This window comes from Geotrypetes seraphini, chromosome 7 (genome assembly GCF_902459505.1).
Source record: "Geotrypetes seraphini chromosome 7, aGeoSer1.1, whole genome shotgun sequence".
NCBI classification, from domain to species: Eukaryota; Metazoa; Chordata; class Amphibia; order Gymnophiona; family Dermophiidae; genus Geotrypetes; species Geotrypetes seraphini.
Genome location: NC_047090.1, coordinates 195598019 through 196730665, shown reverse-complemented (window position 1 = coordinate 196730665; position 1132647 = coordinate 195598019). Strand labels below are relative to the sequence as shown.

Below are 1132647 nucleotides of genomic sequence, written 5' to 3'. Positions count from 1 at the left end.
AACAGAAAACTATTACTGTTGGGGGATTCCATCATCAGAGGCATTAACCTTGGAACACAAGGTGAGGAGACCAAAATAGTGAAATGTCTTCCAGGATCCTCAGCTACCAGGAGTTCCAGGCAAATACTGACGGATTTTAACACTGATGTTGTAATAATAATAATAATAACAACAGTTTATATACCGCAGGACCATGAAGTTCTATGCGGTTTACAATGATTAGAAATGTTACAGATTGAGTGAATGACCTGGCCAACAATGCCACACTTGCAGCACAGAAAACTTTTCGGGAGCTTGGTAAGGACTTGAAACCTTTTGTAAAGACTTTAGCTTTTTCTGAAATACTGCCTGCACATGGAAAGGGAGAGCAAAGAGTGAAAAACACAGAGGACTTAATAGATGGCTCAAAGCCTGGTGTCATCAAGAAGGCTTCAGGTACATAGGAGGATCGGGAAATACATGGAAGGACAAGAAGCTATATTGCACTGATGGGCTACATATTACTACAGCAGGAAAAAGAAACCTTGCAGAGAAATTTAGACAATATGTTTTTAGGCATTTAAACTAGAAGGTGGGGGTGGTGTATGTATGAAGGACAATTATAGAGACCACCCCCGGCAAAAGAAAAGATGTGATAGTAGTAAAAATTGCAACATAACCAATATCAGCAACTCATTTCTTAGTATTGCAACGGAAAGTGAAACGAAACAAAAATCTATACGAAAAAGGAGATTATCGCTGAAAAATAGCTGGAAAGTGATGACCAGAAATGCTCACAGTCTAAGCAACAAAGTTTATGATCTGCAAGCCCTGATGTTAGAGGCAGATCTAGATAGTGTCACTATCACAGAGACATGGTTCAGTGAATCACATGGATGGGATGCAAATATACCGGGATATAATCTTTTTAGGAAGGACAGAGATGGTCAAAAAGGTGGAAGAGTAGCTCTCTATGTAAAGATCAAAATCCAAGCGACCGAAATGCAAGGGACCTGGGGAGAGGAAGAAGGGATATGGATCGCTCTGAAAAGAGAAGATGGAACTTCTATCTATGTGGGTATAGTCTACAGATCTCCGACTCAATCGCAGCAAATTGATAAGGATCTGACTGTGGATATCCAAAAGTTTGGAAGGAAAGAGGAGGTGCTGCTGTTGGGAGATTTCAATCTGCCGGATGCAGACTGGAATGTTCCGTCTGTGGAATCTGACAGAAGTAGGGAAATTGTGGATGCCTTTCAAGAGGCTCTGCTCAGACAAATAGTGACGGAACCCACGAGGGAAAAAGCGAAATTGGATCTGGCCCTCACAAATGGAGAGAGTATCTCTAATGTTTGAGTGGGTGCTCACCTGGGAAGTAGCGATCATCAAACGGTTTAGTTTGATATATCAGCTAAAGTGGAGAGCGGCCGCACGATACTTAAAGTCCTAGATTTCAAACGTACGGACTTTAATGCAATGGGAGAGTACCTGAAGAAAGAGCTGTGGGAAGAACAAAAGAGAAGTGGGAAGACAGTGGTCTAAGCTGAAAGGAGCGATAAAAATGGCTACGGACCTTTATGTGAAGAAAATCACTAAAAACAAGAGAAAAAGGAAGCTGATATGGTTCTCCAAACTGCGAGAAAATAAAGGCGAAAGAGTTGTCTTTCGTGCAATATTAAAAAACCAAGAAGAGGAGTGCAGAAAGGACTACAGGGTGAAACTGAAAGAAGCCAAAAGAGAGATACGTCTGGCGAAAGCACAGGCGGAAGAACAAATGGCTAAAAATGTAAAAAAGGGAGACAAAAATTTTTTCAGATATATTAGTGAAAAGAGGAAGATGAAAAATGGAATTGCTAAACTAAAAGATGCTGGGAACCGATGTGTAAAGAGTAATGAGGAAAAAGCAAATGTGCTAAACAAATACTTCTATCCTGTGTTCACAGAAGAAAATCCTGGATAAGGACCGAGATTGTCTGGCAAAGTTACACAAGAAAATGGAGTAGATTCTGCGCCGTTCACGGAGAAGAGTGTTTATGAGCAACTTGAAAAACTGAAGGTGGACAAAGCGATGGGACCAGACGGGATCCATCCCAGAATACTAAGGGAGCTCAGAGAGGTTCTGGCGAGTCCTATTAAAGACTCGTTCATCAAATCTCTGGAGACGGGAGTGATTCTTGGGATTGGAGGAGAGCGGATGTGGTCCCTATTCATAAAAGTGGTCACAGGGATGAAGCAGGAAACTATAGGCCGGTGAGCCTCACTTCAGTTGTTGGTAAAATAATGGAAGTGTTGCTGAAAGAAAGGATAGTGTACTTCCTTGAATCTAATGGGTTACAGGATCCGAGGCAACATGGCTTTACAAAAGGTAAATCGTGCCAAACGAACCTGATTGAATTTTTTGATTGGGTGACCAGAGAGCTGGATCGAGGACATATGCTAGATGTAATTTAGATTTCAGCAAAGCCTTTGATACAGTTCCTCATAGGAGGCTGTTGAACAAACTTGAAGGGCTGGAGCTAGGACCCAAAATGGTGAATTGGGTTAGAAACTGGCTGTTGGACAGACGCCAGAGGATGGTGGTTAATGAAAGTCGCTTGGAGGAAGGAAAGGTGAGTAGTGGAGTCCCTCGGGGTTCGGTGCTGGGGCCGATCCTGTTCAATATGTTTGTGAGTGACATTGCTGAAGGGTTAGAAGGAAAAGTGTGCCTTTTTGCAGATGATACCAAGATTTGTAACAGAGTAGACACCAAAGAGGGAGTGGAAAATATGAAAAAGGATCTGCAAAAGTTAGAGGAATGGTCTAATGCCAGGCAACTAAAATTCAATGCAAAGAAATGCAGAGTAATGCATTTGGGGATTAATAATCGGAAGGAACCGTATATGCAGGGAGGAAAGAAGCTGATATGCACGGACAGGAAGAGGGACCTTGGGGTGATAGTATCCGAAGATCTAAAGGCGAAAAAACAGTGTGACAAGACAGTGGCTGCTGCCAGAAGGATGCTGGGCTGTATAAAGAGAGGCGTAGCCAGTAGAAGGAAGAAGGTGTTGATGCCCCTGTACAGGTCATTGGTAAGGCCCCACTTGGAGTATTTTGTTCAGTTTTGGAGACCGTATCTGGCGAAGGATGTAAGAAGACTTGAAGCGATCCAGAGGAGGGCGACGAAAATGATAGGAGGCTTGCCCAGAAGACGTATGAGGAGAGACTGGAAGCCCTAAATGTGTATACCCTAGAGGAAAGGAGAGACAGGGGACATATGATTCAGATGTTCAAATACTTGAAGGGTATTAACATAGAACAAAATCTTTTCCAGAGAAAGGAAAATGGTAAAACCAGAGGACATAAGAACATAAGAACATAAGAAATGCCATCTCCGGATCAGACCTTCGGTCCATCAAGTCCGGCGATCCGCACACGCGGAGGCCCTGCCAGGTGTACACCTGTCGTAATTTATAGTCCACCATATCCTTACATGCCTCTCTTAAGGAGATATGCATCTAGTTTGCTCTTGAAGCCTAGGACGGTCGATTCCGCAATAATCTCATCTAGGAGGGCATTCCAGGTGTCAACCACTCTCTGAGTGAAGCAGAACTTCCTGACATTAGTCCTGAACCTGTCCCCCCTTAGCTTCATTACATGTCCTCTAGTCCGTGTCAAATTGGACAATGTAAATAATCTTCTCTGCTCTATTTTGTCGATTCCTTTCAGTATTTTGAAGGTCTCGATCATATCCCCACGCAGTCTCCTTTTCTCAAGGGAGAATAATCCTAGTGTTATAAGTCTGTCCTCGTATTCCAGTTTTTCCATACCCTTCACCAGTTTTGTTGCTCGTCTCTGCACCCTCTCCAGCAGTTTTATATCCTTCTTTAAGTAGGGAGACCAATGTTGGACGCAGTATTCCAAGTGTGGTCTGACCATTGCCCTATAAAGCGGCATTATAACTTTCTCCGATCTACTCGAGATTCCTTTCTTTATCATGCCCAACATTCTATTTGCCTTCTTTGCCGCTGCCGCGCATTGTGCTGACGGCTTCAGGGTCCTATCTATCAGTACGCCCAGGTCCTTTTCTTGTTCACTCTTCCCCAGAGTTGCACCTGACATTGTATACTCATATTCCTTATTCTTATTGCCTAAATGCATTACCTTGCATTTCTCCACATTGAACTTCATCTGCCATTTCTCCGCCCATGTTTCTAACCGACACAAGTCGCTCTGGAGTTTCTCTCTATCCTCTTGCGATCTGATCGCCCGGCATAGTTTTGTATCGTCTGCAAACTTGATGATCTCACTGGATGTTCCTTCCTCCAGATCATTGATATAAATATTAAAAAGGATCGGCCCAAGTACCGAGCCCTGGGGTACACCACTAGTCACTTTCTCCCAGTCGGAGAACTTCCCATTTATGCCCACTCTCTGCTTTCGGTTTTCCAGCCATTTGCCTATCCATCTTTGTATATCCCCCTCTATGCCATGGCTTTGTAGTTTCCTGAGAAGTCTTTCGTGTGGAACTTTGTCGAACGCTTTCTGGAAGTCCAAGTATATTATGTCCACCGGCTTCCCACTATCAATTTGCTCGTTCACGGTCTCAAAAAATTGGAGTAAATTCGTCAAACATGATTTCCCTTTCCTGAATCCGTGTTGACTGGGTTTCATCAAGACATAATTTGAAGTTGATGGGTGGTAGATTCAAAGGCAATGTTAGGAAATTCTACTTTACGGAGAGGGTGGTGGATGCCTGGAATGCACTCCCGAGAGAGGTGGTGGAGAGTAAAACTGTGACTAAGTTCAAAGAAGCGTGGGATGAACACAGAGGATCTAGAATCATAAAATAATATTAAAAATTGAACTAAGGCTAATATTGGGCAGACTTGCACGGTCTGTTTCTGTATATGGCTGTTTGGTGGAGGATGAGCTGGGGAGAGCTTCAATGGCTGGGAGGGCTAGATGGGCTGGAATAGGTTTTAACGGAGATTTCGGCAGTAGGAACCCAAGCACAGTACCGAGTAGAGCTTTGGATTCTTGCCCAGAAATAGCTAAGAAGAAAAAATTAAAAAAATTTAAATTGAATCAGGTTGGGCAGATTGGATGAACCTTTATCTGCCGTCATCTACTATGTTATGTAATGTAATGTAATGTAATGTAATTTATTTCTTATATACCGCTACATCCGTTAGGTTCTAAGCGGTTTACAGAAAATATACATTAAGATTAGAAATAAGAAAGGTACTTGGAAAATTCCCTTACTGTCCCTATGTTACTATGTTACTCAATCCAGTCCTGCCCCTGGAAGGAGGCTGTCCACCAATCACTATGCACCTATGCAAATCTTATCCAATTATATTCTTCAAACCTAAAAGGGCTCCAAAATTCAAAACAAAAAATATCAATAAAACACAGCCCACTCAATATGGGCATTCAAACCATGGGGCATTACAGATTTCATCTAAAAAAATCCAGAGCTGCTCTTTTTGCCAAATCTTCTTCCGCCAATCTCCACGCCGCAAAACATGCGGCACTCGCTCCAATGCCACACATTTTAAAGATTTAAACTCATGACAAGCTTGCAAACAATGGGCCACCAGTGGCTCCTCCAATCACTTCGTATTTAAACTAAACTAAACCTTAAGTTTGTATACCGCATCATCTCCATAAAGATAGAGCTCGGCACGGTTTACAGGTAATTCAATAAATGAGGGAAGGACATAATAAGAAATTAGAGGTTATGAAGAGGATAGCTAGCTTTGCATTTTAAATAGATAGCTTTACGTTTTGGAGAAAAGCCAGGTTTTCAGATGCTTTTGGAATAATTGGAATGAGCCTAGCTTCCGCAGCGGGGCAGGGAGGTTATTCCAAAGCTCAGTGAATTTGAAGAAAAGGGATTTCCCTAATTTACCTGCATACATGACGCCTTTTAACGAGGGGAAAGATAGTTTGAGTATTTGGGCAGATCTGGTAGTGTCAGGTCTTGAAGAATTTCAGGATAGTGGGATTAGGGGAGGAAGAATGCCATGTAGGATCTTGAAAATTAGGCAGGTACATTTAAAGTGAATCCTAGAAATCACTGGAAGCCAGTGAAGTTTTGACAGAAGCGGGGAAACATGATTTAAACATGACCGATGCTCTAACAGATGCTTCCTCAATGTTCGGGACACTTTTCCCACATAAAGGACATGGACACCCACTCTCCCCTCTACATCCTTCCCTCACCCCCCCCCCCCCCGGCAACTTTGATCAATTTGTTATTGAACCGCTCATAACCCCGCTCAACTGCTGTAAACCACTTGTAACCTTGTTTAATTGATGTGAACCGCCTAGAACTCTTCCGGGTATGGCGGGATACAAAAAGCAATGTTACTTACCGTAACAGTTGTTATCCAGGGACAGCAGGCAGCTATTCTCACTAGTGGGTGATGTCATCAGACAGAGCCCCGGTACGGACGTCTCACAAGCACGTGTTGCTTGTAGAAACTTAAAGTTTCTAGATGCCCGCACCGCGCATGCGCCGGTGCCTTCCTACCCGGAGATCCGGGCGTGTCTCCTCAGTTCAGGTAGCTAGCCTGAGAAGCCAACCCAGGGGAGGTGGGTGGGACGTGAGAATAGCTGCCTGCTGTCCCTGGATAACAACTGTTACGGTAAGTAACATTGCTTTATCCCAGGACAAGCAGGCAGGTATTCTCACTAGTGGGTGACCTCCAAGCTAACCTCAGTGGGATGGAGGGGGAGTTGGCGACTTAAGAGAATAAATTTTTCAATACTGTTTGGCCAAACTGTCCATCCCGTCTGGAGAGGGTATCCAGACAATAATGTGAGGTGAATGTGTGAACCGAGGACCAGGTGGCAGCCTTGCAAATTTCCTCGATTGGTGTTGATCTGAGGAATGCTACTGAGGCTGCCATTGCTCTGACCTTATGGGCTGTGACCTTACAAGGAAGTGATAATCCAGCCTGGGCATAGCAGAAAGAGATACAAGCCGCCATCCAATTAGAGATGGTGCGCTTTGATACGGGTCTTCCCAACTTGTTAGGATCGAAGGAGACAAAAAGTTGAGGAGTGGTTCTGTGTGGCTTGGTGCGATCCAGGTAGAAAGCCAAGGCACGTTTACAGTCTAGAGTGTGAAGGGCCGATTCTCCGTGGTGAGAATGAGGCTTAGGGAAGAATACTGGAAGTACAATGGATTGGTTGAGATGAAATTCGGAGACCACCTTAGGCAGGAATTTCGGGTGAGTGCGGAGGACCACCTTGTCATGGTGGAATACTGTGAATGGTGGGTCCGCCATCAATGCCTGGAGTTCGCTGACTCTGCGAGCGGACGTAAGGGCTACAAGGAAAAGCACTTTCCAGGTGAGATACTTCAGAGGGGCCCTGTTGAGTGGTTCAAACGGGGGCTTCATGAGGTGGGAAAGGACTACATTGAGGTCCCAAACTACTGGGGGTGGTTTGAGAGGAGGGTTAACATGGAAGAGTCCTTTCATAAATGTGGCGACCACCGGATGGGCCGAGAGGGGTTTCCCTTGTAGAGGCTGGTGGAACGCCGCAATAGCGCTCAGGTGGACTCGTATGGATGTGGACTTGAGCCCAGATTGAGATAGGTGTAGGAGATAGTCCAGCACGGAGGATAAGGAAGCTCGCTGAGGTTCCTTTGACTTAGAAACACACCATGAGGAGAATCTGGTCCATTTCTGGGAGTAGCATTGTCGAGTGGCGGGCTTCCTGGAAGCTTCCAAGACCTCCCTCACTTCTTGTGAGAATTGGTGAGGGGTTACTTTGAGAGGAACCAAGCTGTCAGGTGGAGAGACTGCAGGTTGGGATGAAGTAGTGATCCTTGATGTTGAGTAAGTAGTGAAGGAAACACTGGAAGTGGTACTGGTTCCCTGCTGCTGAGTTGAAGTAGGAGGGAGAACCAAGGTTGTCTGGGCCACCGAGGAGCTATTAGAATCATGGTGGCCCGTTCGAGTTTCAGCTTGACCAGAGTCTTCTGGATCAGCGGGAATGGTGGGAACGCATATAGAAATCGTTTCCCCCAGTTCAGTAGAAAAGCATCTGCCTCGAGGCGATGAGGAGTGTAGATCCTGGAGCAAAACTGAGGCAGTTTGGCGTTGTGGGGAGCCGCAAAGAGGTCTATCTGAGGCGTCCCCCATTGCGTGAAGATTTGGTGAAGGGGGCTGGAATGGAGAGTCCATTCGTGCGGTTGTAGTAGACGGCTTAGTTTGTCTGCTAAGACGTTGTTCTCCCCCTGGATGTATACTGCTCTGAGTAGGGCGTTGTGGCGCACCGCCCAGTCCCAGACTCGTAGAGCTTCCTGGCAAAGGAGGGCCGAGGCCGTGCCTCCTTGCTTGTTGATATAATACATGGCGGCCTGATTGTCTGTGCGAATGAGGATTACCATGTCGTGGAGTAGGTGTTGGAAAGCTTGGAGCGCATTGAAGATGGCTCTGAGTTCCAATAGATTGATTTGGTGTAGTCTTTCCGCACTGGTCCAGAATCCTTGGGTGCGGAGACCCTCCAGGTGGGCCCCCCATGCGTAATTCGACGAATCGGTTGTGAGAACTTTCTGATGGGGGGGAGAGTGCATCAGCAAACCTCTGGATAGATTCGAAGAGGTCATCCACCAAAGTAGAGACTGCCGAAGAGCAGGTGTGACTACGATGCGTTTGGATAGTGGATCGGACGTCTGATTCCACTGTGATGCCAGGGTCCACTGGGGGATCCTGAGGTGGAGTCTGGCAAAGGGTGTCACGTGTACTGTGGAGGCCATATGGCCCAGGAGCACCATCAGTTGTCTCGCCGGTAGGGTTTGGCGAGTAGCCACCGACTGGCAGAGATGAAGAAGAGACTCCATGCGTTGCCGAGGCAGGAATGCTCGGAGTCGGGTGGTGTCCAGGACCGCTCCGATGAAGGGGAGGGACTGGGTGGGTTGTAGATGAGACTTGGAGAAGTTGATCTCGAAGCCCAAATTCTGGAGGAAGTAGGTTGTAGCCAAGGCCGCCGAAGTGACCTCTGGGGCTGACGGGGCCTTGATGAGCCAGTCGTCGAGGTATGGGAACACCTGTAGACCCCTGTCCCGGAGTGCTGCGGCCACTACCACCAGGCACTTTGTGAAGACTCTGGGGGACGAAGATAGGCCGAATGGTAGCACTCGATACTGTAGGTGCAGATTTCCCACCCGAAATCTGAGGAACTTTCGGGAGGCCGGGTGAATGGGGATGTGAGTGTAGGCCTCCTTGAGATCCAGGGAGCATAACCAGTCGTTCTGCTCGAGGAGGGGGTATAGAGAAGCCAAAGTCAACATGCGAAACTTCTCTTTGACCAGGAACTTGTTGAGGGCCCGAAGGTCTAAAATGGGTCGCAGGTCGCCCGTTTTCTTCGGGACGAGGAAGTACCGGGAGTAAAACCCTCGGTTCAATTGGTCTGACGGGACCGGCTCGACAGCCCGAAGCTGAAGTAAGGTTTGGACTTCCTGAAGAAGAAGGGCGGTCTGCGTCGAGCTTGAAGGATACTCTCTTGGAGGATGGTCCGGGGGGACCCGGTGGAATTGAAGAGAGTATCCTTCTCTTATGATGGAGAGGACCCATAGGTCCGTGGTTATGGCCTCCCATCGATGGTAAAAAAGATGGAGGCGGCCCCCTATGGGAGAGGCCGAGGTTATGCTCCCGGGAGGGGCGTCAAAAGGGCTGGGGAGCCTTAGGTACAGCCGGTGGCTGAAGTTTTTGCTGAGACTTCTGGGGAGGTTGTCTCTTCGCAGGCTGTCTCGCAGCAGGCGTTTGTCTGGGCATGTAACACCGCTGGTAAATCAGGGGTGGCCTGGAAGGTCGAGACTGTTGAGGTTTGGGTTTGGGCCGCAGGATGGATTGAAAGGATTTTTCATGATCCGACAGCTTCTTGGTAACAGTTTCGATAGACTCATCGAACAGGTCAGCTCCAGCACATGGTACGTTGGCGAGTCTGTCCTGTAGGTTGGGATCCATATCGATAGTACGGAGCCATGCCAGGCGACGCATAGCTACCGCGCTTGCGGCGGCGCGTGCCGAGAGTTCGAATGCATCGAAGGAGGATTGCATCAGCTGGAGGCGTAATTGGGAGAGGGAGGCTACCACTTCCTCGAACTCGAATCGAGCTTGGTTGTCTATGAACGGAGTGAACTTGCGGAGCACCGGCAAGAAGAACTCCAGATAGGAAGAGAAAAAGAAGTTGTAGTTTAGCACCCGTGACGCCATCATGGAGTTTTGGTAGAATTTTCTACCAAATTTGTCCATCGTTCTCCCCTCTCGGCCCGGCGGTACAGAGGCGTAGACCTGGGAGGGATGAGAGCGTTTAAGGGAGGACTCGACCAGTAGGGATTGGTGGGAGAGTTGAGGGCCCTCGAACCCTTTATGGTGCACGATTCGGTATCGAGCATCGAGTTTGCTGGGGATCGCCGGTATGGAATACGGCGTTTCGAAGCACTGCATGAAGGTCTGGTCCAGTAATTTATGCAAGGGGAGCCGAAGCGACTCCGTTGGAGGGTTAGGTAAATGCATGGTGTCCAGGTACTCTTTGGAGTATCTGGAGCCCGTGTCAAGGGTCACATCCAGATCATCCGCCATTTGTCGGAGGAATGATGAGAAGGACAATTGTTCCGCCAGCGTCGGTCTGTGGGACGGGCTGGAGGAGGATGAGGCCTCCAGGTCCGTGGACATCGGGGAGTGACAAGGAGAATCGGGCACCGGTGTCTCCTCGTACTCCGGGCCCCTCGGAGGGGACACCTCTGATGAGGAGTATCTCCTACGTTGCAGTTTTTTCTGCGGTGACACCTCCGAATGGCGTGAGGAGTGCCAGGATGAGTGTCTCGATCGGTGCCCGTCTCGGTGGCGGGACGGGGATCGGGATCGTCTGTGCATCGCATGGTCTCCCGAGGCCCCCAAGTGGATAGGGCTGGAAGCGGTGGATCGTAACTGGGTTTGCGATGCGGGTTCTTGCGATGCTACCCAAGTCTGGTAAGGAGTACGGAAGAACTCTTCCTGACTATGCCCAGGGCTTCGAGTATCGATCGGAGGTCTGGTCCCATGTTGGCGCGGAGGCGTAATGGGTTCTAATGGCGGCATATCGGTAAGCGAGGCTTGCCGCGTGGGCATCGCCGCCCTCCCCCGTTCGTCCTCGTCGGTTGTCGAGGTCGAACGGTGTGGGGGAGGGGGAGGGGGCGGACCGCCCCTTTGGATCGGTACCGGGAGGTCACCCTGTATGGCAGCGATGAGCCCGGGTCCGATGGTCTGCATGAGCTCAACGAATTGAGCTTCCAGCACGGACCGTAGCGAAGCCGATAAGGAGGGATCCGCACCGAAAGGGGGTCCTCCTGCACGGACATCGCGCTCCTTCGAGGCCGAGTGCTTCTGCTTAGTAGCTTTCGGCACTTTGATGACCATTGGTGGCACTGTGGAAGGAAGAGGTACCTGAACCGAGGAGACTGGGGCAGGCACCGACGTCGAGCTCGTGGATGGTGTCGGGGCGAGCGATGCCGGTTTCACCACACTCGATGCAGGAGGGGTCGATGCCGGTTTCGCCCGAACCGGGGAGGTATCGGATGAAGTGGAGGCTGAGGGATCCTTAGCTGCGTCCATCTTGAACATCGATTCCCACAATAGGCAACGCCGCTTGAATGAGCGTGCCGTAAGGGTAGAGCAAGGCCTGCACGATTTCGGAATGTGGTCAGGGCCCAAACACTGCAAACAGCGCCAGTGAGGGTCCGTGAGTGAAATCGCGCGTTGGCACTTGCTGCACTTTTTAAACCCGGTGATTGGCCGGGACATAGGCCGGAAAATCTCCGCCGCGAGGTCGAAGCCAGTGGGCCTGAGCCACGTGGCCGGCCCGTTCGACCCGCCGGAGGAAATAATCTTCTTTTTTTTTTTTTTTTTACCGAAAAAGAAAAGAACTGTTAACTGTAATTAAAAGAAAGCGAAAACGCGGACAAGGAAGGCAAATTTAACTGAATTCAGCTAGCGCATGATGAAGTTGAACTTCTCAGCTCCGCGGAAAAGAAAGAACTGAGGAGACACGCCCGGATCTCCGGGTAGGAAGGCACCGGCGCATGCGCGGTGCGGGCATCTAGAAACTTTAAGTTTCTACAAGCAACACGTGCTTGTGAGACGTCCGTACCGGGGCTCTGTCTGATGACATCACCCACTAGTGAGAATACCTGCCTGCTTGTCCTGGGATAAATAAAGTTATTATTATTATTATTATTATTATCAAATAAATCACACCTGCAGACATGAAGGACGTACTCTACTTCAAGTCATAAATCTTAGTCTTAGGATGAATAAAGGTATTAATTTCCTCCATATTCTCACAAACAGAGCACTGTCCACATGCTCGGTGCCCACCTTCACTCCCTTCAACCACATTGTCCATTGATGGCAAAACATTTAGACACAATACATCACTTAAATTTTGATTTCGTTCAAAAGAAAAAATTATTTTAATGTCTTTAAGACAAGGATGGATCCTCGGCATGGTCAAATGAGGTCGCATAGCCCACTGAAGCTGAGAAGAACATCCAGAGAAATGGGGCACAAACAGAATAATCTTTTGAGGCTCCTCCCTTTGTATATTAAAGCAAATTTTCTCAGGGATTATATAGGGTTCGCTTGTATGCTTTTTTAATCACAGATTTTGGGTAGCCACGCTGAACAAACCTCTCATAGAACCCCCTAGATTTCTCTTTGAATTCTTTTTTTTTTATTTATTAATTTTCAAATTTAAATATCAAGTATTACATTTGTACAGAAAGCAATAATAGTACACATAATTTGATTAAACAAACCAACATTCAATAAAGAAAATAACATTTAACTAGTTATGCTCAAGTCCTCGTTTGGAACCAAGATTTTCAGAAACAGCGAACATAAGAAAGAAAATACAAAACTGTGTTAAAGGACACTAAAAGCTAAAGCGCTGGAAACAAGGTTCCATATTTAAATCAAATTCTATAGGTCATTGGTAAGGCCCCACTTACTCAAGATTTTTTTCACTCCAGATGAGATAGTGCCAAAAAAGTTGTCAATTGACTTGGTTTGAAAAAAAAAAAAAATTTAACAGTACGGAGACACACAATACGCTTACAAAGGTGTCTCAAATAGAAAGTAGCTCCCATGGATATAACCCCAGGTTTCAAAAGAAGAAATTCACCAACAAAAAAGGTCCTTAGATCAAGAGCCAATGAATGTCTCAGAATTATTAGAGACGTCTGATAAAGAGGCAGCATGGCCTGCCATATTGATTGTAACTGTAGCTCTTCCAAAAGATAAAGCATGGTGGTTAAAACTTTTCTTTAAAAATAGACAAAAAGTTTTTCTTGGTCATAAAATACAGATGTTTCCTGATCTTTCACGAGAGATGCAAAAGTACCACCTTGAATTCTGATGTAGTGCAACAAATCCTGAGGAATTGAGAAAATGGGATGTTGCCTTTAAACCAGTGGTCTCAAACTCAAACCCTTTGCGGGGCCACATTTTGGATTTGTAGGTACTTGGAGGGCCGCAGAAAAAATAGTTAATGTCTTATTAAAGAAATTACAACTTTGCATAAGGTAAAACTCTTTATAGTTTATTAATCTTTCCTTTAACAGTTATGTTTAAATGATTTTTATTATTCCAGCAGTAAGAAGCAAATACAAACAGTAGTACCATTCAGGAAATAACATTTTCAACAATATAATCAGTTCCCCTCCCATCCCCCCCCCTCACCTCCCCTCCCCAAGAATCCATGGCTAGTCCAACAGCTGAGAGTGGGAATAAAATCTTAAAGATTCAAAAGTCTACTGTGAGCACGCGGTGTGAGGTCCTGCCAGAAGTGCTCCCCCACCTGACAAAATTTGCGACCCGGGCCAAGAGTCAAGTCTCCCACCATGCATCTCTCCAGTGTTGCGTGCACTATCATTGGGGATCTCCATTGTGCATATGACGGGGGATCACGGGAGAGCCTGTTGGTGAGGATGGCTTTTTTTCCCATCAAAAGGGCTCTGGAGATAAATGCTGACATTCCCCTGGGTTTGGGCGAGGCTATATTATAAAATCCAAATAACGCCCTCGGTTGCGGAAGCCATCGCCGTCCCCAAAGCGATGTGGTATATAGGCCCAGATGTCTCCAAAACTGTTGGATTGCGGGGCAGGCCCAAAACATGTGACTCAAAGATGCGTGAGCCTGATTGCATTTCGGGCAAGAATGTGACGCAGTAATCCCCATCCAGGCTGCACGTTCCGGTGGAATGTAAAGTCTAAGAACAATTTTCAATTGCATTTCCCAGTGAGTAATATTGGGTGACACTTTCTGAATGTTCTTCAGGACCCGTTGTAACTGTTGAGCAGTCATCTGGCAATGCAAGTCCTCAGCCCACGCTGTCGCTAATATATCCAGATTCGTACTTGGTTGGCAATCCCGGATCCCCACAATATGAAATCGTAGAGGAATCCTCTGTTGGGCTGAAAGGCTGAAGAGTTCCGAAAGCGCCTCCCTGCAGACTTCAGTAAGGGCAGCCACTGGGAGGGACTGAATATAGTGACGGATCTGGTAATAGGCGAAGAGATCATTAACCTGTAGGTCAAAAGTTCGTTGCAGCTCGGCAAATGTGACCAGGCTCCCCTCCTCCGAAAACAGGTGAAAAAGATATTGTAGACCTTGTGCTTGCCACCTAAGAAAGGTGGCATTTTGCATGCCCGGCTGGAAAGCTCCATTGCCCTGTATAGGCAAATATAAAGACACCCTAGAAGACAATTTGGCTGTTTTACAGACCCATCTCCATGTCCTTCTGGCCGGCGTAAAAATGGGGTAGTGAGACACCAAAGGACACATTCCTTTAACAGTTAAAGGAAAGATTTATTGTCAAATATATTTTTATTGAGCAATCAAGAAAACAACATGGCAACACAACAAAGTACAAAACCAGCTCAATAGAGTATGAAATGTCCCCAAAAGAACCCCCCCCCAACCCCCAACAACCCCCCTCCCACCCCCATTCCCACCCCTGGGTCCTCCTTCCAAATATAAAGTAGCAAAGAATTAGAAAAGAAAGTAAAACACCAAGCTAAACAAAAGGATAAGTACAAACAAGAAGCATCAATTAAGTATCCGACTACGAGCCAGAGGGGTCAAAGTAGTCCAAAAAGGTTCCCAAGTGATCTGGAAAAGGCGACCCTGGTGAGAAGACAAATCAGTCACATCCCTCCGCTCCCACATCAGAAGAGAAATCATGCGGCATCTCCAAAGGGAATAGTCCGGAGCTTCGGCCTTAAGCCACTTCAGCAGGATGCATTTCAGAGCAATCTGGATAGACCACTTAAGGAAAGCTGCAACTCCTTTTGAACATGGAAAGTAGTGAGGAACAGTCCCAAACAAGAGCAAAGGTGAGCTGCGAATGGTGACATGCCAGAGATTCTCCACAAAAGCAAATATAGTAGTCCAAAAAAGCTGTACCTTAGGACAAGTCCAAAACATGTGTCCCAAGCTTGCTTCCGGAGCCTGGCAACGAAGGCAGGCTGCGTTGAGATGGAAGTGGGATAAATAAGCCCTTTTAGGAGAGATATATAAACGAAAAATCAATTTAAAATGTTGTTCCCAAAAGGTAGTATATTTATGAAAAGCAGGCAGGTGGCGGACAGCCTGAAGGAGTATGTCAGAGGGCAAATCAACAGCAAGATCACAAGACCAAGCATCTCGCAGCCGAGAATGGTCAAACAAAGGGCATTCATCTTTCAAGTGGCGATGATGGAACTTGAGGGGGACCGGTAGTTGGGAACCAAAGGTAAAAGCCGTGGACAACGACTCTTGACAGGAGGCCTGCAAGGAGCTAGAGGGTAAGGAAGAAATGTAATGATGGATTTGCATGTAAACAAAATAGTCAGTAGGGGGGAGAGCAAATTCTGCTTGCAATTAAGCAAAGGATTTAGGAGTGCCATCATCATTAACCACGTGAAATATATATTGAATGCCCTTAGTTTCCCACCGAGCAAAACTCGGCCCATCAATCCCAGGCAAGAAAGAACCATTAAAACGAAGAGGCAGAAAGGGAGAGACAGAGGGAGAAAGAGTGTGAAATTTACAGACCCAACTCCAAACCTTCCACAAGGGCCGATGTAATAGTTTCACAGAAAGGGACTCAGGTTCAAGAGAAGGGATAGAATGAAGATAGGCACTAAAATGAGTAGATTGAAAACAGGAAAGTTCCAAAGAAGTGTTAGTGAACGCTGAGGTACCCCTAAAGAGATCATTAATATGACGCATGCCACAACCAACTGTCAAATATCGGAGATTCAATAAGCCCAAGCCACCTCTGTACCAGGGAGTCGCCGCCCGCCTACAAGACAAACGAGGTCTCTTCCCAGCCCAAAGAAATTTCTGGACCAGTCACTCCAATCTGCGCTCGTCACGAGACATCAAATAAAGGGGAAGGACCTGAAAAACATAAAGCCAACAGGGAACAAGAAGCATGTTATACAGGTGCACTCGACCCAGAAGCGAGAAAGGAAGAGTTTCCCAAAGGTGCAGCTTATTCTGTAGAGCCTGAAACAACGGCGCCACATTTAGCTGGTACAAACTAGATAAGTCCAGCAGAATGGTAACCCCCAGATACCGCAAAGCGGAATCAGCCCAACGAAGAGGAAAAGCACCCCTCCACGAAGTTCGTAAATCTGGTGGAAAAGGTAAAGCCAAGGATTTATCTAAGTTGAGAGACAGCCCTGAATAAAAACCAAATTCAGAAATAAGGTCCAGGGCTGCAGGGAGAGAATCTTCAGGCCGGGTAAGAATCAAAAACATGTCATCCGCATACGCCAAAGTCTTAAGCTCGAAGTCGCCAACCGAGATACCTCTGACCTCCGTGAACCCCCGCAGAGTACATAATAAGGGTTCCAAAGAAAGAAGGAACAGAAGGGGGGAAAGAGGGCAACCCTGTCGGGTACCACGAAGAATAGGAAAAGAGTCTGAGCGGGTCCCGTTGACAAGCAGGGAAGCCTGCGGATTGGAAAGGAAAGATTTATAAACTATAAAGAGTTTTACCTTATGCAAAATTGTCATTAATTATTTTTTCTGCGGCCCTCCAAGTACCCTATTTTTTCTGCAGCCCTCACATTTAAAGTTTAATATCTTTCCTTTCTCAAAACTGACACATTTCATTCACTATATTGAAAATAAAATCATTTTCCCTACCTTTGTTGTCTGGTGACTTTTTCTGTGCATTTAACTATGTTTGGGGTCTTCTTGTCCTTTGACTGGTTTTCTCTCCATCTTCACTTTCTGCCTTGCATTCATCTTTGGCATTAACTTAATATTCAATTTTTCTGCTTTCTTTTCAAAATCTACGTTTCCATGTCTTACAAGTTTCAAGTTTTATTAATGCTTGATAAATCACCTATTTAATTTCCTAAGCGATGTACAATACAAATTAAAATATAACAACTAATACAATAATAAATAAAAGACAAACTAAAAAAGACAATACACGAATAGGGAAGGAAAAAAAGGGAGAAGTTACAATTTCTTTTCAGGAGTTGAAGAACATATAAAGGAAAATAACATAAGGGGAATAGAGCTTTAAAATAGCAAGTTAAAAAGAAATTTTGGTTGAGAAAATCATAGATTAAAAGCATCTTTGAAGAGATAAGTTTTTAAGGATTTTTTAAAGGAGACAAGGTCTTTTTCGTTTCTAATAAATTGAGGAATGGAGTTCCATAGAAAAGGTGCTGTGACCGAAAACATATCCTGTCTTCTGGTTCCGATTATTTTCAAAGATGGAACTGTTAATAAATTATTGGAGGATGATCGAAGAGTCCTAGCTGCGTTGTATGGAATATGCATCCGAGTAACGAACTGCGGTTCCTTATAAGTTAGGGCTTTGAAAACTAGAAGTAGTATTTTGAATGTGATTCGATGGCTTATTGGAAGCCAATGTGAATCAATCATTAGAGGTGTAACATGATCAAATTTTTTTGCCTTATGTATTAGTTTAATTGCAGTATTCTGAATAATTTGAAACCTATTTTTTCTTTTTGTAAAATATTAAAGAAAAGTGAGTTGCAGTAGTCGGTTTTGGAGATGATCAGAGAGTGAATAAGTATATTAATAGACTTAGGTTCAAGAAATTTAGCTATAGAGCGTATCATGCGTAATTTAAAAAAACATGATTTAATTGTGTGCCCTATATTTTCATGAAATGAGAGTTTATCATCAATGATGATGCCCAAAATTTTTAACGAAGAGATAATTTCAAGTGGGGAATTGTCCAAAATAAAATTGGAACTTAGAGAGATATCCTTTTTCCAGGTGAATAGCATTGTTTTGGGTTTTTTTTATATTTAATGCTAGTCGTTTTTTATCAAGCCATTTTTTTATTTGTTCAAGTTTATTGTTTATTACCTGGATTTCGTTAATATTACTCGGGTCTAAAGGATGAAGTAATTGAATGTCGTCGGCATAGGCGAAAACTGTAAAACAGATGGATTGACATAAGCTTAAGAGTGGTGATAGAAAAATATTGAATAAGAGAGGTGATAAAATGGAACCTTGAGGAATACCGTAAGTTGATGTAAATGGTTCAGATTGTTCATTATTAAAATGAACAGTTGAGGAGCGATTAGAAAGAAAAGATGAAAACCATTTAAGAACTTGATTGGTGACGCCGAAAGATTCAAGTTGGTCTAACAGTAGGGAATGACCAATGGTGTCAAAGGCCGCAGACAAATCTAGTGAAAAGAAAGCAACTGGTCTAAGAAATAATGGATATTGTTTGTCAGGCTGATTAATGAAAGTTCGGTATTGTAAAATTTCCGGAAACCTGTTTGATTGGGATGAAGTGCGTTTGAAGCTTCAATAAAGTCTGAAAGTTGGTTGAAGACCAATCTTTTGGTTACTTTAGCAAGGAACGGGATATTGGCTATCGGGCGATAGTTAGAAACTTCTTCTAGGCTGGCTTTATAATCTTTTGGTATAGATATAATTATGGCAGATTTCCAGGATTGTGGAACATAAGCAGTAACTAAACTTTTTTGAACAAGTGAGTGAATAATTGGACCAAAGTAGGAGAAAAATTTTTTCAAGTAGAATGGAGGTATAATTTCTAAACACGTAGCTTTTAGATTGGTTTTTTAATGGTGAGTTTGATATCCGTTATAGTAGGTATCCTGAATTTAGAGCATTTAGAGATTGGAACAGATTCCAAGTTGCAATCATTTTCATTGGAGTTGGTTGAATTTTGCTGAAAAGATTTAATCTCTCTCTTCTTCTGTCCCTATTTCCATGGTCTGACATCTCTTTCTTTCCTTTCTCACCCTCCCTCCTTCCTTCCTTTCCCCTGGTCTGGCATCTGTCTCCTTCCCTCCCCCAACTTTTTATTTCTTTCACCCTGCCTCCTTCTTTCTTTCTCTCTCTATCCATGCCCCCATTCTTTCTATATGTCTATCTTTCTCTCTCTCTCCCTGCCCCCTCTTTCTTTCTTTACTTCTCCCTGCCCTCCCCCAAGCCACCACCATTGGGGAACAGGCCGCCACCAGGGAACAGGCTGCCGCCGCCACAATCGGGGAACGGGCCAGCACCGAGGTCTTAACTCTCCCTGCTTAGCTTCCCCAGCGCAGGGCCGACCAATTCACGCCACCCGACATCAATTCTAACATTGGAGAGGAACTTCCGGGCCAGCCAGGCAGCGATTTGGCTGGCCCAGAACTTCCTCCCTGACGTTAGAATTGATGTCGGGTGGCGAGAATTGGTCGGCTCCGAGCTGGGGAAGATATGCAGGGAGAGCTAAGACCTCGGGCGCTGGCCTGTTCCCCGATTGCAGTGGCTTGGGGGAGGGCAGTGGGAAGGGAAGCAGATTGGGGACCCCTGCTTTAGGCGAGGACAGATCGTGGGCCGCAAAATAGTCCCGAGGGGGCCGCATGTGGCCACGGGCCGCGTGTTTGAGACTGCTGCTTTAAACCATACGGATGCATACTTGAAAACGTCAACATGGTATTCCTATCCGTTGACTTGGAGAATACCATAGTATTAAAGTGTTTTCCATCTTTCACTATCCAAAGAGCCAAAAAAACATCCTTTAAAGAATGGAAAAAGGATCTGAATGAAGAAAAAAAACAAACAAACACAAGCAATGGCAAGTTAGATACAAAGCAGAGATAAAGACAGCTAAGAAAGAATATGAAGAGAAACTTGCAAGAGAGGCAAAAACTCATAACAATTTTTTTAGGTACATCAGAAACAGAAAATCTGTGAGGCAATCTGTGGGACTGTTAGATGATCAAGGAACAAAAGGGGTTCTCAGGGAAGATAAGGCCATAGAGGAGAGACTGAATGAATTCTTTGTTTCGGTCTTTATGGAAGAAGATGTAACAGATCTACCTGAACCGGAAATGGTTTTCAAGGAACCGAAAGAAATCTAGGTGAATCTGGAAGATATACTAAGCCAAATCGACAAATTAAAAAGTGATAAATCACCTGGACCGGATGGTATACATCCCAGGGTACTAAAAGAACTCAAACATTAAGTTGCTGACCTACTGTTAATGATCTGCAACCTGTCGCTAAAATCGTCTATAGTACCTGAAGATTGGAGAGTGGGCAATTTTACGCCGATTTTTAAAAAGGGCTCCAGGGGAGATCCAGGAAATTACAGACCAGTAAGCCTGACTTCAGAGCTGGGCAAAATGGTGGAAACAATTATAAAAAATAAAATTGTGGAACTCGTAGACAAACATGATTTAATGAGACAGAGTCAGCATGGGTTCAGCCGAGGGAGATCTTGCCTCACCAATTTGTTCAACTTCTTTGAAGGTGTCAATAATCATGTTGATAAAGGTGAGCCGGTTAAACTAAACTAACTAAACTAAACCTTAGGTTTGTATACTGCACCATCTCCATAGTCGTGGAGCTCGGCACGGTTTACAGGAATTGTGGTAAGAAAGGAACTCCAAGGAAAGGGCTAGATGAAGATCGGAGGAAAGAAGAATGTTTAGAGGTCTAGGATGTCAGAGGAGGAGGGAGTGTTAGATTTTTGAGAAATGCCAGGTTTTCAGATGTTTACGGAAGGGTTGGAGAGAACTCAAGTTCTGAAGAGGGGAGGTAAGGTTGTTCCAGAGCTCGGTGAATCTGAAGGGGAGGGAAGTCCCCAGTTTTCCTGAGTGGGAAATGCCTTTTAATGAGGGGAAGGATAATTTCGATTTTTGGGTAGGTCTGGTGGTATTAAGATTTGAGGAGTTCCAAGAAAGTGGAATTAATGGAGGAAGGCTGCCGTGGAGGATCTTGAAAGTTAGGCAGATGCATTTGAAGTGGACTCTGGAAATTATCGGAAGCCAGCGAAGCTTGAATAGGAGTGGTGAGACGCGATCAAATTTACTTTTTGCAAAGATAAGCTTGGCCGCGGCATTCTGAATCCGTTGGAGTCTGTGAAGGTTTTTCTTCGTTAGGCTTATGAAGATAGAATTGGAATAATCCAGTCTGGAGAGGATGATGGATTGGACGAGAACGGCAAAATGTTTTTAATGGAAACAGGATCTTACTTTCCTCAGCATGTGTAGGCTGAAATAGCATTTTTTTACCAGGGAGTTGAGGTGGTCATTGAAGGACAATGTAGAATCAATGATGACGCCCAGGACCTTGCTGGAGAATTCGAGCTGCAGAGTGGAGCCAGAGGACAGTGGGATTGAGGTGGGTAGCTGAACTAATTTTGGGCCAAGCCAAAGTAATTTTGTCTTGGATTCATTCAATTTCATTTGGACGGTGTGGGCCCAAGATTGGAGGTTCGAGATACAAGAGGATTTGTTCTCTGAGAGATTAGTGAGGTTAGAGTCGGTCTCGAGGAGGACAAGGATGTCATCAGAATAGGTGTAAATTGTTTCAAGGGGGGATAGATGGAGGAGTTTTAGAGAGGACATATAAATGTTGAAAAGGATAGGAGATAAAGGTGAACCTTGCGGGACTCCACAGATTGGTTTCCAGGGGGAGGATGAGGTGCCATTCATGTTGACAATGTAGGATCAAGAACGAAGGAATTTTGAGAACCATTCAAGGACTGTAGAGGTGATGCCAATCTCGGAGAGTTGGTAAATTAGAATATCATGGTGAACAACGTTGATGTAGTGTATCTAGATTTTCAGAAAACTTTTGATAAAGTTCCTCATGAAAGGCTCCTGAGCAAATTAGAGTGTCTTGGGATAGGTGGCAAAGTTCAGTTTTGGATTAGGAATTGGTTATTGGATCGAAAACAGAGGGTAATTTTTCTAAATGGTAATTTTTCTAAATGGAGGAGCGTAAACAGTGGCATACCGCAGGGGTCTGTACTGCGACTAGTGCTATGTACCTTATTTATAAATGATCTGGAAAATGGGACGACGAGAGAAGTGATTACATTTCCAGATGACACTAAACTGTTCAAAGTTGTTAAAATTCATGTAGATTGTGACAAATTGCAGGCAAACCTTAGGAAATTGGAAGACTGGGCGTCCAAGTGACAGATGACATTTAATGTGGACAAATGCAAAGTGATGCACATTGAGAAAAATAACCTGAATCACAGTTACTGGATGCTTGGGTCCGCCTTGAGGGTTAGCTCCCAAGAAAAGGATCTGGGTGTCATTGTAGACAATACAATGAAACCTTCTGCCCAATGTGCGGTGGCGGCCAAAAAAACAAACAAGATGCTAGGAATTAGATAAAAAAGGGATAGTTAACAATACTAGTAATGTTATAAAATCCCTATATTGCTCCATGGTGTGACCTCATCTGAAGTAATGCGTTCAATTCTGGTCTTCTTATCTCAAGAAAGGTATAGTGGTGCTAGAAAAGGTTCAAAGAAGAGCGACCAAGATGATAAACGTGATATAACTCCTCTCGTATGAGGAAAAATAAAAAGGCTAGGGCTCTTCAGCTTGGAAAAGAGACAGCTGAGGGGACATATGACTGAAGTCTACAAAATCCTGAGTGGAGTAGAACGGGTACAAGTGGATTGATTTTTCATTCCATCAAAAATTAGAAAGACTAGGGGACACTCAATGAAGTTACAGGGAAATACTTTTAAAACTAATAGAAGGAAATCTTTTTTCACTTAGAGAATATTTAAGCTCTGGAACGCGTTGCTAGAGGTTGTGGTAAGAGTGGACGGCATAGCTGGTTTTAAGAAAGGTTTGGACAATTTCCTGGAGGAAAAGTCCATAGTCTGTTATTGAGAAAGACATGGGGGAAGCCACTGCTTGCCCTGGATCCATAGCATGGAATATTGCTACTCCTTGGGTTTTGGCCAGGTACTAGTGACCTGGATTGGCCACCATGAGAACAGGCTACTGGGCTTGATGGGCCATTGGTCTGACCCAGTAAGGCTATTCTATGTTCAGCAGTTGCTAATGGAACCCACGCGGGAAGGGGTCATTCTGGACTTAGTGCTTACAAATGGGGAAAGTATTTCTGATGTTACAGTGGGTGATCATCTGGCATCCAGTGATCACTGCATGGTACATTTTAATATTAAGATGGGTATAAAGAGGGCTCATTCAAAAGCAAAGGTCCTAGACTTTAAAAAACACTAACTTTGTTTGGATGGGCGACTACATCAAGGAATTGTTGTCTGGATGGGAACACCTGGAAGGAGTGGAAAAGCAGTGAGCAAAACTGACAGGAGTAATTGTAAGAGCGACAAACCTTTTTGTGAGGCAAGTAAATAAAAGTAAGGGCAAAAGAAGGCCCCTTTGTTTCTCAAAAGTAGTAGCTGAGAAGGTAAGGAATAAGAGGTTAGCTTTCATAAACTACAAAAGATCACAGAAAGAGGAAGATAGGCAAAAATATCTGGAAAAGCTAAGAGAGGCTGGTCAGGAAAGCAAAGATGCGAATGGAAGAAAAAAAATAGTTGACACGATAAAACAGAGAGACAAGACTTTTTTTTAGATATTTTACTGATAGGAAGAAGTGCAAAAGTGGCACTGTGAGACTCAAAGGTGAAGGGGAGAAATATTTAGAAGCTGATAAAGAAAAGGCTGAATTGCTTAACAAATATTTCTGTTCTGTGTTTATGGCTGAAGCACCAGGAGTAGGACCACAGAAGACAAATGGGAATGGAGGAATAGTAGATGAATAGGGATGGAAGAATGGTAGACCCTGATCGATTTTCAGAGGGATGTGTTCGTGAGGAGGTAGCTAAAACAAAAGTAGACAAAGCGATGGGGCCGGATGGTGTACATCCGGGGGTGATGAAGGAACATAGAGAAGTTTTGGTGGCTCCGCTGACTGACCTTTTCAATGAGTCTTTAGAATCGTGAGTGGTACAGGAGAACTGGAGAAGGGTGGATGTGGTCCCTCTCCACAAAAGTGGAAGTAAGGAAGAAGTAGCGAATTACAGGCTGATAAGTCTTACTTCTGTGGTAAGCAAATTAATGGAAACACTTTTAAAACAGAGAATGATGAAGTTCTGTAATCCTGTGGATTACAGGACCGGAGGCAACATGGATTCAATAGAGGTAGATCTTGTCAGACAATTTCTTTGACTGAGTGACCAGAGAATTAGATAGAAGGAGTGCGCTAGATGTGGTGTATTTAGATTTTAGCAAAGTCTTTGACAGTGTTCCACACAGACATCTAATAAATAAACGGAGTACCCTAGGGATAGGTTCCAAAGTGACGGGCTGGGTCAAGAAATGGTTGAATGGAAGGCGACAGAGGATAGTGATCAATGGAGATCGCTCTTAGGAAAGGGATGTTACCAGTGGTGTGCCTCAAGATTCTGTTCTTGGGCCTGTTTTTAACATTTTTATAAATGATATTGCTGCAGGGCTGTTGGGTAAGGTTTGCCTCTCTGCGGATGATAACAAAATCTGCAATACAGTAGACACCCAGGATGGTGTGAAAAACATGAAGAAAGTCCTGGCGAAGCTTGAAGAATGGTCTGAAATTTGGCAGCTAAAATTTAATGCTAAATAATGGAAGGTCATGCATTTGGGCAGCAAAAATCTAAGGGAACGGTACAGTTTAGGGGGTGAAGAACTTATGTGCATGACAGAAGAGCAGGACTCGGGTATGATTGTATGTGATGATCTTAAGGTGGCTAACAGGTGGAAAGGTGACGGTGAAAGCTAGAAGAATGCTAAGGCACATAGGGAGAGGCATGGCCAGTAGGAAAAAGGAGGTATTGATGCCCCTGTATAAGTCTCTGGTGAGACCTCATTTAAAATATTCTGTACAATTCTGGAGGCCACACCTTCAAAAAGATATAAAAGGGATGGGGCGGTCCAGAAGAAGGTGGTGGTGCGTGGTCTTCATCATAAGGTGTATGGGGACAGACTTAAAGATCTCAATCTGTATACTTTGGAGGAAAGGCGTGAGAGGGGTGATATGATAGAGATGTTTAAATACCTACGTGGCGTAAATGCGCATGAATCGAGTCTCTTTCATTTGAAAGGAAACTCTGGAATGAGAGGGCATAGGATGAAGTTAAGAGGTGATAGGCTCAGGAGTAATCTAAGGCAATACTTTTTTACGGAAAGGGTGGTAGATGCATGGAACAGTCTCCCAGTAGATGTGGTGGAGACAGAGACTGTCTGATTTCAAGAAAGCCTGGGATAGTCACGTGGGATCTCTTAGAGATTGGAAGAGATAATGGGCAGACTGTGGATGGGCAGACTGGATGGGCCATTTGGCCTTTATCTGCCATCATGTTTCTATGTTACTTCTAGAGCTTCTGGCTTGAGAGAGGGAGGGGGTTCACAGCTGAGGACTGCTGCTGCTTTGGGGGACTTTTTATTTTACCAGCAATATTTTTGCCAGTTGGGTGAGAGTGTTGGTTGTTTGAATATCATTTAACTAAGATTCTACTGTAATGAGCTTTCTACAACACTCGTGGCTAATGAGAGTTTTATCTGCTGTTCAAGACTACCAGTCCTGTTGCACAAGAATTAAATTATGTGGACTACCATAGAAAAGAGTGGCAGATACAAAAAAGAAGAGTTCTTAAGAGTCCTCTACACCCACTATAAGGTAGATCCAGAAGCAAAAGAGGGTAAGCACTTCCTCCACCACTGTTCTGAGAGCAGAAGAAAGATACAAAGGCGGAAATAGGGGGGTGAAGGACAGACATGAAGTATCAGAATTCCTTCAACCTTCATGGGCAGAATGAGAGCAGTAAGAGCACACACTTCTAGTGATCAGAGGGCAGTAAAAGTGCCTCACTTTAGAGATCACAGGAAAACAAAGCAGGAAGAGGGAGTAAGAATGCCTCATTTAGAGATCACAGGGAAGGAGAGAGCAGGAGGAGAGCAAGAGCGCATCCCTCTAGAGATCACAGGGAAAGAGAGAGCAGGAGGAGAGCAAGAGCGCATCCCTCTAGAGATCACAGGGAAGGAGAGAGCAGGAGGAGAGCAAGAGCGCATCCCTCATTTAGAGATCACAGGGAAGGAGAGAGCAGGAGGAGAGCAAGAGCGCATCCCTCATTTAGAGATCACAGAGGAGAGAGCAGGAGGAGAGCAAGAGCACATCCCTCATTTAAGAGATCACAGGGAAGGAGAGAACAGGAGGAGAGTAAGGGTGCATCCCTCTAGAGATCACAAGGAAAGAGAGAGCAGGAGGAGAGAAAAAGTGCATCCCTCTAAAGGTCACAGGGAAGGAAAGAGCAGGAAGAGAGCAAAAGCGCATCCCTCTAGAGATCACAGGGAAGGAGAGAGCAGAAGGAGAGCAAGAGTGTATCCCTCTAGAGATCACAGGAGAGAGCAGGAAGAGAGCAAAAGCGCATCCCTCTAGAGATCACAGGGAAGGAGAGAGCAGAAGGAGACAAGAGCGCATTCCTCTAGAAATCACAGGGAAGGAGAGAGCAGGAGGAGAGCAAGAGCGCATCCCTCTAGAGATTACAGGGAAGGAGAGAGCAGAAGGAGAACAAGAGCACATCCCTCTAGAGATCACAGGGAAGGAGAGAGCAGGATGAGAGCAAGAGATCATCCTTCTAGAGATTACAGGGAAGAAGAGAGCAGGACTAGATGGACCTAGGGTCTGATCCGGTGAAGGCATTTCTTATGTTCTTATTCATAGACTGAAACTGAGGGGTAGCAGGTCCAGGACAAATGTCAGGAAGTTCTGTTTCGCACAGAGAGTGGTGAATGCTTGGAATGCTCTCCCGGAGGATGTTGTGATGGAGACTACCGTTCTGGGATTCAAGCACAAGTTGGATGCACACCTTCTTGCAAATCACATCGAGGGATATGGGAAATCAGGGTCTCCAACAGGGAGCACCTAGCTTGGCCTCCGCCTGTGCGGGTCGCCGGACTAGATGGACCTAGGGTCTGATCCGGTGAAGGTGTTTCTTATGTTCTTGTTCATAGCACATCCCTTTAGAGATCACAGGGAAGGAGAGAGCAGGAGAACAAGAGCGTATTCTTCTAGAGAGTAAGGGAAGAAAGCAGGAGGAAAGCAAGACTTTTCCTTCTAGACATGACAGGGAAGGAGACAGGAGAAGAGTAAGAGTGCATTCCTCAAGAGATGACATGGAAGTAGAGAGCAGGAGAAGAGTAAGAGCGCATTCCTCTAGAGAATAGAGGGAAGGAGAGAACAGGAGAGTAAGAACGCATCCCTTTAGAGAGCATAGGAGAGTAAGAGCACAACTCTCTAGAGAATATGAGGAGAGTAAGAATACATCTCTCTAAAGAGCAATGGGAAGGAGAAAGGAGGAGAGTAAGAACGAATCCCTCTAGAAAGCAGAAGGAAGGAGAGAGCAGGAGAGTAAGAGCACATTCTTCTAGATAGCGGAGGGAAGGAGAGAACAGGAGAGTAAGAGCGAATCCCTTTAGAGAGCATAGGAGAGTAAGAGCGCTACTCTCTAGCGAGTAGGAGAAGAGTAAGAGTACATCCCTCGAAAGAGCAATGGGAAGGAGAGAGAAGCAGAGTAAGAGCAAATCCCTCTAAAGAAGAGTAAGTTTCAAGTTTCTTCATAGCTTAATATACCGGCCATCACAGGTATCTGGTCGGTTTAGAATAATAGGAATAATAATAAAAAAGAAAATATTTAAAATTACTTAAAAAGAATAAAAATTAAAATAAGAGTAGGAGGAATGTGGCCAAGAGAAGAACGTAATTTGGACGGGTGGGAGAACAAGAGGAGAGAGAGTGAAGGGAGGATTTTAATTACATTGTATAAAATAAAAATAAAAGGAGAGAGGGGAGGGATAAAACAAGAAGGGAAGGGTGATGTTGCTTCTTAAAAGCGATTCTCCATTTATTGTTTTTTTTTCATTTTCCCTTATTTTGGGTTCTCAATTGGACAGGAGGAGAATAAGAGTACATCCCTCTAAAGAGCAATGGGAAGGAGAGAGGAGGAGATTAAGAAGAATCCCTCTAGAGCAGGGATCTCAAAGTCCCTCCTTGAGGGCCGCAATCCAGTTGGGTTTTCAGAATTTCCCCAATGAATATGCATTGAAAGCAGTGCATGCACATAGATCTCATGAATATTCATTGGGGAAATCCTGAAAACCCGACTGAATTGCGGCCCTCAAGGAGGGACTTTGAGACCCCTGCTCGAGAGCAGAGGGAAGGAGAGAGCAGAGGAGAGTAAGAGCGCATCCCTCTAGAGAGAAGAGGGAAGAAGAGAGCTATAGTTTCCACAAATTCAAAAATTTGGTTAAATACTATTTTCTCGGTCAGTTTAGCCAGAAATGGAATTTTTGCAATTGGTCGATAGTTTGCTACTTCCAGGTGACTCACTTTCTGGTCTTTAATGATGGGGTTAACAATAGAGGTTTTCCATTGTTGAGGAAGAGTGCCTGTTATGAGATTAGTAGTTATTAATTGTAGTACAATATAGAATATATGCCGATGACATTCTGTTTTTCTTCCCGATTAATGACGTGTCTGACATGCAACTCTGTCTACAAAGATATATGGAAATGATTGTGAAGTGGATGGATGAGCACGATTTGAAGTTAAACATTAATAAAACAGAGGTAACTGCATATATACTGAAACTGCACTACATCCTATCTGTATAGCATCCCGAATTGTATATCCACTGGAATAGCCCAATCCTCCTTGCCGTATCCCATTCCCTAAACTATACTACACCATTCTTCTTGTAACTCCTCTGGAAATGTTCTTCTTCTTGTAACTCTTCTGGAAAAGTCCAGAAGTCTCCTTGTAATCATCCTGGAAATGTCCAGATGTCTCTTTTGTAATCCGCCCAGAACTGCAAGGTTGAGGCGGAATAGAAATCAGTAAAGTAATGTAATGTAATGGTGGTAAAAAGCCAGAAAGACAACTTTGAGATTGAAAATGTGATTGTGTTGGGGGGAGAAACTGCCAGTAAAAAAGGAGATAACTGTTTTGGGAGTGTGCCTGGATAACTGTTTGATGATGGGATAGCAAATTCTGAAATTGATCAGGCAGGGCTACATGCAATTGCAATTACTCTATAGATTGAAACCATTGTTGCCAGCTTTTGATTTTCACTGTGTTGTCCAAACTTCTCTCTAGACAGCAGAGGAAAGGAGAGAGCAGGAGAGTAAGAGCACATCCTTCTAGAGAGCAGAGGGAATAATAATAACAACTTTATTTTTCTATACCGCCATAGTCAAACTGACTTCTAGGCGGTTCACATAGAAAGAAGGCTGGACAATCAGCGAATGCAAGAAGAAGGAAGTTACATCATGAATTGGAGAAGCATGGGGAAAGAATACATGAGAGAAGAAAGATGTTACATAATACAATGGGGTTATAAGGGGAAGAAAAAAAAAAAAGGGCAGGAGAGTAAGAGCACATTCTTCTACAGAGCAGAGGGAAGGAGAGAATGGGAGAGTAAGAGCGCATCTCTCTGAAAGATAACAGGGAAGGAGAGAGAGCAAGAGGAGAATAAGAGAACTTCTCTATAGAGAGTACAGGGAAAGAGTGCAGGAGAGTAAGAGCACACAGGAGGAGAGTATGAGTGCATCTCTCTAGAGAGCAGAGGGTTGGAGAGAAGTAGAGTATAGCGCATCCCATTACAGAGTAGAGGGAAGGATAGAGCAGAAGAGTAAGAGTGCATCCCTTCAGAGAGTAGAGGGAAGAAGAGAACAGAGGAGAGTACGAACACTTCTCTCTAGAGAGCAGAGGGAAGAAGATAGCAGAGGAGAGTAAGAGCGCTTCTCTCTAGAGAACAGAGAGAAGGAGAGAGCAGGAGAGTAAGAGCACATCCCTTTAGAGAGCAATAGGAAGGAGAGAGCACAGGAGAGTAAGAGCGCATCCATTTAGAAAGCAAAGGGAAGGTGAGATCAGGAGGAGTAAGTGTGCTTCACTCTAGAGAGCCGAGGGAAGGAGTGAGCACATTCCTTCTGAGAGTAGAGGGAAGAAGAGCAGGAGAATAAAAACACATCCCTCTAGAGAGCACAGGAGAAGAGTAAGAATGCATCTCTCTAGACAGCAATGGGAGTGAGAGAGCACAGCAGAGTAAGAGCGCATCCCTTTAGAGAGCAATGGAAAGGAGAGAGCACAGGGAAGGAGAGAGCAGAGGAGAGTAAGAGCACTTTTCCCTAGAGAGCAGTGGAAAGGAGAGAGCAGGAGGAGAGTAAGAGCACATACCTTTAGAGAGTAAAGGGAAGGACAGAACAGGAGAGTAAGAGCACATACCTTTAGAGAGTAAAGGGAAGGAAAGAGCAGGAGGAGAGTAAGTGTGCTTCACTCTAGAGAGCAAAGAGAAGCAGAGAGCATGAGCGTAAGAGTGCATCCCTCTAGACAGCTGAGGGAAGGAGTGAGCACATCCCTTCAGAAAGTAGAGGGAAGGAGAGCAGGAGCGTAAAAGCGCATTCCTCTAGAGCACAGTTCTTCAACCGCCAGTCCGCAGAAAATTTTTGCCGGTCCACGCAGGGCCAGCAAGATCAACAGCTGAAGTCTGCGCTGGGCCGGAGAGATCTTGGGGAGCCTCCGACAGTGGCTTTCTCCCCTCTCTGCAGCTCTCCTTTACTTCCCAGCGCAGCGATTCACAAAGGCAGCCTCGGGGCTTTTGCTGAGTCACAGCTGCCTCTGATGATGCAACTTCCTCTTTCCTCAGAGGCGGCGCGACCCAACAAAGGACCTGAGACTGCCTTCCTGAATCGCTGCGCTGGGAAGTAAGGAGAGCTGCTGGGAGGGGAGAAAGCTACTATTGGAGTCTGGGAAGCTGCTGGGCAAGGGGAAACAGGGACAGTTGCTACTGGAGAGGGAGAAGGAAAGATGCTGCTGGGAGGGGAGGAGGGAAAGGAATCTGGGAAGCTGCTGGGCAAGGGAAAAAAGGGACAGCTGCTACTGGACCTGGAGGGAAGGAGAAGGAGAGATGCTGCTGGGAGGGGAGGAGGGAAAGGAGTCTGGGAATCTGCTGGGCAAGGGAAAAAAAGGGAAGCTGCTACTGGACCTGGAGGGAAGCTTGTGGGCAAGGGAAAAAAAGGGACAGCTGCTACTGGAGAGGGAGAAGGAGAGATGCTGCTGGGAGGGGAGGAAGGGAAGAGAGTTACTGCTGGACAGGAGGAGGAGGGAAGGGAGAATGAAAAAAGGAAGGAAACAGCTGGCAGAGAGATTAGAGGAGGGGAAGGGGAGACACAGGCATGAGAAAGTAGAGAGATTGATGATAGGAAGGGGTCAGCAGAAAAATAAGCAGAGAGGGACAACAATGATAGATCTGGTGTAGGAGAGATTAAAATGAAGAGAGCAGTGAAGCTGGAATGAATCATGTAAAAAGGAGAGAGGGGGCACAAGCTGGATGGAAAGGGGCGAGGGGCATAGAAAGAAGACAGATACCATATGGAAGGGGGAGAGGACAGACAGTGGATGGAAAGGGCAGATGCTGGATTGAAGAGACAGAGAGGGCAGGCGCTGGAAGGAGTATCTACGTGGGTGTAGTCTACAGACCTCCGACTCAATCGCAGCAAATTGATAAGGATTTGATTGTGGATATCCAAAAGTTTGGAAGGAAAGAGGAGGTTCTGCTGTTGGGAGATTTCAACCTGCCGGATGCGGACTGGAATGTTCCATCTACGGAATCGGAAAGAAGTAGGGAGATTGTGGATGCCTTTCAAGAGGCTCTGCTCAGACAAATAGTGACGGAACCTACAAGGGAAAAAGCGATATTGGATCTGGTCCTCACAAATGGAGAGAGTATCTCTAATGTTCGAGTGGGTGCTCACCTGGGAAGTAGTGATCATCAAACGGTTTGGTTTGATATAACGGCTAAAGTGGAGAGCGGCCGCACGATACTTAAAGTCCTAGATTTCAAACGTACGGACTTTAATGCAATGGGAAAGTACCTGAAGAAAGAGCTGTTAGGATGGGAGGACATAAGAGAAGTGGAAAGACAGTGGTCTAAGCTGAAAGGAGCGATAAAAATGGCTACGGACCTTTATGTGAAGAAAATCAATAAAAACAAGAGAAAAAGGAAGCCGATATGGTTCTCCAACCTAGTGGCTGAGAAAATAAAGGTGAAAGAGTTGGCGTTCATGAAATATAAAAAAACCCAAGAAGAGGAGAGCAGAAAGGACTACAGGGTGAAACTTAAAGAAGCCAAGAGAGAGATACGTTTGGCGAAGGCACAGGCGGAAGAACAAATGGCTAAAAATGTAAAAAAGGGAGATAAAATTTTTTTCAGATATATTAGTGAAAGGAGGAAGATAAAAAATGGAATTGCTAGGCTAAAAGATGCTGGGAACAAATATGTGGAGAGTGATGAGGAGAAAGCAAATTTGCTAAACAAATACTTCTGTTCTGTGTTCACAGAAGAAAATCCTGGAGAAGGACCGAGACTGTCTGGCAAAGTTACACGAGAAAATGGAGTAGATTCTGCGCCGTTCACGGAGGAGGGTGTTTATGAGCAACTTGAAAAACTGAAGGTGGACAAAGCGATGGGACCAGACGGGATCTAACCCAGGATACTAAGGGAGCTCAGAGAGGTTCTGACGAATCCTATTAAAGACTTGTTCAACAAATCTCTGAAGACGGGAGTGATTCCTGGGGATTGGAGGAGAGCGGATTTGGTCCCTATTCATAAAAGTGGTCACATGGTTGAAGCAGGAAACTATAGGCCGGTGAGCCTCACTTCAGTTGCTGGAAAAATAATGGAAGTTTTGCTGAAAGAAAGGATAGTGTACTTCCTTGAATCTAATGGGTTACAGGATCCGAGGCAATATGGCTTTACAAAAGGTAAATCGTGCCAAACGAACCTGATTGAATTTTTTGATTGGGTGACCAGAGAGCTGGATCGAGGACATATGCTAGATGTAATTTACTTGGATTTCAGCAAAGCCTTTGATACAGTTCTTCATAGGAGGCTGTTGAACAAACTTGAGGGGCTGAAGTTAGGACCCAAAGTGGTGAACTGGGTCAGAAACTGGCTGTCGGACAGACGCCAGAGGGTGGTGATTAATGGAAGTCGCTCGAAGGAAGGAAAGGTGACTAGTGGAGTCCCTCAGGGTTCGGTGCTGGGGCCAATCCTGTTCAATATGTTTGTGAGTGACATTGCTGAAGGGTTAGAAGGAAAAGTGTGCCTTTTTGCAGATGATACCAAGATTTGTAACAGAGTAGACACCGAAGAGGGAGTGGAAAATATGTTTTTTTTTACATTTATAAATCTTTATTCATTTTCTTATGTTACAACAAGTGTTTCAAATAAACTCGTTAGAAACTTGAATATACACACTTGATTAACTCACATATTAACTTCAAATTTAACATTTCTTTAAAAAATTAATATTATATAAAGTTATAATATTATGCAAGAAATCTAAATTTATATAATTCTTATTGAATATAATAATCTCCCACCCCTCCCTCCTTCCTATCAATAATACATAAAATCAACTTTATTGTAAATACATTCAAATGTTGATATAGTATGTAATAATCAGAAATAAAATCCCACCGCATTCCCCTCTAATCAAATATCTTATCATGGGAAAAGTTAATCATTCATTACAGAAATCTGTTAACGGTCTCCAGACTTTTTGAAATTTACTCTATAGCCTTATATAATGGAAAATATGAAAAAGGATCTGCAAAAGTTAGAGGAATGGCCTAATGCCTGGCAACTAAAATTCAATGCAAAGAAATGCAGAGTAATGCATTTGGGGATTAATAATAGGAAGGAACTGTATATGCTGGGAGGAGAGAAGCTGATATGCACGGACGGGGAGAGGGACCTTGGGGTTATAGTGTCCGAAGATCTAAAGACGAAAAAACAGTGTGACAAGGCAGTGGCTGCTGCCAGAAGGATGCTGGGCTGTATAAAGAGAGGCGTAGTCAGTAGAAGGAAGAAGGTGTTGATGCCCCTGTACAGGTCATTGGTGAGGCCCCACTTGGAGTATTGTGTTCAGTTTTGGAGACCGTATCTGGCGAAAGACGTAAGAAGACTTGAGGCGGTCCAGAGGAGGGCGACGAAAATGATAGGAGGCTTGCGCCAGAAGACGTATGAGGAGAGACTGGAAGCCCTGAATATGTATACCCTAGAGGAAAGGAGAGACAGGGGAGATATGATTCAGACGTTCAAATACTTAAAGGGTATTAACGTAGAACAAAATCTTTTCCAGAGAAAGGAAAATGGTAAAACCAGAGGACATAATTTGAGGTTGAGGGGTGGTAGATTCAGGGGCAATGTTAGGAAATTCTACTTTACGGAGAGGGTGGTGGATGCCTGGAATGCGCTCCCGAGAGAGGTGGTGGAGAGTAAAACTGTGACTGAGTTCAAAGAAGCGTGGGATGAACACAGAAGATTTAGAATCAGAAAATAATATTAAAGATTGAACTAGGCCAGTTACTGGGCAGACTTGCACAGTCTGTGTCTGTGTATGGCCGTTTGGTGGAGGATGGGCAGGGGAGGGCTTCAATGGCTGGGAGGGTGTAGATGGGCTGGAGTAAGTCTTAACAGAGATTTCAGCAGTTGGACGCCAAGCACAGTACCGGGTAAAGCTTTGGATTCTTGCCCAGAATTAGCTAAGAAGAAAAAATTTAAATTGAATCAGGTTGGGCAGACTGGATGGACCATCCGGGTCTTTATCTGCCGTCATCTACTATGTTATTATGAGAGTGAAAAGAAGACTGAAAGCAGAAACCACAGACGACAAAAGGTAGAAAAAAATAATTTTATTTCTATTTTGTGATTAGAATATATCAGATTTGAAATATATATCCTGCTAGAGTTGGTGTTAGACATAACTGGGGACTGCAAAAACCAGGCATTGCTTCTTAGCTTCCAGCTGGCTTACGGCGCTCTCTGACCAGGGGGCAGTTGCCCTAGTTGCACTCCCCTAAAACTATTCCTGTCATGTGTGACTGCAGTATTCTGTTAGCATGATATTTCTGTGTAGCATTCTGTAATAATTTGGCTTGTTCAGTTTTCTTGCTAGTAGAGGGTATATATGTGAAGGGGAGGGGAGACAGTGGTTTTGTTGATCCTTGCTTTGAATTATTTGTATTTATAAAATGACAATTGTACAGAATATTGTTTCTTTTTATACTTTAATAAAATACATTCAATATAAAATCATAACTGAGGCTTGTATGGATGGGATCAGATGATATGTGGGGACCGAGCTCACAGAGATGGGGCGGAAATGGGGTTTTTAAATTTTAGTCCTAGTAATTTGCTGATTCACAAAATAATTCTTTTTTTTTCTGCCGGTCCACGGGTGTAAAAAGGTTGAAGAACATTGCTCTAGAGAGCACAGGAGTAGAGTAAGAATGCATCTCTCTAGACAGCAATTGGAACGAGAGAGCACAGGAGAATAAGAGCGAATCCCTTTAGAAAGCGGTAAGGAGAGAGTACAGGAGAATAAGAGCACACCCCTTTAGCGAGCAAAGGGAAGGTGAGAGCAGGAGGAGAGTAAGTGCGCTTCACTCTAGAAAGCAAAGGGAAGGAGAGAGCATGAGCGTAAAAGTGCATCCCAATAGAAAGCAGAGGGAAGGCGTAAGCACATCCTTTCAGAGATTAGAGAGCAGGAGAGTAAAAGAGCATCCCTCTAGAGAGAAATGGAAAGGTGAGAGTACAGGAGAGTAAGAGCGCATCCCTTTAGAGAGCAAAGGGAAGGTGAGAGCACAGGAGAGTAAATGCGATTCACTCTAGAAAGGAAAGGGAAGGAGAGAGCAAAGGAGAGTAAGAGCTCATCCCTTTAGAGAGCAATGGGAAGGAGAGAGCACAGGAGAGTAAGAACGCATCCCTTTAGAGAGCAATGGGAAGGAGAGAGCACAGGAGAGTAAGAGCGCATCCCTTTAGAGAACTAAGGGAAGGTAAGAGCACTGGAGAGTAAGAACGCATCCCTTTAGAGAGTAATGGGAAGGAGAGAGGAGGAGCGTAAAAGCGCATCCCTTTAGAGAGCAATGGGAAGGAGAGAGCACAGGAGAGTAAGAGCGCATCCCTTTAGAGAACAAAGGGAAGGTGAGAGCACTGGAGAGTAAGAACGCATCCCTTTAGAGAGTAATGGGAAGGAGAGAGGAGGAGCATAAGAGCGCATCCCTTTAGAAAGCAATGGGAAGGTAACAGCACTGGAGAGTAAGAACGCATCCCTTTAGAGAGCAATGGGAAGGTGAGAGCATTGGAGAGTAAGAACGCTTCCCTTTAAAGAGCAATGGGAAGTAGAGAGCACCGGAGAGTAAGAACGCATCCCTTTAAAGAGCAAAGGGAAGGAGAGAGCAAAGGAGAGTTAGAACGCATCCCTTTAGAGAGAAATGAGAACGAGAGAGCACAGGAGAGTAAGAGCACATCACTTTAGAGAACAATGGGAAGGAGAAAGCACAGGAGAGTAAGAGCGCATCCCTTTAGAGAGCAATGAGTTGGAGAGAGCACAGAAGAGTAAGAGCGCATCCCTTTAAAGAACAAAGGGAAGGTGAGAGCACAGGAGAGTTAGAGCACATCCCTTTAGAGAGCAATGGGAAGGAGAGAGGAGGAGCATAAGAGCGCATCCCGTTAGAGAGCAATGGGAAGGTGAGATCACTGGAGAGTAAGAACGCATCCCTTTAGAGAGCAATGGGAAAGTGAGAGCACTGGAGAGTAAGAACGCATCCCTTTAGAGAGCAATGTGAAGGAGAGAGGAGGAGCGTAAGAGCGCATCCCTTTAGAGAGCAATGGGAAGGTGAGATCACTGGAGAGTAAGAATGCATCTCTTTAGAGAGCAATGGGAAGGTGAGAGCACCGGAGAGTAAGAACGCATCCCTTTAAAGAGCAAAGGGAAGAAGAGAACAAAGGAGAGTAAGAGCACATCTCTTTAGAGAACAATGGGAAGGTGAGAGCACAGGAGAATAAGAGCGCATCCCTTTAGAGAGCAATGGGAAGAAGAGAGCACAGGAGAGTAAGAGCACATCCCTTTAGAGAACAAAGGGACGGTGAGAGCACAGGAGAGTAAGAGCCCATCCCTTTAGACAACAAAGGGAAGGTGAGAGCACTGGAGAGTAAGAGCGGATCCCTTTAGAGAGCAATGGGAAGGAGAGAGCACTGGAGGATAAGAACGCATCCCTATAGAGAGCAATGGGAAGGAGAGAGGAGGAGCGTAAGAGGTCATCCCTTTAGAGAGCAATGGGAAGGAGAGAGCAAAGGAGAGTAAGAGAACATCTCTTTAGAGAACAATGGGAAGGAGAGAGCACAGGAGAGTAAGAGCGCATCCCTTTAGAGAGCAATGAGTTGGAGAGAGCACAGAAGAGTAAGAGCGCAACCATTTAGAGAACAAAGGGAAGGTGAGAGCACTGGAGAGTAAGAGTGCATCCCTTTAGAGAGCAATGGGAAGGAGAGAGCACAGAAGAGCAAGAGCACATCCCTTTAGAGAACAAAGGAAAGTTGAGATCACTGGAGAGTAAGAACGCATCCCTTTATAGAGCAATGGGAAGGAGAGAGGAGGAGCGTAAGAGCGCATCCCTTTAGAGAGCAATGGGAAGGTGAGATCACTGGAAAGTAAGAACGCATCCCTTTAGAGAGCAATGGGAAGGTGAGATCACTGGAAAGTAAGAACGCATCCCTTTAGAGAGCAATGGGAAGGTGAGAGCACTGGAGAGTAAGAACGCATCCCTTTAGAGAGCAATGGGAAGGAAAGTAGAGGAGCATAAGAGCGCATCCCTTTAGAGAGCAATGGGAAGGTGAGAGCACTGGAGAGTAAGAACGCATCCCTTTAGAGAGCAATGGGAAGGTGAGAGCTCCGGAGAGTAAGAACGCATCCCTTTAGAGAGCAATGGGAAGGAGAGAGGAGGAGCGTAAGAGCGCATCCCTTTAGAGAGCAATGGGAAGGTGAGAGCACTAGAGAGTAAGAACGCATCCCTTTAGAAAGCAATGGGAAGGAGAGGAGGAGAGTAAGAACGCATCCCTTTAAAGAGCAATGGGAAGGAGAGAGCAGGAAGAGAGTAAGTGCGCTTCACTCTAGAAAGCAAAGGCAAAGAGAGAGCATGAGCGTAAAAGTGCATCCCACTAGACAGCAGAGGGAAGGAGTACGCACATCCCTTCAGATTAGAGAGCAGGTGAGTAAAAGCGCATCCCTTTAAAGAGAAACGGGAAGGTGAGAGCACTGGAGAGTAAGAACGCATCACTTTAGAGAGCAATGGGAAGGAGAGAGCAGGAAGAGAGTAAGTGCGCTTCACTCTAGAAAGCAAAGGCAAGGAGAGAGCATGAGCGTAAAAGTGCATCCCACTAGACAGCAGAGGGAAGGAGTACGCACATCCCTTCAGATTAGAGAGCAGGTGAGTAAAAGCGCATCCCTTTAGAGAGCAATGGGAAGGTGAGATCACTGGAGAGTAAGAACGCATCCCTTTAGAGAGCAATGGGAAGGAAAGTAGAGGAGCATAAGAGCGCATCCCTTTAGAAAGCAATGGGAAGGTGAGAGCACTAGAGAGTAAGAACACATCCCTTTAGAAAGCAATGGGAAGGAGAGGAGGAGAGTAAGAACGCATCCCTTTAGAGAGCAATGGGAAGGAGAGAGCAGGAAGAGAGTAAGTGCGCTTCACTCTAGAAAGCAAAGGCAAGGAGAGAGCATGAGCGTAAAAGTGCATCCCACTAGACAGCAGAGGGAAGGAGTACGCACATCCCTTCAGATTAGAGAGCAGGTGAGTAAAAGCGCATCCCTTTAAAGAGAAACGGGAAGGTGAGAGCACTGGAGAGTAAGAACGCATCCCTTTAGAGAGCAATGGGAAGGAGAGAGCAGGAAGAGAGTAAGTGCGCTTCACTCTAGAAAGCAAAGGCAAGGAGAGAGCATGAGCGTAAAAGTGCATCCCACTAGACAGCAGAGGGAAGGAGTACACACATCCCTTCAGATTAGAGAGCAGGTGAGTAAAAGCGCATCCCTTTAAAGAGAAACGGGAAGGTGAGAGCACTGGAGAGTAAGAACGCATCCCTTTAGAAAGCAATGGGAAGGAGAGAGCAGGAAGAGAGTAAGTGCGCTTCACTCTAGAAAGCAAAGGCAAGGAGAGAGCATGAGCGTAAAAGTGCATCCCACTAGACAGCAGAGGGAAGGAGTACGCACATCCCTTCAGATTAGAGAGCAGGTGAGTAAAAGCGCATCCCTTTAAAGAGAAACGGGAAGGTGAGAGCACTGGAGAGTAAGAACGCATCCCTTTAGAGAGCAATGGGAAGGAGAGAGCAGGAAGAGAGTAAGTGCGCTTCACTCTAGAAAGCAAAGGCAAGGAGAGAGCATGAGCGTAAAAGTGCATCCCACTAGACAGCAGAGGGAAGGAGTACGCACATCCCTTCAGATTAGAGAGCAGGTGAGTAAAAGCGCATCCCTTTAAAGAGAAACGGGAAGGTGAGAGCACTGGAGAGTAAGAACGCATCCCTTTAGAGAGCAATGGGAAGGAGAGAGCAGGAAGAGAGTAAGTGCGCTTCACTCTAGAAAGCAAAGGCAAGGAGAGAGCATGAGCGTAAAAGTGCATCCCACTAGACAGCAGAGGGAAGGAGTACGCACATCCCTTCAGATTAGAGAGCAGGTGAGTAAAAGCGCATCCCTTTAAAGAGAAACGGGAAGGTGAGAGCACTGGAGAGTAAGAACGCATCCCTTTAGAGAGCAATGGGAAGGAGAGAGCAGGAAGAGAGTAAGTGCGCTTCACTCTAGAAAGCAAAGGCAAGGAGAGAGCATGAGCGTAAAAGTGCATCCCACTAGACAGCAGAGGGAAGGAGTACGCACATCCCTTCAGATTAGAGAGCAGGTGAGTAAAAGCGCATCCCTTTAAAGAGAAACGGGAAGGTGAGAGCACTGGAGAGTAAGAACGCATCCCTTTAGAGAGCAATGGGAAGGAGAGAGCAGGAAGAGAGTAAGTGCGCTTCACTCTAGAAAGCAAAGGCAAGGAGAGAGCATGAGCGTAAAAGTGCATCCCACTAGACAGCAGAGGGAAGGAGTACGCACATCCCTTCAGATTAGAGAGCAGGTGAGTAAAAGCGCATCCCTTTAAAGAGAAACGGGAAGGTGAGAGCACTGGAGAGTAAGAACGCATCCCTTTAGAGAGCAATGGGAAGGAGAGAGCAGGAAGAGAGTAAGTGCGCTTCACTCTAGAAAGCAAAGGCAAGGAGAGAGCATGAGCGTAAAAGTGCATCCCACTAGACAGCAGAGGGAAGGAGTACGCACATCCCTTCAGATTAGAGAGCAGGTGAGTAAAAGCGCATCCCTTTAAAGAGAAACGGGAAGGTGAGAGCACTGGAGAGTAAGAACGCATCCCTTTAGAGAGCAATGGGAAGGAGAGAGCAGGAAGAGAGTAAGTGCGCTTCACTCTAGAAAGCAAAGGCAAGGAGAGAGCATGAGCGTAAAAGTGCATCCCACTAGACAGCAGAGGGAAGGAGTACGCACATCCCTTCAGATTAGAGAGCAGGTGAGTAAAAGCGCATCCCTTTAAAGAGAAACGGGAAGGTGAGAGCACTGGAGAGTAAGAACGCATCCCTTTAGAGAGCAATGGGAAGGAGAGAGCAGGAAGAGAGTAAGTGCGCTTCACTCTAGAAAGCAAAGGCAAGGAGAGAGCATGAGCGTAAAAGTGCATCCCACTAGACAGCAGAGGGAAGGAGTACGCACATCCCTTCAGATTAGAGAGCAGGTGAGTAAAAGCGCATCCCTTTAAAGAGAAACGGGAAGGTGAGAGCACTGGAGAGTAAGAACGCATCCCTTTAGAGAGCAATGGGAAGGAGAGAGCAGGAAGAGAGTAAGTGCGCTTCACTCTAGAAAGCAAAGGCAAGGAGAGAGCATGAGCGTAAAAGTGCATCCCACTAGACAGCAGAGGGAAGGAGTACGCACATCCCTTCAGATTAGAGAGCAGGTGAGTAAAAGCGCATCCCTTTAAAGAGAAACGGGAAGGTGAGAGCACTGGAGAGTAAGAACGCATCCCTTTAGAGAGCAATGGGAAGGAGAGAGCAGGAAGAGAGTAAGTGCGCTTCACTCTAGAAAGCAAAGGCAAGGAGAGAGCATGAGCGTAAAAGTGCATCCCACTAGACAGCAGAGGGAAGGAGTACGCACATCCCTTCAGATTAGAGAGCAGGTGAGTAAGAGCGCATCCCTTTAGAGAGCGCATCCGTCCAGAGATCACGTGGCAGAATGCAGTAAGAGCTCAGAGTTCTATTGGTCGCCAGGTGACAGTGCGCGAGAACCCCCCTCGTGTTTTCTCTGTCAGGGAGAATTGCTCAGGGAATCAGTGAGGGGGACGTCAGCTACCCTCTTTAGGTGTCACGGTTTGGAAGCTGAAAGAGCAACTCACCACCTCGAACTCAGCGCACGCCAGTCGGCCTCTTGATCCGGCCGAGCAGAGCGTGAACAGAAGAAGGGGACACATCTAACCTCCCGTGGTCTGGCGCCGGCCGGCCGACCGGCCGGCTCTGAACGTCGCTGCGCGTCACAACATTTCCTTTCACAGACGCTTGCGCCGCTGTTCGACTTTCCAAGCTCGTGAGTGCGTGTGACGTCAAACGTCGCAGCAAGAGAATGCGCTGTGCATTGTTGCTATAGAAACAAAGAGTCTGACTGTAAACAATAACGAAGGAGAGGGGGGAATAGATTAAACAGACAGAGGAGACTAGAGAGAGTGACAGGAAAAGAGAGAGAAGGGAGGGAGAGCAGATTAGTGAGGCAGAGGAGAATAGAGAGACTGGTAAGAAAAGAGAGAGAGGAGAAGTGAGGGGGAGCAGATTAGAGAAAGGAGACTAAAGAGACTGAAAAGAGCAGAGAGAGAGGCAAATTATAGAGACAGAGGGGGAAGGGAGGGAGAGGGGCAGATTGAAGACAGAAGAAGAGGGGAGAGACATAGAGGGGACAGAACAGGGGGAAAGAGTGAGAGAAGACAAAAAAAAAGGAGAGAGGCAAACAAGAGAAGAGAACTAGCAAGAGACTAGGGGAAAGTACTGCATCATCATGTCAAGGAAAGAAAAAAGGAAGACTGTCAAAGGGTAAGAGCCGTTTGGATTATCAACTTCCTTCTCTATCCTTCACTATGCATTCTCCACCTTCCAGACAATATCTTTGGGTAAACTGTGATCTTAAAGCATTTCCTAGAAGATCAAATAAAATCCATTTTATATGCAATTTGTGGTTTTATTTGCACAAAATAATTCAATATCTATGTGGAAAGAGTTTATTTCAGTCAGGAAGATAGTGTATGTATGGTCCCGTCTCACTTTCTGCTTTTTCATTACAAATTCAATTCTCTTGTAAGCAATAAGCTTCTGCTTCTGCTTCTGCACTGGACTTATGATAACAGACACACAAATTTTGAAACATGATTTGAGTTTATTCACTGATTTTCACTGCATTTCAAATAACCATAGCAAGGCTTAGAGTGGTAGATATTGCAGGGTATAAATATTTTTTAATAAATGCATTGTACAGTAATGGAAAACCAATGGGAGAGGAAGAAAGTAGAATAGGATGATGGATTTCTCATACACTCAAAGCAGTTTACATAGTTTTATTTTATGCAGATACATTCTCTGTCCCTGGGGGGCTCAGTCTACATTTGTGGGGTTGTGAGGTTCAAATCCCACACTGCTCCTTGTGACCCTGGACAAGTCACTTAATCCCCCATTGTCCCAGATACATCAGATAGAGGGTGAGCCTGCCGGGACAGATAGGGAAAAATGCTTGAATACCTGAATGTAAACCACTTAGACTATAAGTGGTATATAAATAAATATATAACTAACAAGTGTCTACCTGGGGCAATGGAGGGTGAGGTACCATATTTTTCGCTCCATAAGACGCACCCTAGATTTAGAGGAGGAAAACAATAAAAAAACATTCTGAACCAAATTGTCCCTGCCAGGCTCTGTACCCTACCCCATACTCCTTATCAGGCTCTCCACCTTCTCTCCCCTTCCTGCCAGGCTCTGTACCCTGTCCCCCCTCTGGTGGTCTAGTGGTAGGCAGGGATAGGGCACAGGGCAGGCTAGCCTAGTGGCAGGCAGGCTGGCGTAGTGACAGGAAGGGTGGCCTAATGGCAAGCAGGCAGGCCAGCCTCATACCCCTCACGTACCCTATATCATCCCCCCATACCCACCACATACCCCCCAGTACCTTAAATCACCCCACATACCCCCAGTACCTTTTTTAATCATACACCTGCCCCCGTACTTTTTAAAATCCCTCCCTCCCTAGATGGCTGTCCTGGTATTTTAAACATCCCCCCACCCCTCGGTACCTTTTAAAATCCCTTCTGCAAGAACTCATCGCAATCATTCAGAAAGCAACGCGGCCGAAGCAGGAAAGCAGAAAGCTTTGCTCCTGACCTCTGCGCCGCTAGCTGGGAAATAGGAGGAGACAGCTAGCGAGGGAGAGATTACGCTGGACCACCAGGTTATTTGCAACAAGTTGCCATGGACAGCAGGCGGATTGCCAGTGGGGGTGCTGGAGTTTTAAAAAGGTGCGGCGGTGGGCATGCAGGGGGGTGTTTAACAAAGGTGCAGCAGTTATGTGGCGGCGCAGCGGGCGGGGTGTTTTAAAAAGGTGCGGCGGCGGGAGGGGTGTTTTTAAACGGTACGGGGGGTACATTTTTTTGTACCTTCGCTACATAAGACGCAACGAGATTTCCATCCACTTTTGGGTGGGAAAAAAGTGCGTCTTATGAAGCGAAAAATACGGTAACTTGCTCAGAGTTACAAGGAGCTGCAGTAGAAATCAAACCCAGATCCCATGAACATGAAGCAATGCCTCCGCTGGGTCAGACCTGAGGTCCATCATGCCCAGCAGTCCACTCATGCGGCGGTCCAGGACTTGTGCAGTAATACTCTATCTGTACCCCTCTATCCCCTTTTCCAGCAGAAAATTGTCCAATCCTTCCTTAAACCCCAGTACCGTACTCTGCCCTATTATGTCCTCTGGAAGCGCATTCCAGGTGTCAACCATACGTTGGGTAAAGAACTATTTAAGCTACTTCTGCACTCCATAGAACAACATGCATTGAAAGCAGTGCATGCACATAGATCTCATGCATATTCATTGGAGAAATCCTGAAAACCCGACTGGATTCGGCCCTCAAGGAGGGACTTTGGAGATCGCTGCCATAGAAGATCAACATCCACTGAAAGAAAGCCTAAGAGGGTAGAATGGTGGAGAGAAAGACAGGTTTAGAAGCAATGGACAGAAAAAATTGATGGATGGATTTAGTCAAGGGAAATCTTGCCTCACCTGGGATCTAGCTATGTACTTGGGACCTGGGTTGGCTACTGTTGGAAACATGTGCTGAGCTTGATGGGCCTTCAGTCTGTCCTAGTATGGCAATTCTTATGTTCTTATATACTTATGATGTAAAGAGGCTGTTCACTGTCCAGATTCAAGTGAGAAACTCCAAAGATAATCATATGGCCAAGTCAACAAAAGTCTGGGAAAATGACTGAAAGGAATCCAGCCCCTACCCCAGAGTCAGGTCTGGCTCTCATGAGTCTTTCTTGTCCCTAGAACCTTCACCGGAGCTGCAATTTAAAAACTTTGGACAGCCGGTAGCTTTAGCGATGAGACCCTTCTGACATTGGCCTACCCTGGAAACCTTCACTCTGCAGCATTTCCTGTTCTCAAATAGGTGGGATACTACAGAATGAAGACTTCTGGGGCAAGCTGACAGCAGACGATCACGTCGCTAACGCTGCCAGCTGCCTGAAGTTTTTAAATTGCACCCACCACCGCCGTGGCCCGGGGGGGGGGGGGGGCTGGAGAGAGAGAGGCTCATAGTAGTAGATGCTGTGTTAGGGGGGGGGGTTTAGGAGGAGACTAGCAGGAGGCAAGGGCAGGGCACCTTGGGCAGGGGTAGGGCATGGGTGGGGCAAGTCAAGCATCCTCTTTTTTGACTTAGCAAATCTGGTAACCCTAGGGAAAGTTTCACAGAGAGAGAGTGGCCTAGTGTTTAGAGCAGCTGCTTCAGCACCCTGAGGTTCTGAGTAGAGAATGACATGGGGACAAATTTGTCCCCGTCCTCACAGGAGCTCAATTTTCCTATCCCGTCCCCACACATTTTGTTGCTGTCCTTGTCCCATTCCTGTAAGCCAGGGGTGCCCACACTTTTTTGGCTTGCGAGCTACTTTTAAAATGACCAAGTCAAAATTATCTACCAACAATAAAATTTTTTTAAAAAACACAAATCACACTACACAGAGAAAATGTTAATTATAATTTATATTCAGGGTTTTTTTTCAAAGAGGTCAAGGCAGATGACTTTAAAATATGCAATGTCACCTCAGTAACAACTATACAAAAATAGACAAATATACCCCCTCCCATTTTACTAAACCGTGCTAGAAGTTTTTAGCGCAGGGAGCTGTGCTGAATGCCGCGTGCTGCTATCGACGCTCATATGTTCCCTGCGCTAAAAAACACTATTGTGGTTTAGTAAAAGGGGGCCTTAGTGCAAAATATAGACAATAGATATAAATTCTCAAAACGGACACATTTTGATCACTAAATTGAAAATAAAATCATTTTTCCTACTTTGTTGTCTGGTGATTTCATGAGTCTCTGGTTGCACTTTCTTCTTCTGCCTGTGCATCCAATCTTTCTTCCTTTCTTCCTCCTGCATGCTTCCTCTCCTCCAGACCTCATTCCAACCAACATCTCTCTCTGTCCCTCCATGAATCCAATTTTTTCTTCCTCTCTCCCTGCCTGTCCCCTGCCACCCGACACACTCCATTCCCTCCCCTGACTTTTTCTTCCTCTCTCCCTGCCCCTTCACTTTCTTTCTCTCTCCCTACCCCTCCTTTCTTTCTTTCTTTCTTGTCTCTCTCCAGAGAAGGCAGAACTGTTAATTTAATTTAATTTAATTCTTATATACCACTAATAATCTTGAGGTTTCTAAGCGGTTTACAAAAATGAATGCATTAAAAGATACAATAGGACTTCCGGCGGAAACATGGAGCTGTAGACAGCGTGCTGCCACAGCTCCGCTTCACCTGACTGCGGAGCGGCAATTAATCTGCACTTTCCCCCTGGTTCGGGTTGTCTGCGGCACTGGGGAGGTTGCTGGAGAAGCGGAGCAACCAAGAAGAAATTTCCTCCGCGACTCTGCCTTACTCCTTCGGGACGGCCGGCGGCCACGTGGCGCCGCGGGTTGCGTGCGGCCGCGAGTCTGCTCTGCTGGGACGCGGCGCGGCTCTCCCCCTGCAGGTCTACCTTCGGGTGCGGTCATCTCCCCGTGCTGGGGAGTTTACTGGGGACGCGGCACGACTCTGCGGCCGTCCTACTAGCAGCCCTGCAGTTCCGATCTCGGGTCTCCCGGGGGCCACGTGGTACAGCAGAAGGCAGCTGGCTGAGACTCTGACCCCGGGGCGCGGCGTGGCTCTTCCCCTGTGGGCCGGATTCCGGGATCGGTCTTCTCCCTGTGCTGGGGAGCTTCCTGGTGGCACGGTAAGAGCGGGAAGCCTAGAGTGGGATCGCCATGGCAACTAAGGCGGTCCGGAAGGATCGGGAGCGGAGTAAGTTGCCAGACGCCAAGTTGGCGGATCCCGTGGCACCCCCGTCGCCGGAGGCTCCGCGCTCATCCTGGGTGTCCGCAGTTACGACAGAGGTTCAAGCTGCCCTCGAGAGCTCTTTGGGGGACAAACTGCAGCGCATCCTTGATAAACTGGACACGCTGGACCAGCGATTTGCCTCCCTCACATCGGAGGTCAAGGAGACTCAGCAGAGGGTGAGTGCTGCGGAGGATCACGTCCAGCAGCTTGCCCAGGAGCAGTCCGCCCACACTTCAGCGTTGGCTGCGTTGCGTGCCAAGGTGGATGACTTGGAGAACAGGTCCCGCCAGAATAACCTTCGGTTTGTTGGCCTGCCTGAATCGGTGCGGGACGTGGAGCTGGGGGCGCTGTTGGAACGCTGGTTGCCTGAGTCTTTGTCTCTATCATCTTCCTCGGGCCTCTTGCGGGTGGAGAGGGCGCATCGCTTGGGGCAGCGGAGAGAGAATGCTGACAGACCTCGAGTGGTCATTTGCCGTATCCTGAATTATCATCATAAGATGGAGGTCCTGCGTGCGCTGCGGCAGGGCAAGAAGCTCTTGTATGACAACAAGCCCATACTTTGCTTCCAGGACTACTCAGCGGAGGTATCTCAGGCACGACGCAAGTTTTCACCTTTATGCACCCGTCTCATCCAGCGTCACATTGCTTTTTCCCTGCAGTACCCGGCTCGCCTGAGGTTGACACATCTGGGTAGAGCTCATCATTTCGACACCTTGGAGGCCGTGCAGCGTTTTGTGACGGAGATGTTGCCTGAGGAACCACCGCAGGGAGCAGCTGTGGACTGAGGAGACCCATATCTGAGGCCAGATCTGTGGTTTGAGTTTGGACTGGGGGTTTCACTCCTCTCCCTTTGAGTTGGGTCTCTGTATTTTCTTGAAGGTCTGCCTGGGTGGTGTGTGTGAGGAAGGAGGGGGGTTGACCTGCCTGTTCTTTGTTAGTTAGGGTCTGTTCCTGGCCTATCTGGTTATTTAAGCATTGGGGATTTGGCTTGGAGAGTGTGTTTGCGGGTAGGAGGTGTGGCTGTGGTGTTCCTGGAGGGGAGGGGTGAATTGAGTGTCTTGGGGGGTTTTGGCTGATGGAGGCTGCTTTTACTATTCTCTGAGTTTTGGGGTTTGTGGATCGGGGGGTATTGGTCATTATTCCCGTGGGAGGTGTAACTGGTTTCCTGGAAGTGATGCCCTTATTGGGGTGTCTTAGGTGTAGATTGGGTGAGGGTTGGTTGTGGGAGGGGGATCGTGGGGTGGGGAGGGGGGGTTGGGGGGGAAGGGGGGGGTTTGAAGGGTTTCAGGGTTTCTGTGGTGGGGCTTTTGGGGAAATTTTTTTGGGGGGTATGGGGGTTCTGTGCTAGGGGATTGACTCGGTGGCAGGGGTATGGCTTGATTCTCGGGGCCAGAGATGGCGAGAAGCCGGGGGAGCAGTGGCTGGGACGCTTCTCTGGTACTATACTGGTTCTTTCTTCTAGTGTGATTTGGCTATTGAGTGGATTGCTCTTGAATATCCAAGTTTCCAAGTTTATTAGGTATTTTTGATTTATCGCCTATTCAAAATTCAAGGCGATGTACAAATAAAATAGTTGGTAACATATTTACAGTTATTAAATTGAACAAACTATTATCTAAAATACAAATAAGACATATAGCATTACATTTAAAGGTAATTTAAATAGGTTATGGTGAAACATAAGGAAAAATTATTTAATGGTTACATTCAATATTTAAAATATTTAATTAAATTCAGGGGAAAAACAATAGGGAGGGGGACAAAGACAATTTGACCTTTTAAATTATGGATGCGGAAAGAAAAAAGGAAGAATTAGTTATTAAAGGCGTCAATATATAGAAAACTTTAACTTCTTGGAATGTTGGGGGGATCCACTCCCCCATTAAGCGCTCCAAAATCTTGCAGCGTTTGAATCGTTCTAAAACCTCTATTGCCTTTTTACAGGAGACCCGTTTATCCTCAGCGGAACATGCCAAGCTCTGTACCTGGTGGGTGGGTTCCTATTTGGAGGCACCCGCCGTGGGGGGAAAGGGAGGTGTTATCATTTTGATCCGTAAGGGTCTTCGCCTACACACCCAGAAAGTGCTCCGTGACCCTAGTGGGCGTTACATAGTTGCCTTAGTGTTACTTGATAATAGGCCACTTTTGCTCTGCAATGTTTACGGTCCTAACAATCCTTCGGCCAGGTTTTTTAGGGGGCTTCACAATCAACTCTTGCGGTTTGGAGATGTTCCGATGCTGGTGGGCGGGGACTTTAATGAGGTACCGGATCCAAAATTGGATCGCTCTGCTTCGATGGGTAGAGAGTCCTCCAAACTTTATACGGGCGGTCAACTTTTGGAATCCACCCTGGGGTTGCTTGATGTGTGGCGGGTGCTACACCCGTTGGAGAGGGATTACTCCCACTTATCCAGGGCGCACAGGACGCTTTCCTGAATTGATTTTATCCTCATTTCTCGAGCACTGCTTCCCCGGGTAATGGGGGTTGATATGGGCCCCATTGAAATATCTGACCACGCTTGGGTGGGATTTCGGTGGACTTGGGGAGACTCTCCGAACAATAGAGGGTCCTGGCGGTTTCCTTGTTACCTGTATAGGGATACCCGTTTTCACGAGTTTTTGATACAGCGCTGGCGTGATTTTCAACTTAATAATCAGCTGCATCGTGATGATCCCATTCTCTATTGGACGGCTAAGGCGGTTTTACGGGGGGATGTCATTTCTTATGTGGCCAGGGAGTCGAAGATGAAGCATAGGCTGATTCTGGCTTTAGAGCGGAAGGCGACTGTGTTGAGACGCCAGTACGGCAGGGCGCCCTCGTTCCTGCTTCGGGCTCAGCTTTTAGAGGTCCAGCAGGAACTGAATGAATTGTTGCATCTCCGGGCTTTGCGGACGAGTACTTTAAGTTTCACTTATTTCGGTTTGCGAATAAGAGTAGTCGATTGTTGGCCTGCCTGGCGCATCCGAGGGGCGGACCTGAGAGTATATCGGCTCTTCGGGGCTCTTCTGGGGTGCTGCATCATCGGCCGGAGGAGATATGTGAATTATTGCGGGAGTTCTTTGCTGAGGTGTATACAGATTCAGGCCCCGAGCTTTTGGATGGGCAACTTTATCTTGACAGCCTCGATTTGCCTTGTTTATCTCAGCGGGATGCTGCCGCTTTGGATCTTCCCATTACCGCAGAGGAGGTGGAGGGGGCGATTGGGGTCAGTCCGTTGGGCAAGGCGCCGGGCCCAGATGGGCTTCGGAGTGAGTTCTATAAGTTGTTGGTGACGGACGTAGCGCCAGTGCTGGCTGAGGTTTATAATTTGAGTGTTGCTAAGGGTTTTCTTCCTCGCTACGTAAATCTAGCGTCTATTGTAGTTCTCCCGAAGCCTGGTAAGGACCCTCTTTTGCCTGCATCGTACCGTCCTATATCTTTGTTGAACTATGAGGCGAAGCTTTTGGCTAAACTTTTGGCTACCCGCCTGGCGCACGTTTTGCCATCGGTGATCTCAGGTGGGGTTTGTGCGGGATAGGCCGGTAGCTAAGAATATCCGGCGCATCTTGTTAGCATTGGAACGGGTGGGAAAGGACGGTAGCCCTGCCATGCTCATTAGTTTTGATGCCGAAAAGGCGTTCGATAAGGTGAGGTGGGACTACCTTTTTGCGGTGCTGCGGACGTACGGTTTGGGCCCTTTCTTTTTCGGTGCGATCCAGGCGCTGTATAGTGATCCAGAGGCGAGGATTTTGGTTAATAGGACTTGCTCTAGCTTTTTTCCTATTTGCCGAGGGACTCACCAGGGCTGCCCCTTGTCGCCGCTCCTGTTTGTGCTTTCTTTAGACCCTATACTTCGGGAGCTTCAGGCAAATGCGGATATTCAGGGATTGGCCTTGGGAGACTCCCATTTTAAACTGGCGGCGTTTGCGGATGACCTATTGGTCTTTTTAACGGACCCGCAGCATTCCTTGCCCGTACTGTTGGAGAGCCTTCGGGAATATGGAGATTTCTCTGGCTTCGCCTTGAATTTTGCGAAATCGGAGGCGCTGGCTTCCTCGGTTCATCTTCGGCGGTTTTGGGGGGACAGTTTCCCGTTGCGCTGGGCTGACTCCTCTTTTAGATATCTGGGGATCGGGCTGACTATGGATGTGTCCCAACTGTATCGTCTTAACATTGATAAACTCCTTGCGGACACTAAACTGTTGCTAGCCAAATGGCAGGCGCTGCCGCTGTCTCTGTTGGGACGAATTCATTTATTTCGTATGGTGGTCTTCCCGAGATGGCTTTATGTTCTTCAGACTCTTCCCCTATTTTTGTTGCAGAGGGATATTCGTTCCCTCACCTCCCTATTGATCCGGTTTTGTTGGGGTGGACGTAGACCTAAACTGAAATGGTCCTTGCTGGTGGGGCCTGCCTACGGGGGTGGTTTGGGGGTGCCTGACATCAGGGTTTATAACCAGGCCTGTTTGCTTCGTCATATTAGTGATTGGGTGTTGGGTACCTCTTTTTATATGGATCTTTCTCTGGAGCGGGATCATTTCTATCCTCTTCATCTATTGTATCTCCTCCATGCCCCGTTATCTAAACTGCCGCGACCCTGTAAGCGTAGTATTTTGTTTCGGTCCTTGTGGACAGTGTGGCATCAAATCCTTCGGTTGTGGAATCAGGACTCTCATACTAGTGTACTCCTCCCGTTGGTGGGGAATTTAGCTTTTCCTCCGGGGGTTGGACCTTCCGTGTTTGGTCGGTGGAGGGCTCGGGGGGTGGAACAGTTGCGGCATGTTCTGCGGGATGATGGGTCTCTCTTATCATAGAAACATAGAAACATAGAAATAGACGGCAGATAAGGGCCCACGGCCCATCTAGTCTGCCCACCTTAATGTCCCTCCCCTACCTTTGCCCTGTGAATAGATCCCATGTGCCGATCCCATTTGGCCTTAAAATCAGGCACACTGCTGGCCTCAATCACCTGTAGTGGAAGACTATTCCAGCGATCAACCACTCTTTCAGTGAAAAAGAATTTCCTGGTGTCACCTCGTAGTTTCCCGCCCCTGATTTTCAACGGATGCCCTCTTGTTGTCGTGGGACCCTTGAAAAAGAAGATATCTTCCTCCGCCTCGATGCGGCCCGTAAGATACTTGAACGTCTCGATCATGTCCCCCCTCTCTCTGCGCTCCTCGAGCAAGTATAGCTGTAATTTGTCAAGCCGTTTTTTGTATGGTAGATCCTTGAGTCCCGAGACCATCCGGGTGGCCATTCTTTGCACCAACTCCAGTCTCAGCACATCCTTGCGATAATGCGGCCTCCAGAATTGCACACAGTATTCCAGGTGGGGCCTCACCATGGATCTATACAATGGCATAATGACTTCCGCCTTATGACTGACGAAACCCCTTCGTATGCAGCCCATGATTTGTCTTGCCTTGGACGAAGCCTGCTCCACTTGATTGGCAGACTTCATGTCCTCACTGACGATTACTCCCAAGTCTCGTTCTGCTACCGTTTTTGCTAGGATCTCGCCATTAAGGGTATAAGACTTGCATGGATTCTGGCTGCCCAGGTGCATAACTTTGCATTTTTTGGCATTGAAGTTGAGTTGCCATGTCCTAGACCATCGCTCCAGTAGGAGTAGGTCGTGCATCATGTTGTCGGGCACTGAATCTTCGTCTGTTGTGCATTTGCCCCACTACATTTCTCAGTTTGGCGTCATCGGCGAATAATGTTATTTTACCTCGAAGCCCTTCTGCCAAGTCACTTATAAAGATGTTGAATAGGATTGGGCCCAAGACTGAGCCCTGTGGTACTCCACTAATCACCTCCGTCATTTCGGAGGGGGTGCCGTTCACCACCACCCTTTGGAGCCTACCTCCAAGCCAGCTCCCAACCCATTTCGTCAATGTGTTACCTAATCCTATAGAACTCATCTTGCTCAGTAACCTGCGGTGTGGTACGCTATCGAATGCTTTGCTAAAGTCCAGGTACACGATGTCCAGGGACTCCCCAATATCCAGCTTCCCCGTTACCCAGTCAAAGAAGCTGATCAGGTTGGATTGGCAGGATCTCCCCTTAGTAAATCCATGTTGTCGGGGATCCCGTAGATTCTCCTCATCCAGGATCTTATCTAATTGGTGTTTGATTAGAGTTTCCATTAGTTTGCTCACTAACGATGTTAGATTCACTGGTCTGTAGTTTGCTGTCTCCATCTTTGAGCCTTTCTTGTGGAGTGGAATGACGTCCTCCAGTCCAATGGGACGCTGCCTGTACTAAGGGAGAGGTTGAAGAGCGCGGACAGTGGCTCCGCCAAGACATCACTCAGCTCCCTAAGCACCCTGGGGTGCAGGTTGTCCAGCCCCATTGCTTTGTTAACCTTGAGCTTTGACAGCTCACCGTAGACACTGCTGGGCGTAAACTCAAAGTTACTAAACGGGTCAACTGAGCCAACCCTTGTCTGTAGCTGAGGGCCGAGCCCTGGCGCTTCTCGGGTGAAGACTGAGCAGAAGTATTCATTTAATAGTTGAGCTTTTTCCGAATCCTTTTCCACATAGTTTCCGTCTGGTTTCCTAAGACGTACAATCCCGCCTGAGTTTTTTCTTCTATCACTGATATACCTGAAGAAGGATTTATCTCCCTTCTGGATGTTCTTTGCTAGAGACTCCTCCATGAGGAATTTAGCCTCCCTGACTGCTGTTTTGACGGCTTTTGATTTGGCCAGGTAGTCTGCTCTAGAGTCCTGCTTCCCTGATTGTTTGTAAGAGATGAATGCTTTTTTCTTCTCCTTGATCAGGTCTGAGATCTCCGCAGTAAACCACTGTGGCTTATTGTTCCTTCGCCGTTTACTTACTGATTTTACATAGCGGTTTGTTGCTTCTTGTATGGTTGCTTTCAAAGTCGACCACATGTCTTCCACGTTATCGGTTTCTTCTTGGCTTTGTAGCGCCTGGTGAACGAAGTCTCCCATTTCTTTGAAATTTGTGTCCTTGAATTTGAGGACTTTGGTTAGTGTAGTAGATTTAGTGAAACCTTTCCTGATATTGAACCATACCATGTTGTGGTCACTGGAGGCCAATGTGTCGCCCACCGAGACCTCTGTGACACTTTCTCCATTGGTAAGTATCAGGTCCAGTATTGCCTGATCCCTTGTCGGTTCCAACACCAGTTGCCTGAGGCTTGCTCCTTTCATAGAGTTTAATAGCCTCCTGCTGCTGCCGGAAGCAGAGGTAAGTGTAACCCAATCCACATCAGGCATGTGCTGACTTGGCGGGGAGGGGGGTCCCTGAGATTGGACTTCCTTTTGCTTATTGTCAACTCAGTCACTACGTAGCTTCCCTCCGGGGGACTTCCTTGCGGGGGGATTTTGGGACCCGGCTCTATACTTTTTTTTACTGCAGATCCTGATTCCAGGGTCTCTATCTCTGTTTTGCATGGCCGGGTCCTGGATCTTCGCCCGCCGAGGGTTTTCCCTGGTATTTTGGAGGCCTGGCGGCGGGACTTGGGTAGGGATTTGGGGGGGGAAAACTTTTTGTTAACTGCCCTGAGACGCACTGCGGGCTTGGTCCATAGTGCTGACTTACGTGAATGTCATTTTCGCACTGTTCTGAGGGCCTATACTTCCCAGAATCAGGCGTACCATATGGGTTGTATTGATACTCAATTATGCATCCGCTGTTCGGTGGAGGTAAATTCTTACTTTCATGGTATTTGGAGTTGTGAGGGGATTCAGGTATTCTGGACGGAGCTGGCCTCCTTTTTACAGGACTTGTTGCAGACCCCTGTGCCAGTCTCAGTGCAGTCTATGCTGTTTGCCTATTTCTCTTTCTTGAATATGTACACTTCTTATGAAAAATTGTTTCTTAGTAAATGTTTTATTTTGGGGAAGAAATGTATCTTGTGTTGCTGGCTTTCTCCTGAACCACCTTCTTTTTGGTATTGGAGGAATCGCCTTCATGAACTGCTGGGTTGGGAGGCCCGTTTGGCCTGTTCTTCTCGATGCCGGAGCAGAGACTTTGTTCACACTTGGACTCTGTATTTGAACATTTTGACTCCTGAGAGTCGTAGCCGTGTTTTGAATAGACTTCACCTCTGACTCTGTGCTTCTAAGTGTCTTTGCTGATTCCTGCCTACGAGTTTCTGTATCTGTGGGGGGATGGGGAAGGGAGGGTGGGGGGTGGGGGATTCTTTGCTGTGGGGTGGGGGTGAGGTGGGTCCGGGGAGGGCATAAGAGTCCAGTCCTCCGCGGTTGTTGATGAAAATGCATACCATGGTTGTTCTTACTGTTGTATTTATTTTTGCTTAATAAAATAGATTTGAACATAAAAGATACAATAAATAAAAATAAATAAGATAGGTACTTGGAAATTCCCTAACTGTCCCAAAGGCTCACAATCTAAATAAAGTACCTGAAGAGACAATTTATGAAAAATAAAGATAAAATATAAAGATAGAGATAGAGATAGAAATGAATATTCCACCAAGTAATGAATAAATAAATTTAAAGATAGAATTAAAAATAAATAAGTAAAGTAAATAAAAAATAGAGATAAAAAATAAGTATCAAGAGAAATAAAAAATATATATTTAAAAGTATTCTCCCCTGCTGGATCGGGGGAGGGTTGTAACTGTGATCAGGTGCCCTGCTGGAGAGGGGCTCCCGATACTGCAACTGTTAGTTGGTCAATGGAGGAACAGCAGCTTGTTTAATTCCAGAAAGCATGAAGCTCTGTGTCTTTCACTCTCCCTGCCCCCTCCCCTCCAAGCCACCGTCTTTCTTTCTCTCTCCCTGCCCCCTCCCAAGCTGCCACCGCTGCCGAATTCTCCCTGCTTCCCTGACATGTAAAAGCAAGGCCTGTGCAGCCATTACACAAGCGTTCCCTCCCACTCCGAGGAAGTTCAGGCCAGCCAGACAGCGATTGGCTGGCCCGGAACTTCCTCTCCGTCAGAATTGACGTGGGGGGAGGGGGAGAAACGCTTCTGTAGTGGCTGCTTGGGCCTGGCTTTTGCGCATCGGGGAAGCAGGGAGAACACAAAGGCAACGATAGTCTATCGCAGAGCCTGGGATGGGCTCCGCGATCGACTCGTGTTGCCCTTGCGATCTACTGGTTGATCACGATCAACCTTTTGGGCACCCCTGCTGTAAGCTCTGCCTTAACCACACAAACCTCAAACACTTATGATTTTAAAGTGTTTGAGGCTTGTGCAGATGAGGACAGAGCATGCAGGAGTGGGGCAGGAACAGGAGAAGAACTCGTTGGTACGGGATGGGAAAATTAGTTCCCGCAGGGATGGGGAAAACTGTGTCATTCTCTAGTTCTGAGTTCATTTCTCACTGCAGCTTCTTTGACTGGGCAAGTCACTTAACACTTCATTGCCCCATGTACAAAATAAGTACCTGCCTAAAAATATGTAAGCTGCCTTGATTGTGTAAACTACACAGAAAAAGCAATATACAAGCCCATCCCCTAACTAATTAAAGGTGAGATTTAGGCATCCAAATGAAACTAAATGATTAAAAAACCAAATTGCTTTGGATCGGGCCTAGACTAGAGATTCTCCCTGTTAATATTGTATTGAAGTCAGGCATTTTATTACAACTTTATTACACCTCTAGAGTGTTGGTTACTATTCTGGATTCTTCCCTTACTTTTTTTTTTTTTTCAATTGAAAAGCTTTTATTGAAAAACACTTCAAACAGTACAGAACAATTGCACATGAAAGGCAAAAACAAAAATACATAGAGCTGAATACCACACTCCAAAATAGCACATAGAAGTAAAATCAACAGCATAGACATGTGCAAGTCCTTTAATCTAATAAAACAATCTAAAATACCCACCAAAGCACCACCAATATCCCCCCTCCCACCCCCCAGGGACAAATCACAATACCCACAGCTCTCAATATGGTTGAGAGATAATCAAGTCCAAACAGATACCAAAGATTGAAAAGGAATATGGTTATGTGATCCCCCCAAGCATCGCCCATCTATTCCAACCCCCAGACCCACTCAAAGCCTCTGACCACCCCTACCACAGATCCCCACAGAAGCCCGAAAATTGCGCCACACATGAGCATAACCATGTAGTTTACCATGCCGCAAGGCCGTTAAATGATAAAGATTCTGCCAAGTAAGCAAACGTTGCTCCACCAGGGCCCACGTGGGAGAGAGCGCCTGATTCCACAAAGAGGCAATGGCCAATCTAGCAGCAGTGAATGTCAACTTACAAAATAGTCACCCCCAGCCAGATCCAATTGATGCCAAAACAACAAGGCGTGTCGCCAATCGGCCGGTATCTGGACATCTAAGATCCGGGACACCCGATCAAAGACCTCAGTCCAGAAGCCACACACCTGCCCACACTGCCACCACATGTGAAAATAGGTACCCACTTCCCCACAGCCCCTCCAACATAGAACACTCGCACCTCCCCGCCAACGAGCCACAATTTGAGGGGTATAGTACCACCGAAAGAGAACCTTGTAACCATTCTCAATCAGCAAAGCAGAAATCCCCGCTGAGGAGATCTCCGACCATATGTCACCCCAAGTATCCCAGGGAATAACCGAGCCACAATCATCTTCCCAGGCCCTCATGTAGGGAAGGGAGGCCCCCCTACCGTTAATAATAATAATAATAATAACTTTATTCTTATATACCGCCACAATCTTTCGACTTCTAGGCGGTTCACAATGAAGAAAAACTGTACAGACAGCGAATTACAAAGTATTGAAATGAACATCGTATGATGATACAAGGAAAATTTCAGGGTCGGAATATTACATGGTTTTATAATGAGTAACTTTATACAATCGGCAATAATTTATTACATGGTTTTATAATGAGTAACTTTGTACAATCAGTAATAATTGAGAACATAAGTAGGAGAGGAGAAAGTAGATTGCGCGGTCAATGAGTTGCAAGGTGAAAGACTTAAAAGAGGATAGTGATGGCTTAAGAGTGTTGGTGAGGAACTATTTTAATTTCTTGGTACGTTAGCGGAGGACGGTCACCAATGAGCATGCTGGTAGGTAAGTTAAAGATGGAGTTTTGGCTGATGAGGGGGGACGGGATTGTTTGGATGAGAGGGGAGTCTGGTTAGGTTAAGAATTTCTTAAACAGGGTGGTTTTTAGTTCTTTTCTAAAGGCACTATATGATTCTCTGGCGTCATCGGTGAAGTAACCTAGCCAAGTGTACAGTCTGGCTGCTTGGAATTTGAATGTTCTGTCAAAGAAGGTTTGATATCTACAGCCTGTAATGTTTGGGTATGTGAAGAGGTTATGGTTTCTGGTAGGCCTGTTAGAGGAGTGGAATTCAAAGTGAGGTAGGAGGTAGCTGGGGGCCAATCCCCAGATTAGTTTATAACAGAGGCAGGAGAATTTGAACTGAATTCGTGCTTCAATTGGTAACCAGTGAAGGAGTTTGTAGAATGGACTAACGTGATCGCTTTTCTTTAGTCCGAATATTAAGCGGATGGCCGTATTTTGTACTAAGGCATCTATATATTGCAGAGAGAGCTCCCCTCCGAAGCACCGGGCCCAATAGCAGCTCAAAGGGCATCTTACCACCCCTCAAGTCACCCAGTAGACCTGAGGTCCTAATATAATGCAAAACCTGTAGGTAGGGGAACAGATCCCTTATCCCGAACCCAAACTTACCCCTGAGTTCTGTAAAGAGTCTAACACCTCCCTGGACCGGGTCCCACAACTGTCCCACACACCAAACCCCGTGACTCCCAGTCTGCAAACACTCCCCATCCCTTCCCGGTGGAAAGTCAGGGTTGTGTCTCAACGGAGTGTACCAGGAATGTCGCCTACTCCCCAATAAACAAGCTCGGGTCTGATTCCATACCCTCAAGGAAGTCACTACTGAGGATACCCCCCCTACCAATCGTGCCCTACCAGGTACCCACGGCCTATGTAACAAAGGCACCCCATCACTTAAATTTTGCTCAATTTCCACCCACAGTTTCGGCGTCTGCGTCTGCCATTCTAAGAGGGCGCGCAGCTGAGCAGCCTGATAATATTTCACCACATCTGGGACCCCCAGCCCTCCATCCCCTCTCCCCATACATAGGACCTTCCTACTCACCCTTGGCCGCCTACCAGCCCAAATAAAGTTAAAGATTTGCCTTTGAACCCCCTCTAGCGTTCTTCTACCCACCCAAAGAGGCAATACTTGGAATAAAAACAACAAACGAGGCAAAATCATCATCTTCACGATGGCCACCCGGCCCAACCAAGAGAAATACAGATCTTTCCAATTAAGCAAATCTTGGCGAATACGACGAAAGAGCGGGGGATAGTTAAGGTCATATAAATCCACTCCCGGCGGTCCAAAATAAACACCGAGATATCGCAAAGAGCGCTGAACCCACCTAAACGGGTATCGATCTCGGAAATGGGACACTCGGTCCTCAGGCAAGTTAATGTTGAGGAGCTCTGATTTACCAACATTGACCCGAAAACCCGACACCCCACCATAAATGTCCAACTCCCTCAATATAGCCGGCAGGGAGGTCTCAGGTTCTTCCACCGTGAATAGAATATCATCCGCAAACAAGGCCAGCTTAAAATCCCCTCCCGGCACCATAACCCCCTTAATATCCTGATTCATCCGCACTCGCTGCGCCAGGGGTTCTACCGTCAAAGCAAAAAGGAGCGGGGAAAGCGGGCACCCCTGACGTGTGCCCCTTGCCAGAGAGAAAGTCTCTGAATAACCACCATTCACCTTAATACAGCTCAAAGGGCCACTGTACAGGACCCGAATCCAGTCCCGCATGCGTGGGCCCAACCCCACCGATTCTAGCACCCGAAATAAAAAGGGCCAAGCTACCCTATCGAACGCCTTCTCAACATCAATAGACAAAAACACCGTTTCTCGCCCCCCCCCCCCCCTCGCCCTATCATACAAGTTATAGACCCTACGAGTATTATCACCAACCTGTCTGCCCACCACAAAGCCCGACTGATCTGGATGGATCAGCCGAGGAATCCAACTCAATCGATCCGCCAAAATTCGCGTGAAGATCTTAGTATCAACCCCCAGCAAGGATATCGGCCTGTAGGAAGCACATTGGAGGGGATCCTTCCCCTCCTTAGCTATCACCGTCACTCCCGCCAAGCGCATAAAGTAAGGGAGGGTACTATTCCCTTGTAAAGAGTTAAGAAAACGCAATAAAGGAGGTAGCAGCAGATCTTGAAAGCGTTTGTAGTACCGGACAGTGAAACCGTCCAACCCAGGCGATTTACCAAGCTTCATAGAACGCAACGCGCTACGAGCCTCAAGCAATGTAAGAGGGCGGTCCAACCGTACCCCATCGGCCTGTGTAATCTGAGGCAACTCTGCTGAATTTAAGTAAGCGTCCTGGTCCCGCGAGGGCCCTGGATCTTCCGGGGTATAAAGCTGGGAATAATATTCCACAAACCGGGCACGGATAGCATCCTCAGTCTGCAACACTTCCCCAGAAGCCGCTCGGAGTGACAAGATCTGGTTGTGCGTCTGTCGCACCCTAAGACGGTGCGCAACCAGTCGACTAGCTTTATTAGAGAACTCAAAATATCTCTGTTGGAGGAGCTGTAAGTTATGATGTAATCTGTCCATGTCTAAAGCCTGGAGATCCCTACGGGCCTGAAACAAGCGCTCCCGCAATGTCACATTCCAAGGAGAACGCTTATGCAAACTCTCCAACCTACCAATCTCGGTTAACAGACCCGCTGCCTCCTCCCGCCGCTTATGCTGTCGGGCCGATGCCAAAGCTATTAATCTGCCCCTAAGTGTAGCCTTTAACCCCTCCCAAACCGCTTCCAATGAAGCTCCACACTCCACATTTACATCAAGGTAGTCTTGTATCCACCCTTCGATCTGTGTTCCCACCTCTGGGTCATCTAAAAGACTATCATTAAAACGCCAAAATTTCCGTCCCAAGCCTCCACCCACCCCCTGGAATCGCAACCACACCGGGGCATGGTCCGACCACGTTAGTGACTCAATCCCCGCTGATTCCACCCTCCGAAGTAGTCCCCGCTCCACAAAAACATAATCAATTCTAGAATACGAGGAGTGTATTCCCGAAAAGTAAGTATAGTCCTTAACCGAAGGATGTAGCCACCTCCAGCAGTCCACCACATTCAGATTGGCCAATGCCTCCCGCAACAGTTTACGATCCCTTCTCCCATAATGATCCGCCCTCCCTGAGTTATCCAAATGAGGGGTCACCGTAAGATTGAAATCCCCACCAAAAACCAGGGCTCCCCCCTTAAACTTGAGGATCCGAGGGACCAACTCACGAAAGAAGGTCCCCTGACCCTCATTAGGGGCATATACATTTACCAGAGAGTACAAGACCCCCTCAATCAGAGCCTCCAACATAATGTATCTGCCCTGAGGATCCCGCACCACCCTTCGTACCTCACAACAGATCCCCTTACGAATAAGAATTCCCACCCCACCCCTCTTAGAAGTGCCCACCCGGGAAGCCCAGAAGGCCTGCGGAAACCTGTGATCTCCAGCCAAGGATTCATGAGACTGCAGTAAATGTGTTTCCTGGACAAAGCAAACATCAGCCTTCAAACGGAGCAATTCCCTATAGAAGGCCCTTCTCTTGTTGGGAGAATTGAGACCCCTAATATTATAAGAGATCAGTTTAAACGCCCCCATATTCCAAATAAAATAATGACAATGCAAACCCAACCCCAACCAGTATGTCCCCCCGTCCCCCCTCTCCCCTCCCCACCACCCCCCCTCCCCCACAGTGAGAGTCCTCAGATCTCCCACCAACATATAAAGAAGTGAACCATCTCCATGGCCCCTTACACACATCCCTCACACAAACAACAACAACCCACCAGTCCCTCAAGTTCCCCTGTCACCATTTACACTCCCCCCTCCCCCACTCCACACTACCCCCTATTTAACACCAATCTGAAACCTTCAACGTCCCCCTCCCCCCATCCCGAACCAGGTAGTGTATAACCCCCACACAACACTCTCCCAAGGAGAAAGATTCAACTGTCCATTCCTCCGGAGGGGAGTCCAAGGACCCCCCGCCGAGGCCTGAAACTGGCATTGGAAACAGGGAATAGACAAGTACATTCAGTCAGCTCTCAGGGAGGAGCACTGGAGGTCGAAGCAATGGCCCGATGAGGGGGTCCACCCCCTCTGCCACCTCTCCCGCTTCGGGATCCATTTTCCACTCGTTGCCAGCGGGAGGTAGAAGGACGCACACCCTGGCCAGGCACTACACCTCCCACCGGGGCAGGCTCCTCAGGGATCTCAATACCCGCTTGTTGTAGCAGCCCACGAGCCTCTCGAACAGTGGTAACTCTGGTGTGAACTCCGTTGATGGTAATAACAACACCAAAAGTGTAAGTCCAGCGATAGCGCAAATTGCTGCGCTGCAAAGCCTTGGTCACTTCCCTGAACGCCCGCCGTTTCTGAAGTGTGCCAGCAGCTAAATCCTGATAAAACTCCAGCCGGTGGCCCTCCCAGGTGACTGTGCCCATCTCCCGGGCTCTGCGGAAAATCCGCTCTTTAAGGACAAAGCTCTGAAGACACAACACTATATCCTTCGGTTGATCCAGTGTCCTGGGTCCCAGCGCACGATGAGCCCGCTCCAGCCCCGGCTCCAATGTGTTGTCTTGCAGGAGCCACCTGATCAGTTTGATTGTAGTAGCACGAACATCCTTAAACTCAGGCAGGTCTGGCAGGCCCCGCACCCTCAAATTGTTACGCCGGGTGCGGTTCTCCAGGTCCTTGACCTTATCCTGTAGAAGTTGGTAATCCGCAGACACCGTCTCCAGTGATCTCTGCATTCCGGTTACACTGTCCTCACAGCTATCCATGCGCATCTCCACCACCTCGACCCTCATGCCCACCTCCACCAGGTCGGTGCGCAACTCCTGCACCGCCTCCCGAACCTGCACCGCCACCGCAGAGATTTCAGATTTTACCTCTGCGATCCATCGCTGCATATCCGCTTTAGTAAGCGGGTCCATCGGCAAACTCTCTGACCCCGGATCCTCCACCATATCCGCCACAGCCACCAGGGCCCCGCTCGATTTCGCCGCCTCCCCGCTGCATATTTCAGGGCCCATGCTGCCACGTGTTGCCCGGCTCAGCGCTTGTTCCATCGTGCGCTGGCCCGGGTTTGTCGCCGGGCAACTTTTTTTGCGTTGCCATAGTGATCGCTGCGACTTCACACGCCTCACCAACCTCCGGGAACGAAAATTTGCGCCGTTTTCACACCAAAATGATAGTTATTTTGCCGGCCTGAACAGGAGCTCTCAATTCAAGCTCCCATCCGTGGCGATGACGTCACTTCCTCCACCCTTCCCTTACTTTTAATGACCAGATAAACTCTTTGGCAAAAAAATGTTTCTTCAGTCTGCGCATGTTGAGAAAAGTTAGGTCATTATTCTATCATGAACATTTTTCATTTTTGGTACATTCTACTGTGCTTGCTCATTTGGACTATTGTAACTCTGTTTATTTGGGTATTAAATAGGGTAGTCTAGATTGATTACAGTTGATACAGAATGCAGCGGCTAAACTTATCTTTGGTAAGAGAAAGTACGACCATGTATCCCCATTATTGAGGAAGCTTCATTGGCTTCCGGTCTACCATAAGATACAGTGCGTGTGTTGTTTTTAAATTCCTCTATGGAATATTCGATCCTTCAATTCCTCTATGTTGGAACGCTATTAGATCCTGTCATTCAAGAATTACAACAATTTATAAATTATCATTTCCATCCTCTAGAAGACTTAAATGTGCTGGGAAGCTTAGTAAGTTTATGGCATTTAAACTGGTGGAAATTTGGAATAAACTCCCAGATTCTTTAAGACTGTTAGGTCAGTTACATCAGTTTCGGAAAGATTTAAAAAACTTGGCAAGTTTCCAAGATTACCAGCTGATGAACTGTAACAAAGTATATTTTATTTTTCAGCTTTCTAAATATCTATTTAATCTTAACTAATAGTACTTTCTCTATATGGCCTATCACTTTCTATATGGCCTATCACTTTCTCTATATGGCCTATCACTTTCTCTATATGGCCTGTCATTCTATTTCTTTAATGAATTGTAAACCGAATCGAGCTCCTTCGGGAAATGATCTGGTATATAAACTGAAGGTTAGATTAGATATACCGCAGCTACCTTGCGGTTCAGTGCGGTTAACAGCTGAGAAATACTAACCATATGTAGTATGATCATAAGAACATAAGAACTGCCATCTCCGGATCAGACATTCAGTCCATCAAGTCCGGCGATCCGCATACACGGAGGCCCAGCCAGGTGTACACCTGGCATAATTTTAGTCACCCATATCCCTCTATGCCTCTCGTAAGGAGATGTGCATCTAGTTTGCTTTTAAATCCTAGAATGGTGGATTCCGCAATAACCTCCTCTGGGAGAGCATTCCAGGTGTCCACCACTCGTAGCGTGAAGCTGAACTACCTGATATTTGTCCTTGACTTGTCCCCCCTTACTTCAGTCCATGTCCTTTTGTCCGTGTCACATTGGACATTGTAAATAATTTTTTTTTCCTGCTCTATTTTGTCGATTCCTTTCAGTATTTTGTAAGTCTCGATCATATCCCCTCGCAGTCTCCTTTTCTCAAGGGAGAACAATCCCAGTCTCTTAAGTCATTCCTCGTATTCCAAGTTCTCCATACCTTTTATTAGCTTTGTTGCTCATCTCTGCACCCTCTCCAGCAGTTTTATATCCTTCTTTAGGTTGGGAGACCAATGTTGGATACAGTATTCCAAGTGTGGTCTGACCATTGCTCTATAAAGCGGCATTATAACTTTCTCTGATCTACCGTACTCGTGATTCCTTTCTTTATCATGCCTAACATTCTATTTGCTTTCTTTGCCGCTGCCGCACATTGTGCCAACGGTTTCAGGGTCCTATCTATCAGTACAGCCAGGTCCTTTTCTTGTTTGCTCTTACCCAGAGTTGCACCTGACATTCTATACTCGTGTTCCTTGTTCTTTCTATCTAAATGCATTACTTTGCACTTTTCCACATGAAACTTCATCTGCCATTTCTCTGCCCATTTCTCTGACACAAGTCACTCTGGAGTTCCTCGCTATCCTTCTGTGATCTGATTGCCTGGCATAGCTTTGTGTCATCTGCAAACTTGATGATCTCACTGGATGTTCCTTCTTCTAGGTCATTGATTAAAATATTAAATAAGATGGGCCCAAGTACTGAGCCCTGGGGCACACCACTAGTCACTTTCTCCCAGTCTGAGAACTTCCCATTTATGCCCACTCTCTGCTTTCTGTTCTCCAGCCATTTGCCTATCCATCTTAGTATATCTCCCTCTATTCCATGGCTTTGTAGTTTCCTGAGAAGTCTTTCATGTGGAACCTTGTTGAACGCTTTCTGGAAGTCCATGTATATTATATCCACCAGTTCTCCACTATCAATTTGTTTGTTCACGGTCTAAAAAAATTGAAGTAAATTCATCAAACATGATTTCCCTTTCCTGAAGCCATGTTGACTGGTCGTGTGTATCCAAGTGCCGAACTATGCTATCTTTAATCAGTGCTTCAACCATCTTTCTAGGGACAGATGTAAGACTCACAGGTCTGTAGTTGCCCGGTTCTCCTCTTGATCCTTTTTTGAAAATTGGCGTGACGTTCACTATCTTCCAATCGTCCGGTATCTGTCCAGTTCTAACTGACAGGTTGGCAAGTTTTTGCAAAAGCTCTCCGATTTCAACCTTTTCAATGATTTTCTAAAGACTAGGTAAGAGGTTGAGATTGATATATAAGTACCGAGATCCTACCAGTACCGAGGGCTGATGTGAAGAGGCAGACGGAACTACAAGCAATAAATGCTTGGCTGAGGAGATGGTGTGAAGAAGAGGGGTTTCAATTCATGAGGAACTGGACAACGTTCTGGGGCAAGAACAAGCTCTACAGGAGAGATGGATTACACCTGAGCACGGCGGGAACTAGACTACTAGCAAGCAACATCAAGAGAGGAATAGAGCAAGCTTTAAACTGAGAGGAAGGGGAAAGCCGACAGTCAACCAGATGTTGATGATTAGGAAAACAGTATCCCAAAAGGATACTGAGTGGGGAAAGTGCAGGGAAGACACCAACAACGTCAAACAAGCAATGGAATACCAGCAGAGCCAGACAAATCAGGAAAGGGATAGGAGGAATCTACTACATGGGGAAGTCAACAAGGGGCAGGAAGAAGAAAATGAATGTAATGAAGAAACACACCACGCCCCACAGGAGGAAGACAAGAGAGACAATAAACAAAAGTCTGCAGAACAAGAAGGGGACGGAAAGGAAAATGGATCGCAAGGGAAACCAACAAGAAAACAAATCCATCGAGACTTAAACTGTATGTACACTAATGCAAGAAGCCTGACGAACAAAATGGGGGAACTAGAAACCAGGGCCAAAGATGAGAACCTAGACATCATAGCAATCACGGAAACATGGTGGAACGAGGACAACAAATGGGACACAGCACTACCAGGGTACAAGCTCTACCGAAGAGACAGGACACATCAGAAAGGAGGAGAAATAGCACTTTATGTAACGGATACAATTCAATCGATCGGAGTGGACACACCAACAATTAATGACCAACTGGAATCAATATGGGTTAAAATACCAGGAAGAAAGGGAACCGAGATAAAGATGGGGCTGTACTACCGCCCGCCCGGACAAACAGAAGCAATAGATGAAGAACTGAGAGCTGAGTTGAGGCGAGAATGTAAAAAACGCAAACACCATAGTTATGGGAGATTTCAACTACCCAGGGATAGACTGGAGCCATGGAGTTTCCAATTGTTCAAAGGAATTGGAGTTCCTAGAGGCTGTAGGGGACTGTTACTTGGAACAGCTCATCAAAGAACCAACGAGAGGGGCAGCTATTCTGGATTTAATCCTTAATGGGCTGAGAGGACCTGCCCAAGAAGTGGAAGTAGCGGGACCTTTAGGGAACAGTGACCACAACACGATCCAATTCAAAGTGGAACTAAGTATGCCAAAGGGGAGGAGAACCACTGTAACAACGTTCAACTTCAAGAAAGGGAACTATGATGCCATGAGACACATGGTAAAGAGAAAACTCAAGAACAGCACCAGAAAGGCACTGACGGTGGACCAAGCCTGGACCCTTTTTAAGGACACTGAACGAGGCGCAAAGCCGATATATACCCAGATTTAGAAAAGGGGGCAGAAAGAATCAAGCAAAGGACCCAGCATGGTTAACAAGAGAAGTTAAGAAGGTGGTAGGAGATAAGAAAAAATCCTTCAGGACATGGAAAAAGGATAAAACTGAGGAAAATTGGAAAAAGCACAGGAAGCACCAAAAAGAATGCCACCGCGTAGTCAGAACAGCAAAGAGAGAATATGAAGAGAAACTTGCAAAGGAGGCACGGAACTTTAAACCTTTCTTTCGATATGTGAAAGGGAAACAGCCGGCGAGGGAGGAAGTGGGACCCCTGGATGAGGGGGATAGGAAAGGAGTGGTAAAGGAGGAAAAGGAAGTGGCGGACAGATTAAACACGTTCTTCTCGTCGGTCTTCACAAAAGAGGACACATCCAATGTTCCGGAACCAGAAAAATTCTTCAAGGGGGACCAAGAGGAAAAATTATCGTGCATGGAGGTAAGCCTGGAAGACGTACTCAAACAGATAGATAGGCTAAAAACTGACAAATCGCCAGGCCCGGACGGAATTCACCCAAGAATACTAAGAGAACTTAGAAATGAAATAGCAGAGTTACTGCAGCAGATTTGTAACCTATCCCTGAAAACAGGGGTAATACCGGAAGACTGGAGGATAGCAAATGTTACACCTATCTTCAAGAAAGGAACCAGAGGCGACCCGGGGAATTATAGACCGGTCAGCTTGACCTCAGTTCCGGGGAAGATGGCCGAATCATTGATCAAGAACAGTATCAGTGAGCACATAGAAAAAAATAAGCTGATGAGAACAAGCCAGCATGGTTTCTGTACTGGAAGATCCTGCCAAACAAACCTACTGCACTTCTTCGAGGGGATAAGCGGACATTGGACAAAGGTGACCCCATAGATATAGTATACCTAGACTTCCAGAAAGCCTTCGACAAGGTACCTCATGAGCGCCTTCTAAGGAAACTGTGGAACCACAGGGTGGAAGGGGACATACACAGATGGATCAAAAACTGGTTGGCAAACAGGAAACAGAGGGTAGGAGTAAAGGGACACTATTCTGACTGGAAAGGGGTCACAAGTGGCGTCCCACAAGGGTCAGTGCTGGGACCGCTGCTATTCAATATATTTATTAATGACTTGGAAACAGGGACAGAGTGTGAAGTTATAAAATTTGCGGATGACACAAAACTCTCCGGTAAGGTTAGATCTGTAGAGGAATGTAAAAAACTCCAAAGGGATCTGGACAAACTGAGTGAGTGGGCAGATAAATGGCAGATGAGTTTTAATGTGGAGAAATGTAAAGTTATGCACATAGGGAAAGGGAACCTGATGTACAACTACACGATGGGGGGGGATGACATTGGGAAAAGGCAACCTAGAAAAGGACTTGGGGGTTTTGGTGGATAAAACAATGAAACCGGCAGCACAATGCGCAGCGGCCTCAAAAAAGGCGAACAGAATGTTGGGCATTATCAAAAAAGGTATCACTACCAGAACCATATTTATTTATTTATTCATTCAATTTTTTAGCCTGTCCTCCCAAAGTAGCCCAGAACGGGTTACCAAGTACATCCATAATAATCCAGACAGAACAAAGGTGATATAATTGACATAAATTACAATATAGACATGACAATAATTTACAAAATAGACATGACAATAAAATATATGCACTAAGTAGCATCTAAGAACATAAGAAGTGCCTCTGCTAGGTCAGACCAGAAGTCCAACGTGCCCAGCAGCGACCCAACAGGTCCAGGACATGTGTAGTATTCCTCTATCTATACCCCTCTATCCCCTTTTCCTTCTGAAAATTATCCAATCCCTTCTTGAACCCTAATACCATACTCTGTCCTATCACGCCCTCTGGAAGTGCATTCCAGGTGTCCACCACCCGTTGAGTGAAGAAAAACTTCCTAGCATTGGTTTTGAATCTGTCCCCTTTCAACTTTTCTGAATGCCCTCTCGTTCTTGTAGTTTTCGAAAGTTTGAAGAATCTGTCCCTCTCTACTTTCTCTATGCCCTTCATGATCATGTAAATCTCTATCATATCCCCTCTAAGTCTCCTCTTCTCTAGGGAAAAGAGACCCAGTTTCTCCAATCTCTCAGCGTATGAAAGGTTTTCCATCCATTTTATCAGACGCGTCGCTCTCCTCTGAACCCTCTCGTGTATCGCCATATCCTTCTTAGGTACGGCGACCAATATTGGACGCAGTACTCCAGATTCGGACACAGTACTCCGGATGCAGATCTGGTGAGATTAGGTGGCGTAGGTGTGTTGACTGAGTGGCATTTCTGGGTGAATGACTTTAAGGCGCTGGGTTAGTAAAGAGGAAGGTTTTCACGGCCTTCCTGAATGTCCAGAGTCCATCTAGTGATCTGACAGATGGGGGGATGGTGCGCCAAAGTTTGGGTATGAAATGTGAGTAGGAGCGTTTGTGGGATGTTTCAGTTTTGAGGGAGCAGCCAGGAGGTATGGTCAGTCGTTTTTCTCCTTGGGACCTCAGTGGTCACTTTGGGAAGTAAATTTGTAGTTTAGTTTTCATGTAGTATGGAATTGTTTCATGGAAGGTTTAGAAAGCGAGGACCAGTGCCTTGAAGGTGCAGCAGGGGTAACATGGTTGCGGATGGCTAGTTTTTTCAGAAGGCGGATTGCAGCATTTTGAATCCTTTGGAGGTGGGAGAGAGTTTTGGTAGGCAGGCCCACTAGTAGAGTGTTACAATAGTACAAAAGCATAGAGTAGTTGGGCAAATTCGAGTTCTGAGAAGTATGCACGTATGGTTTTTAGCTGGTGGAGGTAGTAGGAGGATGATACTAGTTTGGATACGTGATCTGTCATTGATAAGTTGGAGTCAAGAGTTACTCCTAGGCTGTGGACTTTGTCTTTGGGTGTAAGGGTATTTGTGGCCCAGGAAAAGGACTGACGGGGGTATATGCATATATTCCACAGCGAAATTAGGAAGGGTATGAAAAAATGTCTCATAATTCTTTTGGCTGCTGGTTGTTAGTTTCATGAAAGTTGAAAGAACTGCTCCCTTCCCACTCATGATTTTCCTAAACCAGTAGTTCTCGACCAATGTGTCAAGCAAAATTTGACAGACACAAGTTCTTGTTTTTCTTTAACAAGCATGTGTGCCCTCAGAAGAAGAACAGCCAATAAGTAAGTACTTGAAATGCCTATCCACTAACCCAATTATTAGCGCCACTGCCAGCTCCAACTGGAAATGTTGTAGGACTGATGCTTCTCCTCCCTGTCCTGCATTTACCTGTGCCAGGGTCAGGAATGCTGCAATCAGTACTGCCAGCCTGATCCAATAATATGGTCAATTCTTCTAGCAACACCGGGGAAAATGAGTTGAAAAACACCTCTTTCCATTACACTTACTCCAGATCAGTCCAGAATGCATGGGTTACGTCCATCCACCAGTGGATGGAAACAGATGGAAAAATGCATAGCTGACCCGGAACCTTGAAGAAGTTGAGAAACACTGCTCTAGAACTTTTGCATGCTTTGGAATGAACTGAAGGAGGCAGTAGACTCCTGGGAGAAGGAGGAGGTTTCAAAAGTTGTGATTGATAATTTTCTGCCGTATGCTCGCAAGAATTGACAGAGTACCCTGGAAAAGATATTATCAAGTTACAACCTAATCTCTTATATCAGTTTTCAGTAGGAACTCTTTTCTTTATCTCTCCAGACCCCAAAAGTTCATTTCAGTACAATTTGTGATCTGCATTGGCCACCATTCGAAACAGGAGACTCAGCTAGATTAATGTGACCATATGTCCCGTTTTGAATGGAACCGTCCCTTTTACAGATCCCCTGTCCCATTGTCCCCACGCACATCTTCGGGATGCCAAAATATCCCGCTTTCAGAGACAGCATCCCAAAGCTGTGTGTGGGGACAATGGGACAGGTGATTGCGGAGAATGGGCTCTCTCCCTCCTTCACCGCCAGCTGCCGCAACAACCGCAGGAAAGGCATGTCCAGGCGCTGGCCCTGAAGCCTTCTCCTCGATGTCAATTCTGACGTCAGAGAGGAAGTTCCGGGCTAGCCAGGCAGCGATTGGCTGGTCCGGAAATTCCTCTCCGATGTCAGAATTGACGTTGGGGAGAAGGCTTCTGGGCCGGTGCCTGGACATGCCTTTCCTGCGGTTGTTGATGCGGCAGTGGCAAACAGGAAGCAGCAGCGGAACGGGTGAGGGGAGAAGAAGATTTGGTGGTAGGCCAGGCTTCGGAGGGAGGCAGACAGACAGGCAGGCTGGCTTCGGTGTGGCAGGGAGGGAGGGATAAAGGCTGGAAGGCAATGAGGGGGGACATAGGAAAGATGGAGAGAGGAAGGATGGGGAGAAAGAGGCAGAGAAAGGGGGGAGGGGTTGTAAGCTGAAAAAATACTAGAAAAGAAAGGCCTGGACCAAAGGAGAAAGACAGGAGGCAGATGCAGGATTATGGGAGGTTCAGACAGAGGGGGAGAGACCCTGAGGAAGAACAGAGAGATGCAAGATCATAGCAGAGGAGGGAGAGAGAGGGAGACCTGGAACAAAGGTACAAAGGAGAACTGACACTGGATCTGGGAAGGGTAACAGAGGGAAAAGAGAGAAAGACCTGGACCCAAAGGGGATGAGGCTGGATTGTGAAAGAAATGTTGGATACGAAAGAAAGAAAGAAATAAAGAAATATTGGATGCACAGTCAGAAGGAAGTGCAACCAGAGACTCATGAAATCACCAGACAAAAAGGTAGGAAAAATGATTTTATTTTCAATTTAGTGATCAAAATGTGTCAGTTTTGAGAATTTATATCTGCTGTCTATATTTTGCACTATATTTATCTATTTTTCTATAGTTACTGAGGTGACAGTGCATATTTTAAAGTCGTCTGCCTTGACATCTTTGAAAACCTCCCAAAACTCATAAATGATAATTAACATTTTCTCTGCGTACAGTGTACTTTGTGTTTTTAAAAAAAAATTATGGTTACCATTATTAATTAAGATATTGTGTGTACATGAAAAATGAATTGAAGAAATTGATGGTGGGGCTGGGGCAGGGCTAGGGTGGGATTGGGGGCAGGGCTAGGGCAGGATTGGTGGCAGGTCTGAAAATTAATAGATGTCCCGCTTTGATGAAAAAAATAAATGGTCACATTAAGCTAGACGGACCATTGGTATAACTTAGTATGTTTTTAAAAATAATCCTTAATTTCTACAAAACCTGGGGGAGAAGATTTACTAAAGATGCTACCACACTAAATAGGTTTCTTTGCAACAACAACATAAATGAAAAAGGAATGTGTAAATAACACATATTAGTGTCCTTTAATGAATAAAGCTAGTTGTAAATTTATGCCTAAGACAATGGAAAGTGATTTGCCCAAGCCCACAAGGAACATCAGTAGGATCTGAACCACGGATTTGCTGGTTTCTCTCTCACTTCTCTAACCACAAAGGGCTCCTTTTACTAAGCTGTGATAGTGGTTTTAGCGCACGCTAGATGCTAATGCCAGCATTGAGCTGGCGTTAGTTCTAGCTGCGTAGCGTGGTTTTAGCGCACGCTAATATTCTGCGCACGCTACAAACGCTATCACAGCTTAGTAAAAGAGGGGGTAAGTTACTCCTCCACTCTAATGTTGCAAAATATGTCGTAATACATTAAAAATGAGCTTAGAGTCTTCCTAATAGCCTGGGCTTTATTAGTTCTTTTGCTTTTCAACCTAAACAACTTTTCAAGTATTTTGCATCTCTTTGTGCTTTGATTTACTGTAGGCAGAAAAAAGGAGGTAAAATGGAATCCAAAATTAGCAAGGAGTCAGATGTGGAGAGAGCAAAAGCTAATGCTGCCCTCTGGGAAGCCCGACTGGATATGACAGAACTTTCACGTGTGGAGTATCGGGAAGCTTGTTTCAGGCTAGCCAGAAACAATGAGGACTTAACAAAACATCAGTTTCAGATGGAGAAAGACATTGTTGATGTCATAGGCTTCCTGAAGAAACAGGACATGGGAAAAGATGAATTGGTATGTAGAGAAGGACTTGGGGTTGATAAAGATATGAGTTCAAATTTAATTGTGATACTGAAAGATTTTAATTATGCTGTTGCATCGGGCACATTATGTGACAAATTCTATAAATGGCGTCCTGATTGTAGGCGGTGGTAGGTGTCCTACCACTGTCTAACCAGCCTATCGGGACAAATGTTTTGGTTGTTTGTTTTTTTTTAATACCCCGAGGCAGGTAACCTACATTGTAGGCGCTTTCGCAAGCCCAGGGAGATGCATAGAACCGCCTAAGCTCGCCCAAGGCTAGGCATGGACTTGCCTGGAAGTGGCCTTAGCGGAGCTTAGTTGGCCCTAGGTGTCTCCCTAGGGCCGCGATAGGCACCTGAAATGTAGGCTAGCAATTCGCTGGTTGTTATGCCTCCTGCAGCCTTACCCTGGTCCTAACTGGGCTATAAAATATGTTGTATGTAATTAAGTGTTGTTTTAGGACCTTCCTGTTATTAAAAAGCAATGAAGAAATTGGAAAGCTCTGAGGTTTCCATTAAAAGAGTTCTAGCTCTTAGGAAAAATTACAAAGCCTACAGCGCACGGAAAATGGGAGCACGCAGTTAAGAGTGCGCATGCGCGGCTTAGGCTTTTATTATATTAGATGTAATTTACCTTGTTTAAACAACATCTGATAACAATTGTTGGACGTACTTATTTAGTTTCTTTTACCTCAGTTGTTATTTTTTTTTAAGTTGCATTTTTAAGTTGCAATAAATAAATACAAATTTTTATCCCCCTTTATACAAAGCTGCGCTAGTGACTGCTGTTACGGTAATCACTCCAATGTCTATAGGGAATTAATGGACGTCAGAGTGTTTGCCTCGCGTCGTCGTAAAAGGGGGATAAATGTTTAATCTCTGTGTTGGTGTGAATTGAAGTGAAACCTATTGAAACATCCAGTGGCGTACCTAGGGTATGTGGCACCCGGGGCCCATCATTTTTTGACACCCCCCCCATGTAAAAAAATATTTTTTGTAATGACCATGAAACGGAATAAATGGTCAGAATAGAAACAGGCAGTGAAAATTTTTTTTTTATTGAACCTCATATATTACATTACATTACAAGCAGCGCTGTTACAAACATATTCTGAAGGTCAATGCTAAGGTTAACAAAGTTTCCTTCCTTGGACCAGAAGGAGATACTGACAAACCACTGGAAGAGATCCCAAAACAACTACCCAGGAACAACACCCAAAGACCCACTCAGTGTGTGAACCAGTTGAGTGGAGTGGACTAATTAGGGGGTGGAAATGGGCCCGAAGTTTGCTCAGCAGAATTTCCCAGACCACCTCTTCCTCTCAACACATTGACACGCTGCCACCACCACCACCATTAGGAACATCTCACCGGGTAGGCCAGCAATGCTTATAAACTTTATAAAACACATTATTATATTTTCTTATAAAGCACATATTTTTACTGAACTCTCTGACATCCTCAGCCTTGCCATTCACAAAAATAGAAGGAAGAAAAGTTCCCATTTCCTGCTGTCTCATGTCCCCGGCCTATACAATATTTTTCTTCTGCAGACCCTTCAAAAGTCTGACCAAATCCTCGTTTCACTTGCATTATAAAGTACTGAGGATGCCATCTCTCCCCAATCCCAGGTCCTAAAATCTAAGACAGTAACCATTATTCCAAACATAACATAACATAAATTATGTCTGAATTGTCATGACATCAGAAGTACATATGGAGTAGTTGCAGGTGATGCTTGGGACAGTTCTGATTGTGTTAATTCGGTTTTATGTGTTTTTTGAATAGAAGGGTTTTTATTTCTTTTTTGAAGGTTTTGTAGTCTGTGGTCAAGGTCAATAGGTTGTAGAGTTGGGGGTCAAGTGTTGCAGCTCGAATGACTAGGAGGTTGTCGAACAGGTTTTTTCTTTTGACGTTTTTGGTTGGAGGGTGTGTGAATGATACGTGAGTTCTCCTATGTCTGGTTGAGGTGGATTGAATTAGCTGAAGAAATTAGTTACCCCCCATTCCACACACATTAATTCTCTTCCATTTTTGTTCCCATTATAAAAAAACACTGATAAGTTCCCAGAAAAAAAATACATTAAAATAAGAAGTGAAAACAAAGGCCCTTATAGATGAGAACATCCTATATAATAAAAGGCTAACTCGCGCATGCGCATTCCTATTTGCGTGTTCCGTGCGCTGTAGGTCTGTGGCCTAAGGAGTGCGCATGCGCGCTAATACGTCACCAGCCTATCGCCTCCACAAGCCGGACCGCAGCCAGACGACGTTCTCTGTTTCTCCTGCCGCCGCCGCCGCCGCCGATCTCCGTTTCTCCTTTGCCGCCCACCCCCTTCTTTTCCCGCGGGCCCGAATGGCGATTCCAGCAGCGTGTTCATCAGTCTCCACACGCTGCTTCGGGCCCTTCTACTGCCCTGATTTGCTCTGCCGCGTCTCTGATGATGTCATCAGGGACGTGCCAGAGTAAATCAGGGCAGTAGAAGGGCCCGAAGCAGCGTGTGGAGACTGATGCAAGCGCTGCTGGAATCACCACCTTTGTAGTCCGGCCCGCGGGAAGGGAAAGGGGGGGGGTAGAGGAAACGCTAATGCTGCTGCACAGGGAACTGGTGGGGGGGAGGGAAATGGAGGGGAAGGGAATGCTGCTTTGGACGGACAGACAGACAGAGAGAGGAAGGGAAACACAAAGAAAATAAGAAATACACAGGGGCAGGTGCTCAGGGAATTGGTGTGGGGGGAGGGAAATGGAGGGGGATGGAATGCTGCTTTGGACAGACAGAAAGAGGAAGGGAAACACAAAGAAAATAAGAAAGACACAGGGGCAGGTGCACAGGGAACTGTTGTGGGGGGAGGGAAATGGAGGGGGATGGAATGCTGCTTTGGACAGACAGACAGAGGGAGGAAGGGAGACAGAAAGGAAAGAAGAAAGACACAGAGTCAGGGAGATACACAGAAAGACAGACAGGCAAAGGAGGCCAGGGACAGAGACAGACAGAAAGGACAGCGGGAGCCGCGTCAGGAGGGGTGCGGGATGCGGCAGTGGGAACTTTTCCAATGGGTGCAACTGGGCAGCTGTCGGGAACCTTTGATCAGGGGCAGAGCAAGGTAAGAGTATCATAGGGATAAGAAGGAGGAGGGAGGATAAAAAAGGAAGGGATGCCTACTGCTGGACAGGGGGAGAAGGAAAGAGATGCTGATGGACAGGGGAGGTGAAGAAAAAGGAACGGAGGACTAATGTTGGACAGAGGGAGAAGGAAAGAGGTGCTGCTGGACAGGGGGGAGGTAAAACAAAGGGAGAAGGGCTGCTGCTGCATAAGGAGAGCAGTGAAGGGGTGGTGGTGGACACAGTGGAGGTAAAAGGAAGGGAAAATGGACAGGGGGAGCAGGCAAGGGGTGGTGATGGACAGCCAAGGAAAAATAAAGGCAGAAAGAAAGAAAGCGGCTAAGGAGAGAGAGAGAAAAAAAGACAGACACACACACATATGTTCTAGCACCCGTTAATGTAACGGGCTTAAAGACTAGTAACATAAGAATAGCCTAACTGGGTCAGACCAATGGTCCATCATGCCCAGTAGCCCATTCTCATGGTAGCCAATCCAGGTCACTAATACCTAGTCAAAATCCAAAGAATAGCAACATTCCATGCTACCGATCCAGGGCAAGCAGACACTTCCCCCTTGTCTTAATAACAGACTATGGACTTTTCCTCCGGGAATTTGTTCAAATCTTTCTTAAAATCAGCTACACTATCTGCTTTTACCATAACTTCTGGCCACTTCATTTTTAAATTTAGATCTTTCCTTCCAAACAGAGACCTTGCTAGATGTCAAATACAGCACAAGGTAACTTCACATGGACTTAGCTGTGCAGGAATGTTTTTTTCTTTCGATCACTACATAGCCTAATGCCACACAAGCAGCGCTGTTACAAACATATTCTGAAGGACAATGCTAAGGTTAACAAAGTTTCCTTCCTTCAACCACAAGGAGATACTGACAAACTACTGGAAGAGATCCCAAAACAACTACCCAGGCACAACACCCAAAGACCCACTCAGTGTGTGAACCAGTTGAGTGGAGTGGACTAACTGGGGGGTGAAATGGGCCTGGAGTTTGCTCAGCAGAATTTCCCTGACCACCTCTTCCTCTCAACACATTGACACGCTGCCTCCACCACTAGGAACACCTCACCGGGTAGGCCAGCAATGCTTATAAATTTTATAAAACACATTATTATATTTTCTTATAAAGCACATATTTTAACTGAACTCTGACATCCTCAGCCTTTCCATTCACAAAAATAGAAGGAAGAAAAGTTCCCATTTCCTGCTGTCTCATGTCCCCGGCCTATACAATATTTTTCTTCTGCAGACCCTTCAAAAGTCTGACCAAATCCTCATTTCACTTGCATTATAAAGTACTGAGGATGCCATCTCTCCCCAATCCCAAGTCCTAAAGTCTACGACAGTATCACAAACTAGTGCTGCCAGATTCAGCCTATTGAATTGGTTTATCGATTCGATTTTAATGCCCAATTGGGTGTTTGTTTTTTTTCAAACATCCTGGTGGGTTTATTTTATAGCTTTTTCACCCCCCTTTGGCTTCTCCTAACCACACTGGTGCTGTGGTGTAAATAAAATAAAGAAACAAAAAGGACTTTTCCTCTCTCTGTTAAATCCTAGCTCACGTTTGCGGTCTAACACCAGCTCTGGCAGGATACACATTTCAAATCTGACATATTGTAATCAGAAAATAAAATTAGTTTTTCTACCTTTTGTTGTCTAGTTATTTTTCAAATCTTGTTGGTCCAAGGCTCTGGTTTTCTTCTGATAACTTGCTTGCCAGGGTCTCCTTCTTCCTTCTTTCTGCATGCTAAACATCCATCTGCCATCTCTGTCCTCCCCGTTTCCCTTCCCTCCCTCGGATGTCTGGCATCTTTCCTTTTTTTTGTCTCCCTCCACAGATCCACCTTTTCTTAACTACCCTTTCATCCAGCATCTCTACCTCCTTCCCCACCACCCCAGGGACCACCATCTCTCTCTTTTCCCAACTACCCTCCTAACCAGTATCTCTATTCCCCCCGTCCACAACATCCCTTGTGTCCAACTTTCGTCCCTTTCTGTTCCTACCCTCCCTAAAACCCATGGACCATCATCTCTCTCCCTCTCCTCTATTTTCATACCCATTATTTCTTCCCACCCAAAGTCCGGCATATGCACGTCTCTTTGAACCCATCCCCCTTCCCTCCGTGTACTTCTGCACCAGGGCCCCCTCCCCTGAAGGCCTGTCCCCCCCTTAAAGGTCTGCATCCCACCCCTGAAGGCCTCTCCCCCCTTTAAGGCCTGCACCCCCCGAATGCCTGTCCCCCTCACCTTGAAGACCTGCACCCCCTCTCGAAGGCCTGTCCCCCCCTTGAAGGCCTGTACCTCCTCTTGAAGGCCTGCACCCCCTCTCGAAGGCCTGCACCCCCCTCGAAGGCCTGCACCTCCCCTTGAAGGCCTGCAACCCCCCTCGAAGGTCTGTCCCCCCATTGAAGACCTGCACCCCCTCTTGAAGGCCTGCACCTCCTCTTGAAGGCCTGCACCCCCTCTCGAAGGACTGCACCCCCCTCGAAGGCCTGCACCTCCCCTTGAAGGCCTGCACCCCCCCTTGAAGGCCTGCACCCCCCTCGAAGGCCTGCACCCCCCTCTTGAAGGCCTTCCCCCCCTTGAAGGCCTGCACCCCCTCTCGAAGGCCTGTCCCCCCCCTCGAAGGCCTGTCCCCCCCTCGAAGGCCTGTCCCCCCCTTGAAGGCCTGCATCCCCGCATTGAAGGCCTGCACCCCCCTCGAAGGCCTGTCCCCCCCTTTGAAGGCCTGCACCTCCCCTTGAAGGCCTGCACCCCCTCTCGAAGGTCTGTCCCCCCCATTGAAGGCCTGCACTCCCCTCTTGAAGACCTGTTCCCCCCTTGAAGGCCTGCACCCCCCTTGAAGGCCTGCACCCCCTCTCGAAGGCCTGCACCTCCCCTTGAAGGCCTGCACCCCCCCTCGAAGGTTTGTCCCCCCATTGAAGGCCTGCCCCCCTTGAAGGCCTGCACCCCCTCTCGAAGGCCTGCACCCCCTCTCGAAGGCCTGTCCCCCCTCTTGAAGGCCTGCATCCCCGCATTGAAGGCCTGCACCCCCCTCGAAGGCCTGTCCCCCCCTTTGAAGGCCTGCACCTCCCCTTGAAGGCCTGCACCCCCCCTCGAAGGTCTGTCCCCCCCCATTGAAGGCCTGCACTCCCCTCTTGAAGACCTGTTCCCCCCTTGAAGGCCTGCACCCCCCTTGAAGGCCTGCACCCCCCTCTTGAAGGCCTGCACCCCCTCTCGAAGGCCTGCACCTCCCCTTGAAGGCCTGCACCCCCCCCTCGAAGGTCTGTCCCCCCATTGAAGGCCTGCCCCCCTTGAAGGCCTGCACCCCCTCTCGAAGGCCTGTCCCCCCCTCGAAGGCCGGTCCCCCCCTCGAAGGCCTGTCCCCCCCCCTTGAAGGCCTGCACCCCCTCTCGAAGGCCTGCACCCCCTCTCGAAGGCCTGCACCCCCCCTCGAAGGTCTGTCCCCCCATTGAAGGCCTGCCCCCCCTTGAAGGCCTGCACCCCCTCTCGAAGGCCTGTCCCCCCCTCGAAGGCCTGTCCCCCCTCTTGAAGGCCTGTCCCCCCTCTTGAAGGCCTGCACCCCCCTCGAAGGCCTGTCCCCCCCTTGAAGGCCTGCACCTCCCCTTGAAGGCCTGCACCCCCCCTCGAAGGTCTGTCCCCCCCATTGAAGGCCTGCATTCCCCTCTTGAAGGCCTGTCCCCCCCTTGAAGGCCTGCACCCCCCTTGAAGGCTTGCACCCCCCTCTTGAAGGCCTGCACCCCCTCTCGAAGGCCTGCACCCTCCTTGAAGGCCTGCACCCCCCTCGAAGGCCTGTCCTCCCCCTTGAAGGCCTGCACCCCCTCTTGAAGGCCTGCACCCCCTCTCGAAGGCCTGTCCCCCCCTTGAAGGCCTGCACCCCCCCTCGAAGGCCTGTCCCCCCCCTTGAAGGCCTGCACCCTCCCCCGAAGGCCTGCCTGCCCCCCCCTTGAAGGCCTGCCTGCCTGTCCCTTCCTTTAAAGCCTGTCCCCCTGGAGGCCTGTCTCCTTCCCCCCCCCAAGGCCGGCCTGCCTGCCCGCCCGCCCCACCCTGAAGGCATGTACCCCCCCCCCCCGTAGGACCACTCGCCCTCCCACCACCTCGAAGGACCGCTCATCCGCCCAGCTTGCCTGCACCATTTACCTGAAGCAGCCTGCAGCAAGATCGCGATTCCAGCGATCTTTGTGCTGCTTTGGCTCTGTTTCCTCTGCCGCGGTCCCGCCCCTCCTCTGACGTCAGAGGAGGGCGGGTCCGTGGCGAAGGAAACAGCCGAAGCAGTGCAAAGATCGCTGGGATCGCGATCTTGCTGCAGGCTGCTTCAGGTAAATGGTGCGGGGAGGAATCCAGATGCGAGACGTCGGGGCTGAACCAGACGCAGGGTGGGGGGGGGGGGAGAACCGGACCGGGAGCACCCCCTCAGGGCTTGGCACCCAGGGTGGACCGCCCCCCACGCCCCTTCCTTGGTACGCCACTGGAAACATCTGACCATGATTATAACATTTCATACATTTAATTGTAATAATTAAATTTTAATGTATTGGCATCACATCACCACTAGGGATTTTACACTTGTCCAACTAACTAACAACATCAGCAGTAGGCCTCTGTTGACTGAAAAGAAATATGCCAGGCTCATTTATACCTTAGCATAAATATATGAGAAATTGTTAGATGCCATGTGAAAATGACATGTCTCTCTTCCAAAACTGTTTTTTTAAACTTTTTTTCAATTCTTTTTAAAAATCTTGTTAAGATTGAGAAGCTACAGCAACAGATGACAATCCAGAAGAAAAATTCAGAAGGGGAAAAGGAAAGGCTGGTGAGTTTTAAGTACTGTACAGAACAAAGTACTTTAGGGGCCATTTTTCTAAAGCTTAGTGCATGTGAACAGACATTAACGAACACAAAATGCTGCATGTCCTCATTTATACCTGTTTCAAGTTTCAAGTTTAATAAAAATTTGATTTGATTGCAAAATCGTAATTCAATGCGATTTACAAATAATGATAAAATTGGGGTAAAAAGAAAAACACATTAATCAAACCAGATGGTTAAAACAACTTTAGACCAACCAAACACAGAAGGTAAAAAATAAAGAGTTAAATACAATTTATAAACAAATAAAAAGGGCAGGGTGATGAAACAATAGGATGGGGAAAAGGTTACCTGCTCAATTTTCACCTATCAGCATTGCTAGAACTCTGACACGCATCCTGAATATATAAAATTTGCATTTAGTACGTCTGTAAAAGGGCCTTTTAGTTTGCTATTGAATTAAATATATCGGCTTTCTAAGGCTTCCACTATTAGAGGGCAATTTTTTTAAGGCTTTCACTAAAACAAATTGTGTTTTTACCTAGATAAATGGCCTAGCTGAAAGCTGTCCTTAAAATGCTTAAAATGTTTTCCAGAAAATAAGACCTAGCATGATTTTCGGGGTAGGTCTTAATATAAGCCCTAGTTCGATTGACTCCCCACAGCCCCTCCCAAATGCCCCCAACATTGGGGTCATTTTGAGGACTCTTCTCTGCTCTACGTGCTAAAGGTTAAACAAGTTCCTGCTCCTGATGAAGTTACAAAACGGAGCTCTGTTGGGCAGCTGATTCTGAATTGTTATTTTTACAATTTATTTTGTGAACAGTGAAAAAGAAAATTGAATGAAAATAGGACCAAGAGGGGAGAATTTGAAAATAAGTGTTTGTTCACTTTTTCACATTAATTTTCAAATTATTTACTATTATGTATGGGGCAAACTCGTTTAGGCTTCATTTTGCATAATCAATATATGAGTTGTCTGCCCGCGGAGTTTACTGCAAGGTTTGATCTGGTGCAGTCTCCCCCAGTACTGAGGTCCTCCTCTTTTCTCTTAATTTTGTACATTTTTTTTTTTTAGAGAATTTTGTACAATATTCCCCCTCTTCTTAAATATAGTGTTTGGGTTTATTAGCCTTCTCACTTTCCTAGAGAGTGTGGCGCAGTGATTAAAGCTACAGCCTCAGCACCCTGAGGTTGTGGGTTCAAACCCATGCTGCTCCTTGTGACCCTGGGCGAGTCACTTAATCCCTCCATTGCCCCAGGTACATTAGATAGATTGTGAGCCCACCAGGACAGACAGGGAAAAATGCATGAGTAGCTGAATAAATTAATGTAAACCGTTCTGAGCTCCCCTGGGAGAATGGTATAGAAAATTGAATAAATAAAAAAATATATATACAGCATACTGTATATATACACACTTTTACCAAATATTTTGTGGAACTTTGATATAGCTTTGCCATCAAGTGACCCTCCTTCACTCACTATCACTATCACTATGACTGGCTTGAACATAAGAACATAAGAACATAAGAATTGCCATCTCCGGATCAGACCCATGGTCCATCGAGTCCGGCGATCCGCACACGCGGAGGCCCAGTCAGGTATACACCTGATTGTTCTAATCACCCATATCCCTCTATGCCTCTCATAAGGAGATGTGCATCTAATTTGCCTTTGAATCCTAGCACAGTGGATTCCTTAATAACCTCCTGTGGAAGAGCATTCCATGCGTCCACCACTCGCTGCGTAAAGCAGAACTTCCTGACATTTGTCCTGGACTTGTCACCCCTTAGCTTCAAACCATGTCCTCTTGTCCGTGTCACATTGGACAATGTAAATAATTTGTTTTTCTGCTCTATTTTATCGATGTCTTTCAGTATTTTGAACGTCTCTATCATGTCCCCTCGCAGCCTCCTCTTCTCAAGGGAGAACAATCCTAGTTTCTTGAGTCGTTCCTCATATTCCAATTTCTCCATACCTCTTATTAGTTTCGTTGCTCGTCTCTGCACCCTCTCCAGCAGTTTTATATCCTTCTTTAGGTTGGGAGACCAATGTTGTACACAGTATTCCAAGTGTGGTCTGACCATTGCTCTATAAAGCGGCATTATGACTTTCTCCGATCTACTTGTGATTCCTTTCTTTGAAACCAATAGACTCGCTTTAAACATTCAAAAATCAAATCTTATGTTCTTTCCCTGGAAAGACGGCGAAACACTTTCTTCTGTTATAACTATTAAAGGCATTTCGTTAAAAATGACTAATAATACAAAAATTCTTGGCGTTACCTTTGACAATAAATTGTCCTTTCATGATCATATAAGTCAAGTCGTAAGATCCACTTTTTATAGACTTCGTCAGATCCGATCGATATCTAAATTTTTATGTTCAAAATCGTTGAATATCTTAATTCATTCACTTGTAATGTCTAAATTAGACTACTGTAATGTTCTATTTACAGGTCTGTCACAGAAAGAAATTAAACGATTACAAATAATCCAGAACTCCGCAATTAAATTAATCTTTAAGGCTAAAAAATTCGATCATGTCACACCCCTGCTTAAGAAAGCACACTGGCTCCCAGTAGTACATAGAATAGTATTTAAACAATGTTTACTCATTTTTAAAGCTTTAGAACACAAAACTCCTGCCTTTATATTTAGACTTTTAATACCCTATACTTCTTCTAGATCTCTTAGATCTCAAGATCAGCAACTTTTAGCTATTCCCTCACTAAAAGTTATCAACACAAGGCGTAACACTATCTTTTCCATAACAGCTCCTCAATCTTGGAACAATCTTCCACTGTACATAAGACAGGAAAAAAACTTAACAAAATTTAAGTCAGAACTTAAAAGTTTTCTATATATTGACGCCTTTAATAACTGATCTTTCTTTTTTCTCTCCGCATCCATAATTCAAAAGGTCAATTGTCTTTGTCCCCATTCCTATTGTTTTTCCCCTGAATTTAATTAAATATTTTAAATTTGAATTAGTGATTGTTTTATCGAATGTAACCATTAAATATCTTTCCTTTTGTTTCACTATAACCTATTTAAACTACCTTTAAATGTAACGTTATTTGTGTTATGTGTATTTTAGATAATTGTTTGTTTAATTTAATAATTACAAGTGTGTCACCAACCATTTTATTTGTACATCGCCTTGAATTTTGAATTGGCGATAAATCAAAAATACTTAATAAACTTGGAATAAAAACTTGGAAACATGATGGTTCTTCTAGGTCACATGGGCATATACAGTTCATGTGACTCCTTTTGCCAGACTTCACCTATGGATAACCGCCAAGGTAAGATCTCAACACATAACAAGGCGGAGTACAACCACCAGGCACATATAGCTAGTTAATTAACTTTTAGACTGTCTATAACTTTCTATAACTAGCTATTAACTTTTAGACTATCTTTTAAACTTCCTATCAAACTTTCATACCAGGCAGACCCTTCTAACTAGCCAACAAGCAGACAGACCTCTCAAATTAACAACAGGCAGACCTCACCAGTCACTCTGTCCTTCTAACTTTCAAACCATTTAACAGGCAGAACTTTCTAACTAACTACCTCTATCCTTCAAACTTTCACACTAACAATTAACTGACTACCTCTATCCTTCAAACTTTCACACTATCTGACAGGCAGACTTTCAAACCATCTAACAGACAGACTTTTCTAGCTAACTAACGAACAGGCGGACATAACTAACAAATATCTAACTAACAAAAAAAAAAACCACTTGAAAATGGCAGGAAGAACTAGAAGCAACAAGACTACAATCAAGACAGGCAGTCCAGTCACCAAAGGGATCCAGGGAGTGGCCACGGTCCACATGCAGACGGAGGGAGAGCCAGGACGGAGGACAGAGGTCTCTGTACAGACCGAGGCCATCCCCAAGCAGATGACTACAGTCTCCACACAGAGAGAAGAGATGGATCAGCTAGATGGGCCTTGCAAGGGACGAGTATCTACTATCAAGTATCTACTATCAAGAACACCGAGGAGGACTGAACGGTAAAGAAGCGACAAACACAGAAGGTAAGGAAGAGACAGACGCCAAGGGAACAAACCCACACATACAATCAAGGTGAGGTAGAGCGGAGACAGCACACACAAAAGACACAGCAAGGCAAGCAACATAAGGAAGCAGCAGGCAAGGAACACAAGCACACACGAGGGAAGCAAGAAATGGAAGCCCAAGGAAGTCAGAAGGTGAGCTTTCCGGTCTTCTGTATCGGCTGCAATATGTATGACTACCTCCCTTCGGGGATCCAGGCATACATTTGCAATCGATGCATGGAGATGGATAGCTTGAAATGTCAGGTAAGACTATTGGAAGGAACAGTGATGGAACTCGAAGACAGAATCCGAGCACAGGAGAAGATTCTAGTGGAGTACAGCCCAAACGACGAGGTCAAGGAACTAGAAATGTTCATAGAGGAAGCTCATCAGCACCACGTAGAGATCCCAGGGCTGGAAAACTGTACTCAAGAAACCCATGTGAGGAGAGAAGACACCCATGCAAACACAGAAGAAACCGAAGACGAGGTAGGAGACAACCGCACACCAGGAGGAATAGTGAGAGCACAGGAAGACATCCCCCCACCCAAAGAACAGGAAACAATTTCAAGAGTATCAGTGGAGGAAGAAGACTGGCCCTACTCCAAGGACGTGGACCTACGCCCCCCAAGGAACTCCCGAATAAAGAAGATGGGGATCATCGTAGGCGACTCCATTATACGACATGTGGACAGCCACACCGCAGGAGGAAGAGAGGACAGAGTCGTCACCTGTCTGCCTGGAGCAAGAGTGAAGGATGTGACCAACAGGATCTCCAGGATCATAGATGGCGCAGGGGGAGAGGACACCGCTGTGCTTATCCACGTGGGAACAAATGATGTGAGCGGGCGGAAGTATGACAGGGAAGAGCTGAAGGGCCAGCTCCGCTCACTCGGAAGACAACTGAAGATCAGGGAGGTGAGGGTGGCCTTCTCTGAGATCCTCCCAGTACCAAGAGCGGATGGAAAGAGACAAGGGGAATTGCAAGTAATCAACGCCTGGATGAGACGATGGTGCGAAGAAGAAGGCTTCGACTTCGTGCGCAACTGGACGGCGTTCTGGGGAAAAAGCAAGTACTACAGAAGGGACAGACTACACCTCAACAAGGAAGGAGCACGAGTTTTGGCAGGCAACATGAAGAAGGCAATCGAGAAGGCTTTAAACTGAAAGATAGGGGAAAGCCGACAGTCGACCACCGGTCGATGGCACGGATAGCAGGATGCCCCGACGAAGAAGCCAAGGACTACTACTCCTACACAAGAGAAGACGACCCCACAGCCAATAAGGGAGAAAAAGCAGAAAGGGACAACTCAGACACAGGAGAGGACGACCACACAGCAAACAAGGGTGATAACACAGGAGCAGTAAAGGATACCGTATTTGAAACTATAGGGACGGCCAAGAGTAGAAGGTCCAAAAAGGTAACACAAAGGGAATTTAGATGTATGTATACGAATGCTAGAAGTCTAGGTAACAAAATGGGGGAACTAGAGACAATAGCGAGACATGACATATTGGATATCATTGGCATAACAGAAACATGGTGGAATGAAGAAAACAAATGGGACACAGTACTACAGGGATACAAACTGTATAGAAGAGATCGAGTAGGGCAGAAAGGTGGAGGTATTGCTCTATATGTTAAGGAGGGAATAGATTCTGTTGAAATGGTTACAACAGAAATGAAAGAGAAGCTTGAGTCACTCTGGATCAAAATTCCTGGTCAATATGGTGCAGATACGAAAATTGGCCTTTACTATCGTCCCCCAGGACAGGCGGAGGAAACTGACTCAGAAATGATGGAGGAAATCAAACAAGAATGCAAGACGGGCAATGTAATTATATTGGGAGACTTCAATTTCCCAGGGATAGACTGGAAACTAGCAACCTCCAACTGCGGCAAGGAGGCCAAGTTCCTGGAGGTGCTAGGGGATTGCTTCCTGGAACAAATGGTAAAAGAGCCGACAAGAGGCAACGCCACCTTGGACTTGGTCCTAAATGGCCTCACGGGACCGATAACAGAAGTGGAAGTCGTGGTTCCACTGGGAACGAGTGATCACAATGTAATCAACTTTAAACTTGACATCGGGAAAGGGAAACATGCCAAAACCTTAACCACCACCTTAAACTTTAAAAAGGGTAAATACGATCGCATGAGGGCCATGGTAGAAAAACGACTAGAGAAGATGGTGGACAAACTTGAAACGGTAGATCAGGCATGGTCCCTACTGAAAAATACTATCACAGAAGCACAAGATCTCTACATTCCGAGGATTTCCAAAGATCGGAGAACAAAGAGCAAAAGAGAACCGGCATGGCTTACCATACAGGTGAAGGAAGCCATAAAAGAAAAGAAGGACTCTTTCAAAAAATGGAAATGCATAAAGACAACCGAAGCCTGGAACAAACATAAAGATGATCAGAAGAAATGTCACAAGGCGGTGAGGGATGCCAAACAGGATTATGAGGAAAAAATAGCCCAGGAGGCCAAAAACTTCAAGCCCTTCTTTAGATACGTGAAAGGGAAAAAACCTGCAAAAGAGGCAGTGGGACCCCTGGACGACCAGGGAAGAAAAGGGTACATCAAGGAAGATAAACAAATCGCAGACAAACTAAATTCCTTCTTTGCGTCTGTCTTTACGAAGGAAGACACCTCAACAATACCTGAAGCAGAGAAAGTGTTTCCAGGAGAAATAGAGAACAGCCTCACCACAGTTGAAGTGGACTTAGACCAGATATACTATCAGATCGACAAACTTAAAAGTGACAAATCCCCTGGACCGGATGGAATTCACCCGAGAGTCTTAAAGGAATTGAAGGTTGAAATCGGAGAGTTATTGCACAAACTTGCAAACCTGACAATCAGAACTGGACAGATACCGGACGACTGGAGGATAGCGAACGTCACGCCAATTTTCAAAAAAGGATCGAGAGGGGAACCGGGCAACTATAGGCCTGTGAGTCTTACGTCGGTCCCCGGCAAGATGGTTGAAGCACTGATCAAGGATAGCATAGTCCGGCACTTGGACGCACACGACTTGATGAAACCCAGTCAACATGGATTCAGGAAAGGGAAATCATGTTTGACGAATTTACTCCAATTTTTTGAGACCGTAAACGAGCAAATTGATAGTGGGAAGCCTGTGGACATAATATACTTGGACTTCCAGAAAGCGTTCGACAAAGTTCCACACGAAAGACTTCTCAGGAAACTACAAAGCCATGGCATAGAGGGAGATATACAAAGATGGATAGGCAAATGGCTGGAAAACCGAAAGCAGAGAGTGGGCATAAATGGGAAGTTCTCCGACTGGGAGAAAGTGACTAGTGGTGTACCCCAGGGCTCGGTACTTGGGCCGATACTTTTTAATATTTATATCAATGACCTGGAGGAAGGAACATCCAGTGAGATCATCAAGTTTGCAGACGATACAAAACTATGCCGGGAAATCAGATCGCAGGAGGATAGAGAGAAACTCCAGAGCGACTTGTGTCGGTTAGAAACATGGGCGGAGGAGACGTCTCTCTCTTCCAACTGCTGCCTGCCCTGCTTCAGCCAACCCAGCCGACGCTGATCTTACTGCTGGGCCGGGCGTGCGAGCTTGCTCCGCCCCCCAGCCCCTGCCGGGAAACTTTAAAGTAGGCAGCTCGAGCAGAGAACACATTTAGCAGCCGTTGCTGCTTAGGGACAGCCCTCGCGACCCTAAACCATCCCGGAGACGTCTCTCTCTTCCAACTGCTGCCTGCCCTGCTTCAGCCAACCCAGCCGACGCTGATCTTACTGCTGGGCCGGGCGTGCGAGCTTGCTCCGCCCCCCAGCCCCTGCCGGGAAACTTTAAAGTAGGCAGCTCGAGCAGAGAACACATTTAGCAGCCGTTGCTGCTTAGGGACAGCCCTCGCGACCCTAAACCATCCCGGAGACGTCTCTCTCTTCCAACTGCTGCCTGCCCTGCTTCAGCCAACCCAGCCGACGCTGATCTTACTGCTGGGCCGGGCGTGCGAGCTTGCTCCGCCCCCCAGCCCCTGCCGGGAAACTTTAAAGTAGGCAGCTCGAGCAGAGAACACATTTAGCAGCCGTTGCTGCTTAGGGACAGCCCTCGCGACCCTAAACCATCCCGGAGACGTCTCTCTCTTCCAACTGCTGCCTGCCCTGCTTCAGCCAACCCAGCCGACGCTGATCTTACTGCTGGGCCGGGCGTGCGAGCTTGCTCCGCCCCCCAGCCCCTGCCGGGAAACTTTAAAGTAGGCAGCTCGAGCAGAGAACACATTTAGCAGCCGTTGCTGCTTAGGGACAGCCCTCGCGACCCTAAACCATCCCGGAGACGTCTCTCTCTTCCAACTGCTGCCTGCCCTGCTTCAGCCAACCCAGCCGACGCTGATCTTACTGCTGGGCCGGGCGTGCGAGCTTGCTCCGCCCCCCAGCCCCTGCCGGGAAACTTTAAAGTAGGCAGCTCAACGGCGCAGCCGTTCGGCGCGCCGGCTAAGGCGCACGGCAAAGGCGCGTGCGCCTTAGCTCGCGCCTTTGCGAAGCGACTGAGTGAAGCTCAAACAGTCCAACTTATAATTCAAACGCAATAACTGATTCTTTAAGACTTCACAACAAACGCGGAAATCCTCATATATACAGCAAACTAACCGCCTCAATCTAGATCAACATCATTAAGAAACGCGGCTTGATTACCGCGGGAACCACAAACATGAAATAACTACTCCTCTTCACCCACACTCGAAACTGATTATAAAGTGCTTATTTTTGGGGGAAAAAATAAAATAAAATAAAAAACACAAAACTTCGCTATTTTGCCAAAACATAACTTCATGAGTCACTATGTCGCCTTCAAAATCGACAAAAAACGAAACTGTTCCACCTGTGACGATCGGAGGGAAGAAACAGAAATCTGATCTGAACACGCCAGAGAAAATGGCGTCCAAGAACGATGAGGCTTCATTAGACTTGCTCTTGAAAGAAATAAGATCAAATCGGAGCATAATTCAAGAACAGGTTGATGAAATCAAACTCTTAAGGGGTGAGATTGAGGCAATTAATTCCCAATTTGTGGATGCCCGACACCGTTTGGACGTCCTAGAGGAAAAAAACATCTGTAATATCTTCACTACAAGAAACGGTAATTAAACATGACAAACTGATCACTACTCTACAAAGAGACTATGAAGATCTTTCTAATCGAAACAGAAGATCCAACTTAAGAATTATTGGGCTACCCGAATCATCGGAGGGCTCTGATATGGTTGCCTTTCTTTCTACTTTCCTGCCTGCTACCCTGGGTCTCGTCTTCTCACCTCCACTGGAAATAGAGCATGCTCACCGCGTGCCGTCTCATCTCTCTGCACATGCATCTTCTCCCAGGCCTATTGTGGCTAAACTCCTCAGATTTCAACACACATTACAGATCCTCACAACAGCTGCAAAATCTAAATCTCAACTCCTCCACCAAGGTAGGAAGTTCTTTATAGTTCCAGACCTGGCCAAATCCACGGCCTTGAAGAGAAAAGCATTTCTTTCCCATCGACAAGAACTTAAAGACATAGGAGCCAAATATGGTCTTATGTACCCAGCAAGGATGAAAGTGACCTACAACAACCACACATCTTCATATACTGACCCTAATGACTTAGTTGCATTTCTGGAATCTTTAAAAGTGCACTGACATGAATTGATGCAAACAAACTTACTGGTTTCTCAGTTATATTGCAAATATTAATAAGCACACCAATTTTCAATTTATTGATATAGTATGGGTGTGGGGTTCTTTGCTAGCTTTCCTATATGTGTTATATCTTTGTACTCACAGGAGCACCCATAAAAATTTTAAACTCTATGTATGAGAATGTGATCCTTTGCGATGACATTTTTTACTCTTTTTCTTCTACCTTCACGCTCTTTCTTTTACTTTCTGACAGGAGTGTCTTCCTCAAACATTCTCTTTACTATATACACACATTGAACATGTGTAAAATATACTGCAATATATCAAGATATTTAAAAGATTATGGCTGACTTGCATATTTTTTCTTTTAATGTAAATGGACTAAATCATCCCATTAAAAGGAAAAAGATAACCAACTATATTTTTAATAAGCACCCTGATGTGGTTTTTTTACAAGAGACTCACCTACCTCTCGCTGCTGCCTTAAAATTCCAATTAAAGGGATACTCCTCTCACTTTTATTCTCCTGCGACCCAACGTAAGAAAAATGGAGTTTCAATATTTTTTCATGATAAACTCTCTCCTGTAATACACTCTTCTACGACGGATAAAGATGGAAGATGGTGCTTGGTGCACGCTGCGTTGCACTCAGTAAACTTTGTGTTCCTAAACATATATGCTCCAGTCCTAGATCACCCAGAATTTTTTCAAGATCTTCAGATGGCGTTAGTAGAATACAGTTCTTACTCTTTAATACTTGGAGGCGATTTCAATCAAATTCAAGATATTTATATTGATAGATCATCTTCTTGCAAACCCTCCAAATCCAAGTCATTCACAGCCTTACACGCCCTAAAAGATGCCTTCTCCCTTGCAGATCCATGGCGTTTGTTTAATCCAAAAGGTAGAGAATACTCTCACTATTCACCACCTCATAATACCTACTCAAGAATAGACTTCTTTCTTATATCCTCCTCTCTCATTCAAGACCTTGCAAACAATGTTATTCACCCAATTTCTCTTACAGATCATGCGGCCACCTCCCTACACTTACTTATCTCTGCCCCTCGCAAAGAATCTTCTTCTTGGAGACTAAACAATGCTTTACTCTTAGACTCAGAAATAGCTGACAAAATTCAATCTTTCACTGCTGAATTCTTCGAATTTAACTCCAAAGATCCAGAAATTTGCCCATCCATTGTCTGGGAGGCTTATAAAGTCTCCCTTAGGGGTGAACTTATCAATCTTGCCTCTTGGAAAAAGAAACAATCCATGAAAAAAGAGAAAGAATTAGAATCTTCTATCAAAGAGTTAGAACTACAACATATGTCTACCCACTTACATGATCCATCCATTTTTCAACGTATACAAAATCTTAAATACGAATTTAACACTTTAGTCTCCAGTACGGCTAGACGAGATATTTTTATCTCAACCTCTGGACATTATATGGGAGACAACCTTATGGGACGCCCTTTGGCTAGATATCTTAAAACTAAATCCAAACGTCTTCATATCACAGCCATTCAAAACCCATTGGGGCATATGGTTAAAACCCGGTCTCTGATCTCTTCTCAGTTTGAAAACTTCTATACTACTTTATATAAATCTGAATTTTCTGCTTCAGAATCGGAGATAGACTCTTTTCTTGCTTCTCTGATTCATCCGACCTTATCGGACTCTGTGAAACTAAAACTGGACTCTCCCATTACTGTATCTGAAATAGAAGCCGCAATATCATCTATACCTACCGGCAAAGCCCCAGGTCCTGACGGGTTTACCAATGAATTTTTTAAACAGTTTCGCAATCTCCTGGCTCCTCATCTTCTTTCTTACTATGAATTTCTCCACTCTGATCCAGACAAACAATTCAACTTCACTGAGGCCACTATAGTAGTTATTCCCAAACCTGAGAGAGACCCTACCTTGGTTAAAAATTTTCGCCCCATTTCTCTTCTTAATTTAGATTACAAGATCATGGCAAAACTTCTTGCACTGAGACTCAACAAAGTGATCCCCTCTCTTATTCACAAAGATCAAACGGGGTTTATTAAACAAAGGTTTATAGGAGACAATATACGCCTTTTTCATCATATTAATGCCCATGCTAAAACACTCTCAGATCCAGTAATCGGCTTGGCCATAGATGCCGAAAAGGCCTTTGACCGAGTTGAATGGCCTTTTCTATTCCAAATTTTAAAGAGGTACAACTTTGGCCCGTTTTATACAAACTGGATTAAAACCTTATATCATCAACCCACAGCTCGCATTTTAATTAATAACTCCCTCTCCAATAAATTCTCCCTACATAGAGGTACTCGCCAGGGCTGCCCTCTGTCGCCGCTGCTATTTAACTTAGCGTTGGAACCTCTCCTCTCTGCTATCCGACAATGCCCAACAATAACAGGAATTGAAACTACTTATTGTCATATCAAATTAGCAGCATACGCTGATGATGTCCTTCTCTTTATCCGAGATCCTGTTGCTTCCCTTCCCTCACTCGTTAATATTGTCTCTCATTACTCCAAGCTCTCTGGATACTTAGTTAACTGGGAAAAATCAGAAATTTTCCCTCTTAATGATCTCATTTACCCCTCAGACCTCGCCCAATTTCCCTTCACGTGGTCACACGGAGCTGTAAAATACTTGGGAGTGCTAATACATAAAGATCCAACTCAAACTCAAGATCTAAACATATCTAAAATTAAAAGCTTAGTTCATAACACCCTGTCTCGTTGGTCTCCACTCTTTCTTTCATGGTGGGGCAGAATAGCTTCCATCAAAATGACCCTTACTCCTCAGATAAACTACACCCTCTCAATGCTTCCCTCCTTATGCAAGAAGAAATTTTTTCACTGGTTGAATAAGAAAATATCTGACTTTGTGTGGAATAACAAAAAACCTCGTATTGCTCTCGATAAACTGAAAGCCTCTAAAATTAATGGGGGTCTGAATGTACCTGATTTTCATTTTTATTATATTGCATCATTGGCCAAATATGGTGCCTACTGGATTACTAACACTAGTACCCAAGATTCACCAACCTGGTTTGACCTGGAACGATTTTTATGTGCACCACTACATGTTTCATGCTTGTTGACGGTGCCAGTACCCAAACTCTTGAGAAAATACTCCTTATTGAGCGCAACGCAGCATGCCCTTCATATACTAGACACAATCGCAAAGATTTCAATTAAAGACAGTCCACTCTTGTCCATTTGGAACAACCCCAAAATCCAAATCAATAGTAAATCTCTTTCATGGAAGAGGTGGCAGCGGGCTGGTTTGTGGTCTCTCCATCAGATAACCACTCTCACTTCGTTTGTTCCCTTTGATACAATTTGCTCTACTTACTCGTTGTCTCCTTCTGCTTACTCACAGTGGCTTTCTCTTACTGAGATGTTATCTTCTATGTCTATACGCTTTGATTATATGACATCCACTCACACTTTGTATCACTGGTCCACATTGGCTATATCAAAAGGTAAAGCGATATCTCTCTTTTATAGTATTCTAAGAGATCACTCTTTTACATTTTCCTCTCATTCCATGAAACATTGGGAACCTATGCTGACAACTTCACTTTCTGATGTTGACTGGGAACTCTTTTGGTCCTCGACAAACCGACCTCTTTTATCATCCAGAGTCTCACAATCAATGTTCTTCATTATGTGGAATGCGGTATGGACACCTTTTCGGATGTGGAAAGCTAACCTAAAACAAGACTCTATATGTTGGAACTGTATGAAAGAAGTTGGGACTCTTGATCACATGCTTTTCCATTGTGCTCAAGTTCGTTCCTTTTGGACGTGCATTTGGGACACCATAAAGTCTATTACCAATTGTTCAGAAGAAATTTCCTTTGACACTATAATTCTCCGATCTCAACACCCTTGTTTTACACAGTCTAACTGTCCTCCTAAACTCATTGATGCAATGTTTGTGACTGCCCTTATGCAAATCTTGAAAAATTGGAAGTCCTCTTCACTACTAAACAATACCTTCTGGTGGAATTCTTTGAGCATGTATCATAAATTTGAATCATATGCTTATGAAAAGAAAAATATAATTCGACTTTCCAAAAATTTGATACAATGTAAATCACCCTGGAAATTCCTAGACTCATATGTTAAATCTATTTCATAGACACTCCTCTCTTCTTCTTCTTCCTCTTCTTTTTCTTCCTTCAATTTCTCTTTCCTCTTATCTTTCCTTTTACTAATTTTTCATGAACAGTCCTAGTACTTTAGATCTTTTAAAACGATTCAATTCTACAATGCACAATGTAACTGAATATTAGTTATACTAAATGTTTTGTTTTATATTTTGATACCATGTACTTGAACTGTTTCCTATATTTTTTCAAAAAATCAATAAAAAATATTGAACTTAAAAAATAAAAAAAAAAGAAACATGGGCGGAGAAATGGCAGATGAAGTTCAATGTGGAGAAATGCAAGGTAATGCATTTAGGCAATAAAAATAAGGAATACTAGTATACAATGTCAGGTGCAACTCTGGGGAAGAGTGAACAAGAAAGGGACCTGGGTGTACTGATAGATAGGACCCTGAAGCCGTTGGCACAATGCGCGGCAGCGGCAAAGAAGGCAAATAGAATGTTGGGCATGATAAAGAAAGAATCTCGAGTAGATCGGAGAAAGTTATAATGCCGCTTTATAGGGCAATGGTCAGACCACACTTGGAATACTGCGTCCAACATTGGTCTCCCTACCTAAAGAAGGATATAAAACTGCTGGAGAGGGTGCAGAGACGAGCAACAAAACTGGTGAAGGGTATGGAGAGACTGGAATATGAGGATAGACTTATAACACTAGGATTGTTCTCCCTTGAGAAAAGGAGAATGCGTGGGGATATGATCGAGACCTTCAAAATACTGAAAGGAATCGACAAAATAGAGCAGAGAAGATTATTTACACTGTCCAATTTGACACGGACTAGAGGACATGTAATGAAGCTAAGGGGGGACAGGTTCAGGACTAATGTCAGGAAGTTCTGCTTCACTCAGAGAGTGGTTGACACCTGGAATGCCCTCCCAGAGGAGATTATTGCGGAATCGACCGTCCTAGGCTTCAAGAGCAAACTAGATGCATATCTCCTTAAGAGAGGCATATAAAGATATGGTGGACTATAAATTACGCCAGGTGTACACCTGGCGGGGCCTCCGCGTGTGCGGATCGCCGGACTTGATGGACCGAAGGTCTGATCCGGAGATGGCAGTTCTTATGTTCTTATGTTCTTATGGAGGCATCTTGCAGGAGCTGAGGAGCCTGAGAGAGGAGGTAAAGCGCTTAAGAAGCATCCAAGAAGACGAGGCCTTCATTGACAGAGTCATCCAGGAGCTGTCCCAGATCACCAAACAGGAACCAGATGACCATCCTCGAGACGCCCAAAACGACCAACCTGCAACCTTGAAACCAACAATTGGGATACAAGAAGAGGCTGGAGACGCTGACTCCTGGCAGCTTGTAACTTCCTCCACAGACAAACACAGAAGACCTTCCTCTTCTTCTGTCTCTTTCTCTCGCATACAGGGCAGTTTTACATCGACCCCACAACTCACCTTGAGGAACAGATTCCAGCTGTTACAGGAAGGACCTGACAATGAGGTACAGGAAGTTGTCCAACAGACGGTTCCAGTTCCGGAGACAACAGGACGGCTTCCCCCAAAGAAGCGCAGAGTGGTAGTCATTGGGGATTCCCTGCTGAGGGGCACCGAGGGACCAATTTGCAGACCAGATATGCAATCAAGAGAGGTTTGCTGTTTGCCAGGGGCCAGGATCCGGGATGTAACCGCCTGCCTAGACAGACTCGTCAAGCCCCAAGACCACTTCCCCATGCTTCTCATCCACGTCGGAACAAACGACACTGCCAGGAACACCCCGGAGAGTATACCTGAGGACTTTGGAGCACTGGATGAGAAGCTGAGGAGGATGGATGCGCAGGTGGTCTTCTCCTCAATCCTCCCAGTGAGGGGCAAGGGAAGAGCCAGGGAAGATGGTATCCAGAGGACAAATGACTGGCTGCACAGATGGTGCAAGGAGATGAACTTCGGGTTCCTGAACCATGGAGAGGCATTGCAAGGACTACAGGGACCAGACGGGCTACACCTGACCAGAAGGGGAAAGAATGTCTTTGGACACCAACTAGCCCGCCTACTTCATAGGGCTTTAAACTAGGTAAGTTGGGGGAGGGTACCCACTCAAGTACTAGCATAAGTAACCAACCTGGCGAGGTAAGCTGCCAATCCATTTCTGAGTCTGAGGTAAATACACATTGCATTTCCGAGTCTGGGGTAAGTACACATTGCAATTCTAAGTCTGGGGTAAGTACACAAATTGCAAACATAAGAATATAAGCATTGCCTCCGCTGGGTCAGACCTGAGTCCGCTCACGCGGCAGCCCAGCAGGTCCAGGACCTGCACAGTAATCTTCTATCTATACCCTTCTATCCCCTTTTCCAGCAGGAAATTGTCCAATCCTTTCTTGAACCCCAGTACCGTACTCTGCCCTATTACGTCCTCTGGAAGCGCATTCCAGGTGTCTACCACACATTGGGTAAAGAAGAACTTCCTAGCATTTGTTTTGAATCTGTCCCCTTTCAACTTCTCCGAATGCCCTCTTGTTCTTTTATTTTTCGAAAGTACTAAAGGAGTCAAATTAGCTCAAGCGGGAATATCTCCACAGAGACATAGCAAACATAAGGTATGGAGAACTATGTACATCAATGCCCATAGTTTGGGCAACAAGATTCTGGAATTAGAGACGGAATTGAGGAACGCTGACCTAGATGTGGTGGCGATATCAGAGACCTGATTCACGGACTCCCATGGGTGGGATATGGTTATACCGGGTTACAACTTACTTCGTCGAGACAGAGAGGGCAAAATGGGAGGAGGGTTAGCACTATACACTAAAGATGACATTAAAGTTACCAAAATTGCAGATGTCAGGTACACCGGGGAATCCCTCTGGGTGAATTTGGCCAGGGGGAAGGACAAATGCCTGTATCTTGGCATAGTATACAGACCCCCAAGACAACAGGATGACTTGGATATAGAATTAATCGAAGACATAGAGAATATCACTTTGCGTGGTGTCACCAACCCTCCGCAAAGTAGGGCTGCCGGGTGACAAACACAGGGATTCTGGCGTGTCCCCTCCAACCAGGGGTACCTTCAGGACTTTTTCAGGTGGCCCTGGGCAATTGCCTGGGCCTAAGAGATGCAAGGTAAGTAAACAGGTTTCACCATATCACCAGCCAAAACAAGTTCTTTAGGAAAGAATAAGTTGTTTATTCTGACCCACAGGTCAAAAGTATGCAACAGAAAACAAACATCATTTTTGCAGGTCATTCAACAAAAATAGTAGATTTTGCAAAAATAAAGCTTTACTGCAAATTCAAAATAAATAAAAACTCCTTAGGCAAACATAGCCACAGCAAACTCTGGTAACAGTTCAGCTTTTCTCTCAGCTCCTACATGCAGGCACAAATCACACAGCTGAGACGGTTAATCTAATTAGCCCCCTGCAACGGGAGTCACAGTAACTTTCCTACAGTTCCAACTGCACTTTAAACAGTTCAGCCTGCATCTGGTTCACAAACTTGTCTTTGAATGCATAACTTGATTCAGACTTCAGGCAAGTATTATTCTCCAACTTCCTATGCTTATACAGCTCAATATATATATCCCCTTCTTCAGGTTTTAACTTGGGCAGCAGAGAGGGAAAAAAAACGATATGCAAAAAGAAAACACAAAACACAAACAGTTTCCCTGTTGCTGCATTCTTTCATTCAGAATTCCATACCTTCTAACTGGCCTTCTACCCTAGGGCCAGCTATTTCTATCTCCATGCCTTCTACCTGGTCTGGCACTGGATAGTTTGAAGGGGTTAAGACTTCCTCCAAATCCTGCATGGGATAATCCAGCACGTTTTCCTCTGCTGCCCTGTTCCACAGCTCCTCTCCTGCCTTGGGCTGTGGGAGTGACTCGCCCTCGTCACTCGCTCCTCCTCCTGCTTGACTCAGCCTGCTTTTAAACAGATCAGAGCCAATCCCCTTCAGCCTGAAGCGGGGGATGGGTCTTGGCTCTACAGCAGCTTTTCTCTGCCTAGGTTTTTCTACTGCAGCTACCTTCCTCGTGGCTTCTCTAGCTGCTCTAAAGCCAGGAGGCTGCTGTTGCCAATCTGCCTGTCTCTGTTCCAGTTCACTATCTCCTTGGTTATGGGGGCAAGGGAGGTCAGCCTCAAGGTGAGTGCCAGAATCAATCTGGTCTGCTCTTCTGCATCCGATCCTATCAGGGACCGGACTAGTGCTGGTGCTGGGTTTGTCACAGTGGGGACACAGTATTGTTAGGAGACTTCAATATGCCTGATGTGGATTGGAACAAACTTTCCTCTGCGACCAGCAGCAGCAGAAGGCTATTAACCTCTATAAAGGGAGCAAGACTCAGGCAAATGGTATTAGAGCCCACTAGGGATCAGGCGATACTGGACCTGATACTTACCAACGGAGAAAGCATCACAGAGGTCTCGGTAGGCGACACGTTGGCCTCCATTGATCACAACATGGTATGGTTCAACCTCAGGAAAGGTTTCACTAAATCAAACACATTAACCAGGGTTCTCAACTTTAAGGACACAAACTTTGAAAGCATGGGAGATTTTGTCCATCAGGCACTGCAAAACCAAACAGAAACAGATAATGTAGAGGTAATGTGGTCAACTTTGCAAACAACCATACACGAAGCAACCAACTGCTATATAAAATCAGTAAGTAAACGGCGAAGAAACAATAAACCACAGTGGTTCTCTGCGGAGATCTCAGACCTCATAAAAAAAGAAGAAAAGAGCATTCATCTCCTACAAACAATCAGGGAAGCAGGAATCCAGGGAAGACTATCTGGCCAAGTCAAAACAGCAGTCAGAGAGGCCAAATTCCGAATGGAGGAGAATCTAGCGAAGAACATCAAGAAGGGCGATAAATCCTTCTTCAGGTATATTAGTGACAGAAACAGAAACACAGATGGGATAGTACGCCTTAGGAAACCCGACGGGAACTATGTAGAATCGGACTCTGATAAAGCCAAAATCTTGAATGAATACTTCTGCTCAGTCTTCACTTGCGAGGCGTCGGGATCCGGCCCTCAGCAGCAGACAAGGGAAAGCTCGGAAGATCCGTTTTGAAATTTCGAGTTTACGCCCAGCAGTGTCTACTATGAGCTATCAAAACTCAAGGTGAACAAAGCTACACCCCAGGGTGCTCAGGGAGTTAAGTGACGTCTTGCGGAACCGTTATCTGCGCTCTTCAATTTTTCCCTAAGTACAGGAAGAGTCCCACTCCACAAAAAAGGATGCAGGACGGAGGCTGCGAACTACAGCCCAGTGAGTCTCACATCGATAGTGAGCAAACTTATGGAAACTCTAATCAAACGCTAATTGGATACGATCCTGAACGAGGAGAATCTATGGGATCCTCATCAACATTGATTTACAAAGGGAAGGTCCTGCCAATCCAATCTGATCAGCTTCTTTGACTGGGTAACAAGGAAGCTGGATAGGGGAGTCCCTGGACATCATGTACTTGGACTTCAGCAAAGCATTTGATAGCGTCCCACACCGCTGGTTATTGAGCAAGATGAGTTTGATGGGATTAAGTGAAACATTAACTGCATGGGTTAAGGACTGGCTTAGAGGTAGACTTCAAAGGGTGGTGGTAAACGGCACCCCCTCCGAAACGACGGAGGTGATCAGCAGAGTGCCACAGGGCTTGGTCTTAGGCCCGATCCTATTCAACATCTTCGTAAGAGACTTGGCTAAGGGGCTTCGAGGTAAAATTACGTTATTTGCTGATGACGCCAAACTATGCAACATAGTAGGCAAGAGCACAACAAACAAAAGTACAGTGCCTGACAAAAGCTCAATACCCGACAGTATGACACATGACCTACTCCTATTGGAGCATTGGTCCAGGACTTGGCAACTAAGTTTCAATGCCAAAAAATGCAAGGTCATGCACCTTGGCAGCAAAAATCCATGCAGGACTTACACCCTAAATGGTGAGACCCTAGGAAAGACTGTGGCAGAACGAGACATGGGGGTGATCATTAGTGAAGACATGAAGACTGCCAATCAAGTGGAGAAAGCTTTATCCAAGGCTAGACAAATCATAGGTTGTATCCGTAGAAGTTTCGTCAGCTGTAAGCCCGAGGTCATAATGCCATTGTACAGATCCATGGTGAGACACCATCTGGAATACTGTGTACAATTCTGGAGGCCACATTACCACAAAGATGTGCTGAGAGTTGAGTCTGTACAGCGAATAGCCACCCGAATGGTCTCAGGACTCAAGGATCTCCCATATGAGGAACGGCTGGATAAGTTGCAGCTATACTCACTCGAGGAACGCAGAGAGAGGGGAGACATGATCAAGACATTCAAATATGTCACAGGCCATATCGAAGTGGAAGAAGATATCTTTTTTCTTAAAGGTCCCACGGCAACAAGAGGGCATCCGTTGAAACTCAGGGGTGGGAAATTTCATGGTGACACCAGAAAATATTTCTTCACCGAAAGGATGGTTGATCGCTGGAATAGTCTTCCACTACAGGTAATTGAGGCCAGCAGCGTGCCAGATTTTAAGAAAAAATGGGATTGGCACGTGGTATCTCTTCATGGAGGAAGTTAGGGGGTGGGTCATTAGTGTGGGCAGACTAGATGGGCCATGGCCCTTTTCTGCCATCAGTTTCTATGTTTCTATGATCCCTCAGTGGTCGCTGGCTTCTCAGTGGTCTCAGGCTCTCAACCCATTTTCCCAGCATATTATAGTAACATCTCCTCTACGACAATCTCTTCAGTAGTGGATGCTCTCTTCCAATCTTTTCAGAGGTTTGCTGTTTCAAACGCCTCCTCTTCAGAAGGTTCTCATGTCAGATTCGTCAACCTATGCTTGGGGGGCTCACCTGGATGGTCCCCGTACTCAAGGTCTTTGGTCTGCCACAGATCGTCGCCATCACATAAATCTATTGGAACTCAAGAGCGATTTTCAGTGCTCTCAAAGCTTTTCAGCAACTTCTTCAAAATCAGGTCATTCTCATCTGTACAGACAATCAAGTAGCTATGTACTACTACATTAACAAGCAGGGGGGAACAGGATCTCTTCTCTGCCAAGAAGTTCAAAAGATTTGGAATTGGGCAATTCTTCACAACATCTTCCTAAAGGTTGGCTACATTCAAGGGGAATAAAACTCATTAGTGGACAAGTTAAATAGCATTCTTCAACCTCACGAATGGATGCTGAACTCAGCAGCTCTGTATCCAGGGAAGGAAAGGGTACATCAAGGAAGACAAATAAATCGCAGACAGACTAAATTCATTCTTTGCGTCTGTCTTTACAAAGACAGACACTGCAACAATTCCAGAAGCAGTGAAAGTGTTCAAAGGAGTAACAGAGGACAGCCTTACCACAGTAGAAGTGGACTTGGACCAGATCTACCGACAGATCTACAAACTCGAAAGCGACAAATCTCCTGGACTGAGAGTCTTGAAAGAGCTAAAAGTGGAAATTGGAGAACTATTGCAAAAACTTGCCAACCTGTCAATCAAAACAGGGCAGATACCAGATGACTGGAAGATAGCGAACATCACGCTGATATTCAAAAAAGGATCAAGAGGAGTACCGGGCAACTATAGACCTGTGAGTCTCACGTCGGTCACTGGGAAGATGGTTGAAGCGCTGATCAAGGATAGCATAGTCCGGCACCTAGACACACATGACCTGATGAAAGCCAGCCAACATGGATTCAGGAAAGGGAAGTCATGTTTGACGAACCTACTTCAATTTTTTGAGACAGTGAACAGACAAATTGATAATGGAGAACCGGTGGATATTATATACTTGGATTTTCAGAAGGCATTTGACAAAGTTCTACATGTAAGACTCCTTAGGAAACTGCAGGGCCATGGAATAGAAGGAGATATATTAAGATGGATAGGCAAATGGCTGGAGAACAAAAGGCAGAGAGTGGGCATAAATGGGAAGTTCTCGGACTGGGAAAATGTGACTAGTGGTGTGCCCCAGGGCTCGGTACTTGGGCCCATCTTATTTAATATTTTCATAAATGACCTAGAGGATGGAACATCCAGTGAGATCATCAAGTTTGCAGATGACACAAAGCTATGCCAGGCCATCAAATTGCCAAAGGACATTGAGAAACTCCAGAGTGACTTGAGCCAATTGGAGAATTGGGCAGATAAATGGCAGATGAAGTTTAATGTGGAAAAATGCAAAGTGATGCACTTAGGCAGAAAAAATAAGGAACACAAGTATAGTATGTCAGGTGCAACTCTGGGAAAAACTGAACAGGAAAAGGACCTGGGAGTATTAATCGATAGGACACTGAAGCTGTTGGTGTAATGCGCTGCGACAGCGAAGAACGCAAATAGAATGCTAGGCATGATAAAGAAGGGAATCATGAGTAGATCGGAGAAAGTTATAATGCCGCTTTATAGAGCGATGGTCAGACTGCACTTGGAATACTGCGTCCAGCATTGGTCTCCATACCTAAAGAAGGATATAAAACTGCTAGAGAGGGTGCAGAGATGAGCAACAAAGCTGGTGAAAGGTATGGAGAACCTGGATTACGAGGAAAGACTTAAGAGACAGGGGTTGTTCTCCCTTGAGAAAAGGAGACTGTGAGGGGATATGATCGAGACTTTCAAAATACTGAAATGAATCGACAAAATAGAGCAGGAAAAAACATTATTTACAATGTCCAATGTGGCACGGACAAAGAGGACATGGGCTGAAGCTAAGGGGGGACAAGTTCAGGACAAATAGCAGGAAGTTCTGCTTCACACAACGAGTGAAGATGCAACGAGTGAAGATCTCCCAGAAGATGTAATTGCAGAATCCACCGTTCTAGGATTTAAGGGTAAGTTAGATGTACATCTCCTTATGAGTGGCATGAAGTGACAAGGGTAAGGGTAAGCAAGATGCACCTCTTTACGAGAAGCCTAGAGCGATATGGGGACTAAAACTATGCCAGGGTACACCTGGCGGAGCCACCATGTGTGCGGATCGTTGGACTTGATGGACCTAGGGTCTGTTTCGGAGATGGTGCTTCTTATGTTCTTATGTTCTAAGTTTTCAAATAAGTTTGGGGTCCATTGACCTCTTTTGTGGCTTTGTTATAGTTGTCTTTTATTTTTTTATTTTCCGTTGTTTTCGTACACACACATCCAGGGGTGGGAGGGGGGTATTTCTTTTGTCTGGTTTTATTCCCTGATGAATATGTTGGATGGGAGAGGGGTTTTTATTTTTTCTGTATTATTATTGATTGATAATAAGTGCTTATTATGATTATTAATATATGTATTATATTGTTTTGCACTTTTATTAGCTTTGAAAACTTAATAAAGATTTTTTTTTAAAAATAAATAAATAAAATTTTCTCTATGTGGAACCCTGCAGGTAGACCTCTTTGCGTCTCCCCTCAACAACAAGCTGCCCCAGTTCTGTTCCAGACTGTACTCTCCTCATCGCCTGGAGGCAGATGCTTTTCTCCTGGACTGGATGAACAAGTTCCTTTATGCGCTCCCTCCTTTTCCACTTATTCTCAAAACACTTGTCAAACTCAAACAGGTGTCTGCCACCATGATTCTGATAGCTCCTGGATGGCCCAGACAACCTTGGTTTTCCCTTCTACTTCAACTCAACTTCAGGAAGCTACTTCTATCAATTTTCCATCTCTTCTTACTCAGAGTCATGGTTCTCTTCTTCATCCCAACCTGAAGTCTTTGCACCTGATAGCTTGGTATCTCTCGGGTTAACTTTACCTGACCTTCAGTTTTCTCAATCTGTCAGAGACATATTGGATGCTTCCAGAAAACCAGCCACAAGACAATATTATACTCAAAAATGGACTCGGTTTTCTGCTTGGTGCGATCTTCATCATCAGCAACTAAAATCCACATCCTTCCTGTACAATCTCTCTGGAAGCTGAACAGATGGGATCTTGTATCTCTATTAGCTTCAGCTGCAGGGCGACTAAAAGATGATCCCTCCCCTTTGAGCTACCGGGAGTTTCCTGTCTTGCTCAGTTTTTCCTGAAGGTTCACTGCATGGTATCATATCAGTTAATTCTGCTCGTGATTTGTTTTCACTTCCTAGTCTTTTTTTTTTTTTTTTTTCGTAGGTTTGCCTACATGCTGCGGATCAACTCTGTCTGAGTGATCCTTCAGCGGGAGATCACAGACATTTTAAATTTTGTCTGCTTCCGGAGGGTGCTCTGTAAGCCTGAAACTGCAGTAAGCCCTCTGGACAGCCTGCAGATTGGATCGGGTCTCCAGGTTCGGGAGCCATCTCTCCCCTGGTTCGTCCGCAAAGGGGTAGAGCGCAGGCTGCTGCGGTTCTGAGGAGGTACGCCGGGATTGGAACCGTGCCTCGTGCCTTCCCTGAGGGGTCCTGGTGGTCATGATCTGAGGTGGCAGGGAAGGTGAGGCAGTCAGAAGACCTGAAAAATCCAGTTTATTCAGCTCCTGAGGTACTGATCTCCTTGCAGGTTGCCATAGACTTTCATTGCAGCACATGTCTCTGTGGTATCTGTGAGTCACAGAGTTTGCCGATTTTGGGGGGGTCTTCAAATTGGGGTTTTGGGGGGTTTCCCTGCATGCCCTGGTCTCCCCACCTGTAAAATCCTAATTTCGCTGTTTTTCGCGTTTTCCTGCATTTTTAATGGCTGTTTTTTGTCAAAATCAGTACTCGTGGTGACATAAGAACATAAGCAATGCCTCCACTGGGTCAGACCCAAGGTCCATCGTGCCCAGCAGTCCGCTCACGCGGCGGCCCAACAGGTCCAGGACCTGCGCAGTAGCCCCCTATCTATATCCCTCTATCCCTTTTTCCAGCAGGAAATTGTCCAATCCTTTCTTGAACTCCAGTACCGTACTCTGTCCTATTACGTCCTCTGGAAGTGCATTCCAGGTGTCCGCCATACGCTGGGTAAAGAAAAACTTCCTAGCATTTGTTTTGAATCTGTCCCCTTCCAATTTTTCCGAATGCCCTCTTGTTCTTATATGTTTTGAAAGTTTGAAAAATCTATCCCTCTCTACTTTCTCTATGCCCTTCATGATCCTGTAGGTCTCTATCATGTCTCCTCTGAGTCTCCGCTTTTCCAGGGAGAAGAGCCCCAGTCTCTCCAATCTTTCAGTGTATGAAAGGTTTTCCATGCCCTTAATCATTCGTGTCGCTCTCCTCTGGACCCTCTCAAGTATTGCCATATCCTTCTGAAGGTGCGGTGACTAATACTGAACACAGTACTCCAGGTGCAGGCGCACCATTGCCCGATACAACGGCAGGATGATTTCTTTTGTTCTGGTCGTAATACCCTTCTTAATAATACCCAACATTCTGTTTGCCTTCTTCGCGGCTGCTGCGCATTGTGCCGTTGACTTCATTGTTGTGTCCACCAGTACACCCAAATCTGTTTCAAGGTTACTTCCCTCTAATACGAATCCCCCCATTTGGTAGCTGAACATCTGGTTCTTTCTCCCTATATGCATGACCTTGCATTTCCCTACATTGAAGTTCATCTGCCATTTATTCGCCCACTCCTCCAGTTTCTTTAGGTCCATTTGTAGGTCCTCACACTCTTCCGTAGTTCTAACCCTTCTACAGAGTTTAGTGTCATCCGCAAATTTTACAACTTCACATTTCATTCCCGTTTCCAGGTCATTAATAAATACATTGAACAGCAGCGATGCGAGTACAGACCCCTGCGGAACTCCGCTCGTAACCTTCCTCTAGCCCGAGTAGTGACCCTTCACTCCAACCCTCTGTCTTCTGCCTGCCAACCAGTGTTTGACCCATCTGTGTACTTCCCCTTCCACCCCGTGGTTCCACAGCTTCCTAAGTAGCCGCTCATGGGGTACCTTGTCAAAGGCCTTTTGGAAGTCGAGGTAAATGATGTCTACGGGTTCCCCTTTGTCCAACTGGCTGTTTATCCCCTCAAAGAAGTGCAGTAAGGTTGTTTGGCATGATCTTCCCTTGCAGAAGCCATGTTGGCTCGCTTTCATCAGCCCATTTTTTTCGATGTGCTCACAGATGCTGTCCTTTATCAGTGCTTCTACCATCTTGCCTGGAACCGATGTCAAACTTACTGGCCTATAGTTTCCCGAGTCTCCTCTTGACCCCTTTTTAAAGATAGGTGTAACTTAGGGGGGTTGGGACGAGTGTCATACTTCTGTATAATCCTGTCTAGTGCAATTTCTGTGCTTTTTCTGAGTCAAACTACATCTCTTACATTACTGGTTTGCTGGCTGTTTAGTTTTCCTCGATATGGCTGGGAGTCGGGGGAAACCTGTCCGTGTTATTGGGCAAAGTACTTTTCTTTGACCTACTCATGACTCCATCCACATTTCGTATCTTATCTTGGAATGTTGGTGGGATCACCTCCCCTGTGAAGCGTAGTAAGATTCTGCAACGCCTTCAACATCATAAAGCTGATTTGGCATGTCTTCAGGAGACCAGACTTTCGGACTCTGAACATGCTAAGCTATTGAGAGGTTGGGTGGGCCAGGTTTTCTATACTTCCTCCTCTAATAAGAAAGCTGGAGTGGTGCTGCTGGTAAGAAAGGGGTTTCCGGGGAAAATTGAACAACTCTACAAGGACGTCATGGGGAGGACCTTGTTTTGCAGGGTAACTATGTCTGGGTCTACCTTTAACTTGCTAATGCTCTATGCTCCCAACCAATATGACCACTCCTTTTTTGCCAATTTGGCGAGGATAGGAGTGCGTGATCCTACTAATCCTTTGCTATTATTGGGGGATTTTAACCAGGTGCTAGACCCTACAATGGATAGAACAGGCCCGGGACCTTCCCAATCCGGTGGCCCTACCAAGGGAATCCCTTACTTGTGTGATACCTTAGATCTTATTGATTCCTGGCGTGTACTGCACCCTACAGAACAGGACTATACGCACCAGTCTCGAGCGCATCACACTTTTTCCCGTATAGATTACATTTTGACCTCGACGGCATATTTACCTAGGATCGGAGCTTCCGAGGTGGGTCCCCTTTCTGTGTCTGATCACTGTCCTATCTGGATTGACGTCTTCCATGGCACAGATTCCTTGCCTGGAGGATCTTGGAGGTTTCCCTCCTATTTATTTAATAACTTGAATTTTCAACAATATCTTGCTCAGAAATGGGATGATTATTTGTCCTTTAATTCTCAACATCAGGACAGGCCATTGTTGTTCTGGGAGGCGGCGAAGTCAGTTCTTAGGGGGGACATTATCTCTTATGTGAGTGCACATAGACACCGTATCTCCCGGGGAGTTTTACACTTAGAGCGGGAATACCAACGTTGTAAGCGTGCTCATATTGCACGCCCTTCCTCGCAGACGCAGGAAGCCATGACGTCCGCACAGGCTGCTTTGAACACTCTATTGCATGAACGTACCCAGCATTACTTTCACTATTATAGGTTTAAATTTTACAGATTTGGGAATAAGGCGGGACGTCTGTTGGCCAATTTGACTAAACCATATCGTTCTAACCGTCATATTTCCCGAATATTACTTAGTTCGGGGAAGGAATTAACTAACACCCCAGACATTGTGGAAGGCTTCTTACAGCATTATAGAGCCTTCTATACAGCTAGAGATGGTCAGGGAGGACCTGAGGTGGAGGATTATTTGCTGGATGCAGGGGTTCCTAGATTGTCCTCCCCTGATCGACTATTTTTGAATCATCCCATTCAGGGTAAAGAACTACAGGCAGCGGTAAAGCAGCTTAAGGGAGGCACGTCGCCTGGTCCCGATGGGTTTTCCCCAGAGTTTTATAAATTTATTTTTCCCGCCCTTTGTGGTCCCCTGGAGGCATACTATAATGCAGCTCTGGAGGGTGGATCCTTTCCCTTAGGGGCAAACCAGGCATATATTACCTTAATTCCTAAACCGGGTAAATTAGACACGGATGTGGAATCCTATCGTCCCATCTCATTAATTAATGTGGACATCAAAATATTAGATAAAATATTGGCTAATCGACTTTCAACTCTGCTGCCGAAATTGATAGTACCTGAACAAGTGGGTTTTGTACGAAACCGTCATTCAGTCCTTAATGTTCGTAGATTACTTACTGCCTTACAACGTATGAGGGATTCTGGTGCTCATGGGATACTGGTGGGCTTAGATGCAGCTAAGGCTTTTGACCAGGTCAACTGGAAGTACTTGTTCAGTGTGCTGACTTACATGGGTTTTACTGGGTGGTTCTATAATATGCTTCAATTGCTATATAAGGATCCCACCGCTTGTATTTTGGTCAATGGTACTAGATCTCCAGTATTTCAGATTGAGCGTGGAACACGTCAGGGCAGCCCGCTTTCCCCACTGCTTTTCTTATTATATCTGGACCCCTTATTGCGTACAATACTCTGTGATGATATTATACAGGGCATGCCAGAGGGGGAATCTCAACTACGGGTATTGGCTTATGCAGATGACCTCCTATTAACATTAGGATCCCCTGCAGCCTCTCTTTCTAGGGCGCTGGAACTGTTAGATGAATTTAGTATGTACTCAGGTATGCAGTTGAATAGATCGAAATCAATGGTATTGCCCCTATCCATGGAGGTGCAGAGGCGGTGGAGGGGAGACTTTCCATTGGTTTGGGCGACGGGTCATCTTACTTACCTGGGTATTGTTATTTCCTCTGATCCGTCTCAACTGTATTCTCTTAACATTGACCCTCTGGTACTTACAACGATTCAGAAATTGGAGAATTGGAGGGTCTATCCACTTTCTTTATTGGGTAAAATAGCATTGTATAACATGGTGCTTGTACCGCAGTGGCTTTATATATTTCAAATGATACCTGTATTGCTTTCTGCTCGCCATGACAAATTGCTGGGGAAGTGTTTACAGAGGTTTTTGTGGAATGGGAAGAGGGCTCGGTTATCTCTGTCTCATTTGGCACGCCCTCGGGACCGGGGAGGTTTTGGTCTCCGTAATCTTCGGTTGCTGTCTCGGGCGTGTCAGATGAGACATTTGAATGACTGGTTTAGGGGTACTGGACATTTCTCAGCCACCAATCACGAATTGTTACTCTGTGACCCTTATCACTTTAGCTATTTGCTCCATGCTCCTCATTTGCCAAGAAAGACTTCCTCAGCACGGGATCTCTTCTTACTGCCATTGCGACGCCTCTGGAAATTGCTATGTCATCAACTTCGGATTCAGCATCAGGTGACTCCTTATTTACCTTTGAGGGGGAACGGGGCATTCTTAGCGGGACTGGACCCAGTGTCTACTGGGGTGTGGAATTCGCGATCTAATCAATATATCTTTCAACTGGTCCACTCATCCGGTTCCTTAAAAACGTTTGCGGAACTACAGCGTGATAATGGATGGAAACCCACTGACTGGCTTTCTTACCTCCAATTATCTTCTTACATGACCACATTGCCGAGAGTATCCCTCACTGATCGCTGCATGGAGTCCCTCTCCGAAGCGTTGAGCTTATCGGCTCAGGCACACATCCCCTTGAGATTTCATCATCGCCACCTTCAGGAACAACTGGGGGAACCTGACTATGATTCAATTGCTTCACGATGGTCTCAGGATCTCCTTTGTGCGGTGACTGCACTTATGATTCGCAGGGGGACTTTTCGGACAGCCCGTGTGACTCATAATGTTATATTGTTTGAACTTAATTATAAATTTTTACACAGGCTCTACAGATCAACTGCATATCAGTTTCGAGCTAAAATGTGTGCGACTGACCAATGTCTCAAATGTTCTCATTCGCCATCTACCTTGGGGCATCAGTTCTGGACCTGCATTCGGATTACTGCATTTTGGCATCAGCTTAATGTACATATTCAAACAATGTGGAATTACAACTTTATCCTGGATCCGGTGATGCTGTTTGCATTGGATCATGTTCCCTTGTCTGCTCCAAAGGGATTTCGCAGTTTTCTGTCACGAGCGGTGTTACTGGGGAAGAAAGCAATTTTGTTGTGCTGGATTTCCACGGATGCCCCGACACTTTCCTGTTGGAGAACTTTGATGATTCACCAAGCATCCATGGAGAGGCTCTGTTTTCCTTCTTTGGATTCTGCACAGGGACGGTTATTTAGTCTGCGCTGGACACCTTTTTGGGACACTTTAACGCCAAGGGCACGTAGCCATTTATTGAATGTTTGAGTGTCTTTGCTGTGATAGCACTGGATTGGACTTTGTGTTATTCTGGTATAACTAGGGGATGGGGAGTGGGAAGGGATGGGGGGGAGGGAGGGGTAGACCTGATGTGGGGTGAAGTTGGGAAGTGTATTGGTACCTGCTTTATTGTGTTGTACATCTTGCATATTGGGTAGTTTTCCCTTATTGGAAAATTTAATAAAATATATTATGGAAAAAAAAAAAAAGATAGGTGTAACATTTGCTATCTTCCAGTCCTCCGGGATCTCTCCAGTTTTCAAGGATAGGTTGCAAACTCGTTGGAGTATTCCCGCTATCTCATTTCTTAGTTCTTTTAGTACCCTAGGGTGGATTCCGTCCGGGCCTGGTGATTTGTCGCTTTTCAATCTATCTATCTGTTGGAGGACATCCTCATGGCTCACCTCTATTGTTGACAGTTTTTCTTCTTGATCACCATGGAAGATCACGTCGGGTTTTGGTACACTGGATGTGTCCTCGCTTGTGAAGACTGACGAGAAAATTTGTTTAACTTGTCGGCTACCTCTTTTTCCTCCTTATCACTCCCTTTCTGTCTCCATCATCCAACGGTCCTACTTCTTCCCTCGCCAGTTGCTTCCCTTTAACATATCTGAAGAATGATTTGAAGTTTTTTGCCTCCCTGGTCAGCCTCTCTTTGTATTCTCTTTTCGCTTTCCTAACCACTTGATGACATTCTCTTTGGCGTTTCCTGTGTTCCTTCCAGTTTTCCCCAGTTTGGTCCTTTTTCTATTTCCGGAATGATTTTTTCTTGTCTCCTATCGCTTTCTTCACCTCATTGTTTATCCATGCGGGGTCTTTTGTTCGGTTTTTTTTGCACCCTTTTCTAAATCTGGGGATGTACATATGTTGTGCTTCTTGCATTGCGCCCTTGAATAGAGACCAGGCTTGCTCTATAGTTTCTGTTTTCCTTGAGCTGTTTCTGAGTTTTTTCCTTACCATTGCTCTCATAGCATCATAGTTCCCTTTCTTGAAGTTGAACATTGTCATTGTGGTTCTCTTCCCTTTTGCTGTACCTACTCCTAATTTGTACTGGATCATGTTGTGATCGCTGTTTCCTAGTGGTCCTACTACTGCCACTTCTTTTGCAGGTCCCCCTATTCCATTGAGGATTAGGTCAAGAGTGGCATTTCCTCTTGTTGGTTCCTTGACAAGCTGATCCATAAAGCAGTCCCTCACAGCCTCTAAGAATTCTGTTTCCCTCGCACAGTTCGAGTTTCCAATATTCCAGTTTATCCCGGGGTAGTTAAAATCTCCCATTACTGTCACGTTCCTGTTGATGCCTTGCTGCCTCAATTCTGCTGCCAGTTCTTTGTCGTTTGCTTCCGTTTGTCCAGGTGGACGATAGTATAGACCCAATCTTATGTCAAGGCCATTTTTTCCCGGTAATTTAACCTATAATGACTCCAATCCTTCCGCCTTTGGTTCTATATCCACTCCGGACGAGGGAATGGTGTCTTTTATGTATAGTGCTATTCCTCCACCCTTCTTGTGGGTCCTGTCTCTTCTATAGAGTTTGTACCCTGGCAGTACTACGTCCCATTGGTTATCTTCGTTCCACCATGTTTCCGTGATTCCAATGATGTCTAGGTCTTCTTTTTTGGCTATGACTTCTAATTCTCCCATTTTGGACTTTAGGCTCCTTGCATTTGCGTACAAGCAATTTAAGTTCCGGTCTTTTCTTTTCTCTGCTGGTTTTACATGTGTTTTTGCTCCTCTTGCCATCCCCTATTTGGGCTGCCAGTCCCTGATTTCTGTTCCTTTCTTCCTCATTTTTTGGTGCATCTTTTTCGTCTGCAACCTGATTTCCCGATCTCTCCTGTTCCTCTAATTTTATCTGTTTGCCCCTCTTGTTGGTCAACAGTTTCTGTTGTTCGTCTCTTGCTTGTTCCCAGCATTTTTCCTGCTCAGTATCTTCTTTGGATACTCTTGTCCGAACCGTCGACATCAGGTCGACTGTCGGCTTTCCCCTTTTTCTCAGTTTAAAACCTGTTCAATTCCTCTCTTGACGTTGTTTGCTAGCAGCCTCATTCCTGCCTTGCTCAGGTGTAGTCCGTCCCTCCTGAAGAGCTTGTTCTTCCCCAAAAAAGTTGTCCAGTTCCTCACAAAAAGGAATCCTTCTTCTTCGCACCATCTCCTCAACCATGCGTTTATTGCTTGTAGCTCGGTCTGCCTCTTCACGTCTGCCCTCTTCACGTCTGGCAGAATCTCCGAGAATGCTATCTTCTGTGTCCTCAGCTTCAGTTTCCTTCCTAGGATCTTGAACTGTTCAGTTAGCGTAGTCCTGCTGTAATTTCTCCTGTTGACATCATTTGTTCCCACGTGGATTATCACTGCTGTCTCTTCTGTTTCTGCGCCATCCAGGATCCTCTCGATTCTGTCAGTGATGTCCTTCGTTCTTGCTACCTGACTGTCCACTTCTCTCAGGATTGAGTCTCCCACGACGACTGCAGATTTCCCCTTCTTCAGCTTCCTCACTGGTCTCAAGTCTGTATCCTCGATGTGGTTCAGTACTTCTCTTCCGGGGTACCCGCCAGTCTTCACACTCTCTGCTTGCTCAAATCTTCCATGTGGTCCTTCATCCTTGGCATCTGTTGGTTCCTGTCTTCCATCTGTTGGCCCCTGTCCTCCATCTCGTGTAGACGTAGCTTCCTCGCTCCAGCGCTGCTGATGATCCTGCTCTTCTACCTGCCTGTAGGCCTCCTCGATGAACCTTTCGAGCTCCCTTACTTGCTCCTCGATGTGGCTTTCTCTTGCGGAGTCTTCAGTTGTCTTGAATGGTGCTTCCGAGATGTGGAGCCCCTCCAGCTCTTGAACCCTGCACTGCAGTCGACCAACTTCCTTCTTCAGGCTTTCCAGTTCCTGACACCGACTGCATATGTATGCCTGCCTTCCCGAGGGAAGGTAGTCATACATATGACACTCCGTGCAGTACACTGGGAAGCTCCTCCGGGTTCCTGCTGCTTCCATTTCTCTTTCTTCGCAGTCCACTAGATGCTCTCTCCCTTGTCTTATGTCTTTATGTGGGCGGGCGCTGTGCTCTCTCCTTTGCTTGGCTCTTTCCTGTCTACTTCTTCTGCTGCTTTTTGTCTTGGTGGGTCTGCTATCCTCTCTTGGGCCTCTTTCTTGTCCCCAGACCTGCTGCTTCTTTATCCTTTCCTGTCTTGTGTGTATCTTATTGTGTGTTTCTTCTTGTGTGTGTGCGCTCTCCTTACATGCGTGCTCGCTTCTTCCTTACCTGGTGTTCTGGAGTCTTTGGCTGTCTTTGCTCGACCCTTCTCAAGGCCCTTCGCAAAGGCGCTCTCGCTAAGGCGAGCGCCTTTGCCGCTCGCCTTCACCGTGTGCCGAACGGCCGCAGGCCGTTGGCCCTCCCCTCTTAAGGGGGAGTCCGGGCGCTGACTCAGATGGTGTCGCGGGTGGGCGCTGCTAACTCTCGCCACTGCCCGTTCCTCGCCGCTGCCCTCTTCCTCTCCCAGCTACCTCTCCTCTTCCTGGTCCAAGTCCGCTGCCGCTGCCCTCTCCTGCCACGCCGCTGCCCTCTCCTGCCACGCGGCTACCTCTTTGGTTCTTGGATTTTCTGTAAAGTTTTTAAAACTATATTTTTTGGACTTAGAAGCTTCATTTTTGCTCCAAACTTCACAGATGGCCACCTCAGGACAGGATGTCATGGATTCATGCCTTAAATGTGGCGGATGGCTTGCGGATTCACAGCCATATGTTACATGTGCCACAGCCCACGAGGGGCATGAACCGTGCGTGGATGCCGCTCTATCCCCCTCCGGGGAGGTTCTAATTACCTCTGATTCCACCGGGGATGCGATTCCAGCATCCAGGTAGGGGTGGAGTTCATCTTTGACTGAAGCTAACATATATTCTAGTGAAGTGTAGCTACCCTTTTCGAGTTGCTGAACATCGAAGAAGACATATAAGAGTAGGCCTGGAAGATAATAGTACTTAGCCATTGGTCCATTTTACCTGCCTGAAAACCGAGCAATTTATCAAGAAATCTCTTGTATCGACAAGGTTTGATGGTTGGAATAACAAATAAATATTGCCTTTGAGTAATTCTATTAGGTTTGTAACGTTCAAAGCATAGAGACAAGTAAGTAGGAGCCATACCAAACAACACTTTGAAACAGGCACAACAAAATTTAAATAATATTCTAGCCTCAAAGGCAACCAATGCAACTGTCTATAAGATGGAATAATGTGGTCATACTTTTTCAACCTGAAAATTAGACAGACCGCAGTGTTCTGTATGAGTCTCAATCTCTTTTGGAAATTTTTATGAGATCCCAGGTATATTATATTACAATAATCCAGTATGGATAAAACGGATGATTGTACCGGCAGCAATCTAAATGATGCACTATCAAAAAATTTTCTTATCGTCCAAAGTTTCCACAAGATTATGTAACATTTTTTTAATAGAAAATTTGTGTGATCTTCCAGAGTTAAATGGCGGTCCAGTATAACACCTAAAATTTTTATCAAAGCAGATATTTAAAAAGTTTGACCATTCAGATGTAATTCTTTTTCTTTTATATTATCTTAAGGACTGTCTGGAATCCTATTCCAGATGGGATGGCCATGTTTCAAACAAGCAAACAGCAGTCCTGGCCTTTCGGAGAGTAATTAAAACCGTATTGTTTGACAGATTAATCACCTAAACAGAAGCCACACTAAATTTATATTTTCCTTCTGTCTATTTCTTGTGTAATATGTTGTACCCTCACTTTTTTGCATTCTGTAATTCGCTGATTTTGTCCAGCCCTCTTCGATGTGAACCGCCTAGAAGTCATCTGACTGTGGTGGTATCTTAAATAATAAAATGGTAGCCGCGCATGCGCACTTGCCTCGCGTGTTCCCTGATCCCTTTTCTGTCGGGATGTGGCAAGACAAGTGCGCATGCGCGCATAGTACGTCAAGCTGGGACCGCAGCCAGCCAACAATCGCCTCAGGGCCGGGACTTAGGAGAAGGAGAGCAGACCCGGGATTCGTCCGGCCCCGGCCAGGCAAGACCCCCCTTCCCCGCCGCACCCAGGCCCCGGCGGTCCAGACACGGGCCCAGGACGGATTTGCTCAAACTCGCGCCACCTTCAAAATTACGGCCCCACACCGCCTCCCTGCTCGCCCAGACCTCCATCAACGAAAAATGGCACTACCATTTGAAGTTTATTTTTAAAGTTTAAAGTCGCTGCGGCTCCTCTCAAGAGCCGCATCTACGTCAGAGAAGGCTTCCGACGCAGGCAGCGATCGTAAGAGGAGCCGCCGCCGCAACTTTAAACTTTAAAAATAAACTTCAAATGGTAGTGCCATTTTTCCATTTCCGGCTATGCCCTTGCTTTCTCCCTAGCCCCCAGTGCCCTACAGGTCTGTACCTTTGTATTTATCCTTTCCAGTGCGCTTTTTAATACTCGAGGCAGCAAAACAGCCATGCAGGTGGTGCCTGAGCAACAAGGACATCTGTTTCTTAAGGATTAATTATGTGCTAAGAATAAATAGGGAGCCGATGCAGAAGCTATGTGGAGGGAGACAGCAGAAAGGGGAGAGGTAAGTGTTATATGCTGAGAGGGAGACCAAGGCAGGAACTGAGGAACATCCAAAGGCAATTGTCTGACTGGTATAAGGAAAAGAAAGAAGGGAAGAGATGGAAAAAGACCAAAAAAAATTAGCTATAGGGGCCTCTACAGACGGAGAAAAAAAGAGTAGGGATGTGAATTAATTAGATTCAGTTCATTTAGACAACTTAAAATGAAGTGGGGGAGAGAAATGCTGCTACATAGGGGGCAGGGAGAGAGACAGATAGAAAGAAAGACAGATAGACATAGTCTAGCACCGTTAATGTAACGGGCTTGCTTTGGGGAGGGGGGAGGGAGACAGAAGGGGGCCACGGAGAAAGGCAGATAAATACAGGTAGTCAGGGGGCCAGGGAGAAAGACAGAGAGACATACAGAAAGAAAGACAGGGGGCCAGGGAGAGAGACAGACATAAAGAAAGACAAACAGACAGGGGGCCAGAGAGACAGATAGAATAAACACAGATAGACAGCATGCAAGGAGAGAGACACAAAGAAAAAAAAAAGACAGACAGCCAGCGGCCAACCCAGACAAACACTAGCCAAGGAGAGAGAGAGAGAGAAAGAATGACAGACAGGGAGCCAGAGAGACAGACAGAAAGAAAGACAGACAGACATCTATTCTAGCACCCGTTAATTTAACGGGCTTAAAGACTAGTAGAAGAATAAAGTTGTTGTTGTTGTTGTTATTTCAGCCAAGCAGTACTACAAAATTTATTTTCTTAAAGGCCAACTCTCCCACCATTCCATTTCTGGTTAGTTTGGAGGTCACCCACATGTGAGAATATGCTATCTGCTTGTCCTGGGATAAAGCACAGTTACTTACCGTAACAGGTGTTATGCAGGGACAGGAGGCAGATATTCTCACAACCCACCCTCCTCCCCTGGTTGGCTTCTTGGCTATCTGAACTGAGGAGTTGCACGCCTATGTCGGGCATGAAGGCACTTACGCATGTGCACTTGTGCATGTGTGGTGCGGTGTCTGGCGGGAAGGCACTTGTGCATGTGTGGTGCGGTTAGTTGTCACTTTAGCAGCTGTCCGTACCGGGGCTCCGTAGATATCTGCCCACATGTGAGAATATTTGCCTGCTATCCCTGGATAACACCTGCTACGGTAAGTAACTGTGCTTTCTGGACTTAAAATGACTTCAGTCAGGATTCATTTAGAGCTGGGATAAGTAAGGCGCCAAGCGCCGTTTCTGCTCAGAAATCCTCACCAAAAAATCTTGAAATAATAACAAAGAGACCCCATTATAATCCAAAGAACAATTTTTCTGGTTCAGGTCCAGGAGCTTAGCTGTGACCACATAGTTGAGATAGCGGGCAATCACCGATCATTCCTTGTTGGATTTTGTGAGTCCCACACGATGCACTCTCCCCATGTTGAGTGACCGTTCATCCAATGACACTCTCAGGGCCTTCGGGAACCACTGGGTGACAAGATCATGTAGCTCTTTGTTTTTATGCTCTCTAGGACCCAGATAATCCAAATGTTATTCCTCCAGCTCAGGTTTTCATGCTCATCCACCTTGTCTGCACGTGCACTTCAAGCTGCTTCAACTTTCCTTCCGCCGAGTTCACATGATCCTCCTAAGCAGCAATGTGTTCCTCAGCTTACTGCAACCGAACCGCATGGCCGACCATACATTCCTTTATCTCATCCATAGTGGCATGCAACTTGGCCAGTTTGTCATCCAGCAGCTGGGAGAGGTTTTGCATAGAGACCTGAACCAAGTCTGTTTTAAACACATCTTGCAGTAGTTCTACTGCTGAGGCCACCATCTTAGAGGAGGGAGTCGAGCACTTTTCTTTGCCAGAGCGGGCCAACAATCAGCATACTATGCAAAATCCGCAACACACAGCACTTAAAATTAAATTCCACAAATCTCTGGAAGTTCCCAAACTGAGAGGTAAGCAAACAATAGTCAGTTGTACAGCATTACATGCGAAGGAAGAGAGTTTAAGGAGGTTGGGGAGTGGAGTTCAGCCACCAAGTGTCCGCTCAGGCTCTCACCATCAAATTTTAATAAACATAACATAAACACACTTTGGGATGCATGTTGGGGTTAGGATTTTCATGGAAAATCTGAACAAAGATTATCCACAAATCATGACAGCCAAGAGGGTGATTACTCAATGTTAGAAATCATAGGGAGGTCATACAATATTAGGGTTACCAGAAGTCCAGATTTCCCCAGACATGTCCAGGGGTCCAGACGGCTTTTCAAAACTGAGCACTTTGTCCAGGTTTTGAAAAGAAATCGCATCGGGAGGGGGCATCCACACATGCAACGCGGTGATGCCATGCACATGCACAGATGCGTGTCTCATCTGCGCATGCACGGATGCCTTCCTGCCTGACGAACAGGCAGCAGGAGGCGTGGGCTGGGGGTGGAGCTGAGGATGAAGCTGGGGCATAAAAGGGCAGGGATGGGTGGAACTGGGTGGGCCTGGGTTTGGGTCTCGGGGTCTGGATTTTACTGACATAAAATATGGTAATCCTAAACAATCTATTTAGGTGACATGGATAAGATCTTGTTTCAGTTAAAAGGGCAAGGGAATCTGTAATAGATGATTTGTAAAAGGGTGCATTGGAATGGAACTCTCTTTCCCTGATGGATGTTTGGCTATAGGGGGACTTACAAGTATGGTAATGCTTAGTGTGCAGTAACGAAGATTAGTGCATGCCAAAAGTTGCATGTCCTATTTTATACTTATGGGTTATGTGGTACTTGGTGCTTGCTAAGTTTTGGTAAAAGGGCCCCTTTGTAATCACACTGAACTATGACTTCTTTTCAGGTGCAAAATTATACCAAGCAGCTCAATGTTTTAGAGTCAAAATTTAATAAAAAATCTGATGAAATGCGTGTAATTCAAGGAGAAATGAAATTAATCAGGGACTTCCGTAAAAGAAAGGCTTATATGGAGAAGGAGCTGGAAGATGTAAGTAAATTTCTGGTTTTCTTTCATCACTAACTTCACCCCTTTCTCCCATTTCTGTAAGGACTTTAACTTCATGTGTTGTGTGCATAAGAACATAAGAATTGCCATACTGGGACAGACCAAAAGCCCATCAAGCCCAATATCCTGTTTCCAATAGTGGACAATCCAAGTCCCAAATACCTAAGCTAGATCCCAAGTTGTAAAACAGATTTATGCTGCTTATCCTAGGAAGAAGTAGTGAATTTCCCCAAGCCAATAATGGCCTAAGGACTTCTCATTTACCCTTTCCACTTAGTATTTTATAATACTTTATCATATCACCCCTGAGCCATCTCTTCTCCAAACTGAAGAGCCCTAGCTGCTTTAGTCTTTCCTCATAGGGAAGTTGTCCCATCTGTTTTATCATTTTTGTCGCCCTTCTCTGTACCTTTTCTAATTTCACTATATCTTTTTCGAGATATGGCGACCAGAACTGCATACAGTATTCAAAGTGTGGTCATACCAGAGCGATACAAGGGCATTATAATATTTTCATCCTTGTTTTCCATTCCTTTCCTGATAATTCCTAACATTTTATTTGTTTCTTAGCAGCTGCCACATATTGAGCATCTAGTTACACTCAGTTAAGTAATAACTTCACACAAGACCTAAACTTCTACCCCAGAACAATAAGAGCACAGCACATACTTTTTTTCAAATCTCATGTCTCGATAATTCTTCACTGGAGCAATTATCAGTGATTTAAGCAGGTAAACTTGCGAAGTAATTGTTAGTCCTCCTCCACTTTCTGACAATAAAAGTATAGCAAGGGAGGTTGGCATTCGGCATCGCCGTTCTGTGCACTCCCCCACCATTGTTCTCTGCCATATGAGCAGCCCCCGTCCCCCCTGAAATGTTCAAGGCTAAAATGTGCCAGCCTTAACTCCCTTCTGATGTCATGTCCTGGTCGTGACCGGGATGTGATGTCAGAAGGTCTGGTATGAGCAGCAAGTGGAAGATGCTGCTTGTGCCAGCAAACATTTAGAGGTATGGGGGAAGGTAGAGAGGAGGAGAGGCACTGGCACTCTCTACGAAGACAGCACCCCCCTGCCCTTACTACATCACTGGTTTTGCAGGCAGCATCTCATACATTCATTCAGTCCTTTCTCAGGCCTTGTATTTGTACCGTAGATAAAAGAAAGCATGAAGAAATCAAACAAAGAGTATAAGGATTCACTGGGCTGGATGGAGCGCAGATTTTTGGAAGAGAAGGTATATTTTACATAAGAACTCTTGCTGAAATATGCCAGAATTCATTATGTCTGATCTTTTTCTAGACACATTGTAATGTTGATTATTAATCCTATAAAAGAAATTGTGAAATATAGTTTAGTTTTCATACAGGGGCCCTAAAACAAAAGTGCATTGTGAGAGTGTAGGTTGTACAAGGCAGGGTTTCCTTAGGAATAGGGAGTGGCATAGTAACCGTTACTGCGATAATTCCCTTGGTAATGGGAAAACGTTGCTGTTCTTGATCGGTATTCCCTCAGGAACGGGACCCAGGGCAGAAATGAGAGGGAGAGAGATGGTGGAAAGTGGGAGAGAGGCAGAGATGTTGGACATAACAGAGAAAGGGAGAGAATGCTGCATAGGGAAGGGAGAAGAGAGAGATCTGACCAAGCGTGCAAGGGAGGGAGATAGAGAGGTTGAACAGGGGGGTGTATGAGAGGGAGGGAGAGATACACAACATGTGTTAACATTAAATGTAGTGAGTGTTATTTGTCAATTTTTGAAATTTGCATGTACTGTCTTTATATTTTGCATAATAAGAACATAAGAATTGCCGCTGCTGAGTCAGACCACTGGTCCATCATGCCCAGCAGTCTGCTCACACGGTGGCCCTCTGGTCAAAGACCAGCGCCCTAACTGAGACTAGCCCTACCTGCGCACGTTCTTGTTCAGCAGGAACTTGTATAACTTTGTCTTGAATCCTTAGAGGGTGTTTTCCCCTATGACAGATTCCGGAAGAGCGTTCCAGTTTTCTACCACTCTCTGGGTGAAGAAGAACTTCCTTATGTTTGTACGGAATCTATCCCCTTTCAATTTTAGAGAGTGCCCTCTCATTCTCCCTACCTTGGAGAGGGTGAACAACCTGTCCTTATCTACTAAGTCTATCCCCTTCAGGACCTTGAATGTTTCGAACATGTCCCATCTCAATTTTCTCTGTTCAAGGGAGAAGAGGCCCAGTTTCTCTAATCTTTCGCTGTACGGCAGCTCCTCCAACCCCTTAACCATCTTAGTCGCTCTTCTCTGGACCCTTTCGAGTAGTACTGTGCCCTTCTTCATGTACGGTGACCAGTGCTGTATGCAGTACTCCAGGTGAGGGCGCACCATGGCCCGGTAAAATGGCATGATAACCTTCTCCGATCTGTTCGTGATGCCCTTCTTTATCATTCCTAGCATTTTGTTCGCCCTTATTGCTGCCGCCGCACATTGCGTGGACGGCTTCATTGACTTGTCGATCAGAACTCCCAAGCCCATTTCCTGGGAGGTCTCTCCAAGTACCGCCCAGGACATCCTGTATTCGTGCAGGAGCTTTTGTTACTGACATGCATCATGAAATAATGCAGAACTGACTAGACGCAATGGGCCTCTCGGGAAGTGTTTGGACCTGGTTCCAAGGCTTCTTAACAAAATGATCATATCAAGTGGTCTATGACGGAAAATACTCTAATTCTTGGAAAAGTCCATCAGGAGTTCTTCAGGGTTCCCCCCTATCTCCCACCTTATTTAACATCTATACTTCATCCTTAGGCCACCTTCTACAAAAGTTAAACCTAATATACTATATATACGCCAATGACATCTCTATCCTAATCCCAGTGACCAAAGTAACCAATGACACCTCAGAACAAATCTCCCACATCATGACCGAAATAGAACAATGGTCTATTAATTTAAACTGAAACTAAACTCAGAAAAGACAAAAATCTTCATGGCAAGCCCAAAAGACAAAATCAACACAACAATACACTTAAATGGTCATGATCATCCAATATCCAAAACTATAAAAATACTAGGAGTAACCCTAGACACCCACCTGACCTTGATCGAACACACAAACTCGTTGACCAAAAAATGCTTCTCCACACTTTGGAAATTAAAAACCATCAAAAAATATTTCGACCCTCCATCTTTTAGACTACCGGTACAGTCACTGATCCTATACACCTTAGACTACTGCAATATCATCTATGTAGGTATACCCAAAAAAACCTTGAGAAAATTAAGAATAGTGCAAAACACGGCCGTCCGACTGATATTCGGACTAAAGAAAAGTGACCACATTAGTCCCTACTACAAACTGCTGCACTGGTTGCCAATTGAGGCACGGATTTTATTCAAGTTTTCCTGCTTTTGCTATAAACTGGTGTGGGGAATGGCCCCAATTTACCTATTACTTCACTTTGAACTTTACACCCCCATAAGGACAACCAGAAATCGCAACCTCTTTGCCTACCCGAAGATCATAGGTTGCAAATACAGAACCTTTCTGGATAGAACTTTTAAGTTTCAAGCTGGCAGACAGCAAACCTGGCTAGGTAACTTCACTGACAAAGCCAGGCAGACCTATGGCGCCTTTCGGAAAGAAATCAAGACCGCTCTATTCAATAGATTTATTTCCCAGCCAGACAACGCCCCCCATCCTAAAACTTTTCTCTTAATGCTGATACTACGCTTCTTCACAAATGTATTCTGTTCTTCTCTTGACTATTCAGTGTCTTCCTCACCATCTGTATTCTGCAATTCACTGACCATCCAGCCCCTTTGATGTAAAATGTTTAAGATTATACTGTAACCTATTTGTAACCTGTAAACACTGATTACTCAGTGACTTCCTACCTGCTCTCACCTTGTAATTCGCTGATTGTACAGCTCTCTTTCACTGTAAACTGCCTAGAAGTCGCAAGATTATGGCGGTATAGAAAAAATAAAGTTATTATTATTATTATTATTATTACACTTATCCACATTGAACCTCATCTGCCATGTCGATGCCCATTCCTTGAGCCTGATTATGTCATGTTGCAGATCTTCGCAATCCCCCTACATCTTCACTACTCTGAATAACTTCGTATCGTCCGCAAATTTAATCATCTCGCTCGTTGTACCTATGTCCAGATCGTTTATAAAGATGTTGAAGAGCACGGGTCCAAGCACCGAGCCCTGCAGCACCCCACTGGTGACGCTCTTCCAGTTCGAGTATTGTCCATTTACCCCCACTCTCTGTTTCCCATGCTCCAGCCAGTTTTTAATCCACGTGAGTATTTCACCCTCGATTCCATGGCTCGCAATTTTCCGAAGTAGTCGTTCATGCGGAACCTTGTCGAACACCTTCTGAAAGTCCAGATATACAATGTTGACCGGGTCGCCCTTGTCTATCTGCCTGTTTACTCCCTCGAAGAAGTGCAGCAAGTTTGTCAAACAAGATCTGCCTTTGCTGAAACTGTGCTGGCTGGTCCTCATCAGCCCATGTCTGTCAAGGTGATCAATGATGCGATCCTTTATCAGCGCCTCTACCATATTTCCCAGTACCGAGGTCAGACTCACCTGTCTATAGTTTCCCGGGTCTCCCCTCGAACCTATTTTGAAGATCGGAGTAACATTCGCCACCTTCCAGTCCTCCGGAATCTTTCCCGATACGATCGACAGATTGGCTATTAGTTGAAGTAGTTCAGCTATGGTCCCTTTCAGTTCCTTGATGACCCTCAGATGGATGCCATCTAATCCTGGGGATTTATCGCTCTTAAGCCTATCAATCTGCCTGCATACCTCTTCTAGACTGTCTGTTAACCCTGTCAGTTTCCCGTTTTCACTCCCAGAATATAGCCTAATGGGTTCCGATATGCTGGGTATACCCTCTTCGGTAAATTCAGACACAAAAAACGTGTTCGGTCTGTCTGCGATTACTTTGTCCTCCTTTAGCGCTCCCTTTATTCCTTGGTCATCCAACGGTCCCACTGCTTCCTTTGTGGGTCATTTCCCTTTAATATATTGAAAGAACGGCTTGAAGTTTTTCGCCTCCTTAGATATTTTTTCCTCGGAGTCTCTTTTGGCCCCTTTTACCGCCTTATGGCACCTGCGTTGATGTTGTTTGTGCTTATTCCAGTTTTCATCCGTTTTTATCTTTTCTATTTCTTAAATGAGTTTTTTTTTTACTCTGATCGTTTCCTTTACCTCTACAGTGAGCCATGCTGGTTCTTTATTCTTTTTCCTCTTTGATCCCTTGTTGATATGCGGTATATATAGATTTTGCGCCTCAGTGACCGTATCCTTAAAGAGAGACCAAGCTTGCTCTAGCATCTTTACAGTGTTTATCCTTTACTTAATCTTCTTTCCCACCATGCGTCTTATCTACTATAATAAAACGCTAAGCGCGCATGCGCACTCTTACTGCAGTGTTCCCTGATTCCTGATCTGTGGGTCTGTGGCAGGTAAGAGTACACATGTGCGCATTGTTCTATTCTAAGGACCGGCGGCAGGTAACACGCCGTGACTCCCCCCCAATGCCGACCCTACCCAGCACACCCAAAACCCCCATTGACCCTCCAAGCCGACCCTTGAGCAAGGGACATCGATGCCTCTTGAAAGCTCCAGGTTTGAAAAATAATAACACATGCAAAATGACACCAGCGCAAGGTTTTAAAAATTAATTAAGATTTATTGAGTTATTGTTTCTATTTTTCCATTATGAGATCAAAAGAATCAAGCATAATTGCTTAACAGTTGCGCTAATGGGAGATCGTTATAGTTGCCAAATGCTGGCCTTCTCATAACGAGCTTGTCTTAATACCTCCAGATTTTCTATTATGTACTGTTGGCTCATTATGACATCATCACTTTGACAACCAATAACAATCCACAAAAGAGGTGGTCTTAAAAGTTAGACAAAGTTTTAGAAAAGTACATTTGTTTGCTTATAGTCGTTTCTGAATATAAATCATAATTTTCACAAAAATATATTAAGAAAATTATTTGTTAAAATGATGCTGAGAATTTCTCAGCCTTAGAGGAAAAAAAGCTGACAGGCTATGGATTTGCACATAGAAAACCTAGCCTGGAGGAGGAGGGGCTGGTCCCCCTCTCCTCCTAAGCTGACAGGTTCAAATTACATAGCTTTAGCCCACAGGAGGAGGAGGAGGGGCTAGCCTCCCCCTCTGAGCTTCCTATGTTAGAGCAGGAGTCCATGACTTAATTACTTCCAGATGTTGCTTTAGGATTTCTTTAGGTTGCAAAGATATATAATGTTTTTCCAAAACCCATTCTTTTGTTTAATTTAGTCACACAAATCACTCCAGGGGCCCCCATTCATTCATAACTCGGCCATTCATACTTAATGCATTTTATATCTTAGTTTAGGACACGTTATCTTCCTAGCCAGTCTACAGCACATGTGGTATTAATTAACACCACGATGCTGAGAACAAAGACTGGGAACACAAAATGGGTTCCTCAAAATGAGCAGATATAGCAAAGACAGAGAACACAAAATGGATTCCTTTGGTTTCCTTCTGATCTGGCCCAACAGCAAAATACATAAAAAAAACACCATTCTTTCTCTTATATTAATCTATAGTGTGTTTTTCTGGCTTTAGTTACATGTTATTCAGATTTTTATTCACTCGTTTTTCGTACGCTTCTATTTGGGCGTGGCCCTAACTGACACATATGCTTGTATCTAACTAGAATTACCCAGAATCATACGAAAAACAGGCACTTTTGTAGAAAAACTCCACAAAAAATACTGCACTTATCATGTTCTGACATCCATTCCATTACCGTCCCATAAACATCACCCCCTGCTGGCCACGAGCCACTACTCCTCACCCTCCCACTGCGAGACGAACACAAACCTCCCGGCTCCAGCAGCGTCCGAGGCACAGTAAGCACGCTGCTTTGCATCCTTCTACTGGTCTGATTTCCTCTGCCGCGTCCCTGATGACATCATCAGAGATGCAGCAGAGGAAATTAGGGCAGTAGAATACTGCGAAGCAGCACTGGGGTCACTAAGGACATAGGAAGGAGGCACTGGGGGCATTAAGGACACAGTACGTTGTCACTGGGGCACTAAGGACACAGTACGCAGGCACTGGGGCACTAAGGACACAGTACTGAGGCACTGGGGGGCACTAAGGACATGGGAAGGAGGCACTGGGTACATTATGGACACAGGAAGGAGGTACTGGGAGCACTAAGGACGTAGGAAGGGGCACTAAGGACATAGGAAGGAGGCACTGAGGGCACTAAGGACATAGGGAGAGACACAGACAGAAAAAATGACAGACAGGCAGGCAGCGTGCAAGGAGAGAGAGACAAAGAAAAAAAACCCAGACAGACAGACATCTATACTCTAGCGCCCATTAATGTAACGGGCTTAAACACTAGTTCCTTCATAATTCCCTTTTTGGAAGTTTAGCGCCGTGGCCGTCGTTCTGGACCGATGTTTCGCCCCTATTTCCAGGTTGAAGCAGATCGTATTGTGATCGCTGTTTCCCAGGGTCCCTTCTACTTCTACATCTTGGACTGTGAGGACCGGCACATTTAGAATTAGGTCCAGAATTGTGTTTCCTCTTATATTTTCCTTGACAAGTTTTTCCAGGAAGCAATCGCCTACAGTTTCCAGGAACTTGGTCTCTCTAGCACAGCCAGAGGTGCCCAGGTTCCAGTCTATCCCCAGATAATTGAAGTCGCCCATGATAACTGCATTGCCTTCCTTGCAGTTGCATTTAATCTCTTCCATCATTTCTTCATCAATTTCTTCGGACTGTCCTGGGGGTTGGTAGTAAATGCCTATCCTCATTTCTGGTCCATTTGCTCCTGGAATTTTGATCCATAGAGACTCTAACTTATCCGTCTGTTGTGGCATGTTCTCTCCAATAGATTCAATTCCCTCTTTGACGTATATGGCAATCCCTCCTCTTTTTTTTAGTCACTCGTCTCTGCGATATACCGTATTTGCCGGCGTATAACACGACTTTTCAGTACCTTAAAATCCTCCCCAAAGTCGGGGGTCGTCTTATACGCCGGGTACTGTTTACATCACAGTTCTTCAACCGCCGGTCCGCGGTGCCGGTCCGCAGAAAATTCCTGCCGCTCCGCACAGGACCGGCGAGATGGACCCGTTAAATTTTCTGCCCCGATGGTGTTTGCAGAAATCTTCTGTTCCTCCCAGCCTCGGGCGATCAAGACAGGCGGTCATTCCCTCTGTGAGTCTCGCCTATGCGGAAACAGGAAGTTGAAACAAAATAGGCGGGACTCAGAGAGGGAAGGTCCCGACGTTTGCAGCCTGTCTTGATCGCTGCCCCTGCTGAGTCGCCGAAGAGGGCCGCGGGGAAAGTGCAGGCAGAGAGAAGATGGTCAGCGTGCGCGGGGAGGTCAGCGTGTCGATTGGGGCCATCAGCAGCGTTTGTGCTGAGTCTGCCCACGTGCAGGATGCGGCGGGTAGGGGCCTCCGACTCGTCTTGGGCGGCTGGGCCTGCGGTGCAAAGCTGTTTTTGCCGGCTTGGGGGAGGGGTCGCGAATCGGAAGAAGGGGTAGTCTTATACGGCGAGTATATAACAAACTCTATATTTTAACTGTAAAAGTTGGGGGGTCGTCTTATACGCCCAGTCGTCTTATACGCCGGCAAATACGGTAGTTTATATCCCGGTAGCACCATGTCCCAGACATTTTCATCAGTCCATCATGTTTCCGTGATGCCGATGATATCAACGTTTTCCTTTTGTGCCACAGCTTCTAATTCACCCATCTTATTTCTACGGCTCCTTGCGTTCGTGTATATACACTTGAGTTTGCAGCCTGTTCCCTTCTTGAGTGTCCTTCCCTCTTGTGTCCCTTTTGGTCTGTCTTGTCTGCAATCTGGTGAGTCTTCCCCTCCATCTTCCTGCATGGTATCCTCTGAGTATACCAGTTTCCAAACCATCGACTTTCTCTCTCGGTTGGCTGTCGGTTTTCCCCTTCTTCCTAGTTTAAAAACTTCTCAACTTCTCTCTTGATGTTGCTTGCAAGTAGCCTTGTTCCGTCTCTGCTGAGGTAGAGTTCGTCCTTCCTGAATAGCTTGCTCTTCCCACAGAACGTCGTCCAGTTGCGCACGAAGTGGAATTCTTCTTCCTCACACGAGCACACAGGGGGATATCACTTTTTCTCGTTCTCTGGTGTTGGATTATGGGTTCTTGGGGGTTAAATTTATTATTTTTCTACGTGTTTCTATTTTTAATTTGTGGTTAGTTATTCTATACTGTGTGAGGATCTGACTTTTCTGCAAATATGAAATAGACATGTTTTTTGTTAGCATTAACTGTGCAGATTGGATCTGTTGTAATCTGGCTTTTTTAGTTTTTCAATAGGTTTATAGATGTTCTAGTATGCATTGTAGTGTTTGGTGCTGTGTTTTCCTAAGTATTATTATTATTATTATTTTATTTCTTATATACCGCCAAAGCCATAGTAGTTCGAGGCGGTTTACAATAAAGAAGGGCTGGACAATCAGCGAATAGTTACAAACAGTGAATACAGATACAGATACGCGAATAGTTACTATCAGTGAGTACAGATACAACAAAGAATCAGCGAAGTAGGTCCTTGTTGCATGACTCGTGGATGTTCCTGCTATTATGGTATGGTAGAATTGCTCTGGGTGACATTTGTAGTGTTCTGTATTACTTCACAGTATGCCAGTTACTGGATTTTGAATTTGGATTTAGACGACACCTTTCTCAGTACTGTAATAGCTTAAGGCAAGTTTCATTCAGGTACAGAAGGTATTTTCATCATCCTGGAGGGCTTGCAATTTAAGTTTTTGCCTGATTCAATGGATAGTTGATTGACTTGTCCAAGATTACAAGGAGCAGCTAGCAGAGCTGAAGCCTGGTGGCCATTTGGCAATCTATCAAAAATACTAATGTTTATGGCAATTTTGAGCCAATCAGGGCCTTTGGCCCCTCCCACTGCATCCCAAGATGCTTTGGGAGGGAGAAGCCCCGTCATTTGCAGCACACGGTCCTGTAGGCAGGAGGGAGTCCACTTCCTTCCTGCCGTTTGCTATTCTGAAGGTACGGGGAGTTCCAGGGATGTGGGAGGGGGGAGGGGGGCCCAGAAATGTTGGGGGGATGTGTGGGGGGGCAGAGATGTCAGGGGATGTTGGGGAAGGTACAGGATGTCAAGGAATGATGGGGGGAGGAGTGTAAGGCTCTGTGGCTCAGCTGATCCTGGTAGGGGGAATCCCCATCAGCTAAGCCACCAGGAATCCCCGAAACTGGCTCAGCTGATGGGGATTCCTCTGCCATGATCAGCTAATGGGAAGCCTATGGGGTTTTTTCCCTGCTCTTTGGGTGGTGGGAGGGGGTCGTAACCACTGGGGGAGTAAGGGTGGGGTCATGCCTTAATCCTCCAGTGGTCGTCTTGTTAGTTTGGGCACCTTTGTGGAACTTAGACACAACTCAAACAGGTCTAACTGCTGGCGTCTTTGTTCCCTCTTGGAAAGCTTTGATTATGGTTGCAGTATGTCCAGGTTGAAACCCACTTGATTACCGCCCATAACACACCTTCCAACAAACCCAGAAAGTTGGTTTTGATTATTGGCCCTTGGACGTCCTGCTATTAGGATGTCCAAGTGCCGACTTAGGCTGATTTTTGGATGTTTTAAAGTTTTGATTATGAGCTCCTATATATTCAGCACCACTGCTTTGATGGATAGCTTCACCAAATACGCAGCTGGCATTTTAAGGACAAACTTGGCTTCTCTGTGGTTATTCTATTGATATTTGTGCAATTCTGTTTCCTTTTTGCAGCAACGACTAGAAAAAGAAGCTGCAAAGAAAATTGAAATGCTGGTTGAGAGGGCTCATAATGAGGCCATTGTGTAAGAAAGCCACGTGCTACTCTTTACATTCTTTTCCTTCACTTCCACTTTATAGTGTTTACATTTTGATTAGATTTACCATTTTGTTATGCTTATTACAATCTTCTACTCTGTCTTGTGGTATAATACTCACTCAGGGCTTATTTACTGAAGTGTACCCACAAATAGTGTTCTAAATCACTAACACAATACGTTTATCGGTTTTTAAGAATGGAGGGAAAGATGTCTAAACTTCAGGGAATTTAAACATGTTTGATCTTATCACTGTTCAGAATAACAACACCATTCAAATAACTATCCATTCAAAAACAGAACTTCAGAGCTCTGCAAAACTTATCTGAGCTCAGTTCATCAATACTGCAAATACCTTGACGCTGACGATGAATCGGAAATGCATCATTTTCAAAGCTCTCTTAAGTTCTTCCAAAAAGAGGTTACATTTCATGCAGGTCTTTTCTCCATTATTAAAAAACAATAAACATCTCTTTTATGATGAGATTGAGAACAAAATTGATGGGGAATAACACTGTTATTGGAATTCACTGGCAAGTGTTTTTGATGTTTACATGTTTCCAGGACACAAATCAGATGCATTATAAAAATTTTAATTAAGTCAGTTATATGTAAATCAGCTGATTGGATTTGCTTGTGATGCAGTGCAGTGCGGGAAAATTCTAACAGGGTATAATGAAGAGCCCAGAAATCCTATAACCCTCGCCCCAAGCCTGCCACCAGTGGGGTATTTTTAAGGACATTCCTCATGTGAATGCAGAAATAGGTTTTCATAAAAATCAAAACTGACTGGAAGCATTTGTGGAGAAGAAAATGGGAAGGAATTAGCATTTACACAAATGAAATGCACCCGTGTTTGCATGCCCCTTGAATGTTACATGCATAAGTGTACTCTTATTTGTGTAAGTGCCAGCAGTGTGCCTCACTATGCGTACACATGGGCAAAGCATGAGTAACTATAGGCATCCCTGCCCCACATAAATGTTAGGTGCACCAAAGCCAGGTTATACTAGTCTTCTTTAATGGCATTTGGGCACCCAAGGCTCCTACCATGTGTCCTTGGGACACCTAAATGGAGACGCCACATTGTAGAACTGTCCCCCCCCCCCATAGTTGTCACAGAGAATTTGTAAGGCCCATAATACGGATTCTGTTATGTCCCTTCCAGATTCCATACTCTAGGTGTTCAATCCATTCCCGTAGAAATCCAAGCACTCTTCCTACCTCTGAGAGAGAGTTAAAGCCCCCTGCAGTTTCAGTTTCTGCTAGCAATCCATGTAGAAGTCTTCTGATCTGCTCTGCATCTTTGTTTTATTTTGTTCGCTTAAAGTTAATTTTTTTCAGTGGCTTGAGTGCCGTGGGACCCCTTGCGGTAGTCCTCTGCCAGAGGAAAAGATGCAGTCCTGCAAAGCCAGACTGCTGCTTCACAGAGAAACTTCGGTGGACCTGTGGAGCCAGCCTGTTGTGTGCCATGTTCTCAGACTCTGGGTCCATTCCCCTGTTAGCTCGCTTGCCCTCTGACCTTGTCAGGGGTTTAAGCGCAGACTGTATGCGTCCTGTGTAAAAGTCCCTCTGGGTTTCAAGGTGCAAGCAGCATTTCCTACCCCCAGTCATGTAACATATTAATCTAGCAAATGACGGCAGATAAACACCCAAATGGGTGCCCCAAGTCTGCCCCAAGTTCTGTGGGGGTGGAGGGTATAATCAGTGTCCATCCAACTGGCAGTCCAAAGATCTTCAAGTCTGTTCATTTTGGAGCAGTTCTGAGGCAGAAAATTTTTTCCCTCCATTCAGCTACAGTGTATAGAGTTGTCAGGCAAGCACTTCAGAGACTGTGAGTAGTCCTCCATTATTTCCTATGGGAGCTTCAGAGGTAATCTGCAAAACTCATTTTTCAGTGTTTCTGAGGGTGGGGTTCAGGTCTCCCACCTTCTTCCCCGGAGCCAGCTGTTTCTCTTCAGCCCCTTAAAGGGCTTTGGGTCTAGTTCTTCAGAACAGTTAGGGGAAGGGAGCCCAGTCATCCCCCCTAACTTCACCGAGACTCCATTGGCACAAGTCAAAGATGTGCACCTTACAATTTCTCGGTTATTCAACCCTTGCAAATCTTGTCTAATCCTACCTAAGAACACATACCTAATCTCCTCTCACTCTTACTTCTACAAACAGTTCTCACCTGATGCTAGCTATGGAACCTCCTAGAAACAACCTCCTAACCTACCTGACCTTATATTTAATCTGCTTCAGACTTTGGTCCTTTTGAGCATCAGCCTTTGGAACTATCCGCTCCCACCACTCCTACAACAGGCAAGTAAGATTTGACAGTTGCCATCATCCATATCTTCCCCACGATTGCTCAGAGCCAGGCCCTTTTCTGATTCAAGTACTACACAGTCCACACCACCCACAACCTCTCCAAAACCAATCCCAAAAGACAATGCTTGTTTAAAACATAACACTCACAGAACCCACACTCACACCAGATTTTATGGTAGATAAGAACATAAGAAATGCCTCCACCGAATCAGACCATTGGTCCATCCAGTTCGGTGACCCGCACACGCGGAGGCCAATCCAGGTGTTCCCTGTTTATCCCAGGACAAGCAGGCATGATATTCTCACATGTGGGTGACGTCATCTACGGAGCCCCAGCGCGGACAGCTTTTCAAGCAAACTTGATTGAAGTTTCAAGTTTGCACACTGCACCACGCATGTGCTAGCCTTCCTGCCCACTAGAGGGCGCATCCCCACCTCGTGGTCCTCAGTTCAATTTCATCCGCGGAGCCAGAAGCCCTGTGGAAAATTGTGCTCTCAATTTGCCTTCTGTCGCCGCGGCTGTGTTCTCTTTTCGACGCGGTCGCTGCGTTTGCATTTGTTTCTTTTATTTCATTGTTCAGTTATCGTCAAAAAAAAAAAAAAAAGTTTTATTTTTTCCGTCACTCCGGGGGCTCCCGGTAGCCGCGGCCGTGGGACCTCGTCTGTTCCCGGCCGCTTTTTGGGCCCATGTCCCGGCCTGTGACGGGATTTAAAAAGTGCGGTCGGTGTGACCGACTCCTATCGATTACAGATCCTCACCGGTGCTGTTTGCGGTGCTTGGGGCCCCAGCACCCGACAGACTCTTGTGCCAGGTGTGCCACCTTTCAGAAGAGGGCTCTCAAACGCCGCAGGGCCCGCATGGCGGAACTTTTCGCCGTTGAGTCCCCGACCGGGAAGGCCTCGAGTTCGGCCTCGGCTTCGGCCCCGGCCTTGACCTCGACCTCGGCCTCGGGCCCCTCGGCTTCGCCTCGACCTTCGGTCCCATCGAAGCCTGTTGCCTCGTCCAAGCCGGCCTCGGGTAAGTCTCCACTTCCCTCCTCAGCTCCAGGATCAACCAAGAAGCCATCCTCGGGCTCCTCGACGGCGGGAGGGTCTGCCACCGCCCAGCCCAAGGTGTCCAAATCGATTGCCCCGAGGGAATACTCGAGACCGAGGTCGCCCTCTGAGGAGCATCGACAGGTGTTACCACCTGGGATGACGATCCCGGCTTTCCAGGACTTGCTCCGGGGTTTGATCGCCTCGGAGCTGTCCGGGGCCATTGAGCACCTGCAGCAGGCTTCGGCCTCGACTGCTTCGGTCTCGGCTGCCCCGCAGTCGGCGACCTCGGCCTCGGGTACTAGGGCTCCGGCTCCCGAGGTTCGTACTACCTCGACCTCGGCTTTGCCCTCGGACCCAGCTTCGGTGGGACAACCTGAGCGTAGCGTGCGGCCCCGAGACAAGATGCGCCGGGTGCGGAGGCTCTCGTCCACTTTGTCCTCGAGGTCCTCGCGAGGCTCCTCGCCTTCGGGCAGGCCTCGGGCGAGGCGCCGTCCGAGGAAGGCCAAGCGGTCTCGGGCCTCGCCTCGGAGGCGCGGTCGCTCGTCGCCGCTCGGGGGCGAGACCTTACAGGTCTCAGAGCTCCGCCTGGATAACCCCAGTCTTTTTCGCTCCCCTGCCGGAGAGAGTTCCCGTGCCTCCTCGCCGGGGCGGAAGGGACGGGCCTCGATACCTCGTACCCCGGGGGGTTCCCCCAAGGGGTCCTTCAGGCATGACCGGTCCCCGACCCCCTCGAGGTCCCGGGAGCGTGCCTCGTGGGGATCGGGGTCGGGTAGAGAGCCGAGGTATTCCCCCGAGGCCTCCCCCTTCGGCTCGGCGGGGAGATCTCGGTCTCCTTCTCCGCCTGCCAGACCTTCGTCATTCTCCAGGTTTGTGCAGGATATGGCGGGGGCTTTGGGCGTGGACTTGTTGGCAGGTTCCCATTATACCAAAGAGTTTTTGGAAGAGCAGGATCTTCCTGCTCCCCCACGGGAATCCCCTCGCCTTCCACTAAATAAGGTCCTCCACCAGACCCTCCTCAGAAATTTGGAAACCCCTCTTACGGTCACGGTGGTGCCGTCCAAGATGGAGTCGAAATACCGGACCCTCCCTCCTAAGGGGTTCGAGAAGGCGCAACTCTCCCACCAATCACTCTTGGTGGAGTCGGCGCTTAAGAGGACGCAACCTTCCAGGGTGTCTGCAGCGGTCCCGCCGGGGAGGGAAGGACGGACCCTCGACAAATTTGGTCGTCGCCTCTACGCTAACTCTCTTATGGCGACGAGGGTCTTGAATTACGCATTTTCATATTCTTCCTACTTGCGTACCATGGTGAAGGACCTCCCTAGTTTTCGGGAGTTCACACCTGATTCCCATAGGGAGAAGTTCGCCACCTTCATGTCAAATCTCTCTCAACTGCGCTTGTACCTATTCCATGCTGTGTACGACGCCTTTGAACTCGCCTCGAGAGTATCAGCCTGTGCGGTGGCTATGCACTGCCTGGCGTGGCTCCGTACCCTCGAGATGGACCCCAACCTGCAGGAGCGTTTGGCGAACTTGCCCTGCGTGGGTTCTGAGTTGTTTGATGACTCTTTGGAGGCGGCGACCAAGCGTCTATCGGAGCAGGAGCGCTCTCTTGCCTCCCTGGTCCGCCCTAAACCTAAGGCCCCGCCGCAAAAACCTTTCCGGCAGCCCCCGAGAAGATACCCGCAGAAATCTACGCCGGCCTTCTCGAGACCTCCGCCCCGACGCCCACCCCAACAGGGTAGGGGAGGTCAGTCCAAACCCCCAGCGCAGGGGGCGTCCAAGCCCGCGCCGTCTTTTTGACGGGATCTGCGGTTGGAGGAGGGCCCCCTCCGCGGTATCGCCGGACCCCCTCCCCATCGGGGGTCGACTCAGGTCCTTTTACGGGGCTTGGACCGAGATTACATCCGACGCATGGGTGCTCCGGACCGTCTCCGAGGGCTATTCACTCAACTTCTTAGCACAGCCTCCAGACATGCCACCCAGCGCTTGCCCGTCCAATCGGAGCCAGTTGGCCCTTCTCCTGGTCGAGGCCAGGGCCTTGTTGAGCCTACAGGCAGTGGAGCTTGTCCCTCCCGACCAGCGGGGTCGGGGGTTTTACTCCCGTTACTTTTTGGTCCCGAAAAAGACCGGGGATCTGCGCCCCATTTTGGACCTCCGGAAGCTCAACAAGTTCCTGGTCCGGGAGAAGTTCCGTATGTTATCGCTTCCGGTTTTGTACCCCCTGTTGGAGGAAGGGGATTGGATGTGCTCCCTGGACTTGAAGGAAGCATATACCCATGTTCCGGTGCATCCCGCTTTCCGCAAGTTCTTACGGTTCCAAGTGGGGGAGTTGCACCTTCAGTATCGGGTCCTTCCCTTTGGCCTGGCGTCGTCCCCTCGGGTATTCACAAAGTGTATGGTGGTAGTCGCGGCGGCCCTGCGCTCTCGGGGGCTACAGGTCTTTCCCTACCTGGACGATTGGCTGATCAAGGCCACGACCAGGGAGGGAGTTATTTTAGCGACCCAACAGACTATCATCTTACTTCAACGTCTAGGGTTCGAAGTGAACTTTCCCAAGTCTCAGTTGTGCCCGGCTCAGTCTCTCCAGTTTATTGGAGCCGTGCTGGACACGGTTCGCCTCCGCGCTTTCCTCCCCCCTCCTCGGCGGGAGGCCTTGCTTCGGTTAAGTCGCCAGGTTTTGGGGCGCTCCGTGGTGTCGGCGCAGCGTATGATGATCCTTCTGGGCCACATGGCATCGACGGTCCACGTCACTCCCTTCGCCCGCTTGCATCTGAGGCTTCCTCAGTGGACTCTTGCCTCTCAATGGCGGCAGGATCTCGACCCAGTCTCGTGTCTGATAACAGTGACTCCTTCTTTGAGACGTTCGCTCCGTTGGTGGACCAACTCTTCTAGTCTTTCAGGGGGTTTGCTGTTTCTCGTTCCCCCGTGTCGCAAGGTCCTGACCACGGACTCCTCGGAGTACGCGTGGGGGGCTCATCTTGACGGTTTGCGAACGCAGGGTCTATGGTCGGCCGAGGACCGTCTCTGTCACATCAATGTGTTGGAGCTTCGTGCCATCTTTCTGGCTGCGCGAGCTTTCATCCACCTACTGCACGATCAAGTGGTGCTCGTGCGGACGGACAACCAGGTGGCGATGTACTATGTCAACAAACAAGGGGGAACGGGCTCTTGGCCTCTGTGCCAGGAGGCCCTGCGCCTTTGGGAATGGGCGGTCTCCCAGAACATATTCCTGCGTGCGGTTTACATTCAGGGAGAGAGGAACTGTCTGGCAGACAAACTCAGTCGTCTTCTCCAGCCGCACGAGTGGTCGCTGAACTCCCGGGTTCTACGCGAGGTCTTCGACCGCTGGGAGACTCCTCAGGTGGATCTGTTTGCCTCCCCAGAGACTCACAAACTGCCCCTCTACTGTTCTCGGATGTACTCCCGGGACCGTCTCGAGGCCGATGCCTTCCTTCTCGATTGGGGGGGGGAGGTTCCTTTATGCGTTCCCTCCTTTTCCTCTGATCTTGAGAACGCTGGTACATCTCAAATCGACCAGAGCCACTATGATTCTCATTGCGCCTCGTTGGCCCAGACAGCACTGGTTCTCCCTGCTTCTTCAACTCAGTGTCAGGGAACCTCTGCTTCTGCCTGTCTTTCCCTCTCTGCTGTCTCAGAGTCGGGGTTCGCTGTTACATCCCAATCTTCAGTCTTTACATCTGACCGCTTGGTTCCTTTCCCCTTGACTTCGGTTCCTGTTTCTCAGTCGGTGAGGGAGATTTTGGAAGCCTCGCGCAAGGTCTCGACTCGGCTCTGTTATTCCCAGAAGTGGACCAGATTTTCATCCTGGTGTTCCTCGAACCCGAGGACCCGAGTTCAGTTCCCGTGTCTTCGGTGCTGGAATATTTGTTGCATCTGTCTAAGTCGGGACTGAAGACGACTTCCATTCGGGTGCATCTCAGTGCCATTGCAGCGTTCCATCGGCATCTTGAGGGTCGATCTCTCTCTCTTCATCCTCTGGTTACTCGTTTCATGAGGGGTCTCGTGAATGTCCATCCTCCTCTGAAACCTCCTCCTGTAGTTTGGGATCTTAATGTGGTCTTAGCTCAACTGATGAAGCCTCCTTTTGAGCCTATCGACAAATCTCATCTTAAGTTTCTCACTTGGAAAGTGGTCTTTTTGATTGCGCTCACATCCGCTCGTCGGATTAGTGAGCTGCAGGCTTTGGTTGCGGATCCTCCTTTTACTGTGTTTCATCATGACAAGGTGGTTCTTCGCACCCATCCTAAATTTTTGCCTAAAGTTGTGTCTGATTTCCACCTCAATCAGTCCATTGTTCTTCCGGTATTCTTCCCGAAGCCCCACTCTCATCCTGGTGAGGCGGCGCTTCACATGCTTGACTGTAAGAGGGGGTTGGCCTTTTATCTCCAACGTACCAAGTCTCATCGGAAGGTTCCTCAATTATTTTTGTCCTTTGATCCTAATCGGTTGGGACATCCTGTTTCCAAGCGCACCTTGTCCAACTGGTTGGCTGCTTGTATTTCTTTTTGCTACGCTCAGGCTGGTCTCCCGCTCTCGGGTCGAGTCACGGGGCATAAGGTCCGAGCGATGGCAGCTTCGGTTGCTTTCCTCCGATCCACTCCTATGGAGGACATATGTAAAGCTGCCACTTGGTCTTCGGTTCGTACGTTCACCTCCCACTACTGTCTGGACACTTTGTCCAGAAGCGACGGCCAGTTTGGCCAGTCGGTGTTACGTAACCTGTTTTCCTAAATTGCCATCCTCCCACCTGCCCTTTTTTGGTTGGCTTGGAGGTCACCCACATGTGAGAATATCATGCCTGCTTGTCCTGGGATAAAGCACAGTTACTTACCGTAACAGGTGTTATCCAGGGACAGCAGGCATATATTCTCACAACCCGCCCGCCTCCCCGGGGATGGCTTCTTTGCTGGATATGGAACTGAGGACCACGAGGTGGGGATGCGCCCTCTAGTGGGCAGGAAGGCTAGCACATGCGTGGTGCAGTGTGCAAACTTGAAACTTCAATCAAGTTTGCTTGAAAAGCTGTCCGCGCTGGGGCTCCGTAGATGACGTCACCCACATGTGAGAATATATGCCTGCTGTCCCTGGATAACACCTGTTACGGTAAGTAACTGTGCTTTACGTCCTAGGTGTTCCCTGATGAAGACCCTGTTTTCCCGTATCCCTCAATGTGATTTGCAAGCAGGTGTGCGTCCAACCTGCACTTGAATCCCATAATGGAGATTTCCGTCACCACCTCCTCCGGGAGAGCATTCCAAGCGTCCACCACTCGCTGTGTAAAACAGAACTTTCTGACATTAGTCCTGGGCTTGTAGCCCCTCAATTTTAGTTTATGGCCTCTCGTCCGAGTCACATTTGACAACGTTAGTAATGATGCTTCTTGTTCTATTATGTCAAAACCTTTTAGTATTTTGAAAGTCTCTATCATATCCCCTCGCAGCCTTCTCTTCTCGAGGGCGAACAATCCTAGTTTTACGAGGCGTTCATTGTAGCTCAAATTCTCAATACCTTTTACTAGCTTCGTGGCTCGCCTCTGCACCCTCTCCAGCAGAGTTATATCCTTCTTTAGGTAAGGAGACCAGTGCTGGACACAGTACTCCAGGTGTGGTTTGACCATTGCTCTGTAAAGAGGCACTGTAATGATGACTTCTGCCGATCTACTTGTAATACCCTTTTTTATCATGCCCAACATCCTGTTTGCTTTCTTTGCCGCCGCTGCGCATTGTGCCGATGGCTTCAGGGTCCTGTCTATCAGTACCCCCAGGTCCTTTCTTGTTCGCTTTTGCCCAATGTCACACCTAACATTATATAATCATGTTCCTTGTTTTTCGTACCCAGATGCATCACTTTGCATTTGTCTACATTAAACTTCATCTGCCACTTTTCTGCCCATTTTTCTAGCTGGTTCAGATCTCTCTGGAGTTCTTCAATGTCCTTATGTGATCCAACTGGTCGACATAGTTTCGTGTCATCTGCGAACAGGATGGTTGGATAGGCTGGAGTGGGCTTGGACAGCAACTTCAGCATTTGGAACCCAGTACAAGACCAGGTGGACTTTGCAGTCTATGGCCCAGAAATATCAAAGAAGAGACAAGTTAATCTAGTCATGTATTTTTTAATGGCTATAACTTATGGGCAGACTGGATGGACCATTCAGGTCTTTATCTGCCGTCATTTACTATGTTACTATGTTACTTATACCCTGTCTCCTGCGCCTACCTTAATATACGCTCCATCAGACACAAAGCCCAATTAGTGAAAGACTGGCTAATAGAAACCCAGATTGACATATTATTCTTGACTGAAACCTGGCTCATATCAGGTTACAAAATTATTCCTCTCTCCAGAAACTTTAGAAGAGGAGGTGGTATTGCCATTATCCTTAGGGATCATTTAAACTTCAAGATCATAGACTCCAAATCAATGGAAGATTTAGAAATCTTTTCCTGCGACCTCTCGAAGCATGATCTTACAAACAACCTAATTACCACTCTGTTTTACATCCTTACAAACAAATGGAATAAAGCCAGCGAGGACTTCTTCGAATTTCTCCTAATAAATGCATCCAAGGACAAATATAATCTGTTACTTGGTGGCATCAACCTCCACCTAGAGCAACAAGACACCCCAACAGTAAAAGATGTATTTTCTTTCTTAACATCCCTGGGATTCTCTATCCCTACCGTGACTACCACCCATCAGAAAGGTCACCATTTAGACTTAATCTCATTCAAAGACCCCTCCTCCTCACAAATCAACTTAACAAATGTAACCTGGACTGACACCATCTGGTCGGACCGGCTGATGGCTAACTTTCAATCCTATGGAACAACACCCCCCCCCCCAATATAACAATAAAATATAGAAAGAACAATCCAACTACAAGTTTCAGACATTCTCTAAATCCCACAGAATTCTGGTCCCACTTTGACGCACTATTCAATTTTAACACTGAAAAGGAGTTCATCTCTAATTGGACCAACTTTAGCAATCAAATCTTAGACAAAATTGCACCCCTAAAGAAAGGAAAAAAGAGACGACACATAATTGATGGCTGGTATGACGCAGAACTAACAACACTAAAACAAAAGGCACGACAACTAGAAAGAATATGTAACAAAACAAAGAACGAAAAGGATAAAGCAATATGGAGATCTAAGATAAATGAGTACAAAAGAATTACTAAGGAAAAACAGCTTACCTTCTACTCTAACAAAATAGGATCCTCCACAACTAATAGCAAAGAACTCTTCAGATTAATTAACACCCTAGTTGAGATACCTACATTGGCATACTAGGGAAGTCTCTACTTTTGAAAATTACTGAGCTGTGGAATAATTTTCCTATTCAACTGCGCGATCTGGGCTCTTTCCACATCTGAAAACTTGGCTATTTTCAAAGTTGTAAATTCTGCTCCTCTCCATACTATTTCAAATCTATATTGTATCTGTTCTCCTTTTTTAATTTCTTGCAAAACAGGCCGAGCTCTACTGTTATAGAGAAGATGCGGTAGATAAGCCTAAGGTTTAGTTTAGTTTAGTTAAGATAGGCCACCTCAAAAGATCCTCCTCCACCCAACTATCATCTTCAGAGAACTTTGCCTCTTTGTCAAACTTAGAACCTCGTTCCAAAATTCCTCATTCAACTACCCCCTACCGACCATATCCACACACACAGAAACAACCCCAGCAGACAGGTACTGGAATCACTTTGGAAACCCCAACTGGTTCCAATTTCTCAAGCTTTATAAAAAATGTCAGTTCTTACTGCCTCCTAGATAACTGCCCACCCATAATCATGAAATCAGCCCCCAGCTCCTTCAAGGCCATGCTTTTCGACTGGATTTCACTTGTAATGTCTAATGGCGAATTTCCAACCAACCTCAGCCACATCCTTATCACACCCATCGTAAAAAACCTTAAAGATCCCATATCAACAATCACCAACTACAGACCAGTAGCCAACATCCCCATCTTTACCAAATTGATGGAAGGGCTGATCAACACTGATCTGACGACCTACCTGGAAAAATTCTCAGTACTGCATGAATATCAATCAGGATTCCATACACTACAGCACCGAAACAGCCATAGCCTCCATTACAGATTACATTTCCCACATACTCAGCTCAGGGAACTCTGCACTAGTTCTCTAATGTGACCTGAGCAGTGCATTCGACCTGGTAGACCACGACATACTACTAAGCTGTCTAGATGCCATAGACATTTCTGGCCATGTGTTAAATTGGTTCAGTGAACAAGTCTACTCCCAACCATGGACCAACTCCTGTGGTGTCCTGCAAGGCTCCCCTATATCACCTACCCTGTTCAATCTATACATGTCTTCACTAGGCCATGAACTATCCAAACTAAATCTCCAAACATACATCTCCTTCTCTACACTATTGACCAAAACCAGACACTTTATTTCATCTGTCATTGATCACGTCGAACAATGGACAAAAAACTTCAAACTAAAACTAAACCCTGATAAAACCAAAATATTTATGGCTACCCCAACGAACAAATACAAAGTACCATCAATCAGCTTACAAGGGAGAAACTTTCCTATTAACCCCACTATAAAAATCCTAGGAGTGACCTTAGATCAACAACTGACATTCGACATTCACACCGACATCTTAGTAAAAAAGTGCTTCTACCTATTATGGAAACTATGTACAATAAAACCATATTTTGATTTCGCATAGTTCAGACTGTTCGTTCAATCACTAATCCTAAGCTTGCTGTACTACTGCAACATCATTTACCTGGGATCCTATAAATAACTACCAAAAGATTAAAAACAATCCAAAACACAGCCAGACGACTGATTTTTGACCTGAAAAAAATCTGACCACATCACTCCATATTTCAAAAAACTGCACTGGCTACCAGTCGAGGCCAGAATAATTTTCAAATTTGGTTGCCTATGCTTCAAAACACTATTTGGCACTGCACCCACCTTCCTTCTGAAACACTGTTCTCCAAAACAAAATCCGCCTCTCACGCAGAACACTATTATTCACCTTTCTGACTCCCAAAGGATGCCAATTCAAAAGATTCCTCGACAAGACACTTTTCTTCCAAGCAGGAATCTGGAACAATACCCTACGGGCTCATTTTACGAAGGTGCGCTAGGGCCTTAACGTGCGGAATAGCGTGCGCTAAATTGCCGCATGTGCTAGCCGCTACTGCCTCCTTTTAATTACCTCGCTCGTTGTTCCAATTTCCAGGTCGTTTTAAATATGATGAAGAGCACGGGTCCAAGAACCAAACCTTGCGGCACTCCACTCGTGACGCTTTTCCAGTCCAAGTATTCTCCATTTACCCAACTCTGTTTCCTATCCGCCAACCAGTTTTTAATCCACATGAGTTTTTCACCCTTGATTCCATGGCTTGCAATTTTTTGAAGCAGTCGTTCATGCTGGACCTTGTCGAACGCTTTCTAAAAATCCAGATATACAGTATCGACCGGGTCACCCTTGTCTATCTGCCTGTTTACTCCCTCAAAGAAATGCAGCAAGTTTGTCAAGCAAGATCTTCCTTTACTGAAGCCGTGCCAGCTAATCTTCATCAGATCATGTCCGTAAAAATGGTCAATGATGCGGTCCTTTATCAGCGCCTCTACCATCTTTCCCGGTACTGAGGTCAGACTCACTGGTCTGTAGTTTCCCAGATCTCCCCTCGAACCTTTCTTGAAGATCGGCGTAACATTTGCCACTTTCCAGTCTTCTGGAATCCTTCCTGATTTGATCAATAGATTGGTTATTAGTTGAAGCAATTCAACTATAACCCCTTTCAGTTCTTTGATTACCCTCGGATGGATGCCATCCGGTCCAGGGGATTTATCGTTTTTAAGCCTATCAATCTGCCTGCATGTGATGGGGTGTATGTCCCATCACATGAGAGAGTGCCGCCCCGAGGGAAGGCCACATCAGAGTACCCAGGGTTAAATAGGGAATAGCTGGGTTCAACTAGTTCCTCATGGGGTGGTTCTAGTCATAGTGGAAGACTAGGTGGGTGGTGTTAGGAACCAGCCATTCCTATTGCTCCGGAGTATTCTGTTGCCCAATAGTAAAGACTGAATGACCTTGCCATTGGACTTGAATAACTAATTTGCATCCTAATTTGCATAAGAATCAAGTGGAAGAGAAAAGTGATTTGCAAAGAAAAGAGACTCCTAGAACCTTAAACTGGACTCCTGATAGGGAGAGGAGCTCTGGCTTAGACCCCTCAATCCTTGGGGCGACCTTTGAGGGGTCAAGAGGGACCTCACCCTGAACTGACAGGGGAGTTCATTAATGGACTCCCAGCAGACAGAAGCATAGAGAGAGTTCCTGGAACCAGGAGCACTTGGGCGACCCTCGAGGGTTGGAATGCGGGCCTAGTGCCTAACCCTCGGTAAGTTCAAAACCCTCTCCATAAGAGCTCCAGTGAACAGACACTCAGCCTATTCCCCAATAGGCGGTGAACGGACACTTGGCCTACGCTGTGGTGAGCGGACACTCAGCCTAGCCCTTCGGGTAGGCGGTGCCAGGATTGTGACACTGCATACCTCTTCTAGACTCACCGTCAACTCAGTCAGTTTCCCGTCTTCGTTTCCTGCATATAGCCTAGAAACATAGAAACATAGAAAGATGATGGCAGATAAGGGCTACAGCCCATCAAGTCTGCCCACACTATTGACCCACCCTTTTAAGGCTACTGACCTCCACTTTAATGACCCGCTCATTTAAGTCCCTAGTGACCCTATTCGTTGGCATGACCCTCACAGGGATCCCACATAGGTATCCCATTTATTCTTGAAGTCTGGGATGCTGCGGGCCTCGATCACCTGTACAGGAAGCTTGTTCCAATGCTCTATCACTCTTTCCGTGAAGAAGTACTTCCTGGTGTCTCCACGAAACTTCCCCCTCCTGAGTTTGAGCGGATGTCCTCTTGTGTTCGAGGGTCCTTTATTTATTTATTTATTTTATTTATTTATTTAGATTTTTATCCCGTCCTCCCAATAGCTCAGAACGGTTTACAAATGAACATACACAGTGGGGAGTAACTAGACATATAAGTAGTACAACAGGTTTAGTGATTGGATTTATAGTTTTTGGAGAGAATTAAATACAGGGAGAGTAAGCAGAAAGAGAGAAGGGGGAAATACAGTAGTTTAGTTTAAGGAAAGTTAAAGCGTTTAGGTACAATTTGTTAGTGGATAGAGTAAGAGAGGGTCATACTGGAATTTCGGGAAGGTGATAGGAGAGTGGAGGGTGGGGCCTAAGGGGGGGAGAAGACAGAGGAGATCTCTAGTTGAAGAGGAGGGTCTTTACCGATTTACGGAATGTTAATAATGAGTTCTGTTGTCTAAGTTGGGGGGGGAGTTGGTTCCAGAGGTGTGGAATGAAGTGGCTGTAGGATCGTTTGTGGGCAGTTTCTGTGAGCAGGGATCTTCCGGGGGGGGGGGGGGTGCATAGGCGTATCTCTGACTTTGAGCGGAGGGTGCGAGTGGGGTTGTAGATGGGAAGCTTGGATTTTATGTAGGAGGGGGTGGTGGAGTAGATTCTCTTGTGAGCAATTGCCAGGGCTTTGAAAGTACAGCGTTGGCTAATTGGGAGCCAGTGTTCAGCATGGAGTGCCGGGGAGATGGAATCGTGGTAGTTGAGGTTGTGTAGGAGGCGGATGGCTGCATTTTGGACCCGTTGGAGGCGTTTGATATTATTTTTGGTTAGTCCATTAAATAGGGAGTTACAATAATCCATTCTGGAGAGGACATATGCGTATAGGAGTTGGGCGAGGTCTGGTGTGGAGATGTAGGGTTTGATCCTTTTCAGTTGGCGAAGGTAGTAGAAGGAGGTGGAGACTACTTGGGATATGTGGTTAGATAGGGATAGGTGTCCGTCTAGGGTTACTCCCAGGCTGCGAACATGATCTGCTGCCGTTAGTAGAGTGGAATCCCATGTTAGTGTAGGTCGTAGGTATTTGGTGTTTTTGTTTCTGATCCATAGGAGTTCGGTTTTGGAGGCGTTAAGTTGAAGCTTGTTATTTGACATCCAAGTTTTCATGTCAGTGAGGCAGAGTTTGAGGTTAGCAATTTGGGATGGCCGGTTTTCGCCTAAGGGGAGGAGCAGCTGGATGTCATCTGCATAAGAGTGGATTTTGATTTTATGTTTAAATTTGTTTTTATTATCAATAAACAAACATAAGGTACAAGTCAAACATAGTGCAATACATAAGAAATATAACCACCCTTCCCCCCCCCCCCCCCCCCCAGAGGGAACAGCCACTATCATACATGCCTGAGTGTATTCACTCCAATAATCGAGCTTTCGCTACAGGAGACAAAGTGGAACAAAAAGGTCTCCAACAACGGAGAAATAGAACCCCTTTTTTGGAATGTATGTCAAGAACATCTTGTCTTTCATAACCAGCCCAATAAAGCATCTGAGTCCGCCAATGTGAGACAGTAGGCGTTTGAGGTGACAACCAGCATTGTAAAATGGTCTTTATGCCCACCAAGATAGCCCTTTGGACAATTGCATTCACTCCTGGCCGAACTGGGTCCAGTGAGAATTTCAATGTAAAGAGAAAAGTCGACGTCTGTGTCCAGGAGCAGTTCCATAGGGTCTGTATTAGGAGCCCTATGCGCCGCCAGTAGGCTTGAATGCCCGGGCATAGCCAGAACATGTGTCCAAGCGTAGCTCTGTCCGCCGCACATCTTGGGCATCTAGCTGAAGCACTGATGTGAGCTTGATATGCTCTAGTGGGCGCCATGTAAGCGCGAACCAAAAATTTATAGTACCGTTCCCTTTCAGTTGCTGCCACCAGGATGCTCGATCTCAATTTAAAGCTCCTCTTTAACATGGATTCAGTGATTGTGGTTTGTAAGTCCAAGGACCAGGATTCAGCCAAGGTTCTATAGTCAAGATCTCCCGCCAACCCCTGCAGGTATCGATGGTAAACACTGAGCGGGGTGGGTTCCTGTGATGTTAGACAGAGGGCTTCAGATAATGTATCTTGGACAGTGTCTGATAAAGCCAGTCTCGGTAAGGAGTTCACATAGTACAACAGTTGCCCGTAACTCAGCCAATCATTAGCAGTTAAAATATGTGTATCTATCAATTTCTGAAACGAATACAGGGTACCATCCGCATTCAATACCTGAGACAGATAAAACACCCCTCCTTGGGCCCACCTAGAAGGGGCCCCAAGACCTATTCCAGGAGCAAAAGCAACATTGCCATGTAGTGGCAAATAAGGAGTCACATCCGGTCTAATGTGCAATTGTTTACATAGTTTCTTCCATGTTTTCCTCAACGGAACCAGTAATAACTCCCCATAATGCTGTGTACGCGCAGGCAATGTGGTAGTGTGTAGTAAATAGCTGCAGTGAAATGGGGTAAATGCAAGGCATTCAATCTCAGCCACTGAAAAATGGGAGGTCCCACAGAGCCAATCGTTTAGATGTCGGAGTTGGCATGCCATGTTCATTCTCCCCAGATGTAATAGTCCAAGACCTCCCTGGGACACAGGTAAGAAAAGTGTACGAAGGGGTATACGTGAACGCCTGCCGCCCCACAAATACCCATTTAATGATTTATGAAGGACACAGAGGTGACGCTGTTGTAACAACAAAGGTAATGTCTGTAGCAAATACAACCATTGGGGGATAATCAGCATGTTGTACAGGGCTATTCGTCCTAATAGTGACAAAGGGTAAGAGCGCCAGGCTCGTAGCCTTTGTCCCGTTTGTTGGAGCCGGGGGAGAACATTGAGCCTATATAGTTGAGTTAAGTCTTGCGGGATCCATATCCCCAGATAACGCAAGGATTTCGATGCCCATTCCAATTGAAAGGGCCCCTGCCAGGAAGTTCGGACTTCATCTTGTAAGGGCATGACTAAGGATTTCTGTTTGTTTAAAATTAGGCCAGAGAATATATGGAACTCGTCCAATAATTCAAGAGCTCTAGACAGGGATTGCTGGGGGCAAGCCAGGGTCAGCAAGATGTCATCAGCAAATGCTAACACTCGTAATTGGGATGTTCCCTCCTTTAATCCGACTAATATGTCATCTCTTTGAATCGTTCTAAGGAGAGGTTCAAGGTATAGTATGAATAGTAACGGCGACAAAGGGCAACCCTGGCGTGCCCCCCTGCCCACCTCAAAGGACGGTGTGAAGACTCCATTTACCAATATGGATGCAGTGGGGGATGTGTATAATGCTCGCAATGCGGCTAGGAAATGTCCGCCTATACCTACATATTCCAGAACTGAGAACAAGTAGGGCCAGAGGACCTGATCGAATGCTTTGGCCGCATCCAGGCTCACCAAAATGCCCCCAACGCTCGATTCCTGCGCCCTAGCCATTGCCAAAAGAGTGCGTCGTACGTTGAGGACAGAATGGCGACCCTGAACAAAGCCCACCTGTGCGGATGATATGATGTGAGATAGAAGCGGAGTCAGTCGATTTGCCAACAACCGGGATAGAATTTTTATGTCCACATTGAGCAGGGATATAGGTCTGTAGGAGTCAACCTCCTCCCTGGGTTTATTCGGTTTAGGGATCAATGTAATGGTGGCCGAATTAGCATAAGCCGGGAAAGCTCCAGTTTCCGACACCTCCTCGTAGTAAGACATCAATGACTCACAGAGCTGGGGCGACATCATTTTATAGAATTCCGCCGAGAACCCGTCTGGGCCCGGGGCTGTGCAGGAACGCAAGGTCTTAATGGCTTTCTGTATCTCATGGCCCTGCAGTGGTCTGTTCAGAGCTTCTCGCTGATGTTCAGTAAAACTAGGCAGGCCAGCATCAGTTAAATAGTCTAGAACATCGGGGCCTGAGTATGGTCTGGGAGTCGCATAAAATGTCGAGAAGTGCCGATAGAATGCGTCCGCAATGTCTTTTGGTGCGGTGTGATAAGTAGAGGGACCGTGTCTAACTTTTGGAATGTATCTGGAGTCTTGCCAATTCTTAGTTAATGAGGCAAGCATCCGGCCCGGTTTGTTTCCATACCTATGAAATTTATATTTGCGGTAAATAATAGAGCGTTTAGTACGGTCATGTATTAGTGTGTTGAGAGCTACTTGGGCTACATGAAGTTCATCCCTCAAAGCAGTGGTTGGCGTATTCAGAAAATCCGCCTTCAAGGCCGAGCATATTCTTTCCAAACTTATAATACTAGCCGCTATGCGTTTATTTCTTGCCGCAATATAAGCAATAATGTCCCCCCTGAGAACCGATTTAGCGGTTTCCCAAAACAGACACGGTTCTGTACGATGTTGTGCATTATTCATCAAGAAATCCTCCCAACGTGCTCGGAGGTAGGCCCCAAAGTCCGGGTCATCCTGAAGATAGGATGGGAATCTCCACCGGCGGGCTCCTAGAGGTGGCTGTCCCCAACCCAGGTCTATCCAAATGGGACAGTGATCTGACACCTCCATTGGGCCTATAGTAGCTTCAGAGACTCGGACAAACCAAGACTCTGAGACCAGTACATAGTCTATACGTGAAAATGATCCGTGTACACGAGATTGATGGGTGTAGTCTCGCTCTGTTGGGTGGAGCAGTCTCCAGGGATCTACCAAACCTAATGATTGACAGAGAAAGGGGATACCCTTGTTTAAATTTGGCACCGTCGATGAATGGGAACCGGAACGATCTAAAGAAGTGTCCAGCACCTGGTTAAGGTCCCCAGCTATTATCAAAGGTAGTGAGGTGTCCTGCAAGCCCAGGGATACTAATTTATCAAAAAATGTTTGAGAGTACGTGTTTGGCCCATATACAATCAGCAGTCGGAAGTCTGTGCCCTGCATTGATATCTTAACAAGTAAATATCTACCCTCATACTCCATACCTTCAACCAGGATAGAAACAACAGTAAGGGCGGACGATTTGGAATCACTATGGATTAAGCTACCTGGAGGAGCTGGAGCAGACATAAAATTGGGCCTGTACTATCGCCCACCTGGACAAACGGAAGCACTCGACCAGGACCTGGAGGCTGAGCTGAGGCAGATATGCAAAAGCGGAAGCGTGATGGTGATGGGAGACTTCAACTACCCTGGGATAGACTGGAGTATTGGACACTCAAACTGCACAAGGGAGACCAAATTCCTGGAAACCACGAGGGACTGTTTCATGGAACAGCTGGTCACGGAACCAACACGGGGGGATGCAACTCTCGACCTAATCCTCAATGGGCTAGGGGGACCTGCAAAGGAGGTGGCGGTGCTAGAACCCCTAGGAAACAGCGATCACAACATGATCCAGTGCAAGCTGGAAATTGGACCATCAAAGGTGAAAAGATCCACAGCGACAGCACTCAACTTCAAAAAAGGGAATTATGATGGCATGAGGAAACTGGTGGGAAAGAAACTCAATGGTAGCGAAAGGAAGATGGAGTCTGTAGAAAAAGCCTGGTCCCTACTCAAGGGCACGGTGCAAGAGGCACAGAACCTGTACATCCCCAGATTCAGGAAGGGGTGCAAAAAAAAACCGAACAAAAAACCCAGCGTGGATAACAACTGCAGTGAAAAAGGCGATAAGTGACAAGAAAACATCGTTCAAAAAATGGAAAAAAGGACCAAACAAAGGACAACCAAATGGAACACAAAGAACACCAAAGGAAGTGTCACCGTGTGGTTAAAAAAGCTAAAAGGGAATATGAGGAGAGACTGGCGGGGGAAGCAACAAACTTCAAATCGTTCTTCAGATATGTGAAGGGGAAGCAACCGGCAAGGGAAGAAGTGGGGCCATTGGATGATGGAGACAAAAAAGGAGTGGTAAAAGAGGAAAAAAGAGATAGCAGACAGGTTAAATAAGTTCTTCACGTCAGTCTTCACGAGGGAGGATACATCCAATATTCCGGAACCGGAGGACATCGTAAATGGGGATCGGGATGAAAAGCTGGTCCAACTAGAGGTAAGCCAAGAGGATGTCCTCAGGCAGATAGACAGACTAAAGAGCGACAAATCGCCAGGTCCGGACGGCATTCACCCAAGGGTACTAAAGGAACTAAGGAACGTAATAGCAGAGCCACTTCGCCAAATATGTAACCTATCCTTAAAGACTGGAGAGATCCCGGAGGATTGGAAAATTGCAAATGTCACGCCCATCTTCAAGAAGGGTTCAAGGGGGGACCCAGGGAACTACAGGCCGGTGAGCTTGACCTCGGTCCCGGGAAAAATGATGGAAGCACTGATTAAGGACAGTATCTGTGAACACATAGAAAACAATGGACAGCTAAAGACGAGCCAGCACGGCTTCTGCAAGGGTAGGTCATGCCTCACAAACTTATTGTACTTCTTTGAGGGAGTAAATAGACAGGTGGATAAAGGAGAATCCATTGACATCATTTACCTTGACTTTCAAAAAGCCTTTGACAAGGTACCGCACGAAAGATTGCTTAAAAAACTGTGGAGACACGGGGTGCAAGGGGAGGTCCACCGATGGATCAAAAACTGGCTGGCAGACAGGAAACAGAGGGTTGGAGTGAAGGGCCATTACTCAGACTGGCATGGGGTCACGAGCGGAGTTCCGCAGGGGTCGGTGCTGGGACCGCTCCTGTTCAATATATTTATTAATGACCTGGAGGCGGGAACAAATTGCGAAGTTATTAAATTTGCGGATGACACCAAACTCTACCGCAGGGTTGAAACCATGGAAGACTGCGAAGATCTGCAAAGGGACCTAACGACGCTAGAAGAATGGGCCAAAAAATGGCAAATGAACTTTAATGTAGGGAAATGCAAGGTCATGCATGTAGGGAAAAAGAACCCGATGTTCAGCTACAAAATGGGAGGATCACTGCTAGGGGTAAGTAACCTTGAAAGAGACCTGGGAGTGATGGTGGACACGTCTTTAAAGGCGTCGGCACAGTGCGCCACAGCCTCAAGAAAAGCAAACAAAATGTTGGGTATCATTAAGAAGGGTATCACGACCAGGACAAAGGAGGTCATCCTGCCACTGTATCGCGCAATGGTGCGACCGCATCTGGAGTACTGTGTCCAATATTGGTCGCCGTACCTCAAAAAGGACATGGCGGTACTTGAGGGAGTCCAGAGAAGAGCAACTAAACTGATAAGAGGTATGGAAAACCTCTCATATACTGACAGACTGAAAAAGCTGGGGCTGTTCTCCCTGGAAAAGCGGAGACTTAGAGGAGACATGATAGAAACCTTCAAGATCCTGAAGGGTATAGAAAAAGTAGACAGGGACAGATTTTTCAGATTACGGGGAACCACAAGTACAAGGGGGCACTCGGAAAAATTAAAAGGAGACAGGTTTAAAACAAATGCCAGAAAGTTCTTTTTCACCCAGAGGGTGGTGGACACATGGAACGCGCTCCCGGAGGCTGTGATAGGCCGGAGCACGTTACAAGGCTTCAAAGAAGGTTTGGATAGGTTCCTAGAGGATAAAGGAATTGAAGGGTACAGATAAGAGTAGCGGTAGGTTATAGGGATAGTCTGGGACCATTGCTCAGGAAATGGGCCTGATGGGCCGCCGCGGGAGCGGACCGCTGGGCGAGATGGACCTCTGGTCTGCCTCAGCGGAGGCAACTTCTTATGTTCTTATGTTCTTATGTTCTCAGGATCTTCAGAAAGTAACGTGACAGAGCAGTGTAGTCCCTTACGTATCAGCAGACATATCCCGGCTCTTTTCCCAGAAGTAGAAGCCGAATAAACCGAACCCACCCAGCCTCTTTGTAATTTTTGATGTTCTTCCCGGGTCAATTTGGTCTCCTGGAGGCACGCCAGATCGGCCCTATGGTGTTTTATCTGTCTCAAGAGCTTAGTACGCTTAATTGGTGATGAAATCCCCGACACATTCCATGACAGAATACGGAGAGAGTGTTCACCCAGGGTCAAAGCACCAACAGCTTGATTCATCCAACTGCAAGTATTCAACACCCAGGCGCCCAGCCTCACCTAGGTGAACAATAATGCCCCTGTAGCATCTAGTAAACAGGCAAAAATGAATAAACAACTTCCCCAATAACATTTCTGTAGGCTGTTCCCCACACATCTGCTCCCTCCCCCCCTTACCCCCAGAATACCCAAAAACCATATCCCCGAAGGAATATGTGGTAGGTCCAAAAATGGCGCCTCACAAGACCCCACCCCCACCCCCGCAAGCAGAGAAACAACAGTGCCCCTATCATATCAAACTTTTAACAGTTCTGTGATATTCAACATTACGATTGCTGGAACCACCATCTGGTGTAGTAAGCGTTGCCTCTTCATCCGTTCCTATGTCGGCTCTGATGTTAGTTGTACAGTCTTGTTTATATAGTCTGCGGCTGCCAAGGCCTCGGTGAACACGTGCCAGGAGCCCTCATGGTGAATCTTCAAGACCGCTGGGTAGATAAATTGAAAACGATACTTGTTTTCCTCCAGCTTAGAACACAGTGGGTAGAAGGCTTTTCTGCGTTCGGTGAGAGCTGCTGAATAATCCTGGCTTATCCGAATTGCAGAGCCTCTAAACTTCACGGCGTCGCGTTTAGTTCGGTACTGTCGCAGGATCTCCAGTTTGTGTCTGTAGTTGAGGATTTTCACGATCACCACCCTAGGCCTGGAATCCCTGGTCGGTCGTGGGCCAAGGCGATGCGCCCTTTCCAGGCACAGTGGGCCCAGGGATGTAGTGTCTGGAAATTCCAGCTCCAGCCAACCCTCCAGCTCAGCAGTTAATTGATTGTCGGGTATAGTTTCGGGCACACCCATAAAGCGCAGGTTCCCTCGGCGAGAACGGTTCTCTAGATCATCTATTTTAGCAGCTTGAAGCTGAACCGTTTCTTGCAGGGCCGAGAGATCCAATTCGTGTGAGTTTAGGGTGTCTTCTGCTGCCGATACCCGGTGCTCCAATTCGGTCGTTCGGGCCGTCGTGTCTGACATGAGCTGCTCGAGTCTGGTCATTTGAGTTGTTAGGGCTTCCATCTGGGGGCCCAGAACCTGCACCACCGCCGCCTTCAATTCCAGCAGTGCCCCAGCCGAAAACTCCGTGACCGCCGTTCCGGATGCGGCCGCCATCTTGCCCGCCCCGGGACTCGCACGCTCCTTATCTTTGCGCGCTGGTTTCATGCGCGCCGCCTCCTGGGAACGTGTTAGATACCGTTCCATGCGATCCGGCTCCCGTTGCTAGGCAAACCTCGTTCTCGGGCGGCCCGAATTTCGGCGGTAAGCGCGGGGGTAGAGACGGGGGCTCGGAGCTGAGCAGGAACACGTCCTCACTCGCTCATGGCGTCAGGTGACCTCGGATTTTGATTTTATATTTTTGCGCTATTTCGATGACGGGTTTGATGTAGAGGTTGAATAGGAGGGGGGATAGAAGGGCGCCTCGACCCGTCCCGTGATGTACTTAAATGTCTCAATCATGTCCCCCCTCTCCCTATGTTCTTCGAGAGTGTAGAGCTGCAATTTGTTCAGTCTTTCTTCGTACGAGAGACCTGTCAGCTTCCGGTATGTTGTGGATATCCTCTTCAGTAAATACAGATGCAAAAAATGTGTTCAGTTTGTCGGCGATTGCTTTGTCCTCCTTTAGCACTCCCTTTATTCCATGGTCATCCAATGGCCCCACCGCTTCCTTTGCGGGTTATTTCCCCTTAAAATACTGAAAGAACGCCTTGAAGTTTTTCGCCTCCTTGGCTATTTTTTCTTCGTAGTCTCTTTTAGCCCCTTTTACTACCTTATGGCACCTGCTTTGATGTTGCTTGTGCTTTTTACAGTCTTCATCCTTTTTTGACCTTTTCCATTTCTTAAACGAAGCCTTCTTGTCTGATTTCTTCCTTCACTGCTACAGTGAGCCACGCCAGTTCCTTGTTCTTTTTCCTCTTGGATCCCTTGTTGATACGTGGTATATATAGATTTTGCGCCTCGGTGACCATGTCCTTAAAAAGGCACCATGCTTGCTCCAGCGTTTTTACAGTGCTTATCCTTTTCTTAATCTTCTTCCCCACCATGAGTCTCATCCCTTCGTAATTTCCTTTTCGGAAGTTCAGTGCCATGGCCGTTGTTCTGGATCGATATTACGCCCCCGTGTCTAGGTTGAAGTGGATCAAATTGTGATCACTGCTTCCCAGCGTCCCTTCTACTTCTACACCTTACGCCGGTCCTCATAGTTCATTTAGAATTAAGTCCAGAATTGCATTTCCTCTTGTATTTTCCTTGACAAGTTGTTCCAGAAAGCAATCGCCTACAGCTTTCCAGGAACTTGGTCACGTGCTGGGTCCCTCTCCCCCCCTTGCCTCCCCCCCTTTCCTCCACCTCCCTAACATTTTTTTAGAGGTGCCTCAATGGTAAGCCTTACCCCCTGGCTGGTAAGGCATACTGTTTTGAGAGCCAAGTGGAGTCTGTTCTGTGAAAAAAAAAATCCTGAGGTAGTGCAGGTCTGAAGGGTTGCTTTCCCTTTAAATTTAATGTAATTTACTGTATTTTTCATCTAACTGGCACTTTTCTTTAGTTAGGTCACGTATGGAGCAATGAGCACTTCACAGAGAAGTGCTCAATTTGCTCCAGACGAGAGGCACTCGCGGCCAGCCTGTACAAGCGGTATACAGGTCAGTGTGGTGGAGGAGTCTCGTCGGCAGTGGGTGCCAGCGGTCAGGGTTCTCGCCGCAAGTGCCTCACGAGTCAGCAGGGAGCAGTGGGGAAGCCTGGTCTTCCCTCACCACCTACGGAGGAATTTCCTCAGCCGCCGATGGTGAGGGGAAAAAGGATTCCCTCACAGCTGTTGCTTTATCAGCTGTTGCCGGCTTACCTGCTTTAGCGGCTGGGACAGTTCAGCCTTCCCAGCTGCTACAGGCCCTGGAGGGTTTATTTTTAATGGGAACTTCACCATTTTTGAACAACAAACCCTCCATTTGCTCTGCCACCTCAGGTGACCTTCCCCCTGTCTTAGAAAAACACCTCAAGCAGGGGATACCTTGGGGCCGCCAGGGTTTTTTCCCCCTGATTTATTTTTTTGCTTTGTGCAGAGCTTATTTTCAGGCAACTGGGGGTTTTGCAGTTGGCCCAAGGGTCTCAGGGAAGGTTGTTCCCTATGTGCCCACTGCAGCTTTGCCCCCTCTACTACTTTCATGTCTCCTCCTCCTCCCCCCTCATCCAAGCACCTGCATGTGGCATGGGACGAAGACTTGTGGTCTGAGGAGTGTGCAGATCTAGATAAGGACCTTGGGGGTACCTTCAGGATCCTTTGAGGGGATGGCTGCTGGTAGCGGGACCCCGGCTTTTCCAGCTACGAGAGAGGAGGCGTTCATGGTGTGGCTTTTTCAGAGAGACGAGTTCCCAGATTTGATTCAACAGGCCTCCTCAGTATTACGTTTTGAGGAGACGCCACCTGAGACCCCGTGTGTGGGGAACCTTCTTCGGGGGATCCGCCGTGCGTCCCGCTCTTTTTCTATGCGTCAAGTTATCTGGGATATTCTCCTGGCGCAGTGGAATACGCCGAAGGTGCTGTTTCAGTTTTCATGCTCCATGGCTCATTTGTATCCCATCCCGGAGGGGGATAGGGCTACCTTGAAGTCACTAGTGGTAGATGTGGCGGTCTCTGCTATTGCAAAACAGCATACTGTGCTTGTAGAGAGCGGTTCTGCCTTACTTGATTCTGAGGAGCGTAAGTTGGAGAATCTCCTTAAACAGAATTTTGATGTTTCTGCTTTGGGGATCCAGGTGGCCATTTGTGTGGGGCTCATGGTTCGCACCATGTTTTGGTGGGACGAGCGTGTTTTTGACCACGAGTCTGATGATTGGTCCTTGGTGGATCAAGAGGTGGTGAAGATTGAGATGGCAGCCTCTTTCCTCTAGGACGCCCTCTATGACTTGGTGCGGACCTCCGCCAAGTCTATGACTTTTGGGGTGGCCACACGTCGTACCTTGTGGCTACGCACTTGGGCAGTGGATGCAGCATCTAAGACTAAACTCACAAAATTTCCCTTTTGGGGTCTTTTTTGTTTGGAGAGGATTTGGATAAGTTGGTCCAGACTGTGACGGATTCTAAGGTGCCCTGCCTGCCTGAGGACCATGCCTGCCCGATGGTTAGAGGTGGCACTGCTAGGGGGTGTCTGCAGGATTTCCGCAGGTTCCGCCCTGGGCATAGGGCTGCTACCTTCCCATCTTCTGGTTTTTCTCAGGGGCGTTTATTTCAGCACATGCTGTCCTTTTGGGGAGCCCGTTGGGCTGGAATCCCCCCACCAGTTCCCTCGCAGCCAGTCCTGCCGAATGACTCCTTGCTGACACCCCCTCTGGTTCCGGTGGATGCCCGGCTGCGCAGGTTTTCTTACAAGTGGGCAGAGATCACGTCCAGTCAGTGAGTCTTGGAGGTGATTCGGGACAGTTATGCTCTGGAGTTTGCCCGCTCCCTGCCAGATCTTTTTCTAGCTTCTCCTTGTCAGGCAGAGTGGAAGAAGCAGGCTTTTCGCCAGACCCTTCAAAGATTGCTGTATCTCAGAGCTGTGGCTCCAGTGCCTCCTCAGGAGTGTTGCACCAGCAGGTATTCGATTTACTTTGTGGTGCCCAAAAAAGAGGGGACTTTTCGGCCCATCCTAGATTTGAAGGGAGTCAACAGGGCTCTCAGAGTTCCATCTTTTCACATGGAGGCATTGTGATCGGTGATTCTAGTGGTTCAACTGGAGGAGTACTTAACCTCTCTCGACCTAACGGAGGTCTACTTGCATGTTCCATCTGGCCTTCCATCAGCGCTTCCTTCATTTTGTGATCTTGGGTCAGCACTATTAGTTCTGACTTTTTGGTCTGGCCATGGCTCCACAGATGTTCACCAAGGTTATGGTGGTCGTCGTGGCGGCCTTGCAGACAGAGGGCATTCTGGTTCATCCCTACCTAGACGACTGATTGATTTGTGCAAAGTCGTTCCAGGAGAGCACCCAAGTCAAGGCTCAGGTGGTAGAGTTCCTGCAGTCGCTGGGATGGATTGTCAACCTTGCCAAGAGCTGGTTGGCCCCCTCATAGTGCCTGGAGTATCTTGGGGTTGTGTTCGACACCTCTTTGGGGAAGGTCTTCCTTCTAGAGGCCCAGGTAAGCAAATTGCAATCTCAAATTCACCTGTTTATGGCATCATGGTGTCCTTGGGCGCAGGATTTCCTTCAAGTCTTGGGGTCAATGGCAGCTTCCCTCGACATGGTGAGGTGGGCTCGGACCCACATGTGTCCTCTTCAGTATGCTCTGCTTCGGAGGTGATCGCCCCAGAAGCACTATCTGGATCACCCTGTTCCTCTGCAGAGCTTGGCTCGCTGCAGTCTTCATTGATGGCTCCAGACCTCCCATCTTGTTCAAGGGATGAGTCTGGATCAGCCACAGTGGATGGTGCTTCTCACGGATGCCAGTCTTCTTGGTTGGGGAGCTCAGTGTCTAGGTCACTCAGCTCAGGGCACCATGTCATTCTCTAAAACAGAACATACAGTGTAAAAATGAATGGAGAAAGATCAGAAGAATGGTAGGCATCAAGCGAAGTATCCCAAGGTTCACCACTGTCCCCAGTACTTTTCAATATACTGATGTCAACACTAGGACACTTCTTAGACAAGGAAGACCTCACTTCTCCTATGCAGATATTACAATATGCATTTCTTTCTATAAGAAAGAAAACAAGATCAACAAATCAGAAGAGGAGGTCACTCGTCTAGTTCTGACTGGATTGATATCGTGAAACTGAAACTAAAGAATGAAACAAACAAATTTTTATTGATAAGCCCACTCAGAATCACCAATGACAAAACTCAAATAGCACTGCTTAATGCCCCACTGAAACTGGAATCAGAACTGAGAATCCTGGGGATTATATTCAATAAGAATCTATCCTTGGAGGCACAAATGTGAACATTAACCAAGAAAATATTCACAACACTGAGAAAACTGAGACGAATCCGATATTGCATCACCAAAGAAAACTTTCAGATTTTGTTTCAGACACTGGTATTATCCCAACTAGATTATTGCGATGTCCTTGATGTAGGATAAAAAGAAAATATATGGAAAAAAAACTACAAACCATTCAAAATATAGCAGCCAGACTTATTTTCTCAGCAACCAGATATGACAAAGTCATACCCCTGTACCTCGAACTACAGTGGCTCCCCTTCAAAGCAAAATATATTTCTAAACTATGTACAGTAATATTTTTAATCTTACAGGGTGAAAGACCAGACTTCATATTGAATTTAATCAAAAGACAAATACAACTTGATCAGCGACTATTTGAAAATAAGATTCCCAAATCCTAGAGGAATCAAATACAAAACTATTCACTCTACAACCTTCCCATATCTGGCAGCAAAATGGTGGACTCCTTTACCAGCACAATTAAGGAACACATCATTCTACCAAAACTGTACCGGGCCATGATGCGCCCTCACCTGGAGTACTGTGTCCAGCACTGGTCGCCGTACATGAAGAAGGATACGGTACTACTCGAAAGGGTCCAGAGAAGAGCAACTAAAATGGTTAAGGGGCTGGAGGAGTTGCCGTACTGTGAGAGATTAGAGAAACTGGGCCTCTTCTCCCTTGAAAAGAGGAGACTGAGAGGGGACATGATCGAAACATTCAAGATACTGAAGAGAATAGACTTAGTAGATAAAAACAGGTTGTTCACCCTCTCCAAGGTAGGGAGAACGAGAGAGCACTTGTTAAAGTTATAAGGGGATAGATTCCGTACAAACGTAAGGAAGTTCTTCTTCACCCAGAGAGTGGTAGAGAACTGGAACGCTCTTCCACAGTCTTTTATAGGGGAGAACACCCTCCAGGGATTCAAGACAAAGTTGGACAGGTTACTGCTGAACCGGAACGTACACAGGTAGGGCTGGTCTCAGTTGGAGTGCTGGTCTTTGACCTAGGGGCCGCCGCAAGAGCGGACTGCTGGGCACAATGAACCACTGGTCTAACCCAGCAACGGCAATTCTTATGTTCTTATACCTTACTCTTCACCACAAACAACAGGATATGAGCACTAGAAACCAAACATGACACAAATAACCTCTCCTATCTAGATAAATGACCAAGCTCCCTACAAACCAGGAAAAGAGAAACCCCATACCAAACATAGAAACACAAAACATGATGGTAGATAAAAGGCCAGGTGGTCCATCTAGTCTGCCTATCCACAGTAACCATTATCTCTTCCTCTCTCTAAAAGATCCCACATGTCTATCCCACGCTTTCATGAATTCACACAAAGTCTCTGTCTCCACCTTCTCTTCCGGAAGATTGTTCCATGCATCTACCACCCCTTCTGTAAACAAGTATTTTCTTAAATTACTCCTGAGCCTATCACCTCTTAACTTCATCCTATGCCCTCTCATTCCAGAGCTTTGTTTCTGGTTTGTGGAGGGTAATTTAAGAGTAGCATAAGCAGTCCCTGGGTTAAGAACGAGTTCCATTTTTTTAAACCGTTCTTAAGTTGAATTTGTATGTAACTCGGATCCTGTACAGCACACAGTCTATAAAACATTAAAGAACATGGACTGGGGAGATGGGGAGGAAAGGGTAAGAAGGTGCCAGACCTCTGGGAGGACAGCGATGCCAGATCATAGGACGGGGAAGGGAAGTAGAGAGAGATGCAGAACAGGAATGGCAGGGAAGAGGCCAGAGAGAGATATGCTAGCCTGCAAGGAGAGGAGAGAGATAGCAGACCATGGGAATGGGGAAAAGAAAGAAGGGAAATGGAGCACAGGAAGGAGGAGAGAGGAAAAGAGAGAGATGTCAGGGAAGAGAAGGAGAAGAGAGATGCCAGACCACAGTAAGGGGGAGAAGGGAAGGTGGGGTGAGATACCAGACCATGGGAAAAGGGGAATAATAACAATAATAACTTTATTATTTTATACCGCCATAACCAAAAGTTCTAGGGGGTTTACATTAAAAAAAGCTGGACAATCAACAAAATACAATAATAGAATAAAAAATACAAATATTTATAAAATAGAATTTCAATAATAAAACTCACTAAGTAATAAACTTATCGAACAAAGTGGTCTTAATTAATTTCCAAAAACTGCAATAGGATAACATAGCTTGCTGAATACATTTACCTAACCAAGATTGTTGCCTACCCGCTTGAAATGCTAGGGTCCTATCTAAGAAGGTCTTATATCTACAACCATTAATTTTTGGATAAGCAAATAAGTAGAAGTTTCTAGTTTCTCTTGATGGTCTATGCAACACAAAATGAGGAAAAAGGTAAGCTGGAGACAATCCCAATATCAGCTTAAAGCAGATACAGGAGATAGATGTCTGACCACTGGAAGGGGAAGGAGGAGGGGGAGATGAGGAGAGAGCACAGTAGGAGGAAAGGGAAGGTGGTGAAAGAGATATGCCAGAATACAGGAAGGAGAAAAGAGTGATAACAGATCAGGGGGGGATGGAAGGAAAGAGATGTCAGACCACAGTAGGGGAAAGGAAGGAAGGGATAGAGATGCCAAACTGTGGGAAGGAGAGAAAAAAAGTTGCCAGACTATAAGAACATAAGAATTGCCACTGCTGAGTCATGCCCAGCAGTCTGCTCACGCGGCGGCCCTCTGGTCCAAGACCAACACCCTAACTGAGACTAGCCCCACCAGCGCACGTTCCTGTTCAGCAGAAACTTGTCTAACTTTGTCTTGAATCCTTGGAGGGTGTTTTCCCCTATAACAGCCTCTGGAAGAGCGTTCCAGCTTTCTACCACTCTCTGGGTGAAGAAGAACTTCCTTACGTTTGTACGGAATCTATCCCCTTTCAACTTTAGAGAGTACCCTCTTGTTCTCCCTACCTTGGAGAGGGTGAACAACCTGTCCTTATCTACTAAGTCTATCCCCTTCAGTACCTAGAATGTTTCGATCATGTCCCCTCTCAATCTCCTCTGTTCGAGGGAGAAGAGGCCCAGGGGGAAGACAGATGTCAGAACACAGGAGGGGGAGAGAGAGAGGGAGGAGATGGTGCACAGGGATGGGAGGAGTATAAAAGGGAGAGATGGAAGAAATGCTGTTTAGGATTGATGGGAATAAGGGAAAAGGAGGGATGGAGAGGAGGGGAAAGGCAGAGAGAGGGAGGAGATGGTGCAAATGTATGGAGATGAGGGGAAGCATGGAAAATAGATTGAGAAGGAAGCAGGAAAATGGAAGAAAGTTGAATGTTAAAGGTTTACCAAAGATGGATGTAGGGCAGAAAGTGAAGGGGAGAAAATCAGCAAATGAATAAGAAGGTCTTGAAAACAGAGTTAAGAGCATGGACAAAAGGAAATTCAGCCAGAGACTAGGAAAAATGCACTGCAATTTGCTCTTAGGCACAAATCCAAACTTTCCAAATTCAAATCAATGCTCAAAACCTCTCTCTTTAAAGAAGCATATGAGACCTAGACCTTGAACTTATCCTATACAATGCAGCCTGCCCTTTTGTCTTTTTCTTCCCTATCACCTTTTTATTTTAGCAGTGTAACCCCTCCTTTTCCCCTCTTGTGTGTTTTGTAATTATTGATGAGATTGGTCTACCTATGTATTTATGTTTATTATGTCTTGTCACAAGCCCGATCCCAGTTCCGATCTTGTGCCAGTGAAGAGCCCCAGAAATCGCCCGGTGAAATTAGTCAGGACTGATCACTATGTGCCTGCAAGCCAGGAACTAGATCAGGAAGCGCAGGCTGTGTTTGAGCAGAGTTTAGCCCATAGACCCGTGAAAATAGGTCTTACCCCTTTAAATCCACCATCTTGGAAAGGACTGACCAAACAGGGTAGAAGGCAGCCTCAGCAGAAGAAAACCCTTCCCCAGTAGGGCTGGGCGTGGCACAGCAGCTCTTGAATACTTAGAGAGCTGGCTGTCTAGGAGGAAAGGGGAGTCCAAGGAAGCTCTCAGGTGGAAAGAGCCTCCAATTCCTCCAGAGCCCACAGATGTGGAAACACAGCTGAACACAGAGCCAGAAGAAACAGCCTTGGTAAACCAGGAACAAGAGGAAATGGACTGGAGTGCTTTACCAGAATTGGGGCATACTGAAGAAATGGATGTAAGCTGATTGAATTGTGTGCTTGTGTTTTGCATAGCTTTCTTTTTGAGTGAACTTTCCTTTATGAATTTTTGAATGTTTGACTTATGAGACAATAAGTGAATTCTTTGAGCATGCTAGCAGAGGGACGTATGCTAGTACATTGTTTTGTTTGTTTGGAAATTGTTTTTTTTAAGCCAAGATGGCTGCTGCAAGCTGTGGCTTAGCTGCAGCGAAGCAACACCAGCAGTATCCCTCATAGAGTTAGAAAACTCTGAAGGCTGGGGCATGATCTGCCCAACATCTTAGTGGAGGGATTGAGGGTTATTTTGCTCTTTGTCCTAACAAGGAGCCGATTTGGCAAATCCACCAATCTTCTGCTATTGAACTCGGAGGAGAATGGAAGAGCTATAATATTGCAATGTATTGTGTTGTTTTGTTTGTTTGCACTGAAGATTATGGGAGACTGGATTGAGTTTGTTCCATTGCGCCCACAATGAAGCAGGACTTTCCTGGGTCATAAGATATATGTTTTTGACTCTTTGACCAGACCAGACTGGTGAGTGCAGCATTATTTTGTTTCCATTATTATTGCCATTACTTTTGGACTTTTGCTTTTCATGCATTTTTGGTTTTGCCCTAACTGAAGGATAAATAAATTTGATTTCTTTCTTCTGATACTCACCTGTGTGAAGCCATTTTGTCCATTGTACATAGAGTAATTTATCCACAACAGGGACTTCCTCCCTCTTGGGGAAGCACGCCGGGGCAATATTGTGGTTGTGTGCCGGTCCCTGCTATGCCCTAAGGGACAGCCACGCTACAGTCTACAATTTTGTTGTTTTTAATTTTTAAAGATATGCAATGTTGTAAACCACTTCGGAATTGAAAAGCAGTATATCAAGCCTTAATAAACTTGAAACTTAAAAATAATTCACCAGACAACCAAGGTAGGAAAATGATTTTATTTTCAATTCAATGATTGAAATATGTTAGTTTTGAAAATTTACATGTGCTGTCTATATTTTGCACTGTTCAGGAAGAAATTTATTTGTTTCTATTTCTCAGGTGTTGTACTGCATGCAGTCTGGCATCTTAGGGCTTTGGGTATATTAGGATATTTAGTTTGTGGTCCTATATTTCCATAGGGTTATCTGTGTTCTGCATTGTGTGACCAAGGCCAGGTAGGAATGAATGTCAAGAAGCTCTACTGGCATCATGACCCCAAGTAGTAAAATACTTGGCTCTCCTTCAGCTTTTTTGGACCTGAAACAGTCCTCACTTAAAAATTAGTGAATACCACTGTACTCGCTGCACTAGGAGATGGAGAGAGAGGGACAGGGAGATATAGCCTGATAAGAGAGGAAAGAGGGAGGGAGGATTCTGGAAGTGGTAAGTCATATGGAAGAGGTCAAAGAGGAGAAAAAATGAACAGCAGACACTGGAAAGAGAATTAGTAGAAGACAGACAAAAAAGCAGAAAAAAAACCTGGGACCAAGACGATGGAAAAACAAAATGTTCAGACAACAAGGTAGAAAAACTGTTTTTACTTTGCTATTTGTTTTGGGTGTCCCTATTTTTTGTGCGTAATGTTTTGTTCATTTTTCTCTGATTAGGTTTTTGTAGTTTTTCTTTTTTTTTTTGTTTCCAGTTTGTTTTGTCTTCATCTTTGTTTTGTCTTCATCTTTGTTTGTATAACATTAGAATAACATTAGATCAGGAACTCTCATACCATAACCAATTAGCTCAGTAGTCAAAAATTGTTTCTACAAACTACAGCTCATCAGATCACTATCAAAAGTCCTAAAACCTGAAGTTCTTAACACTTTAATCCACTCATTAATCATTTCTAGACTAGACTATTGCAATACTTTATACCATGGCATAACCAATAAAGAAATTAGGAGACTACAGATAATACAAAATACAGCAATAAAAATTATAACAAATTCAAAAAAATATGACCATGTTACACCACTTTTACAACTGCTCATTGGCTACCAATCACACACAGAATAACTTTTAAAATTCAACAATCACATATGCCGTTATTTTTGGACCATTTTTTGATACCATACTCTTCATCCAGGATACTCAGATCAACACAACAACATCTATTAACTATTCCGTCTTTAAAAATAATAGGGACAGGAGATCTGCCATTTTTTCGGTCATAGTACCCCAGCTCTGGAACAATTTACCACTATTTTTACGTAATGAACCTTCTTTAGAAAAATTTAAGCATTCCCTTAAAAGCTTTTTGTTCAAGGACGCTTTCAATGTATAGAAAATATTACCTACAAGTACTAAATCCCGGTTTTTAATGAGTGTTATGTGTAGGTCTCCAAAATACTCTTTATTTTACTTTATATCTTGGATTTGAGATCCTATCATATATGTTTTATATGACCCTTCCATATGTGTTTTTTCCTTAAATGTTTCTCTTTCTTTTCTTAAAAATTGTAGTTCACCCCTTTGCCTTTTTGTACCAGTTTGTAATAGAATGCCAAAATTTGTCTATATTATCTTGTTTGTTATTTGTTATTTTAAAAACAATTGTTATACGCATTGAAATATGATATTGCGTAGATAACAAATCCCAATAAACTTGAAACTATCAATGAAACCCTCAGGACTTGTAGTCGACCTTTGACCCTGAACCAGTACCTGCAAGAGTTATAACATGCATGTAAACTTCATGTTCACCCTCCCCAACCTCCAGCACACAAAAAAACCTGCAAGGGTAAAATAGGTGAAGTTAGGCCATACATATGTAGAGTTCAGCGCTATGGCACAACATATTATTCCTGCAAGGGTGTGATCCATGGCAGGAAAACACTGAAGATGTCTGTCGTCTCTTGCTTGTAGTCAGGTTCAATAGTAGATTAAATGAAGTTATTACATACATATGAAATGGAAATCTCCATACCTCAGTACTTACCTTGAATATAATACCTCCAAGATTGAACTGCTTCACAACACTCAGGTTTCAGCAAATTCATATCCCTCAGTACATCTCTGCAAGACTAGAATTTATAAAGTTAGCACATAGATATGACAAACAAGACCCAATATGTCTGTACTTACCCTTTCAAATCATACCTCCAATAGTAGAATTATGGCTTGACAATCATCATGGATTAACAACGTCATTGAAGGAAGGGAGAGAGGCCCCCAAAAAAGGACCCACTACAATGGTAGACAATCACCCTCACTACACACCCAAGCCAAGAAGTTAAAACCAATAAGCCCCACCGTCAGACTAATGATCCTATCCTACTGTTCTGATTTAGCAAAATGAAGAAATGAAGCTATGCATATACCTGTAAATGTGAATATCCTCTTATGAACAATACCTGCAACAGACAATGCTACCCAATGCCTTTATAAAGCTATAAACCATAAGCACACTCAAATTAAAAATATTCAGATACTAGTCTTGCTGGCATTAGAGATTTTATCTCATGCAAAAATGTTTCTTTACATCTTTCTTACTTTTCAATTTTATAACTGCATTTAATTATACATACAATTAATATCAGACATCACATGATACATAATATTAATATCATAAATGACCCTTCTCGCGCTTTTACTATACGGGACAACTGAGCGCAAGAAGGGTGCAAGAATGACGAAACTTTGATCCGCGCATGTGCGCTAAGCGTTCCATGATAACCAACAAAACTTTAATTTGAACAAGTTCACTCAGAGTTTTATGGTTATACCCTCAGTTTTCTTGCGATTGTGTAGCGCGCATCTTATATAGCTTTCAAAAGTAGCGACATAAAAATATACAATCCGCGTGCGCTTGAACCGAAAATTATAAACATACCTGGAAATGAAGAAATCTGAAATGTGGAAGTACTGTTGCTGTCACCAGAGGCGAATAAAATCCGCGCAAGACAAATATCTGTTATAGAGTAAGTTCTAGCAAAACCAGAGCTTTACCTATAACGGACATGGTCAGGCAGCGAAAGGAAGGCGGGCTGTTCTGAGCACATATATAAAGAGGAAACGTAACCATAGTAATGAAAATGCATTCACGTGACATATTCAAAACACAAAGAGGCAAGGGAACTATCCATACTGATAACGTGGTGACGTGATCACGTGTTAACGTGCTGAACTTGTGCGTGCCCTTCCTTCACCTCGCACCATTTTGAGGCACGCTGAATTGTCGTTGCGCTGAGTTATCCCTGCGCTCAATTGTCTTGCACTGAGTTATCCCTGCGCTCAATTGTCTTACGCTGATTTGTCTTGGCGTTTTTGTCTGCGCGCTTTTGTCTTGCGTGCATTTGACCTGTCACCCTTAATTCCCCCCCCCCCCATTGCCCCAGGTACATTAGATAGATTGTGAGCCCACCGGGACAGAGATGGAAAAATGCTTGAGTACCTGAATAAATTCATGTAAACCATTCTAAGCTCCCCTGGGAGAACGGTATAGAAAAGTGAATAAATAAATAAATAAAATACTCAAGATGCCACTGTTTTCATGCATGCATGAAAGCCAAGCCAGGGTGGGGGAGAAGAGAGGCAGCAGCAGCTCTGAAATACTGAACATAAGAATTGCCATCTCCGGATCAGACCCTGGGTCCATCAAGTCCAGGGATCCGCACATGCGGAGGGCCCGCCAGATGTACCCTGGCATAGTTTTAGTCCCTATATCACTGTATGCTTCTCGGAGATGTGCATCTAATTTACCCTTACCCGTATCACTCTATACCACTCTTAAGGAGATGTGCATCTAGTTTACCCTTAAATCCTAGAACGGTGGATTCTGCAATTACTTCCTCTGGGAGAGCTTTCCAGGTGTCCACCGCTCGCTGTGTGAAACAGAACTTCCTGATATTCGTCCTGGGCCTGTACCCCTCAGCTTCAGTCTATGTCCTCTTGTCCGTGTCACATTGGACATTGTAAATAACTGCTTTCCCTGCTCCATTTTGTCGATTCCTTTCAGTATTTAGAAAGTCTTGATCAGATCCCCTCGCAGTCTCCTCTTCTCAAGGGAGAACAACCTCAGTCTCCTAAGTCATTCCTCGTAGTCCAGGTTCTCCATACCTTTCACTAGCTTCGTTGCTCGTCTCTTCACCCTCTCTAGCAGTTTTATATCCTTCTTTAGGTATGGAGAATGCTGGACGCAGTATTCCAAGTGCGGTCTGACCATTGCTCTATAAAGCGGCATTATAACTTTCTCCGATCTACTCGTGATTCCCTTCTTTATCATGCCTAGCATTCTATTCGCGTTCTTCGCTGCCGTAGCACATTGCACCAACAGCTTCAGTGTCCTATCGATTAATACTCCCAGGTCCTTTTCCTGTTCAGTTTTTCCCAGAGTTGCACCTGACATACTATACTTGTGTTTCTTATTTTTTCTGCCTAAGTGCGGTATTATAACTTTCTCTGATCTACTCGTAATTCCCTTCTTTATCATGCCTAGCATTCTATTTGCTTTCTTCACCGCTGCTGCACATTGCGCCGACGGTTTCAGGGTCCTATCTATCAGTACACCCAGGTCCTTTTCCTGTTCGGTCTTTCCCAGAGTTACACCTGACATACTATACTTGTTATCTTTATTTTTTCTGCCTAAATGCATCACTTTGCATTTTTCCACATTAAAATTCATCTGCCATTTATCTTCCCACTTTTCCAATTGATTCAAGTCGCTCTGGAGTTCCTCGCTGTCCTTCTGCGATCTGATTGCCCGGCATAGCTTTGTGTCGTCTGCAAACTTGATGATTTCACTGGATGTTCCTTCTTCCAAGTCATTTATGAAAATATTAAATAAGACGGGTCCAAGTACTGAGCCCTGGGGTACACCGCTAGTCACTTTTTCCCATTCTGAGAACTTCCCATTTATGCCCACTCTCTGTTTTCTGTTCTCTAGCCATTTGCCTATCCATCTTAGTATATCTCCCTTTATTCCATGGCCTTGTAATTTCCTGAGAAGTCTTGCATGTGGAACCTTGTTGAACCTTTCTGAAAGTCCAAGTATACAATATCCACCGGTTCTCCATTATCAATTTGTCTGTTCACTGTCTCAAAAAATTGAAGTAGGTTCATCAAACACGATTCCCTTTCCTGAACCCAGGTTGACTGGCTCTCATCAGGTCGTGTGTGTCTAGGTGCCGGACTATGCTATCTTTGATCAGCGCCTCAACCATCTTTCCAGTGACAGACGTGAGAATCACAGGTGTATAGTTGCCTGGCATTTCTCTCGATCCTTTTTTAAATATTGGCATCACGTTCGCTATCTTCCAGTCGTCCGGTGTCTGTTCTGTTTTGATTGACAGGTTGGCAAGTTTTCGCAATAGTTCTTCGATTTCAAACTTCTGCTATCAGCTGCAGAACTTGTAAAGTTTTAGTAACTGGACCTGAGAGGGAGGAGGTGGTCATCAGCTGGTGAGTCCTGGGGATCCCCATCAGCTACAGAAGGGAGATGTTCATTTTCAGGAGGCCTAAGCTGAAAGTGGGAGGCCCAGCCCTTTCTCATGGTTATGCCTAATGTGAACATACGTCTCATTTTGAATGGGACCGTCCTGTTTTTAGATCGACTGTCCCGTTGTCGCCACGCACAGCTTCAGGATGCCGAAATGTCCCGTTTTCAGAAAGAGCGTCCCGAAACTGTGCTTAGGGACTATGGGACAGGTGATCTAAAAGCAACACTTCTCCCTGCTTCGCAGACGCAGCAACAGATCAGGTGCGTGCAGCAGTGACTGCACAAGCCTTCTCCCGTGACATCATTTCTAACATCGGAGAGGAAGTTCTGGGTCAGCCAATTGCCGCTTGGCTGGCCCGGAACTTCTCCGTCAAAATTGACATCAGGAGGGGTGGGGGAAAAGACTTGTGTAGTCGCTGCTGCACGCATCTGGCCTGTGACTGCTTTAGCGGTGGCTTGGAGAAATCAGTGGCGGTGGCTTGGGGGGGAGGGAGAGAGAAAGAAAGAAAGATGCAAAGAAAGAAAGGGGGGGGCAGGGAGACAAAGAAAGAAAGGGAAGGCAGGGAGAAAGAAAGAAAGGATGCACAGTCAGAAGGAAATATAACCAGGGACTCATGAAATCATTAGACAACAAAGGTAGGAAAAATGATTTTATTTTCAATTTACCGTATTTTCGCGGATATAACACGCGCGTTATACGCGTTTTTACGTACCGCGCATACCCCTCGCGCGTTATATGCCTGAGCGCGGTATACAAAATTTTTTTTACATATTTCACACCCCGCCCGACGCCCGATTCATCATCCGGAAGGACGCTCGCACCCCCACCGCTCGCACCCCCACCCCGAAGGACTGCCGACTCCCCGACAATATCGGGCCAGGAGGGAGCCCAAACCCTCCTGGCCACGGCGACCCCCTACCCCCACCTCGCACTACATTACGGGCAGGAGGGATCCTAGGCCCTCCTGCCCTCGACGCAAACCCCCCTCCCCCCAACGACTGCCCCCCCCAAGAACCTCCGACCGCCCCCCCAGCCGACCCGCGATCCCCCTAGCGACCCCCACGACCCCCCCACCCCCCTTCCCCGTACCTTTGGTAGTTGGCCGGACAGACGGGAGCCAAACCCGCCTGTCCGGCAGGCAGCCAACGAAGGAATGAGGCCGGATTGGCCCATCCATCCTAAAGCTCCGCCTACTGGTGGGGCCTAAGGCGCATGGGCCAATCAGAATAGGCCCTGGAGCCTTAGGTCCCACCTGGGGGCGCGGCCTGAGGCATGTGCCTATTCTGATTGGCCCACGTGCCTTAGGCCCCACCAGTAGGCGGAGCTTTAGGATGGATGGGCCAATCCGGCCTCATTCCTTCGTTGGCTGCCTGCCGGACAGGCGGGTTTGGCTCCCGTCTGTCCGGCCAACTACCAAAGGTACGGGGAAGGGGGGTGGGGGGGTCGTGGGGGTCGCCAGGGGGATCGCGGGTCGGCTGGGGGGGCGGTCGTTGGGGGGGAGGGGGGTTTGCGTCGAGGGCAGGAGGGCCTGGGATCCCTCCTGCCTGTAATGTAGTGCGGGGTGGGGTTAGGGGGTCGCCGTGGCCAGGAGGATTTGGGCTCCCTCCTGGCCCGATATTGTTGGGGAGTCGGCGGTCCTTCGGGGTGGGGGTGCGAGTGGTCCTGCCGAGGGGGGAGAAGAATCGGATGTCGAGGGGGGGCATCAGGCTTTCAGGATGGGGACAGACCTTCAAGGGGGGACAGGACTTCAAGGGGGGACAGGCAGACCTTCAAGGGGGACAGGCAGACCTTCAAGGGGGGACAGGCAGACCTTCAAGGGGGGACAGGCAGACCTTCAAGGGGGGACAGGACGACCTTCAAGGGGGACAGGCAGACCTTCAAGGGGGACAGGCAGACCTTCAAGGGGGACAGGCAGACCTTCAAGGGGGGACAGGCAGACCTTCAAGGGGGGACAGGCAGACCTTCAAGGGGGACAGGCAGACCTTCAAGGGGGGACAGGACTTCAAGGGGGGACAGGACTTCAAGGGGGACAGGCAGACCGAAGGGAGTGAAAAAGCTATAAAATAAACCCACTAGCGTGTCAATGTGTTGAGAGGAAGAGGTGGTCTGGGAAATTCTGCTGAGAAAACTCCGGGTCCATTTCCACCCCCCAGTTACCCTAGTCCACTCCACTCAACTGGTTCACATACTGAGTTGATCTTTGGGTGTTGTTCCTGGGATCTCTTTCAGTGGTTTGTCAGTATCTCCTTGTGGTCCAAGGAAGGAAACTTTGTTAACCTTAGCATTGACCTTCAGAATATATTTGTAACAGCGCTGCTTGTGTGGCATTACCGTAGGCTATGTAGTGATGGAAAGAAAAAAACAGACCTTTGCACATTTTTGCACTAGGTACGGTATATGGTATAGGTACCGTATATAGGTATAGGTATTCCTGCACAGCTAAGTCCTTGTGAAGTTACGGTACCTTGTTCTTTCTGTATTTGACATCTAGCAAGGTCTCTGTTTGGAAGGAATGATTTAAGTTATGGTAAAAGCAGATAGCGTTGCTGGTTTTAAAAAGGTTTGGACAAATTCCTGGAGGAAAAGTCCATAGTCTGTTATTAAGACATGGGGGAAGCGTCTGCTTGCCCTGGATCGGTAGCATGGAATGTTGTTATTCTTTGGGTTTTGACCAGGTATTTAGTAACCTGGATTGGCTACCATGAGAATGGGCTACAGGGCATGATGGACCATTGGACTGACCCAGTTAGGCTATTCTTATGTTCTCATCTGTAGGGGCCTTTGTTTTCACTTCTTATTTTAATGTATTTTTTTCTGGAAACTTATCAGTGTTTTTTATAATGGGAACAAAAATGGAAGAGAATTACCGTAATGTGTGTGGAATGGGGGGGGTTGTTTAACTACCATAATTTCTTCAGCTAAATACCGGTAATTCAATCCACCTCAACCAGACATAGGAGAACTCACGCACCATTCACACACCCTCCAACCAAACACGTGAAAAGAAAAAAACTGTTCATTCTTATAAACAACCTTATAACTTTTAATCTAGAGTTAGTGAGTATGAATTCAGGAACAAGAACAGAAACATGTTAATTCTTATAAACTATAACATTAACCGGTAGATCAAACGAAGTATGGAGGACAAAATAATCTAAATACAGTTACCGTAATTACGGTAAAGTTGTAAATAAACAAAGTTTACAGGTTTATTCAGTCATCATCATCACAGTCATCTGAATCCTTGAATCCATCAAAATCCGAATTGTCATCATCGTCATTAAATAAACTGAGCACGGCCTGCAGACGATCCTCGTTTATTTCCGAAGTGATATCGTCATCATCATCATCATCATCGCTGATATCCGTGTTGTTGCCTCCTTCCGCTGCACTGGTAGTAGCCGTAGTTTCATTGGTTTCATAAACAATGCCCGCTTTTCTAAATCCGTTTCGAATGGTATCTGGTGTTATTTTGTCCCATGCTGAAGCCACCCACTTGCAGACTTCTGTGAAAGTTGCCCGCTTCTGCCGCCCCGCGGGTGTGTACTCGTGCGTGCCGCTCTGCATCCACTCCTCCCACTCCTTTCTAATAAAAGTCTTGAATGGATGATTCACTGCGATGTCAAGTGGTTGCAGCTTACACGTCAGGCCTCCAGGTATCACAGCGATGTGGGCACGAGTAGAATTAATGTAGGCCTGAACATTTTTTTCTTTGTGGGCAGCCATGGCATCAAAAATTAACAAGGATTTTTTTGCAAAGAATCCACCCGGTCTTGCCCTAAAGCATTTATCTACCCACAATCTCATTACGTCGCAGTCCATCCATCCCTTCTTGTTGCAGTGCACAACCACACTGGTGGGCAGATGTTCACGGGGCATAGTGACCCTTTTGAAAATGAGCATGGGCTTTAACTTAACCCCGCTAGCTGAGCAACCAAGAACGACTGTAAAACACGTTCTTTCATGCCCAGTTGTGGTGATGGCAACAGATTTAGTACCTGTGGGGGCTATGGTTCTTGTTGCTGGAATGTTGAATGCCATTGGAATTTCATCCATGTTGATGACGTCCTTTGCAGTGATGCCAAGTTCAGATATTTCTTTGGCGACAAAATCACGGAAATCAATCAATTTTTGCTGCCAGTCATCTGGAAGTCGCTGGCCAACAGTTGTTCTCATTCTAACTGATAGTCCGTTCCTTTTCATAAAGTTTGAGATCCATGTGAAGCCAGCTTTGAAGTCGGGTATTCCTCTTCCATTGGCAAGTAGTTTTGCCTTCATCTGAATCGCAACAGTAGAGATTGATTGATTTTGCTCCCTTCTCGCCAGAATCCACTGCTTCAAGTCATCCTCCAGCTGAGGCCATTTTGGTTTGGCCCCACGACGTGCCCGTTTGCGCGGATTGCATTTCTCCAGTTCCTTCTTATCTTTTCTCCATTCACGCACCGATGTTTCTCCAACATCGAACTCTCTCGCTGCGGCCCGGTTGCCTATTTCCTCAGCTTTCGCAACGACTTTAAGCTTAAAGTCCGCTGTATATGACTTTCGTCTCATTCCTGCCATTATGGCGGTACATTTACCGGTAAATTTAATTGATAAACTCTACTACAGGGTAGATAAATGCAGAATACCAATCTGAAGTGATCAAATTAAAATGTGGGCTCTACATGCAACATTAATCTTTTATAGGCTTACCCAAAGGCTGAGATGCTGTTGTATAGTCAAAATAGTATTCACTGGGCAAATTACAAGGCCAGATAGAGGGGGCCACAGCCACGTGGTGAAAAGCACACCACCAGAAAAACAGCCTTGGTGAAAACTAAGCGGCAAGCATGCTCAGACCATTGCGCATGCTTACAGAGCTGGGAGCAGGGCAGGGCGGGCGAAAGGAGAGTCGGGACAGCGCACGGAGAGGCGGGGCAGTGCACGGAAAGTCAGGGCGGGTGAACGGAGAGTCGGGACAGCGCACGGAGAGGCGGGGCAGTGCACGGAAAGTCAGGGCGGGTGAACGGAGAGTCGGGACAGCGCACGGAGAGGCGGGGCAGTGCACGGAAAGTCATGGCAGGTGAACGGAGAGTCGGGACAGCGCACGGAGAGTCGGGGCAGTGCACGGAAAGTCAGGGCAGGTGAACGGAGAGTCGGGACAGCGCACGGAGAGGCGGGGCAGTGCACGGAAAGTCAGGGCAGGTGAACGGAGAGTCGGGACAGCGCACGGAGAGGCGGGGCAGTGCACCGAAAGTCAGGGCGGGTGAACGGTGAGTCGGGGCAACCAGAGGAGAGTCGGGGAGGGTGAAAGGAGAGTCGGGGTGGCCAGAGGAGAGTTGGGGAGAGCGAAAGGAGAGTCGGGGTGGCCAGAGGAGAGTCGGGCAGCATGCGCGGTATACCCATGAGCGCTGTATACAAAAGTTTCCGTACATACAAGTGTGGTTTCTGCGCGCTATACCCGTGTGCGCGTTTTACACGGGTGCGCGTTATATCCGCGAAAATACGGTAGTGATCAAAATGTCAGTTTTGAGAATTTATATTTGCTGTCTATATTTTGTACTATATTTAACAGGGTCCGGGAGAGGATCCGGGGGTGGGGTGGGGGAGGATCCGGGGCAGGGTCCGGGGAAAGGGTTCTGCCCCATTTTGAGGAAAAAAATAAATGGTCAAGTTAGTTATGCCACTGATTGTTTAGTAGAAAATAGATACAATTCTATTTGGCACTGCAATGAGAGCTCGAAGTCAAATTTCATCAAATAACAACAAACTTTTATTCATAATGACTGGAATAGCAGTACAGCAAATTACACACAATTGGAAAAATTGTGACAGATTGAACTATAATTTTTGGTGGAACTCAGTTTGCCATATATATAAGATGGAACGTACATTTGCAATACAAAAAGGATACATGGATAAATTCAAAAAAATTTGGGGACCATTAACAAAATATTGCAATAATTGAATTTCATTTTCCCATAATAAGAAAATAGTTAAAAAAGGAAGGGAGGGAGGGGATAAGAACATAAGAACATAAGAACTGCCATCTCCGGATCAGACCTTTGGTCCATCAAGTCCGGCGATCCGCGCACGCGGAGGCCCTGCCAGGTGTACCCTGGCGTAATTTATAGTCCATCATATCTTTATATGCCTCTCTTAAGGAAATATGCATCTAGTTTGCTCTTGAAGCCTAGGACGGTCGATTCCGCAATAATCTCCTCTGGGAGGGCATTCCAGGCGTCAACCACTCTCTGAGTGAAGCAGAACTTCCTGACATTAGTCCTGAACCTGTCCCCCCTTAGCTTCATTTCATGTCCTCTAGTCCGTGTCAAATTGGACAATGTAAATAATCTTCTCTGCTCTATTTTGTCGATTCCTTTCAGTATTTTGAAGGTCTCGATCATATCCCCACGCAGTCTCCTTTTCTCTAGGGAGAACAATCCTAGTGTTATAAGTCTATCCTCGTATTCCAGTTTCTCCATACCCTTCACCAGTTTTGTTGCTCGTCTCTGCACCCTCTCCAGCAGTTTTATATCCTTCTTTAGGTAGGGAGACCAATGTTGGACGCAGTATTCCAAGTGTGGTCTGACCATTGCCCTATAAAGCGGCATTATAACTTTCTCCGATCTACTCGAGATTCCTTTCTTTATCATGCCCAACATTCTATTTGCCTTCTTCGCCGCTGCCGCGCATTGTGCCGACGGCTTCAGGGTCCTATCTATCAGTACACCCAGGTCCTTTTCTTGTTCACTCTTCCCCAGAGTTGCACCTGACATTGTATACTCGTATTCCGCATTCTTATTGCCTAAATGCATTACCTTGCATTTCTCCACATTGAACTTCATCTGCCATTTCTCCGCCCATGTTTCTAACCGACACAAGTCGCTCTGGAGTTCCTCTCTATCCTCCTGCGATCTGATTGCCCGGCATAGTTTTGTATCATCTGCAAACTTGATGATCTCACTGGTTGTTCCTTCCTCCAGGTCATTGATATAAATATTAAAAAGGATCGGCCCAAGTACCGAGCCCTGTGGTACACCACTAGTCACTTTCTCCCAGTCGGAGAACTTCCCATTTATGCCCACTCTCTGCTTTCGGTTTTCCAGCCATTTGCCTATCCACCTTTGTATATCCCCCTCTATGCCATGGCTTTGTAGTTTCCCGAGAAGTCTTTCATGTGGAACTTTGTCGAACGCTTTCTGGAAGTCCAAGTATATTATGTCCACCGGCTTCCCACTATCAATTTATTCTCTTTATTATAAATTATAAATATAAATATTATTAATAGATGATATTCTTACATGAAAACAATATAATAAAGGGAGGGGAAAAAGGTTTCAAAAATTTAAAAATAATTGAAAAAATCATTACAATATATATATTGTATAACTTTATTAGAAAAACAATTACAATTATATGACATATAAAATCATAAGAAAAATAAGATAAGAAATGTTATGTATAAAATACATTATAGAAATATCAAGTGTATTGTTAAGATAATTGTATGAAAATTTATGACACTTGTTGTTAAATGAAAAAAAAATCAATAAAAAAAACTTATGCACAAGAAAATGAAGTACTTGCTGAGTTTAACTTTTTGGGGTTTCCAGTTCAGTTTTGGTATTCATATTTATTTCTAATTTGTGATCCATTGTATTTGGTGATCCATTGTATTTGGTGAAGGTCTGTGTGTGTTTTGTTTAAGAAGTCGTCATTTAAAGTTGTTTTATATGTGGTAGTAATGGTGGGTGGGGAAATTGAGAGGGTCCCCTTTCTTAATTTCTGCCCTGGGCCCCAGCATGTCTAAAAGCGGCCCTGCTAAGGTTTGAAGTGCTTTTACAAAACTGTCTTTCTTGTTTTCACTTGCACACTTTTGCTATGTTCTTCATTTTTCTTGGATTCACTATCTTTATCACATCCATTCTTTATTTTACTCTCATTATCTCTACCAAGAGAATAGCTACCTTATTTGAGCTATCTTGCTCTTTCTACTGCTAGACCAAATTCAGCATTGCTTTATCTTCAAAATTTTAGGGTAAAAGAAAGATAATGCAAAGGATCTTTTAGAACATTAGCTGTGAAATGGATCACTGTACCACAAGTTCTAATCTTTCGTTATAACCTGTCATACCTCACTCTCCCTGATAAGGGCGCCAGTATCATCAGACGTGTATTTTTTTCTCCACAGACAGCTAGATGATGCAAGCAGGTCTGTGTTTAAAGAGAATGTTCGTCTCGGTGAAGCTCTCACTTATCACATAAATGAGGCAGAAGAGTTGAAAAAAGCTAAGGATAAACTGAAGGAGGAGAAACATTTGTTGCAGATGCAAAGGGTAAGACTTTTTTTTTTTGTTTTAGAATTTCAATATAATATTCAAACATGTAATTGAAAAAGAAATAAGAGAGACCCTTAACAGAGGAAATAAACATCATCCATTAGTCCATAATATTGCTGGAGTCGAGAAGGAAATAAAAATATAGATAAAGAAAAGAATAATGGACTGCCGGTTCTGTCATGCTGCAACATGGCTGCCTAGTCTCTGTATCTCTCCTCCTATGTTTTCTTGTGAATTTTAAACAATTGCAAGTCTAACAATGTCTACTAGGAAACAAAACAAGAATGATGCATTTTTGGCAGTGGGTGGCAGAAAGCAACCTAAACTGGACATGTCGATGCCAGTTCCTGTGAAGACAGTGTCTCTTCGTGAGTTACAAGACTAAATAGATGCTAGTATGCTCAAATTGGGTCAACTTAAATCACTAATGAAGAAGAATGCTGGGAATATGTCTAATCTCCAATGAAAATTTGTCTCTATCGGAGCACAAGTGCAAGTTTGTAAAGACAATATGGCACAATTAGAAGGCAAAGTACTTAAAGATCTCAATCTGTATACTTTGGAGGAAAGACGTGAGAGGGGAGATATGATAGAGACGTTTAAATACCTACATAATATAAATGTGCATGAGTCGAGTCTCTTTCATTTGAAAGGAAACTCTGCAATGAGAGGGCATAGGATGAAGTTAAGAGGTAATAGGCTCCGGAGTAATCTAAGGAAATACTTTTTTTACAGAAAGGGTGGTAGATGTGTGGAACAGTCTCCCAGAAGAGGTGGTGGAAACAGAGACTGTGTCTGTATTCAAGATGGCCTGGGATAGGCATGTGGGATCTCTCAGAGAGAGAAAGAGATAATGGTTTCTGTGGATGGGCAGACTAGATGGGCCATTTGGCCTTTATCTGCGTCATGTTTCTACTTACTGTGGAAAGTGGCCTGCAACAAGTGAAAAATGACTGCAAGGTGCTATCTCAAATTCAAAGTGGAGGATATAAACAGTCGCAATAACAAATTTGTGGCCTCCCGTAAGGTATGGTGTTAATTCAATTTATTGAAACTGTGACTCCTAAATTCATAGATTTATGATTGCAATGGCCTTTGAGGTGGAGCATGCATACTGGATTAACACTAGAACACATCAGACTGAGTGTTGTCCAAGGCTTTTCGTATTCAAAGTACTTTGCTACCCTCATGCCTTGGAAATACAAACACACACAATAAGGCAGATTTATAATGGCAAGGTACAAAACAACTTATTTTTCCTGATTTATCTCCAGCCATGGCCCAAAAGTGGAAGCAAGTTCTGGCCTGTAGACCACAACTGAAATCTGTCGAGGCCCAATATGGAAGGTTTTACCTGTCAAGACTACCAAATTCACACACATAATTTTGAGGAGCCTCCAGACTTGCCTAAATTTCTTACTTAATGTGGGGACCACAACACATTTCTAGGGTTTTAGCTTTACCTTGGTAACAGTGCATTTGTAATTATGCAGATTTGTTGTGGATTTCCTTATATGCTTCTTTTTTATGAGGGGAGAGATTGGGGGGAAAGCAGGTATGAATGGATTGTGGATGACTTGGAGTGACGATGAGGTGTATCGGGTGGGTGGGTGGTAAAGAGGGATTTTTAATGCTTTGGAGGTCACTATATTTTGAAGTGTATTCTGTGCTGTATGATTCTACTAGGTATATTTCTGTGCTGTCTTTACTCTGCACGCAGCTTTGTGCACATATGACTAAGAGAGGATTTAAGTTATACTCTTGGAATGTTAATAATAATAACAACTTTATTCTTGTATACCGCCACACCCTTGCATTTCTGTGCAGTTCACAGAAAAGAGAACTAAACATGTGAAAATACAAGTATTAAGGAAATGTAGACATGTACTAAACAGAGATATCAAGTGACAAATTTATCAAAAAGATAGGTCTTCACCAGTTTTCTAAAAGAGTAATAGGACGAAGCATGTGACATAGTTTCCCTTAGCCAGGCATTCATTTTGCCTGCTTGAAATGAACATGTGTTGTCCAAAAATCTCTTATAACGGCAGGATTTTACCCCCTCTTCTATTAAACTGCGCTAGCAGTTTTTAGTGTAGAGAGCTGCACTGAATGGCCCGTGCTGCTCCCAATGCTCATAGGAACTCTATGAGTGTTGGGAGCAGTGCGGGCCATTCAGTGCGGCTCACCACGCTAAAAACTGCTATTGCAGTTTCGTAGAAGAGAGAGTTAATGTCTGATAGGCAAATAAATATGAACTGCGAGTGGACTTGATGGTATGAGGCAACACAAAGTGAGAGGAAAGGTAAATTGAAGGCAAACCAAATAAGGATTTGAAGCCGATGCAAGAGAACTTGAACAAAACTCTTGCCTCTATCAGTAATCATCTGAGGGTAATCAAACAACTGAAAGGGGCTATAGCTGAACTGCTTCAACTAATAGCCAATCTGTCGATCAAATCAGGAAGGATTCTGGAAGATTGGAAAGTGGCGAATGTTACGCCGATCTTCAAGAAAGGTTTGAGAGGAGATCCGGGAAACTACAGACCGGTGAGTCTGACCTCGGTACCGGGAAAGATGGTAGAGGTGCTGATAAAGGACCATATCATTGATCACCTTGATGAACTTGCTGCACTTCTTTGAAGGAGTAAACAGGCAGATAGATAAGGGCGACCCGGTCGACATTGTATATCTGGATTTTCAGACGGCGTTCGACAAGGTCCCGCATGAATAACTACTTCGAAAAATTGTGAGCCATGGAATCGAGGATGAAATCCACTCAAGTGGATTAAAAACTGGCTGGCAGAAATGAAACAGAGAGTGGGGGTAAATGGATAATTCTCAGACTGGAAAAGCATTACATGCTCTTCAACATATTTATAAATGACCTGGAAATTGGTACGACGAGTGAGGTGATTAAATTTGTAGACGATACAAAGTTATTCAGAGTAGTGAAGATGCAGGAGAATTGCGAAGACCTGCAACGTGACATAAACATGCTCGAGAAATGGGCCACGACATGGCAAATGAGATTTAACGTGGATAAGTGTAAGGTGATGCATGTCGGTAACAAAAATCTTATACACGAATACAGGATGTCTGGTGCAGTACTTGGAGAGACTCCCCAGGAAAGAGACTTGGGAGTACTGGTCGACAAGTCAATGAAGCCGTCTGTGCAATGCGCAGCGGCAGCAAAAAGGGCGAACAGAATGCTAGGAATGATTAAGAAGGGGATCACGAACAGATTGGAGAAGGTTATCATGCTGCTGTACCAGGCCATGGTACCCCCTCATCTGGAATATTGTGTCTAGCACTGGTCGCTGTACATGAAGAAGGACACAGTACTGCTCAAAAGGGTCCAGAGAAGAGCGACTAAAATGGTTAAGGGGCTGGAGGCGTTGCTGTACAGTGAGAGATTAGAGAAACTGGGCCTCTTCTCCCTTGAAAAGAGGAGACTGATCATGTTACACCGCTTCTAAAGGAAAAACACTGGTTACCAGTAAACCACAGAATCATTTATAAAATAGCTTTACTCACACATAAAATACTTATAAATAAAGCTCCCACATTTTTAGAAAGATATCTAATACCATACTCTCCCATAAAATCCTTAAGATCTGAAGATAAAGCTCTGCTAGAGAACATCTCCACATGTATTACGAACCTTCAATCCTGGGCCCAATCTGTACAAATGAAACTGAATGAGTCCAAAACAAAACTACTTTGGCTCGGCCCAATCTCTGATCACTTACCCACCTCCATCCCCACTCTTCAGCTTGAGTTTTCAAGCAAAGTCCTAGGCATCATCTTAGACTCCTCTCTCTCCTTCAACGATCACCTCAACTCCCTGGTAAAAAAATGCTTCTTCAGCCTCCATATGTTAAGAAAAGTAAGATCTTGCTTTCATCATTCTCATTTCGCCATCCTCGTCCAATCCACCATCCTCTCTAGACTAGACTACTGCAACTCCATCTATATAAGCCTAACTAAGAAAAACCTCCATAGACTTCAGCTAATTCAGAACGCCGCTGCCAAGCTTATTTTCGCAAAAGGCAAGTTCGATCATGTTTCCCCACTCCTCTCCAAGCTTCACTGGCTCCCAGTATACTCCAGAGTCCTCTATAAATGTGCCTGCTTAGCCTTCAAGATTCTACATGGCGTCCTTCCTCCCGTTATCCCACTCTTCTGGAATTCCTCAAACCCGCTCTCTTCTAGACCTTCCCAAAAACTGAAACTATCTTTCCCATCTATAAAAGGTATATCCCACGCAGGAAAACTTGGAACATCCCTCCCCTTTAGAACCACGGAACTCTGGAACAACCTCTCATCCCCGCTCAGAAATTCTAGCTCCTTCCAATCCTTCCGTAAATGCTTGAAAACTTGGCTCTTCTCAAAAATCTAATCTCCTCCCGTTCTCTAGTACCCTGCCCCTCTCTATCTTCTCAGTCCCTCTCCTATATCCCTTCTTTGTAATTTCCTTTCCTTCTAACCTCTGTAAACCGTGCCGAGCTCTGCGCATGCGGAGATGGTGCGGTATACAAATCTAAGGTTTAGTTTAGTTAGTTTAGTCTTCCTTAAAAGTTATATATTCTAGGAGAGATATGATCTTTTCTGCCACAGCCCCTCAAATCTGGAATTCACTTCCATTTAATATAAACTAAACTAAACTAAACCTTGGGTTTGTATACCGCACCATCTCCATAGTCGTGGAGCTCGTCACGGTTTACAGGAATTGTAATGAGGAAGGAACTCCAAGGAAGGGCTAGATGAAGATCGGAGGAAAGGAGAATGTTAGAGGGCTAGGATGTAAGAAGAGGAGGGAGTGTTAGGTTTTTGAGAAAAGCCAGGTTTCAGATGTTTACGGAAGGGTTGGAGAGCACTCAGGTTCCGAAGAGGGGAGGTAAGGTTGTTCCAGAGCTCGGTGAATCTGAAGGGGAGGGAGGTCCCCAGTTTTCCTGGGTGGGAAACAGTGTTCCCGCTAAGCTGCGCTGGCGTGCGCTGGCGCACAAAATATTAGGTCGCAGCGCACAAGTTTCTCGTCACAGCGCAGGACCGGCAAGATTGACTCATTTGAACTTCTGCAAGATCAGCATCGGAAGCGTGCGCTGGGCCGGAGAGATCTTGGGGAGCCTCCGACAGTGGCTTTCTCCCCTCTCTGCAGCTCTCCTTTACTTTCCAGCGCAGCGATTCACGAAGGCAGCCTCGGGGCTTTTGCTGAGTCGCGGCTGCCTCTGATGATGCAACTTCCTCTTTCCTCAGAGGCGGCGCGACACAACAAAGGACCCGAGGCTGCCTTCGTGAATCGCTGCGCTGGGAAGTAAGAAGAGCTGCTGGGAGGGGAGAAAACCACTATCAGTCTGGGAAGCTGCTGGGCAGGGGAAAAAAGGGACAGCTGCTACTGGAAAGGGAGAAGGAGAGATGCTTCTGGGAGGGGAGGAGGGAAAGGAATCTGGGAAGCTGCTGGGCAAGGAAAAAAAGGGACAGCTGCTACTGGAGAGGGAGAAGGAGACGGAGAGATGCTTCTGGGAGGGGAGGAGGGAAAGGAATCTGGGAAGCTGCTGGGCAAGGAAAAAAAAGGGACAGCTGCTACTGGAGAGGGAGACGGAGAGATGCTGCTGGGAGGGGAGGAAGGCAAGAGAGTTACTGCTGGACAGGAGGCTGGGAGAAAGAAAGAAAGGGGGCAGGCAGGGAAACAGAAGGAAAGAAGAGAAACAGAAAAAAAGAAAGAAAGGTCAGGGAGAGAGGAAGAAAAAGTTGGGGGAGGGAATGAGGTGTGGAGGAGAGAAAGCATACAGGCTGATAGAAGGGAAGAAAGATTGGATGCACAGTCAGAAGAAGAAAGTGCAACCAGAAATCACCAGACAAGGTAGGAAAAATGATTTTATTTTAAATTTAGCAAAGTGGAGGCAGTATTACCACAGTTTTCAAAGGAATTTACCCAAATAACTTAATAGTTAACTGGGTAAATTCCCAGAGATGAAAACTTCCCTTCACTTACTATGCACAGTTCTGAATTTATATCTGCTGTCTATATTTTACAATATGGTCCCCTTTTACTAAACCGCAATAGTGGTTTTTAGCGCAGGGAGCCTATGAGCGTCAAGAGCAGTGCTGGGCATTCAGCGCAGCTCCCTGCGCTAAAAACTGCTATTGTGGTTTAATAAAAAGGATGGAGGGTATATTTGTCTATTTTTGTATGCTATAAAAACCAAATACAGAGAGAGACTGAGAGCTGTTGACGAAGAGCTACGTGTGTGTCTTTCTTCCATTCCAGCCAGAATATCAGCTTTGTGTTCAGCCAAACAGGCCCAGGTTTCGCACTGAATAAAGTATTTTATAATTTTTATAATTTTTATTTCATAATAAAGTAATTATAAAATACTTTCTTTGTGTTTATTTGATTCCTATTCAAGAGAATTACTTTATATATAGTCAATATAGGCAGAGAGTTAAATTTTTTTAACATTTTCTAATGGTGGTGTGCCTCGTGATTTTTTTCATGAAACAAGTGTGCCTTTGCCCAAAAAAGGTTGAAAAACACTGGTCTAGAAATTGAAAGCATCAAACGTATTGTCTTCTGGACTGTTTTTAATTTACAGTTTACACATATGGATGTAACAGACATAACTACATTTGTTGTAAAACATTTATTAAGATATCATTTCATCCCTACAATTTCTGTGTTCTTAAAAATATTATTTAACGTTATTTAATTTAGCGTGTAGGCCTAAAATTCCTTTGAATACCTCGTCCTCATGTATCAGCAACTTTGACAACATATTTATTTGGCTCATAACTTGCTGGCGCCCGATATTTTTAGCTCACAGTGAAAAAAGTTTGCTCACAACACCCGCCCGCTTAGAGGGAACACTGGTGGGAAATGCCTTTTAATGAGGGGAAGGATAATTTCGATTTTTGGGTAGGTCTGGTGGTATTAAGATTTGAGGAATTCCAAGAAAGTGGAATTAATGGAGGAAGGCTGCCGTGGAGGATCTTGAAAGTTAGGCAGATGCATTTGAAGTGGACTCTGGAAATTATCGGAAGCCAGTGAAGCTTGGAAAGGAGCGGTGAGACGTGATCGAATTTACTTTTTGCAAAGATAAGCTTGGCCGCGGCATTTTGAATCCGTTGGAGTCTATGAAGGTTTTTCTTCGTTAGGCTTATGAAGATAGAATTGCAATAGTCCAATCTGGAGAGGATGATGGATTGGACGAGGACGGCAAAATGTTTTTGATGGAAACAGGATCTTACTTTCCTCAGCATGTGTAGGCTGAAATAGCATTTTTTTACCAGGGAGTTGAGGTGGTCATTGAAGGACAATGTAGAATCAATGATGACCTTGCTGGAGAATTCCTAGGACCTTGCTGGAGAATTCGAGCTGCAGAGTGGAGCCAGAGGACAGTGGGATTGAGGTGGGTAGCTGAACTAATTTTGGGCCAAGCCAAAGTAGTTTTGTCTTGGATTCATTAAATTTCATTTGGACGGTGTGGGCCCAAGATTGGAGGTTCGAGATACAAGAGGATATGTTCTCTGAGAGATTAGAGAGGTTCGAGTCAGTCTCGAGAAGGACAAGGATGTCATCAGCATAGGTGTAAATTGTTTCAAGGGGGGATAGATGGAGGAGTTTTAGAGAGGTCATGTAAATGTTGAAAAGGATAGGGGATAGAGGTGAACTTTGCGGGACTCCACAGATTGGTATCCAGGGGGAGGATGAGGTGCCATTCATATTGACAATGTAGGATCGGGAACGGAGGAATTTTGAGAATCATTCAAGGACTGTAGAGGTGATGCCAATCTCGGAGAGTTGGTAAATTAGAATATCATGGTGAACAACTTCGAAAGCGGCAGAAAGATCGAACTGCAGGAGGACGGCGAACTTGTTGCGGGAGTGAAGTTGTTGAACCTTGTAGATTAGGGAGGTCAATAGGGATTCGGTGCTGAAATTGGGGCGAAAGCCATATTGGTAAGGTAGGAGAATGGAGAATTTCTCTAGATAGGATGAGAGTTGGGTCGATATGATGGACTCGAGCATCTTGGTTAGGAGAGGGATATTTGCTATTGGGCGATAGCTGGATGGTATGGAAGGGTCGAGGTCGGGTTTTTTCAATAGAGGGGTTAAGGCGATATGGCCCATTTCTAGGAAGAAAAGGCCTGAATGTAGGGCGGAGTTTAGGAGTTTGGTAATGGAAGAGATGGCCTGAATGGGTATTTCCTCGTAGAGGTAGGAGGGGAAAGGGTCTAGTGAACAATTGCAAGATTTCAGTTTGAGACAGAGTTTAAGGATGAGGGATTCGGATACACGCTCAAAGGCAGCCCAGAATCTGTCGGCTTGGATAGTGCTAGAGGCCATTAGAGTAGGGTTGGAATCAGTGAGCACCAGGGAGTTGTAGGAGACTGCAGGTGGGAAGGAGCATCGTAAGGTAGTGACCTTTTTATTGAAGAATTTTGCTAGAACTTTGGCTGAGGGAGAGGAGGGGAGGGAGGTGGAGTCTTTTTTGGAGGTTAGAGAGCGCCAGATTTTGAAAAGTGTACTACTCTGGTTGTTGGATCTGGAAGTAGAAGTTCTTCCTTGCTTTTTTTAGTGCTGAATTGTAGAGCTTAATGTTGGCTCTCCAGGACTGTCTATCTATAGGGGAGTTAGATTTTTTCCATTTGCACTCCAGGGCTCGACATTTCTGCTTTAGTTTTCTGTGATAAGGGAGGTACCAGGGGGCTTTGCGAGGGTAGGAGATGGATTTGGTGGAAAGGGGGGCGAGGGAGTGGTAGGTGGACTCGGAGAGGGCGGTCCAGTTATGCCAGTTGGATTCGGGGTCTGCAGGCTTGGGAGCAGAGGAGAATTGTTTGAGAAATTTTGTCCAGAACAGGTCGCTTGAAATTTTTTTGCGAAAGGTGATGGAATTAGAGGAGTGGGGAGGAGCCCTAAGATGCGACATGAAGATGGGGAGGCAGAAGGTCCCAAGGAAGTGGTCAGACCAGGGGACCTGTTCCCAGCGGGTGTCACCGGCTGAGGTTTTGTAGGCGGTAAGATCTAGGAAACTAATGAGGTCTAGAGTGTGTCCCTTTTCCTGGGTTGGGGATGGTGAAGGGGGGGAAAAACCAAGAGAGATGAGGAAGCTCTTCAGTTCGATCATATCCTTGTTGGTGTTGTCATCAAGGTGGAGGTTGATGTCCCCAATGATCAAAAGTCTTTGAAATTTGAGGAAGGCGTTTGATATGGTTTCAAGAACGAGATCAGAGGATTTGTTCCAAGGGGTAGGTGGGCAGTAAAGAAGTAGGATACCCAGTGGGTGAGGTTGGAGTTCGTCTTTGACCGAGGCTAGCATGTATTCTAGAGAGGTGTGGCTGCTCTTTTCGATGAGCTGGACATCGAAGAATGATTTGTAAATTAGTGCCAGACCGCCTCCTTTTCGGTTAGTTCTGGGAGAGAAGAGACCTTGGTAGCCGTGGGAGCAGAGTTCATTTTGTGTAAATATATCATCTTTTGTGATCCAAGATTCCGTGACGCATAGGAATCCCGGGTCAGAGTCTTCGAGTAGGTCCTTCAGAATTTGAATCTTATTGCAAGCAGATCTGGCGTTGCAATAAAGTGTTGGGACTGGGGTGAGCGAGTCAGAAGCAATGTTGGGGAGATTTGCGGAGGGAACAGGCTTTAGGGATGTGTGGTTGACTCTTCGAGAGTTTTTTTTGGAGGGATGGTTTCTGGTGCGCAGCAACGTGGGGATTCTGAGGCCAGGGCAGATGTTAAAGTCAATTGAGGGGTCGGGAAGGTTGGGGGAAGGAGGTTTCAAGCAGGGGGTGGTGTAGGGAGAAGAGCAGAGCAGGAGGAGAAGGAGCCATGAGGGCAGCTTCATGATGAGGGTATTTTATTTTATTTTTTTTTTTGGGGGGGAGAGCTAGGTAGTTTGTATCAAAAGAGGAAGAAGGTTGGCATGGAGCCCGATCCTTAGAGGAGGGTGAACTATGGTATCTGAACTGGATAAGCGACAGGATAGTGAACTGGGTAGTCTGCTAGGTTATGAACTGGATGATCAGCAGTAGGTGGGGTAAGAATCAAAACAGCTGGAAAATCAAACTTGGTAGCAGGATAATAACATGTAGGAATAATAAGTGGCATTTAGAAACAGTAAATGAAGTAAAAATCAGAACAACTGGAGATCATGGTAAATTGGGTAAGTAGGCAACTGGATGATATCAAAGCAGCTGGATAATGTCCTGTAAGAGGTTTAAGTGGGGTAAGAATGGGGATTTGGACCAGGCAAGGTATGTCAGAGTGGCCCTTTCTGAAAAGAGATGTGGGACGGAGGAAGGAGGGACATAATGGAGGAGGCTTCCTCTGCCTGAAAAATCGCTGGGGAGATTTTTGGCGGCCCGCAACGGTTTGAGGCAGTCTCCTCCGGTGTGGATGTTTTTTAAAGATCGGCTCTCCTGTGTCAGGAGGGGGGCGGAGCAGGGCTCCCACGCTCCTCTCGTTGGTGCAGAGGGGGCCTGAGGAAAAGGCAGGCTCCTCCGGTGTGGATGTTTTTAAGATCGGCTCTCCTGTGTCGGGAGGGGGGCGGAGCAGGGCTCCCACGCTCCTCTCCTCGGTGCCGAGGGGGCCTGAGGAAAAATATAAGAGAAGAAAAATCACTGAGCAAGTTTAAAAGTCTCCTAAAGAGCTGGCTATTCAAGGACGCTTTCCAATAGATTTGTTATAACCTATAATAACTTCAGGAAGACGATCTAATAGAATTAAGCGAGTACTTGTTCCCCAACCTTCTGTGTCTTGACCCTCCCATGGTTTTATTTTTACTTTTATTTTTTTAGAATTGTATTTATGTCAATTGCTGTCATCCGCCTCCCTCCTTACATGTATTACTGTATAAGTAGTGAATGTTATATTTGTCGGATTTTAATATTTTACTTAATTTTTGAACTTATGTAAATCGCATTGGATTTGGACTATGCGAAGTAATCAAAGAAATTAAATAAACTTGAAACTTGGGACATGATCGAAACATTCAAGATAAAGATGGGAATAGACCTAGTAGATAAAGACAGGTTTTTCACCCTCTCTAAGGTAAAGAGAACGAGAGGGCACTCTCTAAAGTTAAAAGGGGATAGATTCCGTACAAACGTAAGGAAGTTCTTCTTCACCCAGAAAACTGGAACGCTCCTCCAGGAATTCAAGACAAAGTTAGATAAGTTCCTGCTGAACAAGAATGTACGCAGGTAAGGCTAGTCTCAGTTAGGACACTGGTCTTTGACCTAAGGGCTGCCATGTCAGCGAACTACTGGGCATGATGGACCACTGGTCTAACCCAGCAGCGGCAATTCTTATGTTCTTAGTTGTCGATAATAAGGACTAACATGTTCATGTTCCTTCAGATCAAAAATCAATCGGACAGCTGAATTTTGAATGATCCTTAGTCTTTTGAAAATTCTCTTATAAGATTCCAAATAAATTATATTACAGTAGTCAAGGATACTCAATATCAAAGACTGTACCAACAATTTTAAAGATATTAAATCAAAATATTTTTTAATGGTGCAGAGCTTCCACAATACGAAGAAGCATTTTTTGACTAGTGAGTCGATATGCTCATCAAGAGTTAGATAGTGATCTTGCTCCCAGTATTTTAATGGCCTCAATCACACCATTAAGCACAAGAAAGTGTTGAAATTCCTAAAGCAGCAGAAGCAGGCAGACATTTGTCTCCTTGAAGAGACACACTGTCCTACATAGAATCTCTTAAACTGCAGGGTGGATGGTGCTAGGAAGGCATTGCGCTGTACCAGCAGTTCATTAAAAATGGGAGTTGTCCTCTTAATAAAGCAGCAAATCCAGAACTTATCTTACTGTGATTCTCCTGGTAGATGAGTCTTGGTTGTCTTAGAGAATGGTAGAACATTTCCTCCTCTTAATTTATATGCTCCTAGAAGTGGTACGTCTGCTTTTTTTTCAATCCACTGCCATACTACTTGCTCAGATATCACACACTTTATTTATTAGATTTTTTTTAGCTCGTCCTCCCAGAAAGGGTTACAAGTTTACATACATAATAAGAGTTAACCGTTTACAATTTTACACACATATAAGCAGTGGAGTACCTAGGATATGTGACACCCGGAGCCGATTATTTTTTAACACCCCACGTATAAAAAAAATTTTGTAGTAATTTTGTTTTATATCCCGCCCTCCCCAGAGAGCTCAGAATGAGTTGCAGTTTAACATTCACAGTGTTACAATATTTATTTAATTCTTTATTCATTTTTGCATATAACAAGTGCATCAAAAAATAAATCAAATGAACTTATAAATACACACTTGATTATCTTTCATATAATACATCAAATACAACGTTCCAATCCATACTTATGTTCCACAATATCTTGAATATTATGTAATACATCTAATATCTAAACAATTATTATTAGAATAGAAAACCCTCCCATCCCCTCCCCTCCCGTTACAGAAAATTCTGTCCCAAAATAGTAAAAATAGTGATATACTCATCCACCATATAAGATTAATAATACCCACCCACACCCCCTCCTATCCAATATCTTACTTTGGGAAAATGTTATTACTCATTACAAAAGTCTGTTAATGGTCCCCAAATCTTCTGAAATTTACCAAAATATCCTTTCTGTGTTGCTATTGTGCACTCCATTTTGTAAATATGACATACAGAATTCCACCAAAAATTGTAATTTAATCTGTCATAATTTTTCCAATTGTATGTAATCTGCTGAATGGCTATACCAGTTAATATAAATAAAAGTTTATTATTATTTGACGAAATTTGACTCTTTGCTCTCATTGTCATGCCAAATAAAATAGTATCATATGTCAAGGCAACCGGATTCTCTAACATCCTATTTATTTGAGGCCAAATTGATTTCCAAAATAATAATATGAATGGACAATAGAATAAAAGATGATCTAATGTCCCAGCCTCACGATGACAGTGCCAACATCTATTAGACTTAGAGCTATCTAATTTTTGTAAACGAACAGGGGTCCAAAAAGCTCTATGCAAAAGAAAAAACCAAGTTTGTCTCATAGATGCAGACACTGTACATCTCATCCTCCAAGACCAAATCTGTAGCCATTGAGACGCATTAATTTGATGGTTAATCTCAATGCTCCAAATGCCCCGAAGACCAGTTTTTGGTGTTTTATTCATAAAGCCAGATATTAATTTATACCACTGTGCGGCCTGGTGTCCCATGAAAGCTACCTGAAAGCATAAAAATTCTAAACTATATTGATTATTAAGAGTTTTCTATTCAGGGAACCCCGCCTGAATGGCCTGCTTCAATTGCAACCATCTAAAACTTTGTGACTTGTTAAGGCCAAATTTATGTTGCAATTGTGAAAGCTCAAGCAGCTTACCATTAGATATTACATCTTTCAATATACGTATTCCCAATGCTTCCAGATGATTTTAAAACCGCCAATTTTGATCTTGGGGTTTAACCAAATCGTTTGATTTGTTGATTTATTTATCGGAATAGGAGTTAGATTATTTACATATCGTAAAGTTTTCTATGTATCAACAAATATTCTATGATCTTTATATAATCTTGGCATTTTAATACTAAGAACATGACCAAGTTGCAAAGGAAACATAAGTTGCCATTCTAACCAAAACCAATCTTGGATATTATCAATGGACTCTGGGAGGACCCAATACATACCTTGACGCAAAATATAGGCCTGATGGTACCTATAAAAATTAGGAAAATTTACCCCCCCCTTCCCTAATTGGCTTTTGTAAAGACACTAAAGCAATTCTAGGAGATTTACCCAGCCAAATAAATTTTGTTAGAACACTATAACTTTTTATAAAAAGACCCCTGGAAAAAAAATGGTAACATTCCCATTTGGTAACAAACCACTGGTAAAATCATCATTTTAACAGTTTGTACTCTCCCCCACAAAGATAAATGTAAAGGATTCCATTGCTCACACATTTCTGTGACCCTCTGCAATAAACATTTTTCATTTAATTTCATTGTATCATCCACTGTATTTTTGATCCAAACTCCTAAATATTTTAGTCCATCTTCCTTCCATACGAAAGAAAACTCATCAAATAAACCTAATCTAATCTCTGGGATTTGTGAGTTATGCTTTGCCTAAAAAGGTTCAAGGTGACTTACAGTACAATTTACGTAGATACAGTTTAGTAGAGATACATTATAGAACCTTTGAGATTCTATTTCTTCAAGTGAGCACCGAGGGAGATACAGAATCCACTCACACAATTATATCACTATAAATAATAATTTAGTGATTTGGAAGTCCCCAGTATGAGATGCATAAGTCAGAAAAATGCAGAACGTTCAAAACTTATTTCACGCAAGAGCACAAGGCTCAGTGCACCACACCATCACAGGATCTTCCTAGGTGGGGGAGGATTAAAGCGATTTGGGGAGTCAAGCCTGATGACAGGAAGATTTTTTGGGGGGGAGAGGGAGGAGAAGAAGAAAGTGTTTCACATTGTCAAAGGTGACTCGGACAAGAGGTCATGGACTGAAGCTGTGGGGGGACAGGACCAGGACAAATGTCAGAAAGTTCTGCTTCACACAGCGAGTAGTGAACGCCTAGAACGCTCTCCTGGAAGAGGTTGTGGAGGAAACCACCATTCAAGGATTTAAGGGCAAGTTGGATGCACATCTTCTTGAAAGACACATTGAGGGATACAAGTAACTAAGGTATTCGCTAGGGTAGGCCTGGCTGGGCCTCTGCGTGTGCGGATCACCAGACTAGATGGACCCAAGGTCTGATCCAGTGCAGGCATTTCTTATGTTCTTATGTACAATGTACATTCAGTGGAAGAACTTCTGACTTATTCCAATTTATCTTATAACCTGAAAATTTTCCATATTTCACAATCAAATCAAGCAAGCATGGAATGGATGTTTCTGGATTTCTCAAATAAAGCAAGATATCATCCGCATACGCCGATACTTTATATTCTCTATCTGAACGCGGAATACCCTGTATCTCCTTCACCTGTTGAATAGCTAATAATAAGGGTTCCAACACAATATCAAAAAGCATAGGAGATAAGGGACAACCTTGTCTAACCCTCCTCTGCAAAATAAAAAGTTCTGAAAACGTATTATTTATATATAATCTAGCCACAAGGGAGCTATATAACGTTTTTATTATTTGTATAAATCCTGAACCTATACCAAACCATTCCATTGCCTGATACATGAAGGTCTATTCTACTCGATCAAAGGCCTTCTCTGCATCTAAGGATATAGGAAAGGCCAGATCATTCATTGCCTTTGTTAAATACAGCATATGAAACGCCAATCTAGTATTATTAGAAGAATGTCTCTGAGCAACGAATCCTGTTTGATGCATACCTATGATGAAAGGGAGAGCTTTAGCCAATCGTAAAGCTAATGTCTTAGCTAAAAGTTTCCCATCTACATTGATTAAAGAAATAGGCCTGTAATTTGAAACCAAAGTGGGATCTTTATTTGGCTTTGGTAAAACTATAGTTAAGGATTCCGCCATAGTGCCTGCAATACAACCCCTATGAAGTTGAGTCTGATATAAATTTAATAGATAAGGCAATAAGGTATATTGAAATGATGTATAAAACTCTATCGTAAAACCATCTCCACCTGGAGCGGATCCAACTCTAAGGGACTTCAACGCTGTTCCTAATTGTTTTAATGATATTGGCTCTTCTAAACTTCTTTTTATCCCAGGACAAGCAGGCATGATATTCTCACATGTGGGTGACGTCATCTACGGAGCCCCAGCGCAGACAGCTTTTCAAGCAAACTTGATTGAAGTTTCAAGTTTGCTACACTGCACCACGCATGTGCATGCCTTCTTGCCCACTAGAGGGCGCATCCCCACCTCGTGGTCCTCAGTTCAGTTTTTTCCGCGGAGCCAGAAGCCCTGTGGAAATTGTGCTCTTCGAGTTAGCCTTCTGACACCGCGGCTGTGTGGTTTTTCACAGTCGCTGTGCTTTAATTGTCTGTCTTTCTTTCTTTTCATTCAGTTTTTAAAAAAAAAATATATATATATATATTTTTTTGTTCGGCTCCGGGGGCTCCCGGTAGCCGCGGCCGCGGGACCTCGTTTGTTCCCGGCCGGTTTTTGTGTCCATGTCCCGTCCCTTGACGGGCTTTAAAAAGTGCACCCGGTGCGATCGGTTGCTCTCTATTACCGATCCTCACCGGTGGTGCTTAGTGTGTTTGGGGCCTGAGCATCCTACCGAGTCCTGTGACAGGTGCTCAACTTTCCAGTCTAGGGCTCTCCGCCGACGCCGTGCTCTGCGGACCCCGCGGCGGGGAAGGCCTCGACGTCGGCCTCGGCTTCAGCCCCGGCCTCGACCTCGGCCTCCGGTCCCCCGGCCTCGCCTCGACCCTCGACTTCATCCAAGCCTGCTGCCTCGACCAAGCCTGCTTCGGGTAAGTCCTCGCTTCCATCCTCAACTCCAGGGTCAGCGAAGAAGCCATCCTCGGGCTCCTCGACTGCGGGTGGGTCGTCCTCTGCCCCGCCCCGAGTTGCAAAGGCCAGTGCCCCGAGGGAATACTCGAGACCGAGGTCGCCCTCCAGGGAGCACTCCTCGACCCCGGACCTGCCGGCCATGATGGGGGTTCCGGTCTTTCAGGACTTGCTCCGTGTGCTGATTGCCTCGGAGCTGTCCGGGGCCCTCGCGCACCTGCAGCAGGCTTCGGCCTCGACTGCCCCGGCCTCGACTGCCCCGGTGTCGGCGGCCTCAATCTCGGTGCCTTCAGCTTCGGCCCCCGGGGCTCGGCCGTCCTCGACCCCGACCTTGCCCTCGACCTCGACCTCGGTTGACCAGCCTGTAAGGAGTGTCAGGCCTCGGGACAAGGTGCGTCGGGTTCGGAGAATCTCTTCCACATCCTCTTCGTCGAGGTCCTCCCGGGGCTCCTCGCCCTCGGGTCGGCCTCGAACGAGGCGTCGGCCGAGGAAACCTAAGCGTTCTCGCGCTTCCCCTGGGAGACGCGGTCGTTCCTCGCCGACCGGGGGTGAGACATTACGGGTCTCGGAGCTCCGCCTCGACAATCCGACGCTCTTCCGCACCCATGGGGGAAGGGGTTCGAGAGACTCCTCGCCGAGGCGGAGGGGAAGGACCTCTGTTCCTCATACCCCGGGGACTTCCCCCAAGGGCTCCCCAGGGCATAAGCGGTCCCCGACCCCTTCGAGGTCCCTCGGTACGGCCTCCTGGGGATCGGGGTCTGGCAGGGAGCCTAGGTATTCCCGCGAGGCCTCCCCCTCCTTCTTGGCGGCTCGGACCTCGCGTACTCCTTCCCCGCCGGCTAGGCCCTCTTCCTTCACAAAATTTGTCCAGGATATGGCGCGGGCCTTGGACCTGGACTTGGATGCTTGGGTGCTCCGGATTATCTCCGAGGGCTACTCGCTCAATTTTTTAGCCACGCCGCCGGAACATCCGCCGGTTGCTTACCCATCCAGCCAAGCCCAACTTCCCCTTCTTCTCGCCGAAGCAAGGGCCTTGTTGAGCCTTCGGGCAGTGGAGCCTGTACCCCCCCGACCAACGGGGGCTGGGGTTTTACTCCCATTACTTTTTGGTCCCGAAGAAGACCGGGGACTTACGCCCCATTTTGGACCTCCGGAAGCTCAACAAGTTCCTGATCCGGGAGAAGTTCCGTATGTTGTCGCTTCCGGTGTTGTACCCTCTTTTGGAGGAAGGAGATTGGATGTGCTCCCTAGACTTAAAAGAAGCATATACTCATGTTCCGGTGCATCCCGCCTTCCGCAAATTCTTACGGTTTCAGGTGGGGGAGTTGCACCTTCAATATCGGGTCCTCCCCTTCGGACTGGCTTCGTCCCCTCGAGTCTTCACGAAGTGTATGGTGGTGGTCGCTGCAGCCCTGAGATCTCGGGGGCTACAGGTCTTTCCCTACTTGGACGATTGGCTGATCAAGGCGTCGACCAGGGAGGGGGTTATCTCAGCGACCCGACAGACTATCATTTTCCTTCAACGTCTGGGGTTCGAGGTGAACTTTCCCAAGTCTCAATTGTGCCCAACTCAATCCCTTCAGTTTATTGGAGCCGTGCTGGACACGGTTCGCCTTCGTTCGTTCCTCCCCCCTCCTCGGTTGGAGGCCCTGCTTCGATTGAGTCGCCAGGTTTCGCTGTTCCCCTTAGTTTCGGCGCAGCGCATGATGGTTCTACTGGGCCACATGGCGTCGACGGTCTATGTGACTCCGTTCGTCCGCTTACATCTGAGGCTGCCTCAGTGGACCTTGGCCTCACAGTGGCGTCAGGATCGCGACCCAGTCTCTCGTCTGATAACGGTGACTCCTTCTTTGAGGCGCTCGCTCCGTTGGTGGACCAACTCTTCCAATCTTCCGGGGGTTTGCTCTTTCTCGTTCCTCCGCATCGCAAGGTCCTGACCACGGACTCCTCGGAATACGCATGGGGGGCTCATCTCGACAGTCTGCGGACTCAAGGTCTATGGTCGGCGGAGGACCGTCTTTGTCACATCAATGTGTTGGAACTCCGGGCCATTTTTCTAGCGGCTCGAGCGTTCGGCCACTTGCTACACGATCAGGTTGTCCTAGTGCAGACGGACAACCAGGTGGCAATGTATTATGTGAACAAGCAGGGGGGAACGAGCTCTTGGTCCCTGTGCCGGGAAGCCCTGCGCCTTTGGGAATGGGCGGTCTCCCAGAACGTCTTCCTACGTGCGGTTTACATTCAGGGGGAGAGAAACTGCTTGGCAGACAAACTCAGTCGTCTTCTCCAGCCGCACGAGTGTTCGCTGAACTCTCGGGTTCTGCGCGAGGTCTTCGACCGCTGGGGGACTCCTCAGGTGGACCTGTTTGCCTCCCCAGAGACTCGCAAACTGCCCCTCTATTGTTCTCGGATGTACTCCCTGGACCGTCTCGAGGCCGACGCCTTTCTTCTCGACTGGGGGGGAGGTTCCTTTACGCGTTCCCTCCTTTTCCTCTAATTTTGAGAACGTTGGTTCATCTCAAGTCAACCAGAGCCACTATGATTCTCATTGCGCCTCGTTGGCCCAGACAGCATTGGTTCTCCCTGCTCCTTCAACTCAGGGTCAGGGAACCGCTGCTTCTGCCTGTTTTTCCCTCTCTGCTGTCTCAGAGTCGGGGTTCGCTGTTACATCCCAATCTGCAGTCTTTGCATCTGATCGCTTGGTTCCTTTCCCCTTGACTTCGAGTCCTGTTTCTCAGTCGGTGAGGGAGATTTTGGAAGCCTCGCGCAAGGTCTCGACTAGGCTTTGTTATTCCCAGAAGTGGACCAGATTTTCATCCTGGTGTTCCTCTAACCATCTGGACCCGAGTTCAGTTCCAGTGTCTTCGGTGTTGGAATATTTGCTGCATCTGTCTAAGTCTGGACTGAAGACGACTTCCATTCGGGTGCATCTTAGTGCCATTGCGGCGTTCCATCGGCATCTTGAGGGTCGGTCTCTCTCCATCCTCTGGTTACTCGTTTCATGAGGGGTCTTGTGAATGTTCACCCTCCTCTGAAACCTCCTCCTGTAGTTTGGGATCTTAATGTGGTCTTAGCTCAACTCATGAGGCCCCCTTTTGAGCCTATTGACAAAGCTTCCCTTAAGTTTCTCACTTGGAAGGTGGTCTTTTTACTTGCGCTCACGTCCGCTCGTCGGATTAGTGAGCTGCAGGCTTTGGTTGCGGATCCACCTTTTACTGTGTTTCATCATGACAAGGTGGTTCTTCGCACCCATCCTAAATTTTTACCTAAGGTTGTGTCTGATTTCCACCTCAATCAGTCCATTGTTCTTCCGGTGTTCTTTCCGAAGCCCCACTCTCATACTGGTGAGGCGGCGCTTCACACACTTGACTGTAAGAGGGCGTTGGCCTTTTATCTCCAACGTACCAAGTCTCATCGGAAGGTTCCTCAATTATTTTTGTCCTTTGATCCTAATCGGTTGGGACATAAGCACATAAGCAATGCCTCTGCCGGGTCACACCTGAGGTCCATCGTGCCCAGCAGTCCGCTCACGCGGCGGCCCAACAGGTCCAGAACCTGCGTAATAATCCTCTATCTATACCCCTCTATCCCCTTTTCCAACAGGAAATTGTCCAATCCTTTCTTAAACCCCAGTACCGTACTCTGCCCTATTACATCCTCTGGAAGCGCATGTAATATTTTGTGCGCCAGCGCACGCCAGCGCAGCTTAGCGGGAACACTGGAAATGGTTTTATTTATTTCCCCAAATTTATTTTTGTTATACGCATTGAAAATATTTGATATTGCGTTTAAATCAAAATCTCAATAAACTTGAAACGAGTGCCCGTGAGATTGTGGGAGGGTTAAATACTCAAAACTTAGAAGTTTTTGCTACGCCAGCTTTCTGGTATCTTTACATACAGTGGCGTACCTAGCATATGTAACATCCGGGGCCCATCATTTTTTGGCACCCCCCCCATCTGTAAGAAAAACATGATTTTTAGTAACAAACCACACGTCACACATGAGTACCTAGGAAAAGGCAGCATCTTACATATTGCAGTGAGCAGTACATCAATACACCCATTGTAAAACTAAACAAGCCAGACCAGCACAGATCAATCCTACACCGTCAATCCTAACAGAAAACCATGTCTTTCGAACACACAGAACACAGAAAACACCTTCGCCTAGTAAGGAATATGTAATCACAAACTAACCCCTCCCTCTTTTACAAAACTGTAGTGTGGATTTTAGCTACGGAGGTAACAGCTCTGATGCTCATAAAATTCTGAGCATCAGAGCTGCTACCACCAAGGCTGGTGCTAAAAACGCTTCACAGTTTTGTAAAAGGGGGGATAAAATAAAAATACATAGACAAAGGTTAAATTGAACCAGCAAGAAGCTGGACTCTGCATACAATGCTTCACAGAAACAGTGACACATGTCTCCTAAAGCAATAAATAAATAGAAATTTTTTTCTACCTTTGTCTTCTGTGGTTTCTCCTTTCCTCATCTTCTTGTAACTCTCTTCCTTCCATTCACTGTCTGCCGTCTCTCTTCCCCTATATGGCATCTTCTCTCCTTCTATGCCCCTTCCAGAAACTGTATGCCTCCCCCTTCCATCTCTCCTTTCACCCCATTGGTCTGGCATCTCTCTCCTCGCCTTCCCTCTCCCACACCTCTCCTCATAGTCTGGTATCTCCCCTTCCCTGATTCTCTGGCATCTCTCTCCTTTCCTTTTCTTCCATCTTTCGTTCCCCCTCCATGCTCTCACATCTCCCCCTTCCTTTTCCCTTAGACTGGCATACCTTCCTCCTATGCTCCAAGCCCTGGCATCTCCTTTAATTCCCTCCCTCATCTTCCTTCTCCCTCCAGCTGGGTACCGCAACACTCTTCCCTGCAGCTCTGCACTTCCCCACAATTGCCATGCTTCGGTTCCTCTTCTTCCTTCCTTCCTCCCCCACCCCCCCCCGCGGGACCCTGCGGCACCATCAACTCTTACTCCCTCTAATGTCGGCCCTGCAGCTCCAGACTTCCTCGCACCTTCTCCCCTCCCCCTTTGGATCGCTATTATTTTAAATGTTATAGCCGCGGAGCTGTATCCATCAGTGGAGATGTCTAACCTCGGCCTGCCCCGGAACTCTTACTGCAGCAGCCGCCCGTCTAGGCAGGAACAGGAAGTCACTGATGCCAGGTGTCTACCACCCGCTGAGTAAAGAAAACTTCCTAGCATTTGTTTTGAATCTATCCCCTTCTAATTTTTCCGAATGCCCTCTTGTTCTTTTATGTTTTGAAAATTTGAAGAATCTGTCTCTCTCCACTTTCTCTATGCCCTTCATGATCTTGTAGGTCTCTATCATGTCTCCTCTGAGTCTCTGCTTTTCCAGGGAGAAGAGCTCCAGCTTCTCCAATCTTTCAGTGTATGAAAGGTTTTCCATGCCCTTAATCATTCGTGTCGCTCTCCTCTGGACCCTCTCAAGTATTGCCATATCCTTCTTAAGATGCGGTGACCAATACTGAACACAGTACTCCAGGTGCGGGCGCACCATTGCCCGATACAACGGCAGGATGACTTCTTTTGTTCTGGTCGTAATACCATTTTTAATAATACCCAACATTCTGTTCGCCTTCTTCGCGGCTGCTGCGCATTGCGCCGTTGACTTCATTGTTGTATCCACCAGTACACCCAAATCTCTTTCAAGGTTACTTCCCTCTAATACTAATCCCCCCATTTGGTAGCTGAACATCGGGTTCTTTCTCCCTATATGCATGACCTTGCATTTCCCTACATTGAATTTCATCTGCCATTTATTTGCCCACTCCTCCAGTTTGCTTAGGTCTCTATGTAGGTCCTCACACTCTTCCGTAGTTCTGACCCTTCTACAGAGTTTAGTGTCATCTGCAAATTTTATAACTTCACATTTCGTCCCCGTTTCCAGGTCATTAATAAATACATTGAACAGCAGCGGTCCAAGTACAGACCCCTGCGGAACTCCACTCGTGACTTTTCTCCAGCCCGAGTAGTGACCCTTCACTCCAACCCTCTGTCTCCTGCCTGCCAACCAGTGTTTGACCCATCTGTGTACGTCCCCTTCCACCCCGTGGTTCCACAGCTTCCTAAGTAACCGCTCATGGGGTACCTTGTCAAAGGCCTTTTGGAAGTCAAGGTAGATGATGTCTACAGGTTCCCCTTTGTCCAAATGGCTGTTTACCCCCTCGAAGAAGTGCAGTAAGTTTGTTTGGCACGATCTTCCCTTGCAGAAGCCATGTTGGCTCGCTTTCATCAGCCCATTTTTTTCGATGTGCTCACAGATGCTGTCCTTTATCAGTGCTTCTACCATCTTGCCTGGAACCGATGTCAAACTTACCGGCCTATTGTTTATTGTTTATTGTTTAATTAGTTTTTTGATTAAACGCTTTATCGATTCTGCAAAGCGTTGTACAAAGCATTAGATAAAATAACATTTCAACAAACATAAATTATGTCTCCTCTTGACCCCTTTTTAAAGATAGGTGTAACATTTGCTATCTTCCAGTCCTCCGGTATCTCTCCAGTTTTCAAGGATAGGTTGCAAACTCGTTGGAGTATTTCCGCTATCTCATTTCTTAGTTCTTTTAGTACCCTAGGGTGGATTCCGTCTGGGCCTGGTGATTTGTCGCTTTTCAATCTATCTATCTGTTGGAGGACATCCTCATGGCTCACCTCTATTGCCGACAGTTTTTCTTCTTGATCACCATGGAAGATCACGTCGGGTTCCGGTACATTGGATGTGTCCTCGTTTGTGAAGACTGACGAGAAGAATTTGTTTAACCTGTCAGCTACCTCTTTTTGCTCCTTTATCACTCCCTTTTTATCTCCATCATCCAACGGTCCTACTTCCTCCCTCGCCGGTTTCTTCCCCCTAACATATCTGAAGAATGATTTGAAGTTTTTTGCCTCCCTGGCCAGTCTCTCTTCGTATTCTCTTTTCGCTCTCCTAACCACTTGGTGACATTCTCTTTGGCCTTTCCTGTGTTCATCCCAGTTTTCCCCAGTCTGGTCCTTTTTCCATTTCCGGAATGATTTTTTTTTGTCTCCTATCGCTTTCTTCACCTCATTATTTATCCATGCGGGGTCTTTTGTTCGGTTTTTCTTGCACCCTTTTCTAAATATGGGGATGTAGATATGTTGTGCTTCTTGCACTGTGCCCTTGAATAGAGACCAGGCTTGCTCTACAGTTTCTGTTTTCCTTGAGCTGTTTCTAAGTTTTTTTCTTACCATTGCTCTCATAGCATCATAGTTCCCTTTCTTGAAGTTGAGCGTTGTCACTGTGGTTCTTTTCCCTTTTGTTGTACTTACTCCTAATTTGTACTGGATCATGTTGTGATCACTGTTTCCTAGTGGCCCTACTACTTCCACTTCTTTTGCAGGTCCCCCTAATCCGTTGAGGATTAGGTCAAGAGTGGCATCTCCTCTTGTTGGTTCCTTGACAAGCTGATCCATAAAGCAGTCCCTCACAGCCTCTAAGAATTCTGTTTCCCTCGCACAGTTTGAGTTTCCAATACTCCAGTTTATCCCGGGGTAGTTGAAATCTCCCATTACTGTCACATTCCTGTTGTTGCCTTCCCGCCTCAATTCTGCCGCCAGATCTTTGTCGTTTGCTTCCGTTTGTCCAGGTGGACGATAGTATAGACCCAGTCTTATGTCAAGGCCACCTTTTCCTACGGTTTCCAAGCGCACCTTGTCCAACTGGTTGGCTGCTTGTATTTCTTTTTGCTACGCTCAGGCTGGTCTCACGCTCCATGGTCGAGTCACGGGGCATAAGGTCCGGGCTATGGCAGCTTCTGTTGCTTTCCTCCGGTCTACTCCTGTGGAGGACATATGTAAAGCTGCCACTTGGTCTTCTGTTCATACGTTCACCTCCCACTATTGTCTGGACACTTTGTCCAGAAGCGACGGTCAGTTTGGCCAGTCGGTGTTACGTAACCTGTTCTCCTAAATTGCCATCATCCCACCTGCCCTTTTTTGGTTGGCTTGGAGGTCACCCACATGTGAGAATATCATGCCTGCTTGTCCTGGGATAAAGCACAGTTACTTACCGTAACAGGTGTTATCCAGGGACAGCAGGCATATATTCTCACAACCCGCCCACCTCCCCGGGGATGGCTTCTTTGCTGGTTATGGAACTGAGGACCACGAGGTGGGGATGCGCCCTCTAGTGGACAAGAAGGCATGCACATGCGTGGTGCAGTGTAGCAAATTTGAAACTTCAATCAAGTTTGCTTGAAAAGCTGTCCGCGCTGGGGCTCCGTAGATGACGTCACCCACATGTGAGAATATATGCCTGCTGTCCCTGGATAACACCTATTACGGTAAGTAACTGTGCTTTATATGTTCAGGAATTTTAGGTCCCTCTAATAATTTCAAAAACTCTAAACCATCTTTTTCTTTATCCAAATAAGTCTCAGAAGAATAAAGAAATTTATAAAATTTTAAAAATTGTTTTAAAATAGGTTCAATTTGCATATGTGTATCACCCATTTCATCTTTAATGGCAATTATTTTTGTCTTACTTTTTTTGCTTTAAGATAATTTGCCAATATTCTTCCTGCCTTATTTGAGCTTCCATAATACAAAGCTTGTTGAGAAAATAAATCTTTCCTAATCAATTTAGATGAAGTCTCATTGTACTTGCCTTTAACTTTTAAGAGTTCCTGTTGCATAGAATACTCCCATTTTTCTATTAATTTTGATTCCAAAATTTTAATTTCTTTCTCTAAATCAGAAAACTGCTTTTAACTTGTTTCTTGAGATAAGCCGAGTAGGAAATGATTTGACCTCTCATAGTCGCCTTGAAAGCATCCCATAAAATTTCCATAGAGATTTCATCTGTGGCATTAAATTGGAAGTACTCCTTCATTTTTATTAAAAAAATTTTACAAAAATTTGGATCAGCAAGCAGTGTATTATCAAATCTCCATACAGGTCTATTCATATCCTGCTCATCAACTTTAAGTTCAATCCACACCCCACCATGATCTGACAAAATGATTGGATCTATGGCAGCCTGTATTACTTGATGTACTAATTAATTTGAATCAAAAATGTAATCTATTCTAGAGAAAGAATTATGAACATGGGAACAAAAAGAAAATTCCCGACCATCAAAATGAAGTAGACGCCAAATATCTTTCAAATCACAAGATTGTACAAAATTATCTAATCCTAAGGATTTTATAATTCTTCTAGGATTTTTATCCATCAGAGGATCCATGACAGCATTGAAATCTCCAGCTACTACCAAATTAGAAGCAGCCAGTGGAAGAATCAGTTGTTGTAGAGTCTTAAAATATTCAGGTTGATTCGAATTAGGGGCATACACATTAAAAAGCGCCATGATAGTATTTCCCATGCTCATTTCCACATGTACCCATCTTCCAAGAGAATCTGATGCCTTTAATTTAAATGATCCATATACAGTTATAAGGATCTGGATGTAAATATGTTTGGGTATAAATCTACCCCACACTGTATCTTCAAGGACGCCATTGGGCCAACAATGTAATTTCTAGAAATATGGAGTTAGAGTGAGGGAGGAGAGGGGTTACCATGATCAATGTGGCAAATGCCAGTGGTGTTCATCTACTATTCGAGGTAACTCCTGGAAGGTTCCGGGGAGGGACAAGGTACTGTACTCTAGAAAGGTGACGGATTGTAACTCGCAGGATGTTATTTATGTGATAGTGTGCCCTTGTGATCTAGTGTACATTGGACGGACAAACAGGAAGATAAAGGTCAAACTAACTGAACACAAATCACACATTGCCAATAAAGTCAATAAAGCCCCCCTAGTGGCACACTGGCAGGTACACAATCATACAGTTGATGATATGAGATGGCGTGTCATTAATAGAGTAACTGGGAGGGATGGTGGGAAAGATCAGAGAAAGTTGAATGAGAGCGAGCAAAGATATATTTTCATGTTAGATACTGTTGAGCCTCGGGGGTTGAATAATGAGATCGAATGGGCCACATTGATTGGCAGTGGATTGAGCCAATAAGCCATAGGGGGAGGGATTGTTTGTCATAAGACTGCAGTCACATGATTTGAAAGATGTATTTAAACTCCGGGGTATGAAGCCGCCGCCGCCATCTTTCTCTCATACATTACTTGGAGTCGGATGACGGCAGCGACCTCGGTGAGTGTAGGATTTATGAATGGGTGAAATTTAGTTGATAGCTTAAGCGGAGGAGGCAGTTGTATAAGAATGTTTGTGTTACAGCTTCCTTTTCTTTGTTACCATAGGGAGACCCTTGATACAGCACTTCTTTGTGCGAAACATGTCGGGTCAGACTCCCAGGTTTGGCTGTGATTAAGCTAAGTACAATTGCACTTTATATTTATATTATTTATTATATTTATCATATTTAAAATAACTATAAAACAAAAGTATTTAAAAATAAGAGAAACAGGGAAAATGCTATTTGAGAAAAACACTTGATATACAACAAGTGGGGCAGCCAATGATGAGGCACCATGTAAATCTTCCCACAGTTTTTATGAGAAATCACACAGCGGTGGAGTGATGGGGCTGAGGCGTCCTTGAAGATACATTGTGGGGTAGATTTATACCCAAACATATTTACATCCAGATCCTTATAACTGTATATGGATTTCTGAAGACAGGGCTGGATATAACATAAACGGATATAGTTTGGCCATTTGATTTTTTTTGGACTTTAATTTAAATGAGGCAGAGTATTTTTTATTTGCCAAAATAGCAACCCCAGCCATTTTCCCTATAGCCGATGAGAAAAAACAATGTTTAACCCAAACACCCTCCAGCTTTTACAATATAACATTACATATGGTTACAATCTCTCCAACCCCATGCCCGTGCTGTGGTGTAAACAAAATAAAAAAAGACTTCCTCTCTTTTAGGTCCTAGCTCATGCTTGCTGTCTAACACCAGCTCTGGCAGGATAAACATTTCAAATCTGACATACTGTAATCACAAAATAGAAAATACAATTATTTTTTCTACCTTTTGATGTCTGGTCATTTTATTAGTCAAATCATGTTGGTCCCAAGCTCTGGTTTCCATTTGTCTTGCTAACTCACTCAACAGGGTCTCCTGCCCATTTGATGTTTTCTTCTTTCTCCGTGCTCACCATGCATCTTCCATCTCTGTACCTTCCTTCCACTGGCAGGAGTTTTATGGATTTGGTTCCTTGCCATTGAGTTTTGTGGATTTGGTTCTCCTGTTTTTTGTTCCTTCCCTTCCACTGCCATATCCAACATTTCTTTCCCATTGTCTACCATATCTCTTCTCTCTCTCTCTTGTTTCATTCCCTCTCTACACCTATCTTTGATGTATTGCTCTTTCCTTTTCAGCTCTTCACACCCTTTTTCTTTTCTGCCTCTCCATCCACTCAAATGTCACCCTTTTTTTTTTTTTTTTACTTTTCAGCTACTACCAACTTCCCATCTCCATTTCTCTTGCTCTAGCTCTCCCATTTCCCATCTCACTCCTTTCCCAGCCTTCCATTACATTTCTACCATTGTACTCGTGTCTCTCACACTGTTGTCTCATTCATTATTTTGTCATCCCCCTTTTGACCTCTTCCACCTGGAATTTCTACCCTTAGGTATTCCAAGGTATATTTCTGCTCCTGTAGAATTTTCAGTCCATTTGATTCAAGGCCTTCCTTAACATTTGCTAGAGCAAGAGAAATGGAGATGGGAAGTTGGTAGTAGCTGAAAAGTAAAAAAAAAAAAAAAAAGGGTGACATTTGAGTGGATGGAGAGGCAGAAAAGAAAAAGGGTGTGAAGAGCTGAAAAGGAAAGAGCAATACATCAAAGATAGGTGTAGAGAGGGAATGAAACAAGAGAGAGAGAGAAGAGATATGGTAGACAATGGGAAAGAAATGTTGGATATGGCAGTGGAAGGGAAGGAACAAAAAACAGGAGAACCAAATCCACAAAACTCAATGCCTTCACCAATTTGATCCACCCTATTACTGCGATATAGTTTGTAGCCCGGTAAAATTACTCTTTCCATAAACTACCTCATGTACACTTCGATCTATGGATCAAAAACTGTTAACGGTCCCATCACAAAAAATAATAGGAAGCCGACGGTTAGATATCTTCTCCGTGAATGCGCCTTGGCTCTGAAACGCTATGCCAACATACCTAAGAGAGGAGGAAAATTTAACATGTTTTAAAAGTAATCTGAAAAGCTTTCTGTTTAAAGCTATAATTCTTCCCAAAAAGATAATTCTGTTTTCTTCTTCATATTTTCCCTCTCCCTTCCATAGTGTGCTCTCCATATATGTTACCTCTCTATGTTCTAAAACAGATTGTAGTTTATTTATTTTAAAAATTTATGAATCACTTAAATCAAAGCGATGTACAAAACATTTATATCCACAATTTCAAGCACAAACAATATAAAAATGCAGTAAACAAATAAGGGCTCCTTTTACGAAGGTGCGCTAGCGTTTTTAGCACAAGCACCAGATTAGCACACGCTAGCTGAAAAACTACCGCCTGCTCAAGAGGTGGTGGTAGCGGCATTTTAGCGCGCACTATTCTGCGCGTTAAGGCCCTAACACACCTTCATAATGTAATGTAATGTAATGTAATTTATTTCTTATATACCGCTACATCCGTTAGGTTCTAAGCGGTTTACAGAAAATATACATTAAGATTAGAAATAAGAAAGGTACTTGGAAAATTCCCTTACTGTCCCGAAGGCTCACAATCTAACTAAAGTACCTGGAGGGTAAAAGGAGCCCTAAGTCAATCTTCCCACAAAATTTCCTTAATACAGAATTCTTTAAATCTAAAACAAATAACCACAGAGTTAGAGAAAGGTGTCCACAAATAATTGTGTGTTTAACATTTTCTTAAGACATATGGTCTCTGCATAATCTCATTGTACATGGAATTGAATTCCAGAAATTCTTACCGGCAATTAAGAAAATAGATATTCTAGATTTAATAAAACAAATCCCACTACCCTTATGTACCAGTTAGTATATGTGCTTATATTGTTCAAATTATTTTATTGTTAACAATTTAGAGCTCCAGATTCTCCCATGGAGTCCCTCAGCCAGGCAGTTTGTTAAATCCAACTACACTCTGTAATGTGATTAGTTATGAGTTATTTCTCAGAACCAACTTCCCTTGGAGGTGATGGTCTCTCTCTCCTTATTTTGTGGACTCTGAATTAGTCATATATGTGGAATTATTTTATAATTTATTGATTGTTTCTTATTTCAATTGTTAATTTCTTTAAATTGTTGTTCAACAATTAGTGAAAAATATAAATTTAAAATAAAAACCCAATTTATAAGTTGTATGACTTATTTATGTTCTTAAATTTTTCTATTCTTGTATTTCGTTTAGTAACACTTGATAAGCGATCAAATAAAATTTTAATAAAACTTGAATCTTCCACCAGGTTTCAGAGATGCCTCATTATAGCTATCTTTTCATTTATTGCAATATAGTCTAACTCTCCCATATTGTTTCTTAGGTTTCTAGCACTTGTATACAGACATTTGAAACAATGTTTGTTGTATCTAATTACAATTTGCTTATCAGTCGGTATGGATAATTTGCAATCTTTAAAATCAGTCTGCTCTGTATTTAAGACAACTTGGTCTACTGTGGCCTGTATTGCAATCTCGCTATCAGGATGCTCTCTGTCTTCCCTTTTATGATGATATCTTTTAAAGATACCTTGTTCTGAACCATGCTCTTTTGAGTTACTGTTGGCCTTTCCCCAGTTTCTAGTTTAAAAACTGCTCTATCTCCTTTTTATATGTTGATGCCTACAGCCTGGTTCCACCCTGGTTAAGGTGGAGCTCATATTTGCAGAATAGGCTCCCCCTTTCCTGTACTATCACCTCTTCTATGCATTGAGACTCCGGAGCTCTACCTATTTCTTGGGTCCTGGCCAAGGAATAGGAAGCACTTCTTAAAATGCTACCCTGGATGTTCTAGATTTTAAATTTCTTACCTAAGAGCCTAAATTTGGCTTCCAGAACCTCCCTACCATATTTCCCTATGTCAAAGGTACCCACATGTACCAAGACAGAAGGCTCCTTCCTAGCACTCTCTAAAGTCTTATCTAGGTAACACATGAGGTCTGCCACCTTTGCACCAGGTGGAAGTAGCCAAGTGATCCTCATGTTCACCAGCCACCCAGCTATCTGCATGCCTAATGATCAAATCTCTCATTATAACAGTCATCCTAACCCTTTTCTTCTGGGCAGAAGCCCCTGGAGACACATCCTCTGCAGTGGGACATTACATGTACATATTTCCCTAAATTCCTTTGATTAGTGGCTGTCACCATACTACGCGCAAAACAAGGCAGGCAGTCTCAAAAGACTGATGAAATGGAACATGCAAAGTTTTCCCCATTATAATACATTCCAGGAAGACAACTTTCCCCTTTGAAATAAAGAAAGCTGTGTAATTCTAGCCTGTATCTCATTCAAAACGTTTTCATGCTCTCTACATCCTATCTCCTCGGCTATTGTTTCTAGCTCAGCCTGAGCGTCATAAAAAGCACAATGCAAAACACTTGTGTATAAGCGCCGCTCCGTGATTGCAGGAAGTATGGGTGTAGAATGGAGGACTGGGAACTTGTTAAGCCTGTACAAAGGGTTTCTAGTTTTGTTCACATTGGATTTGTGCAAAACATACGGTGCATGATGAAAGGTGGTATGAGAAATGGTAAGGTGGCGAAAATGTGGGTAGCTGTGCTGCGCAGGGGACAAAAGAGGCAGTGCAGGGGGCAAAGATGCTGTCGGGGATGGCTTTATCACTGAAGTAATGGGCTGTGCTGAAATATTGGTTCAGCCATTCACTGTTGTCAAAATAAAAAAAAAATTACTAAAGGCAGGGGACCGTTCAGGGAGTACTGGAGAGTCGAGTGTAGGAGTACAAGTACTAAGAAAAAGGGGTAGACCAGGTGGGGGCTGGAATGACAGAGATAAGCTCTTAGGCTGTGTAAAAGAAGATTTGGTAGAATAGGCCAAACTTTTCATTTTATCTTTAGTACACTTGTCCCTTTAGCTGCAATCCCCAATTCGCCTCAAAGTATAGAATAAAAGAGTGTATGTCAGTCCCGTTATTGTATTTTAAAGATGTGAGTTTAGGCATGTTTTTAGTGTCAGGGTAATGTTCACTCAGCACTTTCCAAGCAGTATCATAGCCGCCTGCTGGAGGCTGCAGTGATGGGAATAAACATGCGGCTGGTCAGCCATGTGTAGAGAAACATGAGAATAAGGGGATAGGCTCAGATTACCCGGCACTGGGCAGTCCATAGTCTGATGTGCTAAAGGACCTATAGCAATAAGATTGTTAGGCTCGCGTGTATTGTTAGAGTCCAAAGCAAACAGCATGGTCTCGTTTGAGACAGTATCATATTTAGGAGGATTATAGCACCATTCCTGAACTGTCTTATTTGCTACATTACACCAGGTAAATGGAACACTTCAAAACAAGAACTTGAAGAATTCATCTTCCAGAACTCACTCTCCTCCACACATAACCTGATCCTCGGAGACTTAAATCTCCACTTAGAAGATCAATCATCCAAACAAACAACAGATATACTCTCATACCTCAACACTTTATCCTATCAAATTCTCAACCCAGAACCCACACACGAAAAAGGTCATCAACTTGATATAGCAGCTTACTCATCTCCAAATCAAAACACACAAAACATCTACATCTCAAACGGGTCCTGGCACCCTACTCTATGGTCAGACCATTTCAAATATTCATTCACCATCAATTGGGCTCAAAATAACAACAAACCCATCCCAAAGAAAACACTCATCAAATTCAGACCGAAAATCGAACCTCACACATTCTGGAACACAGTTGACCCTGAAATCGACCCCAACAACCCCAAAGAATTCATAAACAGCTGGCGGACCCTCAGTGAATCTACACTAAACGAACTTGCTCCAATAAAAAACAAAAACAAAATAGACAGACCATCTAATAAATGGTTCGACGACGAACTTCTACAACTAAAAAGAAAATGCAGACAATTAGAAAGGTCATGGAAAAAACAAAAACACAACCACATCAAAGATGAATGGAAAATCCTAATCAAACAATACAATACCAAACTGAAGGAAAAACGAAAAAACTACTACTCCAAACTCATCAGCACCGAAAAACCAGACACAAGAATACTTTTTGACATCTTAAGAAATCTCACCGATACCAGACCATTTCTCGCCACCCAAGGAAACCAAACTCCCACAGCCACCCAATTAGCGGATCACTTCAAACACAAAATCATCACAACCAGATCCACATTCAACAATTCAAGAACCAACATAGAAGAAATACGAATCAATCCCAAAACAGATGAAGCAATACCAGCAGACAGGATATGGACAAACTTCCCAAAGATACAATGGTCAGACTTGAACAGGCTTTACAAAAAATACAGCAAATCCTCATGTGACTTGAACAACTGTCCCTCATACTTACTAGCAACAGCTTCCACCAAATTTAAAGCTAGCCTCACACTATGGCTTCAAACAACACTAAGTGAAGGTCATTTCCCACCGGAATTAGGAGAAATCATAATTACACCTATCCTAAAAGATCCCAAAGGTCCTATAGATAATCCTGCAAACTATAGACCAATCGCTTCAATCCCTCTATACATTAAAATAACAGAAGGCCTTGTCGCACAACACCTCTCCAACTACCTTGAAGACCATCACATACTACATCCATCACAATCTGGATTCAGATCCAACCATAGCACAGAAACTCTACTGGTATCACTATTAGACATTGCACGACAACACCTCAGCAAAGGAAACAAGCTGCTTCTCATTCAACTCGATCTTTCTGCGGCATTCGACCTAGTTGACCATCACACACTACTCCAGATATTAGACGCAATAGGAATCTCAGGTAATGTTCACAAATGGTTCCAAAGCTTCCTCAAAACACGAACATACAAAGTCAAATCAAAAGAGCACATATCCGAACCATGGTCAAACCCATGTGGAGTACCACAAGGATCACCATTATCACCCATATTATTTAACCTCTTCATAGCATCCCTAGGCATAACCCTAGACGCCCTAAACACAGTATCATTCAGCTACGCAGATGATATAACTATCCTCCTACCCTTTAATATTCAAGACCCCTTATCCACAAACCACCTGAAAATGATAATGGAAACGGTAGAAAAATGGATGTCAAGTCATAAACTAAAACTGAACTCGGAAAAAACTAAATTCCTACTACTGGAAAGGGAAAAAAAAACCTTCTCTCACAGAACTAGAAGTAAATACAATCAAGTACCCAATGCAAAGCACACTCAAGATCCTGGGAATTCAACTAGACAGAAACTGCACAATGCAGTCTCAAATCCACAAAATCATCCAAAGAGCATTCTTCACAATACGTAACCTAAGAAAAATAAGAAAATTCTTCAACAAAGATCAATACAAGATATTAGTACAATCCCTAGTACTGAGTATTGTAGATTACTGTAACAGCCTATACCTATCATGCCCAAATTACATGATAAAACAATTACAGACAGTTCAGAACACAGCCCTCAGAATCATCTACTCACTAGGCAAATATGACCACATCACCAAAGCATACCTAGATTCACACTGGCTACCAATAAAAGCAAGATCCCAGTTCAAATTCTACTGTCTACTATACAAAGTAATACATGGAACAGCACCCAGCTACCTAAACAACAGACTACACCGTAACCTCTCACACAGATTAAGGAGAACTCAGAGCCTATTCACTCACCCCCCTCTCAAAGGAACACGACGAAAGAAACTATATGACAGCCTTTTAGCGACACAGGCAGCAAAGATCGATACTACCATCACCAATCTACTGACCAAATCAATAGACATTAAAGCATTCCGAAAAGAAATCAAAACTCATCTCTTCAAAAAACATTTCCCATCATCATAACCTCACAAAAGTATTAGAAAATGCTCTCATGACTACCCTAACACCACCACCAGCAACACCCGAATCCGGACAGTATTATCTCTATTCGTCTAAACAGCAGAATCCGGATAATATTATCTCTATTCGTCTAAACAACCTATCACTATCTAATATCTACTACCAATTTATCCTGGAAAAGTCCAGAACAACAATTGTAACTTAACGCATTCTTGATTATATGTACTGCAATGCTACTGGAAATGTCCAGTCCTCTAACTTGTAATCCGCTTAGAACCGCAAGGCACAAGCGGAATAGAAATCACTAATGTAATGTAATGTAATGTAAAGTTTTGAAGTAAAGGCTGCTTTGTTTTACCTCATTGGAATGACTACGAGACAGCATTGTATGTTCCAAAAACAGACAATATTTGTTTATTGTTAGTATAAAAACTTACAAAATTGCAGCAGCAAAGGCATAGCAGAAAAATATTTTGTCAGTTCAGAATATACAATTGAGAGAAGAACTTGCACTCATATGCTTAGCAGGGGGCTAGCAGTTCCCTGTAGCATAAGTAAGTGAATCTCTCTGACTCTACCTGTGATGCACGTGTTTTTTATACAGAGAAATTCTTCCTTTGTTCCAAAAAGCACATCCCCGCACTTTGGTCATGTATTTCCCTATTGGTACAAAAATGTATACCTAACTATTCCTCCCCTCAGTCCACGCCTCTCTCACTTCCCCCCCAGGAGGGGGGCCCGAGCAGAAACAGAGAATTCTTCATGAACTTTCTTCCTCAGCTCTGAGATCCTTATCACCTTGCAGATGCTAATTTGTGGTTTTACAATTCTGTGCATCTTCAGGATGGTGTCCTTGTAGATAGTCTTATGCAGAAAGTTGGCAAGGATGACCTCCAGCACCCCAGCTGTGCTTGGTTCCCATACAGGCAGCAAATGTTTTGGTACCAAGTTCTCTCATCTCTCTACACCCACATCGTCCTGCAGGGATCCTTGCTCATTATAAATGTTTTATGGCTTTCCAGGGTGCCTGGCATATGTGAAGTCATACAGCACTGATAACAGTTCAGCAGAACCTTGGAGAAATATCCTCCCAGCAGGGAATGGAGACAGGAACTTTGCAGCACAAAGGCCAGCTGGGTTAGCATTTCAAAGGATACATGTGTTCACAGACAGCAAGGTACAGGCTGGGCCTGGCTATGGGAAAATATAGGTCTGTAGTGCCAGCATAAACAAGTGAGGCCAGTATGTCCAGTTGATCCATCTGTATGTCCAGGTTACCAATCTCAGTTTCCACATTCTTAAGTGCTCTTGCTGGGACCTGCCCTCTTTACCATTAAGTATAAAGGCATGAAGAGCAACGAGGTCGCTCCAATAGAGGGCCCAATCAGAGGGATCGCTTTTATTCTTTTTAGAAGTATGCCTAACCCACATATCAAGGAAGTATTGTATGAGTTTAGTTAAACCAGGGTTATTAACAAGTTTTAGGATGTCTAAAGGTAACATTGTAAAATACACACTATTATAAAATACACACTATAGGACTATGCTCTTGCAACTGACAGAAATAGAAGCTTAAACATAAATAATCTGCTGTATGGACACAAGTTTGTGCCCACTACACAGTGCTACTTGAATTATGTCATTGACGAAACATCAGAATGGAAAACGCAAAACTCTTTACATATCTTTGTAGAGTGTACAAAATTATTTCAACCGACAATAATGCTGACATCCAATCCTTCTTTTAAAGGGGGAGGTACATGACGTGCTTTGCATGCTGACGTAACTCACAGGAGGATATACTTGTACAAAAAGATACAATGAAGTTAAAACTTTCCACAACCCTGACAATGCTGTTGTCGGACTTGTAAAGCGCACTACTTGAACTCATCAAAGGAATGCTATCCATCTCCTTATTGAGTCCATTCGGATGGAGTGGAATTTAAGGAATAAATCCATTTCTGCTCTTTTTTCCACAATGTGTGTGCTAAATCTCCTCCTCTTGTACTGGTGACTGTGTCCAAAACTGAATACCTTAAATCTGCAGGATCATGCGGCTGGTTTATCCAGTGTGCTACCAGGGGGTCTTTTTACACCCCGGAGCGAATTCTGCTTAAGTGTTTCCCAATTCTGGTTTTAATGCTATAATGCTGTTATAAAAGACCACAGAGACATTGTATAAGATAGACCACTTGTTGGGAGTTGCAATCTGTTGCCTGGCGAGTCATTCTATATACATGTGTGTCGTTAAGGTGCATCTGTCTTAAGGTTACACTATGTTGACACATTTTACAATGTCCGCAGGGATTGCATTCTCCTGTATTCAATGGTGGATGACTACTAAAAAATTGGGAAAGTACCAACCTTTGTTTCAAATTCTGATTTTTAGAAAATGCAAATCTAGGAAAATTTTGAAATTCTGGATGATACTGCATAATTTCCCAGTGCTGTTTGATAATGCGTTTGATTTGGAAAACAAGGGTGGAGTATGGAAGGACACATACTAAGGCGGATTCATCTTGCCTCAAATTGGAATGTAATAGTAAAGATCGATTGGCATATAAAGCTCTTTTGTATGTTTTCTGGATGACAGTTGAAGGGTATCCTTTCTCTTGAAACCTTTGTTTCATATCGTTGGCTTTACTGACATACTCTTCTGCTGTTGTGCACAATCTACGGAGGCGTAAAAACTGACCTCCGGGAAAAAATGGATGTATGGCAGAAAGTGAAGGAAAGAAAAACAGCAAATGGATAAAATGGCCTAGGATACACAGTTAAGAGCACAGACAAAAGGAAGTGCAGCCAGAGACTGGGAAAGATGGTTTGAAAACCAAAATCACCAGGTAACAAAGGTAGGGGAAATGATTTTATTTTTTTTGTTTAAATCTTTATTAATTCCAAAGTTAACAAAAATGCAGTACAGTATCTACACAAACAACATTATTCATATATGCATTTATAATCAATCAAAAACCCCACAGCAAGAACCCCCCCCACACCCAACCAATACCTTGCAAGAAAATAAAACTATGACATAAATATCCCTCCCCTCCCCTCCCTCCCCCTGAGTGTGTATGCAATATACTAACAGGATCAAAGGAAAAACCAATTACAACACATCCATAAAAGATATCAAAGGGCCCCATATTAACTTAAATCTCTGAGGGATCATGTGATGTAGTAGAATAGAGCAGACATGTGCTGCCTGACTCCTGGTCGCCGATCGCACTGATTATCCGCCTTCCACTCCAACTGAGCCCACTGGGAGGTACTTATTCCTCGTTTCTGGCGCATGGACAAATTTTTAACACCCCCAGCGCCGCAGATGGCCACGAGAACGGCGAAAAAAGACCGGGATCGCCAACCACTTGTTGAGGACAAAATGGCATCTTTTTCTGCCAACTGGCGCCTGAAGTGCTGTGAGACATCACCCAGGCGGTCACAGTGGCAATGCAGCCGGGTCTGGACCGCCTTTCAGAACAACTGTTCTGGCTGGAAAGCATGATTGCTGACACAAATTGCCACACCACAGATTTAGAAACCCAAGTTTCCAGGCTGGATGACACGCAGGGGACCCAAGACAAAACCCTACAGGACCTGCAGGACCTCACCGAGGCCCAAGCAGCTCAGCTTGAAGACCTGGAAAACCGTTCCCGCAGATCCAATCTTCGTTTTCTGGGTATTCCAGAAACAGTGTCAGGTTCGGTGTTACTATAAGCTATGGAAAAGTGGCTGGCAGATACCTTTCCCCTGTGAGAAGACTTGAGCCCCCATACGTCTGGAACGGGCGCATGGTTTGGGTAGGGAACAAACCCGTGAGGTGCGCCCGAGAATGGTTATTGTCAAACTTCTTAATTATAATCAAAAAGTGGAAATACTGCGAAAATATAAGCATCTCCGGGACACTTTGAAGTATGAAGATTCGTTTTGTCCACTTTGCTCTATCTTGGCAGAAAAAAAGATGCGATTTATGTTTGTCTATCCCACAGTTCTGCGCATACATCATCAAGACCAGTGGCATACTTTTGATTCTTCCCTGGAGGCAGCTAATTATTTGAATACCCATGTGCTCCATTCACAGGACTCCAATTAACTATGTTGAATACACAAGCCTTGATGTTCTGGTTTGCTGTCACTCACTCTTCCGAAGGGCCGCTTGGCGGCGCAGTGGTTCCCTCTTTTCGAGGGGACTCCCATCATTCTATTTTGATTGTAACATATGTTAATTTGCATTGATAATGTTGGTCTACTCAGTCAAGATTTTTGTTTCAGACTTGTGATATTCTAAATATTTTGTTTATGCTGCCTAGATTGATAACCATTTACTGTTTAAGATTATGGATTCGTAAGAAATGAGGTGGTGTTTGTAATAGGATATGGTGGGGCTCGGGGAGGCATCTCTTAGTGATCTCTCACACCTCTAGAGCCACCCTGGGGTGGGTTTATAGTTGTGATATGCCTGGAATGTGGGATGAGGGAATAGTGAGGAGGGTGTTGTGATTTGGGTGGGAATGGGTAAGGATATTTTGACCATATGGTGGCTTGTGCTTGTCTTCGGGCTATGTGGATTTCTTAGGTCCGGATAGCAATGTTTGGATCTCATTACATTTGCAGTCCTGGGTATGGCTGGGAACCCGGGACGGTTTTACATGGTTGAGATTAATTCTGTTTGTCCGGTCTTTCTTACTCTTATTGGGTTATGGCTAACACATTGAGAATTATATCCTGGAATGTATCTGGAATTACGTCCCCTATTAAAAGAACTAAAATTTTGAATCAGTTGAAATGTCACAAGGCTGATGTGGTTTGCCTGCAAGAGACCTGCTTAACTGACTTAGAACATTCTAAGTTGGGGAAATCCTGGGTGGACGCAGTTTATGCAGCTTCTTCACCACAGAAGCGTGCGGGTGTAGCGATATTACTACGTAAATCATTGCCCTATACAGCCCGAGTTGTAGAAAGTGACCCACAAGGAAGATACATGTTGCTTTCTTTGACGGTGGGCACATACCCATTCTATCTTTTCAATGTGCATGCCCCCAATACTTATGACCATTCATTTTTTGAATATATTACAGCTATGTTATTAGAGAGGGTTTATGTCCCGGTGTTTCTTGCAGGCGACTATAATCAAGTCCTAGACCCAAGTTGTTATCGATCCTCGTCGGGGCACTCTACAGGGGGAGTGCAGACTCGAGGTATCCCATATCTTTGTACAGCATTGGACTTTGTAGATCCTTGGTGCCTACTGCACATGACAGAAATGAAACAGAGGATAGGAGTGAAGGGCCAATACTCGGACTGGAGGAGGGTCACGAGTGGGGTCCCGCAGGGCTCGGTGCTCGGGCCGCTGCTATTTAATATATTCATAAATGATCTAGAAACAGGGACGAAGTGTGAAATAATAAAATTTGCAAACGACACCAAACTATTTAGTGGAGCTCGGACTAAAGATGACTGCGAAGAATTGCAAAGGGACTTGAATAAACTAGGGGAATGGGCGACGAGATGACAGATGAAGTTCAATGTTGAGAAATGTAAAGTATTGCATGTGGGAATCAGAAACCCAAAGTACAACTATACAGTGGGAGGGATGTTAATGAACGAGAGTACCCAAGAAAGGGACTTGGGGGTAATGGTGGACATGACAATGAAGCCGACGCACAGTGTGCAGCGGCCGCTAAGAAGGCAAACAGAATGCTAGGCATAATCAAGAAGAGTATTACAACCAGAACGAAAGAAATTATCCTGCCATTGTATTGGGCGATGATGTGTTCGCATCTGGAGTACTGCGTCCAATATTGGTCGCCGTACCTTAAGAAGGACATGGTGTTACTCGAGAGGGTTCAGAGGAGAGCGACGCATCTGATAAAGGGGATGGAAAACCTTTCATACGCTGAGAGATTGGAGAAACTGGGTCTCTTTTCCCTGGAGAAGAGGAGACTTAGAGAAGATATGATAGAGACTTACAAGATCATGAAGGGCATGGAGAGAGTAGAGAGAGACAGATTCTTCAAACTTTCGAATAATAAAAGAACAAGAGGGCATTCAGAAAAGTTGAAAGGGGACAGATTCAAAACGAATGCTAGGAAGTTCTTCTTTACCCAATGTGTGGTGGACACCTGGAATGCGCTTCCAGAGAGCGTAATAAGGCAGAGTACGGTACTGGGGTTCAAGAAAGGATTGGACAATTTCCTGCTGGAAAAGGGGATAGAGGGGTATAGATAGAGGATTACTGCACAGGTCCTGGACCTATTGGGCCGCCACATGAGCGGACTGCTGGGCACGATGGACCTCAGGTCTGACCCAGCAGAGGCATTGCTTAAGTTCTTATGTTATGTTCTTATATACTCATAGATCGTAGGCTCACTGAACTCTTTCTAGAATAGATTACATTCTCACCACGAGCCAGGCCTTTCTTAATATTGACTCTGCGGTCATCGGCTCGGCGGTAATATCAGACCATGCGCTTATTTGGATAGATGTGAATGTGGGCTTTTTTCTGCAGGGCCTGGCATGCTGGCATTTTCCTAGCTATTTGTTTTTGGATGATCATTTTAAAACATATCTGACAACTAAATGGGAAGAATTTTTAGAGTTCAATGGTCAGCATCACCAAGACTCTGCTTTGTTCTGGAGTACTGCTAAGGTAGTTCTTAGAGGGGATTGTATAGCATATATTATAGCTCGAAATAGACTTTTGTCTAAAGGAATAGTTTGCCTAGAGTGGGAGTTAGCGGCAGTTAACGACAGCACAATCAGCAACCGTCCCAAGCTCATAAGGAACATCTACTCTCTGTAGAGACTGTCCTCAATTCCCACATACATGAACAAACAGTCAAGATGTTGTTTTATCAGTAGTTTCGCTATTACCATTATGGGAATCGCTCAGGGAAACTGTTAGCACGTTAAACTAAACAGGCACGGAGGCAGCTCTTCGTGTCCGGTCTTAGAGATAGCGTGGGCCAGCTACACCATACCACAGACCAGATAGCGCAGATTTTCTGCAACTATTTTCAAGGCATCTATGGTCGGCGGGAATTGGGGGACAAACCGATGATTCGAGATTATTTGGAAGACTCTGGCATACCTAAACTGTTGGACAGGGATGTGGAGTCTTTAAATACACCTATTGCCACCAAAGAATTGTAGAGGGCCATACAGATACAGCGGAATTATTCTGCTCCAGGACCTGATGGCTTTACTGCCGAATTTTATAAGATACTCTCTTCTCAGATTGGGTTCCCCTTTACATGAGTATTATACTCAAGCTATAGATGGTGTGCACTTACCGGAGGGAGCCAATGAAGCCCTAATTACCTTGATTTTAAAACCAGGAAGGGAGGGTGAGGCCCCTGAGTCCTACCGACCTATTTCACTCTTAAATGTGGATATTAAAATACTGTCCAAAATACTAGCTGACAGACTTGCTTTCCTCCTTCCGAACCTCATTACTCTGGACCAAGTGGGCTTTGTGAGCGGTAGACAGGCAGTACATAATGTCCGTAAGGCAATATTAACCTTGGCACATATGCAATCCCAAAACATACCCATGCTGTTACTTAGTTTAGATGCTGCACAAGCGTTTGACCAAGTGAATTGGACATATTTATTTGAGCTGCTTGATTATATGGGATTGACGGGCAGGTATGCGCGAGCACTGCAGACATTGTATACTACTCCAATGGCACGTCTCCTGGTTAATGATGTAATCACAGATCCTATTTTCATAGAAAGAGGTACTAGGCAGGGCTGTCCACTGTTCCCTCTCCTCTTTTTGCTTTATTTGGAACCCTTTTTCCGAACAGTATCACAAGACAGAGATATAATGGGGTAGACTTTGCTGACCATTCCATAAAAGTATTAGCGTTTGCAGACAATTTGCTATTTACTTTGACCCGTCCTAATCATTCTATTCCCTATCTGATACAAGCCCTGGACAAATCCCAATTTTATTCGGGATTTTCCTTAAATTATCAGAAATCTACAGCCTTGGCTAGCCCGATTACATTGCAACAGTCTTGGGAGGGGGAGTTTACATGGGCTTCTACGTCAATTAAATACTTGGGGGTCTGGATCCCTAGAGATATCACAAATCTTTATAAATGCAATATCTCCCCCTTACTACTTGACACTTTACAACTGCTACAAATTTGGTCTACGTTTCCCCTTTCAGTGGTGGGGCGTGTTGCCTTATTTAATATGGTGCTTTTTCCTAAATGGTTATATCGCTTCCAGGTACTACCTTTGCTATTATCCCATACACACAATGTTAAATTCACCAAGGGGTTACAACATTTCCTTTGGGGGGGGCAGATGACTTTGCATGTCTCTTCCTCGGATGTGCCTGCCTAGGGAAAGGGGAGGGTATGGCTTGCTGAATATTCGCTGGTATGCCTTAGCATGCCAGATGAGACATATTAATGATTGGTTTAGAGGTACCTCACATTTTACAGCCACATCCTTGGAACTCTCATTGCTAGCGCCTTATCATATTAGTTATTTGTTGCATGACTCCGAACTGACAATCTGCCCGGTAGTGGCTCAATATCCTATTTTGCCCCTGCTCAGTGGACATGGTGGTGGATTTGTAAAAATGCCAAGTTAGCCTCTGGGGTCTCAATGTATCTGCCCATTCAGGGCAATTGCTCATTCTTGCCTAGACTACACAATGTGTCCTTTCAGAGATAGGCAGCAAAATGACATAGAAACATAGAAGATGACGGCAGAAAAGGGCCATAGCCCATCAAGTCTGCCCACTCTAACGAACCCACCCCCTTGAATTTACCCCCCCTAGAGATACCACATGTGTATCCCATTTCCTTTTAAAATCTGGCACGCTGGACTACAATATTTGTTTCAAATGTTCTTGGATGATGGTCGACTGGCCTCCTTTGCCACTTTAAGTCGCACATTTGACTTACCTGCTACAGATACTTTTGCCTATTATCAGATATGTCATTATATCCACTCTTTACCAGCTGGACATTTAACAGAGGACAACCGTGAAGCACTTTCTGAACTTTTCAGTCTATCCGCTCAACAAAGGATACTGCTTTGATTTCACCTACTGAGCCTCCGGGATTGTCAACTGGGGCTTAATTTGGATATTTTGGTGGCATCCTGGGCGGAAGACCTGTATTGCTCATTGACAGCCCAACAAATGCAACGAGTACTAAAAAACATCAGGAGGGTGTCCGCCAACGTCCTTTATTGGGAATTATAATTGAAGATAGTTCTGCATCTCTACATTTCACCTGAACGAGCATTCCGGATGGGAATGACATCAAGGCATAACTGTCCAAAGTGTGCTTAGGCCCATGCATCTTTGGGACACATGCTCTGGACCTGCCCCCACATTTTGCAGTTTTGGCATAGACTTGGACAATATACTACATCTATCTGGAACAGGCGATGGTTTCCTACGCCAAGAGCACTATTTGGATGTTATAACATAGTAATGCCCAAATCTAAAGGGATGACAGCCTTTGTGACACGGGTGTTGCTTCTGGGCAAGAAAGCTATATTGACTAACTGGTTGTCACAGGACCCGTCTTCTTATAATCGATGGAGATCCTTGATGATTGTACATGCCTCTTTGGAGAGGAGCTCAACAACTATAACCCTGAAAAATAATATCTGCCAATAAAATCAAGTCTAAGTTCCAAAGAAAAAATTGGACAGTACTGCAGTTCTCGTGGGGAAAATGTTTGAGAAATGAACTAAACTAAACTAAACCTTAGGTTTGTATACCGCATCATCTCCACATTCGTAGAGCTTTGCACGGTTTACAGGAGATGGGATAGAAAGGAACTAACAATGAAAGGTTAGAGGTCCAAGTATGAAGGGTTTTTAGAGGGCTTAGAGTGCCAGAGATGGAATAGATATCAGATTTTTGAGAATAGAAGCAGAAAAGCTGTCTTGGAATAATGGACATCAGTATGAGCCTTGGTAATGAAACACTAAAGATTGTTTGGCTCAGGCAGAAACTCATTAGTGACTAGCACCAGACATAAGTCTGAATAAGAACTGCCTCATACATCATATTGTCCTATTATACACATAAGTTCCAACAAAACATTTTCTCCAGTAGAACAAACAAAAAAGTAATTAAGAATAAAAAATAGTGAAAAAAAATTTTTTTAAACATAAAACCAATAAATTGTCTCCCAAGACATAAGAAAATAAAGTGTTGGAGTGCTGGGGAATAAAGTGCTGAAAAATTTGTATCTAAAAAAGCTTTGAGTAGAAGTTTAAAGTGCAGGTGCAAACACTAAAAACCTATCAAATTAAGGCGATTCCACAAATTATGTCTAGTTCCCATAAAGTCTATAAATGTGAAAAGTCATTTGAAAATTGATCGTGCCATAAAACATCCAAGTTGAAAAGTTAATATAATAAATATAGTTCATGAATGTAGTTCATAACAATAGCAATAATTCAAGCGATTGAAAATCATATCTTATGTAGCAATTCCTAAGATGATATATTCAATTTTGTCCGAAGGCTGCTTGCACATACACAATCCTTAGACCCAAAATACTTAGCTTCGGTTGAAAATGTGTGTAGTCTGTAGAAGTCTCCACTCGACAGAGCTCCGTTTCGACACCTTCCTCAGGAGCGGGGACTGATACGGTTAGATAATAAAGGCCACAGGCCGCTATTGAAGCCGTCGGGCGACAGGCCACTATTTCGAGCCGTCAGCACCATCCACCGAGGCGTGTGAAAATATAGCTATAGCTTTATTATTTCAAGACAGCTTTTCTGCTTCTTCATTTCTCAAACATTTTCCCCATGAGAACTACAGTACTGTCCAATTTTTTTTTTTTTTGGATCTTTGGAAAGGAGACAGGTTGGAGATCTGGACTGCAGTCCGGGTCACCGTTTCCGTCAGACTTGGGAACATTTCTGGATGGACCTTACGCACCATGCTCGAAGTAGATTGCTAAATTTGTGAAGATGACCACGGGCTACCTGCAATGTTACTAGACTCTATTCTTTTCTATGCGGGGGGGGGGGGGGAGGGGGAAGGGTGGAAAGGGGGATGGGGGGGAATGGTCTGTGTACATGTGAGAGAATTTGATATACCTTTCTGTATAATTTTTTCTTGCACTTTGTTGAAAATTTAATAAAAATTATTTAAACATAACTTAAATCTCTTAGTATGACCCATTATATCTGCGTTCATTTTTTCAAATTTATAAGTTAAGCATAAACTTGCCAACCAAAAATTAAAGTTAAGGCGATCTTTTAGTTTGTAGTCCTGTATTTGTATAGGGGTTATCTGTGTTCTGCATGTGTGACCAAGGCCAGGTGTTCTGGTAGGAATGAATGTTGAGAAACATACAGTGTGCTTTGCGTAGTTTAATTTTGTGGTTAACCATTATGTATTGTTAATAAGATTATATTGTGTGTATATATGAAAAAATGAATGGAAAAAATGGTATTATAATTAGTACTATTATGGGAGCAGCCTCTGGGGTGGAGATTAAGTGGGGTCTGGGGCAGAACTTACTGGGGCCCCCCAAACAAAAAAATTCCGCTGCCTATGCCCTTCCTGATTTTTAGACTGATTAGTCAATTGCTGTAAGTCTAACAAAGAAAAGGCAGCTTTCAAATTAAAATGGAGGAAAAGCCGACAGTCGCCCAGGAGCAAATGGTTTGGTGTAGGGTTTCCTCAAATGATATTATTGTAACAGGATATTTAGAGAATCCCAATACAGAGGTTTCAATGATGATGAAAGAAAGCTGGGAATGTTTCAGAGGAGAGCAGAGTGAAGGACACAAATGATCTCTGTCAACTTCTCGGCAGCCTGAGGACACAAGACAAAAACACAATTTGAAGTGTCTATACCAATGATAGAAGCCTAAAAAATAATATGGGACAGTTAGAATATATAGGACTAAATGAAGAGGTAGATATAATAGGCATTTCAGAAACCTGATAAAAGGAAGACAATCAATTGGGCATTGTATTACCTGGGTACAAATTATATTGCAAGGATAGAGTAGATAAAATTGGAAAGGTACTGCGCTATATGTTAAAGAGGGAATTAAATCAAATAAACATTCTGCATGACATAGATAGCATTGTGGAATCCATGTATAAAGGGAAGGAATATACAGGTAGGGCTATAGTGCTGTCCCTCCGGAAAGAATGAGCAGACAAAATGAAGAAATGTTTACAGGGATTAGGTAAGCTGGCAAATTGGGCAATATAATAAGGGTGATTTCAGTTCAAAAAACCCACAAAAGATATACTCTGGCACAGACACAGAGGCCAGTTTCCCTATGGCATACAAAAAAGCAGTACCAATTTCAGTATCAAAAAAACATAAGTGGAGAAAAAAGCTCAGTTCTGTTTCATGGGTCTGAAAAAACCTCCACGTTTTAGTTTATAAGAACATAAGAGCATTCTGGGTCACCAGTGGTCCCATCTTCAATGTGGCTAATCCAGGTCGAAAGTACCTGGCAAAAACCCAAATAGTAGCAACATTCCATGCTACCGATTAGGGGCAAGCAGTGGCTTCCCCCATATCTGTCTCAATAGCAGACTATGGACTTTTCCCCCAGGAAATTGTCCAAATATTTTTTTTTAAAAAAGCTATATTAACTGCTCTTACTAAATCCTCTGGTAATGCATTCCAGAGCTTAACTATTCTCTGAGTGTAAAATATTTCTTATTGGTTTGTAAAGAATCTCCCTGTCATTTTATCAAGTGTCCCCTAGTCTTTGTAATCTTTGATGGAGCAAAAATCGATCCACTTGTACCCGTTCTATGCCGCTCAGGATTTTGTAGCCTTCCATCAAATCTCCCCTCAGCCGTCTCTTTTCCAAGCTGGAGAGCCCTAATCTTTTTAGTCTTTCCTCATACAAGAGGAGTTCCATCCCCTTTATAATATAAGGTAGTCCACAAAAACCAAACGAATAAGCAAAGGGTTGCCCAAAGGAAACTGGACCCACTATATCTCTTAATGTGAAAATGCAAATACAGTGAACAAATTAGAACTTAACTGCGTTCCAGAATTTTTTCCAAAAAGCTTGCCACGATTTTTATCAATATCTCAAACTGGAACTGCATCCCAAAAGCTCTGAATGTTACATCAGGGAGTGCTAGAGTGGTAAAATTCCTAGACATAAGTGACTGCTTCTTGGAGCAACTTAGTTAGTCCTGGAACCGACAAGAGAGGGAGCTATTTTAGATTTGGTCCTTTGTGGAATACAGGGCAACTGGGAAACAATCAATGGGAGCTGGGGTAGACCCTTTGCAGTCAGAATGAGTTACAGTAATCCAGTCTTGATATTATCATGGCATTCACAATTGAGACAATGTAAGGAGAGAGGCAGTGTAGTTGTCACAAATGATAAAAGCAACTCTTGAAGCTTGATTGCATTTGGTGGATCAGAGGAAGGGCCTCTTCTATTAAACTGCGCTAGCAGTTTCTAGCGCGGGGAGCCGCACTGAATGGCCCGTGCTGCTCCCGATGCTCATAGAGTTCTTATGAGCGTCGAGAGCAGAGTGGGCCATTCAGCGCGGCTCTCTGCGCTAAAAACTACTAGTGCAGTTTAATAGAAGAGGGGGTAAGTGTTGAATCTATCAGTATTCCAAGGTTCTGGACTTGTGATTTGAAGGGGAGTTTGTATTTCCCCACAAGAGAATGCGAGTGGAGGAGTAGCCTGAGAACCTGGGGAAGTGGTTTTGATTCCCACTACAGCGCTTTGTCACTCGGGGCAAGTCACATAACTCTCCATTTGCCCCAGTACTTGTCTAGTATATGTAGAATATCTAAACCACAGAAAAGCAGTATATCAAGTCCCTTTCCCATTTCCCACTCGTGTTTGGGACTCTGTAATAGTGCAAGTCAAGACTGGGTACGAGCCTGTACAAACACAGCCAGATGCATTCATTTTTTGAAATTCTTTATTTAAACACTGTGCCCAAGCTTACAACATCATGGCATAACCAGAAAAGCAGTAATACAGTGTGCAAGAAATGCAACACCCAAGAAAGAACCCCCCCAACTCCTTCCCCCACCCAAACCCAGCCCTCCATCCCCCCCAAAGAACCAGCTAAATTGCCCCATCCCCAAAGAACAGCACAATCCCCCCCCTATCAAAAGAAGCACAAGGAAAGGGACATGAGCCAAAAGTAGAAAGGAATCCCCAATGAGATATTAATCCTTCGGTGAATCCAATACAGGATACTCAGAACTACCCTCCACCTCCAGGAACCTACCCCAGAGATCCTCAAACTGTCGCCTCTGGTGGGTGAGTAAAGCGGAGAGCCGAAATTTCTCACAAACCCAGCCCAATTTCACACGCATCATTTCTACTGTGGGTATCCGTGGGGCTCTTCCAATGAGAAGCCAGCACTAGCCTAGCAGCTGTAAAAGCCAGACGCGCCAACTTATCTTGCGTGTCCTCCACTTCCCCCGGGAGTACCCCCAACAAAGCAGTTTCCGCTCTATATGTCAAGTGACATTGCAGAAGTTGCCCCACATAGTTGAACACCTGAGTCCAATAGCCCAAAAGGTGAGGGCACTCCCACCACATATGAAAGAACGTACCCCGCAGACCACACCCTCTCCAGCATTCCCCCGCACAGGAGGTATACATCTTGTTAAGCACCACAGGAGTAACATACCAACGCACAAGTAGCTTAAGAGCATTTTCCACCAACTGCGGAGCCACCGCCACATGCAATGCAATTTGTTCCCATTCCTCCGTCGTATAGGTGAGCCCCAAATCCGTCTCCCATGCCCACATATAAGAAGTCTTCTGATCAGGGTCGGCATGCAATAACCGATATAACAGCGAGATGCAGCCCCGACGCACTGGATCCCCCAACATCAACTCAAACCTTGAGCGCCTAAAAGCGCCTAAAAGCGGTAAGGTCCCCCGCTTTAACGTAGTCCTTCACCTGTAAGAAGGGGAATAAATCACGCTGCTCCAGGTGAAAAGAAGCTTGGACCTCAGGAAACCCTTTGATGTGCTCCCCCTCCAACAACTGGCCAAAACACCTCAGCCCGCCTCGCTCCCACCTGCGAAAGACACCCCCCTCCCTACCCGGAAGGAAATCCTCCGCATACCGAATAGGCAGAAAATGTAGTCCCCTCACCTTACCCATCAATTTCCGAATAGCCCCCAACCACACCCGTAGCGTCCATCTTATAAAGGGATTAGAAAGGGTAGCGAGCTCCTTCTCCCGTAAGCCCACCCACGGTAAATAAGACAAAGCAGTTATGCCCCTGGGACCCCCCATAAGACCCTGTTCCGCCTGAACCCACAATTTGGCCGGAGTCGCATGCCAATCCACAACCGCCCGAAGCTGCGCAGACCGATAGTATATTTCCAAATTGGGTATCCCCAAGCCCCCCTCCTCCTTGAATTTGAATATGGCAAATCTCGCAACCCTGGGACGCCTACCCCCCCATATAAAGCGCAAAAGATTCCTATGCCAACGAATAAAATACACTCTGGGAACTTCAACAGGAAGAACTTGAAAGAGATAAAGAAATCTAGGAAGGACCATCATACGCACCACCTCCATTCTGCCCATCCAGGAAAGGTACAAGGGATCCCATCTAGCAAGGTCCTGCCGCAACCAGAGGAAGATAATTAAGTCGGAACAGGGTAGTCCACTCCACCCCGAGCTGAATCCCCAAATATCTAATAGGACCCGTCACCCAACGAAAGGGGACCCGACATTGCAGTTCCAGAGCCACCTCAGCTGGCACCGAAATGTTCAATATCTCTGTTTTAGACAGATTAGCCTTAAAGCCTGAGATCCGCCCATAATCCCGCATCAGATCTCGCAAAGCCAGAAGCAACCGCTCCGAACCCTCCACTATGGCCAAAATATCATCTGCAAAAAGGGACAATTTATGCTCAACCCCCTGCACCTGTACCCCCTTCACAAGCCGAGAAAGACGAATGCGTTGTGCCAAAGGCTCGATCACCAAAGCAAACAACAAGGGAGAGAGCGGGCACCCCTGTCTCGTTCCTCTATGAAGCTCAAAGGGCTTGGAATAGACCCCATTAACTTTGACACAAGCCATCGGGGTATGGTAAAGAGTAAGAATCCAGGAAATAAATCGCGACCCGAATCCCATCTGGTGCAGGACAGCCTCCATAAACGTCCAATCCACCCGATCGAACGCCTTTTCGGCATCCACCGCTACCGCCACCCAAGAGGACCCCGATCTTCGAGCCTCCCACACCAAATTTAGCACCCGCCTAATACCATCAGCCGCCTGACGCCCCCCAATGAACCCCACTTGATCCGGGTGAATCAGTTCCGGCATATAGGTCGCCATCCTATCTGCCAAAATACGGGCCAAGATTTTGGTATCAATACCTAACAAAGAGATAGGGCGATAACTCCCACACATAGTCGCATCTTTCCCCGGTTTAGGGAGTATCGTAATCCCTGCCAATCTCATATAAAAAGGCAAGCGCTCCCCCTCTTTCAGAGAATTAAATAATCTAGCTAATAAAGGTGCAACCAAGGTTGAAAGCTTCTTGTAAAACAGCCCCGTAAACCTGTCTAACCCAGGGGATTTTCCCGGCTTCAAATGTCGAATAACGCGCAATACCTCCTCCACGGTAATATCCCCCTCCAGCCCCAGTGCATCAGAGCTAGCAAAGTAGGTAACCCTAAATCGCGCAAATAAGTTTGGCTCTCAGCCACAGAGCCCTCAAGCTCCGGAGTATAGAGCTCCTGATAAAATTCCCTAAACCGCCGTTGTATCCCTACATCGTCGGTAATTACCGTGCCATCGCGATCCTTAATAGCCAAGATATTACCCCTAGATTGTTGCAATTTGACCCTGTGAGCCAAGAGTTTACTGGCCCTATTTCCAGATTCAAAAAATTTAAGCCTCAACTTCTCAAGATTAAATTTAATCGCCGCATCTTCCAACTTCCCAAGAGCCATTCGGGTTTCCTGAAGCCTAAGCCTCAGCTGCGGGTCCCCTTGTCCCCTCTTATGTTGATCCACCAAAGTGCGAAGCGTTTCCCGTAGCTGCAATTCTTCCTGCTGCCGGGTCTTTTTCTTATAGGCTGCTATAGAGATCAACTCACCCCTTAACACCACCTTTAGACTTTCCCAAATCGTCATGGGGGAAAACTGATCCACACTATTAAAATCTAGGAAATCATAAATCCCCTTCTCCAACTTTTGCACTATCTTCGGATCCCCCAACAGGGTATCATTTAACTTCCAATACGTATCCCCCCCGAGGTCCTCCCCAACTCAGATCCATCCATAACGGAGCATGGTCGGACCATCCGATGGTATCAATTTTGGTGTCTAGCAATTTTCCCCCCCACCCTTTATCAACACATATCAAATCAATGCGAGTGTATACCTCATGTACAGGAGAATAGAAAGTGTAGTCCCTACCCATCCAATGTTGCACCCGCCACCCATCCTCTACATTAAGGACTTCCAGAAACCTCTTCATACATTTCCTATCACTCTTAAGTCTATCGCCCCCCTTGCCCGTGGAATCCCATTCTGGGTTAAGGACCAAATTAAAATCCCCACCCACCACCAAATGCCCTACCTTAACCGATAAAATTTTGCACAGGAGAATGTCAAAGAATTGGCCCTGTTGAGAGTTAGGTGCATACAGATTAACCAATGTTACCTGAATTCCATCAACAGTCCCAGTCCAGATAAGCCACCTCCCCCCTCATCCTTCCATTCCCGATCTGGTACCACCTTCAACTTGTGAGAAAACAGAATCCCCACCCCAGCCTTTTTCCGCTCCAACCTATTAGAAGCCCAAGCCCTCACGGAATAATCCCGGAACTGTACAAGTTTTTCCCCTGCTTTCACAAAATGAGTTTCTTGAACAAAACAAATATCAAAACATAGGCGTTTAACTTCCTTCAATAACAATTGCCTCTTACGTGGCATGTTAAGCCCCTTAACATTCAAACTGCCCACTCGTAAGACATTAGCCCCCCATTCCAAACCATATAGAACACACTCAACACCAACTCCCCTCCCCCCTCCATCCCCTCTGCCACCCATTCACCCCCCCTCCCAAACCCTCCACCCCCCCAGCCCCCCCTGTCTTCCCCACCCCCCTCCCCTCCAGTCCCACACTCCCTCTCTCCCCACTCCCTCCAGGACTTCAAGTGACCCCACCACCCCCTAATGTCACCACCAATGTACCTCCCTCCCGCAGCCAATCTTCCCCCATTCAAAATCCCCCCACCATCCACTCCCCAGACCCATAACCATACACTCTCCCGCACTCACCCAAAGTCATCATTGAGTCAGCGCAAAGGTCCATAACCCTTCCGTGTATAGACACTAACACGCTCAGCCAGCCTTTCAAGTGTCTGGAGAAGCTGCCGCTCTCTGTTCGTTCGTCTCCCCCTCAGGGCATGAACTCTGCCTCCCTCTCCGCCATTGTGGCACCGCTTTCCACTGATAACGCTCCAACTTCTGCGTCGATAACTTGCTCAAGACAGAATCTCCAGGGGTTACCAAGCCCTCCTTCAGAAGCACTGCCTGCAGCTCCGCCACTGTCGTTACTCGCTTGTGTACCCCATTAAAAGTCACCAACAAGCTGAATGGAAAGAGCCAGCGGTAGCGCAAGTTGTTCTTCTTCAACACCTCCAACAGCGGCCGGAACTCTCTCCGCTTCTGCAAAGTGATAGACGATAGATCCTGAAATATCTCCACCTTCAGATTCTTCCAGGAAATAACACCCAAGTGTGTAAATGCCAGCTTGTGATGTCCTTCATGCATGTAACCAGTGCATTCAATTGGTGCTGACATTTGTAGAACTGCTCTTTTTATGGTGTACAATCAAAATCCATCATTTGTTTCTCTTTGTTTTAGGAAACAGATGATCGGTTGGTTCAAGAAAAGATCCTTCAGGTGACAAATCAAAAATCCCAGCTGCAGAACCAGAAGAGGAAAGTGGAGAGCTTAGAAAAAGCCCTTGCTCACATGAGCCGAGAGTTTGAGGCTGAAATTCATAAGACTCAGAAGGAGGCCCTGATACAGAACCAGGCCGGACATGTCGAAATAGACAAGCTGCAAAAGCTGCTTGAAATGAAAGATCGGGAAATGAACCGAGTGAAAAAACTGGCAAAAAACATATTAGAGGAACGGACAGAGGTGGAGTGTTTCTTTCTGCATGCACTGCAACAAGTGAAGCATGAAATCATTTCCAACAGAAAGTGGTATAGACAGGCAGCCCAAGCAGCGTACCAGAGAAAGATGATGGGAGCTGCTGCAGGGAAAGAAGAGTATCCCAAAATCCGAACCTTTAATGACAATGAAGACAGCACTAATAATGTTTACCAGGATCTAAAGGAGGCTGAAAAATGGTGAGTAATGCTGTCGCTCTAATTTGCAAACACATATAATGCTATGCTCCGATGTAGGGTTATCATATGCCTCCAGAAAAAGGAGGACGGATTGAGACATTGCTTTCAATGAAAGTAGAACCCAGATGTCTCAATCCATCCTCCTTTTTCTGGAGCCATATGGTAACCCTACAATCTGATGGAAACCTGAGAAGTATATATGTATATATTTTTGTTCTCTTGGAATAGGAGAGTCCTCAGTTATTAGTACCAGGCTTACCAACACCTTCAGCATAGTTGCTCATACTTACTGATGCAGTTATATTGACACTCTCTAAATATGAGTCATCTTAAGCCATATTAGTTATTAGTTGGAGTATTAGTTATAGATTGAAAATGGTCTAATTTGCAAAGGCACATCTTCATTAATGAAGCTCAGAGAGGGGCACAGCATATGCCAGACTTCATGATACCAGGTATAACTATGGTTACCATATTTTGAGCGGTAAAACCACAGATACACGGCCCTGCCCTGTTCCGCCCCAGCCCCACACCCACAAAGCCTCCTCTCAACTTCCCTGATGAACTCTGGCTGTATCTGGAGGGTCTAAAGCATGCGCGGATGTATGTGACAATTCACACATGCTCAGAGGCCCTCTAGATGTGGCCGTCGGGGCTCGTTGGGGATTTCCAGAAGATGAGCTTTCCAGTGTTCTGCATAGACTGTCATATGTATGACTACCTCCCCTCGGGGAGACAGTCATATGTATGCAGTCGGTGTCAGGAGCTGAAAAGCTTGAAGAAGCAAGTCAAGCAACTAGAGGACAACATACAGGAGCTAGAAGAACTTTACACCACGGAGGACCCAATCAAGACAGCTGAAGACTTCATGAATGAGAGACACATCAAGGAGGAAGTCAGGGAACTCGAGAAATTCATTGAGGAAGCATACAGGAGGAGGGTGGAAGAGAACGAACTTCAGATGAAAGATGAAGTTACACCAACACCAACATGGAAGGGAGAACAAGAAGCAGATGACCTCAAAGAAGACACCCACAGAGGAATACCACACGAGGGGGAGAAATTGGCTAGTCGATACCCAGAAGAAGAAAAAGTAAAACACACCAAGGACATTGACCTGAGACCGAAGCGAAAATTGAAGAAGGGAAAGTCAGTGATCCTAGTGGGAGACTTGATCCTGAGGCATATGGACAGCCACATAGCAGGAGGGAGAGAGGATCGACTGGTGACCTGCCTCCCAGCAGCGAGAACCAAGGACATTGTGGACAAAATTGGAGAGATCTTGGAAGGAGCAGAGACGGAAGAGACCACAGTAATGATCCACATCGGGACGAATGATGTCAGCAGGAGAGACTACAGAAGAAGCACACTGATAGAACAGTTCAGGATTCTGGGAAGGAAGCTAAAGATGAGGACCCAGAAGATAGCGTTCTCAGAGATCCTACCGGTACCGAGGTCAGATGTGAAAAGGCATGAGGAACTACAATCAAATGTGTGGATAAGGAAATGGTGTGAGGGAGAAGGATTCCACTTCGTGAGGAACTGGACAACGTTCTGAGGCAAGAGCAAACTGTACAGGAGAGATGGACTGCACCTGAGCGCAGCGGGAACTAGGCTTCTAGCAAACAACGTTAAGAGAGGAATAGAACAGGCTTTAAACTAAGAGGAAGGGGAAAGCCGACAGTCGACCAAGTGTCAACGATTCAGAAGAAGGTTTCCCAAGTAGATACTAAGGGGAAACAAGGCTGGGAAGAAACAAAAGACAAATTACAGGAGTCAACTAACCCAGAAGAGGAGGTTAGAAAGATTGTAGCAAATGAGAAGACACTAAAGACCGAAATACAGGGAAAAGAAATGAAGACAACAAAATACCAGGATCAAAATTGCATATATACTAAAGCAAGGAGCCGAAGAAACAAAATGGGGGAATTAGAAACCATGGCCAATGCAGAGGACATAGACATCATTGGAATCTCTGAAACATGGTGGAATGAGGAAAGCAAATGGGATACAGCACTGCCGGGGTACAAGCTGTATTGCCAGGATAGGTCAGGACAGAAAGGAGGTGGAATAGCACTATACATAAAAGAAAGCATACAATCGACAAGAATGGACACAGCAGTGACGACCAACAAGCTGGAATCGCTATGGGTTAAAATACTGGGAAGGAAAGGGCCTGAAATAAAGATGGGCTTATACTATCATCCACCCGGGCAAACCAGAGATATCGATGAAGAAATGGAAGCCGAGATGAGGCAAGAATGCAAAAGCGGTAACACGGTTATTATGGGAGACTTCAACTACCCCGGGAAAGACTGGAGTCTTGGAAGCTCAAGATGTGCTAGGCAGACAGAATTCCTGGAGGCTACACAAGATTGCTTCATGGAGCAGCTTGTTAGAGAACCGACAAGAGGAAATGCCACTCAGGATCTAATCCTAGATGGGTTAAGGGGACCTGCAAAGGAAGTAGAGGTAACGGGACCGTTGGGAAACAGCGATCATAATATGATCAAGTTCAAGGTTGAGGTAGGAATACCAAAAGGAAAGAGAACCATAGTGACAACTTTTAACTTCAGGAAAGGAAACTAAGAAGCAATGAGGGGAATGGTAAGGAAGAAATTTAGGAACACTTCCCAAAAAATGGCAAGTGGTAGAACATGCCTGGTCTTTTTTCAAGGACACGGTGAGCGAGGCGCAAAATTTGTATATGCTCAGATTCAGAAAGGGGTGCAAAAAGAGTCAAACAAAAGATCCGGCGTGGATAACTAATATAGTGAAGGAAGCAATAGGCAATAAGAAAAATTCATTCAGATAATGGAAAAAGGACAAAACTGAGGGGAACTGGAAAGAGCACAGGAAGTATCAAAAAGAATGTCACCGTGTGGCTCGAAAAACCAAAAGAGAGTATGAAGAGAGGCTAGCCAGGGAAGCACGAAATTTCAAACCATTCTTTAGATATATTAAAGGGAAGCAGCCTGCTAAGGAGGAGGTGGGACCGCTGGACGACGGAGACAGGAAGGGAGTGGTGAAGAAGGAGAAAGAGGTCACGGAAAGACTTAACATGTTCTTTTTGTCTGTATTTAAAAACAAAGACACAACCAACATATCGAAACCTGAGCAATTCTTCAATGGAAATCAAGCAGAAAAATTAACATCCATGGAAGTGAGCCTTGAAGATGTATGCAGGCAGATAGAAAAACTAAAAACTGACAAATCCCCGGGTCCACACGGAATCCATCCAAGGGTTCTGAAGGAATTAAAGGAGGAGATAACGGAACTACTGCAGCAAATTTGCAACCTATCCCTGAAAACAGGCGTGATCCCGGAGGATTGGAAGATAGCCAATGTTACACCCATTTTTAAAAAGGGATCAAGAGGTGACCCAGGAAATTACAGACCGGTGAGTCTGATCTCGGTTCTGGGGAAAATGGCGGAAGCACTGATAAAAGAAAACATCGATGAACATTTTGAAAGAAACAAACTTCTCTTATCTTTATTTAAAATATTTGATTAAACACTTATCCAACAGTACAAAGCGTTGAGCAAAATTTTAAAAATACAGAAAGACAGACTTATGTACATTATTAGACATGTATGTATTAAATTGTTAGACAAACTTGGGCTAAACAAACAAACACTAATTTTAGAAACAATAGGAACAAGGGCAGAACTACAAATTTATGGCAAAAGTATATTAGAAGGAAACACAATAGGAGGAGGGAATTAAACTCATGAATAGGATTAGAAAATTCTGATAACAAGCCAACATGGTTTCTGCAGGGGGAGATCATGCCTAACTAACTTATTGCACTTCTTCGAAGGAATTAACAAACGGATGGACAGAGGAGACCCACTAGACATCATATACCTAGATTTCCAAAAAGCCTTTGACAAGGTGCCTCATGAATGTCTACTCCAGAAACTGAAGAACCATGGGATGGATGGAGACTTACATAGATGGATCAGAAACTGGTGCGGGTAGGAAACAGAGGGTAGGAGTGAAGGGCCATTACTCGGACGAGTGGGGTCCCGCAGGGCTCGGTGCTCGGGCCGCTGCTATTTAATATATTCATAAATGATCTAGAAACAGGGACGAAGTGTGAGATAATAAAATTTGCAGACAACACCAAACTATTTAGTGGAGCTCAGACTAAGGAGGACTGCGAAGAATTGCAAAGGGACTTGAACAAACTAGGGGAATGGGCGACGAGATGGCAGATGAAGTTCAACGTTGAGAAATGTAAAGTATTGCATGTGGGAAGCAAAAACCCGAGGTACAACTATACGATGGGAGGGATGTTATTGAATGAGAGTACCCAAGAAAGGGACTTGGGGGTAATGGTGGACATGACAATGAAGCCGACGGCACAGTGCGCAGCGGCCGCTAAGAGAGCGAATAGAATGCTAGGTATAATCAAGAAGGGTATTACTACCAGAACGAAGGAAGTTATCCTGCCGTTGTATCGGGCGATGGTGCGTCCGCATCTGGAGTACTGCGTCCAATATTGGTCACCGTACCTTAAGAAGGATATAGCGTTACTTGAGAGGGTTCAGAGGAGAGCAACATGTCTGATAAAAGGGATGGAAAACCTTTCATATGCTGAGAGATTGGAGAAACTGGGTCTCTTTTCCCTGGAGAAGAGGAGACTTAGAGGGGATATGATAGAGATTTACAAGATCATGAAGGGCATAAATAGAGTACCTGAGAGGGACAGATTCTTCAAACTTTCAAAAAATAAAAGAACAAGAGGGCATTTGGAAAAGTTGAAAGGGGACAGATTCAAAACAAATGCTATGAAGTTCTTCTTTACCCAACGTGTGGTGGACACCTGGAATGTGCTTCCAGAGGACGTAATAGGGCAGAGTACGGTACTGGGGTTTAAGAAAGGATTGGACAATTTCCTGCTGGAAAAGGGGATAGAAGGGTATAGATAGAGAATTACTACACAGGTCTTGGACCTGTTGGGCCGCCACGTGAGTGGGTTGCTGAGCGCGATGAACCTCAGGTCTGACCCAGCAGAGGCATTGCTTATGTTCTTATGTTACAAAACCCAGACATCTATAGTTAGTCCATTGTATGTTTCAATGTGAATACTTTTTTAATGTACATCGCTTTTGAATTTATTAGAAAAGCTCTATATCCTTTTCTCAAGACTTAAAAATGACTACAGACAACTCTAGCAACTGTATTTCCAAAGCTGCTCTCACTTCTAGTTGTAGGATAGTCCCCCCGATTTTCTATGTGGTCAGTGATGGCTGCAGATCCTAGGTGCATATATGTTAGTATTCTATAGCAGTGTTTCTCAACAGGCAGTACGGGGTATGCGGTGCCAAGGCTGTATGTTTCCCAACTTCCTTCTGCCGTCGCATATACGTGGTGCTGGCACTGTATGTCTCCCTTCCTTCTGTCGTTGCATATCTTCTGCCTGCCTCATCTTCTCTCCCCAGCCTCCCTATCCCCCTCCTTGAACAGCAGCGGTAGCTCACTGTGTGACCTTTGTTAGGCCGGCCCACCCGCCTCCAACGAAAGAGGAAGTGGCATCATTTGAGGCGTTGCAAAGGCCCCCAAGGCTGCCTGATAGAATCATTGGCTCAGCAGTACCTCTCCTCTTTCTAGCGGCAGCTCACTGCATGCTTTTAACTTCCCCACACAGCTGCTGCTAGCGTTAGTTTAGCTGTGGTTCCATAAGGCAACATCGGGGCTTTTGCTAGGCCGGACCGTCTCCGATGAAAGAAGAAGTTGCATCATTGGAGGTGGGCCAGCCTAGCAAAGGCCCCGAGGCTGCCTGATGGAACCGCAGTTAAACACTAGTGGCAGCTGTGTGAGGAAGTTAAAAGCACGCAATGAGCTGTTGCTAGGGAGAGGAGAGGTACGGCTGGACAGGGAGGAGAGACACTACTGGACATGGGGAAGGGAGAAGTGGTACTGCTGGATAAGGGGAAGGGAAGGGAAAAGAGGTGCTACTGGACCTGGCAGAAGGAGTGGGAAAGGGAAAGGTGCTGCTGGACTTGAAGGGGAGGAAAAGGAAAGGAAAGGTCCTGCACGCTGGAGGGGAGGGTGAGAAGATGCATGAGGAGAGAGCATATTAGTTGTGAGTAGGGTTGTGGGGAGGGAAGGAAAATTGTTGCAGGATGAGTGAGAGTGATAAGAGAGGGAGAAATGGGGCATGGAGAGAGAACATGTGAGTGGGGTTGGGGAAAGATGGACTAGGGGATGGGAAGGAGGGATGTCACACTTGAGGGAAGGGGCAAGGAGAAAGGGCAAGCGTGCAGAAGACAAAGTGTTGGACTCATGGAGAGAGAAAGAGAGATGAACGGGGAGGGCAGAAAGGAGGGAAGGAGAAATGTCACACTCAGGGAAAGGGTAAAAAAAAAAAAAATTAATTGGATTCAGATAGAGGAAGTGACATCACCGCTCTGAATGGCAGCTTAAGCCGGTAAGCTCCATTCAGGCCCTGCATAATATTGAGCTTTTCACTGTGCAAGTGCACTGATTTTCTCCCCCCTTGCCAACTCGTGGTGTGTGAGAGGAGCGGGGACCGCATGGCGACACGACGGAAGCTCCCGGGAGACAAACCGGGTCAGCGCACGCTGGAACAGGTGTTGGGCCGCAGCGCACGCGGCTCTCCTCTGTTGGAGATGAGCAACAGCGAGGCTGCAAAATTGGGAGGCAACGTTGCTGCGGTGGCTGATATGCTGAGCGATCCAGCATCGGCAAGCTCCCTACCTAAGCCACTGACGAAAGCTGACATGCAGCAGTGGATCTTAGAGGTCAAATCGGAGATTTCAGCTGTGGCGGTGCAGGTCCGGGAGGCAGTGCAGGAGCTCCGCACTGACCTGGTGGAGGTGGGCACACGCGTGGAGGTGGTGGAGATGAGACTGGACAGTTGCGAAGAGAATGTGACTGGAGTCCAACGGTCTCTGGAGGGTGTCTCGGCGGATTACCAACTGCTCTTGGATAAGATGGAGGATCTGGAGAACCGCACCCGGCGTAATAACTTGCGGGTGCGGGGCCTGCCGGATCTGCCGGAGTATAAAGATGTTCGTGCCACCACTATTACTTTGATCCGCTGGTTACTTCAAAATGATACTCTTGAGCCGGGCCTCGAGAGGGCCAAGTTCAAGTTCATTTTTATTTGATAAATCGCCTATTTAAAACATTCTAAGCGATGAACAGTATAAAAAAACAGTGTAGGGAAATATACAAGTTTTGAGACAATTTTTAAAACAACATTTTAAAAGACAAAATTTGTTAGGACAATTAAAATAAAACAACATTTTAAGAATCAAATATTAGGACAAAACATTAAAAAGTCAAAATTTATGAAAGGTATTCTAAAATGTTGAGACTTAGTGACAGACATGATATAGAGGGAAAAAAGGGTAAAAAGTTACAATAGACTAACTAGGGGAAAAAAAAAACATAAAAAGGGTAAAAAACACAGGGAAGGGGAAGGAGAAGAGAAAGAAAAAAAAAATTATATATATATATATATAAATAAAAATAATAATAATAATAATAGAAATAAAATAAGAATGGTTTAGTCGATTAATCATTAAAAGCATCATTGAATAAAAAAGTTTTTAAGAGTTTTTTAAAAGAGATAAGGTCTTTTTCTTTTTTAATAAAAAGTGGCAAAGCATTCCAGGTTTGAGGGGCTATAACAGAAAACATTTCATTCCTCCTAGTTCCTACAATTTTTAAAGATGGAATTGATAGTAAATCTTGAGAAGACGAACGAAGAGAACGAAATGTATGATGTGGTATGATCATTCTGGAGATAAACTGCGGTTCATTAAATAATAGTGTTTTAAATACCAGGAAAGCTACTTTGAAAGTAATTCGTTGATTAATAGGTAGCCAATGTGATTTGATTAAAAAAGGTGTAACGTGATCATATTTTTGGGCTTTATAAATGAGTTTTACTGCTGTGTTTTGTATTATTTGAAGTCTCTTCTTTTCTTTTTGTGTTACGTTAAATAACAGAGAATTGCAGTAATCTAATCTAGACATAATCAAAGAATGAATAAGTATATTGATAGATTTTGGTTCTAGAAAAGCCGAAACGGAGCGTATCAGTCGAAGTTTATAAAAACTAGATTTAACAATTTGACTGATATGATTATGAAAAGTAAAGTTGGAGTCAATGATAACACCTAAAATTTTTAGCTCAGATACTGAATTAATTGGAGTGTTGTCAATTACAAATGAAGATCTTAGGGTAATATCTTTTCTCCAAGTGAAAAGCATAGTTTGGGTTTTCTGTATATTTAAAGACAGTTTATTAAGGCTAAGCCAGTTTTTTATTGTGTCCAATTTGAAATTAATTGTTTTGATTTCTTCTTCATTTTCGGGATCCAGTGGATGAAGAAGTTGAATGTCATCAGCATAGGAAAATGAAATAAAGCCCAGTGATTGACAAATAGTAAGCAAAGGAGAAAGGAAAATATTAAACAAAAGAGGAGAGAGAATAGAACCCTGAGGTATACCAAAAGATGAGGAATAAGAAGTAGAATAATCGTCTTTAACTTTAACCTAGACATAATCAAAGAATGAATAAGTATATTGATAGATTTTGGTTCTAGAAAAGCCGAAACGGAGCGTATCAGTCGAAGTTTATAAAAACTAGATTTAACAATTTGACTGATATGATTATGAAAAGAAAAGTTGGAGTCAATGATAACACCTAAAATTTTTAGCTCAGATACTGAATTAATTGGAGTGTTGTCAATTACAAATGAAGATCTTAGGGTAATATCTTTTCTCCAAGTGAAAAGCATAGTTTGGGTTTTCTGTATGTTTAAAGACAGTTTATTAAGGCTAAGCCAGTTTTTTATTGTGTCCAATTTGAAATTAATTGTTTTGATTTCTTCTTCATTTTCGGGATCCAGTGGATGAAGAAGTTGAATGTCATCAGCATAGGAGAATGAAATAAAGCCCAGTGATTGACAAATAGTAAGCAAAGGAGAAAGGAAAATATTAAACAAAAGAGGAGAGAGAATAGAACCCTGAGGTATACCAAAAGATGAGGAATAAGAAGTAGAATAATCGTCTTTAACTTTAACCTTAGAAGATCGATTAGAAAGAAAAGATGCAAACCAGGATAGAACATTTCCACTGATACCAAAAGATTCCAGACGATTGAGTAAAAGAACGTGATCGATAGTATCAAAAGCCGCAGATAAGTCTAAAGAAAAAAGGGAAACAGATTTGTGATGATCTAGATGGTAATGGATATTATTTATGAGGCCTAGCAATGAATATTCTGTGTTATGATGTTTGTGGAATCCCGTTTGATTGGGGTGCAGAACGTTAGTTGATTCAATGAAATCAGATAGCTGTTCAAAGACCAGTTTTTCGGTTAATTTTGCTAAAAAAGGTAAATTGGAGATCGGGCGATAATTTGATACGTCATCACGATTGAGATTATGTTTTTTCAGAATTGGTACAACTATAGCTTTTTTCCAGTTAGTAGGAACAGTAGCTGTAAGAAAGCTGTTTTTAATGAGTGAGTGAATAAAAGGGCCGAAACAAACAAAAAATTTTTTCAAGTATAATGGGTGGATTAATTCAAAGCGTGAGCTTTTTAGTTTAATTCCTTGAAATACTCCTTCTATGTCTTTTAAAGATGGGATTTTAAAGTTTGTACATTTGGAAATTGGTAAAGTATGATTAATGTTATTATCTAAAGTCTCATCTAATTTGTCTGTAGCAAAGGATTTACGTATATGAACAATTTTTTCGCAGAAGTAGTCGGCCAGATCTTGTGCTTTGGGAACAGGATTTGAGTTGTTTTTAAGATCTTTAGACTCTGGGGTAATAGATTTGATGATAGAAAATAATTCTGAGCTATTTTTTGCTTTATCAATTTTCCTAGAGTAAAAGTTTTGTTTAGCTTGATTAATTTTAACTTTATAAAAATGTGCCTGTTCCCTATATCGTTGAAGGTTTAAAGGGTTTTTTGAAAGACGCCATTTACTTTCTAAGGATCGAAGTTGTGTTTTTATAAGTGATAATTCTTCTGAATACCAGGGGTTTCGCAATTTACGTGGTTGAATAGTTTTTGAGATTATAGGAGCTTTATCGTTCAAAAAAGTTTCTAATGAAGAGTTCCAGCAGAGTAATTGATCATCAATAGATTCAAAATCAGGAATAATTTTTGAGGAACTGAAAAAAGGAGTAATATCATTGATTTCTAATTTTGAAAGGTCTCTAAATGTTATCTTTTTCGAGGGTTCAGAAAAAGTTTTTAGTTCTACTGGATATGAGTAATAGCAATCAAAAGAAATGAAGTAATGATCAGTCCATGGTACAGGAGAAATAATCGGCACTGAATAAGATATAAATTGGGATTTGGATGTAAAAATCATATCAAGTATATGTTTTGAGGAGTGAGTAGGTTCCCTGATGTGAGATTCTAAATCTAAAGTCTTAGTAAAATTTGCCATATCAGTAGTAAATGAATTGTTCGGGTTATCAAAATGTCAACCGTGTTGCCGCTTTTGCATTCTCGCTTCATCTTGGCTTCCATTTCTTCATCGATATCTCCGGTTTGCCTGGGTGGATGATAGTTTAGGCCCATCTTTATTTCAGGCCCTTTCCTTCCCGGTATTTTAACCCATAGCAATTCCAGCTTGTTGGTCGTCTCTGCTGTGTCCATTTTTGTCATTTGTATGCTTTCTTTTATGTATTCCACCTCCTTTCTGTCCTGACCTGTCCTGGCAATAGAGCTTGTACCCCGGCAGTGCTATATCCCATTTGTTTTCCTCATTCCTCCATGTTTTTGCGACTCCAATGATGTCTATTGTCCTCTGCATTGGCCATGGTTTCTAATTCCCCCATTTTGTTTCTTAGGTTCCTTGCATTAGTATATACGCAATTTAGATCCTGGTATTTTCTTATCTTCATTTCCTTTTCCTGTGCTTCGGTCCTTGGTTTCTTCTCTTTTGCTACAATCTTTCTAACCTCCTCTTCTGGGTTAGTCGACTCCTGTAATTTGTCCCTTGTTTCCCAGTATTTTTACCTAAGCTCATATTTACATGTACCCATCTACCCATAGGATTAGCTGACACCAAATTAAATGACTCATTACATTTTTTATTCACTAATATAGCCACCCCCGCTTTCTTTCCCACAGTAGGAGCATAGAAACAATGCTTAACCCAACCGCATTCTAACTTTATAGATTCTATGGTGGACAAATGGGTCTCTTGAATATAATAAATATCTGCATTTTGTTTTTTGAGAAAGTTAAGTGGTTTTTTCCTTTTTATAGGATGATTAAGCCCATTGACGTTTAATGTGAGTAATTTCAAATACATTCTTAAATTTTAGTTAAAAGTCTAACAAATAATAAAAAAACATATAAATCATATTAGATCTTATATTATACCCTATGCATATCCAGAGCCCTCCCATACTAAATCTCCCCCTTCCTTTCCCTCCCCCCCACCCATTTAAATAAAACAAATACTTGAAAGCACTCATTAAGACTAGCAATCGACAGCTCCCCCAGGCTCATTCTCTTAACTTCCATAAAACCATAACTTAGAAAACTGTGGAACAATAAAGTTAAAACTAAGCTCAAATAATTCATTGAATCAAATAAAGATTAATTAAAATTAAGCTGTTTCAATAAAATGATTAAAATAAATAAATCATTACATATGTAACAAAATCTAAGATTACTCTATAGAGTTATATATAAAATCTGTAGAATCATGAATAAAAAAACCCTAATTATATGTAAATTGAACAAACCTTCCATTTGAATTAAAATACCCCTGATTTCAATTTAACAATCTACTGTATCTAATTCATAAAGTCTTTAATTCTCCTTTATCCTGCCCCAACGTATCCATCTATTCAATTTAAATTTCTATACATCCTTTTCATTTCTTCTCACATCTTATCATACATTTCTTATCAATTAAAATTTAATTAACAAAACATAGCATAACAATATTAGTCAATGAATTTACAAATGAAAAGGATCTTATCGTATTGTATAGCTAACTCATTAGATTGAATAGTAAGAAAAGATAATTACCCAATTAAACTAAAAATAAATAGATAAACCATTAAATAACACCCTCAAATATAATTAATTAGTTATCCATTTCTATCTAATCATAATTAATAATTAATTCTATATAATTTTACCAATCTAATAATTAATCATGAATTAGTTGATATTATCATTTAAAGATATTTATAACTATCTGTACCCTTTAGTGTATAACTTAACATTTGATCATACTAAGGGACCATCATCATTCTCTAACATGAATTTCACAAGGATCTTAAAAATTAATTTTAAAACGTGCTATCAAAACATTAAAAAGAAATTCTTATAATATTATAACTTAGGCATTGAAAGTTAATTTTAAAACATGCTAACAAATCATAAGAAAAAAGTATTTTTAAAAGCATACACAGTGAATTTATGTTATTTCATCACTGGCATAGTTTGAAAAGTCTTCTAAAAATTAAAAAAATTAAGATTTCAACCCAACATCTAAGGAAACCAAATCAGCAGTGCTGCTTTTCATAAAAAATAATATAGGTAAAAACAGAGTTAATAAATCTGTGTATATTTGCTACCAGTTCCTGTAATGAAGAGTATTTTACTAGCAGTCTTGACGAATCTATTGAGTTGCATTACTGGCAGAGTTTCCAGAGTCTGTTAAAAATAAAGAATTTTTAATCCAATGTCTAAGAAGGATCAAACAAGTCGAAGGAAGAAAGGAAACATCCAAAGTTTTATATAGATCCTTCCCATATGAATCGCACTTAGCAGAGACTTCTTTCAAAACTTCTTTCTAATTACTTTAGTCAGCCGTGTCATACCTCATAGGAAGTGAATATAAAATATCAAACAAGTAGCTTCCAGTATCATTAAACTCCATCCGTTTTAAGAGCAGATCAAGCACAAAAATGAACAAAGAATATCCACTTGGCAGTCACAAAAAAGTTCAGTGGATCTTAGTGTATAAGTGACTTCCGTTTTCCTCCAATTATCATATGATGTTGTTGTCAATAGTAGTCGTCCTTTCAGGAAGTGAATATAGGCGTGCCAAACAAGGAGCTTCCAATGGCAATAAGCCTAACTTACACTTCTGATCCAATCATATACAAAACAGACAGTTAGTAGTAAACCATCAATTGCAAACGCAGAAAAGTTCATTTGGTCCCAATATTATATGTCTGTCATTAATTAGCCTCCTTTCCACAACTATCTTATGACTTTGTTGCAGCCATTCAGCAGTAAACATGGAAAGTTTAATTAATCACAGTATTATGTGACTGTCAATTATTCACCCCTTTCCACCGGTATCATATGACTTTGTTGCAGGAAGTAAAAATTAAGGCGAGAAATAGCCAATCCGATGACAATAAATGGAATACTATATTATGCTCAGCTGCTAAGCTGTTAAACTGCCAATTTTAACCCTTTCCTTCCCATGAAGCCTTGCTTAAAAGATCTTACATCATCAAATTGTAAAATTGTCATTAACCTAAAATAAAACCATTTCCTTCCTTCCTTCAGACCACGATAACTGGCGAACTATAAGTCTTTAATCATTCTATTAGTAAATCCATTTTATTACCACAAAAATAAGTCCATCCATCTCAAACTGTAATTCACATTAATTTGAATAGTTATAATAATAATCCTCACTCCACTGGCGCCACTTGCTGCAAAATATATTATTTTAACTTATTTGGATCGTTAAAATGTGATGTTTTATTTTGATAAGTAACTCTCATTACCGTAGGAAAAAAAAGACCATACTGAGCCCCTAGTTGTTTTAATTGGGGCCGTAGCCGTAGAAATTGTTTCCTAGTGTCAGCAGTTCTTTTTGCAAAATCTGAAACCATTAAAATCTTTGCATGTAGTTTAAGTTTTTATTTTGCTTTGCAAACTGGAGAATTTCTAATGCTTGCTGAAATCTCAATACGCCGAATATTAACGGTCTGAGACCAGTAAAACCGTTATTTCGCTTTACCGGAATTCTATGTGCTTTTTCCACCTCAAAAGGATATTTTGAAGATAGCGGTATTAACTTAGGGATAGGATTTTCAATGATAGCCACCACATCTTTCCCTTCAGAATTTTCCGGAAGCCCCAGTAGCCTTACATTTCTTCTACGTGCCCTGTTTTCCAAATTTTCCATTTGTGCTGACAAATCTTGTCAATTTATAAGTTTTCTGAGAATTCAGTGCAGCCATTTCTGCCCTCTCTACTCGTCTTTCCAGCTTATATAACCTGGCATTAGTACCTTCAATTTTGTTAGATAAGTTTGCCACTTCTATGACTATAGTTAATTTATTTGCATTGCTCTGTAATAGTTGCCGTATACATTTCAGTTCCTCTCTCATATCAAGTTTATCAGGAGAATCATCAGGCAAAAGAATCCTACCTGGAGTCAGCGGATCTTGTTTGCTTCGTTTTGATTTTCCACCTGAAAATGCTGTCTCAAGATTAAGTTGTTTAGATTTGGCCATAGTAATAAAGAAAGATCATTTTTATCCGAAAAGTTTTAACTTTTGAGTTAAAAAAAAAAAAAAAATCAATAAAATATTGTCTGGAGAGACGGAGCTAATCAATTACACATCCATTCACCAGCGCTCTCAAGCCATGCCCCCCATCCTTTTTATATCTTTATGAAGGTGCGGCCTCCAGAATTGTACAAAATATTCTATATGAGGCCTCATCAGATTCTTATACAGGGGCATCAATACCTCCTTTTTCCCACTGGCCATACCTCTTTCTATGCACCCTAGCATCCTTCTAGCTTTCGCCGTCACCTTTTCAACGTGTTTAGCCACCTTAAGATCATCACATACAATCACACCCAAGTCTCGTTGTTCTGTCGTGCACATAAGTTCTTCACCTCCTAAACTGTACCGTTCCCTTGGGTTTTTGAAGCCCAAATGCATGACATTGCATTCCTTAGCATTAAATTTCAGTTGCCAAATTTCAGACCATTCTCCAAGTTTTGCCAGGTCTTTCTTCATATTATTCACACCATCCTGGGTGTCTACTCTGTTGCAGATTTTGGTATCATCTGCAAAGAGGCAAATTTTACCCGACAACCCTGCAGCAATATCGTTTATTAAAATGTTAAAAAGAACAGGCCCAAGAACAGAACCTTGAGGCACACCACTGCTAACATCCCTTTCCCTCAGAGCAATCTCCATTGATCACTACCCTCTGTCGCCTTCCACTCAACTAGTTCTTGACCCAGCCATCACTTTGGGCACTGGTCTTTGACCTAGGGGCCGCCGTGGGATTGGACTGCTGGGTACGATAGACCACTGGTCTGACCCAGCAGCGGCAAGTCTTATGTTCTTATGTTATCCAGAGACCACTCAGTTTATTAGACGTCTGTGTGGAACACTGTCAAAGGCATTTCTAAAATCTAAATACACCACATCTAGCGCACTCCCCTCTATCTAATTCTCTGGTTACCCAGACAAAGAAATTGATCAGATTTGTCTGACAAGACCTACTTAGTGAATCCATGTTGCCTCCAGTCCTATAATCCACAGGATTCCAGAAACCTGACCATTCTCTGTTTTAAAAGCGTTTCCATTACTTTGTTTACCACAGAAGTCAGACTTACCGGCCTGTAATTCCTTACTTCTTCCTTACTTCCACTTTTGTGGAGAGGAACCAAATCTGCCCTTCTCCAGTCCTCCGGTACCATTCCCAACTCTAGAGACTCATTGAAAAGGTCAATCAGCGGAGCTACCAGAATATAAGAACATAAGCAGTGCCTCTGCTGGGTCAGACTGGAGGTCCATCGCACCCAGCAGTCCGCTCACGCGGTGGCCCATCAGGTCCAGGATCTGTATAATAATCCTCTATCTATACCCTTATATCCCCTTTTCCTTCAGGAAACGATCTAATCCCTTCTTGAAACCCAATAACGTACTCTGTCCTATCACACCCTCTGCAAGCGCATTCCAGGTGTCCACCACCTTCCCTAAGTTTCTTCAGCACCCCATCTCTTTGTCTACTTTTATTTTAGCTAGTCCTCACGAACACAACCCTCTGGAAATCGATTAGGGTCTACCACTCCTCTATCCCAGGGATCTTAAAGTCCCTCCTTGAGGGCCGCAATTCAGTTGGGTTTTCAGGATTTCCCCAATGAATATGCATTGAAAGCAGTGCATACACATAGATCTCATGCATATTCATTGGGGAGATCCTGAAAACCCAACTGGATTGCGGCCCTCAAGAAGGGACTTTGAGACCCCTGCTCTATCCCTATTCATATTTGTCTTCTGTGGTCCTGCTCCCGGCGCTTCAGCAATGAACGAAGAACAGAAATATTTGTTAAGCAATTCAGCCTTTTCTTTATCAGCTTCTACATATTTCTCCCCTTCACTTTTGAGTCTCACAATGCCACTTATTATATATGCAGTTCACAGATTGCTGTGAAAACTATCTTTACTGCTGAGCCACTATAACCTCTCTCTTAGAACCAGGCTTATTGAGGCCAGCATTCCCCCCTCCTCAAGGGTCACCTGTGGAGTCTGATATAAGAAAGTCCTCAGAGTTCAATTTAGACATTCTAGACTTCTGCCCTGTCTTTACTGCGCCTGATTACAGTTTTCAGTCTGTTTATGCTTCTCCAAGCTGTTTCTTGGATGTTTGTCAGCCCTTGGATGCTGGGAAGAATTTGTATACAGTATGGGGATAATAATAATAAAAAAAAAAAGTCTAAAAAGTGTCCTAAGTGGCTAATTGGACGATCAAAATGCCTGATCGTCCAAGTACCCATAATCAAAGCTGGTTTTTAGACGTATCTAAAAACAGCTTAGGCCTTTCCCCTGCCACTAAATGCACAGAGAGAAAAGAGGTGTGTCTAGAGGAGGGGAAAGGGCGGGCAGTGGGTGGGACGTGGGCCGACCTACACCTAGGCGTACAACACCTATAACCAAAACAGTTAATGGTTGCCTAGTCGGCACTTAGACCTTTTTCACTTAGACAAAATAAAACCAGGTCTAAGTGCCGAAAAAGGGGCCACTGAGCTGATGGCCGCTGGCGCCATCAGTTCAGTGGCCCGGCAACTTAATCATCGCAGCAGGACAGATGCCTCATCTCCCTTACTGCGATGCCATCACTCCTCTACCTGAACTGCCGTGACCCGTGGCAGTTCCGGTAGAGGAGTGATGGTATCGCGGTAGGGGAGATGAGGCATCTCTCCTGCCATGATGGATCACTCCCCCCCCACACACAACATCGGGGCAAGAGGGAGCCCAAGCCCTCTTGCCCCGCGGCAGCCGCGACCCCCCCGATACAATCGGGCCAGGAGGGAGCCCAAGCCCTCCTGGCCCAGGCAAACTCCCTACCCCCCCGACTCGATCGGGCCAGGAGGGAGTCCAAGCCCTCCTGGCCCAAGTGACCCCCCTACCCCCACCCCCCACTACATTACGGGCAGGAGGGATCCCAGGCCCTCCTGCCCTCGACAACCCCCCCTCCCCCAACGTTGCCCCCCCCGAACCCCCGATCGCCCCCCCCCCAGCCGACCCGTGACCCCCCCAGCTAACCCCACGACACCCCCCCCCCCACTCCCCTTTCCCGTACCTTTGTTAGGTTGGCCGGACAGACGGGTGCCAAACCCGTCCGTCCGGCAGGCAGCCCTCTGAAGAATGGGGCCGGATTGGCCCAGCCTAACCAAAGCCCTGCCTACTGGTGGGGCCTAAGGCGCCTGGGCCAATCAGAATAGGCCCGGGAGCCTTAGACCCTCCTGTGGGCGGGGCCTTAGGCACAGGGCCCGGGTTGGGCCCATGTGCCTTAGGCCCCGCTCACAGGAAGGGCCTAAGGCTCCCGGGCCTATTCTGATTGGCCCAGGCGCCTTAGGCCCCACCAGTAGGCGAGGCTTTGGTTAAGCTGGGCCAATCCGGCCCCATTCTTCGGAGGGCTGCCTGCCGGACGGACGGGTTTGGCACCCGTCTGTCTGGCCAACCTAACAAAGGTACGGGGAAGGGGTGTGGGGGTGGGGATGTCGTGGGGTCGGCCGGGGGGGCCGATCGGGGGTTCTGGGGGGTCGGACGTTGGGGGGAGGGGGGTTGTCGAGGGCAGGAGGGCCTGGGATCCCTCCTGCCCGTAATGTAGTGGGAGGTGGGGGTAGGGGGGTCGCCTGGGCCAGGAGGGCTTGGGCTCCCTCCTGGCCCGATCGTATCGGGGGGGGTCGTGGCTGCCGTGGGGCAAGAGGGCTTGGGCTCCCTCTTGCCCCGATCATGTCGGGGGGTGTTTGGTGGTTTGACATGGCAGGAGGGCTTGGGCACCCTCCTGCCTGGATCGTTGTGGGGGAGGGGATTCTGTAACCGGTGTTGTTTTTGACAGACACCGGTTACAGAATCCAGCTTTTAGGCGAAGGACTGGCTCCTCCTTCGCCTAAAAGCCCTTCTGTTGGACGTTTGTGGCTTAGGCATTTTTTTGTTTCATTATTGCTAAAAAGTGTATGTGGGGGTACTTTTAGACGTAGTGGAGATTGGGCATTTAGGCAGAGGAAGGCCATAATCAAAACATGGACGTTTGTTTTGGTTATGGACACTTTCCCTGCTTCTGGGTTGAACGTTTAGGGACTTAGGCCAAAAGGGGACTTAGACGCTTTTTTTGATTTTGCCCCTCCACATGTTTCCATTTATTGGGGAGTAATTTCTGAACTCCTTTGAAGCCTATGTTGGCGGTGAATGGTACTGTTTAGTTTCTATTTGAGCAGAACAATTTGTTTGAGCCTGTTGCTACAGGTGCCTCTACTTCATGTGTATTGGGTACTGACTGAAGGTGGAGCAATAGAGCCCAGTGAAGTGTAAGAGGCAGAGTGAAAAATCCAGAGTGGATTCCTTCTGCACAGCACACGGCTATAGGGAAATAACCCTACTGTCTAGAATGTCTCACCTATCTACTGGAAAAGAGCTTACCAGGGTAAGTACATAATCTCCTTTTATCTAATATAATAAAATGCTAGGCCGCGCATGCGCACTAAAAAAAACGTGTTCCCTGATCTGTCGGGTTTTTTTTAGTGCGCATGCGCGGGTTGTACGTCACCAAACTCGGCAACGCAAGCCATGTCCGCCGTCGGCCTCGAGCTCGTGGGGGCCGGCGGCTCGAGTCGCCCAGCCGGTGCTGAGTCCCCCCCACTCCCACTTCAGCTGGCACGGACGGTTTGAGAATGAGGGAGAGAACAACGCAGCCAGACGGACCGCGGGAAGGGAAAGGGGGGGAGGGTTTCGAGGGAGCCGGCTGGCCGCATAAATTATTTTAATTTGAAATCTGCCGCCGTCGCCGCGGCTCCTCTCTCATCTTCCGACATAATATAAGTGCAGCTCATGAGAGGAGCCGCGGCGGCGGCTTTGAAAACGGCTCCCTTAGTTCGCTGCATTTTTTTTTAAGTTTAAAACTGCCGCCGTGGCTCCTCTCACGATCCCGGCCTGTGTCAGAGAAGGCTTCCGACGCAGGCCGGATCGTGAGAGGAGCCGCGTAGGCATCTTTAAACTTAAAAAAAAATCCAGCAAAGAACTAAGGGAGCCGTTTTATCTCCATGCTGCTACGAAGGAACAGGTGAGGGGGAGGGAAATGCTGATGCTGATGCACAGGGAGCAGACAGGCATGGCAGGCAAGCAGGGGAAGAGGGAAAGGGGCTGCTTTGGGGGTAGGGGTGTGCTGGGGGCACATAGCAGTCATGGGCAGGGGATCACAGAACAGGCAGGCATGGCTCAACAAGGGGAGAGGGAAAGGGGGCTACTTTGGGGTGAGGGGTTTCCTGGGCCAGACAGCAATCATAGGGGGGAAACAGAAAGGGGCCACGGAGCAGGCAGGCAGGCATGGCACAAAAGGGGGCAGGGGCATTGGGAAACGGGGCTGCTTTGGGGGGAAGGGTGTTCTGGGGGCACACACCAATCATGCCGGGGAAGAGAAGGAGGCCACAGAGAGATAGGCAGGCATGGCGCAAGACAGAGACACAGACAGAAAGAATGACAGACAGACAGACAGCATCCAAGCACAGAGAGAGAAAGGAAAAAAAAAACAGTCGTCTACTCTAGCACATGTTGCACAGGGGGAGAACGAAAGAGATGCTGATGGACAGGGGGTTGAAGAAAAGGAACGGAGGACTAATGTTGGACAGGGGGAGAAGGAAAGAGGTGCTGCTGGACAGGGGGGAGGTAAAACAAAGGGAGAAGGGCTGCTGCTGCTTAAGGAGAGCAGTGAAGGGGTGGTGGTGGACACAGGGGAGGTAAAAGGAAGGGAAAATGGACAGGGGGAGCAGGCAAGGGGTGGTGATGGACAGCCAAGGAAAAAGAAAGGCAGAAAGAAAAAAGCGGCTAAGGAGAGAGAGAGAAAGAAATAAAGACAGACACACACACATATGTTCTAGCACCCGTTAATGAAACGGGCTTAAAGACTAGTTTTTAATAATTTGCCTGAGGGGGCATGGCTTGGAAGCGCATGCGAACAGTTGGGGAAACAATTAGCTCCGTGCTGACAGACTTTTTAAAGTTAAATAAGTTACGTGAAAAATTTTTTCAAAGTGAAATATTAATATAATATGGCTTCTGGAAAGCAGGGAAAGGCTGATTCAGCTTTTACAAATGCAGGAAGCATAAAGAGATCGAAACCGGAGCCAGCAACCCTTTCAAAGACTCCGCTGCCGAAGGAAAGTAAAGCCGACAGTGATATTTTGACGGAGCTTCGTGAAATTAAAGAAATTGTATTGGACAATTCAAGAAAAATACAAGAAGTTAAAGAAATTTCTATACTTAATAAAAAAAATGGAAATGGCAGAAATCAAAATGGATAATCTGGAGAAAAGAATTAAAGTTACTGAAGCAGAAGTACTTCAATTTAAACTGAATCATAAAAAGATTGAAATACTTACATGGGACTTGGAGGATTGCTGTAACAGGGAGAGAAGAAGTAACCTAAGGGTCTTAGAGTTACCGGAAGGGGTAGAGAAAAACAATTCGATTTCCATTTTGGAGAATCTCCTTCCTAAAATACTGCCACTAAAAACAAAGTTCCCCCAGAGATCGAAAGAGCACACAGGATACCCACAAAAAGATCAGATAAACAAGTGGGTCCACGTCCATTAATTTTCAAACTTTTAAGACACCAGCAAGTAATGGATATATTTCAACTGGCTAAAGAGAACAAAACTTTATCCCAGGACAAGCAGGCATGATATTCTCACATGTGGGTGACGTCATCTACGGAGCCCCAGCGCGGACAGCTTTTCAAGCAAACTTGATTGAAGTTTCAAGTTTGCTACACTGCACCACGCATGTGCATGCCTTCTTGCCCACTAGAGGGCGCATCCCCACCTCGTGGTCCTCAGTTCAGTTTTTTCCGCGGAGCCAGAAGCCCTGTGGAAATTGTGCTCTTTGAGTTAGCCTTCTGACACCGCGGCTGTGTGGTTTTTCACGGTCGCTGTGCTTTAATTGTCTTTCTTTCTTTTCATTCAGTTTTTAAAAAAATATATATATTTTTTTTTTTTTTTTGTTCGGCTCCGGGGACTCCCGGTAGCCGCGGCCGCGGGACCTCGTTCGTTCCCGGCCAGTTTTTGTGTCCATGTCCCATCCCTTGACGGGCTTTAAAAAGTGCACCCGGTGCGATCGGTTGCTCTCTATTACCGATCCTCACCGGTGGTGCTTAGTGTGTTTGGGGCCTGAGCATCCTACCGAGTCCTGTGACAGGTGCTTTCCAGTCTAGGGCTCTCCGCCGACGCCGTGCCCGGATGGCGGAGCTCTTTTCTGCAGACCCCGCAGCGGGGAAGGCCTCGACGTCGGCCTCGGCTTCGGCCCCGGCCTCGACCTCGGCCTCCGGTCCCCCGGCCTCGCCTCGATTTCATCCAAGCCTGCTGCCTCGACCAAGCCTGCTTCGGGTAAGTCCTCGCTTCCATCCTCAACTCCAGGGTCAGCGAAGAAGCCATCCTCGGGCTCCTCGACTGTGGGTGGGTCGTCCTCTGCCCTGCCCCGAGTTGCAAAGCCCAGTGCCCCGAGGGAATACTCGAGACCGAGGTTGCCCTCCAGGGAGCACTCCTCGACCCCGGACCTGCCGGCCATGATGGGGGTTCTGGTCTTTCAGGACTTGCTCCGTGCGCTGATTGCCTCGGAGCTGTCCGGGGCCCTCGCGCACCTGCAGCAGGCTTCGGCCTCGACTGCCCCGGCATCGACTGCCCCGGCATCGGCGGCCTCGGTCTCGGTGCCTTCAGCTTTGGCCCCCAGGGCTCGGCCGTCCTCGACCCCGACCTTGCCCTCGACCTCGACCTCGGTTGACCAGCCTGAGAGGAGTGTCAGGCCTCGGGACAAGGTGCGTCGGGTTCGGAGAATCTCTTCCACATCCTCTTCGTCGAGGTCCTCCCGGGGCTCCTCGCCCTCGGGTCGGCCTCGAACGAGGCGTCGGCCGAGGAAACCTAAGTGTTCTCGCGCTTCCCCTCGGAGACGCGGTCGTTCCTCGCCGACCGGGGGTGAGACATTACGGGTCTCGGAGCTCCGCCTCGACAATCCGAGGCTCTTCCGCACCCATGGGGGAAGGGGTTCGAGAGACTCCTCGCCGAGGCGGAGGGGAAGGACCTCTGTTCCTCATACCCCGGGGACTTCCCCCAAGGGCTCCCCGGGGCATAGGCGGTCCCCGACCCCTTCGAGGTCCCTCGGTACGGCCTCCTGGGGATCGGGGTCTGTCAGGGAGCCTAGGTATTCCCGCAAGGCCTCCCCCTCCTTCTTGGCGGCTCGGACCTCGCGTACTCCTTCCCCGCCGGCTAGGCCCTCTTCCTACACAAAATTTGTCCAGGATATGGCGCGGGCCTTGGACCTGGACTTGCTGGCTGGGTCGCAGTATACGAAGGAGTTTTTGGAGGAGCAAGATCTGCCCACTCCCCCCAGAGAAACTCCTCGACTGCCTCTCAATAAGGTCCTCCACCAGACCTTCCTGAGAAATTTAGACTCCCCTCTTACAGTCACAGCGGTGCCTTCTAAGATGGAGTCCAAGTACCAGACCATCCCATGGAAGGGCTTCGATAAGACACAACTGTCCCACCAGTCGTTGCTGGTGGAGTCGGCGCTTAAGAAGTCGCAACCTGCTAAGGTTTCGGCTGCGGTTCCGCCCGGACGGGAGGAGCGGACCCTGGACAAGTTTGGTCGTCGCCTCTATTCTAACTCATTGATGGCTACCAGGGTCCTTAATTATGCCTTCACTTTCTCCTCTTACCTTCGGAACATGGTCAAAGACTTGCCCCGTTATCAAGGAGTCATGCCGGATTCCCACAAGGAGGGTTTTGCCACGTTCATGTCCAATTTATCCCAGCTGCGTCTGTACTTGTTTCACGCTGTCTACGACGCATTTGAACTGGCCTCCAGGGAATCCGCCTTTGCTGTGGCGATGCGCCGGCTCGCCTGGTTACGTACCCTGGACATGGACCCGAATTTGCAGGAATGTCTGGCCAATCTGCCCTGCGTTGGCTCTGAGTTATTTGATGAGTACCTGGAGGCGGCGACCAAACGTCTGTCGGAACAGGAGCGCTCCCTTGCCTCCTTGGTCCGTCCTAAACCTCGGGCCCCGACGCAGAAGCCGTTTCGGCCTCCCCCAAGGCGATATCCCCAGAAATCCACGCCGGCCTTCTCTAGACCTCCGCCCCGGCGCCCACCGCAACAGGGTAGGGGGGGCCAACAAAAACCTCAGGCGCAGGCGACGGCCAAGCAGGCACCGTCTTTTTGACGGGATGTGCGGTTGGGGGCGGGCCCCCTCCGCACTCTCGCTGAACCCCCTTCCTATAGGGGGGCGACTCCGAGCCTTTTCTGCGGCCTGGACCGAGATCACATCAGATGCTTGGGTGCTCCGGATTATCTCCGAGGGCTACTCGCTCAATTTCTTAGCCACGCCGCCGGAACATCCGCCAGTTGCTTACCCATCCAGCCAAGCCCAACTTCCCCTTCTTCTCGCCGAAGCAAGGGCCTTGTTGAGCCTTCGGGCAGTGGAGCCTGTACCCCCATACCAACGGGGGCGGGGGTTTTACTCCCGTTACTTTTTGGTCCCGAAGAAGACCGGGGACTTACGCCCCATTTTGGACCTCCGGAAGCTCAACAAGTTCCTGATCCGGGAGAAGTTCCGTATGTTGTCGCTTCCGGTGTTGTACCCTCTTTTGGAGGAAGGGGATTGGATGTGCTCCCTAGACTTAAAAGAAGCATATACTCATGTTCTGGTGCATCCCGCCTTCCGCAAATTCTTACGGTTTCAGGTGGGGGAGTTGCACCTTCAATATCGGGTCCTCCCCTTCGGACTGGCTTCATCCCCTCGAGTCTTCACGAAGTGTATGGTGGTGGTCGCTGCAGCCCTGAGATCTCGGGGGCTACAGGTCTTTCCCTACCTGGACGATTGGCTGATCAAGGCGTCGACCAGGGAGGGTGTTATCTCAGCGACCCGACAGACTATCATTTTCCTTCAACGTCTGGGGTTCGAGGTGAACTTTCCTAAGTCTCAATTGTGCCCGACTCAATCCCTTCAGTTTATTGTAGCCGTGCTGGACACGGTTCGCCTTCGTTCGTTCCTCCCCCCTCCTCGGTTGGAGGCCCTGCTTCGATTGAGTTGCCAGGTTTCGCTGTTGCCCGTAGTTTCGGCGCAGCGCATGATGGTTCTCCTGGGCCACATGGCGTCGACGGTCCATGTGACTCCGTTCGCCCGCTTGCATCTGAGGCTGCCTCAGTGGACCTTGGCCTCACAGTGGCGTCAGGATCGCGACCCAGTCTCTCGTCTGATAACGGTGACTCCTTCTTTGAGGCGCTCGCTCCGTTGGTGGACCAACTCTTCCAATCTTTCCGGGGGTTTGCTCTTTCTCGTTCCTCCGCATCGCAAGGTCCTGACCACGGACTCCTCGGAATACGCGTGGGGGGCTCATCTCGACGGTCTGCGGACTCAAGGTCTATGGTCGGCGGAGGACCGTCTTTGTCACATCATTGTGTTGGAACTCCGGGCCATTTTTCTAGCGGCTCGAGCGTTCGGCCACTTGCTACACGATCAGGTTGTCCTAGTGCAGACGGACAACCAGGTGGCAATGTATTATGTGAACAAGCAGGGGGGAACGGGCTCTTGGTCCTGTGCCGGGAAGCCCTGCGCCTTTGGGAATGGGCGGTCTCCCAGAACGTCTTCCTACGTGCGGTTTACATTCAGGGGGAGAGAAACTGCTTGGCAGACAAACTCAGTCGTCTTCTCCAGCCGCACGAGTGGTCGCTGAACTCTCGGGTTCTGCGCGAGGTCTTCGACCGCTGGGGTCTCCTCAGGTGGACCTGTTTGCCTCCCCAGAGACTCGCAAACTGCCCCTCTATTGTTCTCGGATGTACTCCCTGGACCGTCTCGAGGCCGACGCCTTTCTTCTCGACTGGGGGGGAGGTTCCTTTATGCGTTCCCTCCTTTTCCTCTAATTTTGAGAACGTTGGTTCATCTCAAGTCGACCAGAGCCACTATGATTCTCATTGCGCCTCGTTGGCCCAGACAGCATTGGTTCTCCCTGCTCCTTCAATTCAGTGTCAGGGAACCGCTGCTTCTGCCTGTTTTTCCCTCTCTGCTGTCTCAGAGTCGGGGTTCGCTGTTACATCCCAATCTGCAGTCTTTGCATCTGACCGCTTGGTTCCTTTCCCCTTGACTTCGAGTCCTGTTTCTCAGTCGGTGAGGGAGATTTTGGAAGCCTCGCGCAATGTCTCGACTAGGCTTTGTTATTCCCAGAAGTGGACCAGATTTTCATCCTGGTGTTCCTCTAACCATCTGGACCCGAGTTCAGTTCCAGTGTCTTCGGTGATGGAATATTTGCTGCATCTGTCTAAGTCTGGACTGAAGACGACTTCCATTCGGGTGCATCTTAGTGCCATTGCGGCGTTCCATCGGCATCTTGAGGGTCGGTCTCTCTCCATCCTCTGGTTACTCGTTTCATGAGGGGTCTTGTGAATGTTCACCCTCCTCTGAAACCTCCTCCTGTAGTTTGGGATCTTAATGTGGTCTTAGCTCAACTCATGAGGCCCCCTTTTGAGCCTATCGACAAAGCTTCCCTTAAGTTTCTCACTTGGAAGGTGGTCTTTTTACTTGCGCTCACGTCCGCTCGTCAGATTAGTGAGCTGCAGGCTTTGGTTGCGGATCCACCTTTTACTGTGTTTCATCATGACAAGGTGGTTCTTCGCACCCATCCTAAATTTTTACCTAAGGTTGTGTCTGATTTCCACCTCAATCAGTCCATTGTTCTTCCGGTGTTCTTCCCGAAGCCCCACTCTCATCCTGGTGAGGCGGCGCTTCACACGCTTGACTGTAAGAGGGCGTTGGCCTTTTATCTCCAACGTACCAAGTCTCATCGGAAGGTTCCTCAATTATTTTTGTCCTTTGATCCTAATCGGTTGGGACATCCGGTTTCCAAGCGCACCTTGTCCAACTGGCTGGCTGCTTGTATTTCTTTTTGCTAAGCTCAGGCTGGTCTCACGCTCCATGGTCGAGTCACGGGGCATAAGGTCCGGGCTATGGCAGCTTCTGTTGCTTTCCTCCGGTCTACTCCTGTGGAGGACATATGTAAAGCTGCCACTTGGTCTTCTGTTCATACGTTCACCTCCCACTATTGTCTGGACACTTTGTCCAGAAGCGACGGTCAGTTTTGCCAGTCTGTGTTACGTAACCTGTTCTCCTAAATTGCCATCCTCCCACCTGCCCTTTTTTGATTGGCTTGGAGGTCACCCACATGTGAGAATATCATGCCTGCTTGTCCTGGGATAAAGCACAGTTACTTACTGTAACAGGTGTTATCCAGGGACAGCAGGCATATATTCTCACAACCCGCCCACCTCCCCGGGGATGGCTTCTTTGCTGGTTATGGAACTGAGGACCACGAGGTGGGGATGCGCCCTCTAGTGGGCAAGAAGGCATGCACATGCGTGGTGCAGTGTAGCAAACTTGAAACTTCAATCAAGTTTGCTTGAAAAGCTGTCCGCGCTGGGGCTCCATAGATGACGTCACCCATATGTGAGAATATATGCCTGCTGTCCCTGGATAACATCTGTTACGGTAAGTAACTGTGCTTTAAAGTACCAGGATACACGTATACATATAGTGCCTGATTTTGCAAGAGCAACTTCCAATAAAAGAAAGAGATTTTTGGAGTTAAGACCACAGTTGATAAGTATTGGGACCAAATACGAGTTAATATACCCGGCAATTATGAAGGTTACCTACTGAAATTAAACAATAAACTTTGAGGAACTAGACAAATTGCAGGAATTTTTACATCAAAGTGAGCAACTAATGTCTTCATGAATCAGTGCTGTTTAGGTGGTTAATTTACTTATGTCATTTGTTTGAAATTATTATACGTCAACGTGGTTCCGATAGTTTGCTTAAGAAAAAGAACATAAGATAAGTCTATTTATTTACAGTTGACTTCGTAATGACTGTTATGGGATGGAAAAGAGTGAAGTGGATACCTTTTTAAAAGTGAATGTTTTAACGGCTTATGACACGAGATTTGGAATGGCAGAGAGTCAGATTCTACATAGTATGATACTGATAAAGATTAACTGAAGATACTATTTTTCGATGGCAATAACTAATGATATCATCTATCAATATCTTCGAGAGGCAAATATGAACTATTAAAGACATAAGAGCATGAAATATTGTTACAGATGATTAAATTTAAGAAGAATCTAAATATTAACAAAGAAATGAATTCTTCAAGGTATTGAGTCCAGTTGAAGAGGATTTAGACGGAAACTCTTAGCAACAGTTATATACAATTATATGCAGATCTCTACTAAGATAAATTTGAGTATACATCATTTAATGTGAAGAAGGGAAAAAAGAATTCATACGCTAATATTGGACTCGTGAATTCAAGGCAGTCGATGGAACAATTAGATAAGAGTGCCGACAGTCATTGCGTTAGAAATGGAAAACGGTGAATGGGATTTTATGATTTGTAATTGTAGAATTAAAAGACAAATATGGTTGAGTAATAATTACAATGAAAAATTTATTAGAAATATACTGATGATGATAGAAAATCCGAAGATACTTTTAAGAACATAAGCATTTAAGCATTTAAGATTGTAATGATTTTATATAATATAAGATGCTATTACTATTGAAGACATGAATTAGAAAGGAAACTAATGTCATTTAAATGTGATATGTTTCGGCTGGAACAATAGTTAGGATTTATGAATATATAATACATTAATTTTGAAGTGGAGAGAGAGAAGGAAAAAAGAAATGAAACAAGGAATGAGAAACAAAAAGGAGACGAGGGGAAAAAGAAAAGGGAGGAAAATATATAGATATTAACTTAGTTCTGGTTACATCTCTTAAATTAATTACTAAATGGATAAGTTAAGTGAATTAAGAGATGATATATTCTATTTGAAATTCTCATATGATATAGTAGGGAAATAGTTGTTGATGAATGGATTAAGTAATATTGGATGTATATTATATAAGGATATTGAGGAAGGGCAATTAAATTTTAAGGATGATTTTAAGTTATAATTAATTTAATAATTGAGAGGTATAAAAAGATTATTATATTATTAGTCTTATAGCCCGTTACATTAATGGGTGCTAAAATATATGTGTGTGTGTCTGTCTTTATTTCTTTCTCTCTCTCCTTAGCCACTTTCTGTATTTCTATCTTTCTTTTTCCTTGGCTGTCCACTACCACCACCTCTTGCCTGCTCCCCCTGTCCATTCTCCCTTCCTTTTACCTCCCCTGTGTCCACCACCACCCCTTCACTGCTCCCCTTATCCAGCAGCAGCCCTTCTCCCTTTGTTTTACCTCCTCCTGTCAAGCAGTAGGCCTCCCTTCCTTTTTCTACCCCCCTCTATCAGCACCTCTTCCCCTGTCCAGCAGCACCTCTTTCCTGCTCCCCCTGTCCAGCAGTAGGCCTCCCTTCCTTTTTCTTCCCCCCCTGTCCATCAGCACCTCTTCCCCTGTCCATCAGCACCTCTTTCCTGCTCCCTCCTGTCCAGAAGTATGCCTTCCTTCCTTTTCCTGCCCCCTGTCCACCAGCACCTCTTTCCTGCTCCCACTGTCCAGCAGTATGCCTCCCTTCCTTTTTCTGCCCCCTCTGTCCATCAGCACCTCATCCCCTGTCCATCAGCATCTCTTGCCTGCTCCCCCTGTCCAGTATGCCTCCCTTCCTTTTTCTGCCCCCCCTGTCCATCAGCACCTCTTCCCCGGTCCAGCAGCACCCCATATCTCTATTCACGTCTGTCCTCCGCTGACAGCTGCCGCGCGCCTGAAGCCGACAGCCACCTCGGTAGCAATTCCACTATTCCTGCCACCACCCGTGCTTGAGAGGCCTGCTGATCAGCGTGTCTGGGGCTCAGGAGGAGGAGTCCTGGTGTCGCGCATGCGCACTCCCGCCGACCACAGCCCTACAGATCAGGGAACACGGTGGCAAGAGTGCGCATGCACGCTTAGCATTTTATTATTATAGATGGATTATTGAATATAATTATATAATAAATGAATAAGAATGTGTAAAGTGATATATTAGATGGATATGGAATAGATAAATATGGAGATTTTATGTAATTTGGGGTTTGTTTTTTTAATGATAACCTTTTAGAAGGGTTTTTGGAAAATTAAAATAATTTCATAATTAGATATAAGAATGTATATGAATTGCTTTAGTGTCTTTGCAAAGGCCAATTGTGGAGGGTGGGGGAAATTTTCCTAATTTTTATAGGTATCATCAAGCCTATATTTTGCATCAAGGTATGTATTGGATCCTCCCAGAGCTCATTGATAATATACCAGATTGGTTTGGGCTAGAATGGAGACTTATGTTTCCTATACGTCTTGGCCATGTTGTTAGTATCAAAATGCCAAGGTTATATAAAGGAATTTCATAGAAATACAACCTTCTTTCTTATTTCTACTAGCAACCTTTATAAGAAACTTCTTAGGCCCTCAGCGTCACCACTCAGAACTCAAACTTATCACTGTTCTGAGCTTTACGTGACAAATCGTCACTGAGTCTAATTTTTCATTTTAACTTTCGTCAAGAGTTTCACAGGCTGTGACACCCTGCTTGACATAGATATCTCTAAGTAGAGACAACTGCACATAAGCTAAGTAAATTATTTGTAAAGTATTTAAAGATAAAGAAAATACAAGTATAAACTATTTGAAGCTCTTGACGAAAGTTAAAATGAAAAATTAGACCCAGTGACGATTTGTCACGTAAAGCTCAGAACAGTGATAAGTTTGAGTTCTGAGTGGTAACGCTGAGGGCCTAAGAAGTTTCTTATAAAAGTTGCTAGTAGAAATAAGAAAGAAGATTCTATTTCTATGAAATTCATATACAGTGGTACCTCGGTTTACGAGTGCACCAGTTTGCGAGTGTTTTGCAAGACGAGCAAAACATTCGCAAACTTGGTGCCTCGTAAACCGAGCTTGCCTCGCTGTATGAGCACCCCCCCTGGCGATCCGGCCTCTCCCCCAGTGATCCGGCATCCCCCCCCGCTCGCATTGCCCCCCCTCCACCGCGATCCTACTTCCCCCCCCACCCCCCCGAGCAGTCAATGACACCCTTTACCCGACTTGGCAACAGTGCCGGTGCCCGAAGATCCCACCTCTTCTGGTGCGGCCTGGGCTGGGCGGTGCGTTGGAGATCCTCCTTCTTCTGGGCTGGGCTGGGCTGGACTGTCTTTGAGCATTTGCGCATACTCAAAGCCTTCTGGTCTCGCTCTCAATCTCAGAGAGAGCGAGACCAGAAGGCTTTGAGCATGCACAAATGCTCAAAGCCAGTCCACCCCAGCCCAGCCCAGAAGAAGGAGGATCTCCGACGCACCGCCCAGCCGCGCCAGAAGAGGGAGGATCTTCGGGCACCGGCACTGGTGCCAAGTCGGGTAAAGGGTGTCATTGACTGCTCGGGAGGGGGGAATTTGGATCGCGGTGGAGGGGGGATGCCGGTTCGCAGGGGGGGGAAGCTGGATTGCGGGGAGAGGTTTGGAACAGCGTCGGATTCCTCAAGGGGGGGAGAATGGAGCAGCGCCGGTAGCCTCGTGGAGGGGGGGGAGGAGGTGGAACCATTCAAAGCAGTTTCCCTTACTTCCTATGGGGAAACTTGCTTTGATATACGAGCAATTTGGTTTACAAGCATGCTTCTGGAACAAATTATGCTCGTAAACCAAGGTTCCACTGTATATGAGATAGCCACCTGAAATTCTTTATGCTAGAGAAATATCAAGGTTATATAAAGAGCATAAAATATTTATTGATACCTGGAAAACTTTAAGGTATATAAGTAATCTAACTCCTATTCCAATAAATAAATCAACAACTCAAACGATTTGGCTAAACCCCAAGATCAAAATTGGCTGGTTTAAAATCATCTGGAAGCATTGGATGATGGCAGGAATACGTACTTTGGAGGATGTAATAATTAATAGTAACCAGCTAGAGTTTTCACAATTGCAACATAAATTTGGTCTTAACAAATCGCAATATTTTAGATGGTTGCAATTGAAGCAGGCCATTCAGGTAGGGTTCCCTGAATGGAAAAATCTTAATAATTATCATAGCCTGGAATTCTTATGCTTTCAGATGGATTCTATGGGCCATCAGGCCGCACAGTGGTATAAATTAATATCTGGATTTGTAAATAAAAACCAAAAAGTGGTCTCAGGGACATTTGGAGCATTGAGATTAAGCATCAAATTAATGCATCTCAATGGCCACGACTTTGGTATTGGAGGTTAAGATGTACAGTATCAGCATCTATGAGACAAACATATTTTTTTCTTTTGCATAGAGCTTTTTGGACCCCTGTTCGTTTGGACCCCTGTTCGTTTACAAAAACTAGATAGTTCTAAGTCTAATAGATGTTGGCACTGTCATCTTGAAGCTGAGACATTAGATCATCTTTTATTTTATTGTCCATTCATATTATTATTTTGGAAATCAATTTGGCCTCAAATAAATAGGATGTTGGATAATCCGGTAGCCTTGACATATGATACTATTTTATTTGGAACGGCAATGAGAGCAAAGAGTCAAATTTTGTCAAATAACAATAAACTTTAATTTATTTTGACTGGAGTAGCAATTCAACAAATAACATACAATTGGAAAAATTATGACAGATTAAATTATAACTTTTGGTGGAATTCTGTATGCCATATATATAAAATGGAACGTACAATAGCAACACAAAAAGGATATTTTAGTAAATTTCAGAAAATTTGGAGACCATTAACAGACTTTTGTAATGAATGATAACATTTTCCCAAAGTAAGATATTTGATAGAAGGGAAAAGGGTGGGTATTATTTTTATTTATCTCATAATGCATATGAATATATCAGTAGTATCACTATATTTGTATGAAATTCTGTTAAGGGGGGAAGGGGATGGGAGGGTTTCTATTTAATAATAATTTTTTAGATATTAGGTGTATTACATAATATTCAAGATATTATAGAATATAAATATGTAATGAAATGTTATATTTAATGTGTTATATGAGAGTTAATCAAGTGTGTATTTATAAGTTCATATGATTTTATCTAATACACTTGTTATAATATGCAAAAATGAATAAAGAATTTAAAACAAACAAACAAATAAAAGAATGTATATTAGATACAATGGAAAGGATATAAGAGGGAGTAATATGATAATTTAGATGACTTATTTTTTAATGAAGAATATCATATTTTGTCTGTCAGGGGGCTTTTCAATGCCTGATCAAATGTGTGTTTCCAAGATTTCACTAAAGTTAAGGGAGGGTAGGGAGGGACATAGGGGTGGATTGGGATGGTTAAGGGGGATTAGATTTTATGTTCAAAAATGTAAAGCTGGGAAAATGATATATATGCAGAAAAATCAATATAAGTTAAATTACTTAAAAGGTTTATTTGTTTTGATTATAAAATTCATAATTAATAATGGAGGTTAAAATATTTTCACTGAATGTTAATGGCCTGAATCACCACATCAAAAAGAAGAAAATCTTGTCTTTTTTGAAACAACAGAATGCAGATATATATTATATCCAAGAGACACATCTATCAGCCCAAAAGTCAAAGAAGCTAGAAGGGGGATGGGTGAAGCATTGTTTTTTTGCCCCTGCTGTAAGGAAAAAAGCTTGGGTTGCAATCTTAGTAAGTAAGAAATGTGGGGCAAATTTTCAGTTGATAGATTCAGATCCCTTAGGAAGATGGATGCATGTAGATATGAGCATGGGAAATGATACCTTGGCATTGTTTAATATCTATGCTCCTAAATCGAATCAAATTGAATTTTAACTTTACAACAGTTGATACTGCCACTGGCTGTTTCTAATTTAGTAGTGGCTGGAGATTTCAACACTGTTATGGATCCATTGATAGATAAAAAGCCTAATAAAATTATAAAATCATTAGGATTAGAAAATTTTGTAAATTCTTGTGATTTGAAAGATATATGGCGAATACTTAATTTTAATGATCAAGAATTTTCCTTTTGTTCACATGTTCACAAATCCTTTTCAAGAATAGATTATATTTTCGTTTCAAATCAAATAGTACAAAAAGTAACCCTTGCCTCCATAGATCCAATCATTTTATCTGATCATGAGGGAATGTGGATTAAATTAAAAATGGTAGGAAAAGATGATAATAGTTATGTATGGAGATTTGATAATACATTGCTTACGGATTCAAATTTCCTTGAAGGGTTTCAATTGAAAATGAATGAATATTTTCAACTTAATACCTCTGAAGAAATTTCCATGGAAACGTTATGGGATGCCTTACTTGATAAATTGTAGTTCTGTCCTTCCTCCCTCTTGTTTCTGTTTGTCTTTTGAATTGTTTTTTATGTTTTGAATTATGACTGTTGTTTCTAAAGGATGTATAGTCACCCCATATATATTTTTAACATAATGTTCACCGCCTAGAAGGTTGATTGGGTGGTTTATAAAATTTCTGAATAAATTTGAAACGTGAAACTTGACAGATAATATCATATTCAGCATATATTAGGAAACAATATAAAAAACAATTTTCTGATATGGAACAAGAAATTAAATGTTTGGAATCTAAGTTGAAGGAAAAATGGGAACAAAATACATTGCAGACACTTTTAAAAATAAAATGTAAATATTATGAGATCTCTTCAAAATTGATAAGGAAAGATTTGTTTTCTCAGCAAGCTCTGTATTATGGAAAATCAAATAAGGCGGGAAGATTGTTGGCAAATTATCTTAAAGCAAAGAAAAGAAGAAATAAAATTATTGTAATTAAAGACGAGAAAGGAAATATGCATTCTCAAATTGGTCCTATTTTTAAATCAATTTTTGAATTTTTATAAAGACATATTCTTCCACACCTTATTCAGATAAAGAAAAAGATGGTTTAGAATTTTTAAAATTAATTAACGGTCTGAAAATTCCTGATCATATAAAAAAAAGTTTAGACGAGCCCATTTAATTAAAAGAATTGCAAGCAGCGTTGAAGTCTCTTAGAGTTGGATCCGTTCCAGGTGGTGATGGTTTTACAGTAGAGTTTTATAAATCATTTCAAATTACCCTGTTACCACATTTGTTAAATTTATATCAGGTTCAACTAACTAATGGTTGCATTACAGGTACTATGGCAGAATCTTTAACTATAGTCTTGCCAAAGCCAAATAAAGATCCTACTTTAGTGTCAAATTACAGGCCTATTTCTTTAATTAAAGTAGATGGAAAACTTTTGGCTAAATCATTGTCTTTACGTTTAGCTAAGGCTTTCCCTTTCATTATTGATATGCATCAAACAGGGTTTGTTGCTCATAGACATTCTTCTAATAACACCAGATTGGCTTTTCATATGTTAAACTTAACAAAAGCCATGAATGATCTGGCCTTTTCTGTATCTTTGGATGCAGAGAAAGCCTTTGATCGGGTGGAATGGACCTTCATGTATCAGGCATTATAATGGTTTGGGTTTGGTTCTGGATTTATACAAATGATCCAAACTTTGTATAGCGCCCCTGTCGCTAGATTGTATATTAATAATAATTTTTCAGAAAGATTTAATTTGCGGAAGGGAGTTAGACAAGGTTGTCCCTTATCTCCTTTGCTTTTTGATATTGTATTAGAACCCTTGTTATTAGCAATTCAACAGATAAAGGAGATACAGGGCATCCCTTACTCAGATCGGGATTATAAGGTCTCTGCATATGCAGATGATATACTATTACATTTGAGAAATCGAGAGACAACCATTCCATACTTGCTGGAATTGATAGAGAAATTTGGAAAATTTTCAGGATATAAGATGAATTGGAGTAAATCAGAAGTTCTTCCACTTAATATACATTGTACAAAAGGTCTATTTGATCCATTCCCCTTTTTATGGAAGGAAGTTGGAATAAAATATTTGGGTATTTTGATAAATAATACGCTGGAAGAGACAATGAAAGTGAATGAAAAATTTTTTTATTACAGAAGGTAACAGAAATGTGTGAGCAATGGAATCTTTTACATCTTTCATGGTGGGGGAGAGTTCAAACTATCAAAATGATGATATTGCCTGTGGATTGTATGATACCAGTTTTTTTCAAGGGCCCTTTTATAAAAAATTAAATTGTATTCTAAAAAAATTTATTTGGCTAGATAAAAAAACTAGAATTGCTTTAGTATCTTTACAAAAACCAATTACAGAGGGAGGGGTAAATTTCCCCAATTTTTATAGGTATCATTAAGCCATGGATATGTATTGGATCCTCCCAGAGCCCATAGAAAATATTCCAGATTGGCTGTGGTTGGCATGGCGACTCATGTTCCCTCTGCGTTTATGCTATGTTCTCAGTATCAAAATGCCTAGAAAATATAAAGAAAACAGAATATTAGTAGATACTTGGAAAACCCTACGATATGTTAGTAATGTATCACCTATTCCAATACATAAATCAACAAATCAAACTATATGGTTAAACTCCAAGATTCAAATTGGCGGTTTTAAGGTCATCTGGAAGCATTAGATGATAGCAGGTATACGAATATTAGATGATGTTATTTCTTTTTTTAAAAAAATATTTATATTAAAGGATCAATGCACAAGACAAAATACAGAACGCAACCAAGAGAGAAAACATCAAAATACAAGGGCTCATACAAAAGACAGCAGTACAATAGTCAAAAACCATCATCAAAGCAGCTCCTATGCAAAATCCAATTTTGAATAAAGAATCAAACCTCCCCCCCTCCCTCCCCCACCCCATGCAATCCATGACTCCGACCAGCATTAAAAGGAACTCCAGTAATCCAGATAAGCTACAGACTTCAAATTAGATGCCCCCCTTCTATCTCCCAGCTTGCCATCTGAGACATAGTAGCTTGCCACTGTTGGACTGTAGGTCATGCGTCCCCAACCCAATGACGAAGGATAAGTTTTTTAGTGAGTCCCAAAGCCACTAAAAGAAACCGCCTCCCAGGCTCAGATATACCAACCTCCACCAGGGGACTTGTGACACCCAACAGTAACGTCTTATAAGACCAGTCTAAGGACTTCCCAAGGATACTCTCCAGCTCCCGAAGCACGAATATTCACAAGGGCCCTACATTGGAACATTCCAAAAAATGATGTAACAAAGTATCCCGGCGAGCCGGGCAGTGAGGGCAACAGTCATCAGGCCAGAGCCCCAATCTTATTCCCTTTGCAACACGTAATATATGATTTGTGCAGAATATTTAGATGTACCTCGTGCAAACTCACATTCCTGATGCACATTCCTGAAAACACAAAGCCAATTCCCCAGCAGAGACCTGCTCTCCCAACTCTGAGGTCCAAGCCTCCACCATCTCATCCAAAATCCGCCTAGGCCTCCACGCCTTCCCCATTTTATACCACCCCGAGAGCATATTGAGCTCAGAGGGGATGGACATAAATGCTTGATCCAGGGGAGAAAAAGTGGGCAGTCTACCCTCTTGCAATCTGAGCGCCAAACAATAACTACGAAGCTGCAGATAGGCGAACGCAGATCCCTCAGTCCATCCCCATCTCTCCCGACATGCCGCAAAAGAGGGGACTACCCCCAACCCCAACTCAGCAACCTGCCCCACAAAATGACATCCAGACCTCCGAGCTGAGGGAAAAAATGCATGAAGTGAACCTGCAGGAAACCTAGGGTTACCTACAAATTCCGTAAAAGGCGAAGGACCCACCGCTGTTCCCAGAGAAGATCGCCACCAGCACCATGCCGTGTGCAAGGGTCAAAGCATAGAAGCGCAAGGCCCCGCCCCGTGCCACAAAAGATTAAAAACTGACACCGGGGCCGTCAAGAGATGCCAGAACCCCACCGGTGCAAACTTATCAGTGCCCGTGCAGAGTTCATGCACCACCGCATCAGAGCGGCAACATGGAAGAAACGCAAGTTGGGCAAGTTCGCTCTCACTCCCGTACTAACTTGTGATACCCAATTTTTGCCCGGTGGGAGCGCCATACAAAAGAAGAGACAACCCCCTTATAAGCATGTACATCCTTCTGCTTAATCCAGAGTGGCATCATCTGGAGAGGGTAAAGTAGCTTCGGCAAGAGGACCATTTTAATAAGGGCAATACGCCCCAGAAATGAGAGGGGGAATTCCATCCACCACTTACACAAAGCTCGGATACCATCCAATTTATCTAGCACGTTCTTCCGGTAAACCACCCCAGGATCTGCATGCAAGTAAACCCCCAAATACTTAAGCGTACCCTTAGACCATTGCAACGGAAAGGAAGGATCCTGCCACAAAGCGCACGGAGGGCGGACCGCCAGGGCCTCAGACTTATCAAAATTAATCCGCAGCCCGGAGAATGCTCCAAATTGTCGAATAAGTTCTGTTAACCTAGGAACCCCCTCTGTTGCATCCCCCCAAAAGAGGAGCATATCGTCTGCAAACAAGTTAATTTAAAATTCCTGGGACCCCAGTCGAATGTCACACACAGTGGGGCTCTGACAAAGTTTAGCCGCGAGAGGCTCCAATGCCAAAACAAATAACATAGGAGAAAGGGGGCAACCCTGTCAAGTCCCTCTCTCTAGCGCAAAAGAAGAAGTTACTCCCCATTGACCAAGATCTGGGCAGTAGGATGAGTATATAAGAAGCGAATCCCAGCCAGAAAACTCCCCATAATACCGAACTGGGGCAAAACCCAAAAAAGGTAATCCCACAGCACTTTGTCAAATGCTTTTTCAGCGTCCAAACTAACTATGAGAGCATTTTGCTAGCCAGGATTCCCCCCCACAAGTCCAGGATTCTGCAGCACCGAAAGCACACGCAGAACATTAGCAGATGAATAGTGGCCCGGCACAAAACCAGCCTGGTCCGGGTGAACCAGTCGGGGCAAGACCTTACCAAGATGAGCAGCCATGATAGCAGCAAACAGCTTAATATCTTCATTAAGCAAGGAAATGGGCCGGTAGGATCCCAACTGATCTTCTGCCCTACCCGGCTTCGGGAGAACCACAATGTGCGCATGATTAAGCCCAGGCGGAAGCATCTCCCCCCGACAAAGGGCCCCACACAAAGCTTGAAAAGGACCTACCACCCTAACCTCCAGCATCTTACAATATTCAGAGCCCAGCCCGTCAGGCCCAGGCGCTTTAGCCAATTTCAAGGCCCTGATAGCTTGTTGAATTTCCAGCTCCCGCACAGGAGCATTTAGCACCTCCCGCTGGTCCTGTCCCAAAGTCGGAAGCTGAAGGTCCCGAAAGAAAGCAGTCCTCTGTTCGGTGTCACAAGCCCCCCTGTCATACAGAGCCCTATAAAAGTCAACAAAGCTCTGTTGCATACCGGCCTGGGTGGTCACCTCACTCCCATCGGGTGCCCGAATCCTAGAAATAATGCACTTTGGAGCCCTTGCAGTAACCAGGGAGGCCAACAGTTTACCTGCTTTATTTCTCTACCGGTGGAGGCGGTACTTATACATCCAGATATCTCTAAGGGCTCTGTCCGCCAATAGCTCATTAATTTGCCTTCTTAAAGTGAAATATTGGGACCAAGCAGTAGTGCCACCAGGATTATGTAGATCCCCCCGCACTGCGCCCAAACGCTGCGACAAGTCCAACAGTGCCTTATCCTGAGCCTTGTGTTTTCGAGTAGTATACTCAAGGATTTTGCCTCGCAAGACTTCCCAAAACACCACCTCCGAAACATCGGAAGCAGGGTTTTCGGCTATAAAGTAATCCCACTGCTGCTCAAGGAAAGCCCTAAACTCAGCATCCTCGTAAAGCATGGGATTCATACGCCAACCAGTGGGCGACCTCTGGGACCCCTGCATATCAATGAGCTCCATCCAAACCAAGTGATGATCGGACAAAACACCATCCTCGATCACCACCCGGGATATTCCCGCCTATAGGGGAGGGGCCACCAGCAGGTAGTCTAAGCGACTGTGAACATCATGGACTAGGGAATGAAAAGTGAATCAGATTCAGTAGGATGGAGGGTGCGCCACAGATCAACCAATCCCAGCTGCCGCATAACAAAGTTCACTCCTTTTTGATCGCCCCCTTTCAGCCTAGGCTTGGGAGGCTTACAATCAATAAGGGGGTCAGCGGTAATATTAAAATCCCCTCCTATGACCAACTGGTATTCAGAGAAAGGTAATAGAGCAGCCACTAATACAGAGAAAAATCTATGAGAATATACATTAGGAGCATAAAGGGAACAGAAAACATATTTTTTTCCCCAAAAAGACCCCAGCCCAAATCACATAGTGGCCCTCAGGGTCCTATCACTCTAAGTAAAGTACATGAATGCTTTTTGTGGAAGAGGATAGCAACACCCTTTTTCCTATTATTGTATGAAGCATAAGCCACTTCCCCAATCCAGTCCCTCTTCAGCTTGGCGTGCTCAGATGCACTGAGATGAGTCTCCTGGAGCATTAAGACATCCACTCGTAATTTCTTACAATAAGAACATAAGAACATAAGCAGTGCCTCCGCCGGGTCAGACCATAGGTCCATCCCGCCCAGCAGTCCGCTCCCGCGGCGGCCCGAACAGGTCACGGCCTGTCTGAGTCACCAGAAGGGGCCCCCTTGCCACCTTGGTTTCCCATTGAGTCCTATCTTCCCATCGAAGTCCTAACCCTCCGGTCTTGCACATGCACGACCTGGTTGGATTTCTATACTTATTACCTAGTTAGCTTTCTATACCTGTGTTACATCGCAGCACCTCTCTCAGTATCCCACGATCCCCCTATCCCTCAGGAATCCGTCCAATCCCTGTTTGAATCCTTGTACCGTACTCTGCCTGATCACTTCCTCCGGTAGCGCATTCCAAGTGTCCACGACCCTTTGTATGAAAAAAAACTTCCTTGCATTTGTTCTGAACCTATCTCCCTTCAGTTTTTCCGAATGCCCCCTCGTGCCTGTTGACCCCTTCAGCCTGAAGAATCTGTCCCTATCCACCCTCTCTATGTCCCTCATGATCTTGAAGGTCTCTATCATATCTCCCCTGAGCCTCCTTTTTTCCAGAGAGAAGAGCCCCAGCCTATCCAACCTCTCGGCGTACGGGCAGTGTTCCAGCCCTCTTACCAGTTTCGTTGCTCTCCTTTGGACTCTCTCAAGTACTGCCATGTCCTTCTTGAGGTACGGCGACCAATATTGAACGCAGTATTCCAGATGTGGACACACCATCGCTCGATACAATGGCATGATGACTTCCCGCGTCCTGGTTGTTATGCCCCTCTTTATGATGCCCAGCATCCTGTTGGCTTTTTTCGAGGCTGCTGCGCACTATGCAGATGGCTTCAGTGATGCATCCACCAGCACACCCAAGTCTCTCTCAAGACTGCTGTCTCCCAACAATGCCCCTCCCAATTTGTAGTTGAACAACGGGTTCTTTTTCCCTATATGCATGACCTTGCATTTTTCCACGTTAAAGCGCATTTGCCATTTGTTTGCCCAGTCTTCCAGCTTGTCCAGCTTACTACGTTTCACTGGAGAATGCAAGCCTTCAATGTTAAAGCTGGCAATCTTAACAGAACTCATAAGAATAGCCAATGTGAAAGTAAACCAAAAATGCAACATCCCTGATAGGGCAGCAACGTCTGTCTCCCAGCCAAACCGACTCACCACCCACTCGTAGTAAAGAACAGTACCAATCAGAGTCCCCAGACGCACCCCACCCTCTTTCCTCACCCCACCAGAACCCCTCCCTGTCCCCATGCCCACCCTTCCACCCTCCCCTATTGCTTCCCCCAGTTACCCCTCTCACCCCAAACATTTTCCAGCCATCCAAAACCCATACACACATCCAAAACCCCAACGCAACCTCCAGCCACATAGCATACCCATACACGAACACTCACGCTACCCCTCCTACCACCAAACCCCCATATATAGAAACTGTAAGAACCCCTGTCAAGAACCAGTGACCAAAGGATCAGAGGACATAAGTAAACACACAGAACAAGCGAAAAAAAATTGAAAAAAGGTGGAAAACCACCAACAACAACAACAGCAGGCCCGCAAAACTCTGGGGTCTGCACGTAACAAGGTCCAAGGTCAGGTACCCTTAGGCCAGGGGAGCCCCCATCCCAAGCCTCTCACACAGTCAAGGTCTCAAGGTAGTCTGGCATCAAAGAAAGTGTAGAAAGTGATGGGACCTGGGGTGCTTCAAGGCAGGTCAAAACAAAGTCAAGGAGACAGTCTAAAGGCTCCCTCCAGCCCAATGCAGAGGAGAAAAATCTCCAACCTCCCGCAAGGCCAAGAGATCCCGACGGCATGAATCCAAGAATCCAAGTAGGAGCCCAACAGCAGCCCTACTGCACCAGCAGCTTCTCAATGAACCTCTTCAATTTTTCCACCGCACTCAGGGTAAGGGACCGATTTTCGTGAGTAAGCCTCACCTTGGCAGTATAGAGAAAGGCAAATCTGATCCCCCGTGTAACCAATTGTGAACAGTAAGGGGTAAGGGCTTTGCGCTGCTCTGCAACCTTGGTAGAAAAGTCCTGGAACAGCATGATCTTGGCCCCTTCGTAAGATAAATTTCTAGATTTTTTGAACAGGTCCAAAAGATGCGCTTTGACCGCATAGTTGTGGAATCTAGCCAACACTGGTCTCGGGCGGCTATTCCCATCCCCGTTGCAGCGCAGCCCAACACGATGGACCCGTTCTACCACCACAGGGCCAGCTTGCTCTGGTAGGCCCAGCTCTCTCGGCAGCCAGCTCTCCACCATGCGATGAAGCTCAGGATCTTTCACAGATTCCGGGAGCCCTATGAGACGAAGATTCTTCCTGCGGGCCCTGTTCTCATGGTCCTTGACTCGGTCCAACAGCTGACATACGCAAGTCTCCAAGGAGTCGAGTCGGCCATCCGCGACCGTCGCCCGATCCTCCTGGGCTGACACACGCTCCTCCACCCGCTGAATTTGAGCCACGTGGCCAGCCAGCGCATCCTTGAGCTCATCCATAGAAGCGTGCAATTTGGCAAGCTTGTCGTCCAGAAGCTGAGATAAATGCCGCATGGACACTTGCAGCACCTCGTCCGGGGAGCGATCTACCACCGCCTCCGTCTGGGTCCCCGCCATCTTGTTTGTCTGGGCCACACTTCTTTTTGGCGCCTTAAGTGTTCAGGTCGGCATTCCCCGCGCCTCCAAAGTGAGAAGAGCGCCGCACGATCCACCAGCCTATCACCAGTGCGCTGGCAGGTTTGGGGACCGAAGTGTTTGTAAAATTACCGGTGTCGGCCCAAGAAAAGGGAGCTTAGTGGTGGAGGAAGAGCGGAGCTCCGTGCTCGGACGTCCATTCAGGTACCAGCCATCACGTGACCAGTGAAGATGATGTTATTTGTAATGATAAATTGCTTGATTTTTCACAGTTGCAACATAAATTTGGATTTAAATGCTCTTGCCTGGCTTTTAAGATTATTCACGGCATCCTTCCTTCCCTAATCCCACTTTCCTTCAACTCCTCGTGCCCTGACTCCACCAGGACCGCCCATAAATTAAAACTATCCTTCCCCTCCCTACATGGTATTCTCCACGCAGGTAAATTGGGAAAATCACTTCTATTCAAAATCACAGGTCTCTGGAATGACCTTACCATCCCGCTGCGGAACCTGAGCTCCCTCCATTTATTCCGCAAGCAACTAAAAACCTGGCTCTTCTCTAACATGTAATTTCTTTTTTCCCTTACTTTTCCACTCAACTTATAAACTTATGTAAACCTTTTCCTACCCTTTCTCATTTTTAAGTTCTTGTAAACCGTGCCGAGCTCTACTTCCATGGAGAAGATGCGGTATATAAACTTAAGGTTTAGTTTAGTTTAGTTTAATAAATCACAAAGCTTTAGATGGTTGCAATTGAAGCAGGCTATTCAGGCGGCGTTCCCTGAATGGAAGACTTTAAATAATCAGTATAGTTTAGAATTCTTATGCTTTCAGGTGGACTTCCTGGGGCACCAGGCCGCGCAGTGGTACAAATTGATATCTGGATTCATGAATAAAAAACCAAAAACTGGTCTTCGGGACATTAGGAGTATTGAGATTAAGCTTTAAATTTCTGCATCTCAGTGGTCACAAATTTGAACTTGGAGGTTGAGATGTACAATGTCGGCATCTATGAGACAAACGTGTTTTTTTCTTTTACATAGAGTTTTTTGGACCCCTGTTCATTTACAAAAGTTAGCGCTAAGTCTAATAGATGTTGGCATTGTAATCTTGAACTAGGGACTTGAGAGGAGGGAGAAGATGCAGTAAGTCCTTGTATCATACAGGTGAAGTTGAATAAGCCCTTTAGATAGAACTAAAGGTGAAGAAAATGGAAGAACAGACATCAAAATGGAAGAATTCCCTTCCTCCACCCCTGCTATAATAGACCTTTGTATTAAGGGCCTAAAGATGATTCATGTGACATTCTGGCTACACTGGTCAGCTGTCATACAGTACTTGGGAAATAACCTGCTGAGATAAGAAAAACTTATGATAAGCAAAAACAAGCAATACTCACCCAGTATGCTTGACAACAGGCACCACATCTGTTATGATATCATAAAAAGATTAAGACACATCCTGATCAAGAATAGAATATAAAAGTACATTATTTAGCAAGAATATCTTGTGACAAGGGCAGGGCTCGAAATTGATGATTATGATATTTTTAAATGGCATATGCGGGAAAAGATAGATTTTTGGTAAACAGGACACACGTATAGCATGACACAAATATTATAAACCAATTAGTGCATTAACAAGTATAATGACGTGTAAGAAATAACCAATAAAGACTAATCATGTGATTTAGACTAACATGGTGCTGGCCACCTAAAAATGTATAAAAACAGGCCTTTTAGAGGAAGTAACTAGAACAGACACCAGTGGATCCTCAGGCCTGAAGATCACATTCTGTTACTCTATATGCTGAATGATTTATCCTTGTAAGCTGTTACTGATTTGTTAATAAATATACTTAATAATTGATAACAGTATATGGAGTGTGAGGTCTCTACTTGATCGTAGGCCTAGACAGCGGGCTTCTACGTCATTTTGTGACCCCGACGTGGCTTTGACATCCTGTCGGTAGATGTAAATGACACAAGGATATAGGTTTTGGTCTTGGAGTACAGGCATAAGGCCCAAGTACTCGAAATTGAGTATGATAAAAAAAATTAAAAGGACAAATGACCCACCCGCAAACTATACTAACCAAGAACAGCATAGCATGACACAGTGACTAAATATAAAAATCAACAATGCAGTATTATTATATAAAATAAGTGCTGAAAGAGTTATAACGGCGCACAGCTTCAATCGTGCCCCTTACCAGACACCAGTAGGATCTTCAAAGTCCCGGACCCGATCCTGAGAGAGGTTAGCGTGGGAGCCCTGCTCCGCCCCTCTCCTGCCCAGCAAGGGAGCCATTTAAATTTCTTAGCGCTAACGGCGCACAGCTTCAATCGGGCCCCTTACCAGACACCAGCAGGATCTTCAAAGTCCCGGACCCGATCCTGAGAGAGGTTAGCGTGGGAGCCCTGCTCCGCCCCTCTCCTGCCCAGCAAGGGAGCCATTTAAATTTCTTAGCGCTAACGGCGCACAGCTTCAATCGGGCCCCTTACCAGACACCAGCAGGATCTTCAAAGTCCCGGACCCGATCCTGAGAGAGGTTAGCGTGGGAGCCCTGCTCCGCCCCTCTCCTGCCCAGTAAGGGAGCCAGTTAAATTTCTTAGCACTAACGGCGCAAGCGACTGTAGGGACGACTGCCGGAAAATAGAAGCTGCCAACACCAGTTAACTTAGAGGTGAGTGAGAATAGCCACCTAACACTATCTGGAAATCATTCCAGAACACTACTATCAAAACTAAACAACCAATCACTTAGGTGGCTCAACCTACAAACAACATACTGACCAGCCTAAATACCGAGGCCCTCTAAAGTACCAGCTAATCCCATAACAACCACTATCTACCACTCACACAATGGATACAAGCACACCCAAACTCATCCTTGCTCTACTACTGCTATCCCTCTTCACAGACAAATGGAAAATAGCAGGATACCACACACAGCCAATCCCAATCATAACAGTACCACACAAATCCTTTCTACAAACCAGGAAACTCCAAACCCCTAGAACCTTGATCCTCTGTTCATCACCCAACCAAGTAAGCATACCCACAATCTGGGGAAAAAGACATACAACAAAAGCCAAGACAAACTCACAAAGACCTCAGACATCACAAAAAATACTATCAAATATAGCTCCCACCCCTATCCCTCTCATAAAAATCACATCAATAGCATGTTCATACTTAAATATACGATCGGTAAGTCCAAAAACAGAACTAATCAAAGACTGGCTGATCAAAGATGATCTAGGATGCCTCTTCCTTACTGAAACCTGGCTCACATCTGACACAGACCCTCACATTATTGAAATTTGTCCTAACGGATACAAAATTGAATTAGTATGCCGAGCTAATAGAAGAGGAGGAGGGCTAGCAATCATAGTAAAAAACAACTTCAACGTCAAAGTCCTAGCCAAGCATTCCACCCCTCATCTAGACCTTCTAGCCTGCCAACTTTCTGACACCACCCTTACAGGTAATCTAAACTGCCTTCTATGCTACATCACCCCAGGAAAATGGAACACCACTAAACAAGAACTAGAAGAGTTCATCCTCCAGAACTCTCTTTCCTCTACAAATAACCTGATCCTTGGTGATTTAAACCTCCACCTAGAAGACCACACCTCCAAACAAGTAGTAGATATTCTATCTTACCTCAATACCCTATCGTACCAGATTCTCAATCCTGAACCAACACACGAAAAAGGTCATCAACTCGATATTGCAGCATACTCATCCCCAAATCTCAACACACAAACTATCCAAATCACCAACGGTGCCTGGCAACCCACCCTATGGTCAGACCACTACAAATACAACTTTACCATCAACTGGGAGCATAACAAAAATAAACCCACTCCTCCCAAAACAAGCTTTATGATCAGACAGAAAATCGACCCCAACACATTCTGGAGCACAGTGGACCCAGCAATAGATTCCAGCAACCCTAGAGAATTCATAAACACCTGGCGATCTCTCAGCGAATTGACCTTGAACAAACTAGCACCACTAAAAGCAAAAAATAAAATATGTAGACAATCGGACAAATGGTTTGACACTGAACTCCTACAACAAAAAAGGAAATGCAGACAACTAGAAAGGGCATGGAAAAAACAGAAACAAGATAATACCAAAACAGAATGGAAAACCCAAATCAAGCTATACAAAATCAAACTGAAGGAAAACCGAAAAGACTATTACTCCAACCTCATATGCACCAACAAACCAGACACAAAAAAACTTTTCAACCTAGTAAGAAATCTTACCGACACCAAACAATGTCTAGCCACCCAGGGAAACCTAACACCTACAGCCTCTCAATTAGCAGATCACTTCAAAAATAAAATCATCGCAATCAGAACAACATTCAATAACTCACAAAACAACATAGACGAGATTCTAATAAAACCTACAACAGATGAAGCCATATCAGCAGACAGGTCCTGGACCAACTTCCCTACAACCCAGTGGTCTGAACTGGACAGGCTCTACAAAAAATATTGCAAATCCTCATGTGATCTGAACAACTGCCCACCATACCTACTAGCAACAACTTCCACCAATTTCAAAGCTAGTTACACGCTATGGCTGCAAACCACACTCAGGGAAGGCCAGTTCCCACTAGACCTTGGTGAAATCATAATTACGCCTATACTGAAAGACCCCAAAGGCCTAATAAATAACCCGTCAAATTACAGACCAATCGCTTCTATCCCAACATACGTCAAAATAATAGAAGGGCTAGTAGCACAACAACTTTCCATGTACCTAGAAGCCCACAATATCCTACATCCATCCCAATCCGGATTCAGAACCAACCACAGTACAGAAACTCTTCTGGTATCTTTACTAGACATAGCTCGAAGACACCTCAGCCAAGGAAACAGACTGCTAATCATCCAATTTGATCTCTCAGCTGCTTTCGATATAGTGGACCACTCCATACTTCTCCAGACACTAGACGCAATAGGAATCTCAGGTAAAGTTCACAACTGGTTCCAAGGCTTCCTTAAAACAAGAACATATAGAGTCAAGTCAAAAGACACTCTATCTGAACCATGGTCCAACCCATGCGGAGTGCCACAAGGCTCTCCCCTCTCTCCCACACTTTTCAACCTATTCATAGCTTCCCTAGGCACCACCCTGGACGCCCTAAACATTACTTCTTTCAGCTATGCGGACGACATAACCATCATCCTTCCATTCGACATCCATAACCCAATCTCCACAGGATGCCTGAAAACCACATTGGAAACAGTAGAAAAATGGATGACAAATCATAAGCTGAAGCTGAACCCAGACAAAACTAAACTCCTACTACTAGAGAAGGACAAAAAACCATCCCTAACAGAACTGGAAGTAAACTCAATCAAGTACCCAATACAGAGCTCCCTCAAAATCCTAGGTATACATTTAGACAGATGCTGCACAATGCAAACACAAATCCATAAAATCACCCAAAAAGCATTCCTCACAATGCGAAATCTAAGAAAAATCAGAAAATTCTTTAATAAAGACCAATTCAGGATCATTGTCCAATCCCTTGTGCTAAGTATCGTAGACTACTGCAACAGCCTCTACTTACCTTGCCCTACCAACACAATAAATAAACTACAGACCATCCAGAACACAGCCCTCAGACTCATATACTCACTCAACAAACATGACCACATTACCAATGCATACTTAGAATTAGAGAATGACACGGTGGCGGTTTACCCGCGGCCACCGCATTTTAGCCGCGGGTCACCCGCCGAAAACGGGGAAGAAAACTAGCAGTCGCTGCGGCGACGGGGACAAGGCCATTCACCGCCCGCGGGGCAGTGAATGGTCTTGTCCCCGCAGTGAGGCATGAAGGATCGCGCGGTCCCCGCAGCTCACACCCGCCTGCCCAATCGATTCTAGTGTTTAGCCAGCTCTCTCCCTTCTCCTCACCTTAGTTTGTAGATTTTCTTTTTCGGCAACCCGCACGCTATCAGAGAGCCGCGCACGCGTGGCTGCTCAGTGTTCAATCTTCTGCTCTGACGCAACCGGAAACAGGAAGTTGCAGCAGAGCAGAAGATTGAAACTGAGCAGCAGCGGGTGCGCGGCTCTCTGATAGCGTGCGGGTCGCCGAAAAAGAAAATCTACAAACTAAGGTGAGGAGAAGGGAGAGAGCTGGCTAAACACTAGGATCGATTGGGCAGGCAGGTAGTGGCTGCGGGGACCGTGCGATCGCTAGTGTTCCCGGCTCAAATTGGAAGGAGGGAGTGAAAGGGAAAAGGATTCTGGGCCAAGGGGATGAAAACGGAAGAAAAATCCACAGCAGGAAAGAAAGGGAAGGACAGGCAGGTGAGCCAGATGCTAGAAGCAAGGGGGGGGGGAAGAAAGAGGGAAAAAGCTAGATGGGGTTGAAAAGAAGAGACACACTGGTATGGAAGAGGAAGATAGGGGAAATCTGGACACAGGAAGGTAACAGAAAGAGGGGAAATTATGTGCATGGGGCATAGGGACAGAGACATAAAGGGGACATGCCATGGGGATGGTATATGGACACAGGGGGGGGGCAATGGCAGGTACATAGGGGAGATATTAGAAATGGGGAAAATAGGAGCACAGAAGCGAGATGGTTTGTGGGGATGGGACAGGGACCGAGCTCGCAGGCTCCAGTGGCTTGCACAAATTACATTGTAACGTGCCATGAAAATAAGAGGGAGAAAGGTAGATAGATAGGCCACGCGAGAGGAGCTGAAGGGTGGTAGAAAGGAACAGATGGTAAAGGAGGGAGGGAAGGGTGGTGGTGGAAAGGAATAGGACAGACATTGAAGGAGGGTGGAGAGGAACAGACCCTGAAGGGAAATGTGGAAGACAGAATGGGAAGAAGACAGATGCCAGACTATGGGGGAGCGGAGGGAAGAAGATGGGTGCTAGACCAATTGGGGGGGGGGGAGTGAAGGGAGAGGCACAGTAACAGCAAATGGAAGACGCAGAGAGAAGACACACAGTGGATGGAAGGAATTGAATGAGAAGATGTGGAAAGCAGAAACCAGACAACAAAGGTAGAAAAAAAATTCTATTTATTTTTTGCTTTAGTTGTGTTGATAAAAATTTATAAACAAAGCCCTGCCAGCTGAACATCTCTTTCTCTAGTTCAGCAGCAGGAACTTTGATTTATAAGAAAGGAATAAGCTAAATATTACAGTACTAAGGCTTATATGGATGCAGCGGGGACGGTGACGGGGCGGTGAATGGGATGGCAGTGGCGGTGACGGGGCGGTGAAAGGGATGGCGGTGACGGTGACGGGGCGGTGAAGGGAACGGCGGTGACGGGGCGGTGCAGAGGATGGTGGGCCGGTGACGGGGCAGTGACGGGGACAGATTTTTTCCCCGTGTCATTCTCTACTTAGAATCTCACTGGCTACCAATAAAAGCACAAACACAATTCAAACTCTACTGTCTCCTTTTCAAAGTAACCCACGGCACGGCACCCAGCTACCTAAACAACCGTTTTCACTACTACCTCTCACCCAGAAGAAGGAGAACACAGAACCTTTTCACCTGCCCACCTCTCAACGGTACTCGTCGTAAGAAACTTTACGACAATCTTCTGGGGACACAGGCAGCTAAAATTGACTCTGACATCTCAAAACTACTGACCAAAACAACAGACATAAAAGAGTTCCTTAAAGAAATAAAAACACTACTGTTCAAAAAATATCTCCCATCACTCTAACCACCATCCAATGAGTTCCCAATCAATGCCTTTGGAAACACCCACCTATAGTATCTCTTTGTCTGTGATCTAGAATTACTGTAACTCTTTTACACCCCACCTGACTTAACTTGTTTCAGTTGATATGTATTATCTTCTGTGATATGTATTATCTTCTGTGATATGTATTATCTTCTGTGATATCTATTATCTTCTGTGATATGTATTATCTTCCGTGAAATTGAAGTATCATAATTCTTTACGGTTCCTGTAACTTACTCTTATCCTGTAATGTAATTCTACTGGAAATGCCCAGATATCTTCTCTATTGTAATCCGCCTAGAACCGCAAGGCACAGGCGGAATAGAAATCCCTAATGTAATGTAATGTAATAAACACATTCATGCATAAAGAATTATAAAAGTCAAGGCAAGCTAAATACTCAGATAACCAGTGAGTTCATTATAAAGGTGTGTCCGGAGACTCAGTTGTGTCTTGCATGTCTGAATAGATCACTGAGGTGGATGGGTCCTCATGAAGAGGGAGATCAGCAAAGATATTTTTAAGGGGTCTCATAGTCTGGTATCTAGAATCCACAGCCTGTGGAGTAAGGTGACAATAGATATGTGCGGCTAACATTTGACGTGAAACATGAGCAGTTGTAGTTCGCACAAGATTGACACAGCAAGGGAGACAGCATGGAACTAACAAAAAGAGTAAACAAAGGATACCCAAGAAAATCAAAATAGGCCTAAGAGCGCCAATGTTGGGGAACCAGGATGTGAGCCAGTCTGGTTGGATTCCATTCCAGGTTTGGACTGGAACATGTGCAACATCTTTCATACCATCAGTAATATCCTTCACAACCTGGCCTACCTCATCAATATGCAGACAACAGTTGGACAAATTAAATTTACCACAGACACCACCTTCAGCAGCCAATAAGTAGTCTAAGGCTAATCTGTTCTGGTAAATAGCATTTCTGAGTTGATCATCATGGGCTGCCAAAAGGTTTAGGGCAAGAGAAGTGGCATTAGTAATGGTCTCAACCACTGCCTGGAGTCTGATAAGTCTATTCAGAATGTAAATAGGGGTACGGTATCCCCACATGCCATCAGCAGCCCAAGTAGCAGGTCCATAATAGCTGATAATGCGAGAAGGGGGCCAATCATTATCTTTCCATTCACCTATTTGCAATCCTTTAGTAACATCTACAGCACGTTTGTTTCTGTTATGAGATTGGTATACCTGAAAACCTAAACGGGCTCCATGTTCAAGTGGAAGTAAAAAGAAACTGGGTCGGATAACGCCTAGAGTACATGATCCTTCCCAAGTTTTGGGTAACCAGACATATGCTTTATTTTCGCATATCCAATAAAGGCCGTCGGGGACCGGCCAATTCACCTGCTCAGAAGGGTCTTTATAGAGATTAATTGAGAGTGGGTAAAAATAAGGAAGAGGTATCATTAAAGGGTCGGGTGTCAGTGGGCCAAGTGGCCCAACTAGAATTATTCCAGGTATAGGTACGCGTACAGGCAGACCACCCTGCTTGAAAAGCCCCTGAGGTTTGAGATCTTACAAGGCAGTAATCGGGAACAAATAGGGTTTTCAAAATCCAAGGGGAACCTACCGTTAATGGGGGAGATCTAGTGAAATTTACTACAAAGGAGGATGTTTTAGTAAGGTCTACTTCCAGTGCTTCCCACGGCCAATGTTCTCTCATTTGAGTGCCTCCACAAACGTAACAGTCTGTTACATTCAAAGTATTTGCTATAGTTTCAGCTAAAGTAAGGAAAAGGTTACTTGCAGATGTGCCATACTCAACTGTGTGTTCTATTTCCTCAATGTGGTGTACTTTATGGAAGGAAACAGTCTGGGTAAGCTCAATCCCTACCTCCATAAACCCATATGGGACAGTTCCTCCAGCATCGATAGCAATCTGATATCGTCGTGGAGTCAAGAAAGCTTTAGGATCTTGCATATGGAAATAGATCAAAGAACAGGCATTCTGTCGGACACATTGTTTAGAAGGGGGCTTTGGGCTCTGTGTTAATTTTACCAAGGGATCCCTTCCAAAAATGGGATTGTGAGTTTCTGCTATCACCTGGGACCATCTGCTACACCAATAATACCTATAATATGCATTTCTATCCCAGGCAAACCAGGCTTGTTCTGGGCAGATGTACTTTTTAATGTGGAAATACTTGGAGGGGTTTCTTTTATCACAATTATGGTCTGAAAATTTCTGGCGATTGATGGCAGTGCATACATCGAATGAAAAACTAATAGGAGCAGTTAAGGAGGTGAATTTGGCAGTCTTGCTTTTTCTTATGTCCCAGCAAACAAACCCTCCGGCTAGTCTGTTGTTATTACAAGAGCGTATATACCACCTATATGTTGGTTGGGCTTGAGGGTCAAAACAAATTTGTACTGTAGTGTTGTCTCCTCTATCAGTAGTGCACATATGGTATATAAAACCCTTGTGTACACATTCTGTAATAGAAGAATTACAACTGAACTGCTTGTAATAAATCAAGGTATTAGTAATGTGGGTACCTGTCCGTGTCTGGTGGATACATGGGGTGCAGGCTGGTAGAGGAGAAAGTATGGGCGGTGCTGATAAGGGCAAAGGTGTGAATACCTCTGAATCGGGAGTGACAGTAACTGGATATAGCAGGAAAAAGATAGTTAATATTTGTACCAAAATATTAAACCTTTGACCAAGAGACCAGAGGAAAAGAGACATATCCGGTTGAGGCTTGGGGAATAGATTCCAAGGAGGTCCCACTTTGGGCCCCATGGTCATGAAGTCGGGGAGTTGATGGGGGACTTGTTGAACGGGGAATACAGCGGCACACACAACAGACCCACCAGGGGAATTTATAATCAAAAAACCAAGCAATAGCTTGGAGTACAGAAAGGAAACCCCACAGGATCAATAAGATAACTACAGCTAAGAAAGAATATGCAAGGGATTTAACTAAGCTGAGACAAATCTCTTCGTTGTCACTCATAGAAAGGGAAAGGTATGACTATTATGGTTTAACAATATGTGCATGAAAACCAAAATCTATAGTTGTTCTACACCTATTAATACATAATACTAGTGTAACATATCCTAATAATAAAGAAACCGCAAATAAAAACAAAAGAGAAACAAATTCAGAAGACAAAAATCTAGTCCACCAGCTCATAGGCTGGATCACCTATTCAATTTGTGTTTCAGTAGAAGCCGGTTCTTTGGTAGGGGCTGGTTTAATATCTTTATGGTGCACCAACGTAGTTTGTCATTGTAGCTTGACTGAAAAAGGGTAGGATTCCTCAATGGTATACGGTCCGTGAAAGGCCAATTGCTTCCAATTATGCTTTTGGAAGTTGCGCTTATACACTTGTTGTCCTTTATGGTACTTGTAGACCCAAGGCGTTGGGGCCCTTGCTGAGGATCTTCTTTTGTCTTCCAGTAATTGCAAAGCTGTCTGTAAAGAAAATACATATTCAGATATAACTTGAGGCAAGGCCCTTTGACCTGGTTGCTGGAAAGGCGGGAAATATGGTAAACGTCCAGTACATAACTGGAACGGGCTGGTAACAAGATCTTTAAACTGTAGAGTCCGATTACGGACAGCATACAGGGCTGCGGGTAAAAATTTCAGCCAATTCTTTGATTCTAGAGGCATCAATTTTTTTAAGGCAACTTTGATGAGATCATTGGCCTTTTCTGCTAACCCGTTTGCCTGCGGTCTATAAACTGTGACAAATTTTTGCTTAATGACCAAGGAACTACACAATTCCTTCAGGAGATCATTCCGGAAGTGGCTGCCATTATCTGAAACAATGGCCTCAGGAGATCAAGATGGCGTCGGGAGCGGACGCCTGAGTGAGCTCTCTGCTCGTTCGTACCTGAATCCGCGTTGGTGTCTCTTCCCCGGTGGCGACATGGGGAAGAGGAAGGGAGTCTCCCGCGTTGTTCCTCCGGCGGCTGAACCCCTTCAACGGCTGATTCAGTCTACTATAACGAGCGCTTTTGCTCGCATGGGTGAGGCGACCCCAGTTACTTCGGGAGGGAACCCGGATTTTTCGGCGAACCTCAGCGCAGAGAGTCAGACTACTTTGAGTCCGGACCAGAGGCTGGTTCCTCCCCAGCCCGGAAGTGCACAAGTGCAGGGACTGCTTGGAACCCGACAGCCCCGAGAGGGAGAGAGTGATTCCAGCATTGGAGGGACATCCCTATCAAGCCTTTCATTGGAAGGAGGAGATGGGAACCATCAAGAATCCCCCTGCACTTTGGAAGAAGAGGTGAGAGGTGCCTCGGGAGGGAATACTATCAGTTTTGGGGAGATGAAGAAACCAGATAAGATAGACATGGAGGCGCTATGGCAGGCCATATCAGTCATGGACTCCAATCTCAAATTGACTTTATCTACAATTAAAACAGATTATGGAACTGTTTTCTCCAAGGTGGAATAACAAGGGGTGCTTCTTACTAATGTTAATGAAAGGTTGGAGAAACAGGAAAATAATTTGAATGAAGTAAAGAAGGTTCAAGTGGAATTGGTTAAGGAGAGATCTTATGTTTCCCGTAAGATGGAAAATTTTGAAAATCAACTGAGGAAAAATAATTTAAGATTTTTGAATTTTCCTAAGTGTCCTATTATTTCACCAGTTGAGATGGCTAGGAAATATTTCCGAGAGACTTTAGCCATCCCATCAGAAAATCTACCTCCAATTGTTAGAGCCTACTACTTGAATTTAAAGACAACACAAGGGGAATCCACACCTATAGAAACCCCAGCGGATAAAGTAGTGAATTTGAATTTGTCTTCATTTCTGGAAAATTCCCTTGAGGTTGTCACTCAAAGAACTACCATGTTGTTGACTTTAGCCTTGGAGAGTGACAGGGAATTTATTCTTCGTATGTATTTTCGACATATAAATGATAAGTTTTTGGGTTCTAATGTTCGAGTTTTTCCAGATTTAGCTCAGACGACCCAGAGATGTAGGAAGGAGTTCTTGTCCTTGAGGTCAAGGACCCTGGCTCTGGGGGCTACTTTTCTTGTCAAATTTCTTTTCAAGATAAGAATTTTCTTTTTTTTGAGCCCAAACAACTTTTGGAATTTATTGGATCAAAAGAGAAAATGGTAACCATGCCTAGTAATGTATGACCTGCCAGCTGGCTGTAATTTGGGAATCTAATGCCGTGACATTGATTAGTTGATTTGTTACTACTGTTTAGAAGTTTATTTCCTTTCTTGATCTTTAAATTGTGGTTTATAAGACATTATGTTTTTCTTTACAAGTTTTGTTGAATATTGTTACTGGATCTTTTGCATTGTATAATGTAATGCTTGCATTAAAATGGAAAATCTTATAAATTAAAAAAAAAAAAAAAAAGAAACAATGGCCTCAGGAACACCATGCCTACTTACAATTTCAGTACAAATTTTCTGAGCCGCTTCTTTTCCAGTTTCTGAGACACATGGGTATGCCTCTATCCACTGGGAAAAGGGACACACACATGCTAAAAGGTATCTCTTCCCTTGATTTTCAAAGATCATATCTGTATAATCAATATACCACTTTCTACATGGCCCTTCCGGAATAGGTATAACACCTAAGGGGGTAGGAGTACCTCTGGAATTTGTTTTAATGCAAGTCGGACATGTCCGGATAATTTCTTTCAAAGTGGCATCTAACCTTGGGCACTAAGGTGTGAAAAGGGAGCATGTGTTTTGACATGATAGTCTTGAGCATACAGCCACAGTGAAGTCATGGATATACATGCTCGCATATCAGGTGTTTTCCATATTCCTTTAATATGTTTACACCTAATTTCTGCCATTGTTGTAATTCTTCTAGGGTGGCTCCTTCAGTAAAGGAGGCTTCGAGATCAATGGGTCGAGCCCTTGTGTTTACATGCAATGAGGCTGTATATGGATATGCTGTTGCTTCTTTAGCCAAAAGGTCAACATGTTGATGTGCCTTCTGAGCAAAAGACATATCAGTGTTATCATGGGCTTTTATTTTAACAATTGCTGCAGGGGTGCGTCTGCTTTGTATGGCTGTCATAAGGCGCTGTAAGAGCGCAATGTGTTGCAATGGTTTACCTGTGCTATCGATGAAACCTCTAACCTGCCATTTGTCATGATTTTCTTCAATACATTTGATAGCATATACAGAGTCAGAATAGATAGTAAGATTTTGATCAGGGTAGGCCTCAAGAGCTTGCAGGAGAACTGCCAGTTCTGCTGCTTGTGCACTAAGGGAAATGGGCATTATACTCCATCCACTTTCCCAGATCTGATCTTTGATGTTGTACACAAACCAGGCAAAGGCAGTGCCCGTTTTAGTTTGAGAGCCATCAACAAAGATGTGAAAGCCATCTTTGTATGGTTTAACAACTGATTTAGAAGGTGTTTCTTGGGGACACCAATGCAAGGTGATTGCCGTGGGACCAAAGAAAACAAGAAATGGTTTTACCTTATCGGATAAAGTATCGACATTCGAAATAGGGTTAATATCAATGTTGCCTGTGAGAAGGACAGCTAAGTAAGTAGCAAGCCTTTGGGTGGTGAAGTTAACAGCGGGGATGGATAAAATTTTGGACAAAACATGTGTAGAATGCAATGTAATGTAAGCATAAGGTAAAAATTGATAAATTTTTAGAACTGCATTAACAGCCGCAACCACCCCCTGTTCACAGCTGTTGAAGCAAACTTCAACAGGTGTGAAAGAGCCAGATAGGTTCCAAATAGTATGGTCAGCTTGACAGGCGACCGCAGCCCACCCCTCTGGGTGGTTGATGACATACAAATCAACAGGGAGCGATTGAGAAGGCAACATAAACTGAGGGGCTAATTGCAAATCAGATTGTAAGGATTTAATAATGTCAATGTCAGTAGAGGTTAGGTGTACAGGGCTTTTCCCCTCTAGGTTCCCTTTTAGATGGAGCCGGAGAGGAAAGACACGTTTACTCAAACAAGGAATGTAATCTCTACAGTAATTGAGAAGACCTAACAAAGCACGTAAGTCATGGACATTGGGGAATTGAAAGTTGGTCAATTTCATTAAGCAAAGTGGAGCATAAAAACTTGCCATCGGCACGAATGGTATGGCCAAGAAAAGTGACTTCCTGTTGACAATATTGCAATTTTTCAGAGTTAATAGCATAACCTTTAGAAAGCAGGAAATAAAGGAGATCATTAGTAAGGCGTTGACAAAGGGATTCAGTATCAACGGACAAGAGGAGATCATCAACATACACAAAAAGGGAGGCTTGAGAATCAGAAGGCAGAGTATCACGAAAGTCCTGTAGGTCATGTGAAATGACCCAGGAAAAGATACCCGGGCTCTCATGGAGGCCCTGGGGAAGGTGCTTCCACATGTAGCGATCAGTTCCAACAGACTCCTCTTCTTTTGCCCTGTGTTCAGGGCCGTCAGACCACCGTTCCTGCTCTTCTGCAGGCAAAGGAAGGAGGAAGAAGGCTTCCATTTTGTCCCTCCTTCCTCAGCCCGACTCTGCAGCACAGCGTGACATCGGGCTTGACTCCGCCCACTGGCTCACTCCTCTTCTTTTGCCCTGTGTTCAGGGACATCAGACCACCGTTCCTGCTCTTCTGCAGGCAAAGGAAGGAGGAAGAAGGCTTCCATTTTGTCCCTCCTTCCTCAGCCCGACTCTGCAGCACAGCGTGACATCGGGCTTGACTCCGCCCACCGGCTCACTCCTCTTCTTTTGCCCTGTGTTCAGGGCCGTCAGACCACTGTTCCTGCTCTTCTGCAGGCAAAGGAAGGAGGAAGAAGGCTTCCATTTTGTCCCTCCTTCCTCAGCCCGACTCTGCAGCACAGCGTGACATCGGGCTTGACTCCGCCCACCGGCACACTCCTCTTCTTTTGCCCTGTGTTCAAGGCCGTCAGACCACCATTCCTGCTCTTCTGCAGGCAAAGGAAGGAGGAAGAAGGCTTCCATTTTGTCCCTCCTTCCTCAGCCCGACTCTGCAGCACAGCGTGATATCGGGCTTGACTCCGCCCACCGGCTCACTCCTCTTCTTTTGCCCTGTGTTCAGGGCCGTCAGACCACCGTTCCTGCTCTTCTGCAGGCAAAGGAAGGAGGAAGAAGGCTTCCATTTTGTCCCTCCTTCCTCAGCCCGACTCTGCAGCACAGCGTGACATCGGGCTTGACTCCGCCCACCGGCTCACTCCTCTTCTTTTGCCCTGTGTTCAGGGCCGTCAGACCACCGTTCCTGCTCTTCTGCAGGCAAAGGAAGGAGGAAGAAGGCTTCCATTTTGTCCCTCCTTCCTCAGCCCGACTCTGCAGCACAGCGTGACATCGGGCTTGACTCCGCCCACCGGCACACTCCTCTTCTTTTGCCCTGTGTTCAGGGCCGTCAGACCACCATTCCTGCTCTTCTGCAGGCAAAGGAAGGAGGAAGAAGGCTTCCATTTTGTCCCTCCTTCCTCAGCCCGACTCTGCAGCACAGCGTGATATCGGGCTTGACTCCGCCCACCGGCTCACTCCTCTTCTTTTGCCCTGTGTTCAGGGCCGTCAGACCACCGTTCCTGCTCTTCTGCAGGCAAAGGAAGGAAGAAGAAGGCTTCCATTTTGTCCCTCTTTCCTCAGCCCGACTCTGCAGCACAGCGTGACATCGGGCTTGACTCCGCCCACCGGCTCACTCCTCTTCTTTTGCCCTGTGTTCAGGGACGTCAGACCACCGTTCCTGCTCTTCTGCAGGCAAAGGAAGGAGGAAGAAGGCTTCCATTTTGTCCCTCCTTCCTCAGCCCGACTCTGCAGCACAGCGTGACATCGGGCTTGACTCCGCCCACCGGCTCACTCCTCTTCTTTTGCCCTGTGTTCAGGGCCGTCAGACCACCGTTCCTGCTCTTCTGCAGGCAAAGGAAGGAGGAAGAAGGCTTCCATTTTGTCCCTCCTTCCTCAGCCCGAATCTGCAGCACAGCGTGACATCAGGCTTGACTCCGCCCACCGGCTCACTCCTCTTCTTTTGCCCTGTGTTCAGGGCCATCAGACCACCGTTCCTGCTCTTCTGCAGGCAAAGGAAGGAGGAAGAAGGCTTCCATTTTGTCCCTCCTTCCTCAGCACAGCGTGACATCGGGCTTGACTCCACCCACCGGCTCACTCTTCTTCTTTTGCCCTGTGTTCAGGGCCGACAGACCACCGTTCCTGCTCTCACAGCTCTCCCCTGTTTAACCCTCCCAACCCGGATTCCGCCCGATTCCAATTTTATTCCTGTCTATATTCTTGTTTAGTGCCAAATTTTATTACTGTCTATGCTCTTGTTTCTATGCTCTTGTTTAGATGCCAAATTCTATTACTGTTTATGCTTTTGCTTAGTGCCAAACTGTATTATTGCCAAAGGTTTACCAGTATTCACTTTTGTTGCCCCTACTTCCCCCCCAGCACATCCTTGGGCTACACACAAACCTTGGCTGCGCAATCTTTCCTGTTAGTCATCTATTGCCCAAGCCTCTCCTGGCTTAGCTACAACAGTAGGACTTAGCCAGCACTTGATATGGAGACTCTCCTGAATTCCATCCGACCCAACACCCAATCCCCCTTCCTGCCATGCCCCCAACTCTTCAAGCCACCACCTTCCCCGCCCCCCTCCCACCACTTTTCAAACCACCCTCCCAACCACCCCCACTCCCACCACTTCCCCTACACTCCTTACAACACTATACTTCACCATCCCCATAATTACAGGCCAAGGCAGATACGGTGATCTCTCTTCACAACCTAAAAAATGCCGTACCAGAATCCCTGCCAACCTCATCCCCATTCTTCCCTCCCCACAAGCCCCCTCCAGCAATACACTCAAACTGGCATTCATCAATGCAAGATCAGTTAACAACAAATCCTTCCTCCTACACGACCTCATCTGTGACAAGACTTGGGACGCCCTCATGATCACTGAAAGCTGGCTCCAAGACAATGATGGGATAACACTAGGCGAACTATGTCCTCCAGGCTACCAGGCCCTAGCCTGTTCACGTACCTCTGGGAAAGGAGGTGGAGTGACTACCATTGTCAAGACCTCCGCCACACCAAAACTGATAAACTCCATCAATATTCCCTCCCTAGAAGCACTTGCGTTCACCATAGGCCACAAACACAAAATTGCCCTCATACTTCTCTACAGAACCCCTAGCTCCCCAGCAGATACCCTAGAGACCCTCCTCGAATTCATCACTGAACTATCCATCTCACACAAACACGTGACCATCCTGGGAGATTTCAATTTCCCAAACTACCCCAACACCTCAGGACAAATTGACAACTTCCTCTCCTCCCTCACCGACCTGGGATTTCATCAGGCTATAACCACCCCCACGCACTCAGCAGGCAACATCTTAGACCTGCTCTTCACCCTCAGTGGCCCAACTGCAGAACCCCAACAAACAATTTATACCACCACACCAGTCCCATGGTCAGACCACCACTTCATTGAATTCGAACTCCCACTCGAAACTACCCTAGCCCCGCGTAAAGACCCTACCCCTCCCACCCTACGTCAACTCCCTAACTCAGTCAGCCCTCCAGCCATGGCTGCGGGCATTCGCACCCTAAATGATACCTGCACCCAACATCCCCACTCCATTGACCAGGCAGCCTCCGCATGGCACTCCAACATCCAATCCCTCTATAATAGCCTCGCCCAGACAAAAACAACCCAAATAATCACCAACAAAGCACCTGCTCCCTGGTACACCAGTGACCTCTGATCCATAAAACGATCGCTAAGGAAAGCAGAAAGGATCTGGGTCAAACACCCGAGCTCAGAAACCAAAGCCCACTGGAATAACATATCTATCACCTACAAAGCTGCCATCCTAGAAGCAAAAAAGACCTACTACTCTCGCCTCCTACAACTAGCCCCTTCTAGATCCAAACAATTGTTCACCCTCACAAACCAACTCTTCACCAGCGCCCAAAGAAAAAGTCACAACAACCAAACAGAACTTGATAGCGAGACTCTCTCGGACTTCTTCCAGTCCAAAGTACAAACCATCCGAGATAATCTTGACACCAACACCAAACCCACTCCTATTCAGCCCCAACTGATTCCAAATACCCCACCCTCCGCCGCTCTCTCCCAATTTCATACGGCCACTCATGCCGAGGTTCTCGAAACCCTGAGAGAACTCAAACCCTCCAACACCATCCTCGATCCCTGCCCATCCAGCCTCCTGCTGTCCACAGAAGACACCATGGCAGAATCCATCCTCCCCATCATTAACACCTCTCTAATTACTGGGACTGTGCCCCTCAGCTGAAGTCAGCTATTATCAAGCCCACTCTCAAAAAACCCACCCTTGATCCTAACGAACCCGGCAACTATCGCCCAGTCTCCAACCTCCCATTTGTCTCCAAACTCCTTGAACGAATTGTGCTCCACCAACTTCACCCTTTCATTGAAGAACAAGCTGCTCTATCCCCTGCCCAGTCTGGCTTCCGAAAAGGCCACAGCACAGAGTCAGTACTCCTTGATATCATTGATGACAGCTGGGCAATACTCGACAAAGGCAGTGATGCCCTACTAGTCCTACTTGACCTCAGCGCTGACTTTGACACAGTCGACTACCACCTCCTCACATCCAGACTCTATGACCTCGGAATCAAGGACACAGCCCTCCAATGGATCACCTCCTTCCTCCATCAAAGGACCCAGACTGTCCTACTAGGAACACACAAATCTCGCCCCAAGCCTATCAAATATGGTGTTCCTCAAGGCGCCCTTCTATCCCCCCTCCTATTCAACCTCTACATCAGGCCTGTCATTGATATAGCGCAGAAATATAGCATTAAAATCCACTCTTATGCAGATGACATCCAGCTGCTCCTCCCACTAGGCGAGAACCGATCGTCCCAAATTACTAACCTCCGACATTGCCTCTCTGATATGAAAACTTGGATGTCAAACAACAAACTTCAACTAAACGCCTCTAAAACAGAACTCTTATGGATCAGGAAAAAAAGCACCAAATTCACACGTTCCACCCTAGCATGGGACTCCACTCTACTAACGGCAACAGATCATGTACGCAGCCTAGGAGTAACCTTAGATGGACACCTATCCCTATCTGCCCACATATCCCAAGTAATCTCCACCTCCTTCTACTATCTCCGCCAACTGAAAAGGATCAAACCCTACATCTCCACACCTGATTTCGCCCAACTCCTCTACGCATATGTCCTCTCCAGAATGGATTACTGTAACTCCCTATTTAATGGACTTACCAAAAATAATCTCAGACGCCTCCAACGTGTCCAAAATGCAGCTATCCGCCTCCTACACAACCTCAAGTACCATGATCCCGTCTCCCCAGCACTCCGCGCTGAACACTGGCTCCCAATTAGCCAGTGCTGTGCTTTCAAGGCCCTAGCAGTAGCCCACAAGAGAATTTATGCCACCACCCCCTCCTACATAAAATCCAAGCTTCCCATCTACACCCCCACTCGCACCCTCCGCTCAAAATTGGAAATACGCCTATGCATTCCCCCTGGAAGGTCCCTCCTCTCAGAAACTGCCCGCAAACGATCCTACAGCCACTTCATCCCACATCTCTGGAATCAACTACCCCCCCAACTCAGGCAACAGAACTCTTTATTGACATTCCGTAAAATGGTAAAGACCCTCCTCTTCAACTAAAGGTCTCCCTCAGTCTACACCCCCCCTTAAACCCCACCTCTCTCTTCTCTCGCCTGTTTAACTTCTCCCTAAATTTCAGTATAGTCCTCTCTTAGTCTGTACTCTGAAAAATTGTTTGTACTCTGATAAATACTGCACAGTCTTGTATGTCCAAGCATCTAAACCTATTGTACATCTTATTTGTCTAATTACTTCCATTGTGTATGTTTACTTGTAGACCGTTCTGAGCTACTGGGAGGATGGGATATAAATCTAAATAAATAAATAAAATAAAGGCAGTAAGAGGACGAGAATCAGGATGTAAAAGGATAGAGTAAAAGGCATTTTTCAAGTCAATGACAGAAAACCAAGAATGGAGGACAGAAGAAGTAAGCAGAGTAACGGGATTAGGGACAACTGGGAACTCCTGCTGCAAGAGATGACTAAGGCCACGCAAATCATGCACCAGACGCCAAGCTTTACCATCCGCTTTGCGGACAGGAAAAAGAGGCGTATTCCAGGGAGATTCAGTGGGCTCGATAATGTCATTGGTCAAAAGTTCCTGAATTAAAGATTTGATACCTTCTAAGGCTTCAGGTTTTAAAGGATACTGTGGAATAGTGGGACTGGTAGCAGGGTCTTTGAGAATTAGCCTGACACCAGCAACACTGGAAACACGGCCGTACTTGACAGAAGAATCAAAGGTGGGTGCAGAGTGGTGAAAACCTACAAAGGTAATGATGGCCTTAATCTTAGAAAGAACATCAAGTGTTCCCGCTAAGCTGCGCTGGCGTGCGCTGGCGCACAAAATATTAGGTTGCAGCGCACAAGTTTCTCGTCACAGCGCAGGACCGGCAAGATTGACTCATTTGAACTTCTGCAAGATCAGCATCGGAAGCGTGCGCTGGGCCGGAGAGATCTTGGGGAGCCTCCGACAGTGGCTTTCTCCCCTCTCTGCAGCTCTCCTTTACTTCCCAGCGCAGCGATTCACGAAGGCAGCCTCGGGGCTTTTGCTGAGTCGTGGCTGCCTCTGATGATGCAACTTCCTCTTTCCTCAGAGGCGGCGCGACACAACAAAGGACCCGAGGCTGCCTTCGTGAATCGCTGCGCTGGGAAGTAAGAAGAGCTGCTGGGAGGGGAGAAAACCACTATCAGTCTGGGAAGCTGCTGGGCAGGGGAAAAAAGGGACAGCTGCTACTGGAAAGGGAGAAGGAGAGATGCTTCTGGGAGGGGAGGAGGGAAAGGAATCTGGGAAGCTGCTGGGCCAGGAAAAAAAGGGACAGCTGCTACTGGAGAGGGAGAAGGAGAAGGAGAGATGCATCTGGGAGGGGAGGAGGGGAAGGAATCTGGGAAGCTGCTGGGCCAGGAAAAAAAAGGACAGCTGCTACTGGAGAGGGAGAAGAAGGAGAGATGCTTCTGGGAGGGGAGGAGGGAAAGGAATCTGGGAAGCTGCTGGGCTAGGAAAAAAAGGGACAGCTGCTACTGGAGAGGGAGAAGGAGACGGAGAGATGCTTCTGGGAGGGGAGGAGGGAAAGGAATCTGGGAAGCTGCTGGGCCAGGAAAAAAAAAGGACAGCTGCTACTGGAGAGGGAGAAGAAGGAGAGATGCTTCTGGGAGGGGAGGAGGGAAAGGAATCTGGGAAGCTGCTGGGCAAGGAAAAAAAGGGACAGCTGCTACTGGATAAGGAGAAGAAGGAGAGATGCTTCTGGGAGGGGAGGAGGGAAAGGAATCTGGGAAGCTGCTGGGCTAGGAAAAAAAGGGACAGCTGCTACTGGAGAGGGAGAAGGAGACGGAGAGATGCTTCTGGGAGGGGAGGAGGGAAAGGAATCTGGGAAGCTGCTGGGCAAGGAAAAAAAAGGGACAGCTGCTACTGGAGAGGGAGACGGAGAGATGCTGCTGGGAGGGGAGGAAGGGAAGAGAGTTACTGCTGGACAGGAGGCTGGGAGAAAGAAAGAAAGGGGGCAGGCAGGGAAACAGAAGGAAAGAAGAGAAACAGAAAAAAAGAAAGAAAGGTCAGGGAGAGAGGAAGAAAAAGTTGGGGGAGGGAATGAGGTGTGGAGGAGAGAAAGCATACAGGCTGATAGAAGGGAAGAAAGATTGGATGCACAGTCAGAAGAAGAAAGTGCAACCAGAAATCACCAGACAAGGTAGGAAAAATGATTTTATTTTAAATTTAGCAAAGTGGAGGCAGTATTACCACAGTTTTCAAAGGAATTTGCCCAAATAACTTAATAGTTAACTGGGTAAATTCCCAGAGATGAAAACTTCCCTTCACTTACTATGCACAGTTCTGAATTTATATCTGCTGTCTATATTTTACAATATGGTCCCCTTTTACTAAACCGCAATAGTGGTTTTTAGCGCAGGGAGCCTATGAGTGTCAAGAGCAGTGCTGGGCATTCAGCGCAGCTCCCTGCGCTAAAAACTGCTATTGTGGTTTAATAAAAAGGATGGAGGGTATATTTGTCTATTTTTGTATGCTATAAAAACCAAATACAGAGAGAGACTGAGAGCTGTTGACGAAGAGCTACGTGTGTGTCTTTCTTCCATTCCAGCCAGAATATCAGCTTTGTGTTCAGCCAAACAGGCCCAGGTTTCGCACTGAATAAAGTATTTTATAATTTTTATAATTTTTATTTCATAATAAAGTAATTATAAAATACTTTCTTTGTGTTTATTTGATTCCTATTCAAGAGAATTACTTTATATATAGTCAATATAGGCAGAGAGTTAAATTTTTTAACATTTTCTAATGGTGGTGTGCCTCGTGATTTTTTTCATGAAACAAGTGTGCCTTTGCCCAAAAAAGGTTGAAAAACACTGGTCTAGAAATTGAAAGCATCAAACGTATTGTCTTCTGGACTGTTTTTAATTTACAGTTTACACATATGGATGTAACAGACATAACTACATTTGTTGTAAAACATTTATTAAGATATCATTTCATCCCTACAATTTCTGTGTTCTTAAAAATATTATTTAACGTTATTTAATTTAGCGTGTAGGCCTAAAATTCCTTTGAATACCTCGTCCTCATGTATCAGCAACTTTGACAACATATTTATTTGGCTCATAACTTGCTGGCGCCCGATATTTTTAGCTCACAGTGAAAAAAGTTTGCTCACAACACCCGCCCGCTTAGAGGGAACACTGATCACGACCTAGGAGGTTTACAGGACAGGAGGTGACTTACAGAATATCTGAAAGCACCACCTGGCCATCTATGATCAACAGCACATCAGGATTGATGTGATGTTGTTGGGCTGCACCTTCAATTCCGATAGTAGGAATAGTCCGGGTGGAAATGGGATAATGAGGAGGAATAAAATTAATAGAAGTTAACGTAGCTCCAGTATCAACAATAAAGGGAATATTTGTTTGGTCGCCAATTTGCACCAATTTGATAGGTTCCTTATGAGCAGAAACAGAAATATGGGCATACTGTGGGATTTTGCCATTGCTGTGGGGGAGTGTAAGGATAGGGAAAAGGAAAAGGGGTAGAACCAGGGGGAGCGGGAGAGGGAGCGCCGCGACTACGGCCACAGTTTCCCCCTCTAGCGCCTCTATTAGAAGCATTAGACCAGCATTCAGCAGAGTAATGGCCGTATTTATTACAAGTCCAACATTGGACCCGGGATTTATCAGGGGGTTGATAGGTACTGCCCCGTGAGGTGGCGCGACCAGCACCGCGCAGACCCTGCGGACCAGGAGCGGGGACAAACTGTGTGTTGGGGGGTTGGTGCCAGGGAAAGGTGGGCTGAGTCCATTGGATTTGAGCAAGCTGTACGGCCTCCTGTTGGGCTAGGCGAACAGCCTGCTTCATCTGGGAGACTACATCGGGGGGTTGGCTAGAGGCTTGGGAAGGCTGGGAGTGGGACTGGGTCTGGGTTTGTATTTGGGTGGTCAAAGCTTTTTTCTGCAATTGGAGTAATTCCTTCTGTTCTCTAGATTCAGTATCCTTCAGAATCTGAGAATAATGAATAATATGTGTAATAATTTCAGACCATGGCTTGCCAGCCATGCCGACAACACTATCCAGTTTAGTTTGTATGCTCTTAGGCATAGTACTACATAAAGTTTGGAAGGCTAAACCTTTAATTTTGTCTTTTGAGCAGGGATCCCCAATTTGTAGTTCCCATTTTTCTTCAAAATCACGGATGAAGGAATATATGTCAGAGCCAACCTTATACTGTAAAGAGGTGAGCTGAGACATATCCTTTTCATCGGGGTAATGAGCACGAAGGCCTTCCAGACTGAGGAGCGATAATTATTAAAACGGTCCCCATCAAAGTTTTTAACATCTATGGTATAGTTGGCAATGCCTGCGTCGGCGAAAATATCAGTAGTTACCTTACCGACACATTCAACTAGGAGTGAGCGCACATCACCTAAAGCCAGTTCCCACTGGGAAGTAATTTGTTCAAATTTAGAAATCCAAGGGGAAGCTCCTGCTAAAAGGAGAGGCAGTTGAGCTTTAATGGAGAGCTTATCTGTAAAGCTCCAAGTATCATATTCAGTTTTGGTAGAACCAACATTAGTTTGTTTAGTAATAAGAGGGGCCTGCAAGGCAGGGGTTTGGGGTGCAGAGACAGTAGAACATAAAGGGTCATTAATAAGAGAAGTGGAAATAGCAGGAATAGGGGCAGGGGATTCAGCCGGTCGGCCATAAAATTTACGTTCATATTTTTCCCCACACCTTAAGACCATCTTTCATATATTGTAAGTCCCAACAGAATCGGGAAAGCCTTGATATATACATGGGTAACAAGAAGACTGGACTCAGGAGAGTCTTTGGACGTCGTGTACCTAGACTTCAGCAAAGCGTTCGACAGTGTCCCACACCGCAGGCTGCTGAACAAGATGAAATCGATGGGATTAGGAGAGACTCTAGCTGCATGGGTTAAAGATTGGCTTAATGGCAGACTTCAGAGGGTGGTAGTTAACGGTACCCTCTCTAAAATGTCGGAGGTGACTAGCGGAGTGCCACAGGGTTCGGTCCTGGGCCCACTCCTCTTCAACATATTCATTGGGGATCTGACTCAAGGGCTTCAAGGCAAAGTAACCTTATTCGTTGATGACGCCAAACTATGCAATATAGTAAACGGCTATAAACTACAGGATGCTATGGAACAAGACCTGCGTACTTTAGAAAATTGGTCCTTGACATGGCAGCTGGGCTTTAACGCCAAGAAATGTAAGGTCATGCATCTCGGTAACGGAAATCCTTGTAAAACTTACACCTTGAATGGAGAAACTTTAACCAGAACTACGGCAGAACGAGACTTGGGAGTAATCATCAGTGCTGACATGAAAGCAGCCACTCAAGTGGAGAAGGCTTCATCTAAAGCACGGCAGATGATAGGTTGTATCAAGAGAAGCTTCGTCAACAGGAAACCTGAAGTCATGATGCCATTGTATAGAGCCATGGTGAGACCTCATCTGGAGTACTGTGTGCAATTCTGGAGGCCACATTACCGTAAGGATGTGCTCAGAATTGAGTCGGTTCAGCGGATGGCCACCAGGATGGTCTCGGGGCTAAAGGGTCTCCCGTACGAGGAAAGACTGAGCAAATTGCAGCTCTACACTCTTGAAGAGCGTAGGGAGAGGGGAGACATGATTGAGACATTTAAGTACATCACAGGACGGGTCGAGGTGGAAGACGATATCTTTCTTCTCAGGGGACCCTCGACCACAAGAGGACATCCGCTCAAACTCAGGGGAGGGAAGTTTCGTGGAGACGTCAGGAAGTACTTCTTCACGGAGAGAGTGATCGAGCATTGGAACAAGCTTCCAGTGCAGGTGGTCGAGGCACGCAGCATCCCAGACTTCAAGAACAAATGGGATTCCCATGTGGGATCCCTACGAGGTCATGCCAAGGATAGGGTCACTAGGACTTGAATGAGCGGGTCAGTAGAGTGACAGTATAATTACAATGAGCAGGTCAGTAGAGTGACAGTATAATTACAATTATACTTAAGAGGTCAGAAGACCTAAGAGGGTGGGTAAATAGTGTGGGCAGACTTGATGGGCTATATGGCCCTTATCTGCCGTCATTTTTCTATGTTTCTATGTTACATAAATGGGCTGTGTTCATGTGTTTAGTTTCAAAGGAACCATCTCAAGGAAAAGGGGTGATTTGTGGAGCACAGGACTCAGTCCATCCGGCAAGATTGTTGAGCCAGGGATGGATGTACTGAGAAGAGTGTTCCTGTTGAGCAATTATCTGTTTCAGGGTAAGACAGGATTTGAAGTATGCTCGTGCCAGATCATAAAACATCAATTGCCGGAGAGGGACCGGAAAAGGTCGGGAAAGGCCATCCGAAAGATTAATGTGTGGGGGAAGATGGATATAGTTCCCATAAGTGGTACAATCTTGAGGGTCTGGACAAGAAGCAAGACCCAGACATACATGGCAATATGGGTGATCACAATTGTAGTCTTTATGGGTTTGGGCATAGCTAACATGAGAGGTCCTGCCGCCACAATCAGTGTCATGGGCACAGTCAACTGGGGCTGGACAAGAATCCAGCTTCCAATTAGGGTTAAAGGGAGCTGGAGTTGCGAGTTGTCGAGAATGGGAAGGAGAAGTGAGGGAAAAGGAGGTAGTTAAAACAGAGGTGTGGTGACTAGCAGGGGTAAAAGGTTGGGATTGAGGGGGAGTAAGAGAAGGGGCTGTAGCTCGAGCAGATGAACTATTAGGAGGGGTAAGAGATGGAGCTGGAAGGGTACGGGATGGTGGTGCAATCTGCGGGGTAAGGGCAGGAGGTGAAGGCGTAGGGGGTGTAGCCTGCGCAGGAACATGAAAGGGTACTACGCGCTTGTCGGAAATATTTTTGTGGGGAGGAAAGGAAATACATTGGCCAGCCATAGAACAGTCAGGGGGGTCAGGGCAGGAAGGTAAATGAAGACAAACACGGCATCCTTCAATTTGACAATCGTCATCATCGTGAAATTGGGAAAAACTATAATGGGTGTACATGCTACTGCATTTCTCAGCACGCACACAATCAAGGGGATTAGGACATTGAGTGGAAAGGTGGGAACTGTTAGTACGGGGTTCAGAAGTAATTATGGTTGGGGGAACAGAGTGATGAGGAGGAAGATCCGTGTACCATGGATCTTTAACAATGGAAAGTGAAGGGGGTTGAGTGGGTAAGCGGGCAAGTATCGGGGAGCGAGCAAGTCTCGGGGACCTTTGGGGGGCTACTTCGGATACCGAGGGGAGGGGTATTACCTGGGATGGAGTGGCGACAGTGATAGACATAACGTTTTTCTCGGGGCGCCTCTGGGAGGGTGGAATAGCTTGTTCTTTTGCAGCAGCCAGCACAGCTAGCCGATCATATGGCCAATCGACGGAAGGCCAAGGAAGAATAAGACCATCAGAAATGTTTTTATGCGGTGAATTGACAGTACATGCTCCGGAGGTGGTGCAATCCTGTGGATCGGGACAGGAGGGCAAAAAGCGGCAGACAAGGCATCCAACTTGTTCATTTTTGCATAATATGCCATCATGCTTTTGAGCAAAACTAACATGGTCTGCTAGGCCATGACATTCTCTATAAAAACAATCAGTGGGGTTAGAGCAACCGTCCTTCAAATTAGCGTCTAGTGTTACAGGATCTTTAGGGCCCTGCATAGTTATACCGGCAGATTCCTGAGCAAGAGCATGTCGTTCCCGAGCTACATTATCCTGGAGGATAAGATTTATACAAAAATTGGGACAAGGAGTATTAGGAGTACTGGGGACAGCAGGTCAGGAAGGATCCTTTGGGGGCAACGGGGTTTTGAATATGGAGGTGTCATCATCCCGCCAATGCACTTGTTGCGTGCTTCTGGGTATATGGCTTTGTTGTGCCGTTGAAGAAGGAACAAGTGGTGGGGCAGACGATACCAGGTTGGAAGGATTATCAGTTTTTATTAAGGGTAAGGATGGAGAGTGAGAAGATAGTAACCCACTAGAAGATGAAGTAACTTGAGGAAATAAGTCATTATCAGGAATAGGAGACAAATCTACAAAACCATTAATTTGATAAGAAGGTGTGGTACCTGAAGCAAGAGGACAAGATGGGTCCATCGGCCGGGATTTTTTAGTATCGGGGGAATATAAGGGGCGTGGTCATATCCACTAGCAGGCGGCTGTAAGGAAGGGTAGAGGCCAGAAGATTGTGTAACGGGCATAGAGAGGGTAGATGCACGAGTATATGGGGGTGGGTCCACAACCTCAGTGAAGACGCATTCAGAGGGAACTGGAACTGGGGCAGAAGGATTCGTGCTAGTACTTTCAGAGTTAGGAGTAGGGGGCGAGTCAATACTGGGAGGATCTACACATTGAGCACGCCACAATTTCCACATTTCTAAGTGTTCATCTTGTGATTTCCCTTTTTTATAGTTAAGGATAGTAGTACGGAGAGAGAGCAAATCATTTTAAAAGAGCGATCCTTCTGCGGGCCATGCCCAATTGTTAGAATTTTTGGGCGATTTTTGGAGGTGTGTTTTACCCATTTATCATGAAAATGTTGATGGAGTTTATGCAATTCCGGGTGGGTAACACTTTTTAAAAGGGCCAAGGGAATCATAGTGAAATTAATCCAAAATAACTATACAATGAAAGATATTAAAAGAGAATGTACTTATCAACAGTTGCACAAAAACAGCAAAAAACCTGATTTTTTTGGCTTGATATGTCAGATGAAGTGCTAGGCGTGGCCCAAAACCACAAGAAACAATTCAACCAGCAATCGAATCAATGTCTATGCCAAGAGAAAAGTATTCAGGAAAACTGAAATGAACATTACAATGACTTACTTACGGCCGTTTTTACATATCTTTATTTATCACTAACTGTAGACTCAACACCCCACCAGTAAACTCTAGCTACTGATTTATATAACCCCACTAGTAAAATCTAGCTACCAGTTTATATAACCCCACTAGTAAAGTCTAGCTACCGGTTCATCTGAACCCCACCAGTCAAAACTGGGTATTGGTACCCGGGCCCAGGCAAGCCAGCAGTAGTAGACGGAACCCAGGGCCCCACCAGTAAAAGCAGTCTACTGGCACCGGGAAACCGACTAGGCTAGACCGCCAGGGTCCGGGACCGCCCTATTTTGGCACTAGCTTCTGGCCCCAGAGACACCACCAAGCAAACTGGCTCTCGGTTCCCGGAGTCCCACAAGTTACCGCTGGCTACTGGAATAGAAAGTCTATCCTAGAAAGGAAAGAAGCAAGATTAATAAAGGAAAAAGAAAGCAATAATTAAGGCAAACCGTATCCTATTGCTGATTAAGACGAGCTGTATTGCTAACATAAATAGGGGAAAGAAACTGTTAAGAAGGGGAAGCAAAAATGGGGAGGGTTACACAGCAAAAATGTAATAAAAAGAGGAAGTTATTGGGAAGCAAAGACGGTTAGTAAGTACAAATATTAAACTAAAAGGCAGAAAACCCCCAAAAGAAAATGTATGGAGAGGCAGTCTGACAAGCAGATTTTAGGCCTACAATCCAGTGAGGTCGCTTCGTGAATCCTCTCTATCAAGCGTCGAGGATCACCAAATGATGTAGAAGCCTGCTGTCTGGGCCTACGATCAAGTAGAGACCTCACACTCCATATACAGTTATCAATCATTAAGTATATTTATTAACAAATTAGTAACAGCTTACAAGGATAAATCATTCAGCATATAGAGTAACAGAATGTGATCTTCAGGCCTGAGGATCTACTTGTGTCTGTTCTAGTTACTTCCTCTAAAAGGCCTGTTTTTATACATTTTTAGGTAGCCAGCACCACGTTAGTCTAAATCACATGATTAGTCTTTATTGGTTATTTCTTACACGTCATTATACTTGTTAATGCACTAATTGGTTTATAATATTTGTGTCATGCTATACGTGTGTCCTGTTTACCAAAAATCTATCTTTTCCCGCATATGCCATTTAAAAATATTATAATCATCAATTTCGAGCCCTGCCTTTGTCACAAGATATTCTTGCTAAATAATGTACTTTTATATTCTATTCTTGATCAGGATGTGTCTTAATCTTTTTATGATATCATAACAGATGTGGTGCCTGTTGTCAAGCATACTAGGTGAGTTTTGCTTGTTTTTGCTTATCATAAGTTTTGCTTATCTCAGCAGGTTATTTCCCAAGTACTGTATGACAGCTGACCAGTGTAGCCAGAATGTCATATGAATCATCTTTAGGCCCTTAATACAAAGGTCTTTTATAGCAGGGGTGGAGGAAGGGAATTCTTCCATTTTGATATCTGTTCTTCTATTTTCTTCACCTTTAGTTCTATCTAAAGGGCTTATTCAACTTCACCTGTATGATACAAGGACTTACTGTATCTTCTCCCTCCTCTCTTGATCATTTATTATATTATTGCCCATTAATCTTGGCCTTTGGAAATCAATATGGGATCAAATAAATTGTTTATTGGAAAACCCAGTTGCATTATCGTATGATACTGTTTTATTTGGCATGTCAATGAGGGCAAAAAGTCAAATATCCAAAAATAACAGGAGTCGCCATACAACAAATAACGAATAATTGGAAAAATTGGAAAAGACTTAATTACAGTTTTTGGTGGAATTCGTTGTGTCATATATATATATAATGGAAAAAACAATAAGGAAATTTAAAAAGATTTCAAGATGTGTGGAGGCCATTAACAAATTATTGCAATGAATAAATTTAATTTTTCCCTGTATGGTATATGCTTAAGTTAAGGGGTGGGGGGTTAATTCTTAAAGTTGTTTATAAATGTGAAGAAAGATTGGAAAGTATTTATTAAATGATATATATGATTATTATATACGAACTTCTGATAACCAGCCAACATGGTTTCTGCAGGGGGAGATCGTGTCTGACCAACTTATTGCACTTCTTCGAGGGAATTAACAAACAGATGGACAAAGGAGACCCCATAGACATCATATACCTAGATTTCCAGAAAGCCTTTGACAAGGTGCCTCATGAACGTCTACTCCGGAAACTGAAGAACCATGGGGTGGACGGAGCCGTGCATAGATGGATCAGAAACTGGTTAGCGGGTAGGAAACAGAGGGTAGGGGTGAAGGGACACTACTCAGACTGGAGGAAAGTCACGAGTGGTGTCCCGCAGGGCTCAGTGCTCGGGCCACTGCTATTTAATATATTCATAAATGATCTAGAATCAGGAACAAAGAGTGAGATAATAAAATTTGCGGACGACACCAAACTATTTAGTGGAGCTCGGACAAAGGAAGACTGTGAAAAATTGCAAAGGGACTTGGACAAATTGGGAGAATGGGCAGAGAGATGGCAGATGAAGTTCAATGTTGAGAAATGTAAAGTATTGCATGTGGGAATCAGAAACCCGAGGCACAGCTATACGATGGGAGGGATGTTATTGAATGAGAGTACCCAAGAAAGGGACTTGGGGGTAATGGTGGACATGACAATGAAGCCGACGGCACAGTACGCAGCGGCCGCCAAGAGAGCGAATAAAATGCTGGGGATAATCAAGAAGGGTATTACAACAAGAACGAAAGAAGTTATCCTGCCGCTGTACCGGGCAATGGTGCGTCCGCATCTTGAGTACTGCGTCCAGTATTGGTCACCATACCTTAAGAAGGATATGGTGTTACTCGAGAGAGTTCAGAGGAGAGCGACACGACTGATTAAGGGGATGGAAAACCTTTCATATGCTGAGAGATTGGAGAAACTGGGTCTCTTTTCCCTGGAGAAGAGAAGACTTAGAGGGGATATGATAGAGACTTACAAGATCATGAAGGGCATAGAGAGAGTAGAGAGGGACAGATTCTTCAAACTTTCAGAACATAAAAAAACAAGAGGGCATTCGGAAAAGTTGAAAGGGGACAGATTCAAAACAAATGCTAGGAAGTTCTTCTTTACCCAACGTGTGGTGGACACCTGGAATGCACTTCCAGAGGACGTTATAGGGCAGCGAACGGTACTGGGGTTTAAGAAAGGATTGGACAATTTCCTGCTGGAAAAGGGGATAGAGGGGTATAGATAAAAGATTACTGCACAGGTCCTGGACCTGATGGGCCGCCGCGTGAGCGGACTGCTGGGCGCGATGGACCTTAGGTCTGACCCAGCGGAGGCATTTCTTATGTTCTTATGTTCTTAAATAAAATGAAAAGGGTGGGAGGGAGGGAAAAAACTTTATAATATGATTATTGTAGATAATTAAGTGTTTTATGTAAGTTTAAATGATTGTATTTGTTGATACACTTATTGTAAGTTTGAAAAATGAATAAAGAATATATTTAAAAAATAATAATTTGCCTGAGAACTATGTATGCTTGTTATTGGTGCCACCTGTTGAAAAACTTGATGTGTTTTTAAGTGTTTGTTTTCAGATACCTGTTTTAATGGAAACCAAAGAGGATGTATAAGTGATGTGTATAAATTTAAATGATGTAATATTGTGCACGTGTTATAAGATGAAAAATGAATAAAGACTTTTGAAAAAAAAAAAATTTAAATAAATAAGCAAAATAAATATATTCTTTGGTATATGTTACTATAACAATTTTTCCACATATAGTTGAAATTTATTTTCTGCGTTAACTATGGTTTCTTTTGATTATTAGGACCAATATCCAGTCGGGGAAAGTGGACATTAGTGACTTGACCTGGGAACAGAAAGAGAGAGTCCTGAGGTTACTTTTTGCCAAAATAAATGGACTGAAAATCAGGTAAAGAATATTACTTTTATAATAACTTCTCTGTGTAGAGAGCAATAATAGAGAGCAGTAAGAAAGGATGGAGGATCATAGAAACAGAGAAAATGATGGCAGATGTAGGCCGTTGGATCACCATTATACTATTAGCACAGATATTCAGTGCCATTATCTACATACTGATCAGTGCTCCCTCTAAGCGGGCGGGTGTTGTGAGCAAACTTTTTTCACCGTGAGCCAAAAATATCGGGCGCCAGCAAGTTATGAGCCAACTCGCCCGATTCTCCTCTCGCCGCCCTGCCATCTGCCGTACGCCTATTCCGATCGTGCGCTGTGACGAGAAACGTGTGCGCTGCGATGTAATATTTTGTGCGCCAGCGCACGCCAGCGCAGCTTAGCGGGAACACTGGTTCAAATGGTTTTATTTATTTCCCCAAATTTATTTTTGTTATACGCATTGAAAATATTTGATATTGCGTTTAAATCAAAATCTCAATAAACTTGAAACGAGTGCCCGTGAGATTGTGGGAGGGTTAAATACTCAAAACTTAGAAGTTTTTGCTACGCCAGCTTTCTGGTATCTTTACATACAGTGGCGTACCTAGCATATGTAACATCCGGGGCCCATCATTTTTTGGCACCCCCCCCCCATCTGTAAGAAAAACATGATTTTTAGTAACAAACCACACGTCACACATGAGTACCTAGGAAAAGGCAGCATCTTACATATTGCAGTGAGCAGTTCATCAATACACCCATTGTAAAACTAAACAAGCCAGACCAGCACAGATCAATCCTACATTGTCAATCCTAACAGAAAACCATGTCTTTTTTTTTTTTTAGTTCAATAATTTTATTGAATATTATGAGAAATATACAGAAAGCAGTTCAAACACATAGAATCAGAGTAAAAACATTTGGTGTAGAAAAAATCCATATCTACAATCATTTGTATACAACCAAAATAGTGAAAGGATCCAGAGTATTGGAACTGCTAATGAAAACCATGTCTTTCAAACACACAGAACACAGAAAACACCTTCGCCTAGTATGGAATATGTCATCACAAACTAACCCCTCCCCCTTTTACAAAACTGTACTGTGGATTTTAGCCACGGTGGTAACAGCCCTGACGCTCATAGAATTCTGAGCATCAGAGCTGCTACCACCACGGCTGGCGCTAAAAAACGCTCCACAGTTTTGTAAAAGGGGGGATAAAATAGAAATACACAGTTTCAACGCTCTAGCTCAGAGATGCCCAAACTTTTTGGGCTTGCGAGCTACTTTAAAATGACCAAGTCAAAATGATCTACCAAAAATAAAATTAAAAAACACAAAGCACACTATATGCTGAGAAAATGTTAATTATCATTCCTATTCTGGGTTTTTTTCAAAGAAGTCAAGGCAGATGACTCTATGCATTGTCACCTCAGTAACAACCATACAAAAATAGACAAATATACCCCCCATCCTTTTTATTAAACCACAATAGCAGTTTTTAGCGCAGGGAACTGTGCTAAATGCCCAGCGCTGCTCTCGACGCTCATAGGCTCCCTGCGCTAAAAAACACTATTGCAATTTAGTAAAAGGGGGCCATAGTGCAAAATATAGACAGCATATATAAATTCAGACACATTTTGATCACTAAATTAAAAATAAAATCATTTTCCTACCTTTGTTTGGTAATTTCATCTGGTTGCACTTTATTCTTCTGACTGTGCATCCAATATTTCTTCCCTTCTTTCAGCCTCCTGTATGCTTCCTCTCCTCCAGACCTCATTCCCTCCCCCAACTTTTTCTTTCTTTCTCTGTCTGTCTTTCTCTGATTCTATGCCCCATTTTTTTGCTTTGTTTCTGGTTCCCTGTCCCCCCCCCTTCTTTCTTTCTTCCTTCCTTCCTCCGTGCCCCATTTTTTGCTTTTTTTTCTGGCTCCCTGTCCCCCCCACCCCACCTTCTTTCTTTCTTTCTTCCTTCCTACCTCCCCCATGCCACCACCGCCGCGGAATAGGCTGCTGCTGCCGCAATCGGGAACAGGCCGAAATCTCCCTGCTTCTCTTCTGCACAGGGCCTATCAACTCTCGCCGCCCGACGTCAATTCTAACGTCGGAAAGGACGTTCCGGGCAGCCAGGCAGCGATTGGCTAGCCAGACCGTCCTCTTGACGTCAGAATTGACGTCGGGCCGCCACGAGAGTTGGTCAGCCCAGCAGGGAAGAGAAGCAGGGAGATCAAAGACACGGTGTCGGCCTGATCCCCGATGGCAGCAGTGAGAAGGGAAGGGAAGCAGGTTGGGCACCACTGCTCTAGACGAGCCGCACTCTAGGGAGAACAGAGGACCGTGAACCCTCGCACCCCCACCCCGACGTCCGATTCCTCCCCCAGCCTCCCCTTACCTTTGCGACGCGTGTGTGCGCTGTGACGAGAAACTTGTGCGCTGCGATGTAATATTTTGTGCGCCAGCGCACGCCAGCGCAGCTTAGCGGGAACACTGCCGATGACTATCTGAACACAGCGGTATATGCTGTTGCTTATCCAGATAATAGTGATAGTTAAAGCCAGGGCTGTGGAGTCGGAGTCGAGGAGTCGGAGGAAATTTCGGGTACCTGGAGTCGGAGTCGGAGTCAGAAGTACAAAAAACTGAGAAGTCGGAGTCGGAACATTTATCTACCGACTCCATTTTTGAACTTGGCATACCAATCACGAGCGATTCTTTCAGCTATAGCACCCACTATATACACAGCACAAATGTTGCGAGTAGCTTCTGCGGCCTTAGAACTTTTATTAAAAGCAAAAAGAAGGTGGTGTCGAAAATGCTCATTTCTCTTAACTTGACATTCCATTTTAACGATCTGAAAATTAACCAGTGCTGTGGAGTCGGAGTCGAGGAGTCGGAGTCGGAGGAAATTTTGGGTTCCTGGAGTCGGAGTTGGAGTCTGAAGTACAAAAAACTGAGGAGTTGGAGTTGGAACATTTATCTACCGACTCCACAGCCCTGGTCAAAGCACTACACAGATAAAGATAGGAGAGCAATTTTTGTTCAAGGACAAACAGGAATACAAATTCTTCTCCAGATGGATTCAATGAAAAGACTCACCATGCATACATATCACTTTCTGCCTTCTGCTCTTCTGATGGACCACTTCATATTTTAGGCTTCCAAGGGTATTTTAGGCTTCTGACACTTTGTCCGGGTTTTGAAAAACTTCCCGACAAAATCAAGTCGGGAAGGAGCATCCGTGCATGTACGGACATAACACAGTGACGTCATGCACGTGTGGTCATTGTGTCGCATCCACTCATGCACGGCGAGGTTGGGAGCAGAACAGGGTGTGACAGAGGCGGAGCTGGATGGTCCTGAGGGTGTGGCCATTGATCTGGATTTTCCTGAAGGAAAATCTGGTAGCCCTACTTAGGCCTCCAGTGAGGGGCGTAAGCATCCCAGTCAGGTACTTTTCAAAATAAAATCAATTGATTTCACAGTGGCTGTATTTTTCAGTGATATGTCACAGAGGTTTTAAAAAGTGCACTCTTTGTGGCAAGGTCATATCCACAACTCATAGTTACAGTTGATGTTTGTAGTGTCTTGGGCCCCATCTTAAACCCTCTCAATGTAAATTGTATTCATAGATACCAACATGAGGTCTTCAGGGTAAAGAGAAACAGCATGAACAATTGTTTTCACCTCAGCCTAGTCCATCAACATTGCGGTTGAGAGGAGTTAACATAGTAACATGGTAAATGACAGCAGATAAAGACCTGCATGATCTATCCAGTCCACCCAACAGTCACATTCATTATCAAGGCAATGTTGAACCAACAATCCAGTATATTATTACTTTTTACTTGCTAAGTTCTACTATAAGATGTCTTCCCTCTTCCTCTCCCCCCCGCCCGAGATATAGAAACAGAGAAATATGATGGCAGATAAAGGCCAAATGGCCCATCCAAGTCCACAGCATCCACTATCTCATCCTCTCCCTAAGAGATCCCATGTGCCTGTCCCATATGCAAGACCTGTACTCATATGCATACTTGCTCCTGATCCTGGGCTAGATGGACCATTGGTCTGACCCAGTAAGTCTATTCTTATGTTCTTGAAATTTTCAGGGCTCAGACCATAAAAATGTTTGCCCTGCATTGCCCTACGTCTCAGCAAATCGATGTGCTGTCAAAACCTATTCCATCTGATCCCGATCTGTCTTGCCACATGTTGAGCTTGTCTTCAGCTTGTTTGAGATCGGGGCAGGCAGAAGAGGAGAGGGCTGAGGAGAGAAGCGGAAGGCAGGAAAGAGGAGACACGAGGAGGCAGAAGGGAAGGAGCAGGAGACGAGCCAGAGGATGAGGGGTTGCGGTAAGAGTTAGCTCCGCCCACCCCGACATCACCCACAGCAGATCCGGAGCTCCCCCTTAAAAGGGGAGGGGCTAACGGCGCTCAGCCGTTCAGCACGCGTCAAAGGCTATCATAGGGGAAAACAATCTCCAGGGATTCAAGACAAAGTTAGACAAGTTCCTACTGAACAAGGTCGTACGCTAGTAAGGCTAGTCTCAGTTAGGGCACTGGTCTTTGACCAAAAGGATCGCTTCGTGAGCGCACTGCTGGGCACGATGGATCACTGGTCTGACCCAGCAGCGGCATCTCTTATGTTCTTATGTAGAAGTCTGCCCGACATGGTCTTCACTTCACTACTGCTAGAGCTGGCATCAAAACTAACTCCAGCCCATCCTGATTTGTCTTGCCATATACTACTACTAATCATTTCTATAGTACTGCTGGATGTATGCACTGCTGTACAGTAAACATTCAAGAGACAGAACCTGCTCAGTGAAGCGTACAATCTAATCAGACAAACAGGACAAGTAGGGGGTTAGGGAGCTTCTCAGAGAGGGAATGATAAAACAGGCATGGGTAGTATACAAGCAAGTAGGAGTTAGGAGTTAAAAGCAGCCTTGAAGAAGTGGGCTTCTAGCTTAGATTTGAGTACTGCCAGAGATGGAGCTTGACATATTGACTCGGGCAGTATATTCCAGGTGTATGGTGCAGCAAGAGAGAAGAGACATAGTCTGGAGCTGACAGTAGAGGAGAAGGGTGCAGATAAGAGACTAATCTGATGAAAAGAGTTCTCTGGGAGAAGTATAGAGAGAGATAAGAGAAAAGAGATATTGAGCAGTTGCCGAGTAAATGCACTTTTAAATCAATAAGAGGAGTTTGAACTGTATGTCAAAATGGATAGGGAGCCAATGAAGTGACTTGAGGAAAGAGGTGATATGAGCATAATGACTCTGGTGGAATATAAGTTGTGCAGGAGAATTTTGAATGGATTGAAGGGGAGAGAGATGGTTAAGTGGAAGACCTGTGAGAAGCAAGTTGTAGTAGTCTAGGCAAGAAGTGATAAAGGTGTGGATAAGGGTTTTGGTAGTGTGCTCAGACAGAAAGGGTCAGATTTTGGTGATATTATAGAGAAAGAAACGATAGGCTTTAGCAGTCTGTTGGATTTGTTTATGTTTATTGATAGCTTCAATACCGCTATTAATGACTGGGAGTCAATTCAGAACGGTTTACATGAGCTTCAGTAAAGATATTACAACACAGAGTCATGTTGTTTCTGTGATAGTTTTCCAAACATGAGCTTCTGTAATGGTGTCATAGTACAGGACTAGACTGTTTCCGTGGTGGTTTTCTACACAGCCTCAGATGATACAATATACTATACAGTTTATACACCAGGAGTGCCCACACATTTTAAAAGTGCGAGCTACTTTTAAAATGACCAAGTCAAAATGATCTACCAAAAATAAAATTAAAAAAAACCCCCACAAAGCACACTGTACGCTGAGAAAATGTTAATTATCATTCCTATTCCGGGGTTTTTTCAAAGAGGTCAAGGCAGATGACTCTATGTACTGTCAACTCAGTAACAACCATACAAAAATAGACAAATATACCCCCCTCCCTTTTTACTAATCCACAATAGCAGTTTTTAGTGCAGGGAGCTGCGCTGAATGCCCAGTGCTGCTCTCGACACTCATAGGCTCCCTGCGCTAAAAACCGCTATTGTGGTTTAGTATAAGGGGGGGCCATAGTGCAAAATATAGACAGCAGATTTAAATTCAGACACATTTTGATCACTAAATTGAAAATAAAATCAATTTTCCTAACGTGTTGTCTGGTGATGTCATGAATCTCTGGTTGTACTTTCTTCTTCTGATTGTGCATCCAATCGTTCTTCCCTTCTTTCAGCCTGTATGCTTCCCCTCCTCCAGACCTCATTCTCTCCCCAACTTTTTCTTCCTCTCTCCCTGCCCTTTCTTTCTCCCTGCCTCCCTTTTTTTTTTCTCTCTCCATGCCCCCTTTCTTTTTTTCTGTTTCCCTTCTTTCCTTCTGTCTCCTTGCCTGCCCCCTTTCTTTCTTTCTCCCTGCCCTCCCCCAAGCCACTGACGCTGCCATTGGGGAACAGGCCCCAAAGCCGCCACCGTCCCAAGCTCTCCCTGCTTCCCTGCGTCGGGACGACCAGCATTCCTCTCCCCAACGTCAATTCTGCCGTCGGAGAGGAAGTTCTGGCACAGGGATGGGCTCCACAATCGACTCACTTTGCCTTGGCAATCTATCGGTCGATCGCGATCGACCTATTGGGCACTCCTGTTATACACACTATCTTTCCCTATATATACACTTGGACTAGATGCACAAAAAATTCTGATTGTCTAATGATAATAATAATAATAACAGCTTATATACCGCAATACCGTAATACCGTGAAGTTCTATGCGGTTTACAAAGATTAAGCAAAGGTACAAATTGATTGACTTTAAGAGGGGAGGAAGAAAGAGGGTTAATAGGACAGGAAATCCATTTTTGAGGATCATCACTAAACCAGTTTGACTGGTTTAGCGACTGATCGTATTATGCTGACTCATTCTCCAATTCTGGCATGCAAAAGAGGTCATTAATGTTAAAACTTGCATGCCAGTTCTAGTCGGTCTGCCTATTTTTATCATTTTTTTTCTATGGGCACAAATGTTGTGTGTGTAACACACACACACAGTATCTGGCCCATTAAAAAAAATGCATTGACAACACCCCCTGGAACCGCAAACTCACCCTTCTGCGCCAGCCAAAATCACCAGGAGAGATGCCCACCCCTCCTGCCACTGCGGACTCCCCACCCCCACCTCAGCCAAAATCAGCAGGAGAGATGCCCGCTTCCTCCTGCCTACCACGAAACCCTACCCCCCGCACTGACCTCACCCTCAAGGCCTCCCCAACCGACCCCACCCCTTCTTTAAAAAAAAAAAAAAAAAAAAAAGCAGGAGGGATGCCCACTTCTTTCTGCCACCGGATGTCCCCCGAACCTCCCCATACCTGCAAATTAGTCAACAGCAGGAGGGATGCCCAGTTTTTCCTGCTCCACAAGCTCACCACTGCATAATGGCAGGCCTTCACGGGGAGGGGCCCAAGGCCTCTGAGCCATTCCAGGCTTTAGGCTCCTCCCTCTGTATCCCCTGGGGGGTTTCCATGGTAGCAGGAGGGAATGGACATAGTTTATTCATTTATAGCCAACCTTTAACAAAGTGGGTCACAAGATTACACACACAATATAAATAACAAACATCCATATAAAATCAGACAATTATAAAAACCGCTCACATTTTAGTCACAACATCCAGCGTTATCCGGAAAATATAAATGTTCAACAGCCATATTTCATTTTACAAAATAAATATCATTTTAATAATCTTTTAAAATTATTCAGATCTCTCTACGGATTATTATTCCAGTTTGTTAGGACCTATACAGGAAAAAGCACCTACTTTAGTTGCTTGCAATCTCATTTGTTTTGTGGTTGGTAAGTATAGTTATCCCAGGACAAGCAGGCAGCCTATTCTCACATGTGTGTGATGTCATCCACGGAGCCTGGATACGGACAGCCTCGCAAGCAGACTTGCATGAAGAAACTCAGAAGTTTTGTGTCTGCCGCACCTTGCTTACGCGAGTGCCTACCCCCCAGCACAGGGCGCGTCTCCTCAGTTCTCAGTTTTCCGCAGAGCCGAGAAGTCCATCTTTGATGCTCTGTGCTGAACTTAGTTCACTTTGTGCCTTCTCTCACCACGGCTCGTGTTTTATTTCTTTATTATCGTGTCGCTGTGTTTCTTTTCTTTCGTTGTTAAAAAAAAGAAAAAAGTTAAGTAGAATTTTTTCTTTAAGTGATGGCGTGGCCTGTCGTGCGCCCTCAGCCTGCCAGCTTCGACTTTGCGGCGGCTATTTTTCCTTCTATGTCCCAGCTGGTCATGGGCTTTAAGAAGTGTAGCCAGTGCCAGCGTGCGATCTCTCTCACTGACCCACTCTGCTGGTGCCTTCAGTGTTTGGGGCCTGACCACTACCCAGAGTCGTGCGTTCGCTCGCTGTGTTACCCTTCAACCTTGAGCCCTTAAACGTTATCGAGTGCAAGTGGAGAAGATTTTCGGTATGGAAAGCCTGCCATGGGGTATCCTCCTGCTTCCATGACTTCGACTCTCATCAGACCTTCCTCGTTTGGCACATCCTCGACCTTGAGTAAATCTGCCAAGTCTTCTCCTGAGCTTCCCTCAGGTCAGATACCTCAGCAGACACTTCCAGTGGTAGTTCTTAAACTGCCCAAGAAGCATGCCTCCAGGCCGAAGCATCCTTCCTCTTCGCCCTCGGAACCTTTAGCCTCAGCAAGTGGTCCAGTTTCAGACTCCCATCCAGACCATTTTAGAAAGGGAATTTGTTCAGTTACTGACCAAATATAGTTCTGCTTTGACTCTGCTTCCTGCAGTCCAGCCTGGGCACTCAGCAGTCTCACAAGTGGACAAGTTCTTGCCTGTGCCTTGAGCTGAATCTACACACTCTATGCAAGGAGTCCAATCTTTGCGAGTGTCTCGTCTGGAATCTTCACACTCCATACAAGCAGCAGAGTCTTTGGGAGTGCTTCGAGATACCTCGATCCAAACCACTAAGTCTATGGGGTCTCAACTTCGATCTACAGCTTCCAGCCTTTTATCCTCACATCAGGCATTGCCCGTTTCGAAGCATAGGGTGAAGTCTCCTCGACCTCGAACACGACCTGCTTCCAGGCAGCACTCTCTCACCGGTCAAAGCACTCATCGAGGCGCAGGTCCTCTTCGAGAGAGAAGCCTTCCTCATCCAGGCGTTCCAGCTCTTCAAGGCCTCCAACTAAACTAAACTAAACTTTAAGTTTGTATACCACATCATCTCCATAAAGATAGAGCTCTACACGGTTTACAGGTAATTCAATAAATGAGGGAAAGACATAATAAGAAATTAGAGGTTATGAAGAGAATAGCTAGCTTTACATTTTAAATAAATATCTTTACATTTTGGAGAAAAGCCAGGTTTTCAGAATAATTGGAATGAGCCTAGGTTCCGCAGCGGGGCAGGGAGGTTATTCCAAAGCTCAGTGAATTTGAAGAAAAGGGATTTCCCTAATTTACCTGCATACATGACACCTTTTAACAAGGGGAAAGATAGTTTAAGTTTTTGGGCAGATCTGGTAGTGTCAGGAATCAAAGAATTCCAGGATAGTGGGATAAGGGGAGGAAGAATGCCATATAGGATCTTGAAAATTAGGCAGGTACATTTAAAGTGAATCCTAGAAATCACCAGAAGCCAGTGAAGTTTTGACAGAAGCGGGGAAACATGATTGAATTTGCGTTTTGCGAAGATCAACCTAGCCACAGTGTTCTGGATCTGCTTAAGTCTTTGAAGATTTTTCTTGGTTAGACTTAGATCCTCGATCGAGGACACCAATAGCAGAACCTGAGGGTGACGCTTCTCCCAGTGATTTGTCCAAGTCTGCTTACTCGCTGGGATATCAATACTCCAGAGAGGCCTTGCCTTCGTTTTCCACTCGAGGCGCCTCGAGGTCATGGAGTCCCTCTTGAGGCCATCCTCTTGCAGATCAATTGTCCTTTCCTCCTTCCTCCGTCAAATGGCTGAGGACCTGGATCTTAAATTGGACTCTGGTTCTAAGTATTCTAAGGAGTATTTAGAGGAAATGGGTTTGCCTTGGCCTCTTGCGGAGTCTCTCAAACTCCCTCTTAACAGACTTCTTTCTTAGATTTTCAAACGAAACCTGGAGACTTCTTATTCCATTCCTGCTGTTCCAGGCAAGTTGGAATTGAGGTATAGAACTGTACATTACAAGGGCTTTGAGAACTCTCAACTATCTCATAAGTCCCTTCTTGTTGAATCTTCCTTGAAGAGGAGTCATCCTTCCAGGGTCTGTGCTATCATACCTCCTGACAGAGAGGGCAGGACCATGGACAAGTCTGGCCATCGCCTTTATCAAAATTCGATGATGGCCTCCAGGGTTTTGAATTAATATTTCATCTTTACTACTTTTATTGAAATACTCCCTGGTTTTACTAAGGACCTTGCTCAGCACAGGCTTTTAGAGTTCCAGAAAGTCATTGCTACACTAGCACAACTCAGGCTGCACCTTCTTCAGTCATCTTATGATGCCTTTGAGCTTTCCTTGAGGGTCACTGCTTTCTCATTAGCGATGCACCACCTTGCTTGGCTTCGCACTATTGATATACACCTGAACATTCAGGATCGTCTGGCCAATATTCCTTGTGAGGGCAATGTCCTCTTTGATGAATCCATAGAGACCGCCACCAAGAAGTTGTCTGAGCACGAGAAATCTTTTGCTTCCATAGTCAGATCAAAGCCTAAGCCAGCTCCTTCCAAGCCTTCTCGACCTCTTCCATCCTATCAGAGGCATTATCCTCTGAGAGCAGCTCCTTACACTTGAGCACTTCCTAAGAAACAGCAACAGCAGCAGAAGCAACAAAAACCTCAGCCTTCTGCTGCAACCAAGGCTTCTCAGCCCTTTTGACTGTCTCAAACAGAGCATAACCTTCATCGTTCTGCCTCTGTCCTCTCCTCTTCCCATAGGAGGTCGTCTCCATCATTTTTACCATCGAGGGGAGACCATTACATCAGACCTCTGGGTGCTGTCCATCATCAGGGAAGGATACTATCTTCATTTCACTCAGATTCCGCTGAAGCTTGCTCCAAGAGAGTATCCTTCCGAGACCACCCTTCTTCAGGAAGCTCAAGCTCTGCTTCATCTCCATGCCATCGAGGAAGTTCCCTTGGAACAGAAGAGCAGGGGGTTTTACTCCCGTTACTTCCTAGTTCCAAAGAAGACAGGCGATCTGTGGACCGCGTGCAGGCAGGCAGGAGAGCAGCAACGAGCAGGAGAGGCCCGGAGGAGCAGGAGAGGGGAGCGCCGAAGAAGGCAGAAGGCGGGCAGGCAGGCTAGCAGCAGGGGTAAGCGGCGAGAGTTAGCTCCGCCCCCCCACCGCGTCAGAGGCAGAGGCAGCGTCAGCGCCCGGGCTCCCCCTTAAAGGAGTTGAGCCGGAGCGCGACCTGCATCTCGGACCACGTGCAGGCAGGCAGGAGAGCGGCAACGAGCAGGAGAGGCCCGGAGGAGCAGAAGAGGGGAGCGCCGAAGAAGGCAGAAGGCGGGCAGGCAGGCTAGCAGCAGGGGTAAGCGGCGAGAGTTAGCTCCGCCCCCCCACCGCATCAGAGGCAGAGGCAGCGTCAGCGCCCGGGCTCCCCCTTAAAGGAGTTGAGCCGGAGCAGGCAGGAGAGCGGCAACGAGCAGGAGAGGCCCGGAGGAGCAGGAGAGGGGAGCGCCGAAGAAGGCAGAAGGCGGGCAGGCAGGCTAGCAGCAGGGGTAAGCGGCGAGAGTTAGCTCCGCCCCCCCACCGCGTCAGAGGCAGCGTCAGCGCCTGGGCTCCCCCTTAAAAGGGGGCATGCCAACGGCGCGCGGCCGTTCGGCGCGCGGCGAAGGCGAGCGGCAAAAGGGCTCGCCTTAGCAAGAGCGCCTTTGAGAAGGGCCTTGAGAAGGGCCAAGGCACTACAGGGTCAGCACACACCAGAGGGGAGTCGGGGAGAGGACACCAGCAGCAGACAGAGAGTGAGGGAGAGAGGACGCAGCAGCAGCAGGCAGAGTGAGAGACACCAGCAGGCAGAGAGAGAGGACACCAGTAGCAGGAGGGAGCGGAGACCAGAGTAGGAGAGCTGAGAAAGACCAGAGAGCAGAGCAGATAGACTGAAATGGAGGCAGCCGGATCACAGCGGAGCTTTCCAGTGTACTGCATGGACTGCCATATGTACGACTACCTCCCCTCGGGAAGGCGGGAGTACATATGCAGTCGGTGTCGGGAACTGGAGAGCCTGAAAAAGGAGGTCGGGAGACTGCAGGCCAGGGTCCAGGAGCTGGAAGGGCTGTACGCCCTAGAAGAGCCAGGCCAGGCGTCTGAGGAACCAGACACAGCAAGCTCCATCGAGGATCAGGTGAGGGACCTTGAGAGATACATCGAAGAAGCCTACAGGAGGGTGGAGGAGAAAGACCAGCAGCATCACGGACAGGCGTCCCTAGATGATGAGAGCCACAACCCACCAGAGGATGGACCCAGTGGAGAAGCCGAACAAACAGAGGGGGCCGAGGCGAACCAGGACCCCGAGGGAGGAGCACCAAGATACACCAAGGATACGGTGAGGCAGAGGAGGCTACTGAGAAAGGGGAAGACTGCAATTGTTGTAGGAGACTCGATCCTGAGGGAGGTGGACAGTCATGTGGCCGGAGGGAGAGAGGACCGGCTAGTGACATGTCTCCCAGGGGCCAAGACAAAGGACATCGCCGACAGAATTGAGAGGATCCTGGACGGAGCCGAAACAGAGGAGACAGCAGTAATTATCCACGTCGGAACAAATGATGTGAGCCGGAGGAACTTCAGCATGCCTGCGCTAACGGACCAGTTCAGGGTCCTGGGAAGGAAGCTGAAACGGAGGACACAGAGGATAGCCTTCTCGGAGATCCTGCCGGTCCCGAGGGCAGATGCAAGGAGGCAGGCCGAGCTCCAGGATGTGAATGCGTGGCTGAGAAAATGGTGCGAAGATGAGGGCTTCCACTTTGTGAGGAACTGGTCGTCCTTCTGGGGAAAGAGCAAGCTCTACAGGCGGGACGGCCTGCACCTGAGCACGGTGGGAACAAGAATACTGGCAACCAACATGAAGAAGGAGATCGAGAGGGCTTTAAACTAAGGAGAGGGGGAAAGCCGACAGCAGACCTGATGACGCTTCGGACAACGGTATCCAGAAAGGATGCTGAACGGGAAGACTACTACAAGGAAGAGGACGGGGAACCGATGGAGCTCGAGATCAGACAGCGAGGGAAGCACCAGGTAACAGCAACTTGCTGTGAGGGACTTAAGTGGCAGGGGGATTCAGGGGGGCGGGGTGGAACCAAAATGCAAGCAGAAGGCAATAAGGAGGAGCCACAAGGCAAGAGGGATCAAACCAAGGCCCAGGGGACAAGAACATGGGAGGGGGCTGGCAGGGCAGGAAATTTCCGAGGAAAAGCGGGGAAGGGGGGTGGAGGGGACACGAGGAGGCAGAAATTTGCGAGGGTTAAGGATGAGGGTAAAGCAGAGGCACAGTTAACGGGTGAACAGCCCGAAACTCAAGGGAAGGAGGTCCAGGTAAAAGCAGAGGTGGGGGACAAACGCCGGGACCTACAGTGCTTATATACGAATGCAAGAAGCATCAGGGCCAAGATGGGTGAACTGGAAGTCATGGCCAAAGGGGAGGACCTGGATGTAATTGGAATTGCGGAAACTTGATGGACAGAGGACAATCAATAGGACATGGCGCTGCCAGGGTACAAGCTCTACAGGAGGGACAGGACCCACAAGAAGGGGGGAGGCATAGCACTATACATAAAGGACTCTATCTACTCGGTCAGGATGGATACGGCGACAAAGGCAGAGGGGCTGGAATCACTATGGGTCAAACTGCCGGGAACCAAAGGTGCAGACATAAAACTGGGGCTGTATTATCGTCCACCTGGTACGCCGGATGCAGTTGGACAAGACTTGGAAGAACTGAAGCAGGAATGCAGTACTGGAAATGTAACAGTGATGGGGGACTTCAACTACCCGGGGATAGACTGGAGTACGGGTCACTCCAACTGCACCAGGGAAACGGAATTCGTAGAAGCTGTGAAGGACTGCTTCATGGAACAACTAGTCAAGGAACCGATGCGAGGGGGAACTACTCTTGACCTCATCCTTAACGGATTAGGGGGGCCTGCAAGAGGGGTAGAAGTGGGAGGACCACTAGGCAACAGTGATCACAACGCAATCAGATTCACATTAGAAAGAGGGACACCCATAGTGAGGAGGACCGCATCGACTGCGCTCAACTTCAGGAAAGGGAACTATGTTGCCATGAGGGAAATGGTGGGGAGGAAGCTCAAGAACAGCTTTAGGATGAAGACTGTAGGAAGCGCCTGGACCCTATTCAGGGACACCCTGCAGGAAGCACAAAACCTGTACATCCCCAGTTTCAGGAAAGGCTGTAAGAACAAGCGGTCAAAAAGCCCGGTTTGGATGACAACTGAAGTAAAGAGGGCAATAAGTGACAAGAAAGTGACCTTCCGGAGATGGAAAAAGGACCCAATGGAGGAAAATCACCAGAAGCACAGGAATTGCCAAAAGGAATGTCACCGAGAGGTTAGAAAAGCAAAAAGGGAATACGAGGAGGGGCTGGCCAGGGAGGCGAAAAACTTCAAGTCATTCTTCAGTTACGTAAAGGGGAAGCAACCAGCGAGAGAGGAGGTGGGGCCGTTGGATGATGGGGATAGGAAAGGAGTGATTAAGGAGGATAAAGAGGTAGCTGAGAGGTTGAACACGTTCTTCTCGTCGGTCTTCACGTGCGAAGACACATCCAATATACCGGACTCAAAGGAGCTCATGAGGGGGGAACAGGCCGAAAAATTGGAGCATATAGAGGTAAGTCAGGAGGATGTCCTCAAACAGATAGACAGGCTAAAAAGCGGCAAATCACCGGGACCGGACGGGATCCACCCAAGGGTTCTAAAGGAACTAAGACAGGAAATAGCGGGCACAATCCAGCATGTTTGCAACCTATCCCTGAAAACAGGAGAGGTGCCAGAGGACTGGAAACTGGCGAATGTCACACCTATCTTTAAGAAGGGATCGAGGGGTGACCCCGGGAACTACAGGCCGGTGAGCCTGTCTTCAGTTATAGGGAAGATGGTGGAAGCGATGATCAAGGACAACATTTGCGAACACATCGAGAAAAATGACTTACTGCGAACAAGCCAGCACGGATTCTGTAAGGAAAGGTCATGCCTTACGAACCTACTGTACTTCTTTGAGGGAATAAGCAGTCAGGTGGACTAAGGGGAGCCCATGGACATCATTTACCTCGATTTTCAAAAGGCTTTTGATAAGGTGCCACATGAAAGGCTGCTTAGGAAGCTGTTGAACCACGGGGTGGGAGGGGATGTGCACAGATGGATCAAGCACTGGTTGTCGGGTAGACTGCAGAGGGTCAGAGTGAAGGGCCAATATTCAGACTGGCGGGGAGTCACGAGCGGTGTGCCGCAGGGATCGGTGCTAGGGCCGCTACTCTTCAACATATTTATCAATGACCTGGAAACAGAGGCAAAATGCGAGGTTATAAAATTTGCGGACGATACCAAACTCTGCGGAAGAGTTAGGACCAGGGAGGAGTGTGAGGACCTGCAAAGGGACCTGGACAAGCTGGAAGACTGGGCAAACAAATGGCAAATGCGCTTTAACGTTGAGAAATGCAAGGTCATGCATATAGGAAATAAGAACCCGTTGTTCAACTACAAAATGGGGGGGGCACTGCTGGGAGACAGCGGACTTTAGAGTAGAGAATGACACGGGGAAAAAATCTGTCCCCGTCACTGCCCCGTCACCGGCCCACCATCCTCTGCACCGCCCCGTCACCGCCGTTCCCTTCACCGTCACCGCCATCCCTTTCACCGCCCCGTCACCGCCACTGCCATCCCATTCACCGCCCCGTCACCGTCCCCGCTGCATCCATATAAGCCTTAGTACTGTAATATTTAGCTTATTCCTTTCTTATAAATCAAAGTTCCTGCTGCTGAACTAGAGAAAGAGATGTTCAGCTGGCAGGGCTTTGTTTATAAATTTTTATCAACACAACTAATTTACTATTTTATCCTAAAGCAAAAAATAAATAAATAAATATAATTTTTTTTTCTACCTTTGTTGTCTGGTTTCTGCTTTCCACATCTTCTCATTGAATTCCTTCCATCCACTGTGTGTCTTCTCTCTGCGTCTTCCATTTGCTGTTACTGTGCCTCTCCCTTCACCCCCCCCCAATTGGTCTAGCACCCATCTTCTTCCCTCCGCTCCCGCATAGTCTGGCATCTGTCTTCTTCCCACTCTGTCTTCCACATTTCCCTTCGGGGTCTGTTCCTCTCCACCCTCCTTCAATGTCTGTCCTATTCCTTTCCACCACCACCCTTCCCTCCTTCCTTTACCATCTGTTCCTTTCTACTACCCTTCAGCTCCTCTCACATGGCTTATCTATCTACCTTCCTCCCTCTTATTTTCATGGCACGTTACAATGTAATTTGTGCAAGCCACTGGAGCCTGCAAGCTCGGTCCCTGTCCCATCCCCACAAACCATCTTGCTTCTGTGCTCCTATTTTCCCCATTTCTAATATCTCCCCTATGTATCTGCCATTGCCCCCCCCCCCCTGTGTCCATATACCATCCCCATGGCATGTCCCCTTTATGTCTCTGTCCCTATGCCCCATGCACATAATTTCCCCTCTTTCTGTTACCTTCCTGTGTCCAGATTTCCCCTATCTTCCTCTTCCATACCAGTGTGTCTCTTCTTTTCAACCCCATCTAGCTTTTTTCCCTCTTTCTTCCCCCCCCCCCCCCCTGCTTCTAGCATCTGGCTCATCTGCCTGGCCTTCCCTTTCTTTCCTGCTGTGGGTTTTTCTTTCCGTTTTCATCCCCTTGGCCCAGAATCCTTTTCCCTTTCACTCCCTCCTTCCAATTTGAGCCGGGAACACTAGCGATCGCACGGTCACCGCAGCTCACACCCGCCTGCCCAATCGATTCTAGTGTTTAGCCAGCTCTCTCCCTTCTCCTCACCTTAGTTTGTAGATTTTCTTTTTCGGCGACCCGCACGCTATCAGAGAGCCGCACACGCGAGGCTGCTCAGTGTTCAATCTTCTGCTCTGCTGCAACTTCCTGTTTCCGGTTGCGTCAGAGCAGAAGATTGAACACTGAGCAGCCGCGCGTGCGCGGCTCTTTGGGAAAGCGTGCAGGTCGCCGAAAAAGAAAACCTACAAACTAAGGTGAGGAGAAGGGAGAGAGCTGGCTAAACACTAGAATCGATTGGGCAGGCGGGTGTGAGCTGCGGGGACCGCGCGATCCTTCATGCCTCACTGCGGGGGACAAGACCATTCACCGCCCCGCGGGCGGTGAATGGCCTTGTCCCCGTCGCCGCAGCGACTGCTAGTTTTCTTCCCCGTTTTCGGCGGGTGACCCGCGGCTAAAATGCGGTGGCCGTGGGTAAACCGCCACCGTGTCATTCTCTACTTGAGAGAGACTTGGGTGTGCTAGTGGATGCATCAATGAAGCCATCCGCACAGTGTGTAGCAGCGGCAAAAAAAGCCAACAGGATGCTGGGCATCATAAAGAAGGGTATCACAACCAGGACGCGGGAAGTCATCATGCCACTATATCGGGCGATGGTGCGCCCGCATCTGGAATACTGTGTTCAGTATTGGTCGCCGCACCTCAAGAAGGACATGGCGGTACTTGAGAGAGTCCAAAGAAGAGCAACGAAGCAGGTAGAGGGCTGGAAAACTGCCCATACGCTGAGAGGCTGGATAAGCTGGGTCTCTTCTCTCTGGAAAAGAGGAGGCTCAGGGGAGATATGATAGAGACCTTCAAAATCCTGAGAGGCATAGAGAGGGTGGATAGGGACAGGTTCTTCAGACTGAGAGGGACAACGGGTACGAGGGGGCACTCGGAAAAACTAAAGGGGGATAGGTTCAAGACAAATGCAAGGAAGTTTTTCTTCACCCAAAGGGTCGTGGACACATGGAATGCACTCCCGGAGGAAGTGATCAGGCAGAATACAGTACAGGGATTCAAACAGGGATTGGACAGATTCCTGAGGGACAAAGGGATCGTAGGGTACTGAAAGGGGTGCGGGGACAAAGGGTCAAGAATTTGATGGGAAGATAGGACTTCGATGAGAAACCAAGGGGTGATTCAGACAGGTCATGACCTGTTGGGCCGCCGCGGGAGCGGACTGCTGGGCATGATGGACCTGTGGTCTGACCCAGCAGAGGCACTACTTATGTTCTTATATTTGATCTCAGGGCTCTGAACAAATTTTTGATCAAAGAAAAATTTTATGATGTCCCTGGCATCCCTATATCCCCTTCTAGATCAGAACTATTGGTTTTGTTCTCTAGATCTCAAGGAGGCTTACACTCACATTCCCATTCATCCAGCCTCCCGTCAGTACCTCAGATTTTGGGTGGGGAATCTGCATTTCCAGTACAGAGTGCTACCCTTCGGCCTGGCATCAACTCCAAGAGTGTTCACCAAGTGCCTAGTGGTGGTTGCAGCAGCTCTGCGGAACCATGGTCTTCAGGTGTTCCCATACCTGGACGACTGGCCCATCAAAGATTCAACATCTCGGAGGAAGTGACGTCATCCTGGTGTATGGCTGCCTAAACCGAGAGCTTCAACGGGGCTGCAGTGAAAAGAGGAGTTTAACGCTTTTAGTGCATTGTATTTTTGGTTACTCGGGAGGTTTTGAGTTGCTCCAGTTATGGTGACTCGAAAAAAGCTGGAAAAATATAAATATTTTGGAGAAGGAGAGGACAAATCGGTGTCAGACCAGCCGGGAGAGAGCGTGGAGAAAACCAAGATGGCTGCGGGGCACTCGACTCATTCCGAGTCAGAGGACGAAGGCATCAAGGCGCACCAGCTGGAGTTCGGAGGAGAGACACAGAAGACTATGCAGATGTGGTTCCGCAAATTGAAGGAAGAGATGGTGGGGGTCCGACTTGATGTGAAAATGGCCCTGGCAGAGCTTCGCTCTGATGTTGGTGAACTTGGGGCCCAAGTTTCTGCGACCGAGGACCACGTGGAGGCTACCTCTGTGTCGAGGATTAAATAAAATATTAGCCGCATCTCCACTGAACTTTAGGAGTTACAGGCGCAGGTGGAGGATCATGAAAATCAGTCCCGCCGCTGTAACTTGAGATTTAAAGGCATACCCGAGGAAGCATATCGTGACTGCAAGTTGGTGGTATGGGAGTTTTGTCAACAACTCCTTAGCATGGCTGGAGCAGCGGTGCCGGATGATATCCTGCTGCAGCGGGCCCATCGTAGCCTGGGGCCCTCTCGAGGACAGGGGGCAAAGGATATTATTGCCTGTTTTGGGGATTTCGCTTTGAAGGAAAGAGTTCTGCAAGCAGCACGACGCCAGTCGCAATTTCAGTGGAAGGATTTGGAAGGGGGGGTTTATCAAGATTTAGCCTGGTCCACACTGTAGAAACGTAAAGCCTTTAAGGAAGTTACACAGGCATTACGTGCTGGGGGTTACAAATACCGCTGGCTTTTCCCCTTTGGAGTCTGCCTGTGGTCTATGATGCGGGATTTGGGCTGTGCAAATCTCCCAGACGCAGCAACCATTTTGGAACCTGCAAAGACATCTGGACTGAGTAGGACATAGACCACAGTATTGAGATCGGGCAAGAAAACTGCCAAATCTGCTACCTGAAGAATTTCCTGAGTCCCGTTAGTGGGTTTATTTGGACATCTGTGGACCTGGATATTGCTGAGTTGTGTTTGGTTTACACTCTTCTACTTTCTACTTTGGAATCTATATCAGACATGTGAGAGTTTGATGGTTACATGTTTTCTGCCTTGCTCAGGTTGGCGGGGTGGAGTGAGCAGTTGAGGATTTGGGGAGTTTGATTTGTTGTATTAGAGTTTGGATGGGGGTGGGAAGGGGTTACTCCGTATTCTCTTTCCCCTTTCAATGGTTCGGGGTACTCTCCTGATTTATAGATTGGGACGTTGAGGGGGGTTTTCTTTTGGGGGATGGGTGATGGGATGTTATTTGGGTATAATTTGGGGAAGCAGGGGGGTTTGATTTCACTTTCTACTGACTAGCTGATCTTGGCAAGGGGGGATCAGCAACTTGCAGGAGGGTGGGGCGGAGGGCTTTCAGCGGGGAGGGGATGGTAAACTTTTTTCTATAGGGTCATGGAATGTTAATAGGATGAATAGTCTCTTCATTTTGCCTCTTCCCTCCACTGGAGTTCCTTTCTACCCTAACTCTTGTTAACCGTGTCGAGTTTTACGAATGTAGAGATGATGCGGTATACAAACCTAAGATTTAGATTAGATTAGTAAATGGAGTATAGTGTATTGTGAATTGATGAGGTTACAGTGGGATGTTTGCTTCAGGAGACTCATCTGTGGCTGCGAGATGTGGGAGTGTTGCACTCGCCTACTTTTGAGCAAGTTTGGACTCATCAAAGTGGAAAGACCCCTAAGAAGTTGGGGGGGGGGGGCTAGCTACAGTGGCATACCTAGCATGTGTGACACCCAGGGCCCATCATTTTTTGACACCCCCCCATCTGTATGAAAAACATGATTTTCAGTAACCATCCACACGTTACACATGAATATCTAGGAAAAGGCAGCATCTTACATACTGCAGTGAGCAGTACATCAATAAACCCATTGTAAAACTAAACAAGCCAGACTAGTACAGATCAATCTTACACAGTCAATCCTAACAGAAAACCATGTCTTTTCGAACACACAGAACACAGAAAACACCTTCGCCTAGTATGTAATCACAAACTAACTCCTCCCCCTTTTACAAAACTGTAGTGTGGTTTTTAGCCACGGTGGTAACAGCTCAGATGCCAATGCTAAAAAACACTCTACAGTTTTGTAAATGGGGAGATAGAATAAAAATACATAGACAAAGGTTAAACTGAAGCACCAAGAAGCTGGACTCTGCATACAATCACAGAAACAGCAATGCATCTCACCTAAAGCAAAAAATAAATAAATATAATTTTTTTCTACCTTGTCTTCTCTGGTTTCTGCTTTCCTCATCTTTTTGTCACTCTCTTCCTTTCATCCACTGTCTACCTTCTCTCTGCCCCTTCTATATGACATCTTCTCTCTTTCTATTCCTGTTCTAGAAACTTTATGCATCCCCCTTCCATTTCTCCCTTCACCCCCATCTTCCTCCCTTCCCTCCTCCAATGGTCTGGCATCTCTCCTCTCCTCTTCTTCCCTTCCCTCTCCCACACCCACATGGTCTGGCATTTCACTCTCTCCTCTCCCTTTCCCCCACTCCATCAGCATCTGTCCCCTTTCTCTCCCTCCAACCCAATTCCATGCAGTATCCTTCCCCCTTATGTCTCTTTCCCTGCAATTCCATCAGCATCTGCCCCTTTCTCTCCCTCTACCATGCTTCCATACCACCCTGACACCTTTTCTCACCCTTCACCATGATCCCATACCACCCTGACTCCCTTTCTCACCCTTTACCATGATTCCATACTATCCTGACCCCCCTGTGTCACCCTTCACCATGTTTCCATACCACCCTGACCCCCCTTTCTTATCCTCCACACCCTTCCATACCACCCTGACCCCCATTCTCACCCTTCACCATGATTCCATACCACCCTGACCCCCCTTTGTTACCCTTCACCATAATTCCATACTACCCTGACTCCATTTCTCACCCTTCACCATGATTCCATAACACCCTGACCCCCCTTTGTCACTCTCCACACCCTTCCATACCACCCTGACCCCCTTTCTCACCCTTCACCATGTTTCCATACCACCCTGACCCCCTATGTCACCCTTCACCATGATTCTATACCACCCTGACCCCCCCTTTGTCACCCTTCAGCATAATTCCATACCACCTTGACTCCCTTTCTCACCCTTCACACCCTTCCATGCCACCCTGACCCCTTTCTCACCTTTCACCATGTTTCCATACCACCCTGACCCCCCTTTCTCATCCTCCACACCCTTCCATACCACTCTGACCCCTTTGTCACCCTTCACCATGCTTCCATACCACCCTGACCCCCTTTGTCACCCTTCACCATGATTCCATACCACCCTGACCCCCCTTATCCAGGGGGCCAATGTACAAAAATTAAATGTCCAAATCCAGCAAAGCAAGAACCAACTGAAAGTACTTAGCTTCTCCGTGGAAAGACAGCCAGCAGATGATAAATTTGTCCGACGGGACTCCGTTTCGGGGGTGGACACCCCCTTCTTCAGGAACAGCTGGGCTGCGCTGTAGCCCCCAAATCATCAGGCACAGCAATTTGACAAAGCGGAAAATGGCGCTTGACCGGAATGAACGCCTCCAATTTAAACTGCAGATTCAAGAAATGTCATTAAATTGACGTATCACTTTTTATATTGTTCCTAAAATTCACAAGAACATACACCCTCCTCCCGGCAGACCCATAGTGTCCTTAAGAGGCACAGTCCTGGAGCCTCTGTCCAAATTCATCGATTGGTTTTTGAAACCTCAAGTTATTAATGCTAGGTCTTATATTAAAGACACTACTCATTTTTTGTCTTGCATTGAACAGATTATGGATATTCAGGACACTCACACTTTGGTCACCATGGATCTGGAATCTTTATATTCTAACATACCTCAGACAGCAGCTCTAGAATTAATTTCCAGAATTTTCATGCAGGATGTTCATCATGAATGCATTAGAGCTGATTTGCTTATTCAACTGGCTCAGCTAGTTTTGAATCATAATTATTTTCAATTTGACCAACAATTTTTTCTCCAGACCCATGGTGTGGCTATGGGCACTGCAGCAGCCCCAAGTATTGCAAATCTATATGTGTCACGGTTCGAGGAACATCATCTGTATCCTTCCACTTGGTATCATTACATCAAAGTGTGGCTTAGATTTATTGACGACATGTTCTGTATTTGGACTGGACCCCCCGAGTTGCTATCTTATTTTTTAGAATGGCTCAACTCTTTAGATACCAATTTGAGATTCACTTTCTCATCTAATCAGTGTCAAATCTCTTTTTTGGATGTGTGGGTTCAGAAATCAGATCACATCTTGACTACTACCATCTACAGAAAACTTGTTGAGGTTAACAACTATCTGAGCTACACCAGTTGTCACCCTACCAAGCTTAAACAATCTCTGCCCATAAGTCAGTTTTTACGTGCCCGGAGACTGTGTACGGATCTCAAAGAGTTCCGGATTCAAACTCGGAAGTTATACACTCGGTTTAAAGAGCGGGATTATCCCCATTGAGTTCTTCATAATGCCTACAATAGAGCTCTGTATGCCAACAGGACTCTCTTGCTCTCCAATCCTGTACCTCAAGAGGATGTTAAAAACCATCTGTGTGTTATCATTTTCAGATCATGCTGCTGCTGTAGCCCAGAGCATTAGGAAGCATTGGCATATTATTCAGCTCCATTCTAGCTTTCAAGATCTTCCTCGCATTGCATATTCCCGTGCTAAGAACATAGCAGACTATGTAGTCCACTCCAGGTACATCTCGGACCGCAGTAACCCTTATCGTGACGGTCAACATCTAAAATGCAGTGACACTTGTGACATCTGTAAAACCACTATCGAGGGCACTATGTGGAAACATCCAACGACCCACAAAACATATACCTTCAAATCAGCTACGACTTGTAAATCCAAGTGGGTTATATATGTTATCATATGTTCTTGCCATATGGTATATGTGGGACGTACTCAAAGAACTATAAAAACACGTCTTATTGCGCATCGCTCACGGATCAATACTCAAGCGATGAGTTCTCCTCTTGTGCCTCACTGCATTAAACTAGGTCACACTTTTCAGGACTTGCAGTGGTTCGTGATTGAACAAATATATGAGGACTATCAGGGGGATAAGCTATCATTGTTACAACGCAGGGAACAATACTGGATTTTTGAACTCCAGGCTTTAGTTCCCACTGGACATAATGAATACATCGAATGGCAGCATACCTTTTAACCATTCCTTATTCTTTCCTCCCCAGGGGTTCTTTTCCCTGTCTGTGGTTTCTTTTCAGCTTTTTTATTTTGAGGTCACTTGGGGAGATGTGCGGTTCTCTCCCCTGCGGCTCGTGTAGTCATGTGATACGTCAATTTAATGACGTTTCTTGAATCTGCAGTTTAAATTGGAGGCATTCATTCCGGTCAAGCGCCATTTTCCGCTTTGTCAAATTGCTGTGCCTGATGATTTGGGGGCTACAGCGCAGCCCAGCTGTTCCTGAAGAAGGGGGTGTCCACCCCTGAAACAGAGTCCCGTCGGACAAATTTATCATCTGCTGGCTGTCTTTCCACGGAGAAGCTAAGTACTTTCAGTTGGTTCTTGCTTTGCTGGGTTTGGACGTTTGATTTTTGTACATTGGCCCCCTGGATAAGGGGTAGAGACAATTTTATTGAATTGTAGAGTGTGTTTTTGATTTATTTTCTGCACTCAGCACTATTTTTGTGCACTTTCATCACTAAATTTACACAGAGAGAGCCCGGGGATGTTTCACAGTTAACACCCTTTTGGGTGTAAGCCAGTGACAGCCATTACTTCTGGGAGTTCCCGGAGGGAGGCTGTGTGACTGAGGGCTCTCCCATTCACTGAAATTATTTCTTTTGGTTGTTTTATAGCAGGATTACCATTCTTGGATTTGCCTCTCCCCCTTATCCAGTTCTACTTCTTGGGGTTTGGGAACTTTTGTTTTTCTTGCTCTTTTCATCTCCCATTTTTTCGGGTTCTGTTACTATTCTGCCTAATGATAACAGGCAGCAGGGAGTGGGCTTGGAGGCGGGCTTGGAGGCAGTAGCGGAGGCGTGACATGGCGGAGATGGATGGGACTGGGCAATCTTGGGAGCAGGTCTAGGGGTCCAGATTTTCCAAATGGAAACCCTACCTAAATTGGGGCATGGTCTTCGTCATAAGGCATATGAGGACAGACTTAAAGAGCTCAATATGTATACTTTAGAGGAAAGGTGGGAGAGGGGAGATACGACAGAGATGTTTAAATACCTATCTGATGTAAATGTGCATGAGTCAAGTCTTTTTCATTGGAAAGGAAGCTCTGGAATGAGAGGGCATAGGATGAAGTTAAGAGGTGATAGAAAATACTTTTTTACAGAAAGGGTGGTAGATGTGTTGAACAGTCTCTCAGAAGAAGTGGTGGAGACAAGAGACTTTGTCTGAATTTAAGAAGGCGTGGACAGGTACCTGGGATCTCTTAGAGAGAGAAAGAGATAATGGTTACTGTGGATGGGCAGACTAGATGGGCCATTTGGCCTTTATCTGCCATCATGTTTCTATTCTATTGTTGAAGATACGTTGAAACCCTCAGCTCAATGTGCAGCAGCTACTAAGAAAGCAAATAGAATGTTAGGAATTATCAGGAAAGGAATGGAAAACAAAGATGAAAATGTTATAATGCCCTTGTATGTGTCTGCTTCTTGAATACGGTGTGCAGTTCTTGTCACTGTATCTTAAAAAGTTATAGCTGAATTAGAAAAATTATAGAGAAGGGCAACAAAAATGATAAAAGGGATGGGACAACTTCCCTATGAGGAAAGGCAAAAGTGATTAGGGTTCTTCATCTTGGAGAAGAGACAGCTCAGGGGTGATATAATAGTGGTCTATAAAATAGTGAGAGAAGTGGAAAGGATAGATGTAAATCACTTGTTTACTCTTTCCAAAAATACTAGGACTAGGGGGATGCGATGAAGCTACTAAGAAGTAGATTTAAAACAAATCAGAGACAATATTTCTTCACACATGTCATTAAACTCTGGAATTCATTGCTGGAGAATGTGGTGAAATCAATTAGCTTAGCATGGTTTTAAAAAGGTTTGGACAATTTCCTAAAAGAGAAGTCCATAGGCCATTATTGAGATGGCTTGGGGAAATCCACTGCTTATTCCTAAGATAAGCAGCATAGAATCTGTTTTACTACTTGGGATCTAGCTAGGTACTTGGGACCTGGGTTGGCCACTGTTGGAAACAGGATACTGGGTTTGATGGACCTTCGGTCTGTCACAGTGTGGCAGTTCTTATTTTCTTAAGTCTGTTGATGGAGGAAAAGCTTGCACTATTGCTGTCAAGCCTGTATCTGTCTTATGGTGCTAAAGCTAGAAAACGCAGGACTGATTCTGCCTCTGCTGGAGCCGTTCCTTGGTAGGAAACATGCAGTATTGTTGCCTTTAGTATACTGCATTGCCATGGGGCAGTTTATGGTGGAGGCTGATATGACTACTGGTTTATAAACAAAAAGAGTATTTCAGCTTCTAGCACCATGCCCCAGTATTTAAAGTGATCATAAAGCAAACTTGGGAATATCTTAAAGACCTGATAGAATAGGGTTGCCAGATTTCCTGTTTGAAAAAAAAAAAAAAAGAGGATGGCTGGCCCCACCTTGTTCTGTCTCAAGTCCCACCCCATTCCTCCCCCAGCCCAGCCCCAACATGAACCTCCCTGAGCTCGAAGGCCACATATGCGTGGACATCGACTCAATGACATCACATGCATATGCGTGTATAACATCATCATGGTGACATCCGCGCATGCACAAAGACTTCCATTCGTGGCCTCTGAACTCAGGACTTCCAAAAGCCAGACAAACTGACAGGTTTTGGAAATCCCTCAAGGCGCCCAGACAGTCCTCTAAAAAGAGGACATGTCTGAGTTTTCCCGGACATCTGGTAACCCTATGGTAGAAGATAATTTCTGCTAATGTGTACTCACTTGATTTCTTTTTCCTTTTGCATGTTTAAACTAATTAATAAAGGAAACCAAGTCAAAGTTTGTACCCTTCTCTTCCTGCAATTGATTCCAGGGATCTAGAGAAAGAGAAACTTAGGTAAGAGACTTTGTTCACAAATCTGACATGCACCAACTTAAATCCAGACACCTAAATAATGTAGGATGAAAAAGAATAGAATGAACATAAGATAACTAATACCTCTTTGAAATTGAACAGGTTAAATTACCCAATCAAATCTACTATCAAAATTCTTGGAGTCATCCTGGACCATTGCCTGACTTTTGAAGATCATACTAATGCTCAGGTTAAAAAATGCTTTTGCACCCTTTGGAAACTTCGTACCATCAAACACTATTTTGACTTCCTCTCTTTTCGACTGCTGGTTCAATCTCTAATCTTAAGCATCTTAGATTACTGCAATATCATATACTTGGGATCCTTTAAGAAAACTATCAAACGATTGAGAGTCATTCAGAATGCTGCTGTCCGTCTCATTTATGGTCTCAAAAAATCGGATCATGTAAGTCCGTATTACAGAAAACTACACTGGCTACCGATAGAGGCAAGGATCATCTTCAAGTTTGCCTGCCTCTGCTTCAAAACCTTAACAGGTTCATCCCCAATATACCTGTCGCACCATTTTGAATTTCCAGGCACCACCTGCACAAGTAGTACCTACATATTTGCCTTCCCATCCTTGAAGGGCTGTATCTACAAGAGATTCCTTGATAGATCTCTGTCATTCCAAGCAGGCAAATGGAATAAATGTCTAACCACCCTCATTTCAAATGCACCCTCCTACCAAACCTTCAGGAAATCAATTAAAACCTGACTACTCTTGACTTGCTAATGTAATTTGAAAGTCTTTTCTGTAACATCGCTGTCTGTGTACAGTCTCTTTCTCTGTAAACCGCTCTGAACTGCAGGACCTACTTTTACTGGAACAATGGTCCACAATTTGGCAACTGAATTTTAATGACAAAAAGTGTAAGATTATGCACCTTGGCAGTGGAAACCCATGCAAAGCTTACACCCTAAATGGTGAGACCTTAACAAGAACTGTGGCAGAACGGGACCTAGGAGTAATCATTAGTGAAGATATGAAGACTGCCAATCAGGTGGAGATAGCTTCATCCAAGGCTAAACAAATGCTGGGTTGCATCCGAAGAAGTTTTGTCAGCCGAAAGCTTGAAGTTGTGATGCCGTTGTACAGGTCCATGGTGAGACCTCAACTGGAATATTGTGTTCAATTTTGGAGGCCACATTATCAAAAGGATAAGCTGAGAATAGAGTCGGTTCAGTGAATGGCCACTAGGATGGTCTCAGGGCTCAACGATCTCTCTATGAAGAATGTCTAGGTAAGTTGCAGCTATACTCTCTCGAGGAACGCAGAGAGAGGGGAGACATAATAGAGACGTTCAAATATGTTACTGGCTGTATTGAGGTGGAAGAAGACATCTTTTTTCTTACAGGACCTACGGTAACAAGAGGGCATCCGTTAAAAATCAAGGGTGGGAGATTTCATGGTGATATTAGGAAGCATTTCTTCACTGAAAGAGTGGTTGATCATTGGAATGATCTTCCACTTCAGGTAGTAGAGGCCAGCAACGTGCTTGATTTTAAGAAAAGATGGGATAAACATGTGGGTTCACTTCGAGGAAGTGCTTAAGGGGGAGGGATCTTGAATGGGCAGACTTGTTGGGCTGACAGCCCTTTTCTGCCATCATATTCTTTGTTTCTATGTGGTATTGAGGTATACAAAAATAAAGTTATCATTATTATTATTATAAGAAAAGTCACGCTGAGCTCTACTGAATCAAATATGGTCATATTAACATACATCCTTGTGTCCCTGGGAAGTCACTTAACCCTCCATTGTCCCAGATACAAAATTTAGCTTGTGAGTACACTATGGACAGAGAAAGTACCTGCTTATAAATACAGAAAAGCAGTATATAAAAAACACAACCCTTATACCTACTGTATCTAAATACCAGAACTAAATCCAAATCCACATAAAATCAATCTGCTCAGTATTCAAAGCGATTTAACCAGGCAGAAGAGACTACTACTCAGTTAAATTGTTTTGGACCATCTAAGTGTTGGGATTCATTAGCATCTCATCAGAGAGTGTCGCTGAATATCATCATAGACTGCACTTGCTGGGGCAGTCCGTAAGTGGTGAAAGTTACATTGGTAGGAGAAAGGTCCCGGAGCAGGCCTGCGACATTGCCTCTTCGGTCAATGAAGCTTCTAAGATGCAGGTATGCCTTGGGTAGAAGGCGCAAAGGGGAGTCACAGAAGGTAGGGTTTTGCTATTGGACCTGCAATTGGGAGGGAGGGAGGCTGCTGGACCCATGAATGGGAAGGTGGCTGCTGCACCTGCAAAGGGGGAAAGGTGTTGCTTGGGCTGCGGACTGGCTGGAGCTGAAGGGAAGAGAGACAGGTGCTGGATCTGATCTGGGGATTGGCAGGAAGGGAAAGAGGTGCCAGATCCATACCTGGAAGCTGAAGGGAGGGGATAGAAGTGTTGGATCCATGGGAAGGGGGCTAGAGGGAGGGGAGAAAGTTGCAGGACCTACAGGGAGGAGGAGAGAGAAGGGAAGGTAAAGAGAAAAGCTGAACTAAGGGGATGAAGGAAGAGTGAGTGAAATATTGAACATAGTGGAGGGAAGGAGAGTGTGTGAGACACACATGTATGGGAATAAGAGAGGGGAGAAGCTGGACACAGGGAGATATACAAAAAGAGTGGAGATGGGCATGGATTGGAGCATAGGAACAGGGAGAAAAAGGGTAATGTTGCATGAGGGTGGTATGTGGACACAGAGGGGTAATGCCAGACATGGGAGGGTATATGGACACAGAGGGAAGATGGCTAGACATGGGGGAGAATAAGAACGCAGAAAGAAGATGCTGGACTTAGGGGGGCATGGAGGTATAGAGGAGTAAACAGTACACAGGGGGAGGGGATCATAGAATGGTGAGATGATGAAGGCAGGGAGATGGGCACAGGGGAAATACTAGAAAGGGACATATAGGAGACATAGGGCTCATTTTACTAAGCTGGGGTAGCGTTTTTAGCGCACGCAGCATTTTAGCGCGTGCTAAACCCGCGCTACAACTAACGTCAGCTCAATGCTGGTGTTAGCATCTAGCGTGCGCGGCAATTCTGCATGCACTAAGCGCGCACTAAAACCACTATCACAGCTTAGTAAAAGGAGCCCATGCTTAACATGGTGAACAATACATACAAAGAGATAGAAGATGGATGGTGAACATGGAGAAAGAAGAAATGTCAAATGGTCAGGAGACCCTGGCAAGTGAGTTAAGAGAAAACAAAAGAAAACAGAGCCCAGAGCCTGAAATCAACATGATTTGAAGAATAAAATGAGACAACAAAAGGTAGAAAAAATAATTTTATTTTCTATTTTGTGATTAGAATATATCAGAGGGAGGGGAGAAAAGATAGCAATGTAAACCATATTAGCAAATCACTTCGTAGCAAAGCAACAAGCCAGGAGAGGAGACAGAGGAGAGAAACAGCTGGAGTGAGAAGGCAGGAGAGAAACAGCATGGGAGAGAAGGCAGGAGAGAGCAAGGGGCAAGCAGCAAGAGTTAGCTCCGCCCATCCCATCATCCACTGGAGCTCCCCCGTAAAAGGGAGGGGCAAACAGTGCTCAGCCGTTCGGCACACGTTGAAGGCGAGCATTAAAGGTGCTCGCCTTAGCGAGAGCGTCTTTATGAAAGGCCTTGAGAAGGGACGAGTCACTGCAAAGGAGAACAAAGGGCAACCACAGTAGACACAGAGGACACACAAACAAGCAAGGAGAGCAGAGGGCAAACGCAGCAGACACAGAGGACACACAAACAAGCAAGGAGAGCAGAGGGCAAATACAGCAGATGCAGAGGCCAGCCACAGCAGACGCAGAGACCAGCCATAGCAGACTGGCAAGTGGGTAGCAATGGAAGCAGCAGACAGAAGCAGGAAGTTGAACTACCCAGTTTTCTGCACCATCTCCATATGTATGACTACCTCCCCTCTGGGAGGCGGTCTTATGTATGCATTCGATGTGGGGAACTAGAGAGCCTGAAGAAACAAGTCAGACTCCTGGAGGGCAGAATACTGGAACTGGAAGCACTTCGAGCAGTGGAGGAGGACAGGGATGCAGAGAACATCAAGACAGAGGAAACCATCGAACATAAGAACATAAGAAGCGCCATCTCCGGATCAGACCTTCGGTCCATCAAGTCCGGCGATCCGCACACGCGGAGGCCCTGCCAGGTATACACCTGGTTTATTTTATAGCCAACCATACTTTATATGCCTCTCTCAAGGAGATATGCATCTAGTTTGCTTTTGAAGCCTAGGACTGTCGATTCTGCAATAATCTCCCCTGGGAGAGTATTCCAGATGCCAACCACTCTCTGTGTGAAGCAGAACTTTCTGACATTAGTCCTGAACTTGTCCCCCCTTAGCTTCATTTCATGTCCTCTTGTCCGTGTCAAATTGGACAATGTAAATAATCTTCTCTGCTCTATTTTGTCGATTCCTTTCAGTATTTTGAAGGTCTCGATCATATCCCCACGCAGTCTCCTTTTCTCAAGGGAGAACAATCCCAGTGTTTTAAGTCGATCCTCATATACCAGTTTCTCCATACCCTTCACTAGTTTGGTTGCTCGTCTCTGCACCCTCTCCAGCAGTTTTATATCCTTCTTTAGGTAGGGAGACCAATGTTGGACGCAGTATTCCAAGTGGGGTCTGACCATTGCCCTATAAAGCAGCATTATAACTTTCTCCGATCTACTCGAGATTCCTTTCTTTATCATGCCCAACATTCTATTTGCCTTCTTTGCCGCTGCCGCGCATTGTGCTGACGGCTTCAGGGTCCTATCTATCAGTACACCCAGATCCCTTTCTTGTACACTTTTTCCCAGACTTGCACCTGACATTCTGTACTCGTATTCCTTATTCTTACTGCCTAAATGCATTACCTTGCATTTCTCCACGTTGAACTTCATCTGCCATTTCTCCGCCCATTTTTCTAACCGACACAAATCGCTCTGGAGTTCCTCACTATCCTCCTGCGATCTGATTGCCCGGCAGAGTTTTGTGTCATCTGCAAACTTGATGATCTCACTGGATGTTCCGTTTTCCAAGTCATTGATATAAATATTAAAAAGGATCGGTCCAAGTACTGAGCCCTGGGGTACACCACTAGTCACTATCTCCCAGTCGGAGAACTTCCCATTAATGCCCACTCTCTGCTTCCTGATATCCAGCCATTTGCCTATCCATCTTTGTATATCTCCCTCTATGCCATGGCTTTGTAGTTTCCTGAGAAGTCTTTCGTGTGGAACTTTGTCGAACGCTTTCTGGAAGTCCAAGTATATTATGTCCACCGGCTTTCCACTATCAATTTGCTCGTTCACGGTCTCAAAGAATTGGAGTAAATTCGTCAAACACGATTTCCCTTTCCTGAATCCATGTTGACTGGGTTTCATCAAGTCGTGTGTGTCCAAGTGCTGAACTATGCTATCCTTGATCAGTGATTCAATCATCTTGCCTGGGACAGACATAAGACTCACAGGTCTATAATTGCCCGGTTCTCCTCTCGATCCTTTTTTGAAAATTGGCGTGACGTTCGCTTTCTTCCAGTCGTCTGGTATCTGACCAGTTCTGATTGATAGGTTTGCAAGTTTTTGCAATAACTCTCCGAGTTCAACCTTCAATTCTTTCAAGACTCTTGGGTGAAATTCATCCGGTCCAGGGGATTTGTCACTTTTAAGTTTGTCGATCTGGTAGTATATCTGATCTAAGTTCACTTCAACTGTGGTGAGGCTGTCCTCTATTTCTCCTGGGAGTTAGAGAAGTTCATCAAGGAGGCATGCTGTGGAAAATCACTAGCAACAGTGGAACTGCCGAGATACACCTACAGAGAGTGAGGACCATCTGGAGGACAACCACAAGGAAGAAATGGGAGACACAGCAGCGAGATCTGGAAACAGTGGAGGGAACCCACAAGAAGATAAGTCCGGTGCAAGCCAACGCCAGGATGAGGGAAGATGGAACTGCACAGAGGATACGGACCTACAGCCGGAGAGATGGACATACACCAGGGACATGGACCTGCGGCTAGAGAAGCAAGAGTAGATGGAGAGGACAGAAATTGTTGTAGGGGACTCCATCATCAGACAAGTTGACAGCCACATAGCAGGAGGAAGACAGGATCGGCTGGTGACCTGTCTACCAGGAGCCAAGGTAGAAGACATAATGAGCTGCATCAACAGGATTATCGACAGCGTGGAAGAGGAAGATACGGCAGTGGTGATCCATGTGGGGACAAACATGAGCAACAGGAACTACAACAGGGAAGTACTGAAGGACCAGTTCCAGATGCTAGGAAGGAAGCTGAAGACCAGAACGTAGAGGGTAGCGTTCTCGGAGATCCTGCCGGTACCCAGGGCTGACGAGAAGAGGCAGACGGAGCTGCAAGCAATCAATGCATGGATGTGGCACTGGTGTGAGGAAGAAGGATTTCACTTCGTGTGCAACTGGATGATGTTCTGAGGGAAGAGCAAGCTATTCAGGAAGGATGGACTCCACCTCAGCGGAGACAGAACGAGGCTACTTGCAAGCAACATCAAGAGAGAAATTGAAAAGTTTTTAAACTAAGAAGGGGAAAGCCGACAGTCAAGAGAGAGTCAATGGTTTGGGAACCAGTATACCCAGAGGATACCGTGCAGAAAGATAGCGGGGAAGACTCACCGTATCATAAGCAAGACAGAAATCCTGACAGATCAATAGGGACACAAGAGGGAAGGAAATGCAAGAGAGTAACAGGCTGCAAACTTAGGTGTATGTACATGAACGCAAGGAGCCTAAAGAATAAGATGGGTGAATTAGAAGCTATGGCACAAAAAGATAACCTTGACATCATCGGCATCATGGAAACATGGTGGAACGAGGAAAATGTCTGGGACACTGTGCTACCGGGATATAAGCTATACCGCAGAGACAGAGTGGCCCAAAAAGGTTGGGGCATTACCCTATACGTCAAAGAGGGAATTGAGTCTACCGGAGAGAACACGAAGAATAAGTTAGTCTTTATGGATCAAAATTCCATGAACAAATGGAACGGAAATTTGATCGGCATCTACTACCGACCCCCAGGGCAGTCCAAAGAAATTGATGGAGAAATGATGGACGAGATTAAATGCATCTGCAAGGGAGGCATTTTTAAAATGTATGTATTATTGAAATGTATGTATAGTGGATCAAAATTCCGGGAACAAATGGAACGGAAATGAAGATCGGCATCTACTACCAACCCCCAGGGCAGTCCTAAGAAATTGATGGACGAGATTAAACGCAACTGCAAGGGAGGCATTTTTAAAATGTATGTATTATTGAAATGTATTTATTAGCCTCCATGAGGCTAAATTCCTCATGGAGGAGTCTCTAGCAAAGAACATCCAGAAGGGAGATAAATCCTTCTTCAGGTATATCAGTGATAGAAGAAAAAACTCAGGCGGGATTGTACGTCTTAGGAAACCAGACAGAGACTATGTGGAAAAGGATTCGGAAAAAGCCCAACTATTAAATGAATACTTCTGCTCAGTCTTCACCCGAGAAGCGCCAGGGCTCGGCCCTCAGCTACAGACAAGGGTTGGCTCAGTTGACGCGTTTAGTAACTTTGAGTTTACGCCCAGCAGTGTCTACGGTGAGCTGTCAAAGCTCAAGGTTAACAAAGCAATGGGGCCGGACAACCTGCACCCCAGGGTGCTTAGGGAGCTGAGTGATGTCTTGGCGGAGCCACTGTCCGCGCTCTTCAACCTCTCCCTTAGTACAGGCAGCGTCCCGTTGGACTGGAGGACGGCTAACGTCATTCCACTCCACAAGAAAGGCTCAAAGATGGAGACAGCAAACCACATAAACGAACCCAATACGACTTATAATGCATTCCGCAAATCGATCAAAACCACCCTATTCGCAAAATTCAATGACTAAAACAGTCCCCTCCCCCACTAAGACTCCCCTCCCCAACAAACGCCCTTCTCTCTCTCAAGAAGCCCCTCTTTTTCTGATCTCCTCTACCCTTAGAACTCCAACTTATGGTTGTCCTAAATCTCTCAGATACTCTTTGCCCATAGATCTCCAATTTAACACGGAAGTTTCCCATTTAGACTATCGTACTGCATTAAGACTCCTTGTACGGTATTATTTAGACTTTTATATGTTATTGTATTTAGACTCACTGTATTATATACTATTGTATTTAGACTGTATTATATGTTATTGTATTTAGATTCACAGTATTGTATTGTAAGTGGATCTATGATATCGTATTGTATTAAGATTTTTGCTATTCGCTGAATGTCCAGCCTTCTTATAATGTAAACCGCCTAGAAGTCGCCTGACTATGGCGGTATAGAAAAATAAAGTTATTATTATTATTACAGACCAGTGAGTCTAACATCGATAGTGAGCAAACTAATGGAAACTCTAATCAAACACCAATTAGATAAGATCCTGGATGAGGAGAATCTACGGGATCCCCGACAACATGGATTTACTAAGGGGAGATCCTGCCAATCCAACCTGATCAGCTTCTTTGACTGGGTAACGGGGAAGCTGGATATTGGGGAGTCCCTGGACATCGTGTACCTGGACTTTAGCAAAGCATTCGATAGCGTACCACACTGCAGGTTACTGAGCAAGATGAGTTCTAAAGGATTAGGTAACACATTGATGAAATGGGTTGGGAGCTGGCTTGGAGGTAGGCTCCAAAGGGTGGTGGTGAACGGCACCCCCTCCGAAATGACGGAGGTGATTAGTGGAGTACCACAGGGCTCAGTCTTGGGCCCAATCCTATTCAACATCTTTATAAGAGACTTGGCAGAAGGGCTTCGAGGTAAAATAACATTATTCGCCGATGACGCCAAACTGAGTAATGTAGTGGGCAAATGCACAACAGACGAAGATTCAGTGCCCGACAACATGATGCACGACCTACTCCTACTGGAGCGATGGTCTAGGACATGGCAACTCAACTTCAATGCCAAAAAATGCAAAGTTATGCACCTGGGCAGCCAGAATCCATGCAAGTCTTATACCCTTAATGGCGAGATCCTAGCAAAAACGGTAGCAGAACGAGACTTGGGGTAATCGTCAGTGAGGACATGAAGTCTGCCAATCAAGTGGAGCAGGCTTCGTCCAAGGCAAGACAAATCATGGGCTGCATACGAAGGGGTTTCGTCAGTCGTAAGGCGGAAGTCATTATGCCATTGTATAGATCCATGTTGAGGCCCCACCTGGAATACTGTGTGCAATTCTGGAGGCCGCATTATCGCAAGGATGTGCTGAGACTGGAGTCGGTGCAAAGAATGGCCACCCGGATGGTCTCGGGACTCAAGGATCTACCATACGAAAAACGGCTTGACAAATTACAGCTATACTCGCTCGAAGAGCGCAGAGAGAGGGGGGACATGATCGAGACGTTCAAGTATCTTATGGGCCGCATCGAGGCGGAGGAAGATATCTTCTTTTTCAAGGGTCCCACGACAACAAGAGGGCATCCGTTGAAAATCAGGGGCGGGAAACTACGAGGTGACACCAGGAAATTCTTTTTCACTGAAAGAGTGGTTGATCGCTGGAATAGTCTTCCACTACAGGTGATTGAGGCCAGCAGTGTGCCTGATTTTAAGGCCAAATGGGATCGGCACATGGGATCTATTCACAGGGCAAAGGTAGGGGAGGGACATTAAGGTGGGCAGACTAGATTGGCCGTGGGCCCTTATCTGCTGTCTATTTCTATGTTTCTATGTTTCTATTATTGAAATGTATGTATAGTGGATCAAAATTCCGGGAACAAATGGAACAGAAATGAAGATCGGCATCTACTACTGACCCCCAGGGCAGTCCGAAGAAATTGATGGAGAAATGACGGACAAGATTAAACACAACTGCAAGGGAGGCATTATTGAAATGTATGTGATCAGGCAGAGTACGGTACAGGGATTCAAACAGGGATTGGACGGATTCCTGAGGGATAGGGGGATTGTGGGATACTGAGAGAGGTGCTGGGATGTAACACAAGTATAGAAAGCAAACCAAGTAATAAGTATAGAAATCCAACCAGGTCGTGCATGTGCAAGACCGGAGGGTTAGGACTTCGATGGGAAGATAAGACTCAATGGGAAACCAAGGTGGCAAGGGGGCCCCTTCTGGTGACTCAGACAGGCCGGTACCTGTTCGGGCCGCCGCGGGAGCGGACTGCTGGGCAAGATGGACCTGTGGTCTGACCCAGCGGAGGCACTGCTTATGTTCTTATGTTCTTATGTATTATTGAAAAGTATGTATTATTGATATGTATGTATAATTTCCTTGCTGTATTTTACCAGGATATTTTTTACGGAATTGTATGTATTATTTCTTGTGTTGTGAGCCACTTAGAACCTCCCCGGTATGACGGCATACAAATAAATTATTATTATCATGAGTGACTTCAATTATCCGGGGATAGACTGGAACCAAGTTACTGGATGCTGTAGGCGATTGCTTCCTGGAACAACTTGTCAAGAAGAATACGAGAGGAAACGCAATTCTGGACTTAATTCTAAATGGACTATGGGGACCGGCACAAGGTGTAGAAGTAGAGGGGACGCTGGGAACCAGTTATCACAATATTATCCGCTTTGACCTGGACACAGGAGCGAAACATCAATCCAGAACGACGGGCATGGCGCTGAGCTCCCGAAAAGGGAATTACAAAGGGATGAGGCTCATGGTGGGGAAAAAGATTAAGAAGAGAATAAGCACTGTAAAGACGCTAGAACAAGCATGGTCCCTTTATAAGGACAGTCACCAGGTGCAAAATCTATATATACTGCATATCGGCAAGGGATCCAAAAGGAAAAAGAACAAGGAACCGGCATGGCTCACTGTAATGGTGATAAAAGTGATCAGACTTCGTTTAAGGAATGGAAAAGTCAAAAACAGACGAAAATTGGAAAAAGCACAAACAGCATCAAAGCAGGTGCCATAAGTTGGTAAGAGGGGCCAAAAGAGACTATGAGGAAAAAATAACCAAGGAGGCGAAAAACTTCACGGCGTTCTTTCGATATATTAAGGGGAAACGACCTGCAAAGGAAGCGGTGGGGCCGTTGGATGACCATGGAATAAACGGAGTGCTAAAGGAGGACAAAGCCATCGCCGAAGAGGATATACACAACATATCGGAAGCCGATGGGCTGTATGCGGGAGATGAAGACGGGAAACTGATAGAGTTGATAGTCAGTCTAGAAAAGGTATGCAAACAGATTGATAGGCTTAAAATGATAAATCCCTGCGACCAGATGGCATCCATCCGAGGGTAATCAAGGAATTGAAAGGGACTATAGCTGCAAAAACCCAAAGGAACGGTACAGTTTAGGGGGTGAAGAACTTAAATGCCCGACGGAAGAGCGGGACTTGTGTGTGATTTTATGTGATGATCTTTAGGTGGCCAAACAGGTTGAAAAGGTGACAGTGAAAGCTAGAAGGATGCTAGGGTACATAGTGAGAGGTATGGCCATTATGAAAAAAGAGGTATTGATGCCCCTGTATAAGACTCTAGTGAGACCCCATTTAGAATATTATGTACAATTCTATAGGCCGCAAGTTCAAAAAGATATAAATAGGATGGAGTTAGTCCAGAGGAAGGCTACTAAAATGGTATGTGGTCTTCATCATAAGGCGTATGGGGACAGACTTAAAGATCTTAATCTGTATACTTTGGAGGAAAGGCGGGCAAGGGGGAGATACGATAAAGACATTTAAATACCTATGTCTCATTTGAAAGAAAACTGCAATAAGAGGGCATAGAAAGAGGTGATAGGCTCCGGAGTAATCTAAGGAAATAATTTTTTACAGAAAGGGTAGTAGATGCATAGAACAAACAGTCTCCCAGAAGAGGTGGTGGAGACAGAGACTGTGTCTGAATTCAAAAAAGCCTGGGATAGTCACGTGGGACCTCTCAGAGAGAGGAAGAGATAATGGTTATTGCAGATGGGCAGACTAGATGGGCCATTTGGCCTTTATCTGCATTCATATTTCTATTATTCTTTTAATAGACATGTTAAGACAGATAGACCCAATTACCTATCTCACACCTTGTACAACTGTTCAGAAGCCGGTCCTTTTCCCATCCAGGTGCTCAGCCATAAGAACATAAGAACTGCCGCTGATGGGTCAGAACAGTGGTCTATCGTACCCAGCAGTCCGCTCACGCGGCGGCTCTTAAGTCAAAGGAACTTGTCTAACTTTGTCTTGAATCCCTGGAGGGTGTTTTCCCTTAAAACAGCCTCCAGAAAAGCGTTCCAGTTTTCTACCACTCTCTCAGTGAAGAACTTCCTTATGTTTGTACGGAATCAATCCCCTTTTAACTTTAGAGAGTGCCTTCTCGTTCTCTCTACCTTGGAGAGGGTGAACAACCTGTATTCCCTTCATTCAGGTTTTCAAGATATCCCTAATGAATATGCATGAGAGAGATTTGCATACCTGTCACTTCCATTATATGCAAATCTCTCTCATGCATATTCATTAGGGATATCTTGAAAACCTGACTGGCTGGGGGTCCCCCAGGATAGGTTTGGGAACCACTGCTTTATTACACAGTCATCCAATGGCCCCACCGCTTCCTTCGCGGGTCGTTTCCCCTTAATATATCAAAAAAAACGGCTTGAAGTTTTTTGCCTTCTTGGCTAATTGTTCCTCGTAGTCTCTTTTGGCCCCTCTTACTGCCTTATGGCACCTGCTTTGATGTTGTTTGTGCTTTTTCCAGTTTTCAATCTTTTCCATTCCTTAAACGAAGTTTTCTTGTGTCTGATCGCTTCGTTCACTGCTACAGTGAGCCACGCCGGTTCCTTGTTCTTTTTCCTTTTGGATCTCATGTTGATACTCGGTATATATAGATTTTGCGCCTTGGTGACTGTGTCCTTAAAAAGGGACCATGCTTGCTCTAGCGTTTTTACAGTGCTTATCCTCCTCTTAATCTTCTTCCCCACCATGAGTCTCATCCCTTTGTAATTCCCTTTTCGGAAGTTCAGTGCCGTGGCTGTCGTTCTGGATCGATGTTTTGCCCCTGTATCCAGGTTGAAGTGGATCATATTGTGATCACTGGTTCCCAGCGTCCCGTCTACTTCTACACCTTGTGATGGTCCTCGTAGTCCATTCATTCAGACCCATTAAAAAAAAAAAGACAATGATATCTAAAAAAACATCACTACTACAGACCCCCCCCTCCAATCTTAGACTATAAAATTATTTCCTGTGCATATTTAAACATACAGTCAATTAGGACTAAAGCTCAACTTGTTAAGGATTGGTTAGAAGAAATTTATTTAGATAGCTTCTTCTTGACGGAAACACGGTTAATCTCTGATGACGATGTTGTCCATACGGTCAATTAGGAATAAAGCTCAACTTGTTAAAGTAGCTCTATCATATGATACAACTCTATTTGGGATGTCAATGAGAATAAAAAGTCAAATTTCATCAAGCAATAACAAACAGGAGTCGCCATTCAACATATCACCAAGAATTGGAAAAATTATACTAGACTTCATTACACCTTCTGGTGGAATTTGTTGTGCCATATATACAAAGTGGAAAGAACAATTGCCATACAAAAAGGAAATTATAATAATTTTAAAAAGATTTGGGGACCATTGATAACTTTTTGTAATGATTAGACGCCTTTTTACACTGAAAGTACATTTATAATTAGGGGAAGGGGGTGGTATATAGTTATATTAAGGATTTAATCAATAAGTATGAATGTAATGTTTATATGTTATCATTTAATTACAATATCTGTGGGATGGGGGGTGGTGGAGGGAGTAAATTTATGTTTTTAAGATAATAGGAAAAATTCAAGTGATGTATAAATTAAATTGATGTAATATTGTTTACTTGATGTATGATGAAAAAATGAATAAAGAATTGGGGGGAAAAAAAGAAGAAATTGATTTAGATATTTTCTTCATGATGGAAACATGGTTAATCTCTGATGACAATGTTGTCATCCGAGATCTTCTTCCCACAGGTTATAAAATTATTCCTTTAGCTAGACCCTCAAAAAGAGGATGTGGAATCGCAATAATCTTACAGGAATGCTTTGAATTTCACCTTTTAGACTCAAAGTCTATAGAAAGCCTTGAGGTTCTTTCTTGTAAAATATCTAAACAGGATCTAACAGATAGTCTGACAATCATGCTGTTTTATATTCCCCCAAACAAATGGACCAAAGTAAAAGAGGACTTCTTTGAATATCTCCTAGCAAATCTTACTACTAATGTATATAATCACTTATTAGGTGATATAAACCTTCATTTAGAACAGACAGAAAACACTTCTGTAAAGGGATTTATTCTCATTTAAGACATCTTTAGAATTCCCTCTTCCAATCCCTACCTCTACTCATCAGAGAGGCCATCAACTAGATCTAATCTCCTTCTCCTCAAAAGATCCTATTATTCCTAACATCAAAATGTCCAAAGAGACCTGGACAAAAAACATCTGATCAGATCATCTAATGTCCACTTTCCAAATTCTTTAGAGAAGGAAACAATCGGGCCTACGTTTGAAAAAGAAAAAGAAACTTATAACTACCAGAGGACAATTAAATCCTGTTGAATTCTGGACCCATTATGATTTATCATTCAATTCTATCTGTGAACAAGAGTTCTACACAAACTGGGATCATTTTAGTTTAAACACATTAAACAAAATTACCCAACTGAAGATAAGAAAAAAGAGCTACCACATAGTTGAAGGTTGGTACGATACAGAATTAACTACACTGAAGCAAGCAGCACAACGCTTAGAGAGACTCTGCAACAAAACCAAGAAAGAATCCAATAGAGCTAATTGGAGATCAAAGAATACAAAAAAATTAATTAAAGATAAATGTCGAACTTTCTACTCTAATAAAATGGGACCATCCACAGTCAACAGCAAAGAGCTCTTTATATTAGTAAATACACTATTTGATATTGACCATCTGAAACGTTTATCTTTCATTAACATGTCTATATCAGAGAACTTAGCCTCTTATTTTAGAACCAAAATTCACAATTTAAGACTACCTTTTCAAGGACCTTCTTGCAACCAGACTCCTATAAATACCCTACTGCCAGACACAGTAATACCAGCTAATATGAATTGGAACCATTTCGATATCCCCAATTGGCAATTATTCCTCACACTCTACAAGTACTCACGTTCTGTGACGGGGTCGTGGATGCCTGAGGGTCAACCACAGCGTCCATCACAAGCTTATGATCCATGCCTCTTGGAGTGCCAGTGATAGTGAGGCTCTGGGCCCCAAGGAAAAAAGGTCCCAGTCAATATTATTTCTCAGAAAACATATTTTTATTCTTCCTTGAAAACAAAATAATTTTACTCTCATTCAAAGGCAGTTCCTCTTGGTGTCAGGTCAAAAGCGCGCCGGACAAAGGCGCGCCCAGACAATTGAGCACAGCGCAGAGGCGCGCGCCGCTCAAAATTACTGTTTTTAGGGCTCCGACGGGGGGGGGGCCTTGGGGGGAACCCCCCCCCCACTTTACTTAATAGACATCGCGCCGCGTTGTGGGGGGTTGTAACCCCCACATTTTACTGAAAATTTAACTTTTTCCCTGTTTTTAGGGAAAAAGTTAAGATTACAGTAAAATGTGGAGGGTTACAACCCCCCAAACCCCCCATAACGCCGGCGCGATGTCTATTAAGTAAAGTGGGGGGGTTCCCCAACAAAAACCCCCGTCGGAGCCCCTAAAAACTGTAATTTTCTTCGGCGCGCGCCTCCGTCTTGCGCTCAGTTGTCGGCGCGCGCCTTTGTCTTTCACGCCGTTGTCTATGAACCGTTCCTCTTAGGTAGCCCTTGGCTTTACCCTATACACAGTCCACATCAGGAACTTCCAAATAATCAAAATAAGCTTTTCCACAGTTAAACTGTTCTCTGAATTCCGTACAATGGTAGTTTGGTATAAACTCCTGGCTGGAATAAGGCTTTTTCCCCTCCCTGCTCTCCACTTCTCAGGGAAAAAGGGTTTTTTATTTTCCTCTATTTATTCCTATTCAAGCTACAGCCTAGTTTACTGAAAGGCTTCTCTCAGCATTTTTGCCCTGCTTGGACAATGGCACTGCTGACCAGTTTATTTATGGCCAGAGTGCTAGGGACCCTCCTCCCTGCATAACAGTTGGAATCATGCACTCCCGGCCCCCTAATAAGTGCCCTAGAGCTCGTGTAAAAGGCAGCGTTTAGCTCTCTAAGGGCAGGATTCACTAAACCTCCAAAGCGTGTGCGATCCATTTCCGTTTGCATGCCTGCTGACCAATTCAGTAAAGACCTGCATGCAAATGGGGACGATCGTTAGCACGCCCCCTACCCACGGGCCAGAGCGATCTCTGCTCATGCGCACACCCTGACAGTAGTGACAGGAGAAGCAGCCTCCTGTCACTACTGTCAGGGCTCAGCCCAGCCCAGATCTCTCTTGCCTGTTCACAGATTCTCCTACTCTCTGCCGCCGTTCCCTGCAGTGCAAGGCCTTGGTTTTAAAGTGGGCCTACACTGTGGAGAATGGTGGCAGAGAGCAGGAGAGTCCGGGAGCAGGCAAGAGAGATCTGCCCGACACCCCCCAGGCCCTGATCTCCCGGAGAAAAAAGCAGGAAGGATACCAACTCCCTCCTGCCATCAGTGGTTTAAAAAAAAAATGCTGCATGCAGCACGGCCCTCCCCCCTCCGACCGGCATAAGAACATAAGCAGTGCCTCCGCTGGGTCAGACCAGAGGTCCATCGTGCCCAGCAGTCCGCACACGCGGTGGCCCAACAGGTCCAGGACCTGTGCAGTAATCCTCTATCTATATCCCTCTATCCCCTTTTCCAGCAGGAAATTGTCCAATCCTTTCTTGAACCCCAGTACTGTACTCTGCCCTATTACGTCCTCTGGAAGCGCATTCCAGGTGTCCACCACACATTGGGTAAAGAAGAACTTCCTAGCATTCGTTTTGAATCTGTCCCCTTTCAACTTTTCCGAGTGCCCTCTTGTTCTTTTATAATTCGAAAGTTTGAAGAATCTGTCCCTCTCTACTCTCTCTATGCCTTTCATGATCTTGTAAGTCTCTATCATATCCCCTCTAAGTCTCCTCTTCTCCAGGGAAAAGAGTCCCAATTTTTCTAATCTCTCAGCGTATGACAGGTTTTCTATCCCTTTTATCAGACGTGTCGCTCTCCTCTGAACCCTCTCGAGTAACGCCATATCTTTCTTAAGGTACGGCGACCAATATTGGACGCAGTACTCCAGATGCGGACGCACCATCGCCCGATACAACGGCAGGATAACTTCTTTCGTTCTGGTTGTAATACCCTTCTTGATTATGCCTAGCATTCTATTTGCCTTCTTAGCGGCCGCTGCGCACTGTGCCGTCGGCTTCATTGTCATGTCCACCATTACCCCCAAGTCCCTTTCTTGGGTGCTCTCCTTCAATAATATCCCTTCCATCGTATAGCTGCACCTCGGGTTTCTGCTTCCCACATGTAGTACTTTACATTTCTCAACGTTGAACTTCATCTGCCATCTCGTCGCCCATTCCTCTAGTTTGTTCAAGTCTCTTTGCAATTCTTCGCAGTCCTCTTTAGTCCGAGCTTCTCTAAATAGTTTGGTGTCGTCCGCAAATTTTATTATCTCACACTTCGTCCCTGTTTCTAGATCATTTATGAATATATTAAATAGCAACGGCCCAAGCACCGAGCCCTGCGGGACACCACTCGTGACCCTCCTCCAGTCCGAGTAGTGGCCCTTCACTCCCACCCTCTGTTTCCTACCCGCCAACCAATTTCTGATCCATCTATGTACATCTCCTTCCACCCCATGGTTCTTCAGTTTCCGAAGTAGGCGTTCGTGGGGTACTTTGTCAAAGGCTTTTTGGAAGTCTAGATATATGATGTCTATGGGGTCACCTCTGTCCATCCGTTTGTTAATTCCTTCGAAGAAGTGCAATAAGTTTGTTAGGCATGATCTCCCCTTGCTAAAACAATGTTGGCTGGTTGTCAGAAGTTTGTTTCTTTCAAAATATTCGTCGATGTTGTCTTTTATAAGTGCTTCCACCATTTTCCCTGGAACCGAGGTCAGACTCACCGGTCTGTAGTTTCCTGGGTCACCCCTTGATCCCTTTTTAAAGATGGGCGTAACATTGGCTATCTTCCAGTCCTCTGGGATCACGCCTGTTTTCAGGGATAGATTGCAGATTTGCTGCAGTAGTTCCGCTATCTCCTCCTTTAGTTCCTTCAGAACCCTTGGATGGATTCCGTCCGGACCCGGGGATTTGTCAGTTTTTAGTTTTTCTAGCTGCCTGCGTACGTCTTCCAGGCTCACTTCCATGGATGTTAATTTTTCTGCTTGCTCTCCCTTGAAGATTTGCTCAGGTTCCGGTATGTTGGATGTGTCTTCATTGGTAAATACAGACGAAAAGAACATGTTAAGTCTTTCTACTACTTCTTTCTCTTCCTTCACCACTCCCTTCCTATCTCCATCGTCCAACGGTCCCACCTCCTCCCTGGCTGGCTGCTTCCCTCTAACATATCTAAAGAATGGTTTGAAATTTCGAGCTTCCCTAGCTAGCCTCTCTTCATACTCTCTTTTGGCTTTTCGAACCACACGGTGACATTCTTTTTGATACTTCCTGTGCTCTTTCCAGTTGTCCTCAGTTTTGTCCTTTTTCCATTTCCTGAATGAAAATGGAAAAAGGACAAAAGGCCCTTGCCCTCCCCCCCCCCCCACTGACTGGCACAGCCCACCCCTGGCACCAAAAAGTTGTGAGCAGGATGGGTGCTCAGTCCCTCTTGCTCCTAGGCCAACCACCCCTGGTCGGCCCAAGCGGTCGGGCTCGGCCCACCCACCCGGTACCTGTAAAATAGTTGGGAGCAGGAGTGGTGCCCGGTCCCTCCTGCTCCTTGGGCAAGGCTCCCCAACATCTTCGGGAGGAGGGGTTGCCCGGACCCTCCTCCTGCTCCTACGCAACGCCAAAATTTTCGGGAGCAGGAGGAAAGCCCTCCTGCTCCTACTCTTCAGCCGGCCTGCTGCCCAATAGCGGCCTTAGGCCCCGCCCCGGCAAATCATCTAATGCACAGGGAGAGGCCTAAGGCCCTGATTGGCTGAGGCATCTCAGGCTCCTCCCTTTGGAGGGACCGGGGCACCTCAGCCAATCAAGGACTTCCTTAGGGAGGAGTTTAAGGAAGTCCCTGATTGGCTGAGGTGCTTTGGCCCCTCCAAAGAGGACCTTTATATGGCCTCTCCGGGAAGAGAACTATCTAAACTGAACTTACAAACATACATTTACACTGATGACATCACAATCGTTGTTCCTTTTATCACACTCTCATTTGAATCAAAGGATTATATAACATCTATATTCAATCTCATTGAAAAATGGGCAAAAGATTTAAAACTTAAATTGAATTCAGAAAAAACAAATATATTCCTTGCAAATCCATCCAACAAAATCACAGAATCTGATAAACGGAATGAACTATACTATCAGTCCCACAATAAAAATTCTAGGCGTCACATTAGACCAATCTTTAACTTTTGAAACCTACACTGACATCTTGAATTAAAAAAATGTTACTATACTCTTTGGAAATTACGTACATTAAAATCTTATTTTGATTTCTCATCCTTCAGGCTGTTGGTGCAATCTTTGGTACTGAGCCCATTGGACTACTGTATCATTATTTATTTAGGATCATTCAAAAAAAACTATCAGAAAATTGAGAATCATTCAAAATACTGCAGTACATTTGATATTTGGGTTGAAAAAAATTGGATCACGTTACCCCATACTACAGAAAATTGCACTGGCTTCCAGTGGAGGACAGAATCATTTTCAAACTTGCATGTTTGTGCTACAAAACACTGGCAGGACTTGCTCCCATTTATCTTGTCAACCACTTTGTATTCTCTACAAACCTTCGACCCACACGGAGAATTTCTCCATTCTCTTTTTCTATGCTAAAAGAGTGTACTGTAAAAAGATTCCTGGACAAAACTTTAGCTTACCAGGCTAGTGTCTGGAATAAAACCTTAAGTAACCTATTTATGAACTCATTGTCCTACCAAACATTTAGGAAATCTGTAAAATCTTATTTGTATGACAAATTTGCTTGAGAAACCTCTTTTGTGAATTCTTCCCCTTACCAAATGTTTAAGGAAACCTGTGAAATCTCTCTTGTATGGCAATTTTGACTAAACCCAACCATGCTAGTTATTTAATTCCATTTGTATTTCATCTGCGTCTGGCAGATACTCTTTGTTGTAAACCACTCTGAACTGTTAAGGTATAGCAGGTTATAAATAGATTATGATTATTATTATATGAAGTAAATAAATGAAATCACTCACACTGCTTTAGTAGGATAGTGCAGTATCAATAAACTTAATTTCAAAGGGGAAATCCCTACATCTGCTGTGGTTTCATTGTGCATATACTTTAAGGGGCAGTTTCTAAATGGCTGTGCTTATCTGAGTAGAAATATTTCAAACGTCTCCTCTCCGTACCTTTATAACTTCTTTCTCTCTTTACAGTGATAAGGATGGTCATGCCAGCCAAACCTTCATCACCCAACAGGTTCCTGCTCTGCAGTCGCCAACTCATAAAGGGCTCCTACCCAATCTGCTGCTGTCAGCATCTCAGACTGTAGGGTAATGTGACTGGCAGTGCCCTCCAGGACCTTACCAGTACTTTCCACTGCAGTGTACTTTCTCTATACTAGTCTACTATACATTTGTTCAAGATTATGCTGTATGAAAATTAAATTTTATTTTTATTTGAAAATGTTGGCCATTATTGTAAATCTGTTGTCCATATGTTGTTTATTTATATTGTTATCCCGTCCTCCCCTGAGAGCTAGGAATGAGTTACAGGTTAAAATCCACAATGTTACCGTTCAGCGCAGTGCGTGGAATCTATCTGCTAGTACAAATGTTCCATAGGAGTTGAACTAAAATTGAAAATATTCAAGATAAGTTCAGGAAGTTCAAAGTGAACCCATACCTTAACCCTTTCAGGACCATAAGGATCGTAGGCCAATTTTTGTGGTTTTGACGACATTTTTATGGTAAAAAGGGCTTGCAGATGCCAAAAAATTGATTTTTTTTGTGAAATATCATTATTTTTTTTTTTAAAAATCAAACTTCTGGCTTATGGACAGTGTGGCAAGTGAATCTTCTCGTCAATCTGGCAACGACGCTAATGAATGAATGTCGGAACCAGTTTGTTTACATAAAGGCAGTATCATATGGAATCCGTACATATCAAATTTAGAACTGTAGACTATCCCAATCAAAATTTATAGGATTTTAAAGTTATGGGACAAATATGTCCCTTGGTCCTGAAAGGGTTAAAGAACAGGGTAACAAAACCAGAAAACCTCACTACTTACTAAAGAGTTAGGGAGAAAGGAAGAGATACAGGAGGCAGTAAAAATCTCAGGAATGTGACAAATATGTCTTGCCTATATGCCTTTCATATTGTTTCGAGTCTAAGGGGCCTGTTTGCTGGAATGTGTTAAGCAGTTATTATCCATTTATAGCACAGGTCTGCCATAATGGTTACTTCCGACTAAAACTTCCTGTGTTTAACCACAAGCTGCATTACAGGTGGAGGAGAAAGGGCTCAGACTGTCCCTTGGGGAGCTTCCAGCTTCTCAAAAGTTGCTGGTAATTGTACTAAACAATGCATGGTAAAAGACATGCCCCTGGCAATTAGCATGTTAGTTTGTGCTGTTAATACGCAGTAGGTACAAAATCTTACCACACGCTAGTAAACAGACTCCTGCTTTGTACATTAAACACTGGGAGTACACATAGTAGATTCCAAGAGTCAGCAAGACTAGGCTTACCTAGTAACTTTGACTTTTCAGTAGAACTGCGCTCTTAGACCCTGGTTATAAAAGCTCCTCCCTGGAGCAGCAGAGCAAAATAGTACATTATGTTAATCAGGTTTTCTATCTCTCCTTAATAAGCATTTTTAAAAAAGAATTCTAGCTTATTGAGTAGCGTCATGGGTTAGGAGTCTTGGTAAGTCAATTTAGGATGCTGGTTCTTATCAGGTTTTTAGAAGGGCTCTGAAGACTCACTTTATTTGATACATTTTATAAATGAGTTTACTGTATAATCTATTATGCTTGTATAACCTTCTTACTTTGTGAACCACTTTGAACTGAAAGGCCGCCCCCCAACCCCCCCGCCGATCATCACCCAAAGCTCCGCCCAGCCAGCACCAGTTTCAGCCGTCCTTCAGCTCTGCTAAGGGCCAACACCGAGCAGATCAGCCCCAGACCAGACTGCAGGCAGGGGAAGGAAAAAATCGCCATCTTGCTCCTTCCTTCCCCCGCCGATCATCACCCAAAGCTCCGCCTAGCCAGCACCAGCTGTCCTTCAGCCCTGCTAAGGGCCGACACTGAGCAGCAGATCAGGGGTGCCAAAAAAGTGTGGGCATCCCTGGTATAGAATGTCTCACCTACTGCACTGGAGAATAAATTGAGAAGGAAGACCAGGGAAGAAAAGGAAAGGGAGAGGAGAGACGCTAGACAATGAGGGGAAGGAAGTAGAGGAGAGAGATGCCAGAACATGAGGGGAGGAAACAGAGATACCAGATCTGGGGGGAGGAAAGGGGGAAGGACACAGAGATACCAGATCTGAGGGGAAGAAAGAAGAGAGAGATGGGACAGGGATATCAGACCATGGGAGGGGGGAGAGTAACCTCACTACCAACATCCACCCTCCTTACCAAGCAAACTTTACAATCCACCAGCAGATTCCTCCCTGTGGATAATCTCTGACCCACCTAGATCCACTGCAACCTAGGTATTTCCTTCTCTTAGTTGTGATGGGGTATATGTTCTGTCATGGATGCAAGATGATCTCTAGGGTCCCCAATGGAATTTTAAGAAAACCACATGGGTGTGAGGGTAGCTCAGTCATTCCAATTCCTGCATAGGGAGATACTAGTAATTATAGGAGACAAGGTGGGTGGTAGCAGAAGTGGCAACCTGCATATATAATTTGAATATACGAGGGTCATTTCATACATAATGCACACTATTTTTTAAAATTTACATGTTTTATTTTTATTTTTTCCAAGTATTTCTTTACAGTCCTTCAATATAGTCTCCCTGCTTTGCAATGACCGAGTCCCAACGTCCGGGAAACTTCATTATTCCATCCAAGACACCGTTTATTGTGAATTGCATTGGTTGCCTGTGGAAGCTCGGGTATTGTTTAAGTTGGGCTGTTTTTGTTACAAGGTTTTATATGGTGCAACCCCTACTTATCTGGCTAATAGTTTTTCCATAGCTATGCACAAATGCAGTAGAAAAACTCATGCTCTGTTCAATTTCCCTTCTGTAAAAGGTTGTAAAAGCAAGAAATTCCTAAATCACTCTTTAGCATCTCAGGCAGCTTCTCATGAAAAAGAATTTCGATCATTGTTGCTCACAGCTGTTTCTTACAGACATTTTAGAAAACAGCTAAAAACCTATCTTTTCTCCAAATACCTGACTAGCTGACTCATTCAAATATACGATTATGTTTATAATCTTTTGTAAATCGCTTAGAACTTTTTGGTCTATAAGTATAATGTTATGTTATGTTTTAGTTCAGTTGCCAAATGGCTCGAGTACCAGCAAAAGAAAGCTCTTCCAGAGATGCAAAACGATGTCCACGAATAGGTTGTTTCAACTTTAGAAAAAGGTCAAAGTCTGGTGGTCTCATGTCTGGACTGTAGGGAGCATGAGGTAACACCTCGCAGCCATATTCGTGTAGTTTTTCAATGACATTCCTTATGTGCAGGTGAGTGTTGTCGTGAAGAATGATTGGCTTAGCCAAAAGCAAAACTTCCAGCCTAAAATTCCGCACTCTCCTCATGCAATGGAAACAAACCATGCTCACAGATGGCCTTTTCCCACAAGACCTCTTCAAAATCATCGTCACCCCGATCTTAAAAGACCCAAAAGGAGCAACAGATCAACTATCCAACTACAGACCCATAGCCTCAATTCCACTGTATGTCAAGCTAATAGAAGGCCTCGTAGCTAAACTCCTCACCAACCACCTAGAAAACCACAATTTGCTCCACCCTACACAGTCTGGATTCAGAACCAACTTCAGCACTGAGACACTACTAGGATCACTTCTGGACACAGCTAGACAAATCAGCACAGGCAAAAAAATGCTGATTATTCAACTAGATCTCACCACAGCATTTGACCTGGTAGACCACGACATCCTGCTACAAATACTAGATACAATAGGAATCACAGGCAAAGTACACACATGGTTTCAAGGATTCCTACAATCCAGGACCTACAGAGTAAAGACAAGCAAAGAAAAATCAGAACCATGGTCCAACCCCTGCAGCATACCCCAAGGATCGCCATTATCCCCAACACTCTTCAATCTCTACATTGCATCCCTCGGCACCTGCCTAGACAAAATAGGTTTAATCTCCTATAGCTATGCAGATGACATCACCATTCTCCTTCCTTTTGATCAGCTAATGCCCACCATGACAGACACACTACACAGAACTCTAGAAACAGTGGCAACATGGATGAAAGACCACAAACTAAAACTGAGCCCAGACAAAACAAAATTCATACTTCTCAAAAAAAATAAAATAAAACTCCAACCATAACAAACCTAGTAATAAACTCAATCACATAATCCATTCAACCCACTTTAAAACTTCTGGGAATGAAGACAGACAGATGCTGCACTATGCAACCACAAATCAACAAAACAATTCAGAAATCATTCGCGGTCATGAGAAACCTAAGGCAAGTTTGAAAATTCTTTGACAAAAAACAATTCCAGCTCATGGCCCAGTCCCTAGTCCTAGGTCTCCTTGACTACTGCAACATCCTATATCTCCCCTGTCCTGCAACAATGATAAAATAACTACAAACAGTACAAAACACAGCCCTGAGACTAATCTATTCACTAAGAAAACACGACCACATCACCGAAGCATACCTTGACTCAACACTGGCTCCCAATTCAAGCAAGAATACTATTTAAATTCTACTCTCTATTATTTAAATCCATAAATGGTGACAGCCCTGCCTAATCCAAACTACCACAACCAGACACAGGAGAACCCAGACACCATTCACATACCCTCCAATCAGAGACATCAAACGGAAAAAACTGTACAATGGCCTACTAGCCACACAAGCAGCAAAACTAGACCACCAACTCTCCAATCTACTAATCACGACCTCAGACTACAAAACTTTCAGAAAAGAAATAAAAACCCTGCTATTCAAAAAATCCATGAAGACTAACACCATATGAAACATTTCAATCCTCTGAAGCAACCCGCTCTACTCTGTAACACCTCTGGACATGTCCAGAAATCCTCTTCTGTAATTCTGAAATCCTCTTCTGTAATCCACCTTGAACCACAAGGAAATGGCGGAATAAAAATCACTAATGTAATGTAATGTTTTGTGCATTTTTCTGCAAAAAATCATAATACATTGCTGTGACACTTCTTCCACATGGAACTTTGTCTGTGATGATGATACCTTCATGATCATAAGTAAATTTGTTTGACTTTTGATTGAGCTCGTCAAAATTTTTTTGGAGCTCTCCACTCATTGAAAAACTGAGCGAATACAGCTGGGATCAGACTCCACAGGTGACCCTTGCTCTACTCCTTTCATTTTTTTGACTATTAACTTTCTATATCCTTCTCTCATAATTCCCAGCCTCCTATTCCCTTTTATCTTTCATCTGCTCCCCATTATCCATCTTTACCCTCTGTACTCACTATCCTCCTTGCACTCATCTTCACAACCCTCCCATGGCCCCTTCCACATGGATCCATCGTTCTAGCATCTTCCTTCCTCCACCCTTGTAACTCCCTCTGTTTCACATCCCACACCACAAGGCTGATTTTCTCTCTCTTCCCCCTTCCTTCCATTCCCCTAAGGCTGTCTCTCATTCCCTCTATCCTTCTGTTCCCCCAAGCCCATCTCTCCCTCTTCCCTTCCTTTCCTCTGAATTCATCTCTCCTTCTTCTATCTTCCCTTGCTCAAGGTTTTGTACTCCCTTCCATTCCCAGGTCCATTCCTTCTTTCCCTCTGTCCTCCCAAGTCCATCCCTTCCACCCCTTCTGTCCTCCAAGTCCCCCTATACTAAATCTGGCATTTCTTCTTCCCTCCCTTTCACTACCCTCTCCAGAGTCCAACATCTCTCTCTCCCTCCATTCTATCACCCTTCTGATATCTTTCTTCCCTCGAGTCATCTCTCACTTGTATGCAACATTTTTCCTTCCCTTCCTCCTTTCTGCTCCCCCTCCCACTCCAACAATTCTCCCTACTTTCTATCCATGAATTCAACATTTCTTTCTGGCTCCTGAATGCTCTCTTTCCCTTCCTATGAATGCAACATCCTCCCCTCCTTTTAGCCCCCCAATCTGACATTTCTCCTTGTTTCGTCACGAGTCCAATATTTTGCCCTTTCTACCTCATACAAACTCTCTCCTAGATTTGTCATGGATGAATGGGTGTGTATGGGTGCTGAACTCTCTGTATTTATGTGGAAAAGGGAGGGGTGGGTTCAAATTTATGGTATATGAATATCCCATGACGAAAAACAAACAAGAAAATCCAATCTGCAGTGAGGGAGAAACAGCAGAATCAAAACCAAAGGAAACTGCAGACAAGCGTACAAGATGCAGGCTATGTTTATTATATCAACTAGTGTTTAAGCCTGTTATATTAACGGGTGCTAGAATATATGGCTGTCTGTCTTTCTTTATTTATGTCTCTCTCCCTGCTCCTGTCTCTCTCCCTCCTGCAATTTTTCTCTCTCTCTCCCTGGCACCCTGTCTGTCTTTCTGTCTCTCTCTGATCCCCTGTCTGTCTTTATTTCTGTCTCTCTCCCTAGCCTCCATTGTCTGTCTGTATTCTTTCTGTCTCTCCCCCCCCCACTTTCCTTTGCAGAAGCAGCAGTGATATTTCCCTTCCCCTCCAGATCCCTGTGAAGTAGTAGCAGCATTTTCTCCCACCCACCTCCCATTCCCTTCTCTTCCCCCTCCACCACTTTCCTTTGCAGAAGCACAGCGGTATTTCCCTTCCCCTCCAGGTCCCTGCTGAAGCAGTAGAAGCATTTTCCCCCACCCCCCATTCCCTTCTCTCCCCCCCAACCACTTTCCTTTGCAGAAGCAGCAGCGGTATTTTCCTTCCCCTCCAGGTCCCTGCTGAAGCAGTAGAAGCATTTTCCCCCACCCCCCATTCCCTTCTCTTACCGTGAGCTGCCTTGCTCCGTTCGGTCCCTCCCCCTTCCCTTCCCGCGGGCTGGCCTGCTGCGGCTGAAGGGTTTTTTTTCGGCGGCTCTTCTCACGATCCCCATGGTGGCTGATCCTCATGTTCAAAGCGGCCTGCTGAGGTTCGCGGCCGGCTGTAACGAACCTCGCAGGCCGCTCTCCAACTCGGTAGCATGTTCCCTCTGATGCGATCGCGGGAAGGGGGGGGGAGTCGGCGACGTGCAGGCCGCTGTGAACAGGAGCGGCAGCGGGACCATGAGCCCTCCTCCCGCCAGCGCCGCTCCTGTCGCCCGATGCACCTAACTGGCGCATACGCCTCAAGCCGCGGCCACGGACGGACACAGCACATATCAGGTCCCCACAGGAGATGAGCCGCTGCTGCTGATGGCCAAGGTAGGCTGAGAAGAAGGCTGGGGACTCACGCATGCGCACTCATGCGGCCACGGAACTACAGATCATGGAAGCACGCAAAAAGGAGTGCGCATGCGCGAGTTAGCCTTTTATTATATAGGATTGTAGCAAGTTCATACAGAGACCTCTGGTCAGCGATTACCTCCGATTTACACAGGCTTATGTTTATTTTTGTTTACGGTTTAATTTGATACCTTGTCAACTAGGGACCCCTGATGAAGGCATGTTAACCGAAACACAGACTGTGTTGGGTCCCTCAGTTTGTAAAAAGGTAGTAACATTAACCGCAATTAACAATTGATATAATAAACATAGCCTGCATCTTGTACGCTTGTCTGCAGTTCCACATGAATATCCCATGCCTAAGTCAACAATGTGATAAACAAATGTTCAAAGAATCTTTGTTCTCCTGTCTGGATGTTATTTGTTATGAAAATTTCCAGTAAAATTTTTTGGAACTCTCTCCTGGGTGTGATATTTTTCCCTCCTTCCCTTTCTATCCTCCAGTCCAACACTTCCTTCTCTGTCTCTTGCATGCTCTTTTTCTATTCTGGCTCCTCTCCTTGCCCCCTGATATATCTTTATTTGTGACCCATGACTGTGGCAGCCATTCAATATGCTGCCCTGCCACTGGCCCAAATGTCTTTACTCTGTGCCCCACCTCTGAGGAAACAAAGTTATGTTTCTATATTTGTCTATTTTTGGCTTTTGTTATTAGTTTTGATTATGATTAGATTAGGTAATCCACCTTGCTTAAAGGTAGAATATAAATATAAACTACAGTATATCAAAGGGGTCAGGCCGCTGTAGAAAGATGCCAGAGTTGGCAGCAGGTCAGCATATGTGAATGGCTGCAAACAAAGGTAGATTGGGGAATGGAAAGTGCAATGTTGGCCTGGGCAGGAGAGGGCTGAATAGGGAAAGGAATATAAGGTGAGATGTTGGCTTTGGTGGGAGGGGGCTGAAGCAAGAGCTGGACCCACAGGAGGAGGAAGATGCCACTCCTTAAAACATGCCACCTAGTCCTCTACCTCAGTTGACCTGTTGGCCACCCCTGTTGGCACTGTATATATCATGGTGCCTGTGCAGCATTAATTGACTAGCCTGCATGCTAAATGGAGGATAGTCTTTGTGCACACCTCTTGCGTTTACCTCACAAGCTCTGCACTTATCGCATATATGGTAAATGTAAAAATTTACACACTTTAAAATACAATACATTGAAGGTCCTTCTACTAAACTGATTTTATGAAGACAATAACACTTGAAAGCTCAGCACAGATGTATTCCGAGTCCAGTCAAATGTCTTGACTATAATTTATTTGTTGACCTTTATTGGTATGACAATTTGTACATTTGTTACAACAAAGGTTCCTACATCTGAATCTATAATAAGTTTAGAGCAGAGATACTGTGATTTACCAAAACTCAATCCTAGAGAAAGGAGAAATAAGATTTAGTAGCATCATCTTAAGGCATACCCAAAAATATTTTTTGTTTGAGTAAATCTTCATTGCCCAGATCATTAGATCATAGATTAGATCATTAGATCATATCATTAGATCATAGATTAGAACATTTATTCTCATATAGAGCAAAGGCGGCAAGATTTCCATTTGCAAGACACCCCCCCTCAGAGTAACAGTATTACCTATAGCACTCTTTCCCATCAGCACACAATTATCGGATGATGAAAGGGATTAGACTATTCCTAGCGCTGGGGTACAGGACTGAATTGACAATGTGGCCTGCGCAGCTTGTTACAAGCTGGATCCAGACAAGTATATTTCACATGGAGATCAAAAACTTGCTGCCCTGGAGCAATGGAGGGTGGTATGCTGAATAAGATACAAGAGCAGAATATGAAGGAGTGGAGGTGTTTCAATTCTCTAGTTCATTAAACTCCCTGCACAAATGATTCCTTGCTCTAATGGATAACGGAAGAGCCCATCAGACTACAAAATTACAGTCAAAGCCTAGAAACTCAAAGGCTCCTTTTGATAACATTCAGGGGCCTGCATGGTAATCATTTTCCCATAGAAACAACATAGAAAAACTCTTTAGTAGATCTAGTCTTTAGACTCTGATAAAAAACCACCAGGCCATGCTAGAAAGGGGATTATGAAGATCAGCTGGTATCAGTCTCATTCTATGTAATAAATCTAATGGCCCATAGTTGGCATCACAACGGCAGGGCTGGTCATTGTGGCATCTTCTTCATTCCACTGGGAAGTAATGGTTTTTAGCTGAGTGTAAAACTGCACACCCTAAGGGAAGAAAGCAGAAAAGACTGTCATCCTTTATCTTTTGGTATTATATTACCACACAACACCCACTAGCTCAAAAGAATTCGCTTTTAGTTCTCAAGGGATGCAAAGTCTAGGTTTTTAGGTTCTCTCTAATGAGTATCAAGATTAACTTTACAAATGGGGTTTTCAATAAATATTAAACTCCAGTATTATAAATCTAGTAGAAAAAAATGAAGCTCCTCAATTTCTTAAGGAACACTAATTATGTATTAAATATTATATAAACTCCACACACTTAATTACATGTATTTTCCAAATATACAATTGTTTAAACACAACCCTTGTGGAAACCCCCCTGTGTTCATAAAATGTCCACTCGTATTATGACTGATGACAGCCTTTACTTTCCATTTGTTTTCATTGTAGAATGAGAAACAATCTTTCCTCAAATCTTCACGATGCCAAATATGTTTTATAAATTTCTTTAAAATTTTCACTCATTACTTCTATTGATTTTCCTCTCACTGGTAAGAATCACGTCTCACTTGACACCAGACTGTGTTTCACTAGAAAGCATTTTCAGGCGCTAAGACTGAATCAGGAGCTCCACAGGGTTAACATTGTTACATTTAAAATATTTTATTGTATTTCAATTAATTTGAAAAGAAACAAAAAAATGGATGACCCAATATTCCACAGTGAAAACAATCCAAATGATAAAAACAGAAAACTGGATGATGATGTTCTAAAAAGATGATTTATTTATTCCTTCTTACAAAAACCACAAATAAATACAACTATAATAGTCCACATGTGTAATCCTTCTGGACCCTACACGCTCCGTGTTTTGGCGAACATGCCTTCCTCAGGGGTCCAGTTGGATGCTATGTTCTCAGAAAACAATTGTGGACTAAAAATAATGAATGACTCTTCAAAAGACTGAGTGCGAGCAGAGTGGTGCCAAAAAGGTCAATTGACTCTGTCTTTTGAAGAGTCGTTCATTGTTTTTAGTCCACAATTGTTTTCTGAGAACATAGCATCCAACTGGACCCCTGAGGAAGGTGTGGTCGCCGAAACACGGACTCTGTAGGGTCCGGAAGGACTGCTTCTCGCGGCATCATCGATTGCTTCGGGTGTGCACTCATGCTTGAAATTGAGGGTGGAAGTCTATCCTCTAGGCTCAGCGTTGTACTGAGCTTGGGTAAGACTGTCTCAGAGGGACCTGCCGTTCGGACAACGAATCTTTCAATGCAGGAAAGGGGAAGAGGAGAAGACTCCAAGGGGTAAGTCCTGGTTTTCCCCTTTCTCTTACCCATTTCGCCAATATGGTTCCGAGTAATTTTTTCGAGGAAACAAGAGTAAAGTTTGGAGCCCGTTTCAGTGTGACTCAGTCGGACGCCTTTTTAAATTTCTCTCAACATAAAATGTTCTTATTGTCATGGCTCAGTCCTTTGCTCGCTCGCTCGTATTGCCTGAAAAATTGCTATTTTATGGGCAAAATTCAAAATTTTAAAGATAACTACTAGGGGTCGGGAACCCTCTGGACCGCTAGGCCCCAGGCGGTGTGCGCGTTCCACTTGGAACTTTCCCAAATGAGGGTCCAGAGAAAGCGATTGAGGAATCCAGGTCTCCAAGAATGCTATAAGTTCAGCATCCACAATCCGCTCTGGGAGACCCACCAGGCGAAAATTGTTCCTCCAGGCCCCGTTTTCAAGATCATCCACTTTATGGGTAAGCAAAGCCAATTGCTTTTCCATCCGAGTACTGTTGGCTTACATCGGAAATGCATGATCTTCCAGGTCACTCACCCGATGTTGAGCACCATCAAGCTCAAGGTCCATACTATCCAACCGTTCATGCACTGTGTTAATTTTTTCAAAAAATTGCTGTAGCTTTTTATCAATCGCAGCTTCTAGAGCAGCTGTAACTTCTGATATTATTTCTGCTGTTCACATGGAACAGACCGACAGACTTGAAACGATAAAGAAAGCTGATGGGACTCGCGGACGGGAGCAGAGCCATTCAGCGTATGCTCTACTTCATGACATCAATGAAATTCCACTTGCCTAGAAATTAATAGGGGTAATTTGAAATTATTGAATATTTGTCTACTCTTTATTTAAATACACCTGGGCTACATCAGTCTTATCAAAGCTCTCTTTCTGGATCAGTTGTTTAGTGAGGGTAGGAGGCATCTCCCAGCATGAACGCACCTTCCCTTCCCCCATATACCTCTTTAACTCTTCATGGTGCGAGCAGTATCACCAAATGGCTGCCCAAGCCGGCCTCGGTTCTCCCTCTGATGTCACTTCTTGGTCCTGCAACTTCAGAGGGAGGGCTGAAGCCAGCATGAGAAGCAGGTTAGAGATGCTGCTCGCAACGATGAAGAGCCAAAGCGGTACAGGGGAGGAGGAGAGGCGCCAGAGCCCCCCCCCCCCCCAAGATTGCACCCAGGACACTACATAGCAACATAGTAAATGACGGCAGATAAGGACCTGAACGGTCCATCCAGTCTGCCCATAAGTTATACTCATTAAAAATACATGATTAGATTAACTTGTCTCTCTGATATTTCTGGGCCATAGACTGTAAAGTCTGGTATTGTCCTAGGTTCCAAATGATGAAGTCCAAGCTCACTCCAGCCTAACCAACCATCCCGTTGTTTGCAGGACATCTACCATAAAATCTGGTTAGTAACATCCTCCTGTTCCATATTAGTGGAGTTCACATTGATGCTCACCCAAGCCCATCCTACACCCAATCAACATATATGGAACACAGACCATGCCTTACATTCTTCACTTTCTAATTAGAGATCCTCTTATTTTTATCCCACACTTTTTCAAATTCCATCACTGTTTTCCTCTTCACCACTTCCCTCGGAAGGGCATTCCAGGCATCTACCACCCTCTCTGTGAAGAAGAATTTTCTAACATTGCTCCTTTTCTTCTCTGGAAAAGATTTGGTTCTATATTAATACCTTTCAAGTATTTAAATGTCTATCATATCTCCCTTGTCCCTCCCTCTCCTCCAGAGTAAACTTATTTAAGTCTTCCAGTCTCTTCTCATACTTCTTTTGGTTCAAACCTCTTACCATTTTTGTCGCCTTCCTCTGGACCGCTTCAAGTCTTTTTATATCCTTCGCCAGATACGACTTCCAAAACTGAACACAATATTCCAAGTGCAGCCTCACCAATAACCTATACAGGGGCATCAACACCTCCTTTCTTCTGCTGGTTACTCCTCTATACAACCTAGCATCCTTCTGGCTGCAGCCACCGCCTTATCACACTGTTTAGATGTCTTTAGATCCTCTGAAACAATCACCCCAAGGTTCCTCTCTCCATATATGCTTCCCAGCCTCTTTCCTCCCAGCACATACAGTTCCTTCGGATTTCTACCCCCCAAATGCATCACTGCACTTATTCGCATTGAATTTTAGTTGCCAGATGCTAGACCATTCTTCTAGCTTTTGCAGATCCTTTTTCATGTTTTCCACTCCCCTCGGGGTGTCCACTCTGTTACAAATCTTGGTATCATCTGCAAAAATGTTAACCTTACCTTCTAACCCTTCAGCAATGTCACTCACAAACATATTGAACAGAATCGGTCCCAGCACTGAGCCTTGAGGCACTCCACTACTACTACTACTATTAATTCTATAGCGCTACCAGATGTTTGCAGCATTGTACAGAGTCACAAAGAGTAAGAAAACAGTCACTGCTCTAAAGAGCTTACAATCTAAACAGGCAAGACAGACAAACAGGATGTCATGGATACAGTTAAGGGGAATGGTTAATCAGCTGGATGGATTGGAGGGCAGAGGAGTAGGGTTAAGGACTGAATGGTATATCAAAAAGGTGGGTTTTCAGTCTGCTTTTAAAGAAGGGAAGGGGCTTGACGGACATGACTCAACTGACCCTCCTCTGAGCGAATTCCATTTACCACTACCCTCTGGCATCCGTCAACCAGTTTCTGATCCACTTCACCACTTTGGGCCCTAACTTCAGCCCTTGGAGTTTGTTTAAGATCCTCATATGAGGAACCGTGTCAAAGGCTTTGCTCAAATCCAAGTAAATCACATTTAGTGCATGTCCTTGATCCAATTCTTTGGTCACCCAGTCAAAGAAGTCAATCAGATTCATTTGGCAGGATTTACCTTTAGTAAAACCCATGTTGCCTCAGATCTTGTAATCCATTAGATTCTAAGAATTTCACTATCCGTTCCTTCAGCAACATTTCCACTAACCCCCCCCCCCCCCCCAACTAACCCACTGATCAGGATATTCTAACTTTCAGTTTTCCAGCAAATTTGAAGATATTTAACTCCTAACAATCTGCTCCTGAACAACTGTCAGTTTTATCTCTTTTGTAAATGTTTATACCAGCACCTGAATTCCACCCTGCTTAAGCGCAGCTTTATCCTTCTGGACCAGACTCCACCATCCCCCAAATATTCCAAATAAATCTGAAGCTCTCCTTCCTGCATGCTCATTAAAGCATTGAGAGTCTGGAGCTCAGTATACCTCAGGTTTGAACAGGAAGCATATCAGAGAATGCTAGCCTGGATGTTCTGGATTTCAATTTCCCACTTAAAAACTTAAATTTGGCATCTGGAACCTTCCACCTCTCCTTTGAACAACTCTTTAAGTATGTAAAAATAGTCTACATGTATGTCTGTGATTTACCTGTTTGCCATAGAAGTTGGTGTCTCCCCTGAAGGAAGCACGTGATCCAGTAAAGGAGAACATGGGGAGGGGGACAGGAATTGGGACATTCACACCCACCTGTAATGAAACCAAAAAGAGCATCAGTCTACATCATTCCATAACACTGAACATAATCTCAGATGACAAAACCTCACATCAGAAGGAGAGAATGAAAAAAAATAGGTTATTGGGAACACAAAAATGTATCGGGCTCTTTTGGTTTATCTATATGTTGTTTTTAATTTATGCATGTTTTATTGTAAGCTGCTTAGTTTTATGAGGGGTATAAGTTTTCAAAAATAAAATGAAATAAAAAATATATCTTTTAAAAACATAGTAACATAGTAGATGACGGCAGATAAAAACCCGAATGGTCCATCCAGTCTGCCCAACCTGATTCAACCCAAAATTTTTTTTTTTAATTTAATTTAATTTTTTTAATTTTTCTTCTTAGCTACTTCTGGGCGAGAATCCAAAGCTCCACCCGGTACTGTGCTTGGGTTCCAACTGCCAAAATCTCTGTTAAGACTTACTCCAGCCCATCTACACCCTCCCAGCCATTGAAGCCCTCCCCTGCCCATCCTCCACCAAACGGCCATACACAGACACAGACCGTGCAAGTCTGCCCAGTAACTGACCTAGTTCAATATTTAATATTATTTTCTGATTCTAAATCTTCTGTGTTCATCCCACACTTCTTTGAACTCAGTCACAGTTTTACTCTCCACCACCTCTCTCGGGAGCGCATTCCAGGCATCCACTACCCTCTCCGTAAAGTAGAATTTCCTAACATTGCCCCTGAATCTACCACCCCTCAACCTCAAATTATGTCCTCTGGTTTTACCATTTTCCTTTCTCTGGAAAAGATTTTGTTCTACGTTAATACTCTTCAAGTATTTGAACGTCTGAATCATATCTCCCCTGTCTCTCCTTTCCTCTAGGGTATACATATTCAGGGCTTCCAGTCTCTCCTCATACGTCTTCTGGCGCAAGCCTCCTATCATTTTCGTCGCCCTCCTCTGGACCGCCTCAAGTCTTCTTACGTCTTTCACCAGATACGGTCTCCAAAACTGAACACAATACTCCAAGTGGGGCCTCAACAATGACCTGTACAGGGGCATCAACACCTTCTTCCTTCTACTGACCATGCCTCTCTTTATACAGCCCAGCATCCTTCTGGCAGCAGCCACTGTCTTGTCACACTGTTTTTTCGCCTTTAGATCTTCGGACACTATCACCCCAAGGTCCCTCTCCCCGTCCGTGCATATCAGCTTCTCTCCTCCCAGCTTATACGGTTCCTTCCTATTATTAATCCCCAAATGCATTACTCTGCATTAAATTTTAGTTGCCAGGCATTAGACCATTCCTCTAACTTTTGCAGATCCTTTTTCATATTTTCCACTCCCTCTTCGGTGTCTACTCTGTTACAAATCTTGGTATCATCTGCAAAAAGGCACACTTTTCCTTCTAACCCTTCAGCAATGTCACTCACATACATATTGAACAGGATTGGCCCCAGTACCGAACCCTGAGGGACTCCACTACTCACCTTTCCTTCCTTCGAGCGACTTCCATTAACCACCACCCTCTGGCGTCTGTCCGACAGCCAGTTTCTGACCCAGTTCACCATTTTGGGTCCTAACTTCAGCCCTTCAAGTTTGTTCAACAGCCTCCTATGAGGAACTGTATCAAAGGCTTTGCTGAAATCCAAGTAAATTACATCTAGCATATGTCCTCGATCCAGCTCTCTGGTCACCCAATCAAAAAATTCAATCAGGTTCGTTTGGCACGATTTACCTTTTGTAAAGCCATGATGCCTCGGATCCTGTAACCCATTAGATTCAAGGAAGTACACTATCCTTTCTTTCAGCAACACTTTCATTATTTTTCCAATAACTGAAGTGAGGCTCACCGGCCTGTAGTTTCCTGCTTCATCCCTGTGACCACTTTTATGAATAGGGACCACATCCGCTCTCCTCCAATCCCCAGGAATCACTCCCGTCTCCAGAGATTTGTTGAACAAGTCTTTAATAGAACTCGCCAGAACCTCTCTGAGCTCCCTTAGTATCCTGGGATGGATTCCGTCTGGTCCCATCGCTTTGTCCACCTTCAGTTTTTCAAGTTGCTCATAAACACCCTCCTCCGTGAACGGCGCAGAATCTACTCCATTATCTCGTGTAACTTTGCCAGACAATCTCGGTCCTTCTCCAGAGTTTTCTTCTGTGAACACAGAACAGAAGTATTTGTTTAGCACATTTGCTTTCTCCTCATCACTCTCCACATATTTGTTCCCAGCATCTTTTAGCCTAGCAATTCCATTTTTTATCTTCCTCCTTTCACTAATATATCTGAAAAAATTTTTATCTCCCTTTTTTACATTTTTAGCCATTTGTTCTTCCGCCTGTGCCTTCGCCAAACGTATCTCTCTCTTGGCTTCTTTCAGTTTCACCCTGTAGTCCTTTCTGCTCTCCTCTTCTTGGGTTTTTTTATATTTCATGAATGCCAACTCTTTCGCCTTTATTTTCTCAGCCACTAGGTTGGAGAACCATATCGGCTTCCTTTTTATCTTGTTTTTATTGATTTTCTTCACATAAAGGTCCGTAGCCATTTTTATCGCTCCTTTCAGCTTAGACCACTGTCTTTCCACTTCTCTTATGTCCTCCCATCCTAACAGCTCTTTCTTCAGGTACTTTCCCATTGCATTAAAGGGAAATCTAGGACTTTAAGTATCGTGCGGCCCCTCTCCACTTTAGCCGTTATATCAAACCAAACCGTTTGATGATCGCTACTTCCCAGGTGAGCACTCACTCGAACATTAGAGATACTCTCTCCATTTGTGAGGACCAGATCCAATATCGCTTTTTCCCTTGTGGGTTCCGTCACCATTTGTCTGAGCAGAGCCTCTTGAAAGGCATCCACTATCTCCCTACTTCTTTCCGATTCCGCAGACGGAACATTCCAGTCCGCATACGGCAGGTTGAAATCTCCCAACAGCAGAACCTCCTCTTTCCTTCCAAACTTTTGGATATCCACAATCAGATCCTTATCAATTTGCTGCGATTGAGTCGGAGGTCTATAGACTACACCCACGTTGATAGAAGTTCCATCTTCTCTTTTCAGAGCAATCCATATCGCTTCTTCCTCTCCCCAGGTCCCTTGCATTTCGGTCGCTTGGATATTGATCTTTACATAGAGAGCTACTCCTCCACCTTTATGACCATCTCTGTCCTTCCTAAAAAGATTATATCCCGGTATGTTCGCATCCCATCCATGTGATTCACTGAACCATGTCTCTGTGATAGCAACAATATCTAGATCTGCCTCTAACATCAGGGCTTGCAGATCATGAACTTTGTTGCTTAGACTGCGAGCATTTGTGGTCATCGCTTTCCAGCTATTTTTCAGCGATAATCTCCTTTTTCGTATGGATTTTTGTGTCGTTTCACTTTCCGTTGCAATACTAAGAAATGAGTTGCTGATATTGCTTATGTTGCAGCCTTTACTACTATCACATCTTTTCTTTTGCCGAGGGTGGTCTCTATAATTGTCCTTGACATAAGAAGCTTTTTTTTAACGATTTAGAAAAAATAACAAACACAATACTAAATTCCGTTGTTTCCTCTGAGGACCAGATACAAAAAAATACATTTCACACTATGTTCATTTTAACCTCCACCCCCATCCTCCCAAGACTAAGGACATTAAAGCCACAATACTCACCTTTCTTTCTCACTTCCCATCCCAACTGACACAATCTCCTGTTTAGAGCTATACATAGAAACATGATAGCAGATAAAGGCCAAATGGCCCATTCAGGCTGCCCATCTGCAGTAACCATTATCTCTTCCTCTCTTTAAGAGATCCCACGTGCCTATCCCAGGTTTTCTTGAAATCAGACTCAATCTCTGTCTTCACCACCTCTACCAGGAGACTGTTCCATGCCATCTACAACATTTTCTGTAAAACAGTATTTCCTTAGATTACTCCTGAGCCCTATCACCTCTTAACTTCATCCTATGCTCTCTCATTCCAGAGCTTCCTTTCAATTGAAAGAGACTTGACTCATGTGCATTTATGCCACATAGGTATTTATATGTCTCTCTAGAAAAATAACAATAGACAAATCTAACTTTCAATCAAAAAATGTTATTAGCCGAGTGGTGGAAATGCTCACTGAAAAACCATTTCATTAAAGTGGAGAAAAGCCTCAACTTGGATAATATGCAGACAGCAACCCAATGAGTTTTTCAGCCGTTCTTATTCTGTATCAAAGGCAAACAATTGCACTATTTAATCGTCCTCGACCTTATCAAGTGCCCACTGAGATTTTGCTATCTTTAACCACCATAGCTATGTCTAAAAATTACTTCATTTTTGATCAGAAGTTTTTTCAACAAAAATTGGGGGAAACAATGGGGGTATCATTCGCTCCCTCCGTCACGAATCTCTTTACGGCTAAGCTTGAGGACACTTGGGTATATGGATCTAAATTTATGACCCATATTAAGAGGTTCATTGATGATATTTTTGTGTTATGGACTTCCATCCAGGAACAACTAGATAACTTTTTTGTTATCTTAATGTTACACCATTACCAAATTTGAGATGAAAAGTGACCCCAGTGAAATTACATTTTTGGATTTTGAGATCACTCAAGTTAATGGTAATTTTTTAACATCTATATTCACAAAACCTTCTGAAAGGAATACACTGTTGCGGTATACAAGTATGCATCCAGGTACTCTAAAGAACAACCTTCCAGTATCGCAATTCTTTAGATAAAGAAGGATTTGCCATTCTACTGGGGAATTTATGAATAAAGCAAGTGTCCTGAAAAATAAATATAAAGAATGTGGTTACCCAAATCCAGTGATTTCTAAGGCTTATAAACGAGCGAGATTTAGTTTTCGGGAACAGCTCTTACAATATAAGCAGAACCCTGGAATAAATGATTCTGTAACATGTGTACTGCAGTTCTCTGGTATTTCCCAGCGACTGGGAAGGAAGATTAAAAGTCTATGGCCGATGGTACAAACTAAACAGAATTGTCAAATGTTAGATTGTAAAGTGGTGTTTTCACGAAATAAAAATCTAAAAGATCTGCTATGTCCTTCAGATGTATGGTCTAGTTGGAAGGGTAGAAAGGGTGTACAACTGTACAGCCTGTGCTTTGATATGTGAAGGAGACCAGTTATGTATTACAGGAAGAAAACCCCGTAAAATGATATGCTTGGTCACATGTGAAACAATAGGGGTAGTATATGCAATTATATGCCCATGTGATCTTTGTTATATACGACATACTGCAAGGAGCCTAAACCCTCGTTTATTTGAACATCGATCTAATATCATGCATAAAAGACAGGTAGATGTTCTCACCCGGCATTGTGCTGAAGAAGGGCATTCTTTTATAGAATTTCGATGTTTCATATTAGACCATATCCCAATGACAGCAAGGAGGGGGGATGTGAAGATTGGCCTATACCAAAGTGAACAAAGATCCATTTATTTTTTGAATACTATCTGGCCGAATGACCTGGTTTATGCTTTTGATAACAAATGCTATGCTTTGTGAATAGTTTCCGGTGGAAATGACGCCATTAGCAATGGAGCTATTAATCAGACTGAGTAGTGGAGCCGAATTGTGGATGGAATAGGAAGGAAATCCCTGAAGAAACCACTTGTTGGTGAAACAAGAGCCTTGTTGGACCTGGCACCAGTTTCCTACCTTTATTCTAAATGCTGAGCAAGCAGGAAGATCACTGTGTTGGATCGCGATCCTGGCGTTATTAACAGCTGTGAAGATAAGTGAAACCTTCCCTTAGGTTCTTTTTCCTGTTCCCTGTGCACAGTGGTAGGATATGTCCCCATTTTGAAAGATTGCATTTTGAAAAATAGTGCAGTTTGTTTGCCCATGATACAGAATAAAAATGGCTGAAAAACTCATTGGGTTGCCGTCTGCATATTAACCAAGTTGAGGCTTTTTCTCCACTTTAATGAAATGGTTTTTCAGTGAGCATTTCCATCACTCGGCTAATAACATTTTTTGATTGAAAGTTGATTTAAATGTCTCTATCATATCTCCCCTCTCCTCCAAAGTATACAGATTGAGATCTTTAAGTCTGTCACTAATTTCTCTAAAGATGGTGTACAGGATCAAAAAGCACAGTTACCGTAACAGGTGTAATCCAGGGACAGCAGGCAGATATTCTCTACACATGGGTGACATCATCCAAGGAGCCCCGTTGCAGACAGATTTTCAAGCAAACTTGATTGAAAATCTCAAAGTTTGCTAGTGCTGTACCACGCATGCGTGTGCCTTCCCGCTCCACTAGAGGGCGCATGCCCTCCTCGTGGTCTCAGTTCAGATAGCTAGCTAAGAAGCCAACCTGAGGAAGTGGGAGGGTTGCGAGAATATCTGCCTGCTGTCCCTGGAAAACACCGCAGGTTGCTGAGCAAGATGAGTTCTATAGAATTGGGCGACACATTGACGAAATGGGTTGGGAACTGGCTTAGAGGTAGGCTTCAGAGGGTAGTGATGAACGGCACCCCCTCCGAAATGACGGAGGTAATCAGTGGAGTGCCGCAGGGCTCGGTCCTGGGCCCGATCCTATTCAACATCTTTATAAGAGACTTGGCAGAAGGGCTGCGAGGTAAAATAACATTATTCGCCGATGACGCCAAACTAAGCAATGTAGTGGGCAAAAGCACAACAGACATAAATTCAATGTCCGACAACATGATGCACGACCTACTCCTACTGGAGTGCTGGTCTAGGTCCTGGCAACTCAGCTTCAATGCCAAAAAACGCAAAGTCATGCACCTGGGCAGCCAAAATCCATGCAAGACTTACACCCTTAATGGTGAGATCCTAACAAGAACTGAAGCAGAAAGAGACTTAGGGGTGATCGTCAGTGAGAACATGAAAATTGCCAAACAAGTGGAGCAAGCTTCATCCAAGGCAAGGCAAATCATAGGTTGCATACGCAGGAGTTTCGTCAGCCGTAAGCCTGAAGTCATTATGCCACTGTATAGATCCATGGTGCGGCCCCACCTGGAATACTGTGTGCAATTCTGGAGGCCACATTACCGTAAGGATAGAAAACATAGAAACATAGAAGATGACGGCAGAAAAGGGCTACAGCCCATCAAGTCTGCCCACTCTGCTTACCCACCCCCTGTCTATGCCCTAATGACCCAATTTCCTTATCTTGACCCTCGTAGGGATCCCACTTGGGTATCCCATTTATTCTTAAAGTCTGGCACGCTCTCTATCCCGATCACCTGCACTGGAAGCTTGTTCCAATGATCAACCACTCTCTCTGTGAAGAAATACTTTCTGATGTCGCCATGAAATTTTCCGCCCGAGTTTGAGCGGGTGCCCTCTTGTGGCCGAGGGTCCCTTGAGAAAGAAAATATCATCTTCCACTTTGACACGTCCCGTGAGGTACTTAAATGTTTCGATCATGTCTCCCCTCTCCCTACGTTCCTCGAGAGTGTAGAGCTACAATTTGTTCAGACTTGGGCAGACTGGATGGACCATTCGGGTCTTTATCTGCCGTCATCTACTATGTTACTATGTTACTCTCTTCGTACGAGAGACCCTTGAGCCCCGAGATCATCCTGGTGGCCGTCCGCTGAACTGATTCAATTCTGCGCACATCTTTACTGTAATGTGGCCTCCAGAATTGCACACAGTACTCCAGATGAGGTCTCATCATGGCCCTGTACAACGGCATTATGACTTCAGGCTTTCGGCTGACGAAACTTCTATTGATACAACCCAATATCTGCCTTGCCTTAGATGAAGCTTTCTCCACTTGATTGGCAGTTTTCATGTCTGCACTGATGATTACTCCTAAATCTCGTTCTGCTGAAGTCCTAGTTAAAGTTTCTCCGTTCAAGAAGTACGTCCTGCATGGATTTCCGCTTCCGAGGTGCATGACCTTACATTTCTTAGCATTGAAGCCAGGTTGAGGACCAACTTTCCAATGTAAGCAGGTCCTGCGCCATATAATTCTGTAAACTGCATTCACTTACTATATTACATAGTTTGGCGTCATCGGCGAATAGTGTTATTTTACCTTGAAGCCCTTGAGTCAGATCCCCTATGAATATGTTGAAAAGGAGTGGACCCAGGACCGAGCCCTGCGGCACCCCACTGGTCACCTCCGATGTTTTAGAGAGGGTACCAATAACCACCACCCTCTGAAGTCTGCCACTCAGCCAATCATTGACCCATGCAGTTAGTGTCTCTCCTAACCCCATCGATTCCATCTTGCTTAGCAGCCTGCGGTGTGGGACACTGTCAAAAGCTTTACTGAAGTCCAGGTACACGACGTCCAAAGACTCTCCCAAGTCCAACTTTCTTGTTACCCAGTCAAAGAAGCTGATGAGATTGGATTGGCAGGACCTACCCTTGGTGAATCCATGCTGACTGGGATCCCGAAGATTCCCTTCATAGAAACATAGAAATAGACGGCAGATAAGGGCCCACGGCCCATCTAGTCTGCCCACCTTAATGTCCCTCCCCTACCTTTGCTCTGTGAATAGATCCCATGTGCCTATCCCATTTGGCCTTAAAATCAGGCACGCTGCTGGCCTCAATCACCTGTAGTGGAAAACTATTCCAGCGATCAACCACTCTTTCCATGAGTTTGCACACTATTGATGTGAGACTCACCGGTCTATAATTCGCAGCCTCTGCCCTGCAATCCTTTTTATGCAGAGGAACGACATTAGCTAATTTCCAGTCCAGGGGAACTTTCCCCTTACTTAGGGAGAGATTGAATAGCTCAGCCAACGGTTTCGCCAGGACATCGCTCAATTCTCTGAGCACTCTTGGGTGCAAATTGTCTGGTCCCATGGCTTTGTTCACCTTGAGTCGTGCCAATTCACTGTAAACTTCACCTGGTGTGAACTCAAAATTCTGAAACGGGTCTTCTGTGCTTTGTGTTGCCTTCAACTGCGGACCGTGTCCCAGTGCCTCACAGGTGAAGACTGAGCAGAAGTATTCATTCAGTAGTTCGGCTTTATCGGAATCTGCTTCCACGTAACTTCCGTCCGGTCTTCTAAGGCGTACTATCCCGCCTGTGTTCCTTTTTCTGTCACTAATATACCTGAAGAAGGATTTGTCCCCCTTTTTAATGTTTTTTGCCAGAATTTCTTCCACTCGAAGTTTTGCCTCCCTAACTGCCATTTTGACCGCTGTAGACCTGGTCCTATATTCTACTTTTGCCTCTCTTTTCTCCGTGCGCTTGTAGGAGAGAAACGCTTTTTTCTTCTCCTTAATGAGGTGCGAGATCTCCGCGGTGAACCATTGGGGTTTATTGTTTCTTTGTCATTTATTTACTGATTTTATGAAGCGGCTAGTTGCTTCGTGTATGGTTGATTTCAGTGTTAACCACTTAGCTTCTACATCATCGGTCTCCGCTTGGTCCTGCAGCGTCTGATGGACGAAATCTTCCATGCGTGCGAAGTCTGTGCCCCGGAAATTGAGTACCTTTGTTTTCGTGTTTGATCTAGGGAAGCCTTTCCTAAGGTTGAACCATACTATGTTGTGGTCGCTGGAGGCTAGCGTATCTCCTACTGAGACCTCTGAGACACTTTCCCCGTTGGTGAGTACCAGGTAAATGATCGCCTGGGCCCTAGTGGGCTCCGTTACCATTTGTTTGAGACGTGCTCCCTTTATGGAGGTTAAGAGCCTCCTGCTACCGCTGGTTGTCGCTGAAAATGAGTTCCAGTCTGCATCAGGCATATTGAAGTCCCCTAGCAGTACAGCTTCTCCTCGTAGAGTGATATTCTCTATGTCTTCAATTAATTCTGCGTCCATGTCTTCCAGTTGTCTTGGGGGTCTGTATACCACACCTAGATACAGGCATTTTTCTCTGCCTCTTGCCAAATTTACCCAGAGGGACTCCCTGGTGTACTTGACATCTGTGAACCTGGTGGTTTTGATGTCCTCTTTAATGTATAGAGCTACCCCCCCCCCCCTCCTAACCTGCCCTCTCTGTCCTGACGAAGTAGATTGTAGCCCGGTATAGCCATATCCCACCCATGTGAGTCCGTGAACCAAGTTTCAGATATTGCCACCACATCTAGGTCCAACAAGAGAGGCAAAAATGTCAATAAGGACTCTATGAGTCAATCACTTCTAGCAAACCAAACCACACTAACAATAAATGTCAATTTAGAGATAGGGACGCTCTCAGTGTGAGGTTATTAGCGATGGGAGAACAAACTCCAGCGCTTCCACTTACAAAGGCGAAGATGAATCACCCCGCCTACACACCATCATCGGGCGTCCCTAGAGTCCTTATTGACATTTTTGCCTCTCTTGTTGTATCTTTTTAAGCACCTTTTGGCAAACGTTGAGGAGTTTATAGGATTTGATTACCACATCTAGGTCGGCATTCCTTATTTCAGCCTCCAATTCTAGAATTTTGTTACCTAAACTGTGTGCATTGACATACATGGCACTCCATATCTTGTGTTTGCTAAGTCCCTGTGAGGCGTATCCTACCCGAGTCAGTGTGACTCCTAAAGAACTGTTTGCAATGTGGGTACTTACCTTGGACATGGAAGCGGAGTTTCGACTCACCTCATCAGGATAATTCCTTTCTGCACTAATATGTAAATGGGTACCCTCCCCCGACTTACCTAGTTTAAAGCCCTGTGAAGCAGGCGGGCTAGTCGGTGTCCGAAGACGTTCTTACCCCTACTGGTCAGATGGAGTCCATCTGGTCCCTGAAGTCCTTGTAGCGCTTCCCCTTGGTTTAGGAATCCGAAGTTCATATCCCGGCACCATCCCTGTAGCCACTCGTTCGTCCTCTGGATACGTTAATCTCTGGCTCTTCCCTTACCTCTAATTGGGAGGATCGATGAGAAAACCACCTGCGCTGCTGTCCGCTTCAGCCTCTCACCCAGTGCTCCAAAGTCTCTGGTGATGGTCTCCGGTGTGTTCCTGGAATGTCGTTGGTTCCTATGTGGACAAGAAGCATAGGAAAGTGGTCTCGGGGCGTGAGTAGTCTATCCAGACTGGCGGTGACATCTCGTATCCTGGCTCCAGGCAGACAGCAGACCTCCCTAGATTGCATATCCGGTCTGCAAATTGGTCCCTCGGTGCCCCTCAGCATGGAATCCCCGATGACTATTACTCTGCGCTTCTTTGGGGGGAGCTGGTCAGTTGTCCCTGGAGATAGAGCTGTGTGTTGGGATGTGTTGAGACTGGAGTTGGTCCAGAGAATGGCCACCCGGATGGTCTCGGGACTCAAGGATCTCCCGTATGAGGAACGGCTGGATAAGTTGCAGCTGTACTCACTCAAGGAACGCAAAGAAAGGGGTGACATGATCGAGACATTCAAGTATCTCACGGGCCGCATCGAGGTGGAAGAAGATATCTTCTTTTTCAAGGGTCCTGCGGCAACAAGGGGGCATCCGTGGAAAATCAGGGGCGGGAAACTGCACGGGGACACCAGGAAATTCTTTTTCACTGAAAGGGTGGTTGATCGCTGGAATAATCTTCCACTTCAGGTTATTGAGGCCAGCAGCATGCCTGATTTTAAGGCCAAACAGGATAGACACGTGGGATCTATTCACAGAGAAAGGTAGGGGAGGGTCATTGCGGTGGGCAGACTAGATGGGCTGTGGCCCTTATCTGCCGTCTATTTCTATGTTTCTATTCTCTACATGTGGGTGACCTCCAAGCTAACAGAAAAGGGATGGTGGGAAAGTTGGCAATTTATGAAAACAGATTACGCAAAACCGACTGACCAAATTGGCCGTCACGTCTGGAAAAAGCATCCAGACAATAGTGAGAGATGAAGGTATGAACCGAAGACCAAGTGGCGGCCTTGCAGATCTCCTCAATAGGCGTGGACCTGAGGAAAGCGACCGACGCCGCCATCGCTCGGATTTTATGCCCCGTGACCCGACCGTGCAGCGAGAGACCTGCCTGAGCGAGAACCACATTAAGATCCCAAACCACCGGGGAGGCTTGAGAGGAGGATGGACATTCAAGAGGCCCCTCATGAAGCGAGAAATCAGCGGATGGACCGAGAGCGATTTTCCATTGAGTAGCTGATGAAAGGCAGCAATCGCACTGAGATGAACTCTAATAGAAGTCGTTTTAAACCCAGACCGAGACAAATGAAGCAAGTACTCCATCACTGAGGACAAGGAGGCAGACAAAGGCTCAATGTGGGACGAAGCGAGACCAAAGGGCAGGACTCGATATTGTAAATGAAGGTCCCTCACCTGAAAGTGAAGAAACCGTCGAGAAGCTCAGTGGATCGGAATTTGAGTATAAGCTTCCTTCAGGTCAAGGGAACACAACCAGTCCCCCTTGTCCATCAAGAGATACAAAGTGGGAAGCGAGAGCATGCGGAACTTTTCCCGAACCAGGAACTTGTTCAGCTTCCGAAGATCTAGGATAGAACGAAGGTCCCCCGTCTTTTTGGGGACCAGAAATTACTGGGAATAAACCCCGGAGCACTGCTGACAAGGGGGAACTTCCTCCACCGCTCGAAAGCGAAGGAGGGCCCGAGCCTCCCGAAGAAGCAGGGGAAGCTGCGCTCGGTTGGAAGAAGACCCTCCTGTAGTCCGGAAGTTTAGGGAGTAACCCTCTCTGATGATGGAGAGAACCCAAGAGTCTGTGGTGATCAGCTCCCAGCGATGGTAAAAGGCACGGAGACGGCCCCCGATCGGAAGAGGGGAAGGATCTTGGGCGGAGGAGACCAGCCCCCTCCCACCGAGCCAGTCAAAAAGACGGCGACGGTTTAGCCGGCACAGGGGTCTGAGGTTTAGGAGAAGTCCTCTGCTGCTGCTGACGCCGAAGCAGGGGGCGAGAAAATGCCGGCGTCGACTTCTGTGGATAGCGCCGGGGCGGCAACCGGTAAGACTTGGGTGGAGCGGGCTTCGCCTTAGCCCAAACCAGGGCAGCAAAGGAGCATTCATGCTCAGAGAGGCGTTTCGTGGCTGCCTCGATGGAATCATCGAACAGCTCGTTCCCCAAGCATAGAAGATTGGCCAACCAATCCTGGAGGTTGGTATCCATATCCACAATGCGGAGCCACGCCAGTCAACGCATGGCTACCGCAAAGGCAGAGACCCTGGAGGAGAGCTCAAACGCATCATAGTACAGCCGAAGCTGAGACACAGTATCCACAAGCCTTCAAAATTCCGCACGGCGCTGGACCAGCAAATCCTCTTGGAAAGATGGAAGGGACTTAACACACCATTTAAGATAGGAGGTAAAAGTAAAGTTATAATTCAGCACTCTGTTTGCCATCATGAAGTTCTGATACAGGCGTCTCCCAAACTTACCCATCGTCCGGCCCTCCCTGCCCGGCGGGACAGCTGCATACAACGTAGAAGGGTGAGACTTCTTGAGAGTGGACTCCACCACCAAATACTGGTGGGAAAGCTGAGCTTTCTCAAACCCTTTACAGGGCACCGTCCGGTACTGAGACTCCATTTTAGATGGAATGGCCAGAATGGCATAAGGAGTCTCCAGGTTGCGAAAGAATGTCTGCTGCAATACCGGGTTCAAGGAGAGCCTCAGCGACTCCTTGGGAGGGTGGGGAAGCTCCATCTCCTCCAAATACTTCTTGGTATACTTGGAGTCCGATTGAAGGTCCAAATGTAACACGCTCTCCATGTCCTGAACAAATCTAGTAAAGGAAGAGGGCCTGCTCTCAGACTGTTCCTTGAGGGGGGTGGTCAAACGAGACTGCAAGGCCACCAAAAAGGAAGGGGAAGCCTCCCTGGAATACTGCGCCAGCAGATCAGTATCCATGAGCATGGACGCCGAGGAAGCCCCGCTAAAAGAACGGGGCGGGGTCGACGAAAGCCAGCGTTTGGAGATCCCTGGCAGGGAGGACCTCGGGATACAGGCCACCGAGGCCCGATGAAGCCGCTCCGGGGAACATCGGCCCGAAGACAACCTACGGGAAAACGAGGGAGAACCCTCCGAAACGGGGGCCTCGCCGCTCCGGACTGGATAGGCAACCGCAGTAGACTCGGGTCAGACCAAGTCAGGTCCGAGGGTTTAATGGACCCTGTAGTGCGAGGCCCCGGAGACCTACCCGCCTCGAGGGGGAGTCACAGGGACACTTCGCAGGCTTCCGAGACAAGGGCGAGAGACGCCGGCACCGATGCCTCGACCGAGGCCGGTCCGAAGGCGAAGCCCGCCTCGAGGGAAGGGGCGAGGAGTCAGACGGGGATAGACGCCGAGACTGACGCAGCCTGCCTCGAGAAACCTCGACCTGATGCTCAGGCTGGTCCACAACGCGCGAGGATGGGGCAAGTTGAGCCAACGCCGAGGAGAGCTCTGAGAGATGATTGCCTTCAGCACATCCTCGAACATTGGCACCGAGACCATATTTGGACGTACAGGTGCAGCAGTGCGGTCCACCGAGGGCGACCTCGAGGAAGAGTATTATCTTATGGTGGAGGCACGCTTGAAGGTCTTAGACGATGATCTCATCAAGGCCGGCGGTACTACACTCACCGCCTGGATGGCCAGAGACTCAAAGGAAGGCTTCTTCGGTAGCTGAACTGAATCTGAAGACGGAAGAAGGGACTTACCCAGAGCCGAGGTCTTCAAAGTCGAGGTCCCCGAGGCCTTCGAGGCTGAGGTCGAGACTTGCCCGGGGCCGAGGTCTTCGAGGCCAAGGCCGAGACCGGAGCCGAAGCGGGGTCAGTCTCCATAGCAAAGAACTCCGCAATCCGGGCCCGATGCCGCCTGAGAGCCCGAGGTTGTAGGGTGGAACAACGAGAACAGGAGTCTGTCGGGTGATCAGCTCCCAGGCACAGGATACACCAGCTGTGTGGGTCTGTGATTGAAATAACCCGACCGCACTGCGTACACTTTTTAAACCCGGTGAGAAGCCGAGACATAAGGAAACACACGGCCGCGGCCACGATAAACTGGGAGCCCCCGGTTTACCAAAAACAAAAAAGAAAAAAACACACGAGTGGAGGAAAAGAAAACTACAAATGACCGCACAGCAACTCCCGTGAAAATAAAGAAGCTGCGGTGCAAGAAAATCACTTAGAACGCAGAGAAGAGAGACAGGGCTTTCTGGCTCCGCGGAAAACTAAGAACTGAAGACCATGAGGAAGGGATGCACCCTCTAGTGGAGCAGGAAGGCACACTCGTGCGTGGTACAGCACTAGCAAACTTTGAGATCTTCAATCAAGTTTGCTTGAAAAGCTGTCCGCGACAGGGCTCCGTGGATGACGTTACCCACATGTAGAGAATATGCTGCCTGCTTGTCCTGGGATAAAGGAGATATCCACAGGAAAAACGCAATCCCACCTTGAGAACAGGCTACTGGGCTTGATGGACCATGGGTCTGACCCAGTAAGGCTATTCTTATGTTTTTATGGTGTTAAAAAAGGTACAAGAACATAAGAATAGCCTTACTAGGTCAGACCATCTAGCCCAGTATCCCATCTAGCCCAGTATCCCATCCTCACGGAGGCTGAGCCAAGTCACAAGTACCTGGCAAAACCCCCAAAAATAGCAGCATTCCATGCTGCTGATCCTGGGTAAGCAGTGGATTCCCCCCTATCTGTCTCAATAACAGACTATGGACTTTTCCTCCATAAAATAGTCCAAATCTTTTTTTAAACCAGCTATATTAACTGCTCTTACAAAATCCTCTGGCAATGCATTCCAGAGCTTAACTATTTTCTGAGTGAAAAAATAACTCTTTGACTCAAGATATGACTTTAGTAAAATCTGATATTCAAAAGTATGATAAAGAGTTGATAACTGTTAAACATCATCAAGATTTGCTAGTAAGAGATAATTTAATGATGAGGAGAAAATTGAAGACCCTTGAGAACAATAGTCAAATTAATAATTTACGGTTGATCAATTTTCCTAGGATTTCCTCAATTTCACCTCAAGTTATGGTAAAGCGTTATTTCTTGGAAATTTTGAAGATCCCAGAAAATTCACTACCTCCCCTTACACGGGTTTATTATTTGCCGGTTAAATCTCAAGATCCACAAAATAAAGAGGATGATGGTGGCTCACAGGAAGGTCCTTTGGACGTTTCCGCTTTATTGGAACAATCTGAAAGAGAAGTGGCTATTCCAGCCACCCTCTTATTGACTGTAGCTTTAGCTCTAGACAAGGATTGGATCCTTAAACTTTTCTTCGAGAACAGATCCAAAGACTTCCTTGGGTGCCAAATTCAAATATTCCCTGATGTCTTAAGGGAGACTCAGAAAAGAAGAAGAGAACTGCTGATTTTAAAACCAGGGGTGACTCAGCTAGGGTGTACATTTTTTCTCAGATACCCTTGCAAGTGTGTTATTAGATATCATTCTGTGAAATATGTTTTTGTAGAACCGACACATTTTGTAAATTTACTCTCCTTAAAAAGTCATGAGAATGTAGGAACAACATCAACTACTGCATCCAATTAATAATTAACTCTATGTTTAGCAGCAGATTACTAGTACATCTTTCTTAGATTACGTTCCTAATTCAATTACTCTTTTTCTTTATCTTGGATCTACTCTAGTGAGGACTTGAGTGTGATTAAGTTGAAAAGATTAACTTTATTTTTTTTGGGGGGTCGTTAAAACTACACTAAAACAATACTATCCCACATTAACCATTTAGATCTATACCCTCTATTAACAATGCCAACTCATCAAGCGGGTCATACAATAGACATGGCCATAATACCTAGTTTATCTATCTCAAACTATTCTTTAAACTCTTGTTTGCCAGTTCCATGGTCAGATCATTTTCTAATTTCCATTACATATTCTATTCCTCACAATACGCTTCATATTGCTCATCAGACGCTAAGAATTAGGGATTTTAATAATCTCTCTCTTGATTTAATTAGCTCATCATTCAAACTTGACTTTTCTGATTCAAAAAAACACTAACTTGGAAGACCTATTAACTCAATGGGTCTCTTCCATAAATTCCTTATTAGATGAGCTTGCTCCATTGCAAACTAAAACTATCTCTGCACGAAGAATTCAAAATCCATGGTACACAGCTGAACTTGCTCTTATGAAAAGCAACTTAGATCGTTAGAACGCAAATGGAGGAAAAATAAAACATAGGTAAATACTCAACTATTTAAAGATCATTCTAAATCCTATAAATCAAAAATCAATCAAACAAAAGCAAAATTTTACTCAGGAAAAAATTTTAAAAGCCATAAATCCATCAGTTCTTTATGCCTTACTAAATTCAATAACTTCTTTAAATAAGCAGCAAACACAAACTTCTAATTCATTACCCACTGCTCAGGCTCTTGCGGACTATTTCATTGAAAAAGTTAGGAATATTATGAAATATTTTACAATTAAACAGCTACCTACAATTGACCATGATCAATCTATTACAAGTCTATCACATTCTAGATGTGCTCAATTTAATATACCTAATCTTAAAGAATTAGAATCTATAATTAAGTCTGTCAATATCAAGGGTACTAAGGCAGATTCAATTCCTCCCTTTATCCTCAAAAAGTACTTTGAGATCTTTGGTCCTTTCATTTTAATATTAGTAAACGAAAGTCTAACCCAAAGTACTATGCCAAAGATCTGGAAAAAATCCATTATTTGACCCATTATTAAAGATCATAAAACTAGTTCAGAAAAATTATCCAACTATAGACCAATAGCAAATATTCCTTTTTTAGCAAAGTTGACAGAAAAAGTTGTCTTTAATCAAATCTCTGAATTTGTGGAAAAAACTAATGTTCTACATCCGAACCAAACAGGGTTCAGACATCATCATAGTACCGAACATTCATTGATTGGTATGTCTACTTCAATACATTATATTCTAGATCATCACCAATCGGTCCTATTAATTTCCATTGATATTTCTGCAGCCTTTGACACTATTGATCACCAACTTTTATTAGACAGACTTTATTCAATTGGTATCACTGACCAAGTTTTTTCTTGGTTTGTATCTTATTTTTCAGATCGTACTTCTTCTGTTTTTTTTAATGATTCAAACTCCAAACGTTCACTAATTTCACATGGTATTCCTCAAGGGTCTATTCTTTCCCCGCTACTTTTCAATATCTTTCTTGCCCCTTTGATGACTTTGTGTCAATCCATAGGTTTTCATATATTCGCCTACGCTGATGACATTCAGCTTCTACATCCTTTGGACCCCAGCAATACTTTGGATATCATAGCGATTAATAATAAACTTGATCAAATTCATCAATGGTTAGATACTAATAGGTTAGTTCTTAATATTGAAAAAACAAAGACGATGCTTTTCCCATGGAAAGAAACTCCTAAACTTATTGCTCCTATTTCTTTAAAAAATATTCCCTTGCAATCAGTTAACACTATTAAAATTCTAGGAGTGATTTTTGATAATAAATTAACCTTTCATGATCATATTGGTAGTATGAGAGGCAGCGTGGGAGCCCTGCTCCTCTCCCTGACCGAAAGGGAACATTTAAAAGAGCACAGCAGCCAGCCGGGCCCCCTTTCAGGCCACCAGCGGGAGACAGCGTATCCAGATTGTTCCCGAAGAGAGGCAGCGTGGGAGCCCTGCTCCGTCCCTCTCCCTGACCGAAAGGGAACATTTAAAAGAGCACAGCAGCCAGCTGGGCCCCCTTTCAGGCCACCAGCGGGAGACAGCATATCCAGATTGTTCCCGAAGAGAGGCAGCGTGGGAGCCCTGCTCCGCCCCTCTCCCTGACCGAAAGGGAACATTTAAAAGAGCACAGCGCCAACGGCGCTCAGCGCGCCTTTGTGAAGCACCTGCAGTGACGACAGTTGGATTCTGAAGCTAACAAAATAACAGGCTCCAATCAGCAGGAGCACACCAGCACTTTACGAGAGCGATGGAGGACCCAGGATCCCAGAGGTACTTTCCGGTATACTGCACAGAGTGCAATATGTACGACTACCTCCCCTTGGGAAGGCGGGAGTACATATGCAGTCGGTGTCAGGAACTGGAAAGCCTGAGGATGGAGGTCGGCAGATTGAGGGTCAGGGTCCAGGGACTGGAGGGACTGCGCACCACAGAGAAGACGAGCTGGTCAACTCAGAACACAGACGGAGCAGGCCCCATTGTGGACCAGGTGAGGGACCTCGAGAGATTCATCGAGGAGGCCTATAGGAAGGTGGAGGAACGGGACCAGCAGCTGCGCAGACGGATGTCGGCAGACGAGACCCAGGATCCACAAGGCGACACCGGGGAAGGACCTAGCGGAGGAACCACGCAAGAGGAGGAGACCGCGACTCACCGGGACCCCGAGGGAGAGACACCGCACTACACCAAGGACACGGACCTGAGGCAGAGGAGGTTGCTGAGGAAAGGGAAGTCTGCTATTGTGGTGGGAGACTCGATCTTGAGAGAGGTAGACAGTCACGTAGCTGGAGGAAGGGAGGATCGGCTAGTGACTTGTCTCCCAGGGGCCAAGACACGAGACATCACTGATAGGATCGAGAGGATCCTGGACGGAGCAGAGACAGAGGAGACTGCGGTAATAATCCACGTCGGAACGAATGATGTGAGCCGGAGGAACTTCAGCATGGCCACACTGACTGACCAGTTCAGGGTCCTGGGACGAAAGCTGAAGCGGAGCACACGGAGGATAGCATTCTCGGAGATCCTGCCTGTACCGAGAGCAGATGCAAAGAGGCAGGCAGACCTCCAGGCTGTGAATGCATGGTTGAGGAGATGGTGCCAGGAGGAGGGCTTCCACTTTGTGAGGAACTGGACGTCCTTCTGGGGAAAGAGCAAGCTCTACCGGCGGGACGGCGTGCACCTGAGCACAGCGGGAACTAGACTACTGGCAGCCAATGTGAGGAAGGAGATCGAGAGGGCTTTAAACTGAGGAGAGGGGGAAAGCCGACAGCTGATCTGATGTTGACGCTTCGGACAACAGTATCCAGAACAGATGCTGAACGGGCTGACTGCAGGGAGGAAGCAGAGGGACCGGAGGATCTTATGATCAGACAGCGAGGGAAACATCAGGTAAAGAGAGCTTGCTGGGAGAAGACTAAGGGGCATGGAGACACAGGGGGACTGGGTGGCACGAGGGCGAAAGCTGAGGGCAATATAGAGGTACCACAAGGCGAGGGGGATCAAACAGAGGCTCATGGGATGATAGCCCAGGAGGGGGCCGGTAGGGCTAGAAAACCCAGAGGAAAAGCGGGGAAGTGGGGTGGCGGGAATGTGGGGAAGCTGAAAGCTAAGAGGGTAAAGGCTGAGGGCAAAGCAGAAGCACAGGGAACGGGAGAACTGCCCGAAATCGAAGGGCAGGCGGCCCAGGTAAATGCAGAGGTGGAGGAAAAACGACGGGACCTACGGGACCTGCTGTGCTTATACGCAAATGCAAGAAGCCTCATGGCCAAGATGGGTGAACTAGAAGTCGTGGCCAAGGGGGAGGACCTAGATATAATTGGAATTGCAGAAACCTGGTGGACAGAGGAAAATCAATGGGATGTGGCGCTGCCGGGGTACAAGCTCTACAGGAGGGACAGGACCCACAAGAAGGGGGAAGGCATAGCACTATATATAAAGGACTCTATCCACTCGGTCGGGATGGATATGGCAACGAAGGCAGAGGGGCTGGAATCGCTATGGGTCAAATTGCCGGGAAACAAGGGTGCAGGCATAAAACTGGGGCTGTACTATCGCCCACCTGGTACGCCAGAAGGAGTCGGACTCGACTTGGAAGCAGAACTGAGACAGGAATGCAGGACTGGAAGTGTAACAGTGATGGGGGACTACCCGGGAATAGACTGGAGTACGGGTCACTCCAACTGCACTAGGGAAACAGGATTTGTAGAAGCTGTGAGGGACTGCTTCATGGAGCAACTAGTCAAAGAACCGACGCGAGGGGGTGCTACTCTTGACCTCATCCTAAACAGATTAGGGGGGCCTGCAAGAAGGGTAGAAGTGGGAGGACCACTAGGCAACAGTGATCACAATGCGATCAGATTCACATTAGAAAGGGGGACACCCATAGTAAGGAGGACCGCAACAACTGCGCTCAACTTCAAGAAAGGGAACTATGTTGCTATGAGGGAAATGGTGGGGAGGAAGCTCAGAAACATCTTTAGGATGGAGACTGTGGGAAGCGCCTGGACCCTATTCAGGGACACCCTGCAGGAAGCACAAAGAATGTACGTCCCCAGTTTCAGGAAAGGCTGCAAGAACAAGCGATCAAAGGACCCAGTTTGGATGTCAACTGAAGTAAAGAGGGCAATAAATGACAAAAAAGTATCCTTCTGGAGATGGAAAAAGGACCCAACAGAGGAAAATCACCAGGCGCACAGGAAATGCCAAAAGGAATACCACTGAGAGGTTAGAAAAGCGAAAGGGGAATACGAAGAGGGGCTGGCCAGGGAGGCAAAAAACTTCAAGGCATTCTTCAGTTACGTAAAGGGGAAGCGACCAGCGAGAGAGGAGGTGGGGCCGTTGGACGATGGGGATAGGAAGGGAGTGATTAAGGAGGATAAAGAGGTAGCTGAGAGGTTGAACACGTTCTTCTCGTCGGTTTTCACGAGCGAAGACACATCTAATATACCGGACTCAGAGGAGCTCATGAGTGAGGAACAGGCCGAAAAATTGGAGCACATAGAGGTAAGTAAGGAGGATGTCCTCAAACAGATAGACAGGTTAAAATGCGGTAAATCACCAGGCCCGGACGGGATCAACCCAAGGGTTCTGAAAGAACTAAGACAAGAAATAGCGGGCACAATCCAGCATGTTTGCAACCTATCCTTGAAAACTGGTGAGTTACCAGAGGACTGGAAATTGGCGAATGTCACACCTATCTTCAAGAAGGGATCGAGGGGTGACCCCGGGAACTACAGGCCGGTGAGCCTGACTTCAATTATAGGGAAGATGGTGGAAGCTATGATCAAGGACGGCATTTGCGAGCACATCGAGAGGAATGGCCTACTGAGAACAAGCCAGCACGGATTCTGTAAGGGAAGGTCGTGCCTAACGAACCTTCTGTACTTCTTTGAGGGAATAAGCAGTCGGGTGGACAATGGGGAACCCATAGACATCATTTACCTCGATTTTCAAAAGGCTTTCGACAAGGTGCCACATGAAAGGCTGCTTAGGAAGTTGTGGAACCACGGGGTGGGAGGGGATGTGCACAGATGGATCAAGCACTGGTTGTCGGGTAGACTGCAGAGGGTCGGAGTGAAGGGCCAATATTCTGACTGGCGGGGAGTCACAAGCGGTGTGCCACAGGGATCGGTGCTTGGTTCCGTTACTCTTCAATATATTTATCAATGACCTGGAAAAGGAGGCAAAGTGCGAGGTTATAAAATTTGCAGACGATACCAAACTGTGCGGCAGAGTTAGGTCCAGGGAGGAGTGTGAGGACCTGCAAAGGAACCTGGACAAGCTGGAAGACTGGGCAAACAAATGGCAAATGCGCTTTAACGTGGAAAAATGCAAGGTCATGCATATAGGGAAAAAGAACCGGTTGTTCAACTACAAATTGGGGGGGGGGGGCATTGTTGGGAGACAGCAGACTTGAGAGAGACTTGGGTGTGCTGGTGGATGCATCACTGAAGCCATCTGCACAGTGCGCTGCAGCCTCGAAAAAAGCCAACAGGATGCTGGGCATCATAAAGAGGGGCATAACAACCAGGACGCGGGAAGTCATCATGCCATTGTATCGAGCGATGGTGCGCCCACATCTGGAATACTGCGTTCAGTATTGGTCGCCGCATCTCAAGAAGGACATGGCGGTACTTGAGAGAGTCCAAAGGAGAGCAACGAAACTGGTAAAAGGGCTGGAACACTGCCCATACGCCGAGAGGTTGGATAGGCTGGGGCTCTTCTCTCTGGAAAAAAGGAGGCTCAGGGGAGATATGATAGAGACCTTCAAGATCATGAGGGGCATAGAGAGGGTGGATAGGGACAGATTCTTCAGACTGAAGGGGACAACAAGTACGAGGGGGCATTCGGAGAAACTGAAGGGAGATAGGTTCAAAACAAATGCAAGGAAGTTTTTTTTCACCCAAAGGGTCTTGGACACTTGGAATGCGCTACCGGAGGAAGTGATCAGGCAGAGTACGATACAGGGATTCAAACAGGGATTGGACGGATTCCTGAGGGATAAAGGGATCGTGGGATACTGAGGGAGGAGCTGGGATGTAACACAAGTATAGAAAGCTAACCAGGTAATAAGTATAGAAACCCAACCAGGTCGTGCATGTGCAAGACTGGAGGGTTAGGACTTCGATGGTAAGATAGGACTTCAATGAGAAACCAAGGTGGCAAGGGAGCCCCTTCTGGTGATTCAGACAGGTCGTGACCTGTTTGGGCCGCCCCGGGAACGGACTGCTGGGCAGGATGGACCTATGGTCTGACCCGGCGGAGGCATTGTTTATGTTCTTATGTATTATCAAATCATCTTTTTATAGACTTCGTCAAATTCGTTCCCTTTCGCAATACCTCTGCCCTAAAACACTCAACATTCTTATCCACTCCTTGGTGATTTCTAAAATTGATTATTGTAACGCCTTTATTAAGGGAATTGCACAAAGTGAAATTAGACGATTACAAATTATACAAAATACTTCCATTAAGCTTATAACAAAAACAAAGAAATTCGATCATGTAACACCACTTCTCAAGAATGCACATTGGCTTCCGGTATCTCATAGAATAACTTATAAATTATGCTTGCTTACTTTCAAATTCTTACTCTATAAAACTCCTGCATTTATTTTCAAATTATTAATTCCTTACTCCTTGAATAGAACATTACGGTCAAACGAACAACATCTATTAACAATTCCTTCACTCAAGATCATCAATACTAGACGACAATTTATTTTTTCCGTTACGGCTCCTCAAGTCTGGAATTCTCTTCCTATCTATTTGAGAGAAGAACACAACCTCGATAAATTTAAGACTAATTTAAAAACTTTTCTTTTTAAAGATGCTTTTGATTGATAGTTTTCCCTCTTGGATTTAGTTATTGAGTTGATTATGATTATTGAATTTTACATCCCCTACCTTGTGTTTTTTCCCTGACTATTCTATTTTTAATATTTTGTAGTTCAATTCCCTTTTCTCCCCTTGTTCTTGTCCGTATAATTTGTTAATAGTCCTGTTTGTTTTTAAGTTTATGTTAAGTATTGCATTATTCCTTATTACTGTAATTTAATTGTTTATCATTTATGTTCATCGCTTTGAATTGTGATTAAGCGATTAATCAGAAACACTAATAATAAACTTGAATAATAATAAACTTATGTCTGGATCACACTTTCTATACAAGATGTTATGCTTGGAATATTATTTGAAATCTTATAAATAAAGAAAGAAAAAATATTTTCTCCTATTAAGTTTTTTTTTTACATTCATTTTTATTAAGTTTTTGGGTTTTTTAAAAACACAATCAATACAACAACAAACCAACAATTGCAAACAAGAGGAAATAGCAGTAACAGTCAGGTCGTTTACATTATTCCTTCATGAAGACCCACAGAAACCAACCCCACCCCGCACTCCAGTTCTCCTATTAAGTTTTAAAATTATTACACTGTAACTTCATCGAGTGTCCCCCAATCTTTGTAGATCTTGATTACCATTACATTACATTAGTGATTTCTATTCCGCCACTACCTTGCGGTTCAAGGCGGATTACATCCAAACTAAAACAAGAAATTACATTTCAACTTGAAGTAATACATTAAACGATGAGATAAAATTTTAAGGGAGAATTATGGGTTTTAGATAATGCTTGGTAACTAGAAAAATTAGAGAGTACTAAGGGTTTATAGAGTGTTGGATGTTGGGTTAGGATTGTTGTGCTGGATAGGTTTAACCTGGATAGGTTGATGCAGTAAACAAACAAACAAACAAAAAAATCGATCCACTTGTAACCGTTATAATCCACTCAGGATTTTGTAGACTTCATTCATATCTCCCCTGAGCCGTCTCTTTTCCAAGCTGAAGAACCCTAACCTTTTAGTCTTTCCTCATACCAGAGGAGTTCCATCCCCTTTATCATCTTGGTCACAATTCTTTGAATCTTTTCTAGTGCCACTATATTTTTTTGAGATACATAGAACATAGAAATTGACGGCAGAAAAGGGCCACAGCCCATCGAGTCTGCCCATACCAACGACCCACTCCCTGACTTCTACTCCCCTATAGATCCCACGTGAATATCCCATTTCCTCTTGAAATCCAACACGCTGCTGGCCTCAATCACCTGCTGAGGCAGCTCGTTCCAATGATCGACCACCCTTTCGGTGAAGAAATACTTCCTAGCATCACCTTGAAACTTCCCTCCCCTGATTTTCAGCGAGTGCCCTCTGGTTACCGAGGGCCCTGTAAGACTGAAGATATCATCTTTCACCTCTATATGCCCTGTGATATACTTAAAGGTCTCAATCATGTCCCCCCTCTCTCTTCGCTCCTCCAGTGAGTACATCCGCAATTTTTTTAACCTTTCCTCATACGTGAGATCCCTGAGCCCCAAGACCATCCTGGTAGCCATACGCTGAACCGACTCAACTCTCAACACATCTTTCCGGTAGTGTGGTCTCCAGAATTGAACACAATATTCGAGATGGGGTCTCACCATGGATCTGTACAGTGGCATTATGACTTCAGGTTTTCTGCTGACAAAACCCCTCCGGATGCAGCCCATCATTTGTCTTGCCCTGGACGAAGCCTTCTCCACCTGATTGGCAGCCTTCATATCATCGCTAATGATCACTCCTAAATCACGTTCCACCGTGGTCCTGGACAAGGTTTCACCATTTAGTGAGTAAGTTCTGTGTGGATTTTTTTTGCCTAGGTGCATTACTTTACATTTTTTAGCATTGAAGCCTAGCTGCCATGTTGATGACCACTGTTCCAATTTCTGTAGGTCTTGCATCATAAAGTCAGGAACACTGCCTTTGCCTACTATGTTGCATAGTTTGGCGTCGTCGGCAAACAGTGATACTTTTCCTCTAAGCCCTTGGGTCAAATCTCCTATGAATAAATTGAATAGAATCGGCCCTAAGACGGAGCCCTGAGGTACTCCACTCGTTACTGTTGATGTTTTGGAGGGGGTACCGTTTACCATTACCCTTTGAAGCCTACCATCTAACCAATCCTTTACCCATGCAGTGAATGTATCCCCTAATCCCATCGATTTTAGTTTGTTCAACAGCCTGCGGTGTGGGACGCTATCAAAAGCTTTGCTGAAGTCCAAATATATCACATCCAGGGACTCCCCGGCATCCAGACGACTGGTCACCCAGTCAAAGAAGTCAATCAGATTAGATTGGCAGGACCTTCCCCTGGTAAATCCATGTTGGTGTGGATCTCGTAAATTTTCTTCGTCTAGAATCTCGTCGAGTTTCTGCTTGATCAGTGTTTCCATGAGTTTGCACACTATGGATGTAAGACTCACCGGTCTGTAATTTTCTGCCTCTGTTCTGCAGCCCTTTTTGTGGAGTGGAATTACGTTAGCTGTTTTCCAGTCTAGGGGTACTTTTCCCGTGCGCATGGAAAGATTGAAGAGCACGGATAGTGGTTCAGCCAGAACTTCACTCAGTTCTCTGAGTACCCTGGGGTGTAGATTGTCAGGTCCCATGGCTTTGTCTACTTTGAGTCTTGAAAGTTCGTGGTAGACACTACTGGGTGTAAACTCGTAATCATGAAACAGATCATTTTGGCTGTCTCTTATTTGTAGTTGCGGACCAGCTCCTGGCGCTTCACAGGTGAATACTGAGCAGACGTATTCGTTTAGCAGTTCTGCCTTGGTATAATCAGATTCTGCGTAGTTTCCGTCTGACTGCCTAAGGCGTACTATCCCATCTTTGTTTCTCTTCCTGTCGCTAATGTACCTGAAAAAGGATTTGTCCCCTTTTTTAATATTCCGTGCCAGATCTTCCTCTGTTTGAAGTTTGGCTTCCCTGACTGCCTTTTTGACAGCCTTAGATCTGACCAGATAGATAAAGAGACAAGAACTGAATGCAATACTCAAGGTGAAGTCACACCACTAAGTGATATAGAGGCATTATGACATTCTTAAGAACATAAGAATAGCCTTACTGGGTCAGACCAATGGTTCATCAAGCCCAGTAGCCCATTCTCACGGTGGCCAATCCAGGTCACTAGTACCTGGCCAAAACCCAGGGTGCAGCAATATTCCATGCTACTGATACAGGACAAACAGAGGCTTCCCCCATGTCTTTCTCAATAACAGACTATGGACATTTCCTCCAGGAATTTGTCCAAACCATTCTTAAAACCAGCTACGCTATAAGCTCTTACCACATCCTCTGGGAACATGTTCCAGAGCTTAACTATTCTCCGAGTGAAAAAATTTTCCTCCAATTGGTTTTAAAAGCATTTCCCTGTAACTTCATCAAGTGTCCCCTAGTCTTTGTAGTTTCTGACGGAGTGAAAAATTGATCCACTTGTACCCGTTCTACTCCACTCAAGATTTTGTAGACTTCAATCATATCTCCCCTCAGCTGTCTCTTTTCCAAGCTGAAGAACCCTGTTTTAGTCTTTCCTCATACGAGAGGAGTTCTATCCCCTTTACCATCTTGGTTGCTCTTCTCTGAACCTTTTCCAGCACCACTATATCTTTCATGAGATAAAGAGACCAGAATTGAATGCAATACTCCAGATGAGGTCGCACCATCCCTTTTCTAATAATTCCTAGCATCTTGTTTGCCTTCTTGGCCACCAGTGCACATTGGGCGGAAGGTTTCAGCGTATTGACTACGATGACACACAGATCTTTTTCTTGAGCGCTAATCCTGAAGGTGGACCCTAGCTTGCCTTGGATTGGTAGCATGGAATGTGGCTACTCCTTGGGTTTTGGCCAGGTACTAGGGATAGGATTGGCCACCGTGAGAACGGGCTATTGGGCTTGATGGACCATTGGTCTGATCCAATAAAGCTATTCTTATGTTCTTATATTCTTATCACTAGTACCTGGCAATAACCCAAATAGTAGCAGCATTCCATGCTAACAATCCAGGGCAAACAGTGGCTTCCCCCATGTCCATCTCAATAACAGACTATGGAATTTCCTCCAGGAAATTGTCCATACCTTTCTTAAAACCAGCTACGCTATTTGCTCTTACCACAACCTCTGGCAACGTGTTCCAAAGCTTAACTATTCTCTGAGTGAAAAAATATTTCCTCCTATTGGTTTTATGTTGAAACAATTTAATTGATGACAGGTTACAAATATACATTAAACAATATACAACACAGCAGTGTCATCAATATTTTACAAAGGTCAGAACAAATAGCCAATACCAAATACAACCCCCCTCCCCCTTCCCCCATCCTTCACGACCACCTAAACTAAACCCAACTAAACCAAGCATGAAGGACCTCAGTACAATATTAACTTACAATACCAAAAGGAAAACCAAAAAGAAAACACAGAACCAAGAAGTAGAAAGGAGATTGTCAGCCCACTCTAGAGCTAGATCATAACAGCCGTAACATCCTCTTCCCCCCCCACAAAATCTAAAGCTCACTAGTCTCCCCATCACAACCAACTCCCTCCACCCAGGGCTGCTTTGCGATCACTCCTGCCTCCTATTGGTTTCAAAAGTATTTCCCTGTAACTTTATCAAATGTCCCCTAGTCCAGTGTTCTTCAACCTTTTTACACCCGTGGACTGGAAGAAATAAAAGAATTATTTTGTGGACCGGCAAACTACTAGGACTAAAATTTAAAAACCCCGTTTACGCCCCATCTGCGCGAGCTCGGTCCCCGCAAACCATCTGATCCCATCTGCACAAGCCGCAATTATGATTTTATATTGAACGTATTTTATTAAAGTATAAAAAGAAACAATATTCTGAACAATTGTGATTTTATAAATACAAATATACAGAGCACAGACCAACAAAACCCCTGTCTCCCCTCCCCTTCACATATATCCCCTCTACTATCAAGAAAACTGAACAAACCAAGTTCATAGAAATATCATGCTAACAGAATACTGCAGTCCCCAGTTATGTCTCTAGCAGGATATATATTTCAAATCTGATATATTCTAATCACAAAATAGAAATAAAATTATTTGTTTCTACCTTTTGTTGTCTCTGGTTTCTGCTTTCATCTTCTTTTCACTCTCTTCTTTCCAGCGTCTGCCCTCTCTGTCTCTTCAATCCAGCATCTGCCTCTTCCATCTACTGTCTGACCTCTCCCCCTTCCATATGGTATTTGTCTTCTTTCTATGCCCCCTCTCCCCTTTTCATCCAGTATGTGCCCCTCTCTCCTTTTTACACGATTCACTCCAGCTTCACTGCTCTTTTCATTTTTATCTCTCCTACACCAGATCTAGCATCTTTGCCCCTCTCAATTTCTCTGCTGACCCGCCTTCCCTTCTCATTCCTGTCTCTCCCCTTCCCCTCCTCTAATCTCCCTGCAAGCGGTTTCCTTCCTTTTTTCTTCTCCCTTCCCTCCTCCCCCTGTCCAGCAGTAACTCTCTTCCCTTTCCTTTCCCTCCTCCCCTCCCAGCAGCATCTCTCCTTCTCCCTCCCTCCAGTTCCAGTAGCAGCTGTCCCTTTTTCCCCCTTGCCCAGCAGCTTCCCAGGCTCCTTTCCCTCTCCCCTCCCAGCAGCATCTCTCCTTCTCCCTCTCCAGGTGCAGTAGCAGCTGTCCCTTTTTTCTTTCACCATACCCACCAGCTTCCCAGACTCCTTTTCCCTCCTCCCCTCCCAGCAGCATCTCTCCTTCTCCCTCTCCAGGTCCAGTAGCAGCTGTCCCTTTTTTTTTTTTTTCACCATGCCTAGCAGCTTCCCAGACTCCTTTCCCTCCTCCTCTCCCAGCAGCATCTCTCCTTCTCCCTCTCTCCAGGTCCAGTAGCAGCAGTCCCTTTTTTTTTTTTCACCATGCCCAGCAGCTTCCCAGACTCCTTTCCCTCCCCCCTCCCAGCAGCATCTCTCCTTCTCCCTATCCAGGTCCAGTAGCAGCTGTCCCTTTTTTTTTCACCATGCCCAGCAGCTTTCTCCCCTCCTAGCAACTCTCCTTACTGGCCAGCGCTGCGATTCAGTAAGGCAGCCTCGGGTCCTTTGTTGGGTTGCACCGCCTCTGAGGAAAGAGGAAGTTGTATCATCAGAGGCAGCCCGACTCAGCAAAAGCTCCAAGGCTTCCTTCTTCAATCGCTGCGTTTGTAAGGAGAGCCGCTGGGAGGGGAGAAAGCACAGTGTGAGGCTCCCTATTACCTCTCCGGCCCTGCGCGAAGGACAGCTCCTCGATCTTGCCGGTCCTGCGCGGACCGGCAGGAAATTGAAGAAGTTGATCTCGCCGGTCAAGTGCGGACCGGCAGGAATTTTCTGCAGACCAGCGGTTGAAGAACTGTGCCCTTTGTAATTCTTGATAAAGTTTAAAAAAAAAAAAAAAAAAAATCGATCCACTTGTATCCATTATACCACTGAGGATTTTGTAGACTTCAATCAAGTTTCAAGTTTATTAAAATTTTTGATTAATCGCTTAATCGTACTTCAAAACGATGAACATACATAAAAAAACAATTAAAATAACAATATTAAAAGTAATACATTATTTAAACATAAACATTAAAATAAACTAGACTATATACAAACTTAACAAACAAGAACAAAAAGGTGAAGGGGATTTGAACTACAAATTATTATAGAAAAGGAGGTCAGGTAAAAACACAAGGTTAGGAATTTAAGGTGAATGGTCAAATACAACATTATTAATAAATTCAAGATTAAGAATTATTGCTCGAAAGCATCTTTGAAAAGGAATGTTTTTAAATTAGTCTTAAATTTATCAATATTATGTTCTTCTCTTAAATAAATTGGAAGAGAATTCCAGATTTGTGGGGCAGTAACAGAAAAGATAAATTGTCTTCTAGTGTTGATGATCTTGAGAGTAGGAATTGTCAGTAAATGTTGTTCGTTTGACCGCAATATTCTGTTTGAGGAGTAAGGAATCAGTGATTTAAAAATAAATGCGGGTGTTTTAAAAAGCATTGATTTAAAAGTGAGTAGGCATAGTTTATAAGTTATTCTATGAGATACCGGAAGCCAATGAGCGTTCTTAAGAAGTGGTGTTATGTGATCAAATTTTTTTGTCTTTGTTATAAGTTTAATGGAAGTATTTTGTATGATTTGTAGACGTCTAATTTCACTTTGTGCAATTCCTTTAAAAAGGGCGTTGCAGTAATCGATTTTAGAGATTACTAAGGAGTGGATAAGGATATTAAGTGATTTAGAACAAAGATATTGTGAAAGGGAACGGATTTGACGAAGTCTATAGAAAGATGATTTGACGATACTACCAATATGTTCGTGAAAAGTTAATTTACTGTCGAATATAACTCCCAGGATTTTAATGGTATTAACCGATTGCAAGGGAATATTTTTTATAGTAATAGGGGCAATAAGTTTAGGAATTTCTTTCCATGGGAAAAGCATCGTCTTTGTTTTTTCAATATTAAGGGCCAACCTATTTATATCTAAACATTGATAAATTTGTTCAAGTTTATTGTTAATTGCTATGATATCCAAAGAATTGTTGGGATCTAAAGGGTGTAAGAGCTGAATATCATCAGCGTATGCAAATACATGAAAACCTATAGATTGGCAGACGATCATTAAGGGGGCAAGAAAGATATTGAAAAGTAGGGGAGAGAGAATAGATCCTTGGGGAATACCATGAGAAGTTAGTGAACTTTTAGAATTTGAATTATTAAATGCAACAGTAGATGTACGATCAGAAAAGTAAGATACAAACCAAGATAAAACTTGGTCGGTGATACCAATTGAATGTAGTCTCCCCTTAGCTATCTCTTTTCCAAGATGAAGAACCCTAACCTTTTTAGTCTTTCCTCATATGAGAGGAATCCCATCCATTTTATCATCTTGGTCACACTTCTTTGAACCTTTTCTAGTTCCACTGTATCTTTCTTGAGATAAGGCCAACAGAATTGAATGCAATATTCCAAGTGAGGTTGCACAATGAAGCGATATAGAGGCATTATAATATTCTTAGTCTTGTTAACCGTCCTTTTTAAAATAATTCCCAGCATCTTGTTTGCTTTCTTGGCCGCCACTGCACTGCACAAGGTTTCATCGTATTGTCTACAATGGGGCACAGACACTGTTATGGCCAAAGACAAAGTCCGCAGCCTAAGAGTAATTCTCGACTCAAACTTATCACTCACAGATCATATATCCAAATTAGTGTCATCTTCCTTTTACTACCTCCTCCAGGTAAAATGCATACACGCATACTTCTCAGAATCTGAATTCGCCCAACTACTGTACGCTTTTGTACTATCCCACTTATATTATTGCAACACACTAGTAGTGGGTCTACCTACCAAAACCCTCTCCTGCAATCCAACTCCTGAAACACCTAGGCATCCGCGATCACATTACCCTTGCACTAGTATCCATGCACTGGCTGCCAATTAAAAAATGCTGTGATTTCAAGGCCCTGGTCCTTGCCTTCAAAACCTTCCATGAGATGATTCCGAACTATATGACAACTAAACTACAAATCTACTTCCCAAACCGACCACTGAGATCCCAAGACACGGATGACTGACCCTGCTGCCTGGTCGCTCTCTTAAGACTGAACAGCCCGCAAATGCTCCTACTCGCATTTCATACCTAGATTATGGCAGATACCTAGATCTGTTAGAATACTAGATGGACTATGAAGCTTCAGGAAGGCCGTAAAAACCTTCCTCTTTACAAACCCAGCGCCTTAATAACATGCACCCAGAAACTTAGCACCTCCACTATCTGACTTATGGAACACATTCCTAGTACATTCCTAGCCATTCCTAGTACAACATTAACTGTGCTACCTGTCACTCAGATGCTGTATAGTGAACTATATTTTGTCATGTCTATATTGTCAACTATGTCATCTATGTCATGTCTTGGCCCACATTGTGAATGTACTCTTGTACATTCTGGGCTCCTTTGAGAGGATGGGCTAAACAAACGAGCAAATACATAAATAAATGACACCCAAATTAGAGAATGACACAGTGGCAGGTAGCTGCTGGTAACCTGCCGAAACGAGGGAGAGAAAAGAAGTGGTCACCGTGGGTACAGGGAGGCGGCCATTCACCGCCCTGTGGAGTGGTGAATGGCCTTGTCTCTGCATACTCCCTCCTTCCATACTGATAGCTGCCGCCGCCTGATCATTTCCCTCCCTCCATCCCTTCTGATTGCTGCCGCCCGATCGCCACAGTCTGAGCATCTCCCTCCCTGCTCCTTACTTTTGCAGCAGGCAATTTCTCTAAAAGTGCTTCCTACCAGCTGCCGGAGCGTTGAAATCGCATGTGGTTGCCGTAAAGGTCATCTCTGACGAAAACCGGAAGTTGCATCAGAGACGACCTTTCCTGCAGCCACACGCAATTTCAACACTCCGGCTGCTGGTAGGAAGCACTTTTAGAGAAATTGCCTGCCGCGAAGTTAAGGAGCAGGGAGGGAGAAAAGGAGGAAAGGTGGGGTGGAGAAGAACAGACGCTGAAGGGACCTGGGGAAGGTGGGGTGGGGAGGAACACGCTGAAGGGACCTGGGGAAGGTGGGGTGGGGAGGAACACGCTGAAGGGACCTGGGGAAGGTGGGGTGCGGAGGAACAGACACTGAAGGGAACTGGGGAAGGTGGGCTAGAAAAGAACAGACGCTAAAGGGAACTGGGGAAGGTGGGGTGGGGAGGAACAGACGCTGAAAGGAAATGGGAAGAGTGAGATTCCAGAATATGGGGGCTCGGAGTGAAGGGAAGAAGAAGGGTGGCAGACCAATTGATGTGGGGGTGGAAGGAGAGATGGAAGGGAGAGGCACAGTAACAGAGCATATGAAAGAGAAAGAGAAGGCAGACAGTGGATGGAAAGAAATGAATGAGGAGAAGATGAGGAAAGCAGAAACCAGACAACAAAGGTAGAAAAAATTTTTTATATTTATTTTATTTTTTTTGCTTTAGGATAAAATAGTATATTAGTTGTGTTGATAAAAATTTATACACAAAGCCCTGCCAGCTGAACATCTCTTTCTCTAGTTCAGCAGCCAGAACTTTGATTTATAAGGAAGGAATAGGCTAAATATTACAATACTGAGACTTGTATGGATGCTGCAGGGATAGTAGTCGCGGGGATGGGGACGGGGTGGTGTCAGGGACGGTGGCCATGGGGACGGGGACAAATTTTATCCCCGTGTCATTCTCTAACCCAGATCTTTTCCTTGGGTACTAACCCCCAAGGTGGACCCTAGCATCCCACAACTGTAATTCGGGTTATTCTTCCCAATGTGCATCACTTTGCATTTGTCCACATTAAATTTCATCTGCCATTTGGACGCCAAGTCTTCCAATTTCGTAATGTTTTCCTGCAGTTTTTCATAGTCCGCATGCGTTTTAACAATTTAGTGTCATCTGCAAATTTAATCACTTCACTCATAGTTCCAATTTCCAGATAATTTATAAATAAGTTAAATTGTACCGGTTCCAGTACAGATCACTGCGGCACACCACTATTTACCATCCTCCATTGTGAAAAATGGCCATTTAACTCTACCCTTTGTTTTCTGTCCGATAACCAATTCTTAATCCACAATTCAACACTGTCTCCTATCCCATAACTCTTTAATTTTCTCAGGAGCCTCTCATGAGGAACTTTGTGAAAAGCTTTCTGGAAATCTAGATACACTACATCAAGCGGCTCGCCTTTATCCACAAGTTTATTTACACCTTCAAAGTAGTCAAGCAAATTGGTGAGGCAAGACCTCCCCTCGGCTGAGCTCATGCTGACTCTGTCTTATTAAATCATGTTTGTCTATATGTATTTTTTTATAATTGTTTCCACTATTTTGCATAGCACTGAGGTCAGGTTTACCAGTCTGTAATTCTCCGGATCTCTGGGCGTGGAAGCGAACTCCGCCCCCTCCCCTCCCAACGGTGCACCGCTGAGCCAGTTGGAAGGCTCAGCGGGATCTCCCCAACAGTTTAAAAGTTTGCTTTTGCCGGTTTCTGTTTCTTTTACCTCTCGACGGACCTCAACACCTCCCCCCAAGGACCGGGAGCACTCGGGGCAGAGCGGGAGCAGAGTAAGGCACACTCTGGGCGTGGGAGCGAACTCCGCCCCCTCCCCTCCCGACGGTTCACCGCTGAGCCAGTTGGAAGGCTCAGAGGGATCTCCCCAACAGTTTAAAAGTTTGCTTTTGCCGGTTTCAGTCTCTTTTACCTCTCGACGGACCTCAACACCTCCCCCCACGGACCGGAAGCACTCGGGGCAGAGCGGGAGCGAACTCCGCCACCTCCCCTCCCGAGGGTGCACCGCTGAGCCAGTTGGAAGGCTCAGCGGGATCTTCCCAACAGTTTAAAAGTTTGTTTTTGCCGGTTTCAGTTTCTTTTACCTCTCGACGGACCTCAACACCTCCTCCCACGGACCGGGAGCACTCGGGGCAGAGCGGGAGCAGAGTAAGGCACACTCTGGGCGTGGGAGCGAACTCCGCCCCCTCCAATCCCAACGGTGCACCGCTGAGCCAGTTGGAAGGCTCAGAGGGATCTCCCCAACAGTTTAAAAGTTTGATTTTGCCGGTTTTAGTTTCTTTTACCTTCTCGCCGGTCCTCAACACCTCCCTCCACAACTCACTCTCCTACCCAGACACTAAACACAGCCAACAACCTAATCACTGGAAACTACACTGCCTCTACCAGCAGCTCCACCTCCATAATGAAGCTAATTCCACAAACAAACACCCAGATTATCATATTAATAATCCTTCTCATATCCAGCTGTAAGGTAGAAGCAAACAACCTACCCAACATTCCCATTAGCTCAATTGCAATCAAAACCCTTCACCCTAACAGGAGAGTTCCAATAGACAGAAACTCCAACCATCAAACAAGCGTTCAACACCCCATAACACCAGCATGGGGAAGAAGAGCAACACAACCCAAGACCAAACCGCACCATAACCCAAATTCACTCATCTACCCTAAAATGATTCACAACCACCAAACAGAAACCACCACCCTTAACTGTGCCTACTTAAACGTCAGAGCCCTAGGTCCAAAAACAGAACTTATAAAAACCTGGATAAAAAACGAAAACCTAGACTGCCTCTTCCTCACAGAAACCTGGCTAACATCGGACACAGACCCAAGAATTACAGAAGTCTGCCCTCAAGGATACAAAATTACAGTGACCTGCAGAGAGAAAAAAAGAGGAGGTGGATTAGCGATCTTACTCAAAGATTCCCTAACCTTAAACATATTGGAAAAAACTTCTACCCCTTACATGGACCTTTTAGCATGTCAAATCTCTTCCACCGCACTGAAAAACTCACTAAACTGCATGCTCTGTTAACACCGGGAAACTGGGCCATGGTTAGATCCAAATTTGAAAACTTCATATACCAAAACTTACTTACAGCAGCACACAATCTTATCCTAGGAGACCTAAACCTTCATCTTGAAGACCATTCATCCAAGCCAGTAGACAATCTACTTTCTTTCCTCAATGCCCTATCCTTCCAAATTTTAAACCCACAAACTACTCATGAGAAAGGACACCAACTGGACATTGCAGCCTTCATGACCCATCAAACATCTACTTCAGAAATTAAAACGTCTAATGGAACCTGGTCCCCATCCCTCTGGTGAGACCACTACACTTACACCTTCAACATCATCTGGACCAAAAACAAATCCAAACCAATATCCAAAATAGTAACCTACACATCATGCAAATGCATCGAGCCCACCATTTTCTGGTCAAAAGTAGATGAAAAATCCAAGAAGATAACCCCAAAGACTTCATTTCACACTGGGGCTATTTGAGCAACAACATCCTTGATGAACAAGCCCCACTTCGAACCAAAACCAGAACATGCAGACGATCAGACCAATGGTTAGACGAAGAATTACTCCTACTCAAGAGACAATGTAGACGTCTGGAAAGAAAATGGAGAAAAACCAACCAAGATCACACGAAAACAACCTGGAAAAAATTTAATAAACAATACAAACTTCTATTAAAAGAAAAGAGAAAAGAACATTACACCAACCTAATAGGCACGGAAACCCAAGACACCAAAAAACTATTCCAAATATTAAAAGATCTAACTAACACCATACCCTATTTGACCACTAACAATAACTCCTCCCCTTCAGCCTCCCTCCTAGCTGAACACTTCAAGAATAAAATTACAAACACCAGAGCTACTCTCATTAGTAACCCAACCCACCTACTTGAAGTCACAATACTCCCCACAGAAAATGAATCTTGTGCTGCAGATAGATCTTGGTCCTAATTCCCTAAGATACATTGGACCGAATTCAACAAACTCTACAATAAGTACAGCTACGCATCATGTGAACTCAATCACTGCCCGCCATATCTCCTGTCATCAGCGAGCACTAAGTTCCGTACCTTACTCCTACACTGGATACAAACTATGCTCACAGATGGCATTTTCCCGAATGACCTCAGCAAAATCATCATCACCCCAATCTTAAAAGACCCAAAAAGACCAACAGACCTCTCATCCAACTACAGACCAATAGCCTCAATACCTCTATATATCAAACTAACAGAAGGATTAGTAGCCAAATTCCTCACCAACTATCTCGAGGACCATAACTTACTCCATCCCACGCAATCCGGCTTCAGAACTAACTTCAGCACAGAGACACTACTAGGCTCCTTTATCGACACAGCAAGACAACACCTCAGCATTGGAAAAAAAATGCTGCTCATACAGTTAGACCTGATGGCGGCATTTGACCTGGTAGACCATAACATCCTACTGCAAATCTTGGACTCAATAGGCATCTCAGATAAAGTATACTCATGGTTTGAAGGTTTCTTAAAATCCAGAACATACAAAGTAAAATCAGACAAAGAAAAATCCAAACCTTGGTCCAACCCCTGCGGCGTTCCACAAGGGTCCCCACTGTCTCCTACTCTCTTCAACCTATATACGGCCTCTCTTGGCGTTTACCTGAACAAACAAGGCCTATCCTCTTATAGCTATGCTGATGACATCGCCATCCTCATTCCTTTCGACCAACCAATGCTCTTAATGTCAGACACACTACACAGAACTCTAGCTACAGTTACGACTTGGATGGAAGACCACAAACTGAAACTCAACCCAGACAAAACTAAATTCATTCTCCTAGAAAATAACAAAATCCCAACCATAACCAACTTAGAAATCAACTCTATCAACTACCCTTTGCAAACCACCCTAAAACTTCTAGGTATGACTATTGACAGAGGCTGCACCATGCAACCACAAATTAACAAAATAATACAGAAATCTTTCGCAGTTATGAGAAACCTTAGACAAGTCCGAAAATTCTTTGAAAAAACACAATTTCAGCTCCTAGTACAATCTCTAATCCTAAGTATCCTAGACTATTGCAACATCCTCTACCTCCCCTGCCCTGCAATAATGATTAAACAACTACAGACAATTCAGAATACAGCTCTGAGACTCGTCTATTCATTGAAAAAACATGATCACATTACTGAGGCATTCATCAATTCTCATTGGCTTCCAATCCAGGAAAGAATACAATTTAAATTCTACTGTATACTATTTAAAACTATAAATGGAGACAGCCCAACCTACCTAAACGACCGCCTCATCCAAACCACCTCTACCAGGCATAGAAAAACACACACCCCATTCACTTACCCCCCAATCAAAAATTAAAACGGAAAAAACTATACAACGGACTACTGGCCACTCAGGCAGCAAAGACAGACAACCAAGTCTCCAACCTATTGACAACAACCCCAGACTACAAGATGTTCAGAAAGGAAATAAAAACTATACTCTTCAAGAAATCCCTTAATAAAGCTTAATACCATGATAAAGCTTAACCCCCCTCTTACCATCCCCTCCCTAACCCCAGATCCTACTTTTCCCTCTCTTGGAAACCTTCTCTGATCTAACGTTGTAACCCTTTTTCCATAACTCTTTTTGTAATCCGCTTTGAACCGAAAGGTAATGGCAGAATAAAAATCTGTAATGTAATGTAATCTCCCCTTGGACCCATTTTAAAAATTAGCATAACATTGGCCACCCTCCAATCTTCAGGTACTATAGATGATTTTAGCGACAGGTTATAGATCACTAACAAATCAACAATTTCATGTTTAAGTTCTTTCAGTACCCTGGGATGTATACCATCTAGCCATTATACTTAGTAAACACTAAAGGAGCAGAAGAAGCAGGAGCACGGGGTAAGCAGAGGGAGAAAGGAGGAGGGAGAAAACCAAAGGCAGGCAAAGCGAGGCAAGGCATAGAGAGGGGCAGAGGCAAGAGATAACTCCGTCCACCCCTCCAACGTCAGCGGCACCCCGCAGCCGATCTCCCCCTTAAAAGGGGAGGAGCCAACGGCGCGCAGCCGTTCAGCGTGCAGCGAAGGCGAGCGGCAAAGGCGCTTGCCTTAGCGAGAGCGCCTTTGCGAAGGGCCTTAAGAAGGGCAGAGTCAGGACATCAAGGAAGGGCAACAAGGTAAAGAAACCAACAACACAGCAATCAATAAGAACTTAAAAAGCAAAACAAAGCAGGCACAGAGGGCACTTACATATGTAACAGCAGCAGGTCATATGTAAACTGTTAACTTAAAGTACGAACACCAGCCAACACAGAACACCTCACACATACTCACACAGGTACAACACAGGTACAACACTAGACAAAAATGACACATTAGGAGTGGATACAGGGCACAACATACAACAAAGGGACTAAGAAAGTAGCTAGCAGCAGACACAGAAGAACACACATACTCACACAGGTACAAAAATACCGTAAAGAAGAAAGGACTACAAAAAAAAATTTTTAAAAAGGCGAACAACAATGGAAGCAGAGGGAATCCAGAAAATGAGCTTTCCAGTGTTCTGCACAGACTGTCATATGTATGACTACCTCCCCTCGGGGAGACAGTCATATGTATGCGGTCGGTGTCAGGAGCTGAAAAGCTTGAAGAAGGAAGTCAAGCGACTAGAGAACAAGATACAGAAGCTAGAAGGACCCAATCAAGACAGCTGAGGACTTCATGAGTGAGAGACACATTGAAGAGGAAGTCAGGGAACTCGAGAAATTCATTGAGGAAGCCTACAGGAGGAGGGTGGAAGAGAACGAACTTCAGGTGAAAGATGAAATTACACCAACATCAACATGGAAAGGAGAACAAGAAGCACACCAAGGATATTGACCTGAGACCAAAACAAAAATTGAAGAAGGGGAAGTCTGCGATCCTAGTGGGAGATTCAATCCTGAGGCATGTGGACAGCCACATAGCAGGAGGGAGAGAGGATCGACTAGTGGCCTGCCTCCCAGGAGCAAGAACAAAGGACGTAGTTGACAAAATTGGAAAGATAATGGAAGGAGCGGAGACAGAAGAGACTGCAGTAATGATCCACATCGGGACAAATGATGTCAGCAAGAGAGACTCCAGAAGAAGTGTGCTGATAGAACAGTTCAAGATTCTGGGAAGGAAGTTGAAGATGAGAACTAGGAAGATAGCGTTCTCAGAGATCCTACCAGTACCGAGGGCAGATGTGAAAAGGCAGGAGGAACTACAATCAATAAATGCATGGATGAGGAGATGGTGTGAGGAAGAGGGGTTCCACTTTGTGAAGAACTGGACAACATTCTGGGGCAAGAGCAAGCTTTACAGGAGAGATGAACTGCACCTGAGCGCGGCGGGAACTAGACTATTAGCAAACAACGTCAGGAGAGGAATAGAGCAGGCTTTAAACTAGGAAGAAGGGGAAAGCTGACAGTCGACCAAACGTCGATGATTCAGAAGAAAGTATCCCGCGAAGATACTAAGGGGGAAAAAGGCTGGGAAGAAACAAAGGGCAAATTATAGGAGTTGACTAACCCGGAAGAGGAGATTAGGAAGATTGTAGCGAAGAGAAGAAACTAAAGATCAAAGCACAGGGAAAGGAAATAAAGACAAGAAAACACCAGGATCTAAATTGCATATATACCAATGCAAGGAGCCTAAGGAACAAAATGGGGGAACTAGAAGTCATGGTCAAAGCAGAGGACATAGACATCATTGGAGTCTCTGAAACATGGTACAAGCTCTATCGCCAGGACAGGTCAGGACAGAAAGGAGGTGGAATTGCCCTTTACATAAAAGAAAGCATACACTCGACCAGAGTGGACACAGCAGAGACGACCAACAAACTGGAATCGCTATGGGTTAAAATACCTGGAAGGAAAGGGCCTGAGATAAAGATAGGCCTATACTATCGTCCACCTGGACAAACCGAAGATGTCGACGAAGAAATGAAAGCAGAGATAAAGAGAGAATGCAAAAGCAGTAACACGGTTATTATGGGAGACTTCAACTATCCCGGGATAGACTGGAATCTTGGAAGCTCATTATGCACTAGGGAGACAGAATTCCTGGAGGCTACACAAGGTTGCTTCATGGAGCAGCTTGTTGGAGAACCGATGAGAGGAAATGCCACTCTGGATCTAATCCTAAATGGGTTAAGGGGACCTGCAAAGGAAGCGAAAGTAGTGGGACCGTTGGCAAACAGCGATCATAATATGATCAAGTTCAAGGCTGAAGTAGGAATACAGAAGGGAAAGAGAACCATAGCGACAACTTTCAACTTCAAGAAAGGGAACTACGAAGCGATGAGGAGAATGGTAAGGAAGAAACTTAGGAACACTTCCAAGAAATTGCAGACGGTAGAGCAAGCCTGGTTTTTTTTTCAAGGACACGGTGAGCGAGGCGCAAAATCTGTATATCCCCAGATTCAGAAAGGGGTGCAAAAAGAGTCGAGCAAAAGACCCGGCCTGAATAACTAAAGAAGTGAAGGAAGCGATAGGCGATAAGAAGACTTCATTCAGGAAAAAGGACAAAACTAAGGAGAACTGGAAAGACCACAGGAAGAGAGACTACCAGGGAGGCACGAAATTTCAAACTGTTCTTCAAATACGTTAAAGGGAAGCAGCCAACTAGGGAGAAGGTGGGACTGCTGGATGACTGAGACAGGAAGGGAGTGGTGAAGGAGGAGAAAGAAGTTGTAGAAAGACTTAACATGTTCTTTTTGTCTGTATTTACAACATACCGGAACCAGACCAAATCTTCAAAGGAGACCAAAAAGAAAAATTAACATCCATGGAAGTAAGACTCGAAGACGTACGCAGGCAAATAGAAAAATTAAAAACTGATAAATCCCCGGGTCCAGGAAGGAATTCACCCAAGGGTTCTGAAGGAACTAAAGGAGGAAATAGTGGAAATACTGCAGCAAATTTGCAATCTATCACTGAAAACAGGCATGATCCCGGAGAATTGGAAGATAGCCAATGTTATGCCCATCTTTAAAAAGGGATCAAAAGGTGACCCGGGAAACTACAGACCGGTGAGTCTGACCTTGGTTCCGGGAAAGATGGCGGAAGCACTAATAAAAGACAACATCGATGTGCATTTTGAAAGAAATAAACTTCTGATAACCAGCCAACATAGATTCTGCAAGGGGAGATCGTGCCTAACGAACTTATTGCACTTCTTCGAAGGAATTAACAAACGGATGGACTAAGGAGACCCCATAGACATAGTATATCTAGATTTCCAAAAAGCCTTTGACAAGGTACCCCATGAATGCCTACTTCGGAAACTAAAGAACCATGGGGTGGAAGGAGACATACACAGATGGATCAAAAATTGGTTGGCAGGTAGGAAACAGAGGGTAGGTGTGAAGGGTAGGGCCACTACTTGGACTGGAGGAAGGTCACAAGTGGTGTTCCGCAGGGGTCAGTGTTCGGACCGCTGCTATTTAATATATTTATAAATGACCTAGAAACAGGGACGAAGTGTTAAATAATAAAATTTGCAGATGACACCAAACTATTTAGTGGTGCTCGGACTAAAGAGGACTGTGAAGAATTGCAAAGGGACTTGAACAAACTAGAGGAATGGGCAATGAGATGGCAGATGAAGTTCAACGTGGAGAAATATAAAGTATTACATGTAGGAAGCAGTAGCCCAAGGTATAGCTATACGATGGGAGGGATGTTATTGAATGAGAGTACCCATAGAAACATAGAAGATGAGGCCATTCGGAAAAGTTGAAAGGGGACAGATTCAATACAAATGCCAGGAAGTTCTTCTTTACCCAACGTGTGGTGGACGCTTGGAATGCGCTTCCAGAGGACGTTATAGGGCAGAATACAGTATTGGGATTTAAGAAAGGATTGGACATTTTCCTGCTGGAAAAGGGAATAGAAGGGTATAAATAGAGGATTACTGCTCAGGTCCTGGACCTGTTGGGCCGCCGCGTGAGCGGACTGCTGGGCAAGATGGACCTCAGGTCTGACCCAGCAGAGGCATTGCTTATGTTATGTTCTTATGACGGCAGAAAAGAGCCACAGCCCATCAAGTCTGCCCACTCCAACAACCCCACCCCCTTGAATTTACCCCCCTAGAGATCCCACATGTGTATCCCATTTCCTTTTAAAATCCGGCATGCTGCTGGCCTGAATCACCTGAAGTGGAAGTTCATTCCAACGATCGACCACCATTTCGGTGAAGAAGAACTTCTTTGTGTCGCCATGAAATTTCCCACCCCTGATTTTCAGCGGATGTCCTCTTGTGGCCGAGGGACCTTTAAAAAAGAAGATATCATCCTCCACCTCAATACGGCCGGTGATATATTTAAATGTCTCTATCATGTCTCCTCTCTCTCTACGTTCTTCGAGTGAATATAGCTGCAATTTATTCAGCCTTTCTTCATACGGGAGGTCTTTGAGTCCCGAGACCATCCTGGTGGCCATTCTTTGAACCGACTCAACTCTCAGCACATCTTTTTGGTAATGTGGCCTCCAGAATTGTACACAATATTCCAGATGAGGCCTCACCATGGATCTGTACAACGGCATTATAACTTCGGGCTTCTGGCTGATAAAGCTTCTTCGGATACAACCCATCATTTGTCTTGCCTATGATGAAGCCTTCTCTACTTGATTGGCAGTCTTCATGTCTTCGCTAATGATCACCCCCAAATCACGTTCCGCCTTGGTCCTAACTAAGGTTTCACCATTTAGTGTGTAAGTTTTGCATGGATTCCTGCTGCCGAGGTGCCTGACCTTACATTTTCTAGCATTGAAGTTTAGCTGCCAAGTCGAGGACCAGTGTTCCAATCGAAGTAGATCCTGCGTCATACTGTCTGGTAAAGTGTTCTCACTTACTATGTTGCATAGTTTGGCGTCATCGGCGAATAATGTGATTTTACCCTGAAGCCCCTGAGTCAGATCTCCCACAAATATGTTGAAGAGGATCGGGCCCAAGACCGAGCCCTGAGGCACTCCACTGATCACTTCTGACGTTTTTGAAGGGGCACCATTCACCACCACTCTCTGAAGTCTACCGTTTAGCCAATCACCGACCCATGTAGTTAATGTCTCTCCCAGTCCCATTGATTTCATCTTGTTCAATAGTCTGCGGTGCGGAACGCTATCAAAAGCTTTACTAAAGTCCAAGTAAACGACGTCTAGGGACTCACACACATCCAGTTTCCTTGTTATCCAGTCAAAGAAACTAATTAGATTGGATTGGCAGGACCTGCCCTTGGTAAAGGGACTTGGGGGTAATGGTGGACAGGACAATGAAGCCGGCAGCACAGTGCGCAGCAGCCGCTAAGAAACGAATAGAATGCTAAGTATAATCAAGAAGGGTATTACAACCAGAATGAAAAAAGTTATACTGCCGTTGTATCGGGCGATGATGTGTCCGCTTCTGGAATAGAGAGCTGCACGGGAATGGGGACGACGGGAATCCCGCGGGACCCGCGGGGATACTGTGGGTTCACCCTTCGGGTCGCGGGGATCCCGTGGGAACGCCTCCGAGGGTCGCGGGGTTCCTGCGGGGCTGGATATACTTAGCTGCGAAGCTCGTCTCCCTACCTGCCCTGCCGCAGTAGTACTACACAGCTGAACGGAAGTCTTCCTGATGTCAGCGCTGACATCGGAGGGAGGGCTTAAGCAAAGCCCTCCCTCCCTCCGACGTCAGCGCTGACATCGTGAAGACTTCCATTCGGCTGTGTAGTACTACTGCGGCAGGGCAGGGAGGGAAAAGGCAGTGTTACAAGACGGGGGGCGGTCCGCCCGGGTGCAGCACAGCCAGCCAGGTCCACCGTCCGACCGACAACAGGCCCGGTCCAACAAACCTCCCTGCCCAGCTGCTGTAAGAAGGTAATTTAGATTTGCGGCTACAGGGAGGGAGGTTTGTTGGACCGGGCCTGTTCTGTTGTCAGTCGGGCGGGTAAGCGCCACAAAGGTAAGGGGCAGGGAGGGAGAAAGGGAGGAAAGGTGGAGTGGAGAGGAAAAGACGCTTAAGGTAAAACTGAGGGGGGAGAAGGACGCTGAAAGCACTGGGGTAGAGAAGGACGCTGAAAGGACATGGGGAAGACGGGGGGGGGGAGAAGGACGCTGAAAGCACATGGGGAAGACAGAGGGGGGAGAAGGATGCTGACAGGACATGGGGAAGATGGGGGGGGGAGAAGGACGCTGAAAGGAAATGGGGAAGAGAGAGTGGGGAGAAGACGCTGGCAGGGAAGAAGACAGAGATGCCAGATTATGGGGGGAGCGGAGGGAAGAAGATGGGTTTCAGACCAATTTGGAAGGGGGAAGAAAGGGAGGCACAGTAACAGAGTAAATGAAAGCGAAGAGAGACAGTGGATGGAAGGAATTGAATGAGAACATGAGGAAAGCAGAAACCAGGCAACAAAGGTAGGAAAAAAATTCTATTTCTTTTTTTTTTTTTGCTTTAGGATAAAGTAGTATATTAGTTGTGTTGATAAAAATTTATAAACATTAGAGGCTCTGGTAGAAACCCGTTTACAAAGTATGTATTCTTCCCAATTAATATTTCTAAATTAATAGTCTTTTTGCTTATTTGTAAATGGGTTTCTACCAGAGCCTTTAATTCAGTAGCATAATTAAATTAAATAACTATTTCTGTAGTTTATAGGGACGGGTAGGGATGGAGGGGATTCCTCGCGGGGACGGGTGGGATTTCTGTCCCCGCGCAACTCTCTAATCTGGAATACTGCATACAACATTGGTCGCCGTACCTTAAGAAGGATATGGCGATACTCGAGAGGGTGCAAAGGAGAGCGACACATCTGATAAAAGGTATGGAAAATCTTTCATATGCTGAGAGATTAGAGGAACTCGGGCTCTTTTCCCTGGAAAAGAAGAGACTAAGAGGGGATATGATAGAGACCTACAAGATCATGAAGGGCATAGAGAAAGTGGAGAGGAACAAATTCTTCAAACTTTCGAAAAACTCAAGGACGAGAGGGCATTCAGAAAAGTTGAAAGGGGACAGCTTCAAAACAAATGCTAGGAAGTTTTTCTTCACCCAACATGTGGTGGACACCTGGAATGCGCTTCCAGAGGGCGTGATAGGACAGAGTACAGTATTGGGGTTCAAGAAGGGATTGGACAATTTTCTGTTGGATAAAGGGATAGAGGAGTATAGATAGAGGATTACTGCAAAGGTCTTGGACCTGTTGGGCCGCCACGTGAGTGGACTGCTGGGCACGATGGACCTCTGGTCTGACCCAGCAGAGGCACTGCTTATGTTCTTAAGTGAGGCAGCTTGGAAACTCCCACAACAAATGTAAACCTCACTGTAGGGATCAATTACAGAATAGGGATCAATTACAGAATAGCACAAGAGCTCTTAACATATCCACATCTGTGATGGTTCTGTTTGAGCTCAAATCCTGGCCTTCTGGTTGAATGTAGCTGGTATGCTTACCACTGTTTTAACTATTGTCTTTTTTACAAAATGTATAAATAAAGACTGAAAACAGCACATATTTCATTTTTACTTATCCTTTAATGCAGTGTGTCTTTAGCATGCCCCGACGGGACCAGTTTCACCCACAAGGGCTTTTTCAAGGGTTCGTAGAGGAGCTCTGCTCTTAGCATCTTTATTTATACATTTTGTAAAAAAGACAATAGTTAAAACAGCAGTAAGCATACCAGCTACATTCAACCAGAAGGCCAGGATTTGAGCTCAAACAGAACCATCACAGATGTGGATATGTTAAGAGATCTTGTGCCATTCTGTAATTGATCCCTAACCAGTGAGGTTTATATTCGTTGTGGATGTATATCAGCCAGCCCAGGTGCTTTATCACTCTTTAACTTGTCGATTTAGTTTAGTACATCTTCCAGGTTCACCAAGATTTCTTTTGATTCCTCCGCCTCATTACCCTTGAAAACCATTTCAGGAAGATTTCTTACAACTTCTTTCGTAAAGACTGAAGCAAAGAATTCATTCACTCTCTCTGCTATGGCCTTATCCTCCCTGAGTGCATTTTTTTACTCCATGATCATCCAACAGTCCCATGGATTCCCTCACAGGTTTTCTGCTTTTGATGTACCTTAAAAAATTGTTACTATGAGTTTTTGCCTCTTTGGCAAGTTGTTCTTCATATTCTTGCTTAGCTTTCTTTATCAATGCTTTCCATTTAACTTGCTAGTGCTTATGCCTCTTCTTAATTTCTTCATTGGGATCCTTATTCCATTCTTTAAAAGATGTTTTCTTGGCTGTAATAGTCTCTCATTTCGCCTTTTAACCATGCCTGCTTTCATTTTCTCTTAAGAACATAAGAAGTTGCCTCCACTGGGTCAGACCAGAGGTCCATCTCGCCCAGCGGTCCGCTCCCACGGCGGCCCATCAGGTCTATGACCTGTGAAGTGGTTTCTGACCACTTCTATAACCTACCTCTAGTTCTATTTGTACCCCTCAATCCCCTTGTCCTCCAGGAACCTATCCAAACCTTTCTTGAACCCCTGTAAAGTGCTCTGGCCTATCACATCCTCCGGAAGCGCGTTCCAAGTGTCCACCACCCTCTGGGTAAAAAAGAACTTCCTAGCATTTGTTCTAAACCTGACCCTTTCAATTTCTCCGAGTGACCCCTAGTGGTTGTGGGTCCCCACAGTTTGAAGAATCTGTCCTTATTCACTTTTTCAATGCCCTTTAGGATTTTGAAGGTTTCTATCATGTCCCCTCTAAGTCTCCTCTTCTCTAGGGAGAACAGCCCCAGCATTTTTAACCTGTCAACGTATGCAAAATTTTCCATACCTCTTATCAGTTTAGTCGCTCTTCTCTGGACTCCCTCGAGTACCGCCATGTCCTTCTTGAGGTACGGCGACCAGTACTGGACACAGTACTCCAGGTGCGGACGCACCATTGCGCGATACAGCGGCATGATGACTTCTTTCGTCCTGGTTGTGATACCCTTTTTGATGATGCCCAGCATTCTGTTCGCTTTCTTTGAGGCTGTCGCACACTGCGCCGAAGGTTTCAATGTTGTGTTCACCATCACCCCAGGTCTCTTTCAAGGTTGCTCACCCCTAGCAATATTCCCCCCATTTTGTAGCTGAACATCGGGTTCTTTTTCCCTACATGCATGACCTTGCATTTCTCTACGTTAAAACTCACTTGCCACTTTTTTGCCCATTCTTCCAGTCTCGTCAGGTCCCTTTGCAGGTCTTCACAGTCTTCCTTCACCCAATTACCAATTAATTTCTTTGATTCATCTCCTTGATTCATTCCTCCCTCCCCTTTATTACGCCCCACCCCACCTCCCTTGATCCACTCTATCCTGCTCCCCAATTTCATCTACTTCGTTGCCTGCAACTCTGTTCAATTAATACTTAACTGTATGTAACTATGTTTAATTAATGTGAACCGCCTAGAACTCACTGGGTATGGCGGTATACAAAAATAAAATTATTATTATTATTAATTACCAATTAATTTCTTTGAGTCATCTCCAGAAAAGTGAGTCTCCTGTATAAAACAAACATCCGCATTCTGCTGTTTTAAATATAATAGCGTCTTTTTTCTTTTTATCAGATGATTAAGGCCATTAACATTTAAAGAAAAAATTTTGAAATCCATTATACAAAATGAAACATAATAATTACATATATCCACAAAATAATTATTATATATTCTTTTCCTCACTCTGAAAATCTAAATTAATCCCCACCTCTTTCCCAAAAACCCTCCCATTACTCCCCCAACCCACTCCCCCCAATATAACAGTGCCAACTTCGAAACACACATACTAGATCAAGTAAATGAAAAACTCCCCCCAGGCCAAGATCATAATAATTCTCATAAATATATTAATCATCCTAAATAATAAAATGTAAGTCATTTATTAACCAGAAATCACTTAAATTCTATTCTCAATCAGTGTTTTTCCTCTTTTTTTCCCCTAATGATTAACATAAGAAGATATTTGCTATAATCATATAAACAAAGAATATTCTTCTTCTATTTAACCATATAGTTAAGTCTTCAATATACATATGAATGACTCAATTAGCGAAATTAATACCTATGAATATTCCCCTTTACCCCTTCCACTCCAAAAACATACCCCAATCTTCATGCACTCAAATCCCAACTCATTAACATACAAAATCCAACATCCAACATACTCCCCCTCATAATGCTTACCTCCACATTCACTCATACTACAAGACATCCTTCCACACATAAACTTGAAAACAAGTAAGAGATTATACCCAAAAATAAAAACATGTCAAACTCATCACAAAATATTTTGTTACAAAGGCAATTAAAGAATCTACATTCTATTACAATGATACCATGTAATCTTAAATAAACACAAAGTTATTACATTCTTTCACCTTCAACATGTGACTAATATGTTATTTTATTTATTTATACTTTTTTTTTCCAAACCATAATACCCCATTTTCTATGAAACTTCAGGCTCATACCACCATGGAAGATTCATAATATGGTATATGACAAAATCACTCTTTGCCAGTATTTTGACAGAACACCAAAAAATTAATTATGCTACGCATAGAATATAGCAAACCAGCAAACTTTTTCAAAGCGCAGCATATAATAACATTCCATTTTCAACATCTCCAGGCAATCCCAATGCAGCAATTCATCCGATCTTCTGAAAACTATCTTCAAGTTCTTCTAAATTCAAGGTGCAGCATCCACAGAACTCCATTTAATTTTCTATGCAGCACCAATCCTTAAATTGGGCAAAGATCAGATTTAAAGTGTAAGGCAAAGTGAGGATCTAGCCATATCATACAAGCGACCCTCACACAGTACTGCACATCATGCTTCACAGCTTTCTCCATATTGCCATATCCTTTCATAGATCTTCCATTATTATTTATCCTTTTAAACTTCCACCAACCTTTTTATAATAGAAACACAAACCAAAGAGATGTTTATTCTTCCTTATGACTAATTTTCTAGTATAGCACTGCAGCAAACAACTGTTATAAATGAGCACGTGTCTTTGCCAGAATGTTGAGCCCTTTTCAAAATTAACTGTATCGATTCCATGTTGAAGGATTATTAATCTTGTTATATTCAATTTCTCAGAGATAAATCTTTAAAGGTATCAATACAAAATAAATAAACAGAAACAATAATAAAATAAAAAGAAATACAGTGGTACCTCGGTTTACGAATGCACCAGTTTGCGAGTGTTTTGCAAGACGAGCAAAACACTTGCAAACTTGGTGCCTCGTAAACAGAGCTTGCCTCGCTGTACAAGCGCCCCCCCCCGCGATCCGGCATCTCCCACCAGCGATCCGGCATCCCCCACCGCTCGCGTTGCCACCCCTCCACCGCGATCCCACCTCCCCCCCCGAGCAGTCAACGACACCCCCCTCACCCGACCCGGCACCACATTTTTTAATACATGGAATACATCTGGTCTGGGCTTCCACAATGGTATTTTTAAACAACATCCACACCTGGTTTACACTTCTGACCTTTGCTACAGACCCTTTTTAACCATTTCCCTCATTTTATCGTAGTCACTCTTGCAAAAATTAAATGCCGCTACAGTAAGAACATAAGAATTGCTGCTGCTGGGTCAGACCAGTGGTCCATCATGCTCAGCAGTCCACTCATGCGGCGGCCCTCTAGTCAAAGACCAGCGCCCTAACTGAGACTAGCCCTACCAGCGCATGTTCTTGTTCAGCAGGAACTTGCCTAACTTTGTCTTGAATCCAATGAGGGTGTTTTCCTCTATGACAGATTTCTTTAGCAACATCAATCCAGTTATCAGCTCAAATTTCATTATATTTTCATCACTGTTTCCCAGCGGACCCAACACAGTTACCTCCCGTACTAAGTCCTGTATTCCACTAAGGACCAATTCTAAAACAGCTCCTCTTCTTGTTGGTTCCTGGACCAGATTCTTCAAGAAGCAGTCATTTATGACATCTAGGAATTTTGTCTCCCTAGCATTTGTACCCTTTCTACTCCACTCAGTATTTTGTAGACTTCAATCATATCACCCCTCAACCATCTCTTTTCCAAGCTGAAGAGCCCTAATCTTTTTAGTCTTTCCTCATATGAGAGGAGTTCTATCCCCTTTATCATCTTAGTCGCTCTTCTTTGAACCTTTTATAGTGCCACTATATCTTTCTTGAGATAAGGAGACCAGAATTGAACGCAATACTCCAGGTGAGGTCGCCCCATTGAGTGATACAGAGGCATTATAACATTCTTAATCTTGTTAACCATCTCTTTTTTAAATAATTCCTAGCATTTTGTTTGCTTTTCTGGCTACCACCGCACATTGAGAGAAGGTTTCATCATATTGTCTACAATTTTATTATATTGTCTACAATTAGGAGATGACTCAAAAAACAGCAACAAAAATAGATCTGGTGACTATGAAATCACACACTTCACTAGTTTGGATCCTTAGCTGATTCCATAGCCATCTGACTTCTCAAATTCACTTTTTCATCTAGACGCCACAAATAAAACCCAAAAAAGAACCCAACAAGGAAATCCCCATTTCACTGATAGCTACATCAGGGGTTAATATTCATTTTTATTGTCACTTCACGATCAATATCCTTCATTCCAACTTTGTACGTGCCAGGATATTGATCGTAAAGAGACAGTAAAAAGGAATATTGATGCAGCTATCGGAGAAATGGGGATTTCTCTTGATAACGCTGTTACATACTTTAAAAAGGAGATGGAGCCAGGAGGCAGCCTGGAATGTTTGTTTACCAAAATGATTTAAAGCCAGTATTTATCCTATATAACTCTAGCTACTACACTGCTCAAAGATCCCCATCAGTCCTCTGATGAAGCATGCAGAAAGGCTTGGGAGTGAGGGGGTCATGTGAGGCCTGGCACCTAGGCAGACATGTGGAATGAGGGCTCTGCAGCTGGCTTCTCTGAAACAATAATAATAATTTATTTCTTATATACTGCTATGCACAAACCATATCCTTTGCCAATCAAACCTCTGCAGATACAGGATTAGTTGGGTGGGTGCAGACCTCTAGATTCGGTGGCAAAATCACTGCGCTGGAAAGTGTGGTATGCCAGCATAAAATCCCCAAGATGCCATGAGACAAGCCTAGACTCAGCACTCCTAAAATGGCGACTACCCCAACAGTGCCAGTCAGTGATTGGGCCAAAGAGATCTCTAGATCAGTAATGGTGGTGCTTGATGAGAGTCTTAAGCTCCAAGTTGTTGTTGACAAGATCAGTGAAAAATTTGACTCTCATTCGCAGAGATTAACTGCATTCCACTAAGGACTAAATCTAAAATAGCTCAGCCTCGTGTCGGTTCCTGGTAGCTGTCATTTATTACATCTATGTAGAAATTTTACCTCCCTAGCAATCCCAGATTCAACATTTATCTAGCCAATGTTGGGGTAATTGAAATCAAACACCACTCATCACCATACAAAACTATCAATACACTCCAGTTCAATGCAGGCGCGTGAAACCTTAATTAATCAGAAAATCAAAAATAAACAAAAATATAAAAGTGGAGAAAAAGACCTCAGAATTCTGGAATGGTCTCTCGCTTCTATTTTAACACTCCTTTATAAATTAATTTATTTTTCAGGCAGTAAATTTACAAGTTGTCATGCCAATAAAATGTTTTAAATTGGGTGACAGACTGCATATGTAGATGAGAGAGAGAAAGAAAAGCCAGGCAAAAAGAGAGAAGGAATACAAGGAGTCTGGTAAGGTAAGCCAGTGAGACACTGAAAAGGGCCGGTTGGGTGAGAGAGTACAGATTGTGCAACTGCACAAAAAGTTGATAAATAGCAGCAGTAGGGATTAGCAAATTTCATACCTGTCCCACATCCACGAGATGGCAGTATTTCCGAGCAGTGGCCCCATTAGTAGTGAAGATGGCAGTTCCATTTCCGTAAGGATTCCTATTAACTATTTCAATAGCTTCCGCCAAAGTCTCAGTTTCCAAAACCACCAGAACTGGGCCAAATACTTCTTCTTTGTAGCAAGTCATATTGGGCTGCAGAATCAAATTACATCTCATTCTTGCTTCCAGCTCTCAAAAAGACACCCCCTTCCAAATGTTGCCACTAACAACTGCATATCTCATGTCCCTTTCTCCTCTAGGCCACCAGTAACTGCATACCTAATGTGACCATTTATTTTTTTCATCAAAAGGGCCATCTATTAATTGTCAGTCCCGCCCCAATCCTACCATAGCCCCGCCCCCAATTTCTTCCATTCATTTTTCATGTACACATAAAATCTTATTAATTCATAATGGTAACCATAAAATTAAAAAAACTACAAAGCACACTATACGCAGAGAAAATGTTAATTATCATTTATATTGGGGGGGGGGGTTCAAAGATGTCAAGGAAGATGACTTTAAAATATGCAATGCCACCTCAGTAACTATAGAAAAATAGACAAATGTAGTGCAAAATATTGACAGCAGATATAAATTCTCAAAACTGACATTTTGATCACTAAATTGAAAATAAAATAATTTTTCCTACCTTTGCTGTCTGGTGATTTCATGAGTCTCTGGTTGCGTTTCCTTCTGACTGTGTATCCTTTCTTTCTTTACTCAGGCCCAACAATTGTCCCTTTCTATTTCCTTCCTATGTCCTTAGGGCCCCCAGTGCCTCCTTCCTATGTCCTTAGTGCCCCTTCCTGTGTCCTTAGTGCCCCAAGTGCCTCCTTCCTATGTCCTTAGTGCCCCTTCCTATGTCCTTAGTGCCCTCAGTGCCTCCTATGTCTTTAGTGCCCCCAGTGCCTTCTTCCTTTGTTCTCAATGCCCCTTCCCATGTCCTTAGTGCCCCTTCCCGTGTCCTTAGTGCCCCAGTGCCTCCTTCCTATGTCCTTAGTGCCCTCAGTGCCTCCTTCCAATGTCCTTAGTGCCCCTTCCTATGTCTTTAGTGCCCTCAGTGCCTCCTTCCTATGTCCTTAGTGCCTCCAATGCCTCCTTCCAAGGTCCCCCTCACTGCCTTTCAGACTTTGTCCCATCCTCACCCCCAAAACAGCCTGCCTGCCTGCCTCCCTCCCTCCCTGCTGCGCCAAAGCCAGCCTGTTTGCCTGCTTACCTCCTTCCCTCCCTGCTGCACAAAAAAAAAACAACCCTCCCTCCTTCCTTCCCCCCCCGGTCCACCGCTGCCGCTCTCCTTACCTCCCTGCTGCTAATCACCGCCGAGAAGCCTTCTTCTCGACGTCAATTCTGACGTCGTAGATGATGTTCCGGTTTAAATTTTATGATTTAATGTTAAATATGATAGAAATTCAAGTGCTGTATTCAATTTTAAATTTCATTTATTGCTACACTTGTAAGATGCAAAAATGAATAAAGATTTATTAAAAAGGTAAGAAACATTGGTATATTTTGCTTTTCTTGCCAGAGGAGGAAAACAACATGCTCTGTTCTACCGATAGGAGGATATTTTATTTAATTTAATGTGGTGTCTTATACGAGGGCTGTTCAAAAAGTATCAGATCTGGTCGCCGTACATGAAGGACATGGTACTACTCGAAAGGGTCCAGAGAAGAGCGACTAAGATGGTTAAGGGGTTGGAGGAGCTGCCGTACAGCGAAAGATTAGAGAAACTGGGCATCTTCTCCCTCGAACAGAGAAGATTGAGAAGGGGACATGATCGAAACATTCAAGGCACTGAAGGGGATAGACTTAGTAGATAAGGACAGATAGTTCACCCTCTCCAAGGTAGGGAGAACGAGAGGGCACTCTCTAAAGTTAAAAGGGGATAGATTCTGTACAAACGTAAGGAAGTTCTTCTTCACCCAGAGAGTGGTGGAAAACTGGAACGCTCTTCTGGAGGCTGTTATAGGGGAAAACACTCTCCAGGGATTCAAGACAAAGTTAGACAAGCTCCTGCTGAAAAAGAACGTGCGCAGGTATGGCTTGTCTCAGTTAGGGCGCTGGTCTTTGACCAGAGGGCCGCCACGTGAGCGGACTGCTGGGCATGATGGACCACTAGTCTAACCCAACAGCAGCAATTCTTATGTTTATTCATAAAAAATACTCGTATTCAGATACAACAATCTTATACAGTGGAACCTTGGTTTACAAGCATAATTCGTTCCAGAAGCATGCTCATAAACCAAAGTGCTCGTATATCAAAGCGAGTTTCTCCATAAGGGAAACTCGCTTGATTGGTTCCCCCAAGAGGCCACCGGCGCTGCTCACTTCCACCCCACATCACAAAAACCCCCTCCACCCCCAAGGCCACTGGCGTGCTTCCACCCCACACCCAAGAACTGGCATCGCCCTCCGCCCATGAGCCCCCCCGAGAACCAGTATCACCCGCCCACCCCCCTATCTGGTACCCGCAAGCAGCATCAACCCACAGGACGCGCCGATGCCTGAAGATCCTGCTTCTTGCCATAGGGCTGGGCCTTGAGCATCTGCGCATGCTCAAGACCTTCTGGCTCCTGCTCTCCCAAGAATCTCAGAGAGAGCGGGAGCCAGAAGACCTTGAGCATGCGCAGATGCTCAAGGTCCAGTCCAGCGGCAAGAGGCAGGATCTTCAGGCACCAGCACGTCCTGTGGGTTAGTGTTGCATGCCGGTGCCAGATCGGGGTACGGGTTTGAGCGGGCGATGCCGGTTCTCTGGGGGGGGGGAGGCTTGCGGGTGGGAGCGATGCCGGTTCTCTGAGGGAGGGGCTCGCAAATCGATTCAACACTCGGTTTGCCAGGCACGATTTGCTTGAGTGTTTTGCTTGTCTTGCAAAACACTTGCAAACAGCGTTACTCGCAAAACGAGGTCTGACTTGTACTAATCTCCTTCAAAGTAGTCTCCTTGGGCTACCACACACTTCTTCCAACAGTTCTGTCACTGTCAGAAGCAGCACTGGAACACCTCTTTTGAGATTGCTCGCAACTGGTCCGTCGCATTCTGCATGATGTCTTCTCTTGACTGAAATCTGGTCTCTTTCAGGGGCATTTTCAGTTTGGGGAAAAGCCAGAAGTCACACAGAGCCATATCGGGAGAGTAGGGAGCCTGAGGAATCACAGGTGTGTTGTGTTTGGCCAGGAAACTCCTTATCAAATGTGAAAAATGGGCAGGTGCAATATCTAATCTAATCTTTGTGTGCTGCACACACCTAAACAGGCTCTAGGTGACTTGAGGAGAGGAAAGGAATAGGGTAGGGTGGAAGAAGGAGTGGAAGGGGGACAGGAAACATAAAACCTAGGCAAACTAAGTAAAGGTCAGGTGTTAAAAATGATCCTAGAAGAGTTAGTTGTCGAAGAGCGAAGTTTTCAGTTTCTTTTCGAATAGGGTGGTTGGTTTCAGTTGATATCGTGATGGATCTGCCAATTGCCTGCTGCCCAAAGGTCTGGCTGTTTGTATCTCACAGCGTTACGAAGGTGACACAGAACCTCTTGGTAGTACATCTTGGTGATTCGATGATCCTGCATCACCAGGGTCCTCACTTGGTCAATGACGATCTCATTTCTGGTTATTGAGGGCCTACCAGAACGTGTTTCACTCTTCACTGATATGCGGCCATCTCTGAAGCGGTTGTACCACTCCTTTATTTGTGTGGTACCCATTGCTTTGTCGCCAAGCTTTACACAAAATTTAATGCAGTAGTGTTGTTCAACTTTTTCTGTCATTTTGTCAAAAAGTCTGCATGATATCGGATGACTGAAAACTAATATGTGATATTACTTCACTTTTTTATGCTGATTCCAGAACGGTTCTTAGTTTTCTTTTATCACGTACAGTTTTTTCACAATTTTACTTCAAAGATTTATTGCTGTGCCAGTAGCTAATGAGCATTGTTGGAAGGAAATTTCTCAAAACAGACCTGTAAGCCTTTAGGCTGGAATAACTATTGCTGCTAGTTGTTATTGTTTGACCTTGGAAGTGTTGTCTATTGAAGGGGCATGGCTTGGCGCTGAAGCAGAATGGACGTTTGAATCAACGGCTCTCTCCCTTCTCATCTTTTTTTCCTAACTAGCAGGTTACACGTGTATAAAACATGGGCAATTTAGTAGTATTCATTATACGCATATATAGTGAGCATAATATATAAGTTGTAGAATGACATCTGGAAAGCAAAGTAAGTTGGGGGCTGCTTTTGCAGTGAGCAGTGCCAAGAGGCCTAAGCCTGACCTGCCGACGCCACTGAAAGCATCAAAGGAAAGGGATATTTCAGATATCCTGGAACCTCTAATATCTGAGCTGAAAGACATTAAAACATTGATAAAGGAAAGCATGTCTAAAATCTCCACATTACAAGCGGAAGCTGCAAGCCTGTCGCAACAAATGGATACACGTAATAAGAGGACTGAGCATCTTGAGCTATTGAGGATGGATTACAAGACTGCCAAGCAGACCGCAAAACAATTGCGCAGATGAAAAAAGACCTGGAGGCTAGTAACAGAAGATTGAACAAAAAAATAAAAAGGAAGTGTTGTTTATCTCAGACACTTGCATTACCAGTGCTGTTCTCATTTTATTTCTCTATTGTGACTGCAGGTACTACAATGTCTACACACAAGTGTGTGGACAATCCAAATGTTTTCTGTTACATTTGTGGAAAAAGCTTACTATTCTTATTTTAAAGTGAAACATGGTGACCAGGATAAAGCATGGGCGCCAAAGAAAGTTTGCTGCTATTGTGTTGAGAGGTTAAGATTGTGGACAAAAGGAAAGAAAATGTGCATGCCATTTGCAATTCCTATGGTGTGGAGGGAGCCTAAAGACCACCTTAATGACTGTTACTTCTGTTTAGTTAATGTTCAGAGGTGCAATTTGAAAAATAAGAACCAAATTGTGTATCCAAGCATTCCTTCAGCCATTAGGCCAGCTCCACATGGAGAAGACCTGCATGCTCCTCTTCCTCCAGCTATTTTAGAGAACCTGGAAGAAGATGATGTTGAAAGTGAGCTTGACACAATCACCAAAGACGATATTGATGATGTGTACAAGACTGAATACGACTTTACTCCACAACGATTCTCTCAGGCCTCTTTTACTAAGGTGCGCTAATCGATTTAGCGTGCGCTAAATGCTAACACGTGTATGTTAGTCTATGGACACGTTACCGTTTAGCACACCTTAGTAAAAGAGGGGGTCAGAGTGAACTTAATGATCTAGTACATGATTTAAATTTGCCTAAGGAATCTGCAGAACTACTTGGCTCCCAGCTTAAAAGTAAGAATATTCTGGAACCAAGAACACATTACTCATGGTACAATTTGACATACCTAAACTTGTTTTTCATATCTTTTATTCTCACATTAGTCTAAGTCTGTTACATTAACAGGTGCTAGAATAGATGTGTGTGTCTGTCTTTCTTTCTCTCTCTCTCTCCTTAGCCGCTGACTGTCTGTCTTTCTTTCTGTCTCTCTCTCTCTCCTTGGTCTCTCTGTCTTTCTTTCTGTCTCTCTCTTTCCTCGGCTGTCCACCACCACCCCTTGCCTGCTCCCCCTGTCCAGCAGCAGCCCTTCTCCCTTCCTTTTACCTCCCCACCTTGTCCAGCAGCACCTTTTCCCTGCTCCCCCTGTCCAGCAGTAAGCCTTCTCCCTTCCTTTTACCTTCCCACCTTGTCCAGCAGCACCTCTTCCCTGCTCCTCCTGTCCAGCAGTAGGCTTTCTCCCTTCCTTTTACCTCCTCCCTTGTCCAGCAGCACTTTTCCCTGCTCCTTCTGTCCAGCAGTAGGCCTTCTCCCTTCCTTTTACCTCCCCCCCTGTCCAGCAGCACCCCTTACGTGATCCCCTGTCCAGTAGTACCCCTTCTCCTTTCCCTGCTCCCCGTCCAGCATCCGCTAGCCCAGGCAGCCTCGGGGCTTTTGCTAGGTCAGCCCACCTCGCATTATCGAAGTGGGCCAGCCTAGCATATGCCCCGCGGCTGCTGCATTTGCTGGTCTGGGGGTGAGAAGAGGCGTCCCGGCAGTGGCAGTGCAGGAGTCAAACCACCACTGCCACGGAAATCGTTGCATGCACCGCTGCACATAGAACACGACCACGGAAGCAGAAATCATAGTGGCAGGGATCACGCATGCGCGGATAAGGATTTTATTATATTAGATAACGATTCCTTGGTTTACTGGAATAACATAAACGAGCGTGATCCTACTCAGTGGAGACTTTTTATAGACTCAAGAGCAGCATCAAAGGCATGTTACTGTATAATGGGAATATAGCCCATTCAGTTCAAATGAAAGAGACATTCAAGAACATGAAGCTACTTTTAACAAATATCCAGTATGAGGAACACAAATGGCTTATCTGTGGTGACTTCAAAGTTATAGAAATACTTAGGACAACAAGCTGGGTTCACTAAAATGCCTTGTTTTTTATGTGAATGGGACAGTCGAGCAAAGCAAAGACATTGGGATGTGAGTGTTTAGCCAGAGCGGCAAAATTTTGTGCCTGGAACTAAAAACATCCTGCATGAACCGTTTGTAGACCCCCAAAAAGTCCTGCTTCCACCACTACACATCAAATTGGGCTTGATGAAGCAGTTTGTAAGGGCTCTACCACAGGATGGGCCCTGCTTAAAGTACCTTTCTAAGAAATTTCCCTTCATCACACAAGAAAAATTGAAAGCTGGAATTTTTGTTGGTCCTCAAATAAAGAAACTAATGAAGGATGAAGATTTTGATAAAACAATGTATGAGAGAGAAAAAGACACATGGACTGCCTTCCTATCTGTTACTGAAAACTTTCTAAGGAATAACAAAAATCCTAATTACAGGGCCATTATTGAAACAATGTTGGAAAATTTCAAGAAGTTGGGTTGTAACATGAGGGTAAAAGTTCACTTTCTACATTCCCATATCAACTACTTTCCAGAAAATCTGGGACATTATAATGAAAAGCAAGGTGAATGTTTTCACCAAGATATAGGAGATGGAGAGGAGATACATGGGGAGATGGACAACTACTGTTGGATGTTGAAGAGGGACAGTCAAAATCTTCAAGGATCTGCAAGGAAGTCAAAGAGGAGAAAGGGGGGGAGAGTGTGGTGCAGTGGTTAAAGTTACAGCCTAAGTACCCTGGGGTTGTGGGTTCAAACCCACACTGCTCCTTGTGATCCTGGGCAAGTCACTTAATCCCATTGCACCAGGTACACATTAGATAGATTGTGAGCTCACCAGGACAGACAGGGAAAAATGCTTGAGTAACTGAATAAATTCATGTAAACTGTTAGAAACATAGAAGATGAAGGCAGAAAAGGGCCATAGCCCATCAAGTCTGCCCACTCTAACGACCCCACCCCCTTGAATTTACCCCCTAGAGATACCACATGTGTATCCCATTTCCATTTTACCCCCCTAGAGATCCCACATGTGTATCCCATTTCCTTTTAAAATCTGGCACGCTGCTGGCCTGAATCACCTGAAGTGGAAGTTCAAGAGTATCATTGGAGGAAGAAGACTGGCCCTACTCCAAGGACGTGGACCTACGCCCCCCAAGGAACTCCCGAATAAAGAAGATGGGGATCATCGTAGGCGACTCCATTATACGACATGTGGACAGCCACACCGCAGGAGGAAGAGAGGACAGAGTCGTCACCTGTCTGCCTGGAGCAAGAGTGAAGGATGTGACCAACAGGATCTCCAGGATCATAGATGGCGCAGGGGGAGAGGACACCGCTGTGCTTATCCACGTGGGAACAAATGATGTGAGCGGGCGGAAGTATGACAGGGAAGAGCTGAAGGGCCAGCTCCGCTCACTCGGAAGACAACTGAAGATCAGGGAGGTGAAGGTGGCCTTCTCTGAGATCCTCCCAGTACCAAGAGCGGATGGGAAGAGACAAGGGGAATTGCAAGTAATCAACGCCTGGATGAGACGATGGTGCGAAGAAGAAGGCTTCGACTTCGTGCGCAACTGGACGGCGTTCTGGGGAAAAAGCAAGTACTACAGAAGGGATGGACTACACCTCAACAAGGAAGGAGCACGAGTTTTGGCAGGCAACATGAAGAAGGCAATCGAGAAGGCTTTAAACTGAAAGATAGGGGAAAGCCGACAGTCGACCACCGGTCGATGGCACGGATAGCGGGATGCCCCGGCGAAGAAGCCAAGGACTACTACTCCTACACAAGAGAAGACGACCTCACAGCCAATAAGGGAGAAAAAGCAGGAATGGACAACTCAGACACAGGAGAGGACGAACACACAGCAAACAAGGGTGATAACACAGGAGCAGTAAAGGATATCGTAATTGAAACTATAGGGACGGCCAAGAGTAGAAGGTCCAAAAAGGTAACACGAAGGGAACTTAGATGTATGTATACGAATGCTAGAAGCCTAGGTAACAAAATGGGAGAACTAGAGACAATAGCGAGACATGACATATTGGATATCATTGGCATAACAGAAACATGGTGGAATGAAGAAAACAAATGGGACACAGTACTTCAGGGATACAAACTGTATAGAAGAGATCGAGTAAGGCAGAAAGGTGGAGGTATTGCTCTATATGTTAAGGAGGGAATAGATTCTGTTGAAATGGTTACAACAGAAATGAAAGAGAAGCTTGAGTCACTCTGGATCAAAATTCCTGGTCAATATGGCGCAGATACGAAAATTGGCCTTTACTATCGTCCCCCAGGACAGGCGGAGGAAACTGACTCAGAAATGATGGAGGAAATCAAACAAGAATGCAAGACGGGCAATGTAATTATATTGGGAGACTTCAATTTCCCAGGGATAGACTGGAAACTAACAACCTCCAACTGCGGCAAGGAGGCCAAGTTCCTGGAGGTGCTAGGGGATTGCTTCCTGGAACAAATGGTAAAAGAGCCGACAAGAGGAAACGCCACCTTGGACTTAGTCCTAAATGGCCTCACGGGACCGATAACAGAAGTGGAAGTCGTGGTTCCACTGGGAACGAGTGATCACAATGTAATCAACTTTAAACTTGACATCGGGAAAGGGAAACATGCCAAAACCTTAACCACCACCTTAAACTTTAAAAAGGGTAAATACGATCGCATGAGGGCCATGGTAGAAAAACGACTAGAGAAGATGGTAGACAAACTTGAAACGGTAGATCAGGCATGGTCCCTACTGAAAAATACTATCACAGAAGCACAAGATCTCTACATTCCGAGGATTTCCAAAGATCAGAGAACAAAGAGCAAAAGAGAACCGGCATGGCTTACCATACAGGTGAAGGAAGCCATAAAAGAAAAGAAGGACTCTTTCAAAAAATGGAAATGCATAAAGACAACCGAAGCCTGGAACAAACATAAAGATGATCAGAAGAAATGTCACAAGGCGGTGAGGGATGCCAAACAGGATTATGAGGAAAAAATAGCCCAGGAGGCCAAAAACTTCAAGCCCTTCTTTAGATACGTGAAAGGGAAAAAACCTGCAAAAGAGGCAGTGGGACCCCTGGACGACCAGGGAAGAAAAGGGTACATCAAGGAAGATAAACAAATCGCAGACAAACTAAATTCCTTCTTTGCGTCTGTCTTTACGAAGGAAGACACCTCAACAATACCTGAAGCGGAGAAAGTGTTTCCAGGAGAAATAGAAGACAGCCTCACCACAGTTGAAGTGGACTTAGACCAGATATACTATCAGATCGACAAACTTAAAAGTGACAAATCCCCTGGACCGGATGGAATTCACCCGAGAGTCTTAAAGGAATTGAAGGTTGAAATCGGAGAGTTATTGCAAAAACTTGCAAACCTGACAATCAGAACTGGACAGATACCGGACGACTGGAGGATAGCGAACGTCACGCCAATTTTCAAAAAAGGATCGAGAGGGGAACCGGGCAACTATAGGCCTGTGAGTCTTACGTCGGTCCCCGGCAAGATGGTTGAAGCACTGATCAAGGATAGCATAGTCCGGCACTTGGACGCACACGACTTGATGAAACCCAGTCAACATGGATTCAGGAAAGGGAAATCGTGTTTGACGAATTTACTCCAATTTTTTGAGACCGTGAACGAGCAAATTGATAGTGGGAAGCCTGTGGACATAATATACTTGGACTTCCAGAAAGCGTTCGACAAAGTTCCACACGAAAGACTTCTCAGGAAACTACAAAGCCATGGCATAGAGGGAGATATACAAAGATGGATAGGCAAATGGCTGGAAAACCGAAAGCAGAGAGTGGGCATAAATGGGAAGTTCTCCGACTGGGAGAAAGTGACTAGTGGAGTACCCCAGGGCTCGGTACTTGGGCCGATCCTTTTTAATATTTATATCAATGACCTGGAGGAAGGAACATCCAGTGAGATCATCAAGTTTGCAGACGATACAAAACTATGCCGGCCGATCAGATCGCAGGAGGATGGAGAGAAACTCCAGAGCGACTTGTGTCGGTTAGAAACATGGGCGGAGAAATGGCAGATGAAGTTCAATGTGGAGAAATGCAAGGTAATGCATTTAGGAAATAAGAATAAGGAATACGAGTATACAATGTCAGGTGCAACTCTGGGGAAGAGTGAACAAGAAAAGGACCTGGGTGTACTGATAGATAGGACCCTGAAACCGTCGGCACAATGCGCGGCAGCGGCAAAGAAGGCAAATAGAATGTTGGGCATGATAAAGAAAGGAATCTCGAGTAGATCGGAGAAAGTTATAATGCCGCTTTATAGGGCAATGGTCAGACCACACTGGAATACTGCGTCCAACATTGGTCTCCCTACCTAAAGAAGGATATAAAACTGCTGGAGAGGGTGCAGAGACGAGCGACAAAACTGGTGAAGGGTATGGAGAGACTGGAATATGAGGATAGACTTATAACACTAGGATTGTTCTCCCTTGAGAAAAGGAGACTGCGTGGGGATATGATCGAGACCTTCAAAATACTGAAAGGAATCGACAAAATAGAGCAGAGAAGATTATTTACACTGTCCAATTTGACACGGACTAGAGAACATGTAATGAAGCTAAGGGGGGGCAAGTTCAGGACTAATATCAGGAAGTTCTGCTTCACTCAGAGGGTGGTTGATGCCTGGAATGCCCTCCCAGAGGAGATTATTGCGGAATCGACCGTCCTAGGCTTCAAGAGCAAACTAGATGCATATCTCCTTAAGAGAGGCATATAAAGATATGGTGGACTATAAATTACGCCAGGTGTACACCTGGCAGGGCCTCCGCGTGTGCGGATCGCCGGACTTGATGGACCGAAGGTCTGATCCGGAGATGGCAGTTCTTATGTTCTTATGTTCATTCCAACGATCGACCACCCTTTCGGTGAAGAAGAACTTCCTGGTGTCGCCATGAAATTTCCCACCCCTGATTTTCAGCGGATGCCCCCTTGTGCCCGAGGGACCCTTAAGAAAGAAGATATCATCCTCCATCTCAATACGGCCCGTGATATATTTAAACGTCTCTATCATGTCTCCTCTCTCTCTACGTTCCTCGAGTGAGTATAGCTTCAATTTATTCAGCCTTTCCTCATACGGGAGGTCTTTGAGTCCCGAGACCATCCTGGTGGCCATTCGTTGAACCGACTCAACTCTCAGCACATCTTTTTGTTAATGTGGCCTCCAGAATTGTATACAATACTCCAGATGAGGCCTCACCATGGATCTGTACAACAGCATTATAACTTCGGGCTTCCGGCTGATAAAACCTCTATGGATACAACCCATCATTTGTCTTGCCTTTGATGAAGCCTTCTCCACTTGATTGGCAGTCTTCATGTCTTCGCTAATGATCACCCCCCAAATCACGTTCCGCCTTGGTCCTAACTAAGGTCTCACCATTAAGTGTGTAAGTTTTGCATGGATTCCTGCTGCCAAGGTGCATGACCTTACATGTTCTAGCATTGAAATTTAGCTGCCAAGTCGAGGACCAGTGTTCTCACTTACTATGTTGCATAGTTTGGAGTCATCGGCGAATAATGTGATTTTACCCTAAAGCCCCTGAGTCAGATCTCCCACAAATATGTTGAAGAGGATCAGGCCCAAGACCGAGCCCTGAGGCACTCCACTGATCACCTTTGATGTTTTTGAAGGGGCACCATTCACCACCACTCTCTGAAGTCTACCATTTAGCCAATCACTGACCCATGTAGTTAATGTCTCTCCCAGTCCCATTGATTTCATCTTGCTCAATAGTCTGCAGTGTGGGACGCTATCAAAAGCTTTACTAAAGTCCAAGTAAACGACGTCTAGGGACTCACACACATCCAGTTTCCTTGTTATCCAGTCAAAGAAACTAATTAGATTGGATTGGCAGGACCTGCCCTTGGTAAATCCATGTTGGCGGGGATCCCGTAGATTCTTCTCGTCCAGGATCGTATCCAATTTATGCTTAATTAGTGTTTCCATGAGTTTACTCACTATGGATGTGAGACTCACCGGTCTGTAATTCTCAGCCTCTGTCCTGCAGCCCTTTTTGTGGAGTGGGATTACATTGGCTGTTTTCCAGTCCAAGGAGACTCTTCCCGCCCTCAAGGAAAGATTGAAGAGCACAGATAACGGCTCTGCCAGGACATCATAGAGCTCTCTAAGCACCCTGGGGTGTAGATTGTCTGGTCCCATGGCTTTGTTCACTTGGAGTCTTGATAGTTCACAGTAGACGCTGCTAGGAGTAAACTCGAAATTCCAGAATGGGTCTTCTGATCTTTGCCTTGCTTGCAACTGTGGACTGGACCCCGGCGCCTCGCAGGTAAAGACTGAGCAGAAGTATTCGTTTAGTAGTTCGGCTTTATCAGAATTTGATTCTGCATAAGTCCTGTCTGCTTTCCTAAGGCGTACTATCCCATTTGTGTTTCTTTTCCTATCACTGATGTACCTGAAGAAGGATTTATCCCCTTTCTTAATGACCTTTACTAGATTCTCTTCTATTCGAAGCTTGCCCTCTCTGACTGCCATTTTGACAGCTTTGGACCTGGCCAGATAGTCTTCTTTTACTTCTCCTCTTCCTGATTGTTTGTAGGAAACAAATGCTTTTTTCTTTTTCTTAACGAGGTCCGAGATTTCTGTAGTGAACCACTGGGGTCTGTTATTTCTCCGTCGTTTGCTTACTGTTTTTATATAGCGATTCGTTGCTTCATGTAGGGTAGATTTCAGGTTTGCCCACATAGCCTCTACATTATTGGTTTCGGCATGGTCTTGCAGTGCCCGACGGACGAAATCTCCCATGCGTTTGAAGTCAGTGCCCCGACCTTTGTTGTTGTGGTCGATCTGGTGAAATCTTTCCTAAGGTTGAACCAAACCATGTTATGGTCGCTGGAGGCCAGCGTATCACCTACCGAACTTCCGATACGCTTTCTCCATTGGTGAGTACCAGGTCTAGTAACACCTGGTCCCTAGTGGGCTCCAATACCAATTGTTTGAGCCGTGCACCCTTTATGGAGGTTAACAACCTTCTGCTGCCGCTAGTTTGTGCGGTACATAAGAAATTGCCTCCGCCGAGTCAGACCAGAGGTCCATCTCGCTCAGCGGTCCGCTTCCGCGGCGGCCCATCAGGCCTAATTGCCTGAATAGTGTCCCTGACTAATTCCGTACTGTCTCTAATCCTATCCCTATAACCTACCTCTACTCCTATCTATACCCATCAATCCCTTGGTCTTCCAGGTACCTATCCAAACCTTTCAGCGACAACCAGCGGTAGCAGGAGGCTCTTAACCTCCATAAAGGGAGCACGTCTCAAACAAATGGTAACGGAGCCCACTAGGGCTCAGGCGATCCTCGACCTGGTACTCACCAACGGGGAAAACGTCTCAGAGGTCTCAGTAGGAGATACGCTAGCCTCTAGCGACCACAACATAGTATGGTTCAACCTTAGGAAAGGCTTCCCTAGATCAAACACGAAAACAAAGATACTCAATTTCCGGGGCACAGACTTCGCACGCATGGGAGATTTCATCCATCAGACGCTGCAGGACCAAGCGGAGACCGATGATGTAGAAGCTAAGTGGTTAACACTGAAATCAACCATACACGAAGCAACTAGCCGCTTCATAAAATCAGTAAATAAACGACAAAGAAACAATAAACCCCAATGGTTCACCGCGGAGATCTCGCACCTCATTAAGGAGAAGAAAAAAGCGTTTCTCTCCTACAAGCGCACGGAGAAAAGAGAGGCAAAAGTAGAATATAGGACCAGGTCTACAGCGGTCAAAATGGCAGTTAGGGAGGCAAAACTTCGAGTGGAAGAAATGTTAGGGTTAGGGTTAGGGTTGTGTTACTATGTTACTCTCTTCGTACGAGAGACCCTTGAGCCCCGAGATCATCCTGGTGGCCGTCCGCTGAACTGATTGGGCCAAATCTCGTCTATGAGACTATAACAAATGCCTTCCTTAAATTTCAAAGACTTCTGATTGTTGGTGATATCAATCTCCACCTCGACGACACAAATAACAATGATACATCCGAATTCAACAACTTCCTTACCTCTCTAGGCTTCCCCTCACCCACCCCATCCCCAACCCACGAAAAAGGGCATACTCTAGACTTCACCACCTTCATTGATCTTACCGCCTTCAAAACCTCAACCGACGACACTCGCTGGGAACAAGTCCCTTGGTCAGACCACTTCTTAGGGACTACCTGCCTCCCCGTCTTCACGTCTCATCTTGACTCCCCACCCCACTCCTCTCATTCCATAACCTTCCGCAAAAAAACCTCGAGCAACCTATTCTGGTCCAAATTCCTCAACAAACTCTCCTCCAACCCTAGACCTATAGACCCCGAATCACATTGGCACAACTGGACCGCCCTCTCCAAGTCCACCTACCACTCCCTTGCTCCATTAACCACCAAAACCATCTCCTACCCCCGAAAGGCCCCCTGGTACCTACCTCTTCACAGAGAATTGAAACAGAAATGTTGCGCTTTGGAGCGCAAATGGAAAAAATATAAATCCCCCTCTGATAGACAGACCTGGAGGGCCAATATTAAATTTTACAATTCAACATTAAAAAAAGCCAGGAAAAACTTCTTTGGAGACAAGATCTCTAGATCCAACAACCAGATCAGTGCACTGTTCAACATCTGGCGCTCCCTAATTACAAAAAAAGACCCATCTTTGCTCCCATCATCTCTATCAGCCGATGCCCTTGCAAATTTCTTTAATGAAAAGGTTACCACTCTAAGATGCTCCTTCCCTCCCACAGTCTCCTACAATTCCCTGACCTCTATTGATCTCAACCCTACCTTACCTGTATCCACCCCCATTCCTGCCGACAGATCCTGGACCGCCTTCGAGCTTGTCTCCGAACCGCAAGTCTCCAAACTCTGCCTCAAACTAAAAACTTGCAAGTGCATTTTGGATCCTTTCCCCTCCTATCTATTCGAGAATATCCCTACACAGGCCATCGCTTCCCTCACCGAACTTATAAACTCTGCCCTAACATCGGGCCTTTTCTCCCCCGACATGGGACACATTTCACTGTCCCCTCTACTGAAAAAGGCCGACCTTGATCCCTCCATTCCATCAAATTACCGTCCTATAGCAAATATCCCTCTCCTAACCAAGTTATTAGAATCCATCATATCCACCCAACTCTCATCCTACCTAGAACGATTCTCTATCCTCCTACCCTACCAATTCGGCTTCAGACCCAACTTCAGCACCGAATCCCTCTTGGCCTCACTAATCTCTAAGGTACAACAACTCCACTCTAGCAACAAATTTGCTGTTCTTCTTCAATTCGACCTCTCCGCAGCCTTCGATGTTGTTCACCACGACATCCTAATCTTCCAACTTTCCGAAATAGGCATAAGCTCCACAGTCCTAGATTGGTTCTCGAAATTCCTACGCTTCCGCTCCTACACAGTTAACACAAACGGCACCTCATCCACCGCCTGGAAGCCGAAATGTGGAGTCCCGCAAGGCTCACCCCTCTCCCCTATCCTTTTCAACATCTACATGTCCTCTCTGAAACTCCTTCATCTATCCCCCCTAGAAACTCTCTACTCCTACGCTGACGACATCCTCATCCTCCTTGAGACCGACTCGAACCTCTCTAACCTCGCTGAGAACATCTCCACATGTATTACGAACCTCCAATCCTGGGCCCAATCTGTACAAATGAAACTGAATGAGTCCAAAACAAAACTACTTTGGCTCGGCCCAATCTCTGATCACTTACCCACCTCCATCCCCACTCTTCAGCTTGAGTTTTCAAGCAAAGTCCTAGGCATCATCTTAGACTCCTCTCTCTCCTTCAACGATCACCTCAACTCCCTGGTAAAAAAATGCTTCTTTAGCCTCCATATGTTGAGGAAAGTAAGATCTTGCTTTCATCATTCTCATTTCGCCATCCTCGTTCAATCCACCATCCTCTCTAGACTGGACTACTGCAACTCCCTCTATATAAGCCTAACTAAGAAAAACCTCCATAGACTTCAGCTAATTCAGAATGCTGCGGCCAAGCTTATTTTCGCAAAAGGCAAGTTCGATCATGTCTCCCCACTCCTCTCCAAGCTTCACTGGCTCCCAGTATACTCCAGAGTCCTCTATAAATGTGCCTGCATAGCCTTCAAAATTCTACATGGCGTCCTTCCTCCCGTTATCCCACTCTTTTGGAATTCCTCAAACCCGCTCTCTACTAGATCCTCCCAAAAACTGAAACTATCTTTCCCATCTATAAAAGGTATATCCCGCGCAGGAAAACTTGGAACATCCCTCCCCTTTAGAACCACAGAACTCTGGAACAACCTCTCATCCCCGCTCAGAAATTCCAGCTCCTTCCAATCCTTCCGCAAACACTTGAAAACTTGGCTCTTTTCAAAAATCTAATCACCTCCTGTTCTCTAGTACCCTGTCCCTCTCTATCTTCTCAGTCCCTCTCCTATATCCCTTCTTTGTAGTTCCTTTCCTCTCAACCTCTGTAAACTGTGCCGAGCTCTGCGCTTGCGGAGATGGTGCGGTATACAAACCTAAGGTTTAGTTTAGTTTTAGTTTAGTTTAGTCCGTCTCTCCTGTAGAGCTTATTCTTCCACAAGAAAGTTGTCCAGTTCCGAACAAAAAGGAAACCCTCCTCTTTGCACCATCTCCTGAGCCAACCGTTTATTGCTTGTAGTTCACTCTGCCTCCCTGCGTCTGCTCTCGGTACTGGCAGGATCTCTGAGAAGGCTATCTTCCTTGCCCTCAGTTTCAGTTTCCTCCCCAGGAACCTGAACTGATCAGTTAGTGCAGTCCTGTTGTAGCTCCTCCTGCTGACGTTGTTGGTTCCAACATGGATTACTACAGCTGTCTCCTCCGTCTCGGCCCCTTCCAGGATCCTCTCAATTCTGTCGATGACGTCCTTCGTTCTTGCCCCCGGGAGACATGTCACTAGTCGGTCCTCTCTCCCTCCAGCTAGGTGACTGTCCACTCCTCTCAGGATTGAGTCTCCCACTACAATAGCAGATCTCCCCTTCTTCAACTGTCTCTTTGGTCTCAGGTCAGTGTCAGTGGCGCAGTCCGCTAGTCCTTCCTCTGGGTTCTGTTGGGTCTCCTCCTCATCTGCCTGTCCAGATTCTCCGCAAGGTCCTACTCCCATGGTGCCTGTCCTCTGACTGTTAGTTATCCCCTGATGTGCTGGTGGTCCTGTGCCTCCACCATCTTGCAGGCCTCCTCGATGAATCTCTCGAGCTCTCTAACTTGTTCCGTGATGTGGTCCTCTCTGGCGAAGTCCTCAGTCGCCCAGCACTGTTCCTCTATGGAGCACAGTCCCTCCAGTTCCTGTACTCGAATCTGTAGTCTCCCGACCTCCTTCTTCAGGCTATCCAGTTCCTGACATCGACCGCATATGTACGCCTGCCTCCCAGAAGGGAGGTAGTCATACATATGACACTCGATGCAGTATACCGGGTAGCTCCCCTGGGTTTCTGTAGCCTCCATTTCTTTATCCTTGCTCCTGTGGTCCCCCGGTGATTGAGAGTGGTGCCTGGCGTGCAGCTAGCTGAAAAAGTAGAGAGAGAGAAAGAATGAGAAGAGAAGAAAAGTACCTTGGTTTTATCTTTTTTTTTTTAGAAGTTAGATTAGCTGCTGGGCTGCCTGGGCTCCTTCTCAAGGCTCCTTCGCAAAGGCGCTCTCGCTAAGGCGAGCGCCTTTGCCGCGCGCCGAACGGCTGCACGCCGTTGGCTGCTGCCCTTATATGGAGAGTTCGGTCTGGTGATGTCAGGGGGTGGGCGGAGCTAACTCTCGCCTCTGCCCCGCGACTCTAGTCTCCCTGCACCGCTCTCCGCCCGCTGTCTCTCTCCCTCTGCCTCCTCCAATCGCACTGCTCCGCTCCTCTTTCTCCCTTTCCTGCCTCTCCTCTCAGCTGTCACGTGATCTGGGTTCGCTAGGCACACCTCTGCCCATCTCCTGCCACTGCCCCGAATACTGTTTCCAGCTGAGCCCCTCGCCGTTGGCTGCTCCCCTTATATGGAGAGTTCGGTCTGGTGACGTCAGGGGGTGGACGGAGCTAACTCTCGCCTCTGCCCTGTGACTCTGGTCTCCCTGCACCGCTCTCCGCCCGCTGTCTCTCTCCCTCTGCCTCCTCCGATCGCACTGCTCCGCTCCTCTTTCTCCCTTTCCTGCCTCTCCTCTCAGCTGTCACGTGCTCTGGGTTCGCTAGGCACAGATCTGCCTATCTCCTGCCACTGGCCCGAATACTGTTCCCAGCTGAGCCCCTCGCTGTTGGCTGCTCCCCTTATGTGGAGAGTTCGGTCTGGTGACGTCAGGGGGTGGACGGAGCTAACTCTCACCTCTGCCCCGTGACTCTGGTCTCCCTGCACCGCTCTCCACCCGCTGTCTCTCTCCCTCTGCCTCCTCCGATCGCACTGCTCCGCTCCTCTTTCTCCCTTTCCTGCCTCTCCTCTCAGCTGCCACCTGCTCTGGATTCGCTAGGCACAGCTCTGCCTATCTCCTGCCACTGGCCCGAATACTGTTCCCAGCTGAGCCCCTCGCCGTTGGCTGCTCCCCTTATATGGAGAGTTCGGTCTGGTGATGTCAGGGGGTGGGCGGAGCTAACTCTTGCCTCTGCCCCGCGACTCTAGTCTCCCTGCACCGCTCTCCGCCCGCTGTCTCTCTCCCTCTGCCTCCTCCGATCGCACTGCTCCGCTCCTCTTTCTCCCTTTCCTGCCTCTCCTCTCAGCTGCCACGTGCTCTGGGTAAGTGCATTCCAATCTGCATCGGGCATATTGAAGTCCCCTAACAGTACTGTGTCACCAAGCAAGGTGATGTTTTCGATGTCTTCGATTAATTCCATAACCTTGTCTACCTGTTGTCTTGGAGGCCTGTAAATCACAACAAGATACAGGCATTTTTTGTTTCCTCTAGCCAGGTTCACTGAGAGGGTGTTCTGAGCTCTCCAAGGAAAATGAATAAAGAATTTGGAGAATAAATAAATAAATTAATGGAACATTCTTTGCTTTTTGTTTTGTTAAAGGGTAGTCATTAAATAAATTAGGACAGTTCTTTACAGTATTTTAAAAATGTGTTTGTAATAAAAATTGACCTCGTGTAAAATGATGTTTGAATACTTTTGTGCTTACAGTAATTAAAATCGTGAAAACCTAACTTCTTATTTTGTGTAAAAACCTGCCGTGATAGGCAAAAATGCATGTCATTTCTAGAATCATAACAACATAAGCAATGCCTCTGCTGGGTCAGACCCGAGGTCCATCTTGCCCAGCAGTCCGCTCACACGGCGGCCCAACAGGTCCAGGACCTGAGCAGTAATCCTCTATTTATACCCTTCTATTCCCTTTTCCAGCAGGGAAATGTCCAATCCTCTCTTAAATCCCAGTACTGTATTCTGCCCTATAACGTCCTCTGGAAGCGCATTCCAAGTGTCCACCACACGTTGGCTAAAGAAGAACTTCCTGGCATTTGTATTGAATCTGTCCCCTTTCAACTTTTCCGAATGCTCTCTTGTTCTTTTATTTTTTGAAAGTTTGAAGAATCTGTCCCTCTCTACTCTCTCTATGCCCCTCATGATCTTATAAGTCTCTATCATATCCCCTCTAAGTCTCCTCTTCTCCAGGGAAAAGAGACCCAGATTCTCCAATCTCTCAGCGTATGAAAGGTTTTCCATCCCTTTTATCAGACATGTCGCTCTTCTCTGAACTCTCTCGAGTAACGCCATATCCTTCTTAAGGTATGGCGACCAAAACTGGACGCAGTATTCCAGGTGTGGGCGCACCATCGCCCGATACAGTGGCGGGATAACTTTTTTTGTCCTGGTTGTAATACCCTTCTTGATTATACCTAGCATTCTATTCGCTCTCTTAGCAGCTGCTGCGCACTGTGCCGTCGGCTTCATTGACCTGTCCACCATTACCCCCAAGTCCCTCTCTTGGGTACTCTCATTCAATAACAACCCTCCCATCGTATAGTTGTACCTCGGATTTCTGCTTCCCACATGCAATACTTTACATTTCTCAACGTTGAACTTCATTTGCCATTTTGTCGCCCATTCCCCTAGTTTGTTCAAGTCTCTTTGCAATTCCTCACAGTCCTCTTTAGTCCGAGCTCCCCTAAATAGTTTGGTGTCACCTGCAAATTTTATTATCTCACACTTCGTCCCTGTTTCTAGATCATTTATGAATATATTAAATAACAGCGGCCCGAGCACTGAGCCCTGCAGAACACCACTCGTGACTCTCCTCCAGTCAGAGTAATGGCCCTTCAACCCTACCTTTTGTTTCCTACCTGCCATACAAAATTGATTCAAAAACAACTACTTTTAAGAAATCATCTGAGTAAAAGTTTTAAAATGCAGACTGGTGAAATCGGATGGCGCTCACTTACACTTCCTCACTCATTGGCGGTCTGCCGATGACTGACCGCTTCTGTAGGCGGGAAAAAATTCAAGCATACGGGCACCAAACCACGCCTCTATAGCTTTATTTGTTTACACAAGAAAAATTAAGGTCTGATACTTTTTGAACAGCCCTCGTATACTTGCTAAATTTCCCAAAGGATTTGAAGTGGTTTATAAAACAATTAAGTGAGTCTCTTTCTTGGGGTGGGCGGAAGATTCAAATACATTGCTTGAGTCTTGTGTCAGTGGCATAGCAAGGGTGGGAGACACTCGGGGCACTGGCACTCCCGCCCCCGCACCACATTTACACTGTCCCTTCCCACCCCCGTATCTCTAAATCTCCAGCGTGAGTAGCTTCTCTGCCTACTGCTCAAGCTGGCTTTCCCTCCAACATCACTTCCTGGCTCTGCGACCTAGAAGTGATTTCAAAGGGAGCCAGGCCTGTGCAAGAAACAAACTAGAGCAGTAGCTCGCACTGGTGAAGAATTTTAACAGGTATGGGAGGGGGGAAGGGAGGGTGCAAGCGTGGTATGGGGGGGTAGAGAAGTACAAATCTATAAGGCAATAAAGATTTGTTTTTCTAAGATTAATTTTAAAAATCAAATGTAGACAAAGCACAGTTACTTACCGTAACAGGTGTTATCCAGGGACAGCAGGCAGATATTCTTGACTGATGGGTGACGGCACCGACGGAGCCCCAGTACGGACAATTTTAGAGTGATTGCACTCTAAGAACTTGGAAAGTTCTAGCAGGCCGCACCGCGCACGCGCGAGTGCCTTCCTGCCCGATGGAGGCGCGCGGTCCCCAGTTAGGATAAGCCAGCTAAGAAGCCAACCCGGGGAGGAGGGTGGGACGCAAGAATATCTGCCTGCTATCCCTGGATAACACCTGTTACGGTAAGTAACTGTGCTTTATCCCAGGACAAGCAGGCAGCATATTCTTGACTGATGGGTGACCTCCAAGCTAACAAAAAGAGGGATGGTGGGAAGGTTGGCCATTAGGAAAACAAATTTTGCAAAACAGATTGGCCGAAGTGTCCATCCCGTCTGGAGAATGCATCCAGACAATAGTGAGATGTAAAAGTATGAACTGAGGACCAAGTAGCAGCCTTGCAGATTTCTCAATAGGAGTGGAACGGAGGAAAGCTACAGATGCTGCCATAGCTCGAACTCTATGGGCCGTGACAGAACCTTCTAGTGTCAGTCCGGACTGAGTATAACAGAATGAAATGCACGCTGTGAGCCAATTTGACAGCGTACGCTTAGAAACAGGACGCCCCAATTTATTCGGATCAAAGGACAGAAGGAGTTGGGGTGATGATCTGTGGGGCTTAGTACGGTCTAAATAGTAAGCTAAAGCCCGCTTACAGTCCAAAGTATGTAGAGCCTGTTCTCCAGAATGAGAGTGAGGTTTCGGAAAGAAGACAGGCAGAACAATAGATTGGTTGAGATGGAATTCAGAGACAACCTTAGGGAGAAACTTTGGATGTGTACGCAGAACCACCTTGTCATGATGAAAGACTGTAAAAGGTGGATCAGCTACTAGTGCATGGAGCTCACTGACCCTCCTGGCAGAGGTGAGAGCAATAAGGAAGAGTACCTTCCAAGTGAGAAACTTGAAAGGAGCCGTAGCCAAAGGTTCAAATGGAGGCTTCATTAAGGCGGAAAGAACCAAATTGAGATCCCAGACCACAGGAGGGGGCTTGAGAGGTGGTTTCACATTGAAAAGGCCCTTCATGAATCTAGAAACCAAAGGATGAGCCGAGAGGAGTTTTCCATGAATAGGCTCATGAAATGCAGCAATGGCACTAAGATGAACTCTGATAAAAGTAGATTCAAGACCAGAGTCAGATAAGGAAAGAAGATAGTCCAACACCAGTCCCACTGCTAGAGACATGGAATTATGGTGATGTAAGAGGCACCAAGAAGAAAACCGAGACCACTTCTGCTGATAACACTGGAGCGTGGCCGGTTTCCTGGAAGCATCAATGATAGAGCGGACAGGCTGAGAAAGGAGTGAATGAGCCGAAGTCAGCCTGAGAGATACCAAGCTGTCAGGTGCAGAGACTGTAGGTTGGGATGCAGTAGGGTCTGCTGATGCTGAGAAAGCAGAGAAGGAAACAGTGGAAGAAGTATGGGATCCCTGGAAATGAGTTGAAGTAGAAGGGAGTACCAATGTTGCCTGGGCCACCGTGGAGCGATGAGAATCATGGTGGCTCGTTCCCTCCTGAGCTTGAACAAAGTCCGCAGCATGAGCGGTAGAGGGGGAAATGCATATAGGAAGAGATTGGTCCAATCCAGGAGAAATGCATCGGGTGCCAGACGGTGAGGAGAGTAGAGTCTGGAGCAAAACAGGGGCAGCTGATGATTGTGAGGAGCTGCAAAAAGGTCCATCTGAGGAGTGCCCCACTGAGCGAAAATGGACTGGAGAGTCAAAGGGTCGAGAGTCCATTCGTGAGGTTGAAGAATTCTGCTGAGATTGTCCGCTAAGGAATTCTGTTCCCCTTGAATGTAGACAGCCTTCAGGAATAAATGGCGAGCTGTCGCCCAAGACCAAATTAGTTGGGCTTCTTGACACAACAGGCGAGAGTCCGTCCCTCCCTGTTTGTTGATGTAATACATTGCAACTTGATTGTCTGTGCAAATGAGAAGTACTTGAGGAAAGAGAAGATGTTGAAAAGCCTTGAGGGCATAAAACATTGCTCGGAGTTCCAGGAAATTGATGTGTTTCTTTTCCTGGGCAGTCCAAAAGCCCTGAGTTTGGAATTCGTTCAGGTGAGCTCCCCAGGCATAAGGGGAGGCGTCTGTGGTGATCACAAAATGATGAGGAGGTAGATGGAACAGTAGATCTCTGTATAGATTTGAAGATGTCAAATACCAAAGAAGCGACTGTCAAAGAGACGAGGTCACAGATATGTATTGTGAGCAAGGATCCGTCGCTTGTGACCACTGGGTCGCTAGAGTCCATTGCGGAGTACGCAGATGGAGACGTGCGAAGGGGGTGACATGCACTGTGGAAGCCATGTGCCCCAAGAGCACCATCATGTGATTGGCAGAGATGGTAATCTGTTGAAACACCTGCCGACAGAGATGAAGGATGGTCTGAAGGCGGTTGGATGGAAAAAATGCCCTCATCAAAACAGTGTCCAAAATGGCTCCAATAAATTGAAGTCGCTGGGTCGGAATGAGGTGTGACTTGGGTAGATTGATTTCGAAACCCAACAGTCAAAGGAAGTGAATGGTCAGATTGGTGGCAAGCAGAACCGCCTGAGGGGAATGAGCCTTGATCAACCAGTCGTCCAGATAAGGGAAGACTTGAAAGTTGTGAGAGCGGAGATAGGTCGCTACCACAATCAGACATTTGGTGAATACCCTGGGAGAGGAGGCCAGGCCGAAGGGTAGCACCTTGTACTGATAATGATGTTGATTGATGAGAAAGCGCAGATATTGCCTGGACGTCAGATGGATAGGAATATGTGTGTAAGCCTCTTTGAGATTGAGGGAGCATAGCCAGTCGCCCTGAGTGAGAAGAGGGTAGAGGGTGGCAAGAGAGAGCATTTTGAACTTCTCTTTGACCAAACATTTGTTGAGATCTCTGAGATCTAAGATGGGTCTGAGGTCTCCGGTCTTTTTGGGAACTAGAAAGTACCTGGAGTAAAATCCCTGACCTCGCTGATCTTGAGGAACTTCTTCGATGGCATTGAGAAGAAGGAGGGATTGAACCTCTTGAGCGAGAAGGAGGGACTGAGACTTGTTGGAAGCAGACTCTTTTGGTAGGCCTAATGGCGGAGGAGTCTGAAAATTGAGGGAGTAGCCGTGGGCTATGATCGAGAGCACCCACTGGTCGGTGGTGATTACTTCCCATCGAGAGTGAAAAATGGTTAATCGACCTCCTATGGGCTGTGAAAGAGGACAGGAGGGAGGAAGACTGGCAATGCCCTGGAGAAGAGAGTCAAAAGGGCTGAGTCGGCTTAGTCTGAGTGACAGGTTTTATGACAGGCGGCTGTTGTTGGCGAGCCTTTTGTTGCTGTTGCCGTTGCCTCCGAGGTTGAGGAGGATGAGGCTGAACTGGACGAGCAGAAAACCGCCTCTGATATGATGGCTGCTGTCTAAAAGGACGAAGAGGAGGAGGTTTCTTTTTATTTTTCAATAAAGTATCCCACCTCGTCTCATGGGCAGAAAGCTTTTGAGTGGTGGTATCCATAGACTCTCCAAACAGCTCATCCCCTAGGCAGGGAGTATTGGCGAGGCGGTCCTGGTGGTTAATATCAAGGTCTGATATTCAAAAATCATTCGCAATCATGAGAAACCTGAGACAAGTCCGAAAATTCTTTGAAAGAACACAATTCCAACTTATAGTACAATCCCTAATACTAGGTATATTGGACTACTGTAACATACTCTTCCTTCCATGTCCTGCAACTGCGATAAGACAACTCCAAACAATCCAAAATACAGCTTTGAGACTCATCTACTCATCTACTCATTGAAAAAACATGACCACATCACTGAAGCCTTCATCAACTCACACTGGCTCCCAATCCAAGAAAGAATCCATTTCAAATTCTACTGCATATTATTTAAAACCCTACACGGAGACAGCCCATCATACCTGAACAATCGCCTCATCCAAGCACCCAGTACCAGACACAGAAAAACGCACTCCCCATTCATACCCCCCCCAATCAAAGAAGTAAAAAGAACAAAACTACACGACGGCCTCCTAGCCACTCAAGCCGCAAGACTGGACAACCAGATCTCCAACCTTCTGATGACCACCCCAGACTATAGGACATTCAGAAAAGAAATAAAAACCACACTTTTCAAGAAATTCCTGAAACAGCAATAACAACACGACCTCTAAATGCTCTTAAGATCTACAACTTACCTCTCTAGCTAATCATTGTAATTCTGTCTTTTTTAAATTAACCTTTTGTAATCCGCCTTGAACCGCAAGGTAATGGCGGAATAGAAATCCCTAATGTAATGTAATGTAATGTAATGTCTGAGACACGAAGCCAAGCCAATCGCCTCATCGCCACAGACATAGCCGTGGCTCGGGATGTGAGTTCAAAAGTATCATAGATGGAACGGACCATAAACTTTCTGAGTTGTAAAAGACTGGAAGTGCATTGTTGAAATGTAGGAAGCTTGCGGTCAGGAATATACTTTTGAAAAGAGGCTACTTGCTGGATTAGATGTTTCAGGTAGAAGGAGAAGTGAAACCCATAATTACCTGAACGGTTAGCCAACATAGCATTTTGGTAAAGTCTTTTACCAAATTTATCCATGGCCTTGCCCTCTCTGCCAGGAGGGACAGAGGCATACACACTAGAGCCAGCAGATTTTTTGAGGGTTGACTCCACCAGTAGAGATTCATGGGGCAACTGGTGTTTGTCAAACCCTGGAATGGGAATCACTTTATAAAGCGATTCCAGCTTTCTAGGAGCTCCTGGAATGGTTAGAGGAGTTTCTAAATTTTTGTAAAAAGTTTCCCTCAAGATGTCGTGAAGAGGTAACTTTAAAAATTCTTTAGGAGGTTGGTCAAAATCCAAAGCATCGAGAAATGCCTTGGATTTCTTAGAGTCAGACTCTAAAGGGATTGAAAGGGTGTCTGACATCTCCTTAAGAAACTTGGTGAAGGAGGAGTGCTCTGGCTTACTAGCAGGATCCTGCACCGATGGATCATCCTCATCTGATGAATAATCTTCGGTACCGAGGGGGTCATCAGAATCATCCCACAAATCAGGGTCCCGTACTGATGGGAGACGGCCCTGAGAAAGGGGAGTAGAAGATTTGGTATGCTTGGTTTTGCGTACCGACTTTCCTGACCGTGTCGACACCGTACCCGGTGACTGTACAGCGGTACGGGTGTCAGATAACGGTACCGGATCCGAAGCGGAATAAGCAGTACGCCGAAGCAACTTCGGTTCCGCCGACAGAATAGGCATAGATACAGATTTGTGCGGTGCCGATAACGTCGATGCCGATAACATGGGCTGGTCGACAATCGGCGCCGAAGGCTCAGTAGGTACCGACACTGGAAGGTTCGGAGTCAGCAGAACCGGGAGCAATTGTTGCAATTGCTCCTTAAGCTGGACCTGAAGGATGGATGCTATTCTCTCATCCAAAGACGGTCCCGATGGCACCGGTACCGCTTTTTTCTTGCTCGGTACCTGCGGTGCAGCTCGACGCTCAGGCGAAGTCGATGCCGATGAAGAGGCAGTAACTTCTATGGGAGCGGAGCGTTTGCGGGGCCGGCGCGCAGTCTGCAGGACTTGGCTCACTGCTTGCTCGACTGGCGGGCCAAGGAGAGTAGGGGATGGCTTCTTAGCCGGCTTACCTACAGGGTGCGACACCGAGGATGGATCTTGCGGTGTCGAAGTCACCGGTGCCGATTTGGTGGAAGATATCGGTGTCGATGCCGGAGGTACTTCCATGGCGGCACCGAAAAGAATCCGCTGCTGAATCTGGAGGTTCTTTAGAGTTCTCTTTTGAAGAGAACTAGAGCGGGTGCACGTTTCTGCCCTATGGTCCGGACCCAGACACTGAAGGCACCACTTGTGCGGGTCGGAGAGGGAAATAGGACGTGCACACCGCTGACACTTCTTAAAACCCGGTGAAGGGGGCATGAAGGGAAAAACGGCCGTAGCAAAATCGAAGCCCAAGGCTTCGATGGTGCCAACAGGCCCCGCCGGGGCCGACCGAAAAAAAGTTAAAAAAAAAAGACCTTTTTTTTTTAAACAAAAGAAAGAAAACAAGAACGTGAAATGTTCACGAGGAAAACAAACGCGCGAGCGGGAAGGCGAGTAAAAATAGAAAAATTTTTCCAACAGCCGTTGGAACACGCGTCTTTTTTGCTCCGCGGAAACTAAGAAACTGGGGACCGCGCGCCTTCGTCGGGCGGGAAGGCACTCACGCATGCGCGGTGCGGCCTAGCTAGAACTTTCTAAGTTCTTAGAGTGCAATCACTCTAAAATTGTCCGTACCGGGGCTCCGTCGGTGCCGTCACCCATCAGTCAAGAATATGCTGCCTGCTTGTCCTGGGATAACCTTAGGTATAGATATAATTTATCCCGTTTAGGACCTCAGCGGTGCTAACTGTGAGAAGGTTTCATTCACAGATATATAAGCACAGAAGTCTTCATCGGTCTCAATTTTTTATGTATTTTTTCTATATATAAGTTTAAATTGTAATACTTCATTTGATAAATAAGTTTATGAAAAAAGTACTCATCTCTTTTAGAGAAGCATAGCAGGGGCTCTTCACCAACATAGGCTATTCATGGAACCGGCATAACAAAGGGGAAAATACCTTGATAAAGCTCCCTGGGCGAAACATAGCCTATGTTGGTGAAGAGCCCCTGCTATGCTTCTCTAAAAGAGATGAGTACTTTTTTCATAAACTTATTTATCAAATGAAGTATTACAATTTAAACTTATATATAGAAAAAATACATAAAAAATTGAGACCGATGAAGACTTCTGTGCTTATATATCTGTGAATGAAACCTTCTCACAGTTAACACCGCTGAGGTCCTAAACGGGATAAATTATATCTATACCTGGGGCAGAGAAGTGCCAACGCCCCCCTTTACTACACCACTGCTTTATGTATAGGTAGCAGAATAGGACTGGGTGTGAAGTCTCAGAGCAGTCACAATTTATCTTCATTTTTTTCAGTCAATCAGCACAGAAATAAGTCTGGAAACAGATTTAATGTCTGTGTATCCTATGGCACCCTCCCTCCATTCTTTGTCATTAGGAACAGACAATTTCTGACTTACCTTGACCTTAGTGAGAATGGTGGGACCAACAAAGTTTCCATTTTCATAGCCTTTCACTCTGACACTGCGCCCATCCAGGACAAGTTCAGCCCCCTCCTTCACTCCACTCTCCACCAGATCACAGACCCGTTTCTTGGCACCGGCACTGATTAGTGGTCCCAAGTCAGCACCAGGCTGATCCCCTGCAGGAAAAAGAAATTAGGTTCTTACCTGCTAATTTTCTTTGTTTTAGTCCCTCCAGACCATCACAGACCACAGAAAAGGGAAGGCAGGCAAAAATATCTGGAAAAGTTAAGAGAGGCTGGTAGTGTAGTCAGGAAAGCAAAGATGCAAATGGAAGAAAAAAATAGCTGAAACAGTAAAATGGGGAGACATTTTTTTAGATATATTAGTGATGTGCAAAAGTGGCATTGATTGTGAGACTTAAAGGTGAAGGTGAGAAATATGTAGAAGCTGTTAAATATTTCTGTTCTGTGTTCACGACTGAAGCATTGGGAGCGGGACCACAGAAGACAAACGTGAATAGGGATGGATGAGTGGTAAACCCTGATCAATTTTCCAAGGGTTGTGCTCATGAGGGGCTAGCTAAAATAAAAGTAGACAAAGCAATGGGACCAGATGGTGTACATCCGAGGGTGCTGAAGGCACTGAGGGAAGTTCTGGTGGCTCTGCTGACTGACCTGCTGAATAAGTCTCTAGAGTCGGGAGTGGTACCGGAGGACTGGAGAAGGGTGGATGTGGTCCCTCTCCACAAAAGTGGAAGTAAGGAAGAAGTAGGGAATTACAGGCTGGTAAGTCTGACTTCTGTGGTAAGCAAATTAATGGAAACACTTTTAAAACAGAGAATGGTCAAGTTTCTGGAATTCTGTGGATTACAGGACTGGAGGCAACATGGATTCACTAGAGGTAAGTATTTGTCAGACAAATCTGATCAATTTCTTTGACTGGGTGACCAGAGAATTGGATAGAGGATATGCGCTAGATGAGGTGTATTTAGATTTAAGCAAAGCCTTTGACAGTCTAATAAATAAACTGAGTGCCCTCGGGATGGGTCCCAAAATGATGGGCTGGGTCAAGAACTGGTTGAGTGAAAGGCGACAGAGGATAGTGATCTATGGAGATCGCTCTGAGGAAAGGGATGTTACCAGTGGTGTGCCTCAAGGTTCTGTTCTTGGCCCTGTTCTTTTTAACATTTTTATAAACGATATTGCAGAAGGGTTGTCGGGTAAGATTTGCCTCTTTGCAGATGATATGAAAATTTGCACTAGAGTAGACAGGCCGGATAGTGAGAGTAACATGAAGAAAGACCTGGCGAAGCTTGAAGAATGGTCTGAAATTTGGCAGCTAAAATTTAATGCTAAGAAATGCAAGGTCATGCATTTGGGCTGCAAAAACCTGAGGGAACGGTACAGATTAGGAAAGAGCTTATGTGCAAGACAGAAGAGTGGGACTTGGGTGTTATTGTATGTGATGATCTTAAGGTGGCCAAACAGGTTTCAAAGATGATGGCGAAAGCTAGAAGGATGCTAGGTTGCATAGGGAGAGGTATGGCTAATAGGAAAAAGGAAGTATTGATGCCCCTGTATAAGACTTAGGTACACAATATTCTAAATGAGGTCTCACCAATCTGGAGGCCGCACCTTCAAAAAGATATAAAAAGGATGGAGTCGGTCTAAAGGAAGGCTACTAAAATGGTATGTGGTCTTCATCATAAGGAATATGGGGATAGACTTAAAGATCTCACTCTGTATACTTTGGATTAAAGGCGGGAGAGGGGAGATATTTTAGAGAAGTTTAAATACCTACGTAACATAAATGGGCATGAGTTGAGTCTCTTTAATTTGAAAGGAAACTGCAATGAGAGGGCATAGGATGAAGTTAAGAGGTGATAGGCTCAGGAGTAATCTAAGGAAATACTTTTTTACTGAAAGGATGGTAGATGCAAGGTAAAGGTGGTGGAGACAGAGACTGTCTGAATTCAAAAGGGCCTGGAATAGGCAAGTGGGATCTCTCGGAGAGAGAAAGAGATAATGGTTACTGCAGATGGACAGACTAGATGGGCCATTTGGCCTTTATCTGCCATCATGTTTCTATGTTTCCATATGAGAACGAATAATGAAGAAGCCACATAGGGTTGCTATAAGTGGATAAAGCACAGTTACTTACCGTAACAGGTGTTATCCAGGGACAGCAGGCAGATATTCTCACATGTGGGTGACGTCCTCTACGAAGCCCCAGTATGGACAGCTGCTAGTGTTCGTGCACTTTAAGAACTTTAAAAAGTTCACGACTGACTGCACTGCGCATGTGCGAGTGCCTTCCCGCCTGACATAGGCGCGCGGCTCCTCAGTTCAGATAGCCAACTAAGAAGCCAAACAGGGGCCACCCTCTAAGCTGAGCAGGAGTCCTCCACCCACAGTCTCACCAATAGAGGGTGCTGTTTTACTGTCACATTTTTCAATTGTGAGGGACAGGCAAGTTCTGCAGGACTCCAGGGAACATACCTGTCCTTAGCGACTGAAAATATTCCACCCCCTAGTGGTAGCAATGCAGCTGGAGGACACCTGCTCAGCTTAGAGGGAACACAGGTGGGTTGTGAGAATATCTACCTGCTGTCTCTGGATAACACCTGTTACGGTAAGTAACTGTGCTTTATCCCAGGACAAGTAGGCAGCCTATTCTCACATGTGGGTGACCTCCAAGCTAACCAGAATGGGATGGTGGGAAAGTTGGCCTTTTAGGAAAATAAATTTTGTAATACTGCTTGGCCGAAATGCCCATCCCATCTGGAATAGGATTCCAGACAGTAATGAGAGAACCTCCAGTGATCACAATATATGATTCAATCTCAGGAAAGGTTTCACGAAATCTACCACACTGACCAAGGTTCTCAAGTTCAAGGACACAAACTTCCAAGACATGGGAGACTTCGTTCACCAGGCGCTACAAATCCAAGCAGACACCAACAGCATGGAAGAAATGTGGTCAACTTTGAAAACCACCATACAGGAAGCAACAAACCGCTATGTTAAATCAGTAAGCAAACGGAGTAGGAACAACAAGCCACAGTGGTTCTCTACGGAGATCTCGGACCTCATCAAAGAGAAGAAAAAAGCATTCATCTCTTACAAACAATCAGGGACACAGGACTCCAGAGTAGATTATCTGACCAAGTCAAGAGCCGTCAAAGCAGCAGTTAGGGAGGCCAAATTCCGCATGGAGGAGTCTCTAGCAAAGAACATCCAGAAGGGAGATAAATCCTTCTTCAGGTATATCAGTGACAGAAAAAAGAACTCGGGCGGGATAGTACGACTCAGAAAACCAGACGGAGACTTATGTAGAGACGGACTCGGAAAAAGCCCAACTGTTAAATGAATACTTCTGTTCAGTCTTCACCCGCGAGGCGCCGGGAATCGGCCCTCAGCCACAGACAAGGATTAAATCAGTAGACCCATTTAGTAATTTCAAATTTACACCCGGCAGCGTCTACTGCGAGCTGTCAAAAATCAAGGTCAACAAGGCAATGGGACCTGACAACCTACACCCTAGGGCAGTGATTCCCAACCCTGTCCTGGAGGAACACCAGGCCAATCGGGTTTTCAGGCTAGCCCTAATGAATATGCATGAGAGAGATTTGCATATGATGGAAGTGATAGGCATGCAAATTTGCTTCATGCATATTCATTAGGGCTAGCCTGAAAACCCAATTGGCCTGGTGTTCCTCCAGGACAGGGTTGGGAACCACTGCCCTAGGGTACTCAGGGAGTTGGGTTATGTCTTGGCGGAACCGCTATCCACGCTCTTCAATCTCTCCCTTAGTACAGGTAACGTCCCGATGGACTGAAAAACGGCTAACGTCATTCCACTACACAAGAAATGTAATGTAATTTATTTCTTATATACCGCTACATCCGTTAGGTTCTAAGCGGTTTGAAGAAAATATACATTAAGATTATAAATGAGAAGTAAGAAGGTACTTAAAAAATTCCCTTACTGTCCCGAAGGCTCACAATCTAACTAAAGTACCTGGAAATTAATAAAGAAGAGAAAATAAAGATGGTTGAAAAAAGAAAAATTCTATGTGAATTTATAGGATGGAAATTAAACTGACTGTGAAGAACTGTATGAAAAATACATATGGAATGCAGTTAGAGAGGGTAGGTTACAATCTATTTATGGTATTTGTTTAATTGGAAGGTGTTAAGGTGGGTAATTTGGGGGAAGGTTATCTGAAGGTAGGTGAATCTTCTGGAGGTAAAAGAGGAGGGGTTAAGATATTTGGATGAATTTTTTGAAAAGCAGGGTTTTGATTTCTTTTCTGAATGTTTTGAAGTTGTCTGATATTGTCATAAGATTGGAGATGGAATGGTTGATTTTTGCTGCTTGTGTTGCTAGAAGGTTGTCAAACATTTTCTTGCGTTGTGTGCCTTTGAGTGGGGGGAAGGCGAAAGGGTTCGAGGTTCTTCTGTGTCTTGAGGTGGAGATTTGGTTTAAGCGGTTATTTAGATAGGAGGGGGAAGAGCCGTGTAATGCTTTGAATATCAGGCAGTAGAATTTGAATTGGATTCGTGCTTGTATGGGTAGCCAGTGAGAGTCTAAGAAGGCAGTTGTTATGTGATCATATTTTTTGAGTGAGTAGATCAATCTGAGGGCGGTGTTTTGTATGGTCTGGAGTTGTTTTATCATAGTGGCTGGACAAGGAAGATATAGGGAGTTGCAATAATCCAGCAGACCTAAGACTAGGGATTGGACGATTAGTCTAAATTGTGCTTGGTCAAAGAATTTTCTGATTTTACGGAGATTTCTCATGGTTAGAAAAGCTTTCTGGGTTGTTTTGTTGATCTGGGGCTGCATTGTGCAACATCTGTCTATCGTAACTCCTAGGAGTTTTAGTTCGGGTTGTATTGGGTATTTGGTATTTTGATTTTCAGTTCAGTGATGGTAGGAGTTTGGGCTTTTTCGAGCAAAAGGAATTTTGTTTTTTCAGAATTTAGTTTTAGTTTGTGATCCATCATCCATTTTTCTACTGTGTCTAAGGTTGTTTCTAGCTTTGTTGTGGTGGTGGTCTCTGATGGGTCGAATGGGAGGATTATGGTGATGTCATCAGCATAGCTGAAAGATGTGACATCTAGGGTATCTAAAGTGGCTCCTAGGGATGAGATAAAGAGGTTGAAGAGCGTAGGTGAGAGAGGTGATCCTTGTGGAACTCCGCAGGGATTTGTCCATGGTTCTGATTTGATATCATTGTATTTTACCCTGTAGGTTCTAGATTTGAGGAACCCCTGAAACCATTTGTAGACCTTGCCTGAGATTCCTATGGCGTCAAGAATTTGTAGTAATAAGGTGTGGTCAACTAGGTCAAATGCTGCGGAGAGGTCTAATTGTATTAATATCATTTTTTTTCCTTTACTGATGTGTTGTCGGGCTGTATCTAGTAATGTGACAAGTAGTGTTTCTGTACTATGGTTAGTTCGGAATCCTGATTGTGAGGGGTGGAGTAGGTTATGTTTTTCCAGATATTCGGTGAGGTATTGTGCCACTAGGCCTTCTATTATTTTAACATACAATGGTATTGAAGCGATAGGTCTGTAGTTGGAGGGGCTATCTATTGGGCCTTTGTGATCCTTTATGATTGGAGTGATTAAGATCTCTCCTAGGTCCTGTGGGAATTGGCCTTCTGTCAATGTGGTTTGAATCCATAGCATGAAGTTGGTTTTGAATGTGGTGGAGGCGTTTGATAATATGTAGGTGGGGCAATTATTTAGGTCACTGGAAGCATGGCTGTATTTATTGTACAGTCGGTTCATATCCGACCAGACTAGAATTGGGAAATCGGACCAGCTTCTGTCTGCTACGATGGCTTCGCTAGTTGATGGGTTTGTTGTTATCTTTTCTAGATGGGTGTGTGTGTTGATGAATGTAGACCTGTAGAAAGGCTCCAGGATAGAGATGGCAAACTACAGAAAAGTGAGTCTCACTTCAATAGTGAGCAAACTAATGGAAACCCTAATCAAACGCCAATTGGATAGGATCATGGACGAGGAGAATCTACAGGATCCCCGCCAACATGGATTCACTAAGGGGAGATCCTGCCAATCCAATCTGATCAGCTTCTTTGACTGGGTGACGAGGAAGCTGGATGTTGGTGAGTCCCTGGACATCGTCTACCTGGATTTCAGCAAAGCATTTGATAGCGTGCCACACCGCAGGTTGCTGAGCAAGATGAGTTCTTTAGGTTTGGGCGACACATTAACCAAATGGGTTGGGAACTGGCTTGGAGGTAGGCTTCAGAGGGTGGTGGTGAATGGCACCCCCTCCGAAATGTCGGAGGTGATAAGTGGAGTGCCACAAGGCTCCATCCTGGGCCCGATCTTGTTTAACATCTATATAAGAGACTTGACAGAAGGGCTCCGAGGTAGAATAACATTATTCGCCGATGATGCCAAACTGAGCAATGTAGTGAGCAAAAGCACAACAGACAAAAAAGCAATGGCAGACGATATGGTGCATGACTTACTTCTGCTGGAGCACTGGTCTAGGTCCTGGCAACTCAGTTTCAATGCCAAAAAATGCAAAGTCATGCACCTGGGAAACCAAAATCCATGCAAGATTTACACCCTAAATGGCGAGATCCTGACAAGAACTGAAGCAGAAAGAGACTTAGGGGTGATTGTCAGGGAAGACATGAAGTCTGCAAACCAAGTGGAACAAGCTTCATCCAAAGCAAGGCAAATCATAGGTTGCATACGCAGGAGTTTCGTCAGCCGTAAACCTGAAGTCATTATGCCACTGTATAGATCCATGGTGAGACCGCACCTGGAGTACTGTGTGCAATTCTGGAGGCTGCATTACCACAAGGATGTGCTGAGACTGGAATCGGTCCAGAGAATGGCCACCAGGATGGTCTTGGGACTCAAGGAGCTCCCGTACGAGGAGCAGTTAGGGAAATTGCAGCTCTACTCACTCGAGGAACGTCGAGATAGGGGAGATATGATCGAGACATTCAAGTATCTCACGGGCCGCATCGAGGTGGAAGAAGACATCTTCTTCTTAATGGGTCCTGCGGCAACAAGGGGGCATTCGTGGAAAATCAGGGGCAGGAAACTGCACAGTGACACTAGGAAGTTCTTCTTCACTGAAAGGGTGGTTGATCGCTGGAATAGTCTTCCACTTCAGGTTATTGAGGCCAGCAGTGTGCCAGATTTTAAGGCCAGATGGGATAGACATGTGGGATCTATCCGCAAAGATAGATAGGGAGGGTCACTGGAGTGGGCAGACTTGATGGGCCGTGGCCCTTATCTGCCGTCTATTTCTATGTCTATGTCTAAGCAAGGACCAGGTAGCAGCTTTGCAGATTTCATTAATAGGAGTAGAGCGAAGAAAAGCTACAGAAGCTGCCATAGCTCGAACCTTGTGGGCTGTGACATGACTCTCCAGTTGCAGCCCAGCCTGAGCATAGCAAAACGAGATGCAAGCAGCCAACTAGTTGGAAATTGTCCTTTTGGAAACAGGGTGCCCCAATTTGTTAGAATCAAAGGAGAGAAAAAGTTGTGGAGATGATCTATGTGATTTAGTTTGCTGCAAATAGTGGGCCAATGTTCGTTTGCAGTCCAGAGTATGAAGAGCTGTTTCTCTAGGATAATAATAATAATAGTTTATTTTCTTATATACCGCCCCACCAGTAGTTCTGGGCGGTTCACAAGAGAAACTGAGACATTTCAGTGAAAAAATACAATACAAAAAACATTTCTAATTTAAATACAACATGAGTAAAAAACAATTCAATTAAAATTCAAATGCCTAGATAAAAAAATAAGTCATCGTTAATATGCTATTAAGAAAGTTAACTCCTCCCAGAACTCATGGAAAAGCTACCAGATTGGTTATGGTTAGAATGGCAGCTCATGTTTCGGCGAGAGGGAGAATTAGAAGGCCTTGAGCATGCGCAGATGCATGCTCAAGGCCCAGCAGAGGCAGGAAGTTCTTCAAGCGACATCGGAATATCCAGTGGACTGCGTGCCGGTGACAGACGGGGGATAAGTTTCAAATTGTTCGGGCAGGGGGGAACATATCAAGCGAGTTTCCATTATTTTCTATGGGGAAACTCGCTTTGATATATGAGTATTTTGGTTTACAAGCATGCTTCTGGAACGAATTATACTTGTAAACCAAGGTTCCACTGTAGTTTGTTTCATTATTTTGGGAGGCTGAATGATCCTTTATGATAGGTCGAATAACAGATTATTTCCATGCTTTTGGAATCAGGCCAGTAGACAGACTGTTTATTATAAGTTTATGAATAATTGGTCCAAAAATTGTAAACAGACGTTTGATTACTGATGGTGGAATTGTGTCCAAGCTAGAACTGGATGGAGAATGGGCTTTATATGAGTGGTGCTTGTGCGTGGAATATCAACGCTGTACTGGAAATCCAGCATCGGGACTGCAGGACCTGGTGGCCTTATGCTCAGGCTGGGTTGGTACCGATGGAATCAGTGTTGGAGTAAGGAGTTTGAACATGTCACTGACTTGGAACAGTGCTTCCAGCTTTTCCCGGTATGAGAGCACCATTTCCTTGTCTGGTCTTGGAAAGGGTGACCGTGAAGAGGATGCACACCCTCAATGAAGGAGAGGCCAGATGTAAGAGCAGTCGACGCTTGGTCAGCATCAAGAGACTTGATGCAATGTTGACCTGCGAGACCTGTTGGGAAGCTGGCGGCTTTTTAGCTGGCTTACCCGATGGAGCGATGTCCCCCGATGCCGACGTTGATGCTTTCGATACAGAAGGCGGTAATGTCTTGATGTCCATACCGGTGACAAACAACTTCTCTTGTTGGAGTTTACGACTTCTAATAGTACGTTTTTGGAGGGTAGAACACCACACGCAGGACTCCACACGGTGTGCAGGACCAAGAGTTAGCACCAGCTATGTGGGTCAGTGATGGAAATTTGCCAATGGCACCTGCAACACTTCTTAAAACTGGTTAGTAGTTGGGATATCGACAGAAAAACAGTCTCAGCCAAATTGAATTCAATGGCTGAAGAAAACGAAGGTGAGAACAGCAAGGAAAAAAATGGTTTCAGCTGTTTTGGGTTTTTTTTTTAAACTCAAAAGAAATACGCAGATAAAACATGTAAAAAATATGCATGAGCGGGAAGGCAAAAGCAAAAATTTTGAATGATGTTCAAAAAAACACTACTTCTTAGCTCTACGGTAAACTAAGAACTGAGGAGCTGCGAGCGGTGTCAGGCGGGAAGGCACGCGCACATGCGCGGTGCGTGCAGTTCGCAAACTTTCTTAAGTTCTTAAAGTGACAATGCACTGTTAAAGCTGTCCATACCAGGGCTCCGTGGTTGACGTCATCCATATGTGAGAATATGCTGCCTGCTTGTCCTGGGATAACAAGGGTATTAGAGCATGCAGTGCCAAATTAGTCAAAAGGCTCTAGGAGAGAAGTAGCAGCCAGGCTGCAATTTTACCTGCATTGACACGTAGTTTTTTGGCTCTCTCTATAAGCTCTGGGAGCCAGCCTCTTGCATTGCCTACTAAGATGGCTGTAGATAAGGCCATACAGCGCTGCCCTGCTGCTCCAAATGCTGCTCCGACAAGTTGGTTTAGCGTATTCTCCTTATTAGCATCTGGCATTACCACACCATGGTTCTTCGCCCCCTAAACAATAAAGTACAGTCTTTGTTAATGTCATCTGCCTGGCCATTCTGTAGCTGCATACCAAATCTAAAAGCTAGAATACCATCTCATCAGAAGAGCCGTAATAGGTACAGGGTATACCCTGAAGAAAGCCACAGTATGATGACAAACGTCGGTTCTACCTACCCAGATACTGTGAGACCCAGAAAACAGCAACAATCATGACGCTAGCCATGGAAGCCTAAGAGAATATGTTGATTTTTCTGTCAAAACAATGACAAGTGGATGGGCCTCAGAAATTTCCCCTATAGTACTAAAAGGAATCGCTTCCCACTGAGTCTATCCTTGTACACACTATACTGTGCTGCCCGAGGCCTGACTTCCCGCCATTCCCAATGCAGTCAAGGCCTATGAAGGGAGAAAGAAATAGCCTAGGGAACTCCCTCCCATTGCTTCTATTAGAACATAAGAATTGCCATCTCCGAATCAGACCCTAGGTCCATCAAGTCCGGTGATCCGCACATGCGGAGGGCCCGCCAGGTGTACCCTGGCCTAGTTTTAGTCCCCATATCATCGTATGCTTCTCGAGGGAGATGTGCATCTAATTTACCCTTACCCGAATCACTCTATGCCACTCTTAAGGAGATGTGCATCTAGTTTACCCTTAAATCCTAGAACGGTGGATTCTGCAATTACTTCCTCTGGGAGAGCATTCCAGGTGTCCACCTCTCGCTGCGTGAACAGAACTTCCTGATATTCGTCCTGGACCTGTACCCCTCAGCTTCAGTCTATGTCCTCTTGTCCGTGTCACATTGGACATTGTAAATAACTGCTTTCCATGCTCCATTTTGTCGAATCATTTCAGTATTTTGAAAGTCTCGATCAGGTCTCCTCTTCTCAAGGGAGAACAACCCCCGTCTCCTAAGTCGTTCCTCGTAGTCCAGGTTCTCCATACCTTTCACTAGCTTCGTTGCTCGTCTCTGAACCCTCTCTAGCAGTTTTATATCCTTCTTTAGGTATGGAGACCAATGCTGGACGCAGTATTCCAGGTGCGGTCTAACCATGGCTCTGTAGAGCGGTATTATAACTTTCTCTGATCTACTTGTAATTCCCTTCTTTATCATGCCTAGCATTCTATTTACTTTCTTCGCCGCCGCCGCCGCACATTGTGCCGATGGCTTCAGGGCCCTATCTATCAGTACACCCAGGTCCTTTTCCTGTTTGGTCTTTCCCAGAGTTAAACCTGATATGCTATACTTGTGTTCTTTATTTTTTCTGCCTAAATACATCACTTTGCATTTTTCCACATTAAACTTCATCTGCCATTTATTTGCCCACCTCTCCAATTGATTCAAGGATCTGGAGATCCTTGCTGTCCTTCTGCAATCTGATTGCCCGTCATAGCTTTGTGTTGTCTGCAAACTTGATGATTTCACTGGATGTTCCTTCTTCTAGGTCATTTATGAAAATATTAAATAAGATGGATCCAAGTACCGAGCCCTGGGGTACACAGCTAGTCACTTGTTCCCATTCTGAGAACTTCCCATTTATGCCCACTCTGTTTTCTGTTCTCTAGCCATTTGCCTATCCATTCCTAGCAGCTTTATTTTGCAAGAGGGAAAAAGATGTAATATAATAAAAATAAACTTCCAGACTCATACCTCTAAAGATTCTGTCCCCAATAAAGGCTGAGGAGCATAATTCATTTATTCTGAACTGGTCTGGTGGATGAAAAGGAACAGAACTTTTCTAAATAAGATGCTCTAGATCTAGAAGACCTAATAAGAAGCTACAAAAAGGTAGAGTCAAAAGCAACATCAAAAATAGTTTTTCCTGGAAAACCCTCCACGAAAGAGGTGGCAGAAGGAAAATCAATTCAAAAAACAATTTTCCTTGAAAGGCAAGTGGATATAAACCAAGCATACAATACTTCAGCTATATAAGAACTTTTGTGGGGTACATATTAAGCTAGAGGCGGTCAAAGTTCTTTTTTTAAACTCTATGGACGGCTAAAATTAGTCCAGGATATTCAGTGTGGGCCATATGTGGGACCTAGCGCTGAATATCCGATGCAGGCCAGGGCCCACACAACTCTTTAAAGCAGGGGTGTCAAACTCAGTCACATTAAGGGGCCAAAATCCAAAACACAGGCTAAGTTGCAGGCCAGACCCCACCCAATCTCTGCCCCAGACCATGCCCCCATAATAGTACTAATTGTAACACCATTTTTTCCATTCATTTTTCATATACACACACAATATAATCTTATTAACAACATATAATGGTTAACCACAAAATTAAACTACACAAAGCACACTGTATTCTTCTCAACATTCATTCCTACCAGAACACAGATAATCCCTATGCAAATAGGGGACCACAAATTAAAAGTACTAATATATACAAACGAAGCCCTAAGATTCAAGACTCTACATGCAGTACAACCTCAAAGAAAAAGAAACAAATGCATTTCTTCCTGAGCAGTGCAAAATATAAACAGCAGATGAAAATTCTCAAAACTGACACATTTCAATCACTTAATTGAAAATAAAATCATTCCCCCTACCTTCGTTGTTTCCCTCCCTCCATGCTGTGCCTCAACTAGGTGCCTCCTTCCAGAGGGCGTCTTACCTTCTGGCCAGCTCTCGCCTGACCATTTTATGTGGCCCAGTGCGATGTGGTATTTTCATTGCCGCCCCTGGTGTTATCTTCTGGTTTGCTCCCTCCTCTTCACTGCCACAGTGTGCACAAAGCTGCGGTGGTGTTTCCTCGCGCATCCCGTGCCTCATCCGGAAGCATTCCCTCTGACGTTGCGATGTCCTGCGGGTAGGAGCCGCTGTCTATGGCTTTGTGCACACTGCAGTAGTGAGGAGGAGAGAGCTGGCCAGAAGATAACACCGGGAGAGGCAATGAAAATGCTACATCATACTGCGAGCCGCATAAAATGGCCTGGCGGCCCAGATTCGCCCCACGGGCCTTGAGTTTGACACCTGTGATTTAAAGGTTCTATGGTGCCCTGGAACCTCCTGTGGCCCCGCAATGCCCCTTCTCCTTCACTTCCCTCTACAGAACCAATCTCCCTCCCCTAATCCCCTTGGATCTGGGTAGGCCTCCCTGGACCTACCTCTATCTTTAGTGGTCCAGCAGGGTCAATAAGGACAGGAGCAATGCCCACTTGTTCCTGCCTCTTGTTGCTGCTTGAGAAAAACAGTTACTACAACCTCTCATGTTGACCCTGCTGGATATAAGAAGTGCCATAGTGGGGCAGACTCATGAGACAATTAGATCGGCATCCTGCCTCCAGCAGTGGCTAATCCAGGTCACCGATACCTGGCAGAATCCCAAATAGTAGCAAAGATTCCAGATGACCAATCCCAGGCTGAACAGTGGTTTTCCCCATTTCTGTCTCAACGACATACTATGAACTTTTCCTCCATGAGTTTTTTTCAAACCATTTTTAAACCCAGATAAGCTTTGAAATTCATTACCATAGGGTTTAGCATAACTATTTGTTGAGTGAAAAAATATTTACTCCTATTCATTTAAAAAGTATTATCATGTAATTTTATTGAGTGACCCGTAGTCTTAGTACTTTTTGAAAGAATAAACAATTTACTGTATTTTTAACTCCATAAGACACACTTTTTCCCCCCAAAAAAGTGGGTGGAAATAAGGGTGCATCTTATGAAGTGAAAAAGCGGTACTTTTAAATTTTGGAGGTTGGTGGACGGCTGCCTGCTGCTTGTTGGGGCCCATGGCGCACAAGGGCCCTAATGCCTGGACCCGCGACACTTCCTAATTGTGCCGGTCGCTGGTGCTTCGCAGGGCAGCTGCCTGCTGATTACCAGCACGTCAGGGCCAGCGGCGCACACGCGCGCTGCTGCATGGGTGTGTGCCACTTCTGAATGGCTGCTTCAGTCCCAATGTGCTCCTCTCCCTCCCGAGTCCCAACACACCCCTCTCTCTCCTTCCCTCAATTCTTTGCCTCAAGTAAGTACCTTCCTCCGGTGGGTGTTTACCTTCTGCCGGCTCCCTCCTCCTTCCTGCCGCAGTCGTTTCTCTGCACAAAGCCACGGGCGGCGGCTCCTATGTGCGTCCCGTGGCTGAGCTGGAAGCCTTCCCTCTGACGTGGGAGGAGCTTCCTCCGACGTCAGAGGGAAAGCTTCTGGCTCAGCCACGGGACGCGTATAGGAGCAGACGCTAATTCTTTACAAAAGCATAAGTATTGATTAAGTTTTAATAATGTATTGATTATGGTTTAATAATATCTTTATTAAAACCATCCCAGAAAACGCAAACTCTGAATTAAAACACCTTTACAGAAGCTCATGTATTGTAAAACTATTACAAAGCTCATATAAACCGCTCTGAATTCAAGTTTCAAGTTTTATTTTGATTTGATAAATCGCTTATTCAAATTACTAAGCGAGATACAGCAGGATAAAATAAACATACATTTCGACATACTTTTTTTTTTTCAATACAGCTTTTTACTGAGAAGGAGGAGGGAGGGGTAATGGTGGAAGCGAGAAGGAGGAGGAGGACATACTTTTTAAAATTGACAGTAATGGGTTAGACAGACAAGTTTACAAACTAATTGATACACAAGGACTGGAGGGGTAAAGTTACAATTCAATGCTTAGAAATAAAGACAGAACCATGGAGAAAACATAGAGGAGGGAATAGTATAAACCTAAAAGGTAAGCACTTTGTCATTTAAGGAAAATTTAAAGATTAAAAGCATCTTTAAAAAGGAAGCTTTTTAGATTTTTTTAAAAATGGCTAAGATCTTTTTCCTCTCTAATGCATTGGGGCAAAGTATTCCAAAGTTGGGGGGCCATCACTGAAAACATGTCATGTCTTCTAATACCAATGACTTTCAAAGAAGGAACTGCTAAAAGCTTTTGACCAGCAGATCGAAGGGAACATGATGTATTATAAGGAATAAGCATTCTATTTATAAATTGTGGTTCATTGGAAGACAAAGTTTTAAACACTAAGAGAAATATTTTGAAGGTGATACGGTGATTTATTGGAAGCCAGTGTGAATTAATCAGAAAAGGGGTAACATGGTCATATTTTTTACCATTATGAATAAGTTTGACAGCTGTATTTTGTATTATTTGAAGATGCTTTTTTTTCCTTTTGTGTAATGTTTATTAATAATGAGTTACAGTAATCAAGTTTAGCAATGACTAGAGAATGGATTAGAATATTTATTGATTTTGGCTCGAGAAATTTAGAGATTGAGCGAATCATGCGTAATCTATAGAAACAAAATTTGTCGGTGTTACTTATGTGTTCATGATAGGAGAGCTTATCAATGATGACACCTAGGGGGCGTGGCTTTGGAGCATTCCGATATGGTCGGGTAGTTGAGGAGCTCTGTAAAATCAGGCTATTTATAATACTTTAAAGTATTAGAAAAATCGCGAGTCGCATCAGTAAAGTTTTGTTTTCGGTAGCGGAATGGCTTCGGGGAAGCAGTGTAAAAGTGCTTCAGCGGAAACAGGAGCAGGAAGCGTCAAGAGGTCAAAGTTGGAGCCGACGTCTCCTGCATTAGTTCCGCTTCCAACGGAAGAAATAGAGAACAGAGATCTCATGAAGGAATTGCAGCAGATTAAAGAGATAGTTTTAAATAACACAAAAAACATACAAGAGGTCAAAGAAGAGGTAGAAAATTTGAATAAAAGAATGCAAATAGTAGATATAAAAATTGAGCATATAGAAAAACGTGTGGAGAGAACTGAGGCAGAAATAATACAATATAAAAATGATCACAAGTAGATAGAGATATTAAAGAAAGAACTGGAGGATCTGTCTAATTGCGAAAGATGGAGTAATTTAAGGGTGCTTGGGTTACTAGAGGGGATAGAAAAAAATGATCCCATAGCCTTTCTCACTAATTTTCTACCGAAAATTCTGCCAATAAAAAGCAAATCTCCATTGGAACTGGAAAGGGCACATAGGGTCCCAATAAGGAGATCTAGTAATCAAAAAGGACCGCGTCCCCTGATTTTTAAGATGCTCAGATACCAACAGGTTGAGGAGATTATTAAATTGGCTAAAGAGAACAGAAACCTCAAATGTCAAGATGCAAAGATACACATAGTACAGGATTTTGAGAAGGAGACTGCTTATAAAAGAAAACAACTGTTAGAACTACGACCACAGTTAAGAGCATTGGGAGCCAGATATGGTCTAATTTATCCAGCAATTATGAGGGTTACTCATGAAAATAAAACTTTCAACTTTGAAGATTCTGCTAAGTTAAGAGTTCCTGGATAGGTGTGAAATGCCTATGGCCACATAGGAATGGAACTGGGTTTTATATCTTTTTCCTATGTTTTTTTATAATACTTTAGTTTATTTTTGGTGGTTTGTGAAATATATTTTAAAACTCAAAGCAAAGGATATAAACCTGGGTAACTCTACAGTTAATTTTGAATTGGCTCAACATTCTGATAGAGGAATGTAGTCAGTGGAAGCAGCTGCATGGAATGTGGCTGTTTAGTGAGAGGTGTTAAAGGATAGTTCTTCCTTATATCAGAACTGAGCATAATAGATGTGAATATGGTATAACATTAAGGGGAATGTGTAAACTTTTTCATTTCCCTAAATGGTTGAAGAGAAGATTTTAAACAAGGCTAAGCTTGGGTTTGAGAATGATACAAGTCATATGGAGCAGGAACAGATTTAACAATGCTCAGGATGCTATTCAGTAATTGGCAATGATAACTGCATTTTCCACAGCAAGGTTGTGCTTTGAGATTCTTCAGCACTTTTAGACTCATTCCTCCAAGTGCATTAAAATTTCCTATATGTACTGTTTTTATTCCTGCAGTACTTCTCCTGTCAGAATTTTAAAAGTTACATTACAAGGTACAGGGGAGTAGAAGACAGTAAAGATGTTTGAATGCATCTTAGTCTGCAGTGGTTTAATTAAAGTACTGAAGGAAGTGGATTCTTATACCTGAATAGAATGTCAAATGATTTGCAAATTGACATAAAAGGTTGGCAGATTATGAGAGTTTTCTGCAATATGGTGGGAAGTACAGGATGTTGGGTATTGTAATATGAATGGAATCAGTGCATGTATGATACGGTCTGATTCTCATCTTATACCCTGATGTTATTTTTGCTTTTCATGGATTCTAATATATTTTGATGCACAGTTAATTTGGAGGAAGGAAGTCTATGAGAAATGCAGATTTTCAACTTAACAGCTGTATGGTGACTTCCATAAAGTTAATCTTGGGATATGCTATATTCTATAAAGTTATGGATTAATATATACAGATACTGTATGAATGTAGGATGGATACTTTATTAAAGAAGCCTACTGGAGTAAGCATACAGAAACAGATACAAAGATCTTTTGAAGAAAGAAGAAGTAGGATAATGGATAGCAGATCTAATGATGAACAGAGATTTGGATATGGTATTCGTACCAAGTTGTGGGAATAATTGCATGTTGTTAACATAAGACAGATGGGAATTGATGGCCTGTAATTACTAAAAGTGTATGTGCTGGATGTACTTGGGTTTTGTTTAATTAAATGTGGGGTGAGAATATGAAAAGGAGATTTAATATAATCTTATTGTAATTTCTTTTCAGAGAGTATGTTATAGATTATTCTTCAAAAAAAAAAAAATTAGATTTATTATGTTTTAACTATTTCTTTCTTTTAATAAGTGACTTGCATATATTGCTAATTGTGATTTGAGTAAATACTTATTGGTTTTTGGATATGGCCTGGGGGTTTCTCATTTACTTGATCTAATATGGGCGTTTCAAAGTTAGCATTATGGAGATGGGTGGGTGGGGTGGGATGGGTTGAAGGAGGGTGGAGATGGGGAATGGGTAGGGGATTGGGGTTAAATTTGAATTTTCAAAGTAGGGAAAGTGATTATATAATAATTGCTATATGGTATTGTGTATTATTTGTGATTAATCGATATACTGGGTTTTAAAATCTTTTCTTTGAATGTTAATGGCCTCAACCATCCAGTTAAAAGAAAGAAGACATTATTATATTTGAAACAGCAGAATGCGGATGTTTGTTTCATTCAGGAGACTCACCTGTCTTGGGAGGAATCTAAAAAGCTAATAGGTAATTGGGTGAAAGATTGCTTTTTTGCACCTGCTGTAAAGAAAAAGCTGGAGTAGCTATCCTAGTTAATAAAAGATGTTCTGCAACATTTAATATGGTGGCTGCAGATCCTCTAGGCCAGGGGTGTCCAATGTCGTTCCTCAAGGGCCGCAATCCAGTCGGGTTTTCAGGATTTCCCCAATGAATATGCATTGAAAGCAGTGCATGCAAATAGATCTCATGCATATTCATTGGGGAAATCCTGAAAACCCGACTGGATTGCGGCCCTCGAGGACCGACATTGGACACCCCTGCTCTAGGCAGATGGCTGCATGTAGACATGAGTATGGGCAATAATACCATGGCGCTTATGAATGTATATGCCCCTAATTCGAATCAAATTGAGTTTTTTAAGATTCTACAATTAGTTTTACCACTGGCTGCTAACAATTTGATAGTGGTGGGAGACTTTAATGCTGTAATGGATCCTTTATTGGATAAGAATCCCAGTAAGATTATGAAGTCATTGGGTTTAGATAATTTTGTAAACTCTTGTAATTTAAAAGATATATGGCGTATTCTTCATTTTAATGATCGGGAATTTTCGTTTTGTTCACATGTTCATAAATCTTTTTCTAGAATAGATTATATTTTTGTTTCTGATCAGTTGATACAACAAGTAACGCAAGCTTCCATAGATCCAATAATTCAGTCGGATCATGGTGGTGTATGGATTGATTTAAATTTTGTTGATCAAGATAATGCTAAGCCTGTTTGGAGATTTGTTAATGCATTGCTTATGTATCCAGAATTTTGTGAAGATTTTCAATTAAAAATTGATGAGTATTTTCAAATTAACAACACTGAAGAAATCTCTATAGAAACCTTGTGGGATGCTTTTAAGGCAACCATGAGAGGTCAAGTTATTGCATTCTCAGCATATATTAAGAAACAATTAAAAAAGCAATTTATTATTATAGAAAAAGAAATTAAAATTTTAGAATCAAAACTGATTAGAAAATGGGAACATTCTACATTGCAAGATCTTTTAAAAGCTAAATGTAAATATAATGAGATTTCTTCTAAATTGGTTAGGAAGGATATTCTTTCTCAGCAGGTTTTGTATTATGGAAGTTCAAATAAGGCGGGAAGATTATTGGCAAATCATCTTAAAGCAAAAAAGAGAGACAAAAATAAATGCAATTAAGGATGAAAAAGGAGATATTCAGTCTCAAATTGGACCTATATTAAAACAATTCTTAAAGTTTTATAAAGACCTTTATTCTTCTGAGCCTTATTTAGATAGAGAAAAAGATGGTTTAGAATTTTTAAAATTAGTTGAAGGTCCAAAAGTTCCTGATCATATAAAAAGAAGTTTAGAAGAGCCGATATCGCTAAAAGAACTACAGACAGCATTGAAGTCTCTTAGAGTGGGGACCGCTCCAGGTGGTGATGGTTTTATGGTAGAGTTCTATAAATCATTCCAAATTATCCTATTACCTTATTTATTAAATTTATATCAGAATCAACTGAATAAAGGTTGTATTTCAGGCACTATGGCAGAGTTGTTAATGATTGTTTTGCCTAAGCCAAATAGAGATCCCGTGTTGGTTTCAAATTATAGGCCTATTTCTTTAATCAATGTAGATGGTAAACTTTTAGCTAAAAGTTTGGCCATGCGTTTGGCTAAGGCTCTTCCTTATATAATTGGTATGCACCAAACAGGTTTTGTTGCTCACAGACACTCTTCCAATAATACCAGACTGGCCTTTCAGATGTTATACTTAACAAAAGACATGAATGATCTGGCCTTCTTTGTGTCTTTGGATGCAGAGAAAGCTTTTGATAGGGTAGAATGGACCTTTATGTATCAGGCCATAGAATGGTTTGGTATTGGTTCGGGATTTATACAAATGATTAAAACCTTGTATAGCTCTCCTGTTGCTAGATTATATATTAATAATAATTTCTCGGAAGGTTTTAAATTGCAAAGGGGGGTTAGACAGGGTTGTCCTTTGTCTCCTTTGCTTTTTGATATAGTACTGGAACCCTTGTTGTTAGCTATTCAACAGGTGAAGGAGATTCAAGGTATTCCACGTTCTGGAAAGGAGTATAAGGTATCTGCATATGCGGATGATATACTGCTTCATTTGAGGAATCCTGAGGCAACCATCCCATGTTTACTAGATTTGATTGAGAAATTTGGAAAATTCTCAGGATATAAAATAAATTGATCTAAATCAGAAGTCATTCCTCTAAATATACATTGGTGAGGCCCCACTTGGAGTATTGTGTTCAGTTTTGGAGACCGTATCTGGCGAAAGACGTAAGAAGACTTGAGGCAGTCCAGAGGAGGGCGACGAAAATGATAGGAGGCTTGCGCCAGAAGATGTATGAGGAGAGACTGGAAGCCCTGAATATGTATACCCTAGAGGAAAGGAGAGACAGGGGAGATATGATTCAGATGTTCAAATACTTGAAGGGTATTAACGTAGAACAAAATCTTTTCCAGAGAAAGGAAAATGGTAAAACCAGAGGACATAATTTGAGGTTGAGGGGTGGTAGATTCAGGGGCAATGTTAGGAAATTCTACTTTACGGAGAGGGTAGTGGATGCCTGGAATGCGCTCCCGAGAGAGGTGGTGGAGAGTAAAACTGTGACTGAGTTCAAAGAAGCGTGGGATGAACACAGAAGATTTAGAATCAGAAAATAATATTAAATATTGAACTAGGCCAGTTACTGGGCAGACTTGCACGGTCTGTGTCTGTGTATGGCCGTTTGGTGGAGGATGGGCATGGGAGGGCTTCAATGGCTGGGAGGGTGTAGATGGGCTGGAGTAAGTCTTAACAGAGATTTCGGCAGTTGGAACCCAAGCACAGTACCGGGTAAAGCTTTGGATTCTTGCCCAGAAATAGCTAAGAAGAAAAAAAAAAAAATTTAAATTGAATCAGGTTGGGCAGACTGGATGGACCATTCGGGTCTTTATCTGCCGTCATCTACTATGTTACTGTGTAAGAGGTTTATTTGATTCATTCCCTTTTATATGGAAGGAGGAAGGAATAAAATATTTAGGAATTTGGATAAAAAAAATACACTAGATGAGACAATGAAAGACTTTTATTGCAAAAAGTAACAGAGTTATGTGAACAATGGAATCCTTTACATTTGTTTTGGTGAGGAAGAGTCCAAACTATTAAGATGATGATTTTACCTGTTGTTTGTTACCAACTGGGGATGATACCAGTTTTTTTCCAGGGGTCTTTTTATAAAAAATTGAATAGTATTCTTACTAAGTTTATTTGGCTGGGTAAAATTGCAAGAATTGACTTAGTGTCTTTACAAAAGCCAATTAAGGAGGGTAGGGTAAATTTTCCAAACTTCTATAGGTACCATCAATCCTATATTATGCGCCAAGGTATGTATTGGGTCCTCCAAGAACTCATGGAAAAGCTACCAGATTGGTTATGGTTAGAATGGCAGCTCATGTTTCCCATTAGGCTTCGTCATCTTCTCAGTATTAAAATGCCTAGGATACGTAAAAACAATAGAATATTAATGGACACATGGAAAACTTTATGTTATATTAATAATTTAGCACCTCTTCCAATTCAAAAATCAACGTATCAAAATATATGGCTAAACTCCAGGATCCAAATAGGCGGTTTTAAGATTGTCTGGAAGGATTGGATTAAAGCAGGTATACGAACCTTAAATGATGTCATTTCTAATGGTAAACTGCTGGATTTTTCACAGTTGCAATATAAATTTGGCCTTGATAAAAAACAAAGTTATAAATGGTTGCAACTGAAGCAGGCTATTCAGGCAGGGTTCCCTGAATGGAAATCTCTTAATAATCAATTTAGTTTAGATTTCTTATGCTTTCAGGCAGATTTTCTGGGTCACCAGGCCGCACAGTGGTATAAATTATTATCTGGCTATTCGAATAAGAAACCAAAGACTGGACTTACAGATATTTGGAGCATTGAGATTAAGCATCAAATTAATGCATCTCAATGGCCACATATTTGGTCTTGGAGGAAGAGATGTATAATGTCTGCGTCTATGAGGCAAACATGGTTTTTCCTGTTGCATAGAGCACTCTGGACCCCTGTTACAAAAATTGGATTGCTCTAAGTCTAATAGATGTTGGCATTGTCATCTCGAGGCTGGAACTTTAGATCATTTATTGTTTCATTGTCCATTTATTAAATCTTTTTGGCAGTTAATTTGGGATCAAATAAATTGTATGCTAGAAAATCATGTAGCATTGTCATATGACACAATTTTATTTGGCATGTCTATGAGAGCTAAAAGCCAATTATCTGCTAATAATAATAAACTTTTAATGATTTTAACAGGAGTTGCCATTCAGCAAATAACATATAACTGGAAAGATTGCACAAGATTAAATTATTGTTTTTGGTGGAACTCGGTGTGTCACATGTATAAAATGGAGAACGCTTGCAGTTCAAAATGTATATTTTAATAAATTTAAGGATGTGTAGGGGCCATTAATAAGGTATTATAATGAATAATCAGCATTTTTCCCTACTTACTTAATATATATTGGTTTGTGGGTGGAGGGTGGGTTTTGGGGTTTTCATTATCAAATTATAAAACAAATGATCTAAATTATTATATTATATGATATATATTATATTTGAATATAAGTTTTGGGAGGGTAGGGTGAGATATAATCTTTTTCGAGACTTTGTAGAGCTTAAAGTGATGTTGTATATTAAATGATGATTTTATTGTACACTTGTTGAAAGATTTAAAATGAATAAAGATTTATATATAAAAAAAAAAATGATGACACCTAGTAATGAAGTTACTAAATCCAGATGTATGTTATTTAGAGTAAAAGGGATACTCAAGCTTATTTCCTTTTTCCACGGGAAAAGCAATGCTTTTGTTTTTTGAATATTTAGAGCTAGCATGTTGGTATTAAGCCAGTCTTTAATAGTCTCAAGTTTTTTGTTAATCTCAGTTATTTCATCTGTATTCTCTGGATTTAGGGGATGTAAAAGTTGAATGTCATCAGCATATGTATACGTGGTAAAGCCTATCAATTGACATTAGCAGCAGTATAGAAGTATTAACTCCCCTCTGTTGTCCAGCACTGCTTCCTCTCCCCTTGCTATCCTGTGGTCCAGCATCTCTTCTCCCACCTCCTCCCATTTATCTTAACAGGCCTGGCTCTTCATAGGGTCATCGGCAGAGGCAGAACTTCCCACACACTGTCTGCAGCTGACTCAAAAGCCTTTCCCCTGTTGTGCCCTGCCTCACACAACTTCCTATTTTGCTTTCACATGCTGTGATTAAGCGCAATTAAAATTATTAATTGCACAATTAAAAATTTCAGTTGTTGTCTACTCCTATTATTTACCCATTCTACTCTACTCATGATTTTATAGAACTCTTTCATATCTTTTCTCAGTCTCCAGGATGATGAACTCTGACTGTACTCGTAGGTATCTGGAATAAAGAGAAGAGAAAAGGAAAGAAAGAAGAAACAAAGAAGACTGATACCATGTTGGACTGAACTCTCTTGCCACTGATGGAGCCTCTTTCATAAATATATTCTCCAGCTTGGTTGGAGCCCACAAAGCTGATGGCTTTTATATCCGGATGGTCACAAATAAATTTCACAGCTTCAAAAGAGAAATGGATAGAATGTTAAATACAGTAGAGGCCATATTATAAACAAAATCAGCATCCTAATTTAGGAACTCAATTTCTTTGCAACCAGTCTCTCTGTCAAACTCAAACATAAGACCTGTTCATGCATTACATTATCTCCAAAACCAGCCTCCCATCAAGGGAATTAAAAATCCCTCAACATCTAGCTTACTTCTGAATACCCATTTCAGCTTGAAGGAGATCATTTTATAAGGCTTGTATGTAATTTGCACACATAAGTAGAAGGTTTACAGATGTAAATAGCATAACATTTCTAAGCTCTTACTCACAAATGTATATCTGCAGCACATATCTACTTCATAAAATCTAGATGCTGATATTTACAACTACTAAGGCAAGTGTAATTTGGATATGGAGATGTGATAGGGTACAACTCTGCTTACCTGTCTGACATGAAAATTCATTTCAATGGAAGAGTTAGGAAATTTTGTAGCTCAAGTTCTCAACTGGCTTTCATTAGATAACTAGTTTTGTACAATACAGCATTTACACATGTGAGTGGTGGCACTTATACACATAGACTGCAAAATTGCCACTTACATATGTGAGCACCAACATTTATATGGTCAAAGATGGGAAATTGCTTAGACTTGAGAAAAAGGACTCCTAAAGCTAAATAGGTAAGCTCAGGGACTTTATTTTATTTAAAGTACTCTTCTCACTTATCAAGGGAGTTTTAGGGATATGTTTGTTTGGTTTTTCTCTTCTTAGCAAATGAAATCTCTTTTTTTTTGTAAATCTTTATTTTTACATCTTACAACAAGTGCATCAATAAATGACAATTGAAATTGAATACATCACTTTAATTTCTTTCATATTTAACATTAATACATAAAATTTAATCCCTTCCTTCCCATCTTTACCATGTCACATGCAATCAAATATATCCTATAAAATATTCTTTTCTACTGATCAAAACATTTAATAAAATTCAGAATTCCCCCCCTTCCCCCCTCTTACTTGCAGTGTACTTATAATGGAAAAATGGTATCTATTCATAAAAACATAGAAAAATGACGGCAGAAAAGGGCCACGGCCCATCTAGTCTGCCCACACTAATGACCCACCCCCTAACTTCCTCCATGAAGAGATCCCACATGCCAATCCCATCTTTAATTAAAATCTGGCACGCTGCTGGCCTCAATTACCTGTAGTGGAAGATTATTCCAGCGATCAACCACCCTTCCGGTGAAGAAATATTTTCTGGTGTCATCATGAAAATTTCCCTCCCCTGATTTTCAATGGATGCCCTCTTGTTGCCGAGGGGCCTTTAAAAAAAAAAAAAAAAAGAGATCTTCCACCTCGATACGGCCCGTGACATATTTGAACGTCTCGATCATGTCTCCCCTCTCTCTGCATTCCTCGAGTGAGTATAGCTGCAGCTTACCCAGCCGTTCCTCATATGAGAGATCCTCGAGTCCTGAGACCATCCTGGTGGCCATTCGCTGAACCGACTCAACTCTCAGCACGTCTTTTTAATAATGTGGCCTCCAGAATTGTATACAATATTCCAGATGGGATCTCACCATGGATCTGTACAATGGCATTATGACCTCGGGCTTACGGCTGACGAAGCTTCTACGGATACAACTCAGGATTTGTCTGGCCTTGGATGAAGCTTTCTTCACTTGTTTGGCAGTCTTCATGTCTTCGCTAATGATCACCCCCAAGTCACGTTCTGCTACAGTCCTTGCTAGAATCTCACCATTTAGGGTGTAAGTCCTGCATGGACTTTTGCTGCCAAGGTGAATGACCTTGCATTTTTTGGCATTGAAACTTAGTTGCCAAGTCTTTGACCAATGCTCCAGCAGCAGTAGGTCCTGCGTCATACTGTCGGGCATTGTGCTTTTGTCTATGGTGCTTTTGCCTACTAGGTTGCATAGTTTGGCGTCATCGGTGAATAATGTAATTTTACCTCAAAGCCCTTTAGCCAAGTCTCTTACGAAGATGTTAAATAGGATCGGGCCCAAGACTGAGCCCTGCGGTACTCCACTGATCACCTCCGTCGTATCGGAGAGGGTATCATTTACCAGTACCCTCTGAAGTCTACCTCTAAGCCAGTCCTTAACCCATGCAGTTAATGTTTCACCTAATCCCATCAAACTCATCTTGCTCAATAACCTGCGGTGTAGGACGCTATCAAATGCTTTGCTGAAGTCCAAGTACACGACATTCAGGGACTCCCCTATATCCAGCTTTCTTGTTACCCAGTTGAAGAAGCTGATCAGATTTGATTGGCAAGGACCTTCCCTTCGTAAAACCATGTTGATGGGGATCTCATAGATTCTTCTCATTCAGGATTGCATCTAATTGGCGTTTGATTAGTGTTTCCATAAGTTTACTCACTATCAATGTGAGACTCACCGGTCTGTAATTTGCAGCCTCCGTCTTGCATCCCTTTTTGTGGAGTGGAATGACGTTAGCCATTTTCCAGTCCAACGGGACTCTTCCTGTACTTAGGGAAAGATTGAAGAGTGCGGATAATGGTTCTGCCAGGACGTCACTCAACTCCCTGAGCATCCTGGGGTGTAGTTTGTCTGGTCCCATAGCTTTGTTCACCTTGAGTCTTGATAGCTCATAGTAGACACTGCTGGGCGTAAACTCGAAATTTCGAAATGGGTCTTCCCAGCTTTCCCTTGTCAATGGCCCCCAAATTTCTTATAATTCCCTTTTTGTATAGCTATTGTTCTTTCCATTTTATAAATGTAACGTAATGAATTCCACCAAAAACTGTAATTTAGTCTGCTGCAATTCTTCCAATTATTTGTGATGGCTACTCCTGTCATAATCAATAAAAGCTTATTATTGTTTGATGAAATTTGGCACTTTGTTCTCATTAACATACCGAATAGAATTTTATCATATGATAAAGCCACAGGGTTTTCCAATAAACAATTTATTTGGGTCCAAATTGATTTCCAAAAGGTCAAGATAAAGGGACAATAGTATAACAAATGATCTAGTGTCCCTATCTCAAGATTACAGTGCCAGCATCTATTAGACTTAGAGCTGTTTAACTTCTGTAATCTAACTGGGGTCCAAAATGCTCTTTGTAAAAGGAAAAACTAAGTTTGTCTCATAGATGCGGATACTGTACATCTCATCCTCCAAGACCAAATTCATGGCCATTGAGACGCAGAAATTTGCTGCTTGATCTCAATGCTCCAAATGTTCCTAAGTCCTGTTTTTATTTACAAATTCATTTATCAATTTATACCACTGGACGTCTTGGTGTCCCAAGAAGTCCACCTGAAAGCATAAAAATTCCAAACTATATTGATTGTTAAGGTTTTTCCATTCAGGGAACCCTGCCTGAATAGCCTGCTTCAGCTGCAACCATCTAAAGCTTTGTGATTTATTTAGACCATATTTATGTTGCAGCTGTGAAAAATCAAGCAGTTTACCATTTGAAATAACATCACCTAAAATCCGTATACCTGCTATCATCCAATGTTTCCAGATAACCTTAAATCCGCCAATTTGAATCTTGGAGTTTAACAGTATAGTTTGATTTGTCGATTTATAGATTGGAATAGATGTTAAATTACTAACATATCTCAGAGTTTTCCAAGTATCCATTAGCAGGGCTGTGGAGTCGGAGTCGGAACATTTATCTACCGACTCCATTTTTGAACTTGGCATACCAATCACAAGCGATTCTTTCAGCTATAGCTATAGCACCACTATATACACAGCATAAATGTTGCGAGCAGCTTCTGTGGCCTTAGAACCTTGATTAAAAGCAAAAAGAAGGTGGTGTCGAAAATGCTAATTTCTCTCAACTTGACATTCCATTTTAACGATCTGAAAATTAACCAGTGCTGTGGAGTCGGAGTAAATTTCGGGTACCTGGAGTCGGAGTCTGAAGTACAAAAAACTGAGGAGTCGGAACATTTATCTACCGACTCCACAGCCCTGTCCATTAGTATTCTGTTTTCTTTATATAATCTAGGCATTTTAATGCTAAGAACATGACATAAGCGTAGAGGGAACATGAGTCTCCATTCTAACCACAACCAATCTGGGACATTATCAATGAGCTCTGGGAGGACCCAATACATAAGCTTGATGATACCTATAAAAGTTAGGAAAATTTACCCTACCCTCTGTAATTGGCTTTTGTAGAGATACTAGAGCCAAATAAATTTTGTAATAATACGATTTAATTCTTTTATAAAAGGACCCCTGAAAGAAAATTGGTATCATACCCATTTGATAACAAACCACAGGTAATATCATCATTTTGATTGTTTGAACTCTCCCCCACCAAAAGAGATGTAAAGGATTCCATTGCTCACACATTTCTGTTACCTTCTGTAATAAATTTTTTTCATTATCTTTCATTTTGTCTTCCAGAGTATTTTTAATCCTAATACCTAAATATTTTATTCCATCCTCCTTCCATAGAAAGGGGTATGGATCAAACAAGTCCTTTGTACAGTATACATTTAGTGGAAGAACTTCTGATTTGCTCCAGTTTATCTTATATCCTGAAAATTTACCAAATTTCTCTATCAATTCAAGTAAACATGGAATGATTGTTTCTGGATTTCTCAAATGAAGCAATATATCATCTGCATAAGCAGAGCCCTTATATTCCCGATGTGAATAAGGAATACCCTGTATCTCCTTCATTTGTTGAATAGCTAATAACAAAGATTCTAATATAATATCAAAAAGCAAAGGAGATAGTGGACAGCCTTGTCTAACTCCCCTCTGTAATAAAAACGTTCTAATAGCAATGTTACTTACCGTAACAGTTGTTATCCAGGGACAGCAGGCAACTATTCTCACTAATGGGTGACGTGATCCAATGGAGCCCCGATGCGGACGCCTCACAAGCATTTTTGCTTGAAGAAACTTGAAGTTTCGAGTCGCCTGCACCGCGCATGCGCGAGTGCCTTCCCGCCCAGACCAGGGCGCGTCTCCTCAGTTCAGATAGCTAGCAGTGAAGCCAACCAAGGGGAGGTGGGTGGGACGTGAGAATAGCTGCCTGCTGTCCCTGGATAACAACTGTTACCGTAAGTAACATTGCTTTATCCCAGGACAAGCAGGCAGGTATTCTCACTAATGGGTGACCTCCAAGCTAACCACAATGGGATGGTGGGAGAGTTGGCAACTTAGGAGAATAAATTTTGTAATACTGTTTGGCCAAACTGTCCATCCCGTCTGGAGAAGGTATCCAGACAATAATGAGAAGTGAAGGTATGAACCGAGGACCAAGTGGCAGCCTTACAAATCTCCTCAATCGGGGTCGATCTGAGGAAGGCTACAGAGGCTGCCATTGCTCTGACCTTATGGGCTGTGACTTTACTGGGAAGGGGTAATCCAGCCTGGGCATAGTAGAAGGAGATACAAGCCGCCATCCAGTTGGAGATGGTACGCTTAGAGATGGGACGTCCCAACTTGTTTGGATCAAAGGAGATGAAAAGTTGAGGAGCAGTTCTGTGTGGCTTGGTGCGTTCCAGGTAGAAAGCCAAGGCACGTTTACAATCCAGAGTATGAAGAGCTGATTCTCCAGGATGAGAATGAGGCTTTGGAAAAAACATCGGAAGAACTGATTGATTTAGATGAAATTCCGAGACCACTTTAGGGAGGAATTTTGGATGAGTGCGAAGGACCACCTTGTCATGGTGGAACACTGTGAAAGGTGGATCCGCAACCAATGCTTGAAGCTCACTAACTCGACGGGCCGAAGTGAGGCCGATGAAAAACACCACTTTCCAAGTGAGATACTTCAGATGAGCCTTGTGAAGAGGTTCAAATGGAGGTTTCATAAGCTGAGAAAAACCACATTGAGGTCCCAAACCACTGGAGGCAGTTTGAGGGGAGGATTGACATGGAAGAGTCCTTTCATGAATCTGGAAACCACCGGATGAGCAGAGAGAGGTTTCCCTTGAAGAGGCTGATGGAAAGCAGCAATTGCACTAAGATGGTCTCGTATCAATGTAGACTTGAGACCAGAATGAGAAAGGTGCAAAAGATAATCCAAAGCTGAAGACAAGGAGGAGTGTTGTGGCTCATGATGATGAGAAAAACACCAAGCAGAAAATCTAGTCCACTTTTGGTGATAGCATTGTCTAGTAGCGGGCTTCCTTGAAGCTTCCAGGACATCTCTCACAGGTTGGGAAAACTGGAGAGGGGTTACGTTGAGAGGAACCAAGATGTCAGGTGTAGAGACTGCAGGTTGGGATGAAACAGAGATCCCTGATACTGTGTAAGCAGCGATGGAAACACTGGTAGAGGGAAGGGCTCCCTGCTGCTGAGTTGAAGTAGAAGGGAGTACCAAGGTTGTCTGGGCCACCGTGGGGCGATCAAGATCATGGTGGCATGGTCTGACTTGAGTTTGACTAGGGTCTTCTGGATGAGAGGAAATGGAGGAAACGCATATAGAAAGAGATTCGTCCAATCCAGGAGAAAAGCATCTGCCTCGAGGCGGTGAGGAGTGTAGATCCTGGAGCAGAACTGAGGCAGTTTGAAGTTGTGGGGGGTTGCAAAGAGGTCGATCTGAGGAATTCCCCACCGAGAAAAGATATTATGAAGGGGCGTTGAGTAGAGGGTCCACTCGTGAGGTTCCAGTAGACGACTCAAGTTGTCCGCCAAAGCATTGTCCGCCCCTTGAATGTAGATAGCTTTGAGGAAGGTGTTGTAGCGAATCGCCCAATCCCAAACTTTCAGAGCTTCCTGGCAGAGGGAGGCCGATCCTGTGCCCCCCTGCTTGTTGACATAGTACATGGCGACATGGTTGTCCGTGCAAATGAGGACCACCTTGTCCTGAAGCAGGTGCTGGAAAGCGTTGAGGGCATTGAAAATCGCTCTGAGCTCCAGGAGATTGATGTGGTGCTGGTGGTCCGTGCTGGTCCAATAACTCTGAGTGCAGAGGCCATCCAGATGAGCCCCCCAGGCATAAGTGGACGAGTCGGTCGTGAGGACTTTCTGGTGGGGGGGGCGATTGGAACAACAAACCTCTGAATAGATTGGAGGATAGCGAACATACTGTTGCAGAGCAGGAGTGACCTGGATGTGTTGGGACAGAGGGTCGGATATCTGCGTCTATTTGTCGCTTTTCAATCTATCTATCTGTTGGAGGACATCCTTACAGCTTACCTCTTGCTTACCTTGCAACAGTTTTTCCTCTTGGTCTCCACTTATGATCTCTTCGGGTTCAGGTACATTTGATGTGTCCTCGCTTGTGAAGACTGATGAGAAGAACTTGTTTAATCTGTCAGCTACCTCTTTTTCCTCCTTTACTACTCCCTTTCTGTCTCCATCATCCAACGGTCCTACTTCCTCCCTCACCGGTTGCTTCCCTTTAACATATCTGAAGAACGTTTTGAAATTTTTTGCTTCCCCAGCCAGCCTCTCTTCGTATTCTCTTTTTGCTCTCCTAACCACTTGGTGATATTCTTTTTGGTGTTTCCTGTGTTCCTTCCAGTTTTCCATGGTTTGGTCCTTTTTCCATTTTTGGAACGATTTTTTCTTGTCTCCTATTGCTTTCTTCACTTCATTTGTTATCCATAACGGGTCTTTTGTTCGATTTTTTTGCACCCTTTCCTAAACCTGGGGATGTACAGATTTCGTGCTTCTTGCACCGTGTCCCTGAATAGGGACCAGGCTTTCTCTACGGTCTCCGTTTTTCTTGAGCTGTTTCTGAGTTTCTTTCTCACTATTGCTCTCATAGCATCGTAGTCCCCTTTCTTGAAATTGAGCATTGTCGCTGTGATTCTCTTCTCTTTTGATGTTCCTACTTCTAATTTGTACTGGATCATGTTGTGATCGCTGTTTCCTAGTGGTCCTACTACTTCCACTTCCTTTGCAGGTCCCTCTATCCCGTTGAGGATTAGGTCGAGAGTGGAATCCCCTCGCGTTGGTTCCTTGACGAGCTGTTCCATGAAGCAATCCTTCACAGCCTCTAGGAATTCTGTTTCCCTCACTCAGTTGGAGTTTCCAATACTCCAGTCTATCCCGGGGTAGTAAAATCCCCCATTACTATCACACTTCCATTTTTGCATTCCCGCCTCACTTTGGCTTCTGTTTGTCCAGGTGGGCGATAGTACAGTCCCGATTTTATGTCAAATCCATTTCTTCCTGGTAATTTAACCCATAATGATTCCAATCCTTCCGCCCTTGCTGCCGTATCCACTCTGGTTGAGTGGATGGTGTCCTTTATATATAGTGCTATTCCTCCACCCTTCTTGTGAGTCCTGTCTCTTCTATAGAGTTTGTACCCTGGCAGTACTACGTCCCATTTGTTTTCCTTATTCCACCATGCTTCTGTAATTCCAATGATGTCTAGGCAGCTAATAAATCCTAGTACAGTGGTACCTCGGTTTGCGAGTGCACCGGTTTGTGAGTGTTTTGCAAGACGAGCAAAACATTCGCAAAATCGGCGCCTCGGAAACCGAGCGTGCCTCGATTTACGAGCGCCACCCCCCCGCGATCCGACACCCTCCTTCCTGCGATCCGGCACCCTCCTCTCGCTTCGCACCCCTTCCTTGCCGCGATCCGGCATCCCCCAGGCATCCCCCCACTCACCCACCCGATCACATTTCTTACCCCCGTTTGGCACCGGCACCAATGCACAGGACATGCTGGTGCCCGAAGATTTGCCTTCTTCGCGCTGGGCCTTAAGCATCTGCGCATGCTCAAGGCCTTCGGGTTCCCATTATCTCCGAGAATCTCGGAGAGAACGGGAACCCGAAGGCCTTGAGCATGCGCAGATGCTCAAGGCCCAGCGCGAAGGAGGCAGATCTTCGGGCACCGGCATGTCCTGTGTGTTGGTGCCGGTGCCAAACAGGGGTAAGAAATGTGATCAAGTGGGTGGGTGGATGCCTGGGGGATGCCGGATCATGGCGTGGGGGGGGGGGGAACGAGCGTGGGGGATGGCGGTTCATGGGGGGAGGCGCCTTCATGAGCGGGGGGAGCAATGCCGGTTCTTTGGGGGGGAGAGCGTATCAAAGCGAGTTTCCATTATTTCCTATGGGGAAACTCACTTTGATATACGAGTATTTTGGTTTATGAGCATGGTTCTGGAACGAATTAAGCTCGTAAACCAAGGTACCACTGTAAATAAATATGTCTAGGCAGCTAATAAATCCTAGTAAATAAATATAATACATAAATTATGTGAAATCAGTGGCTTAGAGGATGTGGCCAAGATGACCAACACAATAGGATTTAAAAGTGGACTGGAAAAGTTCCTAGAGAAAAAGCCCATAAAAAATTAATTAAATATGCAAATGGCCATTGTTCAGCCATGAAAATTAAGAAAGGAAAATAAATCTACTTCGTGTGATCAGCTGAGTACCTTTGACCTGTACTGGCCAATGTCAGAGCCAGGACACTGAACATGATGGACCTCGATCTGACTCAAGATGGCTTTTCTTTTGTTATGTTCTTCTGCACCTGTCCTCTTTCCTCCCATATTCTTTTCCTAAACCCAGTCTCTCCTTCTTTTTTTGCTTTTCTCCTCTCTCAAGTACCCTCCACTGATTCTGAAATAACATTCTATTTCATGTTTGTTAATCATCTCTTTCCCATCCCATTCTATCTTCTTACCAGCATGCTGCCCATGGATGATATTCAAGGTTCCATCAGGAGCTCCTGAGTCCTGAAGCAATTTGGCAAGGAACATGGTTGCTCCTGGAACACGTTCTGATGGCTTCATTAAAAAGGTATTGCCACACACCATGGCCATGGGAAACATCCAGAGGGGGATCATAGCAGGAAAATTGAATGGAGCAATTCCTGCACATACTCCTAGTGGTAGCCGGAAGGTATAGGTATCCATATCTTTGGTGACAGAGGGTAAGGTTTCTCCCAGCATTAGAGACGTCACACTACAGGCATGCTCAACCACTTCTGCAAGAGTAAAACACAATGTGTCATCTCTTTTATCTAAGGGAATACCATAAAACTTCTTTCCCTGAAACACCTATGAAAGAGGTTTAACAATTATCAAAAATTATAACATATTTGCTGCAACCCATTTACCATGAAAAAAAGATTAGGTTCTTACCTCTGTAATCTTTTCTCTTGTAGATGTGTCTAGTAGTCTTTTACGCTAGGGTCTTGTATCTGAACTAGCAAGTTGCTTGCAGAAAACTGTCGATCATGTTTTCCAACACCACCTACTTTCCGGGGAGTTGCTCCTGCCCCCCTCAGTTGGTACAAAAGCAATCAAGTAGCAATGTAATAGAAGACATAACAGGAAGGAAGAAAACGGCAAAAAATCCCTGTTCTGTTTTGCTCTGTAACAATTCTGTTTTGCTCTGTAACAAACATTATAACATCCAAAATCGTGCAACCAGGACTAATTATGTATAGAGCTTGTAACCAATCGCATGATCTGCTATCAAGAAGAGACTTAAGCCAGACAGTATGGTCATGAAGATTTACCTAGATATTATCTTTCTTTTTCTTTTTTTACTCCCACAGCTTCTCTGAGAGACAGAAAATGCTGCGAATCAGACTGATCCTAAGGTAGAAGGCTGGCACAGCCTAGAGAATGACACGGGGAAAAAATCTGTCCCCGTCACTGCACCGTCCCCGGCCCACCATCCTCTGCACCGCCCCGTCACCGCCGTTCCCTTCACCGCCCCGTCACCGTCACCGCCATCCCTTTCACCGCCCCGTCACTGCCATCCCATTCACTGCCCCGTCACTGTCCCCGTCTAGCACCCATCTTCTTCCCTCCGCTCCCCCATAGTCTGGCATCTGTCTTCTTCCCTTCCAGCGTCTTCTCCCCACTCTGCCTTCCACATTTCCTTTCAGGGTCTGTTCCTCTCTACCCTCTTTCAATGTCTGTTCTATTCCTTTCCACCACCACCCTTCCCTCCCTCCTTTACCATCTGTTCCTTTCTACCACCCTTCTTTCATATCTTCTATCAGTCCCCCCACCATCATGAGCAAATAGAACTTCTGAACATTGTACTGCTGAGGCATTATTTCTAGTACGCCTTTTTTTCCAGATGGATAATGACATCAATTTTATAATTCTTACTGTCTGCTCTGATTTCATTCACAATTTGGTTTGTGTTTTGTACGTGAGGATTCCATGAGGCATTTAACCTTTTCCTGTCTCTTCTGTGATTTCAAGTTGATTCCTTCAATAATGGAGTCTCAAGGCAGTAGCAGTTTTCTATTTTGGGCTCTTTTGACATTGTTTAAGGGATTTCTTGTACATTTGGTGCTGGTCTTCTTTGATGAGGTCACTTCAGAATCTATTTCCAAGGAAGAGAAACTTTTTCCCTTTCACCCCCTCCTTCCTTGTGTGAGCCGGAACACGCGGTCCCCGCAAGCAAGTAATTTTATATCATTTTCATTCTATTCATTCATAGAAATTAAAGTCTAGATAATGCCAGTCACATAACAAAACATGATTTTACAAAAATAATTCCCTGCACAGTCAAGCCTGCAAGGATTACTAGATGTCTTTCAGCAGCTCCTCTCCCTCCCTCCCCCTTACCTTTGTGGCCAAGCCAAATGATCTACCAACAATAAAATTTTAAAAACACAAAGCACGCTGTACGCAGAGAAAATGTTAATCATCATTTATATTCCGCGGGTTTTCAAAGAGGTCAAGGCAGATGACTTTATGCAATGTCACCTCAGTAACAACTATACAAAAATAGACAAATATTCCCCCTCCCTTTTTACTAAACTGCGATAGCGGTTTTTAGCGCAGGGAGCTGCGCTGAATGCCCCACGATGCTCTCAATGCTCATAGGCTCCCTACGCTAAAAACCGCTATTGCGTTTTAGTAAAAGGGGGCCATAGTGCAAAATATAGACAGCAGATATAAATTCTCAAAACGGACACATTTTGATCACTAAGTTGAAAATAAAATCATTTTTCCTACCTTTTTGTCTGGTGATTTCATGAGTCTCTGGTCCTTCTTCTTTCTTCTCCTGCCCCTACACCTCTTTCTTTCTCTCTCCCCCTGGCTCCCCTCTTTATTTCTGCCTTTCTTTCTCTCTCCCCCTGGCCCCCCTCTTTATTTCTGCCTTTCTTTCTCTCTCCCCCTGGTCTCCCTCTTTATTTCTCTCTCCCCCTGGCCCTCCTCTTTCTTTCTGCCTTTCTTTCTCTCCCCCTTGACCCCCTCTTTCTTTCTGCCTTTCTTTCTCTCTCCCTCTGGCCCCCCTCTTTATTTCTGACTTTCTTTCTCTCTTCCCTTGGCCTCCCTCTTTATTTCTGCCTTTCTTTCTCTCTTCCCTTGGCCTCCCTCTTTATTTCTCTCTCCCCCTGGCCCTCCTCTTTCTTTCTGCCTTTCTTTTTCTCCCTCTTGACCCCCTCTTTATTTCTGCCTTTCTTTCTCTCTCCCCTTGGTCCCCCTCTTTTTCTGCCTTTCTTTCTCTCTCCCCCTGACCCCTCTTTATTTCTGCCTTTCTTTCTCTCTCCGCCTGGCCCCCCCCTTTATTTTTTTCTTTCTTTCTCTCTCCCCCTAGCCCCCACAAAGCCATCGTGCCAATTTCTCCACTTCCACGATTCTTTCCCTACCCTCACCCCCAAGCCAGCAGCCGATTTCTCCCTGCTCCTTCCCCGATGTCCTGAACTTCATCGGGCAGCAGCAGCATTCACAATTCACTGCTGTTGCCCGCTTCAGGCCTTCCTCTCTTTGGGGCCTGTCTTCATGAAAACATGAAGTAGGCAGGACCCGGCAGAGAACAAGGCCTGAAGCCGGCAACAGCAGCAAATTGTAAACGCTGCTGCTGCCCGAAGAAGGTAATGGAGCACTGAGGCAGACCGCTTCTCCCCCCTCCCAGCCGAACCCCCGCTGACCCTCCTATCTCTCCCCCCCCAAGTGAAACTTTCCGACCCTCCCAGCGAAAGCAGCAAACCTCCCTCCAGTAGCGTCGGCTTTCTCCTCCCTCTGCCGCATCACTGATGACGTCATCAGTGACGCGGTAGAGGGAGGAGAAAGCCGCGAAGGAGGTTTGCTGCTCTCGCTGGGAGGGTCGGAAAGGTTCACGGGGGGGGGGGAGATAGGAGGGTCAGCGGGGGTTCGGCTGGGAGGGGGGAGAAGCGGTCTGCCTCAGTGCTCCAAGGCCTGGCGCCATTAACTTTTCCCCCCTCCCGCCCCCCCCCCTTAATACGCTACTGCTCTCCAGCTCTCCTTAGTTTACCGGTTTTCTTTTTCGGCGACCGGCACGCGCGGCTGCTCAAAGTTCAATCTTCTGCTCCGCTGCAACTTCCTGTTTCCGGTTGGTCAGAGCAGAAGATTGATACTGAGCAGCCGCACGTGCGCGGCTCTTTTGAAAGCGTTCCGGTCGCCGAAAAAGAAAGCCGGCAAACTAAGGTGAGGTGGAGAGAGGAAGCTGGTTAAACGATCGAGCCGACGTGTGGGTGGGCGGCTGGGGGCACCGCACGATCCTTTATGCCTCACTGCGGTGACAAGACCATTCACCGCTCCACGGGGCGGTGATGGCCTTGTCCCCGTCCCCGCAGAGGCTGCTAATTTTCATTCCCTGTTTTGGGCGGGTTACCCGCTGCTAAACGCAGTAGCTGTGGGTAAACCGCCACCGTGTCATTCTCTAGCACAGCCCATACACAGGGTGGGGTTTCAGGACCACCAGACACATCTACAAGAAAGAAGATTACTGAGATAAGAACCTTTCTTTCTAGTGGAACATGTCTAGTGATCCGGAACATTAGGGATGTACCAAAGCAGTTCCCAGAGTCTAGGGCAGGCCCACTGAGTCTGCCTTCAAAACGGAGGACCCGAAAGCAGCATCTTTCCTGGCTACTACATCCACCCTATAGAACCTGGTAAAGGCACGAAGGGTAGACCATTACATTACATTACATTAGGGATTTCTATTCCGCCATTACCTTGCAGTTCAAGGCGGATTACAAAAGAATTATCCAAGACCATGTAGAACAGTTACTTACCGTAACAGGTGTTATCCAGGGACAGCAGGCAGATATTCTTGACTGATGGGTGACGGCACCGACGGAGCCCCAGTACGGACAATTTTAGAGTGATTGCACTCTAAGAACTTGGAAAGTTCTAGCAGGCCGCACCGCGCACGCGCCTTCCCGCCCGACGGAGGCGCGCGGTCCCCAGTTAGGATAAGCCAGCTAAGAAGCCAACTCGGGGAGGAGGGTGGGACGCAAGAATATCTGCCTGCTGTCCCTGGATAACACCTGTTACGGTAAGTAACTGTGCTTTATCCCAGGACAAGCAGGCAGCATATTCTTGACTGATGGGTGACCTCCAAGCTAACAAAAAGAGGGATGGTGGGAAGGTTGGCCATTAGGAAAACAAATTTTGCAAAACAGATTGGCCGAAGTGTCCATCCCGTCTGGAGAATGCATCCAGACAATAGTGAGATGTAAAAGTATGAACTGAGGACCAAGTAGCAGCCTTGCAGATTTCTCAATAGGAGTGGAACGGAGGAAAGCTACAGATGCTGCCATAGCTCGAACTCTATGGGCCGTGACAGAACCTTCCAGTGTCAGTCCGGACTGAGCATAACAGAATGAAATGCACGCTGCGAGCCAATTTGACAGCGTACGCTTAGAAACAGGACGCCCCAATTTATTCGGATCAAAGGACAGAAGGAGTTGGGGTGATGATCTGTGGGGCTTAGTACGGTCTAAATAGTAAGCTAAAGCCCGCTTACAGTTCAAAGTATGTAGAGCCTGTTCTCCAGAATGAGAGTGAGGTTTCGGAAAGAAGACAGGCAGAACAATAGATTGGTTGAGATGGAATTCAGAGACAACCTTAGGGAGAAACTTTGGATATGTACGCAGAACCACCTTGTCACGATGAAAGACTGTAAAAGGTGGATCAGCTACTAGTGCATGGAGCTCACTGACCCTCCTGGCAGAGGTGAGAGCAATAAGGAAGAGTACCTTCCAAGTGAGAAACTTGAAAGGAGCCATAGCCAAAGGTTCAAATGGAGGCTTCATTAAGGCGGAAAGAACCAAATTGAGATCCCAGATCACAGGAGGGGGGTTTAAGAGGTGGTTTCACATTGAAAAGACCCCGCATGAATCTGGACAACAAAGGATGAGCTGAGAGAAGTTTCCCATGAACTGGCTCATGAAAAGCAGCAATAGCACTGAGGTGAACTCTGATGGAAGTAGACATGAGACCAGAGTCAGACAAAGAAAGAAGATAATCTAACAAGGTCTCCACTGCAAGGGAAGTGGGATCATGATGATGCAGAAGACACCAAGAAGAAAATCGTGTCCACTTCTGATGGTAACATTGCAGAGTGGCTGGTTTCCTGGAGGCATCCAGAATGGAACGAACGGGTTGAGACAAAAGAGTATCATGAGATGTCAGCCCGAGAGAAACCAAGCTGTCAGGTGCAGAGACTGAAGGTTGGGATGCAGAAGGGTCTCCTGATGTTGTGTAAGCAGAGAAGGAAACAGTGGAAGAAGAAAAGGCTCCCTGGAACTGAGTTGAAGTAGAAGGGAGAACCAATGTTGCCGGGGCCACCGTGGAGCAATCAGAATCATGGTGGCTTGTTCCCTCTTGAGCTTGAACAAGGTTCGTAACATGAGAGGTAGAGGAGGAAAAGCGTACAGGAACAGATTGGACCAATCGAGGAGAAATGCATCCGCTGCCAGATGGTGAGGAGAGTAGAGTCTGGAGCAGAATAGGGGCAGCTGATGATTGTGAGGAGCTGCAAAGAGGTCTATCTGAGGAGTGTCCCACTGAGCGAAGATGGACTGCAGAGTTAAAGGATCGAGTGTCCACTCGTGAGGCTGGAGAATTCTGCTGAGTTTGTCCGCTAAGGAATTCTGTTCTCCCTGAATGTAGATAGCTTTCAGGAACAATTGGTGAGCTGTGGCCCAATTCCAAATCCTCTGGGCTTCCTGGCATAAGAGGCGTGAGCCTGTTCCACCCTGCTTGTTGATGTAGTACATCGCAACTTGATTGTCTGTGCATAGCAGGAGGACTTGAGGAAAGAGAAGATGTTGGAAGGCCTTGAGGGCATAAAACATTGCTCTGAGTTCCAAGAAATTGATATGATGCTTCATTTCCTGGGCTGTCCAAAGTCCTTGAGTTTGGAATTCGTTCAAATGAGCTCCCCAGGCATAAGGGGAGGCGTCGGTGGTGATGACAAGTTGATGAGGAGGTAGATGGAACAGAAGACCTCTGGAGAGATTTGAGGACATCAACCACCATTGTAGAGACTGACGAAGAGATGATGTCACAAATATGTGTCGTGAGCAAGGATCCGTCGCTTGGGACCACTGGGTAGCTAGGGCCCATTGCGGAGTGCGCAGGTGAAGACGTGCGAAGGGTGTGACATGAACTGTGGAGGCCATGTGACCCAAGAGTATCATCATTTGCTTGGCAGAGATGGAGCGTAGTGGAAGTACCTGCTGACATAGAGATTGTAGAGTTTGAAGACGGTTGGACGGCAGGAACGCTCTCATGAGGACTGTGTCCAGCACCGCTCCAATGAATTGAAGTCTCTGAGTGGGGATGAGATGAGATTTGGGTAGATTGATCTCGAACCCCAAAAGCTGCAGAAACAGGATGGTCTGGTTGGTGGCAAGGAGCACTGTCTGAGGGGAAGTGGCCTTGATTAACCAGTCGTCCAGGTAAGGAAAAACCTGAAGGTGGTGAGAGCGTAGAAAGGCAGCCACCACAATCAGACATTTGGTGAACACTCTTGGAGAGGAGGCAAGACCGAAGGGCAGCACCTTGTATTGGTAATGACAGTGATTGATCATGAAGCGGAGGTACTGTCTGGAGGCCAGATTGACCGGTATGTGAGTGTATGCCTCTTTGAGATCGAGGGAGCATAGCCAGTCGCCTTAATTGAGAAGAGGGTAAAGAGTGGCCAGAGAAAGCATTCTGAATTTCTCTTTGACCAAGCATTTGTTGAGATCGCGAAGATCCAGAATGGGTCTGAGATCTCCTGTTTTTTGGGGAACTAGAAAGTAACGGGAGTAGAATCCCTGCCCCTTTTGATCTAGAGGAACTTCCTCTATGGAGTTCAGAAGGAGGAGGGATTGAACCTCCTGAAGAAGGAGGGAAGACTGAGGAGTGTTCAAAGCAGACTCTCTTGGCAGACTTTGGGCAGGAAGTGTCTGAAAGTTGAGAGAGTAGCCGTGGCGGATGATGTTGAGGACCCATTGATCCGAGGTGATGATCTCCCAACGGCTGAGGAAAAAAGAAAGACGGCCACCTATAGGTTGAGGTAGGTGGGCAGATGGTAGGTAGCTGGCTATGCCCTGGAGAACTAAGTCAAAAGGGCTGTGTGGATTTCTGCTGTGGAGGTGGCTTCGCAGGTTGCTGCTGTGGTGGCCTAGGGGTCTGTCGTTGTTGCTGACGTTGACGCCTAGGTTGTTGGGCAGCTGATGGCAAGGGACGAGCCACATAACGGCGTTGATAGGCCGACTGTTTTCTGAAAGGCCGAGCCGGTGGAGTCTTCTTCGTTTTTAGCAGAGTATCCCATCTAGTCTCATGGGCGGAGAGCTTTTGGGTGGTAGAGTCCATGGATTCCCCAAAGAGTTCATCCCCCAGGCATTAGTTGACATCAAGCTCCGACACTCTGAGCCAAGCAAGGCGACGCATAGCCACAGACATGGCCGTTGCTCTGGTGGTAAGTTCGAATGTGTCATAAATTGATCGAACCATAAACTTACGGAGTTGGAAGAGAGAGGACGAGCAGTGGTGAAAAGCCTGTCGTTTTCGTTCAGGAAGGTACTTTTCAAAGGAAGCCATGTTGGTAAGAAGATGCTTGAGATAGAAAGAGAAATGGAAAGCATAATTACCAGATCTGTTAGCTAGCATTGCATTCTGGTATAACCGTTTACCAAACTTGTCCATGGCTTTACCTTCCCTGCCAGGAGGGACAGAAGCGTATACACTAGCTCCGGCAGACTTTTTAAGCATAGATTCCACAAGAAGAGATTCATGTGGAAGCTGCGGCTTATCAAATCCAGGGATAGGAATCACTTTATACAAAGAATCCAATTTACGAGGGGCTCCTGGGATAGTCAAAGGAGTCTCCAGATTCTTATAAAAGGTTTCCCTCAAGATATCATGGAGGGGAAGTTTGAGAAATTCCTTTGGAGGCTGGTCAAAATCCAGTGCATCAAGGAAGGCTTTGGATTTTTTAGACTCAGCCTCCAAAGGAATAGAAAGAGATTCACACATGTCTTTCAGAAAGGAAGTGAAAGATGTAGAATCTTGTTTGGAGGATGGATCAGGGGCAGCAGGATCATCCTCATCCGAGGAACACTCACCCTCAGAAAGAAAAGGCTCTTTGGAGTCACCCCACAGATCAGGGTCCCTAATATGGGAGCTACAGTCTCGAGACTCCGGAGTGGAGGGTTCCAGGTGTCGGGATTTGCGTGCCGACTTACCCGACCTCATAGACACGGTACCGGGAGATGTTACAGGCTGCATCGGTGCCGAAGTCTGAACAGCTTGGTGTTGAGCTCTCGGTTCCGGTGCGAGGACTGCCATAGAGACCGATGAAGCGGAGTGGACCGGTACCGACAAAGTGGACGCAGACAATATAGGCTGCTCCACTGCCGGTACCGGTGGCTCAGACCGGACCGGGACTGGAAGGCTCGGTGCCAAGAGAGCAGGAAGGAGCTGTTGTAACTGCTCCTTGAGCTGCACCTGCAGGACAGCTGCAATGCGCTCGTCCAGGGAAGGCACCGGTACCGCCTTTTTCTTCTGCGGTACCTGCGGTGCCACTCGATGCCCCGAGGATGAGGAGCCCGAGGTCGAGGGACTCACCTCAATAGGGGCGGAGCGCTTCCGCGGGCGCCTCGTGGTCGGCAGGACTGGGCTCGCTGCTATCGAGATCGGAGGACGCTCCAGCGGGGACGGCTTCTTAGCCGGCTTACCTGTGTGTTGCGACGCCGGCGCGGTGTCGAGGAAGTGGGTGCCGACTGAGGTGGGGCCGATGCCGGTGTCGATGTCGCAGGGTCAGACATATCGGCACCGAAAAGCAACCGTTGCTGAATTTGACGGTTTTTTAATGTACGTTTTTTCAAGGTGGCACAGCGGGTGCAGGTGGAAGCCTGATGCTCTGGACCCAGGCACTGTAAGCACCAGTTGTGCGGGTCTGTAAGAGATATAGGCCGTGCACACCGCTGGCACTTTTTAAACCCTGGCTGGGGGGGCATGAAAGTAAAAACGGCTTCTGCCAAATCGAAGGCCGAGGCCTCGATGGTGGCAGCAGGCCCCGCCGGGGCAAAACCGACGAAGAAAAGAAAAAAGAAAGAAACTCCTTTTTTTTTTAAGAAAATAATAAAAGAAAAAGAGGAAATACAATTTCCGAAAAGATTTCGCGAGCGGGAAGGCGTCAGGAAAAAAATCTTTTCAACAGCCGTTGAAAAGTGCGTCTTCTTAGCTCCGCGGAAACTAAGAAACTGGGGACCGTGCGCCTCCGTCGGGCGGGAAGGCACTCGCACGTGCGCGGTGCGGCCTGCTAGAACTTTCCAAGTTCTTAGAGTGCAATCACTCTAAAATTGTCCGTAACGGGGCTCCGTCGGTGCCGTCACCCATCAGTCAAGTATATGCTGCCTGCTTGTCCTGGGATAAAGCTGCTCTACAAATCTCTTCTGGCCAGACAGACCTAGTCTCTGCCCAAGAGTCAGCAACCCCTCTAGTGGAGTGTACTTTCAATGTGATCGGTGGCTGCTTACCACAGCCCACATGAGGAGGAAATGGTCATTTTATAATCCATCAGGAAATCGAGGCCCTAGATGTCGGCCTCTTTTTCTTGGCATGACTAGTCAGAACAAAAAGGTGATCTGAAAGGCGAAACTCATTGGTAACTTCAAGGAACCGAAGAAGCACTCCCTTGTTATCCGGTGAATGCAACACTATCCTTTTTCTTATTCTCCATAGGGTGAAACGGAGGCAAACGGACTCTGACATGGAAAGGCTAGACTACTTTCAGTACAAATAACTGCATAAGAAAGGCCCTGCTTCCATGACCTAAGGAATGGCTCCCTTTAGAAAAAAGTTTATAACTCAGAGACCCATCTCGCCGACGTAATTACCACCAGGAACACTGTCTTGACCGTAAGATACAAAATAATAATAATAATTTACTTAAAACCCCCTATACCTTAACAGTTCAGAGTGGTTTACAACAAAGAGTATCTGCCAGACGCAGATGAAATACAAATGGAATTAAATAACTAGCATGGTTGGGTTTAGTCAAAATTGCCATACAAGAGAGATTTCACAGGTTTCCTTAAACATTTGGTAAGGGGAAGAATTCACAAAAGAGGTTTCTCAAGCAAATTTGTCATACAAATAAGATTTTACAGATTTCCTAAATGTTTGGTAGGACAATGAGTTCATAAATAGGTTACTTAAGGTTTTATTCCAGACACTAGCCTGGTAAGCTAAAGTTTTGTCCAGGAATCTTTTTACAGTACACTCTTTTAGCATAGAAAAAGAGAATGGAGAAATTCTCCGTGTGGGTCGAAGGTTTGTAGAGAATACAAAGTGGTTGACAAGATAAATGGGAGCAAGTCCTGCCAGTGTTTTGTAGCACAAACATGCAAGTTTGAAAATGATTCTGTCCTCCACTGGAAGCCAGTGCAATTTTCTGTAGTATGGGGTAACGTGATCCAATTTTTTTCAACCCAAATATCAAATGTACTGCAGCATTTTGAATGTCTCATTCTCCTGATAGTTTTTTTGAAAGATCCTAAATAAATGATGTTGCAGTAGTCCAATGTGCTTAGTACCAGAGATTGCACCAACAATCTGAAGGATGAGAAATCAAAATGCACACGGGGATCCAAGATGGCGACGGAGTACGTCGCGTCTGCGAGAGGCTCCTGTACACTATTGGCAAAAATTTCTACTTGTTTCTATTTTCTTACCTCTGCTATGCCTAAGCGCAGGGGAAGATAGAGGGGCGTCAGAGCTGTTACCACCGTGGATAAAATCCACACTACAGTTTTGTAAAAGGGGGAGGGGTTAGTTTGTGATGACATTCCATACTAGGCGAAGGTGTTTTCTGTGTTCTGTGTGTTCAAAAGACATGGTTTTCTGTTAGGATTGATCTGTACTAGTCTGGCTTGTTTAGTTTTACAATGGGTGTATTGCTGTTGTACTGCTCACTGCAGTATGTAAGATGCTGCCTTTTCCTAGGTACTCATGTGTGATGTGTGGCTTGTTACTAAAAATCATGTTTTTCGTACAGATGGGGGGTGTCAAAAAATGAGGGGCCCTGGGTGTCACACATGCTAGGTACTCCACTGGTATAGTAACATTTTTTAATCAAGATGTCAAAAATTAAAGATTGGTCTAATGTAACGCCTAGAATTTGTATTGTGGGACTGATAGTATAGTTTGTTCCGTTTATCAGAAGAGAAGATTCCATGATTATGTTGAATGGACTTGCAAGGAATATATTTGGTTTTTTCTGAATTCAATTAAAGTTTGAAATCTTTAGCCCATTTTTCAATGAGATTGAATATAGATGTTATATAATCCTTTGTTTCTAATGAGTGTGAGATAAAAGGAACGACTGATGTCGCTAGCGCAAATGTATGTTTGTAAGTTCAGTTTAGATAGTTCTCTTCCTAGAGAGGCCATATCAAGGTTAAAAAGGAAGGAGATAGTGGCGATCCCTGTGGATCGCCACAGCAGTTAGTCTACTTTTTGGAATATACTGCCTCACTAAAAACTTGATATGTGTGGGGTTTTTTTAAGAAACTCTTGAACCAATTCAGAACCTGACAAGCAATTCCTATGGTGTCAAGCATTCAAGCAAGATGTCATGATCAACCAAATCGAATGCACTGCTTAGATCGAATTGTAAAATCAGTGCATTCTTTCCTATAGTGAATAATTGAAAGGTATTGTCTACCATAGAAGCTAAGAGAGTTTCAGTGCTGTAATTCGATTGAAAGCCTTATTGAGATTCATATAAGATATCAAATTTTTCCATGTACTCCATCAAAACAGCATTCACCAGGCCCTCCATAAGTTTAGTGAAGAATGGAATATTAGCTATAGGTCTGTAACTGTCTATTGTTGAGATGGATATCTTATAGTTTTTGACAATAGGAATAATGATAACATGACCTAGTTCTTCTGGGAAGTTTCCATTACACATTAGATGAGAAATCCATTGAAAAAGTTTAACCTTGAAGGAGATAGAGGCCGTTTTCAAGATAGCTGGAGAGCAGTTATCTAACCTACAAAGAGAGCGTGAGTACTTATTGTAGAGTGTGAGGAATAATTGCCAATCGGGGATATTGAAATGGTTCCAATTCATTTTAGCTGGTATTACTGTATTTTCACGTAGATAACGCGCACCCGTGTAAAACGCGCACACGGGTATAGCACGCGAAAAACACAAATTTATGTACAGAAATTTTTATATACCGCGCACACCAGTATACCGCGCATGCTGCCCGACTCTCCTTTCGCCCGCCCCGACTCTCCACTGGCCACCCCGACTCTCCTTTCGCCCGCCCCGACTCTCCTCTCCCCCTTGAAGTCCTGTCCCCACCCTGAAAGCCTGATGCCCCCTCCGACGTCCGATTCACCCCCCCCCCGCAGGACCGCTCGCACCCCCACAGCCTCCCGACCCCCCCCATCATGTAGAAGCTCCTACCGATGTCCTGCTGCTTCCTCTTGGCCGTCCCAACTCCCCGACACAATCAGGGCAAGAGGGAGCTCAAGCCCTCTTGCCCCAGCCAACCACGGCACCCCCGACACGATCGGGGCAAAAGGGAGCCCAAGCCCTCTTGCCCCGCCGACTCCCCAACTCCCCGACAATATCGGGCCAGGAGGGAGCCCAAGTCCTCCTGGCCCTGGCGACCCCCCCCCCGCTAGTTGTTCGGGCCAGGAGGGAGCCCAAACCCTCCTGGCCACGGCAACCCCCTACCCCCACCCTGCACTACATTACGGGCAGGAGGGATCCCAGGCCCTCCTGCCCTCGATGCAAACCCCCCTGCCCCCCAACGACCGCCCCCCCAAGAACCTCCGACCGCCCCCCCAGCCGACCCGCGACCCCCCTGGCCGACCCCCACGACAAACCCACCCCCCTTCCCTGTACCTTTGTGTAGTTGGCCGGACAGACGGGAGCCAAACCCGTCTGTCCGGCAGGCAGCCAACGACAGAATGAGGCCGGATTGGCCCATCCGTCCCAAAGCTCCGCCTACTGGTGTGGCCTAAGGCACCTGGGCCAATCAGAATAGGCCCGGGAGCCTTAGGTCCCTCCTGGGGGCGGGGCCTTGGGCACATGGTCGGGTTGGGCCCATGTGCCTCAGGCCCCGCCCCCAGGTGGGACCTAAGGCTCCTGGGCCTATTCTGATTGGCCCAGGTGCCTTAGGCCCCACCAGTAGGCGGAGCCTAAGGCCTCAATCCGGCCTCATTCCGTTGTTGGCTGCCTGCCGGACAGGCGAGTTTGACTCCCGTCTGTCCGGCCAACTACACAAAGGTACGGGGAAGGGGGGTGGGGGTATCGTGGGGGTCGGCCAGGGGGGTCGCGGGTTGATGGGGGGGGCGGTCGGAGGTTCTTGGGGGGGGGCAGTCGTTGGGGGGAGGGGGGTTTACGTCGAGGGCAGGAGGGCCTGGGATCCCTCCTGCCCGTAATGTAGTGCGGGGTGGGGGTAGGGGGTCGCCGTGGCCAGGAGGGTTTGGGCTACCTCCTGGCCCGAACAACTAGGGGGGGGGGGTCGCCAGGGCCAGGAGGACTTGGGCTCCCTCCTGGCCCGATATTGTCGGGGAGTTTGGGAGTCGGCGGGGCAAGAGGGCTTGGGCTCCCTTTTGCCTCGATCGTGTCGGGGAGTCGGGGGGGCTTGAGCTCCCTCTTGCCCCGATTGTGTCGGGGGTGCCGCGGTTGGCTGGGGCAAGAGGGCTTGAGCTCTCTCTTGCCCCGATTGTGTCAGGGGGTGCTGCGGTTGGCTGGGGCAAGAGGGCTTGAGCTCCCTCTTGCCCCGATCGTTTCGGGTGTCGGAACCGCCAAGAGGAAGCAGCAGGACACCGATAGGAGCTTCTACATGATGGGGGGGGGGGTCGGGAGGCTGTGGGGGTGCGAGTGGTCCTTCGGGGTGGGGGTGTGAGCGGTCTTGCGGGGGGGGGTGAATCGGACGTCGAGGGGGGAACTATGTAAAAAAAATTTTGTACAACGCGCTCACGCGTATAACGTGCAAGGGTATGCGCGGTACGTAAAAACCACGTATAACGCGCGTGTTATATGCGAGAAAATACGGTAGTTTGTCTGGCAGTAGGGTATTTATAGGAGTCCGATTGCTAGAAGGTCCTTGAAAAGGTAGTCTTAAATTGTGAATTTTGGTCCTAAAATAAGAGGCTAAGTTCTCTGATGTAGGCATGTTGACAAAAGATGAGCGTTTCAGATGATCGATATCGAATAGTTGACTGTGGATGGTCCAATTTTACTAGAGTAGAAAGTTTGACGTTTATCTTATCCTCCAGTAAGTGCTTATACAGAGCAGTACTGAGACCTTGCAACACGATGTTAAGGTTCCAGGAAGGGAAAGGGGAACGCATCAGAGGGTGCAACCGCAGAACCTCTTTAATGAACTGGGCAACATCTAGATGAGAGGCCAAGGAGCCTCTTTCTCTTCGAGCTTTGAAACAGGAAAGGCCTGTTACCTGCACTTTTAGAGAACCTGACAGCCCCTTCTAAAGTCCTTCCTGCCAAAAAGTCCAGGGCTACCGAAATTGGATCTCGCTGGGGCTCTAAATCCTTTAATGCACACCAGTAATGAAGAGACTTCCATGCCTTAGCATAGGCTGCTACCGAGGACAGCTTCTCAACTCTGAGCAACATGGTAATGACCACGTCTGAATAACCCTTGCTTTTCATGGCTGCCTGCTCAAGAGCCAAGTTGTAAGACAAAAGTGTTCTAGATTCTTGATAGGAACCAGTCCCTGAGTGAGAAGATCCACTTGGACCAGAAGTCTGAGGTCTTCATCCCTCTGGAGACAAATTATGTCAACATACCATGATCTATGAGGCCAATTGGGCGCCCTTAGGACTACCAAGCCGGGATGGATTGCAATCCTGTAAATGACTTGACTGAGCATTGGCCATGGGGGAAACATGTACACAGCTTGTTCTCCAGCCACATTTGGACTAACGCGCCCAACCCCTTGTTTCCAAGCTTGGATCTTCGGCTGTAAAAATGAGGTGTCTTCGTGTTCATTGGTGAAACCATCAGATCCATCGGAGGCCCCCACTGCCGAACTATGAAATCGAATGCCTGTGGAGACAGAGACCAATTATCACCCAGGTCAAGAGTCTGCCGATTGAGAAAGTCAGCCTCCGCATTTTCCACTCCTGCCACGTGCGCGGATGAGAGAGCCTGTGGTGCAGTCAGGGCCGCCATCAGAAATTTCTGGGCCCCTTACTGAGCAATCCTATTGGGCCCCCCCCACGCACCCCTTCCCCCCCTTTTGTCCGGGGGGGGGTGCTATCAGGAAATCGGCAGGGGACAAAAAAAAGTATGACAGCAGTGTTTATTGTTGTGCACAGCAGAAGCATAATACAGGAATTTGTGCTATGGTGGCCTAGGACTAATGTTTCCTCTAAGGATTGATGAGGTGTGTGCAAAAAAAAATATGCATGAGCGACAAGTTACATACTCCACAAATTTATGAGCAGGCACGGAGGACGCATTTTTAAACAAATGTAGTTTATCCTTGTACTCCTTATGTATTTTTAATCATCTATGGATATGTTTGTATGTTTATTGTTCAAATGGTTTTATTTATTTCCCCAAATTTATTTTTGTTATACGCATTGAAAATATTTGATATTGCGTTTAAATCAAAATCTCAATAAACTTGAAACGAGTGCCCGTGAGATTGTGGGAGGGTTAAATACTCAAAACTTAGAAGAATAACAATTTACTTAAAGTTTTTGCTACGCCAGCTTTCTGGTATCTTTACATACAGTGGCGTACCTAGCATATGTAACACCCGGGGTCCATCATTTTTTGGCACCCCCCCATCTGTAAGAAAAATATGATTTTTAGTAACAAACCACACGTCACACATGAGTACCTAGGAAAAGGCAGCATCTTACATATTGCAATGAGCAGTACATCAATACACCCATTGTAAAACTAAACAAGCCAGACCAGCACAGATCAATCCTACATCGTCAATCCTAACAGAAAACCATGTCTTTCAAACACAAAGAACACAGAAAACACCTTCGCCTAGTATGGAATATGTCATCACAAACGAACCCCTCCCCCTTTCACAAAACTGTAGTGTGGATTTTAGCCACGGTGGTAACAGCCCTGACGCTCATAGAATTCTGAGTATCAGAGCTGCTACCACCACGGCTGGCGCTAAAAAACGCTCCACAGTTTTGTAAAAGGGGGGGATAAAATAGAAATACAGAGTTTCAACGCTCTAGCTCAGAGATGCCCAAACTTTTTGGGCTTGCGAGCTACTTTAAAATGACCAAGTCAAAATGGTCTACCAAAAATAAAATAAAAAAACACAAAGCACACTATACGCTGAGAAAATGTTAATTTCATTCCTATTCTGGGTTTTTTCAAAGAGGTCAAGGCAGATGACTCTATGCATTGTCACCTCAGTAACAACCATACAAAAATAGACAAATATACCCCCCATCCTTTTTATTAAACCACAATAGCAGTTTTTAGCGCAGGGAACGCTCATAGGCTCCCTGCACTAAAAAACACTATTGCGATTTAGTAAAAGGGGGCCATAGTGCAAAATATAGACAGCATATATAAATTCAGACACATTTTGATCACTAAATTGAAAATAAAATCATTTTCCTACCTTTGTTTGGTAATTTCATCTGGTTGCACTTTATTCTTCTGACTGTGCATCCAATATTTCTTCCCTTCTTTCAGCCTCCTTTATGCTTCCTCTCCTCCAGACCTCATTCCCTCCCCCAACTTTTTCTTTCTTTCTCTATGTCTGTCTTTCTCTGATTCTGTGCCCCATTTTTTTGCTTTGTTTCTGGTTCCCTGTTCCCCCCTTCTTTCTTTCTTCTTTCCTTCCTCCGTTCCCCATTTTTTGCTTTTTTTTCTGGCTCCCTGTCCCCCCCCCTTCTTTCTTTCTTCCTTCCTGCCTCCCCCATGCCACCACCGCCGCGGAATAGGCTGCTGCCGCAATCGGGAACAGGCCGAAATCTCCCTGCTTCTCTTCTGCACTGGGCCGATCAACTCTCGCCGCCCGACGTCAATTCTAACGTCGGAAAGGACGTTCCGGGCAGCCAGGCAGCGATTGGCTAGCCAGAACGTCCTCTCGACGTCAGAATTGACGTCGGGCCACCGCGAGAGTTGGTCGGCCCAGCAGGGAAGAGAAGCAGGGAGATCAAAGACACGGTGCCGGCCTGATCCCCGATGGCAGCAGTGAGAAGGGAAGGGAAGCAGGTTGGGCACCACTGCTCTAGACGAGCTGCACGCTAAGGAGAACAGTTGACCGCCCCCCCCCCTTGGTACGCCACTGGGGCAGAAGCGTGTCTGGCTGGTTCATTCGTTCAAAGCCGCAGGTGGCGGCTCCTTGCGAGATCCGCGCCTGCGTCTGAAGCCTCTCTGATGTTGTGACATCAGAGAGGCTTCCGATGCAGGAGTGGATAGCGCAAGGAGTTGCCAACCCGTGGCTTTGAATGAACGAGCCGGCTGCTGCTCCAAAAGGAAGAGAATGATCGCCTCCAGACCGCGGGCCACAAATAAAACCTGGAGAGCCACACGCGGGCCGCGTGTTTGAGACCGCTGCCTTAGAGAGAACACTGCCTAGGACCCTGGGGGAGCCCGGGCCCCCTGTCACCTCCGGGCCCCTGAATGCAGGACTGGTAGTACTGCCCTGATGGCGGCCCTGGGTGCAGTGGTTAGAGCTACAGCCTCAGCATCCTGAGATGGAGGGTTTAAACCCTGCATTGCTCCTTGGCAAGTCACTTAATCCTCCTCTGCCCTAAGTACATTAAACTGTTATCCTCTCAGGAAGGAATTGGAAAACATGATTAACAGTTTTCTGCAAGCAACTTTCTAGTTCAGATACAAGACACTAGCGTTAAGGACTACTAGACACATTGCACTAGAATGGATAATAGTTAGAAAACTCTTAGGACCAACCAAAACAAGTTATGATTTCAGGACTATTTTCTTTTTTAGCTTGGTTTTTGTTTTAAATTTTTTGTCAATCCTTCTCCTTAGTTTCGCTCTCCATTCCCTTCACTTTCAGTCTCTCTTCTTTGGTGGACATGAACAAGGAACAGATCTAATGATGGATCATCTCATGTCTGCTTGGATTTGGCAGCTGCTATCCTACCCAGTTCTAGCTTTTCTCCCTCCTGGCCACCTACAGAAGTACATCCCCTTGACCCAGACAAGGGTCAAATTTTAAGCCCTGTCTTGAACTATCCCCATTTTTTTTTTTATCCCCATTTTTTTTTATTATCAACAGTTCTCCAAACTATATTTCTCTATACCAATGTTCTTCCCCCATTACTTACGGAGGCCACGAAACACATCACCCTCAGCATCAGCCAGTGTCTTCCCCTGTTCCAACGTAATGATTTTAGCTATTTCTTTCTGCATACGAACACACAAAAAATGCTAAAGTAAAGCATATCAGCTTTGAGAATGAATGTTAGGGGCCCATTGACAGACAAAAGTTAATTAATAGGGTCCCATGAAATAATTTTAAGTGCATCAAAATCACAAGGTAATGCTGGAACTACTGGCAGCACATACACCATCTCACCAGGTTATCTTTGATGAGTTGCTGATACCGCAGGAAGATCTGTTGACGACTGAGGATAGATGTCTCGGCCCATACCTTGAAGGATTGCTTACAAGAACTCACTGCAGCTTCCATCTCATCTTGTGTGGCTTCTGGAACTCGACCAATTGTCTCATTAGTGGCCTAAAGGAAACTGAAACTATATTACCTTTGATTATCACATTACATTATTTTTCTTACCTAAGCAGCACAGGTAAAAGCCAGAAGATAAAGTCACATCTTTTGTTCCAGCAATAAAAACATAAGGACTGCCATACCATCTAGCTCAATATTCTGCTTCAAATCGTGGCCAAGCCATGTCACACGAATATCAAAAAGTAACAAGATTCCATGCTGCCTATTCCCAGGGACAAGTCGATGAAGCCGTTCGCGCAATGTGTGGCGGTGGCAAAAAGGGCGAATAGAATGCTAGGAATAATAAAGAAGGGGATCACGAACAGATCAGAGAAGGTTATCATGCCGCTGTACTGGGCAATGGTGCGCCCTCACCTGGAGTACTGCGTCTAGCACTGGTCACCTTACATGAAGAAGGACTTCGGAGTGATTGGCTGGCTCAGAACTTCCTCTCCGATGTCAGAATTGACGTCGAGGAGAGGAATGGTCGGTCCGAAGCTTCTGCATGGAGAGCTTGGGGCGGTGGTGGGGGATGTCGGAGAGAGGAAGGCTGATTGGCCCGGTAGATCGGGACAGTAACACGAGTCTATCAGGGAGCCCGGGATGGGCTCCGCAATTGACTCACATTGCCTTCCTGATCTACCGGATCAGAACACCCCTGTTCTAGGAGGAGGAAATAGATCTGAAGGAAGACCATAAGATTCAGGAGCTGGTCAAAGTAGGCTCACATTCAGAATCAGAGCGGCCAAAAGAAAGATCAGAGTCATAAGGTTCAGGTGACCTATGAGAATGGCGAAAAGAACTTCCTCGATGTTGGTACTGATCCGATGAGGATGATGAAGAGGATTGGCGTGAAGATCTTCTATACCTGGAAGCACAGGAGTGAGAGTGATGGTGCTTTGATGAAGAACTCTGATGTTTTTATGAAGAGTGTCGATGCTTCGATGGTGAACCTCGGTGTTTCGATGGTGATCTGAGATTTTGATGAAGATCGATGGTGCTTCAAAGAGGAGGAACGGTGTCTCGACGAAGAGCATCAATAGGAAGCAGAACAGCATGCCACTGTAGACCTGGAATCGGTACCCTGAGGCCTCAAAATGCTATGCTTAGGCTGGGCCAGTACCGAGGGAGTCGATGCAAGCACCGGATTTGAGTACAATTTGAAAATAATCACAATCTCCCTCCAGAAAAAAAACTCATTGAGTTGTTTCCTTGAAAACTTGCAATGGTACCTAATGGTCAATAGCCAGCACCATCAGTGCGGCAGGGTGTCGAGAGGTAGGTGACCTCGAAAAGGATGCATGTAGGAGAGACAGCCTGCACTGAAGGAGAGCGTTGGTTTCGATGCTTGGCCTGCACCAGGGATCTCAATACTGTAGAGCAGTGGTATTCAACCCAATCCTCAAGGACCACCTGGCCAGTCGAGTTTTCAGGATATCCACAATGACGGAGATTTTGAAAACTCGATTGGCCAGGTGGTCTCCGAGGACTGGGTTGAATACCACTGCTGTAGAGGCCTTGGACGTTTGCTGGGAAGAGGATGGCTTCTGAGCAGGCTTCTCAGATGCTGGAAAAACTTCTGATGTTGATGCCATTGTCACCTGTACCAAAGACTCTGAACGACCTGCAGAGTCCATAACCGAGCCAAAGATCTTGTCTTGTTGGATGTGTCGAGCTTTCAACTAACATTTCTGCAGTATGGAACATGTACAGGAGTCTACCCAATGTTCCCAAACATTGCTAACACCAACTATCTGGGTCAGCAATGGAAATAGGGAACTGACACTGACAGCAGTTCTTAAACCTGCTCAATGGTTTCGAAATGGACGGGAAAATTTCGGCAGCGAGGTTAAATTCAATTTTGATGAGAGAAAAAGAAAAACCTACTGAGGGAGAAAAAAAACAGAGGGTCAAAGGCCTGGTCATAGAAAATGAGGAAAAATTGATAGAATTATTATTATATTACATTACATTACATTACATTAGGGATTTCTATTCCGCCATTACCTTGCGGTTCAAGGCGGATTACAAAAGGTTAGTTTAAGGACAGAATTACAATGAATAAAGAAATTACAGAGTTACAGAATAACAGAATTATATGAATTGTAGAGAATAGCTAGAGAGGTAATATGAAGATCTTGAGGGCTTTTAGTGGTTGTGTTGTTATTTCTGTCTTAGGAATTTCTTGAAAAGTGTGGTTTTTATTTCTTTTCTGAACGTCTTATAGTCTGGGGTGGTCATCAGAAGGTTGGAGATTTGGTTATCTAGTCTTGCAGCTTGTGTGGCTAGGAGGCCGTCATGTAGTTTTGTTCTTTTTACTTCTTTGGATGGGGGGGGTATGAATGGGGAGTGCGTTTTTCTGTGTCTGGTGCTGGTTGCTTGGATGAGGCGATTGTTCAGGTATGATGGACTGTTTCCGTGTAGTGTTTTGAATAATATGCAGTAGAATTTGAATTGGATTCTTTCTTGGATTGGGAGCCAGTGTGAGTTGATGTAGGCTTCGGTGATGTGGTCGTGTTTTTTCAATGAATAGACGAGTCTTAAGGCTGTATTTTGGATTGTTTGGAGTTGTCTTATCGTAGTTGCCGGACATGGGAGGAAGAGAATGTTACAGTAGTCCAGTATTCCTAGTATTAGGGATTGTACTATAAGTAGGAATTGTGTGCTTTCAAAGAATTTTCGGACTTGTCTCAGGTTTCTCATGATTGCGAATGATTTTTGAGTTGTTTTGTTTATTTGTGGCTGCATTGTGCAGCATCTGTCTATGGTCATGCCTAGTAGTTTTATGGTTGTTTGGATGGGATATTTGGTTGCGTTTATGTCTAGGATGGTTGTGGTTTGGATCCTGTCGTTTTCTAGGAGGATGAATTTGGTTTTGTCTTGGTTGAGTTTAAGTTTGTGATTTTCCATCCAGGTTGTGACTGCTTCCAGTGTTTGGTGAAGTTCCTCTGTCATGGTAGGTTTGGAATGATCGTATGGGATGAGGATGGTGATGTCATCCGCATAGCTGTAGGATGTTATGCCTAGATTATCCAGATGGGTTCCTAGAGAGGCAGTGTATAGATTGAAGAGGGTGGGGGATAGTGGAGATCCTTGTGGTACGCCGCATGGGTTTGACCAGGATTCTGATTTTTCTTTGTTTGATTTTAACACTGAACATAAAATAATAATAGAAAGAAAAAGAGCTTGGCAAAAGCCAAGAAAAAGGGGACATTGACTGGAAGGCATCAATCGCACTGGACAGAGTCCAGAAAAAAGCACTTCTTTGCTTTGTGGAAAACGAAGAACTGAGGTACTGCAAGCTGGCATCAGGTGGGAAGGCACTCACACATGTGCAGTGCGGGCAGTCGTGAAGTTTCTAAAAACTTAAAGTGGCAATACACTTTTACTACTGTCTGTACCATGGATGCCATCACCCACATGTGAGAATATGCTACCTGCTTGTCCTAGAATAAATTAGTTTTGATGTACCTTGTTTAAATGAATTGTTGGTCTGAAATGATAATTGTCCATTATTTTGTAAAATGTTATTTTGAAATCTTGTGCCTCCTTCAGGTCATTTGAGCAATAAAGATATCTACAAAACAAAATATGTACCGCTCCTTCATTTAACTCAAAATCCGCTACTGCATTGGGTTCATGAAGTAACTTCTCTAAAATCTAACTGTCCTTCTGAAGTTTGAGACTGGCTCACCACAGGTTAAATGTTGCCCAAACACCTGGATACCTCTCATGAACATAGCCATCACATGTCACATATCATTGCCCTCCAGGCTTACAGATGGGGTGTAAAACATCACACTTACGGGATTGTGGATATCAACCCATTTTGTTGTTTTAGAATCGACAAACTTTCCATTAATGAACAATTTTGTTGTTGGCTGCAGGGAAAGAAAAAAAGGTAGATGATTTTCTGTTTTATATATTTATTTATTAGCGCTTGATATATTGCTTAAGTGGCCTAAAAGGTATCACAGTGGTTTATAATATAAATTTAACAGCAAATTACAATAAAATTATGAATATAACAAACTGAACAAAAACAAAAACAAAATGCCTCTATGTTTAAAATATATTATCAATCACTATAAATCTATCAAGCAGGCTAATATATTATAGTAGGCATAATGAATGTGCTCAGTACCTCCATACACACCGGTTATTTGAACCAAGACCAATGGGACGGAGATCCATCATGACAATATTCTGTTCTCCATCAACATAAATGTATAATCTAGGTTGCTATTTGATAAGCGTCAGTGTTCTCCCCAGAAATATTTTCTAACCGGGTGGCATGATAAAGTAGCCAGGTGAGGCGGGGTGGGGAAATTTGATGGTTAGAATAGGATCACTAAATCCACTGGCATACCTAGTATATATGACAGCAAGTGCTGATCATTTTTTAACAACTCACTCTGTAGTAATGTCCTGAAACAGGGATAATATCAGCACACTGATATTATGAGGCCCTGTGAAGGAATTATGAATATCAGGCCCTGTGAAGATATTATGTGGCCTTGTGAAATAATTATGAATCATTCATCATTCCCTCTCCCCTCTTGTTACATAGCCATTCTAAAGCAAGGAAAAATGTTAGCACCTTGTGACAGAATGCTGAAGCATTCTGTCACAAGGTGACAGAATGCTGTCACATATTAACCCTTATCTTATTTAAGCTGTCCATATTTGGAAAGGACATCAGCTGACAGGCCTTGAGAACATGCAAAAACACAGGTATTGTCTAAGTGCTGAGTTGGAGGGTGATCACGAGGCAAAGCACAAGGTAAAGGGAGGGTGATCATGATGTAAAAGCATGTACCTGTGTTTCCACCTGTGTAAAAGCATGCACCTTTGTATCCACTAATCATTAGATGAGTAAATGAGGGAGTTACTATGATGTCATTAGCTTAGAAGCATAATAAAAGGGACTCTGAACTAGCCACAGGCAGCGTCTCCATCCCGACTCGTATCCAGCGTGTGTGTGCTTGCTGTGTCCCATCCCTACACCACTCCTCTATATAAAAAAGTTATTTTTAGTAATAATAATTTAGTAATAGGAAAAGGCAGCATCTTAAACACTGCAGTGAGCACTAGAACACCAACACACGCATTGTAAAACTAAACAAGCCAGATCCTGCACCGTCAATTGATCTTGTACAGTAGAGTATAACAGAAAACCATGTCCTTTTCATACACAAAGAACCACCCTCGCCCAATATGGAATAATCACAAACTAAAAATAGAAATATGTAATAATAATAATAATAATAAATTTATTGTTTATATACCGCCAAAGCCAAGGTAGTTCGAGGCGGTTTACAATTTACAATAAAGAAGAGATGGACATGCAGCGAAAAAAACAATGAAGTCTTTGAGTACAATACAATACAATACAATAAAGAAGAGCTGGACATTCAGCGAGGAAAAAAAACAATGAAGTCTTTGAGTACATAACTGTTTGTACAGAGTAAGGTAACATTGTAGGGATGGATTTACAATAAGAGTAAGTTAATAGGAAGAGCAGGTCGTACGGTGTGGGATAAGCAGTGAAGACTTTAGGAATTCTTGGTCACAAATCGGTAGAACAGGTTGGTTTGTAGACAAAAGTTAAAATGAACCAAGAAACCAGACTCTGCATACAATGTAACACCACAGAAACAGTGACACGTCCCCTAATACTGTGCAAAATATAAAGACAATAGATGTAAATTGGAAAAAAACTGATACATAACAATCACCACTTTACAAATTAACAAATAGAAGTAAAAGAAATAATGAGAAATAAGAAAATACCATTTTATTGGACTAATCCATTTTTCAATTAGCTTTCAGAGGCCAAATCTTTTTTCAAGACAGTACAGTATACTGATGTTATGGTATCCTGACCTGAGGAAAAGGGTTTAGTCCCCAAAAAATTGCCTTATTTCCATTTCCTTTTCATAAACTTTTATCAATACAGTTACAATTCTACGTAAAGCAACAAAAAAATTTTCTTTCTACCTTTTGTTGTTTCTGCTTCAATCATCTTCTCTTCGCTCTCTTTCTATACATTTGTCCTCTCCCTTCCATGCAACATCTACCCTCTCTCTTTGCCCCTTCCACCCAGCCTCTGTCCTCTCTACACACCCTCTCTGCCCCTTCCATCCACTGTCCACGCTCTCTCTGCCACTTCCATCCAGTGTCTGCCTTCTCTCTCTTCCATACGGCATCTTCCCTCTTTTTATGTCCTTCAATAAACTGTATACCCTGTGTCCTTTTTCTCCTTTGTACATGATTCCTTTCAGTTTCACCCCCCTCCCTATGCTCTGGCATATCTCTTCTCCTTTCCTTCCTTCCTTCCCACTCCACCCCATGGTCTGGCATCTCTATCTCCTTCCCTTCCCTCTCCCATGCCCTGGCATCTCTCTCCTCTCCTATCTCTCCCTCCTTGCTCTGGCACCTCCTCTCTTTCCATTCCCTCTGGTCTGGGATTTGTCTCCTTAGTTTCCCTTCTCTCCCCCCATGCCCTGGCATCTCTCTCCTCTCCTTCCAACTCCCCCTCCATTATCTGGCATCTCCTCTCCTTCCTTTCTTTCCCCTGGTCTGGCATCTGTCTCTTCCACCATATGACCTGACATCTATCCCTTCCCCTCCATGGTCTTGGCATCTCTCTTTCCTCTCCTTTCCCTCCCATGGTCTTGGCATCTCTCTTTCCTCTCCTTTCCCTCCCAAGGTCTTGGCATCTCTCTCCTTCCCTCTCTCCCCCCCCATTGGGTGCAGCAGCACCTCCCCCCTCCAATTGGACAGTGCAGGAGCATTTCTCCTCCCCCTTCCAATTGGTCACAGTGCAGCATTTCTTCCCCCCCAGCCCCCTGCAGTGCAGCATTCACAATTCGAAGGAAAGACCCGGCAGTGAGGAAGGCCCGAAGCAACCAAGAGCATCTAGTTGTAAGCTTCCCTCATTGCTTACCTATCTCCTGCCTTAACCTGTAGCAAATTAAACCCATGCTCTAAAGCAGGGGTGTCCAACCTTTTGGCTTCCCTGGGCCACACTGGATGAAAAAAATTTTCTGGGGCCGCACAAACACTAACACTAGCTGATGAGCAAAAAAAAGGCTGAGCAGGTCCCAAATTTGCAATCACTAATATAGAAGATGTACGTATCTAATAATAAACCTTCATTAAAGGGACACTGTGGAGAGGAACCCAAAAAAGCAGTAATATACTTACCCTGACTGAGTGATCCACCACGTGCACCGCTGACAGTGGGAGCAGTCACAGGCTTTTGCATCCCCACTCTGATGAGCAGGGATGCATGCTCCTGGTTTTCTCATTCACTTCTATTACAGCTACAGTAAGCCTCATCAGAGCAGGGATGCTGAATCAGCTGTCAGCAGGGCACGTGGAGGATCGTTCAGTCAGGGTAAATATTACTGCTTTTTTGGGCCTTCCACTTTGAGCTTAGGCTCCCTCAAATGAACATCTCCCCTGCTGTAGGTAGTAGGGATCCCCAAGCCTCATCAACTGACAGCCACCTCCTCCCCTCCAACTTCCCAAGTTCTGCACCTGCCAGCAATATTGTAGAGCTGCTACCTTCCCTCCCTGTCTCCCTCCCCCACCTTGGCTTTCATGTATGCATGAAAGCAGGGGCAGCTTGAGGATATTTCCATTGGCCGCAAAGCTTAGAGATTTGGGGTTGCCAGACTGGAGGAAGATGTCTTCAAATGGCAGGGCTTGCGAATCCCCAATAGATCAAGAATTTGTAAATTGCACTCAGGCGGGGAGAAACTTTGATGCCCATCCACTAATTTTAGGCTCCAGTCCCTCCCCCAAATCATCTGTATACGACTACGCCACTGAATACAAAAATAATTGTGATGCACATATCCCAAAGCTAACATATTGCAGTTAATAAATTCAAAATAAAACAATTTTTTCTACCTTGTTGTCTGGATATTTTGTTTTTCCATCATCTTAGTCCCAGTTTCTCTTTCTGCTTTTAGTCTATCTTCTACTAATTCTCTTTCCAGTGTCTTCCCTCACACCTTAATGCTGAACAATGAAATGGAGGAAAAAAAAAAAAAAAAAAAAAGAGATGCTTTGGTTGCTCCTGGCTGATTTTTTCTGCAGATCTTTTTTGGATCCCCTTTTTTTGTTGTTGTGCATCTCTCTGCCTTCCATCCACAGGCCTAAAATTTCTCCCTACCTCCCTTCCATCCCCAGATCCAACTTCTCTCCCTTTCTCTTTCCAACTGCCCCCTACCCCATCTCTCCCCATGCCTGACTCCCTCCCCCTGGTCCACCATTTCTCCCTCTCTCTTCCCAACAGTTCTCCCTTCAAGTATCTCTTTCCCTCTTCCTCCACACCACTCTTCAGACCATTGCCCACCATCTCTCTCTCTGTCTTCTGTTTTTGGCCCTATAAGCTCACCCCCCATGCCCAATCTGGCACTTCTTTTAATACCCTCCCCTTCTGTACTTAAAAAAATAAAAAAAATCTCAGTCCAGGAGGCTTCCTTGACCCAGCATGTTCTCCCCCTCCTCTCCTGACGTCATCTACGGAACCCCGTCGCGGACAGCTTTTCAAGCAAACTTGATTGAAGATCTCAAAGTTTGCTAGTGCTGCCCACATACGCGTGTGCCTTCATGCTCCACTAGAGGGCGCATCCCCTCCTTGTGGTCTTCAGTTCAGATAGCTAGCAAAGAAGCCAACCTCGGGGAGGTGGGAGGGTTGCGAGAATATCTGCCTGCTGTCCCTGGATAACACCTGTTACGGTAAGTAACTGTGCTTTATCCCAGGACAAGCAGGCAGCATATTCTCTACGTGTGGGTGACCTCCAGCTTACCAAAAAGGGGACGGAGGGAAAGTTGGCAAATTAGGAAAACAGATTACGCAAAACCGACTGGCCAAACTGGCCGTCGCGCCTGGAAAAGGCGTCCAGACAGTAGTGAGAGGTGAAGGTATGAACCGAAGACCAAGTGGCAGCCTTACAGATCTCCTCAATAGGCGTGGACCTGAGGAAAGCGGCAGACGCCGCCATTGCTCGGACTCTATGTCCCGTGTCCCGACCTTGCAGCGAGAGACCAGCCTGAGCGTAGCAAAAGGAAATACAAGCAGCCAACCAGTTGGACAAGGTGCGTTTGGAAACAGGACGGCCCAATCGATTAGGATCAAAAGAGATGAAAAGTTGAGGCGCAGTCCGAGGAGACTCGGTGCGTCGCAGGTAAAAGGTCAATGCCCTCTTACAGTCAAGCGTGTGAAGCGCCACCTCACCAGGATTCAAGTGGGGCTTCGGAAAAAACACCGGAAGAACAATGGACCGCTTGAGGCGGAAATCCGCGACCACCTTAGGCAAGAACTTAGGATGAGTACGAAGGACCACCTGGTCATGATGGAATACAGTAAAAGGCGGATTCGCAACCAGAGCTTGCAGCTCACTGACTCTACGGGCAGACGTGAGAGCAACCAGGAACACCACTTTCCAAGTGAGATACTTGAGATGAGTCTTATCAATGGGTTCAAACGGAGGTTTCATCAATTGAGCCAGAACCTCATTAAGAACCCAAACCACCAGAGGGGCGCTTGAGTGGAGGATGAACATTGAAGAGACCCATCATAAAGCGGGAAACCACCGGATGGACAGAGAGCGGTTATCCATCAAGCGGATGATGAAAGGCAGCAATCGCGCTGAGGTGGACTTGAATAGATGTCAATTTGAACCAGACCTAGACAAGTGGAACAGATAATCCAGCATGGAAGACAAGGAGGCAGAGAGAGGCTCCATACATCGTGCAGCACACCACACAGCAAATCTGGTCCATTTCTGGGAATAGCATTGCCGAGTGGAACTCTTCCGAGAGGCTTCGAGAACATCCCTCACCGACTGAGAGAAACCTAAGGAGGGAGGCACGATGAGAGGAACCAAGCTGTTAAGTGTAGAGACTGCAGATTGGGATGTAACAGCGAACCTCGACTCTGAGACAGCAGAGAAGGAAACACAGGAAGAAGCAGAGGCTCCCTGACACTGAGCTGGAGGAGCAGGGAGAACCACGGCTGCCGGGGCCACCGAGGTGCTATCAAGATCAAAGTGGCGTGGACCGACTTAAGATGCACCAGCGTCCTGAGAATCAGAGGAAAGGGAGGGAATGCATAGAGGAACCCATCCGTCCAATCGAGAAGGAAAGCATCCGCCTCGAAATGATACGGGGAGTATACCCTCGAGCAGAAACGAGGCAACTTGTGAATGAGGGGCGAAGCGAACAGATCTATCTGTGGAGTCCCCCACCGAACAAACACCTGCCGCAGTGTGGACATGGAGCGACTATTCGTGCGGCTGAAGAAGGCGACTCAACTTGTCCGCCAGACAATTCTGCTCGCCCCGGATATACACTGCCCAAAGAAAGATGTTGTGGCGTAACGCCCACTGCCAAAGACGAAGGGCTTCCCTGCAAGGCGACAGGGAACCTGTACCCCCTTGCTTGTTCACATAATACATCGCCACCTGGTTGTCCTTACGTATCAGGACCACGCAAACCTGACGAAAAGCCACCACGGCACTGTAAATGGCCCGGAGCTCCAGCAGGTTGTTGTGACAGTGACAGTCTGCACCCGACCAAAGACCCTGAATCCAAAAGCCGTCGAGGTGCGCTCCCCAGGCATATGTCGAGGAGTCCGTCGTCAGAACCTTCTGATGTGGGGGCACGAGAAGAGCAAACCTCTGGACAGAGTGAAAGAACTGGCCCACCAACGGAGCGAGCGTTGCAAGGAGGGAGTCACCGCAACGTGCTGGGACGCGGGATCCCGATCCTGCCACCACTGAGGGACACGAAGATGTAACCAGGCGAACGGCGGGACATGAACAGTGGAGGCTCTATGTCCCAAAAAGGATCATCATCTGCTTGGCCGAGACCGAAGACCTCCGAGACTCCAGCTGACTCAGGCGCAGAAGGGCGGCCTGCCGAGGTAGAAACGACTGGAAGCGGACTGAGGGGCCACCTTCCAGCATAAATGAACAAGGGCCTCCTACCAAGGCCGAGACAAGAAGGAGTGCAGACAAACTGTGACCAGGTCCGCCCCGATGAACTCCCGAGACTGGGGCAGACAGAGGCGAGACATGGGGAAGTTCACTCCTAAGTCTAGACTCTGAAGGAGCAAAATGGTCTGATTCGTCGCTCGCAGAACCTCCTGGTGAGAGGATGCTTTGATCTACCAGTCATCGAGGTAGGGGAACACTTGCAGGCTGCGGAAACGCAGAGCAGCAGAAACCACCACCAGGCAGATCGTGAAAACCCTTGGAGAGGCCGCCAGGCCGAAGTGAAGGATACAATACTGGAGGTGGAGATCCCCCACCAGGAATCTCAGAAACCGGCATGGGGCCGGGGAATAGGAAAGTGCATGCATGGCTCTGGAGGCCCAGTGAGCACATCCAGTCCCCTCCGTCTAAGAGGGGGCACAATTCTGAAAGGGGAGCATACTGAACCGCTTCCGGACTTGAAACTAGTACAGGTCACGAAGGCCAGGACCAGAACTACTGATCCGGAGGAACCTCATCAACCACTTGGAGGCAGAGGAGGGCTCGAGCGGCCAGCAACAAAAGGGGCAGTTGCCCGGATGATGGGAACACCCAACAGACAGAGGCGAGGCTATCCCACCGGGCGTAGAATGATGAGGTCGCCCCACCGAAGGGAGTGGAGAAATCTCCAGAAGGAGAGGAGCCCGGAGGCGCATACTAGAATATTAGTGACTCACTACTTGAAAAGCAATGGTATTAGCCCCAACAGTATCAAAAGTAACCAAACAACGGACTTGTTCACACTTGGTTGTTCAATGAAGCTCTCAGATACCTGTGCTGCACAATGTTCACACTGAAGCAGCTTAATACAGGTTTCCACGTTATCTTTCATTGGGCATTCATGCTGTTTTTAATAATTTTTAAATCTTTTAAATATTATAAATCTTTTTAACTTTAGTGCTTGAGCATTATATGCACAAAACAGCGACACTTATCTTTGTAAAGAGTCGCTTGTTAGTTTAGCTTGAACAATCGGCCCAACGGGACCTGTTTCACCAATTACGGCTTCTTCAGGGGTCAGTATATTCGAGCGCAAACAGCTTGACCTGCCTTTGCAGATCAGAAAATGGTGTCGGCGTAACCCGGCATTGCTGCAGCTATCGCGGCCGCTGCGAAGGAGGCCGAGAGAACACAGGACTGGTATCCGGAGGGCACCTCCGGAGAGGGAGTCCATACCGCCAAGCCAGAAGATATTTGGCTGAAGGCGCACCAGAGAGGCGAAGGACCATTCGTGGTCTGAGAGGCGGTCAGTGGCTGCCTCAACAGAGGCCTCAAGAAGCGCAGTACTCACGGAAGTGAGAGTGGCGAGATGATCCTGGAGGTTCGGATCCCTAGCCACACTCTGCGCCAAGCGAGACGACGCAGGGCGGGAGCAAATAGAGCCGGAGCTGGGAGAGAGTCTCCTCTAGGAGACTAAACTCCGTACTACGAGAATCCGGCACGTCTGCCCGGAATGAATTGAAGAGAAAGCGGAGAACCCTCAAATCCCCGACAGGAGCCGGACACGGCGAGGCACAAGGTCCCAGTCGACGTCGAGGCACAAGCCTCAGGCGACGTCGAGGCACCAAACCTCAGCCGACGTCGAGGCACCAAGCCCCAGCCGACGTCGAGGCACCAAGCCCCAGCCGACGTCGAGGCACCAAGCCCCAGCCGACGTCGAGGCACCAAGCCCCAGCCGACGTCGAGGCACAAAGCCCCAGCCGACGTCGAGGCACAAAGCCCCAGCCGACGTCGAGGCACAAAGCCCCAGCCGACGTCGAGGCACAAAGCCCCAGCCGACGTCGAGGCACAAAGCCCCAGCCGACGTCGAGGCACAAAGCCCCAGCCGACGTCGAGGCACAAAGCCCCAGCCGACGTCGAGGCACAAAGCCCCAGCCGACGTCGAGGCACAAAGCCCCAGCCGACGTCGAGGCACAAAGCCCCCGCCGACGTCGAGGCACAAAGCCCCAGCCGACGTCGAGGCACAAAGCCCCAGCCGACGTCGAGGCACAAAGCCCCAGCCGACGTCGAGGCACAAAGCCCCAGCCGACGTCGAGGCACAAAGCCTCAGTTGATCCCAGGCGACGTTGGGACACAAAGCCTCAGTCAACGTCGAGGCACAAAGCCCCAAGCGACGTCGCTCAGCTGCAGTCCGTCGCAGGTTCGGAAGATGGCACCGTACCAATAAAACTGATAATGAAGGTGCAGCAGTGTGCTCCATAGAGGGCAACCTCGAGAATGAGTATTCCCATGAAAGGAGGCACGCTTCGAAGGTCTCGTAGAGGCTGGCACGACTTGTCACACCCCGGGTTCTTGCCGATGTTGCAAGCCCCAGGAAAATGACCAAAACTCCAGTCCCACGTGTCCCTTGCTACTAAGGGATCCTCCAGGTCTTACTTTTAGGCATGCATGCAAGGAATACAGGTTTCAGTCAGAATGTGAAAAACCAAAAATAGCTTTATTTCAGTAATGGTAACATAATTCAAAAACATTCAGGCATCAGCCTTGCAGTGCAGTATGCAGTCACAGCACATGACATCAAACTCATAAAGGTTCCCAAAACAAAACTTGAATAACACTGCAATTACAAACAGTCCCTGCTTCTGGGCTTGTAAGCTTCTGGGTCTCAGTTCTCTTCACCAGAGCAACAGTGTTTTAAATCAATATTCTTTTAGACCAAACAGTTCATTGTTATGTTCAAAAATCATTGATATATCACAAGTCTTCCATAGCACATGTACTTTCCCTTCTCTGCGATAGTGCACTTGGGATTAGCCACAGCTGAGAGGAAACAACATGCTGGCTCAGCTTGGCAATCAGCCAGGAAGTACAAACACTCATACCACCTTATATAATTCAGGGCTTTAAAGAAAACTTCTGTATTTAAGCTTTCAGGGAGAGTTTTAAAACTGAAGTTTCTAAACTTTCAGATTCCCTAGCAGCACAGAGGAATGCACAGCATGAGAAAACATCCAGGTTTAAACTCACTATATTTCCATAGGCAATGGCTGAGTTTCAGTGCTTGCCTGGGTGTCCATTGCTTCCTCCTCTGGCTGCTCCCAAGGCTCCCTGATATGAGCTGCATCCTCTGTTTCTAGCATGGGCCAGTCTGAGAGAGTCTGGCTCTCTCCAGCTTCATACCCTCCTGGGTATTCCTCTCCCGGGTGCCTCGTGAGTCTGGCTTCCCTTGGCTGCCTCCCCCTCTCTGTTCTCAGCAGGCTCATATCTGGTGGAAAACCACTCCCCTTCTGAGACTGTGGGGGGAAGGGTTTTCCACCCACTGACTTGCTTCCTGCTTTCACAAACGGGATACTTTCTAGCCCTGATTTTAACTGGCTGTTCAAATTTCCTGAGGTATTTAACAGTGTCAGGATGAGGTTTGCCTAGAGTGAAACTTTCACACTTATCCTGCCCTGTTTCTGTTATTTCCATTTCCCAGTCAGAGCTAGAGTCAGCTTGATTAATTAATTGGTCAGTCACCTGATCCCCTCTCCTGCACCTAGGTGGCTTGTGCACATTCCTGCTCACTGGGACAAAACCAGGAACGGATCCGGGTTTATTGTGGGTAAGACCCGAAATAGACTTGGGTTTGTCACAGACTGCACTCGATGCCTGGAATGCCTGAAACTCAGCCGGTGGCGTTACTGAGGTTATGCACATAGAAAGAAAGAAGAGACTTACCCAAGGATGGAACCCACGAGGCACAGCAGACGGGACGCCACCGGGGATCGAGGCTATGTCAACTCGAGTCCAAAGAAGGAAAAAGGGCCCAGCCATTCTGCTCACATGAGATGAACCCAGTGAGAGGCCAGGAGAAGAAGAAAACACTGCCGCAGCCAAACGAGGCCTAGCGGCAGGGCCGAAGCCCAAGAAGAGCCTACCAGTGGAAAACCAGCAGGAACACAACAAAAATTCAATTTTTTTTTGGTACAAAGAAAATACACGATCAATCAACAAACTGCACAGCAACTACCGAACAAAATAAAGAAGCCGCGGTGCTAGAAAGGAACTTAGAAGAACGCAAAGAAAGGGAGACAGGGTTTTCCGGCTCCGCGGAAAACTAAGAACTGAAGACCATGAGGAGGGGATGCGCCCTCTAGTGGAGCAGGAAGGCACACGCATGCGTGGGCAGCACTAGCAAACTTTGAGATCTTCAATCAAGTTTGCTTGAAAAATACCATGCTGTCCCTCTCTGATGAAACCCCCCACGCCAGCCAAAATCAGCAGGAGGGATGCCCATTCGCTCCTGCCCACTGCAAACCTCCCCCTACACTGATACACCTCTGCAAGGCCTCCCTGAACCAACTCCTCCCCCTCACAAAAAAAAAATAAAAAAAACAAGCCCCCAAAACGAAACATCAGGAGGGATGCCCACTCCCTCCTGCCACTGAATGTTCCCTGACCCCCCCCCCCCACACAAATACCTGGAAATTAGTCAACAGCAGGAGGGATGCCCAGTCCCTTCTGCTCCTCAGGCCTGAGAACCATTGCCCTAAAACTTCATTCACCTCTAGCTGTTTTCTTCCCCTCATTTTTCGTCCTCTACCCTCCCTTCTAAGCCAGTCATCCCAGATAACAATCTTGGCTAAAGGCCAAAAACTGAATCTCTGCAGCTTCCACCATCCTGGTTGGTTTCAGCTGGTGAATCAAACCCAGATGAACTGCATAGCATCATTAAAAGTGATCAAACAGCTTCACATCTTAGACTAGGAATGCCACCTACCATTGAGGAAGAAGAAAAGGAGGATGAAGGTGAACACCATGTATTGCACAACAGGGCAGTAATCTGAAAACAGAAAAGAAGAATTACTTACATATAAAACACAGTTACTTACCGTAATAGGTGTTATCCAGGGACAGCGGGCAGATATTCTGAACATATGGGTGACAGCAACCATAGAGCCCCAATGCGGATAGCTTCACAAGCAGACTTGCTTGAAGAACTTTTGGAAAGTTCGCGACTGCCGCACCGCGCATGCCTTCCCGCCCGACATAGGGCGCGTATCTCCTCAGTTCAGATAACTAGCTAAGAAGCCAACCTGGGAAGGTGGGTGTGTTGTGAGAATATCTGTCTGCTGTCCCTGGATAACACCTGTTACGGTAAGTAACTGTGCTTTATCCCAGAACAAGCAGGCAGCATATTCTCAACATATGGGTGACCTCCAAGCTAAACCAGATTGGGATGGTGGGAGTGTTGGCAATTCAGGAGAATAAATTTTGTAATACTGCCAGGCCAAAGTGGCCATCCCGTCTGGAAAAAGAATCCAGACAATAATGAAAGGTGAATGTATGAACCGAGGTCCAAGTGGCAGCTTTGCAGATTTCCTCAATAGGAGTAGACCTAAGGAAAGCTACAGATGCCGCCATGGCTCTGACTTTATGGGCTGTGACTTGATCCTCTAGATGCAGTCTAGCCTGAGCATAGCAGAAAGAGATGGAAGCAGCCAATCAGTTGGAAATGGTTCTCTTGGAAACTGGATCGAAGGAGACAAAAAATTAAGGAGAAAATGTTTGTAAGTAGAAGAGCTGTTTCTCCTGGGTGAGAATGAGGCTTTGGAAAAAACACTGGAAGTACAATAGATTGATTGAGTTAAAATTCTGAAACAATCTTTGGTAAGAATTTAGGATGAATACGGAGGACCACCTTGTCATGATGAAATACTGTGAAAGGAGGGTCTGCTACTAAAGCTTGTAGCTCACTGACTCTACGAGCAGACATGAGAACAAGGAGAAAAACCACTTTCCAAGTGAGATATTTCAGATGAGCTGAAGACATTGGTTCGAACGGAGGGTTCAATCAATCAAGCAAGAGCCACATTGAGATACCAAACCACTGGAGGTGGTTTGAGAGGTAGTTTAACATTCAAAAGTCCTTTCATGAATCTGGAAACCACAGGATGAGCAGAGAGGTTTCCCCTCTAATGGCTGATGGAAAGCAGCAATTGCACTGAGATGGACTCTAATGGATGTGGATTTGAGGCTTGAGTGTGATAAATGCAACAGGTAATCTAAAACTGAAGCCAAGGAGGTAGATTGAGGCTCCTTGTGATGAAGGGTGCACCAAGCAGAAAACCTAGTCCATTTCTGGTTGTAACATTGCCTAGTAGTAGGCTTTCTAGAAACCTCTAAAATGTATGCTACAGATTGAGAAAACTGGAAAATGGCAGTTATGTTGAAAGGTACCAAGCTGTCAAGTGTAGAGACTGCAGGTTGGGATGAAGTAGAGATCCTTGACTCTGTATAAGCAGAGATGGAAAAACTGGTAGAAGTAGTGGCTCCCTGCTACTGAGTTGAAGTAGGAGGGAGAACCAAGGTTGTCTGGGCCACCGAGGAACTATCAGAATCACGGTGGCATGTTCGTGTTTGACGAGTGTATTGAGAATCAGAGGGAATGGAGGAAACGCATATAGAAATCTGTTCATCCATTCCAGGAGAAAAGCATCTGCCTCCAGGCGGTGATGAGAGTAAATCCTGGAGCAAAACTGAGGCAGTTTGTTGTTGTGGGAGACGCAAAGAGATCTACTTGGGGAGTCCCACACTGAGAAAAAATGTGATGGAGAGGTGAGGAATTTAGTGTCCCATTCGTAAGGCTGTAAAAGACGACTCAATTTGTCCACCAGGAAGTTTTTCTCTCCTTGAATGTAGACGGCTTTCAAAAAGATGTGAAAAATTGCCCAATTCCAAACCTTCTGAGCTTCTTCGCACAGGGGAAGAGATCCTGTTCCTCCCTGCTTGTCGACGTAGTACATGGTGACTTGACTGTCGGTACAAATGAGGACTACTTGATCGTGAAGATGCTGAAAAGCTTTGAGGGCATTGAAAATAGCTCTGAGTTCCAACAGATTTATGTGACACCTACGATCTATGCTTGGCCAATGCCCTTGAGTATGGAGACCATCAAGATGAGCCCCCCAAGCATAGGTCAAGGAATCTGTCATGAGAACCTTCTGATGAGGGAGCGTTTGAAACAGTAAAACTCTGGAGAAATTGAAAGAAAGCATCCACCAGTGGAGAGACTGTTTGAACGAAGGAGTCAGTGCAATGCACTGAGAGAGAGGATCGGAAGTCTGCGCCCATTGAGAAGCCAGAGTCCACTGAGGAATTGAGTTGAAGTCTGGCAAAAGGAGTCATGTGAACTGTAGAGGCCATGTGCTCCAAAAGAACCATCATGTGTCTCGCTGAAAGAGAGGTGAGGGGCAACACTTTGTGACAAAGTTGTATGAGAGTATCCTGATGTTGTTGAGGAAGGAATACTCTGAGTTGCACAGTGTCCAGTACAGCTCCAAAGAACTGTAGCTGGGATTTTGGAAAGTTTACTTCGAACCCCAAACTTTGTAGGAACCAAATACTCCATTGGGTCGCTACAATAACCCTCTGAGATGTTGAGTCTTTGATGAGCCAGTTGTCCAGGTACAGGAAAACCTGAAGACCATGACTGCATAAAGCTGCTGCTGATACCACAAGGCACTTGGTGAAAACTCTGGGAGATGATGCCAGGCCGAAAGGTAGCACTCTGTATTGAAAATGATGATTTCCCACTTTCGAGAGGCTGGATGAATGGGAATGCAAGTGTAAGCCTCTTTGAGATCCAGAGAGCTTAACCAATCGTTGTGATCCAGAAGGGGATACATGGATGCTAGAAACAGCAAACAAAATTTTTCTTTGACAAGAAATTTGTTGAGAGCTCTGAGGTCCAAGATAGGTAGTAGATCCCCCATCTTCTTCGGGACAAGGAAGTAACGGGAGTAAAAACCCATGCTCTGTGTTCCAGAGGAACTTCCTCGATGGCACGGAGATGAAGCAGAGCTTGGGCTTCCTGAAGAAGAAAGGAAGTCTATGACTGATTGAAAGGATACTTACTCTCTTGGGGGGAGATCTGGTGGAACCTGAAGAAGTGACGAGAGTAACCTTACCTGATGATTGTGAGGACCCAGAGGTCGGATGTAATTAGTTCCCATCGCTGGTAAAAAATAGGGAGACAACCCCCGATGGGAATAGGAGAGAACAGAGGCAGAACGATTGATGTTATGCTCTGTGTTATATGGTCAAAAAGGCTGAGTGGACTTTGGTGTAACAGGAGTTGGGACGTGTCGAAGTGGAAGATGATATTTTCTTTCTCAAGGGACCCTAGGCCACAAGAGGGCACCCGCTCAAACTCAGGGGCGGAAAATTTCATGGCGACACCAGAAAGTATTTCTTCACAGAGAGAGTGGTTGATCATTGGAACAAGCTTCCAGTGCAGGTGATCGAGGCAGACAGCGTGCCAGACTTTAAGAATAAATGGGATACCCATGTGGGATCCCTACGAGGGTCAAGATAAGGAAATTGGGTCATTAGGGCATAGACAGGGGGTGGGTAAGCAGAATGGGCAGACTTGATGGGCTGTAGCCCTTTTCTGCCGTCATCTTCTATGTTTCTATGAGTCTGAGGTTTACGCTGCTTTTGTTGTTGTTGTTTCTTAGGCGGTGGCCTGGAATACAGTGCTGACTTTGGAGGTTAACCCCTCCGATAGGAAGGAGGAGGCCTATAGCTTTTAGCAGTGGAAGGTTTCGGCTTAGGCCGAATTATAGAGGCAAACGATTTCTCATGCTCCAACAAGCGTTTTGTAGCTGCCTCAATGGAGTCGTCAAATAACTCATTCCCCTGATATGGGATGTTGGCCAGACAATCTTGCAGATTTGGGTGCATATCTACAGTGCAAAGCCAGGCTACTCGACGCATGGCCACTTAGAATGCTGTCACCCTGGAGGACATTTCAAACGCATCACATGCAGCCTGAACCATATGCATGCGAAGTTGACCCAGTGTGTGATGCATGTGTTAAAACTCTGGAAGCCAATGTTTAGGTATACTTAAAGAACGTAGGCATAGCATTGACCCAATGCTTCAGATAGGACATGAAGACAAAATTATACTTCAAAATCTTATTTGTCATCATAGAAATTTGATACAGCCGACGGCCAAACTTGTCCATGGTCCTTCCCTCTCGGCCAGGTGGAACTGTGGCATAAACTTTTGCAGGATTGGTTTGTTTTAGAGAAGACTCCATGAGAAGAGATTGATGGGATAGTTGAAGGAACCATCTTATAACGGGATTCTAGCTTTGCTGGCACTGCAGGAACGGTGTATCCAGATTTCTTTTGAAAGTCTGAGAGAGAATGGCATTCATGGGTAATTTGAGAGAATCCCTAGGAGGATTAGGCATACCCAGTTCTTCCAAATATTCTTTAGAGTACTTTGAGTCAGACTCCAAGGTAATGTTGAGATCTTTACTCATTTGACGTAGAAACTTAGTAAAAGACACCGGATCAGATGAGGGATGTCCATGAGGTGAAGCTGAACGAGAGTCCCTTGAAGTACCCCTTACAGCAGAGAAAGAAGGTGAAGCCTCTCTGGAATATTGGTACCAAAGGTCTGAATCCATAGGTAAAGATGAAAAGGAACGTCCACTCCTGGAATGAGTAGGAGAAGCAGAACGTTTTCGTTTTGAAGAACCAGATGGTGAAGAAAACCTCGCCGGAGAAGAACTTGAATGGCGAGAATGTTGTGGTTGTCGAATGTGAAGTTCCATAGTATATTTCCTCGACAAGGGAATTGGTTGTCTTGAAGAGTCTTGATGCCTCGATAAACGAGGTCTGTCTCGAGAAGACCTGGGTCTTGATGAATGCCTTGACAGATGATGAGGAGATGAACTGTGCCTCGAAGAACGAAGTAGTGATATTGAATCCAGCCTCAATGTGGAATGTCAAGGAATCCTCACCCTGTGCTTCAGAGGGCAATGCCTTATGTTGAGAGGTAGGGCTGGAGACTAGGGAAGCTAAACTAGAACATAGAGCGAGGTCCGCAGCGGTCAAAACGGCAGTCAGGGAGGCCAAACTTCGAGTGGAAGAGACTCTGGCAAAGAACATGAAGAAAGGGGACAAATTCTTCTTCGGGTATATTAGTGATAGGAAAAAGAACACAGACGGGATAGTACGCCTTAGAAAACCAGATGGGAACTGAGCAGAATCAGATTCCGATAAAGCAGAACTATTGAATGAATACTTCTGCTCGGTCTTCACCTGTGAGGCACTGGGGCATGGTCCGCAGTTGCAGGCAAGGCCCAGTGTTAAAGACCCATTTCAGAATTTAGAGTTAACACCTGGCAACGTCTACTACAAACTGGCTAGACTCAAGGTGAACAAAGCCATGGGACCGGACAATCTACACCCCAGAGTGCTCAGTGAGCTGCGTGATGTCCTGGCAGAACCGCTATCAGGATTCTTCAATCTCTCCCTAAGTTCGGGGAGAGTCCCCATAGACTGGAAAACAGCTAACGTCGTTCCGCTGCACAAACTAAACTAAACTTTAGGTTTGTATACTACATCTTCTCCACGATTGTAGAGCTCGGCACGGTTTACAGGACTAAGATAGAATGGAACTCCAAGGGTGGTTGTGGATTAAGAGTAAAGGAGGAATAGAGGGTTTTAGGGTACCAGAGAAGGGGGAGGTGTTATATTTTTGAGAAAAGCCAAGTTTTCAGATGTTTTCGGAAGAGTTGGAGGGAGCTCAAATTTCGGAGAGGGGATGTAAGGTTGTTCCAGAGCTTGGTGATTCTAAAGGGGAGGGATGTCCCTAGTTTTCCAGCATGAGATATACATTTTATAGACGGGAAGGATAGTTTTAATTTTTGGGAGGATCTGGTGGAATTGGGATTAGAGGAATTCCAAGATAGTGGAATAACGGAAGGAAGAATGCCGTGAAGGATCTTGAAAGTTAGGCAGGCACATTTGAAGTGGACCAAAAGGGTTGCAGGGCAGAGGCTGCAAACTACAGACCGGTGAGTCTCGCATCAATAGTATGCAAACTCATGGAAACACTAATCAAATGTAAATTAGACGCAATCTTGAATGAGGAGAATCTACGGGATCCCAGTCAACACGGATTCACCAAGGGTAGGTCCTGCCAATCCAATCTCATCAGCTTCTTTGACTGGGTAACAAAACAGCTAGACTTGGGAGAATCCGTGGACGTTGTATACTTAGACTTCAGCAAAGCTTTCGATAGTGTCCCGCAACACAGGCTGTTGAGCAAGATGAAATCAATGGGGGTGGGAGAAACACTAACTACTTGGGTCAATGACTGGCTGAGTGGCAGACTTCAGAGGGTGGTAGTTAACGGTACCCTCTCTAAAACATCAGAGGTGACCAGTGGAGTACTGCAGGGCTCAGTCTTGGGCCCGCTCCTTTTCAACATATTCATAGGGGACCTAACTCAGGGGCTTCAAGGTAAGATAACGTTATTCACTGACGACGCCAAACTATGCAATATAGTGAGAGACGGCAATTCACCTGATAGTATGACACAGGACCTACATTTGTTGGAGCTTTGGTCCTCGACCTGGCAGCTGGGCTTCAACGCTAAGAAATGCAAGATCATGCACCTCGGCAGCAGAAATCCGTGCAGAACTTACACCTTGAATGGTGAGACCTTAGCTAGAACTTCAACAGAACGAGACTTGGGAGTGATCATAGAAACATAGAAGATGACGGCAGAAAAGGGCTACAGCCCATCAAGTCTGCCCACTCTGCTTACCCACCCCCTGTCTATGCCCTAATGACCCAATTTCCTTATCTTGACCCCCTTAGGGATCCCACATGGGTATCCCATTTATTCTTAAAGTCTGGCACACTGTCTGCCTCGATCACCTGCACTGGAAGCTTGTTCCAATGATCAACCATTCTCTCTGTAAAAAATACTTTCTGGTGTCGCCATGAAATTTTCCGCCCCTGAGTTTGAGTGGGCGCCCTCTTGTGGCCGAGGGTCCCTTGAGAAAGAAAATATCATCTTCCACTTCGACACGTCCCGTGATCATCAGCGCAGACATGAAAACTGCTGATCATGTGGAGAAGGCTTCATCTAAGGCAAGACAGATGTTAGGTTGCATCCGCAGGAGTTTCGTCAGCCGGAAGCCTGAAGTCATAATGCCATTATACAGAACCATGGTGAGACCTCATTTGGAATACTGTTGTGCAATTCTGGAGGCCACACTACCGAAAAGATGTGCTGAGAATAGAGTCGGTGTAACAGATGGCCACCAGGATGGTCTCGGGGCTCAAGGATCTATCGTACGAGGAAAGGCTGAAAAATTTGCGGCTGTACTCACTCGAGGAACGTAGGGAGAGAGGAGACATGATCGAGACGTTTAAGTATATTACCGGCTGTATCGAGATGGAAGAAGAGATTCTCTTTCTCAAAGGACCCTCAGCCACAAGAGGGCATCTGCTCAAACTCAGGGGCGGGAAATTTCATGGCGACACCAGGAAATATTTCTTCACCGAGAGAGTGGTTGATCCTTGGAACGAGCTCCCGGTGCAGGTGATTGAGGCAAACAGTGTGCAAGAATTTAAGAGCAAATGGGATGCCCATGTGGGATCCCTTAGAGGGTTAAGCCAAGGGAACCTGTCACCAGGAGTGGGATCCCTAGGATAGTAGACTTGGGGGTGGGTCAGTAGAGTGGGCAGACCTGATGGGCTATGGCCCTTATCTGCCGTCATCTTCTATGTTTCTATGAAGTTGAAGAGCGAGGTCGAGACACTTGCAAGGACTCATCTCCTTGTAAAGAGTGTTCAGACTGACCTCGAGGTACTCTTAAGGACTCGACTCCTTGTATTACTGCTCAGTGCTCAGGCTGGACTGCAGAAAGCAGAGTCGAGGCAGGAGTCAATTTGGCAAGCATATTACCAAACTCCTGATGCAGAATAGTTTCCACCAGATCCTTAACAACATCAAAGCCAGCACCGAGACCACTGAAGCTGGTACGGTTGGTGTGGCTATGGACTCAGAGGAAGACGACCTGGAGGAAGAGTGTTGCCTCGATTTTGAGACCCTTTTCTTGGACAGTCTCGGAACCACCGGTTCTAAGGATGGCATGGGCTGTGACTTCGGAAGAGTTGACTTAGATATCTTACCTGATGGAGACACTGAGGATACCGGCCCTTCAGGAGATGATTTAGCAGACTTTCCCCAAGGATGAGGATTTCCCCCATCAAGGAAGGCTTTAACGAGGCTGAGATTGAGGTTGAAGATTTGAGCCCCACAGAAGATTTAAACGGAATCGAAGTCGAGGGGACAATCAGGGTTGAGGCTTTAGTTGAGGAAAGATCCATACCCCCGAAGATTTCTCAAGTTGAACTCAATGACGTTTAAGGGCTCGATTTTTAAGTGTAGCACAGCGAGCGCACAATTCTGGACGATGATCGGGCCCTAAACACTGCACACACCATTTATGTGGGTCAATGACAGAAATCGCGTGTTGATACTGGCTACACTTCTTGAACCCCGTGACCGGCTGGGACATGGATTGAAAAATGGCTGTGGCACAATCGAAGCATGCAGGCTGAGGCTGCGGAGTAGGCTCTGCTGTGACACGACAAAAATTAAAAAAGAAAACTACTTAAAAAAAAAAAACACAAAAAAACGCTACACTACGACCCTGTAAAAAGAAAATAAGTACATGAGCCACGGTGATGAGAAGGCAAGAGATTGAACTAACTCTTGTGTAGAGCTTTGAAACGAGGGCTTCTCAGCTCTGTGGAAAACTTAGAACTGAAGAGACGCGTGCCCTATGTCAGGCGGGAAGGCACTCGTGCATGTGCGGTGTGGCAGTCGGAAACTTTCCAAAAGTTCTTCAAGCAAGTCTGCTTGTGAAGCTGTCCACATCGGGGCTCCATGGTTGACATCACCTATATGTTGAGAATATGTTGCCTGCTTGTCCTGGGATAACAACGTTTTTCAAAGTGGTATTTTTATTTATTCACAAAGATGGATCATATCACCTGCTGCCCAGAGAGTAGAAGTTTTATCTGTTATAAGTTTCTATAATTCCAATCTGTTGTATTTTATCCGTATCGTATGTACTAGCTTAGCTTGTTGTGAACCGCCTGGAACTTTTTTGATATGGCGGTATATAAGAATAAAATTATTATTATTATTAGATTACAGGACCAGAGGCAACATGGATTCACTAGAGGTAGGTCTTGTCAGACAAATCTGATCAATTTCTTTGACTGGGTGACCATATCCTTCTCGTATCCCTCGATTAATACAGAGGTGATACAAACGTCAAAGTGGTTGGAAACCTACAGATAGGATAAAAGTATTCCACGCACTTCTAAGAAATGCAAGAAATAAAATCACACCTCCCCATTCCTCCTCCGAGAAAGCCGGAAGGAAGTGGGAAAGCAGCTGGGAAGAAGGAATGACACCACCTTAGGGAGAAACAATGCTACTGTCCAAATTGACACACCAGAACTCATAAAGCACCAAAAATTAAAGCGTGCAAGACAAGTCCAGCACTTCAGAAAACCACTAAGCTGAAGTCATGGCCACAAGAAACCCCGTTGTAACAGCTTCTCCTGTAAAGGCTCAACCAAACGGAGCCAGCCGTAAACTGCAAAGAACTACCTGAAGACTATAGTCCTATGAGGAACTGAAGTACATGAAGATATAGACCTTTTAGGAACTGAAGTACATGAAACGGAGAAGCAAGTGAAGAGCGAGACACCCAGCTCTTGTAACAAGCTAAGAATGCCACTTGAAGCCGACCCAAATTAAACAGAGAAGTCTGGAAGGGTGGTATACCTCGAGAACCACCCAAGAATCGAAAACCCTCCAGTTGCCGGTATCGCCCGAAGACAAGAAGAAAGAAGCTGCTTCGTCTAACACTTACACCTCAGCTGGGACCTATGAGAAAAAATCCAGAGGAGCCTGGAATCTCAACAGTCGGACATTCAAAAGACCTATTAGCTCCTCCTCCCATGGATAGTGCAGACAATCCGGAAATACCATGTTCACCGTGCCCTGAAAGCGAGCCTGAGATGTAACATGCATCTAATCAACGGCCAGGTGAAAACACTAAAAAAAAAAAAAAAAAAGACAAACCAGAGGCGAAAAAGAATCAACGCGCCTACTTCCGCTGACAGACACTCCCTGCATCTGCTGAAGAAGCTAGGAAGCTGTGCACTTGGAGATGAGGACTAGTTCTTGCAGATCTCACCCCTATACAAAGAGCTTGAACGTTTGAGCAAACAATCCCAATTTCCAGGATGTATAAGAGTGTCCTGTCTCAGACCATAACACAGCGACAGAAGATGAGATTGAAGCAGAACCATAACTCTGTTTGCCAACTACACATACCTCCTAGGCTATGAGAAATACTACCGCCATTACCCCGTGCCAAAAGACCCTTAACGCCATTGCGAAAGAAAGGTCTGAAAATGAAGTGCAAGTCGGATCAAGCACCACTCTAGAGGAACGAACAAGCACTGAGTCAGCTGTTGAGAGCAGATTGCTTGTGCCGAGGATTGAAGGCACTGAGCCCCCCAACTCAAGAGCCTGACCTGTATGGTGACCATGACCTTGTCAAGCCACCAAAATCGTGCTGAGTGATGCCGGAGTATCCTAGAATATACTATGAATGGCGTCTTGAGATTCTGGAAACCTCCGGAACCAAAGCAGCGGCTGCAGCGATCTTATGTGAATGCAAGCTGAAGGTCCTAGTGGAGTCACCACCATGGACCCCCAGAACCTGTACAGCCATAGGCTCAATTTGGGAGAGGAAAGAAGAATGCGAACAGAGACTATAACTTGGCCTCTCCATTCTCAGGGAAGAAACACTCGGCTCAGCTACTTGACGAACAACACCTCCAGAGATTCAAAAAATTGGTACAGGATAAGAGAGCTCATTATAAATATGAAGATGGATAGCCAAATAAGGAAGAAAAGAAATCACCTGTATGTGTATGACAAACTGACCCAGCTTAAGACGTCCGAATCAAACAGTCTTTCAAAAAAGAATATAGTTGAATTCCCTCGTTGCGCCAAATGGCAGTACGGGCCTCATGGTTCAAAGCGTTCATGGAGCCATGCCAAGGCCAAATGGCAACCAGCCAAAACTGAGATCACTCCCTGAGACCTAGGGAATATAGAAACTCACAGTTGTGCTATGGAAATGTATGAGATCCAGCTCCAGTCTAAGTCCTCTTGATTCATTTATTTATTTCTTCTTGGGTACAAGGAATGAAATGGACTAACGTCTCTGTGTTCTGAAGGAACTAAAAGAACTGCCGCGGCAGAGCAAATCGGGGCAGTAGAGGCCGCAAAGCGGCCGCTGCTGGAGCCAAGAGGTTTGTCGACCGCGGGAAGGGAAGGGGGTGGCGGCGGCAAGGGACTAGGGGAGCTGGCTAGACTGCGGAGATGGCGCACCTCTTCAAAAAAGTGTAGGCGGCAGGTGACTGAAGGAGTTTCAGCTCAGGAACGGCTGGAGGGTGCTGCAGGTGGCCCATGCAGGTAAACATTCTCACAGGAGGGGAAAGGGGGCTGCTTCGGGGGGAGGGGTGTGCTTGGAGACAGACAGCTTTGCTTGGGGGGGGAGACAGAAGGGGGACCACGGAGAGACAGGGAGGAGCTGGAGCGGGAGAGGGAAAGGGGCCTGCTTTGGGGGAGGGGTGTGCTTGGAAGCAGACAGCTTTGCTTGGGGGGAAAGACAGAAGGGGGGCCACGGAGAGACAGGGAGGAACTGGAGCAGGAGAGGGAAAGGGGCCTGCTTTGGTGGAGGGGTGTGCTTGGAGGCAGACAGCGTTGCTTGGGGGGGGGGGGGAGACAGAAGGGGGGCCACGAAGAGACAGTCAGGGAGGAACTGGAGGGGTAGAGGGAAAGGGGTCTGCTTTGGGGGAGGGTTGTGCTGTGAGGTAGATAGCTTTGCTTGGGAGGGGAGACAGAAGGGGGGGCCACGGAAACACTGTCATGGAGGAATTGGAGGGGTAGAGGGAAAGGGGGCTGCTTCGGGGGGAGGGGTGTGCTGGGAGGCAGATCGTTTTGCTTAGGGGGGGAAGACAGAAGGGGAGCCACGGAGAGAAAGTTAGGGAGGAACTGGAGGGAGAGAGGGAAAGGGGGCTGCTTTCTAGCACCCGTTAATGTAACGGGCTTAAACACTAGTATATATATATATATTTGCTTTAGGATAAAGTAGTATTGTAGCTGTGTTCAGTATAAAACTATTCGAGGCTTGGGATCAGATGGTTTGCAGAGACGGAGACAAATTTTTCCCCGTGTCATTCTCTAATATGAACCACCCTTCAATCTTCAGGTATTACAGATTATTTTTTTTCATGCAAATTCTTTTTATTGGCATTTTCAAATAGTCATACAAAATGAGCAAGTACACATAAGAACATAATAGCCTTACTGGGTCAGACCAACAGTTCTCACGGTGGCCAATCCAGGTCACTAGTACCTGGCCAAAATCCAAACAGTAGCAACATTTCATGCTATACCGATCCAAAGCAAGCAGTGGCTTGTCCCATGTCTTTCTCAGAGGTATGCTGTCTGCCTGGTGCCAAAATCCAAGATGTTACGGAGAACTTGCAGAGACTCATCAAGCCTGATGACTACTATCTGATGCTGCTCATCCACATTGTCACTAACGATACTGCCAGGTACCCCTGCAAAAGTCTCAAAAGTGACTGTGACTCTGGTATTCTCGTCCAGCCTCTCTGTCAAAGGTAAAGGGCAGATAAGCTCTCTTCATGGAGATGAGTGCATGGCTACGTGGATGGTGTTGTCAAGAGCGTTTTGGCTTCCTGGACCATGGGATGATCTTCCAAGGGCTGCTGAGCAGGGTTGGTGCGCATCTATCAAAGAAGGCTGGCTAATCTACTGAAGAGGGCTTTAAACTAGAAGTGATAGGGCAGGATGATCAAAGCTCCCGGGTGAGTATAAGCCCTCAGGTATGTAAATCACTGAATACCTCTACACAGAAGGGAAAAGGGAGCAGTGTCTGGAAAGCAATATATACTAAAGCTTGAAGTAAGGTAAACAAGATTCTGTATCTAGAAGCTGTGATGGATGAAGAGAAGATGGATATAGTGGCGATCACAGAGACATGGTTCACAGTGAACCATGTCTGGGATGTAGATATACTGGTGTATAATCTGTTCCGGAAAGACAGGGTAGGAAGAAAAGGAGGAGTAGCGTTATATGTTAAAGATTATTTTAAAGCTACACAATTGCAGGATCTGCAGGGCAAAGAAGAGGCACTGTGGATCAATTTGGAAAGGAGAATGGTTAATATATTTACATTGGTGTGATATACAGGCCTCCTTCACAGACGGAAGAAGCAGACAGACCAAAAAGCTCAAGAATTTTGACAGGACGTCTGCGAAGGGCTCATTTCTGAATGGTAGCACAGCGTGGGCAGGACTCAGGACAATGTTCGGGTCCTAAACACCAACGATGGGGGTCGGTCAAAGAAATGGCCTGGCCACACTGGCTACACTTTTTAAACCCGGTAAGAGGTCAGACATAGACAAAAAATATAGCCGCCAAACGAGGGCCGGTGGCAGGGCCTAAGCTGAAGGGCCGGTGGACGAAAACCGGCGGAAAAAAAATCAAAGTAAAAAAAATAAAAATATATATATATATATACAAAGACGCGTCGCACAGCGACTTGTAAAATAAATAAAAGAACAAAGAACGTCACGGTGCGAGAAGGCAACTAGAAAAAAGCAGAGCTGTAGAAACAGGGCTTCTTGGCTCCGCAGAAAACTAAGAACTGAGGAGACACACGACCTAACTCAGGCGGGAAGGCACTCGTGCATGCGCGATGCAGCACTCGCAAACTCTTTGAAAGTTCTACAAGCAAATCTGTTTGCGAGGCTGTCCACTATGTGGCTCCATGGATGACATCACCCACATGTTGAGAATATGCTGCCTACTTGTCCTGGGATAATATATGAAAACTTATCTCACTGTAGTACAGTAATCCTGAAAATCTGAATGGCTAAGTGTGCCTCCACAGGAGGACTAAGAAGCCCTATCCTAGCAGAAAGGACAACTAAAGAGATATAGAAACCAATCTTTTCCAGAGACGGGGAAGCTGCAGAATTATAGGACATAAATAGAGGCTGCAGGGTGCCAGACTTAGGAGTAAGATCAGGGATAGGGCGGTGGATGTCTGGAATATCTTTCCCAATGAGGGAATGAGATGAAATTGAAAAATGCATGGGCTACATACAGATTCACTACATAGAATGAGGATGGGTGAACACTGAACTGACCTTGTGGCTGTTGAAGCTATGATGAGCAGGAATTGCTTAGATCAGGGGTCCCGGAACACCGGCCCACTGTCTGGTACTAGGCCATGGATTGTGCCGAAACGGACCGCACAGAATGAATAACATTTTTGATTTTATTTACATTAGTTTGCAAGGTATTTTATTATGAAAAGTTACCACTTCCATCCGTGCCTCTTTCCTGCACTTATCTCAGTTTTTTTCAGCAAGTCCACAAGCTAACCCTAAAAAAAAAAATGAGTAAAAAAACAAACGTCGCTGGAGAACTTCTTTGAAAAGGGGGAAAGACCCAATGGTGAGACAGCAGAAGACTTCAAGACTGCCAACAAAAAAAGAGCTGCATTTAAAAGAAAACGCCAAGAGTCCTACTTAAATTACAGATTCATTGCAACAGGTGATTCACATTAGAAACATAGAATATGATGGCAGAAAAGGGCTATAGCCCATCAAGTCTGCCCACTCTAATGACCCACCCCCCTGACTTTACTCCCTTAGAGATCCCACATTCACCAAGCCCACTCTGTATAATACATTACATTACATTACTGATTTCTATTCCGCCTCAACCTTGCAGTTCTGGGCGGATTACAAAAGAGACCACTGGACATTTCCAGGATAATTACAAAGAGACTTCTGGACATTTCCAGAAGAGTTACAAGAAGAATGGTGCAGTACAGTTTAGGGAATGGGATATGGCAGGGAAGATTGGGCTATTCCTGTGGGTTTACAATTCGGGATGCTGTACAAATAGAAGATAGTGCAGTTCCAGTATATATACAGTTAGGGAAGCAGTTGACATGCTTGAGGCTTTGAAGAGAAGGGTGACTGGTGAAGGGGGAGGATGGGGGAGTTACGCTGAGGGGAATCCAGGTTAGGGTTATGACATAGAGAAATGATGGCTAGCCAAAAAATGTCACCTGCACTTAACAACATTTTGCATGATGTGATTAAAATTATTAACCACATCAAAGTACATCCCCTTAACTCAAGTCTGTTTGAGCAGCTCTGCGAGGAGATGGAAGAGCACAAATGTTTTCTCTTACACACAAAAGTAAGATGACTTTCTAAAGGCAAATCATTGGCCCGAGTTTTTGAGTTATGGGAGCTGCTTCAGAGATTTCTTTTAGAAAAAGAGACACCACTGGCAGAACATTTCAGGTTGCAAAACTTGCTTACTTGTACAACATATTCAACCTGCTCAACCAACTCAATCTGTCACTTCAGGGGAGAACAACTATAAATAAAGTGGCTGCATTCAAAGCGAAACAAGAATGACATTAGAATTTTTGACCTTTCAAACATTAGCAGGGATTTTGGTAGAAACTGTGCCTGGGTTTTCATTCTCCCATCTAGTGCACAATCACCTATCTCAGCTTTCAAAAGAGTTTTGAGCATTACTTGCCAAGCACAAAAGACCCCCAAAGAGGGAAGGAATGGATCCACGACCCATTTGTGAAGAAGCCAGGTGAATTTACATTGAGATCGCAAATGATGGTGGCCTTAAAAGTATAATAGAGACAACTTTAAATTTCCATATGCTCTGGATTAAAGTCAAGAACGCTGAAAACCCTGCTTCCATTTCCAACATCCTATCTTTGTGAAGCGGGGTTTTCTGCAGTGACAGCAACCAAAATGAGACGGAACAGGCGGATGGAGGGAAACAAGCTCAGGGCTCCCGTATCGGCAGCACTGGCCAACATTCTTTATATTATCTACATGATTTCCCCCTCCTCCATTTTTTTAGAACTGAGTTGATGCATGATTTATCCCGTTAATTCTTTTCCCCCAGTTTTATGAAAACTGGAAAATAAAAATAAAAATAAAGGGCCTGCCTCGCGTCTACCAGCGCTTAAGCTCGTCCATGAGCTTGCTTAAGCCTACAATGTAGACACTTTGACTTAGGCGCTTTATTTAAAAAAAAAAAAAAAATTGGTTGCCTGCAATTGGGCCCAAAGGGCATAATAGAAAATATAATCATTACATTTGGAATTAAGTTATATATTCTGCAGTTTACTGAGGTAAGGCCTTCATCCTCCCTTGCCCTTTGGGGCTGTGTGAAGGGCTCGTGCTGGTCTCGGAGGGGAGCAGAGCCGTTGGCAGGTGTCACAGGGGGGGGGAGGGGGAGGCGCTCGAGCTGGCGCCTGCCGCAGGTGGAGGGGGGGGGAACGTTCTCACACACACACGTGGCTCTCAGCGACTTCACGGCTTACGAAGCCCCCCCCCAACCCGGTCCCCCATACCCGGCGGGCGCCGCTCCATCTCAGCGCGAGCTGCATCTTTGTCCCAACGCTCCGCGTCCCTCCAGAGTCACGAGAGTGCGACCCTTAACCTCCGCAGCCCATTGGCCGGCTCGCGCGCGCCGCCGCCGCCTCCTCTTTCCCGCCTCCCACTGGCTCAGCCGGGCGTCGTGGGCGGGGTCGGCTCGGCGCGAGCTCGCCCTTGAAGGGGTGGAGCGGACGTGCTCACGTGACGGGCTCTGGGGTCGATGGCGGCTCTCGCAGAAGGTAAGCGGACGTCGGCTTACTTGCCTTTATCCCTCGTCGCTCCTGGGGTTTTAGCAGCGTGACGGGGCCGTGGCGCCCCCGTCGTGGCGAGAGCGTGGTAGAAAGAGCCGAGGCCCGCCTTCCTCGCTCGCCGCGCCAAGGAGGCCTCGCTCTCCGGCGCCTCTCTTAATGGCAGCGCCCAGGTAACGCTGCTCTCGACTCGGTCTTCCTTCCCTACTCATGCCCACCGTGGCTCCTCGGACTCTGCTCTAGCAAAGCCAGCGCTGCTCTCACACCGCCTGTTGATGCACAACACTCCCAAATGACCTACTGGTCCAGGCGCATGCTTCAAAGCTTAGGTTGCCCATTGCTTGTGAGGTAGAAAAGAGAGAAGGGGGGGAGGGGGGCTGACGATTACATGAGGGGAGCACTTGTCCTGCCTGAGCAGGTTGACGATTGCATGAGGAGGAGCACTTGTACTGCCAGAGCAAGTTGACGATTGCATGAGGGGAGCGCTTGTCCTGCCTGAGCAGGTTGACGACTGCATGAGGAGGAGCACTTGTACTGCCAGAGCAAGTTGACGATTGCATGAGGAGGAGCACTTGTACTGCCAGAGCAAGTTGACGATTGCATGAGGAGGAGTACTTGTACTGCCAGAGCAAGTTGACGATTGCATGAGGAGGAGCACTTGTACTGCCAGAGCAAGTTGATGATTGCATGAGGAGGAGCACTTGTACTGCCAGAGCAAGTTGACGATTGCATGAGGGGAGCACTTGTACTGCCAGAGCAAGTTGATGATTGCATGAGGAGGAGCACTTGTACTGCCAGAGCAAGTTGACGATTGCATGAGGAGGAGCACTTGTACTGCCAGAGCAAGTTGATGATTGCATGAGGAGGAGCACTTGTACTGCCAGAGCAAGTTGACAATTGCATGAGGAGGAGCACTTGTACTGCCAGAGCAAGTTGACGATTGCATGAGGAGGAGTACTTGTACTGCCAGAGCAAGTTGACGATTGCATGAGGAGGAGCACTTGTACTGCCAGAGCAAGTTGACGATTGCATGAGGAGGAGCACTTGTACTGCCAGAGCAAGTTGACGATTGCATGAGGAGGAGCACTTGTACTGCCAGAGCAAGTTGACGATTGCATGAGGAGGAGTACTTGTACTGCCAGAGCAAGTTGACGATTGCATGAGGAGGAGCACTTGTACTGCCAGAGCAAGTTGATGATTGCATGAGGAGGAGCACTTGTACTGCCAGAGCAAGTTGACGATTGCATGAGGGGAGCACTTGTACTGCCAGAGCAAGTTGACAATTGCATGAGGAGGAGCACTTGTACTGCCAGAGCAAGTTGACGATTGCATGAGGAGGAGTACTTGTACTGCCAGAGCAAGTTGACGATTGCATGAGGAGGAGCACTTGTACTGCCAGAGCAAGTTGACGATTGCATGAGGAGGAGTACTTGTACTGCCAGAGCAAGTTGACGATTGCATGAGGAGGAGCACTTGTACTGCCAGAGCAAGTTGATGATTGCATGAGGAGGAGCACTTGTACTGCCAGAGCAAGTTGACGATTGCATGAGGGGAGCACTTGTACTGCCAGAGCAAGTTGACAATTGCATGAGGAGGAGCACTTGTACTGCCAGAGCAAGTTGACGATTGCATGAGGAGGAGTACTTGTACTGCCAGAGCAAGTTGACGATTGCATGAGGAGGAGCACTTGTACTGCCAGAGCAAGTTGACGATTGCATGAGGAGGAGCACTTGTACTGCCAGAGCAAGTTGACGATTGCATGAGGAGGAGCACTTGTACTGCCAGAGCAAGTTGATGATTGCATGAGGAGGAGCACTTGTACTGCCAGAGCAAGTTGACGATTGCATGAGGGGAGCACTTGTACTGCCAGAGCAAGTTGACAATTGCATGAGGAGGAGCACTTGTACTGCCAGAGCAAGTTGACGATTGCATGAGGAGGAGTACTTGAACTGCCAGAGCAAGTTGACGATTGCATGAGGAGGAGTACTTGTACTGCCAGAGCAAGTTGACGATTGCATGAGGAGGAGTACTTGTACTGCCAGAGCAAGTTGACGATTGCATGAGGAGGAGCACTTGTACTGCCAGAGCAAGTTGATGATTGCATGAGGAGGAGCACTTGTACTGCCAGAGCAAGTTGACGATTGCATGAGGGGAGCACTTGTACTGCCAGAGCAAGTTGACAATTGCATGAGGAGGAGCACTTGTACTGCCAGAGCAAGTTGACGATTGCATGAGGAGGAGTACTTGTACTGCCAGAGCAAGTTGACGATTGCATGAGGAGGAGCACTTGTACTGCCAGAGCAAGTTGACGATTGCATGAGGAGGAGTACTTGTACTGCCAGAGCAAGTTGACGATTGCATGAGGAGGAGCACTTGTACTGCCAGAGCAAGTTGATGATTGCATGAGGAGGAGCACTTGTACTGCCAGAGCAAGTTGACGATTGCATGAGGGGAGCACTTGTACTGCCAGAGCAAGTTGACAATTGCATGAGGAGGAGCACTTGTACTGCCAGAGCAAGTTGACGATTGCATGAGGAGGAGCACTTGTACTGCCAGAGCAAGTTGACGATTGCATGAGGAGGAGTACTTGTACTGCCAGAGCAAGTTGACGATTGCATGAGGAGGAGCACTTGTACTGCCAGAGCAAGTTGATGATTGCATGAGGAGGAGCACTTGTACTGCCAGAGCAAGTTGATGATTGCATGAGGAGGAGCACTTGTACTGCCAGAGCAAGTTGACGATTGCATGAGGGGAGCACTTGTACTGCCAGAGCAAGTTGACGATTGCATGAGGAGGAGCACTTGTACTGCCAGAGCAAGTTGACGATTGCATGAGGAGGAGCACTTGTACTGCCAGAGCAAGTTGACGATTGCATGAGGAGGAGCACTTGTACTGCCAGAGCAAGTTGACCATTGCATGAGGAGGAGCACTTGTACTGCCAGAGCAAGTTGACCATTGCATGAGGAGGAGCACTTGTACTGCCAGAGCAAGTTGACGATTGCATAAGGAGGAGCACTTGTACTGCCAGAGCAAGTTGACGATTGCATAAGTAGGAGCACTTGTACTGCCAGAGCAAGTTGACAATTGCATGAGGAGGAGCACTTGTACTGCCAGAGCAAGTTGACAATTGCATGAGGAGGAGCACTTGTACTGCCAGAGCAAGTTGACGATTGCATGAGGAGGAGCACTTGTACTGCCAGAGCAAGTTGACGATTGCATGAGGAGGAGCACTTGTACTGCCAGAGCAAGTTGACGATTGCATGAGGAGGAGCACTTGTACTGCCAGAGCAAGTTGACGATTGCATGAGGAGGAGTACTTGTACTGCCAGAGCAAGTTGACGATTGCATGAGGAGGAGCACTTGTACTGCCAGAGCAAGTTGATGATTGCATGAGGAGGAGCACTTGTACTGCCAGAGCAAGTTGATGATTGCATGAGGAGGAGCACTTGTACTGCCAGAGCAAGTTGACGATTGCATGAGGGGAGCACTTGTACTGCCAGAGCAAGTTGATGATTGCATGAGGAGGAGCACTTGTACTGCCAGAGCAAGTTGATGATTGCATGAGGAGGAGCACTTGTACTGCCAGAGCAAGTTGACGATTGCATGAGGAGGAGCACTTGTACTGCCAGAGCAAGTTGATGATTGCATGAGGAGGAGCACTTGTACTGCCAGAGCAAGTTGATGATTGCATGAGGAGGAGCACTTGTACTGCCAGAGCAAGTTGATGATTGCATGAGGAGGAGCACTTGTACTGCCAGAGCAAGTTGACGATTGCATGAGGAGGAGCACTTGTACTGCCAGAGCAAGTTGACCATTGCATGAGGAGGAGCACTTGTACTGCCAGAGCAAGTTGACGATTGCATGAGGAGGAGCACTTGTACTGCCAGAGCAAGTTGACGATTGCATAAGGAGGAGCACTTGTACTGCCAGAGCAAGTTGACGATTGCATAAGTAGGAGCACTTGTACTGCCAGAGCAAGTTGACAATTGCATGAGGAGGAGCACTTGTACTGCCAGAGCAAGTTGACAATTGCATGAGGAGGAGCACTTGTACTGCCAGAGCAAGTTGACAATTGCATGAGGAGGAGCACTTGTACTGCCAGAGCAAGTTGACAATTGCATGAGGAGGAGCACTTGTACTGCCAGAGCAAGTTGACGATTGCATGAGGAGGAGCACTTGTACTGCCAGAGCAAGTTGACAATTGCATGAGGAGGAGCACTTGTACTGCCAGAGCAAGTTGACGATTGCATGAGGAGGAGCACTTGTACTGCCAGAGCAAGTTGACGATTGCATAAGGAGGAGCACTTGTACTGCCAGAGCAAGTTGACGATTGCATAAGTAGGAGCACTTGTACTGCCAGAGCAAGTTGACAATTGCATGAGGAGGAGCACTTGTACTGCCAGAGCAAGTTGACAATTGCATGAGGGTAGCACTTGTCCTGCCACAGCAAGTTGACGATTGCATGAGGGGAGGACTTGTTCTGCCGGAACATATTGATGATTGTATAAAGGGAGCACTTGTCCTGCCGGATCAGGTTGACAATTACATGAGGGGAGCACTTGTACTGCCAGAGGATGCTGCATGAGGAGAACACTGCCCTGCCAAAGAAGGCTACCGATTGCATGAGGGGAGCACTTTATCTTGCTGGAGCAAGCTGCCAATTGTATGAGGGAAGCACTTATCCCTCCAAAGCAATGTAAAAAAATATTTTCACATTTTGCCCCTCCCCTTCCCTTATGATGTGTGCCTATGATGCGCTCCTGTAAGGCAAGCCTATGATAGACATAGACGCTCATGCACACATTCATGCCTCCGTGGAATATTCTCATGTGTCAGTGGTTTTCTCCAACAATTGATTGGATGGGATTTCCATAGGCCTCAGCAAACCTTATTTGTATACAAAGTTGTTTAAACCTCAATCGTTTTCAAATCGGAAAATTTAAAGGCACCACAGCAACCCACATAGATTTTAAAGCATCTGGGCCCTATACTTAAGAACATAAGAAGTTGCCTCCGCTGAGGCAGACCAGAGGTCCATCTCGCCCAGCGGTCCGCTCCGCGGCGGCCCATCAGGCCCTTTTGCCTGAGCAGTGGTCCCTGACTAGCCTTATAACCTATCTCTACTCCTATTCCTGTAACTTACCTCTACTCCTATCCCTATAACCCATCTCTACACTTATCTATACCCCTCAATCCCTTTGTCCTCTAGGAACCTATCCAAGCCTTCCTTGAAGCCCTGTACAGTGCTCCTATCTACCACAGCCTCTGGAAGCACATTCCATGTATCCACCACCCTCTGGGTGAAAAAGAATTTCCTAGCGTTTGTTCTAAACCTGTCCCCTTTCAATTTCTCTGAGTGCCCCCTTGAACTTGTGGTCCCCTTTAGTTTGAAAAATCTGTCCCTGTCTACTTTCTCTATGCCTTTCAGGATCTTGAAGGTTTCTTAAAGAAAGGAAAGCACTGCTTCTGAATAGCAGCAACTTCTTCCTAGTTGCCATCAAGACATACGACATTCTAGCAAGCCATCATGGACATCTGTGTTCTCTTTCCAGCCAGACAATATAGGTAGATAGAATAGTCACACCCATAAACACATCCAATAGCTTAGCTCTTCCTTTGTTATAAATGTGTTAGTTCAACTGAATTTGACTGGAAGATCAAACACACACTCAGTTCACTCTCAGACTTACCCAAAACGGTTTCAAATATGAGCAACCAAATGACATGAAAAAAGTTTTCACTGCAGACTTCAAGACCAACATACATCAGAGCCACCAAGGCGTCCATAGTGCTCTCTGAGCTACATAAGTAAAGAGATTGTGTTACCTATAGGTGCTTGCTATAAGAGGCTTGAGCTGCAAATCAGACTCAACAAGCCTCCCCAAATTCAAATAACAAAAGAACCGGTAGAAGCAGCCCAACACAAAACTTTTGTTACTCCAGCAGTAATGGCAGGGATTCCCATTCCACTGGTGGTGGTCTGCATGCACTCTAGCAATTGCAGCAGACCTGCCTCAGGGACTTGGCCTTCCCCCTGACATGTTCTGCCTGCTCTGATGCAACTTTCTAAATATCAGATGAGAAATTCTTTTCAATTGAAGTTTCCTACAGTTAAGAAAATGAAAATGACAGTTTTGTTGTCTATTCAATATCAACTGCTAGTTACTGGAACCATCTTTCTCTGGGACTGCAATTTTATGGTCGTCATTTTCAGTTTAGGAAACTTAAAATCTTGTTTGTTTTCAACATGACTGAATTTATTTGAGCTCAATTATTGTAGTACAAATTTTTACTGTCTAATAATTTCTGGACAAGTTCTTGTTTCCTACTTTTGTTATCCATCCTTGAACTAATTAGATAAAGGCGTAATAGAAAACCCATATAACATAACTACCTGCTTCTGCAAGGCCAGGGTGTATCACAGAGGGAAGGCAGAGTTCTGAGGCAAGCCTGCTGTAATTGTTAGAGTACAGACCGCTACCAACAGAGACAGACTGATTAACTTCAAGGCAAGTGTCTGACTGGGGAGGGGGAGGGACTAAGAGAGAGACACTGTAACTGGGGGGGTGGGGGGATGACAAAAGAGACGCTTGTTGAACCTGATGATGATGGGAGAGAGTTGATGCTTCTCTGATGGGGTGGGGACGGACAGGCAATCTGCAGGCAGGCGGAAAAGGTGCAGAAGTCAGGACCCTGGAGGGGGAGACGCGTTATAGATATGGACTTCCAGGGGAAAAGAGAGAGAGAGGCTGGACTGGAATTGGAGACAAGAGAAGAGACAAGGAAAGATTCTGGATGGAATAGAAGACTCGACCCTGGAGGATGGGAAGAGGAAGAAATATTGGCCCAAGAGTAGGGGGGAGGGACAGATAAACAAGAAGAGGTGCTGCATTCAGGAAGGAGAGAGGAGTTATGGTAGACCAATGGAGGAAGGGGGGGGAGAGAGAGAACTGGACTGGGGAGGGGCAGAGAGGAGAAAAGATGCTGGATGGAAAAGAAGGGGGGGGGGAAAGACACTGGACACAGGAGGGAGAAATACTGGACTGTGAAAGAGTGGTGGGAATTGAGAGGGAGAGATCCTGGCCCCAAAGTCCTGCCTCTACCATTGAGACCCCTCTTTTACAATCATTGGATGTTTGTACTTTGAGTGCACTTCTAGTTGAAAAATTGTTTTATTAATGTTCATTACAAGTTTTTCGCTCTTATCCTTGGACGACTCTGACTCTTTTTAGATCATCTTCATTATTTTTATTATATTAGCTTTTGGAAATGCTTGTTCTGATTTTTTAGATTTCAGTTTCTGTATGTGGAGTCTGACTTTTGAGGTTTCCAGTTCATTTTATTTTGCCTTCATATCTCTTACTGGTCTGTGGTTCCTTGTTTCATATTTGCTGAGGGTCTGTCTGTGTTTTGCATAAAGTAACCCAAGTGTGGTATTTAGCTACCATGTAGTATCTTTTTAGAGTTCTTGTTGCAGTCCTCTTTCTTGTTTTCTCACTGCGTGGTATATTGATATATTCCTGGTGTAATATTTACAGTGTTGCCTTTTCATGCATAAGGTTGTTGCTTTTTGAGTCCTTGGAGTTAGTGCTGTTATGTTATGGTATGGTAAGCTTCTGAGTGTGTAAATTGTCTAGGCGACATATAAATGCAAAATATGTATACATACAATAATACATACATTAAAATTGCCACTGCTTAATGTTCTTGCCAATTTATTCTTTGACATATCATACATATCTGATTCCTAAACGTACTGTATATACTCAAATATAAACCAAGATTTTGGGACCAAAAAATTGGTCCGGTCTCAGCTTATATTTGAGCCATCACCCGACCGATGGCGTGGCTGTCCTCCACTCCTGATGATCACCCCCCCACACACTCTCCCTGCTGAACACCGCCGCATGGTTATCCTCCGTACATGCCCCCCTCGTGATGAACCTTGGTGCCGCTATCCTCTGTGCACCCCCTGCACCGGATCAGAATACTTTAAATAATATAACCCAACAAGAGAAGAATAGTATGGTCAATTAAGAGCAAGAACTTCTCTACATTTGGAGTTTTTTTTACTGATGAAACACAGATAAGTACAGACTGTTGTGCTTTGTTTTCAAGGAAATCTATCCCAAACCATTTTGAAGCAGTGGATGCTTGGGGAATTTATAAGAATTTTTAAATTCTCGGATGTTTTTGAAAATGACTATTGCACATTGGGAGTGATTGTGGTGCTACCTTTTTTTAAATGAATTAAGTTTCAGTATTTAAAAGAAAAAAACAAACAAACACAATTTGAACACTTTTGCACTGGAATTTATATAGTTATTTTAAGTCCAAGGATGTTTCACGTTTGAGTACCCTGCTGGATATTTGCTCACGACTCTCATTATAGGCTTGTCCTGATTAAAGAGGAGTGAATACTGAGGACTTTCACAACTTACAAATTTAAAATTCTTGATTGCTATTGTGGTTCAGTGCTTCTTACAATAGTGTCTTTAGGCACGTTGTGTCCTTCCAAGTGACAATATTTGGTACAAGAAGTTTTTAACCGGAGCAGAATACAGCATTGACGGCGGCAACAGGTTTCTAGTACTAATGGTAAGCATGATGTCAAAGAAGGGGGGCGTGCATGGAGGAGGGTGACGGTGGCAAGGGTATGTGTGTGCGGAGGATAGCGGCAGTGCGGTTAATCGTGGGGGGAGAACATAAGAAATGCTGCTGCTGGGTCAGAGCCAGTGGTCCATCCTACCCAGCAGTCCGCTCACGCGGCGGCCCTCAGGTCAAAGACCAGTGCTCTAAATGAGTCCAGCTTCACCTGCGTGCAATCCAGTTTAGCAGGAACTTGTCCAACTTTGTCTTGAAACCCTGGATGGTGTTTTCCCCTATAACAGACTCCGGAAAAACGTTCCAGCTTTCCACCACTCTCTGGGTGAAAAAAAATTTCCTTACGTTTGTACGGAATCTATCCCCTTTCAATTTTACAGAGTGCTCTCGTTCTCCCTACCTTGGAGAGGGTGAACAGTCTGTCTTTCTCTACTAAGTCTATTCCCTTCAGTATTTTGAAAGTTTTGATCAAGTCCCCTCTGTCTCCTCTTTTCAAGGGAGAAGAGACTCAGTTTCTCCAATCTCTCACTGTACAGCAACTCCTCCAACCCCTTAACCATTTTAGTTGCTTTTTGGACCCTTTCGAGTAGTACCTTGACCTTCTTCATGTACGGTGACCAGTGCTGGACACAGTATTCCAGGTGAGGGCGTACCATGGCCCGGTACAGCGGCATGATGACCCTCTTCGATCTGTTCGTGATCCCCTTCTTAATCATTCCTAGCATTCTGTAGACAGCTTCATCGACTTGTCGATCAGAACTCCCAAGTCTCTTTCCTGGGAGGTCTCTCCAAGTACCGCCCTGGACATCGTGTATTCGTGCATGAGGTTTTTGTTCCTGACATGCATCATTTTACACTTATCCACGTTGAACCTCATTTACCATGTCGATGCCCATTTCTCGAGCTTGATTATGTCACGTTGCAGATCTTCATAATCCCCCTGTGTATTCACTACTCTGAATAACTTCGTATCGTCTGCAAATTTAATCACCTCACTCATTGTACCAATGTCCAGATCGTTTATAAAGATGTTGGAAGAGCACGGGTCCAAGCACCGAGCCCTGCGGCACTCCACTGGTGACGCTCTTCCAGTCCGAGTATTGTCCCTTTACCCCCACTCTCTGTTTCCTATGCTCCAGCCAGATTTTGATCCACGTGAGTATTTCATCCTCGATTCGATGACTTGCAATTTTCCGAAGTAGTCGTTCATGCGGGACCTTGTCGAACACCTTCTGAAAATCCAGATATACAATGTCAACCGGGTCTCCCTTGTCTATTTGCCTGCTTACTTCCTCGAAAAAGTGCAGCAAGTTCGTCAGACAAGATCTGCCTTTGCTGAAACCGTGCTGGCTGGTCCTCATCAGACCGTGTCCGTCAAGGTGATCAATGATATGGTTCTTTATCAGCGCCTCTACCATTTTTCCCAGTACCGAGGTTAGACTCACTGGTCTGTAGTTTCCCGGATCTCCCCTCGAACCCCTTTTGAAGAGGGACATCTGAATGGAGTGTGGCCTGAATGGAGATGTTCAGTAGCAAGTTTCTTCGGTGCCAATGGTAAGCACGATGCTGGTTGGGGGAGGGGAATATATAATTTCTAATTCCATGCCTGTGTAAATGCTAGAATCCTATATAATGATATCCTTAGAGCGCATGCGCACTTCAATCTTCATGGCTTCGTAGCTCCTTGGCCGGCAGAGAAATGTTGGGGAGTGCGGTGCGTTCGGCGTGTGCGCACGTTGAGAGCTATGAGGTGGTTTACTTTCCTGTGTGCTGGTTGCCCTTTCCAACACAACAACAACAAAAAAAAGGTAGGTGGTAACACGGAGGCAGGGAACATGCCGGCAACTCCCTCCTCCCCCCCTCACTCACCAACCGCTGCTGCCCTGCTGCTCCTCTTCAAAGCAGCCTGCTGAGATTTGCCGGCCGGCTGTAGTGAACCTCTCAGGCTGCTCTCCACCTGGTAGCAATCGCGTCAGAGGGAACGTGCTACCGATGTAGAGAGCGGCCTGCAAGGTTCGCTGCAGCCAGCCGGCGAACCTCAGTAGACTGCTTTGTTGAAGAGGGGCAGCAGCAGTTCGTGCCGGTGGGTTAAAGACACCGGGAACCATGGATGAAAGGAGGGTAAGAACGGGAGGGGGGAAACAGAAGGGGGCCACAGAGCAGGCAGGCATGGCACAACAGGGGACCAGGGGGAGAGGGAAAGGGGGCTGCTTTGGGGGGGGAGGGATGTGCTGGGGCAGACAGAAATCATGGGGGAAGAACAGAAGGGGACCAAGGAGCAGGAAGGCATGGCACAACAGGGGAGAGGTAAAGGGGGCTACTTTGGGGGGAGGGGTTTGCTGGAGGCAGACAGCAATCATGGGGGAACAAAAGGGGGCCACGGAGCAGGCAGGCATGGCATAATGGGACCAGGGGGAGATGGAAAGGGGGCTTCTTTGGGTAGAGTGATGTGCTGGGCAGACAGCAATCATGGGGGGAACAGAAGGGGACCACGGAGCAGGCAGGCATGGCATAACAGGGGGAGAGGGATAGGGGGCTGCTTTGGGGGGAGGGTTGTGCTGGGGCAGACAGCAATCATGCTTTGCTCTGGGAGGGGAGGAACAAAAGGGGGTCATGGAACATGCAGGCATGGCACAACAGGGGGCAGGGGGAGAGGGAAAGGGGGTTGCTTTGGGGGAGGGGTGTGCTGGGGGCCAGACAGCAATCATGCTTCCTTAGCAACAGCAGCAGATGAATCCAGAGACCAATGGGATAGCACATATCTACCAGCAGGTGGAGATAGAGAAACTGATTAACAGGTGATCCTATGGGCTGGCATACCTCCTGCATCTTCAGTATGCTCTATCTTCCAGCAGGTGATGGTTGCTATTCAACTAGCTCCTGGATTCTGGCTGTAACTGGAAATTTATTTTCTCCTGTTGAGGTTTCTCTTCAGTGAGACAGGGGTGTCAGACTGAATGGTGCCGGCTTTGGGGGTTACACCTGGGCCTCCCCAGGTCCCTGCCTCACCCTTCTTCTAATGATAGAGGGTCTGATTGGGTCTCAATTTTTCTTCTTTCCCTTCACTATAAAAAAGAAAAAAAGAGACCACAGTGACTATTAAATAATTCTGCCCTCATAGTGCTGAGCAACCAGCATCTTCTGGCACTATCAACAAAGTTGTGAGTATGTGTTTTATTTGTATTTCTTTACTGGTTGTGGTGGAGCTACGAGTTCGGTGTGAGTCTACAGAAGGAATATATTTTTTTTATCAAACACTATATTTTGTAAAGTTGTGGAAATGGTTTAGTGACTGACAAGTAAATTTACATTTGTATGAAGTTTATTCAGTAAAGGGCTACAGGTGTATGGATAGAGCTCCGTTGACAGAACTAGTGCCTTCCCACGTGTTGTAGACGCGCGCTTGTTTTCATACTCTGGCAGCAGCGCCACAGCGGTAGTGGGATTTCTCCCCGAGGCGGACTTTGCTTGGCAGTTCCCGCGGCTGGGTGGAGGTAAATATTTGGACGGCTCCAGGTGTGTTCTTCCCATAGCCAGTTCTTGACTGAGCTCAAGAGGCGTGTGCTTGTTTTCCTAAGTTGAGAATGAAGCAGCATTCCTTTATTTCTCTCCAATGTTTATTTTAAGCATTTTATACCATGACAGTTGGAAAAATATTTTAATGGTTGGCTCAGGGTAGGTTTTTAATGCATTGTTGATAGAGCCAGCTCATTTCAGCATGAAGCAGGCACGCACTTAGGTCTCCGGCGCTAACGGGAGCACCGCAGCGTTCATGGAGTATTTTGCAGCTGATTTAGGTCACTATCCTGCAGCTTCCCTGTTTTCGGGGTTCTTCGAGTCGGGAGTGTTTCAACAGCTTTTGCCACTGTTGCGGTGATATACCTTGTGTGTGTGTTTCCCCACTGTCATTGCTTGAAAAAACTTAACTACCGTACTTTAATTGCGACTGTACTGTTATGCCTCACGGTGCTTAAGAAAGTGATTCTGCCCTGTGCTCAGCTGCCCAATCTCGGTTTTTTGCCATTCTGGGGTTGGCAGAAGGCAAATTGCTGCACAGTGATGTCAGTGGCATGAGAGTATCCTGTGTTTCATACGGGTATCTTCTTGTCTCTCTCGGTGCCCCTGAAGGGTGAGTCTATGGAGGTTTAGAGGTTTTCTTCTTCTTTGTGCCTCTGTGCAGCGCTGTGTATGTCTGGTAGCACTAAAGCGCAGTGTGTGTCTGGTAGCACTATAGAATTGATTCCTGAACTGTCTTTTCTATTTCTAGTGTGCCGGGGACTGCAAGTTTCAAAGATTCTCACACAGATTTCTCAGGGTCGCCATCTTCTTATGGCACCTGCTAGACAGTCTTTCAAATTGGCAGGAAGAGCTGTGTGGCTCCTTCTAACCAGGAACAAGTTACCTATTTTCCAAAACTCACAGAGTAGCAAATGCTATGTGGCTGTTGAAATCATCCCTGAAGCTCTCTTTAGGGATGTGAGCTTTATCTGATAACAATTAGGGTGCAGATTGTTTCCCATGGGGCGGTCAATGCAGCTTCTAGATTATGTCTAGTATGTCTTCACTTTAAAGGCAGTAAGTTTTTGGCTAACATTGCATGGAGTTAGTACTGTTTTCAGAATTCCAACATATTCCATCTTACATTGCAAAGCTGGATTTTTTGTGGGAAAGTTCCTTTCTTCTTCCAGAATTTACAGCTCTAGTCCAGCCATTCCCCCGACTGTCTGCTCTTCATTCTGAAGGGGTCTTCACTTCCTCTGGTAACTCTTTAAGCTTTCTCGTGAGGGGGGTAGGTACTATAATGTCAGGTCAGGGGGCTTTGGGCATTTTTCAGGATGCTTCCCACTTTGAATCCTCCTCCCATTTCAGATTCTTTATTGGAGTCGCCATGTATTGAGCTTCCAAAGATTACATTCGTGCGAGACCCCTTTTAAGTGGTACTGGTACTCGGGGCAGTAGTTTTAGTTCTTCCTGAACTAAGGGAAGTTATTCCATTTACTTCATAGTGCCTAAGATGGGGGTATTGGTCAGACGGGGGCTGGATCTCATTCTGGTAAATTAGTTTCTCAGAGTTAGACATTTCCGGGAAAAACTGTGAGAAAATTTACAATTTCCCTATGGACACCGAATTTGCACTATCTTCGCTTGGCTCTCATCGAGCAGCGCTATCAGTTTTGACAGATGCCATTTGGCCTAGCCACGGCTCCATGAACATTTTAGAAAATGAGGGCAGTAGTGGCGTTTTGGCATAAATAGGAGATTCAGGTACTTTCTTTCTTAGATGAATGCTTGATTTGGATGTCTTCCAACCAGGTCAATTTGTCAGACACAAACGGGTAATTTCTTTTATTTGAACTTCTTTTTTTTCAATTCTTTGGATGTGAATCTTCAAATATCCAAAGAGCTCTTTTCTCCTATCCTAATTATTGGAATATCAGGGGATGTTGTTCGCATAGGAGAGGAATGTGTTTCTTCCTAGAGACTGGGGCAACAAGTTACAGTCTCAGGTTTGCCTTCTTCAGTCACCAAGAACAAGAGTATGGGATTCTGTACAGGTTCTATAATCTATGGTGGTGACTCTCCACTGGGAACTTCGGCTTGCTTTCACATGCGAACACTACAGAAGTCGCTTTTGTTCCAGTGGTTTCCGGTATCTCAAGGCTCCAATTGTAGTATCTAGTAGGCTCCTCAAGCATTGCTCAATATAATTTTGTGGCTCAGCAAGATTAATCTTTTCAAAGGCATGCCTCGGTCTTTGCTGCACTGGCTCATTGTCGCCAAACATCCCTGGCTGTCGGTTTGGGGGGCTCAGTGCCTTCAATCCTCAGCGCTAGGGGTCAGTACTCGTTCATTCTTCTGGACTGAAGCACGGTCAGGTTACTTTTTCAGGAGTTTCAGACCATTCTTTTGGAATGACGATAAAGGTCTTTTAGGACAGTGTTATGACAGTGGTATTTCTCTACAGCCGGGAAAGTACATGATGTACTCGGTTGGCGAGTAAAGTAATGGTTCTACTTTAATGGGTGGAATCTCATCTTCCTCTTCTGTCAGCGCATCATTTTACAGGACAGGAAAAGGGTTTAGATAGACTTTCTCACCACAAAATCTGAGCATGGACCGTCTATTGTAGAGGTCTGAAACTTGCGGCCCACCAGGTACTATTTTGAGGCCCTCGGTATGTTTATCATAATCACAAAAGTAAAATAAAACAGTTTCTTGATCATATGTCTCTTTAGCTATAAATTACAATATTATTATTAAGACTTAGCCAAAAGGAAAGATTTATAAACTATAAATAGTTTTAACTCATGCAAAATTGTCATTTCTTTAATAAGACATTAACTATTTTTTTCTGAAGCCCTCCATGTACCTACAAATCCAAAATGTGGCCCTGCAAAGGGTTTGAGTTTGAGACCACTGGTCTATTGTTTGTTAAAATGTATAGCGCTGTGTATGCCTTTCAGCGCTTTAGAAATAATAAATAGTAGTAGTAGTAGTAGTAAAATCTTCTACATCCTGGAAATTGAGAACTATTTGCTCAGGTGTTCCAGCTCTTTGTATAAAGGTGAGATCTCCTAGAACTAGACCTCATGGCCTTGTCTCAAAATTCAAAGCTTCTAGCTTCTTCAGCAGACGCAGGGAATAGCAATCAGAGGGGGTAGCAGCGTTGCTTTTTTCTCGCCTCTGGTTTCTCTTTTTAAGTGTTTTCCCCTGGCTGATGATTGGATGGATTTGCCATCTCAAGCTCACTTTCAGGGCACAGTAATTAGAGAATCTCCGGATTGGCTGCGCCATCCTTGCTATGTGGATCTGATGAGTCTTTCGACGGCCGAACTGTTGAAATTCCTCTATCTCTGGATTTACTCATCTAGGGTCCAGTCAACATGGATATTCATCTTACTTTGATATTACGACCTAGCTTTTGAAAAGTCATAACTGACGTGTAAGAGTTATGCGAAGTAGGTTATTTCTTCTCTTCTCCAGGCAATACAGATGTCTTCACCTGTGGCTTATGCTTCTTTTTGGAGGCTTTTCCTTTCTTGGGTACAGATAAGAGTAGCGGTAGGTTATAGGGATAGTCTGGGACCATTGCTCAGGCAATGGGCCTGATGGGCCGCCGGGGGAGCGGACCGCTGGGCGAGATGGACCTCTGGTCTGCCTCAGCGGAGGCAACTTCTTATGTTCTCAACATTGGCACCCTTCCAGAGTTCTATGTTTTATATTCTTTCTTTTTGGGCACAAGCGTATTGCCAAGGGCTTAGCGTTCAATTCCCTTCAGCTTCAAGTGGCAATCTTAGCTTGTTACAAGGGCTAGGTATCTCGCTCTTCGCTTACTTTTCAGCTTCATGTAGTTCAGTTCCTAAAAGGAGAATAGTATATTCGTACACCTGTTAAGAAGCCCTGTCCATAGTATAGTCTTAAGGTACTTCTTCGCAGTTTACAGAAGGCTTCGTTTCAACCTTATCTTTTGAGACTCTAAAAGGCTGTGATGTTGAACACGGTGTTTCTTGTGGCCATGGCTTCAGCTCGGGGGTTTTCTGAGTTGCAGGCCTTGTATGGCGGGGATTCGTTTCTGATTTACAAATTCTGGGGTATCAGTTCGGACAGTACCACAATTTCTTTCTGAGGTGGTGTCATCCTTTCTTTTATGCTGCTCTCACTTTTCCTTCCTTCTTCCTGGGAGGAGGAATGGGGAGGCGAGCTTTTCTTCACTGCATTTTTTAAAAGTGCGTAGCATTCTCCGCAATCTGTAGTTTTCTAATGACTTTTAGTTGTTTAGATCAGTGTTCTTCAACCTTTTTACACCCGTGGACCGTCAGAAATAAAAGAATTATTTTGTGGACCGGCAAACTACTAGGACTAAAATTAAAAAACTCCGTTTACGCCCCATCTCCACGATCTCGGTCCCCGCAAACCATCTGATCCCATCTGCACAAGCCACAATTATGATTTTATATTGAACGTATTTTATTAAAGTATAAAAAGAAACAATATTCTGAACAATTGTGATTTTATAAATACAAATATACAGAGCACGGACCAGCAAAACCCCTGTCTCCCCTCCCCTTCACATATATCCCCTCTACTATCAAGAAAACTGAACAAGCCAAGTTATTATAGAATGCTACATAGAAATATCATGCTAACAGAATACTGCAGTCCCCAGTTATGTCTCTAACAGGAAATATATTTCAAATCTGATATATTCTAATGACAAAATAGAAATAAAATTATTTTTTTCTACCTTTTGTTATCTCTGGTTTCTGTTTTCATCTTCTTTTCACTCTTTTCCTTCCAGCATCTGCCTGTTCCATCCAATGTCTGTCCTCTCCCCCTTCCATATGTATCTGACTTCTTTCTATGCCCCTCTTCCCTGTCCATCCAGACTGTTCCTCCTCTCTCCTTTTTACATCATTCATTCCAGCTTCACTGCCTTCTTCATTTTTATCTCTCCTACACCAGATCTAGCATCTTTATCCCTCTCTCATTTTTCTGCTTACCCCCTTTCTAGCATCAATGTCTCTCTACTTTCTCATTCCTCTCTCTCCCCTTTCCCTCATATGATCTCTCCATTCCACCCTGACCTCCTACCCCTCCTGTAATCTCCCTGCCAGCTGTTTCCTGCCTTTTTTCTTTCTCCCTTCCCTCCTTCCTTTGTTTTCTTCTCCCTTCCCTCCTCCCTCTATCCAACATTAACTCTCTTCCTATCCCTTTCCCTCCTCCCCTTCCAGCAGCATCTCTCCTTCTTCTCCCTTCCCTCCTCCCTCTATCCAACATTAACTCTCTTCTTTTCCCATCCCTTTCCCTCCTCCCCTCCCAGCAGCATCTCTCCTTCTAACTCTCTCCAAGTCCAGTAACAGCTCTCCCTTTATCCAGCAGCTTCCCTGCCTCCTACAGTGGCTTCCTCCCCTTCCAGCAGCTCTCAGTACTTGCCTGCAGGAAGTTGCCGGTAAATCACTGCCCTGGCAAGTAGGAGAGCTGGTGGGAGGGGAGACAGCGACTGTGAAGGCTCCCCAGGATCTTGCTCGCACACGCTGACCATCTCCCTCCACCTGCACCTGAATCTGCAGCTCTCTCCGCGGCCCTCTTCAGCAACTCGGCAGGGGCGGCGATCAAGGCAGACTGCCGACATCGGGACCTTCACTCTCTGAGTCCCGCCTATTTTGTTTCAATTTCCTGTTTCCGAACAGGCGAGACTCAGAGAGGGAAGGCCCTGACGTTGGCAGCCTATCTTAATTGCCTGAGGCTGTGAGGAACATTAATGAGCAGGAACCGCAGTCGGCAGGAAATTTAACTGCCGACTTGATCTCGCCGGCCCTGCGCAGACTGGCTCCGGTCCACGGACCAGCGGTTGAAGAACTGTGGTTTAGATCACCTCTATGTATTTTTCAAGGGACGTGACAAATGTATGGCAGCATCCAAAGCCTCCATCGCTCGAAGGGTCCAGGAGGATATTCTTTACGCTTACTTGATGGCAGGGAAGCGGTTGGCGGAAGAACTTTATGACCATTCAGCCAGAGCAGTGGCGGCTGCTTGGACTCAGTCCAAAGGTTTTTTCCTTGGAGGAATTTTGTCACACGGCTACTTGGTCTTCCAAGAATACTTTATCTCAGCATTACCAGTTGGATGTGGGGGTGCATGCGGAGGCTGTGTTTAGTGCTTTGGTTGTTGCGGAGGCGGCGTTTGCTTCCCACCCAGATTGAGGATTGCTTTGCTACATCTCATTGGTCTTTGGATTCATCTGCTGCTGTTGCTAAGGAAGGAAAAATTATGTTCTTACCTGTTAATTTTCTTTCCTTTAGATGAATCCAGAGCCCCACCCTTTCTGGATGTTGACTTGTCAGTTTTTTCTTTTGCAACTTTCGAAGTCTGTTATTATTGATAGTTGTATTCTGTATTATTACCTTTTCAAATTTGTTATGGGAAAGAAGTATTTTACATGCTAAGAATATTGATGGTTACGGATGCTTGGGCAAGGAGCAATGCTGAAGATGCAGGAGGTGTGCCAGCCAATAGGACCACCTGTTAATCAGTTACTATATCTCCACCTGCTGGTAGATGTGTGCTATCCCATTGGTCTCTGGATTCGTCTGCTGCATCTAAAGGAAAGAAAATTAACAGGTAAGAACATAATTTTTCCATCTAATAGATAAAAAAATAGTACTCTCTGCTCCATTGGTTAAATCATGTGGTCGACATTATCAGTTTCCAGAAACTATTTTGGCAGATGTTGTGCATAAATTCAATAAAATGTAATGAATGAATAATAAAAGCAGTTAGAAATTCAGCTTGGGAACCAATAGAAGATATCCACCTTAGGCTTGTGAACCTAGGCTAAGCTTCCCAACCATTGGCTGGGGAACCAGACAGTCACCCACTGAAGGCTATGGAACCTCAGTGAAGAAACCAAAACTACAGGCCTGGGAACCTGTACTAAGAGACTCACCCATGGCTGGTATTGCACAGCTATCAGGTGTGACCTCTATGGCGATGAGGTTGCTGGTTCAAATTTATTGGAACTAGTAGTGGCAATGCCACCATGGACCAATGCAGTCAAATATTTTCTTCATAAAAATGCAAAACAATTTATAACTTGAAGAGCTGACCATATTTTGATGTAAATGTATGTCAGGGCTGCCCTAGTCCGGTCCTCAAGATCTACTGGCAGGCCAGGTTTTCAGGATATCCACAATGAACATGCATGAGAGAGATTTGCATACCAAGAAGGCAGTGCAGGCAAATCTCTCTCATGCATATTCATTGTGGATATCCTGAAAACCTGGCCTGCCACTAGATCTCGAGGACCGGACTTGGGCAGCCCTGATGTATGTCATTACTATGGAAACTTTCATGACCTTTAACCCTTATTTTCAGGCACTGTTTGCGGGAGGAGTGTGTGGCGCAGTGGTTGGATCTACAGCCTCAGCACCCTGGGGTTGTGGGTTCAAACCCCGCACTGCTCCTTGTGACCCTGGGCAAGTCACTTAATCCTCCATAGCCCCAGGTACGTTAGATAGATTGTGAGCCCACCGGGACAGAGAGGGAAAAATGCTTGAGTACCTGATTGTAAAAATCGCTTAGATAACCTTGATACGCGGTATATAAAATCCTAATAAAACTTGAAACTTGAAAACGAAAACCAGCTTTTTAGGGGGTCTGAAATATGCTCTTTCTAATCGATATAGCGATACTCGAGAGGGTTCAGAGGAGAGCGACGCGTTTGATAAAAGGTATGGAAAACCTTTCATACACGGAGAGACTGGAGAAACTGGGTCTCTTTTCCCTGGAGAAGAGGAAGATTAGAGGGGATATGATAGAGACTTACAAGATCATGAAGGGCATAGAGAAAGTGGAGAGGGACAGATTCTTCAAACTTTCAAAAACTACAAGAACGAGAGGGCATTCGGAAAAGTTGAAAGGGGACAGATTCAAAACCAATGCTAGGAAGTTTTTCTTCACCCAACGGGTGGTGGACACCTGGAATACGCTTCCAGAGGGCGTGATAGGACAGAGTACGGTATTACGGTTCAAGAAGGGATTGGACAATTTTCTGAAGGAAAAGGGGATAGAGGGGTATAGATAGAGGACTACTACACAGGTCCTGGACCTGTTGGGCTGCCGCGCGAGCGGACTGCTAGGCACGATGGACCTCTGGTCTGACCCAGCAGAGGCACTTCTTATGTTCTTATGAGTTAGTTTGAAATGTTTCAAAAATATATATATATTTTTTTTTTGTAAAAGCTGGTTAAAAATACCCAATATTTGACATTTTTTGAAAAAACAAAAACTAAATTTAAATTATAAATTAATGAGATTAGTTTTTAAGTTTAAATAGTATTTGAGAACAAATTCTTGATGCAAAATAACAGACAAACTTTTATAAGGATAGTTTCATTTTTACAGGAGCCACAGAAGGCTAAACTTTGAAATTTTTTTTAACACTCCATTTTTTAGGATCGGGGAGTGGGTGCCCTGATTGGGGATTACCTCGCTGATTCGGATTTACCCAAGTTTAATGATGATGACATTGCTTCTTTAAACGCCCCTATTACACCTAGAGAATTGCAAAGGGTAGTTCAGAATCAGAGGAATCACTCTGCCCCTGGGCCTGATGGCTTTACCGCCAAATTTTATAAATTGCTGTTCTCTCAGCTCAGTGCTCCCCTGAGAGATTACTATACACAAATTATTGAACTGGGGAGCTTTCCCCCGGGTGCTAATGAAGCATGGATCACTTTAATTTTGAAGCCGGGAAAGGAGGCGACTTCTCCTGATTCCTATCGCCCCCGTCTCACTCCTTAATGTTGACGTAAAAATTCTGGCAAAAATTTTGGCTGATTGTCTATCTTTACTTCTTCCTAATCTTATCGGGGTAGAACAGGTAGGATTTGTGAAGGGCAGATAGTCAGTATAAAATGTTCGTAAGGTGCTTTTAACAATGGCCCATGCACAGGTTCATGACATTCCTTTGTTATTGGTGAGTTTGGATGCAGCCCAGGCCTTTGATCAAGTTGACTGGCCCTATTTGTTTGAGGTCCTGGATTATGTGGGGGTGACGGGTTGTATACGCAGGCATTACAGATTTTGTATGCTTTCCCGGTAGCGTGTTTGTTAATAAATGACACGATAACTGAGAGTTTTCCAATAGAACGGGGCACTCGGCAGGGATGCCCATTGTGCCTGCTCCTTTTTTTGCTTTATCTAGAGCCTTTTTTACGAACAGTAGTGCGGGATCCTGATGTGAGAGGGATTGCATTTGCAAACCATACGGTCAAGGTATTGGCCTTTGCTGATGATTTAATCTTTACCTTGACTCAATCTATTTCTCACCCTATCTTTTACAATCCCTGGAAGAGTTTCAGTTTTACTCGGAGTTTACACTAAACTTTCTCAAATCCAAAGCCCTAGCTATTCCTATTGCCCTTCAGGATACCTGGGAAGGGGAATTTCCCTTTTCTTGGGCTCCTACAGTGATTAAATATTTGGGGGTATGGTTGCCTCGTGATTTGTCCACCCTGTATGCTTGTAATGTGTCTCCGGTGTTGGAGGACACGAGGCGTCAGCTTAAAATTTGGAATTCTTTTTCTTTATCAATGGCAGGACGGGTGGCCTTATATAATATGGTACTATTTCCAAAATGGCTATACCGTTTTCAGGTTTTACCATTGTTGTTAACCTATGCACATAATGTCCATCTTTCCAGAGTTTTACAATCTTATCTCTGAGGGGGTAAGAGGCCGCGGTTGACCTATCTGCGCATGTGTCTGCCCAGGGAGAGGGGGGGTTATGGTCTGTTGAATATCCACTGGTATGCTTTGGCCTGCCAGATGAGACACATTAATGATTGGTTTGGAGATACAGCATATTTTTTTTGCCACCCAGGTGGAGTTGTCAGTGTTACCTCCCTATCATATTAGCTACCGTATTTTCGCGGATAAAACGCGCACCCGTGTAAAACGCGCACACGGGTATAGCGCACAGAAATCACAATGACATGTACAAAAACTTTTGTATACCGCGCTCACGGGTATACTGCGCATGATGCCCGACGCTCCTTTCGCCCGCCCTGACTTTCCGTGCGCTGTCCCGACTCTCCGTTCACCCCCCCCTGACTTCCGTGCACTGCCCTGACTTTCCGTGCGCTGTCCCGACTCTCCGTTCACCCCCCCTGACTTCCGTGCACTGCCCTGACTTTCCGTGCGCTGTCCCGACTCTCCGTTCACCCCCCCTGACTTTCCGTGCACTGTCCCCCCTTGAAGGTCTGTCCCCATCCTGAAAGCCTGATGCCCCCCCCCCCGACGTCCGATACATCCCCCCCCCCCGGCAGGACCACTCGCACCCTCACCCCGAAGGACCGCCGACTCCCCAACAATATCGGGCCAGGAGGGAGCCCAAACCCTCCTGGCCACGGCGACCCCCTAACCCCACCCCGCACTACATTACGGGCAGGAGGGATCCCAGGCCCTCCTGCCCTCGACGCAAACCCCCTCCCCCCAACGACCGCCCCCCCCCCAAGAACCTCCGCCCGTCCCCCAGCCGACCCGCGACCCCCCTGGCCGACCCCCACGACACCCCCACCCGCCTTCCCCGTACCTTTGTGTAGTTGGGCCAGAAGGGAGCCCAAACCCTTCTGGCCACGGCGACCCCCTAACCCCACCCCGCACTACATTACGGGCAGGAGGGATCCCAGGCCCTCCTGCCCTCGACGCAAACCCCCCTCCCCCCCAACGACCGCCCCCCCCCAAGAACCTCCGACCGCCCCCCCAGCCGACCCGCGACCCCCCTGCCCGCCCCCCACGACCCCCCCCCCCCCCTCCCCCGTACCTTTGGAAGTTGGCCGGACAGACGGGAGCCAAACCCGCCTGTCCGGCAGGCAGCCAACGAAGGAATGAGGCCGGATTGGCCCATCCGTCCTAAAGCTCCGCCTACTGGTGGGACCTAAGGCTCCAGGGCCTATTCTGATTGGCCCACGCGCCTTAGGCCCCACCAGTAGGCGGAGCTTTAGGATGGATGGGCCAATCCGGCCTCATTCCTTCGTTGGCTGCCTGCCGGACAGGCGGGTTTGGCTCCCGTCTGTCCGGCCAACTACCAAAGGTACGGGGAAGGGGGGTGGGGGGGTCGTGGGGGTCGGCCAGGGGGGTCGCGGGTCGGCTGGGGGGGCGGTCGGAGGTTCTTGGGGGGGGCGGTCGTTGGGGGGGAGGGGGGTTTGCGTCGAGGGCAGGAGGGCCTGGGATCCCTCCTGCCCGTAATGTAGTGCGGGGTGGGGTTAGGGGGTCGCCGTGGCCAGGAGGGTTTGGGCTCCCTTCTGGCCCGATATTGTCGGGAAGTCGGCGGTCCTTCGGGGTGGGGGTGCGAGTGGTCCTGCCGGGGGGGGGGGGATGTATCGGACGTCGGGGAGTCGGCCGGGCAAGAGGGCTTGGGCTCCCTCTTGCTCCGATCGTGGATGCGGATGCGGGTGGGAGCGCGTGCGAGCGGTCGTTCGGGGTGGGGGTGCGAGCGGTCCTGCTGGGGGGGTGAATCGGGCGTCGGGCGGGGTGGGAACTATGTTTAAAAACTTTTGTATACCGCGCTCAGGCATATAACGCGTGAGGGGTATGCGCGGTAGGTAAAAACGCGTATAACGCGCGCGTTATATCCGCGAAAATACGGTACTTGTTACATGTCTCAGCCCCAGCTCTCCGTACCCAATTTTTGCCTCTGCGAGGTGGACATGGCGATGGGTTTGTGGATGCTTAAAACTCTCCTCAGCGATCTCTCCCTATCTTCCGATAAAGGGTAATTGTGATTTTGCCCCAGGTTTGCAGAATCCATAGTAACATAGTAGATGACGGCAGATAAAGACCTGAATGATCCATCCAGAAGAGCCCCAGCCTATCCAACCTCTCGGCGTATGGGCAGTGTTCCAGCCCTTTTACCATTTTCGTCGCTCTCCTTTGGACTCTCTCAAGTACCTCCATGTCCTTCTTGAGGTGCGGCGACCAATACTGAACGCAGTATTCCAGATGTGGACGCACCATCTGCGTATATATATGATTTCAGTTTCAAGTCAGACAACATATATCCCAACGAAGCCATGTAGACATTGAATAGAGAGGGGGAAAGGGGGGAACATAAGAACATAAGAATTGCCACTGCTGAGTCGGACTAGTGGTCCATCATGCCCAGCAGTCCGCTCACGCAGCGGCCCTCTGGTCTAAGACCAGCATCCTAACTGAGACTAGCCCTACCAGCGCACGTTCTTGTTCAGCAGAAATTTGTCTAACTTTGTCTTGAATCCTTGGAGGGTGTTTTCCCCTATAACAGTCTCTGGAAGAGCGTTCCAGCTTTCTACCACTCTCTGGGTGAAGAAGAACTTCCTTATGTTTGTACGGAATCTATCCCCTTTCAACTTTAGAGAGTGCCCTCTTGTTCTCCCTACCTTGGAGAGGATGAACAACCTGTCCTTATCTATTAAGTCTATCCCCTTCAGTATATTGAATGTTTCGATCATGTCCCCTCTCAATCTCCTCTGTTCGAGGGAGAAGAGGCCCAGTTTCTCTAATCTTTCGCTGTACAGCATCTTAGTCATCTTAACCATCTTAGTCGCTCTTCTCTGGACCCTTTCGAGTAGTACCGTGTCCTTCTTTATGTACCGCTACCAGTGCTGGATGCAGTACTCCAGGTGAGAGCATACTATGGCCCGGTACAGTGGCATGATAACCTTCTCTGATCTGTTCGTGATCTCCTTCTTTATCATTCCTAGCATTCTGCCCTTTTTGCTGCCGCCGCACATTGTGTAGACGGCTTCATTGACTTGTCGATCAGAACTTCCAAGTCCCTTTCCTGGGAGGTCTCTCCAAGTACTGCCCCGGACATCCTGTATTCGTGCATGAGATTTTTGTTACTGACATGCATCACTTTACACTTATCCACGTTGAACCTCATCTGCCATGTCAATGCCCATTCCTCAAGCTTCATTATGTCACATTGCATTTCTTCGCAATCCCCCTGCATCTTTACTACTCTGAATAATTTTGTATCATCCGCAAATTTAATCACCTCACTCGTCGTACCTATGTCCAGATCATTTATAAAGATGTTAAAGAGCACGGGTCCAAGCACCGAGCTCTGCAGCACCACTCTGGTTACGCTCTTCCAGTCCGAGTATTGTCCATTTACCCCCACTCTCTGTTTCCTATGCTCCAGCCAGTTTTTAATCCACGTGAGTATTTCACCCTCAATTCCATGGCTTGCAATCTTCCAAAGTAGTCGTTCATGCGGAACCTTGTCGACCGCCTTCTGAAAATCCAGATATATCAGTGTTCTCCCCAGAAATGTTTTCTAGCCGGGTGGCATGAAAAAGTAGCCGGGTGGGGTGGGATGGGGAAAATTAACCCCCTCTTTTACTAAGATGCGCTAGCATTTTTAGCACACGGAAACCCCTGCGCTAAGCGGGAAAACTAAAGCCAGCTCAATGCTAGCGTTAGCATCTAGTGCACGTGGTAATTCTGCGTGCGCTAAGCGCACGCTAAAACCACTATCGCAACTTAGTAAAAGGAGCCCTAAATGTGTACTATTTTTTATTAGTTTATTATTATTTTCCAATGCTCAATATGATTTCCTTTTTTAAGGTTTGACACTTGTGCCAGAATATTTTTACTAAATTTAAGAAGTATCCAATTCTAGAAGAGAATAATTAGATATTTGCCCTCTTTCAAATGGTATAGAGGTTTAAAAAAGGGAAAGACGTAATGAAGTCATTATATTCAATCTAGCCATTTATTTCTGCATGAATTTAAATAACTAACAATAAAAAGATAAATATAGTTCATCCAGTCATATAAGAAATGGCTCTACAGCAGGGGTGCCCACACTTTTTTGGCTTGCGAGCTACTTTTAAAATGACCAAGTCAAAATAATCTACCAGCAATAAAATTTTAAAAAACACTTAACACAGAGGAAATGTCAGTAAGGAAGTAGGGAGGGGGCACAAACTTGGGATACAGAAGGAAGGGAGGGATACAGAAAGAAGGGAGGGAAGGGACATGAACTTGGGACATAGCATGGAAGGATAGAAGGAAAGAGATGCTGAGGTGGAGGAGGGAATAGAAAGGGAAAATTGTTGAGCATGGGTGTGAGGGAAAGAAATGGTGTACATGGGGAAAGGAAGAAAGAGAAGAATGTTGGGCATAGGAAGAGAATTGTTGGACATGTTGGTGGGAGAGGAGTAAGGTAGAGAAAGATGAGAGGGAGAAATGTTGGATGTGGTGTTGGAGAGGGAACAGCGGGACAGATGCAAGAGGGAAGAATGTTGGACCTGGTGGAGGGAATGGAGGAAGAGATGTTGCATGGTTCTGGAGAGGGGTAATAGAAGGAGAAATGTTGGGTATGAGGCTGGTGGACAGGGGTAAAAGATGCTGCACACAGTCCAGGGGGGATGAGAGAGGGAGAAATGTTGGATGTGGCAGTAGAAGGAGTTGGTGCGATATACCCTGGATCCCTCTATCTTTCTTTCCTCACTCCCTTTACAGCAAGGGAAGGAATGAGAGAGAGATGGTGGACATAGCACATGGGGGTGGAGGAGAGAGGAAGAAATGCTGTGCAAGGTGGGGAGGGGTAAAAGAGTGTGCTTTGTGTAGTTTAATTTTGTGGTTACCATTATGTATTATTAATAAGATTATATTGTGTGTATGTGAAAAATGAATGGAAGAAATGGCATTTACAATTAGTACTATTATTAGTATGGCGGCTGGGTCTGGGGTGGAGCCTGGGCAGTGCTTTTGGGACCCCCTCAACAAAAAAGGATTCCACTAACTGGACCTAGTGTGGGAGGAGAAATGGTAGACCTGCTGGGAGGAAGGGGGACGAATGACCGCATCCCAGAAATTTTGGCATAATTTTGCATTTTCAATTTTAAAAATCCTTATCTCCAAGATGCGAACCGAGCTATTTTCTACACATAGCTATTTAAGTTTTTCCATACAGGCCCCTTATATTAGCTTTTTCACTCCTTTATATTTATATGACACAAGTTCACCATTTTTTAAGTTTTCTCTCCCTCTTTTTTCTTTTTTTTTGTGCGCTCAGCATCTTGAACATCCCTGTTTACTGAGTAGACATACAAATTTTGGTTAGAAATGATTCACAATTACTATGCTAACAAGAGCTAAACAAACTTTAAATAACTTTACAGTAACTTCAAATCCTGGGGAGAAAAAAATACCACAGTACTACTGGACTTGCACATTTTTCCAGTAACAAATTACTAAATATAAAATAATATCAAAACATATCCACAAATGAATTTTGGTCCTTTGAAACCTAGTAATCAGTCATATCAATCATGGAGTAATATGTCACTCACACCCCTATAAGTACAAGGCCAGACCAGTCCACCTGACTTTTACTACCGGCAACCCCCCTCGCACAATGACCTCACCTACTCGAGCTCCCGGAGATTCCTTGTTCGCTACGACGTAGGTGTGGGACAGTGTGGTAGAGAGTGCGAGGTCTGATTTGTTCAGTGTCCTGTCCTGCACCATAGGCATCCTGCGCTGCGGTGAAGTTTCCAAGTGAGAGAAGGGGAGGCTTCCCTTGCGCCGTGACTTTTTTTGCTTCATTAGGCATAGAGCAGCGATGGATGAAAACTTACAACTTGCTTCGGGCCTTCCTCGTTGCCGGGTCCTGCCTTCGCGGAAACAGAAAGTAGGCAGGACCCGGCAGCGAGAAAGGCCCAAAGCAAGTTGTAAGTTTCCATCCGTCGTTAACCAGTTTCCTGCCTGTCTCCTGCCTTAGCCCGTAGCGAACTTATGCTTCGGGGCTCTAAGGTGTGCGTGCCGGTTTCCCTTCTCTTCTTCCCCCGCCCCCGTCCCGGGACGTAACTTCCGGTTTCGGAGGGAATCCGGCACGCATACCTTAGAGCCCTGAAGCATGAGTTCGCATCTCAAAGCCTAGATGAGAGATGGTATTTTGGGGGAATTTTTTTATGTTGAGCGGCTGCAACAGCAGGATTCCTGATAGATGACAGCTGGGCGGTAATCGAAATTAGCTGGGCGGACCGCCCGGTTAAAAAGCCCTGGGGAGAACACTGTATGCAATGTCGACCGGATCGCCCTTATCTATCTGTCTGTTTACTCCCTCAAAGAAGTGCAGCAAATTCGTCAAACACAATCTGCCTTTGCTAAAACCGTGCTGACTGGTCCTCATCAGCCCATGTCCATCAAGGTGATCAATGATGCTGTCCTTTATCAGTGACTCTACCATCTTTCCCGGTACCGAGGTCAGACTCACCAGTCTGTAGTTCCCCGGATCTCCCCTCGAACCTTTCTTGAAGATCGGTGTAACATTCGCCACTTTCCAGTCTTCCGGAATCTTTCCCGATTTGATCGACAGATTGGCTATTAGTTGAAGCAGTTCAGCTATGGTCCCCTTCAGTTCCTTGATGACCCTCGGATGGATGCCATCCGGTCCCGGGGATTTATCGCTCTTAAGCCTATCAATCTGCCTACATACCTCCTCTAGACTGACCATCAATCCTATCAGCTTTCCATCTTCGTTTCCTGATAGGTTCCGGTATGCTGTGTACAGCTTCTTCGGTAAATACAGATGCAAAAAATGTGTCCAGTTTGTCAGCGATTGCTTTGTCCTCCTTTAGCGCTCTCTCTATTCCATGGTTATCCAACGGTCCCACCACTTCCTTTGCGGATCGTTTCCCCTTAATATATTGAAAGAACGGCTTGAAGTTCTTCGCTTCCTTGGCTATTTTTTCCTCGTAGTCTCTTTTGGCCCCTTTTACCACCTTATGGCACCTGCGTTGATGTTGTTTGTGCTTGTTCCAGTTTTCATCTGTTTTTGACCTTTTCCATTCCTTAAATGAAGTTTTCTTGTCTCTGATCGCTTCCTTCACCTCTACAGTGAGCCACGCCAGATCTTTGTTCTTTTTCCTCTTGGATCCCTTGTTGATACGCAGTATATTTATATTTTGCGCCTCGGTGACTGTGTCCTTAAAAAGGGACCAAGCTTGCTCTAGCATTTTTACAGTGCTTATCCTCTTCTTAATTTTCTTCCCTGCCATTAGTCTCATCCCTTCAGAATTCCTTTTTCAGAAGTTCAGTGCCATGGCTGTCGTTTTGGACCGATGTTTCTCCCCTGCGTCCAGATCAAAGCAGATCATATTGTGATCACTTCTTCCCTGTGGAACTCCGCAGGGATAGGTGCAGTTTTTTAAGAAGCCTGTGAACCAGTTTAATGCCTGTCCAGTGATGCCAATGGAGTCGAGGCATCTGAGCAAAATGTCATGGTCAACCAGGTCAAAGGCACTGCTCAAGTTGAACTGAAGTACCAGTGCGTTTTTTCACAGTGAGAACAAATGGAAGAGGTAATTGGTCAGTGAAGCTAAGACAGTTTCTGTGCTATGATTTGTACGAAAGCCAGACTGGGAGTTGTGAAGAATGTTGAATTTCTCTAAGTATTTCATGAGTTCATGATTAACTAGACCTTCCATAAGTTTTAGGAAGAGTGGTATATTGGCAATGGGTCTGTAGTTTGTAGCTGAAGAGATTGTTTCCTTGGAGTTTTTAATAATAGGAGATACCAGGGTATGGCCGAGTTCTGTCAGAAAGTGGCCAGTAGACAGGCATAGTGAAACTCAGTTGAAAAGTTCAGCTTTAAATGTGTGTGTGTGTGTGTGGGGGGGGAACGAATTTCATGATAGAAGGTGGGCAGTTGTCTAGTAGGCAATTGGATTTTGCATATTTAGAGTAGAGCTTGAGAAATAGGTTCCAGTCTGGGCTTTCGAAATGATTCCAGGTCGTGTCTGCTATTGAACCTTCATTTCCTATAGCAGGTTGGTTGAATATTGGTTCCATGCTGGAAACTACGAGAGACGATTTCAGATTATGAATTTTGCTGGCAAAGTAGTCGGCTAGGGTTGTAGCAGAAGGTGGGAGGTCAGAATTGGAGCGTTTATGTAAATCATTATCAAACAGGGAGTTGACTATTCAGAAAATTCTTTGCTATTCAGCGAAGGGGAATTAATTATTTGGGAATAATGTTTACAGCAATTTTCTTTAATCATTCTTTTGTAATCTTTGACTTTTAGTCGCCAGTTGAGTCTATCCCTGATTTACGCCATGTTATTTCTAATTTTCGTACTTCTCGTTTTAAGGCTAATAGGTCAGCATCAAACCAGCTGTCTGAAGGACAAAGTGTTTTCTTGCGAAGTCTCAGTGGTGCGATATTGTTTAGAACCTGGTCGCTGAAATTTTTCCAATTGAGGAGGGTCTAGGCCGGGGTTGGAAGTAAGGCTGTAGTGCGACCAGAATTCTGCTTGTCCAAATCATCTTCTTTATATGATTAGTCCTTGGTTTCCTTTCGGGACGTTTTTTGATCCAGCTTAATTCAAAATTACAAAGACGGTGGTCCGACCAAGGGGTATTAGAAACATAGAATATGACGGCAGAAAAGGGCTATAGCCCATCAAGTCTGCCCACGCTAATGACCCATCCTCAGACTTTACCCCGCTAGAGTTCCCACATGCATATCCCATTTCTTTTTAAAATCTAGCACGCTGCTGGCGTTAATCACCTGCAGTGGAAGTTCATTCCAATGATCAACCACCCTTTCGGTGAAAAAATACTTCCTGGCGTCGCCATGAAATTACCCGCCTTTGATTTTCAGCGGATGACCTCTTGTGGTCGAAGGTCCTTTAAGAAAGAAGATATCGTCTTCCATCTCGATGCGGCCTGTGATATATTTAAATGTCTCAATCATGTCCCCCCTCTCTCTACGTTCCTCGAGCGAGTATAGCTGCAATTTATTCAGTCTTTCCTCATATGGGAGGTTCTTGAGTCCCGAGACCATCCTGGTGGTCATTTGTTGAACCGACTTCAGTAGTCTGTGAGCCAAAAACTTATTTTACTTACTTTCAACAAGGGGAGCCTAATCGCAGTCGCAGGCAGCGTGGGGTAGGCGTGAGGTAGCTCCGCCCACCCCCCAACGTGTCACCAACGCCGCGACTCGGCTCCCCCTTAAAGGGAGAGCCGCGGAGATCCAGACTAGCCGGTACAGGAGGCAGGAGATACTGGACTGCGTTTTCTCTGAGCAGCGTATTCAGTAGTCTGTGAGCCAAAAACTTATTTTACTTACTTTCAACAAGGGGAGCCTAATCGCAGTCGCAGGCAGCGTGGGGTAGGCGTGAGGTAGCTCCACCCACCCCCAGCGCGTCACCAACGCTGCGACTCGGCTCCCCCTTAAAGGGGAGAGCGCCAACGGCACGCAGCCGTTCAGCGCGCGGCGAAGGCGCTCACCTTAGCCTTTGCGTAGACGCCTTAAGAAGGAGCCAGGAAGCTAGGCCAACTAATTAATTAATTAATCCCAAATCTAAACAGTAAACTCAGACGGTTGGTTGGTATAAAGGGAGGATAATTGATTGATAGGAGGACTCGCTGATACTTATTGGTACAGAGGGTTAACGCATATATCACACATAAAGCACAGACAACTCGGAGGAGGAACTGGTATGAGCACCCACGGTAACCAGAAGATGAGCTTTCCGGTCTTCTGCATCAGCTGCAGTATGTATGAGTACCTCCCCTCGGGGATTATGGCATACATCTGCAGATGGTGCAGGGAGCTGGAAAGCCTGAAACAGCAAGTCTGGCTGCTGGAGGGAACGGTGAAGGAACTAGAAGAACTTCTCATCAATAAAGAGGCAGTTAGCACACAGGAGGGGATGATTGTGGAGTCCAGCACTAGTGAGGAGATTGAACAATTGGAGAGATACATTGAAGGTGCCCACCAACAGATTGTGGAGACCCCAGGGCTGGAGATCAGCGACCGAACAAACCTGGAAGGAGGAGTAATTGAAGAAGAAAGGGGCACCAATCCAATCAGTGAGGAAGTGACAAGGAAAACTAAACTAAACTAAATCTTGGGTTTATATACCGCAACATCTCCACAGGTGGAGCTCGACACGGTTTACATGGTTAGGGAAGGAACGGAACTCCAATAGATTTATAGAAGTAGGTAAGAAGAGAGGTTAGGTGTGATAATACTAGGGAGGGGAAGAGGTTACATTTTGGAGAAGAGCCAGGTCTTCAGAAGCTTACGGAATGGTAGAAGGGGGCTCAAGTTGCGGAGAGGGGAAGGGAAACTATTCCATAACTGAGCGATTCTGAAGTGGAGGGAGGAACCGAGTTTACCAACGAGGGAGATACCTTTTAAGGAGGGGAGGGAAGAAAGAAGATATGACTTACGACGAGGATACGGACTTAAGACCCCCGAGGAACCTCCTACTAGAGAAGATTGGAATTATAGTCGGAGATTCTATAATAAGAAATGTAGATAGCCACATTGCGGGAGGAAGAGAGGATAGACTGGTCACCTGCCTGCCTGGAGCAAGAGTGAAGGATGTGGCCAGCAGGATCACCAGGATTTTAGATGGAGCAGGAGGAAAGGATACTGCGGTGCTTATCCACGTGGGAACCAACGATGTTTGCGGACGGAAGTATGACAGGGAAGAAATGAAGGACCAGCTCCGCTCACTTGGAAGGCAGTTGAAGGTCAAGGAGGTGAAGGTGGCTTTCTCGGAAATCCTTCCGGTACCGAGAGCGGACGCAATGAGACAGGATGAACTGAGAGCTGTGAATGCCTGGATGATGGGTTGGTGCGAAGAAGAGGGTTTTGACTTCGTGCGAAACTGGTCAACATTCTGGGGTAAAAGGTTCTATAGAAAGGATGGACTACACCTCGCCAAGCAGGGAGCGAGGGTCCTGGCTGAGAACTTAAAGAAATTCATTGAGAAGGCTTTAAACTAAAGATTAGGGGACAGCCAACAGTCGACAACCGGTCGATGGCCAGGACACCAGGTAATACTAAGGAGGCAACTTCAAGTAACCACACTGATATAGGGCAAGAACATGAGGATAGTACGAGAGCCGACGAAAATGAACAAATGGAGACAAAAAAGGATGTGAGGACCATTAATCCCAGTAATGTAGCACGAACGGAAATTAGATGTATGTACACGAATGCCAGAAGCTTAGGAAACAAAATTGGCGAGCTGGAAGAAATAGCAAGAAGAAAACAACTGGATATCATAGGAATAACAGAAACATGGTGGAATGAAGAGAAACATGGTGGAATGAAGGAATAACAGAAACATGGTGGAATGGGATACGGCATTGAAAGGCTACAAACTATATAGAAGAGATAGGATTGGGCAAAAAGGGGGAGGTATTGCCCTGTATGTTCAAGAAGAAATAGAGTCTGTTAGAGTAGGAGAGACAGAAGCAAATGGCAAACTAGAATCACTCTGGATAAAGATTCCTGGACATAAAGAAGCAGACATACAAATTGGACTTTATTATCGACCCCCGGGACAGACGGAGGAAACAGACATTGAATTGATGGAGGAAATTATTCGAAGTAGTAAATCGGGAAATACAACTATCATGGGGGACTTCAACTTTCCGCGGATCAACTGGAAATTGGCAACGTCAAACTGCGGCAGGGAGTTAAAATTCCTTGAAACTGCTTGAGATTGCTTCCTTGAACAAATGATAGGAGAACCGACAAGAGGAAATGCAATCCTAGACTTGGTCATAAATGGCATTACTGGAAGGGCAGCAGATGTGGAAGTTTCGGTCCTGCTAGGGACAAGTGATCACAATATGGTCAATTTTACCTTGGGCATCGGAAAGCGGAAACCAATCAAGACTGAAACTACGACCTTTAACTTTAAAAAAGGCAATTACGACAGCATGAGATCTATGGTTAGAAAACGACTCAGGAAGGGCATAGCAGACCTCTGAACAGTTGAACAAGCATGGTCTCTACTGAAAAATACCATCATAGAAGCACAGAATCTACACATTCCGAAGATATCCAAAGGAAGGCGAAAAAAGAACAAAGGAGAACCAGCTTGGTTATCCAAAGAGGTAAAAGATGCAGTGAGGGAGAAGAGGAACTCGTTCAAAAAATGGAAACGAGAAAAAACGACGGAAGCCTGGAACAGTCACAAAATCAATCAAAAAAAGTGCCATAAAGTGGTAGATGCCAAAAAAGTCTACGAGGAGAAGATAGCGCAGGAAGCCAAAAACTTCAAGCCCTTTTTTAGATATAAGGAAAGAAACCAGCAAGAGAGGCAGTGGGCCCTCTCGACGATCTAGAAAGGAAAGGGTCAATTAAAGAGGACAAACAGGTTGCCGATAGGTTGAATTCATTCTTTGCCTCAGTATTCACAAATGAGGACACTTCAACAATGCCAGCCACAGGGAGGATATTCACCGGGGAGATAGAGGAAATGTGATGTTGGACATGATTTACGTTCAGATTGACAAACTAAAAAGCGACAAATCCCCAGGACCAGATGGAATTCACACGAGGGTATTAAAGGAACTTAAGGAGGAAATTGGTGAACTATTGCAATCCGTAGCTAACATGTCAATTAGAACTAGGCAAATACCAGAAGACTGGAGGATAGTGAACGTCATCCCAATTTTCAAGAAAGGATCAAGAGGGGATCCAGGAAACTACCGACCTGTGAGCCTCACATCAGTTCCAGGGAAGATGATTGAAACACTAATTAAAGAAAACATTGTACAACACTTGGAGGATCATAATCTATTAAGGGCTAGTCAGCATGGCTTCAGGAAAGGGAAGTCATGTTTGACAAATTTACTGCAATTCTTTGACAAAGTGAACAAACAAATGGATAGTGGCGATCCAGTGGATATAATTTACCTGGACTTTCAGAAAGCGTTTGACAAGGTCCCACATGCAAGGCTCATGAAGAAACTACTATGCCATGGAGTAGGGGGGAGAAGTGCACAGATGGATCAGAAAATGGCTAGAAAACAGAAGGCAGAGGGTTAGCATAAATGGGAAATACTCGGACTGGGAGAAAGTGACTAGCGGCGTGCCCCAGGGCTCGGTTCTTGGACCTATATTGTTCAATATTTTTATAAACGACCTGGAGGAGGAAACATCATCCAATATAATTAAGTTTGCTGATGATACAAAACTATGTTGGGCGGTTGGCACTCAAAGGGACTGCGAGGACCTCCAAAAGGATCTGAACCAGCTGGAAACTTGGGCGAACAAGTGGCAGATGAACTTTAACATAAACAAATGCAAGGTGATGCACCTAGGAAAGAAAAATAAAGAACATGAGTATATGATGATGGGGGGTGAAGTTAGCAAAATGCAAACAAGAAAGGGATTTGGGAGTACTGATTGACAGTACCCTTAAACCATCGGTACAATGTGCAGCAGCGGCGAAGAAAGCAAACAGGATGTTGGGCATAATTAAGAAGGGGATTACGAGTAGATCGGAAGAGGTCATAATGCCGCTTTACAGAACAATGGTCAGACCGCATTTAGAATACTGTGTTCAACACTGGTCTCCATACCTTAAGAAAGATATAACTCTGCTGGAGAGAGTGCAGAGGCGAGCCACGAAACTTGTCAAAGGGATGGAGCATTTGGATTACAAAGATCGACTCAGGAAACTGGGACTGTTTACCCTCGAGAAGAGAAGACTGAGGGGGGGATATGATAGAGACTTTTAAAATATTAAAAGGATTTGATAAAATGGACCAAGAAACAGCATTACTAACATTTTCAAATGTGACACGGACTAGAGGTCATAGCCTGAAACTGAGTGGCAGTAGGTTCAGGACAAATGTCGGGAAGTTCTGTTTCGCGCAACGCGTGGTGGGTGCTTGGAATGCACTCCCCGGGGAGGTTGTGGAGGAGACTACTGTACTGGGATTCAAGCGCAAGTTGGATGCACACCTTCTTGCATATCATATTGAGGGATACGGTAATTTTGGGTCTCCAAAAAGGAGTACTTAAATGGGCCGCCGTGGGTGCGGATCGCTAGACTAGATGGACCTTGGTCTGATCCGGCGAAGGCGTTTCTTATGTTCTTATGACTTCGCACATCTTTTTGATAATGTGGTCTCCAGAATTGAACACAATATTCCAGATGAGGTCTCACCATGGATCTGTACAAGGGCATTATGACTTTGTGCCTCCGGCTGACGAAATCTCTACGGATGCATCCCACCATTTGTCTAGCCTTGGATGCAGCTTTCTCCACCTGTTGGCAGTTTTCATGTCTTCACTAATGATCACTCCTAAATCACGTTCTGCCCTAATCCTAGCTAAGGTCTCAACATTTAGAGTGTAAGTTCTGCATGGGTTTCTGCTGTCAAGGTGCATGACCTTACATTTTTTAGCATTGAACCCTAGCTGCCAAGTCGAGGACCAATGTTCCAATAAGAGCAGGTCCTGCTCCATACTGTCGGCCAAAGCGCTGTTACCTACTATGTTGCATAGTTTGGCGTCGTCGGCAAATAATGTTATTTTACCTTGAAGCCCCTGAGTCAGGTCTCTTATGTATACAGTGGTGCCTCGCATAACGGACGCCTCGCACAGCGAACGCTGCGCACAACGAACTTTATGTCTTGATTCGTACAACGAACTTCGTTTCACACAACGAAGTCGCCCGAGCTGCATCCTTCCGCGCAGGCACTGCGCTTAACTGCCCTCTCTCCGCCTGGCTCCCTCTTGCCCCCCCCGACTCCCCGACACGATCGGGGCAAGAGGGAGCCCAAGCCCTCTTGCCCCCCCCGACTCCCCGACACGATCGGGGCAAGAGGGAGCCCAAGCCCTCTTGCCCCCCCGACTCCCCGACACGATCGGGGCAAGAGGGAGCCCAAGCCCTCTTGCCCCCCCGACTCCCCGACACGATCGGGGCAAGAGGGAGCTCAAGCCCTCTTGCCCCCCCGACTCCCCGACACGATCGGGGCAAGAGGGAGCCCAAGCCCTCTTGCCCCCCCGACTCCCCGACACGATCGGGCCAGGAGGGAGCCCAAGTCCTCCTGGCCACGGCGACCCCCTAACCCCACCCTGCACTACATTACGGGCAGGAGGGATCCCAGGCCCTCCTGCCCTCGACGCAAACCCCCCCTCCCCCCAACGACCGCCCCCCCCAAGAACCTCCGACCGCCCCCCAGCCGACCCGCGACCCCCCTGGCCGACCCCCACGACACCCCCAACCCCCTTCCCCGTACCTTTCTGTAGTTGGCCGGACAGACGGGAGCCAAACCCGCCTGTCCGGCAGGCAGCCAACGACGGAATGAGGCCGGATTGGCCCATCCGTCCCAAAGCTCCGCCTACTGGTGGGGCCTAAGGCGCCTGGGCCAATCAGAATAGGCCCGGGAGCCTTAGGTCCCTCCTGGGGGCGGGGCCTGAGGCACATGGGCCCAACCCGACCATGTGCCTCAGGCCCTGCCCCCAGGAGGGACCTAAAGCTCCCGGGCCTATTCTGATTGGCCCAGGCGCCTTAGGCCCCACCAGTAGGCGGAGCTTTGGGACGGATGGGCCAATCCGGCCTCATTCCGTCGTTGGCTGCCTGCCGGACAGGCGGGTTTGGCTCCCGTCTGTCCGGCCAACTACAGAAAGGTACGGGGAAGGGGGTTGGGGGTGTCGTGGGGGTCGGCCAGGGGGGTCGCGGGTCGGCTGGGGGGGCGGTCGGAGGTTCTTGGGGGGGGCGGTCGTTGGGGGGAGGGGGGGTTTGCGTCGAGGGCAGGAGGGCCTGGGATCCCTCCTGCCCGTAATGTAGTGCAGGGTGGGGTTAGGGGGTCGCCGTGGCCAGGAGGACTTGGGCTCCCTCCTGGCCCGATATTGTCGGGGAGTTGGGTAATCGGCGGGGCAAGAGGGCTTGGGCTCCCTCTTGCCCCGATCGTGTCGGGGAGTCGGGGGGGGGGCAAGAGGGCTTGGGCTCCCTCTTGCCCCGATCGTGTCGGGGAGTCGGGGGGGCAAGAGGGCTTGGGCTCCCTCTTGCCCCGATCGTGTCGGGGAGTCGGGGGGCAAGAGGGCTTGGGCTCCCTCTTGCCCCGATCGTGTCGGGGAGTCGGGGGGGCAAGAGGGCTTGAGCTCCCTCTTGCCCCGATCGTGTCGGGGGTGCCAGGGACCACACGGAGTCACCCACCGTACCACCCGATTCGGGTAAGCGCAGGTATCGGTGGGTGGCTTATTTGCGGGGGGGTGCCTTATTTTACATTTTTTTCTAAAAAGGGGGGGCTGTCTTATTTGATGGCCCTGCCTTATCATCGGGGAAACACGGTAGAAAAAAAAAAAAAAATGAACAGTTAAGTCCCAGTTTTTGCCGCTGAGACTCTGCCCTCTCTCACTGTAAAATTAGACTCTACTTAGTCTGTCTTTAAATTTAAAAAATGTGTGTTGTTTTAAAAAACAATTATGTTTTTAGATGTATCTAAATAAAAATAATAACCAAAAATTTATCTTTTTTTATGTCATCTTAGCATATTTTATGCTGCAGAACGAATTATTTTTTTTTACATGTATTCTTATGGGAAAACGCGTTTCACATAACGAACGTTTCGCATAACAAACTTGCTCCTGGAACCAATTAAGTTCGTTGTGTGAGGCACCACTGTATATTGAAAAGGATCGGTCCCAAGACTGAGCCCTGTGGCACTCCACTGGTCAACTCCGATGTATTGGACGGGATACCGTTAACCACTACCCTCTGGAGTCTACCGCTTAACCAGTCATTGACCCATGTCGTCAATGTTGCTCCCAATCCCATCGACGTCATCTTGCTCAACAATCTGCGGTGTGGGACGCTATCAAAAGCTTTGCTGAAGTCCAAGTACATGACGTCCAGAGACTCCCCCTTATCCAGTTTCCTTATAACCCAGTCAAAGAAGCTGATTAGATTGGATTGGCAGGACCTTCCCTTTGTGAATCCATGCTGTTGGGGATCCTGTAGATTCTCCTCGATCAGGATCGGATCTAATTTGTGTTTAATAAGTCTTTCCATGAGTTTACTCACTATTGAGGTGAGACTCACCGGTCATTAATTCGCAGCCTCCGTCCTGCAACTCTTTTTGTGCAGTGGAATGATGTTAGCCGTTTTCCAGTCCAAGGGGACTTTTCCGGTACTCAGGGAAAGATTGAAGAGCACGGATAGCAGTTCCGCCAGGACATCACACAACTCCCTAAGAATCCTGGGGTGTAGATTGTCCGGTCCCATGGCTTTGTTCACCTTGAGTCTTGATATTTCGCAGTAGACGCTGCTGGGTGTAAACTTGAAATTTTGAAATGGATCTTCCGAGGTTTGCCTTGCCTGCAGCTGTGGACCGGTCCCCGGCGCCTCGCAGGTAAAGACTGAGCAAAAGTATTCATTTAGTAGTTTGGCTTTATCAGAATCCGATTCTGCATAATTCCCGTCTCTTTTCCTGAGGCATACTATCCCATCTGTGTTTTGTTTCCTGTCGCTAATGTATCTGAAGAAGGATTTATCCCCTTTATTAATGTTTTTCGCTAGATGTTCTTCTGTTTGAATCTTGGCCTCTCTGACTGCCGATTTGACTGATTTAGACCTATATTGGGGATAGTAGGGGCGTTGGAAAGAAAAGTAATCAAGTCAAGGTGGTGACCTTTCCAATGTTTTGTAGTCGGGGGAGGCTTGAAAAAACCTAGCGATGTGAGGAAGGAAAGTAGGTCGGCTACGTTAGAATTCTCTTCATGCTCGAAGTGTAAATTAACATCACCGGCTAAGAGATTGTGGGTGCCGGCTGCCGAGTTAGTAAAGAGGAATTCGTAGAAGTCTTCTTTTGCTAGATTCCGTTTGTTGGGGGGGACATATAAAATATCATAACGATTAAGTTGTCTTTACAGTCCATTTTGGATATTTTGCAAGTGAGGATTTCCAGGTCGTTGGTTAATTTAGAATCTAGAACTTGGAACTCAAAATGATCTCGGAGAATAATAGCTAGGCCACCTCCTCTTTTTGAGTTTCTTGATAGGGGGATAATTTTGTAGTCTGATGGTAGTATTTCACCTATGATTGCATCCTGATCGGAAATTAGCCATGTTTCGGTTAGAAGTACAATATCTAGGTGGGTTTCTTCCAGCCAGTCTTTGATCAATTGGGCTTTATTCCTAGCCGAACGAATGTTCAGATATGCTCCAGAGAAAATGAATTGTTCCAAAGGATGAGGGTTCAGTACGTTGTAAGTTTTTTAGGGATCGTTTTCTTTTGTGTGTTGGTCTAGAGCAGTGGTTCCCAAACCTGTCCTGGGGGACCCCCAGCCAGTCAGGTTTTCAAGATATCCCTAATGAATATGCATAAGAGAGATTTGCATATAATGGAAGTGACAGGTATGCAAATCTATCTCATGCATATTCATTAGGGATATCTTGAAAACCTGACTGGCTGGGGGTCCCCCAGGACAGGTTTGGGAACCACTGGTCTAGAGGGATGGCGGGTGGCGTTGACCACAGAGATTGGGAAAGGGCTTGTTTCTGTGCAATCATGAAGGAGACAATGGGGGCGGAGAGTATTTTCAGGCCCTGAGATTATATTCCATGTAATGTAGGTTGGGATAGGTTCGAAGGCTAAGGCTTTTGAAATCCAACCTCTCATTTTATACATTACAGTTTCATCTTTGATCAGAACCTTGGTTTCGGGGAGTTCCCCATGTCTCTCCTCCTGTATTTCACTCTAGAGCTCTTGCATTCCTCCACAGGAGGAAGACAAGAGAGACAATAAACAAAAGTCTGCAGAACAAGAAGGGGACGGAAAGGAAAATGGATCGCAAGGGAAACCAACAAGAAAACAAATCCATCGAGACTTAAACTGTATGTACACTAATGCAAGAAGCCTGACAAACAAAATGGGGGAACTAGAAACCAGGGCCAAAGATGAGAACCTAGACATCATAGCAATCACGGAAACATGGTGGAACGAGGACAACAAATGGGACACAGCACTACCAGGGTACAAGCTCTACCGAAGAGACAGGACACATCAGAAAGGAGGAGGAATAGCACTTTATGTAACGGATACAATTCAATCGATCGGAGTGGACACACCAACAATTAATGACCAACTGGAATCAATATGGGTTAAAATACCAGGAAGAAAGGGAACCGAGATAAAGATGGGGCTGTACTACCGCCCGCCCGGACAAACAGAAGCAATAGATGAAGAACTGAGAGCTGAGTTGAGGCGAGAATGTAAAAACGCTAACACCATAGTTATGGGAGATTTCAACTACCCAGGGATAGACTGGAGCCATGGAATTTCCAATTGTTCAAAGGAATTGGAGTTCCTAGAGGCTGTAGGGGACTGTTACTTGGAACAGCTCGTCAAAGAACCAACGAGAGGGGCAGCTATTCTGGATTTAATCCTTAATGGGCTGAGAGGACCTGCCCAAGAAGTGGAAGTAGCAGGACCTTTAGGGAACAGTGACCACAACACGATCCAATTCAAAGTGGAACTAAGTATGCCAAAGGGGAGGAGAACCACTGTAACAACGTTCAACTTCAAGAAAGGGAACTATGATGCCATGAGACACATGGTAAAGAGAAAACTCAAGAACAGCACCAGAAAGGCACTGACGGTGGACCAAGCCTGGACCCTTTTTAAGGACACAGTGAACGAGGCGCAAAGCCGATATATACCCAGATTTAGAAAAGGGGGCAGAAAGAATCAAGCAAAGGACCCAGCATGGTTAACAAGAGAAGTTAAGAAGGTGGTAGGAGATAAGAAAAAATCCTTCAGGACATGGAAAAAGGATAAAACTGAGGAAAATTGGAAAAAGCACAGGAAGCACCAAAAAGAATGCCACCGCGTAGTCAGAACAGCAAAGAGAGAATATGAAGAGAAACTTGCAAAGGAGGCACGGAACTTTAAACCTTTCTTTCGATATGTGAAAGGGAAACAGCCGGCGAGGGAGGAAGTGGGACCCCTGGATGAGGGGGATAGGAAAGGAGTGGTAAAGGAGGAAAAGGAAGTGGCGGACAGATTAAACACGTTCTTCTCGTCGGTCTTCACAAAAGAGGACACATCCAATGTTCCGGAACCGGAAAAATTCTTCAAAGGGGACCAAGAGGAAAAATTATCGTGCATGGTGGTAAGCCTCGAAGACGTACTCAAACAGATAGATAGGCTAAAAACTGACAAATCGCCAGGCCCGGACGGAATTCACCCAAGAATACTAAGAGAACTTAGAAACGAAATAGCGGAGTTACTGCAACAGATTTGTAACCTATCCCTGAAAACAGGGGTAATACCGGAAGACTGGAGGATAGCAAATGTTACACCTATCTTCAAGAAAGGAACCAGAGGCGACCCGGGGAATTATAGACCGGTCAGCTTGACCTCAGTTCCAGGGACGATGGCCGAATCATTGATCAAGAACAGTATCAGTGAGCACATAGAAAAAAATAAGCTGATGAGAACAAGCCAGCATGGTTTCTGTACGGGAAGATCCTGCCAAACAAACCTACTGCACTTCTTCGAGGGGATAAGCGGACATTTGGACAAAGGTGACCCCATAGATATAGTATACCTAGACTTCCAGAAAGCCTTCGACAAGGTACCTCATGAGCGCCTTCTAAGGAAACTGTGGAACCACGGGGTGGAAGGGGACATACACAGATGGATCAAAAACTGGTTGGCAAACAGGAAACAGAGGGTAGGAGTAAAGGGACACTATTCTGACTGGAAAGGGGTCACAAGTGGCGTCCCACAAGGGTCAGTGCTGGGACCGCTGCTATTCAATATATTTATTAATGACTTGGAAACAGGGACAAAGTGTGAAGTTATAAAATTTGCGGATGACACAAAACTCTCTGGTAAGGTTAGATCTGTAGAGGAATGTGAAAAACTCCAAAGGGATCTGGACAAACTGAGTGAGTGGGCAGATAAATGGCAGATGAGTTTTAATGTGGAGAAATGTAAAGTTATGCACATAGGGAAAGGGAACCTGATGTACAACTACATGATGGGGGGGATGACATTGGGAAAAGGCAACCTAGAAAAGGACTTGGGGGTTTTGGTGGATAAAACAATGAAACCGGCAGCACAATGCACAGCGGCCTCAAAAAAGGCGAACAGAATGTTGGGCATTATCAAAAAAGGTATCACTACCAGAACCAAGGAAGTTATCCTCCCGCTGTACAGGGCAATGGTGCGACCGCATCTGGAGTACTGCGTCCAGTACTGGTCGCCGTACCTAAAGAAAGATATGGCGATACTCAAGAGGGTCCAGCGAAGAGCGACAAAAATGATAAAGGGCATGGAAAACCTCTCGTATGCTGAGAGGCTGGAGAAGTTGGGGCTCTTTTCCCTAGAAAAGAGGAGACTTAGAGGGGATATGATAGAAACTTATAAGATCATGAAGGGTATAGTGAAGGTAGAGAGAGACAGATTCTTCAGATTGGCGGGGGCAACAAGAACTAGAGGACACTCAAAAAAATTGAAGGGAGATAGTTTTAGAACAAATGCTAGGAAGTTCTTCTTTACCCAGAGGGTGGTGGACACCTGGAATGCGCTTCCAGAGGGGGTGGTTGAGCAGAGTACGGTTTTGGGTTTCAAAAAGGGATTGGACGAATTCCTGAGGGGTAAGGGAATCCAGGAGTACAATTAGAGGGTTACTATACAAGACAAAATGCTCTTGAGTAATAGATCACTACAGGTCATTGACCTGGGGGGCCGCCGCGGGAGCGGACTGCTGGGCATGATGGACCTATGGTCTGACTCGGCAGAGGCCATGCTTATGTGCTTATGAATTTGCCCAAATAACTTAATAGTTAACTGGGTAAATTCCCAGAGATGAAAACTAAAGGGGACAGCAGACTCCTGGGAGAAGGAGATTTCAAAACCTGTGATTGACATCCTTCTGCAGTATGCTCACGAGAATGGACAGATTTAAGGTTCAGCATATTAGCACTACCCACTGCATTAAAAATAAGTGGTGCAGGGAAAGAAACAGTGACTTTTGACACATGGTTACCAGAAGAATTTTCAACCCAACTGCCCTCCTTCTTGAAATTATGTTTAAATGATTTTTATTATTCCAGCAGTAAGAAGCAAATACAAACAGTAGTACCATTCAGGAAATAACATTTTCAACAATATAATCAATTCCCCTCCCCTTCCCCCCTCCCCAAGAATCCATGGCCAGTCCAACAGCTGAGAGTGGGAATAAAATCTTAAAGATTCAAAAGTCTACTGCGAGCACGCGGTGTGAGGTTCTGCCAGAAGTGCTCCCACACCTGCCAAAATTTGCAGCCCGGGCCAAGAGTCAAGTCTCCCACCATGCGTCTCTCCAGTGTTGCGTGCATTATCATTAGGGATCTCCATTGTGCATATGACGGGGGATCACGGGAGAGCCAGTTGGTGAGGATGGCTTTTTTTCCCATCAAAAGGGCTCTGGAGATAAATGCTGACATTCCCCTGGGTTTGGGCGAGGCTATATTATAAAATCCAAATAACGCCCTCGGTTGCGGAAGCCATCGCCTTCCCCAAAGTGATGTAGTATATAGGCCAAGATGTCTCCAAAACTGTTGGATTGCGGGGCAGGCCCAAAACATGTGACTCAAAGATGCGTGAGCCTGATTGCATTTCGGGCAAGAATGCGACGCAGTAATCCCCATCCGGGCTGCACGTTCCGGTGGAATGTAAAGTCTAAGAACAATTTTCAATTGCATTTCCCAGTGAGTAATATTGGGTGACACCTTCTGAATGTTCTTCAGGACCCGTTGTAACTGTTGAGCAGTCACCTGGCAATGCAAGTCCTCAGCCCACGCTGTCGCTAATATATCCAGATTCATACTTGGTTGGCAATCCCGGATCCCCACAATATGAAATCGTAGAGCAATCCTCTGTTGGGCTGAAAGGCTGAAGAGTTCCGAAAGCGCCTCCCTGCAGACTTCAGTAAGGGCAGCCACTGGGAGGGACTGAACATAGTGACGGATCTGGTAATAGGCGAAGAGATCATTAACCTGTAGGTCAAAAGTTCGTTGCAGCTCAGCAAATGTGACCAGGCTCCCCTCCTCCGAAAACAGGTGAAAAATATATTGTAGACCTTGTGCTTGCCACCTAAGAAAGGTGGCATTTTGCATGCCCAGCTGGAAAGCTCCATTGCCCAGTATAGGCAAATATAAAGACACCCTAGAAGACAATTTGGCTGTTTTACAGACCCATCTCCATGTCCTTCTGGCCGGCGTAAAAATGAGGTAGTGAGACACCAAAGGACGTATCCTCGGATCAGCCACATGTAGAAAATAGCTCACATGGAACGGAGCCAGCAGAGATAACTCCAGTGGTGTAGCAGAAAAATCAGATGTGCCTCTAAACCAATCATTAATATGTCTCATCTGACAAGCCATAGCATACCAACGTACATTTAATAAACCATAGCCTCCCCTATCCCTGGGCAGACACATCCGTAGCAAGGGCATACGTGGTCGCTTACTACCCCATAGAAAACGCTGTAGCTCTTTCGTTAAACGAATGTTATGGGCATGGGACAGCAGCAGAGGTAAAACCTGAAAATGATATAACCATTTGGGAAAGAGCACCATATTAAAAAGGGCTACCCGGCCCGCCACCGATAAGGGAAAAGTGGACCAATTCTGTAGATGTTGTGAGGTGTCTTGAAGCAATGGGGTGATATTGCTGGTGTACAGGGTCGTAAGGTCTCAGGGGATCTGTACCCCCAAATAGCAAATTGAAGTCTGAGCCCACGTAAATGGGAAGTGACCGCTTCAGGTCTGTTGTAGTGTCAGGGGACTAGCTAGGGCCATAGATTTCTGGTAGTTCTACGTAAATCCCGAATAAAAGTTGAATTCGTCAAGCGCTTGCAATAAATATCGAAAAGAGTGAGCGGGGTCAGTTAGCAAAAATAATAGGTCATCTGCAAAGGCCAACACTTTGAGTGAATGAGTCCCGAAGTCCCTCTCCTTGAAATTAAAAAAAAAAAAAAGTTTCTACATACCAGATATGACATGCCTTCCCTTCCCTCTCCTTTCCCATGTCAAAATGAGGACCCCCCCCTATTCTCTAGGAGTCTAGCTGTCCCCTCTCCAACCCCTTCTAACCCTAATTTTAAAAAGACAAAACTAAAAATCCCTAGTGTCTAGTGGCGCCAAGAGTCAGGAACGATGCCTTCTCACTCCAACCTCTGTCAATGCCATCTTGAAAAATGGTGGCACCTGAGATGCACTGACTGGGATCATTGTGCCATATAAGAGAATTTGGCAGACTGATCTTGCAGGATGCATTGTGCAGGGCCAGGAACTGCTTTTTTTCTACATAATAGCACTGGAGTCCGGCTTGAATGAGCATTGCTCCTGAGGAGGGTGTGGGGGGCCACTAGACTACCAGGGATGGGAGAGGGTTTGCTTGAGGGGAAGGGGTAGCACCAGAAATTATGGGTTTGGTTCAGGGAGAGAGTGGGACCGATGCACATGCTGATGTTGGCAGCCTCACTTGAGTGTGTTTTAAATGTCACTCTTCGTATCAGTGCAGGAAGGGTGACGATTTCTAATGAGCTGTGGATTACTTCCAAGATTTTAACACGGTACTAATTTGCATTCTCATTACTGCTTTGCATGGTAAATATTTTGCGGGAACCTTGTATTCAAAGTTGTGCAATCTGTGGCTCCAACATGTGGCTCTCTGCATTGGCCCCTGTGTTCTTTAATCTAGTTCCTTCCCTCCAGTCATTTTTCCCATGGCTTATTTGGAGGAGGGGGGGGAGAATGCCAGTAATAGGTATCAGTAGCAAAAAGTCTGTTTCAAGGTAATTTGACAAATTAATGGTAAACTTAAATGTCTGTAGGTGATCTGGGATATTTTAGTGGGAGAGGATTTATGTTTTGGTCTGCAATCTGATTGGTTGTATTCTTTTAGGGACAGATCTGGAGGCCTCTTTGCTGAGTTTTGAGAAGCTTGACAGAGCATCACCAGACTTGTGGCCAGAGCAACGTAAGTCAGGATAAAGGCTCATAGTTGTGGGTTACATATATTGTATGTAGGTATTTTCTCTGTCCCTAGTCTAAGTTTGTGTTATTTCTTTTTTTGTATTGTATCTGGGGCAGTGGAGGGTCACAGGGAGCTACAGTGGGAATTGAGCCCAGTTCCTCATGTTCTCAGCCCCTGCACTAACCATTACACTCCTGGACTCGTACACTTTATCCAACCTACAGTACAAATGGCTGTACACAGCAAACATCTAGAGATCTCCATAAAGCCCTGTCGCTTTTATTTTTGCAAGTTTGTTGCTAGATCAACTGTGCTTCTTTATGCAGCCAGACCAGTCTAGATGTGTAGAGTTATTGGCCTGCAAGCAGCTGGTGCTGGACAATTTCCAGTATCTTTAGTCTCCAGCTACTACTTACTACTACTTATCATTTCTGTAGAACTGAAAGGTGTATGCAGCACTGTACATTTAACATGCAATAGACAGTCCCTGCTCAGAAGAACTTAAAATCTAATTTGGGGAGTTTCTTGCAGGAAGAATGATAGGATGGACATAAGTATCTTGCAGCGAGTGTGAGTTAGGAGTGGACTTTTAGCTCGGATATGAATACTGCTAGAGATGAAGAGTAGAGAATGACATGGGGAAAAAATCTGTCCCCGTCCCCGGCCCACCATCCTCTGCACCACCCCGTCACCGCCGTTCCCTTCACCGCCCCGTCACCGCCATCCCTTTCACCGCCCCGTCACCACCACTGCCATCCCATTCACCGCCCCGTCACCGTCCCCGCTGCATCCATATAAGCCTTAGTACTGTAATATTTAGCTTATTCCTTTCTTATAAATCAAAGTTCCTTCTGCTGAACTAGAGAAAGAGATGTTCAGCTGGCAGGGCTTTGTTTATAAATTTTTATCAACACAACTAATATACTACTTTATCCTGAAGCAAAAAAAAAAATAAATAAATAGAATTTTTTTTCTACCTTTGTTGTCTGGTTTCTGCTTTCCACATCTTCTCATTCAATTCCTTCCATCCACTGTGTGTCTTCTCTCTGCGTCTTCCATTTGCTGTTACTGTGCCTCTCCCTTCACCCCCCCCCCCAACTGGTCTAGCACCCATCTTCTTCCCTCTGCTCCCCCATAGTCTGGCATCTGTCTTCTTCCCACTCTGTCTTCCACATTTCCCTTCAGGGTCTGTTCCTCTCCACCCTCCTTCAATGTCTGTCCTATTCCTTTCTACCACCACCCTTCCCTCCCTCCTTTACCATCTGTTCCTTTCTACCACCCTTCAGCTCCTCTCGCGTGGCCTATCTATCTACCTTCCTCCCTCTTATTTTCATGGCACGTTACAATGTAATTTGTGCAAGCCACTGGAGCCTGCGAGCTCGGTCCCTGTCCCATCCCCACAAACCATCTTGCTTCTGTGCTCCTATTTTCCCCATTTCTAATATCTCCCCTATGTATCTGCCATTGCCCCCCCCCCTGTGTCCATATACCATCCCCATGGCATGTCCCCTTTATGTCTCTGTCCCTATGCCCCATGCACATAATTTCCCCTCTTTCTGTTACCTTCCTGTGTCCAGATTTCCCCTATCTTCCTCTTCCATACCAATGTGTCTCTTCTTTTCAAACCCATCTAGCTTCTTTCCCTCTTTCTTCCCACCCCCCCTGCTTCCAGCATCTGGCTCACCTGCCTGTCCTTCCCTTTCTTTCCTGCTGTGGGTTTTTCTTTCCGTCTTCATCCCCTTGGCCCAGAATCCTTTTCCCTTTCACTCCCTCCTTCCAGTTTGAGCCGGGAACACGAGCGATCGCACGGTCCCCGCAGCCACCACCCGTCTGCCCAATCGATTCTAGTGTTTAGCCAGCTCTCTCCCTTCTCCTCACCTTAGTTTTTAGGTTTTCTTTTTCGGCGACCTGCACGCTTTCCCAAAGAGCCACGCACGCGGGCTGCTCAGTGTTCAATCTTCTGCTCTGCTGCAACTTCCTGTTTCCGGTTGCGTCAGAGCAGAAGATCGAAACTGAGCAGCAGCGGGTGCGGGGCTCTTTGATAGCGTGCGAATCGCCGAAAAAGAAAGCCTACAAACTAAGGTGAGGAGAAGGAAGAGAGCTGGCTAAACACTAGGATCGATTGGGCAGGCGGGTGGTGGCTGTGGGGACCGCGCGATCCTTCATGCCTCACTGCGGGGACAAGACCATTCACCGCTCCACGGGGCAGTGAATGGCCTTGTCCCCGTCCCCGCAGCGACTGCTATTTTTCGTTCCCCGTTTCGGCGGGTTACCCGTGGCTAAACGCGGTGGCCGCGGGTATACCGCCACCGTGTCATTCTCTAATGGAGAGCCTAATGTAATGACCACTTCTTTTTTCCATCTACTGTTCTTCCTTTGGTGCTCTGATCTCTTCCCATGGCTTTCAGTATTACCTCTTTTCCAGTGACTCACAGATCTATCTATACCTGAAATCTCAACAGACATTCAATCCCGGGTTTCAACCTGCTTGTCTGACATTGCTACCTGGATGTTTCGCCACCATCTCAAATTAAACATGGCCAAGACAGAGCTCCTTTTCTTTCCACCTAAACCCGTCTCTCTTCTTCCCCTATTCTATATTTATGTGAGCAATGCCCTCGTCCTCCCTGTCTTCATCAGCTCACAACCTTGGGGTAATCTTTGGCTCAGACTGCCAAAACCTGTAATTTCTTTCTCTACAATATGGCTAAAATCAGAATCTTTCTGAGCGCACTGCTAAGTCCCTCATCACCTTTCGCCTAGACTACTGCATCCTACTTCTCACTGGCCTTCCACTAAGCCATCTTTCTCCCCTTTAGTCTGTTCAGAACTCTTCAGTACTCCTCATATTCCACCAATGTCGCTATGCCCACGCTACCTCTCTCCTCAAGTCACTTCATTGGCTCCCTATCCATTTCCACATACAGTTCAAACTCCTCTTACTGATCTACAAGTTGCTCCTTGGTAACTCTCATCTCTCCCCACACTACCTTCCCGGGCATGCTGCTCATCAGATAAGTCTTTCTTATCAGTATCTGCCATGGACAACAATTTCAAAACATCTTCACTCCCTTACCCCCTACCAAAACCCTTCCCTATGTATTCCCTTCCATTGGTATAAGTAACTCTCTTCATTGAAAGATAGATAAACTGCTCACTAAAACCTGCCTAATCCTTCACTCCCTACCCCAGAAATCTCCAGAGATTCTCTGGTTAACGTTACCCAAACTGTTCCAATTGGGCTTATTCAAAATAAGGCTTCTACCTTTGTGGGACAAAGATTGAAGACATGGATTCAACACCCTTAGAAAGTACAGTTTATGCTTATAGGATCCTCTAATATCTTTCTTTTCCCAATTTGCCAACAAGTGGATTGCGTTTCTCCAATGCCACTGTATCGGGGGAGAGTCTTGTGTCCAGGACTGTAGGATACTTTTTTGAGCTAATAAGCTTAGTTTACAAAACAAAAGAGTATTACCCTTAAAGGATCCCATTTTATCTAAGACCAGTTGTTCAACCATCCCTCTAATAGTGCACCCCAGAATTGCAGCCATGTATCCAGAATACCTGAATCGCAGCACAATCCCAGAATGCATATATGAAAGTGTTCTTTTTAGCTCTGCATTTCCCACATAGTGGTGAAGCTACTCTCCCTGCTTTATAAAGCTGAACCTTGGTGTAATGAGCTCTGTGTAAGACCCTGAAATAACATTCTCTGAGGTCTGTTTAACTATCAGTCCCGGGAGACCGTTTATATTTTGAAGCATATCCCATGGCCCTAGAACCTTCCCTAAATCATGTCATAGTGGTTAGATCTACAGCCTCAGCACCTTGAGGTTGTGGTTTCAAGCCCCGCGCTGCTTCCTATGACCCTGGGAGGTCACTTAATCCTCCACTGCCCCAGGTACATTAGAGAGATTGTGAGCCCACCGGGACAGATAGGGAAAATGCTTGAAGTACCTGTATGTAAACTGCTTTGAGTGTGGTTGTAAAACTACAAGAAGGCAGTAAGTACACAAGTCCCAAACCCTTTCCCATATCTTTTCCTGTTTCTAGGGAATATTAGAACCTATGCAACCCTGATATGGATGTGGTCAATTCTGAAATGTCATCAAAGAACGCCCAAAGATGCTCCCATTCTTTAATCCTAGTCAGTGCTAATCAAGAGAACCAATAAGCAAACAAATCTCCCTATGTAAGTCCCCTTTGTTGACTTCGCTGCTCAAATGCTAGGAGAGCTCCTTTCTCATATAGAACACGTTCTAATTTCTGAAAGCCCTGCAATGCCCAACTTTTAAAGGTGGAATTCTTCAAGCATGATATAAAGGTCAAGTTACCTCTTATTGTAAGCTGATCTGTGACTAATGGATTTTTGCCTAGTTTCCACAAACCCCCCCTCAAAAAAAAAAAAAAAAAATCAGATTTTCCCATAAATATCATGGCAGTTGCCCCTTTTTAAGTTGCAGAAGTGTTATGACTTGTTATGGAGCATAAAAAAACCTTTTGCATTGTCAATCTAATCTAATCTAATCTAAACCTTAAGTTTATATACCGCATCATCTCCATGAGAATGGAGCTCGACACGGTTTACAAGAACTTAAAATAGTGGGTAGAGAAGAAGAAAAAGGATTACATGAACTTATGTGTAGAAGGGGGGAGAGAAAGGGGGGAAGGATAGAGCTACAATTTGCTGAAAAGCCAGGTTTTTAGTTGTTTGCAAAATAACTGAAGGGAGCTCAGGTTCCGCAGCGGGGTGGTGAGGTCGTTCCAAAGACCTGTGATTTTGAAGAGAAGGGATTTTCCCAGTTTGCCTGAATAGTGGATGCCGCGTGGAGAGGTGTGTGAAGTACTGGCAACAATATATCCAATCTCACAAATGTCTCAAAGCACGAGCTAATTGTGTCCGGACTTTTGGGTTTTACCTAACCCAACAAAACTTAAGGACTTAGAAAGTTGTGGCGCCTTAAATTCCCTGACATCAATTGGAAGTGGTAAGGTGACCCTTGAGGGGAGGAATGCTGGCCTAGTGCCTAACCCTCAGTAAGCTTGGTTCTAAGAAAGAGGTTGTAGAGGCACAGCAACCTGTGAACTACTGTCTAGAGCAGGGGTGCCCACACTTTTTGGGCTTGCGAGCTACTTTTTAAATGACCAAGTCAAAATGATCTACCAACAATAAAATGTAAAAAAAAAAAAAAAAGCACACTGTATGCATAGAAAATGTTAATCATCATTCCTATTCCAGGGTTTTTCAAAGAGGTCAAAGCAGATGACTCTAAGCACTATCACCTCAGTAACAACCATACAAAAATAGACAAATATACCCCCTCCCTTTTTACTAAACCACGATAGCAGTTTTTAACGCAGGGAGCTGCGCTGAATGCCCAGCGCTGCTCTCGACACTCATAGGCTCCCTGCGCTAAAAACCTCTATTGCGGTTTAGTAAAAGGGGACCTTAGTGTAAAATATAGACAGCAGATATAAATTCAGACACATTTTGATCACTAAATTTAAAATAAAATCATTTTCCCTACCTTGTCTGGTGATTTCATGAGTCTCTAGTTGCACTTTCTTCTTCTGACTGTGCATACAATCTTTCTTCCCTTCTTTTAGCCTGTATGCTTCTTCTCCTCCAGACCTCATTCCTTCCCTCCAACTTTTCCTTCCTCTTCCCTGCCCTTTCTTTCTCTCTGCCTCCCTTTCATTTTTTTCTGTTTCTCTTCTTTCCTTCTGTATCCCTGCCTGCCCTTTTTCTTTCTTTCTCCCTGCCCTCCCCCAAGCCACTGCCACTGCCATTACCATCGGGGACCAGGACCCAAACACCACCAATAACAGGCCCCAAGCTCTCCCTGCTTCGGCCAACCAGCATTCCTCTCCCCGACGTCAATTCTGCCGTCGGGAAGAGGAAGGCTGATCAACCCAAGATCGTGATCAACCTATTGAGGGAAATGCTACCGGGTCCTGCCTTCGCGGAAACAGAAAGTAGGCAGGACCCGGCAGGAACAAGAACAAATGCTTCACTAACCTGTCTCCCGCATTAGCCCGTAGCGAACGCTTGCTTCAGGGCTCTCAACATGTGCGTGCCGGCTTCCCTTCTCCCCCCCCCCCCGGACATAACTTCCGGTTTCGGAGGGAAGAGAAGAGAAACCGGCACGCACACATTAGAGCCCGGAGCCTAAGTTCGCTAGGGGCTGAAATCTCCAAGCCGTTTTTTTGGTTTTTTTTTTTATGTTCAGCAGCGGCAGATGACAGCTGGGCGGACCGCCCAGCTAAAAGGCCCTAGGGAGAACACTGGAGAGGAAGGCTGATCGGCCCGTAGATCAGGACGGCAACACGAGTGCGATCGACTCGAGTTGCCTTCCTGAGCTACTGGTCGATCGCGATCGACACGTTGGGCACCCCTGGTCTAGAGTCTAGACTCTAGACTAAACTAAACTAAACCTTAAGTTTATATACCGCATCTTCTCCATAAAGATAGAGCTCGGCACGATTTACAGGTACTTTAATAAATGAGGGAAGAACATAATAAAGGGGTGGTTATAAAGGGGGTGGTGAGCTTTACATTTCTGAGAAAAGCCAGGTTTTCAGATGTTTTTAGAATAATTGGAAGGAGCCCAGATTCCGCAGCAGGACAGGAAGGTTATTCCAAAGCTCAGTGATTTTGAAGAAAAGAGATTTCCCTAATTTTCCTGCATAGATGACGCCTTTTTTTTTTTTTTTTTTAATTTATAAATTTATTCATTTGTTATAACTTATAACAATTCCATGAAAACAATAATCAAGGAAAATACTTCAACATAAAAGAAAATATTTTCAAGTCCACATGATATGAGGGCTGCTTATTCTGTTGGTATCACCAAATCATAAGAAAAAGATTAACAGGAAATAAATTATTCAATAATCTTCAGATCAGGCAAAAAAGAGAAGAACTTCTATATTCACTCAACTTCAATCTCTGTATTAGTTTCAGGTAAAATATTTACTTTACTTTTACCTTGAAGAAAATTCTCTAAATGAGCTGGATCTACAAAAACATATATAACATTTTAATAAGTCACCAAACATTTGCATGGGAATTTAAGAAAGAAAGAAGCCCCCACACCCAAGTCTTGAGTTGTAGGAATTGTTTCCTCCTGTATTGTGTTTGTTTAGAGACATCTGGAAAGATGTTTATCCCAGGACAAGCAGGCAGCATATTCTTAACACATGGGTGACGTCACCGACGGAGCCCTCGGTACGGACCTTTTTAACTAGAAGTTTCTAGTTGGCCGCACCGCGCGTGCGCGAGTGCCTTCCCGCCCGACGGAGGAGTGCGTGGTCCCCAGTTTCTTCGTTTCCGCGGAGCGAAGAAGACGCGTGTGTTTTTTCAACGGCCGTTGAAACCACTTTTTTGCCTTCCCGCTCGCGCTTTTTTCCTTATTTTTTCTTTCTTTACCTTCGGGTTTATTCTTTCTTTGATTTGCAAAAAAAAAAAAAAAAAAAAACTTTGCTTTTTCCCTTTTTTCTTTCGTTTTGCCCCGGCGGGGCCTGTTGCCAGTATACAGGCCTCGGGCTTCGATTTTGCGGAGGCTGTCTTCCCCTTCATGCCCCCGCAGGTCGGTTTTAAGAAGTGCCAGCGGTGTGCACGCCCGATCTCCATTACTGACCCACACAATTGGTGTTTGCAGTGTCTGGGTCCGGAGCATCGGGCGGATTCCTGCACCCGCTGTGCCACTCTTAAAAAGAGAACTCTTAAAAACCGAAGAATTCAACAAACTCTTCTCTTCGGCACCGAGTCGGCGATGGACTCCTCACCTTCAACGGCGGTACCTCAAAAATCGGCACCGTCGTCCTCGACACCGACCGACCCCGCATCGGCGTCGCTGGCGCCAGGTAAGCCGGCTAAGAAGCCTTCCTCTTCCCTCGAGCGCCCTCCAGCTACGGTGGCGACACCGTCCTTACCGGCATCGCACCGGTCCCGCAAACGCTCCGCCCCGATCTCGGTGAGTGCCTCGTCATCGGCCTCCTCATCGCCGGGGCGTGGAGCGGCATCTAAGGAACCGAAGAAAAAGAAAGCGGTTCCGATGCCACCCCTCGATGACCGTATCTCGGCCATCTTAAAGGCTCAACTCCAGGAGCAGTTGAAGAAACAGCTTGAACAACTGCTACCCACTATCCTGGCACCGCTCCTTCCGGTACCAGACCGGCCCGAGCCCCGTACCGAGCCCCCGGTGTCCACTCCTTCGGTACCGGTGAACACCTCCATGCCGATCCTTTCGGCCCAACAACTTCATAGCGATCCCGTGGTTCTTTCTCAGGCCACATTAGATCCTCCTCGGCACCAGGCGGTGCGGCACTCTTCTCGGGACCGAGATAGACGCCGGTCCTCCTCCCCTGGTACCGTTTCGGTGCGCTCTGGAAAATCTTTGTCCAAGACTCGCCATACCGCGCCCTCCACCCCGGTGTCTCGACATGCACCAGAGGTCCGGGACCCTGACTTATGGGAGGACACTCCTCTCGGTACCGAGGAGGATCCCTCCTCATCTGATGAGGAACCATCGGCACCCGATGCCACCTCCAAACCAGAGCAGTCCTCTTTTTCTAAATTTCTGAGAGAAATGTCTGCTGCCCTGTCACTTCCTCTAGAATCTGACTCAAAAAAGTCTCAAGCCTTTCTAGAGGCCTTAGACTTTGAGCAACCTCCTAAGGAGTTCCTCAAGCTTCCCGTGCATGACATCCTACGGGAAACATTCTATAAAAACTTAGAAAATCCCCTCACGGTACCGGGAGCCCCCCGTAAACTGGACAACCTTTACCGTGTCATTCCTATTCCTGGATTCGACAAATCCCAATTGCCTCATGAGTCCCTTCTGGTGGAATCCACCTTGAAAAAGACTCAGGGCTCCAGTGTCTATGCCTCTACCCCTCCTGGCAGAGAAGGTAAGACCATGGACAAGTTTGGCAAGAGGCTTTACCAGAATGCCATGCTTGCCAACAGGGCAAACAACTATTCCTTCCATTTCTCTTTCTATCTGAAACATTTGGTCCAACAACTGTCTGCCCTCCAGAAGTACCTTCCTGAGCGCAAGGTCCCATTATTCCAACAACACATCTCTGGCCTTCTCCAGATGCGAAAATACATGGTCCGCTCAATTTACGACTCCTTCGAGCTCACCTCTCGGGCCTCTGCCATGGCCGTAGCCATGCGTCGACTAGCCTGGCTCAGAGTCTCCGACCTGGACATCAACCACCAGGATCGTTTGGCCAACGCCCCCTGTCTCGGGGATGAACTCTTTGGAGAGTCCCTGGATTCCACCACCCAGAAACTCTCGGCCCATGAGACCAGGTGGGACACCCTGATCAAGCCAAAAAAGAAGGCTCCGCCTGCTCGACCCTATCGGCCTCAATCATCTTACCAGCGGAGGTTCTCAGCCAGGCCACTCAATCCGCCTCCACAACAATCTCGGCGACCTCGTCAACAGCAGCACCATGCCCAGGCTCGATCTCAGGCCACTCAACCCTCTAAGCCGCCTCAGCCTGCTAAACAGTCTCAGCCCTTTTGACTCTTCTCTCCAGGGCATAGCCAGTCATCCTCCCTCACGACCTCTTCCACAGCCTATCGGAGGTCGTCTCACCATTTTCTCCAGCCGTTGGGAAGTCATCACGTCGGACCAGTGGGTCCTCAACATCATCCGCCACGGCTACTCTCTCAACTTCCAGACTCTTCCACCAGACAACCTTCCCGTAGAGTCTGCTTCACACTCATCTCAAACCCCCCTCCTCCTGAGGGAGGTTCAATCCCTCCTCCTTCTCAATGCCATCGAAGAAGTACCTCCAGATCAAAGGGGTCAGGGATTCTACTCCCGCTACTTCCTGGTTCCCAAAAAGACGGGAGACCTCCGTCCCATTCTCGATCTCAGGGACCTCAACAAGTGTCTGGTCAAGGAGGAGTTCAGAATGCTCTCCCTTGCCACGCTTTACCCTCTTCTTTCTCAACACGACTGGCTATGTTCCCTGGACCTCAAAGAGGCCTACACTCACATCTCCATCAATCAGAGTTCCCGCCGCTACCTGCGGTTCCAGGTACTGCACCACCACTATCAGTACAAAGTGCTACCGTTCGGCCTCGCTTCCTCGCCCAGGGTCTTCACCAAGTGCCTTATAGTGGTAGCGGCCTTCCTCAGGTCTCACAACCTCCAGGTGTTCCCCTACTTGGACGATTGGTTGGTGAAAGCACCTTCATCTCAACTCGTGCTACAAGCCACTCATCACACCATCTCTCTCCTCCACCTCCTGGGGTTCGAGATCAACTACCCCAAGTCGCACTTGCTTCCCTCCCAGCGACTTCAATTCATTGGAGCAGTTCTGGACACCACGCTAATGAGGGCCTTTCTCCCCTCCGATCGCAAGCAGACCCTACTCCATCTCTGCCGTCAGGTACTCATGCATCCCTCCATTCCTGCCCGACAGATGATGGTCCTCCTGGGTCACATGGCCTCGACGGTGCATGTCCTTCCTCTGGCACGTCTCCACCTTCGTACACCTCAGTGGACTCTCGCCAACCAGTGGTCACAGACTACGGATCTTCTTTCTCATCCCATCTCTGTGACATCATCTCTTCAGCAATCTCTCCAATGGTGGTTGAACTCCTCAAATCTTTCCAGGGGTCTGCTTTTTCATCTGCCCCCCCACTCTATGATCATCACCACAGATGCGTCCCCCTACGCGTGGGGAGCTCACCTGGGAGATCTACGCACCCAGGGACTTTGGACCCCTCAGGAGCGTCGTCATCACATCAATTTCCTGGAACTCAGAGCCATGTTCTACGCCCTCAAGGCTTTCCAACATCTTCTCTGTCCTCAAGTCCTCCTCCTATGCACAGACAATCAAGTCGCCATGTACTACATAAACAAGCAAGGCGGCACCGGATCTCGCCCCCTTTGTCTGGAGGCTCTGCGCATCTGGACCTGGGCCACGGACCGCAATCTCTTTCTCAGGGCGGTCTATATCCAGGGCGAACAGAACTCTCTGGCCGACAATCTCAGCCGCATCCTTCAACCTCACGAGTGGACGTTGGACCCTCCGACTCTGCTCTCCATCTTTGCTCGATGGGGCACTCCGCAGGTGGACCTCTTTGCAGCACCTCACAACCATCAGCTGCCCCAATTCTGTTCCAGACTCTTCTCTCCTCACCGTCTGGCTCCGGATGCATTCCTGCTCGACTGGAGGGATCGGTTCCTCTATGCCTTCCCTCCACTTCCTCTGATGTTGCGGACCTTGTCCAAACTCCGCAAGGACAATGCCACCATGATCCTCATCGCCCCTCGGTGGCCCCGTCAACACTGGTTCTCCCTCCTGCTTCAACTCAGCTCCAGGGAGCCCATTCCTCTTCCTGTGTTTCCTACTCTACTTACACAGCAGAATCAGTCTCTACTGCATCCCAATCTGTCTTCCCTCCACCTGACAGCTTGGTTTCTCTCGGGCTGACCTCTCCGGAGAATCTATCTCAACCGGTCCGCCTCATTCTGGATGCCTCCAGGAAACCGGCCACTCTCCAATGTTACCATCAGAAGTGGACCAGATTCTCCTCGTGGTGTCTCCGGCATCATCAAGAACCCACCTCTTTGGCGGTGGAAACTGTCTTGGAATATTTGCTCTCGCTGTCCAACGCTGGCCTCAAAACCACCTCCATCAGAGTCCACCTCAGTGCCATCACTGCGTTTCACGAGCCTATTCTCGGAAAACCCCTCACGGCTCATCCTCTGGTTTCCAGATTTATGAGAGGGCTCTTCAACATCAAACCGCCTCTCAAGCCTCCTCCTGTCGTCTGGGACCTGAATGTGGTTCTCTCTGCTCTCATGAAACCTCCGTTTGAGCCTCTTGCCACAGCTTCACTCAGGCTTCTTACCTGGAAGGTGCTTTTCCTAATTGCCATCACCTCTGCCAGGAGGGTTAGCGAACTGCATGCACTGGTTGCCGACCCACCTTTCACTGTTTTTCACCATGACAAGGTTGTTCTGCGTACCCACCCTAAATTCCTTCCCAAGGTGGTCTCAGCTTTTCACCTCAACCAGTCCATTGTGCTTCCCGTCTTCTTCCCTAAGCCTCACTCGCATCCTGGGGAACAGGCGTTGCACACGCTGGATTGTAAGCGTGCCCTTGCTTACTATCTTGATCGTACCAGAGCTCACCGAACAGCCCCTCAGCTCTTTTTGTCTTTCGACCCCAACCGTTTGGGTCGTCCTGTCTCCAAACGGACACTTTCAAATTGGCTTGCTGCCTGTATTGCTTTCTGCTACGCTCGGGCCGGTCTCTCACTGGAAGGAACTGTCACGGCCCACAGAGTCCGAGCTATGGCTGCTTCTGTAGCTTTCCTCCGCTCCACGCCCATCGAGGAAATCTGCAAGGCGGCCACTTGGTCCTCAGTTCACACATTCACTACTCACTACTGTCTGGATGCGTTCTCCAGACGGGATGGACACTTCGGCCAATCTGTGTTACAAAATTTATTTTCCTAATGGCCAACCATCCCACCTCCCTCTTTGTTAGCTTGGAGGTCACCCATGTGTTAAGAATATGCTGCCTGCTTGTCCTGGGATAAAGCACAGTTACTTACCGTAACAGGTGTTATCCAGGGACAGCAGGCAGATATTCTTAAGTCCCACCCACCTCCCCGGGTTGGCTTCTTAGCTGGCTTATACTAACTGGGGACCACGCACTCCTCCGTCGGGCGGGAAGGCACTCGCGCACGCGCGGTGCGGCCAACTAGAAACTTCTAGTTAAAAAGGTCCGTACCGAGGGCTCCGTCGGTGACGTCACCCATGTGTTAAGAATATCTGCCTGCTGTCCCTGGATAACACCTGTTACGGTAAGTAACTGTGCTTTATCTGTTGACCACAAAACAGGGCATTCTTATTTATAAAATATAATTTAAGAATGTCTTGTTTTTCTATATCAGTTTTAAAAGTGACCAATAATGTTGCTCTTTTGGCTATAAAATCCTTCGATGATTCCAGGAATTGAGAAATGTTTAAACTGTCAGGAGACACTAACTGATCCTTTTCCCCCTCTTCTGAAACCACTTTTACTCCACTAGGAATATAATAAAGATTATCTGGTATAAAAGATTCTATCTTAGTATATGAGAGTATATCCTTTAAATACATTTTTAATAACTCCAAATGAGAAAGATAATGAGATATAGGAAAATTCAGAAATCTGAGGTTCCTAGATCTCATAGCGTTTTCCATTTTTTCCATCTGTAAATGTAATAAAGTATTATCCTTTACATTAGAAACTGCACAAGATTGCATTACAGAGACAGATGCTTCCACTTTATCAATTTTCTTCTCAAGGCCAATTGAGCATCATGGTCAGTCACTTTACTTGTTATCTCAGAGGAAAATTGACATAATTTTACTACTGTGCCTTGTAATGAATTCTCAATTCTGTTCACAACTGTCCAGACATCTTGAAGAGTAACCACTTTATTGCCCAACTTGGGCCTATTAACAGGTCCAGTAGGCATAGAAACAGGAGATACAGATAACTATTGTTTCCCCTTTATTGTGCTTTTGGGATCCAGTTCAAGTTCAAATGAGTGTAGAGGAGATGAATCCGAATCTATTATGGAATCAGAGTCATCTTTCTCTAAAGAAAATTGAACAGGTTGAGGAGGAGGCATGGGTTCCTCAGATGAGAGAGAGACAGATTGGGTCTGTAAATCAGGCTTACCTTCCAACACTGTTACAGGAATATGGCATAATTGACGATCCATTGGACCTAAATTTGTAGTAGAAATAATCTTTGCCTTCCGTTTGCCCATAACTTCTCGAATCTGCTCCCTGCTCCTCCTGGGCTCCGAAGGGACTCAAAAGGGGCGTGTCCTGCCCCTTCGGCCACGCGGCCGCGGAGTCGCGTCCGTGGCTCACAGCTGACTTTAATCCTGGGAGCGACGACCTCTCCTCCCGATGGCAAGTGCCGGGTGGTGGCTGCAGGGGTGCCTGACTGAAGGGAGATGTCGGCAACAGCTTCGGTCAGCCCTCTTTTCTCCGCGGCTCACAGCTGACTTTAATCCTGAGAGCGAGGACCTCTCCTCCCGATGGCAAGTGCCAGGTGGTGGCTGCAGGGGTGCCTGACTGAAGGGAGATGTCGGCAACAGCTTCGGTCAGCCCTCTTTTCTCCTTGGCTCACAGCTGACTTTAATCCTGGGATCGAGGACCTCTCCTCCCGATGGCAAGTGCCGGGTGGTGGCTGCAGGGGTGCCTGACTGAAGGGAGATAGAAACATAGAAACATAGAAAGATGATGGCAGATAAGGGCTATAGCCCATCAAGTCTGCCCACACTATTTACCCACCCTCTTTAGTCTACTGACCCCCTAAAGTATAATTGTAATTATACTGTCACTCTACTGACCCGCTCATTCAAGTCCTAGTGACTCTATCCCTTGGCATGACCTCGTAGGGATCCCACATAGGTATCTCATTTGTTCTTGAAGTCTGGGATGCTGCGTGCCTCGACCACCTGCACTGGAAGCTTGTTCCACTGCTCAATCACTCTCTCCGTGAAGAAGTACTTCCTGAAGAAGGAAGTGACGTCATCGCCGCGGATGGAAGCTTGAATCGAGAGCTCCGTTTGGGCCAGCGGTTAACCTATCATATTGTTGTGTAAACGGCGCAATTCTCTTACCCCCGGGTGCTGGTGAGGAGTGTGGGAAGACAGCGGACACTATGGCAACGCGGAAAAAGTTGCCCGGCGAAAAATCTGGCCAGCGCACGCTGGAGCAAGCGATGGGCCGGGCTGCACGTGGCAGCGTGGGCCTGGAGACGAGCAGCGGGGAGGCGACGAAACTGAGCAGAGCCATCGCGGCAGTGGCTGACATGGTCATGGACCCGCTGCTGGAGAGTGCCTCGCTAGAACCGCTTACTAAAGCGGACATGCAGCGCTGAATAGCAGAGGTGAAATCCGAAATCTCGGCAGTGGCGGTCCAAGTTCGGGGGGCCGTACAGGAGCTGCGCACTGACCTGGTGGAGGTGGGCATGAGGGTCGAGGTGGTAGAGATGCGTCTAGATAGCTGCGAGGAAAATGTGACTGGAGTGCAGAGATCTCTGGAAACTGCTTCTGCGGACTACCAACTTCTCTTGGACAAGGTCAAGGACCTGGAGAACCGCACCCGGCGGAATAACTTGAGGGTGCGGGGCCTGCCGGATCTGCCTGAATTTAAAGATGTTCGCACTACTACTATTAAGCTGATCAGATGGCTGCTACAGGATGACACACTGGAGCCGGGAATTGAGCGAGCTCATCGAGCTCTGGGACCCCGGACAACGGATCAACCTAAGGATATTGTGCTATGTTTACAGAGCTTTGTCCTTAAAGAGCAGATATTCCGCAGAGCCCGAGAGCTGGGCACTGTTACTTGGGAAGGTCACCGGCTGGAGTTCTATCAAGACCTAGCTGCGGGCACGCTCCAGAAACGTCGGGCTTTCAGAGAGGTGACCAAGGCCTTGCAGTGCAGCAATCTGCGCTACCGCTGGACTTACCCTTTTGGAGTGGTTATCACCATCAATGGAGTCCATACCAAAGTTACCACAGTTCGGGAAGCTCGTGGTGTGTTACAACAAGCGGGTATCGAGATTCCGGAAGAGGCAGCCCCTGCAGGGGGTGCGGCGCTCAACCGAGTGGGGCATCACGCATTCTACCGATGGCAACGTGTGGAGAGTGGATCCAGGAGCAGGAGGGGTGGCCGAGGGGGTGGACACCCTCGCCAAGCTACCGCTTCTTCCTCAAGTGCCCCCCCTGAGGGCTGATTGTCAGTGTTTGCTTTGGTCCCATTTCTTATGTACTTCTTCTGCCTGAGTGGGTTGTTTCTTGACCCCTTCCTTGGAGATGGGCATCTGGGTTTTGGGTGTTGATTGGGAGTTTTGGGGGAGAAGACCATGGACTGGTTTTAGACTGTGGTGGGTAGGGGAATGTTGCAGGGCTGTAAGTGTGATATGTTGGGGAGCATTGCACTGTGGGGGAGGGGTGGGGGAGGGGGGAGTGCGAATTGTGGTGTGGGGGGTATGTGGAGTCGGGGGGGTGGTTCATGGGGATTGTTGTGGGTATTGTTCTTGATAGTTGACATTTGGTTGTGGGGTTTGTGTAAGGGGCCATGGGGATGGTTCACTTCCTTGTATGCTGGTGGGAGATCTGAGGACTCTCACTTTGGGGGAGGGGGGGTGGGGGGAGGGCTGGGGGTGGAAGAGAGGGATATGGGGACGAGTATGATGGGGTTGGGTTTGCATTGTCTTTGTTTTACTTGGAATATGGAGGGGTTTAGGTTGGTATCTTATAATATCAGGGGGCTGAATTCCCCTAATAAGAGAAGAGCTTTCTATAGAGAGTTATTGCGCCTGAGGGCTGATGTTTGTTTTGTCCAGGAAACTCATCTACTTCAGTCTCATGAATCTATGGTTAGTGATTCTAGGTTTCCACAAGCTTTTTGGGCTTCCCGGGTGGGCACTTCCAAGAGGGGAGGGGTGGGAATTCTTATTCGTAAGGGGATTCGGTATGAAGTCCATAGGGTGGTGCGGGATCCTCAGGGTAGATATATTATGATGGAGGCCCTGATTGAGGGGGTCTTGTACTCTCTGGTAAATATCTATGCCCCTAATGAGGGTCAGGGGGCCTTCTTTCGGGAGCTGGTACCTCGGATTCTCCGGTTTAAGGGGGGGCCCTGGTGTTCGGAGGGGATTTTAACCTTACTGTGACACCCCATTTGGATAATTCGGAGAGGGTGGATTACTATGGGAGAAGGGATCGTAAACTGTTGCGAGAGGCGTTGGCTACTCTGAATGTGGTGGATTGTTGGAGGTGGTTGCATCCATCAGTTAAAGACTATACATACTTTTCAGGACTACACTCCTCCTACTCCAGAATCGATTATGTTTTTGTGGAGCGGGGACTACTCCGTCGGGTGGAGTCAGCGGGGATTGAGTCCCTTACGTGGTCGGATCATGCCCCGGTTTGGTTGCGGTTGCAGGGGACGGGTGGTGGCTCGGGACAGAAATTCTGGCGTTTTAATGATAGTCTCCTAGACGACCCGGAGGTGGGGGAACAGATTGAGGGGTGGATACAGGACTATTTGGATGTGAATGTGGAGTGTTGAGCTTCGTTGGAAGCGGTTTGGGAGGGGTTAAAGGCTACCCTTAGGGGCAGATTGATTGCCCTGGCCTCGGCCCGGCAGCGTAAGAGACGGGAAGATGCGGCGGCTTTGTTGATTCTGATTGGTCGGTTGGAGAGCTTGCATAAGCGTAGCCCTTGGGATGTTGAATTGCGTGGGCGATTGTTTCAAGCACGCCGGGATCTCCAAGCTTTAGATTTAGAGCGATTACACCATAATTTGCAACTTCTTCAACAGAGATACTTTGAGTTTTCTAATAAAGCTAGTCGACTGGTTGCCCATCGTCTGAAAGTGCGGCAGACACGCAGTCAGATTCTCTCGCTTCGGGCGGCCTCAGGTGAGTTGTTGCAGAAAGAGGATGCTATTCGTGCCCGCTTTGTGGAATACTATTCCCATCTATACACTCCGGAAGCTCCCGGGCCCCTGCAGGACCTGGATGCTTATCTAACTTCGACGGAGTTGCCCCAGATTGCACGTGAGGATGTAGAGCGTTTGGATCGCCCTCTCACACTGATTGAGGCTCGTGGAGCGCTGCGTTCTATGAAACTGGGTAAGTCGCCCGGGTTGGATGGCTTTACCGTTCGGTACTATAAACGTTTTCAGGATCTTCTGCTACCTCCTTTGTTGCGCTTCCTTAACTCCTTGCAGGAAAATAGTGCCCTTCCCTACTTCATGCGACTGGCGGGTGTAACGGTGTTGGCCAAGGAGGGGAAAGACCCCCTTCAATGTGCTTCTTATAGACCGATCTCGCTTTTGGGGGTTGACACTAAGATTTTCACGCGGATTTTGGCGGACAGAATGATGAGCTGGATTCCCCGGCTGATTCATCCGGACCAGTCGGGCTTTGTGGCGGGACGTCAAGTGGGTGATAATACTCGCCAGATTTATAATCTGTTTGAGCGGGCCAGCGAGGGTGTGCGGGAAACGGTGTTTTTGTCTATCGATGCTGAGAAAGCGTTTGATAGGGTCTCCTGGCCTTTTTTGTTTCGGGTTTTGGAGGCGGTGGGTTTGGGTCCGCGAATGCGAGATTGGATACAGGTCCTTTATACTTGTCCTCTTGGCTGTATTAAGGTGAATGGGGGTTACTCGGAGACTTTTTCTTTAGCATGGGGAACGCGTCAGGGGTGTCCTCTGTCTCCGCTCCTTTTTGCGCTGTCGGTGGAGCCCCTGGCGCAGCGGGTGCAGATGAATCAGGATATTAAGGGAGTTGTGGTGCCGGGAGGGGACTATAAGTTGGCTTTGTTCGCGGATGATATTCTGTTCACGGTGGAGGATCCTGAAGGCTCCTTACCTGCTATATTAAGAGAGTTGGAGGATTTTGGTATGGTATCGGGCTTTCGAGTTAATGTTTGGAAATCTGAACTCCTTAATATTAACTTGCCTGACGACCGAGTGTCTTACCTTCGGGACCGGTTTCCGTTTCGGTGGGTCCAGCATTCCCTGCGATATCTTGGGGTATGTTTCGGACCGCCGTGAGTGGATCTCTATGATCTGAATTTTCCTCCGCTCTTCCGCCGCATCCGACAGGATTTGATTAGTTGGAAGGATCAGTACTTTTCTTGGTTGGGCAGGGTGGCAATTGTGAAGATGATGATTATGCCGCGTCTTTTGTTCTTGTTCCAGGTGTTGCCACTCTGGGTGGGCAGGAGAGCGTTGGAGGGGGTCCAAAGGCATATCTTTGATTTTATTTGGGCTGGTCGGAGACCTAGAGTGAGTAGGAAGGTCTTATGCATGGGGAGGAGCGATGGGGGATTGGGGGTTCCCAATGTGGTAAAATATTATCAGGCTGCCCAGCTGCGCGCCCTTTTAGAGTGGCAGACGCAGAAGCCGAAGCCGTGGGTGGTGATAGAGCAAAGTTTAAGTGATGGGGTGCCTTTACTACATCGGCCATGGCTACCTGGCAGGGTGTGGTGGGTGGGTGGTCTGTCCTCGGTCAGAACTGCTTTGAGGGTATGGAACCAGACCCGGAGGGGTTTATTGTTGGGTAGGCGCCACTCCTGGTATACCCCGTTGAGACATAATCCTGACTTTCCACCGGGAAGGGGAGGGGGAGTGTTTGCTGCTTGGGAATCTAGGGGCTTAGTTTGTGTGGGGCAATTGTGGGATCCGGTCCTGGGCCGTATAAGACCCTTCACAGAGCTCCGAGGACAGTTTGACTTTGGGGTCCGGGATCTGTTTCCCTATATACAAGTTGTTCACTATATCCGGACCTCGGGACTACTGGGGGATTTGAGGGGTGGCAGGATTCCCTTTGAGCTAGTGCTGGGTCTGGTGCTCCGGAAGGGAGCTCTATCTGCTGTATATCGGTGCCTTAATAGTCGGGGAACCCAGCATCCCTACATGAGGGCTTGGGCGGGCGATTGGGGCTCTGCTATTTCCTGGGACACCTGGGGGGACATCTGGTCAGAGATTTCCTCAGCGGGTATAGCTGCCTTGCTGATAGAGAATGGATATAAGGTCCTCTTTCGTTGGTACTATACCCCACAGGCTGTGGCACGTTGGCGGGAGGGTGTGAGTGTTCTCTGTTGGAGGGGCTGTGGGGAGGTGGGTACCTACTTCCATATGTGGTGGCAATGTGGGAGGGTGTGTGGGTTTTGGACTGGGGTTTTCTCTCGAGTATCCCAGATCCTGGATATCCAGATACCGGTTGATTGGCGTCATGCCCTGTTGTTCTGGCACCAATTGGATCTGACTTGGGGGGATTCTCTGTTCTGCAAGTTGGCATTTACTGCTGCTAGACTGGCAATAGCCTCCTTGTGGAATCAACCGCACCCCCCCCACGTGGGATATGGTGGAGCAACGCTTGCTCAATTGGCAGCTCCTTTACCATTTAACGGCCCTACGGCATGGCAAATTACATGGCTATGCTCACATTTGGAGTAGATTTCGGGCTTCTGTGGGGGTTTGTGGCAGGGGGGGCTGGGGGCCTTGAGTGGCGCTTGGGGCTGGACTGGAAAGATTGGGGTTCGGGGAACTTTATAATCATCCTTCTCTTCCATTTTTGGTTTGCGTATAACATTGGATGTATCTCAACCTATTGGGTGTTGTAGGTTTGGTGTTTTGTCCCTGGGGGAAGGGGGAGGGGGGTATTGGCTGTGTTCTGGTGGGTATTTTAGTTTGTTTTTGTTAGACTATAGGGATTACATATGTCTTTGCTCTGGGCTTCACTTCGGAAGTTTTCTGGAGTGTGGTGTAGTGCTTGTTGTTTTATTGCTGTTGCATTTCCTAAGTATATGTAATGCTTGATGTGTTTATTGTTAATAAAAGCTTTTATTCAAAAAAAAAAAGAAGTACTTCCTGGCGTCTCCATGAAACTTCCCTCCCCTGAGCTTGAGCGGATGTCCTCTTGTGGTCGAGGGTCCCTTGAGAAGAAAGATATCATCTTCCACCTCGACCCGTCCCGTGATGTACTTAAATGTCTCAATCATGTCTCCCCTCTCCCTACGCTCTTCGAGAGTGTAGAGCTGCAATTTACTCAGTCTTTCTTCGTACGGGAGACCCTTTAGCCCCATCCTGGTGGCCATCTGCTGAACCGATTCAATTCTGAGCACATCCTTACGGTAATGTGGCCTCCAGAATTGCACACAGTATTCCAGATGAGGTCTCACCATGGCTCTGTACAATGGCATCATGAGATGTCGGCAACAGCTTCGGTCAGCCCTCTTTGCCTGACTGAAGGGAGATGTCGGCAACAGCTTCGGTCAGCCCTCCATAGATGACGCCTTTTAACGAGGGGAAAGATAGTTTAAGTTTCTGGGTGGATCTGGTAATGTCGGGTCTCGAAGAATTCCAAGATAGTGGAATTAGGGGAGGAAGAATGCCATGTAGGATCTTGAATGTTAGGCAAGTACATTTAAAGTGAACCCTAGAAATCACTGGAAGCCAGTGAAGTTTTGACAGAAGTGGGGGAAACATGATCGAATTAATTTTTTTTTTTTTTTTACGAAGATCAACCTAGCCACAGTGTTCTGGATCCGCTTAAGTCTTTGAAGACTTTTCTTGGTTAGACTTAGATAGATGGAGTTACAATAGTCCAGTCTGGAAAGAATGATTGATTGTACAAGGACTGCAAAATGTTGTTGGCGGAAGCAGGATCTCACTTTATCCCAGGACAAGCAGGTAGGTATTCTCACAAGTGGGTGACATCCAACGGAGCCCCGATGCGGATGCCTCACAAACAGACTTGCTTGAAGAAACTTGAAGTTTCAAGTCGCCTGCACCGCGCATGCGCGAGTGCCTTCCCGCCCAGCACAGGGCGCGTCTCCTCAGTTCTTACTTTTCCGTGGAGCCGAGAAGTCCATCTTTGACTCTCTGTGTGAAGTATTTTCACTTGTGCCTTCTTTTGTCCGCGGTTTTGTGTTATTTTTACTCAGAATTGCTGGTTTTCATCTTTGTTTTATTCTTTAAAAAAAAAAATAATTTTTCCATTCGTTTGACCGGGCAAGCCACGTGGCCACAGCCCCGCAGCTTCGATCTTGCGGCGGCGCTTTTTCGGCCTATGTCCCGGCCTGCAACCAGTTTTATAAAGTGTTCCAAGTGCCAGCGCGCAATTTCCCTGACGAACCCTCATCGACGCTGTCTTCGGTGTCTCGGGCCTCAACATCTCCTGAAATCATGCCGGTCTTGCTCAACACTTAAGTCTCGTGCTTTCAAGTGTCGTTGCATCCTGTGGGAGCAGCTTTCAGCATGGAGTTTTCGATGGAGCTTTCATCCTCGAGGGGTGCTTCACCCTCGACATCATCCGATGCTCTCCAGGCTTCTACAACTTCTGCTCCGAGCCTCATCAAACCTGCCTCGTTTGTACCGGTTATGTCTTCGACGCCTGCTGCAGTGCCTTCCTCTTGTCTCTTCAGGTCAGATAGCACAGCAGCCCATTCCCACGGTGGTGCTTAAAGTGCCCAAGGCTTCTAAGTCCAAGCACTCTCACACTGCCTCGAGGGAGCACGAAGCCCATGCAGGTGGTCCCGTTGGAGAAGCGGATCCATCCTTGCCGGCTTCGTTCCAGACCTTATTAGAGAAGCAATTCATTCAGCTCTTTACTACCATGGGGCTGAAGCTTCTCTCACAGATCCAGCCTGGGCTTTCGGAGGTCTCCCGTGAGGTTGAGCCGCTTCCTGTGCCTCAGTCGCATGCACACTCTCTGCAGGGAGCAGAGTCTCTGCGAGTGTCTGGTCTGCATCTCGGCATGCATCACAAGGAGCAGAGTCTTTGCCCATGCCTCCATTGGAACCCTTACACTCGATGCAAGGAGCAGAGTCTTTGCGAGTGCCTTGAGGTTCTTCCACTCAGCCTCTTCTGCTTCATTCCACAGCCTCCAGCCCTATCCATTCTCCGGGGGCTTCAACTGGGACACGCTCTCCTCGATTGTCGGGGCCTGCTTCTAGGCACAGCTCGCATCATAGATCGAGGCATTCTTCGAAGCATTCATCCAGGCATGCCTCACCTCATCGGAAGCAGCCTTTACTTCAATATTCCCCACCGCCTACATCGACCCTTCCGCTTCTGGATCTCAAGGACCCGGTGGGTTCTTTTTCTCCATCCAGATCTCCTTCTTCACTGGAGCAAGCTGCCTAGACATCCTCGAGTCCCTCTTGAGGCCAGGCTTTGGCAGATCAGCTGTCTTTTTCATCTTTTCTGCGTCAGATGGCAGTTGACTTAGATATTCAACTTGACACTGGATATAAGTTTTCCAAGGAGTATCTTGAGACCATGCATCTCCCTCAACCTCCGTCTGAATCCCTCAAGCTTCCTCTTCACAAGCTTTTGGATCAAACCTTTGTCCGCTGTCTGGAAACTCCTTTTTCCATTCCAGCTGTTCTAGGCAAATTGAATTCCAGATACAGGACTGTACATCATAAGGGGTTTGACAACGCTCAATTGTCTCACCAATCCCTTCTGGTTGAATCTTCTTTGAAACGTTCTCACCCTTCTCAGGTGTATGCCACTGTTCCTCTGGGAAGGGAAGGCAAAACGATGGACAGATTTGGTTGTCGCATCTACCAAAACTCGATGATGACTTCCAGAGTCCTCAACTATAATTTTCATTTCATCACCTACTTTGAGTTAGAACATAAGAACATAAGCAGTGCCTCCGCCGGGTCAGACCATAGGTCCATCCTGCCCAGCAGTCCGCTCCCGCGGCGGCCCAAACAGTTCACGACCTGTCTAAATCACCAGAAGGGGCCCCCATGCCTCCTTGGTTTCCTAATTGAGTCCTATCTTCCTATCAAAGTCCTAGCCCTCCGGTCTTGCCTGCACGACCAGGTTGGGTTTCTGCATATATTTTCTGGTTAGCTTTCTCAGTATCCCACGATCCCCTTATCCCTCAGGAATCCATCCAGTCTCTGTTTGAATCCCTGTACCGTACTCTGCTTGATCACTTCCTCCGGTAGCGCATTCCAAGTGTCCACGACCCTCTGGGTGAAAAAAAACTTCCTTGCATTCGTTTTGAACCTATCTCCCTTCAGTTTCTCCGAATGCCCCCTCGTACCTGTTGTCCCCTTCAGCCTGAAGAATCTGTCCCTATCCACCCTCTCTATGCCCCTCATGATTTTGAAGGTCTCTATCATATCACCCCTGAGCCGCCTTTTTTCCAGAGAGAAGAGCCCCAGCCTATCCAACCTCTCAGCATATGTGTAGTGTTCCAGCCCTCTTACCAGTTTTGTTGCTCTCCTTTGGACTCTCTCAAGTACCTCCATGTCTTTCTTGAGGTACGGCGACCAATATTGAACGCAGTATTCCAGATGCGGACGCACCATCGCTCGATACAGTGGCATGATGACTTCCCGCGTCCTTGTAGTTATGCCCCTCTTTATGATGCCCAGCATCCTGTTGGCTTTTTTTGAGGCCGCTGCGCACTGTGCAGATGGCTTCAGTGATGCATCCACCAGCACACCCAAGTCTCTCTCAAGATTGCTTTCTCCCAACAATGCCCCCCCCAATTTGTAGTTGAACAACGGGTTCTTTTTCCCTATATGCATAACCTTGCATTTTTCCACATTAAAGCGCATTTGCCATTTGTTTGCCCAGTCTTCCAGCTTGTCTATGTCCCTTTGCAGGTCCTCACACTCCTCCCTGGAGCTAACTTTGCCGCACAGTTTGGTATCGTCTGCAAATTTTATAACCTCGCACTTTGCCTCCTTTTCCAGGTCATTGATAAATATGTTGAAGAGTAACGGCCCCAGCACCGATCCTTGCGGCACACCGCTCGTGACTCCCCGCCAGTCAGAATATTGGCCCTTTACTCCGACCCTCTGCAGTCTACCCGACAACCAGTGCTCGATCCATCTGTGCACATCCCCTCCCACCCCGTGGTTCCACAGTTTCCTAAGCAGCCTTTCATGTGGTACCTTATCAAAAGCCTTTTGAAAATCGAGGTAAATGATGTCGATGGGTTCTCCATTGTCCACCTGACTGCTTATTCCCTCAAAGAAGTACAGAAGGTTCGTTAGGCACGACCTTCCCTTACAGAATCCGTGCTGGCTTGTTCTCAGTAGGCCATTTCTCTCAATGTGCTCGCAGATGCCGTCCTTTATCTTTCTCTCCATCCTTCCTAAGTTCATGCCTTATAATAACAATAATAATAACAGCTTATATACCGCAATACCGTGAAGTTCTATGCGGTTTACAAAGATTAAGCAAAGGTACAAATTGATTGACTTTAACAGGGAAGGAAGAAAGAAGGTTAATAGGACAGGAAATCCATTTTTGAGGAGAGAGTGATCAATAGAACAAGTTAATCGCTATAGAGGGGAGAGAGAAGAGAGGATCAGTTGTCTAGATACTTTTGGAACAGGTGTGTTTTCAGACGTTTCCTAAATTCCTCATAAGTAGTGGACGAAAGCAATTGTTCTAGGTCTTTACCCCATGATGCTGCTTGGTACGAGAGAAGATATTCATGGTGTTTTTTCAGTTTACAACCTCTCACTGGGGGGGAAACGAAGTTGGAATGTGAGCTTCTCTTGTGTGTTGGCTGAGAAGATGAAAAGGTCAGTTATATATTCTGGATTCTCGTGCGCATTTTGAATACCAAGAAGTCCTTGCATCCTTGTCCCAACTCCTGCTGCAGCTTCTTCAGTCCTATGATGCTTTTGAGCTGTCTGCTCGAGCTACTGCTGGCTCGATGGCCATGCGGCATCTGGCGTGGCTCCGGACCATCGACATGGATCCTAACCTGCAGGACCGGCTGGCTAATGTTCCTTGCGCTGGCAATGACCTCTTTGACGAGTCTATAGAGGCAGCCACCAAGAAGCTTTCGGACCACGAGAAGTCTTTTGCATCAATTCTCCGCCCGAAGCCGGCTCCTCCTCGACCTGCACGCCCTCCTCAAATTTACCAACGGCATTTTCCACCTAAACAGGCTCCTTCCATTCGTCAGCCTGTCAAGAGGCCACATCCTCAGAAACAGCAGAAGCCTCAGCCTCCTGCTGTACCTAAGGCTCCTCAGCCTTTTTGACTGTCTAGTGGAAAGCATAACCTCAGTCGTTCTGCCATTTCCCGTTTTTCCCCCCTATCGGAGGTCGTCTCCATCATTTTTACCACCGATGGACGACTGTTACCACCGACCTCTGGGTCCTTTCCATCGTCAGGGAGGGATACTCTCTTCAGTTCCATCAAGTTCCTCCGGAACATCCTCCAAGAGAATATCCTTCCAATTCTGCCCATACCGCCCTTCTTCTTCAGGAAGCTCAAGCTTTGCTTCAGCTCCGAGCTATCGAGCCAGTTCCTTTGGCTCAGCAGACAAGGGATTTTACTCCCGGTACTTCCTTGTTCCGAAGAAGACGGGCGATCTGCGTCCTATTTTAGATCTCAGGGTGCTCAACAAATTTCTGGTCAGAGAAAAATTTTGCATGTTGACCCTAGCATCTCTGTATCCCCTCCTTGAGCAGAACGACTGGTTATGCTCTCTGGATCTCAAGGAGGCCCACACACACATTCCCATTCATCCGGCCTTCCGTTAGTACCTCGGATTTCGGGTGGGAAATCTTCATTATCAATACAGAGTGCTCCCTTTCGGCCTGGCCTCGTCACCCAGAGTCTTCACCAAGTGCCTGGTAGTGGTGGCCGCTGCGCTCAGGAACCATGGTCTTCAGGTGTTTCCTTACCTGGACGACTGGCTCATCAAGGATTCCATGTCTCAAGGAGTCGTCCTAGCGACCCAGCAGACTATCTGGTTCCTGCAAAGTCTGGGATTCGAAATCAACTTTCCAAAATCCCATCTCCAGCCTACTCAGACTCTTCCATTCATCGGAGCTGTTCTGGATACTGTCCAACTCAGAGCGTTCCTTCCTCAACAACGTCTGTAGGCTCTTCTCCATCTTTGTCATTCAGTCTCCTCTCGCCCGTCCATCTCGGCGAGACACATGATGGTTCTTCTGGGTCACATGGCTTCCACAGTACATGTGACTCCTTTTGCCAGACTTCATCTCAGAATTCCTCAGTGGACCCTGGCATCTCAATGGATGCAGGTTTTCGACCCTATGACTCGACACATCCAGGTCACTCCTGCTCTGAACAGTCTCTTCGCTGGTGGATGCTCTCTTCCAATCTATCCAGAGGCTTGCTTTTTCACACGCCACCCCATCAGAAAGTTCTCACGACCGATTCTTCAACTTACACTTGGAGGGCTCATCTAGATGGTCTCCGTACCCAAGGCTATTGGACCAGTACGGATCGTCAGTGTCACATCAATCTCCTGGAACTCAGGGCGATTTTCAATTCGCTCACTGATTTTCAACATCTTCTTCACGACCGTGTAGTCCTCATTCGAACAGACAATCAGGTCGCCATGTATTATGTCAACAAACAGGGATCTGCCTCCCTCTGTCAGGAAGCTCTGAAAGTATGGGATTGGGCAATTTGCCACAACACCTTCCTCAAAGCTGTCTACATTCAGGGGGCGGACAATGCCTTAGCAGACAACTTGAGTCGTCTTCTACAGCCTCACGAATGGACTCTCCATTCCAAGCCCCTTCATCACATCTTCTCTCAGTGGGGAACGCCTCAGATAGATCTCTTTTCAGCCCCCCACAACTACAAACTGCCTCAGTTCTGCTCCAGGATCTAGACTCCTCATCGCCTTGAGGCGGATGCTTTCCTTCTGGACTGGACGAATCTCTTTCTATATGCGTTTCCTCCATTTCCTCTCATCCAAAAGACGCTGGTCAGGCTGAAGACCGACCGTGCCACCATGATTCTGATTGCTCCTCGGTGGCCCAGACAACCCTGGTACTCCCTCCTTCTTTAACTCAGCAGCAAGGAGCCATACCTTCTACCAGTTTTTCCCTCTCTGCTTACACTGCATCAAGGATCTCTGTTTCTTCCCAACCTGCAGTCTCTCCACCTGACAGCTTGGTTCCTCTCAAAGTAGCTCCTCTACAGTTTTCTCAATCTGTGAGGGATGTTTTGGAAGCTTCACGGAAGCCTACTACTAGACAATGCTATCACCAAAAATGGACTAGATTTTCTACTTGGTGTTTTTCTCATCATAAGGAGCCTCAACATTCCTCCTTATCTTCAGTTTTGGACTATCTTTTGCACCTTTCTCATTCTGGCCTCAAGACTACATCGATATGAGTCCATCTTAGTGCAATTGCGGCTTTCCATCAGCCTCTTGAAGGGAAACCCCTCTCTGTTCATCCTGTGGTTGCCAGATTCATGAAAGGACTTTTCAATGTCAATCCTCCTCTCAAACTGCCTCCTGTGGTTTGGGACCTCAATATTGTTCTTTCTCAGCTCATGAAACCTCCATTTGAACCAATTGACAAGGCTCATCTGAAGTATCTCACTTGGAAAGTGGTGTTTCTCATTGGCCTCACTTCTGCTCGATGAGTCAGTGAGCTTCAAGCGTTGGTTGCGGATCCACCTTTTCCAGTGTTCCATCATGACAAGGTGGTTCTTCGCACTCATCCGAAATTCCTTCCTAAAGTAGTCTCGGAATTTTATCTCAACCAATCCATTGTTCTTCCAGTGTTTTTTCCAAAGCCTCATTCTCATCCTGGAGAATCAGCTCTTCATACTCTGGACTGTAAATGTGCTTTGGCTTTCTATTTGGAACGCACCAAACCACACAGAACTGCTTTTCAACTTTTTGTCTCCTTTGATCCGAACAAGTTGAGATGTCCTATTTCTAAGTGTACCATCTCCAATTGGATGGCGGCTTGTATCTCATTCTGCTATGCCCAGGCTGGATTACCTCTTCACAATAAAGTCACAGCCCATAAGGTCAGAGCAATGGCAGCTTCTGTGGCTTTCCTCAGATCTACACCTATTGAGGAAATTTGTAGAGCTGCCACTTGGTCCTCGGTTCATACTTTCACTTTTCATTATTGTCTGGATACTTTCTCCAGATGGGATGGACAGTTTGGCCAAACAGTATTGCAAAATCTATTCTCCTAAGTTGCCAACTCTCCCACCATCCCACTTTGGTTAGCTTGGAGGTCACCCACTTGTGAGAATACCTGCCTGCTTGTCCTGGGATAAAGCACAGTTACTTACCGTAACAGTTGTTATCCAGGGACAGCAGACAGCTATTCTCACATCCCACCCACCTCCCCGGGTTGGCTTCTCTGCTAGCTATCTGAATTGAGGAGACGCGCCCTGTGCTGGGCGGGAAGGCACTCGCGCATGTGCGGTGTCAAACTTCGAGTTTCTTCAACCAATCTGCTTGTGAGGCGTCCGCATCGGGGCTCCGTTGGATGACATCACCCAATTGTGAGAATAGCTGCCTGCTGTCCCTGGATAACAACTGTTACGGTAAGTAACTGTGCTTTTTTCAACATGTGAAGACTAAAAAAACATTTTTATTACCAGAGAGTTGAGATGCTCATTAAAGGAAAGTGTAGAGTCAATAATGATGCCCAAAACTTTGCTTGAGAATTCAATCTGCAGTGTGGGACCAGAAGGTAGTGAAATGAGTGTGGGTAGCTGATCTAATTTTGGGCCAAGCCAAAGTAGTTTTGCTTTGGACTCATTTCAGCTTCATTTGTACAGTGAGAGCCCAGGATTGGAGTTTCATTATGCAAGCTGTTATTTTCTCGGTGAGGTTCGAATCTATCTCAAGAAGGACAAGGATGTCATCTGCATATGTATATAGTGTTTCGATGGAAGAGTTTCAAAGAAGACATATAGATGTTGAAAAGAATAGGGGACAGAGGTGAACCCTGCGGGACACCACGTAACGGTCTCCAAGGAGAAGACATAAGAACATAAGCATAAGCAATGCCTCTGCTGGGTCAGACCTGAGGTCCATCGTGCCCAGCAGTCCGCTCTCGCGGCGGCCCAACAGGACCTGTGCAGTTATCCTCTATCTATACCCCTCTATCCACTTTTCCAGTAGGTAATTATCCAATCTTTTCTTAAACCCCATTATCGTACTCTGCCCTATTACATCCTCTGGAAGCGCATTCCAGGTGTCCACCACACGTTGGGTAAAGAAGAACTTCCTAGCATTCGTTTTGAATCTGTCCCCTTTCAACTTTTCCGAGTGCCCTCTTGTTCTTTTATTTTTTGAAAGTTTGAAGAATCTTTCTCTCTCCACTTTCTCTATGCCCTTCCTGATCTTGTAAGTTTCTATCATATCCCCTCTAAGTCTCCTCTTCTCCAGAGAAAAGAGACCCAATTTCTCCAATCTCTCAGCGTATGAAAGGTTTTCCATACCTTTTATTAGACGTGTCGCTCTCCTCTGGACCCTTTCGAGTAACGCCATATCCTTCTTAAGATACGGCGACCAAAATTGGACGCAGTACTCCAGATGCGGACGCACCATCGCCCGATATAATGGCAGAATAACTTCTTTCGTTCTGGTCGCAATGCCCTTCTTGATTATACCAAGCATTCTATTCGCTCTCTTAGCGGCCGCTGCGCACTGTGCCATCGGCTTCATTGTCATGTCCACCATTACCCCCAAGTCCCTTTCCTGTGTACTCTCATTCAATAATATCCCTCCCATTGTATAGTTGTACCTCAAGTTTCTGCTTCCCATATGTAATACTTTGCATTTCTCAATGTTGAACTTCATCTGCCACCTCGTCGCCCATTCCCCTAGATTGTTCAAGTCCCTTTGCAATTCTTCGCAGTCCTCTATAGTCCGAGCACCACTAAATAGTTTGGTGTCGTCTGCAAATTTTATTATCTCACACTTTGTCCCTGTTTCTAGAACATTTATGAATATATTAAATAGCAGTGGCCCAAGCACCGAGCCCTGCGGTACTCGTGACCCTCCTCCAGTCAGAGTAGTGGCCTTTCACTCCTACCCTTTGCTTTCTACCTTCCAACCAGTTTCTGATCCATCTATGTACATCTCCTTCCACCCCATGGTTCTTCAGTTTCCGGAGTAGACCTTATCAAAGGCTTTTTGGAAATCTAGATATATGATGTCTATGGGGTCTCCTCTGTCCATTTGTTTGTTAACTCCCTCGAAGAAGTGCAATAAGTTCGTTAGGCACGATCTCCCCTTGCAGAAACCATGTTGGCTGGTTATCAGAAGTTCGTTCCTTTCGAAATGTTCATCGATGTTTTCTTTTATCAGAGCTTCCGCCATTTTTCCCGGAACCGAGGTCAGACTCACTGGTCTGTAGTTTCCAGGGTCACCTCTTGATCCCTTTTTAAAGATGGGCGTAACGTTGGCTATCTTCCAATCCTCCGGGATCACTCCTGTTTTTAGGGATAGGTTGCAAATTTGCTGTAGTAGTTCCGCTATCTCCTCCTTTAATTCCTTCAGAACCCTTGGATGTATTCCGTCCGGACCCGGGGATTTGTCAGTTTTTAGTTTTTCTATCTGCCTGCGTACATCTTCAAGGCTCACTTCTATGGATGTTAATTTTTCTGCTTGACTTCCTTGAAAGAATTGCTCAGGTTTCGGTATGTTTGATGTGTCCTCATTTGTAAATACAGACGAAAAGAACATGTTAAGCCTTTCTGCCACTTCTTTCTCCTCCTTCACCACTCCCTTCCTGTCTCCGTCGTCCAGTGGTCCTACCTCCTCCCTAGCCGGCTCCTTCCCTTTAACATATTTAAAGAACGGTTTGAAGTTTTGTGCTTCCCTGGCTAGCCTCTCTTCGTACTCTCTTTTGTCTTTTCGAACCACACGGTGACATTCTTTTTGATTTTTCCTGTGCTCTTTCCAATTCCCCTCAGTTTTGTCCTTTTTCCACTTCCTGAATGAATTTTTCTTATTGCCTATTGCTTCCTTCACTATTTTGGTTATCCACGCCGGGTCTTTTGTTTGACTCTTTGTGCACCCCTTTCTGAACCTGGGGATATATATATTTTGCGCCTCGCTCACCATGCCCTTGAAAAAAGACCAGGCATGTTGTACCGTTTGCCATTTTTTGGAAGTGTTCCTAAGTTTCTTCCTTACCATTTCCCTCATTGCCTCATAGTTTCCTTTCCTGAAGTTAAAAGTTGTCGCTATGGTTCTCTTCCTTTTCGGTATTCCTACCTCAACCTTGAACTTGATCATATTATGATCACTGTTTCCCAACGGTCCCACTACTTCTACTTCCTTTGCAGGTCCCCTTAACCCATTTAGGATTAGATCCAGAGTGGCATTTCCTCTCGTCGGTTCTCTAACAAGCTGCTCCATGAAGCAATCCTGTGTAGCTTCCAGGAATTCTGTCTCTCTAGCGCATTTTGAGCTTCCAAGACTCCAGTCTATCCCAGGGTAGTTCAAGTCTCCCATAATAGCTGTGTTACTGCTTTTGCATTCTCGCTTCATCTCGGCTTCCATTTCTTCATCGATATCTCTGGTTTGTCCAGGTGGACTATAGTATAGGCCTATCTTTATTTCAGGCCCTTTCTTCCTGGTATTTTAACCCATAGCGATTCTAGCTTGTTGGCCGTCTCTGCTGTGTCCATTTTTGTCGATCGTATGCTTTATTTTATGTATAGGGCTACTCCACCTCCCTTCTGTCCCAATCTGTCCTGGCGATAGAGCTTGTACCCCGACAGTGCTGTATCCCATTTGTTTTCCTCATTCCACCATGTTTCAGAGATTCCAATGATGTCTATGTCTTCTGCATTGGCCATGGCTTCTAGTTCCCCCATTTTGTTTCTCAGGCTCCTTGCATTGGTATATATGCAATTTAGATCCTGGTATTTTGTTGTCTTCATTTCCATTCCCTGTGCTTCGGTTTTTATTTTCTTCTCTTTTGCTACAATCTTTCTAACATCCTCTTGCAATTTGTCCCTTGCTTCTTCCCGGCCTTTTTTCCCCTCAGTATCTTCACGGGATTCCTTCTTCCAAATCGTCGACGCTTGGTCGACTGTCGGCTTTCCCCTTCTTGTTAGTTTAAAGCCTGTTCTATTACTCTCCTGACGTTGTTTGCTAGAATTCTAGTTCCTGCCGTGCTCAGGTGCAGTCCATCTCTCCTGTAGAGCTTGCACTTGCCCCAGAACGTTGTCCAGTTCCTCATGAAGTGGAATCCTTCTTCCTCACACCATTTCCTCATCCACGCATTTATTGATTGTAGTTCTTCCTGCCTTTTCATATCTGCCCTCGGTACTGGTAGGATCTCTGAAAATGCTATCTTCTGGTTCCTCATCTTCAGCTTCCTTCCCAGAATCTTGAACTGTTCTATCAGCGTGCTTCTTCTGTAGTCTCTCCTGCTGACATCGTTCGTCCCAATGTGGATCATTACTGTGGTCTCTTCCGTCTCCTCTCCGTCCAGGATCTTTCCAATGTTGTCCACGATGTCCTTGGTTCTTGCTCCTGGGAGGCAGGTCACCAGTCAATCCTCTCTCCCTCCTGCTTTGTGGCTGTCCATATGCCTCAGGATCGAGTCTCCCACTAGGATCGCTGATTTTCCCTTCTTCAATTTTCGCTTCGGTCTCAGGTCTATGTCCTTGGTGTGCTTCCCTCTTTCTTCATCTGGGCCTCGACTAGCCAATTTCTCCCCTTCATGCGGTATCCCTCTGTGGATGTCTTCTTTGAGGTCATCTGCTTCTTGTTCTCCCTTCCATGTTGGTGTCGGGGTGACTTCTTCTTTCATACGAAGTTCGTTCTCTTCCACCCTCTTCCTGTATGCTTCCTCAATGAATTTCTCGAGTTCCCTGACTTCCTCCTCAATGTGTCTCTCTCTCGTGAAGACTTCAGCTGTCTTGATTGGGTCCTCCGTGGTGTAAAGTCCTTCTAGTTCCTGTATCTTGTCCTCCAGTCGCTTGACTTCCTTCTTCAAGCTTTTCAGCTCCTGACACCAACCGCATATATATGACTGTCTCCCCGAGGGGAGGTAGTCATACATATGACAGTCCGTGCAGAACACTGGAAAGCTCATCTTCTGGTTTCCCTCTGCTTCCATTGGTGTCCTCTCTCTCTCTACCTGTTGCTGGTGTCCTCTCTCTCTCTGCCTGCTGCTGGTGTCCTCTGTCTCTCTTTCTCTCTGCTTGCTGCTGGTGTCTTCTCCTGCTCTCTCTGCCTGCTGCTGGAGTCCCCTCTCTCTCTCTGCCTGCTTGACGCCTCCTCAGTAACCTTGTGTGAAAGACTTGGCCCTTCTTGAGGCCCTTCGCAAAGGCGCTCTCGCTAAGGCAAGCGCCTTTGCTGCTCGCCTTCGCCGCGCGCCGAATGGCTGCGCGCCGTTGGCTCGACTCCTGTTATGGAGGAGCCCGGTCGATCTTCGATGACGCGGTGGGTGTGGGCGGAGCTACTCTCGCCGCTGCCCCAACAGTATGTTCACCTGCTCCTGCTTCCTTGGCTCTCCCCTGCCTCTCCTTCTCTCTTTCTCGCTTCTCCTTCGCTCCCCCTTGCTTCTCCTTCGCTCACACTGCTCTCTGCCGTAAGAGCGGGATCATAAAAATTTTGGGAACCAGTCTAAGACTGTGGAATCAATGCCTATCTCAGAAAGTTGGTAAATTAGGATATCGTGGTGGACATCAAAGGCCGCAGATAGATTAAATTGTAGTAGGATAGAAAACTTATTTCAAGATTGAAGTTGTTGATCCTTTGAGATTAATGAGGCCAGTAGGGATTCGGTGCTGAAATTGGTTCTGAAGCCATATTGGCAAGGTAATAGAATGGAGAATCTCTCTAAGTAAGATGAGAGCTCAGTGGATATAATAGCCTCAAACATTTTGGTCAGGAGAGAAATATTTGCTATAGGATGATACCTAGAAAGGGAGGATGGGTCTAGATCAGATTTTTTCAGTAATGGGGTCAGGGCAATGTGTCCTATTTCTTCAGAAAATATTAAAAATAACAGTTTATTTATATACCGCAAAACTGTGAAGTTCTATGCAGTTTACACAATTTAAAAAATACATTTAAATACAATAAAAGCAGAAGGAAATTAAAAAGTAAGAACCAATGGCTAAAAACCCTAAAATCTGATGTTTGTTCTCTGCTTTTTCCAGACACTTTAAATATATTGGTTCATTCTTTAGTGATCCAGCAATTTTACTATTATATGCTTTAAACGTTTGCAGGGATATGTCAAAAAGATATTCAAAGACTTTAAAATATACAAAGTACAGCTATCCAGTTAATACATAATATTTGTAAATTTGATCATATTACTCCATTTTTAAAACTTATAAAATGCTTTTATTGACTTTTAAAGTATTATTGACCAGTGAGCCTCTGTACTTTGCACGTTTTTTTGAACCCATATGTGCTGTCAAGAACTCTTAGATCAGAAAATCATAAATGTCTTATAGTTCCATCACATCGAGAAATCATTCATGAACATATTAGGGATGTATGCTACTTTATCTGTAAAAGGCCCACAACTTTGGAATTCTATACCTTTAGCACTTCAATTGTTGAGAACAATCAATAAATTGAAAGTCGATTTAAAAACATTTCTTTTCTCAGATGCTTATCATAACAAAATAGTGGTTTTTGCATTTGTGAGCTATCTGCCAGACACAAGAATTTTTAACCTAGAGTGTTTATCCTTCCTACTATTCTACAACTAATTGTAATTCTTCTTTTAACCTTTTATGTATGTTGTATAGGATTTTATGTTGTTATTTTTAGTAAGCCTGATTAGATTGTAAGCCACCCAGAAAGTTTTTACCCTTGGTGCGGGATAAGATATAAATAAACTTGGGATGCCAGATCTTGGGAGAGGAGAGAGATTCCAGGCTGTGGGAAGGAGAGGAGAAATATGCCAGACCATAGGAGGGGGGAAGGGGAAGACAAAGATGTTAAATCACGGGCAAGGGAGGAGATGGTGTACAGCAATGGGTGAGGAAGAGAGAGAGGGAGGAGATGGTGTACAGCAATGGGTGAGGAAGAGAAGAGAGAGAGGGAGGATAGGTGCACATCAAAGAAAACATCAAGACAACCAGGATCACAGATGTCAAGTACACTGGGGAATCCATCTGGGTAAACCTGGCCAGAGGCGGAGAAAAATGCCTGTACCTTGGTGTGGTATACAGACCTCCAAGACAATCGGAGGACAAGGACACAGAATTAATTGAAGACATTGAGAATATCACCTTACGGGGGGACGTTGTTCTGCTAGGGGACTTCAACATGCCTGATGTAGACTGGAACACACTCTCAGCGACAACTTGTGGAAGCAGAAGGATATTAACGTCCATGAAGGGAGTACGGCTCAAACAAATGGTACTAGAGCCCACTAGGGCCCAGGCCATCCTGGACCTGGTACTTACGAACGGGGAAAGCGTCTCGGAGGTCTCGGTGGGAGAAACGCTGGCCACCAGGGACCACAACATGGTATGGTTCAACCTTAGGAAAGGCTTCCCTAGATCACAGTTCCCACAGCCCGGATCCATGACATCTTCACTGGAGACAGTGCCCTGGGCCAGAGCACACTTGTTTCCTCTACAGGAGTCCCTTCTCTTGGTAGTTCCTGCAACGTCATCACCTTCAGATGCCGCTCCCCTGGATGGATAAAGCTCGCAGCAGTCTGCACTGGTAAATCTAGAGGGAGGCTCTCCAGCAGGGCAAGCCTCTTCTGATCAAGGAGTGGACCATTATCATGACGGATGCCAGCCTGGGGAGCTCACTGTAATGATCACTCCATTCAGGGACAGAGGACTCAGTCTCAAAAGCGTTGGTCCATCAATCGTTTGGAGCTTCAAGTCATATGTCTGGCGTTAAAAACTACAGAGCATTCTGGAAGGAAAACCAGTGCGAGTATTTTAAGACAACGCCACAGTGGTGGCAAATGTAAATGGCCAGGGGGCACAATAAGTGCTCCCTTGTACCGGAAGCTCGAATGCTGTTCTGCTGGGCAGAGGTGCATCTTCTAGCATCTTCTAGCCTGAAGTCATAATGCCGTTGTACAGGGCCATGGTGAGACCTCATCTGGAGTACTGTGTTCAATTCTGGAGGCCACATTACAGTAAAGATGTGCGCAGAATTGAATCGGTTCAGCGGACGGCCACCAGGATAATCTCGGGGCTCAAGGGTCTCTTGTACGAAGAGAGACTGAACAAATTGCAGCTCTACACTCTCGAGGAACGTAGGGAGAGGAGAGACATGATCAAAACATTTAAGTACCTCACGGGACGTGTCGAAGTGGAAGATGATATTTTCTTTCTCAAGGGACCCTCGGCCACAAGAGGGCACCCGCTCAAACTCAGGGGTGGAAAATTTCATGGCGACACCAGAAAGTATTTCTTCACAGTGAGAGTGGTTGATCATTGGAACAAGCTTCCAGTGCAGGTGATCGAGGCAGACAGCGTGCCAGACTTTAAGAATAAATGGGATACCCATGTGGGATCCCTATGAGGGTCAAGATAAGAAAATTGGGTCATTAGGGCATAGACAGGGGGTGGGTAAGCAGAGTGGGCAGACTTGATGGGCTGTAGCCCTTTTTCTGCCGTCATCTTCTATGTTTCTATGTTTAGCTCTCTCTGTAGCACACATGGTTGGGGTTGAAAATGTGCAAGTGGACTTCCTCAGTCAACAGGTCCTGGATCCGGGAGAATGGTCTCTATCCCAAAGAGCACTCCGTCTCATAGTGCAGCACTGGGGCGAGCCACAGATGGATTTGAGGGTTTCAAAAGCCAGACACTTCTTCAGTCGAAGGACAGAACCAGGAAGCTTGGGCCTAGACGCATTAGTTCAACCCTGGCCAGCTCATGAGTTCCTTTATATGTTCCCTCTGTGATTACTAGTTGGTTGAGTCATCCACAGGATAAGCTGCATCTGGGATTGGTGATCTAGTAGCTCTGCACTGACCTCGCCATCCATGGTATGTGGATCTGGTCCATCTTCAACGAGACAGGAAACTCAAGCTCCCCCTTCATTGCGACCTACTCAGTCAGGGTCCGGTTCCCATGGAGAACCCACAGCGCTTTGGTCTTTCGGCATGGCTTTTGAGTGCTCAGCCGTGCTGAAGTGGGGGTATTCTGATGTGGTCATCTTGATGCTTTTGAAGTCCAAGAAACCCTCTGCTATGGCTTCTTATGCCAAGGCCTGGAAGGCTTTTCAGCAGTGGTGTGCCAGAGACTGGGTGGTGCCGGTAAGGGCTCCTATTCCAGTGGTTTTGCCCTTTCTTCAGACAGGTTTAGATAAAGGTTTGGCGGTGGCCTCCCTTTAAATTTCAAGTGACTGGTCTTTCGTGTTTTTGAGCTCGCAGTGGTTCCAGTTTGCTGATGATCCATCCAGATGCAACCAGATTTCTCAGATGGGCGCTTCGCTTATGTCCTCCTTTGCATCAGCCTTATCCTACATGGAATCTTAATGTTGTTCTGCAGGGTCTTATGGAAGCCCTGTTCAAGCTTCTGAGGGATTGTACGCTTTTGGATCTGACGATCAAGACTTTCTTTCTATTGGCTATTGTCTCTACAGGATGTATTTTGGAGCTCCAGGCTCTTTCGTGTAGGGAGCTTTTTCCTGTGCATAACAGACTCGGGGGTTGTTTTCTGTACTGTCCCTTTCTTTCTGCCAAAAGTGGTTTCTAATTTTCATGTCCACCAAGAGGTTCATTTACCTGCCTTCCGCTCCACAGGGTTGGCGCAAAAGGATCAGATCTTACGCAAATTGGATGTGCGGAAAGTCCTACTTCACTATTTGGAGAAAATTAATGATTTTCACTTTTCATATCATCTTTTTGCTCTGACAGCCCAGCCTCGTCAAAGTAGGCTAGCATCTAAGGCTTCTATCGCCCGTTGGATCTGTATGGTCATTTCATCGACTTACATTTCCCGTGGCAAGTAGCCGCCAGTTTCTCTCAATGCCCACTCAACTAGGAGTGTTGCGGCATCATGTGCGGAGACTTGAGCTGTCACACTAGATAAAATTTGGAGGGCGGTTACTTGGTCTTCTCTTTATACCTTTACCAAGTTTTACTGAGTGGATGTGGCGGCGCGTTCTGATGCCATTTTTGGGACCTCGGTGTTGAAGTCTCTTCTGTCCCTCCCTAGACGATGCCATTGCTTTGGTATGTCACCTCGATTATAGAATCTGGAAGGGATGTATCAGAATGAAAGATTACCGTATTTTTGCTCCTTAAGACGCACCCTAAATTTAGAGGAGGAAAACAAGAAAAAAACCATTCTGAACCAAATTCTCCCTGCCAGTCTCTGTACCCTGTCCCCCCCCCCCCCCTTTCTGGTGGTCTAGTGGTAGGCTGGGACATGGCACAGGGCGAGCAGAGACAAGGCACAGATGTCAAGGCAGATGACTTTTTTAAAATATGCAATGTCACCTCAGTAACAACCATAGAAAAATAGACAAATATAGTGCAAAATATAGACAGCAGATATAAATTCTCAAAACTGACACATTTTGATCATTAAATTGAAAATAAAATCATTTTTCCTACCTTTGTTGTCTGGTGATTTCTTTCCTTTCTTTCTTTCCTCAGGCCCAACAATTGTCCCTTCTTCCCTCTCTCTTTCCTATGTCTCCTTCAATGCCTTCCAGCCTTTGTCCTCTTTCTCACCCCGTTGTCTGGTGATTTCTTTCTTTCTTTTTCTTTCTTTCTTTCCTTCCTTCCTTCTCAGGCCCAAAAATTGTCCCTTCCTTCCTCCCATGTTCCTCTCACTGCCTTCCAGCCTCTGTCCTCTTCTGCCACCCCCCCAAGCCTGCCCGCCCACCTGCTGTTTTAATTGCCTCCTGCTGCTGCCAGTGTGAGGACACGACGAAGCAGCGGCGGGGGGGGAGGGGGTGACTTCTGACTAAAACAGCGGGTCAAACTTGTCAGCGCGGCACCGAGAGCAACCTGAAAGCAAGGGATGAGTGGGGAGCCAGCGGTGGTTCACTTCCTCCGAGTGGAACAAATTGCTGGGAAGGGCCAGGTGGGTGCAGCGATTGCACACCGCTGGCCCAGAAGCCTTACCCCCGGACCTTCTGTCCGACGTCAGAATTGATGCTGGGGGTAGGGCATCTTGGCCAGCGGCGTGCAATCGCTGCACCTGCCTGGCCTTTCCCTTCCTCTACTTGTGGCAGCAGCAAGCGACCAGTAGCAGCAGCAGTTGCAGCAAGCGAGGGGCGGGCAGCAGTCTAAATAAGGTTAACAGGCGAGGGGGGAGTTGGGTATTCGCTTCATATGACACCCTTTTTTCCACCCACTTTTTTGGGGAAAAAAAGTGCGTCTTATGGAGCAAAAAATATGGTAGGTTCTTATCTTCGGTAATCTTCTTTCTGGTAGTCCCTGGAGGATTCTATATGACCTGCCCTCTCAGTATAGACTCCGTTTTGATGATTTGCCTGCCTTTTTCTGCATTGGGTTTTCTCTTTACAGGCCGATGTATCTTCCAGCCAGCAGCAGATGGGCCCTGTGGGGGACTTCTCTCTTACTTTTTTGACTTGTGCTGGTTTTATAAGAAATTGAGCCTTAGGTTTTGCAGCATCTATGCCCATCTATGCCCCATTGCCCTGAAGAAGCAGCAGGCAGCCGTGAAACGTGGGTTCCCTGTTGGAAGGGGCTACTAACTGGTGTTTGTTTAGTCATATCAGCTTTGATTATTTTCCACAACGTTCTGGAGGTATTTTTGAGCCAGTGATGTTTAAGAAGTTGAGTATATCCCGACAGTGCAGCCTCCCCTTGCTAAACCCCTCCGATTAAGCCCCCTCTGCATACGATTCCGCATGGAATACCCTATTGCTCAGGTTCCAAAAGATAAATAGTTTCAGAGGTAAATCCGCTCTCACTGCTGGGATTCGGGTTTAACCACTCTTTCCCCCCAGTGTTATCCAAAAAAAAAAAAAGACTCTCCCTACTTAGCAAACTGTTTCACACACGATTCAAACAAGCCCTGCCTCCCAGCAAAAAAGGCTCCCCAAGCTCAAACATGAAGCCTCCCTTTTGGCTCCTATTTCTCCTTCTCTGCTCTTCTCTTAAGATCACCCTCTGCTTGAAACCCCCTTCCCCCAATCTATCAGACTCCCCAAATGTCACTAATACCTGCCCCAGCCTCAAAATCCCCACGCTGTTGCGCACTAGAAGTCACTCTCACAAACATAAACCCCGCAAAGCCAACCTCGCCTATTTAAAGCCTGTGCCCCCCGCCAACCTTCCCAACCATGCCCCTGACTCTCTAACCCCAGTCCCGATACTTTACTGCAACGCCAGATCCGTATGTAACAAGACCCAAATTATGAAAGATCTCCTCACAGATTCTGATCCTGGATTCTTCTGTGTCACAGAGTCCTGGATCAAAAAAGATGATTATTTTACACAAAACGAGATTTGCCCCCAGGGCTACCAAGGCCTCTTTTCTCCTAGACTAAACCGAAAAGGAGGCGGATTGGCACTCCTCTACAAATCTTTCTTCAATGTTGAACTTCTCGAAAAAGGCAGCCACCACTCACTAGAATATATGCTAGCCTCAATCAATGATGAGCTCCATCTACACCCACTAGGTATCTTATTACTCTATCGCCCACCCACCCCCTGGAGCAATTCCTCCGAACTTGTTTACGAGACCATATCTAACGCATTCCTTAAGTTCCAAAGACTACTGATCATCGGAGATATCAATCTCCACCTTGATGACACCTCCAGCAAAGATGCATCCGATTTCAATAATTTCCTCATTTCTCTCGGCCTCTCCCTCCCTGCCCCCTCTCCAACCCATGAAAAAGGCCACACACTAGACCTCATCAGCTTCCTCGATCTCACGGATTACAAAACTTCAACCGATGACATCCGTTGGGACCACGTTCCCTGGTCCGACCACTACCTAGGAACCTTCTGTCTCCCCATCTTCATGTCTCACCTTGGAACCTCTCCTCAGCCCTCTAAGTCCATTACTTTCCGCAAGAAAATTTCAAGTGATCAGTTCTGGTCCAAATTTCTTGACACTCTCTCATCCAATCCTAAGCCATCAGATTCTGCAACCAACTGGCACAATTGGACCACTCTCTCAGAATCCACCTACCAATCTCTCGCCCCGCTGTCCACCAAAACCATCTCCTACTCCCGTAAGGCCCCCTGGTACCTCCCACAACACAGGATGCTAAAACAAAAATGTCGATCCCTGGAACGCATCTGGAAAAAATCTAAATCCCCCGCAGATAAACAAATCTGGAGAGTCAACATTAAACTCTACAACAATACACTCAAAAGAGCTAGGAAAAATTTCTATGGTGACAAGATCTCCAGTTCAAAAAACCAGAACAGTATGCTGTTCAATATCTGGCGCTCCTTAACTCCCAATACCAACCCTTCTATACCTCCCTCCTCCCCATCAGTGGACCTACTAGCAAACTTTTTCAATGAAAAGGTCACCGCCTTGAGAAGCTCCTTCCCTCCCGTAGTCTCCTACAATCCTCTGGTGCCCGCCTCCCCCGATCCTACTACAAAGGTCCCCACCCCCGTCCCAGTCAACAGATCCTGGACTACCTTTGAGCAAGTATCCGATTCGCAGGTCCTCAAACTCTGCCTGAAACTGAAATCCTGTAACTGCACCTTGGATCCATTCCCATCCTATCTATTTGAGAAAATACCCACACAGGCCATCTCTTCTCTCACCATACTCATAAATTCTGCCCTATCATCGGGCCTCTTCTCCCCTGAAATGGGACGCATTGCACTGACCCCTCTACTGAAGAAAGCTGACCTAGACCCCTCCTCCCCATCCAATTATCGCCCAATAGCAAACATTCCGCTCCTAACCAAATTGCTAGAGTCCATCGTCTCCTCCCAACTCTCAGCCTACCTGGAAAGATTCTCTGTCCTCCTACCCTATCAATACGGCTTCAGACCCAACTTCAGTACCGAAACCCTCCTGGCCTCCCTAATCTCGAAGATCCAACAATTTCACTCTCACAAAAAATTTGCCGTTCTCCTTCAATTCGACCTCTCTGCTGCCTTTGACGTTGTCCACCATGACATTCTAATCTTCCTACTCTCCGAGATAGGCATTAGTTCTACAGTCCTGGACTGGTTCTCGAACTTCTTACGTTCTCGCTCTTACACCGTCACCAAACATGGTTCCTCTTCCTCCCCATGGAAACCGACTTGTGGAGTCCCACAAGGCTCCCCCCTTTCTCCCATCCTCTTCAACATTTATATGTCCTCCCTGAATCTTCTCCACCTATCCCCCCTAGAAACACTCTACACTTACGCCGACGATATCCTGGTCCTCATCGAGATCGACGCGAACCTCACCAATCTCGCAGCTAACATTTCTTCTTGCATAACCAAACTTCAATCCTGGGCTCACACTGTACAAATGAAATTGAACGAGTCCAAAACTAAACTACTTTGGCTCGGCCCTAAACTTGATCAATTACCCACTTCCATCCCACTGCCCACAGGCTCCTCTCTACAGCTGGAATTCTCTAGCAAAGTTCTGGGCATCACCATAGATTCATCATTATCCTTCAACGACCACCTCAACTCCCTGATAAAAAAATGCTTTTGCAGCCTTCACTTGCTGAGGAAAGTGAGATCTTGCTTCCACCAAAAACACTTTGCCGTCCTCGTACAATCCATTATCCTCTCCAGATTGGATTATTGCAATTCCATTTACCTAAGCTTAACAAAGAAAAGCCTCCACAGACTCCAACTAATCCAGAACACCGCGGCCAAACTTATCTTCTCAAAAAGTAAATTTGACCATGTCACACCGCTCCTATCCAAACTCCACTGGCTTCCTGTTATTTCCAGGGTCTACTTTAAATGTGCCTGCCTAACCTTCAAGATCCTCCACGGTATCCTTCCTCCTTTTATCCCTCTATCCTGGAATTCCTCAAATCCAACCTCCACTAGATCCACTCAAAAATTAAAACTATCCTACCCCTCCTTAAAAGGCATCTCCCTTGTTGGTAAACTTGGCTCTTCCCTCCCTTTCAGAATCACTCAGCTCTGGAACAGTCTCCCTTCCCCTCTCCGCAATTTGAGCCCCCTTCTACCATTCCGTAAGCATCTGAAGACCTGGCTCTTCTCCAGAACGTAACCCCGTCCCGCTCCTGGCACTCTCACACCAACCTCTCTTCTCTCATACTTATATAATTCCACTGGAGTTCCGTTCCTTCCCTAACCATGTAAACCGTGTCGAGCTCCATCTGCGGAGATGATGCGGTATATAAACCCAAGATTTAGATTAGATTAGATATACAGTCATTAAACTTGACACCATATGTCTATGCTGATGATATACAAATTCTCGGTGGATTAGACTCTATTAATAACTCTGAAATTTCTCTCCTTAACCAATAAAAACAGAACATATTGTAAACTAACTAAATACCAGTGGGCTGAAACTCCAATTCTAATAAATCACAGGAAGTTGTATTCTCTGGGAAAGAGAGTTGGGATTTGTATACTGCTTTTTTTGTGGCTTTGGCATTCAAAGCGGTGGGCACTGGAGGATTAAATGACTTGCCTGGAATTTGATCTCACAAACACTGGGTGCAAAGAGAGCAGCTCTACCAGTGAGCCACACCTTCCCCCTAATCTCACTGCTCCAAGTATGATAGCAGGATCTCAATGATAAATTATCCATCAGTGAAGGTTCTAGGGTTAATATTGGTCCAAAATTTGAATTTTAGAGCACACATTTCTAGGGAGTGGAAAATGTATTGGAGACAGATACCTGGCCCTTTAAGACTGCACCAGTTCTCTGGGAAACAGGGCTCTCCTTCCCCAGGCAAGTGGATAGCCTAGAGCAGTGTTCTTCAACCTTTTTACACCCGTGGACCGGCAGAAAAAAAAGAATTATTTTGTGGACCGGAAAACTACTAGGACTAAAATGTAAAAACCCTGTTTCCGCCCCATCTTCGCGAGCTCGGTCCCCACAAATCATCTGATCCCATCCACACAAGCCTCAGTTATGATTTTATATTGAATGTATTTTATTAAAGTATAAAAAGAAACAATATTCTGTACAATTGTCATTTTATAAAAACAAATAATTCAGAGCAAGGATCAACAAAACCCCTGTCTCCCCTCTCCTTCACATATATCCCCTCTACTATCAAGAAAACTGAACAAGCCAAATTATTACAGAATGCTACACAGAAATATCATGCTAACAGAATACTGCAATCACACATGACAGGAATAGTTATAGGGGAGTGCAACTAGGGCAACTGTCCCCTGGTCAGAGAGCGCCCTAAGCCAGCTGGAAGCTAAAGAAGCACTGCCTGGGTTTTGCAGTCCCCAGTTATGTCTAACACCAGCTCTAGCAGGATATTTATTTCAAATTTGATATATTCTAATCACAAAATAGAAATAAAATTATTTTTTTCTACCTTTTGTCGTCTCTGGTTTCTGCTTTCAATCTTCTTTTCACTCTCTTCAATCCAGCATCTGCCCCTTCCATCCACTGTCTGTCCTCTCCCCCTTCCATATGGTATCTGTCTTCTTTCTATGCCCCTCTCCCCTTTCCATCCAGTTTGTGCCCCCTCTCTCTTTTTTACATGATTCATTCCAGCTTCACTGTTCTCTTCATTTTTATCTCTCCTACACCAGATCTATCATCATTGTCCCTCTCTGCTTATTTTTCTGCTGACTCCTACCTATCATCAATCTCTCTACTTTCTCATGCCTGTGTCTCCCCTTCCCCCCTCTAATCTCTCTGCCAGCTGTTTCATTCCTTTTTTCATTCTCCCTTCCAGCAGTAACTCTCTTCCCTTCCTCCCCTCCCAGCAGCATCTCTCCTTCTCCCTCTCCAGTAGCAGCTGTCCCTTTTTTCCTTGCCCAGCAGCTTCCCAGATTCCTTTCCCTCCTCCCCTCCCAGAAGCATCTCTCCTTCTCCTTCTCCAGTAGCAGCTGTCCCTTTTTTTCCCTTGCCCAGCAGCTTCTGATAGTGGCTTTCTCCCCTCCCAGCAGCTCTTCTTACTTCCCAGCGCAGCGATTCAGGAAGGCAGCCTTGGGTCCTTTGTTGGGTCGCGCCGCCTCTGAGGAAAGAGGAAGTTGCATCCTCAGAGGCAGCCGCGACTCAGCAAAAGCCCCGAGGCTGCTTTCGTGAATCGCTGCGCTGGTAAGTAAAGGAGAGCTGCAGAGAGGGAAGAAAGCCACTCTCGGAGGCTCCCCAAGATCTCTCCGGCCCAGTGCAGACTTCAGATGTTGATCTTGCCGGCCCTGCACGGACCGGCAGGAAGTTGAAGTGAGTCAATCTTGCCGGCCCTGCGCAGACCGGCAAAAATTTCCTGCGGACCGGCACCGGTTCGCGGACCGGCGGTTGAAGAACTGTGGCCTAGAGAACCTCATTTCCAACTACAGGGACTGGCCTCAGCAAGCAGTTCTAGGCAAAGAGAGTTATCTATGTCTGTCTGTCTGCTGGTAGAGGGATTCAACTTCCTTTTCATTCTGCCAGACCAGTCTAGAAAAGTAAAACACTTTAAGTTCTTATCAACGCAAATGGAGAATGTCATCATAGATGGGGGGGGGGGGAGAGGGTTGAGTTGCGTAGTTTGAAAAATAAAGTTAGGAACTTCAGTGAATTTTAAGGTAATTTAAAAAGTAATATTGTTAAATGTTTTATATTTTATGTAGTAATTTTTTCTCTCCCTTTCTCTCCAGTACCTGGAGTTGCTGAGTTTGCAGCATCTTTTAAAAGCGTAAGTGGTCCTTCCATATATGTGAAAAAAGCTGACCCCTTCTCAGTATATTCTTCTCTTCCCACCTTGTATTACTTCCTACTATTATTATTATGTATTTCTATAGCACTGCTAATTCTCCGAGGACAAGCAGGCATCATATTTTCACATCTGGGTGACATCATCAATGGAACCCCAGCACGGACAGTCAAAAGATGTACTTTCACTTTAAAACCTTAATACCACCTGTACCAAATACGTGCTGGTGCCTTCCCACCTGATGGCTTGCGGGACCTGTAATTCTTAGTTTTCTTCAGCGCTGACATTGAGGAATATGGCTCGGATCTGTCAACATGCTCTTCCAGTGACTACCCAGACTTCTGCTGATGAGTTTTATGGGATACTATCAGACCTCTCCCCGCCACCTTGAAACAGGTCCCCTCCTGAAAGTCTGTCTTTTATCAACTTTATCAGACAAATGGGGGAAGTACTTCCTATAAACATGTAATCAGAAGCAAAACCTCGGGCAGAACTAATGGAGGTCTTAGACTACAAGAAGTGGTCTAAAGACTATATAAAGGTACTACTTCATAAACTCATGAAGGAAGCCATCTTTAAGAAATAGGAAACACCACTTTCTATTCCAGTGGCTCCACGTAAACTGAACACACTTTATAGGATCCAGTCTTGTCCTGGTTTTGACAGACCACAACTGCAGTACCAGTCTTTGATAGAGTCTTCTTTAAAGCGAGCAAATAGTTCCCATACCTATGCCAGTACTCCACTAGGCAGAGAGGGCAGATGAGTATTCCAAGGTACCATGCTCATGAATATAATACTGAATTTTAACTTTTATATGATATTCTATGTGAAATCTCTCATTCTGCAGTTGTCATCTTTTGAGCGTTGAGTGGTACATTCCATCAGATCACCTTAAGTCCTTTCAACATCTGACCTGGAGACCAAAAAATACATGGTATTGTCTTGTTTTCATTTTGTGAATTTTAATATGTCTATTCCCTAAATTTTATTATTGTAAAACGCTTAGAATTTGATAGGCTTTTTTATCAAATCACTAATAAACTTGGAACATTCCATGCCTTTAACATGACCTCTTGCATTTCAGCAGTGTCTATTGCGATGCGCAGGCAGGTTTGGCTCCGAATTTCGGACTTAGACACCAGTTTCCAAGACCATCTCTCCAATGTCCCATTTATCAAATTAACTCCTTGGTCAAGAAATTTTTCTACACACTGAGGCAACTAAAGGCAATTAAATCTATTCTAAGTCAGGATAGCTTTAGGACAGTTGTGCAACGGTTCTGCTCCCTTACTTAGATTACTGCAACTCCCTGTACTGCGGCATAACAGAAAAAGAATGTAAACTATTTCAAAGTACACCAGCCAGACTAATCTTCCGACTAAGCCAATTCAAGAGGGTTAGTCCACTGCTGAAGGAATTACACTGGTTACCTGTAAAAGAGAGAATTCAATTTAAAATCACCTGTATGGTCATAGTAACATAGTAGATGATGTCGGATAAAGACCCGAATGGTCCATCCAGTCTGCCCAAATTCAAATGGACTAGTCTCCTATATCAATGTTACAAATTCCTTCCATAACTCCAGATCAACACAATGTTTTAAGCTAACCTTCCCTCCCATTTCACATGTTCACTGGAAAAAGTTGTATGGTTTTACGTTTGAATTCCATGGCCCCAAAGTTTGGAATAGTCTACCATAGTACCTTCGTCATTCGAACTCACATTACCACTTCAGGAAAATGCAGAAGGGTTGAAACCATGGAAGACTGCGAAGATCTGCAAAGGGACCTAACGACGCTAGAAGAATGGGCCAAAAAATGGCAAATGAACTTTAATGTGGGGAAATGCAAGGTCATGCATGTAGGGAAAAAGAACCCGATGTTCAGCTACAAAATGGGAGGATCACTGCTAGGGGTAAGTAACCTTGAAAGAGACCTGGGAGTGATGGTGGACACGTCTTTAAAGGCGTCGGCACAGTGCGCCACAGCCTCAAGAAAAGCAAACAAAATGTTGGGTATCATTAAGAAGGGTATCACGACCAGGACAAAGGAGGTCATCCTGCCACTGTATCGTGCAATGGTGCGACCGCATCTGGAGTACTGTGTCCAATATTGGTCGCCGTACCTCAAAAAGGACATGGCGGTACTTGAGAGAGTCCAGAGAAGAGCAACTAAACTGATAAGAGGTATGGAAAACCTCTCATATACTGACAGACTGAAAAAGCTGGGGCTGTTCTCCCTGGAAAAGCGGAGACTTAGAGGAGACATGATAGAAACCTTCAAGATCCTGAAGGGTATAGAAAAAGTAGACAGGGACAGATTTTTCAGATTACGGGGAACCACAAGTACAAGGGGGCACTCGGAAAAATTAAAAGGAGACAGGTTTAAAACAAATGCCAGAAAGTTCTTTTTCACCCAGAGGGTGGTGGACACATGGAACGCGCTCCCGGAGGCTGTGATAGGCCGGAGCACGTTACAAGGCTTCAAAGAAGGTTTGGATAGGTTCCTAGAGGATAAAGGAATTGAAGGGTACAGATAAGAGTAGCGGTAGGTTATAGGGATAGTCTGGGACCATTGCTCAGGCAATGGGCCTGATGGGCCGCCGCGGGAGCGGACCGCTGGGCGAGATGGACCTCTGGTCTGCCTCAGCGGAGGCAACTTCTTATGTTCTTATGTTCTTATCTCTCCTCTGTAAATCGTTGTTCATATTTATTCAGTAATTTTATTGTAAACTGCTTTGAATCTTTGTTGAAATTTTGAGGGGTATAAGAAACTATATGGTATGATCTGTTTGGAGATCATATTGAGGAGGTTATGCAAAAGATCAAGACCCACACTGATTGTATGACAGCTTTGTCAAGCATTAAATTTTCTCAGTCACAATCGTCCCAAAGATATCCAAATACATCCAAACACTCTTCTTACTATGTTAAGTGTAGATATAATCAGCCTTATACATCCTCCCAGACATCACATCAAAGGTGACCTAGGCAGCAAAGACAATAGAAGACTTAGTCTCAGGTACAATGCAAACAACATTCTTTTTGACTCCCTTCTAGAGAGCATTGCCAGCATTTCTCTTTCTGTACCTCAGACTCTTTCCATAGGGAGCAAACTCCATTGCTATTATCATTGAAGGACCCTCATAACATCAGACCAGTGGGTTTTACAGGTCGTGAGCCAGGGTTATGCCCTTCGTTTACTGCAAAAGCCTCTGAACTATCCTCCAAAAGAGTCTCTATTTATTCAATTTTCTATACCACCGTTCTCCCAAGGGAGCTCAGAATGGTTTACATGAATTTATTCAGGTACTCAAGGATGTTTCCCTATCTGTTCCGGCAGTTTCATAGTCTTTCTGATGTACCTGGGGCAATGGGGGGATTGAGTGACATGCCCAGGGTCGCAAGGAACAGCGTGGGTTTGAACCCACAACCTCAAGGTGCTGAGGCTGTAGCTTTAACCACTGTGCCACACTCTCTCCTCCTTCTCTTCAACTCGCTTCAGAAGGCACTCCTTCACCAAGAGCTCTCAGCCCTCTTCCAGCTCAATGCGATAGTCACACATTCCCATGCTGGAGAGGGGCTGAGATTTCTACTCCAAGTATTTCCCAATACTGAAAAAGACCGGAGATCACTGCCCAATTCTAGACCTCCATGCTCTCAACGAATACTTGGTGAAATAGTAGTTTTGCATGGTCTCTCTGGGAATCCTGTTGCTACTATTTAATCCTTTGCTATCTACATTCCCATCTTACTTGCCCACAGGAAATATCTTTGCTTTGCTTTTGAGTATAAAGTACACTTCTCCCTCCGTATTCACTGTGATAGGGGATTAACAGAACCGGTGAAGAAAGTGCTGGGAATCAGCGATTTTTATTTTTATTTTTTGTAAATTCTTGAAATTAGCAATTTCTCTACGCAAGTGATGTAATTTGGGGGAGGAGCCAGCAAGCTAAAAACTGTGAATAATCAAAACCACGAATATGAAGGAAGAAGTGTACTAACATTTGGTCTGGCATCAGCTCCAAGAGTATTAGCAAAATGCTTGGTGGTAGTAGCTGCAATCCTCTGCTCATGCTGCTTTCATGTATTTCCTTACCTAGACGATTGGTTAATCAAGGGGGGGGACTGAAATTGAAAAGTTTAAACCGCTGTTATTCATATAGCTATGTCATTGTTTCCTTGTATTGGCTTGATTCAATAAAAGTTTACTTAAGAAGCTGTTTCATAGTGAATCATATCGAATCTTGGCAAAATCGAATTGAAATTTTTTTTTTCTGAATTGGACAGCTCTACCTGGGACCCTATTGTGCTTTCCACTCTGATGAAATCTCCTTTTAAACCACTCTCAACTTCATCCCTCAAACATCTCACTTGGGAAACGGTCTGCACTTTATATATTGGACTGTTAATATGCTAATCTAATCCTCTGTTTCTGTGTCACGCATACCTATGCAGGCACAAAGAGCGGAGAGAGGAGGAGGAGGAGAAAGGGGGGATACATTGGGCAGGGGAAGATTGGACCAAACCTCACAGAACTACCACTCAACTTTTCCCCTCATTCAATCGTAACAGATTTGGAGCTCCTGTCACCAAGGGAACTAGTTCCACATGGCATCTCCTTTGCCTATGCTCAGACTGGGCTGATGTTTGAAGGCTGTATTAATGCACATAAAATTTAAGCAATGGCTACTAAAGTAGTCTATCTTTGTTCCACTCTGTAAACATCTGTAAAGTAGCCACCTGGTCTTCAATTCATACCCTCATATTCCATTACTGTTTGGAGAATCATTCCAAACGGGATAGTTGCTTCGGCCAAGCAGTTCTACCTAATTTGTTCTCTACTTAAATTGCAAACTTTCCCTCCAACACTTTTGGTTTTGCCAGGCTCATGGTAATTGTCAATAACTCTCTTCTCAGAGGCATGATCTTGGCAGCTTGGGAGTCCCAGATGTGAGAATAGGATGCCTGCTTGTCCTCAGAGAACGCATAGTTACTCATCCATAGCAGGTATTCTCCAAGGACAGCAGACCTATATTCTCACAACCCTCTTACCTCCCTTAGTTGGCTCTTTTTCTGTCTTACTGAACTGCAGGTCCCGCAAGCCAACATTGGGCAGGAAGGCACCAGCATGCGGTCCTAAAGTTTTAAAATGACAGTACACTTTTTGACTGTCCGTGCCGTGGTTCTATGGATGATGTCACCCAGATGTGAGAATATAAGCCTGCTGTCCTCAGAGAATATCTGCTACAGGCGAGTAACTCTACTGAATATGCAACAGTGTACAATACATCTTGTAATTTGGTAGTATAGTATACAGTTGTTATATTGCATGACGTTAATATGTTAAGGTTATTTGCTGCCTTGATGGACCTTCTGTTACTGAAACTAGTAGGCTACTTGTTAGCCAGATGTTTTTATCTCAACTTGGTGTGCAATCAAAAAAGCAAATAAAACAGGAATAATTCATGAAGGCATGGAGAATCAAATAAAGAATATAATATTGCCTCTGGATGTCCCATCTTTAAATAAGAATTGCCATACTTGGTCAGATCAATGGTCCATCTAGCTCAGTATCCTGTTTCCAGCAGTTGTCAATCCAGGTTAGAAGTACCTGGCAGAAACCCAAATAGTAGCAACATTAGCTCTTAGATAGAAAGCTGAAATACAGATCCTCCAGGGTAGCATTTTCAGACATGCTCCCAGTTTCACACGCAAGACCCAAAAGGCAGGCAGAGATCCGAAGTCTCAATGTGTGGTTGAGACGATGGTGCAGGGATGAGGGATTAGATTTGTTAGGAACTGGGCAGCCTTCTGGGAAAGGGGGAACTTGTTCCAAAATGATAGACTCCACCGTAACTGGGATGGAATCAGGTTGCTGGCGCTAATGTTTAAAAAGGAGATAGAGCAGCTTTTAAACTGAGATGCAGGGGAAAGCAGACAGTCGCCCAGAAGTGGATGGTTCGGTATGAGATATCTTTGAAGGATATTATTGAAAAAGGCTATTTAGGGGGTCCCAATAGAGAGGTTTCAATAATGGTGAAAGAAAGCCTGGTGTGTTTGAGAGGAAGGCAGAGTAAAAGACTCAGATTTTCCCTGTTTTCTCAGCAGCCTGTAGTTACAAGGAAAAACCACAATTTGAAGTGTCTGTATACGAATGCTAGAAGCCTAAAAAATAAAATAGGAGAGTTAGAGTATATAGCACTGAATGATGAGAACCCTCCATTTCATCTCGGGACTTTGTTACTTCGGCTCACTTCAGAGCCCTTATTGCTCTAGGCGTGCGAGCTTGCTCCGCCTCATTTTGAATCACCGGAGCGCAAGACCTTTAAATCTACCAATGCCTAACATCGCTCAGCCGTTCGGTGCGCCGTCAAAGGCGTGTGCGCCATAGCACACGCCTTCACAAAGCGACAAGAGGAAACAATTGCATTCCCTACAATTTGATAAGTCTTATTCAAACTTAACCCAATCAGGTTTTTACAAGAAACATACAGACTCTAAATTTTACCTTTGATTAAGGGCTAGATTCACTAACCCTCCGATTCATGGGCGATTGGAGGCAGGCCGACCGATTCACCAACCATCTGCATGCAAATGGGGGCGATCGGAGGCACACCCCCAACTGACTGCATGGATCGGATTGAGCCCTGACAGTAGTGACAGGAGAAGCAGCCTCCTGTCACTGCTGTCAGGACTCTGACGGCTTTTTTTTTTTTTTTAAGAGGCCGCAAAATATCAGGCCTATTAAAAAAAAAAGCCTCCCCTGTGGCGAACACCCCCCCCCCATGCGCGCCCAAACCAGCACCCAGCACCCCCTCCCCATACCAAATCGTGGGAGCAGGAGAAGTGCTCAGCCCCTCCTGCTCCAGGCCTCCTCTGAGGCCGGCTGGCTGGCTGGGCCCGGCCCACCCCCTGCTTAAAATTATGGCAGGAGAGTTCCCACTCCCTCCTGCCATCAGTCCCACCCACCCAAAAACTAACGGCAGGAGGAATGCCGCCCCCCCCCGAATGCCACCTCCATATTCCCGGTCCCCTCTCCATCCCCCTTCCCAGTCCCTCCTGCTCCTGGCCTCCTTCGCTGAGTGCAGCCTTAGGCCCCGCTCTGGTGCATCATGTGTTGCACGGGGTGTGTCCTAAGGCACTGATTGGCTGAGGCACCTCGGGCTCATCCCTTGGGAGAGGCTCGGGACACCTCAGCCAATCAGGGACTTCCTTAGGGAGGAGTCTACTACAGGGAGGGAGGTGGGCTGGGCCAGGCTAGGTGGTGTTTGCGATGGCAGGAGAGAGATGGCATCCCTCTTGCCTTGTGTTCGGTGGGGCATCGGCGCTCGGGGCATTTTTTAGGGGTTTGGGGAGGGAGGAGGCACTTCAGGGGGGGAGTGTTTTTTTATTTTTACCGAGCAGATATTTTGTTACATTATTCTATATTCCCCCCCCCCCCCCCAAAGAAATGGAAACTCGCAAAAAATGACTTTTATGAATTTGTTTCATCTAATACTATGCTCGGACCACATCACCTTCTTCTAGGTGATATTAACATCCACATGGACCAAGAGACTGCTGATGCTAAAGATCTATTTTCTTTTCCATCGTATCTAGATTTCTTTACACCAAGTCAAGAAAAAACACATCAAAGAGGCCACCAGCTAGATCTGGTGACCTTTTCCTCAAAACCGCAACTTAATACAAAAAATTGATCTTTTGGAAGTGTCATGGAGTGACACGGCTTTGTCTGATCTCCACTTATGTAATTTTAAATTAAAGTGGCAAGAAAAATGTAATAAACAGGGCTATAAAAATAACAAACAGATGATGATCCATGTGGGGACGAACAACGTGAGCAACAGGAACTACAACAGAGAAGTACTGAAGGACCATTTCCGGACGCTAGGAAGGAAGCTGAAGACCAGAATGCAGAGGATAGCATTCTCGGAGATCCTGCCTGTACCCAGGGCAGATGAGAAGAAACAGATGGAGCTGCAAGCAGTCAACGCATGGGTGCGGCGCTGGTGTGAGGAAGAAGGATTCCACTTCGTGCGCAACTGGACAACGTTCTGGGGGAGGAGCAAGCTATACAGGAAGGATGGACTCCACCTCGGCAGAGATGGAACGAGGCTACTTGCGAACAATATCAAGAGAGAAGTTGAGAAGCTTTTAAACTAGGAAGAAGGGGAACGTCGACAGAGAGAGAGAGTTGATGATTCGGGAACTGGTATACCCAGAGGATACCATGCAGGAAGATGGAGGGGATGACTCACCAGATCACAGACAAGACAGATTGAAAGGGATACAAGAGGGAAGGACACGCAAGAAAGGAGCAGGCTGCAAACTCAAGTGTATGTACACGAATGCAAGGAGCTTTAGAAATAAGATGGGTGAATTAGAAGCTGTGGTACAGAAGGACAATGTTGACATCATCGGCATCACGGAAACATGGTGGACTGATGAAAATGTCTGGGACACGGTGCTACCAGGATACAAACTATATCACAGAGACAGAGTGACACAAAAAGGAGGAGGCATTGCCATATATATCAAAGAGGGAATTGAATCTATTGGAGAAAACATGCCACAACAGACGGATAAGTTAGAGTCTCTATGGGTCAAAATTCCAGGAACAAATGGACCAGAACCGAGGATAGGGATCTACTACCGACCCCCAGGGCAGTCCGAAGAAATTGATGAAGAAATGATGGATGAGATTAAAAGCAACTGCAAGGGAGGCAACACAGTTACCATGGGCGACTTCAACTATCCGGGGATAGAATGGAACCTCGGCACCTCCGGCTGTGCTAGAGAGACCAAGTTCCTGGAAACAGTAGGTGATTGCTTCCTTGAACAACTTGTCAAGGAAAACACAAGAGGAAACGCAATTCTGGACTTAATTCTAAATGGGCTGCGAGGACCGGCACAGGATGTAGAAGTAGAGGGGACGCTGGGAAACAGCGATCACAATATGATCCGCTTCAACCTGGAAACAGGGGCAAAACATCGGTCTAGAACGACGGCCACAGTGCTAAACTTCTGAAAAGGGAATTACGAAGGGATGAGACGGATGGTGGGGAAGAAGATTAAAAAGAGGATAAACACTTTAAAGACGCTAGAGCAAGCTTGGTCTCTCTTTAAGGATACAGTAACCGAGGCACACAATCTATATATACCACGTATCAAAGGGATCAAAGAGGAAAAAGAATAAAGAACCGGCGTTAAGATGTTAAGGAAGTGATCAGAGACAAAAAAAACCTCATTTAAGGAATGGAAAAGATCAAAAACGGACGAAAACTGGAATAAGCACAAACAACATCAACGCAGGTGCCATAAGGCGGTAAAAGGGGCCAAAAGAGACTATGAGGAAAAAATAGCCATGGAGGTGAAAAACTTCAAGCCGTTCTTTCGATACATTAGATAGATTGTGAGCCTGCCGGGACAGATAGGGAAAAATGCTTGAGTACCTGAATAAATTAATGTAAACCGTTCTGAGCTCTCTTGGGAGAACGGTATAGAAAATTGAATTTAAAAAAAAAAATATATTAAAAGGAAATGACCCACGAAGGAAGCAGTGGGACCGTTGGATGACCAAGGAAAAAAGGGAGCGCATAAAGAGGACAAACAATCGCAGACAGACTGAACATGTTTTTTGCGTCTGTATTTACCGAAGAGGATATACACAGCATACCGGAACCAATCAGGCTATATGCTGGAAGTGAAAACGGGAAACTGACAGAGTTAATGATCAGTTTAGAAGAGGTATGCAGGCAGATTGATAGGCTTAACAGCGATTAATCCCCGGGACCGGTGGGCATCCATCTGAGGGTCAACAAGGAACTAAAAGGGGCCATAGCTGAACTGCTTCAACCAATAGCCAATCTGTCGATCAAAACAGGAAAGATTCCGGAGGACTGGAAGGTGGCAAATGTTACGCCAATCTTCAAAAAAGGTTCGAGGGGAGACCCGGGAAACTACAGACCGGTGAGTCTGACCTCGGCACCGGGAAAGATGGTAGAGGCGCTGATAAAGGACCGCATCATTGATCACCTTGACGGACATGGTCTGATGAGGACCAGCCAGCACGGTTTCAGCAAAGGCAGATCTTGTCTGACAAACTTGCTGCACTTCTTCGAGGGAGTGAACAGGCAGATAGACAAGGGTGACCCGGTCGACATTATATATCTGGATTTTCAGAAGGCATTCGACAAGGTTCCGCATGAACTACTACTTTGGAAAATTACGAGCCATGAAATCAAGGGTGAAATACTCACATGGATTAGAAACTGGCTGGAGCATAGGAAACAGAGAGTGGGGGTAAATGGACAATACTCGGACTGGAAGAGCGTCACCGGTGGGGTGCCGCAGGGCTCGGTGCTTGGACCCGTGCTCTTCAACATCTTTATAAACGACGAGCGAGGTGATTAAATTTGCGGACGATACGAAGTTATTCAGAGTAATGAAGACGCAGGGGTACTGCGAAGATCTGCAACATGACATAATCAGGCTCAAGGAATCGGCATCGACATGGCAAATGAAGTTTAACATGGATAAGTGTAAAGTGATGCATGTCGGTAACAAAAATCTCCTGCACGAATACAGGATGTCCGGGTTGGTACCGCTCTGAACTGTTTTGTGGTATTGCGGTATACAAAAATAAAGTTATTATTATTATTATTATTACTTGGAGAGACCTCCCAGGAAAGGGACTTGGGAATTCTGATCAACAAATTGATGAAGCCATCCATGCAATGTGCAGCGGCAGCGAAAAGGGTGAACAGAATGCTAGGAATGATAAAGAAGGGTATTACAAACAGATCGGAGAAGGTTATCATGCCGCTGTACTGGGCCTTGGTGCGCCCTCACCTGGAGTACAGCGTCCAGCACTGGTCGCCGTACATGAAAAAGGACACGTTACTACTAGAAAGTTTCCAGAGAAGAGCGACTAAGATTGTTAAGGGTTTGGAGGAACTGCCATACGGCGAAAGATTAGAGAAACCTTGCCTCTTCTCCCTTGAACAGAGGAGATTGAGAGGGGACTTGTTCGAAACATTCAAGGTACTGAAGGGAATAGACTTGGTAGATAAGGACAGGTTGTTCACCCTCCCCAAGGTAGGGAGAACGAGAGGACACTCTCTAAAGTTGAAAGGAATTACAACTTACAAATGTAAGGAAGTTCTTCACTCAGAGAGTGGTAGAAAACTGGAACAATCTTCCGGAGTCTGTCATAGGGAAAACACCCTCCAGGGATTCAAGACAAAGTTAGACAAGTTCCTGCTGAACAAGGACATACGCTGATAGGGCTAGTCTCAGTTAGGGCTCTGGTCTTAGACCAGAGGGGCCGCCACATGAGCGGACTGCTGGGCATGATGGACCACTGGTCTGACCCAGCAGCAGCAATTCTTATGTTCATATGTTCTTATGTTATGTTCTTATGACAGGACTAGTACTATTAGCAGAGGCAAGGTAAACCAAACGGAATTCTGGTCACATTACAAATTAAAAGCTAAAGAAGGACCAGAAAATTTTTTTTTTAAATGATTGGAATAATCTCAGTGATCATATTCTAGATACTATAGCACCTAAAAGAGCATATTCTAAGAAAGATAGACCAGTTAATACAGTATCTGGTATGACAAGGAATTAATGCGACTAAAAAGGGTACTACAAAAGATGGAAAAAGTCTAGATTAAATCTGGTAAGGATGAAGACAAGATCAAATTTGAGCAAAAGTTAAAGAATATAAAACTAAGATTATGGAGAAATGAAGTAAATACTACATGCAAACAATTGGTATAGTAAAAACCAACAGTAAAGGCCTGTTCAAACTGGTCAATACTCTGTTTGAAGTTAATTCAAAAAAACGAACAAATATGGAATGCCCCCCAACTGCTGAAAAACTGGCAGACTTTTTCAAAAACAGAGTTAGCACACTATGAGCCAATTTTGGGGGCCAGACTAACGACATGCTGAATTTAACTAGACCAGTAGATGATATTAGAGTAGATATGATCTGCGACCAATTCGCCACCCCTGATTGGAACTTTTTTCGTAAACTGTTTTCTAAATACACCAAAAAGCACTGTCGATTTTAGACAACTCTCCTAGCAACGTACTGAATAATGCACCCTTTTCCTTCAGAGCAAACCTTTTCAAATGGGTCATTTTCCAATTGCAAGAAGGTCGATTTGGGCAGGAACTAGAACAAATTATAGTCACACCCATTATTTAAAAAATTCCAGACTAGTAGCCAGCATCCTGCTATTTACTAAAATATTAGAGGATTAGTAAATGACGAATTGGTCAAATACTTAGAAAAATATAACGTCCTACATAACTGCCAATCTAGATTTCATTCAGGTTACAGTACAGAAACCATACTAGCATCATTAATTAATCAACTAAACAACCTATTTAACTTAGATACCAGTGCCAACTAGATCTAAGCAGTGCCTTTGATCTGGTAGATCATGATCTACTGTTGGGCTGCTTGAATTCAGTTGGAATTACGGGTAATATACACAAATGGTTCCAGGGTTTCCTGAAAAACAGATCTTATCAAGTATACATTGCAGGTAAATACTCTCCCCTATGGACAAATTCCTGTGGAGTCCCGCAAGGCTCTCCACTATCACCAATGCTGTTCAATATATATTTAGTCCCTTTGGCTAATTTATTACAAAGTCTCAATGTGATATTCTACATCTACACTGATGATATCACTATACTAATACCATTACAATCATTCTCAACAGAACTAAGGCCTCCTTTTACGAAGGCGAGTTAGGGCCTTAACGCGTGGAATAGCGCGAGCTAAAATGCCTTGCGCGCTAGCCGCTACCGCCTCCTCTTGAGCAGGTGGCAGTTTTTTGGCTAGCGCGCATTATAGCACGCGCTAATCCAGTGCTTGTGCTAAAAATGCTAGCGCACCTTCGTAAAAGGAGCCCTAAGTATCCTAATCTCAAATATTCTGGGGAAAATAGAACAGTGGATGTTGCAATCAAAATTGAAACTCAACCCTGAGAAAACTAAGATCTTTCTTGCTAGCCCCAACGACAAACTCAGGGAAACCTCCATTCAACTCAATAGTCAAAATTTTGAGATAGCAAGTCACATCAAAATCTTGGGAGTTACTCTAGACCAGGGGTCTCAAAGTCCTTCCTTGAGGGCCGCAATCCAGTCAGGTTTTCAGGATTTCCCCAATGAATATGCATTGAAAGTACTGCATGCACGTAGATCTCATGCATATTCATTGGGGAAATCCTGAAAACCCGACTGGATTTCGGCCCTCAAGGAGGGACCTTGAGACCCCTGCTCTAGACCGATACCTAATGTTAGAGAAACACACTGACCAACTGACTAAAAAATGTTTCGCTATTTTATGGAAACTAAGAACCATAAAAAAATATTTTGACATGTAGTCCTTTAGGATACTAGTTAAATCCACCATCCTATCTACCTGAGACTATTGTAATATCACATACCTAGGGTCAACCAAGAAAATATTGCTAAGATTTCACTGGTTCAAAATGCAGCTGTTCATCTGATCTTTGGATTTAAAAAAGTTTGACCATGTAAGCCCTTTTTACGTGCAACTTCATTTACTCTCTTTCAAAACTAGAGTTATTTTAAAATTCGGCTACATTTGTTATAAATAACCCTTCGGGCTACTACCATCATACTTACCACCCAACTAAAATTATTCTCATCAAATAAGATCAAAAGAAACTCGGGTATGTTTATGTACCCCGTTCTGAAAGCCTGTCTTTTTAAAAGTTTCTTAGACAAAACTCTGGCTTTTCAAGCGTGGAAAATGAACTCTTCACCCAGAGAGTGGTAGAAAACTGGAACACTCTTCTGGAGTCTGTTATAGGGGAAACACCCTTCAGGGATTCAAGACAAAGTTGGACAAGTTCTGGAGCGCAGGTGAGGCTGGACTCATTTAGAGCACTGATCTATGACCTAAGGGCTACCGCGTGAGCGGGCTGCTGGGCACGATGGACCATTGGTCTGACCCAGCAGCAGCAATTCTTATGTTGGCTGTGTCCACTAATTGCCCAATCCCAATCTTACCTTGAGTTCAGAAAATCGATAAAAACCTATTTGTTTGGTAAATTTATGCAATGATTTCACATTATATTACATTGTACCACATCATATTGTATTTCACTGTATTGTATTCCACTGAATTCTACTATATTTTGTGTCTTTGCTGATATGTCTCAGTTTTCTTTTTTTTAAAAAATTTTTATTTAATAATTTTAATACAATAATCTCAGTGCAAAACACAATTAGCATTGATTATAATCTGGAAACTTAATAAGCTAATAATAAGAATACATCTTATCAATACTACAATTAAAACAGTCCCATTCTCTGTCTCGTCCCCCCCCCCCCCTCCCAGGAGACCTGGTTCCAAAACCTTAGGGGGTAGAATAATTCTTCATAAAGCTTCTTTTTCCAATTCAATGTAAGTCTCTCATATGTCATTAAATTTTACCCATTGATTAGTTAAAAGGGCTGAAAGTCTATATTTTTCACACACTATTCTTAAACGTTCCCTCACATCTCTCAGAGTAGGGACATTTAACATACGCCATTGCTGAGCTAATGTCAATCTAGCAGCTATGAATGCCAAGTCCAAAAGTTTAGATTGAGAAAGTATTAAACTCTTTCTCCCAGCAATGCCCTTTCAGCATTCAACATAAGTGGAGTCTGAATTAATCTGCTCACATACTCAAAAACCTGCTCCCAAAACTTCTGGACCCTTTGACATTCCCACCACATATGATAAAATGTACCTCTTTCACCCCATCCTTTCCAATAAGTAGCATCACTCTGCTTGGTGCATTTACTAATTAAAACGGGGGAAGTATACCAACGTACTAAGAGTTTTAATAGCATTTTCCACCAAAGTGGCAGCCCTAGCTGTCTGAAAAAGATATGATGCAATTACCCCCCACTCATCTATGGACTATTCTTTCCCCAAATCTTTTTCCCATGCTTTCATGTATGATGTTTTGGTTACTTTATCTTCATTTATAATTTTATATAACCAAGAGACACACCCTTTTGCTACTGGTTCTCCTAACCTTTTTTCAAATTCAGATTTCTTTAAAATTCCATTGCTCTTCATCTTATATGTTAATACATAATTTTTTATCTGTAGATAAGGGAAAAGATCTCTCATATCTAATTGAAATTGATTCTGAATATCTATAAAGGCTTTTACCTCCCCTTCTTCAATTAATTAACCAAAACATGCTCACCCTTTTGCCTCCCACCTCTTAAAGATTCCCCCCTCCCTACCTGGTATAAAATCTTGTGCATATAATATAGAGGAGAAAAAAAAATACCTTGTTCTCTACCTAAAAGTTTTTTCCTAACACTTTTCCAAATTCTCAGGGAACATTTACTGAAAGGATTATTTATATTTGATAGGTCTTTTTCTCCCAGCCATGGTAAGTATTTCAGTTTTCTTATAAGGCCGTTTGGGGGAGGATGGGCTGGAGAGGGCTTCAATGGCTGGGAGGGTTTAGATGGGATGGAGTAGGTTTTAACGGAGATTTCTGCAGTTGGAACCCAAGCACAGTACCGGGTAGAGCTTTGGATTCTTGCCCAGAAATAGCTAAGAAGAAAAAATTTAAATTGAATCAGGTTGGGCAGACTGGATGGACCATTCAGGTCTTTATCTGCCGTCATCTACTATGTATGTTACATCTAACATTGCTTGTTCTATTTTTACCCAAAGCTTAGAAGGAGATGAGTGCCATTCAACTATTGCTCTCAACTGAGCTGCCTTATAATAATTCTCCAGAGAAGGTAAACCCAGTCCTCCTTCCGCCTTAGACTTAAACATTGCCTGCCTTCTGACCCTTAGCCATTTTCCTCCCCATATAAATCTCAATATCATATTATTCCATTTTTGAAAAAACTGTTTTGAGATTTCTATCGGTAATACTTGGAATAAGTAAAGAAACCTAGGGAGAATCATCATCTTTATCACTTCCATACGACCTAACCAGGAAATGAACAATTTATTCCACCTATCTAAATCTTTCTGAATATCCTTTACCAATGGTATATAATTTTGTTGGAACAAGTGTCCAATCTGCTCCCAAATTTATTCCCAGTTAGCAGATAGAACCCTTTACTCATCTCAGAGGTACCAATCTTTGTAATTCCATAACCCTCTCTATTGATGCTGAAATATTCATCACTTCCGTTTTATTTAAATTAGCTTTAAACCCTGATAGTTGGCCATATTCATTCATAATATCTTTGAGGGTAATTAGTCTTTTCAGATGCCTCAACAATAGCTAATATGTCATCTGCAAATAAGGACAACTTTTGTTCTTCACCCTCTGGCCTTTTACCTGTTGAGAATGTCTAATTTTCTGAGGTAAGGGCTCAATGATTAATGCAAAAATCAAGGGGGACATTGGGCAACCCTGCCTTGTCCTTCTTTGAAGTTCAAATGTAGTGGAATAAGTTCCATTTATTTTAACGCACACTAATGGGCTATTATATAGTGTAAATATCCAATCCCTATACCTTTTCCCAAGGCCCACATGCCCCAAGACTGCACCCATAAACCTCCATTCAACTCTGTCAAATGCTTTTTCATCATCAACCGAGACTGCCACCCATCCTGTTCTTTTTCTTTTAGCCCTCCATAACAAATCTAATACCGTCCTAATCCCATCAGATGCTTGTCTCCCAGTAATAAATCCTACCTGATCCGGGTGGATAAGTGAGGGCATATATGATGACAGTGAGGACATATATGAGGACGCTAGCCATAATTTTTTGTGCCAATTCCCAACAAGGAAATAGGTCTATAACTAGCACAATATGTGTTATCTTTTCCTGTTTTAGGTATTATTGTGATTCCCGCCAATCTCATATAATATAATTATTTAACAATCTTTTAGATTGTTAAATAATTTTGCTAAGAGAGGAGTTACATAAGGTATAAACTTTATATAAAACATTCCTGTGAATCCATCCATTCCTGAAGACTTGCCCAATTTAATTTGATGTATTACTCCTCGGATCTCGTCCTTAGTTATATCTTCTTCTAATTTTGGGGCCTCTGAATCTTAAAGCTTGTTTAATTCTAACTGAGACAAGTATTGTGCCAGGGATGTTCCCTGTCCCTGATATTCTGATGTATATAATTTTTTATAGAATTCCACAAATCTGTCATGAATCTCCTTCTCTTTCGATAGAATATCACCGTGTTCGGATCGTATTCCCATAATATTACCTTGCTGGTGTTGTACTTTAATATGATGTGCTAATAATTTCCCTGCACGATTCCCAGATTCAAAATGTTTAAGTCTTAGGCGATCTAAATTGAATTGAATGGCTTCATCTTCCATTTTTCCTAAAGTCATATGAATCTCTTTTATTTGGGTCCTGATCTGTTCCCCACCGATTCCATTTTTATGTTGTATTACTAATCCCATCAATTTTTCTCTTAGTTTTTTTCCTCCTTTTCCCGGGTCTTTTTCTTATAGGAAGCTATAGAAATCAACTCTCTCCTTAAGACAGTTTTTAGAGATTCCCAAATCGTAGTAGGTGAGTAATGATCAGTACTATCATTATTTAAAAAATTTCTAATAGATTGTTCTATTTTCTGGACTACTTTAGGATCTTCTAATAAGAGTATCATTTAATTTCCAGTATCATGTCCCCATTTTAGTATATCCCCATAGTATATCAACCCATAATGGGGCATGATCCGCCCAACTGGTTTCCTCTATTTTTGCATCTATTAACTTACCTCCTAATTCTAAATCAAACTAAAACTAAACACAGAGAAAACAAAAATCTTCTTGGCAAGCCCCAATGACAAAATAACGAAAACATCGTTAAAAATAAACGACCATGAATACCCAATCTCCAAAACCATAAAAATACTCACCTAACCATGGCTGACCACACAAACCTACTGGTGAAGAAATGCTTTTACACGATGTGGAAGCTAAGGACTATCAAAAAATACTTTGACACAACATCCTTTAGATTACTGGTACAATCGCTGATCCTATCTACCCTAGATTACTGCAACATCGCCTACCTGGGTATACCCAAAAAAACAGTACAAAAATTAAGATTAGTGCAAAACACTGCAGTTCACTTGATCTTCGGACTGAAGAAAAAAGACCACAACAGCCCCTATTACAAAAAATTACACTGGCTACCAATGGAGGCGCGAATACTGTTCAAATTTGCATGCATCTGTTACAAACAAATCTGGGGCCTAGCACCTTCCTACCTGCAAACACACTTCACTCTGTACAACCCCACATGTACAACCAGAAACAAAAACATCTTTGCATACCCAAAGATCACAGGCTGCAAATACAAATCCTTCCTAGACAGAACCTTCATGTTCCAAGCAAACAGACAGCAATCCTGGCTGGGAAATCACATAAATAAAGCCAGACAGACCTACAACACATTCTGAAAATGAATTAAAACCGCTCTATTTGACAAATTCCTTGCCTAATCAGATGACCTCTCTCAGATATTCTTTCCCCTTATAACCCCAATGTATTATGTAATTTCTTTCTCTCATGTATTCCTTCCCTATGCTTCCCTAATTATTATGTAACTTCCTTCTTCTTACATTGTGTAATTCGCTGATTGTCCAGCCTTCTTTCTATGTGAACCGCCTAGAAGTCAGTTTGACTATGGCGGTATAGAAAAATAAAGTTATTATTATTAATTCTGGAGTACACTCTATGTGGGGAAGAATAGTAAGTGTAGTCTCTTCCTAACATATGTATATTATGCCATCCATCCAATAAATTTAATGCTTCCAAAAATCTTTTTAATTGTTTTCTGTCTTTTTTTGTTCTATCACTTTTAGTACTCGTAGTATCCCAGCGAGGGTCCAAGACCAGATTGAAATCCCCCCTACTAATAATAATCCTTCCTGTTTTTTTTAAATTATACTGATAAGATCTTCAAAAAATTTCCCTTGATTGAAATGAGACGCATAAAGGTTCACCAATGTCACCTTTACCCCCATTTAATTCACCTACCTAGATGATCCATCAGCCTTCATCATCCCTCCATTCCTCCTTTGTTAAAACTTTCAGGTTTTTTTTCAAATAATATTCCCACCTCTGTTTTCTTTTTCTCCTTTTTATTAGAGGCCCAAACTCTCACTGGATAGTCTTTGAAATGGACATCTTTTCACCCAATTTTTGTAAATGCATTTCTTGTACATAGCATACATCAAGTTTCAACCTTCTCATCTCATTTAAAAGCAACTGGCGTTTTTGAGGTATATTAAGTCATTCACATTTAGACTTCCTAATCTAATCTTACTTTCATACATTCTTTCAAATTCCATTTCTATTTTTTTCTAACTTTCCTAGGCTTACAGATCTTATAATTTTTCCCCCGGTCACCTTATCTCGCCCCCCCCCCCATCCCCCTTAGCCCAATCAATCCTAAAAAGAAAACCAACTTATCTTTCACCCCTTCCCTCTTTTCCCCATTCCCCTCCAAATCTCTCTCGTCTTCTGTCCCTGGTTCTGGATCCAGACATCAGTCGACAAGACCAAGGGCTCCTTTTTACGAAGCCGCATTAGCAGCTTTATCGCACGCACATTTTTAGCGCGCACTAACCCCCGCACTAGCCAAAAAACTACCGCCTGCTCAAGAGGAGGCGGTAGCGGCTAGCACGGCTGACAAATTAGCATACGCTATTACACACGTTTAACCGCTAACGTGACTTCGTAAAAGGAGCCCCAAATGTCAGATCCAATTCCAGACATCAGAGTCGAAGAAAGTTAACCGTGACCTGGCTCTCCATAACTTTTCTTAAATTCTACCCCCTTGCATTCACTTATCTTTATTTTATTAAACAATTATTTTAAAAAATTAATATCAAGAATTATTCTCATTGTTTCTGTAATCTCTTTTTGTTCTACTCTATGCCATTTCTGATTTGGCAGATCCATAGGTGGAGATTGTGATGGTTCCTTTTGGTACGTTTCTCCTTTGGTAGTCCAAAGTTTGGCCTGTATAAGTAGCTGTTGAGCTTCTGAAGCAGATGCAACCTTATGTAGTTTGTCTTACAGCATAAAAGAAATCCCAAATGGATAGTGCCATTTATAGCGGATATTATTCTGTTGTAAGCATCTGCTTACTTCGCAGCATTCTCGTCTTTGTTTCAAAGTCGCTGAAGAGATCTCTGCAAACAGTTCCACTTTTGCGTTATTCCACATCAAATGGCCAATTTTCCGAGCTGCTTGTAGAACTCTCTCTTTCTGAGGATATCTTAGAAAGCAAACTATTGTATCCCTTGGCCTCTCGTTTTACGTGGGCCCAGAGCTCGATGTATCCATTCAAATTCTATAGCTGGAAGTTCTCCATCTGGGTTTTCTGCTTGTAGAAACTTATGGCATATAGACTGTATAAAGGTTGTTGGGTTCTTAAGGTCTTGTATTTCAGGGATTCCTCGGAATCTCAGGTTATTTCGCCTTGACCTGTTTTCTCCATCTTCGACTTTAAAGAGTTAACTCTTCTACTGATAAGTGTATTTGTGTGCAATGTTGTTGAATTTCTGTTATCTCCTGTTCATGCGAAATAACCCGCTCTTCAAATTCTTGGAGGCTTTGACTCATATCATCCATTTTTTTGTTAAGGCCATCAATATTTATTTTGATATCAGAAGTGAAGACTGCTAATGAAAGCTTCATATCAGCCATCCATTGTTGTAAGTCCCCCTTGCTGACCAATGCTGAATCTGCTGAGGGAGACTCTAATGGCTCTAAAGTTTTTTTTCCCAATATAGTTGCCTCCTCCTCTTCTTCATGTGTTGGATTTTGTTCTAGAGCTGGCACTTCTGTTACATCTTCCACTCGGTAGGCAAACAATTTAAGATCAGGCCTATTTTTTTATTAGCCTTATTCCCACTGTTAGCGTGCCCTTTATATTTAGATATAAAGTCTCAAAACATTTATAGGGCCTCACCACTGCCAGGAAGACCTTAGCCTGAGTCCTTATTCAGCTCAACTGCTTGTCCCCTCAAATTACAGAGTCTATTAAACAATCACTGCCAACAAACCATCAGTCACAGTTCTTGACCCAGCTCAACTGCTTGCCTCCTCAGCGAGCCTTACCTTCAGAGCCCAAGCCTCAATTCTATACTTTCACCTCTCCAAGGCTCAAGGGATGCTTCCCCTCCTGTTCTTCTCTCGGTATCAACTCAGTTCCCGATTCTCACCATGGGAGAGGGGTCTTGGGGTCCAGACCTCTGCAGCAGGGCCCGCCAGCTACCTCACTGCAAGCCCACCACTGGCTCTCTCAGCTGTCCGTTGGTCCCAGCAGGTACGCTTCTTTCAGATTTCAACTTTCCCTGTGGTAAACTCCAAATATTCAGGCCACTCCTCAGATCTGGGCTCCTCCCAGGTGAAGCACCCCACAGCCAACGCTAGAGCAGCAGAAGCACCTTCGGACTGAAAGCCCCGTCCTCTTCAGCAAGGCCGACAGCCTCACCTGCAAGCCACACTCCTGTAGCGAGCACCTTTGCTGGCGCCCAGAGTTCACCTCCACCTCTGCAGCCTGTAGAACGTGGTGGCATCCACCAGCTAAGGAGCACCTTCTCAAGCCACCCCGGCACCCGCGGCGAAAATGCCGCCTCAGAATCCTGCCCCAAAGGTAATACAGAGATCGCTACTTAGCAGGACAGCTCACTAAGTTTCTCCATCGGCCGGCAAGCTAGTGTGGAGTCCTGGTCATCTCTCACACTAGTCAGCCATCTTGAGTGGCTAGCCATGTCTCAGTTTTCTTACTGTGAATCGCTTGGAACTTCCAGGTGGGCAGTGTATTAGAAAATAAACTATTATTATTATAATAGGCATCTCAGAGACCTGGTGGAAGGAAGATAATCAATGAGACACTGTGTTACCTGGGTACAAATTGTATCACAAGGATAGAATAGATCAAATTGGAGGGTGTGTGTGTGCTATATGTTAAAGAGGGAATGGAATCAAATAAAATAAACATTCTGCTTGACATAGATAGCAATGTGGAATCCATATGGATAGAAATTCCATGTATGAAGGGAAGGAATATAAAGGTAGGGTTATACTACCAAAACCCAGGACAAAATGAGCAGACAGATGAAGAAATGTTTTCAGAGATTAGGAAAGCTGGAGAATTGGGCAACAGTATAATAATGGGTGATTTCAATTACTCTACTGTCATGGTAGCACATTTATAAATTCACCAACGCTACAACCAACAAAAATATCAGAGCAGAGAACACTAAACATAAAAAAACACAAAAATGTGGAGAAAAAGATCTCAGTTTGGTTTTATAACTATTCAATTATCATGCTGCCCCAGATGATTTTCAAGTTGACAGCGTATCTCTTTAGCCAATCAACAGAGCATCTTGGAAAAATCACTGGGTCCCAACAGCCTCTGGAGTGAATTTTTACAAGCTTTTACATGCCAAAATAGCCCCTATCTTAACCGAGGTATTCATTGAAGCAATGCAGAATGAGATGTTGCCTCGACATCTGAACTTGGCGCAAATATATCATTGTATTGAAACTTGGTAAGGAGGCAAATAAACCCAAATCTTATCGACCAATTTCGCTATTAAATTATGAAGCAAAGTTATTTGTGAAGGTCTTGGCTAATAGACTTGCCTCTATTTTACCTCTTCTTATTTCAGAACAAGAAGTTGGGTTTGTTAAGGGTAGGAATGTAGCGAAAAACATGCGCCGTATCTGAGCAGCCCATGATCATCTTTCATCCCTAATGATCAGTTTCGACACTGAGAAAGCTTTTGACCAGGTAGATTGGGGCTTTTTATTTGATACCTTGCAGACCTATTGGATGGGGCCTTGGTTTACCTGGGCTATTCATACTCTTTATAGAGACCCTCAAGTGCAGCTCTGGGCTAATGATATTCTCTCGAATTTGTTTTCAATACAAACTAAACTAAACCTTAAGTTTATATACCGCATCATCTCCACGGATGTTGTGGAGCTCAGCACGGTTTACAAGAACTTAAAATATAGGAAGAGAAAGGAAAAAAAAAAGGTTTACATGAACTTATATATAGAAGAGAATAGTAAGGGGGATAGAATTACATTTTAGTGAAAAGCCAGTTTTCAGTTGCTTGCGGAGTAGTTGTAGGGAGCCCAGGTTCCGCAGCGGGGTAGTAAGGTCATTCCAAAGACCAGTTTGCCTGCATAGTGAATACCATGTAGAGAGGGGAAGGATAATTTATACCTTTGGGCGGGTCTGGTAGAGTCAGGACTTGAGGAGTTATAAGATAGTGGGATTAAGGGAGGAAGGATGCCGTGAATGATCTTAAAAGCCAGGCAAGAGCATTTGAAATGGATTCTGGAAATCACTGGGAGCCAGTGAAGTTTGGCTAGGAGTGGGGAGACATGGTCTGACTTGCGTTTTGCAAAGATCAACTTGGCTGCAGTATTCTGGATTAGCTGGAGTCTTTGAAGACTTTTTTTGATAGGCTTAAGTAGATGGCATTGCAGTAGTCTAATTTGGAGAGGATGATGGATTGGACAAGGAAGGTGAAATGTTGTTGGCGAAAATAGGATCTTACTTTCCTCAGCATGTGGAGGCTGAAAAACATGATTTAGCCAAGGAGTTGAGGTGGTCATTGAGGGAAAGAGAAGAATTGATAATGATGCCAAGGACCTTGCTTGAGAACTCAAGCTGCAGTGCAGCGCCTGAGGGTAGTGCGAAGAGGGTGGGCAGGTGTTCTAACTTTGGGCCGAGCCAGAGTAATTTTGTTTTTGATTCATTCAATTTCATCTGTACCGAGAAGGACTAGGAATGGAGTCTTATTATGCAAGCTGTAATGTTCTCGTGGAGGTTGGTGAGGTTCTGGTCTGTCTCAAGGAGGACAAGGATGTCAACAGCGTATGTGTAGATTGTTTCAAGGGGAGATAATTGGAGGAGTTTCAGGGAGGACATATAGATGTTAAAGGGGATAGGGGTGATCCCTGAGGGACACCGCAAGATGGTGTCCAAGGAACGGACATGGTGCCATTTGTGTTGACAGTGTAGGAGCGAGAGCATAGGAAGTTTGAGAACCACTTTAGGACGGTGGATTCAATTCCTATCTCGGAAAGTTGATAAAGTAGTATGTCTTGGTGGACAACATTGAAAGCTGCAGAGAGATCGAATTGTAATAAGACAGCGAATTTGTTACGAGAATGTAATTGTTGCACCTTAGAAATTAAGGAAACTAGGAGGGATTCAGTGCTGAAGCTAGGTCTGAAGCCATATTGGTAGGGATGGAGGATGGAGAATCTCTCTAGGTAAGAAGAGAGCTGGGTGGCAACTATGGCCTCTAGCAGTTTAGTTAGGAGAGGGATATTTGCTATGGGGCGGTAGTTAGATGGTAAGGAAGGGTCGAGATTGGCTTTTTTTAGAAGAGGGGAAACAAAGGGGAACACATCAGGGATGCCCTCTATCCCCCCTATTGTTGATTCTGATCTTAGACCCCCTCATCAGAGAAATTCAGAGTAATACAGAAATACAGAGAATGGTTGTTGGTGCCCATCACTTTAAAGTTGCGGCCTTCACAGACGATTTACTGGTCTATTTGTCTGAGCCACGGGCCTCTTTACTGGTCCTATTGGACAGCTTTAGGGAACATGGGGACTTCTCCGGTTTTTGGCTTAACCCTATGAAGTTGGAGGATTTGGCTTCTCCAGTTTTGGTGAAAGACACTTGGGGGCCCTCTTTTCCATAAGCTGCCAATCAATATAAAATATCTCTACCACTTAAATGTGGATAAGTTCTTGTTAGAGACCAAGACCATTCTCGGACAGTAGAGGAATCTTCCCATCTCCCTGTTAGGATACATAAATCTATTCCAGATGGTTGCCTTCTCTAAATGGCTTTACATGCTGCAAACTTTGCCATTGCACTTGTTAAAGAAGGACATTGTGAGCCTTCATAGGCTGGTTTGTTCTTTTTGCTGGGGGGTGGTACAAAGGTAAGCTTCACTGGAAATATCTACAAGATACCTGGTTGAGAGAAAGCCTGGGTATCCCAGATTTCAAAATGTATAATCTAGCCTGTTTACATTGACACTTGAGAGATTGGCTTTTGGGTAACTCCCAATTTACAGATGTAGCTTTGGAGAAAGATCACTTTTTCCCCTGGCATCTTCACTATCTGTTGCATCTACAGCATAAGGTGATACCTGGTTCGGTTACTCACAACTACTTGCTCGGGTCTCTCTGACAGGCTTGGAGACAACTGTTATAATTTTGGGGTAAGAACCCATATTCTACAGCCCTTATGCTGCTGGTAAGTAATACGGATTTCAGCCCTGGTCTGGAGAATGTGGTGTTTTAATGTTGGGCTCAAAAAGGGCTTCATTATCTGGGCCAGAGAGTGGTACAGAACTGGAATGCTCTTCCGGAGTCTGTCATAAGGGAAAACACCCTCCAGAGATTCAAGACAAGGTTGGACAAATTCCTGCTGAATCGGAACGAACGCAGATAGGGCTGATCTCAGTTAGGGCACTGGTCTTTGACCTGGGGGCCGCTGCGTGAGCGTACTGCTGGGCGTGATGGACCACTGGTCTGACCCAGAAGCGGCTGTTCTTATGTTCACCCTTTGTTCTTTTCAGGACCTGCAGGCCACCTGGTCTCTCAGACACGCAGACTACTTGCAGTTGGTGCATTACTTTGCCTCCTTGCCTTTTGGGGTGATCACCAGAGATTTCCAATCTGCACTTCAGGATTTCTTCTCTGATGATCACTGGGATTGGCTTTTGGTTTCCCAATATCATAAATTACTGCAAAAACTACTGCCCAAAAAAGGCTTATTAGATACTTCTGGACCAAGGGGCTAGAGACTTAGGTAGACAGCCTAGGGGCTTACTTCCCTGCTCTCTAATGTGTCTGCTATCCCTCGCTTGGTTCATAATACAGAACTCCAGGAGTGTCAGTTCTGTATCATACATAGGGCCTTTATCTCTCAGAAATAGGCTTTCCATTTGGGAGGATCGCTTGCTTCTTTATGTTTTAAATGTCAAATGGAAGATAACTCTTTTTGTCATAGCCTCTGGCACTGTCCGAAAATCAGAGCCTTTTGGCAAGACATACGGATTTATTTACAGTCTCTGTTAGGATACACCAGGGGTCTCCAAAGTCCCTCCTCGAGGGCCGAATCCAGTCAGGTTTTCAGGATTTCCCCAATGAATATGCATGAGATCTATGTGCATGTACTTCTTTCAATGCATATTCATTGGGGAAATCCCGAAAACCTGACTGGATTCAGCCCTCGAGGAGGGATTTTGGAGACCCTTGTGATACACCCTTCCCCTTCACTTGGAAGGCATACTTTTCCTCTTTGTAGGTCACTTGGGAGACAGTCTCCAGGATATAACTTGCTTTTGAGTAAAAGTTACATCCTAAGGAAGAAATGTATCCTTAATCATTGGCTGCAAGATTCCCCACTCTCCATGTGGTATTGGAGGAATAAATTTCACACTTTGATATTATGAGAATCTAAGTCTGCCTGAGAGGTTAGAGAAACTGGGCCTCTTCTCTCTTGAAAAGAGGAGACAGAGGGGACATGATCGAAACATTCAAGATAATGAAGGGAATAGACTTAGTTGATAGAGACAGGTTGTTCACCCTCTCTAAGGTAGAGAGAACGAGAGGGCACTCTCTAAAGTTAAAAGGGGATAGATTCTGTACAAACGTAAGGAAGTTCTTCTTCACCCAGAGAGTACCGGTAGTAGAAAACTGGAACGCTCTTCTCTGGAGGCTGTTATAGGGGACAACACCCTCCAGGGATTCATGGCAAAGTTAGACAAGTTCCTGCTGAACCAGAACGTACGCAGGTAAGGCTAGTCTCAGTTAGGGCAGTGGTCTTTGACCTAAGGGCCGCCGCATGAGCGGACTGCTGGGCACGATGGACCACTGGTCTGACCCAGCAGCGGCAATTCTTATGTTATTAACCAGAGTAAAATCTTTCTCTCGGTCTGGTCTTCTTATTTGTCCACAATTTCCCCCACATTGAGGAGTCAAATTTTGAATCGCTTGCAGAAGCCAGTGCTTCCTTTCTTTCCTGAGCATAGGCTCGGGTGGAAGGGGTTTGAGGGGTTCTCTGCAGGGGTGTTATTTTGTTCCTTGAATCTAGGTCATAAGAGTCCAGATCTGGGTTTTATCTGTACCTTTATATTGCCCTAGGTTTTAGAAGTATTGTCTGGAAAAAATGAAAAGTTTGTATCTGCAATTGTATGTTTCCATAATTTTGTTGTACTGAAAAAACAGTTTATGAAAAAAATAAAGACAGACACAAGCACTGGCAAGTTAGATGCAAAGCACTGATAAAGAAAGCTAAGAAAGAATTTGAAGAGAAACTTGCCAAAGAGGCAAAAATTTATTTTTTAAAAATTAGGTACATCAGAAGCAGAATACCTGTGAGGGAATCCGTGGGACCGTTGGATGACCAAGGAGCAAAGGGGCATTTAGGGGATGATAAGGCCATAGAAGAGAGACTGAATGAATTCTTTACTTTGGTCTTTACGGAAGAAGAGTAAGAGATCTACCTGAACCGGAAATGGTTTTTGTAAATTCTTTATTCATTTTTAAAACATACAATAAGTGAAATACAGAGTAAATTATTCATTTTACAATATATAGACATCACTTAAAATTTTTCAAATATTCAAGCTTATTATTAACCTTCCCTCCCACCATCAAAACTTTCTCAACAATTTTTCAAACCTTATTTACCTCCCATCTCTCCCCCTTCCCTGGATGTGCATATTATCTAATAACAAACCATAACTATATAGATTTTACAAATGACGTCAAATGGTTTTCAAGGGTTATAATGTGGAGGAACTGAAATAAATCTCAGTGAATCTGGATTTTTTTTTTTAAAGGGTTCCAGGGGAGAACTGGGAAATTACAGACTAGTAAGCCTATTTTCAGTGCCAAGCAAAATGGTAGAGACAATTATAAAAAATAAAATTGTGGAACACGTAACCAAACACGATTTAATGAGACGGAGTCAGCAGGGATTCAGCCGAGGGAGATCTTGCCTCACCAATTTGCTTGACTTCTTTGAAGTTGTGAATAAACATGTGGATAAAGTTGAGCCAGTTGATATATAGTCTATCTAGATTTTCAGAAAGCTTTTGATAAAGTTCCTCACGAGAGGCTCCTGAGAAAATTAAAGAGTCATGGGATAGGTGGCAAAGTTCAGTTGTGGATTAGGAATTGGTTATCGGATAGAAAACAGAGGGTAGGGTTAAATGGTCATTTTTCTCAATGGAGGCGAGTAAGCAGTGGAGTGCCGCAGAGGTCTGTATTGGGGCCGGTGCTATTTAACTTTATTTATAAATGATCTGAAAATTGGAACGACGAGTGAGGTGATTAAATTTGCAGATGATACTAAACTGTTCAAAGTTATTAAAGCGCATGCAGATTGTGAAAAATTGCAGGCAGACCTTAGGAAATTGAAAGACTGGGCGTCCAAGTAGCAAATGAGATTTAATGTGGACACTGCTTGCCATGGCATGTTGCTACTCTTTGGGTTTTGACCAGGTACTAGTGACCTGGATTGGCAACCATGAGAACAGGCTACTGGATTTGATGGACCATTGGTTTGACCCAATAAGGCTACGATTATGTTCTTATGCCATGTTACCAATCCCAGGGCAAACTGTAGCTTTCCCCATGTCTGTCTCAATAGCAAACTATGGAACTTGTCCAAAATTTTATGAACTCAACTGCATGCTACTTTTTCAAATACATGCCTAAATTTGTCTGTGACCTAACTGTTTGAGCTAAGTGTAACATTGCATTCTCTCATATTTGTAGCTGGCTAATCTTTTACTGCTGGTTTTGGAATTTTGATTATTTTGTTGCTGTGAATTTCTGTGCTTTCTCAAAAAAAAAAAAAAAAAAATCAAACTTTTTCTTAATCTGAACCTGTGCACACATTTAGACTAACTTTTCAAAACTGTTAAATTTCTGTTTACTTCCAGCCTGGTAGAAACTAGATATTTATCAGTGGTCCTTCTAATAACTTTCTTTAAAGTATTCATACTAGCCTTAAAGTATTTGTGATAGTCTCCTCCCCCCCCCCCTTTTGTCTGGAAGTAGGCTCTATTGCAGAGTTATAGAAAGGTATTTTAATAGAAAATAACATTGCAGATAGATTTCATTGCTAACACAGCTCTCAGATCTCTGGTTGCTTAGGCCTTCCCACCCATCCCTGTGCTTACATTATCTATATACCTAATTCTCATCTGCTTGGTTCTCTGCTGAATTCAGGACATATTGTCCCACTCACACCTGGGTTTGCTACTGATAAGTATTCTTGACAATCAGGTTGGTTGTATATATATTAGTTGGTTCCCATACCAACCAATCAGGATGACTTTTATTCAGTGAAATCATTGTGGTGCTTTAGCTCCAAGGCACACTGTCTGGAGACTTAGGGCCTGATTCTCCAAAGTGCGTCCCGATTTTAGGCAGCTGTAGGCGTCCTACAGCTGTCTAATCAGCAAATCGGGATGCACGTTTTTTAAAAAAATGCTCCCCAGGCAGGCCGCCTATATTGAAGGCGCCTCTGGGAGCCTAGGGAGACCCGCAAGACGCCTAAGCTCGCCTAAGGGCCTTAGGCAGGCCTTAGGCGAACCTAGGCGGCCCTACGCGTCTCCCTAGTAGAGGAAGAGAAGCACCTGGGCCAATCAGGCCTTAGGATTAGTGGGGATGGGCAGACCCGCTATGCCTAAGGCCTGATTGGTCCAGGCTTCTAGAGCCTGGGCCAGTCAGGCCTTAGATTTAGCGGGGATGGGCCGGGAAGGGGCGGGCCCATCTCATTTCCACGAGACGGGCCCGTCGGCTGGACGGCAGCAAGAACCGTCCAGCCGATCAACATGTAAAGGTTAGTTGGGGGAGGGAGATTAGTTTAGGGGGTGGATGGTAGTCGGGGCTTTCCGGCAGGAGGATTGGGCATCCTCCTGCTCGCGATTACCAGTTTGAGGGGGAGGGGGGTTCCAGGGGGGTTCCGGCAGGAGGACTGGGCATCCTCCTGTCTGCAATGGGACAGGTGGCCGTGACCGCGGCCGCTATACTTATTGCAGCAGGGAGATCCCTTGCTGCCATAAGTATAGCGGCCACGTCTAATTTAACCCGATTCTCTAACCGGCGTCTGTACCATGGACGCCGGTTACAGAATCGGGGTTTAGTGTAGGAACGATTCTGTATAGGACACCACTCCTGGGCGTCCTATACAGAATCAGGGCCTTAGAGCTTGCCCCATCTGTCTTCAGCTTTCTAGTATTAAGGAGGAGCTCTGTAAGCAGGAATTGGATGCAATCAAAGCAGCTTCCATCACTCTGCAGTCATGCCAAATTACCACCACTGCCTCAAAGAGTAATGCGATCAAGGAATAAATGGATCACAGTAGGGTCAGGTAGACTGCGACATGTGACACAGAAACATCAGCCCTCACAGTTGCACTTACAGAATTCTTTTGCTCCATTAGAGCATTTCAGTGCTCAAGAAAGAACTGAAATGGAACTGGAACTTTTGAAGGTAAGTCATGAAGAAAAACACCCACAAAGGAAAAGTAAAAAAGATCAATCTAGAAAATTATTGCTTTTAGGCCAGGGATTCCATCATCAGAGGCATTAACCTTGGAGCACAAGTCAAGGAGCCTAAAATAGTGAAGTGTCTTCCAGGATCCTCGGCTACCAGGAGTACCCAATCAGATATGACAAACATTGGGGTCCCTTTACTAAGGCGTGCTTGCCGATATAGCACGCGCTAAATGCTAATGCATCCATAGAATATAATGGATGCGTTAGCATTTAGCGCACACTAATATTTAGTATGCACTAAATCGGCTAGCGCGCCTTAGTAAAGGGACCCCAATGTTTGTCATATCTGTTTACAGTTTACGCAACAGTTGGCATGCACAATTTGCAATCTTTAAACTCAGCCTGCTCAGAAAGGGGAAACCAATCAAGACTCAAGCCACAACCTTTAACTTCAAAAAAGGGAATTATGACAGCATGAGAACCATGGCTCAAGAAGGGGAAAGCAGAAATTCAAACGGTTGATCAAGCATGGTCCCTACTGAAAAACACCATCACGGAAGCACAAAATCTTTATATACCGCAGATATCCAAAGCAAGGCGAAAAAAGATCAAAGGAGAACCAGCTTGGTTATCTATAGAGGTGAAGGATGCAGTGAGGGAAAAGAGGAACTCGTTTAAGAAATGGAAACAGGAAAAAACAACAGAGGCCTAGAACTGTCACAAAATCGACCAGAAAAAGTGTCACAAAGCAGTACGAGATGCCAAAAAAGTCTATGAGGAAAAGATAGCGCAGGAAGCCAAAAATTTCAAGCCCTTTTTTAGATATATAAAAGGAAAAAAACCAGCAAGAGAGAGAGTGGGCCCTCTCGACGACCAAGGAAGAAAAGGGTGCATTAAAGAAGATAAACAGATTGCTGATAGGTTAAATTTGTTCTTTGCCTCTGTCTTCACAATTGAGGACACTACAACAATGCCAGAAATAGGGAGGATATTCAACGGGGACATAGAGGAAAGTCTCACAACAGTAAATGTGGAGTTGGATATGATATACTTTCAGATTGACAAACTAAAAAGTGACAAATCCCCTGGACCGGATGGAATTCACCCGAGAGTATTAAAAGAGCTTAAGGTAGAAATTGTAGAACTATTACAAACCTTAGCCAACATGTCAATTAGAACCGGGCAAATACCAGATGACTGGAAGATAGCAAATGTCATCCTAATTTTCAAAAAAGGATCAAGAGGAGAACCAGGTAGCTACAGACCTGTGAGTCTCACATCAGTTCCTGGGAAGATGGTTGAAGCACTAATTAAAGATACCATTGTGAAACACCTGGAAAATCACAACCTAATAAGAGCTAGTCAACACGGCTTCAGGAAAGGGAAATCATGTTTGACAAATTTACTTCAGTTCTTTGAGAAGATGAATAAACAAATTGACAATGGAGATCCTGTGGACATAATTTACTTGGACTTTCAGAAAGCGTTTGACAAGGTCCCGCACACAAGGCTTATGAGGAAATACTAAGTCATGGAATAGGAGGTGACGTACACAGATGGATCGGCAATTGGCTTGACAACAGAATGCAGAGGGTGAGCATAAATGGGAAATTCTCGGACTGGGAGAAAGTGACTAGCGGCGTGCCCCAGGGTTCAGTTCTTGGGCCTATCTTGTTCAATGTTTTTATAAATGACATGGAGGAGCAAACAACAAGCAATATAATCAAGTTTGCAGATGATACAAAACTATGTCGGGCGGTTGGCTCTCAAAGGGACTGCGAGGATCTTCAGAGGGACCTGAACCAGCTGGAGAAGTGGGCGAAAAAATGGCAGATGAACTTTAACATAGACAAATGCAAGGTGATGCATCTGGGTAAGAAAAACAAGGAACATGAATATAGGATATTGGGTGTGACATTAGGAAAATGCGAACAAGAAAGGAACTTGGGGGTACTGATAGACAGAACCCTAAAGCCATCGGCTCAATGTGCGGCGGCAGCTAAAAAAGCAAACAGGATGTTGGGCATGATTAAGAAGGGGATCACGAGTAGATCGGAGGACGTCATAATGCTGCTTTACAAAACAATGGTCAGACCACACCTAGAATACTGTGTCCAACACTGGTCTCCATACCTCAAGAAAGATATAACCCTACTGGAGAGGGTGCAGAGGCGAGCCACGAAACTTTCAAAGGTATGGAGAATTTGAGCTACAAAGAACGCCTCGGAAAATTGGGACTGTTCACTCTCGAAAAGAGAAGACTGCGAGAGGATATGATTGAAACTTTTAAAATATTAAAAGGATTTGACAAAATAGGCCAGGAAGCAGAACTACTGACTTTTTCAGATGTGACACGGACAAGAGGTCATAGCCTGAAGCTGAGTGGCAGCAAGTTCAGGACAAATGTCAGGAAGTTCTGTTTCGCACAGAGAGTGGTGGACGCTTGGAATGCTCTTCCAGAGGAGGTTGTGACAGAGACTATTGTTTTGGGTTTTAAGCGCAAGTTGGATGCACACCTCCGTGCAAATCATATCGAGGGATACAGAAAATCCGAGTCTCCAACAGGGAGCACCTAACTGGGCCTCCGCGTGTGCGGGTCGCCGGACTAGATGGACCAAGGTCTGATCCGGTGAAGGCGTTTCTTATATTCTTATTTAAGGAAACCTGTTCTAACTTGGCCTATATTGTAATCCCATTATCGGGATGCTCTGTCTTTCGTTTTACGGTTCAATATTCTCTGCAAAAAGCTATCCAATCATCTCAACAACAGTTACTGGTCATTCCCTCATTCCGACAACTATTTCTCGATGTTCAAGGAACTCTTCATTTTCTGTCATGGTTCCCACACTCTGCAATTCTCTACCTTACTACCTCCGTACAAAAAGTTCATTTTTGACATTCAAGACTCAATGAAAGGCATACTATTGATCTCTGGCATTTTGCTCATAGCTTTACAGGCACGGTCAGCAATATGATTATACTTTTACCCTTTACTTTATATGTTTTTATCCCGTCCCCTTTCCCTACTCCCCAGCTTTATTGTAACCCATATGTTCTTCCCTTCATGTTTCTCGATATGTTTATTTGTTGGAATTTTGTTAACTTGCTTGTGTTCATCCCCTCCCCTTTTATATTTTATATTGTAAACCGCCGAGATTTTAACACCGGTTTTGAACCATGCTCTTTTCAGCAACTGTCGGCCTTCCCCCAGTTTCTAGATTAAAAGCTGCTTTATCCTTTTTAAAAGTTGATGCCAGCAGCCTTGTTTCACCCTGGTTAAGGTGGAGTCCATCTTTGTGGAATAGGCTCCCCCTTCCCCAGAACATGACCCAGTTGTTAAATCTAAAACCCTTCTCCCCGCACTATTGCCTCATCCTTGTATTGAGACTCCGGAGCTCTGCCTGTTTCTTAGGTCCTGTGCATGGAACAGGGAGCACTTCTGAAAATGCTACCCTGGATTTTAACTTCCTACCTAAGGTCCTAAATCTGGTTTCCAGACCCCCCACCACCACCATCACATTTCCCTATGTCATTGGTACCCAAATGTAACAAGATAGCAGGCTTCTCTCCAGCACTGTCTAAAATCTTATTTAGATGACTTATGAGGTTCAACACCTTCGCACCAGGTAGGCAGGTGACCAAGCGATCCTCACATCCACCAGCCTCCCAGCTATCTACATGCCTAATGATCAAATCTCCCACTATAACTGCCATCCTAACCCGACCCTCTTGGGCAGAAGCTCCTGTAGACACATTCTCAGTACGAGAGGACATTACATTCCCTGGTGGGCAGGTCCTGGCTACAGGATTGCTTCCTACTTCACTAGGGTGATGCTCTCTTTTAAGAAGACCTCCCTCCTCCAAGGTAGCACAGAGACTGTCAGACTGGAGAAGAGACTTCCCTATAGCATCCCTGTAGGTGTCCTCTTTGAACCTCTCTGTCTCCCTCAGCTCCTTCAAGTTTACTACTCTAGCCACAAGAGATTGGACTCAGTCCCTGAGTGCCAGGAACTCTTTGCACCAAACACACACATAAGACCTCTCACCAAGTGGAGTGCAAAAGACTGGCTAACCCCCATCTTGCTGCTGGACATCTGCCTACATCCTAATATTGATGATTTCTTTGTTTAGTTGCTAAGGAAGTTGGAATATGTACACTAAGGTCCCCTAAGATTGCTAGTTATATGTTAGGCTATGGTAATGTTTAATTTTTATTGTTATTTTGCAGTGTTGTAATTGGTAGATTACCATGCAAGGATTTCTTAGACTACTTCATAAGCACTAATTATTAGCTAATAGAGATGAGCTAATTACTGTTTTTAGCCTTTTTAAAGGTTCAAGGGCCTATAAATCAGATAGGCCAGGGTTGAAAGAGAGGGAATTAAAATCTACACTGAAGCTGCCTGTGCCTATTAGCTGTGCTTTATACTAATACTATAACAAGTTTTAAAATAGCCCCTTGAAATAAGACACTCCTATGCTAAGAAAGAAAACTATCCCTAAAACTCACTTGCTAAGTGAGTAAAGTGCTTTAAATAAAAGAAGTCCCTGAGCTTATCTATTTAGCTTTTCCCAAGTTTGTAAGAAATTCCCTGCAAAGTCTTACCAGTGAAAATGTCTTCTGATACTACTGTATGATAGCATGAAGTTCATTAGGTTCTATACAGGATCCAAAACATTGGGCTCCTTTTACGAAGGTGCGCTAGTGTTTTTAGCAACGCGCTGGATTAGCGCGTGCTAGCTGAAAAACTACCGCCTGCTCAAGAGGAGGCGGTAGCGGCTAGCGTGCATGGCATTTTAGCGTGCGCATTAAGGTCCTAACACGCCTTCGTAAAAGGAGCCCATTATCTCCTACTTTCCTCATATAGTTTCATTTTTTTTAAATAAATTGCTATAACCTTTTGTAACAAGAAAATAATTTATTTGTATTTCTGTATTTGCTTTATTTAATAGCCAATTGCCAGCTCACCTCCTAAATGGATGGCAGAACTAGAAAATGATGACATTGATATGTTAAAAGGTAAGCTTGGTTTATAACAGATACATAAGAACATAAGAAGTGCCTCTGCTGGGTCAGACCAGAGGTCCATCGTGCCCAGCAGTCCATTCACGCGGCGGCCCAACAGGTCCAGGACCTATGTAGTAGTCCTCTATCTATACCCTTCAGAAAATTGTCTAATTCCTTCTTGAATCCTAATACCGTACTCTGTCCTATCACGTCCTCTGGAAGCACATTGGTGAAGAAAAACTTCCTAGCACTGGTTTTGAATCTGTCCCCTTTCAATTTTTCTGAATGCCCTCTCATTCTTATAGTTTTTGAGATTTTGAAGAATCTGTCCCTCTCCACTTTCTCTATGCCCTTCATGATCTTATAGGTCTCAATCATGTCCCCTCTAAGTCTTCTCTTCTCCAGGTAAAAGAGCCCCAGTTTTTCCAGTCTCTCAGTGTATGAAAGGTTTTCCATATCCTTTATCAAACGTGTCGACATATCCTTCTTAAGGTACGGCGACCAATATTGGACGCAGTACTCCAGATGTGGACACACCATCGCCTGATACAACGGCAGGATAACTTCTTTCGTTCTGGTTGTAATGCCCTTCTTGATTATACCTAGCATTCTATTCGCTCTCTTGGCGGCTGCTGCGCACTGTGCCGACAGCTTCATTGTCTTGTCCACTATTACCCCCAAGTCCCTTTCTTGGGTACTGTCACTCAATAGTATCCCTCCCATCATATAGCTGTACCTCGGGTTTTTGCTTCCTACATGCAAAACTTTACATTTCTCTACATTGAACTTCATCTGCCATCTCGTTGCCCACTCCCCTAGCTTGTTCAGGTTCCTTTGTAATTATTCGCAGTCCTCTTTAGTCCGAGCACCACTAAATAGTTTGGTGTCGTCTGCAAATTTTATTATTTTGCACTTCGTCCCTGTTTCTATATCATTTATAAATACATTGAATAGCAGCGGTCCAAGCACCGACCCCTGCGGAACACCACTCGTGACCCTCCTCCAATCAGAGTAGTGGCCCTTCACTCCTACCCTCTGCTTCCTACCCACCAACCAATTTCTGATCCATCTGTGTACGTCTCCTTCCACCCCATGGTTCTTCAGTTTCCGAAGTAGGCGTTCATGGGGTACCTTGTCAAAGGCTTTTTGGAAATCCAAATATACGATGTCTATGGGGTCCCTTTTGTCAATACGTGTTTATTCCTTCGAAGAAGTGCAGTAAATTCGTTAGGCACGATCTCCCCTTGCAGAAGCCATGTTGGCTTGTGATTAGAAGTTTATTTCTTTCAAAATTACATTACATTACATTAGTGATTTCTATTCCGCCTGTGCCTTGCGGTTCTAGGCAGATTACAATTTAGAAGATATCTGGACATTTCCAGTAGAATTACATAACAAGGAAGTAAATATATTACAATTTAGAAGATATCTGGACATCTCCAGTAGAATTACACAACAAGGAAGTGAATATATTACAGTTTACCGTATAGAATAGAGATACATAACAGGTTACAGAAGATGGTTACATAGAGAAGATTAGTTTGATGTTTTGATTTGGCGTTACAATAGGGGTGGTATTTCCGAGGGTATAATCTTGAGGTAATGTTATGGAGGTTAGAATGGTTAGTGTGGTGGGAAGTATTTTTTGAATAGGTGTGTTTTTATTTCTTTTCTGAACTCTTTAATGTCTGTTGTTTTGTTTAGCATTTTGGTAATGGAAGGGTCTATTTTAGCTGTCTGTGTTGCTAGAAGGTTGTCGTATAGTTTCTTGTATCTAGTACCGTTGGGAGGAGGGTAGGTAAAGAGGTTCTGAGTTCTTCTTCTTCTAGGTGGGAGGTAACGGTATAGGCGGTTGTTCAGGTAACTGGGTGCAATTTCGTGCATTATTTTGAATAGAAGACAGTAGAATTTGAATTGGGTTCTTGCTTTTATCGGTAGCCAGTGATATTCTAAGTATGCTTTGGTAATGTGGTCAAACTTGCTGAGTGAGTAGATGAGTCTGAGTGCTGTGTTCTGGACGGTCTGCAGCCATTTTATCATGTTGATTGGGCATGGTAGGTAGAGACTATGCTATGTACAAGCAATTGGACAATGATCCTATATTGATCTTTGTTAAATAATGTTCTTATTTTTCTTAAGTTTCGCATTGTGAAGAATGCTTTTTGGATGATTTTGTGGATTTGTGTTGCATAGTGCAGCATCTATTTAATTGTATTCCTAGAATTTTGAGGGAATTTTGTAATGGGTACTTGATTGTTTTTACTTCCAGTTCTGTTATGGATGGTTTTTTGTCCTTCTCTAGTAGCAGGAATTTAGTTTTGTCCGAGTTCAGCTTCAACTTGTGGTTTGCCATCCATTTTTCTACTGTTTCTAGAATTGTTGTCAGGCGTCCAGTGGAGATGGGGTCTTGGATGTCGAAGGGGAGGAGGATTGTTATATCATCCGCATAACTGAATGATGTTATATTTAGGGCATCTAGTGTTGTGCCTAGGGATTCTATGAAGAGGTTGAATAATATGGGTGAGAAGGGAGATCCTTGAGGGACTCCGCATGGGTTTGACCATGGTTCAGATATAAGATCATTTGCCTTTACTCTGTAAGATCTTGTTTTAAGGAATCCTTGGAACCACTTGTGAACTTTACCTGAGATTCCTATTGCGTCTAGTGTCTGGAGTAATATGGGGTGGTCCACAAGATCGAGTGCTGCTGATAGATCAAGTTGGATGATTAGTAGCCTCTTTCCTAGGCTGAGGTGTTGTCGGGCTATGTCTATTAGAGATACCAGTAGAGTTTCTGTGCTGTGATTTGTTCTGAATCCGGATTGAGATGGATGAAGAATGTTGTGGGCTTCTAGGTACTCGGAGAGTTGTTGTGCTACTAGACCTTCTATTATTTTGACGTATAATGGGATAGAAGCAATTGGTCTGTAATTTGATGGGTTGTCTATTGGACCTTTCAGTATGGGAGTGATTATGATTTCACCTAACTCTGGTGGGAACTGACCTTTTCTGAGGGTGGTTTGCAGCCAAAGTGTGAAACTGGCTTTAAATTTAATGGACGCTGTGGCTAATAAGTACGGAGGACAGTTATTCAGATCGCAAGAAGATTTGCAGTATTTATTGTAGAGCCAGCTCAGTTCTGACCATTGAATTGTGGGGAAGTTGGTCCAGATCCTATCTGCTGTGATGGCTTCGTCTAATGTGGGTTGTATTAGTATCTCTTCTGTGTTGTTTAGAGAGTTGTTGAACGTGGCTCTGATTGTGATGATTTTGTTTTGGAAGAGGTTCGCTAATTGAAGAGCTGATGGGGACTGGATTCCCTGGGTGGCGAGGCATGGTTTGGTGTCTGTGAGATTTCGTACTAGGTTGAAGAGTTTTTTTGTATCAGGTTTTTCTGTACCAATGAGATTGGAGTAGTAGTCTCTTCTTTTTTCCTTCAGTTTGAGTTTGTATAGCTTGGTTTGAGTTCTCCATTCTAATTTGGTGTGATCTTGTTTCTGTTTATTCCATGCCCTTTCTAATTGTCTACATTGCCTTTTTAGCTGTAGGAGTTCTGCGTCAAACCATTTGTCTGATGGCCTACATATTTTGTTTTTGGATTTTAGAGGGGCTAATTTGTTCAAGGTAGATTCACTGAGGGTCCGCCAGGTGTTTATGAATTCTTTAGGGTTGTTCTCGTCTATTGCTGGGTCTACTGTGTTCCAGAATGAGGTAGGTTCAATTTTCTGTCTGGTTTTAATGATTGATTTGTGTGGAGTAGGTTTGTTGTTATTATGCTCCCAGTTAATGGTGAAGGTATATTTGAAGTGGTCTGACCATAAGGTAGGAAGCCAGGAGCCATTGGTGATGTGAATATTTTGTGTGATGGGGTTTGGAGATGTGTAAGCTGCAATATCTAGTTGATGGCCCTTTTCGTGTGTGGGTTCGGGGTTGAGGATCTCGTATGACAGGTTGTTGAGGTATGATAGAAAATCCGTTACTTGTTTGGAGGTGTGGTCTTCTAGGTGAAGGTTTAAGTCCCCAATGATCAAATTATGTGTAGAGGAGAGGGAGTTCTGGAAGATGAATTCTTCTAGTTCTTGTTTTGTGGTGTTCCATTTTCCTGGTGTGACGTAGCATAGAAGGCAGTTCAGTCTTTCCTGTAAGGGTGTTGTTAGAAAGTTGGCAAGCTAGAAGGTCTATGTGAGGGGTGGAATGCTTGGTTAGGACTTTAATGTTGATGTTATTTTTTACAATAATTGCAAGGCCTCCCCCTCTTTTGTTTTCTCGACATACTATCTCTATTTTGTATCCGTTTGGGCAGATTTCCGTGATGTGAGGGTCTGAGTCCGAAGTGATCCACGTTTCGGTTAAGAAAAGGCAGCCTAAATTGTCTTTGATCAGCCAGTCCTTAATTAGTTCTGTCTTTGGGCTGATGGATCTTATGGTCATGTATGCACATGCTATTGTTTTAGATTTTGTGAGAGAGATGGGGGTCGTATCAATGGTTGTGATTGTTTTTAGAGAGGTCCGGTGAATTTGCTGTCTTATCTTGGGTTTTGTTGGGTGTCTTTTTCCCCAGTTTGTGGGAATGCTTTCATGGTTGGATAGTGGACAAGGGATCAAGGTTCTAGGGGTTAGGAGTTTCCTGAATGGTTGGGCTGTTCTGTATGATGTTATGAGTATTGGGATAGGGCGTGTAAGGTATCCTGTTGTTTTCCATTTTTCTATGATGAGGGAGAACAGTAGTAGAGCAAGGATGAGTTTAGTTGTGCGTGTAACCATTTTTGTTCTGGATTTTCTGTTACTTTGAAGGGCCTATGTTTAAATGCAGGAAAGGGTTAGTGTAGGTTAGTTGTACTATATGGCTGAGTGATTGTTTGGTCTTGATATTAAAGGTCTAAAATGTTTTCCGGCTAGTGGTTGAAGACTTTCTACTCTCACCTCTTAGTTGACAGAGTTTAGTAAGCTTCGGTGTCCCTGCAGTCGTCACTGCAGTTGCTTCACAAAGGCGCGCACGCGCACTAAGGCGCATGCGCCTTTGTCACGCGCCTTTGTCACGCGCCTTCGACGGCACGCCGAACGGCTGTGCGCCGTTAGCGCTGAAAAGTTAAATGGCTCCCTTGCTGGTCAGGGAGAGGGGCGGAGCAAGGGCTCCCACGCTGCCTCTCCTCGGAAATCGGCTCCGGGTCTCTGCCGACTCCTGCTGGTGACTGTAAGGGGGCCCGATTAAAGGCTGTGCGCCATTAGCGCTGAAAAGTTAAATGGCTCCCTTGCTGGTCAGGGAGAGGGGCGGAGCAAGGGCTCCCACGCTGCCTCTCCTCGGGAATCGGCTCCGGGTCTCTGCCGACTCCTGCTGGTGACTGTAAGGGGGCCCGATTAAAGGCTGTGCTCATCGATATTGTCTTGTATCAGCGCTTCCACCATTTTCCCCGGAACCAAGGTCAGACTCACTGGTCTGTAGTTCCCCGGGTCACCTCTCGATCCCTTTTTAAAGATGGGCGTAACATTGGCTATTTTTCAATCCTCCGGGATCACTCCTGTTTTCAGGGATAGATTGCAAACTTGCTTTAGTAATTCTGCTTTATCCTAGGACAAGCAGGCAGGTATTCTCACAAGTGGGTGACGTCATCCGACGGAGCCTCGATGCAGACTTCTCACAAGTTGACTTGCATGAAGAAAACTCGAAGTTTCGAGTCGCCCACACCGCGCATGCACGAGTGCCTTCCCGCCCAGCGCAGGGCGCGTCTCCTCAGTTCTTACTTTTCCGCGGAGCCGAGAAGTCCTTCTTTGACTCTCTGCATGAAGTAATTTTACTTGTGCCTTCTCTACAACCACGGTTTTGTGTTATTTTTGTCACGAATCGCTGTTTTTTCTTTAAAAAATATATATATATATATTTTCTTCCGTTCGTTCGACCGGGCAGGCCTTGCAGCCGCAGCCCCACGGCTTCGATCTTGCGGCAGCTCTTTTTCGGCCTATGTCCCAGCCTGTAACCGGTTTTAAAAAGTATTCCAAGTGCCAGCGCGCAATTTCCCTCACGGACCCTCATCGACGCTGTCTTCGGTGTCTTGGGCCTCAACATCTCCCGAAATCGTGCCAGCCTTGCTCAACACTTAAGTCTCGTGCTTTTAAGCATTGTTGTATCCTGTGGGAGCAGCTCTTCAGCATGGAGTCTTCGATGGTACTCTCGTCTTCGAAGGGTGCCTCGCCCTCGACTTCAACCGAAGCTCTTCCTGCTTCCACAGCTTCCACTCCGAGCCTCATCAAACCTGCCTTATTTGTACCGGCTCTGTCTTCGACGCCTGCTGCGATGCCTTCCTCTGTCTCTTCAGGTCAGATAGGGCAGCAGCCCATTCTCACGGTGGTGCTTAAAGTGCCTAAGATTTCTAAGTCCAAGCACTTTCACACTGCCTCGAGGGAACACGAGGCCCATGCAGGTGGTCCCGTTGGAGACGCGGATCCATCCTTGCTGGCTTCGTTCCAGACCTTGTTGGAGAAGCAGTTCATTCAGCTCTTTACTACCAGGGGGCCGAAGCTTCTATCACAAATCCAGCCTGGGCATACCGCGGGCTCCTGCGAGGTCGAGCCGCCTCCTATGTCTCAGTCTCATGCACACTCTTTACAGGGAGCAGAGTCTCTGCGAGTGTCTGGTCTGGCAACTGGGCACGGACAGCAAGGAGCAGATTCTTTGCCAGTGCCTCGATGGGAACCCTCACACTCGAAGCAAGGAGCAGAGTCTTTGCGAGTGCATCAGGGTTCCTCTTCTCGGCCTCCATTGCTTCGCTCCACAGCATCCAGCCCTATCCATTCTCTAGGGGCTTCGACTGAGGCGCATTCTCCTCGAGGCCTGCTTCGAGGCACAGCTCGCATCACAGATCGAGACATTCATCGAAGCATTCCAGGCAGGCATGCATTGCCACACCTCCTCCATCGTGCCTTCCACTTCCGGACCTCGAGGACCTGGTGGTTTCCATTTCTTCGTCCAGGTCTCCATCTTCGCTGGGCCAAGCTTCCTCGACGTCCTTGAGTCTTTCTCGAGGCACGGCTTTAGCGGATCAACTGTCCTTTTCATCTTTCCTTCGTCAGACGGCAGTTGACTTTGATATTCAATTAGATACTGGCTCGAAGTTCTCCAAGGAATATCTCGAGACCATGCATCTCCCTCAACCTCCAGCTGAATCTCTCAAGCTTCCGCTCCATAAGCTTTTGGATCAAACCTTTGTCCGCTATCTGGAAACTCCTTATACCTTTCCAGCTGTTCCAGGCAAATTGGACCATAGGTATAAGATTGTACATCATAAGGGCTTTGACAATACTCAATTGTCTCATCAATCCCTTCTCGTTGAATCTTCTTTGAAAAGATCTCATCCTTCCCAGGTGTATGCTACTGTCCCTCCAGGAAGGGAAGGTAACGATGGACAGATTTGGTCGTCGCATCTACCTGAATTCGATGATGACCTCGAGAGTCCTCAACTATAATTTTCATTTCATCACCTATTTCCATTCTTCCAAAGTTTATGCCTTATCTGGATTCTCATATGCACTTTGAGTTCCAAGAAGTCATTGCTTCATTGTCTCAACTCTGTCTGCATCTTCTCCAGTCATCCTATGATATTTTCTCCAGTCATCCTATGATGCTTTCGAGTTGACTGTTCGAGCAACTGCTTGCTCTGTGGCCATGCGACGTCTTGCTTGGCTTCGTACTATCAACATGGATCCTAATCTGCAGGACCAGCTGACTAATGTTCCTTGTGCAGGCAATGACCTCTTTGATGAGTCCATTGAGGCAGCCACCAAGAAACTATCTGATCATGAGAAGTCTTGTGCATCTATTCTCAGACCGAATCCGAAGCCTGCTCCTCCTCGACCTACACGCCCTCCTCAAATCTATCAGCGGCGTTTTCCACCAAAGCAGGCTCCTGCTACTCGTCAGCCTGTCAAGAGGCAGCATCCACAGAAGCAGCAAAAGCCTCAGCCATCTGCTGTACCTAAGGCTCCTCAGCATTTTTGACTGCCTAGAACAGAGCATAACCTCCGTCATTCTGCCCTTTCCTGTTTTTCCCCCTATCGGAGGTCGTCTCCAACATTTTTATCACCGGTGGATGACGGTTACTACCGACCTCTGGGTCCTTTCCATCATCAGGGAGGGATACTCTCTTTATTTCCATCAAGTTCCTCCGGAACATCCCAAGAGAGATCCTTCCAATCCCTCCCAGACCGCCCTTCTTCTTCAGGAAGCTCAAGCTCTACTTCAGCTTCGAGCTATCGAGCCAGTTCCTCTAGCTCATCAGAACAAGGGTTTTTACTCCCGTTACTTCCTTGTTACGAAGAAGACGGGCGATCTGAGACCTATTTTGGATCTCAGGGTGCTCAACAAATTTCTAGTCAGAGAAAAATTTTGCATGTTGACCCTGGCATCTCTTTATCCCCTCCTCGAGCAGAACGACTGGTTATGCTCTTTGGATCTCAAGGAGGCCTACACACACATTCCCATTCATCCGGCCTCCCGTCAGTACCTCAGATTTCGGGTGGGAAATATTATCTAATCCTTAGGTTTGTATACCGCATCATCTCCACATTCGTAGAGCTCGGCGTGGTTTGCAGTAGATGCAATAGGAAGGAACTACAACAAAGGGCTAGAGGTAAAAGTGTGAAGAATATTTAGAGAACTTGGGATGCCAGATATGAAGAGTTTTTGTGGACTTGGGATACCAAAGTTGGAGAGAAGCTTACATTTTTGAGAAAAGCCAGGTTTTCAGATGTTTGCGGAAAACTTGGAGAGAGCTCAAGTTCCGAAGAGGGGAGGTAAGGTTGTTCCAGAGCTCATTATCAATACAGATTACTTCCTTTCGGTCTGGCCTCGTCTCCCAGAGTATTCACCAAGTGCCTGGTAGTGGTGGCCGCAGCTCTCAGGAACCATGGTCTTCATGTATTTCTATACATCGACGACTGGCTCATCAAAGATTCCACGTCTCAAGGAGTCGTCATAGCGACCCAGTGGACTATCTGGTTCCTGCAAAGTCTAGGATTCAAAATCAACTTTCCCAAATCCCATCTACAGCCATCTCAGACTCTTCACTTCATCGGAGCTGTTCTGGACACAGTCCAACTCAGAGCATTCCTTCCTCAACAACGTCTGGAAGCTCTTCTCCATCTTTTGTCCTCTCTTTCCTTCCATCTCGGCGAGACACATGATGGTTCTTCTAGGTCACATGGCTTCCACAGTACACGTGACTCCTATTGCCAGACTTCACCTCAGAATACCTCAGTGGACCCTGGCATCTCAATGGATGCAGGTTTCCGACCCTCTGACTCGACACATCCAGGTCACTCCTGCTCTGACACAGTCTCTTCGCTTGTGGATGCTCTCTTCCAATCTATCCAGAGGCCTACTTTTTCACACACACCCTCATCAGAAAGTTCTCACGACAGATTCTTCAACTTATGCTTGGGGGGCTCATCTAGATGGTTTCCGTACTCAAGGCTATTGGACCCCTACGGATCGTCAGTGTCACATCAATCTGCTGGAACTCAGGGTGATTTTCAACGCTCTTATTGCTTTTCAGCATCTTCTTCACGACCATGTAGTCCTCATTCGAACGGACAATCAGGTCGCCATGTATTATGTCAACAAACATGGGATCTGCCTCCCTCTGTCAAGAAGCTCTGAAAGTTTGGGATTGGGCCATTCGCCACAACACCTTCCTCAAAGCTGTCTACATTCAGGGGGCGGACAATGCCTTAGTGGACAACTTACGTTGTCTTCTGCAGCCTCACGAATGGACTCTCCATTCCACGCCCCTTCATCACATTTTCTCTCAGTGGGCGACGCCTCAGATAGACCTCTTTGCAGCCCCCCACAACTACAAACTGCCTCAGTTCTGCTCCAGGATGCACACTCCTCATCGCCTCGAGGCAGATGCTTTTCTTCTGGACTGGACGAATATCTTTCTATATGTGTTTCCTCCATTTCCTCTAATTCAAAAGACGCTGGCCAAGCTGAAGACCGACCATGCCACCATGATTCTGGTTCCTCCTTGGTGGCCCAGACAACCCTGGTACTCCCTTCTACTTCAACTCAGCAGCAGGGAGCCATACCTTCTACCAGTTTTTCCCTCCCTGCTTACACAGCATCAGAGTCTCTGCTTCATCCCAGCCTGCAGTCTCTACACCTGACAGCTTGGTTCCTCTCAAAATAGCTCCTCTCCAGTTTTCTCAATCTGTGAAGGATGTTTTGGAAGCTTCACGGAAGCCTACTACTAGACAATGCTATCACCGAAAATGGACTAGATTTTCTACTTGGTTTTTTTCTCATCATAAGGAGCCTCAACATTCCTCCTTATCTTCAGTTTTGGACTATCTTTTGCACCTTTCTCATTCTGGCCTCAAGTCTACATCGATACGAGTCCATCTTAGTGCAATTGCTGCTTTCCATCAGCCTATTGAAGGGAAACCCCTCTCTGCTCATCTTGTGGTTTCCAGATTCATGAAAGGACTTTTCAATGTCAATCCTCCTCTCACACCGCCTCCTGTGGTTTGGGACCTCAATATTGTTCTTACTTAGCTGATGAAACCTCCATTTGAACCAATGGACAAGGCTCATCTGAAGTATCTCACTTGGAAAGTGGTATTTCTCATTGGCCTCACTTCTGCTCGACGAGTCAGTGAGCTCCAAGTGTTGGTTGTGGATCCACCTTTTACAGTGTTCCATCATGACAAGGTGGTTCTTCGCACTCATCCAAAATTCCTTCCTAAAGCGGTTTCTGACTTTCATATCAACCAATCCATTGTTCTTCCAGTGTTTTTTCCAAAGCCTCATTCTCATCCTGGAGTAGTTGCTCTTCATACTCTGGACTGTAAACGTGCTTTGACTTTCTATTTGGAATGCACCAAACCACACAGGACTACTCTTCAACTTTTTGTCTCCTTTGATTCGAACAAGTTGGGACATCCTATTTCTAAGCGTACCATCTCCAATTGGATGGCGGCTTGTATCTCTTTCTGCTATGCCCAGTCTGGATTACCCCTTCACAGTAAAGTCACAGCCCATAACGTCAGAGCAATGGCAGCTTCTGTAGCTTTCCTCAGATCTACACCTATTGAGGAAATTTGTAGAGCTGCTACTTGGTCCTCGGTTCATACCTTCACTTTTCACTATTGTCTGGATACTTTCTCCAGACGGGATGGACAGTTTGGCCAAATTGCAAAATTTATTCTCCTAGGTTGCCAACTCTCCCACCATCCCTTTTTGGTTAGCTTGGAGGTCACCCACTTGTGAGAATACCTGTCTGCTTGTCCTGGAATAAAGCACAGTTACTTACCGTAACAGTTGTTATCCAGGGACAGCAGGCAGCTATTCTCACATCCCACCCACCTCCCCGGGTTGGCTTCTCTGCTGGCTATCTGAACTGAGGAGACTTGCCCTGCGCTGGGCGGGAAGGCACTCGCGCATGCGTGGGCGACTCAAAACTTCGAGTTTTCTTCAAGCAAGTCTGCTTGTGAGGCGTCCGCATCGAGGCTCCGTCGGATGGCGTCACCCACTTGTGAGAATAGCTGCCTGCTGTCCCTGGATAACAACTGTTACGGTAAGTAACTGTGCTATTTCCTCCTTAAGTTCTTTCAGAACCCTTGGATGGATTCTGTCTGGGCCTGGCGATTTGTCAGTTTTTAATTTTTCTAGCTGCCTGCGTATGTCTTCGAGGCTTATTTCCATGGATGTTAGTTTATCTGTTTGATCTCCTTTGAAGATTTGCTCAGGTTCCAGTATGTTGGATGTTTCCTCTTTTGTAAATACAGACGAAAAGAACATGTTTAGTCTTTCCACCACTAAAAGCTAGAACTTTTCAGTTTCATAAGCCACAGAAATTGACCTGATGTGTTAAGAAACAGATGTTCCTTACATGTATTTTTGTTCTTTTGTCTTGTTTAAAAAAGAAATCTTGTTACAGAGATTAAGCTCACCAGCATTGAAGGGGTTAATGCCTGTTCTTTAAAGGAATTTTGCTGCTTTTCCATTTGAGTAAAACATAGAGTGACAATTTCAGCTGAGGCTACTAGAGTTACCATATGGCTCCAGAAAAGGAGAACGGATTGAGACATCCGGGTTTTACTTCCATTTCTTTCAGCACGTAGGGACTGCTTTAAGACCCACCTACTGGTGCAGAGTCACTTGTAACAAGGAGAAAAAGCGTGCCAGGTTCTGAAGGAACTTTGTTTTCTTTCATCTTTCCTAACTGCTGCTCTTCCTGGGGACTCTATCTTCTGGTTCAACACAGCAGCACGGAGGAACTCAGATGTGTGATCTACAATCCAAAAAGGGTTATCTAACAAATCATCTAAAATGAACCAGCATTTATGGCTGGTACTGCAGCGATGCTGCCCTAATACACCCAGCTCTCAGCCCAGAGCCTCCGCTTGCATCCAGCTCCCAGCCTACAACTTCTTCTGGAGGCTCATGGGAGGACAGTCCACCTTTCTTCGTTCTATCATCTCGGAGCAGGGAAATTGAAGTGGTGGAGTTGCTTTTGTGGTACTGGGGCAGGCTGGCCTGGCTCAGTTGAGGCTATGGAATTAGAAGTTGACTGAGGGTAGTAAGAATGACTGCGGTTTATTTTTCACTTTATTTTTCAATTTCGTATTGCTTTATTTTTGTTAGGCTTCTTTTATTTTGCTATTGTTTCCTGCTTTTATTTTTAGGGTTTTTCTTTGGTGTTCTTTGATATTAAAGTTTTCTCTTCTATTGTGCCTTTTACGCACCTAAAGTATTGAATTTATTGTATTATATTTTCCCTCTTCCTTCTCTTTATTTAGGTAAATGTAAGTAATTATTTCTTTGAAAGGTACTAGATTGTGAACCCGTTGGGGAGAGAGAGGAAAATTCTTAAAGTACCTGATTAGATTTTTGGCCATTACTTAAGTGAATTTAATTGTTTTGTAAACTGCTTCGAATCCTTTGGGAGACTTAGCAGTGTATAAGATATCACATTAAATTAAATTCTAGGTAGGGAAGCTGGTGTGTGATGAATTAGCGTTTTTTCAATAATAAATTGTTAATATTCAAACTTTTTAAAGTTATCTGCTGGCCCTGGTATTCTGTGTATTTAAAATGGACCTCTTGTATTTGAGTTACTGAATTTGTACCCAAATCTGCTAAAGATAATGTTACCTGGACCTTTATCTAGTGGAATTGATGAAAAATATGTTCGCAATTGGTAGAGAGGCTAACACTTCTCATATATTTGTCATGATAGCAAAGAAAATTCCCTAATATTATAGGTAACATCACTTGGTATTTCCAATTCTGTGGGTTGATAAAGATTCACGTATTCACTCCTCTACTCTTCATACTGTTGAAATTTCATATGCATAGTAGTAGAGGAAAAGACCTCGGACGTGTGCAGTACACAACTCGTTTCTCAGGGGCTTTGCCCTGTACACAGACTGATCTTAATCACTGGTCAAAAAAACCTCTGCTGTGAAATATAACATTGTGTCAAAAAAATACAAAAGTGGGAAGAAAGCCCAAACTATGAGAAGAAACAACAATTCTTCCCTAGCCCTAAAAAAGACAACTCGAACCACGCTAATAAAGAAAATTTGTTGTGATAAACGGGAAGCCCTCAGTTACACAGCTCGCAATGGGGACCAAACCCCCTAATGCACCAGCTGTCACATGCATACACCCATAAGGATGTTATCTGTGAAACATCCTCGGGCTAACCCATATGTGATCAAAACGTGTACCTAGCGCACAAACTAATGTGCTAATGGTGTGAAATATAACAATCAACCAACATAACATATAAACAGTGGTTAAAGCTGTCTTTGCCTCTCATCCGAGGGTACATGAGCCACCAAAATCAATCTAAGGGCACAGGTGTGAGGTACAAGCAGACAGTGTAGGAGGTATTTAGCTTCTCTGTAATCGATGAACATGAGGCAGCCCAAAGGCTTGTCCGAGCTTGTCCAATGGAATTCTGTTTCGAGGGTACAAGCCCCCTTCCTCAGGAACCAGCTGCTGAATGCTGAAAACAGTATCTCTCAAACACCCACATGAGTGGAACAATTGAAAATGGCAAAACCGAGGAGAACTGAAAAGAACACAGGAAGTATCAAAAAGAATGTCACCTCGTGGTTAGAAAAGCAAAAAGAGAATATGAAGAGAGGCTAACCAGGAAAGCACGAAATTTCAAACTGTTCTTCAGATATGTTAAAGGGAAGCAGCCGGCTAGGGAGGAGGTGGGACTGCTGGATGACGGATATAGGAAGGGAGTGGGGAGTGGTGAAGGAGGAAAAAGAATTGGCGGAAAAACTAAACATGCTCTTTTTGGCAGTATTTACAAAAGAAGACACATCCAACATACCAGAACCTGAACAAATCTTCAAAGGAGATCAAGCAGAAAAATTAACATCCATGGAAGTAAGCCTTGAGGACGTGCACACGCAGATAGAAAAATTAAAAACTGAGAAATCGCCGGGCCCAAACGGAATCCACTCTAGAGTATTGAAAGAACTAAAGGAGGAAATAGCGGAACTACTACAGCAGGTTTGTAATCTATCCCTGAAAACAGGCATGATCCCGGAGGATTGGAAGATAGCCAATGTTACGCCCATCTTTAAAAAGGGATCGAGAGGTTACCCGGGAAACTACAGACCGGTGAGTCTGACCTCGGTTCCGGGGAAAATGGCAGAAGCGCTGCTAAAGGTAGCATCAAGGAGCATCTAGAGAGGCATAAACTTAGGAAAACAAGCCAACATGGCTTCTGCAAGGGAGATCGTGCCTGACGAACTTGTTGCACTTCTTCAAAGGAATTAACAAACTGATGGACAAAGGGGACCCCATAGACATTGTATACTTAGACTTCCAAAAAGCCTTTGACAAGGTACCCACTTCGGAAATTAAAGAACCATGGGGGTGGAAGGAGACATACACAGATGGATCATGAATTGGTTGGCGGGTAGGAGTGAAGGGCCACTATTTGGACTGGAGGAAGGTCATGAGTGGTTTTCCGCAGAGGTTGGTGCTTGGACCGCTGCTATTCAATGTATTTATAAATGATCTAGAAACAGGGACGAAGAGCAAAATAATAAAATTTGCAGATGACTCCAAGCTATTTAATGGGGCTAGGACTAAAGAGGACTGCGAAGATTTACAAAGGGACCTGAACAAACTAGGAGAGTGGGCGACAAGATGGCAGATGAAGTTCAATGTAGAGAAATGTAAAGTCTTGCACGTAGGAAACAGAAACCCGAGGTATAGCTACACGATGGGAGGGCTGTTATTGAGTGAGAGTTCCCAAGAAAGGGACTTGGGGTAATAGTGGACATGACAATGAAGCCTTCGGCACAATGCGCAGCGGCCGCTAAGAAAGCGAATAGGATGCTAGGAATAATCAAGCAGAAAGAAAGAAGTTATCCTGCCGTTGTATCGGGCGATGGTGCACCCGCATCTGGAGTACTGCATCCAATATTGATCGCCGTACCTAAAGAAGGATATGGCGATACTCGAGAGGGTTCAGAAGAGAGCGACGCATTTGATAAAAGGTATAGAACACCTTTCATACGCTGAAAGATTAGAGAGACAGGGGCTTTTTTCGCTGGAGAAGCGGAGACTTAGAGGAGATATGATAGAGACTTACAAGATCATGAAGGGCATAGAGTAAGTGGAGAGGGACAGATTCTTCAAACTTTCGACAACTACAAGAACGAGAGGACATTCGGAAAAATTAAAAGGGGACAGATTCAGAACCAATGCTAGGAAGTTCTTCTTCACCCAACAGGTGGTGGATACCTGGAACGCGCTTCCAGAGGGAGTGATAGGACAGGGTACGATATTGGAGTTCAAGAAGTGATTGGAAAATTTTCTGAAGGAAAAGGGGATAGAAGGGTATAGATAGAGGGCTACTATACAGGTCCTGGACCAGATGGGCTGCCGCGTGAGCGGACTGCTGGGCATGATGGCCCTCAGGTCTGACCCAGCAGAAGCACGGCTTATGTTCTTATGTTTTCCAGTTTTCGTCCATTTTTGTCCTCTTCCATTCCTTAAACGACGTGTTCTTGTCTCTGATCACTTCCTTCACTGCTAAAGTGAGCTACGCCGGTTCCTTGTTCTTTTTCCTCTTGGAACCCTTGTTGATACGTGGTATATATAGATTTTCCAAAAGTAACCAAACTTGCAGGAATAACATTATCTCTTCAACTTAACGTTAAATCAATGTAATTCAGTCCCATGCAATTTTCGAATCATGGTGTATTGAAAAAGTAGGGCAACACTTGCAAGTGGGGAGTGTGTAGCACAGTGGTTAGAGCTACAGCCTCAGCACTCTGAGGTTGTGAGTTCAAATCCCATGCTGCTCCTCATGACCCTAGGCAAGTCCCTTTTGGCTGATGGGCTTAACAGACCTGCTGTTTTTGAACAAGAGTGTGGAATGCTGATGATACATTGAACTGCAAGGGATAGAGATAAGTGTTGTAGCTTAAGGCTTTTGTGAATATTTTATGCTAGCACTTATCCGATCACAGTTCCAACACACTAGCGCAGGGGTAGGGAACTCCGGTCCTCAAGAGCCGTATTCCAGTTGGGTTTTCAGGATTCCCCCAATGAATATGCATTGAAAGCATTGCATGCACATAGATCTCATGCATATTCATTGGGGAAATCCTGAAAACCTGACTGGAATACAGCTCTCGAGGACCGGAGTTCCCTACCCCTGCACTAGCGGGAAGTGATTTATGGTCATTCCCGAGTACCTCTGTTAGGCCCCCTTCAGCTTAAGAAAGTAAGTCTGGAATGTAATGTTTAGCTCTGAGGAAGTTTTTTTGAATATAAAAACTTATTTAAAAATTATAAAATTAATTATTTGATTATAAAATTGATAGGAAGTTATAAAATTAACAAAGAAACATAGGGAGGAGGAGATTTTGAGCCAATGAGGTAGCTCATGAATTCAACCTGCTTGAAAGCTAATGAGCAGAGGCAGGCTCGGAGTCTGAGGCTCTTTCCTCCTTTCCTTATGCTATCCTTTCAGCTGAGTATATTATGATAAATAATATATGAACTGACTTCGCATTCAACACAAACCTGTCTATGAAGTGTAATCAATATGTTTTAAGTTGCTCAGAAATGTGAAACTCAACAAGGGGGGAACGCACCCCCCTAGAATGGGAACAGAGTTTACCTCCCAGTCATTGCAACTGTTTCTGTAGAGATCACACTTCAATTGTTACAGTCCTTGAAATGATATAAAGTATAGGATTTTCTCCTTTCTTCTTATACTTGTCAGAACATCACTTATGCATGATTAATAGAATCATAACTTAGCTCATTGAGAAAACAGTTGCAATGACTGGGAGGTAAACTCTGTTCCCATTCTAGGGGGGTGCGTTCCCCCCTTGTTGAGTTTCACATTTCTGAGCAACTTAAAACATATTGATTACACTTCATAGACAGGTTTGTGTTGAATGCGAAGTCAGTTCATATCTTATTTATCAAAGCAATTTCTGACTTCTAGTTTTCACTAGTGACATCCCCGCCATCTCATAAGGAGGAGTATATTATGATAGCATAACATTATATTGAAAGTTAGTTCCTTTTAATTAGGGAACCAAGTGAATATATCCTCTAGGTGCTTGGAGTATCAGTGATGGCTCCGCAACTTTGGAACACTTTGCCTCAGCATGTAAGAGAAGAAAATGATTTGAGTCAATTTAAAAGTAACTTTAAGAGTTTACTTTTTAAAGATGCTTTTAATCTTTAAGTTATGTTCAAATTTTATATTAGTTTCCTTCCAGGTTTCCACTTTTCCCTCCCTAATGTTCTTTCCATTTATGATTCTCCTCTGTACTTTAAAGCATTGAATTGTAGTTTGTTCCCTTTTTACTCTGTGTATTGATTTGTCTGTTTGTCTAACCCATTATTTTAAATTTTAAATGGCATGTCTAAATATATGCTTATATTTTTATATTAATGTTGTATCTCGCTTAGTAAAACTAAATAAGCAATTCATCAAACTAAAAATAAACTTGAAACTTGAATCCTCCTATTGCTCCAGGTACATTAGATGGTGTGAGCCCTTCAGGACAGATAAGGAAAAATGCTTGCCTACCTGAGCCAAATCGACAAGTTAAAAAGTGATAAATTGCCAGGACTGGAAGGTATACATCCTAGGGTACTATAAGAACTCAAACATGAAATTGCTAACCTGCTGTTAGTGATCTGTAACCTGTCGCTAAAATCGTCGGTAGTACCTGAAGTTTGGAGGGTGGCCAATGTTACACCAATTTTTTAAAAGGGCTCCAAGGGAGATCTGGGAAATTACAGACCAGTAAGCCTCACTTTGGTGCCAGGCAAAGTGGTAGAAACAATTATAAAAAAATAAAATTGTGGAACAAGCATGATTTAATGAGACAGAGTCAGCATGGGTTCAGCTGGGGGAGATCTTGCCTCACCAGTTTGCTTGACTTCTTTGAAGGTATGAATAAACATGTGGATAAAGGTGAGCCGGTTGATATAGTGCAGGGGTCTCAAAGTCCCTCCTCGAGGGCTGCAATCCAGTCAGGTTTTCAGGATTTCCCCAGTGAATATGCATGAGATCTATGTGCATGCACTGCTTTCAATGCATATTCATTGGGGAAATCCTGAAAACCCAACTGGATTGCAGCCCTCAAGGAGGGACTTTGAGACCCCTGATATAGTGTATCTAGATTTTCAGAAAGCTTTTGATAAAGTTCCTCATGAGAAGCTACTGAGAAAATTAAAGTGTCATGGGATAGGTGGCAAAGTTCAGTTGTGGATTAGGAATTGGTTATCGGATAGAAAACAGAGGGTAGGGTTAAATGGTCATTTTTCTCAATGGAGGAGAGTAAACAGTGGAGTGCCACAGAGGTCTGTACTGGGACCGGTGCTATTTAACTTATTTATAAATGATCTGAAAATTGGAGTGTGGTGATTAAATTTGCAGATTATACTAAACTGTTCAAAGTTGTTAAAACGCATGCGGATTGTGAAAAATTGCAGGCGGACCTTAGGAAATTGGAAGACTGGGCATCCAAGTGGCAGATGAAATTTAATGTGGACAAATGCAAAGTGATGCACTTTGGGAAGAATAACCTGAATCACAGTTATTGGATGCTAGGGTTCACCTTGGGGATTAGCACCCAAGAAAAGGATCTGGGTGTCATTGTAGATAATACGATGAAACCTTCCATCCAATGTGTGGTGGCGGCCAAAAAAGTAAACAAAATGCTAGGAATTATTAAAAAGGGGATGGCTAACAAGACTAAGAATGTTATAATGCCCCTATATCGCTCCATGGTGCGTCCTCATCTGGAGTATTGTGTTCAATTCTGGTCTCCTTATCTCAAGAAAGATATAGTGATGCTAGAACAGGTTCAAAGAAGAACTGGGGTTCTTATAAGTGGTGATGCAAGGATTTTCTAGGAAAGCCCGACCAGTGAATGCCATTTACTAGTCCTGGAAACTGCTGATTATGAAAACAAGGCAGAGGAGAGAGGAGGAAGATAGAAGAAAGACAGAAGTAGACAGAGAGAAGTGCAGAGAGAAACCCAGAAGCAGAGTAGGCAGAAGCAGGGGAAGGAGGCAAGGGGCATCGGCGTGAGTTAGCTCCACCCACCCCCACAGTATCATCGTTGGAGCTCCCCATTAAAAGGGGCAAAGCAAACGGCAGAAAGCAGAGGGCAGGCAGAGGAGAGAGGAGGAAGATAGAAGAAAGACAGAAGCAGACAGAGAGAAGCGCCGAAAACCCCCCAGAAGCAGAGTAGGAAGAAGCAGGGGAAGGAGGCAAGGGGCATCGGCGAGAGTTAGCTCCACCCACCCCACCGCATCATCATTGGCGCTCCCCCTTAAAAGGGGCAAAGTCAACAGCGTGCAGCTGTTCGGCGTGTGACAAAGGCGCTCGCCTTAGCGAGCTCGCCTTTGCGAAGAAGCCTTAAGAAGGAGCCGGGAAACTTGGATGCCCAGCAGAGCGACTTAGAACAAAAGCTACAAGTCCTAGTTTTAGCTAGCTACACAGCAGGGCACACATTCTCACATACCACACACCTAGAGGGGAAACAAGCACTCACAGGTACTAACTCAGCAGCACCAGCAGACTCACAACGAACAGGAAGTCAGAAAACATCCAGTTGAGAGACAGAAGGTTCACAACAATTCACTCAGACAACTCAGAAGGGAAGCAAGAAACGGAAGCCCAAGGAAATCAGAAGATGAACTTTCCAGTCTTCTGTACCAGCTGCAATATGTATGACTACCTCCCTTCGGGGATTTGGGCATACATTTGCAGTTGGTGCATGGAGCTGGATAGCTTGAAACGGCAAGTCCGGCTACTAGAGGAGACAGTGATGGAACTAAAAGAACTCCTCACCTTTGAAGTTAGAATCTGCGAACAGGAGAAGTTTCTAGTGGAGTTCAGTGCAAACGAAGAGGTCAAGGAGCTAGAAAGATTCATTGAGGAAGCTCACCAGCAACATGTGGAGATCCTAGGGCTGGAGAACTGTACATGAGCAAGCCAGGAAGATGGCCTGGACGAGAGGAGAGAAGACACCCCTACAAATTCAGAAGAGACTGAAGCTGAAATAGGGGACGACTGCACACCAGGAGAAGGAGAAAGAGAAAGACCGCATGAGGACGTCCCCCCACACAAAGAGCCGAAAACAACTTCAAGCGCATCACAGAAGGAAGAAGATTGGCCCTACACCATGGACTGAATAAAGAAGATGGGGATCATCGTAGGAGACTCCATTATACGTCATGTGGACAGCCACACCGTAGGAGGGAGAGAGGATTGAATCGTCACCTGCCTGCCTGGAGCAAGAATGAAGGATATGGCCAACAGGATCTCCAGGATCATAGACAGCGCAGGGGGAGAGGATACTGCTGTGCTTATCCACGTGGGAACCAACAATGTGAGCGGACGGAAGTATGACGGGGAAGAGATGAAGGGCCAGCTCCACTCATTCGGAAGAAAACTGAAGATCAGGGAAGATCTCCAAGATCCTCCCGGTACCAAGAGCGGATGGAAAGAGACAAGGGGAATTGCAAGCTATCAACGCCAGGATGAGACAATGGTGCGAAGAGGAAGGCTTTGACTTTGTGCGCAATTGGACGGCGTTCTGGGGAAAAAGCAAGTACTACAGAAAGGACGGACTACACCTCAACAAGGAAGGAGCAAGAGTACTGGCAGGAAACATGAAGAGGGCCATCAAAAAGGCTTTAAACTAATGGACAGGGGAAAGCTGACAGTCGATGGCAACAGGATGCCCCAAAGAAGGAACTACGGACAATTACTCAGACACAGAAGGGGACGACCACAAAGCAAATAAGGGAGACAATGCAGAAGCAGAAAAGGATACCATGAAAGAAACAGTAGAGACTGCTAAGCTTAGAAAGTCCAAGAAGGTAACACAAAGGGAACTCAAATGTATGTATACGAATGCTAGAGGTCTGAGAAACAAAATGAGAGAACTAGAGACAATAGCAAGACACGATGAACTGGAAATCATTGGCATAACAGAAACATGGTAGAATGATGAAAATAAATGGGACACAGTACTACAGGGATACAAACTATACAGAAGAGATAGAGTAGGGCAGAAAGGTGGAGATATTGCCCTATATGTTCAGGAAGGAGTATAATCTGTTAAAGAGGCTACGACAGAAAGGAAAGAGAAGCTGGAGTCCCTCTGGATCAAGATTCCTAGACACAAAAATTGGTCTTCACTATCGACCCCCAGGACAGACGGAGGAGACAGACTCAGAAATAATAGAGGAAATTAAGACAGGTAATGTAATAATCATGGGAGACTTCAATTTCCAGGGATAGACTAGAACCTGGGAACCTCGAACTGCGGCAAGGAGGCCAAGTTCCTGGAAGTGCTAGGGGACTGCTTCCTGGAACAAATGGTAGGAGAGCCGACGAGAGGAAACGCTACCTTGAACTTGGTCCTAAATGGCATTACGGGACCAACAAAAGAAGTAGAAGTCACAGTCCCGCTGGGGACGAGCGATCACAACATGATCAACTTTAAACTTGACATTGGGAAAGGGAAACGTACCAAAACCTTAACCACGACCTTAAACTTCAAGGAGGGAAGATACGATAGCATGAGAGCCATGGTGAAACAACAGTTCAAGAAAAAGATGGACAAAGTTAAAACGGTAGATCAGGCATGGTTCCTACTGAAAAATACTATCACAGAAGCACAAAATCTCTACATTCTGTGGATTTCCAAAGAAAGGAAGACTAAAGGCAAAGGAGAACCGTCATGGCTTACTAGAAAGGTGAAGGAAGCCATAAAAGAAAAGAAGGATTCTTTTAAAAAATGGAAACACATGAAAACAACCAAAGCATGGAACAAACACAAAGATGATCAGAAGAAATGTCACAAGGTGGTGAGGGATGCCAAAAAGGACTACGAGGAGAAAATAGCACAAGAGGCCAAAAATTTCAAGCCCTTCTTTAGATATGTAAAAGAAAGAAAACCCGCAAAAGAGGCAGTGGGACGACCAGGGAAGAAAAGGGGACATCAAGGAAGACAAACAAATTGCAGACAGACTAAATTCCTTCGCATCTGTCTTTACGAAGGAGGACACCGCAACAATACCAGAAACAGTGAAAGTGTTCAAAGGAGGACAGCCTCACCACAGTAGAAGTGGACTTGGACCAGATATACTACCAGTTCGACAAACTTAAAAGTGGCAAATACCCTGGACCCAATGGAATTCACCCGAGAGTCTTAAAAGAACTGAAGGTTGAAATCGGAGAACTATTGCAAAAACTTGCTAACCTGTCAATTAGAACTGGACAGATACAGACGACTGGAAGATAGCAAAAGTCACACCAATTTTCAAAAAAGGATCAAGAGGAGAACCGGGCAACTACAGACCTGTGAGTCTTACGTCTGTCCCTGGAAAGATGGTCGAAGCACTGATTAAAGATAGCATAGTCCGTCACTTGGATACACACGACCTGATGAGAGCCAGTCAATATGGCTTCAGGAAAGGGAAATCATGTTTGACAAATTTTTGAGACAGTGAACAAACATATTGATAGTGGAGAACTGGTGGACATAATATACTTGGACTTCAGAAAGCGTTCGACAAGGTTCCACATGAAAGACTTCTCAGGAAACTACAAAGCCATGGAATAGAGGGAGACATACTAAGATGGATAGGCAAATGGCTGGAAAACAGAAAGCAGAAGGTGAGCATAAATGGGAAGTTCTCAGACTGGGAGAAAGTGACTAGCGGTGTACCCCAGGGCTCGGTATTTGGGCCCATCTTATTTAATATTTTCATCAATGACCTAGAAGAAGGAACATCCAGTGAGATCATCAGGTTTGCAGACGACACAAAGCTATGCAGGGCAATCAGATCGCAGAAGGATAGCGAGGAACTCCAGAATGACTTGTGTTAGTTAGAGAAATGGGCAGAGAAATGGCAGATGAAATTTAATGTGGAAAAGCGCAAAGTAATGCATTTAGGCAGAAAGAACAAGGAACACGAGTATAGAATGTTAGGTGCAACTCTGGGTAAGAGCGAACAAGAAAAGGACCTGGGTGTACTGATAGATAGGACCCTGAAACCGTTGGTACAATGCGCAGCAGCGGCAAAGAAAGCAAATAAAATGTTAGGCATGATAAAGAAGGGAATCATGAGTAGATTGGAGAGGGTTATAATGCCACTTTATAGAGCAATGGCCAGACCACACTTGGAATACTGTGTCCAACATTGGTCTCCCAACCTAAAGAAAGATATAAAACTGCTGGAGAGGGTGCAGAGACGAGCAACGAAGCTAGTAAAAGGTATGGAGAACTTGGAATACGAGGAACGACTTAGGAGACTGGGATTGTTCTCCCTTGGGAGGAGGAGACTGAGAGGGGATATGATCGAGACTTTCAAAATACTGAAAGGAATAGAGCAGGAAAAAAAGTTATTTACAATGTACAATGTGATATGGACAAGAGAACATGGACTGAAGCTGAGGGGGGACAAGTCCAGGACAAATATCAGGAAGTTCTGCTTCACGCAGCGAGTGGTGGGCACCTGGAATGCTCTCCCAGAGGAGTTTATTGCGGAATCCACTGTTCTAGGATTTAAAAGCAAACTAGGATTTAAAAGCAAACTAGATGCACATCTCCTTAAGAGAGGCATAGAGGGATATGGGTGACTAAAATTACGCCAGGTGTACACCTGGCTGGGCCTCCGAGTGTGCGAATCGCCGGACTTGATGGACCGAAGGTCTGATCCGGAGATGGCAGTTCTTATGTTCTTATGAAGAGCGACCAAGATGGTAAAGGGGATGGAACTCCTCTCGTTTGAGGAAAGATCAAAATAGTTAGGGCTCTTCAGCTTGGAAAAGAAACGGCTGAGGGGAGATTTGATTGAAGTCTACAAAATCCTAAGTGGAGTAAAACGGGTAAGAACATAACATAAGAATAGCCTTACTGGGTCAGACCAATGGTCCATCAAGCCCAGTAGCCCGTTCTCATGGTGGCCAATCCAGGTCACCAGTATCTGACCAAAACCCAAGGAGTAGCAATATTCCATACTACCAATACAGGGCGAGCAGTGGACTAGGGGACACTCAATGAAGTTACAGGGAAATACTTTTAAAACCAATAGGAGGAATTTTTTTTCACTCAGAGATTAGTTAAGCTCTGGAACGCGTTGCCAGAGGATGTGGTAAGAGCGGAGAGCTTAGCTGGTTTTAAGAAAGGCTTGGTCAAGTTCCTGAAGATAAAGTCCATAGTCTGTTATTGAGAAAGACATGGGGGAAGCCACTGCTTGCCCTGTATTGGTAGCATGGAATATTGCGACTCCTTGGGCTTTGGCCAGGTACGAGTGACCTGGATTGGCCACCATGAGAATGGGCTACTGAGCTTGATGGACCATTGGTCTGACCCAGTAAGGCTATTTTTATGTTCACTTAGGCCAGGGGTCACACACCTTTTTGGCTTGCGAGCTACTTTTAAAATGACCAAGTCACAATGATCTACCAATAATAAAAATGCTAAACATATATTTATTTATTTATCCCAGGACAAGCAGGCAGCATATTCTCAACATGTGGGTGACGTCACCTAAGGAGCCCCCTAACGGACATTTTCGCAAGCAGACTTGCTTGAAAACCTTCAAGCTTGCAAGTGGACCGCGCATGTGCAAGTGCCCCTCCCGCCCGACCTAGGGCATGCGTCTCCTCAGCATGTCCTCAGTTCTAAAGTTTCTGCGGAGCCAGAAGCCCTGCTCCCTTGCGTTGCTCGAAATCGTTGTGCCTCTTTGCACCGTGGCTTGCTTTTTTTGTTTTCAAGTTAGTCGCTGTGTTCGCGGTCTTTTGTTTTTTCCCTTCGTGTCTTTGCGCCGGGTAACCAGTCTTAGGCCGCTTGGCCTTGCGGGGCCGCAGCTGTGCTTTTTCTTATGTCCTGGCCTCATTCCGGGTTTAAAAACTGCGCCCAGTGCAACTGGGTGATCTTCATCACTGACCCACGTCATTGGTGTGTGGAGTGCCTCGGTGCGGGCCACCGTGCTGAGTCCTGCCTGCATTGTGCGACCTTGCAACCGCGGGCGCTTCGTCGGAGGGTGGCCAAAATTCTTCAATTGTTTGGCCCCATGGAACCTGCGGGACAGGCCTCGAGCTCGGCCTCGGCCAGAGCATTGGGGGCCTCGGCCTTGAAGTCCTTGGCCTCGAAGTCCTCCTCAGCCTCGAAGACCCCGGCCTCGGGTAAGTCTCCTCTTGCCTCTTCAGGTGTGCCAGCAAAGAAGCCTACCTCGGAGTCTCATGTGAGTGCTGCTTCGTCGGCCTCTTCGAGACATCATTCAAAGCGTGCATCCTCATGTAGGGAATACTCTTCCTTGAGGTCGCCCCCGAAGGAGCGCCCTGCTGCACCTCCGACCCACCAGCCTCTGGTCTCGGTGCCTATGTTTGAGGACATGCTTAAGGCTATCCTTACCACACAGCTTTCCTCGGTGGTGAGCCAACTGGTCCCAGTCTCGAGTCAACTGGCTTCGACCTCGACCCAGTCCCGGTCTGACCAGCCTGGGCATTCTTCCCTTGTGTCTCGGGGCCGTGCTCGGAAGTCTCACAGACTGCCCTCGAGTGACTCCTCCTCCCCGGAGACGGGATGTGTGGCCTTTCGGGTGTCCCAGAGGAGAACCCGCTCCTCACCCTCGGCCTCGTTGAGGCTTGCTTCTAAGAACCTACAGTCTTTTCCGCCCCTCCGGGGCCGGTCTCCAACCTCGAGACCCATGGGGCCTCTGTTGTCTTCGGCTTTGGAGGTGGGTCTTCGTTTGACCCCGTCCTCTCCGCTTTCCCCAGGCAGCCGGATGGATGTTGCCCGAGTGGTTGCCTTGAGCCATGAGGGGGAGTTTTCCTTTGCTCTGTGCTCGCCGAGGCTTCACAAACTGGTGCCCCGGACGTTAGGGTCCTCCCCGAGTCACTTTCCGCAGGGCCGCTCTTCCTCACCCACGAGGCATTTCAGTAGAGTTTCCTCAGTCTCTCGTTCTCGTGACTCCGAGGCTCCGGCTTATTATTCGAGGGAAGTTTCTCCCTCTTTCTCTGCCGCCCTCAGATCCCGTTCTAGGTCCTCTCTGGAGGATGAGTCTTCTCGAAACTCCTCCTTCACTCGTTTTATTTCCGATATGGGTAAGGCCTTGCAGCTGGATCTCCAGTCTGAGTCCCGCTATACCCAGGAATACTTGGCAGAGATGGGGGTTCCTCATCCGCCCCGTAAGGTGTTGCGCTTGCTGCTGCATCAGGTTCTTCGGTAGACCTTCCTCTGGAACCTAGAGACGCCATATGCTGTTACTGCCATCCCCTCCAAATTGGAGTCCCGTTACCGGACGGTCCCGGTCAAGGGGTTTGAGAATGCTCAGCTTTCCCACCAGTCCTTGGTGGTGGAGTCATCCTTGAAAAAGTCCAACCTCTCGAAGGTGTACACTGCGGTCCCTCCGGGCCGGGAAGAGCGGACCATGGACAAGTTTGGTTGCCGCCTGTATCAAAATTCTATGATGGCGAACCGTGTCCTTAACTACACTTTTACCTTCATGTCCTATCTCAGGTACTGTGTGGATGCCCTCCACTCGTTCCAGGCGGACATGCCGGCTTCTCGGCATCAGTAGTTTCGTCTTCTCGAGGATACCCTCTCCCAGCTCCGTCTCTATATGTTCCAGGTGGCTTTCGACGCCTTCGAGTTGTCTTCGAGGGTCATGGCCTTTACGCCTCGCCTGGCTCTGGATTGTAGATATGGACCCGAACCTCCAGGATCGTCTGGCCAATCTCACTTGTGTGGGGCATGAGCTCTTTGATGATTCCATTGAGGCTGCCACTAAGCGCCTCTCGGAGCATGAACGGTCTTTCGTCTCTTTGGTGCGGCTTAAACCAAAATCTCCTCCGGCTCGGCCGTACAAGATCCCTCCTTGGAGGTACCCGCAGAAATCGACTCCTGCATTCTCTCGGCCTCCTCCCAAGCATCTGCAGCAGAAGCGTCCTGCTAAGGCCCAGCCGCCGGCTCCGGTGAAGCCTGGGCCGTCTTTTTGACAATTCCAGTCTGAGCCTCCTGGCTCCCTTCCTCCTGGAGCCTTACCCCCTCCTCATCGGGGGTCGTCTCCAGCATTTCTACACTCAGTGGGAAAGTCTTACCACCGACAGCTGGGTGCTTACCATCGTCCAGGAGGGGTACTCTCTTCACTTCTGTTGCATACCCCTGGCCCTTCCGCCAAGAGAGTTTCCTTCTGCCAGGTCTCAGCTACCTCTTCTTCTGTGGGAAGCTCACGCCCTCCTTCACCTCAGGGCGATCGAGGAGGTTCCTCCGAATCAATGGAATACGGGGTTTTATTCCCGGTATTTTCTGGTTCCCAAGAAGACTGGAGATCCGCGTCCGATCCTGGACCTCAGGGCTCTGAACAGGTTTCTGGTCAAGGAAAAGTTCAGAATGCTCACCCTTCCTACGTTGTATCCCCTGATGGATGAGGGGGATTGGCTGTGCTCTTTGGACCTCAAGGAGGCTTACACGCACATACCGATTCATCCGGCCTCTCGCCAGTATCTGAGATTCCGGGTAGGGGATCTCCACCTCCAATATCGTGTTCTTCCCTTCAGCCTGGCGGCCTCACCAAGAGTTTTCACGAAATGTCTGGTAGTGGTGGCCGCAGCCCTATGTCTCCGTGGGCTTCAGGTGTTTCCCTACCTCGACTGGTTGATCAAAGCGTCCTCCCGCCTGGAGGTTCTACGAGCGACGAATCTGACAATTTTGCTCCTTCAGAGTCTCGGCTTCAAGGTGAACTGTCCCAAGTCTCATCTCTGTCCGTCTCAGTCCCTCGAGTTTATCGGAGCGGTCCTGGACGTGGTTCGCCTCCGTTCCTTCTTGCCCCTGCCTCGTCAGGAGGCTCTTGTTCGTCTGTGCCAGCGGGTGGCCCTCCTGTCCTCGGCCCCAGCTCAGCTCCTGATGGTCCTGCTCGGCCACATGGCTTCTATGGTTCACGTAACTCCTTTTGTTAGACTTCACCTCCGTATACCTCAATGGACTCTGGCGTCCCAATGGAACCAGGATCGGGATCCTGTCTCTCAACTCATTGTCGTGATTCCTTTGTTGAAGCGGTCTCTTCGCTGGTGGATGCTCTCTTCCAACCTTTCCAGAGGTTTTCTGTTTCATGCTCCTCCTCCGCAGAAGGTCCTCATGACGGACTAGGCCTATGCTTGAAGAGCGCACCTGGACGGTCTTCACACTCAGGGTCTTTTGTCCAGTGTCGACCGCCTTTGTCACATCAATCTGCTGGAGCTTCGGGCGGTTTTCTACGCTCTGAAGGCTTTTTGTCACCTGCTTCGCGACCGTGTGGTGCTGGTTCGCACGGACAACCAGGTCGCCATATGTTATATCAACAAACAAGGGGGCACGGGGTCCCTGTCCTTTTGCCAGGAGGCGATGTAGCTCTGGGATTGGGCTATCCGCCGCAACATCTTCCTTCATGCTGTTTACATTCAGGGTCAGCAGAACTGCCTGGCAGACAAGTTGAGCCGCCTTCTGCAGCCTCACGAATGGTCTCTCCATTCTTCGACCCTGCGTCAGATGTTCTCTCGGTGGGGGACTCCAAAAATCGATCTCTTCGCGTCCCCCCTCAATCACAAGTTGCTTCGTTTCTGCTCCAGGGTTTACACCCCTCACAGGATCGAGGCGGATGCCTTTCTTCTGGATTGGACGAACCTGTTTCTGTACACGTTTCCTCCTTTCCCTCTGATTCTGAAGACTCTCGTCATGCTCAAGTCCACTCATGCCACCATGATTCTGATAGCTCCTCAGTGGCCCCGACAGCTGTGGTTCTCCCAGCTGTAACAACTCAGTTCCAGGGAGCCTCTTCTACTGCCTGTTTTTCCTTCTCTGCTTACGCAGAGTCGGGGATCTCTGCTTCTTTCCAACCTGCAATCTCTGCACTTAACAACTTGGTTCCTCGAGACTTAATGCCCTCATTCCAGTTTTCTCAGGCTGTGCTGGATGTCCTGGAGGTGTCTAGGAAGGAGTCCACTCGCCAATGTTACTATCATGATTGGACCCGCTTTTCTTCCTGGTGTGCTAAGCAGCGACAGGATCCACAGTCTGCCTCCTTGTCTTCTGTCCTGGATTATCTGTTGCACTTGTCTGGGGCTGGCCTCAAATCCACCTCGATTAGAGTCCACCTTAGTGCCATTGCTGCTTTTCATCTGCCGATTGATGGGAAGCCTCTCTCTGTTCATCCTGTGGTTTCCTGCTTCATGAAGGGCCTTTTTCACGTTCATCCGCCCCTTAAACCTCCCGTGGTTTGGGATCTCAACATGGTCCTTGCTCAATTGATGAAACCGCCTTTTGAGCCGCTAGTGCAGGCTCACTTGAAGTTTCTCACGTGAAAAGTTGTGTTTCTTATTGCGCTCACTTCTGCTCGTAGGTTCAGTGAGCTGCAAGCCTTGGTTGCGGAATCTCCTTTCACTGTTTTTCATCATGATAAGGTGGTTCTCCGTACCCATCCTAAATTCTTGCCGAAGGTTGTTTCGGATTTTCACATTAACCAATCCATTGTTCTTCCTGTGTTTTTTCTGAAGCCCCATTCTCACCCAGGAGAAGTGGCTCTGCATTCTCTTGTCTGTAAGCATGCGCTGGCCTTCTACTTGAAGCGCACTGCTCCTCATCATTCTGCTCCCCAGCTGTTCCTCTCTTTCGATCCTAACCACTTGGGGCGCTCTGTTTCTCGCGGACCATTTCTAACTGGTTGGCCGCTTCTATCTCTTTCTGTTACCTCAGGCTGGTCTCTCCCTGCCGGGTCGGGTCACTGACCACCGGGTCAGAGCGATGGCAGCGTCTATTGCTTTCCTCTGCTCAACTCTGCTTGAGGAAATCTGCAAGACTGCCACTTGGTCCTCGGTTCATATGTTCACCTCTCACTACTGTCTGGATGCTTTCTCCAGGCGTGACGGCCATTTTGGACAGTCAGTTTTGCAACATCTGTTCTCCTAAATTGCCAACTCTCCCATCTCTTTCCGGTTAGCTTGGAGGTCTCCCACATGTTGGGAATATGCTGCCTGCTTGTCCTGGGATAGAGCACAGTTACTTACCGTAACAGGTGTTATCCAGGGACAGCAGGCAGATATTCTCGCAACCCACCCACCTTCCCGGGTTGGCTTCTTTGCTAGCTATCTGAACTGAGGAGGAGACGCATGCCCTAGGTTGAGCGGGAGGGGCACTCGCAAGCTTGAAGATCTTTGAGTAAGTATGCTTGTGAAAACGTCCGCTAGGGGGCTCCGTATATGACGTCACCCACATGTTGAGAATATCTGCCTGCTGTCCCTGGATAACACCTGTTACGGTAAGTAACTGTGCTTTATATATATACTAGTTGTTTAGCCCGTTACATTAACGGGTGCTAGCAGCCCTTTTCCCTTATTTTTACCTCCTCCCTGTCCAGCAACACCTCCCCCCCTTTCCCTGCTCCCCCCATATAGCAGTAGCCCTTCTCCTTTTATCTCCCCCTGTCCAGCAGCACCCTTCCCATTCCCTCCTCCCCTGTCCAGCATTAGCTCTTCTCCTTTATGTCCTGCTCCCCCCCCTGTCCAGCAGTAGCCCCAGGAAAAGAGTGAGGATCACAGGACCAAAGCTTTTACTCCAATCCTCTTGATGCCTGACATCCAAGTAGGGGAAATCCACTCTCCCCACCTCCTTGCTCCTGCTGCACTTCCTCCTCGGCTATACACACGCACACACACACTTACATACAGCTCTACGGCTCCTCACGCCCCTCCTCCACCTTCCGCTTCTTCGGCAGGGACCAACGTTTTCTTTATTTTCTTTTCGCGTGTCGGACCTAACAGCCCGAGCCTCCTTCTCCTTTTATCTCCCCCTGTCCAGCAGCACCCCTCCCATTCCCTCCTCCCCTGTCCAGCAGTAGCTCTTCTCCTTTATGTCCTGCTCCCCCCCCTGTCCAGCAGTAGCCCCAGGAAAAGAGTGAGGATCACAGGACCAAAGCTTTTACTCCAATCCTCTTGATGCCTGACATCCAAGTAGGGGAAATCCACTCTCCCCACCTCCTTGCTCCTGCTGCACTTCCTCCTCGGCTATACACATGCACACACACACTTACATACAGCTCTACGGCTCCTCACGCCCCTCCTCCACCTTCCGCTTCTTCAGCAGGGACCAACGTTTTCTTTATTTTCTTTTCGCGTGTCGGACCTAACAGCCCGAGCCTCCAGACAGCCGCGGCAGCCGACATCCGTCTTGACTTTTTTTTTTTTTTTTAGTTGAAAGACGCGGCGGTGGCTCCTCTCATGATCCCCACCTGCGTCGGAAGTCCGACGCAGGCGGGGATTGTGAGAGTAGCCACCGCCGCGTCTTTCAAAGAACCGTAAGCTGCGCATGCGCACTTCCTATGTGTCGCTACAGCTCACGGAAAACAGGCGCATACATAGGAAGTGCGCATGTGCGGCTTACCATTTTATTATATTAGATACTGAGTGTACTTTATATTTAAAATATATATTGTTTACCTTGCTAACAGCTATTTTTTTAATGACATGCGATCTACCCACACTACCTGTACTATAGTTAAGGGGTGTCAAACTCAATCACATTTAGGGGCCGAAATCCAAAACACAGGCTAAGGCTCCGATTCACTAAAGTCAGCAATCATCGCTAAACCTGTTTTCACAGGTTTAGCGACAATCGTTGCTACCCACATGATTCACTCTCTATACCGTCAATATGGGAATTGTTTCACGACACTACTCGCAAATCCATCTTTTCAGTTACCGCCCCCTCTTTGTGGAATGCCCTTCCACTAGACATTTGATTAGAGAACTCACTCGGAAAATTTAAAACCAAACTTAAAACTTTCCTCTTTAAAGATGCTTTTACTCATAGTAGCATACATAGTAACATAGTAGATGACGGCAGATAAAGACCCGAATGGTCCATCCAGTCTGCCCAACCTGATTCAATTTAAATTTTTTAATTTTTTCTTCTTAGCTATTTCTGTGCAATAATCCAAAGCTTTACCCAACTGCCGAAATCTCTGTTAAGACTTACTCCAGCCCATCTACACCCTCCCAGCCATTGAAGCCCTCCCCAGCCCATCCTCCACCAAATGGCCATACTCTTTAGCATCAGCCTCCGCCTTTTAACTCCCTGATTCATATGTAGCTTTGAAACATCTAGTACTTCTTCTGAAGTGATTCCCTTCCTAATGTTTTTACCACTCCTCATTTAGTGTCCTTTTTTATTAATTTTACTTCAATGTATTTTAAATAACCTCTCCCTCCCCTACTTTCCTTCCGTTTCATGTATGTTAATCTGAATTTGTCAAGTATTTTTAATATTTGATAAATTACTGTTTTTATTTGCTTATTTTAATTGCTTCCTATAATTTTTTATAATGTACACCGTCCAGACATGTATTTTTATAGTTGGTATATCAAAAATAAAGGAACTTGAATCTTCACTAAACAGCCCACCGCGTGTTTTTCCCTATTGTCCAATCCAATCCAACCCATGCAAATTAATAAAATCCCATGCAAAATAGCTAAGCAATTGATTCACTAACACTTGCTTGGCTATTTTGAATTGGGTTTTACTATCCTAAAACCCGACTGCTGTAGATCGGTCAGTAACTGTCTAAACAGTGAGAAGTTAACTTCGTAACAAATTCTTTTGGGGAGGCAGCGCATCTTTCTGAATCCCCCGAGGAAGATCCTTTTTTTTTTGGTTCGAAACACCTGGAACAGCAGGCTTCAGGAGTTTAGATCGTGACATCAACGTAGATTGTGGCAGGTTCCACAGAGATAAGTGTTGCCTTTCTTGATATAGAGATTTCTAATCATGACACATATTTATTGATAATACATTTTTGGATACTTTTGTATTTTTGACAATTAAAAATTAAAAAGTTTAGGCATCACACATAGAGATTGTAGGCATTACACATAGGGATTGGTTGGAGGTGAGGGGCATAGATGATTATACAAAAGCAAACAGGATGTGGACTTGGAATAATATACATCACTATACATCATATGAGGTCGTAAGATCTGACATCTATGTTATGATATGTCCCTCATTATTCATGAAGAGCAATAAAAATAGGAAATAGAAAAAAAACAAGTGAGTAGTTTCACTTTTTGGAAAAAGTAAGAAATTGTGACCATACACTCTTCGTGAATAAAACTTTATTTAGGATGGTGGTGAAAAGAGAATTCATATTAAACATGTTGTAATGACATTAAAACAATAGGGAAAATAGTTGGGGTTAGTGCCCAAGAAAAAGATCTGGGTGTCATCGTAGACAATACGATGAAACCTTCTGCCCAATCTGCAGTGGCAGCCAAAAAGCAAACATGATGCTAAGAATTATTATAAAAGGGATGGTTAACAAGACAAAGAATGTTATAATGCCTCTGTATCGCTCCATGGTGTGACCTCATCTGGAGTATTGCATTCAATTCTGGTCTCCTTATCTCAAGAAAAGGCTCAAAGAAGAGCAGCCAAGATGATAAAGGGGATGGAACTCCTCTCATATGAGGAAAGACTAAAAAGGTTAGGGCTCTTCAGCTTGGAAAAGAGATGGCTGAGTGGAGTAGAATGGGTACAAGTGGATTGATTTTTCACTCCGTCAAAAATTAAGGGACACTCGATGAAGTTACAGGGAAATATTTTTAAAACCAATAAGAGGAAATATGTTTTCACTCAGAGAATAGTTAAGCTCTGGCATGCATTGCCAGAGGTTGTGGTAAGAGCGGATAGCAAATCTGGTTTTAAGAAAGGTTTGGACAATTTCCTGGAGGAAAAGTTCATAGTCTGTTATTGAGAGAGACACGGGGGAACCCACTGCTTGCCCTGGATTGATAACATGGAATGTTGCTACTCTTTGGGTTTTTGCCAGGTACTAGTGACTTGGATTGGCCACTGTGAGAATGAGCTTGATGGACTGTTGGTCTGACCCAATAAGGCTATTCTTATGTTATATTAGGTACTTGGGACTGGGTTGGCCACTGTTGGAAACAGGATACTGGGCTTGTTGAACCATTGGTCTGTCCCAGTTTAGCATTCTTATGTTCCTGTCAGTGCATGAGCCAGTCAGCGCTTAGGCACTGACAGCTGAGATCGTGTCAGTAAATATCAGCCCCGATTCCTTTTTAAGAATGGCCCAGAGAAGTCATTTTAATATTCATGACATTTGCATAGTACAATTGGAGGCTGCTAGAAAGCACGGAAAAACCCACAGTGAGACATGATCGAGACATTCAAGTATCTCACAGCCGCATCGCGGTGGAAAAAGATATCTTCTTTTTCAAGGGTCCCGCAGCAACAAGGAGGCATCCGTGGAAAATCAGGGGCAGGAAACTGCACGGGGACACCAGGAAATTCTTCTTCACTGAAAGGGTGATTGATCGCTGGAATAGTCTTCCACTTCAGGTCATTGAGGCCAGCAGCGTGCTTGATTTTAAGGCCAAATGGGATAGACACGTGGGATCTATTCGCAGAGAAAGGTAGGGGAGGGTCATTGGGGTGGGCAGACTAGATGGGTTGTGGCCCTTATCTGCCGTCTATTTCTAGGTTTCTATGAGTTGTTTTAATACTTGGGCAGTGAAGTCCATGGATGTCACGATAATTTAGTGCCATCATTAAATGCATGGTGACTTTAAAGAATCATCTTCTGAGATGAGACAAAGGATATCAGATCTTTTTAGTGCAACTAGATATGTCATACACATTTAATGTAATTAATCATGAAATCCTTATAAAGACACTCAGTGAGTTAGGTATAAGAGAACTAGTTTTTGTTTTCTTTTTTAAGAAATATGACTTTTCAGGTATTTTGGAAACATAAGCTTCTAGATTTTTGGCATTTATGGCAGGGAATGCCACAAGTCTCTCCTCTTTACCTATAAAATTTAATCTATATATAAGTAATAGACCAAATATTACAACAAAAAATGACTTTTTATGTAGATTGTATAGTTTTGTTGTTTCCAGTAGTTATAGATTTTTCTAGAATTATCCAATTGAATGAATGATTGTATTTTCTCGGATTTATACAGTACGTGGATGACTGAACACAAAGTTAAATCCAGACAAGATGTAAATTCTTTGGATGGGCTCCTACGTGATGGAAAAATAATGGGCCATGTTGGTCTTAACTGGTGTGAATGTGCCAATTAATACGAATATAGCTACTGGGAAAACAGTAAGGAAAATGTTTTAAACTGAAATCTTTACACTGATTTTGGGAATGGTGTTTAATCTATTGTGACAGTAGAATTGGACGATTGCCAGCAACAAGTATGTGAGCTTTGCAAGTGGCAAAGAACACCATAATATGCTTGTTATGTGAGATCATTGATTCTCAATTTGGATGAGCTTGGGATCGCATCATTTTTGTTTCATGTTGATGAGGTGGATTTTATAGTGTTCAGTAAACATTTACATTAGAGAATGACATGGTGGATGTTACCCGCGGCTAACCTGCCAAAACGGTTGAGGGGGGAAAGGTGCTCACCGCAGGTACGGAGACAATGGCCTTGTCCCTGCAGTTAAGGGAGGGAACGCGTGCGGTCCCCTCCCTCCTTTCTACCTACCCAAATCTATCTATCTATCTCCCTCCCTCCCCCTTACCTTTGTGGCGCGTTTTAAGGTTTGAAACTAGTTGAAAGCCACTGGAGCATACGTGCAGTCGCGCGTTTTGTGTGGGCAGAAACTTCTCCTCTGACGCAACAAGCTACTCAAACCTTAAAACACGCTGCAAAGGTAACAGGGAGTGAGGGAGATGCACGGACCACATGAGGGGTGCCGAAGGGCAGTGAGGTGGCGAGAGGGAAGGGTGGATGCTACGGGGGCGGGGACGGAGACAGGGCGGTGAAGGGGACGGTGGTCCGGAACGGGACAGTGATGGGGACAGATTTTTTCCCTGTATCATTCTCTAATTTACATCAAGAACATTCACTCCACAATTTCTTCTTGTTTTGTTATATGGGATTAACAGATTTGAGCACGTTGCCAAACATTTTGTAGCAAAGTACTGGTTATCAATGGAGTTTCATGTAAGTATAAACTGTTAGTGATGGTTGAGTCTCAATCAAATGTCACCCAAATTTTGCAAGACTGTTTGGTGCCTTATGTACCACCAAGATCCCTGCATTCCTCAGCTCAATCTAGGTTGGTGGTTTCTACTCGGAGAAATATCTGCACAGTAAATCTAAAAGAAAAAGTGTGTTTTCATATGCCGGACCATCAGAATGGAGTAGATTGCCAGTGTATTGATTTAAGAAAATGTTAAAAAAAAACATCTTTTTGTCAGATGAAATATGCTACTTAACACACAGATTCAGATTGAAACATTGACTTTTAGTTTCCCCTTTTTACAGCATAAGTTTTGTTTTTTAACCTGCCCCCTCACCTCACCCCCCCCTCTCGGGTCTCCATATCTATACTTGCACTGAGACCCTACTTCTTTTTGTTTGCGACACCCCCCCCACCTCCCCCCCCGACCTTACCATGGTCCTTTGTTATTTGTACTCCTATATTACTTGTAATTATATACTTACTGACCCACTCATCTTCTTTCTCCTCCATAGTGATTTCTCTGTCCTATTAATCTCTTTCTCCTCAACAACGCATTTCCGGTCCTATTAACTCTCCTCTTCCCCCCTCTTAAATTCAATCAATTTGTACCTCGCTTAATCTATTGTAAACTGCATAGAACTTAACAGTATTGCAGTATCTAAACTGTTATTATTATTATTACTTACCTCTTATGTACGATTTTCAGTTAACTCCTGTTAACCGCATCGAACTTCACAGTGCATTATGGTATATAAATAAAATTTTATGTTATGTTATCTTATGTTACGAATGAGATATTTGTATGTGGTGAATTTGCTTAGTGTTGTATCATGTATGTAAGATTTGTATACCGCTTTGGATTATTCTAGGACAGTTTTTCTCAACTTCTTCAAGCCAAGTACCTCCTAAGTCTAATAAATATCAACTAAGTACCCCCGTTCAAGCTCCACCCCAGACCCACCCCGTGATAATAATACTAATTGTAATGCAATTTCTTCCATCCATTTTTGATATACACACAATATAATCTTAATATATAATGGTAACCACAAACACAAAGCACACTGTATGCATGTAAAATGTTAATTACCATTTATATTCTTCTTTTTTTTCCAAAGAGGTCAAAGCAGATGACTTTTTAAAATATGCAATGTCACCTCAGTAACAACTATAGAAAAATAGACAAATATAGTGCAAAATATAGACAGCAGGTATAAATTCTCAAAACTGACACATTTTGATCACTAAATTGAAAATGAAATCATTTTTCCTATTTTTGTTGTCTGGTAATTTCATGAGTCTCTGGTTGCACTTTCTTCTGACTGTGCATTCAATATTTCTTTCTTTCTGCCTCCTGCATACTTCCTGTCCTCAAAACCTCATTCCATTCCCCAACCCAACATCTCCCTCTGTCCCTCCATGAGTCCAACTGTTCTGCCTTTCTCCTCCACCCCCATTGGCCACATTTTACCCTCTCTCACTGTCCTTCTCTCATGCCCTCCCTTGCTGCAAAGGGAGTGGGGAAAAAGAGAGAGAGAGATCCAGGGTGCATCTCTCCCAATCCCTCTACTGCCACATCCAACATTTCTGCCTCCTTTCCACCAGTCCCTCTCTGCCTTCTGCATGCTTCCTCTCCTCCAGTCATCATTCCCTCCCCCAAACAACATATCTCTCTGCCCTCTCCCCTTTCCCCCTAAGTGTGAAATTTATCCTTCCCTCCTTTCTGCCCTCCCCATCCATCTCTCTCTCTCTCCATGAGTCCAATACTTTCTGTCTCCTGCACATTTCCTCTCCTCCGGACCTTATTCCCTTCCCCATCCAACATCTCTGTCCCTCCATGAGTCCAACTTTTCTTCCTCTCTCTTCCACCCCTATTAGCAACAAGTCTCCCTCTCTCTCACTGTCCATCTGTCTTGAGAGATCCAGGCATCTCTCCTACCCCCTCTACTGTCACATCCAACATTTCTCCCTCTCTCATCCCCCAGATCATGTGCAGCATTTTTCACCACTGCCCACCAGCCTCATATTCATTTCTCCTTCTATCACCCCTCTCTCTCACAATGCCACATCTCCCTCCATCACTATGTCCAACATTCCTCCCCCTTGCATCCCCTTCAATCTGTCCCTCTGGTCCATCTCCACCACCATATCCAACATTCTCCCTCTCATCCTTCTCTCCCCATGCATCTCTCTCTCCATGACCAATTTTCCTCTTTCTTCCTTTCTCCATGTGCCATCATCTTTCCCTCTCACTCATACCCAACAATTCTCTCTTTCTATTCCTTCCCTCCTAGATCCCAAGTTAGTGTCCCCTTCCTCTCTCCCTTTTGTGTCCCAAGTTTATGCCCCCTTCCTTACATCTATGTCAAGTTTATTCCACCCTCCCTCTTCCTCTCTATGCATGTAAGTAGCCACCCGTCCATAGAAGCTACAGCTCGAGATCCTGCCACAGCCGGTGATCCCTCCCTCCCTCCCTGCCTACCCATCCCCCCTCACCTCCCCCCCCCCCCCCCCCCCCCCCCCCCCGGAGCTAACCCAGTTCTTGTTTGAGCTCACAGAAGGGCATTTCAAAAATCCAGGTCCAGCAATACAAAGCACTGCATGACTTGTCGAAAATTTTTCAAAGAAAACAGCCTACACACCCTTTATATCTCTAAACTTTTAATTTCCTGATGTATCTGAACCAAAACTCCATCAATCATGAATTGCTTCAATTCTGTTCCCGACAATATTCTTCTCACCTGGAGTACTGTGTTCAATTCTGGTCGCCGTACCTCAAGAAGGACATGGAGATACTTGAGAGAGTTCAAAGAAGAGCAACTAAGCTAATAAAGGGTATGAAGGACCTCTCATATACTGACAGACTGAAAAGGCTAGGGCTCTTCTCCCTGGAAAAGCGGAGACTTAGAGGAGACATGATAGAAACCTTCAAGATCATGAAGGGCATAGAAAAAATAGACAGGGACAGATTTTTCAAATTAAGGGGATCAACAAGTACAAGGGGGCACTCAGAGAAATTGAAAGGAGAGAACTTTAGAGCAAACGCTAGGAAGTTCTTTTTCACACAGAGGGTGGTGGATACATGGAACACGCTACCGGAGGATGTGATAAACAGGAGCACGCTACAGGGGTTCAAAGAAGCTTTGGATAGGTACTTGGAAGACAAAGGGATTGAGGGGTACAGATAAGAGTAGAGGTAGATTATAGGGATGGGATTAGAGGTAAATTATAAAATTAATCAGGGATCACTGTTCAGGCACTAGGCCAGATGGGCTGCCGCAGGAGCAGACCGCTGAGCAAGATGGACCTCTGGTCTGACTCAGCGGGGGCAACTTCTTATGTTCTTATGTTCTGGATTAGACAGATATGTTCCTTTGTGCTTTTCCACCAATCCCTCTCGTTCTCAAGACATTAGTCAAACTCAACACAATGTCAGCCACTATGATACTGATAGCTGCTCGGTGGCCCAGACAACCTTGTTACTCCCTTCTACTTCAGTGAGTGCCAGGGATACAATTCCATAAGAAAATAAGAATAGCCTTACTGGGTCAGACTAATGGTCCATCAAGCCCAGTAACTCATTCTCTCGGTAGTCAATCCAGGACCCTAATACCTGGCCAAAACCCAAGAAGTACCAACATTCCATGTTCCAATCCAGGGCAAGCAGTGGCTTCCCCCATGTTTTAATAACAGACTATGAACTTTTCCTCCAGGAAATTGTCCAAACCTTTCTTAAAACCAGCTACGCATTCCAGAGCTTAACTATTCTCTGAGTAAAAAAATATTTCCTCCTATTGGTTTTAAAAGTATTTCCCTGTAAATTCATCGTTTGTCCCCTAGTATTTGTAATTCTTGACGGAGTGAAAAATCGATCCACTTGTACCCGTTGTACTCCACTCAGGATTTTATAGAGGTTAATCATATCCCCCCTTAATCGTCTCTTTTCCAAGCTGTAGAGCCCTATCCTTTTTAGTCTTTTCTCATGCGGACCTTAGGAAATTGGAAGACTGGGTGTCCAAATGACAGATGAAATTTAATGTGGACAAATGCAAAGTGATGCACATTGGGAAGAATAACCTGAATCACAGTTACTGGATGCTGGGTCCACTTTGGGGATTAGGGCCCAAGAAAAGGATCTGAGTGTCATCATAGACAATACAATGAAACCTTCCGCCCAATGTGTGGCGGCAGCCAAAGAAGCAAACGATGCTAGGAATTATTAAAAAAGGGATGGTTAACAAGACTAAGAATGTTATAATGCCCCTGTATCGCTCCATGGTGCAACCTCATCTGGAGTATTGCGTTCAATTCTGGTCTCCTTATCTCAAGAAAGATATAGTGACGCTAGAAAAGGTTCAAAGAAGAGCAACCAAGATGGTAAAGGGGTTGGAACTCCTCTCGTATGCAGAAAGACTAAAATGGTTAGGGCTCTTCAGCTTGGAAAAGAGATGGCTGAGGGGAGATTTAAAGAATAGAAAAAAGATCCGAATGGCGTTAGTCGAGAGGGTTCAGAGGAGAGCAACACGTCTGATAAAAGGTATGGAAAACCTGTCATATTCTGAGAGATTGGAGAAGCTGGGTCTCTTTTCCCTGGAGAAGAGGAGACTTAGAGGAGATATGATAGAGACTTATAGGATCATGAAGGGCATAAAGAGAGTAAAGAGGGACAGATTCTTCAAACTTTCTAGTAATAAAAGAACAAGAGGGCATTCGGAAAAGTTGATAGGAGACAGATTCAAAACAAATGCTAGGAAGTTCTTCTTTACCCAACGTGTGGTGGACACCTGGAATGTGCTTCCAGTGGACGTAATAGGGCAGAGTACGGTACTGGGGTTCAAGAAAGGATTGGACAAATTCCTACTGGAAATGGGGATAGAGGGGTATAGATAGAAGATTACTGCACAGGTCCTGGACCTGTTGGGCCACCGCGTGAGCGGACTGCTAGGCACGATGGACCTCGGGTCTGACCCAGCAGAGGCATTTCTTATGTTCTTATGTTCAGAAAATAAGAAGAAACACAAGCACTGATCCGAATGAAGAAAATAAGAAGAAACACAAGCACTGACAAGTTAGATGCAAATCATTGATAAAGACAGCTAAGAAAGAATATGAAGAGAAACTTGCAAAAGAGGAAAAAACTCATAGCAATTTTTCTTAGGGAATCAGTGGGACCGTTGGATGACCAAGGAGCAAAAGGAGTGCTTAGGGAGGATAAGGCCATAGCAGAAAGACTGAATGAATTCTTTGCTTTGGTCTTTACGAAAGAAGATATAACAGATCTACCTGAACCGGAAATGGTTTTCAAGGGTGATGATGCGGAGGAACTCAAAGAAATCTCGGTGAATCTGGAAGATGTACTGAGCCAAATCGACAAGTTAAAAGGTAGGTGATAAATCGCCAGGACCTGATGGTATACATCCCAGGGCACTAAAAGAACTCAAACATGAAATTGCTGACCTGTTGTTAGTGATCTGTAACCTGCCACTAAAATTATCTGTAGTACCTGAAGATTGGAGGGTGGGCAATATTATGCCGATTTTTTTTAAAAGGCTCCAAGGGAGATCCGGGAAATTACAGACCAGTAAGCCTCACTTTGGTGCCGGGTAAAATGGTAGAAATGATTATAAAAAATAAAATTGAGGCCTATATGGAGAACTCTACTATTTTAGAGAAATGATTATTGGCTCGAGGCTACCCTGCATCCATAGTGAAAAAGGCAAAGAAAAGAGCTCTCTATAATCATAGAGAAGATCTGATTAAATACTGTGACAGAAAGCAAGAAAAAGAAGGGCTTCCCTTTGTTATGAAGTATTCTAACCTGTCGGTTTGTCCACATTTTTCCATGCTCAAATTTCATCCTTATTTTGGTTCATCACATTTGTTTTCATTTTAAAGAAACAGCAATTTATGTGACATTTTGCATTTGAGTTTTTGAAAGCTGAGTGTGATACAGCGCATGGGAATGCTGTTCTTTTGTGGTTGGTATCGGTCCCCTGACGCAACCTTGACCAGCGAAACGGGGATTCCCTGTTGGGCATTTCTATAGCAGAGATGGTGCAGCCAGGAGAACTGAGGAGCAGGATAACACTGGAACCTGAATCTGAAACCTGGCAGCACAGATAACAATAATAATAATAATAGCTTTATTTATATCCTGTCATACCGTTCAGTTCAAGACGGTTTATAACAAGAGAGGCTGCAGGAATGCAGCGAAGTTACATGAAGAGCATGAAGTAGGAGTAAACAAACAGGCGTGTAACATAATTATCAGAAGACAGGAGCATGCAAGTAGACGTAGAGGAAATCGTTTGAGGGTTTAAATGAATTTGTCAAATAAATGGGTTTTCAGTGATCTTCTGAATGATTGGTATGACGATGAGTATTGTTCCAGATTCCTCCTTGGAAGGAAAATGTCTTGTCGAGGAATCTTTTGAATTGGCATCTTTTGGGATTCGGAAAGGCGAATAATAGTGTTCTGCGTGAGAGGCGGAGTTTGTTTTGGAGAACAAAGTGCATCAGAAGGTAGGTGGGTGTAGTACCAAATAGTGTTTTGAAGCATAGGCAACCAAATTTGAAACTTATTCAATATGGAGTGATGTGGTCGGATTTTTTCAGATCAAAGATCAGTTGTATGCTGCTGTGTTGTGGATTGTTCTCAATCTTTTGGTAGTTTTTTTGTCCTAGGTAAATGATGTTGCAGTAGTCCGGCGAACTTAGGATTAGTGATTGTACTAACAATCTGAACGATGTGAAATCAAAATATGGTTTTATCGTATGTAGTTTCCATAATAGGCAGAAGCTTTATTTTTTTTTTTTTTTACTAAGATGTCGGTGTGGGTGTTGAATGTCAGTTGTTGATCTAAGGTCACTCCTAGGATTGTTATAGTGGGGTTAATAGGAAAGTTTCTCCCTTGTAAGCTGATTGATGGTACTTTGTATTTGTTCGTTGGGGTGGCCATGAATATTTTGGTTTTTTCAGGGTTTAGTTTTAGTTTGAAGTTTTTTGTCCATTGTTCTACGTGATCAATGACAGATGAAATGAAGTGTCTGGTTTCAGTCGATAGTGTAGAGAAGGGGATGATGATTGTGATGTCATTAGCATATATGTATGTTTGGGGCTTTATTTGGACAGTGCTGTTGCTGTCGCACTTTGATGATTATTTGAAATATGGATGTCAATTGAAACTGCATGGATTGATGGATTATTCGAGTGATGATTATTAAACACAAGCGTGTATTCCCTAGAAGAAGCATATTAGTTGTGTGGAGTTTTTTTTAAGCCCATTAAGTTTTAACTGAGGCTTTTTTTTCTCCACAAATTACTTGCTGGATTAGTGTTAGCAATTACAAAACTGTCTCTTTAAGTCTGCACTCTGACTTGCATGTCCTGTGTGGCGATCCTTCAGTGTCAAGTATCATTTTTTTCTTTATTATTTTGGTGGTTTAGGGATTATGCTTCTTATTTAAATATAGTGTAACTGAAATCACCCATTATTATACTGATCAATCTTTACTGTACACATGTTACTTTATAACCGGTTTGTCAGTGCATTATGGATGTCAACCTTGTAACCCGTTCTGAGCTTGTTGGATTGCAAAATACCGGAGCCACATACAGTTAGAGGGGTTGCAAAGACTTCTGGATTTCAAGTTGTGCAACTACTTATTATTTCTATAGCGCTACAAAACATACAACGCTGTATATCAAAACATAAAAGAGACAGTCCTTGCTCAAGAGAGCTTACAATCTAGTCAAGACGACAAACTGGACAAGAACATAAGAATAGCCTTATTGGGTCAGACCAATGGTCCATCAAGCCCAGAAGCCTGTTCTCATGGTGGCCAATCCAGGTCACTAGTACCTAGCCAAAACCCAAGGTATAGCAATATTCCATGCTACCGATCCAGGGCAAGCAGTGGCTTCCCCCATGTCTTTCTAAATAACAGACTATGGACTTTTCCTCCAGGACCTTATCCAAACCTTTCTTAAAACCAGCTACTTACCACATCCTCTGGCAACGTGTTCCAGAGCTTACCTATTCGCTGAGTGAAAAAAAATGTCCTCCAATTGGTTTTAAAAGTATTTCCCTGTAACTTCATCGAGTGTCCCCGTGTCTTTGTAATTTTTGACGGTGCAGCAATACACAGTGTTCAGGTGGATGAATTACAGAGGGAATGGTAAGACAGATATTGGTGTTTAGCAAGTGGGTTGGAGTTTGGAATTGAAAACAACTTTGTGTGTATTTGAATACTGCTAGAGACCGAGCTTGATGTACTGAGTCAGGCAGTTTGTTCAAGGCAGACGGTGCATTAAAATAGAAGGGATGGAGTCTGGAGTTGGCTATAGAGGAGAAGGGTACAGATAAAACTATCTGCTCACCAGGCATTTTGAGACCCTTTCTTGAAATGATGGAAGCTACAAGAAGAGTACGAGAATGTCCATTGTGTTGAAAGATTTCAGGGTTTTAAGAGATTGCTATAAGATCCAAGGTGGGAGGAGAAGCAACTGCTGTGTTATAGAATGAAGGGCTGGGGCCTGGGGATGGAGATTTTAAAAATTAGTGTCATTCATGCTTGGGATACAATCAGTTGATAATGTTTGTTTGTTTGAGGTTGGTGGATGTGTGGAATCTTGTGGCCTCTGCTTGACATTGAGGTTATGTTTGATCTTTAAGAGATGTTGGAAAGCCCAGTTATTTGTGGATGTCTTTATATGATATATGAAGAGGAATATTGTTAGCGATAAGCAATTTTGTAACAAAGAATCCATGATAACTGTAAAGAATAGGAAAACTTGGGGGGGTTTGATTCAAACCTGACATTATTGAGTTTACTGAGATTTCATGTTGTTTGTTTTCATATTATGTATGTTTTAAGCATAAATAGAAATCTATTTTTACAAAATGAGGTTTGGACAAATAAGGATGAGGCAGAAATGTGGACGTCTCTTCCTCTTCTGGGAAATTAGCTTTCGCTTTGGATTCTGTAACATACTGTGACTTGGATTGGCTGTTGTCAGAGGCGGCAATTCTGGGCTCAGTGGCACCAGGACTTGCCAATTACAGGGCAAAACCAGGAATTCTTCAGCATATGACTTGCTTTCTGTCTCGATGTCTTTTCAGAGTTGGGGAGTCTGACCACGGCTAATCTAATGGAAAAAGTCCGAGGCCTACAAAATCTGGCTTACCAGCTGGGTTTGGATGAGTGTGAGTACACAGCATACTGCACTAAACTGCTTTTCCTTGCAAAGGGTTTCACACCATTGTACTCTTGTCAAAAGGCAAGAAAGTAAGCATTTGTTTTACTGATGTGCTGCTATTACTGCTAATCAGTTCTGTAGCGCTGCTAGACCTATGCAGTGCTTTACACATCAGATGCAGTGATTTTCTCTGGGGCAATAGAGAGTTGCATGACTTACCCAGGGTCACAAGGAGCTGCAGTGGGAATTGAATCCAGTTCTCCAGGATCAAAGCCTGCTGCATTAACCACTAGGCTGCTCCTTAGAGAGTTGCGCGGGGACAGAAATCCCACCCGTCCCCGTGAGGAATCCCTGCCCGTCCCTATAAACTTCAAAAACAGTTATTTCATTTAATTATGCTACTGAATTAAAGGCTCTGGTAGAGACCCATTTACATAAGAACATAAGAAGTGCCTCTGCAGGGTCAGACCAGAGGTCCATCGTGCCCAGCAGTCCGCTCGCACGGTGGCCCATCAGGTCCAGGTCCTCTATCTGTACCCCTCTATCCCCTTTTCCTTCATAAAATTATCCAATCCCTTCTTGAACTCTAGTACCGTACTCTGTCCTATCACGCCCTCTGGAAGCGCATTCCAGGTGTCCATCTCCCATTGGGTGAAGAAAAACTTCCTAGCATTCGTTTTGAATCTGTCCCCTTTCAACTTTTCCGAATGCACCTCTCGTTCTTGTGGTTTTCAAAAGTTTGAAGAATCTGTCCCTCTCCACTTTCTCTATGCCCTTCATGATCTTGTAAGTCTCTATCATATCCCCTCTAAGTCTCCTCTTCTCCAGGGGAAAAGAGCCCAGTTTCTCCAGTCTCTCCGTGTATGAAAGGTTTTCCATACCCTTTATCAAACGTGTCGCTCTGCTCTGAACCCTCTCGAGTATTGCCATATCCTTCTTAAGGTACGGCGACCAATATTGGACGCAGTACTCCAGATGCGGACAAATAAGCAAAGACACTTTATTCATTTGGAAATATTAATTGGGAAGAATACATACTTTGTAAACGGGTTTCTACCAGAGCCTCTAATTTAAATATAAAATAGAAACACTCAGCTGATGAGGACCCCCAAGCTGTCAGCTAAGGACTTCCTCTGCAGGTGGCCGGGGGTCCCTTTTGCCAAGCTTGGCAGGCAGTAGTAGCATCCCTGAGTCACAGATGCTGGCACCTCAGTGGCTCATGGATGTCTTTATACCTCATCCTCCCAGAGGAACTCATTTATTACAAAGTAACTTGCCCAACTCTGGTACCTTAGTAGCTCTGCCACCTTATTGCCCAGCCTTCAGTTAACAGCATATGCTTCAAGAACAGTAAAAAGTTTCTCTTCCCACAACCAGACAGAACAGTTTCTTCTCCTCACTGTATAGATGCCAAACCGATAGCAATGTACACACCCACGTGTTTACTCATGGGTTTCCTTGCCTGCCTCCGCACAATTTTATTATTTTACCTTGACTGCGTACAGTAGATTTTATTTTTTACTGTGGAATTCTAAGATGTATTTCCTGCATACCTGTAAACACGTGAGGAAGAAGATGTCTTTCGTGAACATGCCAAAATCTTATTCGCATCCTTCCCTAGGCCTGTTGTCAATAAGGGCTTCTGGTTTACAAAACAGGAAAAAAAAAAATCACCCCAGAAAGAAGCTGGGAGAAGACGTCATTGCAGGCTGGAAGATGGGACGGGCAGCAGAGGTGAAACGCTCCGCCTACAGCAACCTACCTCCAAGAGCTCCAGCAGGAAACAAAAACTCTTCCCTACATTCATTCCCACCACCCCTCCTAAAGTCAGCAGCCCTGAGTCTTCATAGCCTTGGCCCCTCCTCCTCATTGCATTTCAGTTTGCATACAGGAAAAGAGCATGTGATTTTATTTTCTTTTTTTAACACACAAAAAAAAGGATTCTTGATCTTAGCAAACTTTTCTGGGGCATTCTCCCCTTCCCCATCTCCTACAGCGGCTACATGTGCGCATGACTCTGTCTGCACATTACACCTCCCCATGAATCAGCAACAGTTTCTGTCTCGTAGGCATGGAGCTCAGCACGTAGGCACACAGAGTCTGTGTGCCTACGTGCTGAGATCACTGCCTATGTGATAGAGACTGTTGCTGCTGATTTGTCGGGACTCGGGAGCTCAGCTTGGCGCCGGACCAGGACCGGAAATTAGGTAGGCCTCAGGATAGGAACTCTGGGTTCATCCCCGTGGGAGTCCCGTGAGCCTGGGAGGGGTCCCTGTGGGAGTCCCGTCGACCTAGGGGGAACCCTGCGGGATTCCCGTGATCCCCATTCCCGTGTAGATCTCTACTGCTCTTGCCCTCCATTGTTCACTTTCAAGATGATAATTTCAATGAAAATAAATGTTCTTTTCTTGATAGCAAACCATAACAAGCCCTATTTATTTTTGTAGCTGTATTTGGCTCACAGCTTTTTCTGTTGTAGCTCGAAGCAAGCTGCATTCAAGTACAGTAGGTCTTTCCCTGTCCCTATAAGAAAATGCGTTACAAAACATGAAACCCTAGCACTGGGTTGGGGGGGTGAGTTTGAGGAACAGCCCTAGTGGTCGATGCAGTGGACTGTAAGCCAGGGGATCCAGGTTCAATCCTTGCTTCAACTTTTTTTTTGCTCAAAGAATAGTTAAGCTCTGGAATTCATTGCCGGAAGATGTGATAGAGTATCTGGGTTTAAAAAAGGTTTGCATAAGTTCCTGGAGGAAAGGTCCAAAGTATGCCCTGGGTCAGTAGCATGAAATGTTGCTTCTATTTGAGGTTTTGCCAGGTACTTGTGACCTGGATTGGCCACTGTTGGAAACAAGATTCTGGCTGCTCTTATCTTCATAAATATGTCTCCAGACCCTTTAAAGGGGAACACCCAGAGGGCTTGACACCACCCCTGTCCCAGAGCTGCTGTATCAAACTGAACAAACCAAAAAAGAAAAAAAGCTGAAAGAGGAGGAAAGGGAATACTCCAAACAGCTCATGTGCTCTCCAGAGGTCCATATGTTTTAGAAAAGAACACCAAATATCCAGAAAATTAAATAGACGCTCTTATGAATCAAAATACAAGCGCTGCAGTTCCTGCTTTAAAGTGGATTGGGTTGGACTTAAAAACAGCTTCAAAAATTTTATAAACTGACAATAATATACAAATCAAATCTTTAAAAATGTCTTATGTAAGTTTTTAATAATTTACAGAAATTGGTCATGCCTAATCACCCCAGGAAGAGAATTCCAGTGTTTAATTGCTAACTAGGAAAAAGTTTCATTTAAATATGTTTATAGCATCTTTTTTTTATAGAAGGAAAAATCAAGAGAAAAATCATTCCTTATCCAGGGGCATTTACTATATTGACTCGAATATAAGTCAGGAGGCTTAATATTCACATGCCTTGCCCTGCCAGGATCTGCACCCAACCCCCTTCCCTCTCTCTGCCCTGCCAGGCTCTCCACCTTATCCCCCTCCCTCACAAGCTCTGTACCCTGTCACCCCTCCCTGTCAATTGTACCTCCTCTCTACTGTGTACCTGGAATCATTGGTGGTCCAGAGGTGTAGTGGACTCGCCGCAGCCATTCAGGAAGCTACTCAGCGCCAAATGCTCCTGCTCCGTACCACTGAAGCCAGAACTCCTGCCCGCTACACCTCTGGACCACCAGGGATTCCAGGTATGTAAAAGAGAGGAGGTACAATAGACAGGGCAGGGAGGGGGAAGTCCAGGAGGATGCTGGGTGCTAGCCCGAATATAAACCAAGACCCCCGGCCCCAAAATCTCAGTTTATATTCGAGTATATACGGTAAGTAGAAATAACTGTGGTAAATAGCCAGCAGCATTCCTAGGTAAAATTCTAAAGACAGTAGTCAAAAGTTTAAACAGGCTGCATGCACAAATAGGGAGCCAGTGAAGTTTCATAAAAAAAATAAAGAGAGTCATATTCTCATAACATTGCATACCAAAGATTATATCTAACAGCAGTATTTTACAACATTTGTAATATTCTTGCTGTAGTGTTGGTTTTATTATGTATGTTATATATTTGGAATCCGTCGGTATATACATTTTAAAATAAATAAGTATAGCCTCATTAGAACCAGTATTCAAGAATATTGTCAGATACTTGTTAGAAACAGGACACTGGGCTTGATAGACTTTTAGTATGTCCCAGTATGGCAACTCTTATGTAAGAGGTTGCAATAGTCAAACAAGTAGAGCATAATAGATTAAATTAAAAGAAATAATAATAATAACTTTATTTTTATATACTGCCATACCACAAACAGTTCTAAGCGGTTTACAAGGGAAGAGACTATATACAGACAGCGACATTACAGAGAACTTTCAAAATTACATTGGCATGTTAAGTTTAGTCAGGTTTATCTGGAAGTGTTTTGGAAGTACATCAGTTTGAAGTGGGGTTAGAGAAATTTGTCAAAGAGATAAGTTTTTATTGCCTTCCTAAACGTTTGATACGAAAGTACATTTGAGATGAAGTTGGTTAAACATTTGTTCCATTTGCCTGCTTGGAATGACAGTGTTCTATCGAGCCCTTTAGGGATGGAAAAGCGAGCAAGTAGGTACTGCGTGTAATAGTTGTGCCTGGGAATTCGAATTGGTGAGACAGATAGGATGGGGATGAATCTGTCATGGTTTTGAAGCAAAGGCAAGCAAACTTAAAAATGACCCTTGCTTCCACTGACAGCCAGTGTAGTTTTTTGTAATATGATTTCTTGAGGTCATAAATGAGACGGACTGCAGAATTTTGGATGACTCTCAGTCATTTGATGGTTTTTTTGAGAGATCCCAAGTATATAATATTGCAGTAGTCTAAGGTACTTAAGAGCAGTCGAAAGGAAAAGAAATCGAAGTATTGTTTAATGGTACGAAGTTTCCATAGAGTGAGAAAGCATTTTTTGACTTGAGCATTAGTGTGATCTTCAAATGTCAGGCTTCGGTCCAGGGTGACGCCAAGGATTTTGGTTGTGGGATTAATTGGGTAGTCTGATCCATTTAGTCTCAAGGATCTTGTTATTGGGACTTGCCAAGAAAATCTTGTTTTTTTCTGGATTCAGTTTTAATCTGGAGTGCATAGTCCAGGAGTAGGGAACTCCGGTCCTCGAGAGCCGTATTCCAGTCGGGTTTTCAGGATTTCCCCAATGAATATGCATTGAAAGCAGTGCATGCAAATAAATCTCATGCATATTCATTGGGGAAATCCTGAAACCCAGCTGGAATACGGCTCTCGAGGACCGGAGTTCCCTACCCCTGGTATAGTCCAATGTTCTACCTTGGTAAGGACGAATGAGATGAATTGTTCTGTCTCTTGGGTCAATGAGGTTATGGGAATAATAATTGTTATCGAAGACCAAACAAGTCAGTTTATTCAACTGATCCTTCAATGTAAGGCAGGAATATAAAATTACTACTCAAATTGTTAAAGATGGCTCCATGTAATGAAAGCATCAGTAAAGGAGTATTTAGGGATGGTGGGGGCAGGGGGGGTCAAACCAAGAAGCTTTGTTTTATCTGTATTCAGTTTCAAACAAACTAAAGTTGCCCAGTCTTCAACCAAATTTTTATTTGGGAAATAAAGGCCCGGAGAGAGGTCCATGTTTCGACACTATTGTCTTCTTCAGGGGTCCCTGTAGGTCCTATGACCAGGCTTATGGATTAATTACTAAAATCAAATGAAAGACCTCTGCACTGATGAGATATACTCAAGTATATCTCATCAGGGAACCTATGAAGAAGACAATAGTGTCAAAACACGGACCTTGTTGGGTCCAAATGTTACCAGTGTATCAGGCCCTAGACATTTTTATGTGGATTATTAATTTGTTTTAATAAAGCCTTCATCTTGGACATCGACTCTCCACAATTCCTTTGCTTTAGAAAGAATAAAAGAATCATCCAAATAATGAGAGAACTGTTGAGAAACCTTCTAAATTTCTAGAACCGCTCTGCTTTGGTAGGTGAGAGCTGTCTTTATCAGGGCTTAGCTATTACATTTCTGGCAGTCAAAATCAAGGGCTCCTTTTATCAAGCCACACTAGCGGGGTTAACACGCACGACTTTTCATCACGCGCTGACTAAAAACTACCACCTGCTCAAGAGGAGGAGGTAGCGGCAGTGGCGTACCAAGGGGGGACACGGGGGGAGGTCAGCCCCAGGTGCACACCTTGGGGGGTGCACAGCCGGCCCAGTTTTGAAGGCGACATTGGACGCTTAGCTGTCCGGTTCTCACTGCCTCTAACGCCGGCCCTGCAGCTCCGGACTTCCCCATACCTGCTCCCCCCCCCCCCCCTGATCGCTATTATTTTAAATGTTATGGCAGCCACGGTGCTGTATCAGTCAGAGGAGATTTCTAACCTCGGCCTGCCCCGGAACTCTTCCTGCAACAGTGACTTCCTATTCCTAGGCGGGTAGAGAGAGGGACAGACACTGAATGGAAGTGTGGGGGAGAGGGGGAGCAGACACTGGAAGGAATTGGGGGGGGAGAAAGAAAAAAGGGCACATGCTGGATTGAGGGATGAGGATAGAGTTAGATACTGGAAGGGGTGAGAGAAAGAGGTGGCAAGCTACAGGTAGACACAGTGAAAGAGGGAAAGTGAGGACTGAATAATAAAAAAGAATTTAGACAGAGACAGAAAATAAATTGAGAAGGAAGACCAGGGAAGAACAGGAGGAACGGAATGGAGAGAGAGATGCCAGAGCAGGGGGGAAGGGGAGGGGACAGATACCAGACCTAGGAGGAGGAAAAGAGGAAGGAGACAGATACTGGATCTGAGGGGAAAAATATGGAAGAGATATGCTATGGAAGAGATATGCTAAAATCTGCTGGGAGGGAGGAAGGAAAGAAGGAGAGAAAGAGGCAGAGAAAGGGAGGGGGGTGTTGTAAGCAGATTAGAAAAACTACAAAGAGAAAGGCCTGGACAAAAGGGGAAAGACAGGAGGAAGATGCAGGACTATGGGAGGTTCAGAGAGAGAGGGAGACCTGGAACAACAGTACAAAGAAGAACTGACACTGGATCTGGGGAGGGTAATAAAGGGAAAAGAGAGAGAGACCTGGACCCAAAAGAGATGGGGCTGGATTGTGAAAGAAATGTTGGATGCAAAAGAAAGAAGGGAAGAAAGATTGGATGCACAGTCAGAAAAAGTAAGTGCAACCAAGAGACTCATGAAATCACCAGACAACAAAGGTAGGAAAAATGATTTTATTTTCAATTTAGTGATCAAAATGTGTCTGTTTTGAGAATTTATATCTGCTGTCTATATTTTGCACTATATGTGTCTATTTTTCTATAGTTACTGAGGTGACATTGCATATTTTAAAGTAATCTGTTTGACATCTTTGAAAAAAATCCCTGAAACTCGTAAATGATAATTAACATTTTCTCTGCGTACCGTGTGCTTTGTGTTTTTTAATAGATTTTATGTTTACCATTATGAATTAATAAGATATTGTGTGTACATGAAAATGAATGGAAGAAATTGGGGGCGGGGCTGGGGGGGTGGGGCTAGGGCGGAACTGAATATTAATAGATGTCCCGTTTTGATGAAAAAAATAAATGGTCACATTAGTCTTTCCTCCCCGCTGCTGCTGCTAATCGCCGACAAGAAATCTTCTTTCCGACGTCAATTCTGACATCGGAGAGGACATTCTGGGCCAGAATTGACGTCGGAAAGAAGACTTCTTGTCGGCGATTAGCAGCAGCGGGGAGGTAAGACTGCAGCAGCTCGGACTGGGGGAAAGGAAGGAGAGAGGCTTTTTTTTTTTTCCGCGGCAGGGAGGGAAGGATGTAGGCAGGCAAGCTGGCTTTAGCACAGCAGGAAGGGAGGGAGATAGGTAGGCAGGCTGGCTGGCTTTGGGGGTGAACAAAATCTGGAAGGCACTGGGGGCACTAAGAACACAGGAAAGAGGCACTGGGAGCACTATGGACACAGGACGGAGGCACTGGGAGCACTATGGACATGGGAAGGAGGCACTGGACACAGGACAGAGACACTGGGGGCACTATGGACATGGGAAGGAGGCACTGGGGGCACTATGGACACAGGACAGAGGCACTGGGGGCACTATGGACACAGGACGGAGGCACTGGGGGCACTATGGACACGGGAAGGAGGCACTGGGGGCACTATGGACACGGGAAGGAGGCACTGGGGGCACTATGGACATGGGAAGGAGGCACTGGGGGCACTAAGGACATGGGAAGGAAGGAGGAAGGGAATAGAAAGGGACAATTGTTGGACCTGAATGCAGAAAGAAAGAAATGAAAGAAAGGATACATAGTCAATTAATAGATGTCCCCTTTTGAAGAAAAAATAAATGATCACGTTGCCTCTGACTTACTTTCTCTGCAGCAGAGTCGGCAGCCACGCTGAGGTGCAGGAAGGTCCCGCGATGACTCGTCTGCTGGCTCTGCTCCGGAAGAAGTAAGTTATGTTGGAGGGAGTGGACCCGGCAGACGCAGTCATTGCGGGACATTGCCGCAACTCCCTGCGTCTGCCGGGACCACCCCCTCCGACGTAACTTACTTCTTCTGGAGCAGAGCCAGCAGACGAGTCATCGCGGGACCTTCTAGCATGCGGCTGCCGAGTCCGCTCCAGAGCAAGTACGTTGGATTGGGGTGGAATGGCAGCCGGCAGCTACAGTCATCGCGGGATCTTGCTGCATGAAGGGAGAGAAAGGAGCAGGACTACTGGAATGGAAGAGTGGTAGAGGGAAAGAAAGGGGACAGGGTGGTATGGAAGGGTGGTGCTGATGGAATTGATGTACAGAGAAAGGGGAAGAGACATAAGGGGGAAGGATATTGGAGGGAAAGAAAGGGGGCAGATGCTGATTGAAGAGAGGTGGATGGAGAGAGAAAGGGCAGACATTGGATGGTAGTGGGGAGCCTATGCTGGATGGAAGTGCAGATGGGAGAGATAGGGGAGCAAATGCATGAAGGAATAGGAGGAGAGAAAGAGGGTAGCAGACGCTGGATGGAAGTGAACAGAGAGAGGAGAAGGTACTAGATGGAAGGGTTGGAGAAAGAGGGTACATGATGGAAGGAGGGGATAAATAGAAGGAGGGCACATGATGGGGAGAAAAGGATTGAGTTAGGGAAACACTGGAGGGGTGAGGGAAAGAGGTGGCAAGGTTTAGGTAGACAGTAAAAAAGGACATTGATGAGAGGGTAGTAAGAACGTAATCTAGATAGATGCAGAAAATAAATTGAAAAGGAAAATGAGGGAAAAAGGGAAAGGGATTGCAGAGGAGAGGTGTGGGAAAGGGAAGGAGAGGAGAGAGATGCCAGACCAATGGGGGTGAAAGGAGAGATGGAAGGGGGAGGCATACAGTTTCTGGAAGGGGCATAGAAGGAGAGAAGATGCCATATAGGGGAAGAGAGACGGCAGACAGTGGATGGAAGGAAGAGAGTTACAAGAAGATGAGGAAAGCATAAACCACAGAAGACAGAGGTAGAAAAAAAATTTCTATTTATTTATTGCTTTAGGAGACATGTGTCTCTCTTTCTGTGGAGCATTGTATGAAGAGTCCAGCTTCTTGCTGGTTCAATTTAACCTTTGTCTATGTATTTCTATTTTATCCCCCCTTTTACAAAATTGTGGAGCATTTTTAGCGCCAGCCGTGGTGGTAGCAGCTCTGATGCTCAGAATTCTATGAGCATCAGAGCTATTACTTCCGTAGCTAAAATCCACACTACAGTTTTGTAAAAGACGGAGGGGTTAGTTTGTGATTACATATTCCATACTAGGCGAAGGTGTTTTCTGTGTTCTGTGTGTTCGAAAGACATGTTTTTTTGTTAGGATTGACTGCAGGATTGATCTGTACTAGTCTGGCTTATTTAGTTTTACAGTGGGTGTATTGATAAGAACATAAGAAGTTGCCACCACTGGGTCAGACCATTGGTCCATCGCGCCCAGCGGTCCGCTCCCGCGGCGGCCAGTCAGGTCTATGACCTGTAATGTGGTTCCTGTCCCTTTCTGTAACCTACCTCTTCTTTTTATCTGTAACCCTCAATCCCCTTATCTTTTAGGAACTTGTCTAAACCTTCCTTGAAACCCTGCAATGTACTCTGGGCTATCACAACCTCCGGAAGCGCATTCCATGTGTCCACCACCCTCTGGGTAAAAAAGAACTTCCTAGCATTTGTTCTAAACCTGTCCCCTCTCAATTTCTCCGAGTGACCCCTTGTGTTAGTGGTTCCACACAGTCTGAAAAATCTGTCCCTGTCCACTTTCTCTATGCCCCTCAGGATTTTGAAGGTTTCTATCATGTCTCCTCTAAGTCTCCGCTTTTCCAGGGAGAAGAGCCCCAGCATCTTCAACCTGTCAGCATACGAAAAATTTCCATACCTTTTATCATTTTAGTTGCTCTCCTCTGGACCTCCTCGAGTACTGCCATGTCCTTCTTGAGGTACGGCGACCAGTACTGGACACAGTACTCCGTACCTCAAGAAGGACATGATAGAAACCTTCAAAATCCTGAGGGGCATAGAGAAAGTGGACAGGGACAGATTTTTCAGACTGTGGGGAACCACTAACACAAGGGGTCACTCGGAGAAATTGAGAGGGGACAGGTTTAGAACAAATGTTGTACTGCTCATTGCAGTATGTAAGATGCTGCCTTTTCCTAGGTACTCACTCATGTGTGACGTGTGGATTGGTACTAAAAATCATGTTTTCATACAGTTGGGGGGTGGTCAAAAAATGACGGGCCCCAGGTGACACATATGCTAGGTACTGGGTTGCGGCTAGCGCGGCCGGCGGTTTAACGCGTGTTAAACCGCTAGTGCGGCTTGATAAAAGGAGCCCCAAATGATTGGTTTATTTAGATGTTGCTCATACCTTTTCAGTAGTGGCTCAAAGTGAGTTGCATTCAGGTATTTTCCTTCCCCCAGAGGGCTTCCAGTACCAATAAAAGAATAGTTTTACTGTAGAAGCATTCAAAAGTAATTAAGCAATCAAAACTCTTGAAAGCATAAGGCATTACAACCTTGACTTAATGTTTGGAGGATACTCTTTTTGTAGCAAAATGATTTAGGATAAATATCTTCCAACTTTCAACAGTAACATAGTAACGTATATAGTAAATGATGACAGATAAGGACCTGAATGGTCCATCCAGTCTGCCCAACCATGCACTCTCTAAATTAGTGATTTAATTTAAATTGTTCTTTTTCTTAGATATTTTGGGACAGAAACCCAGAGTTGTGCTTAGGTTCCATCTTCTGGAGTCTCCGTCAAAGCTCACTCCAGCCCATCTAAACCATCCCTGCCCATCCTCAACTGAATGGCTATAAACGGGAGACTGACCGTGCAATTCTGTCCAGTACTGGTCTTAATTCTTCAATATATACCATTATTTTCTGATTAGGTTGAGTATACTTTTTCCATGTTCTTAGTAGAAGGGAAGATTAGGTACTTACCTCAGTAATAATCTTCCTAGCAGCGGGAAGTGGGTGGGATATGGGCCGAACTAGAGTTAGTCGTCCTGTAACAATAATCGAAAGTTTAATAAGACTGCCTAGACAGAACTTATACGTTGTGACTTAGGTGATCTAAAAACAGGTCTAAGTGCCCAGAAGGTATCCAAATTGACCAGATAACCATTGCAGACACAAAGTACAGACCCCCACACACTCCCCCAGTGATCGCTGACACCCCCCCAGCCATACAAGTCGGAATGAAAACGTACATACGTGCCTCAAGAACATCAGCACCTGACATAGGAAAGCCTAGTAGAGCTGCACAGAGGTGGTTTAAATAGTCTGGGAGATGGGCTAGTGAACCATAGAGAGGAGGACCCTGGCCCATAAGCCACTCTAACCACTGTATTCATGGTGAAAAATATGCAACCCCCAAACCATACTGTACTGCCATATAGGTGCCACCTGCAGCCATAAGGGCTATTGGGGTGGTATAGTAGGTTTGGGAGAGCTCACTATGACCTGCAAGGGAGTTGTGAAATGTTTATGTGGCACTCTTTTTGTAAAGTTCAGAGCAGTGCCCTATAAGGTGCCCCACTACTCTGGTGCCATGTTTGGGTGTCCAGTCCATCACTTTGCTGGTCCCTCTCATGTCCAAAAGGTCTTTTTCTAGATGTTCTGGACTTGGATGATTTTTGGATGAGAATGCAGTATAAAGATAGATGACTTAGTGGTCTGGACGATCAAACGGCTGGACTTAGAAGTAGACGATTCTTGCTAAAAAATATATTTTGGATGTATTTTTCAAGAATGGACTTTAGACATTGGACGACTAACACCTTAGACCCAAAACGGACTTAGACTTTTTTAATTATGCTGCTCCATGAAAACAAGACAGAAAGAAGACTAACTCATTTGAGCTTTGGTGCTGGAGAAGTATTTTAGGCCTGCCATGGACTGCCAGAAGAACTAACAAATCGATTCTGGAAGAGATCAAACCTGCTATGTCACTCATAGCCCAAATGATTTATTTATTTATTTATTTATTTATTTAGATTTATATCCCGTTCTCCCAGTAGCTCAGAACGGTCTACAAGTAAACATACACAGTATGTAGCTCAGAACGGTCTACAAGTAAACATACACAGATGAAGTTACAACTGTCTTATTTTGGTCACACTATCAGGAAAGAGAGATCATTGGAAAAGGACATCATGTTTGGGAAGATCAAAACTATTATAAAAAAAAAAAAATTGCAGAGCATATACATAGACATGGATTAAAGAGTCAAAGGAAATCAGAGAGAGTTTGAGGACAGGAAGTTCTTTTTAAAGTGCCTTCCATCTCTGCCTGCATTGTTTACAGACTCCACCCTTCTCTCCTGATGTATCAGCTAGCTCTGTTTCAGAGTGAGGTATATTAGCCAGCTGTGCTAAACAGTGAGTGAGTATCTGCATCTATACCAGTGATTAAAGGTCCTATGGCCAAACATTTGATTGGAATTACTCAAACAGTAAGTAATTTTTGCCCTCTCTCTCTTCGGATGGGTTATCTCTTGAATCCCCTCCACCCCTGCTTGCAAGAGGCGTACTATACATAGATGTTTCCTGTTTACAAATTTGAAACAATCAAAAAGAACTTGGCAGTAATCCGATCAAAGCTTTAAAACATATACAACCAAATTTGAAAATCATTCTAGCCTCCATTGTCAGCCAATGTAATCTATGATAATACTGTGAGATGTGGTCAGTTTGAGGAAATTAGAAAGTCATGGAATAGGAGGTAACATCCTATTATGGATTAAGAACTGGTTAAAAGAAAACAGAGCAAGGTTGAATGGTTAGTATTTGCAGTGGAAGTCTGTGCTGGGACCGCTGCTTTTCAACGTATTTATCAATGATCTAGAGATGGGATTAACTAGTAAGATAATCAACTTTGCTGATGACACAAAGCTATTCAAAGTTGTTAAATCAGAAGAGGATTGTAGAAAATTGCAAGAGGAATTTATGTGATTGGGAGATTGGGCCCAAATGGCAGATGACATTTAACGTGAGCAAATGCAAAGTGATGCATGTGGGGGGAGAGTTATGTGATGCAGGGTTCCACATTGGAAGTCACCAGCGAGGAGAAGGCGCCATTGTTGATAATACATTGCAATCCTCTGCTCATTATGCAGCAGCGGCTACAAAAGCAAATAGAATGTTAGGAATTCTTAGGAAGGGAATGGAAAACAAAAAGGAGTATTATAATGCCTTTGTATCCAACCATTGTGCGACTGTAATTCTGGTCACCGCATTTAAAAAAAAAAAAAGATATAGCCGAATTAGAAAAGGGTGATAAAAATGATCAAGGGGATGGGATGATGGGATGATAGGATAAAGAAGCCAGGGCTCCAGCTTGGAGGAGAAATAGCTGAGGGGATATATGATAGAGGTGAATTGCTGGTTTACTCTTTCCAAAATACGAAATCACTAAAGGTCATGCAATGAAGATACTAAGTAATAGAAAACAACTTGGAGAAACTATTTCATCACTCAGTATGTAATTAAATTCTGGGATTTGTTGCCAGAGAATGTGGTGAAAATAGCAGGGCTTAAAAAAGGTTTGGATAATTTCCTTAAAAAAAAAGTCCATTTAAAATGAAGCTCTGGAATGAGGGGGTTCAGGATAAAGGTGAAAGGGAACAGACTCAGGAATAACCTGAATAAATATTTCTTTATGGAAGGGGTGGTGAATTCATGGAATGACCTATCTGCCATCACATGCAGTTCAAGTTCCTATTGCTGACCTACAAGTGTGTTCATTCTACTGCCCCTCAATTTCTCTCCTCTCTTCTCTCTCCTCATACACCTCCCAGAGAACTCCCTTCCTTAGATTAGCTGCTCTTAACTGTAACTTTCTCCTCCACTGCCAATTCTAGACTTCGTTCCTTTCAGCTAGATGCCTGGAATAAATTACTTGAGTTTATCCGCCAAGCCACTTCCCTTCCCTTGTTTAAAAGCAGACTCAACAGCCACCTTTTTGATATAGCCTTCAATCCATAACCCTACTCCCCACTGCCCAACAACCCAGCCAGCAGATTAGCCGTTCCCCTTAACTGTATCCATGACATCGTGTTTTGTCTGTTTAGATTGTAAGCTCTTTCAAGCAGGGACTGTCTTCTTTGTGACTCTAGCAGTATAGAAATAATAGTAGTAGTTCTGGAAGTGGTGGGGACGCAAACTGTATCTAAATCCAAGAAATCTTGGGACAAGTACATAGGATCTCTAAGGGAGAGAAAGGGATAGTAAAGGAGATGGATGGGGACACTACATGATCTTTATCAGGGGGGGTCTCTGTTTCTATCAAGTCTTATGATAGAAGCTGCTTTCAACTCTTAACTCCCACTCACTGCTGTCAGATATCTAGAACCACTGTATCATTTCCTCTACCATAAACTCCCCAACCCTGAAATGTCCTGTCTAAATTAGATTGTATGCTCTTCTGAGCAGGGACTGTCTATTGCATGTTAAAATGCACAGCGCTGCGTACACCTTTCAGCACTATAGAAATAATAAATAGTAGTAGTAGTAGTCTTACAAATCCTGGACTGGAGTCTTTATTAGTTAGGACAAGGGTTGGTAAGCTTGCTGGATAGTTTGAGAAATGTGAGTAATTTTGCATTGGTTTAACTGTTGTGGAAGAGTGTGGGGAAAGAGCTCTAGTCCTTTTCTCCTTTGGTTTCCAACTTTGTGATCTCATGAGCTTTGTAACTACCCAGGTTTTATACCTTTTTAACAAATGAAACCTGTCTCTTCTCTAGGCAGTTCTTGTTAAGGGACACAAGACACCTGGTATATATGTACCTTGAGCATGGGCCACAAAGAGTTGCTATTGTGTGATGCCTCAGACTTCCTTTTCACAGTAGGGGTGTAGCAGTTGTCTTGGGCCCACCCAGCAGTAGTGGGCCTGGCCAGAAAACCAGCAGAATAGAAAACAAACCATCCAAAAACAAAACCACACCAAAATCCAATAAAGTAACTTACACCTCACGCATACACATCGAGCCAATCGAATTCTGGAATAAAATAGATGATACAATACAGGAATGCAACTCCAAAGACTTCATTTCACAATGGTGCAAACTGAGCACTCACACCCTTGATGAACTAGCCCCAATACAAACTAAAACCAGAACCAGCAGACGATCAGACCAACAGTTTGACAACAAACTTCTCCTACTCAAAAGACAATGTAGATGACTAGAAAGAAAATGGAGAAAAACTAACCTAGAACATACAATAACAGCCTGGAAAAAAACTAAACAAACAATACAAACTACAACTAAAAGATAAGAGAAAAGCATACTACACCAACTTAATAGGCACAGAAACTCAAGACACCAAACAACTATTTTGAATACTAAAAGATCTAACTGACACCAAACTCTACCTGACCACTAGCAATACTCTCCCCCCCACAGCCACCTTACTAGCACAACACTTCAAGAACAAAATGACAAATGCCAGAGCTACGCTCAACGGTACCCCAACTCACCTAAAAGAAATCACAATACCCCCCCCAGAAAAAGAATCAACAGCTGCAGACAGAACCTGGTCCCACTTCCCTACTATACAATGGTCTGACCTTAAACTCTACAGAAAGTACAGCCACGCATCATGTGACCTCAACCACTGCCCATCATATCTCTTAAAAACCTCCAGCACGAAATTCCGTGCCCTACTCCTACAATCAATACAAACCATGCTCACAAACCATGCTCACAAATGGACTCTTCTCAGCTGACCTCAGCGAAATCGTCATCACGCCGATCCTAAAAGACCCTAAAGGAGCAACGGATCAACCATCCAATTACAGACCCATTGCCTCAATACTTCTCTATGTCAAAATAACAGAAGGACTAGTAGCCAAACTCCTCACCAACTATCTGGAAGACCACAACATACTCCACCCCACTCAATCCGGCTTCAGAACCAACTTCAGCACAGAGACACTACTAGGCTTCCTTGTTGACACTACTAGAAAACGCCACAGCACAGGCAAAAAAATGTTGCTCATACATCTGGATCTGACCGCAGCATTTGACTTGGTAGATCATAACATCCTACTGCAAATCTTGGACACAATAGGTATCACTGATAAGATATACTCATGGTTTGAAGGATTCCTCAAATCCAGAACCTACAGAGTAAAGTCGAACAAAGAAAATCAGAACCTTGGTCCAACCCCTGCGGCGTACCTCAAGGATCCCCGCTATCTCCCACTCTATTTAATCTCTATGTTGCCTCCCTCGGCGCCTGCCTGGACAAACTAGGCCTAACCTCATATAGCTATGCTGATGACATCACCATTCTCATACCTTTTGATCAACCAAAGCCCTTTATGACAGACACACTACACCAAACACTAGAAATGATAGTAACGTGGAAGAGAGATCATAAACTGAAGCCAACTACCCCAATTCAACCCACCCTAAAACTCTTAGGAATGACGATAGATAGATGCTGCACCATGCAACCACAAATCAATAAAACAATACAGAAATCATTCGCAGTTATGAGAAACTTAAGACAAGTTCGAAAATTCTTTGATAGTACACAATTCCGGCTCTTGGTGCAATCACTAGTCCTAGGTCTTTTAGACTACTGCAACATTCTCTACCTCCCCTGCCCAGCAACAATGATAAAACAACTACAAACAATCCAAAACACAGCACTGAGACTTATCTATTCATTGAGGAAACATAACCACATCACAGAAGCATACCTCAACTCACACTGGCTTCCAATTCGGCAAGAATACTATTCAAATTCTACTGTCTACTATTTAAAACCATAAACAGCGACAGCCCAATCTACCTGAACAACCGTCTCATCCAAACTACATCAACTAGACATAGGAAAACCCACACTCCATTCACGTACCCTCCAATCAAAGAAGTCAAACGGAAAAAACTATATGATGGCCTCCTAGCCACACAAGCAGCAAAACTCGACAACCAAACATCCAATCTACTAATTATGACCCCAAACTACAAAACATTCAGAAAAGAAATAAAGACTCTACTCTTCAAGAAATTCCTGCAAACGACTTAATACCGCTAGCTCCTTCCCACTTCCCAATACCATTCCCTAATACCTTCCCGATTCCCCAAAGCAACCTCATCTACTCCGTATCTCCCGTAGAAATTACCAGATATCTTCTTCATGTAATACCTTTTTTGTAATTCTTTTGTAATCCGCCTTGAACCACAAGGCAATGGCAGAATAGAAATCTCTAATGTAATGTAATGCAATCCAACGCTCCTCTGCTGCTGTTGCTGCTGCCACTGCTTGCATTCAATCATCCAAAGACGTGCAGGCAATGGTGAGGTCGTCCTCTGAAGGCCCTGGGTGACTATCAGGAAATATGACAGTCAACGAGTTCTCCAATAGTTGGAATAACCCTTGTGGAATATCTCAAGGGTCTCCATTGTCACTTCTACTTTTTAATATCTATTTAGCTTCCTTGGGAAACAAACTATCCCATTTCAAGATCAAACTATTTAGCTATGCAGATGACATCACTGTTCTAATCCCTATTCCTACTTCTTTTTTTTTTCCATATCAATCAAACCGTTATAGAGATTCTGTTGGCTATTGAATCTTGGTTGGCAGAATTATTACAAACTCCAAAAAATATGATCATGTCACTCCTCTTCTATGAAAAGCACACTGGCTGCCAATTTCACACCGAATAATCTATTCAATTGCATTAATAACCTTCAAAATCCAACATACCAATATTTCTACATTGTTATTTGATACAATACTCTTCAACCAGATCTTTAAGATCAATAGAACAGCATTTGCTAAGTATCCCTTCTTTGAAAATAATAGGCACCAGAAGAGCTACAATTTTTTTCAATCATAGCACCCCAGCTTTGGAACAAGTTACTAATTTATCTGCGCGGTGAAACCTCTCTAGAAAAATTTAAAAGCATATTAAAAAGCTACCTATTTAAAGATGCATTTGAGTCACAGACAGGTTAATTCTTTTATCAACAATCTCGGGCTCAAATACTTAAATTTAACCAGATCTATATATAGGTCACAATTTCTCCCTTTCACTTTTAGGCCTAGCCTTATTTGTAAAACATTTTCAATTACCCTCCTGATGTTGTTTTTTCCTTAAATGTTCTTCTACTTTCTTTAAAAAATTGTAGTTCACCCCTCTTCCCTTATGTTTCGCTAATTAATTGTGTACATAGATTGTGTGTTTACTTGTATGAATTGTTTTACTTTGTCCCCCCTCAAAAAAAAAATTTTATTGTTATATGCATTGAAAATATTTGACACTGCGTTTATATCAAACTTTTAATAAACTTGAAACTAAAAATAAATACAGATAAGACCAATTTTTTTTTTTTTTGTATCTCCGAATTTGAAGGAAGATGTTACATCCATCGTTTTAAATCTAAAACTCATATTATCCAACCAACCATAAAGATACTTGGAGTAATCCTGGATCAAAATCTTACTATGAAAAATCAGATTGACTCAATGGTCCAAAAGAGTTTCTACTTGTTGTAGGAACTAAGAACTAGTAGAGCATATTTTGATATAAATTCCTTTCGATTGTTAGTATAATCACTGGATCTTAGCCAACTCAATTATTGCAATAGTGTGCACCTTGCTGGAGCCCAAAAAAACCTTCAAAGATTGCACATAATACAGAACGCAGCAGTTAGATTGATCTATGACTTGAAGAAGTATGATCGTGTTACCTTTTTTTATCGCCAGTTGTATTGGTTGCTGGTCGAGACGTGGATTAAGTTTGTTTGGATGTATTTGTTTCAAAGTACAGTGGTGCCTCACACAACGAACTTAATTGGTTCCAGGAGCAAGTTTGTTATGTGAAACGTTCGTTATGTGAAACGCGTTTTCCCATAAGAATACATGTAAAAAAAAATAATTCGTTCTGCAGCATAAAATATGCTAAGATGACATAAAAAAAGATAAATTTTTGGTTATTATTTTTATTTAGATACATCTAAAAACATAATTGTTTTTTAAAACAACACACATTTTTTAAATTTAAGGACAGACTAAGTAGAGTCTAATTTTACAGTGAGAGAGGGCAGAGTCTCAGCGGCAAAAACTGGGACTTAACTGTTCATTTTTTTTTTTTTTCTACCGTGTTTCCCCGATAAGGCAGGGCCATCAAATAAGACAGCCCCCCCTTTTTAGAAAAAAATGTAAAATAAGGCACCCCCCCCGCAAATAAGCCACCCACCGATACCTGCGCTTACCCGAATCGGGTGGTACGGTGGGTGACTCCGTGTGGTCCCTGGCACCCCCGACACGATCGGGGCAAGAGGGAGCTCAAGCCCTCTTGCCCCCCCGACTCCCCGACACGATCGGGGCAAGAGGGAGCTCAAGCCCTCTTGCCCCCCGACTCCCCGACACGATCGGGGCAAAAGGGAGCCCAAGCCCTCTTGCCCCGCCGATTCCCCAACTCCCCGACAATATCGGGCCAGGAGGGAGCCCAAGTCCTCCTGGCCACGGCGACCCCCTAACCCCACCCTGCACTACATTACGGGCAGGAGGGATCCCAGGCCCTCCTGCCCTCGACGCAAACCCCCCTCCCCCCCACGCCCGCCCCCCCCAAGAACCTCCGACCGCCCTCCCAGCCGACCCGCGACCCCCCTGGCCGACCCCCACGACACCCCCATCCCCCTTCCCCGTACCTTTCTGTAGTTGGCCGGACAGACGGGAGCCAAACCCGCCTGTCCGGCAGGCAGCCATCGACGGAATGAGGCCGGATTGGCCCATCCGTCCCAAAGCTCCGCCTACTGGTGGGGCCTAAGGCGCCTGGGCCAATCAGAATAGGCCCGGGAGCCTTAGGTCCCTCCTGGGGGCAGGGCCTGAGGCACATGGTCGGGTTGGGCCCATGTGCCTCAGGCCCCGCCCCCAGGAGGGACCTAAGGCTCCCGGGCCTATTCTGATTGGCCCAGGCGCCTTAGGCCCCACCAGTAGGCGGAGCTTTGGGACGGATGGGCCAATCCGGCCTCATTCCGTCGATGGCTGCCTGCCGGACAGGCGGGTTTGGCTCCCGTCTGTCCGGCCAACTACAGAAAGGTACGGGGAAGGGGGTTGGGGGTGTCGTGGGGGTCGGCCAGGGGGGTCGCGGGTCGGCTGGGAGGGCGGTCGGAGGTTCTTGGGGGGGCGGTCGTTGGGGGGAGGGGGGTTTGCGTCGAGGGCAGGAGGGCCTGGGATCCCTCCTGCCCGTAATGTAGTGCAGGGTGGGGTTAGGGGGTCGCCGTGGCCAGGAGGACTTGGGCTCCCTCCTGGCCCGATATTGTCGGGGAGTTGGGGAATCGGCGGGGCAAGAGGGCTTGGGCTCCCTTTTGCCCCGATCGTGTCGGGGAGTCGGGGGGCAAGAGGGCTTGAGCTCCCTCTTGCCCCGATCGTGTCGGGGAGTCGGGGGGGCAAGAGGGAGCCAGGCGGAGAGAGGGCAGTTAAGCAGTGCCTGCGCGGAAGGATGCAGCTCGGGCGACTTCGTTGTGTGAAACGAAGTTCGTTGTACGGATCAAGACATAAAGTTCGTTGTGCGCAGCGTTCGCTGTGCGAGGCGTCCGTTATGCGAGGCACCACTGTATTGGCAGGTCTCATACCAGAATATCTCATGGAATCTTTTATCATTCTAGGAAACATTCTAGGAAATCTCATACATCTATCCAACACAAGTTCAAAAGGAATCAACACCCATGAACTGTTCAATCTAGTTAAAAATTTATTCAACACCACACGCCACAGTCAATCAACACACGACATAAAACTTCCATCAGCAGACGATCTAGCACAACACTTCGACTCAAAAATTGTGAACCTAAGGAACAATTGCCCAAAAAACAACACAGATGAACAGCAAATAGCCAACATACATGAAAATGAAATACCAGTGGACATGTATTGGAACTCCTTTCAGGACCTAAAATGGAAAAACTTCATAAAACTCTACAACAAATATACTAAATCAAACTGCATCCTAGATCCCTGTCCCCCCAACATAATGAAAGCAGCCCCTTTAGACTTTAAAATAACACTATGGACTCATATGTCCAAAAATCTAAAAAACGGAAAATTCCTATCAAATAATGGTCACATTATAATCACCCCAATCCCAAAAAACCGTAAACTACCCCTAACATCAACAACCAACTACAGACCAGTAGCATCCATCCCATTTTTCGTAAAAATAATGGAAGGTTTGGTACAAACCCAACTGATGGACTACCTAGATCGGTTCTCACTGCTACATGAAACCCAGTCGGGCTTCAGACCTCTGTTTAGTACTGAGACGGTGATTGCTGCAATCTTAGAATACCTCCGTAACTTATTCAGCAAGGGCCACAAAGCCTTAGTGATGCAATTCGACATGAGCTCGGCCTTCGACTTGGTGGATCACAAAAAATTACTACAATGTTTAGATTCAATCGGCATCGGAGGCGAAGTGCTGGACTGGTTCCGAGGATTCCTTACAACCCGCACCTATCAAGTTCGCTTCAATTGCAATCTCTCTAAAACATGGAGAAACCCATCAGGCGTGCCACAGGGGTCCCCACTATCCCCACTACTCTTCAACGTCTATATAGCTTCACTAGGTACGCAGCTAACCCAGCGAGGCATAAAAGTATTCAGCTATGCAGACGACTTCACAATCATAATCCCGTTTACTGCGTCTCCCTCCGAAATCACCCCCACAGCAACTGAAGCGCTAAACACGATGGAACAATGGACCACAGATTTCAAACTGAAGCTCAATTCAGATAAAACTAAATTCTTCATAGCCTCGCCACACGCACATAACACGACAATATCATTACACATTAACAATCTGAACTACCCCATTCAACAAACGATGAAGATTCTAGGAGTAATACTAGACCAAGGTCTAACCATGAAAGACCACATAGACTCCCTAGTCAAAAAAGGGGTTTACACCCTCTGGAAACTTAGGTCCATCAAGGCGTACTTCCACACCTCTGCTTTCAGAATTCTAGTACAATCACTAATACTAAACCACCTGGATTATTGCAACATCACCCATCTGACAATCCCCCAGAAACAAATGCAAAGACTACAACTGATACAAAACGCAGCAGTCAGGATGATTTTCGGGCTGAAGAAGGCTGATCACATAACTCCTTCCTACCGACTCCTACACTGGCTGCCGATGGAGGCACGCACGAAGTTCAAGCTAGGATGTCTCTGCTTCAAAGTATTAAATGGTCTAGCCCCAAAATACATTACAGACCTCTTCTCATTCCCAACCAACAGACATGAAAGAAAAACACACATGAAATTTGTCTCCCCACCGGCTAGAGGGTGCAAATATAAGAGACACCATCAACAACTGCTATCATATCAAGCAGCCATATGGGGTAAAGACCTAGAAAAACTAATTACGCACACAAACAACTATGAAGAATTCAGGAAACACCTAAAAACTTACCTATTCTTGAAATACCTAGGTAACGAACCGGAACATCAGCCCCCCTCGTAACATCATCACATACTTGAACTTGTAAATTGGTAACCCTAACCCCGAATCACTAATTATGAACACTCCATTCAATCTACGGATTATTTCTACTTCTGTATAAATAGCTTGGCACCTCCCGGCCTTGCAGCACACAAACTGTCGTTAACATTATTAATGTTATCAGATGTACACTGCTATACTCTTTAATTCGTCGTATGTACAGTTTCCCTTTATTGTATTTACAGTTTCTCTTATTGTGAACCGCCTAGAAGTCGCAAGATTGCTGGCGGTATATAAGAATAAAGTTATTATTATTATTGTTATTCTTGTTTCCATCTGTTAAAGGTTGTAAATCTGTAAATTCAAAAAAATTCCAGGAGCATCTGGTGGAGGAATAGCGCTATATATAAAGGACTCCATTCCTTCAACCAGGATGGAAACAACAGTAAGGGCGGACGGCTTGGAATCACTATGGGTTAAGCTACCAGGAGGAAATGGAGCAGACATAAAATTGGGACTGTACTATCGCCCGCCAGGACAATCAGAAGCAAATGACCAGGACCTGGAGGCTGAATTGAGGCAGGTATGCAAAAGCGGAAGTGTGGTGGTGATGGGGGATTTCAACTACCCTGGAATAGACTGGAGTATTGGACACTCAAACTGCATGAGGGAAACAAAATTCCTGGAGGCTATTGTGACCGTCTGAGCCATCCGGGATAGGATTCTAAGGCTCTGAGCACGGCTACATCAAAATGAACATTTGCGTGTGACCCGACATGGAGTCATCCTGTAGGACTGGATTTCCTTATTAAAAAAAAAACTCCAAAATAAAGTTCCAACACTCAGACAGGTTAAATAAACAGTTCACTTTACTCAATGTCTTTGGAACAGGTAAGTAATGTCTTTCAGCATTCTGATATTTTTCTCCAGATTAGATACAGCATTTATCAGAGAAAAAGAAAAACCAAACGTTTGCCAAAAAGGGCAAAGAAACAAAAGTAAACTTGATTAGCTACCAGCTTTACTTTGTCACTGCTTTCTAGGTCTCGCCTCATATAGAGACCTTGGCTCCCTAGAGCTTACTTAGACTGCTGGAAAGCAGTTGCTTTATTCAGTCCAAACAAAAATTATAATCCAACATTCAGGTATCCTTCATTCTTAGTCCATAGCACAAAAATAAAGGAAAAACAGCCTCTGGCAATCACTAAATATGGCTGCCAGGAAAAAGAGAGAGTCACAGGATTTGCACAATTACTGGCCTGAAAAACAGACTACAAATTCCCTCCCAGGTGGCAGCAAATCCTCTCCCACACTCTCTTTAAGCTATCAAAGCAAAATCTTCATTCAAACAGCAAAACACAGCACACAAACAGTTTGCAAACACCTTCACTGTTTGGGGCTCAGCATTAAGTTCACCTGCATGGGTTCAGGTTCATTCTCTTCACGAGTCCAAGCCTCTGGGATATCCATGAACTCTTCAGATTGAGACAGATCTCCAGGCTGTTCAAACTGCTCTACTTCCATAGGCTGGCACTCGTCCCTGTCTGGCTGGACAGGATCCTTAGGAAGGCAAGGACCTAGCTTCCTTCCTAGCCGGCTTCCTTTTCTACTGGGAGAGACAGGGTTATATAGTTTGGGGAAACACCCTACTGTGTCAGCCCTGGCAGTGTTCCAAGGGCCTCTTGGGCTCCCCCGGTGGTCAGTGCTATTATTTAGCTCATTCATAACCTGATCCTTCCCAATTCCTCCCCGGGATTTCTTTTTCACTTCTTTTTTTTCTGAGCAGACTGGGACCTGTGCTTGGTGTATACCTGACTGGTCACACTATGAGGGACTGTTTCATGGAACAACTGGTCATGGAACCAACACGAGGAGATGCCACTCTCGACCTAATCCTCAACGGGCTAGGAGGACCCGCAAAGGAGGTGGTAGTACTAAGGCCACTAGGAAACAGCGATCACAATATGATCCAGTGCAAGCTAGCAATAGGAACATCAAAGGTGAAAAGAACCACAATGGCAGCACTCAATTTCAGAAAAGGGAATTACGAGGCCATGAAGAAAATGGTGGGAAAGAAACTCAGCAGCAGCTCAGGGAAGATGGAGACCGTAGAAAAAGCCTGGTCCCTACTCAAGGACACGGTGCACAAAGCACAGAACCTGTATGTCCCCAGGTTTAGGAAAGGGTGCAAAAAGAATCGAACAAAAAAACCAGTGTGGATAACAAATGCAGTGAAAAAGGCGATAAGGGACAAGAAAACATCGTTCAGAAAATGGAAAAAGGACCAAACCAAGGACAACCAGAAGGAACACAAAAGACACCAAAAGGAATGTCACCGAGTGCTTAGGAAAGCAAAAAGAGAATATGAAGAGAGACTGGCGGGGGAAGCAAGAAACTTCAAACCATTCTTCAGGTACGTGAAGGGGAAGCAACCGGCCAGGGAGGAAGTGGGACCATTGGATGATGGAGACAAGAAGGGAGTGGTAAAGGAGGAAAAAGAGATAGCTGACAGGTTAAACAAGTTATTCTCATCAGTCTTCACAAGAGAGGACACATCCAGTATTACAGAACCAGAGGAGATCATAAGTTGGGATCAGGATGAAAAGCTGGTCCAACTAGAGGTAAGCCAAGAGGATGTCCTCCGACAGATAGACAGACTGAAGAGCGACAAATCACCAGGTCCGGACGGCATCCACCCAAAGGTACTAAAAGAACTGAGAAACGAAATAGCGGAAACACTTCGCCAAATATGTAACCTATCCTTAAAAACTGGGGAGATCCCGGAGGACTGGAAAATAGCAAATGTCACGCCCATGTTTAAGAAGGGATCAAGGGGTGACCCGGGAAACTACAGGCCGGTGAGCTTGACCTCGGTTCCTGGAAAGATGATGGAAGCACTGGTTAAGGACAGCATCTGCGAACACATAGAAAACAATGGACAGCTGAAGGCGAGCCAGCACAGCTTCTGCAAGGGAAGGTCGTGCCTCACAAACTTACTGTACTTTTTTCAGGGAATAAACAGCCAGATGGATAAAGGGGAATCCATAGATATCATTTACCTTGACTTCCAAAAAGCCTTCGTCAAGGTACCCCACGAACGGCTGCTTAAGAAGCTGTGGAACCATGGGGTGCAAGGGGAGGTCCACCGATGGATCAAACACTGGCTGGCAGGCAGGAAACAGAGGGTTGGAGTAAAGGGCCATTACTCAGACTGGCAATGGGTCACGAGCGGAGTTCCATGGGGGTCAGTGCTGGGACCGCTCCTGTTCAATATATTTATTAACGACCTGGAGGCGGGAACAAAATGTGAAGTTATTAAATTTGCGGATGACACCAAACTCTGCAGCAGGGTTAGAACCGCAGAAGACTGCGAAGACTTGCAAAGGGACCTAACGAAGCTGGAAAAGTGGGCAAAAAAGTGGCTGATGAGCTTTAACATGGAGAAATGCTAGATCATGCATGTAGGGAGAAAGAACCCGATGTTCAGCTACAAAATGGGGGGATCATTGCTAGGGGTAAGCAACCTTGAAAGAGACCTGGGGGTGATGGTAGACACAACATTGAAAGCATCAGCACAGTGTGCGACAGCCGCAAAGAAAGCGAACAGAATGTTGGGTATCATTAAAAAGGGTATCACGACCAGGACAAAGGAAGTCATCCTGCCGCTGTATCGTGCAATGGTGCGCCCACATCTGGAGTACTGTGTCCAGAATGGTCGCCGTACCTCAAGAAGGACATGGCAGTACTTGAGGGTCCAGAGAAGAGCGACTAAACTGATAAAAGGTATGGAAAACTTTTCATACGCTGACAGGTTGGAAATGCTGGGGCTATTCTCCCTGGAAAAGCGGAGACTTAGAGGAGACATGATAGAAACCTTCAAAATCCTGAAGGGCATAGAGAAGGTAGACAGGGACAGATTCTTCAGACTGTGGGGAAGTACAAGTACAAGGGGGCACTCGGAGAAATTGAAAGGGAATAGGTTTAGAACAAACGCTAGGAAGTTCTTTTTTACCCAGAGAGTGGTGGACACATGGAACGCGCTTCCGGAGGTTGTGATAAGCCAGAGCACAGTACAGGGGTTCAAGGAAGGTTTAAATAGATTCCTAAAGGATAAGGGAATTGAGGGGTACAGATAGAAGTAGAGGTAGGTTATAGGAATAGTCAGGGACCACTTCACAGGTCATAGGCCTGATGGGCCGCCGCGGGAGCGGACTGCTGGGCGCGATGGACCTCTGGTCTGACCCAGTGGAGGCAACTTCTTATGTTCTTATGTTCATATTACTTTATGGGCTAAGGATTTGAATTCCTTATTTACATCTTCTAACTCTTACCAACAGTTTCGACGTGCTTTAAAAATGCATCTTTTATTGAATCTTTTGGAAATTAGATATGTTGTTGCTATATTCATTTGTATTCTTTATCTTTTGTGAACCACATAGAACTTAGCAGTATTTGCAGTATAGAAAAAACGACCACATCAGCCCCTACTATAAAAAGCTGCACTGGCTTCCAATTGAAGCGCGAATACTATTCAAATTTGCTTGCACCTGTTTCAAGCAAGTCTGGGGACTAGCACCTTCATACCTACAAACTCACTTCATCCTACACAACCCCACACGAGCGACCAGAAACAAAAACATATTTGCATACCCAAAGATTACGGGCTGCAGATACAAATCATTCCTGGACAGAACCTTTAAGTTCCAAGCGAACAGACAGCAAGTTTGGCTGAAAAACTACATAAACGAACCCAACCTGTCTTACAGTGCATTCCGCAAATCGATCAAAACCGCCCTATTCGAAAAATTCACGGACTAAAATCGTCCCCTCCCACACTAGGACTCCCCTCCCTCTAAACGCCTTTCTTTCTTTCTCAAGATGCCCCTCATGTACTCAGATATTCGCTATCCATAGTACTCCAATTCAAATGGAAGTTCTAAAGAAATACTCAGTTACTCATTACCCATTGAACCCCAATCTGTAACTTTCCCCTCTTCACTATTGTATTATATTTAGACTCATTATACGATACTGTATTAGACTTATGTATGGTGTTGTCTTTAGACTTATTGTATTGTATTATATTTAGACTCGTATTATATTGCACGGTGTTGTATACACTCATTGTATTGTATTGTATTGTTTTGTTTTGTCTTGTATTGTATGTTGACTTATTGTATTGTATTGTGACCTTGTTATTCGCTGAATGTCCAGCCTTCTTACAGTGTGAACCGCCTAGAAGTCACCTGACTATGGCGGTATAGAAAAATAAAGTTATTATTATTATTATTATAGAAGTGAGTTTTTATGTTTATGACATAGAAGCAAGATGGAAATGGGATTGGGACTTGAATACCACAAAGCAGTTTACATACATGCACTTCAAGCATTTTCCCTCTCTGTCCCAGTGTGCTCACAATCTATCTAATATACCTGATGCAGTGGAGGGTTAAGTGAGTTGTCCAAGGTCACAAAGAGCAGCGTGGGATTTGAACCCACCATCTCAGGGTGCTGAGGCTGTAGCTCTAACCACTATGCCACACTCTCCTCCCTATATAAGGGCATCAGGATGGGGGAGGAGGGACAGGGATATAGAGGAGATGCTAGCTGGTGGGGAGTGAGGTGTACAGAAAAAGGATATAGAGAAGGAATGCTAGACATGAGGAAGAACTGAGGGAAGATTCTGGGCACAAGGAGGGTGAGTATGCGTGCCAATTAATTATATGCCTTACATGCATTGCCAACTCCATAAAACATTCTGTATGTGAGGGGGGGTTCTCTCCCAAGGACTAACTGGTCCTTGTGGAGAGCAAGTCTCACCCCTCCCTTGATCAGAGGCAAGGGCCTGCTTATGTACTCTTGCAATGACCGGTGACACGTCATTCCAGTCTGCCAATGTTCAGCTAGTACGTCACTTTAAGAGGCAGGTCTCATCTAGACAAAGACATTCCTTTGACTTTTACAGATAAAAGGCTTAAAGAAAAGTTTTACAAGATATAAACTTATATTTATATGTGTTTACAGTAATTTCTTAATATGCATAAAATATTATAATATCCATATACTTAAAGAAACTCCCTAGCACCACTTTAAGCTGACAGTCTGTCACAGACACAAAAACCCCAGTCACCAAGAAGCCCCCCTTTGCATCTTGCTGTTTTTACATTAGAAAATAACCTGAAATTTCAGATACTTTAATCTGGAGACATTTCTTGCATCCCTGTTATGTTTTACTAGAATAACTTATGCTTTTAAAATCAAAGAAGTGATCAGTTTGTGAATAGACAGTATTCTTGACTTTAGGAACCTTATATTTTAAAGTTAATTTTATTTCACCTAAACCAGGCAGACCTTTCTTACTGGAGAGTTTCCATTCCTTGCCTTAACTTAAAGGCCAAATAAGGTCAATCTCCATATGCCTGGAAAATCCAGCTTCTCGGGATTTCTCAAGGTTTAGATCTTAGAATATAAAGTTTGTGGGCTTTGGCCCTTTTCTGCCATCATTTTTCTATGTTTTTCTAAATACCACACACATACAATCACAGTATTGGTCATATTCCATGCTCTCATTTGGGATCCCAAAACATTCATTCAGTAATTAATTAAAATATATTTAAGAGATACAGGCTCCCTTCTCTGCCAAGTAATAGAATCATATTTCTTCTGAGCTAGCCAGATCAGAAGCCATCTGTTACCAATTTCTTAAATTTACTAGTTTACTGAAAAACGCGGGAAAGCTGAACAAAGAGAGGAGAAATACCACTTCAAATTTTAAACCTTTACCTCTACAAATATTTTATGTATGCACCCAATTTCTCTAAGTTCTTGCTTAACCAGCAACTTACATAAATACTGAATATTATTGTTTATTCTTACTATTAATTCCTAGTGTTTTTCTGGCCCTGGCTTTAATCCATATTCAATTTTTTATATCTCTTTCTCAGAGAAGCACCTAACTTTTCATATGCTCTTAATTGGGCGTTGGCCTTTATCTACCACAATTTCATTTCTAACTAGGTTACCCAGAATCATATGAAAAGTCTGCATGTAGGAAAATCTACATCCAACTGGAGTTTCTTTTTCCTTTATTTATGCTTGCATGTATCAAACAAAAATATCTTGCACACTATCCATCCCAGGATGGCATGCCACACCCTGCGCCAGACCGCGCCAACTCAGGGAACGGACAGAGAAAGAGAATGCTGGGGTGGGATTCTGGGAGGGGCGCTGGACATAAGAGAAGGAATGGCAAAGATTCTGGCCACAGGGAGGGACAGGACACGGAAAGAACATGCTAGACATAAGGGAAGGAATGGTAAAAAAAAAATAAATAAATCTGGATACAGGGAAACACTGCACACAAGGGATGTTGGATGAGAAGAGGAAATGCATATATGGAGATTCCAAACTCAGAGTTAGAGGCCACAAGGAGTGTTGGATTGAAGGAAGGAATGAGGGAGATTCTGGACACAAAGAAGGATAAGGGCAAAGTCATAAAGGTGAGATGCTGGACCTGAGGAAGGGTGAGAGCAAGGAAACAGATGTTGGACACAGGGGAGGCTAAAGACAAGGACACAGAAGGGAGGTGGATGGTGGATACGAAGAGAGAAGAAATACTAAATGAACAGGAAAATTTGAAAAACGAGTTAAGACAGAGGAACGTAGAAACAAGAGACTGGCACAACACAATTAGGAAAATAAAATAACCAGATAACAAGGGTGAAAAGAAGAATTTTATTTTCTGTGTAGTCAGTTTTTGTAATATAGAGAGTTGATGATAACGGCTGGGGCCCAAGGCAGAAATTTGGAAGGAGTCCCAAAGCCTAATGACAGATCTTCTTCAGGTTCAGACCTATCTAACCTGAGGCCCAGATCATTTACCCTGGTTGCAGTTACCTATACCCTCCTCAAGCACTGGCCCTGACATCTGCTATCTATATATTTTTCACAGTACAAATGGGAATATTTTTGTTTCTTTGGTGTTGTACTGCATGCTAGAATCTTACCTATTTCTATTATTTTATGGTCCTTAAGTTTGTATTTGGTGAAAGTTTCTGTGTTCTGTATGAGTGGCTGAGTTTCTGTATAAGGATCTGTAGCAATCTGGCTTGTTCAGTTTTCCCAATAATTGCATTGATGTTCTGGGTCTCATTGCATATTTATTGTACTGCTTTTGAATAGGTATGGTTCTTATTATGTACTTGGAAGTTATGGCAGTATGGTAGATTTTCTCCAGGACTTGAGACATGTAGCTGGCAGGGATCTCCAAGTGAAAACAGGGTGACCTATGGTGCTCAATATCTTTTATTCACATTCAAGACTCGACACTTTTGATTTGGTAGTTTCATTAGATCAAAGCATCATTCACAGAGCAGTTATTCTTGTATGAGTGATTATGATCGCTCGTTTGCCCACTCTGATAATTGGCTTGATTATTTCAGTTATAAGAAAATAGTTGGGATACAGTGTTCCACATTGAGATTCAGACTCTTGAAGCAGGCCTTGTGGCCGAAATACGTACATGTCGAGTCTTGAATGTGAATAAAAAATATTGAGCACCACAGGTCGCCCTCTCTATTTTCTCTAGTTCTAGCATGATGAGGTAGATTCTCCTATTTGTGTGTTTGTTTGTAGGGATCGCTCAAGTCCCATCCCACCAGCTGAAGATATCTTCAGCCCGCCGAACCTCCCATCAAAAAACAGTGATGGTTAGTGGTGCTGCACTGGAAGTTCATGCATTGGAAATGAACATGCCTAGGGTGCTCCTTTTGGGTTGTGGATGTCTTCAGCTAGTGGGGTGGGGATTTTTGTTAACGAAGGTATTCAATTTTTAAATTACATAGAGGGGGAAAGGGAAGGAAGAAGAAATGTATGCCCACCCAACCTACCAGAGCATATTTGACCTCAGGTGGTTCAAAATATAACAACTGAGCTTGAAGAACCAAATCTAGCACTTGATGTATTTTTTTAAAATGCTCCAATTCTGGTTTCCATTCTCGTCCATTGATGCTTTATAGATTCCTAAATGATCAGGAGGAAGTTCATTAAGAATCAGATTTAACTACTTAACTTCATTGAAAAACAATCCTTCAAATAATCGCTAGGTGGCAGCAAAAGAATAGGAGTGAGATTTTCTGTAAAACATCTTCAAAGATCTTGTAGAATTAAAAGAAACAGTTTAATTCATTTTGAAAAAAAAGCATAAGTGTTGCAATACTGGGACAGACAAGAGTCCATTAGGTGCAGTATCCTGTTTCCAACAGTGACCAATCCAGGTTACAAGTGCCTGACAAGATCCAAAAAGAGTATAATAGATTTTCTGCTGCTCCTCCTAGAACCAAGCAGTGGATTTCCACAAGTCCATCTTAATGATGGCTTCTGGATTTTTCTTTTAGGAAATGATCCAAACCCTGCTAAGCTAAGTGCTAGCCTTTTTAGCCTTTCCTTAAGAGGAATTTGTCCCATCCCTTTATCATTTTCATCGCCCTTATCTGTATCTTTTCTAATTCCAATTATACAGTGTTTATGCAGTGTTCCAGTTCCAGCACTTGCTGACCCGGGCAACCCGTATGAACTGCACATAGGGGGCAAATTCTATAAAGGACACCAGAAGTTAGACGTCCATAATGTAGAAAAATAGGCGTCAAAATAGATTGAATAATGACTACAATTAATGACTTTAACAAGCAATAATTAGAAGTTAGAAGTCCAAAGGCTGTGCGCGATTCTCAGAAGAGGCGTCTACAATTTCATAGACACACATCAGGAAAATCTATGCCTAATGGGATAGGCGTGGGCGTGTTTAATATCTATGTCCATTTACAGAATCACATGGCACTCAGCATTCTTAAGCATTCTAAGACATCTATATTTTCACCTAAAATGTAGGAATTGCAAAACCAGGTCTACTTTTGAGCATGTGCTGGGCACGTTAGGCATGCTAGAGGCGTCCAGATATAGGTGTATGGGTTTTATTTGGGGGGGGGGGGGAAAGAGTATTCCTCTTTCATAATAATTACATTACATTACATTAGGGATTTCTATTCCGCCATTACCTTGCAGTTCAAAGCAGATTACAAAAGAATTATCCAAGATGTATTACAACAAGAGCTTACAAAAAAAAAACCCGACCATGTGCCTCAGGCCGCGCCCCCAGGTGGGACCTAAGGCTCCAGGGCCTATTCTGATTGGCCCACGCGCCTTAGGCCCCACCAGTAGGCGGAGCTTTGGGACGGATGGGCCAATCCGGCCTCATTCCGTCGTTGGCTGCCTGCCAGACAGGCGGGTTTGGCTCCCGTCTGTCCGGCCAACTACCAAAGGTACGGGGAAGGGGGGTGGGGGTGTCGTGGGGGTCGGCCAGGGGGGTCGCAGGTCGGCTGGGGGGGGGCGGTCGGAGGTTCTTGGGGGGGGGGCGGTCGTTGGAGGGAGGGGGGTTTGCGTCGAGGGCAGGAGGGCCTGGGATCCCTCCTGCCCGTAATGTAGTGCGGGGTGGGGGTAGGGGGTCGCCGTGGCCAGGAGGGTTTGGGCTCCCTCCTGGCCCGATATTGTCGGGGAGTTGGGGAGTCGGCCGGGCAAGAGGGCTTGGGCTCCCTCTTGCTCCGAACGTGGATGCGGGTGCGGGTGGGAGCGCGTGCGAGCGGTCGTTCGAGGTGGGGGTGCGAGCGGTCCTGCTGGGGGGGGGGGGGGGGGGGGGGGTGGGTGAATCGGGCGGGGTGGGAACTATGTAGAAAAACTTTTGTATACCGCGCGAGGGGTATGCGCGGTAGGTAAAAACGCGTATAACGCGCACGTTATATGCGTGAAAATACGGTACATCACCGCAATACCTTTAGGCCATCCCAAACCACAACATAAATGTTCAGAAAGAGCCTTGCATTTGAGAAAGTTAAGTGAAATACAACAAGATTTTTGGTGATTCTCTCCATAGGAAAAGAGTAACCACTTGGTGATTCCAGTTTGTTAAACAGAACAGTGGGTTCTCTGAGGAAGCCTGGATGGTTTAGGGGCAGTTTTATACCAACTACATCTCAAATGGCTACACAAGCCGTAGTCTAAGCAAACCTGAAAGGAATTATTGCAAACACAAGTTGGTGTTCTTAGCCCTTAAGTAGGCAGTTAGACAAATTTGGTGACTATTTATATGGGGTGGATTATAAGGTACAGACAATAATGCACTGACTTATGTATTAACAACTACAAAACCTAAGGAAAGAAAGCCTAATAAAAATTTTTGCCTGTCTATTCCCTGAAGCCACTAAAATGTGTATACAAATAAGAGGGCAAATCCTAGTACGATGACTTATGGGCAAAGACACAAAGTTTATAATAGATTGGCACTCAACTGGTAACCAGTGTAGCTGTATAAGGAAAGGTACACAGTCGAGTCACATTATTATGACCACCGCCTACCTCTGATGTCAGGAATAGAAACATGATGGCAGATAAAGGCCAAATGGCCCATCTAGTCTGCCCATCCGCAGTAACCATTATCTCTCTCTCTCTCTCTCCGAGAGATCCTATGTGCCTATCCCAAGCCCTCTTGAATTCAGACACAACCAGTGAACAAATGCACGTGATATGCTCAGACTTTGTAGGTATATAAAGTGGGATGTCAGCAAATTGCCAATATAGCAACCATGGCTGTCATGGGGGAAAGCACGACTTATCAGGCATTGAAAAAGGCATGAGCATCAGCTACTGGGCGTGGGATGAACACAGAGGATCTATAATCAGAAAATATTGGGTATTGAAGGAACTGCGGCCAGTACTGGGCAGACTTGCACAGTCTTTGTTCCATATATTGTGTCCCATATATGGCCATTCAGTTGAGAACGGGCTGGGGAGGGTTTCAATGGCTGGGATGGTTAAGATTGGCTGGAGTGAGCTTTGATGGAGACTCCAGTAGATAGAACCTAAGCATGCTACTGGGCTCTGGGTTTCTGGCCCAGAAATATCTAAGAAAAAGGACCATTTAAACTAAATTAATTTATGGAGCATGTATGGTTAGGCAGACTGGATGGACCGCTTGGGTCTTTATCTGCCGTCATTTACTATGTTATTATGTAAGACTTGGCATTAACTATACAGTCTAGCATCTTTCTGGTAACTGCCACCGCCTTGTCACATTGTTTCTTTGCCCTTTGATCTTCAGACACTATCACACCAAGGTCCATCTCCCCATCAGTGCATATCAGCCTCTCACCTCCCAGCACATATGGCGCCTTCTGATTTCTAATCCCCAAATACATTACTCTGCACTTCTTTGCATTGAATTTTAGTTGCCAGATATTAAACCATTCCTCTAACGTTTGCAGATCCTTTTTCATGTTTTCCACTCCCTCTTTGGTGTCTACTCTGTTACATATCTTGGTATCATTTGCAAAAATGCAAACCTTCTAGCTCTTCGGCAGTGTTGCTCATAAACATATTGAACAGGATCAGCCCCAGCACCAATCTTTGAGGGACTCCACTACTCACCTTTCCTTCCTTCGAGCGAATTTCATTAGCCACCACCCTCTGGTGTCTTTCCATTAACAAGTTTCTAACCCAGTTCACCACTTTGTGTCCTAACTTCAGCCCATAAGGTTTGTTCAAGAGCCTCTTATGAGGAACCGTGTCAAAGGCTTTTTCTGAAATATAAGTGAATTACATCTAGCATATGCCCTTGATTCAATCAGATTTACCTTTAGTAAAACCATGTTGCCTCGGATCCTGTAACCCATTAGATTCTAGGAATTTCACTATCCTTTCTTTCATAAGTTTTCCAATAACCAAAGAGAGGCTTACCAGCCTGTAGTTTCCTGCTTCATCTCTGCATCCACTTTTGTGAATAAGGACCACATCTTCTCTTCTTTTCTCCAATCCCCAGGAAATACTCCCATTTCCAAAGATTTCCAATCTTTAATAGGACCCACCTGAACCCCTCTGAGCTCCCTCAATATCCTGGGATGGATCCCGTCCGGATCCGTTGCTTTGTCCACCTTCAATTTTTTCAAATTGTTCATAAACACTTTTTTCCTTGAATGGCATGGTATCTACTCCATTCTTCTGTATAAACATTGCTGTGCATCTTCAACCACATTAAAACTACCATTTACTGGAAGAAATACCGTGATGTCCGCTTAAATGAATGACATCACACCAATTGCCTCAAAACTTGACCCAATGAACGCATTTAGGCATTGAATAATGGGGGCGAGAGAGGCAATCCCTGGGGAATACCACAACCAATCTCCCAAGGTTCCTGTATGATCTCAGTTCTAAAAAACCTTTAAACCAGTTCAGTGTTTTTCTAGAGACTCCAATCTCCTGCAGTATATTAATCAATTATTGATGATTCACTAAATCAAATGCACTAGATAAACCAAATTGAATTATTATAGAATTATATCCTTCACTTAATAGTTGAGTCCCATATGCTTAAAAATGTACTGTCTCTGTGCTGTATTTCTTCCTAAAATCTGAATGGGAAAAATATATATTACAAGAGCGAATCAAAAAAAACAGAGAATGGTAAAGTTTCTGGAATCCTGTAGATTGCAAGACCAAAGGCAACATGGATTCACTAGAGATAGGTCTTGTCAGACAAATCTGATTAATTTCTTTGACTGGGTGACCAGAAAATTGGATAGAAGTGGTATAGTTAGATTTTAGCAAAGTCTTTGACAGTGTTCCACACAGATGTCTAATAAATAAACTGAGTGCCCTCAGAATGGGTCCCAAAGTGACGGGCTGGATCAAGAATTGGTTGAGTGGTAGGAGATAGAGGGTAGTGATCAATGGAGATCGCTCTGTGGAAAGGGATGTTACTAGTGGTGTGCCTCAAGGTTCTGGTCTTGGGCCTGGTCTTTTAACATTTTTATAAATGATATTCCTGCATGGCTGTTGGGTATGATTTGTCCCTTTGCAGATGATACCAAAATCTCAATAGAATAGACACCAAGGATGTGAATAATATAAAGAAAGACCTGGCGAAGCTTAAAGAATAGTTTCAAATTTGGCAGCTAAAATTTAATGCTAAGAAATGCAAGGTCATGCATTTGGACTGCAAAAATCTGAGGGAATGGTACAGTTTAGGGGGTGAAGAACTTATGTACACGACGGAAGAGCAGAACTTGGGTGTGATTGTATGTGATGATGATCTTAAGGTGGCCAAACAGGTTGAAAAGGTGACAGCGAAAGCTAGAAGGATGCAAGGTTGCATAGGGAGAGGTATGGCCAGTAGGAAAAAGAAGGTATTGATGCCTCTGTATAAGACTGGTGAGACCTCATTTAAAATATTGTGTACAATTCTGGAGGCCGCACCTTCAAAAAGATATAAAAAGGATATAGTCGGTCCAGAGGACAGCTACTAAAATGGTGCGTGGTCTTCATCATAAGGCGTATGGGGACAGATTTAAAGATAGCATCGAGGAGCATCTAGAAAAGAATAAACTTATGATAACAAGCCAACATGGCTTCTGCAAGGAAAGATCGTGCCTGACGAACTTATTGCACTTCTTCGAAGGAATTAACAAACGGATGGACAAAGGGGACCCCATAGACATCGTATACTTAGACTTCCAAAAAGCCTTTGACAAGGTACCCCATGAATGCTTCGGAAACTGAAGAACCATGGGGTAGAAGGAGACGTACATAGATGGATCAGGAATAGGTTGGCGGGTAGGAAGCAGAGGGTTGGAGTGAAGGGCCACTACTCGGACTGGAGGAGGGTCACGAGTGGTGCTCCGCAGGGGTCGGTGCTTGAACCGCTGCTATTCAATGTATTTATAAATGATCTAGAAACAGGGACAAAGTGCGAAGTAATAAAATTTGCAGACGACACCAAACTATTTAATGGGGCTAGGACTATAGAAGACTGCGAAGATTTACAAAGGGACCTGAACAAACTAGGGGAGTGGGAGATGAGATGGCAGATGAAGTTTAATGGGAGATGAGGTGGCAGATGAAGTTTAATGTAGAGAAATGTAAAGTCTTGCACGTAGGAAACAGAAACCCGAGGTACAGCTACACGATGGGAGGGCTGTCATTGAGTGAGAGTACCCAAGAAAGGGACTTGGGGGTAATAGTGGACAAGACAATGAAGCCGTCGGCACAGTGCACAGCGGCCGCTAAGAAAGCGAATAGAATGCTAGGTATAATCAAGAAGGGTATTACAACCAGAACGAAAAAAGTTATCCTGTCGTATCAGGCGATGGTGCGCCCGCATCTGGAGTACTGCATCCAATATTGGTCGCCGTACCTAAAGAAGGATATGCCGATACTCAAGAGGGTTAAGAAGACAGCAATACGCTTGATAAAGGGTATGGAAAACCTTTCATAAGCTGAAAGATTGGAGAAACTGGGGCTCTTTTCCCTGGAGAAGCGGAGACTTAGAGGGGATATGATAGAGACTTACAAGATCATGAAGGGCATAGAGAAAGTGGAGAGGGACAGATTCGTCAAACTTTCAAAGACTATAAGAACGAGAAGTCATTTGGAAAAATTAAAAGGGGACAGATTAAAAACCAATGCTAGGAGGTTCTTCTTCACCCAGAGGATGGTGGACACCTGGAATGCGATTCCAGAGGGCGTGATAGGACAGAGTACGGTTTTGGGGTTCAAGAAGGGATTGGATGATTTCCTGAAGGAAAAGGGGATAGAAGGGTATAGATAGAGGATTACTATACAGGTCCTGGACCTGATGGGCCGCCACGTGAGCGGACTGCTGGGCATGATGGACCTCTGGTCTGACCCAACAGAAGCATTACTTATGTTCTTATCTCAATTTGTATACTTTGGATGAAAGGCAGGAGAGAGAAGATATGATATACGTATAAATGCCTATGAGTCGAGTCTCTTTCATTTGAAAGGAAGCTCTGGAATGAGAGGGCATAGGTTGAAGTTAAGAGGCTCCGGAATAATCTGAGGAAATACTTTTTTACAGAAAGGGTGATAGATGCGTGGAATAGTCTCCCGGAAAAGGTGGTGGAAACAGAGACTGTGTCTGAATTCAAGAGGGTCTGGGATAAGCACGTGGGATCTCTCAGAGAGAGAAAGAGATAATGGTTACTGCGGATGGGCAGACTACATGGGCCATTTGGCCTTTATCTGCCATCATGTTTCTATGTTCCTAACACTTTTAAATATGTTAGGTACAGTGGTACCTTGGTTTGCGAGCATAATTTGTTCCAGAAGCATGCTCGCAATCCAAAGTACTCGTAAACCAAAGCAACTTTCCCCATGGCCATAATGGCAACTCGGATGATTCGTTCCACCTAACCCCTGAGCTGACACCCGAACTGACCTCCGAGCCAACACACGACCCCAGGAACTGACAGTATTGCTCCCCCCGAGGCCACAAGCACTGCTCCCTCCCTTCGCAATTGCCTCTTCCCCCCCCCCCCCCCCACACACACACACACTGATCAGCCCTGTCTTTACCCGTGCGCTGCCGGTGTTAGAAAGTGCCTGCTGCCGGTTTTCTTCTGGGCCTTGATCATCTGCGCATGCTTAAGGCCTTCTGGATCTCACCCTCTCTGAGATTCTCATGAGACTCGATATCTCTCACTGTACGGCAACTCCTCCAACCCCTTAACCATTTTAGTCACTCTTCTCTGGACCCTTTTGAGTAGTACTGTGTCCTTCATGTACGGTGACCAGTGCTGGACGCAGTATTCCAGGTAAGGGCGTACCATTTGTTCGTGATCCCCTTCTTAATCATTCCTAGCATTCTGTTTGCCCTTTTCGCCGCCACCATAAATTGCACTCATGGCTTCATCAACTTGTCGACCAATACTCCCAAGTCTCTTTCCTGGGGGGTCTCTCCAAGTACTGCACCAGACATCCTGTATTCATGTATAAGATTTTTGTTACCAACATTAAACCTTATTTGCCATGTCACAGCCCATTTCTCGAGTGTGTTTGTCACGTTGCAGGTCTTCACAATCCTCCCGCATCTTTACTACTCTGAATAACTTTGTATCATCTGCAAATTTAATCACCTCACAAATGGAAAGAGTATCTCTAATGTTCGAGTGGATGCTCACCTGGGAAGTAGCGATCATCAGTTTGGTTTGATATAACGGCTAAACGGCTATAACGGAGAGCAGCCGCACGATACTTAAAGTCCTAGATTTCAAACGTACGAACTTTAATGCTATGGGAGAGTACCTGAAGAAAGAGCTGTTAGGATGGGAGGACATAAGAGAAGTGGAAAGACAGTGGTCTAAGCTGAAAGGAGCGATAAAAATGGCTACGGACCTTTATGTGAAGAAAATCAATAAAAACAAGAGAAAAAGGAAGCCGATATGGTTCTCCAACCTAGTGGCTGAGAAAATAAAGGCGAAAGAGTTGACGTTCGTGAAATATAAAAAATACCCAAGAAGAGGAGAGCAGAAAGGACTACAGGGTGAAACTGAAAGAAGCCGTCTGGCGAAAGCACAGGCGGAAGAACAAATGGCTAAAAATGTAAAAAAGGGAGACAAAAATTTTATCAGATATATTAGTGAAAGGAGGAAGATGAAAAATAGAATTGCTAGGCTAAAAGATGCTGGGAACCAATATGTGGAAAGTGATGAGGAGAAAACAAATGTGCTAAACAAATACTTCTGTTCTGTGTTCACAGAAGAAAATCCTGGAGAAGGACCGAGATTGTCTGGCAAAGTTACACGAGAAAATGGAGTAGATTCTGCGCCGTTCACGGAGGAGGGTGTTTATGAGCAACTTGAAAAACTGAAGCTGGACAAAGCGATGGGACCAGACGGGATCCATCCAAGGATACTAAGGGAGCTCAGAGAGGTTCTGGCGAGTCCTATTAAAGACTTGTTCAACAAATCTCTGGAGACGGGAGTGATTACTGGGGATTGGAGGAGAGCGGATGTGGTCCCTATTCATAAAAGTGGTCACAGGGATGAAGCAGGAAACTACAGGCCGGTGAGCCTCACTTCAGTTGTTGGAAAAATAATGGAAGTTTTGCTGAAAGAAAGGATAGTGTACTTCCTTGAATCTAATGGGTTACAGGATCCGAGGCAACATGGCTTTACAAAAGGTAAATCGTGCCAAACGAACCTGATTGAATTTTTTGATTGGGTGACCAGAGAGCTGGATCGAGGACATATGCTAGATGTAATTTACTTGGATTTCAGCAAAGCCTTTGATACAGTTCTTCATAGGAGGCTGTTGAACAAACTTGAGGGGCTGAAGTTAGGACCCAAAGTGGTGAACTGGGTCAGAAACTGGCTGTCGGACAGACGCCAGAGGGTGGTGGTTAATGGAAGTTGCTCGAAGGAAGGAAAGGTGGGTAGTGGAGTCCCTCAGGGATCGGTGCTGGGGCCAGTCCTGTTCAATATGTTTGTGAGTGACATTGCTGAAGGGTTAGAAGGAAAAGTGTGCCTTTTTGCGGATGATACCAAGATTTGTAACAGAGTAGACACCGAAGAGGGATTGGAAAATATGAAAAAGGATCTGCAAAAGTTAGAGGAATGGTCTAATGCCTGGCAACTAAAATTCAATGCAAAGAAATGCAGAGTAATGCATTTGGGGATTAATAATAGGAAGGAACCGTATATGCTGGGAGGAGAGAAGCTGATATGCACGGACGGGGAGAGGGACCTTGGGGTGATAGTGTCCGAAGATCTAAAGGCGAAAAAGCAGTGTGACAAGGCAGTGGCTGCTGCCAGAAGATGCTGGGCTGTATAAAGAGAGGCGTAGTCAGTAGAAGGAAGAAGGTGTTGATGCCCCTGTACAGGTCATTGGTAAGGCCCCACTTGGAGTATTGTGTTCAATTTTGGAGACCGTATCTGGCGAAGGACGTAAGAAGACTCGAGGTGGTCCAGAGGAGGGCGACGAAAATGATAGGAGGTTTGCGCCAGAAGACGTATGAGGAGAGACTGGAAGCCTGAATATGTATATCCTAGAGGAAAGATGAGACAGGGTAGATATGATTCAGACGTTCAAATACTTGAAGGGTATTAACGTAGAACAAAATCTTTTCCAGAGAAAGGAAAATGGTAAAACCAGAGGACATAATTTGAGGTTGAGGGGTGGTAGATTCAGGGGCAATGTTAGGAAATTCTACTTTACGGAGAGGGTAGTGGATGCCTGGAATGCGCTCCCGAGAGAGGTGGTGGAGAGTAAAACTGTGACTGAGTTCAAAGAAGCGTGGGATGAACACAGAGGATTTAGAATCAGAAAATATTATTAAATATTGAACTAAGGCCAGTACTGGGCAGACCTGCACGATCTGTGTCTGTATATGACTGTTTGGTGGAGGATGAGCTGGGGAGGGCTCAATGGCTGGGAAGGTGTAGATGGGCTGGAGTAAGTCTTAACAGAGATTTTGGCAGTTGGAACCCTAGCACAGTACAGGTAAAGCTTTGGATTCTTGCCCAGAAATAGCTAAGAAGAAAAAAAATTAAAAAATTTAAATTGAATCAGGTTGGGCAGACTGGATGGACCATTCTGGTCTTTATCTGCCGTCATCTACTATGTTACTCTTTGTACAAATTTCCAGGTCGTTTATAAATATGTTGAAGAGCACGGGTCCAAGCACCAAACCCTGTGGCACTCCACTTGTGACGCTTGTCCAGTCCGAGTATTGTCCATTTGCTCCCACTCTCAGTTTCCTATCCGCCAGCCAGTTTTTATTTGAAATCTGTTTTTATTGGCAAAAAGAATAACAACCAACAACCACATGTGACAAAGAAGAATTGGTACAGTTCCAACTGTATACAAACAGAAGGTCACCCCCCCCCCAGAGGACTGGATTCTGATGTCCTCCCGGGTTAAAAGGAGACCCAACCCCCCCCCCCCAGAGAAAGAGACCCCCTACCCCCACAACCGCCCCCCACATCCTCCTCCCCTCCCAAAGGAAACCAAGGTCAGACAGGTGGGGTTGGATACAACTGCAATATGTTCAAAATTTGACTGCGACTTCTTGGAGACAAACTGTCCAAATAAGGAGACCAAGTATGAACCAATTCTCTGCTCTGGCGCCGAGAGGAGTAAGCTAGCCGGGCTTCCCAGCCCATAAGTTTGTGTAATTTATTCCTCCAATATCAAAAGGAGGGAGGGACATCCGCCAGCCAGTGGTTCAAAATACACTTTTTCCCCAGAATATAACATTTACTCAGAAACAGTTTTTCAGCAGAGGTATAAACAGAAAATGCAGAGAAGTGAGTAAATAACATGTGAAACACAGAAAGAGAGACAGGAGTCTCAAGCAGGCCTTGAAGGAAGGAGGCCAAGTCCCCCCCCCCCCCAAATCCCTGAATACTCTCACAACTCCAAAGGCCGTGAAAGTAAGAATTCACTTCAGTGAAGCAAGTGAGACAGTGTTGGGTATCCACACAGCCCGTATAGTAAGTCCAGCTCTGGGAGGTATAAGCCCTCAACAGGGTTCTATAGTGGCACTCACGAAGCTCCGCATTGTATACTAAAACCGGGACTCGTCTGAGAGCTCGGAGCAACAAATCCGTCTGCCACCCCAAATCCCACCCCACCCCAAATGCCACCCCACCCCAAATCCCTCTGCCAAGCCTCCAATACAAAAGAAAAGTCTCGAGGAGGGTCCAGGGCCCCAAGCTGTTGCTGAAAATAGGAGACTGAGATGTGAGGTTCAGGATCCTCCCCCCCCCTCCAAGAAGGCTCGAAACCGAAGCCCAAAAGTTAAAGAAAGGGAATCCCTAGGGAGAGTGAGCGTAAGCCAGACCAAGGGAAGAAAGACCACAGTGCTCCAAATCCACACAGGACCTGAGCTTCCTATCATCCCGCATCACCTGAAAAAGGAACTCAAAGCCCCTAGCCCGCCACTTACCGAAAACCGAATGAACCAACCCCGGAGGGAAGGAAAGGTTACCAGTCAGAGGCAGCAACACACTGACATGGGAGTCCTGACGCCACAAGGGGAGAATCCACTGCCACACCTCCCAAAGAGGTCTAAACAGGACACTGCGAAGACTAGGAACAGGCACTGCCGCCAACCGAGCGTGAAGAAGAGACAGAAGGTGAGTAAGATAAAAATAATCACGCTCGAGGGAGACGTCAGTATACAGAGAAGTACCCAAGACCCAATCCTGAATATGCCGCAGAAGACAGGCCTGATTATAAAGAATAATATTTGGCACCCCTAAACCTCCCCAGTCCCACGAGCCCACCAGCAACTGCCACCGCATTTTAGACTTCCTACCCCCCCCCTAACAAAACCGCGAGAGCAAAGAGTTGAAAGACCGGACATCCTTGCGCAATAGACACAGAGGAAGCGTCTGCAGAACGTACAACCATTTAGGGAAGAGCACCATCCGAAAGAGATGCACTCTCCCCATCAAGGAAAGCAGCAAATCACTCTAAGTAGCCAAGACCAAGCCCGTGGAAGACAATAAGCGCACTACGTTCAACCGGTAAAGCTCCTGAACATCCATAGAGAGCTGGATCCCCAAGTAGCGAAAAGAGGATTCAGCCCATTTCAACGGAAAGGTCTCCCCCCCAAGACTCTCGGAGCCGTGCCAAAGAGGCCAACGCCTCTGACTTAGTCATATTCAGCGCAAAACCCAAAAAATCCTCAAATTCCCGAACACTCTCCAGTAGAGTAGGCAGAGATCGATGCGGATCAGTCAGGAAGACCAGGAGGTCATCAGCAAACGCCGCCACCTTAAAATGGGTAGCACCCAGTTGAAGGCCACTGATGTCCACATTAGATTGCAGCTCCCGAATCAACGGGTCCAAATAAAATGCAAAAAGCAACGGTGAAAGACAGCAGCCCTGACGGGTGCCCCTTCGAATCGAATTCACCAAGACCTGTGCCGCCGGATCACTATACAACACCTGAATAGCATTAAAAAAGAAGGGGCCAAATCCATACGCATCGAGCACAGCAAAGAGGAACCCCCACCACACCCGATCAAAAGCCTTTTCGGCATCAAAGCTAATAAGTAGGGCGGGGGTGCCCTCCTTGCCAGCCCTCTCCAAAGCCAGCAAGATACGACGAATATTTATGGAAACCGGGCGATCACGCACAAAGCCCACCTGTTATTCAGGCACCAGGGAGAGCAGCACCTGGGCCAAGCAATTGGCCAGCACTTTTGCCATCAATTTTGTCTCAAAATTCAACAGGGAAATAGGCCGATAGGATTCCGACAAAACCGGGTCCCGGCCTGGCTTCGGAAGAATGATAATCTGAGCAAGATTCAAATAGCGGGGCAAAAAACCCTTAGCCACATTCAAGTTAAAGATCTCAGACAGAACCGGGGCAATTTCAGTAACAAGCAACTTGTAAAACTCACCACGGTAGCTATCGGGCCCCGGAGATTTACCCAACGGACTAGTCCGAATCACCCATTCCACCTCCTCCTCAGTAATAGGACGCTCCAGCATATCCGAGCCTGACAGAAAGACGGGGCAGATCCAGACTCCGCCAGCCAGTTTTTAATCCATGTATTTTACCCTAGATTCCATGGCTCGCAATTTTTCAAAGTAGTCGTTCATGCTGAACCTTGTCAAACGCCTTCTGAAAATCAAAATATACAATGTCGACTGGGTCACCCTTGTCTATCTGCCTGTTTAATCCCTCAAAGAAGTGCAGCAAGTTCGTCAAGCAAGATCTTCCTTTGCTGATGCCGTGCTGGGTAGTCATCAGATTGTGTCCGTCAAAGTGGTCAATGATGCAGTCTTTGGTAAATACATACGCAAAAAAATGTGTTCAGTTTGTCAGTGATGGCTTTGTCCTCCTTTAACATTCCCTTTATTCCATGGTCATCCAACGGCCCCACTGCTTCCTCTTTCCCCTTAATATATCGAAAGAACGACTTGATGTTTTTTGCCTGCTTGGCTATTTTTTCCTCGTAGTCTCTTTTGGCCCCTCTTACAGCCTTATGACACCTGCTTTGATGTTTTTTGTGCTTTTTCCAGTTTTTGACCTTTTTCATTACTTAAATGAAGTCTTTTTGTCTGTGATCGCTTCCTTCACTGCTACAGTGAGCCATGCCAGTTCCTTGTTCTTTTTCCTCTTCGATCCCTTGTTGATACGCAGTATATATAGATTTTGCGCCTTGGTGACTGTGTCCTTAAAAAGGGACTATGCTTGCTCTAGCATTTTTACAGTGCTTATTCACTTCTTAATCTTCTTCCCCACCATGAGTCTCATCCCTTTGTAATTCCCTTTTTGGAAGTTCAATGCTGTGGCCGTCATTCTTGACTGATATTTCGCCCCTGCGTCCAGGTTGAAGCGGATCATAAGAACATAAGAAGTTGCCTCCGCTGGATCAGACCAGGAGTCCATCGCGCTCCCGCGGCGGCCCATCAGGTCCATGACCTGTAAGTGATCCTTTGTCTAAAACCTTTCAATCCCCATTATTCTTCTATCTATACCTTTTCATAATCCTATCTCTACCTCTATCTATATCCCTTCAGGAACTTGTCCAATCCATCTTTGAATCCCCTTAATGTACTCTGTCCTATCATATCCTCCGGAAGCGCATTCCAGGTGTCTACCACCCTCTGAGTGAAGAAAATTTCCTAGCAATGGTTCTAAACCTGTTCCCTTTCAATTTCTCATGTTGTGATCGCTGTTTCCCAGCATCCATTCTACTTCTACATCTTGTGCCAGTCCTCGTAGTCTGTTTAGAATTAAGCCAAGTATTGCGTTTCCTCTTGTATTTTCCTTGACAAGTTGTTTCAGGAAGCAATTGCCTTCAGCATCCAGCAGTAAGGAAGGCTTGACGCCAGCAGAGCAGTGAATTTTGAACACTGCCACTGCCGGAAGAAGTTCACAACGTTGGTTGCTCCTGGGGCAGACCGCCCCTCCCCCCTTGGTACGCACTGCTATTCTGGCCAGCTCCTTCCTCCCAGCCACACTTCTATTTACAAAGCTGCAGCCCACGGCTGACCTGGAAGCCTTCCCTTTGACATCGGAGGGAAAGCTTCTTGGTGAGCTGCAGGCAGCATTCAGGAGCTGCTGCTCACAGCTTTGTGAAGAGAAGTGCGACTGGGAGGAGGGAGCCGGCCAGAGGAGGTAAACACCTGCCGGAAGGAGGAAGGCACGAATTTGGGACATAGAACAGAGGGAGGAAAGAACGACAAGGACATGGAAGGAAGGGAGGAAGAGGGCACATTGGCACAGGAATGGAGAAACAGGACCCCAATTTGTAAGTACGAGTCCAACGAAAGTTGGACATTCTTATCCCAGAGGCTGCCTGTACATTTTCCATTCCCTCAGATTGACCCATAATGCCTCTTCCTTACCTTCCAATTCCTGCAATTGTGTGGCTTTAATATGATCTTTAACATAAACATAGAAACAAGATGCAGATAAAGGCCAAATGGCCCATCTGGTCTGCCCACCCACAGTAACCATTATCTCTTCCTCTCTCTAAGAGATCCCACATGCCTATCCCAGGCTTTCTTTAATTCAGACACAGTCTCTGTCTCCACCAGCTCTTCCGGGAGACTGTTGCATGCATCTACTACCCTTTCTGTAAAAAAGTATTTCCTCTGATTACTCCGGAGCCTATTACCTCTTATCTTCATCCTGTGCCCTTTCATTCCAGAGCTTCCTTTCAAATGAAAGAGACTCAACTCATGCCCATTTACATTACGTAGGTATTTAAAAGTCTCAATCATATCTCCCCTCTAATAAGAACATAAAAATTGCCGCTGCTGGGTCAGACCAGTGGTCCATCGTGCCTAGCAGTCCGCTCATGCGGCGGCTCCCAGGTCAAAGACCAGTGCCCAAACTGAGACCAGCCCTACCTGCGTTTGTTCTGGTTCAGCAGGAACTTGTACAACCTTGTCTTGAATCCTTAGAGGATGTTTTCACTTATAACAGTCTCCAGAAGAGCATTCCAGTTCTCTACTACTCTCTAGGTGAAGAAGAACTTCCTTACGTTTGTACGGCATCTATCCCCTTTTAACTTTAGAGAGTGCCCTCTCATTCTCTCTACCTTGGAGAGGGTGAACAATCTTTATCTGCTAAGTCTATTACCTTCATTATCTTGAATGTTTCGATCATGTCCCCTCTGTCTTCTCTTTTCAAGGGAGAATAGACCCACTTTCTCTAATCTCTCACTGTACGGCAACTCCTCCAACCCCTTAACCATTTTAGTTGCTCTAATCTGGATCCTTTCGAGTAGTACCATGTCCTTCTTCATATATGGTGACCAGTGCTGGATGCAGTATTCCAGGTGAGGGCGTACCATGGCCCAGTACAATGGCATTATAACCTCTAATCTGTTCGTGATCCCCTTCTTAATTATTCCTAGCATTCTGTTCGCCCTTTTCACTGCCGCCACACATTACGCGGATGGCTTCATCGATTTTTCAACCAGTACTCCCAAGTCTCCTGCCATTCTTCCAAAGTATAGATGAAAGAAAGATCTCCAAGTAAATTTAGATCAAACATTACAAGCACTTAACTTTCTATTGAAATTCACATATACTCAGAATTGTGTAATTCGGCCAAGAGCCTGAGCTCCTATAGCCAAACCCACCACCCAATCACTGTGTTTGGTATTTAGTGTTAAATAGCACAATTTACTTATTCATATATAGTTTCTCAAAAAGTTCAAAAGTGGCAAAAAGAAAACTTTCACTTAGCTTTTGGGATGTTAACAGGTCCCGACATTGGTTTAGCAATTTAAGTCACCAACTCTTACTTTTGGGTTCCTTGATAAAGACTTTTGAAACATGGCCCATGTCGGGACCTGTTAACATCCCAAAAGCTAAGTGAAAGTTTTCTTTTTGCCACTTTTTTACTTTTTGAGAAACCATATATGAATAAGCAAATTGTGCTATTTAACACTAAATACCATTCCATACACAGTGGTGGGTTTGGCTATAGGAGCTCAAGCTCTGAGTGGATGTGAATTTCACTAGAAAGTTACTTGCTTGTAATGTTTGATCTAAATTTACTTGGAGATCTCTCTTTCATCTATATTTAATTCAATTCGATCACCTGTTCCCTGGTGTTAGTCTTAGTATACGGCTTCGCTACTTGTTCTCTGACTTTCCTCCAAAGTATACAGATTGAGATCTTTGTCTGTCCCCATATGCCTTATGATGAAGTGTAGAGATATTTCTTGATTCTCTTACTTAAGAGCTTATACTCGCCTGGGGACTTTGATTACCCTGCCCCAATGATTTTAATTGAAAGCCCTCCTCAGCAGGTTAGCCAGTCTGCTGCCGAAAACACTTCTTCCCTTCTTTGATAGATGCATACTATTCCTGCTTAGCAGCCCTTGGAGAATCATCCCATGGTTTCAAGTTTAATAAAAGTTTGATTTTATCACATTGTCAAAAAAATTTCAAAAGGAGAAAAAATTAAAATTAAATAGTATATGACAAAAGAATATATTAAGATGGACAGAAGTCTTATCAATAGACAAATGGTTTATGGCATGGAACATTAGGATAGTGGCAAGATCTTACAATAAATATGAAAAAGAGACATAAAATGAAATCAGACTAGGGTAGATCATATCTAAAGTTAATGGTCTCGTAGTTTTTATGTATCGATGACACGAACCACGCAGCCACGCATTCATCTCCAGAATGCAATATACTCTGCCCAGGCCTTTGCCCTTAACAGGAAGGATTGATGAGAATACCACCTGTGCGCCTGACTGCTTCACCTTCTCTCCCAGAGCCACAAAGTCGCTTTTGGTATGTTCAGAGGGGTACCTAGCAGTATCATTAGTGCCTACATTGATGAGCAGCTTTGGAGTTTCAGCGGCAGGAACCAGCCCACGCCACCGGAGAAAGAGACCGTCGGACCTGCCTGCAGGTCAGTCGAGCCCCGCTCCGCCTCCTCCCTATTGCCAGCCGGGAGAGGAGACTTTTTTCTTCCTCGAGTTTCAGTGGCGGGAACCAGCCCACGCCGCCGGAGAAAGAGACCATAGGACCTGCCTGCAGGTCAATCGAGCCCCGTTCCGCCTCCTCCCCATTGTCAGCCGGGAAAGGAGACTTTTTTTCTTCCTCGAGTTTCAGCGGCGGGAACCAGCCCACGCTGCCGGAGAGAGAGTCCGTCGGCCCCGCTCGCAGGCCAATACTTTTTATTGATATACCAGCGGCAGTAACAGCGCGTAGCCGTAAGGCACGCCGGCTAAGGCATTGCTAAGTGACATTGAGTAGAGACATTGGTAGACACACAATAAACGTCGACCAAGAACCTTACTCCACCCCAGCTGCCAACTCTCCAGCCCGCACAACACCCTCAGAGCATTGCCTTATTTCCAATCCAGCAGGGCGGAGAGGTATAAAACCGCCTTTCCTCTCCTTCTTTCCCCCTCCCCCCGACTCCCATCTCCCTCCGCAAGAAACCTTACCAGACCCTAACTCCTCCATCTCACTAGCCCTCAGTCCCATCCCAGCTCTCAGTCTTAGGCCGAACCCCCCCTCACTCAATAACAAGATGACATCCCTCACAACTAAACTCTTATTTGTCCTCTTATTGCTCTCCCTGCTCTCAACAAACTGGAAGACAGCTGGCTATCACTTATCCCCAATTCCAATACTAACGGTAACATACAGACAGACCCACCCTACAAGAAATCTGATAGAATGCACATTGGCCACCCACGAAAGCATCCCACCCATATGGGGAAGAAAACCATCTTCCAATGCAAGGACGACAGCTCACAAACCCTCCTACACCTAGAAACCTCCTCCACCCAAAGATTATCTCTAACCCCCACAAAAATCACACCTCAATCCCATGTGCGTACATGAACATAAGATCAATCAGCCCAAAGGCAGACCTTATAAAAGATTGGATAGTGAAAGAACAGCTAGGCTGCCTATTCCTTGCCGAAACCTGGCTCTCCTCCGACTCGGACCCAGCATAACAGAATTCTGTCCAAAGGGATACAAACTTGAAGTAGTCTGCCGAGAAAAAAAGCGAGGAGGAGGTCTGGCCATCCTAGTAAAAAACAACCTAAATATAAAAGTCCTAAACAAACACTCTACCCCCACTTAGATCTGCTAGCCTGCCAACTCTCCAGTGACTCACTCAAAGGCACTATAACCTGCATCCTCTGCTACATAACTCCAGGAAAATGGGACGCCACAAAACACGAACTTGAAGATTTCATCTTCCAGAATTCTCTGACCTCTACACATAACCTGCTCCTCGGCGACATAAACCTCCACCTAGAAGACCACACCTCCAATCAAGTCGATGGCATACTCTCATAATTTCAATGCACTATCCTACCAAATTCTTTACCCCAACCCACGCACGAAAAGGCCACCAACTTGATATTGCCGCTTATCTGTCCCAACATCCCCACTCACCAGACATTCATATTTCTAATGGGGCCTGGCACCCCTCCCTCTGGTCAGACCACTACAAATTTACATTCATTATCAACTGGGCACAAAACACAAACAAACACGAACCCCACAAGACCTCCTTCAAAACCCGACAAAAAATCGAACTCTCCACATTCTGGGCCAAAGCTGATCACACAATTACCTACTTAGACCCTAATGAATTTATACACCAGTGGCGCACCCTGAGCAAAACAGTCCTGAACGAGCTAGCCCCAGTAAAGATAAAACACAAACTCTGCAGATCTTCTGACAAATGGTTCGACACAGAACTCCAACAACTAAAAAGCATTGCAGACACCTTGAAAGAGTCTGGAGAAAAAAGAACCAAGAACACTCCAAAATAGCATGGAGAAACTCAATAAAACAATACAAGGTCAAACTTAAAGAAAAACGAAAAGCTTATTACTCCAAACTAATCAGCATAGAAACCCTAGACACAAAGAAACTCTTCCAACTAGTAAAAAATCTCACCGACACCAAGCCTTTCCTAGCCACACAAGGAACCTCCCCTCCAACAGCCACCCAACTAGCAGACTACTTCAAAAACAAGATTACCACAATCAGAACTTCCTTCAATAACTCACTAACCCATCTCAACGAGATAATAATAAACCCTACAACAGGAGACACCACTGCAGCTGATAGGTACTAGACCAACTTCCCAGTGGTACAATGGTCGGACATGAACCGGCTCTACAAAAATATAGCCAAGCGTCATGTGACCTGAACAACTGCCCCTCATACCTGGTTACAAATTCAGAGCTAGCCTCATGCAATGGATTCAAACTACTCTCACGGAAGGTCAATACCCACAAGACCAAGGAGAAATCATAATCACCCCAATACTGAAAGACCACAAAGGCCCAATAAATACCCCTTCCAATTACAGACCCATCGCCTCAATTCCATGATATGTTAAACTAATAGAAGGTCTGGTAGCACAATACCTCACAAATTACCTTGAAGACCACAACATACTTCACCCCACACAATCAGGGTTCAGATCCAACCACAGTACAGAGACACTACTAGTATCGCTACTAGATATAGCCCGACAGCACCTTAGCAAAGGAAGGATGCTGATTATCCAACTCGACCTCTCTGCCGCATTTGACCTGGTAGATCACACCATACTTCTTCAGATTCTAGAAGCCATAGGGATCTCAGGCGGGGTATACAATTGGTTCCAAGGATTCCTCAAAACAAGAACATACAGAGTAAAAACAAAAGATCTTTTATCAGACCCCTGGTCTAACCCCTGTGGAGTACCTCAAGGGTCACCTCTGTCGCCCATGCTCTTCAACCTCTTCATATCCTCCCTTGGTACCATTCTAGATAACTTAGAAGTAACTTCATTCAGCTACGCAGATGACATAACCATACTCCTCCCCTTCGACTCACAAGACCCCACTCCAATAGACAACCTGAAAAAAACACTAGAAGCAGTGGAAAAATTGATGCTAGACCACAAACTGAAGCTCAACCTGGACAAAACAAAATTTCTATTGCTTGAAAAGGACAAAACCCCATCTATAACTGAATTAGAAATAAATGCCACCAAATACCCCATACAGATGCTGCACCCTGCAGGTCCAAATCAACAAAACTACTCAAAAAGCATTCTTTACCATACGCAACCTACGGAAAATAAGAAAATTTTTCGACAAAGATCAATACAGACTCATAGTCCAATCCCTAGTCCTGAGTCTAGTGGACTACTGCAATATCCTCTACCTACCATACCCCACATATTTAATAAAACAACTACAGACTGTACAGAACACAGCCCTCAGACTGATCTCACTTGGAAAATTTGATCACATCACCAACGCCTACCTTGATTCACACTGGCTACCTATACAAGCCCACATTCAATTCAAACTATACTGCCTACTATTCAAAGCACTAAATGGAACTGCACCCACCCACCTAAATAACCGCCTAAATCGGAACCTCTCATCCAGACAAAGGAGAACCCAGTCCCCATTCTCCTACCCCCCTTTCAAAGGAACTCAGCACAAAAAGATGTACGACCACCTACTAGCAACACAGGCAGCAAAATTGGACCCCTACATCTCCAACCTGCTCACAGCAACAACTGACTTCAAAACGTTCCAAAAAGAAATCAAAACCCTGCTATTCAAAAAATTTATCTAGATAGCTTAACCCCCCTTCCCCTCCCCCTTGCAATTCCCCCCCCCCCTCACACCCTCTCTACCTGTATTATTCCCCTAAGACTCAACAATGTAACCAGCTTCCATTCTTTAACTACCTCGTAATCTTCCTGCTTCATCTGAGGTTTTCCTAATTTTTCTACCTATGTTGTACCCTCTTCTCAAAACTTTATTATGAAACCAGCTCCTTAATTGTATAATGTAACCAGCTCCTCAATTGTAACTTTTTTCCTGGAAATGTCCAGTTATCTTCTGATGTAATCCGCTTAGAACTGCAAGGTACAGGCGGAATAGAAGTCAGTAATGTAATGTAATGGATAATAGTTATTAGGCTTGATGAGTCTCAGCAAGCTCTCTGTAACATCTTGGATTTTGTCACCAGGCAGGCAGCATTCCTCCTGGGACATCATGTTTGGTCTGCAGATGAATGTCTCTGTACCCCTCAGAACGGAATCACTAACCACCACTACCTTACGCCTCCTAGTTCTTTAGTTCAATGGCAGGTAGAGTCACAATATTAATCCTGCAGAGTACTGTAATCTGAGTTCAGCTTTCCTCCCTCAGCATGACCTCCTCTTCCTCTCTGCTTGAAATCTTTGATGCATCATGGAGCATGGCCTCTTCTTCCCCACTGATGGAAATCGTTGATGCCTCATGAAGCATTTCATTAATGTACTTCTCATTCTCATGGATGCTTCTCAGTCTTGCCATCTCCTCTCTCAGTTCATTTACTTCCTTCAAGAGGTATACAAGCTGAAGACAGTTTGCATATGGAACCACTCCCTCTGTTTGTGTAACATTTTCTGTCTGCACTGAGACAGATGCTGTAACCTGAGCAACAGTTTTGGCCATACAATGCTTTCCAGTCATAACCTGGTTGCAGATGTACTTGCCCAAAGGAAAGAGCAAAGTGAGCCTGGTCTTCAAGCGATCCACACTTTAATAGCAACCAATGACATAAAACATACACAAAATCATCCGACATATCATCTGACTCGACATGGGCCGTGTTTCAGCTAAGGAGCCTGCCTCAGGAATACTAGAACATGTAACATTAAAGATAAAAATTCAAAACATGACACATTTAAATATATATATTAGTCATGCAATAGATGACATAAATGACAAACATACCTTGCTAATGACAAACCAGGTAATGAACAATACTCATGAATGAAGTGTACTTGATGAGAAGGAAAAATAAAGAAAAAAAAGCAGGAAAAAAAAATTGTACACAAGCTGCCCTGTTCTTGGTTGAAGAGCCTATAAATCAAAAGATCAGCCTTGGGATGGATGGGAGGGAATTAAATACTAAACAGAGACTTTCCTCAATTGCTGTCTGTGTCCTGAACTGATTGCTAGCATATAAGATATTCCAAAATGGAGTTTTTCTTCCCCTTAGCAGATCCTCATTCACCACCTCTACAGCTGTGTAAATGAAGTCAGCTACAGCTCCTGGATTAGTTACTGTGAGGAGGTCAGGGATCCTCCTTCACCAGTGCTTCACATGCACCTTTGGGGAGCAGGGGGAGCTAGCCCAATAGTATGTGGACTCTAGGTCCCAGAAGGCACTGCGCCTCTGCAGTTCAGTGCATCAAGTGCTGGAGATGGGAGGCAGTCAGGCAGGGTAGAGGGAGAGGAGGCCAGGAAAGACCAGACCTGACCCAGCAGAGGAGGGGGATGGTGGCTGGTTGGGAAGAATAAATTAATTGAAGAAGAAAAACTGCAACTGTGCAGGCTACCCCAAAAGTCCCCAAGAGCTGCCAGGATAGCCTTCCCAACTAGTACAGAAAAATACACATGGTACACAATCACATTCTGGACACCTGTTGTAAATATAATTTTTCTATATTTCTACATTTTTCTGATTGTTAGAGGAACTTCTGCCTTCTAGATACAGAGTATAATCTCTATGGTTTGAGCTTCTTTGACTCATCTTTATGGGATATTTCTTTGGGATTCTGTTAGAACTTTGCTGAAACATCTTTAGATGTAGGTGCTTGTGCCGAGGTCTATGCTAGATTGTGTAACTTTGGAGTTGAATTCTGACCTGCTTTGCTCCAATATTTCCTAGGAGCTGAAGTGCCTTATACCTGTTTCCTAGATGAATACTATGATTCTCTGCTTGCTTTTCTCCTAATTACTTATCAGATTGTTTGCTGATGAATAATTGGCTACATCTGAATGTTATCCTCAACTCTTAATAAAGATCTAAGTATAATTATTCAATTTTGGAGGGCCTGAATGAATTTGTTTGCTCCTGGTAAGAAAGTCATGCAAAGAACCGTAATCTGTGGCCCTAACTAGATCATCTGTTGCCCCAGTGGTATACAACAGGAGCCAGTTCAAAAAAGGAACTGGAGTCAGTGTGTGAACTGCCTGGTACTTGCTTATATTTGCACTTACAATATTTCCCTATTTTTCAAAGGTTGCCCATTGATCTGTGTTTTGGAGTTGCTGCAGTTGGGATATTACCTCAGGCTTTGAAGGAGTATGTCAAAAAGCTAAAGGAATCATTGGAAGAGGTATATAGATTGGCTGCAGAATTTCCCTTTAAATTGAGGCTGCTAAACAAGCACAGGTACGATCAGAATGATTTGATGGTAGGAGACTGAGTTCTATTAGAGAACTGGGGGGGTGAAGATCCATTGCCTATGAAGGGAGAGATGAGAGGTACTGAGGAGCTGCAAAGTGAAAGCACTTGTAAGTCATTAAGAAGAGTTCGAACATTATTCAGAAATGGATAGGAAGCCAATGAAGTGATTTAAGGACACTGGCCGAATGGAAGCTGTACAGCAGAATCTGGAACAGGTTGAAGGGGAGACCTGTGAGAAGCAAGTTGCAGTGATCTAAGAGGAGGGGATGAGTCTAAGAATAGCCTTACTGGGTCAGTCCAATGGTCCATCAAGCCCAGTAGCCCGTTCTCATGGTAGCAAATCCAGGTTACTAATACCTGTCCAAAACCCAAGGAGTAGCAGCATTCCATGCTACTGATCCATGGCAAGCAGAGGCTTCCCCCATGTCTTTCTCAATAACATTGTGGACTTTATCTCCAGGAACTTGTCCAAAATTTCCTCCTATTGGTTTTAAAAGTATTTCCCTGTAACTTCATCGAGTATCCCCTAGTTTTTGTAATTTTTGACAGAGTAAAAAATCGATCCACTTGTGCTTGTACTCCACTCAGGATTTTGTAGACGTCAATCATATCTCCCATCAGTCGTCTCTTTTTCAAACTGAAGAGCCCTAACCTTTTTAATCTGTCCTCATACGAGAGGAGTTCCATCCCCTTTATCATCTTGATCACTTTTCTTTGAGCCTTTTCTAGTGCCGCTATTTTTTTCTTGAGATAAGGAATCCAGAATTGAACTCAATACTTCAGATGAGGTCGCACCATGGAGCGATACAGGGGCATTATAACATTCTTATTCTTGTTAACCATCCCTTTTTTAATAATTCCTAGCATCGTTTGCTTCTTTGGCTGCTGCCACACATTGGGTAGAAGGTTTCATCGTATTGGGCGCTAATCCCCCAAGGTGGACCCTAGCATCCAGTAACTGTAATTCAGGTTATTCTTCCCAATGTGCATCACTTTGCATTTGTCCACATTAAATTTCATCTGCCACTTGGATGCCCAGTCTTCCAATTTCCTAAGTTCCACCTGCAATTTTTCACAATCTACATGCGTTTTAACGACTTTGAACAGTTTAGTGTCATCTGCAAATTTAATCACCTCACTCTCATTCCAATTTCCAGATCATTTATAAATAAGTTAAATAGCACAGGTCCCAATACAGACCCCTGCGGCACTCCACTGTTTACTCTCCTCCATTGAGAAAAATGACCATTTAAACCTGCCCTCTCTTTTCTATCCGATAACCAATTCCTAATCCACAACTCAATAAGAGGAGTTTGAACTATATTCAGAATGCATGGGGAGTCAATGAAATGAGTTGAGGAAAGGGGTAATATGAGTATGGCAGGTCTGGCGGAATATGTCCTGCAGCAGAATTTTGAATGGATTGTAGGGGAAAGAGGTGGTTGAGTGAAAGACTTCAGAGAAGCAAATTGTAGTAATCTAAATGAGTTGTAATAAGAGTGTGGATAAGGGTTTTGTTAGTGTGCTCGGAAAGGAGATTTTGGTAATATTATGGAGGAAGAAGCGACATGCTTTAGCGGTTTGTTGGATCTAAAGTTAATGATGACAGTAATCACATAGTCACATAGGAGTGTGTGGCGCAGTGGTTGGAGCTACAGCCTCAGCACCCTGGGTTTGTGGGTTGAAACCCTGTGCTACTTCTTGTGACCCTGGGCAAGTCACTCAGTCATAAGGTGCCTACAGATTACTACTCAAGTTGATATTGGGACTTTAATTGACTCATCATCAAGTTAAGTGAGCTTCATTGGGCCTGAATGGCTTCAAAACTTAATATCATTAAGAACCTTGAATATTAAGAACATAAGAATTGCCGCTGCTGGGTCAAACCAGTGGTCCTTCCTGCCCGACAGTCCGCTCATGCGGCAGCCCCCAGGTCAAAGACCAGTGCTCTAAATGAGTCCAGCCTCACCTGCGTACGTCCCAGTTTAGCAGGAACTTGTCCAGCTTAGTCTTGAAACCCTGGAGGGTGTTTTCCCCTACAACAGACTCCGGAAGAGCGTTCCAGCTCTCCACCACTCTCTGGGTGAAGAAGAACTTCCTTACGTTTGTACGGAATCTATCCCCTTTTAATTTTAGAGAGTGCTCTCTCGTTCTCCCTACCTTGGAGAGGGTGAACAACCTGTCTTTATCTACTAAGTCTATTCCTTTCAGTATTTTGAATGTTTCCATCATGTCTCCTCTCAGTCTCCTCTTTTCAAGGGAGAAGAGGCCCAGTTTCTCCAATCTCTCACTGTACGGCAACTCCTCCAGCCCCTTAACTATTTTAGTCGCTCTTCTCTGGACCCTTTCGAGTAGTACCTTGTCCTTCTTCATGTATGGTGACCAGTGCTGGATTCATAGACTCTATTTTAAAGCTTTAGATAGTACCTGTAGCTTTCCCTAGCCTATGATTTTGTTATTAGTAGCACTTTGCACTTTGTATTACATGTTATGTTAGATTTTAAATGTAGATGAAATAAATTTTGTTAGTTTTTAGGCTATGAATTGAATTAAAGAAATCAATAAATTAAATATTTAATTAATTTTATGTTATGGTATTCTTGGTATAGCAAGTCACTTAGTCCTCCATAGCTTCAGGTACGTTAGATAGATTGTGAGCCCACGGGGCAGATAGGGAAAATATTTGCGTACCTGATTGTAAAATCGCTTAGATCACAGGTGTCAAAGTCGGTCCTCGAGGGCCAGAATCCAGTCGGGTTTTCAGGATTTCCCCAATGAATCTGCATGAGATCTATTTGCATGCACTGCTTTCAATGCATATTCATTGGGGAAATCCAGAAAACCCGACTGGATTCCGGCCCTCGAGGAGGGACTTTGACACCCCTGGCTTAGATAATCTTGATAGGTAGTATATAAAAACCTAATCAACTTGGATCTAATTAGTTTTAATTTATGAAAAATATTCTGTACAACTTTAAATAATTGAGGCCTCATAGGTAAAGAATCGAGTAATACATCTAAACTGCCAAATTTCTTGTACAATCAAAATATTGGGGTTGATGGTCAGTTGGCTTCACTCAGCCTGGAAATTCATTGCTGATGATAGAAAGACCATCACCTCCCCTCTAGTCTGTATTTTAAGGTGGAGCACTGTTAGTCTGAGAAACTTATCAGCATCAGTCATAGGTAAGGTCATGGGTAGCAGCTTTGTTGTTAGCAAAAGAGATTTTTTTGAGGAGAAGTGAGGGGGAAACTACATGTGTATTAAAAGTTTGGGGGATTTTTTTTTTGGGGGGGGGGGAATATCTGTACAGTGTGTGTGTAAGTGTGTTTTTGTTTTGTTTTTTGGCAGGAAGCTTTTTAAGAAAATAAGAGTTGCCATACTGGGACAAACTAAAGATCCATCAAGCCCAGTATCAGGTTTTCCAGTACCTGGCAAAATCCCAAGAGTAAAACAGATTTTATGCTGCTTATCCTAGAAATAAACACTGGATTTTCCCAAGTCCATCTTGGTAATAATGGGTTATGGATTTTTCTTTTAGGAAATTATCCAAACCTTTTTAAACCTGCTGAGCTAACTGCTTTCAGTACATTAAGAACATAAGCAGTGCCTCTGCTGGGTCAGACCAGAGGTCCATCATGCCCAGCAGTCCGCTCACGCGGTGGCCCATCAGGTCCAGGACCAGTATAGTAATCCTCTATCTATACCCTTCTATCCCCTTTTCCTTCAGGAAATTATCCAATCCCTTCTTGAACCCCAATGCCGTACTCTGTCCTATCACACCTTCCGGAAGCGCATTCCAGGTGTCCACTACCCTTTGGGTGAAGAAGAACTTCCTAGCATTGGTTCTGAATTCCTCCCCTCTTAATTTTTCCGAATGCCCTCTCGTTCTTGTAGGCCGACTGATCCACTATCTTGGAATTCCTCAAATCCTAATTCCACCAAATCCTCCCAAAAATTAAAACTATCCTTCTTTCTATAAAAGGTGTATCCCATGTTGGAAAACTAGGGACATCCCTCCCCTTTAGAATCACTGAGCTCTGGAATAACCTTACATCCCCGCTCCGAAATTCGAGCTCCCTCCAAAAATGTAACATTTCCCCCCTCTCTGGCACCCTAAACCCCTCTATACCTCCTTTGCACTTAATCCTTTAACCCTCTATTGGAGTTCCTTTCTATCCCAGCCCTGTAAACCGGGCCGAGCTCTACGATTGCGGAGAAGGTGCGGTATACAAACCTAAGGTTTAGTTTAGTTTTTGAAAGTTTGAAGAATCTTTCCCTCTCCACTTTCTCCATGTCCTTCATGATCTTGTAAGTCTCTATAATGTCTCCTCTAAGTCTCTGCTTCTCCAGGGAAAAGAGCCCCGGTTTCTCTAATCTTTCAGCATATGAAAGGTTTTCTATACCTTTTATCAATCGTGTCGCTCTTTTCTGAAGCCTCTCGAGTATCGCTATATCCTTCTTAAGGCAAGGCGACCAATAATGGATGCAGTACTCCAGATGCAGGTGCACCATCGCCCGATACAATGGCAGGATAACGTCTTTCGTTTTGGTTGTAATACCTTTCTTGATAGTACCCAGCATTCTGTTCGCCTTCTTAGAGGCCACTGCGTACTGTGCCGACGGCTTCATTGTGTTGTACACTATTACCGCCAAGTCCTTTTCTAGGCTACTTTCATCTATTACCAGGCCTCCCATCGTATAGCTGTACTTCAGGTTTCTGTTTCCTACATGCAAGACTTTACATTTCTCTACATTAAACTTCATCTGCCATCTCGTCGCCCACTCTTCTAGTTTGTTCAGGTCCCTTTATAAATCTTCACAGTCCTCTTTAGTCCTAACTCCACTAAATAGTTTGGTGTCGTCTGCGAATTTTATTACTTCGTCCCTGTTTCTAGATCATTTATAAATACATTGAACAGCAGCGGTCCGAGTACCGACCCCTGGCAATGAATTCCAGAGTTTAATTTCTCCAGTTTATTTTAAATTTACTACTTAGTAGCTTCATCGCATGCCCGTTAGTCCTGGATTCACGTCTACTCTTTCCATTCCACTCAGTATTTTCTAGACCACTATCCTTTCTCCCTGAGCCGTCTCTTCACCAAGTGACATAGGGCTGGATTCACTTAGCTCACCGATCCTATATGATCCGTGGGTGATCCGTGGCAGGCCAACTGATTCACAACGCGTCCTCATGCAAATGGGGGCGATCGGCGGCACGCCCCACACCGACCACATGGATCGCTGCAGAGCGATCCCAACGCATGCACAGACCATCTTCTTTGCCTGTAGATGGTCTGCGCATGCACTGGCCCTCCGTGAACAAGCACTTTAGTGTGAGCCTTCTAGCGTAAGCCCCAACAGAGAGCAAAAGTGCTGAATTGGCAGCAGAGAGCAGCTGTGCTGAATTGGCGTGAGGAGTTGTTGTATAGTGGCCGGAAACCGCTGTTGTGTTAAATAATGCAGCGAGAGTTATAAGATCGGCACCGATGTTGGTCTTCTCTCTTTTTTTTTTATTCGCATCGGTTTTCGCAAGTAATTTTTGGGAGGCTTTACTTTTTAATTTTACTCATGAGCCCGTGGTTTTAACCCATGGGTTTAAAGCAAGGATGCACTGCGGCATGTTTTGGAACAGAACAGAACACGCCGTAGTGCAGCCCCGCTTTAAACCTGTGGGTTAAAACCATGGGCTCGCGAGTAAGATGGCTGCATATATCATAGAGACGTGAGCGACTTGTCCCCAGCAATCGCTTCTTTCTTTGATCGGCCAGCCCAGTCGTGTTACTGATTTTGTTTAGTAAATCGCTATCTTCCTACTTTGCATGCCATTTCCCCTCATTTGCATTACATGGATCGGATCGGAGGTTGATCGGCCATGAGGTTAGTGAATCGGGTCGGTATATGATCTCAAACATGATCGGTGAGCTTAGTGAATTGGTCCCATAGCCACTTTAGCTTTTCCTCATTGAGAAGTCATCCCATCCCCTTTATCACTTTTGTTCCCCTTCTTTAGTACCGCTATATCTTTTTCGAGATGCAGTGTCTAGAGTTGTCCACAGTTTTCAAGGTGTGGTCACAGCATAGAGCAATATAACATTCTCAATTTTGTTTTCCATTCCTTTTCTCCTGGAGTAGATAAGATTGCTATGGTATTGATGCAGTTGGGAGTAAAAGGTGTAGCCATCTCGTATCTATGTGATTGGCCTTTATTGGTCAGAAGAAGAAGGAAGCTTATAGAGAAGAGTTTCTTATCAGTTTAGATAAGAAGATAAGAATAGCCTTACTGGTTCAGACCAATGGTCCATCAATGGTTCTCACTGTGGCCAATCCAGGTCCCTAGCACCTGGCCAAAACCCAAAGAGTAGCAACATTCCATGCTACCGATCCAGGGCAAGCAGTGGCTTCCCCTATGCCTGAATCAACAGCAAACTATGGATTCTAGAGTTTTAGGTTTTGAGACATCAGAACTCTTTTTGACTGTGTAAACCAGATGCATATTGAAACACAGTTGGCAATTGTCTAATTTTCACATGTGGTTTCAGAGATTATAAAAGGCAAAAATCATGGCCTCCACTTTCATCTGTTCTGTTGCATTCTGCATCATTTTTGAGGTGAAGGAAGTATGGAAAGTTTTAATTGTACCTGTATGATTTATTTCCAGTCAGCTCTTTAATTTCTTCTAGCTGTCTGAGGTTTCCGACATGCTGTAAATTTCCAGAACTTTTTCATTATCTGCAATTTCTTTATGACTTGTGAATCTGATTGGAGAGAGAGTAGGGATTTACAGCCAAGATAAACATGATGTCTATAAAGTGTGGATCTTTGTCAGTAATTGTACTGCTGTCAAGGGCCATCCTGCTTTACAGACCCCTCTTGGGAAAAGACGAGAATTCACGAGCAACTGAAACAAATTGTAGTAGTGCTTCAAATGAAATTGTCTTCACCATTTTGGGTCAGTTGGGTCCCCCCACCACCTTGCTATTTTTTGGCTCATATTTCTTTGCACTTTCTCTCCTTCTTGACTCTGACCCTTCTAATGCCTGGAACAAACTGCCTAACTCAGTAAGTCAGGCACCGTCCCGGGCAATATTCAAATCCATGCTAAAAGCCCATTGTTCTGAAGCTGCTTTTAAGCTTGTTAATTGCAACCCACTTGTAAAACAGTCATATCATTCCCTCTGTGCATCATGTATAGATTCACTCTTTTTGTACTCTTTCTCATAATTAGATTGTAAGCTCTTTCAAGCAGGGACTGTCTCTTGCATGTTAATGTACAGTTCTGTGTGTGTCTAGAAGTGCTATAGAACAGTGTTCTTCAACCACCGGTCCACGGACTGGTGCGGTCCACAGAAAATTCCTGCCGGTCCACACAGGACCAACGAGATCGATGCAGTTAAATTTCCTGCCCCGGTGGTGTTGGCAGAAATCTTCTATTCCACCCAGCCTCGGGCGATCAAGACAGGCTGCCGACATCAGGGCATTCCCTCTATGAGTCTCGCCTATGCGGAAACAGGAAGTTGAAACAAAATAGGCGGGACTCAGAGAGGGAAGGTCCCGATGTCGGCAGCCTGTCTTGATCGCTGCCCCTGCCAAGTCACCGAAGTGGGTCGTGGGGAAGGTGCAGGTGGAAGGGAGAGAGCTGCAGGTGCAGGTAGATGGTCAGCGTGCGCAGGGGGGCCATCGGCAGCGTCTGTGCTGAAAGTCCACCCACGTGCGGGATGCGTGCATGCACCAAGCGGTTGAGAGGGTGCCTCTAGGTGCAGCAGGTTGAGCCCATGCAGCTGCGGGGTCGTGCCGTGTTCGCTGGCTGCCACTGGGTTGTTGACAGCGTCCACGGGTGAGCGAATGGTGCAGCACAGGCTCTAAGCTTTCCTGTATGTGGGCCGTTCACTCTTGGAGACTCGACGGGCAGCAGGGCCTGCGGTGCAATGCTGTTTGTGCTGGCTTGGAGGGGCCGCAAATGTGCAGGGCGCGCAGGAGCAAGATCATGGGGAGCCTTCGACAATAGCTGTCTCCCCTCCCAGCAGTAATTCACTTCGGCAAATTCCTCTTTCCTCAGAGCCAGCAATGGACCCAAGGCCGCCTAAGTAAATCACTGCTGCAGGCAAGCACTAAGAGCTGCTGGAAGGGGAGGGAAGCCACTGTTGGAGGCTGGGAAGCTGCTGGATAAAGGGAGAGGTGCTACTGGACCTGGAGGGAGGTAGAAGGAGAGATGCTGCTGGGAGGGGAGGAGGGAAAGGGATGGGAAGAGAGTTAATGTTGGATAGGGGGAGGAGGGAAGGGAGAACGAAAAAAGGAAGGAAACAGCTGGCAGGGAGATTACAGAAGGGGAAGGGGGGTCAGGGTAGAATGGAGAGATCAGATGAGGGAAAGGGGAGAGACAGAGGAATGAGAAAGTAGAGAGAGATTGATGCTGGAAAGGGGGTCAGCAAAGAAATGAGAGAGGGATAAAGATGCTAGATCTGGTGTAGGAGAGATAAAAATGAAGAAAGCAGTGAAGCTGGAATGAATGATGTAAAAAGGAGAGAGGAGGCACAGGCTGGATGGAAAGGGGAGAGGGGCATAGAAAGAAGTCAGATACATATGGAAGGGGGAGAGGGCAGACAGTGGATGGAACGGGCAGATGCTGGATTGAAGAGACAGGGCAGACGCTGGAAGGAAAAGAGTGAAAAGAAGATGAAAGCAGAAACCAGAGACAACAAAAGGTAGAAAAAAATCATTTTATTTCTATTTTGTCATTAGAATATATCAGATTTGAAATATATATCCTGCTAGAGACATAACTGGGGACTGCAAAGCCCAGGCAGTGCTTCTTTAGCTTCTAGCTGGCTTAGGGCGCTCTCTGACCAGGAGGCAGTTGCCCTAGTTGCACTCCCCTAACACTATTCCTGTCATATGTGACTGCAGTATTCTGTTAGCATGATATTTCTGTGTAGCATTCTGTAATAACTTGGCCTGTTCAGTTTTCTTGATAGTAGAGGGAATATATGTGAAGGGGAGGGGAGACAGGGGTTTTGTTGGTTCTTGCTCTCTATATTTATATTTATAAAATGACAATTGTACAGAATATTGTTTCTTTTTATACTTTAATAAAATACGTTCAATATAAAATCATAACTGAGGCTTGTGCGGATGGAATCAGGTGGTTTGTGGGGACCGAGCTTGTGGAGATGGGGCGGAAATGGTTTTTTAAAATTTCAGTGTTAGTAGTTTGCCGGTCCACAAAATAATTCTTTTATTTCTGCAGGTCCACGGGTGTAAAAAGGTTGAAGAACACTATTATAGAACATAAGAATAGCCTTACTGGGTCAGACCAATGGTCCATCAAGCCCAGTAGCCCTTCTCACTGTGGCCAATCCAGGTCACTAGTACCTGGCCAAAACCCAAGGAGTACCAATATTCCATGCTACCAATACAGGGCAAGCAGTGGCTTCCGCCATGTCTTTCTCAATAGCAGACTATGGACGTTTTCTCCAGGAACTTGTCCAAACCTTTCTTAAAACCAGTTACGAAATGAGAAGTGGTAGAAGTGAGTCTCACATCAATGGTGTGTAAACTCATGGAAACACTACTTAAATGTAAATTAGACACGATTTTGGATGAGGGGAATCTAAGGGATCCTAGTCAACATGGATTCACTAGGGGTAGGTCATGCCAATCCAATCCATCAGCTTCTTTGATTGGGTAACAGGAAAGCTAGACTCGGGAGAGTCTCTGGACATAGTGTACTTGGATTTCAGTAAGGCTTTTGACAGCGTCCCACACTGTAGACTATTAAACAAGATGAAATCTATGGGGTTAGGAGAGACACTAATTGCATGGGTCAATGATTGGCTGAGTGGAAGACGTCAAAGGGTGGTGGTCAACGGCACCCTCTCTGAGACATCGGAGGTGACCAGCGGAGTGCCACAGGGCTCGGTCCTGGGTCCACTCCTTTTTAACATATTCATAAGGGACTTGACCCGAGGGCTTCAGGGTAAAGTAACACTATTCGCTGATGACGCCAAACTATGTAATATAGTAAGTGAAAGCAATCTGCAGGATAGTATGACGCAGGATCTGCTTACGTTGGAAAACTGGTCCTCGACATGGCAGCTGGGCTTCAACGCTAAGAAATGTAAGGTTATGCATCTCGGTAGCAGAAATCCATGCAAACCTTACACCTTAAATGGAGAAACACTAGCTAGGACTTCAGAAGAAAGAGACTTGGGAGTAATCATCAGTGCAGACATGAAGGCCGCCAAACAAGTAGAGAAGGCCTCATCCAAAGCAAGGCAACTTATGGGATGTATCAATAGAAGCTTCGTTAGCCGCAAACCTGAAGTCATAATGCCACTGTACAGAACCATGGTGAGACCTCATCTGGAATACTGTGTGCAATTCTGGAGGCCACATTACCGTAAAGACGTGCTTAGAGTTGAGTCGGTTCAGCGGATGACCACTAGGATGATCTCAGGGCTCAAGGATCTCTCGTACGAAGAAAGACTAAACAAATTGCAACTCTACACTCTAGAGGAACGCAGGAAAGGGGGGACATGATTGAGACATTTAAATACATCACATGACGTGTCGAGGTGGAAGAAGACATCTTCTTTCTCAAAGGAACCTCAGTCACAAGGAGGCATCCGCTCAAACTCAGAGGAGGGAAATTTGATAGTGACATAAGGAAGTATTTCTTCACAGAAAGGGTTGTAGATCACTGGAACAAGCTTCCAGAGCAGGTGATCAAGGCCACCAGCGTGCTTGACTTTAAGAATAAATGGGACGTCCTAGTGGGATCCCTACGAGGATCGAGTTAAGGAACTAGGTCATTAGTACTCAGACGTAATGGGGTGGGTCAGTAGAGTGGGCAGACTTGATGGGCTATAGCCTTTTTCTGCCATCATCTTTCTATGTTTCTAAGTAGTAGTATATTTTGGACAGTATGTGAGTTAATATCTCAAATCCCACTGTCGTGCCTTGGGATCTTGGGCAAGTCACTTAACACTCCTTTGCCACAGGTATAAACTGCTACCTTTTACCCTCATTAAGGGACACTAGGAGTGGTCATTGGGCAAGTCTCTCTTACCTATATCCTTCTTCTCTACAGCCAACATCATACGCATGGAACAGACTACCCAAGTCAGTACGTCAAGCTCTGTCCCTGGCAATATTCAAATCCATGCTAAAAACCCAATTTTTCAAGGTTGCTTTTAACTCCTAATCCCCACCCACTGAGAAACTCCCTAACCCCCTACTTGTTCTGTTTGATTAGATTGTAATCTCTATTGAGCAGGGACTGTCTCTTGAATGTTTTAATGTACAGTGCTGCATACTTCTAGCAGTGCTATAGTCAAAGTACTGTACTTGTTCTCTTAGGCTTCCACGGCTGGCGTTATGATTGTTGCTGTTGTCCAAGACGCGGTGAAACCCAGACAACAACAACAATCAAAGTACTGTACTATTTCTGCAGTTATTAAGAGTTGTGCAATTCTTTTCAGTTCAACAGTTTAGTTCAAGTTCAAGTTTATTATTTGATAAATCGCCTATATAAAACATTCTAAGCGATGAACAATTTAAAAACAACTTATGGGGAAACAGACAATTTTAAAACAATTTTAAAACAGCATTTTAGAAAACAAATATTATTAAGACACAAGTAAAAAGTCAGGATATTTATAAGGTTTCTTTATACATGTAGCTTAGTGACAAACATGATATAAAAGGGAAAAAAAGTTACAATTATCTCAGTCAGAAAAACATAAAGGGGGTAAAAACACAAGGAAGGGAGAAGAAAAAAACAAAAAAATTATTTTGTAAAAGTGTACATTGGCTTGATCGTTTAATTAATAAAAGCATCATTAAATAAAAATGTTTTTAAAAGTTTTTTAAGAGATGAGCTCTTTTTCTTTTCTGATAAAGAGTGGCAGAGCATTCCAGGTTTGAGGAGCTATAACAGAGAACATTTCATTTCTCCTTGTACCCACAATTTTTAAAGACGGAACCGATAATAGATCTTGAGATGACGATCGGAGAGATCGAGGTGAATGATGTGGAGTGATCTTGTTGAGGTGTTCCTTCTAGCCTTTTGTTTTGATGCTGGATACATGCAGCCTGTTTCTCTTTCTTCCAGTTTGCTTTTGTTGTCATATGACTTTAAATACCTGCAGAAATTGTCAAGTGCTATGAGTTCTGTTGTGGATACACAGGAGTTCATTGAGCTGTTGATTCCCATTTCCTGCAAACTGCAGAAGAATATCCCTTTAAGAACTAGAAAACTCCTCCCCTTCTGCAGTGGAGCACAGCACCCCCCTCAGTTATTCTTTCTGCAAGCAAACTCAGAAGGTGTGTTTTGCTCTGCTCTATTTTCTCTTTATTGTTTTCAGTGTTTTTCTGCCAGATTTTTTAAGTTCTTCGGTGCTCGGAGGTCCCCTTCTAGGACATACTCCATCAGTGAAAGAATACAGTATCGCATGGGAGGACTCCCAGGACATCTCTCAGAGTTCCTGCGTAGCCATACTTGGGTCCCTGCAGGAGCTTGCCTGCTGATTCGGTCAGAGGCTTGAGCACAGGCTGTTTGGCCCTTGAGTATAAACCCTCAGGGTATCAGGGAGCCGGTTACATAATTTCTCCCCCGGTTGCTGCATGAGAGTGGGAGTCGGTGGCCATGGTCCATTAGGCCAGCAGCCAGAAGATTTCCTTTGATGGTTGAGGACCTGAGCAATTTCTGAGGCAGGCTGATTCCCGGTTGCTGCATGAGAGTGGGAGTCGGTGGCCATGGTCCATTAGGCCAGCAGCCAGAAGATTTCCTTTGATGGTTGAGGACCTGAGCAATTTCTGAGGCAGGCTGATTCAGACAAACAGACACATGAAGTCACAATGAGTACTCCCATTATTCCCTATGGGGAACATTGGGTGGTGTCTGAAATTTGGAGATTTAGTGGTTTCTGGGGTTAGTACTTGGATCCACTCCTCTAAAACCCTAAAATTATTATTTTTTATTTTTGTATTTAGCTCCAACAGTCCATTTTAGTTGTGATTTTTTTTTTTTTCTATTTTTTTTTTACAGTGGCCATCTTGGATTTTTAGCCGTCTCTTTGTAAATTCCTTTTTTTTTTTTTTTACTTCAAAACCACTCGTTTTGACAAGTGACTGCCTCTAATGAATGCCCCAGACCTTTCTAATCCGAGATCATGAGTCAGTTGCTCAAGAGTTGCCGATTGAGAATCAGCCATGCTGAACATGCTGTGAGACACAGGAGGAAGGGGCAGGAGCTTCATGCTCAGCCCCTAGTCAATCTTCCGAGGCTTTGGAACCCCTGAAATCCCAGAAGAACTAATTTTAAGTGGAAGAGATCCTGCTCAGATGAACCGAGCAGTGATGAGGTAAAATGGAAGTCCATGGTGATGGAAGATGTATCTCCTCTTCTCCAGTCTGGAATTACATAATGAGCCTCAAGTCCCCCTATGCAAGGCTTTTCAGATTAAGAACATAAGAATTGCTATACAGGGACAGAATGAAGGTTCATCAAACCCAGCATTCTGTTTTCAACAGTGGCCAACCCAAGTTCCAAGTCCCTAGCTAGATCCCAAGTAATAAAACATATTTTATGCTGCTTATCCTAGGAATAAGCAGTGGATTTCCCCAAGCCATCCTAATAATAGAAACACGGCAGACAAAGGCCAAATGGCCCATCCATTCTGCCTATCCGCAGTAACCATTTATCTCTTTGTCTCTCTCTGAGATCCCACGTGCCTATCCCAGGCTTTCTTGAATTCTTTTCTCCCCATTTTACCGTGCCAGCTATTATTTTCTTCTATTTGCATCTTTGCTTTCCTGACTACACGACCAGTGTCTCTTAACTTTTCCAGATATTTTTGCCTGTCTTCTTCTTTCTGCGATCTTTTGTAGTTTATGAAAGCTAACCTCTCAGCTACTATTTTTGAGAACCAAAGCGACCTTCTTCTCCTCTTACTTTTACTTGCCTCACAAGTATGGACTTCTCCAAACCTTTTTTTAAACCCTAAGTTAACTGATTTCACCATATTCTCCAACAATGAATTCCAGAGTTTAATTATACATTGTGTGAAGAAATATTTTCTCTGATCTGTTTTAAATCTGCTACTTAGTCGCTTCATCGCATTCCCTCTAGTCCTAGTATTTTTGGAAAGAGGAAACAAGCGATTCACACCTAACCTTTCCTCTCCACTCAGTATTTTATAGACTTCTATCATATCACATCTGAGCAGTCTCTTCTCCAAGCTTTCTCTCATTAAAATCGACTCTGACATCTCAAAACTTCTGACCAAAACAACAGACATAAAAGAGTTCCGTAAAGAAATAAAAACACTACTGTTCAAAAAATATCTCCCATCACTCTAACCACCACCCAATGAGTCCCCAATCAACGCCTTTGGAAACACCCACCTATAGTATCTCTTTGTCTGTGATCCAGAATGTACTGTAACTCTTTTACACTACACCCGATTTAACTTGATTCAGTTGACATGTATTATCTTCTGTGATATGTATTATCTTCTGTAATATGTATTATCTTTTGTGATATGTATTATCTTCTGTGAAATTGAAGTATCATAATCCTTTACTGTTCCTGTAACTTACCCTTATCCTGAAATGTAATTCTACTGGAACTGGCCAGATAATTTCTATATTGTAATCCGCCTAGAACCGCAAGGCACAGGCGGAATAGAAATCCGTAATGTAATGTAATTAATCCATGATTATGTATATGTTCTATTATTTTTGTTCTTTATAATAGTATCTACCATTTTGTCTGGCATTGACATCAGACTCACCAGTCTATTATTTTCCAGATCACCTCTGGAACCCTTTTTAAAAATCGGCATCATGATGGCCGCCCTCTAGCCTTTGGTACTATGCTGGATTTTAAAGAAATAATAGCTCTGCAAGCTCATTTTTCAGCCTTTTATAGAAAGCTTATTAAACTGAACCAGGAAGCGCTGCTCTGAAGACTCACTTAAGGTGGCTAAAGCTATCTCTCAGCTCTGTCCTATGGCTTTGGACTTCCAGCAGCTGTTTGTCCTACCAAAAGTAGACTCTGCAGTGGCGCAAGTGCACCTCCCATCCTAGTGAAGGTGCAGTGATGCTGAAGAATGCACAGGCAAAAAACAAAAGGAATTGACCCCTGAAGAAGACTTTTTGTCGAAACGCGGACCGTGTTGGGTCCTGTATCCCTAGCAGACTAGGTCCTCTAAGGCTCTTATGTGGATGATTTACTTTTATGTGAATGGAATTATTTTATGTGGATGATTTTAGTGTACCTTTGGAACTTTGATACTTTCAAATAAAATCCATTTGGGAACATCGTCATTCCACAGAGTTTTTTTTGGTTTTCGAAGGATGCACAGGACCACAGAGTAGATATGGTCCTGAAAAGACAGTTTGAAGTTGTCACTGCCTAGGCTTTGGCTGAGTAGATTTAGGTGGCCAGGCAGAAACATCGGACTTGAAACTTGGCGTGAGCCCCTTTTGAGTAGGGCGACCTTTCACCTGGGATACCTCTAGTTTATTGCCTGGGGTAAATGTTGTGTGTTCTGGTACAGAAACGCCAGCAGTCAGGAAGGCTTCAACTGTAAATTATAGCTTTTATTAAGCCAACGGTCTCAGCAACCACAAACAAGTCCGGTTTTCCCCGGTGATATAAACTTGATACAAAAACAGGCACTTCTTTAACTCAAACATAATCCAGCATGCTCTGGACTTCATCAAGATAAATCATGGTATAAACCGTCCTCTTCACCAGAGTCTCTTAACTAAAAAGTGCAACTACTGTCAATCAAAATTCTTTTAGTTTCACTGAAGCACAGTTAGCATTATTGCGCTGGATAAACTTTGTATACATTGTCTTGTACCCTGCTGTTAGTTTGAGATCTCAAACAAATGTTACTGAGAAGCGGAAGAAATTTTGATTACAACTGCAATGTTCCCTGTGAGTTATGCAGTTGTCATCAGGGCAGTGGCAGCACAACCTCCTCCCTTTAAGGTCCCAACCAAAGCTGCATGTGGCTACCCCAGCTGTCTCTTTTGCCTAATGAATTGTTTACGTGCGAGGGTTGAGTATTTAGCACAAGCTGCTACCCCTGGGGATAAGCTGAACTCTGGAATGAACTAATATTAGTGATGTAAATGAGCTAGGAATGCTCACAAGGGACTGATATTCTCCATGCTAATCTCTTAACACACGTTCTGTGCCATCCTTGTTAGGTGTTTAAGTGGTTTTGAACTGTTTGTGTGATGCATTTCATTGTTTTGGCCTTTTTGTGATTAGGCTAACTTGCTAAGGCAACAGGTTTCTATTTTCTTGCACAACATTTAATGAGAGTAGGATTAATGGAAATGGACTTTCAATATCCTTTCAAGGTTAATACAGGGTCTTTTCAAGTTGGACAATATGGGGGAAGCCACTGCTTACCCTGGATCGGTAGCATTGAATATTGCTACTCCTTGGGATTTGGTCAGGTACTAGTGACCTGGATTGGCCACCGTGTGAACAGGCTACTGGGCTTGATGGACCATTGGTCTGACCCAGTAAGGCTATTCTTATGTTCTTATCTGAAATGTATTTCTTCCACCTTTACACTTGACCTCATTAGCATAGGAAAAATAAAGTGCAGCACTGGATCGGAGCAGTGCAGCACATCCCTTTCCCTTTTGTTCCAGATGTAAGACGTGGCAATCTTACTTCTGATGATGCCTCTTTTCAAGGTAGCCTCAATAGCATATCTGCCGGCTACAAGAGAACCAGTTGGTCCTTAACCCAGTAAAAAAAAGTCTGGTTGGGTTCTCCTATTGAATTGGTTATACAGTTTAAGTATTTGGGGGTTATCTTGGATCATGAGCTGTCATTCGCCCCAGAGGTGTCAGTACTAGTAGGGTCCTGCTTCATGCTGTGTATCCCTTTCTGGATAAGAATTCTCTTCTGTATGCTACTTTTATATCAGATTGCTGCAGTTGCTATTTATTCCAGCCTTACACAAGTACTTCTCTGCTGTCATATACTAGAAAATATGCTATCCCAGGACAAGCAGGCAGCATATTCTCCATGGAGCCCTGATGTGGACAGCTGCAAAAGCATTTTGCTTAGAGAACTTCAGAAAGTTAGCGACTGACCTCACTGCAGATGCGTGAGTGCCTTCTCGCCCGACGCAGGGCACGCGTCTCCTCAGTTTTCTGTTTTCCACGGAGCTAAGAAGTCGTCTTTTCAAAATACTCTTCGTTTTTTATGCCTTGCCTTCCCGCTCACACGTATTTTCTTTTCATCTTCTTTATTTCTTTTAGTTTACCTTATTATTAAAGGACCTTTTTTTTTTTTTTTTAAATTAAACCAAAAACAATGAATTTTCTTTCCCTCACGGGCTTCCTCTAGGCAGGACTTATTCATATCGCTTCAGCCTAGGATTAAATTTTAGCTGCAGCAGTTTCCTCGCTGATGTACTTTTGCCTTTTTTTCTGGGAATTTTTACTCAACCATGTCACAAGTTGTTATGTCATTGAGTTCATTTGTACCGACTTTCCAGCGACCACCTTGTGACTCGCCTATCTTCAATGAGGGTTCCATCTTAATTTAGTTCCTTCCTTGGGCAAGTCGTGACACTTATGGTACCAGGCATTAAAGGTACCATTTTTTTCATCTAACACCAACACCGAGGGTGCCCAAAGTGTCAATCATACTGAGGGTACTGAAGAAGATACTACACCAGTGATACCGGCATCCACTTCCTAGGTTTTGGGGCAGCTTTTCCATGTCCCAACGGTACCAGTAACTCGATGGGGTACCAAGAGTATTGGAACTTCTGTGGTACTGATGACGCTGAAGGTACCGTCAACATTACTAGATACTGGCTGCATGGTCAAGGGTACCGGTGAGTTTTTCTCTTCAGCATGTTCCAACGATACCGGTAACTCAATGTGGTACTGACTGTATCAGAACTTCTGTGGTACTGATGACGTTGAAGGTACCAGCTGCATGGTTAAGGGTACCAGTGAGTTTTTCTCTTTGACATTTCAAGCGATACCGATACATCGATGTGGTACCGAGTATATCAGTGTTACCGATGATGTACCGAGTGTATTGATGATGCCGACGGTACCGTCAACGATACTGGGTACCGACTGCATGACCAATGATACAAGGGAGAATTTTTCTCTTCGAGAACAACTATTTCCCTTAGGGCGGAGGATGGGAACCGTCCACTAAGCACTCCGTACCACTGATGTTTCCTCAATGTTCAGCCTCCCGGTACCAGTCCATCTTGACAATATCCACAAAAATTTTCTTTTCTTTTTTAGAATGGACTATCTCCAACTTGTTTCAGAACTTCTTCCACATTGACTCTGCCCCCATACTTATCTGGACATTTCTGAGAGCATAGTAACATAGTAGATGACGGCAGATAAAGACCCAAATGGTACATCCAGTCTGCCCAACCTGATTCAATTTAAATTTTTAATTTTTTCTTCTTAGCTATTTCTGGGCAAGAATCCAAAGCTTTACCCTGCACTGTGCTTGGGTTCCAACTGCCGAAATCTCTGTTAAGACTTACTCCAGCCCATCTACACCCTCCTAGCCATTGAAGCCCTCCCCAGCCCATCCTCCACCAAACGGCCATATACAGACACAGACCGTGCAAGTCTGCCCAGTACTGGCCTTAGTTCAATATTTAATACTAGCTTTATAGCCCGTTACATTAACGGGTGCTAGAATATATGTGTTTCTGTCTTTATTTCTTTCTCTCTCTGTCTCCTTAGCTGCTTTTTCCTGTCCATTCTCCCTTATTTTTACCTCCCCTGTGTCCACCACCACCCCTTCACTGCTCCCCTTATCCAGCAGCAGCCCTTCTCCCTTTGTTTTACCTCCCCCCTGTCCATCAGCACCTCTTCTTGCTCCCCCTGTCCAGCAGTAAGCCTCCCTTCATTTTTCCCCCGTGTCCATCATCACCTCTTCCTGTTCCCTCTGTCCAGCAGTAGGCCTCCCTTCATTTCCCCCTCTGTCCATCAGCACCTCTTCTTGCTCCCCACGTCCAGCAGTAGGCCTCCCTTCATTTCCCCCCCCCCCGTGTCCATCAGCACCTCTTCCTGCTCCCCGTGTCCAGCAATAGGCCTCCATTCCTTTCCCCCCGTCCATCATCACCTCTTCCTGCTCCCTCTGTCCAGCAGTAGGCTTCCCTTCATTTTCCCCCCCCTGTCCATCAGCACCTCTTCCTGCTCCCCCTGTCCAGCAGTAGGCTTCCCTTCATTTTTACCCCCCATGTCCATCAGCACCTCTTCCTGTTCCCCCTGTCAAGCAATAAGCCTCCCTTCCTTCCCCCCCCTGTCCATCATCATCTCTTCCTGCTCCCTCTGTCCAGCAATAGGCCTCCCTTCATTTCCCCCCCCCTGTCCATCAGCACCCCTTCCTGCTCCCCCTGTCCACGGGAGTTAGTACAGGGCCGGTGTCTGCCATTCTCCCCAGAGTCCTTGCGCCCCCCCTCTTCCCTTCCCATGGACCTGACTACCTACCCGGCGATTCAAGCAGTGTGTGCAGCAGTCTCCACACGCTGCTTCGGGTCCTTCTACTGCCCTGATTTACTCTGGCACGTCCCTGATGACATCATCAGAGACACGGCAGAGCAAATCAGGGAAGTAGAAGGGCCCGAAGCAGCGTGTGAAGATTGGTGCACACGCTGCTTGAATCGCCAAGGTAGTCGGGTCCGTGGAAAAGGGGGTGAGCGGATAAGGACTCGGACTCCTGTGGTCTGTCGCGGAGGGTGGCCAGGCTCCATTTCAGCCACAGGGAAGGCTCACTGCCCCAGCTCCTTACCCGTCCGCAGCCCGGGCCAGGTCTCCCGCGCTTTCTCAGCGGCCCAGCTCGCTCGGTTGTTATTTTTTAGTTTACCTGGCCATTCCGCTTCCTGCATTCGCTGCTCTCCATCAGTGACGTAATAAGCGCGCATGCACACTTGTCTTGCCACATCCCGACAGAAAAGGGATCAGGGAACACGCGAGGCAAGTGCACATGCGCGGCTAGCATTTTATTATTTAAGATTATTTTCTATTCTAAATCCTCTGTGTTCATCCCACGCTTCTTTGAACTCAGTCACAGTTTTACTCTCCACCACCTCTCTCGGGAGCGCATTCCAGGCATCCACTACCCTCTCTGTAAAGTAGAATTTCCTAACATTGCCCCTGAATCTACCACCCCTCAACCTCAAATTATGTCCTCTGGTTTTACCATTTTCCTTTCTCTGGAAAAGATTTAGTTCTACGTTAATACCCTTCAAGTATTTGAACGTCTGAATCATATCTCCCCTGTCTCTCCTTTCCTCTAGGGTATACATATTCAGGGCTTCCAGTCTCTCCTCATACGACATCTGGCGCAAGCCTCCTATCATTTTTGTCGCCTTCCTCTGAACCGCTTCAAGTCTTCTTACATCCTTCGCCAGATACAGTCTCAAAAATTGAATATAATACTCCAAGTGGGGCCTCACCAATGATCTATACAGGGGCATCAACACCTTCTTCCTTCTACTGACTACGCCTCTCTTTAATACAGCCCAGCATCCTTCAAGCAGCAGCCACCGCCTTGTCACACTGTATTTTTGCCTTTAGATCTTCAGACACTATCACCCCAAGGTCCCTCTCCCCGTCCATGCATATCAGCTTCTCACCTCCCAGCATATACCGTTCCTTCTGATTATTAATCCACAAATGCATTACTCTGCATTTCTTTGCATTGAATTTTAGTTGGCAGGCATTAGACCATTCCTCTAACTTTTGCAGATCCTTTTTCATATTTTCCACTCCCTTTTCGGTGTCTACTCTGTTACAAATCTTGGTATCATCTGCAAAAAGGCAAATTTTTCCTTCTAACCCTTCAGCCATGTCACCCACAAACATATTACATAGAAACATAGAAGATGACGGCAGAAAAGAGCCACAGCCCATCAAGTCTGCCCACTCCAACAACCCTACCCCCTTGAATTTACCCCCCTAGAGATCCCATATGTGTATCCCATTTCCTTTTAAAATCCTTCACGCTGCTGGCCTGAATCACCTGAGGTGGAAGTTCATTCCAACGATCGACCACCCTTTCGGTGAAGAAGAACTTCCTGGTGTCGCCATGAAATTTCCCACCCCTGATTTTCAGCGGATGGCCTCTTGTGGCAGAGGGGCCTTTAAAAAAGAAGATATCATCCTCCACCTCAATACGGCCGGTGATATATTTAAACGTCTCTATCATGTCTCCTCTCTCTCTACGTTCTTCGAGTGAATATAGCTGCAATTTATTCAGCCTTTCTTCATACGGGAGGTCTTTGAGTCCCGAGACCATTTTGGTGGCCATTTTTGAACCGACTCAACTCTCAGCACATCCTTTTGGTAATGTGGCCTCCAGAATTGTACACAATACTCCAGATGAGGCCTCATCATGGATCTGTACAATGGCATTATAACTTCGGGCTTCCGGCTGATAAAACTTCTTCGGATGCAACCCATCATTTGTCTTGCCTTTGATGAAGCCTTCTCCACTTGATTGGCAGTCTTCATGTCTTCGCTAATGATCACCCCCAAATCACGTTCCGCCTTGGTCCATAATGAACAGGATCGGCCCCAGCACCGAACCCTGAGGGACTCCACTACTCACCTTTCCTTCCTCCGAGCAACTTCCATTAACCACCACCCTCTGGCGTCTGTCCGATAGCCAGTTTCTAACCCAGTTCACCACTTTGGGTCCTAACTTCAGCCCTTCATGTTTGTTCAAGAGCCTCCTATGAGGAACCGTGTCAAAGGCTTTGCTGAAATCTAAGTAAATTACATCTAGCATATGTCCTCGATCCAATTCTCCGGTCACCCAATCAAAAAATTCAATCAGGTTTGTTTGGCACGATTTACCTTTAGTAAAGCCATGTTGCCTCAGATCCTGTAACCCATTAGATTCTAGGAAGTTCACTATTCTTTCTTTCAGCAACACTTCCATTATTTTTCCAACAACCGAAGTGAGGCTTACTGGCTTGTAGTTTCCCGCTTCATCCCTGTGACTACTTTTGTGAATAGGGACCAGTCCCAAGGAACCATTCCCGTCTCCAGAGATTTATTGAACAAGTCTTTAATAAGACCCGCCAGATCCTCTCTGAGCTCCCTCAGTTTCCTGGGATGGATCCCATCTGGTCCCATCACTTTGTCCATCTTCAGTTTTTCAAGTTGTTCATAAACACTTTCCTCTGTGAACAGCGCAGAATCTACTCTATTTTCTAGTGTAACTTTGCCAGACAATCTCGGTCCTTCTCCGGGTTTTTTTTCTGTGAACACAGAGCAGAAGTATTTGTTTAACATGTTTTCTTTTTCTTCATCACTCTCCACATATCGGTTCCTAGCATCTTTTAGTTTAGGAATTCCATTTTTCATCTTCCTCCTTTCACTGATATATCTGAAAAAAATTTTGTCTCCTTTTTTTACATTTTTAGCCATTTGTTCTTCCGCCTTTGCTTTCGCCAGGCGTATCTCCCTCTTGGCTTCTTTCAGTTTCACCCAGTAGTCCTTTCTGTACTCTTCTTCTTGGGGGGTTTTTATATTTCAGGAACGCCACCTCTTTTGCCTTAATTTTTTCCGCCACTAGTTTAGAGAACCATGTCGGTTTCCTTTTTCTCTTGTTTTTATTTATTTTCTTCACATAAAGTTCCGTAGCCATTTTAATAGGTCCTTTTAGCTTAGACCACTGTTTTTCCACTTCTCATGAAACAGATCTTTCCTCAGGTACTCAGCAGCCGCAAGGGAATGAGTTGGTTGGGTGTGGGAGACCAATTCCACCCCCAACAGCCCTTGCGACGTTCCTTTTCTTCTCTTTAAAAAAAAAAAAACACCTTGCGACGTCCCTTTTCTTCTCTAAAAAAAAAACCCAACAAAAAACCAAAAACCTCTCCAACCCAAAAAACCACCTACAACCACACGCTCTACAACTCATGCCTCCTATTGTGCACAATGAAGCCTACAACACAAAAACAAACGCAAACTATCCTTGTGATCATCCTATTCCTAACCATCTGGAAAGCAACAGCAAACAACATCCCCCCAACTCCAATTATTACAACTACAAACAGAATTCACCACCCAACCAGGAGAACCACAGTGGACAGGCACATAAATTATCAGACTTATGCACACCACATCATCACACCAACATGGGGAAGAAGACCAACAAATCCCTCCATGACCAAACCACATCCTCATCCAAGACCACTCATTTATCCAAAAACAATAAGTAGTGCACATACAGAATACATAACACTTACATGTGCATACATAAACATCAGAACTCTAGGCCCTAAGACAGAACACATAAAATACTGGATAGAAAACGATAATCTGGACTGCCTCTTCCTCACAGAAACCTGGCTTACATCAGACTCAGATCTCAGGATAACGGAAGTCTGCCTCAAAGGATACAAAATAACAATGGGGAATAGGGTTATGGATTGAAGGCTGAAAGAAAGTAATGTGCTTGGTGGAGTCTTAGAAGGGAGGGAACAAAGTGAATGTTGCTGAGGTCTGAGAAGGGAAGGAAGGGAGAGCATTTGCTGGAGTCTGATGTACTCAAGATTCAACATCTGGAAGGAGTGGAAATGCGGTGGGCAAAACTGAAAGGAGCGATTTCAAGGGCAACAAACCTTTTTGTGAGGCAAGTAAGTAAAAGTAAGAGGAAAAGAAGGCCGCTTTGGTTCTCAAAAGTAGTAGCTGAGCAGGTAAGGAATAAGAGGTTACATTACATTACATTACATTAGGGACTTCTATTCCGCCTATACCTTGCAGTTCAAGGCGGATTACAAAAGAGCTAACTGGACATTTCCAGTGAAGTTACAACAGGTTAGCTTTCATAAACTACAAAAGATCGCAAAAAGAGGAAGACAGGCAAAAATATCTGGAAAAGTTAAAAGAGGCTGGTTGTGTAGTCAGGAAAGCAAAGATGCAAATGGAAGAAAAAATAGCTGACACGTTAAAACGGGGAGACAAGACATTTTTTAGATATATTAGTGATAGGAAGAAGTGCAAAACTGGCATTGTGAGACTCAAAGGTGAAGGGGAGGAATATGTAGAAGCTGATAAAGAAAAGGCCAAATTTCTTAACAAATGTTTCTGTTCTGTATTCACAGCTGAAGCGCCGGGAGTGGGACCACAGAAGAAAAACGTAAATAGGGATGGAGAAGTAATAGACCCTGATCGATTTTCAAAGGGTTGTGTTTGTGAGGAGCTAGCTAAAATAAAGGTACATCCTAGAGTGCGAAGGAACTTAGGGAAGTTCTGGAAGCTCCGCTGACTGACCTTTTCAACGAGTCTCTAAAGTCAGGAGTAGTACCAGAGAACTGGGGAGGGGTGGATGTGGTCCTTCTCTACAAAAGTGGAAGCAAGGAAGAAGTAGGAAATTACAGGTCAGTTAAGTCATAAGAACTGCCATCTCCGGATCAGGCCCATGGTCCATCGAGTCTGGCGATCCGCACACGCGGAGGCCCAGTCAGGTGTACACCTAATGTAGTTTTAGTCACCCATATCCCTCTATTCCTCTCTTAAGGAGATGTGCATCTAATTTGCTTTTGAATCTTAAAATGGTGGATTCCGTAATAACCTCCTCTAGGAGAGCATTCCAGGTGTCCACCACTCGCTGCGTGATGCAGAACTTCCTGACATTTGTCCTGGACTTGTCCCTCCTTAGCTTCAGTCCATGTCCTCTTGTCTGTGTCACGTTGGACAATGTAAATAATTTATTTTCCTGCCCTATTTTGTCGATGCCTTTCAGTATTTTGAAAGTCTCAATCATGTCCCCTCTTCTCAAGGGAGAACAGTCTCAGTTTCTCGAGTCCTTCCTCATATTCCAAGTTCTCCATACCATTTCTTAGCTTCGTTGCTCGTCTCTGCACCCTCTACAGCATTTTCATATCCTTCTTTAGGTTGAGAGACCAATGTTGGACACAGTATTCCAAGTGTGGTCTGACCATTGCCATATAAAGCGGCATTATAACTTTCTCCGATCTGCTCGTGATTCCTTTCTTTATCATGCCTAACATTCTATTTGCTTTCTTTGCTGCTGCTGCGCATTGTGCCAATGGTTTCAGGGTCCTATTTATCAGTACACCCAGGTCGTTTTCTTGTTCGCTCTTACCCAGCGTTGCACCTGACATTCTATATTCGTATTCCTTGTTCTTACTGCCTAAATGCATTACTTTGCACTTTTCCACATTAAACTTCATCTGCCATTTCTGCGCCCATTTCTCTAACTGACACAAGTCACTCTGGAGTACCTCGCTATCCTTCTGCGATCTGATTGCCCGACATAGCTTTGTGTCGTCAGCAAACTTAATGATCCCACTGGATGTTCCTTCTTCTAGGTCATGAAATAAGATGGGCCCAAGTACCAAGCCCTGGGTAAGCAAATTCATGGAAATGCTTTTAAAACAGAGAATGGTCAAGTTTCTGGAATCCTGTGGATTACAGGACTGGAGGCAACATGGATTCACTAGAGGTAGATCTTGTCAGACAAATCTGATCAATTTCTTTGACTGGGTGACCAGAGAATTGGATAGAGGATGTGCGCTAGATATGGTGTATTTAGATTTTAGCAAAGCCTTTGACATGGATCTATGCAGAATTCTAATAATTATACTAAGTGCCCAAGATATGGGCCACAAAGTGACAAACTGAGTTAGGAACTGGTTAAGTAGAAGATGACAAAGGGTAGAGGTAAATTGAGCGCACTCTTAGGAAAGGGATGTTATCAGTGGTGCGCCACAAGGTCGGTTCTTGGACAAGTTCTTTTAAACATTTTTGTAAGTGTTATTGTTTGGTACGGTTTACCTTTTTGTGGATGATACCAACATCTAAAAAAGGATAGATAGCCCTAATGGTGTGGATAACATGAGGAAGGATCTTAGCATAAGAATGGGGTTCAGAATTTGGCAGCTTTGACAGTGTTCCACACAGACATCTAATAAATAAACTGATTGCCCTCGGGATGGGTCCCAAAGTGATGGGCTGGGTCAAGAACTGGATGAGTGGAAAGCGACAGATGGTAGTGATCAATGGAGATCGCTCTGAGGAAAGGGATGTTACCAGTGGTGTGCCTCAAGGTTCTGTTCTTGGGCCTGTTCTTTTTAACATTTTTACAAACAATATTACTGAAGGGTTGTCGGATAAGATTTGCCTCTTTGCAGATGATACCAAAATCTGCAATAGAGTAGACACCAAGGATAGTGTAAATAACATGAAGAAAGATCTGGCGAAGCTTGAAGAATGGTCTGAAATTTGGCAGCTAAAATTTAATGTAAGAAATGCAAGGTCAAGCATTTGGGCTACAAAATCCCAAGGGAACGGTGCAGTGTAGGGGGTGAAGAACTTATGTGCATGACGGAAAAGCAGGACTTGAATGCCATTGTATGTGATGATCTTAAGGTGGCCAAACAGGTTGAAAAGGTGACATCGAAAGCTAGAAGGATACTAGGTTGCATAGGGAGAGGTATGGCTAGTAGGAAAAAGGAGGTATTGATGCCCCTATATAAGACTTTGGTGAGACCTCATTTAGAATGTTGTGTACAATTCTGGAGGCCGCACTTTCAAAAAGATATAAAAAGGATGGAGTCGATCCAGAGGAAGGCTACTAAAATGTTATGTGGTCTTCATCATAAGGCTTATGGGGACAAACTTAAACATCTCAATCTGTATACTTTGGAGGAAAGGTGGGTGAGGGGAGATATGATAGTCATTTAAATTGCTACGTATTATAAATGTGCATGAGTTGAGTCTCTTTCATTTGAAAGGAAACTCTGCAATGAGAGGGCATAGGATGGAGTTAAGAGGTGATAGGCTCTGGAGTAATCTAAGGAAATACTTTTTTACAGAAAGGGTGGTAGATGCATGGAACAGTCTCCCAGAAGAGGTGGTGGAGACAGAGACTGTGTCTGAATTCAAAAGGGCCTGGGATAAGCATGTGGGATCTCTCAGAGAGAGAAAGAGATAATGGTTACTGCGGATGGGCAGACTAGATGGGCCATTTGGCCTTTATCTGCCATCATGTTTCTATATGTACTATTAAATCTCTGTTCACTTCTGTCTGTGAAGGAGGCCTGTATATCACATCAATGTAAATATATTTTCCATTCCCTCTTTCCAGATTGACTCACGGTGGCACTTGCCCTCCTTTTCTGAACAGATTATATCCCAGTCATAGTTCTCTGTGATCACCACTAAATTCAACTCAGCCTCTTCCATCACAGCCTCTAGATCTAGAATTGTATTTCTACAGGCATTCGTATATCCTGCTCTCCAGAGATTGTCCCTTTTTTATTTCTGTATTCTATTTGATACTGATTTTAGTTTGTAAACAGCTTTGCTGTGTCTTCTAGAAAGGCAGTGTATCAAATTATGCTAAATCATAAACTCTGTGCCTGCCTAGCCAATACATGTTAATGAACCTGTCCTCTAGAAACTTGTCGCAGCCTTCCTTTAACCCGGCTATGCTATTCATTATGGCTAAATACTCGAGGAACATTTCCACAGCTTAATTAGCAGAACCTTCACCACATCACATTTTAGTTCTCATTATTGTGATGGACCAACGGACTATCACATCCACCATCTAACCGACTATCCAGTCACTCCTCTCCAATTAAATGTATGCCTAACTAAATCCACTTAATATGATAAAACCATTTGTTAGCTTAGATGACCAAATTGTATGCTAAACTTGACTCTGTATATGTCAACCTAAGAAGATCAATTTATAACCCGTTTGTCTATGCATTATGTATATCAACCTTGGAACCTGTTCTGAGCTCGTTGGGGAGGACGGGCTATGATAAAACACATTTAAGAAAGTTGAAGAGTCCTGTGAAGTAATAGAAATGACCATTCCTTGGTAAACTGTTACACAGCACTCATGTTAATATTTTCTGTCGTCCCGTTATCATTTTGGTTGCACTTCTTACCTTTATTGAAATAAGACCATGAAGCCACTGCTAGCCTAACCACACTTTCGCCACTGGTTATACGCCCACATCAGTTTCCAAGCGTGTGTTGTAACAACTTTGAATAGTTTTGTGTCATCTGCAGATTGAATCACCTGGCTTGTCATTCCAATTTCTCAAAGCATACCACAAAGTGAATAATCATTCCCTTTCCATTATAACCGCTGACAATTCTCTGAATGAAGGAGAAAGTCTCAGATCTTCAAGTGAGCACGCTTATGGTGCACTACACTGGCATAAAAACCTTCACTCATTCAGAAAATGACTCTAAGTCAAAGAATTTCTCATCAAATTAGACTAAGAATGAATGAGCACCAGAGAGATAAAGTTGAAGCATTCTACACTTCTTCCTCCTTATTCGCAATTTTGAGCATGCTGACTCCTCCTCCCAAATTACATCATCAGTGAGCAGAGTACAGTACGGTACCGATAAAAATTTTGGCGCGTTTTTCTAAGCACTTCATTCAGAGAAAATCACTGCTTACCAGTTTTCACAGAGCACCAGGTTTCAAGGCTTTCTTAGCATTTTCAATTCTGCACCCTCACCTTCCATTTAACTCCCCAACTCTCTCCCCAGGTTGCTTCCGTCCCTGGCGACAGAGCAGCAATTTCCTGGGCAATGACCTGCTCCCACATGTCAGTGGTTTGCGTATGTCAGTTGCCGGGGTGGTTACCGCCATGGCGTAAGGCAGGGTGTCGGGGAGGTGGTGAAACATGAGGCTGACGGAGGATGCAATGGACGGGTGGAGGAGCAGAGGTAGGGCGGCTGCGGAGACCATTTCAGCCTGAGGCTCTGCGCTGGGAGTCAGGCAGTGGCTGCTACTTATTCTCCTCACTGCCGCGAGGGGCCTGGGGCAACCCTTAACCCTATGCAAATAAGTGAACCGTCGTCTCGCGCGAGTTAACCGTTTTGTGCACCACTTTTCTGTCCAGTGCCTGAGTCTTTCTGCCCTCTGGAGCTTTCTAGCATAAAATATATATACGTTGCTGTTGTTTGTGGTTTTTCCATATTCGCGGGTTAGTCAATCCCCAATCACTGCGAATACGGAGGGAGAAGTGTATAGTACTACATTGTTTATCTGAGGATTTGAGATGTGCGGAGGGCCATAATGGCAGTAGCAAAATGTCCATCCTCAAAAAGTACATCTAAAATATATTTGTTTTGAAAATCGTCTCTGTACATCCAGGCGTTTGATCATCCAGACTGCCACGACATCTGTCTTTACACCACATTCTCAACCAAAAATTAATCCAAGTCCCAAACGCCTAGAACAAGACCTTTTGGACATAGGAGGAGCCAGCTTTGTGATGGACTGGCCACCCAGACATGGCAACAGAGCAGAGGGGCACTGCAAACATCTCACCAGAACTCCCTTATAGGATATGGTGAGCCCCCCCAAACCCCACTATACCCACCTGTCTACAACCCCAATAGCCCTTATTTATTCATTTATTGATATTGGCTTTTCTAGACTTTCTTTTATATGCTCTGGAACTTTCGGCCCCTTGATTAATTTTAAAACTTCGAATCCATCCTTTTCTTTATCTAAATAAGGCTCAGAAAAATATAGATCTTTATAAAAATTTAAAAATTGTTTTAGAATAGGACCAATTTGAGAATATGTATTCCCCTTTTCATCTTTAATCACTATTATCTTTGTTTTCCGTTTTTTTACTTTTAGATAATTTGCCACTACTCTTCCCGCCTTATTTGAATTTTCATAATACAATGCCTGTTGAGAAAATAAGTCTTTTCTTATCAGTTTAGAAGAAATCTCATTATACTTCCCTTTTGCTTTCAAGAGGTCTTGTAATGTAGAGTATTCCCATTTATCAATTAATTTTGATTCTAATATCTTTACATCTTGTTCCAAACTATAAAATTGTTTTTTAACTTGTTTTTTAATATATGCCGAAAAAGAAATAATTTGACCTCTCATGGATGCCTTACTGTAACATCGCCTATTTAGCAATCTCCCAAAAGAATATGCGACGTTTACAATTAAAGCAAAATGCAGCGGTCAGACTAATCTTCGGGCTAAAGAAATTTGATCACGTGACACCTTACTACCGGCAGTTACACTGGCTTCCGATGGAAACATAGAAACATAGAAAGATGACGGCAGATAAGGGCTACAGCCCATCAAGTTTGCCCATACCATTGACCCCATTTTAAGTCTACTGGCCCCCTTAACTCTACTGACCTGCTCTATTAAGTCTATCCTAGCGACCCTATTCATTGGTATGACTCTCGCAGTGATCCCACATAGGTATCCCATTTATTCTTGAAGTCTTGGATACTGCGGGCTTCGATCACCTATACTGGAAGCTTGTTCCAATGCTCTATCACTCGTTCCGTGAAGAAGTACTTCCTGACGTCTCCACGAAACTTCCCTCCCCTGAGTTTGAGCGGATGTCCTCTTGTGTTCGAGGGTCCTTTGAGAAGAAAGATATCATCTTCCACCTCGGCCCGTCCCGTGATGTACTTAAATGTCTCAATCATGTCACCCCTCTCCCTACGCTCCTCGAGGGTATAGAGCTGCAATTTGTTCAGTCTTTCTTTGTACGAGAGACCCTTTAGCCCCGAGACCATCCTGGTGGCCATCCGCTGAACCGACTCAATTCTGAGCACATCTTTACGGTAATGTGGCCTCCAAAATTGCACACAGTATTCTAGATGAGGTCTCACCATGGCTCTGTACAATGGCATCATGACCTCAGGCTTCCTGTTGACGAAACGTCTCTTGATGCAACCCATCATCTGCCGTGCCTTAGATGAAGCCTTCTCCACTTGAGTAGCAGTCTTCATGTCTGCACTGATGATCACTCCCAAGTCTCGTTCTGCCGTAGTCTTGGTTAAAGTTTCTCCATTCAAGGTGTAAGTTCTGCATGGATTTCCATGTCCGAGATGCATGACCTTACATTTCTTGGCGTTGATGCCCAGCTGCCAGACAGAGGACCAACTTTCTAAAGTATGGAGGTCCTGTTCCATAGTATCCTTCAGATTGTAGCCGTTTACAGTACTGCATAGTTTGGCGTCATCAGCGAATAAGGTTACCTTACCTTGAAGCCCTTGAGTCAAATCCCTAATGAATATGTTGAAGAGGAGTGGACCCAGGACTGAGCTCTGCAGCACTCCGCTGGTCACTTCCGACGTTTTGGAGAGGGTACCGTTAACCATCACCCTCTGAAGTCTGCCACTTAGCCAATCTTTAACCCATGCAGTTAGTGTTACTCCCAACCCCATCGATTCCATCTTGTTCAGCAGTCTGCGGTGTGGGACGCTGTCAAAAGCCTTGCTGAAGTCAAGGTATACGATGTCTAAGGACTCTCCCGAGTCCAGCCTTCTTGTTACCCAGTCAAAGAAGCTGATAAGATTGAACTGGCAGGACCTACCCTTGGTGAATCCATGTTGACTTGGGTCCCGGAGATTCCCCTCTTTCAAGACCGTATCTAATTTATGCTTAATTAGTGTTTCCATGAGTTTACACACTATTGAAGTGAGACTCACCGGTCTATAGTTCGCAGCCTCAGCCTTGCAACCCTTTTTATGCAGAGGAACGACGTTGGCTGTTTTCCAGTCCAACGGAACTTTCCCCGTGCTTAGTGAGAGATTGAAGAGCACGGCCAACGGTTCCGCCAGAACATCTCTCAATTCTCTAAGCACTCTTGGGTGTAAATTGTCCGGTCCCATGGCGTAAAGTTTAAGTTCGCCTGCCTCTGCTTTAAAGTACTATACGAACTAGCCCCTAAATACATAACTGACCTTTTCTCCTTCCCAGCCAACAGACACAAGAGAAGCTCACATTTGTACTTCGTTTACCCCCAGTTAGAGGATGTAAACTGAAAAACACCATGTACACCTTCTCTCACATCAGGCAGCATTATGGAGTAAAGATCTAGAACAATTGCTTTCGCCCACTACTTATGAAGAATTTAGGAAGCGCCTAAAAACACATCTGTTCCTGAAATACCTAGACAGCTGACCCATACGTCTCTTTCTCCTCAATAACGGTTCTCTTGACCTATCAATCACTTGCTTTCACCTCTTTTAAGTTAAATCAATTTGTACCTTCTTTTATTCTTTTGTAAACCGCATAGAACTTCATGGTACTGCGGTATATAAACTGTTATTATTATTATTATAGCTGCAGGTGGCACCCAAATGGCAGTAGAGTAGGGTTCCACCATAAATGTAGTGGTTAGAGTGGCTTATGGGCCTCTCCTCTCCTCACCTCCAGACTACTTAAGCCACTTCTATGAGCTCTATTAGGCTTTCCTATAGCAGGTGCTAATGTTCCGGAGGCAGATATGTATGTTTTTATTCTGAACTTTGTGGGGATGCAACAGGGTCAGTGAGCATAGGGGGAGTGTCCCTGCAATGTTTATCTGGTCACTTTCAAAACCTTTTTGGCACTTATACCTGCTTTTACATATAGGTTTTGCCTAGGAAGTCTTAACAAGTATTCGATTATCACTGCTGAACAACTAAATCTAGGTCAGCCCACATCCTGCCCTAAAAAGTCCTTGGATACATCCAAAAAGCTGTTTTGATTATCGGCACTTGGATGAACTGACTTGGGCAGGTTTTTAGACGTTTTTAAGTTTCAATTATGAGCCCCTTAGCATGTGACCATAACCTTGCGAATGTTCATGGAGGTAACCGGCGATTGCCTCTTCAGTGCAGGGAACAATTTTGGATTTTTACATTAGGTACACTAAAGCCCCTTGGTTTAAATATGGCTGTTGATTAGTTTTATTTTTCTTGAAACTGTCTATTATTAATATTGCACATTTAAACCATGTTTAGTGTTATTGATCAGCAGCCTGACATAGCAGTTTGTTGTTGATTGGCTGATAGGGTGATTAAACCCTGAGACACCATGTTTGCCTAGTTGTCTGGTTTTTCTACTGATGTAGCTACACTGGAGTGTTTCTGTTTTTGGTTTTTATGGTCCCATTACCCTGAGGAAGTGTTATGTTTAACCACGAAATGTTGGCCACTGTAATTAAATATTTTTTGATGAGAAATTCTTTTGCAATAAACTATAAGGCATTCCTTAAGAGTCCCTTTCTGAATGCCAGTGATGGATTATGCCAGTAGTGACATACATAGTAACATAGTAACATAGTAGATGACAGCAGATAAAGACCCGAATGGTCCATCCAGTCTGCCCAACCTGATTCAATTTAAATTTTTTTTTTTTTTTTTTTCTTAGCTATTTCTGGGCAAGAATCCAAAGCTTTACCCGGTACTGTGCTTGGGTTCCAACTGCCGAAATCTCTGTTAAGACTTACTTCAGCCCATCTACACCCTCCCAGCCATTGAAGCCCTCCCCTGCCCATCCTCCTCCAAACGGCCATACATAGACGCAGACCGTACAAGTCTGCCCAGTAACTGGCCTAGTTCAATCTTTAATATTATTTTCTGATTCTAAATCTTCTGTGTTCATCCCACGCTTCTTTGAACTCAGTCACAGTTTTACTCTCCACCACCTCTCTCGGGAGCGCATTCCAGGCATCCACCACCCTCTCCGTAAAATAGAATTTCCTAACATTGCCCCTGAATCTACCACCCCTCAACCTCAAATTATGTCCTCTGGTTTTACCATTTTCCTTTCTCTGGAAAAGATTTTGTTCTACGTTAATACCCTTTAAGTATTTGAACGTCTGAATCATATCTCCCCTGTCTCTCCTTTCCTCTAGGGTATACATATTCAGGGCTTCCAGTCTCTCCTCATACGTCTTCTGGCGCAAGCCTCCTATCATTTTCGTCGCCCTCCTCTGGACCGCTTCAAGTCTTCTTACGTCTTTCGCCAGATACGGTCTCCAAAACTGAACACAATACTCCAAGTGGGGCCTCACCAAATGGTGCACCATAAGCATGCTCACTTGAAGATCTGAGGCTTTTTCCTTCACTTGGTGAATTATCAGCATTTTGTACTTCCTTAAAAGATTCTGGGAATGAAGCTGAAGATGAGGACCCAGAAGATAGCGTTCTCAGAGATCTTACCGGTGCCGAGGGCAGATGTGAAAAGACAAGAGGAACTACAATCAATAAATGCATGGATGAGGAGATGGTGTGAGGAAGAAGGATTCCACTTCGTGAGGAACTGGACGACGTTCTGGGGCAAGAGCAAGCTCTACAGGAGAGATGGACTGCACCTGAGTGCAGCGGGAACTAGACTTCTAGCAAACAACATCAAGAGAGGAATAGAACAGGCTTTAAACTAACAAGAAGGGGAAAGCCGACAGTCGACCAAGCGTCGATGATTCGGAAAAAGGTATCTTGTGAAGATACTAAGGAGATAAAAGGCTGGGATGGAACAAGGGACAAATTACAGGAGTAGACTAACAAAGGAGAGGAGATTAGAAAGATCATAACCAAAGAGAAGAATCTAATGACCAAAGAGAAGAATCTAATGACCAAAGCACAGGGAAGGGAATTGAAGGCAACAAAATTCCAGGAGCTAAATTGCATATATACTAATGCAAGGAGCCTAAGAAACAAAATGGGAGAATTAGAAGCCATGGCCATTGCAGAGAACATAGACATCATTGGAATCTCCGAAACATGGTGGAATGAGGAAAGCAGATGGGATACAGCACTGCCGGGGTACAAACTCTATCGCCAAGACAGATTAGGACAGAAAGGCGGAGGAATAGCACTATACATAAAAGAAAACATACAATCGACAAGAATGGACATAGCAGAGACGGTCAACAAGCTAGAATCGCTATGGGTTAAAATACCAGGAAGGAAAGGGCCTGAAATAAAGATAGGTCTATACTATCGTCCACCCGGACAAACCGGAGAAATCGATGAAGAAATGGAAGCCGAGATGAAGCGAGAATGCAAAAGCGGTAACACAGTTATTATGGGAGACTTCAACTACCCTGGGATAGACTGGAGTCTTGGAAGCTCAAGATGCGCCAGGGAGGCAGACTTTCTAGAGGCTGTACAAGATTGCTTCATGGAGCAGCTTGTTAGAGAACCGACGAGAGGAAATGCCACTCTCGATCTAATCCTAAATGGGCTAAGGGGACCTGCAAAGGAAGTGGAAGTAGTGGGACCGTTGGGAAACAGCGATCATAATATGATCAAGTTCAAGGTGGAAATAGGAATACTGAAAGGAAAGAGAACCATAGCGACAACTTTTAACTTCAAGAAGGGAAACTACGAAGCAATGAGAGGAATGGTAAAGAAGAAACTTAGGAACACTTCCAAAAAATGGCATACGGTAGAACATGCCTGGTCCTTTTTCAAGAATACAGTGAGCGAGGCGCAAAATCTGTATATCCCCAAATTCAGAAAAGGGTGCAACAAGAGTCGAACAAAAGACCCGGCGTGGATAACTAAAATAGTGAAGGAAGCGATAGGCAATAAGAAAAACTAATTCAGAAAATGGAAAAAGGACAAATCTGAGGGAAACTGGAAAGATCACAGAAAGTATCAAAAAGAATGTCATCGTGTGGTTCGAAAAGCCAAAAAAGAGTATGAAGAGAGGCTAGCCAGGGAAGCACGAAATTTCAAGCCGTTCTTTAGATATATTAAAGGGAAACAGCCGGCTAGGGAAGAGGTGGGACCACTGGACGACGGAGACCAGAAGGGAGCGGTGAAGGAAGAGAAAGAGGTCGCAGAAAGACTTAACATGTTCTTTTCATCGGTATTTACAAACAAAGACACAACCAACATACCGGAACCTGAACAAATCTTCAAGGGAAATCATGCACAAAAGTTAACATCCATGGAAGTGAGCCTTGATGAGGTGCGCAGGCAGATAGAAAAACTAAAAACTGACAAATCGCCGGGTCCGGATGGAATCCATCCAAGGGTTCTGAAGGAACTAAAGGAGGAAATAGCAGAACTACTGCAGCAAATTTGCAACCTATCTCTGAAAATAGGTGTGATTCCGGAGGATTGGAAGATAGCCAACGTAACGCCCATCTTTAAAAAGGGATCAAGAGGGGACCCGGGAAACTACAGACCGGTGAGTCTGACCTCGGTTCCGGGGAAAATGGCGGAAGCACTGATAAAAGAAAACATCGATAAACATTTTGAAAGAAACGAACTTCTGAAAACCAGCCAACATGGTTTCTGCAGGGGAAGATCGTGCCTGACTAACTTACTGCACTTCTTCGAAGGAATTAACAAACAAATGGACAGAGGAGACCCCATAGACATCATATACCTAGATTTCCAGAAAGCCTTTGACAAGGTGCCTCATGAACGTCTACTCCGGAAACTGAAGAACCATGGGGTGGACGGAGACGTGCATAGATGGATCAGAAACTGGTTAGAAGGTAGGAAACAGAGGGTAGGGGTGAAGGGCCACTACTCAGACTGGAGAAAGGTCACGAGTGGTGTTCCGCAGGGCTCGGTGCTCGGGCCGCTGCTTTTTAACATATTCATAAATGATCTAGAAACAGGGACGAAGTGTGAGATAATAAAATTTGCGGACGACACCAAACTATTTAGTAGAGCTCGGACAAAGGAGGACTGCGAAGAATTGCAAAGAGACTTGGACAAACTAGGGGAATGGGCAGAGAGATGGCAGATGAAATTCAATGTTGGGAAGTGTAAAGTATTGCATGTGGGAAGCAAAAACTCGAGGTATAATTATGTGATGGGAGGGAAGTTTTTGAATGAGAGTGCACAAGAAAGGGACTTGGGGGTGATGGTGGACATGACAATGAAGCCGACAGCACAGTGCGCAGCTGCCACTAAGAGAGCGAATAGAATGCTAGGTATAATCAAGAAAGGTATTACAACCAGAACGAAAGAAGTTATCCTGCCGCTGTATCGGGCAATGGTGCGTCCACATCTTGAGTACTGCGTCCAGTATTGGTCACCGTACCTTAAAAAGGATATGGCATTGCTCGAGAGAGTTCAGAGGAGAGCAACACGACTGATTAAGGGGATGGAAAACCTTTCATATGCTGAGAGATTGGAAAAACTGGGACTCTTTTCCCTAGAAAAGAGAAGATTAAGAGGGGATATGATAGAGACTTACAAGATCATGAAGGGCATAGAGAGAGTAGAGAGGGACAGATTCTTCAAACTTTCAGAAAATAAAAAAACAAGAGGGCATTCGGAAAAGTTGAAAGGAGGCAAATTCAAAACTAATGCTAGGAAGTTCTTCTTTACACAACGTGTGGTGGACACCTGGAATACAATTCCAGAGGAAGTTATAGGGCAGAGTACAGTACTGGGGTTTAAGAAAGGTTTGGACAAATTCCTGCTGGGAAAGGGGATAGAGGGGTATAGATAGAAATTTACTGCACAGGTCCTGGACCTGTTGTGCCGCCGCGTGAGCGGACTGCTGGGTGCGATGGACCTCGGGTCTGACCCAGCGGAGGCATTTCTTATGTTCTTATGTTATGTTCTTAAAAGGGAATAAAGAGTAAGCAGAGTGTTAGAAGGAAAATTAATTTAAGTAGAAGTTAGTATTTTAAAGAAGGAATCTTCTTTTCAATAGGTATTTTTGGTGAATTTGGCAGTAACATTCTGTAAGCAGGAAAACTGCTAATTTAAAAAGAGTTTGGTGAGGAGAAAAGACCAGATAGGAATATTTTAAGGAAAGAATTGACCTCTCCTTTACAAAGCTGCGCTAGGGTTTTTAGCTGCGGTAACAGCTCTGATGCTCATAGAAGTCCTATGAGCATCCAAGCTGTTAGTGCGGCTTTGTAAAGGAGGGGGTCAATTCCTTAAGGTCATTAGTGAGAAAAAGAGAATTTTAAAGTGTTCTCTTTATTGAGGGGAACAGTATTTAAAGTTTAAGTGGCCAGAGTTGGCTCTATTTAAGAATAAACCCCCATTTATGAATCCGTGTTAGGATTTTTTATCACTGGCCGCAGCGGTAAAAGTTCCAATGCTCATAGGAATTCTGTGAGCGTCAGAGCTTTTGCCGCCATGGACGGTGATAAAAAAACCCCACTAATGCAGCTTCATAAAGGGGGGGAATCTCTTTGGAAAACACAATTTGAGGAAGTGAATGCTGAGAGTGGAGGAGCCCTGAAGATGATGCACCATTAAAGATTTTAGCAAGTTTAAAGTAAGAAAGGTTCCTAGTTAAGCATAAAAGACATTTTATTTTCCAGAAAGAGTACAAGTACTGTAGATCTCCAGCAGGGAGACTGTTCTTCTTTGATTGATTTAAAGGTTAAGGTTACATCTTCTACAAGAAGAAGAAACAAAGACTGAAGGTCTTCAGACGAGTCATCCACATCTGCCAGTTAGAGACTCAAACACATAGGAAGCACTCAGATTGTGGTGTTCAGTAGTCTTGGTATAGCAGCTCTAAAGAAAGTTGTGATTTCAGTTGAAAAGACAGAACCTTCAGCTGAATTTACTATTATCCCAGGACAAGCAGGCAGGTATTCTCACAAGTGGGTGATGTCTTCCGATGAGGCCTCGATGCGGACTCCTCACAAGCAGACTTGCTTGAAGAAACTCGAAGTTTCGAGTCGCCTGCACCGCGCATGCGCGAGTGCCTTCCCGTCCAGGGCGTGTTTCCTCAGTTCTTACTTTTCCGCGGAGCCGAGAAGTCCGTCTTTGACTCTCTGCATGAAGTATTTTCACTTGTGCCTTCTTTCGACAGCGGTTTTGTGTTCTTTTTGTCATGAATCGCAATTTTTTCTCTTTGTTGTTATTTTTTTTTTTTTTTTAATTATTCCGTTTGTTCGACCGGGCAGGCCTCGTGGCCGCAGCCCTGCGGCTTCGATCTTGCGGCAGCTCTTTTTCGGCCTATATCCCAGCCTGCAACCGGTTTTAAAAAGTGTTCCAAGTGCCAGCGCGCAATTTCCCTCACGGACCCTCATCGACGCTGTCTTCGGTGTCTTGGGCCTCAACATCTCCCGAAATCATGCCGGCCTTGCTCAACACTTAAGTCTCGTGCTTTTAAGCGTCGTTGTATCCTGTGGGAACAGCTCTTTACCATGGAGTCTTCAATGGAGCCCTTGACGTCGAAGGGTGCTTCGCCCTCGACTTCTTCCAAAGCTCTTCCGGCTTCCACAGCTTCTACTCTGAGCCTCATCAAACCTGCCTCGTTTGTACTAGCACTGTCTTCGACGCCTGCTGCGATGCCTTCCTCTGTCTCTTCAGGTCAGATAGGGTTTGCCTATTCCCACGGTTGTGCTTAAAGTGCCTAAGGCTTCTAAGTCCAAGCACTCTCACACTGCCTCGAGGGAACAAGAGGCCCGTGCAGATGGTCCCATTGGAGACACGGATCCATCCTTGCCGGCTTCGTTCCAGACCTTGTTGGAGAAGCAGTTTATTCAGCTCTTTACTACCATGGGGCCGAAGCTTCTCTCACAAATCCAGCCTGGGCATTCAGTGGTGTTCCGCGAGGTCGAGCCGCCTCCTATGTCTCAGTATCATGCACACTCTTTGCAGGTAGCAGAGTCTCTGCGAGTGTCTGGTCTGGCATCTGGGCACAGACAGCAAGGAGCAGATTCTTTGCCAGTGCCTCCATTGGAACCCTCACACTCAAAGCAAGGAGCAGAGTCTTTGCGAGTGCATCAAGGTTCCTCTTCTCAGCCTCCATTGCTTCGTTCCACAGTGTTTAGCCCTATCCACTCTCTGGAGGCTTCGACTGGGGCACGTTCTCCTCGATCCTCGAGGCCTGCTTCGAGGCATAGCTCGCTTCACAGAACGAGGCATTCATCGAAGCATTCATCCAGGCATGCCTCGCCTCACCGCAAGCAGCCTTTTCTTCAGTTTTCTCCACCGCCTACATCGACCCTTCTGCTTCCGGACCTCGAGGATCCGGTAGTTCCCATTTCTTCATCCAGGTCTCCTTCTTTGCTGGACCAAGCTGCCTCGACATCCTCGAGTCCTTCTCAAGGCCAGACTTTAGCAGATCAGCTGTCCTTTTCATCTTTCCTTCATCAGATGGCGGTTGACTTGGATATTCAACTAGATACTGGCTCGAAGTTCTCCAAGGAATATCTCAAGACCATGCATCTCTCAACCTCCGGCTGAATCTCTCAAGCTTCCTCTCCATAAGCTTTTGGATCAAACCTTTGTTCACTGTCTGGAAACTCCTTATTCCATTCCAGCTGTTCCAGGCAAATTGGACTCTAGATACAGGACAGTACATCATAAGGGATTTGACAACACTCAATTGTCTCACCAATCCCTTATGGTTGAATCTTCTTTGAAAAGATCTCACCCTTCCCAGGTGTATGCTACTGTCCCTCCGGGAAGGGAAGGTAAAATGATGGACAGATTTGGTCGTCGCATCTACCAGAATTCGATGATGACCTCCAGAGTCCTCAACTATAATTTTCATTTCATCACCTATTTTGTGTTCTTTCTTTCCATTGTTCCAAAGTTTATGCCTTATCTGGATTCTCGTATGCACTTTGAGTTCCAAGAAGTCCTTGCATCCTTGTCACAACTCCGACTGCAACTTCTTCAGTCATCCTATGATGCTTTCGAGCTGTCTGCTCGAGCTACTACTTGCTCCGTGGCCATGCGACGTCTTGCTTGGCTCCGTACTATCGACATGGATCCTAACCTGCAGGACCGGCTGGCTAATGTTCCTTGCGTGGGCAATGACCTCTTTGATGAGTCTATAGAGGCAGCCACCAAGAAACTCTCAGACCATGAGAAGACTTTTGCATCAATTCTCAGACTGAAGCCGAAGCCGGCTCCTCCTCGTCCTACACACCCTCCTCAAATCTATCAGCGGCGTTTTCCACTAAAGCAGGCTCCTTCTACTCGTCAGCCTGTCAAGAGGCAGCATCCCCAGAAGCAGCAAAGCCTCAGCTGCCTGCTGTACCTAAGGCTCCTCAGCGTTTTTGACTGTCTAGAACGGAGCATAATCTCAGTCGTTCTGCCATTTCTCGTTTTTCCCCCTATCGGAGGTTGTCTCCATCATTTTTACCACTGATGGACGACGATTACTACCGCGACCTCTGGGTCCTTTCCATCATCAGGGAGGGATACTCTCTTCAATTCCATCAAGTTCCTCCGGAACATCCACCAAGAGAGTATCCTTCCAATCCCTCCCAGACCGCCCTTCTTCTTCAGGAAGCTCAAGCTCTACTTCAGCTTCGAGTTATCGAGCCAGTTCCTCTAGCTCAGCAGAACAAGGGATTTTACTCCCGTTACTTCCATGTTCCGAAAAAGGCAGGCGATCTGCGACCTATTTTGGATCTCAGGGTGCTCAACAAATTTCTAGTCAGAGAAAATTTTGCATGTTGACCTTGGATTCTCTTTATCCCCTCCTTGAGCAGAACGACTGGTTATGCTCTTTGGATCTCAATGAGGCCTACACACACATTCCCATTCATCTGGCCTCCTGTCAGTACTTAGATTTTGGGTGGGAAATCTGCATTATCAATACAGAGTACTCCCTTTCAGTCTGGCCTCGTCTCCCAGAGTATTCACCAAGTGTCTGGTAGTGGTGGCCGCAGCTCTCAGGAACCATTGTCTTCAAGTATTTCCATACCTCGATGACTGGCTCATCAAAGATTCCACGTCTCAGGAAGTCGTGGTAGCAACCCAGCGGACTATCTGGTTCCTGCAAAGTCTGGGCTTCGAAATCAACTTTCCAAAACCCCATCTACAGCCTTCTCAAACTCTTCACTTCATCGGAGCTGTTCTGGACACAGACCAACTCAGAGCATTCCTTCCTCAACAACGTCTGGAAGCTCTTCTCCATCTTTGTCATTCAGTGTCCTCTCGTCCTTCCATCTCGGCGAGACACATGATGGTTCTTCTGGGTCACATGGCATCCACGGTTACACGTGACTCCTTTTGCCAGACTTCATCTCAGAATACCTCAGTGGACCCTGGCATCTCAATGGACGCAGGTTTCCGACCCTCTGACTTGACACATCCAGGTTACTACTGCTCTGACACAGTCTCTTCGCTGGTGGATGCTCTCTTCCAATCTATCCAGAGGCTTACTTTTTCACATGCCCCCACATCAGAAAGTTCTCACGACAGATTCTTCAACTTACGCTTGGGGGGCTCATCTAAATGGTCTCCGTACTCAAGGCTATTGGACCAGTACGGATCGTCAGTGTCATATCAATCTGCTGGAACTCAGGGCGATTTTCAACGCTCTCAATGCTTTTCAGCATCTTCTTCACGACCGTGTAGTCCTCATTCGAACGGACAATCAGGTCGCCATGTATTATGTCAACAAGCAGGGAGGCACGGGATCTGCCTCCCTCTGTCAGGAAGTTCTGAAAGTTTGGGATTGGGCAATTCGCCACAACACCTTCCTCAAAGCTGTCTACATTCAGGGGGCGGACAATGCCTTAGCAGACAACTTGAGTCGTCTTCTATAGCCTCACGAATGGACTCTCCATTCCACGCCCCTTCATCACATTTTCTCTCAGTGGGGGATGCCTCAGATAGACCTCTTTGCAGCTCCCCACAACTACAAACTGCCTCAGTTCTGCTCCAGGATGTACTCTCCTCATCGCCTCGAGACAGATGCCTTTCTTCTGGACTGGACGAATCTCTTTCTATATGCGTTTCCTCCATTTCCTCTCATTCAAAAGACGCTGGTCAAGCTGATGACCGACCATGCCACTATGATTCTATTTGCTCCTCGGTGGCCCAGACAAACCTGGTACTCCCTTCAACTCAGCAGCAGGGAGCCATACCTTCTACCAGTTTTTCCCTCTCTACTTACACAGCATCAGGGATCTCTGCTTCATCCCAACCTGCAGTCTCTACACCTGACAGCTTGGTTCCTCTCAACATAGCTCCTCTCCAGTTTTCTCAATCTATGAGGGATGTTTTGGAAGCTTCACGGAAGCCTACTACTAGACAATACTATCACCAAAAATGGACTAGATTTTCTACGTGGTGTTTTTCTCATCATAAGGAGCCTCAACATTCCTCCTTATCTTCAGTTTTGGATTATCTGTTGCACCTTTCTCATTCGGGCCTCAAGTTTACATCGATACGAGTCCATCTTAGTGCAATTGCTGCTTTCCATCAGCCTATTGAAGGGAAACCCCTCTCTGTTCATCCTGTGGTTTCCAGATTCATGAAAGGACTTTTCAATGTCAATCCTTCTCTCAAACCACCTCCTGTGGTTTGGAACCTCAATATTGTTCTTACTCAGCTGATGAAACCTCCATTTGAACCAATGGACAAGGCTCATCTGAAGTATCTCACTGGCTTCACTTCTGCTCGACGAGTCAGTGAGCTCCAAGCGTTGGTTGCAGATCCACTTTTTACAGTGTTCCATCATGACAAGGTGGTTCTTCGCACTCATCCGAAATTCCTTCCTAAAGTGGTCTCGGAATTTCATCTCAACCAATCCATTGTTCTTCCAGTGTTTATTCCAAAGCCTCATTCTCATCCTGGAGAAGTTGCTCTTCATACTTTGTACTGTAAACGTGCTTTGGCTTTCTATTTGGAACGCACCAAACCACACAGAACTGCTCCTCAACTTTTTGTTTCCTTTGATCCGAACAAGTTGGGACGTCCTATTTCTAAGCATACCATCTCCAATTGGATGGCGGCTTGTATCCCTTTCTGCTATGCCCAGGCTGGATTACCCATTCACAGTAAAGTCACAGCCCATAAGGTCAGAGCAATGGCAGCTTCTGTAGCTTTCCTCAGATCTACACCTATTGAGGAAATTTGTAGAGCTGCTACTTGGTCCTCGGTTCATACCTTCACTTTTCACTATTGTCTGGATACTTTCTCCAGACGGGATGGACAGTTTGGCCAAACAGTATTGCAAAATTTATTCTCCTAAGTTGCCAACTCTCCCTCCATCCCACTGTAGTTAGCTTGGAGGTCACCCACTTGTGACCTGCCTGCTTGTCCTGGGATAAAGCACAGTTACTTACTGTAACAGTTGTTATCCAGGGACAGCAGGCAGCTATTCTCACATCCCACCCACCTCCCCGGGTTGGCTTCTCTGCTGGCTATCTGAACTGAGGAGACGTGCCCTGCGTTGGGCGGGAAGGCACTTGCATATGCGCGATGTGGGCGATTCGAAACTTCGAGTTTCTTCAAGCAAGTTTGCTTGTGAGGCGTCCGAATCAAGGCTCCGTCGGATGACGTCACCTACTTGTGAGAATAGCTGCCTTCTGTCCCTGGATAACACCTGTTACAGTAAGTAACTGTGCTTTTCAAGGGGTCTGGCATACTTTGAAATTATTTATTAAATTTCAATACACATTTTTAATCTTTTAAAAGTTTTTAAACTACATGGATGTACCTCAACCTGATGTACTTCTAAAACACTTCCAGATAAACCTGACTAAACTTAACATGCCAATGTAATTTCGAAAGTTCTCTGTAATGTCACTGTCTGTACACAGTCTCTTCCCTAGTAAACCGCTTAGAACTGTTTGTGGTATGGTGATATATAAAAATAAAGTTATTATTATTATTTTTAATTAGAATAATAAAATAGAAAAGATCCAAGATGGCTGCCGCTATCTGTTGCTGACAAGACGCTAGAGAGTGTCTTTCCTAACTTACCGAAAAATGCCGAAGAGAAGAGGCAGGAGCGTTGGTGGAGCCTCCCAGCGCTTGAGCCCTGCAGTTCTTACAGTCGACGACATTTTCCGGCGTCTCCAAAGTGAGTCGAGCCGTTTGGGGAATCGCCCGTTGGGAGCGCCGGCTGATAGGAGTGTCTCGGCGGATACCCCTGGGCTGGACGTCACGCTGAGCCCCGACGTCAGGACGCCTCCCTTACAGCCACTGCCGCTGGGAGCCAGCTCTCCAAGGGATGAGAGCTTGTCCGAAGAGGCAGAGTTTTCATCTCGAGAGGCCAGTGAAGTGGAGGGCTCGCTGCAGGGAACAGCACAAGGGGAATTTCTCCTTGTAAAAGAACCAGCGACCGGGACAACTGTGCTTAAGGGTCTACAAGGCACAGGGGAGGTAAAACAATCAGATGAACTAACTAACAGTGCACAAATATTTTCCTTTGCCCCTATCCGACCTCCAGAGGTTACACTGGAATCTTTATGGGACTTGGTTTCTAGTCTGGGTAATTCCCTCAATCCTCAGATAAAGAATTTGGAAAAAGAATTAGAATTTCAGAAGGAAGAAATTAAAAATGTGAAACAGGACATTGTAGTTATAAAAACTGAGATACAAGAAGAAAAGAAGGACTTAAAAATGTTTAAGAGCAACCAAGACTTGATTGTGAAAGATAATCTTAATCTGAGAAGAAAATTAGAAGTACTTGAAAACAATAGTCGGTTTAACAATTTACGTTTGATTAATTTTCCAAAGGTTGTCTCAATTCCTCCAGGAGAAATGATAAAAAGCTACTTTCTGGAAAATTTAAAAATTCCTGAAGGTTCATTGCCACCATTGTTAAGAGTGTACTATTTGCCTATTAAAAAAAATCAGGAATCTCAAAAAAAAGATGAGGATGGTAGTCCACAGGAAAATCCTTTGGATGTTACTGCTTTATTGGAACAATCTGATAGAGAGGTGGCTAGTCCAGCCACTCTCTTACTGACTGTAGCTTTGGCTCCAGACAGAGATTGGATTCTTAAACTTTTTTTTAAAAATAGATCCAGAGATTTCCTTGGCTTCCATATTCAAGTTTTTCCTGATGTTTCAAGAGAAACTCAGAAAAGAAGGAGGGAATTTTTATTGTTAAAACCAGATGTGACTCAGATGGGGGGATTATTTTTTCTTAAATACCCTTGTAAGTGTGTAATAAGGTATAATTCCCTCAAATATATTTTCTTTGAACCGTCTCATTTGACTGCTTTCCTCTCCATGAAGCGCCTTGAAAAAGAGTAACATCGGTGTCTTAATTATTAAGCTCTTTTCAGCACAGATGACGTGTTTTGGTTAATTTTGTTATTGTACTAAACTCACTCCTAATTCCTGAATCTTGGATCCATTATTGAGGACTAGTGTACGATTAAGTTGGAATTACTTCCTTTTATGTAATTTTGGTTTATTTTCATTTTGAGAATAATCAAAGATATGTTTTCTTGATTGCACTTTTCTGTACAAGATGGTATGCTTGTTAAAATTTTAAAACTTTATAAATAAATAATAATAAAAAAAAAAAGAATAATAAAATAGCATTATTTTACCACTTTTAATGGTCATCTTTCCTTGATTTATTAGTAATTTAATAATAAAATCTTCAACATCAAATATGCACACATTTTGACATCAGTCTCTTTTAGTGAAATCTAATTAACTCTAAAAATATATTTTCCTCTCATCATCTTTGAGAAGTTGAGGTCCACTTTTTGTGTGACTAGTTTGGTTCCTTTGTAGAACAAACCCTGTCTGAGATCATTTCACTTGGCCACTGGTGACATTTGTCAAGATTTTCTGGTGAAAAGTAAGATAGGATGTGCTCCTGGGAATTGGGGGTTACAGTAATATTATAGAGGAAGAAGCAACAGGCTTTAGCGGTCCGGAGGCATATAATAATAATAGTTTATTTTCTTATATACCGCCCCACCAGTATATGATGGTGTAACACAGTGCGTCTGTACTAGCAAAGAGCCAGGATTTAACATTGCTGTCTAGGAGTTCACCATGACCAGTCTTTGCCCCAAAAGGGTATCAATTTATAGAAGGTGAACAAATATCAACACATGGCTCAACTGTTTGTAAGGCCTGTGTTGCCAGAGAGGAGAACTTCCGTTTCTGTTTGAGGATTGAAAGATACTACAACGACTAATCTCCTCTGCTCGCAACCTTGGAGTTGTCTTTTGATTCCGACCTTTCATTTTCTTCGCACATCCAACAAACTGCTAAGGCCTGTCACTTCTGTCTCTACAACATCACCAAAATTCGCCCCTTCCTCTCTGAGCAATCTACTTCTAACTGGTCTCCCACAGTGCTGCCTCTCCCTCCTGAAATCTGTGCAAAACTCTGCTGCACGACTCATCTTCTACCAACCTCGCTATACTCATGTCACCCCTCTCCTTAAATCATTTCATTCTTTGGAAGTCTTATTGTTTGCCTCACCCGAAGATGCTCTTCTCGACCTCAGCCCTCACTCATCCGGTTCCAAGAGGTGTAAATAATTTCCTGAATCATGCTTTACTGTTTGGGAAAAAAAATCTATATTATTACATTGGTTGGACTCAAATCCTCCTACAGTTTCCCAATGGAGATCTTTGATGATTCATCAATTGAAGATGGAACGTCTGGATATTTCTGAGATGGACTCTGTAAGGGGACGTCAACCTCAAGTGACTTGGGAGCCTTTTTGGGCCTCTTAGACCGGGTATGCTCGTAGCCATGTATTGAATATCTGAGGGTGTATTTGCACTGTCTTAGCAGTATATGCTGTGCTGGCTCCAATGCCACTACATGCCTTTTTGAATTTATGTTTTTGGTTGTTGGTTTTTTTTTAATTATTTGGGAGGGGGAAGGGGGTGGCTCTTTTGTTATTCAAACATTTTGGTCTGCAATGACTTGTGATCTTATGTGCTTTTGACCAATAAACAGTTTTTGTAATAAATCGCTTCACTGGCTCCCTATCTGCCATCGCATACAGTTCAAGCTCCTATTGCTGACCTATAAGTGTGTTCATTCTGCTGCCCCTCAATATCTCTCCTCTCTTCTCTCTCCTTATACACCTTGAAGAGAACTCCGTTCCTCAGATTAGCTGTTTTTAGCTGTACCCTTCTCCTCCACTGCCAATTCCAGACTTTGTTCCTTTCATCTAGCTGCCCTCTATGCCTGGAATAAATTACCTGAGTTTGTTCACCAAGCCCCTCCCCTTCCCTTGTTTAAAAGCAGACTGAAAACACAACTTTTTGATATAGCCTTCAATCCATAACCCTACTGCCCACCAACCCAGCCAGCAGATTAACCGTTCTTAACTGTATCTTAACCATTCTTAACTGAGCCTGTTTATCTTGTCTATTTAGATTCCATCATTTTGCTGGCCGATTCACCAACCATCTTCATGCAAATGGGGGTGATTGGAGGCACGCCCCCAACCGACTGCACGGATCGGATTGAGTCTGGGAGAGCCCCGACAGTAGTGATAGGAGAAGCAGCCTCCTGTCACTGCTGTCAGGGCTTCTGCCGGCTTTTTTTTTTCCATTTTTTTTAATGGGCTACAAAATAGCCTCCCCCTACCCGACAAAGCGCCCCTGTGCCAAACACCCCCCCATCCATGCACGCCCGGCACATACACCTCCCCGACCGGCCTGACACACACCCATCGGCACGGCATGGCCCACCCCACAACCGGCCCGACCCGCCACCCCCCTGTATCTAAAAATTGGGTGCAGGAGGGTGCTCAGTCCCTCCTGCTCTGTAGGCCTCCAGCAGTGGGAACAAGAGGAACCGCAAAGTGCTCCTGCTCCTCTGATCTGTCCGATGCGAATGCGGGTCTTAGGCCCTGCCCCATTACATCATGTGATGCATAGGGAGGAGCCTAAGGCCCTGATTGTCTCAGGCGCCTCAGGCTCCTCCCCCCTTGGGAGGGGCCTGAGGAGCTTGAGCCAATCAGGGACTTCTTTAGGCTCAGCCCTAAGAAAGTCCCTGATTGGCTGAACAGTTGTGAATTAGGAATAGATTATCGGACAGATTGTAGAGTTAAATGGCCATTTTTCGCAATGGAGGAGGGTAAATGGAGTGCCGCAGGGATCTGTACTAAGATCTGTTCTATTTAACTTATTTATAAATAATCTGGAAATTGGAACGATTAGTGAGGTGATTAAATTTGCAACTGTTCAGAGTTTTTAAAACACATGCAGACTGTGAAAAATTGCAGGCAGAGCTTAGGAAATTGGAAGACTAGGCATCCAAATGGCAGATTAAATTATATTGTGGATAGATGCAAAATGATGCACATTGGGAAGAATAATCCAAATCATAAGAACGTAAGAAGTTGCCTCCACTGAGGCAGACCAGAGGTCCATCTCGCCCAGCGGTCCGCTCCCGCGGTGGCCCATCAGGCCCATTGCCTGAGCAATGGTCCCAGACTATCCCTATAATCTACCGCTACTCCTATCTGTACCCCTCAATTCCTTTATCCTCTAGGAACCTATCCAAACCTTCTTTGAAGCCTTGTAACGTGCTCCGGCCTATCACAGCCTCCGGAAGCGTGTTCCATGTATCCACCACCCTCTGGGTGAAAAAGAACTTTCTGGCATTTGTTCTAAATCTGTCCCCTTTTAATTTCTCCGAGTGTCCCCTTGTACTTGTGGTTCCCCATAATCTGAAAAATCTGTCCCTGTCTACCTTTTCTATACCCTTCAGGATCTTGAAGGTTTCTATCATGTCTCCTCTAAGTCTCCGCTTTTCCAGGGAGAACAGCCCCAGCTTTTTCAGTCTGTCAGTATATGAGTTACCAGATGCTAGGATCTGCCTTAGGGGTCAGTGCCAAAGACAAAGACCTGGATGTCATTGCAGACAATATGCTCAAGCCTTCCGCCATTTGTGCAGTGATGGCCAAAAAAGCAAACAAGATGTTAGGAATTATTAAAAAAGGGATGGTAAACAGGACTTAGAATGTTATGCCTCTGTATTGCTCCATGGTGGAACCTTACCTTGAGTATTGCGTTCAATTTGGGCTTCCTTATCTCAAGAAAGATATAGTGGCGCTAGAAAAAGTTCAAAGAAGAGCAACCAAGATGATAAAGGGGATGGAACTCCTCTCGTATGAGGAAAGACGAAAACAGTTAGGGCTCTTCAGCTTGGAAAAGAGACGGCTGAGGGGAGATATGATTGAAGTCTACAAAATCCTGAGTGGAGTAGAACGGGTACAAATAGATCGATTTTTCACTCCGTCAAAAATTACAAAGACTAGGGGACACTTGATGAAGTTACAGGGAAATACATTAAAACCAATAGAAGGAAATATTTTTTCACTCAGAGAATAATTAAGCTCTGGAACGCGTTGCCAGAGGATGTAGTAAGAGCGGATAGCGTAGCTGGTTTTAAGAAAGGTTTGGACAAGTTCCTGGAGGAAAAGTCCATAGTCTATTAAGAAAGACATGGGGGAAGCCACTGTTTGTCCTGGATCGGTAGCATGGAATGTTGCTACTCCTTGGGTTTTGGCCAGGTACTAGGGACCTAGATTGGCCACTAATTATTTCTATAGCGCTACCAGACGTATGTAGCACTGTACAAAGTCTGGGCTAGATGAATCCAATAAGGCTTTTCTTATGAGGAATGAGTTTTTCAAATCCAAAGTCATGTATAGATTTGTCTGGGTCACAGATCCATTTTATATATGTATAAATATATAAAATTTCATTTCAGAGCTTCAATATATTCTGTCCATCTTTGTCTGTTGATGTTGCTCCTGCAGGTCTTTGCAGCTGCTAGCTGTCTAGTCACAATCTCCAGCCTGAGTACTGACCATCTTTCCAAAGTCACCCTTTGGAGCCCTCAGCACCTGTGTCCAGTGAATAGAATTTGCCAAGACACTAACATTTCCACAAATAAATTAGGAATTCAGTGCCTCCTTCTGGCTAATCAAAGCAGGCTGATGAAGCTTGCTTGCTATTTAATAAATGGATTGTGACTGATTACCTATTAATATGAATGTCTGAGGAATTCACCCTTGGGGAAGGCAAGCAGTGAAATAGAGAGAAGCATAGTCCACTGGGAAATCAGAGCTTCATGTCTGCAGCTTAAATACCTTGCTGAAGTATCAATAAGGAGGTAATTGAATTTAGAATACAAACATGAATGCTGCATGGCGAGGGGGAGGGAAGATGATTCTCTCTCGTGCCTCATCCTGCACACCCTCTTCCTTTTCCTCCGAGACCACTCTAGTAAAGATAGATACTAAATCTATTAAATAAAGATTAGACAGTGGCATAGCAGCAAGTAAAGTGAGGCCTTGGAGCAGTCTAAGAGGTGAAGGAAAAGGAAACTGTCTTTCGGAGATGGCTTTGAAAAACATGTCTGGCATTTGCCTTATTCATAAAATCAAAAAAAGCCAGCTTAGTGCAATTATAAATTCTAGCTGATTAAGTAGTGATTATAAACCTGGAAACTCTGCAAAATGAAGCAGCCAATCCCCAGCAAGTGTGGCACATGGGTCTTTGTCAAAGAATTTGTAAATACTTTGGCAATTATGACTGCGATGCATATTTTTAGAGTCCGGTTAATTAGAAGCAACAATCCCGTATATTTTCTTCTCCATCACTGGCACAGTATGACACATTGTGCAGTATCGTGAATCAGAAAAGATATTTCTTCACTTAACATGCAGTTGGGTTCTGGCATTTGTTGCCGAAGAGTGTGGTGAAGGCTTTTGGCATCACAGGGATTAGAAAATTTGGACAAATTCCTAAAAGGAAAGTCCTGAAACCATCGCTTAGAAGTATTATAAGCGATATAATCAAGTTTTAAATAAACCTGAAACCTGAGATAGGCTTCGTGGACCTTTGGTCTATCCAAATATGTTAACGCTTTTGTACTTATTATTGAGCTTTCACTTGGGGGGATGTCTCACACACATACATACATCTATAGATCTGCTTTTAACTCCTAACATTTCTTCACTTGTCTGTTTTGATTAAACTGTAAGCTCTTGGCTCTTACATGTTTATTCTACAGCGCTGCATACGTTTGGCAGCATGGTTTTACGAGAGGCAGGTCTTGTCAGACAAATCTGATTGATTTCTTGGACTGGGTGACTAAACAGTTGGATATGGGAGGGGTGCTAGATGTGGTGTACTTGAACTTTAGCAAAGCTTTTGACACGGTGCCACTTACGCGACTACTGAATGCATGCGGTATGGGCCCCAAAGTGACGAACTGGATTAAAAGCTGGTTAAGTGGAAGGAGACAAAGGGTAGTCGTAAATGGAGTTTGCTCAGAGGAAAAGGATGTTGTTAGTGGAGTGCCCTAGGGATTTGCCCTTGGGCTGGCTCTGTTTAACATCTTTGCGACTGATATTGTGAAAGGACTGTCTAGCAAAGTTTGTCTTTTTACGGATGAAACCAAGCTCTGTAATAGGGTAGACACTCCAGAGGGTGTGGATAACATGAGGCGGGATCTGGCGAAACTTGAAGAATGGTCTGGTAATTAGCAGCTAAGTTTTAGAACATAAGAATAGCCCTTCTGGGTCAGACCAATGGTCCATCAAGCCCAATAGCTCGACCTCAGTGGCCAATTCAGGTCACTAGTACCTGGCCAAAACCCAAAGAGTAGCAACATTCCACGCTACCGATCCAGGACAAGCAGTGGCTTCCCCCATGTTTGTCTCAATAACAGACTATGAACTTTTCATCCAGGAAATTGTCCAAACCTTTCTTAAAACCAACTACGCTATCCACTCTCACCACAACCTCTGGCAATGCTTTCCAGAGCTTAACTATTTTCTGAGTAAAAAATATTTCCTCCTATTGGTTTTAAAAGTATTTCCCTGTAACTTCATTGAGTGTCCCCTAGTCTTTGTAAATCTTGATGCAGTAAAAAATCAGTCCACTTGTACCCATTCTACACCACTCAGCATTTTGTAGACTTCAATCATATCTCCCCTCAGCCATCTCTTTTCCAAGCTGAAGAGCCCTAACCTTTTTAGTCTTTCCTAATACGAGAGGAGTTCCATCCCCTTCATTATCTGGTTGCTTTTCTTTGAACCTTTTCTAGTGCCACTATATCTTTCTTGAGATAAGGAGACCAGAACTGAACGCAATACTGAAGGTGAAGTCGTACCATGGAGTGATACAGGGGCATTATAACATTCTTAGACTTGTTAACCATCCCTTTTTAAATAATTCCTAGCATCCTGTTTTCTGTTTTGGCCACCGCCGCACATTGGGCGGAAGGTTTCATCATATTGTCTACGATGATACCCAGATCCTTTTCATGGGCGCTAATCCCCAAGGTGGACCCTAGCATCCGGTAACTGTGATTCAGGTTATTCTTCCTAATGTGCATCACTTTGCATTTGTCCACATTAAATTTCACCTGCCATTTGGACGCCCTTCGCCCTTTATGGAGCTGGTGAATAACCCAGATTTTCCTGGAAGACAGGGGCTTACCCCATTTTTTTATGCTGGGCAGGTGACACTGTAGATATGTCAGGCAGGTATTTAACATAACATAACTATTTTTGTATACCGCCACAATCAAAAGAATTCTAGGCGGTTTACACAAAAGAGAAAAACTGGACAATCAGCGAAGTACAAAATAATAAGATGAGAATACAGCACAGTGTTCTCCCCAGAAATTTTTTCCAGCCGGGTGGCATGAAAAAGTTGCCGGGTGGGACGGGATGGAGAAATTTGATGGTGGGGAAAATTAAATGTGCCCTATTTTTATTAATTATTATTAATTATTTTCTATTGCTCAATATGACTTCCTTTTTTAAGGGTTGACACTTAGGCAGTTTTCCAGTAGCATTTAAGCCAACCTTGTAAAAAAGTAATTCAGATCCTCTTATTCCGAATAACTACTGGCCAGTATCAAACCTTCCATTTCTTTCAAAACTACCGTACTTGAGAGAGTGGTATTCAACCAACTTCAAACTCATGTTGAATCAGTTAATGCTTTGCATCCTGCGATAGCAATTCTGTCACAGCAAATGCACTGAAGCCCATAGGAATTGAATGGACTTTGGTGCATTTGGCATAGAAGAATCGCTACTGTGGCTTTGTAAAAGGGGCCCTTTCTAAGTGAACTCCATAGTCACCTAGATCAGTGTTTCTCAACATTTTCAAGCCAAGTACCCCCCAAGTCTAACAAATACCAACTGAGTACCCCAGCACAAGCTCCACCCTTGACCCTACCTCCATTATAATAGTACTAATTGTAATGTAATTTCTTCCATTCATTTTTCATGTACACAATATAATCTTAATATTCACAATGGTAACCACAAAATTAAAAAAAAACCACAAAGCACACTGTATGCAGAGAAAATAGTAATTATTTATATTTGTTTTATTTTTCAAAGAGGTCAAGGCAGATGACTAAAATATGCAATGTCACCTCAGTAACAACTATAGAAAAATAGACAAATGTAGTGCAAAATATAGATAGCAAATTATAAATTCTCAAAACCGACACATTTTTGATCACTAAATTGAAAATAAAATCATTTTTCCTACCTTTGTTGTCTAGTGATTTCATGAGTCTGGTTGCACTTCCTTCTGACTGTGCATCCAATATTTCTTTTTCTGCTTCCTGTCTGCTTCCTGTCCTCCGGACCTCATTCCCTTACCCAACCAACATCTGTGTCCCTCCATAAGTCCAACTTTCCTTCCTCTCTCCTCCACCCCTACTGGCAACATGTCTCCTTTTCTCTCCCTCCTCTTTTATGATCTTGCATCTCTTTGTTCTTCCTCAGGGTCTCCCCCCCCCCCTCCCATCTCTTCTGTCTGCACCTCTCATAGTCCAGCATCTGCCTCATGTCATAGAAAGATGATTCTAACAATTCTTAAAGTGAACTCAAGACCGATCACCAAAATACAAACTTTTTCAGTGATGAGAACTATACTGTTTTATGGGGTGTCTTTCTGACACCCCATAAAACAGTATAGTTCTCATCACTGAAAAAGTTTGTATTTTATAGAAAGATGATGGCAGATAAAGACCAAATGGCCCATCCAGTCTACCACTTTGGTCCAGGCTGGTTCTCTGTTGCTTACAAACAAACATCACCCCCCTCCTCCGTGTCCAGCATTTCTTCTCCTTTCTTCCAGGTCTTTCTCTGCCTCTCTCTCCTTCCTCCCTCCTTGGTCCAGAATCTTTCCACCTCTCTGCAGTCTTTTTCTCTCTTCCCTCTATACACCCCCAAGTTCAACATCTGTCTCCTCTCTTCTGCCTCCCCTTTGTTTCAAGCTTCTCTCTCTGTCTTCCTTCTGCTAACATTTTGAGTCATCCCACCTTTGTTTCAGGTCTTTCTGTATCTCTCACTCTCACTGTCTTCCACCTCCCCAAGGTCTGGCGTATGCATATGTCTCTCCTCGGTTCAGGGTGTTTCCCCTCTCTGCAGTTGCTTTGTCTTCCTCTATACCCCTCTAGTCCAGCATCTGCCCTGTCTTCCCCCTCCCTTTTGGTTTAAGTCTACTTTCCCGCCCCTCCTCAAGGTCCTTTTTTGTCTCTCTCTCCAAATCCTCTCTTCCCCCACCCTCCAGCGGCTCTGAAAAGTTTTTTAAAAAGTTACCGACCAATTCATACGCCCTTTCCTCTGTAATATCAACCATAAACCCCCCCCCCCCAAAAAAAAAAAACACACACACATTCTTCTTTTTGAAACTCCCCGAGCGTGGAAACATAACCAATCATACCACAAAACCATCCTATACTGAGCAACAGACACTCCTCTGAGCTCTTAACTACTGCGCCGTAGTGTCCAACTTCTTTTCGATTTGAGTCAGGGTTGCCAAATGGTAAATAAATTTCCTGCCAAACTTAAGACCAAAAGTAGCCCAACTTGTGTCAGAGTAGCCCAAACAATTGCCACTGAAAACACCTCTAATTTATCAAACAAATACATCATACAAATATAAACTGTTTATTTATACATTGCACATATCCCAAACAGTCCATAATAGTGTACAAAGGACCAAAACTCAAATACAAAACATAGGCTATTCTTTTGTTTTTATGCAATTCAAAAAGACATGGAGTATACGCACAGCATCCCCCATTTGGGAAAAGAATAAAGCATAGTATACTTCCAATCAAAGCAAAACATAACTCACCCTCCCCCCAACCCCCCCCCCCCCCCAAAAAAAAAGGAGCTCATGGGGTGGGGGAAAAGAGTAAGAGTATAACTTATATCAGTGGTCTCAAACTTGTGGCCCGGGGACCACATGCGGTCCGCCAGGTACTATTTTGAGGCCCTCAGGATGTTTATTATAATCCCAAAAGTAAAATAAAACAGTTTCTTGATCATATGTCTCTTTAGCTATAAATGGCAATATTATTATTAAGACTTAGCCAAAAGGAAAGATTTATAAACTATAAAGAGTTTTACCTCATGCAAAATTGTCATTTCTATAATAAGACATTAACTATTTTTTTTCTGAGGCCCTCCAAGTACCTACAAATCCAAAACGTGGCCCTGCAAAGGGTTTGAGTTTGAGACCACTGACTTATATGGATCGGCAGGTTCAACTCTAGAGAACTTTATAAAACCCACTGAACTGCTGAGGCTGTCCCGCAGGATTAAATAAAGGGGGTGGCTGACAGTTTCACACCATTACCTCAATTACCTTCCTCCTCAATTACCTTCCCAAATTATCTTCCATTTGACCCCTCTACATACAAAATAATTAAAAGGAGGGGGTGTGTGAACAGAATTACTTTATTTTTCGCTCTGTAAGACGCACTTTTTTTCCACCCAAAAGTGGGTGGAAATAAGGGTGCGTCTTATGGAGCAAATACCTTCCCCCCCCCCCCATACCCCCCATACATTTTTTAAAATCCTGCCATCCAGCGCTGTGTGGCAGGAGCTTTCAGCGATCCTGCCCTTTCCTCCGCTGACTCCCGAGCTGAACAACGAGGTCGGAGCGGAAACATAGAAATAGACGGCAGATAAGGGCCCACGGCCCATCTAGTCTGCCCACCTTAATGTCCCTCCCCTACCTTTGCCCTGTGAATAGATCCCATGTGCCGATCCCATTTGGCCTTAAAATCAGGCACGCTGCTGGCCTCAATCACCTGTAGTGGAAGACTATTCCAGCGATCAACCACTCTTTCAGTGAAAAAGAATTTCCTGGTGTCACCTCGTAGTTTCCCGCCCCTGATTTTCAACGGATGCCCTCTTGTTGTCGTGGGACCCTTGAAAAAGAAGATATCTTCCTCCGCCTCGATGCGGCCCGTAAGATACTTGAACGTCTCGATCATGTCCCCCTTCTCTCTGCGCTCCTCGAGCGAGTATAGCTGCAATTTGTCAAGCCGTTTTTCGTATGGTAGATCCTTGAGTCCCGAGACCATCCGGGTGGCCATTCTTTGCACCGACTCCAGTCTCAGCACATCCTTGCGATAATGCGGCCTCCAGAATTGCACACAGTACTCCAGGTGGGGCCTCACCATGGATCTATACAATGGCATAATGACTTCCGCCTTACGACTGACGAAACCCCTTCGTATGCAGCCCATGATTTGTCTTGCCTTGGACGAAGCCTGCTCCACTTGATTGGCAGACTTCATGTCCTCACTGACGATTACCCCCAAGTCTCGTTCTGCTACCGTTTTTGCTAGGATCTCGCCATTAAGGGTATAAGACTTGCATGGATTCTGACTGCCCAGGTGCATAACTTTGCATTTTTTGGCATTGAAGTTGAGTTGCCATGTCCTAGACCATCGCTCCAGTAGGAGTAGGTCGTGCATCATGTTGTCGGGCACTGAATCTTCGTCTGTTGTGCATTTGCCCACTACATTACTCAGTTTGGCGTCATCGGCGAATAATGTTATTTTACCTCGAAGCCCTTCTGCCAAGTCTCTTATAAAGATGTTGAATAGGATTGGGCCCAAGACTGAGCCCTGTGGTACTCCACTAATCACCTCCGTCATTTCGGAGGGGGTGCCGTTCACCACCACCCTTTGGAGCCTACCTCCAAGCCAGCTCCCAACCCATTTCGTCAATGTGTTACCTAATCCTATAGAACTCATCTTGCTCAGTAACCTGCGGTGTGGTACGCTATCGAATGCTTTGCTAAAGTCCAGGTACACGATGTTCAGGGACTCCCCAATATCCAGCTTCCCCGTTACCCAGTCAAAGAAGCTGATCAGGTTGGATTGGCAGGATCTCCCCTTAGTAAATCCATGTTGTCGGGGATCCTGTAGATTCTCCTCATCCAGGATCTTATCTAATTGGTGTTTGATTAGAGTTTCCATTAGTTTGCTCACTATCGATGTTAGACTCACTGGTCTGTAGTTTGCTGTCTCCATCTTTGAGCCTTTCTTGTGGAGTGGAATGACGTTAGCCGTCCTCCAGTCCAACGGGACGCTGCCTGTACTAAGGGAGAGGTTGAAGAGCACGGACAGTGGCTCCGCCAAGACATCACTCAGCTCCCTAAGCACCCTGGGGTGCAGGTTGTCCGGCCCCATTGCTTTGTTAACCTTGAGCTTTGACAGAGCACGAGATGTGGGAGGGGGGCTCTTATGTTTACTAACTCAAGTCTTCCTCTCTCTGTAAGACATTCCCTTTTCAAACACACAGCCACATTTCCGGTCTCCCAGCTAAAAAGTGCTGCTAAAGTTTAATTTTTTTCTTTAAATACTTTATATGCCGCTTAGCTAAAGTACAAGATCAAAGTGGTTGCCCCAAATAATCCCTAAATCAAATTGAAAAGGATTCCACCGAGATAGACAAGATCACATGCAACCACACAGAATTATGAAGATGCCTCACAGGAAAGGCTTGAAGGAACTGCATGTATTTCTGTACGGGGTGGGGGAGCAGCCCCCTCCCGATCCAGATCACAGGAGCCAACTTTTCCAAAACGCTAAACCCTAATAGAAATGACCTTTGCCCGGGCTCAAGCAGCCACAAAGCTCACCCCTCTGCCCCAGTATGCTGACCGGTGCACTTACTGCCAGGGCAGCTGCAGTGCCAGCACACATCTCCCCCATCCACGAAGATGCCGTTCTTGCCCAGGCAGCGCAAGTAGAAGTGCGGCTCCTTGAAGCTGAGCTGCAGGTGCTGGCGCGAGATGAAGCTCAAATAGCTCATGTTCACGTCCACCAAGCCCTGGCTCGAATTGCGGCCTGATCACCACCAGCTGCCGCATCAGGGCTCATTAGTGTTGGCACTCTTCCCTTACCAACGGCAGCACGGGTCTTTCTCAAAGTCAAAGGTCCCGCCGCCGGAATTTTCATTGGCTCAGCTAGGGTGCAATGGACCAATCGCAAACAATCTCAGAGTTCTAAGATCGTTTGTGATTGGCCTGTTGTGCTGCAGCTGAATCAATGGGGAAAAAAAAACCCCTCAGCTATAGGAGTTCTGGAACCGGCCAAAGAGTAGCCCCAAAAATTGCAGATTTGTGAGCTTCTGTAATGAGAACTGCTGTAGTCTGTCGACTAGATTTTGGAAAGGTAATTGTTGTTTCACTATTTAACAAGTGCCTCTCCAGACTGTCTGAAATTCACAGCCAGGCGCTCACTTAAATTAGCTGGGCGGAACGCCCGGCTGAAAGTCACTAGGGAGAACACTGCAGCATATTGACTAAAAAGACAATAAGAATTTAAATTAATGCAGTAAAACAGTAACATTATTATATTAAGAATAAAAACATTGAATTAAGAGATAAATTTATCGAATAATACTGTCTTAATTTCTCTTCGAAAGGCGCCATAAGATAACATGGCTCCGCTAATATAGTTACTCAACCAGGACTGTTGTTTACTTGCTTGAAATGCAAGGAGTGTGTGGCGCAGTGGTTGGATCTACAGCCTCAGCACCCTGGGGTTGTGGGTTCAAACCCCGCGCTGCTCCTTGTGACCCTGGGCAAGTCACTTAATCCTCCCCAGGTACGTTAGATAGATTGTGAGCCCACCGGGACAGAGAGGGAAAAATGCTTGAGTACCTGATTGTAAAAACCGCTTAGATAACCTTGATAGGCGGTATATAAAATCCTAATAAACTTGAAACTTGAAACTTATGCAGAGAAAACGTTATCATTTATATTTGTTTTTTTTCAAAGAGGTTAGGGTACATGATTTTAAAATATGCAATGTCACCTCAGTAAAAACTATAGAAAAATAAACAAATATAGTGCAAAATATAGACAGCAGATATAAATTCTCAAAACTGACACATTTCAATTACTAAATTGAAAATAAAATCATTTTTCCTACCTTTGTTGTCTGGTGATTTCATGAGTCTCTGGTTGCACTTCCTTCTGACTGTGCATACAATATTTTTTTTCTGCCTTTGGCATACTTCCTCACCATTCAGATCTCATTCCCTTCCCCAACCAACATCTCTCTCTGTTCCTCCATAAGTCCAACTTTTCTTCCTCTCTCCTCCACCCCCATTGGCAACAAATCTCCCTCTCTCTCACTGTCCGTCTGTCTTGAGAGATCTAGGCATCTCTCCCACCCCCTCTGCTGCCACATCCAACATTTCTCCCTCTCTCATCCCCTGAACATGTGCAGCATTTTTCACCACTGCCCACCAGCCCCATGCCCATTTCTCCTATCACCCCTCTCCAGCACAATGCCACATCTCTCCGTTCATCACTATGTCCAACATTCCTCCCCCTGTCATCCCCTTCAATCTGTCCCTATGTTCCTTCTCCACCACCTTATACAACATTTCTTTCATCCTTCTCTCCCCATGCATCTTTACCTCTTTCTTCCTTTCCTTCTCATTCACACACTGATGCCCAACAAGTCTCCCTTTCTATTCCCTCCCTTCTGGGCCAAGTTATTGCCCCCTTACTCCCTCCCTTCTGTGTTCCATGTTCATACCCCCTCCCTCTTCCAGCCGTTGTCCAAGAAACGTAACCCTCCAACGTCCCAATGCACTCCTTATCCCTCCCCCCCCCACTACTTTATCCTTTTGTCCTCTTACTTGTTCAAACCACACTGCTCCTTCTGCTTTCAGTGGCTTGTGTGGGGACACACAACAGGCAGCGATTCACATGCAGATGACTGACCCACAAGCCTTACCTCCAACGTCAGCTCTGATGTCAGAGAGAAGGTTTCTGAGTCAGCTGTGTAGTAGAGAGTTGCACAGGGACAGAAATCCCACTCATCCCCACCCGTCCCTGCAAGGATCCTCTCTGTCCCCACCAGGATCCTCTCCATCCCCACCTGTCCCCGTCAGGATCCTCTCCGTCCCCACCCATCCCTGCAAGAAATTCCCTCCATCCCTGCCCATCCCCATAAAAAGCAGCAATTACTTCTGACAGGATCATCAATTCCAGTTTCTTTTGTGTTTGCGCTGCTGTTTTCTTTGTGGAATCTCTTTGGTGGAACCCTTTTTTTGTTTTCTGTTCAGGTAATTAACTTATAAACCCCCTCTTTTACTAAGGCTGACATGTCCATTATATTATATGGACAAACCCTGCTTCCAAAGCCTTCCATCCCTGTGGGAGTCCCGTTGGCTAGAGGGGGTCCCCGTGGGAGTCCCGTGGGCCAGAGGGGGGTCCCCATGGGAGTCCCGTGGGTTAGGGGGGATTCCTGCGGGACCCCCACGAGATTCCCACGATCCCCGTTCCCGTGCAGACCTCTACTGTGTAGAGCTTGTGAATCGCTGCCTGCTGCACGTCCCCCTAACAAGCCGCTGAAGGCAGAATGAGTGAAGAGGTAACTGGGAACCCCTCCTTCCCGCTGACTCAGAAGGCTTTCCTCTGACATCAGTTCTGACATTGGAGGGAAGCCCTTTGGGTCAGCTGAGGGAGAGAGGAGTAGGGAACCCTGCCAGCGGGTGGGACAGGAAGCAAGGAGAGATCCCCAGCGGTTTTGATGGACAGGGAGGGAGAGAGGGTGGACAGAGATCTCCTGCAGTAGCTTCAGTGGGTGGGGCTGGCTGCAAGGAAGGATCTCTGGCAGTGGTTGCGGCTTCAGGCGGGCAGGGAACATCCTCTGCGGTAGCCAGGCCACGTACCCCCAACAAGCAGCCCGTGTACCCCTAAGGGTAAGCGTACCACGTGTTGAGAAACAATGCTTTAGTGTACCAGTTTCTAGAATGTTCTTCCCTGCAACCTTTTTGGACAGGACTATTGTCCCTGTTAGAAACGGGTCTGGAGCTTGTAATTGAGTGGATCTGTAAGGTTCTATTATTAGGGAAAGATTCTGATTTACGCAGCCAAGGGGTGGCAGACCATTATCGTTGATTCATTTTTGTTTTAAACACTGAACTATAATGTTTCAGGAATAAAATTTTTTAAACCCAATCCTCAATTCAATATCTCTTTATTATTCGCAACAGAGAACATAAGAATAGCCTTACTGGGTCAGACCAGTGGTCCATCAAGCCCAATAGCCCATTCTCAAGGTGGCCAATCCAGGTCACTAGTACCTGGCCAAAACCCAAGGAGTAGCAGTATTCCATGCTACCGATACAGGGCAAGCAGTGGCTTCCCCCATGTCTTTCTCAATAACAGACTATGGACTTTTCCTCCAGGAACTTGTCCAAACCTTTCTTAAAACCAGCTACGCTCTCCGCTCTTATCACATCCTCTGCAATGCGTTCCAGAGCTTAACTATTCTCTGAGTGAAAAAAAATTGCCTCCTATTGGTTTTAAAAGTATTTCCCTGTAACTTCGAGTGTCCCCTAGTCTTTGTCATTTTTGATGGAGTGAAAAATCAATCCACTTGTACCCGTTCTCCACTAAGGATTTTGTAGACTTCAATCATATCTCCCCTCAGCCATCTCGTTTCCAAGCTGAAGAACCCTAACTGTTTTAATCTTTCCTCATACGAGAGGAGTTCCATCCCCTTTACCATCTTGGTCGCTCTTCTTTGAACCTTTTCTAGCGCCACTATATCTTTCTTGAGATAAGGAGACCAGAATTGAACGCAATACTCCAAATGAGGTCGCACCATGGAGCGATGCAGGGACATTATAACCATCTTGTTAACCATCCCTTTTTTAATAATTCCTAGCATCCTGTTTGATAATAATAATAATCAGTTTATATACCACAGGGCAGTAAAGTTCTATGCAGTTTACAAAAATTAAAAAAATTACAATTAAAAGAAAAAGTTAGATAAAATTAGAAAATTAGATAAACACATAATTAAAACAATGCTATAATGATCTAGATGTTCCTTTACAAAGTCCTTGCCAGTTAACTGGCTAAGTGTTTCGTGAACAAATATGTCTTTAAATAATAATAATAATAACAGCTTATATACCGCAATACCGTGAAGTTCTATGCGGTTTACAAAAGATTAAGCAAAGGTACAAATTGACTGACTTCAAGAGGGGAAGAAGAAAGAGAAGTAATTAGACAGGAAATTCATTGTTGAGGAGAAAAGTGATCAAAAGATCACTATTGAGAGGAAAGAGATAAGTGGATCAGTTGTCAAGATGTTTTAGGAACAGGTGTGTTTTTAGACATTTCCTAAATACCTCATAAGTAGAGGGCGAAAGTAATTGTTCTAGGTCTTTACCCCATCATGCTGCTTGGTGTGAGAGAAGGAATTCATGGTGTTTTTTCAGTTTGCAACCTCTCACTGGGGGGGGAAATGAAGTTGGAATGTGAACTTCTCTTGTGTCTGATGGTTGAGAAGGAGAAAAGGTCAGTAATGTATTTGGGGGCAAGTCCGTGTAATGCTTTAAAGCAGAAACAGGCAAATTTGAACTTTACGCGTGCCTTCATCGGCAACCAATTTAGCTGCCGGTAGTAGGGTGTCACGTGGTCAAATTTTTTTAGTCCAAAGATTAGTCTGCCACATTCTGCAACAGTTGTAGGCGTCGCATATTTTTTTGGGAAATTGCCAAATAGGCGATGTTACAGTAGTCAAGCAGGCTTAGTACGAGGGATTGGACTAGGATTCTAAAAATTCTCCTAAATTCCATATAGGAGTCAGAAAGCATAAGCAGATGTTCCAAATCCTTACCCCCATAATGCTGCTTGATATGACAAAAGATATTGATGATGTTTTTTAAATTTACAGCCTCTAACAGGCAGAAAACCAAAATTCAAATGTGAATTTCTCTTATGTCTATTGGTTGCAAAAGAAAAAAAGCTTTTTTGGCTGCCACAGCACATTGGGCGGAAGGTTTCATCGTATTGTCTACAATGATACCCAGATCCTTTTCTTGGTGCTAATCCCCAAAGTGGACCATAGCATCCTCTAACTGTAGTTCAGGCTATTTTTCCCAATGTTCATCACTTTGCATTTGTCCACATTAAATTTCATCTGCCACTTGGACGTCCAGTCTTCCAATTTTCTAAGGTCCACCTGCAAATTTTCACAATCCGCATGTGTTTTAACAACTTTGAACAGTTTAGTGTCATCGGCAAATTTAATCACCTCACTCGTTCCAATTTCCAGATCATTTATAAATAAGTTAAATAGAACCAGTCCTAGTACCGACCCCTGTGGCACTTCACTGTTTACTCTCCTCCATTGAAAAAAATGTTCATTTATCCCTACCCTCTGTTTTCTATCCGATAACCAATTCCTAATCCACAACTGAACTTTGCCACCTATCCCATGACTCTTTAATTTTCTCAGGAGCCTCTCGTGAGGAACTTTATCAAAAGCTTTCTGAAAATCTAGATACTCTATATCAATTGGCTCACCTTTATCCACGTTTATTCACACCTTCAAAGAAGTCAAGCAAATTGGTGAGGCAAGATCTCCCTCGGCTGAACCCATGCTGACTCCATCTCATTAAATCATGTTTGGCTGCGTGTTCCACAATTTTATTTTTTATAATTGTTTGTACCATTTTGCCCGGCACTGAAGTGAGGCTTACCGGTCTGTAATTTCCCAGATCTTCCCTGGAGCCCTTTTTAAAAATCGGCGTAACATTGGCCACCCTCCAATCTTCAGGTACTAAAGATGATTTTAGCGACAGGTTACAGATCACTAACAGCAGGTCAGCAATTTCATGTTTGAGTTCTTTTAGTACCCTGGGATGTATACCATCCAGTCCTGGCGATTTATCACTTTTTAACTTGTCGATTTGGCTTAGTACATCTTCCAAATTCACCTAGATTTCTTTCAGTTTCTCCGCATCATCACCCTTGAAAACCATTTCCGGTTCAGGTAGATTTCTCACATCTTCTTTCGTAAAGACTGAAACAAAGAATTCATTCAGTCTTTTTGCTATGGCCTTATCCTCCCTGAGCACCCCTTTTGCTCCTTGATCATCTAACGGTCCCATAAATACTGGCAATGAACATCGGTAACAATTTCTTGAAACATAATAGGAGGATCCAGAGGGTCATAGCACAGTGATAGCACCATAGTAGCCCGGTTTGGAGGAAGTACTGCAAGGGCATGAAGAGGAAAAACACAGGCACAACAACCAATCACAGCCCAACCCTTCCCTTTCCATCTCACAACACACCAGCACAACCTTCTTTTAGCCCTCACATTTTCCATTGCAAAGGGCATAGGGGAAAAGCGAAGGAGAGACGGGCAGCTAATGAGTGGTGCGTCTGGGCAAGGAAGCGATGTGGGTGTTGCCCTGGGAAGGGGGCTCAAGGAAGAAGGCGGGAAAATGTAGTAGACTGAGCTGAGGGGTTTGTGCGTGCGCGCTGAGGGGAGGAAGGGGGCTGCGGGTCAGAGGCCGGATGGTGTGACGTCATAGGGCTTGTTGACATTTTTGAAGACACTGATTACCTCTGACAGAAAGACGATGCGAAGAGCGACAGCCTATTATTGAGAGTGGCAGGCAGTGAGGCCCAAGACATTCTGTAAAGTAAATAGCGTCTAGGGAAGCTAAGAGCTTTGTTCGCTGCTCTGCCTCTCACTGTCGCAGGTAAATGGAGTGGGGGGTGGTATTTGCTCCATAAGATGCACCCTTATTTCTACCCACTTTTTTGAGGAAAAAAGTGCATCTTATGAAGCGAAAAATACAGTAAGTTGAATTTTCAGCAAAGATACGTGCTGGAAACAAAACTGATCCAAGGCGTGGAGTGTACATGTCGAGTCATTGAGTTTGAAGCTTTTTCAGTTATTTGATGAATAAAGGACTTTCATGAGATAGAGTTTGCCAATTTTATTAGGACATATCCACTTCTTGCCTTGTGACTTTGAGTTTGTGGATTTGGTTCTCCTGTGTTTATCTCTCCAATATGTTTTTGAGCAATATTGCTGAAGGGTTAGAAGGAAAATTTTGCCTTTTTACAGATGATACCAAGATTGGTAACAGAGAGGACACCCCGGAGGGAGTGGAAAACATGAGAAAGGGTCTGGAAAAAGTTGGAAGAATGATCCAAAGTCTAGCAACTAAAATTCATTGCAAAGAAGTGCAAAGTGATGCATTTGGGGAGTAGAAATCTGAGGGAGATGTATATGCTTGAAGGCGATATGCATAGATTTGGAGCGTGTCCTTGAGGTGATAGTATCTGAAGATCTGAAGGTGACAAAGCAGTGTGACAAGGCTCTGGCTGTAGCCAGGAGGATGCTAAACTATATAGGGAGAGGCATAACCAGCAGGGGAGAGCATGGCACAGTGGTTAAAGGTACAGCCTCAACACCCTGAGGTTGTGGATTCAAACCCACACTACGCCTTGTCCAGTGTTCCCTCTAAGGTGAGCGCATGAGCGATTGCTCACTATTTTCAGTGGCATCGCTCATACGCTTTCCCCTGTCGCTCACTCGAGGGAGGTGAGAGGAAGCGGCGGCAGCGGCCTGTATTTTCCAAAGTTGAAAGATGCAGCGGCGGCTCCTCTCAAGATCCCCGACTGCATAGGACTTTGTGAGAGGAGCCGCTGCCACGTCTTCAGTGGCTACCAAGGGAGGGGGGGGGGCGGTCCGCTCCGGCTTTGCACATCCCCTAAGGCTGCAATCGGAGAGGAAGTTCGGGCCAGCCAATCGCTGCCTTGCTGGGCGGAACTTCCTCTCCAACGGCAGAATTGACGTCGGAGGCAGCCGCAGCGGTGGCTTTGGGGCCTGTTTACCCCCGATGGTTGCAGCGGTGGTTTTGGGGCCTGTTTACCCCCGATGGTTGCGGTGGTGGCTTTGGGGCCTGTTTCCCCCGATGGTGGCAGCAGTGGCTTTGTGGAGGGTAGGGGGCAGGCAGGGAGACAGAAGGGAAACAGAAAAAAAGAAAGGGGGCATCAAGAGGAAAAAAAGAAAGAAAGGGCAAGGAGAGAGGAAGAAAAAGTTGGGGGAGGAAATACAGGCTGAAAGAAGGGAAGAAAGATTGGATGCACAGTCAGAAGATGAAAGTGCAACCAGAGACTCATGAAATCACCAGACAAGGTAGGAAAAATTATTTTATTTTAAATTTAGTGATCAAAATGTGGCTGAATTTATATATGCTGTCTATATTTTGCACTATGGCCCCCTTTTACTAAACCGCAATAGTGTTTTTTAGCGCAGGGAGCCTATGAGCGTCAAGAGCAGTGCTGGGCATTTAGCGCAGTTCCCTGCGCTTTGATCTCTTTGAAAAAAACCCAGAATAGGAATGATAATTAACATTTTCTCAGCGTATAGTGTGCTTTGTGTTTTTTAATTTTATTGTTGGTAGATCATTTTGACTTGGTCATTTTAAAGTAGCTCGCAAGCCCAAAAAGTTTGGGCACCCCTGAGCTAGAGCGTTGAAGCTGTGTATTTCTATTTTATCCCCCCTTTTACAAAACTGTGGAGCGTTTTTAGCGCCAGCCGTGGTGGTAGCAGCTCTGATGCTCAGAATTCTATGAGCGTCAGGGCTGTTACCACCGTGGCTAAAATCCACACTACAGTTTTGTAAAAGGGGGAGGGGTTAGTTTGTGATGACATATTCCATACTAAGCGAAGGTGTTTTCTGTGTTCTGTATGTTCGAAAGACATGGTTTTCTGTTAGGATTGACAGTGTAGGATTGATCTGTGCTGGTCTGGCTTGTTTAGTTTTACAATGGGTGTATTGATGTACTGCTCACTGCAATATGTAAGATGCTGCCTTTTCCTAGGTACTCATGTGTGACGTGTGGTTTGTTACTAAAAATCATGTTTTTCGTACAGATGGAGGGGTGCCAAAAAATGATGGGCCCCGGGTGTTACATATGCTAGGTATGGCACTGTATGTAAAGATACCAGAAAGCTGGCGTAGCAAAAACTTTAAGTAAATTGTTATTCTTCTAAGTTTTGAGTATTTAACCCTCCCACAATCTCACGGGCACAAGTTTCAAGTTTATTGAGATTTTGATTTAAACGCAATATCAAATATTTTCAATGCGTATAACAAAAATAAATTTGTGGAAATAAATAAAACCATTTGAACAATAAACATACAAACATATTCATAGATGATTAAAAATACATAAGGAGTACAAGGATAAACTACATTTGTTTAAAAATGCGTCTTCCGCGCCTGCTCATAAATTTGTGGAATATGTAATTTGTCGCTCATGTATATATTTTTTTTGCACACACCTCATCAATCCTTAGAGGGAACATTGCTTGTGACCCCTGGGCAAGTCACTCAAACCCCCCATTGCCCTAGGTACATTAAAAAGACTGTGAGACCACCGGGACAGATAGGGAAAAATGCTTGAGTTAACAGTGTTCCCGCTAAGCTGCGTTGACGTGCGCACGCGCACAAAATATTACCTCGCAGCGCACAAGTTTCTCGTCGCAGCGCACACAGTGTAGAGCACAGTTCTTCAACCGCCGGTCCGCAAAAAAAATCTTGCCGGTCCACGAAGGATTCGGTCCCCGCCGCAACGAAAGGCCGGCGTCAGCTGACTTGCAACTTCCTGTTGCAGTCGCTGTGCCGGGACTCCTGCCTTCGCCGGGACTCCTGCCTTCCACCGCGTTTGCCTCCTGCCTTGTCTCCGCACCTCCAGACCAGCAGCGGCAGCTGTGTATGCTTTTAACTTCGGCACAGAGCTGCCCCTAATCAATAGTTTAGCGCGGTTTCATAAGGCAGCCTCGGGGCCTTTGCTAGGCCGGCCCACATCGCATCATCGAAGCGGGCCGGCTATCAAAGGCCCCGAGGCTGCCTCATGAAACCGCGCTAAACTATTGATTAGGGGCAGCTCTGTGCCGAAGTTAAAAGCATACAGAGCTGCCGCTGCTGGTCTGAACTCTTGGGCCGCTGAAGGAGGGCAAAAAGCAGCTGTCCTGGAGGTTTCCCTTCCTCTCGCCTTTACAGGTTCCTTTTTTCCACCTTTTTTTTTTTCCTTCAAACGGCAACGGGCCCCAGCATCGACATCAATCAAATAAGTTCCACTGTCAATCAAGCGGTTCTGCTCGGCCAAAGCTTCCCCTGTGACATGAGCCACCCTCAGGGGAAAGAAAGTGACCCACAAAGGTGAGGGGAAGGGGGGCAGATGATGGAAGTTGGGGGGGGGGAGAGAGAGAGAGAAGGGGCAGATGATGGAATGGAGGAGATGAGAGAGAGAGAGAAGGGGACAGATGATGGAAGTGAGAAGAAGGGAGAGAGAGCAGAAGGCAGATGGATGTCAGTTGAGAAGGGAGAGCAGATGCTGAATGGAAGTGGGGAAAGAACACATACTGGATGGAAGGAGGAGATAAATAAAGGGGGAAGAAAATAGTAAGATAATGGAGGGGTGAGGGAAAGGGGTGACAAGCTGTGTGTAGACACAGTGAAAAGAGGGAAACGGGACTAAATAGTAAGAAAGAATTTAATTTAGATGGAGGCAGAAAATAGAGAAGGAAGACCAGAGAAGAAAAGGGAAGAGAGAGCAGAGAATGATCAGATCTGAGTGGAGGAAATGAGAAGAGAGATATGCTAAAAACCACAGGGGGGAGGGAAGGATAGAGATGCCAGACCATGAGGGGAACAGAAGGAAGATGATGGATGCTAGACCAAATTGGGGGGTGGGGGGGGGGCAGGAGGAGAGATGGCAGGGAAAGACAGACAGTGAATGGAAGGGGCAGATGCTGGACTGAAGAGACAGAGAAGGTTATCATGCTGCTGTACCGGGCCATGGTACGCCCTCACCTGGAGTACTGCGTCCAGCACTGGTACTTTAAGAAGGACACGGTACTACTCGAAAGGATCCAGAGAAGAGCAACTAAAATGGTTAAGGGGCTGGAGGAGTTGCCGTACAGCGAAAGATTAGAGAAACTGGGCCTCTTCTCCCTTGAGCAGAGGAGATTGAGAGGGGACATGATAGAAACATTCAAGGTACTGAAGGGAATAGACTTAGTAGCTAAGGCAGGGAGAACGAGAGGGCACTCTCTAAAGTTGAAAGGGGATAGATTCCATACAAACGTAAGGAAGTTCTGTGGTAGAAAGCAACATATTTATTTGGCTCATAACTTGCTGGCGCCCGATATTTTTAGCTCACAGTGAAAAAAGTTTGCTCACAACACCCGCCCGCTTAGAGGGAACACTGCTTGAGTACCTGAATAAATTCATGCAAACCATTCTGAGCTCCTCTGGGAGAACGGAATAGAAAATTGAATAAATAAATAGGAAAGGAAGTGTGGATGCCACTATTCAGGTCGTTGGTGAGGCCCCACGTGGAGTATTGTGTTCAGTTTTGGAGGCCATATCTGGTCAAAAATATAAAAAGACTTGAAATGGTCCAGAGAAAAGTGACAAGAATGGTAAGGGGTTTGCACCAAAAGAAGTACGAGAAGAGACTAGATGAGAGGAGGGACAGTGGTGATATGATGCAGAAAGGACCATATATAGGACCAAATCTTTTCCAGAAAAGGGAAACTGGTAAAACTTGAGGACATACAATGAGGTTGAAGGATGGTCGACTTAAGAGTAATGTTAGGAAATTCTTTTTCATGGAGAGGGTTGTGGATACCTGGAATGCCTTCCCAAAGGAGGTGGTGGAGAGAAAAACTGATGGAATTCTAAAAAGCATGGGATGAACACAAAGGATCACAAACTAAGGTCAGGACTGGGTACACTTTTAAGGTCTATGGCCCAGAAATAACAAAGAAAAAAGACAATCATGTCGTCATTTATTGTTACTATGGTCTTTGCAGATTATTGCAATTCCTTGTACAATGAATTAAGTAAGAATTGTTAGCAAAATACTGCTGCTAAATTGAGAACTGGAAAAAAGAAACCAGATCATGTTATACCTATATTAGTTAATTTGCATTGTTCTCCTATTCTAGGACAAATTACTCTTAAAATTTTATGTTTAAAGCTTTGAAGTGGAATGTCCCAAAGTATTTGTCAGATAAATGAGTAAATATGCTCCAACAGGCATTCTGCGTTCATCTTGCTTTCAATTACCATCATTGGATAAAGTGAGACTGACTGAAACATGGTAAAGAGCATTCTGTTATGCTGGACCTAACTTGTGGAATAAGCTGCCAATTGAATTGCAATTGATAGAAAGTTACTTGGGTTTTTCGCAAGCTATTGAAAATGTGGCTTTTAAGGAAAACTTTTGTATTGTGGAATGAACATTATAACATGGATAGTAAGGAGAGTCAGAATGCTAGGGGTATTGTATAGTTAATGAGTGGATTTGATAATGAGGGTTGCAGTTAGATAATTATTATATTTGAGGTGGATCCTATGGATATGATAGTATAATTAGTTAAATAATAATTGTTGCTGCACAATGAGATGTTTCTAGAATTGTAAACCTCTATAGCACTTCGGTTTTTAGCGGTATATTATTAAAATCAAATCAATCATGGCCGGAGGAAGAGCTGCTGTACATGTTTCCCCTGTGACCTATGAAAGGCTGGGTTCTCCCAGAATAGTTCTCTACCCGGATTTGTTAATTCTAGTAGCTCCAAATTGGCTGCGATGGCCTTGGTACATGATCTAGTGCATCTGCAGAGAAACCAAGGTATCAAATTACTGGTAAGAACATAATAACTGCCATCTCCGGATCAGACTTTCGGTCCATCAAGTCCGGCAAACCGCACATGCGGAGGCCCAGCCAAGTGTAGACCTGGCGTAATTTTAGTCACTTATTCTTCAAAAAAGAAAATTCCTAACTGTAAAAAATACTAAATAAATATATGAGTAAATAATTAATAGTGCTCAGTGATAGCCAATGCAAACTCCAAGAGCACGGGACTCTGCCAGTTCAGGCTTATATACATCATAGCACTCCTCCCTTCCTATCTCTAAAACAGCTCAAGATCAAAAAACAAAAGCTTTAAGTAAACATCAAAAAAAGAGAGAGAGAGGGTATTTATCTCTGCTGGAGTTGTGAAAGTTGTAAAGAGTCCCGGGCTTCTGTTGCTACTAATCCTTAAAGTGTGCTCCAAATCCAAAAAGTGCTTCGTGCCTCAAAACCAAAAAAGTGTTGTTAAAAATCCAAGTCCAGTTTCCAAACCACATAAACAATCCAAATCCAATTTCTAAAAGTTCATCTGAAATCTCCTGCTTACTCTTCAGGGCTTACTCTTCAGTCACCCATATCCCTCTATGCCTCTCGTAAGGAGATGTGCATCTAGTTTGCTTTTAAATCCTAGAACGGTGGATTTCGCAATAACTTCCTCTGGGAGAGCATTCCAGGTGTCCACCACTCGTTGCGTGAAGCAGAACTTCCTGATATTTGTCCTGGACTTGTCCCCCCTTAGCTTCAGTCCATGTCCTCTTGTCCATGTCACATTGGACATTGTAAATAATTTTATCCCAGGACAAGCAGGCAGCATATTCTCTACATGTGGGTGACGTCATCCATGGAGCCCCATCGCGGACAGCTTTTCAGCAAACTTGATTGAAGATCTCAAAGTTTGCTAGTGCTGCACCACGCATGCGTGTGCCTTCCCGCTCCACTAGAGGGTGCGTCTCCTCATGGTCTTCAGTTCTTAGTTTTCCGCGGAGCCAGAAAGCCCTGTCTCTCTTCTCTGCGTTCTAAGTGCACCGCGGCTTCTTTATTTTCACTTCAGGAGTCGCTGTGCGTTGTTTTGTTCTCTTTTTCTCCACTCGTGTATTTTTTCTTTTTCGACTTTGGTGACCGGGGAATCCCGGTTTGCCATGGCCGCCTGGCCTCGCATGGCCGCGGCCTTTCTTTTTCCTTATGTCCCGGCCTCTTACCGGGTTTAAAAAGTGCATGCAGTGTGGTCGGGTAATTTCCATCACAGACCCGCACTGCTGGTGTATCTTGTGCCTGGGTGCTGACCACCCTATGGACTCTTGCCCTCGTTGCGCTACCCTTCAGCCTCGGGCTCTTCGGCGGCGTCAGACCCGGAGTGTGGAGCTCTTTGCCATGGAGGTTGACCTTGCTTCTGCCTCGGCCTCGGTCTCGACGTTGGCCTCGAATATCTTGGTCCCCGGCAAGTCTCCCTCGACCTCGAAGGCCTCGGCGACCCCGACCTCGAAGACCTCGGCTTCGGGTAAGTCTCCTCTTCCTCCTTCAGGTTCAGTTCAGTTGCAAAAGAAGCCACCCTCGGAGTCTCTGGCCCTCCAGGCAGTGAGTGTAGTCCCGCCAGCCTCGACGAGACCACATTCTAGGCCCTCAGTGTGCCTCGACCATACGGTGATACTCTTCCTCCAGGTCGCCCTCAGTAGAATGCACTGCGGCACCTGTCGGTTCCAACTTGGTCTCGGTGCCCATGTTTGAGGATATGCTGAAGGCGATTATCTCCTCACAGCTCTCCTCAGCTTTGGCCCAGCTTGCCCCGGCCTCGACCTCGCTTGTTGGGGACCAGCCTGAGCATCGCTCCGAGGCTTCTCGAGGCAAGGTGTGTCGGCGCATGTCCTCGACCGATCCCTCTCCTCTTCCTTCGAGGCATGCTTCTCCCACTGCCCGACCTCGGTCACGGCACCAGTCGAGGCGTCTGTCTCCCTCGTCCCGGAGGCCTACAAGAAAGCCAGGGATTCTTCCCCGCGACGGGGTAGGTCGCCGGGCCCTCGCACTACAGAGTCCATCAAGCCCTCGGACCTGACTTTGTCCGACCCGAGTCTGCGGCGGTCTCCTGTGCAATCTCTGGTTTCGCACTGTGAGGCCCTGGTTCTGCCTCTTTTTCCCGATGCTTGTCTTCGTTCCGGGGCTCTCCGGGGCGACTTCATCGGGCCTCGGCGTCCCGGATCCCTAGGTCCTCTCCACAGGGGACCTCTAAATGCAAGCTGTCGTCAACTCCCCCCCCCACTGTTCTTTTAGCGGGGCGTCCTCAGCATCCATGCTTGTCGACACTGATGTGCCGGCGCAGTACTCCAGGGAGGCTTCCCCCTACTTTTCCGCTGCCTTGAAGTCTTGCTCGGCCTCCCCTCTTGAGGGGCAGTCTGAGAGCCGACCTTCTTCCTTCATCAGATTTGTGCAGGACATGGGGAAGGCGTTGCATTTGGACCTCCAGTCTGATTCCAAGTATAGAAGTCCTTGTGGCTCCCCCTGAATCCGGTGTTGCAACAGACTTTTTTTCGGAACTTGGAGACTCCTTATGCTATCCCAGCCATTCCATCTAAAATGGAGTCTCGGTACCGGACGGTCCCCTGTAAGGGGTTTGAGAAGGCTCAGCTTTCCCACCAGTCTGGTGGTGGAGTCTTCCCTCAAGAAGTATCACCCTTCCAAGGTCTACGTGTCTGTCCCGCCGGGCCAGGAAGGCCGCACTATGGATAAGTTTGGCAGACGCCTGTACCAAAATTCCATGATGGCTAACAGGGTCTTGAATTATAACTTTACTTTCACGTCCTAGTTGAAGCAGTGCATTAAGTCTTTGCTGTCTTTTCAGGATGATTTGCCGATCCATCGCCGTGCCGAGTTTCGCCGGCTTGTGGATACTCTTTCGCAGATTCGGCTTTATTAGTTTCAGGCCTCCTATGATGCTTTTGAACTTTCTTCCAGGGTCTCTGCCTTTGCGGTGGCCATGCGTCACCTGGCGTGGCTCCGCATAGTAGACAGGGACCCGAATCTGCAGGACCGGTTGGCGAATCTTCCGTGCTTGGGTAACGAGCTGTTCGATGATTCCATTGAGGCCGCCACCAAACGCCTCTCTGAACATGAGCGCTCCTTTGCCTCCTTGGTCCGGGACAAGGCGAAGCCCACTCCGCCCAAGTCTTATAGGTTGCCTCCCCAGCGCTATCCACAAAAATCAACGCTGGCGTTTTCTAGGCCTTCTCCTCGGCGCCCACAGCAGCAGAGGGCTCCTCCTAAGCCTCAGACCCCTGCAGCGGCCAAACCGGCGCCATCCTTTTGACTGTCCCGGCAGGAGGGGGCTGGCCTCCTTCGCCCTCGGCCCTTCCCCTCTTCCTATCGGGGGCCGTCTCTGTGCCTTCTCTCACCGCTGGGCGCTGATCACTGCGGACACTTGGGTCCTCTCCGTCGTCAAGGAGGGGTATCAAAACCATACTATTCAAGAAATTCATCCTAATTTCCTAACCCCCATTCTTTTCCCCTCTCTCCCCCTCTTAGTATCCTCCCTTCAAAATTGATTTAGACCTAACGCCTTTAATTGTATTCCTCTTCCTGAAAACGTCCAGCTATCGTTTTGATGTATTAGGCCCAACGTCTTTAATTGTATTCCTCTTCCTTGAAATGTCCAGTTACCTTTTTGATGTAATCCACTTAGAACTGCAAGGTACAGGCGGAATAAAAGTTATTAATGTAATGTAATGTAATGTATTCCCTGAACTTCCGGACCTTGCCATCGGACAGGCCCCCAGGAGAGTCTCTTTCCAACAAGGCGCAGCTCCCCCTGCTTCTACAGGAGGCTCAGGTCCCCCTCTGTCAGCGGGGCTCAAGGTTTTACTCCCAGTACTTTCTGGTTCCCAAAAAGACCGGGGATCTCCGCCCTATCCTGGATCTCTGGTAGCTGAACAAGTTCCTGGTCAGGGAGAGGTTCCATATGCTCTCTCTTCCCACTTTGTATCCTTTAATGGACGTGGGGGCTGGTTGTGTTCCCTCGACCTGAAGGAGACCTACACTCATGTTCCGATCCATCCGGCCTCTCGCAGGTTCCTTCGTTTTCAGGTGGGAGACCTTCATCTACAGTATCAGGTCCTCCCGTTCGGGCTCGCTTCGTCCCCACGGGTCTTCACGAAGTGCCTCGTGGTGGTGGCGGCAGCCTTGCGGTCGCGAGGACTTCAGGTTTTTCCGTACCTCGACGACTGGCTTATCAAAAGCCCCATCAAGGGATGGGGGTTATTTCAGCGACCCGTCAGTCTATTATCTTCCTTCAGCGTCTGGGCTTTGAGGTCAATTTTTCAAAGTCCCAGTTGTGCCCCTCTCAGTCCCTGCAGTTCAATGGGGCCATGCTGGACACGGTTCGCCTCTGTTCGCTTCTGCCTCAGCCTCGGCAGGCCGCCCTCATTCGGCTGGTCTACCTGAGGGCTTCGGTCTCGGCCAAGCAAATGATTATCCTCCTGGGGCACATGGCCTCCACCGTTCATGTCACGCCCTTTGCCAGACTGCACCTTCGCGTCCCTCAGTGGACTCTGGCGTCTCAGTGGAGACAGGATCGGGATCCCGCTTCGCAGCACATTGCGGTGACTCCCTCCTTGAAACGCTCGCTCCGTTGGTGGACCCAGCTCTTCCAATCTTTCCAGAGGTTTGCTCTTTCTCATGCCCCCACCTCAAAAGGTTCTGACTACGGACTCCTCTGCGTACTCCTGGGGGGCGCATCTCGACGGGTTTCGGACCCAGGGTCTTTGGTCGAGTGCGGACCATCACTGCCATATCAATCTTCTGGAGCTCCGGGCCATTTACAATGCCGTGGTGGCTTTTCGTCATTTGTTTCAGGATCAGGTGGTCCTGGTGCGCACGGACAACCAGGTGGCGATGTATTATGTGAACAAGCAAGGGGTTATGGGTTCCCTGTCTCTCTGCAGGGAAGTTCTTCGGCTTTGGGAGTGGGCGTTGCGCCACAACATCTTCCTTCGGGCGGTTTATATCCAGGGCGAACTGAATTGTCTGGCAGACAGGTTGAGTTGCCTTCTTCAGCCGCACGAATGGTCACTCCATTCCTCGACTCTGTGTCAGGTGTTTGCTCGATGGAGGACTCTGCAGATAGATCTGTTCGCTTCGCCCCTCAATCACAAGTTGCCTCACTTCTGCTCCAGGATTTACTCCCCAGATCGTCTCGAGGCAGATGCTTTCCTTCTGAATTAGACGGGCAGGTTCCTCTATGCATTTCCTCTCTTTCCCCTGATTTTGAAAACTCTCGTGCACCTCAAGTCGGCACGCGCCACCATGATTTTGATAGCTCCTTGGTAGCCCCGGCAGCCATGGTTCTCCCTGCTCCTCCAACTCAGTGTCAGGGAACCTTTACTTCTGCTTGTTTTTCCTTCTCTGCTGTCTCAGTCGGGGTTCGCTACTGCAACCCAACCTGCAGTCTCTGCACTTAACGGCTTGGTTCCTTTCCACCGGACTCCTCCCTTTGAGTTTTCTCAGTCGGTGCGGGATGTCCTGGAAGCTTCTCGGAAAGCTTCTACTAGACTGTGTTATTCCCAGAAGTGGACTAGATTCGCCATGTGGTGTGCTTTCCACCGCGTAGAGCCTCTGTCTGCCTCCTTGTCTTCGGTACTGGATTATTTGCTTCATTTGTCTCGGTCTGGCCTCAAGACGAATTCTATTCAAGTCCATCTCAGTGCGATTGCTGCTTTTCACCGGCAGCTTGATGGGAAATCGCTCTCAGTCCACCCGCTGGTTTCTCGCTTCATGAGGGGCCTCTTGAATGTCCATCCTCCACTCAAGCCTCCCTCTGTGGTTTGGGATCTGAATGTGGTTCTTGCTCAACTGATGAAGCCTCCCTTTGAACCCATTGATAAGGCTCCTCTGAAGTTCCTTACTTGGAAAGTGGTGTTCCTGATTACTCTCACGTCTGCTCGCATAGTCAGTGAGCTACAGGCTCTTACTGCGGACCCACCTTTTACTGTCTTTAATCACAACAAGGTGGTCCTGCATACTCACCCTAGGTTCTTGCCTAAGGTGGTTTCGGATTTCCACCTCATTCAGTCTATTGTCCTTCCGGTGTTTTTTCCTAAGCCCCATTCTCATCCGGGAGAGGTGGCGCTTCATACCCTTGACTGTAAGAGGGCGTTGGCTTTTTATATCCAACGGACACAGTCTTACCGGAAGGTTGCTCAACTTTTCTTGTCCTTTGATCCTAATCAGTTGGGGCGTCCTGTCTCCAAGCGCACCTTGTCAAGCTGGTTGGCTGCTTATATTTCCTTCTGCTACGCTCAGACTGGTCTCTTGCAGCACGCTCGAGTCACGGGGCATAAAGTCTGCGCGATGGCGGCGTCTGTCACTTTCCTCAGGTCCACGCCTATTGAGGAGATCTACAAGGCCGCCACTTGGTCTTCAGTTCATACCTTCACCTCTCACTACTGTTTGGATATTTTTTCCAGGCGCGACGGCCAGTTTGGCCAGTCGGTTTTGCGTAATCTATTCTCCTAAATTGCCAACTTTCCCTCCGTCCCCTTTGGTTAGCTTGGAGATCACCCACATGTAGAGAATATGCTGCCTGTTTGTCCTGGGATAAAGCACAGTTACTTACCATAACAGGTGTTATCCAGGGACAGCAGACAGATATTCTCGCAACCCTCTCTCCTCCCCGGGTTGGCTTCTTTGCTAGCTATCTGAACTGAAGACCACGAGGAGAAGACACACCCTCTAGTGGAGCGGGAAGGCAAACACATGCGTGGTGCAGCACTAGCAGACTTTGAGATCTTCAATCAAGTTTGCTTGAAAAGCTGTCCGTGACGGGGCTCTGTGGATGACGTCACCCACATGTAGAGAATATCTGCCAGCTTTCCCTGGATAACACCTGTTACGGTAAGTAACTGTGCTTTTTTTCCTGCTCTATTTTGTCGATTCCTTTCAGCATTTTGAAAGTCTCGATCATATCCCCACGCAGTCTCCTTTTCTCAAGGGAGAATAATCTCAGTCTCTTAAGTCCATACTGGGACAGATTGAAGTTCCATCCTATTTCTAACAGTGGCCAACCCAGGTCCCAAGTACCTAGCTAGATCCCTTCATAAACGAGGCATGAGCAATTCCGCCCAAAGAGATTTGCAGAGCTGCTACATGGTCCTCACTTCATACCTTTACTAAGTTTTTTAGAGGGGACATAGCAGCGCAAAAGGATGCTGCCCTTGGGTCCTCAGTATTAAAAGCAGGCTCATAGATTCCAGGGACTGCTTTGATACATCCCTCTTATCAGGACTCGCCTGCTTTGTGTAACAAAAGGGAAGATTAAGTACTTACCTCGATAATGTTCTTTCTGTTAACACAGCAAACAGGTCCTGGGGAATAGGCTGCCACTGCCGCCATCGGGAACAGGCTGGCGCCGAGTTCGCCCTGCTTCTCTTCCCCTTGGGGCCGACCAACTCTCGCCACCCGATGTCAATTCTAACGTCGGAAAGGACGTTCTAGGCCAGCCAGGCAGCGATTGGCTGGCCCAGAACATCCTCTCCAACGTCAGAATTGACGCGGGTGGCGAGAGTTGGTCGGCCCCACAGGAAAAAGCAGGGAGATTCGGCGCCGGCCTGTTCCCGATGGCGGCGGTGGCACTCAAGTGGCTAAAGAGCCGCAGTTTTCCGGCCTAGGGAGAACACTGGAGGGTGGTCAGCTGTGCACCCCCTTGGGACGTAAACCCAGGGGAGGGAGGGAAAGAGATGCTGAGGTGGGGGAGGGAATGGGTTTTTGGACACAGAAGGCATCGGACCACCCCCCCCCCCTAGGTACGCCACTGGTCCAGAACTGGAGATCTTATGCCAGTCAGGTATTATGAATACAATACCATATTATTGTTACATCAGACTCAGATCCCAGGATAACAAAAGTCTGCCCTAAGGGATACAAAATAACAGTGGTCTGCAGGGAAATAAAAAGAGGAGGAGGTCTAGTCATCATAGTTAGAAACTCCCTAAACCTGAATATACTAGCCAAAACGTCCACCACTTACATGGATCTACTAGCCTGCCAACTCTCATGCACCGCACTAAAAGAATCCATAACTTGCATGCTCTGCTACATAACACGAGGGAATTGGAACACAGCTAGACCCGAATTCGAAGATTTTATATACCAAAATTCACTAACAGCAACTTACAACCTAATCCTAGGAGACCTAAATCTCCATCTCGAAGACCAATCCTCTAAACAAGTAGAAAACCTACTGTCATTCCTCAAAGCCCTAACATACAAGATATTAGACCCACAAATCACACATAAAAAAGGTCACCAACTAGACATAGCAGCTTTCATGACCCAACAGCTTTTACTGCCAGAGATTCAAACATCAAATGGAAAGGGGTCTAAATCCCTCTGGTCTGATCACTACACATACTCCTTCAACCTAAACTGGGCCAAAGACAAAACCAAACCAAAACCCCAAAGATCAACCTACAACTCTTGTAACTACATCGACCCTTCCAAATTCTAGACTAAAACAGACGCAGCACTCTAAAAATGCAACCCCAAGGACTTCATCTCACAATGGTGCAAGATAAGCACAGCTACCCTAGACGAGCTAGACAAATTACTCCTACTCAAAAGACAATGCAGATGACTAGAAAGAAAATGGAGAAAGAATAACCAAGAACCCACGAAAACAGCTTGGAAAAAACTAAACCAACAATACAAACTGAAACTAAAAGAAAAACACACTATTCTAACCTAATAGGCAAAGAAACCCAAGACACAAAAAAACTATTCCTAATACTAAAAGAACTCACAGACACCAAACCCTATCTGGCCAATAATGGAACCCCTCCCCCCTCAGCTACACTTTTAGCCGAATACTTTAAAAACAAAATCACAATGGCCAGGTCCACCCTCTCCGGAAGCCCAACCCACCTAGAAGAGATCACAATTTCCCCCACAGAAAAAGATTCAGCAGCGGCAGACAGAACCTGGTCCCACTTCCCCACAATACAATGGTCTGACCTTAACAAACTGTACAAAAAATACAGCCACGCAACCTGCGATCTCAACCACTGCCCTCCATACCTATTAAAATCCTCCAGTACCAAATTCCACGCTCTCCTCTTACAATGGATACAAACTATGCTCACAGATGGCCTTTTCCCTCAAGATCTTAGCGAAATTGTTGTCACCCCAATCCTAAAAGACCCTAAAGGAGCAACAGACCAACCATCCAACTACAGACCCATAGCCTCAATACCACTCTATGTCAAACTAATGGAAGGCCTGGTAGCCAAACTCCTCACCACTTACCTAGAAGACCACAACATACTCCATCCCACACAATCAGGTTTCAGAACCAACTACAGTACAGAGACACTACTAGGTTCCCTACTGGACACAGCTAGACAACACCTCAGCACAGGTAGAAAAATGCTGATTATACAACTGGACCTCACCGCAGCATTTGACCTGGTGGACCATAATATCCTACTACAAATACTAAAAACAATAAGGATCACAGACAAGGTTCACACATGGTTTCAAGGCTTCCTACAATCCAGAACCTACAGAGTCAAGTTGAACAAAGAAAAATCAGAACTATGGTCTAACCCCTGCGGTGTACTCCAAGGATCTCTACTATCCCCAACTCTCTTCAATCTCTACATTGCATCCCTCGGCACCTGCCTGGACAAATTAGGCTTAACCTCCTATAGCTATGCTAATAACATCACCATTCTCCTTCCTTTTGACCAACCAACGTCCTCCATGACAGACACACTACACAAGTCACTTGAAACAGTTGCAACATGGATGAATAATCACAAACTGAAACTGAACCCAGACAAGACAAAATTCATTCTCCTCAAATAATAAATCCCCAACTATAACAAACCTAGTAATAAACTCAATCACATACCCTATACAACCCACTCTAAAACTTCTAGGAATGACAATTGACAGATGCTGTACCATGCGACCACAAAACAATACAAAAATCATTTGGGGTCATGAGAAACTTAAGGCAAGTTCGAAAATTCTTCGACAGAACACAATTCCAGCTCTTGGTCCAATCCCTAGTCCTGGGTCTTCTAGACTACTGCAACACACTCTATCTCCTCTGCCCCACAACCATGATAAAACAACTGCAAACTGTTCAAAACACAGCACTAAGACTTATCTATTCATTGAAGAAACACGACCACATCACAGCGGCGTACCTAGATTTTCACTGGCTCCCAATACAAGCAAGAGTACAATTCATATTCTACTGCCTACTATTTAAAACCATAAACGGATACAGCCCAGCCTACCTAAACAACTGCCTAATCCAAACTACCTCAACCAGACACAGGAGAACGCACAGACCATTCACTCATCCCCCCCAATCAAAGACATCAAATGAAAAAAACTGTACGACGGCCTTCTAGCCCCTCAAGCAGCAAAACTAGACTACCAACTCTCAAATTTACTGATAACGACTACAGACTACAAATCGTTTAGAAAAGAAATAAAAACCATCATATTCAAGACTTCCTTGAAGACAAACTAACTCCGCAAGACTCATCCCAATTCTCTGTAGCAAATTTCTCTACTCTTCAATTCCTCTGGAAATGGCCGATAACTTCTTTTGTAATCTGCCTTGAACCGCAAGGTGTTGGCGGAATAGAAATCACTAATGTAATGTAAAATGCAATTGAGAGTATGCAAACTCCATAAATGTTAGTGCTGGTTGCACTCAGATTAGGTGACTATGGAATGAACATCCCCTAATTTTGAGGTGTCCCGGTTCCTTCCAACTCTTCCGTAAACTTCTTAAAAAAATGTTTTTATTCACTAAACATTTTGAAAACTAACTCTTGTATTTCAGTTTACTTTATTTTTTAAAATTTATTGTTAACTGCGCCGAGCTTCCTTTGGTTGAAGACCCGGTATATAAGGTTAAGTTTTAGTTTAGTTTAGTTTAACATTGTTTATACTTGTTACAGAGTAGAACAGAAGTGTCTTGCCAGGGAAGTTCCTGTACCCCTCCTTATGTTTCCTATTGTAGTGGTTATTGAATGCTTTGATACAAACTGAAGAGAGGCAGTACAGCCCACTGAGGAAGGAGGCAGAGCTGAAGAAAAAGCTTATTATTTGGGGGACTTAACCCACTTGTCAGGACTCATATGCTGTGTAAACAGAAAGGAGATTATATCAAGGTAAGTACCTAATCTTCCCTTACTAAAAGTGAGTGTGCATCACTGATGTTTTATTTCAGAGCAAGTATTCATGTTTTTTTATTATTATTTATGTGTTCATAAGTGTTATGATTTTCTCCATGGATTTCTGTGGAGGTGGGACAGTAAGAATTAGAGTATGCAGTTCACCATCCACATGTACTCAATGTAGTTTTTCCATGCTATTTCTTTAAGAGACTAATATTAGATAAGTAGCATTTCATGTCCAAGAAAGGATTTTAGAGCTCATACACGGGGTATTGAAGCAGCTAATGTGTTCTTCAGCTTGAAGTCAGGTGAACCTGAATCATTTCATTAAATGCTCACTAAGTCCCAGTTTCCCACTATTCGATCTTCTGCAAGACCTGTGCCTCTTTTTAATAATAGTTGGTTTTATTTCACTGTAGTTTCCATTTAGGCCTCAAATTGATCTGCTGTTTCTCCTTTTATTTACAGATTCACAAGAAATCACATATAGTTGCAGAACTATTTTCTAACTTTTAGTCCTTCAGCAGATGCTTTATGTCTTGAATGAAAGTCTAAGTAGATACAAAAGATTAATGTCCTGTTAGCTGGCATAAAAATATATCCCTGATATTCAGAATACAATCTGGATGTTATCTTCCCTACGGATAGTGCATAATTTACTTTTTCATTCAGCTTACTTAAGTGTTTGTCTCATTCCTTTACAGCTTGGCAGATCTCTCACCTCTAATAATGTTCATTCAAAACTTTCAATACTTTGTAAATAAAATTTAAGGGATTGGCATCTGATAATAATCAGCCTGCATGCAGTATTCTCTTCCACCTTAATTTGCAGTTCATTGGTTAATAAAGGGACTTCAGCCATTCTGAAAAATTTAATCTTTTATAACATTTGTTAAATATATTAGAGTATCATCTTCAGGGAATAAACATACAAAGATTTCACATTTATTAAATATTTGATATCCCACCTATCATTACGTCTAGGCGGCTTACAATAAAAAAAAAAAACAAGGTTAAAACTAAAGGGGGAAAAATAAAAGCAATACATAATACTGAAATATTCCATTATAAGAACATAAAGACAGGAGACATAAAGGAGGGGTAGGAAAAAAGTACAATATTCAAAAAAAGAAAAAGGAATACATAGTAACATAGTAAATGACAACAGATAAAGACCAGAACGGCCCATCCAGTCTGCCCATTAGTTATACCCATTAAAATACATGATTAAATTAACTTGTCTCTTCTTTGATATTTCTGGGTCGTAGGCTATAAAGTCCACCTGGTATTGTCCTAAGTTCCAAATGTTGAAGTAGCCATCCAAGCTCACTGTAGCCTATCCAACCATCCCGTTGTTTACAGGATATCTACCATAAAGTCTGGCCAGTAACATCCTCATGTTCCAAATTAATGGAGTTCCTATTGATTCCCATCCCAGCTCATCTTACACCGAATCTCCATGCAAGTCTGTCCAATACCAGCCTTAGTTCTTTAATTTACATCCTTCGTTTTCTAATTGTAGATCCTCTATTTTTATCCCACGTGTTTTGAATTCCATCACCGTTTTCCTCTTCACCACTGCCCTCGGAACGGCATTCCAGGCATCTACCACCCTCTCTGTGAAGAAGAATTTCCTACCATTGCTCCTAAGTCTTCCTCCCTATAACCTCAAATTATGCCCTCTAGGTTTTCCATTTTTTCTTCTCTGGAAAAGATTTGGTTCTCTATTAATACCTTTCAAGTATTTAAATGTCTATCGTATCTCCCTCCAGAGTATACTTATTTAGGTCTTCCAGTCTCTTCTTATACTTCTTTTGGTTCAAACCCCTTACCATTTCTGTTACCTTCCTCTGGACCGCTTCGAGCCTTTTTATATCCCTCATTAGATAAGGCCTCCAAAACTGAACACAATACTCTCAAGTGTGGCCTCACTAATGACCGCCCTTAACACACTGCTCAGATGCCTTTAGATCCTCAGACACAATCACCCCAAGGTCAGCCTCTCACCTCCCAGCACATACGGTTCCCTCGGATTTTTACCCCCAAATGCATCGCTCTGCACTTCTTCACATTGAATTTTAGTTGCAGATGCTGACCATTCTTCTAACTTTTGCAGATCCTTTTTCATGTTTTCCATTCCCCTCGGGGTGTCCACTCTGTTACAAATCTTGGTATCATCCGCAAAAATGTTAACCTTACCTTCTTAACCCTTCAACAATGTCGCTCACAAAAATATTGAACAGAATCGGTCCCAGCACCAATCCTTGAGGCACTCCACTACTCACCTGTCCCTCTTCTGAGCGAATTCCATTTACCACTAACCTCTAGTGTCTGTCTGTCAACCAGTTTCTAATCCAGTTCACGGCGCACTTTCATTTAGGTCTGTTTCAGCACTTCCTCACCTAATAGACACATCACACAGCCTTAACTGGATGTTATTTTAATCTAATCTAATCTAATCTAAATCTTGGGTTTATATACCGCATCATCTCCGCAGATGGAGCTCGACACGGTTTACATGGTTAAGGAAGGAACAGAACTCCAGTGGAATTATATAAGTATGAGAGAAGAGAGGTTGGTGTGAGAGTGCCAGGAGCGGGACGGGGTTACGTTCTGGAGAAGAGCCAGGTCTTCAGATGCTTACGGAATGGTAGAAGGGGGCTCAAATTGCGGAGAGGGGAAGGGAGACTGTTCCAGAGCTGAGTGATTCTGAAAGGGAGGGAAGAGCCAAGTTTACCAACAAGGGAGATGCCTTTTAAGGAGGGGTAGGATAGTTTTAATTTTTGAGTGGATCTAGTGGAGGTTGGATTTGAGGAATTCCAGGATAGAGGGATAAAAGGAGGAAGGATACCGTGGAGGATCTTGAAGGTTAGGCAGGCACTTTTAAAGTAGACCCTGGAAATAACGGGAAGCCAGTGGAGTTTGGATAGGAGCGGTGTGACATGGTCAAATTTACTTTTTGAGAAGATAAGTTTGGCCGCGGTGTTCTGGATTAGTTGGAGTCTGTGGAGGCTTTTCTTTGTTAAGCTTAGGTAAATGGAATTGCAATAATCCAATCTGGAGAGGATAATGGATTGTACGAGGACGGCAAAGTGTTTTTGGTGGAAGCAGGATCTCACTTTCCTCAGCATGTGAAGGCTGCAAAAGCATTTTTTTATCAGGGAGTTGAGGTGGTCGTTGAAGGATAATGATGAATCTATGGTGATGCCCAGAACTTTGCTAGAGAATTCCAGCTGTAGAGAGGAGCCTGTGGGCAATGGGATGGAAGTGGGTAATTGATCAAGTTTAGGGCCGAGCCAAAGTAGTTTAGTTTTGGACTCGTTCAATTTCATTTGTACAGTGTGAGCCCAGGATTGAAGTTTGGTTATGCAAGAAGAAATGTTAGCTGCGAGATTGGTGAGGTTCGCGTCGGTCTCGATGAGGACCAGGATATCGTCGGCGTAAGTGTAGAGTGTTTCTAGGGGGGATAGGTGGAGAAGATTCAGGGAGGACATATAAATGTTGAAGAGGATGGGAGAAAGGGGGGAGCCTTGTGGGACTCCACAAGTCGGTTTCCATGGGGAGGAAGAGGAACCATGTTTGGTGACGGTGTAAGAGCGAGAACGTAAGAAGTTCGAGAACCAGTCAAGGACTGTAGAACTAATGCCTATCTCGGAGAGTAGGAAGATTAGAATGTCATGGTGGACAACGTCAAAAGCAGCAGAGAGGTCTGTTTGAAGTCTTATTTTTGTGCCTTTACCCTGATCTTCATTAGCCTTGTTCTGATCTGCACCAAGAAACAGTGCCGGTACTTGCCTTTTAAATTGGAGACTCTTGCGGTGCACACCAAAGGAGTGTGCTTAAGGAGCACTCCTTCGTGCACACACAACTCCAGAATTCAGTTGAAAACTACTAGGTATCCATTCCATGCATTTTTTTGCTATCCTCCACCTCTGCTTCTTCTTTACACACGTCAATATGTCAATCCAAAGCACACAAATACCAGTAATCTGGGGCCGTTGTCCAGTCGCAAACTATAAACTTTACACAATCAAACATATCCTAGGTTCCCACACATCATTAACATCCAGCAAAATACACAACCAGAACACCTCAATAATACTACCTCTAAACTCTTCAATATCAGTCTAATCAATGCCAGTGCTCTCAAAAACAAACACCACCTATTGAAAGACACCATTATGCAAAACAAATTAGACATCCTATGTATAACAGAAACCTGGTTAACTGAAGGAGAAGATTATCCCACATGTGTCTCCCGGACTTTAAATTTCATTACAATCACCGCATTGGAAAAAGAGGAGACAGCCTGGTCATAATTTACCGATCTTCTTTGAAAACCACCCTTGACCAATCTCCTGGAAGATCCCAGATAGAATATCTTCAATTTAAAGTACTTGCAAATCCTCCCCTTGATTTACTACTACTATATCTTCCCCCACCAGTTAGTCATGATAACATTACTCAAATTCAATCTATCATATTTGACTTCTGTACTACCACCCCCAATAATACTAGAAGATTTTAATGTTCATTTCGACAACCAAAGCAATACCTTTACTGCCAAACTATTAACCCTTCTTACTAACCTTAACCTGACTCCTCTGATAGCCAAACCAACACACATAGCAGGACATACCTTATATATGATCCTCATCCCTACAACCCAGAAATCCACCTTCGCTTTAAACTCAAAAAATTCCATACCGTGATCAGATCACTCCCTATTAATTTTCACTTATCACCTAACTACAGTCATCAAACTTCACATGTCTAAAACAGTTACTTACCGAGACCATTCCAAATTAGATGCATCATCTATCTCCACTAACTTCCAATTAAAAATAGAAGACCAACACAACCTTCCAATAGATGAACAGATAGAGACATGAAATGCAGCAACACAAGCTCTTAGAAACACTTGCACCAATCACTAGCCACACCATAGAACCGCGCCATGAAAAAAAAACCCTGATATACAGCTGAACTAACGCTGATCAAAAAACAATTATGCTCACTATAAAGGAAATGGAGACATGGAAAAAAATCTTACTGTCCTAAATAAATACAAAGGACAAGCTAATTAACTACAAGCTCAAAATAAACCAAACAAAAAAGACCTACTACATGAAATGCATATCAAAAGCAAAAAACTCTTCCACCTTATAATCAATCGTAAAATCTTTGATAACAAACACCCCTAGAAATCCAAAATTGGAAAATCACCCCTCAGCTCAAGAACTTGCAATATATTTTTCCAACAAAATAAAAAGCATAAGGAAACAACTTATACAAAATCCCTCCAAAAACACCTCTTCCCACATAAACAATTACATCAACCTGCCTTTCTCTAAATGTTCCCATTTCATCATTCCAACTCTGGCTGACATCCAACGCATAATTCAATCCCAGAACCTTAAAGGCTCATGCTCAGATCCAATTACACCGTTAATCTTAAAATATTACTTTTCAACATATGGTACTCACATCCATCAAATGATCATTACTAGCCTTAAAATCCTAAACGCACCAACAAACCATTTATTCTGAAAATCACTAAAAACCCACTTATTCGACATATTTATCTGATCCTTCAATTCCGCTCATCTCTTACCTCTTCTTATACACTCCTTCTTCCTACCCTACCACTCCGTTCAATCAACTATCTTCCACACCTTCACAATTCTAACTGATGTAACATCGCTGTCCTTACAGCATCTCTTGTTGTTCTTGTTGTATACCACTTGAACTGCAAAGGTATGATGGGATATAAATAAAGCTATTATTATAAACAGGAACACTACCTAAAGCCTGGAAAGAGGCAACAATCCACCCTAAAATTAAAGACTTTATTAAACGATAGTAAACATACCTTTCCTAGCAAAAATAACAGAAAAGGTAGTCTTCAATCAAATCTCAAAATTTATAGAAAAAACAAGTTTTACACTCAAATCAAACATATCGGATCTCTAAGAGGGAATGGGACATCAGAGTGCGATCTCTCAAAGGGTAGCTAGGAGGGTGGGTGGGTCAGTAGAGTGGGCAGACTTGATAGGCCTTGGTCCTTTTCTGCCGTCACTTTTCTATGTTTCTATGTAACAGGATTCAGACAAAACCATTCCACAGAACACTCTTTAATTGGTCTTACTATCGCCATCTTATATTACCTTGACCAATGCAAATCAGTACTCCTCATCTCGCTAGACCTCTCAGCAGCATTTGACACCATAGACCATACCCTTCTACTGCAAAGACTGCGATCAATTGGAATCATTGATCAGGTATTAAACTTGCTCCATTCGTATTTCTCAGAGCACTACTCAAAAGCCATTAAGGATAAAAATTTCTTCTGACTTCTTCAACAGCAAATATGGCATATCTCAAGGATCTATTCTCTTACCTCTCCTATTTAATATCTTTTTGTCCCCTTTATGGACTCTTGGACAATCAATCGGATTCACAATGAATGCAGCATATGCCAAAGACATACAAAAAATCCACCCAATAGATCCAAATAATTCTACCGATATTCAAGACGTTAACCAAAAAGTAGAAAAAATAGGGGAATGCTGAATAACAACATGTTAGCTGTCAATGTAACTAAAATGATGCTCTTCCCATGCAAAGAAGGACTCTTTAACAACTCCCATCACCCTCAAATCTGTCCCTCTCCAGATAGTGACATCCATAAGACTCCTAGGGGTCATCCTTGACAGCAAACTAACCTACCATCAACAAATCAGTGTTAGAGTCCAAAAATGTTTTTATAGATTTTGCAAGATCTGTTCACTCACAAACCTCTAAGAACCATCTTCACTTAACATGTTAATACATTCCCTAGTCATCTCAAAGCTAGATTACAGCATCGCACAAAGAACTCCAAATCATACAAAATACAGCGATTAAGCTCATAACAAAAGCTAAAAAATTTGATCATGTTACACCACTACCGATCAAAGCCCACTGGTTCCCCATCTCTCATAGAATTATATATAAAATATTACTTTAGCCTTTAAAACCCAAACGACCAATGCTCCAGAATTTATAGACAGGCTTTTAATTCTCTATACTGTACACCTACAAGATCCCTCTGATCAAATGCCCAACTTCTGCTGTCGATTCTTTCATTACGTCATATAAACTATGACACAACTCGTTCGTTCATTTTCTTAGTAACCGCTCCCCAACTTTAGACCTCTATACTTATTCATATTAGAGAGGAATCATCACAAGTACACTTTAAATCAAAGTTAAAGACTTTCCTATTCAAGGATACCTTCAATGTATTAATAATAATAACTTTATTTTTTCTATACCGCCATAATCTTGCGACTTCTAGGAGGTTTACAGTGAAAGAAGAGCTGTACAGTCAGCGAATTACAAGGTGAGAACAGGTAGGAAGTCACTGAGTAATCAGTGTTTACAGGTTACAAATAGGTTACAGTATAATCTTAAACATTTTACATCAAAGGGGCTGGATGATCAGCGAATTACAGAATACAGATGGTGAGAAAGACACTGAATAATCAAGAACAGAATACATTTGTGAAGAAGCATAGTATCAGCATAAAGAGAAAAGTTTTAGGATGGGGGGGGGCGTTGTCTGGCTGGGAAATCTATTGAATAGAGCGGTCTTGATTTATTTCCGAAAGGCGCCATAGGTCTGCCTGGCTTTGTCAATGAAGTTGCCTAGCCAGGTTTGCTGTCTGCCAGCTTGAAAATTGAAAGTTCTATCCAGAAAGGTTCTGTATTTGCAACCTATGACCTTCGGATAGGCAAAGAGGTTGCGATTTCTGGTTGTCCTTATGGGGGTGTAAAGTTCAAAGTGACGTAATAGGTAAATTGGGGCCATTCCCCACACCAGTTTATAGCAAAAGTAGGAAAACTTGAATAAAATCCATGCCTCAATTGGCAACCAGTGCAGCACTTTGTAGTAGGGACTAATGTGGTCGCTTTTCTTTAGTCCGAATATTAGTCGGCCGGCCATGTTTTGCACTATTCTTAATTTTTTTAAGGTTTTTTTGGGTATGCCCACATAGATGATATTGCAGTAGTCTAAAGTGGATAGGATCAGGGACTGTATCAGTAGTCTAAAAGATGGAGGGTCGAAATATTTTTTGATGGTTTTTAATTTCCAAAGTGTGGAGAAGCATTTTTTGGTCACTGAGTTTGTGTGTTCGATCAAGGTCAGATGGGTGTCTAGGGTGACTCCTAGTATTTTTATAGTTTTGGATATTGGATGATCATGACCATTTAAGTGTATTGTTGTGTTGATTTTGTCTTTTGGGCTTGCCATGAAGATTTTTGTCTTTTCTGAGTTTAGTTTCAGTTTAAAATTAATAGACCATTGCTGTGAACAAGGCTGCCCTGTGAACTTCTAAAAGCTAAGTTACTCAGCATTTCATATTCTGCTCTTTTCACTGGTTTTCAGCATTATATCTGCTTAATTTCTCTTCTCCCTGTTTCTTACTAAAAAAATATAAAAAAAACACAAAAAAATAAACCCTTCTCTTTCCTCTGTTAAATCTTATTTCCTCTTCCTCTTCATAGGAAAAAGGGTAAGACTTTGTTAACTCTAACTAAATCCTGGTGCCTGTGGCTCAGGGTGACTAAAGTAGGGAAAATCCTGTTATAAATCCTGTGTTTTAGGGTAGCACTGATAGAACCTGCATTTTTGTTTAAAATACTGTGTTTTAGGTGGTATAGAGCCTATATTTCTGTCTTACTGGTATTCAGCCATTGTTTTCTGCTGATTAGGTGGAGAAGGGAGGGGCTCTATTTTACTTCTAAGGTTAATTGCATTATCTTTGGGACATTGCTGTGAACAAGGCTGCCCTGTGAACTTCTAAAAGCTAAGTTACTCAGCATTTCATATTCTGCTCTTTTTACTGGTTTTCAGCATTATATCTGCTTAATTTCTCTTCTCATCCCTATTTCTTACTAAAAAAAAAAAAAAAGTACAAAAAAATAAACCCTTCTCTTTCCTCTGTTAAATCTTATTTCCTCTTTCCCTTTCCCTTCATAGGAATAAGGGTAAGACTTATAGTCCCACCAACCCCAGGGACCACTATTCATATATAGAGACCCATATAATCAGGACTACTCAATTCAAGTCACTTCACAACCAATCAAGATGACCTTTATTCTATGCAATCACTGTGGTGCTTTAATTCCAAGACATACTATTTGGAGGCTTAAGGCTTGCCCCATCTGTCTTCAACTTGCCAGTATTAAGGAGGAGCTCTGCAAACTTAAATAGGAATTGAATACAATTAAAGCAGCTTCCTTCACTCCACAAAATCATACCAACTTACCACCTCTACCTCAAAGAATAAAACAGCCCAGGAATAAATGGGTCACAGTAGGCTCAGGAAGACTGCGACATGTAACACAGAAACATCCACCTTCACTAATATTACCTCTACAGAATTCCTTGCTCCACTAGTGCACTGCGATACTCAGGAAAACAGAAGGGAGGTGGGACTGGAACCAATGAAGGTAACTCAAGAGAACAAGCGCACTCTAAGTTCAAATAAAAAAGCCAAAAACAGAAAACTATTACTGTTGGGGGATTCCATCATCAGAGGCATTAACCTTGGAACACAGGGCGAGGAGACCAAAATAGTGAAATGTCTTCCAGGATCCTCAGCTACCAGGAGTTCCAGGCAAATACTGACTATAATTAAGGAAGAAACTAAGGATTTTAACACTGATGTTGTTATCCATCTGGGAACAAATGACCTGGCCAACAACTCCACACTTGCAGCACAGAAAGCTTTTCGGGAGCTTGGTGAGGGCGTGAAACCTTTTGTAAAGACTTTAGCTTTTTCTGAAATACTGTCTGCATATGGAAAAGGAGAGCAAAGAGTGAAAAACACAGAGGACTTTAATAGATGGCTCAGAGCCTGGTGTCATCAAGAAGGCTTCAAGTACATAGGAGGATGGGGAAATACATGGAAGGACAAGAAGCTATATTGCACTGATGGGCTACATATTACTACAGCAGGAAAAAGAAACCTTGCAGAGAAATTTAGACAATATTTTTCTAGGCATTTAAACTAGAAGGTGGGGGTGGTGTATGTACGAAGGACAATTATAGAGACCACCCCCGGCAAAAGAAAATATGTGATAGTAGTAAAGGCTGCAACATAAGCAATATCAGCAACTCATTTCTTAGTATTGCAACGGAAAGTGAAACGACACAAAAATCCATACGAAAAAGGAGATTATCGCTGAAAAATAGCTGGAAAGCGATGACCACAAATGCTCGCAGTCTAAGCAACAAAGTTCATGATCTGCAAGCCCTGATATTAGAGGCAGATCTAGATATTGTTGCTATCACAGAGACATGGTTCAGTGAATCACATGGATGGGATGCAAACATACCGGGATATAATCTTTTTAGGAAGGACAGAGATGGTCATAAAGGTGGAGGAGTAGCTCTCTATGTAAAGATCAATATCCAAGCAACCGAAATGCAAGGGACCTGGGGAGAGGAAGAAGCGATATGGATTGCTCTGAAAAGAGAAGATGGAACTTCTATCTACGTGGGTGTAGTCTACAGACCTCCGACTCAATCGCAGCAAATTGATAAGGATCTGATTGTGGATATCCAAAAGTTTGGAAGGAAAGAGGAGGTTCTGCTGTTGGGAGATTTCAACCTGCCGGATGCGGACTGGAATGTTCCGTCTGCAGAATCGGAAGGAAGTAGGGAGATTGTGGATGCCTTTCAAGAGGCTCTGCTCAGAAAAATGGTGACGGAACCCACAAGGGAAAAAGCGATATTGGATCTGGTCCTCACAAATGGAGAGAGTATCTCTAATGTTCGAGTGGGTGCTCACCTGGGTAGTAGCGATCATCAAACGGTTTGGTTTGATATAACGGCTAAAGTGGAGAGCGGCCGCACGATACTTAAAGTCCTAGATTTCAAACGTACAGACTTTAATGCAATGGGAAAGTACCTGAAGAAAGAGCTGTTAGGATAAGAGAAGTGGAAAGACAGTGGTCTAAGCTGAAAGGAGCGATAAAAATGGCTACGGACCTTTATGTGAAGAAAATCAATAAAAACAAGAGAAAAATGAAGCCGATATGGTTCTCCAACCTAGTGGCTGAGAAAACAAAGGCGAAAGAGTTGGCGTTCATGAAATATAAAAAAACCCAAGAAGAGGAGAGCAGAAAGGACAACATCAGGGGTGTCCAATGTCGGTCCTCGAGGGCCGCAATCCAGTCGGGTTTTCAGGATTTCCCCAATGAATATGCATGAGATCTGTGTGCATGCACTGCTTTCAATGCATATTCATTGGGGAAATCCTGAAAACCCGACTGGATTGCGGCCCTCGAGGACCGACATTGGACACCCCTGGACTACATGGTGAAACTGAAAGAAGCCAAGAGAGAGATACGTTTGGCGAAGGCACAGGCGGAAGAACAAATGGCTAAAATGTAAAAAAAGGGAGATAAAAATATTTTCAGATATATTAGTGAAAGGAGGAAGATAAAAAAATGGAATTGCTAGGCTAAAAGATGCTGGGAACAAATATGTGGAGAGTGATGAGGAGAAAGCAAATGTGCTAAACAAATACTTCTGTTCTGTGTTCACAGAAGAAAATCCTGGAGAAGGACCGAGATTGTCTGGCAAAGTTACACGAGAAAATGGAGTAGATTCTGCGCCGTTCACGGAGGAGGGTGTTTATGAGCAACTTGAAAAACTGAAGGTGGACAAAGCGATGGGACCAGACGGGATCCATCCCAGGATACTAAGGGAGCTCAGAGAGGTTCTGGCGAGTCCTATTAAAGACTTGTTCAACAAATCTCTGGAGACGGGAGTGATTCCTGGGGATTGGAGGAGAGCGGATGTGGTCCCTATTCATAAAAGTGGTCACAGGGATGAAGCAGGAAACTATAGGCCGGTGAGCCTCACTTCAGTTGTTGGAAAAATAATGGAAGTGTTGCTGAAAGAAAGGATAGTGTACTTCCTTGAATCTAATGGGTTACAGGATCCGAGGCAACATGGCTTTACAAAAGGTAAATCGTGCCAAACGAACCTGATTGAATTTTTTGATTGGGTGACCAGAGAGCTGGATCGAGGACATATGCTAGATGTAATTTACTTGGATTTCAGCAAAGCCTTTGATACAGTTCCTCATAGGAGGCTGTTGAACAAACTTGAAGGGCTGAAGTTAGGACCCAAAGTGGTGAACTGGGTCAGAAACTGGCTGTCGGACAGACGCCAGAGGGTGGTGGTTAATGGAAGTCGCTTGAAGGAAGGAAAGGTGACTAGTGGAGTCCCTCAGGGTTTGGTGCTGAGGCCAATCCTGTTCAATATGTGAGTGACATTGCTGAAGGGTTAGAAGGAAAAGTGTGCCTTTTTGCAGATGATACCAAGATTTGTAACAGAGTAGACACCGAAGAGGGAGTGGAAAATATGAAAAAGGATCTGCAAAAGTTAGAGGAATGGTCTAATGCCTGGCAACTAAAATTCAATGCAAAGAAATGCAGAGTAATGCATTTGGGGATTAATAATAGGAAGGAACCGTATATGCTGGGAGGAGAGAAGTTGATATGCACGGACGGGGAGAGGGACCTTGGGGTGATAGTGTCCGAAGATCTAAAGGCGAAAAAAACAGTGTGACAAGGCAGTGGCTGCTGCCAGAAGGATGCTGGGCTGTATAAAGAGAGGCATAGTCAGTAGAAGGAAGAAGGTGTTGATGCCCCTGTACAGGTCATTGATGAGGCCCCACTTGGAGTATTGTGTTCAGTTTTGGAGACCGTATCTGGCGAAAGACGTAAGAAGACTTGAGGCGGTCCAGAGGAGGGCTACGAAAATGATAGGAGGCTTGTGCCAAAAGACGTATGAGGAGAGACTGGAAGCCCTGAATATGTATACCCTAGAGGAAAGGAGAGACAGGGGAGATATGATTCAGACGTTCAAATACTTGAAGGGTATTAACGTAGAACTAAATCTTTTCCAGAGAAAGGAAAATGGTAAAACCAGAGGGCATAATTTGAGGTTGAGGGGTGGTAGATTCAGGGGCAATGTTAGGAAATTCTACTTTACGGAGAGGGTAGTGGATGCCTGGAATGCGCTCCCGAGAGAGGTGATGGAGAGTAAAACTGTGACTGAGTTCAAAGAAGCGTGGGATGAACACAGAAGATTTAGAATCAGAAAATAATATTAAATATTGAACTAGGCCAGTTACTGGGCAGACTTGCACGGTCTGTGTCTGTGTATGGCCGTTTGGTGGAGGATGGGCAGGGGAGGGCTTCAATGGCTGGGAGGGTGTAGATGGGCTGGAGTAAGCCTTAACAGAGATTTTGGCAGTTGGAACCCAAGCATAGTACCGGGTAAAGCTTTGGATTCTTGCCCAGAAATAGCTAAGAAGAAAAATTTAAAATAATAAAATAAAATAAAATAAAAATTTAAATTGAATCAGGTTGGGCAGACTGGATGGACCATTCGGATCTTTATCTGCCGTCATCTACTATGTTACTATGACCATCGTTCTATTTTGGTCATGATGTGGGAGATTTGTTTTGAGGTGTCATTGGTCACTTTGGTCACTGGGATTAGGATGGAGATGTCATCGGCGTATATATAGTATATTAGGTTTTACTTTTGTAGAAGGTGGCCTAAGGATGAAGTATAGATGTTAAATAAGGTAGGAGATAGGGGGGAACCCTGAGGAACTCCCGATGGACTTTTCCAAGAATTAGAGTATTTTCCGTCATAGACCACTTGATACGATCGTTTTGTTAAGAAGCCCTGGAACCAGGTCCAAACACTTCTCGAGAGGCCCATTGCGTCTAGGCAGTTCAGCATTATTTCATGATCCACTAGGTCGAATGCACTGCTGAAGTCCAGTTGTAAGATCAGGGCACTTGTACCTTTACTGAAGAGATCATATAGGTGGTTGAGGATAGAACTTAGGACTGTCTCTGTGCTGAATCCTTTTCTAAAACCAGATTGATGTTCATTGAGGAGGTTGAATTTATCTAAGTGATTAACTAGTTCCAGGTTGACCAACCCTTCCAGTAGTTTGGTGAATAAGGGGGTACTCGCTATGAGTCTGTAATTGGACATCAATGCGATTGAGTTCTTCTGATCTTTGGGGATGGGTGTGATCAGTATGCGTCCCATATCTTCTTTGTAAGATGCACTTGTAAGAGTGGTCATTGTCCAGTTAAATAGATCCCTTTTGAATTTGGGTATTGCAACTTGCATGATCTTGGAAGGTCATTCGTCAAGTAAGCAATTCGATTTGGCATATTTATTAAATAGGGTGAGGAATTGGTTCCAATTAGGGGGTTCAAATTGATCCCAGGTCATGTCAACACTGGGCTCCCTTTCCTATGGTCTGAATTGGGGTTCAAAATCGTGTAAGGGTGTTGGTATGTAGCTCTTAGGTCCAAGACTTTTTTTCTGAAGTAGGCGGCAAGGCTGTCGACTGATGGTATCTGTTTGTTGTTATTTTTTAGGACTTGAGTAGTATCTGTTAGTCTGTTTACTAATTTGAACAGTTTTCTGTTATTTGTTTTGACTACTCCTATTTTTTGTGCGTAGTGTTTGGAACGTTTTTCTTTTATCAGGGTTTTATATTTTTTCATATTTTGTTTCCAGCTTCTTTTATCTTCCTCTTTGTCTGATTTTAGCCATATTTTTTCTAGTTTTCTGAGTTCCTGTTTGAGAGCTAGTAGTTCAGCATCGAACCATTCTTTTGAATCCCTCTTATACTTTTTGTAAGTTTGAGCTGGTGCTATTTGGTTTAGTACTTCTATGGTGAACTTTACCCATCTGGTAGGGAAATCTTGTTCTTCCTCCAAATTGGGACATGATTCTTAGTGTGCCCAGAATTCTGGTGGATTTATGGTGCCTCTGCAGGTGATTGTTGTTTTCTGTCTGGCATGGCTTATGTGTTTTGTGAATGAGTGTTTCTTTTGTTAGCTTAACTCAAAATTGCAAATATAATGGTCTGACCATATGCATTTCTCCCAAGCTCCTATGCTATATTGGATTTTAGGTTCGGGGATATCTTTGTGTGAAAAAGTGACTATATCCAATTGGTGTCCCTTTTCATGTGTTTCCTCTTTGTTTGGTATGATGAAGCTAAGGGTAGTTAGAAACTCTTTAAACTCTAGTTTTTCATATAGACGGGACCACTCCCTATTATATTACCCTTAGATGTCTATCTATCCTATCCACAGATGGAGTTCACCCCCTTACCCTTTTTATTTGTTAATGTTCTGTCCATGTAATTGAATATGTACAACACCTGATTTTAGCCTATTGCTCCGCTTAGTAATTTGATAAGCGAAATAACAAATTTGAAATAAACTTGGAACTTGGAAACTTTGGGCCATAACTTTAGCCCATGGAGTTTATTTAAGAGCCTCCTATAGGGAACCATAAGAACATAAGCAGTGCCTCTGCTGGGTCAGACCGGAGGTCCATTGCGCCCAGCAGTCCGCTCACACAGTGGCCCATCAGGTCCAGGACCTGTATAATAATCCTCTATCTATACCCTTCTACCCCCTTTTCCTTCAGGAAATCATCTAATCCCTTCTTGAAACCCAATAGTGTACTCTGTCCTATCACACCTTCTGGAAGCGCATTCCAGGTGTCCACCACCCTTTGGGTGAAGAACTTCCTAGCATTGGTTCTGAATCTGTCCCCTCTCAATTTTTCCAAATGCTCTCTCGTTCTTGTAGTTTTCAAAAGTTTGAAGAATCTGTCCCTCTCTACTTTCTCCATGCGCTTCATGATCTTGTAAGTCTCTATCATGTCCCCTCTAAGTCTCCGTTTTTCTAGGGAAAAGAGCCCTAGTTTCTCCAATCTTTCAGCGTATGAAAGGTTTTCCATACCTTTTATCAAGCGCGTTGCTCTTTTCTGAACCCTTTCGAGCATCGCCATATCTTTCTTAAGGTATGGCGACCAATATTGGACGCAGTACTCCAGATGCGGGCGCACCATTGCCCGATACAACGGCAGGATAATGTCCTTTATTCTGGTTGTAATACCTTTCTTGATAATATCTAGCATTCTGTTTGCCTTCTTAGAGGCCGCTGCGCACTGTGCCAACGGCTTCATTGTTTTGTCCACCAGTACCCCTAAGACCTTCTCTTGGCTACTTTCACCCATTACCAGCCCATCGTATAGCTGTACATCGGGTTTCTGTTTCCTACATGTAAGACTTTACATTTCTCTACATTAAACTTCATCTGCTATTTATTTGCCCACTCTCCCAGTTTGTTCAGGTCCCTTTGTAAATCTTCACAATCCTCCTTAGTCCTAACCCCACTAAAAAGTTTTGTGTCGTCTGCGAATTTCATAACTTCGCACTTCGTCCCTGTGTCTAGGTCTTTAATAAATATATTGAATAGCAGCAGTCCGAGTACCGACCCCTGCGGAACACCACTCGTGACCCATCTCCAATCTGAGTAGTAGACCTTCACTCCTACCCGCCAACCAATTTTTGATCCATCTATGTACGTCTCCTTCCACCCCATGGTTCTTCAGTTTCCGTAGTAGGCGTTCATGGGGTACCTTGTCGAAGGCTTTTTGGAAATTCAAGTATACGATGTCTATGGGGGCCCCTTCGTCCATTTGTTTGTTAATTCCTTCGAAGAAGTGAGTAAGTTCGTTAGGTACGATCTTCCCTTGCAGAAGCCATGGCTTATTTTCATCAGTTTGTTCCTTTCTAGATGCTCATCGATGCTGTCCTTTATCAGCGCTTCCGCCATCTTCCCCAGGACCGAAGTCAGACTTACCGATCTGTATTTCCCCGGGTCACCTCTCGATCCTTTTTTAAAGATGGGTGTAACATTTGCTATCTTCCAATCCTCTGGGATCACCTCTGGGATAGATTACAAACCTGCTGTAGTAATTCCGCTACTTCTTCCTTTAGTTCTTTCAATACCCTAGGGTGGATTCCGTCCGGTCCGGAGATTTGTTAGTTTTCTGCTTGAGTACGTCTTCGAGGCTTACCTCCAAGGATGTTAATTTTTCTGCTTGATCTCCTTTGAAGATTTTTTCAGGTTCCGGCACGTTGGATGTGTCCTCTCTTGTAAATACTGATGAAAAGAACCTGTTTAGTCTATCCACCACTTCTTTTTCCTCCTTCACCACTCCCTTCCTATCTCTTGCATCCAGCGGTCCCACCTCCTCCCTTGCCAGCTGCTTCCCTTTAACATATCTGAAGAACAGTTAGAAATTTTGTGCTTCCCTGGCTAGCCTCTCTTTGTATTCTCTTTTTGCTCTTCTAACTACTCGGTGACATTCTTTTTGATGCTTCCTGTGTTCTTTCCAGTTTTCCTTGTATTTGTCCTTTTTCCACATCCGGAATGATTTTTTCTTATCTCCCATCGCTTTCTTCACTTCTTTTTTTTTTTTTATTTATTTATAAGATTTTCCATTTTAATACAAGCATTACATTATACAATGCAAAAGATCCAGAAAAAATATTTCAACAAAACTTATTTAGGAAAAATATTATGTCTTATTTAGTCCACAATTTAACCACAATTTAAAGATCAAGAAAGGAAATAAACTTCCAAAACATTAGTAACAAATCAACTAGGCAAGGTCACGGCATTAGATTCCCAAGTTACAACCAGCTGGCAAGTCATACATTACTAGTCATGGTTACCATTTTCTCCTTTGATCCAATAAATTCCAAAAGTTGTTTGGGCTCGAAAAAAAGAAAATTCTTATTTTGAAAAGATACATAACATTTTGCAGGAAATTTAACAAGAAAAGTAGCCCCCAGAGCCAGGGTCCTTGACCTCAAGGACAAGAACTCCTTCCTACGTCTCTGGGTTATCTGAGCTAAATCAGGAAAAACTCGAACATTAGAACCCAAAAACTTATCATTTATATGTCGAAAATACATATGAAGAATAAATTCCCTGTCACTCTCCAAGGCTAAAGTCAACAACATGGTAGTTCTTTGAGTGACAACCTCAAGGGAATTTTCCAGAAATGAAGACAGATTCAAGTCCACTACTTTATCCACTGGGGTTTCTATAGGTGTGGATTCCCCTTGTGTTGTTTTTAAATTCAAATAGTAAGCTCTAACAATTGGAGGCAAGTTTTCTGGTGGGATGGCTAAAGTCTCTCGAAAATATTTCCTAGCCATCTCAACTGGTGAAATAATAGGACACTTAGGAAAATTCAAAAATCTTAAATTATTTTTCCTCAGTTGGTTTTCGAAATTTTCCATCTTACGGGAAACATAAGATCTCTCCTTAACCAATTCCACTTGAACCTTCTTTACTTCATTCAAATTATTTTCCTGTTTCTCCAACCTTTCATTAACCTTAGTAAGAAGCACCCCTTGTTGCTCCACTTTGGAGAAAACAGTTCCATAATCTGTTTTAATTGTAGATAAAGTCAATTTGAGATTGGAGTCCATGACTGATATGGCCTGCCATAGCGCCTCCATATCTATCTTATCTGGTTTCTTCATCTCCCCAAAACTGATAGCATTCCCTCCCGAGGCACCTCTCACCTCTTCTTCCAAAGTGCAGGAAATTTCTTGATGGCTCCCATCTCCTCCTTCCATTGAAAGGCTTGATAAGGATGTCCCTCCAATGCTGGAGTCACTTTCTCCCTCTCGGGGCTGTCGGGCTCCATGCAGTCCCTGCACTTGTGCACTTCCGGGCTGGGGAGGAACCAGCCTCTGGTCCGGACTCAAAGTAGTCCGACTCTCTGCGCTGAGGTTCGCCGAGAAATCCGGGTTCCCTCCCGAAGTAACTGGGGTCGCCTCACCCATGCGAGCAAAAGCGCTCGTTATGGTAGATTGAATCAGCCGTTGAAGGGGTTCAGCCGCCGGAGGAACTGCGCGGGCGACTCCCTTCCTCTTCCCCATAACACCACCGGGTAAGAGGCACCGACACAGATTCAAGTACAAACGAGCGGAGAGCTCGCTCAGGCGTCCGCTCCCGACGCCATCTTGATCTCAAATCCGTGGACATCCACTTCTTTAGTTATCAAAGCCGGTCTTTTGTTCGATTCTTTTTGCATCCCTTTCTAAATCTGGGGATATACAGATTTTGCGCATCGCTCACCAAGTCCTTAAATAAAGACCAGGCTTGCTCCACCGTCTGTGATTTCTTTGAGCTGTTTCTAAGTTTCTTTCTTACCATTACTCTCATCGCTTCATAGTTTCCTTTCTTGAAGTTAAAAGTTATCGCTGTGGTTCTCTTCCCCTTTGATGTTCCTACTTGGACTTTGAACTGGATCATATTGTGATCGCTGTTTCCTAACGGTCCCACTACTTCCACTTCCTTTGCAGGTCCTCTTAGCCCATTGAGGATTAGGTCCAGATTGGCATTCCATCTCGTTGGCTGTCTGAAATCCAAGTAAACCACATCTAGTGCACGTCCTTGATCCAATTCTCTGGTCACCCAGTCAAAGAATTCAATCAGATTTGTTAGCCACGATTTACCTTTAGTAAATCCATGTTGCCTCAGATCATGTAATCCATTAGATTCTAATAATTTCATTATCCTTTCCTTCAGCAATGTTTCCATTATTTCTCCAATAACTGAAGTGAGGCTTACCAGCCTGTAGTTTCCCGCTTCATCTCTACAACCACTTTTGTGAAGAGGGACCACATCCGCTCTTTTCCAGTCCTGCGGAACCTCTCCCATCTCTAAAGATTTATTGAACAAATCTTTAAGAGGATCTGCCAGAACCTCTCGGAACTTCTTCCCCAGAGGTCTGACAAATTGGGAAGTCTGGAGAATTAATAGCCTAATGGTTAGAGCAGCAGGCTATGAACCAGGAAAACCAGATTCAAAATCCACTGGAGTTCCTTGTGATCCAAGGCAAGTCACCTAATCTTCTAGTTCTTCATGTACAATCTTGAAAGCCCTCCAGGGACTGAAAAATAACCTGTTATACCTGAATGCATCTCACCTTGAGCTACATCTGGAAAAGGCATAAGATAAATCAAAAATCCTTTCTGTTCTTTCCTTTCTGTCCTTTATAACTTTTTTGTTCATTTCTCTCTTGTTCATTTCTCCCTTGAAAAGAGAAGACTGAGAGAGGACATGATCGAAACATTCAAGATATTGAAGAGAATTGACTTAGTAGAGAAAGAGAGATTGTTCACCCTCTGCAAGGTGAAGAGAACGAGAGGGCACTCATTAAAGTTAAAAGAAATAGATTCCGTACAAACATAAGGAAGTTCTTCTTCACTCATAAAGTGGTAGAAATCTGGAACACTCTTCCGGAGGCTGTTATAGGGGAAAGCACCTTTCAGGGATTCAAGAAAAGGTTGGATGAGTTCCTACTGGAACAGAACATACGCAGGTAAGGCTAGACTCAAATAGGGCACTGGTCTTTGACCTAAGGGCCACCGCGTGAGCGGACTGCTGGGCACGATGGACCACTGGTCTGACCCAGCAGCGGCAAATCTTATGTTCTTATATCTCATTTGTGTCTCTATCTGGTTTTCTCTCCATCCTTTTTATTCCTCTGTTCCTCCTCCGTCCTTCAAAAAGCAATTGTGTGCTGATTGCCGTAAAGTAGCAGTGTCTTGCCACAACAGCTAAATTTAAGGCACCCAGGATTTCTTAATGCTATTCTTCGTTACATTCAATGTTATTTTATTAAATAAATCATGGTTATAATTTACTAAGGACCTCTTTGATAAAGCCACGAAAGCGAGTGCCACACAGCAAATACATTAAGCCTATTCAGTCCTACATTTCTTTTCCCCCATTCTGTGCCTAAGGGAAAAAACCTTTGCAAATAAGGTAGTAATTTCATAACAGGAAGCCTAGGTTGATAAGGCAGGTAAGTGGTTATTTTAGAAACTACTAGGGATAAAATGCCGGAAATTGTGGCAAAGTTGAAGAGACAGACATTTTAAATTTGGGTGCATGATGATACATATTTAGTTTGGGAATGGGGGAGGGGGGTTGTATCTTGATTTGTATTGTGAATGTTTTATTGTAAGCCACTTCAGTTCAAGTGGCATATAAATTATGTAAATAAATAAATGTAATACATAAGAGAAAAATAAGAATTAGTAAGCAGAACAAACATATCAAGATACAGAAACACTTTTTTAAACATAAAGAGAGAGAAAAAAACAGCAATTCTGGTTACTGCATCTCAGAAAACATAGAAACATAGAAATAGACGGCAGATAAGAGCCACGGCCCATCTAGTCTGCCCACCGCAATGACCCTCCCCCACCTAACTCAGTGAATAGATCCCACGTGTCTATCCCATTTGGCCTTAAAATCAGGCACGCTGCTGACCTCAGTGACCTGAAGTGGAAGATTATTCCAGCGGTCAACCACTCTTTCAGTGAAAAAGAATTTCCTGGTGTCACTGTGCAGTTTCCCTCCCCTGATTTTCCACGGGTGCCCCCTGGTTGCCGTGGGACCCTTGAGAAGGAAGATATCATCTTCCACTTCGATGCGACCCATGAGATACTTGAACGTTTCGATCATGTCTCCCCTCTCTCTGCGTTCCTCGAGTGAGTAGAGCTGTAATTTATCCAGCCTTTCCTCGTACGGGAGATCCTTGAGACCCGCGATCATCCGGGTGGCCATTCTCTGGACCGACTCTAGTCTCAGCACATCTTTTCGGTAATGCGGCCTCCAAAATTGCACACAGTACTCCAGGTGTGGTCTCACCATGGATTTATACAATGGCATAATGACTTCAGGCTTACGACTGACGAAACTCCTGCGTATGCAACCTATGATTTGCCTTACTTTGGAGGAAGCTTGCTCCACTTGATTGGCAGCCTTCATGTCCTCACTGACGATCACCCCTAGGTCACGTTCTGCTTCAGTTCTTGTTAGGATCTCGCCATTTAGAGTGTAAGTCTTGCATGGATTTTGGCTGCCCAGGTGCATGACTTTGCATTTTTTGGCATTGAAGCTGAGTTGCCAGGACCTAGACCAGCGCTCCAGTAGTAGTAGGTCGTGCATCATGTTGTCAGGCATTGAATTTTTGTCTGTTGTACTCTTGGCCACTACATTGCTTAGTTTGGCATCATCAGCGAATAATGTTATTTTACCTCGGAGCCCTTCTGCCAAGTCTCTTATGTAGATGTTGAACAGGGCTCAAAATTATAAAAGGATGGGACGGAAAGGCTAAAGTGGCTAGGGCTCTTCATCTTGAAGAAGAGACACTTCAGGGCAGATATGATAAAAGTCTATAGAATACTAACTGGAGTGAAACAGGTAGATGTGAATTGCTTGTTTACTGTTTCCAAAAATACTAGGACTGGGGGGCATGTGATGAAGCTGGTAAATAGTAGATTTAAAACAAACCAGAGAAAATATTTCTTCACACAACATGTAATTAAACTCTAGAATTCTTTGCCAGAGAATGTAGTGAAATCAGTTAGCTTAGCAGGGTTTAAAAAAGGTTTGGATAATTTCCTAAAAGAAAAGCTCATAAACCATTATCGAGATGGTTTGGGGAAATGCACTGCTTATTTGTAGGCTAAGCAGCACAAAATCTGTTTTACTCCTTGGAATTTTGCCAGGTAATTGTGCATCCCCCCCACCCTTCCCTGCTGCTTGGACATCCGCCAATTCTTCCCCACCCCTTGAGTGGCCCTCCCCACATACGTCTTGAAATGTTCACCGGTGCAAGCAGAATCTTCCACCTGCTGTTCGCGCTGATGTTAACCCCTATCTGACATTACATCCTGGTCCTGCAACCAGGAAGTGACATCAGAAGGGAACCGACATAGTGCAAGCAGGAAGTAGAAGATGCTGCTGTAGCCGGCAAACATTTAAAGAGATATGTGGAGAGGAGGAGGAGAGGCGCCAGTGTCCCCCCTCCCCCCCCCCTGCGAAGACAGCGCCCGGAGCAGTCTGCCCCCCTGGTTTGCATTATATAATAGAAAAGACAATAATAAGAAACAGTAAGCATGTTGTAGAATATGCTGATTTTTAAAAAGGGCTCCAGGGGAGATCCGGGAAATTACAGACCAGTAAGCCTCACTTTGGTGCCGGGCAAAATGGTACAAACAATTATAACTCTCCTACTCAATAGGGAGATAAATCTTAGTATTCTGTGACGAAGATTAATATATAATATTATTATCACAGCTATAATAAACTATTAATGGTATTACCATCCCTCTATTACTTTAAATATTATAGTGAAGTGCTCAGACCAAGTAACCCAAAATATAGTGATGTCACTACAATGAGGTTAACAAGGGGACCATCATTGCCTTCACCTGTCCCTTACCCTCCCTTGATACCCACAAATATTTTCAGATAAACCTGATGTACTTATCTGAATAGGAGGGTAGTTGTTTTTCGTTAATTCTCATTGATGACAATGTGCTTATAAATTTCATGTGCTCTGTTAAAATCCTAGAACTGTTCATTCGTCCAATCCCGTCCCCCCGACTCGAGTTTCACCTCTTCATCAGGGAGGGACACTATTGAAGAAATCAAAGCCAAGTTCAAAATTCACAACTTAAACTACTTGTAACATGTTATAATAAATCAAATTAACCCTGATATGTCTGAGTATCATAAACTAAATGCCTGTATACTCAATTACTCTTAGAATTTTTTAAAAAATCTTTTTTTACCTGGTAATGGCTCACTGAGACAAGACTCAATCAAAGCAACGGGCCAACTGAATCTTTCTACTCTGCTCCTAAACTTTTTAAAGGGAGCTAACCAGAAAGAGGTTGCTAATATGAAAACCGGAAATAGACACTTGAAGTCAATAGTAAATACGAAAAAGATATCAAACTTTTAAACTGCTAGCCAGTCTATATCTAGATTCAAACCCTTTGGCACCAGGGTCCGCCAATTATATATGAAGCGTTGCTCTTTTTGGAGTAAAATTTTTGATATATCACCCTAGATGTAGTGTGCTTGAATCAATACCGTGTATTTCAGATCTTCTAGTGAATGTGACTGCTCCAGCCAATGGGAAACCAGGAGAGCGGAGATTCGACTCGTCCTGATGTTACTTAAATGTTCTGTGATCCGAGTTTTAATCATACGGATCGTTTGGCCTATGTATATTTTATTACATGGGAACTGAATATAATAGATCACCCCCCTGGATTCACAATTGGTCCCTGTGTTCAAAATAAAATGTCGTCCACCTGAACACGGTATTTCCACATAGGAGGCTTCCAATACATAATGGCAGACCCTGCACTTACCGCAAGGTTTATGGGAGAGCTTTGGCTTCGTACCCTGGTTATACAGATTATGTTTTAGTTGTTCACCCAGATTTTTTACTCTTGAAAAGGCAAACTTGGGTAAATTCTGCAGTGTTGGATGGTACTGAAGTATTGCCCAATGTTTTAATATGATATGTTTTATGGTGTTACTATTGTTTGTATCATTTGTAAACCGTTCTGAGCTATTGGGAGGAAGGGATAAAAATCTAAATAAATAAATAAATAAATAAATTGTTAGTATATGGCATAACGCAAACAATATTCTGTTCTTTTTCTTTATTTTGATCTTTCAACATTAACCAGGGTCGGTGGCAATTTTTAGCTCTTTTCCACGCCCTTCTAACGATTTTCCCAGGATATCCCCTTTGTGTAAACTTGGTGTACATTTCATTAGCCTCTTTATCAAAATCAGATTCCTACGAACAGATTCTCCATAAACGGAGAAACTGCCCGGTAGGAATACTGTTTCTCAATGCTCGTGGGTGAAAGCTCTGGTATTGCAATAAACTATTTCGGTCTGACATTTTTTTGTGGAGAGTGGTGGAGATATGATCATTATGTTTAAGGATCTTTATATCTAAAAAAGATATTTGATCTTTATCTGATTTATACGTGAATGTGATATTAATATCCTTCTGATTGAGATCTTCTAAAAAACTCTTTAAAGCCTCTTCCCCACCACTCCACACAAAAAATATGTCATCTATAAATCGCTTCCAACAGGAGACGAATTGAAAATAAGATGAATTATCAACATGTGTTTCCTCATACTGAGTCATATATAAGCAGGCCAACGTGGGGGCAACTGTGGCCCCCATGGCCACTCCCTTAGTTTGGAGATATATTTCACTCTCAAATTTAAAATAATTATTGAAAATGACTATTTCGGCCAAATCACTTAACAGGCGTCTCCTGGAGTTTGTAAAATTCAATTTCAGCAGTTGAGTTTTAACTAATTTCAATGCTTCCTGCTGAGGTACATTGGTGTACAATGCAACAACATCAGCAGTTACTAAAATTGAATCCACTGAGAATGTCTGTTCAGAACACTGTTCAATAAATTGTAAAAAATGAGTTGAATCTTTGATATATGACTCAGCATGAGGAACCAGGTGTTTTAATTGACTATCCAAGTATTGAGAAATGGGTTCTAAAACCGACCCTATCTCCACTACAATCGGACGTCCCGGAGGTTTCTTGTCAGATATGTGTATTTTGGGTATGAAATGAATTTTGGGAATCCTGGGAAAATTGTTAGTAAGGAATCTGATTTCTTTTGATGTTATAATTTGTTCTGTCTTAGCAATGTGTAATAATCTATCTAAAGGTAATGACATATATGTGTCAGCGTGACCTATTACTAAGGCTGCCTTCATAGACTCCTCCTTAATTCTCATTTGAGCATTAATTTTGGGAATCCTGGGAAAATTGTTAGTAAGGAATCTGATTTCTTTTGATGTTATAATTTGTTCTGTCTTAGCAGTGTGTAATAATCTATCTAAAGGTAATGACATATATGTGTCAGCGTGACCTATTACTAAGGCTGCCTTCATAGACTCCTCCTTAATTCTCATTTGAGCATCTTTTAATGTATACCAAATCTTATCATTTGAGGGCCAGTCAGATTCAAGTGGATATCGCCTCGTGACACCCCTACTAATTATCTCTAATAAAGACCATTGGGCATTTTTTGCAGGATAAGGATCCTCCCGCAACGCATGTTGCACTACTATTTCTTGACTAATTTGAACAAATTTAGGGGCATCTGTGGCATCTAAACATAATCCCTGCTGCACCCAGCTCCTGCACCCGAACTACCCACTGTATTAGTGGTTCCCCAGGCTGCTGTGTAAAGCGTGCCATCATATCCAAATTTTCTGTTTGACTTCAGTTGTCGGATCTTGTGTCAATAGAGTGTAATAAGAGCTATCCTGTAGTGCTTCTTTCTTATAGTCCCGATAATCCTGAATAACGATTCCCCCACCCTTATCTGCCCTTGAGATAATGATTGAACTATCATTGTGTAATTCATGTATGATTCTCCTCTGGTTATAGGTGATATTAGAATGATTGAACGATCTATTTTGGGACTCCAAAATTTGAACATCCCTCAATACTAGTTTCTCAAAGGTAGAATTATATTTCAGTCCTTCAGGTAAAGAGGATTCATAAGTGAGATTATCTTGAAAAAACTGTTTCAGTCTAATAGACTGAAAAAATCTCTGCAGGTGAGCTCTAGTGTCAAAGCTATCATATTTGATGCTGGGGACAAACGAAAGTCCTTTCATGAGCAAATCCTCTTCTTGTTTATTCAAACTTCGCGAGGATAGATTAAAGATCCCTTTCGATGTTATTGTGGATACTTCTTGTTTTTGTGCGCGCTGCGAGTTTCGATCTTGTTTGTTGCCTGAGAAGCCCCGTCCTTGGGCTGTAATCTTAAAAAAGATTCTGACAAGGTGTTTAAGTCTTTATATGATGGCCCAGTCTGCTGGAGGTTCGTTGTTTTATTTTCGTCCAATGAAGATGAGTTGCTGGTGGATAAGTTAAATGCTAATTTCTTGTTTTTATTATGGGCTAATCGTTGTCTTCTAGTTTTTATACTTCGGTTCATCCAAGGGTAAACATAACCCTTGGTGAAATCCATTTCGTCTCGACAAAACTTCTTTATCTTAAGTTGTCTTTGCTCTTTTTGGAGCAGAGTAGAAAGATTCAGTTGGCCCATTGCTTTGATTGAGTCTTGTCTCAGTGAGCCATTACCAAGTAAAAAAAGATTTTTTTAAAAATTCTAAGAGTAATTGAGTATACAGGCATTTAGTTTATGGTACTCAGACATATCAGGGTTAATTTGATTTATTATAACATGTTACAAGTAGTTTAAGTTGTGAATTTTGAACTTGGCTTTGATTTCTTCAATAGTGTCCCTCCCTGATGAAGAGGTGAAACTCGAGTCGGGGGGACGGGATTGGACGAATGAATGAACAGTTCTAGGATTTTAACAGAGCACATGAAATTTATAAGCACATTGTCATCAATAAGAATTAACGAAAAACAACTACCCTCCTATTCAGATAAGTACATCAGGTTTATCTGAAAATATTTGTGGGTATCAAGGGAGGGTAGGGGACAGGTGAAGGCGATGATGGTCCCCTTGTTAACCTCATTGTAGTGACATCACTATATTTTGGGTTACTTGGTCTGAGCACTTCACTATAATATTTAAAGTAATAGAGGGATGGTAATACCATTAACAGTTTATTATAGCTGTGATAATAATATTATATACAAACAATTATAAAAAATAAAATTGTGGAACACGTAGCCAAACATGATTTAATAAGACGGAGTCAGCAGGGGTTCAACCGAGGGAGATCTTGTCTCACCAATTTGCTTGACTTCTTTGAAGGTGTGAATAAACATGTGGATTAAGGTGAGCCGGTTGATATAGTCTATCTAGATTTTCAGAAAGCTTTTGATAAAGTTCCTCACGAGAGGCTCCTGAGAAAATTAAAGTGTCATGGGATAGGTGGCAAAGTTCAGTTGTGGATTAGGAATTGGTCATTGGATAGAAAACAGAGGGTAGGGTTTAAATGGTCATTTTTCTCAATGGAGGCGAGTAAACAGTGGAGTGCCGTAGAGGTCTGTACTGGAACTGGTACTATTTAACTTATTTATAAAAGATCCGGAAATTGGAACGACGAGTGAGGTAATTAAATTTGCAGATGATACTAAACTGTTCAAAGTTGTTGAAACGCATGCAGATTGTGAAAAATTGCAGGCTGAAATTGGAAGACCAGATGAAATTTAAGTTCCTGGAGGAAAAGTCCATAGTCTGTTATTGAGAAAGACATGGGGAAAGCCACTGCTTGCCCTGTATCGGTAGCATTTAATATTGCTACTCCTTGGGTTTTGGCCAGGTACTAGAGAACTGGATTGGCCACCTTGAGAACGGGCTACTGGGCTTGATGGACCATTGGTCTGACCCAGTAAGGCTATTATGTTCTTATGTAATAGCTAGGCGGTTTACATTACAAAATACACAAGTGAAAAATGGGAAAGAATAAGCATAAGAAGTCAAGGTACAGCAAGGCGATTTATGTAAAAATCAAATACGTAGATACAGCACATCCAATAATAGTAGACCAGTTTGTTATATAAGAGAAAATTGAGAAAGAATAATACGAGGGCGAATAAAAAATTAAAGGCAATTGTTAAATTACACCATATTCAGAACAGAGCTAGCAAAATCCAACATATGTACTCGTATATTGCCTGTTGGATAGTTCTTACACACACAGTGCAGCACTCAGCCTTTAGTCATGAGGTCAGAAACATGGACACTCCATTGCAAGATAGCGCACTACTGCAGTACCTTTGTTGTTCGATGGTGCTTTCTTTGAGTAGAGGGAGTGAAACCTGTGGAAATTCACTGTCGGTTATTGATTCATTATGAACACAGCACCGAGGTTTACTACTAGGTAAAAAGGTTTAAAGCAGGACAAACGGGTGTAACCGATGAAGGTCGTTCTGGTTGCCTATCAACATTGCATATATAAGAGCTCATTGACAGGGAAGATGCCTTGATTAGAGAAGACCGACAGATAACGGTGTCTCAATTGACTGCAAATTTGGATATCGGCTATGAATCTGCATTTGCCATAATGCATGATGACTTGGGATACAGGAAAGTCTGCATATGATGGATTCCCAAGTAGCTTTCTGATCTGCACAAGCAACAGCATTCCTGAAACAGTATGAAGAAGATTTGAATATTCTGGAGAGAATTGTCACCACAATAAGACAAGAGTGCATAAGCCTCTTGTCCATTCTTTGTCTTTTGCTCTCCAAGACCAAGCCGACGGCTTCATTGTTTTGTCCACCAGTACCCCTAAGTCCTTCTCTTGGCTACTTTCACCCATTGCATAAGATTTGAGTATTCTGGAGAGAATTGTCACCACAATAAGACAAGAGGCTTGGACTTGGAGAGCAAAAGACAAAGCATGATGAAGTAAAGGAAGCAGCCGAAAAACTTCTTCTCTGCAGGAATGCAGAAGCTAGTTGAACGATACAATAAATGCGTCATGGAAAAGTGATATGTTCAATTGCTTACAGATACCTCTATTAAAGCCGTTAAATGTATTTTGCCTTTCCTTTTTGATTTACCATCGTAATCTTCAAGGCATAGCAAGGTAGTTTATCTTATGTAATACTTAAGAGAAAACAGAAATAAACTGCCTCAACATGCTTACTATGTTACAAAATACATAAGAGAGAAATGAGAAACAAGAAGCACATCGAAATACAGCAGGGTAGTTTACATTGAATTCTATATAGAAAGAGAAGACATGCATTAGGTACTATAGCGTGAGATACTAATCTTACTCTCAAGACAGTTCATCGGTTACTTATCCCATTAAAAAGGATGTTCTTCAATTTCCTCTTAAATCTGGTTGCTGAGAAATGGCCCAAATTAGGAAAAGAATGCATTTCTTACTAACTCCAGTTGTAGGTAATAAAAGTTGATTTAAATATTGATAACGATGAAGTGGATTTATATAGCATAAAGGTATAAATGTGTCTATATTGAAAACGCTAACTCTGTATTGTAACACCTTTACAGAAGCTCATGTAAACCACTCTGAATTGACTCCCCAGGCATTAGTAGCAGTATAAAAGCTTTCAATAAACAATAAAGTGGAAAGCTATACTGGACAATCGGTACAATAACTAGTACCTTAAAGCAAATTCTAATGTTTATTGATGATCAATGAAGATTTGGGATGTGGGTCAAATTCTGGAATTTGTTAACACCTGCTTTGCTGCAATGTTTTGAAGCAATTCTAGATGGTGTAAAGAATACTGTCTTGATAGATTATATAAAGAATTGGAGTAATCTAGACAGGGCAGGACCATTGCAAAGGATGTTTTTGAATCATCTTTGGCGTGAAGGGTTTAGCCTCTTGGTTGGAGCACCAAGCTGTCGGCGAAACCAGTTCAAATCCTGTTGCTAGATGTAATCTTGGAAAAGTCATTTAATCCTCCATTATCAGGTCCAACCTTAGAGCTTGCTATAGGCATGGGAGAAACCACTGCTTGCTACTCTTTGGGTTTCCGCTAGGCACTTGTCACCTGGATTGGCCACTCTTTCAAGCAGGATACTGGGCTATATGGACCATTGGTCTGACCCAGTATGGATATTCTTATGTTCAAAGTGATTAAACATGCAGGGGACCCTCCTGCCCATTTAAATCACTTGTGCCTGTTTAGCCGTATCAACATTCACCAGCCATATCCCAAATGGGCAGATTAAGGAGGAAGCGAGATTATGCTGTTCTAACTTTGCCCAGTTAGCCGTGCAGCTGCTGGCAATGAACATTGTCTGGCACGCTCATAATTTCTAGGTACCAGCTGGCAACAAGCAGTGTCCTTCCTTCCCTGAATTCAAGAAAGCATGGGAGAAGTCCTTTGAATCCCTAATGGAGAAGAGGAGATAGTAGAAGGTCGAAATGGTGTTTATCTGCCTTCATTTTTCTGGAGTCAACTGGATTTGCCTAATAGCATAGAAGCGATATCTGTGGTTCGAAAGCTAATAATGAGTCCATTTTATTCCTAAGATGGTACTGTAAGGAAACTGTAATTTCTTTTGAACCAAGCAAAGGAAGGGGCCTGCAGTAGCTTTGGATTTAGCTGGATTCAACGTCACTGCATCCTGTAGAATCCAGTTTCCAATTTTCTCCCAGCCAAGATTCAAAGAAGGATCAAGGCAGAAAAAAAGTATCTGAATTTCTTATGTGGAGAAATTGGACCTTCAACCTAGTTCCTGAATAAGTTGCTTTTGTAAAGAATGCGCATAATTTGTACCCCACCCAAAGTTCCCCCAACATATAAGAGCAGGATGATGTTTGGTCAATGTGCATACTTTATGCAAGGGTGATATTATAAAGCTCCTTTTACCCATAAATTAAAGTTCAATACAGCATAGCACTGTCAGTGCATTTGATGAAATAGGCTCAACCCAATAAACTGATCGGCCCCTGTCCTCTCTGTTCTTGAATGGCTGACGGTGGCTCTCATTCCCTCCAAATAGATTCACCCTTTCTGTCACAATTAGATTGTAAGCTCTCTCGGGTGTTAATGGAGGTCATTGCGTATGTCTGGTATTACTATAGAAAGGGAAGTTTTGAAGTAGTGTGTTTATAATTTTTCTGCTGTGGCCGTATCACTGCATTTCAGTGTTTTCTAACCCTTTCCAGGAGGCACACTCCAGCCGAAATTCAGGAATGGCTCCTGGCCGACAATCTGCTGATATTCAGCGGGAGATAGACAGCCATCTCCCACTGAATATCCAGGTCAGCGGCTCTGTCGCATAACATGGCCGGTCACTGTGAATATTCAGCAGCTAATCAGCTAAGCTCAGCAGCCAGATAGACTGGCATAAAAAGCAGGTGTGTCTTTGTCCACTAGGATGACTATCACCTAGGCTGGAGATTCAATGCCAGTTACCAGCGTGCTTAGCCAGCTGTCTCCCACAGTTTGAGTATGCCCCCCGTGTCCCGTCAGCTTTACAGATGCTCGAGGATCATGTGTAGTATGGATATCCTGAAAGCCCAGCTGGCTTGGTATGTCTCCAAGTGAGGACTAGGCAAGGTTAATTTGCTCCACAATTTATTATTTTCAAACAAAAGGAAAATCTTTAAAATATAGGTAATGATATTTTAGTGATGAATGAATTCTTCTTTGAGAGAGTTTGAAGTTTTCTGTTCAGTTCCATATTCTAAATGCCTACAGCACAAGAAGTGATCTTTCTGACAACCAACTGCAAATCAAAAGGCACTGTATGTTCTGCTCGGTATTTGTCAGATATTTAAGGTTCTTTTAAAGAGTAATAAATGCCAGTTTCTTTCTCATATAGATGCATCTCTCTCTCGCTTTCTAATATGCTAATGATATCACCGTTGCAGTAATTACGGGTCATCTTCATTTCTTTCATCTTCGCTGCTTCTGATGGCTTCATTCCTTTGACAGAGAAAATTTGGCTCTAGGTGCAGTGATTATTTTGTTAAGCATTATTCGAATAGACAGGACTGAGAGAAATTAATCAATCCAAATGCAATTAGCATCATGTTTAACCCAGTGATGGACATCTCAAGGTGAAACAACCAGGGGAGTTTCAACATTATTATTCAATCCAGTAGCTCTTATCTAAATTATAATCAAGAGAGGTTTTTATTGGCTTCATGGAGAGATTATAACCCTTTCTATACTCCGGAGAGCAGAAGATCAGCTTTCTCTCTTTAAGAGATCTTAAGACGAGCAACTTATTGGGTAGGGAAGACATATATTGGGTAGCTAGCTTTAAATGCAACACCTGTTTCCCCTATGTTAAATCATATGTGCATCATCTTTACCCTTGAGCTGTGTGAGAAGATAACCGATACAGAATATTTCTCCCACCTCCTGTTTTCAGGTCTTGAATCATGTCATCCTTTCTATTACACAGTTATGTCTTTTTCTCTTGCATATATTGTTCTAGGAAAGTTGCAGTATTCTTCCCCACACTCCTTCCCAAAATCAATCACCCCTTCCCTCAGCAGCAGAAAGATAAAGAAGCGTATCACCTTAAGAATATTCAAGAAAATATATCCATCATGAATAATGGAAAGAATTCAGAACTAAGCCCTTCCATTTAAGAAATTTCAGCTTTGTCGACCTTTTATCTGGCGGACAATGAACCAGATTAGAGAAAGTTGAATTTTGCTAATATGTTCTTCCTAGGTTTGCAAAAGAAAGAGTTGTATTCCTTACAATAAATACACAGTAGGGCTGCGCATGTTACAGTGTCAGATGCAGATGGGAGTTTTCCTTCTGCAGAATCAGAAAGAAGTAGAGAGCTAGTGGATGTAAATGGTGGCAGAGGCAACGCTAGATCTCAGGCTCGCAAATGGGGAACATTTGTGTAATGTCCAAGTGCCCCTCTGGGCAGTAATAATCGTTACACCCTATGGAGCTAAATGGGAGTGTAAACGCACAGCACTCAAAGTTCTGGATTTCAAACATGCTGAATTTAGTAAAATGAGGGAGTACCTGAGGAAAGAGCTAGCAGGACTGGGAGGGTATAAGAGAAGCAGAAAGTCAGTGGTCCAAAAGGAAAGGAGAAAGAGGAAACTGAAGGAATAAGCATTTAAAAAGTATGGACTAATGTAGACAAGAAAGCCTAGCTAGATTCATACCAGAGGTATATTGGAGAAATACAATTGTGAGACTGAAAGCTGCTGAGAAGAGAGAAGGGTAAATTGTGGGGATTTTTGAAAGTGATGATCACAGTTTTTCATATTTCAGAAGGGAGGTCAAATTGGTGGATGGTGCTATTTCCGCATATTTTTGTGATGATAAATAGTGGGGTTCCCCAGGGACTGCTGCTTTTTAACATATATCTTGATCTAGAGATAGGAGTAACTAGTGAGATGATTACATTTGCTGATGACACAATGGGCTCCTTTTATTAAGGTGTGCTAGCATTTTTAGCGGACGCACAAGATTAGCACGCGCTAGCTGAAAAATTACCGCCTGCTTAAAAGGAGGCGGTAACAGCTAGCCCAAGCAGCATTTTAGCGCATGCTATTCCGCGCACGCACCTTTGTAAAAGGAGCCCAAAGTTGTTAAATCGCAAGAGGACCTTGTGCAATCATCTAACAATCTTCACTAAACCAGTTTTGACTGGTTTAGCAACAGTGGTATTTACCAATCCGATGCAGAACACGGCTCGTGGTTTTCTGCACAATTGCTCATTCTCCAATCCGACCATGCAAATAAGCTCATTGCTTTTAAAATGCCATGTAAACTAGTAGACGCTGTAGTCAGTAGACCAAAACAGAATAAGACCAAAGAATCTGTCAATGATAACCTACAATACTTGACAAAACACTGAGAATATGAGTATGTGGACACAGAACTTCCTTAAACTTAATAAGCAAAAGATTAAAGTGTTTTGGTTTGGGGACTATAACTCACGACCACACTCAGGTCTGGTATTGGCTACAGGAGAAGAACTTAAAGATTAAGAAACATAAAAATGCTAGGCATTACTTTGATTCCTTTCTAACTTTTGGCAACCAGATATGATAGATGTTCAAATATATTTATTGAGCTCAACAAAAGAAATGAAACAGGTAGCAATACACACAAAAGGCAAAACAAGCCCAAAACATTTTCAAGAAACTCACAACAGATAACACCCCCTCCCCATCAAACCCCCCAGCTCCCTACCCCACCCCATCCCACCCTAGGTCCTCCTTCCAGGTAAATCCCCAGTATCGGACTGCAGAACAAAACAATAGAAAGAGATATCAACAGTTAAGTAGTAGACCAAAAGGGCTCCCAGGTGTACTGGAAAAGGCGACCTGGGGGCGAGGAGAAATTCCTCACATCCCGACGCTCCCACACTAGATATGATAGATATGAAACAGTTAAACTGTATTGTAAATGTTTTTGAGAAATGTTATGTTGGTGTTAACATATTTTATGTATGTATGTTGTAAATCACTTAGATTTGTAGATTTGCAATATATAAGAAATTTTTAAAATTAAATTAAAAATAATATGGTCCGTCCTAAGCCAAGCTAGCTTTAGAATAGTAGCTCAAGATATTTTGCTACAAATTTTGGATTATTGCAACTCCTTGTATCAAGGTATCACCAAGAAGGAATACAGGAGGTTGCAACTACTCCAGAATATGGCAGCCAGATTAATTTTTTGAGTAAGCAAATTTGAGAAGGCTAGTCCTCTACTACGAGACTTGCACTGAGGAAAAGGATGTAACCAGTGGTGTGCCTCAAGGTTCTGTTCTTGGGCCTGTTCTTTTTAACATTTTTATAAACGATATTGCTGAAGGGTTGTCGGGTAAGATTTGCCTCTTTGCCGATGATACAAAAATCTGCAATACAGTAGACAGGCTGGATGGTGTGAATAACATGAAGGAAGACCTGGTGAAGCTTGAAGAATGGTCTGAAATTTGGCAGCTAAAATTTAATGCTAAGAAATAAAAGGTCATGCATTTGGGCTGCAAAAACTAGAGTTTAGGGGGTGTATAACTTATGTGCACGACGGAAGAGCGGGACTTGGGTGTGATTGTATGTGATGATCATAAGGTAGCCAAACAGGTTGAAGAGGAGACGGCGAAAGCTAGAAGGATGCTAGGTTGCATAGGAAGAGGTATAATCCCGTAGGAAAAAGGAGGTATTGATGCCTCTGTATGGGACTTTGCTGAGACCTCATTTGGAGTATTGTGTACAATTCTGGAGGCCGCACCTTCAAAAAGATATAAAAAGGATGGAATTGGTCCAGAGGAAGGCTACTAAAATGGTGTGGTCTTCATCATAAGGCGGTATGGGGACAGACTTAAAGATCTCAATCTGTTAAACTTTGGAGGAAAGGTGGGAGAGGGGAGATGTGATAGGGACATTAAATATCTACATAATGTAAATGCGCATGAGTTGAAGCTCTGGAATGAGAGGTCATAGGATGAAGTTAAGAGGTGATAGACTCAGGAGTAATCTATGAAAATACTATTTTACAGAAAGGGTGGTAGATGCGTGGAAGTCTCCCGGAAGAGGTGGGATAGGCACGTGGGATCTCTCAGAGAGAAAGAGATAATGGTTACTGTGGATGGGCAAACTAGATGGGCCATTTGGCCTTTATCTGCTATCATGTTTCTATGACAGCCCTTCAGCAATATCACTTATAAAAATGTTAAAAAGATCAGGCCCAAGAACAGAACCTTGAGGCACACCACTGGTAACATCCCTTTCCTCAAAGCGATCTCCATTGATCACTACCTTCTGTCATCTTCCACTTAACCAGCTCCTGACCCAGACCGTCACTTTGGGGCCCATCCCAAGAGCACTCCATTTATTTATTAGCCGTCTGTATGGTACACTGTCAAAGGCTTTGCTAAATCTAATTACTGTATTTCCCCATGTATAGGCCACCCCTTTGAATAGGCTGCAGGAAATGACGATTGAGGTTTTAAACTCTTAGATAAGCCACCCCATGTTACTAGCCACAACTTATCTAAGAGTTTTAAAACCTAAATCGGCCTATACAATGGGGCAGCCTATACATCCCTCCCCACCCACCCCCAGTAAATACCTCCACCAGCTGCCTCCTGCAATGTTGCGGCCAGCGGTGCAGGGCAGGAGTGATCTTTTCAACATCCAGCCCTGCGCTGCTTCCTGAATGCTTGCAGTCAGTTCTCACGAGACTTGCGAGTCCCACGAGAACTGACACAGGTATTGAGGAAGCAACACAAGGCCGACTGGATGCTGAAAAGATCGCTCCTGCCCTGCACCGCTGGCCGCAACATTGCAGGAGGCATCCAGCAGCTGACCAGGAAAGAGCTACAGGTATGGGCAATCCGAGGCTGATCTACTAATGGGGTGGCTTATCTACGATGTCTTTAGATAGGCCGCCCTTTATAAGTAAGCCACACCCACTGCAGGAGATTGTAAAACCCACGTATAGGCCGCACATCCTCTAGCGCACATCCTCTATCCAATTCTCTGGTCACCCAGTCAAAGAAATTGATCAGATTTGTCTGACAAAGACTTACCTCTAGTGAATCCATGTTGCCTCCGTTCCTGTAATCCACAGGATTCCAGAAACTTGACTATTCTCTGTTCCATTAATTTGCTTACCACAGAAGTCAGACTTACCGGCCTGTAATTCCCTACTTTTTCCTTACTTCCACTTTTGTGGAGAGGGACCACATCCGCCCTTCTCCAGTCCTCCGGTACCACTCTCGCCTCTAGAGACTCATTGAAAAAGTCAGTCATGGAGCTACCAGAACTTCCCTAAGTTCCTTCAGCACCCTCGGATGTTCACGATCCGGCCTCATCGCTTTGTCTACCTTAATTTTAGCTAGCTCCTCACGAACACAACCCTCTGAAAATCGATCAGGGTCTATTACTCTTCCATCCCTATTCATGTCTGTCTTTTGTGGTCCCGCTCCCAGTGCTTCAACCGTGAACAGAGAACAGAAATATCTGTTAAGCAATTCAGCCTTTTCTTTATCAGCTTCCACATATTTCTCACCTTCACCTTTGAGTCTCCTAATGCCACTTTTGCACTTCTTCCTATCACTAATATATCTAAAAAATGTCTTATCTCCCTGTTTTACCATGTCAGCTATTTTTTTCTTCCATTTGCATCTTTGCTTTCCTGACTACATGACCAGCCTCTCTTAACTTTTCCAGATCTTTTTGCCTGTCTTCCCCTTTCTGCAATCTTTTGTAGTTTATGAAAGTTAACCTCTTATTCCTTACCTTCTTAGCTACTACTTTTGAGAACCAAAGTGGCCTTCTTTTCCTCTTACTTTTACTAAGTTACCCAACATTACCATACTTCCATAGCAGACCAACACAGAGACAAAATTAGTTTCACTAAACTAGATAAGGTCTTTTGACAGCTCCTGCCAGGCTCTAATAAGCTCTCTCAGTAATATCAATTACTTGGGGATAATAGATGAGCCCCCCCCCATTTGGACCAACTTGCTCAAATGTGAGAATCAGATGTAGTCAAGAATGTCACCTCTATCACTCATGTGATACCTGTAACACTTAAACACTCCTTTGAGGAAATACAAGGGACTACATTTAAAGTCTATGACTACATTCTAAGTTATTCAGTTTAAAATTCTACATAGGATTTAATTTTGGAGCACTCAGAATTGTCTCAGAGTATATATAAACACACACTGAAATGTAGGAAGGGAGGTTTCTTATGATAAACCCCGTTTGCAGGATGTTCAAGTTTCTTCTTTTTTGCTTTTTTACTAATGCTCTTTTTGTGAATATTGCTGTTCTCATGCTGTTTATAGGATCAATAAAGACATTTAAAAATAAATATTAATAAAATAGCCAAGTTTTCACTAGTCTTCGGAAACCCATCTAATCTTTCCAGGTAAAGAGCTCCAGATTAGAGAATGACACGGTGACAAAATTCATCACCGTTCCCGTCCCCGCGGATAACCGCGGTAAACCATCTTCATGTCATTCTTTAAGGAGAGTGGGAAGAATCAGAGTATGAATGGTCACAACCACTGACCCACAAGCTTTGCTTTGAAGAATGCTGGTGTAGAAGGACTGAGGCTGAAATAGACACAAAAAAATGACATGGGATTATTTCCCGCGGTTATCCGCGGGGACGAGAACGGTGATGAATTTTGTCACCGTGTCATTCTCTACTCCAGATCGTAACACCCATGCCCAGTCTTCAGTCATTTTTTGGAAGAAATTATTAATTTCATAGTATGAGATGACTGTAAAGTTAGGTGCACATATGAAGCTAAACATGCTGGGGCAAGACCACACAAAATCCTAACGCTCATAACCAGTAATTTAAATTCAATTCTTGCTGTACATGGAAGCCAATGTAACTTCCTCAAATATGATGTCACATGATCAGAGCCACATTCTGAATAGAATGCAATCTCTTTGTTTTCTGGAAGACCCAGATAATGCAAAATTACAGTAATCCATAACAGAAATAATCACTGCTTGAATAATTATCAACTGAAATAATTGTTTATCTACATATTGTTTCATATGGCACAACTTCATTTTATTATTATTATTTATGTTTTCTATATACCATTTAAGTAATAATCAGGTACTCTTAAGTATTTTCTGTATTTGTGCCAACGGGCTGACGATCTAACCAGTGGCGTACCAAGGGGGGGGGGGGGGCGGTCCACCCCGGGTGCATGCTTCAAGGGGGTGCACAGCCGGCTGGGTCCGGAAGCTCCCGCGCTGCAGAAAACTGCACCTCAGCGCGGCTGCCGACTCTACTCTGAAATATGTACGGCAGCCACGCTGAAGTGCATCAAGATCCCGCGATGACTACTCTGCTCCGGAAGAGTTAAGTGACGTCGGGGGGGTGGACGGCAGCTGCAGTTATTGCGGGACCTTGCCACAAATCCCTGTGTCTGCCGGCCCAGCCCCCCTCCGACATCGCTTACCTTTTCTGGAGTAGAGGCAGCAGAGTAGTCATCGCGAGATCTTGCTGCACTTCAGCATGGCTGCTGTACATATTTCAAAGCAGAGTTGGCAGCCGCGCTGAGGTGCCGATTTCTGCAGCACGGGAGCTTCCGGACCCGGCCGGCTGTGCACTCCCTTGAAGTGTGCACTTGGGGTGGACCGCCCCTCCCCTTGGTACGCCACTGGTTAGATCGTCAGCCCGTTGGCACAGATACAGAAAATACTTAAGAGTACCTGATTACATTAAATGTCAATCACTTAAATGGTATATAGAAAACATAAATAATAATAAAATGAAGATGTTGTGCCATATGAAACAATATGTAGATAAACAATTATTTCTGCCATACATATTTGCTGATTTGGATGGAAAGGAGCATAGCAGGGTGGTGGAAGGAGAAAAAGGGGGTCAGGGTGGTATGGAAGGGTGTGGAGGGTGAGAAAGGGGGTCAGGGTGATATGGGAGGGTGAGAAAGGGGGGTCAGGGTGGTATGCAGCGTGGTGAAGGGTGAGAAATGGGGTCAGGGTGGTAAAGAACGGTGTGGAGGGTGAGAAAGGGGGTCAGGGTGGTATGGAAGTGTGGAGGGAGAGAAAGGGGCAGATGCTGATGGAATTGCGGGGAAAGAGACATAAGGGAGAAGGATACTGGATGGAATTGGGTTGGATGGAAAGAAAGGGGGCTGATGGAAGTGGGGGGAAGGGAGAGGAGAGAGTGAAATGCCAGACCATGGGGGTGTGGGAGAGGAGAGAGATGCCAGACCATTGGAGGAGGGAAGGGAAGAAGATGGATGCCAGACCAATGGGGGTGAAGGGAGAGATGGAAGGGGGAGGCATAAAGTTTCTGGAAGGGGAATAGAAGGAGAGAAGATGCCATATAGAAGGGGCAGAGAGAGGGTAGACAGTGGATGAAAGGAAGAGAGTGACAAGAAGATGAAGAAAGCAGAAACCAGAGAATGAGATGCATCGCTGTTTCTGTGATGTTGCATTGTATGCAGAGTCCAGCTTCTTGGTGCTTCAGTTTAAACTTTGTCTATGTATTTTTATTCTATCTCCCCATTTACAAAACTGTAGAGCGTTTTTTTTAGCGTTGAGCTGTTACCACCATGGCTAAAAACCACACTACAGTTTTGTAAAAGGAGGAGGGGTTAGTTTGTGATTACATACTAGGCGAAGGTGTTTTCTGTGTGTTCGAAAAGACATGGTTTTCTGTTAGGATTGATCTGTACTAGTCTGGCTTGTTTAGTTTTACAATGGGTGTATTGATGTTGTACTGCTCACTGCAGTATGTAAGATGCTGCCTTTTCCTAGGTACACTCTTGTGTGACGTGTGGCTTGTTACTAAAAATCATGTTTTTCATACAGATGGGGGGGGGGGGGGGTGTCAAAAAATGATGGGCCACGGGTGTCACATATGCTAGGTACCACTGGATCTAACTATGATACCTGGAGCAATGGAGGGTTAGGTGACTTGCCCAGGCTCACAAGGAGCAGCATTGAGATCAAACCTACAACCTCAGGATGTCGAGGCAGCAGCTACTGCCACTACTTATCCTTTCTACTGCGCTGCTAGATGTACACAGTGCTGTATAACCACTAGGCCTCTCCTGGTCCATTTGTGTGGTCATTCTCACTGGTCTGTGCCTTGTCTGGTTCGTCTGTGGGAGTGTTTTACTCTTATGTAACAGGAAAGATCTATGAAAAAAAATCTCTAAACACTTTCATCTAGCAATTATCATTGAGGGTCAATATTCAAAGCCAGTTAATTGGGTAAGAGAGCCTCTTGCTCGGTTAACTGACATTAAGTAACTATGTGTTGGCAGCATAAATGATTTAACTAACTGTGAACTCAGTGGCACAGACAGGATGGATTCAGTTATATCTCAACTAGAGAATGACACGGGGACACATTTTTCCCTGTCCCCGCAAGTTCTTTTCCTGTCCCTGCCCCATTCCGGCAAGCTCTGTCTTCATCTGCACAAGTCTCAAACACTTTAAAATCATAAGTGTTTGAGGCTTGTGTGGTTAAGGCAAATCTTACAAGAATGGAACAGAGGCAGTGACAAAACTCATGGGAACAGGACTGGGAAATTGAGTTCCTGCGGGGACAGGAAAAAATTTCTCCCTGTGTCATTCTCTAATCTCAACATACCTTAGAAGCTAATGTCTTGCGCTCAGTGGGTATTTAGCAAAATCAACCATAAAGCTCATGCATACAGAAGAGAAAGGTGAATGTTTTGAAATGGCCTTCAGACTTGAATGTTGAAAATATGAAAAGTATGCAGAGCAACCTAAGAGTATTTCAGTGCTTGAAAAGCTCTGCAAGGAAGAATGAGAAAAAATTCTAAAAGCAAGAATAGAAAGAGTTAACTTGCTGCAGGGTACATTTGGAAGCTGGACTGTTATAGAGTAACTGAAAACTTTTGCATCCCAAACCCTCTAGAGCAGGGGTAGGCAATTCCGGTCAGATTTTCAGGATATCCACAATAAATATGCAGGAGATAGATTTGCATCTCAAGGCAGGCAATGCATGCAAATCCATCTCATACATATACATTGTGAATATCCTGATCTGCCTGTAGCTCTCGAGGACCGGAATTGCCTACCCATGCTCTAGATGAACTGCATTCTCATTCAAATAAATATGGAAAACCATCCAACTAAAATGGGAAAAATATACACTGAACTTCAACTTGCTCAATTGAAAAAGGAGAAAAAAGACCTCAGTGGCCGTTCAGACTCTTAGAAACAGAGAATGAACTTCAGTCATTGATCAGAAAACCTCCATTGGCTCATGTTCTCATATTGATATCGTATATAGAAGTAGAAAGCCAGAAAGAAGCTGGGCTCAGTAGAAGATCTAACAAAAGTGACTTCAAAGCGGTTCCCAAGTGAACAGATGTTGTCAAAAGCTCTACATGATGCAAAGCTGTAAATGTAGCTTTCTGCCAATTTTAATGCGTAATTTTTAGGGATTAAAAATTTGAATATAGAAGTGCAATGGTGAAAATAAGAATTGCCGCTGCAGGGTCAGACCAGTGGTCCATCGTGCCCAGCAGTCCGCTCACGCAGCAGCCCTTAAGTCAAAGACCAGTGCCCTATTTAAGTCTAGCCTTGCCTGCATACATTCTGGTTCAGCAGGAACTTGTTTAGCCTTGTCTTGAATCCCTGGAGGGTGCTTTCCCCTATAACAGCCTCTAGAAGAGCGTTCCAGGTTTCTACCACTCTCTGGGTGAAGAAGAACTTTCTTATGTTTGTACGGAATCTATCCCCTTTTAGCTTTAGAGAGTGCCCTCTCGTTCTCTTCACCTTGGAGAGAGTGAACAATCTCTCTTTCTCACTAAGTCAATTCCCTTCAATATCTTGAATGTTTCGATCATGTCCCCTCTCAGTCTCCTCTTTTCAAGGGAGAAGAGGCCCAGTTTCTCTAGCCTCATTGTACGACAAATCCTCAAGTCCCTTAACCATTTTAGTCTCTCGTCTCTGGATCCTTTCAAGTAGTACTATGTCCTTTTTCCATGTACGGTGACCAGTATTGGATGCAGTATTCCAGGTGGGGGCGCACTATGGCCCGGTACAGCTGCATGATAACCTCCGATCTGTGTTTGATCCACTTCTTAATCATTCCTAACATTCTGTTCGCCCTTTACGCCGCTGCTGCACATTGCACAGACAGCTTCATTGACTTGTCTACAAGTACTCCCAAGTCTCTTTCCTGGAAGGTCTCTCCAAGTACTGCACCGGATGTCCTGTATTCGTGTATAAGATTTTTGTTACCAACATGCATCACCTTTCATTTATCCATGTTGAACCTCATTTGCTATTTCGTGGCCCATTCCTCAAGCGTGTTTATGTCTTGTTGTAGATCTTCACAATCCTTCTGTGTCCTTACTACTCTGAATAACTTTGTATCGTCCACAAATTTAATCACCTTGCTTGCCGTACCAATTTCCAGGTCGTTTATAAATATGTTGAAGAGCACGGGTCCCAGCACTCCACTTGAATAAATAGGTAACATTTCAGTGTGCATTTTTCCCATTCTAGTTGGATGGTTTTCCATACTATTGCACCTGCCATCTTTAAATTTTCAATCCCTAAAAAAATGCAAGTAGTAATTATGCATTAAAATTGGCAGAAAGCTACATAAGAATAGGCTTACTGGGTCAGAACAATGGTCCATCAAGCCCAGTAGACCTTTCTCATGGTGGCCAATCCAGGTCACTAGTACCTGGCCAAAACCCAAGGTGTAGCAATATTCCATGCTACTGATCCAGGGCAAGAAGTGGCTTTCCCCATGTCTTTGTACCATGTAGAGCTTGTGTCAACTTCTGTTCACATAGGAAGTATCAAATAGAGATGCCTCAACTTTTGCACATGGCTGGATCTGTCAGCTAGGTTACTTATTAAATCAACATTTTTAAAAATTAAGATTTTATTATTTGGCCACTTTGACCTATCCTGGTAAACCATCTAATATGCAGTTTTCGTCTGTCCTTTGTGCATAACAATCTACTCACTCAAGAATTGTATGATATGAAGAAACAGAAAGGGAGGCTGGGACTACTCACAGAATTGTGATCCCTCTGGCTTTCTAGAAGGCTCTTTTTTATGCCTCTGTTTTCTGTGAAGAGGGTGTTTGTCATTTTTGCTTTAGTTTTTTATCATTTATGAAATGAAGAAAAAAAATCTCCTGCAACCATGGAATGGGCAGAAGTGGAATACAGAATAGCAGAAGGCTGGCTCTAGCCCCTAATGGGATTTGGTAGCAGCATGTGCGAGTTTGTTTCAGAAGTCAGAAATGAACAGATGTTGGTATAAATTACCTCTGTGTCTGACGTCTTGCAAATTAAAAGCGCGGTTGGCATCACTAAACAATTTCAGCAGGTTGGGGAGGAAACAGGAATGGATCAAAGGAAAAAGCCATTACTCTGGTAGCTTTGGTAAGAATGTATTACGTTGCATCAGATCAGAATCATGTGAATGAGGGAATGAGAAAAAATCTGAGGAGTTTCGGAATTAATCAGGATAAATGGTTAGATATAAAACTAAACAAATAAGACCTTGACTAGCTTTCAAAGGAAACACCTTCTTTAGGTCAGAAGAAGGTATTGACAAAGCTGATATTTTCTCTTTTTTAATCTCTGTTTCTGACTTTTATTGGAATTGAATTCAGATTTAAGTATGTTTATTTAACTGATTTTTTTTTTCTTTTACATTCAAGCAAGAGAAATGACTCGAGGAAAGTTCCTGAACATCTTGGAGAAACCCAAGAAATAGCTACAGATGGTGCTGTGCACCCAGAACTCTTCCTGCTGACGACAGATATTCTTTTGAACCAAGATGTTTTCTCTCCGTGTGATTTTAAGGCACTTCTCCCATTCTCTTCACTGGCCATGGCTTTCAGCAGAGTCAAGAGCTTGCGAGTGGAAAGATGGAGTTTCTAAAATAATAATTTTAAACTTGTGAAATCAGGAAACTCTCTGCAGAAGAGAGAGGAACTTTATAAAGTATCTCCCTTTTTAATTTGAACTCTTACACTGGTATTGAGAGAAGAGTGGCATTTTGGGAAGTCAGCTGACACCACATAGTACACTAGACTATGCTTAGGAAACCACAGGCTTCCACATTGTTTTCTTCTTCCAGGGAATAAGCCAATTTCCTTCTCGTCCCAGCTTTTGATTTGTCTTGGTTTAATTTATATGCAATGTATAAAATTATCAAGTATTAACAATAAATGCAAAATATCCTGCAGTTGTTCTCTGTGTTCTAATGTTACCAGGTCTTTTCTGGCTGCCCCCTCAGGGAAAATGAGTTCCTAAGACAGTCTGTGTTCTCCTAGTGTTACGCTTTAGGTGCTCTCCCACCTCGCCTTCAGTACTGAGCGGGTGTCCTCCACCTACACTCCTGCCTTTAAATCTTAACCACACTGACTTGTAAAGCACCCTCTGTAGTCCCTGACCTTCTCTACCTCTTCATTCCTTTGCAGTTCCCTACATGAACTGCATATACGGTATTTATACACCATTTTTGTTCCGTGTTTCTGTAATACTGTAATTAGATTGTAAGCTCTTTCAAGCAGGGACTGTCTCTTGCATGTTTTATGTACAGTGCTATGTGCATCTGGTAGCGCTATAGAACTAATAAATAGTAGTATTTCACTGTCATATTTTCAATATTGAAGGAATCTGCCTGTCCCTAGTGACTGAAATCACAATATTGAAGCACTACTCCCCACTGGCAGCAATGACCTGCAGTGGCCACCGTGAGGACGAGCTACTAGGCTAGTTGGACCATTGGTCTGACCCATTAAGGCTATTCTTATGTAGCTTCTGTTTAGACAGATCTGGGAGAAGCCACTTCTTGCCCTGGATTGCTGCTACTATTTGGGGTTTTGCCAGGTATTTGTGACTTGGATTGGCCTCCGTGAACACGGGATAGTGGGCTAGATGGACCATTGGTCTCATCCAGTCATGCTATTTTGTTCTTATGTTCAGACTCACAACTTTTCCCAATCCTATATTCTTTTCTCTTTTTTCAAATAGGAGACAAAAGAGGCAGTAAACCACATACAAGTACAGAGCAGTAGATGGAAAAAAACAAAACTCTATTTGAACTTTTCCAGTGCTGAATGCTTGGGTAATCTCCCCAAATCCATGAACCACTTCTGAAACTCCATACCAAATACCATATGATACTGATTCTTGTATCCTTCAAATGTGCTGCTCTGCCCTCTTCAGTTCTAATCGAATCCAGTTTCTAAGTCGCTCTATGCCTGATTAGGTTCAAGACGACTAACAATATAAGGAATTATAGAATGTATAATCTACATTATATTATAGCAGTTCGAAGAGAACCGAGTTATGAATGGAGAAGAGAGGAATTGAGGTTCAATGACTACGAGAATAACAATTGGGTGATACTAGGTATATTGAGTTAGTTGTCTATGGTGTGTATGCATTCAAAGAGAGTTTTTCATTTTTTTCAGTATTTGTTGTAGAATGCTGTTCCAGATCTTGGTGCCAAGATAAGTGAAAAGCGAGTTGAATCTGCATTTGTATTTAATTCCTTTGGGAGATGAGATGAGATGAGTAGTTGAAGCGATTTCAGTTTTCTGGTTGATGTTGGCCAAGAATTGAATAAGTTTATGACTGGCTCTGCTATTTTTGCATATAGAATTTGAAACATTATACAGGATAGTTTGAAGTTTTGACAGGTAGCCAGGCTAAGTTCTTATAGTAAAGCAATTTGGAGTCAAATTTTTTGAGCTTGAATATTAGTGTGATCACCATGTTTGTATCATCTGTAGTTTGTTCAGGAGTGTACAGTTTAGACCTGCATAGAAGGAGTTGCAGTAATTCAGCTGTGACAGTATAAATATTTGCATTAATACAGTAAAGTGGCACTCTTGAAAAAAAGTTTGATTAGCCTGTATTCTCATATTTGTAGAAGGTTTTCTTCCTTAAGTTGGATACTTGAGATTCATACGATAAGGTCAAGTCAAGTATAACTCCAAGGAACAAGTTCTCTCTTCTGCAAACAAACCAGAAGTTGCTTCTCTATTCTGCTTGGAGTTATTTTGTGGTTCTTTATGCAGAATTTTTACAATTTTGCAGTTGTTGCAAAGACCCCTTTATCCGGCAACTGCATGGCCTGCTTGGAGATTGAGCAGATGTGGTGGTCTGCAGCTGGCAGGTGTCTCCTATGGGGACCTGTTCAGCCAGTCTGCCAAAGATTTCTGGAGCTTGGTACCCATGTACTTAACATTATCAGGAGCTTAAGCGCAGGCTGTTTGGCATCAATAGCATACCTAAGGGGCACTCACAGTGCCAGCTGTGTTTCTTCCTTCCACCCCCCCCCCCTTCCTTTTTGTTATAAGAGTGGTGGTCCATCAACAGGCTGGAGCTTCGGGCCACTCGCTTGGCCTTGCTGAATCTGGTGTCTCTGCTGTCAAAGCAGTCGGAGTCTTCTCGGACAATGCCACAGCGGTGGCTTATATCAGCCAGCGGGGGGAGCACAAAGAGTGCTCCATGACATATGAAGCCCAATTGCTGTTCCATTGGGCAGAGACTCATCATCATGCTGTCTCTGTAGCGCATGTAGCCAGAGTGGACAATGTGCAAGCAGATTATCTCAGCAGGCAGACTCTAGACCTGGAAGAATGGTCGTTCTCCCCCAGAGCATTTCAAGCCTTTGTGAGACATTGGGGTCATCCTTCATTTGCCTTGATGGCAACAGCAAAGAACAAAAGAAAAGGGATTGGGACTTGTATACTGCCTTTTTGTAGTTACACAATCACACTCAAAGTGGTTTACATATAAACAGGTACTTATTTTGTACCTGGGGCAATGGAGAATTAAGTGACTTGCCCAGGGTCACAAACAGCAGCCCTAGGATTCAGTCCCACAACCTCTGGGTGCAGTCTAGTCTATTCCTTACCTCACAAGAAAGCAGTTCGATTCTTCAGCAGATGACACAAACCGTAAGCGCAGGCTTACACACCTTAGTTCAACCTTGTCCTTCAACTGGGAACCTGTACGTATTTCCTCTCTGGTCCATGATTGGCTGTCTGATACGTAGAATTGCTCGCCATCCGGGTCTCATATTTCTGATAGCTCCAGAAGGCCATGGTGTGCTGTGGTTGTATGTGGTGTTGCTGCAGTGTGGGGTCTTTTGGGAAGAGAACACATATTGATATTACTGATGAAGCCATTATTAGTGGTGAGGAGTGCCCTGGATCAGTAGCATAGAAACATAGAGTATGACGACAGATAAGGGCTGGCAGCCCAACAAGTCTGCCCACTCAAGACTAGCCTCCCTCCCTGGGGTATCCATTTTTTAAGCATAACTCTATGGTACCCCTACCTGTTTGTCCCATCGATTCTTGAAGTTGATCACGCTACTGGCCTCAACCACCTGGCGTGGAAGACCATTCCATTGATCAATCACCCGCTCGGTGAAGAAGTATTTCCTGGTGTCTCCATGAAATCTTCCCCCCACGAGTTTCAGCGGATGCCCTCTTGTCGCTGTGGGACCCTTTAGAAAAAAGATTTCTTCCTCCACTTCAATTCGTCCCGTGACATATTTGAATGTTTCTATCATGTCCCCCCTTTCTCTGTGCTTCTCGAGAGAATATAAGCGCAGCCTGGACAGACGTTCTTCATATCGGATGTCTTTAAGTCCTGATACCATCCTAGTGGCTATTCTCTGGATCCACTCCATCCTCTTCACATCCTTCCAATAATGCAGCCTCCAAAACTGGACACAGTACTCCAGATGGGGTCTCACCATGGCCCTGTATAGCGGCATTGTGACTTCAGGCTTTCGACTGATAAAGCTCCTGATGCACCCCAGCATTTGTCTGGCCTTTGATGAAGCTTTCTCCACCTGATTGGCAGCCTTCATATCATCCACCAATCAATTACTAAAGAAGTGTCAGAACCAAATGGATACACAAAATTCACTTCTTCAAACACATGTACTGGATGAGATGTTTATACCACGCCTCAGAGACCGAGTATTAGAGCAAAATTTGCAAAATACTTAATTCGGTTCTAGTCTCAATCATTGGCAAGTGGTAAATTTGAGTATATTCATACTTTCATTATTATTATTAAATATCTCAATTTTTCTTTACATTAAATTGTTTATCAAAAAGATTTTTTTAAACCAGATGTATTAACATCTTTAACACCAAATACTATGAGAAATATGAAAGATAGTGCATAATATTCAAAGAAAAAGCACTTATCTTGAAAGATGTTCACACTGTTTCACCTGAAGTGGCTTCATCAGGGGAACGACGTGGACAGTGTCTGTAATAAGTAACAAAAGTCACAATTTATCAGTAGTATAGTATTTGAATACAAACAAGTACTTAGGCTTTAAATTTAATGTGTTAAATTTCTTAGCAAACTTACGGAACAGGCGTTGACTTCAACATATATTTCTCAAAAAATGGCGTTGGTGAAAACCAACGCTGAGCTATTTAAAGAGCTCATCAATCAGCTGTCGGTACAGCGTTAGAAAACGTCAAAAAACGTCAATACGTAATGACGTGCACAAAGCTGACACTGCAGGAAAAGTGCAAAAAAATAGTTTTTCCATGAGTTTACTCACTATTGACGTGAGACTCACCGGTCTATAATTTTCAGCCTCTGACCTGCATCCCTTTTTGTGGAGTGGGATAATGTTGGCAGTTTTCCAGTCCAGGGGAACTTTTCCCTTGTTTAGGGAAAGATTGAAGAGCCCGGCCCGACATCACTCAATTCACGAAGCACTCTAGGGTGTAGATTGTCCGGGCCCATAGCTTTGTTTACCTTTAGTATCGATAGCTCCTGGTAGACTTCGCTCACAGTAAATTCCATGTTCTGGAATGGGTCCTTCAAACTTCCCTTTGTCTGTAGCTGAGGACCAGATTCTGGCGCTTCGCAGGTGAAGACTGAGCAGAATTAATTATTGAGTAATTCTGCTTTGTCTGCGTCCAAGTCTGTATAGCTGCCGTCCGGTTTCTTTAGCCGCCCAATACCGCTCGTGTTCTTCCTGTTGCTAACGTATTTGAAAAAAGATTTCTCCCCTTTCTTCACCTGCCTAGCTATGCTTTCTTCTATCCAGAGTTTGGCCTCTCTGATTGTTGATTTAACTCTTCTGGATTTAGCTAGATAGGTTTCTTTAGCTTCTGGTCGTTGTGATTGTTTGTAGGTAACGAATGCCTTTTTTTTTTTTTTTTTTTTGCTTTACTAGTTCTGAGATTTCCACGGAGAACCACTGTGGTCACTTATTGCGTCTTTTGCTCACAGTTTTAATGTATATGTTGGTTGCTTCATGCAGTGTTGACCATAATTCCTCCACATTGACCGTCGTGCTTTGGTTTTGTAGCACAGTGTATACGAAGTTCCCCATGCCATGGAATGTTGTTACTCCTTTGGTTTTGCCCACCATGAGAATGGGCTACTGGGCTTGATGGACCATTGGTCTGACCCAATAAGGCTATTCTTATATTCACATGGAGAAGAAGGGGGAGTTAAGAAGTTTGAGTGGCATCTTCTGCAGTGGTTTGGGGAGATTATCCAAGAGTTCAGCATCCCCATCCCTATCTACTAGAAAATATATTATCAAGGTAAGAACCTAATCTTTTTATTTCTGAAGCAAGAAACTCAACATGGGCATGTCTTGAAATATTTATCTTTTAGGGGTAAAACACTAAAAACATATAAAATATACAAGTATAAAAATATATCCCAAAAAACATAAATAAATCAATTTAAACAAATAGAACAAAAAAATAAATTCATACATACATATAAAAAAATAAGTGCTAGCGCACGCTTACCGCAGCTTAAAATTGCTTACCGGGGGATATGCCAAGGTGTCCTAAGCTAAAGTTCAATGTATGCGCACAAACCACATGAGGCAAATCTGTTAACATGAGCCCTTACTGCCTACAAGATAGCTAAGCTGTCAGTAAGGGCTCGTGTACTAATTTTTGGTAATGGCTATGAATTTGGAAAATGCAACATCCAGAAAAAAACCCCACATAAGTGCACGCTAAAGTGGACCCCATAATATGTAGAGAAACCTAAATGCCATAAAATTAATCTATATAAATTTAAACAATGTATATAAAAGTTATTATATGTAAAACTTACCAATTTAAAACAGTTTACACAATGAATCCTAAATGTCTAAAGAACTACAATCAATAAAAATCCTAATCATATATATACACCAAACAAAATAATGGATTGTAATTAAAATTCCACTCCCACCAAAAGAAAATGATCCTAATTAAAAACAATGAAACTTCCATCTGCTGCTCTGCATTTACTTCTCTTACTTCATACACAACCCTCCTCTGATAAAGCAAAAACCCCATTAAATCAACATCTCACAGTAAGGCTGGTCTCAGCTTTGTAAAAGGGGCCTCACGTTTTTCTGCATGTAAAATACTCGAGTAGAAAAAAGTTTCAGATAACACTATGGAGCTCATTTTTTTAAAAAGATAGATGTCCAAAAGATGGCATAAACCAGCAACTGGACATCTTACTAGTCAAAACGTCCCAAGTGAGCATTTTTTAAACTGATTTTTTCAATGTTTTTCTAGTCATTTTGTCTCCAATGCATCTAAATTTTAAGGAGGTGTGTTTTGGTTAGGATTAGGGTAGGTTTAATACTTGAACACTGAAACAGTGCATATCTGTAACAGCTGCAGATACTATGGCCAGTCCTAGAAGAGCTGCAAGTAGGTCTCTGGAGTAGCCTGGTGGGCAGTGCAGTGGACTGCAGAGAAGAGGACCCAGGCCCATATGCCACCCTTGTGATGTAAAGTGTGAGCCCACGAAAACCCCATGTTACTGCCATTTAGGTGACACCTGCAGACATAAGGGCTATTGGGGTGGTAGGCAGGTGGGTACAGTAGGTTTTGGAGGGCTCATCATATAATGTATAGAGGTTATGGTGAGATGTGTACCTGGCACTTTTAATGTGGAGTTCACAGCAGTGCCCCACTGCTCTGCTGGCATATCTTTGTGGCCAGTCCATTAAAAATGCTGGTCCCTCCTACAAGTAAATGGCTTGTTTTGGTTTCTTTTTGATAATGGCAAAAGTAAAATAGATTTCTAGCTGGACCATTTTCAAAAAAGGTTTGAAAATGGATATTTTCTCCATTCAAAATTTTGGATGTTTTTCTCAAAACATCCAAAGTTGGACTTAGACATCCTATCAAAAATGCATGTCTATGTAAAACGATTTTTGTTCCTGGGCAGTAACAGATCTGGGCACAAACAGATCTGAAAAGGTTATCATGCTGTTGTACCAGGCCATGATACGCCCCCACCTGGAATACTGCGTCCAACACTGGTTGCCGTACATGAAAAAGGACATAGTACTACTCGAAAGGGTCCAGAGAAGAGCAACAAAAACGGTTAAGGGACTAGAAGAGTTGCTATACAATGATAGGCTAGAGAAACTGGGCCTCTTCTCCCTTGAAAAGAGGGGACATGATCGAAACATTCAAGATATTGAAGGGAATTGACTTAGTAGAGAAAAAGAGATTGTTCACCTTCTCCAAGGTGAAGAGAACGAGAGGGCACTCGCTAAAGTTAGAAGGGAAAAGATTCCATACAAACGTAAGGAAGTTCTTCACCCAGAGAGTGGTAGAAATCTGGAACACTCTTCCAGAGGCTGTTATAGGGGAGTCAAGAAAAGGTTGGATGAGTTCCTACTGGAACAGAACATACGCAGGTAAGGCTAGACTCAAATAGGGCACTGGTCTTTGACCTAAGGGCTGCCGCATGAGCGGACTGCTGGGCACAATGGACCACTGGTCTGACCCAGCAGCGGCAAATCTTATGTTCTAATTGCTCATGCCTAAAAAATATAGAAAATATCTGTTATTTCCATAAAACTTTGCTTTTGTGACCAGAGTAGCCAAATTTTGTAATTTAAAATGTGAAAACACCAAATTTTCATCTTTTCATTCTTATATAGTCATAAAAAGCAGCATATGAATCACAATTAACATTTATTTATATTGAAGTAATACAAAGATGACCACAGAAGATTTAGATGCAAGTAGTTTTTTAAGATTTGTGATTATATTGCAAGTCGCTTTCATGAATCAGCTCCCAGATGTAGTCTCTCATCTTGTTCTAGTGGAAACGCTCACCTTGCTCCTCTGAGTATGCTCCCATGTTCTCCTTGGATTCCCCGAAAATAAGACCTACCCCAAAAATAAGCCTTAGCAGGATTTTCGGGGTAGGTCTTAATATAAGCCCTACCCCCAAAATAAGCCCTAGTTCCGGGATTCGCCAGCAGTTCCCCTTCCCTCCCTCCCATCTCTTGTGCAGCAGAACCCTTGAGCGAGAACTGCTCCTGCCGCACAGCCGAACCCCCATCCCTCCTTCTCATCCGAACCCCGCCGACTGCGAGCAAGCCCTAGTACATACCTCCCTAAGCAGCATCGGGGCAGCAGCAGTCTAAACAGGCTGATTCGGCCTTGTCCGCCCGTGAATTCACTCTGCCACATTACTGATGACATTATCAGTAATGCGACAGAGTGAATTCATGAGCGGACAAGGCCGAAGCAGCCTGTTTAGACTGCTGCTGGCCCGACGCTGCTTAGAGAGGTATGTAGGGCTCGCTCACAGGGTTTGGATGGGAGGGAGGGAGGGAAGGATGGGGGTTCAGCTGCGGAGGGGGGGTGCTCATAGAAACATAGAAACAGACGGCAGATAAGGGCCATGGCCCATCTAGTCTGCCCACCCAATGACCCTCCCCTACCTTTCTCTGTTAATAGATCCCACGTGTCTATCCCATTTGGCCTTAAAATCAGGCATGCTGCTGGCCTCAATAACCTGAAGTGGAAGACTATTCCAGCGATCAACCACCCTTTCAGTGAAAAAGAATTTCCTAGTGTCCCCGTGCAGTTTCCCGCCCCTGATTTTTCACGGATGCCTCCTTGTTGTCGCGGAACCCTTGATGCGACTCGTGAGATACTTGAATGTCTCGATCATGTCACCCCTCTCTCTGCGTTCCTCAAGTGAGTACAGCTGCAACTTATCCAGCCGTTCCTCTTACGGGAGATCCTTGAGTCCCAAGACCATCCGGGTGGCCATTCTCTGGACCGACTCCAGTCTCAGCATATCCTTACGTTAATGCGGCCTCCAGAATTGCACACAGTATTCCAGGTGGGGCCTCACCATGGATCTATACAATGGCATAATGACTTCAGGCTTACGGCTGATGAAACTTCTGTGTATGCAATCTATGATTTGCATTGCCTTGGATGAAGCTTGCTCCACTTGATTGGCAGTCTTCATGTTCTCACTGACGATCACCCCTAAGTCTCGTTCTGCTTCAGTTCTTGTTAGGATCTCACTATTAAGGGTGTAAGTCTTGCATGGATTTTGGCTGCCAAGGTGCATGACTTTGCATTTTTTGGCATTGAAGCTGAGTTGCCAGGACCTAGACCAATGCTCCAGTAGGAGTAGGTCGTGCATTATGTTGTCGGGCACTGAATTTATGTCTGTTGTGTTTTTGCCCACTACATTGCTTAGTTTGGCGTCATCGGCGAATAATGTTATTTTGCCTCGCAGCCCTTCTGCCAAGTCTCTTATAAAGATGTTGAATAGGATCGGGCCCAGGACCGAGCCCTGCGGCACTCCACTGATCACCTCCATCATTTCGGAGGAGGTGCCATTCACCACTACCCTCTGAAGCCTACCTCCAAGCCAGTTCCCAACCCATTTCGTTAATGTGTCGCCCAATCCTATAGAACTCATCTTGCTCAGCAACCTGCGGTGTGGTACACTATCAAATGCTTTACTGAAGTCCAGGTATACGATGTCCAGGGACTCCCCAACATCCAGCTTCCTTGTCACCCAGTCAAAGAAGCTGATCAGGTTGGATTGGCAGGATCTCCCCTTAGTAAATCCATATTGATGGGAATACCGTAGATTCTCCTCGTTCAGGATTGTATCCAATTGGCGTTTGATTAGAGTTTCCATTAGTTTGCACACTATTGATGTGAGACTCACCGGTCTGTAGTTTGCTGTCTCCATCTTGGAGCCTTTCTTGTGGAGTGGAATGACGTTAGCCATCTTCCAGTCCAACGGGATGTTACCCGTACTAAGGGAGAGATTGAAGAGCGCGGATAGCGGTTCCGCCAAGACATCACACAACTCCCTGAGCACCCTGGGGTGTAGGTTGTCAGGCCCCATTGTCTTGTTAACCTTTGACAGCTCGCAGTAGACACCGCTGGGTGTAAACTTGAAATTACTAAACGGGTCATCTGCGTCAACCCTTGTCTGTAGCTGAGGGCCGAGTCCTGGCGCCTCGCGGGTGAAGACTGAGCAGAAGTATTCATTTAACAGTTGGGCTTTTTCCGAGTCTGTTTCTACATAGTCTCCGTCTGGTTTCCTAAGACGTACTATCCCGCCTGAGTTCTTATTTCTGTCAATGAAGAAGGATTTATCCCCTTTCTGGATGTTCTTTGCTAGAGACTCCTCCATGCGGAATTTGGTCTCCCTAACTGCTGTTTTGACGGCTTTTGACTTGGCGAGATAGACTTCCCTAGAGTCCTGCTTCCCTGATTGTTTGTAAGAGATGAATGCTTTTTTCTTCTCCTTGATGAGGTCCGAAATCTCCGCAGAGAACCACTGTGGCTTATTGTTCCTCCGCCGTTTACTTACTGATTTAACATAGCAGTTTGTTGCTTCCTGTATGGTGGCTTTCAAAGTTGACCACCTTTCTTTCACGTTATCGATTTCTGCTTGGCTTTGTAGCGCCTGGTGAACGAAGTCTCCCATTTCTTGGAAGTTTGTGTCCTTGAATTTGAAAAACTCGGACAGTGTGGTTGATTTAGTGAAACCTTTCCTGAGATTGAACCATACCATGTTGTGGTCACTGGAGGCCAAAGTGTCGCCCACCGAGTCTTCTGTGACACTTTCTCCATTGGTAAGTATCAGATCCAGTATTGCCTGATCCCTTGTTGGTTCCAACACCAGTTGCCTGAGTTTTGCTCCCTTCATAGAGTTTAATAGCCTCCTGCTGCTGCCGGAAGCAGAGGAGAGCGTGTCCCAATCCACATCAGGCATGTTAAAGTCACCTAACAATACTGTGTCCCCACGCAAGATGATATTCTCTATATCTCCGATTAATTCCATATCTAGGTCATCCTGTTGTCTTGGGGTTCTGTAAACTATGCCAGGATGCAGGCATTTGTCCTTCCCTCTGGCCAAATTTACCCAAAGGGATTCCCCAGTGTAGTGGACATCTGTGATTCTGATGACCTTAATGTCATCTTTAGTATATAATGCTACACTTCCTCCCATTTTGCCCTCCCCTGTCCCGGTGAAGCAAGTTGTAACCCGGAATGACCATGTCCCACCCGTGGGAGTCCTTGAGCCAGGTCTCAGATGTCGCCACCACATCCAGGTCGTCATTTCTCATTTCTGTTTCTAATTCCAGGATCTTGTTTCCCAGACTGTGGGCGTTTACGTACATAGCCCTCCATGTTGTATGTTTGTTACGTCTCAGTGAGGATGTTCCCGCTTGAGCTACTTGGACACCTTTAGCATTATTTGCATGTTTTGTACTTTCCCTAGACCCAGAGTTACAACGTGCACCTATCCCAGACTCCCCAGACCCAGAACTACAGTGTGTTCCTATCCCAGACTCAGAAATGTGTGTACCCTGTGGGGATATTCCCGCTTGGGCTACTTGAACTCCTTTAGTACAATTTGCAATGTGTGTTCTCTCGCTGGACCCAGAATTACAATGTGTACTCCCCCTAGACCCAGAATTACAATGTGACCCAGAATGATAATGTGAGCCAACCCCAGACTCGAAAGTGTGTATACTCGCCCCTGACCCAGACCCAGAATTGCGGTCTTTACTTACCTTAGTCTCAAAAAAGTATTGGCATCTTAGCTCGCCAGGTAGGTTGTTTGTGCCCGTACCCTCCCCCAACTTACCTAGTTTAAAGTTTAGTACCCTCCCCCAACTTACCTAGTTTAAAGTTTGTAGTAGGCATGCTAGACGGTGTCCAAGGACGTTCTTCCCTCTTCTGGTCAGGTGTAACCCGTTTAGTCCCTGTAGTCCTTGCAATGCCTCTCCATGGTGCAAGAACCCAAAGTTCATCTCCTTGCACCATCCCTGCTCGTTCAAGGGTCCTGCTGCATGAAGGAGGGGAGGGAGGGGAGGAAAGATGCACATGTGAGGGAGAAAAAAGGAAAGAGGAAGAATTGGGGTGAAGGAGAAGGGAGAGATGATCATGTACATACCCCGAAAATAAGACCTAGTGCATTTTTTGGACCTAAAATTAATAAAAGACACTGTCTTATTTTCGGGGAAACACGGTATTAGTGATAAGAAGAAGTGCAAAAGTGGCATTGTGAGACTCAAAAGTGAAGGGGAGAAATATGTAGAAGCTGATAAAGAAAAGGCCAAATTGCTTAACAAATATTTTTGTTCTGTGTTCATGGCTGAAACGCTGGGAGTGGGACTGCAGAAGACAAACGTGAATAGGGATGGAGGAGTAATAGACCCTGATCAATTTTCAGAGGGTTGTGTTCATGAGGAGCTAGCTAAAATAAATGTAGACAAAGCGATGGGGCCAGATGATGTACATCCGAGGAACTTAGGGAAGTTCCGGTGGCTCTGCTGACTGTCCTTTTGAATGAGTCTTTAGAGTCGGGAGTGGTACCAGAAGACTGGAGAAGGGCGGATGTGGTCCCTCTGCACAAAAGTGGAAGTAAGGAAGAAGTAGGAAATTACAGGCCGGTAAGTCTGACTTCTGTGGTAAGCAAATTAATGAAAACACTTTTAAAACAGAGAATGGTCAAGTTTCTGGAATCTTACGGATTACAGGACTGGAGGCAACATGGATTCACTAGAGGTAGGTCTTGTCGGTTTCTTTGACCAGAGAATTGGATAGAGGTTAGAAACACAGAAAAATGACGGCAGAAAAGGGCCACAGCCCATCAAGTCTGCCCACTCTAATGTCCCACCCCCCTGACTTTATCCCCCTAGAGATCCTACATGCGTATCCCATTTACTTTTAAAATCTGGCACACTACTGGCCTCAATCACCTGCAATGGAAGTTCATTCTAATGATCAACCACCCTATCTGTGAAGAAATACTTCCTGGTGTTGCCATGAAATTTCCCACCCCTGATTTTCAGCGGATGCCCTCTTGTGGCCGAGGGTCCTTTAAGAAAAAGATATCATCTTCCACCTCGATAAGGCCACTGATATATTTAAACGTCTCAATCATGTCTCCTCTCTCTCTCTCTACGTTCTTCGAGTGAGTATAGCTGCAATTTATTCAGCCTTTCCTCATACAGGAGATCCTTGAGCCCCGAGACCATCCTGGTGGCCATTCGTTGAACCGACTTAACTCTTCGCACATCTTTTTGGTAATGTGACCTCCAGAATTGTACACAATATTCCAGATGAGGTCTCACCATGAATCTGTACAACGGCATTATGACTTCGGGCTTCCGGCTGACAAAACTTCTGCGGATACAACCCATCATTTGTCTAGCCTTGGATGAAGCCTTCTCCACTTGATTGGCAGTTTTCATGTCTTCATTAATGATCACTCCCAAATCACGCTCTGCTTTAGTCCTCGCTAAGGTCTCACCATTTAGTGTGTAGGTTCTGCACGGATTTCTGCTGCCAAGGTGCATGACCTTACATTTTTTTTGCATTGAAGCTTAGCTGCCAAGTCGAGGACCAGTGTTCCAATAGAAGTAGATCCTGCGCCATACTGTCGGGCAAAGTGCTTTTACTTACTATGTTGCATAGTTTGGCGTCATCGGCGAACAATGTTATTTTGCCTTTAAGCCCTTGAGTCAGGTCTCCTATGAACATGTTGAAAAGGATCGGGCCCGAGACCGAGCCCTGCGGCACTCCACTGGCTACCTCCGACGTTTTGGAAAGGGTACCGTTTACCACCACCCTCTGAAGTCTACCGCTTAACCAATCATCGACTCATGCAGTAAATGTTTCTCCTAATCCCATTGACTTCAACTTGTTCAATAACCTGCGGTGTGGGATGCTATCAAAAGCTTTACTGAAGTCCAAGTACATGATGTCCAGGGACTCCCCCACATCCAGCTTTCTTGTTACCCAGTCAAAGAAGCTAATTAGATTGGATTGGCAGGATCTTCCCTTGGTAAATCCATGCTGGTGGGGATCCCGTAGACTCTCCTCATCCAGGATCGTATCTAATTTATGTTTAATTAGGGTTTCCATGAGTTTACTCACTATGGATGTGAGACTCACCGGTCTGTAATTCGCAGCCTCTGTCCTGCAGCCCTTTTTGTAGAGTGGAATGACGTTAGCTGTTTTCCAGTCCAAGGGGACTCTTCCTGTACTCGGGGAAAGATTGAAGAGCACGGATAATGGTTCCGCGAGGACATCACACAACTCTCTAAGCACCCTGGAGTGTAGATTGTCCGGTCCCATGGCTTTGTTCACTTTGAGTCTTGATAGTTCGCAGTAGATGCTGCTGGGTGTAAACTCGAAGTTCCGAAACGGGTCTTCTGAGCTTTGCCTTGCCTGCAACTGTGGACCGGACCCCGGCGCTTCACAGGTAAAGACTGAGCAGAGGTATCCATTTAGTAGTTCGGCTTTATCGTAATCTGATTCTGCATAATTTCCATCTGGATTCCTAAGGCGTACTATCCCATCTGTGTTTCTTTTTCTGTCACTAATATACCTGAAGAAGGATTTATCCCCCTTCTTAATGTTCTTTGCTAGATTCTCTTCTATTTGAAGTTTGGCCTCTCTGACTGCCGTTTTACCGCTTTAGACCTGGCCAGATAGTCTTCTTTTGCCTCCCCTTTTCCTGATTGTTTGTAGGAAATAAATGCTTTTTTCTTTTCTTTAACGAGGTCCGAGATCTCTGCAGTGAACCACTGGGGTCTATTGTTTCTCCGTCTTTTGCTTACTGTTTTTATATAGCGGTTTGTTGCTACGTGTAGGGTAGATTTCAGGGTTGACCACATAGCCTCTACATTATCGGCTACAGCTTGGTCTTGCAGCGCCCGATGGATGAAATCTCCCATGCTTTTGAAGTTAGTGTCCCGAAAGTTGAAGACCTTTGTTGTGTTTGATCTAGTGAAACCTTTCCTGAGGTTGAACCATACCATGTTGTGGTCGCTGGAGGCTAGCGTATCACCTACCGAAACCTCCGAGACGCTTTCTCCGTTGGTGAGTACCAGGTATAGTATCGCCTGGTCCCTAATGGGCTCCAATACCATTTGTTTGAGTCGTGCTCCCTTTATGGAGGCTAATAGCCTTCTGCTGCCGCTGGTTGTCACGGAAAGTGTGTTCCAATCTGCATCGGGCATATTGAAGTCCCTAACAGTATTGTGTCCCCACGCAAAGTGACGTTCTCTATGTCTTCGATTAATTAAGGGCCACGGCCCATCTAGTCTGCCCACACTAATGGCCCACCCCCTAACTACCTCCATGAAGAGATCCCACATGCCAATCCCATCTTTTCTTAAAATCTGGCAATCTGCTGGCCTCAATTACCTGTTGTGGAAGATTATTCCAGCGATCAACCACCCTTTCGGTGAAGAAATATTTTCTGATGTCTCCATGAAATTTCCCACCCCTGATTTTCAACGGATGCCCTCTTGTTGCCGTGGGTCCTTTAAGGAAAAAGAGATCCTCTTCCACCTCGATAAGGCCTGTGACATATTTGAACGTCTCGATCATGTCTCCCCTCTCTCTGCGTTCCTCGAGTGAGTACAGCTGCAACTTACCCAGTCGTTCCTCATACGGGAGATCCTTGAGACCTGAGACCATCCTGGTGGCCATTCGCTGAACCGACTCAACTCTCTGCACATCTTTTTGATAATGTGGCCTCCAGAATTGTACACAGTATTCCAGAGGGGGTCTCACCATGGATCTGTACAACGGCATTATGACCTCGGGCTTACAGCTGACAAAACTTCTACGGATACAGCCCATGATTTGTCTAGCCCTGGATGAAACTTTCTCCACTTGATTGGCAGTCTTCATGTCTTCGCTAATGATCACCCCAAGTCTGGTTGGCCCACCTCCTCTGTCTGCTTAGAGACTGTCGTGTACTGCTGGGGGATGGCCTCGGTCTGCACAGAGACTTCTGTCTACCGTCCTGGGTCATCCTCCATCTGTACGTGGCCATCCCCTGGATCCCTTCGGTGACTGGAATGCTGGTCTTGATTGTAGTCTTGGTGCTTCTTGTTCTCCCTGCCATGTTCAAGTTGTTATTTAGGTCTGCCTGCTTGTTAATTAGTTGGAAAAGTCTGCCTGTTAGTTAGTTCAAGAGTTTGAAAGAGAAGTCTGCCTGATTGAGAGTTTGAAAGAAAAGTCTGCCTGTTTGAGAGTTTGAACGAAAAGTCTGCCTGTTAGTTGGTTTGAGAGTTTGAAAGATTAGGGCTTCTGAGAAGGTCTGTCTGCTATATAATTAGAGAGGTGTTAGTGAGCTAGAAAGGTCTGCCTGTTAGGAGGATTAAAAGATAGATGAAAAGTTTAAGAGATAGTTTGAAAATTAAGTAGTTAGTTGTATGTGACTGATGGTCTTATTCTGCCCTGTTGTAAGTTGAGTCCTTACCTTGGCGGTTTTCTGGAGCCCTTAAAGTTGCAGATTCGGCCCTCTTAGAGGCCCTTCTTGAGGCCCTTCGCAAAGGCGCTCTCACTAAGGCGAGCGCGTTTGCCACTCACTTTCGCTGGGCACCGAATGGCTGCGCGCCGTTGGCTCCTCCCCTTATATGGTGAGTTCGGCTGATGACGGGGAGTAGGCGGATTATCTCTCGCCTCTTCCCCGCGACTCTGGTCCCCTCTTTCTGCTCCGCTCTCCGCTCCTCTATCTCCCCTGCAGCTTCCTCCGCTCCTCTGCGCTGCCTCCAATCTCTCTGCTCCGCTCTCTGCTCCTCTAGAGAGCTAGATGTGCTGTATTTAGATTTTAGCAAAGCCTTTGACAGTGTTCCACACAGACGTCTAATAAATAAACTGAGTGCCCTTGGGATGGGTCTCAAAGTGACAGGCTGGGTCAAGAAATTGTTGAGTGGAAAACGGCAGAGGGTAGTGATGAATGGAGATAGCTCTGAGGAAAGATATATTACCAGTGGTGTGCCTCAAGGTTCTGTTCTTGGGCCTGTTCTTTTTAACATTTTTATAAACGATATTGCTGAAGGGTTGTCGGGTAAAATTTGCCTCTTTGCGGATGATACCAAAGTCTGCAATAGAGTAGACACCCAGGATGGTGTGAGTAACATGAAGAAAGTCCTGTGAAGCTTGAAGAATGGTCTAAAATTTGGCAGCTAAAATTTAATGTCAATAAATGCAAAGTCATGCATTAGGGCTGCAAAAACCCAAGGGAACAGTACTGTTAGGGGGTGAAGAACTTATGTGTACGACAGAAGAGCGGGACTTGGGTGTGATTGTATGTGATGATCTTAAGGTGAAAAAAACAAAAGGAATTGACTCCAAAATATCCACAAAGAAGAAAATCCAGAGAAAACAAAAAAAAACTCTGTGGAGTGACGATGTTCCCAAATGGACTTTATTTGAAAGAATCAAAGTTCCAAAGGTACACTAAAATCATCCACATAAAACAATTCCATCCACATAAAAGTAAATCATCCACATAAGAGCCTTAAAGGACCTAGTCCGCTAGGGATACAGGACCCAACACAGTCCGCGTTTCGACAAAAAGTCTTTTTCAGGGTCCCTGGGGGTCCTATAAAGGTGTGTACGTGTGAAACAATTGTGTGGTGAACCGGAAGTGAGATACTGCTTGCATTTGCAATGGTGGACAAAACAATGAAGCCGTTGGCACAGTGGCCTCTAAGAAGGTGAACAGAATGCTAGGCATTATCAAGAAGGGTATTACAACCAGAACGAAGGAAGTTATCCTGCCGTTGTATCGGGCGATGGTGCGCCCGCATCTGGAGTACTGCATCCAATATTGAAGGAAAAGGGGATTGAAGGGTATAGATAGAGGATTACTATATAGGTCTAGACCTGATGGGCCGCCGCGTGAGCGGACTGCTGGGCGTGATGGACCTCTGGTCTGACCCAGCAGAAGCAATGCTTATGTTCTTATGATTGGGTGTCATGGAGTAGGTGAAACTTTTCTTTGTGGCTCATTATTTGGGATTGAACTAGTCCTTCCATTAGTTTTATGAAGAGCGAAGTTAGGGCAATGGGTCTGTTGTTATCAATGTGAGCAGTTGGTTTCATCATGTCTTTCAGGATAAGTCTGATGATAATGTGGCCTCTTTGGGAAACCCCTTTATTTAGCGTGTCTACTAGTCATGTGTAAAGATCAGCTAGAAACCTGGATGAGGCCTTAGACATCAGTACTGGGGGGCAGGCGTCGATGGGAAAGTAGGCGTGCATGTATTTTTTGAACAGCTGGTGCAATTGTGTCCAATTTGGTTACATTATATTAGTGATTTCTATTCCGCCATTACCTTGCAGTTCAAGGCAGATTACATACAATTGTCAAGATGATACAGAATACATAAAGTGGATTCCATGAGAATTGTCAAGATATTAGGAGATACATAAGGAGAGGTTTGAACATTTTTGATTTGCTAAGAAGTAGATTGTAACATAGGTGATGCTTGGGAGTATCTTTTTGTTATATAGGTTTTTTGAACAGTAGGGTTTTTGTTTCTTTTTTTAAGGTTTTGTAGTCTGTGTTCGAAAATAGCAGATCGGTGAACTGTCTGTCCAGTTTTGCTGCTCTGGTGGCCAGTAGGTTGGTTCATTGAATGAGCTCCATATCATGTCGGCACAGACTGTTTTCCATCATATTTACTGGATTGATGTAGCTGGTGGGTTTTTTGCCATGCGCGAGTCTCTTAAGGCTTGTATTTTTGATTGAAAGTAATGGGCTTGAGCATCAGAGTCTTGGATAGAGCGCGTAAGAAGAGCGACTAGTTTAAATAGCTCTTTGGTGTCAAGTCCATTCTGGCTGATCAGGTTGGAGTAATAGTCCTTACGTTTCTCATTCAGTTTGAGTTTATATTCACATGTTTTGTCTTGCCATCGCTGTCTGGTTTCCTCCCCTTTATTCTTGTTCCATGCACCCTCTAGGCATCTTACTTGTCGCTTCAGTGTTTGTAGTTCCATATCGAACCATTTGGCTGATTTTCTCTGGCATTTGACTTTTAATCATTTTGGTGCGAGTTGATTTATGGCGATTTGACTGAAAGATTCCCAGGCGGAGTAGAAGTTCTCTGGTGGTCTGTGCAAACTTAGCAGTGTAGCTGGCCCAAAATATGGATTCATCTCTTGGGCCTCTGGTCATCGTTAGAGCTGAGGGAGAGACTATGTTTTTCTTGTTTGCTGCCAGTTTACGTTGAACTCAAACAAGTAGTGATCTGACCAGAGTGTTGGTAGCCATTTTCCATCTGATAGGTCATGGGTATCAAATGTCGCTCCACGAGGGTTGCAATCCAGTCAGGTTTTCAGGATTTCCCCAATGAATATGCATGAGATCTATTAGCATTCAATGGAAGCAGTGCATACAGATAGATCTTATGCATTGGAGAAACCCTCAAGAACTGACATTTGCTACCCCTGTGATAGGGAGACTGGGGGGAACACTAGATCTTTAGTGGAAGAGGCTACCAGGTCTAAGTGGTGACCTTTTATGTGCATGGTAGTGAATGGAGACCATGTATAGTCTAGGTCATGTAAGAAGGATAGTAGCTCTGTTACCGATTTTGTTTTCTAGATGGAGATTTAAGGCCCCTAGCAGCAAATAGCTGGCTGAGGAAAGAGGTTTTTTTTAATACAAAGTCATAGAATGTGTCCCTTACATTGGGCCAGTCTTTAGGTGGTACGTAGAAAAGGATTCAGGTGAAGGGGGGTCTTTTAAAAATGAGTTTGACAGCTGGCATGCTAGTATTTTGAAGTTCTTGTTTTGTTCAAATTCCAGTATTGTGAATTCAATAAATTATTAGTCAGTGCAATATATTCTAATTCTCCCATCTTGTTTCTTAGATTTCTGGCATTTGCATACAGACATTTCAAATAATGTTTGTCATATCTGTTTACAATTTGTTCAGCAGTTGGCATGGATAATTTGCAATCTTTAAAATCAGCCTGCTCTGTATTTAAGGAAACCTGGTCTACTGTGACCTGTATTGCAACCTCGCTATCAGGATGCTCTGTCTTCCATTTTAAAGTGATATCTTTTAAAAATAGCTTGTTCCAAACCATGCTCTTTTGAGTGACTGTCGGGCATCCTCCAGTTTCTAGTTTAAAAGCTACTTGATCTCCTTTTTAAATGGTGATATCAGCAGCCTAGTTCCACCCTGGTTAAGGCGGAGCCCATCTTTGTGGAATAGGCTTTCCCTTCCCCAGAATGTTACCCAGTTGTTAACAAATCTAAAACTCCTTCCTTGCATTAAGAAAAGAACTCTTCCAACCTTCTCCAGAAGCACAAGAGGAAGATAGCCTGCTGACCTGAAGATACAAGACAGAGCACACTCCTGACACAGCCAAACAGAGCAACTGCATGCTCAGGTTGTTTAGGATTAAATTTCTCTCTTGATGCGAAATGTCCTTGCATAAGATCCCAAAAGAAAATTTATGCCAATTGATGAGTATTGCAACGAATGCCTGGATTGTAGTCATCCGTAAATAAGAGCCCAATCCTGTGTGACTTTCTGGGTGTAATTTGTTTATGAATATTTTGCAGAGCATGTTTTCAGTGAAGGTTATTGTCCCCAAAACAAATGTATTAAATCCCTCTCACAGAATTAATTATTATATAGTAACCACAATATTGGCTTGAAGGTTACACTATATTCTGATAAGATGAAACTTTTGGGGGTAATTCAAGTGTTTCTGTCCACTTTGTGCATGATTTTAAACGGTGCAGATGTTAAGTCGCCTTGGAGTGGAGGTATGGCCTAGTGGTGAGAGATGCTGCCTCAAGCCCAACACTGCTCCTTACTTTCTACCCTCCCCTTTTACTAAGCTGTGGTGGCCTGGAGCTTCATTGAATTAATAATAATAACAGTTTATATACCACAGGACTGTGACGTTCTATGCGGTTTACAATGATTACAAGGTTTTACAGATTGAGTGGAATTAAGCGCTCTGGGCTGCGGTAGAAACCTCTATCGCGGCTTAGTAAAAGGGAGGGTAGCATAGTGTCTTGGCTTACAGTCTAAGGGCCAGATTCTATAAATAGTGCCTAGGTTAGGCTCCCTAATTGTGGACATTTAACTAAATTCTATGCGCAGCCTAAATTGATTTAACAAGCTTAATCGGTGAGGTAATTGACCACACCATTGATTTTTAAAAACATAACCAACCAATTAATTAAAAGTTTTACCTGGAATACCACATGTCAAAGTGCCCTCTGATGCCAACCTGAAAATTAGGGGTGGAGAATATGTAGTATCTAAAATAAGCACCGGTAAATTAGGCCAGGTAAAACCCTTCCTTTAGGACACCTAGTGCCACTAGGGTGATTCTATAAAGGACGCCTAGCAGTTGATTGACAATCGCACAAACCAGCACCTAAAAGTTGGGTGTCATATCTTAGAGTACCTGTCCACTGCTTAGTATCGCTGGGGGAGGGGCAACATTAGCAGTATATAAATACCTTAAATAAAGAAATTATCTGTGGACAAGTAAGGAGCGTGCAGCTGACAAGGCAGATTCATACTTTCCTCCCATTCGCTAACAGTTTTACATGCAGCGATCTTTTCCACTTTGACTATCGTGATAAGTCCAGAACACTGCTGCTAATATGTTCATAGGTGATAAACAGTGGTACGTCAGGGGTTCCCAAGCCTGTCCTAAAGGAACACCAGCTGGTCAGGTTTTCAGGATATTCACAATGAATATGCATGAGATAGATTTATCACATGAATATTCATCATGGATATCCTGAAAACCTGACTGGCTGGGATTTCCCTAGGACAGGTCTGGGAATCATTGTTCTACCTATTTGATACATTCAATTCAAGATCCTTAGACTTATTTTCAAAATATTGAGCTGGACAGTGGGTTCAAAAATATGAACCAGCTCATATTCATCCTAGCCAGTACTGTTTGTTATCTCTCCCATCCTCTAAGGATTTTCAACTTATCTCAGATTGCAATACATTCTTTTCAGGAAGGGCTTCCATTTTCTTGAGGCAGGGACTTTTAAGTAGACCTGGGGAGAGGATGCATATGGACCTGGAGGGTTTCCCCTGGGAGGAGGATGTTGCTCATTGGATGTGTGAGAGATTGAACAAGGAATCAAATAGGGAAAAGAGATAGTGGACGCTGCGGATGGGTAAACTGGCAAGGCAAGGACTACTCATGAGTTTCTTCACATCCTCGCCTCGGGGCGATCCTGCTGAGCCAGACGCAAAGGAAGCGGCACTAGGAAGTGAGATCTCGCTTAGTCCCTGCAAGGGACCTGCACCTCCCTTGCAGCCATAAGAGAAGGGAATTTCGGCAGCAATGTCGGCTGTGGATTCTCCGCCACCCATGGAGCTATTGAGCTCGCCGGCACCACCAGAACTCGTGACTGGAAGATCTTTAGACAACGGAGCTCCAGCGTAGAGAGGGATATTACCAACATTACAGCCCCTTGTTAGACCCGCTGAGGTTACTTTGGACACTATTTGGACTGCGTTAGATTCCCTTTACAAGGTCTGTCTGGGAATCTTTCCTCTTGTCCAGACTATATCTTTGAGGTTAGAGAAATTTGAAGAGGATTTGAAGTCCCAGGGAGAAAAAGTTAATTCCTTAGAACAGTCGGTGCAGGGAATAAAATCTACTACTGGAATTATTCTGCAGGACAAACTTTTGATGTCGAGAAAAATAGAAAATCTAGAGAACTATACTAAAAAATGTAATTTAAGATTGTTAAACTTCCCTAAGGCACTGACTATGACACCTAAAGAAACTTTTTATAAGTTTCTGAAAGAAGTTTTCAAATATCCCAATAATGGACTGCCTTCTTGACATAATTTTTTTTTTTGTCAGTTTCTCAAAAAAAACCTTCCTCTTCTGATCCTGAGGTCATTCCTCAGACAACGACAGCAGGTCCACTGGATATATCAAATATATTGGATGATTCTCAAGAGGAAGTAATTTTGTGTTCAACGCTTCTTGTAACATTTGTATTTCAAGATAAGGAAGCACTTCTTCGCCTTTTTTTTAGGCTGAAGGAAATTTATTTTCTGAATAGTAAAATTTTGATGTTTGTAGATGTATCAAGAATTACACAGTCAAGAAGAAAAAGATTCCTGGAAATGAAAGATAGCGTGAAAGTATTGGGAGCAAAATTTCAATTACGATATCCTTGTAAATGTATGATCTTTTTGGATCAGAATTCCTATATATCTTATGAGCCCTCCCAGTTACAATTCTTTTTAGATGGGAAAGGGGTAACATCGTAGATTTCCAAGAGCATGCCTTAGTATGCAAGTCCATATTATAAATAGGGATATGTCACTACTTTTCCTAATATCTTTTTGCTTATAGTATCATTCCTTCTGATTGTAAAATTGTCTCTCTCCATAATGAGGGCTACATAGTAACATAGTAGATGACAGCAGATAAAGACCCGAATGGTCCATCCAGTCTGCCCAACCTGATTCAATTTAAATTTTTTCTTCTTAGCTATTTCTGGACAAGAATCCAAAGCTCTACCCGGTACTGTGCTTGGGTTCTAACTGCCAAAATCTCCGTCAAAACCTACTCCAGCCCATCTATACCCTCCCAGCCATTGAAGTCCTCTCCAGCCCATCCTCCCCCAAACGGCCATATACACTCCATGCAAGTCTGCCCAGTACTGACCTTAGTTCAATATTTAATATTATTTTCTGATTCTAGATCCTCTGTGTTCATCCCACGTTTCTTTGAACTCTGTCACTGTTTTCTTCTCCACCACCTCTCTCGGGAGCGCATTCCAGGTATCCACCCTCTTCGTAAAGTAGAATTTCCAAACATTGCTCTTGAATCTATCACCCCTCAATCTCAAATTATGTCCTCTAGTTTTACCATTTTCCTTTCTCTGGAAAAGATTTTGTTCTATGCTAATACACTTCAAGTATTTGAACGTCTGAATCATATCTCCCCTGTCTCTCCTTTCCTCTAGGGTATACATATTCAGGACTTCCAGTCTCTCCTTATATGTCTTCTGGTGCAAGCCTCCTATCATTTTCGTCACCCTCCTCTGGACCGCTTCAAGTATTCTTACGTCCTTCACCAGATACGGTCTTTAAAACTGAACACAATACTCCAAGCGGGGCCTCACCAATGACCTGTACAGGGGCATCAACACCTTCTTCCTTCTACTGACTACGCCTCTCTTTATACAGCCCAGCATCCTTCTGGCAGCAGCCACTGCCTTGTCACACTGTTTTTTCGCCTTTAGATCTTCGGACACTATCACCTCAAGGTCCCTCTCCCCGTCCGTGCATATCAGCTTCTCACCTCCCAGCATATACCGTTCCTTCTGATTATTAATCCCCAAATGCATTACTCTGCATTTCTTTGCATTGAATTTTAGTTGCCAGGCATTAGACCATTCCTATAACTTTTGCAGATCCTTTTTCATATTTTCCACTCCCTCTTCGGTGTCTACTCTGTTACAAATCTTGGTATCATCTGCAAAAAGGCACACTTTTCCTTCTAACCCTTCAGCACTGTCACTCACAAACATATTAAGCAGGAGTATTGAGATAGTGAAGGGAACTGTTGATTTATTTGTTTATAATTTCTTTTTATTTTAATGTGCAAGATTCTTGTATTTGTTCAATATGTATTTTATTGAAATATGATTTTAAAAAAAGGGAAGCCCATAGGTCATTATTGATAAGGCTTGAGGAAATCCACTGCTTATTCCTAGGATAAGCAGCATAGAATCTCTTTTGCTCCTTGGGATCTAGCTAGGTGCATGGGACCCAGGTTGACCACTGTTGGAAACAGGATACTGGGCTTGAGGGGCCTTTGGTCTATCCCAGTATGGCAGCTCTTATGTTCTTAAAGCCAGCAAAGAAGCATTCCATTTACTGAGAGGCACTCTTGCAATGCACACTCATTGAAAGAAAGCTGAGTCTTTCTAATTAAACAAGCACCCTCACAGTTTCAGTTCATTATGAGAGGCTAGCGTGTCTCTCCCCCACCTCTGTACCCAAATGCTCCTCAGTGTAATTATCTGTCCAGATGTCCATAACGGGTCTGTGAATGAATTACAAATTTAATTTAATAATAACTGATTAGAAAGAGATTAATTACATAAAGAGAAAGTTGCCTTTAATCCAAAGTCAGTGCCGAGCAATTATGGCAAAAAGGCCCTCCCTCCCCCTTCCTTTCCTCAGAAAACAGAAAACAATGCCGCCTGGTTTCAAGTGCTAACGTTGCTTAGAGATCCTTTCTCTCTTACAGAAATCCTACCTGTTCTTCAGACGACAGAACACATGAGGTTTTTATTGACATTCAACCTTCTTGAATGGATTCACCAGGAAGAGGGTTTATGGTAAATCCTTTTTTTTTTTTTTTTTTAAATGAACAGAAGACAAAAACAGCAATGACATAACTAGGCCAATAATTCCAGGTTAACAAACACGTATTCTACCCCCTACCCTCCCAGATTGTATAAAGTACTAAGACCTCCCCTCCCATAAAAAGTTAGAACCAGGATAACAAGAAAAATATAGGCATGTTCATCAGTGGTTCCAGTAAAGGCCCCCCGCCAACCAACCCTCCCCCCGCTAAGCAATACAAACCAAGACACAGAAGAGGACTCCAGAAGCTTGGACTCTTATAGCCTCAGGGAATACTCCCCCCCAACAAAAAAGTGGGGGGGGGGACTGCTAATTCAAAAAGGCTTCCCTCTTCCAGGGCCGGTGCCAGCTCTGCCACTATAATGTATTCAATATAAGACTCCAGCCCCTGGGGTTCAAAGAGTCAAGGTAAGCAAAAATTGCCACTACTGCTCGGACTTCCAAGAGGACCAGAGTGTGAACCTGACTCCTCCATTGCCAATCAGAAGGCAGTTCTGACAAGATCCAGAACTGCAATATACTCTTACAAGCTACCAGACACACCTTACTACACATCAAGGTAATCCCAGAAAGGTCCCAGGAACATCCAATAAAAATTGCTCAACTACCCATGATAACACAAAACTTTTGCCTGCAGCTCCAAAAAGAATGAGACAGCATGTTGGGCTCCCAAACCACAGACAGGCATATCGATACTACCCACTTTAAAAAGCTGAGTGTGAAAATTAGGTCCGGTAAAGAACCCCAAAATAACAGTCCCGCAGTCCCACACTGACCACCAATCCAGGAATACCTCTAACATTCCCTAAAATATCCAAGGCACCCAGGTCCAAATGAAGTTCCCTCTCCCAATTAGATTTAATAATCAGCAAATCAGGACAGCGATCCAGAGGAAAATCCTCTGTGCAAGTGAAAACCACTTTTGCCTTCCAAGACCCCCAGTAAGAAAGCCCTGTGATAACGATGCAATATAGTGCTTAATCTGACAAAAAGCAAAGGTGTCCCCCCAGCACATCCTGAAGGCAGCTGCCCAGATTCCTACAACAAACGTTCCACCAAAATCAACCTGACCGTTCCCACCGTTGAACAGTGACATTCTCCCTCTCAGGTTCAAATGCCAAGTTCCCTTGAATAGCTAATTGATCAGTGATGGCTGGGTCACTCCCCAAAGCATGGACTAAATGTTGTCATGCCACCATCAATGAATTCAGTAAAACACTGCCATAACCCCAAAGGGAAAGACTTGCGAGGCATATGCAATAAGGAATATAAGGAATATGGAGCATATAAGGCTTCCTCCAGCTGAAGGGGCGTGTGTTTCTCTTCAGTAAGCATCCAATCCATCAAATGGTGCAACAAACAAGCCAGGTTATACCTACCAAAATGGGGCATCCCCAACCCAATATGCAAACCTAAGTTTGGGCTGCCTATAATTCCAGCAAAAGCGAGCCAATAAATCATTCTTCAGCAATCTTAAGGGCAGCATATGGAGCACATACAGCCACTTAGGAAAGCTCACCATTTTAATCAAGGCAATGCATCCAATAAGCGAGAGGGGTAAATCCCTCCAATCCTGCAACTGAGTTTTTGTTTGCTGTAAGAGAGCCTCAATATTAAAAGAGTACAAAAGCCTAGGTGAGAGTGATAAATGAATTCCCAGATATTGGAAAGAACCGGTCGCCCACCAAATTGGAAAGGAAGGTCCCAGCTGACCCTTTGACTCCTCTAAGGATGTCAAAGCTTCAGATTTAGTTAAGTTTAGATGGAGCCCTGCAAAATCACTATATTCTGAGATATTCTCCACAAAATCAGCCCAGGACTGACAGGGCTCCATAAGATGTACTAGAATGTCATCTGCAAACGCAGCAAACTTAAAACATTGGGGTCCAGTCTGCATTCCCCAGATATTGGGGTTAGCATAAATATCCCGAATAAAGGAGTTTAAGGACCAAACAAAGAGCAAAGGTGACAGAGGGCAACCTTGTGTACCTCTAAAAATCTCAAATGGTGAGGAACTAATATAATTGACAAAGAACAGCTCTAGGAGAAGTGTAGAGTGCCTAAAGCATTACATTACATTGCATTATGGATTTCTATTCCGCCATACCTTGCACTTCAAGGTGGAATACAAAAGAATTATCAAGGATGTATACAAAAAGATCTTACCAAAAAGATATCTGGTCCTTTTCAAAGATAGTAAGAAATGAGTATGGCTAGTTGCTTTGGGTAGGTTGCTTTAGTGAGAGGCGGTATTTTAAACTTGCAGTGTTATTTCTTTTTCAGGGATTTCTTGAAGAGTATGGTCTTTATTTCTTTTCTAAAAGTTTTGTAGTCTAGGGATGCCGTCAGTAGACTGGCGATTTGGTTGTCTAGTTTGACTGCTTGAGTGGCTAGGAGGCCATCATATAGTTTTGTACGTTTGACCTCCTTAATTGGGTTGTGGGGTATGAGAATGGGGTGTGAGTTTTCCTATGTCTGGTTGAGATGTTGTGGATGAGGCTGTTGTTCAGGTAGTTTGGGCTGTCTCCGTATAAAGTCTTAAATAGTAGACGGTAGAATTTAAATTGTATTCTTGCTGGGATTGGAAGCCAATGCGATTTGAGATATGCTTCTGTAATGTGGTCATGTTTCTTCATTGAGTAAATGAGTCTCAGTGCTGGGTTATGGATTGTTTGTAGTTGTTTTGTTATTGTTGCAGGGCAGGAAGGGCACTTAAACAAAACACCTGGTAAGCCCATAATGCTGTAAGGTAGCGTAAAGATAATTTCTTGGCATCAAAGCTTATCAACAGGGACACTTTTCTGTATTGGTTCAGTCAATTATCTTGTCAAGGTTGGATTATTGCAACTCAATGTATCTGGGTCTCTGAAAGGTCAGTCTGTAGAGACTTCAATTGATACCAAGCTCATTTTTGGTAAGAGTAAATTCGATCACATAACCCCATTGCTCAAGGAATTACATTGGCTTCCAGTGTATCTTGAATTCAATTTAAGTGCGTTTGTATTGCATTTAAAATTCTCTTTGGCATTTTTATTACTTTGGTTCCTTTAGATTGGAATGTACACAGATCTCATCTCGTTAGGAGTTCAAATAAATTAAAACTTAGATTTCCTTCCCTTAGGGGTAAAAATAGAACTTTCAAGAGATTCTACCACTTTTTCATTTTCAAACTAGCTTAGCTCTGCAATAAGTTACTGCTTTCACTTAGAAGTCTAGGCCCCTTTGTTTTATTTCAGAAAACTCTGAAAACTTTCTTGTTTACTAAACACTTTGGAAACTAAGCCATTCTAGATTACATTCTTCTTCTACATTTATGTACTATACTTACATTATTGTAAACCGAGTTGAACACCTTTTTGGATGAAGACCCAGACTATAAAATTAAGTTTTAGTTTAGAGTCCCCAGATGCTCCCTATATTCCAAAGATGTCAAAATCGTCCATAAATTCTTGGCAGTAGACCTACTGCAAACAAAACCAACCTGCGCTTCATGTAAGAGAGTGGTTAATACCTTAGCTAACCAATTAGCTAAAACCTTTGCCAGTAGTTTGACCTCAAAATTGAGCAATGAAATAGGCCAATAAGAACTAGGTTGTGCGGGATCTATGCTCAGTTTTGGGAGCACAATTATTTGGGCAACATTAAGATGGTCAAGCATGACTTCTGCATTAATCATTACATTAAACATCTTTGTTAACGAGGGGACTATATGCCCCTTCATAAGCTTATAAAATTCAGCCCAAAAACCACATAACCAGGGGCCTTCAAACACGAGCTCTGTCCAATAGCCAATTCGACCTCCTCATCCGTGATGGGAATGTTAAGAGCTTCCACTTGGGAGTGAGAGAGGCGAGGAAGTTTCAAGCTATCATATATAATAAAATGCTAGAGCGCGCCGAGGACAGGGAGAGAGCACAGTCGCGCGCCTTCAGCCCCCGCATGTGCCGTGAGGATAGAATGTTGCCACAGAAGCACACCTCACGGCGCTCTTGAAAATTCGTGCTGTGTGGCGCCGTGAGGTGTGCTTCTGTGGCAACATTCTATCCTCACGGCACATGCGGGGGCTGAAGGCGCGCGACTGTGCTCTCTCCCTGTCCTCAGTGCGTCACCGCCCGCCCTCACTCACCGCTGCCTCTCACTCGCTGCCTGCCCGCCTCCGCGCCGTGTCACCTCATTCGCCTCCGCCGCCACCACTGATCCTCTTCAGAGCAGCCTGCGATCGTGGCCAGCTTTAAAGAACCTTGCAGGCCGCTCTCCAACCTCAGTAGCATGCTCCCTCTGACGCACGGGATCGCGTCAGAGGGAACATGCTACCGAGTTGGAGAGCAGCCTGCGAGGTTCACTAAAGCCGGCCACCAAGATCGCAGGCTGCTTCGAAGAGGAGCAGGCCACAAGACGCCGGGATGGAGGGGAGGGTAAGAAGGGGATCAATACCGTGAGCCAGGGGGAGAGGGAAAGGGAAAGGGGCTGATTTGGGGGAGGGGTGTGCTGGGGGGAGACAGAAGGGGCCATGGATAGGGAGAGGGAAAGGGGGCTGCTTTGGGGGGGAGGTGTGCTGGGGACAGCTTTGCTCTGGGAGGAGACAGAAGGGGCCACGGAGAGATAGGGAGAGGGAAAGGGGGCTACTTTGGGGGGGAGGTGTGCTTGGGACAGACAGCTTTGCTCTGGGGGGGAGACAGAAGGGGCCATGGAGAGACAGGGAGAGGGAAAGGGGGCTGCTTTGGGGGGGAGGGGTGTGCTGGGGGGAGACAGAAGGGGCCATGGGGAGATAGGGAGAGATGTGCTGGGGACAGACAGCTTTATTCGGGGGGGGGGGGAAGACAGAAGAGGGCCATGGAGAGACAGGGAGAGGGAAAGGGGGCTGCTTTGGGGGGGAGGTGTGTCCTGGGGGCAGACAGCTTTGCTCAGGGGAGGGTGGGAGATAGAAGGATACAGACCGCGGCCAAGGTGAGAGAGATAAAGAAACACAGACAGACAGACAGACACATCTATTCTAGCACCCGTTAATGTAACGGGCTTAAAGACTAGTCTACATATAATCCTCTGGGTAAGCCATGAGTGGATGGGGAGGCATAAAGATGTTCATAAAAGTCACAAAAGGTAGCACAAATCTCTCAATCTCAGAATATGACCCTTTCCCTCAGGAAGAGGGTTTAAAAAGATGAAGAAACATAGAAAGAAGATGGCAGATGAAGGCCAAATAATCCATCCAGTCTGCCCATCTGCAGTAATCATTATCTCTTCTTCTAGCTAAGAGATTCCAGGTGCCTATCTGTGGCTTTCTTGAATTCAGACCACACACCATTTTAGTAGCTTTTCTCTGGACCAATTCCATCCTTTTTATATCTTTTTGGAGGTACGATCTCGAGAATTGTAAACAATATTCTAAATGACATCTCACCAGAGTCTTATTCAGGGGCATAAATACCTCAAGTTTCAAGCTTTATCAAAGGGGAGACTTACAAGGATATATCGTTGAGACAAATTAAGAACTTAAAACAAAAAGAATAGGGGGGGGTCACGTGATGGCTGGTTCCTGATCGGACGTCTGAGCACTGAGCTCCGCTCTGCTTTCCCCGATTTCCTCCCCTACTAACGCATTCCTGACCGGAACATGACACTAACTTTGAGGCGCAGCCGTTGCTAGGCACCGGGAACTGGCGGTGTGCAGGGGAAACGCGGCTTGCACTCATTAGCAGTGGAGCATGCCGCCAAAAGTTTCGCGGCCGACGAAAACCCGGCAAGCCCGGTGCGCAAGATGGCGGAGACCCAGACAGACGCTGCGGCGGCCCACTCCCCGGATGAGGTGATGCAGGTCTCCATGAGGCACCTCTCGCAGCTGCTAGATGAAAAACTGGCCAAGCTGCATGCCTCTATGGACGACCTTAAAGATTCCCTGGTGGGGCAGGCTGCACAACTGCAACAAGTTGAGGAGAGGCTATCAGCCCAGGAAGATAGAGCTGGAGTGGCTGATGGCAGGCTTGCCTCTCTGGAGGCCCGTGCTTCCCAGCTGGAGGAGAAGGTGGAAGACCAGGAAAACCGGGCTCGTCGAAAGAACCTTAGAATCATTGGAATCCCGGAGACTGTAAAAGATTCTGAGCTCAGGCACTTGATTGAACAATGGTTGCCCAAGGAGCTCGGTTTGCCAGACACTGAGGGCCCTGTGGTAGTGGAGCGTGTTCATCGTGTGGGGCAGCGACGTGATTCTGATGGCAACGGCAGACCTTGAGCTGTGCTGGCCTGTTTCCACAACTATGCTGTTAAGGCTCGCTTGCTTGACCTGTTTAAGAAGGCGCGACATCTGCTCTATGGGGGCGCTAAGCTATTGATTTTTCAAGATTTCTCTACTAAAGTGGCGGAGCTAAGAAGAACCTTCACGCCTTACTGCTCTCAACTGGTTTCTAGAGGAATTTGATTTACCTTTCTCTACCCGGCTAAGGTGCGCTTGACCTATGAGAACCGCACCTTTACGGTATCCAAGGCAGAAGAGCTGAAGCGCTTCATTGAGAGCCTCCCTGCTCAGTAATGAGCCTGCTTCTCAGGGGGCATTCCTGCCGGAGGACGAGGAGAGTTCTGGTCTGGGGGTGAGCCTTAGGGCCTCCCGTGCTTTCCAGTGGTTTCATCTAGGACAAGGACCATTATTGCCTGTCTGGATTACTTTGCTGCCCTTTGGATGGAGCTTCTTTGTTTGGACATAGTTGCACTGCCTCCAGATACGTGGTGGGGGAACTTTGGCGGCTTGCAGGAAAGATATTTGTGGAGGGGCTGCCTCTCCCAGCCGGCTTTAGAGCAGGCTTGGACACCTGATAGACATTTTCAGACTCTCTCTTTGGCCTGACCGAGAGAGCTGGATGCCTTCCTTTGCTGTGAGGGTCTGGCTGTCTTGGTTTCTCTTTTGCTACTTTTTGACCTTTTGTTTTTGGACCTTATGTCTAGAGGTTGGGACGTCTTCTTGTCCTCAGTTCTCTAATGTTCTATTTCACTTCGGTCATGGACGAGACTGGTACTTGCTGTTAGACTTGCTTGGTGGGGGGGGATTGGGGGAGGGTGAGGGGTGAGTGTGAGTATCTGTGTTTGTTTGCAGTGGGTGTTGGTGATATGGGGGTGTGGTCGCCAGTATGGATGGGGAAAGGGGTGGTGGGGCTGCTGGGAGGGAGGGGGGCGGGCCACTTTGATTGTGCGGGGGGGGGGGGGTTTGTTTGAAGGAATTGGCAGTTGAGTTGATGGGTAGTTGGGGGACTGGGTTGCATCCTGGGAATCTGATTCAGTTTGGTTCTTTGTCTGAGAGGACGGAGCGCCGGCTCGGCTGGGAGGCTGGTGCTACCGTCCCGTATGATCTTTGGTCTTCTTTGTGCTTTTTGGATATATCTGGTTATTATGTCTGGAGTTAAGGTTGCTAGCTTTAATGTGGATGGGTTGCACTCTCCTGTTAAGCATAGTAAGGTACTTCAGTACTGTAGGAAACTACAGGTGGATGTTTTGCTTCTTCAAGAGACACACCTCAGTGCTTCTGAGCATGCTAAGCTCCGCAGGGACTGGGTGGGTGAGCTTGTCTTTGCTTCCTTTAATAGCAGACAGAGAGGTGTAGCTGTGCTTTTCCATAAGAAACATACTTGTACTGTGCATAAAGTGATTTCGGACTCTGAGGGCCGGTATGTAATCTGGGCAGGGGTGTTTCTGGGAAAGAAATATGTTTTTTGCTCTATATACGCCCCTAATGTGTATTCTCATCGTTTCTTTTCTGTTTTGGTTGCTGCTCTTGCTCCCTTCTCTGAGTACCAAATGGTGCTCGGTGGGGATTTCAATATTACTGCTGATCCCCTTATTGACTGTAAGCCTCCAAAGCCTCGTTTACATCAGGGGGAACACAAGGGGGTCAACTTTGTTAATTCACAGTTGGGCCTTGTGGACCTGTGGCGCACGCTCCATCCAGACGAATCTGATTTTACTTATTATTCCCCGGTGCATAAAGTACACAGTAGATTGGACTACTTGTTAGTTGCCCCACCCCTTTTGTCTGGAGTCCGGAGAGTGATGATTGAGGATGGAGTACTTTCCGATCATCATGTGGTCTGGATGGAGCTTCTTGATCACCAGGCGCCCCAGAGGACTTTGTCTGGCTGGAGAATGAATCCCACATTGTATGAGGATAATGACTTCCGCACTTTCTTGGTAGACCAATGGGACTCTTATCTAGCCGATAACTCCTCTTCTGATGTTTCCAAGGTGGTGTTTTGGGAGGCCTGTAAAGCTGTTTTACGGGGAAAAATTATAGCTTACACCTCCCATAAGCGGAAGGTACAAGATAAGGCGCTAATGGATTTGGCCCGTCAGTTGGGACTGGTGCGGGGGGAGTTGCATAGAAAGGGGTCCACAGCCCTCAAGAGCCAATGCATGGAGCTGCGACGTCAAATTAATGATTTACTGGCGCAGAGGGCCCTACGGGATATTCAGCTGTATAAATACCGTTTACATAGGTGGGGAAATAAGGCAGGGAAACTGTTGGCCTCCTTGGTTAATCACAAGGCCCGCAGGCGTCATATTCCCAAAGTTTGGGCTCCTGATGGCTCTGAGGCAACTTCGCCCGCTGCTATCCAACAGAGCTTTGTACAGTTTTATCAGGCTCTCTATGATCGGGGGAGCTGTGACACTGAGCAGAGAGCAGAGTTTTTTCGTGGCCTTCCTCTTCCTGCTTTGACCTAGGCCCAGAGAGATGCGCTTAACGCTCCGGTGCAGGGAATTGAGATTCAGAGAGCTATACGGACTTTAAAGCTTGCGAAAGCACCGGGCCCCGATGGCCTGGGTCCTGAATACTACAAACTGCTTGGGGATTGGGTTATTGGTCCCTTTCAGGCTCTATGTCAGGCCTTATGTGAGGGGGGTTTGCCTCCGCATCGACTTACTCATGCTCATATTGTTGTGTTACCGAAGCCGGGGAGAGCGGAGGACCAGCTGGGGTCTTATCGGCCTATATCTCTGTTGAATCAAGATATCAAGCTTTTTGCGGCCCTTATGGCTGCGCGCCTTGGCCAGGTTTTGCCCATTCTGGTTCATCCGGTCCAGGCCGGTTTTGTCCCAGGTTGGTATTCTTCTGCTAATGTCTTACGAGCACTTTCTGTGTTGCAGAACCCTGCACTGATACGGGAACAACCGGGTCAGGAGAATGCCCTTATTGTCAGTCTGGATGCGGAAAAGGCATTTGATAAGGTTCTCTGGGATTATTTGTTTTGGATTCTACCTCAGATGGGTCTTATGGGGAGCTTTTTGGCCGGGATCCATTCGCTTTACGAGCAGCCGACTGCACAGATTTTGGTGAATGGGACGCTCACCGCCTCCTTTCCCCTGGCTCGGGGTACGCGTCAGGGATGCCCGCTCTCTCCCATGCTGTTCGTGCTGGCCCTTGAACCTCTAGCAGCTAAGATCAGGCATATTAAAGAACTTCGGGGTATACAAATGGGGACGCAAGAATTTAAAATCAATCTATTTGCTGACGATATGCTTATATTTTGGGGGGATGTATCTACGGGAGTGCCTGTGCTAATTCAGCTTATCCAACAATTTGGTACGTTCTCAGGTCTGAGTATTAATTTTGAAAAGTCGGAAGCTTTAGCGGTCCACTCACAGTGCGCGGCACATCATGATCCTTCCTTTCCACTAAAATGGTCTGGGGGCACGCATAAATACCTGGGAGTGTTTCTACATGCGGACCCTCGGGTGGTCTATAGGAAAAATGTGCTGGAAAAACTGGATGCGGTTAGAGCGCTTTGTAAGAGGTGGATGGACTTTCCGATTTCTTTTCTCGGTCGTATTGCTCTTATTAAGATGGTCCTCTTGCCAAAGTTGCTCTATCCTCTGCAAATGGTGCCTATGTGGGTCACTTGTAGAGATATTAAGATTTATAAAGGTATTGTTTCTTCTTTCATATGGCGATCTAGAAGGGCGCGAATTGGTTACCATAAGCTTATTAGAGAGCGGTCTCAGGGAGGTGTAAATCTCCCAGATCTTCGTCTTTATAACGTGGCGGCTCTGCTTCGCTGGGTGCATGAAGCTTACACGGGTGAGACCAAGTTTGCCCTGCCGGGGTTTTGGTCCTTGTTGGCAGCTCCGGTGTCGGTGTTTAATATCTTGAGACCCGGGGCTGGCTCTTGTGCTTCCCTGTTACGACCTTTGCGCAACGCTTGGGGTTGGTGGCGCAGGGAACTGGGGGGCTCGTCGGGCCCCTCTCCATTCTTGGAGTTCGTGGCTAACCCTGCCTTCCCTGCGGGTAAGCATGTTTTCTTTGCGCGGGCTAGTCAGTCCGGGTGTCGGTTTGTTGGCCAGCTTATAGAGTTGGGTTCGGGGTGACTGCCGGGTTTTCTTGCCTGTCAGGATCACTGGGCGTGGAGGTCAGGGTCTGTACTGTTCTATCTACAACTACGTAGTTATTGTTCTTCGCTTCCGTCCGGGCAGTTGCCCACTTTTTCCCCGTTGGACAGGGCTTTCCTTTCCCTCTTGCTTGAATTTAATTCGCTATCGGCTTGGTACAAGCTAGGGAGAGATTGGAAACCTGCTGAGGTTTTTTTGTCACGGATGGCAGAGGGATGGAGCTCTGAGTTGGGAGAGGAGGTCACGGTCGATGAGTTGTCTCAGTGTTTTGTGGACGGTGCTGGGGCGACTCCTAACGTTGCTTTACATGAAATTCATCTTAAGATCTTGCATAGGGCGTATATAACCCGCTGTGCCGGACACGCTATGGGTCTGTAGCCTGATGCCTTTTGTACCCGGTGCCCTGCTCTTAAGGGGACGCTGGTGCATCACTTTTGGAATGCTCTTTAGTGGGGTCGTTGTGGGTGCGTGTGCTTCGAGAGGTGGAGGATGTTTTGGGCGCTCCTTGGAGTGGTCGTACAAGACTCTGCTGCTTGGTGTCACGGGTCCCCTGGCTGAGGCTGGTATTAGTGCGCCTTTGCAACGCTTTGTGTTATTGGCTCTAGGGCTCGCTAAGAAGCTTATCTTGCAGCACTGGGTAGGGAGTGTGTGTCCTACGTTCCAACAATGGAGAGCTAGTATGTCCCAGATGGCGGTCTGGGAAAGGCAACGCAAGAAGGGTGCCACTAGCTGGCAATCAGTGGCTTATCTGGAGTGCTGGAACTCGTTCTAAGCTGGGTCGGTTTCTGAGGATGCAGGGGGGGGGGGCGGGTTTGGGGAGGTGGGAGGGTGGGAGGTCTGTTTTTTTGCTGTTCTGTTTAAAAAATTAAAATTATGGACTTTCATGAGAGAGCTTTGTTTGATTGTTTGATCTCTTGCCTAGCTGTATTGCTTATCTGTATTATTGTTTCTACAGTGTTATTCCCTTTTGGCTTGGTTGCTGATTGTGTCTCTTGTGATTTGTTCCTACAATAAAAATATATTAAAAAAAAAAAAAAAAAAGAATAGGAAAGTTTTGATGAAATACAATAATTACAGGAAAAGAAGACATAAAAAAGGGAAGAACACTAGGAGGGGGAAGGAGAAGGTCCTCTTTAGAAAAAAAGAGTCTGGAAGTGGAAAGAGTGTAGAAGAAGTAAGAATTACAAGATAGAGGTTATTACTCAAAAGCACACTTGGCCATACCTCTTCCAATGCAACCTAGCATCCTTCTAATCTAATCTAATTATTAGTCTTATATACCGAATCATCTCCTAAAAATAGGAGCGCATAGAAACATAATGACAGATAAAGGCCAAATGGCCCATCCGCAGTAACCTGTCTCTAAGAGATCCCACATGCCTATCCCACGCTTTCTCGAATTCAGACCACACACCATTTTAGTAGCCTTCCTCTGGACCAGCTCCATCCTTTTTGTATCTTCTTGAAGGTGAGGTCTCCAGAATTGTACACAATATTCTAAATGACATCTCGCCAGTGTCTTATTCAGGGACATAAATACCTCCTTTTTCCTACTGGCCATACCTCTTCCTATGCACCCTAACATCTTTCTAATCTAATCTAATCCAGTTCTTAGTCTTATATACCGAATGATTTCCTAAAAATAGGAGCTCATTAAAACATAGAAACATGATGGCAGATAACGGAAATGGCCCATCTAGTCTGCCAATCCACATTAACCATTATCTCTTCCTCTCTCTAAAAGATCCCATGTGCCTATCCCAGGCTTTCTTGAATTCAGACACAGTCTCTGTCTCCACAACCTCTTCTGGAAGACTGTTCCACACATGTACCAACCTATATGTAAAAAAATATTTCCTTAGATTACTCCTGAGCCTATCACCTCTTGATTCAGTTTACATAATTAGATCACAAAGAAAGATCCATTAACATATAGTGGGTTTTATGGTTTTGTGAAAGATCTGAAGAGATAAACATGATCTAATTTGAGGAGGTAGTCCATTCTATATCGCAGTTAGTAAGTATGGGAAGAAATGTGAAATTTTACTAATGTACTTGATTTCTCTTAATGATGGAAAAGAGAGCTTATACATATGAGTTGTTTTCGTGCCCGAACATCTCATTGTGTTTAGAGATAAAGACATCAAAGGAACAAATTGTTCATGTAAAATTTAAAGACTATACAGGCACATTTACCCTTCTCCATCCAAATCCACGGTTTCAGTATCCGCGGATTCGGTTATTCGCAATTTTTTTTTTAATTGTTTTTAATTTTATAGGCTTTTTTAAAGCCCTCTGAGACTCCCTGGAGCCTTACCTGATGGTCTAGCGGGCTTTTGGGGCAGGAGCGATCTTCCTACGCTCCTGCCCCTTGCAGATCACTCTTAGGAAATGGATGCCGTAGGAAGATCGCTCCTGCCCCGAAAGCCCGCTAGATCATCAGGTAAGGCTCCGGGGAGTCTCAGAGAGCTTAAGGTAAGGTCCGAGATTCTAGGGGAAGGCGGGGTAGATCAGAACCAGCCCGAATATTATTTGCAGTTTTTTTAATATTCGCAGGTGGGCTCTGCCCCTAAGCCCTGCAAATATTGAGGGACAAGTATAAATTGAACTCTCAATTGAAATGGAAGCCAATGTAATTTCCTCAACAGAGGTGACACATTATCAAATTTTTTCTTTCCAAAATTCAGAATGGCTGCAGCATTTTGAATCGATTGCATCCGTTTCTCATTTCCTTTGCTTAATCCCACATAAATGGAATTACAATAATCTAGCTGTGCCAAGATAATGGTTTGAACCAATACTGCAAAATGATCTTGATGGAACAGATGACAAACTTTTCTCAGTGTATGGGTCCCAAAGTGACGGGCTGGGTTAGGAACTGGTTGAGTGGAAGGCAACAGAGGGTAGTGACTAATGGAGATCGCTCTGAGGAAAGGGATGTTACCAGTGGTGTGCCTCAAGGTTCTGTTCTTGGGCCTGTTCTTTTTAACATTTTCATGATGTTGCTGAAGGGTTGTTGGGTAAGATTTGCCTCTTTGCGGATGATACCAAAATTTGCAATAGAGTAGTCACTCAAGATGGTATGGATAACATGAAGAAAGACCTAGCGAAGCTTGAAGAATGGTCTGAAATTTGGCAGCTAAAATTTAATGCTAAGAAATGAAAGGTCATGTATTTGGGCTGCAAAAACCTAAGGGAATGGTGCAGTTTAGGGGGTGAAGAGCTTATGTGCACCACGGAAGAATAAGACTTGGGTATGATTGTATGTGATGATCTTAAGGTGGCTAGGTTGAAAAGATGATGGCGAAAGCTAGAAGGATGCCAGGTTGCATAGGGAGAGGTATGGCCAGTAGGAAAAAGGAGGTATTTATGTCCCTGAATAAGACACTGGTGAGATGTCATTTAGAATATTGTGTACAATTCTGGAGACCTCACCTTCAAGAAGATATAAAAAGGATGGAGTCGGTCCAGAGGAAGGCTACTATAATGGTAAGTGGTCTTCATCATAAGGCATATGATCTAAATCTGTATACTTTGGAGGAAAGGCGGGAGAGGGGAGATATGATAGAGTCGTTTAAATAGCTATGGGATGTAAATGCGCATGAGTCTAGTCTCTTTCATTTGAAAGGAAACTCTGCAATGAGAGGCATAGGATGAAGTTAAGAGGTGATAGGCTCTGGAGTAATCTGAGGAAATACTTTTTTACGGAAAGGGTGGTAGATGTGTGGAACAGTCTCCCAGAAGAGATGGTGGAAACAGAGACTGTGTCTGAATTCAAGAGGGCCTGGGATAGGCATGTGGGATCTCTCAGAGAGAGAAAGAGATAATGGTTTCTGTGGATGGGCAGACTGGATGGGCCATTTGGCCTTTATCTGCCGTCATGTTTCTATGTTTCTAAAAAGGGTAAGACTTATAGTCCTACCCACCCCAGGGATCACTGCTCATATATAGAGAACCAAATAATCAAGACTTCTCAAATCAATTTGCTTCACAACCAATCAAGATGACCTTTATTCTATGCAATCACTGTGGTGCTTTAATTCCAAGACATACTATTTGGAGGCTTAAGGCTTGCCCCATCTGTCTTCAACTTGCCAGTATTAAGGAGGAGCTCTGCAAACTTAAACAGGAATTGAATATAATTAAAGCAGCTTCCATCACTCCACAAAATCATACCAACTTACCACCTCTACCTCAAAGAATAAAACAGCCCAGGAATAAATGGGTCACAGTAGGCTCAGGAAGACTGCGACATGTAACACAGAAACATCCACCTTCACTAATATTACCTCTACAGAATTCCTTCGCTCCACTAGTGCACTGCGATACTCAGGAAAACAGAAGGGAGGTGGGACTGGAACCAATGAAGGAAACTCAAGAGAACAAGAGCACCCTAAGTACAAATAAAAAAGCCAAAAACAGAAAACTATTACTGTTGGGGGATTCCATCATCAGAGGCATTAACCTTGGAACACAGGGCGAGGAGACCAAAATAGTGAAATGTCTTCCAGGATCCTCAGCTACCAGGAGTTCCAGGCAAATACTGACTATAATTAAGGAAGAAACTAAGGATTTTAACACTGATGTTGTTATCCATCTGGGAACAAATGACCTGGCCAACAACTCCACACTTGCAGCACAGAAAGCTTTTCGGGAGCTTGGTGAGGGCGTGAAACCTTTTGTAAAGACTTTAGCTTTTTCTGAAATACTGCCTGCATATGGAAAGGGAGAGCAAAGAGTGAAAAACACAGAGGACTTTAATAGATGGCTCAGAGCCTGGTGTCATCAAGAAGGCTTCAGGTACATAGGAGGATGGGGAAATACATGGAAGGACAAGAAACTATATTGCACTGATGGGCTACATATTACTACAGCAGGAAAAAGAAACCTTGCAGAGAAATTTAGACAATATGTTTCTAGGCATTTAAAGTAGAAGGTGGGGGTGGTGTATGTACGAAGGACAATTATAGAGACCACCACCGGCAAAAGAAAAGATGTGATAATAGTAAAGATTGCGACATAAACAATGTCAGCAACTCATTTCTTAGCATTGCAACGGAAAATGAAACGAAACAAAAATCTATACGAAAAAGGAGATTACCGCCGAAAAATAGCTGGAAAGCGATGACCACAAATGCTCACAGTCTAAGCAACAAAGTTCATGATCTGCAAGCCCTGATGTTAGAGGCAGATCTAGATATTGTCGCTATCACAGAGACATGGTTTAGTGACTCCCATGGATGGGATGCAAACATACTGGGATATAATCTTTTTAGGAAGGACAGAGATGGTCAAAGAGGTGAAGGAGTAGCTCTCTATGTAAAGATCGATATCAAAGCGACTGAAATGCAGGGGACCTGGGGAGAGGAAGATGCGATATGGATCGCTTTGAAAAGAGAAGATTAAACTTCTATCTATGTGAGTGTAGTCTACAGATCTCCGACTCAATCACAGCAAATTTATAAAGATCTGATTACAGATATCCAAAAGTTCAGAAAGAAAGAGGAGGTGCTGCTGTTGGATGACTTCAATCTGCTGGATGAGGACTGTAAAGTTCCATCTGCAGAATCGGAAAGAAGTAGGAGGTTGTGGATGCCTTTCAAGAGGCTGTGCTCAGACAAATGGTGACGGAACCCATGAGGGAAAAAGCAATACTAGATCTGGTCCTCACAAATTGGGGGAGTATCTCTAATGTTCAAATCTGCCCATCTGGGAAATAGCAATCATCAAATAGTTTGGCTTGATATAACAGCTAAAGTGGAGGACGGCCACACAAAACTCAGAGTCCTAGATTTCAAACCTATGGACTTTAGTAAAATGGGAGCATACCTGAAGAAAGAGCTGTTAGGATGGGAGGACATAAGGGAAGTTGAAAAACAGTGGTCTAAGATGAAGAAATGTTTACAGAGATTAGGAAAGCTGGAGAATTGGGCGACAGTATAATAATGGGTGATTTCAATTACATAAACAAAAGAGCCTGCTCCTAAATATAAATGCAAACAGAACTCCTGGCAGGTGCTGTAGACTCCCAGAGACCAAAAAGGCAACACTAGTTAACATAAGCCAAATAACAATGGCATAAACGAGGGTTGGAGAAAAATCCTCAAAGGCTTCATGGGTTTAGGAAAAAATTCCACTCCCTCTACAGAGTGCTGACCCAATATAGGGCTGAAAAAAGGCAACTCACAACTGGTATGCCCGGAGGGTCTATCACAGGAAACTCCCTAGTGAGGCACAGCTAAGCCCCACTTTGGGTGTGCAAACAGTTGATAATTACCTCAACATTGATTTCAATTATGCAAAAAGTGACTGGTTAAATTTACATCAGGGAACATAAGAACATAAGATTTTCCACTGCTGGGTGAGACCAGTGGTCCATCTTGCCCAGCAGTCCGCTCACGCAGCAGCCCTTAGGTCAAAGACCAGTGCACTATTTGAGTCTAGTATTACCTGCATATGTTCTTGTCCAGCAGGAACTTATCTAACCTTTTCTTGAATCCATGAAGGGTGCTTTCCCCTATAACAGCCTCTGGAAGAGTGTTCCAGATTTCTACCACTCTCTGGGTGAAGAAGAACTTCCTTATGTTTGTACGGAATCTATTCCCTTGTAACTTTAGCGAGTGCCCTCTCGTTCTCTCTACCTTGGAGAGGGTGAACAATCTTTCTTTCTCTACTAAGTCAATTCCCTTCAATATCTTGAAAGTTTCGACCATGTCCCTTCTCAGTCTCTTCTTTTCAAGGAAGATGAGGCCCAGTTTCTCTAGCCTCTCAATGTACGGCAACTCCTCCAGTCCCTTAACCATTTTAGTCGCTCTTCTCTGGACCCTTTTGAGAAGTACTATGTCCTTTTTCATGTACGGTGACCAGTGGTGGACGCAGTATTCCAGGTGGGGGTGTACCATAGCCCGGTACAGCAGCATGATAACCTCCAATCTGTTTGTAATCCCCTTCTTAATCCTTCCTAACATTCTGTTTGTCCTTTTCGCCACCGCTGCACATTGCGCAGACAACTTCATTGACTTGTCTACAAGTACTCCCACATCTCTTTCCTGGGGACTCTCTCTGAGTATAGCACAGGACATCCTGTATTCGTGCATATGATTTTTGTTACCGATATGCATCACCTTGCACTTATTCACGTTGAACCTCATTAGCCATTTCGCGGCCCATTCCTCGAGTGTGTTTATGTCTCATTGTAGGTCTTCACAATCCTTCTGTGTCCTCACTACTCTGAATAACTTTGTATTGTCTGCAAGTTTAATCACCTCACTCGTCATGCCAATTTCTAGGTCGTTTATAAATATGTTGAAGAGCACTGGCCCAAGCACTGAACCCTGCGACACTCCACTCGTAATGTTTTTCTAGTCCGAGTATTGTCCATTTATCCCCACTCTCTGTTTCCTATCTGCCAGCCAGTTTTTAATCCACGTGAGATATCACCCTTGATTCCATGGCTCGCAATTTTTCAAAGTAGACGTTCATGCGGGACCTTGTCGAACACCTTATGAAAATCTAGATATATGATGTTGACCGGGTCACCCTTGTCTATCTGCCTATTTATTCCCTCAAAGAAGTGCAGTAAGTTTGTCAAGCAAGATCTTCCTTTGCTGAAGCCATGCTGGCTGGTCCTCATCAGTTTGTGTCCGTCAAGGTGATTGATGATACGGTCCTTTATCAGCGCCTCTAATATTTTTCCCGAAGTCAGGCTCACCGGTCTGTAGTTTCCCGGATCTCCCCTCAAATCTTTCTTGAAGATCGGATCGACAGATTGGCTATTAGTTGTATCAGGCGATGGTGCATCCGCATCTGGAGTACTGCGTTCAATATTGGTCGCCATACCTTAAGAAGGATATGGTAATTCTCGAGAGAGTTCAGAAGAGAGTGACGCGTTTGATAAAAGGTATGGAAAACCTTTCATACACGGAGAGACTGGAGAAACTGGGGCTCTTTTCTCTGGAGAAGAGGAGGATTAGAGGGGATATAATAGAGACTTACAAGATCATGAAGGACATAGAGAAAGTGGAGAGGGACAGATTCTTCAAACTTTTGAAAACTACAAGAACGAGAGGGCATTCGGAAAAGCTGAAAGGGGACAGATTGAAAACCAATGCTAGGAAGTTTTTCTTCACCCAGCGGGTGGTGGACACCTGGAATGAGCTTCCAGTGGGTGTGATAGGACAGAGTATGGTAATAGGGTTCAAGAAGGGATTGCACAATTTTCTGAAGGAAAAGGGGATAGAGGGGTATAGATAGAGGACTACTACACAGGTCCTGGACCTATTGGGCTGCTGTACAAGAGGACTGTTACAACTAGGCCAGTTACTGGGCAGACTTGTACGGTCTGTGTCTGTGTATGGCCGTTTGGAGGAGGATGGGCAGGGGAGGGCTTCAATGGCTGGGAGGGTGTAGATGGGCTGGAGTAAGTCTTAACAGAGATTTCGGCAGTTGGAACCCAAGCACAGTACCGGGTAAAGCTTTGGATTCTCGCCCAGAAATAGCTAAGAAGAAAAAAAAAAAAAAAAAAAAAATTTAAATTGAATCAGGTTGGGCAGACTGGATGGACCATTCGGGTCTTTATCTGCCGTCATCTACTATGTTACTATGTTACTATGACTGCTAGGCACGATGGACCTCTGGTCTGACCCAGCAGAGGCACTTCTTATGTTCTTATGGAGCATTTCAGCTATAACCCCTTTCAGTTCCTTGATTACCCTCGGATGGATGCTATCCGGTCTCAGGGATTAGATCTAACACATTCATATTTTAACTCATACTAATGGAAATTTCCATCAAATTTAATCAATGAACCAGACTTTAAAGACAATATAATTATAGCTATTAATAATTATGATCAACATAATAAACCTGAAGATACATCAATATCAACTTGGTGGGATGCCTTTAAGGCTACAATTAGGGGCTCCATTATTAGCTTTTATGTCAAATGGCAAAAACAGCAACGTAAGACAAAGAAACCAAGTGGGGAGTAGAACTGTACACATCAACCTTGGAAATAACAACCTTTATTAATGTAGATTCAAATAAACACAGAGCACATATAAATACATATATACAAGGATAAAATGTCCTTAGTCTTTGGGGACCTGACACGGTCCGTGTTTTGGCCTCCAATCAGAGGCCTGCCTCAGGGATGAAGAAGTCAGTCCACTAGATGTCACTGTAGCACTCCGAGTTTGTGTCTTCAGCGCCTACACATGCAATGTTGGAGTGAAAACCTCAAAAAATAGACTATGTGGGGGTGCTCAAAGAAGCTCTTTGTTTCAGAGTTATACGAGCTTCTTTGAGCACCACCACCACGTAGTCTATTTTTCAAAGCTTTCACTCCAACATCGCATGTGTAGGCGCACAAGACACAAACTCAGAGTGCTACAGCATTTCCAAGGTTGATGTGTACAGTCCCACTCCCCACTTGGGGCTCCTTTTACTAAGCCGCGTTAGGGCTTTAACATGCGGAATAGTGTGTGCTAGACGTTAAGCGTAACGCACAGTAATTTCCTGCGTGCGCTAAAAATGCTAGCGCATCTTAGTAAAATGAGCCCTTGGTTTCTTTGGCTGTATTGTTTTACGTGGGGTTGGTTTACCTGTTTTTTTGCGTTTTATAAAAACAGCCGTGTGCCTTATTAAATAATTTTGAAAATTAGATTAAAAATTTTGAAAAAGAATATACTTCCTCATCAAACTACCTAACATTTCAATCTCTTTGTAATCTGAGAAGACAATATAATTCTATCCTATCAAAATAAACAAGTGAACAAATAACTTCAATAGGACCATTTACTATTACATTACATTAGAGAATTCTATTCCGCCATTGCCTTGCGGTTCAAGGCGGATTACAAAAGAATTACAAAAAATGTATTACAAGCAGAAGATATTTGGTAATTTCTAGAGGAGATAAATAGTGGATAAGGTTGCTTTGGGGAATTGGGAAGGTATTGGCAAGTGGTATTGGGAGTGGCAAGGGGTATTAAGTCGTTTGCAGGAATTTCTTGAAAGGTAGGGTCTTTATTTCTTTTCTAAATGTTTTGTAGTCTGGGGTCATAATCAGTAGATTGGAGATTTGGTTGTCAGATTACAGTACTGTATAATCAAAAGAGGAAGACACTTAAAAGGCAAACGTAAAGATAATAGAGTAACATCCACAATTGAATCAAACAATAAGATACTTTATTCTGATTCATATATTGCAAATTATTTTCAACATTTTTATAAACAATTATATGGATCCAATTTACCATCTTCCATCTGATACTGAGCTGTTCCTCACCAAATTTGTGCATCCTTCCATAAATACAAAACAAAAAGAATCATTAGAATCCCCTATTGAAATTCCAGAAATTCAATCTGCTATCAAAACTTTTCCATTACAGGAGCTGCTGAAAGATTTTCAGTTCTCAACCCAATTAAGAAGAGAAGGATGTGGAGCCATTAAACTTACAACACTTTTCTTGACACTTTTCATTTCATTCTCTTCATAGTTGGGCTGAGAACTTTTCAGTGGTTTTTGGATCATATTTTATAAATATAGTAAAAATTCTCTGTCTAATATGTTGTCCCACACCTTCTCTGTGTCTCTTATTCAATATGGCGATTGAACCCTTGTCAATAGACATGGTTTTAAAATGACAGAGGCAATAAAGAAATGATCATTCTGTGCTGATGACTTGCTGTTATAAACGGATCCAAGCTCAATGTTTATTTGTTGGGTACCATCGACTCATGCTCGTGTCCTAGCAACTTGATGAATTGCAGATCTAAAAATAAATCGGTTTTGTGCTACTCCAGCAATACCACATATTTATTGAATCCTTCTCAAATATTCAAGTTAGAAAATCAGCTAGGAATGTCTACTCCTAAATGACCTTATGTCATTAACAGATTTAACCAATTCCCCATTCAAGATTCAATCCTTCTTCATTAAATACTTGGGCATGTACTTTGGTTGATCATCTCTCCCACAATAACTGATCTCTAGAGCTGTTAATCAATAGATATTAACTGTTAATTCTACTCAATCTGTAACATTTATAATCATTGTAAACCGCATAGAACTTCACGGTCCTGCGGTATATAAACTGTTATTATTATTATTAGAAACGATCAAAAACAAGTGTGATTCATTATTCAACTCCTTAAAAGAAGTCTCACAGAGGTCTCCTCAGTCCCTTAGCTAGTGGGGAAGACTGGACATTATTAAAATGTCTCTTGCCCCTAAAGCAAACTTCTTATTAAGTATGCTTCCAATTAAATGTCAAAAAACATTCTGTAAAAAAGTTGATAGAATTTTATTTGACTATCTTTGAAATAAAAAGCCCCCAAGAATAGCAGATAGAATTCTAAAACTCCAAAAAGAATTAGGGGGGAGTAAACTTTCCAAATCTCCCTAATTATCATCAGCATTCATTTTAAATCAAGGATCTCAATGGTTTACCATTAACTTAGAGGAACATTCAGACTTAATCCCTACTTGGCTTACTCTTGAATCCGATATAGTTTTTCCCATTCAAGCATTAGCTGATATGACAAAGTTTAATAAACTTTCAAAATTCCCTTATGAATGTGAAATCATGGAGAGAAAAAAAAAACCCAACACAAAACAAATTAAAACCACCTCCAGGAATCTTCTGAACTGGTTTAATTCTTGCTTCTGATGAATAGATTGGAATTATTGGTATAAGGAATACAGTTTATGGTATGTTTCACAATTACGTTCCAATAGTTACTTTAAAACTTTATCTGCACTTTGCCGATCCAAGATGGCCGCTGAAGCAAGCTGCTGAGCAAACGCTGGAGCGGACTACAATTGCTAGCTCATTTTTGGAGCATTTCCTTAAAAAAAAATTCTCGATTATGCCGAAACGGAGGGGAAGGAGCCTCACAGCGCTCCGGAACACCTACCTCCGGTAATATTGAAGCGCTGCTGAGGCGAATGCAGGGCATTATGACAACGTCGGGGACATCTCAACTAGAGACACTCCAGGCAAACGGATTGGAGGCATCTCGGTGAAGTTTGGAGACCACATTGAGCCCCGACGTCAGACCTCCTCCTTTGCATCCCCGAGCAACCAGCTCCCCAGAGGTTGAGAGCCTACCGGAAGTCGGCATGCGTTCTCCCCTGGAGGCTTCGCGGAGCTGTGTGGGGGAAGCCGACTCGGGCTCACAGGTTTTCCAGGAGAGCCTGAGTATGAACGGGGCTGCTGTACCAACAGAAACTGGACCTACTCAGGCATGTGGAGGTGGAGGAGAGTTCCCGGCTGGTGAGCATAACCTTTTACATTCACATTTGCAACATCCTATTATAGTTAAACCCCAAGAAGTTACTTTGGACGCTTTGTGGGACCTGGTAGCCAATTTGGTGAAGACAATGAATATTCAGCAGGTGTAAGTGGAGAGGAGGTTCATAGATCATGAAAAAGAAATTACTTTGATAAAGCAAGATATTGGTGACTCTAAGTTATCTGTAGATAGTATAAAAAACAAATTAAAATCTTCTAAACAACTTCAAGAAACTTTAATTAAAGACAATGTGAATTTAAGAAGGAAGATTGAGACATTCAAAAACTTTTCAAGAAGTAATAATATCAGACTGATTAATTTTCCAAGAATTTTCCAAGAATTACAACAATTACTCCTCGTGAGATGTTAAAACGATACTTGATGGAAATATTTGAAGTTCCTGAAACTTCATTACCTCCACTTGCACAGGTATATTATTTACCCAAGAAAAATTTATCTCAACAACAGGAAAATAGCCAAGGACCAATAGATGTATCAGCTTTATTGGATTTATCAGATAGAGAAATGGCTACTCCTGCAACATTGGTAGCAACTTTAGCTTTATCAATGGATAAAAATTGGATTTTGAGACTTTTCTTTAAAAATCAATCAAAAAAATTCTTGGGACTTAAGATACAAATGGCTAGGGACACACAAAAGCGAAGAAAAGAATTTCTCATGTTAAAACCAGGAGCAACTTTTTACCTTTGTTATCCTTGCAAATGTATTATACATTATAACTCTCAAAAATATGTTTTCTTTGAGCCCTACCAACTGACTTCTTTCCTCTCTCTATCTCGGCTTAGAAGGAAAAGAAAGGAGGAGTATAGAATGGATTTAGATGCCCATATCAGCTAAACTTGCATCATTTTTCCTTAGTTATTATTTCCTAGTATTTCCGTTTATATATTACATTTTGGATCTTTTGAGGACTTGAGCTGAATTAAGTTTAAATTAATTTCTTTGAACTTATTTTATTATTACTAGATTTCTTGACTTAAAAGCTTTCTGTACAAGTATTATCTTGAATTGTATTTCTGAAAATTAATAAATAAATTTTAAAAAACCCACAACTTTATCTGCACTTCAACAAGAATTCCAACTTCCTGACTCCCCGTTTTACAATTGGTTTCATCTGCTTAATTTATTTAAACAAAATAAAGTTAGATATTAAGGTTCTCCCTAAGGATTTCTAGACCTTTTCTTGACTTCAATTAGCTGCTGCGCCAAACTTCTCTGCTTCTTCATTCTAAAAAATTATTTAAAAAAAAAAATCAGATCCACTTCTGTATGAGAACCCAAATGATTGAGATTGGTGAATCAAATGATCTTTGCTGGTACTTTACAATCATGTCTCTGTGGTCCGAGATTTCTACAATACTGCAGATTTCAGAACCAACCTGCCTTTTAGACACATTATTTGGAAATCAAGTTTCAAGTTTATTAAGTTTTAATATACCAACCATCGAGACATCTGGCCAGTTTACAATGTTAAAATAGTAATTAAAAAGGAAATTAAATTAAAAAGGAAAAAAAAAAAAGGAGGGGAGGTGTGAACATTTATTAGACAAGTTACAGGTACAAACATACGCTTGAGGATAAAAGGGAGCGGGAAAGTTAATAAATACATCTTTTTAAAAAAAACAAAAACAAAAAAAGTTTAAAAGGGAGGGAATGACATTGAGGAATGGGATCGCTTCTTAAAAGCAGTTGGTGTTTAATTTTCTAGCTATTGAGAAGGAAATATCACTGGAAAAATCGATATCATTGGCAACAAATTGATCTGGCATTCAAGCTTTATTCGTTGATTTCCTAATCTCAGTTGCTTTGAAATTGATTCTTCACAATTGGAAGGATAATTCTCCCTTTTACTTTAATGTCCTTAAATTATTGCCATCTCATAATAAAATTCTATCATAGCTCATGAATAGTGATTGTGGAATCTTTGGATGACTCCAGTTACTATTCTAGTGGTTTATGCCGTGAAAACTCTTCCGTACAAATGATCTCAACGAAATTGCTGTCTTTGGCTTGGCTACTAGGGACCAGATCGGCTCCATCTTTCCTGGGGGTGGCCCCCCCTTTGCTCCTCCGATTGGCTGCCGCCTCCCACCCCTCTGCTGGGATATAAGGGCTCTGGAGCTTTGCCGGAGGCTACAGTTATCCTTCCCGACCATGCCGGGCAGAGAGGGTGATGGTGCCGGCAGCAGTCCTCCCAACCCACCCCGCTGCACCGGCTTCGGCATCCAGGAGATCCTGGGCTTGAACAAGGAGCCGCCCTGCAAACAGCCCCTGCCACCAGGCACTGCGCTGCTGGGCCCCGCGGGGGTGGGCATGGGGCTGCTGGGGGCAGGGGCCATGCCGGGCTTCTACCGGCAGCCTGGAGGCTACCTGGAGGTGCTGAGGGAGCCCCCCGGCTTGCACCTGCAACCCCTGGGGCGAGCCGACTGCAGCCAGACGGCCAGCTCAGGTAGGAAATGAAAATAGGGTGCAAATTGGAAGGAGCACTTTCTGACCTTTGCTGATATGGGAAATTTGAGAGAGGAGCTGGGGAGGGACAGTCCAGCTTGTTTCTGTTCAGTCCCTGATGTAGATTTAGAAGATTCGATATTTTTAAAATTTTTGTCATTAGAGTTTTAAAGGGTTCTTGCATTGACATCTTTATTTTGTTATGATTATTTTTAAAAATCTGGAATCCAACGCTATAAATATATGACATTATGACGTGCGACAACATTCTTGGAGCTGTTTTCTGAGAAATTAGCTTTATTTCAATTTTTTTTTAAATATAGGAAAGCACAAAAATAAATGTTTAAATAAATAGAATATTATAGAGAAAGGCTGGAGTAGCTAAATAGACAATTTTACCAATTATCGATTGATAAAATTGAAAGTAAAGGAATCCTGGAAGTGGATACAAAGAGAAAGATGGAATAAACATTTAGGGAAGAGAAACCCGGAAGATCTTGCAGCCTAGAGCCAAAAACTGGCAAAAAGAGAGACTGAGGGGTAGAACTTAACCTGTGCTATTTTTCACCCTCCTTGCAGACTCCGAAGAGGTTTCTTCCATTGACCGAAAGATCTCCAAATCTTCTTTAAGTCAAAGCAAGAAGCGAAAGAAGAGGCGACACAGGTAAGGGCTTCATCCAAGCTCTTTGCACGAGCTCGAATGACATCTGGAAGCTTTTGAATACAAAAATCCTAGACCCAGCTCTTGGGGGACTCTTAAGATTCGCTTCGTCTATGGACTGGAGATGGACTCAAGGGGTTGCTTCTCTCGCCCTCCAATTCCACTTCTCAACACTTTCTGTTCTGGCATAAAAATACGAATTTAATGTGTAATTCTCCATCTTTTCTGAATGTTGGTTTTTAGGGATTAGAAAGGAAGGTTTTGTAAATTGCAGAGAGACTCGAAGGTTTCACAGCCTAAATCTGGGTCTTTTAATGTCTTTAGATCCAGATTTCAATAGCTTTACAAAATCCAATTGAAAATGTATCTTTTAAAATCCTCTAGATTAATAATATGGATAAGCAGCTTTTAAATATTAAATCTGGGTCTTTTCAATGTCTTTACACTCAGGTTTCGATAGCTTGACAAAATTCAGTTGAAAATGTATCTTAAAATCCTCTAGATTAATAATTTGGATAATCAGTTTTGATTAAATCTGGGACTTTTTCATGTCTTTAGATCCAGATTTCGATAGCTTTACAAAATCCAATTGAAAACGTATCTTTTAAAATCCTCTAGATTAATAATATGGATAAGCAGGGTTTTTTAATTATTAAATCTGGGTCTTTTCAATGTCTTTACACTCAGGTTTCGATAGCTTGACAAAATTCAGTTGAAAATGTATCTTATAATCCTCTACATTAATAATTTGGATAATCAGTTTTGATTAAATCTGGGACTTTTCATGTCTTTAGATCCAGATTTCGATAGCTTGACAAAATCCAATTGAAAATGTATCTTTTAAAATCCTCTAAGTTAACAATATGGATAAGCAGCTTTTTTATATTAAATCTGGGTCTTTTCAATATCTTTACACTCAGGTTTCGATAGCTTGACAAAATTCAGTTGAAAATGTATCTTAAAATCCTCTAGATTAATAATTTGGGTAATCGGTTTTGATTAAATCTGGGACTTTTTCATGTCTTTAGATCCAGATTTCGATAGCTTTACAAAATCCAATTGAAAAAGTATCTTTTAAAATCCTCTAAATTAACAATATGGATAAGCAGCTTTTTTTTAATTTTTTTTAAATCTGGGTTTTTTTAATATCTTTACACCCAAGTTATGATAGCTTGACAAAATTCAGTTGAAAATGTATCTTAAAATCCTCTAGATTAATAATTTGGGTAATCGGTTTTGATTAAATCTGGGACTTTTTCATGTCTTTAGATCCAGATTTCGATAGCTTGACAAAATCCAATTGAAAATGTATCTTTTAAAATCCTCTAGATTAATAATATGGATAAGCAGGGTTTTTTAATTATTACATCTGGGTCTTTTCAATGTCTTTACACTCAGGTTTCGATAGCTTGACAAAATTCAGTTGAAAATGTATCTTAAAATCCTCTACATTAATAATTTGAATAATCAGTTTTGATTAAATCTGGGACTTTTCATGTCTTTAGATCCAGATTTCGATAGCTTGACAAAATCCAATTGAAAATGTATCTTTTAAAATCCTCTAAGTTAACAATATGGATAAGCAGCTTTTTTATATTAAATCTGGGTCTTTTCAATGTCTTTACACTCAGGTTTCGATAGCTTGACAAAATTCAGTTGAAAATGTATCTTAAAATCCTCTAGATTAATAATTTGGGTAATCGGTTTTGATTAAATCTGGGACTTTTTCATGTCTTTAGATCCAGATTTCGATAGCTTTACAAAATCCAATTGAAAACGTATCTTTTAATATCCTCTAGATTAATAATATGGATTAGCAGCTTTTTTTAAAATTAAATCTGGATCTTTTAATATCTTTTCACCCAGGTTATGATAGCTTAACAAAATTCAGTTGAAAACGTATCTTTTTAAATCCTCTAGATTAATAATTTGGATAAGCAGCTTTGATTAACTGAAAAGGGAAGAAGACATTTTCAAGGCAATTTTAGAAGATTTGTGCTCAGGTTGAGCGGTAACGAAAATTTGTCTGCCAGACCAAGATCAGGGGCTTCTTCTGATCAATGAATACGCTGGACCAATTTGCAAGTCAGGAAGGGCATATTTTTTTGTTTGTTTTGTCTGTAATATACAGTGTTGCTTTCAGAAAGAATTTACCTGGGAGAAATGCCATTTATCAAGATTTAAATTTTCGGGATCTGGTCGATTAACATTCCCAGTCAGAATGTGAGAGGTTAAATTTATAATACTTTGTTTATGTACAACATTGAAAGAAAGGTGATCTGACAGAGCAGAGAGGTTTCCTGCATTTTGTCTGCGTTTGAGAGCTCGACTCTACACAGAAAATAATTTAATATCCCTATAAAAATAGGTCTCAGGATTAAAGTTTGGAAATATAGCATAAAATCGCTAAAACAAACCCCCCCCCCCCAACTCTTGCTGTGTTATGTATAAATTGTAAGCCTCATATAAGGACATTTAAACATGAAACTTACCTCTAATTTTTTGAATGCAAAGATTTTGCTAACTAAAGCCATCTTTGAGAGGCGAGGAGGGTCCAGCTCCTCAAAGACAATGCAAGGAGGCATTCTTTCAGAGCACAGGACAACAGATGGCATCACCCCCAGAAGTAGAGAGCTAAAACATAATTCATTCCAAAATAAAGGAGAGGTATTAGTTACGTGGGAGTGTGTGGCGCATTGGTTAGAGCTACAGCCTCTGCACCTTGAGGCTGTGGGTTCAAATCCCTCACTGCTCCTTGTGACCCTGGGCAAGTCACTTAATCCCCTCATAGCCCCAGGTACACTAGATAGAGTTTGAGCCCACCGGGACAGATGGGGAAATATGATAAAGTATCTGAATGTAAACCACTTAGGATATAAGTGGTATATAAATAATTAAATTAGTCAGAAACCAGTCAAATCAGGCTTTGGGACTTGCTCTACTGGTTACAATCGAAGGGATTACAAATGTTTTAGACAGGTACTTAAATTGTAGCTGGGGCAATGACTTGTTAAGTGACTTGCCCGGAGTGGGAATCAAACTCACAACCTCAGGGTGCTGAGCAGCTGCTCTGACCACTAGGCCACGCCCCCACTCCAAGGCACAGCCTTTCCAGCTGCACTGTGCGCTAGTGTGGAGGGTCGATAGATTGGCTCTTTTGTACCCCAGTTCAGCTGCAGAAGGCCCTGGAAGAGTTCAGGAAGGGAATCTATTAAACGGGAGGAAATCAGCAGCTTCTCGGACTCTTGCTGGTAAAGCACTGGCTTTCGTTGAAAGGGGAGCTGATCACTGCAGAATAATATAGTAGATGATGACAGTCCGTCCAATCTGCCAACAAAATAAACTCATGTTGGATTTCTTTTTCCATATGATCCCAAATTGGGGGTGAGGCAAGGCAGACAGCCACACCTCTCTCAAATTCCAAAACAATCTTCAAACTGTGGTACAGCTTTACAACATAAAAGCACGTTTCTACTAATGAACTCTCCTGCTCTCCCTGCCCTCCATTTCCAACTGATTCCTTTCTCAGAATCCTTCCTCTCCCTTTAAATGTTCAGCAAAGAGCAAGTTGGGGCATCTGCTGTTCCACCTTCTGAGCTGAACTTCCCCATGTTTCATCCTGAACTCATAGACTCCAGACCCTTCTCCTTTGTGCTTTTTCTTCTCTAAGAAGCAAATGCTGTAGGGCTCCTTGCTTATCCACAGTTTTGCGCATCTGTTTTTTAAAAGGGACATGGGCTGGGCAGAGAACAGCTGGAAAAGGGACAGTGTGGTCCCTCTCCACAAAAGTGGAAGTAAGGAAGAACTAGGGAATTACAAACCAGAAAGTCTGACTTCTGTGGTGAGCAAATTAATGGAAACGCTTTTAAAACAGAGAATGGTGAAGTTTTTGGAATCCTGTGGATTACAGGACCAGAGGCAACATGGATTCATAAAAACATAAGAATTTGCTGCTGCTGGGTCAGACCAGTGGTCCATCGTGCCCAGCGGTGGCCCCTGGGTCAAAGACCAGTGCCCTGAGATAAGCCCTACCTGCTTATGTACTGGTTCAATAGGAACCCATCCAACTTTGTCTTAAATTCCTGGAGGGTGTTTTCCCCTATAACAGCCTCCGGAAGAGCGTTCCAGTTTTCCACCACTCTCTGGGTGAAGAAAAACTTCCTTATGTTTGTACGGAATCTATCCCCTTTTAACTGTAGAGCGTGTCCTCTCATTCTCTCTATCTTGAAGAGGGTGAACAACCTGTCTTTATCCACTAAGTCTATTCCCTTCAGTATCTTGAATGTTTCTATCATGTCCCCTCTCAGTCTCCTCTTTTCAAGGGAGAAGAGGCCCAGTTTCTCTAATCTCTCACTGTACGGCAACTCCTCCAGCCTCTTTACCATTTTAGTCGCTCTTCTCTGGACCCTTTCGAGTAGCACCGTATCCTTCTTCATGTACGGCGACCAGTGCTGGATGCAGTTCTCCAGGTGAGGGCACACCATGGCCTGGGACAGCAGCATGACAACTCTCTCTGATCTGTTCGTGATCCTCTTCTTAATCATTCCCAGCATTCTGTTTGCCCTTTTCGCCACCAACGCACATTGCGCGGACGGCTTCATCATCTTGGCAACCAGTACTCCCAAGTCTCTTTCCTGGAGGGTCTCTCCAAGTACCGCCCCCGACATCCTGCAATCATGCATAAGATTTTTGTTACCGACATGCATCACCTTACACTTATCCACATTGAACCTCATCTGCCATGTCGCGGCCCATTTCTCAAGTGTGTTTATGTCACGTTGCAGATGTTCGCAATCCTCCTGCATCTTCACTACTCTGAATAACTTCGTATCGTCCACAAATTTAATCACCTCACTCGTCATACCAATTTCCAGATCATTTATAAATATGTTGAAGAGCACGGGTCCAAGCAACAAACCATGCGGCACTCCACTGGTGATGCTTTTCCAGTCCGAGTATTGTCCATTTACTCCCAATCTCTGTTTTCTATCCGCAGCCAATTTTTAATCCACATGAGTATTTCACCCTCAATTCCATGACTTGCAATTTTTCGAAGTAGTCGTTCATGCGGAACTTTGTCGAAAGCCTTCTGAAAATCTAGATATATAATGTCGACTGGGTCACCCTTGTCTATCCGTCTGTTTACTCCCTCGAAGAAGTGCAGCAAGTTTGTCAAGCTTCCTCTGCTGAAGCCATGCTGGCTGGTCCTCATTAGGTCGTGTCCGTCAAGGTGCTCAATGATACGGTCCTTTATCAGCGCTTCTACCATCTTTCCCGGTACCGAGGTCAGACTCACCGGTCTGTAGTTTCCCGGATCACCCCTCGAACCTTTCTTGAAGATCGCCATAACATTCGCCACCTTCCAGTCTTCCGGAACCCTTCCCTATTTGATTGACAGATTGGCTATCAGTTGAAGCAGTTCAGCTATAGTATAACTGAACGGTGTACAATTTTTAAAATGGGGTAAAAATAACTTAGATCAACTTGCTAAATTATAAAATACATAGAAAACAACAAGAAATATGATACAAATAGGCAAGCAGAAGAAGGAGCTGGAGATGAAAGGGAAGGAAGGTTCAAGAGAAGAGGGATAGGAGAGGGAAAAGTTCTTAGGGGTCTCCACAGCTGCTGCTGGACTTTAAGGTCCTGAGCCCAATATGCCCAGCACTGGCCCTGTTCTCTACGCTTCAAATTTTGATTCTTTTAACAATGATTTTTACTGAATAAAAGTCAACCATATCAACTGATTACTTTATATTTCAGTTTCGATCTGAGGTTTGTGGCCCTGTGAGGGTGGGGTTTCCTTAAGGACACTCACTCACAGGGAACAGCTTGTCTGGCAGGAAGGTGGGGCTCGAACAGAAAACAGCCCTCTGGCAGAACAGGATGGGGAGGCCATCCTCGCAGGCTTGGCTGTAGGAGCTAAGCGGAGTTCCAAGGAAGTTGACCGGCCCTAGCTCAGTGTTGTAAGAGATCTCAAGTCTATGCTCCCAGGAATTGTTTGTGAGGTGACTGAAGACTGCCAAGGTAGGCCAACTATCCTTTTGCTATGTCAGGGACAGGCTACTGAAACTGGGATTCTGCTTTGTGAACATAAATAAAGTGCTTGACTTTCACCAGTGGTGGAGTGGGGAAGGGAGGGGCAGACCGCCCCGGGCACCATTTTGGTAGAGGTGCCGACACCTCTTCTCCTCTCCGCCCCCTGCTCTTTCCCACCCCTCCCCCACTGTGCACATGCCTTCCTTCTCCCCCCTGTACCTCTAGCTCCAATCTGCTCCAATCTGCTGCTCGAACCAGACTCAGCTCTCCCTCTGATGGAAACCAGGAAGTGATGTCAGAAGGAGAGCCAAGGTCGGCATAGGCAACAAATTAGAGATGCTGCTTGTGATGGTGAAGTTAAAGAGTTATGGGGAAAGGGAAGGGACCCGCATGTGTTGCAGGGTGGGGAAGGAGCAGGGGGTGAAGGGGGCAGGGATTCCAGTGCCCCAGGTGCCTCCCACCCTTGCAGTACCACTGCCTGCAACCTGTGAGTTCCAACTGCTAATCCACACTACCTCTTTGTCTTTTGAGATACCCTCGTCCTTGCCATCCCTTCTTAGGGTTATCATATGGCTCCAGAAAAGGGAGGATGGATTGAAACATCTGGGTTTTACTTCCATTGAAAGCAATCTGTACTCCTTATTTCCATTGCTTTCAACAGAAGTAAAACTTGTTTGTCAATCCGTCCTTCTTTGTCTGGAGCCATATGGTAACCCTATTTTTCCTTGTTTAGTCCACACAACCTCATTGCAAGAGGTTGTGGTAAGAGCGGATAGCGTAGCTGGTTTGAAGAAAGGTTTGGACAATTTCCTGGAGGAAAAGTTCATAGTCTGTTATTGAGAAAGACATGAGGGAAGCCACTGCTTGCCCTGGATCAGTAGCATGGAATGTTGCTTCTCTGGGGATTCCGGAATCTTGCTGCTCTTTGGGGATTCTTGCTTCTATTTGGGTTCCCGAATCTTTTGTTACTCTATGGGATTCCAGAATCTTGCTATTCTTTATGATTCTGAATGGAATGATGCTACTCTTTGGGTTTTGGCCAGGTACTAGTGACCTGGATTGGCCACCGTGAGAATGGGCTACTGGGCTTGATGGATCATTAGTTTGACCCAGTAAGGCTATTCATATGTTCTCGTTATTAATGACATACAAACTTCTTTACTCTGATCCCTCTGTGCACTCTGGTGTAATGGATGCTACTTTCTCACACTGTGTATTCCTCTCCCAGCTCAAAATTCATCTTCCCATATCCACTGGCATAGTAAGGGGGAAGGGTGAGAAGGGCAAACCACTCTGGGCGTCATTTTGGTAGAGGCACCGGTACCTCTTCTCCTCTCTGACCCCCTCCCCACCTATTCCCATTCATCCCTTATCCCATATCTCTAGTTGAAGTTGTTCGTGGTGGTCAACGACATGCTCTTCGCGACCCCATCAGCTCTCTCATGAGAGGGAGAGCCGACGGGATCGCAAGGAGCATGTTGTTGATTGCCATGAGCAAGGGAGGAGGGAGCGTGCAGCAGGTGGGATCAGGGAAGGAGTGGGGGTGGAGACAAGGGTGGGGGAAGGGCCTCTCACCCTCATACGCCACTGCCCATGTCATTAATGTGATTAATATCACAAGCAAGCCATCTGTTGTCACGGGAAAGTCATTGCACGTCTGCTTACTTGGGCAGTGACACTTTCACTTCACCTAATATCCTCGTTTCTGCTTTCCAAATATGTAAGTTCTGACAGCCTTAAAAGAATCTCCACCATATCCACAAAGCTAGGACCAAGGAGCAGTTAATGTTGAATAAAGCCATTCTGGCCAGTGCTAACAAAGGCAAAATCTCAGTATAGCAAGGATTAAAGATATAAAAATACCTTAGATAGCATGACTTCACAATGCTCATATCAGCAAATGGACATCATCCAAATGTAACTTAAACCACGTGATATTATAGTGTGATCAGGCCACTGAGTGGCCAAGATTTGTAGAAAGCCATTATGGGTCAAATAAGAGAGCAGAGGGGACAAAAGGGGAAACAGATAGTGGAGCATTCCTACATACAGGGTGGGGGGGGGGGAAGGTGAAGGTTAGGCTAAATGGCCCATCTAGTCTGTCCATCCGCAGTAACCATTATCTCTTTCTCTCTCTGAGAGATCCCACATGCCTATCCCAGGCCCTTTTGAATTCAGACACAGTCCCTGTCTCCACCACCTCTTCTGGGAGACTGTTCCATGCATCAACCACCCTTTCTGTAAAAAAGTATTTCCTCAGATTACTCCGGAACGTATCACCTCTTAACTTCATCCTATGCCCTCTCATTGCAGAATTTCCTTTCAAATTAAAGAGACTCACCTCATGCGCATTTATGACACACAGATATTTAAACATCTCCATTAAATCTCCCCTCTCCCACCTTTCCTCCAAAGTATAGAGATTGAGATCTTTAAGTCTGTCCCCATATGCCTTATCACAAAGACCATGCACCATTTTAGTAGTCTTCATCTGGACCAACTCCATCCTTTTTATATCAGCCTCCAGAATTGTACACAATATTCTAAATGAGGTCTCACCAGAGTCTTATACAGAGACATCAATACCTCCTTTTTCCTATTGGCCATACCTCTCCCTTTGCAACCTTGCATCCTTCTAGCTTTCACCATCACCTTTTCAACCTGTTTGGCCACCTTAAGATCATCACATACAATCACACCCAAGTCCTACTCTTCCATTGTGTACATAAGTTCTACACCCCCTAAATTGTACCATTCCCTCGGGTTTTTGCAGCCCAAATTCATGACCTTGAATTTCTTAGCATTAAATTTTAGCTGCCAAATTTCAGACCAATCTTCAAGCTTTGCCAGGTCTTTTTCTTCATGTTATTCACACCATCCAGCGTGTCTACTCTATTACAGATTTTGGTATCATCCACAAAGAGGCAAATCTTACCTGACAACCCTTCAGCAATATCATTTATAAAAGTGTTAAAAAGAACAGGCCCAAGAACAGAATCTTATTCTTTTTTTTTCTTTTTTTTAATCTTTATTCATTTTTAAACTTTTAATAAATGTGATAACATATCCATACAAATAACCATAAATATATCACTTAATAATCAACAATGATACATATAATATTCTCTTATTTATTTATTTTATTTATATATTTAGATTTATATCCCGTCCTCCCAGTAGCTCAGAACGGTCTACAAGTAAACATACACAGTGGAAGTAATTAGACAAATAAGATGTACAATAGGTTTAGATGCTTGGACATACAAGACTGTGCAGTATTTATCAGAGTACAAACAATTTATCAGAGTACAGACTAAGAGAGGACTATACTGAAATTTAGGGAGAAGTTAGACAGGGGAGACAAGAGAGAGGTGGGGTTTAAGGGGGGTGTAGACTGAGGGAGACCTTTAGTTGAAGAGGAGGGTCTTTACCATTTTATCTCCCCCCCTCCTTACCCTTATCTATCATATAATCAATACTTATACAACATGTAACAATAAAAATACTCTCCCTCCCACCCCATAATTGAACTTGTAAATTTAAGGGAAACAAGGTTTTTCTAATCATTACAATACTTTGTTAATGGCTCCCAAATATCTTGACATTTCCTGAAACAACCCTGTTGTATTGCAATAAGTCTCTCCATTTTATAAATGACATAAGGAGTTCCACCAAAAATTATCATTTAATCTATTCCAATTTTTCCAATTATATGTAATTTGTTGAATGGCAACCCCAGTCATTATCATATATAATAAAACGCTAAGTGCACATGCGCACTCGCGGTGCGTGTTCCCTGATCTGTCACGGCGGCACGAGTGCGCATGCGCGCAACACAAGCTTCCCTGCTCTCCACCTCACAATACAGCCCTACCGGCCGAAGTTTCTTTACACGCTGCCGCAGCAAGGCGGTGCAAAGGCAGTGCGGAGCAGCGGCTGCTGGGATGAGGCCGCGGCGGCTTGAGGCAAAAGGCGGTGCGGAGCGGCAGCTGCCAGCCGCTAGCACCCCTTGCCCTCTTTGTCGCAGCCCGGATGAAGCTATATTGTGCAAGGTTCTCACTCAGTTCTCAAGATCGGGCTTATGCTCAAGCCGCCGCCACGGCTCCTCTCTCGAACCGCACCAGGTGGGGATCGGGAGAGGAGCTGCAGCATTGGCTTTGAAATAAAAAAATGAAGTTGTTAGAAGGCGATCGGGAACACTTGCAATGACCTGAAAAACTGAATTTTTAAGCCACGCTACAGATCTTTCCCCGATGCACCCAGGCCCTGCCGGTCCCCGCCGGCAGGATGAGGGCTTTGAGGGAGACGGCTGTCGGTGGAGGGCAGACGCGGGCCCAGGACAGACTTGCTCCAGCTCGCGCCACCTTCAAAATTAAAAATAAACGGCCCCACACCGCCTCCCTGCTCGCGCAGACCTCCATCAATGAAAAACGGCACTACCATTTGAAGTTTATTTTAAACGTTTAAAGTCGCTGCGGCTCCTCTCATGAGCCACACCTGCGTCGGAGAAGGCTTCCGATGCAGGCAGCGATCGTGAGAGGAGCCGCTGCGGCAACTTTAAACTTTAAAAATAAACTTCAAATGGTAGTGCCGTTTTTCCATTTCCGGCTGTGCCCTTGTCATCTCTTTTGCTTTCTCCCTAGCCCCCAGTGCCCTACAGGTCTGTACCTTTGTATTTATCCTTTCCAGTGCGCTTTTTAATACTCGAGGCAGCAAAACAGCCATGCAGGTGGTGCCTGAGCAACAAGCCTGTCTTGCTGTCTTATCCCACCAGGCCGTCTGTTTCTTAAGGATTAATTATGTGCTAAGAATAAATAGGGAGCCGATGCAGAAACTATGTGGAGGGAGACAGCAGAAAGGGGAGAGGTAAGTGGTACATGCTGAGAGGGAGACCAAGGCAGGAACTGAGGAAGATCCAAAGGCAATTGTCTGACTGGTATAAGGAAAAGAAAGAAGGGAAGAGATGGAAAAAGACCAAAAAAATATAGGGTTCTTCAATAAAGTTTGACTGTCAACCCTTTGCTGCTGTGCTTTCCGGTACGCCTCCAAGCCGTGGCTCCTCCCCCCTCCCCCCGCCCCTCTCTTTCAGGCTGCGGAAGAGAATGGAGTGTGGGGCTTGGTGGAAGTGTTTGTGTCTGGGTTGCAGGATGGTAAAGCTGTGGAGCTGGCAACAGGTACATGTGCATGCGTTTCTTCCCTCTCCCAGCCAAAACCCTGTAGATTAATGGCAGCCCTGATTATAGGGGAAGACGTTTGCACTTAAGTTGCAGAGGGAAATGCTGCTGCACATGGAGGGGGAAGGAATGCTGTGCACAGGGAAGTGGGGGGAGAGAAATGCTGCTGCATAGGGGGCAGGGAGAGAGACAGATAGAAAGACAGACAGCGGGAGGGAGACAGAAAGACAGACAGCGGGAGGGAGACAGAAAGAAAGAAAGAAAGACACAGACATATTAACAGGCTTAAAGACTAGTAAGTAATAATTTGTTATTATTTGTAGATATCTGACTTTTTGCTCTCAGACTTTTTGCAACAGAATCTTGGGGCACACCACTGGTAACATCCCTTTCCTCAGAGCGATCTCCATTGATCACTACCCTCTGTTGCCTTCCACTCAACCAGTTCTTGACCCAGCCCATCACTTTGGGACCCATCCCGAGGGCACTCAGTTTATTTATTAGATGACTGTGTGGAACACTGTCAAAGGCTTTGCTAAAATCTAAATGCATCACATCTAGTGCACATCCTCTATCCAATTCTCTGGTCCCCCAGTCAATTAAATTGATCAGATTTGTCTGACAAGACCTACCTCTAGTGAATCCATGTTGCCTCCAGTCCTGTAATCTAGATAGACTGAAGGGGTGGGATATAGAGAGCAGGATAAAGCTATCGGGATAATGGGCAGAGGCAAAGAAAGAGAGAATTGTGAAGGTACTTGTAGAAGAGAGAGGTGTTATAGTATTGCTTTTGTGGGAGTCAGAAGTATTATTTTGGGGCTACTTATATTTTCCTCTGTTTGTGGATTGTTCCATTCTAGGTTTAGTTACTGTGCTACCAGAGTTTGGAAACACTTCTTAAGTGGAGGATAGTGAAATTTCTAGAATCGAATGGACTGCAGGACCCGAGGCAGGTCTTGTCAGACAAATCTGATTGATTTCTTTGACTGGGTGACCAAACAGTTGGATATGGGAGGGGTGCTAGATGTGGTGTACTTGAACTTTAGCAAAGCTTTTGACACGGTGCCACTTACGCGACTACTGAATGCATGCGGTATGGGCCCCAAAGTGATGAACTGGATTAAAAGCTGGTTAAGTGGAAGGAGACAAAGGGTAGTCGTAAATGGAGTTTGCTCAGAGGAAAAGGATGTTGTTAGTGGAGTGCCCTAGGGATTTTCCCTTGGGCCGGCTCTTTTTAACATCTTTGCGAGTGATATTGTGAAAGTTTGTCTTTTTGTGGATGAAACCAAGCTCTGTAATAGGGTAGACACTCAGGAGGATGTGGATAACATGAGGCAGGATCTGGCGAAGCTTGAAGAATGGTCAGGCAATTGGCAACTAAGATTTAATGCTAAAAAATGCAGGGTTATGCACTTGGGCTGCAAAAATCCTGAAGAACGGTATAGTTTCAAGTTTCTTTATTTTTGATATACCGTCTATCAAAACAAGTGTCTAAATGGTGTACAATATAAAAAGATTGTAGAAAACAATTAAAATAGGTAAATAAAAGCAATATTTTATCATATATTAAAAATACTAGACAAATTCACATTGACTTACATGGAACAAAAGGGAAGTTGGGGAAGGAAAGGTTGTTTAAAAGACATCAAAGTAAAATTAGTAAAATAGGAAGGTGGATGGGGATCGCTTCAGAAGAAGCGTTTGGTGTTTCAAAGCTTCACAAAAGTTAAACGTTTGAGAAGCGGAAGCTGGTACTAGAGAGTAAAGGCATCTTTAAAGAGAAAAGTTTTAAGTTTGGCTTTAAATTTTTCAAGAGAATTCACGAATCAAAGATCTAATGGAAAGGCATTCCACAGAGAGGGGGCGGTGACTGAAAAATTGGATTTGCAAGTGGTATCGTAAAACAGTTTGCGTATTCACGGTATGGAAAGTAGGTTTTGATGGTCCCTGGATGATGAGTATGGGATCAAAAGTTTATCTATGAATACTGGTTGTTTAGAGTTTTTTGTTTTAAGTGAAAGCAATTTTTATTGAACAGAGAAATAAACACAGCAAGGAAGGAACAGGTTGTGCAGAAAATATACAACAACTCCCCCAACTCCCCCCCACTCCCAACCTCTTCCCCATCTCACCCCCCATCCAAAGCCAGCCCTCAAAAATAAGGAACAACAATATGCAAGACCAATAACAGGCAAAAGCTCAACCCTGCGCCACTGGAGAGGCCCGGATAGCATAGGCCAAAATACCATGCAAACAGAGCCCTGTACTTTGATGAGCCTTGAGAAGAAAATCAAGGCCTCCTCCCCCAACGCCCCCAAAAAGAGAGAACCTCCCCACCCCCAAAAAACCCCCACAGCACCAAGAACAAAGAACAAACAACCAAAAGTAAAGACCATAAACCACAAGAAGAACAGAGGAGATCCATAGCCAGGGAGGGGCAATCCCGAGCCCCCCACTCCACCCCACCCAAGGCCGCCATCAGGGCAGTACCACCAGTCCTGCATTCAGGGGCCCGGAGCTGACAGGGGGCCTGGGCTCCCCCAGGGTCCTAGGCCACAGTCTAGGGGGAGGGGCGGTCCGCCCCACGTGGACAGGAGAGAGCTGGACGGGGGACCCGCGGAGTTCAATACATCTCGAGCCGCGAGGCTCGTCTTCTGTTCCTGCCTGCCCTACCCTCACATATAGCCGATCGCAAGTGTTCCCCGATGTCAGCGCTGACGTCGGAGGGAGGGCTTAAGCAAAGCCTGCCCTCCGACGTCAGTGCTGACGTCGGAGAATACTTCCGGTCGGCTATTTGTGCGCGGCAGGGCAGGCAGGAAATAGAAGACAAGCCTCGCGGCTTGAGCTTCGTTTTGCTGAGAAAGTTGCAAAGATGGGCTGGGAGGCAAACGCGGAACACAAAAGGGGGGAGGGAGTGCGTTTTGGACACAAGGCATGAACTTGGGAGAGAGGAAGGGAGGGAAAGAGATGCTGAGGTGGGGGATGGAATGGGTTTTTGGACACAGAAGGCATGGACTTGGGAGAGAGGAAGGGAAGGAAAGATGCTGAGATGGGAGAGGGAATGTGTTTATGGACACAGAAGGCATGGACTTGGGAGAGAGGAAGGGAGGGAAAGAGATGCTGAAGTGGGGGAGAGAATGGGTTTTTGGACACAGAAGGCATGGACTTGGGAGAGAGGAAGGGAGGGAAAGAGATGCTGAAGTGGGGGAGAGAATGGGTTTTTGGACACAGAAGGCATGGACTTGGGAGAGAGGAAGGGAGGGAAAGAGATGCTGAGGTGGGGGAGGGAATGGGTTTTTGGACACAGAAGGCATGGACTTGGGAGAGAGGAAGGGAGGGAAAGAGATGCTGAGGTGGGGGAGGGAATGAGTTTTTGGACACAGAAGGCATGGACTTGGGAGAGAGGAAGGGAGGGAAAGAGATGGTTGTGTACACGGGGAATAGAAGAAAGGAGAATTTTTGGTCATAGGGAGGGAGTGAGGTACAGATAGTGGCATACCAGGGTGGGGGGGGGGGCGGTCTGCCCCGTCCCGGGTTTAAGTCCCAAGGGGGTGCACAGCTGGCAACCCTCCAGTGTTCTCCCTAGGCCGGCAAACTGCGGCTCTTTAGCCACTTGAGTGCCACCGCCGCCATCGGGAACAGGCCGGCGCCAAGTTCTACCTGCTGTGGGGCCGGCCAACTCTCGCCACTCGCATCAATTCTGACGTCGGAGAGGACGTTCTGGGCCAGCCAATCGCTGCCTGGCTGGCCTAGAACGTCCTCTCTGACGTTAGAATTGACGTCGGGTGGCGAGAGTTGGTCGGCCCCGTGGGGAAGAGAAGCAGGGCGAACTCGGCGCCTGCCTGTTCCCGATGGCGGCAGTGGCAGCCTATTCCCCAATGGTGGTGGCAGCATTTTCTCAATGGTGGTGGCATAGGGGAGGGCAGGGAGAAAGAAAGAAAGGGGGGACAGGAAGCCAGAAAGAAAGAAAGGGGGCAGGGTGAAGCAAAGAAAAATGGGGCACGGAAAGAGAGAGAGAGAAAGACAGACATACAGAACGAAAGAGGGTGTGGAGAGAGAAAGAAGGGGGCAGGGTGAGAGAGAGAAAACAGACATACAGAAAGAAAGGGGGTATGGAGAGAGAGAAAAAGAAAGAAGGGGCAGGGTGAAACAAAGAAAAAGTTTGGGGAGGGAATGAGGTCTGGAGGAGAGGAAGCATACAGGAGGCTGAAAGAAGGGAAGAAATATAAGAAATATTAGATGCACAGTCAGAAGAATAAAGTGCAACCAGAGACTGATGAAATTACCAAAGGTAGGAAAAATGGTTTTATTTTCAATTTAGTGATCAAAATGTGTCTGCTTTAAGAATTTATATCTGCTGTCTATATTTTGCACTATGGCCCCCCTTTTACTAAACCGCAATAGCGTTTTTTAGCGCAGGGAGCCTATGAGCGTTGAGAGCAGCTTGGGGCATTCAGCGCAGCTCCCTGCGGTAAAAACCGCTATCGCGTTTTAGTAAAAAGGGAGGGGGAATATTTGTCTATTTTTGTATAGTTGTTACTGAGGTGACATTGCATAAAGTCATCTGCCTTGACCTCTTTGAAAACCCGCATGTATGATGCAGCTATAGGCAAGCAGAGGAGGATGGGATCATACAGATGTGTATGTTCAGATATGCGCTCAGATGTGTATGTTTAGATATGCGCTCAGATGTGTAGTTTTTTCTGATATATTTATTAAGCTTACAGTATTTATAAAAACACATTTAATACTTGTTACAAAAAATATTGTGCAATTGTGATCTACTTCTGGCCTACAAAGGTCAAAAGAAATCCTTAACTGAGATTTTACATTCAAAAGTGAATTATAGCTACTAGCACTATTATTTATTAGTTATTTATTATGCAGATGTTTGTTAGTTTGTTATTAGTTCAGTATTAGACATATGTTAGTTTAGAATAGATAGGTATAGATTAGTTTAGTTTAGTTTAGGTTAGGGCTCTGCTGAAAGAGTCTACCTTGAGGTTACAGGCTTACAAATCTTTTGGTCAAAGAGTGCGGCGACAGAGAAAAGTATGTGTGTATTCGGCCCATGGAAGAAGGGGGGTCGGGGGGGAAGGGGTGCGTGGGGGGCCCAATAGGATTGCTTAGTAAGGGGCCCAGAAATTTCTGATGGCGGCCCTGACCCCACCGCTCAGAACAGCTCAAAGCCGCAGTGTATTAAGAATCGAACTCTGAATTCTAGGAGACAGAGAATAGATATAGGGCCTCCAAACCCGCAGAAAAACTTGGACTGACGAAAGGAAGCACGCACTGACCTCTCTCAAGCAACATCAAAGCATGCAGCCGATTGCGCCATGCCCAATAAGCAGGAGGTTCAGCTGACACCCACTCAGTCAAAATAACCTTTTTAGCTACCAAGCCTGCCTTCCACAGGAGTAAACTGCTGATACCAGACAGCAAATGAAAAGCCTCAAATTTGTCTAAAAGAAACCCCACCGGTGTAAGCAGGATTGAACAGCCCAACAGAGCCTCCAAAAAGCAGACCACCCGCCTCTAGAAGGACTGAACTACCGGACAACTCCAAAAGGCGTGAAAGAAGGATTTAGGGGCAGCAGTACATTTCTCACAATGATCTGAGTCTGACAAACCAGAGCGGTACAGTTGAACCCTCGTGAAGTACGCCCTATGGAGCACCCGAAACCGGCACTCCCAAAGTTCAGCAGAGACAGAAATAGTCAGGATTCGCCGAATAAGGCCTCCCACATCCAAATCTGTCGGTAGGAGACCCAATTCCGGGGCCCAATGGGCACACAAAGAGTCCCAAGAGCAGATAGCCTTATGTAACGCCGAAACAGAAAGCCCCCCCATCTGCAAAGCTAGCAAAAAATGAGTGAAGCCGACCGCCCAAACCTAGCTGCAAGTCCTCCGCCCACAAGGAATGAACATAATGGTCCAATTGCAGATAGGCAAAGAAGTCAGTGGCCTGAACCCCGGCCAAGAGCAGAGAGTTTCAGCCTCGGTTAGAACATGCTCCAAAATAATCATTCCGAGTTGGGCCCAGCGTCTAAAAGAAGCTGACGAGCTACCTGGCAAGAACTGAATATTCCCTTGCAAAGGCAACTGGTCAGATACCCCCGGCTGCCCCCCCAAGCTCAACACCAAAATCTTCCAGATATCACGTAAAGATCCCAACAATAAGCTAGAGCACAAGGAAGAAGGAAGAGAAGACCGAGGTACATGTAACAGAGAAGATAAATGGTGAGGAGGAGTATTGTATAGGTGAGGTGATGAGTGATAGGTAGCCAATGTGCTTTGCGGAGGAGAGGAGTGACATGGTCAAATATTTTTGCATGATAGATTAATTTGACAGCAGTGTTTTGCAATAGTTGTAAACGGCAGATTTCTTTCTGGGTTATACCTTGATAAAGGGCATTGCAGTAATCTATGGTTGAAATTACAAGAGAGTGAATCAGGATATTGATAGAGGGGAGGATCAAGAAAAGAAGAGATAGAACGGATGAGCCTAAGCTAATGAAAACATTTCTGCATAACTGCACTAATTTGTTGATGAAAGGTGAGTTCCTTGTCTAGAATGACTCTGAGAAGTCATAAAAACTGCTTTATTCGACAGATATATCACCTAAACATTAACTACACCAAACACTAACTCCATCTCTTTTTTTTCCTAATATGCCCCCTCTGAAACTCTTAACATACTGTATTTTGTAATTCGCTACTTCTTTCTAAAAGGGCCCCTCTGAAATTCTAAACAAACTGTATATTGTAATTCGCTGCTTTTTAAGATTCTGCATACTGTAATTCCACTGACTATCTGCATATTGTAACTCACTGATTGTCCAGCTCTCAATGTAAATCGCCTAGAAGTCGCACGATTATGGCGGTATAGAAGAATAAAGTTATTATTATTATTTACTGTCCATTTGAATTGGGGAAGAATCGATACAAATGGGTAGACATAGATGTTCATCTGGAGAGAGCGAGAAAAGGACACCAATAGTTTTAAGGATGTTCAGTTAAAGTTTGTTATGCCGAAGCCAGAAGCTGATTTTATTGAGTTTTTGATTGATTTCCGTTATTTCTTCAGGTGATGTAGGATTTAGGGGGTGGAGTAGTTCGATATCATCGGCATATGTAAATACAGTGAAACCTATAGATTGAGCCAAAGTAAGTAATGGTGTCAAGAATATATTAAAAAGAAGGGGAGAAAGAATTGAGCCTTGAGGGACTCCATAGCTTTGGTAAATAGTGGAGTAAATAGAGTCATTGAAACTAAATTTATAGTTTCGGTCCTGAAAGTAGGAAGAGTACCATTGCAGGACTGTACCAGAGATACTGATAGATTCTATTTGTGTAAGGAGCAGAGAATGATAAATTGTGTCAAAGGCAGATGTAAGGTCTAAGGAAATCAAAATGGAGGATTTATGATGGTCTTTAAAGTAGTGAATTGACGTTGTTAGACTGATGAGAGAGAGAGTTCAATAGAGTGATTTTTTCGAAAACCTGTTTGATAGGGGTACAGAGCGTTAGTTTTTTTAGCAATATTGGACAGTTGATTGAAGACCAGTTTTCAATTATTTTAACTAAAAAGGTAAGTTAGCAATAGGACGGTAATTAGTGATTTGGATTTTGGATATGTTTATTTGTTTGAGCTTTGGAAATACAAGAGCAGATTTCCAAGAAGGCGGTATGTAGCCGGTAGAGAGGCTTTTATTGATCATGTCAAGTAGAAATGGAATGGAAAAGGTCAAAAATGGATGAAAACTGGAATACGCACAAACAAGAAGGCAAACAGAATGTTGGGTATTATTAAGAAGGGTATTACAACCAGAACGAAGGAAGTCATCATGCCGCTGTACCGCACAATGGTATGACCACATCTGGAGTACTGTGTTCAATGTTGGTCGCCGTACCTAAAGAAGGACATGGCGATACTTGAGAGGGTTCAGAGAGGAGCGACAAGAATGATAAGGGATATGGGAAACCTTTCATACGCAGAGAGGCTAGAAAGGCTGGGGCTCTTCACCCTGGAGAAACGAGGACTCAGAGGAGACATGATAGAGACTTACAAGATCATGAAGGTATGCAGAAGCGGAAATGTGGTAGTGATGGGGGACTTCAACCATCCTGGGATAGACTGGAGTATTGGGCACTCAAACTGCGCAAGAGAGACAAAATTCATAGAAGTCACGAGGGACTGTTTCATGGAGCAGCTGGTCACGGAACCAACAAGGGGCGATGCCACTCTTGACCTAATCTTCAACGGACTAGGGGGGACAGCAAAGGAGGTGGCGGTATTACCCCCACTAGGCAACAGCGATCACAACATGATCCAGTGCAGGCTTGAAATTGGATCATCAAAGGGGAAAAGAACCACAACGACGGCACTCAACTTCAAAAAAGGAAATTATGATGCCATGAGAAAAATGGTGGGAAAGAAGCTCAAAAGCAACATAGGGAAGACGGAATCCGTAGAAAAGGCCTGGACCTTATTCAAGGAGACTGTGCACAAAGCACAAAGCATATGCATCCCCAAGTTCAGAAAAGGGTGCAAAAAAAATAGAACAAAAAACCCAGTGTGGATAACAAGTGCAGTGAAGAAGGCGATAAGCGACAAGAAAGCATCATTCAGAAAATGGAAAAAAGACCAAACAGAGGAGAATCAAAAAGGGCACAAAGAACACCAGAAAGAGTGTCACCGAGTGGTTAGAAAAGCAAAAAGAGAATACGAAGAGAGACTGGCAAAGGAAGCAACAAACTTCAAGTCGTTCTTTAGATATGTCAAGGGGAAGCAACCGGCGAGAGAAGAAGTGGGACCATTGGACGATGGAGACAGAAAGGGAGTTGTAAAAGAAGAGAAAGAGATAGCTGACAGGTTAAATGAGTTCTTCACGTCAGTCTTCACGATGGAGAATATAACCACCATTCCGGAACCCGAGGAGATCGTAATAGGAGACCAATACGATAAGCTGGTCGATTTAGAGGTAAGCCAAGAGGATGTACTCAAGCAGATCGACAGACTAAAGAGCGACAAATCGCCGGGTCCGGATGGCATTCACCCAAGGGTACTCAAGGAACTAAAAGACGTAATAGCGGAGCCACTTCGACAGATATGCAACCTATCCTTAAAAACCGGAGAGATCCCGGAGGATTGGAAAATAGCAAATGTCACGCCCATCTTCAAGAAGGGCGCAAGGGGGGACCCTGGAAACTACAGGCCGGTGAGCCTGACCTCAGTCCCGGGAAAGATGATGGAGGCACTGATTAAAGACAGCATCTGTGAGCACATCGAAAAGAATGGGCAGCTAAAACCGAGTCAACATGGCTTCTGTAAGGGTAGGTCATGCCTCACAAACTTATTGTACTTCTTTGAGGGAGTGAACAGCCAGGTGGATAAAGGGGAATCTATAGACATCATTTACCTTGACTTCCAAAAAGCCTTCGACAAGGTGCCACACGAGAGACTGCTTAAAAAGATATGGAACCACGGGGTACAAGGGGAGGTCCACCGATGGATCAAAAACTGGCTGGCAAACAGGAAGCAGAGGGTTGGCGTAAAGGGCCACTACTCAGACTGGAAAGGGGTCACGATCGGAGTTCCGCAGGGGTCGGTGCTGGGACCGCTCTTGTTCAATATCTACATAAATGACCTAGAGGCGGGAACTAAGTGTGAAGTCATTAAATTTGCAGATGACACTAAACTATACAGCAGGGCTCAAACCAAGGCAGACTGCGAGGATCTCCAAAAGGATCTAACGCAGCTGGAAAAGTGGGCCGAAAAGTGGCAGATGAGCTTCAACGTGGGGAAATGCAAGGTCATGCACGTGGGGAAAAAGAACCCGATGTTCACATACAAAATGGGGAGAACACCACTAGGGGTTAGTAACCTGGAGAGAGACCTGGGAGTGATGGTAGACGCAACACTGAAGGCATCGGCGCAATGCGCCACAGCCTCCAGGAAAGCAAATAGAATGCTGGGTATCATTAAGAATGGTATTACGACCAGGACAAAGGAAGTCATCATGCCGCTGTATCGTGCAATGGTACGGCCGCATCTGGAGTACTGTGTCCAGTACTGGTCGCCGTACCTCAAGAAAGACATGGCGGTACTTGAGGGAGTACAAAGAAGAGCAATCAAACTGATAAAGGGAATGGAAAATCTCCCATATACTGACAGATTGAAGCAGTTGGGACTTTTCTCCCTGGAAAAGCGAAGACTTAGAGGAGACATTATAGAAACCTTCAAGATCCTGAAGGGCATAGAAAAAGTAGACAGGGACAGATTTTTTAAATTAAGGGGCACCACAAGCACAAGGGGGCATTGGGAGAAATTGAAAGGGGACAGGTTTAGAACAAACGCTAGGAAGTTCTTTTTCACTCAGAGGGTAGTGGACACATGGAACGCGCTTCCAGAGGCTGTTGTAGACAAGAAAACATTAAATGGTTTCAAAGAAGGTTTGGATAGATTCCTAGAAGAAAAAGGGATTGGGGGGTATAGATAGGTATAGACCATTGCTCAGGCAATGGGCCTGATGGGCCGCCGCGGGAGCGGACCGCTGAGCAGGATGGACCTATGGTCTGCCTCAGCGGAGGCAACTTCTTATGTTCTTATGTTCTTAAGGGCATAGAAAAGGTGTAAAGGGACAGATTTTTCAGCCTATTGGGAACTACAAGAACAAGGGGGCACTCGAAGAAACTGAAAGGGGGCAGGTTTAGAACCAATGCTAGGAAATTTTTCTTCACTCAGAAGGTGGTGGACACCTGGAATGCGCTTCTGGAGGATGTGATAGGACAGAGTACATTAAGGGGATTCAAAGAGGGATTGGACAAGTTCCTGAAGGATACGGGGATTGAGGGATATAGATAGAGGTAGAGATATGACCATGAAAGGGTATAGATAGAAGAAAAATGGGGATTAAAGGGTTTTAGACAAAGGATCACTTACAGGTCATGGACCTGATGGGCTGCCGCGGGAGCGGACTGCTGGGCGCGATGGACCCCTGGTCTGACCCAGCAGAGGCAACTTCTTATGTTCTTATGTTCTTAACATCAATGCAGGTGCCACAAGGCGGTAAAAGGGCCAAAAGAGACTATGAGGAAAAAATAGCCAAGGAAGCGAAAAACTTCAAGCCGTTCTTTCGATATATTAAAGGGAAACGACCCCTTAATATATCGAAGGGGTGGGGCCGTTGGATGACCGTGGAATAAAGGGAGTGCTAAAGGAGGACAAAGAAATCGCCAACAAACTGAACACATTTTTTATGTCTGTATTTACCGAAGAAGATCTACACAGCATACTATCAGGCTATATGCTGGAAATGAAGACGGGAAACTAACAGGGTTGACAGTCAGTCTAGAAGAGGTATGCAGGCAGATCGATAGGCTTAAGAGCGATAAATCCCCGGGACCAGATGGCATCCATCCGAGAGTCATCAAGGAGCTGAAAGGGACCATAGCTGAACTGCTTCACCTAATAGCCAATCTGTCGATCAAATCGGGAAAGATTCCGGAAGACTGGAAGGTGGCAAATGTTACAATGATCTTCAAGAAAGGTTTGAGGGGAGATCCGGGAAACTACAGACCGGTGAGTCTGACCTCGGTACCAGGAAAGATGGTAGAGGCACTGATAAAGGACTGCATCATTGATCACCTTGACAGACACAATCTGATGAGGACCAGCCAGCACGGTTTCAGTAAAGGCAGATCTTGCCTGACGAACTTGCTACACTTCTTCGAAGGAGTAAACAGGCGGATAGACAAGGGAGACCCAGTCAACATTGTTTATCTGGATTTTCAGAAGGCGTTTGACAAGGTTCCACATGAACGACTATTTTGAAAAATTGAGAGCCATGGAATCGAGGATGAAATACTCACATGGATTAAAAACTGGCTGGAGCATAGGAAACAGAGAGTGGGGGGTAAATGGACAATTCTCAGACTGGAAGAGCGTCACCAGTGGGGTGCCACAGGGCTCAGTGCTTGGACCAGTGCTCCTCAATATCTTTATAAGTGATCTGGACATTGGTACGACAAGCGAGGTGATTAAATTTGCAGACGATACGTAGTTATACAGAGTAGTGAAGACACAGGGGGATTGCGAAGATCTGCAACTTGACATAATCAAGCTTGAGAAATGGGCAGCAACATGGCAAATGAGGTTCAATGTGTATAAGTGCAAAGTGATGCATGTCGAGAACATACATGGCCCTCCATATCTTGTGTATGCTAAGTCCCTGTGAGGCGTATCCTACCCGAGTCGGTGTGACTCCCAAAGAACTGTTTGCAATGTGGGTACTTACCTTGGACATGGAAGCGGAGTTTCGACTCACCTCATCAGAATAATTCCTTTCTGCACTAATATGTGAATGGGTACCCTCCCCCGACTTACCTAGTTTAAAGCCCTGTGAAGCAGGCGGGCTAGTCCTATAACAAATGCAGTTCTTCCCTTTTTCCCCTATGTTCCATTACGTCTGTTTGGGTTTCTTCATGGTTTGTTTATTTTTTTTCTGTCTGTCTTATTGTACGTTTTCCCTTATTTTATAATAAGAACATAAGAACATAAGCGTTGCCTCTGCCGGGTCAGACCAGGGGTCCATCGTGCCCGGCAGTCCGCTCCCGCGGCGGCCCCCCAGGTCCATGACCTGAAAGTGTTCCCTACCTAACCTGAAATATCCATACCCTATTCGCTCAATGTCCTGTACGGTAAACCTCTATCTGTACCCTGTTATCCCCTTCGCTTCCAGGAAGTCATCCAGTCCCTTTTTGAACCCCAGAATTGTACTCTGTCTTATTACCTCTCCGGGAAGCGCGTTCCAGGTGTCCACCACCCTCTGAGTGAAGAAGAACCTCCTTGCATTCGTTATGAATCTGTCTCCTCTCAGTTTTTCTGAATGACCTCTTGTTTTAGTTGTCCCTGCTAGTCTAAAGAATCTGTCCCTCTCCACCTTCTCTATGCCTTTCATGATTTTATAAGTTTCTATCATGTCCCCTCTCAGTCTCCGCTTCTCCAGGGTAAAGAGCCCCAGCCTGTCTAACCGTTCGGCATATGAAAGGTTCTCCATACCCTTTATCATCCTCGTTGCCCTCCTCTGGACCCTTTCGAGTATTGCCATGTCCTTCTTGAGGTATGGCGACCAGTATTGGACGCAGTATTCCAGATGTGGGCGCACCATTGCTCGATACAGTGGCAGGATAACTTCCTTCGTTCTGGTAGTGATACCTTTTTTGATAATGCCCAACATTCTGTTCGCTTTTTTTGAGGCCGCTGCACATTGTGCCGCCGGCTTCATTGTGTTATCTACCAATACCCCCAGATCTTTTTCCTGGCTGCCTTTCCCGAGTACCCTCCCTCCCATCGTATAGCTGTACATGGAGTTCCCCTTCCCTATGTGCAAGACCTTACATTTCTCCACATTGAAGCTCATCTGCCATTTTTTTGCCCACTCACTCAGCTTGTTCAGGTCGCTTTGCAATTCTTTGCATTCCTCAACAGTTCTGGCCCTGCTGGAGAGTTTTGTGTCATCCGCGAACTTGATAACTTCGCACTTTGTCCCCGTTTCTAGATCATTAATAAATATATTGAACAGCAATGGTCCCAGCACTGACCCTTGCGGAACACCACTTGTGACCCCTATCCAGTCAGAGTAGTGCCCCTTTACTCCTACCCTCTGTTTCCTGTCCGCCAGCCAATTTTTGATCCATCTGTACACGTCCCCTTCCACCCCGTGACTCCACAGTTTCTTCAGTAATCGTTCATGGGGCACCTTGTCAAAGGCTTTTTGGAAATCTAGATATATAATGTCTACTGGGTCACCTTGGTCCAATTGCTTACTTATCCCCTCAAAGAAATGCAGTAGATTTGTCTGGCATGATCGGCCTTTACAGAAACCATGCTGGCTCGATCTCATCAGATTATTTTTTTCTATATGCTCATTGATACCTTCCCTGATCATTGATTCGACCATCTTCCCTGGAACGGAGGTTAAGCTCACCGGTCTGTAGTTTCCCGGGTCGCCTCTCGATCCCTTCTTGAAGATCGGTGTAACATTCGCTATCTTCCAGTCCTCCGGGATTACCCCTGTTCTCAAGGACAGGTTGCAAATATGCTGCAGTAACTCTGCTGTTTCGTCTCTGAGCTCTTTCAGTATTCTCGGGTGGATCCCGTCTGGGCCCGGAGCCTTGTCCGTTCTTAATCTATCTACCTGCCTAAGAACATCTTCGAGGCTTACCTCCATGCATGATAATTTCCCCTCTTGATCTCCCCTGAAGATTTTTTCCGGTTCTGGCACACTGGATGTGTCCTCTATTGTAAAGACCGACGAGAAGAACTTGTTTAGCCTACCAGCCACCTCCTTTTCCTCTTTCACCACTCCCTTCCGGTCACCCTCATCCAGGGGCCCCACCTCCTCCCTCGCTGGCTGTTTCCCTTTCACATATCTGAAAAATGGTTTGAAATTTCTTGCTTCCTTGGCCAGTCTCTCCTCATACTCTTTCTTGGCTTTCCTGACTACTCGGTGACATTCTTTTTGTTGCTTCCTGTGCTCTCTCCAGTTTCCTTCAGTTTTGTCCTTTTTCCACTTCCGAAATGATTTTTTCTTGTCTCCTATCACTTTCTTTACTTCACTGGTTATCCATGCAGGGTCCTTTGTCTGATTTTTCTTGGAACCTTTCCTAAATCTTGGTATATATAGGTTTTGCGCCTTGTTTACTGTGTCCTTGAATAGGGACCAGGCTTGCTCCACAGTCCGAGTTTCCTTGGAGCTGTTTCTGAGCTTCTTTCTCACCATTTGTCTCATGGCATCATAGTTCCCTTTCTTGAAGTTAAATGTTATTGCCTTGGTTCTCTTTCCCATAGGTACTCCTACTTGCACTTTGAACTGAATCATGTTGTGGTCACTGGTTCCTAGTGGTCCTATGATCTCCACATCCTTCGCGGGGCCTTTCAGCCCATTGAGGATCAGATCCAGAGTCGCTGATCCTCTCGTTGGTGCCTCGACTAGTTGTTCCATGAAGCAGTCCTGGATTGCTTCCAGGAACTCCATTTCCTTTGCACATTTTGAATTTCCAAGACACCAGTCTATCCCAGGGTAGTTGAAATCTCCCATAACTATGGTGTTTGGGTTCTTGCATTCCCTTCTCAGCTCGGCTACCATTTCTGTATCTTCAGCTTCAGTTTGCCCAGGTGGACGGTAGAACAATCCCATCTTTATCTCAGATCCGTTGCTTCCTGGTACTTTGATCCACAATGACTCCAGTTGGGCATTTGTCTCTGCTGTGTCCACAGTGGTTGAGTGAATGGTATCCCTTATGTATAGTGCTATTCCTCCCCCCTTTTGGTAAGTCCTGTCTTTTCGGTAGAGTTTGTATCCTGGCAGTACTATGTCCCATTTGTTTTCCTCGTTCCACCATGTTTCCGTGATCCCTATGATGTCTAGTCTCTCATTTTTGGCCATGACTTCTAGTTCCCCCATTTTGTTCTTTAGGCTCCTTGCATTAGTATACATGCAGTTCAAGTCCTGGCATTTTCCCTTCCTTTCTATTTTCCCTTGCATTTCCTGCTTCATCCTGTCCCCTTCCTGGCCTGCCAACTCCTGAGTATTGTCTCTTTTGTCCTCTCTTTGTGGTAGATTCCTATTGCCTTCCCCTTGTGGCGTGTTTCTACTGTCCTCCTCTTGTTCTTTCTCATCATCCAGTCCCGTTTTGACTTCCCCTTTCAGTATGTTCCTCCTTTCCCCCTCTCGCTTCATCTGACTCCCTTGTTTGTTCATAGTCTGTTGCTTGCCACTTGTGTCTTCCCCAAAATCTTTCCCCTCAGTACCCTCACTGGGTACTGTTTCCCGAACCGTCGATACCAGGTCGACTGTCGGCTTTCCCCTACTACTTAGTATATTTGTATATACTTTGTATATTACATAGAATTTTTGATATGTGATTTAATCAAATTTTAAATAAACTTGAAACTCTTGCTTTTGAGGGACAGGAGGTGTTATGTTAGGCTGCAAGACTCTTATTCTTATTTTTGAAAGGCAGGAAGTGTTATATTGGGGCTCTAGGGCTCTTATTGTTATTATTTAGGGCGAATGAATTTATATTTAGGCTGTTTTTGACTTTTAATGTTGCATGAGGGGCAGGAAATGTTACGCTGGGGCTGCTGAGCTCTTGTTGATGTTGGCAGGGTAGATTAGCTTTTGGAAATGAAGGGGATAATATAAGCACTATATGGTAGGATGCTACATTCGGTATTAGATGATTGAGAAAAAGTTTTAACCTTTTATTATTATAACAATATTTTATAGTGTGAATTCTCTACTCTTTATTTGCACTGTCCTATCAATATTGGAGTTCCTATTTGTAAACTGCTGTATTATATATTAGGTTTATCAAATAAATCTAAACCTTATGGGGCTCATTTTCAAAAAAGATAAGACGTCGAAAAGACAGCAAAAATCGGTACTTGGACTTCTTACTAGTCAAAACGTCCATGTGAGCGTTTTCAAACTGATTTTTTAGACGTTGTTCTGGTCATTTTGTCTCCAGTGGGTCTAAATCATAAGGGGGCGTGTTAGAGACATGTTTTAGGTGGGATTACAGTGGATTTAGCACTTGGAAATTTTACAGTGATAATCCAATAACGTCCCTGGCACAATTTGAATGTTTTGGGCTAGTATGTTTTTAAAACGAATAAGGGACAAAAGATACCCTTTTTCAGAAGGCGTTCGACAAGGTTCCGCATGAACGACTACTTCAGAAAATTGCAAGCCATGGAATTGAGGGTGAAACTCACGTGGATTAAAAACTGGCTGGAGCATAGGAAACAGAGAGTGGGGGTAAATGGACAATACTCGGACTGGAAGAGCGTCACCAGTGGGGTGCCGCAGGGCTCGGTGCTTGGACCCGTGCTCTTTAACATCTTTATAAACAATCTGGACATTGGTATGACGAGTGAGGAAATTAAATTTGCGGACGATACGAAGTTATTCAGAGTAGTGAAGACACAGGGGGATTGTGAAGATCTGCAACGTGACATAATCAGGCTCGAGGAATGGGCATCGACATGGCAGATGAGGTTCAACATGGATAAGTGTAAAGTGATGCATGTCGGTAACAAAAATCTCATGCACGAATACAGGATGTCTGGGGCGGTACTTGGAGAAACCTCCCAGGAAAGGGACTTGGGAGTTCTGATCGACAAGTCGATGAAGCCATCCACACAATGTGCGCGGCAGCAAAAAGGGCAAACAGAATGCTAGGAATGATAAAGAAGGGGATCACGAACAGATCAGAGAAGGTTATCAATGCGCTGTACCGGGCCATGGTATGCCCTCACCTGGAGTACTGCATCCAGCACTGGTCGCCGTACCTGAAGAAGGGTCCAAAGAAGAGCGACTAAGATGGTTAAGGGGCTGGAGGAGTTGCCGTACAGCGAAAGATTAGAGAAACTGGGCCTCTTCTCTCTCGAACAGAGGAGATTGAGAGGGGACATGATCGAAACATTCAAGGTACTGAAGGGGATAGACTTAGTAGATAAGGACAGGTTATTCACCCTCTCCAAGGTAGGGAGAACAAGAGGGCACTCTCTAAAGTTGAAAGGGGATAGATTCCGTACAAACGTAAGGAAGTTCTTCTTCACCCAGAGAGTGGTAGAAAGCTGGCACGCCCTTCCAGAGGCTGTTATAGGGGAAAACACCCTCCAAGGATTCAAGACAAAGTTAGGCAAGTTTCTGTTGAACAAGAATGTGCGCTGGTAAGGCTAGTCTCAGTTAGGGTGCTGGTCTTAGACCAGAGGGCCGCCGCGTGAGCAGACTGCTGGGCATGATGGACCACTGGTCTGACTCAGCAGTGGCAATTCTTATGTTCTTATGACCAGATGACCACTGGAGGGATAAGAACATAAGAATTGCCATCTCCGGATCAGACCAAAGGTCCATCCAGTCCGGTGATCCGCACACGCGGAGGCCCTGCCAGGTGTACCCTGGCATAGTTTTAGTCCCCATATCACTGTATGCTTCTCAAGGGAGATGTGCATCTAGTTTACCCTTAAATCCTAGAACGGTGGATTCTGCAATTACTTCCTCTGGGAGAGCATTCCAGGTGTCCACCACTCACTGCGTGAAACAGAACTTCCTGATATTCGTCCTGGGCCTGTACCCCTCAGCTTCAGTCTATGTCCTCTTGTCCGTGTCACATTGGACATTGTAAATAACTGCTTTCTCTGCTCCATTTTGTCAAATCCTTTCAGTATTTTGAAAGTCTCGATCAGGTCTCCTCTTCTCAAGGGAGAACAACCCCCGTCTCCTAAGTCGTTCATCGTAGTCCAGGTTCTCCATACCTTTCACTAGCTTCGTTGCTCATCTCTGTACCCTCTCTAGTAGTTTTATATCCTTCTTTAGGTATGGAGACCAATGCTGGACGCAGTATTCCAGGTGCGGTCTGACCATGGCTCTGTAGAGCGGTATTATAACTTTCTCTAATCTACTCGTAATTTCCTTCTTTATCATGCCTGGCATTCTATTTGCTTTCTTCGCTGCCGCCGCACATTGCACTGATGGTTTCAGGGTCCTATTTATCAGTACACCCAGGTCCTTTTCCTGTTCGGTCTTTCCCAGAGTTACACCTGATATACTATACTTGTGATCTTTATTTTTTCTGCCTAAATATATCACTTTGCATTTTTCCACATTAAAATTCATCTGCCATTTATTTGCCCACTTTTCCAATTGATTCAAGTCGCTTTGGAGTTCCTCGCTGTACTTCTGCGATCCGATTGCCCGGCATAGCTTTGTGTCATCTGCAAACTTGATGATTTCACTGGATGTTTCAAGTTTCAAGTTTATTAGCGTTTTTGATTAATCACTTAATCATACTTCAAAGCGATGAACATAAATAAAAAACATTAAAAATTACAATATTAAAGAGTAATACAATATTTAACATAGACTTAAAAACAAACCAGACTATACACAAACTTCACAAACAAGATAAAAAGGAGAAAGGGATTTGAACTACAAAGTATTATAAAAAGAATAGTCAGGGAAAAAACACAAGGTAGGGGATATAAAATTCATTAATCAAAATCAACATAATTAATAAATCCAAGGTTGAGAATTATCACTCAAAAGCATCTTTGAAAAGAAATGTTTTTAAATTAGTCTTAAATTTATCAATATTGTGTTCTTCTCTCAAATAGATTGGAAGAGAGTTCCAGACTTGAGGGGCCGTAACGGAAAAAATAAATTGTCGTCTAGTATTGATGATCTTGAGAGAAGGAATTGTCAATAAATGTTGTTCGTTTGACCGTAATATTCTATTCGAGGAGTAAGGAATTAATGATTTAAAAATAAATGCAGGAGTTTTAAAGAGTAATGATTTGAAAGTGAGTAAGAATAATTTGTAAGTTATTCTATGAGATACCGGAAGCCAATGGGCATTCTTAAGAAGTGGTGTTACATGATCAAATTTCTTTGTTTTTGTTCCTTCTTCCAGGTCATTTATGAAAATATTAAATAAGACGGGTCCAAGTACTGAGCCCTGGGGTACCACTAGTCACTTTTTCCCATTCTGAGAACTTCCCATTTATGCCCACTCTCTGTTTTCTGTTCTCTAGCCATTTGCCTATCCATCTTAGTATATCTCCCTCTATTCCATGGCCTTGTAATTTCCTGAGAAGTCTTACATATGGAACCTTGTCAAACGCTTTCTGAAAGTCCAAGTATACAATATCCACCGGTTCTCCATTATCAATTTGTCTGTTCACTGTCTCAAAAAATTGAAGTAGGTTCATCAAACATGATTTCCCTTTCCTGAACCCAGGTTGACTGGCTCTCATCAGGTCATGTGTGTCTAGGTGCCGGACTATGCTCTCTTTGATCAGCGCCTCAACCATCTTTCCAGTGACAGACGTGAGACTCACAGGTCTGTAGTTGCCTGGCACTCCTCTCGATCCTTTTTTAAAATATCGGCGTGATGTTCGCTATCTTCCAGTCATCCGGTATCTGTCCTGTTTTGATTGACAGGTTGGCAAATTTTTGCAATAGTTCTCCGATTTCTAATTTCAGTTCTTTTAGGACTCTCGGATGAATTCTGTCCGGTCCAGGAGATTTATCACTTTTAAGTTTGTCGATCTGGTGGTAAATCTGGTCCAAGTCCACTTCTACTGTGGTGAGGCTGTCTTGTACGACTCCCTTGAACACTTTTACTGTGTCAGGTATTGTTGCGGTGTCTTCCTTTGTAAAGACAGACGCAAAGAAGGAATTCAGTCTGTCTGCAATTTGTTTGTTATCCTTGATGCACCCTTTTCCTCCCAGGTTGTCCAGCGGTCCTACTGCCTCCCGTGCGGGTTTTTTTTCCCTTTTACGTACCTAAAAAAGGGCTTGAAATGTATGGCCTCTCGCGCTATTTTCTCCTCGTAGACCTTTTTGGCAACCCTCACCATCTTGTGACATTTTTTCTGATCATCTCTATGTTTGTTCCAAGTTTACCTGTGTTTCTACGCGATTGTCCTCTCCACTCCACCTCACAATCGCGTACAGACGCAGGAAAGCGCTTGCGTGAGGTTACAGCAGTGAGGCAGGCAATGTTCCAGAACGTAAGGCAACCATTGGAGGCAGTGCAGCTTGTGTGTGTGTCCGGTGCTGGAGGAGGTGAGAGCTGAAGGCGGTTGCGGACGCGACCACCGGACACTTAAGGCACAAGTTTTCCATAAAGAATCATTCTTTATAATACCTAGGGCCTCAAAATAGTTGGTCCAAAATCTTGTCTCTTGCCGTTGATACTTTGATAGTTTTTCACTTTCTGCACGTTGCACTGCTTTCAGCTGTGTATAGCTGAAATTATTAGAAGCAATTAAGGAAAGATTTATAAAGTATAACGAGTTTTATCTCATGCAAAGTTGTCATTTCTTTAATAAGACATTAACCTTTTTTTCTGCGGCCCTCCAAGTACCTACAAATCCAAAATGTGGCCCTGCAAAGGGTTTGAGTTGGAGGCCACTGCTCTAAATTGTGTCTTTCAACAATTGTATCCAAAGTTTTTTGGAAACTCAAGCTTGGCATAATTAGAGCTTTGATCCTCAGCTCAGCTTCAGTGGCAGGGCACAAGTCGGCCTCGTTAAGACCAATCTTTGGAAATCTTTGCTATGACAGTTTCTTAGCCTTTATTACTTTTTAAATATTTCTAGAATTGTTGTTTCACATTGAAAATAGTAGAGTACATTATGTAGGCCAGTGAAACAAACTCCTGCCTTCGACCCCTTTTACTAAGTCACGGTAGAGGTTTCTATATCGCAGTCCGGAGCACTAAATACTCTGACACACAGGAATTCTATGAGCGCTGGAGTAGCTTCTGAGCATTTAGCGCTCTAGGCCTTTACCACGGCTTAGTAAAAGGGGGTTAATATCTTATTTTTAATAGAGATTTTCTAGATTGCCACTTCAAAAACGATTGCAGTGGTTTACAAAAATAAAATCATGCAATATGAGGCATTTAATGCATTTTGACATTTCTTTTGTTTGGACAGTTGATTGGACAAGGGAATAAAAATGTTTTCAAGGCACTCAGTGCTAGGTGAAACATTCGCTCATCTGGTTAATGGAAACTCACATGGGAGGGGGGGACCTGGTTCTTATGAATGGGGAAAGATTTTTTGATGTCATAATGGGAAATCATTTGGGTTCCTGCAATCACCGGATGGTGGGGTTCAGTGTTACGGCATAGCTGGCAATAGTTCTTTCACTGCCCAGAGTCTTAGACTTCAAGGAAATTAATTTCATTAAGATGGAGGATTATCTCAAGAAGTCATTATCTGGATGGCAACATTCTAGCGGATTACAAAGGCAGTGAGGAGATAAGCACATAAGCACATAAGCATGGCCTCTGCCGAGTCAGACCATAGGTCCATCATGCCCAGCAGTCCGCTCACGCGGCGGCCCCCCAGGTCAATGACCTGTAGTGATCTATTACTCAAGAGCATTTTGTCTTGTATAGTAACCCTCTAATTGTACCCCTGGATTCCCTTACACTTCAGGAATTCGTCCAATCCCTTTTTGAAACCCAAAACCGTACTCTGCTCAACCACCCCCTCTGGAAGCGCATTCCAGGTGTCCACCACCCTCTGGGTAAAGAAGAACTTCCTAGCATTTGTTCTAAACCTATCTCCCTTCAATTTTTTTGAGTGTCCTCTAGTTCTTGTTGCCCCCGCCAGTCTGAAGAATCTGTCTCTCTCTACCTTCACTATACCCTTCATGATCTTATAAGTTTCTATCATATCCCTAAGTCTCCTCTTTTCCAGGGAAAAGAGCCCCAACTTCTCCAGCCTCTCAGCATATGAGAGGTTTTCCATGCCCTTTATCATTTTTGTCGCTCTTCTCTGGACCCTCTCGAGTATCGCCATATCTTTCTTTAGGTACGGCGACCAGTACTGGACGCAGTACTCCAGATGCGGTCGCACCATTGCCCTGTACAGCGGGAGGATAACTTCCTTGGTTCTGGTAGTGATACCTTTTTTGATAATGCCCAACATTCTGTTCGCCTTTTTTGAGGCCGCTGCGCATTGTGCTGCCGGTTTCATTGTTTTATCCACCAAAACCCCCAAGTCCTTTTCTAGGTTGCCTTTTCCCAATGTCATCCCCCCCCATCGTGTAGTTGTACATCAGGTTCCCTTTCCCTATGTGCATAACTTGTTTGGGGAGCAAAATTCTTTGTCAGGAAAGTAAATAAAAGTAAGAGGAAAATAGATGGGAGAAAAGTCCCCCCTCCTCCCCCTCATATTCAGCCTGCGGCAATCAGCATTTGATGTAAAACGTTGGTCACTGATTGATTTATTTAAAAACAAATTATTCCGCTTCAAGCCTAAGTGGATTATATATAAAAGAAACAATTCAAAAATTCACACACTTTAACAGACTGTTGACGGCAGTTAAGATTACCCAGATAGAACATGGAAATTCAACTATGAAAACGATTGTATTCCCAGAGCCCTACAGGAGTTTTTGACAGCTTCTTCAATCTCATCTCAGGGAATCGCTGATGCCCAAGATTTCATATTTAATTTCATCGCTGTATGGGATCGTAAAGTATGCGTTGGTGTCGAGTACCATAAACCACCTGGTGAATAATCATCAAAATTTTGTATTCAATACAATATGATGCTGGAAGCCAATGTAGTTGTTTTAATACAGGAGAAATATGCTCGTATCGTGATGTTCCTGAAACAAATCTTGCTGAGGTATTTTAAATTATTTGTAAGGCTCGTATCCTTGTTTTTGTTATGCATTTCAAAAACCGATCCTAGAAATCACCAGGCTCTGCACTACAGTTTGAAAATCAGTGGTTTTATCTGTGTCAGGATATCTTTCCCCATAACCCAGAGCACTAATGTTTCTTTACAGCTGAATATTCAGTGTCGATATCCAGACAGAAGCCACCTCTAATAATCTGGATATAACTTACCACTGCTTCTTACCAGGCTACAGATGATATTCAGACTGATACCCAGATAATTAACTGGATAAACTTAAGACAGCCAAGTGAATGCCAACACCAGCCAGGCTCCGCCTCCAGATTTCTTACCTACTCTAATCTTTCCTCTTATATACCGCATGAAGGGAATATACTTGGTAGATAAAGACAGGTTGTTCACCCTCTCCAAGGTAGAGAGAATGAGGAGGCACTCTCTAAAGTTAAAGGGAATAGATTCCGTACAAACGTAAGGAAGTTCTTCTTCATCCAGAGAGTGATAGACAACTGGAACGCTCTTCCGGAGGCTGTTATAGGGAAAACACCCTACAGGGATTCAAGACAAAGTTAGACAAGTTCCTGCTAGACAAGAACATATGCAGGTAAGGTTAGACTCATTTAGGGCTCAGGTCCTTGACCTAAGGGCCACCGCAGGAGTGGACTGCTGGGCACGATGGACCATTGGTCTGACCCAGCAGCAGCAATTCTCATGTTCTTCCAAGGAGAGAGCAGAATTGCTTAACAAATATGTTTGCTCAGTGTTCAGTGAGGAAAGACTGGAATTAAAACCACAAACAATGGACACATGTAGACAAAGCCAAGGGTAAGAGAACCTTCTGGGAGCTACTCCACCTGACCTTTTCAATGCTTTAGTCAGGGGTGGATGTAGTTCCTCTTTACAGAAGTGTAAGTAAGGAGGAGGCTGGCAGCTACCAGTCGGTTAGTCTGAATTGCTGGTAATTGGATTAATGGAAATACTGCACTTTGTGGAGTGATGGATTGTGGGACTTGAGGTAGCATGGTTTTTACCAGATCTGCATCATGTCAGATGAATTTGATACATTTCTCACAGTGACCAGAGTTGAGTTTGGGGGAAAGACCATATGGCCTCTCCAGTCTGTCCATCCCCAACAATTACCTGTAGAATCCTTTCCTCCCAATCAGAGATCCTCCATTCTCATCCTATACATGCTTGAATTCAAATACCATCTTGATGTATACTATATTCACTGGGAGGCTGTTTCAAGCACCCCAAGACATTTTCTGTAAAGAAATATTTTCTTAAATTATTTCTGAAAAGTGTGGTTGAAACAGGTAGACAGAACTGGCTTCCTGTGCATTTAAACCTTGGAAGGCATAGGAGAAAGGTGAAAGAGGACAGGAGCAACCTAAAGAGAAAAATCTTTATGGAAAGGATAGGGGATGTGTGGAATGGCCTCCCAGCAGAGGTAGCAGAGAGAAAGATTGTCTCTGAAATGAAGAAAGTGTGGAAGGGATAGTAGAGATCAACAGACTGCAAAGGCCATATGGTCTTTATCTGCCGCCATGTTTTCTGTTTCTTTAAACTTCTGACATGCTACTCATTTATGGAGACAGGTCCTATGGCTCACATCAAGGAAGAGTCGAGACTGGTAGCTCTGTGCATTTATAAGTTCTGTATTCTCAATGACTTTTTCATACCCTCAGGACCATCTTCACCTCTTACCAGCTGGAAGAGCTGGAGAAAGCATTCAATGAGGCTCATTACCCAGATGTTTATGCCAGGGAAATGCTGGCTATGAAAACAGAGTTGCCTGAGGACAGGATACAGGTAATGTACAGCCTTTTCATTATTGCTCTTATTTCACATCGAAACTGAAACCTTGGCTTCTTGTACAACTTGTGATATCATGCATGTCCTAAAATTGGCTGGTTCTTTATGCAGGCTAGTCTACAGTGGAGTAGTCACAGGTGGGTCTGGGTGGGGATACAGAGCCCCATCAACAGAAGACCTCCCTGAAGGCACCCAGACCCTTGCTGCCCAGCAGGTCCCAACACCAGCACTCTTGCATGTTATCTACCAAATATGGAGCACATGCAGGTGCTGGCATCAGTGGCTCAGGGAGCTACCATTAACTGAACTGGGCAGCAGAGCTCTGAGTGCCTTCTGGAGAACTTCAGCTGGTGCAACTTGTATCTAGGGGGAAGAGAGCAAACAGAACATTTCCTTCCCACGCAAAATCTTCCAGTGGGTTTGTAAGGACGAAGCTTGCTTCTTTCACTGGCCTCATGTTCACATGCTATCTGTGGTGGATGATACATGCTATGTGTTAACTGTCCATCCATCACTGAGCAGCAAAGGTGTCGGGAAGCCCAGGTCTGGCAGCCCATAAAGAGGCAGTATTGGCCAGTGAGGCTGGCCTGGATACCAGGCTTTGTTGGCAAAAAAAGAACAACCTGAATGGTACAAAAGAGTCAGTCATGAAGTAGTGCTGAATGTTGGGATAGGTATCAAGGCTAGCCCCCACCCCCCACACAAGGAAGCAGCAGTGGTGTGCTACAGTGCTGGTAAATGGCATAGCCATTGAAAGCCACTGGCAGGGCAAGTCACAGGAAGTCCAGGAATGCAGAAGAAATGCCAGCGAGACATGTTGGGAGCCCAGGCTCTGACAGCTAGCATGGTGGAAGTGTGTCTGGGAAAGAAGTGGGGGCTTAGAGTCAAGGAGAGAGGTAACACTCAAGGATGGAGGGAGGGGTAGCTGTGGCTCTTCCACTCTCCATCTACCCATGTTTCATATCTCATCTTTGTTATACTACCATGAAGGCAGATAAAGACCATCTGTCCTATCTAGTCTGCCTAACGATGCCATCTACTATCCCTTCCTCTCCCTTACGAATACAATGTATTTGTTCAAAGCATTCTTGAATTCAGATATGTTTTTGGTTTCCATCATCTCCACCAGGAGGCCGTTGCATGCATTCACCATCCTCTCCATTACTTCTGAGTCTACCCCCTTTCAATGTCATCGTTTGCCCCCTCATTCCAGAATTTTCTTTCAATTGAAAGAGACTCACCTCATGCATGTTTATAGCACGTAGATAAAGCCTTTATCATATCTCCCTTCTCTCAAAGTATAAATATTAAGATCTTTAAGTCTGTCCTCAAAAGCTTTATGATAAAGATCATTGACCGTTTTAATAGCTGCCTTTTGGACTGACTCTATCCTGTTTCTTCCTGTTTTGAAGGTGTATCTCCAGAATTATCTATCATAATAAAACCCTTAGCGCGCATGCGTACTTCAAACTCTGTGATCCCTGCCTCCGTGATCTGTGCTTCCGTGTCACACATGTGCGGTTTCCCCATTGCCCTCCCTCAGCGATGCTGGCTCCTTTTACTGCACATGCGGAGGCACCTTAAGCACGGATGCATGGAGGCGGCAACCACGGCAGTGACTCCACCCTCCCACCCTCACTCCATCTAACAGGACCAAGGAGAGCACACAAATAACAGAAGCAGGCATACCGATGCTCAGCATCCGGACTGTGGTTGGTGGTTGTTCAGGCTGGGGAGGAGGCAAAAGGAGTGATTTAAGGGGAGGTGGGAGAAGGGGGCTGGAGCTGAAGTGTCTCAGCGCACGAGAACGAAAGACAGACACACAGAAAGACAGCATGCAGGGAGAGAGACAGACAAAAAGAAAGACAGACAGGGAGAGAGACAGAAAGAAAGAAAGACAGACAGACAGGGGGCCAGGGAGAGAGACAGACAGACAGGGGGTCCAGAGAGAGAGACAGACAGAAAGAAAGACAGACAGATAGGGGGCCAGGGAGAGAGACAGACAGAAGGACAGAAAGACAAAGGAGGCCAGAGAGAGAGACAGACAGAAAGACAGATAGACAAAGGGGGCCAGGGAGAGAGACAGACAGACATAAAGAAAGACAGACATATATTCTAGCAGCCGTTAATGTAACGGGCTTAAACACTAGTACACAATATTCTAAATGAGATCTCAGTAAAGAGGCCACTTTAGGGTTTGAATGTTTAACACAGCACAACTTTCCTGGTACTACTGGTCTGCTCTGTGTTTTTTACTTGTCAAAGGGCAGGAGAGGGTTAATAAGAGAGGTGCTTATCCGATCAACGCATGCTGACTGAGCCCCAAGGGACTATTGAGTGACAGTACCCAGAGACTGCTGCCGAATATTTCCTCTAATCACTAAGGGCTAGATTCACTAAGCCCACCGATCAAATCCCGACCCCTATGCGACCCCATTTTCCTCCGACCCAATTCACTAGCCTCGTGGCCAATCATCCTTCAATCTGATTTGATCCACGCATGAAAATTCGACATACATAACCCAATCTCCACAGAACGCCTGAAAACTACATTGGAAACAGTGGATAAATGGATGATAGATCACAAGTTGAAGCTGAACTCTGACAAAACCAAATTCTTATTACTAGAGAAAGACAAAAAACCATCCCTAACAGAACTGGAAGTAAACTCAATCAAGTACCCTATACAGAACTCCCTCAAAATCCTTGGAATACACTTAGACAGATGCTGCACAATGCAAACACAAATCCAAAAAATCACCCAAAAAGCATTCTTCACAATGCGAAATTTAAGAAAAATCAGAAAATTCTTCAAAAAAGACCAATTCAGGATCATTGTCCAATCCATGGTACTAAGTATCGTCGACTATTGCAACAGCCTCTACCTACCTTGCCCGACCAACACAATAAAAAAACTACAGACCATCCAGAACACAGCCCTCAGACTCATATATTCACTCAGCAAATACGACCACATTACCAATGAATACCTAGAATCCCACTGGCTACCAATAAAAGCAAGAACACAATTCAAACTCTACTGTCTCATTTTCAAAGTAACCCATGGCACGGCACCCAGTTACCTAAATAACCGTTTTCACTACTACCACCCACCAAGAAAAAGGAGAACACAGAACCTCTTCACCTATCCACCACTCAACGGTACATGTCGTAAGAAACTCTATGACAACCTCCTGGGGACACAGGCAGCCAAAATAGACTCTGACATCTCTAAATTACTGACCAAAACAACAGACATAAAAGAGTTCCGCAAAGAAATAAAAACACTACTGTTCAAAAAATATCTCCCATCACTCTAACCACCATCCAATGAGTTCCCATTCAACGACTTCGGAATCACTCATCCATATTATCTCTTTGTCTGTGATCAAGAATGTACTGTAACTCTTCTACACTACACCCGACTTAACTGATCGAGTTGACATATATTACCTCTGCAAAATGCATTATCTTCTGCTATATGTACTATCTTCTGTAATAAGTAATATCTTCTGCGAAATTGTAATATCATAACTCTTCACTGTTCCTGTAACTTACTCCTATCCTGAAATGTAATTCTACTGGAATGTCCCAGATATTTTCTATATTGTAATCCGCCTAGAACCGCAAGGCACAGGCGGAATAGAAATCCCTAATGTAATGTAATGTAATGTAAAATGAGGAGAAATGCCATGCAAAGTAGGAAGGACGCGATTCACTAAACAAATACAGGCTGGCCGATCCAAAAAAAGCGACTGCTGAGGATCAGTCACTTGTGTAAAAACCCTGCTCTGGCTGCCCTGCTCTCAGCCCCTACTTTCCTACCCTTCCTTGCAGTCCAAGCCTGGGTTTAAAGTGGGTTAAAACCACGGGCTCAGAAAGTTAAAAGTAAAAAGGGCTTGCGAAAAGTATTTTTTAAAAAAATAAATTTTTTTACAGCTTTGTCGGGCACAGAGGGCCAGCGCATGTGTCGGAGTCGCTGGAGAGCGATCCGTGCAGTCATTTGGGGGTCCTTATTTGCATGAGGACCCCCAGACCTGGATCGGATCGGTGAGCCGTCTTGTGAATCTGGCCCTAAGGCTATTGTGTGGGCTGTCCAGAGGCAGAGTCAGCGCTTAACCAGATACGAGAGCAAATTCAGCTCTTACCTGGTTAAGTAACTGGCCACATATCCTGCTTAGAAGGTTTGATAAGCGGTTTATAAAGTTTTCTAAATAAATAAATAACAGGTGGTCCTATTAATTTAACGTGTTAAGGTCTGAATTTCAACCTATATTCGATTAAGTACTGGCTATCCACACATAATCCAGATACAGTATTTATTTCTGGTACCTGGACATGGCTTCACAATAAATAGATCCAGAAGCATTATATTCTTCTTTTTATTTACCATTCCTTTCCTAATAAGTCCTAGCATCTTTTTTTTTTTTGCTGTTTTGGCCCCTGTCACACACAGGGCAGAAGATTTCAGCATTTTATATTTTTCAAAAAAATTTTAAAAATGAATTATTTTAATTGATTTATTGTAAATTTGCTGAGAACTTTGATGTATTATTTTTAAACATTGTTATCTGCCTAGAATCTGATTGAAGACTAGAGCAGGCTATGCAAGGGGGCCACTGAAAAGTTCTCAGCCCGACCAACAAAGTTGGGGCAGTCCCCATTGAGGTCTATACATTTAGTCCAGCAATTTTCCACTCCATATTTTTCTGACAAATCGAAAAAAGTGGAAAATCGCTGAACTAAGTGTAAAGCCCTTGATGGAGACTGCCCAACTTTGTTGGTTGGGCTGAGACATTGACAGTGGCCCCTCATAAATATTATATAGAACAGAATAGAATACTGTCTACAAAGACACCTAAATCTGTTTCTTGGGTACTGATTCCTAAGGTTGGCCCTATGATGTGTGGATTATTCTTTCCAATGTGCATCATTTTGCATTTGTCCACATTAAATTTCATCTGCCATTTGGATGCTCAGTTTTCCAGTTTCCTAAGATCTTCCTGCACAGTTTTACAGTCTACATATGTTTAAAAAGTTTGTGTTATCTGCAAATTTTAACACCTCACTTGTTCCAGTTCCCAGATCATTAATGAATATGTTAAATAGCACCGTTCCAGTATGGATCCCTGTGGCACTCCACTATTTGCCCTTCTCCAATGAAAAAAAATTGCTATTTAAACCTAACGAGTAGAAATAATGCAGGAATGGCATATGCATAAGTATGATAGAAACATAGAAAAATGATGGCAGATAAAGGCCAAATGGCTCATCCAGTCTGCCCATGCACAGTAACCATTATCTCTTCTTCTCTAAGAGATCCCACATGACTATCCCAGTTTTCTTGAATTTAGACACAGTCTCTGTCTCCACCAGCTCTTCCGAGAGACTGTTCCACACATCTACCACCCTATCTGTAAAAGAGTATTTCCTATCACCTCTTAACTTCATCCTATGCCCTCTCATTCCAGAGCTCCCTTTCAATTGAAAGAGACTCAACTCTTGCGCATTTATGCCATTTAGTCAGTGGCATACCAAGGGGGGGTCCGCCCCGGGTGCAAGCTCTGAGGGGGTGCTCCTGGTCCGGTTCCCCCCCTCCCCGCATCTGGTTCAGCCCCCGACATCCGGGTGTCGCATTTGGATTCCCTCTCTCCCCCCCGGCACCATTTACCTGGGGAAACAGCCTGCACAAGATTGCGATGCCAGCAATCTTTGCCTGCTTTGGCTGTTTCCTCCGCCGCGGTCCCACCTCTCCTCTGACGTCAGAGGAGTGGTGGGACCGTGACGGAGGAAATAGAGCCAAAGCAGCGCAAAGATTGCTGGCATAGCGATCTTGTGCAGGCTGTTTCCCCAGGTAAATGGTGCGGGGAGGCCAGGGGAATGAGCAGTCCTTCGTAGTCGTGGTGGTGGTGGTGATGGTGGTGGGGGAGAGCGGTCCTTCGAGGTGGTGGGGAGGCGAGTGGTCCTTCGGGGGGGCAGCAGGCCTTCAGTGTGGGGCGGGCAGGCAGGCCTTGTGGGGAGGGAGACAGGCGTTCAGGGGGACAGGCCTTCAAGGGGAACCCAGGCAGGCAGGCAGGCCTTCGGGGGGGGGGGGGACAGGCAGGCAGGCCTTCAAGGGGGGGACAGGCCTTAGGGGGGGTGCAGGCCTTCAAGGGGGGGGGACAGGCCTTCAGGGGTGGGATGCAGACCTTTAAGGGGGGGACAGGCCTTTAGGGGAGGGGGGGCCTGGTGTAGAAGTACACAGAGGGAAGGGGGAGGGGTTCAAAGAGACGTGCATATGCCGGACTTTGGGTGGGAAGAAATAATGGGTCTGAAAATAGAGGAGAGGGAGAGAGATGATGGACCATGGGTTTTAGGGAGGGAAGGAACAGAAAGGGAGAGAAGTTGGACACAAGGGATGGTGTGGAGGAGGGGGATAGAGATACTGGTTAGGAGGGTAGTTGGGAAAAGAAAGGGAGAGATGGTGGACCCTGGGGTGGTGGGGAAGGAGGGGAGAGCTGCTGGATGAAAGGGTAGTTAAGAAAAGGTGGATCTGTGGGGGGAGATGAAAATAAGGAAAGATGCCAGATATCCGGGGCAGGAAAGGGAAACGGAAGGGGTGGACAGAGATGGCAAATGAATTTTAATGTAGAGAAATGCAAGGTCATGCATGTAGGGAAAAAGAACCCGATGTTCAGCTACAAAATGGGGGGAACACTGCTAGGGGTGAGTAACCTTGAAAGGGACCTGGGGGTGATGGTCTACACATCACTGAAACCATCGGCACAGTGTGCGACAGCCTCAAAGAAAGCAAACAGAATGCTGGGCATCATCAAAAAGGGTATCACGACCAGGACGAAGGAGGTCATCATGCCGCTGTATCGCGCAATGGTGCGCCCGCACCTGGAGTACTGTGTTCAATACTGGTCGCCATACCTCAAGAAGGACATAGCGGTACTCGAGGGAGTGCAGAGGAGGGCGACTAAACTGATAAGAGGTATGGAAAATTTTTCATACGCTGACAGGTTAAAAATGGTGGGGCTGTTCTCCCTGGAGAAGAGGAGACTTAGAGGGGACATGATAGAAACCTTCAAAATCCTTAAGGGCATTGAGAAAGTGAATAAGGACAGATTCTTCAAACTGTGGGGAGCCACAAGCACTAGGGGTCACTCTGAGAAATTGAAAGGGGAAAGGTTTAGAACAAATGCTAGGAAGTTCTTTTTTATCCAGAGGGTGGTGGACACATGGAACGCGCTTCCGGAGGAAGTGATAGGCCAGAACTCGGTACAGGGGTTCAAGGAAGGTTTGAATAGGTTCCTGGAGGATAAGGGGATAGAGGGGTACAGATAGAACTTGAGGTAGGTTATAGAAGTGGTCAGAAACCACTTCACAGGTCGCAGACCTGATGGGCCACCGCGGGAGCGGACCGCTGGGCGAGATGGACCTCTGGTCTGACCCAGTGGAGGCAACTTCTTATGTTCTTATGTTCTTATGGTTAGCACGGAGAAAGAAGAAAGAAGGAGACCCTGGCAACCAAAACAACCAGAGCCTTGGACCAACAAGATTTGAAAAATAACCAGACAACAAAAGGTAGAAAAACTAATTTTATTTTCTGTTTTGTGATTACAATATGTCAGATTTGAAATGTGTATCCTGCCAGAGCTGGTGTTAGACCGCAAACATGAGCTAGGATTTAACAGAGAGAGGAAAAGTCCTTTTGTTTCTTTATTTTATTTACACCACAGCGCCAGTGTGGTTAGGAGAAGCCAAAGGGGGTGAAAAAGCTATAAAACCCACCAGGAGTTTTGAAAAAAATCACCCAACTGGGCAGGAAAATCGAATTGAAAAACCAATTCAATAGGCTGAATCGAATCGAAATTTTTTTTCCTGAATCTGGCAGCATTAGTTTGCGCTACTGTCTTAGACTTTAGGACCTGGGATTGGGGAGAGATGGCATCATCAGTACTTTATAATGCAAGTGAAACGAGGATTTGGTCAGACTTTTGAAGGGTCTGCGGAAGAAAAATATTGTATAGGCCGGGGGCATGAGACAGCAGGAAATAGGAACTTTTCTTCCTTCTATTTTTGTGAATGGAAAAGCTGAGGATGTCAGAGAGTTCAGTTAAAATATGTGCTTTATAAGAAAATATAATAATGTGTTTTATAAAGTTTATAGCATTGCTGGCCTACCCAGTGAGGTGTTCCTAGTGGTGGTGGTGGCAGCATGTCAATATGTTGAGAGGAAGAGGTGGTCTGGGAAATTCTGCTGAGCAAACTCCGGGCCCATTTCCACCCCCTAATTAGTCCACTCCACTCAACTGGTTCACACACTGAGTGGGTCTTTGGGTGTTGTTTTGGGATCTCTTCCAGTGGTTTGTCAGTATAAGAACATAAGCAGTGCCTCCGCCGGGTCAGACCATAGGTCCATCCTGCCCAGCAGTCCGCTCCCGCGGCGGCCCAAACAGGTCATGACCTGTCTGAATCACCAGAAGGGGCCCCCTTGCCACCTTGGTTTCCCATTGAGTCCTATCTTCCCATCGAAGTCCTAACCCTCCGGTCTTGCACATGCACGACCTGGTTGGGTTTCTATACTTATTACCTGGTTAGCTTTCTATACCTGTGTTACATCCCAGCACCTCTCTCAGTATCCCACGATCCCTTTATCCCTCAGGAATCCGTCCAATCCCTGTTTGAATCCCTGTACCGTACTCTTCCTGATCACTTCCTCCGGTAGCGCATTCCAGGTGTCCACGACCCTTTGGGTGAAAAAAAACTTCCTTGCATTTGTTTTGAACCTATCTCCCTTCAGTTTCTCCGAATGCCCTCTCGTACCTATTGTCCCCTTCAGCCTGAAGAATCTGTCCCTATCCACCCTCTCTATGCCCCTCATGATCCTGAAGGTCTCTATCATATCTCCCCTGAGCCTCCTTTTTTCCAGAGAGAAGAGCCCCAGCCTATCCAACCTCTCGGCGTATGGGCAGTGTTCCAGCCCTCTTACCAGTTTCGTTGCTCTCCTTTGGACTCTCTCAAGTACTGCCATGTCCTTCTTGAGGTACGGCGACCAATTGCATCTCCAAGAGTATCTCCTTCTGGTCCAAGGAAGGAAACTTTGTTAACCTTAGCATTGACCTACAGAATATGTTTGTAACAGCGCTGCTTGTGTGGCATTAGGCTATGTAGTGATCGAAAGAAAAAAACAGACCTTTGCACATTTTTGCACTATATGGTGGGTGTATGAGGAGATTCACATTTCCTGCACAGCTAAGTCCATGTGAAGTTACCTTGTGCTGTATTTGACATCTAGCAAAGTCTCTGTTTGAAAGGAAAGATCTAAACTTAAAAATGAAGTGGCCAGAAGTTATGGTAAAAGCAGATAGTGTAGCTGGTTTTAAGAAATGTTTGGACAAATTCCTGGAGAAAAAGTCCATAATCTGTTATTAAGACATGGGGAAAGTGTTTGCTTGCCCTGGATCGGTAGCATGGAATGTTGGGTTTTGACCAGGTACTAGTGACCTGGATTGGCTACCATGAGAATGGGCTACTGGGCATGATGGACTATTGGTCTGACCCAGTTAGGCTATTCTTATGTTATGTTCTCATCTGTAGGGGCCTTTGTTTTCACTTCTTATTTTAATGTATTTTTTTTCTGAGAACTTAAGTGTTTTTTATAATGGGAACAAAAATGGAAGAGAATTAATGTGTGTGGAATGGGGGGGGGTAACTAATTTCTTCAGCTAAATAATTCAATCCACCTCAACCAGACATAGGAGAACTCACGCACCATTCACACACCCTCCAACCAAAAACGTCAAAAGAAAAAAACAGTTCGACAACCTCCTAGCCATTCGAGCTGCAACACTCGACCCCCAACTCTACAACCAATTGACATCGACCACAAACTACAAAACCTTCAAAAAAGAAATAAAAACCCTTCTATTCAAAAAACACATAAAACCGAACTAACACAATCAGAACTGTCCCAAGCATCACCTGCAACTACTCCATATGTACTTCTAATGTCATGACAATTTAGACATAATTTATGTTATGTTATGTTTGGAATAATGTTACATATATGAGGTTCAATAAAAGAAAATTTTCACTGCCTGTTTCTATTCTGACCATTTATTCCGTTTCATGGTCATAACAAAAAATATTTTTTTACATGGGGGGGGGGGGGGGTGTCAAAAAATGATGGGCCCTGGGTGCCACATACCCTAGGTACGCCACTGCATGTAGTATAACAAAATCTCAGAGTGCAAAGATGACGCTGCTCTTCATTGTCCCACTCAGGTCACATTTCTCACCTTTCCAGCTGCGGTTTCTGCATTACACAGAGTTTTCCTGCTTATGGGAAGTCTTTGGATTTCTCTGTCATCTCTGGGAAATATAAATCTCTTGATTATTATTATTAGGTGTGTACTGAATATTTATATTTAATTTAATTCAGCCCCAAATGTCAGCTGCATAGTGGTTTAAATTCGTTTCCACAAATAATCAAAAATTCTGTCAGTATCTAATTACATCTGGGGGGCGGGGGAGGGGGAAGGTTGAATGTGGGGGATGGAAATGTCCTTATTTGGGATAGTGGGGCTGGTTTTGAAGGACTCTTGACTAGGTCTGAAATGCATCTTCTGGATCGAGGGGGCATTGACCGATAGAGATCCCGAAATGGTGGACGTGGGGGGTCAAGCTGCTTCCCATCTGCATGCAGGACAGCAGGGGTTAAGCGCTGCCTGAAACAGGTGTCGGATCTGCTGCAAGAATGCAATTGCGAGATAAATGACCCCAGCGAGCAAAGCGCCAGACGGGATGCAATTGCCTTGCAAAGAGCTAACGACCTAATCAAGGCAGCAGCCGCCGGAGATTGCAGTGACCCGAGGCTGAGAGGCGGTAATTAGCGGCGCTCGGGGCTGCGCCTCCCGGGGACGAGTCCTAATTTCCCGAGACGCTCCAGCGTCGGAACCACATCGATTGCACGACTAATTGACTCGGCTTTCAATCAGCCGCGGCAGCCCCAGGGGCCGGGAGGAAGAAAGACCGCGTCGAGACAGACGAAAAACTGACAGATTGCAGCGCCCGATCCCAACACCAAAGTCATGGATGGAATGCAAAACAAGAGCCTCTCACTCTACGACCCAGTGCTCCACAACACCCAAGTGTCCACATCCCAACACACCAACACCCCCGACAAATCCCAAAACTCATGGATGGAATATACTAGCACACCCACAAAACAAGAGCCTCTCACTCTACGACCCAGTGCCCCACAACATCCAAATGTGCTCATTCCAACACACCAACACCCCTGACAAAACCCAAAGCTCATGGATCGAATGCACCAGAACAAAACCAAAGCTCATAGATCGAATGCACCAGAACAAGACCCAAACAAGCTCATCGATCAAGTGCACCAAAACACCCACAAAACAAGACCCTCTCACTCTACGACTCAGTGCCCCACAACACCCAAGTGTCCACATCCCAACACACCAACACCCCTAAACCCAAACTCTTCAATTCAATGCACCAAAACACCCACAAAACAAGACCCTCTCATTCTACGACCCAGTGCTCCACAACACCCAAGTGTCCACATCCCAACACACCAACACCCCTAAACCCAAACTCTTCAATTCAAAGCACTAAAACACGAGACTCTCACTTACCCCACGACCCAGTGCTCACAACACCCAAGTGTACACATCCCAACACACCAACACCCCTAAACCCAAACTCTTCAATTCAAAGCACTAAAACACCCACAAAACAAGAGCCTCTTACTTACCCCACGACCCAGTGCCCCACAACACCCAAGTGTACACATCCCAACACACCAACACCCTAAACCCAAACTCTTCAATTCAATGCACCAAAACACCCACAAAACAGGAGCCTCTCACTTACCCCACGACCCAGTGCTCACAACACCCAAATGTCCACATCCCAACACACCAACACCCCTAAACCCAAACTCTTCAATTCAATGCACCAAAGCACCCACAAAACAAGACCCTCTCACTTATCCCACGACCCTGTACCCCACAACACCCAAGTGTCCTCATTCCAACACAACAACACCCCCGACAAATCCCAAAGCTCAATGATGGAATGCACCAGAACAATATCCAAAGCTCATGGATCCAGTGCACGAAAACACCCACAAAACAAGTGCCTCTCACTTACACCACGACCCAGTGCTCACAACACCCAAGTGTCCTCATCCCAACACACCAACACCCCTAACAAAACCCAAACAAGCTATCGATCAAGTGCACCAAAACACCCACAAAACAAGACCCTCTCAATCTATGACCCAGTGCCCCACAATACTCAAGTGTCCACATCCCAACACACCAACACCCTAAACCCAAACTCTTCAATTCAATGCACCAAAACACCCACAAAACAGGAGCCTCACACTTACCCCACGACCCAGTGCTCACAACACCCAAATGTCCACATCCCAACACACCAACACCCCTAAACTCAAACTCTTCAATTCAATGCACCAAAGCACCCACAAAACAAGACCCTCTCACTTATCCCACGACCCTGTACCCCACAACACCCAAGTGTCCTCATTCCAACACAACAACACCCCCGACAAATCCCAAATCCCAAACACACCAACACCCTAAACCCAAACTCTTCAATTCAATGCACCAAAACACCCACAAAACAAGACCTCACACTTACCCCACGACCCAGTGCTCCACAACACCCAAGTGTTCACATCCCACCACACCAACACCCTAAACCCATACTCTTCCATTCAATGCACCAAAGCACCCACAAAACAAGACCCTCTCACTTATCCCATGACCCAGTGCCAGGTATTATGATTAAAAATAATTTAGACGATACAGTTAAAGAGAATGAAAAACTTTTATTAAAAAGAGTTACAGAGTTATGTGAGCAATGGAATCCATTATATATTTCTTGGTGGGGGAGAGTTCAAACTATTAAAATGATGATATTACCTATAGTTTGTCATCAAATGAGTATGATACCAATCTTTTTTCATGGGTCCTTTTATAAAAAACTTAATGGTATCCTTATGAAATTTCTTTGGCAAGGTAAAATGCATAGAATTGCTTTAGTATCTCTTCAAAGGCTAATTGAGGAGGGTGGGGTAAATTTTCCTAATTTTTATAGGTATCATCAAGTCTATATTTTACGTCAAAGTATGTATTGGATCTTCCCAGAACTCTTTGAGAATGCACCGGATTGGCTCTATTTAGAATGGCGTCTCTTGTTTCCCTTAAATTTGGTTCATGTGCCCAGTATTAGAATACCTAGAAGATATAAGAGAACAGAATTTTATCAGATACATGGAAAACATTGAGATATATTAGCAATTTAACACCTATTCCAATAAGTAAATCTACAAATCAATCTTTATGGATTAATTCCAAGATTCAAATTGGCGGATCTAAAATCTTATGGAAAACCTGGATCATTGCAGGCATTCGAACTCTAAATGACATTATTTCAGATGGTAAACTGCTTGAATTTTCACAGCTGCAACATAGATTTGGTCTTAATAAATCACAAAATTTTAAATGGTTGCAGTTGAAGCAGGCTGTTCAGGTAGGGTTCCCTGAATGGAAAAATCTGAATAATCAATATAGTCTGGAGTTCCTTTGTTTTTAAGCGGATTTCCTGGGACATCAAGCCGCTTTGAGGTATAAATTATTATCTGGATATGTGAATAAAAAAACAAAAAATGGTCTTAGAGACATTTGGAGTATTGAGATAAGGCAGCAAATTTCTGCATCTCAATGGCCACTAATTTGGTCTTGGAGAATGAGATATACAATGTCAGCATCTATGAGGCATAGAGCTTTTTGGACCCCAGTTCGTTTGCAAAAGTAGTTAGATCTAAGTCTAATAAATCCTGGCATTGTAATCTGGAAGTAGGGACATTGGATCATTTACTTTTTTACTGTCCCTGTATTAAATTATTTTGGAATTCAATTTGGACGCAGGTTAACCGTTTACTTGAAAATCATGTTGCTTTGTCTTATGATACTATTCTGTTTGGCATGGCTATGAGGAACAAGTCAAATTTCATCTTATAATAACAAACTTCTATTAATAATGACAGGGGTGGCAATTCAGCACATTACGGCTAATTGGAAAAATTATACAAATCTTAATTATTCTTTTTGGTGGAATTCACTTTGTCACATTTTTAAAATGGAAAGAGCAATTGCTGTACAGAAAAGTAATTATAACAACTTTATAAAGATCTGGGGGCCATTAGAAAATTATTGTAATGAATGAACATCGTTTTCCTTTCTGATGCATACATGTATTTTATTGGGGGGAGGGGGGGAAATTTGATGATTAATATTTTTATTTAATGATTGGATTTCTGTATGTATTATGAAAATTTTCATTGAAGAATTGATGGGTGGGGGGGAAAGGGTTATAATTTCTACTTTAATGGATTATATGTATAAGAATGTCAAGTGCTGTATATTTTATTAGTAATGTAATGTTTTAATATTAATCACTTGTTTGTCAGTTTTAAAATGAATAAAGAATTAAAAAACAAAAACAAACCCAAAGCTCATGGATCAAGGGCACCAAAACACCTCAAAACAAGACCCTCTCAGTCCATGACCCAGCACCCCACAGTACTCAAGAGTCCTCATCCCAACACACCAACACCCCTGACAAAACCCAAAGCTCATTTATCAAGTGCATCAAAACAGGCACAAAACAAGACCCAGCATCCCAAAACACCCAGGTGTCCTCATCCCAGCATACCAACACCCCTAGCAAAACTCAAAGCTCCTCAATCCAATGCACCAAAACAAAATCCAAACTCTGACAAAACCCAAATCTCATGGATTTAAACCACCAGGACACTGACAAACCAAGACACTCATCTGCCCTATAACCCAGTGCCCCACAACACCCAAGTATCCTCATCCGAACACACCAACACTCCTGACCAACCCCAAAGCTCATGGATCCAATGCACCAAAAAACTACAAAACAAGACCATCTCACTCCATGACCCAGTGCTCCACAATACTCAAGTGTCCTCATACCAACACACCAACACCTCTAACAAAACTCAAAGCTCCTCAATCCAATGCACCAAAACAAAACTCAAACCCTGACAAAATCCAAATCTCATGGATCCAATGCACCAAAACAAAACTCAAACCCTGACAAAATCCAAATCTCATGGATCCAATGCACTGACAAACCAAGACATTCTCACTTACCCCCCGACACAGTGCCCCACAACACCGAAGAGTCCTCATCCCAACACACCAGCACCCCTGAGAAAACCCCAAACTCAAGGATCCAGTGCACCAAAAAACTACAAAACAAGACCATCTCACTCCATGACCCAGTGCTTCACAATACTCAAGTGTCCTCATACCAACACACCAACACCTCTAACAAAACCCAAAGCTCCTCAATCCAATGCACCAAAACAAAACTCAAACCCTGACAAAATCCAAATCTCATGGATCCAATGCACCAAAACACTGACAAACCAAGACATTCTCACTTACCCCCCGACACAGTGCCCCACAACACCGAAGAGTCCTCATCCCAACACACCAGCACCCCTGAGAAAACCCCAAACTCAAGGATCCAGTGCACCAAAAAACTACAAAACAAGACCATCTCACTCCATGACCCAGTGCTCCACAATACTCAAGTGTCCTCATACCAACACACCAACACCTCTAACAAAACCCAAAGCTCCTCAATCCAATGCACCAAAACAAAACTCAAACCCTGACAAAATCCAAATCTCATGGATCCAATGCACCAAAACACTGACAAACCAAGACATTCTCACTTACCCCCCGACACAGTGCCCCACAACACCGAAGTGTCCTCATCCCAACACACCAGCACCCCTGAGAAAACCCAAAGCTCAAGGATCCAGTGCACCAAAACAACGACAAAACAAGACCCTCTCACCTGCCCCACATCCCAGTGCCCCACAATACTCAAGAGTCCTCATCCCAACACACCAACACCCCTGAGAAAACCCATAGCTCATAGATCCAATGCACCAGAGCACTGATAAACCAAGACATTCTCACTCCACAACCTAGCACCCCACAGTACTCAAGTGTTCTCATCCCAACACACCAACACCTCTAACAAAACCCAAAGCTCCTCAATCCAATGCACTAAAACAGGGGTGTCCAACCCGTGGCCCGGTGAAGAATTTTGTGTGGCCCCATTCGTGTTCGAATTCAATGCGGTGTTTTCCTTATGCCGCCCCCAGCTGTTTAATGTTTTGCCGGCTCCCTCCTCCGTCATGCAACATTCACTCAAAGCCGCGGGCAGCAGCTCCTACGTGCTTCCTATGGCTGACCTGGAAGCATTCCCTCTGGCTTTGAGTGAACACTTCAAGACAGAGGAGGGAGCAGGAAAAAGGTAAACATCCGTGGCCCAGAATGGAGAAAGGGAGACGGTCGTGTTGAAGGAACGCGTCCAGATCAGCCGTGGAAGGCGCATGGGAGCCGCTGCCTGCGGCTTTGAGTGAACGCTGCAAGACGGAGGAGGGAGCAGGAAAAAGGTAAACACCCAGGGCTCAGAAGGGAGAAAGGGAGAAGGGCGTGAGACTTGAGAAGGAGGGAGCATAAACTTAGGAAAAATTATTGGAAGGAAGGAGGGAGGGGCATGAACTTAGGACAGATAGAGGAAAGCATGAGCCATAAGATGGAAGAATGGAGGAAGTGAGGGAAAGAGATGCAGAGGTGAGGGAGATAATAGAAAGGGAGAATTGGGTGTCAGAGAAGGAAAGAGATGATGCAATTGGGGAGATAAAGAAAGAGAACTGTTGGGCAGAGAGAGGAGGGACGGAGACAGAGAGAGAATTAATTGACATGGTGGTGGGAGAGGAGTTAGGTAGAAGTGCATGGGCACAAAGAGAAGGGGGCGAACATGCTGGGCCGAGGAAGCCTCCTCGATGTTGGGGTTTTTTTTTGGGGGTGGAGGGTATTAAAAGAAGTGCCAGATTGGGCCTGGGGGGAGAGCATATGGAGCCAGAAACAGAGGACAGAGAGAGAGATGGTGGGCAATGGTTTGAAGGGAGAGAAGTTGGACCTGGGGTAGTGTGGAGGAAGAGGGAAAGAGATACTTGAAGGGAGAACTGTTGGCAAGAGAAAGGAAGAAATGGTGAACCAGGGGAAGGGAGGCAGGCAGACAGGGGGAGAGATGAGATGGGGGGCAGTTGGGAAGAGAAAGGGAGAGAAGTTGGATCTAGGGATGGGAGGGAGGAAAAAAATTTAGGCCTGTGAATGGAAGGCAGAGGATAGAAGGCAGAGAGAAGCAGCATCTCTCTTTTTTTTCTCCATTTCATTGTTCAGCATCAATGGGGAAGAGAAGAAGAAAAACAGAAAAGAGAAGGAGCAAAATGTTGGACCATGGAGATAGAGAAGGAGAGATGGAACCATGGAAGGGCAGGAGGGAAGAGAGCTGGGATAAGATGATACTAGGGATGGAAAGAAAGGGACAGGGAATTATAGCCTGACCAGTGTAGAAAGGGACAGGGAGTTATAGCCTGACCAGTGGAGAGAGGGAGGGGGATTCTGAAAGTGGTGAGCCATGTGGATGAGGTCAAAAGGGAGATGACAAGTGAGAGAGCAGTGAGTACAGTGGTAGAAATGTGGTAATGGGGAGTAGATAGAAGGGAATAGGAGGCTGGGAAAGGAGTGAGATGGGAAATGGGAGAGCTAGGGACTGAGAGAAGATGGAGAATTGAGATATAGCTGAACATTTAAAAAGAAGGATGAGAAAGAAGGCAAGATTTGAGTGGACAGAGGCAGAAAAGAAAAAGTTAAGAAAGCTGAAAGGGAAAAATCAATACGTTGGAGATAGGCTTAAGAAGGAAATGGAACGACAGAAGAGGAGAAAAAAATGGACAGCAGACACTAGAAAGAGAATTAGTTGAAGATAGAGAAAAAGCAGAAAGAGAAACTGGGAAAACAAAACATCCAGACAACAAGGTAGGAAAAAATTTTTTTATTTTGAATTTATTAACTGGAATATGTTAGCTTTGGGATATGTGCATAGTGCATCACAATTATTTTTGTATTCAGTGGTGTAGTCCTCTACAGTTGATTTGGGGGAGGGACTGGAGCCCAAAATTAGTGGATGGGCACCAAAGTTTCTACCCTGCCTGAGTGCAATTTATAAATACTTGAGCTAGTGGGGATTCCCAAGCCCTGCCACCTGAAGACATCTTCCTCCAGTCTGGCAACTCAAACTCTCCAAGCTTTGTAGCCAATGGCAATATCCTCCATGCATGCATGGGAGCCAAGGGGGGGGGGGAAGGGAGGAGAGAAGGCAGCAGCTCTGCAATATTGCTTCCACCTGCAGAACTTGGGAAGTTGGAGGGGGAGGAGGTGGCTGTCAGTTAGTGAGGCTTGGGGATCCCTACTACCTACAGCAGGAGAGATGTTCATTTTGAGGGAGCCCAAGCTCAAAGTGGGAGGCCCAAAAAAGCAGTAATATTTACCCTGACTGAACGATCCTCCACGTGCGCTCCTGACAGCTGATGCAGCAGCCCCGCTCTGATGAGGCTCACCGTAGCTGTAATAGAAGTGAATGGGAGAACCAGGAGCACGCATCCCTGCTCATCAGAGTGGGGATGCGGAAGCCTGTGGCTGCTTCCAATGTCAGCGGTGCACATGGAGGGATCACTCAGTCAGGGTAAGTATTACTGCTTTTTTGGGTTCCTCTCAAGTGTCCCTTTAATGAAGGTTTATTATTAGATATATACATCTTCTATATTAGTGATTGCAGATTTGGGACCTGCTCAACCCTTTTTTTGTTCATCGGCTAGTGTTATTGTTTGTGCGGCCCCAGAAAATTTTTTTCCGGCCAATGCGGCCCGGGGAAGCCAAAAGGTTGGACACCCTGACAAAACTCAAATCTCATGGATCCAATGCACCAAAACAACGAGAAAACTAGACACTCTCACTTGCCCCACGACTCAGTGCACCACAGCACACAAGTGTCCTCATTCTAACACACCAAGACCCCCAACAAATCCCAAATCTAATGGATCCAGTGTACCAAAACACCAACAAACAAGACATTCTCACTTACCCCACAACCCAGGGGCCCCACAACACCCAATTGTCCTCATCCCAACACACCAATACCCAAATCTCATTGATCCAATACACAAAAACACCAACAAACCAAGACACTCATCTGCCTGATAAAATTTACAGTTATAAGAATTTGGAGCATAAACACTACCCAGAAGGACAATGCGACCCGCAATCTGGGCCTTACAAAAAATGTATCGGCCCTCAGAGTCAGCCGCCACGGTATCAAGGAGATTAACCACCCCCTTACGAACTAGAATGGCAACTCCACATTTCCTTCCCGAACCAGCTACCGCAACACAAGTGCTCACCCATCCCCTCCGAAGTTTAGAATGCTCCACTGCAGTAAGGTGTGTCTCCTGCAGCAAGACAATGTAAAGCTTGGAGAATTTTTGTGCGCTTCACTGGGGAAGTAACCCCCTCCCCCCTCCCCTCAATATTCCAGGTCACCACTCTAACCATGGAAAGGAGGAGAACAAAAAAGTCAAGAAATGGCGAAAAAATTCCATGGGAATCCCATCACTTCTAGTTTAAAGCCCTCTTTAGTAGAATAAAGACACTTCAAAGACACTGGCAAAGACACTTCTTCCCTTCTTTGTTAGATGCACACCATCCCTGCTCAGCAGCCCTTGGAAGATCATACCATGGTCTAGGAAGCTAAAATGCTCTCAATGACACCATCCACGTAGCCAAGTATTCATCTCCAGGATGCAAGCTTCTCTGCCCTGGCCTTTACCCTTGACAGGGAGGATAGACGAGAATACTACCTGTGCACCTGACTGCTTCACCTTCTCTCCCAGAGCCACAAAGTCACTTTTGACATGTTTGCAGGGGTGGGTACCTGGCAGTATCGTTAGTGCCAATGTGGATGAGCAGCATCGGATAGTAGTCATCAGGCTTGATGAGTCTTGGCAAGCTCTCTGTAACATCTTGGATTTTGGCTCCAGGCAGACAGCATACATCTCGTGACATCATGTCTGGTCTGCAGATAGACACTTCTGTACCCTTCAGAAAGGAATCGCCAATTACCACTACTATTGTTTTTTCCTTAATTGTTCTCTTTTACTTTGACTATTGTAGTTCTTGCCTTTTTACCTTTTGTTCCTGTTTGTCTTTGTTTTTAAAAGTCTTCTAAAGTTATTGTTACAGTTTGGTGATGCAATGTCAGCTTAAACTTGTATTTTAGCTAAAGTATGTTTTATGTTTGTATGAATTTGTACACCGCCTAGAAGGCTGATTGGGCGGTATAAGAAATTTTAAATAAACTTGAAACTTGAACCTTACGCCTCCTAGTGGTTACGGATCCAGTACTTTTTGGGATTTCAAGCTCTGGTCCTTCCTCTCATCTCCTCCACTTCCAGGGCGGGGGTAGTCACAGTACCAATCTTGCAGTGTTCCGTAATCTGAGTCCAGCTGTCTTCCCTCAGCACAGCCTCTTCTTCCCCACTCCTGGAAATCTTTGATACTTCATGAACCTTTTCATCGATGTACATCTCATTCTCACGGATGCTTCTCAGCCTTGCCACCTCCTCTCTCATTTCTTTTACTTCCTTCATGAGGGATTCAAGCTGAAGACAGCTTGAACATGGAACTACTCCCTCTGCCTGGGTAACATTTTCTGTCTGCACAGAGACAGAAGTTGTAGCCCAAGCAGCTTAGGTGATACGATGTTTCCCAGCCATATTGTGGTGCAGAAGAACTTACACCTAGAAGAAAAAAGAAAGAACAGGGCAGAAAAATCCTACCAAATTAATGCCCTGTTCCAGAGGCAGACAGTAGTTCACAGGTTGCTCTAAGTAATAAATAAATGAATTATGCATATAGTTTTGAAAGTACGGCCTTCAGAATTGTAAACAATATTCTATAGGAGTTCTCACCAAAGTCTTATACAGGGGCATCAATACCTCCCTTTTCCTACTGGTCATACCTCCCCCATGCACCCTAGCATCCTTCTAGCTTTCGCTGTCACCTTTTCAATCCCAGGGTTTTTGCATTGTGTTTCTGAGTTCTCTTTGTAATTGGCTGCATTTCCAATAAAAATTATTTAAAAACTCACCTATTGTACTGGAACAATCTGATCATGTTATGATCACTGTTATCAAGTGGCCCCAGTACCATTACCTCCCGCACCAATTCATGTGCTCTGCTAAGAAGTCAGTCTAGAACTGCTTTGCCTCTTGCCAGTTTCAGAACCAGCTGCTCCATAAAGCAGTCCTTGATTTCATCAAAGAATTTTATCTCCCTAGCATGTCCTGATGTTCCATTTAAACACAGAAAGCAGCACAAAATTCCCACAGTAATAACTACTACTAATTATTTCTAAAGTGCTACCAGACATACACAGCACTGTACAGAGTCACAAAGAAGAAGGAAACAGTCCCTGCTCGAAAGAGCTTACAATCTAAAAACAAACAAGGATGTCATGGATACAGTTAAGGGGAATGGTTAATCTGCTGGCTGGGTTGGTGGGCAGTGGAGAGTAGGGTTAAAGATTGAAAGCTAAATCAAAAAGGTGGGCTTTCAGTCTGCTTTTAAACAAGGGAAGGGAAGGGGCTTGGCGGACAAATTTGGGTAATTTATTCCTGGCATAGGGGGCAGCTAGATGAAAGGAATGAAGTCTGGAATTGGCAGTGGAGAAGGGTCAGCTAAGAGCAGCTTATATGAAGAACAGAGTTCTCTGGGAGGTGTATAAGGAGAAGGAAGAGAGGAGAGATATTGAGGGGCAGCAGAATTAACACACTTGTAGGTCATCAATAGGAGCTTGAATTGTATGCCAAGGCAGATAGAGAGCCAGTGAAGTGATTTAAGGAGAGGGGTGACATGAGCGTAGCGAGGTTGGTAGAAGATGAGTCATGCATCAGAGTTTTGCACAGATTGCAAGGGGGAGAGGCGACACTGCAGGAGACCAGTTAGCAGTAGATTGCACTAATCTTTGCTTGAGGTTACAAGAGTGTGGACAAGGGTCTGGGTAGTGTGCTCAGAGAGGAAGGGATGGATTTTGATGATATTGAAGAGATAGCAATGACAGGTCTTAGCAGCTTGTTGGATGTGCATAGAAAATGAGAGGTTGGAATTGAAGACGAGCAGAGGAGACTGGACCGATGACAGTATTATTTACCAAGATGGAGAAAGGTGGAGGAGCAGAGGGTTTAGGAGGAATGAAGAGAAGCTCAGTCTTGGACATAAAAAGAAGTGGGAAAGAGACAATATGCTTTTCCAGGTGGGATCTTTATTTGAAATGTCACCAATTTATTTCTTTAGTTTTCTATGCCATTGTCCCCAAAGAGCTCAGAACGGGTTACAGGTCAAAGACACACAAGAACAGTTAACAGGTTATGATTTGCTACAACTACAGTACGATATCACTTATTACCCTAACTTGATACATACAAGGGGGTCTAATACCAATTACATAATATACAGTTTATAGGTTGCAATTTGCCATAGTTATTAATCTAACTGGACACAAATTAGGGATCAATACCAATATATATAACTACCGAGGAAGAATCTACAATTCACGTTTTTATCACAAAACTCAACACTGGCAGTGTTTCAATGCCAAAAGGCACCTTCCTCAGGAGTCTTCAATAGTGGTGTGGTGACGATGCTCCTAGAACATATGAGCGATTGATTATGTGCTCAGCTTAGAGGGAACATAGTCCGGGATCTCAATTCCCTGTCGGCAGTGAAGACAGATACCCTGCACCTCATTTTCACTGTACACCCAGGCTTTTGGCAGTAAAACATTCTTACAAATTTCTTATGTTGGATTCACTTCTGTGTGGAGGAACATAATTGTCACTCCTGAGAAAGGACACTGTCAGTGTTGAGTTTTATGATAATTGTTGACATTTTGAATAAAGATCCCACCTGGAAAAACATCTTGTCCCTTCCCCACTTCTTTTCACTGATGTTACATTTACCAAGTCAATATCAGGATAGTTGAAATGAGCCATTATTACTGGGGCATATGTTGAGTACCCAGATTGACTGCAGAATGTGGGGAATTGAGATCCCTCTATGCTGAGCACATGAGCAATCGCTCATATGTTGTAGGAGCATCGCTCACAGATTTTAGATGGCCGCTCACAAAAATGCTTGCAAATCTGGAATATTGTTGGTTTTTAGAACTTGTTTTGCTCCCCCCCAAACATTTTTTTTAGAACTTGGCCAATCCTTAGAGGGAGCATTCATCTCGGATAGCCTGTGGGACAAGGAGAGATGCCAGACCGAGCACGATGGGTAGGGTTCCTTACTCACTTACCTTGGGTCCAGGCCTACCCAAAATTGAGTGTCTGCCTACACTCCTGTTTCAGATTAGCAAATGTTTTCCTAATAATTCCATTGATTTGCTTTTCCATTGCTGTTCTAGAGTCTTCTACGTCTCCCAGGATTTAAAAGTTTGAATGAAGCAAAATTTCTGTTCTAGCTACCCGTAAAGGTCAAATTCAGCCTATTCTCCTCATGATCTCCAACACATTTCTTTTATCAGGGTTAATTTTTAACCCATTTGCTAATAACTATGGATTAATTTTTTCCAAAGATTAGATTCCAGTAAGCTAAAGTATCGCCTAAAGTGTGGTCCTATTAGTCACAGTAGTGAGATGTCATTCAGAATTCAAAGAAGGAAATCCAATACTGTGGAACTCTTTACTAGCTGAGGCAAGATTGAAAACCTCCCAGAGAGAATGTAGAAAAGTTTGAAATGATTTATATTTGACGTACATATTCTACATTTGTAATTAGAATAGAATTGGTCTACTGTACTTAAGTGATGCAATGTTTACGGATCATTATTATATGATCCACTTTGAACTGATCTGGTAAAGTGTGAGATAAATGTTCAAGCTACATTAAATGAATGAATTCTCTGCAATGTTGCCAAATGCTGTACATGATAACTCAGAAGGATTGCTTTCAAGTGTTCTTTCAGGCTTGTATAGTTGATTTGTATTTCTTCCATCAATTTTTGTTCCTTCCTTTTCCTGTTGTTCTGTTTTATTTTGCTGCTTGAACCATGGGTGGTTTGGTTTGGTTTTGTAGATTTTGTGTTCTTTTATACTCTGAATTATAAGATCAAACCTTTGAAGACCCTGAAGAACTACAAGGCTACGTTGGTTCTCTTTCAGACAACAAATGGAGACTTGGTGATTTATTTGTGCAGAAGAAGGAGGCACACGGAGAATATGAGGGTGAGACAGTGAGTTTTATGTACTGTTTTACTGGCTAAGAGACTCTGGGCTACTTTTTATTTTCCCCATTAGATTTCTGGTTTGGGTCTGGGAACTTAGAAAGGGTCACTTTCAGTGGCTTCAGTGAAACTTGTATAGTTTAAGATTTTCAAGTTTACAGGCAGACTTGATTATGTAAAAAAAATGTTGGAGTCCTGCAGAATAATCGACACATTTTAAGAAGTTGTTTTGAAATTTCCTGTGAAATGTGATCGGTATCTTGTGAATGCCTTATAAGAAATCAAGTCGAAATGGAAATCTTGCTGCTATACCGTTAGATGTCATTTAAACATCAACCAATGGCTTTAGGAGTAAGAAACATGAAAACTCATAAAGTAAATGAAGATCACAGCTGGGTGAGAAGATGCTCAGTGGCTTCCATGAGATACGAAATGAGGGCTAACAATGATAGGCCTCCTTTACTAAGCCATGGTAGAGGTTTCTATCATGGCCCAGAGTGCTACATGCGCTAATGCAGGAATTCTATGAGCATGAGCGTTGGAGCATTAATTAGCGTCCTGGGCTGCAGTAGAAACCTCTACCACAGCTTCGTAAAAGGGGGAGATAGGTACTCTGTGTTTTATAAGATGAGAATTCAATTTCAGAAAGATTAAGTGAATCAGTGTGAGAGGGTACCACTAAAATAAGATGGCTCAGATTAGGGTTTCTGTTTGGAAAATCCAGACCCTCGACCCACTCCCAGGCCCACCCAGTTCCACCCATTCACACCCTGTTATGCCCTAGACCCACCCCCCGCTGCCTGCTCTCGTCGGGCAGGAGCACATCTGGACATGATGATGTCACATGTGGCATCTGCACATGCGCGGATGCGCTCCTGCCCGACAGTTATTTGTTCCAAGCTTTTCAAAACCCGGACAAAGTGCTGAGTTTTGAAAAGCCGTCTAGACCCCCAGACATGTCCTCGAAAAGGAGGAAATGTCTGGGGAAATCCAGACGTCTCGTAACCCTAGCCAAGATGTAAATGTAATGTAATATAACTCTTATAATCTGCCAACCCCCAAAGTAAATGGTTCACAGCAAATAACAAAAAAATATCATGAGAAGATTAAATCAGATATTTCCAAAAGCAATAATAATCTAGAGGTAAAGCTAACCATAGATGGACAGCCTGATAACAATGTGTTCTCTGGAATATTTTTATAAGGAATTCCAGAAAATTACAACAAAATCATAAGATATGAATCTCTGGCTCTTGAGAGTCTGAGGTTAGAAGGAAAAGAAAACAAACCAAGACAATATTCAGGGGCAAGAACCATCAAAAACTGTAAATACTATGCAGGCTAATTTAAAAAAGATATGGGCCTGCAAAGGGAATTAGAAAAGGTTCAAAGAAGAGCGGCTAAGATGATAAAGGGGATGGAACTCCTCTCGTATGAGGAAAGACGAAAACGGTTAGGGCTCTTCAGCTTGGAAAAGAGACGGCTGAGGGGAGATAGGATTGAAGTCTACAAAATCCTGAGTGGAGTAGAACGGGTACAGGTGGATCGATTTTTCACTCAGTCAAAATTACAAAGACTAGGGGACACTCGAAGTTACAGGAAAATACTCTTAAAACAAATAGGAGGAAATTTTTTCTCACCCAGAGAATAGTTAAGCGTTGCCAGAGGATGTGGTAAGAGCAGATAGGGTAGCTGGTTTTAAGAAAGGTTTGGACAAGTTCCTGGAGGAAAAGTCCATAGTCTGTTATTGTGAAAGACATGAGGGAAGACACTAGTTGCCCTGGATCGGTAGCATGGAATATTGCTACTCCTTGGGTTTTAGCTAGGTACTAGGGACCTGGATTGCCCACCTTGAGAATGGACTACTGGACTTGATGGACCATTGGTCTGACCCAGGAAGGCTATTCTTATGTTCTTATTAGAGTCAGAGAGGCTCTATCAAACCTCTTTAGATAGGTTTAGCAGCTATATTCTGTAGAATTTGGAACTTAGAATGTAAACTAACTGTACGAGATGAATAAAGACTATTGTAGTAATCCAAATAAGGTAAAATAAAAACCTGCACCAAAATAAAAAGATATTATGAAGCTGATGAAGTTAAAAATAAAAATTGTTTGAACTACATAGATAAATGTAGTGGGTTGCTAAGAAAGCATTTATATCTCCAAGAGAACGTAGCAACGGGAGTTCAGATATTGACCTCAGAGTATAGAATGCTCATACGGTCTCATTCGTCATTAATCCCTGCTAATGTTCTCATATTTTTGTATATTTTTTTATATAATCTTTTTGTTGTTGTATATTGTATCATTTAAATTATTAATAAACTACTATTTGTATATCGTATATTTTGATCACTTAGCTTATTTTGCGTATCTGCATTCTGTGATCTACTGGTTCACCAGTGCTGTCCCAGCATTAGATTAAGTATTCCCCATGGAGATATTTAAACATCTCTATTATATCTCTCCTATCTTTCTTCCAGAGTAGACATATTTATTCATTCCATTTTTTATACTGTTCTTCCAGAAGAGCTCAGAACTGTTTACATGAGTTTATTCAGCTACTCAAGCATTTTTCCCTTTCTGTCCCACAATCTATCTAATGTACCAGAGGCAATGGGGGGATTAAGTGACTTGCCCAGGGTCACAAGGAGCAGCATGGGCTTGAACCCACAACCTCAGGGTGCTGAGGCTGTAGCTTTAACCACTGCACCACACTCTCCCCATACGATTTATGACACAAGCCACTAACCAATTTTTTTTTTTTAATAATATATTTTTATTAAGATTTTTCAAAATTGAACAACTGAAAAGAAGCAAATTCACAACACAGCAAACCAAACAGCTAATCACCAAGTATCTGCACACAAAACCCCCCACAATTATCATTCCCATTACCTCACTTTCCCAAGAGATTGAACAATTCACCTCATCCATCCTCACCAAGATAGAACAATGGGCCACTCAATTCAAATTAAAGCTGAACCCAGAAAAAACCAAAATTTTCCTGGCTAGTCCCAATAACAAGCTAACAAACACCTCCCTGAAGCTTAACGGGTTAAACTACCCAATTAACCCCACAATCAAAATCCTTGGAGTCATCCTGGACCGCTGCCTTACTTTCGAAGTCCATACCAATGCTCAGATTAAAAAATGTTTTGGTACCCTCTGGAAACTCCGCACCATCAAACACTACTTTGACTTCTTCTCCTTCCGATTACTGGTCCAATCACTAATCCTGAGCATCCTAGACTACTGTAATATCATCTACCTAGGTTCATTTAAAAAAAACCATCAAACACTTAAGACTCGTTCAGAATGCAGCCGTTCGACTTATCTATAATCTCAAAAAATCTGACCATATAAGCCCCTTCTACAAAAAACTGCACTGGCTGCCTATGGAGGCGAGAATTATCTTCAAATTTGCTTGCCTCTGCTTCAAAACCCTAACAGGCTCGTCTCCAATCCGTCCTGGCCCCACCCGCACACGTAACGCCCACTTGTTTGCCTTCCCGTCCCTAAATCGCAGGGGAGGAGACATAGGCATCCTGGGACTGTCTGCCAAGTCTCTTCCCTGAAGAAGCCCTTTCTGGAAACGTCAATCGCTCCTCCTAAACTTACTTGCTCCACTTCATCACTGAAGCTGAAACCGTGGATTGAAGACAAAGTTTTATTTTATTTTTCTTTCCAGCTTATGATTTATCTTTAATCTTATCTATTGTTTTGCCTTTTGTCTTTGTTTTGTTCTATTTCTATCATTTAAATTTCTCCAGAATTCTACTGTTCAACAGTTCCCCCTTCTGCTTCTATTCCTTTCTCTCCTCTCTTCTACCTTCCAAAGTATTTAGATCAATGCTGTCTTGTTAAAATGTTTATTTTAATTTTATTTTTCCTCTAACTCTACTTTTCACTTCTCTATTACCCTCCAGGTACTTTAGTTAGATTGTGAGCCTTCGGGACAGTAAGGGAATTTTTCAAGTACCTTTCTTATTTCTAATCTTAATGTATATTTTCTGTAAACCGCTTAGAACCTAACGGATGTAGCGGTATATAAGAAATAAATTACATTACATTACATAAAGTGCTGCATCTACAAGAGATTCATTGACAGATCCCTGGCGTTCCAGGCATGCAAATGGAACAAATGTCTATCCACTCTCATCTCTAATTCTCCCTCCTACCAAACTTTCAGGAAGTCAATCAAAACTTATCTCTTTGACAAATATCTCTGACTCCCGCCCTCCTTGTAACTCTACTTTTAACTATGCCTTGTACCTCCCACCTTCCTGTACCTCCCACCTACCTGCCTCCTCCCTACCTGCACCCGACTTCCTAAGCCACATCGATTGACTTGTTTATAACCTCTCTATCTCCTTCTTGCCTGCTCCCGACTTGCTAAGTTATATTGATTGATTGACTTATTTGTAAATTTCGCTGTAGATGTAGATGTCTTCGGACCCAGCCACCGCAAGGGAAGGAGTTGGCCGGCGTGGGAGACCAACTCCGCCCCCAACAGCCCCTGCTGAGCCATTTCTGCTGCCCAAAACTTTGCACCTTCGGTGCCTGCTCCTCTTTGGACCCAGCCACCGCAAGGGAAAGAGTTGGCTGGCGTGGGAGACCAACTCCGCCCCCAACAGCCCCTGCTGAGCCGTTTCTGCTGCCCAAAACTTTGCACCTTCTGTGCCTGCTCCTCTTCGGACCCAGCCGCTGCAAGGGAAGGAGTTGGCCGGCGTGGGAGACCAACTCCGCCCCCAACAGCCCTTGCTGAGAAGTCCGCTGCCTCCATTCTGCCTTCGCCTGGTTTAAGTTTCTATGTTTAAATTCCATTGTGAACTATACAGTTATTAGATTGCACTATCAAGGTTCCTATCCGATTAGCCGCTGTTAAGCTCCTCCGCTGGAATCTGTCCAGTTACTAGTCTCTACTCACTGCTAAGGCTCTATCTTGACTAGCAAAAAAAAAAAAGCCTATTCCCCACCCCTATCTTACTGCCTCAACTAGATACCCTGATATCCTCCTGTTTCAAACTTTCTCTCAGAGATTAAATAGGTCCCCTGCTCCCCCTGAGCTGTACCGCTAGGCCACCCCTCTTCTTGGAGATTTCATTTAAGCCAACCAAAGAAGCCCCGCCATGAAGCCACCCCTTTGGCTCCTTCTTCTCCTACTCTGCTCATCTCTCAACACCTCCCTCTGCCTGAAACCTCCCTCTCCCAACCTGCTTGACTCCCCAAATGTTTACAATATTTGCCCTGGCCCCAGAATCCCCACCCTGACGCGCCCCAGAAATCACCCTACCAAAAAAAAAACCCCGCAAAGTCAATCCTGCCTCTCTAAAGCCTGTCCCCCATGCTAACCTTCCCAACCATGCCTCTAACTCTCTCACCCCTGTCCCGATCCTTTACTGCAACGCCAGATCCGCATGCAATAAGATTCAAATTCTAAAGGACCTCCTCGAAGATTTTGACCCTGGATTCCTGTGCATCACAGAATCATGGATTTCAAAAGACGACCTCTTCACACAAAACGAACTCTGCTCCCATGGCTACCAAGGCCTCTTCTCACCCAGAATCAACCGCAAAGGATGTGGCCTGGCACTCCTCTACAAATCCTTCTTTGATGTCCAGCTCCTCGAAAGAGGCAGCCACGCTTCACTAGAATATATGCTAGCCTCAGTCAATGATGAACTCCGCCCTCACCCACTGGGCATCCTGTTACTATACTGTCCACCTATCCCTTGGTCCAAATCCTCCGACCTCGTCTTCGAGACTATAACTAACGCCTTTCTCAAATTCCAAAGATTACTAATCATCGGAGACGTTAATCTCCACCTTGACGACACCACCAGCAAGGACACGACTGAATTCAATGACTTCCTCACCTCCCTAGGTTTCTTCCCCCCCCGCATCCGCTCCTACCCATGAAAAGGGCCACACCCTAGACTTCATCCAGTTACTCGACCTCACCGCTTATAAAACTTCTGCCGAAGACACCCGTTGGGAACACGTCCCCTGGTCTGACCATTTCCTAGTGGCCTTCTGCCTCCCCATCTTCATGTCTTATCTTGGATCCCCACCCCGCTCCCCTAATTCCATTACCTTACGGAAAAAAATCTTGAGCGATCTGTTCTGGACCAAATTCCTCAACCATTTCCCCTCCACTCCCAAGCTTGCAGACTCTGAAAACAATTGGCACAACTGGATCGCCCTCTCCAAGTCTACCTACCACTCCCTTGCCCCTCAAACCACTAAATCCATTACCTACCTCCATAAAGCCCCTTGGTACCTTCCACACCACAGAGACCTGAAACAAAAATGTCAAGCTTTAGAGCGAAAATGGAAAAAATCCAAATCCCCTTCTGATAGACAGGCCTGGAGAGTCAATATCAAGCTCTATAACTCAATATTAAAAAAAGCAAGGAAGAACTTCTACGGAGACAAGATCTCCAGATCCAACAACCAGAATAGCACACTGTTCAATATTTGGCGCTCCCTAACCACTAAAAACGACTCCACCCTTCTCCCCTCATCTCCTTCAGCCGAGGTCCTAGCAAAATTCTTCAATGATAAGGTCACTACCTTAGAAACATAGAAACATAGAAAGATAACGGCAGAAAAGGGCCACAGCCCATCAAGTCTGCCCACTCTATTGACCCACCCCATTAAGTCTGAGTGCTAGTGATCTAGTTCCTTAACTCCTAGCTCCTTCCCACCCGCAGTCTCCTACAACTCTCTGGTGCTCTCCGTACCCAACCCTACCCTAGCTGCTTTCAACCCCATCCCTGCCGACAGATCCTGGACTGCCTTCGAGCTCATATCTGATTCTCAGATCCTTAAACTCTGCCTCAAATTAAAATCTTGCAACTGCATCTTGGACCCATTCCCCTCCTACCTATTTGAGAAAATCCCCACACAGGCCATCACATCTCTTACCAAACTCATAAATTCTGCCTTACTATCGGGCTTATTCTCTACTGAAATGGGACACATCGCACTGACCCCTCTACTGAAAAAAGCAGACCTAGACCCCTCCATACCATCCAGCTATCGTCCAATAGCAAATATTCCTCTCCTCACCAAGCTGCTTGAGTCTATCATATCTACCCAACTCTCTTCCTACTTAGAAAGATTCTCTATTCTCCTACCTTACCAATATGGCTTCAGACCCAACTTCTGCACCGAATCCCTATTGGCCTCACTAATCTCTAAGGTTCAGCAACTGCATCTTCGTAACAAGTTCGCTTTTCTTCTACAATTCAACCTCTCCGCAGCTTTTGACGTTTTCCACCACAACATTCTAATTTTCCAACTCTCCGAGATAGGCATTAGCTCCACAGTTCTAGATTGGTTCTCCAAATTCTTGCGCTCCCGCTCTTACACGGTTAACATGAGCGGCACCTCATCCTCCCCCTGGATCCCGACTTGTGGTGTCCCACAAGGCTCACCCCTCTCCCCAATCCTTTTTAACATTTACATGTCCTCCTTGAAACTCCTCCAACTATCCCCCCTTGAAACTCTTTATACGCTGATGACATCCTCGTCCTCCTTGAGACCGACTCGAACTTCACTAACCTCTCTACAAACATATCCTCATGCATAACGAACCTCCAATCCTGGGCATTCACAGTACAAATGAAACTGAACGAGTCCAAAACAAAACTCCTTTGGCTCGGCCCAAAATTAGACCATTTACCCTCCTCCATCCCATTATCCTCCGGCTCCTCACTACAGCTTGAGTTTTCAAGCAAAGTTCTGGGTGTCACCTTGGACTCTTCTCTATCCTTCAACGACCATCTCCAATCCTTGGTAAAAAAAATGCTTCTTCACATGCTAAGGAAAGTCAGACCCTATTTTCATCAAAAACACTTCGCAGTCCTAGTACAATCCATCATCCTCTCCAGATTGGACTATTGCAATTCTCTCTACCTCAGCCTAACCAAGAAAAGCCTCCATGAACTTCAGCGGATTCAGAACGCCGCGGCTAAGCTTATTTTCACAAAAAGCAAATTTGATCACGTCTCGCCACTTCTGTCTAAGCTTCATTGGCTCCCAATAATCCCCCCAGGATCCACTTCAAATGTGCGTGCCTAGCCTTCAAGATCCTACACGGCATCCTTCCTGCTGTTATCCTTCAATCCTGGAACTCCCCTACTCCTACCTCCTCCAGATCCTCCCAAACTCTTAAACTATCCTTCCCTTCCACAAAAGGTATTTCTCATGCAGGCAAACATGGGTCATCCCTCCCCTTTAGAATCACTGAGCTCTGGAATAACCTTACCTCCCCGCTCCGAACCTCAAGCTCCCTCCAACTTTTCCGTAAACACCTAAAAACCTGGCTATTCTCAAAACTGTAACACTTCCCCCCCTCTTAGGCCTCTCCCACCCATCCTCACCCTTTTACACCTAATCCTTAAACCCTCCACTGGAGTTCCTCTCTCATCCTATTTCCTGTAAACCGTGCCGAGCTCTGCGTCTACGGAGATGGTGCGGTATATAAACCCAAGGTTTAGTTTAGTTTACAGTCTCTTGTCATGTAAACCACTCTGAACTATTCTGGTACTGCAGTATACAAAAATAAAGTTATTATTATTATTATTTACCACCATCTAATCCCCTCCAAACCCTCCCTCCCCCCCCCCCCCCCTCCCGCACAGTAGAACAACACAGGCAAAAGATGGGACTCTCAGGAACAAATAAATTTTAAAAAAAACAACAAAAGCCCCAAAAACCCAGAACGCTCAAACTGACTGTTTCCAAGTTAGGTAAGCATCCCAAACCTTATGATAAAAAGGCATAGTGTGACGACGAGTAGCAATCAACTTGGACATCAACTGCAAATAGTCCAAGTGGGTACAGATGCATCTCAGAGCTGGCAAATACTTCTTCCAACAAGCAGCCAGCTCAATACGGGCTGCTGAGAATTAAAAAATAGCAAATCTGTGTTCCAATTTTGTAAAACCCGGAATAGGGGCGTTCAGCAAACAACAAGCCATCAGAAGTGGGCAATGTTTACGCAGTATAGTAACCAAAAGCTTACCAACTGTAAGGATTGATAGTGGCCCCACAATATTAGGTTGTAGGGGTTATGTTAGGCGCCCTTACAAACGCCAGGTCCCAGGTTCAATTCCCTCACCAAAGATTCACCAGGAATAGAATCAAATGAGAAGCACAGCCAGATGTGATTGCATAAAGAATATATTATAGAAATAGGCTTACAGAAAATCAGTATTCATAAGCATTACAATTAAGCATTCGGGTTCCTGAGACAGAGAGAAGGGATAGAGAGATAGATAGAAAAAGAGATAGATCCATTTGTGTTGCAGAGAGGAGGCTTTTATAGCTTGGAATCTTATTCTGAATATAGAAACTATTGTATTTCCCAGTATCTTTTCTGTTTAGAAATTGTAAATAGAATAGAATCTCTTTATCCAACCCAAACTAAACACCCCTACTGTCCATATCATCAACATTAATTAACCAACATCATGCAATCATCAAAACAATAAATACACCTCCACATATAGGCGTATGATGCTACTCTCCATCCGAAGAAACTTGACTCATCTCATGTAACATCCTTTATAATCTAGAATATATTGTAATTCTTATTCTCCACCAGTTGTAAATTGACTCAGTTGCTATGTAACATCTCCTGTGATATTGAATGTACTGTAATTCTTCACTATTACCTGTAATTAACACTTCTCCTGTAATGTAATTCTACGGGAAATGCCCAGATATCTTCCTTATTGTAATCCGTGGCTACGTTATATCTGCTGCGATATTGAATGTATTGTAACTCTTCACTGTTACTTGTAATCTACTCTTCTCCTGTAATGTAATTCTACTGGAAATGTCCAGATATCATCTTTATTGTAATCCGCCTAGAACCGCAAGGCACAGGCGGAATAGAAATCCCTAATGTAATGTAATGTAAACTGTTTGAAACAATGGTTAGTTTAATTGATAAGGAGGGTGTGATACTTGCAGGCATGGTAGATGGGATTAGTCTCTGGCTTCTTTGTCCCATTCAAGCAACCTATCTTCTTGATAAACAATCCAGTCTGGCTGGATGATTAATGCATGTGAATTCTGTGTAGGAGCCCAGAATTCTGCATCAACATTCCAGAGTCAGATTGATATAATTTCCCATAGGCCTTTGCTGACATTGGTTAGGGCAACCAAAACTGCTGATTGCTAGCAATGCTAGGGCTGACACCAACCTCCTGCCAATATAATACCACAGCAGAACAACACCACCACACATGATTAAAATCACTCCTCTGCCCACAACCACGCCAACAAAGCGCAGAACCAGACTTATAAATCTGATACAATTTAACGGGAGTATAGTACCAGCGATAATAGATTTTATAGCTATTTTCTATGAAAGCAGAGGACACGGAAGTAGTAAACAAACACTTATATAGATATTGCCAGGATCTCGGAGGCAGGGACTCCCCAAAATCGATCTCCCACTTATGCTTATAGGGATCGTCCAGGGGGAACCGCAACAACAGGGCCTGGTATAATCGAGAAATTCCTCCCCGCCCAGTGCCCGTGGGAAGAGCCCTTTCCAACTTGGTCTCACTCAAACAAAGATCCCAAAAAGCATGTTTAAGAAGAAAGGAGCACAGTTGTGTATAGAAAAAAGAGTCAACAGCCAAAAGCCCAAACTCCTCTTCCAAATGATCAAAAGAACACATATGAGTCTCCAACCACACCTGCCCCAGAGTACGAAGGCCCGCATGAATCCAAAGCTTGCGAAAAGGTTCCGCACCACCTGGGTAAAACCCTGGAGTCAAGCATATAGGAATCTGACAAAAAAATAGCCGCTCTAGGAACAATTGTCGCTGGACCTGATACCAAGTCCGTAAAGTGCTGTGCAAATATAGATTAGGATCAGAAATACAGCCCCGTAAAATACCTATGGGGGCCCAAGGCAATTTCCATAAGGAAATAGTAGGTAAACAATACTGAACAATTCAAATCCAAGGGTGGTCCAAATAAGAACACCAGGCGGCAATTTCCTGCAACCATGCAGCCTGATAATACCCCCAAAAATATGGGATCCCCATCCCACTGGAAAATTTAGACTGATAAAGAACAGTCCGCCGCACCTTCAGAGGACGTTTATTCCAAATAAAGGAAGCGGAAAAAAGAATCTGGCAAACAAATTAGGAGAGCCATAAACAAATACAGCAACCATGGCAAACGCATCATCTTGACTGCTGCTATCCAACCTGTCCAGCTCAAAGTAAGCCCCTCCCAACCATCCAAATCTTTAAAAAGAGTACTTAAAAGCTCCGGAAAATTAGCCACAAACAGCTGAGAGATAGGAACCGTAAGCCGCACTCCTAGATATTTGAGTGAAGAAGTAACCCAACTATAAGGAAAATCACGGCGGAGCATCAGAACCGTATCCAAAGGAACATTAATATTGAGAATCTCAGACTTAACCATATTGACTGTAAAACCCGACATTTGACCATACATTTGGAAACAGTGGGATGCCTCCTGTAAAGATATCTCAAGACTCTGCAAAAACAGCACATCGTCCGCATAAAGTAACAATTTATATTCACGAGGGCCCATAGATATACCCCATATGCTACCATGAGCACGAATAGCACAGGTCAGTAGTTCAATAGAGAGAGCAAATAATAAAGGGGATAGGACACATCCCTGAAGAGTCCCCCTGTGTAATTCCAACGGCGCCAAATAAGTCCCATTTACTTTCAGATGTGCTAAGGGGGAAAGATATAAACTTGAACCCAATGTAAAAACTGACCCTGAAAGCCCATGTGAGCCATAACCTGAAAAGAAAAGTCCAATCTACCCTATCAAATGCCTTATCAGCATCAAGGGACAAAAGCAAAGTAGGGGAACCCTCCCGTTGAGTATACCACATCAAATTTAGTGCTGCTTTAATATTATCAAATATTTGTCTGTCATGTATGAACCTAGCCTGATCAGCATGTATTAATTTATCAATAACTAACTGCAATCTAGTAGCCAAAATTTTCGTAAAGATCTTATAATCCGTATTAAGTAAAGAAATGGGACGATATGAACTGCAACAAGTCAGTGTCTTGCCTGGCTTGAGGATCACAGTGACCGCTGCAAGCCGCCAAGACTCCGGCAGAGGAGCCCCCAAATCCAAAGTTGCAAATATCCGCTCCAACAGAGGGGTCAAAAAATGTCGAAAAGCCTTATAAAACTTATTGGTATAGCCATCGAACCCCGGCACTATATGTAAGGGAAGACCTTTGATAATATCCAAAATTTCTTGCTGAGTAATAGAGCTAGAGAGTAAACCCAACTCTCCCTCAGATAAAGTAGGCAGGGAAAGCAACAATAAATAAGCCTCCTGAAGAGAACCTTCAACTCCAGCAGGGGACGTATATAAGGTCCGGTAGTACTCTTGGAACGCCTCCCCAATATCATCAATAGTATGACATTCCCGCCCATCCGGAGTCACAATCTGAAAAATATAATTCCGTGTCCTCTGTTTCCTTAATTTATTCACCAAAAGACGACTAGCCTTATTATTGAATTCATAATATTCCTGCTGTACCGCCTGAAACTCAGTACTAAGCGTTGCCAATTCCAAATCCTTAAGGGCAATGCGCAACTCATCAATCCGGGACTTATAGCTCTCAGAGCTCATGGAACGCTGCTCCATCCATTCTAACTCATCCCAGTGACTACGCAACTGTTGTTCCTGAGACTTTTGCAATTTATAAACATAGGCCTGTAAAGATATAATTTTTCCCTTTAAAACAGCCTTAAGACCCTCCCATAGCACTAAAGATGCAATGCAACGTTATCAGTATCATTGAATTCAAGATATTCTTTGATAGCATTGGCTATCACTTCCCCATGTGCCGGTTCCAATAATAAAGCCTCTGGGAAACACCAAGGGCATCAAGCAGGACGCGACAACAAGCCCCGTAAAGAAACCCAAACAGACAAATGATCAGAAAGCGTGCTAGATTGGATGGAGCAAGAAGTTAAACAGGCTAAACAGAAACAGTCCCCAAGCCACATATGAATCTGAGAGCTACAGTCCCGGGAGGAAGAGCTGTAAGTATTCTCCCGATCCCCAGAGTGAGTTTGTCTTCACAAGTCAACCAAACCCCATCTAGCAATCAAAAAACGCAAACGTTCCCTCTCCCTGCGAACAGAGGAGCCCTGTGTGGTGGTGTTATCCAAGGCCGCATCCAAAGTAACATTAAAATCCCCCCCCCCCCATCAGAAGGGGACCAGTCGCTGAGTGGCCCAACAAATCACTCAATCCTGCAAAAAAAGAGCCCTGACCAACATTAGGGGCATAAATATTCAACAACGTATGAACCTTCCCACCTACTAAAACAGTCAGTAGTAAATAACACCTTTCAGGGTCCCGAATAACTGTTTGAACCTCCCCAGGAAACGAAGAGGCCAGCAAAATACCCACTCCTCTAGTTTTCTTACCATCACGCACATTAGAAGCAAAAAAACATAGTGGGAAATCTAGAATTTTGCATCAAATATTCATGTTTGGAAAGCAAATGCGTTTCTTGACGAAAAACTATGGTGGCATGCAAACGCTTCAATTCCCTATACAATAATTTTTAAGTACCTTCTTACTTCTCATTTATAATCTTAATGTATATTTTCTTCAAACCGCTTAGAACCTAACGGATATAGCGGTATATAAGAAATAAATTACATTACATTACAATAAATGACGTTTATGTGGTATATTCAACCCATGAACAGTAAAAGACACACAATGGAGAGGCATACCCCCTACATCACTTGAAGGTCCCATAAAACTGCTCAGAACAAAAGGGAAAAAACACCTCCCAAATACAGAATAAAAAACATACAAAATAAAAAAAAAACAAAAAACAAAAATCAAAAAAACCTGAGGGTCTATTGTCTGAAAAACTCCAAATACCCAACCCACCCAAACAATCCCAACCCTCCGCCCCCTCCCACCCCCATCCAAAACAACAATATTCTGCAAAATCCCTCTACCCAGTGGAAAAAAAACCAGATATAAGGGGGGGGACACTGCAACCCTACGCTCCTCACCCACCAGAGCCCAATGAAAAGCAAACCCACACAATGCAATATATAACCAACTCCCAAACAGTGAACAAACTCAAAGCCCACCCCAAAGCCAAGTCACAAAGCCCCAACTCCCCATCACAGTCCAGGAAAAACAAACAAACAGCCAGAAGACCCTCAAGGCAGATCACTCTCCGAGTGCTCCCGATCCGGGATCCGACGCTGAAGCCAACCACGGCCCCTCATGGAGCACTGCCAACGGGGAAGACAGGATCGCTGACCCAAAAGATGGAAAGCACGAAGGCCACCACTCACTGAAGAATCTCGGGAACCAAAGTCCACCTCCGGGAAGATCGAAAAAGCATCCTCCATGGAGCGCACAGTCTTCAAAACTCCCTCCAGATGAAACAAAAGCGCAAAGGGATAGCGCTAACGGTATCTGATCCCCTTATCCTGTAGATATTTCAGTAGCGGCCGCAAATCAGCCCTCCTCCGCAAAGTTACTGAAGCCAAGTCTTGGTAGAGTTCAATATCATGACCATCCCAATGAACAGGTGATTGCACCCTGTCACACCTGTGCTCTCTGTGAACACTCTGAGCCGTCGGGTAGTGACATGATGTTTGCTATTGGCATGGTCCCTGTAGAATTAGGGTATCCTTTCAAGTTGGCCGCCACTAGGCAAATGCCTAACTAAGCTTATTCCCAAGGGCTTTGAAGAAACCACACTTGTCTGAATGGCCTTGGTGGAAAAATATAAGCTTTTATTCAGCCCCGGCCGTAGAATCACTGTGCCACTCCAGGTTTTCCTGGTAGCATGAACATAATACAAAACCAAATGAAAAAGTTCATTTCACTCAGTAATCAGCTCTGAGCTTGCTTGATAAACCATATACAGTCATTTAGCTCTTCATGAGGCTTGGAGGTGAAACAGTTGACAAAAATAACTTTTCACTGTAGAGCTACAAAGGAGACATTCTTATTCATGCCTGAGAGACATTCTGTGTTTACCTACAGTGCACTCACTCTCTCCAGCTGGACTGGACTTTCTACCTAGTCACGAGCAGGCTTTACCCTGAGAGGGTTAATCTCCTTTTCCCTACGAGGCATGCAGGCTAATTTAGGTACTTAGTTGCTATGGCAATCACTTCACAGCTGGGCACTTGCACGGAGTCCTGAAACCAGGAAACTCTGGGTTTAAACTAGCTAGAATTACAGCCTAGCGTTTGGTTCAGATGTGAGAATGTCCTGAAGAGGAGATTACTGTGTCTTTCACAAATTCCAGCAAACCAGCATTTGAAACTGCAGTACAGGATTACTTTCCTTGATAACTCCCACAGTCATTAGCTCAAAGAGCAAACAGAAAAATACAGCCAGAAAGAAAACCCTTTTCACAGACCTTTTCCCAGTGTGTTCAGCTCTCTATTTCCTCTGGCCAGCTTTCTTGCATAGCCCTACTTTCCTCCAACACCATTGGCTCTGGGGGAAGGAATTCTGTAACCAAATTACCAGCCTGTTCCTCAGTCATCTCCCAGTCAGTGCTGAGGAACTGCTCTGCAGGGTCTGAGGCAAGCTCAGCCCCGTTCTGCCTCTGCTCTTCTGCCAAGCCTCGTTCTGCTCCTCCTCCTTCCTCCCCATGCTCTCTGATGAGCCTGGCTTTAAGCTGAGGGAAAGAACCACTCCCCCTGCCTTACTGGCATCGGACAATAGCCAGGTAGATTCTTCCTGCCTGGCTTTGGGACTGCTTCAGGTAAGTCTAAGACTTCCTGTTCTATTTCTATTTCTTCATTGTCACTCACTGGGTAGTCAGCTAATTTATTGTCCTGGGCACTGACCTGGTCAGCCCTTCTGCACTGGGGTTTGAATACTTTCCTTCCTTTCCCTGGCAAACCTTGGGAAAGACTTCCGTTTGTCACAACCCGGGCCTTAGCAATGAGACTCCTTTATTGTGAAATCCTGAAAACAAGCTATAATATCACATGACCGGTTAGCGTGTGAGGCCTGTAGAGCGCGATGAGCTCTTTCCAACTTAATAGTCTCCGGCAGCACAGCTGAAGTCTCATCTGAAAGAATATGGCTAGCAATACACCTGACCACCGCAGCGCAGTCCATATAGTCAGCCGATTCAGGAAGGCCCCGGATCCGAATATTAGACCGCCGACTGCGATTTTCCAGGTCTTCAATTTTGTCCAGTAAATATAATTGTGTAGTTTGTAACTCTGTATGCTGGGTATCTAAGCGGGTAATCTCCACCTGTTGTTCTTCAATGCGGCCCTCTAAGATATCCACGCGATTCCCCAATGCTAAAATCTCACCATGAAGGTCAGAGGCCAAAGCAGCCAATTCAGCACGAACCGCCTTTATATCCGTGCCGATTTCTTGTAACATGCTCCGAAGATCAGTCATAGGGTCCATCGCAATTGCAGGAACCAGGGAGGGAGAAGACAAGTCCAAAACAGGGCTTGAACAGGACAGGGTCACTAAAGTTTTCAGGCGGTCACCAACGCGAGTCGAATAAACATAGTCCTTCATCGAACGTTTACCGATTGAGCCATCCAAGATAGGGGCGGATCGCGCAGCACCAGAACATGAGAAGGCTACACACTGAAGCACAATCACAGTGGGTTAAACAATGAAAAAAAGCTAATTAATCGGTGACGAGCGCAGAGCCCCGTTTTCAAGTGGCCATCTATAGTGATGACATCAGCGCACCCCCTCCCACTAACCAATTTTTACAGCAGCCCTCTGAACTGACTCCATTCTATTTATATCTCTTTGAAGGTGGGGTCTCCAAAATTGCACAAAGTTTTCAAAATGGAACCTCATTAGAGACTTATACAACAGCGTTATCACCTCCATTTTGCTACTGGCCATTCCTCTCCTTATACAACCAAGCATCTTCCTGGTTTTGACCATCACCTTTTCTACCTGTTTTGTCACCTTGAGATCATCAGATACAATCACTCTCAAGTCCTGCTCTTCTTCTGTACACAGAAGTTCCTCACCTTTCAAAAGAAAGTGTAGTGTCCAAAATAAAGTCCAAGATTTTTGAAGTCTGTTCAACCCAAAAGTCTGTTCAACCATCGTGTACCTGGACTTTAGCAAAGCATTCGATAGCGTACCACACCGCAGGTTACTGAGCAAGATGAGTTCTATAGGATTAGGTAACACATTGACGAAATGGGTTGGGAGCTGGCTTGGAGGTAGGCTCCAAAGGGTGGTGGTGAATGGCACCCCCTCTGAAATGACGGAGGTGATTAGTGGAGTACCACAGGGCTCAGTCTTGGGCCCAATCCTATTCAACATCTTTATAAGAGACTTGGCAGAAGGGCTTCGAGGTAAAATAACATTATTCGCCGATGACGCCAAACTGAGTAATGTAGTGGGCAAATGCACAACAGACGAAGATTCAGTGCCCGACAACATGATGCACGACCTACTCCTACTGGAGCGATGGTCTAGGACATGGCAACTCAACTTCAATGCCAAAAAATGCAAAGTTATGCACCTGGGCAGCCAGAATCCATGCAAGTCTTATACCCTTAATGGCGAGATCCTAGCAAAAACGGTAGCAGAACGAGACTTGGGGGTAATCGTCAGTGAGGACATGAAGTCTGCCAATCAAGTGGAGCAGGCTTCGTCCAAGGCAAGACAAATCATGGGCTGCATACGAAGGGGTTTCATCAGTCGTAAGGCGGAAGTCATTATGCCATTGTATAGATCCATGGTGAGGCCCCACCTGGAATACTGTGTGCAATTCTGAAGGCCGCATTATCGCAAGGATGTGCTGAGACTGGAGTCGGTGCAAAGAATGGCCACCCGAATGGTCTCGGGACTCAAGGATCTACCATACGAAAAACGGCTTGACAAATTACAGCTATACTCGCTCGAGGAGCGCAGAGAGAGGGGGGACATGATCGAGACGTTCAAGTATCTTACGGGCCGCATCGAGGCGGAGGAAGATATCTTCTTTTTCAAGGGTCCCACGACAACAAGAGGGCATCCGTTGAAAATCAGGGGCGGGAAACTACGAGGTGACACCAGGAAATTGTTTTTCACTGAAAGAGTGGTTGATCGCTGGAATAGTCTTCCACTACAGGTGATTGAGGCCAGCAGTGTGCCTGATTTTAAGGCCAAATGGGATCGGCACATGGGATCTATTCACAGGGCAAAGGTAGGGGAGGGACATTAAGGTGGGCAGACTAGATGGGCTGTGGGCCCTTATCTGCCGTCTATTTCTATGTTTCTATGTAACCTTCATTAATTAATAGCCTAACATTGGATTTGGGCTGGTAGAGCGACTCATCTAAGCAATATAGTCTTCTTCTTGTTAAGCTTGAAACCATGGGACAGATATTCAGACTGTGGGAGTCAGCTGGTGATCTAATGCCTGCCCGTTTTATTATGGGAGACTTCAACTATCCCTGGATAGACTGGAGTCTTGGAAGCTCAAAATGCGCTAGGGAGACAGAATTCCTGGAGGCTACACAAGATTGCTTCATGGAGCAGCTTGTTAGAGAACCGACGAGAGGTAATTGCAGAATCCACCGTTCTAGGATTTAAGGGTAAGCTAGATGTACATCTCCTTATGAGAAGCATAGAATGATATGGGGACTAAAACTATGCCAGGGTACACCTGGCAGGGCCTCCGCGTGTGCAGATCGCCGGACTTGATGGACCTATGGTCTGATCCGGAGATGGCAATTCTTATGTTCTTATGTTCTCTGGATCTAATCCTAAATGGGTTAAGGGGACCTGCAAAGGAAGTGGAAGTAGTGGGACCGTTGGGAAACAGCGATCATAATATGATCGAGTTCAAGGTTGAAGTAGGAATACCGAAAGGAAAGAGAACCATAGTGACAACTTTCAACTTCAGGAAAGGAAACTACGAAGCAATGAGGGAAATGGTAAGGAAGAAACTTAGGAACACTTCCAAAAAATGGCAAATGGTAGAACATGCCTGGTCTTTTTTCAAGGACACAGTCAGCGAGGCGCAAAATCTGTATATCCCCAGATTCAGAAAGGGGTGCAAAAAGAGTCGAACAAAAGACCCGGCGTGGATAACTAAAGTAGTGAAGGAAGCGATAGGCAATAAGAAAAATTCATTCAGGAAATGGAAAAAGGACAAAACTGAGGAGAACTGGAAAGAGCACAGGAAGTATCAAAAAGAATGTCACCATATGGTTCGAAAAGCCAAAAGAGAGTATGAAGAGAGGCTAGCCAGGGAAGCTTGAAATTTCAAACCGTTCTTTAGATATGTTAAAGGGAAGCAGCCGGCTAGGGAGGAGGTGGGACCGCTGGACGACGGAGACAGGAAGGGAGTGGTGAAGGAGGAGAAAGAAGTAGCAGAAAGACTTAACATGTTATTTTCGTCTGTATTTACAGGAGAAGAAAAAAGCATTCATCTCTTACAAACAATCAGGGAAGCAGGACTCTAGAGCAGACTACCTGGCCAAATCAAAAGCCGTCAAAACAGCAGTCAGGGAGGCTAAATTCCTCATGGAGGAGTCTCTAGCAAAAAACATCCAGAAGGGAGATAAATCCTTCTTCAGGTATATCAAGTGATAGAAGAAAAAACTCAGGCGGGATTGTACGTCTTAGGAAACCAGACGGAGACTATGTGGAAAAGGATTCGGAAAAAGCCCAACTATTAAATGAATACTTCTGCTCAGTCTTCACCCGAGAAGCGCCAGGGCTCGGCCCTCAGCTACAGACAAGGGTTGGCTCAGTTGACCCGTTTAGTAACTTTGAGTTTACGCCCAGCAGTGTCTACGGTGAGCTGTCAAGGCTCAAGGTTAGCAAGGCAATGGGGCCGGACAACCTGCACCCCAGGGTGCTTAGGGAGCTGAGTGATGTCTTGGCGGAGCCACTGTCCGCGCTCTTCAACCTCTCCCTTAGTACAGGTAGCGTCCCGTTGGACTGGAGGACGGCTAACGTCATTCCACTCCACAAGAAAGGCTCAAAGATGGAAACAGCAAACTACAGACCAGTGAGTCTAACATCGATAGTGAGCAAACTAATGGAAACTCTAATCAAACACCAATTAGATAAGATCCTGGATGAGGAGAATCTACGGGATCCCCGACAACATGGATTTACTAAGGGGAGATCCTGCCAATCCAACCTGATCAGCTTCTTTGACTGGGTAACGGGGAAGCTGGATATTGGGGAGTCCCTGGACATCGTGTACCTGGACTTTAGCAAAGCATTCGATAGCGTACCACACCGCAGGTTACTGAGCAAGATGAGTTCTATAGGATTAGGTGACACATTGACGAAATGGGTTGGGAGCTGGCTTGGAGGTAGGCTCCAAAGGGTGGTGGTGAACGGCACCCCCTCCGAAATGACGGAGGTGATTAGTGGAGTACCACAGGGCTCAGTCTTGGGCCCAATCCTATTCAACATCTTTATAAGAGACTTGGCAGAAGGGCTTCGAGGTAAAATAACATTATTCGCCGATGACGCCAAACTGAGTAATGTAGTGGGCAAATGCACAACAGACGAAGATTCAGTGCCCGACAACATGATGCACGACCTACTCCTACTGGAGCGATGGTCTAGGACATGGCAACTCAACTTCAATGCCAAAAAATGCAAAGTTATGCACCTGGGCAGCCAGAATCCATGCAAGTCTTATACCCTTAATGGCAAGATCCTAGCAAAAACGGTAGCAGAACGAGACTTGGGGGTAATCGTCAGTGAGGACATGAAGTCTGCCAATCAAGTGGAGCAGGCTTCGTCCAAGGCAAGACAAATCATGGGCTGCATACGAAGGGGTTTCGTCAGTCGTAAGGCGGAAGTCATTATGCCATTGTATAGATCCATGGTGAGGCCCCACCTGGAATACTGTGTGCAATTCTGGAGGCCGCATTATCGCAAGGATGTGCTGAGACTAGAGTCGGTGCAAAGAATGGCCACCCGGATGGTCTCGGGACTCAAGGATCTACCATACGAAAAACGGCTTGACAAATTACAGCTATACTCGCTCGAGGAGCGCAGAGAGAGGGGGGACATGATCGAGACGTTCAAGTATCTTACGGGCCGCATCGAGGCGGAGGAAGATATCTTCTTTTTCAAGGGTCCCACGATAACAAGAGGGCATCCGTTGAAAATCAGGGGCGGGAAACTACGAGGTGACACCAGGAAATTATTTTTCACTGAAAGAGTGGTTGATCGCTGGAATAGTCTTCCACTACAGGTGATTGAGGCCAGCAGCGTGCCTGATTTTAAAGCCAAATGGGATCGGCACATGGGATGTATTCACAGGGCAAAGGTAGGGGAGGGACATTAAGGTGGGCAGACTAGATGGGCCATGGGCCCTTATCTGCCGTCTATTTCTATGTTTCTATGTTTCTAAGACACATCCAACATACTGGAACCTGAGCAAATCTTCAATGGAGATCAAGCAGAATAATTAACATCCATGGAAGTGAGCCTTGAAGATGTACGCAGGCATCTAGAAAAACAAAAACTGACAAATCCCCGGGTCCGGACGGAATCCATCCAAGGGTTCTGAAGGAACTAAAGGAGGAGATAGTGGAACTACTGCAGCAAATTTGCAATCTATCCCTGAAAACAGGCATGATCCCGGAGGACTGGGAGATAGCCAATGTTACGCCCATCTTTAAAAAGGGATCAAGAGGTGACCCGGGAAACTACAGACTGGTGAGTCTGACCTCGGTTCCGGGAAAAATGGCGGAAGCACTGATAAAAGACAACATCAATGAACATTTTGAAAGAAACAAACTTCTGATAACCAGCCAACATGGTTTCTGCAAGGAGAGATCATACCTAACGAACTTATTGCACTTCTTCGAAGGAATTAACAAACGGATGGACAGAGGAGACCCCATAGACATCATATACCTAGATTTCCAAAAAGCCTTTGACAAGGTACCCCATGAACGCCTACTTCGGAAACTGAAGAACCATGGAGTGGAAGGAGACGTACATAGATGGAAACTGGTTGGCGGGTAGGAAACAGAGTGTAGGAGTGAAGGGCCACTACTCAGACTGGAGGAGGGTCATGAGTGGTGTCCTGCAGGGCTCGGTGCTCGGGCCACTGCTATTTAATATATTGTAGCGTGGCCGGCCCTCAAGGCTCGCAGTAACCGGCCCACGCTTCTAATATTCTCCCCAGCGTGCTTCCTCAAGATGTAGGAAGTCCCTGTTGTGCATAAACTTAACCTATGTGTATAAACAGGATGGCCTCACACAGGTAAGTAATGAAACAAAAATCAAATTTATTGTTCAACTGGCAAGTCCAAAAAAAATGCATCAAAAGAAAATGTATTCCAAAGGTCTTTGGCAAAATTATGAAGAACAACATAATATGATAGAAACCAGCCTGGTCTGGATATCTGTCTCAAAGTTCTTTAACAATGTCCCAGGTGTAACAGAGTTTCTTGATGGTCCTTGACTCTACCAGAGTCTTATTGGTCAATAGGCCAACTATGCATGGTGCACTGCGCTGCCTCAATAAATGCAGTAACAAAGATTGGCAGATTTGTTAAAGGGTTCTTTGTTATCAATAGAAAAGAAAAAAACCTGAAAATTATTCACCATGGTGCTGTGTAAATCCTGTCTCAAACTCCCAGGATATTCACACTTTCTGAATAAGAACTTGCTGCAGTTCCTTCCACAGCAGCCCTCTTGGTAAGCAAGAAAAAAACTTCCCATAGAAGCACACCTTGGGCTAGCATACATTCCATTAATTAGCAGACTTTAGGAAAATACTTATACTCAATAGAAATGGAAACATTCAACAAAACTTTAGAAAAAAACAACAACCCAATTCCAACTTAATTGATTTCCATTTCTTCAAATAGTCCCACCTCTGGTAAAGTGTTACAATCCATAGCTTCACCTTCAGGATTTACCAGGGTTGTATCATCTGGTTCTGTGTCCAACATGTCAATGTCCCTTGTCTCAGGGGGACCTGGAGGCTCCTTCCACATGAGGGCTTCTCCTCTGTCTCCCTTCCTCTTGGTCAGCCAGCTCTCTAAATGCTGCCAAGCTGCTGTACCACGCCCAGCCCTACTCCGGGGCTGAACTTCTTTCAGCTGTGGTTGCCTTTTCCCCTGCTTAGCCAGCTTTCCACAAAATGGAGGATTTAAAGGGGCCCTACCAGATTTCACCAGGCTGTGTTCTGCATTAGGTCTGAACACAGCCTGTGCTTTCTGTTCTTGTTCCTGCCTCACAGGGACAACGTGGTTAGCCCGGACTAGTTTCAGGGGATGTTTTTTATGACTCTTTCCTGGCACAAGGCCGGTCTTGGGCTCGGGTTTGTGACAATATTTATAAATGATCTAGAAACAGGGACGAAGTGTGAGATAATAAAATTTGCGGATGACACCAAACTATTCAGTGGAGCTCGGACTAAAGACAACTACGAAGAATTGCAAAGAGACTTGAACAAACTAGGGGAATGGGTGACGAGATGGCACATGAAATTTTACGTTGAGAAATGTAAAGTACTACATGTGGGAAGCAGAAATCCGAAGTACAGCTATACGATAGGAGGGATGTTATTGAAGGAGAGTACCCAAGAAAGGGACTTGGGGGTAATGGTGGACATGACAATGAAACCGATGGCACAGTGCGTAGCGGCCGCTAAGAAAGCGAATAGAATGCTAGGTATAATCAAGAAGGGTATTACTACCAGAATGAAAGAAGTTATCCTGCCGTTGTATCGGGTGATGGTGCGTCCGCATCTGGAGTACTGTGTCCAATATTGGTCGCCGTACCTTAAGAAGGATATGGCATTACTCGAGAGGGTTCAGAGGACAGCGACATGTCTGATAAAAGGTATGGAAAACCTTTCATACGCTGAGAGATTGGAGAAACTGGGATTCTTTTCCCTGGAGAAGAGGAGACTTAGAGGGGATATGATAGAAACTTACAAGATCATGAAGGGCATAAAGAGAGTGGAGAGGGACAGATTCCTCAAACTTTCGAAAAATAAAAGAACAAGAGGGCATTCGGAAATGTTGAAAGGGGACAGGTTCAAAATGAATGCTAGGAAGTTCTTCTCTACCCAACGTGTGGTGGATACCTGGAATGCGCTTCCAGAGGGCGTAATAGGGCAGCGTATGGTACTGGGGTTCAAGAAAGGATTGGACAATTTCCTGCTGGAAAAGGGGATAGTAGGGTATAGATAGAGGATTACTGCACAGGTCCTAGACCTGTTGGGCCGCTGCGGATGTGGACTGCTGGGCACAATGGACCTCAGGTCTGACCCAGCAGAGGCATTGCTTATGTTCTTATGTTTCCGGTGTCCGGCATTGAAAATCCAGATATTTTTTTGGCTGGTTTAAATTTAACCAACCAAACCAATATTCAGTACTGGCAGTAGCTTAATTTGGCCACTAAATGTAGACAGTGATGTGCTGAATATCACCGGTTAGCCGATGTATAATGCAATATGGCTACCTGCTAAGCACTAACTGACAATATTCAGTGGGAGATAACTATTGAATATTGCCAGATAGCCATTTAGAAGTGCTATGTTCAAATACGTATTTCAAAAGCTTTTTTTACTTATCTCAGTTTTAACGAACATAGCACTTCTAAGCATTTTGTAAAGAATTGCACTTTAAAACCTGCACTTTAGATATGCAAACCTATATGGGATAAATAAGAGGACCGGTGAGGAGGCAACACATCAAGCTTATCGCTGTGATAAATGTTTGAGCGTTGAGTGGTGTGTCTGAGGTTCAAAGCTGTAAAGACTAGGAAGATCCTAAAATCAATATCTATTACTTGGGATTTAAATATTGGGTGACATGTAATGAGCTAGAATGCTCTGACATAGAAATCGAGGCTAGAATTTTGGTTGAAGTAACTGACTGATCCTTCAAAGAACCAAATCATCAGCATCAGCATCAGAGTGAAATGTTACATCTAATGTAGAAAAACCTAAAGCAAAAAAAGACGTAGACATTAGGCAATATAGGTGAGAATGAAAAACTCTATTGAACTCCCTGGGGGTCCATCATTCATTTGGACAATATATTTATTTATTATATATATGTATATTTAATTCATTTTCTATCCTGTCCTCCCCAAAGAGGTACAGGTTAACGTACATAATATACAAAACAGGGTACCATTTGCCATAATTACAATGCAAGCTTTTTCTGGTACAAGTTTTTATCCTAACTCGACACATACTAGGGATCTAATACCTATATCCATAATATACATTTGACATAGTTACAATACAAGATTTAGAGGGAAAAATTCATCAAGGGGTGCTAACCAAGTTAGAGCGCGCTAAATACTAAGACGCCCATAGGAATAACGTTTAGCGCCTCTTGACGAATTCTCTCATAATACCTATTGAGTAGTAGTTCACTAAACCAAGACAGAACTTGAACCATGGTCTACCGTGTCGAATGCAGTGGTGAGGTCAAACTGCAACAGAATCAGAGGTTTTCCTCTAGATCAGGGCTGCCCAAGTCCGGTCCTTGAGATCTACTGGCAGGCCAGGTTTTCAGGATATCCTCAATGAATATGCATGAGAGAGATTTGCCTGCACTGCCTTCTTGGTATGCAAATCTCTCTCTCATGCATATTCATTGTGGATATCCTGAAATCCTGGCCTGCCAGTAGATCTCGAGGACCAGACTTGGGCAGCCCTGCTCTAGATAGTGACATCTTGGCAATGGAAACAAATTATTGCCGCCTCAGTGCTATGGTGTGATTGAAAACCAAAAGTTAATGTTCTGAGGCAACTGTAGTGGTCCAGAAATTCAGTTAGCAGATTATCTACTGTGAAAGGGGGTCTTTCATAAGACCAGATGAGCAGGAAAACTTAGCCAATAGAGATTTAACCTAATCCTTTCCAATAATTGGGAAGGAGTTGCAAAATCTATCGGCAGGAATGACTGAATTAGAAAGATCAATAACTGAGTCATTAGCTAAACTGGTTGCTAAGGGAAACCTTTCCTGGCTAGTCATGTCAGAAGAATTGGAGGAGAGATTTCTAAACATTTTAAAAAGCTGTTTAGAATTTGAAAGACAGTTATTTATTTAAGGACCATTATAAGATTTCTTAGCATTACAAATGACTAATTAATAGGTTCTAATAGCCTTCTTCCATTCCCCTTCCAGAGGTTTGCAACAAACAAGTGAAGGCCCAACATTAGAGAATGACACGGTGACAAAATTCATCACCGTTCCCGTCCCCGCGGATAACCGCGGGAAATAATCCCATGTCATTTTCTAGTGTCTATTTCAACCTCGGTCCTTCTACCCCAGGATTCTTCAAAGCAAAGCTTGCGGGTCAGTGGTTGTGCCCAATTATACTCTGATTCTTCCCTCTCTCCTTAAAGAATGACATGAAGATGGTTTCCCGCGGTTATCCGCGGGGACAGGAACGGTGATGAATTTTGTCACCGTGTCATTCTCTAAGTTGAAACACCAAAACCAGCTGATTTCTATATGTGATGAAGTGTCACTGTGCCAACAGAAAGTCAGATGGTGATCATGAAAAAGATTCCGAGAGGATTGATATGTTTCGATATCTGTTACCGACATGCATCACTTTACACTTATCCACATTGAACCTCATTTGCCATGTCGATGCCCATTTCTCGAGCTTGGTTATGTCATGTTGCAGATCTTTGCAATCCCCTCGCGTCCTCACTACTCTGAATAACTTCGTATCGTCCACAAATTTAATCACCTCACTCATCGTACCAATGTCCAGGTCGTTTATAAAGATGTTGAAGAGCACAGGTCCAAGCACCGAACCCTGCGGCACCCCACTGATGATGATCTTCCAGCCTGAATATTGTCCATTTATCCTCATTCTCTGTTTCCTATGCTCCAGCCAGTTTTTAATCCACGTGAGTATTTCACCCTCGATTCCATGGCTTGCAGATTTCCAAAATAGTCGTTCATGTGGAACCTTGTCAAACGCCTTCTGAAAATCCAGATGTACAATGTCGACTGGGTTGACCTTGTCTATCTGCCTTTTTACTCAACTATTGATTATTTAGAGTTTATTGAACACTTGAGCATTTTTAGTATGTGGTAAATGATTCAACCATGAATCCACCTGCATTTTAAAGTGATACCATTCCTTGTAACATATATGGAGTGGCTGCTTTTGGATTTTTGGATTGTTAGTCTATGCCATTTTTGATTGCTTGATGGAGCAACATGTAGTACATTTCTTGATTACAGCTATAACTCCTTCAGCTTTATTATCATTACTTTGAGTCACTAGAGGAAAGGGCTTTCGATGTAGAAGAAGCAGTGGCGTACCAAGGGGGGGGCGGTCCGCCCCGGGTGCCAGCCCTGAAGGGGTGCTCCCGGCCTTGCCGTTCAGTCCCCCCCACCCCCGAAGGACCGCTCGCCCCACTGACCTTCCTGCACCACCTGTGAAGCAGCCCGCAGCGTCAGCGATCCCTGAACTGCTTGGGCGCTGCTTCCTGCACCGCGGTCCCGCCCCTCTTCTGACGTCAGAGGAGGGGCGGGACCGCGGCACAGGAAGCAGCGCTTAAGCAGCGCAGGGATCGCATCGCGATCCTGCTGCGGCTGCTTCATAGGTGGTGCAGGAAGGTCAGTGGGGCGAATGGTCCTTCGGGGGTGTACTGAACGGCAAGGCCGGGAGCATAGGTAGTGCTGCTTCATAGGTGGTGCGGGGAGGCCAGGGGGGCGAGCGGTCCTTCGGGGTGGGGCGGGCGGGCAGGCAGGCAGGCTTTCAAGGGGGAGGGGGGGTGACAGGCAGGCAGGCAGGCCTTCAAGGGGGGACAGGCCTTCAAGGGGGGGACAGGCAGGCCTTCAAGGGGGAGGCAGGCCTTCAAGGGGGGTGACAGGCCTTCGGGGGGGGGGTGCAGACCTTCAAGGGGGAGGGACAGGCCTTCAAGGGGGGCAGGCAGGCCTTCAAGGGGTGTGACAGGCCTTCGGGGGGGGTGTGCAGACCTTCAAGGGGGAGGGACAGGCCTTCAAGGGGGGGCAGGCAGGCCTTCAAGGGGGGGCAGGCAGCCTTCAAGGGGGGACAGATCTACAAGGGGGTGGGACAGGCCTTCAAGGGGGGGACAGGCCTTTGGGGGGGGTGCAGGCCTTCAGGGGGGGTGCAGGCCTTCGGGGGGGTGCAGGACTTCGGGGGGTGCAGACCTTCAAGGGGGTGCAGGCCTTCAAGGGGGGGACAGGCCTTCAAGGGGGGGGGACAGGCCTTCAAGGGGGGGACAGGCAGGCCTACAAGGGGGGGATAGGCCTACAAGGGGGTGGAACAGGCCTTCAAGGGGGGTGCAGGCCTTCAGGGGGGGTGCAGACCTTCAAGGGGGTGCAGGCCTTCAAGGGGGGGACAGGCCTTTGGGGGGATGCAGACCTTCAAGGGGGTGCAGGCCTTCAAGGGGGGGACAGGCCTTCAAGGGGGGGACAGGCAGGCAGGCCTACAAGGGGGGACAGGCCTACATGGGGGAGACAGGCAGGCAGGCCTTCAAGGGGGGGGACAGGCCTATAAGTGGGTGGTATAGGCCTACAAGGGGGTGGGACAGGCCTTCAAGGGGGGTGCAGGCCTTTAAGGGGGGACAGGCCTTTGGGGGGGACCCTGGTTTAGAAGTACACAGAGGGAAGGGGGTGTTCAAAGAGACGTGCATATGCCAAACTTTGGGGGGGGAGGAAGAAATAATGGGTCTGAAAATAGAGGAGAGGGAGAGAGATGATGGACCATGGGATTTAGGGAGGGAAGGAACAGAAAGGGAGGGAAATTGGACACAAGGGATGGTGTGGAGGAGTGATAGAGATACTGGATAGGAGGGTAATTGGGAAAAGAAAGGGAGAGATGGTGGACTCTGGGGTGGTGGGGAAGGAGGGAGAGATGCCGGATGAAAGGGTAGTTAAGAAAAGGTGGATCTGTGGAGGGAGATGAAAAAAAGGAAAGATACCAGACTTCCTAGGGAGGGAAGGGAAATGGAAAGGGAGGACAGAGTTGGCAGATGGATGGTTAGCATGCAGAAAGAAGAAAGAAGGAGACCCTGGCAAGCAAGTTATCAGAAGAAAACCAGAGCCTTGGACCAACAAGATTTGAAATATAACCAGACAACAAAAGGTAGAAAAATTAATTTTATTTTCTGTTTTGTGATTATAATATGTCAGATTTGAAATGTGTATCCTGCCAGAGCTGGTGTTGGACTGCAAATGTGAGCTAGGATTTAACAGAGATAGGAAAAGTCCTTTTTGTTTCTTTATTTTATTTACACTACAGCGCTAGTGTGGTTAGGAGAAGCCAAAGGGGGTGAAAAAGCTATAAAACCCACCAGGAGTTTTGAAAAAAATCACCCAACTGGGCAGGAAAATCGAATTGAAAAACCAATTCAATAGGCTGAATCGAATCAAAAATTTTTTTCCTGAATCTGGCAGCATTAGTTTGCGCTACTGTCTTAGACTTTAGGACCTGGGATTGGGTAGAGATTGCATCCTCAGTACTTTATAATGCAAGTGAAACGAGGATTTGGTCAGACTTTTGAAGGGTCTGCAGAAAAAAAATATTGTATAGGCCGGGGACATGAGACAGCAGGAAATGGGAATTTTTCTTCCTTTTATTTTTGTGAATGGAAAGGCTGAGGATGTCAGAGAGTTCAGTTAAAATATGTGCTTTATAAGAAAATATAATAACGTGTTTTATAAAGTTTATAGCATAGCTGGCCTACCCAGTGAGGTGTTTCTAGTGGTGATGGTGGCAGCGTGTCAATGTGTTGAGAGGAAGAGGTGGTCTGTGAAATTCTGCTGAGCAAACTCCGGCCCCATTTCCACCCCCCAGTTAGTCCACTCCACTCAACTGGTTCACACACTGAGTGGGTCTTTGGGTGTTGTTTTGGGATCTCTTCCAGTGGTTTATCAGTATCTCCTTCTGGTCCAAGGAAGGAAACTTTGTTATCCTTAGCTTTGACCTACAGAATATGTTTGTAACAGCGCTGCTTGTGTGGCATTAGGCTATGTAGTGATCGAAAGAAAAAAACAGACCTTTGCACATTTTTGCACTATATGGTGGGTGTATGAGGAGATTCACATTTCCTGCACAGCTAAGTCCATGTGAAGTTACATTGTGCTGTATTTGACATCTAGCAAGGTCTCTGTTTGAAAGGAAAGATCTAAACTTAAAAAAATGAAGTGGCCAGAAGTTATAGTAAAAGCAGATAGTGTAGCTGGTTTTAAGAAAGATTTGGACAAATTCCTGGAGGAAAAGTCCATAATCTGTTATTAAGACATGGGGAAAGTGTCTGCTTGCCCTGGATCGGTAGCATTGAATGTTGCTACTCTTTGGGTTTTGACCAGGTATTAGTGTCCTGGATTGGCTACCATGAGAATGGGCTACAGGGCATGATGGACCATTGGTCTGACCCAGTTAGGCTATTCTTATGTTATGTTCTCATCTGTAGGGGCCTTTGTTTTCACTTCTTATTTTAATGTATTTTTTTTCTGGGAACATATCAGTGTTTTTTATAATGGGAACAAAAATGGAAGAGAATTAATGTGTGTGGGATGAGGGGGTAACTAATTTCTTCAGCTAAATAATTCAATCCACTTCAAACAGACATAGGAGAACTCATGCACCATTCACACACCCTCCAACCAAAAACGTCAAAAGAAAAAAACTGTTCGACAACCTCCTAGCCATTCGAGCTGCAACACTCGACCCCCAACTCTACAACCAATTGACATCGAACACAGACTACAAAACCTTCAAAAAAGAAATAAAAACCCTTCTATTCAAAAAACACATAAAACCGAACTAACACAATCAGAACTGTCCCAAGCATCACCTGCAATTACTCCATATGTACTTCTGATGTCATGACAATTCAGACATAATTTATGTTATGTTATGTTTGGAATATAAGAAAATTTTCACTGCCTGTTTCTATTCTGACCATTTATTCCGTTTCATGGTCATTACAAAAAATATTTTTTTACATGGGGGGGGGGTCAAAAAATGATGGGCCCCGGGTGCCACATACCCTAGGTACGCCACTGAGAAGAAGATAGAAGATAACCTAGACTACCTTTTCCTCACAGAGACTTGGCTTACTTCTGACACTGACCCCAGAATAACTGAAGTTTGCCCAAAAAGCCACAAAATAACATTAGTATGTAGAGAAAATAAAAGAGGAGGAGGAATAGCCATCATAGCCAGAGACACATTAAACATAAAAATACAAGACAAAACAACCGACCAATACATGGATTTACTAGCCTGTGAACTCTCAAGCACATCACTTAAAGGAACACTAACATGCATACTATGCTACATAACCCCAAATAACTGGAGCATAGCTAAACCAATATTTGAAGAATTTATTTATCGAAACTCTCTAGCGACAACCTACAACCTCCTTCTAGGAGACCTCAACCTCCACCTCGAAAACCAATCCTGCAGAAATGTAGAAACCTTACTAGCATATCTTGAAGTCTTAACATATAAAATCTTAGATCCTAAATCCACACACGAAATAAGTCACCAACTAGACATCGCAGCCTACATGTCCCAACAGACCACACAACCAGAGATCCAAACGTCAAACGGAAAATGGAACCGTTGCCTTTGGTCTGATCACTACACTTACTCCTTCGAAATCAATTGGACCAGTAACAAAAACATTCCAACTACTCAACAAACAACCTATAACTCACGCAAACATATAGATCCCACCACATTCTGGACAAAAACAGACATCATAATCCAATACTATACAACCAAAGACTTCATTTCAAAATGGAACCATCTAAGTACTGCTACCCTGGATGAACTAGCCCCAGAAAAACCCAAAACCAAAATCCATAGAAAATCAGACAAGTGGTTCGACAATGAACTACTCCAACTCAAAAGACAATGCAGACAACTAGAAAGAAAATGGAGAAAAAGCAGCCAAGAATCCACAAAAACAGCATGGATAGTAACAAACCGAAAATACAAACAAAAACTGAAAGAAAAAAGAAAGACATACTACTTAAAACAAATAGGAGAAGGACCCCAAGACACCAAAAAGCTATTTCAGCTACTAAAAGTCCTCACAAACAACACACCCTACATAGCCAGCAGCAACTCTCCCCCTCCTTCAGCCAACCTCCTAGCCGCATACTTCAAAAACAAGATTGCAAACATCAGAGCCTCATTCAACGGAACACCAACATACATAGAGACATCATTTCCCCCTACAGAAAAAGAACCAGTCGCAGCAGATAGAATCTGGTCCCATTTCTCACCCATAAAATGGTCAGACTTGAACAATCTTTATAATAAATACAGCCATGTAGCCTGCGACCATAACCATTGCCCCCAATACCTACTGTAAACTTCAAGTACATTATTCCGCTCCCTGCTTCTACCATGGATACACTCTTTACTACTAGAGGATCATTTCCCACAAGAACTCAGCGAAATCATCATAACTCCGATATATCTTTAATTCAATGATTTTACATTACCTTATTACTGTACATTTGGATGTTCTGTTTTCTGCAATGCTATATTGTCTAATGCCAATTTCTGTACACTGTTTTTGTTGTATGATGTAATTTTTTCATTTTCTTTATTACTTAAATAAACAAATTGAACTAAAAAAAAAAAAGACCCCAAAGGAGCAAAGGACCAACCATCCAACTACAGACCCATAACCTCAATCCCACTGTACGTCAAACTGATGGAAGGTCTCGTAGCCAAAACTTTAGCCTCATACCTAGATAATCACACCTTACTCCACCCCACACAGTCGGGCTTCAGAGCCAACTACAGCACGGAGACCCTACTAGGAACACTAATGGACACTGCAAGACAATACCTCTGTATAGGCAAGAAAATCCTGCTCATACAACTAGACCTCTCTGCAGCCTTCGACCTGGTAGATCACGACATTCTTCTACAAACTCTAGACTCCATAGGAATCTCAGGCAAAGTACTTGCATGGTTCAAAGGCTTCCTACAATCCAGAACCTACAGGGTTAAAACAATGCAAGAAAAATCAGAACCATGGTCTAACCCCTGCGGAGTTCCCCAAGGATCACCCCTATCACCCACACTATTCGATATATACATAGCCTCCCTCAGCTCCTACCTAGACAAACATGGCATAACTTCATACAGCTATGCAGATGACATCACTATTCTCCTCCCCTTCGACCACCCAGAACCCACCATGACAAGTACAATACACACAACACTCAAAACAGTAGCAACATGAATGTCAGAGCACAAATTAAAACTTAACCCTGACAAAACAAACTTCATCCTCCTAGAAAACAACAAAACTCCAACCTTAACAAATCTAGTAATAAACACGATCTCATACCCAATTCAACCCACACTAAAACTTCTGGGAGTAATAATTGACAGAAGTTGTACCATGCAACCACAAATCAACAAAGTAATAAAAGCATCGTTCATGACCATGAGAAATCTAAGACAAATCCGAAAATTCTTCGACAGGAAGCAATTCCTACTTTTGGTACAATCTCTTATCATTGGACTAATAGACTATTGCAAGATACTATACCTCCCATGCCCAGCGACCATGATAAAACAATTACAAACAATACAAAATACAGCCCTGAGACTCGTCTACTCACTAAAAAAATATGATCATATCACAGACGCATACCATGACTCTCACTGGCTTCCTATACAAGCAAGAGTACACTTCAAATTCTACTGCCTACTTTTCAAGGCCATTAATGGAGAAAGTCCAACCTACTGGAATGACTGACTAACTTAATCCTCTTCAACCAGGCACAGGAGAACCCACTCACTATTCACACACCCATCATCCAAAAATGTCAAACGAAAAAAAACTATATGACAACCTAATAGCCTCCAAAGCAGCAAAACTGGACAGACAAATCACCATTCTGTTATCATTGGCCACAGACTACAAAACCTTCAAGAAAGATATTACAACCATACTCTTCAAAAAATACATAAAACCCATCTAGCACGACCAGTCCCTACTCTACCCCCTCCAACCATCTCTATACCCTTAATACACTCGAATGTGCTTCTAACTACCCAACAAAGTCTAAAATGCTACTATTTTACCCAATACTTATCACCTTAAGATCTCGACAACTCTTTGGTTCTTCTTAAGTAAATATCATTACATCGCTTATGCTATTCCTGCAAACTTTTAATGTAATTCTTGATAACTTTGATGTAATCCGCCTTGAACCGCAAGGCATTGGCGGAATAGAAATCACTAATGTAATGTAATGTAATATGAGGGCAAATTCTGCAGATGAAAAAGTCTTAAATGGAGGGAGGCATCACCAGGGGGAAATGGGATAACACACTCAAATGGAGACATAGAAGTTCAGGTTGGGATGCCTGAAGTTCTACTAGTCTGTTTGAACAGGATTTGCCAACAAAGTGCCTTTTCAAAATACATGATGAAATGTATTTCTTTTATTTATATACCACTTATAGTCTAAGTGGTTTACATTCAAGTACTCACGCATTTTCCCTGTCTGTCCTGGTGGGCTCACATTTTATCTAATGTACCTAGAACAAAGGGGGATTAAGTGGCTTGCCCAGGGTCATAAGATGCAGTGTGGGATTTGAACCCACAGCCTTAGGGTACTGAGGCTGTAGCTCTAACCACTGCACCCCCCCCCTCTCAAATGGACATCTGTGTGCCAGCTAAGTGCAGCATGGACAACCACGAAGCATGAATATTAGGCCCAGTACTTTCTTCTTTTCTTTTTTTGTATTAGTTAATCATTTTTATTGCAATAAGCACACAAACCATGAGCACCAAATGACATAGATGATGCTGTCATTGCTTTTCTTGAAACCCATCAGGAGGTTGTCATTTTATGCCCAGTGTATTCTAACATATTTATAATGATCTGGAAATGGGAAAGACAAGTGAGTTGATTAAACAAACTATTCCGAGTTGTGAAACCGCAAGAGGAACTTGAGAGACTGGAAGAAAGGGCATGCAAATGGCAGATGAAATGGAATACAAACATAAGAATTGCCATACTAAGATGGATCGAAGGTCCATCAAGTCCAGTATCATTTCTCCAAAGTGGCCAACCCAAGTCCCAAGTAGTAAAGCAGATTTTATGCTGCTTATCCTAGGAATAAGCAGTGGATTTCCCCAAGTCCATCTCAATAATGGCCTATGGACTTCTCTTTCAGGAAATTATCCAAATCTTTTTTAAACCCTGTAAGCTGATTGTACCACATTCTCTGGCAATGAATTCCAGAGTTTAATTACACTATGTGTGAAGAAATATTTTCTACAGTTTGTTTTAAATCTACTATTAAGTAGCTTCAAAGCATGTCCCCCTAATCCTAGTATTTTTGGAAAGAGTAAACAAGTGATTCACATCTACCCTTTCCCCTCCACTCAGTATTTTATAGACCTCTATCATATCACCCATGAGCCATCTCTTCTCCAAGCTGAAGAGCCCTAGCCACTTTAGCCTTTCCTCGTAGGGAAGGCGTCCCAAACCTTTTATCATTTTCATTACCCTTCTTTGTATCTTTTCTAATTCCACTATATCTTTTTTGTGATACAGCGACCAGAACTGCACAGGATTTGAGGTGTGGCTGTACCATACAAGGGCAATATAACATTTTCATCTTTGTTTTCCATTCCTTTTCTTATAATTCCTAACATTATGTTTACTTTCTTAGCAGCCGCTGCACAGTGAGCTGAGAGTTTCAATGTATCCTCAACAATGCCACCTAGATCCTTTTTCTGGGCAGTGACTCCAAACACAGAACCCAGCATCATATAGCTATAGTTCAGGTTCCTCTTTCCCACATGCATCACTTTGCACTTGCTCACATTACATGTCATCTGCCATTTTGATGCCCAGTCTCACAAGGTCCTCTTGCAATTTTTCACAATCCTCTTGCGATTTAACAACTTTGTTTCATCATCAAATTTTAATTATCTCACTAATTATTCCCATCTCTAGATCACTGATAAATATGTTAAAAAGCAGTGGTCCCTGCACAGACCCCTGGGGAACCCCATTATTTATCATCTTTTTTTTTGTAAATCTTTATTAATTTTCAGATCAAGTACAAAGTGCAAACAATATACAATCAAATAATACATTAAACAGCACTTATATCCAAACAAATATTAATACAAAGTACATTTCCCCCCACCCCCTTTCTGGATGTGTGTAGAAATCAAGTAGGAATTAAAAGTTTGTTCAATTAATCAGTTTTAACAAATGCTGCTATTGGACCCCATGTTTTTTTAAACTTTTTATTATGTTCCAATTGTTCAGCATTCATTCTTTCATATCTATAATATTGACAAAGAGTTTTCCACCAAAAAGTAAAGTTCAATCTGTCCCAGTTCTTCCAATTTCTCGTTATTAACTGCATGGCCACCCCGTCATAATATGAAGAAGTCTGGGTTTTTTTTTTAATCAATTGGACTCTTAGGTTTCAATAAAGTCCCAAATAAAACAATGTCATAAGACAATGTGAAAAGCTCTAGCTGTTATAAGCTTCTCATTCCAATTGTGAGGCACAGACCCAGTACAGGGATCCTTCTCACAGTCATATACCTCCAAGAGTATTGAAATGCCACACCATACTATGTCCAGTCACGTTTAGAAAGGAAGTTTGATTTTATTTAAAGCTGTCTTCCAAGGACATGTCAGCAGTACACACAGGACAGAACAAAGATAACAGCAACACCCACCTCCCTTCTGAAGTTCAGTTAGCGAGAAGCTTTCAGGAAAAACTTAAACTTAACCCAATATAACAAACACTGATAGAGGCCAACGCCTTACAGGTTCAGGATCCTTTCAATGACTAGCGTCAATCTGACATTTAAGTTGTCATACATTCCATCACAATAAAGCAGTCTTCTTCATAGTGTAGCAGGTAAAAGAAAAACAGTGAACATTGAAGTCCCACCCCAATTCTTACAATCTTTCTTTCCACTGGCCAACTTATAACCTAATATGATTTTCACAGAAACACTTTCAATGAAAGTTAAAAATAAAACGAAACCTCCTTGAGAGAACCCATTAAAAAAAAAAAAAAAATTATATATATATATATATATATATATAATCAACATAGATCATTAGATCCTTATTACTCCTTTAAGACATTTGATCCAGGTGTTGGCTAATAAACTCCTCTTGTTTAGTAGGATCCTCATAATGGGTGGTTTTATTATTGAATGTTACTTTCATAATAGCTGGATAGAGCAGCCCATATTTAACTCCCAGCAGTCTCAACTGAGGTCTAAGCAGTAAAAACGTCTTCCTCTGACTGGAAGTCACTTTGGAAAAGTCAGGTAAAATATGGATTTTATTTTCTTGCCATTTCAGCAATTTAGATTGCTTTGCCGTATTCAAAATGTCCAGAGCCTGTTTAAAATGAAGTATCTTACATATCATGGGCCTGGGACCATTATGCCAGTTGGAAGCTCCTGATGGAATTCTGTGTGCTTTCTCTATTTCTAAAGGATACTTCAAATTAAGGGAGAGCACTTTTGGTAATAAATCTTCTAAAAAGGAAATAGAGTTTGTGTCCTCTATCCCATCTGGGAGTTCTAGGATCCTGGTATTGTTTCTCCTGTTTCTATTGTTAGCTTCCTCAAGCTCCTTTGTAATATGAGCTAGATCCTTGTGATCAGTTTGAAATTAATTCAAATGGTTTTTCACATCAGTCACCCGATGTTCTAATTGATTGGTCTCAGTTTCACATACCTTCATTTGCTGTGCCAAAATGTAAACTTCTTCCTGCACAATATTTAACTTAGGGCTCCTTTTACTAAGGTGCGCTAAGGTTTTTAGCGCACGCAGGATATTACTGCGCACTACACCGCGCACTATGTGGCTAGAACTAACGCCAGCTCAATGCTGGCATTAGCATCTAGCATGCGTTATTCCACGCTTTAATGCCCTAATGCAGCTTTGTAAAAGGAGCCCTTAGTGGTGTTTTCCTGAAGCATATCCTTAATAAATTTAAGTTCCAATAACAGATGTTCAAACATCTCTGAAGTGTCATTCGGGAGAGGCACTTTAGAGGGAGTGAGTAGATCCGGCTTTGCACGTTTGGCATTACCCCCTGCAGCAAACGCTGTCTCTAACCTGGACTGTCTTCCTGTAGCCATTATTGTTGCAGGTAGGTTTATAAAGAAAATTATTCACTTTTGAAATATATTTTTGTCCTTCTGTGCTGATAAGTTAGCTGAATGGTGCAGTTGAAGGAGAAGCTGCAGAATCACCCTGTCATCTTGTCTGCAGGCAAGCCACCCCCCCCCCTCCCCATTATTTATCATCAACAAATACTTCTCTTGCTGAAAAATTATGTTATAGTCTTTAAACCAGCTCTCTACTAGAACTTTTCACTTTACTGGAAACTGTTATAATGATGTTCAAATCACCGTTATTGTTGATTGTTACATTTTCAATAAATTTGGAACTTATTAGATTTATATTGTGTACAATTTGTAAGGGAGCTTAATTGTATATTTAAGGGAGGAATATATTGTGATGTGTTATAATTATATTTATGCTTTATATTCAATAAACATATTTAATAAAAATAAATATGTATATTTTCTTGGTTAATGTTCATGTTTGAACCTCCCAAGATAGGTTGTTGGATATAATCCCTAGGATTCTCAGTTCTGATTCCAGTTTCAGTGTGGCGTTATGCAGTGTTATTTTAGTTTTGGCATTGGTGATTCTGGGTGGGCTTATCAGTAAAAACTTGTTTTTTTTCTTTATTTTAATTTGTTTTATGTTGTCAGCCCAGTTGGCAACTTGATGAATGACTTTCTCTTTGATCTGTTGATCTTCTTTTCTTTCTTGTAGAAAGGAATGCATATTATGTTTAAAAATCATATTTATTGAGCAACAGAGAACAAACACAGCCAACACGTGAACCAGCAATACAAAAAAAGAGTATCAAAACCAGTAAATAGCAAGCTCAAACATTTTACAATTTCAACCTCCAACCCCAATCCCAGCCCACCCCATCCCATCCTGCCCCACCCACCCAGCCAACCACCCCAAGGCAAGGGAGCAAAGAAATAAAAGAGAGAGGGGGGGAAAGGAGGACAAAAGGAAATAGCATAAATAGAAGATACATCATTTGACGTGCACAGCATCTCAGAAGTTCAAAAGTCTACTCCTTGCAACGGGGGAAAAGGAGTTCCAGAAGGGCCCCCAAATGTTCATAAACCGCCGGCCTAGGAATGCATATTATAATATCATCTGCGTAGGAGAACTGAGGTCTTTCTTGTCTAAGAAGTGTCCTAATGTTGATATCAGTATATTGAAAAGTATTGGGGAGAGTGGTGAGCTTTGGGATACTCCACTTGATGCTGACCATTCTTCTGATCTTTCTCCATTCATTTTTATGTTGTATGTTCTGTTTGTTAGAAATCCTTCTTGCCAAGAAAGTTTAGGATCAGTAATAGGCTTCTTGTCCAGTGCTCATGGGTATTCTAATTTCAGATGACATAAGAACATAAGAATAGCCTTACTGGGTCAGACTAATGGTCCATCAAGCCCAGTAGCCCATTCTCACAGTGGCCAGTCCAGGTCCCTACTGTACTACCTGGCCAAAACCCAAGGAGTAGCAACATTCCATGCTACCGATCCAAGGCAAGCAGTGGCTTCCCTCATGTCTTTCTCAATAACAGACTATGGACTTTTCCTCTCCTGCACCAATACAGGATGTCTGGGGCAGTACTTGGAGAGACCACCCAGGAAAGGGACTTGGGAGTTCTGATCGATAAGTCGATGAAGCCATCCGCGCAATGTGCAGCGGCGGCTAAAAGGGCGAACAGAATGCTAGGAATGATAAAGAAGGGAATCACGAACAGATCGGAGAAGGTTATCATGCCGCTGTACCAGGCCACAGTGTGCCCTCACCTGGAGTATTGCGTACAGCACTGGTCGCCATACATGAAGAAGGACATGGTACTACTCGAAAGGTTCAGAGAAGAGCAACTAAGATGGTTAAAGGGTTGGAGGAGCTGCCGTACAGCGAAAGATTAGAGAAACTGGGCCTCTTCTCCCTCGAACAGAGAAGATTGAGAGGGGACATGATCGAAACATTCAAGGTACTGAAGGGGATAGACTTAGTAGACAAGGACAGGTTGTTCACTCTCTCCAAGGTAGGGAGAACAAGAGGGCACTCTCTAAAGTTGAAAGGGGATAGATTCCGTACATACGTAAGGAAGTTCTTCTTCCCCAGAGAGTGGTGGAGAGCTGGAACGTTCTTCTGGAGTCTGTCATAGGGGAAAACACCCTCCATGGATTCAAGGCAAAGCTAGATAAGTTCCTGCTGAACATGGACGTAAGCAGGTAGGGCTAGTCTCAGTTGGGCACTGGTCTTTGACTGGAGGGCCACCGCGTGAGCGGACTGCTGGGCATGATGGACCACTGGTCTGACCCAGCAAGGGCAATACTTATGAGTGAAAAAAAATGTCCTCTCATTAGTTTTAAAAGTATTTCCCTATAATGTTTTCTGAAACCTGATTGTGTGGCATGTAGTAGTTTATGGTGGTACTTTGTGACCCGGGGCATGTCACTTAATCCTCCAGTGCCTACCACTTTGAATGTCAGCTTTGAAATGCCAAAAAGGCGGTATTCAAGTCTCCATTCCCTTCCCTTTCTCCTTACCACGCTTTCTAATAGCTTGACAAGAAGTGTGATTGAAGTTCTTGGTATTGTTCATTTCTCCACTTTGATCTTTTGGGATGTGAGTTAGAATGATTTTTCCTTTTTCTAGTGAGTCATTCAGCCAGTCTAATAGATAGCTATAGTATATCTTTGATGGATTTTTTTTGTAGGAAAATTGGGCAGACATCTAATAGAAACATGATGGAAGATAAAGACCAAATAGCCCATCTGCAGCATTCACTATCTCCTCTCCCTAAGAGATCCCACATGCCTGTCCCAAGATTTCTTGAATTCAGATACAGCCTTTGTCTCCACCACCACTACTGGGAGTCTGTTTCCAGGCATCTACTATCCTCTCTATAAAAAAGCATTTCCTTATATTACTCCTGAGCCTATCACCCCTTTGTGTCATCCTATGCCAGGGATGAGGAATGAAGGCTGCAAGTCAATCGGGTTTTCAGGATTTCCCCAATGAATATGTATGATATCTATTTGCATACAATGTAGGCAGTGCATGCAAATAGATCTCATGCATATTTGTTGGGGAAATCCTGAAAACCCAATTGGACTGTGGCCTTTGTTCTCCACTCCTGTCCTATGCCCTCTCATTCCGAAGCTTCCTTTTAAATGAAAGAAACTTGCCTCATGTGCATTTATGCCACCTAGGTATTTAAACTTCTCTATCATATCTCCTCTCTCCCACTTTTCCTGCAAAATAAGGAGCATTGAGATTTGGTGTATTAACTGTTTCTGGGATTGGAGAGAATTCCTTCCAGTACCTGTCTGCTGGGCATTTTGGCCCTGATTCTGCAAAGTGCGTCCCGATTTTAGGCAGCTGTAGGCATCCTACAGCTGTCTAATCAGCCAATCGGGATGCATGTTTTTTTAAAAAAATGCTCCCCAGGCAGGCCGCCTATATTGAAGGCACCTCCAGGAGCCTAGGGAGGCCCGTAGGACACCTTAGCTCGCCTAATCCTAAGGTGTGATTGGCCCAGGCTTGTAGGCGCCTGGGCCAATCAGGCCTTAGGATTAGTGAGATGGGCGGACCTGCTATGCCTAAGGCCTGATTGGTCCAGGCTTCTAGAGCCTGGGCCAATCAGGCCTTAGACTTAGCGGGGATGGGCTGGGAAGGGGCGCGCCTGCTGGCGATCAAGAGTTTCAGGGAGGCGGGGGCGGTGTTCTGGCAGGAGGGGTTGGACACCCTCCTGCTGGCGATTGGGAGTTTGGGGGGTGTTCCGGCAGGAGGGGTTGGCATCCTCCTGCCGGCGATCGGACAGGCGGCCGCTATACTTATCCCTTGCCATGATAAGTGTAGCGGCCGCGTCTACTCTAACCCGATTCTCTAATCGGCATCTGTAATATGAACGCCGGTTACAGAATCGGGGTTAGTGTAGGCCCGATTCTGTATAGGACACCTCTCCCGGGCGTCCTATACAGAATCAGGGCCTTTGTTTGTGGAGAGTCTTCTCTTTCTTTTGATTTTGTGCTGTTTCCTAGTACTTTTGTGCATTTCCTTTGTTAGTGTCAGTTCTGATGTGGTCTACTTTTGCTTTGAAAATGTTGCCAGTTCGGCTGCTGTTCGGGCATTTGTTGATTTGGTTGTTAATTCAGTTAGGTTAGCTAAGAAATGTGTTTTCTGAAATAAGTTTTTTCAAATATAGTTTTCCTTTTCTGATTTGTTTGGAATGATAATAATTATGTTTGGCTAGTTTTGTTGGGTTCTTTTTTCTCCATGAGATTTTGACTTCTTCAGTTTGCTTATTCCACTTTCTTTCTAGGACCCTGCATTCTTCTTTCAGTGATAGTAGTTATTCTGTGAACCAGGGGAAGTTTCCTCTATGATTTTTTTTTCACTCTTTTAGAGTATATTTTGTCTCATACTTTGTTGACTTTCTCAATCAATTTCTTGAAGGCTAGGGAGGTTTTTTTTTGGTTTTAAAGTTTTTCATCCATTTTTTTTGCCAGAATACAATATTATCTATTTTACCTCATGTTTCTTTGGTAATTCTGTTGTCTTTTATTTTCTTATTGTAGCGTCCTTGCCAGTAGATGGTGATATGTGCTAGGAAGTGGTCTGACCATGTCACTGGTGTCCAGTTTTTTGCTATTATCTTTAGGTTGCTGTTGTTTTATTGCTTATTATAAAGTCTAATTGGCCTTATTGTGTTTCATTTTAGAAGGATAAGATCTCTAGATCTACGTCTTCCAGGAAAGAGAGAACCTCTAAGGTGTCTTTGTATATGTTCAGGTCTCCTGAGACTAGAATAGTGTTATCTTGCAGTATTAGATTGATTAGAAAGGCACTGAAATGTTCTTTGGCTTCGATCCATTTCCCTGGTGGTGCAGATTAGTTTGTCTTTTAGGGAAGGGGCTTTTATTTTACATGCTATGATTTCCAGTGATTCTTAGAGATAATCATTGGTTATGGTGACTTCAAAAAGTGTGTATATAGATGATTGCTACACCTCCTCTTTTTTTTTTTTCTTTCTGCATAGATATAGTATTTTATAACTGTATAGAAGACTGTCTCTTATTACTGGGTCATCCTGTAATAGCAACCAGGTTTCAGTTACTAGTAATAAACTTGGTCTTGAAAAAAGTAGGTACAATGTTATTTTGAGGGTCATTAGCTGAATCTATAGTCTAGTGAGTTAAAATAAATACTCATTGGCTATAGTGCCAGACAAAACATAAGTGGTAATAGGGAATCTTCCTGAAATATTCCTCACTGGATTTTGATGTTATAAATAGCAAATTTTACATCTTCAGAATTCAGAAGCATGTAGTATGCCATATTTTCATACTGAACTTGATATATTTGATCATTACGTTTCAAAGCAATTTATTATCCAAGAGTGTGGGATACTGTACTGTCAAAAGTCAATCCCTGTTTATGAAACATAGAAACATGATGGAAGATAAAGGCCAAATGGCCCATCTAGTCTGCCCAACCACAGTAACCATTATCGCTTTCTCTCTCTGAGAGATCCCACATGCCTATCCCAGGCCATCTTGAATACAGACACAGTCTCTGTTTCCATCACCTCTTCCGGGAGACTATTCCACGCATCTACCACCCTTTCTGTAAAAAAGTATTTCCTCAGATTACTCCAGAGCCTATCACCTCTTAACTTCATCCTACGCCCTCTCATTGCAGAGTTTCCTTTCAAATGAAAGAGACTCTACTCATGCACATTTATATTACGTAGGTTTTTAAACGACTCTATCATATCTCCCCTCTCCAGCCTTTCCTCCAAAGTATACAGATTTAGATCATACGCCTTATGACGAAGACCACGCACCATTTTAGTAGCCTTCCTCTGGACCGACTCCATCCTTTTTATATCTTTTTGAAGGTGCGGCCTCCAGAAGGTACACAATATTCTAAATGAGGTCTCACCAGAGTCTTATACAGAGGTATCAATACCTCCTTTTTCCTACTGGCCATACCTCTCCCTATGCAACCTAGCATCCTTCTAGCTTTCGCCATTACCTTTTCAACCTGTTTGCCCACCTTAAGATCATCACATACAATCGTACCCAAGTCCTGCTCTTCCATTGTGCACATAAGTTCCTCACCCCCTAAATTGTACCGTTCCCTCGGGTTTTTGCAGCCCAAATGCATGACCTTGCATTTCTTAGCATAAATTTTAGCTGCCAAATTTCAGACCATTCTTCAAGCTTTGCCAGATCTTTCTACATGTTATTCACACCATCCATCGTGTCTACTCTATTGCAGATTTTACTATCATCTGCAAAGAGGCAAATCTTACCAGACAACCCTTCAGCAATATCGTTTATAAAAATGTTAAGAACAGGCCCAAAACAGAACCTTGAGGCACACCACTGGTAACATCCCTTTCCTCAGAGCGATCTCCATTGATCACTTTCCTCTGTTGCCTTCCACTCGACCAGTTCTTGACCCAGCCTGTCACTTTGGGACCAATCCCGAGGGCACTCAGTTTATTTATTAGACATCTGTGTGGAACACTGTCAAAGCCTTTGCTAAAATCTAAATACATCACATCTAGCGCACATCCTCTATATAATTCTCTGGTCACCCAGTCAAAGAAATTGATCAGATTTGTCTAACAAGACCTACCTCTAGTGAATCCATGTTGCCTCCGGTCCTGTAATCCACAGGATTCCAGAAAGTTCACCATTCTCTGTTTTAAAAGCGTTTCCATTAATTTTTATGGTTGGTCATTATGACTCTATTCAACATCAACTGCTCTTTTAGTCCATATACCCCTCTTGTATTGTTGTAATTATTATAAACTATATAATAGGTAAGCGAGTTATAGGTAACAGATTTTGAGGATTCTGGGGACTCCCTTTGGAAGGAGAAATGTTTATACCGGTCTATAGGGGCATGATATGCACAAACTATACCACAGCTGAATGGCACTGTTAAAAGGCACTTCACCCTCCTATCAATACTGCTGTCACTGAGGCATGAGTGTGGTTGTAGCTACAGTATATGAGTCTAGTAATTTCTTTCTTTTTACTCTCACAGGTGTGGTTCCAGAACCGTCGTGCCAAGTGGAGGAAGCGAGAAAAATGCTGGGGGAGAAGCAGTGTCATGGCAGAATATGGACTATACGGTGCCATGGTGCGCCATTCCATCCCACTCCCAGAATCGATCTTGAAATCAGCCAAGGATGGTATCATGGAGTCATGTGCCCCCTGGCTACTTGGTAAGGGATTGCGTCCTATAGAATTATCACTTTTATCTTAGTAGTGGAAACTAAGAGAATATTATATTTATAGATCATATGAAAGGCAGTTTTCAAAGAGACCTGATTAATTTGTTTTGGATAATACACTTAGGGCTCCTTTTACTAAGGTGTGCTAGTGGTTTTGGCACACGCTTAGCGCGCATTACAATGCCGCACACGTTAAAATGCTAACGCCACCATAGAGCTTGCATTAGTATTTTTCATTTAGCGTGTGGTTTGCAAGCGCACCTTAGTAAAAGGAGCCCTTAGAGTGTTATGGATATACAGGATCCAATTATTTTACACACTGATGGGTAAATGGAGAAAGCATTGTGGTAAAGTCACTTGCCAATAGCTGAGAGTGTGGCTTCTACCATGAAATTACCATGAAACTGCAATTTAAAAATTAGCATGCAAATTACTGATGCATTAAAAAGGATGCATCATCAGAAAAAAGATCTGTGTACACCGTAGCAGTAATCTGCGGCTGATTGTTACATGCTTCTCTTCTTGTCAATGTGAGAGTGATGATTGGCTCATGCACTGACAGGAAGGGAGACATTTTTACAACGCTGCTGATAAACAAAGGATCACTTCCCCACTCCCCCAGAGAAGTTCCCCCTGACCCTCCAAGTTGATCCCTGATCCACAAAACCCACAGACTCAACCTCCCTGGGCCCTCTAGAACGTCTACTCCCCCCTCCCCCCAGTGTACCTTTAAGACTGGAGTTCTTAGCCCAGTCCTTGGGACACACTTAGCCAGTCAGGTTTTTGGAATAGCCATAATAAGTATGCATGAGACGTAGTTGCAAACAAAGAAGGTGATGCATGCAAATGTATCCCATGCGTATTCATGGTGGAGATCCAAAAACCTGACTGCTTAGGTGTGTCCTGAGGACTGAGTTGAGAACCCCTGCTTTAAGATGAGTCAGGAGCATTGGCAACGCACTCCTGCCTCCATGATGCCATCATTAAAAATGGCAGCATAGAGGCAGGAATAAGTGGGCATCACTCCCGCAAGGGAGGGTCTAGGGAGCCCAGGGAGAGTGTGTGTGCTACTAGACACCAGGGCTATTACTTGGTTGGATCAAGGGTAGGGACTTGTATCAGGATCTTGGAGTTTGAGGGTGGCTCTAGACCCCAGGGTAATTTGTTTGGGAAAGATTGGGGTGGGGTTTCTACTAGACACCAAGGCAGTTTGGGGGAATAGGGGGGTCAGTAAGTAAGGGCTCAGAGGGTCAGGAGATCCATCCTTTTTTTCCTGGAGCCATATGGAAACCTTAGGTATGTCTATCTGCATTTTTGGCTCTGACTGGAAAAGTAGAGAACTGGGAGAGGCAGTTTGAAAGGAGAGACGCCCTATCCATTAGGTTGACTGTGCCAGTATGCAGAAACCAAAACTCCTTCTCCCATAGAAATATACTGGGACATTTTGGAGGTATTGTAAGAGTTGCCCGACTGGGTCAGACCAGTAGGGCAAAGCTCCGACAACACAGTAATAAATATCAGGTTGGTAGTGATAATTTTTTTTTATTGGGTGATGCTCAGGACAAACAGCAAGCAAATCATACACATACTAGCTCAGTAAAAGGGGAGAGGAATTGTGTTTGGCTCCTGCTCAAATTGTAGGCACAACTCTTCTGAGCAGGCCCAGTAGTTTCTGCAGGCAGATAAAGACCCAAATGGTCCATCCAGTCAGCCCAACCACACATGCTCTATAAATGAATTGTTTAATTTCAATGGTCTTTTTTCTTAGATATTTTTGGGCCAGAGACCCAGAGCCCTGCCCGGTAGTGTGCTTAGGTTCCATCTACTAGAGTCTCCATTAAGGCTCACTCCAGCCCAGTCATCAAAGTCCTCCCCAGCCTGTCCTCAACTGAATGGCCATATACAAGGCACAGACCATGGAAGTCTACCCAGTACTGGCCTTAGTTACAGTACATGAATATATACCTATGCCAGCTCAACTGATCACAGCTCTGCTCTCCCTGTGCAACCTCAGCAGCTCTGGTGAGTCCGACTGGCTCAGCAAATCAGGGCTCTGTGGCAGCTCAGCTACAAGCTTATTTTTTTTTTTTGTTTTTTTTCACTTAAAATGGGCATAGCTGTTGTGTGTGTGTGTGTGTCTTGTGTGCACTGGACATACAAGCATACAACACACACACAAACAACTAAGGGCAGCTCCAGACCTGCTGGGAAATGTTGCCCATAAAAAGTGGACATTCCCTTTTGAGCATTAAAAGGAGTACTCATTTAAATGCTAATGAGCTCCTTATAGAAACAGCAGATAAAGGCCAAATGGCCCATCTAGTCTGCCCACCTGCAGTAACCATTATCTCCTCTCTCCAAGAGATCCTATCCCACGCTGTAAAAAGACAAGGAACTGGATGTCACCAACAAGGCTCTTGTTTCGCCGAACAACGGCTACATCAGGGCAATCACATTCTCCGTGGACCGGAGCAGGAGAGAATGTGATTGCCCTGACTCAGCTGTTGTTCGGCGAAACAAGAGCCTTGTTAGTGACATCCAGTTCCTTGTCTTTTTACAGCTTGAGAAGTGCTATAGCAGGAAGATCTACTCGCTGCTGTTGTTGCCATCATCAGAAGATAAGTGAACTGTTTTGTTCTTTTTCTGGCTCCCTGTGCACAGTGGTGGCTTTGGTCCCATTTTGAAAAGTGTGGAGTTTTTTGCCTATGATACAGAGCAGGACTGGCTTAAGAACTCATTGGGTTGCCGTTCGTACATTGTTGATAAGTTGAGGCTTTTTCTCCACCTATTATAAATGTACTTTCATGGGGTATCTCCACCATTAGGCTAATAACAATTTTTTGCTGATTGTATTTAAAAGTCTCTATCATATCTCCCTTCTCCCGCCTTTCCTCCAAATACAGATTGAGATCTTTAAGTCTATCCGCGTACGCCTTATGATGAAGACTGCATACCATTTTAGTAGCCTTCCTCTGGACCGACTCCATCCTTTTTACATCTTTTGGAAGGTGCAGCCTCCAGAATTGTACACAATATTCTAAATTAGGTCTCACCAGAGTCTTATACAGGAACATCAATACCTCCTTTTTTCCTACTGGCCATACCACTCTTTATGCTCCCTAGCATCCTTCTAGCTTTTGCCGTCACCTTTTCAACCTGTTTGCCCACCTTAAGATCATCACGTACAATTGCATCCAAGTCCCGCTCTTCTGTCATGCACATAAGTTCTTCACCCGCTAAACTGTATCGTTCCTTCGGGTTTTTGCAGCCCAAATATATGACCTTGCATTTCTTAGCATTAAATTTGCATAGGGTTCTCAGTAGCTACTAGCAAGTTTGGTAAATGCCCTCAAGAACCCTTTTGAGCATTGGAGGCTGAGCTTCCAAGCCAGTAATACTAACTTTAATATGTCTTATTGGCACAGAAAGCTTTTGAGCATCGGAGCTCTCTGGGATCTGCTGGGGCACTGCTAGGTGATGTGAGGTTTCCTTTCCTCAGCTTTGGGTAGGATATTCAGCTGTCTGCCAAGCCAGTAGAACATTAAAAATAACACAATTTACTTCCTCTCCCTCTTCTGTTAAGCTGGTAGAAGGGCTTCCTGATGCACTGAGTTTACCCAGACCTCAAGATAGTATCTTTGTGATGACTGTAACCTGACAGTTATAATCTCTTTTTAACTCTTTGAAAGGCCAAGCATTTCCTCTCAGTCTCCCCCCCCCTCCATTGCCACTGTTGCTGACTTTCTCCCGCTGTCACCATTGCACTTCCCTCCCGATGTAGATACCACCGCTGTTAATGAAAATAACCCTGACACTTTGCTGGTAGGGATGCTGAACAGGCTGACAGGGCTGTGAACTGAGGGTGCATGGAAGTGTTGCATCAGCCATCAGAGCACTCTTGAAAATCCGGACCCATGGCCACGCCCCCCAGGACCACCCAGTTCTGCCTCTCACGCCTTGTTCCACCCCAGCCCCGCCCCCAGACAGCATCATGACATCACCGGGTTGCATCCACGCATGCGCAGATGCCCCTTTCCAATGCGATTATGTTGGGTTTTGAAAAGAAGGACACGTCGGGGAAATCCGGATGTCTGGTAACCCTAACCCTGTGACTTCCTGCTGCTCAGGCAGTACAGGCCGGGCTCCAGTAGAAAATCTCTTTGGTTGGCAGGGCTTGAGCACTCCTGACAGCCATGTACTAGCTTCTGTAGTGTTGGAAGTGGACTAAGCCTGACTTGAAGGGGTACCAGGCCCCTGAGGACCCCCTTCCCCTCATGGCTATGCTACTGATTAGGACCTCCCTAGCTATGAGGGTCCTGGCAGGAGAGAAGATTAAGAAACAGGAGATTTAAATTTATACCAAAGCAAAATCTTTCCTTTCATTATGTAATGCCCCCTTCAGGGTGGCTCTGGGTCCAAGACTTGACCTGGCTGGAGGCCCCCAAAGGCAGTCTCCGTCGGTCCTTCACTTGGTTGGCGCTTCGTGCCTCCTCCTGGGGAAAAGAAGTGTTAGTGGGTTGATTCATCCTCTTCTTCCCCCAGGAAAATCAAAAAGGGTCTGTGTACAAGGTGGGCTAATTATGTATAGCAGCCTTCTTACTTAGCATGAACCAGCTTAACTTCCCTTTTGCTTGAACCAATACTTAGATGATTAACCATACAACTTTAATCTATAATTCTGATTTCTAGTCCCATCAGTTCGGAGTCTCTTGACCCTCTAGATTAGATTTCCTCTTTAAAAAAAAGAGGTTGCCTGTCCCCGCCCCATTCCGCCCCCTGCCAAACCTCCTGTCTCCTTCCACGAAGTCTGGAGGGTCTTTGTGCATGTGCAGATGTCGACGCAATGATGTCACCTGAATGCGTACACATATGACATCATTGCATTGACATCCGCAAATGCACAGAGGGCCTCCAGATGTGGCTTCAAGCTTGGGGACTTTCAAAACCCAGACAAACTGCCAGGTTATGGAAATCCCTCTATGTACCTGGACAGTCCTCTAAAAGGAGGACAAGTCTAGGTCTTCCTGGACATCTGGTAACCCTACTCTAGATCTCAATAGTTTTGTTCTGTTCCTTTTGGACATTAATCTGTTAGCTTCTGACTGTCACTTTTGCAGCTGCAATATGCCCCTCAGTGCTTTAATTTAAATATTAGGTAGGTGTGGCTATATGCTTAAATCCCTCCTTTCCTGTCCTGTCAGATCCACCCTCACCCTCGCCCTCCATGGGATGACGGCTGGTCTCTCAGGCATGTTGTAGTCTCTTGGATGTCTAGGGGAGTTATCCTCTGTTTCAGGGAACTTCCCTCCTTTGTTGGGCTACTGGTACTGATTGCACCCTGGTAGCCTAGTTCCTGGATTGGGCAACTAGTGCCAATCCAAACTCCAGTAGCCTCTTCCCCGTCTTCAAGAGGAACCTTTGAGGTAGATCCCTGATGGGGTCCCGGTTACCAGCCCTCAACAAGGCTTGGCAACTACCAGTAACAGGGTTCCCTTTAGAAGCTGCCTCTACTCTTCTCAGTAGAGAATGACACGAGGAAAAATTTGCTCTGTCCTCACAAGCTCCATCCCCGTCCCCGCCCCAAAGGTTCAGTCCCCACCCCCACCCCGTCCCCACAAGATCAATCTCCGTCCCCGCCCCACGAGTTTAGTTTCCATCCCCACAAGATCAGTCTCTGTCCCCGCCCTGTCCCCACAAACCATCTGATCCCATCCTCACAAGCTTTGAATAGTTATGATTTTATTTTGAACTTATTTTATTAAAGTATAAAAAAGAAACAATATTCTGTACAATTGTCATTTTATAAATCACAGATACAGAGCAAGAATCAACAAAATCCTGGTCTCCAATCCCTTTCACAAATATCCCCTCCACTATTGTGAAAACTGAACAAACCAAATTACTACAGAATGTTACATAGAAAAATCAAGCTAACAGAATACTTCAGTCACACATGGCAGGAAATAGTATTAGAGGAGTGCAACTACGGCACTTGACCCCTGGTCAGAGAGAGCCCTAAGCCAGCTGGAAGCTAAAGAAGCACGGCCTGGGCTTTGCGGTCCCCAATTATGTCTAACTCTAGCAGAATATAATACTAGAACCAAGACTTCTCCGAGTAAATGTCCAAAATAGAAGTTAGATGAAATTCAAATACAATAAAGTAAATGCATTTATACATACACTCAGATATGTGTAATCCGACTAAGAGCCGTGGCTCCTATAGCCGAACCCACCGTCCCATCACCGTGTATGACTATAATGCTGGTGATATTGGGGTGCTTCTTAAATAATAAAAGTATTTTTCAGTGGCAATAAAAGGAAAAACAATTCCTACTTAACTTAAAAGGGGTGTTGCTTCAACTGCAACCACTTATAGAATTGAGACTTAGCAATACCAAATGTTTGTTGCAGTCATGAAAAGTCAAGCAGCTTTCCATCTGATACTACATCATCCAGAGTACGTATGCCCGTCTTCATCCAATGCTTCCAAATGACCTTAAACCCGCCAATTTGAATCTTGGAGTTCAGCCAAAGGGACTGACACGCAGATTTATGAATCGGAATAGGTGTTAAATTATTAATAAATTTTAATGTCTGCCAAGTGTCTAATAAAATTATATTGTCCTTATACAGCCTAGGTAACTTGATACTCAAAACGTGACATAATCTCAATGGAGACAGGAGTTGCCATTCCAACCATAACCAGTCTGGGAGATTTTCCATGAGCTCGGAGAGGATCCAATACATACCCTGATGCATTATATAGGCTTGATGGTACCTATAAAAATTGGGAAAATTTATCCCACCTGCCGCAATTGGTTTTTGTAAAGATACTAAAGCAATTCTTGCAGTTTTACCAAGCCAAATAAATTTAGTAAAAATACTATTTAACTTCTTGTAAAAGGACCCCTGAAAATAAACTGGTAGCATGCCCATTTGGTAACAAACCACAGGCAAAATCATCATTTTAACCGTTTGGACTCTCCCCCATCAAGACAGGTGTAATGGGTTCACATTTCTGAGACCTTTAGCAATAAGGATTTTTCATTTACTTTCATCGTCTCTCAAATTCAAGTGATTTCCTTTCATCCAAGAATTGATAAAAGTGAGACAAAGCTGCAACATCTGAAATGAATCTTCTACTGAATTAACAATGTTATGCAAAAACTGTATGTTGTCTTCATAAAGCATGAATTGTAAATTCAGGTAATTAAGAAGAAGACACAAAGGTAGCAAAAAAAATGTTCAACAGGATCCCTGAGGGACTCCAGTTGAATAATCCCATTCACTTGATTTGACTGAATCTTTCATAACACAACATTTTTTGCCTGTCAAGAATGAGCATTACCAACTGCTGGAACAATTCTCCTTGTAGAGAATCCAGGATCTCCTAATCAACATCTGGCATATTAAAATCACCTATTAGTAAAACCTCCCCTTTTTTAGATATAGTCTGAATATCTACTATTAAATCTCTGTCCACTTCTTCCATCTGTGAAGGAGGCCTGTATATTGCGCCAATGTAAATATATTTATCATTCCCTCTTTCCAAATTAATCTACAGTGCCTCTTCCTTACATATAATGCCACTCCCCCTCCTTTTCTTCCTACACTGTCTTTCCTGAACAGATTATAGCCCGGTGTAACTACATCCCAGTCATGGTTCTTCATGAATCACGTCTCTGTGATCACCACTAAATCCAAATCAGTCTCTTCCATCACAGCCTCTAGATCTAGGATCTTATTAGTGAGGAAGAAGATTAATAAGAGGGTAAACACTGTAAAGACACTAGAGCAAGCTTGGACTCTTTTTAAGTATATGGTCACCGAGGCGCAAAATCTATATATACCGCGTATCAACAAGGGATCAAAGAGGAAAAAGAATAAAGAGCCGGCGTGGCTCACTGTAGAGGGTGAACAACCTGTCCTTATCTACTAAGTCTATTCCCTTCAGTACCTTGAATGTTTTGATCATGTCCCCTCTCAATCTCCTCTGTTCGAGGGAGAAGAGGCCCAGTTTCTCTAATCTTTCACTGTACGGCAGCTCCTCCAACCCGATAACCATCTTAGTCGCCCTTCTCTGGATCCTCTCAAGTAATATCGTGTCTTTCTTCATGTACGGCGACCAGTTCTGTACGCAGTACTCCAGGTGAGGACGCACCATGGCCCGGTACAGCGGCATGATAACCTTCTCCGAACTGTTCGTGATCCTCTTCTTTATCATTCCTAGCATTCTGTTTGCCTTTTTCGCCGCCACTGCACATTGTGCAGACGGCTTCATCGACTTGTCTATCAGAACTCCCAAGTCCCTTTCCTGGGAGGTCTCTCCAAGTACCGCCCCAGACATCCTGTACTGGTGCTTGAGATTTTTGATACCGACATGCATCACTTTACACTTATCCACATTGAACCTCATTTACCATGTCGCTGCCCATTTCTCGAGCTTGATTATGTCACTTTGTAGATCTTCACAATCCCCCTGTGTCTTCACTACTCTGAATAACTATGTATCGTCCGCAAATTTAATCACCTCACTCGTCGTACCAATGTCCAGATCATTTATAAAGCTGTTGAAGAGCACGGGTCCAAGCACCGAGCCCTGCGGCACCCCGCTGGTGACACTCTTCCAGTCTGAGTATTGTCCATTTACCCCCCACTCTCTGTTTCCTATGCTCCAGCCAATTTTTAATCCACGTGAGTATTTCACCCTCGATTCCACGGCTCGTAATTTTCTGAAGTAGTCATTCATGTGTAACCTTGTCAAACGCCATCTGAAAATCCAGATATAGAATGTCGACTGGGTCGCCCTTGTCTATCTGCCTGTTTACTCCCTTAAAGAAGTGCATCAAGTTCATCAGGCAAGATCTGCCTTTGCTGAAACCGTGCTGGCTGGTCCTCATTAAACCGAGTTCGTCAAGGTGATCAATGATGTGGTCCTTTATCAGCGCCTCTACCATCTTTCCCGGTACTGAGGTCAGACTCACCGGTCTGTAGTTTCCCGGATCTTCCCTCAAACCTTTTTTGAAGATCGGCTTAGCATTCGCCACCTTCCAGTCTTCCAGGATCTTTCCCGATTTGATCGACAGATTGGCTATTAGTTGAAGCAGTTTAGTTATAGTCCCTTTCAGTTCCTTGATGACCCTCGGATGGATGCCATCCGGTCTTGAGGATTTATCGCTCTTAAGCCTATCAATCTGCCTGCATACCTCTTCTAGACTGACCTGTCAGTTTCCCTTCTTCGTTTCCTCCATATAGCCTGATGGGTTCCAGTATGCTGTGTAAATCTTCTTCGGTAAATATAGAGGCAAAAAATGTGTTCAATTTGTCTGCTATTTCTTTGTCCTCCTTTAGCACTCCCTTTATGCCATGGTCATCCAATGGTCCCACCGCTTTCTTCACAAGTTGTTTCTCCTTAATATATCGAAAGAACAGCTTGAAGTTTTTCGCCTCCTTGGCTATTTTTTCCTCGTAGTCTCTTTTAGTCCCTTTTACTGCCTTATGGCACCTGCGTTGATGCTGTTTGTGCTTATTCCAGTTCTCATCTGTTTTTGACCTTTTCTATTCCTTAAATGAAGTTTTCTTGTCTCTGATCACTTCCTTCACCTCTACAGTGAGCCATGCCGGTTCTTTGTTCTTTTTCCTCTTGGATTCTTTGTTGATACGCGGTATATATAGGTTTTGCACCTCGGTGACTTTGTCCTTAAAAAGGGACCAAACTTGTTCTAGCATTTTTACAGTGCTTATCCTCTTCTCAATATTCTTCCCTAACATGAGTCTCATCCCTTCGTAATTCCCTTTTCGGAAGTTCAGCACCGTGGCCATCATTCTGGATCGATGTTTCTCCCCTGCATCCAGGTCAAAGCGGATCATATTGTGATTGCTGCCTCCCAGTGTCCCTTCTACTTCTACATCTTGTGCTGGTCCTCGCAGTCCATTCAGAATTAGGTCCAAAATTGCATTTCCTCTTGTATTTTCTTTTACAAGTTGTTCCATGAAGCAGTTGCCTATAGCATCCAGGAACTTGGTCTCCCTAGCGCAGCCGGAGGTGCCTAGATTCCAGTCTATCTCCAGATAGTTGAAGTTACCCATGATAACTGCGTTGTCTCCCTTGCAGTTGCGTTTAATCTCGTCCATCATTTCTCCATCAATTTCTTCTGACTGCCCTGGGGGTCGGTAATAGATGCCAATCTTCATTTCCAGTCCATTTGTTCCTGGAATTTTGACCCATAGAGACTCTAACTTATCCATCAATTGTGGTGTACTCTCTCCAGTAGATTCGATTCCCTCTTTGATGTATATGGCAGCCCCACCTTTTTGAGCCACTCTGTCTCTGCGGTATAGTTTGTATCCCGTTAGAACAGTGTCCCAGACATTTTCCTTAGTCCACCATGTTTCCGTGATGCCGATGATGTCCACATTATCTTTTTGTACCATAGCTTCTAATTCGCCCCTCTTATTCTTTAGGCTCCTTGCGTTCATGTACATGCACTTGAGTTTGCGGCCTGTTCTTTTCTTGCATTTCCTTTCCTCTTGCATCTCTTTCGGTCTGTCTTGCCTGTGATCCAGTGCGTGCTCTTCTCTATCTTCCTGCATGGTATCCTCTGGTGAGTCTTCCCTTCTATCATCCTGCACGGTATCCTCCGGGTATACCGGTTCCCAAACCATCGACTCTCTCTCTCTCGGTCGACTGTCGGCTTTCCCCTTCTTCCTAGTTTAAAAACTTCTCAACTTCTCTCTTGATGTTGCTTGCAAGTAGTCTCATTCCGTCTCTGCTGAGGTGGAGTCCGTCCTTCCTGAATAGCTTACTCTTCCCCCAGAACATTGTCCAGTTGCGCACAAAGTAGAATCCTTCTTCCTCACACCAGCGCCGCATCCACACATTGACTGCTTGCAGCTCCATCTGCCTCTTCTCATCTGCCCTGGGTACCAGCAGGATCTCCGAGAATGCTATCCTCTGTGTTCTGGTCTTCAGCTTCCTTCCTTGCATCCTTAACTGGTCCTTCAGTACTTCCCTGTTGTAGTTCCTGTTGCTCACGCATAATAAAAACATCTCACATAAGAGCATAAGGAGAGTGTAGCACCCTAAAGTTATGGGTTCAAACCCTGGGCAAGTCACTTAATCCCACCCATTACCCCAGGTACATTAGATAGATTTTGAGACAGACAGGGAAATATGATGGAGTACCTGAATAAACTCATGTAAACCATTCTGAGCTCCCTCAGGAGAACGAAAATGGAATAAATAAATAAGAGTTGTCCTACTGGAACAGACCAAAGATCCATCAAGCCTAGTACCCTGTTTCCAACAGTGGCCAATTCGGATCACGAGTACCTGACATGATTCCAAAAGAGTAAAGCAGATGTTAACGCTGCTTATCCTAGAGCTTGAAGGCGATAGAATAAAAATTGTAAAGGATTTCAATCTTCTGTAAACAAAGAAGCAACTAGCAGAGAAAAAATACTCTGCAGAATGGCACTGGGTCGCTCATCAATTAAGGCTCTTGACAAAGTATTCAAAGGCAAGGAAATACTCTCCAAATGACGATCATACTTGACCAAGCACTCATTTTCTCAATGGTCAATTATGGATGCTGGACACTAAGGAAACAAGACCGAAAGATTAACTCATTTGAGCTTTAGTGCTGGAGAAAGATTTTATGCCAGAAGAACTAACAAATCAATTCTGTAAGAGATCAAATTCGAAGTCCAAATGATGACTGTCTTATTTTGGTCAAACTATCAGAAGAGAAAGATCATTGGAGAAGGACATTATGTTTGTGAAGATCAAATGAATCAGGCGAAGAGGGTGACCTGCAATCAGATGGCTGGACATGTTGAAAACAACCATGGGGATGACATTGGAAGACCTTACCAGACTAGCACAAAACTGATCTCATTTTACATCTGTAACTCATCAAATCACTAAGACTCGAGCATGAGTCGATGGCAACTAACATCTTAGAAATAAGCAGTGGATTTCCCCAAGTCCATCTTAATAATGGCTTATGAACTTTTAGGAAATTATCCAAACCTTTTTTAAACTCTGCTAAGCTCACTGCTTTTACCACATTCTCTGGTAACAAATTCCAGAGTTTAGTTACACACTGAGTGAAGAAATATTTTCTCTAGTTTATTTTAAATCTACTACTTAGTAGTTTCATTGCATGCTCCCTAATCCTAGTATTTTTGGAAAGAGTAAACAAGCAATTCATGTCTACCTATTCCATTCCACTCAGTATTTTATAGCCCTCTATCATATCTCCATTGAGCCAACTCTTCTCCAAGCTGAAGAGCCCTAGCCACTTTATGGTTCCAGAGATGGAAAAAGGACCCAATGGAAGAAAATCACCAGGCGCACAGGAAATGCCAAAAGGAATGCCACCGAGAGGTTAGAAAAGCAAAAGGGGAATACGAAGAGGGGCTGGCCAGGGAGGCGAAAAACTTCAAGGCATTCTTCAGTTACGTAAAGGGGAAGCGACCAGCGAGAGAGGAGGTGGGGCCGTTGAACGATGGAGATAGGAAGGTAGTGATTAAAGAGGATAAAGAGGTAGCTGAGAGGTTGAACACGTTCTTCTCATCGGTTTTCACGAGAGAAGACACATCTAATATACCGGACTCAGAGGAGCTCATGAGTGGGGAACAGGCCGAAAAATTGGAGCACATAGAGGTAAGTAAGGAGGATGTCCTCAAACAGATAGACAGGTTAAAATGCGGCAAATCACCGGGCCCAGACAGGATCCACCCAAGGGTTCTGAAAGAACTAAGACAAGAAATAGCGGGCACAATCCAGCATGTTTGCAACCTATCCTTGAAAACTGGAGAGGTACCAGAGGACTGGAAATTGGCGAATGTCACACCTATCTTCAAGAAGGGATCGAAGGGTGACCCCGGGAACTACAGGCCGGTGAGCCTGACTTCAATTATAGGGAAGATGGTGGAAGCTATGATCAAGGACGGCATTTGCGAGCACATCGAGAGAAATGGCCTACTGAGAACAAGCCAGCACGGATTCTGTAAGGGAAGGTCGTGCCTAACGAACCTTCTGTACTTCTTTGAGGGAATAAGCAGTCGGGTGGACAATGGGGAACCCATAGACATCATTTACCTCGATTTTCAAAAGGCTTTCGACAAGGTGCCACATGAAAGGCTGCTTAGGAAGCTGTGGAACCACGGGGTGGGAGGGGATGTGCACAGATGGATCAAGCACTGGTTGTCGGGTAGACTGCAGAGGGTCGGAGTAAAGGGCCAATATTCTGACTGGCGGGGAGTCACGAGCGGTGTGCCACAGGGATCGGTGCTGGGGCCGTTACTCTTCAACATATTTATCAATGACCTGGAAAAGGAGGCAAAGTGCGAGGTTATAAAATTTGCAGACGATACCAAACTGTGCGGCAGAGTTAGGTCCAGGGAGGAGTGTGAGGACCTGCAAAGGGACCTGGACAAGCTGGAAGACTGGGCAAACAAATGGCAAATGCGCTTTAACGTGGAAAAATGCAAGGTCATGCATATAGGGAAAAAGAACCCGTTGTTCAACTACAAATTGGGGGGGGGGCATTGTTGGGAGACAGCAGACTTGAAAGAGACTTGGGTGTGCTGGTGGATGCATCACTGAAGCCATCTGCAAAGTGCGCAGCAGCCTCGAAAAAAGGCAACAGGATGCTGGGCATCATAAAGAGGGGCATAACAACCAGGACGCGGGAAGTCATCATGCCATTGTATCGAGCGATGGTGCGTCCGCATCTGGAATACTGCGTTCAATATTGGTCGCCGTACCTCAGGAAGGACATGGCGGTACTTGAGAGAGTCCAAAGGAGAGCAACGAAACTGGTAAGAGGGCTGGAACACTGCCCATACGCCGAGAGGTTGGATAGGCTGGGGCTCTTCTCTCTAGAAAAAAGGAGGCTCAGGGGAGATATGATAGAGACCTTCAAGATCATGAGGGGCATAGAGAGGGTGGATAGGGACAGATTCTTCAGACTGAAGGGGACAACAGGTATGAGGGGGCATTCGGAGAAACTGAAAGGAGATAGGTTCAAAACAAATGCAAGGAAGTTTTTTTCACCCAAAGGGTCATGGACACTTGGAATGCGCTACCAGAGGAAGTGATCAGGCAGAGTACGATACAGGGATTCAAACAGGGATTGGACGGATTCCTGAGGGATAAAGGGATCGTGGGATACTGAGGGAGGAGCTGGGATGTAACACAAGTATAGAAAGCTAACCAGGTAATAAGTATAGAAACCCAACCAGGTCGTGAATGTGCAAGACCGGAGGGTTAGGACTTCTTTTAGATGAGGTAATAGTGGAAAAAATCAAATCTTTTACTACGGAATTTTTTGAAATCAACACCAAAGATCCAGAAATCTGTCCTTCTATTGTTTGGGAAGCTTACAAAGCTTCTCTCAGAGGTGAATTGATCAAACTTGCTTCCTGAAAAAAAAACAATCCATCCAAAAAGAAAAAGAACTGGAAACCTCTATTAAAAATTTAGAATTACAACATATGTCCACCCATTTACAAGATCCATCCATGTTCCAACGTATTCAAAAATTAAAATATGAATACAATACTCTAGTCTCATGTACTGCCCGACGTGACATCTTCATTTCCAATTCTGGACACTACATGGGAGATAATCTTATGGGTCGCCCTTTGGCTAGGTATCTTAAAACTAAAACAAAACGCTTACACATCTCAGTTGTTCAAGACTCATCAGGACATTTAGTCAGAACCAGATCTCTGATTTCTTCCCAATTTGAAAAATTTTACACTAACCTATACCAATCTGAGCTTTCAGCCTCTGAAACGGATTTAGATTCGTTTCTATCCTCAATAGCTCATCCGACTCTTTCGGAATCTATTAAAATAAAACTGGATGCTCCTTTAACTATATCTGAGATTGAAAATGCTATAACCTCTCTACCCACTGGGAAAGCTCCGGGCCCGGATGGCTTTACTAATGAGTTCTTCAAATGTTTTCGAACCCTATTGACTCCTCAACTCCTTACATACTATGATTTCCTCCACTCCACTCCGGACAAGCAATTTAATTTCACTGAGGCCACGATTGTAGTTATTCCCAAGCCAGACAAAGATGCTACTCTGGTTAAAAATTTTCGTCCTATCTCTCTTCTTAATTTGGCTAAATTTATGGCTAAATTACTTGCACTAAGACTCACCACAGTGATCCCATCTCTCGTACATGGAGATCAAACTGGATTCATCAAACATAGATACATAGGGGATAATCTTCGTTTATTTCATCATATCAATGCTCACGCCAAAACAATGTCTGATCCTGTGATTGGTCTAGCCATTGATGCCGAGAAGGCCTTTGACCGAGTGGAGTGGCCTTTCTTATTCCGAGTTCTGAAATGGTACAACTTTGGTTCTTTCTTTACAAACTGGATAGAAACATTATACAGACAACCCATGGCTCGTATTCTGATTAACAATTCTCTTTCTAATAGATTTTCCCTCCATAGAGGTACCCGTCAAGGCTGTCCCCTCTCACCACTATTATTTGATTTAGCTTTGGAACCTCTATTGTCAATTATCCGACAATGTTCCTTAATTAAAGGTGTTCCCTTGTCCAGTAGAGATATTAAATTAGCAGCTTATGCTGACGATGTTCTTCTCTTTCTCAAGGATCCTCTTGTCTCTATACCTCATTTTATCCACATCGTCTCTCAATACTCTCAAATATCTGGATATTCTGTTAACTGGGAGAAATCAGAGATCTTTCCGTTAAATGATCACATTTCCTCCTCAGATCTAGCTCATTTTCCTTTTCCATGGTCACAAGGAGCTGTAAAATATTTGGGGATTTTAATACATAAAGACCCATTACTTGCTCAGGATCTCAATATATCTAAAATCAAAAACTTGGTTTTAAGTACTACATCTCGTTGGTCCCCGCTTTACTTGTCCTGGTGGGGTAGAATAGTCTCCATTAAAATGACCTTAGCCCCACAAATTAATTATACTCTATCTATGCTTCCCCTTCTCTGCCATAAATCGCTCTTTCATTGGCTTAATATGAAAATCTCTGAATTTATTTGGAACAAGAAAAAACCTCGTATTGCTCTCGCCAAGCTGAAGGCCTCTAAGATTAAAGGTGGTTTAAATTTACCTGATTTTTATTATTATTACATCGCATCCTTAGCCAAATACGGAGCTCATTGGATTGTTGATTCTTATCCACAGGATCAACCAGCATGGTTTGAAATGGAATGCTTTTTATGTGCACCACTACATATCTCCTGCTTCCTTACAGTGTCGATACCTAGACACTTGAGAAAGTATTCTTTGCTAAGTGCAACGCAACATGCTTTTCAACTATTAGATGCAGCGGCTGAGATCTCTGTTGCTGAAAGCCCACTCATGTCCCTTTGGAATAATTCTAAAATTCAAAATAAGGGTAGATCTCTTTCATGGAAGAGGTGGCAGCGGGCGGGTGTGTGGTTTGTCCATCAATTGATCTCCTCCACTTCATTTGTCCCATTTGATACTTTTTGTTCTGTAAACTCACTCCCATCCTCTATATATCCTCAATGGCTTACGCTTACTGGAATACTATCTAATGTTCAAATGCGCCCTGACTTTATGACCTCTCAACAAACTATTCGTCACTGGTCTACTTTAGCTTTACTGAAAGGTAAGGCGATATCTCTTTTTTATAGTATCTTAAGAGACCACACCTTCACCTTTACACCTCAATCCATGAACCATTGGGGTTCTATCCTAACGACCACACTTTCTGAAATAGACTGGGAACTCTTCTGGTCATCTACAAATCGTCCTCTATTATCCTCAAGAGTTTCACAATCAATGTTCTTTGTTATGTGGAATGCAATTTGGACTCCATTTCGAATGTGGAAAGCGAAACTGAAACAAGATCCTACTTGTTGGAACTGTTTGAAAGAGCCTGGAACTCTGGATCACATGCTTCTTCACTGTACTATGGTTCATTCCTTTTGGATTCGTATCTGGGACACCATAAAATCTATTACCAAATGTTCAGAAGATATTTCCATGGACATTATAATCCTTCGTTCTCAACACCCTTGTTTTGCACTATCAAACTGTCCTCCTAAACTCATTGACACCATGTTTGTGACAGCTCTTATGCACATTTTGAAAAATTGGAAGTCATCCACACTACTAGACTACACCTTTTGGTGGAACTCTTTGAGCATGTACCACAAATTCGAATCATATGCATATGAAAAGAACATGATATCCCGTTTCTCTACAAATTTGGTGCGAAATAAATCATCTTGGTCATTCTTAGATTCATATGTTCACTCTGCCTCGTAGACACTTCTGCCTCTCTCTCTTTCTCTCTCTATCTCTTTCTCTTTCTCTATCTCTCTTTTTTCTTTTACTTCATCATCTCTGCTTCTCTACCCTTTCTATTTCTTTCCTTAGCAGTTTCAAATACTCTGAATTCTTCTTACTAATCTGTTATATGCAAATGAATGCAATTATAGTTTCTTTTGTTTATACATCATTATTTTTTATTCAATTTTTATGTATTTGAACTGCTTTTTGTATATTACTTATAATATTCAATAAAATTATTGAAAAACCAAAAAAAAATAAAAAAAGGACTTCGATGGGAAGATAGGACTTCAATGGGAAACCAAGGTGGCAAGGGGGCCCCTTCTGGTGATTCAGACAGGTCGTGACCTGTTTGGGCCGCCGCGGGAGCAGACTGCTGGGCGGGATGGACCTATGGTCTGACCCGGCGGAGGCACTGCTTATGTTCTTATGTTCTTAGATGTGACCCATGAAATTATAGATTGGTGAGCTAGGTCAGTGCTAGGCAAAATGGTAGATACTATTATAAAGAACAAGATTACAGAGTATATACATAAGCATAGATTAATAAAATAAATAAAAACATGTGCTTAGTCAAGGGAAATCTTGCCTCACCAATTTACTACATGTCTTTGAAGGGATATATAAACATGTGGATAAAGATGAGCCACTCAATATTGTGTATGGTTATGTTTATTAAAAACTTTCTATACCACATAACAACCTACAAAAGGATCCAAGCGGTGTACAATATATAATATACAATCATCAGGAAAGGAACTACATTTAAAAATAGGATAGAAAAGAGTAAAAGCAAAAGTTTAAAAAAATTATTATTTTTTCCTAAAATACAAACAATCGAAATCTCCATAATAATAATTCTAATAGCAATAAAAACAAGCAATCAAATCTCAGTAAACCATAATAAATGCATACAGTTAAAAAAATTGTTTTTCCATTTCAAAAAATTAATCATTATATAAATACAGATTACAGTCCCAAACTCAATTAATCAATTTGAGAAGCCAATTGAAAAAAGTGTGCTTTTAGGTGTCTTTTAAAGTTTATGTATGATTCTTCTTTTCTTAAATCTATGGGCAAATTATTCCATAACCGCAGAACTAGATAGAAGAACGCACAGGGCTCCTTTTACAAAGCTGCGAAAGCGTTTTTAATTTAATTTAATTTAAATCTAATTTAATTCTTATATACCGCTAATAAGAGGATCTAGAATTAGAAAATAATAATAATAATAACAACTTTATTCTTCTATACCGCCACAATCTTGCGACTTCTAGGCGGTTTACAATCAAGAGTGCTGGACATTCAGCGAAATACAATAAGTAGATATTCAGAGGAAATACAGAGATCAGAGAAAGGTATTATAGTAATAATAATAGTAAATATTGAATAAATCTAATATAATAAAATGGTAAGCCGCGCATGCGCAGTTCCTAAGCGTGCGTCCGTTTTCCGTGCGGCTGTTGGCCCGTGCTGTTTTTTGCTCTGCCCTGCTCCTTGCCTGAAGTCCTCTCTCCTCCCCAAGGCTGATGTCTGACGTGGCGGCTGTCAGCCGTGCTGTTCTTCCCTCTGCCCTGCTCCTTGCCTTACTATGCTGCTCCTTGCTGTTTTTCAGTCTGGCCTGCTCCCTGCCGTATTGTATTTTTTAGTTGAAAGACGCGGCGGTGGCTCCTCTCACGATCCCCACCTGGGTCAGACTTCCGACGCAGGTGGGGATCATGAGAGGAGCCACCGCCGCGTCTTTCAAATAAAAAAAATACAATATGGCAAGGCGGGCAGGGAGCAGGCCACACCAAAGCTCCAACTTGAACTGCCAGTTAGCCGGCTCCCTTGCCACAGTTATTTTTTAACTTTAAAGGTGCCGCCGCGGCTCCTGTCACCAGGGAGTCGGCCAGATCACCACTGCAGCCACTCCCCCCCCTCTCTCTTGGCCTACTGGGAGCAGGCGAGTGAAGCCCGGTACTTCCGAGTAGCTAAGGGGCGGAGCGCGGCGCGTGCTCAGGGTCCGGGTGGAGAAGCCGGTGCTAGAGCCGCTCGCACACATTAGCGCTGGCTAACGCAACTCGGGTAAGGGAGGTCAAGCGGGGAATCAGTTTGGGAGGATCGCTCAAAGTTGGGACTGGCGTTCACCTTCGGATGGAACAGTAACCTGCTCTAGGGGAGCCGGACGACACCCACATGTAACAGACCAGCGCCACCCCCGATTTCCCGAACCCCCCCTCCCCCCAAACAACAACAAAAACTACTCCCGATGCCTGCGGCTGTGACCTCCCCACCCCAAGTAAACTCCCCTGGAGCAAGATCAGATGCCCGGAAAAGGGGGGAGGGATAGATCACTCCCAACCGTTCGAGGAGAACTGAGGGCTGGAAGAGTAGGTATGAGAAGGAGGTTGGGTTTGGGGGCTATTAAGGAATGTGTGAGAGAAGGGAGCTGGGGATGAAAAAAGGAGGAGATAGGAGAAGGGGGGCTACAAAAGGGGGCATGTGAGAGAAAAGGGCTGAAGACAGGAGCTGGAAGAATAAGTGAAGGGGGAATGAAGAGGGAGTTCTATGGAGGTGAAGGACAGAGAAAGGGGACAGATTTTTAAGTTGGTGAAAATAGGGAAGGTAAAAGGGGAAATGGGAGCCTGAATAGAGGGGGTAAGACATAAGAAGAATAGCCATACTGGATAAGACTAATCTATTCTAGCACCCGTTAATGTAAGGTGATGATGGACAGAGGGAATGTAAAACAAAGGGGCTGCTGCTGGATAAGGTGAGCAGTGATGGAGTGGTGGAGGAGTGGGGGAGGTAATAGGAAGGGATAATGGATGGGGAGCAGGCAAGGGGTGGTTGTGGACAGCCAAAGAAACCCCCCCCCCCATAAAAAACACAGAAAGCGGCTAAGGAGAGAGAAAAATAAAGACAGACAGACACACACACATATATTCTAGCACCCGTTAATGTAACGGGCTATAAGACTAGTATTAAATAATAATAGTAAATATTGAAGAACTAAAGCCAGTACTGGGCAGACTTGCACAGTCTTTGTCTGTATATTGTTGTTTGATGGAGGATGGGTTGAGGAGGGCTTCAATGGCTGGGAGGGTGTAGATCAGGGGTCTCCTTGATGGCCGCAATCCAGTCGGGTTTTCAGGATTTCCCCAATGAATATGCATGAGGTCTATGTGCATGCACTGTTTTCAATGCATATTCATTGGGGAAATCCTGAAAACCCGACTGGATTGCGGCCCTCAAGGAGGGGCTTTGAGATCCCTGGTGTAGATGGACTCGAATGAGCTTTGATGGAGACTTGTAGTTGGAACCTAAGAACGGTACCAGGCAAAGCTTTGGATTCTTGTCCAGAAATAGCTAAGAAGAAGAAGAAAACCCCCCCAACAAATTTTTTGATTGAATCAGGGTGGGTTGGGCAGACTAGATGAACCATTCGGGTCTTTATCTGATGTCATCAACTATGTAGTGAGGATCCGCCGGGATATGTCCTGGGACTGCAGCTTTTTAACATATTTCTAAATGATTCAGTGATGGGAATAGCTAGTGAGGTAATTCAATTTGTAATGTAATGTAATGTAATTTATTTCTTATATACCGCTACATCCGTTAGGTTCTAAGCGGTTTACAGAAAATATACATTAAGATTAGAAATAAGAAAGGTACTTTAAAAATTCCCTTATTTGCTGATGACACAAAGTTGTTCAAAGTTGTTAAATCGCGAGAATATTGTGAATAATGGCAATAGGACCTTATGAAACTGGGAGAGTCTTGGCATTCAAATGGCAGATGACATTTAACATGAGGAAGTCCAAAGTGAAGCATATAGGAAAGAGGAACACAACCTATAGCCACGTGAGACATGGTTCCACGTTAGGAGTCACTGCCCAGGAAAAGGATCTAGGTGTCATCACTGATGATATGTTGAAACCCACAGCTCATTGTGTGGTGGCAACTAAGAAAGCAAATAAAGAGATTATGTACTTACCCTGGTAAGCTCTTTTCCAATAGATAGGTGAGACATTCTAGACAGTAGGGTTATTTTCCTTTAGCCGCATGGTTGCAGAATGAATGCACTCTGGATTTTTCACTCTGCCTGTATAGTACTTCACTGGGCTGTTTAGCTCCCTCTGCAGTTAGTACCCAAGCATGGAGAGCCACTCAATACACGTGAAATAGAGGCACCTGTAGCAACAGGCTCAAATCAACTGTTCTGCTCAATAATTCAACCAACATTAATGTGAAATGCCAACACCATCTTCAAAGAAGCTGAGAAACTACTCCCCAGTAAACTGAAACATATATACAAATTCTTTCCAGCCCTCAAGGGCTGACAGGCATCCAAGAATCAGCTTGCAGAAGCATAAACAGACTGAAAACTGTAAGCAGGCGCAAGAAGGACAGGGAGGGAATCTAGAATGTCTCACCTATGTACTAGAAAAGAGCTTACCAGGGTAAGTACATAATCTCTTTTTCCAGTGCAATAGGTGAGACATTCTAGACAGTAGGGACATACAAAAACAGTCCCCCCAATAGCTAGGGCAGGCTTGCTGTGCCAACCCTTAAGACCGAGGACCCAAAGGCGGAGTCCTGTCTTGCCACCATGTCCACTCTGTAGAACTTGGCAAATGTTTGAAGAGAAGTTCACGTAGCTACTCTGCAAATCTCCTCAGGAGAGAGAGCTTTAGCTTCGGCCCACGAAGCTGGTAGAATGCGCCTGGTAGAATGCACCTTGAATGAAACAGGAGACTGTTTCCCAGAAAGAATGTATGCTGATGAAATGGCCCTATGGATCCAGCTGGAAATGCCTTAGAAGCGAGGGTGCCCTGCTGAACGGAATGAGTCAGCACAAACAAATGGTCAAAGCAATGAAACTCGTTGCTGACCTCCAAGTAATGCAGAGGAACTCTGCGCACATCCAGTTTCTTCAATAAATGACCCTGAGACTGGAAACCTGTCATCTGAAAGTCAGGCAAACACACATCCTGATTGAAAGAGAAAACTAAAACCACATTCGGCAAGCAGGAAGGAACTGTCTGAAGGAAAACTCCCATCTCTGAAATACGGAGGAAAGGGTCCCCGCAAGACAAAGCCTGCAGTATCAACAGCTGACACGCCCCTATAATGTAAGCACTTAAAATCCAAGATGGCCGCCATCACAAAATTCGCACCAAAATCGCAATATTTTTCACATTTCCCAAACTCAAAAAATGGCGATTTTAGGATTTTTCAGTAGGGTGAACATAGAAGAACACTCAAAACCAATTTTCAAACCTCCTCCGATATGTCTCTCACAGGCTGTCAGCCTGTGTACTCACTGTGCCCTGACAGGATCCATGCTGCAAGCCTGCTTTCAGCTCTCTCACAGTAGCTGGATGAGAATTTCACTGCCATAATGCTGGGAAAGCTCCTACAAAGCTGATCTTCAGGCTGCCAGTCAAGACTCCAATGTCTGACTATACCTCCACCCTTGCGGACCATCGGATGTGTACCAGAATAGGCAGAGGTGTGATGACACAGCTAGCACCCTGTGAGACACTGCTGAGCCTCCTAAGTGTGCCTAACAGCCTGTGCTCCACCCCGGATTAACAGAAGGTGAGACCACCTCAGGGACAGCCCTGAGCTCCAGAGAAAACTATGCAGGCTGGCCAACAGGTACGCAAAGGGATCGGCCTGTCAGCTACATACCGAAGTCCGTGAATTCTCAAGAAGGCAGGGCTTTAAAATCGCTTCAAGCACTAATTTACCCGAAAAGGGGATAAAATTACATTGAATGAAAACAATAAAATGGGGAGAGCAGAACACGCACAATTGCATCCATGCGTTGCAGAAGGATCAGTGAAGTACTATAGAGGCAGAGTGAAAAATCTGGAGTGGATTCCTTCTGCAACCATGCGGCTAAAGGGAAATAACCCTACTGTCTACAATGGCTCACCTATTGCACTAGAAAGGATGTTAGGAATTATCAGGAAAGGAATGGAAAACGAACATGTGACTATTATAATGCTTTTGTATCACTGCACCTTGAGTGCAATTATGGTCAGTGCATCTCAAAATGGATGTTTTTCTCGCCAAACCGTCCAATGTCCAAATCATAAGCTTGCCCTAGTCCTGACCAAACATGCTCGCCTTTAGATTTAGAGGCACTGCGGACAGCCACCATAGAAACCTTAAGACTTTTCAGCCGTAAGCCCCTGTTATCCATGCACTTCACTTCCCCATCCATCCTGGTTCCAGAATTTGTCGCTCTCCACTTATCTCAAGTCCAGCAGCTTCCTTACCCCCTCCCTCAATGCCTCACTGCGCAGCCAAGGACCTCTTAAACAGTTTAAGCAACCTGAGGTTCACTTTGCAGCTCCCAATCTCATGAGACAGCAAAATCAACCCGGGAGGAGATATGTGTGTGTGAGAGAGAAGGAGGCAGAGTGGCTGCAGGCCTCATCTACTGACCCTTTCATTCACTTAGCTTTGCACGATTTTATTTTCTTTGTCACTTTATTCTTTGCTATTTGATACCTTTTATTAAACTTAGATCTGAAACTATTCTGCATATTATCAGAAAGGACTCAGGCCCTGCCCTGACCTTGACTCATCTACTTTAACCTTCCCAAACAGCTCAGCTAACAACTGCCTTTGATGACTCCAAAGGTGGAAACACCTGCATCACTTTGCATTTGTCCACATTAAACTTCATCTGCCATTTGGACGCCCAGTCTTCCAATTTCCTAAGGTCTTCCTGCAGGTTTTTCACAGTCCGCATGCGTTTTGACAACTTTGAATAGTTTTGTGTCATCAAATTTAATTATCTCACTTGCCTTTCCAATTTCCAGATCATCTCAAAAAAGATATAGCAGAATTAGAAAAGATTCAAAGAGTGACCAAAATGATTAAGGAGAAGGAAAGGGACTTACAAAGTGCTTTCATGGTCCTTATTGAACACAAGGTCTTTATGCACAAAAAATTTTTATATTTATGTTTTACTAACATTTGATATACCGCTTAAGCATATCACAGATCTAAGCAGTTTAAAATAAAACACAGGTACTTAGAACTTCCTTATCTGTCCCGAAGGCTCACAATCTAGCTAAAGTACCTTAGTAAACAATTATTAAAATAGAAAAGATATAACAAAATTCCAAGAATGGTGAGGGAAAGGTACAATTCAAATAATAAAAAAAAGATAAAAGAATAAAATTGAAATATTCAAATAAGTGTAAAAGATTGGAGATTGAGCCAAATAAATTCCAATCTGGTGCTAAGTCCAATCATCAATCCGGTCCAATAGAGCTCCACATCTGCAAGGAAGGATCGACACAGAGAAGTGATAGTGGGCTGTGGGGTGTCCCTGCCAGAGGTGAAGGAATCAACGGCTGCAATCTGGGCCCATGAACAGAAGGCAAAGAAGAGGCAGGCCACGAAAGGTCATCCAACGCTGTATTATTATTACGTAGTTTAAGTATTATTGTTTATTGGTTCTGTGGTTTAGAGTGCAAGTTATATATTTAAGATCATATTAAAGCCACACAATTGTAGGAAAAGGTACTGTAGGTCAATCTGGAAAGAGGGAATGGAAAATATACTTACATTGGTGTGATATACAGGCCTCTTTCACAGACAGAAGAAGTGGACAGAGATTTAATAGTAGACATTCAGAATATATCTCAAAAAGGAGAAATTTTACTATTTGTAATGGGTGATTTTAGCATTCCAGATATTGATTAGGGTATCCCTATTGCAGATTAATCTAGAAGTAGAAAGATCCCGGATTCTCTACAAGGAGAACTCTTCCAGCAAGCAGCAGGAGAGAGTCGTGAGGCAGGAGAGAGTGAGGGGCAGCGGCGAGAGGTAGCTCCGCCCACCCTTCTGACGTCAGCAGAATACAGATCCGGAGCTCCTCCTTAAAAGGGAAGGGGCCAACAGCGATTCCAACAGGGTGCCCAGAGAGCCGGGCAGGCTGCAGGAGAGAATCGGGAGGCAGGAGAGAGTCGGGAGGCAGGAGAGAAAAGGAATAAAGAAGAGGGGAAAGAGTCAGAGGAGGCAGGAGAGAGTGAGGGGCAGCGGCAACAGGTAGCTCTGCCCACCCCTCTGACATCAGCAGAACACAAATCTGGAGCTCCCCTTAAAAGGGGAGGGGCCAACAGCATTCAGCCATTCGGCACGCGTCAAAGGCACTCGTCTTAGCGAGAGCGCCTTTGCGAAGGGCCTTAAGAAGGGACGAGTCACTGCACTGAAGAACCACTAGGGAAGGACACCTCCACAGGCAAGTATCACAAGGACAACAGAACAGACAAACAGCAGATACATAAATACAGCAGTAATAGAGAACATACACAGCAGAGGACACCCACAAAGCAACAGGGGTAGCAGATATAAAATTAGGAGAGGGATTGCACAGTAATAATACCAAGGTCGCTACACAGTTTCCTACACAAGGAGAAGCCACTTCAGACAAGCGTGAGAAGGCATATAGGGAAGAACAAGAAGCATAGAGGACCTGGGAAACAGGGAGAAGCCACTTCAGACAACAGACCGGCAAGCAGACAGCAATGGAAGCAGCAGACAGAAGCAGTTTTCTGCACCGTTTGTCATATGCATGACTACCTCCCCTCTAGGAGGCGGTCTTATATATGCACTCGATGCGAGGAACTGGAGGGTCTGAAGAAGCAAATCAGACTACTGGAGGGCAGAGTAATTGAACTAGAAGCACTTCAAGCAGTTTAGGAGGAGATTGGAGAGGCAGAAAACTTCATGACTGAGAGGAACGTTGAATAAGAAGTCAGGGAGTTAGAGAAGTTCATCGAGGAGGCATACAGAGAGACCGTGGAAAATCAACAACAGAGGAACTGCCAAGATACACCTACAGAGAGTGAGGACAACATGGAGGACAACCACAAGAAAGGAATAGATGACACAGCAGTGGGACCTGGAAAAGGCAGAGGGAACCCACAGGAAGACGAGTCCAGTGCAAGCCAACACCGGGAGGAGGAAAGATGGAAGTGCACCGAGGACACGGACCTGCGGCTAGATAGATAGACATACATCAAGGACACGGACCTGCAGTTAGAGAGACAAGAGAAGATAGAGAAGACAGCAATCGTTGTGGGAGACTCCATCATCCAACAAGTCAACAGCCACATAGCAGGAGGAAGACAGGAGCCAAGGTGGATATAGTAAGCCGCATCGACAGGATCATCGACAGTGCGGAAGGAGGAGATATGGCAGTAGTGATCCACGTTGAGACAAACAATGTGAGCAACAGGAACTACAGCAGGGAAACACTGAAGGACCAGTTCTGGATGCTAGGAGGGAAGCTGAAGATCAGAACACCAATGATAGCGTTCAACACGTGGATGAGACACTGGTGTGAGGAAGAATGATTTCACTTCGTGCGCAACTGGACGGCGTTCTGGGAGAAAAGCAAGCTATACAGGAAGGATGGACTCCACCTCAGCGGAGATGGAACGAGGCTACTTGCAAGCAACATCAAGCGAGAAATTGAGAAGTGTTTAAACTAAGAAGGGGAAAGTGACAGTCAACTGAGAGTCGATGGTTCGGGAAACGGTATACCCAGAGGATACCGTGTAAGAAAATTGCAGGGAAGACTCACCAGATCATAGGCAAGATAGAAATCCCGACAGATCGAAAGGGACAAAAGCGAGGGAGACAGAAGGAGGAAGAAAGTGCAAGAAAGTAACAGGCCACAAACTTATGTGTATGTACACAAACGCAAGGAGTCTACGGAATAAAATGGGGAATTAGAAGCTATAGCACAAAAAGATAACCTAGACATCATCAACATCACGGAAACATAGTGGAACGAAGACAACGTCTGGGACACTGTACAACCGGGATACAATTTATACCACAGAGAAAGAATAGGACAAAAAGGTGGGGGTATTGCCCTATACATAAAAGAGGGATTTGAGTCTACCAGGGAGAACACACCGGAAACGAACAGTAAGGTAGAGTCTCTATGGGCCAAGATACCAGGAACAAATGGAACAGATATGAAGATCGGCATCTACTACCGGCCTCCAGGGCAGTCCGAAGAGACTGCTGAAGAAATGACGGACAAGATTAAACACGAATGCAAGGGAGTCAACACAGTTATCATGGGCAATTTCAATTATCCGGGGATAGATTGGAACCTAGGCAATTCCAACTGCAGTAGAGAGACCAAGTTCCTGGATGTTGTAGGCGATTGCTTCCTGGAACAACTTGCCATGGAAAATACAAGAGGAAATGCAATTCTAGACTTAATTCTAAATGGACTATGGGGACCGGCACAAGGTATAAAAGTAGAAGGGATGCTGGGAAATAGTGATCACAACATGATTCGCTTCAACCTAGACACAGGAACAAAAAATGAATCCAGAACGACGGCCATGGCACTGAACTTCCGAAAAGGGAACTACGAAGGGATGTGATTCATGGTGAGGAAGAAGATTAGGAAGAGGATAAGCACTGTAAATACGCTAGAGCAAGCATGGTCCCTTTTTAAGGACATAGTCACAGAGGCACAAAATTTATATATACCGCTTATCAACAAGGGTTCCAAAAGGAAGAAGAACAAGGAACTGGCATGGCTCACTGTAGCAGTGAAGGAAGCGATCAGAGACAAGAAGACTTTGTTTAAGAACATAAGAACATAATAGAAACATAGAATATGACGGCAGAAAAGGGCTATAGCCCATTAAGTCTGCCCACTCTAATGACCCACCCCCCTGACTTTACTCCCTTAGAGATCCCACGTGAATGTCCCATTTTCTCTTAAAATCTGACACGCTGCTGGCCTCAATCGCCTGCATAGGTAGACTGTTCCAATGATCGACCACCCTCTCTGTGAAGAAGTATTTCCTGGAATCACCACAAAATTTCCCTCCCCTGATTTTCAGCGGATGCCCTCTGGTGGTCGAAGGACCTATAGGACAGAAGATATCATCTTCCACCTCGATACGGCCCGTAACATATTTGAATGTCTCAATCATGTCCCCCCACTCTCTTCGTTCCTCTAGTGAGTACAGCTGCAATTTATTTAGCCTTTCTTCATACGTGAGATCCCTGAGCCCCGAGACCATCCTGGTGGCCATTCGCTGAACCGACTCAATTTGCCGCACATCTTTCCGGTAGTCTCCAGAATTGAACACAATACTCCAAATGAGGTCTCACCATGGATCTGTACAGTGGCATTATCACTTCAGGTCTCCTGCTGACAAAACCCCTACGGATACAACCCATCATTTGCCTTGCCTTGGAGGAAGCCTTCTCCACTTGATTGGCAGCCTTCATGTCATCACTAATGATCACCCCTAAATCACGTTCCGCTGTGGTCCTAGCCAAGGTCTCACCATTTAGTGTGTAAGTTCTGCATGGATTTCTCTTACCCAGGTGCATTACTTTACACTTTTTAGCATTAAAGCATAGCTGCCAAGTCGATGACCACTGTTCCAGTAGTAGTAGGTCCTGCGTCATACTGTCAGGCAAAATGCTTTTGCCTACTATGTTGCATAGTTTGGCGGCGTCGGCAAACAAAGATACTTTTCCTCTAAGCCCTTGGGTCATATCACCTATGAATAAGTTGAATAGAATCGGGCCCAAGACCGAGCCCTGTGGTACTCCACTGATCACGTCTGACGTTTTGGAAGGGGTACCGTTAACCACTACCTTTTGAAGTCTACCGTGTAGCCAGTCCCTAACCCATGCAGTTAGTGTGTCCCCTAATCCCAGCGATTTCAGCTTGTTCAATAACCTGCAGTGAGGGACGCTATCAAAAGCTTTGCTGAAGTCCAAATATATCACGTCCAGAGACTCCCCGGCATCCAGTTGTCTAGTTACCCAGTCAAAGAAGCCAATCAGATTAGATTGGCAGGACCTGCCCTTGGTAAATCCGTGTTGGTGGGGATCACGTAGGTTTTCTTCGTCCAGGATTGTGTCAAGTTTCTGCTTGATCAGTGTTTCCATAAGCTTGCTCACTATGGATGTGAGACTCACTGCTCTGTAATTTACCATCTCTGTCCTGCAGCCTTTTTTGTGAAGTGGAATAACGTTGGCTGTTTTCCAGTCCAAGGGAACTCTTCCGGTACGTAGGGAAAAATTGAAGAGTACGGCTAACGGTTCTGCCAGGACTTGGCTCAACTCTCTGAGTACCCTGGGGTGTATGTTGTCTGGTCCCATGGCTTTGTTTACTTGGAGTCTTGAAAGAACATAAGAAGTTGCCTCCGCTGAGGCAGACCAGAGGTCCATCTCGCCCAGAGGTCCGCTCCCGCGGCGGCCCATCAGGCCTATTGCCTGAGCAGTGGTTCCTGACTATTTCTATAACCTACTTCTACTCCTATCCCTATAACCTACCTCTACTCCTATCCCTATAACCTACCTCTACTCCTATCTGTACCCCTCAATCCCTTTGTCCTCTAGGAACCTATCCAAACCTTCTTTGAAGCCCTGTAACGTGCTTCTGCCTACCACAGCCTCCGGAAGCGCGTTCCATGTATCCACCACTCTCTGGGTGAAAAAGAACTTCCTAGTGTTTGTTCTAAACCTGTCCCCTTTCAATTTCTCCGAATGCCCCCTTGTACTTGTGGTTCCCCATAATTTGAAAAATCTGTCCCTGTCTACTTTTTCTATGCCCTTCAGGATCTTGAAGGTTTCTATCATGTCTCCTCTAAGTCTCCGCTTCTCCAGGGAGAACAGCCCCAACTTTTTTAGTCTGTCAGTATATGAGAGATTTTCCATACCCTTTATCAGCTTAGTTGCTCTTCTCTGGACTCCCTCAAGTACTGCCATGTCCTTCTTGAGGTACGGCGACCAATACTGGACACAGTATTCCAGATGCAGGCACATTTAAGGAATGGAAAAGGACAAAAATGGAAGAAAACTGGAAAAAGCACAAACAACATCAAAGCAAGTGCAAGGGACCAAAAGAGACTACGAAGAAAAAAATAGCAAAGGAGGCCAAAAACTTTAAGCCGTTCTTTCTGTATATAAGGGGAAACGACCCACGAAGGAAGTGGAATAAAGGGAGTACTAAAGGAGGACAAAGCTATCGCTGACAAACTGAACACATTTTTTGCATCTGTGTTTACCGAAGAGGATATATATCCAATATACTAGAAGCCGACAAGCTATACAAAGGAAATGAAGATGGGAAACTGACAGGGACGATAGTCAGTCTAGAAGAGGTATGCAGGCAGATTGATAGGCTTAAAAACAATAAATCCCTGGGACCGGACGGCATTCACTCGAGGGTAATCAAGGAACTGAAAGGGCTTATAGCTGAACTGCTCCAACTAATAGCCAATCTGTTGATCAAATCAGAAAAGATTCCGAAAGACTGGAAAGTGGCAAATGTTGCGCTGATCTTCAAGAATGGTTCGAAGGGAGATCCGGCAAACTACAGACCAGTGAGTCTGACTTCGGTACTGGGAAAGATGGTAGAGACGCTGATAAAGGATCGCATCATCGATCACCTTGACGGACACAAACTGATGAGGACCAGCCAGCATGGCTTTAACAAAGGAAGATCTTTCTTGACAAACTTACTGCACTTCTTCAAAGGAATAAATGGGCAGATAGACAAGGGTGACCTGGTCGACATCGTATATCTAGATTTTCAGGAGGCATTTGACAAGGTTCCGCATGAACGTCTACTTTGAAAAATTATGAGCCAAGGAATCGAGGATGATAGGATCACTACGAAGGTCGAGTTAAGGAGTTGGGTCATTAGCACACAGACTAAATTGGGTGGGTCAGTAGAGTGGGAAGACTTGATTGGCTATAGCCCTTTTCCGCCGTCATCTTTCTATGTTTCTATGTTTCTATGATATACTCATGTGGATTAAAAACTACTTGGCAGATATGAAGCAGAGAGTTGGGGGTGAATGGACAATACTTGGACTGGAAAGGCATCACAAGTGGAGTGCCTCAGGGGTCTGTGCTCGGGCCTATGCTCTTTAACATATTTATAAACAACCTAGAAATTGGCACAAGTGAGGTAATTAAATTTGCGGACAATACAAAGTTATTCAGAGTAGTGAGGACACAGAAGGATTGTGAGGAACTACAGAGAGACATAGATATGCTTGAGGAATGGGCTGTGAAATGGCAAATGAGGTTCAACGTGGATAAATGCAAGGTGATGCATGTCGGTAACAAAAATCATATGCACGAATACAGGATGTCCGACTTGGGAGTACTTGTAGACAAGGCAATGAAACCGTCTGCGCAATGCACGGTGGCGAAAAGGGCAAACAGAATGCTAGGAATGATTAAGAAGGGGATCACAAGCAGATCCAAAAAGGTTATCATGCCTTTATACTCAGCCATGGTACGCCCTCACCTGCAATACTGTGTCCAACACTGGTCGCCGTACATGAAAAAGGACATAGTACTACTCGAAAGGGTCCAGAGAACAGCGACAAAAATGGTCAAGGGACTGGGGGAGTTACCGTACAACGAGAGGCTAGATAAATTGGGCCTCTTCTCCCTTGAAAAGAGAAGACTGAAAGGGGACATGATTGAAACATTCAAGATATTGAAGGGAATCGACTTAGTAGAGAAAGAGAGATTGCTCACCCTCTCCAAGGTGAAGAGAATGAGAGGGCACTCGCTAAAGTTAGAAGGGGAAAAATTCCGTACAAATGTAAAGAAGTTCTTCTTCACCCAGAGAGTGGTAGAAATCTGGAACGGAGGCTGTTATAGGGGAAAGCACCCTTCAGGGATTCAAGACAAGATTGGATAAGTTCCTACTGGCTCAAAACATGCGCAAGTAAGGCTAGACTTAAATAGGGCACTGGTCTATAATCTAAGGGCTGCCACATGAGCGGACTGCTGAGTACGATGGATCACTGGTCTGATCCAGCAGTGGCAATTCTTATGTTCTTATGATAATGGAACCCACGCGGGATGGGGCCATAGTGAACTTGTGCTTACAAACAGGGAAAGAGTTTCTGATGTTACTGTGGGTGATCATCTGGCATCCAGTTATCACCGCAAGGTGTAGTTTAATATTAAGACAGGTGTAGAGAGGGCTCATTCAAAAATAAAGGTTCTAGATGTTTAAAAAACCCCAATCCTAACTTTGTTCAGATGGGGATTACATCAAGGAATTGTTGTCTGGATGGGAACAAATGGAAGAAATAGGAAAGCAGTGGACAAAACTGAAAGGAGCTATTGTGAAGGCAACAAACTATTCGGTAAGAAAAGTAATAAAAGTAGGAGGAAAATAAGGCCACTTTGGTTCTCAAAAGTAGTAGCTGAAAAAGTAAGGAAAAAAAGGTTAGATTTCATAAACCAGAAACCATCACTGAAATCAGTTTGCCAGGAACGGGACCGCAGAAGACAAACACGAATAGGGATGGAGGTGTGGTATACCCTGATTGATTTTCAGAGGACTGTGTTCATGAGTGAAACGAAGAGCTAGGTACATCCGAAGGTCCTGAAGGAACTTAGGGAAGTTTTTGTGGATCTGCTGGCTGACCTTTTCAATACTTCTCTAAAATCAGGAGTGGTACCGGAGGACTGGAGAAAGGAAAATGTGGTCCCTCTTCACAAAAGTGGAAGTAAGGAAGAAGTAGGTTAACTACAGGCTGTTAAATTTGACTTCTGTGGTATGTAAATTAATGGAAGTGTTTTTAAAACAGAGAATAGTAACATTTCTGGAATCCAGTGGATTACAGGACAGGAGACAACATGGATTCATTCAAGTTAGGTCTTGACAGACAAAACTGATCAATTTCTTTCACTGGGTGACCACAGAATTGAACAGATGGAATGTACTAGATGTGGTATATTTAAGATATAGTGCAAGCAATAGAATTACATTTTAGCAAAGCCTTTGACGGTGTTGTACACAGGTGTCTAATTAATAAACTGGAGCCCTCGGTATGGGCTCCAAAGTGACAGACTATGTCGGGACCTACTTGAGTGGGAAACGACAGATGGTAGTGGTCAATGGAGATCGCTCTGAGGAAAGGGATGTTACAAGTGGTATGCCTCAAGGTTCGTTTCTTGAGCCTGTTCTTTCTAACATTTGTGTAAGCGATATTGCTGAAGGGCTGTCGGATAAAATTTGTCTCTTTGCGGATTATAGCAAAATCTGTAATATAGTAGACCCTAGTGGCATAGTAAGGGGGGAGGCTGGGGGAGGGGACGGTCTGCCCCAGGCACCATCTTGGTTAGGGCGCAGCCACCTGTCCTCCTCTCTGAACTCCTGCTCCATTCCCGCCTCCCCCTCCCCACCCACTGCCACACATGTATGCTGCTTCTCTCCCAATCGGGCTTTAGACCATCATTCAGTATAGAAACTGTAATTGCTTCCTTCTTGAATGACATGTAAGGTTTAAATGGACTAGTGGACCACGACTTACTGATGCTTTGCCTAGATTCCTTTGGATTATCGGGAAATGTCCTCCAATGATTCCAAGGCTTCTTAAAATGTCACAGCTACCAAGTACAGTCTGGAGAGACCCTATCTGACAAATGGACCAGCAAATGTGATGTTCCTCAAGGTGGGGAAGGAGTGTGTGGAGTTGGGGGTGGAGAAGAGGGCAGGGGAGGGACATCACCGCCCCAGTCACCTTTCACCCTCGCTATGCCACTGGTAGACCCCCCCCCTGATGGTGAGAATAACATGAAGAAAGACCTGGCAAAGCTTGATGAATGGTGTGAAATTTGTCAGCTAAGATTTAATGCTAAGAAATGCAAGGTCATGCATTTGGGCTGCAAAAACCCGAGGGAACAATACAGTTTAGGGGTGAAGAACATATGTGCACGACGGAAGAGCGGGACTTGGGTGTGATTGTATGTGATGATATTAAGTTGGCCAAACAGGTTGAAAAGGTGACGGCAAAAGCTAGAAGGATGCTAGATTGCATAGGGAGATGTATGGCCAGTAGGAGGTATTGATGCCTCTGTATAGGATTTTGGTGAGACCTCATTTGGAGTATTGTAAACAATTCTGGAGGCTGCACCTTCAAAAAGATATAAGTAGGATGAAGTCGTTCCAGAGGAAGGCTACTAAAATGGTGTGGTCTTCATCATAAGGCGTATGGGGACCGACTTAAAGATCTCAATCTGTTAAACTTTGGAGGAAAGGTGGAAGAGGGGAGATATAGAGACGTTTAAATACCTACATGATGTAAATGCGCAGGAGTCAAGTCTCTTTCATTTGAAAGGAAGCTCTGGAATGAGAGGGCATAGGATGAAGTTAAGAGGCTCAGGAGTAATCTAAGGAAATGCTTTTTTACGGAAAGGATGGTAGATGAGTGGAACAGTCTCCCGGAAGAGGTGGTGGAGACAGAGACTGTGTCTGAATTCAAGAAAGCCTGGGGTGGGTACGTGGGATCTCTTAGGGTCAGGGATAGGGATAGAAGGAGATAGTGGATGCTGAGGATGGGCTTACAGTATGGGCCATTTGTCCTTTTTCTGCCATCATGTTTCTATGTTTAATCATATGTCAGATTTTATCTACAACAGAAATAAGAGGTATTTTAAATTCAGTATGAAGTGCATGCTTGCTTTTTACAGCAGACCACTCCCCTGAGGAAGGAAGAGAAACACTGGCTGGGGCACAGTACTTAACAAGCAAATTAAATGAGCTAAGTTCTTTGTCATTCTTACTTATATTTAAAGAATTGCAAAAAAATGATAAAATGTCTATAAATGAGAACTGATTACTTTTCAGGTAAGCAAAAAGTTGCAATGTCATCCCCATCCCATTCCTGCAAGCTCTGTGCTGTCAAATCTCAAACACTTATGAATTTAAAGTGATCGAGGCTTGTGCAGATGAGGACAGAGCTTGCAGGGATGGAACTCGTGGGGACGGGACGGAGATGGAAAATGGCATAAGGACAAATTTGTCCCTCATCCCCTTGGGATCTAATGTCAACCTCTAATGATCCACAAAAAAATACTTAGCTAACTTGGATGTCATTTTATAAAAGGCAATGACAACTATTCAAAGTTGTTAAAAAAGTATGCAGGCTGTCCGTAGGAAATTGGAAGACTGGGCATCTAAATGGCAGATGAAATTTAATGTGGACAAATGCAAAGAATAACCCAAATCATAGTTACCAGATTCTAGGTTCCACCTTGGAAAAAAGTGCCCAAGAAAAAGATCTAGGTGTCATCGTAGATAATACAATGAAACCTTCCCCCAATGTACAATGAAGGCCAGTAAAACAAACAAGATGCTAGGAATTATTAGAAAAGAGATGGTAAAAAAGACTAAAAATGTTATAATGTCTCTGTTATCACTCCATGGTGTGACCTCACCTTGAGTACTGCATTCAATTCTGGTCACCTTATCTTAAAAAAGATGTAGCGGAATTAAAAAAGGTTCAAAGAAGAGTGACCAAGATGATAAAGGGGATGGGACCCCTCTCATATGAGAAAAGACTAAAGAGATTAGAGTTCCTTGGCTTGGAAAAGAGATGGATGAGGGGAGATATGATTGATGTCTACAAAATCCTGAGTGGTGTAGAACTGGTACAAGTAAATCAATTTTTACTCTGTCAAAAATTACAAAGACTAGGGGACACTCAATGAAGTTACAGGGAAATACTTTTAAAACCAATAGGAGGAAATATTTTTTCACTCAGAATAGTTAAGCTCTGGAACGTATTGCCAGATGATGTGATAAGAGCAATTAACGTAGCTGGTTTTAAAAAAGTTTTGGACAAGTTCCTGAAGGAAAAGTCCATAGTCTGCTATTGAGAAAGACATGAAGGAGGCCACTGCTTGCCCTGGGATTGGTAGCATGGAATATTGCTACATGTACTCTTTAACCTAGATTGGCCACTATGAAAACAGGATACTTGGCTAGATGGACCATTGGGGTGACCCAGTATGACTATTCTTATGTAAGAAAAGAGAAGAACCAGACTGTGCAGAAATATAACTTGCCAACAAGGAGTGGGGACAGCAGGTGAAATGGATAGAAAAAATGTCAAGCATCTGTCAACAGGATAAATCAAGAACGTTTATTAATTCAGGTCATTCAGATATATGTGTGTAACCAACAGCCCAAAATGGCTGTGTTTTGGCAATGTGCCTACATCATGGGTCCAAAGAGTCTATCAGTAATAGCAGATATCAACAAATAAAGTAAATAATTAAGAGATGTGGAGAGGAATTTTAGGAAAGACATCCGACTCAGAATATGACATCCATCTGTTTTAAAATATATGTGAGATGAGTGTTCACGTAGTGGAAATATCCAGCATGAACATCCATTTTAGAAACTGAAACATCCAAATTATGAATAAACATGGATGTCGGTGTGGTAGCCTAGGAATGTCCATGCAGATGTCCAGAAAACAAGCAGGCAATTGGTTTGCAAGATTCGGATTGGCAGAAAGGTGAGCCGACCAAGTAGTCCAAATCATTGTTTATTAGCAACAACTCTGAAAGGGTTTGCACATCACTTTGGGGGCTGACAAGGCCAGTTGTACCACCAACACAAAATAAATGTGAAAACACAAAGAGATGACATCCATAAAGTAACATAATTAAGTAAATGATAAAACTTGAATCATAAATAACATTAGGGCTACTCCTCAGACCTGCTTCCTGGTCTGTTAAGGTTGGATGACCATAATACTTGAAGCTGTCATAGAGCCTGGTGTCCGTTGTTCCTTTCAAATTCAGGGGAACAGCAACCTCTGGTGGATTAAGGTGGTATTGTGCCTTAATCCCTGTAACTTGGCTGTGAAATGTATCAGGTCTAAATACAGACGTCCACCCAAAACAGGCCCCTTGCCTTATGGACGTACTGTAGTATTAGACTTCTGTATCTTGCCTTAGTAAAATTGGGATATGGACATCCATGCAATATGGAATTCTAGACAGGGCAGGATTAATCCTTCGATGGGCTCTAGACACACAAGTAACCATTTCCTTAATCTCCCTTATAAAATGATATTTGAGAGACATCACTCACATTGATAGTATAGTTTATAATGCTGGGTAAAAAAGTTACACCTCTCTGTGATCTGTCTGTAGCCAGGAAAAGAGACAATTAGTGGGAGGTGTAACTTTTGCTCTTTCATAGTCTGCATTCAGCACCTGGTGAATCTAAGCCTCCCATCATCAGTATAACAAAAATGACACTTTAAAATCCCTAACACTAGAAACGCTAGGCCCAGGCAGCAGGAATGTGCTTCGGTAATGGCCTCCACCTCACCTAGCTGCCAACAAGGGCTGTACCTTGATTAAAATTTTTAATCACACAATTAATTGCATAAAGCGCCGCCTCACATTTCCTCCTGTACAGTGTAAAATATGTGAATTCTCAAATTAGTCGTATTTCAGTTACTAAACTAGAAATAATATCATTTATCTTACCTTTGTTACCTGTGACTTTTTGCTTGTCTTCTTCTCTTTCCTTTCAATTTGGTATTTATTCTCCCCCATGTCCACTAATCATCTGTATTCTTATCGGTCATGTCAAGTATCTCCCCTCTATGTCTCTTTCCCTGTCTCTACCCCTCCCTGCACATTCAGCATCTGCCTTCTCAGTGACCGTCCCTTCCCCTATATTCAGCATTTCTGCTTTGTGTCCCTTTCTACTCTACGTCCACATCTCTGTGATCAGCATACCCCCACCTGTATCCAACATTGTCTTTTTGTGCCCCTAAGCTCCCTCTATGCCCAAAATTTCTTCGCTGTCTTCCTGTTCCTCTTCTCTGTCTTTCCTTCCCTTCCTAACCGGCATGGGACAAAGGAAAGGGGAGGGACGCTGGAAAAAGGAAGGAGGAGAAAAAAGAAGCAGGACATTGAGCTTCCCTGACCTCCTGGGGCCCGAGGTCTACCCTTTAATCTGGCTTTGATTCTAAATACTGGTTTTCAGACATCCAAAAACGTAAAAAGTGGGGCAAAGCCACAAAATTTCAGAATGGAACCAGGAGAAGAAAAGGATTTTTATTACATACTAAAAAAATGAGGCAGCATAGTTCAGGTAGAAATGAATATAAAAAAGACCCAACACGGTCCATGTTTCGGCAACCATGCCGTCCTCAGGAGTCCGTGCAGCCAAGCTGTACCACCCCAGCCAAGCAGGATGCCTAGTGATGGTTGTCAAGGCATCCATTGGGAACACACTTTCCCTCTTCCCAAAACACCATAGAAACAATGAAAAATAAAACGGAAATAAAGCCATAACAATTTTTTTTCTCTCTCTCTCTCTCTCTATACTGTATATATCTATAAGCACACACACCTAAAATATTTCTCTCTTGCATTTGAAAAATTAATAAATAACCAACCAATATATAAAGAAATGATAGGGGACAGTCAAATACTGTACAACAACGATACCGTAAGATAGAGCAAGATAAGTGAACAGATAAAACAGAAGAAGGAACACTAAAGCTGAAACATTTGTGATTCAAATTCCTTCTATATGAGCGGTGGAAAACCCTTGCCATTGATGATGTTGGTCATTCGTGCAAAGGCAACAGCTCTCAACTGTAAACGAGGAAAGTAAACAATCACTTACATACACTGGGCTGCACCAGTGTTGATCAAAATAACTTAGGTGTACACATATATATATTTCAAATTTCTTGACAGCGCTAATTTACAATTCTTGCACTTAATACATCAGAATTGTTTCAGTTTCAGGGGGGGGGGGGTAATTTCTCTATGTGCAGAAATGTAGGAAAAACATACCACAGTATTTGACTGCTCCCTAATCTTTATTTAATTATGTGAGAGAGTCATATTGTTTTGGCATTTGATATAAATTTTCAAATTTGTTATTATAGATGTGTTTCTCTGTTTATTGTGTTTGTTGATATCTAATATCTGTTCATATATGTTTTATATGTTTGATAGATCCTTTGGACCCCTGACACAGGCACATTGCCAAATACGGCATATCGAATCATTGGATACACAACTTTCTGAGTGATTTTAATCAATAAAATTCTTGATCCTTCTTATTGACGGATACTTGACCTTATTTCTATCTATCTCCCCTTGCCGTCTCTGCTGCTTGCTGGCACATTATGAAAGTCAAGCCCTGGTTACTCTTTTCCTCGCATTGGGCACCGCCGGATGGTATCATACATCAGTGAAGCTTCAGATCCTGCTGTCCTGCATATTACAGGTAAGCACCTTTGAAAGGGTTCCTCATTGATTGGTTAGGCGCTATTTAGGAGTGGCTACCTAGAGTCAATCGTGCTAATCCACACTAATTTGCAGTTAGTCCAAAATCTATAAACTTTGGCTCACAACTTCTGGGTTAGAGAATATTTTCAGCTACACAAATAATGGACAGCATTTATAGCAGCCTGTGTGCCTACAGTTAAGCTGGTAAAGGTGGATTTATACTGGTACTATAGAACACCGATTGCCTGTCTAATTGCCATTATGGAATTTGCACTGGCACAATTTATATCCCACACTAGCGTTTAAGCCCGTTAAATTAACGGGTGCTAGAATAGATGTGTAGACTTAACAGATCACAAAATTTAATGAAAACTTATCATGTGAGCTGTCTGTCTTTTTTTCTTTCTCTCTCTCTCCTTGGCCGCTGGCTGTCTGTCTGTTTTTTAAATCTTTGTCTCTCTCTCCTTGGCCGCTGTCTGTCTTTTTTTCTTTCTCTTACTCTTCTTGGCCGCTGTCTGTCTGTCTGGGGTTTTTTTTTTTCCTCTCTCTCTCTCCTTGGCCGCTGGCTGTCTGTCTGTCTTTTTTTCTTTCTCTCTCTCTCCTTGGCCGCTGGCTGTCTGTCTGTCTTTTTCTTTCTCTCTCTCTCTCCTTGGCCACTGGCTGGCTGGCTGTCTCTCTCACTCCCTGTCTGTCTATCATTCTTTCTGTTTGTCTCTCTCCCTGGCTCCCTGTCTGTCTGTCTTTCTTTCTTGTTTTCTGTCTGTCTCTCTCCCTGGCCCCATCTGTCTGTCTTTCTTGCTTTCTGTCTCTCTCTCTGCCTGCTGTCTTTCTGTGTACGTCTATCTTTCGTTCTCGTGCGCTGCCTGCTTGTCTTTTTGTCTCTCTCTGTGGCCCCCTGCCTGCCTACCTGTCTCTCTCTGTGGCGCCATGCCTGCCTGCCTTTCTTTCTGTATCTGTCCGGGGCCCCTATCTGTCTCCCCCCCCCGAGCAAACCAAGATTGCTGCCTGCCCCCCGCACACCCCTCCCCCAAAGCATAGCAAGTTTGCTCCCTGGTCCCCTTTCCCTCTCCCCCTTCCCACTTCTCTGTGCAGCAGCAGCATTTCCCTCCCATCCTTCCCTGTGCAGCAGCACCCCTTTCCTGTTCTCCCTGTCCTGCAATAGCCCTTATCCCTTCCTTTTACCACCCCCCTGACCAGCAGCACCCATTCCGTTCTCCCTATCCTGCAGTAGCCCTTTTCCTTTCCTTTTTCCTCCCCCAGTCCAGCAGTACCCCTTCCCTGCTCCCCCTGTCCTGTAGTAGGCCAGCCATCAGTAGCGTTTCTCATCCCCCCTCTCCTCCCAGGTCTCACACAGCCATCGGCAGCGCAGCATTCACAACTCGCTGCTCCTGCTTGCTTCGGTCCATCGTCGCTGCCTGTTCCCACCTAATTTCTTTGTGCGCAAAGGCAGGAGCAGGACCCAGCAGCGAGGAAGGCCCGAAGCAAGCAGGAGCAGCGAGTTGAAACCTCCCTCCCTGCAGGCTCCTTTTACGTGCCTCAAATCAAACCACCACAGACTCTACCACCGCACATGCACCGCACATAGAACACGGCCACGGAAGCACAAATCATGGCGGCAGGGATCACGCCATTTCAACTACTCATGCATGGGTAAGGGTTTTATTATATTAGATATGCTGGCTGAAAAATCTCACTCTTTAGCGTAGTAAATCTCTGTGAGATGGTCCTCACCTCGGTAGCTCTGTATTTGTCTACACATTTTTCCTTGGCTGGCAGATTTGGAAATTCTCTGAGACTGCAGGCCACAACCAGAGAGACGTCAGGTATGTCATCACCTGTCAGAGTGCACTGAATGTTTTGAGAAGGCTTAGGCTTACAGCTCTTTTACTGTCTCTAGCTAGCTAGCTAATCTTTGAAAATGTCATCAGACTGACTGCTTTTTGAAAGTTTCAGCCTGTTGAATGCTTCCGAAGTAGGGGAGGGCTGGAGCTGCTTATTACAATGTAAGTGCAATTGGAAAGAAGAGAGGCAGCTCTTTGAAGGTCATCTCAAAGGTGTTTGAATGTGTAGATTCTGTTGTTAGAAGGAAGGGTCTCTACTTTTCCTTAATTCTGGCCTCTCTTTATCTTTGCTGTTTTCAGTTCAAGATGGCTTTCCCATGACCAGGCGCTTTTCTAAACCAGAATACCAACAATTCTTTTTAGGCATGCACAAAAAGTCTCTGGAAGCTGCAGCCGAGGTGGGGAAGAAGCCCGATATGGAACATCCCTCCATCCCAAAACCTGACAAGGGAGAGAAAGATGTTCAGCTCTCAGATCCTAAGGTACCTATCTCAAAAGAAGAACTGAGAGAAAACAGCATTGCTTCTCTGAGAGCCAAAGCTCAGGAGCACAGCGCCAAAGTTCTGGGGACTGTTTGCAGCGATACACTCACAAAGAAATCAGAGGAGGAGGAGGAGGAGGAGGAAGAGAAGCAGTCAGAGAAATCAAATTATTCACAGGATGCTGAAATCATATAGAAAGACACAAATGACAATAGTGACCAGTTGCTCAGACAGAGATGCACAAAAACTGCACAATGTGGTGTGCTGGACACATGGCCTGAGAAATGTAAATATCACACCGAGGACTGGAGAACTGGGTTGTTGCTGGTTTTTGCCTTTTTCATAATTGTGGTAATTCTTGAAGGAGTCTCAGGACCTGCTCTGCTCATCCCACATGGAGACTCCACTACCTCACCTTTCTTACACTCTGCCTCTGTGAAATTCTGGGGAAGGCTTGCTCGAGTCGGAGGCTCCACTTTTACATCTAGTTAATGAGACAACATTTTTAAACTGAGTCATACAATTGAGGGTTATAAGAATGAGTGTGCAGATAACTTTTGTGAGATTCTTACTGTAGACGACTTCGATGGGCATTTGGTAGACAATAATTAGTATAACTATTTTTAACACAGGCAGGGAGGCCAGTGCCATAAATCATGAGATTAAGTCACATTTAGAAGGTGCTACAAGAGAGTGTTCCTAAACTTTCAACCTAATGTCTTAGGATCTATCATTTCTTATTGCAAAATAACTATAAGGCCAAAACATGATACATTTTCTTTTCCTATTTCTCCATTACACATTCACTAAACCCAAGGGGAGGGGTGTTGTGTTACCTCATGGGAATCTTTTTTAAGCAACAACAAACAGAAGATCCAACTCGACTGCAGTCAAATATCGAAACGAAGAACAAAAAAGAGAAACTGCAGTGATGATGTACAGGATGTCAAGACTTTATTAAGCAATCGTAAAAAACATAAAGAGCATAAAACAGTTTGTTTCCAAAAGGACTGATAAGACAGGACCCAACCCGGTCCGTATTTCGAAGAAACACTCCTTCCTCAGGGGTCAGAACCACTGAAGAAAGGCTGGAAACAGCGGTGGATGCATCGCACAAGAGCACAAACAGTTATCCACCGCTGTTGCCAGTCTTTCTTCAGTGGTTCTGACCCCTGAGGAAGGAGTGTTTCTTCGAAACATGGACCGTGTTGGGTCCTGTCTTATCAGTCCTTTTGGAAACAAACTGTTTTATGTTCTTTATGTCAATCTTTTTTAAGCAACACAAAGTGAACACATGGCCCAGAGTGATCCAAGCAGGGAGGGGGAGATCAGGGAACTGTAACTCCAGGTAGCAACCAAGGAGGGCACTCTTTAAAGACAGGGGATCAAGAAAAGAGGTAAGTCCAGCTTACATATATGACGGAACAAAGTGACAATATTACACCAATGGAGAGATAGGAATGAGTCTTAAAAACACAGAGAAAGACTCTAAAAGTCTAGGAGGCATGGGGAGGGAGAGATCCTAAATCTAGAGAGGCACAAAGAGAGGCAGAGGGGGAAATCAAACCCCAGAGAGGCCCTGAAAGAGGGAGGGGGAATTTTAAACCCAAAGAGGCATTGGAATCTTAAACCTAGAGGGGCACCATGGGAATGGGGAATCTTAAACCTAAGGATGCACTAAGAGGGGGGGGAGAATGTTAAACCTAAGGAGGGCATTAACAGAGGGGGGAACCTGAAACCCAAGGAGGCACTGAGAGAGGGGGGGAAAATCAAACCCAGGGAAGCACTGAGAAGTGGAGGAATCTTTAATTCTGTAAGTCATAGTTAGAGGGAGAGAAGGTGGCTTTTAAATCCAGGGGTCACTGAAAATGGGGAGTGGTGGTGGTGGGGGGGGGGTCTTAAATTCAGGGAGGAACTAAGAGAAAGAGAGAGAAAAGATGGAATCATTGAGGGGGTGGGGGAAGGGTGCAGATGAATATTAAATCCAAGGAGTTACTGAGAGAGAAAGAAATACTGTCTGTTTTTGGTGTGGGGGGATCTTAAATTAATGTAAGACACTCCATGAAGTTACCCAGTGGCACATTTAAAACTAATAGGATAAAATATTTGTTTCATCTCTAGAACTCGATGCCAGAGCAAGTGGTAAAAGCAATTAATGTAGCTTGGTTTCTAAAAGGTTTAGACAAATTTCTATAGGAAAACTTCATAAACCTTTAGCACGGTAGAGCTGGGAAATGTCACTGGTTTTCCCTGGGATCAGTGGCATGAATTCTGGCCACTTTCTAGGACTGTGCCAGGCACTTGTGATATGGATTGGCCACTGTTGGAAAGAGGATACTCTTTTGTCACCCTCCAAATGTCCTATTGCATTTATACGGGAGAAGGTGTTCTAGTTTTTGTAGCGTAGAAACGTACATCTTTATTAATTAGGACTCACTATTCTGTCTCTAATTTCCACTGCAATGTGGCTTACAAACACAACTGCCTAGGCTGGATTCAATCTCAAAATGGCAGCAGGTGCAGGAGCAACTGGGAATCGCTTCTGGCCCATTAGGTTTAAGGTTTGTGGGTGGTCTGACTGGACATAGGGTGGGAGGAAGCTACAGATTCAGTTTGGGTTGGCCTTTAGTGTAGAGAAAAGATACGAAGGAGCTGCAAAATGAATCCACTTCTACATCAGTAAGAGGAGTTTGAAATGGGGTTAGGGGAGTGTAGTAACAGTGGCAGAAGTTGAGTAGAAGAACTCTGAATGATTGAAAAGGAAAGAGATGGTTGAGTGGAGAGCTATGAAGTCTACTTAGGAGGTGATGCGAGCACAGATCAAATGTCTTCTTAGTGCGTTCAGAAGATAGAGGGAAACTCAGAAAGGTAATGGGAGAAAAATGGAGCAAATAATAGTTTTTATTTTTTTAATCAAGCTCTTAAAAATACTTTCCAGAATATAATTGACAAAAGGAAAATTCAGAGATTCAACATATTAAAAAAAAGAAACAAATTAATCAAAGACATAATCCATACAAACACATGTGAGGAAAGAGAAGCTAACAGGAAACTAGAAAAGTCTTCCTAAATATGAGCTCAAATCTATACAAAGGTCCCCCTACCAACAGTCTAAATCAAATAACCACTTTCAATTTCTTTAGATAGAAATAACAGTTCCAGCTGAATGGGGTCGAAGAAGACAAAGTTATTCCCATTGAGAATCTGAAAACATTACAAGGGAATTGTAAAGAAAGCCTTAATCACTAAAACTCAGGACTTTGATTGTAGGGGGGGATCTTAAATCCAGTGAGGGAGGGGGATCTTAATCAGGCGAGGCACTGAAGGAGAAATGGAGAGGATCTTAAAGATACACAGAAATGTATTTATTTAGAATATTTATAACCTACTTCATCCACACTTCTAGGTGGGAAGAAATGGGGAGATCTTAAACCTAGAGAGGGATTGTGAGACTGAGGAATGGGGGGTGGGATCTTAAACCCAGAACATTAGAATAGCCTTACTGGGTCAGTGCAATAGTCCATCAAGCCCAATAATCCGTTCTCACGGTGGCCAAACCAGGTCACTAGTACCTGGCCAAAACCCAAAGAGTAGCAACATTGCATACTACCGATCCAGGGCAAGCAGAGGCTTCCACCATGTCTTAATAGCAGATTATGGACTTTTCCTCCAGGAACTTGTCCAAACCTTTCTTAAAACCAGCTACGCTATCTGCTTTTACCACAACCTCTGGCAACGTGTTCCAGAGCTTAACTATTCTCTGAGTGAAAAAATATTTCCTCTTATTGGTTTTAAAAGTATTTCCCTGTAACTTCGAGGGTCCTCTAGTCTTTGTAATGAAAAAAATCGATCCACTTGTATCTGTTCTACTCCACTCAGGATTTTGTAGACTTCATTCATATCTCCCCTCAGCTGTCTCTTTTCTAAGCTGAAGAGCCCTAACCGTTTTAGTCTTTCCTCATACGAAACTGAGATTAGGGGGGGATCTTGAATCCAGTGAGGCATTGAGAGACAGAGAAATGGAGGGGGGATCTTAAATCCAGGGAGGCACAACAGAGAAGTAATGAAATCATCCAGGGAGTGAGAGAATATGGAGGGAATATTCAAGCTATGGAAGAAGAAATGGTTATGAACATTTCAATTCCAGGAAAGAAGCCTAGAGGGAAGGAGGAGAGATTTTTAAATCTAGCAAAGGAATGAGGGCAGGGCTGGGTGAGTGGGAGACAGGAGACCACAATGGAGTTCATAGACCTTGAGAGAAATTTGAGGGGAAGGGAAGACAGAGGTGAAATCTTAAATGATGAAAAGGAGAGAAGAATCTTCTCTCTTCTTTCTCCCTTTTTCTTCTCTATTTTCTTTAGGCATTGTAGCTTTTCTAATTTTCTCTTCATTTAGGAGTCCTTTTATTAAGGTGTGCTAAATGCTAATTGCAGATGCGAAGAAGTGGAAACGTCCAAAGAAGACTGGTGAACTCAAAATGTTGCACAAATACCCTTTATTTCTTCAATGAAATATTCAACGACTCGACATGTACATGTTTTGGCCCAAAAGGGCCTGTCTCAGGAGTCTACAATCATAGACAAACATATTAATAACAAGCATAATTTTGACAATAAAAACTAATAATGTTTAAAACAGCCTATCGGTTAAAAAGGAAACATCATACTATCAAAAAGAGGAAAGGACAAAGTAAAATTGGAAAAAGGGGAGGGGCAAAAGTAAAATTTCAGCAAAAAGAACATAGTAAAAAACATATAGAAATACACAAATTAACAATTTGCCATATGGTCTTTACTATGTTCTTTTTGCTGAAATTTTACTTTTGCCCCTCCCCTTTTTCCAATTTTACTTTGTCTTTTCCTCTTTTTGATAGTATGATGTTTCCTTTTTAACCGATAGGCTGTTTTAAACATTATTAGTTTTTATTGTCAAAAATATGTTTGTCTATGATTGTAGACTCCTGAGACAGGCCCTTTTGGGCCAAAACATGTACATGTCGAGTCGTTGAATATTTCATTGAAGAAATAAAGGGTATTTGTGCAACATTTTGAGTTCACTAGTCTTCTTTGGACGTTTCCACTTCTTTGCATCTGCAATTTGCGATTGTGGATTTGACTCTCCTGTGTTGCGCTAAATGCTAAGTCATCCATTATATTCCTAAGGGCATCTTAGCATTTAGTGCATGCTAAATCGGTTAGCACTTCTTAATAAAAGGACCCCTTAATTTTTGAAGCAATTAGTGGTGAATAAAGCCTCTGCTATATACCACAATGAAGAAAGAAAGACTATATATAAAAACTAAGGCTCCTCTATTCAGCTACCAATGGAGTTATTCCTGGATATTCGAAGGGCTTTGGACTCCAATATCAGGTTAGTTTTAAGCTAAGTGGCCATGGGCAAATAAGGCAGACATTTATGCTGTGCCATTTAGGTGATATCAGTACTTAAGCAGCCAAGTGCTGACCCTACTCGAGGAATACCCCCAACACAGCCAGCTTTGAGTTAGTCAATTAAGTGCCACTAAAAATTAGCCTCTAGCTCCAACCAAGCAATTTAACTGGTCACCTTGAAAACATCAACCCCTAGAAAGCAGGGGAGAATCTCAAGCCCAGGAGTGAACATAAGAATAGCCATACTGGGTCAAAGCAACGGTCCATCTAGCCCAGCATCCTGCTTCCACAAGTACCTGGCCGAAACCCAAAGTGTAGGAAGCAGTGGCTTCCCCCATGGTTGTCTCAATAGCAACGTGAGAATAGCGAGAATTTGTAAAAGACTGATTGAGAGAGGGTGGAACCTTAAATCTCGAAATAAAGGGTGAGCCCAGACAAAGATTGTTGAATGATGGATAAATGATATGGATGTACAAAATAACGCAAGGTTTAGTAATACTTAAATCATATTCAGTGAGGGAGGCAGGAGAAATAAGGGAAAGGTAGGGAGGTTTTAAGGAGAGGAGCTGAGTAATGTGGTTGGCATGTGCATGCTTTCAAAAGTCTGCTCCTAGCCGCAAACCATTCTCAGATCCTCTTCACAGCAAAGCTTCCATTCTGGGTAAACTTCTCTGTGTACGCAAATTACAGATATCACTTTATATGAGCCTATTTCCAGCGGTAAAGAAGGTTTCAACTGTAGAAATGCTTCATTTGTTGGGATTTATTAACCACCCTTATGAAGATTCACCCAAGGTGGAGTTTAGTAGGTATAATTTAACATAAAACATTATTTTATTAGCAGTATAATAGTCAAATGATCCAACAGAAGCATAAATCCAAGCAATGAGGTCAGAAAGAAAGACAGTAGAACAATCTAATAATAAAAATATGATAAAAGACAGCGTGGAGAGATCATTCATAGACTCTCAATATCAGCTCAGTAGAAATAATAATAATAATTTTATTTTTTCTATACCGCCATAATCTTGCGACTTCTAGGCGGTTCACAGTGAAGAGAGCTGTGCAATCAGTGAATTACAGCGTACAAATAGGGAAGATGTCACTGAGCAGTCGGTGATTACAGAATACAGTTAGTGAAAATACGCAGTATGAACATGTTGAGTAATAGTAAATCAGCACACATTAGTTCAGATCATCTCTCGGTAGTCCAGCTTTTAAGCCATCTAGCACAGCAAAGCACTTTCCAATAACAAAAATTGCATAAACAAGAAAAGAAATATGACTAAATAAGAAAGAATAAGAAAAGGAACATCGATAGGAGATGCGAGAGAAAAGACACCCCACTGGCCTTTAGTTAAGAACAGTTGAATTTTCCACACAACTCAGGTGGGAGAAGGATCATAGCAGAAATAGGATCTTGTACCCTCATTAGAACATTCAAATAACAGAGAAATGAATGTTTTTATTAAGGCATTCAAAGCAGTTCTCCATGTCTGCATAGCTGATAGGAACAATTGAGGGCTCAAGATTAGGCGATTCCTGACCTGGGCTTTTAGCAAAGGTCCTAAATGGTATTTTGAAGTCGACTCAGTTTTACTTGGACTTAGGCAGAGTTTGTAAGGAATGGGACCACTTCATTGAGGGCAGTTCATCACAGGACGATTCATTGAAGCTGCGTTGAAAATGGTTGCGTTAAATTTTCCCATTCCGAGAGGGGACTAAACTAAACTAAACTAAACCTTGAGTTTATATACCGCGTCATCTCCACGGAAGTGGAGCTCGACACGGTTTACAGGGATTAAAAATAAAGAAGAGGAACTACAATGGAAGGAGGGAGAGATAAAATGAACAAGGACGGAGGAGGAACATAGAATAGTGGAGAGGGAGGGAGTGGTTACATTTTGGTGAAAAGCCAGGTTTTCAGATGTTTTCTGAAATGTTGGAGGGAGGTCGAACTCCGAAGATGGGCCGTAAAGCTGTTCCACAGCTCAGTGATCCTGAAGAGGAGGGATGTACCGTGTTTTCCTGTATGGGCGATGCCAATTAGAGAAGGGAAGGATAGTTTGAATTTCTGAGTAGATCTGGAGGAGTGAGTGCTTGAGAGCCAGGATAGTGGGAAGAGGGGAGGGAGGATGCCGTGAAGAGATTTGAAGGTAAGACAAGCGCATTTGTAGCGGACCCTGAGGAAGACTGGGAGCCAGTGAAGCTTAGACAGAAGCGGGGAGACGTGGTCAAATTTGCCTTTTGCGAAGATTAATTTAGCTGCGGTGTTCTGAATCCGCTGAAGTCTGAGAAGATTTTTCTTTGTTAGGCTTAGAAAGATGGAGTTGCAGTAATCGAGTCGGGATAGAATGATGGATTGGACAAGGACGGCGAAATGTTGTTGGTGGAAGCAGGATCTAACTTTTCTTAGCATATGGAGATTGAAAAAGCATTTTTTTACTAGGGAGTTGATGTGGTCGTTAAAGGACAGTGTAGAGTCAATGATGATTCCCAGAACTTTGCTAGAGTGCTCAAGCTGCAGATTGGTGCCAGAGGAAAGTGGGATGTGGGAGGGTAGATGATCCAGTTTTGGGCCGAGCCAAAGTAGTTTTGTTTTGGCCTCATTTAGTTTCATTTGAACAGTGAGGGCCCAGGATTGTAGACTTGTTATACAGGATGAGATGTTAGCCGAGAGGTTGGTGAGGTTAGAGTCGGTTTCAATAAGGACGAGGATGTCGTCGGCGTAGGTGTAAAGTGTCTCCGAGGTGGAAAGTTGGAGGAGTTTCAGGGAGGACATATAGACATTGAAAAGAATCGGGGATAAAGGTGAACCCTGCGGGACTCCACAGATCGGTTTCCAAGGGGAGGATGAGGAACCCTTCATGTTAACGAGGTAGGAACGGGACCGTAAGAATGTTGAGAACCAATCTAAGACAGTGGAATTTATGCCAATTTCAGAAAGTTGGAGGATTAGTATGTCATGGTGGACAATGTCGAAAGCTGCGGAGAGGTCAAATTGGAGAAGGACAGCAAATTTGTTGGAGGAGTGAAGTTGTTGGACCTTTGAGATTAAAGAGGCTAGAAGGGATTCAGTGCTGTAGTTGGGTCTAAATCCATGTTGGTAGGGTAGGAGAATGGAGAATCTCTCGAGATAGGATGAGAGTTGGGTGGCTATGATGGATTCCAGCATTTTGGTCAGGAGTGGGATATTAGCTATTGGGCGATAGCTGGAAGGGATGGAGGGGTCGAGATCAGCTTTTTTCAGAAGTGGGGACAGGGAAATGTGTCCCATTTCTGTAGAAAACAGGCCTGAGAGCAGGGCGGAGTTTAAGATTTTGGTGAGAGATGAGATGGCCTGGGCTGGAATGTTCTCATATAGGTAGGAGGGGAAAGGATCCAAGGAGCAGTTGCAGGCTTTTAACTTGAGGCAGAGCTTAGAGACCTGAGAGTCGGAAACAGGCTCGAAGGCGGTCCAGGATCTGTCGGCTGGGATATGGTTCACCTCGGTTAAGTTGGGGTAGAGGGTAGTGGGCATCAAAGAGTTGTAATCGGGTGTGGGGGGGAAGGAGCTTCGTAAGGTAGACACTTTCTCATTGAAAAATTTTGCTAGATCGTTCGCGGATGGAGAAGAGGGGAGTGGGGAGGAATCGTGTTTGGAGGATATGGAACGCCAGATGTTGAACAGGGTGTTGCTTTGGTTGTTGGAGCGTGAGATTTTGTTGCCGTAGTAGTTCTTCCTTGATTTTTTTAATTCGGTGTTATAGAACCTAATGGAGGCCCTCCAGGATTGTCTGTCCGTGGGGGAATTGGATTTTTTCCATTTTCGTTCCAGTGATCGGCATTGCTGCTTTAGTTGTCTGTGGTAGGGAAGGTACCAGGGGGCCTTGCGGGAGTAGGAGACAGTTTTTGTGGATAGGGGAGCGAGGGAGTGGTAGGTGGTCTTAGAGAGGGTGATCCAATTGTGCCAGTTAGATTCAGGGCTTGAAGGGTTGGGGGTGGTGGTGAGTAGGTTAAGAAGTTTGGTCCAGAACAGGTCGCTCGTAATTTTCTTTCGGAAGGTGATAGTATCGGGGGAACGGGAGGGGGGTTCGAGGTGGGACATGAAAATGGGGAGGCAGAAAGACCCTAGGAAGTGGTCGGACCAAGGGACGGGGTCCCAGCGAGTGTCGCTGATTAAAGTTTTGTGTTCGGTGAGGTCAATGAAGCTGATGATGTCTAACGCATGCCCCTTTTCATGGGTTGGGGAGGGAGCCAAGGGGGGGAAGCCTAAAGAGGTGAGGAAGTTGTTGAGATCAATAGCATCTTTGTTGGTGGTATCATTTATGTGAAGATTAATGTCCCCAATGATTAGTAATCTTTGGAATTTGAGGAAGGCATTTGTAATGGATTCGAGGACGAGGTCGGAGGATTTGTTCCAGGGGGATGAAGGTGGGCGGTATAAAAGCAGGATGCCTAGTGGGTGCGGGTGGAGCTCGTCATTGACAGAGGCGAGCATATATTCTAGGGAAGCATGGCAACCCTTTTCAAGGAGCTGGACGTCGAAGAATGATTTATGGAGGAGAGCCAGGCCACCTCCTTTTCGGTTAATTCTAGGGGAGAAGAGGCCTTGGTATCCGTGAAGACAGAGTTCATTTTGAGAGAATATATCATCTTTTGCGATCCAAGTTTCAGTGATGAATAAGAAACCGGGGTTAAGATCTTCAAGAAGATCCTTCAAAATTTGGGTTTTGTTGCATGCGGATCTGGCGTTACAGTATAGAGATGGGACTGGGGTGAGAGAGTCTGAGGTATGGTTGGGAAGGTTGGCAGGGGGTATGGGCTTTAGGGAGGCGCGATTGGTACTTCGAGGGGGTTTTTTGGAGGGGTTACTTCTGGTGCGCAAAAGTGTGGGGATTTTAGTACCAGGGTAGATAGGGCTGACAGCGATGGAGTTCAGTAAGTTGGGGGGGGGTGGGTGCAGGCAGAAGGAGATATTGGAGGATGAGCAGATGAGGAGAAAAAGGATCCATAGCCAAGGCACTGGAGACAGAAAGCTGCGGCATTGTTTGTGGGAAACCTCAGGTATGAGTTTGATAGAAACGCATGAGGGAGAGGTGCCAGACTGAGGACAGGGAGGAGAGAGGGAGTAGAAGTTTGGGGGGATGGGGAGGTATCATCCCCCAAATGCTGAGTCATCCTATTCCAAGAGGGGACTGGTCACTGACTGTTGGTGAGCTACCTCAGGTATAAATTTGATAGGGGGGTGGGAGTGCTTGAGGGAGAAGTGCCAGATCACAGATAGGGAGGAAAGGGGGGAGACAAGCAAGACCCAGGAGAGATTGCAGACCACAGGGAGGGGAGATTGGTCCCCCTGGTCCCCAATGTATGGGGGGAAGAGTGCTTGGTGTGTGAGGATAGCCTATTTGGGGGGGGGGGGTGTTTGTTTTTATGTTCATTGTGGGACGTTTCATGGGATGATTCAGTGTTGAAATGGTCACAATGAATCGACCTGCGTTTGTTTTGTTACATTAAGTATGGGTTGCTGTGAGGTAGTCAATTTACTCAAAGCTACAGGTGGATGTAGCTCAATGGGTATCAGTAGCAGCACATCATTGGCATAGATATAGAATATTGTTTCCAAAAATTAAAGCAGCTCAGTTAAAAACTTAAGGTAGATAAAATACATAAAGAAACACAGAAAAAGACCATATGGCTTACTATTTGCCCATCTATGCCATCTTCTATCCCTTCCTCTCCCTTACAGATCCAATGGTCTTGTCCCAAGCTTTCTTGAATTCAGATACACTTTTTTCATCACTACCTTCACCGAGAGGCCATTCCACATATTCACTACCTTTTTTGTGAACAAGTATTTTCTGAGACTTACTGACATACACTAATAAAGACTTTTTGGAAGCATTCTTCATTTGACTGAAACTTCTTTGTGGTTTTTCTAGTCCCTTTCCTACTTTTTGGACTCAACTGAAAGATCACACATCTAGAGAAGGATGAAGGAGAGATTTCAGATTCAGCATTGAAGTCCCTTGAAATGAGCTAGGACACCAAGGTCCACTTTCTGGGATATACAGTATAATATATAATAAATGATGGTAAATAAAGACCTACATGGTCCATCTAGTATCCCCAACAAGATGGGCAGAGCTGCTCTACTTCTAGCAGGTTACACTTCATAAAGTCAACCATGATGTCCACCCCAAGTCCCAGGTAAGTGTTAACTGCCAAATATTAGACCATTTATCTTCATTTTGTCCATACCCTCTGGAGTGTCCACTCTATTGCAAATCTTCGCAATCCACCAAAAGACAAAGTTGTCCTTCTAATCCTTTAGTGATGTCACACAAACATATTGAGTAGAATTTGCACTCCACAACTCACCTTTTTTTTCCTCTCAGTGAATCCCATTTACCACCCCTCTGTCTTATCTTATTTTAAGCATTTATAACCTGCCTTCTCCCAATGAGGTTCAAAGCAGAGTCACAAATATAGTGGAAAAAAGTAAAAAAATTACAGTTGATGAATAAGATACTCATGAAAGAGATATGTCTATAATTGTCTAAGAAATAAATAAGATACAAAGCAAATCACAAATCATCTGGGAGAGACTTCCAAATCTTACCAGATTGGAAAACAATGAACTTTCTAGAAACTGTTTAACTCATAAGCCTGTAACAGATAGAAACACTGTATTGTTAGTTTGTGTGTGTCTCTCTCTCTTCAAGCAGCCTCTAATCCACTTTATCGCTTTGGATCAACCTCCTCAGCTTATATCATTAAAAGCTTTGCTGGAATCCAAGTAGATTAGATCTAGCATAAGTCCTCGATCCAGTTCTCTGGTCACCCAGTCAAAGAAATCAATCAGATACGTCTTGAATTATTTTCCTTTTTGGATTCTATAATCCATTAGATTCCTGAAAGTTCACCATTTATACATTTGATGAGTTTTCTCCCACTTGTGATCATTATAGGAAAATGTTAAGAACGTAATTGGGGGGAGGGGGAGTAATGTGGATGTAATGTATGCTTCCGTTGTTATTTTGTAATTCTCTTTATGTTAACCGCAAGGCGTTTGCGATGTACAAATGGAGTGTTATGTTATCTTTTGAATCTTTTATAATATGATTTCCAATATCTTTGGAAGGCTTTTTTCCCTTTCCCACCTGGATCTGCCAAATCTTTGTGACTCAAACTTGATGAACCTTGATCTGATTCAGTGTGGCTTATTTTTGCTCTTAATGAAGGACAGGGGTGAAGAGAGGAAGCATTAAAGAAGAGCAAGAAGTGGTGGGACACTGAGGCAGATGCTCAACTAATGCCCTCTCCAGTCCCTGCTCTGGCATCGTTTCTCCCATTCCAAAGCGCCCTCTTCTTGCTTTTCTAAAACATGCAGTGTTGGATTGTGTCCCTGCTTCTAGATACTGTACAAGTGTTAGGAAGTTGTTCAAAGTGTTTTAAATATGGAACTGTAATGACATGTAGCTCTAAAAACCTGTGATTACTGTGCCATTTCCTGTAAAAATAACTACAAGAATAAATGTTTTGTAAGAGTAAACAGTGTTTGAAAAAGTGACCTCTTCAAAGCTTGCTTGCTAAAGAGAACCTGCAACAGCAAAAAGCCAGAACAGGCTATACGTTAAATCCCATAAACCTTCTCATTCATATGAGGTAAAGAGATTTAGTTATTTTATTAGGTTTACAATCAGGTATGCCCAGGGTCACAAGGAGCAGTGGGGGGATGGGGGTGTTGAGATTGGCCAGAGTAGTCCTAATCTGGCTCAGTCCTGGGTGCAGCGGGGCTCAGTACAGGAGCTGCTCCAGAAAATTGTGAAGAAACGCCACCCTCTCCAGTGGCTGCACAAAAGGATATTTTGCTTGAGAACTTGGGATAGACAAATACATATTAAGGTGGCAATTTCCTAACAGGAGACTTACGTGAAAGCGCAGAAACACAACTATCTTATAAAAGCACCTGTGGACTTAGGCATCGCTAGTGCCTAATTTGGATGCCTAGCGACGCTTAAGTCAACCATGCCTACTTTCCAGGTAGGCATCGTTAGGTGTCAGAAGGCCCCTCGAATTAAGCATTACTAGGCATCCTAAGAGTTCTGTGCAATTAAAAAGAGTCGCATGCAACTTCTAAAGTTAGGCATCCTTGATTAGGGCACCCAGGCATCCTATAAAATCCAACCCTATAGGTTCTGCCCCCACATTGGATGTCTGCATATTATTCTATTTATCTAATCTTCTATTTGTGTGTCGCGCATACCTATGCAGGCTCAAGGTGACTTGCAGAGAGAAGGTAGAATAGTAGCAGGACTGAGTCAGGGAGGCAGGGGAAAATTAGAGAATTAAAGGAAGAAAACTGACTTGTAGGAAGTGTATTCTGAGAGACTCATGTAAGTTCAAGTATCAAAGAGAAGAGTTTTCAGTTTCTTCCGGAATAAGGCGTAGCTAGGTTCTGTTCAGTTGGCATAAGTTTTCCTGCTGCTCTTTCTGGTTCCCCCTGTGAATGTGATCCCTGCTCCCACTATCCTACTGGTTCCATGCCTGTTGGGTAAGCAGCCACCCATCCCGTCATATACAAAGAGAGCGGCAATCCATCTGCTCCTAGCCTTCTTCAAACCCCCTAAGTCTGCTGTCACACAGCATTCACCAGCAAGCTTCAGTGATTGATCTCACAGTCCCTCTAGCTTGATGGCCCTGCACAGAAGAGACTGCTTCATGCATGCTACACCAACTAAAATTAGAGTCTCGAGTCTCCTCATGATAGTATTAAGGTCATTGGTTTCACTTGATGTCGTTGTGCTGGGCATCTTTCTAAGAGATGCACTTTTGCCACAGCTGGAAAAGCACAGTTACTTAACGTAAAAGGTGTTATCCAGGGACAGCAGGCAGATATTTTCTACATGTGGGTGACGTCATCCACGGAGCTCCGTCACGGACAGCTTTTCAAGCAAACTTGATTGAAGATCTCAAGTTTGCTAGCACTGCCCACGCATGCGTGCCTTCCTGCTCCACTAGAGGGCGCATCCCCTCCTCGTGGTCTTCAGTTCAGATATCTAGCAAAGAAGCCAACCTCGGTGAGATGGGAGGGTTGCGAGAATATCTGCCTGCTATCCCTGGATAACACCTATTACGGTAAGTAACTGTGCTTTATCCCAGAACAAGCAGGCAGCATATTCTCTACATGTGGGTGACCTCCAAGCTAACCAACAGGGGATGGAGGGAGAGTTGGCAATTTATGAAAACAGATTATGCAAGACCGACTGGCCAAACTGGCCGTCGCACCTGGAAAAGGCATCCAAACAGTAGTGAGAGGTGAAGGCATGAACCGAAGACCAAGTGGAAGCCTTGCAGATCTCCTCAATAGGCGTGGACTTGAGGAAAGCAACAGACGCCGCCATTGCTCGGACTTTATGCCCCGTGACCCGATCTGGCAGCGAGAGACCAGCCTGAGCATAGCAGAAAGAAATACAAGCAGCCAACCAGTTGGATAAGGTGCGCTTGGAAACAGGTCAGCCTAATCGATTAGGATCAAAAGAGATGAAAAGTTGAGGCGCTGACCGAGGAGACTTGGTACGTCGCATGTAAAAGGCCAAAGCCCTCTTACAGTCAAGTGTGGGAAGTACCACCTCGCCAGGATGCGAGTGGGGCTGAGGAAAAAACACCGGAAGAACAATGGACTGGTTGAGGTGGAAATCCAAAACCACCTTCAGCAAGAATTTAGGATGAGTGCGCAGGACCACCTTGTCATGATGAAATACAGTAAAAGGCGGATCCGCTACCAAAGCTTGCAACTCACTGACTCTGCGGGCAGATGTGAGAGCAACTAAGAAAACCACCTTCCAAGTGAGGAACTTCAAAAGAGTCTTGTCAATGGGCTCAAATGGAGGTTTCATCAATTGAGCCAGAACCACATTCAGATCCCAACCCACCGGAGGGGGCTTGAGCGGAGGATGAACATTGAAAAGGCCTTACATAAAGCAGGAAACCACTGGATGAACAGAGAGCGATTTCCCATCAAGCAGCTGATGAAAGGCAGCAATCGCACTGAGGTGGACTCGAATAGAAGTCGATTTGAGGCCAGACCGAGACAAGTGGAACAGATACTCCAGTACCGAAGGCAAGGAGGCCAAGGGCGGATCCATGCAGTTAGCAGCACACCACGCCGCAAATCTGGTCCATCTGGTCCATTTCTGAGAATAGCAGTCGAGTGGAACTCTTCCTTGAGGCCTCGAGAACATCCCTCACCGACTGTGAGAAACCGAAGTGGAGAGGAACCAAGCTGTCGAGTGGAGCGACTGCAGATTAGGATGTAACAGCGAACCTCGACTCTGAGACAGCAGAGAAGGAAAAACAGGTAGTAGCAGAGGTTCCCTGACACTCAGTTGAAGGAGCAGGGAGAACTACGGTTGCCGGGGCCACCGAGAAGCTATCAAGATCATGGTGGCACGGACCAACTTGAGATGCACCAGCGTCCTGAGAATCAGAGGAAAGGGAGGGAACGCATAGAGGAACCCGTCCATCCAATCGAGAAGGAAAGCATCCGCCACGAGACGATCCGGGAAGTACATCCTCGAGCAGAAACGAGGCAACTTGTGAATGAGAGGTGAAGCGAACAGATCTATCTGTGGAGTTCCCCACCGAAGAAACACCTGTCTTGCGGCTCAACTTGTCGGCTAGACAATTCCGCTTGCCCTGGACATACATCGCCTGAAGGAAGATGTTATGGCACAGCGCCCACTGCCAAAGATGAAGGGCTTCCTGGCAAAGTGAGAGGAAACCCGTACCGCCTTGCTTGTTCACATAATACATCACCACCTGGTTGTCCGTACGTACCAGGACAACGGAAACCTGCAGCAAATGACGAAAAACCACCATGGCGTTGAAAATAGCCTGGAGCTCCAGCAGGTTGATGTGGCAGCGCTTGTCCGCACTCGACCAAAGGCCCTGAGTCCGAAGGCCGTTGAGGTACACTCCCCAAGCGTATGGCGAGGAGCCCGTCGTCAGAACCTTCTGATGCGGGGGTACCCAAAAGAGCAAACCTCTGGACAGATTGGTAGAGTTGGCCCACCAAAGGACCAAGCGTTTCAAGGAGGGAGTCACCGCAACGCGCCGAGAAGCAGGATCCCGATCCTGCCACCATTGAGACACCACTGAGGAACCCGAAGATGCAACCGGGCGAACGGCGTGATGTGAACGGTGGAGGCCATGTGCCCCAGGAGAACCATCATCTGCTTGGCCGAGACCGAATCCCGCTGAGCCACCAGCTGACTCAGCCGCAGAAGGACAGCCTGCCAAGGTGTCGGCAGAAACGACCGAAGGCAGAGCGTGTCGAACACGGCCCCGATAAACTGCAGGGATGGAGAGGGGCACAACTGAGACTTGGGGAAGGTGACCTCAAACCCCAGACACTGAAGGAAGATAATAGTCTGACGGGTCGCTGAAATAACCCCCTTTCTCGACAGGGCTTGATAAGCCAATCGTCGAGGTACGGGAAAACCTGAAGGCCCTGCGACTACAGGGCCGCCACGACCACCACGAGGCACTTCGTGAGGACCCGTGGGGACTAAGCAAGCCCGAATGGGAGGATCAGATACTGCAAGTGGAGGTCTCCCACCTGAAAGCAGAGAACCCGTCGAGAAGCAGAATGTGAAACCCTCGGAGAGGCCGCCAGACCAAGGGGAGAACAGAAACTGGAGATGGTGATCCCCCTCCCGGAATCTCGGAAACCGGCATGAGGCCGGGGAATAGGAAAAGGCGTGCACGCCTCCCCGAGGTCCAGGGAGCACAGCCAGACCCCTGTGTCCAAGAGGGGGCACAACTATGGAAAGGTGAGCAAACTGAACCATGCCCGGGAGAAATAAGTGGAGGGCACAGGGGGGCCAGGATCAGACGCCAATCCCCCACCCTCCGGGGCACCAGAAAATACCGGGAGCAGAATCCTGTTATGCCACAGATCCGGCGGAACCCCATCGACCGCTCGCCCAGCATCAGAAGGGGCAGTGGAGACTGGCCCGAAGGGCACCCACCAGGGGAAAAGCCTCGGCGTACGAGACCAAAGGGCAGGGAGCACCTTACCCAGAGGCTGGGAACGCCCAATTATCAGAGGCATGGTTATCCAACCATGCGTGGAAAGAAGGAGATGCTCCTCCGGAGGAGAGGAGAAATCCCCAGGAGGAGAGGAGCCCAGAGGCCCATACCGAAAAAGCCAAAAGACGGTCCAGGAAGTGCCGCAGCCGGTGGCTGGACCGGAACTCGGCGCTAAAGCCTCTGCGAAGGAGGCCAAGAGATGCAGGAGCGGCATCCTGAGGGTACCTCTGGAGAGGAAAACTATATTGCCAGACCGGAGGGTCAATGGCATAAGGCGCCCCAGAGACCAATCATGGGCTGAGAGCAGCAAGCCCCGGCCAACGGTGAAGTGCAAAGCCTCCAGCGACATTGAGGCACCGAGCCCTCCTCGCCGGTGCGGCACAAGGCGGCAGTCAATAACGGGGCACAAAGCCCCCGTCGACACAGAGGCACAAAGCCTCAGTCGACATCGAGGCATAAAGCCTCAGCATAAAGCCTCAGTGGACGTCGAGGCACAAAGCCTCCGTCGACGTCAAAGCACAAAGCCCCATGCGATGTTGGGGTACAAGGCCGCAGTCGACGCCGAGGCACAAATCCTCAGTCGACGTCGAGGCACCAAGCCCCAGTCAATGGCGATGCACAAGGCCGCAGACGACGTCGAGGCACAAGGCCTCCTGCAAGGACGAGGCCAAAGCTTCAGTCAATAAAGCTTCAGACGGTAAGGGCACAAAGCCTCAAGCGACTCTGAGGCACAAAGCCTCAGTCGACATCAAGGCACAAAGTCTCAATTGACGGCGAGGCACCAAGCCGCAGTCGATGTCGAGGCACAAGGCCTCAGTCGACGTCGAGGCACCAAGCCCCAGTCGACATCGAGGCACAAAGCCTCAGCTGACGTTGAGGCACAAAGCCTCAGTCGACGTCGAGGCACCAAACCTCAGGCAACGTCGAGGCACCAAGCCTCAGTCGACGTCGAGGCACAAAGCCTGTCGACGTCAAGGCACAAAGCCTCAGTCGACATCGCTCAGCCCAAGCCATCAAGGCCTCGGGAGGTGGCACCAATACCAATGAACTGGTAAGAGAGGTGCAGCAGTGCACTCCATAGAGGGCAACCTCGAGGATGAGTATTCCCATAAAAGGAGGCATGTTTCGAAGATCTCGTAGAGGCTGGCACGACTGCACTCAATGCCTGGAATGCCTGAGACTCAGCCGGCGGCGTTACCAAGGTAACGCACCTAGAAAGAAAGAAGAGACTTACCCAAGGATGAAACCCGCGAGGCACAGCCCAGGGCCGAGGCATACGAGGCCGACATCGAGACAGAGGCTGAAGCCGAGGTCAAGACTGAGACCGGGGTCGAAGCAGGAGTAGGCTCCATGGCAAAAAACTCCACAATCCTGGGCCTATTTCACTGAAGGGCCCAAGGTCTAAGCGCGGCACGAGGACAGGAGGACATCGGGTGAGCCACACCCAGTCAGAGAATACCAGCAGTGCGATCAGGAATGGAGACAACTCGACCGCACGGGAAGCACTTCTTAAACCTGGGGAGAGGCCGAGACAGAAGGCAGCCACGCGAGACCAAGCGGCCACGGCGAACCAGGAGTCCCCAGTCGCCGAAACGAAAAATAAAAAAGAGACGATCAAGGAGTAAAATGAAGAAACAAAGTGCACAGCGACTCCCGAAGAAAATAAAGAAGCCGCGGTGCTAGAAAGGCACTTAAAGAACGCAGAGAAGAGAGACAGGGCTTTCTGGCTCTGTGGAAAACTACGAACTAAAGACCACGAGGAGGGGATGCGCCCTCTAGTGGAGCAGGAAGGCACGCATGCATGGGCAGTGCTAGCAAACTTGAGATCTTCAATCAAGTTTGCTTGAAAAGCTGTCTGCGACGGGGCTCCGTGGATGACGTCACCCACATGTAGAGAATATGCTGCCTGCTTGTCCTGGGATAAATGGATGGTTTCTCCATTTTCCCCATTATGCCATGCAAGATTGGAGTTGCGATGATCCATTAGCAGCAGGTTGTGTTCCTGAGTTTGCCCCTGAAGAAGGTTACGAAACGGGGTGCTTTCTAGGACAATCAGCCAAGGCACCCCCTTCATGGGACATGGACAGCTGCATCTCTAGATAAGTTTATTGGTTTACTTTTGATTTTGATGGGAACTTATCTTTTTGATATAATAATAGGAATAAGTGATATTGGGGTTTGTTTGTTTTTTCAAAAATCTTTATTCATTTTTACATCTCACAACAAGTGTACAATAATAAAACAATTGATTCATATAGAACACTTGAATATCTTTCTTATTATCAACGTAAATATAAAAATTGAAAGACCCTTCCCCCACCCTCCCTTTTCATCAATATATTAAATCATATTATACATATATTATATTCAAAAATAGTACAGAATCAATTATATATCTATACACCCCCCCTTCCCAATCTTATAACTACTTATATGTGCAGAAAGTGTGTCTAATCATTACAATATGCTGTCAATGGCCCCCAAATCTTTTTAAAATTATTATAGTTCCCCTTTAGTATGGCAATAATTCTTTCCATTCTATATATATGACAAAGCGAATTCCACCAAAAGGTGTAACTAAGTTTGGTGTAATTTTTCCAATTGCTGGTTATATGCTGAATGGCAACTCCTGTCATTATTAATAATAATTTGTTATTATTTGATTAAATTTGACTCTTTAATCTCATGGATGTTCCAAATAAAATTGTGTCATACGAAAGGGCTACATGATTTTCTAGTAAACAATTAATTTGGGACCAAATTGAATTCCAAAAGGCCATGATGCAAGGACAGAAAAATATTAAATGATCAAGAGTCCCTGCATCCCAATTACATTGCCAACATCTATTAGACTTAGAGCTATCTAACTTTTGCAATCTAACAGGGGTCCAAAATGCTCTATGTAACAAAAAGAACCAAGTTTGGCTCATAGATGCAGACACTGTACATCTCATTCTCCAAGACCAAATTCGTGGCCATTGAGATGCAGAAATTTGATGCTTGATCTCAATGCTCCAAATGTCTCTAAGACCAGCCTTTGGTTTTTTATTCATATATCAATTTATACCACTGTGTGGCTTGGTGTCCCAAAAAATCCACCTGAAAGCATAAGAATTCCAGACTAAACTGACTATTAAGAATTTTCCACTCAGGGAACCCCTCCTGAATAGCCTGCTTCAGCTGCAACCATTTAAAGCTTTGTGATTTGTTTAAACCATATTTATGTTGCTACTGTGAAAAATCAAGCAGTTTACCATTAGAAATAACATCATTTAAAGTTCGTATATCTGCAATAATCCAATGCTTCCAAACGATTTTAAAACCGCCAATTTTAATCTTGGAGTTTAGCCAAATAGATTGATTTAAAGATTTATGTATTGGGTCAGGTGATAAATTACTAACATAACGTAATGTTTTCCAAGTATCTGTCAAAATTTTATTCTCTTTATATATCCTAGGCATTTTCATACTAATAAGATGAGATAGGTGTCAAGGAAACATGAGCCACCATTCCAAATAAAGCCAATCTGGGACATTATCCATGAGGTCTGGGAGGACCCAATACATACCCTGGCGTAAGATATAGGCTTGAAGATACCTATAAAAGTTTGGAAAATTTACCCCACCCTCCATAATTGACTTTTGTAAAGATACTAAGGCAATTCTAGGCATTTTCCCAAGCCAAACAAATTTTGTAAGTACTGTATACTATTTAACTTTTTATAAAAGGACCCCTGAAAAAACTGGTATCATACTCATTTGATAACAAACCACGGGCAATATCATCATTTTAATAGTTTGGACTCTCCCCCACCAAGAAAGATGTAAAGGATTCCACTGCTCGCACATTTCTGTTATTTTCTTTAATAAAAGTTTTTCATTCTCCTTCACTGTATCTTCTATTGTGTTTCTTATATTAATACCTAAATACTTTAATCCGTCTTCTTTCCATACAAATGAGAATGAATCAAATAAACCTTTAGTGCAATACACATTAAGTGAAAGAATTTCTGACTTGCTCCAATTTATCTTATATCCTGAGAACTTTCCAAATTTCTCTATTAGTTCAAGTAAGCATGGTATGGTAGTTTCAGGATTCCTCAAATACAGCAGAATGTCATCTGCATACGCAGAGACTTTATACTCCCAATCTGTTCGAGGAATACCCTGTATCCCCTTTGCTTGCTGAATGGCTAACAATAAGGGTTCCAAAACAATATCAAAAAGCAAAGGAGACAAGGGACAACCTTGTCTAACCCCCCTCCGCAAATTAAAATGCTCTGATAAATTATTATTATTAATATATAATCTTGCACCAGGGGAGTTATACAACGTCTGAATCATATGTATAAATCCTGAACAAATACCAAACCATTCCAATGCCTGATACATAAAAGTCCATTCAACTCAATCAAAGGCTTTTTCCACATCCAAGGAAACAAGGAAAGCCAGATCCTTCATGTTTTTTTGTTAAATTTAGAGTATAAAAAGCCAACCTTGTATTATTAGAAGAATGTCTCTTAGCAACGAATCCTGTTTGGTGCATATCAATAATAAAAGGGAGAGCCTTAGCCAACCTTAAAGCCAATATCTTTGCAAAAATTTTTCCATCAACTTTTATTAATGAGATGGGCCTGTAGTTTGAAACCAAAGTGAGATCTTTGTTTGGCTTTGGCAATACAATTGTTAACGATTCTGCCATAGTACCTGTAATGCAACCTTTAGTCAGTTGAAACTGAAATAAATTTAGTAAATAGGGTAAAAGGATATTTTGAAATGATTTATAAAACTCAACTGTATACCCATCACCACCTGGAGCGGATCCAACTCTAAGAAACTTCAATGCTGCATCTACTTCTTTTAGTGATATAGGCTCCTCTAAACTTCTTTTTATATGTTCAGGAACCTTCGGTCCAACAATTAAATTCAAAAATTCCAAACCATCCTTTTCCCTATCATCATAAGGCACAGAAGAATATAGGTCCTTATAAAAATTTAGAAATTGTCTTAAGATATTTTCAATTTTAGTATGTGTTTCTCCATTTTCGTCTTTTATTGCAATAGTTTTTGTTCTTCTTTTCTTTGCTTTAAGATAATTTGCCAATAATCTTCCCGCCTTATTTGAATTTCCATAATACAGTGGTACCTTGGATTACGAGCATAATGCGTTCCAGGAGAATGCTCGTAATCTAAAATGCTCGTTTATCAAAGCAAAGTTCCCCATAGTCAATAGTGGCAACAGTAATGATTGGTTCCAGAACCCGGGTTATGCACCTGTCGGGGCTGGGTGCTGCAGTGCCGTCTCCTCCGTCCGTCATGAAGAACAACCCCACAGTGCCACTTCGGGGGGGATGCCTTTAATATGCCAGCCACCGGAGAACTGCTTCAGACGGATGCCTCCTCCATCCGCCGGCCAGCCCTCCACGTTGGATGCCCCTCGCATGCTGGAGAGCCCCCACCCGAGCCCACGTAGCCCCACTCGCACGCTGCGCATGCCGCCGATGATTGACGCTGTGCGCATCACACGCAACACGCAGGGGGGACGGCACCCGGCTGCGCAGGCCCAAACAGAGGTCCTCCAACCTGCGGAAGGCACCCAACATGTAAGGCTGGCCGGAAGACAGAAGAGGAATCTCCCGAAGCGGCGCTTCCTGGACTGTAAGTGCTCGTTTATCGGGACAGTGCTCGGTTTGCAAGTCAAAAGTTTGCTGAGTGTTTTGCTCGTCTTGCAAAACACTCGCATACCGGGTTACTCGCAAACCGAGGTTCCACTGTACTGAGTTTGCTGAGAGAACAAATCTTTCCTTGCAAATTTAGAAGAAATCTCATTATATTTACCTTTTGCTTTTAGTAAAGCCTGTAAAGTATTATGTTCCCACTTATCAATTAATTTACTTTCCAAATGTTTAATTTCTTTTTCCAAATTATAAAATTGATTTTTCAGTTGTTTTCAAATATATGCCGAATATGAAATAATATTACCTCTAATGGTAGCTTTGAATGCATCCCATAATGTTTCAATGTTAATATCTTCTGATGTATTCAATTGGAAAAATTCAATCATTTTTAGTTTAAAATCTTCAAGGAAGTTTGAATCTGCAATCAAAGTATTATCAAATCTCCAAACAGGTTTACTATAATCTTGTTCATCAGACTGCAACTCAATCCACACTCCACCATGATCAGATAGAATAATAGGATCAATGATGGCTTTTGTCACTTTCTGAATTATTTGACTCGAGACAAAAATATAATCTATTCTTGAAAAAGATTTATGGACCTGCGAACAAAAGGAAAATTCCCGATCATTAAAACGAAGTATATGCTATATATCAATTAAATTACAAGATTGAGCCAAATTATCCAACCCTGGTGATTTCATAATTTTACTTGGTTTTTTAATCCATTAAAGGATCCACTACAGCATTGAAATCTCCAGCCACAACTAAATTAGAAGCAGCTAGTGGGAGTAATAATTGTTGTAAACTCTTAAAGAATTCCATTTGATTTGTATTCGGGGCATATACAGTGGTACCTTGGTTTAAGAGCATAATTCGTTCCAGAAGCATGCTCTTAAACCAAAACACTCGTATATCAAAGCAACTTTCCCCATAGAAGATAATGGAAACTTGAACAATTCGTTCCACCAACCCTCCCCCCCCCCCCCGCGAGGCTACCGGCGCTGCTCCATCACCTCCTCCCCCCGCTTTAACCGGCATCGCACCCCCCCGATGCGGCATCGCACCACCACCCCCCCCGCGAACGCCCCCCGTGAGAACCGCAAAGCACCTCCGTGCTGAAAGCGGCATCTGCCCGCCCTTCTTCTCAAGCATGGTCCTTACCCCTTCTGCTTGTTGTAAGAGTGAATACAAGCTCCCGCCTCTTGCCTGGGCTGGGCCTTGAGCATCTGCGCATGCTCAAGGCCTTCTGGCTCTCGTTCTCTCGGAGATCTCGTTCTCTCCGAGAGAACGAGAGCCAGAAGGCCTTGAGCATGCGCAGATGCTCAAGGCCCAACCCAGGCAAGAGGCAGGAGCTCGCATTCACCCTTAAAACGAGCAGAAGGGGTAAGGACCGTGCTTGGGAAGAAGGGCGGGCGGATGCCGCTTTCAGCACGGGGGTGCTTTGCGGTTCTCGTGGGGGGGCGTTCGCGCGGGGGGGGGTTGCGATGCCGGTTCGGAGGGGTGCGATGCCGGTTAGAATGGGGGGGAGGTGCTCATACACCAGAACATGCTCGGTTTGCGAGGCAAAAATTTGCTGAGTGTTTTGCTCGTCTTACAAAACACTCGCAAACCGGATTACTCGCAAACCGAGGTTCCACTGTATATTAAACAAATCCAGGGTAGTATTTCCCATGCTCATTTTAACATGTACCCACCTACCTAAAGGATCCAAACTAATCAATTGAAAATTGGCTGAACACTTTTTATTTATTAGTATTGCCACCCCAGCCTTCTTACCAACTGCCGGGGCAAAAAAATTTTGTCGAACCCAACCCCCTTCCAATTTTCTAGATTCTATCAATGATAAGTGTGTCTCTTGAATAAAATACAAATCAGCGTTTTGCTTCTTTAGGAACGCTAATATCTTTTTCCTTTTTATTTGATGATTAAGGCCATTGACATTTAAGGAAAATATCTTAATCTCCATCAATTACTAAGTGAATGATCCATCGATGAAAACCAAATTCATTAAATTTAGTATGATTTGACACCATTACACATAAAATAAACCATAAAAAGTTCATTTGATCTTCAATAATCCCTTCATTCCCAGTCAACCCACCCCTGATCTTAAAAAATCCCTCCTCCCCCTCCCCCCCACACAAATTGATAGCCTTGGACCACACATTGAAATAGTAATCACAATACCCACCCCCCTAGGCAACATTCATAACTCATATTCATACAATATATATAAATAAGATAAGAATCAATAATACTTTATGCAATAATCTCACTTAAATACCCTTGCTATATTATAAATTGATTTTCCTAGTAAAGAAGTTTTCATAAAACCAATTAATAACTTATTCAATTAAAACCAGCCTTCATACTTCAAATTTTATTGATATGACTAAAATTTTGTATTCATTTACCAAATAAATAAAAATAAACCGTATTCATCAAATATCTCTTAAATCTTCATCAATCCATCAGATTCATTTTATCCATTAAGCACCTTAAAACACATATTACATCAATTACTTTTACCATTTAGTTAAACCTTTTGCATTAAATTCATTCCTGACTTACAGAACTTTAGATCTAAAGAATAAAATCATCTTTCTTATTAAACCAATATATTGTAAATGAATATCATCTGTTCATATTTTTTCCCCTTTTTTTTTTTTTTACCGTCCATCCCCTTTACTTTTCCTTTTACTAAAATCCTGTAAATATCAGCAAATCATTCCATAAAACTACATCTCAAAATCAAAATTTAACTATTTTGAGATAATTGATATTTTGAAAATTTCTTGTGAATCAGATAAAATTACTATAACCCTCCCAAAAAATTGAAGTACTGACTCCATTGCACCTTTCATCTGATCCAATAAATATTAAATCTAAACAGACCAACTTTCCTTTCTAATATTAAATAATTCAATAACATGAAAATACCATTCTTCAATACCATTACCAAAAGATCATTTTATAACCAATATCAGTTATGTCATATTTCCTAAAAGATAGGTATATTAGAATTAATCTAAATCCCAAAATATCTAGTGCTGCATTACAAATGAGTTCCAATTCCTAGTATAGTCATTTGATCCTTCTTTAAATTGTTTTCATCTGTAAAATGTCAAACTCATTTTGAGGAGGCTTTTTTCATATTTTCTTATAAAACTAACTTTTACTTCATCCTATTCAGACTGGATCCATTTCAATATAAGAAATCTTTCATAAAGCGATCAGACTCAGTACACCTCAGTATACTTTTCATTACTTCTTCAAATCAGCTATTTCCTTTAAGCCTACTCCTATAAGCATGACAAAGTGTAGATCCAGATGAACTTCACTTTCCTCTGAATTAACCATGAGAAAAGACTCTTAAAAGAACTGCCCAGCAAACTCTTCACTATACATTAAACAAATCATTTGTTCATTGAATTCTCAAGCATCCATATCAAATATATTATCCCGATTTTCCAATGAAGATTTGTGCTAAATTGACATTGGTTCAGAATTTGACAAGAAGTCTTTTAACTTCTCCGGATCTTCAAAGAATAATGATTTGTCGCCACTTGATACCCTCATTTTTGCTGGGTAATATAGACCATATTTAAAACCTTTCTCCTTCAATTGAGGTCTCAACATGAGGAATTGTTTCCTCATGTTTGCTGTATTTTTGGCGAAATCAGGCACAAACAACAGTTTGGATCCCTTATAATTTAAGTTTCTATCAGCTTTGGCTAATTTCAAAATATCTAAAGCCTGCTGAAATCTCAGTACTTTGAAGATCAAAGGTCTTGGCTTTGCTTGATTCCCTGACCGTTTTAATGGAATCCTGTGTGCTCGTTCAATTTCAAGGGGTTGTTTAAAGTTTAACTGTAGAAGCTTAGGCAGAAGGTTTTCTAAAAATTGGACAGCATTACCCTCTTCCAAATTTTCAGCTAATCCAATAATTTTTATGTTCTTCCTTCTGCCTCTGTTCTCATAATCTTCCAGTTGTCTTTTTAATTCCTGCAAAGATAAACTGTCAGTTTTACATTGCCTCTTAGAAATCTCTCCACTTTATCTTCTAACGTTGTCATACGTTTACTGGTTAACTCCATTTGCCGGTTCAGATTTGACATCTCCTCCTTCACTTCAGTAATACTGATCGTGGTGTCTTGCAGCATTTGTTTTACACATTGGAACTCAGCCATCATTTCTTTTTTATTTAAAACTTCCATTTCATCCCCCGGAAGAGGTACCTTTGACGGCGGCTTTTGGCGTTTCGCCGCGCCTCCTGTCGCAAAAGCCGACTCATTTTTGGATTGCCGCATCAATGTCATGCTTCTGCACAAGGATCAATACCGCCGGTATGTGAAAGAGTAGCGAAAACCTCCAAAATCTTTCAAATTGTTGCCTGGGTCAGAGGAGCGTCACAATCACTCCTCCATTTTGTGCGCGCTCCAAGCCATGCCCCCAGTGATATTGATTTTTAATATTCTAACACTTGAGCACTTTTGAAAATTAAAAACAATTTTGGGTGAACAGAGATGATGTTTTTGGGTAACACCAACAGTGCGCTCTAGGTGCACGTACTTACTCTGTAGGATACACCCTGGAGGAGACTTAATTACAATGGGAAAAAATTGTCCCCCAGAAACTGATTATTCAATATGTGATTGTACAATGTCTATGGTCCTGTGTGTTAATTTGGAAACTCTTTGTGAGTATGCATGCACTAATTTTGCCATTAGCCTATTTTGTAGATAGAAAGGACCCTCCCCCATGCTACTTCTGTGCTAATCAATTCTATTCACTATCTACCTCAAGCCACACTAGCCAAGCTGATTCGATCAATGGACATTAAGTTCTACATCTATGTGGATGACGTACAGCTCCTCCTACCCACTGAACCTGATTTATCCCCAGTTCTGAATAAACTGACTACCTACAGTATCTAACATAAATTTAAGAATGGGCTAAAAATAATAATAATAATAATAATAACTTTATTTTTCTATACCGCCATAGTCAGGCGACTTCTAGGCGGTTTACATTGTAAGAAGGCTGGACATTCAGCGAATAACAAAAGGTCTTAATACAATACAATAAGTCTACTTACATTACCGTACAATGAGTCTCAATACAATACATTACAATGAGTCTAAATACAATACAATACAATAAGTCTAAGTACAATACCATACAATGAGTCTAAATATTAAACAATAATCTAAAAGGGAGACTTACATATTAATTGGAGTTCTATGGATAGTGAGTACCTGAATACTTTAGTACTAACATATTAATTAGAGTTCTATGGGTAGAGAATACCTGAATACATGAAAGGAGCTTCTTTAGAGAAAGAAAAGGCATTTACAAGGGGGAAGTCCTAGTGAGGGAGGGGACAGTTTTAGTCAATGAATTTGGCAAAAAGGGCGGTTTTGATCAATTTTCGGAATGCACTGTATGTCAGATTGGGTTCGTTTATGTAGTTTTTCAACCAAACTTGCTGTCTGTTCGCTTGGAACTTAAAGGTTCTGTCCAGGTATGATTTGTATCTGCAGCCTGTAATCTTTGGGTATGCAAAGATGTTTTTGTTTCTGGTTGTTCGGGTGGGGTTGTGTAGGATGAAGTGAGATTGTAGGTAAGAGGGTGCTAGTCCCCAGGCTTGCCTGAAACAGGTGGAAGCAAATTTGAATAATATTCGCGCTTCTATTGGTAGCCAACAAACTCTGTCTGAACCCAAGTAAGACTGACCTTCTATAGGTCCCTAACACAAGTGGGCACATACCTGACATCAAAATCTCTTTTGGGAAATATAAACTCCTCCCTCTGATCACAAGTCTGGAACCTTGGAATAAAGCTTCATTCATCTCGAACTCCCTAAATCAAGAGCTGTGTCTATCATTTGCAACAACTACGCTGCCTCTTGCCTTACATTGGAAAGGCAAGTCTTGTCTCAGTTGTACATTCCATGAAAACATCAAGACTAAATTACTGTAATACACTCTACACTGGTCTGGGTGAAATAATAATAATAATTTTATTCTTATATACCGCCAAAGACATGAAAGTTCGAGGCAGTTTACAACAAGAAGCACTGGACAATCAACGAAGAGGTCACAATTCAAAGTCATCAATACAATCTTTCATAATAGAAGAAAAGGTTCTCAGAGTCATCAATGCAATCATTACATAATGGAAGAAGTGGAAAGCTATATAGATCTTAAGGTTACTGGTTGAATTAGCAGAGGTATAAAAATTCTTAGTTTACAAACCGATTGAACAAACTCATTTTTACCAATTTTCTAAAATTGAGGTAGGTTGAGGAGTGCATGATAATGTTAGTCAGCCAATCGCAGGCCTTTATTGTCGGATAGGTGAACAGATGTGTTCTTCGTGTGGTCCTAATAGAACTTGCCAGGTTAAATTGGGAAACTAGGTAAGTGGGGGCCAGACCAAATATTGATTTATAACAAAGACAAGATAACTTGAACAGAATTCGCGCCTCCAGGGGCTTATGTGTTCCCATTTCTTCAGCCCAAAGATCAGTCGAACTGCCGAATTTTGAATGACTCTGAGTCTTAGAATGGTTTTTTTGAAGGATCTCAGGTAGATGATGTTGCAATAATCAAGCATGCTCAAGATGGAAGACTGAACTAGTAAGCGGAAAGATGCTGCATCAAAGTATTTTCTGATGGTTCTGAGTTTCCATAGTAATGAGAAGCATTTTTTAACCAATAAATCTGTGTGAGCATTTAGAATAAGTTGGCGGTCCAGAGTCACTCTCAGAATTTTTATGGAGTGGTCAAAAGGGAAGACCTGACCATTCAAGGAGATCAATGAGTCTTTGATTTTGTCGTTAGGACTTGCCAGGAAAAATTTAGTTTTATCTGTGTTGAGCTTCAATTTGAATTCAGTCATCCATAGTTCAATTTGCTTTAGAATGGAAGATAGATGAATCTTTGTCTCGGAGGTCAGGGTAGTAAGGGGAATAACTATGGTGATATCATCAGCATAGATATAAAATTAAACTTTTAAGCTTTGTAGTAAGTTCCCCAAAGAGGCACGGTAGATGTTGAATAATGTGGGGGATAGAGGAGATTTTTTTAATTTTCACTATAGACTTGATATGACCGTTTGCTCAAAAAATCCCGAAACCATTTTAACAAGTTACCTGAAAGACCAATTGACTCCAAACAGTCAATCAGAATGGCATGGTCAAACAGATCGAAGGCACTACTAAGGTCTAGCTGCAGAATTAGGGCACTGGTACCCTGACTGAATAAGGTATGAAGGAAATCCAGCAGTGATGCAATGACAGTTTCAGTGCTGAACCCAGAGCAAAAACCTGACCGATTGTCTTGCAGTACGCTAAATTTGTCCAAATACATTACTAGTTCCTGGTTGACCAAGCCTTCCATCAGCTTAACGAACAAGGGAGTGCTCGCAATTGGTCTGTAATTGGATGTCAGATTGGTGGATTCTCTAGGATTTTTGACGATCGGAGTGATCAGAATCTGGCCTAAATCCTCAGGAAAAGTACCAGTTAGTAAAAGAGAGGAGAGCCAGTTGTATAACTTGGCTTTAAAAGTGACTGGAGCCACTTTCATTATATTTGGGGGGCAGCAGTCTAATCTGCAGTAGGAATCAGCGTATTTCATGTAGTATTTGGAGAATTGTTGCCAGGATGGAGTAGTAAAATTATTCCAGGCCATATCTACCCTAGGAACATTCCCGCTCAGGCTATTTCTTCTATCACCATTCTCATAAACTCCACCCTTCAGTCGGGCCATTTCTCCCCAGAAATGGGTCATATCGCCTTGACCCCACTACTGAAAAAATCTGACCTTGACCCTTCCATACCATCCAGCTATCGCCCAATTGCAAATATCCCTCTCCTAACCAAGATGCTAGAGTCCATCATTTCTTCCCAACTCTCATCATACTTAGAGAGATTCTCTATTCTTTTACCCTATCAATATGGCTTTCGTCCTAACTTCAGCACCGAATCCATATTGTCTATCTACTTAAGCCTAACTAAGAAAAACCTCCACAGACTCCAACGGATTCAGAATGCCGCGGCCAAGCTCATCTTCGCTAAAAGTAAATTTGACCATGTCTCCCCGCTCTTGGCCAAGCTCCACTGGCTTTCGATAATCGCCAGGGTCCATTATAAATGCACCTGTTTGACTTTCAAAATTCTATATGGTATCCTCCCTCCCTTTATCCCTCTTTCTTGGAATTCCTCAAACCCTAATACCACCAGATCCTCCCACAAATTAAAACTATCCTTCCCCTCGCTAAAAGGCATTTCCCACACAGGAAAGCTAGGGACCTCCCTCCACTTCAAAATCACTGAGCTCTGGAACAACCTTACCTCCCCTCTTCGGAACTTGAGCTCTCTCCAAGTTTTCCGCAAACATCTGAAAACCTGGCTTTTCTCAAAAAATGTAAGTCTCCCTCCAACTTAGGAATCAAGGAAACTCTTATATCTTGGCATCCCAAGTCCTCTAAATTTTCTTCACACTTCTACCTCTAACCCTCTGTTGTAGTTCCTTCCTATTTCTCCTACTGTAAACCGCGTCGAGCTCTACGAACGTGGAGATGATGCAGAATACAAACCTAAGGATTAGATTAGATTAGATTATGTTGGGCAACTGGGCAGCTCTCAATGTTAATAAATCAAACATCATGTTTTTCCCTTGGAAAGATAGTTCTAAAGTTTCTTTTCCAATTTCGATTAAAGGTACCGCCTTACAACTAATAAGTAATATCAAAATCTTAGGGGTGGTCTTTGATGAAAAACTGACTTACCATAATCATATTAGTAATATTGTTAAATCTTCCTTTTACAGACTTCGCCAAATTCGTTCACTATCCAAATTTCTATGCCCAAAGTCTCTTAATATACTAATTCATTCCCTGGTTATTTCGAAAATTGATTATTGTAATGCTTTACTTATGGGAATAGCTCAAAAAAAAATTAGACGTTTGCAGATCATTCAAAATACCTCAATTAAACTCATAATGAAAGCAAGGAAATTTGATCACGTCACTCCTCTTCTTAAGAAAGCACACTGGCTTCCAGTAGCGCATCGAATTGAATATAAACTAAATCTACTTACTTTCAAATCCCTGTTATATAAAATCCCAGCTTTCATCTACATTTTATTGATCCCTTATACCCCAATCAGATCACTGAGATCTATTGACCAACATCTATTAGTTACGCCCTCGCTTAAAGTTATTAATACACGGCGGCACTTTATCTTCTCTATTACAGCTCCTCAAACTTAGAATTCCCTCCCTATTTATCTCAGAGAAGAAAAGAACTTAGATAAATTTAAAAGTAAACTTAAGAGCTTTCTTTTCAAAGACGCTTATGATATTTAGGAGTCCCAGCCTATTTTTGCTTATTTTCCTAAGGCTACTTCTTTTATTTCCCTCCTATTGTTTTTTACCATAATCGTCCTTCTTTCTATCATTATTATTGTATTTCATTACCCTGCCTTTCCCTTTGTTTTCCTTTTCTGTTTATTCTGTTAGTCGTTAATTTAATATGTTTTGTTCAGTGTCCATCTGTCTTTTATAACCCCTGTATTATCTGTAAATTGAATGATTTGTTCATCGCTTAGATATTTGAGTAAGCGATTAATCAAATACTTAATAAACTTGAAACTTGTTTGTGGAGCCCGTTAGTTTGGATCTCAAATTGTTGATTTTGTTGTTGAAAAATTCAGCCGGGTTGTCTGCAGATGGTGGGGAATCTAGGGTAGAACATGAGAAGGCCTATATATTATAGAGATTGTTGACTAATTCAAAGAGATTTCTACTGTTGGTGTTCGGTGATCCAATTTTTTGGGCGTAAAAGTTAGTGCGCTTCTTTATTATTAGTTTTTTGTATTCGTTTAATTTTTGTCTCCAATTTAACCTCCCTACACTGTCCCCTGATTTCAGCCATTGTTTTTCGAGTTTCCGTAACTCCAGTTTCATATTTCCTAACTCGGTATCATACCAGTCATCCAGATTCTTATTTCTTATTTTTCTAAGTTTAGTGGGGGCCATTTTGTTTAATATCTGCGTACTCATGTTGGACCAAGAGTCCGCCGAAAAGGGTCTGCACCAGCTCCAATTGATTCAAAATGCTGCAGCAAGAGTAATAGAAAATTGTAAGCAATGTGACCACATCACATCAGTTTTACAAAAACATCATCGGCTACCAGTAGTACAATATAAGACAAAATTTAAAACTCTGTCTGATCTTCAAGGCCCTTTAAGGAAATGGTCCAGAGTACTTGAAGAACAGGATCACCCCTACACACCTCCACACAGAAACATGATGGCAGATAAAGGCTTCCAGAGGAGGAGATGAGAGAGGATCAAGTTTCAAGTTTAATAAAAATTTGATTTGATCACAAAATCGTAATTCAATGCGATTTACAAATAATGATAAAATTGGGGTAAGATTAAAAAAACAACAAAAACACATTAATCAAATCAGACGGTTAAAACAACTGTAGACCAACCAAACACAAAAGGTAAAAAATAAAAAAAAGGGCAAGGTGATGAAACAATAGGATGGTGGAAAGGTTACCTGCTCAATTTTCACTTATCAGCGTTATTAGTACTCTAGCAAGCATCCTAAATATATAAAATTTGCATAACTCAGTTAAAAGCATCCTTAAAGAACCAGCTTTTCAGGAGACTTTTAAACTTACTAAGTAATTTTTCTTCCCTTATATCGATTGGGAGCGAATTCCAGAATTGAGGGGCCATGATGTAAAAGATTGTGCCTCTCCTTGAATAAATGAGTCTTAATGAAGGGACTAGGAGGAGAGATTTCGCTTCCAATCTTAAGGATTTTGTATGAATATAAGGGATTAGAAGCTTTTCTAAAAATGCAGGATCTGCTAAGGGGAAGAAAAACTCCATTGGAATATCGTACCTGCTAGGCTTCAGGAGGTTATTTCATTGTCCTTCTCTTTTTTTTTTTTTTTTTAGTTCAGTACTCTGCTTTTTCAGCAAAGTCAGTTTAGGCAATAGTGTAGCCTTTTGAGTCTCCATTAGGGTTTATATATAAAAAGTGTTTTAGTCTAGATTAGTATTTTAGGTTGCATTTCAGAGCATTAGAGCACATTAGCACACAGACAGAAGTTGAGGAAAGTCTTGTTTAGCATTTAACACCCACCCATGCTCCAAACCACCCCTGGCCTGATCTATTACTATTAATTATTGATTTCTGATTTATAGCTCCTTGAACCAATTAGAAGGATACAAACATAATTACCTAGTAATTAGTCCTTAAGAAATAATGTGACAAAATCCTTAGAGGGTAACCTACCAATTACAATTTTGCAAAATAATAATAAAATTTAAACGTTATCATAAGCTAACTTATAACTAGCAATCTTAGGGGAACTTAGAAAACATATTCCAACTCCCATAGCAACTTAAGAAAGAAATCACCAATATTAAGATGCAGGCAGCCATCCAGAAGCAAGATGGGGGCTATCCAGTCTTTTGCACGGAGTGCCACATGTTTGATTATCTCCCAGTTGGTGAGAGGTCTTATGTGTGTGCTTGGTGTAAAGAACTCCTAGCATTCATCTTATCCGTCACAGCTCCCCAAACACGGAATTCCCTTCTCATGCATTTAAGGAAAGAACGCAACCTTGACAGATTCAAGAGCAAGTTAAAATGCTTTCTTTTTAAAGATGCATTTGACTGTTAGAAAGCTAGATTAGGAGCCTCTAATGAATCTTACTTCCCGACTTATTTTAAGTCTACCACTTTTACCCTTCCTGTTGTTTCTTCCTTATTTGTCTTATTTACTATCAACAATTTGTAGTTCTTTCCCCATTTTTTCCTTCTGTTTTGGTATATTCTGATAGGTTAGTCCAGTGTTCTTCAACCTTTTTACACCTATGGACTGGAGGAAATAAAATAATTATTTTGTGGACCGGCAAACTATTAGGACTGAAATTTAAAAACCCCGTTTCCGCAAGCTCGGTCCCGGCAAATCATCTGATCCCATCCGCACAAGCCTCAGTTATGATTTTATATTGAATGTATTTTATTAAAGTATAAAAAGAAACAATATTCTGTACAATTGTCATTTTAGAAATACAAATAATACAGAGCTGCAAGGATCCACAAAACCCCTGTCTCCCCCTCCCCTTCACATATATCCCCTCTATTATCAAGAAAACTGAATAAGCCAAATTATTGCAGAATGCTACACAGAAATATCGTGCTAACAGAATACCGCAGTCACACATGACAGGAATAGTGTTAGAGGAGTGTAACTAGGCCAAATGTCCCCTGGTCAGAGAGAGCCCTAAGACAGCTGGAAGCTAAAGAAGCACTGCCTGGGTTTTGCAGTCCTCAGTTATGTCTAACACCAGCTCTAGCAGGATATATATTTCAAATCTGATATATTCTAATCACAAAATAGAAATCAAAATATTTTTTTCTACCTTTTGTCATCTCTGGTTTCTGCTTTCATCTTCTTTTCACTCTCTTCCTTCCAGCGTCTGCCCTCTATGTCTCTTCAATCCAGCATCTGCCCCTTCCATCCACTGTCTGCCCTCTCCCCCTTCCATATGGTATCTGTCTTCTTTCTATGCCCCTCTCCCCTTTCCATCCAGCCTGTGCCCCCTCTCTCCTTTTTACATGATTCATTCCAGCTTCACTGCTCATTTTTATCTCTCCTACACCAGGTCTGGCATCATTGTTCCTCTCTGCTTATTTCTCTGCTGACCCCTTCCCATCATCAATCTCTCTACTTTCTCATGCCTGTCTCTCCCTTTCCCCTCCTCTAATCTCCCTGACAGCTGTTTCCTTCCTTTTTTCCTTCTCCCTTCCCTCCTCCTCCTTTCCAGTAGTAACTCTCTTCCTTTCCCTTCCTCCCCTCCTAGCAACATCTCTCCTTCTCCTTCCCTCCAGGTCCAGTAGCAGCTGTCCATTTTTTTTCCCCTTGCCCAGCAGCTTCCCAGCCTCCAACAGTGGCTTTCTCCCCTCCCAGCAGCTCTCCTTACTTGCCAGCGCAGCGATTCACTAAGGCAGCCGCGGGACCTTTGATGGGTCGCGCTGCCTCTGAGGAAAGAGAAAGTTGCATCATCAGAGGCAGCTGCAACTCAGTAAAAGCCCCAAGGCTGCCTTCCTGAATCGCTGCGCTGGTAAGTAAGGAGAGCTGCAGAGAGGGGAGAAAGCCGCTGTCAGAGGCTCCCATGATCTCTCCGGCCCTGCGTAGACCAGCTGGAAATGACATCTCATCGATCTCGCTGGCCCTGCGCAGACCGGCAGGAAATAGAAGTTACTCAATCTCACCGGCCCTGCGCGGACCGGCAGAAATTTCCAGCGGTTGAAGAACAGTGGGTTAGTCTTATTTGTTTGTTTTGTTCCCCCCTAAATTTGTAATTTTACTTTTTGTACATCGCTTAGAATTTTGAATAAGCGATTCATCAAATTTTTAATAAACTTGAAATTTGTCCAATCTCTTGAGGCTAGAATAGTAGACTTAGAGGAGCTAAGGGAGATAGAGAAGTACATAGAGGAGACCTACATGGACGTTGTAGAAAAGTCCTACCTCCAGGCTGGCATTCTCTGTGCTACCTCGGAGGAGGGTGGTCTTCTTAGAGGAGAGCATCACCCTCATGAAGTAGAGAAAGATGGTAGAGGCACTGATAAAGAACCGCATCATTGATCATCTTAACAGACACAATCTGATGAGGACCAGACAGCACGGCTTCAGCAAAGGAAGATCTTGCTTAACGAACTTGCTGCACTTCTTCGAGGGAGTAAACAGGCAGATAGACAAGGGTGACCCAGTCGACATTGTATATCTGGATTTTTAGAAGGCGTTCGTCAAGGTTCCGCATTAACGACTACTTCAAAACATTGCGAGCCGTGGAATCGAGGGTGAAATACGTGGATTAAAAACTGGCTGGCGGATAGGAAACAGAGAGTGGGGGTAAATGGATAATACTGGGACTGGAAAAGCGTCATGAGTGGAGTGCCGCAGGGTTCGGTGCTTGGGCCCGTGCTCTTCAACATATTTATAAATGACTTGGAAATTGGTACGACAAGTGAGGTGATTAAATTTGCAGATGATACGAAGTTATTCAGAGTAGTGAAGATGCAGGAGGATTGCAAAGACCTGCAACGTGACATAAACACACTCGAGAAATGGGCCGTGACATGGCAAATGAGGTTTAATGTGGATATGTGTAAGGTGATGCATGTCGGTAACAAAAATCTTATACACGAATACAGGATGTCCGGTACAGTACTTGGAGAAACCCCTCAGGAAAGAGACTTGGGAGTACTGGTGGACAAGTCAATGAAGCCATCTGCGCAATGTGTGGTGGCAACGAAAAGGGCAAATAGAATGCTTGTAATGATTAAGAAGGGGATCACAAATAGATTGGAGAAGGTTATCATGCCACTGTACCGGGCCATGGTAAGCCCTCACCTAGAATACTGTGCCCAGCACTGGTCGCCATACATGAAGAAGGACACAGTACTACTCGAAAGGGTCCAGAGAAGAGTGACTAAAATGGTTAAGGGGCTAGAGGAGTTGCCATACAGTGAGAGATTAGAGAAATTGGCTGGTCCTCATCAGATCGTGTCTGTCAAGGTGATCAATGATGTGGTCCTTTATCAGCACCTCTACCATCTTTCCCGGTACCAAGGTCAGACTCACTGGTCTATAGTTTCCCGGATTTCCCCCTCGAACCTTCATTGCGGGAGGGTTTGGGGAATCGTGGTAGGAGGGATTATGTATCTCTCTTGCCAGGGAACATTCAGGGGGTATCATAGCGGCTTTCGGCAGATAGTACTGGGCATCCCTCCTGCCGCAATCATTGCGAGGAGGGGGAGGGGACTGTTCCACGATTCTCTAACCGGTGCTTATGACAGATGCCTATTAGAGAATTATGCTTTTAGGTGAAGGACTGGTCCCTCCTATGCCTAAAAGGTCTTGTTTGGGGCATTTGGGACTTGGGTGATTTTTTTTTTTTGAGAATACATTACATTACATTACTGACTTCTATTCCGCCTGTACCTTACAGTTCTAAGCGGATTACATCAAAAGATAACTGGACATTTCCAGGAAGAAGATTACAATTAATGGTGCTAATAACTAATTCAATTTTGAGGAGAGGTTACAAAGTGGAAAAATGAGGGGAGCGTCAGAAGGAGCCGGAAATATACGAGAAGGATGCATAGTGGATGCTGGTTACATTGTTGAGTCTTAGGGGGATATTACAGGTAGGGAGAGGGAGAAGGGGGAATAGCAAGGGGGAATGGAAGCGGGGTTAGGACATCTGGATGAATTTTTTGAATAGTAGGGTTTTGATTTCTTTTTGGAAAGCGTTGTTGCTGTCAGCAGGTTGCTGATGGAGGGGTCCAATTTTGCTGCCTGTGTTGCTAGTAGGTGGTCATACATCTTTTTGCGCTTAGTTCCTTTGAAAGGGGGATAGGAGAATGGGGACTGGGTTCTCCTTTGTCTGGATGAGAGGTTCCTGTTTAGGCGGTTGTTTAGGTGGGTGGGTGCCATTCCGTTTAATGTTTTGAATAATAGGCACTATAGTTTGAATTGAATGCGGGCTTGTATAGGTAGCCAGTATGAATCTAGGTAGGCGTTGGTGATGTGATCAAATTTTCCAAGAGAATAGATCAGTCTGAGGGCTGTGTTCTGTACGGTCTGTAATTGTTTTATTAAGTAGGTAGGGCAAGGTAGGTAGAGGATATTGCAGTAGTCCATTAAACTTAGGATTAGGGATTGGACTATGAGTCTGTATTGTTGTTTGTCGAAGAATTTTCTAATTTTGCGTAGGTTGCGCATGGTAAAGAATGCTTTTTGTGTGGTTTTGTTGATTTGCACCTGAAGAGTGCAGCATCTATCTACTGTTACTCCTAGGAGTTTGAGAACAGGCTGTTTGGGATATTTGGTGGCATTTATTTCTAGTTTGGTTATAGAAGGGGTTTTGTCCTTTTCAAGCAATAGAAATTTTGTTTTGTCTGGGTTGAGCTTCAGTTTGTGTTCTATCATCCATTTTTCCACTGCTTCTAGTGTTTTTTCCAGGTTGTCTGTTGTGGTGGGAGGAGTAACATAGAAACATAGAAGATGACGGCAGAAAAGGGCTACAGCCCATCAAGTCTGCCCAATCTGCTTACCCACCCCCTGTCTATGCCCTAATGACCCAATTTCCTTATCTTGACCCTTGTAGGGATCCCACATGGGTATCCCATTTATTCTTAAAGTCTGACACGCTGTCTGCCTCGATCACCTGCACTGGAAGCTTGTTCCAATGATCAACCACTCTCTCTGTGAAGAAATACTTTCTGGTGTCGCCATGAAATTTTCCGCCCCTGAGTTTGAGCGGGTGCCCTCTTGTGGCCGAGGGTCCCTTGAGAAAGAAAATATCATCTTCCACTTCGACACGTCCCGTGAGGTACTTAAATGTTTCGATCATGTCTCCCTTCTCCCTACATTCCTCGAGAGTGTAGAGCTGCAATTTGTTCAGTCTCTCTTCATACGAGAGACTCTTGAGCCCCGAGATCATCCTGGTGGCCGTCCGCTGAACTGATTCAATTCTGCGCACATCTTTACTGTAATGTGGCCTCCAGAATTGCACACAGTACTCCAGATGAGGTCTCACCATGGCCCTGTACAACGGCATTATGACTTCAGGCTTTCGGCTGACGAAACTTCTGTTGATACAACCCAATATCTGTCTTGCCTTAGATGAAGCCTTCTCCACTTGATTGGCAGTTTTCATGTTTGCACTGATGATTACTCCTAAATCTCATTCTGCTGAAGTCCTAGTTCAAGAAGTACGTACTGCATGGATTTCCGCTTCCGAGGTGCATGACCTTACATTTCTTAGCATTGAAGCCTAGCTGCCAGGTTGAGGACCAACTTTCCAATGTAAGCAGGTCTTGCGCCATATAATTCTGTAAATTGCATTCACTTACTATATTACATAGTTTGGCGTCATCGGCGAATAGTGTTATTTTACCTTGAAGCCCTTGAGTCAGATCCCCTATGAATATGTTGAAAAGGAGTGGACCCAGGACCGAGCCCTGCGGCACTCCACTGGTCTCCTCCGATGTTTTAGAGAGGGTATCATTAACCACCACCCTATGAAGTCTGCCACTCAGCCAATCATTGACCCATGCAGTTAGTGTCTCTCCTAACCCCATTGATTCCATCTTGCTTAGCAGCCTGCGGTGTGGGACACTGCCAAAAGCTTTACTGAAGTCCAAGTACACGACGTCCAAAGACTCTCCCAAGTCCAACTTTCTTGTTACCCAGTTAAAGAAGATGATGAGATTGGATTGGCAGGACCTACCTTGGTGAATCCATGCTGACTGGGATCCCGAAGATTCCCTTCATTCAAGATCGTGTCCAATTTGCTTTTAATTAGTGTTTCCATGAGTTTGCACACTATTGATGTGAGACTCACCGGTCTATAATTCGCAGTCTCTGCCCTGCAACCCTTTTTATGCAGAGGAACGACATTAGATAATTTCCAGTCCAGGGGAACTTTCCCCTTACTTAGGGAGAGATTGAATAGCTCAGCTAACGTTTTCGCCAGGACATCGCTCAATTCTCTGAGCACTCTTGGGTGCAAATTGTCTGGTCCCATGGCTTTGTTCACCTTGAGTCTTGCCAGTTCACTGTAAACTTCACCTGGTGTGAACTCAAAATTCTGAAACAGGTCTTCTGTGCTTTATGTTGCCTTCAACTGCGGACCGTGTCCCGGTGTCTCACAGGTGAAGACTGAGCAGAAGTATTCATTCAGTAGTTCGGCTTTATTGGATTCTGCGTAGCTGAATGAGGTTACTTTGAGGTTGTCTAGCATGGTACCAAGGGAGGATATGAAGAGATTGAAGAGCATAGGTGACAGTGATGATCCTTGAGGTACTCCGCAGGGATTGGTCCAGGGGTCCAATATAAAA

The 1132647-nt window shown here is 44.7% G+C and overlaps 5 protein-coding genes across 17 annotated transcripts in view; 3 read left to right on the top strand and 2 right to left on the bottom strand.

Moving 5' to 3' along the window:
• Positions 1-41716, bottom strand: part of ENTPD5 (ectonucleoside triphosphate diphosphohydrolase 5 (inactive)) — a 368562-nt gene extending 326846 nt beyond the window's left edge. Inside the window, exon 1 of the mRNA XM_033952533.1 lies at positions 41584-41716. The gene's annotated coding sequence lies outside the window, so the exon portion shown is untranslated. The remainder of the gene's footprint in view (positions 1-41583) is intronic.
• Positions 41717-42108: 392 nt separating this feature from the next.
• BBOF1 (basal body orientation factor 1) lies at positions 42109-354376 on the top strand. 3 transcript variants are annotated; one of them, XM_033952955.1, is made up of 11 exons: positions 42109-42268; positions 72715-72964; positions 80847-80912; positions 119285-119428; positions 120599-120679; positions 130258-130328; positions 177267-177411; positions 230701-231194; positions 306683-306787; positions 333532-333603; positions 354127-354376. In XM_033952955.1, the coding sequence occupies exons 1-11, from the start codon at positions 42234-42236 to the stop codon at positions 354245-354247; spliced, it is 1584 nt and encodes a 527-aa protein (XP_033808846.1). In that variant the 5' UTR covers positions 42109-42233; the 3' UTR covers positions 354248-354376. The 3 variants fall into 3 exon arrangements, with proteins under 3 accessions (XP_033808846.1, XP_033808848.1, XP_033808847.1); XM_033952956.1 differs by lacking the exon at positions 42109-42268 and adding an exon at positions 71636-71689; XM_033952957.1 differs by lacking the exon at positions 333532-333603.
• An 8195-nt stretch (positions 354377-362571) lies between these two features.
• Positions 362572-535123, bottom strand: ALDH6A1 (aldehyde dehydrogenase 6 family member A1). Of its 4 annotated transcripts, none has more exons than XM_033951060.1 (12): positions 534984-535123; positions 518067-518129; positions 506120-506194; positions 502161-502322; positions 501910-501988; positions 483038-483340; positions 473309-473430; positions 459515-459704; positions 450035-450216; positions 421406-421585; positions 368223-368321; positions 362572-363552 (listed from the first exon to the last, which is right to left on the bottom strand). In XM_033951060.1, the coding sequence occupies exons 2-12, from the start codon at positions 518067-518069 to the stop codon at positions 363448-363450; spliced, it is 1500 nt and encodes a 499-aa protein (XP_033806951.1). In that variant the 5' UTR covers positions 518070-518129; positions 534984-535123; the 3' UTR covers positions 362572-363447. The 4 variants fall into 4 exon arrangements, with proteins under 4 accessions (XP_033806951.1, XP_033806947.1, XP_033806948.1 ...); XM_033951056.1 differs by lacking the exon at positions 534984-535123 and adding an exon at positions 534696-534868; XM_033951057.1 differs by lacking the exon at positions 534984-535123 and adding an exon at positions 534437-534659.
• LIN52 (lin-52 DREAM MuvB core complex component) lies at positions 534702-893194 on the top strand. Of its 8 annotated transcripts, none has more exons than XR_004540048.1 (8): positions 534831-534959; positions 581794-581868; positions 627896-627933; positions 641717-641866; positions 663489-663555; positions 709235-709318; positions 765200-765352; positions 892254-892783. XR_004540048.1 is itself a non-coding variant. In XM_033951061.1 (8 exons), exons 1-7 carry the CDS (start codon positions 534941-534943, stop codon positions 765256-765258), a joined length of 492 nt encoding a protein of 163 aa, XP_033806952.1. In that variant the 5' UTR covers positions 534831-534940; the 3' UTR covers positions 765259-765296; positions 892254-892783. The 8 variants fall into 8 exon arrangements, 7 of the variants coding, with proteins under 7 accessions (XP_033806955.1, XP_033806952.1, XP_033806953.1 ...); XM_033951061.1 differs by having other exon boundaries at positions 765200-765296; XM_033951062.1 differs by lacking the exon at positions 892254-892783 and adding an exon at positions 789512-789562 and having other exon boundaries at positions 765200-765296.
• Positions 893195-942904: 49710 nt separating this feature from the next.
• VSX2 (visual system homeobox 2) lies at positions 942905-1091747 on the top strand. The gene is made up of 5 exons (XM_033953277.1): positions 942905-943199; positions 943778-943862; positions 979991-980114; positions 1049599-1049779; positions 1091371-1091747. The coding sequence occupies exons 1-5, from the start codon at positions 942905-942907 to the stop codon at positions 1091745-1091747; spliced, it is 1062 nt and encodes a 353-aa protein (XP_033809168.1).
• The last annotated feature ends 40900 nt before the right edge of the window (positions 1091748-1132647 follow it).

Bases quoted from the DNA above. Each gene is read 5' to 3' on its own strand.
- BBOF1 (XM_033952955.1), top strand. From the start codon at position 42,234: ATGTCAAGGAAAGAAAAAAGGAAGACTGTCAAAGG. The intron at 119,429-120,598 runs GTAAGTAAATTT...TTTGTACCGTAG, and splicing joins TGGAGAAGGAGCTGGAAGAT to ATAAAAGAAAGCATGAAGAA. The intron at 130,329-177,266 runs GTAAGAAAGCCA...TTTTCTCCACAG, and splicing joins GCTCATAATGAGGCCATTGT to ACAGCTAGATGATGCAAGCA.
- VSX2 (XM_033953277.1), top strand. From the start codon at position 942,905: ATGCCGGGCAGAGAGGGTGATGGTGCCGGCAGCAGTCCTCCCAACCCA. The intron at 943,200-943,777 runs GTAGGAAATGAA...CCCTCCTTGCAG, and splicing joins CAGCCAGACGGCCAGCTCAG to ACTCCGAAGAGGTTTCTTCC. The intron at 980,115-1,049,598 runs GTAATGTACAGC...TTACTCTCACAG, and splicing joins TGCCTGAGGACAGGATACAG to GTGTGGTTCCAGAACCGTCG.
- ALDH6A1 (XM_033951056.1), bottom strand. From the start codon at position 534,731: ATGCAGCTCGCGCTGAGATGGAGCGGCGCCCGCCGG. The intron at 502,323-506,119 runs GTAAGTGTGATG...AGTTTCCTTTAG, and splicing joins GGGTTGATATCCACAATCCC to GCCACTAATGAGACAATTGG. The intron at 473,431-483,037 runs GTAAGAAGATAG...TCTCTTTTGAAG, and splicing joins CATCCATGGGCAGCATGCTG to CTGTGAAATTTATTTGTGAC.
- LIN52 (XM_033951061.1), top strand. The intron at 627,934-641,716 runs GTAAGTGGTCCT...TCTTTTTAAAAG, and splicing joins TTGCAGCATCTTTTAAAAGC to TTTCTTAGACAAAACTCTGG. The intron at 663,556-709,234 runs GTAAGCTTGGTT...ATGTCTTTTCAG, and splicing joins TGACATTGATATGTTAAAAG to AGTTGGGGAGTCTGACCACG.